This window comes from Ambystoma mexicanum, chromosome 5p (genome assembly GCF_040938575.1).
Source record: "Ambystoma mexicanum isolate Mex_15411 chromosome 5p, UKY_AmexF1_1, whole genome shotgun sequence".
In the NCBI taxonomy this organism is placed as follows: Eukaryota; Metazoa; Chordata; class Amphibia; order Caudata; family Ambystomatidae; genus Ambystoma; species Ambystoma mexicanum.
Window position 1 is genome coordinate 1108428586 of NC_090930.1, and position 881185 is coordinate 1109309770.

Below are 881185 nucleotides of genomic sequence, written 5' to 3' on the forward strand. Positions count from 1 at the left end.
AAGACATTAAAAATCTCAATGTTTAAGAGAAATGAGTGACCTACTTCTGAGTGTCACATAGGTTGCAATTGTTTAAATGTCATAGTTTTGAACTTAGAATCAGCATTCTAGCTGCATATGTAAAAATTGTATTGACTTAAACTGGGGAACAAAAAGTGACATTTTATCTGAAACCTGGCTTAAGGAACTGAATTCTGCCTGGCAACTACCCCCATCAGGAGTGAAACTTGAGTCACAGCTGTGTTCCCAGGCCTATCTGCCTTTTGCTGGCCACACTAAGGATATGCCATCTCTCTGATAATTGAATTAAGGGGAGCCCCCACAGAATACAGGAGCTCTGAACAAAGCCCTGTCCTGACTCAGGCAGATGGTTTATTGCAGATGTCGTAAAAGTAGCTTCCTCCTGAAGCAAAGGGGAGGGGCACTGCCTGTGAGAGCAAGCTGGCTTGGCAGAACTGGAAAAACCAGAAATTCAGCCTTGTGCTGGAGGAAAACCACACCCCTTTGGGGCCAGAACATAACTCTAAAAAGATGAATAACTCATAGTACGGACTTGTGAAAATTATTTAAATGATACCATAATTCTTGTGATTTTTCTGCCCACATTTTAAGAGGTTTTTAGAACCGGTGGTATGTTCAGGGGAGTTTTAGCGGAAAAGAGGATATTACTCAAAATGTGTGCATGTGAAAAATCTGACACTTCATCAACTAATGTCCATACTCCTTGCGCACATGTGTGTAAATTTGGGGTAATGTCCGGTATTGCAAACCAGTTAAAAAGTGCAAAATATTGCCATTTCTGAATGCAAGCTCCCAGGAAGAGCAGAGTTTGAACAGGAGATACCTCCTGTGATATGTGAGGGGTGCATATGATTTTAAAACAATATGTACCTCTGCAAATATGTATTTGGTTCAAATCTAGATGTGTGTGTAAGTTGACAGGAGGAGTGGACTTTCTGCAGGCTGTAAAATGACATCACTCTGACACAACTTAGCTCCCCCAATCAGGGGAGAAATGAAAGCTTGGCCAATGATAAGTGGAGAGGGGCTGGCTAGTGATGCTGCTCACACACACCCATTTTAAAAACACATAAAAGCAGAGAGACAGGACAGATAGGGACCTTCAAATCCATTTGCAGCTGGAAGCTCTGCCGGGAAAATCCATACTTTACCTCCATCAACTTCAGAGACCCAGACCAGACCAGCAGAGTAAAGCTGACCTGTTAGCAGACCCAGAGAGAGCTGAACCGGAGTGCAGTCCAAAACCTGACCAGATCCGTGGGAAGGCATATTTCTAAATATATTGTGAGTATATAGCAGAACTGTGCAGAACCAATCTCCTAGTTAAAATAATATAATTCTATCTATTTTAATCTAAGTAGAACTGCCTCCTAACTGTCACCTGTCATTTGTAAAGCTGTCACTTGTCATTTGCTAGTTGCAAGCTGCACTTGTCTTTGTGAACTTTAAAATTTCAATCTGAAAAACGACCTTTATTCAATCGCTCATATCTCCGCGGCCGTTTGTGCTAGAGACTTGCAGTAACTTTCATCTGGAAGCTGAGATCCTAGGCTTTCTTAGGACCCCAAAACAATAGTGATAGTCCTTGTAGTTCCTCTGTAATCGCGCTCGGCGCATTCGCAAATTTAGCCGCGATTTGACATTTTGCCGCGATTTGCAAATTTCTCCACGTGTAAAAATCTGCTGCTGCTTGCCTTCCATTTGCCAGAAATTCGTTTAACCTGCTAATTATCCCTGAATCATTGCTAGTGTGAGCCTGGACTAATATTTACTAGATACCACTCACCCTGAACCTCTAGAGGGAATTAAAAGCATTTTAGCATATTTTCACTCTATTGCCAGCACATATCAAAGCATTTGGGCCTGTGTTTTCAACGTCTGTAGTCTAAGTTGCTGGGTGAACTGAATTACATTTGATTGCATTTCTGAGAACTGTGTGCTTTCCTTCCATTTCCTTGCATCGCATAAAGGGGGGAGGGGATTGCCAGAGAAAAGTGATTACATTGTTTTGTTGAAATCATATTGAGTATTTTCTGTACTGCATTTCATTCCACATTGCATCCATTTGAAACCGTAAAAGTATTGTTGCTATCTATCCATTTCATGTCAACTCCTTAGTGATTATCAAGAAGTGTGCTAGTGCCAGATTCTCCGTTGTTAATCTTTATCATACCAGATTAAGTGTGATATCCAATTATTAATTTATTATAAAGCGTGATATAATATATATTGTTTAAGTTATCAAATAAACCTTTAAGCTTGCAAAACAGAACTACTTCTTGGCTCAGTGGGGTCAGGGGGATTCCAAGGGAGGGGTGTTATATAGGGGTAGTCATCCAGAACGCATGAACTGGACATAAAGATATATCAATAAGGGTTTTCATTCAGTATTCTAGACTAGGCGTTGACTTGGCTGTAGTGCTGAATTGAATCCTCTTACAGTGCAGCCAGCATGGAAATGTATAGGCAAAGCCAGTGTGAACATGTTTTATTACTGGCATATATTGTGTGCAATTACATCATGAAAATACATTGGGAAATGCTCCTGTGCACTGTTGGTGACTTGCATCTATTGCATTTTTGGACTGAAATGGCCCCACAAAACTATCTGCAAACTGGCTTTCTACCAGGTTTTTCTTAGAAAGTGTTCTGTAAGATGCATCACGTTAGCGCAATATTATTTTAAAACATTCTTGTGGGTAAAACCTCTCTGAATGTCCCTTGGTTGGTTTAAGTTCCCTCTGTACGCTCAGTTGCTCTGGCATATTTGTGGGAAATACGTATGCATTATATTTCAGCAGCATAAATAACGTGTTCCTAATCAGCTTCTCTTGGCTAGATAACTTCCAGCAACAAAGTCAATGGGCCTCATTACATGGAAGGCGGTAACCATGGCGCTATTAGCGCCATGGTTGCTGCCGGTAATTTACTGATCCCGCCATGGTGAATGGTGGAATTACCGCCCCATTCCAAGGTTGGCGGGGCCGTAACTCCCCATTCACCACTGGCCCTTCCCCATTCCCATTTGAGCCCCCATATGGCTGAATGGGGAAGGCGGCAATTACAGTACCGCAAATTGCAGTACCGTAATTGCCCCCAAGGTCTCTTTGCGGGTCTCATCCTTAACGGCTGGTAAAACCAGCCATTAAGGTAGGGACCACCAAAGGGTCCTTGTAGTAGGGCAGTAAGGGATTACCGGCACCGGTGCCCTTACCGGTGCCGATAATCCCTTACCGCCATCCGTGTAATGAGGCCCAATATGTTGCTGATCAACTACTCAACATGTTTCGGTTCTTAGCGGTTATCAATACTGAACCTTCCTTGGGAGAAACAACTTAACCAACTTTAATCACCCAATGTGAAATACATCCAAAAGCAAAAACATTGCAAGTGACATGCACTCCCACACCTAATTATACTGAAATATATAAAGAACAATCTTTCTTTCTTATTGAATAATTCTTCAGGCCGCTCTATTCTTCGTATCAGACCTGCGAGTATAGCAATTAAACTCGGTTTTGGAACCTCCGTCTATATGATGGATTCCTTTCATATCAGGCAGATTCCATGGCAATCCATCCCCTTTACAAATGCATGAAAATCTCATAAATGCTCTGAAGTTTAAAAATATGATGCAAGTGGCTATACCCTTATTCTTGAACTCCGGCTTAGACTATGAACCCCAAAGCGAGTTATTAAAAATATTTCACAATTTGCTACTTTTTTTGTCGTGCTCTTATATACATTTTAATATTGTGCGTTTCATCTTGTTTTGATGTTCCTGCCTCAGTCTGAACTTTCAGATTCCAGCCTTAGCCCCTCATCCTGAATTTGGAACATTACTTTGTGGGACTTGTGAACCATATAGCATGGACCTGTCATGTCGGGATGCAGCGTTTAGGTCTTTCTTCATCTGAGAAAATCATTTTGTACAAAGTGTATGCTGTTGCCCTACTTTCACTTACCATAGCTACATATATAAAGAAAGAATACAAAACAGTTTGCAGTCTGTTATCTCATAGGTTGCATTCATTGTCTTCATTTTCATATCATGTGTGTCCCGGGTGGGCCCCAATCATTCAGGAGAAGATTATTTTCTCAAAGCATTCATTGGCTGATCTGAAACGCCTCGGCCCAAGTCTGAATTATAAAATAAGCAGCACTGTCCTTATTTGCTCCATCTTCTGTGCCTATACTTATTTAGATGCAGAATATGGAGCAAATAAGCAAAGTGTCATTCCATCACGACATTACCCTTTTCTTATTTTACATGGAGTTCAGAATCAGGCCCTCAGCTGCTACACCCTTGTGGATACCATCCCACGCTCCCCTCTTTCATGCAGGTACGCTCCCAAGTGACTGACAGGGAAGGTACATTGGGTTGTGCTGCTGAGATCCGGCTCTGTTTGCTTGTGGTTTTGAAAACTCTTTGCTATCGTGCAGCATAGAGTCCATGCTACTTTGGAAAGCCGATCATAGTGTTGCTCTTTCACAATCACATTTGTTTTCATCGTCACAGTGGACAAATTGCATATTTTACAATGTGTCAGAACATAATGGGGAGCTCTCGGATGGGGATTTCCTGGTGAAGGGGTTGCCTTTACAGTTGCGGACTATAGAAATATTACAGTTTATAGAATCAGTTACGCACACCAAAGGTTAATACAAAAAAAAAACTTTTGGGAGCGCTGAGGACCATGCTACAGAAACATGGGAGGTGCTCAGCGACTCTGCCAAAAGAATGCAAAGCAGGCAAGCTCGAAAAGGCCCCCAGATTTTAATAGCAGCCCTGGACTTGCTGTGTGAAGCCCTAGCTACCACCGGCCAGGATCTTACAGCAGTGATCGAAGGGAGCGGTAACGGTCGGGAGCGGTGATCCTCTGCTGTTTGTTTTTATCTGCTTACCATTCCTTTACTTTTAATGACCATATTCACCATTCTATATAGAGGATTTGTCCATTCATGTCCCTGTGCAAGTGTAAAGTTTTAATAGGAGCCTTAGTTACTAGTCACTTAGACTATTCCTATGCCCCGGCCGCAACACCTTGGCACATGTTACACTCTGCTTCCCCCTACCCTCTCCCCTGCCAAGACCACTCTTCCACTACTTTGTTCGGTACACTTCTACCACTGTCTCACAGTGACCACAATGGCTGACGAATTCAGAAAGACGTTGTCGCCACCCACTCCTAACCAAGTACTGATCGTATGCTGATACTCTTCTCAGGGGACCGGCCAGTACATAGAGGGGATAGCAGTGATTCATTTGTGAGAAAATAAGTGCCAGGGCCCAAATAGTTTCTAGAACTCTTGTGACACTGCGTGCTAGCAGTTCCCCACCACTAGTGCCACCACCCACAGCTGCTCCCCACAGTGTCGACACAGATGGTGTCAATCTACAGCTCGCACCTGCTCATTGGGGTTGATGGATGCTCTGGCTGTCAGGACTTCATAATCAATATGAGTCTTGAGAAAATAAGTGCCAGGGGTCAGAAATAAGTGGCAGGGCAGAGCCCTGGCAAACACCCTCACAAATTAAGCACTGCCAAAATCAGTTGCGGAGCAGATCCAGCACGCTAAATGCTAAATGGTTCGAGGGACATGGGTATCGAGCGGAGAAGGCACGTCACAGAGAGCCTAAGAGGATTAGCACTGAAGGGTGTGCTCTCCATCCACTCCACCCTATCAGACCTGACCACAGAAGGTGTGGTGGACAGACGAGACTGTGTTTTAGAAAGTACAGAATCATGATTACATGCCTGGAACAAGAATAAAACAAGTGTGGCATTTGTCAGACATATTACATTTGCTACTAATGCATCAAAAGAAGGGAGCTGCCCCCCTAGACATCAACTCATATCGCTTGAAAGAGATCCTGGGAGGGCCTAAACAGTGCGTCATTCAGGTTTTAGCTACAAAAACGAAGTAACAGAACTGCCAGCACTAAATGAACTAAAGATCAGGACATTGGAGGGCGAGATGGATGAGGGTTAACTAGCCACTGCAGCAGTGCAATCTGGGAAACTGCCCAATGGTGCTTAGAAAACTCTGAAAAAACAGGTAGGGAATCCGGTGCATGCAGTATCTGTATAAGCTACGGCTGGAAATGGCTGCAAACAAGCTTGCCTTCCCCATGCTTCATAAAGGAAGAGGTTTCAGTTTTACCAGCTATGGAAAGAACCCCGGAAATGTTGCTGAGTGCACAAGGCTCCTAATTCCCCCACCCCTTTTGCAGAATGCTGGCTTCTGAGGCACACCCTGAAGGTGTAGTCTCTGCTCTGGAGAAAGCGTGAGGGAGGGGGTGTTAATTCCATTAGAGGATGCCAGAATTAAATCAATCACGGAAGAGTTATAGAACAGAATGCTATTTTAGCACTGAAGCAAGAATGGTGTCAGACCATACCTGAAACGTTCAAGAATGAGAGCAGCCAGGAGATCAATCACAGTGCACGACAACTCAGCACCAATTTAGACACCAAATCCACCAGTTTGCTCATCGCTGAAGTTGCATAGACCATCCGACCGCTGAAAACCAGCAATCCTACCATCAGCATCACAATAGCAGCATCACACAACTGCCGACACCAGCAGAACCTGTTATTCTGCTCCTAGGACACGTTGAGCGGATGCTCTAACCAAGACACTCCGGCCGATAGATCAGAAGATTACCAGCAGGGTTGGTGGGAGCCCAGTGACATACCCATAACAGTGGAAGGAAGACAGGCCAAGGCCTTGCTGGATAGTGGATTGCAGGTCATTGTCATCTACTAGACATACCACATGACTGTGCAAAGCATCCGCCACTGGAGCACTGGACAGGGCTAACCCTTCCGAGCATGGAAGACGACGTTTTTCAATACCACTGTTACATCAGTTAATCCAGAACACTTTCACACATGGGCAGCACCACTATAGAAATAAACCCCCTGTAGCAGTTAGCTGAAGTGAGCAATTATTTTAATATATCATAGTAGCCCTTATTTGAGACACGTGTTTCGGCATGTACTGTGCCTTTTTCAATCAGGGCAATACTAGGATCATGTAGATCTACCCTCATTAGTCGCATAGATGTCCAGGGTTAAATCCCTCCTGAAAACTCTCTCAATAGTCTCTCGAGTGTCTCAAATAAGGGCTACTATGATGTATTCAACTAACTACTACAGAAGGTTTATTTCTATAGTGGCGCTGTCCATGTGTGAATGTTTTCTATATTACTTGACTACAACGGAGCAGGGGAAAACCTCTGTACCTTCACGGGCATGCAACACATTCTCAACATTGGGCGAAAGCCACTCTAAGTTGATATCTCAAGACCCCACTAGCGCAACACTGTTATATCAGGATACAGGCCCAGCTACCGCAGGTTGTAGTGGGTGAGCAAATTGAAAGTCAAACCCTGGTGCTCATCTAATGCCCAAAATAGAGTACTCCAGCATTTCTGCTGTTGTGGGAACACATTTGTCCATACAGAATCAGCACTCCTATCAATATGGGACCACCTGAAAATAAATGCAGACAACAGCACACAATCTTCCCCCATACTATTGGATATCTGCGGCATTCAACACAATTAGCCATGCAACACTAATGAAAAGACTGGTCAAATGTGGCATAAAGGAATTCACACTAAGGTGGCTTAATTCATTCCTCACGAATGAAACCGAAAAAACCTACATATCAGCTTTCACCTCAAACACCAAAAACATCTCTGGAGTTCCACAGGGATCCAGCCTCTCCCCCCTGCTCTTCAACATCTACATGTCGCAGCTGATGAAAATCATTCGAACCCACGGACTAACCGGATACAACTACACAGATGACACACAACTGATTGTGAAGAGGATAACGACCCAACAACTGTCTCACAGACACCTACAACTGCATGACAACGAACAAACTCAAACTAAACCCGGCCAAAAGGGAAATAATGATCTCACCTACAGAAATCAAAACATCCAGCCAACAACTGGCCTGGCCGACTGGCATGGGAACACAACCAGAAACTTCCATCGTGGTAAATAACCTAGGAATACTCATGGACAATGGAATATGCCTGGAAGTGCTTCTATCTCCTAAAACTAATCAGGAGACTGCTCCCATAGATCTTGTTTCTACATAGAACCCTCACAATCATATCCTTGATACTAGCAAGAATTGACTACGCAAGCATCCTCTACCTGGGAATGCCAGAAAGACTCACCAAGAAACTCCAATGGGTCCAAAACACTGCAGCCAAGATTTCCCTAAGATTAAACAGAAGAGACCACATCACTCCAGCTTTGAGAAGCCTCCATTGGCTACCAGTAAACAAAAAAAGAAATTAGAACCATAGAAGACCACATCGCCTTCACAAAATGACTTGTTATTCAGCAGACAATGACAGCGCGAGTGGACAGCGGCATTAATAACACCGCACTGGGGAACAAAAGAAACACACTAAGAGACATGGCCACAGATAACAGCAGTGAAACCAAGGGGAACCAGAATACCCCACCACCCACATTCCCCACCCCCACAGTCATGCCCCACAACTAGAGAGATTGGTGAAGAGTAGCCAGCCCAATCAACAGACAGACCGAGGGAAAGACACCTCACACGCAATTCATGCACTCAGGAATGCAAAGACAAGTAAGGCATTAAATCAAGACATCACCCTAACAATTTCTCACCCACATAACTAGGGTCGCCAGGTAGATCACCACTTCCTCAAATGTATTATAATACAACTGTGCACACATTTAGCAGCCAACCACACAACAGGCCAAAAAGCAACTGCCCTGAATATTCGCTGCCGAGTAACTAGGAACACACTCGGTACAACCAACCCCTGCCCACAAACCCATAGGGGAAGTCAGCCCCCATGCTGGGAGAGGAGGCAGCGCTTGCAGACGGACCACAACCAAGAACGTGGGAAGGTACCATTGGGCGTAAACTAAAGAAGCACTTCAGAGGCACTGTCAAGCTAACCGATGTACTAACCAATTTCCCCTTCCTGCTCCTCAAACATAACCAACAACACTATACACAACTAGGGGCTAGCCACACTACACAGACACACAGAGAACGAATCTAATCCTCCAATTCAACCAACTCTTTGAAACTCTGAAAGTAACCTTAGAAGGAACATACCCTTGTACATAGTCCATAAACCCATTAACACTACACAAATGCACACCAACACAATACAATAAAACATCTAACAGTCATCCGCAACTCAGGACCCCCTTATGGATGAAACTAACCAGTGCGCATGACCGCAACCCCGCTCTAACCTCATATGTCCCACACCCCCAACACAAACGCTAGCACACATCTGAGGCACAGAGTCCAACTCATATGGTTACAACAAGCAGAGCCTCTCGAACCAACTCCCACATGCAAGACAACGCACACAGACACCAGTTTCACCTGGTTCTGAACCCATCCTATCATCCTATACTCACTAGCACACCCCACCCACTTCTCTTCCAGAGCCATGTGAGCGGCTGGAAACTGCCCTCGGTGGTAGTGGTGCGTGGCATAAATCAACATAACATAACATATATTTGAGGCCTTAGCATACCTTGCAACAAATTGCCTGGGCAACAGTATGCCAGAGCCCTGAACATGCACCCGTTATGTAAACATGCCTACCTAAAGAAAGACTTGGAATCTAAGATCTACCTGCCAGACCCATGAGGGATGGCACCACCATGTGTTTCAGGCAAATCACCATTCCAGCAACCCCAACCCAAATAGTGCCAGGGTGAGACCGCCAGGCAGAAAGTCACCAGACAACACATTTGGTGATGGAAATTCACTACCTGGATGTCGACTTGTCCACAGAACCTCAGTGAAAGTCATACCACAGAAATTGGAACACATCAGGGTCCCCATTTAAATGTCACTAACCACAACAGTGTCAGGACTTGGGATGACAGGACAGCACCATTTTATCTAACCAACAAAGTGGCACAAGCCCAAGTCGCCCAACAGACGATGCCTCCATTCGGCCCACAGAGACAGAACTTTGGGGTGTTCCCCCAATTGACAAGTTTCAGGCTGAGCTACTACAGAAAACGTCTTTTCCAACTGCAAATAGAACAATGGCAAAGCTCATCTGGTTGAACCTCATATCAGAGTGACTGTTTAGTTCCAGATGCCCGATAACCCTCTAAATTACTCTGATCTGGTATCAGCCAGGAATCCAAATGTCCTTACTCATCGCCTGTTATTGCGGCTCATAAATGGAATACTGATATTTGCATTGACAACCCCAAGTAACACTGCTGCACTGTACAGATCAGTACACCACCCCCTAAAAGTGGATTAAGCACTGGACTGCCTTGCCGGGAGGCAATGATTCACTGTTTGGGATCTGATGAGCAGGTGCTACCAGATGCCCATCTCGCCCTAAGATCAAGAGAAGATGCTTTTATTTGCCAACCAGGTCTGTATGAGTTTACTTGCATTTTGCCAGGGATTGCTGGTGCACTGGCAACAATCCCAGATCTGATGGAAAGAACAGTGGGTGACAAACTGGACAACATTGCATTTGGCCACCCTTTAAAGAGCACAACAAAAGACTCCTGATGATATTAGCTCACCTTAAACTGCAGGTGAAAGTGTCATGAGAAGTGTCAGTTCAGGACATTGTTTCTGCTAATGGCACGACAGAAGACCACAACCTCAACCCGCAAAGCTGAAGCATGCTACAGTTGGCCATGACTCCAGACACAGAGAACATCAAATCCTCCTTGGTTTCTGCAACTATTGAAAAAGAATTGTATCAGACATTTCCAAAATCAGCCAGCACCACACCGACCTTACCAAAAACTATACAACCACCAAGATGGGTGTGAACTGCCCTGACCAACGGAGGGCCTCTCCAAGATTTAAGACTCCTTCAGGGAGTGATGGACTGTCCTCTTCCAGCAAACTTTTGAACAAGTGATTTAAACACTTAAGAGTCCCTCCTATATTAGGCCAACCCACAGTAAACCTGCTTCCTGCATTGCAAGACCATTCTGACTCGGGATCTGTGTAATATCTGGAAAGCGATAGTGAGACAACATTTGCTTCTGCATCACAATTAAATTCTCTGGTGCACAAGTTAACCTGACGTTAAAGTGGGTAGTGACTGAAAAATTCCACAACCATCCTCTTAAATCCGTTAAAAACATGAAAAGACATCAACCTATGTAGGGGTATAAAATAATTATTTTGTTTTAGGTTTCTTTTTCTCTTTACCATGAACAATAATTTAAAAAAAAACAGTGACTAACATAAATTATTATGAAGCCTCAGCTTTTAGGGATGTTGGCATGATAAAAAAAAAAGTGTTGACTTTGCTGAAGAGGCCTTGGCAACACAAGACTGAGCAGGGCAAACACTGGTATTGTTGTGTGTGATAAAGGTGGAAAAGTACAAAATGCCATGCGTTGGAGAAAGGTGGCTTGTAGCCATCAAGGTTACCCCAGAGGCTGGATATTTCTAGAAGATTTGCAGAATGTGATCAGAGAAAATTACAGGTGTACTAAAAAGCAACGATGGACAAGCGGGAGTTTTTGCCCTGAAGGAAGGGACTGCACCTTCCCAGAACTGGTAGCCTCCTTCAAGGCCATGTGAGCACATAGTGATAGAAATCTCCTTCACCAGCTCTATAAACAGTATAAAAACTAGCATAAGGTATCTCTACTGCACACGGGTGCTGTAAACAGACATGATAACACTCATCAACTGTTGAAAATCAGTGATCCTGTACGTTGCTGTTCTGAGTCGCTTATCGATTGATGTGCTTCGCACTCTGAAGTAAACTGCACTGAGAATGGGCGCGTGTGGCTGGCTTGCAAACCCCCAGAGCAGACGTGTAGGAGAGGCGAGTGTTGGCGTGCTGCACCATGGTGGGAACTTCTCTGCGTTCTCCCTACCTGTTGCCTCACCCTGGCGCAGTGCAGGGCATTGCGGTGCAAACATCTGATAAACTGTTCGTCCTAGGGCCTTGACACATGGTTTTCAAGGTCGCATAGGGATCCTTGAGATTTGTTCCTCGTGTTGATGTTTTGCCAATTTAAGGTAATCGCCTCTTGTGTGAAGGAGCTGAAATCCAGGGGAAGGGGCGGGTGTCATTCCCAACAGTGTTAAAGAACTGCCACACCCATGGTTTTCTCTGGCACTTCCTGTACCTCATCTATCTTCTTGGTCCTCTTCAGTGTCTTTGGAGGTACTGCGCTTTTTGTGTGTGTAGGTCCTCCAGCTGGTGGTGGTGGCTCTTGGGGAGGAGGGATGGCAATAGTTAATGCCATTTTTAAGATAAATAGCAGCTTTGCTAATAGTCTTCCAAGTATGTGCTTTGTACTAGATTGTTAATGGACAATGAGTAAGTATAGGTGTAGGAGCTGTGCAAGGGTACATTTTGCGCTTGAAATTTCCTAGATCAATAGAAAAACAGTTCCGAACTGTCCTCGAAGCACGGACCCGATCACGAAGTGCGTGTGAGCGCATGGTCACGTGGCACTGTCCGGAAGTTCCGTGATGATGTCAGATGTTCGTGGACGTCGACGGAGGCAAAAACAGTGGAAAAGGTTGCAAAAAGTGTATAGAATTGTTAAAAACAATGCTAGACGATGGGGGGACATGGCACAGTTTTAAGGTGAAACTTTGTAAATTGGACAGAAATTTTGCTATATTGGGGTAAGTATGATATTAGTAAGTTGTAGGAAAATAGCATGCAATGGTAAAAACCCATGACATCACAGGACTGCATGCGGACATCTGGGCTGTTCGTGGACTTCGGGGATGAAAAACACCTGTTGTCTGGCTTCATATGGCCATATCCCATCCCCTCCTCATCACCCCTCACCTCTCCAGAGATTGTTTGATAAGTTTGAAAGTGCAATGTTGTGTTTTTCAATATGTTTTTACTGCGATGTTTGCAGACACTGGCAGCTGTCTGCGAATCCATTATGGCGGGCGTTTCCAAAAATCTACCACACTTCACGCTTTTCACCATCCAATCAGTGGGCGTGTCCGATGTCCGTGGACATCAGGTCGCCCTCTATGCCAATCGGATGCCTGTCCGCGGACCGAACCCAAACATCACTAATTGTTTACCTACTTTTAGACCGTTCTATAGAAAACTACTGGGCTTATTTTTGGGACCAAGCCACTGCTCCTGCTGTAAATTTGGTGAAAATCTGTCCAGCGGTTTGGGCTGTAGAGCAAGATTTTCCATTGTGTCTATGGAAAAAACAAAAAATGTGGGACCCCCATACAACTTTGCCGCCCCTTGATGAAATCTCACCAAACATGTCAGAAATATTTAGAGGGGGCCGTATACTTTTTTGGCAAAGTCTGGTAAGGATTCGTCCAGGGAGAACAAAGTTATAAATCGCACATAAGTTGCTCTTCCAATGAGTTGAGCAACTTAACCATAACTACAGGGCCACTACCGCAGGCCCTGTAATAAATATACATAACTACAGGGCTGCGGTCACGCCCCTGTAGTTATGGTTAAGTTGCTCAACTCATAGGAAGAGAACTTTTGGGCGGCTTATAACTTTGCTCCCTGTAGACGAATCTTCACCAAACATTGCAGAAATAATATATGGGCCGCTCTGAATTTATTTGGGAAGTTTGGTGAGGTTTCATCGAGGGGGGGCAAAGTTATAGGGGCATCCCAAAAATAAGTAAGGCCACTCCACCTTGTCAAAAGCTTTTTCAGCATCAAGGAAAGGCAGGCTGGCCGAGTACCATGGTATTTCTAGTTTTTCTAATAAGTGGATTACCATTCTTGTATTGTCCCACGTTTGTCTCCCTGAGATAAAGTCTGATTGATCCTGCCCTATGACCCCTGGTAGTACTCTCTTAACCCTTTCTGCTAGAATCCCTGCATACATTTTTGCATCCATATTTGGTAGCGCAATATGTCTATATGATCCATAGCTTGTGGGATCTTTATTTGATTTTTCGAACAGAACCACCTTCGCCTCCGTCATCGAATGGGTCACTCCTTCCCCGCTCCAGAAGATGTTGTATAATCTGGTAAGGAAGCGTTTGAGTTAATTACAGAATGTTTTATAGAAGATCCCCCGCATAGCCATCCAGGCCATGTGCCTTGTTATTAGGGAGGCTCTTTATCATCCTCTCCACCACATCCTCGGTAATTTCCCTTTCTAAGTTTTCCCTGTCTTCTCCAGTTACTTTGGGCAACTTCACCTATTCTAAGTATGCCTTTATCCTGAGGTCATCCGGGCGCTCAGAGGAGTAAAGCTGATAATAGTATGCTACAAAGCCCGGTACTAACCCCTCTGAATCTGTGACCATAGACCCATTTGGTTGCTTTATTTCCTCAACATGGCGCTGCCCTCTCTGTTGTTTCAGTAACCTTGCAAGCATTTTATCTGCCTTATTGGCCCCAACATAATAGCGCTGCTTAATGCTTAAGCGAGCGCTCTCAGCCCTAGTGGTCTTAAGCATCCTCAGCTGTCTTTGGGCTTTCACACTGTTCTAGTTCACCCTATCCTTAAGCTCTGCATGTTCTTTTTGGGCCTTTCTTTATTTGCCCTCCAAGTCTTTTTCTAATCTGTCTTTCTCTTTCCGTCTTTGAGCTTTTAGGGAAATTAACTCCACCCTCAGAACTGCCTTAAAGGCATCCCATACCGTGCCCAGGGGACCCCTTGTGGTTCGTTCAATACAAAATAGTCCGTAATTTTATCCCTCACTGTTTCTTGTAATAGATCATTCCTAAGAAGTCCTCCTGCCGGTCTCCAAGACCACAGAGGATTACTTGGTTTTAGTCCCTGAAGATGGATCTGTATCAGTGCATGGTCTGATAGGGAAATCGGATCTACCTCTATATCTGATAGCAGGGGTTCCCCAGACATAATCTATTCTGGAGAACGATCGGTGGACCGGGGAGAAACACGTGCACCCAGTTTCCTGCCCCTTTTTTGCACACCAGAAGTCTCTCATAGCCATTCCAGCTAGCCTGTCACACACTGCCTTACATGGGGATTGACCTTTGCTAATAACCCGGCCACTCCTATCCCTCTCCGAATCCCAAGCTATGTTAAAATCCCCTGTGAGGAGGATCTCCCCTTCAGCGAAGCTTTCTAATTTCCCCAATGTCTGATGTAAGAATGCATCCTGTCCCGTGTTGGGGGGTGTATATAGTGCCTATTATCATCACCCTCTTCTCCAACAGAACATGCAGAAAGATGAACCTCCCGTTCCGATCTGCTACTGTTTTGGTTACTTTTGCCCCCAAAGAGTCCTTTATGCCCACTAGTACCCCTGCCATTTTATTCCGGGCATTCGCCTGGTATATTTGTGCAAACTAGTGTATATGTAGCTTGTGTCCATCTCCTTTATTGATGTGTGTTTCCTGTAGTAATATCAAATCTATCCCGCCCCTTTTTTATCTGTGTTCCTAGCTTCTTCCTCTTTACCAGGGTATTCGGGCCCCATACATTATGTGAAAGAATTAGCAGCTAGCTCATCTTTACTATGTTGTTTTCTCCCCCAAAAACCTTTTATATCCCCTGTGGATTCCATACCCCTAGAGGTTCTTATAAACCTTCCGTGCGGTCCCCCTTGCCCCTTCTCTGTTGCTTCCCTCCCAACCGTTCCTCCCCTCCTTTCCCTCCGACCCTCTATCCGGTCTAGGTTTGGTATCCTAAGATACTCCCCAACAAATTTGGGAACCAGCCCACATTTCTACCCAGATCCCTAAGGTTGCACTAACCTTCTGAGATTCCAAGCGATGCCCCACACCCTTCCCTTACAGGCCAGCTTTTTCCTGCTAGATAGCATTCTCTGTTCCATTTCTCTCCAGCCATTCGTCTCCGCCTGTCCTTCACTGTCCTCCATACGTCTTGGGTGAATTATTGTATACTTTTTGTATGTCAAATCGGTATCATTTTTCATCCCCTCGTCTTCTTACATGGGGACCTTCTAGTTTATGTCCTCTCTTTCCTTGTGCGATAGACCACTCCGATGGCCTGCATCTCTGTTGTTGAGCACTGCGACTTTGATCCCCCAAGGTCCTCCTCCCCAGTCTCCACTTCCAGGAACGTCAGGCCTTCCGCGCAAGTGGTGGCTCTCTGCTGTCTCCCGTCCTAAGGGAATACCAAGCCAAAGGGGTAGGTCCATTTATAAGGGTTTTTTTTTCTCCACCAAAGTTCTCATTACCGGCCCCATAGCTCTTCTTTTCTGGAGTGTGGTAGCTGCCAAATCTGGAAGCAGGCTCACCTGCAAGTCGTTGACCGAGATCATGGTATGGCCCATGGCTTCCCTAAGGATTTTCTCTTTTTCTTCATAAGAGGCCAGCGCCGCTAGTACATCCCTTAGTCTGATTCCCTCGCTGCTCCTCTTGGGGCCCACCCTATGTATCCTGTTGATCCGGATCTCCTCTGGAGCGGTGCCTGCTAACAGGGTTGCGAAGTACTGCTGCACAGTTGTTTTTACGTTTGCCTCAGAGTTAGATTCTGCCAGGCCTTTGATTTTTATGTTGGACCATCTGGTTCGCCAGATCCTCAGCCTGAATTTCCAGATTATGCGTGTCAGAAGCAATTTGCTCTAACAACTCTGAATTCTGGCGCACCTCTTTGTCTACATCTGATAGCCTTGTTCTGTCAAGTCCACTCTATTTCCCAGGGAGTTGATTTATTTCCCAACTTCCTTCAAGGAGCTCTTCAACTCTTCCTTCAGATTTGCCATTTGCACCTGGAGTGATGCTATCATCCTCTCCTCCATGCACCTTAAACAGGCCTGCAAGTCTTCGTTACTGAGGATCATTTCTTCAGATGTCAGGGGGGCCTCATCTACCTTTTCTTGTTGTCCCGATTCAACAGAGGCTATCTCTATTCGGGACCATTGCCAGCCCCTCTCTAACTGGCCCCTCCTCACACTTTTCTTAATGGTCTGTGGCACTGGGGTCTGCTTCCCTTTTGTTCCAGGCATCTTAGTGTGCACTAAAGGTTTTATGGGTCTCCTTGTACTTGCCTGTTTACTTGCACCTTCACGTGGTCCTGCTAAACGGTATTTGCTTCTTCACCGTTGGTTTGGGCCACTCCTTTCGGAGTCCACCAGCAGCTGCAATTTGACACTACCACCTCCTTAGCGGCACCAAATCTGGCCTCTGAATCTCCCCTTCTTTGCTGGGGTCCCCGGCTTCACCCCTGATCCCTCTATTTACTTTACCAGCATTTTTAAGATGGCATTGGCTTGGGGGGGGGCCCTGGGTGAGGGAGCGCAGAGGGAGCAGGTCCCGCTTCTGGGACCATCATTATTTGCCTTTCTTTTTGCTGATAGTCCCGGAGGGGCCATGGCGTGTAATATTTTTCCCTCACCTTGGGGGAGGGGGCCGCTCGAATGCTTATTACTGGTGTGCTCTGTGCCGGGGGCACTTATCTGATCCAGTCTGCCTCTCCGGTCTAATGATGTGCACCCAGGTAGCTACGGTTGCCTCTACCTCCCCCTAATGAGGCGCGTCTGGCGTTTGGCGTGAGTTAGGCCAGAGCAAAGGCGGCTGGGGAAAAGAGGAGGTGAAAGAGACAGGAGATAGGAAAAGCACATCAGGAGGTTGTATGAGAGAAACTTCTGGAGGTGGTAGGACGAAGACTTCAGGAGGTGGCCATAGAGGAGAATAGAATGCAATAGAATGGAGATATTACAAAGTGGTTGGGAACCAGAGTGGGAGGCAAAGCATTCTCTATTGCTTGCCCGAAAACTCTGGAATACTCTGCCAATGGCACAGCAGTGCACAGTAGATTTTGAGCTGTTGAAATGCAGGTTATAAACCCACCTGTTTGCTTAAACTATCACCTCTCGTTCGGTATCTATTTTGTGTCATGATGCCTTTGGTGACAAGTGTGCATTACAATATTTGATTGATTGATTGAACCAGGATAAAAGTACAGAGGACTATTTAGGTGGTAGCCAGCGAGAGCAGGAAGGCTCAAGAATGCATTCTTAGCCCAAGTCAGGGGATAAGTATGAGATCCCGATCAGAAGAGGTTAAAACTCACAGGGGGGAGGAAACTTCACTTGACTTGGCATCAAGGAGATCAGGACAAGAGGAGGAATATACAGGCAGTGAAATGGCCAGAAATTAAGACACTCTGTGGATACTCTGGGAAGCAAACCCAACTGGATCTGTCATCAAGTGAAAGAGAAACGCCACTTGCATCTGCACCTTGTAGCATTGACAGACCTACAAGGAGATTGGAAATGGTTGTATCCCAGTATGAAAGAGAAATGTGGACAGTAGAAGCACACCCTATTATCAGAGATTTGCAGTAATCTGGAAAGTGTTTGGCTAGTAGGTTACTAATTGCAGAACAGATTAGAGGTGCAGAGGAGAGAGATGTAACCTTGACACCTAGGTTGACTAAATACAGAAAAGACAAACAAGTTCCCAAATCCCCCTGCACACTATCGTATGTCTGGAATACCAGACCAATAATTCATCGTATAAATTCACGATATTTCAAGTAAATAGTTATATCACATATGTTGGAAAGGAAACAATTTAGAAATAATGATCTTTCAGTCAATTTAGGTCACAAGAACCAATCTTCATTTTATTCATGATGATGTAGTCGATGAGGGCCCAATGCGTTTCGAGTGTTTGACACTCTTCATCAGGGGCAATTCAATATCTAGAAAAGGATGTCCGACTCCATTAGAAGAGTCACATCATGTTAAATACAGTAATGGATGGTGACATCAACACGCGCGTTGCGCGTGTGGCTTGTGTGCGCGGGAGTACGTGCGAATGTCCACGGTTAATTTATCTTGAAAAAAAGGTCATAACAAAAGAATTACAAGGTAGAAAAGCGAGATGTTAAGAATATGTTCGGTATAGTGCTGAATAGAGCAATATCCTTAGAGTAAAATCTAGTGTGCGTGACGGATAGTGTTTACATAATGACCTCATTACACTGGCAAGCGGGTGACGTCATATGTAAACAAAGAGTCACACGACAGTTCTAATCAAGGAAACTGGCTGTACGTTTCGAGTGAGTGGCTGAATAGAAGCAGAGACAAGCGTGTTGCTCCTGGTGTGGTGAAGTATGACGGCCGTATAAAATTAACAGGATTTATTAATGAATCTCCAAAAGTGGAGAACAAATATGATGGAAGGGAGTGAGCGGTCCAAAGTAGACCAAATAAATCTGGAGACAATTAGATCTCTTCAATAAAGCGGAGATGCATACTTTAGGACTGAGATGTCCAATGAGTCAATACCTTGGAGAATGAGTGAAAAAGCCGTGGTATACCTCTGATGTAAATGTATACCTTCTAAAATGATGGACAAATTAATATCACATCATAGTAATGTGGGTGCGAGTATCCCCACTCTTAACATATTATTTTATCAGACCCAAGAGTTTAATGGCCTTAAACATCTAAAACCAACTGGTATTAAAATAACTCATGTTCAATTAGTATAAAAGCAGAAGAGTACATTGTCAATCTAAACACTGCCCACACCTGGGGTTCACATTCTAATAAGGATGTATTGTCCCTAAGGGACCTCCTGTGGAAATGTTCATCACGTTGGAATTCGGTTAGTACAAAACGGCTGAAAATAGCGAAACACACTCATTTTTTACGTATTATTAGTACATTCCATACAAGATTCACACGAGGTGCAGAAACCACATATGGTAAAGGAGATTCATCTGTCCATCCTTGGGTTCACATTCTAGTGGCTGGTGGTCTAGAGTTAACAAATTCTAAAGTGGAAAACAACATACTCCTTTAGGACAGTGAGAAGAATGAAAAGAGTATCTATTCAATGGATATGTGTTTTCTTAGATGAAGGGTCCCAAATAGTAGTCTTCATTGAGGGACAGTGGGGACATAGCATCAAGTCTATGGATCCAAAAAAGCTCTCTTTGAGCGAGTAATTTAGGTAAGTCTCCATCCCTTGAAAGGGGATGTATCACTTCCAGTATGGCAAACCGCATTTGCGAGATATTATGGTTGTTGTCCCTGAAGTGGCGAAATACAGGTAATGTAAGACTTTTTGTTCTGATCTGTGACTTCTGTTCGGTCCACCTTTCTTTAGCACGTCTGCTTGTCTTGCCTACATAGTATTTACCACACAGGCATCTGATGGTGTAGATAACATTTTTAGATTCACAGGTGGCGTAGCTTTTCAGAGAGATCTTTTTACCATTCTTTGGTTGCCTGTTGTAGTCTCCCTTTATGATGTTAGAACAATGCCGACAATTTGAGCATGTGAAGGTCCCATTTTTTTGTTTCGTAAGTATCCTCTGAGTAGATTTTTTGGATCTTTCGGCTTAAAGAAACATTCTACAAATAATCAACTAATTCCAAGACACCGAAATGACCTTAACTATTGGTGGCAGTGTTACAGTATATTATGACTTCACATTATAGTTCAGTAGAGACAAATTCTTCACCCAATTTAATTGGTCATTAGATGGCTAGAACAGCTGAAAAAAGTACATCAGGAGGAGGAGCCTAATTGGTGACTATGTTGTGGATAGTGTGTCCAAACAGACAACACAAACTAAATCCAATCTCATCTATACATCAAGATATTGAGGACAAAGCTTCCAGATTAATAAGATTATCAACAAGAATTGGGATCTAATTAAAACAGACCCCAACTTAAATCGTCTATTTCCAGCCCCTCCAATGCTGACGTACAAAAGAGGGAGAAACTTTCGAGATACTCTTATCAAAGCCGGAAGATCCAAAAAATCCACTCAGAGGATACTTACGAAACAAAAAAATGGGACCTTCCCATGCTTAAATTGTCAGCATTGTTCTAACATCATAAAGGGAGACTACATCAGGCACCCAAATAATGGTAAAAAGTTCTCTCTGAAAAGCTATGCCACCTGTGAATCTAAAAATGTTATCTACACCATCAGATGTCCGTATGGTGAATACTATGTAGGCAAGACAAGCAGACATACTAAAGAAAGGTGGACTGAACAGAAGTCACAGATCAGAACAAAAAGTCTTACATCACCTGTATTTCGTCACTTCAGGGACAACAACCATAATATCTCGCAAATGCGGTTTGCCATACTGGAAGTGATACATCTCCTTTCAAGGGGTGGAGACTTACCTAAATTACTCGCTCAAAGAGAGATTTTTTTGGATCCATAGACTTGATGCTATGTCCCCACTGGGCCTCAATGAAGACTACTATTTGGGACCCTTCATCTAAGAAAACACATATCCATTGAATAGATAAACTCTTTTCGTTATTCTCACTGTCCTAAAGGAGTCTGTTGTTTTCCACTTTAGAATTTGTTAACTCTAGACCACCAGCCACTAGAATGTGAATCCAAGGATGGACAGATGAATCTCCTTTACCAGATGTGATTTCTGTACCTGTTGTGAAGCTTGTATGGAATGTACTAATAATACATAAAAAATTAAAGTGTGTTTCGCTATTTTCAGCCTTTTTGTACTAACCGAATTCCAACGTGATGAACATTTCCACGGGAGGTCCCTTAGGGACAATACATCCTTATTAGAATGTGAACCCCAGGTGTGGGCAGTGTTTAGAGTGACAATGTACTCTTCTGCTTTTTTACTAATTGAAGAGGAGTTATTTTAATACCCGTTGGTGTTAGATGTTTAAGGCCATTACACTCTTGGGTCTGATAAAATAATATGTTAAGAGTGGGGATACTCGCACCCACATTACTATGATGTGATATTAATTTGTCCATAATTTTAGAAGGTATACATTTACATCAGAGGAACACCACAGCTTTTTCACTCATTCTTTAAGGTATTGACTCATTGGACATCTCAGTCCTAAAGTATGCATCTCCGCTTTATTGAAGAGATATAGTTGTCTTCAGATTTATTTGGTCTACTTTGGACCGCTCACTCCCTTCCATCATATTTGTTCTCCACTTTTGGAGATTCATTAATAAACCCTGTTCATTTTATACGGCCGTCATACTTCACACCAGGAGCAACACGCTTGTCTCTGCTTCTATTCAGCCACTCACTCGAAAAGTACAGCCAGTTTCCTTGATTAGAACTGTCATGTGACGCTTTGTTTACATATGACGTCACCCGCTTGCCAGCGTAATGAGGTCCTTATGTAAACACTATCCGTCATGCACACTAGATTTTACTCTATGGATATTGCTCTATTCAGCACTATACCTAACATATTCTTAACATCTCCCTTTTCTCCCTTGTAATTCTTCAGTTATTACCTTTTTTCAAGATAAATTACCGTGGACATTCACACGTACTCCTGCGCACACACGCCACACGTGCAACGAGCGTGTTGACGTCACCATCCATTACTGTATTTAACATGATGCAATGCTTCTAATGGAGTCGGACATCCTCTTTGGGATCCTGATTCCATTCTGCAGCAACGCACTCTCGAGGTAAGAACTCTCCGCTCTTAAGGGCTATCCTTCTCAGGTCATACACCTGTTGCTATAATACTCACTTTTGAGTAGTTACTAGCTTACACTTGAATAATACTTTTCTCTCCAGATCCTGTTCTAGTTCAGATACTAGCTACTCCTGGCCCGCCATCTTGATCTGAGCCTTCTTTTTAAAGGATTTCCCGCACACTTTTGTACGTTATTGCCATTCTTCTTATTCGATTTTTAAAGGACTTTCAGCCTATTTAGTCACTGATGGCTATCCTCTTATTCTACACTCAGGAACCTGTTTGCATCATAGAGTGCTTTATCCGCCGCATGAAAAGGTCTCTCTACCCGGAGATAAATACAGCAGTCTGAACACAGAAGCATCCTGTACAAATATTTTAAAGAAAAAAGGCACAAGGTTAGACTACCTTAATTGCTACCGGTTTTTCTATTTTCTAATCTGACATGGACACACTATCCACAACATAGTCACCAATTAGGCACCTCCTCCTGATGTACTTTTTTCAGCCATTCTAGCCATCTAATGACCAATTAAATTGGGTGAAGAATTTGTCTCTACTGAACTATAATGTGAAGTCATAATATACTGTAACACGGCCACCAATAGATTAGGTTATTTCGGTGTCTTGGAATTAGTTGATTATTTGTAGAATGTTTCTTTAAGCTGTGATGATACAATGTAAAGTTTGATTTGTAATTATCTTGTCATTATCTTTTGATACTGAATGCAATTATTGTACATAATCCTTTTCTAGATATTGAATTGCCCCTGATGAAGAGTTTGAAACACTCGAAACGCGTTGGGCCCTCATCGACTACATCATCATGAATAAAATGAAGATTGGTTCTTGTGACCTAATTTGACTGAAAGATCATCATTTCTAAATTGTTTCCTTTCCAACATATGTGATATAACTATTTACTTGAAATATCGTGAATTTATAAGATAAATTATTGGTCTGGTATTCCAGACATACGATAGTGTGCAGGGGATGCGAGTTCCCAACTTGGGAACTTGTTTGTCTTTTCTGTATCCCAGTATCAACCATAAACAAGCCAGAGGACTGTCGGGGAGAGAACTCTACAGACTGTGACATACAGAGGTTCCCTGAAGACTTGTGAAAATTATAGAAGTACTTTAGGATGCAAACCTTTTTTGGTGAACCAAAACCTTTGGACTGCTGAAATGTTCTTCAGAGAGAGAGTCAGTCCCATGTTTGATTAGATTCCCACAGAGTAAGACATAAGAAGCCATCCTCAGAATTCAAGGAAGTGCATTTGTTTGCTGGGGATGGTTAATCGTTTCGAAGAAACATTTTTAAGGACTTTTGAGGCAAGCAGAAAAAGCCATCTAAAGACAACCATGGGAAAGGGGAATTGAGGTTGGAGTTCTATCCAAGTCACAGAATTGTTTGATTCTCTGTACAGACATAATTAAGAGTAAGAACACATCTTTCTATCAGGATGGGTCTAATATGTTGATCAGTGTCTGTTATATGACATCATCCACAAGCAAAGACAATGCCAGCAAGCACATCACCAGATCATCTGGAAGACTGCTTCCAGCAAAGTTCAAGATCTCTCAGAAGTAGGATTTTCCACATGGTTCAAGTTGTCTGAAAGGGTCACCCAAAATTCATTAGCCCAATAGTCCGGATTTCCCTGCCTCCCACGAAAATCTCCCTGTTCAATCCGTAGATCTTACAGGGAGAGGTGGCCCGTGAACAGACTCTGCAACAAGTCTCGCGGGTGCAGTGTGAAATGCCTGCGAGTGTAGTGTCCTGGGCAGTTCCAATACAGATTCCTGAATTTACATACTTTCATAGGACAACCTCTCCCTGGTTGTCATCAGGTGCATGGACTCTGTAACTACCATAAAAGGGTAAGACTCTGAACAGTGTGACACCTCGTCCGTTAGCCAATCACCATGGGAGAGTGTAAATCCAAGTTGTACAGAGAGGCCTAAAGTAGGTGAACACAAGTGAAAGAATGAAAAGCTCATTCACAGAATGCCTTTAAAATGTCTGTGTTCTGTGCCCGTCCATGAGCTGTGGTTCACAGTGGATAGGGCACAGACACCGGATACAGATACAAAATCCCGAAACAAATGTAGAAATCAAAACTACCCACATAGTGAAAGATTTGTATATGTTATGTACAATATCTCCTTCCTGTGAACTGGAAGCAAGGCAATGCGAGACTGAGGCAATTTATTCATTTTATTTATTGTGCATTTGTAAGGCGCTTATACATCAAGAAATTGTGTTTCAAAGCGCCCACAGGGCAAACGGAGAGGGACTATGGGAAAAAAGGCAAATAGAGTGAAACTGATGAACAAGAAAGACGGTTCAACTAGGCCTTGTGAGCTCCGGCTCAAGACGAAGAGGAGGGGGGAGTCTGTTCCAGAGGAGGGAGCCAGCCGAGGAGAGAGAGAGATCAGCAACAAGTTTGCTGCTTAGAGAAGTGCTTGACACGCATATAGTTGGAGCCGGAGGAGCGTAAAGATCTGGAGTGAGAGTATTTGGTGAGAGCAAGTTGCAGATAGCGTGATCTCTGGCCCCAAACAGCCTTATCGATGATGCAGAGGGATTTGAATTGGATCCTTGCAGCAACCGGGAACCAGTGGGAAGATTTTAGGGCTGTAGAGATACAGTCCCTGCACTTGAGGCCAATGATAAGTGTTGCAGCCCTATTCTGGATAAACTGGAAGGGGCGGAGAGAAGAAGAGGGTAGATTAAGGAAGAGGCTGTTGCAGTAGTCCAGCCTAGAGAGTACCAGAGCTCTAGAGACATTGAGCTTCTGGTGAAAAGCGAGTAAAGGTAAGATACCTCTGAAGAGGTGGAGTTGAAAATGGGCTTTCTCTGCAAAGTCCAGGATGTGAGGCGTCATCGAAGTTTGCTCCAAGGTTTCTGGCTTCAGATGAAGGAGAAGGGGGAGCCCATAGAGGGTGGCCAGAGTGAGGGGAGGAAAGAGGGAGCAGGAATCCCAATAGGAAGGATCACAGTCTTGCTGGAATTGAGGCAGAGGTCATTAGAGGCACACCAAGACTGCATAGCAGATAGGCAGTCAGGAATGGTAGAGGAAGTAGGGAGAGGATCAGAGGGAAGTTTGAAGAAGAGTTGGGTGTCATCTGCATAATACTGAAGTGAGGGGAGAAAGTGGGAATAAGGAGAGCAAGCGGAGCGAGATAGACAAAGAGCCAGGGTGAGAGGTTGGAATCCTGAGTAACGCCACAGGTGGAGATAGAGGTGGGAGAGGAGAAAGAGCCCAGGATAACCTGGGAGGGACGGTCAGTGAGGAAGGAGGTCAGTCAATCCAGTGCCTGCTCCGAGATATCAAGGGTATCATGGAGCCGTTTTATGAGGATGCAGTGGTTGACCGTATAATATGCAGAGGAGAGATCAAGTAGAATGAGAACAGCAGGAGTGTTAGAGTCAAGAGATGCAAGTAGTTCTTCGTGAGTGCTCAGAATAGCAGTTTCCATGCCTCTGGATGCTCATAATCCAGATTGATGGTCGTGAAGGCAGCCCACAAGCTCAGTATGTTGGGTCAGTTGGGGGAAGGCCATCTTCTCCAGGAGTTTCCCAAGGAAGGTAGTGATAGAGATGGGTGTGTACCGGACACAAGGGTTCGGCGGAAGACTTTTTCATAAGGGGACACACAAGAGAGTGCTTGAGGGAAGAGGGAAAAGACCCAATAGCAAGAGAGTGCTTGAGGGAAGAGGGAAAAGACCCAATAGCAAGAGAGTGCTTGAGGGAAGAGGGAAAAGACCCAATAGCAAGAGAGTGCTTGAGGGAAGAGGGAAAAGACCCAATAGCAAGAGAGTGCTTGAGGGAAGAGGGAAAAGACCCAATAGCAAGAGAGTGCTTGAGGGAAGAGGGAAAAGACCCAATAGCAAGAGAGTGATTGCAGAAATCAGCAAGTGCAGGGGCAAGGGAACCAATGTTGTCCTTAATAGTTCTGGAAGAACAGGGGGAGACCTGTTTGGGGGAGACCGTCATAGAGCTGACAACTCTAGTAAGCTCGTCCGATGTGATTGGAAAGAAGGAGGAGGGAAAGGCTGAGGGAGGATGGGTGGCCAGGGGTGGTATGGGAATGGGAAGATGGGAGGGAGAAGGGGAGGAAGAAAAAGTGCTCAGGATATCCTGAGTTTTTGCAGTGAAGTTAGTGGCCAATGCAGCGCAGAGGCCTTAGAGAGGAGAGGCATGGTGGAGACTGCAGAATAATTGTCTAGTTCCTTGCAGATTTTAAAGAGTTCAGTCGTGTTGTTGGATACTCCAGAGACACCCACCTGGATGTGGGCCCTCTTCTTGGAACAAATGGAGAGATGAACTTGCCTTTGGAGAAGGCGACAGGCCAGTTAGTCAGATGAGTTTGAGGTCTGCCACTTCTATTCCACAGCTATGCAGATGCGCTTCAGGGCTGCTAGATCAGAGTCGTACCAAGTGTTAGGCTGGTGGCATGTTTCAGGCGAATCCTCATGACTGGGGCAAGAATGTCTAGAGTGTTAGTGATGGCAAGATGGAGGTTTCTGAGAGCAGAGGTAGAGTTTGCTGAGGGGGGTGAAGGTGGATGTGAAGGCAGCAACTGACACTCGTTTCATCAGGTGGATGTCTGAACAAGGTTGGCATAGCTGGGGGAGTTGCGGTCAGAGGGCCGAGAGGACCCAAGTGAGAGGAGAGGAGGGAGTGGTCTGACCAGGGGAGCGTGGTGGCGAGTGGGAAGAAGAGCAAAAGATCAGTGTGGATAAAGGCATTGAGAGTATGTCCCGTCGAGTGGCTAGGACCAGCGTGGAGAATGGAGTGGGAGAGCAAGGTTTAGAAACCACGGAAGAAAGTGGACGCCATGATTGAGGAATCAAGGTGGATTTTGAAGTTACCCAGTAGAAGGAGTTTAGAGGAAGATGTCAGGAGAGAGGAGGAGAAATCTGCTCATTCTGAGAGGAACAAGGTTGTACAGCCAGGTGGCCTATAGATAGTGGCAGTGGTCAAGGAGGAAGTAGGAAAGATGACCAGCTTGCAGACCAGGCTGTCGAAGGAGGAGTATGGCTGGGTGGTTACGAGGGAACAAGGGACCCATCCAGGGAAGATCAGGGCAACCCCACAGCCTGAACAGTTAGGGCGGGGCTTAGCGATGATTTTGTAGCCATCAGGGAGGAGAGAGTCAAAAGCAGTGACTGAGCTGGCGTTGAACCATGTCTCGAGGTCAAGGTCTTCGAGGAGGCAGCAGATGCCAGCAGAATGATTGATAGTAGAGCGGGCATTAAGCGTGGCTAGATGAAGCAGGTCTCTGCCTTTAAAGGTTTTCCGATGAGGGGTACAGGGGCGTGGCATACCAATCGGAGGAGGAGGCAGAGAGAGAGAGGAAGGAGGAGTAACAGGCGCAGGAAGAAAGTTGTGGAGGGACGGCAAGTGCCAGTCAAAGAGGAGGAGGTTGGTTTGAGTACCCTGAGCCATGATAGTGCCATTGCAATAGACACCTGGATGAGGAGAAGCCCACCAAGAGTACTTCCCATCTAGTGCCACTATGAATGGGTGAGGATAAGAAAAGAAAGTGAGTAGAGATAAGATGAGGAGTCATAGGTCTGGGGAGGGGACAATAAAGAGGATATCAGTGACAATCTGTCTGGAAGTTGCACTGACGTAGGTGTCTGCAATGGGTAGACCAGGGTTAGTGGTCAGGAACTCTTTTTTTAAAAACTTTTTCCAGCCAGACTTCATGGGAGAAGGAGGATAGGTGATGGTAAAGTAATTAGAATAGATAGGAGAGATGGTGAGTGCCATAGGGATGGTGGGGAGATAAGGATGGGGGATAGAAGGAGGGGCTGCACGGCACGAACACAAGCGCACCGAGCAGCCTGGTAGCTGAAAAGAGAGCAAATAAATACAGTAGAAACACTTGGGTACAAAATAGCAAAAATACACCTAGTTTCAAAATTACCAAAAAGCACACAAAAGCAATGCAAAATGTGGGTATAGAGTAGTAAAAGCACATCTAGGCTCCAAATGACCGAAAAAGCACACAGATGCAGTCGGTAAAGGAGGCATAGGTTGGACAGTAGAGATTGTCTTAAGAAACAGCTAGGTTCAACATTAGTGAGTAGACATCAGGTAGCCCATAGGTAACTCACAGGTGCTCTTGGATGGGAGAGCAAAACTCCTGGTGATGCACCAGTACGTGGACTAGCCGGCTGCATGCTGGATAACTGTTCCATGAGGTGAGAGGTGGTGGAACATGAGGTGTTGCAGGGGAGGAGAAGGGAGGTCCTCTAAGCCTCCAGGCCCACACAGGCACAGACAGGCCTTAGTGGGGGCCTTAGCAGGGGCCGGCATTCGCCTGCTGGCTCCTGTGACTGGTCTTGAAGAGGTCCAGGCTGGCCAATCACAGATGCTGCTGGCTGGGCTGCCGATGCACTTGCTAAGTGCAGATGTTGTCGGCCATGTTGGAAAATGAAGGTCCAGGCAGGGAAAAGAAATCCAGGTATTGGCAAAATTCGACAAATGATTAGCAGGTCAATGAAGGATGATGCGATACTTGGCCACATGCTACTTTGAACATAGCTATGGAGGGTAGAGCGGTCTAGTCCAGGGAACTCCTGCAGATACCCTCAGAGTGAAGCATGCCTCTGACTGGCTAGCAGATAGGCGAAAAGAGCCTGGAGCCAAGAGCCTACTCTTTTGGCTGTTGCTGTCTTTTGAGAAAAACAAATTGTTGCTGTATTGAGAAATCCTCAATAAAATAAAATGACTATCAAATTACCCGGCACCAGCGCCATGCCCCCATATAAAGTGCCTCATTAGATGATTGTGTCTTTGTATGCATGTAAAGCTCAGCCTCTAAATATTCATGCACGATTGTGCATCTAATAATTCCGAACTATCCACTCACCAAATGAATCTGTTAGCTTCACATGCATACAAAAACACAATAATGTAATGAGGCACTTTAGATGGGGGCATGCCGCTGGTGCCGGGTTATTTAATAGAGTGACACATCACTGCAATACAAGAGATGTGAACTGGCAGATCACTAATTGGAACAGCACTAGGTTGGGTAATGTACTCATTGGGTGATACATAGTTTATTTTCACTAAATACATGATGGAAGACTCTGGTGCATGTATGATTTGTAGGAAACAGGCTTTGGACCGGTAGATGCACATAATTCGACTTGAATAGAACATCTGCACAAATTTATGATTTCTGTTCTCGTTCTCTCTTTGTCCATACTCTTGACACCATATTTTACTATGGGCAAGTACATGGAAACTTTTTACTTTCTCTTACATTGTTTAAATCTGTACTTGTTGTGACTCTCTCACGGATGAACGTGGATGGAACGGATGAAGTGGATGGAAGGATGAGTGGGTGAACGGATGGAAAGGATGGAACGGGTGAAGTGGATGGAACAGGTTGAAGTGCATGGAATGGGTTGAAGTGGATGGAACGGGGTGGAGTGGATGGAATGGGGTGGAGTGGATGGAACGGGATGAAGTGGATGGAAGGGGTGAAGTGGATGGAAGGGGTGGATGGATGGGGTAAAGTGGATGGATGGGGTGAAGTGTATATGAACGGATGAAGTGGATAAGAACGGATGAAGTGGATAAGAACGGATGAAGTGGATTGGATGAAGTGGGTGGAACGAAAAGTAGATCGAACGCATAGAAAGGAGGGAACGGATAGATAAAGTGGATAAAAGAATAAAATGGATGGATAAGGTGACCGAATTGAGCGTATCGAGTAGATGGAACAAAGGAGTGGACAAAACGAATGCAATGGAAGGAACGGATAGAGCGGACAGAACCGATTGAGTGAATAGAACGGATAGAGTGAATGAAATGGATCGAACAGATGCAACAGAGAGTTTGTTGGACTGAGTCTACTTGTAAGAACAAACTAACGGAATGGATGGAACAGACGGAGCGGATGGAGCAAATGAAAAAGATGGAAACGGAGTGGACATACTGGTTGGAATTAATGTGACAGATGGTATAGATGGAACAAAAGAAATAGATGGGACAAATGGAAGCTGGATCAGATCGAACAAATGGGAACGGAAGAAATGGAGGAAGTGGATAGAACGGATGAAGTGGATAGTACGGATGAAGTGGATAGAACGGATAAAGTGGATAGAACGGATAAAGTGGATAGAACAGAAAAAGTGGATAGAACGGATAAAGTGGATAGAACGGATAAAGTGGATAGAATGGATGAAATGCATGGAACGGATGCAGTGGATGGAATGGATGCACTAAAGAAAAAACGAACAGAATAGATGAAACATGTAGGGTGGACGGAACAGATGAAACTGATGGAGTGGATGGAAAAGATGGAATGGATGGCGTGGATGCAGAGGATGGAATAGAAGTAACCAATGGAGTGGATGGAACGGATGGAGTAGATGGAACGGATGGATAGACGGAACCAATGCAGTGGATAGAACGGATGGAGTAGATGGAACGGATGGAGTGGATGTAACGGAAGCATTGGATGGAACGGATGGAGTGGATGGAACGGATGGACTAGTTGGAACAGAAGGATTGGAAGGAACGGAACGAGTGGATGGAAGGGAAAGAGTGGATGGAAGGGAAAGAGTGGATGGAAGGGAAAGAGTGGATCAAACGGATGGAGTGGATGTGAACCAAAAGTAAGGATGGGAACGGAAGGAGTGGATGGGAACAGAAGGTGTGGATGGAACAGATGAGTAGATAGAACGGATGGAGTGGTTGGAACGGACGTGATGAATGAGTTGATTGAACAAATGAAAAGGATGAGTAGTTTTAACGAATGGAACAGATGGAATTGAGTTGGTGGAAGTGGATGGAACGGATGGAGTGGATGAAATGGATGGAGTGGAGGGAACAGATGGAGTGGACGGAGCAGATGGAGTGGATGGAACAGATGGAACGGACAGAGTGAATAGAACAAATGGAGTGGATAGAACAGATGGAATGGATGGAACAGGTAGAGTGGATGGGACAGGTAGAGCCAATGGAAGCAGGTAGAGTGGATGAAACAGATGGAGGGGATGGAACAGATGGAGTGGATGAAACACATGGAGCAGATGGAGTGGATGGAACGCTTGGAGTGGATGGAACAGATGGAGTGGATGGAACAGGTGGAATGGATGGAACAAATGGAATGAATGGAACAGATGGAATGGATGGAGTAGATGGAACAGTTGGAGTGGATGGAACGGATACAGCAGATGGAACGAATAGAGCGGATGAAGTCGTTGGTACAGATGTAGTTGACAGAACAGATGGAGCCGATGGAACAGATGAACAGAGGAACAGATGGAACAGATGGAATGGATGGAACAAATGGAGTGGATGGAGCAAACGAAGTGGATAGAACAGATGGAGTGGATGGAACCGATGGAGTGGATGGAACCGATGAAGTGGATGGAACAGATGGAGTGGACAGAGTGATTGGAACAAATGGAGTGAATAGAACAAATGCAGTGGATGGAACAAATTGAGTGGATGGAACGGACGGAGTGGATGGAACAGATAGAATAGATGGTACAGATGGAGTGCTCGATCTCAGACGCATAACTGATAAACACCATATTACACCACCACGCTTACTCTCTCCTATACACCAACACTCAACTAGAACACAGCGATACTATGACACATTCGGTAAAGCCGTTTTCATACTAACACCGCCACATTCTCCCCATCATCCTAACTAAACATCAGCTAGCACACCGCTAGCTTAAGTGTCTCCTCAGGCCTAACGTAGCCACAAATCAGTCTGGACGTCATCCCTCCAGAATGAACACATGTGCCTGACCTCCCAACCACTACACCTACCGCTAAGAAGCAGCTATCATGCAACTGCTACACCGACTGCACACATATCCGGTGCACACATGTATCTTATGACTCTTTCTCTCTCTACTGACTTACCGAGGGCGTTCAACCTATCAGCGTTTTGAGATCATACCAATGATACATAAGGTGCTTTCTAAATGACATGTAACATAACAAGTAACATTTAATATCACAGTACCAATGTAATTTTGCAATTATACTACATGTGTTCCAACAACAGCCTTGAGGACGACCATGGGGTCGAAACACGTGGCGGCTGTTTTCAACATCAGAATTAAATATATTTTTTAATATATCATATATTGAGAGATCTGTTTTTCTATATTGGACCTTGAGTGGAAGAACGTCAGAGGTTATAGGGCAATTATCAGCATTATTTGTTCTAGCTTGACTGTTTAAGGAAGTTTGGGGTTTTCCTTTTGCTGATTCTGCTGCAGATAACATATGAAATAGGACAGGTCATAGCACACCCTCCTTGGTTATACCCTAATCTATGTGTACTGTTTTCACCCAAAGTGCCCTGGAAGCCAGACCAGAGTGCCTTCTGTCCTGGAGAGGTATCCTTGTGGGCCCCGACAAATAATATGTAGACCCCTAGTGCCCAAATATTCCACCAGTGTCGTCCGGGGTCTGAAGGCTGCCTGTGAACACAGGAAAGCCAGACTGCTGTGTTTCACCCAGAAGAGGGGGGGCTACGCCCTGGTTTAGTGCTTCTAGGCACCCAGAGCTTGCCAGGTTCCAGCCAACCACAGAAATCTTCAAGTGGTACTGCAACCTCGACATCTGTCCACTTTTCCACTGCTAAGGAACTCCAGAGTTGCTGCCTGTAGAGGTGCTCGCCGGTAGGTTTCCAGCCACTCTGTATTGAAGAACAAGTCCTGAAGGTCCAGACTTGGTGGAGGCCTGCAAGGCAGTCCAGTGCTTGAGTACAACTTGCCACAAGTCATCCAGTCATCCGTGCTACGGCTGAAGCACCATAGAACCAAACAGGAGCAAACCATGAACCGAGGAAACATGATCTCTATTTCCATCACTACACCTGCTGTCACTGAAGGTCATCGACAGAAACCAAAGGACTCGCCCTCACCTCCCAAGCTTTGTCAAGGTGCACAGGGAGTTCCATCTTCATGGGACATCCACAGCCAGCACAGTAACCCAGCCAAGGAGACTACCGCGACAGAGCATCACTGCTGCCTTTCCAACACTACTTGGTTCCCTTCTCCTGCTCGACAGCAACAACCCAGTAACTTCTTCATCAAGAGGGAGTCCATCCTCGAGGGACACCATCGAGTAAAGCTGAGAGATTCCACCACTTTGTTAAGGTGGCCCAAAAGTCCCAGGTAAACCAAGAGGAAATAACGTCAATCCAAACCAGACTCAATGACGGAGTAGACAAAGTGCATGTCTAACCCAACTTGATTTGCATTAAAAAAAAGATGGGACAGCATACAAGCATTGAAATCTCGTCGCTCTCTGCATACTTATCGAAAACAGTTGCTATGGTACTACAAATGTGTCATCAATGATGTGAAAACATAATAGTTTAAGTTAGCGGGTCTGGCTACAAATAGATTCCATAAGTGTTAAACATTTTCATTGGGTTACACATATCGGATGACTGACTCCACATGGAACCACCCCTATATTGATTAAGGTTTACCTACATCATCTTCACAGCAAGGGTGATAATTGTTAGAGTAGAGTTTCCGGAGCACAAAGCGAGCCTTATTTATATGTATATATTCACCTAAACCTACTCCTTATTTAAAAAACTGTGTTAGCACATTACATATTATGTAGACATTCCTTTGTGGGGCTTGGGGATTCATTGTGCCAAAAACCAGCCTGCTTCACCTCCCTGTGAATCTCAGCCTTGGCTGCTCGTCCATTGCTAGCTACCCTTTGAGAGCCTTGGCAGGGGTGCCTCTGTGCCTCTAGCCCAACCTTAGTGGGTAGTATCACAGATAATCCCCCTCCAGTCTTTGCACTGGTGTCACAGCAGCAGGGTCACTGGTTTTGGGACTCAACGTTTACCTTGCGGATTCAAAATATCTGCACTAGAAAAGGTTGGAGTGTAGTATTGCAAGATTTACAAAAGTTGAAGGAGGCCGTTGTCCTCCAGATAAACTGGAATCCAAGGTGGGATTATGGTATAGGCCCATTGCTGAAACTATTTACAGCCAACGCTAAAAAAAGTGTGATTGAGTGAACAGCCATGAAATAATAGCTGGTATGAGTTCCTTACCCACATTCACACAGATGTTCTTTGCTTTAAAAAAAAAACAGCAATATATCTACATTGCTCCTTCACCTGTTGTGCTAAGAATATTTTTGTCACTTAGATCTAATATGTTGGAGGTTTTGAGCATTAGAGGGGCATGGCTGGGCATTCCTAAAGATAACGTACATGCCGACTTTGTTCCAATGGACAGCAAGACGAGACAATTCGCCATGTAACAACTCTGTGCCTGGCCATGCATAAACTGGACCTCAAATATTATAGCAAGCATGTAGATCATATCCATTCAATCAGAAATTATAATTTTTGGCGGAGGCTTGTATCCGGTTATAGTAGGGGACCGGTGGGTTGCGATAATATAGGTCTGGAAAGTTGGAGTTTTTAGGTTGGCTGAATGTGGTCTTATTAATTGAGTTCAGTACAAAAAAGAAGGTGGGTGAGGCGCGCACTCCCGGTCCTGGTCAATTGAACCTGTTGCAAAAAATATAATGAGTAGCTGGGTCAAATCCCAAAATGGACAAATATTCACAGGGTTAGATCCCTTCTGCTGCAAATCAGGTACTCAGTAATAACAGGGTTAGATCCCTTGCTGCAAATCAGGTACTCAGTAATAACAGGGTTAAATCCCTCAGCTGCAGTTCTGTGGTCTGTAGTTGTTCTCCTCCTAGCGCTTTCTTATCTCAAATAATCATCAGGGAGGCTGTTGAGCAGGTGTGTCTAATTAGACTCAAAGGATTCTGGTAGCTGTAGTGAAAACGTTTATTAATTGAGTTAGTTTGGTCGTGGAATTTTAATCAAGTAAATATGTATGGGATATATACTGTAAGGGTGTTAGTGTAGTGACTATCAAGTGATATATCTGTCTTTTAAATGCTTGTAATATGTATGTAATAATTGTTTTTAATTCAAGTGAATTAATTATTGTCTAGATGTAAATGGATTTTCTTTTTAATCGTTTTATTGTATCAAATGTTTGTGTCAAGTTTTTATAACTATATACACAATAATACAATGTAAAAAAGAAAAGATTTAGTGTTATATACTTAGAGACATCACTACAAACAATTAAACCGATTGCTAATAGTAAGCTAATCAGAATGAGCGTGGAAACTCTACAGAATGCTTGTGAAGTCAGAGATTTAGACTTTGAGGATATGTCTAGGGCAGAGCTGCTCGCTGCCCTAGTGGATTACCAGGCAGATTCTGATATGCCAGATGAAAGCGGGGAGGGTTCACATGGGGACCTTGCCCCTGAGGATACTACAGAGTCTACCAGTGGATCTGCCAACTCTCCTGCCATTCCCATTCAAAAACCCAGCACTGTTCAGGGGGATGCCCTGAATTGTGAACTACTCAAGTTGGAGCTGCAAAGAGAGGAGTTAGCCTTTCAGTATAAGAATCTAGAAACAGAATCTGAATTAAAGGCGGCAGAATTGGCACATCAAGTGATGCTTAAAGACAAAGACACTGAAAGTCAATGTATCCAGCTTGAGAAAACTAAATTAAAAAGGACAACTAGGCGTCAGGTCTCCTACCACCAAATTCATGAAAGATTTGGTGGGTGTGTATGTGGAGGGGTCCGATATTCCCTAATGCATAGAGGCACTTGAGATGGCCTGTGAGACCAATGATGTTGACAGAAAATAGTGGGCCAAGTGTTTACTGAGTTGAGCACCTCACTGTAGTTATGACTGTATTCTACAGTTGAGTGTGGAAGAAAGGTCAGTAGAGCGAACGAAAGCTGCTTTGATTGCTAGGTTTGGCAAGATACCTGCCCAGTACCTTACAGGACACGTAAGAAGAGAGAGAATGTCTTGGGTTGATCGGGTAAGTGCTGCATATATGAACATGATGGGGTGGTCTGATGGTTACAAGGTGAAAACTTTTGTTGATTTGTCCCACCTCTTGTTTTTTGAACATTTCTCTGAGGCTTGTTCACCAGAGCTGCACCAGCACATTTGCTGTCCAGAACATCTTAGACCCTTTTAAGTTAGCCAAGCTGTTCGACTAATGTGTTTCCCACAGGGTGGCCCAAAAGAATCCCAGTGGGAAGGATAAGGACAAGGACAAAGGAACCTCTCAGAAACCTAATGAGTCCAAAAAGCAGGCACATTGAAATAGACCTAAACATCCCTCCTCTATGGTCCACAAATCTAGTGGGAATACGTCCCATGGGGTGGGAGTAAGAGTAGTGGTTCCCTGTTATAAAGCATACCCCCAGTGATTCCTCACATCCCTGGTACATGCTGGGAATGTGGGATCCAGGACGGGTGCCCCAAGTGTAAAGGTAAGGCACTAGGTGCCCAGGCTGCCAGCCTGGCCTACTCTTGCATTAGACCCAAGGTGGAGGTCACTGTCCTAACCTCCGCTACAGGTGCTCCTGGGGCCTGGGACCAATACTCCTAAGTACTGGACACTATGCCACTGAACACCCAAATATTTGTTTAGAAGTGTCTCATTAAGGGCCAACCTTTCACTGGCTTGAGAGACAATGGGGCTAGCATGACAGTGGTATATATGGAACTGTTCAAGTCAGAGGACTATGAAGGTGCTCCTCTTCGAACCACCAGATTAGCTAGTGCACCCCCCGCCCTGAAATTTCCCCTGTAGCCCTAGTCCCCATACAAGTGAATAACAAGACAGCAAAGGTTCCTGTGATCGTACAAGGTCATGTGTCTGCCCAGATCTGCTGGGTAATGACCTAGCTGAGTTGGAGCTAGTTTCTGATGAGCCAGCCATGGCTGCTGCTGGAGTCACTAGGGGCCCGATTCTGAGCTTGTGCTAAATATAGTGTGGAAAGCCGACAGTTTCCAGCACCACCATTCTGAGGTGGGTGGAAATATTGGAGGGGAAATGTTCTTTCCTGCAGCAAAAGCTGCTTAAATCTATCTATAGGTAGAAACATGTGTACCAGTTGCACTGCAAGCATTTCCTAAAAAACTACCACGTTACTATTTTAAGAAAGTTTTATTAAGCGTTCATTAAACTAGAAAAGTGGTGCTGCAGTCTAGAAAATGCTATTTTTATAAAATGGAAAAGTGTGTAGCAGTGTGCCGTACTTTAACACCTCTTTTTGATGTGCTAAAGCACTGCTTTTGAAAGGAGAATCCCCTTGCAGTGCTTGCCCTGCATTTCTCATGGTTGCTAAGGCTGTTGTCAAGCAGTAAATCAGGCACAAGCTAAAGTCATGGCTTTGGTGCAAGACCGATACATTGTCACTTTATCAGAATATGTTGCTTTTAAGGAAAGTGTTCATACTTGATAGATGGCAATGGTCCCAACAAGAATCACATGGCAGTATTTCATAGACTACACTGTTATTGGCCGAGATTTGCAGTATTCGGCACATCCTGCAGCTGTGTGTTTTGATATTCTGTCCTCACAACCTGAACAATCTGTTTCCTGCCTTACGCCCTAATTCGTATCTTGGAACATTGTACTGTGGAACATGGGGTCCCGTGCACGCTGTGTTAAATAATGACTATTGTTTTAAAACCCAGATTTGTTTAGGCTCATGTTACTTTGCACAGTGCTAGTGTGACCTTCCATACAGAATAGTGAGAGTAAGGCTACAGCCATACTCTTTTCGCTCAAGATGTTTCCCTGACGATTTATATAGTGTAAGGTTAATTCATTATGAAACATTAGTTTATTGTGTTACGTGGTTTCTTTTCAAGGTATTGCAATAAACAAAGTATTATATAAGCACATGAAACCCAAACGAAAACCTTAATAAATATTTATACCAACTAAACCTGAGAAGATCTATGTTCATTTGCTTATATTGCTCACATCCTGGTTTCACAATTTAACCAAAGTATGTGATCCTGGGCGAATAAAGTAATCTCACTTTGTCTTATCTGGAGCCCCAGTACATAATTCGGTGCATAGCTTATGTTAATATTTCATGCCATTAGAAAAAAGAAAAAACCTCACTCATGGTTCAATGAGTAAAGATTTGCTCTATACAGAATAATAGTTTCATTCATGTATTCCACACCACAAAGTTTTTTGCCAGTTGGCTTACTTATGGCAACTTCTTGCAATGTCACTTCCTGGGGTCGCTCGAAGTATCACAGACTGATGATGCTCCTTGCAATGCCCTTTTCTGTGAAGTCACTTCTGTTGGTGTCCACGCATGTTAGGAGGTTTGCATGCACTTTGCTCAACAGTGCCAGGTCAGCACTCCAATATCGAAGTTTGCTGCATGCATAATGGTCCTACTGTTTTCTTCCGTTGTGCTGCATATGTGTTAAAGTGTCATCTGCCCACCAATGTTTGCCAAAAGAAGTGATGGGGTTGGGGGTCACGATTGATACCATATGTATGGAATCAATCACACTGCAGACTGCTTCTGATGCACTACCTCATCTAAAGTATTCTGTGAAATAATTTTGCAAAGTTGGCCACCGCAATGAGATTAGTAGTCTAAAACATCTGGAAAGCCGCAGGTTGCAGATCCCCGTTATACATGAAACAATCTCGCTATATAGCCTTCCAACATATTTCTAGGACTGGTATAACATTCTATAAATCCCCAGTCCTAGAATATGTGAGAAAAGTGGTGGATAGTGGAAGAAAAGAACACCTTTCTCACAGGCAATGTTAAATAGGTGCAATGTTTTTATATGCAAAAGCGACCGAGCATAGAGAATCAATCACAGGGAGTTGGGGGGGGAGAGGGCTGCTCATCTCCCTGGCTGCACCAAAATGCCAGTCTAGCAATATAAAAACACTTATCATGCTTACTATATCATAGATTCCCAGTAAACACATTGTAAAGAAATATTAAAGAAATAGTTAGACCGGCTGAATCCAAATGTCAGTCTATCTAGGTAATAACAACACTGACCATGCTTGCTTTAATATAAATACCCATTAAAAAATGTCCTGCTGCAGTATGAAATTGCTACACTGGCTCCACAAAAATGCCCTGATAGATACAGAATCTGCTTGCTTTATCATGGATGGTTGCCCCTTTAAAAATGTAGTAGCTCACTACACCCACTAAAATCAGCTACTTAACACTGAGCCCACACAAACACAAGAATACACCCATTCACAAACCATGTCCTTGCTCATTCACGCACATAACCAGCCACCCATACATCATACACTCACTCATATAAAACATAACATACCCTTGCATGTAGATGCAGACATACAGAACTTGAATTTTTTTCCAAACCTTCTCCAGACCCGAATCAGTATTCCCCCAGAGATGCCTCTGCTCCACTGCGACAGCCGTCTCCACCTCCCCTGACTCAGGACATGGGTAGAGGAGCACCCGAGCTGTGGGGGGTCACCGCTAAGCCAGTGACAACTTTTCTGAATACACACACAGTTACACTTTGTAGGTGTGTACAGATGACCCATACAGAACTCTGCCTGGTAGGCCCACAACTCCCAGACACAACTCTGGCCATGCTCAATACTGCATGTCTCCATCGAATTTATGTGTGCATTAAGTTATTCACATGTGTATACAGTTATGCAAAAAGTGAATCGAGAGTACTTTAGTAAAAGGCATAAATTACAAAAGCATAACTTACTAACTTTTTACAGTAGTATAGTTGAATTTGCTCCTGGAAAGGGTTTTGTGACTGGTCCAGGCAATCTTGGTCAGGGTCACAGATTGCATTTTTCTTACTTCGAGGTCAGAGATCCTCGTGATCATAGCTTGATTGCATTGTGATGTTGTATTATTGCATTGATTGTCTATTGTGCTGACTGTTTTGAGCGGTTATCACATTAGAAACCAGGGCTATGGTTTCTCCCTGCCTGCATGGAAAGATAAGCACTAAGCAAGTTCTAAAAACTTTCCAAATCCTGAGCTGTTGGTTTCAACTTATGAACATAAAACGTGCAACATTAAAAGACTCATATCAATGCTGGCCTTAAAAAATGAGTGAGTCAGAGGTAAAGGTTACTCTTTCTAGGCTGCAGATTCCCCTTTCTTCTTCCACTCTGAAACCACAAAGGGCGTGGCTCTGGCGCACAAAATAAATTCCCACAGTACTTATCCACTCGTCAGAGGCGTAGACAGGGTAGCGGTTGAGCGGGCAAGGCCCGCCCCCAATCTGTTAATTCCCACTCTGCAGCGCTGTGTGGGCATTTACAGATGTTAATGTCACTGTGGTAGGTCCAACTACATTAGCTTCAGGCCCCACGTGTTAGATAATCCTGGCTACGCCTCTTCATGTAGAAATGAACTACATCATCTTCATAAAATCATTTGCACGCGCAAAATGAAGTGGTTTCATGAATCTTTCAGAGATCACAGCATTCTGCCCTACCCACAAGTCAGGAATTGCGTGAATAATAACATTGAAAACGAGCAAACAAGACAGAGGTTAAGGTAACCCCAGCCCAGAACCCAGCCCAGTGAATGAGACACACATCCCTTGGTGCCCAGAGTCGGGCCTTCTACTAACAGAGTACAGGGGTGTGCAAGGGGCTATGCTCAGCAAAGTCTGAAGGAGAAGTTAAGATGCCTGGGTGTGGGATGTTGTCTTGCCTAATGGTTCCAAACTGGACTCTGGACAAAGCCACCAGGCATTCGGTTGATGAGATGCAAGGAACACTGGAGATCGCTGCACCTCCAAATGGCACATTTCCAAACGCAAGCAGCGGACTCAAACACGTGGTGTTCTTCGACAACCTCAAGTGGGCTTGACCTGACATTTGAGCGCTGTCTTGGTTGCGTTAGAAACGTCAAAATGCCCTCGAAAGCAGTCCTTGGTAATGAAGGCGGGACTGCAGCTATAATGACCATGTGTGCTTGCTGCGTACGCGCTTGCATGCCACACTGCTGGCTTCATTTCAGTTTTCGCCACTTCCCTTTTGCAGAACCATGATGAACCTAACAGGACTGACGCACACCCAGGTTATCACAAAGCATTTGCTCCCAATCCCCCAGCCCGCATCCCACTTCCCCCCACTGTATCCCTCTCTCCCTGTGTTTGTAGCCCCTATTTCACACCCTGCCATCTTCCCCTCACTCATTTCCTTTCTTCCAGCAGATTAAGGTCTGCATGCCTCTGCCAAGAGCACAGTGCCCCACTCCGCAGCCAAGACTAGATGCTCCAAAAGACTATGGTGATGATGTGTGCAATATGACATGATACGAGTCATTTATAACGGGCCTGTACGCAAGTGTTACTAGGCGCAACAAGAGAGTGGAGGGAAGACAGAGAGAGAACAAAACAAATGATCTTACTAGGCCTTGTGTCATTCTGAGCGTGCATGTGCAATAACGCAAAGTGCAAGGGGGGGAGGAGGAGGTGCCATGGAGAGGGAGGAGGATGGGGAAAGTGCAATCAGGGCAGCACAGCTCTGGGTAACTGGAAGGAGGCTCGGGCATGTAGGGTTATTAAAGCACATTAACTTAACTTTCCTGTGCCATTTGCAAAATCAATGGCTGATCATCAACAAAGATAAATGACTAATTGTCCACAAAGGAAAAACAGATCTTGAATGGAAAGATTTTCTTTACATCCATATCTACTGAGGAAAACAACAATGGGCAATACAAATGTGTGGTTCGAGCCTCCTATGCCAGCCTCTCATATGGGCGATTCACTGGATGCCACCTTGCTTGTAGACAAACATTTCATAAAAGTGTGAGCAGAAAATGCTTTTTCATATCTTTTTTCAGGTATTTTAACCCGGCTAATATTCCAATCCGGGAGTGCAAAAGTAAAGAGTAAAAGCAAAGTGGAAGCCGTGTATGCCTTACTTTTACACTCCAGGTATTTCACAGCATTTGGAAGCAGAGAAGGAGCACAAGTGGAATTAACATTTCTGCTGTGCATTCCTCTTTCGACTTAGAGGGGCAGATGCGTTTACGCCTGTATACAAAGTCTGTTTTTAGCACCTTCTAAAAGCAGGCAGATTCCATAGATGTCCATTGTAATAGAGTAATATGCAGGCAGCATTTACATTTTTTTTTTACTAAATGGAGGGCAAAAGGAAAGATAAAAGGCAATTTCATTTGCACACCATTTCATAGAAGTTGAAAATGACATGCAGGGGATCCATAAGCATGCAAGTGCTAAGGTTTGCAGTCCGCTTAATGCAATTAACACTTTTTACAAAATCCCCCTCAAAAGGGTTTCCAAGGCATGTATTCTGTGGCAGGTCCCTTCTTGTCTCTGTACTTCACACAATGGTTTACAAAGAACAATGGACACGAATATAGCATTTATGAAATAACACCTTGGCATGAGAATTACTGCCAAGTGTACACTTCATTTCCATTGAATGCTCTGCAGAACAGGGTCTAGAAACTGATGAGTCTTTAGCTGGTCTCTATTAGAATAAGTTCACACATGTTAAATATTTTATTTATTTGGAGCCAAATAATAGGTCAACACAAATATCTCTACCTTGCAGACGTTCGATTTCATGTCTGTGCCATTTCAACCTCTAAAATATCTTGTCTAAATGCCCAGGACATGCATTAAAAATGTGCTTTTAACAGAAAAAAAGCTGATCTCTTTCAGTATGTTAGAGACATATGTCTTTAGCAATTCAGTCTTAATACTGATTAGTCCTAGTAAAATTATGACGGAGAGTGAGGATTCTATTAATGACACAGAGGGCAGTATTACGCACATTGTTTTTCTTTATTTGTGTACACCAGCCCGATATTTAAAAGAAACTCCCGCTAACACAGTCCCCTTTTCCATAGTGTTCCACCACTTTATCACTTCCATTAATAGTATTAATTTCTACATTATCGTCTTCCTCCGTGGAAACAGAAAATCCTCTTTCCATGCAGCGACTGTCAATCGATCCATTAATTAAATTAATAAATGAATTGTTCTTTTATAACACGCTTAATACCAGAGACCAATCTCACCGGGATTTGAACATGTGTTGCACTGGGGTGTCTTGCTGCCAAGACAAACATGTTGCTGCATCCATTATCAACCCCTCCCATGCTCATGCAGGTGTTGTGCTGTGGCCATGGGATTTTAGGCACCACCGCGGCAGCTACCAGGGGTTCCCCTGATAACAGTGCACGCCTCCTGGACTGCTGAGGATTTAAGAAATGTGTCTGAAGATTTTCTGAATACTAGGATGGAGCCTGAAAAATGACTTGAGTTGAAAAGGTGTACCAGTTCTATAACCCATCCTGGACAGAAATGAACCAGTTAATAAGGATTATCATGCCCATGGAAGTGCACCAACATATAATCCAAAAAAAAGTGGTTGGTTCACCCAAGACACGGGGGCAGAGGTGGCCCAGGCAAGGGAAAACAGTGATAAAGTCTCCTGTGATGTGCTCCAGAAAAGAAGACTGGGCTGGAATAAATACAATAACAGAATAAGAGCGTGGCTCCAGCGGATTAGCTTTATCATTTGAAGGTTGTCTTGATTCAGCATTCCGGAATGAATAAAACGTTGAAACTGGCACAAGAAGCAATGGCATCAGCCTTTCTTCAGGGACTAATGCCGAAACTTCAGCAACCCTGAAGACTATTTGTGTGGGGTGGCAAACTAAGCCCCTCACAGAATGAGGGACGGTAGCGGATCATTGTGTTTCTTGTCAAGAAAGAAAATGAGAAATGACAGAGCATAAACGAATGACTCTTCAATTGCACCAAATAGAGGGGCAGAGCAAAGGAATGAACATGAGTGCAAATGTGAATACAACTGTGGGTGCTGGAGAAGAAGTGAATACCTGAGGGACAATGCGCAGGAGAGGCTGGCTTCCAGAGTGCAGTGGTGGTATCCCCAATCCCCCAGGAGTACAGGGCTTGCAGAATAGATTTGAGACAAGTAACATCCTCCACCTAGTGCAAGCAGGATGGGCATTCAGCGATTGAGTGCACATGCAGACCGGAGCTTCTTGCTGCATAACCCCTGCCACTCCCCGCCCCCCTTTTGAAAGGGGAAGGTGCAGAATTTTGATCCGCAGGTAAAGTAGGTGGTTAGGACAGCTAGGGGGAAAGTAACATTGTCAGCCAAACATTAATACCAATAGACCAAGAGGTTCCCATTAATTATTGTGAAATAGAAGGAAATGTACCTTGCTTAGTAGATACCGGAGAAAATTACCTCAGAGGAGTGTTTTTGGGATGATCCCAGTGAAAATGAGAGCAAGGTTTGGCTATGTTACAAACAGAATTACCACAATCCCAAAAATATGAAGAATTTAATTCAGATTGAATTACCTTGCGATCCCAGGTATCTGACAAAGTGTGGTCCCAACATGTAAACCCGGTGGAACTAATCAGAAATGCTGAACCAATTCGAATTCAGGTGAATCCAATTAAACACTTACCACAATAAATCACAATATCTCTTGAAACCAGAAGCAGATAAGGGCATATTTATAGTCAGTATTTATTGCAAAGTAGGAAGTCAGGTCACGGAAGCCGGCTCAAGGGATTAGTGTGATCTGGGCTAGGTAGCTGTGGGCTCGACTACAATGGCCTAGCAACCCCCCTTATGCCAACATGCTCCCCAACACTCCAATCTTAAATGCCCACAACTCCAAACCTGAGACGTAACACTGGAACCGTATACTATGACCACGCTTGCTCACTGTCAATCGACCAGATATGTACCACGCTTTAAGACCAGAGCATATATCATCCCAGAAATGAATACCCTGAAGACAAACTAGAGCCCAACAGCACCTATTATCTCCGCCACGTCTAAGTTTAAACTTTATATTCCCCTAAATAATCACTGTGCTATTACTCCAGGAGATGCCAACCGCTGTAATTCCTACCTATCCATGAACTACTGTGCATTACTACAATCCCCAAGCGTAATAGCTCCTTTGGCAGTCAAATATGATTGTGCCTGTTCTTGTTAACCTGTGTTAATTTTTACCTATCTGGGAATGAACACGAAGATCCACTATCGCAGAGCCTAATAGGACGTATGTTTCAAACATTATGATTGGGCCAGACCATGTCACCAGTCCGGAACACAAGGCGGTATCTGATCAAGTCAGGTACCCTGGCCTACCTAGGAATAATGCCATGAATTCCCTCACCCGAGGCGCTTTAGCAACTATGCTTTGTTGGACTTGTTCTTATGTCTTGAGAATATGCACTACGTCCTCCAACCAACCAGCTCTCTAGCACTCCTGCTCTCAGAAGGGACAACATTGATGCGACCTAATTCCACAACTCAAACCATAAACTTGTCAGGAATACCCATCCACCCACTATAAACAATGAGCAGAGACCCGAAAAATGGGCCCTTGGCACATAATCGTCCGGGGGGATAGCTCAGCGGCAACTTGCACGCCTTGGAAGCAAGACGACGCGAAGCAGCACAGGTTCGATCCCCGGGTCCGCGCTTAGAAACCTCTGGGTATTAAGCGCGTTATGAATAGGCAACTAAGACATATTCCCCTAACAGCGCCTCGATGCCCCCGGGCTGTGTGAGTGCTATAAAAATGCAAATTAAAATGCAAATTAAGGACCCTCTAACCGTGTAATCACAGCATACTATGCACTAGTTAGGGAATTTCTCTCGGAGATCCATTACCCCAAACCACCAGGACAGATACGGTCAGCTCAGCGGGATCTGGAAAGTAACCAGAAATAGGGTCTCTCACCCTTAAGCACAAACAGTCACTTATACCAATATGCTCACTCTCTCCTTTACTCAAACAAACAATAGAAAGCAGTTATACCCCTCGATCAATTCGGCCCAGCTGCACACATGCCTCCACTACCCCATGAACACCTCAACAGTCTTTAGAACGCAGTTTACCCCACAAAATAAATCGGCCTAGCTGCACACAATCACATACACAGGCTCAACCGCCGCCAGAATGCAGACTCGGAGGCCAACTACCTTGGTGCACACATTCCACTGATCTCTCACCACCACCGCACCACGCCTAGCATTACAATGCAGCTTCTAACCGTGCAAACTACACTGGCTGCACACATACTGAGTGCATCCAAGCACTATATATTACCCTACTCTCTCCACTGACCTGGACTAAGGTCCCCAAATGTGTTCAACCCACAGCGCTTTGAGATCATACTAATAGTATATAAGGTGCTATACAAATGTACAATAAAATCAACAAATTATTGTGCCACTTACAAGCCCATGGAACACTCTAATTTTATATGTGAAAAAGACTGGTAGGGACAATTTCTTTTGTTCAAGATTTGCAAACTGTGATTTCACCCATAACTGTGGTTTTACCTACATTCCAAGTGGTCCCAATCTAGCAAAAATGCTTTATTGCGTTCCACCCACAGCGATCCATTTTTCTGTTGTAGATTTGTGTTTTGCTTTCTTTTCTAGCCATATACATCCTGCCAGCTAATATTTGTTCACCTTTACATATTCTGCTTTACAATGTATATGGACTAGGCTTCCACAGGTGTACACAGAAAGCTCAACATCGTCAAAAAAAGACTTAGCTAACACAGTTTCCAAGTGGTTCAGCAATTGTCCGGTATGTGGACAACCTCCTGGTCGCACAGCATCATATGAGGCGTGTAAGCCATAGACTCTGATACTTCCAATAGCACTCACTCAAAAGGAGCATAAAACGTTATGTCAAAAGTTGCAATTGTGCAAATCTAACATGCGCTTCTTAGGCCACAACATCTCTTGAGGAACTAGGAGCCTGTTGAATTCCCACAAAGAACCCCATTTCAAAAACTGCCCAAGCACACAACTATTAACCAAATAAGATCCTTCCTGGGGACAACAGGATAGTGTCAGCAATTAATATTGGGTTTTGTTCCTATGGTGATCGCCCTACAGGTAATATCACATTTACACGCACTAGTACCCATGGAATGGACAATCATGAAGGGAAGCTTGTCTAGAGTTAAAAATGGGTCCTTGCCAGTGCCGCTGCCCTTGTTTTGCCCAATTTAAAAAAGCCATTTGTTTTGAATTGCCATGAAAAGGGGAGCTTCGGCCAAGCAGTTAACACAGAAACATGGTTATCGGCATCATTCTATTGCCTTATATAACAATGAATTGGACCAAGTTGCAGCTGGAATATCGCCTTGCTTGTGGTCTGTTTCAGCAGATGCCTTAGCTGTTAAGTCTTCAGAAAATGTGGTGTTCGACTTGTCCCTCATAATAGCAGTGCCACAAACAGTTACAGTTTTGTAATTGAAAGGAAAATTCGGAGCTTGCTTTATTGAACCCTCCAATCATAACCATACTTTGTTTAGCGCTAAATCCTTACTTGCCGATGCTGAGCCCTGCAGATGCCGAACTCCACTATTGCATCTTGGTGACAGTTGCCCTTATAAACATGAAAAGATCTGTTTGAGACACTCACAGATTCCTGAGGCATATGCCCGTCTTGTTTGAGGAATGAAAATGGGGAATTCAAATCTGGGACCGAGCATGAAGTGATTGAGAGCGCGCACATTCCTGATGTGTTATCTGCCCAAATTGTTCAAACCATTGCATTAACTACAGCATATACCCTAGCAAAGGAGAAGAGTACAATGGTGTATACAGGCTGCACATAGGTGTTTGGGGTGGTGAATGTTTACCGGTTGCTATGAAAGGAGAAGGGCATGCTTGAGAGCAGCCAGTATATCAATAAAAAATGCCCAATCTCACTTCAGGTGCTCTGCCCACCAAATTCCCAAAGACGAATTCACATGCGGGAAGACCGTCGCAGAAAGAGCAACAAAGGGGGCTGCCCTTTTCCATGTTCCCTGGTCTGAAAAACTATTTACTCAAACAGAGATGCAGCACCTTACACCTCATTAGTCAAGTCGTGATGAACTTGCTAAAATACAGGAAAACACTTCTGATGTTGAAAAGAATACTTTGAGCAAGGGAGGGTGCATACTGCACCCAGACAAGCTATGGCGTTACAAAAATGGTCTTTCACTGGTAACCCACCTACATTATTTGGGACATGTGCAACACAGGATTGCAAACAAAGGCAAAGGGGGCATGGGTTCCCTTTGCTAGAGTGCAATGTGATTTCATTTCATCCAAATGCCTAAAGTGATGGGGCGGGGGCAGAGGGGGGGGTTCTTGTTCTCGTGATTGTGGACATGTCCATGAATTGACATTCAGGCATTGGATAAAGCATTAATCAAAGATTGCATTCCATGCTTTAGAGTGCCAGTAAGCATTATTATCATCTGTGAAACACACTTCACAGGCAACAGAATTTAGGAGCTCGTCAGATGTTGAAAATTCAGCAGAAGCTCCCTTGCCCTCATCACTGTCAACAAGTGGAGCAGTAGAAACAAAATGATGGGGTTCGGACAAATAAAATCTCACAAATCTGCTCTAACACTGTGAGGAATTCGATCATCCGCGCGGTGGTTGTCCGCTCGCTTGGGCTTTTTTTGAAAGTTTAAAATGATGGTAGATCAACCTCTGGAAAATGTGTGGGGCTAATCACATATACCTGTGTACTCAGGGTGGACACAGCCTACAGGCACTGTCCCCTTTATATTTAGTTGGAATATGACAGCCACGAGTACATCAAGGCATCTCAGAAGAGGGGCAGGCAAAACCTTCCTCCTAACATGGCCAGCCTAATTAACTAACAAAGGCTCCATGGATCCGCCCTGTGGCAGCTTCACATACTAATCAGAGTTAATTTAAACAGGCCCACAGGGGCCTGGTCGCAGGACTAACAAAGGACAGAAAAAAAGCCCAACAACCTTTGATATGCACTGTGTCAACCTAAAGCCAGCTCTCGCCTCTCAGTATCAAGGGCAGTGACCTGTCATGTCTGGGACAGCTGTTTACAGTAGTCATCCCTGCAGGGGGAACCCAATCAGAAGGTACAAGTATGTAGATTGATGTAGACAGAAAGTCTGTTCTCGCTGCAGCTTCAAGGGATACTTGCCGCTTTAATCAGGAACCACAGAGAGCTCCATTAACTAGAGACCCTTTGATCCACAACATACAGGACAATGGGTGGGACTTAGTATTACATGTTTTCACACATTTATCTTTTAAAAAAATGTTTTTATTTTAGTTTATTCAACAAACATACAAAAGAGTATCAACAGTCTGCTTTGTGACATGTTTTGCTACATATACTTTCTGGTGGATGCTACATTCCATCATTCATATTAGTTCAGTCTCTTGGCAGCCTCCCCAGACGTTGTTTATACTAGTGCCTTAGCCACTGTCTTCTAGCATTCCATGTGTACCATTGGTTACAGTGATCGATGATGAAGTGCCATTCCTGACTCCCTTTCAGGGATTCCCAATGTGCCCAGTGTCGAACATCGTCTGTGTCATTGCGTTCCAAGCTTCTAAACCGTCCCTTCCCTTGGGTGTTCCCTTCTGCAGTGCCCTATGCCACACTGCAGTCTCAGCCAGTGACCAACATTTCCGGTCTGCCCACCAAGCTTCTATGCTGGGTCCCTCGGTTGATGTTCAGACCATCGCTATCCTTCCCTTTGCTAATAGACAAATCAAGTCTAATTTTTGAAAGGCTGCCAACCTGCTTCCTCCTCCTCGGGAACAGCACCAACAAGCAGAACTCTGGGGGCCATGCTTGCATCTGGATCCCCCCTCTCTTTACCTTTTCTGCACAGTTTCCCAAAAGCCTGCCATCAGTGGACATGTGCATCATGTCCGTGCCATCATGGGTGTATCTTGGGCAAGTCTGGTAGTTATTCTTGTAGATGCGAGACATCATATGTGGGGTGAGGTACGCCCTGTATGTCACACATGTTTGAGTATGTTTAAATCTAGCATTCCTACATACTCTCAGTGTACTGCAGTGCCCTCTGCGATTCAGTGGCTGTGAAGGCCCTTCACAAGTCTCGCTCCCACTTACTGCGCACAGCCAGTTCCCATGTGTCTAACTCTCCTAGTAGTATGTCATATTCTGGATACCACATGTCCCCCTTCTGATATATCATACAATGTGACAAGTGGGTGCTGGAGTCTACATCGCCTCTTGCTTCCGGCCATCTTTTGTTCATCCTACCACCCACACCCAAGTACATCAAGAATTGTCCCTTATGTAATCCATAGTCACTAACCAGGGTCGAGAATTCCAGCAGCTCAATTTCCCTCAATAGGTCACCCACTGTGGCGATACCTTTGCCCTCTCAGTGTTTTCTGAACTGTTTCACTGTGGCTAGTCCTTTCCCTACGATTCCTGCTATGGGTATATACTTGGAGTATGGGTCTGGGGTCACTGCAAGTTTCCAGGCCCTTTTCCACAAGTCTCTGCTGAGTTTCAACAACCCAGAGGGTCTCAGTACCTTCATTTCTTGCACCCAGGTTACCTCTTTCAGATAATGTTTCAGCATGGGCTGCAGGAGCTGGGTGTCTCGCGTGGCTTCATCTCCAAGCCAGTTTGCCACAACTGCAGCTGTCCAACCAAGTAGTATAGTTCAAAGTTGGGCACTCTCATCCCTCACCCACCATAGTCCCTCTGCAGTGTGCTGAGGGCAATTCTGTTCCTCCCCCCTCCCCACAGGAATTCTCTCATCATCCCGTCCAGCCGCCTAAAGAATCTTCTAGGTATGTTAAAGGGTACATTAGTGAAGTGGTACAGGAGGCACGGCAGTGACACCATCTTTAATAACGCTGCCCTACCCGGTACTCCCAGGGGTAGCCTCTTCCAGAATTTCAGTGTTCTTCACTCTCTCAGACCCCCTAGCGGGAATAGGCTAGAATTTTCCCTGTTTACTCCGATTCCTGAGAGCTTAGCAAACTGGTCTAGGACATCTGACAGATGCGGTAGATTATCCTAGGGTAATTGACGTAAAGTAGCAAGTTGTTTGCGTATAGGGAAATCAAGTGTACTGTCCTGTCCAGTCCAGTCCATTTCTATCCCCGCATTCACATACTCTGTAGGAAGGCCGCCAATGGCTCCAGCGTCAGGATATATAGGATTGGCGATAGTGTGCAGCCCTGTTTGGTGCCCTTCTGTACCTCCCATATTTGCTTCCCTGTTCTGACCCTCACCTTAGGCGCTGTATACATCAGCCTAACCCACCTCATGAAGGCGTCACCAACCCCAAACCTCTCCAGGGCCCTCATGAGCCTGTCCCACCAGACTGAGTCGAAGGCCTTAACTGCATCGAGGGAGGCTACTGCGCAGTCTTCCGTCCAAGTAGTTTGTGCTTTCAATTATCTCTGTAGATTCCAGGAGGTGTAGCGTCCCGGGACGTACCCAGTATGGTCCATGTGGATCAAGCTGCCTATCACCGTCCTGAGCCTATTTGCCAGTACAGACGCCAATAATTTGCGATCTTGCTTCATCATGGAGAGTAACCTGTAGGATCTTCAGTATTGCGGGGGCCTCCCTGGCTTAAGTATAGGTACAATGACAGTGTCCCTGAGACTGCTGGGCAGTGTTCCTGCCTTGTATGCTTCTGCGTAAACCTCTAATATTCTAGGCGCTAATGCGTCTGCGTAGGTCTTATAAAATTCACCTGGGAGAACATCCAGTCCCAGTGATTTGTGCGGTCAAGAGATCGGCTATCACTGCGTTGATTTCATCCAGAGTCAGTGGCACGTCCAGTGCAGCTGCTTTCTTCCTTTCGAACCGTGTGAAGTATATCTGGCTTAGAGCTTCTTCGATATCGGTGTCACCCACATCAGTGACCCTTGAGTATAGGGATTGGTAGAATCTGGCAAATGCACTACTAATTTCCCTTTGTGTTCTAACCACTGTCCTGTCTTCGTGTGTAATACTGTTAATCATGCCCCTGTGTTCCTTGTGCCTGCATAGCCATGCTAGCAATCTCCCCGTTTTGTCTCCTTACCCGTGCTGTTTCTGGGTGTACTTCATGTAGTTCAATCTTTCCCATTCCGCTATGCATTTTTGGCTCAGGTCTATCAGTCTTACCTTGCCTGCATTACTTCCTGCAAGTGCATTTTCTTTGTGTGCTGTCTCTCTCCATGCCTTCCAGGGTCCTATGTATATCAGCCCTCAGGCCACCCATTTTCCCTATTGCCGTGCTTTGAAGGCTTCCCATAGTGTCCCTGTTTTTGCTACGCTACCTGTGTTGGTGTCAAAGTATTCTGTTAGAGTGTCTGCAAGGTGGTTTATGAAGAAGTCGTCATGCAGGGCTTCAGCCCTCAATCTCCAGGTTGGTATCGGGGTCCTCTGCGTGCCAGCCGTCCTCTTAACTTGGTTGGCCTCCCTCCCCTACAACTCCAAAGAACTGTAACGCCTGTTTGTCTCTTTGTTTGTGCTCCTCCTTCTGTCCACCCCTTTATTCCAAGAATACCCCAACAAAACGTTACCAAACCAAACATTGACCCAGCAGTAATGTTCTCGCTCAGGACCAGCTGCTTCTCTCACTCCCCCCTCTCCTTCATTGGGCAACGTGCAGCAGCTTGATGCCTTCAAACTGGCATCTGAGGTTTCGACTGGGGTATTGCTGCCACTACCGAAGCAGCGGTCTTGCAGGGTACCTGCTGTTTCTGCTGTGTCCCAGGTTCTCATGCTCCCCCATTACTTCTCTTAATGTTTTGCGACCTCGTGGTCAATGCCATAACAGCTTTTAAAATCTGTTCCATGTTGTGCCCAGTGCGTTGTGCTATGGTGCATCTTTGTTCCTGTGTGGGAGTTGCGGTATTCCCTGCGTATCCATCCAGTACTGTGAATCTCCTGTGCTGTCGAAGAAGTGCGATCTACCGTTGTGTAGTATCTTCAGTTAAGCGGGATTTATCAGCATGAAGAGTAAGTTCGCCTCAATCGTTCCTTGGTTGGGCCAAACAGTGCTCTCCCTCTCTGAACCAGGGCATTATAATCCGGATATATAGCCCGTTTCTAGGATCCTCTTGTGATAGTTCCCCCTTTTCTGGAAAAAGTCAGTACCTTTTCCCTCTCCTTATAGTTCGGGATTTTGGCTATTATCGGTCTCGGGGGTGCTCCCGGCCAGGGTCTCTTTGCCAATGATCTGTGTGACCTCTCAACCGTGAATCCCTGAGATAGAGTGCCTGGGGTCACTTCTTGCAGGAGCATATTCTCTACATACTCAGTAGGGTCTCGTCCTTCTCCTTCAGGGAATCTGAGTATTCTTATGTTGTTCCTGCGGGCTCCCCCCCCTGCTTCCTCTGGGCAGTCTTCCAGAGCCTTCACCTTGTCTATTAGGTCTGCCACTTGGGTCGGAGTACTAGCTATGTTTGTTGCGTCGTTCTTTGGTGCCCAGGTGGTCTGCCAGTGCCCTTACATCTTGACGCAGGAGGCCCACGTCCACTATGACTGCATCGATTCTGTACTCTAGTGCTGTTTTAAGTGCTGCCATGACCGCCAAAATCAGTTGTTCTTCTTGTGTAGTCACCTGTTGTGTCATGGCATCCCATCTATTCTCCTTGGTGTCTCGCGTTACCATCTTCTTTTTGTTGTGCGTAGGCCTCCATGATGGTTTGCCAGCCTTTCCCTTTCCGGCCTTTCTCCGCCATCTAGGAGCGGCGCCTCACCGACTGTAGTAGGGCACTCCTTTCTGTGTTTTCCTTGCCTTCTATTCGTTCTTTGCAGTCCTTGGCTCTGCCTTCTTCTCCTAGTCAGCAGCCGCTCCGCATGTGGTCTGCCCGGCAGCCAGTGTCTCGGCCTCTTGAGTGCTCTCCACGTCACATTGCGCCAATCCTCCATTAGGCCCAGTCAGTGTTGTTCGTTCTCTCAGCTTCTGCTCACCAAGCCCCCCACTGCTCCTGCCCGCAGTGTGGCCCAGGTGTGTCGCCCGTGGCAGTGGGGACCTCCTGATGGGGCGATGCACCCTCAGTGGCTCACAATTCCAGTTGCTAGCAGCTCTCTGTTACGCTCACCTTAGCTCTGCAGTGGCACCTGGAAACCTCCTCCGCCAACTGCCTCTCCTGGACTGCGCTGGGGAGCTGGACTGCTTGGCGTGTATCTGGAAGGGAATGGACAGAGATGTAAGCGCGTGACGTTGTGTAGGAAGGAACACCACCCACCCAGTACCTCCCAACCTCTGTGGTCCTCTCTCACTTGTTTAGTAAAATAGGAAGCTCTCCATCCTGTTAGGTCTCAACAGGGGTGCTTTTGGATGCAGCCAGTTACGTCACTGACTGTTGGAATTCCGCCCAGACCCGCTGTGGAGTGAGTGTTCTTGTATAAGTGTTCTATTCGGTGAGCAGGCACACGTGACAATACTTCTTGTGAGAGTGCTCTGATTCTGTGATGCTTGGTGCTTTGTAATGTTCTAGCACTTCTGGAATGATGTTGCGCCTTTAGGCACTTGAGCAGTCCCTTATTGTCCTTTGTAGCACAATAAGCGCCTTAACAAAACGTGCACTAAGTCCTTGCTGGTTGGCTAACTAGGGCGCCTTGTTGTTCTTAAATGCCCTTATTGCTTGTTACCTCTACCGATGCAAGGTGAAGATTTGAGTCCACTGGAGCGCCGCAAGGCAGAACGTGCCTTGGCGCTGCAAGCTCTTTTTAATGTCTTTATGGTCTTTAGCCTTAACGGCGGCTCTGTAGCCCTTGTGTTCTTAATCGGGCTACGCCTTATGTAGATAGCGCCTTATGGTGTCTGGAGAGGCTCTAACACTAACCTCTTCTTTGTGTTTTCTTTCAGGAGGCCGCGGGGGAATCAGTTCGCTGGAGCGGAGGGGCGGCATCTGGTACGAGACTGCTGTGGAGATGCCGAGTGAAAACCTGGAGTCAGCTGCTGTCCGAGGCGAGGTCGCGTGAAGATGAAGACTCCGGAGTGCAGCCGTCGGGAAGAAGCGGATGCTGCAGGTGATGAGGCTTCCGGGAAGCCGCCGTCGTGAAGAAGCAAGCTGCAGATGGAAAACAGGTACGTGCTGCTCGGGTTCGTCGAGCCCATGATCAAAACGCCTTCGAACAGCTGTTATCTTCTTCCTTGCAGGAGCGATGCCGGAAGCGTCACGCTGCTAGTGCAGAACGACGCGAAGCAAGGATCGTGGCTTGGGTGGGGCCATTTATAGTAAGCCAGCCCCAGCCACACCCAAAAGACTGGCCTTCAACTAGGGGTGCCAGCAAAAGTGATGCCTCCATCTTGAAGGGGTGGAGGAGTTCTATTAACCCATAAGAGTTTGATCCCAGGCTCCTGTATTAACCCCTGAGTGTCTGGTTACTATTAACCCATGAGTGTCAGTTTACCCAAGTATCCTAGCATGCCGCCAATCATGCCATGCTTTTACCCACCTTGCCCCTGCTTGTAGCCTGGCCCAGGGCCTCTCATGGTGCTTTAGAAGCCTAGAACTGGGGCAGGAAACCAAGCCCATGGAATTAAGGTCCGTGGTCGTGACACTCATCTGTTTACCAGTCTACTTTGACGCTTTGCTTATATGCCCGCCAATGCTGCTGTGCCCATTAGCCATGTTGTTTGGGTTCCCCTTGGCCCTCCTTTGCCACTCCCAGGATCGCGGAGGTGCTGGGTTGTCTAGCTTTTCCTGCCCCTTCCGTACCTGTCAATTCTTGGGGCATACAGCGCTCTTGCTGCATTGTCTGTCTCTCCAGCCTCCCTTCCTCGAATTTAGGGCTTGGACAATCTTTTCAGTTACCGCTGTGGAGCCCGCTATGACAGTCCAGCCATCAATTGGCCCGCTCCTGTGCAGATGTCTTTGCAGTCCCCACTCTCCTTGCTCGGTCCGCCAGGCCCTCCCCTTTCCCCCCAGAACTGCTGTGGGTGTGGGGGGCAGGAGGAGAACAGAGAAGAGGCTGAGGCAAGTGGCCCCTAAACTGTGGTTGGTGCCTGAAGTTTGGGTCCTCTGCAACGCAGGCGCATCTGCTGCCAACTCCTGCTGTGTTCGCTCAGTCGGGCTACACTCCCCAGCAGGGTTCAGGGTGGTTTGTGCGCTCTGCTCTCTGTGCCAATCTTCGTTGCCCTGTCACCTGGTTACACATGTGGGATCGCTCGGTGCTGTGGTCGCCATTTTGGATGGACTCGTCATTGGTTTCTAGGGTCAGATTACGAGGCCGGCTTGCTTCAACTGCTTGTCCCTCCGATCTCGCTTGCCTCACGCTGCATTCTGCTATCGGTAGGTGTATTTTCTTTAATAAAACACTCTTCTGCTACGCCGGAGTTAGTATCTATTGCAGGATCTTGCGGGAGCACTTGAGAAGACCGGCTGATGGCTGCAAGCCACGCCCTCCCCTTTGCCTTTTCTGTTGCAAAGCACTCCGGTTATGACCTCATGCATATAGGAGATTGTTGGTGGGGACCCAGGATTGGTTCATTAAGGTAGGCGTAGCCTACACCAATCACTGTGACCCATTTGGCTTTAAAAGAGGGCAGAGTCCCTCTTTTGGGCAGATAATCTGAAGACTTTGCAAAGAGTAACAAGAACTAATTTTGGACCCTGGCTGAAGGTACAGTCTGCCCGAAAACTTCTGCCAGTGAAGGAAGGGCAGGGTTTCCAAAGAGCGAAGCAAGATCCCTCCCCTAAAGATATCCCAGGGAAGAGAGGGAGATACTGAATCCAGCCGCTCCAGAACCATTACCCAGCCAGCACCAGCATGCCCTGCTAGGCTCCGCAAGCAGGCTTTCTAGGTGGGAAGTGCCAGAGAGTGTCTGAACCAAACATAGGAGAAGACTGTTGCCTGCAACACTCTCCTGAGCTTTGGGCAGTCTGCCTTAAAGATGACACAAGCCCAGTGAATAAGCCAGGAGGCATGAATCGACAAGCATCAACCAGCGTCTGTCTAAAAGGACATTTTCGAGTCGCAACCGACTTCACTGCTGACTGTTGTCACGCCACAGTCGCTAATGTCATCCGAGACGCCTCAACCAGTGCTTCCGACCCGCCAACGAACACAGAGACAATGATTCCTGACCCCGAGTCAGTGTGTAGGCCCAGCCTGCAGCTGTCCATCCAGACTCGCTCACCAAACTGCCTGCCACCTGATACCCACAGCTGTCTCCCGTCTTGAACTCTGTCACAGGAACTGCAAAGCACCCTGAAACAGACTCGACCATGTCGAGCACAGATAACTTCTACAAGCACAAGGTACATAGTGGTTCTGTCCCCCTGGTCCTTCTCCATTTTATGACACATTGCTCCATTTGTGTTGAAACCAAGTATCCTTGAACCATTAAGATTACTTAACCGACTAACCTACTGTCGTTATCCAGAGTGTATCCCCTTTCCTTCTTTAAAACTGTCTGTCCTCTGCATTCCTTTATAGGGTGGGTTGTATTTTGTAGTGTGCTAGAACTGTCTGTTGTGATAATAGTAAAGTAGATATTTGTATACAACCTTGACTGGACAATCCCTTTTATGATTGGGTAATATGTGTACTTGCAGAGATAAGCCTGCCGTTCCGTCCACACTACCAGAATTGGACATGGAGCTTTATAATTTGCTTGTGTTTCCAATCTGTTTGGATCCCTTCTGGTGTACTAGAGGTGTGGGGTCGACTGATGGTTTAGAAACCGAAATTCCTCCCTGCACAACTGGTACCCAGAAGTTGATTCGTCGCAAACACTGCTTTCAAGTGGTGAGATACTTTTCTGCACGCTTTAATGAGTATGCAGGGCACAGAGGACAGGAAAAAGGTTTGAGCCCATGAGGTTCTTGCTGTCAGACCGATGCGCTCATCAGAGTCACCCCCCGCTTCCACCAAGTTTAGGAAACATGCACCTGCTAGATGTTGCAGTATTGCTAGAATCTGGCCAAAATTGTCAGGTCCATCTATTTGCAGGGCCAGCAGGATGTCAAATGAATTGCCACCCATTCAAGCCAAAGCCATTCACATAAGAATGGCCGACAGCCACGCTGGAAGGGCCCCCTTGAGGTCCTACTCATCAGCAACACAGAAGAAATGTGCAGCCTGGATTAACTCCAGCTTGTGTGGACAAGTAATGTTGTACCTGAAAGTTCTGGCTAGTGAGATAATGGTTTTGTTGCATGGTTTACGCCAAGGTGAGGTGGACAGTAATGGAAACCTGGCATCTATGTTAGGAGCAATCCAAGAGGAGGATTGAGCAGTTCAGACGGTGACCACAGAGCAAGTTAGAACTGGCCCTGGTGGAAAAAGAGGACCACAGTGGTGTGGCAGAGGACAATTAATGGAATTCCTTATGGGAATATGGAACCACTTATTACTTGGGAATTTTACCTAGAGCTAGTGAATGTAGGTTTGGCCATGCACCAACAAGTTGTAAAGCTCTACTAAACTGGGCTCCAAATGATTGGGAAAGGTTTTCTAGAACACGAAAGCAACACAAGAGCGAATCAATGGTTGAATGATGGTACAGTCAAAGTCAAAATGGGAATGTTTATGAGGCGTTCTTCCAGGGAGAGTCATTCTATCCTATGAAAACCAGTGATCAAGCAGAGACTAATAGCCCCAGGGTGTTTGCATGCCTGATAAGGAACAGACAGACTGAATGAAATGGAAGTGGTCATAAAGTTACACACTCTGTGCACAATGAGCTTGTAGGTGAGAGACTTTGCTTATCCTATGGGGAAATGTGTTGCCTAGATAAACTACCAGTTTCATTTGCACCTTGCTCCAATGTGTGCTTTATCTCCCAACACTAAAGAGTGAACATCTGAGAGGCTAGTATTATTAAAAGTCAAAAACAGTGTTCCAAAACACTAGGTAACGGAATGCAACCAGAAACATTGAGAGTACTCAATGCAATGTTAGGCTCAAGGCAATTCTTATCAATATTGAATTTTCAGGAGACATCAACATTTCAAAATGATTCTACAGAAGCTGCAATACATTTGACACAAAATAGGGAAATGCGGACGATTAAAGCAGAAAGAATAGGGATCTCAAAGGTCACATCTGGGAGGGCTTATTTCAGCAGCATCAGCCTGAAATATATATCATTGCCAGGTGCATGAAGAACGGTAAGGGCTGCTCTGCTGGAGAAGGTGACATGGCTGATAAGAGGGGCACTGCTATCAAAAGTCGATGCAAGCATGGGAGAGCTCCATGTGATCAGAGATTTAAGTAGCATCACACAGAAGGTGCTAACACATCTCATCTTTAACATCTCTTATGCAGGTCGAAGGTTTGAGAGGGACATCTCATTTAGTGAAATTTAACACTACCAACGACAAGCTGAAAACTATAAGAGATGACATTGCTCATTAGTCCTGGCCAGAAGAGCTAAATGAAGCTTCAAGAGAACCAGCTATTCTGAGGCACCTCAAAATCTGTGGCAGTTTTCCAGCTGGCAGTAGGCAGTCAAGACAGTGCAATGTTCTCTCAAAGTTTATAGGCCTGTCAGGGGAGTGCCGGCTCCAATATATTGCATAATACCTGCCTTATGGGGAGGCTGCAGATGGGACTGGGTGGTTCACTGTGATGTCTAGGAAGCCCAAATCCACAGGAAACCCAGTCGCTACCTTGTGAGCATTCCCAAACTGAAGCAGGATACTTGGATCAGACTGAATTAAATGGACTATGTGGCCGAACGAACTGCCACAACTTCAATGCATGGACAAAGCGAGGCCTGGACAGATATTGACTGTTTGAGAAAGAATGCGCAGGAAAGGGAGGCAAAAGGCTTCATCATGAATAGAAGCATATTGGCCATCGCCAAAATAACAGCTGTGCCTACCCTGTTGCAGAACAGGAATTATGATGCAAACTTTGTTTTAGCCACACAAACTGAAAAACAACCTCTATTGTCCCAAAGAACTCCAAATGCAAATACTTAGAAGATATGAAATACATTTAAACTTGTAATCCATAGTGCCATTTTGCTTTGAAAATGATTTAGAGTCACTGCCCCAGATAAAGAAGATTGAGGATGTATGGCAAATACCAAGTATTGCAAATGGCATTTGAAAATTAGAAAAATGCCTTAAAACTAGCATGTCACAGAGTTGCACTCTGCATCTTAAAGGACATACCATGTCATGTCCCCAAATGTTTAAATTAGCACCTCTGTTTATGTGAGCCGTACTCAGTGCAGTAATTATTAACAGCGTAACTCCCAATATTTACAGATAGTATAGTGAACTTACAACCATCGCAGAAAATAAGAGCGATAGAGGCAGATTATATTTGCAATCAAATAGTAATGAAATAATGTCAGACATTACCATAATAACACAATAACCGACCTGATTGAATACAACTTAGAACTTTACCAGGTAAGAAAGTAACTTGTTCTTTCGATGGGATGTTCCTCCGACGTATTCCACATCTTTGACAGTGATTACCACAGCTGTGATGCTTTGAAAACTTTTTGGCATAGGCATCCTGCGTCGATGATGTCAATACGCTCCCTCGAGGACCTCCTCCAACGCTCAGCGTCACCGGATGTTATATATAGGATGCACTACTCCCGTACCTCAGTTGTCGTTTTTTCCCCCAGAACGTGTGGCACCAATCTTCTGGCAGTAGTACTACAGAAAACTTTGCGGAAACGGAAGCTGCAATCACATTAGAAATTCTGTAGAGGGGCAGGTAGGGAGGGTACGATGTGGAATACGTTGGAGGAAAATCCCATCGAAAGAACGTTACCAGGTAAGAAAGTAACTTGTTCTTCGAGGGGATTGTGTCCTCCGACGTATTCCACATCTTTGACAGACTCCCAAAGCAGTACCAACATAACGAGGTGGGAAAAGAATTTGGAATACTTTAGAATGCCCAATCAAATTGCATAATAGAGGACTGCCTTGCCAAAGGCCAAATCTTGCCCATGGATAGAGTCCAGGGAATAATGTTTCACAAATGTATGGACAGAGGCCCATGTGGTTGCTTCGCAAATATTGCGAATCGGAACACCACTCTGTAATACAGTGGAGGCAGCCATACTCCTAGTACAGTGAGCCCGTAAGACTACTGGAGGGTCCTTTCCCACCAAACGATAACACTCCGAGATCGTCAAAATGATCCATCTAGACAAGGTCTGCTTGGAAACAGCCTGACCTAAACGCCTTCCAGCGTAATCAATAAAGAGCTAATCGTCCACTCTGACCCAGGACATCCGTGAGAGATAGAAACTCAAAGCTCTCCTTGGGTCCAACTTATGAAGCCTCTCCTCTTCCTTACCAGGATGTGGAGGAGGATAGAATGCCGGAAGAATTACCTTCTGGCTCAGATGGAATTCCGACACAACCTTGGAAGAAATGAAGGCCGTACCCTAAGGACAACCCTGTCCTTATGGAACACCGTGAAGGTTGGTTTGGCGGAAAGTGCCTGCAATTCACTCACTCTGCGGGCAGAAGTAACCGCAACTAAAAATACAGTTTCAAAGGACAATAGTCTCAATGGACAAGAATGTAAGGGCTCAAACGGAGCTCCCATTAGGAACTTCAAAACCAAGTTCAAATCCCATCCCGGCACCTGGAAAGGCGACGGTGGAAACACATGAGTTAGCCCTTTTAGAAACTGAGAAATCAAAGGGATTTTAAAATAAGAACATTGCTCAGATGAGCGCTTAAATATGGACAGCGCCACCAGGTAACCCTTAATGGTACCTACATGCAGGCCCCTGTGGGCTAAAGAAAGCAAAAAAGCCAAAACCAAAGGAATGGAACATTGGAAAGGATCCACATTCTGTACCGTGCACCAGTCGCAGAACTTCTTCCAACGGCTACGGTACAGGGATTTCGATGCGGGCCTTCTGGCCGAAAGCAACACCTCCATCACGTCTTCAGGGAGGTCCCAATCCCTACATCTCAGCCTTTCAGATACCAAGCACGAAGGCTGAGAGACTTGACCTCTGGATGGAGAACCCGACCCCCCTTCCCGTGAGAGCAGATCGCCTCGGTAGGGAAGACGAAGTGGAGGGCAGATGGACATGTCTAGAAGGTCTGGGTACCACGCTCTCCTGGCCCATGTCGGAGCAATGAGGATCATGTGGGAACTGAACCTCCGCAACACTTGAGGAATGACGGGGACTGGAGAAAACGTGTACAGCAGTGGGAATGACCAATCCACCACAAACGCGTCCCCTAAGGCTCCTCTTGGATGAAATTCCCGCGAGCAGAATCTCTTGCACTTCCGGTTGACAATGGTGGCAAAGAGATCCACTTGTGGGGTTCTCCAAAGGGCGCAGATCTCCAAAAGAACTTCCTGAGCCAGTTCCCACTCGTGAGAGACCGTGTTCTGCCTGCTCAGAGCGGCGGCCGCCGTATTTTCGTCTCCAGCCAGATGAACTGCGGAGATCGAAATTTCCTGCTGGATGGTCCAGAACCAGAGCTGCATTGCCTTTCTCACAGTGGGAGTGACCCTGCCACCCCCCCTTTTTGTTGAGGTAGTGCATGGCCACTGTATTGTCCATCATAATCCGGATATTCTTCCCCCGCACAGACAGCAGAAATGCCTTCAGGGCTAGCCTGACAGCCTGCAGCTCTAACAGATTGATGTGGAGTCTGGACTCCGACGGAGACCAACAACCACTGGCTGTCAGCTTGTTTGCATGAACTCCCCAACCCATGAGGGATGCGTCCGTCATGATTGCCACCTCCGGCCACGGTTGCCAAAACGGAGCCCCTTTGAACAGATTTCCTTCGACAGCCCACCACAGAAGGTCCTGGGTGACCGAGGGCGGAATCTGAACGGGATCCGACATCCTGCTGGAGAACTGTGACCACTGCATCTTGAGTGCCCACTGCAGGGATCTCAGCTGCAGCCTGGCATCTGGCACCAGTAAAATGCAGGATGCCATGAGGCTGAGCAAACTCAAGAACTTGAACGCCGGGAGACTCTGGGCACATTGAAATTTGCCCACCATCTGCAGAATGTGATGAGCCCTAGCCTGGGGAGGCAAACACTGCCCCAGGGATGCGTCTAGCACTGCTCCGATGTACTGGAGCCGCTGGGTAGGTGTCACATGAGACTTCTTGAAGTTGAGGGAGAAGCCCAGCTTGTGAAGGGAGTGGCAGGTGACGTACAGATGATCCAGGACTTTCTCGGGAGAGCGGGCCCTGATCAACCAATCGTCCAGCTAGGGGTAGATGTGAATCCCCCCCTTTCCTAAGATGCGCTGCCACCAGCACCATCAGCTTGGTGAAGACCCTCGTGGCAGAGGTCAATCCGAACGGCAGGACCCGAAACTGAAAATGCGAGTCGCCAGCCGCAAACCTCAGGTACTTCCTGTGCTTGGGATGAATCGGCACACACATGAAAGTAAGCATTCTTGAGGTCGAGAGACACCAACCAATCCTGAAGTTGAAGGGCCTGGAGGACTTGAGAAAGAGTAACCATCTTGAACTTGTCCTTCCTGAGGAGCTTGTTCAAACCACGCAAATCCACGATGGGTCTCAATCCTCTGTCTTTCTTTGGGATCACAAAATATGGGGAATACCATCCCTTGTTCCTCTCTGCTACAGGTACCAGTTCTATGGCACCTTTCTCTAGCAGGGATAGGATTTCCTGCACAAGGAGCGGATCCCGACTCTTCAAAAAGAGCTTCCCCGGTGGATTGTCACGAGGCCTCTGCCGGAAAGGAAGACAGTAGCCGTGGGCTATGATCTCCAGAACCCACACATCTGAAGTAATGGCGCGCCATTCTACAAGATGCTGCGCCAGCCTTCCCCCAACCGGCGAACCATGGGGCATGGCCTCATGACTGAGTGGAAGCAGCTGCGGCAGTGCCTGAGGGCAAAGAGGCAACTGCCAGAGCGGCTTTGGCACCTCGAGTACCTTGCTTTCCACCTCTGGTACTCCTACAGTGGCCCCTTTGACTGGCAGCTCCCCTCGATCTACCAAAGGAATAGTATCGAAAAGGAACTTCCCCTCCATTGCTGTCCCCTAGGCCAAAAGGCAGAGGTTGACGCACTCTAGCGCTCAAGGACTTTGCTGCAGCTTTGGAGGTCTGCAACCTCTCAAGGCTCTCGTCAGCATTGCTGCCAAAAAGATGGACACCATCACAGGGCATATTGCGAAGCAGGGACTGTACATCAGGAGCAAACCCCGACCTCTGCAACCACGCAAACCCGCTCATCACGGTACTCGCCGCCATGGACCAGCTGACACAGTCTGCCACGTCCAAACCTGACTGAACGGTTTCACACATGGCATCCTTGCCATCCTGAACGAGGGCAAGAAAACCATCCTGTTCCTCCCGTTCGGGAATATGTTCAGCCTCCAAAACGACACACAATTCCACACAGTGTGCATGAATCTTGCAAGGGCACAAACAGAGTTGGCAGTCTTTAAAGCCAAACCCCCAGAAGAAAATACCTTGTTCGCACAACCATCAAAGTGTTTGTCGTCCCTATCAGGAGGGATTGTAGGGTACGCAGCCTACTTAGCTGGGGTCGTAGCCGCCTGCACCACCAAACTCTCCGGAGTGGGGTGCGTAGACAAGTAGCAGGGGTCACCACTGGCTGGGCAGTATTTTTTTCAGCAACAACTTAGTCACTGGCGGGAGACTCTCCGGAGCAGTCCAAGCCTCTGCCAACCTTCTCTGTAAGGCCATATGAAATGGCAACACCAGCTCAGTGGGTGGACCTTGGTCCAAGATATCTGTCAGGTCATCCTGCAGAAAATCCACAGGTGGAGCAGACATCCCAGATACTCAGTCACCCTAGACATGAGGCGCCTGTACGAGGAGTCAGCATGTTTACCGGGCTCAGGTCTGCCAAACTCAACCTCCGGGGAAGTATCAAGACCACTTGCATCATGTAAAGATTGACGAAGGTCTTCCGATTGGCTATGACCCGACAACAGGTCATCAGGCACCTCAGGAGGCACAACCCCCTCCTCATCAGACCCTTCCTCTACCTCTGAAATGTACTCCAAGGGTTGGAACAAGTCCACCCTGGAAGGAGGAACAGAGTATGGGTCAAACATAGGCCGCACTTGCTGAGCACCTTCCTTGGAGCTTCCACAGCTCTCCGGGGCACTGCTGGCAAATTTTCCTCAAAAGGCATCGAGGGCGCCGATGGGAGTGGCGTCGACGTTGATTGAGGCGCTGACGACTTTGACAGCGGCTTCGAAGACGGAGCCCTGAGCGTGTCCTTCGACGGTCTCGGCATCGATGGCGTCAACGACTTTCTCGGATACGGAACCTCGAGCAAGTCCCTTGATGGACATGGCACAGATGGTTTCAATGCCTTCTTCGAAGGCCTCACAGGCTCCACTGGTCTCGACGGCGTCAAGGACCGGGATCTGGAGCGGGCACGGTGGCCATCATCCTTGTCCGATCATGACCTCGACGGTTCCCTATGATCACGTCCACCGCCGGAGCCCAAAGGCGTGCGAGCGGTGGCTCTAGAGCATTCCTTGCCGGCTTCTCTCGAAGGCGCACACGGAAAAATGCCCTCCAATTCAAAAATCGCCACCATCTGCTGGCGGAATTCATCCCATTCGGTTGACGACAAGTGTTTCGTGGGACAAGCCACCCGCCGTCTGACAGAGTCCTCTGACGAGGACTGGGAAGGCGACCGGTGACGGCGCTTCCGTGAATGCCTCGAAGAGGCAGAGGAATGGCGGGACCCACTTCTAGAACGAGACCCCCTGGACTTACGCCGACACGGAGTCTCGCCCCTCAAATCGTCAGTCAAAAGCCCAGCGGATTTCGACTTACGGGTTTGGAAACCCTACCTACCGACAGCTTCTTCTTCCACTCTCGCAAGGCTTTCAACGTCAAAGACTGGCATTCGTCACAGTCATCGGTGGCGTGGCTCTCGCCGAGGCACCAAAGGCAGACATCTTGCGGGTCCGTAAGAGACATCTTGGAACCGCAGTCCTGACACTTCTTGAAGGCTGACTTTGGGGTAGCAGAAGACGAAGACATCTTACTCGAGCAACAATCGAACAACCGATTCAACAAGAGAACCGAGGCGCGCTGAGATTTCGAAGCGAACATGTTCGGGGAAAAAACGGAACTGAGGCTATGGGCATCGTGCGTCCTATATATAACATCCGGTGACATCGACCGTCAGAGGAGGTCCTTGAGGGAGCGTATCGACGTCATCGACTCAGGACACCTACGCAGAATAAGTCTTCCGAAGCAACACAGCTGTGGTAATCACTGTCAAAGATGTGGAATACGTCGGAGAACACAATCCCCTCGAATGACTCAGTACAGGAAGGGATAGAAAATAAAGGCTCAGTCACAGGCCTGGAATATCAGGGTAAAGGAAATACATGAATCTAATGGGATAGAATAAAGAGAAATTAAAAATAAAGAACATTGTGCTAAAAAGAAAAGAGGGGATCTGTCGAAACAGACAGTATTGTATGTCCTCCCATAAGCACTTACTGTGCGTTCTGTAACGAGAAAAAGGCAGCACCACAGCCATAATTGGTTTATATGACGTAGCAGAGCCACAAGTAACCATTTCTGGTGGGCAGGAACTAGAAAGTCCTGAAGGTTGTACATCTGTGATGTTGGTCTCTGCCCGCAACACAAACACGCCCAGTGTTATTGTAACTTTCATTGTGTAAGGCCCTTTTTTTTAAAAAAACTCAAATTTTAGGGATTGGATGACTCCGCTGGTTTCTCTGTCAATTTCTCTAAAACTGTACAGAAAGAAAAAAAACGGACTCTCGTTGCTGCTGCTGTGGTAATCGTACTGGATTTATTGGGCTGGTTTCCACACACTTAAATCAACACTGATCCTGAACCTCATGTGCCAACTGGGAACAAATGCATCCCCAGTACCTCTGCACTTACGGTGCGTCTATCACGACTCTGTACAAGTCAGGGTCTCACCACATCTCTCCTGCAGCTACCCAAGGGAAAAGGAAGTCCAGTGGGAAGTATGTTATCCCGGCCCAAAGAAATGAGCCAAAAGCAACCCACAAGCTTGGATGTAGATATGGTGTGGGCGAAGCAAGATCACAGAAAGGAAAGGCCACAAGTAGTGTGAGCTTGCATTAAAAAAGGTGGGTGGGTGTTCAGTCAGGGAAGTGTGAGGTGCCAGAAGTAAGGCTCAGACACAAGGGTGTCGTGTTTTTGGGTATATACATGTATTGCTCAAGAAAGGAAGGGAAAAAGGCCTCTCCATCCCTAAATCCAAGAGAGTTTCCCTACCTCAAAAGAACTAGTCAAAATAGTCTGGATGTCCAAAAGTAAAAGTCTCTCCCAGTCTCGACCCCAAAACCTATTTCCGTCCCTCACTCTATAAAGTAACAAATGGTGCAAGGATGATCACACTCATAGAAACTAGTGTTCATCAAAGTAACAAAAAATGTTCACAGCCAATCAGTCTTCAAAAGGTTTTCAAAATAATATGGAAGAAATCATGTTCGAATATAAAGGGGGTTGTTCCTTTCCCCCAGACTTTAAAAGTAACAAATGTCTTGTTCTGTCTCTCATAAAACACCCGGGATCTTTCACAGATATTACAACCCGTTTCTCAGATTCACAATTCTCTTCCAATTTCAGGATTCTCAACCCATTTGTTTCAAAAGTCTCACATGGATGCGGGTCCCATACTTGCAGTATGCTGAAGCGCTTTGTATACTCCCCTGCCAAGCAATGACCCTTTCAGATCATCCGATCCTTCCCTTATGGTTGTGTTGCTTGGTTTACAACCCTGCCAATGAATGGTCTTTCCATAGGCTGTCTCGTTTTGTTTTACGGGGTCCCTGACCCTCTCATTCTTGATAACTTTAGCCCGAGCCTTCCACATATGTGCGGGTCCCAGACTCGCAGTGATGTCCCTTGTTCGTTTGGCTCACTTCTCTGCCAAAATGTCCATCTTTTATTTGTATAGTTCCCAGGGTCCCAAACCTTATCTTGCTTTGGCTTTCTAGCTCCTATCGGACCTCCAGCACTCTGAGCTTCTCGCGCACCTGACCATTACCATCCGGTCCACGTTTTCCAACTGGCATCGCTCCGGTGCGAGGCTCCTATGCTTCTTGGCTGCTTTCCTTGTTCGGTGACTTGCCTGCCAATCACTTCTTCTTTCTCTGAGAAAACACCTCTGAATTTCTAGGATTACATAATTCTATAGAAAACTGGATGGATGCGTTACGGCATGAAGTTAGAATCATGTATGTCTGGCCAAGGTATTATATTGTGGAAATTATTCTGTGGAACATACATAGTTTTGACATCCTGCCCTTCAGGGTTCACAGCATCCTCCTCCCATTCTCTGGTCTTTTGCTGCCTGTCGCCCATCCAAGACACTGTGGTCCTGGCCCCGCACTTGCAGTGCGCAAAGGCACGCATCCAATATATGTTTGGGGGACATGGAGCATAAGTGTCCTTTCATGGTGGTCACCCCATGCCTGCTTATTTTTTTGGGGTGGAAACGTGGTGTGCGATATTGTGACCAAGAAATATTAACCCAGCCCAAAGGTGTTTAATTGTTATTAGACAATACCTTATTATGCAGGCCCATGTGAAAATGAAACCAATTTTAATTTGAAGAAAAAAAAAAAACTTCAATGGGTTTTTGTGCAGTTTGAGAGAATCCGTGTTTTGTCAAAAGAAAATCCTAGCAATGAAGGACACTTGTTTGAGGTGGCAGCAGCATAATTTACTTTTGAAAGACACATATATTTGCCGGAATACCTTTGCTGTAAGTGCAAAAGCAGCCAAACTAACGAGGGAACCAAAGGAGACATATTGGACTATCTTTAAAACAGAAGGAATATGTACTCCTTTAAACGGTATACAATGATGATCATGCGTCATGCGTCCCAAACACATATGTCCCAGGCATACAATATATCAAGCATTCATGCACTGAAGCTTATGAAAACCCCAAATGATACTTCTATCAGAACCATATGAATTCTTTGTTATGCATTAAGACCTAAATTTCACCGTAATTGCTTCTTGCAAAGGGGTGTTGCCACAAGCGCACCTTCCAGGGGTCTGTAACCTTTGGCTCTCCACATCCTTTGAACTACAACTCCCAGTAGCCTTAGCCAGCATAATCAATGGTGAGTTGTAACCCAAATCTGGAGAGCCAAAGGTTGCAGATCCCTGGCAAACAACTGGTAATACAAGTAATCAGAGTAACAAATAAGAACTTTGGACACGGGTTAGATGGGTGGTGTGCGCACAACACGGGCTCTGTATGTGTGAGCTGGACACGGGTGCAGGAAACAGCAACACATCCGATAGGTGTTTATGCACATGCATGCAGGGTGACATGGCAGACTAAGATCCAATTAATAAACACAGTGAAGAGCTCTTCGTGGCAGGAATCGTACATTACCAGTTTTCACAAATGTAGAATAGAATGACAAAATTCACAGTACCACAAAGTGCTGCTCACCATAAAGCACAACCCAATGTTATTCTTTTCGAGTGGCCGACATTAGTACTGGTACTCCAGGAAGTCAAAACTCCATGTTGGCTGATGCACATAACTCTGGGTAAAGTTAAGTCCAATAACGCAGTCTCTGGAAGTGGGCCCCTTACTAAGTAGGAGTGCCCAATTTTGCCTCAGCTATTGCGCTGGCACCAATGGCCAACATGCTTAGCAATTCATACAACAATGGGATATTAATCATATTTCATGTATGGTGCAAGTCGTGTCCTAATGTGTGGTGGATGTCTTACTAAGCGCTTGGAGACAGGTTTATGTAATTCCTTAGCTGGTGAAGCCGTCTGAGGATTGTGATATCTACTGTTTTGCACCATAAATCATAACAACTATTGGCAATGCCAACATTTCTGTCTTTTGCGTAGGCATGGGAAAGGTTTTTGCCATGCACTGCCATAGCGGTATTAACTGCCCATTGATGGTAGCAGATGCAAAATGGTGCGAGTATCTGGGCAGATCATAGAAGTGCCTGACAAATGCCTAGTGCTTATTCAAAACCATTGGCTTTGCCAATGCTGGTTTTAAACAGGACTTCAGCGAAGGACAAGCATAGTGCTTATAAATAGAGTGGCTGAGGGCAGACCAGGGTGAGATTTTTATTACACCAGTAGCAAGTTTACAGTTCCAATTAAATAATGAACTCTCAGAAAGACTAATTTGAAAATAATACTGGCATGCACTTCGAGCACAACATTTTATGTTAAGGCTTGATAGGGATTAGCATGGCAATGGGCAGTCAATGAGTGGGTAAAAAACCAAACAACACCTACAAGTTTTGTGCCCCTCCTCATATGCCATTTCTCTCTAGCTGTACTCTAATGCAATAGTTTCGGCTTATATGTGGCACTTTAGCACCAACTAATAGCCAAAACTAAAAATACTATTTCTTTCATTGGTCGATTGAAGTCTGCCATTACTATCTGAACACAGGACTATTTCAAATACTTAGGTATTGAAGTGGGTGATACTTTGCCTACTGTTTACTTCTAGAGGTTGCTGAATGAAGTTCAAAAGGTGATTACAATAGGTGCTTAAGCCTTGGTTGACCTTGTTGTTAACAATAATTAGTCGTACAGCACTGCCCACAATGATAATGCTGTCTAGGCTTGTGTATGGTTTTCCAGGTCAGGTCATGTTAATTAGGAAGACGTTTTTCAAATAACTTGATAGATTACAACAGGGTTGTCCAACTCCAGGCCTTAAGGCCTGGAAACATGTCAGATTTTCAGGATACCCTTAATTACTATTCATGAGATAAATTTGCATACAATGATTCTAAACGTATGCAAATTTTTTCGCAAAGATATTAATGAGGGATAACCTGAAAACAAGTCATGATTTCCGACTCTCGATGCTTGGAGTTGAACAACCTTGGTCTACAACAATTTGTTGATATAGAATAATGAGACACCAACAGAAGCATTAATCTATGGGCAAAATGAGTCATGAGTTAAATGTTCACTCCGGATATCTGTGTTCATCCTGTAGTGAAACGTTTGGAATTTGACATGGACAGTTCACCCCTTCATGCATCCAAGATAGAATAATTGAGCACCATTCATTATTCCTGGTGGGATGGAAGCAGATGTTTGGACCCCTACTCACACTGAACAAAGTACGGAATGAGGTAAATGGGAGGAGAAAAGGTTAAGGGTCCATCTTGCTTCGAGTTCCCACAATCAGCAAACTATGTTTTTTGTGGATCTTTACCAGCAGTAGAATGTTTTATTTATTTTTCGCTTGTTAGGTGCTTGTACAGCAAGTAAATACTGTTTCAAAGCGCCCACAGGGCAAAGGGAGGGAACAAGGGAATGAAACACTTTAAACAACGCAAAAATATTAAAAACCGCAGAGGGAAAACGGATGAATCAACTATGCTTTGAGTGTATTCAGAACGTGCAAGTGCAGCAAGGAAGAGGGTAGAGGGGGTAAGTGCTGGAGTTTCTGTGCTCGTGGGTGAGCCACAGTTGAAGTGCATGGTATGGTGAGTGCTACATGGCCTGGAGCCACGTTGTGTGTAAGTACAAGCCTCCAGGGCGGAGGGTGCGCCAAGGCAAGTGCTGGGGGTAGACAGGAGCTAGAGCGATTGGGTGTGGGAGGTCAGGGGCCAGGCGGATGCCTAAGAGCGCAGGCACCAATCACAGCAAATGTGAGATTAGCAGATGAGAGAAGGGAAGGAGGAGGTAAAGAGGAAAGTCTTGAGGAAATTCCGGAATTCAAGAAAGTCCTGCTCAAGGTGCAGAGGGAGGCAGAGCCGATAGTTTGTTACTGAATTGGGTTCCTGTATCTTTATAAGTGATTCATCAACCTGATCAGTCTATAAGTGGAAGGTCAAAACATCCTCACATATTCTGTCCTAACAGCAGCTAGAGCTACAAAATAGGTTGTATGGACATGGGCGTGTATTCTCGTTAGGGAGAAAACCAGCAATCTCAAATTGGAACGGATCCATTTTAGGTGTCCCTACCTTGCATACACTGCAAAGAGAAACGTACTTGAAAGAAATCCCTCTCCGACACACTAGCTAGACTATACAAATATTTTTAGAACAGCTTATTAAGAATATTCCATGCATCACAGGTTGCGACAAATTGGCATCTCTAAAAACATACTGCTATTTGTCAAACCCATCAATTAACCAAACAAAAAAGGTAACACTACTAAATTTATAGCATTGTGAGTGTTCTCAGATTAACATCCAAGAGCTGTGCAATGGAGCTAGGCTGTGACTCCCTTGTTTGCAGACTGGCTAGAGGATTTCGTACATAATGAAAGGCAGAATGTGAACCAAGTTTAAAGTGCACAGCGAGATCAAGGAGACAATCTATACAATTTGGACCCACTTTCGAAGCTCCATTAACGTTTCCATTTAATCTTTGCCACCATGATGGACATTGGGGCTGACAATGATAAGCCAGTCCATGCATTCAATTCGCCATTACCTAGCAGCCACTCTGGGCCAAGTACATGCATGCATTGGTGTAGGCCTCAGGGTTGCACTAATATAATGTTCTCGAGTTTAAATAATAAAATGTCTTATTTTAAATAATACGCGGCATATTTCTGCGATACCCTTTTTTTGCAACCAATCATAATATTGTAGCCATGTAGAAGAAAACTCTTTGCATGAAGATTAAGAACTTTAATAAGCCCCTCTGCTCCAAGCCGCCATACTGTCCTCTGCCACCGTTTTCTATTTAAGTACTTTAGCTGTGTCTTTTCCTGTTGATATTTACCCTCAATTCGTTTGTTTTTTGTTGGGCTCCAGGCCTCTCTGGCGATGCCAGCCTTTTATAATAATAATGGAAAAAGTACAGTTAAGAATGCGGACAAATGTTAAATACAAAGAGGCACAGAAGCATTATAGGAAATGTCAATTAAAGATTAAGTGCATTATCTACTGATTGACACTGGCAGGAAATGATGTGTTTAATGCATTGGCCAGATCCCGGAATGTTTGATATGTCTGATGAAGCGGTTATTCTAAATGCTCCGTTGCCAGACACCCTAAAGGTAGAATTGACAGATATAGACCGTCATAAGCCCCGCCATGTTTTAGTCTCAGAGTAACTTCTCTTAGAGGTGCTGCCTCTTCAACGCCTTAAACTAAAAGACATTAAGTCCCTGGAGTCACGTGCAAACATACCTCCTACAGAATCCCACTGATAACCCCAAGCTCTCCATGATGCTCCACTGCAGGCCCTCATGTTCCCAAATCCATGCGGCTCCATGCAAGCAGCCGAACTGCAGCAGCTGAACCTAGCAATGGAACTAGCTAGAAGTTGTGTAGGGTAATCACTCGCAGTAATCAATCACCTATAGAAGACCAGAATGTTACGCATCAAGTTCCCTGTATTCTATAGTGTTGGCTTACAATGCAAAACAGACGAATCATTAACTGTGAGCATAACAGTTGCAGGAGTTCAAGAGAAATCTTCATGCGGACTTCGGCCCAGGAAAGAGGTTCGAGTGGCAGAGGGAGGGAGACAAACCCTTCACCACATCCTCTTCTCCTTCGCTTGATGTCTGAGGTCCGAGTTAAGAGAGAACACGCAGGTGTCTGCAGGCTGGAGACGAAACAAAATGCTGGACGTATTTTCCGTGAAGAAAGCATGCCTACAAGATGTAAATACCTGCGGCACATTTGTACATTTTAGAAATCCTCGGGGAACACAGAGTGTGCGCAGGCTGGTAATTATGATCGTGCCCACACTGCGGCTATTGATGGATTTTCAACGTCAGTGACTTATGAATAAGGACTGTATTGCAAGAGACACAGATGCAATAAAAATGAATACCAAAATAAATTTTAAAAAGGGCGGCGTCCCGTTGCCACTCCGCGGGCCAGCGAGCAGACTCCTGGCATGGAACAAATAGGCACTTGTCCTCAGTCTTGGAAAGGCCTGGCATCCTCAGTGCCAAAAGCCCAGTCTTTGTGCTTTCTCGCGTGTCCAGTCCATCACGGAAACGAGCAGGCCATTTTAGGTTGTTGGTGGGCTATGTTTTTTCTTCTTTCCTCGACAAGACTTGCAGACGCAGCAAATGATGCACGGGGAGGCCAGAAGCAGCAAAGGCGAGGTCACCAGCGCAAGGATGCCTAACCCCACCAGAATCCCCACAACCTGCGAAGGAAACAAGAAAAGAGATTGAGCAAACAAGTCAGGACATGTCATCCTTCATGCACACAACAGAGTGATTTCCCCCAACTAGAGGGACATGGTGCCTGGTGTATATCCACCAGCTTAATGAGTGTATATGAATGCAAAGTTACAGTGGGACCCTACTTGGCAGAGCTAAATGTGATACAACTAACACCTGGGCCAGAATACAACTACATACTTGGCTTATATACACAGAAGGGTTCGGTGCTGCAAACAAGGCGCCTCTTGCACCTTCTTGGTGCCTCTTAAACTCAAGTTACATGTCTCAGCTTCAGCTCCCGGTTAAAAGCACATACCTATAGCTTCATAGACTAAAGGAGAGGTCATTATCGTTTGATAATGACCGGCCCACCGAGGGGCAGAAGACGAAGTCAGGATATTATTCCAAATGATAATGGGCCCCTCAGAGGCCTGTAAGACTATTAGCACATAGTGCCAATAACAACATATATAGTACTATACTATATAGAATACTAGGAATGCAGTCAATTGCAGCTGTATTGACTGCATTCCGAGTATTCTGATTGGCTGAGAGGAGTGTCGCGGCTGGGGCATCAACAGAGGACTCAAAACCAAGATGTTTGTTTCAACGTTTTTTATTTTTGGACAAGAGTAAAAAAGGGATTAGGGTTAACTAAGGTTATGGTTTGGGCCTTGCAACATAACTAATCAGGCTTCTTACGATCATGGTCCAGAGTCATTCCCCTCTCTGTTATATTTCCACCCCTATGCTTGGGGGGGGTGGGTGGAGAAATCGCTCGCAATCTTTAGCGTTTTAAGTGCCTCACAATATTTCAGGGCTCAAATCAAGGTCTTCCTTATTCTCTGCAGAGAACGTCAGGATGTCGCTCCTCTGCCTTGTTTGGGGGAATCTGTGACCATCATCCTTGGTGCCTGGGGTAATCTGGACATGGGTCAGGTGCTAGACTCTACTGTCGAACACCTCAGGTTTTAAGGTGTAACCTCTTCTGTACGTCTTTAATGTCTGTCGTGTGATTCTCCAACTTCAGAACCTCACCAAGAGTGTGGGCTTTAATCAATCAGCCCTTCTCTTCCCCATCCTCGCTTCTTTCTACTCACCTTGATCTTGCTCTTGCTGCCTTCCTCGAATTTTCAACCCATTCAAAAATCCTTCTCGCCATTTCTCTTCACCTTTTTTACACTCCCATACTCAGTACACTGTTAAATCACCCCATCTCTAGTCTTAACTCTTCTCAATAAACCACCTTAGCCCATCCACCAGTTTAATCTCTCTTCCCTCCTCCTCTTAAATGCTCTGCTGGTCTCAACTCGCTCCAGTCCCTTCCTCCTCAAAATTCCCCTTCACTTCCACTCTCCTATCTACACTTTTCTTCCTCAACTCTCTGCCACACACTACTCCTCACGCAGACTAATTACGCCCAACTCCCACACTCAATAATTCCTGCCCCCTTCGACCTTTTCAAAGGACAGCCCATGGGACACTTAATTTGATTTTTCAATGTGGTTGAATTGGGTCAGCGATCGCTGTGATTGGCGCTTATACCAGGGAACTACAAATCATGTGTGGGTGATATGCTAGCACAGCCAGACTTGGTGCCACGTATAGGGTCATTTTAAGGGCGGACACCTTAGGCAGTGCCATGCTTAAGTTTGGGGTGAAGAGTGTGATGTAAACAGATCACAATGTACTGTGATGTGAGAGAAGGCTCCTGCAGTTTTCACTGGGGTAAGCCATGCCTGGTTCCAGGAGCTTAGGCGAAACCAACATTCTGGGAGGGCAAGGGATACCCCAGGGATGTTGGTACAATCGCACCTAATTTGCCTCAGATCTGAATGTTACAGACTTCAGGCCCTGAAACAAGTACATGTTCACATTTATTTCAATACCAGCTCATGCCAAGTTTAGAAACATGGTTATGCTAATAGAGTTTGTCGGTTTGCATAATGTGCAAATGCGCAAAGATGGTTTTAAACAAACGTTGCATGGTTTCTGTTGGTATTTGTTTACTCAAGGTAGCACACAAGAACCGTGTTGCAAGTCCATCACCTGTGGGGCATTACCGCCATTCCCATTCGTGCAGAAAATGCCAGATTATGCATGGTATTCATTATTACTTTTAGTTCGCCGTACGCATCACATTGCCAAATTAATAAAGGCCACCCACCTTTCCAGACAGTCATCCACGAAAAGCATTATCCCTAGGGGAGATATAAGCCTCTGCCTCTTCCTGTGACTTCGCCCTTAACAAGCACTGATGATACCAGGCAAGGAGCGGAGGGAGGGTCGTATGGAACGTGACGAGTTGCGAGTACTGAGAGTAATGATTACTATCATGCATGATCTGGCATTACTTACCATTTCCCCTTCCTAGTCACCTTCTATACTTAATGAAGATATAGCAAGCATTGAAATGATCAGCCGGAATGGTGCATTTAACACTAGTACCCAGTTCAACTAAACGTTAGTGATATAACCCAAACACCAGTCGTTCGACGGGGCGTAATCTGACGGATGTTAGCCCCCTCGAGTCAGTGGATAGAAAACTCATCCCACCGCAGTATTAATGACTTATAAAGAAGCTAAGAGAGACCCATAAAGCTGCTGGCAGATTCCCCGAGTGGGCATTTTGTGGCCATTAAACCTTTTCTAGCAGAACTTCTTGGCAATTCCATGGGCGTCAGAGTGAATTCAAAATGGTGCCAAAATGTCAACACATCTAGGTTACCGGCCGCAGGAGTAAATCCTTCTCTTTGCCCTGACCCACAGTGATTTATAGTATTTAAAGATCAGATTAGTCTTTAGAACTAGATAAGAAGGTGGCGCAACTTTACACCTGCCATATTCATATTAGGGGAAAACCCAGAAGTCCCATCACCCATAGCAGGATTAAACTATTATGCTGGACAAAACAGAAAAAGCAAACCTGTCACCATAAGGCGCCCAGTTTACCATGTGTGGGACTAAGGAGATTGCTATTAATATACTGCACTGGAGCAAACGAAAGCATGTCAACAATGTCAATGGGCCCATAGGGGGTAGTTGTAGTAGGTCTAGTATTACTAAAATACTGCTGCATGGGGAATCCTGCAGTGCAATCCTGGAACCAGCGATGCGCAAGGGCTCTGTCTTTTTCATCTCGTAGGATGGGTTAAAACAAGCGCCTGGAGGTGCGCTTCAGATCTGCAAGTGTGGACAGCAACACCCAAGAGTGGTGCCTAGAAGATGAGGTAAATAAATTGACATCCGATACTGGAGAATGGAATAGTTCCCTCTGGCCACACAGTGGGAGAGGAAACATCCCAGGGTGTGCGCGTATGTGCTCATAGTTCTCTATTCAATTCCCGAGCAAGCCCACAGGACTTCTTATTTGAAGTCATACTCATTCAATTATAAACCACCAGAAAGGCGGGTGTTCTTGGAGAGCAGGGAGATTCCATCGGAGATGGAAAAGTTCCATGAACTGGGCTACTTAAACTGGAGACAGAGTTTGTAAATCCTGGATTTTTCATCCAGACCATACACTATGGTGATCTTTTCAAGATAATATGCGGACTGAACAGAAATCCATTAGCAAGCATAGATGCATACTGTTGTATTTGCTAAGTCACAAGCAAATCTCCTTGTGCCATGGATGGTAAACCAATATGGGTGATGACAGAATTCCAAAGATGAGGGAGAAGCTTTTCCTTGTGGTCAGTTATTAAACCAGATCACACCAATTGTTGTAGCTCAAACGTCAAACCTTTTCAGGTTAGTATGTAAAAAACTGTCAAGAACGCCTGCTATTACGCCTAGTCTTTCAGATTAGACTCTAATGCCCAATAGACAGGCAGGTTTGTAAGCATTTGGCATGTACTTCTTTATTCATTATTATTAAAAGCTTTATATGGTTAAAAAATACATTCAACCTTTTGCCATTTCTCATCAAGCATAAAAAAAGAAAAAGATATGTCTTTATACTATCATATTGTCAGATCTACTTTCTGGTAACTCACACAGCCAAGCCACCAGGCATAGGAGACGAACTCTGGGTCTCCTGTGTCTGCTAAGGTGGACTTGGCAACCAGATAGTCCGAGATGGCCATGTTTAAAGATCCTACAATAGGGGGCGCTGTTGCCCACAGGAGAAGATGGCCGCTCCTGTGTGAGCTCCGGAGAGAACCAGGGCCGCTCTGCAAATATCACCGTTAAACGGATCCGGTTTTACAAATCCGATGCATGAAATGAGTGGCAACGACTGGTCAACACGACCGTGAAATCTGAGCAACAGTGGTGGCTGGACTTCGAAAATACAGCGGCACGAAGATTGCGCGGGCCTCTGGGTCGAGCCGGCGCTGAGAGGGGGGAGGAGCTCGGCGTGCGGAGGGCACAATCCGCGCTCTGATCCCAACATCCAGGCCCGCTCCGGGCGCTCCGCTCCACTCCGGGCGCTCCGCGCCGGGCGCCTACTGGATCTCCCTCCTCGCGGTCCGTCGCTGCCACCCCCCGCCCACTTGCCCCGCCGAAAGCTGCTGAACTGAGGTACTCCGACCATCCGAACTACGATAACGGGGCTGCGGACACTGCCCTCACGCGCCGGCCAAAATAACACGGATAAGCGGGGCGGCTGGGGAAAGGCGCTGGAGCGGCTCGCAGTGAGGGCCTCTATATCGGACAGCCGGGGGGTGGCGCGGAGCCCCCGCGAGGGCGGTTCCTGCTATCCGCTGGGGAACGCGGCCCCCCCCCCGAGATACTTCGCGCTTGGGCCTAAAGGCCGCGTAGGCCTCTCGCGGAGGCTCTGGTGCTGGCCCACCACGATAACTACCTGTTGGACGAGGTTTGGCGGTCGGGTCAGAGCTGCCTGACTAACGCGGGCCGAGGGGGTTAGGCCAGGAGGGCAGCGCACATATCACGACGGCACACGCCATTGTCACTGTGGGCCACCCAGAGAGGACAGAGCGCTACACGACCCAGGCAGACCGCGGGATAATGCCCAAGAATCACGGACCCAAGAAGAACAAGGGGACGATCGACAAATTCACCACATCTACCCGGAGGAACTCGGCAGCCGAGATGGAGGAACCAACGACCCAGATGGAGCAGTGGAGCCCACCGTCCACTCTGATGGCCCCCCAGGCGGTCTTCCTCGCTATGCAGCAATTGGTTCTCAGCTCTGAACGACAAATTGGATGGGATTACAGCTGATGTGGCCTCCATTAAGTCGAAAATGGACAAAACAACGGCACGTATTACGGAGGCGGAAACTAGAATTTCGGGCACGGAGGACGCACTCGAGGCCCTGAAAAGTACGGTATCCACGTTGGCGATTGAGCTGGGAACGGTCAAGAATAAGTGCGAGGACTTGGAGGCGAGGTCACGGCGAAACAATGTTCGCATTTTGGGGGTACCTGAGGAGGCGATGAAGGGCTCCATGGAGAAGGGTGTGGAGGCCCTCCTTCGTACGGTGCTGGGGGACCCCGGGTGGTCACCCATGTTCATTATCGAGCGAGCTCACAGATCCATGGCCCCGAAGCCGGGAGCATACCCTAGACCGATAATTGCACGCGTGTTGAACTACAGAGACAGGGATCTGATATTACGCACGGCGAGGGAAAAGCAGGAGCTACGATGGGAGACCAGCGTGATACGGATCTACCCCGACTTCACACTTGCAGTGCAGCAGGAGAGGAAACAATTTACTGGTGTCAAGAAACTGCTCAGCGACCGACAAGTCCAATACGCCATGCTTTATCCGGCTAGACTCAAGATTCAGTACAAAAACAAAATCCACTTCTTTACCTTCCCTGAGGAAGCCGCCAATTTTGTTGAGACACATATTCCCGCAATGCCAGGGAGCTCTGAAGCCAACAGTCAAGATTGACTGGTATGAAGGTACTTCGTTTGAATGTCACTCGCTTTATGTGTTTACTTCCCCGTAGGGGACTACAATGGCTGAGGGTGGGCAGAATTTTATTTGTATGATGAGCCTTGCCGAAAACATTTCCCGTGGCCTACCACATGTGAGAGAGCAACGCCGGAACCGGCTACTCGTATGTAAAGAATCTAAGAGCATTGCCCTGGTCATCTCCACAGGCCCCCCTGTAGCAGGTGCATATGCAGAAAATTGGTGGGGGGGAGTGGGATCCGATAAGCACAGTAGATGTTCGGGGTACTGTGAGGGTGGGGGTAGGAGGGGAGTTTGAGCTGTTGGGAAAGAGTTATGTTACGCATTGGGGGAAAGTAAAAAGCACACAGTTAAGGTACGTTAGCAAATGTCGAAATATTGTGAAACAATTTGTTGCAGACGCAAACCCGCAAACACCTTACAGGGATGGCTGACACAAACACCGACAATATTACGATAATGAGTTGGAATGTTCGAGGCCTGGGCTCTAGGGTTAAGAAGCGGAAAATCACAGCATATATCAACAGACATAACCCACAGATTCTTTTCCTACAAGAAACACACTTTGGACCACAACACGGGGAACAGTTGGTCCCAAATTGGGGTACTCACCAATATTTCACGACCTACTCGAAGAAGGCTAGAGGTACGGCAATTTTGGTGCACAGGACCCTCCGATTTACCTGCAATGAGGTGGACTGCGACGTCGGGGGCAGATATGTCCTGGTCCACGGCACTCTACGGGACAAAGAGGTAGTCCTCCTAAACGTATATGGTCCCAATGTGGATGACCCGGCATTTTACTCCGAGGTCTTTGGGAAACTGGCACATTACCCTACTGCTCACCTGATTTGTGGGGGGGACTTTAATACCATTCTTGACGTGGGCATAGACCGCACCTCGACACAAACGAGGACACTGTCTAGAGCCGCTCAGGCAATTATCGCTCATATGGCTGATCTTGGACTGAAGGATGTATGGAGGACACTACATCCCACCGAGAGGAGATACACGTATTTCTCCACTGTACATGATATGCACTCCGGGATAGACATGTGGCTGACTGATAGCGCGGTGTTAGCCTGGGTGGCCGACACTCGGATGCTACCCAGGACTTACTCTGACCACTCCCCCATCCTGATGGAGCTCCGCATACCCGACGAGGCAAAGTGCAGGCCGCCATGGAGGTTCAAGCCAGCCGCATTGCGCGATCTGGTCTATAAGAACGCAATAGACCAACATATACTTGAGTTTTTTGAATTTAATGAGAACTCTGTGCCCTCCCTTGCGACATTGTGGCAGACCTTCAAAGTGTTTATAAGAGGTGTATCCATATCTAAGGAGAGTGGCATCCTCAAAGATATCAGAAACAGGCTGCAACGGCTCGAGACGCAAATAACAGTGTCACAATCCCAATATGAGCTTAATCCATCGCCACAACTCACGTTGGATATAAAAAATAAGATGGAGGAATACACTGAAGCAGCGGACCAAGAGATCCGCTACTTCGACAGACCAGCGGCAGCACGCCGCTACGGTGAAAGTGAACGCCCGGGGAGGTTGTTAGCCAGGGCTGTCAGGGGAGAGAGGGGGTCAACGGATATCCCATGCATACTCACACAAGACGGCTGGGTCACCACAGATCAGGCCAAGATCCGCAACACTTTCTATACATTCTATGCAGAACTTTATTCGCCCCAATCCAATGCCACAGAGGCGGAGATTGATCAATATCTCACCCGCATCCCGACAACACTTCTGGCTGACAGTACAAGAGATGCACTGGAGGCACCGATAACTGAGGCAGAAATCATTGAGGCAATTGACGCTCTCCCTAATGGGAAGGCCCCGGGCACCGATGGCCTCAGTGCAGAATTCTACAAAGAGTTTAAGAATCATCTAGCCCCCAGATTGCTAGCTATGTGGACCGAAGCGCTGGAAAGGGGAGAGCTCCCTGAGACTACAAGGGAGGCAGTGATAACGTTACTGCTTAAGGCAGGAAAACCCCCGGAAGACTGTGGCTCATATAGACCTCTATCGTTAATCAATACGGACGCAAAACTATTAGCCAAAATACTTGCCACAAGGTTAACACCTTGGATGCCATACATGGTCCACGAGGATCAGGCTGGATTCATCCCCGGCAGGTCCACAGCCTCTAACATCAGAAGATGCCACGAGGTCATAACCACGGCACCACCGGACCAGCAGGCGATAGCTGTATCATTAGACATGCGTAAAGCTTTTGATACGGTGTCCTGGCCATTCCTGTTCGGGGTGCTACGCAACTACGGGTTCGGGCCGAAATTCATGAAATGGATAAAGCTATTATACTCGTCCCCTCAGGCCAGAATTAGAGTCAACGGTTCACTAACAGAAAAACTTGAATTGCGGGGGGGCACTAGACAGGGTTGCCCACTATCGCCATTACTGTTTGCATTAATAATTGAGCCTTTAGCGGATATTCTGAGGCTCCACTCCGGCGCATGCGGGCTAAAAATGGGCGCCACACTACACATCATAAACCTATACGCAGACGATATCTTGCTGTATCTGAGGGAACCAGACAGAACATTGGGGAGGGTCCTGCCCATGGTGGAACAATTTGGTAGAATCTCGGGCCTACGACTCAATCCCAACAAATCAGAAGTGTTCCCAATTACTGAGGCCACTGTCAAACCCCAAGACCTGTATGGCCTACAGTGGTGCCCGACGCATATACGGTACTTGGGAGCGTGTATAGCCAGGACGGCACAGTTGCCGCGGGCACTGAATTATAACCAGCTGGGGGATTCATTGTGCCTGAAACTGAAACGCTGGGGGGCTCTCCCTATTTCCATGATGGGTAGGATCGCCCTAGTGAAAATTATAATTCTCCCAAAGCTATTCTACTTATTCAGTACGGTGCCGGTCTGGCCAGGTCGGGCTCTGTTTACTAAGATCACGGGAGCGTGTGCTTCATTTGTCTGGGGCGGTCACCCTAGGGTGGGCTAGAGGGTACTGACCAATGAATACTCCAAAGGCGGTTTGATGGCACCAGACTTTGAACTCTACTATCTGACTGCACAGGCACAATATGCTTCCCTTTGGGCTACAACATTTATTAATCCGGCGGGTCCTACACCAACTCAACCTGAGAAAGAGGCCATGTTAGCGCTCCACCAACTCACGAGGTCCACCTGCAAACACTATAACTCACTGAAACCGTCAAAAGTGACGATCACGGCATGGGCCAAAATAGTTGAGATATACGGCACTAACAAGATATATCACCCGAGTATGCCGCTTTGGGGTACCCCGCAGGCTACTTTTAACCTAGAGGGAGAAGCAGCCCACCAATGGACATCTAGGGGCATAGCACAATGGGGTCAACTTTTTACCGACGGGCACTTCATTCAATGGGAAGATATCAGGGACGTAGTGGGGAATACACCTGGGACCAGACATCAGTACATCCGTATGCAGGCAGCCTCCCAGAATATGTACCCAACCTTTCCCAACGAACCTCCACTTAACATGGCACTGGGATACGTGTTCGCAGGGGGATCTCAGAGGATAACGGCATCGGGTATGTACAGAATTATACTCCAGACACGCCCTTCGGAGCAACGTACAGCTAAGGCCAAATGGGAACAAGACCTGGGGGAGGAGATGGGAGATGTTGAATGGTCCCAACACTGTGCACTTGTTAAACAGATCTCCTGCAACTCCAAATACAGATTGATTCATTATAAAATACTACAAAGAACACACTACACCCCAATGAAACTCAAACACATATACCCGGCAATGACAGGGAAATGCCCGAGATGCCACGCCGACAACGCAGACATTTACCACATGTTATGGGCCTGTGTTAAACTGCGGGGATACTGGGAGGAAGTATGCCGGGTACTAGATGAGATGGCGGACCACCCCATTGAGTGGACTCCACGAATGTGCCTGCTGGGGACTTGTGAGAAAATGAACCCGATATGGCGGAAATTACTGAACTTAAGTTTACTATTGGCCAAGAGAGCGGTTTTGCTCAAGTGGAAAAGTGCAAATCCCCCAACTAAAGCTGATTGGATCAGGGACATGGCGTGGGCAAACGATATGGAGGAATTGTATATAGACACGGTGCTTCCCAGCTCAAGGCCCAAGAATATATGGGACAGATACAAGGCATACTTGGCGGGGAGGTTCGAGCAACTTAGCCCCGATCACGAATAGAAACTGTTATTGTAACTGTGCATTTTGTGTATGTGTCAATGATATAGCTAAGCAACTGTACTGACTGTGTGCAACAAAAAATAAAAGTTAAAAAAAAAAAAAAGATCCTACAATAATCAGGACCTTAAATGGCTATCTTTTCCACTAGCCAGAGGAGGGCCTAGTTATGCAACTAGACTACCAAACCAGTGAAGACGGGGCACTTAGAGACCCGTCAAAGACATGGTTATTTGTATGTGTATTCTCTGGTATACAATGTGGTGGAGGCTTGAATCTGTGCCACAATTCCTGGAGGCTGAATACGCTTGCTTACCAGAACTGGCAAATAGGTTTTCTATACGTCTCCACCCATTTGCATGGGATCCATGACCGAGCATGTGTCTGTCAGTACATCCCCTCGAGGCTAAGACCAGGTGTCCTACAAAAGAGACATACTCCCAAATGCTGCAATTGAAAGGAGAAACGCAAGCTCTTCAAAACCGGGCCAATCCCCCAGGAAAAAAAAGGAAATTCAGCTTGGAAAACTCACCATAGAACCAAAACCTTCTGATCTGGGATTTGCGAACACTTGGTTGCGACCCAGATTCCACCCTCCTTTGATGATCCACTGAAGAAACCCATCTTTGGCTGTAGCATTTTTAGACCAGATTCTTCCATTTTTCGGTGCTCTAATAACTGGTGTCACCATTCTAAACCCCTCAGTGAATTCATTCATCAATCTCGGGAGGATGACGTGGGGCGTTGGCCCCACCGCGGTATTGAATGCATGCCTTCGGTAACAGAAACCATGTTGCACTTGAGCTATCTGCCTGGTTTCCTAAATACTAAATAGTTTGGTCTGGGTGTTGCACACTATGAGAACCAGCTCCTTTGCCACATTGAGGGCTTGAATCCTCCCCCATATGTGTGTGAGCAGGGGTTTTGCTAGGTCTGGAAAAGACCCGGGGCTACGCTGATGTCAGAGCTGTCAGGACTGGGGGCTAGCTAGTCTTTTGGCTGTAGCTCCTGAGATTCTATCCAGAGCTACAACCAAAAGAACAGGGACTATAGCCCCCTTAGCCCCCCCCCCCCCAGCAACGCCCCTGTGTGCGAGTGTCGAATGCTATAACCACTGGGTTAACTGATATAATCTGTAAAAAGGGAAGACCCACAACCTTTGGAGAAGATGGTAGTCGGAGAAGAACGGGAACTATTGAGGCAAACCTTAGGAAGGCCATGAAGCCATGATCATTTTATGAAGACTGGCTCTTGATAATCTCATCCAGTTTCTGGTGTGAATGAGATCCTAACCTGTTGCAGGGTTTCCAATCATAATGGATGTGCCTATGTGCCAATTCAAACACTTCAGTTTTCTGATCCACTAATAAAGCCATGTTCCATGTGTCCCCCAGAATTCTTACTTAAAGGGCACACCCCGGTAACTACTCAGGTTGCTTCTGAGATCAAGAGATGGCAGTGATGGGTCATCACCAACATTTCCATGTGGAAAGACACACATTGCGAGGATCCAGAGAGCATGTGAAGATCAGGACATAAGCCATCAAATTATCACATTAAGGGCTGGCTTAGCCCTGAAGAGTGTTTCCAGTCTGTTGAAGCAAAAGGGAACGATACAATTCAGGTTTAGCACAATGGGACAGTTTAACCATCCTCCACAAGACCACAACAACGTTCTCTGCTGATGGATTCTGTCTGAGTACATATCACAGGGAAGTAGTCTAGCCACTTTCTCTGCATAGAACCATTGTGGTGACTTCTATCTACCGGCACTGAGCTTCTACTTGATTTCAATACGCAGTACAATTTCACTACCGTACAGGTGCAATATATATCCTTCTGAACAGAGGGGTTTCCACCTCAGTGATGTGTAGCAGTGTATGAAACCAGCTCAATCCAACAAGCCCTGCTGTAGCACGCTCTGTTATAAATTGGTGATCCGCATAGTGCTTCTTGGATATAAACCTGTACACAGCGCTGCACTATGCCGAGCCACAACAGCATCATCCCATTCCCGTGGCAGCCTTCCATCTGATTGACTGTCTTTGGAGCTGTGCACCACAATTTGCCTGATTTAAAGGAGGAAATGGAGTGAAAGCTAAGGAAATCACAACCCTTTGCCAACCCTCCAAAGTTAGGGCAACGTAGTCTCTACAATATCTTGAGGCACAGTACCCCATCATATAAGTTTACTGCCCGATTGGCGGCTCAAACTCACTGCAGCAAACATTCAAGTCTGATTCTTTCTTCTGTGAGCTACCCTGCTATTGTTTGCCATTTCTACCATAGGTCATGGACTCCTCAGTGATTTTCAGCCCAATATGGACCAGAGCGATGACTGTAACAGGTGTTTGTGACTCGCCTGTGACAGTGTGATTAATCCAAATTAATAAAGCAGACATCTGGGAGGGAACAAGTTACTTACCTGTAACTGTTGTTCTCCAGCGTGGGTCTGGCATGGATTCACATGCTCATGAATATTCCCCGTCGTCAGGCTGGGAATCCTCGGTAAAGAAAAAACCAGTATCAGTTTTGTTTCTGATCTGTCTTTCGTAGTAATAACCAATCACTGATCTCTGCGTCATACTGACCACAGCCAATGACTGCCTTCTACCTAAGCCCCGCCTCTGGCAGCCATCTTCAGATTTGGAAGCACGTGAAGTGGCAGTATGACCAAGTGAAGAGCCCCAGAGGGGTAGGCGGGAGGGTTTGCATGTGAATCCATGCCAGACCCATGCTGGAGAACAACAGTTACAGGTAAGTAACTTGTTCCTTCTCCAGCATGGGGTCTGGCATGGATTCACATGCTCATGAATAAAGAATACACAGCAGTACACACATGCACAACCACGGGAGGTGGCAAAGGCTCAACATTAAGCATTACATCAAACTCAACATTAAGCATCTTACCTCCTCACCAGGCTCACCTCAGGCGAACAGGTTGCGCAGCACTGCTTGGCCGACCCTGGACTCCTCCCTGGAATCCCGGTCGACGCAGTAGAATTTCGTGAAGGTGTGCGTCGACCTCCACGTAGCAGCCCTGCATATGTCCAGCAGGGGCACACCAGATAGGAACGCCGTGGTAGCTGCGATCGCTCTGGTGGAATGGGCTCTCGGACGGCCAGGCAGCGGTCGGTTTGCCAACCGGTGACAGTACATGATACAGCCGGAGAGCCATCTGGAAATGGAAGCCTTCGAGAGAGCCTTCCCCTGATTGACAGGTCCAAAGTTCACAAAGAGTTGTGACGTCTTCCGAAAACACTTCGTGCGGTCCACGTAGAACTTTAGCACTCTAGCCACATCCAGCGAGTGCAAAGTCCTCTCAGCCGGCGACGAAGGCGACGGGAAGAACACAGGCAACACCAAGGGTTCGTTGAGATGGAAGTCTGACGGTACCTTGGGCATGAAGGAGGGGTGCGTCCTGAGCACTACCCTCGTGTCGTGAAAAGTCAAGTACGGGGCCTTGCAGGAAAGGGCCTGGATCTCTCCCACTCGTCGTGCGGAGGTGATGGCCACAAGAAACGCTGTTTTCCACGACAGAAATTTCAACGGAGCTGAGTGCAGAGGCTCGAACGGAGGTCCCATGAGCTTGGTCAGTACCACGTTGAGCTCCCACGCCGGGGCCGGAGCTTTCACCGGCGGGAACGATCTGAACAGTCCCTTCATGTACTCTTTCACCAGACAATGAGACCACAAGGACGTCCGCCCCGTGGTTCTGGTGTATCGGGAGATCGCAGCAAGATGAATCTTGATGGACGCGTGTGCCAGTCCAGCATTGGCCAGCGTCAGCAGGTACGGCAGTACTTGGGGGGCCGTAACCCGTAGAGGGTTAATCTTCTGTGCGTGGCACCAGACAGAGAACCTCTTCCATTTGTGTCCGTAGCATTTAAGAGTCGAGGACGCCCTGGCCTTTGCAAGAACCTCTCTGCAGTCGGCCGGTATGTCGTATCCTCCAAACTCTAGCGCTGCAGGAGCCAGGCCTGCAAGTTCAGCGATTTCGGGTCGTGGTGGAGGATGGCGCCTCCTTCTCTGGAGAGTAGATCCGCGTCCACCGGCAGCTTGATTGGCGGGGACGCTGACAAGTCCAGAAGGTCCGGGAACCATATCTGCCTCGGCCACGCAGGTGCGACGAGGATCATCCTGCACCGTGACCTCTTGAGCTGGTTGACGAGCCGGATTAGCAGTGGCAAAGGAGGGAACGCGTAGAGGAACAGGCCCTCCCAGGGGAACGAGAAAGCATCGCCCATGCTCCTCGCCTGGGGAAACCTGCTGGCGAACCTCCGGCACTTGGAGTTCGTCGCCGTCGCGAACAGGTCGATCTGGGGTGTGCCCCACCGTCGGAAGAGGCGATTCACTAGATCCTGCCGTAGTTCCCACTCATGGCACGAGCGCAGCTCCCTGCTGAGTGAGTCGGCGATGGTGTTTTTTATCCCTGCCAGATGAAACGGCACCAGAAATATCCTTTGGGCGATGGCCCAATGCCACAGGTCCTGCGCCTCCTTGGACAGTGCTGGGGACCTGGTTCCGCCCTGTTTCCTGATGTAAAACATGGTGGTGGTGTTGTCGGTGAAGATCCTCACCACCTTGCCCTTGAGGGACGGAAGGAAGGACCCGAGGGCCCAAAACACTGCACGGAGCTCCAGGACGTTGATATGTAGGGATTTCTCCGTCGGGAGCCAAAGGCCTCTTGCGTGCAGATTTTCGGTGTGCGCTCCCCACCCTTCCAGGGAGGCATCCGTGGTCACTGTCTCCTGGTGGGCTGGGGTCTGGAAGTCCAAGCCCGCCGTCAGATGCGCGCGGGTGCCCCACCACCGGATCGCTCGTCGGAAACTCTCGTCGAGTGTGATCCTTTCCTCGAAGCTGCCCGTCGTTCGGATCCAGCGCGCGTCCAGGAACTCCTGCAACGGGCGCATCCGGAGCCTGCACATGGGAATGAGGTAGATGCAGGAAGACATCATTCCGAGGAGGGACTTGATGGACCTCACCTTGGCCGCGTCGGCCACCAACATCCGCTGCACCTTGCCCAGGATGGTCCTCGTCCTCTCCTCCGACGGGGAGGCCAGAAGGGACACTGTGTTGAGCCTCGCTCCCAGAAACAGAGCGTCTTGCGCGGGTACCAGGTGGGATTTGGCGTAGTTCACGGAGAATCCCAGGTCCGTGAGAAGTTGGACGGTCTTTGCCGTGTGAACCACGGCGAGCTCCCTCGTCTTGGCTCGGATGAGCCAGTCGTCCAGGTAGGGGTAGACGTGGACCCCCTCGCGGCGCAGCTGCGCCGCCACCGGTGCGAGGCACTTGGTGAATACCCTGGGTGCCGACCGTAGTCCGAAGGGGAGGGCCTTGAACTGGTAATGACGCCCTTGGACCACAAACCTGAGGAATTTTCGGTGCCCCTTTAGGATGGGAATATGGAAGTAGGCATCCTCCAAATCCAACAACGACAGGAAGTCTCCTTCCTCCAGCTGACCCAGGACGTGCTGGAGGGTGACCATCCGGAACTTCTGCGCCTTGATGAACTTGTTCAGACGTCGCAGGTCCAGGATGGGGCGCCATCCCCCCGTCTTCTTCTTCACGAGGAAGTATCTCGAGTAAACTCCGGAGCCCCGAAGCCTCTTTGGGACGAGTTTGATGGCGCCCTTCCTGAGCATCGCTTTTACCTCCAGGAGAAGTTGAGGGACGTGAAGTTCTTTCCTGGCCACGGGGGGGACGCGCGGGCACCTTCTCTGGAACTCGAGCGCGTGGCCCCGGCCCAAGGCGTCCAGCACCCAACGGTCGGTGGAGATGGACTCCCACACGCTGACGAAGCTCGCCAGCTGGCCTCCCACCGGGGTGCTTCGGTGGGGGCCCGACCCCACGGCCGGTTCAATCCTGCTTCGACGAGGCTTTGCCACCTTGACCTCCTTGGCCACGACGGCGGGGTCCGCCAGACTTGCCTCGTCCTCTGTAGGCCTCCTGAGACGACGAGCGGGCCGCTTGACGGTAGGAGGAGAAACCGCCGCGGGAATCTTTGGAGGCGCCCTTGCCTCCGCTGCTCCGAAAGGGCGTCCGTCGTTGTTGCAGAACTCCCAGGGCCCGGGCCGTCTCAGTGTCCGCTTTAATGGCCTGAAGGGAATCGTCCACTGTTTTCCCAAACAGGTTGTTCCCATCGAAGGGCATGTCCACGACTCTGGTCTGAACGTCTTGAGCCATCCACGCCGCCTAAGGCAAACGCCGTTGCTCAACTGGCGGAACCCGGTGTCGGCGATGTCCGTCGCAACGGTAATGGCGTGGTCCGAAGCCACCTCACCTTCCTGCAGGATCTCCAGGGCCTCTGTCCTCTTGTCGTCCGGCAGGAAGTCCAGCAGGGGAGCCAGTTTGTACCAGAGCTCCCTGTCGTAGCGGGCCACGATAGCCAAGGCGTTGGCCGCTTTAATCGTCGTCGCTGCCGACGAGATGACTCTGCGTCCCATAGCGTCCAATTTCTTTCCCTCACCGTCCGGTGGGGAAGTCGATGTGGAGGCCGCACCCCCCCCGCTTTCTTCCTGGCCGCCGCGGAGACGACGGAGTCCGGGGTAGGCTGCGCCCGGAGGCACAGGGGGGCCGTGTCCGGGACCCGGTACTTCTTCTCGTACCGGTCTCTTCTAGCTGGCGTCGTGGAAGGGTTCTTGAGGAGGGTGAGGCCCTCATCCCAAATGTCGTCCAATAGAGGCACCGAGAGGACCGTCTTCCTCTTGGCCTCGCGCCGCTGATAAAGGAAACCTTCCTTCTTCTTCTCCTCAGGGCAGAGTTGGAAAAGCTCGGATGCCCTGGTGATCATGGAGTGGAACGATCCAATCTCGTCGGGCGGAGAAGCCCTAGTGGGAGGCGACGACGGTACATCCTCGTCGTATACCTCGTCGTCCGTACCCGTCGCTGCCGTATCAGTCCCCGTATCATCCCCTCGGGTGGACGGGGAGGAGGGCTGGACGGGGCGCGACGGCTGAAAAGGAGGTGGAGGGTGGATCCTTCTTTTCTTAGTAGGGGGAACACCAGAAGGTCCCGGTTCTGGGTGCCCCGACGGGAGAGGATCCTCCGTCGGCAACGGTAGTCTCGTCCTTATCTCTGAGCATAAGGACTGTATAGCCAACAAAATGGCTGCCGAGTTGTCTTGCGGTGCTGGCAGAGGGGAATCCGACGGGCGATCAGGGGCCCCGTCGGTACCCTCGACGATGTCGTCGTCACCTGCGTCGGGATTCATCCCGACGGGCCGGTCTTCTTCCACGCCGAGGCCGCTGCTTAAGACCTCGACCAGTTCCTCCTCCGAGGTTGAAGCCGAATCTACGACGACGCCCTGCCCCCCCTTTCTCTTCCCCTCGGGGGATTTCACGGGGGTCCTATCGATGGGCACAAAAGAGGACTCCCTCCGAGGTGGCAGGGAGACTCTGAGCCCCGAGGTCGCCACCACTGGTGTAGCCTGCACAGGCTGAGCCAGGGCCGCCGCGACAGTTTCGATAGAGGGCTTGGCCGGATGGATTAAGGCCTTCACCACCTTAGGTGCGCTCACCGCCTTATCCTTGAGGGGGGGGGAGACACCGCCTCGCTCCCCCTCCGCCTTCGAGCTCGACCGGGGCCTCTCGAGGAGCTTCGCCGGGTGCTCGGCCTTCCTCTTACCCGACCCAGAGCGTTGGCTCGTGGTTGATGGTGCCGGGGAGGGTGCGCCCTGCCTGGCGCCCGTAGAGCCCGACCGTTCGGCGCTCCCGGTGCCAGCGGACTCGCGGTGCTTGGCCTTATGTTGGACCCCCGTCGCCGGGGCGTCCTCAAAGGTCTTAGAAGACCGCTCGGATTTCTTCTTCTTCTTCTCGCCGGACGGGCTCTTCCCTTCTAGCCAGTTGGCGAGACGTTGATGGCGGTCCTTCATGGTCCGCTCCGACATGCTGCCGCAAAACGCACAGTCCTTCTCCACGTGCGTCTTGTCCTCATGTAGGCAGTAGAGACAAAAAGAGTGTTCGTCCTCCTTGAAGACGTTCTGCAGCTGGCATCCAGGGCAGACCCTGAACAGCTTTCCGGGCGTCGAGCTTCCCTTCTCCTGGGCCATGACCGGGCCTGAGAAACTTCTGGAGTCCTCCAAAAGCGTAGCTCGACGAAATCTTCACCCTTGAGGGGCGCAGACGAATCCGACACGAGTCCCCGTTGATCGGATAGAGAGTCGGTGGAGCTTGAGGCTCTTTTGACCAAAAAAACGAAGTTTTTGAGAAAAAACGTGAAAAAAATAGCACTAACGCTCGAGAGCAATAGCACGAGGATCCCAACACATGAACGTGCGGTAAAAATCTGAATATGGCTGCCAGAGGCGGGGCTTAGGTAGAGGGCAGTCATTGGCTGTGGTCAGTATGACGCAGAGATCAGTGATTGGTTATTACTACGAAAGACAGATCAGAAACGAAACTGATACTGGTTTTTTCTTTACCGAGGATTCCCAGCCTGACGACGGGGAATATTCATGAGCATGTGAATCCATGCCAGACCCCATGCTGGAGAAATGTAATTATTTGCTGACTGCATAAGTGCACCAGGTCCCCTGAACACGAACACACTGACACAGGAAATAAGATACCCCTGTAAGGTTGGCTAGAGAGGCGGGTTTAGGCAATTACATTATAAAAACTGGATGCCACAGTGTTAACTCGAAGCTGCTGGTATTTCTCAGAAGAAGATATCGATCGGCACTTAACTTGGAAATCAATATAAATGGCCACGATATTCCCAGAACTTGGCAACTATGCCCGCAACTACTCGGTTTATAGAAATGTTCCCCACCCAGAACAGACAGAGGTAAAAATAAAGTAGTTAACCTCTGAGTAAGTCCTTAAATACAATGTAAAGCACCTACAAAACAGCGGCAGATAGATAATTACTAACAAGCAAGTAATGTACTAATCCTATAGGGAGGCGATGGGTAAGCCATGTGCCCACCATTGTTCTATCTCCACTCCTTCTGCGGGACTTGTGCACTGGAGCATACCCTGATGCTTCACATGGGTGCTGGCAGCCCAGCAGGCTTTGCAATTAAGGGGGGGGTGGGGTGGATGGGAGAGACTGGATCCATTTCCCAGAGACTTTCAGAGCACGTAGCAGCATATCTGCCTAGTCTCTGGGTTTATCCCGAAGATTCCAGGCTTTTACGCACTTCTCTGGGTCTCTGGGGAAGAGTGTGGAGTCTCTGGGATTTCCAGCAATCCAAGGAAATTCCCCATGCCTTGATGTGATTGGCTACAAACAGACCGCTCTTGCCAATCACATTGAGGTGTGCGGGGAAACTAAGGATTGTGCACAAATCCCTGCACTGAATCATGTCATTTGACATCGGGCTGTGCCGTTTAATTTTTTTAAGTGGACGCGTCGGATGGGCAGACTCTTGGAGAAGGGGGCAGGACATCAGTGACAACATTCTCTGGGTTTTGCATTTAGAAATGCAGGCAGGTCTGCTTAGCAGTGGTGCTCCTGTGCTGTTAAACTATTTCCACTGCACCTGCTTACAGTAAAGTTTTCCACAGAAAATAGGAGACAAATGTTTACGCTAGCCCACAACAGCGTGGCCAACAAACATGGGCCAGCCGCCATCCAGCCCCTGATAAAAGCTTTCAACAGTGCATACTACAACAGGGGGGAGAGGAGGAAGAGAAGGAGAAGGGGGGAATCCAAATGTCCACAACAGTGCAACCTCTTGATCATGAGCTACAAATTATGTCTCAGAGGCTGGCAACTGCATGGCCCCAGTAATCTTGGGGGCAGTCTCAGACAGAAAACACAGGAAGAGGCATGCGGGTAGCGTGGCCTATCTCGCTCTCCTAGGGATTAAGGGGAAATGCAAGAATTTTCTTGGATAACTGTTTGACAAGGTGGACTGCCTTTGTTAAGTAAGGAATGTGACAAGGAAAGGGGAACAGGAGCTAATGACCAGCATTTGGTTGACTGGATGTAGATTTAATCGTTTGTAGCCAGAATGCATCATCGTGAAGTTACATAGTGGGCAGATACATTTGCAAAGATAATGCAGGTCTAACAGCCCGATTCCTGTGCCAAATTCCACAGATCTATAATGAACTCTATAGTAACCGGTAGGGCAGCAGATGCTGCACTTCAAAGGTCACACAATCCGATCTAAACCCTAAGAGCCACTGCTTCTACGCATATGATACGGAGGGATAAATCAGATCTCAGTTGCCCACACTCAAGAAAGTGGCACTAATCCATTAATAAATTCCACTCTCTCGATCCACGCTACCCCATCCTCCGTATCGCAAATGTCTCCTCATTTCCCGAAGAACCCACATCACACAAGGCCTCCTATGCGCTCTCCTGACCCAGAACAAGAGGGAGACGCTGCCAGTGCACTTGCCTGCTTTGAATGAGAGACCTGGAGCCACGTCTGTATACACTCTCCTCAAAAGGTTTGTAAATCGGCAATGCACCAGTTTAGGATGAGCAGGGTTGAAGCCACGTTATACACATCTCCAGTGCTTTAAGTTGGATAAAAAATAAATGGGGGATGCCTAAATCATCCAAAAACAATCGTTCTTTGGAGGCATAACCTCAGAAGAGTCTGGCATGGCACGAACGCGTAATTAAGGAGCCTTTGTAAGAGAGAGAGAGAGAGAGAGAATGGCTGAAGGAGAACGAGAGAGAGAGGGGGGAGAGCATGGCTGAACGAGAGAGAGAAGAGTGAGAGAGAAAAGAGAGAGAGAACCCTCTCCCTGCACTCTTTTCTACTTGGTTTGTTCAATGCTTCAAACACCTTTCGGGCCTATAGGCCATTTTAAATGCTTTTGGATTAGACTGCTGCCTTTATCTGGTCTCCTCATGGCAGGTTCAGCTGTAGCTTCATGGTCACATAAGGATAAACTGAGAAGATAGTACCAGCGAAACATTCCAAAATCCAATATTCTTGGAGGAAAATCTAGGGGTCCGATTAGCAGGACTAAGTTCTCACTCCAGTGAGACAAAGGTAATCATTGTGATAATGTACCATGCTCAGCCCTTAAGGCGTTTGCGGGTATGAATCAGGTGGCCAAGCCCCACCACCTGGTATGTGATGTGGGATCCAGGGGTGACAAGGAGAGGATTCCCTTGTTTGGCCCAAAAAATTGGGGGCCTGGTGTAGGGGACGAAAACATGGCCTATGCTACCACTGCTGCCCCTTTAAAGAATCACACTTGGGTCCTTATGAAGAAATTTGAAGGCCCGGTTATGTAGGACCTGAGGTATTCAGCCCATTTGGATGCCCAGATCAAGTATACCAAGGTAAAATCTGCTTTGGACAAACTTGCCACTTATGCATTGGACGAGCGCCAGATCAAACATTGGTCCTGCCGTCTTTGCTTGTGATGTTTAGTGTCTGCATCAAATCGGCCAGGACTGAATCAGTGAGATCGAAGAAGAGGGACCAACCTTTTAAAAGACACAGTCCTAAAGGAAAGAGAAGTTGCAAATGTTAGCATGGGTACACCTGAACAGAGAACACTTGGGCAAACCAACTAAGAAAGAAGACTACACTCAGCTGAAAGCCCTTCCCATAAACCCACCACAGAGCGAGCAATGGGACTGCTATAAAAGCCTGTTCAAGGAACAGTCTGGTGTGAAAGTTGGGAGTAGCGGAGCAGCAAGATTTTGAGCACAGGGAGATGATGGTGGAAGAGAATTTGGTGGAGCGGGAGGAGTTGTTGCAGCAGGAGGAGTTGTTGGTGATGGTGACTCCAGGGACAGATCTGGACCACCAATATCAAAACTAGAAGCATTGCTGTATGACAATAAACTGAGCGACACCAGGGAGAGAACCAGACATGAAATAATGGTATCACAAACCTTTTGCCTCTGGAAGAACGGATTTGTTAACTGGGCCTATCAAGGGCTTTCAATCCAGCAGAATTGTAAGCAAGGAAGGTGAAATACAGAGAGGCGACAAGATGAACTCCATTAGCCCTGGACATGAGGTTAGACATCCTGGTGGAACTGGATGATAATATATTGTGGAACACACTACAATGTAGAAGAAACCAAGGACAGATAAGAACAAAGGCATCCCGACTAAAGAGGTACTTTACTGGATTGGTGTCAAACGGAGGAAGAGATTGAATTAGTTAAGTAGATTGAGCATGTAAAAGTGATTTATTTCGAGCTTCTGCTCACTAATACAATCTTACAACAAAATATATTACAGTACAATGATTTACACATTTGTAATGTGCAAAACTAACAAATACTCCGTGCACAAACAACGAGAAAAAACAACTCCCACCCTTAATAAAGTGCTGAAAAGGGGAAACAAATGCTTTGTGTTGGATTCAATTTGGAATCAAAATTAGTCCCATTCACTTAAAATGCGAATTTTTAAAAACCTGTTTCCTGTGGTGCGTTGCTATACATAAATATTTTTTTTATTTCAGATTAAGTTAGATATTTTGAAGACTAGTGCTGAGGTACACCCACATATGGATGAAGATTTTGAATGGTTATTTGAAACCCAACCCATAGCTGTGGACTCTTCGTCCATTCGATCAAAATCCAATTCTTCGACTCTCATTGGTGTCTGTGGTGGCGTTTTCCCAGTGCCTTTATGACTGTATTCAAATCCAAAAGCACTATTGCTCGGGAAGTAAATCCCACAATACCACAAAGTCTAATTCCCAAGTCTACTGTTCCAAGGACCCAAACAGGAAGAAAAAAATCCCAAAGTGAAAGCAGAATCCACCAGAGGCAGAGAAACAGGAGGCAGATTAACACCCAGAACCTACTTAAATCAAAGCCGTTACATGCATCATGATTGGGCAGATATCTCTTTGGTCTCTTCTTTCTTCAAGGTTTTCAAATGTATCTGAATTTGATGTTCAAATAATGCCTTGGTCTTGCTGCACAGCTGCTGCCTTTGATCATTGACATGGATGTTTGACTTAAACCATTCTTCCTTCATTGTCCTCTTTTTTGGTGTCTCTCTTTTAATGCCTCGCTTAAACCTGGCCAATTTCCCAGATATCTTTAAAAAGTCTACTATTAATCCCCTTCTTAAGAAACCCAATATTGATTCCTTTGATCATTCTCATGTTTGCTGAACTTCCCTTTCCCTTTGCCTTACTTGCATACAAAAATCTCTTCTTTCCTAGACACTTCTCATTATTCTCCTTTTCAGTCTTGCTTCTATACTGGATATTGTACCAAGACCACTTTTCTCACAATCTCTGATTCAATTCACCAGGCACGGCATCCTAATGTCTCATTGATACAGATTTTGTTAGATCTCATTGCTGCATTCAACACTAGGGATCACTCCCATTTTGCTCCAATGCTCGTCTTCTCTTGGGGCTTCTGGTTCAGTCTTCGACTGGTTTTCATCTCAAGAACTGCCCTTTTACTGTACCTTAAAAGGTTCTATGTCATCATCTTTTTCACTTCCTTTTTGAGTTACTCAATGCTCTCTATTGGGTAAACCTTTTACCATTTCACACCATTCTGATAGCTTCTTTTAATTATGCATGTTAGGTTTCAAGCACATTCATATGCTGATGACACCCAGAACACTTACACTCCCTCTTTCACTGTGGCTCATATCAGCGGTGTTCTTCTTGCCAATCTATTCATTCTTGGGTGGCTTCTCATTTTCTTCTTCTTAATCCTAAAAAGAATGACATTTTGTTTTTCCCTGCTTCTCCTGTGATTCATTCCCCTTTATTAATGTATGTTCCTCTCTTACAATTACCACTTATTAAGGGTGCCCGTATCCATGGTTTTATTTTTAATGCTAATCTTCTGTGTTAAGATCAAATTATTTCTGCTGTGTGTACTTGTTTGTTTCAACTTTTTAATAATTCACTAAATCCAACATCATCTTACTTTTGCCTATACTGAATTAACTTTTGCAAAATATGGGCTCCATCTTCGCTCATCCCGCATTTTTTTTAAATGTGTTTTTTGCCAAAGGTTTTTGGCCAAATAAAATCAATATTTTTGTTATATTTGGGGTGTCCCTCCCAAACCCATCCTCCCCTATGTATTCCCTATTCCCCACCCCCTACTCCTTAGATGCCCTTACCCCTCCCCCCTATTGTTCAATGATTTTTTTCGCCTAACATTTTTCAGCAAAAAATGTATTGGAAAAAAAAAATCTGCAGACTGAATGAATGCTGTACCCAAACTATGGTTCTTTAAACTCTGTTGAGCTGCCTACTTATACCCTACTTTCATTTCATCTAATATTGCATTCTCTTTAGACTTCAATTTCCTGCAAGACTCACTCCATAATTGGCCGAGCTATGCTAATATTATCAAATGTATTCATGCTCTTGCACCGGACCATCTCTAATCTAATTCCATTGCATCACTATGTGCCCCTTCTCCTTTTTTGTTCCTTCAGGACCTTGCTACAAAGTGTTTAAAGCCCTTCTACTGGACATACGTTCATGCCCTATGTTGATTTTGTCAAGAAACTCTTAAAACATCTGTTAGGCCAGTGGTCTTCAAATTGGGGTTCTGCCCCCACTTAGGAGGGCTCAAAGGATGTTCAGAGAGGGCCCCAGATTCTTTAAAGAGGGAATACAATGACTGTTTTTAATATAAGAAAGGATTAAGGTGACTGCTTTTAATAGAACATATAAGCAGTAGGAAATATGCTTATATTTTAAAGAGTGTGGCTCCGGTGCACATCCTTTGGGCCCCTTAGGGGGAGGGGCAACACATAGGTGATGGTACCAGAAACAATATTTTTATTCAAGGGGGGGGGCTCAGTAGGAAAACGTTTGAATACCACTGTATGACACTGTACGTTCCTCATGACAATGTCAGTTTAACGTTTAAATACGTTTTTCTTCATAATTCATCCCATCCTTTTTTATTTGGATTATTTGTGTGTATGTCTCATTGTCACAATTTTTTATTAATTGTACGGATTATTGTATACTGTACAGCTCTTTGGATAAGTCAGCTACATATGTTCTCCTCAAAGAACATGATGGTGATACAACCAATAGGGAGAAAACAGGGCTGCCACTACTTGCAGCCAGAGTACAGGCCAGTGCAGTCCAATTAGCGGTCCAAGCTCAAGCCAGAAGATGAGCCGACAATACCCATCGGTAGGTGTGCCCAGAGTCAAAAACTATGCAATATGTGCAAAATGGCGAAAAGGGGGTAGAAACAAGGAAAGGTGAGGATTATGGGAGCCAGGGCAGAACAGTGGACAGGAAGAAGAGAACAAAGTCTGTTCAACAGCACGCCACACACGGCAGGACAACGGCAAAATGCAGCGCAAAAGGTTCACCCAGAAGTAAATAAATGGAAAACTGCATGGAAAGTGCTAGGTATATTGATGAATGTAGTTTGTCCTTACTTGTAACTACGGTGCAATGCCGAACCTAGGCCTCGGCCCAATCTGCAGTTGTGTCTTCCGTAAGGAAAGCGCTGCAGGGCATAAGGGGTCCACCACATCCCATTATAGGGTACCTGACAGACCTGCATTTGCATCCCAAGTCATGAACATATTCCGCAACATGAGGTGTTGATGGGGGGTTGGGGGGGGGGGGGGGAGGCGGGAATAGATCATCAGATTCTGGGCGATCTACATCCAAATCTCAACTTCAGAATTGTCGATTCCATGTGAGAAGATTAGCCTGTTCTGGGACCACTGTACCCAGCTTGCTATCAGTTGCTCTGTGTGCTCAGCAACAACCTGGGGGCGAGCGTGACAGCATCTCGGCCAGTAATGCAAAATAGAAGACAGGTCTGAGAAAACATCGGACGATACATATGAGACTGGGACAATAAGCAGGTTGACACCCAACCCCTCCTGAAGGGAAGAAAAGCCCATCAAAACGCATACATTTGTGACAGTGCATTTTAAAGGTTTGCATAGAATACATTCAATGAAGGTGAAGTAGCCCAATAGTTAACTATCTCAGACAAATACGCCAGATGTCCAATTGAAAGGGCCACATCTCTTGAAGTGGCCTGGAAGAGGTTTCTGCTGGTTGAGCTGTAGTCCACAGTTTACTAGACAATCTGGACCTTTATAGAAGAACCAGTGCTCGAGTCCCCACTAACCTGCCTGATACAGTTGCTTAGAAACCTTACGCCCCATAGGAATTTAATATGGTTTGCATTGGTTTCTGTAGAACATTTTCTAGCGCTCAGCTAATTACACCAGAAGGTCCTGGCAATACAGGAGGTGAATCAACTACTTTGCTTTGCATACAGTACACGTGTTTATAGGCAGATCATTGACCAAGGAGTGGAAAAATGTCCTTCAGTTCCTGGGTACAAATGAGGAAGAGAGCCTACATTATGATGAAGAGGTGGGAGGTATTTACTGGGAGCTTGTTGCTGATAAAACCAACGTGCAGGGTTATCTCTATTCACGGGGAGGTTCGGGAGTAATGGGGGTGAACCCCCCCCCCCACTTAGTAAAAACGGAAAGAGGGTGGGGGCTGAAGAAATGTCATTATTTCTATTTTTGCAGACCACGTAAAATCAGGCGAAAAAAAAAAAATCAGTATTTTGGATAGGCGACCTACAAAAATCGAAATAATGACATAGAACCGTCGAGAAGGCCATAGTACAGAAACTCAAGGTCTTCAAGAAGCATACAGCTCACAGCTTTTTTCAGGGGTTTGCAGCCAAATCTTTCCTGTGAATGAGGAAAAAGAAACCTGGCATCCATGTAAGAGGGGCGCGATTCTGGAAGCAATGCTGACAAGGGCAGTTTAGAAATAGTCCCGATTTAAAGAGGTATATTTGGGGATGAGAATTACAAAAGGAAGACATCTGGACTTTCTTTTGTTCCATTTATGAGAAGACACTCAAGACCTTAAGAAGCCTACATACAATAAGTACGGCTAAGTGTCTGGCCACTGAAATAACAATGTGGCTAGCTTCTTTCACATTTAGCACAGTATTCATGTTGCTGTGACGAGGCACTTGTGTGCAGGACGACAGACGTCCTATGGCTCTTTTATACACACATCGTATCCTGGATGAAGGACATTAGGCCAGGTGCCTTCCAATTGTCATTTCTGTCTTTATAAGCAGATTCTTCTCAGAAACAAATATTTTATATGTGGAAATTAAAATATGCACCCTCATTGTGCACAGAGTAGCATTAATCAGCAAGGCGCAACCAGAATAGGACTGCTTTAACACGACACACATTGCCAGAGCGGCTGATTCGCCTGAAGTCATTGCTGCTCTGGAAGGGTCATGCTTCGCTTTCCTCTACAGAGGAGAGGCTAAAACAGAGGGCAAAATTGAACCACACTTACCCACTATAGTATCAACACTGAAGAAAACTGGGAATTAAGTTTAAAAGCTGGCAAGAGTGTTCATGTTTTCCTGAATTTACAGAAACCCAACTCATTGGACGAGTGTTCTATAATCTTGGAGTTAGTAGTGAGTAGCAGTAAACTAGTGTCAAGCCCCAGAAATGTGGCTTGCTAGAAAGCAGAGTTCTTTGTCAAATATACATTTATGTGTTTGGCATGCAGTCTTTACCGATACCCAAGGTAAAGTCATCAGCAACATTTCTGCAAAAAGACAGACATGGGTTTTCAAAGAAACGTATTTATTTATTTGGTGAAATTCCATACTTCACCACATCCAATCCATCCGTCTCTAGATGCTTACCCGTTATATACATATCCAGTAAAAAGGCACATGTTTATGGTTGCCCAGGGACTGGATGAAGTTAAATTCTAGTGCTTTGCCAACTGCACCGAAAAGTATGTTACCCCCCTTGTAACCAAGAAGACATTGCAGACAAAGCCAAGCACAGATTATGTAGAGGAATGTACTCGTTTACTATTGTGTCTTCCACTCAAATAGCTTGTGGCGGCTTAAGGCATTTAAACCACAATCAGAGAATCTTCACCCAGATTCAGCTTCTGAAGATGATTTAGCGATTTTCGGATCTGTGAGGAGATTGTACATCCTCAAATTTGTATTCATATTTCTTTATTTGCTATGAACAAAATAAGACATCCAACAGAACAACCTTTCAGTGTCCACAAAGTCCAAAGCAGGAAGCGGGGTAATCCAGTTACTGAATGCCTTAGAAGCGTCATGTGATCCGAGTGATGCAAACCTTCTGGTATGGAGCGAGTGACAACATGCAATTAAGGAGGAAGTGTTAACAGAAATGCTATATGGTACATTCTGAGTTTTTCATTCTGTGCCAGTCCCCACCAGAGTGGTATAACACCTCTAGCATGTCAGGAAATGGGTGTATTGGGGTATCCAGACTGCAGTCTGTGAGAGAGAACAAAAAGGGCAACGGAGGAGAGGAAGAGTGCAAAGGGAGTAAGTGAAACTACACAGTAAATTACCAGAGAGGCAGCCAATGCCCAGGAATATTCAATAGCGTGCAGTCATTTACTGTAAGGCCTGTGAATCCTTAATTAAATAACATCCCAGTGATTTATAAATCAGGCAGACATATGCCGTCTGCGCCTTCGTGATGTAAGCAAATCTTAGCTTGTGAGGGAACAGACTTAGAAGATTGGCGAGCCAAAACAGGGATGATGCAAGAGTTCAACCGATCCAAAAAAGGATCATCATCAGGTGTGTGCTACGTCATGAGATGGTTTATCCGTCAGAAAGGTTTGAAAAGGAGCTTGCTCCAAATGGGATGGTGGAGACATAAAACGATTGCTGAAATAAGTAAACTGGCCAATTGTAGGTTTTGATGGCATTTAATGTTAATTACCCAGCCATTTTCAATTAATCTAGATTAAGCATGGGGCAAGATCTGCATCCACACACCTGTGAAACGTTTAGTGTGATGTAATATGCAAAATCAGTAGCACACAACTCCTTAGTTAGACAAACGTTAGCCAACTAATAGGTGGAAACAAAAATAGACTAATTAGCCTTCAGCATCTTTTGAATTGTACTGACAAATAATTTAGGAATGAACATAATAAAACCAAAATCAACACTAAATAAATAACATACACGAAAAATAGTTCTTCATCTGGCTGTTCTGTGCACCAGCTGTACCCTCCGTGCATACTCCATAGAAAGTACAAACAACAATAATAATGGACAAGTAAAAAGCAAGCTCATTTTTTAAGTCAAAAGCATCACCATGAGCGTGACTTATCACTGTTTGCTTGATTTGTCTTACCTGCGTTCTGTTCCACATAACGGAGGCACGGGAATGCCCAAGTTTGTTCCTACACGGGCCCTTATCATAATGTCGAAGGAAAATATCATTCTGAAATGTGAAGAAGAATCAGGGCGTCAGTAAATTACATCTCTATCCGTCCACTGGTCATACAAAGTGAACAACGGGCAATGCAACCCTGCCTTGCTGACCCTCTCGGATATCCTCACTCCCCTTCCCCTCTGTCCCATCAACAGTTTCCCATTGTGCTAATGGCCCCAGGTCCCATCAAGAATAGGATTAATACCATTGGTCAGTACACTACAACCTTTGGCGCTCCACCTGGTTTAGACAAATTCCTGTGATGCTTCGCTATTGACTATGCTGGTTAGGGCTGATGGGATTTGCAGTTAAACATCTGGAGAGTCAAATGTTGCAGACCTCTTTCAATAGGTCGCATTACATTTTACACCACTGCCTTCAGCTGTGCTTGACTGATTAGGCCACCTTCTCTAATTACTTTTATGTGTCCCCCACAAATTTATGCTCCTCCTTCATTTAGAGGTCCAACCTTACAGTAAAACAACAATTATCTATGTTGTTTCATTGTGCTCCCTGGCGAAAATCTAAGACACTAACTGACCTTTTCACAGTCTCCCCTGATTTTACTTGAGCACTCTGAAGAGCCTGAAGGTGGTGTTAAACCCTAGACAAGAACCTTGAATACATATGCATCACCAATACTTTTTATAATTGAGACAAGACTATTAATCTTATGTCTACATTGTGATGGTGTGAAACCCCAGGCTTTTTTATTTTCACAAAACAAAAACATAGCGGTAATTTGGTTTCTAAAAGGGAGTCTGCTAATCAGGATCCCCACCCCCTTTCATAAGACCAACAAGTTCCCTAGCTGCAACCATAATGGCAACTGCAGCACCTGCTCTTCAAAGGAACAGGGCATGCTCAAAGGTCACCTGTGCATTCCGAACAGCTGCTGTGACCCAAAGTCAGTGCAGCCAGAGATGGCATTTTAACTTCTGTACCTGTGATTCAAAGTGTTATAATTGTTGTGGTCCGGTGTCAGGTTAGTCTCTAAAAATAAATTTTACCTGGATATGGTATGGTGACTCATAAGAGCACACAATTAGTAAAGTGACACCAATTCTGTATCACACAAGTGTAAGCCCTATGAGCTGTGAAATACCTGAGGGTATCTCACCTATCAAGAGTCCCTTATTCAGGTGGCCAAGAAAGGGAGGACCTTCTCTTATTTTGACCCAAAAGGCAGACAAGCAGGAAAAGATCACCTGTGTAGGGGCGCACAGGGTTATGCTCAGGAGAATGCCCAAAGAGAGACGAGGTATCTTGTCAGAGAAAGAGAGGAAGGAGAGGTATCTGAGGTTTTCATGTGCTGTATTGCATCTGCTTCCCTTCCTCCCATTAGAACACTTTCCTGCCCCGATCCAATATCCCCTCTGTACGTAATCAATCCTCTAAGGTCCCAAACCCAAACGGTTACACCCAAAAAGCATAACTCCCAGAATCATTGTTTCACCCATCTCCATTCGAATACTCCCCATCCTTCTTCCCGACCCTCCGATTATCATTTTTCGCATTCCCAACCTTCTTTGACAACTCATTACAGTTCCCACAAACCCCTCTGTTCTGTTCTAAATCCCGGTCATTGTCGTACATTTTGCAAATCTCCCCTATCATGTCCCAAGGATACTGTGACACTCCAACCTCTCCCATTTCCAATGTAAAGCCTATCATTTCTGATACCCACACTTTTTCCCGATATTGAAAACCACAGACTAGTAATACACCTGTTTACGTGACATGTCCCGATGCAAGGACCAGGCAAAATCGGGTGTGCATGATTCAAGTTAGGCAATTAACTTGAATCATGCACACCCGACGACCTTTCCTTTTCCCCACAAGGATAAATGGTGGAGCGAGAGAGCACATTGCGAGCACGGCAGACAGCACGACGAGACGGCTATCCAAGGGTGGCAGTTCAAGAGAAAGAGAAAGGTGGCAGGAAGTGAGACGGTGGCGAGGAGAGAAGTGATCTTGCCCTTTTCGTCCCTGACTAGCAGAACCTCCGTAGAAGAGAACCTAAGACCCCAGACAACAGCACAAGTGTCTTGTAGCAGATGTCAATGGTACACAGAGCCTGTCGACGTTGATAAGCGGGCCCAAGGGAAACTCATGCTACCATGGTACCAGCCTTGACTCCAATGAAGCAGAAAGCCAAGCGGTTCATCACAGCCGGTGAGTTGAGGGGAGAACCGATAAAAGCCGGGCTGTGTTGAATGAGGAACGCAAAGTGGCAAGTTTGAACTGCATTGAACTATGAAAAGAACTGTAAAAGAATTGAGGGGAGACCAGCTGCAGAGGGAACCGGCACCACATGGGCGTTGCTCTGAGACACTCTGGTCGATCCCCGTTTGAAGAAACCTACAGAAACCATTAGGCTGCAGCAGAGCTGCCAGAAGAGGTTAAAGTAGTCATACTAGCGGTCTAGTAAAATCTCTGTACAATCAAAAGTCTTTGATCCACAAATTTGAGAAACAGGGAAGTGAATCCTGCATGGTGAAAATAAAAGGGGAAGTGAATCCGTAAACTTTACAAGTGAATGTGAAGTTGGCAATAGTGAACCCAGAAAAGGGGTTAAAAAAAAGGGGGTAAAGTCTAAAGGCCCGAGAAACTGTGTCGACAAAGCAAGGAATGTCCACTATGAACGGTTTGAAAAGATATTGAGATGCTAAGGAGGGGACATCAGAAGTACACTGTCCCACTTGCCAAAGAAGGGCCAGCCCAGAAGAGGGGGACCTAGGGGTGAGTAGTTATCACCCTGATCAAGTGAACCCGAGAAAAGGAGGTTCACAGCAAACTGCTGAGCAGACTTTTGTGAGAACCATAATAGGAAGACTTGTTGAAAGCCATAAGGAACCCGGCAGAGGGAGGCCAGCAGTCAAGATGGGTCTGAGCCCGACGGAGGGAGATCCAGGGGTGAACTCATCACCCAAAATCCATAAAAATGAGGAACTGTTTTTGAAGGGTCAGCCCCAGAAGAAGGAGACCCAAGGGAGAAACCTTCACCCAATGTGAACTGCAAGAAGAGCTTTTGTGTTTGTTTTGTAAATACCTCATGCCCTCAAAGGCAAGAGACTTTCAAGAAGAAACTAGACTTGGCCATTGAAGGTCCACATTGCTGCCATTGGAACTGTTCCTCGTGCTGGGAAAGCTCGAGTGTGTGCTGTGCTCCAAGCTCCCATCTGACCCGTGCTTCAAACGTGGGGAAGGGAGTTCCAAGCTACCGCATCCTGACATATTATTTACGAACACTTCTTTCTTTTCTTAAAAACTATCCCACACCTGTTTTGTATTAGTTGTGAGGTTTGGCAATAGGTTTCTTAGTATAGGCCTTTATTATTTGACATGATGCCACAAGGACTGCCTTTATTTTTCATTTGATGGTGAACACTTGTTCTCATCTTAGATTTAGCTTCAGATTAGGCGTTTTTCCCCCCTGCATACAGTTAAATGAACACCCTTGAACTATGATCACTTGTGTCTGTCTTACTGTTGTCACCACCAGTTCTTCAAAGAGCTCATAACAGCAAAGTGAGGGGAATGTGTATTCATGGCAGCCTGGCTGCCTCTATTCCAGCAAGTGAGACACTTGGCATGATGCAATTTTCCTTTGACTCCCTGGGAAGAAGGTTAAAACCTCCCCCTCAGGCACAGGAGCTCCCACCATGAGATCTCTTGGGAAATGTGCTTCAAAGCGCTTCATAGGTGTACGCACTTTAAGGCCTGCCTTGCACCAGGGTGCTGCACACCAAAGGGCCTCTGAAGTCCACAGGCATGGGAAGGGACAGAGTGAGAGTAGCGGGAGAAGAAAAGGTAGACATGAGACAGGGTTCCACCATCTTACTTTTCTGTTGGGGCTCTTTTCTTTCCTTTCCCCTCCATTACATGCAGGACAAGGTACTGTGGGGTATGGTGTAATAAGGTACGGGTCACTTGAATATTTTCCTCTGATGAGCAAAATATTTTACAAATAAATTTATCACAGTATTTGCTTTGACAGGTAGACTTACTCGGATATCAAACCAAAAATAGGCTTTTTATTTAACAGCCTATGAAAGGCTCAATAACATCGAAGACTGATTACACAGTTGAACATTTAAACACTACTTTTCTTATAAAGGTTCCTTTGGGTGTCAGGGCTGGCTCTTGACTTTGACTGAAGCATGCGTTGTCTTGTTTGGGAAGGTTTTCAGTTCTGATTTATGTTTTCAAACTCACTTACCCAGGATCTATCATTCTAGAAATTATAACATTGCAGTTAATTCAGGGTCTTAAGATTCGGTTACCTAGCATGCAATGGTTTTAGATAAAGGACAATACTGGGTTTTAAGAGTCCATATCTGACTGACATGCAGAGTTGCTAGACACATTGATTTGCTGGAGTGTAAGACTCTCTCACAACATTCAGCATCTTTAGAAAAATAATACTTCTGGACTTTAGAACTCTTTCCAATTATAGAGTATTTTAGCCAAATAACAGTTCAATCCACCCTGGGCTTCAGACTCCTCTTTCAGCTTTTAGTGGATTTAGACAAATGGCAGTCCTAGCTTTCAAGGCTCCACTCCCATCATGAGGTGTTCTGGACTAATGATACTGCAATCCATTACACTTTTCACAGCTCTCTTTCCCACCATACCCCGCTTTCTAACTCTTTGCTGGATTCTCTGGGTGAAGTTGCTTCGAGTCTCTCTCTGCTGCCCTGATGGGCAGCTTTACTCCTTGTCCCTTGGAGACACTCTGGTCCACTTTGGCTCTTCAAGCCTTCTCACAATCTCCCCATATGCCTTTGTGTTTGAGATTGCTGGCTCATCTTGCTCTCTGGTTCTGAAGACCAGTGGGGTTCAATCACCTCTACTCCTGGCTTTCTCTCTTCCATTCACAGCGGATAGGTCTTTCACCTCCAGCTTGCTTGGCTCTGGCTCCCATGTGTAATGCCATTTTTAGTCCGGTTACCCAAGTTTCCAACCAACAGCATACTTCAGGTCATTCTGTGCTCTGATGGGCTTGTTTTCTCATCCTCACTGGATCTTACAGCCTGGGCTTTCGACATGAGGAATGCTCTCTTCCTTAGGCTTTGCTTCTTGGACCTTTCCTGTGCTGGCAGCTAGCAATCTGGCTTTGCATGGTCCCACCACTGCTGTTGCTGACCCCGCTTTTCCTCTTTCGGACATCCTTCTCACAATAGGTGGATAAAGACAATGCACCCTACTGCACACTACCTTTTAGATTTTCTGAGCTGCATCCCTAGAGTTAAGTCAATTTTGAAGTAATGGAGCGAGAGGGCATGGTCGCCCTTTCTGCTTACTATCGGTGAGAATAGTTTTTGAGAAGTCCTTAGTCTAAAGTGTCACCATTCCCATGATATATCAGTTAATCTCCACGCTTTACCCATGCAGTAGATGAGTCTGCTAAACAGTCAAATTACCCTTTTTGAATGATTATTTATATCTTGTTTCCAGGAGCCCCCTGCCTCATTTGGGCAAAATGGCAATTTTAAATGGGGACAGATTACACACTTTTCTGGTACTGGGAAATTTGGCTCTGACAAACTGGGGTAAAATGTTCTCTTTTGCTGTTCAGTCATTGCTAATGTGGTGGAAAAACATCAATGGACCGAGCGACATGTGCAATGTGCGCAAGGTGCATCTGCAAAAGCCCCCTGCCCCTGTAAAAAAACACTCACATGCATTTCCGTAGCAACATGAACATCTCTTGTCTTGGGCAATGCTCTAATTTTCAGGATTCAAAATCTAAGAGGCAGTTGTGATAAGGAGATATGGGGCATACGTGGGGGATTTTTGTTTGCATTATTCTAGACATTTACAACTACATAACGCAATAACGGATTCTAAAACACATTTGGACAAACTCTTTTGAAACCGGTTTCATACATCCTACACATAAGCAGCGTGCCCGCTACTTTTACTCCTTCAAAACAGGCAAATACTTCGGACAACAACAAAAAGAGGGAGTGAAGATACACTCCACCCGACCCCCTCCTCAAATAAATATGGGAGGATGGACACATGGAAGCCTGGCCCCCAGCTTCCACAGTGCAGCTCCACGGATGTGTTTGGATTGGTGGTTCCGGGAGAGTGGTGCCACAGGAAGGAGTTCTAATATTACTACTTTCTGATCTGACGAGCAACATCAAGGTAAAATGCATGTTTTAATCTGCATGAATTACTAGATGCAAGGAAATAAGATTACAAAAACATGTGATTCAGAATTGAAATATATTTAACCTTTCCTAAAAAAAATGACTTGCATTGTTAAAGGGAATTACTTTTTTACTCGCAACATTCCATTCACTTCCAAATTCAAACATTGGGAGTGAAATAGCAACTTCAAAACCTTATATGGAGCCATGGACTCACATGTACATTTGACCAAAAACAAAATAGATATTTTGCAGACTACATCATACGATTATTTCAAGAGCACTCACTCTGCAAGCATGGTGTCTGTGGTTGCCTTCTCCCCTTGCTCCACCATGATTTACAGGACACAAGCACTCCACAGCTTTATCAGAACTCCTTCACCAAGTGTAAACTGTGAGCACACCAGTAGATGAATACAATATTTCTATTGCTATTTGGTACTATTTGTAGAGCGTGCATATAACACAAACAAGGCTTCTTGGTGCTAGTAGAGCGTAAGGAGAGAGCGTGCATCGAGACCTGTGGATAAGTTGAAAGCTTTCTTGATAAGCAAGGTCTTCAGTTAACTCCTAAAGGTGGGAGATGCAGAGTAATCAGTGTGAATGTCAAATGGGAGAGTGTTACAGAGAGAGGGGGACTGCACTGAGAAGGAGAACCCTTCTTTGTGAGAGCAGTAGAGTCTATGAACAGCGGGAAGCATCTGCGAAGACTAGCAAAGAGACCTAGCAGGAGAGCGGAAGCAAATTTATTTTTGCAAGGAAACAAGGTCGGCTGCCAGTGTTACAGCAAAAAACAGTAAATGAGAATTTGAATTAAACATCAACACCGCCCGGGTTTCAAATCTGGTAACCCGGGGTGCAGAGAGCGTTGTGTTTTGATTGAATGGTTGTGACGCTGAACGGCACCTCGTTCATTCATTCAAAATAATGTACCAAGATGGCTGCCACAGAGATGGAAGACAGAGCTCCATACAGAACCCCTCTTTCATTGCCAAGGAGGCCACAAGGGAACGGGAGCTGAAGCAGCAGCAGCAGCAGCAGCAGCGGACCCGATGCCCCCGCAATCGGGTAAGCGAGGATGATGGGGGGTGGGGTCCGGGTTGAAAAATAAGGTACGGTGATGGAAGATGGCAGGGGGGGGAAGCGGCCAACGTGCAGCACAGAGCTCAGGTTTAGATGGGCTGGTTCAGCCCGCATTCCAAGCAACCTGATTGGTTGCTGCCCTGTGCCGGTTGCTAATTGAATATTTTGCTGGATGAAGAGCCAGTGGATTTTGGTTGGAAAGTGAGAGGTATGGGAGGATTGATGAATCGCAAAGGTGACAGCCACAGCCAGGATTTGAAGTATTACCAGGCACTGGAGATGAGACGAATGAAGACCAATGTAGAGAGTTCTAGTAGCTCATGCTTGGCTGGACAAAGACCGAAGAGCAAGATATTCTGCCAGAGAGAGAAGGGAAACGGAAAATCTGTCAGAGTGGAGGCAAATAGCACCAGCATAACAAAGAGTTTTGGTGGATTTAGTGGAGGTCCTTTAGCAGGGAGACCAGTGACATGCAGGGACCTACGCAGGGATGGCCTGACGGTGGCTGTGCACATTATTGCAATAGGCAGATCCCACCCAATGAGGATAGAATGTTCTGTTTAAAACGTGAAACGAAAGGATAAACATTAGTATGTGTCCTCTTCCACTTTATTGCCTGCATTATTGGCTGAGAACCCAGGCAATATTAGTTGTTATAAGCCCGGGAGCCGATTTATGAGCAGCATTGAAGCAGGCGTGCATAAGAGGGGCTCAGCACTCATAGCTTTCAGTATTTCCCTGGGGGACTGGGCAATAATGCCAGAAGCACCTGGCCGCTTGGCAAGGTGTTACTGGATGCCCATGAAATGGTGCACAAACAGATAAAAGCTGAACTGAACGCCCTCTCAATATGGCTGCTATGGAACGTATGAGCGACTGCAATTCAGCAATTATTTTGATGCCACTTGGAGGTGGCATGGGGCAGGTGAAGTCGGAGTTGGTGGTGGCAGACGAGAAAACGTGAGCTTGTGAGGGGCTTAAAATGGGGGTTAAAAGGTAGAGAGCAGGCCTGCAGAGCAGGGTGGTATGCTCAGCAGCACTAGCCAGCAAAGCATAATTTAGCAGGGGAAAATCAGAAATGCTCTCGGCCATCTCCTTATTTTCTCAATTGCAAATTGTCGACAGTCGAGCCCAATGTATGTCACTGCTTGTTTTTCAAGGTCTATATATTTTAAAGCTGATCCAATTCCAGATTAGAGCAGACTATTATATTTATGTAATGTACATCCCACTGTTGTGGCCTACACGTGTTGGAGCCAAAGAATTCAAGGCTGGAACCAAGCCATAGCAAAATAAGGGGGGGGAGATCTGGCTGTCTCCAAGAGCCAACCCGAACGAGTCAGCAAAAGAACTGACACAACCTCACAACATGTAACCCATATCTGGTGACCTGCCTCTCATCCAGCACAACACCAAATTACTATGTAAGGCATCCTGCATCACCACCTTCCAAAACACAGAACGCACACCTTGTGTGGAGGCATCCTTACTATCCAGAACAAAAAAAGACTTACTTGCTTCCCAAATTTAGCAGCTATAACAGATGGAGATACAATTATTTGTCCAGGATTGCACACTTGTGTGAAGTCGTGAGGCCAAGATTTCAGCCAAGTCTGCACTTTAGATACTTTATCACTGTGAAGAAGATCTTTGAGATGGGGAGGGGGAGTAGGGAGCAGGGGATGCGGGAGTGGTGAACATCTAGGGGGTGACCCTGGGTGACTCCGATATAGTGGATGATGGGCCTGTGGGTGGTATGGCGAGAATCCTGTGTCCACCCCAACTTAATCCACGTCACAGGGCAGGGAAGAGTACTATGCAGTTCCTCCACCCTCCCTTCACTCCTCTCCCTTCCTCAGCAGAACGGACCCTATCAAATCCAGGCTCTAGATACAACATCACCCTTTCATTAACATCTATCAACAAGCCAAACCAATCTGTAAAGAGACAGCCCATTTAATGTTAGACTTTCTGTCCCTGTGAAGCAGAGGCGTTGCTAGGTGGGGTGAGGGGGTTTGGGGGGGGGTTGGGGGGGCTATGGCCCCGGGTCTTTTGGTTGTAGCCTCAGATAGAAGCTCAGGGATTACAACTAAAAAGGCTAGCTAGCCCCAAGTCCCGCCAGTCCCAAAATTAGCATAGCCCCAGATCTTTTCCAGACCTAGCAACATCCCTGATGGGAAGCCAGAACATCAGGGAACCAGTGAAATGATGCTTTTCCCATTTCCAAAGGAAAGTGCATTTCAGTCAACCCTGACACAGAAGAAATCCTAAACACTATCCTGTCAGCAGTACTGAGCTTTGCAATTAAAGGAGCCTGCAGCAAGAAAGCCTATTTCCCTCAACATGGAAAATAAACATTGGATTAAACATCATAGAAACCCTCAATGCAACGGCCCTTGCCCAACAGAGGAACAAGTTACTTATCCCTGGTAACGTTCTTTCGATTAGATGTTTCTCCCACGTATTCCTCATTTTATGATAATATATCTCCAGCTTCAGGATTTTTTTTTTCGACAGGGGGCGCTGCGTACCTTCTCGTCGAGTCGATGTACCTCGAGGGCCTCCTTTCCACTGTCGACGTCATCATCAGTATAAGTAGCGCATGCAGCGCCTGTTGGCTTCAGTTCTGTTTTTCCCCTACCTGGAGAGGAATTACCTGGCGTACCATAGACCGTAGGCTCAAAGAAAGTGTAGTGTAAGAACACTCACATTGTATGGCGGGGTAGGCTGGGAGGGGCGATGAGGAATACGTGGGGGAAACATCCAATTGAAAGAACGTTACTAGTGGTAAGTAACTTGTTCTTTGAATAGATTGGGTCCTCCCACGTATTCCTCATCTTATGATAGACTCCCAAAGCAGTAATAATTTGGTGGCGAGTACAAATTAACTATTTTTCTAATCATGTACTGAATGAAGGACCGCTTTTGCAAATTGTCCTCCCTGACTGTAAGATTAATCCAGACAGTAATGTCTCACAAAAGTGTGGACACACGACCAAGTGGGCGCTGAACAAATGTCTTTGATTGGGACACTTCTTTAAAGAGCAGCAGAGGTTGCCATGCCCCTTGTGGAATGTGCTCTTAGACCTTCCAGCTGGTCCTTGCCTGCTAATCTGTAGCATTCACCAATAGCCAGGAGGATCCATCTGGATATGGTTTGTTTAGTAACCGCTAGACCCAATTTGGGGCCAGTATAACCAAACATAATTGGTACTTTTGGCGAAATTTAGCCATTATGGATATGTAAAAACTGAGAGCCCTTTTTGGATCCAGTCTACGTAAACTTTCTTCCTATTTTCCTGGATGGAGAGGTGGATACACAGTTGGTAAAGTCATTTTTTGGTACAAGTGGAAGTCGAAGACTACCTTATGTAAGAAAGAAGGTTTCACCTTGAGAATTACCTTGTCTTTATGGAAAACTATAGGAGGAGGTTTACAGGAAAGGGCCTGCAACTTGTTTACCCTTCAGGCTCACGTTATTGCAATAAGCAAAACAGTTTTTAATGTCAAAATTCTTAATGGGCACGAGTGTAAAGGGTCTAAAGGAATGCATGTTAAAAATCTGAACAGCAGATTGAGATCCCATACAGGGACATTGAATGGAACTAATGGAAATACATTAGTGAGACCTTTCATGAATCGAATAATCAGAGGGATCTTAAAAAGTAATCCTCCTCTGAAGAGCGCTTGAAGATGGATAGCTCCGCCAGGTAACCTTTAATTGTTCCAATATGGAGCCCCAGAGTAGCCAGATGTAACAAAAAAGAAAGCACTACAGGTGTGTCAAATAGAAAGGGATCCACATTCTTATCCCTGCACCAGCTGCTGAACTTGTTCCGACTACAGTGGTAGAAAGATTTTGTTGCTGGCCTTCTGGCTGAAAGCAAAATCTCCATTACGTCATCCGGGAGATCCTAGACTTGTATCTCAGCCTATCAGAAACCATGCGTGAAGGCTGAAAGTTTTGACCTCCGGATGGAGAACTCAAGCTTTCTCTTGCGAGAAAAGATCCTCTATTTGTTGAAGAAGCATTGGAGGGCAGAAGGACATGTCCAGAAGGTAAGGGGTACCCACCCTCCTGGCCCAATCCATACCAATCAAGATCATGGATTTGCCAAACTTTCTCATCCTCCTGATCAGGAGAGGAATGACAGGGACTGGAGGTAATGCATACAGGGGTGGAAATTCCCAGTCCACCACAAACATGTTTCCTAGAGCTCCTCTTGGGGGAAATTCCCTGGAGCAGAACAGTTTGCATTTCCGGTTGACACTGGTCACAAACAGATCCACTTGAGGGGTTGCCCAAAGGAAGATCTGTTGAAGGACTTCTTGAGCTAGTTCCCACTCGTGGGAGACTGTGCTCTGCCTGCACACAGCATCCATTGCTGTGTTCTCCTCTCCGGCTAGGTGAAATGCTGATAGGGAGATTCCTTCTTGAATTGCCCAGAACCAGAGCTGCATTGCCTCTCTGCACAGTGGTAGTGACCCTACACCTCCTCGCTTGTTGAGGTAGTACATGGCCACTCTGTTGTCCATCATTATCAGGACATTCTTTCCCCATAAAGAGGGCAGAGAGGCCTTCAGCACTAGTCCGATTACCCTCAGATCCAAAAGGCTGATGTGTAGTTTGGTGTCCGATTAAGACCAATGACTGCCGATTGTCAGATTGTTGGTGTGGGCTCCCACCAAGTGAATGAGGCGTCCATCACTACTGTTATCACCTTCTATGGCTGCCAAAAGGATTCTCCCTTGAGAATGTTGTCCTTGCAAGCCCACCGCAGAAGGTCCTGAGAAACTCAGCTCAGAACTTTCAGGTGGTCTGACATTGTGCCTGAAAACTGGGACCATCAAGTCATGGGAGCCCATTGGAGGTATCTCATTCACAGGCAAGCCTTTGGCAGGAGGAAAATACAGGATGCCTTGAGACCGAGCAACCTCAGAAAATCGAAGGCCGGAAGATGCTGGGCACTCTGGAATCTGGAAACCATCTGCAGAACGTGTTGAGTTCTCATATCGGGTGGAAAACCTTTCCCAGAGGAAGCATCCAGGACTGCACCAATAAATTGGAGTCTTTGAGCTGGTATCATGTGGGACTTCCTGTAATTGAAGGAGAAGCCCAGTCTGTAAGCGCGTGGCAGGTTATGCAGAGCTGTTCCAGGGCTTGTTTGGGTGAACAAGGGCTGATCAGCCAATCGTCTACTTACGGGTAGACATGAATCCCCCAGCTCCTGAGACTCGCTGCCACCACTGCCATTAACTTATTGAACACCCTTGGGGCGGAGGTCAGCCCGAATGGCAGAACTCGAATCTGATAATGAGAACCACCAACCGCGAACCTCAGGTACTTTCTGTGCTTGGGATGGATAGGCACATGAAAGTAAGCAGCCTGAAGGTCCAACAATACCATCCACTCTGGTGTTCGAGAGCTCGAAGTATTTGGGAACGAGTAACCATCTTGAACTTGTCCAAGTTAAGTCCAAGATGTGTTTCAATCCTCCCTTCTTTTTGGGAATCAGAAAGTATGGGGAATACCAAACCTTGTTCCTTTCCGCTACAGGTACATGTACTATTGCACCTTTCTCTAGCAGGGTCAAAGTTTCCTGCACGGGGAACAGATCCGTCATTTTGAAAGAGTTGTTTCCCGGTGGATGATCTTGAGGCCTCTTTTCGAAAGGAAGGCATTAACCTTGGGCTACAGTTTCCAGTGTCCAAGCATCTGAAGTAATTCCTCACCATTCGTTCAGATGCCGAGTAATTCTGCCTTCTACTGGGGGTGTGAGAGTCAAGGCCTCAGTAGTTTTGAGGCAGCTGAAGCGGCGGCAGATGGTAAAACTGCTGTTGCTTGGGTTGGCTTAGCACCTCTCCCTCGTCCACCATGAGGGAATCTTCTTTGACCGGCTTGTCCTCTTCCTCTTCCAATTGAGGAGTAGAATCGAAAGGACTTTCTCCTCCACGAAGATGAGCCAGAGTAGGGGTATTGAGGCTATCTAATGGCAGCGCCAAGGGATTTATCTGCCGTCTGAGTTCTGCAGCTTTTCTAAACTCTCAAACAGCCTCGAGCCATCAAAAAGCATGTTGAGTAGTCTAGCTTGCACATCTGGTGCAAACCTGGACTTCAACCACACAAATCTGCCTAACACTGTGCTAGCATGAATCTGCTGATGCTGTCTGCAGTATCCAGATCTGACAGGAGACATTCACCCAATGCTTCCTTACCATCCTTGATTGCCAGGAAGCCGTCTCTTTCCTCTCCTTCTGGGATGTGGTGAGCCATCATAGCTATGCAGTTCCACAGGGTAAACGTGAACCTTGACAAGGTACCAGTCACATTAGTTGATTTTGCTACCATACTGTCAGCAGTAAAAAAAACTATTATTTTTGCAAAATTTGTATTCACTGCAGCCACAGCTTCTGGGTCTCTCAGTTTGCCAAGACCCTTTTTGTAATGCAGTGTGAAATGGCAAAATTGGATCTTTCTGGGGACCTTGGTCCATGATTTCTGTCATGTCAACGTGTTCAAAAGTAGGGGTAGGCCTGCTCCAGCCTAGAAATTCTATAACCGTACTCATTAGTATTCTATATGAGGAGTCAGCATGTTCAGTTGGATCTGGTTTGCCAAACTAACTCGGGAGAGGTATCTAACCCAATGGCTGACTGAAGGTTGTTATACAAGTCCTTTAATCTGGATTCATCAGAGATTAGCTCTTCTGGCACATTAAGGGTGCCGAATTGTAACCCAAATGGTCTAGTGCCATCATCAGAAGGTTGTTGTTCTTCATAAATGGCTTTATAAATAGCTGATAAAGACATAAAAAGGCTTTTTTAGGCAAGGGTTTAAAAACCTTTTCCTGGACAACCACTGGCTTTGACAATTTCGTGGTAATTGTCGACAATGGCTTCGAAGTCGGGATCGCCTTAGTCGGCGTCGACTTCGATACTGGTGTTGACGGCTCAGGTGCCAACGGTGTCAGCGAAGGCATCGACGGTGTCTACTTCTTATGTTTCTTTGACGGAACCCTTGATGGGCTGGATTCCTGACTCGTCGAAGCCCTGGACGATTTCTCATCAGATCGAGATCTTTCTCGATGTAGAACCGGCTTAAGACTTGGTTTATAAGATTTTATCCTCGACTTCTCTTTGTCGTCTTTATGCAGATCGACAGGGGCATGGGCTTTCTGCTTGTCCTTCGAGGGGGTCTAGGCCACATTCTCGAAGATCTTGAGCATCTCATTACGAAACGCATCCCACTTTGCTGGGGAGTCCGATCTAATTGTATACTGGATTATCTCAGCCGAGGAATCCCTGGAGGTCGAAGGTGACCTATGCTGCCGTTTCTTGGCCTTCTTCGAGGAAGACGATGAAGAATGCCGTGATCCACTTCTGCATCAAGACCATTTTTGATTTTTTACGTTGAGAAGAATCCCTCCACTCATCAGTCTTTCTTGAACTCTTCCAAGAAGACTTAGAAGGCAACCTCCCCACCGCCAATTTACCTTACTCTCCCAGAGAGCATTTTCGGTCATCGCCCGACAGGAGCCACAGTCAGAAGTACGGTGGCCGGTACCAAGACAGCACAGACATATGCGGTGGGGGTCGGTGATCAACATCTTCGATCCACAGTCTTGGCACTTCTTGAAGCCCGTTTTCGGCATCGATGGAGCCGACAAACACATTTTCGGATGAAAATATCATTGAATTCACAGAAGATCTGAAGCGCACCATATTTCTCTCAAAGCGTTAGCTCGGAAAAACGGAACTGAAGCTAATGGGCGCTGCCAGCGCTACTTATACTGATGATGATGTCGACATTCGAACAGAGGCCCTCGAGGGACATCGACTCGACGAGACGGCAGACAGCGCCCTATGTCCAAAAAAAAAAATGTTTCGAAGCAGCTGAAGCTGGAGATATAGTATCATAAGATGAGGAATATGTGGGAGGACACAATCCATTCAAAGGCACTTTACTTAGGCAACAAGCCCTGAACCGTCGAGCCATTACCACGTCAGGTAATGCCTCTGGTGCCCTTAGTTACAGGCGTGAGCATAGCAAGGGCCTTAACAAAGGCCCCGGGAGCATTACGGTAATGGCCCACTGGCGAGGAGCTTATTGCCATTATTACCCTGGGCCGTTAGACATGGTACTAATGGTCTTTTTTTTCAGTTGCAAGACGCGTTGCTTTTCACAGTTGGAAAAAAAGGGAAATAAATGGCAACAGTGAACTGGGAAACGTAGTCAGATTTCCCTTTCCGTGTTGCCCATAGTAAACAAAGAAAATGGCCACCATGGAAAGGGAGAAGGGACTACATGTAGTCCCTTCTCCCTTTGCATGGTGGCCTGAAGAGAGAAAAAAAAGGAAGACCAGAGTGAGGGACACGCCGCAACGTGTGTGGGCTTACCGGTAAGGTAAGGCTCGCAAACCACTAATCAATGCGCTCGTTTCAATTTTTATTCGGCGCACCGGGTACTAATTTACTTTACTTCCTACTTCCTGCAATGCTTACATAGCAGTAGCAAGCAAACATCACACACATGCAAACACATACACGAACACACCAGAATTTCCCATGGCTCTAACTATAGGGCTTCTCTCGGCAGATTCATGTCATGTACTGCTTCTGACAAGGCAAGAAGGGAGCTGGTGGCAAGTTTAAAAAAGCCTTCCCTCTGCTTACCTTGGTTTAAAAGACCCAGGGAGACAGAGACCCACTCCATTTCGTCTTCACGCTAGAGACACACCTTCTGGGTAGAGGAGCAGAATCTAAGATGGCGGATCAACTCTTCAAAGATTTAATCTACCCCAAACATCATATGCGATGAGCGTGATCTGCAGGTCTGAATTCCGGCCAGGCCATCTCAGCATGTCATCTTTCCGAGGTCGATAAATGAGTGCCAATTTCGGTTGGGTGATATTGTATGTAAATATGTGCTGTGTAAAGCGCTTTGGATTAAGGTGCTATATAAATAACACATCATTATCATCATTATCATCCTAAAGATCATTGACCATGCAGCCTACACCCAGGTCCAATAGCTTGAAGCTAACCACATTTTGGGCACCCATCAATCAGGCTTCCGCTCAAGGCATGGCACGGAAACCGCCCTGCTCGATCTTAAAAATCAACTAGACGGCATCAAAGACAGATAAACTGGCCATGTTCCTCATGCTGGATCTCTCAGCCACGTTTGACGTCAATCGTCAGATGCTCTGCGATCACCTCAACAGAAAACTTCTCTTCTGCAGCCACTGACTGGATCAGATCTAATCATGCCGGCTCACAAGCACCAGTCACCTACCGAATCCACCAAGATTCTTGCCCATCTCCAATGATGTATAATAATTATACAAAACCCCTTTTTGATCACCTGGATGTCCTCAGATTCTCCTACACGAACTACGCCAATGACCCCCAAATCCTCCTCCCCCTTTCAGGCTCCTACTGCCAAGACACTGCAACCATCAATTCAGTCTTCACCATCGTCCAAAACTAGAAGGCAACTCATTTGCTATGCTTAAACAATGACAAAACTGAGATTCTCATTGTTGGCTCCCCACCAGTCTCTGCAAACTGGATATGGCCTATAAATCCTTCAACATCGACAGCAACCTGATCCACATATCACCTGCTGCCAACATCGGGGTTTCTATCTGGACATTTCACTCACTCTCTCGCATCAATTTAACGCCATTTCCTCCGCTGCCGCCCACACTCTCCATACCCAATCGCCTCACAATTGCCAGAGCCATCACTGGGGCCAAATTGCACTATTGTAATACCCTCTTTGCTGGCACCTCAGAACGCAACCTGAAAAAACCACAGACTATCCAAAATAATGCCCTGCAGGCTGACCTGGACATTACCAAACACGCCCACGTCTCAGAAGCCAGAAAAGACACCTACTAGCTACCGATCCAAGAGCGAATCAACTTCAAGATCCTCTTCATCGTTCACACGTGCCTCTCCAAAACAGCACCGGCTTACCTTCCACAGCGCATGGAAAAAGACATCCCTGTTTGCCCACTAAGATCCTCAAACGATCACTTTCTCAAAGTGCCCAGCTTCAGTCGCCAGAGGTGGCTCTAGAGTCCCGGTTTTCGCCGCCAAGCTTTGAAACAATAACCCCAGGTTCTTTGGAATGGAACCCTTCTATTGGACCTTAAGAGAAATTTGAAAACCTGGCTCTTCACCTTCGCCATGTCACTGCATCACTGTTGAACCTCATTAACCTATGCATCCTGCTCTTCCCGTTTACCCTTAACTGCACACCCCTTCCCCTTTTCCTAATGTAACTAGCGCCTAGATACCTGCGGGATCAGTGAGCTGCAACATATACAAAAATAAATAAGGGGTAAGGAGACCATAGAGAGATGTTTTAAGGCAAATCAAGAGGAGTGGGCAAAAATTGGAATATGAAAGTGAGAACCTAGCCAGTTAGATTAGAAGGTTTTTCAGAGCACAAGCTTGGTCCAAAGAGGACTTTTGGGTTCTTACTGATCTGAAGGAGTTAATCCGATGGTGGGAGAAGGAATGAGCCTAGGGCATAGCATCAAACAGAAGGACAAACGCAAAAGTAGTGAGGTGTGCTATGGGTTAGGATTCAGGACGCCAAGGCAGACAGTTGGAGCTCCCACTAAAAGCCATTCTTGTGATAACTCAAGGAGGGGCGTGGAGAGGGGCTACCACCCCAATAAGAGGTCAATAGGAGAAAGACTTGAGAAGAGCAGAGGAGAAGACACCCTAGAGGACAAACCAAAGAGAAATTGGTCGCGAGAAGAGCAGAGGAGACGGGTGCCAGAACTCCTTAAAATTGAGACTGCCTTCGAGCAGCAGAATCACCCTGAAAAAATCCAGAAAAGAGTGCAGGGAACCCTTAAACCCAAACAGATTCCAGAAGTTATGCCCCTTGCAGAGAGTGGGAATATAGGGTGAAGGAAACCCGTTTACAGATTTCCGATTCCCTAAGTTATGAGAAGAGTCATTGAGTTCCAGTTACATTCACACTACTACGTTTTGTTATGCCCATCTTTTGTCATGTTCCCAAAATGACTTAGTTTGAATAGCATTTCTGCCTTGCCCTGTTTACTGAACCATGTCACCTCTGGCAACACCACATATCTTCTCAGTGCTGTCTGATATACGTGCTCGTTATTGTATGGCTATAACATTTACAATAAAAACCTTTTATAGTGTGTACTTGAAAGTACACAAATCCCATTATGTGCGAAAATGACAAGTATACAAATCCGTATATTAAACAAAAAGACTAATATTTTAAACTCTGTTTCCCGTTCCCTGAACAGAAGCATAAAAGTAACAGAGCCAAAAGTAATGTCACCTAACAAGAGTTTGTGATAGGGTTGGTTGCATGCTTGCAGTTATTGTTTGACACACAACTACAGCTTATTATTTATGATGTGACGAAAATGTGAAGTTCAACAAAAAAGCAAATATTTTTGCTGAGCTTTTCAAACCAGCAAACATCATGGAAATAAACTAAACCTTTTACAAAGTGGGGTTATGGTGTATCTTAGTTTAGTGGGGTTCAAATAAGGCACAGCTAGGGTAGTTGGGTGGAGGAATGGATGGGATTTGAATACATCCATTTCTGAATACCTAACTTTCAAAACTTTTTCTAGGGCGTGTCAGAGAATGACCCATTCCCCATTTACTACTGCGTCTGCTGCCTTGCATATACAGTGATTCTCATTTCAACACTTTAGGGCATTGTCACAACATTTTTAAAAGGGTGAAACAGTAACATGCTCTGACATACAGAGATTACACATAGTTCAGTCTAGTGCCACGTTTTGCTCATTTCGGTTTAAATAATTAGAAACAGAAACAACATTTCTGGTAGTGTCCGTCATGTTCTGTCTGGATTACATTCGTAGGAAATTCTAAATTACTCCAGCAATGCATGCTATTAGGCATTCAAGATGTGTTTTTGTACTGTGACGAGCAATGCAACGTTCAGAAAAACCGAGAATGCGTCACAGCAAACGCCCTTTGTGTGCTGTGACATATTACCAATTGCAGTAAAATGGACTTAAATTTGAACTGAGTTTTGGTCAGCACTTACATTTTTTAGGCAGCCTCCAATCAGAAGTTCCAAATCATGGGAATATTAAGCAACTGTAACATTTCTAATTGGCCCAATTACAGTGCTATATGCCTATGATGCATTGTATAAATGTATGTGAATTGAAATGGGAGCCTGTTTTGTAGCCTGGTGGGCACAGATGTAGTCCAGACACAGACCAGCTGCGAGCCACTTAGAAAGAAGGCTAGGAATGTTTTATTATACAGTTGCAGTAAAGTTGCAGTTACGCTGAGGATTTACACAAGACACCACCCACCGAGCAGCCTCTGGAACTCTAGAACTGACCCATTTAGAACACTCACAGGCAAACACTCATCAGCATTCTCCTGAGCTGTCAATCAATCCATGCACTAACATTCAATCAGCATGGCCAGCAGGACAGTTAAATATCTATATTCCACATCTTCCCTCTTACAAAACAAGACACCCATTCAGTTGAATCATATACCCTTTCCTTTCCAAAACAAACATCCATACAGAACATAGAGTGGGCATGTTCCAGTACACCAAACTGGCGCTGGGTGGATAGCAAGGGCGGGGGAACGACAGGTTGTCAAACTCCTGGACTAGGTTGCACCCCCATTTATGGGTGTTGAGCCTGGCCAGTCAATCCAGACCCCCCACGTCCAACAATCAACCAATCTGCCAAGTGAAGGTGCAACGCCTCCAGTGCAACAAAGTGTGTCATGTGGAACATCACTTTCCACTATCCCTCAAACAAACACGCGCAAACATCCTCTCCCCAAGGATCGCAGTGGTAAACCAATCAACACTGATACTCTATTATAAAAAGGAACATGTCCCATCCAACTATACTCTCAAACTGAAAGCGCACTCCTCGCGTGTTACACTTGCTCCATTTTATGAACACTATATGACTACTCACTCCTTATCACATCTGAATACAATATCTCTCATAGATCACACACTCCATCACTACATTTGCGCATATAAACAAACTTTGACCGCGAAATGACAGCAATATGCGGTACCTCCTTGAGCGGTACACTATCATCTCTACATTTTGAATTTAAATAATCTATACTTAACGATAATGGATCCAACAACAAAATCTTATATAGCCTCTTTTAGCTGCAGCTATAATAGTCACTTATCTGTAATATTTATAGTCCGGACTGTGCATGTTTTTCTCAAAAACTCATTCTTCTCTTCCTCTAGGCACTTGGCGCATGTGCTGTAAACCCACTTTTTTGTAAACAATACTGATGTGTTAAACCCAACACAAACCTACCCTGTAAAACATTTATTTTTTTTACTTGTAATGCTGTCTAAGCACATTTCCTAAATATACTACTTTGGCGTATACAATATTTGGCATTTGATAAATCTAATATCGGACCACACTTTCTAGAGGTCAGTTCCCTAGATCTATATATCTTTGCTGAAACAGGACTAATCCCAAACTCTTGCTAATAACCTGTACCACCCAAACCTATGCATTCCGCAAAACAATGGAGTGCATTAAATATTACTTTAAAATCCAAAATGTTCTTATTTGTAACCTACTTTTTAAAGGCTACAACACTTAACACACATTCATTGCAACTAGACATTGGCCTTGGGACAACTATGCCAACTTTACAATTTCAAAATCAACATCCTTCAATCTGTTAACATGGAGCAGCATACACATGCATACTGTAGCCCTGCATTCCTAACAAACATCTAAAGCAAATAACATTTTACCATACATAGGTAGTTAAGGTGAGTCAGACTCCCATAGGATCCTCTTAAAATTCTATTGTTAATAACTTTTGATTCGAGTAACGGATCCTGCCATAATTCTGAAAGTGATTAGGGACTCGGGGAAGGGAGGGGCCCAGACTGCTACGTTTCATAAAGATTCGTTAAAAAATTAAAATGTTATTAAGACGACAAAATAAATCTTTAGCAAAATGTGTGGCCTACTTCCCAGTCCTTTTCTCATAGACAAACAAGATCACATTTTGGCAAAGCGCACAGCCCAAACCGCTGGACGGATTTGGACCAGGTCCGAAACAACTTGGGTACAAAGCGTTCAAAAGAGTGCTTTTTGTGGTTTGGGGTTATTCCGTGCAGTTATTTAAATATTTGACGCAGAAGGGGGTGCCCCCTTCTCAAAAATCAATAGCTATATCTCGGGGATTTTCCAAAAACTGGGTGTTTTGAGAAATTAAACAGCTGCCATCTTATTTTTCTACTCGATGTGAGAGATAGCCAAGCTTATAGCCGAGGTTATGGGAAAATGAAATGTGGGAAAAAAAAACGTTTTCAGGTCATAAAATATGCAAATGCTGTTAGGCTAGTGTTGGGGGAAGGGTCACTAGAGGACAGCAAGTGAAATCTGAGAGTTGGAGGGGGTCTAGGGACTGAGTTTGCAACATAAAGCTTTCTGTAGCCTCGGCTATAGCCACAAATGGCCACAAATAGCCGTCATCTCAAAGCAAACTGCATCACAGAAACAGTGTGTGTTGTGGGCAGAAGTGTAGAGGGCAGGGGAGGTGAGGACGGCATCTCAGGAGTGTGCGGAGCTGGCGCAGATGAGAGGGGCACTTGGTGAGGGCCGGGGGGGCATGTTTTGGTGGATAACCATGGCTATGTAGGACTACAGATAGACGAGGGTATGTGTAGTTATGCACCCGTGTTTATATATTGTTTTCTTTGTTTTTAAAGATATTTTTACAGCTATAGTCATGTCAGGGGTGAAAAACACTGGCCAAAGTAAGTGATCGAAAAGCCATATAGGTCTCTCATCTATGTAGTAACCAGGACAGACCCTGCTTAGCTTCAAAGTGAGGAAGGGGCCAGCCTCCTCGGGCTATATTGCTTAATAAATGAGCAGAAGTTACAAGACCACATGGCTTGAGGGGGCTGGCCCTTTCCTTACTTTGAAGCTCAGCAGGGTCAGTCCTGCTTTGAAGCTAAGCAGGGTCAGTCCCGGTTAATGCATGGATGAGCGACCGAATGAGCATCTGCATTCTTTTTTTTTAAAACCGTGCTGCTGTCAGTCCTTGAAAGTTTTGCACTCCGAGAACCCATTTTTGCCTTTTGCTGAATTGCATTCTGGTATTTGTAGTCTCCCAGTCAAGAACAATGCCACAATTGTACACTTCTTAGCCTAACATAGTTCTTTAATGATTTTTATGTTTGAATGAGATCATTGTATGCATACTTTTCAAGATATCTTGATAAAGCAGAGTATTGTTGAAAGCCAGACATGGGGCGCAATGAGGGGAAATGATGAGAGGAAAAGTAAGTGATTTGAATTTGCCCACGATCTGGTTAGAGAGTTTTCAATCCTGGACATTGGTACAGTTATTTTTCCCTGATTGCGGCTGGTTTTCAGGGAACTAAAGGACACATGTGGGTGGACAGCCTAACTTTTTTTCAGAGGGTGGAAGCAACCCATTGGGTCTTTTTGAGGTTAGTAAGCTTGCTAAAGTATTTGGCTACCAGGCTTTTACTAAGGTTGCCATCTACCGAGTGCAGACGCTTAATCACAAGAACACTAGCACTGGTTTCATATTGGGATTTACTTTTCCAGGGAATATTTAACAGATTGCTGGGTTTAAAAGGTGAGTACCTTTTATACTTTGCCAGTATAGTTATTGGAACATTTCCTCTCAGGTAATTTTTCTGGTGTTCATTACTTATTTTTGTTTATTTTTTTATTTATTTATTTATTTTTTAAGAGTCCAATGCTATTTTGTCTTGTGCACTTACTTCGAAGGAGAAGGTCTAATGAACTACATTTGTGTATTTCACTTTAAGATATATGTTCACTTACTGTGTATATATTCATGGGTGGCAGCTTTTGATTTTCGCTATGGGGACAAAAGTGCCTGGGTATATGTTATTTGTGAAGCCGGGATTTATTTTTACCCTTTCAGCGCTGCTTTAATGCGGTTAGTTGGGGTCCAGCGATGCATCACAACAGTCACCAAGAGACCAGCCATAAAACAAGGGGCTTGTAGCACACTGCTTAACCAATGTGTGTGATCCTCTGCAAATAATGGAATCTCGCTGTGAATTGCCTTAAAGCATTGTGAGTTCTCAAAGCTTGCAATCTTTTATACATAATTAAAAAAATATTTTTACAGTTTGTTTCCCATCCATCCAGTAACCGGGACAGACCCTGCTTAGCTTCAAAGCGAGGAAGGGGCCAGCGCCCTTAGGCCATGGTGCCTAATAAATGAGCCCACATTACAAAACCACTTGGAGCAAAATGGCCCGAGGGGGCCGGATCCTTCCTCGCTTTGAAGCTAAGCAGGGTCATCCCAGTTACTGCATGGATGGGAGACAGTACACTGTCCCGAATGCTGTGAGTTTTCATAGTTTTAAATATCTCAAAACACACAACATCCGCATTATTATTTTTGAAACTGCGTTACTGTCAGTCCTTGGAAGTTTTGCACTCAGAATTCTTTTTTGCATTTTGCTGAACTGCATTTTGGTATTTGTAGTCTCCCAGTGAAGATGGAGGGAACAATGGCACAATTGTACACTTTCTGCCTAACATAGTTTAATAAGGATTTATATATTTGAGTGATGATGAGAGGGCAAGTAAGTCACAAGTATTTGCCCACAGTGTGGCAAGAGAGTTTGCAATCGTGGACACCGGCGCAGTTATTTTCCCCTCATTATGCCTGCTTTTCAGGGCATAAGTAAAGGACACATGTGGCAGGACAGCATAACCTTTTTCTTCCAGAGGCCGGAGGCAACCACTTGGGTTTTTTGAGGTTGGCAAGCTTGCTCAAGTATTTGGCTACCAGCATCTTACTCAGGTTGTCATGTTCCCAGTGCAGACACTTACTCACAAGACCACAAGCACTGGTTTTGAATTTGGATTTTGTTTTCCAGGGAATATTTCACAACAGATTGCTGGGTTTAAAGGTGAGCACTTTTTATACTTTGCCAGCATATTTATTGGAACATTTCCTCAAGTTTTTTTTTTTTTCTGGTGGTCATTACTTTAAAAGTCTAATGCTATTTTGTCTTGCGCACTTTCTTTTAAAGGATCAACTGAACAACATTTGTATATTTCATTTATAAAATATATGTTCACTTACTGTGCATATTCATGGGTGCCAGCTTTTGATTTTCGCTTTAAGAAATGGGAGTCACAATTCCATACTAAATGGCATTATGGGGGACATCAATGGGAACATGCCCAGTTAAGCTGGTCATGATTTCCTACATCCACTGAATGTCAAATGTTTTGTTGCGTTAAATCTGCTCAACTTAACTACACTTTAAAGTTTTTTCACAGCATTTCAAGGATTTTGTTATACCGTATTTTTTTTATGTGCCACTAGCCATGGTCTTCAGCCATGTCCAGTGCATACAGCCGAATGTTCCCTCAATATCTTTCTTTTGGCCCCACTGTATTTTGCTGAGCCTACCATACATGTCTTTTGAGCCCACTAGCCAGGGCCTTCAGCCCTGGCCGTGCCCACTCTAGCATTTAAAACACTAGCTTTCTTTCCCACTCACTAGCCAAGGTCTTTGCCCATGACCGCTGGCCTCGGCCTACGGTTGCTACCTTAACACCACTCGCTCAATTGCCAGCCACCCTACCACCGCACTCTACAAACCCATTCACCAAACCCCCACCCACCTTACCGGCACCCCACACCCAACCATTCTCTCTACCCCCAAATGTAAACCCCACCCACTCTACCTCCACTCTCTCCACAATTCCTTCACTCTTTCTACTCCCACCCACCCTACCTCCACTCTCTCTACCCCTACCCATTGACCCTACCTCCACTATGTAAATACCATCCCCGACCCACCCTAATCCACCCTTTCCCAAACTACTCATCCCTACCCCCATTTGGTCTACCCTGTACACCCACCCAACCCCCACTTGCTCTACCCCCAACTGCTCTACCTCCACTCTCCACCCACCCGACCACCACTCTGTACCCCCACCTAACCCCACACCACCAACCCTGCTCCCATGCACTCTACATATACCCACCCTACCCACACTCTCTACCCCAAACCAGTCTACTCCCACTCACTCCTTCCCCACCCACCACCAACCTTACCCACACTCTACCTCCACCCTACCCCCACTCTCTCCAACCCCACCCACCATACCATACTCTTTCCTCAACCACTCACCCTTACGCCACTCTACCCACACTCGCTCGACCCCTATTCACCCACCCTGACACATTTCTAACCAAATGATCCTACCTCCACTCTCTCTACCCCGACCCAATCCCCCCTCTCTACACTCACTCTCTACCCCACCCTGTCCACCCCACCCATCCTACTGACACTCTATCCCACGCACCCTACCACCATACACTACCCCTTCGGTTATAGGTCAAAGTATCGACTCAAAAGGGTTGAATGACAAAAGGGTTGAGTCAATTCGACCAGAAAAAAAAAGGATCGATTTTTTTTTTTTGGGGGGGGGGGGTCCCCACCCCTTCCCACTTTAGCTCCACTATCTCTAGCATACCTCCACTCTCTACTCCCACCTACCCTATCCCTACTCTCTACCAGAATCTACCCACCCTACTCCACACTCACTCTCTGCCCCACCAACCCTACCTCCACTCTCTCTACCCCCCACCCACCGTACCTCCATTATCTCTTACCCCCACCAAACTCCATTCCCTCTATTGCCAACCATCCTGTTAGGAAAGATTTCCATTTCATGTGTAATTTTCTCTCCAGTTATGTACCCCCCAACTTTTTGCTGCTGTTGCCAGTGGAGCACAGTCTTCAACTGCACTGCCCTGGGCTTTTCGCTCACTTTATTATGGGGAAACTGACATGCCCTTAAAGACAGTCAGTACTGGGAGACTATTTTCCTTAGTCCTTTTCAATGTTGCAACTTTTCTGCAACATGTTGCAAGTGCACAATGTACCTTACATTACAGTGCACTTGGGTCTTCCTGTAATTTCTAAAGGCTCGAGACACCATCGAAGGAATTTTTAGGAGAAGTGTGGATGTGCCCTGGACAGGGCTGCTGGCAGCTTATTTCATATATTTTTAACCCTTTCCTGCCAAGTAAACCGTGTTTACCGCGTTTGGCACAGAAAGGTGGCCTGGCTCCAAAATGGCCACGCCACGAGGTTCTTTGTCCTGTCCTTTGGCCATCTTGCCCCTTCACCTGCCCCAGGTCGAGCCGATCCGCGCCAGTCATTATTTGGGTATGCATTCTCCCGCGAAACGCCAACCTTTGGCAGGCTTCTGTATGTCTTGTGTGTGTGTGTGTGCCCCAGGATGTGGGCTTGACTGTCTAGTTGCAATCCACATCCCGTGTGCCAGAGAGTCTGGTGTGCTTTGAATGACTGGGACCACCATGGTCCGTGATTGGTCCACGTATGGTGTGCCTGTATGTGAGCAGATCTCCCATTGGGTCCTCTTCGTTTTGGCGTGAAGGAAATTCTGGATAAGAGAAGGCTCCAAACAACCATACCACATCGATCTCTGGAGTTCTCACTAAACAAAGGATAGGATCCAAGTATCCTGAAACCAAAAAGCTGAGTTGAGGAACTGCTGGTGACCCGCTGGAAGGTTTGGCACCCTGAGCCTGCTGTTGTCCCGCTGGACCCCTCTGCATCTGATCGAACTAGAAGGTCTTCGAAGGCGATTCGACCCATTGGAATCATGGGACTAACTATTCTCGGCTCCTTCATCAAACCCTGCAAGTAAGCCTTCTAGGAAGCGTCCCTGGGTCAACCAGTGGGCTGACCAGCTTGCACAGGACCTTTGCTCTGACACCATCGCCGTTTTCAGGAGACCCTTGAAACTTGGTACATCGCAAGCTATGTGTTCACGGCACTCTCACACCGAATTTCATACGCTTGGCGTTCTCAGGTCTGAAGTAAAGAGAGAGCGCCCGAAATGGAGTACACACGCTTACCGTGTTGCCCATCCGTGGTGACTAACTTCGCAGGTGCCTTGCTGCTGTGCCCCGCTGTGCCCTGAAGCCTGTTGCAGTGAAACTGGCCTGATCCATCCACCAGGAGTGGACAAATCGACACGGTCCCGTTTGGGAATCATCGCTGTAATTTCGCCACTGAAAGCCGCAGAGCCGCACAATTGCCGCATTTGAACCTGCAACCGAAGTGGACTCGACTGCCGAAGTTTGGTCGAGAGTGCGCCAGGGGTCATTGAGTAATTGCAACCCTTACCGGTGGCCCGTAGTGCCTCCATCCATTTTTACGCACAGTGGCCTCTCAGGGCCCCTCTCCTTTCCACAGATAGCTTGAGCTATCGAACTATTCCGAATTCCTGGAACCTATTCTGCCCTCTCGGGGAGACGCTCCACGAATAGTGGGAAGTGGGAACTTATTCTGCATCACCTCATCCACCTTCCTGAGCTGCTACAGACCCTACAAGAGACCCTGTTTTTGCCCATCTGCACTACTGCGTGTGCCAGCAATGCAAGTACATTTGAGCAAAAGACTAGCCTCTTCTTAGTGACTGGACTGCCTCTCAGTTAGGATTGTGATTACTGCAGAACTGCCTAAAGACTCTTTGCACTACCTGCTTCCTTCTATTTCTAGGTTGTGAGGCCATTTCGTGCATTAACCCTTTAGACCACTTGCTCTTGTATGTATGTATGTATTTTAGTAGGATTGTGTTGGTTTATAAGTGTTACTGTTAATAACTATTGTGTTGAAACTCAAAGGCCTTGAATAAATGTATTTGTATTTTTAATATATATACACCCGACTGGGAGTGATTTGTAAGTGTACTTCACTCTGTGTGCTCATTGAGGTCTTTCAGTCACCCTCACCCTTCCCGAGACCTAGTCTTGACTGCTGCCAATGCTACCTTGATTGGTCTGGCTTGTCCAGAAGGTTACCATGTTCCAATAAACTAGGCTGGCCTTCTGAACCTCTGCCCATCAGTTCTGAGTTCTGAAATCCATCTTAACACACCCCACCTCCCTTCCCTGTACTCCTAACTCCTCTCTCTACCCCTACACATCGACCCTACCTCCACTCTCTAAAAAACATACCTCCAATGAACCCAACTCAAAACACCCATCCCCACTCTCTACCCCCACTCTCGCTACCCACTCCACCCAACCAACCAACCCCCACTTGCTCTACCCCAACTATTCTACCTCCACTCTGTACCCCATCTACCCACTGTGATCCCCACTCCCTCTACCCCACCCACCCCTCAATGTCTACACCAAACCGTCCTACCGCCACTCTCTACACCCCCATCCACCAACCCTACCCACAATCTACCGAAACCCATTGCATCCACGCTCTACCCATCCCACCCTAGCTGCACTCCCTCTACCCCAATCACCCTACCTACCCTCACCCACCCTACCTGCACTCTCCCGAACCTCATCCAACCTGCCCCACTCTCTCTACCCATTTTGCTCTACAACCCACCCCTCTACCCTTTTATTTCGTACCCTCTCACTCGCAACCTTTCCCGCCCATAGTTCCTCTTGCTCATCACTGACGGCACCGTCTCTGAATCGTTTCCTCCCTTGCTCTATTCTCCTTCCTCCTCATTCTCTTGCACACCTGCGCCCTTATCGCATCCTCCTTTGAAACTTTGCACTCTTCTCCTTGCACCCTGGTATCTGTGAGTACAAATGTAAAGAACAGCAGTAAACGCCCAAACGATTGACTGTGCTAATGCTTGTTCTACTGAAAATGAGACTCCATGATTTTCATCAGCAATTCTGAAACAGGTTTTCATATTAGTGTGAAATGATCAGGTTCACATACTCCACACTACGTATCGTGCATTCTTACTCACCTTGTAGTTTGTTCTATTGCTTTGTAGGACATCACTAAGATCTCACATGTCATACAGTGTTTGTACACTGTCACTCAAAGAAACAGCATACTTTCACACACACTCACACCTAACACCATACTGTAAATATACCTCAAACTTTCAGCAAAATAAATCTAACAGGTCATTCTTTTTGATCAGTGAAGGTAAGCACCTTTGTATCCTTCCACAAGAAGAGAGATTGCCCTTCCCATAAGCTAGGAATGGACTGCACTTCAAATGCGAGAAACAGGGAGGGGGATAGAAGGCATCTAGGACGCATGATGAAATAAGTGGTATGGTTTTTTGGAAGCCAGGGAACTAATAGTGCGCCCTAATGTGTTACATCACACTTTGACCTTTGCACTTTAACAATTAAGCGCTCTTGTTCAGCTCTACTATTTTCCAAAGCGTCACTTACATCAAGATTTTGCAGACAGTACCAGCAGAAGGTGTGTTTGCAGTTCTTGCACATCATTTGGGCACAGCCTTCGTTTCGCTCAATGAAGATTTGACAAACCGGACACTGTTTAATAGGAGCCTCTGTGTCTTGGCTGATGAGAACACTAGAAAGGTAAACATAAAATGTAAGATTTCAAAAATCTTCAAATTAAACATTTTCTAATCTGCAATCAGCATCTCCTGTGGATATATCAAATATTTCTCTAAAAGGTCAGATAACGTCTAATTCTTGGATCCAGAGCTTAATGAAAAGAACACTGAGTTGCAAGTGCTATCACACTCCCTCCCCCATTGCAACATTTGTTTTATTATCTCATTTATGCAGTCGGAAAACTTAAATTTCTAGTGGGAATGGAGGAGCCAGATATTTCAATACATTCTTTTGTGACATGAGCATTGTTCTTGCAGAAGTTCGAGGATCAGATAAGCAGAACTGGGGTGACCTAGTTAGAGATATCAAAATTAATGAGTGCAAGAACTTGGCCCTAGCCGCCTTTTCCATAGTTTGTGCTTTGACAATGAACATTCTACTGGGGTACGCAGAGAGTTTGCAAATGAGTAAACTATGTGAGGGACTGATGGTGACAACAAGTAAGACAGACACAAGTGATCACAGTTCAAGGGTGTTTATTGAACAATGAAATGCTGTATGCAGGTTGGAAAAACGCCTAATTTAAACCTAAATCTAAGATGAGAGCAAACGTCAACCATCAAATGAAAATAAGGCAGTCCTAGTAGTGTTGTGTCAAAACAAAAGGGCCTATACTAAGAAACGTATTGCCAAACCTCTCAACTAATAGAAAAAGGGGTATGGGAAAGTTGCCAAGAAAAGAAAGTGTTCTCAAATAATACGTCAGGATGCAGTAGCCTTGGTCTCCTCTTCCCCACATTTTGGACACAGGGTAAGATGGGAGCTTGAAGCACAGTACAGTCTCAGGCTTCTCCAGCATTAGACGACAGTTCCAATGGCAGCTCTCAGGATGCACTCTCTGGCTTTTCTAGCACGAGATGATAGTTCAGCTTTTAACCCTTGAACTTTCAATTATCAGGGCATTTGATGGCCAAGTCTCATTTCACTTGAAAGTCTCTTGCCTTTGAGGACTCAACGTGTTCAAACTACAAAAGAAAAGGTCCTTTAACAAATGAGTTATTTTCCAATGCTCCCTGGGTGATGGGCGAGCGGGCTTATTTAAAAAAAAAATGTATTTGCATTTTATGTTTTTAAAGAAAAAAACCTTTTTGCAAAATAGCAGAGACAATTAAAAGCATATTTCAGGTTAAAAGCAATGTAAACTCCTCTTCCACATTTAAGTCTAAAGAAAATCAATGAGGGACAACAGTTTGATATTCATTCAGTCCACTTTTGCAGCGGGTCCTCTAATACATTCCAATAGAATCTAAACATCGCTATGATCAATGGCATTCAAGTGCCACCTGTCATAAGACACCACCAATCTTCACTGGTCAGTGTTCGAAAATTATCAAAAAATCATCCAAATACTCATCTCGGGCCTATGTTAGAGGAGGGACATGCAGAGTTCGAAGGACTATCTCCTAGACATGGGGGCTACCTGTCCCACTGTGCACTGCAGACCCTTCAGGGGATCATTCTGGAAGCCCCCTTTGAAGTATCTGGCCTTAAACTCTGGCCCAGCAGCTCCCTGAAGAGGGAAAGACTGGCTTCACCTACGGAACTCTTGGCAGTTCAAAGCCTTGACAGCAGGGCCTATTGCTGTATTCCGGGTCCCTCACTAGCCCACCTCATAGTGCTTATTACAAAATGGAGCACACAGCGGGATACCAAAACATCACAAAGGGCCGTCTGACCCATGAGCAAGTCTTCTATCATCATCAAACATTCCTGGAGCCACTTGGAAATCTCTTGGCTCCTTTGGTCGGCTTAAGAATCCCATGCACAAAAAGACTTTTGTGCAGTGGAGGTCGCTCAGTTGTTGGACCTAGACGACAACTGGAAGCCCCTTCCCCTCAATCTTGCATCATCCCCTCAATCTTGCATCTCCAGCGAATCCAGTCACATTACCGCCAGACACACCCACAAGCTCACAGCCGAGCTGCTGACCCCATCCATCATAGCCTCCCTCAAATCAGCACCAACCAACTCTCCCCTGAGGCCATCCTTGTATCCTACAACTGTGCTCTGCTCCCTGCACTTGATGAACATGCACCTTTCAAAAAGACCTCCTGTAAAAAAAATGTAAAAAACATAATTGGTACACCGATGACCTTGCCTCTCTCCGGAATAAGAAACGCTCCTTTGAACATCACTGGAGAAAAAACCCTACTCCCGCCAACAAAGCTACTTTCCAGTGCTCAGCCAACATCTATAAACTAGCCATGATTGACACCAAAGCCAACATCTTCAACACCAGAATCTCAAATGCTAGTTCCGACACCAAAGAAATCTTTGAAATTCTTAGGGAGCTTGAATCACCAGAACCACCCTTGGACAACTTCCCGGAAGATAAAGCCTGATGCACCCTCATCCAATCCTCCCTGGACACTAAAACCTGGATGCTAAGGGATAAAGCTATTCTTAAAAAATCCCTTCTACCACCTATGCCACCCGCACTCCCAGCCAGCACCTTTTCATCTACCACCCCACTCCCCTTTCTTCAATTCTCCACTGTCTCCCCTCCAGAAGTCCTCACTACCATTCAGCACCTAAAAGCATCTAATTGTGCAGGAGATACCTGCCCAGCGCACATTGTCCAAAACTGAGCTCATGATCTTCGGCACGTCCCACGCCAGAAGAAAACTCAGCCCAGCATATTCCACATTTAACATCAAAGAAACACCAATTCTGGTGTCAGAAAAAGTCAAAACGCTAGGAATCTACATGCAGGCATCGCTGGGAGCTGAAGCCTAGGTAGCCTACTTAAAAAGAAATTGTCATTATTACCAGAAACGTTTGAGGAAAATCAAACCCCTACTAAACAAGCAAATAGCACAACTATAGCTAGGGCCACTATACAATCACGGTTGGATTATGGAAATGCTCTACTGCTGGGCGCCAGCAATAAATGCCTTAAACAGTGCCAGGTGATTCAGAACAACGCGGTAAGAACTATAATCGGCAAAACAAAAAGAGAACACATCAAAGGAGAAAGGAGTGACCTACACTGGCTAGCCATAGATGAACGAATCACATTCAGATCTTTGACCTTGGTTCACCGCTATAAATCATAGAACAGAGGCTGTTGCTGTGCCGTGGGTTTTTAGAACGGAAGGGGATTAGTATTATTCCACAACCTCCCCATGCCAACCCAATATTATTGCAATGAATGCCTTGATGTGTGTCACATCTAATGCACTTGACAGAACAAGTGGGACACCAAAAATGAAAAAATATAGTAGAACAACAGACAGCAGACAGAGGTCTCAATTGAAGTAAAACAGTTCTGTATTTGGTTGCACAAGCAGATTGTGAAAGTCGCTGTTTGTCTGGTGGTCATCACCCCAGACATGTAAAGTTTACAACCAATATCCGTGATATAAATCAAAACATAAAAAGTAATAATAATAAACAACCAGTAATGTTGTAATCATTGAAAACATAAAAGAGAAATGAAAACAACACACACCTTATACATTCCTGTTCATTAGTCACAAGAGATGTGGGTTTGAATCCAAGTGGTGGTGTCGGGTAAACAGAAAAGACATGCAGACAAGAAAGAGGAATGATAGGCAGAAGTGAAGGAAAAGAAACATACAATGACAATAGCAGCGAAAGTGGGACAGTGTTGTGCCTGTCCCGACACAAAATTAAGAACAAATCAATAAAGTCAACAGGATTTATGCTGCTATGGTTGGGAAGTAACTCCTTGTTGCTCCCAATTAAAAGTCTGAAATAGAGAATGGAAACAAAAATTCCTGGTATTTCTTCTCGGGTGTATCGTCGTTTTCCGAGGTAAAGGTTTGCCAACGCAGTGGGGGATCCCAGTTCTGAGAAAGTGTCAATGTGTGGGTGAATGGAGTGGCACCTACACACCCCTCACAGTTCTTGCGTTTCGGCGGTTACAGACCAAAAGGAAAGTAAAGAGAAATAAAGTATTCCGCCTTCATCAGGGCAGTGATGATCAAATTCAGCCAAACAGAAAGAAAGAAAAACCTTGTGAAGAAAGAAGGTTTATAAAAATGAGATGCAGAGAGCAATAATTGCCACTTATGTTGGTTGTCCAAGAGGTAAGTCAAGGTTAGTTGTGAAATTATTGGTGAAATAAAACAGGAAGAGAGGAAAGAGATCTCCACTAGAATTACTTATTCAGTGTATTAGTTGTCCAGAGCTTTCTACTGTGGCTGCCTAGTCAATAGTGAAAGGGATAGAAAAGGAGTGTGCTTGTTCTATCCAAATAGTCCCATTTTCCGGTGTTCAAACATATCGCGTCTCCCCAGCTACCGTTCACCATGTTGCCATTGTGGGTGTAAAGGGGTGATAGGGTGACTGGAAGGAGTGTGGTCTCTGTACCTTAGTGGCCACGGGAAAAGGTGCCAGTGGACAAATAAAGTTGAGTAGCCTTGAGTAACCTGCCCCCTCTCTGTAGGTAGATGTGGTAGGGGGAGGGGGAGGATTTCCGGCAGTGGCACATGTCGTAGGCTCCACTTTGCGCTTGAGTGGGCGGCTGTGTGCGTGAGCTGGCAAGACATAAGGTAGACAAATGTGTCAGTGTTCATAAAATGGATGCAGGGGAGACCAAGGTGTATATAGAGGGGGGTGCTGCCCGTGGTATGCGTGTGTGGTGCTTACCTGCGCTTCTGGGTAGCCCGTTATGGATGCAGCTGGATAGCTGGACAGATTTAAATGATGTCCGGAGAATGTCCGGAGACGTTGGATAAGTACACAGAAACAGTTCCCAGCCGTGGGGTTTCTGTCATCAGAGCTTTGCTTGGGCGGTATCTGGGGTCGGCCTCAACTCGGACGTGGCCGTGTGTAGGACTAAATCCTGGTCGTCACAAAAATGGGAGGAAAGAGTGGAGAGAGGGTCGGGAGAGAGGGGAAGGGGGAGGGAAAAGTGGTAGAAAGAGATGGGGGAGAGGGGAAAGGGGAGACTACGTTAATGAAGAATGCGGGGTGTAGAGGAGGCATGCCCTGCCATAAGGAAAATTACACTAACCTGTGCTGTGTGACTGCTCGCGTGTGGAGAGGCGCTCTGCTCACTGTACACGGGTGCCGGGCGGCGACTGTCCGTAGAAGGCAGCCGCCGGCTCGGGTATCTGAGCATAGTTGGAGGCGGGGCCCAAATTCTTGCTGGGCACCCATTGGATGGTGTCGACAAGCCTGCGGCGTCACCTCAACCTGTCAAAATCCGCTCACAGTGCTGAGTCAAGCCGTGGCGGGAGCGTGGTATGGTTTCTAGGTAACCCGTGATGTGGGTCCTGAGGGAGGAGGGCGTGGCCGAACTCGGCTGCGGGAGCTGGAGAGTCAGTAGCTCACGGCTGGAGGGGGATGAGCACTGGCTTATACCCATGTGTCAGTGCGGTGGCATGTACGGGCTGCATCCACAATGAATGTGCATTACTTGAAACGCTGGTATGTGAAACAGATCAATGTAAGAGTAAATGAATATGCATATGCAGAAACACTCAATCGAGAGAAAGTGGGTGGGTGGCGTGGCCCGCGCATCGATTGGTGCTCTTGACATGCTGTGTCAGACAGAACCAGTGTCGAGGTTCCTTCTTATTTCGGCTCAAAGGCAGCGGGTCCTGACCTGCCGTGAGGGCAGGGTAAGGTAACGACTTATCTAATGGCCTGTTTAAAGGGGGGGGATATGTCTCAGAGTAGCCCGCAGGTAAGGAGTGCAGCGGTGCATAAGCTCATTGTGGAAAGCAGGGTAACATAGTGCTTGGAAGCAAGTCACTAGAGCAGATGGTTGTGTGGATTAAAATGACACGGGGAGCTCCAGTGAAGTGTTAAAACTGGGGGTTATGTAGATCGTTAAGGCCATGTTGAAAGGTATCCAATCTATGAATCCATCTGCTTTCTAGATTGAGGAGCCTGGTCTGAACATTAGGGGCAGACTCAACTTTCTCCAGCACCCACCATAGAAGGTCATCAGGTGTGTGGCGGTTCTCTATGTAGTGTGCTACCATCGGCGATGTCATGTGTTTGCAGCGGATCCTGGATCGGTGTTCGGAGATTCGAGTTCCCACCTTGCGCATTGTCCGACCTACATACCGGTAACCGCATGGACACTGAATACAATAGATCACCTGATTGCTTTTGCAGTTTGTATGGTATTTCAGAGTCCATAGTCTTTCATCGATGTGGAAAGACTTCATTTTCTTGGTAAGTTTGCATACTGAACATGACCCGCAGGGGTAGTGTCCAGTTGTTTTGCGTAAGTTCCATAGTCCAGTAGCGGGAGTATCTCGTATGTACATAGAGTGTACTAGATGTTCTCTAATGTTCCTGCCTCTCTTGAAAGCGAATCTCAGAGGTGGTTCCCGTGGTAGTTGTAAACTTACTATCGGACAATACTTTTGGATCGTCTTCTCGACTTGGAATGAATTGGGACCATGTGTGGTGACGCATGTGATCCTGTCTCGGGCCTCCTGGTCCCGTGATGGTTCAGGTTTCAGGAGGTTATCCCGGTTAGTGAATCTTGCCCTTTTCTGGGCAATAGAAACAAGTTTCTTGGGATAACCTCTCCACTTAAGTCTATCTGCCAGTAGATCTGAATTAGCGAAGAAATCTGGCAATGATGTGCAATTCCTTCTGATTCGCAGGAATTGCCCATACGGAAGGTTCTGTTGAACATGATTCGGGTGATCACTTTTGAAGTGCAGGAGGGTATTACGATCTGTGGGTTTTCTGTATAAATTGCATGAAAGTTTGTCTTCTGTACATGATATTTGTAAATCCAGAAAGTGGATGGTCTTGTGGTCATACTCCATCGTGAATTGGATGTTGTCATCACAGGTATTGAGCCAGAGTAGGAAATTCTCAAGAGATGTTTCATTCCCCGACCACAGGAAGATAATATCGTCGATATACCTATGCCAATTCTGTATATGTGCTAGCCATGGGTTGGCTTGGTTGTACACATATTTGTCTTCGAAAGTGGCCATGAATAGGATGGCCAGACTCGGGGCGAAGGTAGCCCCCATCGCAGTGCCTTTAATTTGTAAAAATAACTGTTTATTAAAGGTGAAGAAGTTCTTGCATAAAGCCAGTGTAATGAGTTCTATGATGAATTCCGGTGGAACTCTAGACTGTGTGCTATTGCAGGTGAGGTGTTCATAAACAGTCTATGGCTGCTTCTTGAGAGATGGAAGTGTAAAGTGATTTAATGTCCATAGTTACTAAGTATTGAGATGCAGGATCAAATGGGAGACCTTCAAAGATCTGGATTGTATGAGTTGTATCACGTAAATATGCTTTGGTCTTGGTGCTTATGGGTTTCAGAAACCAATCGATGAATCTACAGATAGGTTCTAATATCGACCCGCATCCCGCCACAATGGGTCGCCCAGGTGGATTCTGGGTGTTTTTGTGAATTTTGGGGAGGACGTACAAACATGGAGTACGTTCTTGGGAGGATGTTAGGAAGGGCGCTTCTTTAGCTGAGATGCAATCTCGGTCAGAAGCAAATGCCACCATTTCTGCAATCTCCGCTTTAATTTCTCTGGTGGGATCTTTTTTAAGTGGACGATAGCTGGTCTGTTCCCTTAATAGGTCCATACCCATTGAGGAGTATTGTTCATTGGTCATCAGGACAATGCCGCCCCCTTATCTGCTCGTTTGATCACGATGTCTCGATTCTTAGCCAGTTGCTTCAAGGCTGTTCTTTCTTTCTTAGTCAAATTCTGACATGTAGAGTTGTTCTTCTTGCTCATTCTCTTAATGTCCCTTAGGACGCATTTCTCGAAGGTGATCAGGCCCTGTGGTGTCTGGCTCTCAGAGGGCGTAAAGGTGGAGGGTGGGTGAAGACATGTGTCGTCTTCTTCTATGTCATCGTGTTCTTTGAGGAAAACACAGAGTCTCAGGGTTCTAAAGAAACACCTCATTTCCACCTCTGTCTTGTACCAATCAGTGTTGGCAATTGGTACAAAAGATAAGCCCTTCGATAGAACTGAGCTTTGTCCCGGTGTTCGATCAATTTCAGCCAAATAAAAAATGGGTAGCACATTGTCATGCGGAGCTACCGCTGGCGTCTCCGTTGTCTGGGGCGTCTGCGTTGACCATGGTATGGCATGTTCCAAGGCATGGGGTATATTGGTGGTCCCCATCCTCCTCCTTGGTCTCCTCTCCCTAAAATATTGTGGGGGTGGGGGAGCTGGAAACTGTTGGCCAAATTGTGGTGGATAGTTATAGTTGGATCCACTACCTGAGGAACTACTGCGAGATCCTGAAAAGGTAACTCACCTTCTCCCGCCTCGCCCTATAGTGTTAGGTGTGCCGCCTTGTTGTTTGTGTGAGTTAATATAGTCAGCAGATGTGTAAGGATAAATAACTTCTGTGTTGAAGTCTTTAATATCTGTTTGGAGTTTATTGGTTTTTCTTGCAATGGTATTGGTTTTGAAAATCTCAAATTGTTTATTGAGTTACTTCAGTTGTTCCTGGGCAAACTCCTCTGCAGAATCCTTACTGCTACCATCTACATTACCCCGGAACCACCCTATGGATCCAATCCTTCCTAGCCGGCAGATCCACTAGGGTCTTTGCAATGCCCCAATATATCTCAAGAAACAATTCAAGAGATACGAACCAAGTCGAAATCTCAGATCCACGAATAAAGGCATATTACAGGCCTCGCTATCTAAAAAAAACAAGCGGCCTAGGCAGGGCGTTCTCAACTAAAGCAATAGCAAAATGGTACAAACTACCTGAGACCTTAAGAACTGAAATAAATCTGCTATGCTTTAAAAAACAAAACTGAAAACCCTGTCATTCAAATAAAACACCACTAAATCATACACCTGAACATATGAACCTTATACACATAATTGTTGTCCTGTCACTATGTCCCTGTCTATATGGAATGCGCTCTGATGCCTGCAGGTTGCAGCGCTATACAAATACATAAATAAATAAAAATAAAAAATGTGTTTAGAATCCCTGGCCCCTACCATAGCTACCTTCATCAATGCTTCCTTTAAGTCCAATTCCATTCCCACTGCCATCAAAGCGGCATGGGTCACGCCTCTCCTGAAGGAACACACTCTAGGTCCCACCATCCCTTCCAACTACCACCCCATCACCACCGTGCCATACCTCCTCGAGATCCTGGACTGCACAACCTACTCGCAATTGCAACTATATCTTGAAAGCTATAATCTACCAGGAACCCACCAATCAAGCTTCGCATCTAGCCACAGCACCGAATCTGCTCCTAATGTGATCCAGCTCGATCACATTGGGGATAGAGAGCTCGCCATCCTCCTACTGCTAGACCTCTGCAGCTTTAGACCTGGTGGATCACAAACTCCTCTGCAAAATCCTTACTGCTACCATCTACATTACCCCGGAACCACCCTATGGATCCAATCCTTCCTAGCCGGCAGATCCACTAGGGTCTTTGCAGGCTAGGAACCTATTGACCCCATACACGTCTCCTATGGTGTCCCACAGGGTTCCTGCCTCTCTCCCACCCTCTATAACATGTACACCAAACCCCTTTTTGACCACCTAGAAAACCTTAACATCCCATATACCAACTTCACCGACGACACGCAGGTCCTCCTCAAATTCACTGGTGACCATGACTCAGACTCTGCCAACATCAATCACGTCTTCAGTATCATACAGGCTTGGATGGCCACCCATCATCTCTGCCTGAACGACGCAAAAACAGAGCTCCTTATTGTGGGCTCCCCACATCATCTAAAACTCCAAAGTCCCGCCTACTCTTCCTTCTGCATAGAGGGTAATACCATCCCTGTATCCGCCAATGTTGAAACACTAGGCGTCCACCGGGAGGCTGAACTAAATATGCAAAAACATGTCAAAGCTATCACCTCCTCTGCAGCCTACTCTACCAAACTTATTAACCTTTCTAGAAAATAACTTGCTTCCAATAACTCAAGCTAGAGCCATTACAGGTAGCAAACTTGACTACTGCAATGCTATCCTAGCATGGACCTTCACTAAAAAAAACTCCAGCTGCTCCAAAATAACGCCCTCAGAGCATGTTCTGACCACATCTCTCACATCAGATGGGAGGCACACTGGCTTCCCATCAAAGCCTGGATAGAATTCAAACTTCTCGCCATCGCCTATCGCTGCCTACACATTACTGCCCCCTCTTACCTTACCAGCCGTATCAGCAGGAAACACAACATGTGCAATCTGCGCTCTTCTCCCACATCAGCCTTGAACATGCCTAGATTTGCTAGAAAGAGAGCTGGGGGCTCCAGCTTCATCACCATCGCCCCCACCCTATGGAACGCCCTTCCTCAGCAGATTCAAGATGAAACTACCCATACACTCTTCCGTAAGAAAGAAAAAACCTCATTGTTCAACAAATATCTCTAACATTCTGGCCCGACCTGCTTACTCTCAACTTGACTCACTATCTTGATGTAACGTAACTACCTTCACTGTATGACTTGCATCCTAACATGAAATGCAACCACCCTATTCTGTATGACTCACGCTCTTGTTGTAATGCAACCTTACTGTTCCCATCGATTCCTAATTATGTACCTCTAGCACTGTGATACCTCCGGGTTTGGGCGCTACCAACAAATACAATAAATACATTGGCAATCTTTTGAGACCTGCAGGAGAACGACTAGACAATATGAGAAAATAATAATCAATGCATGAGGAGCATGATTGAGTTTGCTCAAAGCAAATCCTACATTTTCCACTCTCATAAGATGCATAGCAAAAAGAGAGCAACTATGGCCAGAGTCACCTCCCACATCTATACCACCAACTGGTGATTAAAATTAAAACACATATGACAGCTTGAATGTAGAAATGGCAGCCATGTCCTCCATGTAGCGAAACACTACTGTTCCTTAGAATCCTGCAATTAAGCATGTTTGCAGCAAGGCATTTCTTTTATCTGCAAACAATGGATGTGCAGCTGTTGTCCTCCTCTGACCGGAGCCCATATGTTGTAGTCTATTCAAGTGAACGAGAGACAATATCTGTGCATAGCTGAGGAGGAGCATTTTGAGGGATCCTTTACTTGAGGAGATTGTAGTCCACTGAGGGAGACTAGGAATAGTTTATAATTCTTTCTGCTGTGGGTGTGTGGTCGGATCTGACTTGGGAAGCATTGCATTGTCCTCTCTCATCTGAGCCAGTCATGAATAATCACAGATGCGCAAGGACATGAGCCCGAGGATTCTCTGGAACCATAAAATAATTATTTGTACTCACTAAAAAGTGGGCAGGTTACAGCCATCTATAGAGGAGGAACATATTGTCAATTAGGCCTGACTAATCCAGAATATGAGCGTACAGATAATGCTGGCTTCTAACTAGATGCTGGGTAAGGCTTGCACTGTTTGTCAAGTAACGGTGAGGAATCTCCCAGGGACGCAAATATACTGCTACTGCCTTGACAAACACCCCCCTCAGTGGCCACATTCAGAGTGGCATGGGTGTCTAGAGCCCCCAGTATCAATCAGAGAAATGCCCCCTGTTCTTTATGCCTATGTATTGTAAGCATGATTACTGTATATCCAATGACAAAATGCCATTTCTGGGTTGCACGGTCACCAAGAATTGAGCTAAGGTAACCATCCTGTTGCTGCTCAGCATAAGGAATATATTAGGACTATAGAGGCTCAGACCACATCTTGGCCCTACTGTACTTTTCGGTCACATGAAGTAGGAGGAGTAGAAATCAGAACCAAAGTACGCTTCTCATACAACACTTGAGGCACAGATGTCAATGCTTTTGCCTTTCCAGGAACATATCTCTGTTCATTTCAAAACAATGCCAGTGAAGCACATCCCCCAAAGGTCATCTGATGAAAAGCGCCTGTTGTGCATAGATGGAGATGGGGTTGCATCACAAGGTCAAGTGCTAATGAAACAGAAAGTAAACCCCAGAGGATACCGGAGGTGTTGGGCTTCAGGAGAAAACAGGCAACCAAAAGACATTGAATAGGTTTGAATTTCTGACGGCAAGCAATACAGCAATCATGCATGATAATGGTGATATTGGGGGGTGACGAGTCTCTGGAGGATCTTACTCAGAATCAGAAGAAGTGGTTGTTCCGAGGGGCAATGATCGGTAAGAAAATTGTTTTGCGGAACTGGAAGTCGGTATTGACTCTGAATATTGAGACATGGTTGACTGAAATGCATGACTTGGCGGCTATGGAGAGGACACTTTACAGAAGGGAAGGGAAATTGGTTTTATTTAAGAAAATTTGGGGTAAATTTCTTCAGCTATACTAGACTTGGTGTTGTACTTATGTAAATAGGGGCTGGGGGAGGTGACTGGGGATGTGGTGAATTATGCTGGGGGCTATGTGTGGTTATATGCTTCAATGTAATTAGTTGTTTTAAAAAAATGTGTTTTGATGGTTTCAAGTACTTTAAATGTCTTATGGAGTGTATTGTAATGTATGCGATTTTATAGTTTTTTAAATAAAGTTTAAAAAAAAACGCATGATAACAATAGTGAATTCCACTGAATTCACACTCTGTAGCGACTGCACTGACCACCACACATGCCTCAAACGCCGAGCACTAGTGAGCAGTGACACGTGCAGAGCACATCTCCAGCATCATGCTCCACACACACACAACCAGCAGTTACACCAGAACAAAGTGAACACCAACTCTCACAAGTAGACCTAGGTTGCACTCTGCTGGACATCTATCGCCCACACCACATGAGGGATGCAGGGAAGCAAGCATCAGAGCCCTGGCCATCACTAACATCAGTCACTGCATGCACAGCTAATCACACAGCCTACCTCAGCACAATCTAGCCACAGCACTAGTTCAGGGCATGACTCTGTCCCCACCTTTATCCAACCACTGGAAGGAACTATATAGACAACAATTTGCTGCCCCGCCCCGCAGCCCCCAATAAGCTGACGTGTAACCACCTTAACATTGGATCTTTGTGTACAGAGCAGATCTCCCTACAACCCAGACTTGGTCTCCTAGGGACACATTTGGATTTGCCCCTGCTGCCCCCTATCAACGCAAGGAGGTACCTGTAGCACATGGGAGGGAGGCAAATGACAGGAAACTCACAAGGCAACTTACAAAGTCGGGGAACTTACAAATGAATCCCACCTCACTGGGCGTCATCAGGGGCCACCCATGCACTGCTCGTATAGAAAAGGGCGTTTTGAGTTTATCAAGACATCTCTAGGGCCAGCTCAAAGGCCTAGGACCCCAGTTCAATCCCTGTGGTGTGCCGGTGCCCTTTCTGTTTGATGCAGCCTTCTGAGCCGTGACTCTCGTGGCTTTGACCATCATGTCAGGTCTAAAGTGTTCAGAAACAAACATAAGGCCGCATATCAGAGCATAGCACACAAATAATGACACTCTAGACATTGCTGTTTTTCAAAAGAGCAGGCATGAATAATTCAGCAGGTGCTCATAGTGGAAATGGGTTCCAAACAAGGCAGGGCTGAACATTGTCAGATAAACGGGAGCGCAATTTGATAGTGGAGGAACGGAGCAGTTAAGTGTTAAAGGTTGTGTTTTGTCCCTCTGTACCTCAGACTGTTGGTCTCCAGGACAGACCCCTACTCACTTTTGCTGCCAATCAGAAGAGGAGCAGTCCACGAAAATGAAATGAGGGGCAGTCTGAAGAATGGTTTGTGTGGGGTTGTGCAGTGGGTGCGGGGTGGCAGTGAGTTGAGGAGAAGTGTGTTGTTAGTCGGGGTAGAAATGTAAGTGTTTGCCACCAAACGAGATTAAGAGACATTCGACATTGCCATTTCTGCTAGGAGTGGCAACTATCCTATGCAGAGGTTTGCAGGTAAGAGAAGCAAAGAAAAGCTTTCATCTTGGCTGAGGCATTGGGTCTCTGGGCACTAGTCTGCCTTAATTCAAACGCCACATGAAATAGCCTATTAGCAGATGCGATTATCAGAGCTAAGGTCAGACTGGTCTCTGTCCACAAGGAGGACATACACTTTGATGGCTGTAAGGAAACATGTTTTGTTTAGCATCAGTCATGATGGTCACTCCCACACAGCCACCCATTAACTGCACAAACACAACCAACTTGCGCAACACTCCATGAACCGCAACACAGAACATGTACAACCAATCACACACCAGCACAACCGCTAAGCAATACATAGAACCCTCTGCCAACCTCAATGCTATACAGATCAACCTGTGCAATTCAACCACCTCACAACTAAAAAAAAACTGCAGTACAGAATTGTTACAAAGCAAGCCATACTACACCCCACGAAATGTCAAGTGACTAGGGCATCAAACCACACTACCACAGCCTATTGATGATCACATTCACACTAACACAGACACCCATGCATCACAAACGACCTCAAAGATGCACCTGCAATAAGCGAATGGAACATGCACATCAGACCTTAAGGTGTAAGGGATTGGCATAGCTGCTACTCCCCAGGCACAATCTACTCTGATGACAATCTACCCCCAGCAACAACAAAAAAAACCTCAACTCGGTCACAGCCAATAGTGCAAAGAAGGACTGTAATTGGCAACACTGCACTTGACAGATTTGCATCATATAATATAGCTGGCCAGATAGCAGCACATGAATATATACATTTCAGCATGATGGTGAATCAAGATATCATTTAAGGATGAATTACGGTTGCATTGCAAACACAGTATCAAGGATATCTCGGTATGATGGTGAATTGAGACACAATGTATTTGTTAATAAAAATGTATATATTTATAATTGACAAATGTGTCAACAGGACAAGTGTTTCTAATCACTTCCTGTTTATTTTGTTTTTGTTCTCTTTCTTTTTTGACCCATTGTTTGTTTTTGCTGCTAGGATTGTGATTCTGTTTCATGACGTCTCATCTTTGCACGTTAATGTATGATATGACCAATTACGTTTTTGGACTCATGTCCGACCGAATATTATGTTAATGTATATCTTCTTCTGTGGAACTATATTTTTCTGTCAGGTTGTTCTTGATCCATCCTCCTTGATCGGACACAAAATGTGTGTTTGTAAACCAGGCCCAGCCTTGAAAAGGACCAAATCGGTCGAAACACGTGTTGGCACAGCTTTTGGGCCTCTCAATGTCTTATGAATAAATAGTTTCCATGGGTGCTATATTGTGGCTACAAGTTTCTATAACATTCGTCTTTCAGGACTGTGCGTTCTTTATGGATCAATAATTTGTCACATGAATATATAGTACAGTCATATGTTACTAGATGTGATCGACATTTAATCTGAGCAGTGTGTAAAAGGCGAAACTCCAGTTCCAGGGCCTACAGTATTGATTACTCGTAGCCCACGCAGGCGATTACACTCTTGAATGACAGCAGGGAGAAACAATTCAAGTTGCACGCTACTAGCCAACCTTAAAAAAAAGTCTCTTGTCACCCCTTCTTACTCACCACAAGTGGAATATCACGAGCCGATGGCTAGTGGAGTGTGAAAATGCTGCACCTTGGTCACAGCTTTCATGTTCGTCGCAAACCACTGCGATTAAGCTATGCAGCATGTTTGTCCAAAAGACAGCACGCCCTCTGCAGTGTGCTATACAAGTTTCACAATCACACACAATAAAACTCTGCATCCAAACCATAGCAACCTCTTGGCACACCCCTGAAATAACTTGTAATAACAGGTTTAATTCAGTCGAGCACACAGAGGAACATGCTAAAAATCACTAGAAAAAGCAGACAGCTGGGGCGCAATAAAAGGCTTATCAAGCTCCTTTAACATAGTTTAAGCTCACCTTACTCACAGTATCTGCCCCAATGAGTGATCACCTGCTTTTGCAGTGATCCACACTGGAATGCAGGCCCTAGATTTATTTTCTGCTGCGGCAGATTATGTTCCTAAGTATCAAATGCTGCAGACACAAGCAATAACAGAAACAATAGGACTGACTTTTCATGCGTTAATGTTAAAGGATATTTATACCGCGCACTATAACCACGGGAGTGGTCCCCTGGCGCATCTGAAAGAAAAGGGGGAATAGGTTAGGGACGTGTTAGTAGGACAAGGTTTGGAGAGGAGCAAGGGAGCTGTGATGTACTGCTGGCAGCTTCAGTTCGGTTAACACCGTTCTCTGAGCTTTTTGGTGTGGTATCCTGTCTGAGTCCGTCGTGTGCTGTTGTGTGAAGGTCTGTGTGGTGTGTTTGTTGTTGCAGTGTGGTGAAGTGCGTGCGGGTTGCTGTGGTTTAAAAGGAGTGGTTGTGTTTAGAGTGTTGAGAGGTGTGTGATGTATGTCCAGCTACGCCCATCATATACCCAGGGGCACACATCTGTATGTATTCATTGTCATCATGTCAGCAAAATGCTGCTCCAAATGCCATTAGGAAACCTGGACAAAATGAAACCAGAGTTCAATAACTTTGACAAACCAGTGATATAGAGAGCTCATACAGAGGGACAGTAAAATAACATTTTGGAAGGTCTGATGGATTTAAGTGCGTTTCCAACCACCACGCTACATAGGAATTTATACTCTCACATAAAAAGGTAGCCATCACAATCGAAAAACACCATCACCTTAGGGGAAAATAATTTACTATATTTTAGACACAGTCGGGCTTAGACTTAATGGATCCTGTTGAGCACAACAACAATGTATGCAGGGATCCTATTTTCTCCCTTATTATACATCCTCTCATACATTCATTTGTGGTAATGGTCATTCATAACACACTGACATTCCTTAGACCCAACCGAGCACTAGCTTTACATAAATGCATGCTTCCCTCTCACGCCAAGTCAACGCCATTTCTTCTTCAGAAGCCCACACTTCACTCATTAATGCCTGTAGGCCCCTCATGTCGACCGACAGCTCCCTCGCCATCACTCGTGCCGTTATAGGCTCTGGACTCGACAGCTGTAATGCCTGTTTCCTGGCACGACGAAGAAAAATATTCACAAACTGCAAGTGATTCAAAATAATGCTCTTTGTTCAGCATTAAACATTCCTAAACGCGAGCACATCTCCCTTGCCAGAAGGAAGGCCCATTGGCTCCCGAAACAGGAAAGAATTGTTTTCAAGACTGTCAATCGCCCACAGGTGCCTCTCTAAATCGCCCCTCCCTATCTCGTCCAGAAATTCAAGAGAGCTCTTCTACAAGACTGACCAGAAAAGCTTATGCTAACATGCTCACCTAAACCAACTTCAGACTGGAAAGAGCAGGTGGCTCAAGATTCCCAGTCATACGGGTTCCATAGAGCCTGAGAGACATATTTGAGGAGAATTACCTCCCCCCTATGTGCTAGTGTCAAGCAAGATATGGACAGATGGGGGAGAATGCAACTTTCCTGGATGGCTAGGTTGAATAGTATCAACATTACCATACTCCCTACATTTTTATTTCTATTCCAAATGTTGCCCACAATACTGCCTCATCCATTTATGTTAAGAGTAAAAAAGGCAAGAGGAACCAGACCCAAGATTGCTTACAGCACCCTCAGGGAAGGAAGGAAGGAAGGAAGGAAGGAAGGAAGGAAGGAAGGAAGGAAGGAAGGAAGGAAGGAAGGAAGGAAGGAAGGAAGGAAGGAAGGAAGGAAGGAAGGAAGGAAGGAAGGAAGGAAGGAAGGAAGGAAGGAAGGAAGGAAGGAAGGAAGGAAGGAAGGAAGGAAGGAAGGAAGGAAGGAAGGAAGGAAGGAAGGAAGGAAGGGTTTCCTCGACTGCCTGTTATACTATAAGGCAGCACAATTAAGGGTGCTGGTGGACCATATAGACTCACAAATCTCGAAGCAATGGGTGGCGCTGGAGAATGTGATTTTTGCCCAGGTATCATTAAGTGATTGGATTTGGGTCCTGGCGAGTAGAATTCCCAGGAGTGTTAATGAGCACCCTGTCCTGCCGGTTATGTGGTCCATAGGGACAGAGGGGAGTTTTGTGCGATGGGTCACAACCTGGCCCTCACCCCTGAGTTGCATCTGGGCTCTGCCGTAGCGTGACCTTATTGAGGAGCTGCTCCACTTTCAGTTGTAGTACGAGGCTGGTTTGGAGAAGGCGGGGCAGGTGTGGGAGAGTGGTATGTTATTGTCCCCAGAGAGGTTGGGGCAATGTTTACAAATTAGGACACTTCCAATTTTTAGATACCTCCAGCTGAAGGGGGCGCTCTCCAATTCAAGGTGGGGAGAACCTCTGCAGGGGACCGACATCCTTCGAGACAACCCTGATACAGAAGAGGGAGTTAAATGGACTCATAGCTAGTTTATACAGGGAGTTGCTCAAGGCAGAACAAATTACAGCTAGGACATAATCGGAAAGAGATCATGATATCGACATTCCCAGTGAACTTTGGGTGAAGATTTGTCACAGGGTTTCAGAATCCATAATCTCTCTATAATAGAGAATTTAATCAGTAAAGATGCTACATAGGTGGTACAACTCCCCAAGCAAATGGGCGAGAATGAACCTGGGAGTAAACGCAAACTGCTGGAAATGGGGACTGAAGTAAGGGGATATTGGCACATGTGGTGCGAATGTAACCACGTGCAGAATTATTGGCTAGATGTTATGCAATGAATAAGTAAATTAGACGGGGTGTCTAGGACACATTCACCATCATTGATCATTCTGGAGGGGGTGTGATGAGGATGGGGAAAACAACCTGAACCACATGTCACATGTTCTATTGATAGCAGCCAGGAGCTGTGTGGTGCAATTATGCAAGAGAGTTAGGGTGCCTATTAAAAGTGTCACCAGAGAGCACGGGGCATGTATAGTATGGAACACTTGTTGAGAGAAGAAGAGCGTCTCTGCGTTCCCTTTTGGAGGGTCTCAGAACGTTAGTGATGATAACGTTTTGTTTATCCATGACCAGGGCTTTGATGACAGTATCCTCAGGTATTGGCACGTTAGGTTTTTCATATGTACAGTCCTTAGGTTAGCCATTCCACAATTCAAGGACGTGTGTCGATCAGCCAAGCATCCATTCGCAGGAGCAATGACAGGCTCAGGTTGAGCGAAGCTGTGAGTCTGTAGTGTTTTATTAGCTGAAGAGGGGAACAAAGATGGTGCTTCTTTCCGGGGAAGTTGCGACTCGGGACTAATCCCTGCACTCAGGGCCCTCGAGGGAAATGCATAATTTTCAGATTCCTTTAGAGACAAGTCTGTCTGTGTGGGACAGTTCTCTTTACTAATGGACAGCAGACTCACAGGTGCGACATTGGTTGCTTGCACGTTTTTCTCAAAGAAAAAAGCGTGATATTGTTCTGCAGAGATGTCTAGAGACACTAACCATGCATCAAAATCCTCCCAAGTGTCGCAGTGGTTCAGTTCAAATGTAGTGCTGAAAAGTGCGGATTCTGGTTCCAGGCCTCCCAGTAGATTAGCTTAGCTCCCAGTAGATATGCCTGTTAATTATGACATGTTGTATACATATGTATGCCTCTATACTGTTCGTTCTCTCATCCTTTAACACTGAGGAAACTGTTACGACATTTGCTCTGTAATCCCTGTAACTAAGCTGTACGTATTCTTTTCACTTGCGCCCTGATACACTTGGGTCCGGCGCGCACAATAAATAAACAAACAGACATAAACAAGCTAAGTGCAATATGCTGGATGTACAGCTCAAAGTGCAGGTTTTGGTTCCACAACATTCATTAGGCCAGTGCATGGCACTTTGTTGAATGTAGTATTGAAAGGTACAGACTCTGGTTCCAAATTTTGTTCCTGAGTAGTATAGCGCATTGAAGGAGATGTAATTTCATTTATGGTAAGACAAATTTAAGTCTGCTTGGGAGAAATAATATTCAATTGCCAGAATTTCCAATCCTGAACTGTCAAACAAGTCCACCCTATACTGACCACAGACGCACGGCCTCTTCCCACTTCTAGAGAAGGATCAGACCGGAGGACAGTGAATCGCAGATGAAATTGAACTTTTCAGTTTTCCTTGTCCAGCCCGTGAGCCCATCCACACATCAAAACTCCGACTGGTTAAAGATGGGGAGAGGGCTTAGCGGCAAAGCTGGGAAGGTTGCAGAAGAGCAGATTTATTCAGAAAAAGCAGCCGGGTGCGGCCAGCCATGGGGGAGAGGGTGTGTGGAACGCTTCGCTTTCTCCCTTTGCCGTACCACCTTGACACAGGACATTCACAATGAACAACCAAAGACAAATGGTACACATTCTGCTGACATCATACTTTTTAACACCAGAGCCCTTTTCATTTTTTTTCCTAATATGATGGCTTTGGCCGACTTCAGGCGGACCTAATAAACTGTCACAATCAACAACACTTCTAGTCCTTCCCAGACAATGGAGCACCCCGCCCTACAGATAAGCCGTGCACAAGCCGGGTTTACCCCTAAAAATAGGCAGATCCTATCAACAGAAAAATAGGATTAAGAAATACTCCCAACAAAAAATAGGAAACCGTCACATGGCACCCTGCTTACACCCACACAGCTACATGAATAGGCGCAGGTTAGTGTTACCAGAAAAGCGGTGCCAGAGGAAGGAGCTCTCGGCCTGATCGGAAGAGGAACTTTAAGAGGTTTTTTTTTTAATCTGCATGAATTACTAGGTGCAAAAAAGCATGGATTAAAACAAAAAAAGTTTTAAAAGGTACAATAATTTCCTTGCCTAAATAATAGTCGTATAGGGCATAGAAATGATGAGTATTAATCCTTAAAAAACAAATGTTCTTCCAACTTCATACAACACTTCAAACTCTTACCTGAAGCCCCGGAAGCATGGATTGTTGTTTACAAGTGTGCATCTCACCCATGACTGGCACCAGGGAGCCAAAAAGCACACATTTTCCACCTCGTGCAGACTCCAGTGAACGGTGCAGACTGCTTAGCTACTAAACAGAGGTTTCTTGAGACAATCGAAAATCATTTTCTGAAGATTCATGCCACAGGCAACGTGGACAAGTAACCTCATTGAAACTTCTTCCAGCATTAAACTGGAAAGGGATGCTCTAATGACCATTGCAATACTTAGGTTTCTTTCACAGAAGTAAGTGGAGGGGGAATATCCGGCATTTCAACCACGAGACGTAATCAGGACTTCTATGGATTTTTCATGGATTAACCTTTGGGGAAAAAAGATAAAGCCAATCACTGCATTTCTGTTCAATGTGTCTTGTATGAAGTAGAGTTGCTGAGCTTTCTTCAATTGACTCATACTTGAAGGATGAACATTTAAGTGTTGCCTCGGATGGTAGGATGGGTATGTTAAACTGTGCCGGTGAGAACATTAATGTTTCTCCACTTCCATTCCCAAATCTCTCCATTGTGGAATTCCGCAACCTATTTCATTTCCTCTGATATGGTACATTTGGCAACTGATCCAGCCTCCTGCAGCAAGTGTGCTTATTCTAGACAGTTGTCATGACAATGAATGTCCACCTTAAAGCAAAGCTGCATTTCTGTAATGTCAACCCCTTCCATAGAGTAACCCTGGCAGTGCTGTGTGGTGGCTCCTCTGTACTTGCATGTGGTGGGGAAGAAGCACTGCAAGCATCCTGATCAACAAACTCTTCACTGTGGCAGGAGCGTCCCTTCTCCTGGGGTTTTCTTTCCCATCTGCTAATCACTGCCCAGACAATCATTTCTTATTGATTTTCTTATAAGGATCTTATAAAATCTTACATGAATTCTACTTGAAACGTATAAAATGTTATACGAATTCAACAAGAATTTCGGTGTCATAAGTTCTTAGAAAGTTCTTAATATTGTTCCAAAATGTGCTTATAAGCTACTCATAAGAATCTTATAAGGCGTTTTTTTATATGGGTGGATGTGAGGAAACTGCACAAAATGTTACATTCACGCATGCACACTATACAAATGTGTGCAAATGAAAATGCACAGCTAGCGTTTGTTAGCACATCCTTTTTATGCATGCACATTGAACCGATACATGTTTACTTAAAAAAGTGCACCTAGCATTCAGTGAAAAGGTGATGAGTAAAAATACTGAATATGATCCTATCATAAGTTTAAATGTACATCACCATTTTCAGGAAAATGGGGTTGGATTTTTTTTTATACTCTAAGAGGAAAAATATAATGAATAAATACTTCGCATGATTGACTTATTATACTGTAATCTTGCCATTGGAATGATTTCCTTAAAATGTAATGCATGATAATCTTGGATTTCCTTCAAAGGCCCAGAGCAATTGGAAACTGCATTGACGTTTTGTAATTGAATTTTTCTTTGACTGTTTTTATTGTAGTCAGTTATTTTACCAGATTAATTGGATGATACTTCACACAATTTATCATATAGTTAAATAGGCCATACGTCTTTGAAATGTTCCTTAGCTACGTGCAAGTCTTAGCACAGCCACCAAATATTGTTTCCAATTCGTTAGTGTCCGCCCTCGATTTCCTACCACTTAAATAGTGATAGAGTACTTGTGATAGAGCACGTACACACCTATAAATTGTGCTATGCTCACATCTGCCTGATTTACTACACTTGCCCTCCATTTAGCTTAGTGAGAATCACAAACAAAAACTCAGAGAAAATGAAATGACTTTACTGTCGCCAGCCAGAAAGCTGGTTTTAAAATATTTAGGTGAACATTTTTCAGATTAAATTCAAATCTATTTTTCAGGTACTTGAGACCTAAGTTAATTGAATGCTTCAGGGATCTCTGCGCAACTTGCAGTCACAGGTTTGATCCTGCTTTCCTCAAATTAGCTTTTCTTCCTTGTAAGATCAATCGAGGCCCTCATTACAACACAGGTGGATTTCTTTGGCAGATTCCTATTGGCTGTAAATACCTTTCTGCCAGGGGTAAACCGAAGGCTGAGCCAAACTGCATAAATATGGTCATAACAGCAGCAACATGTGTTTCAATGAAATACCTATGGCAGTACTGCAGTGAATTCTCATGGATTGTAAACCTATTCTCACACCTTTCACCTTCATCTTGATAGTGCTAATGTACCATTCCGATATTGCACAATTCTTTTTTATATGTGCCCCTTTTATGAATTAGGTAAATCTGGTGAGGAGGTGGTCATCAGTGATGTCCAACTTTCCACCCACTTCCAAAATCCTTATTAAAAAAGTTTTCTCTGTGTTGAAGGAAGGCACTTGTGTTGTCCTTATGTACAAGATTAAAAAGCAAAAAAAGCTTTAAATATTATGGGGAGATATTACAATTTTTCCCACCACACCCGGTGTTCAGGTAAATATTGGCAAATTTTCAAGGTGATTTTGCACCTTGTAATAAAGCAGAGTTTAACGATGGTGGAATTTCTTTAGAGAACAGGCAGCTCTTGCAAAATACCACCTGTGTATTGTGAAGGCATCATGAAGCAAGACAGACAACGTATTCAATATTTAAACAAAACACTTGGTGTGAGGCCTAACTTGACCTATGCTAAGGTGGGATTTCCCTACCTAAATAAAACTAAGGACAGTGAGTCAACTGAAGAATCTGTGTGTCCAAAGCCTAAACTTGCCCTCGCAGCTCATCTATACAATGTGTAGGGATGTCAGCAATCAAAAGAAAGTGTCCAACATAATGCGCAGGGCCTCTCCCACCTCACAGCTTTCCTTCAGCTCCCTTCCCCAAGAATAAAGCAGTTCCAGCCAAAATGTCTCGGATTTACCTCGCGAGTTCAGGATGATACATCAGGGTTCCCCCTTCCGCAAGTTCCAAGTAATACAGTTCCAAGCACCACAAAACCTTGAGACTCCAGTCTCAAGTCTCAGGGTTCCCTTCTCCAAGACTTAGTCTCAGCAGCACAAAAGTATCCCTTATTCTTTTAGAGTTCTCTGCCACTCTTGTACCTTCTTTTTATGGTGGGTTTTTCATGCGCAAATTTTGACTGTTGAAATAATCTTCAAAGCTTTATTAAATTCTTCTCCCAATGTAATATTCTGCTAAATGTATTTTTCACGTAGTCTGGTATTCAATATGCCTTTCTCTGTTTCGATATTTAAAGTATCATTCACTTTAGGATACAGCACATATTGGTTTTACTTGGATGTAAAGTATCATTCATTTTAGTATGCAGCACCTAATGGTTTTACATGAATTTGAAGTTCCGTTTGACCTCTAAACCTAGTATGTAACAGTTCTGGTTTTTTGTGAGGTTTTCACTCAGTTCGGTATTCAAGAAACATGATTTATATTCAGAACACCTTTCATTCAACCCCTGGTGTAATATTTCCTTAGGTCATTTCAAATGGAATGTACAATCTTTGGAGACTTTCAAAAACGTGTCTTCTCCCACACGCGACCACTCTGATGCAAAGTATTCCTCGAACAACCAAGTTTAAAAGCCAGTAACCGGATTTCTCAATGGCTAGAAACTCGCTGGTTGCGTTCAAAGACTTCACAGCAGCATGGATTGTACAGCCTTCTGCTCCTCAAATTAGGGGTTCCACTCCTGCCCCTCAGCCTCCCATGTGTCAATGTCCCAACACAGGGAAACAAGCATCTGGAACGCATATAAAAAGGGACAGCCTCCCCACAAGACTCCCTTCTTAACATTCGATTTGCTCCATAGAGCCCCAGCTCCCACGCCACGCTTGCATCGGCCTGCCTGCTGCACCTGTTGCTCCTCCACGCACAGGTTTCTCCGCTGTCTCTCATGCTGCTGGGCTAGTCTCCTTTTATACAACTGCAGCCTCTTAAGAGGCTGCAGGTGTGGAAGTCCAATCAGCCCTGCCTGACCAGAATCAACGGGACTATACCTGACCTTTACAGTTCTTAGCAGGCATCTACCTCGTCCCAGTATCAGAGTGGTAAAAGAGTGTGGTCTTCATTGTTCTTAGTTGCCTCTTCTCTGTAACAGTACTGTCAAGTGTCAAATGGGGAGCAATGAGGGGAACTAGCTTAAAACAGCCCATGAAGATGGGGGAAGGGTTGGGTGGGTCAGTAATAGTAAAAGGGCGATACCATATCACCCCAGACGGCACCCCACTTCCAGTCCCAAAAGACCCTCCACCCCGGTGATCCTCCCTCGCTGCTCCACCCCCAGGGTCAGGATCCAAGAGTGATGGCCTTTCCCTGGCCACCTGCACAGAGGATCTAAGAGGTTTAGGCGCGAGAATACCATCAGGTTTCTCACAGTATGAATAGTGGCCTACAATTCCCGGTGGTTTATAGTGATTTTTTTTAAAAAAAAGTTTTGAATAACAAAACATTCGAAAACTAAGTTTCAACAAAAAAAAAACCTTTGACAAGCTATCTTTAACATGCAAAAAATGCATTTCTTTCTAAACCAATCCATCAACAATAGACATGGACTTGTTTCAATTGAAATGCACTTTCACATGTTAAAACTAGCATTTTTTTTTTTTTTTTTTTTTTTTTTTTTAATAAAACTACAGTTCGATAATTAAATCGAACTTTTGTTATAATTGACCTTTCCCGCATCTCATCCGTCCTCTCCAGTGTTTAATCACAGTATGTTCTTTGTGCTGGTGCTAAGTTTGGATCACTGTTAATTAAGGATTTTCTTTTCCTTATCACAAGTTGTATTACAGAGAATCATGGTTAAATAGTCAATTATCCTGCATGATAGTTTAATATTATGGCCGGCGCTTACATATGACCACCAATCATTCATGTCATAGTTCTGAGGTTTGAAGCTAATTAGGTGTAGGGTCCGCTGTGTGATTGTGCCTGTGCAATCAAGTATCAAATGCTTGAGGGACTCTATTTCGCTCGCATCACAGAATCGACATTTGTTGTCTGCGGTGTCTTTCTTTTTTCGTATCCATAGCATTTCTAGCATTTAAATGCTTTTTTTGTAACTTTAAAACGTTACATGGAGCTGTCCAGTGCTGTAATTTCATCACTGGCCAGCCCCTTGTAATGTTTTAAAGTTTTGTGTATATTGGTTCCCCCCCCCAGCCTCCTCCGACCCCCACGCCACCCCCATCCTCCAACTCTTACCCTAGCCCCAACCCTAACCTTAACCCTAACATTAACCCTAATTTAACCCCTAAACTAACCCAAGCCCCAACCCTAACCCTATTTTAGATAATTTTTCATTTAGATCTATTTCAATATAATAGATTTTTTTTTCAAAAAAATGACTATTCGAAAAAATGACTTTTCTACAAAACGTATTCTCAAGATTTGTATTCGAAACTGTGTTTCGAAAAAATGACTGGATACCTTCCCAGTACTATGGATAGTGCTGTCTATGTAAGTGATGTAATTTCCACTTTCCCTCGGAGGACAATGCGAGACTAATCGACTAAATTCTTTGTTTAGCAACTCTCAATTCCAGTAAAATCAATGGAGATCTTTTGGCTTTCAATAAAAGTAACCGTTTGTTTTGTTATTAAAACAGTCGGCTACAATTTTCCTATACAATAGACAGCGTTACATATGTAAGGGATGCCATTTCTTCATCCTGCCACAGGATGAGTAGCTTACTGAATTCTATTAGTTAAGCAATAATCGCTGTGCGATTTTGGATTCTTGTTGAATCAATAAAGATCCTATGGCTTTCAATAAAGAGTAACCATAATTTGTATCCCAAATTGTAATCTGTACTCGTAATTAAAGTAATTACGGTCCCGACAGTAGGAAGAGTGAACTACAATTCCCAATATTATGAAAATGGTTACTTTTGTAAGTGATGCCATTTCTGCTTCTCCGTGTGAATATATGAGAATATATTGAGCACACAGGTTGTAAGTGGGTTGCTAATGGGTGTACTATAGTATTGGAAGGAGTTACTGCGTAATAGAACTTCAAGGCATACTACTGCGTTCTAAAGCTAGAATTCTCTTCCCCTCCCCCCCAGTATGATTTGGTAATGTTAGCACATAGTATATTGGTAGACGGGGGCGTGGCAGCTCAGACCAAAAAATTTACCACATGGAAAGCTCACGCTTGTGCCTCCTCAGAAGAGGGAGGCCACCATTTTACCTGCCGGGAATCAGGTAAGTGTGCCCTCTGCACTCCCTTTCCCATCCTTCCTCCCCAAACCTAATTTCCATGTTCCCCACTGTGCCTCACCCACTCCCCACTTACTTTGCACTCCTCTGTCCCAAGCTGGTGCCAGGAACACTGAGTGTTCCTGGCACATCTCTGTCGTGGCAATGGCAACCATGGAAAGGAAGAAGGGACTGCGTGTAGCTCCCTTCTCTCTAGTCCATAGCGCCCAGCTTTGATTTTAGTTTTTATTCAAGTTGAGAAATGGCAAACACGCCGTTTCTCAACTTGAAAATAAAAACAGTTAGGATCCAGGTACAACGTGCCAGGATGCTAATAGCAATGCATGCCTCTGCGCGGGGGCTTTAGTGGGGATGGTAATGCCCTGATTCTAAGGTTTATCTGGCCTGGTAAAGTCCCTGCCCATCAGGGTTAATTTCTTAAGTAATTAAGGTTTTCACAATTTGTTTCCTTTGGATTTTAGTAAGATCATGTAATCGGATACTGTAAACACAAAGAGATGAGTACCCTTTTGACAATATACTTCCAAGATTATAGAAACTTCTAGCTCAAGTTACTTTTGGGTAAAACCTATTATATTATGATACACCTGATCCGAAACCTCAGTATCTCATTACAGAAATTACAATATGCAAGAAGCAAACTCCAGATAAAAAATACATTTGTAAAATAAAGAAACAAATGTATTAAGGAAAGAAAAGTGTATTTGACATATGTAGGCATCCATTTCCTCACCTCAATGAGCTTTGGTGCAAACGTAGTATTGCTAAAAAAAGAAATGGACCAATTGTCATATATCATCATATGGTCCCCACAGCCTATAATATTCTTCAGAAAGAAGATTGACTTTTATGGGCCTATATGTTCCTATCCCTGAAGAATTTCCAGGCAATTATAGCAACAACAGGACAGAAACATGCACATCACTCAGTCTGTATACATAACCAACTGAGTTAATGGGCCTCATTACAAATCAGGCGGTCCGGAAATAACGGTGGCGGTAAAACCGCCGCCACCGTTGTTTCCGGACCGCCTGATCCCGACTCCTGCAGGCGGGAGGTGATGTTCCCGCCAGTTCTGACCTGGCGGGTTTAACACCGCCCGCCTGCAGGCGGATGAGGAAACACCGGCAGCATTACGAGATGCGGCCGGTGTTTCCATGATCCCCATTCCCATTGAGTCCTATAGGACTCAATGGGAATGGGGATTAACACCATTCCGCCTCCGTGATTCCCGGAAAAAACGGGGTTGTAATGCCCTGGTAATTCCGGGAATCACGGAGGCGGAATGGTAATACGAGTCCGGCGGTAACCAGGTGGCTTTACCGCCTCGGTTACCGCCGGACTCGTAATGAGGCCCAATGTATTGTGGTCTAGAAGATATTTATTAAGCAATGTGAAATGTGGACTATTCAAGACATATCAGTGTGAAATGATAGGGATCAACCTTTTTTTATAATAGTGTTTAGGGTTTTGTATTTATATGCCGTATGACACATATGTATGGGTAACGATGTATCCGGGACAGTGCACTTTTAGGAGGCATTGACAGGGTCACTGATGAATTTATTTATACATGTTTGTATTGTTAGAATTTTATACTAGTAATGTAATATTTCATATGAATTGTGTAAATTAATATTGAACTTATTGTGGACATTGACATTTATTGAGGGCGCTATATATCAAGGTGCAATTCTATGTATATTTTGTATACATATGAGTGCTGGTTATAGGCTGTGTGTGAAATGGATTGATGGTATAAACTCCACAGTTATTATTAATACTATCCATTTTATGTTTCATGGTTTTAAGATATTTTACTAAGAAAAGCAATTTTAAGCATAGCAACAATAATGCCGTGTTACTGGGAATTAACATAATCACAGTATTCACTTTAATACAATTAATGGCAGCATCCCAGACCCAAATTGTGAAATGTTTTAGTATACTAGGAGGTATTCAAGGAAGCACTTACCATTAGTAATAGCAGAATGTTTTATACAGTCCTTACTACCACCGTTTGTAGCCATTCAATAGATGCTACTATCATTCAATGTCATGATACGCCAATTATAGACCTCAAAAGGATGGAAGGCTGAGTCCACTTTTTTGCGTTTCAAACATGTGACCCACAGATTGAACACAGATCTCAGCAGTAAGCACCAAACTCAGTGAGGTAGGATAAAGTGCTGGCCGACTGACAGTGGAGAGATTGCGTTTGCTTGCCTGCTGCACTATGGGAGGAATGAGGTTTCAACACAAACATATCCATTGTGTTTCTCTGGGAACGAGGGGATATTTATGCAAAAACAAACTCCCTGGCATACATAGCATGATCTCCTTACCCATTCTCTGTTGGCACAACAATGGGTAGAGTTTCTTGGCATGAGCGCTCTGGGTGCCAAACAGCCTTGCACATGGAACAAAAGGTCATTTGGCATGTCTGGCAGTTTACTTGCACAGGCTGTCCAGAGGTGCTTGGTTCGATTTCGCAAACGGACTGGCAGTCAGCTGAAGGGCACCATGTTCTGTGTGGATCCAAGTGCACTTCTGAAATGCAAACACACAAGCACTTTGTAATTTGTTTCCACGAAACCTTAACATTCATATGCATGTTCAGTCCCTTAAAACTGATCTTTGTGCAAGTATTTGAGATGTTAAAAGCCCAATTGAGCCCTTTGGTCATTCCTCTTAGAATCACCTATGAACTGCCACCCAGCAGAAGCACTGGAGGCAAAACCATAACCACTTAATAAAACAAGCATTGGCAATGCCAACAGTTTGGGCTTATGTGTAGGCATGGGAAGGGCAGTTGCCAAGCACTGCCTTAATGGTATTAATCGGCCATTGATGGTAGCAGGTGCAAAATGTCGTGAGTACTTGTGCATCTAATAGCAGTGCCCGGCAAATGGCTAATACTTATTCACAAGCCAAAACTGTTGGCTTTGCCATTGCTTGTTTTTATTACACGACTTCACTGGGCAAGAAGTCACAACTCACTTGCTTTTAACTGGCTTAATTTGATTAGAATGCTGCTGTCCTCATAATATGTTCAGTAGGTTTCTACGTTTGGCAACCTGCCTCTCCTTGTGATACGAACCTGGCAAACGTGTTACAAGAACAATGGCGTTTTGGACAAATTGAAAGCAGGAATTACATACAAAGCACAAGCAGGTATTCATATGAATAATTACGATTCAACATACATTAAGATACATTCACACGCCTTGATAAAGCACAGCGTGCGAAACATGTGTCTGCAATTAAAACAGTTTTCTGTTTGATTATCACTGAAGTAAAATTGAATTTGAAGGAAAACAAAACCTAAGCTAACATGATTCGTGCTGAAACCCACAATTATACAGCAGCATCCATCACTTTAAAGCACCTGGCACAAAAGTGCTGTGATTTGCTTTTCCTGAAATTCAACTGCTCAGCGAAGCAACTACTTGGGTGTTCGCTACCCTTAATGCAGACCCCATCTACACTAAGTGATCGAGTACCCAAGTTCCACGAACACAGATGCTCAGCGTTTTGTCCGAAGAGGTGTGAACCTCGGATCATCGATGATCAATGTCTGAGGAAGAGCACAGGTGAGTGGTAGCGAGAAGGTGGTTGCACTAGATCATTGAAAATCTAGGCAGTCTCTCAGACTGCACCACCTTCAAAGTAAAGAAATTCATTCAACTTCTATCTGTGTGCAAGGTTTTACCTCATGGATCTCTTCAAATAGAGTCACAAAACATATTTTCTTTCTACTTTTCTCAGCCTTTTAATGCTTCTGGTGATGGTTGGAGAACCGAAATGCGTTAGGCATCAGCACAACCATCATTGGGCTTGGTGAGACAATGATTCTTGGAGTCTGTGAACAGTTATTTTTCGGTAAGGAATTATGCCTGAGATTTTGAACTGAATGATTCACCATTGTTTTGGTGTTACTAGCCCTAGAGATAGAAAAAGGCAAATACTCCCCCAAAATAAAAATAGGGAGTAAAAATACTCCCAACAAAAAATAGGAAACTAACAGTTAGGACCTTGAGCCCCTGCTTTCACCCACACAGCTCCATGGATAGGTTTGGACCAGTAGTGCTTGTAGTACCCGAGGAAGAAACTACTATTCTCAGCCTTCTATCTTTTAATGTGCTTGAATAACAAGGTGCAAAGAAATAATTATTACAAAAACATTTCCGTTTTCCAGTTAAAACATTTTTACTCTTTTTGAATATTCCCATTTGGAAACTGCAGCCGACACTATCAGTAGGTTCATGGTGGACACATCTTCCCTGCTAACAGTTCTCAAGCCGTGTAGTAACTAAATAGTCAACTCCGATTATACGGGTAGATAACGGCATGGGTCTAGCAAGGTGCTTCATCGAAAAGCTGCAGGATGGAAAAGGGTTAGGTCATCCGGATGTGGGAATCTGTCAGATTTTTCTTCTATGCTTTTAGTAACGTGTTTTAAAGTGGAGGGTTTTCGGGTCCCTGCTGAAGATATTGAAGGACCGACCACTCCGGATCTCCGTGGAGTGGGAGAGGTGTAACAAGGAATTGATATTTCAAGTCTCATCTCTTCTTTGTTCTGCAGGTCCCTTAAGCCCCAGAGGTGAAGAGATGGTATTTTATTTTATGGTATGTTGGCGTGCTAAGATGCAGGGCCTGGCATGGAAGGCGAGCTGTTTTGCACATGCGTCTTTGGGAGCCCAGTGTAGAGCGACGTGACTGGACTGATGCAGTTATTTTGCTGGTTTCTGAGATTAGTCGAGTTGCCCTGTGAGTAATCGCTTCGAACAGTCCCAGTCAGTGTGTCACGAAGCCTGTCAAGGGGGCATTCCCATAGTCATGTCTTGACAAGCTACATGCTGGAAGCACCGATTGCAGGTCCTGTGCTGAAATAAACAGCTCAAAGCTTCCCAGAAGGCATAGTTAAAAATTCAGCCGCTGTCAAAACATTTGGCTGCGACTACCACACATACTATTCCGGATCGGTCAGGCTGTTTGGGATGATGGCGAGTAGGAATTCTGTCTTGACGAATTTAGTTTCAAGTAATTCAGCAACATCCAAATCTAGATCTGTACTACAGTAGACAGCGTTGCGAACAACATTTTGTTCTGCTGTGATTTTAAGGTACAATTGTATGTCTTCTGTGCACCAATAAAGGTCTAACCCCATGTTTCTAGCCTGCTTCCATGGGAGATGCAAGCAGCTATTGGTCCTTGCAGTACTTCAAGAGCTTGGGACTGGGAAAGACGCTAAGTGCTCCCTGACTGAATATTCTCGCAAGTAGAAGTTAGATTCGTTTGAAACACTGCATGGATACGGCCGAAAATGTCCTCATAGAACTGAGGCGAGCACTGTGGTTGAATAGAGCAGAAAGGTCGAGAACGATGGGCAAGGAGGCATTTACTTGTCAAGTATGCGCAATGCATTGTCTCAAACCTGTAACAGCAGCAGTTTCCGGATGCAAGATTGGAATCTTACTATTAAATTATTCTGGATGCGCTTGTTAAGCTGTGCAGCAACCATCACAATGTGGATGGAAGAGAATACTCAACGTACCGGAAAATGTGGGTTAGCAAGCTTTATTCATTCGAATACGACCTCTGATGAAATATGGTTGCATCTGAAAAGATGCCACACTAGATTCTGTTTACGAACTAGGAATGGGGGTCGAACGCTGGGCGATTTTGGGATCCATCTGCCTTTTCTAACATCACTCCAAATTTGTGCCTAGGAGATTAGTCCCATCCCTTGGATTGGTTTTAGGGTACACAGTTGGATGAACACCTATAGGAATTAGGGGCTCTATCCAAAACCTAAAAGGAATAGAACTGTCCAATTGCGTCAGAATCGATGGGCACCCAAAAGCTATTTTTCCAAGCACAGAGTATTTATAGTGCCACAGCAACCTTTCATGGCTTTTCCTTGCTTGATCTACTGGGCTCAAATATTATATCCCTCTGTGCTGCAGTTCATGTTCCGGGCATCTGGAAATATATAGACCACAAAACGCCTACTAGGCAATACCTTGTGACTCCGCTTTGCCCCAAGGCCAGAGTCTGTAAGCTTTGGCTCTCCAGATGTTTTGGACTACTACTACCATCAGCCCTAGACAAAGAGCCAGCCTTAGGGCAGGGCGGGCCGGGCAGCCACCCAGGGCACCCTGCCATTACACCGCCCCCCCATCCCACAGCAGCTCGGGGAGCCTGTCAAGGTCTCCCCCCCCCCAAGCTGGCGTGGTGGGAGAAGGCGCAGCAGGTGCCCAAATGAAATTAAATGCACTCTGCATTTTGGAGCGGAGCACATTTAACAACATTAGGGCGCTTCCGGTGCCTTTTAAAAAATGTGGTGCTCCCCCTAACGCCCTGCCACATGACTACGGTTAATCAGGAGGAGGAGATGGCAGCAAATAAAAAAATTGGCGGCCTGGGGCGATGCTGCTTCTAAGGCTGGCCGTGCCTAGACAGCATCTTCAATGGTGAGGGACTTTGAGCCCTTCCTGGTAATAATACTCACAACAGGCTGGGGATGGTGCGTGGTGTCTTTCATTCAAGGAAATGTGTTTGACAAGGACATCATTGTTCTTATGATCTCAATTCAATGTCTAGCAGGTCTCAGGTTTTAGTTATTTATTTATTTCTACTGCGCTGTAGTCCACAGGCATCAGCGTGCCACATGTACACGCAGAATCACATTATACAAACAAGTCACGGGACAACATGAATCTATAGATTTTCAGGCAGGTTTTGGCTTAGATTAAGGGAGCTATCTAAACAAGTGGGTCTTGATTTTCTTTCGGAAGGTAATGCATGAGAGCTCCAGTCTTATTTGTGGTGGGAGGTTATTCCATAAGGTCGCAGCTTTTAGGTTAGGTCTTCTCCCATGGATGTCTCTAATGTCCAGCAAGTCTCTCAGTTTAGGTCTTTTTCACACACAGACCTCTCAGAGTTAAAAGCTGCTTTGGTTAATACGCCCATGTATATCCTCTCTCTTGCTCGACTTCTGTTGCTTAGTCCTGTAATCAAGTAGAATGATGCTCAAGCCTCTGCTTGAGTAGTGCCTCCATTTTCATAGTCCTACCTCCAATCCTCATTGATTCCCTGACTCCCCAACACTACTCTTCTATGAGGCATTGGGCAGAATTCCCAGGGCGCTCACATTCAATGGCTGGCATCTCCCTGTGTCCCTTCCCTAGCCAGTCTCTTAGGTAAGTGTCTGCAGGCCACTCAAGCTGGCGTCCCTATGGGAAGCAGTCCAGACCTGTACTAAGGGAAAAGGCAGGTATATCACTGCTATGTCCCCAGAGCTTCCATCGCCTCCACAGTGCTTCCCATGTCTCCAAGTAAGATCTGCGTCAAGTTGGCAAGACCTGCCTGCGCACTGTACTGTCTCGGCTGGTGCTGCCGAAATAGTGCCCCACCATGTTGGTGTCAGTCATTGTGGGCCGGTTCCCCTACATCGCCGTAGAGCCGAGTCGGGCGTGTGACTTGCCCTTCGGCATCCAGGTTGTCTGTCACCATGGTTTGCAGGACCGTCAATGCTGCCAGTCCCCCGGTCCCTGCGAGGGTTGTGTGGGATTCCCTGGGCCTCACAGGGACTAAAGGAGTTTTAGTCTAAAACATTTGAGAAGTCGCAGGTTGCAGACCTCTGACCCAAGGGACCCCCCAAACCATTACCAGCATGAACTTCTCCACCCTACTTTTCAGAAACACTTTGCAGACTGATATTATTCTAACCCACCAGTCAAGAGTCATCCTCTTTAACTTTAGCCCACTACAGTCTCTGGTCTGATTGACTTCACATGAGCACTGTCTTGCACTTACCAGACCCTGTTAGAGGCTCTGGTTATACCTCTCTTTCTCATTGGTCCATGGCTCCCATCAACCTCTGGACTATAACCACCAGCATGCTTGAAATCAGTTCTCTTCAAGATATTCTGACCCTTTACAGGACCTGAGTGTTAGCCACAATTAAGCTCTTAGCAATGTTTATCAAGGACTGGGCTGTACTAATACACAGTCGGTTTTTCTAGCTACTTCCTGCCTTCACTCCACCTACACCAAGGTCTCCAACTTCCTTTCTTAATTCCCTCACGGTCTGTCTCCTTTTGATTCCTTTTATACTGTTGTAGCCCTTGCAAGTGTCGTACAAATGTCTGGGTTAGGCTAGCTTGTTTCCCGATCATCCCAGAGACATACGATTGATTGAGGGCACATCTCCTTACCAGGTGTGTTCTCTTGTTCATTTAGGCCTTTACTTTATGGTCTCACTGATGATCTGATTAGCTAGGAGCATGCCAGGAGAGAGCTTAAGGGCAGTGGCTGTTCTTTTGAAGTTAGGCAACCCTGCAGATGGTTCTCCTTCTTCCCCAATATGGATTGAAGACACTTGTGAGTTGACAAATCTCTACCTGGTGACAAGCAGGAAATTAATTTGTGAACCAAAGCCTGGGCAGGTTTGCGAGTCACTTGCCTCCGGTATGGTTTGCTCTAAGAGCAAGCTGGCACATGGTGTGTGTGTTTGTTTTTTTTTTTTTTCTCTCTCTCTCTCTCTCTCGCTCTCGTAATTGTGGAAGGCTGAGAGACTTTCAGGGTTTTACTCTATGTGCCTCAGGGGGAGGGGGAGGGAGGATTGTATTACGAAGTGGGTGGTTTGCCCTGGTCCTGGAAAGGTAACTTCACAACACAACAGTTTTTACCAGGAAATGAAAGTCAGTGATGGGGCAGAAACTATTAGGATGCCCAGTATCTGTTGGGCGAGTTTTTAATAGAGGCATCATCTGACCAATCTTCTGGATACATGGAATAGACCTTGTATCAGCAACGCCTTTATGATCCTGAGCACGGGAGGAATCTGGATTCTGAAACAGTTCCTTTCTTGTGAGGCAGATCCTGGATTATTCCACCCCCCGCCCCCCTCCTCCGTCCCCAATAACTTGTGAGTTTCAGAAATCCCATTATTTAAAGCAAGCCATCCACCATAAAAGGCATGCAATTAAAATGCATCAAGAGAAAATCTACCTCGTTCAAATTTCAACCGCTGGTACAACTTCGACTGGTCAACAGTTATTAACGAGGCAATCTGAAAAATAAAACCAAAGTGTTACCAGACGTATTCCCCAGGAATATGTTTGCTAATAAAGAATGCAACATTTGAAGAAAGCTGGCGGCAGTGTCATTCTTTCTGCACACCCTACCGATGTACCACAGGATGAAATGTATTCCCTGCAGTTCTTGGGCAGGGGGGTTTGAAGAGCAACATGAGCTCCAATATAAATGCAAAATACATATTATGAAATCATGCATTGTCAACTGATAACTAGAAAGCGCTCGAATGGTGTATACCCAAGTTATTCGGAAAACTTGACAGGTGGTGTGGGTGTGGTTCTACCACAGCATCTACCCAGCTTTCTAGATTCCAGGCAAAGAGGCCAAATTGAGGGATACATTTTTGATCTCCCAAAAGCAAGGTGCGATACTCGATAGTTCTGATTAATCTTTGTCACTTGTACCTAAGCTAGGCCTCAGACATCAAGCAGCTGGCTTACATGATAATGTCACATTCAGGGGACAGCCAGAGTTAGGTTTCCCGGTTTCCCTCCAAGTAACAGATGGTGGGGGTGCAGTATAGGTGAGCGCAGGAAACTATGGAATAATAAAACCCTTTTTAAAATAATTCAGAAAATGTCAGGACCTAGAAAAATAAATTGGCAGCGCTGCCTCCTGTACAGATGAAAACCATAAGAGGAAAGTGATCAACGATGTAGCCCAATAATAGAAAAGTGTAGCAATGGAAGGAAGCCTTCAGAGGGTTTGGGTAACTCAATTAAGTACGGAAAAGCTTATATGAATGTTACAGCTCCCTGAAAGGCAGGAGACCCCACCCTAGTAGAAGCACCAAACCTCAAACCATTTGACACATGAAATGGTGCGTATGGGAAAGGAGCAGCCCTTATGCAACAGACAACAAAGGAAACCTACATGGCAGCATTTGGATCAAAGGCACCGACGAGCATGGGGCAACATTATTCTGTGGTGGAAAAAGAAATGTAGTGTGCCCCTGGGCAGTAAACCATTTACAGAAATACCTATGGGGAAGGTGGTTTAAGTTGTGGACAGATCGCAAGCTGTTAGTGAATATATTGGGCCCCAGGAGCAAAGGAACTCAAACACCAAGGCTAGCGAGACTAGCATAAAAACAAACAAGAGTATAACTTTCAGCTAGAGCATATACATGCATGGGAAAATAGACAAGCGGACTGTATCGTGACTAACACTCAAGAGAAGAAGGAGGAGGAGGAACAGATCTTTAAAAAGAATGCGTTGTAGCATCCATCACAGAGAATGGCATAGTGAATCAGGAAATGATGACAATATAATGAAGACATTCGAATACACCAGGAGAGGGTGGCCAGGAGAAAAAATGCAAGTACCAGAAGTGCAAAGCTATAGGAAAATAGAAACTGAACTAAACGAAGTTCTAATAAGAGGGAATGTGGTGATACATCCACCAAGCTTCAGGAGCAAGATAATACAGCTGGGTCATGAAGGGCACAGAAATAACGCTCACCAAACGAATCATAAGGGACATTATTGGTGGCCCTAATTGAACACAGAGACTGAAAGAACTCAGAGTAACTGCACACTTTTCAAGGAAGGAGACAAACAAATGGTGACCAGAGTAGCACTGTTGGGAATAGTAGACTGGCCCAAGACGTATGGGATCAACTAGGAGTAGATTTCGTAGGACCAATAACCTTCCAGCTGAGCGAATGTATGCTACAGTTACAGTGGACTATGCATCTGAATGGCCGGAACGATAACATGTTTTGTAAAGGTGGAAAAACAAGGAAAGGTGCGCACTCCAATTCTCTGCATGACCTTCCAGGCCACTGGTGTACTCCTCCGACCGGTTTCTGTGCCAATACACGTCATCAGGGAGGCTGGGTGGACTTGCAGCTCACCGCAGGTGCAGGTGATAAAAATCTGCTGCAAGGGCTACTGGTAGATGTAGTCATCTGGTCAGCAGAGAAAACGCTCACGCCCAATCCCACAGTGGAGAAAGGGGGGTGGGGGGAGTGTAGCCTCAAGTGAGGCACTCCAAAGCCGGGCATATATAACCCTGGTGCGGCACCTTGTCAGGCCCTGAGGATTCCACCCCTCAAGGTCCTGCGAAAAATTGAAAAACAAGGAAAGGTGCGCACTCCAATTCTCTGCATGACCTTCCAGGCCACTGGTGTACTCCTCCGACCGGTTTATGTGCCAATACACGTCATCAGGGAGGCTGGGTGGAATTGCAGCTCGTTTTGTCTGCTCCCTGATGACGTGTATTGGTACAGAAACCGGTCGGAGGAGTACACCGGTGGCCTGGAAGGTCATGCAGAGAATTGGAGTGCGCACCTTTCCTTGTTTTTACATGTTTTGTAAAGGTGTTCAGGAGAGAAGGATACTCAAAGAAGATGGTCAATGACAATGGAGTCCAGTTTGACTCCGAAGAGATGAAACAGTGCTGAGGAAGAACAATGGAAACCATAAGAAATCCACATTGTATCAGCCACAAAGGAATGGACAGGTAAAAAGATTGAATCATTACTAGAAAGGATCGTAGAGGCAACATACAGAAGCAGGTTAGATTGTCAAAATGAAGTGAGCAAAAGCATAGCAGCACATAGGATGACCCTGAATAGTATCACAGGCATTTCTTAGTTTTACTTGATGAACAAAAGACTAGCGAACACGAGACTACCACTGTAGTGGATAAAAAAGAAATTAAAGGCGGATGGAGAAAAAACTAAGAGGCAGAAGTAAGAGTGAAAAACTCAGAGTAAGAGAAAAAGAGGCGCATGATGCGAGAAAAGCAGTCAAAAGACAAGACATCAGGCAAAGAGATTGGGCCAAGATCACATTGCTTCTATCCAAGCAAGCAAGATATACAAATATTACATCCAGACTGCAGATGCAGAAAAAAAGGAACAGAGATAGAATTGCACTATGCAGTCAAAAGGAGAAATTCTGAAGAGCCCAAAGTAAACGGAAGTAATCGAGAAGAGGGCCAGCCAGGAGCAGGAACCGAGAAATGATAAAAAACAACCAGACACACTCTGGAATCAGGAAAAGAACAGCCCTCCTTGCAATTGGAACCTAAGGATTACATTACAGAGATGGAGCGGCAAGGAGAAAGAACACTACAGAAGACCAGAAGAGGGCGAAGAAACCAGGTCCCCAAGAACCAGTGGTGTGAGAAAACCACATGGTAGGTATAAAGACTACGCAATGGACTAATTTATTGTTGTACAAAAGGGGATAATGTAGTGATGCGGACTAGCCACGTCACCACGCAGGACATCAGTGCTCCCTGTCATCATGCTGGAGGGGGATGACAGAGAGAGCAGAGTGCAGAGACACAGAAAGCCAGGAGAACAGAGCTCCATATGCCACTCCTTGACATAGCGCATGCCTGTGCACTAGTCTTGAAAAGATTTAAATAAGCATGTCAGCCTGAGGTAAGGCTTAACTAAAAGTGCCTATGCTAGAACATCCATCTGGTATTTGCGTCCTTGTTAAGTGAGACATCCACAACCAGCCATGGAGCTTCCAGAGGATTTACTTTATTGGATGATATAGAGATAAGGTTATTCGGGTTGACGAGAACATTCACTCACATTGAAAGTGGTGTGTAAACTATGCGTACATGAAAAGGACAGCCTATAAAAGATGTACATTGCAATTGAGTTACATTGAGGTATTAATTGTACTAAATCTGCACCCTTTCAATTCTGCAGGATTACTCTTGCCTCAGTTATCAGCTGTGATGTATGCGTGACATCATTAAGGTGGATTCTCTTGGCGTAAATTGTGGACTAGCCGGTTTGCATTTCACACCAAAACTAATATATTTACCATCTGTCTCCCCAAACGCCATCTATTGTTTCCAAGGCGCCCCTAACCCGTAGGCCTCAGGGCACTGACAAGACAAACAGCACAACGGAACAGATAGCGGGGTGTATTAGGCAAGCTAAGCATGAACTCTCTCATACAATAAAGAGACTGCAAAAGCTGTGACAGGTTTATGTCATATTTCGTGCAAACTACTCGACAGCCTTATAAAGTGAGCGCCACGGTTACTTGCAGCAGCAGCAGCTTAGTCTGCACCAGGCAAGCCTGCAAATCAACATAAGAATAAGCAACCTCTCTTCTCGTGCCCCACGCTGCACCGTCGCAAACAGAGGACAGTTTAAGTGGGCACGGGCGGGCAAGTCGCTCTAGGTAGACCAGTGGACAGACTGACATTAACCTGACAAGCAAGCATGCAGTACACATTTTCAACACGTTATTAATGTATGGAAAAATGTACAAAGAAGATTAAAGAAAACTTTTTTTTTGGTTTGGGATAATACAATAAACATCAACATATTTATTCAACGTTCTTAACACCTTTTAATGCACAATAAAAGATGCAAACGGGCATACAGATGTGATCAGAAGTGTTGGAGAACTCGAGGATCCAGGCCTTAAATTTAGTGAGCCAAAGTCATCTAGGAATTAAAGGAAAATGGCAGATTTAATATCAATCTCCATTGTGCAATTTATTAGCTCAAATCTTTAACAAATTGATGCAGACTTTGAGGCAACGGTCCATCTTGCCTGTGCTGATTTTCGAGCATTGCAGCAAACCGATTTTATTTTGCTGGCACAGCAAGCATGAGCACCCTTTCAACACCCTTCCCAACTCGCAGTTCTTTGGGTACCAGACAATTGGTCTGTACCGCACGTTCCTGCCTCACATGCCAAGTTTTGCCCATTTGAACTGTTCGTAGGGACATCTTCACACCTGTGCAGAAATGTGACGTATCCAACATTGAGCCACCCAGTTTGTCTATTTGTGGTCACACATGCACAACAATAGAACTAGACAAGCTGTCATTTTGGAGAAGTCAGGTGGCGAGGCATAAATATGGCCACAAATAATGTATTAGGTTATTTTTTATCAAGAAGGCAGTACCTTCAAGGAGAACGCAATGGCGAAATCAGGGCAGCTTGCCTTCGATTTCGCCAAAGTAATTGTGTATGGCTTTGGAGCAGAAGATGACTAACCCGTATTCAGAACTCTTCCTCTACATAATCTGAGGTAGGACTGGGTAGCGAAGCATCGTAGGCCTCAACCTCTAAAATAAGCTGGCATTCTTAACAGGGTACACTTGCTATGACATTTAGAAAAAGCTAATTGTACATTGTGTCCTGTTAGAAAAGCAGGACCAAAATACCCATCAGATCACCCACCACTGCACGCTGGCAAGAGACCACAGATGCTCAACAGAAATCCTTCGGCAAAAAAAGACAGCAAAAGAAGAATCAGAAAAATATTCCCTTTGTCTCAAGGTCTTCGACCACAGCAAAAATTACTGATGCACTTGAAGACCCTTAATGACCCATTCAAATTTACAAGATGGCTTAAACGGCAATTCCTTCCCACAACACTGGTCTTCACTTAGTGGAGCCCTAAAACCCTATGTTATGCGTTATGCGCTGGGTCTACCTGTGACCATGTAGCCAATCATCCTCTCTTTTCAGCAGCTGTCCTTAGTGGCCCCACTGACACACCCTTCCTTTCATAGTGCACATTAGTGAGTAGTTTTGCATATCTAGCACGGTAAAAATCACCAATAAAAAAAAATATATATATATATATTAAATAATTCCTGACACCAAGTTAGATTTCTAGGTAGACGTGTTGTCATTTGCTCTGCTGCTGTTGGAAGTGGATGTTCTCCTCTTGACCCCGCCCCGGTGTGAATATGAAGAGGCAGAATTACAAGCTCAACTGGCAAAAGTAGAGGTTTTAGTAAGGGCCTGCCACGCTTTGGAAACGGAGCAAATGCTTTGTTATATGACAACCTTGGGCAATGCACGGTGCGTGATAACAGATTACCTATATTCTGTATGCCACAGAGCAAGAGGTCTAGGTAGCCAAGCATCCTGCAATTCTGCTCTACTTACTGGCACTCTTACAGCCAGAAAGATTGTTTATACGGATTCTTAAACGTTGCTAACTGGCATTATAATGTCCAGAATGCTACTATTAATGTACTGTATTTAGGATGGTCCAATGAAATAAATCAACAAAGCACACATTTACTTTTTGAAAGAGCATATAAATGTCACATACCAGCGAGATGTACATTTAGGTCAGGCTCAATTTTTACATGGAGTGCACTGCTGCCAGTATGGCGCTGTGTAAGGCTTCTACCTTGAATGATGGTTACCTGTGCCGGCAATAGTGGCACTAGAATTAGTAGATAAACACTGCATACCATGCTTTAGTACTTTCCAGAAAGCTAGATTGAATCGCAGAAGAGCATGCCATGAATTCTAATTTGAACAGAAGAGGCTGCGCAGGTGCTTCTTAGGGCTGTTGGATTTCTGGATTTAGTGGAGTGGGTTTGACGTGACTTCACCCCTCGAGTGCTAACGACGAGTATGCTCGTCCTTTTTGCATAGACTTGATTAAAGCTCAAAGGCTGGCATCCTGGGCAGCATTGTAAGGCCTTGAGAGGGGGAAACCTTGGATACTCTACAAAAAAGAAACTGATGCAACCCCCTACAGGAAGCTTTGTAACAATGGAAAAATGCAGGCTCATGTAGTCAAAAAGCTATGGAAGAAATTACCTCAGAGGAAAGACCAACTTTGGAAATTCCGGTCAACTCCTAAAAAAGAAAATCATGTGTAACAGGAGCTCTGTCCACACGAACTTGAACAGTGTTGACTTAAAGTCTCCTGTAATTGTAAGCAATTTATTTTAGTTTATATTATTATACTATTAGGGTGCCATCAAGCTACAACTACATGGACACAATGTTTTACTTTACGAACCTTTTAGTTTGCCAACAGGTGTCTAACTCATACTGCCTTATCTTTAGCAGAGGAAGACAAATCTCTATGAGCATGGGTGTAATTTTAGAGGGGGGGGCGTTTGTTCCCCCAACGGTTGTACCTCTCATTTGGAAGGGGCCCCTTTCATTTAGATGTCATGCCCCCCCGCCCAAACCCCCATCATTTTCACCAAAGGTTCGCCACTGGTTATGAGATATACTTGGGGATGACCAAAGGAAGCCAAAGCTCATCGAGCATTTCTCATAGGTCTTAACTTCATCTTAAGAACCTTAAACATCCTTCCCAAATTTCGGAAAATTGCTATACTCTCGCCATCACTTCACAAACACCTATTTCCAGAAAACCCAGTTTAATCAAGTCACATACCCGTGTTTCTGTGCTAAGCCAGTGCGTTGATTTCCAAATTCATTGCAATGCTTTTTTAGTCCCATCGTGGCTCTCGAGGTGCACTGCCGGTCATTTTCAGGTAGATTCTGTAGGGACCTCATGCTGTTGAATATAGCATTATCTCTCAAGACCTCTATCCTTTGACCTATCCCCAATGCCATTACATAGGCTAGCTCTCCCTCCCTCCGGGGCTTTTTTTCAGAACAATCCACAGATATACAAGTCAGAGTGGCATTTCTCCCCCAATACCTACAGCTATTACCCTTCTCCAGCAGCCTCTGGTGGTATAGGCATGCAAGACACCAGTGTAGCCTTAGAACAATTCTCTGTTGAATATACACTAGGTCTAGACTCACGCCTGCCTCTAGTAACCCCTCCAGCCCAAGGTGTCTCAGACACATATCTTCCATCATGTTGACCTGTAGCTTATCTTTGTTTATTTTTTTATTTTTTAGACATTCAGTCCCAAAGTCTATGATCAAAATAAAATGTATGGTGCTGATAATGTTGCCCTCTGGGTGTCCCAGCATGGGCCTCATAATATGCATAAAAGTCTCTGTGTTGTTTGCCATTTCCAGGACATGCAGCTGCCAAGCCCTTTTCATTAATTAATTTGTATTGGGCCAGCAAACTTTTTGGCATTCCGTATCTAGGACGTACCGAGTAAAATGGAAGTAACTTGCACTTTTTTCCTCTAAACTACCAACTCCAAAGCGCCAGTCTCCTGACCAATTTAGGGGTGGAACTGGCAAGTCCAACAATAGATGTCTGCATATTGGCGAGTTCAGCAGGTGTGGCTATGCAACTTTGAACATATCTTATAGAACATGGTTCTTGGGCAGGTCAGACATTTTGGGGTTTTGACCTTTCGCAGGCACTTCGGTTTAGCTTAGGCCTTCTTGTAATGTCCACTTCTAGGGCACTCTTCTGCCTATTCAGGTTGTATTGCAGCAAATTGGCTGTACAGAAACAAGATCCCTAACTACTTTAGTTCCTTTGTTACTAAACGTAACGGAAAATGCATATTCTTCTCTATTAATCATCTCAGTCAGCATCACACACTACTTGCAGCAATGTATCTGTAACCCTCCACCATTGTGGAGCAAACTGTCAAGATCTGAGTCTACCTCCCCTTTCTCCTCACCTGACTCTCCTGAGGTGGATCTTTGACAGTCGGTTTCGGTCTTCTGGGGTTTCTTTTTAATCCTTGCACCATTGCCCTTGGGTGCTCGAACCTTCTTTTCGTGTAGGTAAGGTCTGGCCCCTCCGGAGGCCACCTTGACAGAGGCAAAGACCTGTCCTAGGGGAACCCCAGGGGGCCAGCCTCCAATCTAGGGAAAAAGCACGAAGGCAGAAAAAACCCTAGTTCATAGATGGTCTTGATGATGAGTCAAAGAGATGGCACAGATGTTCTGCAACTCGTGTCGTGGGATCCAGAGATGTGAAAATACAATCCAAGGGTAAAACTAGATAAACTTCGCGGAGGCGAGCGAAGCAGTAGCACAGAAATGACTGAGGATACAGAATCAAGTAAGAAGGGTGCTGCCGAGCTGGCAGCGGACGAAAGACAGCAGAAAAGAAGTAGCGGAACACGGTGCGGAGAAGTGGCACCGCGTTCAAAAGGTAGGAAGTCGAACCAAACTGCTGGGTTGGAAGTCGAGCGGATAGGAAGGCGCTCTAAGCAAACAAAAGTAGTGTTGACTGTACAGAGCGACAGCGACAAGTTAGAATAGGGTGAAAGTAGACTGGGAAACAAGGAAGGCAAAAGTAAGAAGACGGTGACACAGAAAAAGGATAGATAGGTAAAAGAGGAAAGGAAACGAGCGTAGTTCAGGCTCGCTACGGGAGGGCTGTAGAAGGAGCAGAAATCACGGAACGTAGAAACGAGATTTAACAGCACTCGGAGCGTTGAATGAAACAGCAACAGATACAATGCGCCGAGCAGGGGGGCGGAGCCTGCCTTTAAAGGCACCGCGCCATGTTGGATGAGGACTAGAAAGATCCTCGGGGTCGGAACTTGCAGCGACTCCAGCATTTCCAATCCTGGTTCCTGACAGTATACCTCCTTCCTCTCGGGGGACCCCCAGGCTTGCCCGGGTGGAGACAATGGAACTTCCTGAGAAGTCTGGGTGCGTGGATGTGGCTAACTGGTTCCCAGGACCTTTCTTCCACTGGATAGCCCTTCCAGTGTACCAGGTATTGGAGTCTGCCCTTGCGGTATCTGGAATCTACCAGGTATGCCACTTCGTATTCCTCCGGAATACATCGTACTTGGGCGCGACCCTTGTGGATGGGTCTAAGGAACGGGTCTTCCTTATACTCCTTAAGCAAGGATACGTGAAAAACTGGACAAACTCTCTTGAGGTAGTCCGGATGTCTGAGCCTGTAGGCTACCGGATTGATTTGTTGAAGGATAGAAAATGGCCCAAGAAATCGAGGGGAAACTTCCCAGCATGAACCCATCTAGGTAGGAATCTGGTTGACAACCAGACCAGTTGTCCCACACCCCAGTTGGGATTAGATCCCCGGTTCTTATCTGCCCATCTCTTTTGAGTCTGTAGACTGGCCTGGTGTGCCTTCTTGGCAAGACCATGTACTTCATGTAATTCCTGCAAGATACCATCCAAAGCAGGGATCCTTGTGGCTGGAGAACTAAGACCCGGTAGATGCTGAGGATGATACCCATATGTGCTCAAAAAAGGGCTCATTTGGATAGTGGTATGCAGAGTGTTATTGTATGCAAACTCTGCTTGCGAGAGGAAATGGTACCACCTCTCCTGCTGTGGACTGCAGAAACACCTCAAGTATTGTTCCAGACTGGCATTCAGCCTTTCTGTCTGCCCGTTACTCTGAGGGTGGTAACCCGAGGAAAGAGCGCGGTGGATTCCCAAAGTCTGACAAAGTGAAGTCCAGAATTTGGACGTAAACTGAGGTCCCCTGTCTGATACTATAGTCCGGGGTAATCCATGCAGTCGGACTATGTCTCGAAGAAAGACCTCAGCGGTCTCAGAAGCGGATGGTATCTGCCTGAATGCAGAAAAGTGGGCCAGCTTGCTGAAGGAGTCTATTGTGACCATGATTACTGTCATGTCGTTAGAAGGAGGGAGATCGACAATGAAGTCTGTAGACACGTGTTCCCATGGTGGTGATGGTAAGGAATGCTGCTGCAAGAGACCGAGTGGTTTGCCAGTTCGGTATTTATTAGAAGCACAAATAGAGCATGAAGTGACATACTGGTGCACATCCTTTCTTACCCTTGGCCACCAGAAACCTTGTTGCAGCAATTCATAGGTCTTTCGGATTCCGGGATGTCCTGTCAAGGGTGAATCATAACACCAGGAAAGGATGAGTTTCTGGAGACTTTTAGTGGGAATGAAAAGTGCGTCTTCATGGTAGTACAAACCATCACTACCTAGGCGGACCGAAGAAGGAAGTTCTGTGCAAGCCTGATATTGAGGTATCAGGTTTTGGAGGAAGGAGACAGTAGTTGCTAAAACCTTAAGATTGGGGAAAATACGGTCATGTCCTTCGTAATTCCCTGAGCTGTCCCCGATGCTTCGTCACAAGGCATCCGCCTTCTTATTTTCAGAGCCGGGAATGTAGGTTATCACAAAATCGAATTGCAAAAAAAAATAAGCCCACTGGGTATGTCGGGCATTGGTACACTCCATTTGTTGGAGAACCCGAAGGTTACGATGGTCAGTTCTGATCACAAAACAATGGGCAGCGCCCTGTAGGAGATGTCGCCATTCTTGACAGGCTAATTTGTTGGCCAACAGCTCTCTTTCCAGGACAGTGTAATTGCGTTCACTGCTGGTGAGGGTCTTAGAAAAGTATGCCACTGGGTGTTCGTAATCATCCGCTGCCTTCTGCAATAGGATGGCACCTATCGCTCCTATCGACGCATCAGTCTCCAGAATGAAAGGTTTAGTCTGGTCTGGTTGTACCAGAACGGGAGCAGAAGAAAAACACTCATTAAGGGTTAGAATAGCCCTCTGTTGTTCCTCTCCGAAGGCAAACTTGACACCCTTCTTTAGCAGGGAGGTAAGAGGAAGCACTAGGTTGGAGAAGTTGGGAATGAACCTCCTGTAAAAATTGGCTAACCCTAAGAAGCTTTGTAGCTCCTTGACAGTGTTGGGTTCTCTCCATTCCCTGATGGCCTTAACCTTAACTGGATCCATCTCTATGTCCCTTCCTGACAAAAGGAATCCTAGGTAGGATACTGAGGTGGTTTCGAATTGGCACTTCTCCGGTTTAACTAATAGCTAATGATCTTGAAGACGTTGCAGTACTCTCTTAACCAGTACCCTATGCTCGGGCAATGTCTGGGAGAATACCAGGATGTCGTCCAAGTACACTACACCAGATACGAACAACATGTCCGCGAATACCTTGTCCATGTATCTTTGAAAAATGGCTGGGGCATTGACAAGGCCAAACGGCATCACCCTGTATTCGAAAAGTCCAAATGGGGTGCGGAACACCGTCTTCCATTCGTCCCCTCTTCTTATCCTTAGGAGGTGGTAAGCGCCCCTTAAGTCCAGTTTGGTGAAGTAAATAGCCCCCTGTACTGCCTCCAGAATATCTCGGATCAAAGGCATGGGATACCTGTCCCGAATCGTCACCTTGTTCAAACCTCTATAGTCTATGCATGGACGTAATTCTGCACTATCCTTCTTCGGAATAAAGAATAAGGAGGCACCACAAGCGGATCTGGACTCCTGGATACGCCCATTTTGAAGATTGGAGTCTAGGTAATTCCGTAGAGCTTTCCTTTCAGGGAGAGACAAGGGATACATCCGTCCAAACGGAACTACAGCATCCGGAAGTAAGTCGATACCACAGTCTTCTGCCCTGTGAGGAGGTAACTCAAGTGGTTGGATGTCTAAAAACACCTCCGAATACTCTTGGTAATGTGTTGGAATCAAAGCGATGATAGCCGGACTTAGAGCAGGACCCGACCTCCCTCCATGGTGAGTTAAGCCGATAGACTGGTTCATACAAGTGGACTTACAAAAGTGCGAATTAAAACTCACTCTATTGGCCTTCCAGTTGATCTGAGGATTGTGTCGTCTTAACCAAGGGATACCAATGACCAATGGAAAGTGCGCAGCTCGGATCTGATCGAACACCAAGTATTCAGAATGGTGACTCAATTCCATCTTCAAGGGTATAGTCTCTTTAGTAATAGGTCCGGAGGACAAAGGCCTCCCATCCACACCTTCTACAGGTATGGGAGTTGTCTTTGGTCTAGTGGACACCTGATGTTCCTTAGCCCAGTTGGAGTCCATAAAGTTTCCGGCTGCTCCGCAATCTAACATAGCAAGAACTTCGGTGGGACTCGAGTCGGATAGCCACAATTTGACTCGGAACACCATCAGACTGTTCTCCTCGGGGTTATTCATGGTTCTTGAGTAGTTGCAAGGGTACTTGGCAATTCCCCCGAGACTTTCCTTGCGGCAGATCGGGGGCTGTAGTTTTCCTTCCGCCTAGGAGGAACTTCCGGACAGTTTCTTAGTAAATGTTTAGAGGATCCGCAGTACATGCACAATCCGGCTTCTCTTCTTCGTTTGCGTTCCTCAGGTGTGAGAGGCCCTCGGGTGGCACCTATTTGCATAGGTTCTTCAGGAGTGAGGTTTGACCTGGATGTGGGAGAAGGAGCAGGTAGACCGACGGTTTGAGGGGTGCCTCTGATTCGTCTTCTTTCTTGTCGCCGTTCTGATTGACGGAATTCGATCTGTAGAGATAGAGTCATCAATCCTTGGCAGGACACAGGTCGAGCTACACGAGCTAACTCATCCTTGATTTCATCGTGTAGCCCTCTTCTGAATATAGTTTGTTGAGCAGAGTCCGGGCAATCTGCCTTAGCCGCCAATCTCTGGAAGCGGGATATGTCGGTTTGGACGTCTGTGTTCCCTTGTGTGACATCCAATATAGCTTCCAGTGCAGAGTAGAATACTTCTGGTCTGTCAAACTTATCCTTAAAGGCTTCCACAAAACGGTCATAATCGTTCAGGGAGGGGTCATTTCTGGCTACCAGGGGGGTGGCCCAAGCCAGTGCGTTGCCAATGAGATTGGCAATAATAAATCCGACTCTGGACTTGGCGGATTCATAGGCATGGGTGCGAAAGGCAAAATAAACATTGCAGGCGTCTAGGAAGTCCTTTAATCCCCCCGGGTGACCATCGTACTTGCCAAAAGAAAGGGGCATAGCGGGTAGATCCCCGCAGTCATCACGGTGTAAGACCACCTGTTGTCTGAGGGCGATATTCTCAGTTCTCAGCGCTTGGACTTCTGCAGTTAGGTTCTGCATAGCTGCCACTAGTTCTTGGTATTGTTCCAAGGAGGTCATGGTATTGCACTGGCGTTGTATTCTGTCAAGATCTGAGTCTACCTCCCCTTTCTCCTCACCTGACTCTCCTGAGGTGGATCCTTGACGGTCGGTTTCGGTCTTCTGGGGTTTCTTTTTAATCCTTGCACCCTTGCCCTTGGGTGCTCGAACCTTCTTTTCGTGTAGGTAAGGTCTGGCCCCTCCGGAGGCCACCTTGACAGAGGCAAAGACCTGTCCTAGGGGAACCCCAGGGGCCAGCCTCCAATCTAGGGAAAAAGCACGAAGGCAGAAAAAACCCTAGTTCATAGATGGTCTTGATGATGAGTCAAAGAGATGGCACAGATGTTCTGCAACTCTTGTCGTGGGATCCAGAGATGTGAAAATACAATCCAAGGGTAAAACTAGATAAACTTCGCAGAGGCGAGCGAAGCAGTAGCACAGAAATGACTGAGGATACAGAATCAAGTAAGAAGGGTGCTGCCGAGCTGGCAGCGGACGAAAGACAGCAGAAAAGAAGTAGCGGAACACGGTGCGGAGAAGTGGCACCGCGTTCAAAAGGTAGGAAGTCGAACCAAACTGCTGGGTTGGAAGTCGAGCGGATAGGAAGGCGCTCTAAGCAAACGAAAGTAGTGTTGACTGTACAGAGCGACAGCGACAAGTTAGAATAGGGTGAAAGTAGACTGGGAAACAAGGAAGGCAAAAGTAAGAAGACGGTAACAGAAAAAGGATAGATGGATAAAAGAGGAAAGGAAACGAGCGTAGTTCAGGCTCGCTACGGGAGGGCTGTAGAAGGAGCAGAAATCACGGAACGTAGAAACGAGTAAGCAGCACTCGAAGCGTTGAATGAAACAGCAACAGATACAACGCGCCGAGCAGGGGGGCGGAGCCTGCCTTTAAAAGGCACCGTGCCATGTTGGATGAGGACTAGAAAGATCCTCGGGGTCGGAACTTCCAGCGACTCCAGCATTTCCAATCCTGGTTCCTGACACAAACACTCTTGTTGGATTTATAATAGATAATCTGCAAACAGTAGAAATGTTTTTTCACCTACCCTATATGGATTCCTTGGATGCCCTTTGGTCCCCCCTTATGGACACCACCAGCGTCTCCAAAGCAATGTAAAAAAGCATGGGCGACAGTGGACATGCTTGTTTTGTGTCTTTGCCAACAGAATCCAGTTGCAATACAAACCTTGTGTTGACCTCTGTTGCTGTGCCTTCGTATAGTATGCACAATAACGGCAGAATCCACCCCGCCAATCCATTCTTTTCAGCACCTCAAACATGTAGTCCCACTGGACATTGTCGAATGCCGAGCATTGTTTATGAGACCTCCTGGTGGTGGCATTTCCTTTCCTTTTTCTTAAGAAACTCACCCGATTTTGGTGAATCAAACTGATGATGAATTGAACTGCACTCTGTGCCCAATTCTTCACAAGTCATTTTGTTTCCAGGTTGAACCACAAGGAGGGTTGGTAGATGCAGCATTTGAGTGGGTCTCTTCTAGATGTATGTAATACAATTGTCTGGGTCCCATTTTATGAGGAAACAATTGGTTTTCTAGTCTTCATTTTACATTTCTGCCAGTGTTGGCATTAGCAGCTCAATATTGTGCTTGTAGAATGAGGCAATGTGCTATGTTTGAGTGATTTCATAACTGTTATTTTGGTGCCCTCCCTTGATAGCTAAATCGACTTTGTGCATGTAACCAGTGTGAAATGCCTATTGCATAATTCAGGAAGAGAAAAGTGGCAGCAGAGCACCACACTGTGTTATGTTAATATTATTTTACTCTGCATGAAATCTCCACCATAGTAGCTTGAGAGCACCTAGGCTTCATTGTGGTGTACTGTTCCCTGCCATGGATATCCAGACGTTAGTCTGCTGGAAGACATAACATGAGTGAGGCGAAGAAAAGAGGATGGGAAAGCAGGAAACAGATGCTACAAACACAGAAAGGAAGGAGGGCTGCAGCAGGGTAAGAACGTTTTTTGATAGTGTGTCAGTCCTGTAAGGTGGACCATGGTTTTGCGAAAGGGAAGAGGTGGTAATGTGCTAAAGTGTTGTGATGTTTCAGTTGCATTTCCCAGGCAGATTTGGAGAATTGTAAGTTAGTGCACAATGCAATGGTGGATTCATGAGGGGCTTAACAGTGTGCTTGGGCAATCCTGGATGTTTGGTGGCTTATTCTCCTGAATATCTCTCTACTTTGTACCCCAGGTCAAACTCTAGAATTTTTATTCTATGACTGCCAGGGGTGGCACAGTCGAGGATAGACTGTAGAAAGGTGAAGGTTGTTGGTAACAGAATGTACGGAAATAGAGTATGCAAACTCAACAGGCCTGGCACCTTGATGTCAAAAAAGTTATTAAGGGTTTGTTCCATGTCATACTAGACTTTATTTTGGTACACAGCGAGACTGGGTGGTGGCTTACTTGGAAAGAGGCTATACTTAGCCTTCTATGTTAAAAAGATATAACCTGAACTCCCTATGCAGGTTGTGGTCTGTAGTCCATGTGAAAGGCTGAGGCAGATGTGTGACTAAAAAGGGTAGGTAGGGAGAGAGGGACCAGATGTCTGACCTTCTATATGTAGCTACAGATGGGCACCTTTCACTCATGTTACTACGCTCTGACACGGACTATGACACGTCCTGCACAGCACTTTATGCCACAGTAAGGATATCTTAGAGGACTGAGGAGCAGGGAGGTAAGCTTTCAGGTCACAATGCAAAAAACCAGAGCACCAGTGCAGCCAAAGATCAGCACTGAGATGCTCTTCAGTTAGCCAGCCAAAGTGGAGAGAACGGGTGTGAAACAGAGGTGAATATGCCCTAAAATTGAATCACAAGCAATAGAAATGGTGATTTGTGAAGCTTTTACACCTTTAAATCCTTCAAAAACAGCATTCGGGAGGGGTTGTATGTCATAAATACATATATGCCATGTGCGCAACTCCCTGAAAATTAGCAGAAATTGCCATTTCTTTTTCTTTCCCCAGGTTATGCTAATCACAAAGATGTTATACTGCAACAAGTCACCACCACAGTAGTCACAGAGCAACCTAGGCTTGTGCTTTTATGCAAACTGTTGAAGGACATGAACACAGTCTTTGGCTCAGCAATGGTCAGACTTTCAAGCCTTCCACAGTGCCAGGGTGACATTATGAGCCTGGTCATTTGAAACCATGCCCAAGAAACACAGAGTCTGTCCACTTCCTCTCCCAAGTCACATATGGCCAGGCGTATAGATGGGGAACAGAGACGTCATTTGGGGGTTGTTAGGAGTAGCAACTGTGACTCCTGAGGTCTCCCTTGGTACCATTATATTAAAAAAAAATATATATATATATAAGGGATACATTACTCACCGTAATCGTATTTCTGATGCTTGTATCTGCTTAGATTCACATGCTGTGCATAGGCCGACATCTAGTGGAAGCTGCGGAGTATTACAGTTTGTTTTACGAAACTCAAAAATGGGCGTCGACACAGGGCGTGTCAGTAATACTATCCCTTGTGTGACGTCCACTGTACCCAAGATCCCTCACACGTCTAGGATCCTCAGATTGTATTTTTTCTGACATGAGGTAGCATGAAGAGTAGCGCAAGTACAGATAATCCAAGCAGATAGACAGAAAGGTAAGACTACAAGCAATCATGCGCCTTCTCTCAGAGGGGAGGAAGGGTGGGTCGCATGTGAATCTAAGCAGATACAAGCATCACAAATACGATTACGGTGAGTAATGTATCCCTTCTGAGGCTTGTGGAATCTGCTTAGATCACATGCTGTGCATAGATTAGCGAGCAGTACCTGAAGAAGGAGGTGGGATGTGAGAAGGGTCATGAGCAAATAAGTTTCTTTGAACCGCTTGTCCCACTTGTGTATCTGCCTTGGAATGGGTGTCAATGCAGTAATGCTGAGTAAAAGTGTGAATAGAGCTCCAAGTAGCTGCTTTGCAAATGGTGTCTAGGGGTACATTTGCAATGAAAGCCAGAGTGGCCCCAATGCCTCTAGTAGAGTGGGCTCTTGGCGTGAAAGGCAGAGTTCTTTCAGAGAGTGAGTAACACAGCTGGATACAGTTAATAATCCACTTCGAGATGGCACCTTTAGAGACGCGATCCCCCTCTCTGCCTGTAGCTATGGAGACAAACAGTTGATCTGTTTTTCTTAGTGGTCTGGTTTTATTTACATAGTAGAGGACCGCCCTACGCACATTTAGGGTGTGTAGTTTCAGCTCAGCCGAGCTTTGCGGGTCCTGGAAGAAAGCCGGAAGCTCGATGGACTGGTTTACATGGAATTTTGATATAAATTTAGGTGAGAACCTAGGGTGTGTGCGTAAAACCAGTTTGTCTTTATGGACAGTAAAGAAGGGATCCTGCACTGACAGAGCCTGAATTTCACTGACCCTTCTTATAGAAGTAATAGCTACTAAGAAGGCCGTTTTATAAGTCAGGTGTTTGAGACTGCTTTTATGCATGGGTTCGAAAGGGGGGCCCATGAGCTTGGCTAGCACCACATTAAGGTCCCACCCTGGTGGTGGGTTTGAAATAGGAGGGTGAAGTCTCTTTACTCCTTCCATGAAGGCTTTAACTACTGGTACTTTCCACCACGAAACCTTGCTATGGGAAGTGGTGTAAGCCGACAGGGCTGCCAGGTGTACTTTCAGTGAGTTAAAAACCAATCCTGCATCTAGCAGGTGGAGCATGTATGTAACAATAGTGGAAAGAGTGCAATCAACCGGGTTGATTTGTCTACTCTGGCACCAGATAACGAACCTCTTACACTTGTCAAAGTAACAGTGCCTTGTGTTTGGTTTCCTAGATTCCTTTAGGATGTCCATACACCTCTGTGGCAAATTGAGATCTCCAAACTCTATAACCTCAGGAGCCATGCTGCCAGGTTCATTGAGTTGGGTTGCTGGTACACTGTTTGACCTTGGTGCTCGGACAGTAGGTTGTACCAGGCTGGAAGTTTGATGGGCTCGCACACCGCCATCCTGCGTAGGTGTGGGAACCACAGTTGTCTTGCCCACATGGGAGCAACTAGGACAAGCGTCATCGACTCTCTGTTCATCTTGTTCACCTCTTTCCTGACGAGATGAGTTGGTGGAAAAGCGTACGCAAACATCCCTGACCAGTTCATCCACAGGGCGTTCCCCTGGGAGTCTGGTTGTGGGAACCTGGATGCAAATCCTGGGCATTGTCTGTTTTCGCTTGTGGCAAATAAGTCTATAGTGGGGAAACCCCACTGAGAGAAGATCTTCTACGACCTCTCTGTGTAGATCCCGTTCGTGTTCCTCTGGGAGAGAGTCTCTGCTCAGAGCATCCGCTAGGGAATTGAGCTCCCCTGGAACATGTTGTGATGACAGGAAGATGTTCCGTCTGAGTGCCCATATCCAGATTTTCTGGGCAAGCTTGGACAGATTTGGCGAGCGAGTCCCACCTTGCTTGTTCAGGTAGAACATGGCTGTTGTGCTGTCCGTCGGGATTTGCACTGACAGGTTTAGTAGGTGGGGCTCGAACGCCTGAAGCGCTCTGAACATTGCCAGAAGCTCTAGCAGGTTGATGTGGTTCTTGGCCACTGAGTGAGACCAGAGACCCTGAGCTGTGTGGTGGAGATGGTGAGCTCCCCACCCCGTCAGACATGCATCTGTAGTGACTACTGCCTGTACTTCGGGATCGTAAAAGGGTTTCCCCTGTGCGAGATTCTCTCTTGTCCACCAGTGAAGGCTTTGTACCAGTGTTGGCGAAACGACCACTAGATCGTCCCACTGACCACTTGCCTGAGACCACTGTTTCGCCAACCATTCCTGCATGGGACGCATGCGCAGGCACGCGTGGGGGACCAGGTAAATACATGACGCCATCATGCCCAGTAAACGCATTGCTTTGCGTACCGTTATTTGTTGACCGGACTGATAATGCGGAATTTGCAGTAGTATATTCCGAATTCTTTCTTCTGAAGGAAAGGTCAACCCCTCTTGAGTATCTAGGATTGCTCCTAGGAATTGTTTGGAGGTGCTTGGCACCAGGCTTGACTTTTTCTCGTTGATTGAGAAGCCCAACTCGTGGAGGAGGTCGATAGTCCTTTAAATGTTTGTCCTGCAAATTCCTGGGGTTTCCCCCGTTATGAGCCAGTCGTCCAGATAAGGGTACACTGGGATTGCCTCCCTGTGTAGGTGTGCAGCCGCCACCACTAGTACCTTGGTGAATATCGTTGGTGCCGAAGCTATCCCGAAGGGCAGTACCTTGAATTGGTAGTGTCGACTGTCCACCTTGAAGCGCAAATACTTTCTGTGCGCTGGGAACATGGAAATATGAAAATAAGCATCTTTCATGTCCAAGGTTGCCATGTAATCCCCTTTTTTTAGGAGGGGGATTACCTCTTGTAGCGTGGTCATACAAAACTTTTGGGGCTTGACGTAGTTGTTGGCAGGCCGCAAGTCCAATACTGGGCGCATTGTCAAATCTTTCTTTGGCACAAGGAAGTAAGTTGAATAAATACCCTTGTTTACCTGGTGTCCCGGGACGAGTTCTATCGCGTCCTTTTCTAGCAGAACGGCGATCTCCTCGAGGAGAATCTTCTGATGTTCTAAAGAGTGTACTCTTTGTCGTGGAGGATGGTTCCGGGGACGCTGCAGTAGCTCTATACAATATCCTGTGGATACTGTTGACAGCACCCATCTGTCTGATGTGATCCCTTCCCAAGCCTGGGTGAAGTTGGAAATGCGTCCCCCTACTGGGGTTGCGTGAGAAGGGACCCTGAACTGAGCGTCACTGCTTTGGTGGAGGCGTGCCGCCTCCCTTGCTGGGGCTGCCTCTGCCTTTACCACGACCTCTCCTATTACCCCTGCCGTAACCCTGGGTAGACTGTTGGTTGTTGTTCCACTGTGTACCCTGCCCCTGGGAATAGTTAGATCCTCTCTGGGAATTTTGGGCGCGTGGGCGACGAAAATTACTATTCCCTCTCTGGTTAGGGGGTTTATTGGTTAACTGGCCAAGGGACTTGAGTGTTTCGTATTCGTCCTTGGCTTTCTTCAGTGCGTCTTCGACCGCCTTACCAAACAGATCGGTTTCCACCGGTTTGTCCAACAATGATGCCTGGGTTTCTGCCTTAAAACCAGACTGCCGTAACCACGCATGTCTTTTGATAACAGTGCCTTCTGCTATCAATCCGCCTGCGTTGTCCGCGGCGTCAAAGGTTGCTTTCAAAATGCAACCAGACACAGCTGTACCCTCTGCGGAAATCTGAGCTAACTGGCCCTTTAAAGGTTCAGGAGCAGAGGCTATGAGTGCCGCGACTTCTTCCCACGGATGGCAGTTGTAGCTGGCCAACAGAGTGGTGGAGTTTGCAATCCTTGCTTGATAGGCGGACGTTGAGGCTACTTTCCTGCCAAAACCGTATATTTTTTTGCTCTCCTTGTCGGGAGGAGCTTCGGACGATGACAAGGGTGTTCCAGCCCTCTTCGAGTGTTGGTGACAACTAGGGAGTCTGGCTTCAGATGTCCTCTTATATAGAGAGGGTCAGACTGGGCCGCCCTGAAAAGCTTTTCAACCCTGGGATTGACTGCTCTGGTGAGGTTCGGGTTCACCAGGGACGGGTCTATTCTTCGCTGAATGGACTTAAGGATAGGGATGGTCTGGGCAACAGGCCTCCTTTCTCCCACTAACTCTTGTGCGAAGTCCCTCTCCTCCTGGACACCGTGGGTGTCAATATGGAAATGTTCTGCTGCGCGTGCGAGAACCTCGTTTAGGAGGGGTTGGTTATCGACCGGGGAGTCGGTAACCGGGGCTTCGTTCTCTACCGGGGAATCTACTCTGTATGTTTCCGGGTCTTCCTCTTCCTCTTCCTGGTCCTCATCATCCCCATAGTAGCCTGTCCCGGTTTGCTCTTCTACCATGCCAAATTCTTGGTCCTCACCAAAGGAAGCCTCTCCTTGATACAGTGAGTATGGTCTTGAGTATGGTTGTACCTCGAAGGGGTCTGACCTCATTGGTGTTTCAAACCGGGGATTTTTACTCTGGGGGATAGGATCATTAGAGCCTGAGGGTGTCGCCCCTTGTGGATCATACGAGAGGAAATGTTCTGAATTTTTATCATAAAAATCAGCCAAAGAAGACATCCTTGACATGACCCTATCTATGTCTTCACTCGACCATTTTCTGGAACTAGGAATGAATCTCTCAGCAAGTCTATGGGATTTATCTTGAGTAGATTTGCTAGTTTTAGACATATCAGCAGACCTGGTCTTGTCTGTCTGTTTAGGGGGAGTGGTGTGTTTCACAGGTGTGGAAGAGTGCAAAGGCTGCTTCTTCTGCTGTTTTCCCCCCTCCCCGTGAGTGGAAAAATGTTTTCCCTGTCCTTTAGTGGCTCCGGAGGTTTTCGACGCCTGGCGTCGAGGATCGGGGGTGGGGTCCCTGTCCTTCGAGCGTGGGGCCTTGCTGATTTTGAATGCAGGCTCCGACTCCTGGAGCGCGGCCTGGGGGTGGAAGTCGTCTTAGTCTTCCGATGATCGAACTTCTGTTAGCCTAGGGAGCGAGGCACTCTTGGCAAGAGTGGATGATTGCCTGGAGTCATGCGGCGATCTTGATCGAGAGCGCCCAGAGGACACCGAATCGGACCGTTCGGTTTGTGCCTCTTTCCGAGAACTCGACGTCGTCGAGTCTCGGTTGGACTTAGTGTGTTTAGTGTGTGTAGTGTGTGAAGCGCTTGTGTCGCCGGGGGTCTTCCCCATAGCCGCCCTGCCGGACGACCTTCCGAGGTCGGGGACCTGCGCTCGGCTGTCTTTCGACGCCGTAATGCCCTTGCCGTCCGAAAGTACGGCGTTGCTGCCGTTGCTGAAGGCGCCCTCCACTGCCATGGCCGCCTGCCTGGCGTGGTGGGCCCAACGCTTCGTCGAACGGTCCTTAAGTGTCTTAGGTTTAAACCTACAACACGCCCTGCAGTTCGCTTCGGGGTGGTCCCTCGGCAAGCAGAGATTGCACGTGGCGTGCCTGTCGACCCAAGGGTATTTGCGATTGCACTTGGGGCAGAATTGAAAAGGGGTACCCTCCATACGCACCTTGAGGCAGCGGGCTGTTAAGTGTAGGAAATGTATAAGGTGTACCTATATACCAAGAGTGTAGAGTATGTACAACCCCCCACTCTCCCTACTTGCAGGGCCGAGGCCAGAGGCCTTCCAAGGCCCGGGACGAGGCCAGAGGCCTTCCGAGGCCCAAATCCATCGTGCAGCAGCCGACGGTTGATTTCTTCTCCAGCCGGCGTCGAGTGTCGAAGTTCGACGTTGGGGTGGGGAAGGATGTCAATAGATTAATATTTTAAATATTTTAGCAAAAGTATGGCTAAGGCCAGGGGACTCTGCAAAATGCTTCAGACCAGTATGGCGGAAAAAAACAATCTGAGGATCCTAGACGCGTGAGGGATCTTGGGTACAGTGGACGTCACACTAGGGATAGTATTACTGGCACGCCCTGTGTCGACGCCCATTTTCGAGTTTCAAAAAACAAACTGTAATACTCTGCAGCTTCCACTAGATGTAGGCCTATGCACAGCATGTGATCTAAGCAGATTCCACAAGCCTCAGAAATATATATATGTATATATATATATATATATATATATATATATATATATATATATATATATATATATATATATATATATATATATATATATATATATATATATATATATATATATATGGGATACATTACTCACCGTAATCGTATTTCTGATGCTTGTATCTGCTTAGATTCACATGCTGTGCATAGGCCGACATCTAGTGGAAGCTGCGGAGTATTACAGTTTGTTTTTCGAAAGTCGAAAATGGGCGTCGACACAGGCGTGCCAGTAATACTATCCCTAGTGTGACGTCCACTGTACCCAAGATCCCTCACGCGTGTAGGATCCTCAGATTGTATTTTTTCTGACATGAGGAAGCATGAGGAGTAGCGTGAGTACAGATAATCCAAGCAGATAAACAGAAAGGTAAGACTACAAGCAATCATGCGCCTTCTCTCGGAGGGGAGGAAGGGTGGGTCGCATGTGAATCTAAGCAGATACAAGCATCAGAAATACGATTACGGTGAGTAATGTATCCCTTCTGAGGCTTGTGGAATTTGCTTAGATCACATGCTGTGCATAGATTAGCGAGCAGTACCAGAAGAAGGAGGTGGGATGTGAGAAGGGTCATGAGCAAACAGGTGTCTTAGAACCGCTTGTCCCACTTGTGTATCTGTCTTGGAATGAGTGTCAATGCAGTAATGCTGAGTAAAAGTGTGAATAGAGCTCCAAGTAGCCGCTTTGCAAATGGTGTCGAGGGGAACATTTGCAATGAAAGCCAGAGTGGCACCAATGCCTCTAGTAGAGTGGGCCCTTGGCGTAAAAGGCAGAGTCTTTTCAGAAAGAGAGTAACACAGCTGTATACAGTTGATAATCCACTTCGAGATAGCGCCTTTAGAGACGCGATCCCCCTCTCCGCCTGTAGCTACGGAGACAAACAGTTGATCTGTTTTCCTTAGCGGTCTGGTTTTATTTACATAGTATAGGACCGCCCTACGCACATCTAGGGTGTGTAGTTTCACCTCAGCCGAGCTTTGTGGGTTTTGGAAGAAAGCCGGAAGCTCGATGGACTGGTTTACATGGAACTTGGATATGAATTTAGGTGAGAACCTAGGGTGTGTGCGTAAAACCAGTTTGTCCTTGTGGATAGTAAAGAAAGGATCTTGCACTGACAGAGCCTGAATTTCACTGACCCTTCTTATGGAGGTAATGGCTACTAAGAAGGCCGTTTTATAAGTCAGGTGTTTGAGACTACTTTTATGCATGGGTTCGAATGGGGGTCCCATGAGCTTAGCTAGCACCACGTTGAGGTCCCATCCTGGCGGTGGGTTCGAAATAGGAGGGTGAAGTCTCTTTACTCCTTCCATGAAGGCTTTAACCACTGGCACTTTCCACCACGAGACCTTGTTATGGGATGTGGTGTAAGCCGAGAGGGCTGCCAGGTGTACTTTCAGTGAGTTAAAAACCAACCCTGCATCCAGCAGGTGGAGCATGTATGTCACAACGTTGGAAGGAGTGCAATCAACCGGGTTGATTAGTTTATTCTGGCACCAGATAACGAATCTTTTCCACTTATCAAAGTAACAGTGCCTTGTGTTTGGTTTCCTGGACTCCTTTAGAATGTCCATACACCTCTGTGGTAATTTGAGATGTCCAAACTCTATGACTTCAGGAGCCATGCTGCTAGGTTCATAGAGTTGGGTTCCTGATGCACTGTTTGACCCTGTTGCTGGGACAGTAGGTTGTACCAGGCTGGGAGTCTGATGGGTTCGCACACCGCCATCCTGCGTAGGTGTGGAAACCATGGTTGTCTCGCCCACATGGGAGCAACTAGGATGAGCGTCATCGATTCCTTGTTCATCTTGTACACCACCTTCCTGATGAGAGGAGTTGGTGGAAAAGCGTACGCAAACATCCCTGACCAGTTCATCCACAGGGCATTCCCTTGGGAGTCCGGTTGGGGGAACCTGGATGCAAATCCTGGGCATTGTTTGTTTTCGCTTGTGGCGAATAGGTCTATTGTGGGGAAACCCCACTGAGAGAAGAGATCTTCTACCACGTCTCTGTGAAGGACCCATTCGTGTTCTTCTGGGAGGGAGTCTCTGCTTAGAGCATCTGCTAGGGAATTGAGCTCCCCTGGAACATGTTGCGATGACAGGAAGATGTTCCGTCTGAGTGCCCATATCCAGATTTTCTGGGCAAGCTTGGACAGATTTGGTGAACGAGTCCCCCCTTGCTTGTTCAGATAGAACATGGCTGTCGTGCTGTCCGTCCTGATCTGCACCGACAAGTTCAGTAGATGGGGCTCGAACGCCTTTAGCGCTCGGAATACTGCCAGAAGCTCTAGCAGATTGATGTGGTTCTTGGCTACTGAGTGAGACCAGAGACCATGAGCTGTGTGGTGGAGATGGTGAGCTCCCCACCCAGTCAGGCATGCATCTGTAGTCACCACGGCTTGTACTTCGGGATCGTAAAAGGGTTTCCCCTTTGCGAGATTCTCTCTTGTCCACCAGTGTAGGCTCTGTACGAGTGTTGGCGAAACGACCACTAGATCGTCCCAATGACCACTTGCCTGAGACCACTGTTTCGCCAACCATTCCTGCATGGGACGCATGCGCAGACGCGCGTGGGGGACCAGGTAAATGCATGACGCCATCATGCCCAGTAACCGCATAGCTTTGCGTACTGTTATCTGTTGACCTGACTGATAATGCGGAATTTGCAGAAGTATATTCCGAATTCTCTCTTCCGAAGGGAAGGTCAATCCTTTCTGAGTATCTAGGATAGCTCCTAGAAATTGTTTTGAGGTGCTTGGCACCAGACTTGACTTTTTCTCGTTGATAGAGAAGCCCAATTCGTGGAGGAGGTCGATAGTCCTCTGAATGTTTGACCTGCAAATTCCTGGGGTCTCCCCCGTTATGAGCCAGTCGTCCAGATAAGGGTACACCGGGATTGCTTCCCTGCGTAGGTGTGCAGCCGCCACCGCCAGTACCTTGGTGAATACCCTTGGTGCAGAAGCTATCCCGAAGGGCAGTACCTTGAATTGGTAGTGGCGACTGTCTACCTTGAAGCGTAAGTACTTTCTGTGCGCTGGGAGCATGGAAATATGAAATTAAGCATCTTTCATATCCAAGGTTGCCATGTAATCCCCCTTTTTTAGGAGGGGGATTACCTCTTGTAGCGTGGTCATACGGAATTTTTGGGGCTTGACATACTTGTTGGCAGGCCGCAAGTCCAATACTGGGCGCATTGTCAAATCTTTCTTTGGCACAAGGAAGTAGGTTGAATAGATACCCTTGTTTACCTGGTGTCCTGGGACGAGTTCTATCGCGTCCTTTTCTAGCAGAATGGCGATCTCCTCGAGAAGGATCCTTTGATGCTCTAGGGAGTGCACTCTTTGTCGTGGAGGATGGTTCCGGGGACGCTGCAGTAGTTCTATACAATATCCTGCGGATACTGTTGACAGCACCCATCTGTCTGAGGTGATCCCTTCCCAAGCCTGGGTGAAGGTGGAAATGCGTCCCCCTACTGGGGTTGCGTGGCAAGGGACCCTGAACTGAGCGTCACTGTTTTGGTGGAGGCGTGCCACCTCCCTTGTTGGGGCTGCCTCTGCCTCTTCCACGACCTCTCTTGTTACCCCTGCCGTAACTCTGGGTAGACTGCTGGTTGTTATTCCATTGTGTACCCTGTCCCTGGGCATAGTTGCCTCTTTGTGAATTTTGTCCGCGTGGGCGACGAAAATTACTGTTCCCCCTCTGGTTAGGGGGTTTGTTGGTAAGCTGGCCAAGGGATTTGAGAGTCTCATATTCATCTTTGGCATTTTTAAGTGCGTCTTCGACCGCTTTCCCAAACAATAGGTCGGGTTCCACTGGCTTGTCTATTAAAGAAGCCTGGGTTTCTGTCTTGAATCCCGACTGCCGTAACCACGCATGTCTTTTGATAACAGTACCTTCTGCTATCAGTCTCCCTGCGTTGTCAGCGGCGTCGAAAGTTGCTTTTAAAATGCAACCAGACACGGCTCTCCCTTCTGCTGAGATCCGAGCCAGCTGGCCCTTTAATGGTTCTGGAGCAGAGGCAATGAGCGCCGCGACCTCTTCCCATTGATGGCAATTGTAACTAGCCAACAGGGTGGTGGAATTCGCAATCCTTGCTTGGTAGGCGGACGTTGAGGCTACCTTCCTGCCAAACCCGTAAAGTTTTTTGCTCTCCTTGTCGGGAGGAGCTTCTGATGAAGATAAGGGCGTGCCAGCCCTTTTTCTAGTGTTGGTAACCACTAGGGAATCTGGTTTAAGATGTCCCCTTATATACAGAGGGTCAGACTGGGCTGCCCGGAAAATCTTTTCAATTCTGGGGTTGACAGCTCTGGTGAGGTTCGGATTCACCAGGGAAGGATCTATTCTTCGTTGGATGGATTTGAGGATAGGGATGGTCTGAGCGACTGGTCTTCTCTCTCCTACAAACTCCTCCGCGAAGTCCCTTTCCTCCTGTACACCGTGGGTGTCGATGTGGAAGTGTTCCGCTGCTCGAGCGAGAACCTCGTTAAGGAGGGGCTGGTTATCAACTGGAGAGTCAGTAACTGGGGCTTCGCTTTGTACTGGGGAATCTACTCTGTAAATTTCCTGCTCATCTTCTCCCTCCTCCAGGTCCTCATCCTCCGCGTAGTAATCTGTCCCGGTTTGTTCTTCCATCATGTCAAACTCCTGGTCCTCTTCAGGGAAAACTTGTCCCTGGTAACTGGGGAGTGGAGTAGAATATGGAGTGGAGTAAGGCTGAACCTCGAGGGGTTCAGGTCTTTCGACCCGGGGCTTTTTACTTAGCGGGATGGGATCGGAGGAGCCTGAGGGTGTGGCCCCTTGAGGGTTATATGACAGAAAGTGTTCTGGGTTCTTATCATAAAAATCAGCTAAGGAAGACATCCTAGACATAACCCTGTCTATGTCTTCACTGGACCATTCCCTGGAACAGGGTATTACTTTAGCAGGTGATTTATGGGACTTTTCAAGGGTAGACTTGTGTTTGCTTGTCTGCTTAGGCTTTACAGGGGTGGAAGGCTGTGCTTTCCGCTGTTTCCCCCCTTCCCCGTGCGTGGAAAAATGTTTTCCCTGTCCCTTGGGGGCCCCAGAAACTTTCGACGCCTGGCGTCGAGGGTCTGGAAAGGTATCTGGGCGTGGGGCCTCACTGGTGTTAACCGCGGTCTCGGTATCTTGGAGCGCGGCCTGGGGGTGGAAGTCGTCTTCGTCTCCCGACGATCGAACTTCCGTTAGTATGTGTAGCGAGGCACTCTTGGCAAGAGTGGATGATTGCCTTGCGTCGTGAGGCGATCTCGATCGAGAGCGCCCAGAGGACACCGAGTCGGACCGTTCTTTTTGTGCCTCTTTCCGGGAAGTCGACGTCGTCGAGGTCCGGTTGGTCTTAGTGTGTTTAGTGTGTGTTAGGTGTGTAGCGCTTGCGTCGCCGGGGGTCTTCCCCATAGCCGCCCTGCCGGACGACCTTCCGAGGTCGGGGACCTGCGCTCGTCGGCTGTCTTTCGACGCCGTAATGCCCTCGCCGTCCGAAAGTACGGCGTCGCTGCCATCGCTGAAGGCGCCCTCCGCTGCCATGGCCTCCTGCCTGGCGTGGTGGGCCCAACGCTTTGTCGAACGGTCCTTAAGTGTCTTAGGTTTAAACCTACTACACGCTCTGCAGTTCGCTTCGGGGTGATCCCTCGGCAAGCAGAGATTGCACGTGGCGTGCCTGTCGACCCAAGGGTATTTGCGATTGCACTTGGGGCAGAATTGAAAAGGGGTACCCTCCATACGCACCTTAAGGCAGCGGGCTGCTAAGTGTAGGAATATATATAAATGTAACTATATATCAAGAGTGAAGAGTATGTACCACCCCCCACTCTCCCTACTTGTAAGGGCCGAGGCCAGCGGCCTACTAGGCCCGGGCCGAGGCCAGCGGCCTACCGAGGCCCAGATCCGTCGTGCAGCAGTCGACGGTCGATGACTTCTCCAGCCGTCGTCGAGGTTGAGGGTCGACGTTGGGGTGGGGAAGGGAATGAATAAGAGTTAAAATTATATAAGAGTTAAAATTATAATAACAGCAAAAGTATGGCTAAGGCCAGGGAACTCCGCAAGATGCTTCCGACCAGTATGGCGGAAAAAAACAATCTGAGGATCCTACACGCGTGAGGGATCTTGGGTACAGTGGACGTCACACTAGGGATAGTATTACTGGCACGCCTGTGTCGACGCCCATTTTCGACTTTCGAAAAACAAACTGTAATACTCCGCAGCTTCCACTAGATGTCGGCCTATGCACAGCATGTGATCTAAGCAGATTCCACAAGCCTCAGAAATATATATATATATATTAGAGGAGTGGACGTACATATCCGCAGGGGATTCTACCCCCTACCTCCCCTGTATTGGAGCCATGACACCATGCCCTGTCTAACCCCAGCTACTGTACCAATAGTACAGCGAGCATATGGAAGACGGTATCCATTAAGACGACCATATCGAATGTACCCTCGAGTTAATGACAGCCTGCTTGAGGAACTCCCTGAAGCTAAGAAAATGAACTGATGACATCATTAGAAAGTGCACACCGTCATAAGATACTGAATGAAGACGATGTATGGATCCTAGAGGAGAATGACGAAGTAAACGTTACATAGGGGTTTCTAAGGCAATAGCGTGTTCTTGCCTAAACAATGCTTAGTTATCTTTACTATTTACTTTGTTGCTTGTAGTTTTGCTCACTGTGAGACGAAGGTTGGAGGACCAGGCCTCCTCCATATTGACCAATGAGTGTGATCCATTCACAAGACAGACTATGTTTTGATGTGTTCCACGAAGAGGGGAATCGCCCAGTGCCCGAGTCTTGGATGCAAACCTGCCAAGTTATATTCCTAGCCCAACTCTACAGGAATTTCCCACTTCAGCTAGCACACCATCCACCCCCCATCAGCCAACTTCTATGGACAAGCCCAGCCCACCATCGTTATTTATAATGTTCCCATCTGTAGTAGACCTCCCTTAAATCCAGTATCTTTTCATTGACCCCATTCCTCATTTATAATTGCCCTCCTATCCTCAACCTCTCCCAAAGCTCCATCATTGCATACAAATCACATTTAGGGAGTGTTAACAACAAGCAATTTTTTCTGAGTGCATTAATGTTATGATGATAAGGATGTATTCTTGATAAAGCGCTTTCGCCAAAGCACGTGACAAACATATTTACATACAATATCAAACAACTGAAGTTTGTACTCCATTAGACACCTCGGAAAGATGAGAGTCTGAGTTGGCCTTGCGAGGATTCGAACCTGTGACCTGCAGATCACACACGGATCGCAGCAGCAGGCGCTCAACCCGCTGAGCCATCTTACTGGCTATCTTACTGGCTAGTAATGATGGCATCAGATTCTCTTTTGGATTTTTCTGGAGACTATTTCACGCTCACCCACCCTGCGACAGTGGGCATTAGTTGCTACTTAAGCCAGCGGCCAATTATTTCATGGTTTGCAGCATATATTTGGAGGCCTACTGCGTCAGCAATTTTGAGTGGGCACCACTCCCCACGGACCCTTGCACCTGCATCGAGCTCTGCTGGGATGTGTCTTGCATATAGTGCATAGTCACATCATTGCACTCTGGAACTCTGTCTATTTTTATGCTCTAGCCTTACCAATTGCAAGTACTTGTAAAACACCGACAGTGACTCATTGTTCACTGTAAAATGGCTTACTTATAACCAAATGATTCTATTTCCTTCCCTGCCCTTCCCAACCCTATTGTGGGTGTCTTGAAGTGTCTTATTTGCAATATGTTTGAACAAAACACCAATACATATGGTTCAGGACAGCTGAAATGTGAAGGTTAGGAAAATATCTTGGCGTATGCTTTTTCCTGATGCTGAAGGGGTGCAGCAAGATTTCATGAGGATGGGTTGTATGGAGGAAGACCGCCCTTTCGGCTGTTCGACTCCTAGTAAGCTTTCAGTTCCATCTGCATTTGCATTTGCTTTGGGCAGGTTACAGTTCTTTTTCTGTGAGGCATTTGCCATTGGCATTGCCATCACAGCACGCCTATCATCCATCCCCAGGGGCTAGACCGGGAAAAACAAGTGGAAGGTTTTGCGGCAGAGACTTGTGACACCACCTTCTACAGTGCTTCAGTGAGAGTGGGTAAAGATCTCCGCAGAACAAGGGAACACACTGCACCTGGGTACCTGGCAGGTCTACTACAGTCAGCAATGAGGCCATGAACCCACCATTAGACTCATGAGAACGTACACTTGTGCGAATTATCTACACTAAATGTCTCTACACGGTTTTCATTAAAACAAAGATCTATACTTCCAGTAGAAGGTCTCTAAAACTCATAACAATGCTCACACACATTTAGGTGGCATTTACTTACACATACTTCTTATCTTACAAAGATAGCAAGTAAGCATTAGAAACAGTAAATAAACTGTAGGCAACGGCCACTATAACTAAGAGCATGCATGACTACAAACCTAGCATTTCTACTCTCTTCCCATCTACTTCTACAGCCAATCATCAATGTGCCAAGTCTTCTGAAATATACCATGGTTAAACTGTACTCGCATTAGTGCAGTTTAGAAAGGTAGCTATGTATTGCTATTCCAGAAGTTGAATAATTATCAAAACTAATGAACACATAATAAATGAATAATCAAGCTGCCCGATTGGATTTAGTATTGCTCATAATGTCATCCGTGTAGTTATGTGTACACATCAGGATATCTACAGCTAAGCAATTTGTAGTCAAAGGTTTACATCATTTCCAATGGTGGGACTAGTCTAGCCCTGTGGAACCTCATATGGAATGCCCTTCTTTTTAGCAAGCTATGGTGCTGTATACTGAACAGGAAGGACTACCTCCAGGCTATGATTATACTGCGGATGCTGCAATGGGGCAGATTTGTTAAAAGAGCATTACGGGTTCGTTCAGTCAAAAGCCGCTGATTTTAACAGTGCAAGGCCCCCCCAGCATCGCCAATATCTAAATCCAGTCACAGGTCATCCAAAATGTATTAAGACAGACTCCAGTCCTCGATTCGGATGTAAGCCTGCTCAATTGAGAATATTGCTGGATTCAATGCACACTGCCCGTTCTAATCTGACGAATATGGCAGGCGCTACCTGCGTCAGCAGGGTCTAATGAAGGCATAGCAGTTTTAAATTAATTGAGTTAATCCCTGTACTTGAAGGCCAGGTTAACATGTATTCATGATTAGGGGGATAGAAGAGCTTGAAAAGACTCTGCGCACGCCGGTGGCATAGTCCCTTGAGTAGCTGCTCGAAAAATGCTTTTGTCAGGCTCCCGTATGGATTGTTAGTCCTTGCAATTGCTTATGGCATTTGATTGAAGGGATTGATTCTGGCCATTGGTTGGTGGAATTGGTTAAGGCATGTGACTGGGTATTGGGTCTGTGGATTTGTCAAATTGTTTTAGAGAGGAAGGTAGATACGAGATTGCCTAATGTCTCTGTGGCAACAGCTGCATTTTATGTTGTGATATCCACGTTTCTCTGTTGATTCGGTAATCCTGCATGCATCAGTCCCAAGGCATGCATGTTGCAGGTGTTGAGAATTCAAGGGAATGCTTGCAGTTTTTGTATAGATGCTAAAAATGGAGGGTTGCTAGCATTTCAGTGATAAAAAAACCTTTATAATACGCCCAAATGATTATGCAGTAACATGCCATCTTTAAAATAAAATGCAAGATGGACCCATACAAACTTTTTCAAACCATAAAAAATGTGCAAACCTTTCCTCTTTCTCCCCATTACCTCCTCGCAGACCCTTCACTAGATTCAAGTTGCCAACCCCTCTCTGTGTCAGGTTCGGGAACTTTGTCAGGAAACCCTTTAGCGCAGGGCGGTAAGAAGAGAGCGAGGTTATTGAATAGAGTCTGAAGTGAGAATCTGAAGTCAACTTGCTGAGATTCTATATGGATTGCACATAGTGGTGATTTGTTTCCGGTGCTTAATTTGTAAAAAATAAAAATAAAAAAAATGGCGAGTCTCACATTTTTTCTAGCCCGTCTGTACCATGATGCGGGTGGGTGAGAGGCAATATGCCGCCTACTGCTGCCCCCATCCAGTTGTGCTCACCGCATTGCCCATTTTTTTGAAAATGCAGCTGCAACTCACAATGGCTCAGAGGGAGTGATGGGCGAAGCACCAATTGAAGATGTGGTATTGTCATATACCAATCCACATACCCTAAAATAACATAAGGCATATCCTGTTCATCATTTCGTCGGATTCGATATGTGGCACATGGAACGTTTGACTGTCAAATCACCCAAAATAGGGTGAAAGTGCTTCCTGCCTACGATAAATTGATGGACAATTGCAGACAAAATCGTCACTGAACTCATGAATTTGCCTACTAAACACCACAACGAGAGGCTTCTATATGTCTGCTCTCAGCAGAGGCATTCCTCCTTACTAGTCGCTTTTTGTGGCCTTCCCCCTGCGGTGCTGCTTCTGCCTGGTGACTGTGCTGTTGTGCACTCTGTGTAGCATGGACGTCTGCTCTGCTAAAAGCGCTGGTGACTGGGCGGCACCAACCACCATCCCGTGCTTTCGTGTGTTTAAGGCTCAATAAATTTGCGGCACGGTACTTACTGGCTCACCCCATATTGGCTGTGTTCCAGAAGGGCAAGAGCAGTGCTCAGCTTATCAAGGTCATGTATGTACCCACTGAGGACCCCTGTCTGTAGAAGCACTGCTGCACAAGAGACATAGGTGTCATGTGCCCACCATAACGCTGTCACTGGCAAATATGCATGCCCACTGTCACACTGGGCTAATTCACGGCCCCAGTGCCACGACTGCTTGGCTGCTATCCACAGTCAGACCCTGGCCACCCACCCTGCTGTAACAGGATGCTTTTATTGTAGCGAAGTGACACAAATATCATGCAGGCGGATGGGAGTAGTGTGCAGGCTTGGCATGCAAGAGGGTCCACCACCCACAGTCACCTTCCAGCTCATCATCATTCATGAAAATTGCAAAGCAGCGCTGGCATGGCTTAGCAGGTTTATGAACAAGGAGCTGGCCGAGATGCTGAGGGGCATGGCCTATGCACATTGTTGTTGCTCGTTGTGCCGGTTCAAATAATAAAGTTGCCAAAACACAATATCATAGTCAAACTGAGTCTAAGACAATACGGGCTAGTGCTCCGAAATAGGTTCGGGGGCCCTCCTTGGCAAACACCCACACAAATGAACCACCGTTTCCACTCAAAGTAACTTACAGGTGTAAGTTTGCAATAGGTCTACATGCAAGCAGGTATACCTACCTCTCAATTTCCTTTTACAGTCCTGCTCGTTCTCTTCGTTCTGAATCCCTCATTCTTTTTTCTGTTCGCTGTGCTCCTTGTGCCTCTTCGCAGTTCTGTTCCTTTGCCCTTTTGGCCCCTAAGAATTGGAATTATCGACCTCTTTCTTGTGTTCTACATCATCTTTTTCACCTTTCAGGACTAGACTTCAAACCTAGCGTCTAACTTTGTAATCTGTTGGTTCCATTTTCCTTTTATCTGCTGCTACTGTGATTGTACTGTTGGTTCTTTTGTACAGCTCTTAGGTGTTAAGCGCTACAGAAATGCAATAAAAATACTATGATTAAGGATGATGCATGTTTTGTAGCTTTACACATGCCAAGTGCATGCAAATTCAGAGCTCTGAATGATTCCAATAACAAAACGATTGGCAAATTAAGGTTTCTCTGCATCCGAATACTCTTGGTCAGGCGTGCAACGGCCCGCTTTCTGGTCCTGGCTTCCATACAGGATGAATGCAAGCCATCAGGAACTATGCACGTTAGATATGTGCTGCTTAGTCAGTGGCCAGCATGCAGAGGTGAATGCGAAGTGGTTAATTTAAAAGATAAAAGGACTTCTGCTAGAGCAGTGCCAGTTCTCCAAGACTACTTAAGTGGTTGGAGGAAGTCGCAGAAGCCTCTGCTGCCAAGGGGCAGAGTGGAGCAGGAGTAAGTGGGTCCGCGTAAGACGGCACCAATAAAGAGCGGAATCTACACTGTTAAGTTTCTTTTAACAGCGGATACTCACTCCACTCTGTATGTCCCAGATTGTCTTTAAAATGTTGAAGGTGTCTTACTTGTATAGCATATCAGCACTCTGCGGTAATAACCAGGACGCTAGGCAATTCGTTACAGCACATATTTTAAATCGACTTTCAGGAAAATTCGACAAAATGTGCTTGAACTGTAAAACGAAGCACACGTTTCCAAGTGGTTTTCCTCTGAGCACTCCAACATCCTTATAACCTCTTGTGTGCAAGCTCGCAACTGAAGAGAGGCAACACAAGTGCAATAAATGAACCATTTGTTTGGATAGTATCAGGGTGGTGACAAGTTTTTAAGATAGTATGGCTTTGAACGGACTCGCGTGGTAAAGTGCTTCCTCCTTCCTGCCATAGATATGTTGAATCTGCAGCACCTTGCTTATCCTATGAATTAAGCATAAAGGTAACGGAATGTCCTTGTGGAAATGTGTTTAGCGCAGAACATTTCATCATCAAATGTTCAAATCAGGCATTTGCATACGGAATATTGAAATGCCTGCACAGCTGTTTCCCTGTGGGGATTGAAAACCGTTGATTGCTGTATTCCAGGGGGAACAAATAAACTGTGAAAGTACTGCAGTTTGTTTAGTGTAATCTGAGTTGTTCCCATCTGGTGAAACTGCACGTTCCGTTCCGTAGACATTCCAAAGTATCCGGAGGCCTGGGGACGAGTTCTTAGTAAAAGCCACGTATTGTAGGTGGTAACAATACACACCCGTGTTCTTGCACGTGAACAGGTAATGCCTGCACATCAGAGGTAAGTAACTGCACTGGTGGGATGGCAAGCACAGTCAGGTCAGTTGTCCCTCTGGGTGGCTTTCTTTCAGGAGAAAGGGTATATTTGATGTTATTGTCATGGATTCTGTTCGCATTTGCAAACTACACAGACACTGTATAATTATGCACACTATTGCAATCAAGCATGAATAGGTTCTCAAATTGTCTAATTTAAGTCATCTACTCCTTTCCACCACAGAGGCAATGTGGGCCCCAAAACCCCTTCCTAATAGCAGCCAATAAGAGCTGCAACTGGGGTCCCGGAAAGCAAACGGATGATGGACAGTTGTAGTGGTGAGCGTCTGAGTGATGAGGTCATGAGTAGCTCACTGTTGGAATGTAGTGGGCTCTACTGTCAGACAGTTCAACGAGTGGCGGTTGGAAGTGTGTAGGACTTGAGAAGAGGTCACTAGCATGAGTGGTGGTGCCAGTGCGCCAGAGAAGGTCTCTGCAGAAGACCTCTAACTTTTACCTAGAGTGGACCCTGTACAGGAACAATAAAGGTGATCAAACAGCTTGTACTGGTGGAATCATCTAAATTGCTACCGTTGGGTGTTGACCTAGTTGAGTGTACTGTAAAGACATCTCAGGAGGAAGAGGACTCCAAAATAATACGGGAAGAAGCAACTGCCGACTTGCTTGGCAGAGGTACAGAAGGTAGAGACCAGCCCACACACACAAAATGAAAAACCGCGAAGACTAAAACCAACAGAAGCAGATGGCCAGAGAAAGAGAACTGTCATTCCCGATTACAGTGGACGGTGCTCTTGAGGGTCAGGGTCGCTTGTTTCGAAAGGAGTAAAATAGATCTATTGTGGAAGATGACAAGTGGAATTGGCTGGCTGAGGCGTTAGCCGCAAAAAAATACCGGATCACAACTGATCGAGCAGAGCAAACGCAAAGATCTAGTTGTGGGTAGTTGGAACACAAGAGGTTTTAAGCACCTGTTTGGTAACGGAGATATCATTTTTGACTCCTATGAAATGATTTTCCTGCAAGAAACGTGGCGGAGGCAGGTGCCGATCTTAGAGGACCACACTACCTATCTAAACCCGGAAGTGAAAGGTTTGAAAGGGAGGCCAATGTCTGGCCTACTAACATCTGTAAAACGTGATGCCAATTTAAGGGTACTGTCTACAGAAAGTCCTAGCCCTTACATTCAATTATTAATAATGAAGATGGGAGAGGATGGAGCTGCAAGTTAACAAGTGTGGATTGTGTTCAACCTGTATTGGAACACTGCAGCCCCAGAGACTGCACAATTTTCCCGCACAATAATGGACCTTATTGATAGATCAAGGGAGCAATGGTTGGACCCTTTCATAATATTATGCAGCAATCTTAATATTCATTGCTTCAACCAAAGTTCTCTCTTACTAAATAGTAAGATTACTTCAGCAAATAGTGCAGAAAAAAGGGGCCAGGCTTGGCTTGATGAACTATCTTCAAGAAACATTGATATTATTAATGGGCATATCAAGGGCGACATACCTGCAGATAATATTTGGAAAAGGGGAGCTGAAAGCAAGATTCTTGACTACTTCTTTACATCACTTAATATGTGTACCCAAGTGAAGACCCTGGAGGTTTTGGATACCAGACTGAGTGACCATAACATATTAAAACTAACCTGTAATGCCCTGAAAAAAATGGAGATCTTCCCCGCTAAGTTGAAGGTGGCACTGCGAAGAATCTGGTTGATTATCTAACCAGAAAGGATAAAACTGTTGACTGACATGTTTTTGGATCAACACAAAGGGGTCACGGAGAACAATGTAGAACAGACCTTTGACTACTCCAAGAGGTTGGTGGACTTTTTAAATCTAGGTAGATAGGCCTCAAAAGTACCTTCTTTCAGCATATATTCGATTAAGTGTTTGAAAGAAGAAAAAAGATTAAGTCGAATTTGAGATATTATTAAAAGAAGGGGGACCCAGAATGGCTTTACGTAAAAAGGTTAAAACAATGTTGTTGCAATTGGGAGTAATCACGAAAACACTGGATGTTGCAGCAAGATTTTGAAAGCATGCTGAAAAGCACTGCGTCTGAAAATACGAGGGAGATTTGGCAAACTATCAATTCTTTGAACGCTCCGCAGGAAGCACTGTCGACTAACATTTTCACCTAGCGCTTGGGTCAAGCATTTCTCTTTGTTACTTGAAACAACAGAACCAGTTATCTCAAACGACGAGTCCATCCAATGTGATGCATGCACCTTTTGTACGGACAGAGAAGGCATTCTCGACTTGATAAATAAGGCTAGTAATTCAAGGGCCCCTGGCCCGGATGGAATGATCAATGTCATGCTGGCTGGAAAAAGATCCAGAGCTATGGGCCACCTTCCTGTGGTAATTGGTTCATCATGTAAAAAGACCAGAAGAGTTCCTATTTCATGGAAATCCTCAGTGGTGGTTCCAATTTTCAAAAATGAGGTATTAAAGGCTCTTTCGAAGTCGAGTACAAAAACGAACAACTTTGATAAGAGGCAGTCTGGCTTCGTAAAAGAGTGGGTACAGCCTTAAACGTCTTTATGATTAACATCCTGAAAGCTAGAACCAAAGAGAAAATAGATGTTAAAATCTATCTGGCATTCATCGATTTAGCTCAAGCTTTTGACAAGAGTCACTGCGGCAAGCTTTGGGCTAAGCTAAAAGGATGGAATGCCCCAACAACATCATAGAAGCAATAAAAGAACTGTATTCCGGAACATCATTTAAGATTAGACTGGACAGGAGTGGCAACCTCTCTATGGTAATCCTTACAGGTAAGGGATTAAAACAAGGTTGCTTCCTGGCTCCAGCTCTTTTCAACTTGTTCATTTTGAATTTATGGAAACCTTTAGAAAATGCAAGAAGCTTCCATCCGAACCTTGCTGGCGAAGCCTTGGATAGACTGCTGTATGCGGACGATTTGGTGTTAATAGACCAAACCCCAATCGGTCTGCAAAGACAACTAAACGTACAACAAGAGTATGTTGTGGCTAAAGGCCTGGAAATCAATGCAAAAAAGTCAAGAATAATGATATTGAAACCTACGTGTACCACCAAAAATAGAAATCATCCGGTTGTTGAATAGTGAAAAACTAATCAAAGCCAACTCGCTTATCTACTTGGGAGTGTGTTTAAATGTCAGTATAAAGGATGCCACAATAGAGGCTATGCTATGAAGCAAGGCCAAAACCCTAGCTGCTCAAGCGCGGATCCTTCTAAAAAGATACTGTGGTTTCTTTATGGTTCCAATCAGGCCTCCAGATAAGGTGCATACTAGGCCTTTTTACACATTAAAATATTGTAAATACCAAAGCTTTATTATTTTCCTGTGTACATTTACACACAGGTTTAGAGCAGAGGGCAGTGCAAAGGTCAGGTAACTTGACAGAAACCAAAAGGCTTCTTTTGATTTTTATCTACATAGATGTAATTGCAAGCCACCTCTGAAACTGAATGTGTTTCTCTGAAGCCTTTCAAAAAAAGAAACTGCACACTGTGATAAAATGAATGGTTTCATTCCATTCAGCTTCAATACTGTGCATATTTTCCTAGAATCTTAGGATTGTATTGTTAATAAAATGGAAAACTAAGTTGCAATTGAGAATTAATATTTTGTAACAAATTATGCTTTTTTTTTTCTACCCCAGTGAAAGCAAACCATTATTGCACAATTGTGTTTTTCAGAGCTCCGGTGCTGTGTGCATAATCATGCGGAGGCAGATCATTTGTACACTTATAATTTAATTTACACTCTAATTATAAAAACAGTGAGTAAAGTGCATAATCTAGTTTACATTCATTCAACCTTGCAGTCAATGGGGTACATTACTATAAATGGTCAGTGGCAGCAGAGTTTTCGCTCAAGGGTGAGTGATTGTCATTAGACCAATCACAGGTGTTCGAACCTCTCAAATCTTCAAGATTACAATTAAAACATCCAAAACCTGCCTGACTCTCCAGGAAGTGCAAGCGCTGTTCAAAAACAAACAAATGAAAGTCCCATTTGTAATTGAAATAGAAACTCAGCAAAACCTGTCCCTGTGATAATCCAGATAGGTATTTAACTTCATGTAGTGCTTCATAAATGGTTCGTCCAACATCTAGGTATTGTGGTCATTATACCTCAGTCGATACTCAGTTAACCAACCTCTGAAGGATGTTAGCCAACAAGATAGCTCAGCCGGTTGAGCATTCATTGCTGCAATCTGCATGATCTGTAGGTTGCAGGCTCGAATCCCAGCAAGTCCAACTCAGCCTTTCATCCTTTCAAGGTCAATAAAGGAATACCGACTTTGGTTTGGTGATAAATATGTTCTATGTACAGCGCTTGGCCAAAAGCGCAATATGAATAACCATTTGACCATTAGATTAGATGTAGAATTTAGCATGGGGTCATTGCCTCTTTGCACTGTTGTATCATAACATTGGCATACCATTGGGTAGTAATAGATCCAGAAAATGAGGACTCATTAAACCTCAAATGACTATTCTGCTATCGAACCTCAAAACACACAATACAATTCATGTTTGCTTTACTATGTAATTGGATAGGTTTTTGTGATTTCAACATTTAAATATATACAGGGGAGATCAAATGGCCAGACATTAGAGAAATAGTGAAAGGTGTATTCTGTCACAATGCAGAAAGCTGCCGTACAATAATGATTTCCATACAGTTTGTGCATGCGTCGGCTGGATGTCGCATACGTTTTACTCTCTTGCAAAGGAGAAAAGTCATTTTTACTCTTAAAATCACATTTACTCTCAAAGTTTAAAAACAGGGAGTGAAATACTCCCACCTCAAAATCTTATCTGGAGCACTGGTTGCGCCTATTAGGCCTCCGAGGCACCTCAGCGAAAACCCTGATAACAGAGCTGTTCAAGCCCCTCCCGGACCTGGAAGACCCCGGGAAGGAGTCTCCAGGCCGGGGCGCCCTGAAAGATAAGGAACTTACTGGGCGTTTCTTCTTTTCGTCGATGAAAAGCAGAAAATGAGGTGGAGGAACGTGCTGAAAGACCTCCTCCCCCCAAAGAAGATGCTGGAGTGCCTGGACGGAGAGGAAGTCGCAGTAGAAACATGAATCCAACGATGGTCCGGGTGCAGACACTCCAAGCAGAGAGAATAGGGATTCGCCCTAGCAAAGCGCTGTTCGCATGAAGAACACGCGCTCCGGCATAGACGTAGGACTAATCGACCGCAGAACCGGAGCAGGAAAGAAGGACAATGGGAACAAGGAAAAGATTTCCTGGTGATGAAAGTTTGTCCATCCCCGACCGCGCAGAGAAAAGAACTGAAGGGCGATGTGCAGGGCAGAGCTCAGGAGGGCGAGGTTACAGCCATGTGTGGTACCCCATGTAACAATAGAAGGACAACAAATTTAATTTTTGATGCTTTTTGACAAAAGTGCTCCGGTCCCGTCACGAAGGACGGAATGTCCCACAAGTATGGAGGAAAGGGGACGGGACGTAGGAGTATCGTTCAGCTCTACCCATGGGTGAATCTGATCCATCACTCCTGGACCTAGGCAGTTCTCTGAAGGAATATTGCTGGATTCCTCAAGGGTTACAGATGTACCCCTAACACTAAGTGCTCTAGGAGACTGGAGCCATGCAAAGGACAGGCATCTGTTCATCTGACATTATGAGCATTATGAAATACATTTGGGAAGGAAAACAGCCACAAATTCCGAGGAGACTCATGCTCTGAGGACAGGCGGTGGGAGGACTGGCAGCACCCGATGTTGCCAGGTACGTCCTAGCTGCGCAGCTCTAGCTTGCGTTCGCCTGGTCACCACCACTCCGAAACCCCACTGGCTGGAGCTGGAGGAGGCTTGGAGTCCAGGTCCGATAAACTCACTGCCACACATGAAATGTCCCAGCGACCGTGCAGGCATGGGGCCTCTGTCGGCGACCGAAAACACGGTGGCGAGCTGGGGGAGGGCGGCGCGACTGTGGAAAATCCGTAGTATAACAGGCCCACTCACCCCGGTCTGGATGAACCCAGAATTTTTGCCGGGCAACAACCCCAAGAACTTCCGGAGGTGGAAAGAAGGAGGATTGGAGAAGGTGCAAGACTTTTTTGAAGAGGCAAACCCCCTGGACTTCGAGGCTTGCAAAGTGAAATTCAAAGTTTCGGAAACTGAGAGGTTCAGATATACGCAGCTAAGGCACTGGCTCTCAAGCAGGGTCATACAAAATTTTGGGAGCAGAGACCTTACAGCCGTGGAGCAAACCCTCACAGGGACACCCCCAAAGGGCAGAATATCAACCCTCTACAAGATTCTCGACAGAACTGACCCCACCCGCAAGGAGCCATACATGCACAAATGGGAGAAAGACATTGGGAGGCCCACTGAACCAGAGGAGTGGGAACCACATCTGGACAAGAGCACATAGAAGCTCTAAATGCATATCCAACAAGGAGGGGGGATTCAAGTTATGATACAGGTGGTATCGAACCCCAGAGACGCTCAATAAATGCAACCCTGCAATTCCCCCTACGTGCTGGAGAGGATGCCCAGACAAAGGCACACTATACCATCTGTTATGGACATGCCCCAAGGCCACCCAATTTTGGAAAGCTGTGTTAGATCAAGTCAACACGATCACGGGCCTGACAATCCCATGGGATCCGGGTATTGTCCTGCTGCGAGCGAGCGGCAAGGGCCAATTCCCCCTGTCAGGTCACAGAGCAGAACTTTGCGCCCACCTGTTGACGGCTGCTAAAATCTTGGTAGCAAGGCTTTGGAAAAACCCAGAGGGACCGGCAGTCCAAATGCGGTGGGCTAAATGTTGGGACATAATAGCAGCCGAAAAAATAACAGGCCTCCGGTTTGGAAACAGACACATTTTTCCAGACTTGGGCCCCATTCCTGGACTACACACAGAAATACCCAGGCCTGGCCCGACAGCCTCCCTCTCTATGATGGATGGACAAACAAGACTGAAGGGGAGGGTGGAATAGCAGGACAGAGGTATCGACCTGGGGAGATCCTCTCCCGCTCGCAAGAGCATACACGAACTCCCCCCCCCCCAATACAAACTTGAAGCATGAACAGCCTTCCCTGGGCTCTTACCCCAACTGTATATTCTATCTGTTCACTCCCCCCCGCCCTTCCTCCTCTGCCTTCCCCATTGACACTTTTCTGACCTGTTGTTGTTTATGTTTATTATCACCTGTATTAACAAGCATCGTAGCGCTGTTCGCAGCGCTTGCAACTTAATGCCACAATGTCTAACTCGCTTGTATAAAATCAATAAAAAGATGTTTGGGAAAAAACAAAAAAAAAACAAATGAAAGTTACATTGGTACCTGAAATAGAAATTCAGCAAAACCTGTCCCTGTGATAATCGAGATAGGTATTTAACTTTATGTAGCGGTTCATGAATGGTTTGTCCAACATCTTGCTACTGTGATTATTATACCTGAGTTGATACTCAGTTAACTGACCTCTGAAGGATGTTAGCCAATAAGATAGCTCAGCCGGTTGAGCACTTGTTGCAAACTGTGCGTGATCTGTAGGTTGCAGGTTTGAATCCCGGCAAGTCCAACTCAGCCTTTCATCCTTTTAAGGTCGATAAAGGAGTACCGACTTTGGTTTGGTGATAATTGTGATAAATATGTTCTATGTACAGCGCTTTGCCAAAAGCGCTATATAAATAACCGTTTGACCATTAGATTAGATATAGAATTCAGCATGGATTCCTTGCCTCTCTGCACTGTTGTATCATTAAATTGGCATACCATTTGGTAGTAATGGCTCCAGGGAATGAGGACTTTCATTAAACATCAAAAGACAATTCTGCTATCGAACCTCAAAACACACAATAAAATTCATATTTGCTTTGCCATGTAATTGGCTAAGTTTTTGTGATTTCAACATTTAAATACAGGAGAGATCAAATGGCCAGACCTTAGAGAAATAATGAAAGTTGTATTCCGTCACAATGCAGAAAGCGGTCGCATACTAATGATTTCCATAGAGATTTTGTACACGTCGGGCTGGATGTCGCAAACATTTTACTCTCTTGCAAAGGAGAAAAGTCATTTTTACTCTCTTAAAATCACATTTACTCTCAAAGTTTAAAAATAGGGAGTAAAATACTCCCACCTCAAAATCTTATCTGGAGCACTGGTTCATATATAATCATTTTATTGGTTGAAGGTAGTACCTATATTGACCTACGGGGCAGAGGCATTCTTTGCACTACCGGCGGAGGTTTGACTGGTTTTGGAAGGCCTATTTTGGAAAAGAGTGCTGGATCTACCAAGGGGAACCAATTCAAGCTATGAGAATGGAACGTGGCTTTACTTCTATGTATGCGATGGTGGTTTGGAAGTCATTGGCCTTATATCGCAAATGTATACTCCCAAATCTACAGCTGGACTTTAAAGCACTGCAAGAAGCAATGAACAAAAACTTGGAAGGAACACTTAACGAATGGAGTTCTGCTTGGCAGTTTTATCAAACTTGGGAACCTGTGGAGAAATTTTGGTTACAAATCCTGCATGAGTCAAACTTAAAATTGTGGGACCAGGATTGGATTGAGAAACAGCAGGAAAGGCAGATCTTTAAACCATATGGGAAAGCTTTCCCAGAAGCTCGTAGTCTTAACACATTGCCTAAATACCTGGTAAAAGTCCCAAGTAGGTATCATCGTGCACAGATTTTGTGATTTCATTTGAATTTATTTCCAACAGGAGAAATATTGGGAGTAAGGCAAACGACAAGAGAGACTTCTTTGCTCTGCAGATTGTGTATGTGTAATGGCTCGATAGAATGCCTTCTGCATTTAGTATTGTTCTGCCCTGCACTAACAGACCCGAGGACCAAAATATTGGGCAAATCTGCTAACAAACAACCGCCGGTATCATCTGATGAATGGTGGTATATGCCGATACAGGGCGATCGAGTTTCCCTGACTTTTGGCATTGACTACTTTTTTTAAGGAAATGTTTATACTGCGACAGATCCTGAACTTTAAAGACGGTTTGATTTACTGAGGTTCCGTTGTTGTAATTCATGATGCTGTTGATTTTTTCTTCTATGATGTGATTAGGTATGGAAGGTTTATTAGCTTTTGGCTTTTGTACAAAATGGTGAAAGGTTTTCTTTTTTAAGCCAAACGCTAATAAAATAAAAAAATAAAGGTGATCACATACTCACTTGCCTGCGTCATCTTGTTCTCTGTGAGGTTCCTGCTCAAGAGGTCCATCGCAGCCCACAGGGGGCCACGACAACAGTCTTTGCCGTTTTAATCAAACACGTTTGACAAACATCCCTGGTTACTTTGAAACCAATGCTTCCATTCACCAGGGGCGCAATGGGCATATAGTGGGCCTATTCATTCTCTAGCTGCTTCCATGCAGGAGAGGCGCAAACCCTTTCCTATTTACTGCTGATGAAGCTTGGCCGGCCACTGCACCGAAGCTGCCAGCTCGAGGCTGAAACAGACTCTGTCTCAGCACTGTTGCTGGACGTAGACCTTGGAACGAGAACTTTGTTGGCCTCTTGATTTAGAATCGCTCTGTAAAGAGAGCACCCAGCATGTCAATAAATATAGTTCTCAGACCATAAGAGAGACCCTAGTTGCCTATCCAGGGATATGAATGCAGTTTGGAGTGGTTATGGTTTGCACAAGGAGTTAGAAACTGTTCTTTTGTATGGGGCACTTTGTTGATCTTATGTAATGCATAGTGCAGCTGGTAGCTTGGTCCAATTATATTTATCCCATGTGCATGAAAATGCACTATTAGCAACATTTTAGTCCCAAAAATGTGCCTCATGGTACTTTTCAGTTTACGGCAAAAGGTAAGGAAAAGCCATTCACATTTGTGCACCCGGGCCCATTTGTTTTGTCCCAGTCTGACCCAGTAGCAATCCATTGATGTTCCAGCCTTCTTCCCCTGATGTCCAGCTGCAGTTCAGAGCCTGCTGCACACTGCTTGAACTGCCCGTGTGTTAGATCTGAAGCCACATTGTTCATCTTCCCTTCCAATACCACAAACGTGGACTCTTCATGGAGCTCAAAGGCCCAATTGTGTCTTCCGCATACCATGAAAGGAACGGTTGTAGAAATGCTGCCCCAACTTGTAACACACCTCATCCCGATCGATATGCTACTCAATGTTAGGTCCCAATTTTAAAGTTGAGTGGCACTGATGCACCCACCATCTTGGCAGCTCGGTGGAAGCAGACGCTCTGTGTCCACCCTATTCCCATCTGCATGGTGTCAAAGGTGTTTGATGTGGGATAAAATCATACATGTATTCATGATAACTTCCCCGAGAGCCATCCCATCTCATTTCACAAGCTGTCTGAACTCGACATCACATAAGTGACAGTGCCCAAAAAAACTTGTGCCCTACCCGGTTTTGCTTCCAGTTGTCCCATTTTAACGCCCAACCATGATCTTGCTATTTTGTGCCCAATTTAATCTCATACCCTATCGTCTGCCTGCTCCCAAGCATCCCAGTGTAATTTGTACTCTATTGTGTGTTGTCCTGGGTGTTTCAATGCAGTTCATTCCATACTGTGATTTGCTCCTCTTTCCCGCGTTTTCCCACTCTGACTCAAGACCAGTCACTGCACACTGTTTGTGGCCAGAGATACCACACCACACTAGTGCCTCAAGATGTCTTCTTGCAATTACCCAACCCAAAGGGCTTTACTACCAAGACATCATTCTTTGGGCACCCCTACAGAAACGTCCCCACGGCCCCATCAGATGGATGAGCCTAGTCTCCCTTTGGGATCTCCACTAACCTTCCTGCACCAACACAGTACTGCTACGTTCAAACCCTCCATATGCATGCCGACTAACCTGCTCACACACAGCAATGGAATACTCCTCTCAACAAACATCAGAACACTACACCTCACCAACCCACTAACACATTACAGTCCCGACTAGCCACCCTAGAAAAACGGGCATACAAAAATCCCCTCTCGACACAAATACCTCAATACACCCGCCCCCGGATCCCCTCCCCTCTGCCTCCTCGACACTCGGGTTGCTTCCAATTTCCACACATCACACAACAGTAAAGCTACGTTGCATTTCCATGAGAGCATCAAGCGACAAAGAAAAGGTCAGCAAAACATGTAATAAAACCCAATAACATAACATGATGACTTCAGCATTTGTGGTCCAATAGTGCCATTTCCCATGACATTACAAGGCATGTCAAAGAAGGGCAGATTTCTGCGTTATAAATAGAAATGTCATCTACAATAATGTATCAGCAGCTTTGTGTGGCAAAACTAAATACCTGACTTATTTAGCAAAATATACAGACTCGCCCTACTCTTTGTGAATACAAAACCTGTTGAGCTCTTGGGAAAGTCCTATGACACACAACTGCAATGTGCATATGTATACAGGAGACTTAATACAATCTAAGATGACTCACAGATTATTATACATCCCAACCTCTCACACAGGAAACTGTGATGCACTGGATATAGTCTATCACCCATTGTTTTGTTAAATCAATACACATTGAAAAAAGTGCTTCAAATGGCCTGTTTTTACCATTTCCATACGACATTTCTTAAGGAGTCTTTCAGATGCTCAACCCATGTGGACTTTAGTCCAATTATTGTGCTATTCTTAAGTGGGGTTATTTTTTATTTTTAGCTCAAGGGGGTGGTGCAAGCCACCTGCATGAGAAAAAAGAACATTAGTATAGAAAGTATTGGAGGAGCCTGCATTTACCTGGCTTTTCTGGAGGGCTACACCTCTACTCCAGCAGCATGACCACTGGCACAAAATCAGCTTTCTGAAAGGCAATGGCTGCGGTACAGCCAATAAGCAGCGCCTAGTGTAATAAAAAAATCTTAATCACGTGTCTTCAGCTACTTAATTTATATCAAAGCCTCCATTCACATGGTCCACACGAGCTGTGTGATTGCTTTTTCAATTTAAAATAATCATCAGTGGTACCTTGGAAAATAGCAATAAATCATATACAATAAGTGAAGTAGCCCGCAAAATGAGCGCTGAAAATTTACTCTATGGGGAAACATATTCGAAGTAGTCTTTGCTGTTCTACAGCAAGTGTTACAGTGTAACAATAACAGATAGATGAAAAAGCGCAACATTGTTCAAATGGACCCGTGTTTAATTTCAAACAGGAGGTAAGCTCAGCTGACCAATGGCAGAGTTCCAGTCATTCATATATTGTTACTTTGTTTGCTGTAGAGCGACAAAGACGAATTCCAGAATGGAACCCATAAGGATTCCGTTTGAGTGACCATGTTGACATTTTGAGGGCCACTTAACATATGCTACTTTTCTACACGAGGGCACTAATGGTTAAGACTCATGATAGCACTCATTTAAAGTATGCAGCTTATCATTTTCATTATTTACACTGAAAAGAAAAATACTATTAGCTAAAAGTATACGGAATTGAATATTTAGGGAGTCATTAGTTCAGCATTTTTTATTTTTTATTCGTGAATACCAGCGTAGGCAAAATACCACCACCGCTGGCAGTATTCCTGAAAATCCACCTGATTCAGATTTCCACTAGGCACAGAGGAAATGTAGTAGTATTCCAGAAATATCAGTGGTGGTAGTCCAGAAATACCACTTGCTTCATTGTTTTGATTTTAATATTGATTTCAAATATCATAATGATGGTGGAAATGTATAATGTACATTAATGGTTAATACTACTCCACATTTTTAAAGTGCACAACATTGTACCTTCAGATTAATACATTAACGTCAGAACAGAGCATTAAGACACCACCTTTTCACCCCTTGCAATGGGCCACTGTATGGAAGTTTTCACTGTATTGAAGGGACGCTGCTTGTGCTTCCCTTCTGTACAGTCAAAAAGGACATATTTTTGGGGACAAGTTACAAATTTACTTCCACCTCTAGAGTAGAGGAGAAAAATGACAGGTTTCCATTTAGAAACTGGAACTCTTGTAGATATTCCATAGGAAAACCTCTGGAGGCATTTCCCTACTCAACTCTGATTTCTGCTGGTGGTGTAAAACATTGTTTTTGGCAAAGACCGTAGTTTTTACCATTACCACCCGACACATAGTGCCCCCTGAGAATGTTGTTGAATTCCGATTAGTTGGTCAGGTAATCAGCAAAAGCCGAATAACAAAGCCCAAATGTAGTTTGATAAATCATGTTCTAAACTTGAAAAATACACTTTAGGATCATACCGCTGCTCTCAAGCCCTTTGCTCCTCTACTTCTAACTCCCTCAGGGTCAGTCGTTTTTTAAAGAAACAAGCTGGGGGTAGATCTCGGTCTTCGGCTGGGGCCTCCCTTTGGAACAGCCTCCCTGCCACCTTGAAACTTGAGGAGAACCATCTCCGGTTCCAGAAGCACCTCAAGACCTTCCTCTTCGCTTCTGCCTTTGCCCTTCTTCTCCCCGGCTGATCTGTTTTTCTCTCTCTTTCTCGGCACCGTGCACCTGGCCACCCTCTGTCATTCGGGCCAAGGTACCTGCTCACCCTGCCTCCCTCCTGCACTACCTCCGGGCCACCCCTTGCACTGGGATCTGTATCTGTACCCATACAGTCCCCCATTTTTGTTCTGCACTTATCAGATAAACCCTATCTGGCCAATCATGCACTTGCCACTTGCTGGGTGCACTACCACTCTTCACTGCCTTTATTTATTTAGTGTACTTATGTATTCTGTTCTCTCCTCTGCTCCGCACTTTCCACTTTCTCACCCTTCCACGTACTTTGCCCCTTTTCCATGCACTTGCGCGTTCTGAATGTCACTGGGCCAAGTAAGATTGTTGTTTTTGTTTCTCCCTTGTTCCCCTCCCTTTGTTTGTTCGCACTCTGTAGTACTTGTGGATGAGCGCAATATAAATGAAATATCATATCATAAGACAGCTCAATTTTAAATGTGTTCATGTATGTCTGTATGTGCCATAATTCTGATCAAAATTTAAGTGTGAAGCTGAAATGTGCCTGAGGTTACTTGTGGTCTTGTACCGAAGGGGTGTGGCCTAGCAGTTCTGATTTTCATATGGTCCTTCCCCCATCTGTAATAAAGTGTCAGGCTGAAAAGCAAAGGTCTGGGGGATGCGCAGAGCAATGGTGACAATTCATTCCAAACCTTTCAGGTGATCATTGTTCCATCTTTATTTTCATCAACACAAAAAACCTATTTACAGCACACAACAGAAACAAATTAAACAAGGACTAGATATTACAAAAGCATATTTCATAAAAGTCAGTGCCCCTCAAAGTGGCAGTTCTTACAAGTACAAAATGACAGGATTGAATGTACAAAACTGATATTGCAATTGCCACTGAAAACTACAATGGCCACAGTGACCTCTGACCTCGCGAGTTACAAGGTGGAAAGTGAGTTTTTTGCCCTCAAATCATTGAATGGTAAGCGTCCGTCTGGCGAAAGAGGTAATCGCAAAGTGGAAAGATCCAGGCAGGACGGCTTCTAATGCACACAGAGCTGACTCTAGCATCAGGAGTGGAGGGAACGGCACCCCACCCCACCACTAAGGCTATTGGTTGCACCCAAAATCCTCTTCCCAATACAGCACTTTATATGCATAGTGACCAGTGCAGTATCCAGCATTGCAAGTGGGGGTCGAGGGGAAGGGAATTTAAACACGAAAAGAGTCCTGCTACTTCGCCCCCCAAATGCAGTGCACGCAATTCCATATGGTCTCATTCGCACCCACAAATCCCCCACATCTGCCCCAATGTACCTTTTTGGTAAACATTAGTGGCAGATGGCATTTTGAAACAACAAAAAAAAAGAAAACTGCAAATCATTACAGATGCAGGGAACTCATCTAATGGACCCTGTCCAGGCGTTCTGGGGCAAAATACATACAAACCTCCTAATTTGCATATGTATTGCACCAACATAAGTGACTTCACAGAAAAGGACATTGCATCAGTCTTTGATACTTGGAGGCAGCATGGAAGTGACTTTAGAATAAGTTGCCATAAGTAAGCCAAGTGGCAAACAACTTTGTGGTTCAAAATACCTAAATTGCGCGATTATTATATATGGAGCAACTCTATAGTCAGGCTTTTTTTAAATAACAGCATGATCTATTAACATATGCTCTGAAGTAAAATACTTAGAGTAAAACACGCACAGAGATGCAGATCTGCCCAGGATCACACACTTTGGTTAAATGGTGGAACTGGGATTTGGACAATTAAAGCAACTGACCACATCTTCACAGGTTTAGTTGATATAGATATTTATTAAGGTTTCCCTTTGCATTTCATGTGCTTAAATAATACTTTATTTGTAGCAATGCCTTGGAAGCAAAGCACATTACATAATAAACTATCCTTTCATAATTAGCTTTACATTATATACATCATCATAAAAATATGTTGAGCAATAAGGGTATGGCTTTATTTTAATTCTCCCCATCCTGCATGCAAAGTCATAATAACATCATGCAGGTTAATGTGAGCCTAACAAATCCCCCTTGGGTAAATTCATAGTCATTATTTCACTTGGGTATTAAGCGCGTTAAACAAAGAAAACAAAATCAATAAATAAAAGCATGCAACATTATGCACCCTTCTCACTGCTGATCACTTCCTCCCATGTACATTTCTAAATGGACAAAAGTCCCTGCTAATAGTCCTCCCTCCCCCCAATCATTGCCTAATGGCTCACATTGAAATGCTCCGATGACACGGAGCAACGTGAGCCCCTCTGCTGCTGCCCGGAGCTCCTTGGCAGTGGGACACCTCTCCTGTTCAGAAAGGGTAAGGTGTCCTGCTGCCAGGACAATGAGCGTGCTGAGCAGGAATTGGTCTGCACACATTGTGCTCCCAGCGGGACACCCTCATTGAGGTGGTGAACGGGTGTGGTGTCCCGCTGACAAAAGTCCCAGTCAGGCTCTCAAAAGAGCATGTGCGGAGGCAGCTTGCCCCCCCAATCCCCTGCACCTTGCTTGGTACGCCAGTGATTGTGACCCAGGTCCCTTTAGCGAACAGGTGTCGGAATACAATTCGCATTATGAATGCAAATGCCAGGATCAAGGGTTGCTGTTTCCGCTATTACAAGTCTTCATGCCTACCTTTGCTTGCTGTCGTTCACAATGTGATACACAAGCAAACGCTGTTTTAGTAATGTTTCTGTCGCGTTCCTCATTCGGACGAGCCCCCTGGATATGCACAAGTGTAATGCATTCCGAACAGAACAAAGGATCAGAGAGATTGCAGCACTGCCATCAGGCCAGTGTACACACCTAGTTAGGGGGTGTGGCCTACAGACACACCCCCTAACAAGAGCTCCCCTCCCCCTCGATTAAGGGTAGGGGGCGGCTGGTAAAAGTTGGAGCTGGGGCACAATGGCGCCCAGCCCCTCCATTTAAACAAAAGAAGGGGCGGGGCGCACCAAAAGGTGCGACACCAGTGTGCCCCAGCTCGCAAGAAGCTGTCCGCCCTTTCATTCAAGGAGCCCGCTTTAAACCACAGTCTCCTTGAATGAAAGGTTTGCCTGCTGCTGGTGTCTCTGTACTTGAAACAGGAGGAGGGCTGGAGGTCCCAGTCTCTCCTTTTGTTCTCGAGTAACTAGTCGTCACCCAGCATCATTTGCTCTTGCAAAGGAGAAAAGTCATTTTTACTCTCTTGAAATCACATTTAATCTCAAGTTTAAAAATAGAGAGTAAAATACACCTCTTCAAAATCTTATCTGGAGCACTGATTACGCCTATGGATTACACGGCCCCACACCCAAACCCTATACAGCCATTCCTCTTGCTTCTATCAATAGTGTCTTTTCTTTTTCACCTTTCCAAGCACGGAGCAGAATTCTAGTCCTGAAGCCAACTAGTAAAATGAAAAAAACTCAACCTGCCAACAGAGCACTGCCCAGGTTCAGAACTAAAAGGAATAGGTCAACACACACCCTTGCTCTAGACGAAAATGCCAATCTTGCTTCAGACCCACAAAGAAAAACGATTGGCGTTACCTGACTTATCACGGAGTTCTTAAGCCACTGACATGTGTTTAATGTGGTGTATTTTCATTGGGCGAGTCACTAGAAAGCACCAAAAATGCCTCAAAACCCAAACCTGATCGGTAAAGGGGTAAAGATAAGCAGTCGGGAGAAAGTAAAAGGACACGGTCACTGGTGTAAAACCCCATTATAAAAAATCAGAAGCAATAAACAAAGAACAGTCACACTAAAGACATTCACGAACGGGGAGCAATTAAACGGCATGGAACCCATCGACACCTAAAATAAAGCCCATCTACCAGCGCGGCCCATGCACGACTTCTCCACAGTGTTGGACCTTGTTTAACGATTAAGTGATGTATGAGGGCCCACATGTGAATGCATTAAATCAGCCAGGATATGAATAGTCTCGCTCCATTCCACAACCAAAATGAATCAGCTGACAGGGCATCTTTTGTTGCTACTGTAGTGGTGTCCCACATGTCCCCACTTCTGTTTGTGCCTCCATGACCAGTAATTGACCCGTATTGCCTGCTTTTCCAGATTTATAGAGATAATAACCAAAGCCTTCTGTAGAATGAAGGGTGACTGTTGCCAAATGGGCAAAATCTCAGGCTGCATGAACCTTTGCATCCTGCACGACTTGGGAAACACATTGCTCAAGACTACAAAACACCAATAACAAATGGTCAGATAGTTAGCCCACTCCTAGGACACATAACAGAGCTTAGAAAATCACAGTTGTGTGGATTACTGTAAAATTGGCCTTGCAGAGCTACCCAAGAACCAGATGCAAAAATAACAGCATATGAACTGGAATTCTACCAGAAAAGACAGCTCCCCATTGGCTCCGGGGGAACTGTGGTCAAGGTCAAGACAGTGTGCACCATGCACAAGGCCTACTTGTGCAATTGTGCCACACCTACACAATCGCCCCGTACCCATCCTATTACTACCCCATCAGAAACCTGCAATTTGGCTATACAGGTGTGGGAGCCTCCATGGTTGAGGGAAAGCAGCTGGAGATGCTAGCAAGAAAAGGAGAGGAAGCAGAGCCGCCGGCTTGTCAGGAAGCACCCGAGGAGCGAGTGGGGCTTGCAGAGACAGGCCAGCCAGCCTGTGAAGCCAACTGGAAGCAGAGTAGCCGAATGCCGAGTACCAGTGAGTGCAAGGGAAGGGCACTCAGAGCAGGGACTCTCCTAGGGGGCTACGGATACGCACCAAAGTGCTAATGCAATCCAGGAAGGTCAAGTTGATATGGATTTGTGTTGAACTTTGAAAGACTGAAACCAGTACAAGGTGTTATGTTATAGTCTTATAAGGGAAGGGCAGTGTGAGACTTGATGAACTGCAAATACTGTCTTGAGGACGGAACCTCAAGACCCCTTTTTGTTTGAACTGTGTTGCCTTGAACTTGGTGAAGGGAATCGCGAGGATTATGTGGAACTATATTGCCCTGAACTTGGGAAGACTTTTGTGGAACTGTCTTGAACTTGGGGAAGGGGAGCTGAAGAGGAAGCTAAGACCTGGAAGAAGATCAGAACTTTGTGTTGATCACCATTTGTTTTATTATTGACATCCCCACACATAATTTAGCTTTAGTTGTGAGGACAAGGATAGATTTTGGACACAAACATTTCAGTTGAACTCTTTGACTCAGACTTTCCTTAGTTTCGTTCAGGTGGGGAAATCCCACCTTACCATAGGGCAAGTTAGGCCTTCTACCATCCTGACATTTGATTTAATAAACCATTTCATTTTGAACTTTGAATACTTTGTCTGTGTCTTACTTCATGATGCCTTCACGCCACCCTTACTCTTATATAGCCTGCGTTCCACCAAACCACTAACCAGGCCCAGGAAGGGTGGGTCTCCAGCCAATACAGCATAAGGCTGCCCAAATCCACACAGCTGCAGCTTATCCTGGGGAGTTCACCCATGGAAGCAAATGAAGGACTATAAAAACATCTCTCAGGCTCAGTTTGCAGGAGCTGGAGAAGCAGGAAAGCCAGCAGTGAGAACAAAGTGACCCTTTGAGGAGAGCGTTGGAAGTGCAGAGTGTGGAGGCCGGTGGTGGCGTACTCCCAGTCTAAAGTTGTAGCCACGCTCGTCTCCATTTTTTTAAAACACCCCCTCTCCTTGTTTTCAACATTCATTTTAACACCCCTTATTCCCGAAATCAAGGAGTCCATAAAAGAATTACAAGACCCTGATGCTTGAAACTTTCTAACCTGCACAAGACAACCAGACATCTGTGTATTGCCCTACTTGTCTTCACGTCACAGAATTGTTTTACACAAGCATCTTCGAAATAAAATGCATAAGAGGGTGTGCATTATTACCTCACTGTTTTCATGTCAACATAGACACACTGCAGATTAGCTAGAAGAAAATAAATCAGACTTAAGTGGGGCAGGCATATACAAAGAATGCTTTGGGCTGCTAATGGCTCCGTCCCAGTGACTTGTTAGGGAAAGGGGCCCTTAACATTCTGCATTTCACACTTATGACTGCCCTAGTCCAGCAATAAAAGATAAGACTTGAAAGAAATAGACTTTGAGGAACCCGATGGTGTTCTCACTGCTTTATCCCCAGTTATCCTCTTCTCAGGTAGCCAGGGAAAGGCCATCGCTTTTGGATCCCGACTCTGAGGCAGGATATGAGAGGAAGGATTACCTGGGTGGAAGAGACGTGTGGAGATGATGTCCTTAGGTGAGAAATGGCATCACCACCATTTCACTTTCACAAGGAACATTCCATCCCTCAAGCCTTTTTAGGCTTTTGTCTGCCCTTTCCTTGTGCTTTCTCTAAAACATTCCCCAAAATCCGCCAGTATGCTACTGGGACGAAGAAGAGGAAAGCTCGAATAACACATCCTCATGTTACTAAAGCAGACACAAATCAATCCCAGCAAAGTACTGGTGCGAGGTGTAGGACAATACGATTGAAGCAGGACTACTGCTTTAATGATCCAGCAGTCTAGTCCTTTTCCTAATAAGTATGGAGGTGGGAACTTTAAAAGCTGGAATCCCGAAGCAAATGGAGTCAGCTGTGGGAGAACACACACACAAACTGCTGGGTGCCAGCAGATCTCTCCGGTGTAGCGGTGTGACAGCAGGAGCACTCAAGACCCGTGGGAAGGGGCAGAGTTTATGCAGCAGGAAGCGGAGGTACAGGATATTGGACGCCAGGGGCATGCCATAAGCAGGAGGCTGACGGGACAGAATGAAACAGTTGTGTGAGTCCTGCGATGCAGAAGAAGCACTTCTGGGTGTGCGGGAGCCAAGGAAGACTGCAGGGAGAATTCTGCGAGGGACCACACGGGAAGAAAGAAACCCAAAGCAGTGGAGCATCATGAAAGTAGCCGTAAGTCCGACCGGTGAGTGAAACCAGAAGGGGGAATACAGGGCTAGCAAATGGTCATAGAAGAACAAGTTACTTACCCCTGGTAACATTCTTTCGATTGGCTGTTCCTCCCACGTATTCCTTATTTTATGATAAATATCTCTCCAACTTTGCTGCTTTGGAATTGTTTTTTGGCAGAGGTCGCTGTATGCAGTGTTGTTGAGTCGATGTCCCTCGAGGGCCTCCATTCAACTGTTGACGTCATCATCAGTATAAATAGTGCATGCAGCGCCTCTTGGTTTCAGTTCTGTTTTTCCCCTTCTGAAGAGGAATTACCAGGCGGACCCAAGACTGTATGCTCACAGAAAGCGTAGAGTGTAATAACACGTAAATAGTACGGTGGGGAAGGCTGGGAGGGGCGATGATTAATACATGGGAGGAACATCCAATTGAAAGTACATTACCAGAGGTAAGTAACTTGTTATTCGAATGGATTATGTCCTCCCATGTATTCCTCATTTTATGTTAGACTCCCAAAGCAGTACTAATTTGGAGGTGGGAGTACCAATTAAATTTATATCTAATCATGGACCTAATGGAGGACGGCTTTTGCAAAAGGTCCTCCCCGACTGGAAGATGAATCCAGACAGTAGTGTTTTACGAATGTATGGATAGACGACCAGGTTGCCGCTGAACAAATCTCATTGACTGTGACACCTCTTTGAAGACCAGCAGGGGTTGCCATGCCCCTTGTGGAATGAGCCCTTAGGACTTCCCGCGGGTCTGTTCCCGCTAATCTGTAGCATTCGCCAATAGCCAGGATGATCCATCTGGATATTGTTTGTTTAGTAACCACAAGGCCCAATTTGGGACCAGTATAGCCAATAAAAAGTTGGTCATCTTAGCGAAATGTAGCCATTCTGGATATATAAAAACTGAGCCCTTTTTGGGTTCCGTCTATTTAGCCTCTCCTCCTCCTTTCCTGAAAGTTGGAGACTACCTTCGGTAAAAAGAGAAGGCTTTACACTAAGTGTAACTTTGTCTTTATGGAATACCGTAAGAGGAGGTTTGCAAGAAAGAGCCTGCAACTCACTTACCCTGCGGGCTGATTTTATTGCGATAAGCAAAACGTTTCATGTCAAGAGCCTTAAAGGGCATGAGTGTAAAGGCTCAAAGGGAATAAATGTCAAAAACTTTAAGATTGAGGTCCCATGCAGGTACCTTGAATGGAACTAGTGGGTATACATTAGTAAGGGCTTTCAAGAATTGGACTATCAGAGGGATCTTAAAATATGAATCCTCCTCTGAGGAGAGCTTAAAAATGGAAAGCGCTGCTTGGTAACCCTTTATGGTTCCAATCTGGATCCCCAGATTTTCTAAATAAATGTAACAGAAAGGAAAGTACCATAGGTGTGTAACAAAGAAATGGATCCACATTCTTATCCCTGCACCAGTTGCTGAAATTATTCCAACAACAATGGTACAAGGATTTAGTTGCTGGCCTGCTGGCCGAAAGCAAAACCTCCATTACGTCATCCAGGAGGTCCCAATCCTTGTATCCCAGCCTTTTAGAAACCATGTGTGAAGGCTGAGCGTCTTGACCTCTGGGTGGAGAACCCACTTTTCTCTTGCGAGAGAAGATACCCCCTTTGTAGAAGACGTGTTGGAGGGCAGATGGACATGTCCAGAAGGTCTGGGTACCACAGCCTCCTGGCCCAATTCAGAGCAATTAGGATCATGGATTTCCCGAACTTTCTCAACCTCCTGATCACACAAGGAATGACAGGGACTGGCGGAAACGCATATAGCAGTGGAAATTGCCAGTCCACCACAAACACGTCTCCTAGAGCTCCTCTTGGGGAAATTCCCTAGAGCAGTACTGTTCCCACTTCCGGTTGACACTGGTCACAAACAGATCCACTTGAGTGGTTCCCCAAGGGGTGAAGATCTCTTGAAGGACTTCCTGAGCTAGTTCCTACTCATGGGAGACTGTGCTCTGTCTGCGCAGAGCGTCTGCCGCCGTGTTCTGCTCTCTGGCTAGGTGAACTGCCGACAGAGATTCCTTCTTCTATTACCCAGAACCAGAGCTGCATTGCCTCTCTGCACAGTAGTAGTGACCCCTACACCCCCTCTCTCATTGAGGTAGTACATGGCCACTGTGATGGCCATCATTTTCAGGACATTCTTTCCTCATACAGAGGGCAGAAAGGCTTTCAGCGCTAGTCTGATCGCCATCAGCTCTGAAAGGTTGATATGTAGTTTGGACTCAGATGGAGACCAATGTCTGCTGATTTTCAGATCATTAGTGTGGGGTCCTCACCCCGTGATTGAGGTGTCCATCACTACAGTTATATTCGTCCATGGTTAAAAAATGATATTCTCTTGAGAATGTGGTCTTTGCAAGCCCACCACAGAAGGTCCTGAGCAACTGTGCCCGGAATTTGCAGGTAGTCCGATATCTTGCCTGAGAACTGGGACCACTGAGTCCTGAGAACCTATTGCAGAGATCTCATTCTCAGGCGTGCCTCCGGCACCAGGAAAATGCAGGATGCCATGAGAATGAGCAACCTCAGAAGAACGAAGGCCAGAAGATGCTGGGCAATCTGGAATTTGGTAACAGTCTGCAGAATGTGTTGAGCACTCACCTCGGGTGGCGCGGCTTTTCCCGAGGAAGTATCCAGGACTGCTCCAATAAATTGGAGTCTTTGGGATTGTATCATGGGGAACTTCTTGTAATTGAGGGAGAAGCCCAGTCTGTGGAGAGAGTCGCAGGTTACGCCGAGATGTTCCCGGGCTTGTTTGTGTGAACGAGCCCTGATCAGCCAATCGTCAAGGTAGGGGTAGACGTGAACCCCCCCTCTCCTGAGATTCGCTGCCACCGCCACCATCAACTTGATAAAAACCCTTGGGGCGGAGGTCAGCCCGAAGGGCAGAACTCGAAACTGATAATGAGAACCACAAACCTCAGTTACTTTCTGTGCTTGTGATGGATTGGCACATGAAAGTAAGCATCCAGAAGGTCCAATGATACCAACCAGTCTTGGAGTTGGAGAACTTGAAGGATCTGAGAAAGGGTAACCATCTTGAACTTGTCCTTCCTGAGGAACTTGTTCAAGTTTCTTCAGTCCAAGATGGGTCTCAATCCCCCCTCCTTTTTGGGGATTAGAAAATACAGGGATTACCAACCCTTGTTCCTCTCCGTTACAGGTATTGCACCTTTCTCTAGCAGAGCAGGGTCAAGGTTTTGTGCACAAGGAGCGGATCTGGAATTTTGACAGTTGTATCCGAGTGGATGATCCGAGGCCTTTCTTTGAAAAGGAAGGCAGTAACCTTGGTCCACAGTTTCCAATGCCCAAGCATCTGAAGTAATGCCCCGCAATTCGTTCAGATACTGCGAAAGTCTGCATCCCACCAGGGTCTTGTGGGTCAAGGCCTCAGAGTGTTTTAGAGGCAGCTGAAGGTAAAGTTGCTGCTCCTGCTTGGGCTGACTTGGCACCTCTCTCATATCCACCACGAGAGAATCTTCTCTGATCCTTTGACGGCTTGTCCTCTTCCACTTCCAATTGAGAAGTAGAATAGAAAGGAATTACCCCTCCAAGAAGATGAGCCTGAATAGGGGTGTTGAGGTTGTCTAATGGTGGTGCTAAGGGACTTAGCCAATGCCTTTGAAGTCTGCAGCTTCTCCAAATTCTCATCCGCCTGGCTGCCAAACAACCTCGAGCTGTGAAAGGGCATGTTGACTAGTCTTGCCTGCACATCTAGTGCAAACCCAGACTTCCTCAACCACGTAAAACAGCTTAATAATGTGCTAGCAGCCAAGCATCTGCTAATGCTGTCTGCAGTACCCAAACCAGACTGCAGCCATTCACTCATTACCTCCTTACCATCCTTAATGATTGCTAGGAAGCCGTCTCTTCGCCTTCCGGGATGTGATCAGCCGCCATAGCAACACAGTCCCACAGGGTAAATGTAAATCTAGACAATGTGCATGTCACATTAGAAGATTTCAAAGCCATACTACCCGCATTGAAGACTTTTTGTGCCCAGGCATCTACTCTCTTGTCATCCCTGTCAGGAGGGATGGATGGGTAAAATGACTTGTCTGGTAAATCTAGACAATGTACATATCACATTAGAAGATTTCAAAGCCATACTACCTGCATTGAAGACTTTTCGTGCCCAGGCATCCACTCTCTTGTCATCCCTGTCAGGAGGGATGGATGGGTAAAATGACTTGTCTGGTAAATCTAGACAATGTACATATCACATTAGAAGATTTCAAAGCCATACTACCTGCATTGAAGACTTTTCGTGCCCAGGCATCCACTCTCTTGTCATCCCTGTCAGGAGTGATGGATGGGTAAGCTGACTGTCTGGTAGAGGTAGGCGCCTGAACCACCAAGATTTCAGGTGTGGGATGCTTGGTAAGATATTCCAAGTCACTGCTGGAAGGTTTGTACTGCCTTGCAAAGTTTTTATTTACTGCAGCCTCAGTTTCCAGGGTCTCCCAATTAGCTGAGACTTTTTTTCTGTAGTGCCATGTGGAAGGGTATAATTGGGACTTTCTGAAGACCCTGGTCACAGATGTCAGTCATATCATCTTGCTCAAACGATCGGGTAGGCCTACTCCATACCATAAATTAAATAACCTTACCTAGCAGTTTTCTGTATGATGAGTCAGCATGCTCAGAGGGGTCAGGCCTGCCAAACTAATTCTGGTGAGGTATCCAAGCCACTAGCTGACTGGAGATTATCATACAAATCGCTTATCCTGGCTTCGTAAGATAGAAGTTCCTCTGGCACATTGGGGGTGCCAAACTGTAGACCAAAAGGTGGTGTATTGTCATCAGAGGGTTGGTCTTCCTCAGAAATGGCTGACATGGACTTAAAATATTATTTTTTATGTAAAGGCTTGTAAACCTTGTCTTGTACTGTCAACGGCTTCAACAATGTCGAAGTAGCCGGTGAAGGAATCAAAGACTGCTTTGAAACTGGTGCCGTTTTAGTCGTTGACGACCGCGATTTTGTTGTCGACAACTCAGACGCTGATGGGGTCGGCAAAGACGTCAAAGTTTGACGCATTATGCTTCTTCGACCGAACCACAGTTGGACTTGGTTCATGACTGGTCGAAGCTCTCGCCAATTTTTCGTGGGATCAAGAATGTTCTCCATGTGACGCCGGCTTTAAGCTCGGCTTCGAAGATTTAGTCTTTGACTTCCCCTTGTCATCCTTATGCGGAGCGACTGGGGCATGTTACTTTTGCTTTTCATTTGAGGGTGGAGGGGGTCGAGGCCGCATTCTCAAATATTCGCATCATCTCACTACAAAATGCGTCCCACTTAGCAGGGGAATCGGATTTCGTAGGACACCTGATTACCTCTAATGAGGAATCGCTGGAGGTCGAAGGTGACCTATGGCATCTCTACTTAGCCTTCTTAGAGGAAGAAGACGAAGAGTGGCACGAATGACCCCTCGATCGGGACCTTTTTGAATGTTTGCGTCGGGAAGAATTCCTCAACTCATCAGTATTTTACTCACTCTTCGAAGGTGACTTTGATGCCAACCTCCCCACCGTAGGTTAAACATTTTCCACCTGCAGTCCTGGCATTTTTTTAAACCCAACTTGGGCGTTGATGGAGTCGAAGAAGAAGACATTTTCTTAACAGACATCTTTCACTGAAGCGCACTGTAACTCACTCGAAGCGTTAGCTTGGAAAAACAGAACTGTAGCCGCTGCATGCGCTATTTATACTGAGGATGACATCGACCCGAAGCCCTCGATGGACATCGACTCAACGACACTGCATACAGCGCCCTCTGTCGAAAAAAGAATCTGAAGCAGCAAAGCTGGGGAAATATTGATCATAAAATGAGAAATACGTGGGAGGACACAATCCAAATGGAAACAAGATATTGGACATTGACATAAATGGAAAACACACATTATGTGAACTATCAAGTTTTAAGCAATGGCATTTTGAATACCGAACTAAATGAAAGCAAGTTAAAGCAGATAAGGCATTTTGAATACCGAATGACATGAAAGCAAGTTTGTGAACTGTACTGAAACATTGAACTGAATTAACTGAAAACAAGTGCTAGCCAAGAGAGCACAAAGAGTTGTATGTCTGATATGTGAAATCCAGCATTAGTCAAAGCCAATAAAAGTAAAGGAACTGTATGCTATAAAGAAACTAGCATTGGCAAGAGCCAAGGGAACACAAGAAAGTATAACAAGTGCATGGTGGCCAACCAAGCCACTCTACAGTGTCAGGAGAGTAACACATGTGAATGATGCAAGCATCACTGCTAAGGAGAAGCAGTGGACTGGTGTTAATAGAAAAGCTGTTGAGGGGTGTACCGGTTGCGTGGCCTGTAATGGGTGGACTGTGTGGTCTGACAACTGTGCCTGGACCGGATGCCCTGAATGGACAAGCCATTGAAAATGACTATAAAGAAGCTTCAGTTGTGCAATTAACTGTTGGTGATTTTGATACCAAATGTCATTTTGAAAGCTGAAAGATTTGAACTCTTTGGGAAGGAAATCTTCTTTACTGTTTTGTTAAAAAGCTGGAAGATTTGAACTCTTGGTGCAGGGAGCCCCAGTGCTTTATGAACTACTTTGAACTTTGAACATGGGGAAGGGGAGCAGAGTACAAGCCATGAGCTTGAAGAAGCTCTGATCTTTATTTTAAACACTATTCATTTTGGTGCTGACATTCCTACACACCACATTATATGCAGTTAGTTGTGAGGGCAAGTATAGGTTACCATCTTTCGACATATGAAGATGGTATTTCACTCTGTTAACTGCTAGGCCCCAACTGTTGGGATTACTGTGTTTTAGGTTTAAACACAGACAGATGTTCTACATTGGACTTCCCAAAGAAGGCTATATTTAGTTTTCTTTAGGTCGGGAAATCCCACCTTAGAATAGGGCAAGTTAGGCATTACTCCACCCTGCCCTTTTCAGTAAAACTTTGTTGAAAGAACATGAACCGGTTGTCTGTGTCTGACTCATGAAGTCTTCACAATGCAAAAAAACCAATCCTTTATCAGGATTTCAGAGGCAAACCTCAGTGTTTCACACTTCAAAAAGCACCCTTTTCCTCTTTTTCATGAAGGAGGAATGTGTGCCACACAATAGTTTAAGTGCCACCACCGGGTGGTGGAGCTTTGAACAGGGGCAAAAGGTTCAAGTTACAAGCTACTAGCCAGGCATAAAAAGTCAGTTGCCACCTCAATTCTACACATTAACATAGCACTGAATGTTTTACTCGCCAAGAGTCAACTATCTCTAGCCAATGGCTAGTGGGGAGTGCACCTTTTGAGCCCTGCTTTGAAGGAGGAGATTAGAGGTCAATGAAGAGTGACTATGGCAGAACATCAGAGTATGCTGTAAGACTGTTTTGAAGGCGGTGATTGGAGATGGAAGGAGTAGTTTGGAGACATTATTAAAGGAGCGGTAGAGAGGAATTAAAAAAGTAGGATGACAGAACACTGCTGGAGACAAGAGGTGGAACCTGGGAAGAGGTGGGGCAAGAGGAGGTGGTGGAAATGTGTAAGGGGTGGAGGTGAAATCCTTGAGAAAGGTACTCCCCAGTGTAAGAAGGTGGCTATAAGGATCACTGTAGGGGTTGCAGACCCAGGACACAAGACCCTCCTGAGTCAAGCCAGGAGACCTATCCGGGCCTGGAGTTTGGGTGAAAACCATAATCCAAAGGGGTGGATCCCAAGGTGGGAGGAGGAACTAGACCGAGGCATAGCAGCAAAGAGGGTTAGACTGGACCCTTATTGTAGTGTAGGAAAAGAGGGACCAGATGCGATAGTGCTCCAAATCGGACCTACCCACGAACACTGCCAGTCAAATTGGACTGTGAAAAAGATCGGCCTACTCCTGGTAAGGGAAGATGGCCCAAAGAAGAAGAACTGTGGGAGAATATACTAAACCTTCCTCCAAAAAACATCTTTCTGTCCATGGCTTTTTTTAGAGCCATACTCTGAGACATCCTGGCACAAAGTTACCAGCAGCTACCAACCAACATAGACCTTGGGTTGTCCCAATTATATGGCATCTCTAACAAGGTTTAAGATGTCTGCTGTGATCTCTCTCTGGCAGATTTAAGGTGTCTGCTGTGATCTCTCTGGTAGATTTCAAATAACCGCATCCACAAATCAGAAATCCAAAGCAGTGGTCTGGAAGGCCACCATTACCAGGACAGATCAGGCACAGATAAGTAGGAAACAATGGTTACAAGGTGATGGCTTAGGCCCCATGCCTTTGTTTGTATAGTCTATTGCAGGAGAGTCGAACATAAGTCCCACAGGCCTGATCGGACCCCTGAAGCTCTTTCCTCCAGCACTCTACAAAGTTAGTGCACAGAAAATAAATGGATAGGTTACTGTGAAGAATCCCGTGGATCACTGTTCCCCAGCCTAAGATCTCCTCCCACGTGGCCAAGGGACAGCAACCGCTACCTGATGCTGACCCTAGGGGGTGGTATTATGAGGGAGGATCACATGGGAGGAGATGGCTGCCGGGGAGATGTGGTTACCTCATCAGGAGAGACGCACTATACTTCCCATTCAAATGAATAAGAGCCTATAATTCTTAAATTCCTGATGGCTTGTCGTCATTTAAAAATCCCTCTCATTGTAAGAACCAAAAACCCATTCTTGTACAACCATTCAAGAAGAACACCATCTACACTTCATGTACACATAATACTCACTTAACATCTGCTGTCTATGATGTTTTTGATTCAGAGATCCAAACCAATACAACTTTAAAAGATCTAAAAGTTCATATGGACTACAACTCCCACAAAGTCTCAAGTACTGAGACGAGGAAGAGGAAGGAGTTAATGGGGAATGAAGGAAACCCCAAGCCAAATGTGCAGACTATTTGTCATAATGGAAATCAGCTGAACAGGACATTTAAACCTGGGGAATACCTTCCATTGACAGTTGAAGATGAGAGATGCAGAGTAGGCGGGCGGGAAGCAGAACTGAAGGCACTAGCAGACCCACATCAATGGACCGTGCTAAGACGCAGGCTCTTCCAAGCAACCAACTGCGAACCTGACTTAGAATAGAGGTCGGAGACCGGAAGAAGCAAAACAGGTGCTGCGAGAGGACCGCTGAAGGACTGGCAACAGCAGCAAGGTTGTTGGGGATGCGGTCTCCCAGAACAGCAGCAGTGATGTTGGTGTGGGAACGCAGAGCCACAGAAGGAACTAAATGAGGGTATGCAGAGCAGTGGAAGCTTTCCCAGAGTGAAAGCATTGTTGCATCAATGGGCCACAAGTCAGAAACACCATCAAACACCAGTGAGTCCGCCCATAGGTGTTGGGGACCCCAAGCATAATGACAGACTTGGCCAAGAGGCTGACAACAGTCGGCAGATGCTCCTCATATGCAGCAAAGTGGTTTAGATCCTTTTTGGGTCCAAGGATGGCTGCAGTGACAAAGGGAAACTTCTTTTGCCTTAAAACCTTGCTACCCTATGGCGTCCCGCAGGGTTCATGTTTGCCCCCACTGCTTTTCAATATCTTCTCAAAACATTTGCAAGACATGCCACAAACATTGGGTGACCGTTTTACTAACTAGGCCGACAACACCCCATTGGTATTTGAATTGTCAGAAATATATGAAAATGATGCGGAAAGAGTAAATGAGGTGTTTATCTCCATCCAAAAATGGATGGCGACAAACTCTCTCGCACTCAATGAAGCTAAAACCGAACTCTTGATACTCGGCACACCCCAGAAAATGAAAAAACTGAACGACCAATACAGAAAATGTTAAATTATTAACAGCTGCATTGAAGTCTCGGATCATGTTAAAACGCTGGGAATCTTTATGGATTTGCACCTCTCCTTCAAGAGACATGCGTCATACTTGAAGGCAACCTGTGTGTTCCAATCAAATCTGATATGGCAAATTCGACCATAACTAACAGAGCAAAACTTTGCTTCGATTGCGGGGGCCATAATTAATTAAAAACTAGACTATTGCAATGCTCTCTTGATGGGCACGGCCAAGAGCAATATTATAAAAATGCAAACTATACAAAATGGAGTGGTCAGGGCAGTTTATCCACTGAGCCGACATGAAAAAATCTCAGCAACCAGGAGAAAACTTAATTGGCTTCCAGCCCAACATAGGATCAAATTCAAGTGTACCGTCAGTCTATTAATGCCTAGCTGGTACCGACCCAACTATCTCGTCAAAAAAATATTGAAGACACGTTTTAGAAGAGACCTCACTTCAAACGACAACCATGACTTCTATCAACCACGACAAAATCTTAAAAGAGTGGGTGACACAAACTTTGCCTTTTGGGCACCACGGTCTGGAACTCTACATCCCCTCTGGTAAAGAATAGTGTGTCCCTTACTCTTTTCAAGAAGCAATTTAAGACACACGTGTTTGACGATGGAGAAAACTAGAAACATGTGAACATTTCTACATCCCACATTCCCGCTGTAGTACCAGCCTATTTGTTCTTTGTCGTTTGTCTCTGTGAGCGCTCTGAGGCCTATCGGTGATTTTGCACTATACAAAAAACAAGATAGATAGATAGATAGATAGATAGATAGATAGATAGATAGATAGATAGATAGATAGATAGATAGATAGATAGATAGATAGATAGATACGCATATGGACAATTAAAAACCTGTTTTGAATACCACCCGAGTAAATTGGAAAGACCAGATTTACACAGGCGCTCAAATAAGAGAAGTCAATATGGGGAAAGTTGGAGTAAATATCATCATCAACACATCAACAATAATGAAGAAGTTGAAAGGCAATATATGTACAAGCCTGCATATGTCAGATGCCAATTTGGGGAAAATTGGAACAGAGTATTGCCACAAGCAAATAAATAGCAGTGATAAAGTTAACCAACAGAACGTGCGCAAGTCTCCATATATGAGATGTCAATATGAGGAAAGTTGGAACAAGTAGTACCTAAAAGCAGAAGAAACAGTGAAGGAGTACAACTGTGTTATACTGAAAGAGAACAAGTCCTGGTGAAAGACACATCAGGCAGCAGACCTTTGGGAGAAAGATACCTGGGGGACTATATGAGGGGATCTACAACACACAGGGGGTGGGGGGTTTCCTGGCAGGGGAGTATACCAGATAATCCATTTTAAAATATAAGAAAGAAAATTGTAAAACGTCCGGGTGGAGGAAGTACATCAGGCAGTGAGAACCTTTGGGAGAAAAGATACCAGGCAGGAGAGTATACCAGGGGATCTACACAACACAGAAGGATTCCTGGCAGGGAAGTATACCAGGGGACCATCCTCAATAAAGTTGTGTGAAAGAAACAGTTCTATTACTCTTGGGAAATCCTTGTTTGAAAAAACATGTTTCGTCAAATAAGTGTTACTTATGTCATTCTTAAGAAAGTGACATGTGAATATTCTTTTAAATCCTTTTTTTTTGTTGCCATCCTGAAGAAGGTGGTATGTGAAAGACATTTCTACAGCTCTTAAAGAATCATTATTTGAAAAGGACACTATTCACTATTCTACCTGAAATAGTCGGTTCGATTTGATAATGTCACCTGGAAAATGTCACCAGGTAGCGACTTCATCACCCCTAAAATACTGTCCCCAAATATTCAAGGAGCAGTATCATTTTATATTAACAACTCCTATCCTAGAATATTTGGGGAAAGCGTTTCATTTTACTCAGGGTGCATTTTCCGGGAAATATCACCTCCTGGCTGCCATTTCCCAGGCGACTATCACTGGACACCAAATAGTCCAGCGGAAGGGAACCACCTCCTGAATTCAAGGATTGTTTATTGGATGTTCTCATTTGGTTTTGACACACTTGTTGCTAAATCAAAATCAGAGAAACATACCATACCCCTTTAATTATTCATTTCTAGTGTGAGGGTCAGATATGTTGTGGACACAAGGACAGTTTGCATAATTTTGACAAGACACAGACTGATGTTTAGTTTTAGTTTCCTAGGCAGCGAAACTCTTTAGGATAGCAACAGGAACGACTTTATCCAACCCCTATAATGTAATAAAGATGTCTGATGTTGAAAACATTACAACTTTGTGTCCGGCTCTCATTTCTAACCCCTTAAATTACTCTGCAGCAATTGCAGCAGTTTCTGTAACTTCAGAGAAAGATGCTGTCACCAGTAACTGGTTCACTGCAAATTGTATAGTAGCATAACTGAAATGCTCAACAGTCTAAATGGATAGAACTTTAAAGCAAGGTAAATACCACAGTGATGACCGAGAACGCAACTATCAAAATAAATACATAGGTATAAACAGTCACCTTATCTTGAAACAGCCATGGCCTTTAAAGCAAAAGCTGAATCATATTCATTTTCACAGGCACCACCCTAAGACTTTTTTGACGTTTCTAAATCTAGAAGGCAATTATGGGCTTATGAAGGGACAGAAAATGCTCTAAAAAATATATCACAAGTGCTTGGTGCATGCCATAGAAGGAGGCCATGCATGAAACCTGTTCAATATCTGCAACACAAATGAATCTACGAACATCACTAAACTACCAGTTCCTTCGGGAATCTATTGCAACATTGCTGATGTGGTGTTTCCTCACAACCTTGCTTAAAAAATAAAAAAATGCTTAACAAGGCTACCTTGCACGTAAACCTTGAATCTTAAACGTAACCCCTTGACACTAAATTGAAGCTGTAGTTTGTAATACAGCTCTTGGAAACGCAAACCCTTCCATACGTTAAGGTGGTGTATGACCTCCTGACGTTTTCCGCGGGGTGGAAGCGGCAACAGTGTAATGCACTGCATTCTAGTGTAATAATACAGATGTTTCTCTGCATGCATCCATTGTTTAACGGGGGCGCACCATTAGCCGATGGATGCCTCTGATTGGCTACTGGGAAATGATCCTGTATTCTGTTGGTAATCTGGAATCTGAAATATTTCCTGTGTAGTCCCACAGTCGTCTTTTTTTTATCCTACAGCTTTTGTTAACCCTTTCTCAATAGGGAAAACCGAACTGAAACCTATGGCTTCAGGCTCACTCTCTTCTTTGCACTAGTTTGAGGTAAAGCGTCTATGCCTCATCCCATTGAAAATCTCCCAGCCACCAGGGTGTTTTATTATGATTTTTCATTTTCAGAGATCCAATGTTGCTGCACACGAGAGGTGCACTTGATTTCCAAACAAGTGGCCTGTCTAGAATGGATTTTGACACCCATTGGACTATTGGACTTAGATGCTTCATTAAAACGAAGGGTCTCGGCTCCAGTCAAGCTTATAGTGAAACTAAGTATATGCTAGCCCTTTGCACCATCTCAGTTGAGAATAAAACAGAACATGGCCATTTTAGAGTTTAAACCATAAATTCATCAGTTCACAGACAACCAGAGTTGCCACAACCTACTGCAAAGTTAAGATAACGTGATGAGAAGAACAGTACACCACCTCGCCAGATCAAATGATGGTTCGCTCCTATGCGGAATTCCCAGAAAGGGGCAGCACATGTACAGAAGAATAAGGTACTTACCAACTGGTAACCTTTTTTCGACTGGATGTTCCTCCAACGTATTCCACAGCTTTGACATGTAATGTCCACACCTGTGCACTTCGGAAACATTTTCGGCAGAGGGCGTCCTGCATCAATGGCGTTGGGTCAATGCCCCTCGAAGGCCTCCGTCGAGGGCGACTTCACAGGATATTATAAATAGGACGCACGGTGCCCGTAGCCCCATTTTAAGGTTCTTCCCCCAGAACATGTGGCACCAGTCTCATGCCTGCTTGACTGCACTTAGCCTTGTGGAAACGGAAACTGCAATCGCATAGGAAATTCTCCTGAGGGGTAGGCTGGGAGGGCGATGTGGAATACGTTGGAGGAACATCCAGTCGAAAGAACGTTACCAGTTGGTAAGTAACTTGGTCTTCGAATGGAATGTGTCCTCCAACGTATTCCACATCTTTGACAGCCTCCCAAAGCAGTACCAGTAAATGGAGGAGGGAAAAGAATTTAGAGTACCTAATTAGATTGCAGAATAAAGAACCACCTTCCCCAAAGGCCATATATCCTGATTGTATTTGGTGAATAATGTTTTACAAAGGAGTGGATGGAAGCCCATGTAGCGGCATCACAAATATTCCTAATAGGAAGACCCCGCTGGAGGGCGGTGGAAGTAGCCACGCTCCTAGTGGAATGAGCTCTCAGCCCTTCAGGAGGGTCCTTACCTGCCAATCGGTAACACTCCGTAATGGTAAGGATAATCGACCTGGACAAGGTCTGTTTGGAAACAGCCTGGCCCAAATAGTGTCCGGCATATCCTACAAAGAGTTGATCGTCCACTCTGACCCTGGACATCCTAGAAATGTAAAAGCTCAGAGCTCTCCTAAGATCCAACCGATGGAGTTGCTCCTCTTCCTTACCAGGATGAGGAGGATAGTAGAAAGATGGAAGAACTACCTTTTGACTCAAATGGTATTCAGAAACTACCTTAGGTAGAAAGGAGAACGTACTCGCAGTACAACCCTGTCCTTGTGAAACACAGTAAAGGGTGGCTTAGCTGAAAGTGCCTGCAATTCACTCAATCTGTGAGCTGAAGTAACTGCAACCAAGAACACAGTCTTGAAGGACAGTAATCTCAAAGGACAAGATTGCAAAGGTTCAAAAAGAGCACCCATGAGAAATTTAAAAACCAAATTCAACTCCCAAACCGGCACCTGGAAAGGGATGGCGGGAACACATTAGTCAGTCCTTTAAGAAACTGAGAAATCAAAGGAATCTTAAAGTAACAATATTCTTCAGACGAGCGCTTAAAGATAGACAGCGCCGCCAGCTAACCTTTAATGGTACCCACTTGAAGGTCCCCGTGGGCCAAAGAAAGTAAGAAAGACAAAACCATAGGAATGGAACACTGAAAAGGTTCAACATTATGATCTCTGCACCAGTCGCAGAACTTGCACCAACGGCAACGGTACAGGGATTTTGTTGCAGGCTGCCTGGCCGAAAGCAACACCTCCATCACGTCATCTGGGAGGTCCCAATCCTTATACCTCAACTTTTCAGACACCAAGCGTGAAGGTTGAGAGTCCTGACCTCTGGATGGAGAACCTGACACCCCCCCCCCACACACCTTGCACGCGCGAGAGCAGATCCTCTCGGTAGTGAAGACGGCGTGGAGGACAAATTGACATTTCTGGAACGTCCGGGTACCACGCTCTCCTGGCCCAATCCGGAGCATTGAGGATCATGTGGGTACCGAACCTCCGTAACCACCGCAACACTTGAGGAATGTCAGGGACTGTAGAAAACGTATACAGCAGTGGGAATGACCAATCCACCACAAACGCGTCTCCTAAGGCTCCTCTTGGAGGAAATTCCCTTGAGCAGAATCTCTAGCACTTCCAGTTGACACTGGTGGCGAAGAGATCCACTTGTGGGGTTCTTCAAAGGGCGAAGATCTCCTGAAGGGCTTCCTGAGCCAACTCCTACTCATGGGAGACTGTGCTCTGCCTGCTCAGAGCGTCCGCCGCTGCATTTTCGTCTCCGGCTAGATGAACTGCCGAAATTGAAACTTCCTGCTGGATGGCACAATACCAGAGCTGCATTGCCTCTCTGCACAATGCAAGTGACACTACCCCCCCTTTTTTGTTGAGGTAATGCATGGCCACCATGTTGTCCGTCATGATCAGGACACTCTTCCCCCGTACAGAGGGCAGAAAAGCCTTCAGGGCTAGCCTGATGGCCCTCAGCTCTAACAGATTGATGTGGAGTCTGGACTCTGACGGAGACCAGTGACCACTGGCGATCAAGTCATTGGCATGAGCGTCCCATTCTGTGAGGGAAGTATCAGTCACTACCATCTCCTCCGGCCACGGTTGCCAAAACTGTTCCCCCTTCATCAGGTTCCCTTCGTTGGCCCACCACACAAGATCCCGGGAGACCGAGAGTGGAATATGAACGGGATCCAACATCTTGCCGGAGAACTGTGACCACTGCATTTTGAGAGCCCACTGCAGGGATCTCATCCGCAGCCGGGCCTCTGGCACCAGAAAAATTCAGGAGGCCATGAGGCCGAGCAACCTTAAGATTTTGAAAGCCGGGAGACTCTGGGCATGTTGAAACTTGTCCACCATCTGCATAATGTGATGAGCCCTTACCTTGTGAGGCGAACACTTCCCCAAGGACATGTCTAAAAGTGCCCTGATGAACTGGAGCTGTTGGGAAGGTTTCAGATGCGACTTCTTGAAATTCAGGGAGAAGCCCAGCCTGTGGAGGGTGCGGCAGGTGACATTGAGATGATCCAACGCCAGCTCGAGAGAGCGCGCCCAGATCAGCCAGTTCTCCAGGTAGGGGTAGACGTGAATCCCCCCTTGCCTGAGGTACGCTGCCACCACCAACATTAGCTTGGTGAAGACCCGCAGGTGCGCAGGTCAATGCGAACGGCAGGACCCGAAACTGAAAGTGCGAGTTGCAAGCAGCAAACCTCAGGTACTTCCTCTGCGCGAGATGAATCGGCACATGAAAGTAAGCATCCTTGACGTCCAGCGACACCAACCAATCCTGAAGTTGAAGAGCCTAGAGGACTTGAGAAAGAGTGACCATCTTGAACTTGTCCTTCCTGAGAAGTTTGTTCAACCAACTCAAGTCCATGATGGGTCTCAATCCCCCATCCTTCTTTGGGATCAAAAAATAAGGGGAATATCATCCCTTGTTACTCTCCGCTGCAGTCATGAGTTCTATAGCGCCTTTCTCCAGCGGGCTCAAGATTTCCTGCGCAAGGAGTGGATCCAGAAGCTTCTAAAGAGAGTTTCCCTGGTGGATTGTTGTGAGGCAGCTGAAGGAAGGGAAGGCAGTAGCCGTGGGCAATGGTCTCCAGAACCCACGCATCTGAAGTAATGGCACGCCATTCTTCGAGATGCTGAGACAGTCTGCCCCCAACTGGCAAACCATGGGACATGGCCTCATGACTGCTTGGAAGCGGCTGCGGCAGTGCCTGAAGGCAAAGAGGCAGCTGCCTGAGCAGCTTTGGCACCATGATTTCCCCTGACCACCACGGATACTTTTTCATTGGCCCCTTTGACTGGCAGCCCCTCTCGTTCTACAAAAAGAGGAGTATTAATGAAAGGAACCTCCCCTCCACTGCTGTCCCCTATGACAAAACAGCAGAGGTTGACGCATCGCAGGGCTTAAAGATTTCACTGCAGCTTTTGAGGTCTGCAACCTCTTAAGGCTCTCGTCAACCTTGCTGCCAAACAAATGTGCTCAATCAAAAGGCATGTTGAGAAGACAGGCCTGCACATCCAGATCAAACCCCAACTTCTGCAACCACGCAAACCTGCGTATAACTGTGCTCGCAGCCATGGATCGGCTAACACTGTCGGCCGTATCCAAACCCTTCTGAAGGGCTTCGCACATGGCATCCTATCCATCCTGCATGAGAGCAAGGAACCCATCCCCTTCTTCCCCCTCGGGAACATGCTCAGCCGCCAAGGAAACAGTTCCAGAGAGTGTGTGAAAACCTTGCCAAGGCACATGTGGAGTTGGCCGATTTCAGGGCCATGCTCCCAGCAGAAAATACCTTCCGGGCCCAACCGTCGAAGCGCTTGTCCCTATCCGGAGAGATGGTAGGGTACGCCGCCTGCCTTGAGGTGGCCGTAGCCGCCTGAACCACCAAACTCTCTGGAGTGCGGTGAGTAGATAAATAGCTGGGGTCGCTAACGGAAGGGCGGTATTTCTTGGTCAAAGACTTATTAACAGCCGGAAGAGATTCCGGGGACTGCCAAGCAGCTGCCACCCTTTTCTGCAAGGTAAGATGAAATGGCAAAACAGGGTCAGAGGACAGAACTTGATCTAAAATGTCTGTTAAATCGTGTTCAGGAGGACTGGACCGGCCCAGATACTCTGAGACCCTCCTGCCATGTGCCAAAGGCTCAGGCCTACCGAATTCCGCCACTGGAGAAGTGTCCAACCCACTCGCATCTTGGAGGGTCTGCCGCAACTCCTCCAACTGATTGTCTCCAGAAAAAAGTGGATCATCATCAAGTCACCAGGTTCCTCAACCTCAGACCTTTCCTCCTCTTCATAGATATCATCCAGAGGGAGTTGAAACCCAGGTCTGGGGATAGAAGAGGGCTGGAGGCCAAAACCGGCCTCACAGACTTCGACGTAGCCTTCCTTGGAGGATCCACAATATCCAAGTACTCCAATGGCAATTCTCGAGAAAGAATCCCAGAAGGCGCCGATAGCGCCGAAGGCTTTGACGTCGAGAGCGTCAACAACTTTGTCGTGATCACAGAAGGCTTCGGCGTCGATGTCGACACAGGTGTCGTCGGTGCCGTGGGCGGATACCAAGGCGTTGATGTCCGAATCGGACAGACACGACGCCAAACGAGTCGATGCCGGCCCCAAACCCTCAATAGGTTGCTGCGGTCTCTCTGGAGACGAGGACCGAGACCTAGAGACACGTCTCTTCCAACTCTTCGAATCCTTGTCCGAACGGGATCTCGACAGCTCCCGATGCGAGTCGCGTCGTGTACCCGAGCCCGAAGGCGTGCGAGCCACGATACGAGACCAATAATGGCCGGCTTTGTCAGAAGGTGCGACCGGACCCGTGCCCTGCGATTGAAAAATCGCCAACATGGATTGTTTAAAAGCCGCCCATTCCTCCGGAGTTGAGGACTTCGTAGGGCATGTAACCTTCCTCGAGGCACCATCCTCCGAGGAGGATGGGGAAGGCGACTGGTGACGGTGCTTCCTAAAGTGCCAGGACGAGGAGGATGAGTGGCGGAAACCACTCCGGGAACGCGATCACCGGGACTCCTTCCGACGCGGAGAGTCGCCCCTCGAGTCGTCTGTGGAAACCCCCTTGGACTTGGAAGTCCGGGACTTAACATGCTTAGAGCCCCTACCTACCTGGAGCTTCCCCTTCCGCAAGGCCTTGGCAGTCAGCGACTGGCATTTCGAGCAGTCGTCGGTGTCGTGCAACTCGCCCAGGCACCACAAACAAATGCGGTGGGGGTCGGTGAGCGACATCTTCGACTTGCTGTCCCGGCAGGTCTTGAAGCCAGACCGCGGACTCGGAGGGGTTGAAGAGAAAGACATCGTAATGATGAACACACGAGGTGCGCCGCATCTCACGAAGTTAACATGTTCGCGGAAAAACTGAACTGAGGCTAGGGGCGCCATGTGTCCTATTTATAACATCCTGTGACGTCACCCTCGATGGAGACCTTCGAGGCACATTGAACCGACGCCATCGACGCAGGACGCCCTCTGCCGAAAAAAGTTTCCGAAGTGCACAGCTGTGGGCATCACATGTCAAAGATGTGGAATACGTTGGAGGCCACAATCCATCTGAAAACACTATTTTATTCACATCTACACAGTAGCACGTGTAGCAGTCTGATACACATCAATGCTGTATATGTTTGCATGTTTTAATGTATCTCAACAAGCTCTTTCAATTTTTGATTTATACTTTAGTAAATGGAATTGTTGTGATGTTTTGGGGCGTGTACAATCATTAAGATGCCAACAGTGCTTTAAGTAGGATAAGAAATCCAAGGGGTGCCCTAACAAGTCATGAAACAATACTTAGGGTGGGACAGAAAAAGTGTCCGTCAGGGCCCAAGAATCCCAAGAAACTAAGGAATCGTTCAAAGACCTAGGACCCATGCAAGTAAAGGAAAGGCCTAGCTGACACGGTCGAGTTTTGGTACATGAGGGGGAGTAATTATTCAATACACCCTTCACTGTAAGGAATTCAAATAGGAAATCAAATCAAAGCAGGTTCCATGAACGTTCCAATCCCTCCCTTATTAAAAGAAAATTCATGATTTGTTTACATTAACTTTATTAACCCCCTCTACAACAAGACTTCAATATAACATGTTGCAAAACTCAAAATATGTATTCTCTACATTACCCTTTACCTTCCCTTTAGTCTTAGAGGGCAATTTAGTTTATTATGTCTAACTGATGCTGAAATTCTAGATCTGGCTGATGGGGCCATCTACAGCAGAAAGGCAGATGTGTAACTTGTTGTCCTTTCATTTAAATTTAGCGTGCTAGAAAATCCGGTCCATATTGGGGAGCCTCAGCAGAGCCCCGATGGAAAGGCAATTTTTGGAGACTGAGCGCTGATCACTGGCTATCTCAAAAGTCCAGGAGGTGAATCGAATATACTGTGCTTTCTCCATTTGCGTTACCCTTTTCTTGTGTAATTTCCCTTGATTTTGTATTGCTCATCCCGGATTCCTGCTTGAAGTACACATGTGTTCATCCTGGGGCTGTTGTCTGTGTTCTCCAATAAGATGAACAGGTGCGTGGTATTCTCCAGTTTGATGCATAGGATCCCTGAAAAAACCTTCAGTGACTGACTTGCTCCAGCATGATAACCACACAACTTCACCATCTCTGCATGGTGGCCAACACCCCCGTTTCCCGAACAGTAACAGTATTCATTACCAACATTCTAAATCCTGATGTATTTGCTCTATGAAGTAGCTGTAAGCAAGGCGAGAAAAGCGCTTTACAAAACACAAATAGGAACCCTCGAGGCATCATGTCAGTATGTGACGAAATACCTTCATGAGTGAGAAACCCTTACTTCAATATGTACACAAATGCAAGAAGACCGTTTTGTTTTTTCAGCACCTGGGGCATTCAAGCATCAGTACCCCAGTATAAAAATCAAAGAGCGGGAGCAAGCCAAAACAAAATCACGCATTCTTTTTTTGTATAACGTACAACACATTGTCCCGGGAGGATAGCTCAGCGGCAACGCGCTCGCCTTGGAAACAAGACGACACAAAGCAAAACAGGTTTGATCCCCGGGTCCGAGATTGGAAACCTCTGGGTATTAAGCGCGTTATAAATACGGAACTAAAACATATTCCGGTATCAGCGCCTCGATGCGCCCGGGCCGTGTGAGCGCTTTAAAAATGCAATAATAAATAAACACAGTGCCTCAATATGGCAGATCGACATAGCCTTCCTATTCCTTGCATACATGCGTAAACAGAGGACGATTTAACAGCTGTTGCTAAAATCTTACATTCTTCGCCTGCTGTTCTACTTTGCAGAAATAAAGCATGACCAAAAATGGGTTCGGTCTTAAAGAACGGGTTTCACTGCCTGTACAGCAATACACAGTGATTTCAAAATACGGTTACTGCGGAAACAGTTCCAGGGGATAACAATCACAGCTGCGGGGCATTAGCTTGAAAGCAGAATGGTGGAAGCCAGTGGCGTGATAATGAGCCGACACTCGACATGGGTCTGCACCGACCGCTCCGGGCCATCCGCATTCATCCGGTTCCGAGGACCCGGCATTCCATCGTGGGTTAAATCATTCATTTATAGTCCCCCGGGGGCACGTTCTAGACTCACGATTCCAACACTAGTGCAGGATGGAAAATAAGACGAGGAAGGCTACCACGAAAATGCCGCCTTCATTTCTGCCTTTACGTCACTGTTCCTCTGATGTGAAGTAAAGAGGCCGTGCCGAGGGCAACCGTCCGGCATGATTGATTGCCAGGCTGTGTTTTAATTACACTTTGAAAGGGTAAAAAACGAATCATATGGATGTTCACGTTGCATTATTTAGAACCAACAAGAAGCATGAATAAACCAAACGGATGCTGTAACACATACGCAGACAGGTGTGTACCCACTGGTGTGTACATCTCCCTCACGCCAGGCCTGAGACAGCCCCCAAGGGAACCTCCCACCCACCAGGCCAGCTGGAGAGGGCGGAGCTCTGCAGCAGCACAATAAAAAAGCTGTTAGCAGGAGATGGGCTATGCCCCGAGTTCTTTTCTTACCTTACTTCGTCGGACTGCTTCGTTAGAGACAAGACACCAAGGTACATGTTTAAGAGGACCCCGCGACTTATAAATGTTTTTAAAAAATACATTTATTAACCTTGCTACCCCAAATCTCCTAAATTTCCTCTGGCGCAAGTGAGTGAGGTTATCATCTCATTAGGACTTTAGTGATTAGAAAAAAAAGGAAAATGTAATACAATGGTTTAATGATACAGAGTACAGACACTGAAAAATACGGAAGCTAAACATACATGAAATATAAAAAAAATGTCAGATATAATCAGGCCCACATAACCTATGACAATGATTCAGCTGGCGCGAGTCCTTACTAACGGGATCTGCCCAGTCAGCACACCCTTCCTTAGTTGGGGCGGCGGGGTTGGGGGGGGGGGGGTGGTGACAGGGAGACCCATATCGTGGAATTAAAGGAATGGACCCCTGCCCTACACCTGGCACCAAACACTGCAGCGCAAAGGCCAGAGAATGGCCTAACTGGATGGACCCACTCACTCACCTACCTCACGCCAGGATACACAACCCATTTCCTATTTTCTATCCCATCCTTGCACTATCCTGCTTCACTAATACCATTCACTATATACAAATAACTTCAAACACCTATACTTACACTCTATCCAACTATACACACACACACACACGCAGGTAAATATATGAAAAAAAAACAAATAAACATATAGAGCAGTATTTTACACAGGGGTTACTGCTGCGTAAGACCTTAACACCATCCCACAATCATGATATGATATGGCTTTTATAACGCACCTATAACACAAGTGTTTCAAAGCGCGAATTCAGAACAGGATGGCAAACACTACAAACTCTACAAGTTTTTTCTATCCCTAAAATGCCAATAATAGGACTACTCAGGACCCCAAACCACCTCGTCATCGCCAACTAATCACTCTTCAAACTACTTCCACACTTAAACTACACACACGAGCCATAGCAGAGCGGATTTATTCCTGCTACCGCCTCCCAAACCAGAGGAATGTTGGGGAGCAAGTAAGAGCTCATCGCACAGTCTGCGAAATCTTTAGCCCCATCACATGTTGTACCTGGCCAAGGGCTCTCCCGGTACCCCAGCACCAATATCCAACAGATTTTGAGTTGTTCCAATACATCCAGATGTTAATACCACAAAGCACACAGAACCATACCGGCCCTCTGCACTCCGGTCCCCACCGCCCACTCTCATCAATGCCACATGTTTCACACCTTCCTCTCTGTATAACCCCCCCTGCCCCTTCTTTTTTGGGGCACTCCATGCGCTACCACAAGTTTGACAGAAGTGCTATCCAACTCCACTTCGTTACCGCAGGACTTACTACTGCACTTAGACAAGGGAGGTATTCGTCAAGTGCTGGCTGAAAAGATAATACTGTTATTGATAAACTTGAAGCAATGCAGGATTAGATGGGACATGGGTAGGGATTGTCCCACTGAGTGGGCACTGTAAGGAAGAAGCGGGGGAAGACACCGAGCTGTCGCGGTGGAGGCGGAACATGCAGGTTTGACAGGGGTACAAGTCAAAGTGCTGTGGTTTGAACTCTGAAGGTCCACCATGAAGGGGAAGAGTGCGAAGTGATTGCAGATTTTATTTCTTTGGTTGTGCATTTTCAGTAACGGCTTTAAATCAACAGCAACACTATACAATATGTGTTGAATGAAAAACAAACAGTAAATCACACGTCGAAATAAATGTCAGTTCTTCGTGAGCCTTTTTTGCAGCTGCTGAAACATGTTACTTTTTAGAGCGAGTATTTAATTGATGCAATCTTTTACTGTCAACCTACTCTGCGCTTGCAAAACGTCTCCATTTTGATAAACACAAACAGCCCATGAAAATACATGTTTACTTAAACGAGTTTGGCCCGTTTACCCTTCATGGTTTATACACCCGTCTGCATATTTCTATTGACGCACCAGGATCTCCCCCTAGTATTGCTTTCTGGAGAAACTATTGAGACGCAGGCAATGAGCAGAATATCTTCTTTTGCCCCAATGTAAAGAAAACTAAATTATCATGTAATAGAATATCAATTACAAAAGCTAATTGGGTTTCATGAAGATGCAATACAACCTCACGGTCTGGAAGCCCATGGGTCCAAGGACACAGATGTTGCGATCCCACTGGGGGACTGATTTTGACCCAGGAGGGTATGCGTTGTTGCTCTGGGGCTAGGCCACGCCCCCTTTTCCTACAAACGCTCCAGCCCAATCCACTAGGGATGCATGCCCACGGGTGAAAGGGCACGGGTGTTGCACTCCCGCTGGGGGTGATTGATTTTGACCCAGGAGTGTCTCGGTTGTTGCTGTGGGGCTAGGCCACGTCCCCTTCTCCTACAATCGCTCCAGCCCAACCCGCTAGGGTTGAAGCTCGCGGGTCCAATGATGCGGTTGTTGCGCTCCCACTGGCTGTTCAGCGCCCGCAGAGGTGAGGGCTGCTGCTCCTACGAACCGCTCCCGACACCAGTCTGTGAGGTGCCACACCGAACTTTTTGCCAAGGTGAGGAAACTGTATTTTGGTCCTTGGCAACTAGTGAATTGTGATATGTGACCCGCTCGCCTTGGCAACAAAACTCTCTTGCCCGTTTAACTTTATCCCGTAACCTGTGGGAAATTTGTAGTCAAGAGTTAACATGGAGGTCCCTGGACCCACCAAAACAGAAAAAACTAACTGTGCATCGCAAATTGCCAGCACCTGACCCAGATTCAGCCTTAACACTACGTAACCTCAAAGTGATGCCAAACACGATCACACGGATGAGGCATACATGCTAATTAACGAAATCTCCCAATTTTTAGGGGGCAGCCAGGGCGTTATGGAGAGCCATGGGTCCGAAGGCACTGATATCACAGGTAACAGCAGAAAATGCTGAGGTCGCCCTATCTGCCCCTAACAGCGATCATAAGGGGCTTGTTAACTCCTTACTGATAGGATTAGTTGAGAACTCTGACATTTCTGCCAAGAACGATTTGGCTAGCAGAACTGGCAGAAGGTTGCCCGAGGCTCAAATTGCTCCACCGTTGTGTCCCTCACCAGGCATATTCCAAGCAAGGGCAATGCTGGGAGCCAAGAGTCATCTGTTTCAGATTTCAGAACTGCCACTCCTAATTGTATTGCTACCAAGCCACAGGGGTCACAAGGGGCCTGCTCAGACATTGGCAGTGGCATTGACTTTGGTCCCGATTTGGCCTTAAATAACTCTGGCACAGCTGAATCCAACGCAGATCACACTCCCATACTGGGTACTTCATCAAAGGCCCCGCGAGGGGGGGGTGGATGCTGCTGTTCAAATCCCACTCCCCAAGCGCTGGAAGTGATCTCAATAAGGAGGAGGAGGTTACAGAAACATTACCCTGGTTGCGGGATAACTCTCCGTGTTCTCCAGTCCTTCCCAGAATCCCTCCAACCTCTCTTATCCACCAAGACGAGGGAAAATCCCCCAGGACATCAGTATGTAAGTGTAAGCTTGTGCTAGCCAAACCTTCAGCCGTAAAAAAACTGCTTTTGCTACTTCTCGCCAACCAAAACAAAAGAGTTGCAGTAGAGATGCACCAACCTACAACAGAGGCAGACACAGGGGGCCCCCTTGTCCCAATTATCACGGAAGGAATCCCACTGTAATTTGGCATCCAACCCCACATTGCTCAATCTGTACGGAGGAAATCCAAATATGCATGCCCAAGGGCTACATTCACTTCCTAATTTAGGGCCATGCGTTGCAATTTGAAACACCCAGAATATCATCCCTCGGCCTGCCTTTGTGGGCGCAGGTGGGCAGGCCAACCAGGGGCCCACAACTCTGTAAGATTATTCAATCGAGAAGCCAGTACACTTATCCAAGGTACAAGTTCCAGGGCCCGTAGATTGCAACCTGGACATGGTGACCCTAGGGCCAACATGCGATTGGGTCCACAGGGGGGTTTGGTATTTAACCACAGACCTCCTAAAATCTCTCCCAACTATATAGAAACTAGGGAATCGCTTTAAGTGCATTCATTGGTTCAGAGAGGTGTGTGGGTGTTTGTCTCTAAACAAAGAGGAAATTACAAACTCCACTAGATTACGTTACAATGTGTAATGTAACTATGATTACATTAGAATCGAACTAAGGGACCAAACAGTGGCTGATCGTATAGTTGTCATCTCTCGGCGAAGCCGCTTATCACCTCCCAGCTCTATTGAAATAAGTGCCCACCCCGACTCCACTACTTCTCACCCTCTGCAACCTAGGCCCCAACAGCCCTTGCTATCAGGAGCCAATGCATACCCATTGGGGAAAAGGCCCCGGGGTTTCACCACGGGGAGATGTTGAGTTTGTTCAATTGGCTACCATAAGGACTGGCACACTAAAATAGCACCTAGCGCTTAGCTATTGTCCCCTCTCTTGGGGAGGACAGTTTGAAACTTGAATTGTTTTGATTATCAAGGAGTATTGCATTATGTGCTATGCGACCTATTGTTCTTTGATGGCCTCACGGACGAATAACGTCAAAATGATGATCATGAAAGTGGATGAAGACTGTTCATTATTTCAGGTGGGAAAAAGAATAAGTAAGAACACTTTTCACAGCCAGGGGCATTTTGTAAGAAAACATCCAGAACAAAAGGTGGCAATGTCCTCATGCACGCTTCCCAGTTGCAACAATGCTCATTCAGGCACCCAACTGAGCTCCTAGTGTCACAACACTATGCTCCTGCAACCAATAAACGGAGCCCTTGAAGGCGGAGTACTAAGTTCCTGCCAGCACCCAATGGAACTCCTGCAGGCAGTCTAATGAACTTCTATATAAACTCACTGACCACCTACAGGGACCCCACTAAAGCTCAGAAGTCACTCATGGGAACTCCTGCAAGTTACCCATTAAGCTCCTCTAGTCATACAACTTTCCTTATGCAGGTGCACCCGTTTACTTCCTCTAGGAATCAAACTGAGCAAGCATCCAATTGGGCTTCTTAAGGCTTCCAATGGAACTGACATTTACAGTAACAGCATAGAATTTCTGTAGGAGTCCCACTTTCAGGCGCACATTTTAATTCCTGCAAGTAAAAGAGTATCACTTTGTTCCAGCAGCCACCCAACTGAGCTTGTGTGGGCACCCCACTGAGCTTCTACAAGCACCCAATCCAATGTAGATTTGACAAGAATGCAACAGAACTTCACCAACCAGCCAAATGTGTGACTGCGGGCATCCCATTCAGCTACTGCACAGGTACCTCTGTGAACCCCCCAGTCACCCTACTTAGCAGTCCAAGCACTGTTAAAAACAATGGGGTGGAGGGTGAGTAGTGTGAGTGGATAGTGAGACAGACCAAGCGCAAAAGTGAGATAGTAAGAGTGCTGGACTGGGAACCAAACAAATCCCTGGTAAAAAATAAAAATAAAAAGGGAATAATACCTCTGCCACATTACTGAAAGAGAGGACAAAGAGGGCCAGAGACTCTGCTCGAGACAGGTTAGATGGTAAGGGCAACGTCTCAAAATATTAGAAAAGAAAATGCTGAAAAATGGGCCTTTTACAGCATAATTTAACAGATAGACTGGCTACAAAAGTCAAACGGTCCAACAAGCATTTCTAAAATATACTTTAGGATCAGCCACAGTACTCAGAAGGAATGTTTCTCCCGACCAGCAGGCCATTATGCGGCTTTAAATAATTGTGTGCCCGATACAAACTACTAGATTACAGCAAGGAAAATCATGTGCCATGAAATAATGCCCTGTTCATGTTCTAGGTGGTACTTCACTTTTCCATGAAGGAAGCTATAGCAGTATTGATGTTATTGTATATCAGTGGCCTATCAATCATTGTATGGAAGACTTCTTCCAAAACACAGCAGAGAGTTGTTTCAGTACTGAAGTGTTTTGCTGCCAACCGCTTTAAGGTTCTGCTAAAATATTCTGGCGCATACAGTCCAGGAATGCTCAAGGGTGTTACTCAGTGTACCAGCGTGTCTGGGGTGGTTTAACCAGGTCAGGTTGCTCACTGCGCTCAGGGGCATCTCAGGGCACCAGCGTGGTTCTGAAGGTGCTAGGACTGCTGCAAGCCATTCACTACTCACAGGCTCATGTCTCAATTTAGAAAGTGGAGTGGCTTATGAGGTTACTGATACTACCATGATAACCAAGAATGAACAGTACTCATTGCAATGCCAGTGACCCACAGACGCCGCAGCACGTGGAGCAACATTGCCATACCAGTAATGGCCCCGCGTGCAGAGTACAATCATTATCCCGGCAATCCACATTGCTCTTTCATTATGTAATCCCCAAAGTCACCGCAGCGTGTACAGAAGCAGTCATCTAAACAGTCCCACATCAAGTTCAGCATACTTGCTATTCCTTGTAATCCACATATGCCCACAGCATATAAACGCAGGACCATCACCACTCTCTATAATGCATATGGCCATAAAGCATGTGGCACACTTTGGCTCCTTACACCTCTTGCCTCCAAGTGATTACTGCACATCCTTGATGTTACCATTTCTTTTCTCCAATTAGCTTTTTTAAATTTAAATCTCTCTTGCTTTTGCTGTTATGGGGAGCTCCTCAACCCCCATACTTTCACTTCTTTCCCTCTCAAATTAACCTTTCCTCTTGTAACTCATGCATTTTTAGGTGGAAGCAATTTTGAAATTGATTACAAAATTCATTTTTGTGATCAGGGAGATTTTATCCCATTAAGTAACGTTTTGGCCAAAATACTTGCATACTCCGTCCAGCAGCAACATGCTAACCTGCATTCTGCACTTCCCTTTCTCTGTAGCTCCTACTGCCTCCCTCATAAGTGCAGCAGTCGTTTTACTTTTCACCTGCAGCCAGCCCCTCTCCTGCATGCTCTGCCTATTCCTGCAGTTCCAGTCTCCTCCCATTGGTAACAAATGTGCCCTTGTGTCCGCGTGCAAAGTTACCACCATGTCCAAGATGCAGTATATATATATATATATATATATATGGGATACATTACTCACCGTAATCGTATTTCTGATGCTTGTATCTGCTTAGATTCACATGCTGTGCATAGGCCGGCATCTAGTGGAAGCTGCGGAGTATTACAGTTTGTTTTTCGAAACTCGAAAATGGGCGTCGACACAGGCGTGCCAGTAATACTATCCCTAGTGTGACGTCCACTGTACCCAAGATCCCTCACGCGTCTAGGATCCTCAGATTGTTTTTTTCCGCCATACTGGTCGGAAGCATCTTGCGGAGTCCCCTGGCCTTAGCCATACTTTTGCTAATTATTGAAGTTTAAAATTATTTATTGACATCCTTCCCCACCCCAACGTCGACCCTCGAAACTCGACGACGGCTGGAGAAGACATCGACCGTCGGCTGCTGCACGACGGATCTGGGCCTCGGAAGGCCGCTGGCCTCGGCCCGGGCCTAGTAGGCCGCTGGCCTCGGCCCTGCAAGTAGGGAGAGTGGGGGGTGGTACATACTCTTCACTCTTGGTATATAGGTACACCTTATATATTTCCTACACTTACCAGCCCGCTGCCTCAAGGTGCGTATGGAGGGTACCCCTTTCCAATTCTGATAGTATGAGGGCCCATGCGAGCAAAGGCAGGCACCTGCTGTCTGTAGGGTCATTTAATCTAGTTCGGGGGAAGTTTCCTTCCCCAAATCCAAATCAGGCATGCACTTTTTTTTTTTATTTAACAAAGTTCTTCTCACGAAACTGAGACGTGCCACTTTATCGGTGCAGATTCCCTACAGCCTTGCTTCCCCTTTTGGGACAAGAAAAATAGGTTTGCACATAAGGTCTCTTTATTAATGAAATCGAAATAAACAAATAAATTTAAATATAAACAGAATATTAGCTTTACCGTGCTCTATAAAAACCCAATGCCAATGGTTACTACAATTTAGAACGATCAGTACACTCGTCAATTTAATTGTCAAAGATGCACTGAACTTTGAATGTAGACTTTTTACAGCATACACATCACCATGTTTACATTTGGTTTACCCTAAACGCACATTCACTATGTTAATTAATTCAGAACATCCCCGACTTTCTAAGTCTCTCTACTTCTCTTTTAACTCTTTTAAACACCATTCCCTTAGTCAATAGACAGGATAAACAATTGTCCAGGTTGGCTAGAAATGTACTGCCCGTACCTGTGGGTGGTAACTGGGACAAAATGACAGCTGATCACAGAGGAGTATTTGACAAGCCACCTACTCCCCTTCATACTAATACTAGACCAGCAGTGTCTCCAATCAGAAAGGTAAAGCAGACAGCCCGATGGGTATACCCACTTGCAAAGACTCCAAAACAATCAACGTTCTAGAAAAATATACATAAACCATCAAACATTCAAACAAATAACTAAAACGCTTACAAAAGCCCTTCCCCCTGTGCAGAGAAGACAGAAACTGCAGAATTGGTCAAGAATAGCCCTCTGGGTACTTGAGCATGGCTTGGTAGGGCAATCAATTGTAGAAATGTCACTGCTCAAAGGATACGTCTTTCAAGACAAAGCCAGAGAAGGGGGTTTAAAAGTCACTATGGTCCCAAAACCTGTGAGCTCAATAGCATTAATCAAGGCTTCGAAGAGCTTCCTGAGGCAGTGATTCATGGTTGGGTTGGCGAGCTGATCAACAGGGTCCAACATCCTGTGTGATCCAAGCATCAATAGAATGTGCAACGAAGAAGCTTGGAACAGGCAAGATATGTCCAGGTCGGTGTCCTTCAAAAGTGGTTCAATATGGGAATAGGGCCCAGAGCTGATCTTGGACTTCTGGGAAACCCAATCCAGAGTCTCCAAGAGCAAGTACCTTGGGTTGCACTCCAACACCAGGGAGCTTGGCTGACACTTACAGGAGACCCTCCAGTGAAGACGGCCCTGGTGCCAGTGCAGCCAGCAACGAGGCCTTGGTCCAACAGCAGTCACATTGTTCCCTGGTGATGGCTAGGGAACAGAGCTTTCCTCTGCCTTGGATTCTTTCAATCTTCACCAGTAACATCTGAAAATTGGTTTAGACCAGTCTCTCTTCCAGAGCTGGCCAGCTCCTAATCTATCGGGTAGTCTTGGTTGAGTGGCAGATTTACGGTCCAAACAGATGGGCCGGTCACCCAACCCTTTTTTCTTGGACCCTGCAATGTGATTGGTGAGCTGGTGAAAGTGAACCCAAATTTACAGGGGTGCACCTTAAATACAGGGGACCCATAATCATCATAAGCCAGAATAAAATGCACCCATGTAGGGAATTAGAAGCCACAAGTCTGCCTTGCAGGTGATAACAAGACTTAATCTTTACAGGTCATGAGGATTAGGGAAATGGCAGAGGACTCTGCCATTCCAAGCCAGCATTCTGTCGTCGTCCTTTGCTGACTCCCAGGTCCTGAATACTGATGCTGTGCCTGGTGCTTAAATACTCTTGACTTGGTCACTGGATACCAGCAGAACTCCTCCAAACTTGTCTTTCCTGCCATAAACGAGATTCTTGCAGTGTCTCCAGTGTTGCATGGCCAGGTTCCCTACTTAGCATATGCTGTATTAGCAGGAATACTTTTTTGCTCTTGTTTAGCATAATTTACTATGTTATAAACATTCATACATAATCTCCCTGCCATTCTCTCAAAATTAACTCCTTAAAATGATGTATTATCTGGTCCAGTATTTCTCCTTTAAAAAAAACACTTGTTTTTCTAATACTCTGTCGTGCTGAATCAGTTGCTCATCCACTTTGTTCTATTTACAAGCATTATCCTCAGTGATGCAACACCGCACACAAGCTCTACGATCTATTCTTAGCGCAAGCACATTCCTTTTTGGCAGAGAGCCTGCTCTTTACCGTGTGCTTTAAGCAAAGCTAACTTAAAATGTAACAGTTTTACAAATATATATAACATCTACATAGTTGTTTGCACTTAGATTTCTTTCCTAACAATCTTTATTTAGTGACTGCCACGCCTGTGTGTGATTATTTTTGCATAAAAAAAGCTTTCTCAGTGCTTAGAAGTCTTGCCTCATTGTAAAGTGCTTGAGGGGTGCAGGAAAGCACTAGCCAAATGTGCTAGCTCCTCCCCAACACTGGTTTCAGCCTTCCCCTGCGTGTGGTGATATATTAGGAAAAAACATCTACCCAAGTTCAGATTTCTACTGGAAATTTCAGAAGACTATTTCATCTGCTGAAGGATTTCTATGTTTTGTCCTGTCGTTGCTGCATTTTGAGGAGCAGATCTGGCAATGCTGGCTGGATTGAGTGTCCTAGGCGGAGTTTTTGGCTACTGGTCGGCCTTCCAACGTCACCTCCATACTACTGTTTGCTCCACGTGTGTGCTGGGACAGACCTTCCGTGCTGGGTCTGTCTCCAAGCAGCTTTACTGCCAGCCTCCCACCGCACCTCAGTGGTCGTCACCCCTTTGTGCTGGTCACTGCCATTGCCTCAAAGGTGCTGAAGCGCCAATACCCCATCTCATCTGTTTTTCAGGGCAATAGTGGATGCCCCCCACCATAGTCTCCGATGGGAACCATTTTCTGTGGCTGCAGTACCCTCTTTTGTCCTATAAGCTGCTGGAGACCCTGGTTTGCTGGATTCCAACGCTTCTTCAGAGTCTTTCTCGCTGTTAATTTGCTGTCTAGCCAGGGGAGCTCTCTTCCAGGAAGGCTGTTTTTTTCGTTTCCGTCATTGGGTCGTGATTGGCCCTGGGTTCCAGTCCTTGGGAATGTATCTGCTAAACCACACCTGCAAAGGAGACCTTGTACCTAAAGGGGTTGTGTAGCCTTTTTGGAAACGAAATTCTAGTAACACAAGAGTACGGACCGCGGGACCGTAGGGTGGTGGGTTGCTCATGATACTTACCCTCAAGGCCTCCCCATGGTGGAGACAATTTGCTGAAGGATCTCATACACTTTTTTTCTATTGTAGTGCTTCCTACGGTGCTGCATCATCTTCTACATCGACTGGATCTCGTGCAAACCTCTGGAGCTCTTCATTGGGACCTCTTCTGGTCCCACCCGGGGTTGCTGCGAGCAAAATCCACACCTGTGGGATAGAAGTAGGACTTACCTGCCTTATGCCCATACAGCTGGATTGTCTTTTGCGTTTGACCCATCGATTTTTATTACTCACCTGAAACTCTGCAAAGTGACTTTGGGGCACATTTATCTGCTCCTGGAATTTTTTCCTGCATCCAGTTTTGGTCCAGGGAGTTTTAAGCCAAAGACTGAAATTTTAGCTTGCACCATTGCTAGACCTATTGTGACCTTGTAAGTGTTGACATTGGGAACCTGTAAAGAATGTTTTATCTGTATGCCTTAATGTCTGCTTCCCTTCTCTTCCCACCCCTTGTCTTTATATGTCACGTGAGTACCACCAGGACGTGAACCTACAATACATTATAGAAGTGGGATGTCTGCCTTTATGACATTTACTGATTTTATAATAGACTGTGTACATTTGCACAGTGTCTTTTGCTTAATAAAGAACTTATTTAACTGATAGATGATTTTATATGTGTAATCAAATCAAAGTTGTATGTTTTTCAGCATACTAGTGTGTTGTATGATCTATGGAGAGGTGTGTGGACTAACACTATCTTTGTGTAAGCTTACTTCCCCCTCCATAGACTTAAGCATGAATGCCCGGTCACATTATCAATTTAGAAGAGGGCTGGCTAACCTTTTGGTCTCGGAGCACCCCACACATGTCCCCTAAAAACGAGGCCCTTGCTACTGAGCTTTTGGGTGATTTTTAAAATAAGAGAATACATTTGCTGACAGTAGCATCCATCTGAAAGGCACGTTGACAAGTGATTCAATAGGTCACCCAGTGGAGGGGGGTGCTTAAGGGTACATAATATATACATGCATTTCTGAATCCGAGGGGAAGGGCCGGTTCATATTAATACATCATAAAAGGGGTGGATAATGGGCACAAGGAGTGTTGAGATTTGGGTTATGTTTTAAGCAAGAAGTGTTTCCTGGTTGAAAAAGTGGGAAGACTGTGCATGCTTTCTAGAGTGATGCCACGATAACCAAAAACTGAAAGGCTGGGATGGTCTTTCACAACACCAAGCCAGTCAAATGTTGAGAAGAAAAATACCGTCTATTTGTGTGTTTACAGAAGTGGATGGAAAGTTTGGACGACCACTTAGCAAGCCAAAAGTGCTCAGCGACGTTGGCGCCCGACTTTGACATCTGTGTTCAACTTGGAGGATTCGGGGGTTACGATCCCAGCAAAGGAGGGGGGCACTTCATCGGACTGAGGTCGATAACCTGAATACTGTGAAACATGGGCTGGCAGTAACAACTGATTGTAGCCAGCAGTCAACTGGGACAAGGCACCTACTTCGTCCACTATTGAAGGCCTCTTTGTATGCGCGCATTGTATCTAAATCCTTTTCGATTTTATTTGTATGCGATTTGGAAATGTCAAGACCACTTCCTCCCACATGTTGTACAAACGTTTCTGGTAAATGGCAAATGTATGAACACCATCAGAGGGCGGGGGGGGGACTTCGGGAGTTCCAGCTGCACTGCGTTACAGAAGCAAAAACAAGACCTTTCAAGCACTTCTTGCTTTCGACGGCGGACGCGGTTACTTCATAATCCTCTGAAGTAATTCATATAAATACGCGAAGCTATTCCAGGGAATTTGCATTAGCCATAGACCACCAACATGCATGGATTAAACGGTATTGATCCCATGGCTATAGGGCTCAGACTGCAACCTCAATGACACAATTCTCAAGGTAAATGTGTCAATGTATCTAGTCTGCTTTATTGCACCGATTTTGACAAAGATGTCTAACACATAAAAGGACCAGGAGCCCATGCAGGTAAGGCAACTTTCTGCCTAACACCTTTTGCAGACGATTTCCCACACTGCGAGCATACGTTCACTTAGTTGCGGTCCAACAGACAGCATCATTGCTCTGGAGCACTCGGCACCCCCACAGGAACACTAGACACTGCTCTCCTTTATGACAGGGCTGTAGACTGACTGCATAGGAAAAGGGGGCCGACTGACCGCTTCATAAGAAGTGGAAGACAGAAGTAAAGGTATGAAGGGGTAAATGTGACAAAGGGAACGTATGGTGAAGTGAATGCAGAAAAAGTAAAGACCTACATCCATTCACCCCAGTCAGTACGGGAGAAAAGGCGTCGTGCGAGAAGAGGAGCCATCAGGAAAGTGAGGCAAAGGCCTCAAGTCTCCTGTGGGCCTCCTGGTCTGAGAAGCCCGACACCAGAAGAGCGGAGCACCACACTGAATGTATCATTTCCTGCCCGCCCCATGTAAGAATATGGGTTCAGGGAGGTGGGCCGGTTGTGTCCCTCAACCAGGTTAGGACAATCAGGAAAGGTGCACCCTAACTGGAATCAATCTGCCCACCTGATGGTTTTACTGGGCAGCTTCCACACATACAGCAAATCGCAGGAAGGCAGTAAGGGCTGGTGGGTACTGTTGGAAGAGAGGTTGTCTATCCCGCCTCTCTCACCACTCCTGCATAATGGATCTCACTTGCGCTGAAGGTGGGAGATGCCCCCCCTTCTACCCAACTGTAATCTGTGTTAATCACCTATTTACTATCAAAGAAATCATGCAATTAGGCCTTACTAACGTGCAAAGACTCCATTTTAGGAAGCTCGCCAGATGCCATCTTTTACTATGCCCAAAAATGGTCTCTAAAAGCTTGTCTCTCCCTCCGTCCTGCGCCTCACACCACCAGCCCAGGCCCCCCACCCCATTGCCTCCTGCTAGCTTTGCATAAACTCTGTTCTCAGAGAAGTCTAGCTATTCATTGTTGCGACCTTCAGTGCCGTCCCAGAGCATATGAGCTCACTGCACTGTGTGAGACCCGAACAGGCCCCCCACCTGAGAGCCCATCCATCGCCACTAACCTACCCGTGTCCCTATTGACCCCCACCGTGCTAAACTGTAAACTACCAGGTCTATGACCCTCTGCTCTTTGATACAGATACACATCTAACCCTCTGTATAGTGGCCAAACAAAGGCACCCCCCACCCCCGAGGGCCTAGACCCCAAACACTAATTTATTCTTTCTAATCCCAACACTTGTCTAATCGCATCATGAGGCATCAGGTTGATCAAAAACCACCCAGGTGGGTACCTCGGTCAGAGATTCTGGGTTTATGGGTACCGGGGTGCAGAGGGTACAAGGCCTGCCTATAACTTGTCTATGAACTCTGGGAAGCACCCATATTCTTACCTGACTTTACGAGTGTCATTTGTCTCATGCTCTCAAATGCTGTTATTGCAAGATCAGTTAGTCAGGGAAAGTGTCATTTTTGCTGGCCTGACCACCTCACAAAGATGAGCCCAATGGACCCACGTGCTGCAGGAGTGACGCCTAAGCACCCACAAATCCCATGTGGTCGACACTTATGAATTACAGCACAGACGACTCAACACAATTGTGTTGCAGAATTGTGCATTTGTAATGTGATGTCACTCATGACGCTTGGTACCTTTTTTAATGTGCTGCCCGTGTAATGTTTGGCAGAGCCCTCTCCGGGCAGCAGAGTTCTCTGTGTGCACAATTTACCTTATATAAACTTTGTTCAACTTGCAATCTATCTGCTGGTCTCATTCCCTACTTGGGTGTGTCCATTATTCAGATTTTTGGATGTTGTGTCAGGGAGTGGGCTGCCTTCATTACACGTGGCATATCGCTCATGCACCATACCTCTTACCAGTTAGAGATAGGCTGGGAGTGGGCTCGCATGGTCACCCCGCCGTCTGTTCTCACCAGATTCCTGCAGACAGAGGGGCATAGGGCAGCACAAGCACAGCAGCAGGCTTTATTTAAGAAGGACCGGTTTCCGGGTGCGCTGCCACAATGAGAGGACCTCCTGAAAGACTGGTGGCAGTACTCACCACTACTCCAGGCCTCAGAATAAGGTGACGGGCCCAAACAAAGAAAACTTGCTCCACACAAGGGGCCAGCGTGATGGGTGAGGGGCAAATCAAAATCTGAGAAGGCCAATAAGTACAAGATTGAGTTCCCATGCCCCGAACAAAACCTGGCAAGAGGGGGTCGAAGTACAAGACGTCAAAGTGTAGCCCTTCAGAAGTCCAGGTGAAGAGAATCTGCGCCCACACAAGATGAGCCCCCGTAACATATAGACAAAGCCTTTATGTTTACATTTTAAAAGGGATCCCTCATTCTTCAGGGAGGGCCCCCAGGGTGAACGACAGGCCTTAATGTAGAGTCTGGAAGTTAGGGTTTAGGCCAAGCGACACAATCAGGAAAAGTGCTTAGGTCACGATTGATAATTGACATGTCAGGTGGTGTGTGTTTGCGCATCACTGTAATATTATGAAGAAGTGAAAAAGCTCTTGCGCGGGATCCTCATCTCAGATTGTTCATGTATTTTTCCTGTTCCCTGACGGACTGGATCATTTTGTTTCTGAAGACCACACCGTGGCATTCCAGCATAACACACGCAAGGACTAAAACATTAAGACTGGCAGGAGGCGTGCTGGAAACAGAAGCAGGCACTGCCATCGAGGGAAGAGGGATTGGCGCCACCAACCACCAGGCAAGTCTGGAAGAGGGATGGGGCTGTAAATAGACAGGGTCGGGTAGAGGGCCAGCGAGGGAATGGGAGTGTTTAAATACATAAGGGAGGGGATAGGTGCAGTGAAGCAGCTTAGGAGTGAACAAAAGAATGGGGGAGTCCCGAGCGAAATACCAACAAAGTCATGCTGACGGCTGGTAAGACAGATGGAACAGACTGCGCCATCTTGACTGTTCTGCAAAATGCTGCTACAATACTGCGAGAATTGGGTTTTGACAGTTTAACCAACAAAGGATGAACTGAGCACCCTGTAGCATTAAAAGACCAGCATTAATCCCATGCAGCTTTTTGCTAGTGGTATGTAGACCAAGATCCCTACATACCTTGCCAAGCTGCAGGAAAAGGTCATGAGTGGCCTACTCACAGCATTGCAAGGGGCAGAGCAAACAAGATCGAGTTAAGGAGCGGTCAGTGGGAGCTTGTAGTCTCCCCCAACTAATTGAGACTATCCTCTAGAACTGCCCTCTTGATTTAGAAATGCTCGGAAAATGGTCTAGCCACTTTCCCAAGTAAGGAGCTACTGGGCTTTCACTCATCCCTTCATCTGGAGTTCAGTCTGCACTGCACCTTGCATGTGCTCCATATACAGGGCCACCCTATATGGTAGTGAGCTATTGTCTGAAGGTTCTGTGGGCTCTAGAAAAGATGCTTGTGTACTGTGTCCCCTGTCCAGATCCCTTAGCTGGAAGGAGGTCCCAGGGAGGTACGGGCTAGTGTAGTCAGCAAAGGATGAGAAGGACCCAGCAAGGATCAAGATGTTCTTCCTGAAACCAAATTCCCTAGTTTATTCCACAGTTTATACATATACTGATCACGTTCCTTCAACCAGTGACTGAATCCTTTTCTAAGACACTGCAAGTCGACAGACCTGCTGGTTCCCGGCTTGTGAGCTCTAGAAGTGTAAGTCATCCCCAACTCTTATTGCCACACTCCCCCAAACCTCATTTGCTACATGAGAAGTTCGTTGACATCTACCCAATCCCAACATCTCTGCTGAGCTGACATGGAGCTAACCAGCACATAACCACCATACGAGTGATTGTCGGAGGCCCGGTGCTTGTTCCCTCTCCGGACAGCATGGAGCTAATGCAGCCCAGCCGTCCGGTGAGTATTACCATCAAAAGAAAAAGATAGCACGCTCACTGATATTTTGCCCTACAAGCTAAGTGGGCTTGGGGCTTGTAGGGCAATGCCATTAGGAATGCACTCTCAGGATGTCATGGTATAGTAGAGGCTGAGGCTTATGTTAGCTTCCATCAAGGCCACACCATTCTGGTGTGCATCGTAGCAATACTTTTTAGGTGCAAGAAAGAACAATGTTAAATTACACTTCCTCTGATGGTGCAGTTATTTCCTATAAAGTTGCATCGCCTAGTTCTCTAGGTGAGAGAATCCGCTGTGGCCCTCGACACGTAGTTGTACTTCAGACAGACACACCTGACTCCATCTTACCAGGAAGGGTGCAGCAGGGAGGCGACACACCTTAGGTGCCGCTCACCTGCTATTCTGTCTTTGCATGCATCTGCCACAGAAGGCTGACACTTTGACACCTTTCCCCAAGGCAGTGTTGCATTCTTCTGGCCGACCTAGTCAGCAGGGAATGCTTAAATACCAGACAGAGCACTTTAAATACCAAACGTTGACACACAGGCAGCCAATGAAGAGATTTACAAAAATCAGAACTGTGAGAAGATTTAGACCACTGTGACGAATCAAGGGAATTCGTCCCTTCTCCCCAAGGGGAAGCCCCTCCCCTGTGAGGCTAGGAAGGTGAGCCTGCTCCGCAATATCCTCAAGAAAGTGGGACCTCGCCAGGAGAGACTCTCCCCTCTGGAGTAAAGGACTCCGGTTCCCATGAGGCACTCCCTCAAGATATACATACTATGGATTACATCGGATGTTTCAAAATGACAAGAAACCCCAAAGTATCAGAACTGAGAAGAAGAAACTTCAAATGGATATTGTTATTTTATGGAAAATGTTAGGAACTCATGGTGGCAACAGTAAAGACAGACACAAGTGATCACAGTTCAGGGGTGTTTATTAAACTGTATATGCAGGTTGGAAAAACACCTAATCTAAACCTAAATCTAAGATGGGGGCAAGCTACAATCATCAAATAAATAATAAGGCAGTCCTAGTGGCATCTTGTAAAAATAAGAGCTTATACTAAGCAAAACCGATTGCCAATCCTTATGCTAAATACAAACAGTGTGGGATAAGATTCACAGGAAAGAAAGAAGTGTTCACAAATAATAAGTATGGATGCAGTAGTCCGTGTCTCCTTTTCCCATGTTTTGAGCACGAGACAAGGTGCGACTCCTGAGCACAGCACACGCTCGAGCTTCCCCAGCACGAGATAACAGTTCCGCTCTCAATTATCAGAGCCTTCGGTGGTTAAGTCTCTTTTCTACAAAAAAGACTCTTGCCTCAGAGGATCTGATGTGTTCCAAAATAATAAACAAAAGGTTCCTTTCTGCTTGCACGTAAGGTGATGCCTTTTCACCCCTGGATACACCTCTTCCGGGCGCAGATCCCTAGACAGTTCCTAGCAATATCAGGCCCTTCAGTATTCAAGCTTCTGTTTCCGAGGGACTGATGGGCTCCAAAGGATTAAACAAAAAGTTAACAAAAAGTCCAAAGTTCTTCTCTACTGGTTTTTGGGTGATTACTCTTCACCCCTGGGTCCCCCTCTTCAGGGCTCAGACCCTTCTCGATTGTTAGCCTCCCTCTGCTGGGTTCACTATGGCTTTCAACACAATCTTCTCTTGTGCTATTCACAAATCTTAATGTCTTTTTTAAACAGTTCACTGTGGACAACCCTCTGCCCTGTTCACTCTTGTCAAAACACTTTTAATCAGGACTTCAGACTTTGCCCCCTTTTATCGGCATCCCTCATTCGGGTTCACTTTTGCCAACTTCATGATGTGGGATTCGCTTCCCTTAGCTTCACAAATCTTGTTGGTCAAAGGCTTTCCACTGTACATAGGACTTTACTATACCCCTGTATGACCACTTTCACCCCATTCTCGCTTTTCTCCCAAGGCCTTCTGATAACAGTAGTTAACAGGGTAATCGCCCAGAGTTTCCAGAGTGAACACCCACGTGGTGCTCGACTCTTATGCTGGCTTTCTCCTTGCATATCAACAGTTCTTTGTACTTTCTTTAATCAGCCGCTTGCTACTTTCGTTCAACAGTTTGGTTTCTTATAAGCTCTCCCCTTGACTCACCGGCTGTGATGAAACACTTGGCTTTTCTTGTCTCTGGAGTCAAGGCCAGTACCATGTGGCCAAGCAACTCTCCCCAGCCTGGCTGTCAGCAGAGGAGGAACCTGTGTACTGTTGACATCTGCCGAAACACAGGTCGGCTATTGTTCACAGTCTTAGGATTCCTTCTGCTAAGGTTTTACAGTCCTGGCTCAGAAAGGGCAAGGTTGCTTCTCTCCTGGTCACCCTCTTGGTTTGCGCTGTCTTTCTCCTCCTCTTGAACTCCTGTGCTGAGTTAGCTCTCTCATCATGCGGTCTGCCTTGCTCGTATTGTGCTCTCGTGCTCCACCTTTTATCCCTGTGGGGAAGTGAAAAGGCTGATGTGTGTAATTCTGGTCAATTGCCTGACTTTGCATGACCCTGACGTTGGGACATTACCAGGTAAATGACTTTGGTGTTTGTCCGTTGTCTTTTGTGCCAGGAGAAAGTGTTTGTGTCGGAAAAGGGGGCGGGGGTACAGTTCCTAAGTATTCTTCGTTGTAGGACAGGGAGCAGGTGTTATAAGAAGGAGGAATTGTATTCTTCATCCTAGCGGGGTAGGTGATTGTGGAAGGGTAAGTTTGGTAGGGTTTGTGAAATAAATAGGGGGGGGGGATTATGAAAACAGTAGTGTTTTGTCCATGCTGACTGGGAGTTCAGAAAATAGCCAGAGGGACATGGTAAAGAATGACCGGGAGTAATCGGGCAGGACACAGGAAAATAGAGATTCTGAGAGAGATAATTTCTGGGTGCAAAAGGGTTTGGGATCCCAGGGGACTGATTATATATGGAGGGGTCATTGGATATGGGCAGGAGAGATTCAATGGGAGGAAGAGAGGCAGATGTCATACAGCCTACAAAGGCCTCAGGGATCGCTTCCTCCTCTCCTTCCACAGTATAATACAGCATCTTACCTGGGGTATTTCCAGAGCACAACCCCAGGTTCCTCCATCCAGGTGATCCTCCCTCACTCGTCCACCCCTGGGGCCTGAAAGCGTCGCCCCTTCATAGGCCAGCTAAATAAGGGATTCCCAAGGTCTGCTTGGGAGAATACCCTCAGGTTTCTCACAAAAAGCATCATGTTCCCTTAATTCAGACAGCCGCATTCTCTGGGACGAGGACGATAAAATGTGTAAGTCCAGAAGAAGGAGAACGAGAAGAGACAATAGAGAGAAACTATCACATACGCAAGCTAGGGGAGTCCCATCCTGTGTTACACCTGGAGACGACGGGAACCAGGAAGCATGCACATTTCAAACTCTCTGGAGACTGCAGAATGTAACGCCAGACTTGCAGCGACCCGCAGCACGAGAACCCGAAAAAGTATTAGCCCAGGAAGAGGTGGTAGCGAGACCACGTAGGTGGACAGCTGGTCCATATAACATCACCGGTACCACCGGCAGGAGAAGGTCATTTTTTGTGCAGGCGAGCAGCCCAACATTGTAATGAAATGGAAGAGCAAGAGCAGACAGATGCCAGAGAAGAGAAGATGTTGGTGGCTCAAGAGCAGAGAGAGCTTCTGAGGAAGAAGGCTTCCAAATACGTTCCCCTTCCAGAACAAAGGTAACGGGAATAGCGGGAAGCCCGCGAGGATTTAAAGGAATCTATGTATCACACAGTTTACTCATCACAGTAGAAGTTCTGTTGTGAATCATGAGGATGGACAGTGTGAGAGAAAACCAAGGCATAAAAATACCCTGAGTAAAGGGGGGGGGGGGGGGGGCGATAACTCATCATCTTGTACAAGACAAAGATAATAATAGAAAGAAAGGAAGAGATGAATCAGAAATCAGAGGAACTAGGCAATTGAGCCAGACACAAAGCCACATTGACCAAACTAAGTGGAACTGTTATTATCTAATAGAGAACAAATATCAAAGTAAGATTGCCTGCCAATAATACACTGAGGACCAGGCCATGAACCTGGAGCTAATAAGGGAACCCCACAAGGAAACTAGAGAGACCAGGGAAAACTCATAACCCAATTGAGGAACTTCAGAGACTGATCAGAGAGGTCACGAGAGACGATTTGCGGATTGGATATTAAAGATTGGCACTAGAGGTACCCTCAGGAGAAGGGTAGTGACCTCAGTTTTCGTAAAAGGTGACGTCAATTTTGAGACAGCAGACATTTCTTTGGGACACTCACGACTGACAAACGAGCAATTTAGTTAGTAACATAGTTTGGCACCTTAGTTAAGATCACCCATTGTGATAGGGAAAGTTGAAAGCATTACTTTAACAAAATATTGTTCATCACGCCATTTGAGAGCCTGTGTCCTTCTCCTGACTTGCCACACAATCCAAAGGCCAACGCTTAAGCTGTCATCCGAGGATCCCTCCATAAAGAACACTAGCAAAGTCCAGCTTAGTATTTAGGCCCCTCTACCACCACAAAACGTTTTAAACAAGCAAGAAATGTGAGTATTTGGGGTGCTTTTTGCAGCCGAGCCCACATCACATGGTGGCTTCGTTTGAGCTCTGTGAAGTGTGGGAGCTTTCCATTAAATATATCCAGGCCTGACAGTTTGTACAGGCGCCTCTACACTTGCCTGTGTGCCTGAAGCCGGCTGAAGTGTGACCTATTTGCCATTAAAACTGTTTTGGTGTCCCTACTGGGCATAGGTGGAGGCTGGCAGCTGGGCCTCAGCACGGCCTGACAGAGGAGCCATGACAGTGCGGTGCAGAGGGGCCGATACTAGGAGCTCTGCCGGTTTGAGCACCGTTTATCAGGAGGTGCAAGGGAGACGTGTCCCCCACGGTGAAACTGGGAACATGGGAGGCATCAGCTCTGGCCCAGGGAGCGAGAGTCCTACCCACCCTGCACCCCCCACCCCTCTCCAGCGTGAGTAACCTCCTGGCTGAAGCACTGTGATGGAATGTGGCCACCAGATTCAGCGGCATCCTATGGGTCTGACCAGCACCGACAGGATTGAAGATGAGGTGTGTTATGCTGGGAGACGGTGGAGTACTCGTTCTGTTGCAACTCACGTTGGCCTCTTGGCCTGGGTGGCCGATGCCCAGCATTTTAGGATCTCTGTGTCCGAGTGCGGCGCTGTGTGGATTCTGATACCCCAGGGGTGTTTCCTTGCTGATCTCCCTCTGCACTCTGTGTTGGGCCCCTTCCAGTTTGGTTTCTTTTCTTGCTGATGATCATATGAATGTATCCCTGGGGCTGCTGTGCTACTGGCTCACCGTTACTAGACTGTGATCCCTGCTTGCGCCCTATAATCAGGGGCTCGGCCTGTGGAGATAATGACTGCGCCTATTGCCCCAGGGGGGTCGCTTCCTGGCTGCCATGCTGGGTGCGGGATGTGCATTGGCACTGGGGGGCTGTCTCATGGGTACATTCCTTAGCACACTTGGAGACAAGTGCAGAGACTCATATCTGCGAGACTGACTGTGTACAGTGGAGATACGTCCTTCGGGCCTGCTGATCTGTGTTGATCCTAGTACCTTAGCTGCCTCTGAATGGGCTGGCCCATCACTGGGTCTGCCCAGGGATGACGAAAGGAGCTAGCAGTAAGAAGAACGGGAGCATGGACTGGTTTGCACGGTCCACACCTAGGCCGTCTGGCAGTACTACTGCCTTGGAGCATACACGAATTACCTCCCCAGCCTCTGCACCCACCGCTCCGCTGCATATGCATGAAATCCTGGAGACCACGCAGCATGGCTTTGCCTCGGTGAACAAAAAATTTGACGATATTCAGACCAATGTCGCTACCCTTCGTACCCAACTGAAGAAGGAGACAGCGCAGATCACAGTGGTGGAAGACCGGATTAGCTCAACTAAGGATGATGTATCAGCACTACAATCTACAGTTGCAATGTTATCAGAAGACGTAATGGTGATGTAAGCAAAGTGTGATGACAGAGTCTAGATCTGGCAGGAATAACATTCACATAATAGAGGTGCCCGAGGACGCACTGCATGGAGACTTGGAGGTGGCTCTTGGGGAAATGCTCTGAAACTTACTAGACAACCCACCAATATCGCTGCACTTCACGGTGGGGGCCAAGCCTGGGGACTATCCTCGACCTATCGTAGAACGCATTATGAATTATTGCGACCGTGACCTAATTCTTCCCTGAGCAAGAGAAAAAAAAAAAAAAAGACCTTTGACTGGACTCCAAGTCGATCCATACTTATCTAGATTCTATGGTGGCCATCCAGCCGAAGCAACACGTTCCTAGGGGTTAAGAGAATGATCCATGAAAGAAATGTGCCATGTGCTACGCATTTTCGGGCCTGATTTAAAATTCAGTTCAATGATCGGTCATATTTGTTCACTCTGCCAGATGAAGCTGTATCCTTCATTTAATGAAAAGGTCCCTCGTGGGTTGTGTTGGTGGGAGCAGTGGGAGCACTTCGGATCAATGCTGAGATATGCATAATATCACTGTATACTAATCATTGTATGAGTTCAGGGGAATATTTTAAAAGATGGGCCTGGATCTACATCCACATCCTAGAACTAGATTTTCTTAGTTGATGCATTGGCTTCCACACTGCGCGGCAGCAGCTGTCCCCTATGCAAGTGCTACTGGTTTTGTGTTTTGTTGAGTTGGGAAAGGGGGTATACACACTGCCAATGTTTGCGCGCCTGTGGTGGTGGGTGGGGAGGGGGCAGACATTGGGGCCATTGAAAATGCACTGTGTGGAAGACGCTGGGCAGATGAGCCTATGGCAGTGCTCAGCAGGTTAAAACAACCTGTGTGCCTTCTTAGTTGAAATGTTCACGGTTTGGGTAACCAGATTAAAGCCCGTAAAATTGCATCATAGGTTAATAGAAAGGAGCAAAGGTTTTATTTTTGCAAGAAACATGCACTTGGGAGACAGGCTGTGTCCTTTGCACCAGATTGGGGTCCTCAACGCTATTACACAACCTACTATTCGCATTCTAGAGGGGTAATAACTGATTCACCTTTCCCTACAGTTCATACATTTGGATAGCAAGGTCGATGAAAGGGGCCTAAGTATTAGTGCATGGTGTATTGCAGCGGTAAGAGGTATTACTGGTTGATCTATATGGCCCCAATGTAGATGACCCTGACTTCTACAATGGGGTATTTCAATGTTGTGCTGCATATCCTATGGCGGAAATACTCTGTGGTGGTGATCTCAACACAATACTAGATTCCATGCTTTACCGTATGGGTACCTCTGCGATGGCACCCACCAAAGCTGCACTGACAATCTGTTTGCATTGAGCATTCTAGATGTCGGGCACACGTTGCATTGTACTGGTAGGGAGTATTAATTATATTCGTCAGTGCACGATATGCACTCCCACCTAGAATATTGGCTGGTTTCTAGCTCTCTTTTCAATAGGGAGGAACACAGAGATCCTACCTCGTACGTTGTCAGATCATGCTCCTATAGACCTGTCGGTGGGATTGCTGTCAGGGGATGGTTCCCGGCCACAGTGGCGCTTTAAACCAGTAGAGCTGCTGAATGCAGCTTTCTCACAGAACCTACATGAGCAAGACTCCTAGTATTTTGAAACTAATGTGGGGACAGAAATGGCTCTCCACTCAAGAAAAAAATCAACCTTAAATCTGCCTCCCTCATCCACAAATGTTTAAATAACAAAGCCCCCAGCTACCTTTCTGAACGCTTCAATAGAAAAAATCCCTCTAGACTTAAACAAGGACAGTCAGCCCTAACTGCCTCCTAGTGCCCAGATTTAAACTTAGCACTATCGGAGGATCCAGCTTCCGAGTCAAGGCAGCACAGTTATGGAACGCCCTACCCCTCGCACTTAGATCCGACCAAACGTTCAACAACTGCAGAAAGAATACCATAAAATGGCTCACCGAGAATGCGACATAAATGGCATTCTACCTCTCGCACCTCCACCTGTACTCCACCTGACTTGCTATTTTGTTTCGCCATAGATTTGACTGTTAGGTGGCGCTCTATCTGCACTTGTACTTGTCTCACCTGTAGAGTCAAGAAATTGTCTGCTCTGTAACTTGCTTGCTCTGTAAATTGTAACGTCTGTAACCAAGCTGTAAACCTCCTTGTCTCTGGCGCCCTGCTACCTCAGGGTCCGGTGCGCACAACAAATAAACAAACAAACAAACAAGACTCGTAGCAACTCTGGCAGGCGTTTTATGGTATTTATGGCTATATCGACCAAATTCTGAGTCCTCTGGAACATTTGGGGTGAATTGGACTCCAGGGAGGCCAAGCTTTCAGCATTACAGCAGCAGTTTGTGCTTGACCCCTCACCTGGATCGAGATACGCGATTAAGACTGAATTGGATGCCTTTAGATAGGCTTGCCAGGAGATATGGCCTGGTCAGAGACTCTTTCATGCTTAATCAAAGGGGAGTATGGAAACCTGCACATACCGTTCATTTGACGTCTGGATGGTACCACAGCACACACTGGCGAGGAGATAACTGATATTTTTTTGGGGGGTTTTATTCCACCCTCTGGGTCTCCACAAACACAATGGGAGTGCCAACCCCCTTGAAACGAAATAATATTTGCATGAGATTATGACCACTCTGCTGTCTGGCGAAGCAAGGGAGGATCTTGAATTACCAGTGATGATTAGGGTTATATCTAATATTACCGTTTTGAAAATATTGAGTTGCTTAAATAGTGGTGCATTATAACGGTTTCAGGATAAAAGAATGTCAAATGTGAACATCTCGAAATTAAAACATCCACCACTCATCAATTTTAAGATGTTTATTTTCCGAAGTCTGTGAATGTAAGAAAAGGTCGAGTTTGTGTACTTAAAACTACGCAGTTCAACCGAAGAGAAAGGCATGTCTAAATGTTTACGAGTCAGCTGGCAGAGGCGAGAAATCAGGAAAGGTTGACAACCACGAGACGGGCACCCGTGGGAGTATAAAATGAACATTTGTAAGTTCATTTTCACACAAAATACCGTTCAACTTAATTATTAGAAATAGATATTGCTGTTCGTTATGCCTCGACACCACGGAGTATATTTAAAATCTCGACAAGCGCATAATATTTGCAGTGGCGTTTTGAAACACCTTCAGCGCAAGCAAGGTTCAATACTAACATACTACACGATTAGCGGTTTCTTTATTCAAGTTTAAATGCATGCACCAACCATCTTTGCCAAGGTGCTCGCCAGTGCTTCTAAACATGAACCCTCCAAAGAAGTCACAGCATTGCATTCTTTTTTTCCATGAACCTCCAGCTAAAGTAAAGATCCAGTGTGCGCTCTACTGTTTTGTTTGCGATCTAGTTCCTCTGTTAAATGACTGTAAAACGTTTTCTTTTCAACGTACTTACAAAATGAAAAGAGCCTATTAATTGCTAAATGTTTACTTTCCGACATTTGATTTCTACATTATCGATGACATTTATTTTAAAACGTTAATAAAGAAAATCGGTATGATTTCAACGGTTTTTATTGACTCATTTTTTTCCCACCAACGTTATCACTGGTTACCGACAGTAGAGGAAATGAAGGCAGCCATAATGGATCTGCCAAATGGTAAGGTGCCAGGATCCAATGGATTCTGTGCAGAATTCTATAAGGAATTCAAAGACACTCTTGCCCCTTATCTGCTAAAATTGTGGAAGGAAGCATTGCTGAAGAGAGTATTGCCAGATACGGTCTGCGAAGTGATTATTATTTCATTGCTTAAACCAGAAAAAGTGGCTGAGGACTGTGGGTCCTATAGACCACTGTCCCTTATAAATACTGATGCCAAATTACATGCCACGGTCCTTGTGACTACACTCTCTCTCTGGCCGCTAAACAGTGTTAAATTTAAGTAGAGTCTACGATGTGATGGCACTAACACGTCCAATCGGCGAGAAACAGCTGTGTCGTTGGCCATGCAGAAAGCTTTTGACACAGTGTCACGGCCGTTTCTTTATCAGGTCTTATCCAATTATGGATTTGGGCCCCAGTTCATTTCATGCGTCAAACTTCTTTACACGCAACCATATGCCTGTGTGCGCATGAGTGGGAGGTTATTGCCAATACAGAAATTGGAAGGTGGCACCAGACAGGGCTGCCCCCTCTCGCCTTCACTTTTTGCTTTGATCCATGAGCCCCTGGATAAGGATAAGGGATACACACATTAGAGCGTATATATGGCGAGGAGGGAGACCAGAAGTCATATCACTGTGTGCAGATGATATTCTCCTGTATATTCACGACCGGAAATCAATCTGTCTAAAATGATTGAGGTAGTCAGGGACTTTGGTAGGTATTCTAATTTACACTTAAATGTTAAGTCCGAAATATTCCCTCTCACTGATGACACACTGGAGGTGACAGACACCTGCGTTCTTAAATGGTCCAAGCACAGTTCTTTTTGCTATCTGGGCATGTTAGTAACTAGATCCACTGACCAGACGATGGCCCTCAGCTACACCCCGTACTCAACTGTGTCATCCAAGTTTCAGAAATGGGATCACATCCCGATGTTGTTAGCCGGGAAGTGGTCACATTTCAAAATGATAATCTTACCTAAATTGTACATATTCCAGAACATCCTGTTGTGGCCAAGGTAAGCTTTTTTTCTGATCTACCTAGTGCATGCTCCTCGTTCCTGTGGGGCAACGGTCAAGTTCCTATGAAGTGGGCCATATGCTGTTGGGAGGGGTGTGGGGGGATTAGTGGCTCCTGACTGGTAGTTGTACTATTTGATGGCACAAATACATTTTGAGACCTGTTGGGCGGGTGCTTTATCGGGCTCTCCACACATTTAACTAGAGCAGTTACAGATGGGCTCCACACCCTTGTTGTCGCTGCTTGCTGGTGGATCCAGTGGGGGCCACGTGGGTAGCCTCGAGGCATAAAGATAGGCTGGGTATTTTGGACATTTCGGCTCCTTACGACAAGCAGTTTCTACTATGGGGACTGTTGGTAGTGTCACCCACGAAAGACAAACATTGAAAGAACTTGGTGCAGTGCTCAGATTCTTACTCTAGGAGATTTATATGTTGATGAACAGTTTGTAGAATGGGATACTATTATGACCCACATAGGAGATAATCATTTACAGTTGCTGAATTACCTTTGCATGAGAGCTGCCTTCAGTGTACACTGGTCGTTGTTTCCAATGGAACCTCCTCAGCATGCTTGTTTGAAATACATACAGATAAACCCAGGTACTAAGAAAAGTGTCTACACTGTATGCACTGGTGCAGGTTATGGAATCACCGGCAGATCCGAAGGTTAGGGAAAAGTGCAGTGCAGATCTGCAGTTAGACTTCAGTGACTCACAATGGCAGAAAATATGCAGCTTGACTAAGGGGGTCACTCTTTACTCAAAGGTTTGCCACAAGATGCTTAATAGGATCAACAGATTTAACTTGCAGAGTGCCAAGAACTGCCCCAGATCTCAAGACGACAATGCCATTTTGTTGCATATGATCTGGGGATGTCCTAAATTGAGCAGACAATGGGCCTTGATTTGTCAAACACTATCTGACTTACTGGGCCAACAACTGATCCTCGAGGTGCAAGACTGTTTATTGGAACTCACAGGGATGACGAAACTCGGAAACTATTAAGCGCTGTGACTGAATTGTTAACTCATTTTAGTTCTTTGTAACATATTTGTAAAAATCTAATCGTCTTCAGTTGAAGAATTGTGTTCACTAGGACTGGGGCAATCGTGCTTAATCATTTTCTTTTTATCAATTTTATTGACATGATCTTTAAATCGTCTAATTCCTTTTTCTTTTCTTTTTAATGTATCTATGGGTTATTTTGATTTTGTAATGAAATAATTGTTGAAAGGTTGTTGATATTGTTTTTTTTTGTTCTTCAACCAAATCAATAAAACGTTTTTTAAGCGTTTTTTTAACCTGGGACTATAGCTTGCTAAGAGAGCAATCATGCTGAGATGGTCCTGGAGCGAGCCACCTATTCACAATTACTGGTTGCATGAAGTCATGTGGGCAAATGACACGGAGGAACTGTATCCGTCACATTTCCATCAATATGCCGCCCTAAAAATGTATGGCAGGACTTATGAGAACTGCTACACCTTCAAACTGATGTAATCATATACACCAGAGTTGCTTTGTGTATTGGGCAAGGAGATGTAATAGCGTGTTTTTCTTTTTGGCGTCTTTCTGTTTGAACTGTAACCACCTTGCTGTCGAATCACCAATTGTTTAATAAATAATAGCGTTGTTTTAAATAATAAAGAAATACGAGGGTTCAATAAAGAATGCATGTGCTAAAATAAGCTGTGTCAGAAACCTCCCCCAATTTTAAAATCCACCCACAAAATCAGATTACAAAGCAAATTGCAAGTTCTTAACCCTTCTAACATAAGAGGTGGAGAAGCCAAAAGCCACTGGAGCAGGGGAGGGGGGTGGAATAAAGAAAAAGGATAGTTGAGAAGGTGTGTACGGCCCCAAAAGTATCACTTCAGTTTTGGAGGCGTTCAACTTGAGACTTTTGACCCCCATCCAAACCTCCACTGAAATCAGACAAGACACAAGTTCTTGAAAATAACAGATGAGCAGGACACAAATAGAGTATCGAGAGTGGCATTGCAAATATGAACAATTCAAAAGATCAAAGAGATGCTGAAATTAAACATTAAATCAAAGTAGAAAGGGGGGATTGCCTGGGGCACCCCATAATTCATTGGCATTGGACGTTGAAATGCAAGACCCTAATTTAACTGCTTGAAAGTGGACCATAAGAAAACAACGGAACCAGCATGGGGATGACAGCTCCAGCAGAGTACATTCCAGTTGAGCAGCATATCAGGCATGTCAGTGATGTCAAGCTTAGCAGTATCGCCTCCAGCTGCCCGAACAATTCTGGCTCATCGCAATACTGGGATCCATCGTAATTGGTGCTCTTTCACTACTTCATGGGTGAGAAGTCAGAGTACTTTCAGTGTCCATATATAGAAACACTTGGCCATTCTACAGATGTCTATTAAACTATTCAAATAACCTTCCTTCTTCCAAATACTCTCCCTCACCTCGCCTGCACAGATTGCTATGGCACTGTATTTGTGTCTGAATGGAGGTTTCTTATGGCCCCAAATGCCTTTGATACATCTGGAACATTGATATATTAACTTCCTTGAGTCCTGCTGTGAATAAGGTCAGGGGCAGGCCTGGCCCCATGGGTGAACATCCTTCCATGGGAATATGGGAAATACACAAAGAAAACCGGGAAGGCAGCACAGGCGGTGGTCCAGCAAGAGTCCCAGTCCAATGGTGGTGGCTAGGTACTTCCGAACTGCAGATTTTATGATACTGTGGTGCCTACCAACCTGGTGAGGGGCATCATTGGGCATCCATCCAAAGATACAACCCCATTCAGGGGGCAGCAAAATGTACCTTGGATGTAGGCTGACTGACGATAACGGTTATGAAGATTAGCGAGTAGCAACAAGCAAAGAAATGATGGAATACTCTCAAGCACTGTCACACAAGTCGCAATCAACCAAGGTTCCACCGGTCTTCAAGAGTCACTGTGCAATGGGCTCCAACACAAGCTATCCCCGAGCGTCAAAGTGCAGCATTTGTGCATCACAGCGTTTCCTCACCCCATATCATTCACTCTGCATAGCAATAGAAATGTGGTGAAGGACCGCAAGTTGCATGGCACAGGGAAGCCGCTACGAAACCTCCTCCCCTCCATGTTGAGCCATCTGACTAGTCATGTTCTGAGGTAGGAAGCCTGTGCCATCAACCATGGTGAGGCTATAGTCATCGTCTGGCAGAGCGGAGCCATCAGTGCCACTTATCGTTAACTGTGCCTCCAACTTGGGTTCAGTCTTAAACAATTGCCAGCGAAACAGCAGTCCTCACTTGAGAAGACGTCACCACTGTTCGCTATGAAGCGTACCACCTCCCTTTAAAGGATACAGGTCGGCTTAGGAAAACACCAGAAAGAGCAACCTAATGCTGCTCACTTATTGCAGCCCTGTCCTCCACTTCTGGGCAACCTAGGGGCCACCATTGTGAGGCTCAAATCCAAAGGTCACTGAATGGGAAGCACTCTGGGTCACAATCCAAGGGTGCAGAGTGTTCTTCTGAACCTTGTTCTGGTGCCACACAACGCCCCAAACCCTTGGACTGTGACCCTAGGCCAGGATGTGCTTTTCTGTTGTTGCAGCTGCTTTCGTTTGGGTGATTTGGAGCTCTGTTGAGTTATCTGTCATAGAGCAGACAGCGGTACAGAATTAAGCACGTTCGGCCCCAATCTCACTTTAATCCAGCAGGCCATTCCACTGCCAGGACAGAGTGAAACGCACTGTACTTTTTTGCAAGAAATCTTTCTTTGCAGTGGCCTTCACAAAAAACTGAACCAGCATCCAACACAAATGTAATTTGGTCAATACAGATTCTCAGGAGCTATTCCAATCAATAGAGCACAGTCCTTCAGTCCTGCCAAATCCACCACCCACTCTCCCACTAACAGACTGAACCTGCTCTTCTTCTTTCATTGTAAGCCTTGGAAGGAGTCACAGTTTGAGCTCTGCAGCTCAGGGAACTTGGAGCAGAGGTTTCCACAATGCAGCCGAATGGAAGGAATCCAACCAGAACAGGCTAATCTGCTTCTATGCTGGGAGCATCAAGTCTCACTTAGGACCACAATCTCCACGGTCTTTCATAACAAGCGAGTAAAGAGGGTCTGGGGCTGCCAATAATGCTTGCAGAAGCACATGTGGCTTTAAACAGTCAAATAAACCAGGATGCGAGACCATTCGTGCGACATAGTCAGCAGAGCTTGCGCCGCCTGCTCATACACTATAGTATGGTCTAAATCACCATTCTGTCACAGTGTTTCAGCAAGGCTTTTCCAGAGAACTTCCAGCAAATATTCTTACACTGCCATAATCATCTTCTGATCCTCCAGCTTCTCGCATTACAGGGCCAGCTGCTCTGCCAGGAGCTGCTGCAATAAGTCCAGGCAGGTGGGTGCATGCAGCTAAGGGAAAACGAGGCCCTGCACTTCTATGGGACGGTATGACGGCAAATATCAGGAGCTCTTTCCACTCTGGTAACTCCTTGTTCAGTGTCAGGCCTCTGTTACAAGGACAAGGGTGCTGGTTGTCTCCTGGGGCACGCAAGGCAGGTCTTGGGATCAGTTCTCACCTGCCCAGGCTGACACAGTTTGCTGTTCCCACTATGAGAATGAGTAGCTTGCTGCAAAATACCTAAATCACAGACTCTGCAGGTGAACCTTTCTGGGATGTCGTATCTTGTTTCTCTGGTAGTACTCCTGCCTTCCATAGTTAAGTTCCGGGTCTGCCCCAACCCGCAGATTGGGTAATCGCAGCCCAATGCAAGATTTCACCATGATTTGTGAATCCTTTGCCCTGTAGTAGACTGGAAGGGACATACAAGATCTATGCTTAACCCAATGGTCAGGTTGAGTGGATCCCACAGGGTGCTAGTACCAACATAGCTATTGTGTTCTTGGTCCTAGAAGTCCTCTCACACTGCATCATGCCCTTAGTGGAGCATCTCCTTCTCAGAAACAGGGAAATGTCCATTTGGCAGGCATCCCCTGAAACCACAGTTTGAGGCTTTTATTTGGCCATGTTTCTTCACCTGCCAAGACTCTGATGGTCACACACTTGCAGAACTTGTTGGCGACCTGTGCCCATGTTTACACACATACGCATAGGGCACATCATTTTCTGTACAGTTCCACTTATGTTTGCCAAGGTTAGCACGCAATGGGCACTGGATATCTTCATTAGCAAAGTAACCCCGGCTCCCAGTGGCCAACTAAGTGTGAACTGCAAGGTAACTATTACTTTGTCTGAAGCTGGTTGTTAAATCCCTTAGGCTGCTTCAATTTCTGATGTGAGACCCCCCCATAACCTCCCACACACCTGCCCCCAAAGTAATGGGGTCACCTTCCAGTCAGGCTTCAAAGAGCCCAGATATTTCAGGAGTAAATTATAACCATGGTCGATTAAGTTGTACAATTGGCAACAAAAAGTCTGGGTTTATACAAAATTAAACTCTGCATTTTAAACCGAAGAGAAATTACATAAACAGCACAATGATAATTGCTTCCCTCAAATGGTTTATCAGATTGTTGGCATTCCCCAAAAGAGATGATCCCTTCAGAAATACTTGATACTCATATATGTTCTTACCCCAACCGAACAATCTTCTCAGGAAGGACACCAAAGTGCTGTGGAGAAGAGCAGCTCAACAGGAGCCCCTTTGTCTCCTCAGGAACTGAACATGATCAAATAGTGTGATCCACCGGGGGCCGGGGTGGGGAGCTGACCATGCTTTGCGCTGTGCAGTAATAATATGCAAAGTTATTGCAAGATAGAGGTTTGTTCACTCCAAAGGTAGGTGTCGTCTTTAGTGTTCCACAAATACTGCAGCGAAAAAGCGTACAATGAGAGTTGTACACCTTGCACAGAACATGTTAAATCGTTACATACGTTTTTTTGCTGGCATGAGTTTCGCGCTTTCCCAAGACTTTGGCTCTTTTAAAACATGTTTGGTTTGCCAAAGTGATAACTGGGCGAATGTGGAAGGGACGTTTGAGAGCGTTCTACATCTTAGTGTTAAACCATAGCATGCCATTTTCCAATGAAAAGGAGTGGATACGTTGTTATCGCTATGCACCTCATAAAGGCATGAGCAGAGTGAAAAGGTCACAGTTTGGACCCCTCTCAGAGAAGAAAGCTATTGTTTGCTGGGATGTCACAACCTTAACTGCGCATGCTCAAGCCTTTCCTCCAACTTCGAAGATTGGATGCCATGGGATGAAGAAAGACTATTCAAGCAGACAGACGCAGTATTTCCTTATCATCGTTACAGGGATAAAACGTGGCATGGTTTGGTTAATAAGTGGGGTTAGAAAACAAAGGCAAGATACAGACGGTTGGGCTTAGCAACCATCATTGGTTGAGCGCCAAGGCGTTATAGGAGGGGGCATTATGGGGGCCTGAGCTACAGCTGTACAGTACTGAATGCACCCGGGAACATGTTTATCACTGGATGATGGGTAGCTAGGTGAACCAGACACAGGGAGGCTTTTTAAAACTAAAAGCAATACACAGTTTCGAGTGGAGACTGTACACAACATGATCAACAGTTGTCTGCTTGCATGGTCCGATAAGCAGTGCTTAACTTGTGGGGGTGTTTGCCAGGGCTGAGCCCTGGCACTTATTACTGACTCAGACTCACTTTATTAAGTGGCAATAGTCAGTGCATCCATCAACCACAATGCGCATGCGTGAGCTGCAGTGCAACCGCAAATATGTCCACTGTGTGGGGAGCAGCTATGGGTGGTGGCAGAAGTGGTGGGGCACTGCCCACCCGCAGTGTCACAGGAGTGCTAAATATTTGTACCATGGCACTTATTTATTTAACACATTAAGCACTGCCGATGAAGTGTCTTTTCCATTATTTTCCATTATCCCATACAATCGTAGCACACACAGTGGTACGTTATTTATCTGTAGCCCACACCCAGTGCTTTAAATGGGATATGAAATTGAGAGGGGGGGGCTGATGGCTGTGCTGAAGTGTGGCGTAACTGATTGGCAGTTGGCTTAGGCAAGAGCACCCTGCCCCAAACAATACATCGTGAGTACCTGCAAACATGTATTTTGGGTAATTCAGCAGCGTCTCAGGTGGACATCATATCTGCATACTGCAAATAAAACTCCCTCTGACTGACTCGGGATTTAAGCAATTCAATCAGATTAAATAACCTTCATTATGAAAATAAATGGTCCAGGGCCAGTGTGCTTAATCGTTATAAAGTGGCCATGTAGGAGTTCAATTCCTCTGCCACCCGCCCCCATCCCCCCAACATCCCCCACGCTTTTACCCGAGCAATCTTGCCCCTCCTGATTATTGATCTGGCTTTTGCCACAGGGGTGGAGGCGAGGGAGGCGGCAATATAAACGCGCTTTAGCAACGGTGCAATCTCGGGGCTGCTTTCCGATCTCCAACGGAAGGGTTGCCCCATTTCCCCCGCTTTTCACCCGCGGCTAGTTTGTGCAGCACGTGACTCGGGCATACCATGCGATTTAAATTAGTTGCTGCTGGTAGGATGCACCAACATTCTTTGGATTAAAAAAAATGTAAAGATTTTGCTAGGAAAGAAGAGGTTATAACAATGTAAATGTGAAGTTTAAATGTTTCCCATTAGCAGGACAGCAGTTGAAGTGATTTCAACCAGTGGAGCCGGTTAATGATGCAGACAGTGTTTTGAAAACAATTTGCTGCCTAAAAGTACAGTTGTATTTTAACATGGCTGAAAAGTGATACAAAAAGGTGCTTCAAGAAAATGGGGGTAGTTTTAATTAGTAGCAAGAAACGACTAGGACCATTTAAATTATCTAAAGTACGGCTAAAAAGTCAATTGTCGTATTTTCATTGATGAATTCTCAGTTTCAAAATGGATGCACAGCCTACGCCCTCGACCCCAGAAAACATACACTCTTGAGATAATGCGTATTGCGGCATGATTAGCCTTCAATAGTCAGGTGCTGGGTGCCCTATTTTGGCAGGACCTTTCCTACAAGTATTTCTTTGCTACCGTGCATCACCTGTGCGTGCAAACACTCCAGAGTTAGAATCCGGACGAGCGCTTACTTGTAGGACTATGAGGGATTTTTTTATGGAAACTTTGACAAAGCCCCCTGCATGGCCCTTGTTGAAGGGTGCCCAAAGAGGACGGAAGCCGCCACCCACTATGTGATGCTGAGCCTTGGGGAGTTATGGGGAGGATAACCTGGCTCAGGTCTTTCGGTTGTAGCCTCGGATTGAAGCTCAGGGGGTACAACCAAAAGGCTAGCTAGCCCCGAGTCCCAACAGTACCAACATTAGCGTAGCCCCAGATCTTTTACAAACCTAGCAACAATTCTGATCCTGGCCTAATCCCCCATTCCCCAGTCAGCTAGCATTGGCTCATCATATTAGGCCCCCGTCCCTTTAAAAGAAGATCCAAGCAGGGGTAGCGCATGTAAACTAGGGCCCCAACACCACCCCCACCCCCCCATGGTAAGCCCTTGCACAAAACACCCATATAGTTGTCATGGAGCCCCATCTTCCGCAAGCTATTTTGGAATGTGTGGCATTCCTAAAGCTGCACTGGGTAATAATGGGACTGCTAGAAAATAATAGTTTGCACAGTTTACCAATGACTAGAGCTTTCCAAATACTAACGTTTAGGAAACACATGTCTTCTCTGGAAATGTTGTTTCCCAAATTCACACTGCGTGTGCAGACAACTGCGTACCAAGAAATATGGATCCAAATAACTTGCATCTGCAGCAGAGTACTGCTGAGAAAACGGTCTCAGAACTGCAGGACAGCAGCCCCACTCCTAGCAACTGCAGACTGGCGCTGCAAGCTATTGGCCAGCATTGATCAATTCTTAGGCCAAGTCTCTTTCAAGTGAGGGGCGGAGCCATGGCTGAGGTGGGAGAACTGCAATGAAACCCTGCTTTATCGATCAGATAAAACACATTATACAGACCAACATCTGTGTGCGCTTAGGCCTAGACAGGCCCCAGGCGGGACCAACCGACGAAATAGCATGCCAACATTGTGAAAGCAGTGTGGGTGTTTTGAGGCAGAGAAGGCGCTTAGGCGAGAGTTGAAGGTGGAAGGAGGAGGTTGAAGTGGAGCAGGAGGCAGCAGATACAAGGTTAGAAGAAGAGAGAGGGAACTGAGGCAGGGCACACTGAGGAGGCTGTAAGGAGGTACAATCTAGGGAGGAGAGGAGATCAAAAGGAGGAAGAGGAGGGAGGATGTAGAGACTATTTAGGAGGCGGTTCATGGAGATATCAGTAGGGAAGACAAGAAGGGTATTGTGCAGGTTGTTCGAGGAAACATCAGGAGGAAGGAGGTGGAGGGTACTGATGCAGTGGTTAGAAAAGACATCAAGATGGTTCAGCTGGAGAAATGGAAGAGGAGGGGAAGAGAAGAAATAGAGGGGAGGTTGGAGGAGTTGAGAAGGAACAGGCACACTACAAGCCTGAGAGGGGCCAGTTAAAGAAGGGTGAAGATATGAGCACATGGTGAAGCATTGAGGAGGTGTACCTAAAGAGGTGCAGGAGAAAGACAGTGGCAGGGACAGAAAGCGCTGGAAAGGTCCCCTTCAGCACAAGACCTTTGAGACTTGTTGATGAGGTAGACATGGATGGGTTGTTGGAAAGTAGAACTAGGACCCCAAGAAAGGAAGGTTGAGAAGGTACTCTGACCTAACATTCAGCTGGCCAGACTCCTAGTGGAAGCTCTAGGGCGTATCCAGATATTGCTTGGCCATTATCCAGGTCTAACGTGCAAGTACATGGCCCCCACCCACTCCGAGACGCAGGCGCAGGATCTCCCCACGAGTCCAGGTCAAGAAGCAGAGGACCTGAATCTACAGAAGCAGGAACCAAGAATGAAGTATGGGGACACGCAAACCCCCAGGACTATGAGTGAATGAGAAGTGAGGATAACACCGGGGAAAGGATCCCTGCTGCATTGAGGAAGTACGAAACCTAGAGACTTTGTTAAACAGAGACTTTTGTTGTTTGAAACTCAAGGCGAAGACCACCTCCTTGTTGAGTTCCATTGTTCTCTGGTTGTCCCACTTGTTTAACAACTTCTAATATATGTATAGGTTTTAAACCCAAAAATGAAGTGTCATACTTATATTGATCATACATTGCTTTACATCAGGAATCACAGGCTGAAACATGGCAGTGTAACATGTATTGTAGCAACAGGTTTAATGATGTTCTTTGGGCACTAGAATCATGGAAGGGGACCATTGCTGGCATAAACTGTTGAGACCGGTCTCATGATATTCCTTTGACAAAACTAGGATCATGGGGGACCATTATTGACAGAGTGAGGAGACATACCTTCTAATTCTCCTTGGTTACCAGCAGTATGCAAGGGGGTAGCAATGCCATACATTGCGCTGACAAGCCTGATAATTTCCTTGGAGGACTAGCATCAGGAAACAAGAGCTACTGCTGTTATATATATGGCAGTAACAGGTCTCATGATTTTTGTGGAACCAACCTGCATTTAAACGTGCTTTACAGTGGCAGTACGGTGAGCTTTGCGATAGGACCTCATGGTGAAAATGTGCATGAAAATGTATTGCAAAACGATCCCATGACTTGTTGGCACCTGGTTTCTATTGGGGTATTTCACCTGTTTTTCCGACACAGCAGATTATACATTGTAGAGCTTTTTACCCAATTTTCCATACATTTGCACAGTAAACTACTCAATTTCTGCCCATTATTTAAAAACTGTTGACAAGGGTGAACAAACCTTGCGAAACACTCAAGTTGGTTTGCGCTCATTTGCTTAAGCCAATTCAGGGAAAAAGTATAAACCCACATCATTGCAAAATTCACTAGCCTCCATTGGTTTCTGTAGGTCTATTTGCTGGTAACAGTTTTGACAGAGGGCTGAGGCTAAGGTCGCCATGGAGTTCTGTCCCCAGCAAAGCTCAGAGGAACTGCAGTGAAAACATGTGCACTTATGAACTGCCATTCCTCGAAATTGATTAGCTGAGGTACCCTTAAATGCTCCAGTGCGTGCTAATTTGCTTTTTTGCCACTGTCTGCTAAATGTTAATAGAAAATAATGTTGCCACTGTTAAAAATGGATGCACGTTTGAACCACAATATCACGTTTATTGATGGTGCGACCAGCCTGGAATGCTGACCTGTGGGGTACACAGCCTTGAATTCCAAAATAATAAATGCATAATTCATTGATCTGTGCAGAAGCCATAAAACGACGGGCATCCAATGAGAACTGTCAACCTTCTTCTTTCCCATCACATGGTAAAGTCACAAGGAGGCGATTCCATTTTTAACACATAGTACATTTGGAACTTCAGTACAAGTATGGTGTTAACAATAAGTATTTGGAAAAAAGAAAACTACCACCCAATTGTTAATTGAGATCAAGTGGAAATGTACTGCATTGGCTACCGTAAACAGTAGTGAAGGGATTCAATCTGTGTGGCATAATAGGTGTTTTTTTTTTTAATTGCACCTATCTGGCCATCATCACCATACTCCTAATGAGGTCCACAGGCATCAAACATGACCCACATGCAGCAGTACCTCTGTTTCTTGCAGGATGCCACGATTTGGGCACACAGTGTCTGGACACGTAATCGGCGAGCCGAAGCCTTCTCGAATCGCCAATTGCACATACTCTTTTAGGCACTGAAAGTAAAAAAAGAACCCAGTCATTACTCAGATTTACGAAGAAAAGTTCAGATTGCAGGCGGTTTAACAGTCTCAGTTAACGGTGTCCAGAGCCGCATCGCTTTGCTTCTGTAACTTGGCACCCTGCTACTGCGGTACTTCGAGGGCATAAAATACAATTCAGAGCAGAGCTTTCTCAAAGACTTACTGCAATCTGCAAACCAGTGCGGCAAAAGGCCATCATGGAGAAATGCTTTCATTTTCCAAGGACTAACACAAGTTGCACCATTAAGCAGTATCCATTGAATTCATCGTTGTTTAGGGCATAGTCGCGTCACTTAAAGCATCTCGATATTTTAGGCAAAGCTATCAATTAACTAGATCTGATAAACCTGCATTTCTTTGAACCTGTAGTAGAAAGAGCCATGTTGTCATGCTAGACAATTTATCTGAGTTCAGAGAATGAAGGGAAACTGAATTACTTAGGCCTCAGATGGCAAACAAAATATAGGGGCAAGAGAAATGTTAAATGCATGCATTTAATTTTTTGTTTCGGGGTGCTTCAGGGTGAGGGCAAAATAATTCAGCAGCAGTAGCAGATAATGACTGTTGGAGACTGAGTCAAGAGAAGTGTGAGGGGTCAGTAATGCGAGGCAGACAACTGCTTGCAGTCTTCTCAGTAGTTGGCATTTTATTTTAACAAAGAAATGCAAACAAAACTCAGCTAAACCTACTCTACCAGGGAATTCCCTACCTAGTCAAGAATCTAAGGGAATATCTGCTAGCATACATAAACTGGCCCTCACACTAAACAGAACCATCAGATCTAAACAAACAACATAGATACAAGATTACCAAATAACCATTGTCTTGGATGACTTACACTTGTCCTGGGTAGATCATGTTCCCCCAGAAATGTCCAAAGTCAATTTCTCCCAAAGGAAAGAGAAAGTCTTAAAATCAGTTCATGAAAAGTTCCAATGGAACAAAAAAGTTCACTCAAACAAAAATCCACTGGTAACAGTTCCTTCCTTGTTTGATGAAGATTCCCTTTCCAAGTTGCACAAAGAAAACCTCACCAATGGTATTCATGGATAACCTCCTTCCAGGAAAGAATGGATAGAGTTCAGAACAAAGGTACCACACTCCTGCTTAATAACAACTCCTCTTCTTGTGTTCTCTGCAGCGTCTTGAATATAATTTGTCAGGATGCTTCATAGGGATTGCTCTCTTCTTAGCAACTCCCTTCTGCCAATGATCCTGTAAGAGCAGACTCCTTTGCCCCATAGACCACTATTGCATCAACTACATCTAAATAATGTTGTGACAAAATGATAGACAACCACAGTTCTACTGCTTCAACTTGATACTTGTAAAGTAGTAGGCAACTTAAGACTCTACAACCTCTTCTTTAAGATGAGAAAGGGCAGCCTCTTTGCCTTTCCTATAAGACTTGCAGCTAGCACACAATCTGTCTTGGCTTCCAGACTGCTTCTCTCTCTCTCAACTTTAACAGTCTCAGCTCCAAAGATTAAGACAAGCACCCAACTCCCTTCCCCAGCTTTATGTACACCTTGTTTCCAGTAGTTACCCCAAAGCTGTATTACCACTCTTCCAGCCTGGGATAATCTTGTCACCCTTGTATCAGAGGTCTCCTCTGGATTTTCAACAGTTTCAACAACCTTTAAACAATTATGTACAGTTCTTAATTGGGCTGGTTGGACTTCACAAAGGCTTGGTCTACTGGCTTGGGCAATGCTTGCTATCTTCGTGACTTCAGCAACGTCTACGACTTCTATAGTAAGTGTTCTGGATGTTACAAAAGGCAAGTTTCTCTGTAGAAACAAATTTAGGTACACACAATTTCGTTTTGATGACAAACGTCCACTTAATGGTGTGTTCCCTTTTATTCATGCAGCTGTATGCTTTAATAGGAATTGGGGAAACAGTTTTATACGCTTGACCTCCCTTTGATGTTAGATAGCCTTGTAACACTACAGGAAAGTCAACTATTGCTTCTTCAAAGCTTACCGGAACCGCTTTCCTCCTTAATAGGAGACTTGCAACTGTTTGGCAACAGTTATAATATAACAATGGGAAAAAGAAAGGCTTTCTCTTACAAGCGCGCAATACAATTCCCTTGTTATAGTGACTTCCCACAGCTGCGAACAACTTTACTTGCGTTTACTTACATGCAAGCTTCAATTAAGCTGGTTACAGTTACCAGCAAGGTATTCCTGATTATTTAGAGTACAGAGCTTCCTTCACCGACTCCACAATCGCAGAGGTTGCGGGCTGCTTCTATTGCCAGTTTTTATTGCTTCTGCTACTACTGCTACAGGCACTCTTGGGACCCACACTCCTGCACAGCACGGGTGTTTCCAATTAGGCCTTGATGATGCAGTTTTCCTCGGCTTGTTTCTGCACACGGGCGTCCGGTGGGTGCACAACTTCAGCTCTGCATTCACAGCAATTAGGCGCACCTGAAAAGACTGCAAGATTCTCCCAGTCGCTTCCAATGCAGCCACAGCCAAACAGGGTTTGTGAGCAGAGGACCAACTCCGATCCTGCAGGTGAAATCTGCTCTTCCTTTGCTCTGGCATCCCTTTTGTGGTTACACTTCCTAGTGAACTGTAAGTCTAGTGCTCTGCTGCTACTGCTGCGGACCTTCCGGCTCCTGCTCCATCTTCTCTCTACTGCTTCCTCCCTCTGCAGCCTTTTATGCCCCTCAGGTGGGTTGAATGTCTTCAGGTGCAGGCCCTTAGAGCCAATTGCCTGACCTTGCAAAAAGCTGTTAAGCCTGCCTGCCTGTCCTTGGCCTCTACATGCCTCTTCAGCCCTCCTCTTCTTCACAGTCCCTGAGGGACTCTGGGACACGTAGTCCATTTTTGAAAAATTCAGTTTTTTCACATCTGTAAATGTTTTCAGGATAAATGTTCTTCCCTTGAGGTTATTAGAAGATGGACTGTAGGGTTTGATACTATTAGAGACAAATGGGGTAGAAAGGTCATATTTTCATCATTCCTTTTGGCATACCTTTGGCATTGCATCACCAGCTAGCCTGATAAATCCCAAAAATGTACAATGTATATATGTACCCTAATGTATCATTGTACAACGTGTAAATGCTTATCCCAGCTTCTCCCACCCTGCAACTAAGCTCCTCGCAAGTAACAGCGCCTCGATGCCTAAGGGCTGCTGTGCGCTATGGAAATGTAACAAATAAATAAATAAAATGCGGAGGATGTGGGATTCTAGGGGTAAAGAATGAATGGTTCTGGAGTTGTGGCAGCTTTAGACCCTTTAATTCCTAAATTTTACCAGCTGCGTTTTAACCATAGACTGAAATTAATAAGAGTGGCAAGATGCGAAAATCTCTCTCGGAATGATTTTACAAGCAGCCAAGGAACAATACCATGTCTCATCCTGTGAAATCATCCCACTAGCAAGTAATACCTTGTCTCCACCCAGGTGATCCTCCTGCAGTACACCACCACCAGGATTGGGATCAAAAAGTGGGTGCCCTCTCCTGGCCCCCCATGAGGAGACTCTAGGCAGGGATCTAGTGGGGGATCCGCAGGATTCTGTGCAGAAAGCGAGCTAGCTTTTCCATGTGGAAGCGGCATAAAGAACCTATATAGATTGGCCCACAGGATCCAGGGGCCCGCAATGGCCAAAAGACGGTGGGCCAAAGTTTCCATGAAATAAGTGAGTTTTAAGATCCTGCGGAATCAATTGAAGTCTTACGGGGCTAATGTGGTGTTGTAGGAAATGGGGCCTTGAGAGTTACTATTTCTCCCCTAGCCATTTTGCGATTCAATGGCAGCCCCAGGATCAAATAAACTGAAAGGCTGTGTAAGGCCCAAAATGTGCAGAAATACCACCCTGCCAGAATGAAAAGCCAGTCTCAAAACCTCAACACAGCCAATGTGCCCAGTGAATTCAAATGGATGTACTTCTGCAATTGAAGCAAGGAACGAAAAATAAAGCCAGACTGCAGAAGGGAATTGGAAAGGCACATTGTTGACCGATAGAAAAAAGGTAGCAGATCACTTGCAACTGACGCACATCAAAATGCTGTGTACTTTGAAAATTAAGAGTACAAAATGGGCCTTGCATGTCAAATTCAAAGCCATGAAAGTACCTTTATTACATTTAACTGAGGCCTACTTTTTCAACACCAACAGCCTTGCTGACAAAAGAAAGAGGACTTGAAATGTGGCTCCTCTTCAGTTTGGAAGGAAAGGTGCTGTTTACCAGTGAAACTCCTTGGCCTAAACTTTTCAAAATGTAGATCATTAAGTGAAGTGGACATTGATGTCATGATGAGATATATTAAAAAGCTTCACATGAAAAGTAAATGCAACACATTGAAAAGCAAGTATTTCTATTCTTCAGGACACAGAAGGCTAGTTTGAGTGTAAAGATGTTTCCCCTGAAAGTGAAAAACAGTGACCTTCCCCATCATATGCTATGCTATCGATCTGAAAGACCATTCATTTGAAGTTTCAGGGCCAGAGAGAAGAGCTGTATTCATGCATGAAATTAATTTATTGGTGTGGCAGGAGCAACAAAAAGGCAACCCCTCATGAGCGGAACTTTGTAAAATCCTCAAAATTCAAGAATATTTGTGGACAATCCCTGGGCTGACTGGGGTGCAGGGGCTGTAATCAAGGATTGCCACATGATGCAAGAGACCAATCTGGCCAGCAAGATAAGATCACTTCTGCAGGCCTCTGTTAAGACGGATTTCTGAACTCTGCCCTGGCGGCGCAGAAGTTCAGAAGGCCAACCTAATTACTTGGAACAGGGCAACCTCTGGACAAGCCAGACCAATCAGGGTAGCGATCGCGGCGGTCAAGACTAGGTCTCAAGAGGGGTGAGGGTGACTGAAAACCCGCAATGAGCACACAAAGCAAGGACACTTACAAACTACTCCAAACAGGTGTTATATTAAAAATATATACACATTTATTCCAAGGCCTATAAAACAATGACCGTAGCGAGAAATCACAATACAACTCTAGTAAACCAACACATACCAAACCAATACAATATATATACAAATACAAACAAGTCTAAAGCGTTAGATGCACGAAATGTGTAGTCCACCTAGAAGGGAAGGAAAACAGGCAGTGCGAAATAATGCTTAGACCCAGTCCGCCTTCAGAGGCACCTAACTAAAAGGAAGTCCGAGCCCTACGAAGAGTGGAGCCTTGTGCTCAAAAGTACCTGCACACGCTGGTGCCAACGGGCAAAAAGGGAAGTCTCTTCGAGGGAATCAGGCAGTTCAGTTTAGTGCACAAATGAAGAAGAACAGAGTTCCGCGACTCAAGTGCAGCCTCCACTGTGGGCAGAAGCAGAGCGCGAGTACGGAAAGGCGTGCTGTTTTGACGCAGCGGGGAAAAGCTATGGGCTCCTGCAGGAGGGCGACCAGTTCCTAGCTATGCTACTCACCGGTCCCCAATGCAAGCAGACCCAGGCTTCTCCGCGTCAGTTTCAGTGCTGGCAGATTCAGGAGAGCAGGGGACGTCTCGTCGTCGTGTAGATTCTGCAGCAGCAGAGTTGAGTTAAAGATGTTCCAAACGAAGTGAACCCGCACAGTTTGTTACCACAGCAGGGCAACGCAGCGGCCGTGTGCATCTCAGCCAAATGTACACTACTCACTTCAGACCTGGGAACTGTACGAATCGTGTGAGAGTGACAAGGACTAGAAATACAACACAACCTGGCGGCGGTTACAGAGCAAGACTCCTGAGTAGGCTGGTCAGTCTGCTGGATGGCCCAGAGACACTTCCAAAGGCTTACGTGCAGGAGATGGTGAAGATGCCGAGAATAGCTGTTTCCGCTATTCCAAGGGTCGAAGTACCAGTACAGGCCTTCTGGTTCGATCAGAGGTAAAAAGGGTTTCACAAGGCGACAGCAGTGCAGAGGAGCAGTCCTTCAGTGGGTCACCAGCGATTCCTCGGTTCAGCCTCGTGGTTGCAGGATACTTGGCTCCTGTATTCCTTTGTTCGTGAGAACTCAGGAGATCGACATGGTAGTGGCATTTCCAGCCCCCTCTTATCCACGGTTCCCTTCGCGCCAAAACGGAGGGGACCCAATGGGAGATCCGCTCATCAACACTCACACCATACGTGGACCTATCACGGACCACGGTGGTCCCAGGCATTCACACCACCCTAGACTCTCTGGCACCCAGGATGTGTATTGGGACCAGACATCCCAGCCCACATCCTGGAGGCACACACAAGGCCTGTAGAAGCCCGCGAAAGCATCCGTGTTTCGCGGGAAAGTACATGCCCAAATAAGGAAGGCCCCGGGTCGGCTCGACCTGGGGAAGGTGAAGGGAGCAAGACGGTCAGCGGACAGGACAAAGGAGCCTCGTGGTCTGGCCATTTTGGGAGCCAGGCCACCATTTTGGGCTAAGCGCGAGAAACGCGCTTAAAACGCCAAAAGGAGCTCAAAACACAAGAAACGATCGCTGCCACCATTCCCGTCCGTGATTCACTTGCACCGATCAGTTACAATCCAAAAAGAGTATCTAGGACCTGTAGAAGGCTAAACACCTAAGAGAGCAGTAACTTAGCTTACAGTGCCCTCTTGTGTCATGTTGCACGAAAGCCGCAACATGATAAAGAAACTTACGGAAAACAGCATTTCCCGGTACTGACTGTCTTAAGGGCATGTCAGTTTCCCCGTAAGAATGGAGCGAAAGCCCAGAGGAGTGCAGCAGAAGGCTGCACTTCTCTGGCAAAGTCTAGATCATGGTGAAAACAACAGCAAAAAGTTTAAGGGTTGCCACATGGAAGGAAAATTACCCACAATTACGAAATCTTTCCTAACAGCCTCTGACTTCACAAGAGTGATTCATGGATTCACATCAGGCCAAAATCAACAATGGAGCAGAGAGGTCTGGAGCAAAGTTTTCTGGAGAAAAGAAACCTAATGGAAAAAGGAACTGAAAAATATGTGTATAATTAAGAGATGCCAATAAAAGTGATTTCCTCAGGAACGATAACTCGTAGGACAACCATTCGAATATATCATTTTAAAGCTTATCCCAAGACCCAGGTGTTGATGTAATTCTTGTTAAAATTTGACCATGGGAACCCATGTTACAACCTAAAATGTATTCTAGCTCCCCAGAAAAAGTGGTGAAGCCAAAACCTTGGGCGACATTAGCTTACTGAATCATGTAACTGGATATAAAAGTTGATGATACTGACTTATTATTTGTGTGTGAACTGTGAATAATTGCTGTTCGCACCTGCAACCTCCTGCCGAGACGGGAGTTAGTTCAAGTGCAGCATGATTAAAGGAGTCACAAAATATATGTATTATTTAGTGTTCATTTGTAAAATACAAGTTTTTGCCACTTAGGACTTTTTGAGTGCAAACATGACATTTGAAAAAATTGGGTGGATTCATCCCTTCCATCATTTGAACTTCATACCTCTGGGAGCCTTTCTAAATAGAGAGGCTGGGTTGCACAATGGGGAGTGGGGGACAGCTGCCTGACATCATCTGGGTGGGAGACAGCCTGTCACTATCTGGGTTGGAAATGCTAATGAGATTGCTGGAGGAAGCCAGGGAAACAGACAGATGATGATGGAGAGGCAAATAGAAGGCCCAGAAATGGCAATGTCTTTCCTGAGCACCAAGCCCAGAGAAATTCAATGTAAGTAGCTTTTCCAAAAGAACCAAGAGTGTGGGGATCTGTTGATGTTTTGATGTCATATCATCCCCTTAATTAGTGGTGGGGGCATGGAAGTAGACCCATAGCATATTTGGATAAATAATAATTTAATGAATTCTCCTATAGCCGAATAGCACAGGGTAATTTGGTTAAAGTTTGAAATTAACAAAATCACTCCCAGTGTGAATAAAGACAATCATTTAAAGTTAGTGGGTACCTCGTAATTTCATTACCGACACCAAAACTCCCTAAAGGGGAGGGATGTCCTTGGTGCTGAATCTAACTGTCTGGGTTTTTGGTACTGGGGCAGAGAAATGCAGTGCTAAATGTAATAAAGTTAAGTCCCTAATTGCAAGGCGCACTCTCTCCAGAGAGTGAGAAAGTGACTCCTGACAGAAAGATTCTGCATTGCATAGGGACGAAGGAAGAATGGTGCTATAAAGCTAAAAAGTATTATCGAAGGTCTGTTGTGGTTTCAAAACTGCTAGCATTTTCAAGTGTGCAGGGAAATTAAATATACAAAGCACTGCATGTGTGAAATTGCTTTTTTTAAATAAAAAAAATGGCATTAATTTAAATCTAAACTTTATCAAGGATTGCCAATTAATTTGACATTAAGGGATTTTTGTGGATGATAAAAGTGTTGAAATATGCATTTGACCTTTTTTCTATTTACTGGAGACTGAAAAGCAAAAATGCACATGTAGTGGAATCTCAGATCTTTTGTTACTATTTAGTTCCAAAAAGGTGAATTATTTGTATTGAATCTTTGCTTTTTGTGCCACAGAGAATGTGGCGTGTCATGTGAAGTAGTGTAAATATTAAACTTGTCATAATATTAATAAAATATTCTTTATATACACGGTCCTTGTTTTTGGCTTAACAATGCTAAAGGGTGAGGGATTCAATGGTTCTAGATGAGTCACAGACAGGGCTAGATAGAGTATCCAGGGCGATTTGTGTGGCGCTGTTGATTGGAGGTGTGGGGGCAGTAATCCCAACACAACCTGTGTTCCCATAAGTGTCTCACACCATGTAGATGGTAAGGAGATTCAGGGAGGGTGAGCATAGGCCTCTGCCAAGATGTTAAGGGTTTGATTATCTTGTGAATAAGGTAAAGGGTCTTCAAGTGGGAATGTTTTCCAACAGGCAGCCAGTGAAGGATCTTCAATGCTGGGGGGATGTGCTCTGTTCTTCGTAGTGCAGGAAGGATATAATTTCACCAACTTATCCTTCAAAGACTACATGAGGAAGAAGTCTTGGTCGACTACCAGTACAGCCTCCTTCACAGAATGAAACCGTACTTACCACCTAACAGATTCCACTCAACCGTAGAAGCCATAAACCTCATTCATGCACGATAGCAATGCCTAGGCTATAGGTAGTCATGACATCATCCTAGATCCTCTAAACGGCAGCCTACATCCAGGTAGCAGAGCTCATTCTTCAGCTCGTATCCATTCATTTTTTAAACTATAATGTACTTCCCTCTCTTTATGTTAAAGTCCTTGTGAGCATCCTTTAACCATCCACTGCCAGCTACAGTAACGTTACCCTGACTACGTAAAAAGGTCCACTACCCATCAGGGCCACGTCTGCACTACAATTGTTTGATATCATCTATGTTGATGGCCTATCTCGAGCTAAACACTGATGCCAGACAGACAGACAACGGTAACCTTCACTGGGGCAACTCAGAATCCATTCAAAATTCAATTTTAAATATTTATTTAAAATACCTTGCTATTTTATTTTATATATACTGCACAGTGCCTTATGCAACCCAAAAGCTGCTTCAGGGCACTACTAGGAAACGTAACACAAAAATGTTATTCATCAATAAGAAAGAAGGCAAATTTATCAGTGCTTCATGTAATTGTTAAAGATCAACTAAATATAAAACAGTAAATTAGATTAGAAACAATATACATAAAACACACAGAGAATGCATTTCAATGAAGAGAATGATTAATATCAATGGTGGTTGTGATAATTGTATTAGGAACTATAAAATAACAGCATTAAAACCGTTTAACGCTTGCTTATGTTAAGAATGTTGGGGGAATATGGTTCATATATCACTCTCTCTAAACTCAGTTCCCTGCTTTCAAATCTCCACGAGTGCAGTTTTAGAAGTTTAAGTCTGAGGAAAGCGACATACCTTAACATTCAATAAGTAATACACAGCAAAAGTAAGCTTTTCAAACGGGAAGGCCCACTATCATACATTGCAGGTTACTGAGAGCATTTTCAGCACAATTTGCTGTGGAGGGATCATCCAAGGCAGATCCTTCCTGGAGTCAGATAGGAGGTCTTAGGGACTTACGTAACTCTGGGTGTTTTATCAGGCAAATTGGAGCAACGAGTTTCCCCAAACCCCAGACTACATTCGGTAGCACTGTAAACCACAAGAGCATTGGATGGTATACACGTTTTATAGTGCCTCCACCTATCCAATTGGGCCAACAGGGGAACTGAAGAAGAAGAGCACAGTGCAGGCACCTCCCCCTTCGGAAATGGATTTGAGGAATTATATATATAGGATTTGGGTTGTAAGCCGGTAGCGAAAATTGTTTGAGGGAGAAAAGACTGAAAGTTATTTTTCCAAAAATAACTTTCGGTATTCTCTCCCCTGAACATTTCAGACTTTGCCCTTGCCCTCACCCCCCTACTTACCTGTGGGCTGCACACCTTGTGTGTCGCTGTTTCCAACATCCCTCTGTGACGCTGGTTCCCTTCACTTACGTGCTTGGGAACCAGCGTCGCAGCGCCTTTTCTTTTTTTTACATAGGGGATGCCCCCTATGCGGGGGACACCCCCGCAATCCCTGCCTCTCATGTTCAGTATTTTCCCATTTGTACGAATGGTACAGTCCTTTTCGGTGATTCATACTATATATATATATATATATATATATATATATATATATATATCTCACTAAACTTGCACATACCAAATAAGGAACAGAGTCTACTAATTAACCCCTCACAGAGGAACACAGAACAGTGAAAGAGTGGAAGTTACAACATGCAGGGGATTCCCACCTCAGGAGGCGCTATTCATTCTATCAGGCAGGAAAGCCCAGCTACTTATGAACCACATAAATCAGGGGTTCACAGAGTAGTTTGGTCTTTGGGACGGCACAGCCACATTCAAAACCCACACAGGGATCTGGGGCAGGCCGGCCTTGAGAAAAGAAGTTAGTCACAGTCTCATTCATATTCGATGGAGAAACTGTAGCAGACAGGCCTTAACAGGGAAAAGAGTTGGGCACAGCCACATGAACTATCGGGGGTATATAGAGCAGGCTGCATAGTGCATGAAAACACAGAGTTATTCACAAATGTCGCTCCCATCCTCCATTTACAAAAAGCCCTTGGCTTATTAACATGCCAAGCAGACACATCGTCTCGTTGCTCTGTCCTTGTCTTTTATTGTGCACTGATTCCCCTGAGCACCAGAGTCCCTCCAGAGGCTTTATAAATCACTCTTGGGACGGTTCGCCAAGGAGATTTGGGCCATTTCATCCACTATCTGATTCAGTGCATCGTGGAAAGACACCCAAAAGGATCAAGCAGGGTTGGCCTGCGGAGCACTCCATAGGGAGGAGGCCCTCTGCCACAGGCTTTACATTGAGTTTTTTGAGTGACTATAACAAACTGCATCAAAAAACAAATAACTGAAATAAAGAAAATTGTATTTACTATTGTTTCACAAAGTAAGTCTTTTCCTTCTCTCATGATCACATTCTCCCATAGACTTCCCTCGGGGTCTGTGGCTCTGGGTTGGAGAGAATTTGATAAACAATTTCCCATCAGGCAGTGCATTTGGGTTGTGTTCTTGGTGCTAATTAGGTCTTCTGCACCCTGCAATGTTCGATGGCTAGTTTTCCTAACCAAAACTAGCATCAAACATGTCTCTCGGATTGCCAGAGTACATCCAAAAGGCAGTGCACCGGGCAAGAACTCCTAAATCCCTTTGGGTCTCACCACTCACTCTTTTCACTCATAGAGGGAGTAAAAGAACCACAACTTCAGACAGTGCACTTGAGTTCAGCATGCCCAGGTTCTCTCAGGAAGCAATGAACCACAACCCCCTGTCTTCGGGTGGGTCGTTAGGACAGCACACAGTTTACTATAGTCACTTCATTCTTGGCAGCAGCGAACCATGTGCTGTTCTCCTGGTTATTTTCAACATACCTCGCTAATTGGGACGTGACATAACCACAAATCCCATCAGACGCGTCACATTGCTGGTACACAGACCCCAGTGGCTGGATCTTCCTTGCTGGGGCACCATGCTTTATAACCCTCTCAGATAAGGTCTTTGCTCTTGTTAATGGACACAGCACAGTGCCCGCACCCCTGGTGCCAAGTGCACCCCCTGCTACCGCCCTATTATCCGTCCCCCTGGCACCAAAAGCTGCCTCTGCTACAGACCCAGCACGTGAGCTTCTCCTATCTGAACAGCTTTTAAATCAGATAGTTTTCCCTCAGTCTACTTCTCTGACCTCCAAGCCCGTCCTCTGAGCTGCTTCTGGCTTGCAAAAACTCAAAACTCTCCGTCTGCCACCACCAACTTCTCTTAGCATCAGGTTCTGCTTGCCTCACAATTCTCCTTTTTCTATGGGCGGGTAATCTTTTGAATTACTGGCTATCTGCATCCCTGCGTACGTGACACCAAAAAAAAGGGGCAGGGTGGGGGAGTGGGAGGGGGAGACAGATGATCGCCATTTTGGCCACCTGGGTGCAGTCACCTCACTAAGGTACCTAACTTCTGCTACAGGAATCTTCATGGACGCCGTCATAAGGCCCAGGTAAAAAGCTCCTTGAGGACTTACCGAAAAGCACCTGAGCAGCACTAACAATGAGCTGGCTCCAGTGAACAAGTAATTTGTTTTTCCCCAAATCAGGACCCTCCAACCTGGGTGGAGAAAGCACAGAGCACACCACACCCAAGCTGCTATGGATGCCTTGCAGTCTCTGCTTGCTTGTTTCCTCCACGCTGGGGGTCCCACTCCTTGCTGTCGCAATCCCCATCTGGCCCTGGGGCAGGCCGAGGCCTCCCAGGCTGCTATGTCACCTCATGCTACTTCGTACACACAGCCTGGATCGGCGGGGGGACAAATCTTCACCCCCACCCCAGTCCTAACTGATCCCAGCCAAGCAGACTTCCCACACAGGCCGCCATCTTTTGCCCAGGCATCAACGCTCACCCGGCCTGGATGGGGGTGATCTTCTGGGCCCACCCCAACTGGGCCCAGGGCAGGCTACCATGCAGCTTTCTGCTAGGGCTGGACCTCAAACACAAGACTATGGCTTACCCACTACCTGGACCACATCACACATGCGGTCTGGCCTCTTTTTTCATGCAGGCTGCACAAGGCATGCACCCCAGGGGGGCTCCAGCTCTGGCCAGGGCGGTCTCAGGGCTGCAGCCTCCCAAAGAGCCACAGCAAAGTGCTCCTGCTCTGTCGATGCCTCCTTCCAACAGTTTTCACTTTTTGGGGGGAAATCACATAGTGCAATCAGCGTCATTTCAACAAGTGGCATACATTTTGGAAGCAAGTGGTAGGTAGGGTGAATCTAATGCAGAATTCAGATATCTCAGTATATTTTTCAACTTTTCTTTTAGGGAACTATAGAGGAATTTAATTTTTGCCACATCCCAAGACGTCGTGGTTCTCTAGCGGTGCTCCGCTAGCAAAGAAATTTGTTTTGAGGCGTTGGCCATCATCTATTTCGCCGCCCAAGGTGGAATACTTGGTGAGTAGTTATGTCAACACTTCCCCGGTGGAAAGGGCAATCGACACGCAAAGGGGGGACGAATGTGTTGAAACCCAAGCTAAAGAAGGTATCATTTGTTTAACTCCCACATAGTGCACATGTCACAACAGAACAGTTATTCCACAAAAGGTGGTTACAGCAATTACACGGTCACTTTAATTCATGCTTTAAATTTGATTAGACACAAGCCTTAATCTATCAGCATTATGTGTTTTCAAGTGATATGTGCATGTTAGGACTCACCTTTCTGTAGGACTGCCGCATCACGATGTGGCCCCACTAATTCTTGCATACATTACGCATATGTATGGATTCTATCTTTTTTATGTTTTGTAACCTTAGTAAGATCTAATACAATTTTAATGCAAGAAAATTCTTTTTAATATATATTCTTGCTCATGTCTCAGGTGATTTACCCATGGTAAGGGTTGATACTCTAACCCTTCCTGCTTGCCCAACGCCCTGCAATCACTGCAGAGTATGTGCAAAGGAACATGCCCTTCTGGGAGGTGTTTGGCTCATATGTGGTTGACCTTCCGTTAGTAGAAACCAGAGAAGAGTAGCCTCAACATCACACAAGCACATGAAATGTTTATCTAACTGGGACAACTGGTTAAGCATTAAAAACTGAAGGAGAGGCCATTCCCAATGGATAATGGAAGAGCATTTGTACTGCTTTACAGGCCCCACAAGACATACATGCTTATATTTTCTATTAAAAACAGTCACTGTAATCCCGTTTTAAAGAGCTTTGCGACCCCGTGTGCCCCCTTCATACCCCCTGGGGGGCAAGAGGGAGCAGCTCCACAGCTTTAACACCACTACTTTAGGTAGAGGCCAATAGTGCCGTCTTTTGACGGTACGAAAAATGTCAAGTTAAAACTGTTTTACTTTCTTTCTTTTTTTTTACTTCACAAACATATTTATTCAAAACAATACTTTGGTCACAAGGTGGTTATGCAAATGGTAGGCCCAGCAAGAAGGCCCAACACACATCACATCACATGCTGGACAGCAAACCCCAAGAAAAACACTCAGGCAGGGTTTCTAATACGCCATTCGGTCAGTCAGATATTCTATGCTACAATTGTTTTAAGAGTACAACTAGTCACAAGCAAAAACCCGGCTATTTGATAGTCGCTGAATGTGAAATGGCATTAATAGGTTAGCCAGGCTTTCTAAACATAGACGAATCAATTTGAAAGACCCATAAAATTGATTCGCGGTCGGGGGGGGGGGGGAGCAAACGATGGCAGAAGCATGCTGCTTTAAAGGCCCGTTATGCAGATCTTTGCACACCCGTGGTACATGCTTTGTGATCTAAAGTATTGTTTAATTGAGGCCGGAAAATAGTCTCCCTATTCAGGAAGCGTCTTGTTGCTTGGCGTTGCTAGGTAATGCCAAGGCCGAAGCAATTGCGCACTCCCTCAGCTGCGGGTTCAGCTTTGCACGCAAGGCCAGCTACAAAACATCCTGCGCGACCACAAAGGACGAACCTTCGAGATCACCTTCGCGCACGTCAAGCCCATTCAGAAGGGCTCTCAATGCATTTCGTTCAGAGCCCTCCAGCAGCATTAACTCTTCAAACAACCTACACATGAATAAGCGCGTGACGCGAGCACATTAAACATATGAATAAGCGCGTGACGCGAGCACATTAAACACGCACAACTACGGCAACTGCACGGCTGCCAGCTATTGCATTCAACAGCACATGTTGAGCCGTGTGTACAAGATTCGGTCACAAACTGCAGCGCCAACGGATTTGCTTATTGCTTCGTGTTTTAACCAGGTGCTGTGGGGAGCAATACTTAGACCAGCACATTTCCATTTACAGGACACGCGCACGTGGCTGCATCCTGCCAAGTCACGGTTGATGGACGCCTTTGTACCACACCCAGTGTCAGCAAAGTTGTGTGTGCCTGTTTTTTGTATTGAGCAAAAAAAATGTGGGCGATTATTAATAAACCAAACAGTAACTTTCTCCTGCAAATGCAAAGAAGCAAATGGGGAGAAGCGGACAGATAGCGAGAGACGATTTAAGACTAATTTATCACTCCGCGTTGAAGTGGGTCACAGTGGAAAACGCTCTGTCCTGACGAATTGTCACTGCAAAAAACCACAAAAGTAGCGTGCTTCCACATGTTGACTTCAGCTGCATGCAGTGCCTGAAATAGAAAAAAAAGAAGCTGGATATCCCGGCACATCGCTGTGGCACGGGCCGTTTGTTTGCAGGCAATGCCAAGTGAGATTAAATAATGTGCCAACGAGCAAACATCTTGGTAAAGCAATGTATCTGAGATCCTTTCACACAACTTCCAGTTTGTTGTTATGCATTGTGTTAAGAAAGTTTGAATATCTATATTAAATTGGACTTTCTTTTTTGCATATCAAACTAGCAGATATCATAGCTGCAAAGTAAGCTTTAGAAAGAGAGCCCAGCAATCGACTAGAATATCAGAAAATGTATGGTCAAAGTATTTCAGTGATGTACCGAAAGATTTAGTGTTGGAACAAGGCCATGATTGTATGCAGACAGTGCTTTAAATGGGCAGGTCCTACCCGGCCCTCAGTACCTGCACTTATTTTTTAGCATTTGAGTACCTGTACGTCTCAACGTCTGAAAGAGAGTACCGGTACTTAACTATGGGGCGCGGTGAAAATGAAAGCTTTTCTTTTCACTTTATCACAATTTAAAGAACTACGCTCCTTTAGCCGTTGCTGGGGAAAGCAGCACCCCCTCCCTCCTCCTCCTCCTCCTCTCTCCACCACCCGCAGTGCATATAATGTCTCCTTCAGGGCTCAGCCTGCAATTCAATCAAGAGATGTTTTGACGATTCAGTCCAGTTAGGGTTCTCACAGAATCTACAAGTAGAGTCCCGAGTGCCCAACTGTCTTTGGTAGCTCAATACTTCCCTCATAGAGAGAAGATCTAATCTTAAGCGCATAAACATATCTCTAAACTTGGGGCATGGAAATTTCACTAGATAGCGTGGCAATTGATTTACCCCTTGCCTCTCATGAGATAGAAAGAATTATAAGCTCGTTGCGTGTTATCTGACTGAGTTCTTTTAAACTAGATCTCCCAGTGGGAAGGAGACGTTTATTAGTACGTCAGAGGCGCGTTAGCGCAGGTACTTTTGTGTGCTTGTCTGCGTCTGAACACGGCAGTTCAGTGCGGAGCGGTGGTGATTGGGGTGACAGGTGGGTGCTGACGCACGTTTAGGGAGTTTTGTTTTATTCTTGCAAGCAGCGTTATTGGATTACTCATGGTGGGCAGAATGGGGCAAGCTAGCATGTACAACTCTGAGGTCTTTAATAAAAGTGTTATGGTAAAATCACAAAAAAAGCGAATAACATACTCCAACGGTACCTGTCCTTCGCAATGGTACCATTGGCTGAGTCACATCCCTCAGAAGACATGGGAATGGCAGGAGGGCATACCAGGATTGAGCAGGGGCAGGAGCAAGTAGGGGCTACGAAAGCCCCAGAGGCTGCCTACCAACAGAGTTAATGGAGAAATCAGTGTGGGTGTTAGAGAGGTCATGACCCCCTTCCTCCCCTCCCTCTGCTGGCAAGAGTGAAAACAATCCCTCCAGAGAGAGGGATTATTGTGTGAAGAAAGATCACAGCAAGCTCAGGCTACAGCGTTTGGAGGAAGTCGGGGAAATATTTATGCAAACATCAATGCCTTTACACGTTACAGAACTGGGGGATCCAGTAGAGAATAATCCTGAGTACGGGTATCCTATCAGCCGCAGTAGAGAGCTACAGGGTAATATCCCCAATACAAACAACTTGCCCACGTGGGGCAATATGAAGGAGAATGATTCAGGGACAGCAATTTTCAATCGGGTTGAGACTAGTTCTACGTAGACAAATAGACCAGGCTGCTCCTTTAGGGGGCCAGTATGTGGATACCAATAGTGGCAATACGCTGGCTAGAGAGGAAGCTGAAGGCATGGTACTCGCAGGAATTACAGAGGATGAAAGCAACAACAACAAAAAAGGAAACTTTTTAATGCTTGGGCTAAAACAAGAGCACTAGGAGATAAGGAGGCTTACTTAAAAGCAGCCAAGATATATGAAATGGCAATTAGTGAAGCCAAATAATCCATGTTCAATACCCGGATTACTAACGTTGAACACGATTCGTAAGAATTGTATAAAATATTGAAGGAGCTGGACAACCCAGATAGCGCCTGGTGCGAGTCAATTCAAGTGGCCATGTTCAACAAACTACAGAGGATTAAAGAAATTATAAAAATCAAAAGTGGTTTTTTGAACAATGGGGGTGGAACAGAGGGAGCAACAGACAAAACCACAGAGGTCCCCAGGGAGCCAGGCAAGACAGTTCAGTTTTAGGTCAGTAACAGAGGTGGAGATGGTGGACATCATTTGGAAGTTGAAGCCTACTAGCTGTGGAGGAGACGTGTGTCCAGTGATTACAGTAAAGGCTTGTCTTCCTTCAGTGATCACTACCATAACACAATTTGTCAAAATATCATTTTAGGAGTGTCTGGTGCCAGAATGTATTAAAAATGCATGGATTACACCACTACTATAAAAAAGATTTAAATTAAAATCAGGTCTTGACCCGCTTCTTCTGGTTAATTACCGGCCGGTGACAAACATGACATTTTTGTTAGAAATACTTCACAGAGTGGCATATCTTCAGGTTCTGGACCACCTGCAGAGAAATAACACTGAGTAAATGGCAGTCCAGTTTCAGGCCAGTTCACAGGACAGAGACAGCTTTGTTAGATTTGAAGTAGAGTATTTTACAGTCCTTTGATGGGGGGAAATTGGTATCACTTATGCTGTTAAATCTGTCAACAGCATTCGACCTGGTGGACCATGACCTGCTGACAAAAAGACTTCATACAGTGGCCCCCTTTTCCATCTCAGCAGCTGCCTGGGTGAAGTCTGTTTTGGATAATCGGTCAGCAAGGGTCTGTAGTGGTTCCCACAAGGAGCCTGCCATTCACTATCACTATATAACATCTTCACCATTCCATCTGCTGGAGGGCAAGGGAGATAAGCTCACAAATTACGCAGATGACACTTGTTCGGGGTGTATCAAGAGGGCTTGCAGAATATCAATAGAGTCCTGGATGGTGGAGAATGGACTTGCCCTTAATGATGAGACCGAGCTCATGATTGCGGGTACCGGGGTCAGGCTACGAAGCTAGGTCCTGAATTTAAACATTTCACGATTGCAGGTTGTTTTATTATTGACACCCAAGCTAAGGTTAAGACATTAAGTGTCTACCTAGACCAAACTATGAGTATGCAACAACAGGTGAATAGTTTGTTCTCCACATCAGCCTACTATATCAAACTGCTGACCCATATTTGGCTGTTTTTGTCCAAGGGAAACCACGTCACTGTGGCCAGGCCCATCATTCGAACAAAAATGGATTACTGTAGTAGTAGGTACGCATTAACAAGGGCAATTTCTCAAAACTGCAGATGATTCAGAATAGCGTGGGGAGTGTGGTGGAGTGGCTAATAAGCAGAGAACACATTTCCAAAGCCAGCAGAGATCTTCATTGGTTGCCTATGGAAGCCACAATCTTGCATCGCCTGCTTACGATAACTCATAAGAGCTTGTCAGGCAATAATCCTGAGTATTTGGCAGAAAGCCTAGCCAAATGTCCCACTCAGAGAGCATCAAGATCCAATGATACATACTTGCTCAAAGATCCAAGGACTAAATTGACTACAGTAGGAAGAAGCGCATTCTATGCTGCAGCGACTAGGACGTGGAATGCCCTGCCCTCAGAACTTGGAGGCATTGAATCACTGGAGATTTTTAAGCACAACTTAAAAAAATACCTTTTTACCACACTCTTTGCATTGGTTAGGTCCTGTGGATTGTAGCTGATTTGTTTTTTTTAACCTTCTGAGTATTCATGTTGGTCTGGAACTATTTTTGTGTTTGAACCCTTGTTGGGGTTAGCAACCGTATGCCTTTGGGCCATTCTCTGAGGCTTTATAAATAAATTACATCAAATAAATAAATTACCTGCCATGCTCAACGTATTCACCACGTCAACAGGCCCAGCAAGACGTGCCATCCACGCCTGCTTGTTTTAATGGATTCCTACAAGGACTTGAAGCATGCTTAACTGCATGGCTTTCAAAAGGGGAGAATGGATCAATGAAACAAAATAAATACCCTAAAAAAGAACATTGAAGTGTCTGCTGGGAAGCCATCAATAATGAAGCTCAGTTTGCACATAAGCATTTCTGTGATAAGAGGCAGAACAGAGCCTGGCTCTATCTAGCATACCATCGGTTCTATTTAATTACATTTTCCCATATTTATTTATTTAAACATTTGTAAAGCGCTTCAGGCCCATAGGCGCCATAAACAAACATTGAATGATAAAAGGGAAATAAAGAATAATAAAACAAAGACCATACAAAAGTAACAACTAGTATAAAACGGCCTGAACCAGCAAACATGAACAAAAACACAGTAAAAAGGCAAAAATGAGCCTCAACAACAGATAAAAGGAACATTAAGATAGAAGTCAATTAATCAGGGGATAAAATGATTGCATAAAAGAAGACTCAACAAGTAAAACAGAGTTAAAAACAGCAGTTTATGTAAAATAGAAGTTTTGAGCATTTTCTTAAAACGATCACGGAAGGACTCCTAACGTAAGGTAAACCGGCAATCCTTTCCAAAGGTCTGGAGCTAGAAAGTCAAATGAGCTTTTGACTGCTCTTTCCAGTTTGTACAATGGCATAGATAGGTTTGCTGTTACTTGATCTAAGCATACGACCATGTTGTTTGAAGATCTCTGCTTCAGGTAGGTAGGATTGTTACTGAACATGCATTTGTGTGTGATAGTCAGCAACCTGAACTTGGGCTTAAAGACTAGCACCACTTTGTTGACCAATGACCACGCTTTTAGCACATGAGTATTCAGAGGTAGTGTCTAAACGCAAACGCTTTGACTCCAAAACATACAATTGTATTACGTTTCTTGGCTTACTATTTCTAAGAGCTAGAAAGAGCACAAAGCGATCCTTCTGTAGCAATATGCTTTACGATTTCTCCACAATGTGATTATATACACTTCATCTGCCTAGAACTCAACCCATAGCACACTTTTAACCCAATGCGATCAATGTGAGATTTTCCTCGAAGGCGTGGGTTTATCCCCCTCAAACGTGAGAAAGCAGCAGGAAGATCTGTCCATGTCGCCTAATGTATATCCACAGTACTATTGGACCATTAAAGCGAAGCATGTCCGAGCAATTCTTAAGTCGAATCCACAAGTCAATAGCGGTTCACTTTCAAGAAAAACACCAGGCTGATCAAATTGTGTTGACTTTCTGTGGAGCACATCTGGCTAAGAAAAATAAAAGGAGGTGGGATTCACAAGTTAATTCGTCTAGACATGAGATGCAAAATGATTATTTGGATAAATAAAAGACATCCAGCAAGTCATAATACTCATGAGGGAACTCCTCGGTTTTTGTGATATAATGTGCAATTATTTCTAGCTTGGTCCTTCTCTGATCGTTCTGTGTGTGCTTGTCCCTTTTTTTGCAGGTGTATTTTTTACGTCCACCATCCTGTACCCATGTTTTTGGCATAGGTTTTCATATCTAATGGCTATTGTATGTATGTGTGGTGAGACAAGCAAGTGATTTCACTATAAATTCTAGTGGAAATGGTGGAAGGACTGTCCTTGACAAAGGTATACAGTGTTTATATCGGATCTTTTATATAGAATGAACATATATTGAATATTTTATATTGAACATTTTTATAGATAATCCAGTTAGGGTGGGGTAAAGGGTTAAATATTTTTGGGAAACTGTTGGGATGGGTTTTTAGGGGTGGGAAACGGGGGTTTGGGGGCTCCCACAAATAAAAAGTGCATTCACTCTAACATTTGCAATATAACATATTCGATATATGTACATTCTTTATAAATTACTTCGGTATAAAGACATGTAACCCTTGACAAAGCCTGTAAGGTCGGGTGAAAAGTTTGTTGAAGATACCCCTATTCTCCAATATGGGAGGCAGCAAATTGATGGATTCAATCAAGCAACGCTTTTTTTTTTGTTTAGCACCCCAGGACAATACAAATAAAAAATTATAAAATCAATATAGATGCCCAAGAGTGGTATCTCTGTGGTCCTTTTTTGTATCGACAGCAGGCAGATTATATGATCAGGCGAAAGCAGTCGACAGCTTCCAACATAGACTTTTACAATGGTCTTTGAATCTTACAAGTTGGATTTGCTGACTTTAATACTCACAAATGCTCTCCAGGGTACTGTGCCGCTGTATTTGCTGTCTCGCAAGGTGCAGCAAGGCAGGTGGTAACTTTAATTATGACCCTCCAAGGCATGTGAACCGGATCTAAGACTTAAAACGTAAGATTGAAGACAAGCATTTTTTAGACAACATTGAGTGTGTGCACATTTTCCCTGTGTGTTACTAGAGTCATGGGTCCCTTCCTCCAGCACGCATAGGTTTTCGGATTCTCCATGTTCATGGCCTGTACTGAAATGGATTACTTAAGTTTGCCTCTTGCTTTGTGAACTCCAGTCTCTGCCATTTAAATCTGTTTGTTCGCAGTATCTACGGATGTCCAATTAAGTTGAATTGTGCTTTACTTTGAAAATAAGAGTTAATGGATGTCAAGTCAAAAGTACTGCAAGACTGCTTATTCGGAATGGAAGCATCTGGAGTTGCCTCACCAGCATGCATATTCAATATCGGGAGGATAGCTCGGGGCAACGAGCTTGCCTTGGAAGCAAGACGACATGGAACAACACAGGTTCGATCCCCGGATCCGCGCTTAGAAATCTCTGGGTAGCGTGTTATAAATACCCTATCATATCATATCTTATTCTGAAATCTCAGCAAGTGCAGAAGGTGGCTTTTTTGGTTGGACTTTTGCTTCAAGGGGTAATATTGACTTTATCAGTGTATTGGGTTTACTGCTGTCAAGGTTGGTGTTCTCCTGCTCCAGTCAACCAAGTCAAAGCACTGGTGCTCTATGAAGTAGCTTAGAACTATCCTGATCTCCCTTTGTAATTTGATTCTGTTCCAAGTCATTTGAACCATGTGGTCATATTCCTGGGTTGCTAATAGAAGGATTATGCCTAGTAGTTGTTTTGGCTTGACTTATCCATCACATGACCTCAACTCTTGAGTGTGTCATCCGGACCAATACGTTATCTCCTTATTCCACAGAGACACCAATGGGAAATCGACATGGTGCCCTCTGGCATGGTTCTTCATTTAACCAATTATATGTTTGGGTAGATCCTGCATGTGGCTCGATTGGCACAGGGACTTTAAATGTGGTTATAACATTTTGGTGTAGAACCAGCTTTTGAAATGTTGCATTCCCTTTCAGTCTTTCAAGCCCAGGTAGAATCCCCACAGCTCAGGAATTATGGGGATCACAATGTAAGAATGTCACTGCCACAAAGTCAGATACACTGCACAAATACCACGTAATATATGCAAAATACTTAATTTCCAAATACTGGATGACCATATGAAGCAAAATGAAGACCTAATCCTATTTTTTTATTCTTTAATTTATTTATTGCATTCTTGGCAGCGCACAAAGCCCTGGGGCATCTAGGCGCTAGTTACAGTTACAGGTAGGAAATAAATTACATGGTTAAAGGAATGTAAAAAAGGTATGGTTATAAGATACTCAGTTTGCAGGTAGTTACAAAGTGAGGTTATAAATTACACAGTTGCAGGACAGTTACAGTACAAATAGTGGCATAGCAGTTACAAATATGTACAAGACATATGGTGTGAGACATACAGTATGAGACTGCCTGGACCAGAATCTTGGCCTACACCCCGCTACTGGGTCCTAATTTACAGCGTGGTGGTCGTGCAGGATCACAGCAGTATGAATGTAGAGGGATAAACAAAGGGTCGCATGCCGGCAACGCCACACCCAGAAGGCTGGGGACTACACCAGCTGTGCAAGGTGACTTTATTCATTGAGCTAAATGTGATGTTCGATATGCACATCCAACTCATTTAGGATGGCCACAGAATGAATGCTTTATGCATTCCTAACGCTAGATGGCTAATTTGCTTCCCAAACAGAACCTAGGTACAGTGCAAAGCAAGGTGGAAGCCCCAAAGAGTCTCAATGGATGTGCTGGGAGCGAGCAGTTCTCATACAACAAAACCATTGTGTTTTAATAAAAGGTCACATTTACTGGAGGTTTTCAAAGGCTGGCAGAGTACTCATCTTTGGCAGCATCATTGCGCAAACATAAGAACGGTGGGCAGGCCTAGTACTCCAGACCAGCAGACTAGGATTGTTTTTCTGCTGGAGTGCGTCAGCTCCTCTCGCACGGACCACACACATACCAACACGCACAGTCGCCTCAAGGAAGACACGGCAGCCCACAGTCGCCCATATGGACATTTTCGGGACATGACTAAGACACCCTGCATCCTATAAAATATCCAACCAAAATGTTGGTGAAGTGATTTCAGCAGGTTAAAAACCATGTCCGATAGATTCACACAGGCACACATCAGCTTAGTACAAAAATATGCAATATCTAAATAATTGATAACTTCCACTCCTCGGTCTCCCCTGCTTCTTCCTCCTTTTCTCTAGTCTGTGCCTCTCCTCGTTTCTCTTGTTTTTCTCCCTTTTCTGAGGCTTCACTCAGTCCCTTGCTCTTATGAGTCAATCGCATTGCCGCCTCTCTTGATCCTCTGCCTTCTGTTTTCATCTCTTCGGTGTAACCTTATTTTTCTTCCTTATCTGACCCCTCTCCAATGATAGGCTCTCATCTCGTTCTTCCCCTGTTATGCACACCATTTTGCCATTTCTTTCAACAACAAAAAAAATAATCCTTGATCTGGCTCTCCTCTCAAACTATAGCACATTTCACTTTCTCCTTTCCGATCCAAACTGCTTGAAGTTGTCCATTTTCACCATCCCTCTGTCTTGACTCTCACTCCTTCCCCCATTTCTATCTGGTATGCACTCTTCACACTTTACTGAAACTGCTTAAACGTCACTAATTTGACTCCTTCCTCTAAACAATAGTTTTTTTATCCTCTAGGACTTGTGCAGATTTTCATATGGTGGACCACTAATCTCAGCTCTTCCCTCTACTCTGGGCATCTCTGGTTCTGCAGTTCCTTGCATTTATTCATGTCATCCTAAATCACTCTTACTCTGTGTCCTGGGATGGTGACCATTCTTCTACTCTTCCCTTTGGTGTTGGTACTCCACTAGGATCTGTTCTTGCTCCTCTACTATTCTCACTTTAGTCTAAACCTTTTCTTCAATGACTCAAATCTTTGTCTCGTTCTCTTCCTTCAGCGCTAAACTTCATATTACTTATTCTCTTTTTGCTATTAAGGTCCTAAATGATTACCTATTTTAATCACCTTAATTCATCTAGGAAGGAAATTCAAATTGTTCTTTCTGCACAATATTTTCCCACGTCCTTTTACTCATTTTTCTCTCGACCTTCTCTCATTCCTCCTCTGCCACTCTTTGCCCTCTCGCAATTCTTACCTTGCTTGTTTGTGCCGCTATTAACTTTACAACACCCACAGGGGTCATGCTTTTCTTAGCTTTTCTGCCACTAAGATTTGTGTTCTCATCCTAATTGTCTCATCTCATCACGTGACTAATGCACCTCGCTTCTTCTCGGCCTCCTGCCCTTGGCTCTTTGTCCATCGATTTTTATGTTCAACTCTAGCATGAGCTTTCCATTTCAGTTCTCGGCCGATGATTCTTGCCTACCTAGCCATCTTCAGTTTCATTAACTCTGCATTGTTTTCAAATGTATGCATGGTTCAAGCCCTGCGTTCCTATCCTTTCTCATCTCAGTATACTCGATTTAAAAAAAAAAGCAGGAGTGGATCAAAGATGCTGCATGGAAATGGGAAACTTGGTAGCCATGATAACTCTAGATCTTCCGACCACAGACACTGGAGGCAAGAAGCTGCAGAGGGGACTTCGGCCGCAGCACAGAGTCCCTCGACTGTCCCATTAATTTACATAAGCTATCCTGCTTCTCATTAACTTTACTGAGTATTCGAATTCCTCGATGTTCGATGCTTGCAATTCACCAGCAGAAAAACACACGCAGTGCGCCATAATGGGCTCTTTAACGGCCATGTCGTCTGGTCCTAATGCATCTGAAGTGGGATGACTGACTGGAAGCAGATGGCATCCTGCCACTTACGAGGCATTTTCACACAAGAGACGCTAGTTCAAAGGGTTCCAAACACTTGAGCGGGCTCCATCACAGGAACGTTCTGCTACTTTCAAAGCAGAACAGTTGCTGTTACCCAACTAATCGGTCCCATCACATGGCCTGTGCAGTACATGAAGCAAACATCCGGCTGTCTGCACAGACGCACTCTGGAGGTTCACGTGTCCCCTCTTGAAAGAGGAGCAGAGTAGGCAATGGATTGCGGCATATTAACGAGTAATCCACTGAGAGGGTTATAGGGTACCAGAAAATGCGAGAGCCGGGGCTGAGTGTTTTCGGCCTTTCGTCAGAGTGAAGGGCGATCCACGTAGAATTATACTGACACAGAGCACGTCACGTGTCTTTCATACATGCGTTTGTTAAGTGAGCTTTATCGTTTCTTGTAATTTCATGAATTTTCAAAACAAGTGGAACAGCAAAACAAGCAGACGGGCTCCACGCAAGTCTATCAAATTCAACTAATAAATACTCCATGAAGTGAAGTGAACCATTTGCATAAACGCCCACATTCGATTGGGTGATATTGCATGTATATATGTTCTATGTAAAGCGCTTAGGTGCAAGTGCTACATAAATAACACCTCATTATCATTCTGAAGCACCTGGGAGGGTGAGAACTTCACATCCTCCATAGGAATGCAGTGGAGTTAGTATTTTTGCATGCAGGAGAAAGTGAAAGACAATATTTTACCGAAAAATCATGAATCTCCCGCCTAAATCAGGATGGTTGGCATGTATGCATTTGCCATCAATTCTGGAAGCCTGATCCATTTGAACAGTTTCCTTAATAAAGCAGGTGACCCCTCAACCTGGCCATTGGCCCTCGGATGCCCCATTGATGGAGAAACGGGGACATTTGCATTACTTTGAATTGGATCCTTCACAGCACGGGACACGCAATATGCTTAGAAATGGGGTTCATCAAGCTTTATTTTTAGATTAGGATGGGTTAGATGGATAAAAGGTCTTGGGGGAGCAGAGGGGGAACAATGTAAAAGGATGGCATACTCAGACATACGATGCAAACTCTGCAGAAGATGGGAATGAACGCAACCACAGTTCCAGAATGGTTTCTAGATCTAGCTTCGTACACCCTGGGAAAGTACTCAATGTCCCATAATATGGATTATGCTCATCCGGGGGACTTGGCATTGACGGATATTGGCTAGAAGAACTCCTATTGGACCAATAGGAGAAGTATCTAATATACACAACAGAGAAGCTATGGCCAACAATATCAGGCGGGGAAAGGAACAAAACAAAAAAAGAGAAAATGCAAGGTTCTACAATAAAGGGGGACCCAATTTACCAGTTCTAGTTCATGGGTCCTCCTCTTAGTTACAGAAGGCCAAGGTTGCCTCCATCGATGGCCTCCTTCAGAGTGTCAGGGTATTTTCCCAGCTCACTTATTTCTTGGTTTTTACATTTGTTACTTGGATCCTTGGTTGCCTTTGGACCTGTAGATAAAGCATGCATCTACCAGCCAGCATGTAGGATACCCACTGCCTTGGGGAAATACAAGACACATTCAACAGGAATTCCTCGCCCACCCTGCCTAGGTATTTTTCCTACTGCAGCTATTCTCAACCACCAGCCAATTCGACCTCACAACAGCCTCCAACATTTCCTTATCAAGGTCTGCGTTCTATCCCAGTGTCTGTGTATGTGGTACCCAGCAGGCTGACAGCACTCCTCAGCTGTGGTTGTCCCCGGCTTCCACCAGGGTGTTGGCGATAGCTGCATACTGCCTCCATCTAAGGTGTCTCCACTGAAAGATCTAAGCTGCACTACTAAGCAGATTTCCTCATCCTACCTCATCTCTTTCTCTCAAACCACCGGCACTTCTCTTCCCCCAAATCACCAACTCCCTAGACTGCTGTGCTAACTCCTTCAATACAGGCAATATTCTGATGCTTTTCTAGTTTATCTAGGGGCACCTAATTGTCCAATAAGGCCATAGGATTGGCTAACGCTCCCTTGCGCCTCCACGTTTCCTCTCTTCCTCATCAGTCATGCACGGAACATCTCAGTGTACTCTGTGCTTGGCTGTCTGTTGGCTGAGATTTTAAAAAGGTTGGCAACCATTTTGTTAAAACATGCAAACCTATTATGGCGGCTGGACAGTTGGTATGTTTGGCTTCCCAGGTTGCCATAGAACGTTCTTCTCAAACACAACGCTGTGTGGCCTGGGCATGAACAGCTAGGTCACCATCGCCTGCTGGCGTGCCATAATTTGCTCAGTCTTTCCACCTGTGACTGTCCTCGGTTATCTAATCCTCTAAACTCCTGCTCCATACACAGGCTGATTGAGCACATACAACAGGCCTGGCATACTTGTTACAGTATTTTGTAAAGACTCATCCTCGCACTGGACTCATAGGAGTTCCTGATCTTGAATACTATATCTCCATGTAGTCCAAAGTGCAGGGCCTTCCCTGAGTGGGAAGCTTTAGAGCTCCATGCTGCTGGGGCTTGGGAAGGCCAAGTTGACTCTGGGGGACCTCCAGGAGTTGCATCACTTAGCTTGTGGCTTGCCTATTCCTTAGGAGTACCCCATCCACTCCTGCATGCGAAAACATGAAAAGATGCATTGTCCAAAACCAGAAATTGAAGGCATTCCTGCCACTAAAAAAATATGTCAAATATGAGATTGTAGATCACATAGTTTTGCGCAGGAAACATGCCTCGTATGACTGCATACCTCTGCTGTAATAGCATAATTTCTATGGGGATGTGGTAAGGCCAAGCAATAACATGCAACACAATACAAGTGTGGATCAAAATAATGGGTTTATCTAATATTTGGGAATCTATTGGATATGTGTCAGGATTAGTCAGGCGAGTACAAAGGCAGCGAATATGGCAAGGGAAATGTGCACTAAATCACACAGTGAATAGCTTCGAATTAAACTACGTGCACACAGGAACAACGACTCATGTATGCTAGAACCCAGGAGTGCAAATAGAGTGTGACAACAAAACCAATATATGAAAAGGGATGTGGGGTAAGCACCTGACCGCGAGGAAAGTCGGCAAGCGCCTTACCCCCAATTGCTGTTACAGGTACTGACAGCGCTAAACCCACGTGGAGGGCAAGCAATGACAGGATCTGTGAACTAACACTCTTGATGGTATTAAATAAGGGAACTAAAGAACTGTACTCACAAGGACGAGATAAACCTCTTGAATGTCAGCTAGCCCACGAATCCTGTTGATGAAACTGGGACCCAGAAAGGCTAGAACAGCAATGGGAGGAAAACTAAATACCTAAGTTGGAATAGTGATTACAAATTAGTGACGAAAACATAAGCATTCACACAGGAGCTAGCTACAACCACACACCACACCTAATAATCAAATGGGAAATAAATGCAGAAGTGCAATGGAAAACATGGAATGGATCCCAATAGAAAGTAAGGATCAGGAGCAGGGAAAAACGAAATAACCAATGCAAACTTCTCCCTACCCCTCCAAGGAAAAGACAGGAAGCTAATCTAAGAGGAAGGCTAAGGCATACGGGTTTACAGCAGCAAAGGACAGAGTCAAAGAAATATAGAACACAGACAAACTGGGCTGCATCTAAAAGGGGAAAGCACTGAGAAATGCTGCCTGCAAACAGAGGAAGACAAAAAGGGAATCAAGGGAGCAGAAATCAATTAGCGCATGAATCCGAGATTCAGGGCGGAGGAACAAGAAAACAGGAACTAGGTACAAAGGCAAGGAACAAGGAACAAGGGACTAGTCACAACAGGAACACTGCAAACGATGACCAGCGCTGGACTGAAGTAAGACTGAGGCTTTTAAAGCTGCTTAACGAGCACACGCCTCAGGTGTGCTGATTGCTGCACCTGCAGCCACAGGTGTTGCCTATCCTCCACCCAACCTTGTCCTGCAAGGGTGGAGGTGAAGCAGTGGGCCAGGCATTCTGGGAAGCATAGTCATTTGGTTAAAGAAGCATGCTGGCTGCCAAAAACCTGGAATGGATCCGGAAGGGAAGTAGCTTGGAAAATAGGGATTTAGCGCTCCCCATTCATCACAGCACTGTAGCATAAGGTTCGGAGGAAAGGTCCAGTAGGGAATAAACCCCAAATCATGCCCCCAAGTGGTGGGAACGGGAGCGAAGGGAGCGAGTCGTGACAATATGCTTCCTAAGCATTCCTACCATTGCTCAGACGCAGATCAACACACAGAGGGACAAGCTTAAAGAAATGGGTCACCAACGTAGTGATCCAACTTGTTTTTTAAGCGAACGTTGGTTAACTCATCGCAAACGTTGGTCATCTCATCACAGGATTGCCGAGCTTTTGCGCAAAATTTACACTTTGGCAGGCATGGTGTGAAACCTGAAAATAAATTCACAGCAGATGGATTTTTAACCCTCTGACATTTCAATGGCTGGTGGCTTGAGCTTGTCTTCATGCTGAGGGAAGGTTCGAACTAACATCTGTGCAGGAATTTATTATGTAGCCTGATGGGCCTTCAAAGTGAGCATTGTAGTACTTCCTTTGCCTTAAATGAGCTGCTGGGATCGGGTACTCCGCGGACCACATTTGCCATTCCATAAGTATTGTCAAAGCGGTACAACGTCCTTTCATCGCCAGAAATTACTACGCCTGACATTTAAACGTGGAAAGAATTATGAAAACGGTAAACAAAATGTTTAGGCGGGGGTGGGAAAGGGCAGATAAGGTGTTGGGGGAGTAGGGACTAGGTAAAAATAGGTGGCGGAGGGGGAGATTTGAGGCCACGCCCCCACCCCAAATAAAATTCGATTACCGCTTTTGTAATTCTTTCCACGTTTAAATGCCAGGCGTTGTAATTTCCGACGATGAAAGAACATAGAACCGTCAAAGCAGTCCTTTATGGCCACTGACCATTTCGCACTGCACATATTGGCAAAGTGGCCTAAATTGCCCCATACTGCAAATTCTTTTTTCCCAGCAGCACACATGCTATGGTTAGCCAGGGCTTTCCTTCGGAGCTCGGCATCACCTGGGCCTCTCGTACTTGTGTGGCAACTCAGTCTTAAAGCGAGAATCCAGCTTCTTCTTGGCCCATTCATTATGAAGGTTTATCAAGGCACATACTTAGTCTTTGGTATCTGGTTGCTTCATTTGGTGCATGTCATGAGCAGGATGTTTTACAGCCATGGGAACGATGATGGTTTTTCCATTAAGTGATCTCTATTAATCCATGAGCCTCCTGGATTGTGGGATCATTGCAGTAAACAATCAGTTGATCTCTTATGAGTAGATCAGCATCTGTACCAAAAGGCACAGTTGCTTACCAGTTCTCTTGGTGCGTTCACCAAATGAGTTGTGTGAGAAACCAGAAGCATTTCCCCCATGCTGACAAATTTAGGAAGGCCTGAGCTGGAGGATGATCGGTATAAAACACCACCTGGTCTGCAGAACCCTCAATATATTGTCAAAGTGACAACAATGGTAGAGTTGACTGCCTGGCATAGCTCAGAGGTCACTTTAAAGATGTGCTCCTAAACAGGCATGGTGAATTTTGACTAGTTAGAGACAGTAGGATCAGAATTAGAATGCTGTGCTTGCTCATAGAAGGCTTGCCTGACTGGAGGCCCAAACACAAACTCGATACTTCAATCAATAAATGGAAGCTCCTAACTGTAGAAAGGTAATCTTGATCCATCAGTATGCCAGGAAGCCTGATAACTCAGAAGCCTTAAGGTAGTACAGGAAAAGCCAAAGATGCCAAGATGGTAAAGTTTTTTTGTTGCCTATTTTCTCTGGGAAAAGGTTGAGTGGAAGCTTTCTACAAGCACTCATCCATCAACAGTGGGAAGGCCTAGAAATTCTCCAGGTCATGTGCCCACAGGAGGACTCCCTCATATCCCAAGAGATCCCATTAGTAGAACCTGCTGCAGGCACATCACAGGACAGACTTCCAGTGGTGAAGGGTGACATGGAATGCATTTCAACAGAGAAGAAAACTCTTTGGGATCAGGTCTTTCCAAATGAATTTTGGCTTTCAGAGCACCTGGGGAGCCCCCGTAGTATTCTCACTGGTATCATAGGGCAAGCTTCAGGTCTAGGATGTGACGACGCCTTAGGGAGAGCACTGGAATTGGGCCACCAAGACAACCTTTGATCAAGGCAAACAGTAGGCTGTAAAGGCACCTCGAAGGTCTCTAGAGCAGGTCATCTACCGGCTGGCAAAGTACTTTCGTTGTCTGAAATGCCTCTTTGGAAAGGACAGATTATCAGGAATAAGAGTCTAGCCATAAGGAGACCTTTTCACCACCTGCCTGGATAATTAGGCCCCAGAAGTACACAAGAGCTAAAATCCTTAATCTATCAGTCCCCTGATGCAATCCAGCAAGAGAAAACCTTTGGCCTGAAAAGAATGGGTAACAAGCCACAGGTGAAAAAGCATGCATTTGAGCCTGAAGCCACTGAGTGAAGAGAGAAAACAGGGATACCGGAGTATGCAAGAAAGAGTGCATTTTCAGTGGCTTTAAAGACATTTTATGAGGATATTTGGAAATTAAAACTTTGGATATTGTAAGCACAACATCTCTTAAAATGCACAATTAATTTCATAAGCTGCGAAAAAGTACAGACAAAACTTGTCGTTTTCTGTCCAGGTTTCTTCTTCATGCATTAATAAAGGAATGTTGTGCTTCCTGGAATTGGAGTGATGTCCCTTTATTGCTGAGTGGGCACTGGTACTTCTCAGCTGCTCTCAGGAGGAGTGCATTCCACCTGACGTGCTTTCCATGAAGGCTCTTCTTTTTTGTGTGTGATCTCGATCACGAACACGAACACGCACACACACACGCGCACACACACACGCACACACACACTTCCAAGCAACCTGGAGGCTGCTCGCACCTACCACGCCATTTTCACCCACCCTACTCTCTCTCCTTTCCTCCCTCCCTCCCTCCCTCTATCTTCTCCTGCCTTCACTCGCTCCCCGACCTTGTGCCTCTGTCCCTACACTCCTCACAATCCCACTTAACTGGTTCCTCTGTGGTGGTGCCACCGCCACATCCCGGTCCGCCGAATGAAAGAGGTTCTGCGTGCAGCCTGCCTTCAATCTCCATGGCAGCCATCTTAGGTGAGTATTTTGTTTGAATGAATGGGACGCCAGGAGCGCGTCCCGTTCATTCACACCAAATTTGTTTCCCGTCAGCACCCAGGTATTTGGATTAAAAACGGGGTGCGCTAATATCAATAAAACCTGCTCCAGAAGGCCCGATTGAGTGGTAACGGCACTAAGGCCCATAGTTATTTCAATCCGAAAACTTGGTGTGCTTATTTTGTTTGAATGAATGGGACACGCTTGTCCCATACTTCAAACAATATCCTTTTACAGGTTTTATTGCTATAATCAAATTAAGTCTGTTTTGACAAACGCCTTATGATAAATAGAAAAAAAAATAAGTTTGATGAAAGGTTTCCCAATGCACTGCCCACATGCATATAATAAACTAAAGTCTTTGGGTAAAGTTTGTGCAAAAGAGGAAATCAACGTGTTGGGGAAAAGAAAGGAGTGGATTCAGAATGTGCCTTTCCTCTCTGCCAGAGCCAAGATCTCTTACTCGAAAGCGAACATGCTAGATAATAGAAAACTGGTCTGGTCACCATTTCACAAGTAGGTGTGATCAACAATTAGGAATGGTCCGTATTGGTTACTTTATGTTTTTATGAAGCTCGCTTTCATACCTTTCCCTTGTGTGAGCTGTTTTATGCATTTGCATTTCTAACGAGAGGTGTAAGAAGCATATTCTCCATATGCATTTATTGAACAGACTTCACTTACAGTGATAATCCACTGTAATGCTTGGGGGTTTGAAAAATATATTCAGTTATCACAAGCCGAGCCTGTGCAATGAACGTCTATCAAAAGCTGAAATGATTCAACAAGCCATGTACAACCAAAGACAGCAGAGACTGATCATTCAGCTGTACTCCAACGCAAATAGCAGTAGGTTTCACTCGCACCGTAGACTGGAGATGGGAAGGGCTACTCATAAATGCTATTGCTCTGAAACTTAAATCACCAAATGTACGCTCTGTAAAAAGTAGCATCAGCAGTTCACATTCACCAAAAAATGAATGGCATCTTAAAAAGAAGTTCAGATTTTCACTTCTACCTAGGAACCTTTTTGACGGCGATGTCGGTTCTCTTGCACATTAGAACATTTTCAGGCCGATAAACCGAAGTAATGAGGATATTTCTGCATGCCAGGTTCACACAGCAGACATTGATTGACAAAATAAGGGCCACTCAATGTGTACAGGATTGGCCAAAATAAACGCATAGCATCTAAATTAACCTAATACCTGTCAGGATGGCTCTCCTCCTGGGTGAGGTAGACCTGTCCAAAGAGTGTCACGTTAAAGTACAGTGTTCTAGCAAACGTTCTCCTTTTTCTCAGAAAGTCAAGGAGCTAGATGTCCCCGGCAAATCCACATAATACTTGCAAGCTCACGGTACCAGGTTTGAAGGGGAACATGCACCCTATTTGGTACAGTTAACAGACTTGCTTATTTGGTTCGAAGTCCCAAGTGTTACCTCAGTCCTTGGTTCAAGTGGAAGGATTATGTAAGTGGGTCTGTGAGTGGCTGACCTTTCAAGATGGACAAGAGTCAGAACGTGAAAGAAGGCTGCCCTAAAGTTGGGACAGGGTTCGAACTACATCCCTCACTCTGTCTGTCAGGGTTCAGCTTCTCCAGCCACCTGCTCCGGTCTATCTCTCCTTTCCAGTGTATTGCCTCAAGGCTCACTCCAACAAATCCTTGCCCTCTATTTGTTTTCTAGGATGTACCCTTTTCATGTAAGGGCCAGTCTGTCCTAGTTTGTTTGTTCACCTCCCTAGTTTCACCCAACTCCTCCTAGAGGATACTAAACTTTCCCCTTTTACTTTGGTCACCTATCTTTCCGCCTTCCATGGGTTATCCACTCCTTCACTTGCTTCAAGACTTCCTCAGCCCGAATTGCTTTACTTTCCTCTATCCCCGGTTCTTTCCTTATCCATCCCTCATCAATACAATAGCGGACTATTCTTCACACTTTTGTCCCACATTTTTGCCCCTCTCTCATACTACGTAAGATACTCTAAATCTCTTCCAGGTGTCCCAACTTCTTCACCCCTTTGGCCAATTCTTTTTTATGATTATGGTTCCCTAAATGTACTCCTTACTCTTTCACCTTTACTCGTATTCACCCCTTTGGGCTCTCTCCTCACAGCCACCATTGTTCTACACGTCTTCCCTATTTCTACCACTTTCTGGACCTTCCCTTTCTCAGCCTTTTAAATCCTTTTTATCCCAACCCACTGTCTCTCTTGACTCCGCACCCTTTGGGTCAACCATTACCCAACTTCCTAGGTCCACCCCACAGACTCCTGGGTCTCCCCTCCATCCTCTTATCTGCTGCTCTCCCCAGGCGCCAAGGGCTCGGCTCCAGTAACCTGTTTCCAGCTCCTACGCCTGCTCCTTCTCCGCTGTCTTCTCTTCTTCTCACCAGCCAGCACTTCCTGCACCACATACTAATTGAGCCCTTGAGGATTTATAGGGTTTTGGCCCATCATTCCAGCCTCTGTCCGGTGGAATGGGAATCTGCTGTAGTTTGTTGGCCCTGGATTGGTCTGGGCCACAGCTTCGAGAACCAAGTCTAACATTTTGGAATTCCCCAACCCCATCTTGTTTGTTAAGTTGCTGGATGACTCAAGGGTACCCTGATCCAGCTCGGAGTCCCCCTCTGTTAAATGGATTCCGGAGTGGCTTCGAGGGGAGCCAAGCATACCAGCACTGCGGCTCCATGGGAACACTACTCATGGATTTCCTTCAAGGGGCACCTGCCATTATCCTGTGGTGAACCTGTACCTTCCGCACTTGCCAGTCAGCCCTGGGATCCTCCCAATGCCAACCTTGGGCTCAGGATCACCTCACTTTCGGTGCTATCTAGTGCCGTTGGCAACCCTACCATCCACAAGCGCAGACAAGCAAGACGGTTTATCACGCATGCCATGAACACAGTCACCTCAAGATAACAAATGTGCACCAGATCCCAGGTTTAACCTTTTCACAATTAAGTTATTTCACTTCCGGTCAGTGTTTTACACAAGTCACGGTATTGTTGAGTCGTATTGAATTGTCTGCTCTCCAATCAACCGTCTCATCGGGGTGAAAGGATTTATCCTTCTGCAAGATTTTAGAACACTGGTATAAGTTTTAAAACAATTACATACAGATGTTGACATTCTTTTAAGAATGTTCGCTATTGCACTTGAAAGTAATATGTGAGAATATCAACACTTTTTTTCCCTTGCTGGAAATTCTTTACTCCGCAAGGTAGGCAGTGCCCCCTCATCAGGATGGCTGCCACGCACACACCGAGCATGAGGCAACCTAAAAGGAAAACCTCTCCTTCCATACTGGAATCACAATCCTGCATTGCTTCGTTCGTTCACAAAATGTAAGGTAACAAAGCCAGAACAAGTTAGGAAACAAAATATGAACGAAAGCGCCCGCCAACATGTTTTAAACAACAATTGTACTGAAGCAATTGAGCACTTGTTTTAACGTACGTCACATGCAAACAATTTTGAAAATTGTTATATATGCATATGGAGCCAGGAAATTGATATAGTAATTACTTTGGCATACGCTGTACAAATTGATTTATAGCGGATGAAATTGCACCCATAACAAGATGACAGTCAACGTTGCACAAATTGTTCCTTCTGTTTTTGGCAGAGCAGCATAGCAGCACGAGACGTAACAAAGCATGAGCATGCTGTGAGCAGTGGCAGCTTAAAAATGTTTTTATTTGGAAGGGCTAAAATGTTTGCCTGTTGTCTTTGCCAGCATAAAAATGCCATGACAGTCAGAAAACATACCCAGCCTGGCTGAACCAATGTAGGCTAGTCGAGCCATATAATAACACATATGTTTGCTAAATGGCCAGTAAAAAAAATAACATGCCACAATATATGGCCAAACTGGCGCCACCAATTAAGTCCAGTCTGCCCACATTATAACATGTTTGGTTTACCCATGATGCCCAGTAAATAAATGTCATGCGTCTAGTAGCCTCTCAGCCCTCTAAAATTATAGGTCTGCTCCCCTTTGCGCACACACACACACAAATACACACGCATACAGCACACGCAGTCATACATACATACATTTATGCTCATTCAACTGCGTATTTATACACCATTCAGACAACCCCTCACATGCACACATACATACACACATGGGAACACTCATATGTGCAGTAAGACATACGGTTTGCATGCACACACACATACAACACATCACATATACACATTAATACTTCACTTAGCTGCTCGCACCATCATCACACTGCGACTTCCACACATGACCCGATTGTCCACCCTTACTCCACACAGGGCACTTTCTATACAGTATTGTTCCTAGGATGAAACCCCAGAATATGCCCCTCCACCCTGTTGCTCCTCTACTGCTACCCCCACACTACACTCCCTCTCCAAAACCATTAAGTCATTGCAATTTAAATACTATTTCATTGACCGTACTTAAAAACGAATAGACAACAATATTAGAAACAGGAATTCATTTTTACTATCCCATGTTTATGTTCATGTTCTCAATGATAAGCAATCTCCTAGATGTTGCTGCCGCAAAAGCGTCTCTTGCTGCCGCGTAATCAAGATTTGCAACAATTGTGCTCTCAACTGAGTGTAACAAGAGATAATCGCTCCCTTCTCAGCAACAAGTCTTAAAGTTTCAAATTGTCAGCATGCTGGAGTAGAGAAGTAAGACCTGTCGCCACCCTACTGGGATGAAGGAAACACTACCTGCCAGGTATTATTGATTCACACTTGTAGAGCGCACAACAGCCCTTAGGCAACGTGGCGCTTGTTACATGAGAAGAGCTTTGCTTAGTTACATTAGCATTGGTATACAATTTAAAGCTTGTTGCATGCATAGAGCTTTGCTTAGTTACAGTAGCAGCAGATTTACAATTTGACCATTGTTGCTACAAATACAACATTTACCAGTATATATAGATAAAGATGGAGGAGGGGTAAGTGGCAGGTTGTAGGTGAGAATAAGGAGGGCGAGCATTAATTGAAGATTGAGGTTTTCAGATTCCTTCGAAAAGCAAGTAGAGAGGTTTCTGCTCCGAAAGAAGTAGGGAGGGCATTCCAAAGCTTTGGGGCTATGTATGGGAAGCCCAACCCTCCTGCCTTGGCCTTATTGATGCGAGGGATGGTGAGTTGGTTGGTATAGCATGTTCTGATGGGTCTTGCTGAGGTGGCTCTACAGAGGAGTTTCTGAAAGATAGGAAGGTGCTGTGTAGTTAACGCATTTGTGGGCTGTAGTGAGAATTTTAAATGTAATGCGGTCTTTGACTGGGACTGGGAGCCAGTGAAGTGCTTGTCTAGCTTGAGTGATGTGGTCTGTTCTGGGGATACCTAGTGCTGCCCTAAGCGCATTGTTCTGTGTGATCTGGAGTCTAAGTTTTTACGGGAAGTACCTGCTAGGAGTGAGTTGAAGTAATCTAGTTTAGCGCCTACAGTGGCTCTGGCGATAGAGAGGCAGTTAAGCTTGGTTAGGAAGGGTTTGATGGCATTGATGAGTTTGGTGCTTAGGGCGGAGGCTGAGGCTATGGAGTTAACCTGTTTGCTCATGGATAGCGTGGCATCAATGTGTACCCCAAAGGTCTTGATAGACTAAAGGACGGGGATGATGGAGTTATCTACGTTAAAGTTGGAATAGAGGCAGTCTAATTTTGTTAGCATAGTCTTTTGACCCAAAATGAGAATCTCGGTCTTATCCCCATTGAGGCAGAGACCATTTTCCGCCATCCAAGCCTGGATGGTGGAGTAGATTTGGCTTAGGGCAGCTGCATCAAGGTCGTATGAGCCAGCTAGAGGTAGAAGTACTTGGGTATCGTCTGCATAGTTGGTATATGCGATCCCAAGTACATCAAGCTTATCAAAAAGGGGCTTTGTGAAAAGATTATACAGTGTTGGTGCAGTACATGAACCCTGTGGGACTCCACAGTGAATTGTAGTGGGTGCTGCATTTGCTGTATCCGAAAAAACTTTCATTACTCTTCCTTCTAGGAAAGAAGTAATCCAGGTGGTTGCTTGTTTGGAGAATTGAGCTGCTTGGGTGAGCTGAGAGTTCTGTGGTCAACCAAATCGAAGGTGGCCGAGAGGTCTAGGAGCAGGAGGAGTGCAGGCTTACCTTTGTCTAGGATCTGAGTGATTTGGTTTTTTAAGTCCAATAGTGCAGTTTCGGTGCCGTGCCCTTTGTGAAATCCAGAATGTCTTTTTCCTAAAACAGAATTAGTCTCAAGGTGCAGTTGGATTTGGAGTATGCGCTGCTTTATCCAAATGTTTAAGAAGGAACGGTACGGTGGTTATGGGCCTATAGTTTTTGGGCTGAGTGGGGTCTAGCGTAGGTTTTGTTCAGAAGGGGGGCGAACCCAAGCTTCTTTAAGGCTGGCGGGGACAATGCCTGTATTGAATGAGGAGTTGATGAAGGTGGTGAGGAGAGGGGCAAGATCTTTGGCACAGTCTTTTACAATCTTCGGGGGGCAGATGTCTCCTTTGCAGAGTGAGGGTTTAAGGTGCTTGAGGAGGTCTATACCTTCGCGTTCTGTGATGTCCTTAAAGGAGAATTTAGGGAGGTGGGATGTGCTGTCAGGTGGTGTGGCCTGCGTGGGTGTGTTTTGGTTTTGTAATGCTTTATAGTGAGCCTGGATTTTATTCTGGAGGAGGTCCATTTTATTTAGCATAGCAGCTTGGATTCTTGCACACCAAGCTTCGTCCTTAATGATTTCATCTGTGCTGGTGGGCTGCGTAGTAAGTTCCTTAAATACGGTGAATAGTTCTTTTGTTTGAGAGTTCGCATTGGCAATTCGTAGATTAAAGGAGATGGATTTTGCAGTGAAGATGGCTTCTTTATACGTTCGCGCCAGTAATTTAAAATCGTTTCTAGTGGAGTCACAGGGGTTAGATTGCCACATTTTAAGTGCAAGTGGCTTATTAGAGTGCATAGTTTGCAGTTCCTCCGTAAACCATGAGTTTGCGTGAAATGATTTTTTCTCTTTAACTACAAGGAAGAGCAGGAAGAATTGTGGGGAAAAGGGCAAGCTGGAAAAAAACCCTCTAATTATCTTGGAGGTATCTCAGGAATTTTATGCAGTGCGAATCCCATGTGCAAAGTATTGAGAAGAGAGCTAGGAAAGTCTCGGAAGACGACTGAAACAACAGGATGGAACAAGTTACTTGCCTGTAACTATTGTTCTCCAGCATGGGTCCGACATGGATTTACATGCTCATGAATATTCCCCGTCGTCAGGCTGGGAATCCTCGGTAAAAGAAAAAAACAGTTTAATTTTCAAATTGTATTTCTCCTTTAAACCACACACTGTTTTCAGGGTCATAATGCCCCCATCCAATGACAGTCCTCTCCCCAAGACCCCCCTCTAGCATCCTCTAGCAGCCATCTTCAGATTTGGTAAGCACGTAAAGTGGCAGTATGACAAAGAAGAGCCGCAGAGGGGTTTGGGGAGAAGGGGGGCGCGGCTTTGCATGTAAATCCATGCTGGAGAACAATAGTTACAAGTAAGTAGCTTGTTCCTTCTCCAGCATGGGTTCTTGCATGGATTCACATGCTCCTGCATAACTAATACATGGCAGTAAACAATTACACAACCATGGGAGGTGGCAAGACTCAACAGAAGCAAAGGACTCTTACCTCTGGAACAGACTCACCTTAAGCAAACAGGTTGCGTAGCACTGCTTGGCCGACTCTGGACTTCTACCTGGAATCGCTGTCTATGTAGTAGAATATGGAATCCCAGTCTATGGAGTAGAATTTCGTGAAGGTGTGCGTGGACCTCCATGTAGATGCCCGGCAGAAGTCCAGCAGGGGCACATCAGACAGGAACGCTGTTGTCACAGCGATTGCTCTAGTGGAGTGGGATCTCGGATGGCCGGGCAGCGGTAAGCTCGCCAACCGATGACAGTGTGTGATGCAGCCAGAGACCCACCTTGAGATGGAAGCCTTGGACAAGGCCTTCTTATAGTTCACAGGACCAAAGTTCACAAACAGTTGAGAAGCCTTACGAAAACTCTTCGTTCATGTCAAGTAACACTTCAGGGCACAAGCAACATCCAGCGAGTGCAGGGCTCTTACAGCCATTGACGGAGGCTTCGGGAAAAAAACAGGTAACACCAAAGGCTTGTTTAGGTGGAATTCCCACGGAACCTTCGGCATGAAAGAGGGGTGCATCCGCAGCACCACCCTCGATTCGTGAAAATACAGATATGGCTGTTTGCAGGATAGGGCCTGGATCTCACTGATGGTCACAAGGAAAGCAGTTTTCCACAAGAAGAACTTGAGAGGGACCTAATGCAGAGGCTCAAAGGGGACCCCATGAGTCACGTCAGCACCACGTTGAGTTCCAAAGCCGGGGCAGGAGCCTTCACCAGTGTGAAAGCTCGGAACAATCCTTTGACATGTCAAGGAGTTCCTCTCAGTGAGAGCAAAGTGAATATCTTCCTGGAGACTTGGTGTAGCAGAAGATAGCTGCCAGATGTACCTTGATAGAGGCGTATGCCAGTCCGGCCTTTGCCATGGATAGTAAGTATGGAAGAATCTGTGGGGCCGTGACCCTCATAGGGGTAATCCTCTGAGTACGGCATCAAGTAGTGAAATGCTTCTACTTGTGACCGTAGCACTTCAAAGTCGACAACACCCTGGCCTTGGCGAGGACCTCCCTATAGTCCGGAGGCAACTCAAATCCTCCCAACTCTAGGGCTGCAAGAGCCAAGCCCTCAGGTTCAGTGATCCTGGGCTGCAGTGAAGGATTGTGCCTCCTTCTCTGGTGAGAAGATCCAGAACCACTGGCAGCTTGACTGGAGGTGAAGCCGACATGCTGAGAAGGTCCGGGTAGCAAATCTGCTCGACCACATTGGGGCGATTAGTATCATCCTGCACTGTCTGAGTGTTTGGTTGACTCTTAGAAGGGGAGGCACGGAGGACACATACAGAAACAGGCCGTCCCGCAGGAAGGAGAACGTGTCCCCCAGGCTCCTGGGTTGGTGGAATCTGCTGGCAAACTTCTGGCATTTGGAGTTCGCTGCCATCACAAACAGATCGATATGGGGCCTGCTCCACTTGACGAGGATGCGGTCCACTTGATCCTGCCGAAGCTCCCACTCGTGGCAGGACTGCAATTCCCTGCTGAGGGCGTCCGCGGTGGTGTTCTGGACTTCCATTAGGTGAAGAGGAACATCTGTTGTCCAACAGCCCAGCGCCACAAGTCCATGAAGATTTTCACAATCTTGCCCTTCAGAGACGTAATGAATGACTTGAGGGCGCAGAACACCGCCCGTAGCTCCAGGATGTTGATATAGAGATCCTTCCCCTCCGGCAGCCACAGGCCTCTGGCGTGCAGACGCCCGGTGTGGGCTCCCCAACCTTCCAGCAAAGCATCCGTGGTGACCATCACCTGGTATGGGGGAGCATTGAAACCCTGTGCCCCGGCCGATGTTGGAGTGGACACCCCACCACATTATCGCTCGACGGAACTCCTTGTCAAGCGTGATCTTGTCTGCGAAGCTTCTGGAAACCTGTATCCAGCGAGCGTCCAGGAACTCCTGAAGAGGTTGCATCTGTAACCTGCAGAGCCGGATAAGGTAGATGCAGAACGACTGGATGGTTCACACCATGGCGGTCTTGATCGACAACAATCGCTGCACTTTCCCTTGAATAGCCGCTACCCTCTCCTCCAAGGGTGACGTCAGGCAGGACACCGTATTGAGTCTGGCACCAAGGAACAGCGCGTTCTGCGATGGTGTCAAGCAGGACTTTGGATACTTGATGGAGAATCCCAGATCCGTCAGCAGCTGGACTGTCGCCTCGGTGTGTCCGATGGCCAACTCCCACGAGTGGGCCCGGATGAGCCAGTCGTCGAGGTACGGGTAGTATACATGTATCCCCCGTATACGCAGATGGTCCACCACCGGTGCCAGGCACTTCGTGAACACTCTGGGCCCAACTTCAATCTGACAGGTAAGGCATTGAACTGGTAGTGCTGTCCCTGCACTACAAAGCGTAGAAACCTTCAGTTTTTTCTGTGAATGGGGACGTGGAAATAGGCATCCTCCAGGTCCAGTAATGTCAAAAAGTCTAATTTTTCCAGTTGGCCGAGCACGTGCTGCACCATGATCATGCATTTTCGGGACTTCAGGTATTTGTTCAGATGTCGCAGGTCTAGAATGGGCCTCCAGCCCCAAGTCTTTCTGACCAAAAAGTATCTGGAATAGACTCCGGAGCCCCGGAGTCGGTGGGGAACTAGCTCCATCGCCCCTTTCCACAGCATGGCCCGTACCTCCTCCAAGAGCTGAGGAATATGTTGCTCCCAACGGGCCACCAGAGGGATCTGTGGACACTTGCACTGAAACTCCAGGATATGTCCCTGGGTGAGTGTGTCCAGCACCCATCTGTCAGTTGTGATCTTTCTCCACTCGCTGACGAACCTCGTCAGTCGGACTCCCACCGGGGGGCACGGGTGGGGGTCAGACCTCCTGGCCAGTTCAGGCTTGCTTCAGTGCCGGCGTCCTTCCTTGCGGGAGATTGCGCATGGTCCTCCACTGTAGGCCTGGGAACAACCAACCTCTGTAGGCTTCCTGAGATGTGGATCTGGAAAGCGACAGTACGATGAGGAGAAATCTTTTGACAACCTGCTCATCTTTCCCCTGGAGGAGCGAACAGAAGAGCAGTGCTGCTGGAGGGGGCCCAGGGAACAGGCAGTCTCCGTATCCGCCTCGATGGCCTGCAGGGAATCGTCGACAACCTTTCCGAAAAGATTATCTCTGCTGAAAGGCTTGTCTAGTACCTTCGCTTGGACTTCCTGGTGGAAATTCGTAGCCTTCATCCATCCATGGAACGAAGGCAGACACCATTCCCCTCTGCTGGAACCCTGTTGGCAGTGTCCAGCACCACTGTGATGGCGTGATCCGACGCTACCTCCCCTTGCTGGAAGAAAGCGATTGCCTACATCATCTTGTCTGGGAGGAACTCCAAAATCGGCCCAGCTTGTACCACAGCTCCCTGTCGTACCTGGCTCGGATCCCTAGTGCGTTGGCCGCCTTGATGGTGGATGACGTGGTGTAAATCTTCCCAAGGCGTTCATCATCTTCCCCTCCCTGTCAGGAGCGACTGAAGACGAGGATGGGTTAGCCGACTGTTTCCTCGCGGCCGCTGAAACCACCGAATCCGGCGATGGTTGTGACCTCAGGCACTTAAGTGCGCATTTCGGCACCCAGTCCTTCTCCAGCCTATCCCATTTGGCCGGAAGGGGCACCACCATGATGGTCTTCCTCTTGGCCTTGCGCCTCTGGTACAAGAAACCCTCCTTCCCGATTTCTTCGGGCACAAGCTTGAATAGCTCGGAGGCTCTGGCGATCATGGATTGGAACAACCACACCTCATCCGGTGGCGACACCCTAAGCTGTGAGCACCCGCTGCGACGATCTAGTCATAATGGCCGTATCCATCCCCATCTCTGTGTATGGGTCTGCTAGGGGGGGAGAGAGGGCCCAACGCAGATGTGGAGGCTGAACAGGTGGTGTCGAATGATGCTCCCTCTTCTTCGCTGGCGGCTGATCGGGGGCATGGGGGACCATTGGAGCAAAAGCTGGAATAGCTCAGAGGCTCTGGCGATCATGGAATGGAACGACCCCACCTCATCCAGTCGGGGCACCCAATGATGTGGGGAACCGCTGCCAGCTGGGACGATATAGTCGCCATCGTGGCTGTATCCGTCCCTGTGTCTGGGTCTGATAGGGGGTAGAGAGGGCCCAACGTGGAAGTGGGGGCTGAAATGGGGGCATCTGATGAAGCTTCCTTTTCTTCGCTGGTGGCTGATCGGGGACCTAGAGGACCATTGGAGCCAGGCCCAGTGGCATCCTCTTCTGGATCTCCGACACTAAGGTGTGGAGGGTCGATGGGATGTCCAGAGACACATCTCTTGGCTCCACTGGCGTGATCGGAACACTAGGACCCCTGGTCGCCATTCTCCTTGTGCAAGGACCCCATGTCCTTGTTGTCCGTGGACAAAACGTCTATGGTTTGGCCACAGCCTGGGACTGATACCGGCCTCCTTGCCCCCCCCTTTTTTCCACCCTGAGGGGCAGAACAGGGTTCTGAGACAGTGTCCCCTTCTCCGGCATGCCAGCACACTTTGTTAAAGTCACTGCAGCGGGTTTACACCTATGGGGCAGGGATACCTTCTGTGCCGCAGGGGCTACCTTGACAGGGCCAGCCCCCTTAGACTTTGTGAGAGCAGCCACCACCAACTCATCGCCGCTGAAAACCTATCCTATGCCAATTGGGCATTCTTGGGCAATTAATTCTCCTCTGTCCACAGCTTCTTTGGCTTCTCCCGCATGGACGAGTTCCTTTTAGAGGAGGAGGTGTCCGATTGCCAGCTGGCAATGGAGGTGGAGGGTGATGTTGACAGCGCCCTGTTCACCGCGGGACCCGCTTCCACAGTGACCCTGGTGGAAACAGACTTGCGGTTGTTGGCCTCGTCTTGGGCCCCCACAGATGAGGCACCCTCAAAGGACTTAAAACTGCTCCTCGGATCGGCCAGTCCTAGGTGAGGCATGACCCTGCTCGGAGCACGGGGCAGAAGCCTTGCCGTTCAGCCATGCCGCCAGTCTACTGTGTCTATCTTTGATCGTCTTCATGGAGAAACCAAGGCATATCTCGCATTATCGTTCCTTATGGTCTGGATGCGGGCAGCAGAGGCATTTCAGGTGCTTGTCTTCAACAAACATTCTGTAGTCCGCACTTGGTGCAGGACTTGAAGAGGGATCTTCCTTCTCTGTCATGGGCGGAGGGCGCGAAGTAGTCCCGATGGCCTTCTGGAAACTTCAACGATCTTCGCCTGTGAGGGGTGCCGAAATTCACCGACAACCAACGAATCCCAACCGTCGGTAGATGGAGATAAGCGGACACAGGCTCTGTCGGCAAAAATAATTAAACGTTTTTCCTTCGAAAACACGAAAAAAAAAGTAAAAGTAGCTTGCAGAGCAAACTCAAGGACTCTCAACAGTGAAGCGTGCAGTAAACCGCTGAATATGGCTGCCAGAGTAGGGGCATAGGGAGAGCACTGTCATTGGATGGGGGGCAGTATGACCCAGCTGACAGTGAATGGTTTAAAGGAAAAATACAATTTGTAAGTGAAAGTGAAACTTTTTTCTTTTACTGAAGATTCTCTGCCTTACGAAGGGGAAGAATCATGAGCATGTGAATTCATGCCAGACCCCATGCTGGAGAACAGGGAATTACGCACAATCAAGGAAAAAGGATGAGGATGGCAGGCGACAGAGAACTGCAGAAGGGCAAATTCACAAGAATCAGGTAGGCAAAGGAGGAGGGCCAAAAGTGAGCAATGCAGACAGAGTTTCATGAGGGAGCAACAGGGGAGTGGAAGGCAATGAGGAACAGAGAGCTCGGAAGGGGTAAGGAAGGAAACATTTGCTCGGAAGACACAAGAGCGTTGAGACGCATCCGCGTCCCACACCATTTCTTGTTCTATTTTCAGGCATGATGTACCACCATACCCAATGCGCGCATACGCGTCGCCTCCTGGAGTCGGATGCATATGCTGCAGAGAGGGTAGAGTGGCCAGCTGCTCACCGAAAGAGGCGGCTGTGAAAAGGAGGCAGTTCCCGGTAAGATTACAAAGAGTGCCTTTGAAACAACTTCAAAGCGCAATAGGGGGAAGACCAGAGACGCAGGTAAGCTATGTGGTGAACAGTCCTATTTTCATATGATCCGAGTACCCACACAAAGTATAGAAATACTTGTCAAATGGTAGGAGTGCACTCGCATTTAATAGGTAAACCTGGTATATGGTGAGAGTACCACAGTATAGGATGGCAATATCTAGAAAATGGCATGAGTACTTAGGCATGTGATGGCTGCTGCCTAACGTTGTGAATTCCTGGGCATACAGTGATAACTTCTGGCAAACAGTTTAATGGTGGATGGATAGCTCCTGTGCCACAAGCTCATTTTTGGAAATGGGACATTACCATGCAGCATCTTTGAAACCCTGGTTGCATCGATTAGGCCCTTTATCATTCTGAGGACAATTAATCAACTACTACCAGTGTGTAATAACGCCGATTAATATAGAGCGTGAATGTGGTCCATCTGCACACATCTCTATATAAATCCCCCATTTATCATTATATAATACAAGTACAATGCCAACATTCTAAAATGCCTAGTAAATGGTGCTGGTTTCTATTTGATAATCAAAGCAGGCAATTTGTGGATGTATCTTGCAACGACTGGAGTTCCTTACTCTGAGCACAATACCTGTAATAGGTTGTATGTTAGCACATCCTGGCAAAACCTATAAAATGATGGTAACTTGAACAAGTTATTGTTACACTAGGCAAATCTCAAAAGTACATGGGCATGTGATCTCAATTCTTAGAGTAGCTGCAAAGAAAACCCTTTGACTACACACGTCAAAACAGTTGGCTTTGTAAATGCTTGCTTTTTTTTTTACCTTTGCACTTACAATTTTTCACAGAAAATAACATACGCAATTGCACCTGAACTTAAAGGGTAAAAATGTTGCTCCCTTCCCTACTTACTCAAACTTGTTTTGACTCCCATTAACAAACGTAGTTTTTGCCAGGTGACTCCATGTCACCCGAGTAAGTGTTCTCCAGTACAGGGCTTTCAAGTACAGATCACTGCATTCTGGGAATTGTAGTCTCTTTCAACTGGACTAACATACCAGAAAACAATGATTGTCAAAAGAAACAGTGGCGTTTGGATAAAATGGAAACACTCATTTGATCGCCTCGGACTATTTACTTCCGTCTCTCACCTCTGCTCCCACAACCACCTACTTCTGCAGACAGGCACTGGCCATTTTAATTGAGCAATATATTTTTTAAAGCCCCTTTAGTCCACCATAACCCCACCCGCAAATCCTTTCTGGCATGCCAGGGCTTTGCAAAATTGATCACACTGACCAAGGTTGTTGGACCGTTAAAGCATTTTTAGTTTCACAAATGGATGCTAATTTGGGAGGCAGAGCTTTCTTAAAACTCCGAGCAGAGTATTAAGCCATTGGCTGCATCAAGGGGATGGGGTAGATAGATATGGGCAGGGTAGGCTTTTGACCCATGATTCTGTGCACATTAGTGCTGATGTTGCCTGTAAAATTACAGTACTAATTATGTTAAAATGCAAAGGCTCGAGCCGTTCTCCTAGGTAGATTAGGCAAACTGTCCCTGCTGCGCCCTTGGCCCTAATGTGTCTCGGGCCAATGGACACTTTGCCCACCCTTCCACACAACCCAGGCTTCACAGAGCATGGCCACTGACCGGAGAGGACACTACTCCAGTTAGTCAGTGCATACGTTGTTAGGGCTAAAACGGGAGGTGACGGCCAGACTTCCTACACCCCACCGGCCTCATTGTTGTACTCGATGCATTGCAAATTAAAACAAAGGGAATATGCTGCAGACGAGCTGATGCTCAGAAGAAACTTGACTGTGAGGCCTGGCACTATGCTTTTGCAAGAGATGTACATTTAGATTAATATTCTAAACTAGCTGAACCCGGCGTCACATACGCCCTTCTAGCATATGTTAGAGGTTATGAATTAAATATCATTGCACTTGAACTGTGCAGAAAGAAGCAGCATTTGCACCCCCTGGGTATATAAATCAAGATTTGGCACATTGATAAATCAGGGCCCACTGGCATTTGCAAAAATTGCAAACGGGCGGCACTTTTTTCTTGCATAGGATGAGTGGTTACTCTTGTTGTCTGGTCAGTATGTCGGTCTCCTACATAATCCCTTCCACCTGCCCGGGCTCCAGGGGACCTGGGTTGGTTGGTCTAGCGCCCAAAGTGTGCCTGAAGTTTCCTCAGGCCTCCAATGGCCTCTGAAGGATGGGGCACAGGTGCCACATACACTTTGGCAGACGCTGACACCTTTGCTATAGACACGCTAATGGTGGGCATCCTGTCAGGTGGAGCCCTTATGGCTTGCAGACTACCTCTGCATCCCTGCCTGTGTCCCCTCTCCTTAGTTAGTAATCAATTTACAAGTGTCTCCTTTATGCCCTGCAATGTTCTGGCCCTTTTAACCTCCCCTCCAGCCTTCTTCTCCCACTTTTTGTCCTTCAACCTCCTGTTTAGTTGTTCGTGAACCTGTAGTGCGGTGCCTATCGCCTTTCTTCATGTTCTCTTTTCCCCTAATCCTCCTTTCACTCCACTACTTCTCTGCCAACTTCCACAGAAACGTACAGAAACATACCTAAGCATTTTATATATAGAGATAGATGTAAACATATACATTTCTCTACCTAAGCAATGGAGCAGAACCCCCGACCTAATAAGATGCCACTGGCTGTGGGTGACATGCATCAGACAGTATCCCAGCAAAGGACGCATCAAGTGTCAACAGTTTACAACGGTCTGCTCCTTACATCCATTTAAGTGTGTGCTTCATTCAGTAGATGGAACGTGATTGCGAGCTGGTGAGAATGACGCTGCAGCTGACCGATCCTCGCACACCGCACCACCGATGGATTAGACGGCCTGGGACGTTGCTCCAATTGACTAGAGCATTACCGATATTCAAAATCTTTGAAGCTCACGCTTCTTAAGGGAAGAGCCAGCCGCGACCCCGAGGGGTATGAATACAATTTACTAAGCGGTGACAGAGCTTCATCCTCTTGGGTCTTGGGAACCGGACAGACTAGTCGAATACCCGGAAACCATCAGTCTGACTGGAAGAAAGAAAATATTTTGGATTCTATCACGCTTTTTCATGGACATAAGTGCGCTTTAACATGGAATCTTACCACCTTTGACTGTCAACTGCGGATTACCGCACATGGAAAGATACCTCTTGTAATCCTCTCTTCACGTCTTTACGATACAGAAGATATTAATTTTCGTGAATTCTTCTTATATCTTGGTCTCTGACTAGATTAGGCTAGTATACCAGCACCAAGCCACTGCCTTTGTGCAACAGCTTCAACTGTTTGTTCGCCCTTGATGAATTTCCAAGGATTCATTCCCAGAATAGATTAGGAAAGAAACATGTTGGGTTTTTTAACCACCGTTTGAATATTTTATATGTGTGAATGATTATGAATATATGAGTAATTGACTGGTATGAATGAGGAGAAGTGGAAGAGTGATGAATTTAACTTTGATTAAGTGATGATGCACGACACAAGCCACTTTACCATCTAGGCCCCTTTTTGGGCTTTGACTCTGAAGTTTTTTTGCACACAGTACTGCAGTGAAATTTTTGTCTAGTAACACAGTAGCGTCTTGATTACACTTGTTTTAAGTATTTTGTGAATTATTTTACATGACTAATGTGATGTATATTTTTGCATAAATGCAAATTAAAACATGAATTTTTTTGACACAGTAGTAATGCTGGATTTATTCTTGAATGTTGGCTGAAGTTTAAGGATAGGAGCTAGTTTTTCCCGTTACCATAAGAAAGCGGTATTCTGGAGTCCTAAGCTCTATTGTTTGTTATCCAAGGGTTAAGCCCTTAACTTGAGGGTCTGCTTTAGACTTCTTAAACATTTTCCCTCAACCTCTCAGTGTAATGATGCCATTCAGTAGATGGCCATGAATTATTTTAAACAAACCTCCACTAGCGTCCTTTAAAATGGTTATGTCCTCACTCTCAGAATGACGAGCACTATTTGGAGGATGGAGTTTCACCTCCTGCAGCCAACCAGCATCGCCAAAAATTAACAACTTCTAAAGCTTCAACAAGCCTGTAGAAGATCAGCTGACCGTCTTGAAACTCCTCTGGCTAGAAAATGTAAAACGTCTTAACAATATAATTATTTTAGAAACCCAAAAGTGTATCGCACCCGACCCATGGAGTCGCCACCCTTTCAGTATTTGGCCAACAGTAAAAAAAAAAAAACATACCTTTATACAATAGTATTTAGCTTAAGTTTCTAATGTTAGTCTTTCTTATGCTAAGGTCTAAACATTGTATATCTCACATGCCAAGGTTTCTACATGATCTCTGCTACCTATGTTATAGATTGTTTTGTGCTTTTTACTATGTTCTTTCATCATGTGGCCAATACAACGCTTTTAACAAATAACCCACCAAAAAAGGGAAAATGATGTAGCTACTTGCTAGTTGTCTCATTTCTCAGGCAACACGCCTATAGGTGCTATATATAGCATTGTGAGCTGCAAAGGAAGGTGCACCACTGACACAGAGAGTGTAACTAAGAGTCAAGTCTTTCGTCATATGCAAATTCCATATAACCAGGTCAGTGCACAGTGCTTCATACGCGTTGAGCCACCTTCTACTGCTTGTATAAGCACTTGTAACCAACATCCACCAAACCTAAAAGAAAAGCATTGTTATGCTTACACATTAACTCACACTACAATATTCATATTTTTGGAGACTGTTGGGAAAGATTTCTTAATTGTGGCTAATTTTCCTTCCATGTGGCAACCCCTAAACTTTTTGCTGTTGTTTTCACCATGATCTAGACTTTGCCAGAGAAGTGCAGCCTTCTGCCGCACTCCTCTGGGCTTTCGCTCCATTCTTACGGGGAAACTGACATGCCCTTAAGACAGTCAGTACCGGGAAACGCTGTTTTCCGTAGTTTCTTTATCATGTTGCAGCTTTCGTGCAACATGGCACAAGAGGGCACTGTAAGATAAGTTACTGCTCTCTTGGGTCTCTAGTCTTCTACAGGCCTTAGATACTCTCTTTGGATTGTAAATGAACGGTGCAAGTGAATCACGGACGGGATTGGTGGCAGCGATCGTTTCTTGTGTTTTTGAGCTTCTTTTGGCGTTTTAAGCGCGTTTCTCGCGCTTAGCCCAAAATGGTGTCCTGGCTCCCAAAATGGCCAGACCACGAGGCTCTTTGTCCTGTCTGCTGAACGTCTTGCCCCCTTCACCTCCCCCAGGTCGAGCCGACCCGGGGCCTTCCTTTTTTGGGCATGTACTTTCCCGCGAAACACAGTCGCTTTCGCGGGCTTCTACAGGCCTGTGTGTGCCTCCAGGATGGGGGCTGGGATGTCTGGTCCCAATACACATCCTGGGCGCAAGAGAGTCTAGGGTGGTGTGAATGCCTGGGACCCCCGTGGTCCGTGGTGAGGTCCACAGATGGTGTGAGTGTTTTATGAGCGTATCTCCCATTGGGTCCCCTCTGTTTTGGCGCGAAGGGAACCGTGGATAAGAGGGGACTGGAAACGCCACTACCAATGTCGATCTCCTGTGTTCTCACAAACAAAGGGATACAGGAGCCAAGTAGCCTGCAACTACGAGGCTGAACCGAGGAATCGCTGGTGACCCGCTGAAGGACTGCTCCTCTGCACTGCTGTCGCTCTGTGAAACTCTTTCTACCTCGGATCGAACGAGAAGGCCTGTACTGGTACTTCGACCCATTGGAATAGTGGGAACAACTATTCTCGGCATCTTCACCATCTCCTGCAAGTAAGCCTTTGGAAGCGTCCCTGGGCCATCCAGTGGACTGACCAGCCTACACAGGAGTCTTGCTCTGTTACCGCCGTCAGGTTGTGTTGTATTCCGAGTCCGCCACACTCTCACCCGCTTCGTACACTTGGCGTTCCCAGGTCTGAAATGAGAGTGTGCACTGGGCTGAAATACACACTGCCGCATCGTTGCCCTGCTGAGGTAACAATCTGTGCGGGTTCACTTAGTTTGGGACATCTTTAACTCAACTTCTGCTGCCGCGGAATCTACACGACGCCGAGAGTCCCCTGCTCCTATCTGAACCTGCCAGCACTGAAACTGATGCGGAGAAGCCTGGGTCTGCTTGCATCGGGGACCGGTGAGTAGCATAGCTAGGAACTGGTCGCCCTCCTGCAGGAGCCCATAGCTTTTCCCCGCTGTGTCAAACAGCACGCCTTTCCGTACTCACGCTCTGCTTCTGCCCACAGTGGAGGCTGCGCTTGAGTCGTGGAGCTCTGTTCATCTTCATTTGTTCACCGAACTAAACTGCCTGATTCCCTCGAAGAGACTCCCCTTTTTGCCCGTTGGCACCAGCGTGTGCAGGTACTTTTGAGCACAAGGCTCCACTCTTCGTAGGGCTTGGACTTCCTTTTAGTTAAGTGCCTCTGAAGGCGGACTGGGTCTAATTATTATTCCCACTGCCCGTTTTCCTCCCCATCTAGGTGGTCTACACATTTCGTGCGTCTACCTCGTTAGACTCATTTGTATTTGTATATATATTGTATTGGTTTGGTATGTGTTGGTTTACTGGAGTTTTATTGTGATTTCTCGCTACGGTCAATGTTACAAAGGCCTTGTAATAAATGTGTATATATTTTTAATATAACACCTGTTTGGAGTAATTTGTAAGTGTCCTTGCTTTGTGTGCTCATTGCGGGATTTCAGTCACCCTCACCCCTCTTGAGACCTAGTCTTGACCGCCGCGATCGCTACCCTGATTGGTCTGGCTTGTCCAGAGGTTACCCTGTTCCAAGAAACTAGGCTGGCCTTCTGAACCTCTGCGCCTTCAGGACAGAGTTCAGAAATCCGTCTTAACAGAGACATGGTATCCCCCTTATCCTGTTGAGACTCAACCAAACCTTTCTCCAAACTTTATAGGTTATTATAAAGCTGTTCCCCTCATTTCCCCACACATGACACTAAGACGCAACTAAGAGTAATGAACACTGTACACTTTCATCACTTTAGCACTGGGACGAGGAAGATGCCTACTAGGACCTATGAGGGTCAGGCATGTCCCTTTGACTATGGTCAGGCAAGTATCATTATAGATCCACACCTGCAGCCTGTCAAGGTGGAAGAGATAGATAAAGAGAGGCCAGTGGAGCAGAGCAGGGAGCAAGGGAGAGGCCTGTGTGGAAGAAAGCAGCAGGGGACCGTGCTTCAGAGGAGGCACCCGTGGTGGAACCGGACAAGGAGCCAGGGTGCTGGCAAACTCCTCAGAAGACTTGCATACCCCATAGCCAGTGGGCCATGCAAGTATTGCAAGTCTGGGAGCCTCCATTAAAGAGGATCAGCAGCAGGAGCTGTGAGAGGGCACCAAGAAACAAGGATGCCGTCAACATCCGGAACGAAGCATTGTGCTTGCTGGCGTGCATAGAGAGGCACACGGCAGGCGAGAGGAGCTCCAGAGGGTGGCTTCAGCTGTGAAGGAGAAGCAGAGGGAACTGCCGGAAAGAGACACCACAAGCCGGTGAGTGTGTGGCAGGACGCTTGCACACCGGGGCGCTCCTGCAAACATATATTGAATACCAAACAAATGGAACTTTAAAAAGTAAGTAAAACCAATGCTTATTGAATACTGAACTGAATGGAACTTTAGTTTAGTTTAGTTTAGTTTATTTATTTGTACCGCGCGCCGAACCCTGGGGTAACTGGGCGCCGGAGACTTAGAGACAGTTACAACATGGTAAAAATATACAATACAGACTGTGATAAAACAACAATAGGTGTAGCAGACCGGGTTACAGGTGGTCAACAGAGACATGCGGAGAGGAAGTACATTAAGCAGCGTTTTTGTTGGAAAGCCATGTTTTTGTTTTGGCTCTAAAAGTCCAAAATGAGGGTTCTGCTCTAAGGTTTGGTGGCAAAGCGTTCCATAGTTTGGCAGCTAGGACCGGGAAGCTGGCGCCACCTGCTTTTTTTAGGGAGAATTTGGGAACGGAAAGGCAATGTGAGTATGGCGTTCTAGTTGGTCTAGTTGAGGTGTGATTGTGGAACTTGTCTGCCAGGTATTTGGGTGCATCATTGGAGCGGCATTTATGGACGATGACGAGGGATCTGAGAGTGATTCTGTCTCGTACCGGGAGCCAGTGAGCATCTTGTCTGATGCTGGAGATGTGGCCGTTTCGTGGGATACTGAGGGCGGCTCTGATGGCATTATTTTGAAGCACCTGTAGTTTGTTCAAGTTGCGTTCTGAAGAGCCGAGAAAGAGGGTATTGCAGTAGTCAATTTTTGAGAGCACTAACGCTCTGGCTAGTGTAATGCAGCTGGAAGGTGATAGGAAAGGTTTGCATGCGTTGATGAGCTTATTGGTGTAAGCTGTGGATGAGGCAGTGGCGTTCACCGGTCTTTTGAGTGAGAGAGTAGAGTCTAGATAAACTATTTAAGCGGCAATTTTACAATTAAGCGGCATAAATGCTTATCAAATATTACATTGAATGAAACACTGAAATTAAACATTCTTTTTTTTTTTAAACTCTGTTTTATTAGTGGTCCGGAAAACACAAAACACAGCAACAGCATCATCGTGCAAATTACAATCAAAATGATACAAAAATAGAGAAAATCAGAAAAAAGTAAAGAAAATAGCAGTACAATAGCCCGAATCCACCAAGGGAACCGAGTCTAAACATCACTGTCATCATCAGGGATCATATCACAAAGAAACATTCTGAGGGGTCCCCAAATGTCCTTGGGCCTGCTCACGGAAGGGTGTGTAAGGACAAATTGTTCTTCAGCCTCGTTTACATAGACCAGTTCACGGAGGAACTGCTTCACAGTTGGCGGTGCAGGGTTTTTCCATTGTTGCAGGATACATTTTTTGGCCACTGCACATGTGACATTAAACAGTCTCCTGATCTTTTCGGAGCACTTTCCTATATCCCCAAATAAGTATTTCTGTGGAGTCAACACCGGGGGAATTTGTGTAATTTCATCAAGTACATCTGCCACCTCCCTCCAGAACCCAGCCACCACCGGGCAGCTCCAGTACATGTGGAACGAGCCAGCATAATCTGTTTTGCATTTGGGGCATTGACTTGGAGCATCAGCAGCGAACTTGGCTATCTTGGCCGGGGTGTAGTGCAGCCTATTGAGAATTTTAAACTGGATTACTCGCAGTCCAGCATTTAAGGAGACTTTCTTGGTGAGAGAGCAGTATCTGTCCCAAGTTTTATCATCTAGAGGGATCTGGAGATCTCTCTTCCATTTATCTCTGTTCAGATTGGCCGTTGGTGAGTGTGTCTGTACTATGGCATATAGGCTGGACACCTTCAAGCGGCCCCCGGCCGTGATCATTTGAACGCAGGGGTGTATAGGGGGTTAATCAGGGAAAGATGCCCAGTGTTTTTGGAAAGCCGATCTCATACGATAGTACTGCAGTACCCTAAGTGGGCCCCTGCCGAACGCGCCAGTAATCTGCTGAAGAGTTGCAAATTTCCCCTCAATAAACATATCTCCCAGGCGCATCTCTTCTCCAGGGTCCCAGGCTGATCGCAGACAAACATCGTGTGTCAGGGGGATGCCAGGGTAGTTCCAGAGGGAAACCTCCAGGTAATATAGGGTCGACAATCCCAATCTCTTAAATATTGCCCTCCAGGCACCGACAGTACAACTAACCGGGTTGAAATCACACAAATCCCTATAGTGGGCATCGAAGATAACAGACTGTATGTTCGTGGGAGAGGTGGTGAGTTCGTCTACATCAACATGCGGTGGGCCGCCCTCCCTGGAATACCAATACTTAGAGAACTGGGCCTGGGACACATAATAATATAAGTCAGGGGTCGCCAGTCCGCCTGACGAGTATGGTTCAGTTATTTTTCCCCACCCAATTCTGGGAGTCTGCCCATGCCAAAGTAAGGCTGTAGCCATAGACCTCAGTTTAGTGAAGAAGGGTCTCCCCGGCCAAATCGGTATGTTCACAAACAGGTATAACAATTTAGGCAAAACTGCCATTTTAAGCACTGCTACCCTTCCATGTAATGATAACGGAAGGCGGTCCCACAATAAAAGCTTGGCCTTCAGGACCTGTAGTGTTGCATCGTGATTATCCGCATATAACCTATTCTTATCGTGTGACACAAGTATCCCCAAGTATCTGATGGACTCACTAGACCACTTCAGCCCCCCCAATGAGCCAGGGGAGCCAGTTGCGGGTGTAAGCGGGAAAACCTCCGACTTGTCCTTGTTTATGGAGTAGCCAGAGTATGAAGTGAACTCTTGAATCTCCGCCATTACAGGTGCTAGGTTGTTTTCCGGCTCACGGATATATAGGAGCGTGTCATCCGCGTATAGAGAGATTAGCTGGGTCACCCCCTTTAGATTAATGCCCCTGCTGGAATGTCGAAGCCTGACCGCTATTGCCATTGGTTCTATTGTTAGGGCAAATAGTATAGGTGAAAACGGGCATCCTTGCCTAGTGCCTCGTCCCAGGAGAAACATGTCTGAGATTGCCTTGTTGGTTAGGACCCAGGCCCCGGGCTCCGTGTAAAGCAATTTCACGTACCTAATGAAGTTCGGGCCTATCCCAAATGCCTCAAGTACTGCCAGTAAGTAGACCCAGGACACAGAATCGAAGGCCTTTTCAGCATCCAATGAAACGGCCACAGCGTTTATTTTCCGGGTCAATCTGGGCCATTATGCCAAATAGCCTACGCAGGTTAAGCGCAGTAGATCTAGCGGGGACAAACCCATCCTGATCCGGATGGACGAGTGTCGGAACCGCCGGTAAAAGCCTATTGGCCAGTACCTTGGCGAATATTTTGGCATCTGTATTAATAAGAGATGGCGGTCTATAGGACGACATATCCTGCGGAGGGCGACGAGGTTTAGGAAGAACAGTTATCAGTGCCTCTCTCATGGATACAGGAAGTATATTACAGTCGAGGGATTCTTCCCAGACCCGCAACAGCAACGGAACAAGCTCCGCACTGTATTCCTTGTAGAACTCTGCACCCAGGCCATCTAACCCCGGAGCTTTATTGGACGTTAAATCTTTAATTGCCTCAGCAATCTCATCTTCAGTGAGAGGTTGATCCAGTGCCAGGCGGGTCTCCTCTTGGAGTTTCGGCAGCGACAGTGTCGCGAGGTATGCCCCTATCTCAGTAGCCGATTTAGTGTCTCTATTACTATTCAACTATTCGTAGAACCCAGCAAATTCAGCATTAATCTCGTTCTCATTGACCAACACCGCACGGTTGGGTTTCTGTATGCTGGTAATTTCATTAGTGTGTCTGTCCTGTTTGAGTAGATTAGATAGTGTCCTTCCAGCCTTGTTGCCCTCGCCATATCTCCGGGCTCAGATTGGTGCGGCGATGAACTGCACTTCCCTGGACGCTAGTTTGTTAAATTCCTGGAGATGTTGCTGTATGTCAGCTAATAAGGCTTTGTCATGGGTGCGAGCATAAGTGTCTTCCAGAACTTTCAGTTTACCTTCAGTCAGGGCCAGTTCAGCCCGAACTCCCTTAAGAAGACCCACAGATTTGGAAAGTAGCATGCCCCTGACCCAAACCTTGAAGGATTCCCACACCGTGGAGCATTTATCGACTGAGTCGATGTTGATTTCGAGGAACTCAGAAATCTCAGTGTGCAGCGCCTCCACCACCCCGGGGTCCATTAACAAACCCTCAGGCATCCTCCATCTCTTGGGGGGTCTAGGGCAGTTATGAAACGTGACTTCCAGTGTTATAGGGGCATGGTCAGACATCGTGCAAGCCAATATTTCACATGCCTGTATTCCAGCAATCAAAGAGGGGGAGACAAACCAGTAATCGATTCTGGACTCGGAATCATGAACCGATGAGTAGTACGTGTATCCCCTCGCAGTCGGGTGGAGGGCACGCCAGGCATCCTCTAGGGCGAGCTGCGAAAGGATACTTTGCATAGTTAGGACAGATCTGCTTGGTGCTCTAATTGTCGTACTGAATCTATCAAGTACCGGGTTCATAGCCATATTAAAATCTCCCCCCCCATATTATATTAGGAATATCGATCGCAGAGATCAGTTGGTATATATCTGTATAAAAGGCCGGGTCATCAATGTTCGGTCCATAGGTGTTGGCCAACAATATCTGCTTACCAGTGTATGGGAGGATTGGTCCAAGAGACCCCCTTCCCCTACATCCTCTCCCCACTGTGAAGTCCATGGCTCGTCAGGGGTTCCCCCTGCCACCAGGGCCCAGGTGGTGGGTGGGCCACTGGCTGAAGACATTGACCAAACATGCTGTATTTAGCTAGGCCCTGGAAACCATTTTGTGAAATAAAGATGGTTTGAGCCCTGTGCACCACAGCGCGGCCCCCACCCTTGGAGAGTTTCACTTATCCCTTTGGCCGCAGCTCTCTGGCGGATCAGCTGAGGGCCCGTTCCCACGAACAGACGGACATGAGCTAGTGTTAGATACCAACACTGTAACATTTCACCTTCCGCAGTGTATCGCTGTTCCCAGTATGACCCGGCCAGCAGGGCCGGGGTGGAAAAGCACTGTAAAATGGTCCCCTGACAAAAGCAGAGTCCCCAAATACTAATGAGCAAACCACCTGTGATGAAACTTTTCTCTCCATGACCTTTCTGACTAAACAATCTGTAACCTCCATGAAGATGGCAGAATGTGTGCTTACATGACATTCGGGATGAAGTACCCACATCCCTGTAGCTATGCGCAATTGGTAAAAGTGCCCCGGGGTTTTCATGTTATGCGTTTCGCCAAGAAGACTGCACCCCAAGGTCCCATGCCATAACTGAACTAATGCTGCTAGAGTGCAAAGGAAGACAAATACAACCCTATTGGGAGCTCATGTAAGCGGTGCACGAAAATACACCACATGTACGCCCAAGCTCACTATGTGTCACTGCCGTCAGTCTTATTAGCGGGTTGTTCCCGCATGCTCCACCAACCTTACTACTACCTCGCTTACCGCACATGTATAGAAATGTAACAAAATGTTGTGGTTGTTAAATACTTAGCGTATAGGTAACGTGTTTGAAATAGCTATGCGAAAGGCACTAGCAATGTCAAAACATAAGCCTTGAAAAGACTCAATGAGTATTGTATATTATGTGAATGTTTATGTCTCTTCCACTTAAATCTGCAACACACGAAGAAAGTACCTTTGTGAGCATATGCAAGGCCATTCCCCCCTTCCTCCCATTGAAGCCTGCCAGACGAAAAAGCAGAGGCCTGTGCTGCTCTGCTCCACCTCCCCCAATTCGGCTTGAGCCGCTTCAAACATTCACATTCGCCCGCAGCACCCAAGGCCACGGCCTGCCACCTGAATTATTTACAACCCAGCAGTAAACCCCGGCCTTAAAACACATATCCAAAGGCGCCCTTTCTTAGGCTCCACGACCCACCGGCCCACCTTAGGTTAATGGCCCCTGTAAAATTAGGACACCCAATATTATAGAAACACTACAGGAACACATTCATAATGACTTCTAACGAGACATGATAACTCGGACAGCCCGTCCCATGCCCTGAGACCCAACCTCGCGACCTATGATACCCGGTCAACAGGACGATGGTAACCATGTATTGATGTATCACCAAAAGACCCTACTTTAGGTGCATTCCTCCTGTGTTGCATTAACCTGTAGCATAACCTATTAGAAGATTTATCAGAGAAGATAATATTTCAATGTTGAATGACTGCGGTGTGCGTGGCCTTAGGGCAGAAAGTCAGGAAAGACGTTCATCACTGACACTGGTCACGGCTGGCACAACAACACCGTCCGGATGAGCCCAGCTGACCTGCCCGGCCCAGCCCACGAGGGTAACGAGTGACGTCCACTGACCACGGCAAACCACATCGCAGCAGCACCTATAGCTAGTCGTCGCCAACCAATCCCAACGAGCTTGTGCCCCCTATAGCATGTAGGTTCTTATGACGCTTTTTGTAAATATATACGCCTGTCTTTGCTATTGTCAGACAGAGCGCTCTCGGAGTTTGCAGAGTCCTTTGCATGCCCTATTCTGATTGATAAACTCCCATTTAAGCTCACCCGCACTTTGTCCTAGCCTTATTCCCATCTTGGGAGAGTCCATTATTGTCTCTCATTGTGGGGAGGATCGTGCTATCTGGGAAACGCTCGCCTTCACCAGCGATCGAGCCCCAGACCAGAAGATATCTGCCCTGAGGATCTAGTTTATGGAGTCGGAGCCCAAGATTCGGGTGTATAAGTGTGGCGACACCCCTGGCCTGGGACGAGTAGTTGGTACAGAATCTGGACTTGCCCCAACCAGGCAACAGTATATCGTTATCAGAGCCAACAGTATGAGTTTCCTGTAACATAATAATTTGGGCACCGTGCCAGACTATGTAGTTTCCCACCTTCTTGGCTTTCAAATGATTATTTAGACCCCTTACATTCCATGAAACAACTTTAACCCTCAAAGCGTGAGCAGGACCTTGCAAAACAATTGTAAGGATAATAACCCAAGACTCGCAGATGTCAAATCAGGAATACCGGACCATGTCAGTGCACTCCAGACCACTTGTTTCAACAGTAACTCATAACCATTTTCCAAACGAACCATCCCAGAACAGAGACCCGTGCAGTTGGGCAACCAACCAACTACACTCCATGGGGTTCGAAAAAAACAGTGCCCAACTTTCCCCATCCTCACCCGCCCACCACCCTCACCCGTCTGCCCCAACTCGACAGTGTCTGATCCCAAACTTATGGAGCACTCCCGGGGTAGCCATGTTGCCTCACATGGCCGCCAACCCCGGCAACCAACGCCACCTCTTACAGGAGATGGCTGACTGTAATCTCCCATCCAAAGGGCCCGTGAAATGGAGCCACAGAACCACTGAATGTCAAATCATGAAAATGCGTGCTTCCTCGTCCGCCGGTCGGGGTCTATTGTTCGGGGCAGGTTGCTCCCCTCTTGGAGGGAGGGGTATAGAAGACTCAATATAGGATAGGGCTTCGGATGGATTCTCAAAAAAGTGCGACCTCCCAGCATGTTGGATTCTCATTTTGGCCAGAAACATCAAGGCGTACGTGATCTGCCGTTCTCTGAGGAGCCTCTTAACAGGTTCATATGATCGTCTGCTCGCCTGGACAGAGGCGGTAAAGTCTGGATAGATATGTATGCGGTTTCCCTCATAATGCAATGTGCCAGACTCTCTAGCCAGACGGAGGATTGTGTCCCTGTCCATGTAGTTCAGCAGGCGAGCAATTATAGTCCGAGGCGGCGCCCCCGGCTTGGGCGTCGGGGCAACGGTACGGTGCGCCCTCTCAACAAGGAAGTGTTCAGACAATGCCACAGGCCCAAAAAAGGATTTAGGGAGTTCTTCCATGTGTTTCTCCATCTGGCCCTTGCCGAAGGATTCGGCCACTCCAACAACGCGGATATTGTTTCTTCTGGACCTGGATTCGAGGTCCTCACACTTGCTCTGTAACTTGCTCATCGTGTCTTTAATATAGCATATATCACGACTGTGGTGCCCGATGGTATCCTCGTTAACACTTATCCTGCCTTCAGCCTCGGTGACCCGAGCACTCTCCTTATCGATCCTGGCTTTCAAGGAGCCTATAGTAGCTACTATCTCATCCATTTTGGTATTTAAAGCCAGGAATCCGTTATGAACTAGCGTGGCCAGTTTGTCCTCTCTGTCCAACACATCCCGTTCAACCTGTTCTTCCTCATCTGGCTGCGTGCAAGTTGCCACAGGACGACTAGCCGTATTGGTGAATGTGTCCATAGGGCCCTTCTTCTTGCCCCCAGGGGTCTTAGAGGCTCTGTTTGACTTACCAGATTCCTTCATTATTGTATCTTGACTGTACGTGTATTGGATCTGGCAAAGGATCTTCGTAAGGTCGGGGCCCAGCCCAAGGGAGCAGACTCACGGGGTAAACAACAGAGTGCTCAATCAGGATGGATTGTGTCCTCTAACGTATAAGGAAACCAGCGCACGAGCGAGAACTCCAGTATATTAGCCCCCAGGGGTCCTCCCCAGACGGCAGTGCGAAGCCAGAGAGACCGAGTAACTGTTGCGCCGAGGGGGCGCCAAGTCGTCACAGCCAGCAAGGACTACGTAGGGCCCACTGCAGTCCGGTCAAGGAGATTGTGGAGCCAGTGTGTGGAGATAGAACACGGGAGGTTCGCTGCACCAAATTGGGATCACTCGAGAGTCACCCAGCACCGGATGCCACCCGTACTGCCTAGCAAGGCACTTAAGGGGCCATAGATGTAATCCTCAGCTGGCGATGGTTATCAATATGCACAGCGGCCCACGGCGGCCCGGGAACCAGTGTCTAATTTAAGAGGGGGGATGCGGGCCCAGCGGTCCGTATGTGCCGCGCAGCCGGCCCCCAACCACATAGACAAGCGGAGGGGCCCAGAGGGAGGCAAGCGGCGAGGCACAGGGACCACGGTCGCAGGGGAGACCAAGAGCCAAGAAGCTTTGGCCCCGGCGGCGCCGGCAGGGCTCCGTGTCCCCTCCCCCCACACCCGGCAACATCTTACCCAGCGCGCCGGATTGACAGCCGGATGGACAGCGTCAGGATCAAGCACCGGCGAGAGTCGGGCGGCTCCAGGGCCAGGAGAGGTGGTCCAGCAGGCAGCGTCAGTCAAAGCCGGACCGGGGCACAGTAGACCATCCGAGGCGACGAGTCTCCAGAGCGTCTTCACCGAAGGATGCAGGAGCCGGTGCCAAGGAGGAAGCTCCGCCCCTCAGCGGCCAACAGCGCCCAGCAGCCGCAACTGTCGGGTAAAGTCGCCTGCAGCCAGGAGTCGGACCGGGGGCACCGCTCGCGCCTGCGGAACTCCACAAGGGGAGAGCTCGAGAATGCGGCAACGCCAAAGGCTAAAATTTTCACAAGTGGCGCCCGAGCCCAGCCTCAACCGGTACCCCAATCTGCAGCAACTCAGCGAGCCCAAGGAAGGATTTATTAGCACAGGATGTGAAGGCGGCGCGGGAGCTTCGGGTCTAAGCGGCCATCTTCTCAGTGCGCAACAGCGCACCCCCGAAATTAAACATTTTAAGTGTTGAATGAACTCTTTCATGGGCTAAGCAATACAGTGAATAACTAAAATGCCAAGGGGAAAATGGATTACCGCAAAGGGCACAAGTGTGACGGTCATATGAAGGTGGGTGTGAGCAAAACACCCTTAAAATGAACTTTTATGAATGAGTGCAACGTGACAATGCCAAAGACTGAAAAGGATGTGTGACAAGGGATGGCAGATTCAAGAGACTGACAAGGAAAAGCCAAGAGATTGTAAACCTACACATCAAAGCCAAGGGGCCGAAAGTCAGTGATCCTGGTTGTGTGACCTGTGATGGGTTGACAATTGCGCCTAGACCACTGAGCCCAAAATGTTGAAAACCCAAAGACATGGTGATCAGGAAGTTAAAGTAATGGGGAATGGAACTCTGAGACTTGGAGTCCAGCTAGTGTTGGAGACCAAATCCAACACTATCTGTAAACTAATGTCATCCTGGGCAGAAGACAATCAGGCTTCCACAAGGGCCATGACACAGAACCCACACTCTTAGACTTAAAGAATCAAATCACTAAAATAATGGACAATGGCAAACCTGCCCTCCTGCTCCTCCTCGATCTCTCCGCCGCGTTTGATCTTGTTGAACACGATATCCTCACCTCACACCTATTCAATGCAGCACACTTCTCCCACAAGGCCACCACCTGGATAACTTCCTTCCTAGAAGGAAGGGCCATGAAAGTTTACTCAGACCAGGCCAAGGCATCCCCTGCCACCATTAACTGTTGGGTCCCTCAGGAGTCATGCACTGCACCTACCCTCTATAACTTGTTCACCAAACCTCTCTGACTTGTTGGATGCGCTCAGCATAGCTTACACTAACTATGCCGACGATACCAAAGTCCTTCTCCCTCTCACCGGAGACTATGACCAAGACATAGAAGCTCTCCTCCAGATATATGGCACCATGCAAACATGGATGGCTATAAATGGTCTCTGCTTAAATAGTGATAAAATCTAGATCGTCATTTTATCCCCCAAGGAAATTCTATCCAAACTCGGCCCTGAATATTCACATATCACCATTGACAATACTAACATACCTGTCTCCACATCTGTGAAGACCCTAGGAGTCTACCTAGACCCTACACTCTCAATGACAAGACAGGTCAGCGCCATCTCCTCCGCCTCTGAGCTCACCACTAAACTCATTTATGCCATTAAACCCTTCCTAACCTCCCAAAATTGCCTCTCCATTGCCAGAGCCACTATAGGAGCTAGACTTGACTATTGCAACGCCCTCCTAGCAGGCATCTCAACTAAACATAAACAGGCTCCAAATAGTACAAAATAACGTGCTCTCTGCCGCCCTTCACATCCCTAAATTTGAACATGTATCTCAGGCCAGACGAAAAGCCCACTGACTCCCAGTTAAGGAAAGACTTAACTTCAAAATCCTCACTCTCACACATAAATGCATCAATCTCACAGCACCTTCCTACTTATCAGAAACCATAACCAAGAACTCATCCATCCGTCCCAAAAGAAGCCACCATAAGAACCAACTCTGCATACCCACTATAAGAAGAGCCAAAGCCGGCGACATTGGCTTCCCCCACATAGCACCTACGCTCTGGAACGCCCTTCCCAACTATCTCAGAGCGGAATCCTCTTTGTGCTCCTTTCGCAAATCCCTCAAAACCACACTATTCACATAACCGTCTACCTCTGCCCGCACCCTAGCTACCTCCCTTCCTACTTTAAGCTGTATTGTAATGCAACTTGTCTGTAACACAATCTCTATGTAACCAAAATATGCTCTTAAAATGCAAATTTCCATGTAACCACCAAGCCTTCCTCTGTAACCAGCAAGGTCGTTATATCTGTAACAGTGCCACGATGCCCTTGGGCTGATGTGAGCTTTAAAAATATGAATAAATAAATAAAGGAGCTACATTGGGTGGTCTTGAGAACAAAGCCTCCAGACCTTTTGTTTTCTGTAAACTGTGTTGCTTGGAACTTGGGGAAGTGATCCCTGAGGACTGGTTTCGAACTGTATTACCGTTAACTGGAGAAATGTAATCTTGAGACATTTTCGTGGAGAGTTCCTATACTTGGCAAAGGGGAGCTGGAAGAAGCTCAGAACTTTGAGTTGAACACCATTTCTTTTGATTTTGACATCTTTACACATTGGTTAGCTTTAGTTGTGAGAGTAAGAATAGGTTTTGGACACAGACAGACTTAAGTTGAACTCTTTGACTCCGATTATCCTTAGTTTCATTCAGGTAGGGAACTCCTACCTTAGCATAGGGCAAGTTAGGCCTTCTACCATCCTGACATTTGATTTAATAAAGTATTTTACTATGAACTTTAAGTCTGTTGTCTGTGTCTTACTTCATGATGCCTGCACAGTGCTTCATACCGGTTGAGCCATCTTCTACTGCTGGCATAAGCGCTTGACAGAAACACCCACCAAACCTAAAAAAAGCATTGTCACACAGACAAAGTGACTCGGCCGAAAATACTAATATTTTTGCAGACAAACGTACCTGTTTATTTCACTGGAAAAACATTCATAAACTCCCCTGCGATTGCTCGTCACTCTTTGTTAACATTTGTATGATTCCTCCATTCGAGAGGAAAGAAAGTGATGCAAATGCATAGGCTTCTGAATTTACTGTACAAATATATGACTCATCTGTTTAAAATAGAATGATTCATAGTGTCAACACATTATGTTGAAAGTACTCTTCCTATTGTGACTGAGTCAGAAGGTGTTTACTGCACTCGATGAGGAACCAGAGGGAAAAAAGAGTTAAAGAGAGAAAAAGTGATAACACAAAAGAGAAACAGAGAAAGGCAGAGAAAGAGTGAAAGTAAATGAAAGAAAGAATGTGACGAAGAGAGCAAAGGAAGGAGAGAAAGATAAAGTGAATGAGAGAAGAAGAAATAACGAGAGAAAGAGACTAAGGGCATATTATCCAAGCCCACATCTCTGGGGCCACTAAAAAGCTGAACCTTTCAAAATCTGCAAGCAACTCATCAATCCCTCTGCAGTCTCCATTTCTCCTCTGCCCTTCCGGGCCCTCTGCTCTTCTCTGGCCTCTCACTTCAATACTAAAACTCAGGACATCCTGTCCTCACTCTCCTCTACAACATACCACACCCTTCTCCCTCGCCGGTCTCAGGACAACTTTGCACCCCCTGCCCACTTCCCACTTACTCTCTGCTTTCTCATCCCATTTTGCCTGATGAAGTTTCTAGACAAGTCCGCTCTATGAAAGTCTCATCCAAAAAGGTGCTACCCTGCTCCTCCAGAACCATCAAGGACAACATTATCTCCCTCGCTCCAGCCTTGGCTGATTTCTGCAATCACTCCTTTGCCACTGGATCCTTCCCTTCACTCTTCAAGCACTCCCTTGTGCACCCTGACCTCATAAAAGCCCTCTGCCGACCATTCCTGTCCGGCTAACTACCGCCCTATCTCCATTACCTCCTTTCTGGGCAAACTCTTGGAGAAGCTGGCCATCTCCCAGCTTATCCACCCCATTGAATCTGTTGGTTGTCTCCACGATCACCAGTCTGGCTTCAGAGATGCAAGACACGGAAACTGCACTCCTGAACACCCGTCAAGGCTTACTCTTGAATCTTCCAACTAGGGCTGTACCAAATAGCATAGTTAGTACTCGGCCGAATACCGAATAGTTTGTCAACTATTTGGCCGAAGGCGAATATGAAGCCGAATAGTTGCTTTATTTAATAAATCATGTTCCAAACTTCAGAAAACACACTTATTTTTAAAAAAGCACCATTTTAAATGCGTTCATTATTTAAAGCATAGAAGCCAGAAATAAAGCAGATTTAACCAAAATGAAGGGACCAAATGTACAGAAGATTTTGCATATTCAGTGCCAGTTAAAGTAGGAGGCTTCACAAATGCAAAAGGACTGCCTTTGTGAGTCAGATGCATTTCATTCTCTATCCAGTTGCAAAAACGATGTGGTCGAGTTTCGAAACTTCTTTGCAGCTCACTGGTTCATGTTGGCTCATGCAGGACACAAGTCAAGAGGAAACCTGAAATGCGTGAACTCCATCTCACAACTATTCATGCCACCCAAGCAATGCTGCTCCCTTTTCACTTATCTGAGCCACTCCTTCTCGCCAATACACAAACATATGCAACTTATCATTCCTGATAAAATATCAGATAATGTTAAACTCAGGACTCAAGTCCTTAAAAAGAATAGGGGGGGGACTATGACGTATGTAGTGGGAAGTGACATGACAGGAACTGAAAGTATCTATGCACATTTCTTTTAGTTTGTCTTTTCCAACTGAAAAAAGTGCACATTGCATATAAACATTCACCAAAAGAAAGGATTTTCCTGTATTGTTGCAGGCTAAGTTTAAAAGATGAGCACCTTTTATGTCTATGAATCTGTAACAAAACATGTCCTAAAGAGCAGATTACAATATTAGATATTTTTCAGCTTTGTGATAGCAATTTGTCTGGTGTAATTCTATTCAGTTTTTCCAAATTAAGTCTTTATTTGCCTTTCTGAGTTTATGTTGCATTGTATTCAGATGAGAATGTCAAAGTATTTGGCAAGAGCCGAATAGCAAGAAACTATTTGACCGGAGCCGAATAGCTTTTTTTCAGCCGGAATTCGACCGAATACTTACTCGGAGCCGAAGTCCGGTACACCCCTAATTCCAACTCTCCTTCCGTGCTCATGCTTCTTGACCATTCCTCTGCCTTTGATACAGTCAATCACGTCACCCTTATAAACCGGCTCTGTGATACCCTTATAAACCTGCTCTTGGCATCACGGGCCTGACTCTGGACTAGCTGACCTCTTTCCTCTATGAATGACCTTCGCAGGTTCAACTGGGAGCGCTTCTCTCCTCAATCTCACTGTCCACCTGTGGTGTCCCACACGGTTTTATTCTCTCACCTTCGATTTTCAACATCTACGTTACCCCCCCCTAGCCCATCTGATCTCTGCCTTCTCTCCTAACTTCCAGTTTTATGGGGATGATACGCAGCTCTCCTTCAAGCTCCCCCCCCTCTCCTCTTCCTCTCTCATTCCTGACTGTCGGTATGCTATTCAGGCATGGTGCGCTGCTAACGACCTCTGCCTTAAAGCCAGTAAGACTGAGATCCCTCTCATTGGGACCCTGGCTCCCTCCTTCCCTCCTACACTCTGGCCACCTTCCATGGGCCCCCTCCCCTCACCCTGCTGTGAGGCAAACAACCTTGGTGTCATCTTCGACTCCTCTCTGCTCACATCACGGATCTTGCCAAGAAGGCACACCTTCAGCTGCACCACCTCAGAGGCATTCTCCCTTTCCTCACCTTCCCCCAGAAACGCAATGTCTCAAAAGCGCTGTTCCTCTCCAGGCTGGACTACTGCAACAGCATCAACCTGCCTGTTATGATGTCAGCACTAGCTCGTGCAAATGTCGCCTGTCAGGGCCACGTGCCTCCACATGTGGCCCAGACTAATTAAATATGCCGAGCTTGGCAGTTGCAGTTAGACATTGAAGACATGTCTGTGTTTATTAGCATGCTGCACCAGTGCTTGCTATGGGCCAATCGGGCCGCACCACACTGAAGGGCACAACCATCCCGACGGGGGCCAGAGACCCTGGCTCCTTGAAACAACTGGAAATGAGGGGGTGGGGGACCAAGCCTATCCCTACACAGCTGCGGTGCGCCCCTGCAGGGGGCCCAGCAGGACACATAGGGCCGGCAAGCCCTGTCTGCGTGGCCCGGTGAGGCTCCACCAGGTATGAGGAGACTTGCTGCCCCAAGGCTCCTGACTGGGGGAGCCCAAACATGGCAGGAATGGGACAGCTGCCTGATGCTTCTCCTGGAGGCACAGAGCGTGAGCATGGACCCGCCCCCCTCTGTTTCAAGGAAAGAAATGAGAAACCGTTTCCACACCAGGAATGGGGCAATGCAGCGAGGACTGCCGCTGTGTGGACACAAGTCTCCTGCCCGGGGGAGTGAAAGCGGTGCAGCCTTTGCCGCAGAGAAGAAAATAAAAGAAAAATGAAGGAAGTCTCCCGCTTGGAGGGAGCAATCAGCACACACGCTGCCAATGGAAACTAACACTATCAAGTAAGTCTCCCACCTTGGCAGCAGAAAAGGGAAGCAAGAAGTTTTAAATCCTCACGTCTGGGGGAGAGAAGCGGCTTGCTGCCACAAGGTGCTTGCTCCTGCCTGAGAGAGCGGCGCGGTCGCCCCGCCATGGGAAAATGTACGTTTATCCAGTGACGAGTTAATCAGTTAAGGAAAGTAGAGCACTGGGGTTTCCTTGGTGAGGATATATTTGTAGATGTCCTGGGGTAGGTGTCTATCTAAGAGTCTGCTTTGTTACACTCATTCACCAGTTTTGTGAAGTCTTCTTCTAGGATGGAATTAAATTGGTTGAGTGAACCCGTTGTCATTGAACAGAGAACCATTGAATCCGTTGATATGTGCTGCGACTATGGTTTGCTGGATGATTTACATATTACTGCAAGTGATTGGTGATAGAGATTCTGCAATGGTATGGGTGTCTTGCTGCAGATGGTGGGGACTACTTTGAACTAATCTTTCCTGGGGCAAGACGCAGCTCTGACACGTTGTGTAGTTTTGTAGCCTTTAATAGTTCTGCTTTTTAGTGTTCATCACCGATTTGCTGCTTTGTATTGCCGATTGTAATGTTTCCCACAAGCTACATTTTGGTTTGTTTTCATCACGGTTTGTAACAGGGGGCAGCAAAGCAACAGGTGGGAGGGAATAGTAAACCTCATTGGTGCCCCTATCCTTTTCTGAAGGGGTGAATGGTTTTAAAAGGTTTAAGTAGGTGCAGTACTTCCAAAATTCAATTCAATTCTGGAGACTACTTTTTCACTTGGTACAAAAGGGTTACTTCTCATGGGTTTTGCTTGGTATCATCCATTAGTTCACAATCGCTCCTAGTGCAGTGCTTTCAGTCTTCTCACAGCGATTCCAGTTTGTGAGTTGGGGCCATGTGTGTTGATAACAAAAGATACCATGAGGTAATCACTACACAGAACATGGATAAAGGGCTGTAGTCAGACCATCTTCATAGAGTCTGTTGCCCCCTTGAGCATTTCTTTAAGTTGAAAGTTGGCCATGTAGGCATTCAAAGATTTCGCAAAATATCTATCTTGTTCTTCAGCCCAGATATTGAAATAACTAAGAATGATTTGGTGCTGGTTTTCCACCACGTGGACAGTTACCGTATCTGTGAGGGTTTCGGTGAAGGTGGGGCTGTAGGAAGGGGTTCTGTTTAGGAGCAGGATGTAAAGGTTGATTTGATAGTGGGGGATAAGGTAGGCGAGGAGTATTTTGCAGTTTGGGCTGTCTATAGGCGGCGTTGTTGAGATTCTTATGTGTTCCTCATTTGCCATGTCAATCCCTCTGCCTTTTGTTTCTTAAAATGGAGGAGTTTGAAATTAGTTGGGATGATTTTGTGTGTGATACCACCTTGAAGCAATCTGATAAGCAGGTTTTAGTGATGGTTAGGATTGGTGCCTCCTTCACTGATGATATTGTGGATTTCTGTTCTGTGCTTAGACAGAGCAAGCATTGATCAGGTTGCAATGTATTTTATTCTCCACCTCTGGGCACCAAGTGTATGCTATTAGTGGCCCTGTGTTAGTCATTGCATCATGGATGGCATTATCCTCTGTGCTGGTGGGTTTCAGTGGGTAAGGCGTTTGTGGGTGGCTGTTTGGTTGGGATAGGTTTCTCATTCAAATTGATTTAGCAGGGAGCATATTCGGTCACTATGTTCATTTGTCTCATGATTGCTTGCGGAGACTGAGGAATCAGAGGTGGACACAAAGATGCAATGTTTTCAACATCAAACATCTTTATTAAACAAAAACGGTTGGATGAAAGTCTTTCCATCCCTGTCCTAAAGAGAATTTCCCTACCTAGGAAACTAAAACTAAAGATCAGTCTGTGTCTCGTTTTCAAACATATGAACTGTCCTTATGTCCAGAAACATACTACTCTGACACTCACACTAAAATGAACACTACAAGTGCAAGGCAATGTGTCTGGCTTGTATTTGGCAAGATGTGTTTCACAACCAAAGCAAATAGACAAATCCAACAAAAATTGTATTTTCCAAGGAGAAGTACTTGGAGCCAGAGAGGGATTTCCCCTTCTCCTGGATTTTAAGTATGATAGAAAAAAGGTGTCTCTTTCAAACAATAGCTTTTTATGGGTGGCAGAGTGCCTCTTTCAAACAATAGTTCATTTAAAATGGCAAAATATCTCTTTACCATACACTTTGTAAAGCAAATAAGTTTCTTCATTCAATTTTACTGGACCCCCTGGTCAGGAATCCCTTTCTGGGTCTTTCATGTACCCTGGCATACTCTCCTGCCAGGTTGATTGCCTCCCAATTTTCACTATCTGGTGTGTTCCTTTCATCAGTACTACTTTATGAGTTCACTGCCGTTTAATTCCGCACAGTTTTACTACTTCACTGTGTTTCTACTTCATTGGTTTGAGGTACTACTGTTCCAACTTTCCGCCACACTGACACCTCATATATGGGGATTTGTTCAAGTTCTGCCTGTTTATATCTTAATTACTGTTCATTTGCTTGGGGTAAGGATCGTTCCAACTTTGCCCACCTTGCCATTTCATGTATGGGGAATTGTTTAAATGTTGTCTTTTTACATCACTTGGTCGGTATTCAAAACAGTTTTTTATATAGCTCTCACATCTCTCGGTACGCCCTGGGGTCCCCAATGGCAGGAGTCAACTCACCGGTATACTGAAGCATTTCTGACACGTGGCATGCTGTTGCAGTGAAGCTCCCGCTCTGGGACATTTTCTGCTGCACAGCAGGTCTCCGTCTAGCTCTCCTGGCAGCTCCTTGCTCACCTGCCTGCACGACTGCTGTCTATTTTCACAACAGTGTAGCCTTGTTGCTGCCGGTCTTCCGACAGTTCTCTTTTGGTGTCTGCAGCGTCCCCGCCAGCCTCGCGCCACACCAGTATGCAACGCATGCAAGCAGCGATATAAAAATGCATGCTTCTTCCAGTGCGATTCTTCTCTGCACTTGCTCTTGCTTCTGCTTTGCCCCTCTCGTCTGTCGGGGTGGTCAAGGAGGTTCCCTTTATTATGAGGGATTCATGTTACGCCACCATATTGATTACGGGGGGTGGCAGCAAACTGGGATAGTGTTGCAAATCCATATGAATCGAATGGGGTTCCTTATATGTAATAATTATTATAATTATAATGAGCTTAATACCGAAGAGATTTCTAAGCGCAGACCCAGGATTGGAACCTGTGTTGCTCTGTATCGTCTTGCTTCCAAGACGAGCGCGTTGCCACTGAGCTATACTACCCGTGCCTACATGTTACTTCTAGTGTTACAATTATTTAGAATTTATACATATTAGATCTTCACGTACGTAGAAAGATACAATATTAAAACTGAAAATGCAACACAAACCCATACTACGGGGTGCTTTTCTCCATGGTTAGTTGCTACACATGCATTCTAAGTAGCAGGGACATTCTTGACGGAAAAGAGAATTAGTTACTTAGTAATAAGGTCGTACGAACAGAGCAAAGGTTACAGTCCTTGTAAGGGTACAGATGTTAACTTGCCCTTTGTATTAAAATCTTTAGAGGGGGTTAGTCATTTATTTGTTGGTAACAAACATGAGGCCTGATGGTTAAGTGTTTTTCCAGGTCATCGGAGGTTGTATGTGGCCACGTAAAATTAGGTCTTTTTTAAAAAGGCACCAGGAATCTGGAATGGAGATCGAAATCTGTAGTTCAAAGAAAATCCTGTTTATGCAGACCTTCCTCTATTTGCCAAAATACGTCAGCAGGCCCATGTGCAATCATACTTAAAGTTAAAGGTCTTAGGCCAGTTATTGCTAGCAATGAATGGTTTTCAATACTAATGTTTAACCATCATGACCTACTACGGACAAATCCCAACAAGAGGTGTGTTTTGAATATGATCTGAAGATAATAATGAAGATCAACCTGGCCAATGAAAATGGAAGAATTGGGAAAATATGGGATTTCTTTGAAGAGGTTTTGTCAATCATATTTAGGGGTGGGTTGTAAATAAAGTATCTGGCAGTGTTTAAAATTGTTTCAAAGGGTGTATAAACTGCCAACTGATGCTGTATTGTTGAGACGTGGGTTAGTTTGGTCCTGCAACACCACCCAACTACTCCCCAGAGCTTTTGTACAATAAGCTTGGCTTTACGTACAACAGTGCAATCGCTTCTTAAGTGGTGGGCCTGTTTTTGGTTAATGTGATTAAAGGCACATCCCCACATTTGGCAATCCAGAGTAGGAGCCCAGGCATTCCGAGACGTTGAGGGTCTTCTGTCCACACCTCTCAGCTGCAGCACCTCACGACAGGAACCAGTCTTCCATGCACAGTGAAAAAGAGGCCTGCGGATGCATATTTATTAAGGGTATGTCTGCTCCCTGGAGACATGGTGCCACAGCCTAGCGTTTTGGAACGATTTGACGAAGCACCACATCGGAAAACCTCGGGTTCATGTGAGTACATGTTTGGGGGCGTAAAGCAAGGGGGAAATAGTGGTAAAAAAGGGCTGGTTTATTTGATTTAAGGGTTTTTGCTTTTTGGGGGGCTAAGGGTAGACCTATGTGTGAAATTAGTTGAGGTTGCGTCTTTGGAAAAGTGGATGGTTTTTGATAGAGTTTTTGAACTGTTCTGTGTTGCAAGTCCTTTGTATATATTTACCTAGTTTGTTATTTTAGAGGAGTGAGGGGGTAGCTTACCCCGCACGCCCAGTGTGACGCTTTTCCGATAACCTTTAGTTTGGTTGTCTGGTTATCTGGAGCCCTCAACTGAACGTGGTGTGGTATCTTAGGGTAAGTCCAACCGTAGATACCTTTCTGAAGTAGGCCTTGACATTCTTTTATATTTGCTGTGTGGGTCAAGCCCCTCACCTCAATTTTCTTGGTTAGTCGAAGTAGTGAAGGGAAAGTTCCTGTAGTCAGGAAAAGACAGTTTTGTAGTAGAGAAGTCTGTACTAGTAATAAAAAGAGGGAGAGCTGCGGTGCTGTAGTGGAAAGCATTGCGCCCCTCCTATGCTTGAGTGGTGTGGATATCTTGGAAATATTGGTTGGCAAGTGTTTCTGATAAGATGCTGTCTTCTGTGTGCAAGTGAGAAGTAGAATTGGAGTAAATAGTGAAGTGGGGTAACTGTGGTATAATAGAGTACAGTGAATGATTGTGAAGTGCGACTAAGAAATTTGTTAAGTGTAAAAAGGGAGCTCTTGGTTGAACATTTCTTTGTGCCGCAGGTTCGCCTTAGTATAACATTTTTGTGAAACATTTTATTTGATAAACTTGGATTGGAACATGGAGAGACTGTTGAATCATTTGTGCCATGTGTTGCCCAGCTATAAGGTGAACATTTGAAAATATCATAGGGAATGGTTGCAGGACAATAAGGGGAAAATGATAAATCCTTGGCCTATGGAGGGATCCTATGATACGGGGATATTGGAGAACCTGCATACCTTTTCAACTACAAAGCACAAGGGCTCGAAGTTAGAATAGCAGTTAAACATCTTGGAATTATGGAGGATGTATGAACAAATCGGGAAGGCCCATAATGTTGAAATTGTGGGGGGAGGGGAGATGGGAGAGTGCAGGAATTTCTTCTGCACCACCCCCATATGGGTGCCATTCTTTATCGCCTGCAGAGGTGTACACATACGTAGAGTTCATATCACATTTTCCCCAGCTGCTACTCCAGTGGTTGCAAGACGGACACAGGTAACTCCTCCATCAGTTACGATTTCTAAGAATTGGGATTTTGAGGAAAGTGGAAGGGTTACTCCTTCAATGATTAGGGCTGCAAAGAGGTTGAAAACAGAGAGGGGGAAGGGGGTAACTTCCCGCTAGGTTAGCAGATAGAATAAAGATGGAGGGGCAAGAAAGAGTGAGGCCGATAGTTAGAAGAGCGGAGGAAGGATTGAAAATGAGAGAGAAAGAAGAAGAGTTTAGGCCTCTTCCTGCGAGGATAGAGAATACAGTGAGAAGAGTGGCATATGCGCAAAAACATGAAAAGACAAAGGAAGTGCTATGGCTAGAGGAGGAAAAGGTAATGCTGTTATGGCAGCAGAGACATGAAGAGCGGGAGGAATTGAGAAGACAGGTAAAGGACGTAGAAGGAGGAAGATGGATACATAGGCAGGGTTCTTGTTAAATTGGACAACTCGGTTATCAGAACGGTTGAGGTGGACATGGAGAACAGGGATGCTGCCATGGATACAGAGGCTGAGCAGGAAGGATGGGAGAGGACACCCTATGGTAGTGCTGATTATGCTTCTGGGCCTGTAGAAGGGTTAGGGGATGTAGTAGTTGGAGTAGACAATGAAGAAAGGAGAGGAATGTGGCATGTTGAGCAAGGAGAGCAGGGTGAAGGCACACTACCTCTTGCTCCAGTAGTAGTGATAGAAAGCACACTATGGAACCACATAGGAAAGGCCAGGGTATTTGCATGGCTGTACTAAGTGGTAGAGGAGAGATCTGGGAAGCCACAGTAAAAACAGGTACAACATTTGCTCTAGAAGTGTCCAGGAAGGCGTATTATGTCCTGTGGTCACACATGGAATGGAATAACTTGATGAAGACACTCCCTTCGCTCAATGCAGGGGAGGGGAAGTGGATTTATGCATTGGAGAAGCATGGTGCCAGTATCATGTTGGTCATAGGGGACATGAAGAGCTTATTCACGGCCCTAATGGCAGAGCAGTCAGACGAGCTTTGGAAGAGATCAGGGTATCCGGGAGTTCAGTTGGATACAAATACTCCTGGACGGAGCAGCTTTTAATAATCTTAGGGCACAGGTATGGGGGGCATTGCAGATTATGTATCCAAATACGCCCGATATCAATTCGATTTTAGCTAAGACGAAATTGGATGATGATCCTGCAACACACATCCAGTTAATTCAGGAGATGTGGAGGACATAAACGGGAGAAGCATGGGACAAGCATGTGGTGATTTATTACCACATGCTGAAGAAGGGACTTCCAAAAGAAGTCCAACACGATTTAGACAAAGTAGTAGGGATGGAGGCCAAGAGTTGGCCAGAAATTCATGCACACATTGTGCATTATTGCAAGAGAAAAGATAGGTAAAAGAGAGGGAGAATGCAGGGCAGGCACAAAAATCAGAAGCTAAACCTGTTAAAAAAAAGGCAAAGATTTGTTTAGAAGGGACAGTAATTACTAATTCTATGGAGGGACAGCATGGCCTATCGGAACAACAGGGACACAGTGAACCGGGCATGATGCAAGTGTTGGGTTGACGGGTATGTTCCCGGTCCAAGGCCAATGAGAGGGTTTCTGAGGAGCCGAGGAGAATTTCCACAGGGATGTGGGTGATTTGGCGGGTTCAGAGGAATGGGTCCCCGGTTTAATGTGCCAACAGGAAATAACTATGGAGGGTTTTATGGGATTCAGTGTTGGTCGTATGGAAGGTTGGGGCACGTGTCACGGGATTATCGTGAACGGCCACAGTACTTTAACATGGGAGCGCAGCAGATGCAGGCCCACGAACCTGCCATATGCCCCAGGTTCTGTGCAATTGCAGCAGGCACTGGTTGAACAGAGCCCAGCAACTGGGGCTGCACAGACCTTTGGGATCCCACCAACCATGCCAGCACAAGCATCAGTGCAGACATGGGGCAAGAATCCTTTACACCAAGGAACAGTTGTGCAATACAATGGAGCAAGTGTTTGAGGGCGCATCCTTTTTCTCTCCCATGTCCTAATATGTACCAGGTGTAGGACAGCCCACAAAGATCTCTGATGTGTCCACTCCTGTCCATTACCACCAATCCGGAAGACAAATCCCGGATAGATGTGCAGGTAGGTGACCAAACGTTTTCCTTCTTGGTTGACATAGGAGCTACCAAGTCTTATATTAAGGAAGGTGAATTCCCCTGGTCAGGCGAAACGATGGACACACATGGATTCTATTCTATGGGGCTGTCCTGTCTGTTCCTTATACTGAAGATCTTCACATCAAGGTGGGTAATCAAAATGTATCAGCCCCTTTGTTGTACTGTACGGCTACCGTAGCAAATCTTTTGGGAAGTGGCATTCTGAGCAAGTTGGGGATGTTGATTGCCTTCATTTATGCTCACCCCCAGGGTTGTATCCGGTAGGGGGAGCAGTGTGTTTTCAGACCTATTGGAGTGACCGTGCGATTAGGGGATGTGAGAAACTTGAAGGTGTCTCACCCGCTAGTCCCCAAGGGTACCTGTCATCCAGGTGGCCAGGATACGGCCATCACTATTGGAGCCAGTTCCTGGGGGTGGACCAGTGGGTGAGGATCACCTAGATCTGGAGTCCTCAGGCAGTGGAAATAGGACACTGACTAGTGAGACGCAGTACCCCCCTTCCTTACAACACCCTTTTCCCCACCTTACCCCATAGGATACTTGGAAACTCTACCCCCCCACCTTTCCAAGAGAAACACTTTCCTACACTGTGACAGACAACGGACTAACACCAGAGCCATTTACCTGTCTTGTCCCAACACAAGGGTCAGGCAGAGATGGGCACTTGACAATAACTACGCACACCTGACGGCCCTTTCCCTTCCCCACAGGGATAAAGGCGGCGCAAGAGAACACACTTTCAGCAAGGCAGACCGCATGACGAGACAGCTATTCCAGGACGGCAGTTCAGGAGGAGGAGAAAGGCAGCGATAACCAAAAGGATGTCAAGAAAGGAAGTGTCCTTGCCCTTTTGACCCAGACACGCAAAGCCTCTGTGAAAGGAATTATACGGCCAGGAACAACAGCTAGCGTGTGGTACAATAGATGCCAGCATGCACAGAGCCTTCCTACGATGATAACCAAGTCAGGGAGAGACGCTTGCTACCATGGTACCGCCCTCAACTCCAGAGACAAGAACTACCAAGCGGTTCATCACAGCCGGTGAGTCGAAGGGAGAACCGATAGTAAATGCAACTGTGTTGAATGAAGGTTGCAGATGTAAAACCCCTTGTAAAGTCTTTGACTCATAACCAAGACGGAAGTAAATCCTGCATTGTCTAAAGTAAAGTGAACTGTGTAGCTGGCAAGTGTGAACCCGGCTGAGAGATGCTTGCAAAATGGGGTGAAGGATGATAACCCTGTGAACATTGCGTTGACAAGAGTGAACCCGGCTGAGGGATGTCCACAGTGAAAGATTGTTTAAAAAGACATTGAGATTTGTGAATACAACAAGTGAAATATTCAAAGCAAAAGGCCATAGTGAACCCGACCAAGGGAGGCCCATGCTGCAAGGAGGTTCGGAGCCCGGTTGACAGGGATCCAAGGGTGAAGAGAAAATCACAGAACGTGAAGATTTACTGAAGATACTTTTTTGTTTGTTGTTTATGGTCTGCCAGGCCTTCTAAGGCAAGACACTTTTGCATGAAGAGAGACTTGGCCCCAGAAAATCCTGGTATTGTTGCAAGGAACTATAACCTTGTGGTGGCAAGGCCCAGGAGAGTGCTGTGCTCGAGTCCCACCTTGTCCCGTGCTAAAAACGTGGGGAAGGGAGACCCAAGCCATAACATCCTGACTTATCATTTAGTGAACACTTCTTTCTTTTCTTGAGAACATTGTGCCATACCATTTTGTAACTTAGTTGTAAGGATTGCCAATAGATATTTAAGTATAGGCCTTTTTTATTTGACAAGACGCCACTAGGACTGCCTTATTATTTGATGGTCGTAGCTTGCTCCCATCTTAGATTTATGTTTAGATTAGGCATTGTTCCCACCTATTATACAGTTTATTAAACACCTTTGAACTGTGATCACTTGTGTCTGTCTTTGCTGTTGCCACCATGAGTGCCTTACAGGAAGTTGCCGTGCATACAGCATTGTTTCTCTATGGGGTTATGGTTTTGTTGAGTTGGGTATCGGGCATCAGAAATTTTATATAAAATTAAAATGAATTAATACAATTAAATCCCATAATGAAGGCATTTGGTTTCGCTGCCGACAACGTATGGTATGGCCATATGAGGAAGGTGGGGAGAGATTGGTGGGATAATGCTACATCTGCTCTCCCATGCTTCTGGCATTCCTAAGGTGTTTATCCCAAGTGATGTAGAGGTAACAGATGCACTATGTCTAGTGCACTTTTAGCCAAGGGACCGAGGGCAGATTAAAGGGTAGTCAATTACAGCATCAATTATACCAAGAGACGATAGTTGCTTAATGGTTGAGTGGGCAGAGCACACAAATATTAGGTGTACTCAAAGAGGGGATTTGATATTGGAAGGAGCCATTTTTTCTAAAAATCGATGGGAACAAGGGGTGAAGATTTGCAGAGCTGGAGGAATGAGGGGATGATTCTCAGAAGAAGGGGTGGCACAAAAACAAAATATGGGACAGTATGGAGAAATCATTTGCAGTATCTGACGTGGCTCAAAGAACCAGAAAAACCTGTTAAGATACAGACACTTTCTCTTTTTACTGTATGTGTTAAGGGTGATGGCACAATTCCCATTGGCACAAATGGGAACTGCAGTAACACTACGCATTGCAGATTTGGCAGAGACACGGCTGCCCCTTTACACATTTTGCATATGTGGCAACAGTGCATAAAGAAAGTTGCCTCCAGCCTGGTGAGGTGTGTGCAGTCTCTCTACCATTCATGTGCACCTAATTTTAGCCCATCCAATGCCCGAAATGACATCTGTGCCGCCCCTCGTCCACTGTGCCCCTTAACCACTGTATATAGACAAATCAGAGACTGAAAATATCAGACAATTACAATGAAGGAAAAGGTCCAACTACCTCTCAGCAGCATCATCACAGGCCTTAGTAGACATTCCTGATCAATATCGGCTGTTAAGCCACACCAAAACTTTTTTTACCTCCCTGGCGTCCAAGCGGCAGTAAATGCCAAATGGCTTCAGGTGACCATGTATGAACTCTTGCTCTTTGTGAACACCTCTGAGTCAGCGTTCAGTGCCATTAAGGAAGAATTACAGGCACCGAGGCTCATAATTTTTCAAACCTGGTACATATTCAGCCTCTTGACACAATGGAGGGCGGAGTATGCCGGAAAATCAGGAGTACCTGCTGTACATTTGCGCCTCCCAATGACAGAGAATTCCACGTTCATCAAAACTATTACTGCACTGCATAAACTGAAAGTGATCAAGGAAACTGATGCTGGGATCACCAGCGACTAATGGATTGACTATTTTCATGGGTACCTCTCTGGATGAGCCTTGGTGTAAAGATTCTGATGCCTATTTTTTTTCTTTTTACTTATTCTTTTTTGTTCCTTCCAATTCACCCTATGTTGTTGCTCTGCCCTGGTACCAACTGGTGAGTCCATGATGATCGTAACCCTGTCCAAGGCTTGAGCCACCACTACTTCATCCCAAACTGATACTCAAACTCAAATCAGTTTTGTTTCGTCCACCAAATTGGCATTCTTGCGTGGAGCGGCTGGTAGATTGCGGAAATGGTGGGGGGACAAGTTGGGTTGATTCAGCAAAGGAGTATGCCCATATTGAGACCGGAGTGAGAGATGGTTGTAGGGATGTTCCACAAGAGGATGATTATGATTTGTTAGGTAAAGTATTAACTAAGGAGGGGGACTGTCTGGGTGGTCATGGAGGGTCCACTTTATTACGAGGGATTCATGTTGCGCACACCATATTGATGAAGGGGGGATGGCAGAAAACTGGGATAGTGTTGCTAATTCATATCAATCGAATGAAGTTAATTTTATGTTACGTCTAGTGTTACAATTATTTAGAATGTATATATATTAGATTTCTAACATTGAGGAACTTTTTTCAGATCTCATAGGCCTGTACCTTCGCGACCAAATCGGGGTTACTTGGTGATTATTAGACTTTTTAGGGTTTCTGTCTTTTGTGGTTGGTTCTTTGTCGCATGAGTGTAGGTCACTACGGAGACACTGAGTTCCTCTACTCCATTTGTAAACTGTAGGAAAAGTTGCACCTGTGCCTGCACTTATTTGCGCCAAGATAAATTACTGGTGTATTTCCTTTGGCTATGAATGACAAATCCAAAAGTTCGACACGTGTTGCAGCGTACAACCTGCGCCTTTTTCAAATCCGGGCTAGTTTCATTATTCAAGACAATGAAAAAAATATAAAAACACAACATTCAGAAACATTTAAATGAAAACCATGTCAACTTCAAAAACAAAAAAGAAAAGAAAAATCTTGTCAGCGTTTAGTCCCATACCATATATTATTCAAAAATCACATTACACCTCGTGCATTCTAAGGAACCAGACTTTTATAAAAATAGATATATGTGCGCCATTGTAACAGAACAAAGGTGGAAGGGAGGGAGGTTAGGAAACTCCTGCTAATTGTATTTCATCTTATTCAAAGTGCTGTTTACGGTATCATTGCTGTCACTAAATGTGATTGCCTACTTTATTACTGCCAGTGGGTTACATGTAAATCATCTCTTACCCTTTAATGTGTCATTACGGTTCACACAAAGCATAATGTTCTTGTTGTAAATGAAGCACTTTTAGTCTTGGGCGCAATCCCACCTGTGCAAACAAGCAAGTGTAAAAGTCAAATTACTTGTTTAAATTTTGCAGCGTGTAGCGTGCATACTACTATAACACATGATATATGCAATTATAAACAGCATTGTTCACAGTTGCTGGCTTCTGTTTAACCAGGCGCGGTACTGCCTGGGTGCTGACATAACAATTTTAGAATGCATAAAGTCGGTAAACACATGCTAAAAAAACGTTATATTTGGGACTAAGTCCCATCATTTGCAAATGCATTTCAGTTTACTGATAAGAGGTTCTGTTCAGCACAATATGAAGCGTGTAAGTATCTTGAAAGGTGGGCTTCCCTCCCATTCCCAGGGCTTACCTGAAAATTCTGATGCTCGTGCTACAAGCGTCAGGTTTCCTCTCACTTGGGGCTTTCTGGTTCATATTAAAACCCCTAGGGACCTAAGTCCTTCTTCACTTGCCGTTTTGTAAACGTGCGGCCATGTTTTGGGATGAATGAACACGTTCCTCTGTATGTTACGTTAGTATTGCCCCTTTCCAATCCCAGTCATAAATCACCAGTCGATTTTAGTTGGTAGAAAGACTATTCAAATTTCAATGTGAGTAGATGTTTGCCATCATAGGTAATTGCTAAACCCAAATATTGCACCTTTTATTTCTATTTTAGAAAAATCCTCACCTGAATATATCCTAGTTCTGAAAGGACTAGAGGGCACTTGGAGAATAGGTTCAGGAAAAAGGGGGAGAGGGGTTATAGTAAGTGTAGTTTTAGCATCCTATTACTCTGCCTGTGTTAGTATTGGTAGTCCATATCCCCCGATTGCCAAGATGTGAGGGATTCTGGTTAATGTAGTCCTTATGCCAGAATTTTAAATTTATATTTTAATTTTATTTTTAAAGTTTCTTTATTTTGGGAATTTCTATTTCACACATGAATTTCGTTATGGGCTTATGTTCCTCTTTCTAGTTATTTATTCTGGCCTGATCTTATCCGGCACCTTTGGTGAATTGACTGTGTAAGTAGAGCAGGGATATGTTTGTTGAATTGTTGCATTCTGGGCCTGTGCATAGTCCACAATCAGACTTTTGCAGTTGTATTTTATTGTCCTCAATATAAGGTCTCCCTGATGAGTTTATTGCTAAAGCCAGCAGGAGAAATCCAACTGCAATTCTAAGATAGTACTGATAGAGTGGGAGGTTAGAGTGTGGTTTCTGTGGGCTGGATCAGAAGTGAAGCAACCAAATGGTGTTGAATGTGGGACAACTTGTCTCAACAGGGTGCACAAATATGGCGTGTTTTAGTTGTAATCCTTTGAATGGGTTATCAAAGTGGGTAACCTTGGAGCAAAACAACCATTAAACCTTGGAAAAAAACAAGGAATAGTCTCAGGGAATTGTTGACATGGTCGAGATACTGAAAACCTGGGCCACACAAGACTCACTCTTACGGAATTGGTTAATTTAGGGCAAATGATAGTACAGCTGCTGATGTAGGACAGTAAATGATAATAGTATATTGAGGATTGAAACATGTGACATTTATATCATAGGAAGTGAACCATCTCATTGTCCGAGTTCAGACCTTATTCAACAGAGAGCACATTTCAACAATTGGCAGCCAAGACAAGAAACTTCCACTGTCACATCACTGGCAACGCCACCATCAGTTACATAATAAAAAGGACATCAAATTTGTGAATTTGTGGGCCTTAAAAAGATCAAAATGGGCAAACGTGGAGGTGACAAAGAATTACGTCTGCGGTAGGAAGAAGCCAGACTGATCTGTCATTTCAAAACTGTTGAACAAGGTCTGAACTCTGACAATGAGATGGTTCACTTCCTATGATATAAATGTCACATGTTTCAATCCTCACTTACACTATGAGTGAGAATGCATAATGTGTCTACTGTACTTTTTTAATGAACATAAACACCATTCATCGGAGATACGGATCACCACTACTGGCACGAGTAGGCCAATGTGGTGCCGGATAAGATCAGGCCAGAATATATAACTAGAAAGAGGACCATAAGCCCATAACGAAATTCATGTGCGAAATAGAAATTCCCAAAATAAAGAAACTTTAAAAAAAAAAAAAATTAAATTTAAAATTCTGGCATAAGGACTACATTAACCAGAATCCCTCACATCTTGGCAATCGGGGGATATGGACTACCAATACTAACACAGGCAGAGTAATAGGATGCTAAAACTACACTAACTATAACCCCTCTCCCCCTTTTTTCTGAACCTATTCTCCAAGTGCCCTCTAGTCCTTTCAGAACTAGGATATATTCAGGTGAGGATTTTTCTAAAATAGAAATAAAAGGTGCAATATTTGGGTTTAGCAATTACCTATGATGGCAAACATTTACTCATATTGAAATTTTAATAGTCTTTCTACCAACTAAAATCGACTGGTGATTTATGACTGGGATTGGAAAGGGGCAATATTAACCTAACATACAGAAGAACATGTTAATTCATCCCAAAACATGGCCGCCACGTTTCCAAAACAACGGCAAGTGAAGAAGGACTTAGGTCCCTAGGGGTTTTAATAACAACCAGAAAGCCCCAAGTGAGAGGAAACCCGACGCTTGTAGTGCGAGCATCAGGATTTTCAGGTAAGCCCTGGGAATGGGAGGGAAGCCCACCTTTCAAGATACTTACACGCTTCATATCGTGCTGAACAGAACCTCTTATCAGTAAACTGAAATGCATTTGCAAATGATGGGACTTCGTCCCAAATATAACGTTTTTTTAGCATGTGTTTACCAACATTATGCATTCTAAAATTGTTATGTCAGCATCCAGGCAGTACCGCGCCTGGTTAAACAGAAGCCAGCAACTGTGAACAATTGCTGTTTATAATTGCATATATCAACATACAGCAATTGGGCCTGTGCGAGCGGGCTACATGTATTTCAGGGGTTTGCGTGAACTTTTTCACGCGATCGGGCCTGGGGGAGCGGGCTACGTGTATATCAGGGGTTCGCGTGAAGTTTCTCACGCGATCGGGCCTGGGGGAGCGGGCTACGTGTATTTCAGGGGTTCGCGTGAAGTTTCTCACGCGATCAGGCCTGGGGGAGCGGGCTACGTGTATTTCAGGGGTTCGCGTGAAGTTTCTCACGCGATCGGGCCTGGGGGAGCGGGCTACGTGTATTTCAGGGGTTCGCGTGAAGTTTCTCACGCGATCGGGCCTGGGGGAGCGGGCTATGTGTATTTCAGGGGGGGGGGTTCGCGTGAAGTTTCTCACGCGATCGGGCCTGGGGGAGCGGGCTACGTGTATTTCAGGGGTTCGCGTGAACTTTTTCACGCGATCGGGCCTGGGGGAGCGGGCTACGTGTATTTCAGGGGTTCGCATGAAGTTTTTCACGCGATCAGGCCTGGGGGAGCGGGGTACCACTCACCGTCTGCCTTGCGTGTAGAAGAACGCGTAGCCAACACCCGCTGTGAAGTAATAGCGTGTGAACCCCAACGGATGGAAAACACACGCACCACACGAAAAGCACGTACAGAGCAGTTCAAAGGCACGCGGGATCTCCAAGCCCTGCCAGGGCAACGCCCATGCGCGAAACGTCACAGACGCGCTTACGCTGTAAGGGCCTTTGGTCCAATGAAATCGTGTACGCGTGCTGACGCGCTTACGCGCTAAGGGTCTTTCCTCGAATATCACGCTAACGTGCAGGAATTTCACATGCCAAATCACTCCGTATCAAGCTGGCCACGCGAAAACACACGGAAGACCACGCTCCTGCCCAGAAGGCCGAATTACTGCCCCCCAGTGCCCCGAGCAGCCTCCCACGTGCCATCTGCTGCTGCCTGCCTGCCTGCTGCCACCGTGCCCTGCCATTTGGTGCCTGCACATCAGCCATCTGCAGGGGTCCAGTTGCTGTGTCTACCCTTGCTGGAACAGAAGACTCCCGACTCGGATAACATCGCTCCACAGCCCAGCCCCAGGACCCAGTTGCCCACCCCTCCTGCCGCTGGGGTTGCCATGTCGGGCACATCAACATCTGGCACCAGTGGCAACCCCCGGCCAGAGGGGCAGAGGGGCACCAGCTTCACTGCCACCGAAGTTGGTGTCCTGGTGGAGCAAGTCCTGGGGCAGTATGATGCCCTCTTCGGATCGTCCCGCGCCAACAAGGAAGGACGGGAGAGGATGTGGGCCGACTGTGTGGTTGCCATCAACGCGGAGGGGGTGGCAACCCGCACCATCCAGAAGGTCAAGAAGCGCTGGGAGGACTTGAGGTCCAGGACCCTCATAAAGGCCCGGCGCCTCGTGGAGGGGGGCCGGGGCCGCATGAGTTCCATCCAGATGAGGGTCCTGGAACGCGTACACCCAGCGCTCCACGCCCAGGTCCTTGAGAGGGAGACCCGTCTGGAGTTGAGCGGTAAGTGGCCAAGCATTGCTGTGTGAGACAGGGCATGTTGCAGTGTGCTGGTTGTCTGATACTTGCCTGTATGTGTGACATAGGCCATGTATGCATGTATGTGTGCAGGGACATCATGGTAATGCATGTGCGACCAGTAATGTGTGAACCGCACGGTTGTTGCATGTGTTTAAATGCGACATGGGGAGCCCTATGCAGATTGTACACATGAGAGCATGGCAGTCTCTGTTCCTGGACATGGGTGGGGGTGAGGGATGGGTGCTGATGCCAGGTACATATATGGTATGCATGTCTGTGTGCCTGACCTGCGTGTCTGTGACTTGTGAATACCATGGATGCATGACACATGTCTGTGACAATGTACAGATTCACTGATGCAGCCTAGTCATCCTTGTATCCACTGTGATTGGGGTGTACGGGGCCAGATGGATGTGACTGAGGTGAAGTGTGTGCATGTGATAGGCATGACCCATGATGCATGTGAGTTCCATTACATTGTATGTTTCGAGAGTCCATTGGACATGTATGGAAATGTCCATGGCATGCACCATGACTGTCACTGTGTGTGTTTTGCCTGGACTGACACATGTGTTGTGGAGGGACATGATGGAAGTGTACTTTGACAGTGGCACTCATCTGCTATAGCTTCCTGTCTAGGGGACCATTGTACAGTACCCTGATGCTTGTGTTCTATGTCTCCCTCTACGCAGCGGCTAGTGAAGAAGAGGGCGGAGACGGCGCTGTGGAGCAAGGTGGCGGGGATGCCCCCACGGCTGCAGCGGAAGGGGTGGGTGAGCCTCCACAGGGGCCTGCTACGGCGAAAGACGGTGAGGAGCCATCCAGGTTGGTGGTTTCCACAGAGGAGGAGGAGGCCGCCACTGAGGCGCACATGGGGCCTGGTGGGGGCATCCCTGCTGGTGCAAGTGGTGCAGTCCAGGGGCAGGAGGCAGCACAGGTCACAGTGGAGGGGCCTGTGCATGTCGCTGTCCCTGAGCCTGTGGGTGCACCACCATGCACCAGCAGGGATGCCCCGTCCCAGGCCCGTCCGCAGGTAGAGGGGATGTCCATGTCATCTGACTCCCCTCCACCTGCGGACGAGGGGACCCCTGGCTGTATGGAGAGGGTCCTGATGGGGGTCGTGATGCGCACGGCTGTGATTCGTGATGCCGTGCGTGCTTCCCAGGAGGAGCACGCACGTCATCACGAAGAGCACCGTGCCGATGTGGCCCAATTGGGATCATCCATGTTCGGGGGTTTCCTGCATGTGTCGGCCAATCTGGCGGCCCTCTCCTCCTCTGTGGAGACTATACGCCAGTCGTTCTCCTTGCCGTCTTCCGGGCCAGATGCCACCAGGGCCCCCTGTGGACCTGCCCTGACCAATGCAGCCAGCTCGGTGGGGATCCCATCCCTGCCACAGTCGGGAGTCGGAGGTCCAGCAGGGGTGGACACCACAGCAACTGTACCCCAGCAGATGGAGGATGTGCCGGCATCATCAGGCAGGGCACGTGCACGACAGCGTCGGTGGATTCCATCAGCCTGGATGCCGTCGTGCTGGCAGAGCAGTTGCGACGGAGGCAGCAGCAGAGTCAACGTGGGAGGCATCATGGCTCGGGGCCATCAACATCGGAGGGGCAGGCATCGGCCGGAGGGCAGGAGGACCCAGGACAGGAAGTGTCTTCCGTGTGGCTGCAGTTGGGCCAGCAGATAGGTGCGGAGCGGCGGCGGGCGCAAGAGGCGCGGCTCACGATGGTCAGGGCGGAGAACTCCATGCGGAGGGCCCTGAGGCGGGCCAAGTGCCCAATCCGCAGGGGGTTGGAGGAGCAGATGGCGTCGTCCCTGCGGACCCTCGGGCCATGGAACAGGACCGCCTCGGGGACATAGACGAGGAGTTTGATGATGCCCTGGCCCGGAACACCACGGAGTGAGCCGCTGGACTTATAGTTCTTTAGTTTTAGGTTTCATTTGTTTCTTCTTATGATTTGGAGTCGACGGACACAGCCCCACTTTTTGTATATAGTTGCATTTTAGTTAGGGTTTTTTGTAGGTTTCCTTTGTTCAGTTGGGCTCATGGACCCTTGGATGTTTTGTACATAGTTCTTCATTGGATTGTTTTATTTTTTTATTTTTGATTTATTCTCCATGGAGCAATGGTCTTTGCATTTATTTTTATCTCTCGGATTGATTTTATTTTTAATTTGACTTTGAACAACATTTTTTTGGATTTGGATTTGTAGTTTTGATTTTTTTGGACGGACATGCAGCTTATCTTTTTTTCATTGCCATTGTAGTTTGTTTCATTTCATTTGCATTCAATTTTTTTAATACAATTTTGTTTTCATACTTCACTGTGTGGTATCATCTCATTGGTTTCATGCATGTCATGTTGGGTGTTTTCCCATTCATTTGCAACCATTGTGTGTGACGGACATGGGTTCATTTGCTTTATGAACATTGGGGGTGTAACATGTAATTTCCATTTCCATGTGGGTGAATGGGTTACTTGGTAGGGCCTTTTGGCTGTGGAGGCTGACCATAACGCACATGATTGGGGATTGTGAGGACCTGGGTGCAGGGGGACATGAGAGGGGGCCTGGTGGAGGCTGCCCCTGCACTGCTGGGGGGTGGGGGTGGTGGGAGACACGAGTGGGGGCCTGGTGGAGGCTGCCCCTGGGGGGTGGGGAGGGGGTGGTGAACATGAGTTGGACATGGGTGGGGGCCTGCTGGCAGGTGCCCCACAGTGCTGGGGGGTGGGGGGGTGGTGGAGAACATGAGTTGGACATGGGTGGGGGCCTGCTGGCAGGTGCCCCACAGTGCTAGGGGGTGGGGGTGCTGGGAGACATGGGTGGGGGCCTGCTGGCAGGTGCCCCACAGTGCTGGGGGGTGGGGGGGTGGTGAACATGAGTTGGACATGGGTGGGGGCCTGCTGGCAGGTGCCCCACAGTGCTGGGGGGTGGGGTGGTGGGGAACATGAGTTGGACATGGGTGGGGGCCTGCTGGCAGGTGCCCCACAGTGCTGGGGGGTGGGGGTGCTGGGAGACATGGGTGGGGGCCTGGTGGAGGCTGCCCCTGGTGGCTGGGGGTGGGGGTGGTGGGAGACATGGGTGGGGGCCTGGTGGTGGGTGCCCCTGCACTGCTGGGGGGTGGGGGTGCTGGGAGACATGGGTGGGGGCCTGTGGAGGGTGCCCCTGGTAGCTGGGGGTGCAGGGGGACATACGTTGGTGGGCAGTAGTGCAAGTTGACATGTGGGTTGGCTGGGGGGCATGGCCATGGTGGATGGGGTGCCTGCAGGACATGTGCAGGGTAGGCCCCTGTGGTGTGAGCCACCTGCAGGGGCCTTGGAGGGTGTAGAGGGAACACCTGGGAGGACCCACACGTGCAATTCACATGTGGTGCTCCCCGCGCACCCCTGAAATACACGTACCCTGCTGAAATTGCGTGTGGAACTTCACGCGCACCCCTGGAATACACGTACCCTGCTGTAATCGCGTGTGTAACTTCCCCTGCACCCTGAAATACACGTACCCTGCTGATATCGCGAGTGGAACTTCATGCGCACCCCTGAAATACACATACCCTGCGGAAATCGCGTGTGTAACTTCCCCTGCACCCTGAAATACACGTACCCTGCTGATATCGCGTGTGGACCTTCACGCGCACCCTGAAATACACGTACCCTGATGGAATCGCGTGTGGAACTTCCCACGCACCCCTGGAATACACGTACCATGCTGTAATCGCGAGTGTAACTTCCCCTGCACACTGAAATACACGTACCCTGCTGATATCGCGTGTGGAACTTCCCGCGCACCCCTGGTATACACGTACCCTGCTGATTTTGCGCGTGAGACTTCCCCCGCACCCTGTAATACACGTACCCTGATGGAATCGCGTGTGGAACTTCCCGCGCACCCCTGAGATACGCGTACCCTGCTCGCACGGGCCCAATCGCGTGTGGAAATTCCCGCGCACCCCTGAAATACACGTACCCTGATGGAATCGCGTGTGGAACTTCCCGCGCACCCCTGGAATACACGTACCCTGCTGTAATCGCGTGTGTAACTTCCCCTGCACCCTGAAATACACGTACCCTGCTGATATCGCGTGTGGAACTTCACGCGCACCCCTGAAATACACGTACCCTGCGGAAATCGCGTGTGTAACTTCCCATGCACCCTGAAATACACGTACCCTGCTGATATCGCGTGTGGAACTTCACGCTCACCCCGAAATACACGTACCCTGATGGAATCGCGTGAGGTACTTCCCGTGCACCCCAGTGATACATGTAGCCCGCTTGCTGTGCTGGTACAGGGTTAGCACAGCCCTTTCCGCTGGATTGGGTATATTGATGGCTTTTCCCTGCGCGAGAGGCGTTCTTGGGGGCGTAACTGGCGCTGCTGCAGGGTCGCTGCGCCACTGTGCGCCACGGCTGGTTTTGGTGGCTGGAATCCATGAATACGCTGTGCGCGGAATTGGATTTTTGCGCACGCGGCTGGTGCAGGGATTCGCACGCGCACACTGTGCGCCAGCCGCGTGCGCCACTTGTGCGCTGGATTCTATGAATTACCCCCAAAATCTTTAGAGGGGGTTAGTCATTTGTTTGTTGGTAACAAACATGAAGCCCAATGATCAAGTGTTTTTCCAGGTCATTAGAGGTTGTATGTGGCCGCATAAAATTTGAATATCTTTAAGGTGCCAGGAGTCTGTGGAATTGAGATTGCAATCTGTAGTTCTAAGAAAATCCTGTTTATGCAGACCTTCATCTTTTTGCCAAAATACGTCAGCAGGATCATGTGGAATCCTACTTCAAGTTAAAGGCTTCATGCCAGTTATTGCTAGCGATTAATTATGTTTCCAAAACTAATGTTTAACCATGCACCGACGTCATGACATACTACGGACAAATCCCAGGAAGAGGTTTTTGAATATGATCTGAAGATAATAATGAAGGTAAGCATGGCCAATGAAAATGGAAGACTTGGGAAAAGATACAATTTCTTTGAAGAGGTTATGTCCAATCCTTGTAGAATGCAGTGATACCATTATCCTCTAGAAAAGGTGTGAATTCCGTAAAGAAGTGCTTGCGTGCACGGATTGTGATCCGGATTGTATGGGGGCCTTCCCTCACCGTCTGCTGGTTGAGCTAGCATTGATAATTTTCCTGCCCAATCTCGCCTGGCCTCCTTTAGGTTGCAGGTTTGGCATCTCTGCAGGTAGCAGGGTAGCGCTGATCAGTCTCTCCTTGAACAAATTCGTTAAGCGTTGTGTAGACAAGAGTATCTGTGGTTTGGCCATTGCTGCTCATATTGGTGTCATAGCCATTTGCTAATGTTGATGTTGCTCTGCTGTCTTTTTTTTTTGGTGACTCCAGGCCTCCAGATAAGGTGCCTACCTGGCCTTTTTATGCATTAAAATGTTGTAAATACAACAGCTTTATTATTTTCCTGTGTACATTTACACACAGGTTTAGAGCAGAGGGAAGTGCAAAGGTCAGGTAACTTGACAGAAACCAGAAGGCTTCTTTTGATTTTTATCTACATAGATGTAATTGCAAGCCATCTCTGAAACTGAATGTGTTTCTCTGAAGCCTTTCAAAAAAATAAACTGCACACTGTGATAAAATGAATGGTTTCATTCCATTCAGCTTCAATACTGTGCATATTTTCCTAGAATCTTGGGATTGTATTGTTAATAAGATGGAAAACTAAGTTGCAATTGAGAATTAATATTTTGTAACAAATTATGTTTTTTTTTCTTCCCCAGTGAAAGCAAACCATTATTGCACAACTGTGTTTTTCAGAGCTCCGGTGCTGGGTGCATAATCATGGGGAGGCAGATCTATTTTACACTTATAATTTAATTTACACTCTAATTATAAAAACAGTGTGTAAAGTGCATAATCTAGTTTACATCCATTCAACCTTGCAGTCAATTGGGTACATTACTATAAATGGTCAGTGGCAGCAGAGTTTTAGTTCAAGGGTGAGTGATTGTCATTAGACCAGTCAGATGTGTTCTAACCTCTCAAATCTTCAAGACTACAATTAAAACATCCAAAACCTGACTCTCCAGGAAGTGCAAGCGCTGTTCAAAAACAAACAAATGAAAGTTACATTGGTACCTGAAATAGAAACTCAGCAAAACCTGTCCCTGTGATAATCGAGATAGGTATTTAACTTTATGTAGCGCTTCATGAATGGTTTGTCCAACATCTTGCTACTGTGATTATTATACCTGAGTCGATACTCAGTTAACTGACCTCTGAAGGATGCTAGCCAATAAGATAGCTCAGCTGGTTGAGCACTCGTCGGTGCAAACTGTACGTGATCGGTAGGTTGCACGTTTGAATCCCGGCAAGTCCAACTCAGCATTTCATCCTTTCAAGGTCGATAAAGGAGTACCCACTTTGGTTTGGTGATAATTGTGATAAATATGTTCCATGTACAGCGCTTTGCCAAAAGCACTATATAAATAACCATTTGACTATTAGATTAGATATAGAATTCAGCATGGATTCCTTGCCTCTCTGCACTGTTGTATCATAACGTTGGCATACCATTTGGTAGTAATGGTTCCAGGGAATGAGAACTTTCATTAAACATCAAAAGACAATTCTGCTATCGAACCTCAAAACACACAATACAATTCATGTTTGCTTTGCCATGTAATTGGCTAGGTTTTTGTGATATCAACATTTAAATACAGGAGAGATCAAATGGCCAGACCTTAGAGAAATAATGAAAGTTGTATTCTGTCACAATGCAGAAAGCTGCCGCATACTAATGATTTCCATAGAGGTTTTGTACACGTCAGGCTGGATGTCGCAAACATTTTACTCTCTTGCAAAGGAGAAAAGTCATTTTTACTCTCTTAAAAATCACATTTATTCTCAAAGTTTAAAAATAGGGAGTAAAATACTCCCACCTCAAAATCTTATCTGGAGCACTGGGCGAGTCATTCTGATATTCATCACCTTTGGTGAATTGACTGTGTAAGTAGAGCAGGGATATGTTTCTGTTGAATTGTTGCATTCTGGGCCTGTGCATAGTCCACAGTCAGACTTTTGCAGTTGTATTTTATTGTCCTCAATATAAGGTCTCCCTGATGAGTTTATTGCTAAAGCCAGCAGGAGAAATCCAACTGCAATTCTAAAATAGTACTGATAGAGTGGGAGGTTAGAGTGTGGTTTCTGTGGGCTGGATCAGAAGTGAAGCAACCCTCGGGTGTTGAATGTGGGACAACTTGTCTCAACAGGTTGCACAAATATGGCGTGTTTCAGTTGTAATCCTTTGAATGGGTTATCAAAGTGGGTAACCTTGGAGCAAAACAACCGTTAAACCTTGGAAAAAAACAAGGAATAGTCTCAGGGAATTGTTGACATGGTCGAGATACTGAAAACCTGGGCCACACAAGACTCTTACTGAATTGGTTAATTTAGGGCAAATGATAGTACAGCTGCTGATGTAGGACAGTACATGATAATAGTATATTGAAGAAGCTCAAGCAACAATGTATGTAGAGCATGAAATGCCACATTACATCGTGGCTGCGATCCAGTGCACAGAATCGTGCACTAGGCTACCCGGGGCTGTAAATAATGCAGTAGTTGGTTTATAGTCAAAAAGTTGAATCCAATAATGTCGAAAGTCAAAAAGTCGAAAACAAAAAGTCGGAAAGAAAAATTGATTTTTTTTTTGGTTGCTTTTTTTTCGAAATGGGGGTAACCCCCCACCCCTCCCCCCCCCCCCGCCCAACCCCCCTTTTTTAAATTTTTTTTTTGTTTTACCCCTTTTTTTTACCCCCGGAGCCCAAAAAAAATATATAAATAATTTTTAAAAAAATTCGACATTTTTGTTTTCGACTTTTTGGATTCGACATTTTTGTAATTCGACATTATTGTTTCGACATTATGACTGAACACCGCAGTAGTTCATCTAGTGTGCTAGTGGACAAAGTATGGTGAGGTGCAAATATGTTGCAAGCTACAATTTTCGGCCTCTACCTTCTTCGGTGTGGTTCTTGTGAGAAAAGAATGTGTAATTTAAGGGGCATAGTTGAAGACAGACCGGGTACCCGTATCCCTCCTCAACAGCATAAGCTTGAAGGTGCAGTCCAGAGAAACTAAGGCATACTGCACCACTGGAAGCAAAATTGGGGCTCCCGCGCCTAGTGTGTGTGTGAGCATGCGTTTTTACTGGATCACTAAAGAAATCACACTCAGGGATAATTAAAAGACAGTACAAAAATCGAAGTCTAAGGAAAATACAACCTGACCTCATTGGGGAATACGATTTACATAGAAATTTTAATAAAAAACATGCAAGTATTAAAATCAACTTTGTAAAACTAACATGTAAAATCTAGTATATGTGCTGACAAAATGACTAGTGTTAACAACACAAAGTGCTAAGTGCTATTGGCCATCTGGCTACAAAAGGGCAAGGTACAAGCATCATACATGGCTCCAATTGTACATACAAAATTGTAGGCTGTTCTATCTTTTTTGAAATAGGTCTGATTTACATTTTCAATCAAAATACAACAAACAAAGAAACCACACAAAGTACATAGATAGAGACCTTCTTTGTTGGGTGTCTCTAATTTAGATGCCTTGGTCAAAGGGTACCTAAAGTGCATCTATGAAGCAAATACTTCGCATTAGTATCTGTCTAAAGCCCAACATGTTTCGTTCCTATAGTCCTATAGATTATTGGGAGGAACTTCTTCAGGGGAAAAGGAGTTGTTTGTGTGTAGGGGTTGGGGCAAGGAACACTCCCAGCCCAGGTTCAAATATTAACTGTCTGACTGTCGTAAAAGTGAGAAGTCCTTTTCAATTATTCTTGACGGGCAATTCTGAGAGATAGTGTCCGTGTAGTCTTGTTAGTAGTACAAGAAAAACGATCCCGGCCACACCATCTATTAGTGTTAGTAAGCTGCCCGTGAGTACTGTCTGGAATCACAGTATTGCAGTCTCCAATGGGGTCCTTAAAGTCACACTCGTGTGTTTGAAAAAGTCGTTGAAGAATTGTTGTGCCTTTTTAAATCTCGTTGATGCAGGCATACAGGGTTTAGTGCCAAATTCTTTCATTGCATCTGTATTTACTTTCTCATTTATGTAAAGCGTTGTGGTATTTCACATGAACGCGGGCAGCTTCTCACCACTTCACCATCCCCTCCCGAGTGTGTACTTTTTTCCCCTGTAGTCTTGTATTCTCCAGCCCCCAGATTCCTACTGTGCAGAGCAGTAAAGGATAGAGGGAGAAAAAAGACTCCGTACTATTATTCATGACTGCACCACTGGAACATGTACAGGCTGAGCTCTTAACTCTCTATGACAAACATAATTACATAATACCTCAAAGCCAATGCAAATGGCAAAAGAACTATGTTTCTACACTCTTAATTGGTAGTATAAAATAAGCAAGGGAAGCGAAGAAGCACTGGGGCCATGGTGGGGGGGGGGGTGGAGGGGAGTGGCTGACATGAGAGCACTGTGCTGTGCAGAGGCTAAGAAGCACCGGGGCCATGGGGGATGAGGCAGTGGGTGACACGAGAGCACTGTGCATACACTTGAAAAAGGACCTTAAATCTACCAGATCACACCTCAAGGAGCCCCCACGACAGTGGCAGATTTAAGGCAAAGGGCCCCGTGGGCAGCACCTGACAGAGGGCCCTAGGTGGGCGGGTCATGGAGGCGGAGCTTAGGGTGGGCGGAGTTAATTGAGGTAACAAGTGCACAATGGCAAACTTTAGGGACAAAAGCTATTTTTTATGAAGTTGTCTTTATTACAGTTGCCTAGGCAACTTTTGTTATAAAATAAAATCATCTACTCTCGACACACTAAACTCTAGTTAATGATCATTATTGGTTATTTTGTCAACCATTATATATAGACATATTCACATACAATAATCGCCCAACCAAAGTTGCCACTGATTTATCAACCTCAGAAGGATGAAAGGCTGAAGTCTCAAGTAACAGTGCTTTGAGGATATTGGGTCAGTTACGCTCCACAAACGGGGGCCTTGGAGAGGCAGGGGGGCATGGAGACACAAACGGGGGCCTTGGAGAGGCAGGGGGGCATGGAGACACAAACGGGGGCCTTGGGGAGGCAGGGGGGCATGGAGACACAAACGGGGGCCTTGGGGAGGCAGGGGGGCATGGAGACACAAACGGGGGCCTTGGGGAGGCAGGGGGGCATGGAGACACAAACGGGGGCCTTGGAGAGGCAGGGGGGCATGGAGACACAAACGGGGGCCTTGGGGAGGCAGGGGGGCATGGAGACACAAACGGGGGCCTTGGGGAGGCAGGGGGGCATGGAGACACAAACGGGGCCTTGGAGAGGCAGGGGGGCATGGAGACACAAACGGGGGCCTTGGGGAGGCAGGGGGGCATGGAGACACAAACGGGGACCTTGGGGAGGGAGGGGGGCATGGAGACACAAACGGGGGCCTTGGGGAGGGAGGGGGCATGGAGACACAAACGGGGGCCTTGGGGAGGCAGGGGGGCATGGAGACACAAACGGGGGCCTTGGAGAGGCAGGGGGGCATGGAGACACAAACGGGGGCCTTGGGGAGGCAGGGGGGCATGGAGACACAAACGGGGGCCTTGGGGAGGCAGGGGGGGCATGGAGACACAAACGGGGGCCTTGGGGAGGCAGGGGGGCATGGAGACACAAACGGGGGCCTTGGAGAGGCAGGGGGGCATGGAGACACAAACGGGGGCCTTGGGGAGGCAGGGGGGCATGGAGACACAAACGGGGGCCTTGGGGAGGCAGGGGGGCATGGAGACACAAACGGGGGCCTTGGGGAGGGAGGGGGCATGGAGACACAAACGGGGGCCTTGGGGAGGGAGGGGGGCATGGAGACACAAACGGGGGCCCTGGGGAGGGAGGGGGGCATGGAGACACTCACGGGGGGCTGGGGCAGGAGGGGAGCATGGTCCATGGAGACAGTCACGGGAGCATGGAGACACAAATCCCCACAATAGCTAAACTTACCCGTTGTTTCAGTAGGCAGGAGACAGCAAACAGCAAACACCACTCGACAGCCTCGACTCGAGCAGCACCTTCTCTTCTCAGCTGGGCCCGGGCAATGGAGATTACTTCTTTTTCCTCGTGGGATCACACCGCCGGCACATAACACTGCGTCACTGTGACGTAGACACGTCTCCTGGGCCAGTCCTGGCCCAGGATTGGAATGAACCCGGAGTGTTAAAATGAAAGGGCCCTGTTCTGTGGAAGGGGCGGGGCCCTGTTGTGTGGAAGGGGCGGGCAAGGGGCGGGCCCTGTTGTGTGGAAGGGGCGGGCCCTGTTGTGTGGAAGGGCCGGGGGGGCCCGGGGCGGGGGGGGCCCGGTCGCCTTTTGTTTGCCTAGCGACCGTTAGATCCGACTTGTGCTTGAGGGCAGTTCCGACCTCGCTTGTGGCTAAACGGCATGGTGAAGGCGAGAAGCAGTAGCAAAAGTTCTGCTCCCTTCAACTAAGACAAGAGCGCGATTTCACAAAGCCATGTAAGAGTAAACTGGAGGCGTTCAGAACTGAATGGTTGTTCTGTTAACATCTTTCGTTCGGTGCTTTGGGAAAAAACGCTCCACGAGCACTGCAATTAATAAGTAGAATGCATGCCTGGAATGCCATATCATCCCATGGCAATAACCATTTATTTTACAAAGTACTCCCTGAGAAATTCCAGTACTCTTCTTACTATCAATGCACTCAACAGTACCCAACTTGTGGACCCGAGAAGAACCTGCCACACCTTGAAGCAGTGGCTCAACAAACCCTCTCTGCATTTGGAGCACTAAACCCCATTAGGCTGTCCGAGCAGCCTTATCCCCCTGATCTACGACATGGCCTGGCATGCTTGCATGACGTCCGCTGGCGGTGCATGGAGCTTCCGACCTTAACACAAGTTTAAGTATTAGCCTCTACAAGCGATTAAAAAGACTGTGCAGCACTTCAACCTGTTAGCCAAGGCCTCCATTAGCTCTAGCTACAACCCAGCTCATCGGTGCCACTTTCTCTTGTGCGTGCTTGAAAGCGTGTACATAAATTCCTGTAACGAGCAGGCAATGTCTAGCGGCTGCTGATGGGTAATGATTTGACAGAGGCTCATTAGGTGTACATTTGACGGGCCCTCTTATAGTTTAAAGTTCCAGAGATTCACGTGCGGAGTAGCTAAGTTCTAGCTCTCCACACCATCTTCCCTCTTCAAATCTGCAGAAGGGCTCTATTTTTAGATGTTAATTGTCCTCACCACCACTCTAAGCAAAACCCCAATGCATTACCGAGGTGGATATTGGCATGTTTTTACCTAGTGTGCATCGTGCCTATGCATACATGTCCGCATCCATCATTCCCTGACACTCAACATCATACCAATCAATCTTGTCATGTTGACTGAGAAAATAAATAATAGATTGAAGTTGGTGCCCAGCATAACTCCCATCAGAGGCAGCAGTACCCAGCAAACGACATTAATCCCAGAGTTATAGGCGTCAGCCAGTTAACGAGGATGCCCACAGCTAATGGCCGGATCTAATCTCAGATAGCTGGGATGCTGCCAAGGATTTCGGCATAGAAACCCCACTGCAATGACTCATAGCTCACCATCTGCTTGCACGTGACCAATTATAAATATGACCGTGTAAAATGTTCTGCAAACCCAGACTGGTGGACGAGGCAAGGAGAGACGTTTCTGCGTTATAGAAGTTAAGGCCAGTCATGATGACAGTAGGAGTCACAAACGTGCCAAATTGAGCACCAAATCCGATTAAGTTGGTCATACCATGTGCCATCCAGTCAGTGAAGTGGCAGGTTTGACATGCTTGTGACAGACATATCCCATTTAGTGCCACGGGAGAGAAGCTATGTGCCTCATCACCAATTGCCACATGGCCGCGGGAACACACAACTACTGACACCAGAATAAGTGTAAAGTGTTTATTAAACAAAAGTAAAATCGAAGAACACGGAATGCGAGCCAAAAAAGAAAATGTTGTGCTGGAGACTACGAACAAAAAGAGGATCAGGCATGAGAAGTTGAGGGATGGCAGGCAACAGTAATGAACGATTAGACCACAGAAAATGCTCCCAGCCCAGTTTCTGGGAGAAACTGCTTACAAGGGGTGAGAAACTAACTTAAAAAGGGAAACGCTGTTGAATCACACTCCAGGCTAGCAACATTCGTCACTCGCTCTTTCCAGACAAGAGCGATTCCAGAAAACAACTGAAAAGACTGAAATAGTTTGAACCAAAAATGGTAGGCGCATGGAGCAGCCCGAAAACCACAGGCTAACCAGTCCAACCCTCAGAGGTGGGGATGTTATTAGGCTCGCTAGGCCTACATTACTTTGCTAGTGCAGACAGCACCTAGATCCTCGTGCAAGCGGCGGCCTCTCTGAATATTTGGTGAACACTTTGCTGTGTTATCATCCAGACTGGATGCACTGACGAGTTCAATGTGGGTCAGTGGCCTGAAAGAACTCCTCTAAAACGGATGTCATTTTATTTTGCACATGCCATTTTTTTTTAATATTCAGGCCTCCACTTTGTTGGGTCACCAAGTCACTTACGCTTCTAAAATCAAAATAGCTGGTTACCCCGCTTTTAAAAATGACCTGTATGACCCTGATGAGATTTGCTGGCAATTAAGAACCCAATGGTGCTACATTTACCAAAATCTGCAGAGTATACTTTGGAGACATGCTCATTTTTCGTTTCTGAAATTGGAGGTATTTTGCCAACACAGGTTATTTTGCACTTAGCACTGGCAGTACTATTACTCCATTGGCAAACGAGGGTCATGATTTCCAGCCTGTTGCATTGGCAGATGGGAAGCATCTCACAAATTGAGAGGACTGATAGTTGATCTAAGAACTCAAATATATATCAAGAGAGCGCGCCTTAGTAACTCTCTTTTAGAACATAGTCTACAAAAATTAAGCAATGCTACAAACATTCCTTCATATTAATGCTAAATAATCTGAATGTTGACGCTCCAGATACACATTAAGAAACCAGTAGGAAATAAACGCTTTCAAAGTGCAGAGCCGTATTCTCTAGATAGGCCACAAATAAATAAACAAACGGTTTCCACTTTAACTTCCAATTTTTGGAGTGACCAGGTTCTACTTTTCTCTACCCCTGAGTGACAGTCTTCCATCTGTAGTTCCTTCAGCACCCACGTCTTGGAAGATTAGAACTATATTGGCCAGCATTCACCGCTCTCTGCTCTTTGGTATTTCTCAGCAACACTGCACCGGGGGTCTTAGAACCGCAATTCATAGCATTCACTTAAATGAGTTCTTTTTTTCCACTGGGGTTTAAGATACTAAATCCCAGCAAGCTGAGGTTTTCACTCTTCTGTAATTATCTGGCTTTTCTACTACTTTCCTACTCGTCAGTGCTGCAGTGCAAACAACACAGCTCCCGACATTAAAGATCCTTGCTTTTGCTTCTTCTCATCACCGCCACTCAACTCTCACAGTGCATTAGAGCCACAACTAATCATGCTTGTCTCTTCCACTTGTCAGTGCTACTTCGCCAAGATGTTGGGAGTGTTAGAATCACAACCTCCAACATGCATTTCTGTTTTCTCTGTTGCCATTCTTCACCATCTTCTTCCCTGGGGTCACCTTCCACCTGTTCCCACCTCCTCACTCCCTCTGTGCTACTCTGGGATGTGTCTGGTTTAGTTTGGTGCTTCATATAGGTCTCTCTCTTATCACCTCTTCCACCTTTAATCCTTAGGATTCTGCGGAAGAACTGTCCACCTTTTTCCAGTTGGAGTGTACCGCTTCCTACCTGGCTGACATCTCGCTTATCGGGTAGCTACTCCAAAATCCTCACTCATTACTCGCCGTTGAGGGTGTCGTCTGCAGGTCACACAGCTACATCAGTGTGGTTTTCCATCGACTTTTCAGCAGTGGGCTGCTTTCACGGCACCTTATCATGCACTCTGCTTTCTCGGCATCTCAGTCACTCTGCTTTCTCAGCCGTCCGACCTTCTCTTTCTGCGAAACACCTCATCTTCTCTGGGTTTCTTCGCCTCTCGCTGGCAGGGTCACATGATCACACATGAAACATGCTTAATCCTTCCTATGTTAAGAAAAGACATGGGGCTGCTTCATCTCATCACAGCAGTCATACGTGGTTGTTGCTATGTTGGTTTGAGCCCCCCCTAAACACTCCCCCCACCCCAATTTCCTGCCTTGCTGGCTCACAGAAAGAGGTCACGACCCATGTCTAAGGCCATGGAGAACTCCCTTCAGCGACAGAGTGTCTGCAGAGTTTTTCCACTTCCTGTTTTATTAGAGTTCCTGTTAACATTATAAGAAACCCTGAGAATATTGTCTGCCAACTTCAGAAAAACCTCTGGTTAATGTATCTAGTCTAGCCACTTCCCCGAATCAATCCAGAGTTGTAAAATAAGAATGTAATCTAGATTGGCCCTTCAAATCGAATGTTATTTAAACGTTGTTTTACTATTTTGAAGCTGAAGTAATTTCTCTACAGTTTTTAAAGAACTTGAATAAGGAAACACGAAAATCAACATTTGCAAGTCAGAAAAAGTGTTCTACCACAAAATGCTAAATATTTATCTATAGAGAAAATGCATGCATTAAAAATATTCAATAACTATTACTGATGCAACTAAATAGCTTATTTCTTCATTAAAATTCAAGAATTATATTTGAAAAAGAAAGTAATAAACAATTATTTAACATTTCCGTGAGACTAACAGGAGTAAGAATAAACTAAGAACAGTGAAGAAAAAAGACGATCTCAAAAATATCATGAAAGGTCTTCATTTTGAAGAGCGCACAAACATAAATCGCATCCCCTTCGCCGACTACCCTTTTAGTCAAGTAAAAAAAATAAAACCGCAGAACGGCCAACGTACGAATTTATTGCAGGAAGTAGTTGTGCAGCTCGTGGAAAGAGGGTTCCTTGCTGCTCCTGGGAAGAATCACAAGTCCAACACATTTGCCTGACATCTGCATGGAGCCAAGTGGCTCTGCGTTGGTCTTCCTGAAAGTGGGGTAAATGGCTCCTGGACATTTTTAAAACACTCTTTGTAGTGGGGCAATATTCCTTTCCACCCGCATCAGCCTCTCTCTGGGATATGTGACTAGACACAAGTGTGCCATGAAACAGAATTGGAAAAGCCCAAAATCAGTTTACCCCAATTCTTGCTAAAAAGCAACTGGGATTACTTTGCTTGGCTCTTGGAAGGACTATGCCACACACCGCAGATTGCAGAAAGCAGACCAGATGCATAACATGCAAGGGTTGGGGTTGATGCGTCACTCTCAGCTGAGGCATTCAAAGAAAGTGAATTTCGTGGGTGCTTGATAAACTCGCTCCTGTGCCAAATAAAGAGTCCAGCTTTCCCTACAGGACATTCAGCAAGTCGCTGTTTACAAAGCCCGAGTCTAATATTGCTATCTTGCTGTGGGGACATTTCTCAAACTTTCCTTGACATAGTGGTAGCGGACAGAACAAGTCTTTGAGCGTTTTTGCGCCCTCACTCCAGTGGATTTATAGGGTTGTGTAGCTGAACTGCGGTACACGCACTGAGAGATTTTAACTCACTTGAAAAAACTCCATGTGACATCACATTCATAGTGTTAAGGTGAATGTTAAAGGATATTTGTACCGCGTACTATCACCACCGGAGTGGTCCCCTGGCGCTCTGGCGGCTCTGAATAAAAGAGAAGGGGGGTGAGTTAGTGGGAATGAGCTGGAAAAGAGCAAGAGAGCAGTGATGTGCTGTTGGCGGCCTCAGCCTGGTAAATCCGTTGGCTGGGCTTGGGGTGTTTTACGGTCGGTAGTCGTGTTGTGCGAGTCTAGGTGTGGTTTGTTTTGTTGTTGCAGTGTAGTGAAGTTTGTGCGGATTGTTGTGTTGTAGGCTTGTGGTTGTGTTTGGTTAGAGTTTGAGAGGTGTGAGCAGAGGGGTGAAATTGTTAGTGGGTTGGTTAGTTGGCATTGCTGTCTGGAAGCGAGGCGCTGAACTTCCATATTCTCTCCTGGTGTGGTGTGTGAGTATCTCAGCGTCTGTGTCCAGATCTGGGGCCGTCCGACACTCGCAGTCCCTTTCACGCATGGCATCCACTCACATTCATAACCTTGCCCAAGTTCAGCCTCGGACACCAACTTGACACCTGTCTGTATGTGAGGCAGGTAGGAGTTTGTGCGTCCCTTCAAAACTGGCCCAGAGAGCATTCCCAATCCAGTCGGTGCGCGGAATCTGCTAGCTAAAGCTACTCCATCCATATGCGGCAGCTGGTCGGCATTCATCATCTTATTCAGTTGCTTATGTAGGCTATTGCTCCCAGCTCCTTTGAAACGTGGCACATGCCAAGGCTTGCACTTAAGCTCACAACTCCATCCGGTCAATGCCCATGTCAATGTCCACAACTTCGGTCAAGTGTGGCAAGTGCTAACATTCACACAACTTTATACAAATATGATACCTGGTAGTAATTATGCAGTGGGTGAGGTTGTTGGCTGGAGTTGGGTAGGGATGCTAATTTCTGTCCTCATCATCGTCTCTCTTGTTGTAGTAAGAGTTTCTTTAGTCAATTCTGGATTTTGTCAGTGTCGTCCTAAGTTATGTCATCCTTTCCTTTGAGTTTCCTGTTCGGTTGTTTCTCTTTTTCAGTTTGAATCTGTGATGTTGAAGAGGCAGGTTTTTAGTAATTTTCTGAAATGTAGATGGTCTTTGGTATATCTCATTTCTTCCGGGATGTTGTTCCAGGTTTTTGCGGCTAAGTGGGAGAAGGAGGTGCCCCCAAGTTTTTTTCTTAAGGTATGGTCTTGGTTCCAGGCGGATTTCGTTGCTTGATCTTAGGAGTCTCGTTGGCTTGTAGATTGTTATTTTCTTTTGTAGGAATTCACATTGTTTTGAAGGTTATGCAATGTTTGACTGTGAGCCAATGCAGTGTTTTTAGGGCTGGAGTGATGTGGTCTCTTCTGGATAGTTTGAGGAGCATTCTGGCTGCTGTATTTTGGATATGTTGTAGTTTCTTCAGGAGGAATTCTGGTATCCCGAGATAAAGGGTGTTTGCGTAGTCGATTCTTGACATGAGGGCGATGATTGTGAGTCTTTTGTGGGTGAAGGAGAGGAAAGGTAGGATTCTTCTTGCCGTGTGAAGGAGGAAGAAGCATTTCTTGATGATTGCATTTATTTGTGGTTCTAAGGTAAGGGTGTTGTCCATCAGACCTCTCAGATTTGTTTCTACCTTAGATGCTGTTGGTGCGGTTCCCATTTCCGTTGGCCATGGAATGGAGGTGTTGTTCTCTTGGTTTTTGGATATAATCATGATTTCTGTCTTTCCTGGGTTGATTTTCAAGTTGTTGGCGTTGATCCAGTTGAAGACTTCTTTTAGACACTCGATTAGGGTTGAGTGATCGGCTTGAGTGTCTTCAACTTTGTAGATGATTTGAGTGTCATCTGCGTAGTTGTAGCATGTCATTTTGTATTTTTTGAAGATTCTGATTACTGGAGTCTGGTAGATGTTGAAGTACAGTGGTGATAGTGAGGACCCTTGTGGTACTCCACAGTCGTTAACTCGTGGGGTGGATTTGAAGGGTTTTATCCATACGGTTACTGTTCTGTCTGCTAGGAATGATATAATCCAGAGTAGTGCCATGCCAGTTATGCCCATGTCTTCTAGTCTTTTGGTTAGGGTGTCATGGCTGTGTCGAAGGCTGCGGAGAGGTCGAGCAGAATCAGGGCTGAGGTTGTGTTGGAGTCTGCGTTTGTTTTTAGGTCGTCCCAGATGGATAGTAGTGCTGTTTCTGATCCTCTTGCAGGTCTGAAACCGACTTGTGCTTGGTCTAGCAGGTGGTGTTTTTCTATGTGTTCTTGGGTTAATTTGTATACGTAAGTTGTAAGGAGTTTTTCTGGGTAGGGAATGTTTGAAATGGGCCTGTAGTTGGAGATCTTGTACGTCGCCACTTGTGTTTTTTAAGAGCAGTTTGATATATGCTGATTTGAAGGTTCTTGGTACAGTTCCTGTTGCTAGTGAGAGATTTAGGAGGTTTCTGTAATATTCTGATGGCGTTCCCTGTGCGAGGATTGATTTGTAGATGTCAGGGGGGCAGGGATCCATGGGTGATCCTGCTTTCGTGCTGTGTTTTACCAACAAGACGAAAGCCTCTGCTGATATTTCAGGAACGTTTTGGAGTGTGTTAGGTCCGGTTGGTTGAATGTTATGGTTGGTTGGTCTGTTTTGTATGATTTGTCGGATGTCGTTGGTTTTGTTCTTGAAGTGGTCTGCCAGGTTGCAAAGTTTCTCTGAGGGAGTTATCGTAGCCTGGTGGGTTTCTCATTTCTTTGATGATGTTGAACATTTCTTTTTGTGTGTTGGTGGCATTGGTGATTCTGTCATCATAATATCTTCTCTTTGCCTTTGTATTTCCTTCTTGTATCCACGGATTTGTTTCTAGAACTGTATTTTTTTTTCTGGGTTGTATTATTTCCTCCATTCCAGTTCCATCTTCTTGTTGTCCTTTTTCATGGTGCTTAGTAGTAGGGTGAACCATTTTGCCAGGGTTTTTTTGACGGGGTGAATGGTTTTTCTGGGGCGATCTTTTCAATTGTATCAGCATCCATTTGTGAAGTAGCTCCGCTTTCCCGTCTAGGTAAGCCAGTTCTACTTCTATTATTGAGGGTTTTGTCATCTCCAGTTGTTCGAATAGGTTGCTTGCTTTGACGCTTTTCTAGTTTCGTTTGGTGGTGGTTGTGAGTTAGGGGGCTGGATGCAGACTTGAGTTGGTAGTCTGATCAGGAATGGGATGATGAGATGGTCGCTCCACAGTATTTGTATTGGTGGTGCTATGGTGATAGAAGATTGCGTCGAGGGCGTGTCCTGCCGAGTGCGTTTCCCCTTTGACCAGTTGTCGTAGTTTCACGGTTGTAATTTGTCCAATCAGTGAGTTTTGGGAGTTGGCGTGACTTTCTTCAAACCAAATGTTGAAGTCCCCCAGGATAATTAGATGTTCGTGCTTGATGACTATGTTGGTGATGGCTTCTATGAAGTTATCAACGAAGGTTGCATCGTATGTCGGTGGTCTGTACACCAGGATGAATGTGATGTTAGTTTTTGGGTTCGCTGATAGGTGTATGACCATGGTTTCACAGTTGATGATCTTGAGAGGTTTGTCTGTTTTTATGTTCAGGTGTCCTTTGAATGCCATTGCAAGGCCTCCTTTTTTATTTTTCCTGTTTACTTCAAGGCATTTGAAGTTGGTTGGGAGGCAGCTTTGGAGTGTGATTTTGTGGTCGTGATCCAGCCATGTTTCTGCGATGAATAGGATGTCAATGCCGTTGTCAGAGTAGGTCAAAGATCTCTGTTGAGTGTTTTGACATGGATCTTGCGTTTATTAGATTGCAGTGGAGTTTAGAGGTGTAGTTTGGTTTGGGCTTTATTGTTGGGGTGGTCTTCTGATCAGTGTTGAGGTTTCCTTTCAGGTTGATCTCTAGTTGAGGTGTTGGTACAGGTGCGTTTGTGTCATCGAAAAGTTCTTCTAGGTTCTGTCTTGGGTTTTTATTTTCATCAGGTTCTTCTTCCAAGAATTGTGGGTGTCGAGTGGAAGCTCCTCTTGTTTTGGTGTTGTAAGGTGTTCTTGCATCGGTTATGTTTTTGTGGTTTCTAGCGTTGTTGGTTCTTCTGCGTGGTTGTGTTTGGTTGTCTGCTGTTGCTGATTCTCGCGTTGGGTTGGTTCGTTCTAGTGACCGGTTGTTTGCTAGGTATGGAGTTAAGTAGAGGGATATGTCTCTTCTCTCAGCGTTGGCTCGGTTTTCGTTCCTGTCTGTGGGAATCTGTTCTGAAGTTGTGAGTCTTTGTTGCTGTTCCGGTCTGTTTGTTCTTTCTTTTCTTTTTCTTTCCCTCTGTATAGGTCGTTTGCGCTGCATTTTGAGCTTTTGAGTTGTTTTGGTCTTTATTTTGTTTGTTGATGCCGAGTTGATTTTTGCTTTGGTATGGCTGTCTTGTGGTGTAGTACTGGGCGTAAAGAATTGTCTGCTACAAGTTTGGGCTCTGTCTATGGGTGGTCTTGTCAGCTGGTATTGCCGACTTGTTCAGTCGCTGTCTTGAGTAAGGTTGAGGAGGTTGTTAGGGTTACATTGTTGTGTGTTATCGGTGGCTGTCTTTAATGTCCGTCTTCCTGGACGAGGTTCACTGCAGTGAGCCAACTATGTGGCGTTAGGAAGGATAGCTAGTAACTACAGAATTGCCCTAATGGGCCTAACTAAGAATCACTTTGTCATCATATGAGGCGTGAGCCCTTAATCACAGTATAACTCCACAATAATCAGCCAATGACCTCTGACTCACTCCAAAGTAATGCTCTCTAGATGTGAGGGTGTAAAACTAATAAGTCATTAATTCTGGTTAAGAAAAAGATAAGTGGACAAGTGAAGTTGTCTCAATATCAGAAGAGATGGGAATGGGTTTTAAGTCAATCCAGATTGCTCCTCAAGAAACCTTGTGATGAGCTCCCCATCTATGTGAGTGACCAACCCTGCATTGGTAAGCGAGTTCTAGGATCAAGAAGCACCAAGACATTTGGGCCTGAGCTCAAGCACCGGCATGCATACTCCGTGGTCCAAAGTTATTGTGGGCTACTCAAAAAAGTAAAGTTGCAAGCAGATAGCCAGGCATAAAAGTTACTTGTCTCTGACATAAATGCATCTTCTACACATGCACACAGCACATCATCTCCAACTCGCCAAGACGCAATTATACTTGCCTATGGCTAGTGGAAAGTGCATATTTTGTGGCCTGGCTACAGCCACCTGGAACTTCCAACTCCAGTTTTCATATTTGCCAATCCAAGATATTGCCACTTATTTGTCTTCTTGTTATATACCAAGAGCGATTTCTACATGCACTCACTACTTTCTCCTAGCGTGATGCTTCAAATAACCATGTATCTTTTGATAAGCATTTGCCTTGATCTGCTGTTTGACATGGGTATTGGTCCAAAGCTGAAAACGAGAAAGAAAGTACAGCATGAACAAAGTAATGGCTTTGTATCGAGAAGATTAGCTTTCAACTGGCCTCCTGAGGTGTCCTAACCAACACAAAACCAGGGTGTAGATATCATAACATGCTGCTTGTTTCGGGAAATGTCACTTGCAAGAATTCCAAGGAAAAGGAATAGCCTAGGATTTAAGACTATATTGCAATTACGTCATCAAGGTGTTGGGGACACAACACATTTAATTCAAGATGTAAACTACAATATAAAGACAGCATATTCAATTGCTGCAGAAGATGTGACAGGGTCAGAGAACCAACCCTGTCAGGAGGGGTTGCGGACCACGCCACAGGGTCGTCCATAGCCAGTCCAGCCCCAGAGACTGGGTGTTGGAATTCGGAGAGCCATAGTCTGTCCCTTCTACCTGTACTTGGCTAAGCGAAGTAAGTACCACCTTTTCTTGCTCCATACCGGTTGTTCACAATGCTACAGTGTTCTTCTGTTTTCCCCATAGAACTGCATTGTTCCGAAGGCCTGGCATTGGAAGAAAGTGCAAACAACCGAACCAAAAGAGATCTGGCGAGAAACTGCAAAACCACTGAGAAATCTTGATTGTACCTTCACTAGGGCTTCAGAGTGGTCTGCATATCAAATCAGTAATGCAGACGCTCGATGCGCTCCTGGTGCGACAAGAAATTGTCTACACCTTAAACGAGCCGCCATTATCCAATGCCAGTGGACATATGAACTCTGAAATGGACTATACTTTGAGCAAGCCACCATTACGAAATGCGACAGAAGCATATGAAAAGGGGGCAGGTTTGAAGCTTGTTCAATGTGTTTGCATACCTGTAACCTAGGTCCAGGGGAGAAAGAAGCCAGTGGTTGAACCAGGAAACCAGCTGAGGAAGAGAGCCTATGGAAGGTGAATAGGGGATAACAAGGGATATGGAAATACATAAAGTGTGAGATGCTCAGGTGAGGTCAAGGGAGCCGAAGGAGGTTCAAGGGGAGGAAGGATGCTGCAGAGGACCGTGGAGGAGGATTGCTGAAAGCATGTTCAAGGTGTGGCATCGATTGGTGGGAGAAAGCGGTACTTAAGTGTCAGTGAGTGCAAGGTCAGTGAGTGAGATTGCCAGAGGGAGGGTAGGGGGTGAACGACTAAGTGAGAAGGAGACAGAGTGTCAGGAAGGTGACTGGAAGAAGGAGTGGGTGGAGTAGAATGGAGAGCAGAAGCAAAGAGTGCAGGAAAGTAGCAGTAGAAAGGAGATCACCAGATGGTTAGAGACAGAAAGAGAAAAAGAGAAAGAGAAGAGTGGGAGGAAGCGATGCAAAGAGAAAGGAAGGGTAGAACTTCAGGGAAAGGGGTACAAGAGTGTGCAAGAAAAGGACCAAGTGGGTCCTGGGTGATTGTAAGACACCTTCTCTTGATAACATTTTTTTTTTTATTGCATTAAACAGTTTCAAACAAATCTTTTAGCAAATGACGCAAATCTAATCCAATCTGTACCCCCAGTTCCCTCCCTCGTTTATTATCACCCAGTTCCGTTAAGCCGCTAATCAGAACTCACCAAAACGGTTTCCAAAAATGTAATCGACAGATTGATTTTGTCCCCTCTTAAAAGCCGGCCCGCCAGTCTTCAGCCGAGAGTGGGGGCATGGATTCCACAAATTTAGCAAAGTGCAGCGACCTCAGTTCCATTAACATTTTGATTGTAAAACCCAGGTTAGGCTTTACCTAGATTGCTCCCAGAGGCAGTGATATAGATGAGCGGGTCGCCTTTAGGCAATTACAACCAATTAGTCTGTAATTAGAAAGTAGTGGTTACTGATCTCTAGTAACCAATCTTGCAGTTCTGTATGCCTCGGCTAAGGAGGGAAGACGAGGGAGAGAGGGACAGCCAATAGTGAGCCCTTTCTCAATCAATTCAATAAAAACCCTTGAGCATTATTCTAAAGTTGCTTTGTTTTTGGGGCCGTCTATGACACAGAACAAACTGGTTAGTCATAATCAATATTTAGCATTTAACTAATGTTACAGACTTATGCTGCACTATTGGATGCGTATAACAAAAAGACATCCTTAAACGCTAACAGCAAATAACGAGACTTCTTAGTATATAAAAAGGCTGTTAAGGTCCCAGCAGCCGCGCCCACTCAGATCCTGGATGACAGCAGGAGCATTTTCCAAAGGGTAAAAATGAAACGATTTTAATGAGTATCCACCAATAGACTGAATACTGAACTAGTTTAATTGAATACACTAAAGTGAATATAGGATGTTCAATAATACTGAACACTTGAGATATTTACCAAACGGTTAATTAACAGTAATAGGTAATTGAATTACTTAAAAGAAAGATATAGCTGAAGTCTTAGTGGGCAAATCAGCAAACATTTTCAGAAAGGTCTACGATGTTCAGGAAGAGAGAAACAATACTGTGGTTTTACATGAGGAGTGCTAGAAAAACAAAAAAGTGCTGCAATATCAGGTTTATTTGGTGGGAACAGTTGTTGGACATTACAAGACTAAACAACTAACAGACTTAACCGTGGAGTTATATTATAGTATGCTACGAGGATTCATACTGTGCGCCGCTGACACTTGCATGGTCTCCAGGCACACAGGGGGATCTGAAAGATGCAGAACAATGTGGTCTTCACTTTACACTATAGCACAGCAACTCTCACATCATGCTTCAACAGACACTGCATGCACCACCAATGCCAATGGGCAGCTGTCCAACAGTTTTTCCTCTTTGTAACAAATTCTTTACCATGGGTATTTTGTTAAAAACAGCCACCGTTGCATTGTGTTTTTAGGTCCAGGATGTGTGCCTTCCCTACCTCACCAACACTTGGATTTTCAGAGGGTAGCTATGTTTTTATAGGTCGTCTGTCCATGTAATAAAGGTGTTTCTCCCTCTGCCTCCCCTGTTCAGCCTATTGGAATCTGATAGTATTCTTCTGGTCAAGCGCTTGCAGGGATTCAGGTAACCTGTGACAGAAACGTTGACCAAAAAGTTAGTATACGCCAATGAATGAACCGCCTTTACAGTCCTGTGGTGCGACCTGCTCTCGCTCCACTTTTGATAGGGGTGGAAGAGTTTCATGATACTTTTCCTGTCTTCTGCTCCCTCTGTTGCCTTCCACCGGATGATAAAATGGCTAAGCCCACCCAGAAGCTAGTGCCATCTGTAGTGTTCCATTCCCCCTCACCTCCCAAGAGCCAAACAATTCTCCAGCTTGAAGGGCACGAAAAAACGAGTAGTTACCGAGTCCTTCTCAGAAGCTACTACTGTCATCTAGAGCTCTCTCCCAGTGGAAAGTAGGCAGGTTCAGAATCTTTACTCGGTGCCTGGTCATTTCACAAACTGTTTTATTCTCTGTTTTGTATTTGATATGCAATAGAGGATGTAGATCGGTTGTACAATGCTTGAACTCCCACTACCAGTATGTGTAAATGAAAGGTTGACACCAACCACCCGATTCCTTCCATCCCTGCACAACGTCTGAGTGGCACTAAATGAGGTTTTAAAACAGTCACTGCTGTACATGCTGTGCGCTGACACAGTTCTGCATTACATGACTGAAAAGCTACTGAAGGGTCAAACTAATGCCTCAGAGCACTGGACAAATCACCGAGTAGTTCTAAGGGAGACTGGTTTCCTTCCCCTAGTCCCGTTTGGTTATGTAGTGCTAAACACTTCATATGTAGTGGTCTAGGGTTTGAGTGATCAATCAAACTGAGAGGTCACAAATAAGCATAAAGGATTTCATGTATTAAAAACAGACATGTGCATTGGTTGATATTTTGTTTTATTATTAGAGTACTCAGCACAAACCTAGCTTCCATAAGCAACGAAGCGTTTTACAATCATAGGGGGGAAGAACACGGCGAAGGAAGCAGAGAAACAGGGAGCAAGGAGCCAACAAGGGTGGGGGGCGGGGGGAGTAGGCAATTTGGCAGCAAGAGATCTACAAACAAGCAGGGGAGGAAAGGGTGAGGAGCAGATCAAGTATCACGTAGGGTGGGGAGTTGCGGGTGTGTGACCTAGGTTTATATAAAGCACCTCCGTTTTTTCAATTTCCCATCGACTTACGTTTCACTGCATAACGCACAGTTCCTCAAATGGGCTGGCTTGCAAATAGTATCTAGCTCCCCGAGGGCAGCAGGCACAAATGGGCAGTGCGTAGAGCGACCACCCACCTGTGTGAGCATGCACTGCATTTATGAGACACATATTCCAGTAAACGTTCCTGCTGTACTCATGAATAATAATCAGAATTGGAGCACAAACTTAAGAAACTATTTGGCAATGTGAGGAGGACGGGCTGTCTCTTCGGTCACCATCTTCCCCACGTCCTCGGATGGAGTGGGCAAAGCCAGGGCTAAACGGGTAGCTAGGTTTTCTTTTGATATATTTATCAAACACCATCAATGTTATGGTGGGTTAAAAAATCATGAAAATCTCTTCTACCTGAAAAGTGGGCATAGAAGATGCCGCTCAGCTAACAAGGCACGTTTCACCCCCATTAAGGATCATCAGTGTTTTATACTCTCCCATTTCAAGTAGAACTGTTGTGAAGGGTCAGAGTCATGGAGGCAGACACATGAGTGTTTTGTTGACAAAATCCTTTTATTTAAATAATAAAAGGAGGGGTTGGAAAAATGCCTCAGTAGCCTTAACTCTATGATGGGGTTTCCCTGCTTCAATAAAACTAACTAGTGTGACCGTCGTCGGAAGATTTCAAAATAATGTTCACTGTCCTGTGTCCAAAAACCTATCCTGACCCTCAAACTCTAAATGCTACCAAGTGTATAGCGGGGGACAACAGGGCGGCTGTTGTCATTTGCTTTTCATTGTCATTTTTTATTCCATTGTCTTGTATTGTTCCCTTCCCTTTTGCCTTGTGGGCGCTTTGAAACCATTCTTGCTGTATAAGCCCCTTACAAATGCCCCATAAAATAAATAAACCAAAGTCTGCTTCTGCTACTTTCTTGAAGCTTTCTTTGCTTCCTACAGCACAAAGTTCCAAAAAATAAATCAAAATCCACAGTGTTCCAAAAATTATATTCCACCAGTCTCGAAGGGAGGTTTTATTAATTTAAGGTCCACCTACTCATGTGGTGGTTCCTTTCTGGGCTCAACAATGCCAAGGGGACAATCCTGATCCCTGGTCTTTCCTCTTTACAAATGTGGCGAGTAACTGGTTTAAATTATGTTCCCTCTGTCTCTGGCAGACTTGGTATTCTCTCCTGCTTACTGTGTCTCCTCCCATCATTGGGACGAGGAAGAGTATAGACTTATAAAGAGCACTCTCTGTTTTTTTATTCACACCGTTTATTCATTATCCCCAGTGGTGTTTTTATTTCTGTTCATTCACGTCCCTTATCCAGATAATGTTTAATTGGTCTGTTTCACTCGGGTATATGGGCGTCTTATCATGATTTGTGTTTATTTTGGTTTTGAGGTTGCTTACTACCTTTCCACCTCCCTTCTGTTTGTTATGGTGCCTTTCTCGGCTTACGCTACAGCACGCCTCGCATCAGGGTTGCTCATCGGTTCCCATCAGGTCTTCAGGGAAGCAACTGCTTTCTTCTAACCCCGTTTTGCCAGCACCAGCTACGTAAACCGGGGTCCCCTAGACTCGCTGGAAGACCTCGTACCCAAGGACTAGCAGCTGAATCAAATGCACCAGCCAAGGTTTTCTTCCTGCCACAACGTCCAGGTCTGCTGGGGAAGCACCAGTCATGCTCGTTGGCTGAACCTGTATTCCGTCGAGTCGATGTGGGTGCTAGGTTCCATGATTTGCAGTGTACAAAGAAGGCCTGGTTTCTGCCAGCATTGGGCTTCTCCAGTGGGTTTCTGCCGGTCTTCGCAATAATGTCAATTTCTCTGGGTTTCTCTGTATTCTGCTGTCTCGCTGGTGAATGGTTTTATCAATGATCCGACACCGGGGACATTTCCACTGTCCTGCCTTTTCTTTCCACAATGGACTACGCGTCCAGTTTAAAGTGAGCGGTTTTATGCTCTCTGGTGTCTTTCCCCTTCCAGCACTTCTTCGACCTTCTTCCCATTGTCTAACTTCGTCTTTCCCAGCTACTCCAACCACAGGTTTTCTTCCTTATTTCTTCAGTCCTTTTCTTCCATCCACTACCACAGCGGCTACTGCAACAATCACTTTCACTTCGTTCTACCATACTTTTTATTGGATAGTTCCTCCAAGTCATCAGGGAACAACTAGAACGTTGATGGGAGTCTTGTCCATCTTCGTGTGGCCTCCACATCCCAGTATTACCAGCACATTTAGCTGGTATTGCATTAGAATATGGTACTTGGTATGGCACATGAATCTTAGAATCGAAAGAAGTGTAGGGAACCATTTTGTTAGGTTGGATTTTTGGGACTGGGATAGTGTTCCCTTGTTGTCAGTCAGGGGCGTGACCACTGGGTCCGTCACAGGGTTTTCATGCCTTTTAAAAACATACCTTAACATTAATTGCTAAACAAACCCCAGGGCTCCAATTAAGCCAGACCATACCACATTGAGGACCACTAATGAGGGTGAAACGTTTAAGTGATTGTCTGCATCCTTGAAGGCAATCGGTCTTGGGTTGATAGAAAATAGTGCTGTCCTTTAAGATGAAGACGATTTTCTAGTGCACAAAGCAGGTTGTTGGGCTAATTTGCATATTCACAATGCATTGCACAGTGGCTCGGAGATGGGCGTGAACATCCTGGGGTGGTTAGTGAGTAGAGCTGTGGTATGTGCGGCTTGTTAGCCGAAATGGGCTATTCTACTCTTAAATGTATTCTGGGTCAACTCTCCAGTGCACTGCACAACCAGGCTCCAGCACTCTCTGTGTTGGATTTAAAGGGAAGAATGCCACAGGGAGACTGAGTCGATGTCCCCGCTCCAGCACGAATAAAAGATAAAAGCAACGTCCCCACATCTTTTGACTGCAAACGCACTGGTGGTTTTGTGCAGCGCACATGAGCGCTGACTCATGTGTGGCTCCCTGAAAAAGGAGCTAGTCGAAGGAATGCAGAAAGCAGAGCTATTGGCAGCAGTCCAAGCAGATCAATCAATCCCCCTCAGAATCAGACTCAAGTTTTGGCAGGCTTTTGCAAATATGCAGTCAGGGGCCTGCACCATCGGTCCCAGGACCTAGCCGCGTGACAGTCAGTTATGACCGTTACCTCAGGGTCCACCTGCAAGGAACACAACACAATGCAGCCATCTAGTGAAATGACCAATAGGGTAAGTAGCTCACATGTATTGCAGCTAAAACACATTAATTGGGAACATAGTGCATGTTTCAATGAAACGCTTTAAGTTTGCCCTCACATTTTTCATAATACAAATGCTACTATTAAACATGTGCCTGTGTATTTATTTTACACACATGTAACAATGCTGATGTGTATACATTGTCCTCAACTGTGGCGGGGTCAATAGTGGCCCTGTGAACTTATACACGGATGGAGAGGTCCATTATGTTCAACATGTAAATGAGCCAGGTGAGTATTTACCAACTTGCCGCGACTGCAATGCGCGCACACCGACTCTTTACTTGCTGTACTTGGCAAGCAAGCAGGGTGCTCGGTGTACACCGTCAATGCTGCATTATATGAACCAGAGACATTCCAGACTTTCGTGTCGAAGTTATTTTTGTAGAGCAACATTAGTATGCATCCAGGCCTGTGGAAAGCCAAAACCTCACGCTGCCGGAAATGCATCCATCAAAGGAGTGCGTACAACCTCCCACCCCCACCAAGAGGAGCGCACGTTATTTCGGAGTTCATATGAAAGGAAGCACTGTTGCGAGTGACCTTTGTGGTGGCACTGTCCGCGTTGCCCGTTTTACGCCGACCCTCAGTCAGCCCTTCTGTAACTATCAAAGTATCTGCACGGGACTGAACATTCTGTGCCCAGAAGGGTATGTGTGGCGTGGATTCGTTGGTGGTGCCTTTTGAGAATGTATGCTCATCAAACAGTCGAACAAGCTGAATCCATAGGTTGCCAACCTATAGGGTGGGCAGGGTCGGACTGGGGCATACAATTGTCTCAGGCACCAATAAAAAAAGGGCAACACCGTTGAAAATGGCAAGTCAGTCCTTTTGTGACAGACTGTTTGAATAGTACGCAAGGGGGAGTTTTTTGATCAAATGTGATGCAAATTGTGCAATTTAAAGAATATTTATTCAGCAACAATTGTCAAAACTACTAGCCACATAGTGAAGTAACTCTAGCATTTTGTGTTTTGGGTTCTGGCATCGACTTGTTGCCCTAATAGGCCAGTCCGAGCCCGCATGTGGGATATCACAAAATATAGGATTTCAGAAACGGGAGTGTTAGTCACTAGAGTCGAACATTTGGACCTCGTGCAACTCACCAAGGGCCCACTTCACTGCATTTTCTGATGCGGCAAGCACCCTCCGCACCCACATGAGCTTCAAAAGTCCCTCCTACCACCCCCCACAACCTCAATACCCTAAAATCCAAGACAAAAATATACCTCTACCCCCCACCCACCTCAAAAACTGACACGAAAAAAATGCAGTAAAATGGCCAACTAACTAAATTCCACGAAACAGTCGCAGTGGGGTGGGCAGTTACTCTGGGCAGGCCATTTAACACTACACACAGGAGCCCCTACTGGGGCTTGAGAGGCTAGTTTTAAGCAACAGGATTAATTTTCTGACATCACATGTAGACAAAGTATGAAAATATTTCCTGATTTAAACTAGTACCACTACAGTACTGTACTGGTGTCTGCCTCCATGAAAGTTTGCCTGACAATAACATCTTTCCTCTAGAGCACATTTTAGTTGGATCAAGACGTTTTGCTTTACGTGCAACTCAGCGATCATTATCAAACACCCCTCTGTTGCATCTCCCTGCACACCTGACCTTTTCTCCATTTGGCTGGGTTCTTGCCTTCACCCCCGTGCACTTCTCACACATCCGTTACCTGGCTTCCTGTTGGCTACCATGGCCAGTGCCACAATTTGCCTTCATTTGGACAGGACTGTGCGCTTCAAGATCACTACAGGGGTGATGTGCGCAGAATAAAATACTCTTAGGGTAGCACAACTCATGATGGAGTCAGTGGAAATGATGCACATGCGGTCTCCTGAAATCCTTACTATGTACATACATCATAGGTGAGTTCATACAAATTAAGGGTCAATGAATTTAGAAATCCAAAAACGTGTCTTGCTATCCCTACTGAATGTTTTAGGCAGATTTCAGGAGAACATCTACAGTACACAGTGGATTCACTCGTTCTTTTGCCCACATAGGTCATCTTTGATTCTGTAATGGCGAAAACGTTAGGCAAAAAAAAAATGGCTACCATTTAAGATTAGTCCTGGCACTTGGTTAAACAGTTCGAGGGCTCCGGGGCCAGATGGCATCCCTCCTTGCGTCAACAAAGCAGAGCCGGGGTTGTGGACCACAATCTCAAAGGCCAAATTTGATTCCATACATGTGACAGAAATTATCACTCCGTTTTGGTGCTCAGCAATCATCATACCTATATATAGGAAGGGGAGGATGGATAATCCTAGTAATTTCAGGCCCATTGCATTGATGGATGCCCAGCAAAAAAGGTTTACGTGTCTTCTGCTAGAATCTATACAGTCGTATATTTCACTAGCTAATTTGATACCTCGATTTCAAGTAGGTTTCCACAAAAATATGGGTTGTCCACTTAATGCTACCATAATTTCCCATATGTACCAACATATTAAACATTCAAAAATGGGGCCCATCTATATGGCAGCCCTTGACCTTACCTCAGCATTTGACACAGTTATTAGAACTTAGTTGTGGGAGAAAATGCTGATGCAGGGTTTTGCACCTGAATTGGTGGCCATTATTACGCTACTTCATCAGTATGAGTATGACTGGAAAAAGATGGGGCCATTACTGATCCGATACCCACAGAGAATGGGCTTAAACACGGCTGCAATCTTGCTGCTGTCTTGTTTAATTTATATCTCTCCGATATTGAGGCATGCTGGGATCAGGCAACCATATTTCCTGTTAAATTGGGTGGTCTCCTGTTAAATTGGATAGGTTATATGGGCGATCTACTATTCTACGACTGCACACCTTTTGGGCTTCAGACTAAACTTGATTTGTTTTACAATTATGCTGTTAAAAATAACTTGCAAGTCAATCCAATAAAGTCCTTCATTATATCATTTACGGATGGAAAGATGAAACGGAAAAAAAAGTCTTGGTGTCTAAATGGCACTCCAATTCCTCAGTCCCTTCCTATGCGCTACTTAGGCTATCATTTTGCCAGTGCATATTCCCTGGTTGCATGGAAGGAACTTCTAAACGAAAGTGAAGTCATTGACCTCTCAGATGAGGATTATCTTTCATAGATTTGGTAAATTCATGTTGCTGCCTAACCTACAGCTCTATCTATTAAAAATAGAACCTATCCTACTGTTTTCGCTTGACATCTGCATTGGTGAGATGGAGGACTTTCTGGATTTCATTCAGGGGAGAATGTGGAAAGTAGTGCTGGGTCGGACCTTTTCAATGCCCAATATGCTCATTTGTTACGAACTAGGGCTTCAACCCCTGTCGGCAAAGTGGCATTGGCGCTAACTATCAAATTATGGAAACATGTTGGTGCCACCAAAAGCATCTCTTTATGAGAACTTAGCTGAGATGATCAAAGAGGGGCGACCGCCTTCTGTTTTGCAGTTTAGAATTAAAATGGACTCAATTCTTGATGCAGCAATGTTCTCTAAAGGGGAACTAGTCAAGGGTCTTCCAGCCTGTAAACTTAAATTTCAGCGATATTACTGGTCTTTGCTCTCAGATAAAATAGGTCATAGCAAGGCATACTATGAATATGCCAAAATTAGGAGGCAATGGGGCCATCGGGTTAAATATTTAGAGCTCTTCCCCTGTAATAAAGCTAGGAAAGCTTATTTGCGGTTCCGTTTGAATCAACCTCAGACTAATGAAAAATTGTAACATTGGGACCGGGCCAAAGATATTTTGAATACTGGTCAATGTAGATTCTGTGACTTGTCTGATGAGCTTGAAACACAACAGTGCACTACTCCTTTTTCGAAAATGATAGGGGGCGAATCTTTGGTGCCCAGATGTTTTCCCTCTCCTGGTTAAGTAGAGAGAGCCCGTGGGAAAGATGCTTGTGGGGTGCGAGTCAAAAACTTGTCTTTACGCTAACAACATTTTTAGTATTATTGAGGAGCAACTATTAAGGAAAAGAGCTATGTAGGGTTGCCTTCAGTGAACAAAATGTGGCTCGTCTCCTGTGTCAGATAGGTGACGATACAAATCAAGGCTTGCAGTTGGCTCTGTTATCAATGATCTATTCTACTGCTGGATCTAATTGGAAACAAAAATGTAAGTGTTTTTTCTCTTGATACTTGTGGTATGATTTTACGTTTTTTCTTTTTTGATCTTTCAAAATAATGCATTTTAATGATATATTGTGATTTTGCTTCGAATTTGCTTTGGATGAATTATCTATCATAGTGTTAGATATAGTGACAGACTTTTTGTAATTGATAATTCATTGTTCTTTGATATTTTTTTTATGATGTAACTTTTCTTTTTTGTTTGTTTGTAAGTAATGGATTTTAAAGGATAATGTGTTTTTGTTATGAAACTGATTCGAAAAGTATTTTCACTGTAAAGGTTTTTTTACCATATACAATAAAAAAATAAAAATAACCATGTAACTTGGATTTGAAACCTACCAGCCCTGCTTCTAGCTACATGCCTTATATGACAAGCCAAGAACGTAGGAGAAAAACACTTAATTGGTCTCAGTGTTTATGGTGGGAGGGTTAACGGGTGCCTTCCCGCTCCCAAAAGAGGAGACAACTGACAAATCAATATCAACATAAGCAGACTGTTGAATCTCAATACGACTGAAAGTACATCATACTTTCATCCGCTTGGAGCCATGTGTTAAATATGATCAAAAAACCTTCCTTACTCAAGGGCTTTTCTTGCAACCGTTAAAGGTGGAAGGGCAAGTTATATAATTGTTAAAGATAACCTTGACTAGAACTTTAGTAACCAAGTAATTAGCATCTAATCTTTACCCTACTGTTTTTGGAAACAAAGAAGGAAGGCAATTCTTTTTTGCTACTGTTTGATCTTAATAATAATAATGTAGAATCCAAAATGGTTGCCGACAGGGGGAGGACGTGCTAGTAGCAGCACATCACTCGCCTGCATCTAAGGAGTGTGAAGCAGTGATCCTGGCTCCCCCCCACATTAGTCATCAGGAGCAGTGCCCCCACACTCACCCACGGGGGCAGTGCAGCAGGCATTGCCTAGACCGGAGGAAGCACCCACGCCTGTGGGACCTTTCATCTTCATTAACATTTTTGGATTGGGCCAGGGGAGAGGCCTACCCCCTCCCCCTCAGGTCTTAATATAGTAATCAGCACCTATTGTCATCGCTGAGCAAGGCGGAAGGTGAATGGTGTGGGGCTCTACAGTGTTTCTGGTGGGCGCTTCTCTGGGAATCCCACAAATCGCAAACTGCAGGTGAGAGGGGAGTGTGGCAATCTCTGCTGTATAGAGTGGTGTGGTGACTCACTCTGCTGGGGGCTCTGTGGAAGGGGTAAGGAAGTACTGGAATGCTGACTTTGGCTAGGTGAGTGCTCTATAAGTTCAATACAAAGATATTACTGCAGGTTTGAGTGACAACTCCACACAAGGCTTTGGAGAGTAAGACTGACTCATTCTGGTCACAGTCCAGATTAGACTAGCTGTGTGGTTGCCAAGGGGATACATTAAAGAGAGGCACATGCCGAATGCCAAAGGAAGAGGGCGGAATAAGGCTGCTCCGACAACCCATATCGAGCGCCCGGCAGCTGAAGGCACAATCACAAGGTGTTGGCAGATGGAGACGCAGAGAACTCCGGGAGCGGCTAGCTCGTCATGGTCACCACACCAGACAAGGAAATTCCTGAACCTTGGGATACGATGGCGATCACCAAAGAATAACTGATGCAATGCTTAGCAGATCATCAGCTGCGCCTTAAAGACTCTCTTCAGGAATCGGTGGAAGAGCAGATCTCCTCTTTGAAAACAGACATTAAAACCGTTGTACAGGAAATTAAAGGTGAAATCACAAAGTTAGGGGAATGAGTAGATACGAATGAGCGAGCCTTGCAGGAGCTGACAGAGGACTCTCGGAAAAATGAAGCAAAATAACGATTGGTACAGATGTCGTAAAATTTTAGAGCTTCAGTGTGAAGATCTCGAGAACAGGTCAAGGCGCTCGAACATCCGTTTAAAGAATCTGCGGAAGAAATAGCGGACAAAGATCTTAACCAATCGATATAAGCCATCTGTGCTGAGTTTCTCCTGGGGATCCCATCGGACGAGATCCATTTGGATGGGATCTATAGAGTGGGACCGATAAGAAAAGAGCTGGGGGTCTGACCAAGGGATGTTTTGGTTGCCTTTTTTGTCTTCTGGACAGAAGGAAGAGATTCTGAGGGCAGCACGAGCAAGCACATCCTTGACTATCAATGGCTTGGAGGTATAGTTCTTCCAGGACTTGGCCTTTTCTACTCTACTGAAAAGGAGGCTGATGGGACCAGTCCCCATTATTCCCAATCAGGAAAAGGTTCGATATCGATGGACTTTCCCATTTGGTTTGCCATTTTCTTGGAAAGGCAGGCAGATTCGAGTGAAGAAGGTCTTGACATGGTGGCACCGGAAAGCAGTGAGCAGTCCAGATCACAGGAAAAAGGGATCCGCACTACACAGCGTAGGCGACCATGGGAATGGTCCCCGGTGAAACAAGACAATGTGTCCCGAGAGGCTGGGAGAAGTAAAAGGGCACGCCAGGCACAGAGGGATGATGGAGCGGGGGTCCAGGTATTTGGCGAGTGGGAGCTGTAATGTTACTGCTTGGTCTTGCGGGGGGCCCTGGGCAACTGTTGGGGGGGCGAGGAGGGTGGCTGGTGTCAGGAATCTGTTACATATTTTATGGATTGGACATATGGCCTTGATCAAAATGGTGACCCTTCCACCATTGTAGACTGTATTATTGGCTGGCCCAACTGCGGGTGTTGACATTTTGGCTGTTTGGGGGACGAAAGTAAACATTGGGTCTCTATGGATAGAGCACTGGTGGGGGGTCCACTTAATGCGGTTTTATTGTTTGCTAAAGAAGACCGAACTCCAAGCATGAAGGCATTATGGATCACTGCACTAGTGGAGGGGGTGGGGGGAGGGGAAGTGTGGGATGAGGTGATAAAGCCCCATTCATCCCATTGTTCTGGAATCCCCAGTTTAGATCAGGGAGGGATGCAGAAGCATTTAGGAAACAGAGGGAGGCGGGATGTTTAAGGTTAAGGGACATGGAGTGTAAGGAAGTCAAAACCTTTAAGCAGTGTAAACAGTCTTTTGGCCTTAAGGAAATGGACAGGCTCAGCTATTGACGACCGCATTGGGTTGTACATCCCCTCAATTTATCAGCGGCGAGTAGGCCACTTACTGCATTCGAAATAATATAACCTCTCAAGCAGGAGATTCACATCTAATCCCTGCCTTTTATGCGTTGATATCTGAAGGTGGTCCACCACGGGAAAGGTGGTCTTATATGGAGAAGTGAGAATGTACTCTAGATCGACATATATTAGAGGAGGAATGCGAGGTTTTATGGGGCAATATCCCGAAGCTTACTCAATCCATCCAATTTAGGGAGATGTGGTATAAAGCCCTCACTCAATGGCATTATACACTGGAGAGACTTCGATATATGTATCCGGAGACATCGAACGATTGCTGGCGGAGATGTAAAGGCAAGGGGGATTGGCACCATATTTGGTGGTCTTGTTCGGCCTTGAAAGCGTTTTGGGGTCAAGTAGGCGCGACAATGCAGGAGGTAGGAGGGATAGACACACCTTTGGGGATTGAACAATGCCTTTGGGCCTTTGGTCAAAGATTAAAGCACCAGGAGGAAGGGCGTTTGGCAGCTTCATTGGCGTTAGCCCGGAACTGGAAGCAGGATGCTGCTCCCAACCATCATGAATGGTTATTAAAATGTGCACACCTTGGCTATGGAATGGGTTACCTATACAATCCAAGGAGACATCCAACAATTTAAAACAGATTGGGGAGTACTGTTGCAATATTTGAGGGATGAGTATCGGATTCATATGTGCCCGCAGAACATTCGAATTTTGGGCATTGCGTGAATGACTTTTAATCAATCGATGAAAACTGAAAACCTATTTTTATTATATGCATGATAAGGTGCAGTATCTCTGAGATGGGGGGGGCAAGGTGGAGGGAAAGGGAAGGGGGGGCAATGTTTTCTCGTTTAAATAAGCAAATGCCAATAAAAAATAAATATATTATAATAATAATAATAATGTATTTCTTATGTAACGCTACACACCCCCCATAGGTCTCAGAGCACTGAAATAACAGAAAACATGATTATCTTACATGGTGGTACCCGACCTCAGAAGGATGAAAGCTGAGTTGACCCTGCCGGGGTTCGAACCTGCCACAGCAGGCTGCACACAGATATTAGGGGCATATGACCGGCATTTCTGATCTCTTAGCAGCTTTGATATAAATTACCTCTGGGCACGGATGAGCAGCTAGTTGAGAATTGGTTGGCAGGACTTTACACTGACACCATATCAGGATCGGGGTTGCTCGAGAAGGCACGTTTAATGTTGACTGTCAGAGGTCCCCAAGGCATCAATTTGATCACCCATATTATTCAATGTCTATATGGGGCAGACTGTGGATTATATAGTTGGGTGAAATGGTGGTCCCTGTACAGCGGATGGTGCACAGCGCTACCCCAGAGTCTCAGCGCCTCAGATATAAATGTCTTAACCTTCAAATTTCTTAGCAACCAAAGGGGCATAGAAGGTATGCCCCTTTGTCAAATGCAACATTGCACGGGTCTGCAACCTATGGATTTCCAGAGGTTTTGGACTACAACACCCAGCGGCCCTAGCCAGCATAGTCAGTGGTGAGGGATCATGGGAGCTGTACTGCAAAACACCCGAAGAGCCGCTGGTTGCAGACCCCTGCAATATTGCCAAAATGCCATTCTTGCTATTACAGAATACATACTGCAGAGCAACCCCCTCAGTGCTTGGTGAGACTACTAACCTAATGCAAACGGCACACAATAAAATAAACAAATCCCCATCAGTTAATAAAGCTTGTTGAGACTACCTTCCCCCCAAGATTCCGATTAGTTTCATGGCATTTAGCATTCCTGCATATTTGGCAGAAAGGACAAGGCTTACCATTGTGCAGAAGATGCAGTTGCATTCTTGCAGTGTGGTCATCCTCTCGAGGGAGTGTTCGCACAGACAGAGCTTGCACGTGATCAGGGGCTCCAGAGTTAGTTCCCCTGCTGCCGACATCCCCGTCATCATGGTGTGAAGGCAAACCCTGCCTGACGACGCCATTGGTCAGGGAGGGCAGGTTTGGGTCTCTGTCCAAAAAGGGCAACAAAAAAGCATTAACAGCTGAAATCAAGGCAGTGACACTAGCAAAAACCAGCATTACATAATACTTCTGTGGATTGAATTCATGCATTTCACATGACGTGAAATGACAGCAGGCACCAACAATTATTTTATGCCGCCAACAGTCCATATGCAGAAGTTTCCATTAAATGAACTGAAATGCTGAAAGGAAAAAAAACCTCTTACATAATCTTCTTTTCACCAAAGGAATGATTTCCCTTTCCCAACTTGTTTTCCATGAATATTCCCTTGAGATTCCATGGTGAAGTTGTACTTAAACTATATAGGATAAATTAACCCAAACACAACAAAGCCAGTGTGACGTAATGACTACGGCCCTGAAGGAGTACAGGGATGAAAAATGGTTTCTAAACTCATACCCACCCCCACACTACTACTAAAACAGCAGTGATCTCAATCATGGAGGTTAAGCAGGCACAGCAAGAATGGTATACCGCCATCCCCTTTTTAAGGTAGCATGGATCGAGGGGAGGATATATTCTTCAAAAGGGTGTGAGCCAGCATGGGCGTATCCGAAGCAACAATAGTACAAGTCAATAATACAAATAAAAAAAGGGCCAACAATTAAACTAAAAGAACTATTAAAAACAAACAAGCACAGAGAATGCAGACTTTGGGGGAAAAAGTGCTCTCTGGGTATTTAACACCCATCTGTAGGTAAATAGTTTTGTAGAAAAGTCAAACAAGTTCAAGAATATGTCTTTTTATAAAACGGGAACTTAATTGTCACGAGGGCTTATAGAACAATGCCCCAGAACCATGGATGTATACATTGTTGTTTCCTTTCAAGGTCTCAACAGCATCGAGCCAGGCATCTGAGCACTTTACAGTGCATCGTGCCTGGTCCGAGTTGACAAGCTGGAGCATCAAGGTTCAACACAGCAATGAGGTTCCATATGCGACAATGCTTGGTGGCTCGAAGAAGCTTAGGACAGGCAGCCATCTACTCAAAAGTGTCTACTTTAGATCACAATGTTGTAACAAACTTATCGAGCAACGCTTTGTTTTCCTTCTCCATAGTTTCTTCTGAAGTAGTTCTGAAATTCATCTCCAATCTGAAACCTACCAATTTCAATTACGACCTCATTCCAGCTGATCTTGCCAGACCACATGCACCACTATTGTGCGATTTAATTAAACCCTTCATTAATGCCTCTCTGACTCAAGGATGTGTACTTCCTGAGCTTAAAAAGTCCTCTCTCTCTCTCTCCAATTATAAAAAATCATAAAGGTTTGGTCTCATTATCGACCAATTGCCAGCCTGCTTTGGCCCGCCAAGATTTTGGAAAACATTGTTATGGGCAATTACAAAACTTTATAGAGGCTCATGGTATCCTTGACACACATCAATCTGGTTTTAGAACAGGGCATGGCACTGAAACAGCATTGTTGACCGTCTAGGATGACATCGGCTGCCGATGAAGGGGACATCAGCATGCTGGTCATACTTAACCTACACAAGACATAAAATAAGCAATGTCGCATAGAAATCTGCTATGCAATTCTGTAGATTTGCTAATCAAAATGACACTTGTGTAGCAAAGTTAGCTATTTAAGTTACCCTCTCCAATGAAAGCACAGCTCACCCTGCATTCTTCTTGCCCTCAGTGCTCTCGTCACCCTCTTTTCTCTGTTCACTTCAAGTGCTAATGGAGAGAAAGTGTGCAGTCATTCTCTCCTCCACTTATAAGTGCCAAGGGCGGGAGTGCTAGGCAAAAAGTATTTTCTTTTTCAAAAAATTGCAAACCAAAAGTTAATCGGGATGATACTATTATTAAGCTTTCTATATCCTGTTTGGCAAAAACCAGTATGTGTCAACTTTATATTTTTTTAAAAGACAGTCAAACAAATCATTCCTAAAATGTAAGTTGTTGCATAAGCATATTTACAGTATTCATACTATAAAACACTGCATCATCTCTGTGCTTTAAAGTAAAGTTAGGGTTAGTGTATCTAAATTTCCTGGTGTCAATTATATTTCATTTTGTTGGGGAAGATGCATCATATTGATCAGTAAACACTTTTGAAAATGTACATGATAAAATGCTTTTGATGGCAAACCTAGTTCTGTAACCTGCAGGTTGCATACATCTTGCAACTGGTGTTCAACTTACGAGTGAACCCATACTCCTTGACATTCTATATGATCACCCTGTTGCTTTATACCAGTTACCCTGAAATGAAATGACCACAAACTACAATATTCCACCTGATTTGCCTAGTTATTTGCCTGCTACGCAATCCACACTGCTTAGTCTCCTTCTCCTTACATAATTAATACACAAAACAAACTGGATGCTTATGCAAAGTAGTGATCAATAGTTCATCCAGGCTGTACATCTACAGATCTACTGCAATACCAAACAGTATAGTTAGCTTCCAGAGATCGCTTTACTTTGTGATTATGATTCTTTTATACGTTAGAACCTGCAGTAAACAGCTGGCCAAACTGTTTTCAGAGCCTTTTTATCATATCTATTTATTTGTGTCCATTCATGCAGCTAACGTTTTACATTTTAAAGACACTTATGTGGCTAACAAAGTCTTTTCGCCCACTTACATATTCGAGTAGAGGTTATGAAGGGTGAGTAGGATTTACAAGAGACGTTTGAAAAATGTATTTATAATTTTGTTTGTTTGCAGTAAATGTCAAAAAAATGTTTCACTTTGCATGGCTGGCTTCTGGGTGGTAGCAGTATGCCAAATATAAAGGGGGTTTGTAGTGACATACACCATTTTACAGAAATCGCATTTTACATTTGCTGTCCTCTGTTGCTATGAGTCCAGTGCATTTCTCTTAGGTTGAAGTTACCAGACTTGCAGGTCTAGCTGAAGTTTAATAAATTTGCAAGGCCTGACTCCTCTCATTAATGTCTTGTTTCAGTGGTACGCAAAGCTGCTCTATTGTGGCTTATTTCATGTCTTGGGTACAAATAGCTTCCTGTGACATTAACAATATTAGTACAAAATTGCTAATCAAATGGGTCTGCTTGCTAATTAATTTTTTTTTTTTTTAAATGACTTGCATTAATTCAATTTTTCAAAACAAATGTATGGCTTGCTGTAGGTTGCGTTCGATACTGTCAACTTCGATATCCTTATCTCAAGATTAGTTACAGTCGCACGAGTTTATGAGGATTCACTGAGATGCTTCGCCTCTTTTCTGTCTGATCGTTCTCAGCAAGTTAAGATGGGATCTTTTCTTTTGGATTCTCTTTCATTCAGATGTGGAATGCTACAGGGATCTTCTCCCTCTTGCTAAGTGTTTAATGTCTACATTCGACCTCTCAATATATTTTTTCATTTCGACCTGAGCTATTACTCATATGCTGATGACACTCAAATCTATGTCAGGTTTTAAAAACCTATGAATGCCATCGATAGTGTGTTAGCCTGTACATGGAAAATTACACAGTGGATGCTATAGAATTAACTCAAACTAAACCGCTCCAAGACAAAGGTCATTGGTTTTGGCTCAACTAAGCAACTTGCCGATCTGTATCCATCAGTCTCCTGCCCGTCAATCTTTGACATGCCATTGGTTTTTGCTGCCAAAGTAAAAAAAAACCTGGCTGCGGTTGCCAGGCAAATATGAACAGTAACCGTCTAGTGGGCGAAATTGTAAAATTGTAAAATATATTTTCAACTAAGATTGCTAAAACCTCTTTTGCCTCAGATTTCTTGTGACGGCTGTTGTTGGAACATTGGTCAACTCCAAATTAGACTATTGTAATGCCCTTCTTATGGGCATTCCTAAAAACCAAGTACAGCATCTTTAGGTTTCCCAAAACTCAGCCAATAGGCTACTCTTTGCCCTCCCTAAAGCTGCCTTAATTTCAAAAGTTCATAGAAGCTTGCACTGGCTCCCAGTCCAGCAGAGGGTCCTTTTTAAGATCCTCAGTTTGGTCTGTAAGTTTCGTTTTGGTCTGGCTCCCCACTAACTCCAATTTAATTTGTTCCGAACGATATTTGTGTCACCATACTTCTACCCCATAGATCATAAAAGGTACAATTTTAGATGCATTGAGTAGTAAGATATTCCTACTTGTTTCGCTATGAAGTTGCTCAAAGAGAAAGCTATATTCATACATTTTGCCTTATTCGCTGGCCATTGCTGAGACCAGTTTAATTTATTATCAACAACTACATAAAGATACGTATAGCTGTCTACATTTTTGACTTCTTTATCGTCAAGTTTCTATTTTTGGTTATTTTGGTATTTACTCTTACGTTTGCCCAAGAAGGTCACTATCTTAGTTTATTCAATATTAATCCTGAGACCACTGCTGCTGGCATACTCCCCTAAAGCGACCAGCGAGACTTGCAGACTCCTGGGAGTATAGGCCAGCAGCAAAAGATCATTGGCTTAACCAAGCCAATTATAGTTCATAATATCAAATTTAACAGGTCGGGCTTCCACCAGTCTCAGCACAACTGCCAAATCTGCCAGGTGCAGATTAAACAAGGTGGCGTTAAGAATACAGCCCTGTTTTACACCATGTGCAGTCGGAAATGGTTCAGTGACTTGTCCTCCACCCTTTGTTCTCACATGCACAGAGGTATCCGTGTTGGATCATGTTTAACAGGCCATGAGGAATATTCAATTTCCCTAGTTTATTCCATAGTTTATTCCACATGACTGTGTCAAAAGCTAAGTTGAAATCGATTAAAGCTCCGTACAGTGATAGTGGTCATCTGACCCAAGGGTATTCAATGGTGCGGTCAAGCATATTAAATTGTGAATAGTACTTGCCTTTGCTCTAAAGCCAGTTTGGTTATTAGGTAGGATGTGATGTCGTTTATCCATAGGTTCAAATCATTCAGACGTACTCGGGAAAACATTTCTGCAGGTATATCTAGCATGCAATAGTTTGATGGCGACTTCTAGCAACATTTTTTTATATGCTTGAAGTATGGTAATTTCTTTCCATGTTTCTGATATTTTTCCACTAGATCCTATTTCGCTGAACAAGAGTTGGAGAGCCCTGGCCCAGGTTTGAGGTGATAGCTTCAAAAGTGTGTTACAAGTGCCATCAGGGCCTATAGCATGAGATGTCGGAAGTCTAGCAATCATAAGAGAGATCTTATCAATAGACGCCCCACAAATGCTCTCTAACTGGTTCTACTGTGTGATTTTCATCAGGGGATCATATAGCTCCCAAAGTATTTTTAATCTGGGTGCCCCAACTCTCCTCAGGCATGCTATTGATGGCTAGATTCGTTTTTGCTACCACGATTAATACTTTTGTGCAACAATAATGATTGAACATCACATTCTTTTCCATTCTTTCACATTTTTCATTTAAGGTGTACAAAACTTTTTCGACAATTTCAAACATTATTGTAGATGATATGCTTGCTGTACTAATATTAGACTCATCTAAATTGTCTGCAACTATTTCCTCTGTCAGTGGCGCTAGCTTGGTCGGGGCGAGGTATTACCAATCTCAAATTGCTCAAGTAGATCATTCATTTCTTTCTCCTCACATAAGATTTGGTCACCTATTTCAGAGCCATTTTGTTGTGATTTGTTAGAGGCCGTGTTAGGGTCATCATCTACTCTACTTTCAACAACAGTTGGTAGTTTCAAGGAAAGGGGCGAGCAACCCATGAAGCAGATGGATTTCGGGGTTACAGCACACAGACATCTGCTCACAGGGGGTGCACTAATTTGAGCTTGCGTAATAAAGATGTTATCAGTACTTTCGATGCTGTGAGGTCACACAGATTCTTTCAAAGTCTCACTCATATTGGGATTAGTTAGGTGTTTAATAACGTTGTCAATTAGATTTACCTACAAGGCAGTGTAGGAGTTTATTAAACTCACGTACTATTTCATTGGCAGTCACCACTCGTTCTGCATTGGTAATCAAAACACTAACCGGCTGTTCACTAAGATTTTCAATTATTCCAGAATTATTAATAGTAAGATCTAAGGTGGTCAAACTTTTCTTGGAGTAGTAATTAGTCATAATTTCTAATTTATTCTCCTGCACATCTGTTTTGCTGACACCATCATGGGTTCCACATCTCTTTGTATTCCCAAAACCATTTTTGGAAATGGTTTGGGTATACATGTGCGATTACCACTATGTGGAGAAGTCCTCCCAGGTGATATAGGCAGTGGCAAAGGCTCACTCCCACCAAGCTCTAACTTGGGTTGTGTTACTATTAGTCTCTATTCTACAATTTGCAAACGGTTCATCACCAGTATCATCTGGTATAAGGCATTTGTTTGAAGCAGGGGAAGTGAGTGTTACTCCTTATTCAATCATGTTGGTATTAGTGGCAGTCATTATTATAATACACTCACTCATTTCTTCTATTGTTGTCGCGTTATTAACATTCTCCATTAATGTATTTTTCTTATTTGTACGACACATATACTGTATTTCAATTACTTTCTAATTATGTTCTTATACTCTACCGTATGCTCCATATTGTGAGATACTTGAGAGTGTTAATATACCAAGTTCTAATGTTCCAATAAGTAGAGTATATTCATATCACACCAACGGCTCAAACGAACCATGCGTTCTGAAAACAAATCTTATAACAAATCTACAAAACTGATATGTTGGAGGTTGACAAAACAATTCTCAGTGCAAACTAGGAGACCAGTTACACCATGTCACTGAGCTCTTAGAGGTGATGGCAGCCCACTAGTCTCAGCTCACAAACTGCATCTATCTCTGAAAGATTGTATTTTGAGGGCTATAAGGCCAAGCTTACTCGGCTAGCAATCTCTTACAACCAACTACAAGGGTGATAACAAATCAGATCAGAGTTTTCACAAATATAGACACATCTTTTTCACATGCAGAGTTCCTATTACGGTCCAGCATATTCACAGAATTTTCACAGTTATCAACAGAGTTTTACACTTATGCAATTATGCAATTGTGGTGCACGGTTATATGGATTCTTTTTCTAGTTTATGCAAGCAATGTTGACGCAGATCAGGTTTCAGGAAATTACTCAATGATTAAGAAGCATTTGAATTAACGTTTCTATGGCTTGGGCGACTTACCCAGAGAGTACACCACTTAATGTTAGAAACATTCCTCGATGTTAGATTCTGCAGACAAGTTGGCAGCTTGTCAGATTCAAATTCAGCACTCTATTCAATCTAATCAGCCGCCATAACGTTTGCAGGTAGCTGGGTGGGCAAGTAGGAAAATACTGGAAGAAAAAGTGAGACGAAACTCACCCGCGACCTCAGAGCGCTGCGCATCGCAAAACAGCAAAACAGCACTTCTGGTGCACTTCTGGGTGCACGCACTGGTGCGTGTGGCAGGTGATTATGTAAAGTGGGTGTGGCCAAATCTAACAATAAGAAAGAGGATTTTTAGTATGTGCCGTGCAACACTGATAAGAACTTCAAGATTACTTCATAGGGACAATGTCATATGCGTTTTAAACCCAACAGCAATTAGGTTTCACTACATAGATAAGAGTCCAAAATATTCTCTCTGATAATATTGTCTGAGTGTGGTGTGGCGCAAGTGGTCAGATTAAGTGGTCAGAATAACAGAAATAATCTTAACACTCAATTGTTGAAAATCAATGTTCCTGTAGGTCACTGTTCCAAGTTGCTTATCGCTTGATGTGCTTTTCACTCTGAAGTAAACTGCACTGAGAATGGGCGTGTGTGGCTGGCCGAAATACCCCAGAGCAGATGTGGAGGGGAGACAAGAGTTGGCATGCTGCAGCATACTGGAACCTTCTATGCGCTCCCCACCCGTCGCCTCACCTTGGCACGGTGCAGATATCTCGGAAACAGTGCATCCTAGGGCCTTGAAACGTGGTTTTTAAGATGTGTTCCTCGTGTCGAGACACTTAAAATGAGCTTTGGCCGAGAGAGAGAATAAGCAACGAGAAAGTGTAACCCTTTTCCATCAACTGCATTAGCACAAAGATAATGAGATAACGCACAGTTTGGAGTGGCAGGCAGCTCCATTTATAGCCTCTAGCATCTATGGGCATGTTTCTGCAATGGCGCAGCTCCTCTCTGCATCTGGCCATTACCATGTGGCGCCTGAGTTACCAGCCACAGGGCTCCATTGTACACATACATCCAGACTTCGATCCATGAACACTGTGTCTAACGAAGGTGCCTGGCCACACATGGCTTTGCACTGCAAGAACTCGACCATTTCAAGAACACAGCTTTGCCCCTTACAAAACGTATCACCGCTTTAATTTGCAGTTTACGTTGGCTATTATGTTATTTTGCAAAATAATAACTCTCCTTCTAGCTGCGAGCCAAGGGGGAGGGAGAGAGAGTGAGAGAGGTGGAAGGAGGACAGAGATGCAAAAAAACAGAATAGACGGCATTTGAAATATAATGGTTGCTTTCTTTCTCCAAAACGAATTTTTTTTAATATGAAAAAGAGCAAGAAATGAACGAACATTTCTACTGCAGTTGCTTTGGTAACGAGCGGCAACAGGATGCTCTCACCGTTATAGGCCGCTCAAAGCTGCATCATTCGTTAGACGTTTTGATAAATTGGACGACTCATTAAGAATACCCGTATACTTATTTATTTCTTAAACGTGTGCCATTACGCGAACACCCATGCATGGGCCTGGTTAGCCCTAATCTGTTGTTTGCAAGGCCCGCATATAAACAGTGCGATTACAATGTGAAACGGCACTTGAGAGAGGCGAGCCTGCCTTATGCCTGCACAAGGAGGAGGCGAAATAGACCGCCCTCTAGGTATAGGCTAAAGCAGACAATACATCAGAGCTGTTAAAAAGAAACCAATGATAACATAAGGGTTTTCAGAAAGGGACAGCAAACCAGTACATATCACTTATTAGTACCCGGCGAGAGTCGAGCAGAATGCAACATGCTTTCCAATTGGCTCTCGCCGGGTCCTTACCCGGCCGAGAATCCTTCGATTCACGGCGGGGGGGCGTGCCAGCCTCTCAGCCAATGAGGACGCTCGAAGCGGGGCCATCCCTGCTTTGAGCCTCCCCACGGCTTAGAGGCTGACTTGGCCCCCCGCTGGGGACTCCAGTAAGCTTTTTTTTTTTCCTTCCCTCTTGCTCGTGCGTCCCTGGTGGGGGACGATGGCAGCCTCCAGCAGTGTGGAGACTCCGCGCCTCCACACAGCTGGAGGCTTCCAACGTCCTCTGCTGGGGACGCAGGTACGTTTTTTCCCGCCCCCCTTCCTCCTACCGCCCTCCCACTTACCTTCTGCTTCTTTTTTTTTTTTTGGGAGTCGACGCGCTGGGAACACTTGTGTTCCCAGCACGTCAGCTCCCGATGGCCGCCATAGAAAGGGAAAACGGACTCCCGTTTTCCCTTTCCTGGCAGCCATTTTCTTGGTCGTCTGTTTTTTTTTCTGTCCCGAAACGCTGCGGCTTTTCGGGACAGAAAAAAATGCTTTTAGTGCCCCGGTCACGCATATATTGCTGGCCGGGGTACTAATAGCAATATGACCCTCGCGGCAGGGGCATTACCTGAGTCGGTAATGCCCCTGCCGCTTGGGTCATATTGCTCAAATAATCAACTGATCAAGCAGCAATGTGTAATAGCTGCACCACAGTTTATTTCATAACAACAGATTTGACTTTTGTATATGGTATAGCGTGATGAATCCTACTGACTCCTCACTAAACCCCTGCCTAAAGTCTCCTTCCAGGTGGCTAGGTAAAGCTAAGATGCTTTCTGATCCTGACTTTGAGGGGGTTAAGAGGGGGTGGTTCTGCGGAAGGATCACCCGGGAGGAAAAAGGGCCCAGGGGAATGACAGGACTCTGAGAGCTGAGGCATGGTATAGGAAGGACATCTCCTCAATACCAAAGTATGTATGTAACGGCTTGTTGTAATGACAATCTTCTTGTACCACAAGTTGAAACTCTTAATGTGGGTAAAAACAATCAGAAACCCTTAAGCATTGAGAGGAATAAAAACCCTTCTAAAACCTTGGAGACTTTAAAAGCTAGAAGTTACCCCATCTCCCAAAGGTACTGTGAAAAGAAGTCTGTCAATAATAAAAATTCAAACTCTAAAGAACTTTATTCCTTTATACAATCCAGTCTTGTGAGTTGTCGTTAAGATATTCCTTTAAAGACTATTATGGGTAACAAAAATGAGTTTGAAACAGAAAACTAAATTAGAAAATCGAATGTTTTCATTTGGGACTTCAAGTCCCAGATTTCCAGAAGTACTGGGACAAAGAAGAGGGCTAAAGAGGAACAGCACTATAGAAGTGATCAACTTGTTATTGGAAATGACCCACACCTGAGGGAGACTGGGAGGCTCAAAAGGCCCTCTCGGGTGCAGGCCATTAGTGAGCAGGGAGAGCAGTGAGCAGCAGAAGCAGAACCTGGAGGATCGAGAAGACGTTGGGACAACTGTAAAGCAGAGAACAGTAGCCCGTAGCCCGTCCTGAGATGGTCTTTGCCACCAGAAGCCTTAATTGCAGAGGTCGCACAGCGGAACAATGAGAGAGAGAAGCTTGCCCTCTGAAGACCTGGTTTGCAGAGGTTGCCCAGCAGGAATGAAAATCGTGGAAAGGGTCTCTGGTGTCCGGCGAGCACCAGAGAACCTCCGTAGCAAACGAAGTTCCTTTTATAAGTGGCGCAGGCAACAGTGGATCAAAAGCAGCAGTTTACTGGGTCGCGAGGAGCCACTGAAGCAGAATACCTGTGAGCAGCGAGGGAATCGGATGCACACGTCTTACCCGGTGAGTTCACCAGCTGATAGTGACCCCAGAGCATGTTCAACACAGGCATTTTTAAAGCAGAAAACACTTGCATGTGAGAGAAAGTAATAACGGAGCAATTTTGAATACCTAACTATTAGAAACAAGAGAAGACCTTATTTTTCAAAGCAAATTACTGTATCTTTAAGCATGAGAGTTTATTGAGAACCCAGCAGCAAGATGGGGGAAATAAAAATAGGACCTAAGGCAAACAACCATTACCCAAACCAAAATGACTCAAAAGAAAGGCAATTTAAAGTCAACAGATATTGCCGAACGCAGGAGGGGCCCTAATGAGAGTTCCAAAGGTTGTAAAACATACTGCCCATATTTGAAGAAGCATATAACAAAAGCTGGTATAAACCCACATTGCCAGGTCAAGGAAGAAGCAGAATAAAACCATATCCTGGTCAGTGTTTGGTTGTTAACGTGGTGGGTAAACTAAATTGGCAAAAAGGCTGCCCTTCTGGAAAGTTATTCAGAAGGAGAGGAGCATAACTTGCAGAGGTTTTGGAAAGTACAAAAGAATACTGAAGAGCACCAATGTGAATCTTGCTTTCCCTGAAACATTGCTTAAATTCTGATTTTGTAAAGTAATGAACACTGCAAAGCTATTGTAAGCTGAACTTAACCACAAAGGTTTGTGAATTACTGTTCGGGCAGAGGAGTATACCTGATCAGCGAACATTGGAAATAGTAGGTCTGGCATGGGAGTAAAACAGGATGAAGTGCCGTGAAGTGGTGTTAACAAGTTATTCTGACAGACTTTCATTGCTGAAGAAAAAACGGTATAAAACTGCTGCAGAAGTTTTATATATCTTCAGCAATAATAAGGTGTGGCAAAGCATCCTGTCAAAGACAATTTATGTTGCTATTGCTGAACAGAGGCAATATTCTTTAGTTGCGTGAAGATCACTTTGAGTCTTACTATTATAAGAGAAAAAGAAAGAAGGTTCTTAGTTGAACCACTGGAGTGTTGGAACTTTCTGTTGTCAGGTTGGAGCCACAAAGAACGGTATTGGAACTTTGTTGCAAACCAGGATTTTCTTGTTTCTTTTTGGGACTGTGGAGCAGAATCCTGCTTGAATATGGGAAAGGGGAATTCACCCAAATTATAAAGAGAGACTATTGTCATATTGTGAATTTAACGGTTATAATTGTGTTGCCTTTGAACTGCCATGCATTACATTATTATGTTACTGTTTGTATAAGTGAGAGGGACAGATATCCTTTCTTATGTTAGAGTCTTTTCTTTAGTTTATTTTAGGCAGGGAAATCCTCTATCCAACCTTGTATTTTAGAAAAATGGCACCTTTTGAAATACCTTCATAAAGTTGTCAGCCTCACATTTCTGACCCCCTCTCAATAGGCATTTTCCAAGTACCAACATAGTATTCTCAGGCACTTACACCATTTGCCTGCCTTTGCCATCTTATGGCCAGGTATTACCATTATGTCAATGCCTGGCAAATGTCCATGCCATGCCTGCACAAAAACTGTTGGCTTTGCCAGTGATAGTTTTACTATTGTACGTGTGAGCGTTTATTGGGCTCGAAGGTGTAAATTCTCTTTTTATCTCTGTTATAGGCTGTAATAACTGACTTCTAAATAAAGAACATTTAGCCTTAGTAGGCAACTGAGTATAGACTCTCGTAACCTTTAGGTATATAATCTGGCTTCCGCCCTAGACACGGGACCGAAACCGCCCTACTTGACTTGAAGAACCAAATGGACGATGCTAGAGACATGGGTAAACCAGCACTTCTCCTACTCCTTGACCTATCCGCGGCATTCGACCTCGTGGATCATGGCGTCCTATGCCACCACCTTTCCTCCACCGCCAAATTCTCCCCAGAGGCCACAGCTTGGATCACCTCCTTCTTACAAGACAGAACCATGCAAGTATTCTCTGACCTAGCCGCCGCATCCCCAACTACTATACTTTATGGTGTACCCCAAGGCTCCTGTCTCTCCCCCACCCTATACAACATCTTCACACGACCCCTCTTCCTCATCCTCGACGCTATGGGCATCTCATACACCAACTACGCCGACGACACCCAGATCCTCCTCACTCTCACAGGTAACTATGACACCGACTCCCTGACCCTCAACAACCTCTACAACACCATCCAAGCCTGGATGGCTGACAATGGACTATGCCTCAACTCTGACAAGACGGAACTCCTCCTGGTAGGTTCCCCCGACACGTTAAAAAACCTAGATGTCCAATTTAGCCACTTCACCATTGACTCCATTAAAATCCCGGTCTCCGATTCTGTCAAAACTCTGGGAGTCTACCTGGACTCCAGCCTATCCATGGATAGACAAGTCAACGCAATAGCATCCGCAGCTGCATATCATGCTAAACTTATCAACGCAATCAGGCCCTTTCTATCCAAAGAGAACTGCACCAACATAGCCAGAGCCATCACCGGCTCCAGGCTAGACTACTGCAATGTACTCTTTCTAGGAACCTCCAACAAAAACTTAGTGAGACTACAAGTAATACAGAACAATGCTCTCCGGGCAACCCAAGGCATTGCTAAAAGAGAACACATCTCTGAAGCCAAAAAACTAGCCCACTGGCTCCCAATAAAGGAAAGGATCGTATTCAAAGCCCTGACACTGACCCACAAGTGCATTCACTTCACTGCTCCTGCCTACCTTTCTCAAAGGATCCACCCTGTCTCCACCACCAGGCCAACCAGATCCCCGTACACCAACATGCTCTCTGTGCCACTAGTAAAAAGAGTAAAAGCGGGTGGGTCCAGCTTCCCCTACCTCGCGCCCACCCTCTGGAATGCCCTACCTCCCACCATCCGTGGCGAGGACTCCCTCACCACCTTCCGCAAAACACTGAAAACTACCCTCTTCACATAAGGATCGACACATCAACACAAATACTTATCATTTAGGTTTGTAATTTACGCCCAAATGCAATATTTTTAACAACAGTATGATTTCCTCTACTACTCATAATGTGTCAACAATCGCTATCATATGTACCATGTAACTAAGTTATTGCAAGAAACAGCGCCTCAATGCCCCTGGGCTGCTTGCGCGCTATATAAATTTAAATAAATAAATAAATGATCAGGGAGTTACTTATTTATTTAAGCAGCTTAGATGGTGGTCCTAGTAAATGCATGTGATGGAGGAGTGCCCTGCCACAAGTGGTTGGGGAATCGGGCAACCGGGTGGGGTATGGAGAGTGGCATGCCATCACATCCACAATGATGCAGGGCTTGAGGGTGGCGTGGGAGCATCCCCTCCCTTACCCTATCCCCATCTATGCAATCCAATACGAGAAAAGGAAAGCATCCCACAACCAAAGTAATCTGGAAAATCCACAAAAAGCAAACAAAGGAGGAAGAGTTTGTATGTCTACTGAACATTTTAAATCTTTTTTCCCCCTCAAATTTGTTTTATGGAAAGGTGGGTGGGGGAAACCCTAAAAACGCCCACCCAACCCCACCAATATTGCCTAACTCCAATTTACCTTCTACATTCTTTAACCAAACATTTGAGCAAAAGAACTTGAGAAAAAAAGAAAAAGCTTGTAAATGAATCTGTCAATGGATGTACTTCAAGGGAAGATACCCCAGGAAGTAGCTGGAGAACAACTTTAAGGTAAATGATCCTGTAGAGGTAAAGGAGAAGGCGAGGGGAAAAACGAGACCGGCAGAGACCGAGTAGGATCCTGGCGGATTTGTCCTACATCTGGTCGCCCAGTGAAGGTGGGAGGAGGTAAGAGCACAGCATGGAGCATCGGAAAGGGACTATGATTTAAGCACAAGGAAAGAGATGGTGAGAAGAAAGAAGAGCAAACCCAGGATTAGAAACAATAGTGTGGGGGATAGAGGAAGATAGCCAGGAGGGAATAGTAGTAAGTGGTCAGCAAGCTCCCCATATCAGAAGTTCCCCCGACATCACACAAGCCTACCAAAAGCATGGTGGAAACAGCGAACATAGCACTGCTATTCGTTGTAGCCCCGATCTGGAGAACTGCCATGAGTGGACCATATACCATTCATGCGGAGCCGGTAAGAAAGAAAATACTAACAGGACTGGTCATGAGTAATAAAACCAACCATAGCTGAAAAGACCGCCATGCCCAGTGGGTTATCGGGCCATGGATCCATGCATTAAGACGGTTTGATTCCAAAGACAGTGACTCCTTACCTACTTGTTTAATCACAAGGAGAAGCCATACAGACATTTGTTTGCTGGAGCCCTTTCCTTTTTTATTGGTTGAAAATAAAGTTCCTTTAAAACATTATATACGTTTATACGGCTCATTAATCCCCATTAGGATTCATGACTCTACTGTGTTGGTTTAGTTATGGAGTCAAAAGGGGAGAGTGTCCACCAACATCAGGGTATCTGGGGTGTTTGAGGGACCCATATCTGTTTTTTTCTCCACTGCAGTTAGGGGCTGACCTCTCAAAATAGGTTACCTTGACTGCATCAGAGAAGCACCACACAGAGGATCAAACATCAGTATGGGGGGTAGTGAAGTGTATTTTGGAAGAGCCATGCTGTACAATGTAAGAGTGCTATATTTTATAAGAGCTCTTTAGAAATTGGAGGGCAAAATTACTTCATGCCATGGTCAGAATACCCCCCCCAGGCAGTCAGTCTTGTATTGTAGCATTTAGTGTGCCCCTTCAGCATGTGCTGGGAACAGTTCCTAAAGTGGTTCCCGAATTAGGATCCTTACATTGACTAAGGGCAAGCCTATCATGGGACCCACACAGGGCTACCACCCATTGTTGTGTGAGGTGTGTGCGCAACCCAGCCTTTACACCAGCAAGTACTAGTACCATTGTGGGCAGCTAGTTGCGTCTTTGTTTCTAGGAGTATTTGAGAAAGGGGAGGACATTGTGGGAACTAGGTTTTCTTGATACTTGAAAAGCCATGTTTTTTAATGTTGAGTTTGCAGTAATACTATTGAGCGTTCCATGGTACTCTGCGTAAGGCTAGCCATGCCAGCATTGCTAGGTGAGAGTATTTTACCACCAGCCACTCCTGCTATGATATGATATTTATAACATACCCAGAGGTTTCTAAGCACGGACCCAGGGATCGAACCTGTGTTGCTCCGTGTCGTCTTGCTTCCAAGGCGAGCAGGTTGCCGCTGAGCTATCCTCCCGAGACAATCACCCCACTTAATGATCAATTATGGGCCTGGTAATTACACAGTGATTTAGAGACAGGTATGTAGTTGGTAAACCTTACATACTAGCGTTCTTGTTATAAAGAGATGTACAATTAATCAAATAAAACATTTCTGGTAAAAAAAAGTATTAAACTGTTGTGATTCTTCATGTAATTTTGAGACATCACCACCGACTCATTCTACTCTGGCAGGTGGAGGCACAATGATGTACATGTATATATAAACTAAAATGTAACAAACTGTAACGGTTACTATCTACAAAATGTTAAACATATTAACATTGGAAATCATGTTAATAAAGAAGCTATCACAGGATACCACCAAAACTTAAAATTCTACTTTATAACCACCAATGCTGTAACCTTGGCACACCCAACATTTCATTACGACCATAAAAACAATGTTATTGATGTTTTGAAGTGTTTACAATTTTGCTCGTTATTTTTCTATTGTGCATCTGTGTGCAAACAGAGTTTTACATGGTTATGCTTAATAGCTAATGTAATGTAACATTTGTCACTGAAGGTTTTATTTTTTGTAAATCTATGGATAGGTTTACTTTTATTTTGTATTGTGCAATAATTTGGGTTTTGTGTTAAATTAGCGAGGGTTGTAATGGTCAACAATGCCAGGATTGTTAACGAATAGTAGTACAACACCATTATGTTTTTTGTACTTGTCCAATTAGTTTTACATTCAGGAGAATTTGTAATGGAGGGCGTTTAACGTGAATGACAGCAACATTTAACAGATTTATTGTACAGATAGGAAACTTTTTTTTTTATTCTGTATTTTGTGTCACTATTTTATGGGCCATAAATATCTTTGATGGCTTTGTTAAATGAAAGTTGCTGAATCAAAATCTTGAAATGCGGGTGGGTCAGTTTAGGCAATGGTTATTAAGTTATGGTGTTTTTTTAAATATTTTATATGCGTATATAAATGTACATAATGATTTAATAGGTTTATTTGTATAAGTGAAATAGTTATTTTTAACTAGTATGCACATTATACTTAAATCACATCATTCAAGATTTTAAAGTGGAATTCCTTTTGTTATACAAAAATATTTTGTGAGTTGACTGATGAGACTTTCAACATATTTTAAGCATAAACAACTCAATAGTAAAATGTTCATGGCACAAAAAAAACCAAATCTATCTATGAGCCTATCCACCTCTTCAGCCAGAATAAGGATACTTGTGGTAAGGATAGAATGAGACAACGATTTGCACAGCAATAGCAATGATAATGTGTGGTGTAATAATCAGCAATTGGGACGAGGAGGAGCCTGATAAAAGAAATGATGTATGAGGTGGAGGTCTATTGGGGTAACGAGGGATTGGAACAAGGATGATGGTTGCAGGAGTAAGGCTAATAAGGGACTGTGACTAGGCAGAGGTATGCCAGGGTAAGGTTAAAGAAAGCTGTAGCGTTAGGGGAAATGAAGGACTTTAACCAGGATGAGAGATGTCAGGGTAAGGCGGGAAAGACTAAGATGAGTGATGACAGGTTAAGGGTAATCAGGGACTGTGGTGCAGGAGAGGGATGCCAAAGTAAAGAAAATTAGGGGCTGTTGTCTGTGTTATGTCCTGTGTCGCTGTGTTTTAATGTGTGATGGGGAGGAGATGTGTTATGCCTGATCTTGAGATTGTGCAGGGATTGAATAATGTCAGGGACTGACTGATGTCACATGTTGAATGTTATGGATGAGGTGGAATGTTGATCTGTGTGTGTTCCACCAACGGCAGTTGAAACCATGTAGCCTGGGTGGTGGGAGCCAATGGGCTCTCTCCCTGCTCCTGTCCTAGTTCCTACTTATGAAGTGTAACCTAAAGTAACTTAATAAAGGAACTTGTCTAAGTTGCCTGAGCTGCCTCGTAAACTCCCAATCATAAAAAGGGCTATGCTGAGGAATGTAGCAGTAAGAATAAGGGGCTTTCACTAGAAAGAGATGCCAGGGTAATGAGGGACCTGTGAGGAGGATGAGGGATGCTGGGGTAAATGACACTATTTGGAGCATGAGGGGTGCCATGTGTGAGAAACATGAGGGTATTCTCCCAGCAAGACCTCGATAATCCCTTATTCAGGTGGCCTAGGGAAGGGCTGGTGCTCTCAGATTCCCAACCCTGGGGGAGGACAAACGAGGGAGGATCACCTGCGTAGGGAGAGCCTGGGGTTGTGCTCTGGGGAATGCCCAAGGTGAGACGCGGTATGTTACAGAGGAAGAAGAGAAGGGTGAAATCTCTGAGACACGGTATGTTACAGAGGAAGAAGAGAAGGATGAAATCTCTGAGACCTTTATGGGCTGTGCCACATCTGCCCCCCCTACCTCCCATTAAATCTCGCCTACCAAAACCCAATAACCCCTCCGTACAGAACCAATCCCCTAGAATCACAAACCCTGTCACATTCAGAAACCGTTGTTTTCAAAAACCCTGTTCTCCTGTTCCCTGTCCGAATACTCCCAATCATTCTTATTTCCGTCCCTCTGATTATTATTTTCCGCACTCCCAACCTATTCGAGTAAAATACTACAGTTCCCACAATCCCTCTTGTTTATTTCAAGGTCGCAGCTATTCCAGTCTGCCCCACAAACCCTCCCAACCATGTCTCTTCGATTGTCATTTTCTGAACATACAATCCACTATGACAGAACACTACCGTTCCTACAATCCCCTCAGTTCTTAACAAACCCTCCAAAACCTACCCTTCCGAGATCACCCCAAACCCAAATATGAAGGATATGATTCCATATAACACCTCTTTCCCTTCCGGCTCTGTAGGATGCTTTGACACTCAAAACATCCCCTTTTCTGACACAAACACTTGTGCACACCACAAACAATGGTCGAATAAAACTGTGTAGCTGACATGTCCCAACCCGAGGGTCAGGCAATTAACTTGAATCACACACCCCCGACAACCCCTACTTTTCCCCACAGGGATAAAAGGTGGAGCAAAAGAGCACAAGGCGAGCACTGCAGACAGCACGACGAGACGGCTAATCAAGAGCAGCAGTTCAAGACTAAGAGAAAGGTGGCAGGAATGGAGAGGGTGACGAGGAGAGAAGCAACCTTGCCCTTTTAGTCCCAGACCAGCATAATCTTCAAGGAGATAGACATAAGACTGCGAACAATAGCACAAGTGTCTTACAGCAGATGTCAACAGTACACAGGGCAAACCTATGCCATAAGCAGGAGCAAGGGAAGCTTCCGCAATCGTGGTACCGGCCTTGACTCCAATAAAGAAGAAAAGCCAAGTGGTTCATCACAGCTGGTGAGTCAAGGGGAAACGATGAGAACCAGTCTGTGTTGAGTGAGAATCGCAAAGTGGCAAGTTTGAACACTATGAACTATGAAAGAACTGTGACAAGTGTTAAATGGGAGACCAGCTGCAGAGGGAAACTGGCACCACATGGGTGCTAATTCCCAATACTCTGGTCAATCCCTATCTGAGAGAAAACTACAGATACCAGAAGGTCGCACGAGAGCCACCAAAATAGGTCAAAGTGGTTATACTGAGGGTCAAGCAAAATCCCTGTACAATCGAAAGACTTTGATCTACAAACTGTGTGAAAGAAAGGGAAGAGAAATCACATTAAAGAGAAGAGGAGGGTCCAAGCAAGACCCAGGGAGATCCAAGGGTGAAGCCGTCACCCAAGTACCTAGACAGATTTGAGAGGGGTCTGAGCACCACCAAGGGAGATCTCAGGATGAAGCCATCACCCAAGTATTGGCAGTCAAGAGGTTGTCCAAACCTAATCGAGGGAGATCCAGGGGTGAAACCATCACCCAAGTATTGGCAGTCAAAAGGGGTCTGAGCCTGACCGAGGGAGAACCAGAACAACTGATATATATAGAATTGTGGAATACGATACGAAAGGGGTCAGCACCCGGAAGAGGGGGACCCAGGGGTAAACCATTATCACCCTAGCAAACTTTCATTTGGTTGAAGGAACTTTTGTTTTATTATTTTGACCACCTCAGGTCTTGAAGGCAAGAGACGTTCAAGTGAAATGAGACTTGGCCATCGACGGCCCCATTAGCTGAAAGCTGAACTGTCATCTTGTGCTGGGAAAACTCGACAGTGTGCTGTGCTCCACGATCCCACCTTAACCCATGCTCAAAACATGGGGAAGTGAGAACCAGGCTACCGCATCCTGAAATATTATTTGAGAACACTTCTTTCTTTTCTTGAGAACTACCCCACACCCCTTTAAGGATTAGTGGTAAGGTTTGGCAATAGGTTTCTTTTAGTATAGGCTCTTTATTTCACACAACGCCACTAGGACTGCCTTATTTTCATTTGATGGTCGACGCTTGCTCCCATCCTAGATTTAGGCTTAGATTTAGGCTTAGATTAGACGTTACTTGTTTCCACCATGAGTTCCTTACACAAGGTAAGTGTAATGGCAACTGTGATGGGATGCTGGTGGAAATTAAGGAATGTGACATGGATGATCGATGCAAGAGATATGAGGAACTATGAAGAGGATGAGTAATGCATGTTTCGCTAAGAACTTTGACGAACATGAGGGTCAGAGGAGTAATGACAGATTTAATGACAATGAGGGTTGCAAGAGTAATAAGAAATTGGGCGATGACTATGGACTTTCTGCCCATGGAAAAAGCTATAAGATCTACTGAGGGGCATATCCATCATGCAACACAGTGGAGTGCTGGTGATAGGACTCCTGATCACACCTCTGTAGACATCTCAGAACCTCTTCAAATTGCAGATAGTATACATAGTATGATCATGGATCATGCATCTACTGTTACTACTCCCTCAGATTAAATTGTGTTTGCCAACAGCCTAAATGATTTGAATCCATTTAGCATCTCTATTGAAACAAAATAACACACATAGACAAGGGACTTATAATCAGGACATATAGTCAGGCAGGGAATGCCAAAAGCATTCCAACGAAAAAGAAAAAAAAAAGAAATTGAGTGTTCCATGGTGTAATACTACTCACGCAGACAACAGTGATCTGTCCTGTATGTACACATCATGCCTACCCTGTGAGCCTATAGTAATCAATCAAGCTAGTAAGATCTCCAATATTAAAAGTGCTCTTTTAAATGCTCTCACTCGTAACACATGCCACAGAGGTCACAGACTTCATCACTGAATCCAGGGTTGATCCTATTTTTATCTGAATCCTGGCTCCACTCGGCAGCTGGCCCCTCTCTTTCTATTGCTATACCAAACTCCCATCTTATTCTCTGGCAAGATCGTTTTGATCGTGTCGGCGGAGGGGTTGCTCTCATTTATTCTAAACACCTTAATATGAGTCTCTACAAACTCAGGATATTCCAGGACGTCAGATACTTCATGTTAAACTGCTATTTAATCCTATTCTCTTATAATCTCCCATATTTGTATCGTTCACCTGAACGGATGCCAGAATTAAAAAAACTCCCTTGTTGAAGTAGTCAAATCATTTATGAGCACTAAATCAATAAATATAGTGGGAGACTTTTAATCTGGGATATTTGGTCCCCAATGATAAAGAAGCATCAGATTGTGTGGCCACTCTGGAAGAACTTCATTTCTATCAATTGGCAAGGCGATGCACACATAAAAGGGCGAACAATTGACTGGATTGCAAACTGATGTCATCTCCCATTTTAACCAGTTCAAATGTCAGTGGTCTGACCACTTTGTAGTCAACTTCAATCTAATTCTGCAGGGTAAAATAAAGACCTCAAGTGCAAGTGTAAACAAAATTGTGTGTCGAAACCTCAACAAAATCACCTGTGAGACCATACCGCCGTTGTTTTCGGATTCCTTCTTAGCAAAAACACTGGAACAAAAAGTCAAGCCATCACTCATCCTTGAAAGATGCGTTGGACCTCATTTCACCTACGAAGCACTAGACAATCAACATACAGAAGAATCTGTTTGATGAGGCTCCTAATGTAAAAGATCTGTGCAGGTCTAAGCGCCATCCAGAGAGAAAAATGGCATGAATCGGGCTTTACTGAACACAAGCAAGAATGGGCCTCTACCCAAGCCGAATATAAAGCAGCCCTATTCGCCACCAAGGAAGATTTTTAGAACGCCAACATTTCAACTGCAGCAAACTCCTCTAAAGAACTATTCAACTTATTGCACAATCTCGAGAATGGGGCATGTTGCCTCTACCGCCCCCCTTATACCTCCGGAGTGGTGTAATAGACTAATGCACCATTTTACTGAAATAATTCAAGAGATTAGAAATGTCATTGAAGCTAAACTTCTGTCAAGTCAATCATCGAAAGAGGTTACATTTATTGAAGACATAATAAAACAAGATCAGATCCTGACCCCTGGTTTTTCATTTCGACCTGGCTCGACTAACGAGGTAGGCGACATTATTCAAAGACTGAAAGCAACAAACTGCGCAAGTGACATTTTTCATGGGAAGATCATTGAAGAACGTTCCCTGTGTCTGGTTGAAGCGATCACCACAATTGTAAATGAGACCTATGTCAGTATCATCCCAGATTCTTTAAAGGATACATGTATTACACCCATTACAAAAAGGCTACACTTAAGCTGCATGATCCTGTAACTATCGTCTGATTACAAATGTAAGCTTCCATTTAAAAATCCTAGATAAAATTGCTTATTCTCAACTTCAGCACTTTGTTATCTCACAGAATCTACTTGGAACATACCAATCGGGATTTCACCCTTTGCACAGTACTGAAACAACTATGTTAGATATCCAATCAAATATACTGGAAATTCTTGAAAGTATAACATTGTTATTGGCGTTCCTACATCTCTCAGCCGCCTATGAAATTCTGGATCATAATATACTGATAAGACTGTTCAAAGATCTTAATTTGAAATAATTGTGCTTTACATGGATCAACTCCTCCTTACGGGGCAGACCGGCGAAGGTAGTGCTGGGCCAATCATATTGTAATGTCCACTCCATCTTCCAAGGAGTTCCACAGGGGGCTTGTTTATCCCCCGTGCTATTTAATTTGTACATTACGCCACTTCATGACCTGCAGCTGGAGAAACAAATCACCTTTCAAAACTATGCCAACAATACCCAGATTCTATTTACGCTGTCAGGCAATACGGAGGATGACACCTGCCTGATTAATTATGGATTCAACATGGTCAGCAGTGGGATGAAGGACAATTGGCTCTGTCTCAACAATCAGATAACAGATTTATTCCTATTGGCCACCCCTGCCAAGTCAAAGAAATTGGGAAATGCTTATGTCTCATTAGCACTTGGCTCCTATTCTATTCCCATTCTTAATAAAGCAACGTTTTTGGGTTTCACTCTAATTTCAAATATGAACATGAATGCTCACATCTCGGCCACTGTCAGCGCCTGTCATTAACATAACCGGTTGCTCTGATAGATTAAGCCCTTTATTACAGATACCAACAAAGCCACCATCACTAGAGCAATTGTTGGAAGCAAACTGGACTACGGTAATGTCTTACTGTTGGGAGCCCCCCCCAAATATGTCATAGCATAACTTCAAGTAAATGAAGCTGCCGGAAAAAGTATCTAATGTTGATGGTTGTGATGTGGAAGCAGTAGCCGCCGCCCTGGGTCACAGGAGAAAGGAGGGGGTTGCAGAAGAGATCAGCCGGGTGCCAATGCTGGCCTTTAAGGGAAAGGAAAACAGGAAAAAGACTACAGATCTCAGTATGCCCCACGGAATACCGCATCAGGGAGGGGGCCCACCGATGGGAAAAGAAAGGAAACTAAGGAAAGGGAAAACTGGGTTTCCTTATCGTATCAGACCCACCAGAACAGACACGAAGTACAGGGTTAACCCACAGCGGGCGAGCAGGTAAGAGGTGGGGAATCTGGGTCAGATGTGATAAAACCGTTGCAGGGAACACTCAAGGCTGATTACGGAGGAGGAGCGGGGCAAGGGTTAAAAGCAACTCCAAGAAACTCAGACGGGGTCTTCTCTTGCAGGAACAGCGCGTGGTGATGGGCGCCGGCCCCGATTGGAGTGAGACCAGTGGAGAGTACGAGTGGGTTTACTAGGAAGAAGCGGAAAACCCACAGATTGACGCAGTACCTGGTCCGAGACTCAAGACAGCATTCCAGAGAAGAAAAGCGGCAACCGGAGGAAAAGTATTACGAGGTGTGAATTGTGGACAATTGCTATTTTTATTTTATTTTGTTTGCCCAGCAGGCAAGCAGGTTGAGGGGTGAAAGCCTATACGCGTCGGGGAAATATAAGAGACTATTTGGGACTAGGGACTTATAAAAGCATAACAGCTGAATTGCAAGTAAAGCAAGTCGCAGCGCCAATGCCTGCGAGGTGAAAGGAACCGTCATCAGTTTGTCTGAATTCAATGACCTGTGAAGTGTTAGTTGTGAAAATAAACAACTTTGAAAGAAAAACCTCGTTTGTCTCCGGCTGAGTACTTAATGGTCCATTTCACATTTTACCTGTGTTAAAAAAAAACGTCACTGGCTACCAATTGCGCAGAGGGTCAAATTCAAACTTTAACTATTACCCATAAATGCCTATCTGGTGAGGCAACTGGCTATCTTAAAGACGGTCTTAAATGCCACATGGCCACTACGCATTACACTCATGTTGTTAGCAGCTATTAATTAGCAAACGTATCAAACACACCCTTGCTGGTGGCAGATCTATTAATATAAGGCGGAACACGTGACCCAGTAGTATGAGATCTAACTCAAACCTCTCCTCCTTCAGGAAGAAACTGAAGACCTTCCCCTTTTCTGAATTTGTCACACAGATGATGGCCGTCAAAAACTTATTATCTTATGGCAGTGCTCCCTCACATCTACCTCTTGCATTGTATTTGTCTCAGGTCACAGCGCGCTGACGCCTACGGGTTTAAGCACTATACAAATAAATAAAATAAAGTGTTCCAGCAAAGAGAAGGTAGGCCCATGCCAGGCAACTTGTGCTGCTTCTGTAAGTGGACCAATAAAGGTAAATCTTGAGGACTCATGGTCGCACGTTTGGCAGAAGAGGATCTAGTCTGTACTAAAACTTGTAATCTTTCTACTTGTATGGGAAACTGGAGTTTTTCCTGGACCTTGAGCTGCATTTTGAAAGGCGAACTTTATTTTAGATGCAGGAAAATTGCTTTTCAGCATACTATTAAGTATGTATAGCATACCAAAAAAGCCTAATTCTCCTTTGCTAGCATGCACTTAATGTCTAGCTGTAGAGTATTTTGCAAATGAACTGAAACAAAGAACATGGATTTTTCATACCAAGATATACTTTCCAGTGATGTCAAACGGAATGTCACGTATAATGTTATTGATAATGGTATCAGTGAGGTAATCAGTAATGTCATCATTGTGCAAAAGGGCAGCTCGGAGTTAAGGTGGAGTAGCTTTCAAAACCTGTTTCAGGGGTTTGGTTTGTTTTGTTAATCTGGTACCTTAACGTCACTTCAATTTTCACTTAATGTGAAGGGTTTTCTTGCACAGAACGGATTCAAGTCAACTGTATCTTAACAGTTTTTTGTTATGCTATATTTCAGACCATCTTTAGAGATCAAGTTGTTAATTTTTGATAAAATAATTGATGTTATATGAAATATCAACAGTTTGTTCCTAAGCTATGCATCCTATAGTTTTTCCCTATTGTGGCACCGTGGGTAATGGGCAATGGTCTGTAGTCATGGCCACTAACCATTTTGCCTGGGGTATTGCTTTTAAGAGTAAGTCAGCAGAGAAAAATGAGAACAAGCGAGAGGGAAAAATCAGGAGAGCGAGCTAGTGAGAAAAATCAGGAGAGCGAGAAATGAGGTGCAAGAACCCAACAGACAGAGTGAGAAAATGAGTAGAAAGGAAAGTCTGGAGAGGCAAAAAGCGAGAATCCAGAGAGGGAGGCAGAAAGCGAAAGAAAGAAAATCAAGAGAAAGAAACTCCGGAGCGCGAGTGAGATAGAAAAAATAAATAAAATTAAAAATCTGGGAGGAGAAAATCAGGAGACAGCGACTCAGCGAGCGAGTGCGCGCACGCATGTGGGAAACCTAGCCAAGTAGCCAAATTCATAAAGACTCAGGGGCATGACTGTGCAGCATTCTCAGTGTCGCAGCTTCAGGATCTGGTTTTGAAATATAAACGGGGCTCTTGCACGTATTACTTAGGAGTAGTGCTCATTACTCCGAGACCTACTCTTCCTACCTGTTCATTGGGACGAGGGAGAGGGATGACGTAGGGCTTGAGTGCAGCTGAGTCCTGGGAAAGGTTTTATGGAGCCGTGCAGAACATAAAGAAGAGTATGTCCACAGTGCATCTTTTCAACCTCTCTATAGAGCGTCACTTGAAAAGGTGACATTGTAAGATATTCACAACTATAACGGGTGTTTACATAGCACTCAACTCCGCCCCCCAAATAAGCACTGTAACCATTCCTTATCCTTAAAGACCTGACGGGGCGCTCGTTTTTCGTGGGAGAATTGCCCACTCCCACGCTCGCATCCGAGTACAGGTTGGAAAGGCAACTATCCCAGGCCAGCCTCAAGTTTTTCCAATAAACAAACCTCCTTCGCTACACGGGCAAATAATCCAGCATTGAATGCAACGTTTTATATAAGGGTGGTTTTCTGCAAGTGAACACAAGCTGTTCTAAATCGGGTACCCTCGCTTCTGCTGACCTCTTATCTGAGAACGTGGGGGGCACAGCCCTTACCTGCATGTTTATTTTGATACTGGGAAGTCAGGCACACTATCAGGCGGGTAGGTGGCGTCCTATAGCCCATATCCCACATCTGGGAGCTTTCCGATTGGTTATTGCCGCTGCTTGGAAACCAAGATTCCAACTTCATTTTCTGCTGCCAAGGAAACCAGGTTCGCTCATGGTTCTATCTTTACAAGTAGCATTTCACCCACCGAGGGAGAAAGGTGATCGGATTCCACTCAGTGGCCTAGGGTAGAGTGGCTGTTTGAGGCAGGTGCGTGCACAGGGAAACACAGTTGCCAGTCTGCCACATCACCAAACTGGAGACCCGCTGAAGGGACAGGCTAGTCTTTCCACACCCACTGATTGTGTCTTGCATTGTGTCAGCACACGAGCTTGGAAAATGTTTTCTAACCCACCCCTTCGCTGACTTATTTAAGTTAACATGAAGGCACAAAACCCTCCTAACCAGTGATCTGGAAACAAGAGGAATCCGTGAGAAAAAAAGCGAGGTGCAAGGGGTAAAACGGATGTTGTGCTTGTGAGGGGGTGGTCTCTACTTGCACCAAAGGACCCCATCCTGTATCCAACGACCCAACACATTAAAGCTGTAATTCAAACCAACAGAATTCGGAGTGCCAAGAATGCACTTTTATTGATTTGCATTCCAAGGCACCCCACATGCCGCAGCATTCAAAGTGCTATTGGCAACAACAAAACATGGGCCAGGTGGACTTCATTCCATGGGTCCAGTAGGCAGCTATATAGCCCTCCCACGAAGTAGAATATTAAACAGTGACTCCCAGAGTTACTAGAATTAGCCACAGACCCATTTCTGGCAAGAAACAACTCCAGCATCAAAGAACAAAAGCACACGGTGGGTCAAGCATCAGCGGTAGACAACCCAGATGCACGCACAAGGGCTGCGCCTCTAAAGTAGATGAGAGTCGCACATCTCCACGGTCAAAAACGTTCACAGAAATGTCTTGTGTGTCACTGGAGTGGGGGTGGATAGCTGTCGGACCAGGCCCTCTGATCCAGGGGTGGACTGGGAACCAAAAGAAGAGGCCTTTAGATAATTTTCAAAGATGCCCCATATTACACATTTTCAGCAAGCCAAAGTCTTTTCTTATGAGAACATTTGGAAATAAAATAGGTTACCACACAAAAGAGGCGCGACCTCTCGGGAAATCGCTTCCCTATAGGCCAGTATATCGCTGATGGGATCGCTGCCGCTTCACCACCTTTTTTCGCAGCGTTCTTTTGTGGGTGAATCGGGCTGCATTTATAATATAAATAGATTTTTTAATTCCCAGGAGGGTGGGGGAGGCATGGGAGGCCTGCTCCCTCCCCACAAAAAACGCCACAAAATAATGCAGCAAAAGGGCACACGCAATCAGTGGGCTTGATACTTTTGCCTAGCAACCTGGCTCTGAATTAGTCCCAGAGAAGTCAGGAGTTGCAAGAAATGCAAGTTGTTAAGTTAAATCATTTGTACAGCTCTTCAAATCTGATGGTGGGATAGGTTGTAGAACCCCAAAGAATTTGTTCTGTGGATAATGTCTAGGCGATGACACCGCAGCACAGAACTACTCTTCAGTAGTAACCATGTAAGAGCTAAAAGATGGCGGTACTGCATCCATTGCTCCCCCAAAAACTGCTCAAATTAATTTAGCTTGAATTTTACCACCGAAATGTAGATGGTGGGTTGGGGTCAAGCAAGATTGGTGGGGTAGGAATTGGTTGGGGGAAAGAGGGTCTCTCCCTGCATTAATGGTAAAAAATTGGAGACAAAAAAAAGCGACCAAAGAAAACTATTCAAGCATTGAAGCAGTTTGGGTTTTTTGAGCAATAGACCTACATCCACAATGGCTGGCTGGACAGTAGGCATCTTCTTTCCATTACTCAATAACAATTGATTTGACCAAAAGAGCCCTGAAATATACAAATTGGACCCATGTCCACTTTTTGTGGCTATGTTGGTGACCTCATACATTGAGTGCCTTCCAGACAGGAATGAAATGCCGGGAAAGACACTATGAATGGCAGGACACGGAATGAAGTTAAAACATTTTTTATCCAATTGATAAAGCGTACTTCCATCAGTGAAGAAGGATAAGTGCGCTGCCCCACATTAGTTTCAGACAAGCGCCAAAATGCATGCATGCCCAACTATTCTCAGCACACTGCACTTACCAAGCTTTGCTTTTTTACATGAATATTCATTTATGTCCACTCTCCGCCTCTATTAACCGCACCAACCAACCACTCAAATTTCCATGCACAAACTTGACACACGCAAACCAACTAAGCCATTTACACAAAGCTCATTAACACCTGCCCCTCACACCAGACAGCAAACGGAACATTACACCTCTCCAACCAACTTACATACCACAGTCTACAACCCCTGGACAATGCGCCCTAGTACCATGGGCACATGAGGTCTCCATTCTAAAGATCAACTCCTCAATGCCTGAACACAAAAGACTTCACACACACATGTACATCTCAGGGTACTTCCGGTCGTCAAGCATCAAGCCAAGAGCACATCCATTTTGCGTGTTTCCTCTCATCCAGATTAACCAAACCCACCCACTCCCTTTCATAGCTGCCAGAGCACTTGGAGACCATGCAAATGGCAGTGGTGCACAGTGCAAATCCTTATAACATGAGCTGAGATGTGTACCACGAGGTTAGAGGATTAACCCATTGACTATTCACATTTTCTGGTAGCTATGAACTATTAAGCAATAGCGGGCATGCACGTTTCTTCCTAGATGAGGCATACATCATTTCAACCAGGAGGTGGTAAGCAAGGGGTTCAGACAAATGGAGAGGATGACGACCCCAAAGCTGATAAACAGCCATCTTTTGCTCAAGTCAGCCCTGGGTAGGTGGTGGAACAGAAAAGCATATCCCTTTAAATGGCAAAGGCACTAGAACAGATGATCATCAAGAAATCTAGGCCTGCTTTTTCTGATGAGCTTTAGCAGGCAGGACTCTGTCCGGTGCCGGTTTGGTCAAAGGGAGGTTGAACACTGGCTTGGGCTATAGTTACCATTTGAATGCACAAGTTACCTGACCGTTTGGCTTCATCATGTATCCAATCCATGCCATGACTGCAGTTATTACCGTGTAGATGCAGTAAAAAATGCAGAAAAATGGAAAAGCAACATAGTTATGTTGCATTAGGCTTACTTTGCCACACATATTAGACCTTTTCGCCAGTTCTTTTTGACTGCAGAATTAAAAGTGTTTCTCAGGGAAAATTCCCCCAAAATACCATGACAAAGTGCATGTATCTTTGATTGACCTGACAAGACTACTAGTGTGCTTACGGGCTGAGCAATGGGGGCCTCATAGTAAAGGTGGCATAGCTACCAACACCTACAGAATTCAGAATTTCAGGGTTTTTGTTACATTAAATAAGCACCTTAATGCCACTTCAGCTTAAGTCATCCACTGAATGTATCCACCTCAACTAAAGTTTTTTCACTGAAAATATATGTGTGGGGGTCCCGTTCCTGCTGGGACTAGAGACCCAAGTGATTCCTGACTGATGATGCCCAACGGGGCTGAAATATGGGTTAGGATTAATTCTAAACCTTAGGCCTCCACTCTCATGCAGTTAATAGATCCGGATGTGACAACCAGAGAGCAGACCGCAGAAGAGAAGGTACTAGCTAGCCCCAAGGCCCACATTAGAAATGAAAACCATCATCATGGGTGGGGGCACACCATCCAATTCATACACCAGCTGCCTGGAGAGAGACACCAGAGTTGCCTTCGACCAGAGAGAGGCTGGAAGTCTGGGCCAAGGTTTGACAGGCAGGGGATAGATAGGGAGGCCGGCCCAAGGGACGGGATGAGTCAATCACAAGTACCACACGAAGCGCAAAGACTATGGGCCTCATTACACGTTGTGCGGTAAAAATCGGAATTTTACGGCATGGCGCTATTAGCGTGTCTGCCCTCACAAAAGACCGCTAATAGCGTCACATTACGAGTTCGCGGACACGAGCATAGCGCCATGCCATAAATAACTTTACCGCCATGCCGCAAAAGTCAACAAAATGCCCATTACCGCCTCGACCAAAGTGCTGATAGCACCTCCTCCCTCACGCAACATGCAAATAGCGGTCACCGCTATTAGCGCACACCGTTAAAAAGTGGAACCGGAAATAGCGTCATCGCACAGGAACGGGAAAGAGAACGGCGGCCATCTTTAAAATCACAATCCATTGCCATCCTCTGCATCCAGGACCTCTTTCCGGAGAACTCCGACAAGAAACCATCCAGGACTGCCCGAAGATGTCAAAGGCCCTAAAAAAAACCTCAGATCGTCAGCGGAAAGAGAAATTTACACCCGAGGAGCTCATAATGCTGACTAGCACACTTGCAGCCAATGCCAAAGTCATCTTCGCCAATGATATGCGCCGGGAGGCTATCATCAAGAAAAAGGCCATCTGGGACAAAGTTGCCTGCAAAGTTAGTGCGGTGGGCACTACCACCCGCAGTGTGAAGGACTGCCGCAAGAGGTGGGACGACCTCCGGCTCCGTGTGCGGAATATCCTATCTGTCAACCGCAACCTTGCAATGGCCACAGGAGGTGGCGCAGAATCACCTCTGAAGATGAAGGAGTGGGAGGAGACATGTGCCTCCACAATAGGAGTCGAAGCCATAGAGAGGGTCGGAAATATGGAGCATGGTGTGGCCATCTCATCTGATGGAGGTGAGTGTATACGTCAAACAATGCACAGTGAAGGGTGAGGGGGTACCCCAAACATGTGTCGATGACCAGGCCATTGATCCAGCCACACACATACATGCATGCATCACCATATACACGTGCAATACAGACCCATCAATGCATGACCAACCCGACATCCCCATTACAAGAATCACTGATAAATAGGCCCAAATGCATAGAGCAGCATGATGTGAACATTCTGCATGAGGCACCTAGACCCATTAACGATGATGTACCCTATTTATGTCCTCCACAGGATCACAGACAGACACTGGAGACACAAGCACTGCAGCACGTACTCACCCAGCAGCCAAAAAAGCCAGGATGCATGAGAAAGGTGACACCGCCACCACCTCCAGGGGAACTGGGAGGACAGTCCATCTGCAGAGGGCCAAGGGCAGCAGGAGCACCATTTCATCACAGCCTGAGGGCACGGCTCCTGTTGTAGCTGAACCCAGGCCAGTGTGCCCCATCATTGCTGAGATGAGCACGGAGGGCACGCACTCCGCTGCCACCAGCTCAACTGGGGAGGCAGCAGCCACCGCACCGCCCACTGACGAGGAGGACGCAATCAACGTCCTACAACTAATCCATACCCCCAGCCCAACATGGTCCATTGAGGGGAGTCCAAGGGCAACGTCCGGATCTGCTAGCCAGGGAGCACATGACACCCACACTGTAGAAGGTGCATGGAGCCCTCAGGTGTCCTCACCGGATGCCGGAAGCACGGACCAGGGCGCACCGTCCAGCCCAGCAGCACCTACCACCCTGCCTGACCTTGCAACCATCTCCCTGAGGCAGGAAGACATTACTGCGCTGGTCGCCCAGCATGTGGCCGAGACAGGCTGTCTAAGGGATGACCTCAACAAATATGCAGGGCAAACAAAGGAGGCCATTGAGGCCTGCACTGACAGGATATGCCAGGAGATGGGCCAACTCCGCCAGGCCATTTTACGTATTGGGGACATCATGGAGCAGCATCACCAACCCCCAACACAGGATCGACCGGGAACCTCCTCCTCCGAGTTCCCAGCAGACCAGCCCCCTGCGCCGCTCTCTGCGCAACCTGAGGCGCCCCACATCACACCAACCCAATGTTGGTGGAGGCCCTGAGGCTTAGGTCCACCAAGGACCAGGTGGCACATGTGGGGCAGGAAACGTAGACACCATAAGACTCACCTGGGTGTTTTGGGGGGGAGGGGGGTAAGGGTGCATTTGGGTGTTTTGGGGAGGAGGGGGGTTAGGGTGCATTTGGGTGTTTTGGGGGGAGGGGGTAAGGGTGCATTTGGGTGTTTTGGGGGGAGAGGGGTAAGGGTGCATTTGGGTGTGTTGTGGTGTTGCACTTCTTATCACATTCTGTTCAATACATACTGTTCTGAAGTTGAAACCCAAGCGTGGTCTCCATCATTGCGTATGTGTCATTTATCTTGGACAGGGTCCTTTGTGGGACTCTAAACATGCACCAGGGCAACAATATCCGTCTCCGTCCATGCTATTTCACCTTTGTGCCTGATGGGATTTCAGAATCAGATGCTGACGCACATCGTGTGCCTCCTTGGCATTGCCTCTTGCATGACCTGCCGGGGCATTCCACCCGTACTCATCCCCATCCACATCATGCTCTTCTGGTGGTTGTATGTCAATTTCAGGTGGCATTGGCACATTCCATCATATGCACATTTTTTGATGCTCTACACATGCCATGGTTATCTTTGCCACTTTGACACGGCTGTACAGGAGTGCCTCACCCAAGCTGCTTAGGCAGCGGAGCACTGTCATTGGAAGGCTGACTGCCAGCTCTATCACAACGCAGGTACGGGGATGTGCAATATTGTTGTCCTCCTCCTGCTGGTTCTGTGGGTTCCGTACAGGGGTCAGGAGCTACCTCCTCAGTGGATAGCTGGCATCGCCTGTATGGTGTGAGGAATGGGTACCTGTTACGGGTCACCTCTGGTGCGGGCTGTTGTTGTTGGTGCTGCACTGCTATCATGTAGTCAAGCCCGTCATGTCATGCTGCTGCTAGTGGTACCATCTTGGTGTGGGAAGGGGTGTGGTGTGCTCTTTTGTGCTGCCTGTCTCCATTGCATGCACCTGTGCTGATTGTGTCCACCTATGGTAGATGGGTACACTGCTCAGGTCTCTTAACAGGTGCTTTTCGATGCCGTTATTAGCGCCATGCCGGTAAGGGTTTTTTAGATGTTTTCCATGCCGCTAATGCCATGTCCGCATGGCTTGTGATGGCCTGGTATTAACACCATGGCGCTAATTCCGGCCTGGGGGTCGCACGCCCGCGGCCTTGCCGCTATTAGTGGCACTGTAATTAACAGGTGCGCTGATAGCGGTGGGTCCGGGTCGTGATTGGCTTAGGAAATTACCGGTAATTCCTTACCGGTACCGGTATTCCCTTACCGCACAACGTGTGTTGAGGCCCAATATGCCATCCCCACGGATGAAACCAGGCAGCCAGTCCCCATCCAAGTTAACTTAACAGAGTGACCAGGCAAGGGAGAACTGAAGGTGAATAAAGACCCAGCAGGGAGAAAAGACCCAGCGGACTGGGAGAGAAAACACCTGGAGCAACCCAATCAGGCTAAAGACCTGGGAGGCTTAAGGGTACATCCAAAATGCAGGGCAAACTCAGGAGAGCATAAATAGAAATATTCTTCAGAACTTGAGCATCTGTAACTAGTGAGGTCGTGGTGTCCAAAGAAAATAAACTATAAAGAAAGTTCCCAGCAGGGCGAGGAAGATGAGAGCTAGAGGTGTTTGGGAGTGAAAGTAGAAAGGAAGAGTTTGGTACCCAAAGGGGCGAAGAAGGCGCTCAGAAAAAGCAGAGAGTAAAAGTGAATGTACAAAAAAGACACTCAAAGCAGTGAAGAATTTGCCCAAAAGGGTGAGGAGATGAAGGAGACGAGGGACAGCTAGCAGCAGAGGGAGACAGAAGTAGGTAGATGGGATGTGCCCAAAGGGAATGGAATGACGGAGAAAGGACTATAATTTACAAATGCCGATGGGCCGGCAGAAGGACCAAAAGAAGCGCATTAAAAGGAGTCTTTTGGGAATTAGACAGCAGTAAAGAGGAGGTTGGGGGAGAAGGTCCAAAGAATGTGAGAGAAAGGAACCCCCGTACTAAGAGTAATATGCAGATTGGGGAAAGAGGAATCATTAACAGGAAAGAGTTGAGCATTTGATAAGTTGCATGGAAAAAGAACAGGCAAACATTAGGAAGTAGTGGAGTGGGGAGGATGACATGAAAAACAGGGTCTAAGGTTAGGGCGCAGATCATCAGTGGAAGGACCATGCCAAGCTAGTTGGCCATCCTCATCCCTCAAGACCACTAAGCTGGAAAAGCAAACAAGGGTTCGGAAAGCAATGAAACCTGCAATGAAGAATCCAGGGTAAGACTTGGAGCTTGTACAGAAACCAGACTCTCTTTGGGAAAGACTCAAGCTTGAAAAAAGTCAGGCCTGGCCTCAGGAGAAGCCAGCCAGAACCATTATATGTTGGACTTTTAGTTAATTGGACTTAACCATTCATTTAAACCGGACACCTTGGGTGATTTATATTGCTAGCCGGTTTATTATTTTGCACCCACACTATAAAAGTGCCCCAATAAAACTTCTTAAACGTTTTTGTTTTCTGGGTTTGTCTGGTCATTTGATCCCAGTCTCAGACGTGGCATATGTCAAAATGCTGAAATGGACATTGACAGGGTAAGGTTGGGCAGGTATGATATGATAAGTTATTTATTACGCGCTTAATACCCAGAGGTTGCTAAGTGCGTAACCCGGGATCGAACCTGTGTTGCTCCGTGTCGTCTTGCTCCGAAGGCAAGCACGTTGCCCCTGAGCTATCTTCCCGAGACAAATGGGCAGGCAGTTAGTTGGCCTGGAGGAGAAACAAACTCTAAATGGCCAATATAAAGGTCACGGCAAAGTGCATGCCGCAGAGAAAGATAGTTTATGAAAACTACATGGAACTGTGAAGTTTTGAGTCGCTTTATGAACTTAGATTTGTCCTGTTATAGATGTAGCAAAGAGCACATCATTTTCCTTGCCTAGTTTTTCCAAGTATCTGCCCTCAAAGTCTGTTCAGTTGAAGTTACCAGGATAAATGCTGACCCCTATTGTTGACTTCAGGTTTGGGGTAAGATGCTGTGACAATTTGCTTATATATTTGCGGGCTTTGGCCTATTAGCCCCTGCTAGCCTATGTTTAATGTTACATTTTCTGGAGGGAGCCAGTGCAAGGACTTCGTGGTAGGGGCACGAATTAATTGATAAATTAACATTAGGACTAGTCCGACTGGCCCGTTTCGAAAAAGTTGATGCTGCATCACTAATTCCTTGGGGGGAGTGGGAGAGGAGAAGAGGTAGGAGGTAGACTCGCCATGACCAGTCCCCAGCGTTCATGACTCACTGAGGCAGTGAAAACCGCCCCACAACTGCGCGTCAGGAGTAGCCTATGAAGATTAGAACTACAAACTAGGAAATGCCTACAATTCTATGGTGGGGGGGGGGGGGGGGTGCCAGGTTGGGGACCTGCACATATTCTATCGGAGCTAATAATGTAGACAGGGTACTGAGGTGGGAGCTCCATCGAATGGGATAACCCTGACTTGCTTTGTCCTGGATTGGTACGTAGCTGACTCAACCGCTTCGGATATAAAGGTTACTTCTCCTTCACAAGGTCTGCATCAGGGCCTGACCAGTCAGATTAAAGAGAAATGTACCCCCAATAGAACCGCAGTACCCGGACATCATGCTAGTCTGCTACTCCTGGGGAAATCCAAATTGAGAAAAACGCAGTTCTTTTTACTTAACAATGTTACAGGGGCAGAGCATTTAGTCATCAGAAGCCAACCCACCCCCCCGCCCGCTCTCCACTACGTAAAAGCATCACACTTGGCATTTGCTTTGCTCGGTTAGTGTCTCTGTACACCAATATGCTATACAATAATTTACCCTTTGATCATTTCTCAAAGGCATCTCCAATTGCAACTGGCATGACTCATGAAAATGTGTGGGGCTGCCGTCAGGGAAATTCTGCAATCGGGTAACCAATCCTCAGCACATTTGGCAGCACCATTGCATAATTAGATGCGTTTATCACACCTCATTTTAGCATGTCACGGAGTGCAAATATTTAAGCAGCCTGCACACGCCCATGGAACAATTAGATGACTACTTCACCCCAGGAATGCTCTGATTTTTTTTCTCCAGAGAAATCACCACAAAAAAAAGCATTCATTGTGTGCACCTTAAAAGGTTTGACCTTCACCCTTCCAATGAACTCCTAGGCCAGGAACTTTTCAAATTTCGCCTAGATATTCCTGGGGCACACATCACCTACACAATAGGATATATATAAAAACCCAAAGGGCAGCGGTTTATTTGTGGTATTGTAGGGGGCAAAAATGCTCAAGAGTTTAAGACTACATTTTTTGCTCACTGCCAGCATGAAAGGAGGGTGTGTGCAAATGAGCCTGCCAAACGAAGTATTCTGAGAATTTCAGATTTATAGTGTCAAATACCTGCATACAGCCGCCAAAGGACACATCAACAGTGAGCAGGTGAGATGGTGTAAAGCACTAGATTACTACATCATAAACATCTCGGAGTTGTGTTCTGGAGTATAGGGTGGATGTTTGATCAAAATGGACAGACAAGAACATGCCAAGCGTTTACCAAATAGAAAGGCTGTCTAGCTGAAAAGCCTTACTATTAAACATGGAGGCATATCCTACACTTTGTGGGGCAGATGGCAGAGTCTTCTCAGATGCAGGGCAGGAGTCACACCTGGTGCGATGACACCGCTCAGCAGAACGTGGTCCTCAGTGCAATCACACTACCTCTTAGTAAACTTCACTACTGCTCCAACCTATTGCTGAGCCTTCGCCGCTACCCTTTCTCTCCCACGCAACAAAATGATCCACTTTTCTTCACACACCCTCAATAACTTACCAATGTTTTATCGAACCCCCTCACACCGGCGTGCCGTCGCCATGCTGAGTGGCTCTCCATGTAAAAAAAAAAATAAATAAAATTCGCTCCCTTTTCAAGTTTCTACTACTTATCTTTAAATGTATCTATAGTCCAGCCACTCCCCTCTCCTTGGCTGTGTCTATCCTGCTCGACTCTCATACTCATGCTCTCATATCTTACAGCCTTAACAACCCCTCTGTCCTACACTGTCCCTACACCGCCTCCTGCTTCCGCTCTTACACTCTACTGCTCCCCAGACCATTAGAAGGGTCTACCACCTGGCATCAAAACAATACAATCAATGGAGGTTTTGCAGAAGAGGCACAAGCTCCACCTGCAAGCCAGTGAAGGCTCACACTCTTTATCCCCTGCATGTCCTTCCCAATAAGCATGTCCGTCCCAATAATCTTTCTCCTCTCCTCAATCTGATGCTTGAAACTGTTGATATATAAACAGTTATTGTCATGGACTAGAGAATCAAGAGATGACCGATACTCCCATTTTTTATCCAAAGCTCAGAGGTTGGGAAAACCAAACTACCAGAGGGGGCCAATACTGGGCGAGAATCTGCAGCCCATGGAGATGACACAATAGTTGGATGCTCGAGAGGTCCAACACGTGGGTCTGGTTGGACAGGGGTGGGAGGGAGACATTGGGGACATAGATGGTTGGTTGTTTATTTATGTTCCATGGTTTGTCTCTCACGGTTGTGAAAAAAGCAATAAATACGTGGGTAAAAAATCCACAGGGGTTGGAATAACAGAAAACCAAAGAGGAATACTTCACCTTAAAAGAAGAAGAGGGGGGTTCAAGGAGAACAAAAACAGGTGAAAGGCAAGTTTGTATGGGTCAAAAAACAGTCTCTTGGTAGGACTGTGTTCCTGAGCCCAAGGGTCTTGACATATTTCAGGTCCAGGTCAGGGTAGACTTTCTGTTGAAAGTATTGGTCATTCTCAGTTCTCAAGGGTTTAAGGAACCTAGAAGCCCCTTCTCCTGGAAGTTGTTAGCAAGCACATGTTCTCCTGGGCAGTGGTCACTTGGCTTTCAGATGGGGTTAAATCTGCTCCCGTGGTACATTTTCAGAGTGCAGTCATTGTTCTCCCCTAGCTAAGGGATGAGGTTGTCAGGATGCGGTCTACTTGTCACAGCCACTGGTTCTGGTCCTTAGGCGCCCTGTGAGCCCAGCACATGCTCCTTTTCAGTACTCAAATGATTGAGGTCTTTGGGGTCCATTCCTCAGGGAAGCCCCACTGTTTGGTCATGGTTCTCAGAAACCGTTCTCAGAAACCCTTTCGGGGTGTTGGCCTTCTCATTTTCTCCTCTTGGCTCAGATCTCCCCCTGGGTGGTTGGGTTGACCAGAGAAGACCTTATTTCTCAACACCATGACCAGTCTCCTTGGCTCAGTCTCACAATGAAGGTAATCCCACTCCATTTACTTTGCATTATTGTGTCACCAGAGTCTGAAATATGTCTCCCAGCTATCCTTGGATGGGACTTTTTTGAGCAAGCATTTAGTGTCCTTGGTGGACTTGCCTGTTCCCCTAAACTCCACCATATACTGCCAGTCCCAGCAGGGTTTTACACCTGGGCTCTGACTTTAATGAGGCCCTCACTGGAATTACCTCTGCAGATTTATTGCCTCCGATGTCAGACTGGATGGTGGGTCTTGGTTCCTTCTCCCACCCACCCGCAGCAACTGAAGTCCGATGAGTGAGTGTGCAGACTGTGGCTCCATGACCTGGTCTATAAATGGTGTAGCAGCTATTTTTAAATCAGACGGCTTCATCATGGCAGTCACCTGATCCCTCCATAGTTTTCTCCCCATTGCCATGTGGATGGCTTGTCCGCGTGTGAGAGAGACTCTCCTTGATATACTGCGGCTGCGGGGAAAGCTCACAATCCCACCCGTAGCCTTAGTCACAGAACATGTGGGCGTGCATGTCCTTCTCCCCCATTACTCCGTGATCACAGACCGAACCCACAAATTGTAGTGTACACTTCACGATCTGTAGCTCTGGGGCAACTACTGTCTGGGGTTATTGCGAACAGCCTCATTCCGTGGGTTAGGATGGGAAAGGCCTTTGGGGATCCCATGTACGTTTTCTCTGGTGCTAATATCATGGAGCGGGTGGCCTCCCCCAGCTGCCAGGGTCATTCTGACCTCACTTTCCAGCGCAAGGGGTGGGACATTGTCAGTATCAACCTGCACGCCCTGTGACCCACCCCAACCGGATGCTTACTAGTGTAAATATGTAACTATGCACGCTCATGACTATTGGTTCCACACCCAACGCACAATATATCAGTCATCCACTTTCCCTTTCATAACCACACCCTACTCACTGAGTGCCCGGCATGTCACCACCCATGTACTCACTGGAACTAGTTAGACTTTAAGGGAAGCATGGTATCACAAGTATGGCACTGACACAAGAGGTACAAGTTTCAAAATCTTTTTAAATTATTAGGGTTTGGAAAAACTACTTTGCCCTATAGCTATGATGGGAGTAGTCTCTACCATCAAATAATACGAAAAACACAGTCCTAGTCTGTTTATATCAAATCAAAATGGCATAAACTAAAAAAAAACAAATGCCTGACCTATCTCTTATACAAAACGAGTGTAAAAGGGAATGTCTATGCAAAGGAAAGTCAGTATAATAAATAAAGAATCAAGATGGCCGAGTCAGCTCTCCTCCCCATGTTGGACAGCATAGAGTAAGGCAGCCCCCGTAGACCGGGTGGCGCACTCTGGCTCCGGTTATCAAAAAAAAGGTAGCTCAAAACATTGGTCGAGGCCCGCTTGGCCTTCCACGTTACAGTCACTTAAGTGCACCAAAAAGTTATTTCACGGTTCAACAGGATTCACATAGGGCTCCCACTGTCTGGCTTGGACCTCGCATCACAGCACTTGCAGGGGCTCCCTTCCCCAAGCTTTTTTCACATTCGTTAGGGGGTTCCCTTCCCCTAACTTACTTCATGTTCTAGGTCTCCCTTAGTCAGGCTCGGACCTTTCACTGATGTCAAAGACTTCTGAATGTGTGAGGCTTTTCCACAAACCTCTGCAGGACCACTTCGACTTTCACTTCAGCTCTCCCTGATGCCCCAGTGTCTCTTGGTCTGGGTAGTTCCACAACACAATCAGAAAAGTTCAAAGAAACCTTTCTCTTAAAGTGATCACCTTTTAACTTTCCCTTTCGTCAGGGTTAATCTTGACTGTTGCGCATTTCATAGTTCATCCACTTTGTCGCTTTAAAACAAAAGGACAAACATTTTGCAGAGACTTTCGAGTGGGCCATTTCCTTTCGCCGGACCACTCCGCTACTCTGCATCACTGGCTTTACAGTTACCGGTGACTTTAAAGTTCACTACAGGTTTGCTTTCCTTCGCATCTCATCAGCACCCGCGCAACCTTCTATTCGGTGATACACTGTTACAGCTTCAATCTTTCCTTGACTCAAACCGGCCTTTTATGTCTTTCGCTAACTCGCGTGTTGTGTGCATTCCTTTCTGTTCTCTGTGGCTTTGATTCACGAGTTAAGGTTAACACAACAGGCTTGGCCTTGCCTCCTCAACTCTGCCGTTCTTGAAACACAATGCAGGCTTCATGTCTGGGTTTTGGCTTTCACCACGTATCCTTCACAGTTTCCCGGGGTAACGACCTCCTGCAGGGATGTTCAGGGTTTCCCCGGTCCTCGCTCTGGTCCCTCGATCAGTCATCCTGCTCCAGTGGGTTCACCTTCACCCCGGAAGAACTGCTCCTTGTCGTGTTCCACCTTGCTCAAGGCCACTCTCTGTAGGCCTTCCACCTCCAACACAGTAAAAAACCTTGGCTGCAATGTGGACTCGCACCTGACACTGCCACATCAATTCAGTGACAAAAAGCTGCTACATACACATGCGCAGTCTACATCGCATCTTTCCCCATCTGACCATCCCACAGAGTCGCGCCGATCATAGCTATTGTCCTTTCATGCTTCAACTATGGTAACGCACTAAACCAGGGGGCCCCCACTTCACAACAAAAAAAAAATCCAATGGTTACAAAACACTAAGGCTCCTTCTTGCCCTAGAAAACACATCACAACCTCCCTCTGTGTCCTTCACTGGCTGCCAATTGGGTGACGGTGAGGCAATGTGCGTCACCCACCGAGCGCTCCACAACACAGGACCAGAATACCTGCAACATAAACTCACGTGCTACAGGACAACAGAAACTTGTGATCAGGTGTAGCACTCCTCGTTATTCCAGGGGGGAAATCCACTGGAATAGGGGGCTCATCTTTCTCAGTCCAAGCACCCACCACTCAAGCCCAGTGACCAGCCACCACATAGAGGATCACCTTGAAAGGCTCTCAAAACCTGGCTTTTCCCTTCTGCATCCGGCCTGACCTAGTCCCTATCATGGCTGAATTATCCCCCACACCTCCCCCCCACCCCCGACAGCAATGCAGGGGCACCCAATGAGTCGACAAGGTGGTACCTAGCCCCCCCCCCCCACAGAAAACATTCCAATCAGACATTAAAACAAGCTCCGCAATACCTTGTAACTAGATGTTAGCCTTGACTTGCTGGTACGTCTAGCACTCCATCATAATGGAATTTAGGTGTATCCCTCCAAGGTGTGAGAAACTGGAGGGTATCCTCACATCTACTCCCCACGGGTCCTCTTTTCAGGTGGCCAGGGAAAGGCCATCGCTTTTGGATCCAGACCCTGGGGGTGGAGAAGTGAGGGAGGATCACCTGGGTGGAAGGTCCTTGGGGATTGGGGAGAGGACGCCCCTGAGGGAGACTCAGTACTTCCCCTTGCATGATGAACCTGTAATCCCAGGCGCATTCATGGGGTATTGTTACCCCTTTTCCTCTAGCCAGGGTAACATCAGAAAAATATGAATCCAAAAACCACAGAAAGAGGGTAAAAGAGAGAAAGGTTAATAATACATGGTATCCCCCTTTCTCTTATGAAGACCAATCTAACCCCCATCCACCCCACCAGCCTTTGTGGGCTATTGCAACACATCTCCCCACATGTTCCCTCCTTCAACCCACTATAGTACTGGGACGAGGAAGAGGCAACTATGAGTAGTGAACGCTAGTAAGTCATTTCACCACTCTAGAAGAGGCCTGCAGAGTATTGTAAAGGTCAGGCATGTCCCAACTGTTTCAGCAACCAAGCAATTCCAATTTGGGACTCACACCTGCAACCTGTCAAGTAGTTGCAGGTGTATAAGAAAGGAGGAGACCAGCAGCAAAGAGGACAACAGGGAATCCTGTGTGCAAGGAGGCAGCCGAGGTTGGCCCTGTGGGAAAACCAAAACGCCAGCAGACTACCCCAAGGAACCATGGTGTCCAGGGCCAAGCCGGATGCTAGAAGGACACAGGTGTGGGAGCCTCGATGGTCGGAGGTGTGCAGTAGGAGCTGCGAACACCGAAGAAAGGAAGGGGTCCGACAGCATCTGCAGAGAGAGAGCTGAAGATAAAGTGAAGTGCGAGCGGTCATCACGTGTGAAGATAACCGTTCCGCCGGAGCGGTCACCGAACACACAGCTGCCCGGAGGAGCCGCCAGGGATCAATGAGCCTAGTGGGAAGAGCACTCAAACCGGGGAGCTCCTGGGGCTGTGTGAAAAAGTAGAATTGGAAGCAGAAGGAATGAGAAAGCATACGCAGTAGAAATTTAAAACAAAGCAACGGGTTGAAAGGAAAATATAAGGACAATATAATATGCAAGCGGCAGAGTGAAAAGTGAAACAATTGAATAACGAACTAAAGGAAGGTTTTGGCAACGATGTGCCTTGATGACAAGTGTGTGTGAAATTCAAATACTGCCTAATGAAAGCAAAGCACGAGTCGTATGAAGCTCAAAGGAAAGAAAGTATTGACGATTGCGAGTGAGCATGAAAGCAAGGTGGGGAAGGAACCAAACCACCACAAAGTAAACTATATATGAAAATACTTTGTGAAGGCCAAAAGACTGGGAAAGGAAAGAACACATTGTGGCAAAGCCAAGAGGCTGACAAAGAGAAGCCCAGTGAGTGTGAACAAGCGCACAGGTACAAATACAGAATAACCCTGTGGGCTAGAGAGCCTAGGGTTCCTGGTAGTGCGGCCTGTAATGGGTGGACTGTGTGGTCCGACAACTGTGCTTAGACCAGGGAACCCAAACTGTGAAAGCTAAAGAAATTGCTGAAGTGAAACAAGAGAAAGCAATCTGATTGAACTATTAAGAAACCACAAGGAGTTTAAAACAAGCCTGGAGCTGCTTCTGAATATTGAAAGATTGAGAATAAGTACAAGTACAAGTTGACTTCCTGGAACTTGGGGAAGGGAACCCCAAGGTTTTGTGGAACTGCCTTGAACTTGGGGAAGGGGACCCCAAGGTTTTGTGGAACTGCCTTGAACATGGTTAACCCTTTAAGTACCATGGGTTTTGCCCCTCAGTGCCAAGGCCTTTTTTGGGGATTTCGGAATGTCGCCATTCAATGCCTTGTAACATTTTTGTTACATGAGATATCTCGGCCAAATTTGGCCTCTTTGTTTCCCCCACATGTAGGCAGTCGTAACGCCACACAGGAATCCTAGGTTGCTGTAGGGGGGTGAGAGAAAATAACCAAAAAGGGGGAATATTTTCGTTTTATTTTCAGAAATATGGCAATAAAATGATGTATAAAGAAGCCTGTGGTTTTTTTCTTGTAAGAGCTAGGAACAAATGGTTGCTGTGCTGAATTCCCCAATTTCCTGGCTTTCAAGAACAGGTTGAGTGGAAATAAAAAAAAATTATTTTGATGTGGTTATCAACCGTTTTGTGAGATGTAGGCGATTTTGGCCATTTTTGCCAATTGGACATGCGTGGATGGAGTGGAAGAAAAGGGTAGGAAAGCCAAATTGGAGGACAGAAAGGCATACATTTCTGAAAAGAAGACAAAATCCCAAGTTTAGGAAGGGGTGATTTGTGCAAGTGAGGCAACAACTAGGTAGGGGATAATTCCATAGTTTGGGGGAAAGTGTGAAAAGGACCGGAAAAAGGTATGTGGTGGACATGGTTGGCTTGGTACGGCAATGGCTTATATGAATTTTGAGAAAAACAAAGCTCTGCTACATTCCCCACCGACTCTTGCAGTTAGGAAATCACACATTCTTTGTAGTGTTTCACAAAACAAGCAATACCACAAGCCAAACACTGAGCCATGGTACACAGGAGTTTTATCCTTACGGCCTGAACAGACGTACTTAGCATGTGTAAATTAGGAAAAACAATGTGGTGAGGAACGGCAAGCATACATTTTTGAAAGAGCACAGGCAGACCTTTTTAAGGGTAGGTGACCTGTGCAGGTTACAAAAGTGTATCGTGCCTAAAGCAGCGACTAAATGTAGGACACATTTGGGAAATTAAAGGGTTGGGTGACAAAGGCCACTAGCAAATGGGTTGAAAGGTTATGAAAAGCACGCAAACACAACAAATGTCATATCTTCCCACGTTCCCACACGTGTCCCGATGAAAACAGTACCTCACATGTGTGGGTGCACCTACCTGGGCGCCAAGGGGAAAGCCTAACACATGGCTAAACCCAAGTCTTTTCCAACAGCTGAATTTCACGATTTTTTCAGAAGGGCACACCATACAGATATGGGCCTACAGTGTCCAAGCCACCAAGGAAAACAGGGAACCCCATGCATTTCTGAAAGAGGACAGCTGTGGGAATCCGCAGAGGTCTGACTTGCGCAAATCGGCCCAGAATTTATTACCAAGAAACCCCAGCAAAGTCCGAAATGTGGCAAAAAAAACCCCAATTTCCGCAAATTTCACTAGGCTCACCCATCGAAACACGCCACCAACAACACATGGCCTGCCTTCCCGCGTTCTGACAGGTGTCCCGACGAAAACGGTACCTCACATGTGTGGGTGCACCTACCGGGGCGTAAAAGGAAAATGCCAACCCACTGGTAACCCCAAGCCTTTATTTCGGCACAGCACATTTTGTTCAAGTGGGCAACCTAAATATTTGGCCCTAGGGTGTCGAAGCCAGCAAGGAAAACAGGGACCCCCATACATTTCCCAAAAGAGGACACCTGTGGGAATACACAGAGATCTGACTTGCGCAAATCTCCCCAGAATGTATTAGGACGGGTGGAGGTGATGTCCTCGGCCTTGGACATCCATGTACCATGTGGGTGTACCGTTCCCTAAGCACAGCGGCAGCTGCAGGGAGCCCCAGCAGGATCCCCATTCCTCCTCTGAGGTGACATCTGTAACGTAGCACAGCCAGAGGTGCAGCCTAGGCTTGCAGACCGACAACCCACATGGGAGACATCTGCTTCCACGCAAAAACCTAATGTTCTGCTTGCATGGGGGCAATTTGTGGCCTGCCCCCGCAATTGTGTCCCATCTTACCAAAATATCTCCCCAGTCGGCCCATTCCCACCCAGACAACCAACAATCCAGCCCCAGTCTCACTCACCCCGCCGACAGTGGGCCCTACCCATAGAATAATAAAAAAGTAGTACTCGCATTACGTTGCAGCTGCTCGCGTAGAAAAAGCTGTAAACGAAACAAAAAACATTTGTTACCTACGGTCATCCCAGCAAAAACAAATCTACACTCATACTTTCCAATCATGGCCTCCCCTTGCAATCCATCCCTGGTGGTCTACTGAACCTCACCCCCCCCCATGAAAACACATTTGACTGTTCCCAGGGGCAGAAATCTGCCCCCAGGGAGGGCTGCATGAGGTGCCCTCCCACATTCCATTTGGGGTGGGGGAGAGGCACACCCCAAACCTTCAGACAGGCATCCCAATGGATGAGGCAGTAGGGTTTGGGCGCCCTGAGGGCAGATTGGCACACCAATGAGCCCATCTGCACCAAGGCAGCTTTGGTAAACAAAAGAAAAAAATTTAAAATGGCAGACTGCACTTTAGGGGGGCTGAGGGGCACCCTAAACCGCCGGGAATTTTGTAATGTGAAGGGGGGGGTGCACCTCTCAGATATCTGCCCCAGAGAGGGCTGCATGACATGGCCCACACTCCATTGTGGGTGGGGGGAGGGAGGGAGGCCACCACCCCTTCCCCATTACAAAATTCCCTGGCGCTTTGGGGTGCCCCACAGCCCCCCTAAAATGCTATCTACCATTTTCACTTTTTTGCTTTGTTTACCCAACTCCCCTTGGCGCAGATAGGCACAATAGTGTGCCATTCTGCCCCCAGGGCACCCAAACCTTTCTACCCCACCTACTGGGGGACCTGTCCCACGTTTTTCGGTGGCCCCCCACCCCAAATGGATGGGGGGCACCTCATGCAGGCCTTCCTGGTGCTCCTACGAACGGCTGCATGAGGTACCCCAAAAAGCATGAGACAGGCCCCCCAGTGGGTGGGGCAGTAAGGTTTGAGCACCCTGGGGGCAGAATGACACACTAGTGTGCCCATCTGTGCCAAGGGGAGTTGGGTAAACAAAGAAAAACATTGAAAATGGCAGGCTGCACTTTAGGGGGGGCTGAGGGGCACCCTAAACTGCCGGTGAATTTTGTAATGTGAAGGGGGGTGCACCTCTCCACCCCCCAAATGGAGGGACGGCGCATCTCATGTAGCCCTCCCTGGGGGCAGATAAGGGGGGGGCTGTCATGCACTCCTCCCTGAGGTGAGGTGTCCCTTCCTAGGAGCAGATATCTGCCCCCAGGGAGGGCTTCACGGGGTGCCCCCATTTCCCCTTGGGGTGAGGGCGAGAGGGTCACTCCCCTTTTCCGTAAAATAAATCCCTGGTGGCTAGTGGCCTCCTCACCCCCACCCAAATCTCCCTTTTTGTTTTTATTTTCCTTTTCCTTCCTTCCCTGCGGGCAGATCAGCCATTTGCCCCCAGGGGGCCCTAACCTGCAGGCCCCATCATTTGGTGGTAATGTCAAGGACGAGGGAGCTGAAAAGTAAGCCCAGTGCTGAAAGAAGCTCGGAACTTCATTTGGAACACTATTTATTTAATTACTGACATCCCTACACATTGTCTAGCTTTAGTTGTGAGGTCAAGTATAGGTTTTGGACACAGACAGACTTTTAAGTTGAACTTTCTGACTCAGACTTTCCTTAGTTTCTTTAGGTAGGGAAATCCCACCTTAGGATAGGGCAAGTTAGGTCTTCAACCATCCTGACATACGAGTTACCAAAACATTTTTGTCCGAACTTTGACTCTGTTGTCTGTGTCTTGCTTCATGATGCCTTCACAAGGGCCACAGCTACCCAACCGCCTATATCTGCAATAATCATTGCTCAATGTCACCGACCCAAACACACATCACCACTTCCAATAGAATGCAGCGGAGTCCCACAAAACAATTTGGTCCAGCTGTACACATAATCGGTCTCCTTGACTCTCCTACTCTCCTGATTGCCCGTCAAAGCACCCATCATCCTCTCATCGGATTTCCATGCGCTGCTATCAGGGACCTAGCCACTCCCTACTTGCCTACATGCTGGCTAAAATTACACACACGTATTCTAGATTCCTTCGTTCAAATCTCGGACCATGGTCCTCTGAGGGGCATTCAACCCCAGAGCGCTTCGGGCCATACCAATGACAGTAGGCGCTATACAAATGCCATATAACATTAGAAAAAAAATCTAATTCAAAACGCTTTTTTCTCTCACTTTATAGCCCTGAAGTTTGAACCAGGATTCAACTTAAAGATGGTAGTGCTTTGAGATAAAAATGCCGTTTCTCTAGTTGAAATGGTGATCCATGGTACAGATGTGCTCCGAAAGGGAGCTGCACAGTAACTATTTTCCACCAACCCCAGCCACTTTATACTTGGGAGTAATAACAAAGTGTTTCATACTGGTGCCAAATGCTTGTGTTGAATTCAAAATCTTAACCCTAGTCATGTGGTTCAATGGGGCATTTATTAAGACCACTTGATATTCTAGCATTGGTGCCTCAAAATGGATCCAGGCATTCACTGGAAGCCAGCGAACCCTTCTCAGAAAGTAGTTTCCTGAGGCTGTTCAGGGTTCTGGTAGTTGAGTGTTTTTAACCGGCTTAGAATCTGCAGGAGTTTATCTGTGGCATCGATACTGCCATAACCGCAAAGCCCAGGTAGCGACTTTCTTGGTGTTTTCATGTTTGAGCTATGCTGATGGAGTGACCAGCGTGATTGCGAGGATACATTACACCTAGAGGGACGCCATTGGTGCTTCCATGCTTGGTGACATAGGATCTTCTCTGACAGAATGATGGTCTCTGCTGTACAACCAGGATTTGCAGTTCCCACTGTCAGCTGGAGGTCAGGACACCTGACCTCCCTCAGTGGCACAGATCATCAGTGCAAGGTGACTGCCATTGAGTAGCAGAGACTAGCTCTCCTGATCTGCCTGCTTCAGGATGTTGGCCACCCCCGGTACATCAGATGCAGGAGACCAATCCAAGATGGCCAAGATATTATTTGATTTGAAAAAAGTGCCTCTGGATCCCTCAACTGTATATAAAGTACCAGCTGGGGAACAGCATGACAAATATATTATGGTTCACGCATCGCATTCCTTATACTCGCTGGCATTTCTGTCTTTTTCCGGGTTAGCCTGTTCGTCTTTCATTTGGGACCTTACAGTGTTCCTTTTCTGGTTGCCCGGCAGCCAGATCAGGTGTTCTTCACGACTTTGCATCAGTGATCTCTACACCTAGAGATCAGTACTTCTCAGCCGATCCATCTCGGGAATAATTTATTCTGTTAGACATTCCCTTAATGTTTTCCATTTTTTCTTTAAACAACCCCCGTTACTTAGGCGAGTGTCAAGTTGGCAGAAGGGATGGCTAAGTGCAGTCTCAAGTCTGTGCTTAACTTTCTGATTTTCTTACAAGTTAAGTTGTAAGCTGTAGATCATAGCTGATTATGCCTTTGAGTTCATTAAACAAAGGACCACATCATTAAGATAGCAAAAACAAGCATTAGTAAAGCATCTGAAAACGGGTCAATTTGTGGCTTGCACTACATAACACTAGTCACTAATGGAAGACTTATGGTAGAAAAGGCGTAGGCACCTTGCCTCTTTCCAGCTTCTTACAACACTCACCAGTCCTAGATGGTGTCCAGTGATCTGGTCGCCGCCAAAACCCCTGCGGCCAAAAACACCACATTTTGGTCATTTTCTTTTGCACTTTTCAATGCATATATATGTGGGGGGTGTGGAGGTGTTAGGATAATAATTTATTGTAAGGGGAGTATGTGGGGGGTCTGGCGGTCTGCCCCCTCATATAAATGCATTGAAATGAAAATGCAGTCTTTTCAGTCGCAGGATTTTTGCAGTGACCATATCACATAGAACCTCTTATACAGGGTTTGGGCGACCATATCACATAGAACCTCTTATACAGGGTTTTATTTTTATTTGATTGTTTAAAGGGCAGACCTAGCTCGAGAGCAGCAGAGCGCTGCACAGGGTGTGGCTAACCAGCTTTGTCAATGAGGAGGGATCAAGGGAGTTGCAGCCGAAAACATCTGGAGAGCGACAGGTTGCCTACCCCTGTGCTGGAATGTAATTGTATGGTAATTACTATGGTGCCAACATGCCACATAAGCAGCTTCAGGGGAACTATCATTTGCAGCATTCCCACTCAAAGGAATGGTGCAGCAAGAAGAACAGTTACTCACCGTAGTGACTACCTTACTCCTAGTCCATAGTCCCCTTTCCTCCATACTTGTGGGACATTCCGTCCTTCGGGATGGGACCGGAGCACTTTTGTCAAAAAGCATCAAAAATGAAAATGTTTGTCCTTCTATTTTTACGCGGTGTACCGCACGCGGCAGTAACCCCGCCCTCCTGAGCTCCGCCCCGCACATCGTCCTTCAGTCCTTTTCTATCGCCAGGTCTGCGACCATTTAAGTAATAATAGAGGATACTTATTAGAGGGGACGGCAGGCGGGCGTATGGAGAAAAGGGGACTATGGACTAGGAGTAAGGTAGTCACTACGGTGAGTAACTTTGTTATACTACTACGTCCCGTCCCCTTTCCTCCATACTTGTGGGAGATTCCCAAGCACTCCTAACAGGCAATACGGGGGGAAGGAAACTCCTTACTGAAATATGTTTTTAAGGACAGCCTGGTCGAATTGGGCATCGTCCCTGGAGTTCAGGTCCAAGCAGTAATGTTTACAAAAAGCTGATGGGGAAGACGTAGACACCTTGGCAATGGTTTCCCAGGGGACATACTTCTGGAAGGCAGCAGCAGCCGCTTTGCCACGTACAAGATGGGCATGAATTCCCTTCGTAGGTTGAAGGCCCTGTATGGTATACGCTTCTGAAATGCAGGAGGAATTCCATCGGGAGATGGTAGCCTTTGAAGCGGGTTGCCCTTTCGGGTCTCCGAATGTAACAGAGTTGTGAGCAGCCCCAGAGTTTGGTTGTTCTGTCAAGATAGAACTTCTGGGCTCACCTGATATCTAAATTGTGTAAGACTCTCTCGGCACCTGAGGCCGGATTCGGGAAAAAGACTGGCAATGAGATAGATTGATTTAAATGAAAATCAGTCACTACTTTAGGTGGGAAAGAAGGATGAGTGTGGAGCACAACCGTTACCTCATGGAAGGTGAGGAACGGATGTTCCACAGACAAAGCTTGAAGCTCGCTTACTCGCCTTGCCGAAGTCACTGCAATCAAAAATGCGACCTTCCATGAAAGGTATTTGAGATCAGCCGTAGCCATAGGTTGAAATGGTTTATGGCATAAGGCGGTGAGGACCACATTCAAATCCCATTTTGGATGAGGATTACGTACCGGTGGAAAAAGATGTAATAGACCTGCAAAGTGCCTTTTAATGACTGGGTTCGTCAATGAAAAGGAACAGATGTCAGTGGACAGGTAGGCGGCAATAGCCGACAAGTAAATCCTACAAGACAAGACATGAATGCCCGAAGCTGCCAGATGAGATATGAACGAAAGGACAGTGTTAATCGTAGCATGTCTGGGGTCCAGCTGCTTCGCCAAACACCAGTGGCAAAAACGGAGCCACTTGCTCTAATACTGAGACCTCATAGAGAGTTTCTTGGCTGCTTGGATAATGCGCATATTGTCCTAGGACACGTTAAACTGTGCTAAGGATTTGAATTCAGGCACCAGGCCACCAAGCTGAATGATTGTGGGGAGGGGTGCCACATCTGATGATCGCACAGGTGAAGCAGGTTGGGAATCCACGGCAGTCTGATCAGAGAAAAAACCGACAGATGCTGAAGTTCTGAGAACCAGAATCTGGCTGGCCACCAAGGAGCTATGCACAGGAGAGTGCAATTCGATGTATTCCTGAATCAGAGATAGTGGCGGGGAAGCATAGGCCTTCATGTTGTGCCACGGAATCTCAAGAGCGTCCCCTAGGGAGGAGACGCCGAGACCGTTCCTGGATGCATAAAGAGAAAGTTTCTTGTTCGTAAAGGTGGCAAAGAGGTCCACTTCTGCAGTGCCCCATTGGTGAAAAATGGTGGAGAGGACCTCCGTGTTCAGTTCCCACTTGTAGCTGGCCACGGTCTGCCGGCTGAGTGAGTCTGCAGTCACATTGACGTGACCCGGAATGTGTACCGCCAGTAGCCAAATACTGTGCTGGATGGCCCATTCCCAAATCTGAATGGCGAGGTTCATAAGGGGAGGTGATTTAGTGCCACCCGGCTTGTTAATACAAAACATTGTCACCTAGTTGTCCGTGCGGATGCCGACCGCCCTGTTTTTTGATGGACGGTTGAAAAGCTTTCAGCACCAGAAAAACAGCCAGGAGTTCCAAATGATTTATATGAAACTACCTGTCCTGCAAAGTCCATACATGGAACACCTGGAGATGATCTAGCGTCACGCCCCAGAAGGGAGTCGTCCGTGGTAATCGTCACTTGTGGGCAGGGCTCCTGGAAGGAGGCCCCTACAGAGAGATTGTTGGTCGAAAACCACCATAGCAGATCCATCGTCATGCAGGATGGAACTGGGATCATCTTGGAATCTGAGTCCAAGGCCTGACACCAGGAGCTCCGAAGAGCTAGCAGAGTATGCCTCATTTTCAGCTGTGCGAGAGGAAGAACAAGTACACATGAAGCAATGAGGCGCAGAAGCTTTTGAAACCACAAAGCCGTCATGTGCACTGACTGGAGGAAGAGCTGACACGTGGCAAATAGATATGCAATCATGTCTGCCATTAAGTACACCCTGTAATCGACGTATTCCAATGGAAACCGAGGAAAATCAGGTCTTGGGAGACCGTCATGGAAGATTTCCACCAGCTCACCGACAACCCAAGATGGAACAGGAGCTGGAGGAGAGACTGTAGATTGTTCGAAGCCGCAGTGGACAAGGGCTGCACAGGAGCCAGTCATCCAAATACAGATATACATGAGCACCCTGTAGCCAAAGGAAAGCTGCAATGGCCGACATCTTCATAAAGACACGCAGTGCCGAGCTGAGACCAAACAGGATTACACAGAACTGGAAATGTTCTCCTCCACAGATATTTCCAATGTGGCCTCCATATCAGTATGTGCATATACGCGTCCTGAAGGTCCACTACACTGAGCCAGTCGCCTTTCCAAAGAGAGGACTTTATTTGGCATGGTGTGATCATCTTCAATTTCTCTTAGGGAAGAGAAAGATTGAACTGGGAAAGATCGAAAAATAGTGCACAGGCCAGCCTGGTTGGGTTTGGGCACTGAACAGACAAGAGAAGAAGCCCTCCCCTTGCTCCCCAAGGAGAACAGGCTCTACCCTCCCCCTAAACCCCCCCCCCCGAGGTCTAGAAGTTTCTGTACCCCGGCTCTGAGGGAGGGAGGGTGTACCTATCTGTTGGAAGGGAGGGTTGGAAGGGGAGGGTAGGGGAGAGGGGCAAGCGAAAGCCCGCCCGAGCTATGGACAAAACCCACTGGTCTTTGGTGATGGTCTTCCATGCCTCCAGACTGACAAAAAATATTCTGCAGATTTGTCGGCAGGGAGACTACCTGTCCCTGGAGAGGAGGCTGATGGCCAAGAGAAAAACCGACCACCCTGCAGTTGTTTTCTATGGGTGTCACCAACGAGAGCATCAATTTTGCGTGCCTGGCGGTCCTGAAACCCCCTGAAGCCAGAGAAGGATCGAGACTGAGGCCCTGACCTCTGTGCATAGGGCCTTAGCTGGGGCCTTTGCCAGGACCGACAAAGATTTGGCAGTTTGGGTGCTCGCCTTAGTCTTTGTAAGCTCCTCATCCGTAGAAAAATGAAACAATTCCTTGCCATCGATGGAAAGGTACAGAACTTTATCTTGCACCTCCTTCGAAAACTTCACCACATGGAGCCATGCCTGGTGGGAGGTGTCAATTCCCACCATAAGGCCTCGAGCTGAGGTATCTACCTGGTGTGCCGCAGCTTCCAGCAGATCTTGCGCCAACACCCTGGCGTCTGACAAACCGGCCTTAAAGTCATATAGCCTGTCCACTGGGATACACTCCTGAAAACCGGCCAACTCCTTCCACAGCCTCTGATTAGCTGCTGCCAGAAAGAGCTCGGTATTTGCTTGACAAAGTTGGAGTGCTGAGTTGGGAAAGACTTTCTTGCCCAAGGCGTCCAGAATCTGGTCTTCCTTGGAAAGAATCTGAGCCGCAGCCGCCGATGTCGCAGAGGCCGGCTTGGATTGAAGCGTGGCTACAGCTGCCACCGTCGAGGGAGGGAGATGACAAGCCGCCAAGGCAATCTCATCAGAGGTGTGAAGCCTGTATAGCTCGGTGTGGGGCTTATCCCAGAATTTACGGGCCTCAGCCAAAACGTCCTTCTGGAGGAAAAGGCCAGGGCGCTCTTGTGGTGACAGGGTGAACACTCCCAAAAGCACCCCCTCCTGTGGAGCAGGGACCTCAGGTACTGGAATGTCAAGGAGGGCCATCATATCCAGGACCCGGTCATGGAATGCTCTGACAGAGCAGGGCTGCTCATCACTATCCTGATCTGTTTGAGGGTCATCTGGTGACTCGGAAGCAGACGGCGGGACCTTCTCAGGTTTTAAAGTGCTATCCCGCTCTGCCGGTGTCTTCTCTACAGGAGACAGCGGAGGTAGGGGAGGAAGAGCTGGAGGCAGGCCAAAGGGAAGAGGTGGCACCACCGCAGTGGCTGTCGGAATCGTCAGGGTGAAAAGTGGAACAGGAGGTTCAGGGTAGATTTCCTTGGAAAGACCCTTAAAATACTCCTTCATGGGGTCAGAGTGCATGAGTCTCTGAAATTTCCCGAAAAATGCATCCTCTGATGAAGGTTTAGGCTCTAGGGTAGGCAGAGGCCATTCATATGGGGAATACCCCCACAAACCCAATGAGGATGGTTGCCAAGAAGGCCCACCACCGACCGGGTCCACATTGAACAGTGGAGCAGAAGCTGGAGGAAGCGAGACAGTATGAGGCAGCAGCATCTGAGTGCGCCAGTCATAAGAAGGGCAGAACATATTTTTACTGTCCACCTGAGCTGCAAACACCTGCTCAGCCCCAAAAAGAAGGTTCCCAGCAGTGAAACGTCGAGAGCATAGGTGTAAGGGAAGAATCCAAAATGACCGCTGTGGACCATGATGGTTGAGGACGCCATTTTGTTGACGCCTGAAGAGAACTGCGTCACATGTGTAGATGAGGCAACTGCCTCCTCATGCTGGTCAGGGGACCTAAGCAACACCTTAGCCTTGACACAAGGATCCTCGGCGGAGATGGTACTGGGGGGTCTCGGATACTTACTGGACATCTTGGAGGTCGCCCCAAAATTAGCCTCCAGAGGAGGAACCTCGGCCGAGCCGGTAATGGAGGAGTTACGGTTTATGACCACCCTCTTTGCCCCCTCGACAGAACCAGTATCACTGCGTCCCTGAGCGCCGGAGTGCTGAGGGATCCACCTCACAGACAAGACCTTCAGAGCAGTCTCACGGTTTTGTTGGTACAGACCTTAGCCTCAAAAAGAGGAACATCAGGTTTTAGCCCGGTACATGTAGCTCCCTCGAGAGGGGCCTCAAGCCAGGGCTCAGTACAGAAAGCTCCAGAAAGGGAGACCTCAGGGCATACCCTAGTGTCTGTATAGAAAGCTCCAGAAACGGAGACCTCGGAGCGAACTCCGGTATCCAAAGCCACAGATGAACTGGGCTGAAGTTTAGCACCTGACAGATGAACCTCGGAACGTGGTCTGGTTTTGGCAGGTCCGTCGTGGGAACCCTTGGAGAACACTCTGGTGCACCCAGGCCTCCAGATAAGGTGGGTGCACAAGGCCTTTTTACGCATGAAAATCTTGCAAATACGACAGCTTTATTATTTTCCTAGGTACATTTACACACAGGTTTAGAGCAGAGGGTAGTGCAAAGGTCAGGTTACTTGATAAAATCAAAAGAAGCCTCCTAGTTTCTATCTACATGAATGTAATTGCAAGCCACCTCTGAAACAGAATGTATTTCTCAGAAGCCTTTCAAAAAAAGAAACTGCACTCATTGATAAAAGAAATGGTTTCTTTCCATTCGGCTTTAGAAGCACTGTGCATTTCCTAGAATTTTAGGATTGTATAATTAATAAGATTGAAAACTAAGTTGCAATTGAGAATTAATATGTTGTAACAAATTATGCTTTTTTTCCAGTGAAAGCAAACCAATATTGCACAATTGTATTTTTCATACTTCTGGTGCTATGTGCATAATCATGCAGAGGCAGACCATGTTTACACTGATAATTTAATTTACACTCTAATTATAAGTGTGTAAAATGATGACTATGCACAGTCTATATTACATCCATTCAACCTTGCAGTCAATGGGGTACATTACTATAAATGGTCAGTGGCAGCAGAGGATTTGCTCAAGGGTGAGTGATTGTCATTACACCAATCACAGGTTTTCTAGCCTCTCAAATCTTCAAGACTCCAATTAAAACATCCAAGACCTGACTCTCCAGGAAGTGCAAGAGCTGTTCAAAAACAAACAAATGAAAGTCACATTTGTAATTGAAATAGAAACTCAGCAAAACCTGTCCCTGTGATAATCCAGATAGGTATTTAACTTCATATAGTGCTTCATAAATGGTTTGTCCAAGATCTAGGTACTGTGGTTATTATACCTTAGTCTGTACTCCATTAACCGACCTCTGAAGGATGTTGGCCAATAAGATAGCTCAGCTGGTTGAGCACTCATTGCTGCAATCTGTGTGATCTGTAGGTTGCAGGCTTGAATTCCGGCAAGTCCAACTCAGCCTTTCATCCTTTCGCGGTCGATAAAGGAGTACCGACTTTGATATGGTAATAATTGTGATAAATATGTTCTATTTACAGTGCTTGGCCAAAAGCGCTATATGAAAAAACATTTGACCATTAGATTAGATGTAGAATTTAGCATGGGGTCATTGCCGCTCTGCACTGTTTTATTATAACATTGGCATACCATTAGGTAGTAATAGCTCCAGAAAATGAGGATTCATTAAATATCAAATGACAATTCTGCTATCAAACCTCAAAACACACAATACAATTCATGTTTGCTTTACTATGTAATTGGCTAGGTTTTTGTGATTTCAACATTTAAATATATACAGGACAGATCAAATGGCCAGACCTTAGAGAAGGAGTAAAATACTCCCACCTCAAAATCTTATCTGGAGCACTGGTTGCGCCTATTAGGCCTGCGAGGCACCTCAGGGAAAACCCTGGTAACAGAGCTGTTCAAGCCCCTCCCGGACCTGGAAGACCCCAGGAAGGGGTCTCCAGGCCGGGGAGCCCAGAAAAGTAAGGCACTTACTGGGCGTCTCTTCTTTTTTTCGATGAAAAGCAGAAAATGAGGTGGAGGAACATGCTGAAAGACCTCCTCCCACCAAAGAAGATGATGCTGGAGTGCCCGGACGGAGAGGGAGTCGCAGTAGAAACATGAATCCCAACGATGGTCCGGGCACAGACACTCCAAGCAGAGAGAATAGGGATCTGTCCTAGCAAAGCGCTGTTCGCGTGAAGAACACGCGCTCCGGCATAGACTTTGGACTAATCGACCACAGAACCAGAGCAGGAAAGAAGGACAAGGGGAACAAAGAAAAGATTTCCTGGTGATGCAAGTGCATCCAGCCCCGACTGCGCAGAGAAAAGACTGAAGGGCGAGGCGGAGCTCAGGAGGGCGAGGTTACAACCGTGTGCGGTACCCCGTGTAACCATAGAAGGACAACAAATTTCATTTTTGATGCTTTTTGACAAAAGTGCTCCGGTCCCGTCCTGAAGGACGGAATGTCCAACAAGTATGGAGGAAAGGGGACGGGACGTAGGAGTATCGTTCAGCTCTACCCATGGATGAATCTGATCCATCACTCCTGGACCTAGGCAGTCCTCTGAAGGAATATTGCAGGATTCCTCAGAGGTTACAGATGTACCCCTCACACCAAGTGCCCTAGGAGACTGGAGCCATGCAAAGGACAGGCATCTGTTCATCTGACACTCAGCAACGTTCGGGCAGAATGGGATCGATGGGCTTAACTTGACCAAGCTTAACGGAACCCAAAAATGCCTGTATTCGAATTATAATTGCTTTTTTGGAAGAGCACTGAGCTTCTATCGCAAGAGCCAACACGGGCTTCACAATAGACTACTGCAACTGTCCATAGATTTGTCACAGACGGAAGCACTGGGTGCTCACCCGGACGGTTCCATGTCCAAAGGTCAACATGTAAACGTGAGAATCCATAAAAAGAGATTAGCCTTTCCAAGGTCAATTTCCTATGTTGACTCTAGTTGTAGTCTTTAAAAAGGCATTCATTTGAAACTTAAAGACGATCCTGTCATTTTTTTCCATAAATAGGGGGGGCATCCCCAAATTTCCATACCATGTACTGTCAAAACTCGTTTTCCTCTTTTTTCTCTGTGTTATTTGCTTTAATGCGTTACCTTTTGCAGATGATTTCCCTAAACCTATATTTAAACTTTTAAAATGTTATTTTATGTTATATATATATTTGTGGGCAAGCTCATATCAGCTCATCTCACTTGTGGATGTTGACCTACAGGAACTGCTATTACGGAAACATCAGAAACACAACCTGAGCGGTGGGGAACAAAACATCAGTTTGGGAGCGTCCAGTGGGAATAGAGTGCTGCGCTCCCAGCTGTAGGTTGTATCCATGTGTTTCCATTTATCTGACGTGCACTGGAAGAGAACAGGTTTCATTTCAAACTACTGCCTCAAAACATCTGCCAAACCCTCTCAAGGTATGTCAACGGGTGCTTCCGTTTAGTACAGAATTACAGCTCTGTTTCTTCATAGTGCGCTCGGAGAACTGGTCTGCACCAGTCTAGGAGCGGCTGCAATGGCATCTCTGGAAAAATTCCACCTACAGCGCGGTTTTAAATTAGTTGAGTCTTGGGAGAGTATGCAATGCACGTTTTAAAATGTGTGTAAATTGACATGTATTGCCATATGTATACAGCCTTTTTAATTGAATGAACTTCCATTTGGGACAATATTCAAAGTCGACCAGATCTTTGCCGTTGCCATTTCACTTTTTTTCACACTGATATGGATGCATATTGACCGTTGGAGGGAGGACGGCCAGCAGTCAGTATGGGCAGTAGAGAAGAATTCCTGCAAATATCTAGCTTGAAAAGTCACGCACAAGGGGCAAACAATGTCTTCTTCGAGTCGGAAAGCACCCACGTTCCATTAAAAGCCCGAGAATAATGATTCCTTTAGGAAGTGATTGAGTGGGGTCCTATTAAATCTAACAACCCTACTTAAATAGAAAGAAAACTCATGCATTTACTGTTAAACATGAACGATGCATAAAGTACTGAAAAGAAACAAAGGCCAAAATTCCATCCCTCCAATAAAGCAGTAATGAGGGACGATGGTGTTTGTTGGAGAAGTCTGCGTTTTCTTCCTTCAAGTTCTTGAGGAGGCGGGGAAGCGTTCAGGACAATTTTCCATCCACCTGAATCCCTGCCTAATCCACAGTTTACAAAGCAGAGGAAACAAGAGGTGGGAGAAACAATAGATTCCACATATGTAGGCCCAACATTTCCTCCGCTTGCACAATGGAAATCTGGAGGCACTATAGTCACCTGACTCACGAGTCCGATGCATCCACAGGCAATTAGTAAACTCCACTCAAGGAACCATAGAGCCTCGAAAAGAAAAGTCGGAAGCAGCCGTTTTATACTGTGAAGAGTTCCGAATTCAGCATTAGCAGCCTGAAAAGGGTGCTCAGCCAATAGGCCGTCTCCAAATGCTGGCTGTATTAATCAGCACACGCCCACATTCGAAGCAGCTTGCGCTGCCCCCACATTCCACCCGGCCACCTCCCTCCACATCCAAAACCGTGAATGTTAATGCCTTTTTTTTTACAAAAAAAAAAAAATACACACTTACTGATGCTTCTCTTTTGCCCTTTTCTCACATTTGAAATCGGTTCTCAATATGAACTACTTGACATAATTAACACTGAAAACAGACTTCGGCACACCCAGGGAGGTGGGGAAAAAACATTAGATTTTTTTTGTAAATAACCGTAGGTGCTAATGGCATAATACCCTCCAGGGTGGGCCTTCGCTGCCCGCAAGGGAGTCGCACAGCCTATTTACTGGTCCACAGTGACAGGCCCGGCTCTAGCAGGGGTTCCTGCCCCCCCCCACCCCCCAAGAGGCCTCCCTCTGCCCCCCCCCCTAGAAAGTAGGCTATGCCAGTGGGACCTGAGGGAATATGGTTGTGGGGGTGGATTTCACTCTACACATGCAGCAGCAACCATAGGGATATTCTGAAAGGCTGAACTGCAGGTGGTCGGCCAGGATTGTTTTTCATGCCCTAGACAATGTATGCCCCACAGCCATGACATGACCAGGGAGATAGAAGGCCAACTATTTTCAAAAACCTAAAATCACAGTTTTGCTTTCTGTAATTTAAAGCATGTGCATCTTTTGTGGGAATATAGCGTTTTTTCGCATCATGCTTAATAAAATGGTTAGCTATATCAAACAATACATTTGTATTTATTAAATGTATAGAGCGCTTTACTCCAAAGCGCTAACAACTGGATACATGGAATAAGTGGAAGCTTAAATGCAAAACATGAGACAAACCATCAAAACAGTAGACAAAAAATGTGCCTAGGACAGTAAAAGAGAAAAAGAACAGAGGAAGAGAGAAGAGAAGATGTTAACAGGACAGGGAGAGGAGAAGGTGAGATTTCAAGGAGGAGCGGAAGGAGGTGTATGAGGAAATGGAGCGGATTGAGAGAGGGAGAGAGTTCCAGTGTAGAGGGGCAAGGAGCTGGAAGGATCGAAAGCGGGAAGGGGCGCAAGGGGTGGAGGAACAGTAAGAAGGAAGAGCTCAGCAGATCAGAGGGGGAGAGAGTAGAATAAAAGGAGAGAGGAAAGGCAGGGAGGGGTGAGATCATGAAGAGATTTAAAGACGAGACAAAGGAAGTTGAATTTAAGTTAAGTGTGTAAAGGAAGCCAGCCAAGATGAGAGAGCGAAGAAAAAATGGAGTCATGAGGAGAGAGAAGGCAAAGTGTACGGATGGCAGAGTGATAGAGGGATTTGAGAGAGCCAGATAGGAGGCAGTGAAGCCAAAGAGGAGAGTGGAGCAGTAGAAGAGAGGAGAGAAGATGAGGGAAGAGATTAAGAGTTTGGTGACATGGAAGGGGAGAGAGGAATGGATTTTGTGAATATTGAAGAGATGGTAGCGACAGGCATGGGAGGCAAGAGAAATGTGGTGGGAAAAGGAAAGGGAGGAGTCAAGGTGGAGGCCAAGATTGCGAGCGTGGTCAGAGATGGGGAGATTAGAGGGGGGAAGAGAATGAAAGGAGGGGGAGCATGAGGGTGAGGTGAGGGGGAGGGAAAGAATAAGACTTCATTCTCATCAGTGTTGAGGGAAAGGAAGTGGGATGACACCCAGTTTTTGATAGCGGTGAGACAGGAAGAAAGATTGTGGTGGATGTCAGGTGTTAAAGAAGAGAAAGATAGAAAGAGCTGGGTGTCATCAGCATAGAAATGGTGAGAGATACCGAAGGAAGAGACGATGGGGACTAGAAGGGCAGTGTAAAGAGAAAAAAGGAAAGGGCCCAGTACAGAGCCTTGGGGTACTCTGAAGTCCAAAAGGGAGAGTAGAGGAGGTACGACCACCCCAAGAGACAGCGAAAGAACGGTTGGAGAGGTAGGAAGAGAACCAGTTAAGAACAGGGCCTTTGAAACCAAAGGAAGAAAGAGTGTTGAGGAGCAAGGGGTGATCAACAGTGTCAAAGGCAGCAGAGAGGTTGAGGAGGACGAGGACAGAGGCTTGCTTAGAGTATCGGTAAGGAGGGAGTTGAGAACAGAGGTGACGGCGGTTTCAGTTGAGTGCTTAGGGCAGAATCCAGATTGAGAAGGGGGGAGAAGAGAGAGATTGGAAACAAAAGCTGAGAGTTGACTACGCGATCGAGAAGCTTAGAAAGGAATGGAAAAAGAGAGATTGGACGAAAGGTGGAGGCAAGGAGGGGGTTAGCAGAGGGTTTTTTCAGGATAGCGATGATAGTAGCTTGTTTGAAGGTGGAAGGGAAGGAGGCAGATGAGACAGGTGTTGAAGAAGGAGGTGAGGTAAGGAATTAGAAGAGGGTAGATTTTGGATATAAGAGGGCTGGGGAGTGGGTCGGAGAGGGCAGCAGTAGGGCGAGTTGATGACAGATGACAGATGTTGCTTGAACACAGATTTCTGCAGAAGGTGCATCATGTGACTTGGGGATCTTACAAATTACATTCAAAGTATTTATCCTGCTGCATTAACTACTTGAGTAGAAGTAAAAAGATAAGGTTGATAGTAACACAAATGTAATTCTGGAGTGTAGTAAAATAAAAAGTGATAGATGCAAGGCTTGGAATTAAACATTAACACTACCGTTGCTCTGCGCAACATTCCAAAGTATAATTCTGTACTATGTCTGTGCCATTATAGAAGGGGAAAAGCCATTAGCAAATGACTGTGGGTGCTGCGATCAAAAGGTGCAGTCCAATCTCAGTTGCTAGGCCATGTCCCCTCAGCACTGGAACACAGCAACCACATGCATTTTTAGGCCTTGTGGTCTAGAAGTTTGGGAAGGGCTTCTTGCATTGGTGAATGGGCCAAGGTTGATTTGCAAACAATGGTAAAGAAAACCGGACAGTGCAATGCCAGTGGTTATAATTGATTCAGACTTTTTCTCATTAGGTTCAAGACACAACTCATGCAGTGGAACACAGATAGGATGGAGATAAAATGTAAGGAGAAACACACATCCTATGGATGTATTTGGTCATTTACCCACCCACCGACTAGCCATGGCTATGTTAGAGCCCATGGCATTACCATCAGCTACCTGCCTCTCGCCACCAAAACGTAACCTTTCTGGAACTCTGAGCAAGCTCTATCACAAAGTAACACCAAGCGTGTTGCTATTTAGGGCCTGCCAGTGTTATATCTAAGCTTTCTTTTAGTTTTTAATTACTTAATTGCCACTGCGAATGAGCTCCTGGTATGATAAAAAAAAAAACTCTTAATGTGGGTCTTCAGCCAGTTGATTTTATAAGCAATATCTTTGGCAATGCCTCTGCCTGAAGCACTGTTTTATACAAGCAATCGCAAAGCCAACTGTTTTTGCTTGTCTATAGGTATTGGACATTTGCCGGGCAATGCCATCATATGCCCAGGTTCTCGCACCATTTTCCTGCTGTTCCCATCTTATGGCCAGGTGGTAGGTACCCTTATGGCAGTGCCTGGAAAAAGCCTATCCATGCCTGATCAAAAGCCCAAGCTGTTTGCTTTGTCAATGCATGTTGGTTTCAGTTTGTCTCCTGAAGTGAACATGTTAATGCCCAGATGTGAGTGCCTTGCTTGCTACGCATAGGGAATCAAGCTGCACCTCACTGCATTGGTCCAACAAGGCCATTCCTGAAAAAGATAAGGCTAGAATGGCAAGTACGGACCGGTTTCAGATCTTCTCATGCCTACTTAACAGTGGGGCTCCGACCTAAATAGAATGCATCTTTGTCTATGCGGAAGCCTAGGCTAGTCTGCCAAAATGTTTCATGATTCAAACTGAGTACCGACTTGATAAGCTCATACTGTTTGAGTGACTTAACAGAGTTTGCATTTCAAAAGAAAACATTATGTGCATTGTGGGTTTTGTTTGGAAAATATAATGTAAATCCTGGGTGCTGGGTGTTTAGGCCATTCCGGAAATCCTTAAACAGCACCTTTAAAATAACACGAGAGAGGAGCATTTCCTATAATGTTGCATGCAAAGTATAAAAGGTGTGCATCTTTTAAAACTAAAAAGCAGTATTTAAATAAACATTTGGACCTGGGACAAATGCTCATGCCCCCCTGCCTCTCTCCCCCAAAGAAACAGCCGGGGCTACACGGGCCCTCCCACTGAGGTTGTTACTTTTTAACTTGTGTCAGAGGAAACTTATTTACAACAGGAAGTGATTAACAGAAAGGAATTAGAGATGAGAAAATGCAACAGGTAGTGACCATTGCTGTAGGTACTTTTTTCTTTAAATTATATAGGGTTTTAAAAAGCTATTTAAGTGTTTTTGGGTGATTAGGATACAGAACAAGCCATGTGAAACAATGATCTTGTCATGCATTTCATTTCACTTTGTGTCTGTCTGAGATTTTCTGTAAATTCTCATTAAGGTCTATGCTGGAGCCTACATGCTTCCATTCCGGATGGGGAAAACAAAGCTATAATCATAGGAGGTAATTTTCCAAGCGAAGCAGAGTGCAAGAAGTGGTAACAAATGCATTTATCGCCACTTTTTATGACCTGCAGGATTTTGTATGATTTGTGAGGGTTGGAGACCAGAGGTCCCCTTGTCAAATCAGATTGGTTTTCCACCAGCATGTATTTTTTATGTTGGCACAAAACCAATGGGTTCCTCTGGGCTCTGTCTGACATTCACACCTGGTGAAAGCAGGCAGATTCCAAAGGAATCCATTGTGGTTGGCACCCACAATCATTAATTGTGGAAATGATTTACACTTCCCAGACACGTAGCGGAAACGTAAAGAGCAAAGGCTATTTTTGCCTGTGTTTTACACTTTTTTCCCAATACTTGGTTGAAACAATTATAATTAATGAATTGCCCCTTTTGCAAAAAGTGCAAACAGGAGTGGTCCCTTCCTGTGCAATTTAGGATTCAAAACGAAATGCCCCTCTTACTCTTTTAATCAACACGTTTCTAGGATGATGAATACATTGTCAGGTTGATTTATCTTTTGACTTGTGCATTTTTAAAGTAATCTGTATACAATTAAGTATTATTGTAGGTATACAAAACCAAACTTCCAACACATATTTGTACCGAGTTGAGCTTGGAAGATGTATGGTCAAGTATCTAAATTTCAGGCTAGGCACAAATTCTGGCTTTACCACTCAACAAAAGTGTGTGATCCTGTACAAATCATTTAATTCCACTATGTCGTACCTGGTAAAATTAGGTTCCCCTAGAAGTGATTAATTTAGCATTATATGCTATTCCAAATGCCCCACTCATGGTTTAATAGATGGGGAGAACAAGCATTGGAACCCGACAAGAACACACACACACACACACACACACACATCTTTCTTAAAAAATATCAGGCTGCATTTATTGAACAAAATTGTGTTATTCAATAGCAAATTAAAGCAAACGCGTCAAACAATAAGTCATCATGGACAATTTCATTTTATAACCAGTATGTACCAAACAATGATGTACAGGGGCAAGGCAGGGGAACAAGGCCCTCTTCTCCCTGCATGACCCCAACAGGAGTGATACCAGGAGGCCGGAAATCGCTCAACCTGCAAAGTCTGCCTCCTCATGCAGCTCTCCCAGCCCTTGCATTCTCTCCTACATGCTAGCACTTCATCACACCCTCAACTCAATTAAAATGTGCTGCAAAAATGCAACGTAATTTTCTATGAAACACAACCTCCTATTCCCTACTTCAGTATTCTGGGGGGCGGGGGGGTCTGTCTTTCACCTAAAATGGAGGGACCACAAGCACCTCCTTTGAGGCCTCTTGGGAGTAGCCAGAGTGTTCAGGAAGGCATTGTTGGGCAAACATCATCTAAGATGGTACAAAGACTGGGGGCCTCACTGCTCAGCCCTCTCAGAGGAGGTGGAGGATGCATCACCCTCGATGTTCCCCAGCCAGGCTAAGAAAGATATGCTGGGGGCTGGTGGGAGTGGAGGTAAATGGGAATGTGATTAGGGAAGCTGAAGGAAGGTGACTGGGGGTGAAAAGTGGAGGAGGATAGGACATAATAGCAAGGGAAGAGCAGATGGGAAGGGGGGATAGGTAGATTGATTTTGCAACACTATTTTCCTTGCTTCTCCTTTTGCTCTGTAGTGTTTTTTTTATAGAGTGATGCAAATGTATTTTTCCAGATCTGGGAAGAAGTTTTTGCAGGATCACAGATCAGTGAAATCTGGATCGACGCAAGCATTTTCTTTAGGGTGCTCCTAAACCCAAACCAAATGGAATTTGGGCACCCCTTATCATAAACCTGGCCCACCCAGATGAATAGTCCTAGAGCCGGGCCTGCACAGTGAGCTCATGCTCTTAACTTGGGCATGGGAGTCATTACCAGCAGAACGGCAGTACCAACACCTCAATAATGACCATTTCAAGAGCTGTTACCAATCAGTAACAGCCATCAGCCCAAGTTAAAAGGGCTGAGAAAAGCAAAGGTCTTTAACAAGGAGCAAAGGATGTTACTACTAGGGCCCAGGCAGGGGAGCATTATTGAAAGTTGCAAATAAGTCACACAGTGACGGCACAATGTTCTGTTTAAAACCAGGAAAGACTTGGAGAAACATTGCAACAGCCATTATTGCCCTCAGCCAAGAGGCGTTGTCACCTGCACTAAAAGAAGAACGACCGGCGATTGATGTCCAAGTTAGTGTCCCCAAAGAGAGGCCAAGGGCCTCTAACAAGGGTAAAGATGACCCGCAACCTGTTTGAGCACGGCTGGTAAGAGGAGCTCTAACGATACACGGTCATAAACAGGAAAAGGAGGGAAAAAGAGGCGTTTGTTTAGGCTTTAAGAAGGAAGTACGATTAAAACCCTCAAGTGCACATAGATCAGGATGTTCCCAACACATAAATTGCTAGGTGTAGAACACGTTCCATCACAATCTTGAATTGCAACTATGACACACAGAAGCAAAATGTCTTTTTTCCTCCCAAATAGTGTGAAAGAAGGACGGAACACAGATACACAACGGTTCTTTTTGCAATAATAAGTATTAATATATGGACGATCAGTTATACCTAAAAAATATGTTTGATGTTGTCATAATTTAGGATAGACAAAATATACTTGTGCATACTAAAGAAATACTATACAACTAAACAAACGTAGATAATGGGAAGTCAGATAAAACTTGCATAACAGCCAGATGAGTCACTCAAAAGTGAATTTTTTGAAAATTAGAAAATCGGTTTGTAAAATAAAATGGGTGAAAGAGGATTGACACCTTGTGAAAGTAAGGGACGAAACGAAAGCACTTCTAGTTCAAGTATTTGCTCTGAATAGGAATTTAGTTATAAGTTACAGAAAATTAGGGCATTTTACATTAAGTGACATACATAAGCCTTGGACAGTGCCAGAAGGCAGCCATCAATGCGGCAATGACTTCGGCGCCACCGCCATCCTTGATGTGGTGGTGCGGAATGAACCGTGACCGACTGGCAGCGCACGAGTAGCAATAATGCCATGTGAGGCAGAGGTAAGCCACTGTCCGAGGCACAGGTGCATCCTATAGGCACCATATGTTATGAAGTTAGGTCCAGCTGCTTGAGAACCAAACACCCATCACTTGAATGCTGATGTACTGTTGGGTGTAATGGAAAGCTCTTGTAGAAGAGGTGACCCATGTCACATGGGTCGGCCGAGCACTATTACATTGAGCTTGAATAGCCCTGTAAAGCCATGCCCACAGGATGTACCACTAGGAAGTCTGTTGTTAACATAACAGACTAAATGTTTCATACTGACATTTCCTATATGGACCCCATTGTGTATAATTGTATTCAAACCCAGAGGTTTCTGTGCTTAGGTGGCAATTTAGGACTGGCGCCAAGCTTTCTGCACCGCTGTATGGAAATGAACCTTGCCTCCATCTTTGCTGCCCAAGTCCGGTTTATAGTTTTTCCAACGAAAAAAATCCATCGAAAAAGAAATCCATCGAATTAAAACCACCGAAAATAAATGCATGGAAATACTATACTTTACATTTCAAGGTACATATCCATCGAAACTGGTCCATCGAATATAGGAATTCGATGGAACCTGCTTCACGTTAAAACGTTACATGTAGCTTGCCAGTGCTAAAATCTTTAATGTATTTCGGCACTGATCAGCTTCATGTAAGGTTTTATTGTTAATTGGGGGGTTTCCCCTCCCCCAAACCCCCAAGGTCACCCTCTAACCCTAAAATCCAATGAAAATGATTCGATGGAAATGCATTTCAATGGATAATTTTCGTTGGATTTTAATTTGATGGTAAATGTTTCAAAGGAAATACCAGCTAACCCCCCCCCCCCCAATTCCCTATTGGATTATTTTGTATGAGCTGCAGGTTTCTACAACATCTAGATATGGAAATAATGATGATTGCTTTACTTATAGTAACAATCTCTCGTAATTAAGGGCAAAAAAAATTAAAAACTGGTTTTAGTATGCATCAATTAAAAAACAAGCAAAAAACATATTGTAAGATGGCCGACAGCATCATAGTAAATGGGATGTAGAGTGCAGGTAAACATCCAATATCGTCATCAAACACAGGGTGAGGGGCGCAAGTCCATTCCTCAGTTTACCTGGCAACAGATCTGGCGTTTTCCTTTTAGCGCTTTCAAGCCTCATGCTCTCATCAGTTAAGGCAGTCCCAGGTGGTGTTGATTATTTACTCGCTCATCAATCAGTCCAATTAATTCTGGGCCTTGTAGTTGCAAGGTGCGGAGAACAGACACTCACCCCATTACTGTAGAAGCTGAACCTCAGTGGGAGTTTGGGAGAACCGGCAGTGCAGCATTCCTTAGTGGGGTAGAGTGACCCAGGTGCTGCCACTGATTCTCCCTTATGTGGATCACACGTGCACATACAAAATCTAACAACACTATGCGCGGAAAATAAGTAAGCGCAATATGCACATAAAATTCAGGCAAAATATAAAATAAGCAAACTTCATATGCTTTGAATAGGTCTTCAAATGAGCGGCACTAGAGCACGGTCATAGTGAAGGCTGCTTAAGGGAAGACCTCTTGATACGGCCACACATTATCCTAGTTTTGATCCATTAGGAGACTACAAACTTTATTTTGCTGGGGCTGAGGTCAGGAGTGGTGTAGATGTTCGATTCTGTGCGAGTTCCCTCTTGGTGCCTCCCTCTGCAGGAGTGGTGCAGGATCGGCCTGCTGCAGCCAACATCTAGACCCTACTGCTTTGCCTTATGGAGGCTGCAACAAAAAACGGGCTTCTTAGGGACTGGGACGATCTACACTTGGGGCTTTTGTGAGGCAGATAGGGTCATACTGATAATCCTATGTGGCATTCCCAGGCGGTGGACATTTGGTCACTTTCAAACTACAGATCCCTCTGTAACTTCATGGAATGGGCAAAACGTTTGGGGGCTGGAGGTAATTAACCAACTTGAGAGTCTGCAAGTGCACTCCAGCCATGATGTGATCGCGTACGGCCTGACATACATCTGAGAAGCTGCCTGTACCTGCCGTTTCATCTGCACTATCTGGATATCTGGATCTCAAGTGACTGGCTCTAAGGAAGAATTAGGTCTATATATATATATATATATATATATATATATATATATATATATATATATATATATATATATATATATATATATATGTGGCAGAACATGATCTGGGAACTAGGATATGACTAGTAGTGTGCTACATACAAGTCCTGTGTAACTGAGCTCCTGTGGGTACTGGGAACGTTCCTTCATTTACAGTGCTTAGTCTGACAGTCTTGGTTACTAACAGAAAATCTACAGTGTAAGCACTTCGATGATGTCCAAGTGCATGAAAGCTTAGACCAAGAAAGATGTTGCAGAGCGTATGCATCAGTCCACCCCTCAGATGGTTGGGGAAGAACCTTCCTGTTAAGAGGGCTATAACTCTGTTCAATAGAGTACCCCAGCAGCTTCAGCTAGTTGTGGAGATATACCAAAAGCTGTATACAATATCCCTACATGTTAAATACGCCCTTCTCTTCCCAGCGCAGCTAAAAGTCTACCTGAATGGGAAGACTAACCTCTTCACCGACCCTAAAGATGCATGGAACTGGATTGAGTTTCACTTGGACAATGGTCAGAGAAAGCAGTGTGATGAACCTGATGTCATCATCAGTCCTTTTCCTGGTTTAGCCTCTTCTCATGTGGCCAGGGGACGGCATCCGTACCTATCCTGACCCTGGGGGAGGCCATATGAGGGAGGACCACATGGGTGGGAGGCGACCGTCAGGGGGATAACATGGCATCATCAGAACCAGTCACATGACCCCACTCCCTTTTAGGAAGTTCCCGCTCTTCCTCATGCCTTGATGGCATCTTGTGGTACTCTCCCTGAACCTCTAAATAAGTCTAACTCGAATATTATACAATACATCTTAAAGACTAGGTTATTAACAATTGAGACGAAGAAGAAGCAGGGAGCAGTGATGATTACCCCTAGTGAAGTTCAATGTCACATTTCTCAACATCGCATCAGCAACAATACAACAACTGAGACAAAAAGGGGCAATGAGTCACGATGATCACTCCCCACAAGAACCATGAGCAGCGGTATAGTTGCTCGCAAAACGCCATTGGCCAGACATGGTTTACAACATTGCCAGGAAGAGGAGCATGCAGTAATCCAGCTCACGGCAGAGCAAGGTACCAGCGGTGGCACAGGAGTCCAGAGAGCTACGAGAGGGCAGCCCGGTGAGCAACGCGCTTTGGATAGGCTCACAAGACGCAGAGCAGAGCGCGTGGGAGCAAGTCATGCTTCCTGAAGGGTGCAGAGGTTGGGACTGCGTCCTGGGTGCAGAGGCTTACAGAAGACGCAAATATGGCGAGCCACAGGAGCAAGAGAAGCACCAGATTTGGAGGTTGTAAATGACTGGACTGTTTTGATTACAAGGATTATATTTCGTTGGATATAGAAGGTTTATTTTGGGCTATGCAACTTTATCGATTTGTTGTTATCTGTGTCAGGACTCACTGTTATGTTTGTGGTTCTTGTGTTACATAAAGCTAATAAAACTTTTTTTATTAAAAAAAAGCTGGATACAATGATACTTCAGGTGGAAGCCTTGCATCAAAGAAGGACAACTGTGCGCTCGTGTGAATGAAGCAGAGACCTGACCGAGCACAAAAGAAGGCACAATACAGGTCCTGTGCCCACCCTTCAGAAAGAGCTGGATATGAGCCAAAAAGGAGGACCATGAAATTGTTTGCAAAGAAACAGACGCAGCCTGGGCTCGCCACAAACGACACAGACAGGACCTATGGAGCCATTCCTGGAAAACATACCCCCTGTTCTCGTAGGCAAGCAAGTATTTTCTTTGAACTACCAGGATGAAGGGGAGCACTGTTCCCTTGTCCCCAGGCCGGCCTAGGACCTCCCACGCAGACCAATTCACTGCATCTTCAATTATTATGATTGATCCTGGGGGATATGCAAGAGAGGTATGATCTCAGTACCAATTATCTTAAATCGTGATCTTTTCGAAGCCCTTCTGTATAAAACTCTGGAAAACTTTCAAAAATGTAAGGAAGTTTCTTAGAAAAAGGGAAGTCCAATGTGTGATAATGCCCATAACAAGCTCAAAAAAACACAAAGGAAAGACATGGTTAATTACTACTCATGAAGAAATAGTACCTCTGAGAACATGAAGAACCAGCCCGTCCACAACACCTACTCTTCAATTTCACCAAGTTGTCAGAACTGGAGTTCTTAGTCCCACAAAACTGTTCTTATTTTAACAAATGTATTTTTGCCTTAAAGGGTTTGCTCTTCTTAGATAGGTATCATCACCCATGTGCTCACATACTTTATTTGGCTGACACATCAAATACCACACTCTTGATGACTGATTAAGTAGTCGTACAAATTATTTTTGATGGGGCCACAGGTATTGCTACTATTACCCCTTCAGCAAAAGGTTAGTTGCTGGTGTTTTTCTTTATTCCAATCACTATGGTTGGATGGTATTGGGCCTTATTTGCAGGACATTGGCATTATTTCCAGTGTGAGGTATCAGGATTGGTTTCCCTATATTGTAAAGGGTTTGGGTATGAACCGCACACAACATCACACTTCTATGTATATGTGGTTGCTGGGTGGTAGATGGTGGGAAGATAATAACCTTGCTTTTGTTACATTCCTGTTCTGCAGATTGGTTGCAACATAATCAGAGCAATTTCTTGGATTGTTAGGGGTGTAAACAATTCGTCTGAAGGCAGGAAAATACTAGATTATTTGAGTATGCATAACGTTAAAATGGCCTTATTACAGGAGACTCATTTGTTGGATGGTGGTCATTCTGCCTTTGCGCAAGGTTGGGGATGTTCTAAGGGGTTTTCTTGTTTCACATCACACTCTGGAGGGTCGATGATCCTATGACGCAGATTATCAATTTAATTTAATGGAAGTAATAAATGTTCTTATGGGGCACTAAACTATAATGTCAGGTACATTGGGTGGAAGTAGGCAGACTAAACATTTGTACCCCGAACTATGGACTGACCCGAGCTTTTCTTTTTTAGCAGATGTTCACTAAATGCTACAAATTCGTGGGAATAGGATTTTGGATTGAGGGAGGATTTCAATTCAATTTCATATTGGACTCAACCTCTACTATTCCACCCGTCTCTTGCAATCCACCAGGCCCCAATTGCAGTGCATGGAAGCATTTACTCTGACAGATATTTGGCCTAAAAGGAATGACCAACTGAGGAGTATTTTATTATTCATCTGTCCAGGACTTCTCCTCGTGGGCTGACCAATGGTTGGCATATTGGGAATGTTTGTATTCTTACACAATACCACCTCTCACCTTCTCCTACCATCCTCCAATTTGGAATTCTATTTCATATAGCCTAATGTGGGATAGGAGAGCCCCATGGCGATTTAAAATGGACACCCAAACTGGCCTGGCTTTTCAGCTAAGAATCCATTTGTAGTTATCTTGTAGTACGGAACTCCTTAAGGACTATGCCTTTGGAGTTTATATATCAGGGGAAACAGACATTCCCGGATCCCTCCACTAAGAAATGGATGCCCTTAAAAGGGTGCCTAGTAATTTGGGTAGGACTACTATATGCATGTTCCCTCAGGCCGGCCCCTCCTCTATTATAAATTATGCTATTTTAAATGTAATCTCGTACTCCAACACTGAGCAATATCTCAGAACAATGGCACACAACGTTGGGGAATGCGATAAGCCGGGACATCTCAAACTGGGCTATTAAGCAAGAGCTCAGAGGGAGGGTCCAAGCCCCCACAGAGCAAAAGAAACGCAGTGTATGGAGACATTTCAAGCGAGGAAGGCCATGGCAGGAACAGCACGTAGGAGCCCAGCTTAAGGGGCACCGGAACTAGACCCCACCTGAGGCAAGAAGTAAGATCAAGGTGGAAGGAGGGGGGGCAGAGCGGGCCACCTTAGAGGCTGCATAGTGGCAGATGGACAAATACCTCGATCAGGACTGATCACCGAAGTCACAGCAGTCACATGGCAGCTTGTCCAGGAGAGGGAGACCGCTCGGGCCAGATCTTCCGACCTGGTTTCCCGCAGAAGCAATGTGGAAGACACTGCAGCAACAAGAAGAGTCCCACATATCTGATGCAGAACACTGCATGAGAAAATGGGCGAAAGGCCTGAGTCTGCTTATACAGGAGGAGTCAGGCACCCCCGGGGTGTGCGGGGGAATCAAGGCGAGGGAGCCAATGGTAAGAGGGAACAAGGGGAAAATCGACCACTGGGAGTGGGCAAGAGGAGGGGGGACAGCTATAAAAGAACACCACTTGATTAAGGCTCCACACAGTACTACACAAGCGAATCAAAGGTGAAGATATCAATACTGTGCTCCACTCTCCAAGAGAAGACCATAGACTCCTGAGCACTACAGTTTCATCTATCGCCAATAAATGTGACTTCAGTTATACAGTGACTTTCCTGGTGTCTTCTTTCACCAGAGTCCTAAAGAGGGAAATACTTGAAATTGAGAATTTGAATGTCGTCATTGGTCTAGAATGAACAGAAATTCTATGAGTTTTATTGTTAATGAATTACAGAGACTTACACTCACCCACAATGCCATCTCCAAAGCCCAGTTGCAAGCCTACCTGGATAGTAGCACATTGGTCTAGCTGGCAGATATGCATAGGGTGCACTTGGGGTGTGAATAAGGAGGAAATAGTTTGAGCAATGAGTGACTTTGCCCCAAGTAAGACCACAGGCCCCAATGTTCTTGTTGCCCATTTCTATAAGGATATCTCCAGGTTTCTGACTCTTAAACTTAAAGTGCCTTTATCAAAAGTGCAAGCCCATTATTTGAGGATCAGCTTCCCCGTTCAACCCAGGAAGCGCTAATTAAAAAGTTTGTTAAAACCAGGTTAAGTATCGTGAAGTGTCAAACATCTAGGTCCTAATCTTTCTTCAACATGAATAATAAAATCTTGTTTAAACGTGTTACAAATGGCCTCCTCCTGGCCGGTTCCAAGATAGTTTGGCTGATTCAGTCTGTGCAGGTCTACTCAGGACAATCTGAAGCATTTATTTTGTACGATAGCCCTCTTGTCATAAATTCCTGCTGTGGCCATTGTGATTAATCGGATGATGTCATCAATCCTTTCCCCCAGTTACACCCCCCCCCACCCATTTGGCCAGGGGACGGCAGCATCTATATATGAGGGAGGACCACCTGGGTGCAGGCTACCCTCAGGGAGATAATCTAACTTCATTGGTGAAAATCACACGCCCCCCCCATTCCCTTTCAGGGATGTTTCCTCTATCCGCCAGACGTTAATGGCATATTTCCATACTCCTACCCAATCTCCTAGTAGATCCACTTTAGGTTTCCCCCCAAAATCCCATTAGGGACCATATACCGACTACTGGGATGAGGAAGAGGCCAGGAGCAGTAAGGATCACTCCTAATGAAGCTCAGTGTTCACTTCCTCAATACCATTCAAGAGGAAGTTACGTAGCCACTGACACCAGGAAAACCAACAGAGCAGTGATTATTACCAGGGCCGGGCATCCAACGCAAAAGTCTAGTTGTAGGAAAAAGAAAGACTGAGGTGGGAAGTTTAAATGCGACTCAGCCAGAGCAGATGAGAGACGAGAGGAAGGTGATGCAGATACCAGTCTGCTATTTGGTCAGGAACGAAGCCGAGTACCAAACTGAGGGAAGGCAGGCCACAGCAGTCGGTAGGAATGCTAACCCGACCGCAGGAAGGCAGGAGGTGCTGGCAGTTCACTGCGAGAAAGGCGAGTGGCGCAGAAACCAAGCACCACGGAAACCGGCACCAGAGCAGGACTGTGCTTAACGGGCCGCCCACCGAACCAAAGCAGTGCACTGGACGGAAAGGAAGAAACGCCAAAGGAAACCAGTAAGCGCTGGGAAAGCAAAGGGATTGCCGAGTGCCAACGTACGGATGCCATGACATAGAAATAATAGAGTGAGAAGGTAACTGAAGCAATGGGAAGCCAGAGACTACCAAAGAACACAAAGTATGCAAATGGGATGCCGGATGGTCTTACAGGCTATGCCGCTTTATAAGAACGCAATGAGAAAGCAAGTTTAAAGTCATTGAACAAGTAAACGTATTTGCCAATCTAGTTATGAATGGGACATGGACATCCTATCTAAGGGAGAATGTATACATGTTTAAAATATAAAGTCCTGGCAAGAGAGTATACCAGGTGAAGTTATATTAATGGTTTTGTGTAGCACATTCCTGGCAGGAGAGTATACCAGGTGAAGACTAATGTGCGTATAAGGAAAGAGCATGCCTTTGAGACTATGAACTATTGTGTGAATTGTTGATAGAAGGATCTCAAGAATGGCAATATCATTATGGTAGTGAACTGTGAATAAAGGAATAGAAAAGTCCTTTGAAAGAAGTGTGAAATGATTGAAGGCACAGGTAAGTCAGAAACATTTCTTTATTGAAGTATAAAGATTAACACCATTGGCTACTCTGACAGCTTCTCAAACACTTAACGGCTTTTCATCTGGCATCGGTCTTCCCACATTTCATGTTCCATATTCTTAATTCCCTGGTTACATCACACAGAATGCTACAAATTTAAAATTTTTACAACATAAAAATTAAACATGCATAACTATGTACAAGAACAAAATTAATGAAAATAGAGTATGATATAATGACATTGCAGAACACTGATCTGTACGCGGACAATAAAGCTGTAGATAAACTACACATTTCAGTAGATTTCTCCAACATATGCCTCAACAGCAACATGTTGTAAACCATTGGGAAATGTACATCTTCATTCAACACAGTCTTTTTAAATCCAACTGTCTACCACAAACTCGTTTAGCACGAGCCATGGAGCGACCTTGGTCCAACATACCAGAGCGATGTTGTTTGTAGTTCTCTTCATGAACACACCTCCTCTCTTCCCCAGATTCCGTCCTCACAGAATTCTCACCCATATGCTTTGCACCAAGGCGCTTATCCACTCAGTTGACATTCCACACTCTCCAATGTAAGACATTTACAGCTCCATGCAACCGCTCCACAACCTCCACAGGCTCATACCAACCCACACCCTTTTCTGTCTTAGCATGAGGAGGTTTAATGAGCACCCAGTCCCATCTCTCAACCAACCACACATTTCTTAGCAGGCTTCCTAAAATCAAAGTGAACTTTATTGCACACAGAGACGTCATTTAGGGGTCGCCAGAGGTCGCACCTGCTCTGTTTTTCACACCTGGCAGATACTCCATCTTCCAATTTTAATCCTGCAAACTTGCAACCCACTTGCGTATTGTAGAAGACACTTTATCCAAACCTTTCATGGTCAAAATGTCCTTAAAGGATTTGTGGTCTGATTGAAGAACAAACTTTATACCCCAAGGAAAAGGCACGTAATACGGTTCACGCAGCAACGGCTACTCAGTGGGCTGCCTTGCTGTTCCCCCGTCGCCAATTAAATGATTGAAGGCACAGATAAGTCAACAAAAACTTCCTTATTGAAGTACAGCGGTTAGCAGCACTGGCTAGTCTGACAGCTTCTCAAACTCTTAACAGATTTTCATCTGGCATCTTTCTTCCCACATTCCATGTTCCATCTTCTGAATTCCATGAGTTACATCACACAGAATGCTACAAAGTGTACCCTTTGGATACGAGCTGAAGAGAAGGCTTGGAGAAGGGAGCAATTTCCTCAAACAAAGTGAGTAATCTGAGGGGATAGAGAAATCCTCTTGGAAACTTGGTGATTCGGTTTGAAATGTATTGTTATATTACAAAGAGTCTGAAGAAAGAGGTTCTTTCAGAGAACTGTGAGCATTGTCCGTGTGAAAACGTTATTTGTTGGTTTTGAATGTTTGGTTTGAACTATGAGCAGCTGAACACTTTAAGAAAGCAAGAGACATTACCCTTTTCACCTTGGAGTTACTTTAGAGTGCGAAGAATAGGATTACAGACAAAGGACATACTTCTTATTTGGACATCTTGACATTGGACAGACCCATTAGCTTTGGTTGAGGTAAGGAAATGCCTCCTAGAATAGGGATAGTGAGGCATTTTCCAACCCCCATATGTTTTCATAAACGTTTGTAGCCACAAACATGTCTCCTCTGTGTCAGCGTCTCATTCCTGGCTCCTCGCGCCATGTTACTCGACACAGAGTATGCATTTGATTCAGTCGAATGGTGATTGTTTGTGGTTTTGAAGAGGATGGGAGCCAGGGATTGCTTTATTAAAAGGGTAAAACTATTATACTCCAATCTCTTGCTATTGTACTTATTAATAGGGTAACCACCCCCTGGGTTTTCTCCCTTGACTGAAACGAGGCCGATGTGCCCTTTGTCTCCCTTGCTTTTTGCCTTAGTAATTGAGCCTCTGCACTTGCAGAGGTGCACAGAGATAAACGGATCCACTTCTATATTCAGAATTTGTTGACATCCTTGTATGCTGATCTCCTAGTTTATGTTCTTTCCCCTGAAAGCCACCTATGTTCAAGTGGTGCATGAGGTCAACCAGTACGAGGATATGTCTGGTCTGCAGATTACTTGGAGAAAGTCATTTCAATCCTTTAACAGCAGCCTGTCACTGTAATATTTGTTGTCCCTTTGTCTATCGAGATACCATGCGCTGAATTTGCATTGTAACTGATCTGCAACAGCGCCCTGCTGCCCAAGGATTTAGACGCTTTTACAAATAAACAAAATATATAAATAAATAAATTCAGCATGGTGCCGGATTGGGCTTTGGGTAGTGCTCAGAATCTACCCTTTACCAGGCCAATTATGCGCATTTGCTACCAGACAGAGCGTAGCCATGAAAGGTGGATTTGGCTGCCAATCTCCCTTTTGTGCAGATTCTCATTGATAAAAATTGTCATATTGCCAGTTTGTATATTTCCTTGTTCAGCCTTCATTAAGCTGGTATGCATAGTGGCTCATCACCGGCTTAGTTTGGATACTCTTTCCTTGCAGCTGGAGAGTGGTGCTTTCGGGTTTTGTGACTTGGAAGCATAGACCGGTGGCACACGCACATCATGCCATACATTGGCATTGTCCCCCACCCCCAGGCAAGCAGCATGTCAATCTGGAGAAGATAGCTGTAGCCGCTGAAAACGTATAGATTGTGCTATTGCACAGATCACTACTTTTCAGAAATTTAAAAAGTCTAGCTCTGAATATTTGAGCCTATACCAAGCAAAACAACCTCTACCCTAATTATTTTTCTTTACCTAGATAGGGTTTGTGGGTTGCCCTTTACATACCAGAAATCGGAGTTCCTTGGGACAGATATTGATGGATGACTTATTGGAAAATGGGGAATTCCTTGCTTGGTCGCTCTTTCGAGGCTCGAGAGACAATCATGCCCCATTAATGTGCTCAGTGGCAAGTACGGGCAAACTGTCGCCACAGTTGCAGCACTTTTCCTAAGGCTTCAACCAGCAGCACTATACTAGCATATATTATCCAAGTATCTAGTACAGACAGAGAAGATTCCTTGCTCTACAAGTTAATCTTGCAAGGGTTGCTCCACTAATCCCTAGGTCTCTAAAGGGTTATAATGGAAGAGGGCATTGAATATGCATGGGACACGATTTGTATGCAGATTATACCTTGTTCTCTCAAATGTGGGCGCTGCCTGCTGCTTTTAAATGTATCCATCAGCTGTATTATGTCCCATTAAAAATGAGGAGGTGTGTTCCTTGTGATATCAGCGTGTGCCCAAGAGGAAAACGTGACAATGCCGATTATGTGCGCTTGGCTTGCTTCTGTCTGGAAGTTCAAAATTGCTGGTGTCAAGTGTTACAAAAATGAGCTATGATTACGGGGCAGCCACTGGCACCAGTTCTCTCCCCCTCCCCCCAGTGTGTGTCTGCTAAAACGGGGAACATTTTCAAGTTGCAGGCTACTTACTAGCCAGCCATAAAAGGCCACTCTCCACCTCAATGTTATACATGCAGACAGCACACCATTTCTCACTCGCCAATGGATAGTGGAGAGTACACTTTTTGCACCCTAGGCTATGTCCCATCTCTCACAAAGTCTCTACGCCACCTCCACTAGAACACTGGTACGAAGATTATAAACAAAGAATTACAGAGAACGATCTCCCAAAGGTTCGCTCCATCGACACATAGCCTGACCTCCTCACCGCCACTTATTCTAGAGAATTCGGATGAGTATATCTAGATTAGTGGACTATAGGCTACCTGCTCTATCTGTATTTCTGTACTGCCTATATACGCGTTCATCTTATCTGCATAGCCATTTTGTCTTGTAACCAAGTTCTCAAGTATTCTTGTGCTGCCTGCGCCCAGCTACCCTTCCGGGTTTGGTTTTTTTGCGCTATACCAAATAAACAAACAAACAAACAAGAATATATAGTCAGTTTAAAAAAAATTATGTAGCATGCCCAATGAAAACGGGTTATGCAATCTGTTGGAGCTGTAATGCACTGTATCCATTATGCTTTTGCTTTTTGCCAATTCCTCGACATAGGCATTCATTGTGCTTTTTATTTTTATGCGCATGTGGATTATCGATGTAGAACTGCCAACACTCTGTAAATTATGCATTCAGCCATGACCGATGTTCTTGGATTAGGTTTGCTAAAAAGCCTTAAAAAACAGAATTTGAAGAAAAAATACTGTCCGTGTCTGCACAAACAAATGCTGCCTATCCACACACATTATGTCAATGTGTTTTTAAATGTATGTTGCGCACTGATTGTTTTAGAATAGGTTTTGATAATATAATAAAATAACGGGCTTATTTCCTCGCTTCCTTTGTATGAATTTGCCGTTGACACGCATAACATGTAATACAGCAAATATATATATATCAGGAGCCTCTTGTTATGTTGGAGGAGGCGTGCAAAGGCCCGATGCCAACGAACATTTAGTGAAGGGCTGTGACAAGGGGCGAGTTGCAGGGATAAGGATGGTGAGGGACTGGGATGACGAGGGGAGTTGCAGGCTAAGCCATGAGACTGGTGTGGGACACAGCACTTCGCGTTCCACTGCAAGAAGCGCCATATTTGGGCTACGGATTGCACTGTAGATGGATCAGTAAATAAAATAACGGTAGAACTTCAGAAGGGTAGTTAAATCAACCTCCTTGACAGTTTAACAATCACAGAGGCTGGTTTGGTAGTTCTGATGAAACCTCCGAGATTGAGTAGGCTTTGATGTGAAAGGGAACATGTTTATTGAGGCACAGCATCACAGGCACACCGGTACACTTTCAGGGCACGTTATTAAAGCTCTAGTTTGAACAGTTATAGGAAAGAGACAACTGCCTATTGCCATTCACTCAGACCCCCATTTAAAAAAGAAAAAAAAAAGAAAATGGAAACCTTTCTTTTGTCTCCTGGATTTTGTTTTTTCACAAGCAAAACATTGCAATTTTAAACCGGATCCTTTTGCTTTGGAAACGTCTGTACCTCACCGATAAGCAAAGCATTTTGGGATTCAGAGCTATAAAGATTTTGGTGCTAGGGACACCCTTTCTCGGCCCAATTGTATCTAAAAGGACTAGATGGATTTCCACCAAACCAACAAAGGAATGCATTACCACACTTGATGCTGCTCTCAAGGCAAGTTTGGCAGAGTGGTTAAGGGTGTGCAGCCGTCTAAAAACTGGTTTCTCCCCCCAATGGCGAAACCAATGCAGTCGTTTTGAAAAATAATTTTAAAAAGGTGCCTTTTTGGCTGCCTAATAACTTTTGAACCGTTGGATGGAAATTTCGTGATGATGCTTCCAAAGGATTAAAGGTTTTTGGCAATTCCTAAGACTCACAGGTGCTACAGGGCGATGGCAGTCCTTACAACATATATATATTTGTTCATATATTCCGATATTGGCTTAGTAGCCAGGAGGCATAGATAGGGTAGGCCTGCGCAGGCAATGCCCACCCAAAATCTGTAAATGCCCGTCACTGCGGTGGGCCCAACTACATTAGCTTCAGGCCCCACATGTTAGACATCCTGGCTACGCCTCGGTTACTAGCTCAAATTCGAAAGCCTCAAGTAGGTTCTACCTTGTTGGCTCAGAGGAGTATTTTGTGTAGAATATATAGTTGTTCCCACGATCAATATGGGGAAGGGAAGAGTGTTGGGCTGTTGATAGTCCGTTTCAGATGTTCTGTCATGCAGAACTTCTGAAAGGTGCAATGAAGTCCAGCAATGAAGGAAACCAGGTGTTTGAGAGAGGGGGGGAAAGGCAAAAGGAAGAAGACTGGCTCCCTTTCTCTGTAAGACCTCTTGCACTCTTCTTGATCGCAAGGTCACTGTCACAAAAGCATGACATACAAGGGGATCAGAAGGCTCACAACAGGCCTTCAGACAGGCAACTGTGCCAATTGAGTCAGAGTGATATCCCCAAGGAGACTAAAGTACCAAAAATGAAACAAATCGCATTGAGTCTAGGGAGGCGGGGGAAATCAAGGAGGTTGCTATTGGTAGGAGAAGGCGTAAACAGCTGAGAGTAATTGCAAAACAAATGTCATCGAAGAGAAATGTGAATACTTTAACATTGAACTTGTTCAATAACCTGACCCCATGAATGTCGCTGCACCATCATACTGAACGATAACTTTCCAAGTTCAACACGAATTGCCTGATATATTTGGCACAGTTAAAGAAGTAATTTAAGTCTTCACTGCTACACAGAGCTTCCTCTCCCCTTGTGGTCTTCTAGGGAGAGGTCTGTGAAACCAGTCAATTCTTTGCTAATGTGGTGTGTAAGTATCTCGCTGCCAAAATGGTGAAAAAGACCCACAACTTGAGCATTCAACCTCTCAATCACAGAGGGGTGGGTGGCAGGGTTGGAGTGGATGGGGTCGGGAGTGGGGGTCCTGCACTAGTGTTAAAGTATAGTTTTGTAACAGTTAATACTGCGCCAGCTGTGTATTCTGTGCACACACCAAGGAAAGAACCTGTCAAAGGAATACCCATATGGAATAAACGCAACTATTGTTTTGCAGGGATAAGAAGTAGGTAGGTGAATGCTTTACGCTAGGGCAAAGTTCATGTTAGAAATGACGCTGCTAATTCAGGTTTTGCAATAATGTGTTTTCTTTTTGGTTTTGAATGGCTCTAAATATTGACCTGCACTAACAAGGCAGAACCTACATAAGGCCTTGTGTGCCCGTTTCAGGGGCTGAAACCAATCCTGTTCCTTGAAGCCTTGCTGGTTACCATTCTGATGCTCATTAAATAAACGGGTAAAGGTCTGAACAGGAGAGGGTTAACAGTGGGTGTCACTATGGAAAAGCAACTGGGATGTGGGGAGCCAGCATGCAGAGGACTGCAGTAGTCCGATTTGGCTCCTATAATTGCTCTGCCAATAGGAGCACAACACTATTATGGTAATAATAATAGAAGTTGCTTTAACAATATCAGATGACATTTGAGAGGATTACTGTGTTTATCTGTGAAATCATGGGAAGAATTTAGTAAAATCTGGTTCCCACGGTCTTAACATTTTATTGGATGGGCAGTAAGAACCCGTAGACACTGACATTGTAAATCCTAGCAGAGACTGGGGCAAAATGCTTGCGTGAATAAACAAGCCAGAGCCTTATTAGGGTCCAGCCCCAGAAAATGATCAGACATCCACTGTTCCCCGTTCCAGTTTATCAAAGATGCTCTGGATTCGGGTAATACTGGCCTGTTGGCCTTTGCCAAGCTGAAATACCAATAGGTTTTGAAAGGTAATGTCAAAATATAGCAAGAGATCAGATCGTAAGGAGGGTGTTAAGTATATATTAAAAAGCAAAGGTGACAAACAAGATCCCTGTGGCACACCACAATCAGCTGTGGGCAGCCGTACAGATAAGGGGTGTATCATCCACTTTAAGAAAAATAGGGAGTAAAAATACTCCCTACAAAAACAGAAAAACAGATCGGCGCGTGTCCCCCTTCACCCACAGAGCTCATTGGATGTTTGTTTGGAACAGTATTCCACTGAAGAAACTATTCTTATTACTGCCTGATCCAAGGAGGCAAAAACGTATCTTTTATTGTCCATGAATAAATAGGGGGAAAGAAATGATTATAACATTTCTGTATTACATTTAAAACATATTTATTTGCTTCTAAAATACTCCAATTTGGAATGGGACTCTTCCACTAAAAAAAAAAAAAAAAAAAAAGAATCTTACTCCCAACTTTACAAAAAAGGGAGTAAAATACTCACACTACAAAATCTCATCTGTAGCACTGGCTGTGGGCCCAAAGTGATCCTCGGGCCGCAGTGGGTGGAAGAATCCTAGCAAACAGACAACTGGGAGGGAAGAGCAAAGTGGCCAGAGTGCTCCTGTGGCTGGGACCACGGGAGGAAGGGGACTGTGATACAAGCATGCTGCTCCGAAATCCGAATCCTTTCAGCGACAGGGGCTCGCCACTGATAACAGTGGCAAATGGCATGGGCGAGAGATTGCCGAAAGACACAAGAATGGCTCACCCCCTGGACAAGTGAAGGACTTTGCATGCGTCACTGGCCATTTGCTAGTGACATTTGACTCAAGAAATTGTGTTCTGTGTGTATGTATAGAATTAAGATGGCAAGTGGCACTTTTATGGCTGGCTAGTAGCTTGCAATTTACCCTAGGTTCGAGGTATTCCTCCCCCTTCCTCCATTGCCACCACCTCTTCTCCTTATCAGGGTCCCAGACCCTGGTTTCAGGGTATTCCGTTCCCCTTTTGGCATGCCACAACTTCTTCCACTTTCAGGGTCCCAGACCCTAGGTACAGGGTATTCTTTCCCCCTTTTCGCTTGTACCAACTTCTGCTTCCAAGCGGTTACCTGCTCCTTCACGTACCTGTGATTTTGGTTCGCAAGGCCGTCTGCTTTCCCCCAGCTTCCTCCGTCAGCTACGGGACTCTTGCTACTTGCAAAGGCTCTACTTGGTCTGCGTCGGCTCTGCAGCACCAGCCTTCTTTCAGGAATTCGTCTTGCTTCCGACACCTTGGGATCGCCTGCCGTCTCCATCTGCCAGCCTGCCGTCCCTGCCATTACCTCGGGACCGACTCCAGAGCTCTCAGCCTTCCCTTGGTCGTGGGAGTCCCTCCTCGATTTTTGTTTGTCTGTTTCGGCCAAATTGAAAAGGCTGGTCCGCTCACTGCAGTTCTGCGGGGTGCTCTTCTGCATCTTCTTCATCGCAGTACTATTCTTCGGGATGTCATGGCTGCTCTTCTTTGTCTCAATATAATTGAAAGGAGGGCAAACCTCTATCTTATTTGTATACATAGAATTATGGAGGGGTCATGCAACATGGAGAGGGTAGGGGGCTCAGGAAGCTGGGATTGTGGTGGAAGTGTACTGTGTCTCCCTTAGGGCGTCATCCCTCATCCCATCAGGGTGTTCCCTCCCCATGTGATCCTGCTGCGGTGCACCACCCCTGAGGTTTATTGGACTGGCCGCACTGCCTTGGCCAAGGGTTCTCCCCCATGGGAGAAGGGACGACATCTAAGGATTCATCAAAGTTCGCACACAAAAACAAAGTTTACAAAAACGAAATGCCTCACTAGCATCAACTACCCTCTGATCGCTGCCTCAGAACCACCACCTGTATCCCCAACAGACATCTGTATGCACATTGCACAAGAGGAATCAATCACATTCTGAAGAAGGTCCACCAGGCTCGACACACGTTGATCAGCAGCACTATAAAGATCAACACTTTTATGCAGCAGCATGAACGCACAAGTACACTTTCTTGGACCAAATAAACCAGAAAGGCTAGTCGTAATGGACATGATGTACCCAATGCACTTGCAGTTTGTAAATTTAAAAACTGTATGAACATTAGGGAGTACTATTTGTAGTGTGGCCAATCATTGCTGTCCCGGTCTTTTCACTGAGAGCGTTCTAGTGCCGGCATAAACACCTGCCAAAGCATTAGAGTTTACTTCCAATGACAGGCAGTCAACGAGAAGTTATAAAAGGCGGCAGCCAACCATTCTCCACTTTGCCACCCAGACCTCGAAGCACATAGGAGTGAAAGACCAAACTTTGCCATTCGGGCTTCGAGACTTTGGAACAGTAGATTTCTACAGACAATTCCCTGTCCGACTCAATCTCATTCAGAAAGACATGTGAAAAATCCGAAGGTATTTCACTGCCCATAATCTTAGGGAATGATGAGGAAACATGCAGAGGAGAGATGCAGTATTCCCCCCCTATCCTCCGCTTTTATAGGTTATGAATCCTGCCCCGTTGCCCCTCCCCAATTCCAACAGTTACAAACATTAAAGGGAGGCGTAGGAGAAGAAACCTATCTCTATGCGGCATCCTCTCGGTCACTATGTGACATTATCATCTAAAACCCATTCAGCTACAACCATACATCTGCCCCCTTCACCCTGACAAAAACATACAGAAGTTTCCCTCCATCATTAGGGAAAATTACAACTCCCACACTTCCACCCCATTGCCTCTTCCCCCATAACTGGGACGAAGAAGAAGAACAGAGTTATGAAGATTACCCATAGGAACCAATGTACCATGAATTCCTATGGGCAGTCTCCATCTTGTCCCATTAATGAGGACAAGCAGAGTCAGGCCTCCCTTTTCAAACACCCACACCTGAAACTGGTCAAACCTCCCTACCCATATAAAATGCTGAGCACAGGAACACACTCTGAGCGAGCTGGGATGCAGTGTGCCAGAGGGGCTGAAGAGCAGTATAGAGTGCTGAAAGAATCCTGCAGAGTCTGGAAGGGATCGCATGGCCAAGACGCTGAACCTGTGTTGGTGAAGGGCTGCAGCAGGGCTGATGAACTGCGCCTTCCCAGAGAGAGTGCAGAGCATATCCTGCCGACACTGTCCACAGAAGTGCTAGTTTCCCCTGGGCATATGAAGGGACGCCCAGGTGCCTGAGGGGCAGGTGGGAAGACCCTGACCTCGACCCATAGAGCCCCAGAGAAGTTGCTCACCAGAAACCATGCTAACCAGGTGAGTCCCACGGGAAGAGAGCGGAAATCCCGGATGAGCGTGTGTGTGGCTTGAGCAGGTACCTGAACATTACATTTCAGAAGGAAAGCAGGAAATAAAAAGGCCCATGAAAGGCATTCTGGGACTTGAAGTTCTTTTTTGAAATGCAGTGAAAGTAGAAACACCTTGAATGCAATCCGGCAAGAAGGGTTATAGGAAACCCATGTTAGTACAAGTGAATTCCCAGCTGCAAAGGAAGACAGCTAAAAGGGTCAGTGAAACCCAGAGAAAGGGGGAAAAGAGAAAGTAAAGCGGGAAAGTGATGTAAAGCGGGAAAGTGACCCAGCTAACCTAAGCAAAAGTTGAAAGAAAGTAAGGAGGGGGCACGTGGCCTGAACAAGTGAAAAGAGGGGGGCAAGAGGCACCAGAATAGAAAGAAAGCAGAACAAAGAGGAATGAGGTGACTGGTTAGTGTGTCTGAGTGGTGGCGCAGGAGAAGAAAGTCCCCCTCATCCAGCAAGTGTGTGTTATATGGAATTGTTTCATTGACCAAAGAAAAGAGGGAATATCCTTGAACAAATTGAGATGATGAACCTTGCATTTCAGGTGGAAGGAACCCGAGATATTTGAAAGAGCTTGACTAATTGAACATAAAAAGGTGCCCAAGCCTGAATGAGGGAGACCAATTGTGAAGATTGTGCTAAAGCGGTCCAAGCCCAAATGAGGGAGATCCATGGTCCAAGCCCGAATCAGGGAGACCAATTGTGAATACTGTGCTAAAGGGGTCCGAGTCCGATTGAGGGAGACCAATTGGGAACCTTGTGGTAAAAAGGGGTCCAAGCCTGTCGGAGGGAGACCCATGATGAACATTGGAAGCAAGAACTTGTGAATGTAAAAATCCTGGGCTAGTTCCCACTCGTGGTAGATTGTGCTCTGCCTACTCGGAGCATCCGCTGCCGTGTTCTGCTCTCCAGGTCCTGAGCAACTCTGTTCGGAGCTAGCAGGTGGTCTGAAATTCTGCCTGAGAACTAGGACCACGGACTGCTGAGAGGGATCTCATTCTCAGGCGAGCCTCTGGCACCAGGAAAATGCAGGATTCCATGAGACTGAGCAACCTCAGAAAATCGAAGGCCGGAAGATACTGGGTACTCTGGAATTTGGTAACCACCTGCAGAATGTGTTGAGCTCTCACCTCGGATGGCGAGGCTTTCCCTGAAGAATTATTCAGGACTGCTCCAATAAATTGGAGTCTTTGGGATGGTATAAAGTGAGACTTCTTGTAATTGAGGGAGAAGCCCAGTTTGTGAAGAGAGTGGCAGGTTACACTGAGATGTTCCCGGGCCTTCTCGGGTGTATGAGCTCAGATCAGCTAATCGTTTAGGTAGGGGTAGATGTAACGCTCACCTGATTCTCACGGAGGCGCTGGTCCCGGCTGAACTGTTATAGTCTCTTCAATTGAGAAGCGTAGAGCTCGGATGACTCTCTGGACTGGGCTTCCTCTTATTGACCGTCTGGCTTGCAGGGTAAGGTTTCTGCAGGCGGAAGAAAAAAGGGTTAATGACCGTTTGGCTGGACTTCCTCCTCACTAATCGCCAACTCTCCGAAAGTCCAATGTCCTGGTGAGCTCTCACCTTAGGCGTATAAATGCTGGGCTCTCCATCCTGCGACTTATGCAGGGGTGCGTGGGTTCCAGTTACGTCACTGGAGATCCTCAAAGTCTTTTGTGGCCTTAGAAGTGGCACAGGTGCTGAGATGCCAAAAGGTGATGCCGCCGTTACTGCACGAGCGGATGCCAGTAGGTATAAAGATTTTATAGTCTTGAAGAGATGGGCACCTTTAATGAAGTCTTTGCATTGTCTTTTTCAGGTGCCTGGATGCTGAGGGCGTGGTCACTGAGAGCGCGACACGTGCGGTTGTACGTAGGTATGGGAATTTCAATGACACCTCAATAATGTCCCTGGTTTTCTGTTTTCAGGTCTTGAGATGTTGCGGGCGTTTTCCCAGTCGCGGATGCACGTGGGGAAACACGTAAGTGTTAGGCTTTCTTGCAGTCTTTAATGGCACTTAAATAATGTCTTTTCTGTTTTCAGGTGCCGGGCTGCTGCGGTTGAAGAGATCGTAATACGCGCACAAAAGCAGGTAAGAAAAGTAAATGCGGCCGCCTTCACCCGATTCCTACTTAACAATGTTCTTTGTCTTTACAGGTGCCGTTAGGCTGCTGAAGAGAAGGCCGCGAAGAATCTGTGAAAGCACAGATGGATCAGGTAAGCGAGCGCGGCTGCGAACGTGTTGCAACTTGCTAACCTTCTGTTTCTTTTGCTTGACGGTTCTGCCGGTGTCTGGATTCCTGGATGGTAAGTATAGTTCTCGTGTCTTTCTTCCACAGGTTGCTGAGCTGAAGCTGGAGATGTCACTGGAATGCTGGAGCTGACTCGGTGAGCGTCCTGCTGCAGATGCAGAATAACGCGAAGCACGTTTTCCCAATCGGGTGTGGTTTAAATAGTGTTGGAGTGATTGGGTGTCTTCTTCCTCAGCCTCGCCCAGGCAAAAGAGTTCCTGTCTTCCAGAGCTAAGGAGTGGCACCAGCCCCACCCAGGTAAGAAAGTAGTCCCAGTTCAGGGAATAGTTCTTCCCAGCAGAAGGCTGGGGACTTCATCCTGCCAGCATTTGCAAAGGTGAGTATGCAGCATGGTCTGCTACAGGTAGGTCCACCCAAGCACCGTTGCAAGAATTATGAGCCCGGTGCCCCTGGCGCCGGGACTGAGGTTCCTTATGAGCCTGGCGCCAGAGGCGCCAGGACATTGTCCAAAGGGCCCCAATAGGGGTTTGCTGGAGCCGGGGACGAGGGTCGTGAGCCTGCTTCCGGGGATGCTGGGCTTGACTTGGCTTCTCGGGAGCAGTGCTCATGACAGTAGATGTGAATCCCCGCCCCTCCCGTCGCTGCCACCACCGCCATCAACTTGGTGAAAACCCAGGGGAGAAGGTCAGCCCGAATGTCAGGGCTCGAAATTGACCATGAGAACCGCCAACCGCAAACCTCAGGTACTTTCTGTGCTTGAGATGGATTGGCACATGAAAGTAAGCATCCTGAAGGTCCAATGATACCAACCAGTCTTTGAGTTGGAGAGCCTGAAGGATCTGAGAAAGGGTAACCATCTGGAACGTGTCCTTCCTGAAGAGCTTGTTCAAGTTTCTTAAGTCCAAGATGGGTCTCAATCCTCCATCTTTTTTGGGAATCAGAAAGTATAGGGAATACCAACCCTTGTTCCTTTCTGCTGCAGGTACATGTTCTATTGCATCTTTCTCTAGCAGGGTCAAGATCTCTTGAACAAGGAGCGAATCCAGAAATTTGAAAGAGTTGTTCCCCTGTGGATGATCCGGAGGCCTTTTTTTAAAAAGGAAGGCAGTAACCTTGGGCCACAGTTTCCAGCCCCCAAGCATCTGAAGTAATGCCCTGCCATTTGTTCAGATGCTGAGTAAGTCTGCCTCCCACCGAGGTCTGGCGAGTCAAGGCCTCAGAGTAGCTTGGAGGCGGCTGAAGCAGCGGCTGAAGATAAGGCTGCCGCTGCTTGGGCTGACTTACCACCTCTCCCTCGTCCACCATGAGATAATGTTTTGTGACCTCTTTCACCTGCTTGTCCTCTTCCTCTTCCAAATGAGGAATAGAATCGAAAGGACTTACCCCTGCAGGAAGATGAGCCCGGATAGGGTTGGTGGGGATGTCTAATGGTGGTGCTAAGGTATTTGGCCGCCGCCTTTGAGATCTGCTGCTTTTCCAAACTCTCATCCGCCTTGCTGCCTAACAGCCTGAAGCCGTCAAAGGGCATGTTGAGTAGTCTAGCTTGAACATCTGGTGCAAACCCGGACTTCCACAAGCACACAAATCTGTGTAACACTCTGCTAGCCACCATGGATCTGCTGATGCTGTCTGCAGTATCCAAACCTGACTGGAGACATTCACCCATTGCCTCCTTACCATCCTTGATGATTGCCAGGAAGCAATCTCTTTCCTCTACTTCTGGGATGTGGTCAGCCGCCATAGCAACACAGTCCCACAGGGTAAACGTAAATCTAGATAATGTGCAAGTCACATTTGTCAACTTCAATGCCATACTACCAGCAGTGAAAACCTTTCTCGCCCCAGCATCCACTCACTTATCATCCCTGTCAGGAGGGATGGATGGATGGGTAAGATGACTGCTTGGTAGATGTAGCAGCCTGAACCACCAAGCTTTCTGGTGTGGGATACTTAGTGAGATACTCGGGGTCACTAATGGAGGGTCTGTACTCACAAAGTTTTTATTTAATGCAGCCGCAGTTTCTGGTGTCTCTGAATTTGCTTTTTTGTAATGCCATGTGAAAGGGCAGCATTGGGTCTTTCAGAGGACCCTGGTCCAAGATGTCCGTCATGTCATCCTGCTCAAAAGATGGATTAGGCCTACTCCATCCTAAAAATCGATAACCTTTCCCATAAATGTTCTATATGAGTCAGCATGCTCAGTTGGGACTTGTTTGCCAAACTAACTCTGGCGATGTATCCAACCCACTGGCTGACTGAAGGTTATCGTATACATTTCTTAGCCTGGACTCATCAGATATTAGTTCCTCTGGCACATTAGGGGTTCCAAACTGTAGTCCAAAAGGTGGTGTATTGTCATCAGAAGGAGGTTCCTCCTCATATATAGCTGACAGATTTAAAACAGTCTTTTTTAGGTGAAGGTTTGTAAACCTTTTCCTCTACCACTACAGGCTTCAACAATGTCGAAGTAGTCGGCGAAGTCGGCGAGGATGGCTTCGAAATCAGTGCTGATTTAGTCAGCATCGACTTCGGTTTCGGCATCAACGTCGAAGTTGTCGACTTCTTGTGCTTCTTCGATGGAACCCTAGATGGGCTAGGTTCCTGACTCATCAAAGCCCTCGACGATTTCTCGTTGGATCGAGAACTTTCTCGATGTAAAACCGGCATCAAGCTCGGCTTCGAAGATTTTGTCTTTGACTTTCCTTTGTCATCCTTATGCGGAGCTACTGGAGCATGGCTTTTCTGCTTATCCTCCGAGGTGGTCGAGGCCGCATTCTCAAAGATACGAAGCATTTCACTATGTCCCATTTAGCTGGGGAATACGATTTCATAGGACACCCGATTACTTCCGTAGAGGAATCACGGGAGGTTGAAGGTGACCTATGACGCCTCTTCTTGGTCTTCTTCGAAGACGAAGAATGGCACAATCAACTTCTCGATCGATACCGTTTTGATTTTTTACATCGGGAAGAATCCCTCGACTCACCATTCTTTTTTTACCTCTTCAATGTGACTTTGGAGGCAACCTCCCTACCGCCAATTTATCTTTAAGCTCTCCTCGAGCCTTCTCGGTCATCCCCTGACAGGAGCCACAGTCGGAGTTACGTTGCCCGGAACCCAAACACCACAGACATATGGCGTGGGGGTCGGTGATTGACATCTTCGACCCGCAGTCTTGGCACTGCTTAAAGCCCGACTTGGGCCTTGATGGTGTCGAAGAAGAAGACATTTTGCAAATGAAAATCACTATTTCACTGAAGCGTGCCGTAATTCTCTCAACGAGTTAGCTCAGAAAAACTGAACTGAAGCCAAAGGGCACTGCATGTGCTACTTATACTGATGATGACGTCGACCGTTGAACAGAGGCCCTCGAGGGACATCGGCTCGACGATACTGCACACAGTGCCCTCTGTCGAAAAATAAAATTCTGAAGCAGCTGTAGAGATAATTATCTTAAGATTAATACGTGGGAGGACACAATCCATTCGAATTGCTGTTTGCACCCCATCCAGTCATGCAACACTTTGCTAAGTGACCAGAATTGCCCATAAGCTAAACTGCGCACTAAAGCCATTTTCCTACAAAGATGTGTAGAAAAAACTGTTAGGTACCAAACTCTTACTGTCAGCAAACACAGAATTGTTCATTCATCACCACAACATAAAATGGACAATTAAGAGAAGAGGAGGCCCTCCGTGTGCCCAATCACCCCGGCGCCAGGACTCCTCTGACGTGCACTATGATCCTCATATACTGACTGGCAGGAGATCGGTAGCGCATATAGTCACTCACCAGGACAATTCAGTCATCAGGGAGCCAAATTCAAATTGAACGTCAATATGCGGAAAGTTTGATGCTGCTAAATTGCTGTTTTCACCCCATCCCTTCATGCAACACTTTACTAAGTGAACAGAATTGTCCTAAACAAATGCTTTTGCCAGTATGTGGAAGCACTGGTTACTGTTCACTAAAGCCAGTTTCCTACACAGATGTGTAGAAAGACAGTTAGGTACCAAACTCTTACTGAACCAATCAGAAAACACAGCGATGTTCATTCATCACCACAACAAAAAATGGACACCCCGGCGCAAGGACTCCACTGACCTGAACTATGATCCATCATATACTGACTGGGAGGAGATGGTTAGGACATACAGTCACTCACCAGGACAATTCAGCCATAAGGGACCCATATGAAGACGCTTCACAATACCCGTAAAACAGGCCAGTAAGACAATGATCACTTGACATGGAAGATGGCATCAACAGGTTTTGCAAATGAAGTAAACTCTCAAAATACCCTTTAACATGACATGGCATGTCCTTTTGCCATCAGTAAGCCCAGGTGCTTACTTAGGCTAACTGATTGGCAAAATGTGAATTCTTGCAAAGATCTAATTTTTAAATGTGGTTCATATGTAACACTTGATACAGTTGGTGTTTCAAGTTCAACAGGAACCCAACACACCTCTTACTAGCCCACAGTAATGCCACAATTAATTGTGATGTGTGTACACAAAGAAATGGGCACTGCACACTGCTACAGAAGTCACATGACAGTAAAGAAACCGAAATCACACTCACGATTTGACATGTTTATAGCTCCAGTTTCATCTTTACGGCAACCAGAATCAAATGGTTAATTGAATACAGGTACCTGGACCAGAGGCTAAAAATGCTTGGACCATTTTAAATTAACTAAGATTCACAATTCCCAGGCAGGCACCATTCAAGAAACAAGTTGAACGAAGAAAAAGCATTGCAAAATAGCTTTTGGCAACCACACATCCAAAACCAGGACCATCCACCTACACGATAACCACAAACTAGTCCGACCCCGTCTAGCTTGCATGCAGGAACGCTGAAATCCTTATGCAGTAGATCACAAAGTCATTGATGTAAGCAGCTTCTCCTCCCAATAACCGCTTCTCCTCCCCCTCAATGTATAAACTTACCAGTGCAGCATCGTAAGAGGATACCATAGCAGGTTATGAAACTCCTACAAAATTGATAAAAGAAAATCACAGCTCCTAGAACGGCAGATTGAGAGAAACGACTGCCACATCTGCCATTTCATCTGTAGTGCGGAATAGACATTGCATCCTTTCGCCTCTTGGATTGGGAAAATGTTTGCCCGATCCATGAGGCCAAGAATTCCATCAGCACCTGGCACATGTAAACATTTGTGCCAGTTAGGGGGCCAACTTTTCCTGTGAACTCTGAGTGAAAAAGGTTTGTACTTTGTCAGTCAACACACAAAGAAAATTCTGGCCACCTGAGTGACCAACATTTTAACGAGTGCAGGATTCGCCAACAGCTGTGAAAAAGGCAGGGGGTCGGGGGAATGGCAGGAACAGTGGCAGAGCAGAATCAAGAGACAGATTCCACTGACCAAGCTCCACCTGTAAAATGTTTACCTGTCGCCTGCTAGCAAGCTGTTCTTTTGGCACCACTACTGGAAAAGGTTTCATTGCCCCTGTCCAAGCTTCTATCATCCAGCTCAAACACCAGACATGAAAATAGTTTATAAGCAAAGCGGGTGATATAAAACCAGACACTAATAACAGTGCATAGATGCCTGAAGCAGCATGCTCCAGTGTGACCTTTCAGTATGCACCTCTAGGCCTGTGGCAACATGAAGTGACGGAACACCCCAACCGAACAGACTCTACGGAAAGCACTCAATGCCACGCTCTCAACCTCCATCGACCGACATGCGCCTCTGAAACAACAGACCTGCAAAACGATCCCGTTAGCACCCTGGTGCACACAAGAACTCAACCTCAGCAAAAGAGTCATCAGGAAACAAGAGAAAACCTGGCACCACTCCAGGACCACATCAGACCTGGCGCTCCTCAAGGAACCTCTGAGCAACCCGCTGACAACTAATCAACACAGTCAAGGCCTCCTACTATCCAAAACACCAAAGCAAAAGCTGGCAACAAAAGCAGAGCACTGTTCAAAGCGGTCAAGCACTGTATCAACCCGCTACCCAATCCTGCCATACCACACTCCATCGAAAAATCCACCGCCATCAACTTTGACAAAATGAACACGATTCACCAGCACATAAGACACCAGCTCTGCATCCATAGGCCCACCTCACGTCCCTCCATGCGAAATCTCCACACCGTAGACCACATTCAAGACACTCTCTAAGAGAGCCTGGTAGAAAACCTGGCTTCCCTCAAAGCCACATCGTATACAGGCGACATCTTCCTTGCATCCATCCTCAAGACCCTCCCCACAGAACCTCACATTCCCTACCTGAAGATCATCAACTGCTCCCAAACTCAAGGCACCTTCCCATCGACCCTAAAGACGGGACAACTCCTCCCTCTACTAAAGAGACCCACTCTGGATCCCGACAACCTAGGTAACTATCGCCCCATCACCCAGCTTCCCTTCCTAGAATGATAATCGAGAAAGCGGTAGCCGCACAACTGCAGCAAAACATTAACACCAACAATCTCCTCCAAACCTCCCAATCGGGTTCAGGCCCAAATGCAGCAAGGCTACAGCAACCATACAGGTGGTCAACAGTGCCCTCAACCTATTTGTTAGCGACAACCCCTGCCTCTTGGTTCTACTTAACCTCTCAGCCGATTTTGTCACAGTAGACCACCAGGCGCTATCACAGACACCTGTGAAGGCATCATGAAGTTTGACACGGACAACAGACTTAAAATTCAAACAAAAGATATTTATTAACTTTAATGTCAGGATGGTTGAAGGCCTAACTTGCCCTATGCTAAGGTGAGATTTCCCTACCTGAACGAAACTAATGAAAGTCTGAGTCAAAGAGTTCAACTTCAAAGTCTGTCTGTGTCCAAAACCTATCCTTGCTCTGACAACTACAATCAACCAATGTGTAGGGATGTCACAGCCAAAGGCAATAGCGTTGAACTTAAAGTTCCGAACTTCTTCCAGCTCACAGCTTACTTTCAGCTCTCCTTCCCAAAGTACAAGAAAGTTCCATGAAAAAGTCTCATTATCTTCTCCGAGTTCTGGACGGCACAGTTTCACCAATCCTTGGGGTTGCCTTCCCCAAAGTTCAAGTAACACAATCCAAAAAAAAGGGGGGGGGGGGTCTTGAGACTCTGCTTTCAAGACAACAAAGGTGGTTCTTGTAAGCCTCAGGGTTCACTTCCCCAAGACTTCAATTCTGATGCCTATAATTGTTATAGTCTTTCCAAAGGAAAAAGTCTCAACAAAACACCAGGTCAACCTGACCATCTTTCTGGCCCACTTTGCCAGCTCGGATGCAGTGGTTTCCTTAGGCTGTGGTTCGGAGTTCTTATGGTTCATCATGCAGGGTTCTCTGGTCTAGGCACAGTTGTTAGACCACACAGTCCACCCATTACACGTCACACAACCAGGGGCCCATGACTCCTTGGAATACACAAAAAGGTTTACTTGGCACTAGCTCTTGGGGGGGCGTGGCCGACCGCCATGTGAGAAAGCCGCGCTTCGTAGCAGCTCCGTTGATGCGCTCATCATTTGGCCCACAACCTGCATCCACCTTAAATGAAACTACACCTGCGACCCGAAGATCGCTTCGGTACAGTCGGCTGACCTTCCGACGGTGTTTTGGGGCCGGTGCGTGGCCTCACCGAGGAGAAACGCCGTGGTGTAGGAGGAAAGCGCACGACTCAAAATGGCGACCGCTTGCTGACCGCGGAAGAGACGAGCGCCGGATCGCGCCCAACACAGAGCGGAAAAGGAGGCTCGCCTCGGACTCCGGCTACCAGGGGGAATTGGCCCAGTCGACCGACGGCCGGAGACTGCATCTGCCCCGTGCGCCTCCCCTGCGGTAGAGGCGCACAACGAAGGGCTCAGACCCGGTAACAGCGCTACGAGGTACGGAGTGGGAACAGGGCTGGGGGGACATTCGGCTCGTCGACCGAACCTGCTGCATCATCCCTGAGAGAGGGTGCACTCTACCACCGGCCCTATTGGAGGCCGGGGCGCTCCGGAAGCAAGGGTTTGCCGAGATCATAATCCTCGCCCCCCAGCACCCCAACCCGCCGGCGCCCCCCATTCCAAGCCCGCCCGCACAAGAGATGTCCGCAAAAGGCCCCAGGAACAAGCACAAGCAGACAACCATGGAGGCGTTCGCAGCCACTGGCGCCCTCAAACCAGATGCCGCCTCGACGACCTCGGAGGTAGGACCCTCTGAACCCACGAACTCGCAACTACTGGAAGCCATTACGGCGCTCCAAAAAACCATGGAGGGCAAGATAGATGCCATGGCCATCGACTTAAACCTACTCAGACAAGATGTGCGCTCCATTGCGGGCAGAACGGAGGCATTGGAGTCCCAGGTTAAAGAAAATACTGACGCCAAAACTCGCCTCTTAAGAGAGGTAGATGCCCTAGCCCAGAAAGTCAAGAACCTCGAAGACAGGGCGGACGAGGCGGAAGGACGGGCACGCCGCAATAACATAAGAATTATCGGATTGCCGGAGGGGACGGAAGGGAACGACCCCACGAACTTTGTCGAAAATCTGCTGCTGCAAGAGGTCGGTGCCGGCAAATTGTCTCAGGGGTTCACCATCGAGAGGGCGCACAGATCCCTCACTAAGCGCCCACCACCGGGGAACCCGCCAAGGCCGATAATAGCTAAAGTCCTCAATTACAAAGACAGAGAGACTATCCTGGCCCACTCACGGAATGGGGGCCACATTGAGTCTGGCTCCGCCAAAATCGCAATCTACCCGGACTATACCCTCCAAGTCCAAAGGAGCAGAGCCCAATTCGCCCACATCAAGGCCAGATTGAAAAATGCGGGCTTGCGATACATGCTACTATACCCGGCCAGACTTAAGATCATCCATAACAATCGAACGCACCTCTTCGAATCACCGACAGATATAAATGAATGGATGGACAGGGAGCAGATCCCTGACATAGATGGAAGGCAACGGAAAACAAGAGAAAACGGCACCCCCAAGGAAGCCTAATGAAACCACTTTATCGGGACGTATGCGAAGTAATCTCACCTTGCAGATTGTGGCACCATCGAGTGTCTTGGAGCTGACCGAATGGCACCGCTTGGTATCGGACACTACCAAGGGGATTGGCCCGCACCCCCGAATCTCTTTGGGTATCTAACCCGCCCGTAGGGCACCAGAGGACCGTAGGTCTAATGGAGCAGAAACGGGGATGTCAGGATGGGGGGAACCCCGTTAGACTAGTTCTGTTATTGGCTAACGCCAAGTTCACTGTTTGCAGGGTCGGGAAATTGCCCGTTAGCATCCCGTCCCAGTTAGTTAATGGGAAAGTCCGGAACCACCTTGACCACCACACATCACCACTTCAAACTAGTATTGTTAAGTGCCACCGCCAGAGCAGGCCACTGAACCATACACTGATAGGCCGGGGGGCGACACCACAGGGCAGCCCACCCACGTCCTCACACTCACGCCACACCCATGACTAACGTTGTTAAAGTCATGTCATGGAACGTTAGGGGCCTGAACAGCTACATCAAACAACACAGGGTCCACACCTTCCTCAAACGCCACAAGATAGGAATCGCCCTATTGCAGGAAACCCACCTGAATGCACAGAAACTTGCGGCACTGGCTAAGAGATGGAGAGGAACCCTGATAGGCACCACGTACTCTAACTATGCACGGGGAGTCCTGATATGGATTGCCCCCACCATTCCCGTCAACCTCGCATGCACCCACATCGATAACGAAGGTAGGATGGCCTTGCTCAGAGGCACCATAGACGGCAGAGAATTCTGCCTAGTAAACACCTATGCCCCCAACCATGATGCGACGGTCTTCTTCCGCTCCTTATACACCCGGCTTAGCCCGGACAGAGACGGCACGCTCATATGGGGTGGCGATCATAACTGCACCCTTGACCCGCGTATGGACAGATCGGATAACAAACATACCCGCCCCTCCCCTCCCGCTAAAATACTGAAAGCCCTCTTACATCAATACGCCCTGCTAGACCTCTGGAGGACTCAGCACCCGGAAGAAAGAGGCTACTCCTTTTACTCACCCCCTCACGCGGTCTACACTAGAATCGACAGCCTACTGGTGAGCGAGGAACACTTAGACACATTTGTAGACACGCAATACCTCGCTAGAGTGCTGTCTGATCACTCCCCCATAGTAACCTCCTGGACATTAACGGCACCGCGACCCCCCATACCCACATGGAGACTCAGAGGCGAAGCACTGTTAGACAAGGCTTTCCAAGAACAGATTAGGCAATGCACGGCGAACTATTGGCTGACAAATAAGGACAGTGTCCAACATGTCAGCACGGCATGGGAAGCTTACAAAGTAGTGATTAGGGGGGAGGCGATAGCCACTATAGGGGGGGCCCAAAAGTCTATCACAGCTAAGTTGGCTATTGCTGAAAACGAGCTGCAGCAACTAGAATCTTTGGCCTCCTCAGACCCAGCCCACGTACATAGCATAATCGAACTAAAGAAGGCCTGTCTACAACATTGGGAGGCCCTCGGGAAACTCAGCTACACGAAATACATCGAAAGAAACCACGCCCTCGGTGACAAACCGGGCAAGCTACTAGCGTGGCTCTGCAAGCGGGAAACCCCTAGAATACCTATCTGCCACATGCGCGATGATGAAGGCGTAGACACGTACTCACAAGCAACCATAAACCATATATTCACGAAGTACTATCAGGCCCTCTACACCGACCCCTCACAGCCAACAGACACTGAAATAGGGGATGTATTGGACATCATTGATTTACCACACCTCGAGGAACACGCGGCTGAATCCCTGGAAGGGCCAATAACCCCCGACGAGGTCGCAGTGATCATTAGAACGCTCCCCGCAGGGAAAACCCCAGGTCCGGATGGGCTCCCGGGCGAGTTCTATAAGGCCTACGAAGCCGAACTAGCCCCACTACTTGCCCAAGTCTTCAACGAGGCATACGACACAGGCCGACTACCCAGCACCATGAGAGAGGCAACCATCATACCCCTCTTGAAACCTGATAAAGATGGCGCAGAGTGCGGCTCGTACAGGCCGCTATCCCTACTGAACACAGATAGCAAGATTCTCGCAGCAATCCTGGCCATGAGGTTACGCAGAGTCATCCCGTCCCTGATCCACCAAGACCAGACAGCATATGTGCCCGGTAGAACCATTACGGAAAACCTACGCAGACTGCACCATGTTATCCACAGCACTGAAGGCAGACGGACACAATGTGCAGTAGCATCCCTTGACGCCTCTAAAGCATTTGACTCAGTGCGCTGGAGATGGCTCCTGGCCACCATGTCTAAGATGGGAATAGGGCTCAGCTACATAAAATGGGTCACACTCCTTTACACCAATCCAGAGGCCAGAGTACGCACCAACAGCACCTTCTCACACAAATGGGAGCTTTCTCGAGGAACTAGGCAGGGATGCCCCCTATCACCCATGCTGTATATTATAGCTATAGAACCCGTGGCAGCATATGTGAGACAGGAATACGGGGATGGAGGCATACTAGTAGATGGGGTGAACCATGTGATTTCCATGTACGCCGACGATATGCTCCTCTATCTAACAAACCCCACACACATACTGCCCTACATACTGGAAACCTTAGATAGATTTCACAGATACACGGGGATCCAGATCAACCGGGACAAATCATGCCTATTCCCCCTCGCCGCCTTGAGCGGGAAAATGGCCGGTCAGCTCCCCGATCTTGCCCTAAACTGGGAACCCTCCTCCTTCAAATACCTGGGCATCAGAGTGCACAGAGACCCCAAGACTGAGCACGTACTGAACACAGTGAGGGCAAAGGAAGGCCTGGCAAGGTCAATGGAGTTCTGGAGCAGGCTGCCGCTATCGGTAGCGGGCAGGGTGGGCCTGCTGAAAATGGTGGCGCTTCCCAGACTGCTGTATTTCTTCACCAACGTACCACACAACATACCACGACAATTTTTCAACGAACTACACAGACTGTGCAGAACATTCTTGTGGCAGGATGGCAGGCGTAGGGTCGCCCTCGAAACGATGCAGAGACCGTATGACAAGGGGGGCCTCAGAGTGCCCAACTTCGAACTGTATTACCTGGCCGGACAATTGAAGCACGTGATACAATGGATGGCCGACGAGGCCACTACGGACACTCGCTTGCTACAGCCGCAAGTCCCGCAATTGCTCCTCAGGGACCTGCTATGGTCTGAACCCAAGTCTAAACAACCTCACTCATACCTGATTCTCTTGGGCGTCCAAATCTGGCGGAGGGCCTGCAAGGCTGCACTGATCCCTGACCCCTACTCTCCTCAGATCCCTATAGCCGCCATCATGGCCAACAGACCGGGAAGCCATAGGATAATAAGAGACACTTGGGAACCTTGCGGCGTAGCTACCCTGGGCGACCTGGCGGATGATCAGGGAATCTTAACCTTCGCGGAGTTACAAAAAGTCTCTGGTATCCACACGGGACAGTTCTTACTCCACATTGCAGTGATTAGGAAACTGGTGACCCGCTGGCCACCAACGGATCCGTTAAATACTGGTCACGAACACATTGAGGACCTGCTCGGGGCGGCCGAGGGTGGCCATGAGACCTCAAGAATATATGACACACTGCTAGACAGCGTCACCCAACGAAACCTCCAGTGTAAGGCGGCGTGGGAACAGGAACTAGGATCACAATTCGAAGACAATGAATGGGGGGCCATAATGGGATACCACAGGAAAGTATCCAGGAACGCCAAGTTCCAACTCATCCAATTCTACATTACGAATAGAGCGTATCTCACACCAGACGTCATCTCCAGATTTAGTGGAGCTGTGACCACTGGGTGCCCCAAATGCAACGAAGCCCACGCGGCGATGATACATATGTTTTGGGGATGCCCCGCCATTCAGTCTTTCTGGGCCCAGGTCAAAGCCAAGGTGGCCGAGGCGAACATCACCCTAGAAGTTCATACGCCAAAAGCATGCATCCTCGGCATATACCCCAGAAGCAAGAAGAACAGACCACTCAATAAACTAAAAGACCTAATGTATATACTGGCGAAGAGACGCATTGCAATGAATTGGAAGCGCCCGCGGGCCCCCTGCTTGTTGACTTGGTGGCAAGACCTCCGCAAATGGACGAACGCAGAGACAGCGGTCTGGGAGATGGCGCAGTGCCAACAAAGGCAGGATACCTCAGACGACCTACTACAATGGGTGGAGCTAACGGTTACGCTGTTCAGCCCCAACATGGGAAGCTCCTCTGGCGATGACACAGATGACCCACAACAATCACGTGGATGAACTGGTGGTGTAACACGTTTGGGCCCGGACAAGTTGGGATAGGGAGGGGGGAGGGTGGGATGGGTGTGATTGCACTTTGTTTTTTGTGTATGTTCACGTTGATGACACAATGAAAATAATAAAACAGATTTAAAAAAAAAAAAAAAAAAAAATACTTGGCACTAGCTCTTGTGCACCAAGTCACCTTCACTTGGCTCACTGTGGAGCTGCCATCATGTGTTCCTCAACACCCCCTGACAGGCAGTGGCCTTGTCACACTGCATTCACTCGCAAAAGGTTCAAGATCTTCAAATGTGCACCGTTATTGTTCAAAAGGTTAAAGTTCTATTCAGTTCAGGATTCAATGTGCACCTTTTATTTGAATATTTATGTGTCCCTTTTGGTCAGTAATCAATGAGCCATTAGTTGTTGAAAGTAAAGTTTTTCTTTAGCTCGGTATTCAAGGAGCATTTAATTGTTCAAAGTAACGTTTCTCGTTGGCTCAGTATTCAAAAACTACATTGTTGTTTCTATGCTGTAGGCCAGAGTTCCTTTGAGGTCTTGTCGGAGCACCCCAGAGCCTCTCTGCCCTCCCAACACTCACCAGCCTTCTGTACATTACCAGCCTGAGCTGAGCTCACCGGCCTTGTGCTTCTTTCCACACGTCAGCAACTCCAGTGCCTCTGTTGGCAGGCATGAAGAGTCCTCTCTGCTCCAGCTTCACGGCAGCTCCCGCTGCGCTCTCAGGGGTCTTGAAGTTCCCAGGCTTGGGGAAAAGTCACACAGCCCACTTGCTTTGGGTCCTCCAAGTCTGCTGGGTGTCTTGCCGGCGTCCTGGCTTGCGCTGCTCCAGTTCCACCACGGCTGCCTCTTCACACATTGCTCCCCATCTCACGCTTCTTCTCTCCTCCTCTGGCCGTTTGATTTCCATTTATACACCTCCAGCCCGTTGACAGGCTGCAGGTGTGGCTGACTTATTAGTCATGTCGGACCATAATCATAGGGACATGCCTGACCCCCCCCACTCTTAGTAGGCATCTTGCTTGCCCCAGTACCAAACTGGTAAAAATAGGTAATCTTCACTGCTCTTGATGGTCTCTTCTTCGTATAACAGAAGATGTTCCCATTTGGCCAAAATTATAAAGTGATTTAGGACACTATCAGTGCATATTCAACTGATAGCTACAGCAGAACAAATCATTCAGTTTGACATATATATTATTTTTAAATCACCAGTCATACAAGACCTCAGCTGTGCCTATGATTGATAGCACTAGTACAGAACTCCAGAAATTATATAAAGAAAAATAGATATTTATTTGAAGAAATGAGCAAAAACATAGCCTATTATTGGCTTCATAGATGAGAAATATTTACATTAGTAGGTAAAACAACAATTCTACTCTTCTTCGTCCCAGTATTGTCAAGTGTTATATGTGGAAGATTGAGGGGAATTGGCTTATAAAGATAAAGGTTGGGAGAGGGTTATGTTGGCTGTCATTAGGAAAAGGGGGATAACATGTCTCACCCAAGGGCACCCCACTCCCAATCCTCAAGGACCCTCCACCCATGTGATCCTCCCTCGCTTCTCTGCCCCCAGGGTCGGGATCCAAAAGCAATTTTCTTTCCGTGCGTAGAGGATCCAAGAGGAGTAGGAGCGTGAATACCCTCAGGTTTCTTGCACACTAGACATCAGCGCATGGGGATCAGCGGCCTTGTCCTATGCTGGTTCAAGTCCTATCTAGTCAACCGCCAGCAGTTTGTTCAACGGGACTCCTCTACATCGCCAATGCTACTAGTCACCTGTGGAGTCCTGCAGGGTTTCATCCTCTCCCCAGTGATTTTCAATCTATACATGGATCCACTGGGAGCCCCCCTTGCCACACACAACATCCACAAATATTCTGACGGCACGTAGCTATACCTCAATATCGACTCCATCAAGGACATCCACAAGCTCAAAACCTGCATCTCGCTGATCCAGTCTTGTGCATACTTGAAACTCAACACCTCGAAGACAAAAATTCCTACTCCTCACCAACACCACCAAACACCCAAACATACAGACCTGGCTGTCAACCATGAACCCGGAGGGCTTCACCCCTGAGCTCATCTCCTGCTCCAAGTCCCTCTGGTTCCACATCAACAAGCATCGCTCCTTGAAGACACACATAGCGAAGAATACTCAGAACGCTTGATGTCAGCTCTCCTGCAGAAGGTCAAGCCATTTATCCCTCTGGACAGCTTTAGATCCACCGTTCAAGCCATGGTCCTATCCCACCTGGATGGGGTAAATGCCCTCATTGAAGGCCTCCGGTCGTCCTTCCTTGTGCCGCTGAGAAGTGTCCTACATGTGGCCACACGCCTCATCAAGAGTCTATGCAGATCCAACCACATCCCTGCGGCCCTGACCGACCTTCACTGGGTCCCACTGCATGTACAAAATCATCTTCAAGTCTTCCTGTATCATCTATAAGACAGTCGCCTTCAAGTCACCCATCTACCTTGCGAAGAATCTCAACATCTCCAGCAGAAAGCGCACCAGCAGAAGCCAGGATACGTGCAGACTTGGATAGGCTGCGGCAAAAAGGAATTACCAGAAAACAAGCATTCTCTGCCTACACCCCCAAACTATGGAACCTCCTCCCCTTCAGCATCAGAATCTCCCCTGCGCTCCTACAATTCAGAAAAGAATTCAAGAACCACATCTTCAAGAAGGAGTCTCTCCTCCTCAACACCTAGCCCACCACATCGCCTCCCGTGCCACCCGACTCGCTAGATGCCGTCTGCCCCTCTCCTCCCTGTACAGATGTACCCCTCCTCTGTGCCCCTCTGTATCCTAGCCCCACTGTAAATCTGTTCTGTTACCTCTGAAAAGTGCTTTGTTATGCATCTGTATTGTTGCATACCTCTGTAAAGCGCTCCATTGCTTCTCGAAGCTATTTACACGCTCAATACATACCATAATAATAATTATAAAAGTACCAAGCTTCGTAATGCTACCCCCTCTTCCATGTCTGCTGATTGTCTGGGCATTCCCTGCCTGCACTTTTTTTAAAAATAAAAATTCTTTACTTTAACATTAAAAAGATGCACAGATCCCATGCCAACAGAATAAGTAGTTCAGAAACACTTAATATGTGAAACAAAGCCATTACAATCATTTTGAAGTATCCCACATGGGGTGTTGATAGAAAAGAAAGGTGGGGAAGGGAAATGTAATGACAAAAAGGGGAGATTGCTGGTCACAACATGCTACAATCCAGAGTCCGTACAAGAAGTTACCCCACATAGAGGTCTGCAAATGTCAAATGTATTTTTTCGGTGAGTCTTCCTGAATGAAGGGACCCTTCTCCAAAACGGCCTGTCAGAGAAATTCAGCAAGCCACATTGCTACATGGGTTTCGTTCAGCGTTTCGGAAAACCTCGATTTTATTTGCTTAGCACACATTAGTGCACAAGGAGACCTTGACTTCAAGTTTACGGAGGGGATCAAATGCACACAATTTATTCAGCAGAGGAACCCGGTGTAAACCAGGTGCCATAACACAGCCCATTTTTTCCTGCAACATTTCTCCAGAAGTCCCTTAACGTGTTGCATATCCAAAACATATATACAATGTTCCAGTGCCTCCGCGCTACCAACAGCAGTCATTTTCTTTTAATCCCACTTTTAGCATTTTTCTTGAAGTTGGTCTTTTGCTGCTTCAGTCTTACTCTCTGGTCCCGCCAGCATCTTCACACATTCCCTGGAGCTTTATGCCAAACTATCAGGACTGTGTCGCCAATACCCTCCACTCATACTTTTCCATTAGCTGAGAGAGGCCTTCCTCACTTTCCTCTGAAAATTAACTGTAGACACTTGACAGTTTTAAAACTGATCCATCAATATTGCCCATGATCTGCCACAGAAGGTTCGCCTCTGGTAGGCATTCCATATTGACCTCACACACACACGTTACTTCTTTGGAATTCTCGCATACAAGGGTCACTCCCCGGAACAGATTAATGTGTGCCCCAGGAAAGCAACCCAACCATATGAAAACCCCACACAGCCTTCTCATGCTATCTCAGATTGCCTTAAACTGTCCGATAGCCTCTCCTCTAGGCTTTAGCGCCAGGTTGTCGAGAGTCCACATTCCACACAATCTTCATCCAGTTGTATAGTCTGCCGCCAAACAAATCACCCACTATGCCCTCCTCCAGCCTAGCCCAGTCCAGTTGTTCCAATGATTACCTAGCCTTCCATTTTGCAGCTTGGTATAGCAATCCGCCCCCCATGAGGCTTCTTAAGAAGTAGCTTGAATCCTCCTCTGCTCAAAGGAATAGACAATTTAGGCAGCCCTGTTTGAGGTCTTCTGTTCTCTGCATAAGGCCTTTTCCTGCAGTGCAGCCAAGTAGGGCTTCCAGATCTAGAGGGGCTACCATCTATACACCAACTGAGGAAAAGGAACCCTTTTGAATTAGTTCACTCGGCTCCAAAGATGCATTCGTCAGGCCCTTTCATGTGGCCACCACCCCATTCAGGTCTGCAAGTAGTGGATGGAGGTTGTCTTTCACAATTCCTTCGACAAGTGAATCAGAGCACTAATCACGAGTCATCTAGCAGGAAGGAAACTTGTCTGAGATAAAGTACGGGCCTGGGCTGTCCAGACTTGATCTCCCACACCCCAAACATGAGCAACTTATCCCAGTCCATAACCTTAGTTTTTATTCTGAAAGAAAACGTTGTAATTTAAAGGTGTTCAAAAGAAAAACACGAGGAGTAAATTCGGTTGAATCAAGGGTTTTCAGAAATAAATACATTATTATTAACATTCTTTGGAGAAAAGCAGCATGGCTCAAAAACTTTAAATAGGATTAAGAGCAAAAGAACTAGAAATAAGAAGCAGATTTTTTTTCGAAGTTTCTTGGTAATTGTGCTGCTTCACTCGGAAGTGTCAACATTGGCATATTTGCGAAAGGGCAAATGAAACTCGAGATCTGCCAACAAAAACGAATGAAAAAAACAAGGGGAAAAAAAGTTCTTCAGAGTGTTGAGAAAAGAGAAAATGTAGTGTGCACAGACCTGCAGCCTGTTAATCCCGATAGTCCGTCTTCTGCCTCGCGTGATGTGTATCTCCTACTATAGCTCCGATCAGCATAGACGTTCACACCCCTGGCAATACCTCAGAAAATGGACTTTCCGAAGGCGTTCTGCAGAGCAGAACTCACGCAGCTGGCTTGTAAGCAAACGAGGCGCAGTGTTTGTTATGTCATACGGTGGCAACCACCGATTACTTTGTAAAGAAAACAGTGGGTGGGTGAACCTCGCTAGATACTGCACGTGTTTGTTTATGCGCTATTACTCAGACGCAAGCAACCGCTCCGGTGTAGCTATAGTAATGGAGTTGTTTGAGCGATTATTGCAAACAGTGGATGGAGCTTAAAGCAAAAGAAAGAAGGGGAAAGCAACTATAAATACGTTTGAGCAATTGAAAGCTCACAAATCCTATTGGGTCGAATTATTTATCAACCAGAAATACATGAAAGGCTTTCTTTTGATTTTGAGGTTGAGCGCTGTTTGAAACCTAGTACTCATGTGTTTGTTTTATTTACTCATTGGGTCATGAGGGCAGCGATCCACTTACTGGGTTTCTCTGCGACACCAGACACATGAGCCTGCCAGCTACTAGCCAAGTTCATAATACATATTGAAATGAATACATTATAGGTCCCTAGCAATCGGAAAATGAGATCTAAATTAGCTTAATCCCTGTAAATTGAGTGACACACAAAGCAAAGGAAAGAGCTAGTTCTTCTAAAGGTCCACCCTCTCGTCTGTAGAGAGGAGACTTTGTCTCTCTCATGGAACCACCTAAGGCAAGGGGGTCCTCGGTCTTTAAGGTATGTGGCGTCCATTGGAGGGAAGAGCAAGGGGCGGAAGGCTGCACAGGTAGTACCAGGTGTTAAATAAGACTTTGTAGAGTCCAACTGGTGTGGGGCTTTACAAGACTTATCTCTTGGTATTAGATAACCCACCGTTTAATATAGGCCTGTACTACACAAGCTGGTAGTTTGACTGAGCAGCCAGGCTGATCTTAAAACGGGTAATGTGAGCTGTAGAGCTGTACAATGAAATCAGTAAATATAGGTATCCAAGTAAACACTTACACACTTAAAGTTATAGTATAAATATTTATTTATATATATACACACACAAGCAATTAGACAATCTTTAAAAACCAGCAACTACTAAATAACATGAATCCCAAAAGTTAGGATTCAATTTTAACAATGCACTAAAGCAGGTGAGTAACTTTTCATATGTTATACATTTTCCAGCACTGTGAGTGACGTCATTTGAGGTCAGTAATAACACTTATTCGTGATCACCTTTGCAATAGTGAGTTATAAAGGAGGGAAACGTTATAGTTAGATCAGAAGATACTTTGAACTTTGAAAAACAGATTCTCCCAGAGGGATGTAGGCATTCTTATCCCAGCAATAACAATGTTCAACGATTAAAACCTGTAAGGGAATACGCACTGGCAAAGCCAATAGGTTCAGAAGAGGGCCTTAAGGGAGCCAGGACAGAAAGGGCTAGTTCAAAGTTCTGATGCTCTCTTCTTAGAAAATGTTTTAGAAAAGTCAGTAGTTCAAATAGAAAATCACAGCAGCTCAGGGGGAGGCACCGTGGAAAAAGCACAAGCTTCAAGGCCAGTGCAAGTGAGTTGAAGTCAACTCTAAAGAGGGTTAAATAGCACTCCCCAATGTAGGACGCACCCCAAAATGGCAAAAGGTTGATGTACGCCAAGCCCCACAGTACCTGTGAACTGAAGAATCTGGTCCAGCTGGATGCCTCCTTGTTGCAGTGCAACAGACCCTTGTTCCTGGTCCTTGGTTGAGGTAACGAAATTAAGGACGTCCAACAGGCTTCTGCAGCAGCACTCGAGAGAGGGGCTCTGCAATAATGGATTCTCCTTGATTCAGCGGCCTTTTGTGGTTTTGGTGCCGAACAGCTCCGGTTAGGTGTTACTTGATCCCTCGGTCCTGGACTCTGATGAGGGGAATCTGGATGAAGATGTCCTGCTTCTGTAGCGTTTTCTGGATGCCCACAAAGCTTTGGCCAGATTTACACTTCCAAAGACAATGCAAACGATGATGGTCAGGGGTCCCCAGGCACTGGGATTCTGCAGCTTTGGAAAGTCACAGCAAGTCGGGGGTTGAGCCAAAATGAAGCTGGTCTTTAGGCTAGTTGGCCCCACCAGCCCAAGGGAGGAAGTCGCCCCGTATGGGTCTTCCCAGTCGAAATGAAAACGGGGTCAGCACAGCTGCAGGGCTTCGCCGGGCACTTTGCGGTCCTCCAAGGTGCTGCTGGCGTCTCTTCACGTCTCCTTCATTCGGATTTTGTCCTCCAGTCGTCAACTCTGCCTCTAGTCCCAAAAACCTCGCCTTTTAAGCAAGTTCCCTAGGCTGTCAATCACCCAGGAGGGTGGCTGTCCTCGCGGACAGCCAGCCGGTCAATCAGAACTGGTTTCACTCGGGCACACCTAGAGACAAAGGACAGGAACGTTTCGGGACCATCCCTCACTTCCTGCCTTTCCAGACACACTGGAGCCTGTGCGGGCTTCAGGGCTGAAGCCCGCCAAAGGCAAAATGTGCAAAGGAATCAAACCAGTTTCAACAACACAGTAAAAACCCACAAGGAAGTAACTGACAAGAAAGGGCAAAAAAAAGAAGACAGGGGCCATTTTGAGAAAATTGTCATCCTTGGGTGCTGTATGCAGCTGAGGAATCAGCCTGCAGATACATGGCACAAGGTAATAAAAAAACCACTGCCATCAGCCATTCAAGTTTGTTCGTGTAACATAATGTTACATGAGAAGTGGGATGAAGGAGTTCCTATGTAACCGCCCAGTACTCCGCATAGGGCGGTGTGCTGGACCCACAAAAGAGAGTAAGACAGAAGTCATCTTACTATTCTTGGGAACAGTAGTTTACCCAAGAAAATGTAGTTAAACATTAAGAGAAGTCCAAAGGACTTCTCAGTGGCACTGCACAAAAGGTGCTGTGTGTCAATGCAAAAAGCAGATGCCTTTGGAGTTTACCAAACTCCATTAAACAGTAAGAAACACAAAAAACCTAGTCAGAAAGAAAACATGAGTGAGAAAAAAGTCCCACTCGTTCAGGAGTTAAAATTAAAAAGCCCCAAGTCCAGCAAAAGAGCAGGGGGTCTCTAACGTTAAAGGGAATTGGCACAGAAATAAAAATTCGCCGGGTGACACTGCGCATGCTCTGCAGTCATTCAGCGAAAAGAAGGGAATACAAATCCATACATTCGGTCTCCCGTATTGTCTTGTTCCCACTGTGATGAATCTAGTGTGGTCCTCCCCAAGTCCCCGGTATGGTCTTCCTCTCATGTGGCCAGGGAAAGCAGCCACTACCTGAACCCCGACCCTGGGGGTGGTATTATGTGGGAGCATCACATGGGAGGGGACTCAAAGGGAGAATTGGTGATCCCATTACCTCATGATTCCCCTATACTTCAAGAATTGATGGCTTATTGTAAAATAGAACAAACTAGTGTTGCTGCTAAACAATGCACTATGAACTTCAGTACCCATAATGCTTATGGTACTGGGATGAGGAAGAAGGGCTCAGAGGCAGCGAAGATTAACAGTGCTATTAACCAAAAGGTGTGGTCTAGTTGTTACAGGCCAAGGCACTGAGCGGGACATTTAAATCCCGAAATTAGTTACAGCTGAAGGAAGGAGATGAGGAAGGAGCAGATGTAGTACGAAAGAAGTAGCTGAAGCAGAGGCTGTCTGAGGTGCAGAGAGAAGAACGCCACTGGATGCCGTCACTAAGATGAAGGCAAGCAGCATTGCAGAGAACACACAGAGGGAAGCGGCGTATGGAGAAGAAGATGAGCTGGTGGGGAGATGAGCTCCCAACTCTGCACACAGTGAGTCAGTGAGCAAGAAGCCGTGGAAGATTACCAGAGCTGTCAGTGCTCAAGGGGAGAGACGCACAGCCCATCGAAGGTACACGAAAGCTGAAGAGAGAGAGGCCAGGACACCGGTGGTCCGCTAATACGGCAGACAGCGAAAAAGGAGACACCGTAGAAAACCACGAGTTTGGCAGAACCTAGCGTTCCGAATAAGACAATTGTTTAAAACCTGTAATTTGAATAACGAACAAGTAAAGAAACAAAGCAGAAGTGGCGAGGACGTACGTTTTCTTACTTGGGACTCAATTTGGAAAAGCTTGTGACCTGCATTGCCAACAGCCAAGAGGCTGTGAAGAAACCACACTAAAGCGACAAGGGCATAATTCCCCTTATAGGAGATAACAATTGGGGAAAGCTTATAACCCACATTGCCAATAGCCAAGAGACTGTGAATCCATACAGAGGCGACAAAGGTTCAAATCCCCCTTTTGGGGATATCCACTGGTGGAAACTTGTAACCCACACTGCCAACAGTCAAACTGCTTCCAAGAAATAGACAATCTGAGAACAATTATCCTATCTTGAGATTCCGGTTTGGGGAAAACTAGCATCCGCATTACCAAGAGTAAAGACGCTATAAGAAAGGGCAATTCTTACTCAGTCCCCCTTCCAAGATATATTGGTGTGGAGAATCCTGCAACCAATATTGCCACCAAGTGTGATTGTAGCTGCATGAGTTTTCTTCCTGGCAGAAGAGTACACCAGGAAAGGGATCATAGTAATTAGTCCTGGCAGGCAAGTATACAGGAAAGAAGATTATTTGAAGAAGTATGTGTGTAGCAAAAAGGTGTGATGGAAGGAATTTAGCATTAACATTAGCATTTATTTAACAAGCTGTGGCATCATCAAAAGTAGTTGCTGCGCTATACTGACAAAAGTATTTCATTTGAAGGTGTAATATGCTAATAACTGTTGGCCATTCTGGTGAGAAAAATTGCTTTTGTTTTGAACTTGTGGTTGATGAGAGGCATTTTCATTAGCAAGAAGTATACTGTTGAGAAACAACAGTTGTATCATTTGTTAACACACATTTGTGCAAAAGGCATTTGCTATATAAAGGGAGAAGACGTACTGGATTGAAAATACGTTTTGTGCTACATTGAGTTTTGTTGAACTGGAACTTTGCTCAGAGTCTTTCTGAATTGATCCAGGGGAAGGGGCTCCAACCCTGGTCGTAAGGAGTACTCTCAAAACCTTTTAAGTTGGAACTGATAAATTGTTTTGTTAAACTAAAGATAGCCATACATTCCTAATTTTGATGTGTGTATTAGTACGGGGGTCCGAGACTTTTTGGACACTCAGTCACTTTCATTTAGTTTGCTAGGCAGGGACCACTTGTTAGGATAGGGAACAATGGCGGTTATCCCATCCTTTTTCATTTAATAAATGGCAAAACTTTAGAAAACTACCTTTGTGTCTGTCTCCCATTTCTGACCCCTCACACCACACTGACCTCACAATGTCAACAGGGGATGGAATCTAACACCCTGGGTGTTGATCGAGAGCCATTTCAGTAAACAATGTCCATCGTGATTCTGCAACTTCTAGATTTGCCTCGCTCCACTCTCCCTCTCCTGCCTTTTCCATCACCTAGTCTGTGCAATAGTGCACATGGTCTGCTGGTGTAGGTGTGCATAAGTTTCACTTGCCGCACACAGCTCTTGGTCTCTGCTGTTCTGCCAGTGATGAATGATGCATTTCTCTCTGCTGCACAAATGCCTTCACTGCACTTCTTCCTGCCGTGTTACGTGCACATGCAATTATTGTCTGCTATGTTGATCTCCTTCTGCACACTCCCACCAACTATTAAGGTGTCTTAGGCTCTCCTTGGTCTGATGCCTTCGCAGTGTGCATGATGCCAGTTCTGCATTTTATTATCCATACATGCATGACTTCTGGGGAGGGATCCCCTCCTGGCCCAAGCATGCACAAGACTGGTCTCCTATGCTGGGCAGCTACCGATAACATGTCGCTACAGTTACCACTGTATTTTGAAGTTGCAGAGTCCAACAACCTAAAGCCATACCGCTCCAGGTGGGTGATTGACTTCTATGTCCTCAGAGGTTCCATGTGCGTTAAAAAGGACGACTACTGGAAAGTGTTACCTATGCTTTTCATGAGCCCAGATGTCCACAATATCATATGAACTGCATGACCGGGACACTTATTCTTACAACCTCATCACTGCAAGCGTGAGCACATACTTCATGCCTCGAGAGCATGAGGATTATGAAAAGGTACATGTTCCACGCCATTGTGCAAGCATTGTAAGGGTGACAGGTTTTACAATTTTGTCAGGCATTTAAATCAAAAGTTAAAACACTGACTTCCACAAATATTCAAGTGATGAGGAATTGAATGCTCAAGTTGTTGCTGTTTGTGAAACGTTATCTTTTCGACTTAAACTTTTCTGGAAAGAAGAGGGACTTGATGATATCCTGGAGACACCCTATCCCGCTCTTACAGCAGTTTTCCCAGCTGTGGTAATGGATTGATCGAGATGGGTAGCAGCACACGAGGGCACCATATGCAACATTGCAATCTGACATAGGGTTAAGAATACAGTAGGAAGGACTACTACAGATGTGGTCAAAAATAACCTCATAAGGATGCTTGTCTAGCTATGGGGAGTCATGCAGAGTGTGTGGAAAGGATTAACTATTTTCAGATAGTTCCTCAATCCGCGAGGAAAGCAAACAGGGCGAAGGAGGTGGGAACTGAATCGGCCGAGCCCTCCGCCACACCAGATGAGTGATTTGAGGCCCAGGTATGGTGTGTGATGGCAAAGGTTGATAACCCCAGGGAAGCTATTTTCTGGTCCTTGCCCAGTGATGGGCATTCCTTCAACTAAGCTTTTGTGCTGAAATGACAGTTTCCGCAATTAGCCCCATCCAGGTACTCCATGTGAACGGCTATCATGTTGAATTTCTTATCGACTATGGAGTTACTCACAATGTCATGGGGCAAAAAGAACAGACCTCCCAACACCTGCCACTCCTAAAGCAGACGTCTAGCCAAACAAGCCAGGCAAGCTGCTCCTATGCATAGGAGTCTTCAAGGAATCAGTTTGCTACAAAGAGCATACTGAGCAGGTGGACATGCATGTATGTGATTAAGTCTGACATTCTCAGTTTCAAGTATGGGAAAAGCATGGGACGCCTTCATATTGTTTAAAGGCTAATGAGGAGAAATGGAGGAAGCAGTTTCACATTCGTTGAGAGCCATTTCCTTTGCCATTCTATGACATTGGGGAAGGGGGGCTAAAAGGTTGCCTCATTACTCTGCACATTAACAAATCAGTCACACCTTTGAGGGGGTACCATACAATATCAAGAAATGGGTGGAAGCAGAGATACAATAACTCCCCGACCTGCAACTTATCAAAGCAGACAGTGGTCATACACCACAAGTTACGCCAAGTGTTCCAGTTCCAAAGAAACAGGTAGCAGGACTTAACAGCATATGCACTGACACGCGCCTAACTAAAACTGTAATTCAATGTGAAAGACTTTTTGTGCAGAGAAAAAACAAAGTGACATTCACGTGCTAAATGGTACCATTTTTCCGAAACTGAACCTCAACTACGGCTACCATCAAACAGAATTGGACCTTGCATCATGATAAATTGCTGATTTTGCCAAGCATCTGAGGTTATTGCACCACACAATGTTTTTTTTTTCTCTGCAGGCTGATGTTTCTTTCAGGAGAAAATTCAAAAGGTTGTAAGGCATATTCCCTACTGACTGCATTACAGCGACCACATCTTTGTGTTAAATCTTAACCAGGATGCACATGCTCTTCAAGAAGCCGGATGTTGAAAAGAGGTCGATGTGAATTTAACAAATCAAATTCATACAATTTCTACTGACACATCCATGGCAAGGTGTATGCCCTGACCACTACAATTCCTCCCAACAAGTTGGCACATGTACATTCTTTCTAGGGTATGGCCAGCTATTCATCAGCGGACACAGCATGTACAAATGTGTGGAATATTTTGTACCAGAGTGTTTCTCAACCCATCAAGAATAGGATTACAAGTGCAGATGCAATTGCTCATTTAGATCATGCCCAAACTAATTAAGAGCGCCACTCTGGTTGGTTTTGGTGTGAATTATTTTCCTTGAAACAAACAAGGTCAGGGCACCATATTTTGTTTTGTCTCCGATGCCAGCAGGAGCCTTTCAGACACTGGGAGGGCTTGCCCTCAAGCATAAAAAAGAAAGCTTTGCAGTTGGTGGGTGTTATGAATCCAATGGACTCATTGTTTTCCTGGCGGTGGCCTCCTTCCATGTGGCCAGGGGACAGCAGTTGCTGCTTGAACCTGGCCCTGGGGGCGGCTGTATTAGGGTGGGACCCAGATGGTGGGAAGACGCTCTCTAGGGAGATATCCTGACTTCATCGGTTGCAACGTGGTGCCCCCACTTTCCCCATGAGGTCGACTCCCTGTTGCCCAATACCCTAATGACTTATTGTCATGCTAGTTCTCCTTCAAATAGAACTGATCTTCTATGTGACATCTTTGGAAAAGATCCAACTATTATGCAACAGAAATCATTAATGGACTTCAATTCCCACAACCACCTCAGTACTGAGACGAGGAGGGTGAAGGAATTGACACAGAGCAACAAGCGTAGTGCGCGTGCTAGTTGTTGGATGAAGGCACCTGTGCGCTGGACCTCTGAAATATGTGAACCAGAAGGTAAGAAGCAGCTCAGGAGAAGATGCGACTGCTTCAGGCAAGGCAGACGGAGTTTGGAGGCACGAACCAGTGCGCAGAAGCTGGAGGCACGAGCCAGCATAGCCGAGCGAGGGAGCTCACCAGCAGAGACGCGTTGCGGGCAAGGCGGCCCGTGGAGACACCAGGAACCATGAGAGGGTCCCTGGGCGTCTAGCAGCTAAGAGCAGCAGCGTGGTCCTTACCAAAGAAGCCAGCGTTCAGGAGCAGAGCCGCGAGGAAGCCTGGAGAGATGTCAGAGCTGCCCAGAGAGGGAAGCAGGTGGCGAGGGTATGCTGCATAAGCACAAGCACAACCGAAAACGCTACAGAGGACTGGTGGGTCTGCCAGAGCAGAGTGGGGACCCGTGGCGTTTCAGCAGCTGCGACCAAATAAAACATTGTGAAATTACAGAAAGTGAAAGAATTTTTATGAATCAAAATGATAGAATATTTTGAACACTGTGAAACTACTGAAAGTAAAGTAAAAAGAAGATTGTTTGCCAAGTAGATATACCAAGCCAACAAGAAAGATATATGCTACTTGGGGATCAAGAGACTTTAAGACACAAAATGTCCTGGCAAGCATACACCAGGCAGTTGTGAATACAATAGAAATCCTGGCAGGGGAGTATACTAGGAAATTGTAAGTGTGAGAGAAGTCCTGGCAGGAGAGTATACCAGGCAAATTGCAAACCTACAAAGATTATCAAGCAAAAACAGTGTGTGTTAATCAAGGAAGGAACATGTGCTACAAAAAGGAACTTTTTGTTAAAGAAAACACGGCTGAACAGTGTTTGTCTAACAGGATTGTTGTGGCCAAGAAAGACTAAAAGGAACTGTTAGACCCAGAAACATTTGTGATACCAGTGTAGAATCCAGGGGAAGGGAATCACCCTTTGGAATGAAGATCCTTTCCAATTTTGTTTGAGAACACTTTAGCAAATTCCATGTTAAAAGACATTTCCCTTACCACTTTATTTGTTTTACTGGGAGGGCCAGGACAGATTGTTTTGGACACAAGGACTACTTTTTGATTTATGACAGCCCGACAAAGAAAGATCCTTAGTTTTGGGTTTTTAGGTAGGGAAACTCCTCTTTAGAATAGGGTCAGGGAGGCATTTTCCCAACCTATTTCAGTTGAATAAAAGTCTTTAACCAAAAACATGACAACTTTGTGCCCGACTTTCATTTCTGACCCCTCACAGTGGGCCTGTGAGCATCACCATTTGCTTGCATAATGTAAACATACATTCACTGCTGTGAAGTATCAGGAGACACTTCTGACTATGGCAAAACGAGAGCGAAAATGCCTTTCTGTATAGAAGTTGTGCAACTTGCACAACACACCACAATTTCAAGATTGCAATGTGCGTCTAGCAAAGCCCATGGCCATGCCTTTGTAAGATTAGATTGCTGCGTTCACTTTGATACAAGCAGCTGAACTAGCGTGCCAATGAGCCCTCCGGGAGGAGACCAGGTGTTGCCTTAAAGTAAATAAAAACCTTCAACTTGGTTCAAGCTGAACTCTGTAATAACTGATGGGAAACCCTCTGGAGGAACTACTGTGCTGTCATCCGGAACAAGGGTTAGTGGACATTGCTCACAAAGGTCATAGTGGCACAGTTGGAAGGAAAAGGCTTGTGTGGCATAATGTATAGATTCCCCCCGTTGATAAATGGTTGTGGCCACCTTGTCAACACACGGGCATCAATGCTTTTCAAAGCATTAGATGAAAGAGTGCACCTGAACCTATACAAAAGACACATCTTCCTGAGGCAGGGCCTCTGAAAAGAAGTAGCTGCAGATCGGTTTGGTCCTCCTACCACTGTGCAATGTATACTTATCATCCACGATTAATTAAATATTCAAAATACCCTGACATTCAAGAAGGGTCATCCACCTCAGGCTCTGCTGCAATTCCGGCCTTTGGAAAAAGTGTTCTCTGCATATGGAATCCTAAAAGGTGGTCCTAACAGATAATGGGTTAAAACCTGTAAAAGACCTACTCGTTGCAAGTAACCATGCCAGGCTTTTCCTGACTATGTGCACTTCGCTCACTGGAAAATGAATTCCTCACAACCCTAAGTGAAGGAATTAGTGTAACGATTAATGGGCTCTGCCGTGAAGGCTGTACAAGTATGCCACCTCACAAAGGTTTTACGTGTGCAAGGATTATGTATTCTGCTTAAGACTGTCACAATACACAGCATGTCACTACCACAAGATGCCCGCCCGAGGTTATTGGTTGGAGGACGAGATCCTACATTCCTCATCTGCCACCTGGCCGAGATCTTCCCAAGCATGCTGGCCAGCTGAGCACAGTGACACCGGAGTGAAAGAAAAGATGAAAACATAGTCTGGTCACTGACACAGGATACGGGAATCATTGGAACAAGGTGAAGTGGTTCTAGTATGTTAGGACCAGACCTACCTTTGATCCAGCAAAAAGGACCATAGTCTCTACCAAAGGGTCCATGTCCATGGCGAATTGAAAGGACAAGACAGTCACTTCAAGGAGGTTTCAAGAGCAGACAGTATCATATCCAGCAAAGAAAATTCTTGTGTGGTGAAGTAAATTAATCTGACGTCTCAGAGGTGCAGGAGCTGAAATAATTGATGAAACTGACTCCATGAAAAGGATGGATTGAAGAAATGGACTGTGGATAGGTGGTGTATTTCTCCAAGTCCCGGGGAAGATGGCATGTACCCATAAGTGTTGCAACATGCTTTGGAGGAGGATTAAAAGGCTGCATGGGTAGCGACTTGTCGCAAGCAGGCTAAGCAGGCTTCCCATTAGGAGGAAGGAAGTTAAGATCAATAAGTTCATACAGTCGCATGCATCTCCTTTTACCAGTGCCAAACCCGCAGTAGGTGTGTTCCACTGTCAAATACCACAAGTGCCAGAAAGAAATGTGAACAAAATCACTGCTCTAAGCTCATTGAAAGTAATTTTTAACACTGAGCAAGGGTGAAGGCACTGCAAGCACTAACCTGTGTGTGGTGGGCTGGAAGGGGAAAAGGGTAAATTTCCTTGGGTGCTTGGAGTACACCACCTCATTTTAAGGAGTATGATGGAAGACACATGACTTTCAAATCAATGTTTATTCATCCTGGCAGCTGTACTGTTTACACAGGTGAAAAGTGGTGGAGAATTGCATCTGCACAGTATTTTCAGCCTGCTTAGGTTTCCAGATATCGCAAGACCTATTCATCTGTACACTGCTTTTAATTATTTGATTTCCCTTGCTTGATCATTTGTTGTTGCCATTAATAGCACATTTTGCTCTCTGAACTTGGGAAGAATCCCGGAATATAGAAGGTGGATAGCCTCCTAAAGTAGTCCAGTCCTTTCAGTGCTGATGGACAGCAACTGGTCAGATTTCTCCGGGTTCAGATATAGTTTTGTTGTTATCACCAGGACCAGTAAAACGATAGTAGCCATCCACGGTAGAGTAATATTTTAATACCATAAACCCTGTTAAGTGACTTCAATTCAGCACTCCAACTAAATCAATGCCCAGTCTGGGATGCCCAAGGGAAGCCCTTATTTTTATATTTTTATGACAAGTTCATAGATCTGGATGATAAACCCTTGTATAACGCCCCTCTCTTTGAATCCCCCTGACCTCACTGAGCCAAGAAGTAGGTTTGTTTTGCAAATTAAAAGATTTATTTGAAAAATTAAACAATATATGTATCACACTTTTATGAATAAATTAATATTTGATAGCACACTTATGAATATAATGTTGATCAACAATGGGTAATGTTACAATTGCACACTCTTTTCAATCAGTGAGGAGTTAATATAGAAAGGATAAGGTAGCAGAGAATACTTTTATGGTTTCAAGGAAAAGCAATGATGGAAAGAATGCAGCACAGAAATAAACTGATACGGTTTCAACAAGAGATAATATGATCACTTTTTCTTTTGACAATTCACTCCCGCACCCCCCATGCAATATAAGGAGATGGAAGAAGAGCACATAGTTTTCAGGAATACAATCAAATGCAATACAAATTACAGTTCCCCCCCCTAGGAAGCTCAGAGCAACCGGTATGCTTAAAACAGGCAGAAATACTTTTAAATGTGATTTGCAATGAAGTGAAAAATATGCTAAAAATGATTTTAATTCCCTATAGGAGACTCAGGGTAGGTGATAGCTACTTAAGATTGGTTCAGGTCAACACTATCAGTGATTCATGAATGATTATCAGGTTGAAAACGGAGTTCAGCAGTTGCAAGCAAAAGGACAGCTATTTTTGACAGGTGGAGAAAATTGAGTCAAATTGCAATTCGCAGCACTTTTTCTGAGTGCGTCGATCGCGATTACGGAAGAACTATAAGGAGTAGAAAGTCGGTTTTGGCCTTGTTGGAAAGCTTAGGTTGTTAGCTTTAAAATGAAAGTTAAATCTTGCTCCTAGGAGGTGCTAAAAGATACAGACAATTTAGTGGAGGTAGATTCTCAGAAATAAAGTAAGATTCAAATGACAAATGACACTTTCACAAATTTGAAATCACAGAATGGACACACGATTTCTATGCAGTTCTAAATAGGTGAAATGGTTTGAATTAGATTAAACTAAGAGATTGGTTTTGCACAGCTCTGGCTGGATACTCACTCCTAATTTTGGAAGTAATGGGCCTCGTCACAGATCTGGTCAACAGGTTTAGCTGCAGTTCTCTCTGCTCTGCTGGTCTGGATCTCTGGTTCTGGCAAAAGTTCTTGGCACTGCACAGCGGTCTGGTCTGCGGTTCTGGATACAGCACTGCTCTCTAGGTCTGGTTCTGGCAAAAGTTCTTGGCTAGAATCAAACAGCACAGCCCGGCTGTTTTATTCTGATTGGCCCCTTGGAAGTCTAGGGTAAATCAGTTTGCAAAATTGTAAGGCCCGCTGAGAATACTTTTAGCTTGCAGTAGGCCTTCTGCTTCAAAGTTCTGGAGTCTGGTTTTCTAAGTTCTGGTCTCTGGATAGTGCCTGAATTTGGATGTCGTCCGTCAAAGTGCTTCGCAAGAAAGTGGAAAGTGAATCTCTACCTGGGTCTCAGTGGCTCTTTTTATGTCTTTTGAAAGTGGGTGGGAAGGCTAACTTTCTATGCTCAACCCTCTGAGGATCCTGATAGGCTAGAGGATTCTCTGTCGCCTGACTGGGGAACTGAGTTGTGAGTCAGAGTGATGCTACCATTTTACAATCTATTGAAGAAACGCCCCTTTGGTTTTACTTAGAACCCAATTTTTCATAATCAAACATGTTTCCCAAATATACAAGTGGTTCATAATACATGTACACATCACCGATGAATTAAGACCGGTCTCTGTTCAAGCCTCATGTTCCTGCGAGCTTGGGTTCAGAAACAACAACGTTTTGAGCTTTTAGTGGGTTTTGCGATGTTGGTTTTTCATCTAATCTTCCACGGAGGTACACCCCCCTCCCTGAGCATATTACTAAGTTATCATGTTTCTAGCATAAACACCGTACCCACAATATTCATAAATTCCGGGGTTCGGTCCCAGAACATAGTACAGAGTTGAGTTTAGTCTCAAATTGTAGGTACATTTTTCATATTAAGAATCTCCAAATTGTACATTTTTGTCAGCTTCATACAATATTTTATAAGCAATTAAATAAAACATACATTTGCTCTCAATTCAGTACACCCATTTGCTTGTCCCCGCCCCCGGGAACTTGGCTTGACTCAGAGATCAAATGTCTTTCCTTCCCCCAGATCAACTGTTGACAATTACACCTCAAATCAGCATATCCTATTCAGTAGAAAGAGTCTATTGTGTTGACTGAGGTCAGCAGACCAGGGTGCCACTCTGCATCTGATTAACACGACCATGTGATCTCCTGTGCTGTTGCTGGTAAGAGCAGGTGTCTAGGCTTCCCATGGACAGAGGTCTCTTGAACTTTTAATTGAATCAGACTGCCTTCTTGTGAGGAGTTCTGAGGTGTGAAGGCTTCCCATTGACCAGCAAGGCTTTGACGTTTCCAGCTAACTCAGGTTCCTTCTCAGCACCTGAAATACCGGTCTCCTGTCAGAGTTTAGATCGCTAGCGCCGGTTAGTGTCAAGCGCCGGCACTGCACCCATTTTTAGAAGCTGTCTTGAATACCTTTCGAAAAGGGGATTTTACTTGGTAGCATATGATCCTTGCTAACATTGTATTAATGTGGATTCTGCAGTAGAGTAATGTAGAACACCCAACCAGAAGTTGGATTTTTTGTCCGGTGGTTTTGTGCCCATGATTTTACCGATTTTTGACATTAATTAAAACAGATTTTGAACAGCACTATATTCCTTTGCACTGATTTTGCTCATGGCGCTTCTGGCCCATCACGCTCGCACTGGTGGGTGGCAGGTCAGGCGACCATTTTGGTGTGCACAAAAACTGCACAGCTTTCCTGGATTCTGGCGCAAATGTGGGCTTTTCAGCCATCTTGGATTTTCTAAGCCCACAGCAGCAAACGTTGCAGCATAATAACTCGAACATGGGTCGATACACCCGACAACCCCCACTTCCTAACGAGGACCACATATTCTGCTAGTGGGGGGCGGGAGGGAAGAGGGATTATGGCACCAGCTAGAATGCTTTTTAGGTCTGCACTGCCATAGAACTGCCCTTGGTAAGAATCAGAAAAAAGTCCCACAATAAGCACCCTGGCACTTCCAATAAAATGTGTGGGTAGCATAGAGAAATGTTTAACTTCATTTGTTGGTATCTGGCTGACTTGCAAAGTCTAATTTGTATTGACACCCTTATGGTTTGGATTATTTCTTGAGCACAAAGCTTGCCAGTGAGGTGGCCCCTTTGCTCGGACATTACTGAAATGGATCATATGCACATAAGGAGTCTACAGTTCACCAAGGAGTTCTAGTTGAAGTGCTTTGTTTCTAATGGCCTGACAATTGCCGGACAGAGTAGCTCAGGATTTATTTGATTTATTGTTCACTTGTCAGGCGCTTATACAGGAAGCAAATACTGTGTCAAAGCGCCCACACTTTGCAAAAGGGAGGGGACATGGGATGATAAACAATTACAAATTACAAAAACATAAAATACAGTGGAGAGGGGGGAAGGGGAACCTACTATGCCTTGTGAGTGTTTAGAACTTTTAAGTGCAGAAGGGAGAGGGAATGGGATAGGTGATGTGATGCTTGTGGGTGAGCAGCAGGTGAAGTGCAATGTAAGGTAAGTGCAAGCCACAAAGGGTGGTGGGTGAGCCGAGGCAAGTGCTGAGGATAGACAAAAGCTGGGATGATAAGGTTTGGGAGATCAGGGGGCCCTGAGGATGCATAAGGGCCCTGCACACCAATCCGGCGACTGAGACTAGCGGAGGAGAAGGGGTGTGGGGGGAGAGGAGAAGAGGAGGGTCTTGAGGCTCTTCCGAAATTTAAGAAAGTCCTGCTCAAGACGAAGAGGAAGGGGAAGGCAATTCCAAAGAAGGGAGCCAGATGAGGAAAGGGATCGACCACCGGCCCTCTGCTTAGCAAACCGCTCTACACACAAGGAATTAGTGCTAGAGGAGCACAGAGAATATCTAGAGAGGGAATATTAGTAAGCAAGAGTTGCAGATGGCGTGGTCCCTAGACTCAGACGGCCTTGTGGATGATATAGAGGTATGCAAATTTAATCTGTGAAGCCACCAGGAGCCAGTGAAGATTTGTAAGGCAGGGGAGATGCGGTCCCTGGGCTTGAGGCCAAGGATAAGTCGTGCTGACCTATTCTGGATTAGCTGGAAGGGGTCAAAGAGTGGAAGAAGGCAGATTCAGGAGGAGGCGATTACAATAGTCAAGCCTAGAGGGAACCAGTGCCCGGGTAACATTGAGCCTCTGGGGGGCGGTGAGAAAAGGTAGAATTCCTTTGAGAGGGAAGAGTTGAAAGTGCGACTTCTTGGCAATGTCCTGAGCGTGAGGGAGGAAGGCGAGGAGTGAAGAGGACTCCAAGGTTGCTGGCTTCAGAAAAGGGAGCAGGGGCAGAGCCCATGGAAGAAGGCCAGAGTGAGCGGAAAAAGTCTGGAGCAGGAGTCCCAATAGGGAGGATCTCTGTTTTGCTGGTATTGAGGCAGAGATCATTCGAAGTGCACCAGGCAGAAAGGCAGTCAGGGATGATGGAAGGTGCAAGGGCATCTGCGGGAAGTTTGAAGAAGAGTTGTGTCTCATCAAAATAACACTGGAAGTTGGAGGAGAAAGAAGAGAGGGGACGTGACAGCAGAGTAAGGAACATGTTAAAGAGCCAAGGCAAGAGAATAGAGCCCTGGGGGATGCCACAAGTGGAGAAGGAAGTAGGCAAGAAGAAGGTGCCCAGGATGACTTGGGATGAGCGGTCAGTTAGGAAGGAGGTCAGCCAATCCAGTGCCCACTCCGAGATACCAAGGGTGTCATGGAGCCTTTGCATGAGGATGGAGTGGTCGACTGCGTAAAAATCAGGAGTGATAAAGAACGATGAGGACAGAAGGGGAGTTGGAATCCAGGGATGCAAGCAGTTCTTCGCAGGCGTTCAGAAGAGCAGTTTCCGTGTCTCTGGATGCTCGGAGTCCAGATTGATGGTTGTGGAGACCGCCAATAAGTTCAGTATGAGAGTTGAGTTGGGACAGGGCCAAATTCTCAAGTAGTTTCCCCAGGAAGGGGGTGATGGAAATGGGGGGGCGGGGGTAGTTGGCTGGACAGGAAAGGTCTGATGATGGTTTTTTGAGGAGCGGACGCACAAGGGAGTGCTTGAGGGAGGGAGGAGGGAAAGGAACCCATAGCAAAGGAGTGGCAACAGAGGCCAGCGAGTGCCGGGACGAGAGAGAAAATATTGTCCTTGATGGTTCTGGATGAGCAAGGGGCAACCTGTTTGGTAGAGACCTTCATGGAGCTGACAGCTAAGGTGACTTCTTCCGGTGCGACAAGGGCGAAGGAAGAGGGCGAGTGGCCAAGGGAGTGAAGGGTGGGTTGAGAGAGTGAGTGACAAGGCTGTTTGGGATGTCCTGAGTTTTGTTCAAGTGAGTGGCAAGTGCGTTGCAGAGGGCCTGAGAGGGAGTAGGGGAGGAGGATACTGCGGAAGGGTTAGCAAGTTCCCTGCAGATTTTTAAAAGTTCAGCCGTGTTGTTGGATGCGCCAGAAAGGGATAGGCCCTTTTCTTGGCATGGATAGAGAGTCTGTAATGCCTTTGGAGTAGGAGGCAGGCCAGTTTGTCAGAGGGTGAACATGAGGTTTGCCATTTCCGTTCTGCAGCTCTGCATTTTCGTTTCAGGTCTGCAAGTTCGGAATCGTACCAAGTGTTACGCTTAGAGGTGGATTTCAAGTGGATCCTCATGACTGGGGCAAGAATGTCAAGGGTGTTGGTGATGGACAGGTGGAGGTTGCTGAGAGCAGAGTCAGTGGTAGAGACAGAGTTGGGTTAGCAAAGGGGGTGAAGGTGGAAGTGAAGGCAGCAGCTGACACTCGTTTCAACGGACGGATGTTTGTGAACGAAGTTGGCAGGGCTTTTGCAGAATTGTCATAGGGCCATAAGGACTGTGGTGGGAGGAGAGAATGAGTGATCAGACCAGGAGAGACCAGCCCACTCAGGAAAAGAGAGGCAGTGCTTGGAGGCCGGTAAATTGTAGCAATAATTAGTGTGGTGGAAGGAGAGATGACCAGTTTGCATACTAGGCTCTCAAAGGACGAATAGAGCTGAGTAGGTAAGATGAAAGAAGGAATCCAGTCAGGGAAGATTAAGGCAACCCCACAGTCAGCACAGGAGGTTGGGGCTTCAAGATGATGTTAAAGCCATCAGGTAAGAGGGAGTCAAAGTCAGTGACTGAATTTGCATTGAACCAAGTCTCAGTGAGTGCGGGAATGTCAAGGTCAGTGTCTCCAAGGAGAAGGCAGTTAGCAGAGTATTTGTTGGCTGAGCGTGCCTTGAGGGTAGCCAGTTGGATACGGGTTGCTGCCTTTGAACCTTTTTTAAAGGTGGAGTAGAGGGGTGTGGTACTTCAGTCAGAGGTGGCTGAGCAGGGAAGGAAGAGGGGAAGAGCCAGGAGAAGGAAGGAAGTTGATGAGAGACGGCAGGATCCAGTCAAAGAGAATAAGGTTGGCCTGAGGGCCCTGAACCAGGAGGGTGCCAGTGAGGTAGACATGAATGCAGCAGCGAGATGAGAAGAAGCCTGCCAAGGATTTCCCTCTTGAGCCGCCATTAATGGTCAGAGAATGAGAAAGGAAACCATTAATGGTAGAGATGAGGAGTCCATAGGTCTGGAGATGGGACATAGAAGACAATGTCAGTGAAGATTTCTCTGGAGGATGCACTGACATAGGTGTCTGCGATTAGGAGACCAGGGTTTGCACCAAGGATGTCTCTTTTGTGCTTTTTCCGCCATCCAGATCTTTGGAGAGAGGATTGTTAGGTGATAGTATAGCAATTAGAGAAAATTGGAAAGATGGAGAGTGCCATCTCAGAGCCAGAGGATCGATGTGAGAAGGCAGAGAAGGAAAGAGGGGCAGGGAGGAGGCTGCAATGCAAGTCCAGAACCTACTCATAGGCGGCTTAGTGGTTATAAAAGGAGGACACAATATAATGCAGAGTAGTAGGAATGAGTAAACCTTTTTTTGTGTGTGTTTTTTTTAAGCAGGAGAAAAAGGAATGCAGCAAGGTGGGTACAAGATGAGAGCACACCCAGGTAGTTTCCATTTTTAGAAAATGGTCACAGTGCAATGTAGAGAGTGAGCACACCTAGCTTCTATTTTTAAAAAAGAGTCACAATGCAATGTATGTAGGGTGTTCCACAAACGGGAAACTAGGTGCAAAAAGAAGCATCTACCCCAACATGGTTTCTTGAGAGCAATGGTTAAGCTTGTTACTGCAGGATGCCGCAAACCATAAAGCTGAAGTGTGGAGACAGGAAGCTGACAAAAGCTCAAGGTATGACCTTTAATGCTGAGGTCAGAGAGATCACATGGTTGACAATGATCAAATCAATAGCTGGAATCAAAAGAATTCGTGTTCTGCCTCTGCTGCTATCAGTGTACATTCCAATGTGTATGACCACAGAAACCGGAATGGCTTCTGCACCACTGCACTTAATGAAGCTGCCTTGCAGTTGGACTAGCAGTTTGACTCCACAAACAGGTACAGTTGCCTTCTCTAAGATCTCAACGTGCCACCAGTGCTCAAACTGGGTTTGTTCAACAGTGGCTCAGCTAGGACTAGTTTAACCCTTTCAGTGCCAACCAAAACTTCAGGGCCCCGGAGTGCCAGAAAATTGTGGATTCCCAATGGAAATCCTAACTAATATACATGTTAATTAGGACGCATATACACATACTTTGGGGAGTAAAAAGGATAACCCCTTACACGTAATAACGGGTTCCATGTGGAATTTCAGCATACTGATAGTCGTACACAAAAAAAGACTGTCGATTTTGGTGCACCCCTCAATATTCTAAAAAAAAAAAAAAAGACATTCACCCTAAAGTACTAGAAATCGGTCAGCTGGAAAAAAATTCTACAATTATTGGTGGCAAAAAGAATGCAGGGTCAAGGAATGCATTCCTGCACAGTGCCAGGTTAGGAAGTGTTTGATACTAGCTGGGAGCCCATGGAACACCAACATGGACTGAAACGTGCCATGATCAGGATTGAATACCCACTTGACACCAGCATCTATGGGGTTGTTCAAATTATAGTCCAAGACTTTTTGCAAAGTGTAGCCTCCCACAGGGGAGTTGCTAGGCCTGGAAAAGACCCGGGGCTAAGCTGATGTTGGAACTGTTGGGACTGGGGGCTAGCTAGTCTTTTGGCTGTAGCTCCTGAGATTCTATTCGGGGCTACAACCAAAAGATCAGGGGCTATAGCCCCCTTAGCTCCACCCTAGCAACGCCCCTGGACTCCCACACACTCAAGATTGTCAGTGGGTTTTACCTCTACATTTAAGATAAACAAAGCTAAAAAATGGGAAGAAAAAAAAAAATGTTTTCTCCTGTGTTCATTAAGTTGCATTTCATTGTTCTCGCTTCCCCTAAGAGATCTGCCAGTGAACAGCGCCCTAAGTGTTGGAATACCACTTATTTTTATGCAACACAATTGTGTAATCCAAAGCGAAAAGTTAGAAGTGTGCTTATAAGACACTGTGAATAAAAAAGACGGACACAATCGATTGTTTTTGGCCAAATGTGCACATCGTTCGTCACAATTATAGCCATTAAAGTATCACTCGTTCTTAATGCTCCCGTTCCCCATATTCAGCCTATTTTCTGAAATGGGAATCACGAAACTGCTGTGAACCACGCAGCAAAACCTGGACCTCAAGGATCAATCCCTAAAAAGTCATTGACTAGGTTTCTAATGTACATCTACACAGAGAGCCTGTGCCGTCTCAGTTTAGCACTTTAAAGCTCACCAAAGGTCCCAGTAGAGTTCGCTTGTCTCCATTGATACAACATCACATGCAAACGAAGAAGGGCAGCTACATTCAGCCCCATCAAGATGGTGCGAGATAGACTGACACTTCGAGAAATATTCTATATCTAGATGTCCCAGAGAAGAAGCGCAACTTTCCCTGCTCACTGCACACTGGGCTCTTCGAAACAGTGACTAATGAAATGTCATTGGAAAGTTCAAACCTGCACAGAAGAATCATAAACCAGTTCGACACAGGTAGGCACCAAACTGCCATCTTAGAAACAAAATTCCAAATACTTGTCGAATCTACTCGGGTAAACCCTCAGGCAAACGCCGTAGCCATGAGACATTACATAATCCTACAGTGCGTCTACTGAACACAGGAAAATACAACTTAATAGACTAGGTGAAATTGGATAAATGTCCCTTACAACCAAGTGTTCTGGTTCACACGTGTAATCCACAAATCCCATATAGAAGTAGTGAAGTGGATTTATACTGCGCGCTGTTGCCATTGCAAGCAAGTCCATCACATGATCACTCACCATCGACTATAATGGTCTAGGGTGATGGGAATTTTAGCCCCAAAAATCTGGAGGGCTACCGGTTCACCACACCTGCGATATATTAAGCCTTAAGAAGTGGTGGGTAAATATGAGCCAGCAAGAAATGGACAGACACTTCTAAAAGCCTTCAAGTACCAAACAATAGGCTCTGCAAGGAAAAAGTGAATGATATCCAACCTAAAGTGGAGCAAAACAAGAATACCTTTGAGCCCCAATTTGTTTCCACAGTGGGGAAGACCAACAGCTGTTAGCTCGGCATCGGTAAAATGTTTATAATGACCTGCCCCACTATACGTAATAACCTTCTCACTCTGGCGTTTCACTCGGTCAGACTGCTATTTACTATTTTAGAGAACCAACTGGACACCCATTTATTTGTATTCCATGTCTGCTCCCAATAAAACAATTGCTTTTTTGTTTGGGGATAGTGTGGAATCCTGAAGGGACACATGTACGAATTAAACCTAAATTTGCTTTCTAAAGCCAGTCTAACCCAATGGATAGTTGGAAGACTGGCCTATCGAAACGCAAAGGCTACTTCCAACATCAATAGTTTCCACTAAGACTATATGCAGCAGAGCCCAGCCTTTTACTTGGCCATATGCTAAATGGTCTAGATCCCCAGCTTCTTACAATTGATCAGCAAGACTAAATCTGAAACAACGTTTCACAAACACAAAAATCAGAGACAGTTTGGACATGGAGATAAAGCTTTTGAGTCCATGACATAATTATGTTATAGAAGGATTACATTTTGCACCTTCCTTAGCTAAAATATACAGATCACTATGGCGATTCACCTGGTAACGCCTTGAAGCGATTCATGCAAAAACAGATTGAAGCAATTTCAGTGCTAGTGGGAAAAGTACACATACCAAATATGGATGTTTTGTAATCTATGTAACGGAGCTGAGGGGCCCCTAACACACAAAGGATTTGGGGAGCATACACTCTTACTCAGTGTTAGAAGTGTAAAAGCAAAAGTCAATAAAACTGACTCTGGCTGGTGATCAGCTAGGCAGGAGCATGGTCCAGCACATGTGTCAAGGGATTAAGGCTGGGGCAAGCTGACAGCAAAGTAGGTGGAACAGACAAAAGTAAGAGGTCCCACTGTACGGTTATTCAGTTTTTTGCTCCATCAGTCATTTCAAATATTCATATGTCTCCTTTATGCAATCATTCGCCTCTACTCGCTGATACAAACTCTGCAGGAACCCATGCCAAACACCTACCCTAACACAATGCTGCTTCCAAAGGGCCTGAAAGTAGAAAAACATGCATGGTCATGAATGGAAGATTCCCAAGACTGAAAGTCTTCCATCTCCTCTGGTCCGACAGAGAACTAGAGAGGAAGAGTCCAAGATCCTCCATACAACAAAGGTTCCATCCAGGGATAGTCACTATTCTCACGCGGGCATAACCCACTGTTAGATGGTAGACCTTCTTACTTAGTGGGAATCTATGTATACAGTAACCCCAATGAAGGTCTCAAACACTAATAAAATATGTACCCCATCTAGTCCTCATGATGCTCTGACAAACAACCTTAAAACAAATGTAGGTCAATATGAAAGGATCCACATGATGTGACATACAAAAGAAAATTGTCAATTTTATTAAATAATACATTAAATCAAGGGTGTAGCCACCTACTATTTCTAATTAAAATTAAATGTTATAAAATGTACATTCATCAGTATACAACATCTGATGGTATGATCATTAATCATCCAATTATAACAATAATGATACACTGTGTACATGGTTGGTACATAGAAAATCAAGTCCCCATGACCTGATTGTTCATAGTGTTGGTTTTCTACACCCCGTTCTCACACTAGAATTGTCTTGACCCGACTTATATAAGTTTCTGTCCTTCGTGACTGAACATGCCGGGCATTCCTCAGGAGGTAGAAAATGTGCTTCTTAATGGTGGCAGTGGGTCAATTCCACTGTTCTCGCCAATATGATTTCCAGAGGGTCCCTGAATGTTGTTTCTTTACACTTTCAAACGACAATGCAACCCCAAATGTTGCTATAGCTGTTCCACAATTATCAGTTTAAGCTCAACCATATCACCTGCTTTAATGGTGGTAGGTAGGGGATGTGTGTCCTGTCCTGTCTTATGTTCAATTCTTTGGTCACCCTGTTGGGTTTGTCCCACTGGTAAAACTTGAATTAGTAGCACACAAGACTATAAACTAGAAAAATCTCACTGGAGAGAGGGTCTTCCACAGAGTGTACCCGTCAATTGGTGGGGCCTTTTATGCCCTCCACTCCCCAGGCACTGCCATTCACTCATATCTGTCAATGTCCATCCAGGGATATACAGTATGATGCTATCCTCCATGTAGGCAGGAGCAACCCATTGGATGCTTTTGAAGATGATGCAGAGAAATGTCATTCTACTAGGAAGCACAGTAGGGTCCTCCAAGCAGCTTGGACATGATCAGTTTCGAGCCACCTGAAGTCTAATAAGTTATTTCCCATGGCAGTGCATTACAAAAGTCCAATTGCCAAGTCACATCGTCTCCTACAGCTGCACACTTGTCCAGTGGCACGAAGGTGCAAATCCCACATAGCCACCATATGATGAAATGTCATCCCTTCTGAATGGCTTGACCTTGATCAACCATAACAGTTAAGCATAAAAACTAATAGGTCAAGTTGGCACATTTTCCAAAAATCAGGGGGAGATGGGACGCGAGCAGGGTTTCCTTCCTAATCTTAGCAGAACCTTCTCCATATTTCCCTGGCTAAAATGATGCAAGACAGAGTCCATCCAATCTGAGAAAACAGCCAGGGTTTGTGAAGGTTTGATTAAACAAGGTTTAGCAGTCACTACTATAAGGTGGTCAAATGAGAAAAGGTTAGGATTTGACTACTAAACGAACCATTTCGGAATGGTGCCACAGATGCTTGTAAAAAGTAGGGAAACCATTAACAGTAAAAAAAAACAACCAGTAAATAAATAACAGTAGAGGAAATCAGTTCCCACTCACTTCGGCTCACTTCGGCTTCTGTTCTTACTGGACAATAAATTAAAGTGGTTAAATTAATCCAGTTGATCAACAATACTGACCACTCACTAAGCAAACCTACTGCATCTTTGCGATTTAACCTCTGGACCATCCACAAGATACCCCATTCTACAAGGCCCTGCACTGAGTGATGCCACTTGACAGACCTACAGCAGACCACCACAATGGAAATGAAAGCAGGCAGCAAAACAAATAATCACTTTAGCAGAGGAAGACCGTGTATTTGCTTGAAACTGTAGAACCGCACATTCGACCTGAGCGTTTTAGTTGAACAATAAAAAACCAACACACAGTTCAAACATATCTGCCAAACTTGGGGATGAGCCAATCTGTTCTTCAACGGGCACAATCGAAAGTGTGACACGGTTTCCTTACAGACGGACGAGATATGGCTGAAAACCTATAGCGAGGCAATTCGTTACAAATGGTCGGAGTTTTTTCACATTTCTAGAAAAGCTTTATCTGAACCAATTTCACTATAAAACCAATTTACACCATTCTAGGCTGGTGCAAACTACGAAGTATGAGGAATGGCCATACTCATGTACTATTACAGGATGGGCTGCAAGCCCTAGAAGAGGTAGGAAGGTTGAAACTCGGACATGTTTAGTCGAACTAGCTGTGCTGCACCGATACATGCATGTTCACTTGCGACATTGTGCCGACAGCTGCAACAGCAGAAAGCTACACAGGAAAGATATGCTCGCGGTTTCATCACTTAGCGACGCTGGCCTTGTTGGATTGGGCATGCAAGTGCGGTTTTACTGCAGCAATGAACCATTTCATCCATTGAACGGCTTACAGTGTGGCCAAGTTCACCGACGGGTCCAACCACCGCGGCAATAAAATGCTGCAAATCTGCCGCATGAAGCGTTTGTGACAAACCTACTCTTCTAGCAAGGTGTCCGCAATTCCTCCTGAAAATAGTTCGATGGACTGCATCTACAGCTTTGAGTAGCAGAAGCCACCTACCTACCACAGGAAGGTGGTCAGGTTCAGGAAGTAAGCACGCCGAGTCCAAGGTAAATTTACCCCAAATGCAGCAACTTCACGCCAATGAAATGAGCGCAAGTCCGTCTCTCTTTTCAGTTGTTCTGGGAAATATTTGTTGCATAAAAACTAATATTCGGGCCTTTACTGCAAAATTAAAACTTGGTCCTTTTTCTTGTCCCAATGGGGAAACCCAACAGTGTCAGTGAAACGTTTATACTGACCTGCCCCACCATACTTCCCAACACCTGTAATAACCTTCTCACTTGGGCGAGTCACTCTGTCCGGCTATTTACCATTTTAGAGTAACAACTGGACACCTCTTTTTTTATTTTGTCATTTGTTGATAACAACTTTAACACATATCAATAAAAAAAAATGTCTAAAGAATACATAATAGTATTCAAAGATGCGTCCTTTGACTTCAGGCAGGTGACACGCAGAGCAGGAATGCTCAGGAGAAAAATAGGTTAAAAAAGGAAAATTCTTTATTATGTTAAAGAGGTAAAATAAGGAGTTAAGCAGGAGGGAATAGGTAATACATTTTCCAGTTCAAGCTCCTATCCTGAAGTCCTGTCCAAAGGATTTCACTGGAATCGGGGGCCTCCAAGATGCTACATTCCAATGCACCTTCTGTTTTATGAGATTTACAGTCAGGATTCAAGAGTAAATATGCACAAACATTTAAGTATTATGAAACTCCTTCACTCTATCTTGCTCATTACTAAATTAACTCTCCCGTATAGACAGCTTCACCTAAGATTCCATGAATAGAATTTAAGAATTGTACAAGTTCAATTGTCAATGAGGAGTTTCGGCCACCCATCAATTGGTCCCAAAACCAGACACTTCACAAGCCAAAAGTTTCCCCAAGAACAGCGCCCTGTGAGATTTAATTGTAGGACAAAAGCATACCAGATGTTTGTGTTTTTAAAGGTTCCTTTCCACGAAGACTGCAAAACCTATCTGATTCTGTTACACCTCCAATTCGTCCTCATCGATCTAGTGTTCCGAATAGATAAAAACAAAATCTCATGAACACAGATCGAGATTTGTAGTTCTGAAAATGTTCTATATATTCTGGTAGTTTGGATAGGGTCTATATTGATTGCCTAGTTTTTATTCATGTACACTCCCAATACAGTAATTGCTTTTTTTGTTTGGGGAGATTTTCTTCCAATTATACCCAAATAAAGGTTTTGGAAAAGCAGAGTGAGGGACTGTAAGCAGAAATGTGGAATCCTGAAGGGACACGGGCACAAATTAAGGCCAGAGTCTTTCTAAAGTCAGTAAATGCTGGCATAGAGAAAGACAAGTAAAATGTGGGAGGAGTTGCTTATCAACTTATCGCCTTTCATGACTGCCAGGGCATAGGCACAGAACAAAGCAGGAAGACATGGAAGCAGTTGCTCTATTTGTCCCATTTGTGTTCTTCTGGAGGAATTAATGGGAACACAATGTATTTCCTCTCGCACTGTAGAAAAATACAAGGCAGGTATAAGGAAGCAAAGTGAACACAACAGAGATGCAATTCTTAAGATGGGTCCAAGTAGTTTTACTTGGGATGATGTGTACAGTTGGATAAACTGAAAACTAGACAGAATACTAGACCACAGAAAAACCTCCCGTTCTAAAAGGGCTCTGTTAAACAAAATCTCTCTGGTTCTCGCCCCAGCATCACTCTCAGTTTTTAGATAAAAGGTGGCTCTGCAGAGTGCATTCTATGTTACTGGTCAGACTCCAAATGAAGCCATTGCAGAGCTAGAGAAGTCCTTGTTGAAGTCCCAGCATTAGGCATGGTAAGGTTTGTAGCGTCCCCCGGGTGTGCTGTGAGCTTGGGGGGTGGAGGGGTCTTTATCTGCCTGGCTGGGGTTCTGCTTACCTCCCTAAATCAGAAAGCTGATTTTACGGTTACCCACCCCACTTTCATTTGCTCCTTGCTGATTCGCCGCTCGCTTGTGCCTTAGGGTCCAACACTGGACCTGGACGCCGTCTCTGGCACCGAATGTAGACTAACCTGCAGTACTACCACAAGCTTATTCCTCCTCCCAATTCCTTCAAACAACCGATAGGTTGGGATAGTTCTTCCTTACTGTCTTTCCTGCCATTCTCCTTCTTGTTCTTTACACAGCTCCCTCTCCATCCTGATCATCTTCTATTCCAACCTCTTCAAAACTCGCCACTCCTTCAGCTCTCAAGGTTCTCCTCACTCTTCAACATCTCAGATCTTATCTCCTCTGTTAAGATGTCCACCTTCTCTCTCCACTGCTCCTGTTCTTTGCGATTTCACCTCCTCCCGCTGCTTTAGCCGCCTGCACCTCCAGATCTTCCCTACTTCTTTTTCTTCAACCATTTCCAACTCTTCTTGCACCTTCAGCTTTCTCCACACCACTTATCACCATTGTGTCTAACTTACTTCTGGCCACTCTAAATTAATGTGCATTCATTGTGGCCATCTGCTGACCCGTCCAGCAACTGCCCTGCAGTGGCAGCAGGGCAGGTTCAAAGGTAACATGTGCATTCCGGATAGCTGTCTGAACACAAAGTTCCAACAGCTAGAGGTGGCTTTTTAACCATCTACACCTGTGGTTTATGACATACTAATTGTGTCTCCTAGTCAGCCTTGTGGCTCATTAAACTGTAAATATAAGCCATGTCAAGCTATGACATAGTGGCTCTTGAGGTTGCACAATTATAAAGCCACAGGTATTTAGATGTCATATTAGTGTCAGCTTGGCAAGATAACTCATTCATGAAATGGCTAGTGTGGATTAGCCGTCAGACCTTGTCGTTCCCAAAAACAACCATGCAGAACCCTGCCCAGGAAGCTGCCCTTTCATCACCAGGAGGAAGGCTACACTTTCCTCAGGGGGAACAGGAACACTCATCTGGATGTCCCCTAGGAACTGGTGCTTCAAAGATAGCCCTGGCATAACAGATGCTCACCCTAGGAAAACATGGCAAAGGGGTAGAGTTGGGGTAGCCCATAAGAGAGGTCTAGGTTATGGGAGGGGTTCCACATCTTGGATTCAGCTTGGAGTCCCTATAATTCTTGCTCGTTTCTGAAGACCAAGCTTTCTTAGTATGACATCAGAAGGAAAAAGACACATAGCAGCCTGGATTGGACCCTGACAACGGGCTTGCTTTGGGTCAATCCACTGTAGCATTTGGCCTTAACAATGGGGGAAACCCTACCCTTAGTTGATTAATCCTTGGACTTCAAGTCATGAAAGAATAACCAAGGAAGACGAAAGCTCTTCTCTACACACTTCAAGGGCACATTTGGGGGCGACACTGCTATGGACCAATGCCTCTCTGTTACTTGTGCACTAGACCCAGGATCCTGCTCACTGGAGAGACAACCTTCCTGGAGAGGAAGGGCAGAACAAAAGGACTCATCTTTCCCTGGAGACACTGTTTCCCGGGCCTCTGAGCAAGTCTAGAAGTAGCTCAGAACCCGGTTTACGGTTTCAACAACTCTGAGCCAGCTCTGCCCCAGTTGAGTCACTTCAAGCCACTGCAGTGCCTGCAGTGCAGCTTCTGGCATTACAAGAGCTTCAAACTGCTTTGAGCAGTTTTGATCCAACCTCGACGCTGTGACGCAATTCACTGTGGTGACTTGATTGCTGGCTCAACGCTGTAGAAGCACTCGACTCGCCGCATCCTGAGCGACTCGACCCAAAGGAAACATCCTTTCAACACAACTCAAAAGCCAACTTAACCCACTTGAAGCCATTGACTCGCCAATTTGAAACACAATTTTATCCATAGCCCGACAAATGATTTGATGTGTTGGCAACCATCAACTCAACCAGTCGTGATCACTGACTTGATCCACAAGGAGCCCCATCTCAAAGCCAATTTATATCCAACTCTGTGCTACTTCCGAAAAATACAAAAAAGTTGTTTGAAGCAGTCGGCACCCATGACAAGCAATCCAGCCCCCAATGTCTTATCCAGTACTCCAGTATGTCTGCCCTGCTAGATTAGTATTAGTATGGGGTGGGGTATGAGTTTTTGACACTACTCATAACTGTAGTCCTTCAGAACAGTAGTCGTTTTATCACATCTCCGTATGGAATGGGAAATGATGGCATGTATGCTAAACAAAGCCAATATGAAGTCCAACAAAAATGCAGCCCACATGACGCCAAAGCATGAACGCTATGCTTCCCGCATAAAACATATTCAAAACAAGGGTTCCAGTGCATACAAAGCATATTCCACAAGTATGAACCATCACAATCCCTTGGCCCCCAAATGACTGGCCATGCTCAAACCTCCCAAAAATAAACTGCAGAACTACAGGTGAAGAACCATGCAGACCAGACAGAATCTCTATGGAGATGCCTGAATGGAAGGACTCTGACCGAGCAGACACGCATGAAGTTAGGAAACATACATACCATCTTTCGAGAGGTCTTTTCTGTTGAACTCTCCAAGTCCCTGAATCCAAAAGAGAAGTACCACCATTGACAAATATACAATTAACCCGGTCTTATGGTTGCACTGCAACACCTAAATGTGCTCCGCAACAAATGATCAGCTACATATAGCGTTACGAAATTCTCAATAGGCTTCACACAGTAACTGATTAACAGACAGCCTAGGCCCACAAACACCACAGCACTCTCCAAAGATTGTAGGAGGATAATGGGTGCCCATGGTCCTGGACTATCCAGTGAATGCCTGTTGGAGAATAACAGGGGAAACTAGTCTGGAAGTAGTCTGGGTATGGGACAGTCTGGACACATGATGGCAGGCTCAATATACATGAACGTTGTAGGCTGGTATATTAGTGGGGCAGCAGGAGTAAGAGAAAATACATCAGTTTGCGGAAAGTAAAGTGCCTTATCCCCCTTCCTGGTTTCCTTGATACTGTACCATGTGAGGAGAAAACCAGAGACAAAGTAGTAAGCTCACCTTGGTGGGTAGTTCGGTGCATAGCAGCACTAGCAGGGAGAACACATCTGGGAGACAGTCTAAGGTTCAGGTAACTGATGCTAGCCGAATAGAGTGGCTAGGACTGTAGGCAGCACTGGGGCAAGGGGACTAAGAGGAAGTTCTAGAGGAGGAATCAGAAAAATGCCGAGCTCATGAGAAGAGGAAAACAAAAATCTGAGACCAATAGAGAAATAGGGAGTGCCGGTGCAGAGGGAGAGAGATCAGGGGTTAGCAAATAAAGCAGCACTCACCATGGGATGACAGGGAGGAAGAGCAGCTTGTGGGAGAGAAGGCTAACGAGTCACCTGCAGACTGTATAGAAGGAATGCATCAATAGTGGAAGCGGTCGTTCGGGTGGGGAGTGGGCTAACAGGCAGTGAGTAGCTGGATCGCGGGGCACCAAAGGCAGCCAGCATCACTGGGAGAGAGTGCAGTTGCTTGTGCTCACTCAGTAGCTCCAAAAGACAGTTGTAATACATTAAGAGGATTGGGTGACGCTCCTCTAGGGCATAGCATTCCACCACCCAGTACTGACATGTAGTGTTACGTCAATGCACTTGCTACATCACATCTGGATTTCAGCCAGTCTTCACCATGGGTTCTCACTGAAAAGTTTGGCACCACCCCAAGGTGGTGCAAAAACACAGACATTCATTACTTAAAGGCCGTAACATACAACTATCTCCACAGCTTCAAGTGGTCAGTGCTGGTAGTCCTGGTAGTCAGACATGGGGTACAATATTACGAAGCCTCATTCAGCAAACAAAAGTGAATTACGAACATCAAGCTCGATCATCTTCAAAGGCACCTCCTAAGTATAAAAGGTCTTTGGTTAAGAATGTCCTACACTTTATTGATCTTTTTGATCATAACTTTGACCCATCATGGGCAACAGAAACATATCCCCACCCCCTGTACCCCAAGACCTGCTTTCATACAATTACCTGATAAAAAGAATAGAGTGTTAGCCCATGAACAGGAGGAGATGGTACATACGTATACATTCAATCTTCAGCTTACCAGTCTGCCTTGCACATTCTGGGACAAACGTGCCACAATTTGGATTTGTTATAGATCTCTTCAAAGAAATCATCTAATCAAGAATGTGCAGTTGATCCACACAACCTTGAATAATCTTTTGTACGAATAGAAGTTTTCTCCTCATGACTTGGTGATAAACATTGAGATACTGATGATATCCCATTCGCTTTAAGCAATGCCCATTCATTAGGTCTCTCCCAAAATATAAAATGGTCTATGCTGAGCAACATTTATACCCTTGATATAATTTACAAATCAATATTAAATCTATCCTTGCATTAACCTTGTCTGATCAAGTCCTTTCAGACTGTCTGTTTATTTCAATGTGAATCCACTTTTAAAATTGAAAACAAAAGCAATAAACTGACTTGCATTGTAATATGGATTACCTGCCTTTGATTAATCTGTACAGTCTGTTGATGACTGGTTAGGTTCCCCCCAGCTTTAATGTACTGTAGTCAGCTATTGATTCTCCATTCTTAGCAATTCGAATCAAATAATGGATCATTGCATTTAGTCCCACTTTGCAGCAAAGTTGAGGAAAACACAACTGTTGACCAAAACATAAAATGGTGGAAGATGTTACACATATTGGCCGTTGGTCTCTTTGGTCCCGTAGCCGCTTATGCGATTTGCTTAGATATTGTACTTCCAAGATGGAGGACCATCGTATCACCTGGGCGGAGAGCAGCGGTTCAGTGTTTACACGTCCGCAAGAGACGCCGAGGATCGCTCACGTGATCCCTTATACTGAACAGAGAACGAACGCCCTTCGCGTCGCTACTGTTGTTGCAGACTCTCTGTGAGTTCGCTTCTAGGTGTTCCGTACTTTGCTTTCTCTTCAGACCCATTCCTTACCTGGTATCTCCAACTCTGTGCCTCTGCTCTTTTCAGATCGCCTCAGTGGGAATTCCTCTTTACCCAAACACCTCTATTATTTGTTCCAGATTATCGAACTCTTGTCCTCCCTTCTAGCGCAACATCGCCCTTTTGGGTATTGCTTCTCTCTCTACACCGTCTCAGGAGTGAGTTCCTTCTATTTATCGGTAGAGAATTATTTCTCCCATCTCGCCCGTACTTACCCCTTCTGTGTTATAGATATCCTTCCTCTCTTTCACTCCGGATCCAGTCTTCAAGAACTCGCCTCTGATTCGTAATTATTCTCACGCCTAGAGGTGAGAGAATCTTTCCCGGCTCCCTCTACTATTTTGTCCTAATTTCCTTCTTTCTCAAAGAACCCCCTCTCAGCTCCTTTGTTTCTCTGTGATTAGAAGAAGCCTTCCCATGTCCTGTTCTACTCAGCCGTGCCTGAACACCATCTGCACGACGACCCAGATTCTCCGGATCTCAAACTCATCCAGGGTTTTCTTCCCCAGAGGGTTTCCCTGACGGTTGTGTCCTTTCCCACGGGTTATAACTTTCCGGGCTGGGAGAGACAGGTCGGTCGGGGGAGCTTTCACCTTCAGCATTGGCTCTTCCATTTTGGTATTTTACTGTCTGTCAAGGTGAGATCTTAATTATATCTGATTTGCTTTATTATCATCGAATTTAGAAGTGTTGATGTAACAGAAGACATACTTCGAGAGTGATACAATAAGCATTAGAACATAGCTTGGCCTATACCCTAGAGCTGTTTTGGTTCTTATTTGATTATAGACCGTAACATTAGTGAAAATCAAGATAACATTCAATGTATTAAATCGTTAATACTGGGACAGTCCCATTATCTGTTAAAATACATATTCCAAATCATAGGAACTCAGATGACCCTGGGCCAATTATTTTCTCCCAAATAATTGGATAGGTAAGCTTGAATCTCTGCAACTTATAAAATAGCACTTCCGCTCAAAACAGTCAGGCTTGTATATTGGCCCACTAATGTCTTCTGCAAAAAACTACATTTTAAGAATTACTCGATTGACAGAGCCACCACTCTCCTGTTATGATGAACTTTTTAACATATCTTTTACCTTTAATACATCCAACCATTCCCATAGATGAGGCACTTGTATAATTGGACGCATCTAACCCGTCCAGGGTTTTCTTCCCCAGAGGGTTTCCCTGACGGTTGTGTCCTTTCCCACGGGTTATAACTTTCTGGGCTGGGAGAGACAGGTCGATCGGGGGAGCTTTCACCTTCAGCATTGGCTCTTCCATTTTGGTATTTTACTGTCTGTCAAGGTGAGATCTTAATTATATCTGATTTGCTTTATTATCATCGAATTTAGAAGTGTTGATGTAACAGAAGACATACCTCGAGAGTGATGCAATAAGCATTAGAACATAGCTTGGCCTATACCCTAGAGCTGTTTTGGTTCTTATTTGATTATAGACCGTAACATTAGTGAAAATCAAGATAACATTCAATGTATTAAATCGTTAATACTGGGACAGTCCCATTATCTGTTAAAATACATATTCCAAATCATAGGAACTCAGATGACCCTGGGCCAATTATTTTCTCCCAAATAATTGGATAGGTAAGCTTGAATCTCTGCAACTTATAAAATAGCACTTCCGCTCAAAACAGTCAGGCTTGTATATTGGCCCACTAATGTCTTCTGCAAAAAACTACATTTTAAGAATTACTCGATTGACAGAGCCACCACTCTCCTGTTATGATGAACTTTTTAACATATCTTTTACCTTTAATACATCCAACCATTCCCATAGATGAGGCACTTGTATAATTGGACGCATCTAACCCGTTGAGAAAACTGCAAACCAATCTTGAGATGTTTTATTACTGTATTCTTTTCAGACGGATGCCATGAGAGTGTAGGGGGTAGTGCAGCTATACTTATGGGTCAGGGACCATGGTGGTGGATGTATGGTTGGGCATCCTGATGCCGCCTTTGGTGGCGTGTAACAAATTTCGAACTAAGACTATACAAATATTAGCTTTCAGCATAACTGTACTGCAGTGCTGAAAAACAAACACCTTGCAAAAATTATGGTCTTCCAACGAAGGCAAAAGTTGGACCTTCCTACTTAATTGAAAAGTCTTTTTTTTGTTTTAACTCCTTCCCATTTTATGACATAATAGCACGCTCATTAATACAATATGGTAATTGCACAACTTTGGATGCAAGGTTTGAAGGAGGAGAGCGAGTACTATCCCCATCTTATTACAGTACTGCGATCATATGGAACCAGAGAAACCAGTAAGACAAACGGTCTCTTCTTATCCCACTGCTAGTAACAGCAACAGAAAAATCTGGAGACGCGGGAGATAACGGCACATCAAGGGCCTAACATTAAGCCCCTGTGATGCTTCAGGTGCACTACCCTCTATCTAGGCAATGACGACTTCAAGGGGCCCTCACTATAGTTTAAGCAGCCCCAGTCAGTGGCTGAGGCAGGCTATGGTGCAGAAGGGATGAAAGGCCCTTCATGTAGGACCGGGCAATTGCTTTTCACTGCATTGCAATTTTACGGGCAGCAGTGAAGGAGCAGGAGTTAGTGGTGACCACACTCTACCACACCACTAAGATGTTTAGTCGCCCACTAAAGGTGCAAAATAAATCTCTGCTGAGGTTACTGCAAAGACCTTGGCCAACCTTCAGATCTCTGTCAGGAGTCTGACACCATAAAGATGAGATCATCAGATGTTTCCTCCTTCATTTTAGGGAAGCAAGATCCATGCCCCTTATTCTAGTGGTGTTCTCTGGCAAACCAGAAGTGGTGGGCCTTTTAGATTAGCCCCCTAAGTGGAATGCTTACCCTCCGTTTCTGGTGCAGCAGTTATTTTCTGATTCAGCAGAACAGTTGCAGGAGCCTAGTGGCCTGGGAGGCAGTCCATTTCATGCGTAATTGCGAACCAGTCAACAGTTGCCTTTCGTTATTTTGCCATAAGAAACATACCACAATGGTTCTGTTGGACAACACCAGCTGCATTACCAGTGCTTTTTGGTCCGTTCAATCGGGTTGCATTGCCATGGGATGGCACACAGTGCAGCAGTCTCTTTACAAGATTAGGTTTTGTGAGCCAACAATTTCCTTTTCAGGGATTGTTAAGTACAAAGGTTTATGGGGCCTTTTGGTCAAAGGCAACCTCCAGGCTCACCAGCCCCCAATGTCCAAGCCACATTTGATTGTGCTGTTAAATACCTTGTCTTAATGATGGGGACAGCTACTGTGCATAGAGAGGACGGGTTGCCAAAGCGTGAAGAGTTTCCCAGCAATGAATTGTCAAATAAGCATGAGGCATTGATGGCGCTTTTCTCTCCAGCAAGACATGTGAAACAAGCATTGACGAGCCAATAGGTCTCCCTTTATTAATGTGACTTGCAGTCTCATAAGTGCAGGGACAGCATCACATCCCAACTGATCTCACATGCCCAGGTAGTGGCATTACAGGCCGTGTTGCTTAAATATCAGGACCTGGTGAACAGTTGTGTTTAAGGCAGTATTATACTCTGCGTTTTGAAGAGACGTCCACACATGTTGCACACCACATTTCTGTCCACGTGTATCTAACAGTGTATTGCCCTCTGCATGTTGGGTGCGATGCCTCCACATTTACCCATGTATTCCAATGTCCCATGCTCAACCTTATAGAAAGCATTTAAATGGTGGATGAATGATAGATAGATGGTCTAGTACCGAGTTTTGGAATATTTTTCTGCCAGGAGCTTCAAGGTTAAAGTGATGTCCAAGTTAGAACACCCCTTTACAAAGCGGTTTTTTCCAGAAGTGTAAAATACCAGCCTCTATGCCCCACGCATTCATTTTATTAACACAATCTTTAGAAGACTTTAAACAAAGCATCTTTGAAGAATAAAAACTGATCATTTACAGGCAGGTTCTTTGACCCTCGAAACCCTGGTCAATGCCTCTCCAGGTTTCGGGTATCATATTTTCTAGCAGTATCGGCTTAAATATGGGTGTCAAAATCCATGGCCACCTCACTGATCAATTAAAACATTTGTTGCAATTTAATGAGGGCCGTATGCTCTGCAGGACTTTTCAGTTTTAAAATTATATTGCCTAGCCTTTGAGGTCTTCTTTCTTCACAGGATTCTACTGCAAAAAAGCGTGCTTCCTCCCAGGCTTGAACTCATTCAGCCCATTCCAATTTTGTTTGGACAATTAGCCTGCTGATGCTACCTAGGTTTTACCAAGACAACTTGCTATACAATCCCTAGAGTTTCCACCAACAGCAATATCTATTAGTTTCCCCCCACACTAATTACCTTTCTTTTTTTAAAATAAATTGTATTGTTGTCTTTTTTCTCATGTATAGGTCATTCAGTTTAGTTCTCTATAAATCTTACAAGTTGTCAAACTTGACTGTCAAACAAATTATTCTAAACATTAAACGCAATGTAGATCATTCATTTTACTTTCTGTACGGAGGGACTCGTATCACACTTGCGACAAGGTCAGAAGTGAGCTGAAACACAATTCAGCCTGCAGAGCATAGTTTAGACACAGTCAATATTTTTTCTTGTGGGTAATGCGACTTTTTTGTGAAGTGCAACGTATATCACAAGTCACTTTTGTAATGTATTTGTATGGCGCCAGCCAACGACACAAGGGTACCAAAGCGAGTGTCAAGGACTGGAAAGAAACAAAAATGGGAGGTAGAAGAAAGATGAGAGGTGTTTTCCTATTCCACCTAAAAGGGAACAGTCAGCAAAGTGATGAGTGTTTTCGGGCAAAGTGTTGCATAATTTTGCCACATAACAATAATAATAATAATAATAATGTCTAGTATAGCGCTACACACCCTGGGGTCTCAGAATGCTGAAATAACAGATGGCATTATTATCCCACAGAGTGGTACTCCGTACATGCACAGTTTCCTGTCCTGTCTGACATCAAAGGATCTTGCCCCTGGTGTATGCGTTCAGTGGGAAATGCACGCCAAATAACACGTCTTCTTAATTTCCCTTCCTTCTCTACACTGCCGAGATGCGCGGCAAAACCCCTGCTGCGCATGCATGCTCTCCCAACTCCCATTGGATCATGCGTTCGTGGGGCCTTTGTCACGAACGGCTAACTGTGTCCTCTCAGGACACAACATCTTCCCCTTGTGGGCAAACAAATACGCCCTACTCATAGTTCATCTTAGATCACTTTGATAATTCATACTGGCCTCTTAATGAACCTCTGGGGTCTTACATGTGTCTCCGGTTCTGGATCTTCCCCCATGACCCTTGAGTCTTCTCCTCTCAACTCGTACTGCTCCTCTTCGAACTTGCTCTCCTGTCCAGTCTTTCCTTCTTCTCCTACACAATATAGCTTGGATTGGGATATATTTTGTGTAATCACACGCCCTGCAGATCGGGCGGTGACTATCGACCCCTTTATCTGAGAGATCACCAGGGGTGCTAGGTAAAACTTGAATTCACATTTTCTCGCTTGCCTGCGTCGCACGAGCACCTTGTCTCCTGCCATTAGCGTGGATGCTCGGCCCTTCTGCTCCCGTCTCTGTAGGTCTTCATTTCTTGACCGCGTCGTCTCTCTGCAAAGCCAATAGTTTGTGCAGCAGGGTTGCCAAGGTGTCCATCGACTCCCCATTCATTGGACTTGCCATGTTCAACGTGTGCTTCATGGTCGATATTTCCTAGTGAGTCAAAATATGTGCTTAATGCTTCTTTAAGTCCCTTATATGTTTTACCTCTTCGGGTGGTAAAGTGCTACTGAGGTCTTCCATTTCGTCTACTACCAGATTAAAGAGCAGCCTCCTAGCAAATTTGTCTGGAGCGCTCTCATCATGTGTAGCCAAGCAATTCTTAAACCTCCTGAGCCATCATTCCAATCTTTGTCCCAAAGCCTGCTGGTCTTCCATATGAAATGGGCCTGGGCAGCGAAATGCAATTGCACTGGGCCCTTCCCCGTCGGATGTCTCATTTCTAGGGATGTCATGTTCACGGCTGCTGCCTCAGTCATCTTGTTGAGGAACTCAGTTAATAGCTCAGCAGCTCAACAATCAAAGGGGTCACTGGAGATATTTATTGGGAGGAACAGGCCTCTGATCCCACCTTCAACGCCAGTTTTCCTGTCCTCTCTGACATCAAAGGATCTTGCCACTGTGTATGCATGCATGCAGTGCGAAATGCGGGCCAAATAACACACAGGCAACGGCAGAGGGGACACGTTTTCTTTATTTGCCTTCCTTATCTACACTGCCCTGCTGCGCATGCGTGCTCTCCCAACTCCCATTGGACTCTGCGTTCGTGGCGAGGCTTCGTCTGGAACGGGTAACAGTGTCATCTCCGGACACGACACAGTAAATGTTTGTATTTATCAAGCCCATATTCGCTCGCATTGCAAAAATTGAGCAGAATAAACTGCATCTGGGCGCAGAGTTTTCTATATTTTCACTCATATATAGAATAGTGTAGAAGACAAACGTTTGTCATGAAAACAAGGTGCCACAGACACAGGCTAGTTGAGGGCGAGTAGAAATAGACTGTTTGATTTGATTTTCTAGGTAAAATCGGGGCATGTCATTAAAGCTCTTTGTGCATCAGAATGAGCAACCTTAAGTCAATTCTGGTATTAACTGGCAGCCACTGAAGGGATCCGAGCATGGGATTTTGTTGAGGGGTTTGACAAATTCTGCCCACTGTATTCTGGAGCGCTTGTAGGAACGGGAGAGTTTGTCAATTCTTGCGTAGAGCGCACTAAAGTGATAATTTTGCTCGAATGATCAAGCGCGCAATCATGGCACAGAGTTTCTCTTAGAGCACAGGCTTATGTTGTCGTTAAAGCATTAACATAATAGCTAACGATTTGATTAGGTCATCTACCCACAGGATTGGCCAAGAAGACGCAAAGATCACACCACAGGTTTTAATGATCAGAGATAGAGCCAGATAAGGTTATCAATGGGTCTGTAGCTGTGGCCCTCGGTGAGAGGTATATGTAGGCAGTATAATGATATCCATCTTTTCTCCATTAAGTTGCATTCAATTTGTTTTTAAATACAGCTATTTGAATAAAGACGGATTTGATGAGCAGGGAATTTGCTTTGAAATCACCATCCATGCAAAATACAAGGGTGTAGTCAACATAGTTATGGAAGATGGCACCCAAGTTGATCAGGAGAGGATGGAGAAATTTCTGGAAGAAGAGAGATGCAGGAGCCCTGCCGAACACCACATCAATTTTTTCTATATGGGGCTCCAAGGATTCCATCCGAACACTTGATGTTCCATTTCCTAAGAATGAAGCATTCTTAAGAAGAACGAAGCAACCCAGCCAGAGACCCTCTGGGACAGCATCGCCACCACCTAAGCAGGAGGCAGCATAAGGGGGAAGGTTGAGTATCAAATGCCCCAAAGAAATCCAGAAGCATACAAAAGATTACCTTTCCCTGGTCAAAGATCTGGGGGAGATTTCCCTTAATATTCATGTGGGCCAGTTCTGTGCCTCTATTGGGCTAAACGTCAGAATTGAGGGTTTCCCAAAAGAAGCCTTCATAAGCTCCAATATTATAGGACGGGGAAGGTATAAGGGTGTCTGGTGCAGTGGTAGGTGTAAAATCAATAAATACAGGCAGTTCAAAACTGAAAGCATGCAGAGAATCAACAGGGGTGTCAGCACTGAAAGCGCTTCAGGATGATCCAATGCTTGCTCGAATATCATTATTCTTATTCTGAAAGAAAACCTAGAACTCGCTGCTGCACCGCTCTACAGAAGTGGATATCACTTAAGGAGGAATAATTTGTTTTTATAAATGAAAGTCGGTCAAGAAGTTGGAAGACACCTCGATTATAAGCACATGCAAGTGGTTTATTATTTTTAATAATGGCAATTTTATATGAGAAGTGAGCATGCCTAAATCAAAACAAATTTCCACAAAGTGATCTTCAAGCGCTTTAAAGCTGGTATATCCAATTTACTACCAATGGTTTTGACTAAGGTAGACATACGGGGGCAATTGTATCGATAATAGAGGTCAGCTTGGTATTGTATGCAAAGGTGATATCGTCTGGTGGTGGTGAACTATTAAAATAGCCAAGCAACAAGACCTGTTACCTGCTGAAAAACGGAGGTTCAGCTCGGTCTAGTTGCTGTGGCTCCTTTGACATTGTGTAATCTGTGCTTGCACCTTCACACCTTTGATTACCAGGTAAGGGAGAACAGAGAAAGAGGCAAAAGAGCACACAGGAGCCAGTAGGATGTGTGAAGAGTCAGGAATGAAACACAAACAGAAGTTACCTATATTTTTGGTTAAAAACCTTTATTGAAAATAAAAGGGTTGGGAAAAGGCCTCTATGACCCTCCTCTAGGTGGAATGTCCGTACCTAAAACAAAGATCTGTTGTCAGGATGTCAAAATAAAAACTGTCCTTGTGTCCAAAAGTTGTATTATGATCCTCACACTATTAACTAAACAAAAAGGGGAAAAGGGAAATGTCTTTAACCTTGGAAGCCTTTTGAAAAAGTGTTCATAAAGAATGAATAAGTATCTCCAACTCAGAAAATTCCTCTTTACCAAATACAGTTCTTTATACAACAGTTCCTTGCGCCTTGTTGGGCCCACAGCGACACTGGCGCACTGGCGCACACAACACAAAACTCTCACACACACACACTTTTCTATGGTTCTAGTCACCACAGAATAATGTGGCCAACTCAGTCCTAATATCTTTTCTTGGGACCTCTTGTTCCCACACATTTGCAAAATGTCCGGTATCCTGTCCTGCCGGAGCTTCTTGTATTTATATATTTGTGGTTGCCTGGTATACTCTCTTGCCAGTACTTATTATGATAATACACTCGAGATTGCCTGGTATACTTTTCTTGCCCGGGTTTCCTGCACTTCAAACAGTAGCAGTTGCCTCGGATACTATTTTATCAGGACTTCTTATATTCATCCACTCAATATTGCCTGGTGTGCCGATTTAGGTGCAGAACAAATAGAACAAAAATTACTTGAAGCCTATAACTTTTCTGATCAGCATTATTGGAAAAAAACCTGATCGGGTCAGACCCCCTTAGCATACAGAGAGACTATTTATGAAATGCATAAGAGAACTTGGGGGTATTGGCTAGTTCCGACATGAGGTTTCAGGGGTAAAAAAAAGGCTCTGAGGATGTGTCCCAATACATATTAAGCAGGGCTCACAAAATCTACTAACCCACTCACATAAGAAACTTGGTTTGCTGTAAATGGCAAATAAATGTGTCACTGTTCATGCAGCATAGCACCAAATATTAAGTGTGCTTATGGTGATTTTTTCCATTTTACAGAAAGCACTGGTAAATGTTGTACACCCTACCGATTTTATGCCATATACTGCTTAAGACAGTCCTCTTGATTGCTGGTCATCTTAACCAGGTTTGTGGCCATCAACATAGGTACATTGGTTACTGGTAAGGGTTAATAAATAAAATAAAAGGATGACCAGACCAACAGGGCACACAAAGACAAGTTAGCCAACCCAATCCTCTAAAGTTAGACACCAATTAATGTTATTTCTCCCTGGCTTTCCCGCCTTTTTATTTTATTTGATTAAGCATGTGTTAAGCGCATTATACAACAGAACTGCGTTTCAAAGAGCCACAAGTCATGGTCCTGCTAGGCCTTGTGGGCAATCAGACGTGCAAGTACAGTAAGGAGATACGGCGGGGGCAGAGGTGTGTACATGTGCTGGTGGTGGGTCCAGGAAGGAAGTGATAAGAGGGGCCAAAGAGGAGAACCTCACGATAAGTGCTAGTGCTGGGGACTCAGAAGGGTGGGTTGTAGAACAGCCAAGCAGGGCCCTGCAAGGGAAGTAAAGTACGGGGGGGCTGCTGGTATTAACTGGGAAGACAGGCATATAATCCTGTCTAAGGAGGTCCGGCTCAAGTCTAAGAGGGGCAGGGAGGTTGTTCCAAAGTGAGCCGCCAGCTGAGGAGAGAGACCTGCCCCCCACTCTCTGCTTGGAGACATTTTTGATAAAGAGCTGGAGTTAGAGGAGGCTAGGGCTCTAGCAGGGAAGTATTTACGGAGGGAAAGTTGGAGATAGTGTGGTCCCAGGCCCCATAGGGCCTGGTGGATGATGCATAGGGTCTTGAGTCTGATCCTTGCAGCCAACTGGAGCCAATGGAGAGATTATAGGGCTAGAGAGATACGGTCCCTGGGCTTCAGACCAAGGATAAGTCTTGCAGCCCTATTCTGGATTAGCTCAAGGGGGTAAATGGGGAGATTGAGAAAGAGACGGTTGCAGTAGTCCAGCCTAGAGAGGACCAGAGCTCTGGAGGCATTGACCTTCTGGGGGAAGGAGAGGAAAGGAAGAATGCCTATGAGGAGGTTGAACTGGAAGTGGGACTTCTTAGTAAGGTCCATGATCACAATGAACCCTGAGGTTTTTGGCCACACAGGATGGTGGGCGTAGAGAGCCCAAAGAGGGTGGCCAGAGGGTAGGAGGAAAAGAGGACGCAGGTGTCCCAATGAGAAGGATCTCCATCTTACTAGCATTAAAACAGAGATCATTATCTGCACACCATGCCTGAATGGCGGACCGACAATCAAGGATCGGAGAGGAGGGAAGTTTGAAGGAAAGCTGTGTGTCATGGGCATAACAATGGAAATTAGGAGAGAAGGAGGAAATCAGGTGAGCTAGAGGGGCACGATATTAAAGAGCCATGGTGATAGGCTAGAGCACTGGGGGATGCCACAGGTAGAGAGTGCAGTGGTGGAGAAAGGGCCCAGTTGCAAATGGGAAGGGCAGTTAGTGAGGAAAGAGGTCAGCCAATCCAGTGCCGGGTCAGTGATGCCTAGGGGGTCACCGGGTCGTTTTATGAGGATAGAATGGTTGGCCATGTCAAAGGCAGAGGAGGGCTCAGGGAGAATGAGAACCTGCTCTGCCTTATTGTCCCCCTCATATTTTACCTCCTACACCCCTTTTGTATAGTAGGCACCCAGGAGCTTCATCACCTAGGCACTGGTGCAGTGCTGTCGAGTCAAAGTTATCTCCAATTTGGACATACTCAGGCTAGAAGTACCAAGGGTTACAGCCTCTGCTCCATGCACCACATTGAAGCCTACCCACCATGTGCACTACACCACACACACATCTCTTCCAATGTGGACACGCCCAATGCGAATACCCATCACACAAGCTATACCTATGCTTTACAACAACACACGGACATCCCACTGTAACTCCATCAACCAATCACACACCCTCATGCTCATTAATGCACATTCTGCTGTACTCCACATTGCAGGTATTCATATAATCACCGCACACAACATCATATGCACTCTTCCTCGCAGAGACCCTATTCGCACCTATCCCAAAGTGCAAGCTAGAAGTTCTCTTCCACACAGGCAATGGCATCCAAACCAACAACCACAAAGAGAAAACCAGAGGAGGCCTTGCAGTCAATCGCTAAGACTACATGTACCCGAGCCCTCCAGGAATCCAACATGCTGAACCTCATGAAACTCTTGATCTGCAACTGTCTTATCATACACGGACAAAAAGGCACCATCCACCTGATCTACCAACCACCTCAGACCAATGGGGCTTTCCTTTCAGAAATCACAAAACTCATCACAAATGCAACTATCATTAATTCAAACATCTTTCACCGACACTTCAACCTGCTTGGTAGCCAAGAACACCAGAGAGTCACCACTCTGACCTACAGCCCATCTTTATTATCTCTGGAATGGACAAAGCACATGGTCATAATAATTTGGCACACACCACCCGGCTAGTACAACCAACCAAAACAGACGAAAACGTCACAATGCTCATTCAAAGACATACTTTATCCACAGGATAAATAAAAAGACATCTCCTTGGTAGCCACGCTCAGCTCCTCAGGAACAATAAAACACCCAAATCAAAAGACTCAACATGCCCGCTATAACTCACTGAAGGCAAGAATAACAGCGAAGGGCAAAATGCGATCTTGCTGTTTATCATTCAGAAAACCTTATGCTCAGCTTGTAGGAAGTGAATATCCATGGCCAAAGCCAGCTACAACTCATCTACCATTGTCAAGACATATTAAAAGGCAAAACCATCTACCAGAACCATCAATTCCTTAATCCACAGACAAGTACAACACAAATGGTGTCTTTGCAGGGAAAATAGAGAACATCCGGTAGCACACCAACAGCTCCCAACTCACCTAGCACATCCCATCCATTTCCTCATGAAGCACCCCTGTAAAGATCAAGTTTAAGAATACCACCAATGCAGATCACACCACAATGTATCTCCCAGAGCTACTTCTTATGAAAAATTAAATCCTCCATTCTAAACACGATCACATGGAAAACAATAAAACTGTACCAACACATCATCAACAACTCTCTATCACAAGGCATTTTCCTGTTGCACAGAAGACCAGCCAAACCCTCTGGCAACTAAAGAAACCCACATTTGACCAAGAAGACTTTGCCTAAGACCACCCCAACTGAAGGAAATGCTTCATGAGAAAGACAAAGAAAAGCATTGCCCTCCAGCTACACAGTAGAATGTCTCAGCAAAGCTTCCCACAAGAATACCAGTCCAGCTTTCATCCAAGACGCACCACCAAAATTACTCCCATTCGCGTCATTTGTGACAACCCACATCTCAACACAAGGTCACCTTGTGGGATGGCTATTCCTGCCAAACCACACTCTTCAAATTCCTGCTTCTATTTTACAAATGTAGACATGGTCTTGCCGTCCCCCCACCTCACCAACTGCATCTCTCACCCTACTCACCATCTCATACTCCATGTTCCCCTCTCTACACAATATTTCTGTGCCCTGCCTCCTGATGCTTTTGCTCATTCTCCCTACTAGACCCTCTCCACTGGCATGCCCTGCCCATGGACACCAAAGCTAGCCCGACAGGGAAGTATTAAGACAGGGGTCTGCAACTTGTGGCTCTCCAGATGTTTTGCACTACGACTCCAATGATCCCACACCACTGACTGCGCTCGACAGGACCGATGGGAGTTCTCATCCAAAACATCTAGGTTGCAGGCCCCGGACCTGATTGAACGTCAGACTTAAACTCCACCTGTTAACCAGGGAATTGAACCCCACATTCCCCAACAGAGACTACGATCTGATCCAAACCCACCCCCTTGCTTCCCTATTACTATTGTACCTATGTATAGGATACAGGAACTGTATGCTCAGGTATCATTGTATACCATATTTATATCCGTTTTTTGATCCCAGGTACGTGGAACACATTACCACCAACACATTACATGGTTATTGCAAATGTATCCACCCTGATCGGAAAGGTACTTCACACATGGACCGCCTCTTTTTCTGTATTGCATTTTATGTTCTCTGAGAAATCAAATTCGGTTTGCTCAATAAAAACAAATATAAAATCTGTCAATCTTAGGCAAAGGTGACCATGCATTCTTGTTTTTCTTGATCTTTCTGCAACCTTCGAAACAGTTACTTGCAAAGCTGTCCTCATACTGGCATTCTGCATGGGATTTGACTAAGCTGTCTTGCACTGTTCTGCTTCCTACCTCGGGAAGAGACATGAGCTCATTGAGAGGATAACAGATGCCTCCATCACCTTGTAACCTGCACAGTCCTACAGGGATCTGGTCACTAGTCATCTTCAACCTCTGGTTAGGAGATCCCGAGTGGCGCCATACAAGGTAACAACATGTGCTGATGATTTGCAGCTCTACATGAAAACAAACTGTGTCAATGGCATCCATCAACTGAACGTCCAGGTCTCCCTTATTACAGCTTGGGAGTTAAGGGCCTATTTAAAGCTGCACCCTAAGAAAAGGCAGAGTTCATCCTCCTAGAAAACCCTACCGAGCAAACCCAAGTGTGGAATTAGCTAAAAGAAATGGTCTGATGGATTCACTCCCCAGCTAGCTCCCAGTGCTAAATCACTTGGATTCATCATATTTTTTTGTCAACTACCTCGACTGCAGGAAAACATAAATAGATGGCTATCAGCTCACTTTTTGCACAGGATGCAAGCTCTTCATGCCGATTTCAGGTTCGTCATTCCGTTCCTCATCCTCCGCACAGTGGTCCCAGCCTTGACCCTGCCCAGCCTAAAGTCATGTACCATGCTGAAGACTTCTTATTGAAGGCACAACGAGAAAAGGCCAATCCATGCCCAGTTCTTCACTTAAGCCTTGCTCTGATGAATGCTCTAAAAGCTGCATTTCCCATGTTTCCGAAGCAGCCTGCAACTTGGGCGTTACTGCATACAGTCACTGGGGGGCGGGGCGTTTACAACAGTTTTATGTTAGCTATCCCGTGGGAGGGGGGGAGCGCCTAGGCTGCGCATGGTGGAAGCTCTGGGTAAGGACATTGGGGACAATGATTAGAATGATGTAAAGACAAACCTGGAAGGTTTCCGTAAATTCCAGGTTTAACATTCATTTTAGTTCTGCACACCAAACATATCACACACCTACTAAGCTCCTTAAATCACTCCGGCTGATTTTATGCACCAGGTCTGGAATTGTCCACAAATATCGCAGTATTGGGGGGAAGTGATGGCAAGGGTGTCACTAATTACTGCCCAACAACTTGATTTGGACCCGATGGTGGCTCTTCTGTGTTGCACGAGACGCTTACCGTGGGCGCTCGGAGACTGCCCGCCCTCTGGTGCTGACCCGCAGAAGGGTGGCTATGTCATGGTGGAGGGGCCCCCCACCCAAAACAGAGACTTGGCTGAAGATGTGGCGTATGTCAGGATGTGGAAACGGCATTTATTAGTACTATGCACCTGCATGCTCGCCGATCTGAGGTATGGGCGCAGTATGTACAACATTTGCTCACTTCTTGACGATTGGCGTGTGCTCCAACTGTATGTTCACAGCCTTTACGGTTCTACGCTGTGTTCAAGCAATGTTTAGAGTGGGCTACTGTGTTCTGAACGTCAATGTTGTTATGATAAAATCAATAAATTAAGGTTTTTAAAAAGAAAAATACTTGCTCTGATGGTCAACAGCCACCTGACCGCATGCCAACATCCACCAAGTGTTACCTACCTTCTGCATCTGCCCCTTTTCCAATTTTTGGCACTCTGTTGCTTCGCAGCTACGATTGCAGTATGCAAAACCTTGTGCATGCATATATACTGCGAAAGATTAATCACACTCTCGGTGCTACGGCAGGTATTTTCCAGAGTAACATGCGAACAGCGAGACCAAAACACCGCACAAGTATTGAAATAACAATACCTTTGAACAATTCTGTCAGCAATGAGAACAAAGACACATGTGAATGGTGTTCTCTTACGCATTGTGTTCCTGGGCGCACAATCAAATTTTGCAAGCCCCGACTGCTAAAATTAGAAAACAGCTGTACTTCCTTGTATGAGCAAACTACGTGACTAACAACACGCTGCTCACACCCAAGTCTGCCACCAGGTGAGGCTCTGAGGTAATGGGGGAAGCTAGACTTTCTTACTTGGGGGAGCTGCTCCACCTTTTCATTAAAAAAAGCCAATGTGTCCTATAAATTGTTCAGCAGAAAGAGAGTTTGAAATATTATTGGTTTCGGTGTGGTTTACAAAATCAGCAACTGTCTGTCCCACATGCCAGCTCTCAAAAAAAAAAAAGAACACAAAAAATAAATATCACAAAGCTGTTAAGAAGCGTTCTTGATGGGAGCTCAACTGTGCCATTCAGTCCATTCCAGAGGACGACACAGGCGAGCTTAATTGACCGATCTAGTCTAGGAACTGTTTTGCTTCCTTCCAATCTCTACAAAAAACGAAAAACCAGAATGCCAGGGCACAGCCGTTCACGAATGGAAGCAGAAATACTAAACTCGCCATTTTGATTTTATTAAAAGGTTAATTAGAGGTATCCCAAACTGTTCCACAAGCACAATCCAGTCACAGTGCCCCCTCACGTAATGTACCAGAGTTCTTAATCCGCATTCCCTTCATAGCGCAGTGTTTTTATTGAATTAGCCGATTTACAAGAACCACCCTTCCCCCCCTTTTCCTCTCTTGGCCCATGCCCACCATCACCTTCTTCCCCAAACCTCTACCAGCATGGTCCTATGCCCATCATCTTGTGCCACGCGTGGCATCCCACTGCAATGAGTTCCTCATCTGTACTTGCCATGCAATGACGATTCACAATCAAGATTTTACTAACCCAATGTATTACCAATTGCCGTTCAGATTGCATAAGCCATGTTACATTATTTGCTATAGTTAATCCATATTGTGCCTTGTATGCTTTGCACGCGATAAGCAGGAAGGCGTCAGAGATGGAAATAATCAGCCAGCTTCCAGGTGATTCTTAATAAGTCAATACAGACTGCTTTAAGAGTGGTCCATGATGCCACGGAAGTGAATTTCTTCAGGTGAAAGGTTTCAGTTCTGCTGTAGTTGTGTGTGGATCCCTTCTCGGTAAGGGTTGTTTCTCTCAAGGGTGTTCCTGGCTCCATGACCAATGTTGACCCAATAGCAGGCCATCTCTGCAGGTGATCAGTGTCTTCCAACTGCTCCCACCATAGGTTGGAATGCCATTGCATTTACCCTGCCGCCTGCCAGATTGCATGGGTGTTACATCTCGCCTGACTAATTTTCTTAGTGTCCAGTCATTGTTTGCTTTGGGTTTCCTGTGTCACTGCCAAACCTTACGGGTGGCCTCCGGCTGCATATGAGATTACACAGATGCAGCACATCTCATGGCTTATATACTGCTTAGTCTGATATTGGTCAGTATCAAAGCTATGCCCCTTTCAGACAAAATGCAAGTCATCAGGCGCAAAATTGTCTTGATCAACCTGGATCTTATTTGACAAACACTCCAGCTATTTCCTCTGTGGGGTGACTGTAATCTCCCATCCATCGGAGAGCATCTTAATCATCTTGGCACCCCTCTATATGCTCGGAGACACTTGGCCAGTAAGCAACCTCCCTGATTAGCTTTTACATAAAATGGTTGCCTAGTACATAAGAGCGTTTTAGAATCTCTCCTGGCCCTGACCAGCTCCAGCTGACCCACTATCCCTCTGAGCTTTCTCCAGTTTGTTCTAGAAGGGTTTTTCCTCCAATAGCCTCTGCTGATCTTTCTACTCTGCCTCAAGAACCTGTTCCAATGCTTTCAGCCATTTAACCCTCTGAGCTTCCTCAACTGAGATCCTTTCTGGAGGGTCACGATATTTTTGATCCCTCTCAAATAAGCATTCACCCCCTTATGAGGACAGAATACATTTTAGTCTCAGTACTTGATGACTTGACAATGATCAAGGACCAGGGCAGCACGGCAGGTCTTATTCTATTGGACTCGTCACTGACTTCAATACCATGGACCATGCGCTTCTCTTATCCAGATTGCAGTGCGCTGGCGTTTCAGAGCCAGTTCTGGAATGGTTTCACATCTTTCTGACATCTTGCATGCAATTGGTTTCCCACGCCTCTTTTGGAACATCCTATCAAGCCGTTACGTGTGGGGATCTGCAAGGCTCTGCCCTCTCCGCTCTGCTTTTCAATGTATACATCCAACCCTTGGCAGCCCTCATTCGCTCCTTTGGGTTCCAGTTCTTTTCCTATGCAGATGATACTCAAATCCGGTTTAGGATGGATCTGCCACTCCCAAATGAGGTCCTGTCTAGAAGCAATTGGGGCTGGATGGGAGCCAACTGGTTGAAACTGAACAGCGAGAAAGACTGAAGTCTTGATTATTGGTCCCGCCGGCCCTTCGGAAAGCTGGACCTCTGATTTTTGGCACAGTCACTGGGCTCTTCCCTTTCCCAGCAAAAATAGTTAAGAACCTGGACATTAAAATCTCATCCACATTAACTATGGAAACCCAGATCAACACCACTTGTAGTTCAGGCTTTCTTAAGCTGAAGCAACTTAGGAAAGTCCTTTTTATTCCTGAGGATCTTCAGGCTAAAGTGGTAGCCTCAATGGTAGTCTTGACTATTGCAACCCCTTCTTTCCCATCAAGCGTATTTAATGCATCGCTTGCAGAACGTAGCTGTTCGCCTTGTCAAGGGCATTCCCATTGGTCATGTTTCTGCAGCACAGCGCAAACTAAACTGGCTGCCCATGCCGGCCCGATTTCAGTTAAAGGCCTTGTGTATTATTCATCGGGCAATGAATGGGAAGGGCTGTTTAGCTATTCAGGACAAGATACAGCGATACTGCCCAGGGTGCATACTTCTATCAGCGGACGCAGTGATACTGAAGGCACCTGGCTATTGTCGCAAATGGGTTGGAGGCGAAGACTTTTCCATTGTTGGCCCAAAACTCTGGAATGCCCAGCCTTTAGCTCTTTGTCGCACCCAAGACTTTGGGCTTTTCAAACGCAGTTTCAAAACCCACCTGTTCGTCTGAAGTGTTTTCTTTTCCTTTGCATCTAGACAGCGGCATGATGCCTTTGGTGACAGTGCACTCTACAAGTGCATGATTGATGGAGATCAGCTCCCCCCTAATAACCGCCTTAAATGCATCCAATCTCATTGACCGAGGTATGTGCCATCCGGTTTTCCTCATCCTTAACCTTTTAACCTGCTCCTCGCACCTGAAGAGTTTGTTCGGGAAGCGGGAAGCGGGAAGCTCCAACTCCATACCCTCATTTTTGTTCGCAATAGATTTAATGCGACATCAGCGTGGTCTGAAAGAGCAATAGTACCCATGTCGGCTTCCTGTACCCCAACTAGCAGCGGTGCCATTACTCAAAAATAAGCCATCCTTGAGTACGTCCAAGTAGAAAGTGTAATCCTGCTCTTTGTTAGGGTCAGAGATGTGAGACGGACTATGTTGTAATGTTTTATCAACGAATGCCATTTTTTTTATATTCAAAAAGGTTGGATGAACGCCTCACTATGCCTAATCGGACACGGGTTTCCCTGCCTAAAATAAACTAAGAGACAGATATCCTTAGAGTGTTTACTTTAAACATTTAACAAATGAATAAGGAAATGCATGGCAGTTCAAAACAATAATTAGATTCACAATGTAACCACAGTCTCTCTTCACAACCTGGGAGAATGAACACAAGGAAATCCTGTTCTTTTTTTATTTGAACTAATTGACTTAACAATTTTTTCTAACGAAAAAGAACATATTTTCATTCCTGTCCAAAAAAGAAGAAATGAATCCCAAAGCTCTTTAAAACTTTCTTGCTCTAGTTTTGGTATTATGAGTTTCATCATTGACACTGTGGCTATAACTATCTTGGTTTTTTTGCCACTCATCAGTGTTCTCCAACAATCCTCCATGTTCATAGTGCAAACATTTCTCAGTACTGGAGTCGGGAGTTTCTCCCTTGGCTCCCTCCAACCTGGACAGCTTACCAGTAAGTGTCTGATGGATTCGATCTCCACTGTAGGCTGGCAGAAGCGACAGGCTCCCCAGGAAGACCTGCCTTGAATCTGGTTTATTTCGTTGGTGTTCAAAAGATTTAGCCTCATTCGAAGAAAAGTATCTCTAAAAGTTTTATCCGGAAATTTTTTAAAAAGGTATCCTCTGTGATGGTTCAGTTTTATATCAGATAGAGGTAGGTTCTTTGAGAGACTGCTTTTGATTGCTTCTTCAGCTGTGTCAATCGAGTCCTTTTCTAGGAGTTTTTTTTTTTAAATTCTTAATGACTTTGTGAATCCTGGTTTTCAACAAAAGTTACAACACTGTTGTGTGCCACCTCAACTCGTAAGCAATAATTGCCTTTGTTAGGATGATTTGCCACACACATAATGCCACTTGTCAGCAGGAAATTCCAATACAGAAAGTATAAAGCTTCTCTTCCTCCTTTAACAAGTTCTCAGTTCACCAATTAGAACAATAATTGTCTTGGTCAGTATGATTTGCCACAACTAATGGAGTTCCAGAGAAGTATAGTTCTTTGGCAACAGCTTTACTCAGCTTTTCTCTTAGCACCACAAACAACATAAAATCAATCTGTCAAAACCACTTGGTAGCACTTCTTCAACTTCTACCTGGTTTTTACTCCCACGCCAGGCTTTCTTCTCCAAAAGCTTGTCCCCTACCCAAACAAAGTTTCACTCCAACAGTGCTTTTGTGTTTTAAAACAATTGACAGGAGATTCACAACGACTTTATAGTATTCAACTGCTTTCAACTTTTGCGCTTGCAACAACATTTCAGGGGAAACAAGATTCACATTGGTGCTCTTTAATATCCTTCTACAAATGATGCTTCTCTCCGTCTGGATAACCCTTTCCCAGAAAGGCAGCCTTTTTACCACTCTTGTTTCCCCACTACGCCAGTAACCAATGCCTTTTTACTCCTCCCTGGGTTTTGGCAATGTGAGTTTGTACCAGCGTTCACCATATGTTGATCAAGGTATGGGTAATAAGTCTTCCACCTGGTGGACCTTTCATTAGCCATCTTCTGATGTTGGCATTTGTGACTAAATTGGGCTTGTTTATGGTTTAGTCTCACTTTGCTTGGGCAATGCTTGTAGGTTTTAGCTTTTAACAATTTTGGGGTAATGCATGAGACTCCCATTTCGCTCGCCGCTTGCAGGATTTCTCATTCTGCGGCTTTTCAACAAACTGCTTCCTTCTGTCCACCTCGCCCGCGCCACCTGCATTTGGAGCTTCTCTTGCTCCGAAAGTCTTCTGATGCACGCCATCTACCAAAAACGTTCTCGAGGCCCTTGGGTTCACGCCAGCCATCTGAGATGGCCTGCGAGATGGGAAAGCTTCTCTTGCCTTTGCTTCCCGCTGTGCAGACTCTGCAAACTTGTCTCGAACGGCCAAGCTTCTCTTCTGCATGCTTCACACTATGTGACCTCTGCCTTTCAGAGTCTGGAGTCAAAAACCCTCTCAGGACAGGCAACCAAGAACACATAGTTCTTGGCATCTTCTCTCTCCTCCAGCATCGCTTCAGGCTATCTGCACATGTCACTTTGACTTTGCTGCTGTTTCTTACTGCTACTGCTCTTCTCCTGCTCCCATGGCCTGAACCAGAGGGGGCTTTTTAAGCCTCTTAGTCTCCCGCAGGTGTGGGTCATTTGAGTTAATCACCCGACTACTCCTGCAACATTGCACCTCTTCAGACCTCTTCCTTGTCCCATTACCTGGGGCATGAGTCCCTAATAGCAAAGTTAGGTTTTCTCATTTCTGTTGTGTTACATTATTCCATAAAAAGAGTGGGGCTTCAGGGAAAGTTGGACAACTGGGTTTCCCATTCCTCCTGACCTGCTCCCCCCCCCACATGTGATCCTCCTGCTGAACACCACCCCCGGGGTCGGGATCAGAAAGTGTCTGCCTTTCCCTGGCCACATGAGAAGGGTCCCAGGCCACGTTTTCTGGGGGAATCATTGCTGATTCATCATATCTTATCCATGAAATTCCCTCCAGGCACCCCTAAGTGTTATCAGTTCCATAGCTTTCTTCAAGGCTCTGAAAGTGCCCGCACTCCGAGGGTCTTGCCATGCTCCCATCAAGAGACGAGGACAAAGCCAGGTTAAAGTCCCTCATCAGAACGATCTCCCCTTCCGAAAAACATTCTATTTGGGTTAGGTGTTCTAACATAAACCTGTCTTGACCAGTATTAAAAGATTATATTGTCGCTATCGTGATCCCATTCCAGCATCCCTCCTTATCTTTCAAACATTGTTTCCTCTATTCCAGATACCTCCCTGATTGCCAATAAGACTCCTGCTCATTTAGTTGATGCTGTAGCATAGTAGCTATGGGTGTAGTGTCTGAACCCAACTTTGGGCGTGTCCCACTTTTTCCTCTTGATTGGGGAATGCAGTCCCCTAATATTTTGGTTAAGAACCGTGAATGTTGTATGTGATGTAGTATTGCGTTAAGTGGGTACCTCCCTTAAATAAGGTGTTCCCGTCTCGTCCATGTGGCTCCCATATCCTGTACTTCGCCAGATCTCCTAAATGCGACCTCCCACCCTATCCACTGTTGCTGCCAGTTACCCTCCCTGGACTAAAACACATAGCAAAGACCTGGCTGCGGGCTGGGGTAGCCAATCCCCTCCTACTATTATCAAGTGGCGGGAGGGTATGGATCACTGATGTGAGATGGAATGTAGAGTTATCCAGGAGAGAGGCTTCCCCACAAAACACCAGAAGATATAGGGCAAATGGATGACGGCCAATTGATATGGGGCGGGACTGGGGGTTCGGGAGGTGGTCCTGTCGGGTTTAGTGGGTTTTGGGGTGGGTGTCAATGGAAAAAAGGTTTGCGTGCCCAGCAAGGAGCAGAATGTGTAGAGATCTGGAGTGTCATTTGACTTGTACCCTTTATGTTATAGAGAACATCTTTACGACGGGGGTTATCCCTCTTTCTTGGCATATTACCACGATTGTTCCCACATATAAAAAAGGTAATTCTGCAGATCCTATTAATTATAGGCCTATTGCCTTAATGGACTGTTCATTTAAGGTCTATACTATTCTGCTTCTAAATCTTATAGATAACTTCATGGAATCACATGATACTTTGTCACAAAGTCAAACTGGCTTTCGGAAACAAATGGGAACTAACATCAATGCAGCAATCTTATCTCATATGTTATGTTTGTCCAAAAAAAAAAAAGAATAGGTAACATCTACATGGCATCGCTTGATTTGCGTGCTGCTTTTGACTGTGTGGTTCGTGATAAGCTTTGGTGTAAATTGAGAAAGTTTGGTTTTCCTGAAAATATTATACAATTACTCGCTCTGTTGCATTCTGATACATACTTTAAGATAAGAATAAATAAGCTGGGAGACGTGATGAACAATGTCCCTACTTATATTGGGGTGAAGCAGGGTTGTAGCAAGTTGGCAGCAGGGGCACTGCTTTGGGCTTGCCCATAGGCACCTGGCGCCTCTAATTCCAATCAGATAAAGTGTAGAGCCTCATCTTAAAAAGGACCTAGTGTCATTGCAAAGCTGGATTAGAAGTTCCTGGGGAGTCTGTGCACAGGAGAGCAGCCTTCAGATGACTCAGTGTCAGGTTAGCTTACGGGCCCCAGCAAGTGTCCGTCTTTGCCTTGTCAGACTATCCTAATGTCTTCTCTCCAACCTTTCATCCCAATGCCATGGCTCAGGCCAGCCTTTGGGATCAGGTGAAAAGGCACTTGCCTTCCCACTAAACCTGAACTGTTCTACAGTGTAGCGCATTTGACTTAGCCGCTCAATCTATCTGCGCGTTTTTCATTCCGCTACGGTTTTTGCTCCATGCTTAGTCTTCTGTACCAGACATGTGCGGGTTTCCAAATCCCATACCGCACATGGAACCACAAAGGAGACAAATGCTTTTCAGTGAACCTGCTTGAATCTCATGCAGGCTAAACCTTTAAGGGGGAAGAGTTTCTTGGGGTTTCTTCCCATATGGAGCAGTGCTTACTCCTGAACACAGTGTTGGACATACTTTGTTTCTAATAAGGCTGATATACCCCGGATGACATGAGTGTTCTTCCCTAACCTGGAAAGCTGCTGCTCGGTGGCACCCATGTAGGTCTGGATGTGTTGCTTGGGACCGCCACCTTAAACAGCGCCCAGGGATCATATAACTTAGTGGGTGACTTGGTGCCTAGAGCTCTTCAGTCACCTGCAATGCGCAAGGTACCAGTAATTGTCACACCCCCCAATTGTAGTTTGTTGTGCTGCTGCCCTTGTGACAAAGGGGCGTCAGATAATCCTGGCATAAAGGTCTGCGCAGTGGGGATGGGGGAAAGGGTATACATGGGAGTAACAAGAATCTGGTACAAAGGATAAAGAAAGGCATTTATTAAATTGGATAAAATGAGACTGGACCTAGGAAGGATTGGCTACATCTGTACCTTCACTTTTAAGAATAATCCTATCAATAATTGCCATGTGTTTGCCTGAAGCCCCAGTCAATGTTTTGGAAGTTAGTTACTTATACCAAGTTCCTCATTCAATCTGCTTTCTTTAGAAGTTCTACTGCAATATTATTTTCAAGAGAGACAAAACATATCAAAGTCTGAAACCTATCTGCGATACATGTCAGTAAGAGTTATTAGGAAGCAACTGGCTACAGCATTTCCTCTGCTCATCAGTTTAGGGTAAATGCTACAATCATAAAAAGCTGTAATGAAACCTTCCATTTTCCCCAAGCTTGGAAACATTTATACACAGACTAGCAAAATGTATCCGTACTCCACATGGGTTCTGTAGACAGACACCATAACACTCATCAATTGTGGAAAATCAATGATCCTGTACATCGCTGTTCCGAGTCGCTTATCGCTTGATGTGCTCTGCACTCGGAAGTAAGCTGTACTGAGAATGGGCATGTGTGGCTGGCTGACATAACCCAGAGGGGAGGAGAAAATTGGCAGGCTGCAGCATACTGGGACCTTCAGTGCACTCTCCCCACCTGTCACCTCACCCTGGAGCGGTGCAGTGTGCTGCGGTGCAAGTATCTCAGAAACAGTGCGTCGTAGGGCCTTGAAACATGGTTTGCAAGGCCTTTGAGTTTTGTTCCTCATGTCAAGACACTTGTGTTTTGTCTGGTCCTTCTATGACCACATTGATGTTTTGCCGATTTCAGGCAACCATCTCGTGTGTGAAGGGGCTGAAATCCAGGCAAAGGGGTGGGGTGTCCAAATGTCATGTAGGCAATAATGTCAGGTGGGTCCTAACCGGTAACTATGCTAAATTTGGTGCAGATTGGTGGAAAAGTGTGGAATTGTATAAGTCAGAAACGAACCATTTGTTTCTAATATAGAGAGAGATATAAACTTGACAGAACACCAAGAACCTGTGGTGGACCTCCTTTGGGTTCTGGGGAAACGCCAATCTTAGTTCTAACTTAGCAATGTATTGTGCTTGTTTAACTATAAACTCTGTGCTCAAATTACGATGTGAAAACCTCACACTTGTCCCCAAACTTCGCAACGTTCATAGACCCATAATTAATGCCCAAAACATGGAGTGTGGCTTCGTTTTGTCTGGTGGCTATTCAGGTCTACGATAAATGAATACCTTTAAACCAAAATTCACTATAAGAAACTAATTGTCAGTAGGACTAATTTACATTGCTAATTGAGGCCAAGACAAAAGTCTCCCCTTCCACATGTGTTACAGGCTATCAATGCCTAAACGACTCAATATTGCTGCAAGGTTTTGCCATTTGGAGGCAGAATCTTTCAGGGGCTCGCTGGCTGGCACAAGCACCTTCTCTCTGCAGCCTCACCAGTGATGGCAGCATAAGAAAGGGGAATGAAGGCAGTGACACACTCAATGAATTAAACGCACAGTTGTCATCAAGAATCCACGCCGGGGAACATGAGGTCCTGGTATCAGTGACTGGTCTTTACAGGAAACAATCTTGCCATTGCACGTCATACTTTCAACTGAGCACTGCAGATCACAACTCGCACTGTTACACAAGAAAAAAGCAACTCTCCGGTCCTTTCTCGTTCTTAGTGCTGCGAGTGTCATTGTGTCAACGGCAAGCGCACCCCATTACCTTGAGCTTTACACTTGGGCCTCGTTTTTTAGGGGATGCTGCTGCATACATGGCCACGTGACAGTGCAAAATGATCTATGACCTCATAGTACACTGTGCATGCCAAGCTAAACCCACCACAACTCTCATTTTGCAAATGAATGACGGGTGACATCATCAGTCACTCACACGCACAAACAGATTTCAATGTTTTAAATTAAAAAATATTGTGCATTAGCCAATAGTAAGAAACTTCCAAAATCTGAATTCAAAGGTGGATTAAGAAATAGCACTACCGTGTTTAAGCAGTCCCAAAAATCGCTGACTGAGTCCATGCTACAACTATTGTATCATATGTCGGTCGAGGTTGCGCTACTACCATCCAAGCATCCTTGTACAATCCTTCCGCCTCCAACATCGGCATGGACACACCAAGATGGCCGCCGCATCACCTGCTAGTCTGCCTGGCCTCAGGCAGCTTGCACCAAGCTACACCACGAATGGAGGAACCTCACATCTAATGGAGAGCCGGCTTCAAGCCGGGAGGCGAAGCCGGCCCCCATTGCAAGGCCCGCGTTTAAGGTCTGCACCCTGTCTTCCCGGGATGCCCGAACCTGTCTGGACAGAGGTAAACTGCACTCTACTCCTTTCAGACTCTCCCCAATAATCAGGACACTTGCATACTGCCCCCCTGGCGCATGCCAGTGTACTTTATATCTTGTAATGTTCCTTAAACGTCTCCTGTACTCCCCCGACCTGTAGCCCTCCACTGAATCGGCTCTACAAGATCCTGTAAACCTGCTCGAGTTGCTATTAACGTGTGCTGCAGATTTTGCTTGTGCTATTTCTGAATACGGGTCGCCATGTCTCTGACCGATACAATTTGTAACCTGTCCTCCCCCCTGCATATATGTGTAACCGCCATCATTTGCCCCCTCGAGCCTTTACTGCTTGCGCATACTAACTCCAAGGTTCATGGAAGTTCCATACCCATACGCTTTCTAAACTTCGAACCTGTGTGCATTCGAGGACTTTTTACCTATGTATCCATCACAATATTATGCTCCGTATCTACTTATTGTAAGGATCCTGTCTCTTTTGCCTGTATCACGAACATCTTGCGCATTGATCTCATGCGCTCCCACACCCTTACCGCTGCCTTTATGATTGTACTCTAACTATATGCTTTATTGCAGCAGCTCACGCGGACGCAGCACGCTCGCTTGTGATCTTGCGCTTTAACACCCACACTAGCCTTCCCATATGTCAATATAGGGGGGTAGGGGGGTTGCGGCCTTTTTGTTTACGGCGCTTAATCATTGCATCTTGTGCACCAGGACCCCTTCCCTGTGACCTAGCCGCCCAGTAACATGGTGTTAGGCTTCCACAATGGGCCTCATTAGGACCCAGGCGGATTTCGCGGTGCTAAATGCACCGCGAAGCACGGCGGAAAGCCGTCGATAGCGCCATGGGGGTTGGCGGATTTACCGCCCCATTCCGACCTCGGCGGAGCGGTAAATCCCCAATCCCCATTCTGCCCTTCCCCATTCCCATTCTTGCCCCATAGGGTATAATGGGAGTGGGGAAGGAGTTAATTACGCCACCGTAAAATACGGTGGCGTAATTAACAACGAGGTCCCGTAGCGCCATGGTTTTCTCCGCCTGGTAAAACCAGGCGGAGAAAACCTCCATGGCGCTAAGGGAACTCGTAGTACGGCGGACGGGTCCGCCGCGATTAGCGCTGGCGGAAACCCACTCCGCCTGGGTCCTAATGAGGCCCAATGTGTTTACTTGGACTTTTCTGCAACTTGAGACGCAGCCGCCCTGCAACATGGGGTTTCGTTTCCACATTGGGTTCATATGGACTTTTCTGCAACTTGCGACGCAGCCGCCCTGCAACATGGGGTTTCGTTTCATTGGGTTCATATGGACTTTTCTGCACCTTGCGACGTAGCCGCCCTGCAACATGGGGTTTCGTTTCCACATTGGGTTCATATGGACTTTTCTGCAACTTGCGACGCAGCCACCCTGCAACATGGGGCTTGGCTTCCACATTGTGTTTACATGGACTTTTCTGCACCTTGCGACGCAGCCACCATGCAACATGGGGTTTCGTTTCCACATTGGGTTCATATGGACTTTTCTGCACCTTGCGACGCAGCCGCCCTGCAACATGGGGTTTCGTTTCGACATTGGGTTCATATGGACTTTTCTGCACCTTGCGACGCAGCCGCCATGCAACATGGGGTTTCGTTTCGACATTGGGTTCTTATGGACTTTTCTGCAACTTGAGAAGCAGCCGCCCTGCAACATGGGGTTTAGTTTCCACATTGGGTTCATATGGACTTTTCTGCAACTTGCGACGCAGCCACCCTGCAACATGGGGCTTGGCTTCCACATTGTGTTTACTTGGACTTTTCTGCACCTTGCGACACAGCCGCCCTGCAACATGGGGTTTCGTTTCGACATTGGGTTCATATGGACTTTTCTGCACCTTGCGACACAGCCGCCCTGCAACATGGGGTTTCGTTTCGACATTGGGTTCATATGGACTTTTCTGCACCTTGCGACGCAGCGGCCCTGCAACATGGGGTTTCGTTTCGATATTGGGTTCATATGGACTTTTCTGCACCTTGCGACGCAACCGCCATGCAACATGGGGTTTCGTTTCGACATTGGGTTCATATGGACTTTTCTGCACCTTGCGACGCAGCCACCATGCAACATGGGGTTTCGTTTCGACATTGGGTTCATATGGACTTTTCTGCACCTTGCGACGCAGCCGCCATGCAACATGGGGGTTCGTTTCGACATTGGGTTCATATGGACTTTTCTGCACCTTGCGACGCAGCCGCCATGCAACATGGGGTTTCGTTTCGACATTGGGTTCATATGGACTTTTCTGCACCTTGCGACGCAGCCGCCCTGCAACATGGGGTTTCGTTTCGACATTGGGTTCATATGGACTTTTCTGCACCTTGCGACGCAGCCGCCATGCAACATGGGGGTTCGTTTCGACATTGGGTTCATATGGACTTTTCTGCACCTTGCGACGCAGCCGCCCTGCAACATGGGGTTTCGTTTCGACATTGGGTTCATATGGACTTTTCTGCACCTTGCGACGCAGCCGCCCTGCAACATGGGGTTTCGTTTCGACATTGGGTTCATATGGACTTTTCTGCACCTTGAGACGCAGCCACCATGCAACATGGGGGTTCGTTTCGACATTGGGTTCATATGGACTTTTCTGCACCTTGCGACGCAGCCGCCCTGCAACATGGGATTTCGTTTCGACATTGGGTTCATATGGACTTTTCTGCACCTTGCGACGCAGCCGCCCTGCAACATGGGGTTTCGTTTCGACATTGGGTTCATATGGACTTTTCTGCAACTTGCGACGCAGCCACCCTGCAACATGGGGCTTGGCTTCCACATTGTGTTTACATGTACTTTTCTGCAACTTGCGACGCAGCCACCATGCAACATGGGGTTTCGTTTCAACATTGGGTTCATATGGAATTTTCTGCACCTTGCGACGCAGCCGCCCTGCAACATGGGGTTTCGTTTCAACATTGGGTTCATATGGACTTTTCTGCAACTTGCGACGCAGCCACCCTGCAACATGGGGCTTGGCTTCCACATTGTGTTTACATGGACTTTTCTGCAACTTGCGACGCAGCCACCATGCAACATGGGGTTTCGTTTCGACATTGGGTTCATATGGACTTTTCTGCACCTTGCGACGCAGCCGCCCTGCAACATGGGGTTTCGTTTCGACATTGGGTTCATATGGACTTTTCTGCAACTTGCGACGCAGCAGCCCTGCAACATGGGGTTTGGTTTCCACATTGGGTTCATATGGAGTTTCTGCACCTTGCGATGCAACCACCATGCAACATGGGGTTTTGCTTCCACACTGTACCCACCTAATTTCATTATTGCACTTTCTGTTCTCATTATTCAAATGTTATGACTTGTAACTGCATGCCTGTAACCAATATCTTAAGTTAACGCGCCTAGATACCTTTGGGTTTTGTGCACTATATAAATGTCTATATAAATAAATAAAATCACAGACGCAAAGTCAAAAACCAAGTACACTCTGTGCATAGATATCCTGATGAGCGATGGCCACACCTTTGATTAAGAGACCTGAATACCAAGCAATGGCATTTCTGTTTGCAAGAAAGTCAACAGTCACAGGACATACCCCACTGTTCCACCGCATCCAACCGAGCCACTCTACTGGCAAAGCTAAGGTCCCACGCCCCAGCCATATGCACCTGTGATTCTTCAATGAGCAGCCCTACAGTAAATGTGCATTTTTCAGCATAACAATAACCACAGCCAAGCGCAAACACTGGCATAATAACCTGGTCTATCCAATGCACGCACACACACACACACACACATCATTAACAACACATGTTAGCAGTTTTCGGTGAGAATGGCTCATGCTGAATAAAAAAGCAACAGACTTGTGTTCCACCCAAAAACAGGTTCACGGATGTATGGGAGAAATGGCACACAACGTAACATGCAACAACGCTCAAGTTGACCACGGGAATGTGCACTATATATGCAGCATAAGCAGCGATCAGAGAGACACTATTAACCCGCTCCTTCGATTCACATACCACCAGGATAAAGCTGTGTACAAGAGGAGAGTCTAATGTGCAGCGTGTTTGGCGTTTGATCGCTTAAACCCAAAAGATCCCATTTACCCAGAAAGGATTTGAAAGGGATGCGGCGCAGCCTCCGCTCTATGTTTGTTGTGATATCAAGAGCTCGGGGCTGCCAGGCAGCCAAGAATGCCGGCTCATTGTCTGTCCATTCAGATCAATAAACAAAAATAGGCAAGCAGAATCGACCTGTCAATCGATGAAGAATACACATAAAAACAGGACTTGCGCATGTTGTTTACGTTCTCCAAAACAACAGCCCCCCATGACAGCCAATTCAAGCCGTCACACAGACCCCCCGTTTCGTTCCTTTACCGTACATTTCCCCAGCAATAACGCGATGACTTCTGGCAGGTCTAAGCAGCGCCAAGCACAGCCTGCTGTAAAGGTAAACTGTACATCATACACCACTGCCTTGCGATTTCTTCACACGCTTCCTGTTTCGCCCAGGGCCGGTGTGCCAGTGTCAGCTAATCTCTCCGCGAGTCAAAATAAAGCAGTGGAAGGAAGGGGGACGCCCTGCCGCGTTCCCGGGCTTACCTTGGAATAACAGCCACGTCTTTCCCAGCAGTAGTGGGACCCAATATTCAGCTCTGCAGCACCTCCCCTGCAAGATTCATTATGTCACAAAAACCACCGGCGAGGATTCCACGCTGGGAGAGCCGCGCAGACGGACGCGGTTCTTTTTTATCCTCTTCCCTGTCTCCTCCTCATCTGCGTCCCCGGCAGTCTCACATTCGTGTGTCAGACTCTGCCGCCAGCAGCCGTCCTGGCACTCGTAGACATAACCTCTCCCTTCCCCGCCGCTGTGTGAGAGCGTGTTGCCTCGCTCCTCCGGAGGAGCACGTCACAGCTTGTTGTATGCAGTAGCAGCACCAGACGGGAATCTGCTCTGCGCCCTGCACAGGAAGCTCGCGCACAGCACTTCCTACTTCCCATCTGGGGCAGTGTGGCTCCCTTTCAGCCACAGGTGATTAACTTTACATTGTCTGATGGGGCTCGTACACGAGAACAACTGCATTCAGTGAAGTTCCAGCATTTTTTTCCCATCTTGCTGTCGTGGCTGCGCCTGTGTGGTTTTTTTTGTTGGTTTGTTTTGTTTTTACATTAAACACAAGCCCTATATCGTTTCTTCCACAGTGGGCGCATTTGTACGTTCCAAATTGTCATGAAGAGACCCTTGTCACGGAGGTTGATGCTTGTTATGTCAGACCGAGGGTGAAGTCAATCAGTATTTTGGAGGGTGATCCCATTGAAGTTCACGGAAGGCACCGAGCTTGTCGGGAGGGTGACATTAGTCCGTGACAGGTGACACTGATGAAAGGAGGAGTACACTGGGTAATGCGTGAGGAACAGCGAGTTTATTGATGAATGAACCTCGGCCACCCATCCGCTCTCTCAACTGTAACCGACAAGGAATGTGGAACACTGGCCATAAGTGCACCCACCAGGGTTCCATTGCAAGACGTCTTCCCCCCCATGAATGGAAACAACAGAAAGGAAAGGAGGGTGAAAGGAAAAGAATCAAAACGGAAAAGAAACTACAGAAAAGAAACATGCTTACAGGAAAACATAGCCTAAAAACAAAACAACACAGCTCACTTCCTGGAACGTCAAAACACATCTTTAAATTTGATGGGAGGCAACCTAATCCTTGAGGAAAGGCCAGAGCCAACTTGTTTCACCTCAGTGGAACAAACCTGTTCTTGGCCCAGTTCTTGGCCACTTTCCTCCTCCACAAGCGCAGAAGGAATAGACACATGACCTACACACTCTTTCACACCCGGGCGAAGTGCCTCCCCACTCACACCACTTCTCCCCCCCCATGGTCCCAGATCTGGGACCAGTACTGGGCCCCCACACACAAACAGCTCCTTCACTGGGAACACACCCGAAAGGTGCAACTGATCCCCTTTGCACTACCAACCTCTTCTTGCTCCACCTCAAAACGTTGTCAAGCACGACATAACCTGCACCCACCTTCACTACCGTGCGCAGAGACATGTACACGCTACAACCCTTGGCCATAAACCGCAGATTTTTCACCCGAACACAATCACCAACCGAGACCTCAAGGGGCCTCATATCCAATTGTCGTGATTTCACCCTCTCCTGACTTAGGCGCACCCGCTCCAAAACCTTAGCCATATTCAACTTCGTGCAGACGCCCCCGCCAAAGGCAACAGTCCTCAACTTCGAAGCTGCCTTCCTACCCCTCATAAGTTCAAAAGGGGAATGACCGGTGACCACAGATGGCGTACGCCTATACGCCAACAAGACTTCAGATAGTACTTGGGTCCAAACCAACCCATTGGCGACAGCCAACTGGATGGCACCCTTTACAAAGCTGTTCATCCTCTCCACCAAACCGTTTGCTGAGGGATTGTACAAAGCGGTCCTGTGGTGCCTTATGCCCAAATTCCTCTGAAAATTCTGCATGCAACTAGACACGAACTGCACCCATTGTCCGTGACAATACCAGCCAGAACCCCTTACCTGTCGTAGACCATACCCAGAAAACTCACAATCTTCTCAGCCGTGACCGACTCCAGGGCGGTGGCTTCCTCTCAACGCAAAGTATAATCTACCAAAACCACGTCAAACCTCAACTCGCCACCAAGCGCATCCATGGGCCCCACGATGTCCAAGCCACCTTGACCCCAACTCAAACTGAGAGGAGGAACCAACCTGTCACCTTTCGTAACACCCTACGGTCCATCGGACAATTCGTGCAAAACATGCACGTATCCCCTTCCTTCTCCCTTGGAGTTAAGATCCGTCCAACCACTCCTCAAACCTTCCTTGATTCCATGCCAGCTCTGGATCCTCCGCACACTCCTTATCCCACTCATTCTTACCAACTGCTGGAAACACACAAGCAACCCGAGTGCTTTCCTCAACCTCGTCCTGCAACTCATTGCAACAGACAGGTAAACGGGATAGACAATTCGCAGTTCCATGTGATAATATCTCCTTAAAAATGTTGCCATGCCTGAATGGCGCCGTTTCTTGGCAGCAACATTATCACATGGAACCTGCGGGGGACACCCCTGCATTCACCACATTGTTTTAAATGGAGCGGGGGACACCCCTGCAACCTCGGCTCCAATTTACCCCATTTATTGTCCCCATAAATAATGTCACCCATGCCGTTTCCCAGCGACTATATGTATGGCGACCTTATTTATGGGGATAATATTACCTGATACCCAATCCTCCAGCACATTTTTCAACCCGGAAATGTGTTCCACCGTGAAATTAAATGCTTGTAGATCAGCCATCCATCTCTCTATCCTGGGAGACACAAAGCCAATGCCTTTAGTCGTCGTCAACACAAATGTGAGGGGTTTGTGATCTGACTACCACTGATTGTTTCAAAGAATTGACAACCTCCTGTGACTTTGCACCAATTATTTTCACCTCTATTCATTGATGAATATAACCACTAACGTTTTGTAAACTCACTATATATGTATGTTTTAGAATAATTTTGTATAAGAATAAAGAGATTTTATAAAAGCTTTTAGATCAATGAAGTATCTTTGAGCCTCTTGAACTGTCAGGCAACCGTCTCTATCTCAACACTAGATAATGTCAGTCACAAGAAATACCATCTTCCATGATCAAAAAATATGATGGATCGCAAGTGAAATTGCAGGCCTATTTGGATATGTGTATGATCCAATTTGCCTTTAAACCCCATTCCTATGCCACAGACAGGGCCAAGATAGGTTTTGTAATTTCTCACCTCACCGGAAACGCACTAACCTGGGCGGTTACCAGTCAAATGGTCGAAAACATTTGGTCGACAGACAATTTGGTCGACACCATTTGGTCGAATGCCAAATGGTCGAATTTTTTTTACCCATTTTTTGGTTTTTTTTGGGGGGGTCCCCCCCAACCCCCTTTTTTTTTCTTTTTTATTTTTTTTCCCCACACGAAAACCCACAAACACATATATATATATATATATATATATATATAAAAAAAAAAATTCGACCATTTGGCATTCGACCAAATGGTGTCGACCAAATTGCAGTCGACCAGTTTGCAGTCGACCAGTTGACTGGACACCAACCTGGGCTACTCCCTTGGTCTCTATGGCAGGTCCCATGCTGGATGATTAAACTGCCTTTATCAATGCCTTCAAAACTATGTTTGAACGTCCTGATCCGGTGTCCTCAACTCAAGAAAAACTATTAGATCTACAGCAAGGAACAATGGACAAGCTTACCTATGTATCTAAGTTTAAACAGCTTGCAAAAGAGGCCTTCATGCAGAGGTGCAAGAGTACCCCGTCTTTGCTTATTTCAAGATTTGCTAGATTTATCCTTGCAGATCGATTACCGAATACAGGAGATTAAATCAGAAAGAAGGACATTGGGACCTTTTTCCAGGACAACTCAGCCTCCAGTTTCTCCATCTTCAACAGCTGCCAGAGCTCCCCTGATGAGTGAGTCCGAACCCATGCAGTTGGGTTCCGTATGTGGCCCCCTGACCCTTGAAGAGAGGAGTCGCAGACTTCAAAAAGGGCTGTGTTTGTATTGTGCATCTTCTACACATATGATTCGGAATTGCCCGATTGTTCCGCCTCACAGGTCGGGAAACGCCAGCTCCCGCTCCTGAATGGAACAAGGATACGGGAGGATGAATTAGTCTCCGACACTTCTCAGTCATCACTTGAAGACTTCTCTTGTGGTGTTTCAGGTCTTTCTAGAGGTGCCAGGTCGTCACTATTCAAGTTCTGGCCTTGGTGGATTGTGGCGCCATGGGTCTGTTTATGGATAGAGAGTGGGCAGAAAATAATTAGATGCCCTGTCTACATAAAGCCCTTGTTCAGCCCATAGAAGGAATTGACGGAAAGCCCCTCTCTTCGGGATTCCTTGTCGAAGAAACTCAGGTATTACAAATGAAGATACATCAACATTCTGAAGATCCGCACTTTGATTTTATTAAGGCTGCCCACTACCCAATTGTACTAGGAATACCTTGGCTACACAGACATAACCCCTATATAAACTAGGCGGCAAGTTCTCTGTTTTTGGGCTGTGAGATTTGTATGACCCATTGCTTACAGGGTTGATCTAACATCCTGGTAGAAACTGTTCCATTCGAGGAGTCTACTCATCAAAAACCGTATCTCATGTTCAACAGATTACTCTGGAATATGATGAGTTTTTGGATGTATTTTCTTCTACCCAAAACAAGAAACTGCCACCTCATCGCCCATCGAATTGTGCAATTGAGACAACACCTAATGCCATTATTCCATTTGGGAGGATGTTTATCCTGTCTACTTCTGAGAAGAAGGCTCTAAGGAGTACCTGGACATAAATCTAAGGAACGGCTTGATTCGACCATCGAAATGACCCGCTGGTGCGTTTCTATTTTTTGTGCCTAAAAAAAGAAACGTCTGAAGTTCGATCTTGTTTGGATTACCGGGGATTGCATCACGTTACCATAAAGGACAAGTACCCTTTACCCTTAATTTCTGACATTGTGGAAGTACTCCAGGGAGCCATCATCTTTTTTAAGTTGGATTTAAGGGGAACTTATCATTTGCTGAGGATCCGAACCGTGGACGAGTGGAAATCGGCCTTCAGAACACCGTTCAGGCACTTTGAGTACCTTTTTATGCCCTTTGGCCTCATGAATGCTCCTGCCATTTTCCAAAAATGTATGGATCAAGTCTTTTCAAACATATTGTTTCATTTCGTAATCGTCTATCTAGTCGATATATTGATTTATACCCGGACTAAACAAGAACATACTGAGTATGTTAAGCTAACCAGGCTTTCGCACCCATCATTTGTTGGCCAAACCGGAGAAATGTTAGTTTAATACTCCCGTTATTCACTGTCTGGGCTTCATTATAGCAGAAATGGCATTTCGATGGACCCTCAAAATGTTTCTGCAATTCTAAAATGGCCACAGCCTTCTGCTGTGAAACAAGTCCATTCTTTTTAGGTCTGGCGAATTTCTACAGGAAGTTTATACATGATTTTTCCAACATCGTGCTCCCAATCACACCTTTGCTTAAAATGGGGGCACACTTTCTTTGCTCTGCTAAACAAGACTCTACCTTCCAGAAATTGAAACATCTCTTCACGGAAGCACTGATTCTTATCCAACCTGATACAAATAAGCTGTTTATTGTAGAAACTGATGCCTCTGAAGCCGCCATCAGAGCTGTACTTAAGCAACAACATACTGACGGACTGGAACATCAATTAGCATACGTTTCGAGAACTTTGACTATCTGTGAGTTAAACTATTCAGTCCTTGAAAAATAACTTCTTGCCTTCCTTGATTGGAGACATTGATTGGAGAATTTTTTTTTGGGGTGCTGTCTTTCCCGTATTGATTAGAACTGATCACCGCATTCTATAGGTGTTGGAGTCCTTGGAGTGCCGGAACAGCAGGCAAGCTAGGTTGGCATACTTTTTCGCACAATATCAGTTCCATCTAACCTACATACAAGGTCAACTGAATCTCATTGCGGATGCCCTTTCCAGGTCTACAAACCTTTGTGTATCTCTGGATAAAACACTGTCACAGAAGTTCCATGAAAGTGTGTTCATCAGTTACATAGACCGTTTTATGGAATCAGTAGAGTCTGACACAAAAAATGTATCCTTGGCAACTACATAAGAATGACAAATACCTTTTTAGAGGAACTCATTTGTATCTACCAACAAAGGATACCCAAGAAACAGCTATGCACTTTTGTCATGATTCCCTCTCTGCAGGACATAGGGGCATCCGGTCTACTCCGGAATATCTTCAATGTCATTTCTGGTGGTCTTCTATGTCAAATTCAGTAAAAAACGACATCAAAACGTGCACAATCTGTCCCCAGAACAATTCTTCCTCAGGAAAACCACTAGAATTGTTACATCAACCTCTGCTACCAGTCAAACCTTGGCAGGTCATTGCCACCGATTTTATTGTGGCGTTACCGCCCTCGAGAGAGAGTGCAATACAATCATGGTCACCATAGACTTGTTTAGCAGAATGGCTCATTTTTCTCTCCTACCTAAACTTCCAACAGCTACTCAAATGGCACAAATCTTTGTTAGGGGACTACCCTCTACCATAATCTCTGACAGAGGAAGTTAATACATCTCAAAATCTTGGACGCAATTGTGCAAATCCCTAGGCAACCAAAGGGCTCTTTCTTTGGGCTATAATTCGTAAATTAATGGTATATCCGAAAGGGTAAATCAAACTCTTGAGCAATATCTACAATGCTTTTCTTCCCTGGTTCATGATGACTGGGCCGTGCTTCTGCCGCCGGCAGAATTCACCTATAACAATTCTGTCCATTCTTCACTCAAAGTTTCTCCATTTTACTGGTCATATGGATTTTATCAGAGTGTTCTTCCTTCGGTCTACCAGCAGTCCTCTTCTTTTCCTTCGGTTGATCAGTGGATCTCAGATTTGGTAACAATTCAGAAGAACACCAGGATTCACCTTAAAAAAGCCTTACAGGATTCCAACCGCTTTGTTGACGAAATACGCACTCCAGGTCCTATGTATGCTTTTGGAGACTCGGTATGGCTGCCATCTAAATACCTGCCAAAGCATTTTTCACCTACCAAGCTCTCTCCACACTCCTTATTCAGCAAGTAATCAACCCTGTTGCTTATCACCTGCAGCTTCAACCGACTTGGCACAGGATTCCTCCTGTATTTCATACTCCTCTTCTTAAACCTTAACACAGTGCCAGTGACCCCCCTCCGCCAGCTCTTATTCCAATCCTTACATCGGATCAGGAAATGTCTACATCGATCTATGTATTTGTGATTCTAGATATCTCAGAGGTCGCTTGAATTACCTGGTCGAGTGGAAGGGCTATCTGCCTTGTGAACAGACTTGAGAACCCGTGGCGAATATTCATGCCCCCATACTTCTCTGTCGATTTCATGTTTTACATCCTGGCAAACCAGAAGGTGCTGGTCTTCGGAGGGGGTATACTATCAGGTTCCATCATTCCTGGATCCTGTTTTCCTCTTGGCGATTTGCTTCCCGTTGAGTCCACTATGCAAGCCTTCCAAAGATGGCTTCTACGGGTGCCAATTGGTGCTCTAGTGTTTCAAAGCTGCCATCTTTTTCTTTCCATACTTCTGGGTATGTCCCAGATATGGGGACTGCTCATATTACCAATGTTACATCTCAGTGCTAGGAAACAAGGATCCTAGCTCTGCGCTCTGTTTTCCTTTCTTCCTCTTTTGTTCTGCTAATTCCTTCCCACGCCGTTCTTGCTTTCTTCCTCGCCTCCTCCTGTACTCCTCCCAGTGTTCTATCCTTCTGTGCAATCTTACCCCCGGATTCTTGTTGGCTCCATTCTACTCCCATTGCATGTGCCTGAGTGCCACACATGGCTATTTCTTCTACGCTCGGCAGCATGATCCATCCGCGAAATGGAACGCAGGTTTTTTTCCTCTCTTGATGAGGAATATTTCCCCTGCCATTGGCTGTCGCTCCCTGGGTCATTTTGTTTGCTGTTTTAATCAGAAGACGTTCTGGCTTCCGGAGAGGTTCGCCTGTATCTACGAGACTCCAGGGCTCGAAAATCATCTGAGAGTACCTCTGCATCAACTTCCAGTCAGCAGCGCATGACCCAGGTGAGCAAAACTGTTGATTATTCCATCAGTGATTTTGACAAATTGCCACAAAAACATCCTAAAATACTTAAACGCCTAAGCAACTGCCAACGCTTCTCTCTCAATGATTGCATAGCACTTCTCGGCATCCCTCCACACCCTAGATGCAAAAGCAATGGGTCACGATTTCCTGTCCTGCCACTGCTCCAACACTGCGCCCAAACCAACATCACTAGCGTCCACGTTAAGCACAGTCTTACTTCTTTGGTTAAAGGAACCCAGGGATGGAGCACAATCCACAAGGCTCTTCAAATCAACAAACTCCCTTTGACAATATTCTGACCATTCAAACCTGGCATTCTTTTTCAATAATGCACGCATGTTCACAGTCTTCTCTGCATAGTAAGGAATAAATATAAGATATTCTGTCATACCCCAAAAAGATCTAAGGTCTCCTTGTTCACAGTAGATAGCGCCTCCCTCACCACCTTCACCAACTCCTCCTTGGGATTTATCCCTTTAGCGTCCAATGTGTGACCCAAATAAGTGACACTCAGAACGCCAGCATGACACTTTGAAAACTTTACAGTCAGTCGACTCTTTTTTAAGACCTGCATCACCCAGAACACCGTAGAGTCATGCTCCTTCCTGACCCAAACTAAGATGTCATGCTGGAATTATTTCACACCTTGCACCTCCCCAAACAACGTCTGCATCAATCGTTGAAACACAGCGGAAGCCGATGCCAAACCAAAGGGCATGCAGCAAAATCGGTATGCCCCAAACGACGTGACAAAAGAAGTGAGAGGTTGGGTCTCCTCATGCAGATTTATTTGGTGGTAGTGTGAGAAACCAGAAGGTGTCTCACCCGATAGTCCCCGGGGATCTGTCATCCAGGTGGCCAGGGCACGACCATCGCTTTTGGATCCAGTTCATGGGGGTGGACCAGTGCGGAAGGATCACCTGCGTGAGGGGTCTTCGTGAGTGAGAGTGGGGCACCGGATGGTGAGACCCGGCATCCCCTTCCCTGTAGCACCTTTACCCCGTCCTACCCGGTAGGATATTTAGGAACTTTACCCCTGAAAGCAAGCGTCCCCACACAGCACGATCCTCCCCGCAATGAGAGACAATGAAGGACTCTCCCAAGATGGGAATAAGGCTAAGACAGAGTGCGGGTGAGCGTAAATGGGAGTTTATCAATCAGAATAGGGCATGCAAAGAACTCTACAAACTCCGAGAGCGCTCTGTCTGACAATAGCAAAGACAGGCGTATATATTTACAAAAAACGTCATAAGAACCTACACACTATAGGGGGCACAAGCTCAATGGGATTGGGTGGCGATGACTAACTATAGGTGCTGCTGCGATGTGGTTGGCTTCGGCTAGAAGACGTCACTGGTCAGCCTCGTGGGTTGGGCTGGGCCTGGCAGGGTGGCGGAGTTAATCCCGGCGGTGTTTTGGGGCCATCGCGGCCAGTGGCAGAGATGAATGTCTTTTCCTGACTTATTAGTCCTATGCCATGCACACCGCAGTCATTCAGGCATTTTGATATTATCTTCTTTAGTAAATCTTTCAATAGGTTATACAACAGGTTAATGCAACACAGGAGGAATGCACCTTGTGAGGGGTCTGGAGGTAATACGTCAGGGCATGGTTACCAGTGTCCTGTTGACCGGGGCCATAGGTCGAGGGGCTAAGCTTCAGGGCCTGGGACGGGCGGTACATGTCTTTCTGCCTTGTTAGAAGTTGTTATGGATGTTCCGCTGTGTGTTGTCAAAGTGTTGGGTGTCTTGATTGCACAGGGCCATAAGTCTGAGATGGTCCGGTGGGTTGTGAGGTTTACGAGGGGGCGCGTGTGTTCAGGCAGAGGTTTACTGCTGTGCTGTAAATAATGCAGGTGGCGGGTGGTGGCCTTGGGTGCTACAGAGGGGGTTACAAGTCTTTGAAGCGGCTCCAGTCTGGTTGGGGGAGGTAACGCAGCGCGGCGCGGTCTCTGCTCTCATGCCTTGGCAGCCTTCGTAGGGTGGGAGGGGGAATGGCCTTGCACGTATTTCACAAAGGTATCTCCCTCGTGTGTTGCCGATTTAGGTAAAGACATCACAAACATTTGAACACTCTATAATACTTATTCAAAACAATACAAAACATGCATTTAAACTTTGCTGGATGTGTCTTGATTATACCCAGTCTGAGCACCTTATTCATACATTATGTTTTAACAAGTACAGTATTTAGTTATATGCATATATATTTGCAGTAAGTGAGGTAGAGTTAGGATTGGTGGAGAACATAGAAAGTAACCCGCCACTTGTTCGTGACGGTGGTGGCGCATGTGGGGCCTAGACATGCACACATGACATGCGCCTTCTCGTGCATTCTTCACATGGGCCCTCTGTATGGTTACATTCGTTTTCTTGTGTCCTCTAGCAGCATTAGTTCAGTTATGGCGCGAGCCCATGGGGTGTAAGTTTTCCAGTCATACACGTAACAAACAGATTCCTGGTGCGTTCCTTTATTATTAGCACCCAACTGCAATGGTATAGGCTCACCATCGCTTATATCATGGGAGCATGATTTCTTGTAATTATACATTTTACAGGCTTTTGTAATATAAGGGATTTTATGGAAGAAAAGCATCCTTTGCAAGTAGTCTCAACATTAATATACAAAGATTGTCTGTCATCTAATGACTATTTTACTGTTCTTTTCATTTGCCTAGGCCTGCTGGCCGGGTCATGCTGGGAGCGATGATACACTGCGGGAGGTGAACTGTTACAATGTTAGTGTATTACACTAGCTCATGTCCGTCTTGTTCGTGGGAACGTGCTCGCAGCGGATCTGCCAGGGTGCTGCGGCAACAAGGATGACTGAAACCCTCCAAGGGTGGGGGCCGCACTACAGTGCGCTGAGCTCACACCATTTTTACCAGACAGAATGGTTTCTAGGCCTAGCTAAATTTTAATACATGTGGGCAATTAATACGTGTGGGCAATGTCTCCAGTGGGTGAACCCTCCACCACCTGGGCCCGGGTGGCATGAGGGGACGCCCAAGAGAGCCATAGTCCTCACCTGGGGAGAAAGCGTAGGCGAGGGGGGGTCTTCTTGGACCAGTCCTCCCCTACATTTCCCCCCTTTCGTTACTAAAGTAACGAATTCTTTAAATCTTCTATCCTCCTACATTCTGCCTCGTCCATCACCGCCTCATCCCATGCAGGAGTTCCTTTGATGGGCATCCATGCTCTGCACACCCCCCTTAAGCTCTCACCTCTCCGGGCGTATTCATCTGGGGTACACATTAGATATATGCACCCACCATCTCCTTCCAAATCTACCCAAACTTCCTCATACCATTCTAGTATACGGGGCTCTTTGATGGTGGTGTGCCACAACTTATCTACAATATCTTTATCGTGGTATATAGGCACCAGTTGGTACCTGGGCGAGTTATCTATCCCTGTTTGTACTTGTGCTTCTTGCATCGTTTTTATTGTACCGTGTGAGTTGCCCATTGTCACCATCATCATTGCACCATTTGGTACTGCGTTAGCACAAACTCGAAGACCCACCTGGCACAGGCAAAAAAGTAAAAGGAGGAACACAACAGCTGGTATTAAAAATTTCACAGTTGTTCCAAGCCATGAGGGAACCCAGGAGAAGATGTTGTCGAACCATGTACTCTCTTCTGCTCCACCTTCCATTTTCATTTTTTCTCCTAGGTTGTGGACTGCTTCGATCACATGGGACAGGGAGCCATTCTCTGCGTCTTCAGAAGGTACGAAAGTGCAGCAGGCACTTCCTATTTTTCGGCAAACACCACCGTCCATCGCCGTCAACAGGTCCAGGACATACCTGTTTTGCATGGTCATTAGTCGTAAAGCTCTTAGTTCCACTTTGATTATATTGAATCCTTCTTCAGTGTCGTTTGCTAGCTGAATCAATTCCCAGCGTGTTATCTGGAGCCATTTTGCGTTTGCCCTTGCTTGGACACTTGAGACGAGTGAGGCAAAAAATGTTTCTGCTGAGCTGAATAATCGATATTTGTCTGGGATCTGAGCCAATAGTTCTGATGATGCCTTTGATATGTAATTTGATGCTCGTCTGTTACGGGTCAGCACTTCTCCCTTGCTTCCAGAAGACAGGACATATAATTGTGTCTCTGCAGTTGGTTGAGCCACACTCTGCATGCGTTCCTGTGTCCTTTTGCTCCCATCGATGTGGCTTTCTGGTATCACCATTAGGGCTGAGTGCAGAGTGGCCATTGAGCAGCTGCCACTCCATGACTGGGGGAGGTGTAGGTATGCCTGTTTGCCGCACACCCAGTACGTGTCCATCAGGGCCGCTGTCCCTTTCCTCAGATCTGGGATGGTGAGGGTCTTGTTGCAGTTCTTGTTTGTTCCCATGGGGGTTCTCCCTTCTCCTTTAAAGCACAGTTTATAGTCCATTTCGCTCTGCAGTTTGAACGGCTTTTCAATGGCAGTTACCCAAGTTAGTTTTGAAATGTGTTCTCTCCATACTGGTGTACATGTTTCCTCTATCCACTGCAATTTATCCGGTGCCACACCTCTTAGTGCTTCCGCTTTGCACAGTACTTCTTCATCCTTCCGTTTGTTGTCAGAAAAAAGTGTCCCTTCTATTACAAAAAATGGTTCTTTCAAACATACCACCCCTGCCGTTTTTGGGTAACACGTTTTCTCGTTCTGCAGCATTTGAAAAGTCACTTCGTGTGCCTGGAAGGTGTTCTTAATCCTGCATAACGTGAGATGAAGGAGACATTGGGCATCCACAATAGGCAACTCTTTGGGTAACAATACTTTGGGTGTGCCTGATGCGTGAGGGATGAGAGAACAGACATAACAGCTCTCGTTTGTTGTCTGTTTAGCTGTGGCACTCATATCTGCATACCACTTATTTGTTTGATGGGGGTGTCGTGGGCCTTCCATCTTATCTAGACCTAGCCCATAGTACTCATCATACTTCCTCCTCTCTGTTTCCCTCTTCCGTCTGTTGTTCTTGTTCCTCATGTACTTCCCAACTTCCTGAGCAGTGGACAAACTAGACCCCCCTTTCTCATTCCCGCCCCCCTTGGCCCATTCATCATATAATATTTCGTGCATTGCTAGTAGCTTTTCGTCTTCTTTCCTGACGTTATCTGGCAGATTGTTTTTTAGGATGGGGCAGGCTGGCTGGTGGGGGTGTTATACAACCATGCTATGGCAGACGGGTTTCGGTCATTGAGACTGTGGGCACTGTAATTAGATACCCCAGGTGGAGACACTGTGTCGTTCTGCATTCCACCCTGTGGCTTTTCTCTTTGTGAGGTCACAACACTGGATGGTGTGGTATGATACCCCCACACAAGTTTAGTTCCGTCCCATATCAAAAAATCACCTTCCCTGGTATTGACACCTGCAGTTGCATTGGGCCCGGTGGTACTGTTAATTCGTCCAGTAGTGTTGTTACTCCCTCCCCCCTCGTACATCTCGATAGAGATGAACGCTATAATCCAATATGTAACCAAGCCAAACATTATCATAAAAAACAATGTGATGCATACTGATAATCCACACTCATACGAATATCTACATCTCTCATATACTAATTCTCTCATTCTACTAATTCTATCCGTTGCAGGCTGCCCGTTAGATGCCATGGAAGCTCCTGTTTGAGATATAAAAGTGCATTAAGTGCATGCATGTAAACGTTTTGCTGGCACCATCTGTGCCAATAATTTGACGGGGAATGGAAGCGGGTGGGGATGCGGGGGAGGGGTATTCACAGACAAGGGTATATACAAGCTATAATATTATTATTTCATTAATTACATACCACTCAACAAGATAAAAAAAAGAAAGCACACACACATTTTTTTTTTTGGAATATCCTTGTCAGTCATTATTCCATTCTAGTCCAGTGCTGACACACACACACACGCAAGTTGATATTTAGACATCCTACTCATTTGCATCGTTTGCTGTTGTCTGTGCCTCCTCATCTATCTCCTCTTGTACATTGCTGTATGCTTTCCGTACGTCGGTCAAATGCACCCAGTACCTCAAGCCCTTCACCTTCACTGCCGTGGGTGTGCAGAATATTACTTCGTATGGGCCATGGAATCGTGGTGCATTCCACCGACGCACAAAGCTTCTAACATAAATTGAGTCACCTGGCATCAGCTGTAGCTGTTGCTCTGGCTCCGTGACAGATCCTGTTACGTTTCCCTCTTCTCTAGTGAAGGGTGGGGAGAGTTGTTTTGATATGGCGCGCGCTGCTCTTGTCAATTTTCGTAAATAGTCTGTAAACTCGTCTCCCAATATTGCGGCTCTTCTGTGAGCATCTGAGTGTTCGCGCAGTGGAGAGTGTGCTGTATTCATTCGTCTCCCAGTCACGATTTCGTGCGGGGACAAATGGTGGTCTTTGCTTGGCTGATTTCTTAATTCAAATAGCGCCAGGGGTAGACAGTAAATCCAATTTTTCTTCAATGAGAAGCATAGTTTTGATAACCTGCCCTTTAACAGTCCTTTCATCTTTTCCACTACGCCATTACTTTGGGGATGATAAATCGAACACAATTTATGTTTTATACCCAGTAATGTGGTGACTTCCTTGAAAAGTTCATTCACAAAGTGAGAGTCGTTGTCTGAGCGAATCACGTCACAAATTCCCCAGCGCGGGAACACTTCCCTTACTAGGAACTTGGCGGCGCTTTTGGCATCAGGTCGCGCACAGGGTCCTGCTTCCACCCACCTTGAAAATGGGCACACAACCACGATCATGTACCGCGCGCCATTACACCTTTCCCCCATGTCTGCATAATCTATATGCAGTTCTCTGAAGGGGCCAATGGGTTTTGGAATTGTTCCCCGGAGTGTGCGTAATGTCATTCCTGAGTTGTATATTTGGCATGTTGTACATTCCAGTGCTAATCGAGACACATGCTCCTAGAGACAGGGCACAAACCATTCTTCCTGTATTTCTGCTGCAATGTGTTGTTTGGTATTATGTGCAGGGAAGTGTAGCTGTTGAAATGCAACTTCTAGTAACTGTAGTGGCATTACCACTTTCCCTGAGTTATTTTGCCGCCATAATAGGTCTGTTCCTGATTGGCTGCATCCCCGTTTTGTCCACGTCAATTTTTCTTCTGCACTAGCTCCTTCCTGCAATTCTAGTATTTGTGATAAGGACATCATGTTGTACCCTTCTGACAGTTCTTCGGTTGTTGTGTTCTTGATCATGAACTCACCTGTGTCGTATTTCTGAAAATAGGAAGCCTCCTTGGCGGCAGCGTCCGCTGCCGCGTTCCCTAAAGACACAACGTCTGTGTTGGATGTATGGGCCTGGCACTTCACTATTGCTACAGCAGTAGGGTTTTGTAGGGCCTCAATTAATTCTTTTAACAATTCTGCATGCTGCACTGGTGTTCCGTCTGCCCGTCTGAATCCCCTACGGCCCCATCTTGCTAGACCTCCATGTACTGTCGTCGTCATGTAAGCTGAGTCTGTGTATATTGTTACTGCACAGCCCTTTGCTGCGTGTAGTGCTTCTATGAGCGCAATCAGTTCTGCTGCCTGTGCAGAGTAATGCGACGGGAGGCGGTACTGTACTAGTGTTTCAAACTCACCTTCCTCTAATCTCACTACCGCCATGCCAACGTGTTTTTCTCCCGTGTCCATATCAATTGATGCGGACCCATCCACAAAGTACACTTCCCCCTCGCTGAGAGCGTTTTCACACACCGCTGTGTCCTCCCCTCCTTCTCCTGTGTGGGTTGCGCAGTCGTGATTTTGCATATCCTCTAATGTGCACGCTTCTGTAATGAATGTGGCGGGGTTCACTGTTTTACATCTCACTATATGGATGTTGGCGCTGGACAATATAATCTCGTAGGCTGTTGCCCGCTGTGTGGTCAGTGTGCTTTTTGATCTCTCAAGTATTGCAAATAATGAGTGTTCCACAAACAATGTCACAGGGCACCCCATTACTATTGTGGCACTTTTCTCAATCGCGAATGCGGCTGCTGCGAGTGATTGTTCACACGCGAAATGACCCTGCATCACGGCATCCAAAGTACCACTATAGTAAGCCAAGGGCTTGTGTCCTAAGGATGTTTTTTGTGTCAGTACCGCTGTCATAAGTGTTCCTTTGCAATGGGAAAATAGGTAAAATTTGCGTCCATAATCAGGGTTTGCTAGTACTGGAGCGCTTGAAATTAGCTCTTTCAGTGATTGAAACGATATGCTAATTTCTTCTGACCATTTTATTTTTTCATTCTCCTGTTGTGCTTCTTTGAGTGCTTGTAGGAGGGGCCTGGTGTATGCTGCATAATCTAGTATCCATGCTCGGCAATAATTGCACATCCCCAAAAATTTCTGCATATCTTTCACTGTCGCGGGCTCTCCTACTGACCTTATTGCCTCCACCCTGTCAGGAATTATTCTCTTTCCGTCTTTTGATATGAGCTGTCTCAGGTATAGGACCTCAGTCAGGCAGTACTGTAGCTTCTCCTTGTCTACCTTGTATCCTTTGTTGGCTAGTAAAGTCAGGAGCGTTGTTGAATCTTTTCTACATTGTGCTTCGTCTTGTGCACACACCAATAAATCATCCACGTACTGAATAATCGTACTCTCTACTGATAGGTTTCCCAAATCTTCATGCAATATGCGGTTGAATATGCTCGGGCTCTCACAGTATCCCTGTGGCAGTCTGCAGTGTTCATATCTTTTTCCCCCCAGTGTGAACGCTGTAAGGTATCTACTCTCTTCAGCCAGGGGTATTGAGAAAAATGCATTTTTCAAGTCCACCACTGTGAAATGTGATGCCGCTTTTGGGATGCTGCATAGTATTGATGCAGGGTTCGGGACTAGAGGGAACTCCTTCTGAATTACGTCATTGAGGGGGCGTAAGTCCTGTATCATTCTCCAAGATCCCCCTTTCGCTTTTTTGATTGGATAAATACATGTGTTACATGGGGAGTTTGAAGGCACTATTATCCCTTGTACTAGTAGTGCATTTATTGTTTCTTTTATCCCTTCTTCAGCTTCACGGGACAATGGATACTGTTTGACTCGGGGTAAGATAGCTCCTTGTTTTAGTTTTATTATCACAGGTTGTACTGCGTGCAACAGCCCTACATCATGGGGGCCTGTTGTCCATAAATTGTTTGGTACTAGCCTCATGTCGTCATCAAAAAATGACGGTGGTGTTCCTACCACTGCCATCAATTGGACGGGGATCTCTCTGGCTTGGATCAAAATGTCACAGGGCATCGCTATTTCCATTACTATCTCACCATCTGCTTCTGTGTCTGAAAAGAGATCCTCATCTGTTACCTCGCGTAGGGCGAGGTTGGCGTTTGTACACAGCACTGTGCGCCACTCACATCCTTCTCTGTCCATTCCAATCACAGCGATCCGTTTCGTTGATACCTGCACAGCGTGCAAATCCAACGATACCACTGATCCTGGTGCTGCGTTTGGACACACCATGGGGCGGAAGAGGAATTCTGCTGGAATCCTCCAATCCATACTTTTTAGCTCTGGAACTATGAGGGCCAAAGTCTTTAGCCCTTCAATAAACATCTCTTCATTCCGTGGCAGCCCTCGTATTTCCTGTGTGGTTGTGTAGGCTTGCACTACCAACATTGCACGCAAGGGGCATATCCCGGGTGTAGAACACACTATTCCTCCTTCGGTAAATGATATGGTCATGTTAAGTTTACTCATAAGGTCCCTCCCCAGCAAATTTATCGGGGACTGTTCGTAATACAGTAAGGGTGCCTTTACAGTCTTGCCCCCTACGGTTACATCCAAAACTTCTGTGTAAGGAACTTCAATTACAGCCCCAGAGAACCCCTGCGTCTCTAACTTCCTGTTAGATAACGGGAACCGGCCCTCCCTGACACGATTTCTCCGCTCCCGAATCAACCATGAATATAAACTGCCTGTCTCCTATCTGCGCCCCTACCAATGGTTCCTCTGCTGCACTGTAGGTGGCAGATAGAACTGGACACGCAAGTGTTCTCTGTGGGCTGTCCTATGCGGGGTGTCTCATCGCCCCCCCTTCATTAAATACGTTACCTGAGACCACTGACATGCCGTTGTACGGTGCTGGTGCGGGGGCCCCGTTTGCTGTTGTCGCGAAAGGGTTACCTGGCGTATATTGCATACTGTCATTGTTTTGTGGGTGGCTCTGTGTTCTATACTGGGGTCCCTGTTGCTGGCCGGTATTACCTTGGCCTGGGTTTCTTAGTTGTTGTTGTTGTCCCATTGGGAGGCCATATGGGCTTCCCGGGTGGGGATGGCCATATTGTTCTACCTCTTGGAACCCGTTATTGGGTCTGCTTCTGCACTCTCTAGAATAGTGCCCCCATCGCCCACAGTTCCAGCAACTTCCTTGTGCACCTCTAGGGCCCTGCCATCCATTTCCACCCGCTCCCCCGTACCCCGTTCCGCCTCCTCTTCGGCCCCTGTACCCACCTCGTCCCCCTCGAGGGGTCCACTCTTGCCACTGCGGACCTCCACCTTGCTCTTGCTCATTCCACTGCCGCTGTCCTGCTCCCGCCCAATTAGCTGCCATCCTTCCTTGTATTGCTATCAGCCCCTCCTCCTCATCGTCTCCCTCCCTGCTGTGTGGGAGTGCGGCTACTGCCGCTGCGACCTTCACCAATTTTGTCTGTACTAACTTTGCTTCGTCTGCCAATCTTTTCTGAGCCACCTCCTTCTCCCTTTCCTTTATTCGTTTACAATGGTGTACTATTATGCTCTGAATTTCTGGCCATCCCTTTGCTTCAATACCTGCTATCTTGTCGAGCGCTTTCTGCACTTCCTTTGGGAGCCCTCTTTTTATAATGAAGTAAAATAAAGAGGTCGATTGATACCAAGGCGTGCCCGTTTCCGCTCTCCACATCTCTTGGACCCGAAAAATGTAATCCATAGCCTCCTCCCCGTCATTCATTGTACACTGCATCACGGACTGTAAGTCAGGTGTATCTGGAAATGTTTCGCGTAAGGCGTCCCACACCCTAGCCCGCACTGTGTTAAAGGAGGCCCCATCATGGCGGTCACAATCTAACGTAACTCCTGGGAAACCGGCTTTAACCCATACTCTTTCAGCCTGATCGCCCACCGCTGATACGAGCAGACTTTTCACATCTCCTACAGCTAGGGGTACCCCAGCAGTATGTTTTTCAAAGGCGTATATCCACTTACTTGCCCCTCCTGATAATGGGGGCAATAGCTTTAATAAGTTGGCTTTGTCCATCTGTGCCCATGGGATATAGTTAGGTCTCTCTCCTCCTCTGTGTATCAACGGGAGCTGTAGCTTTCCTTTCGTTATGGCACCCGGACCCGATGTGGGTGCTGATGTCTCTAGTGATGCCATTTTCCCCACTCTGTTCCTTAGTCGTCCCGACCACTCATCGTCCAGTGTTCTCACTGAACATGTGCCATCCCCCCCTTCGCTTCCCCCTCCCATAGCCATGCTCAATCTGTCACTTTCTTCTAACTCGTCCCTTATATCGCATAGTAATTCCTCTCTATCCCCCATAGGCCTTTCATCATTGTCAGTATCTCCCTCACGCGTCTTTATTTCAATTATTCGTGTTGGTTCTTCTTCAATTCTGAACAGTATCTCACCTTTCTTCCACCCCTCTTCAGGTCTTCTTATCTCGCCTGGCGCTCTAGACGTGCGCCCTGCTCTAGTCGCATTAAGTGCTGTTTGTCCGCACATGTCTTTTATCCTCGAGAGCTCATCTTTTGCTATTGAGAGTCTTGACTGTAAATCATCTGTGAGTTTCTCTATGTCCACCCTTTGTGTACTCGCCTGGCCTCGCTCCCTTGTACTTTCATATGGTGGGGGTGCAGTGGGCCAGTGGGGTGTAGTAGTTGTCGGGGGAGGTACATACGTTGGATCACTGTATCCTTCTGCGGGTACAGGCTTTTTTAATATCGGGTACAAACTTATTACCTCTACTGGTGGCGCTACACTTGACAATTCTTTGATATCTTTCTGTATCATCAGTGGATTGTCTGTAGTGGATGATGGGAGATCAGGGTTTACTGCTGGTGATTTAGGCGGTGGTATCTCTTCAAATAACCTCCAAAGATCTAATATTTCCCTTCTATTTTGCAACTGTTTTCCTTTATACTTCAAGAAAATGCATGTGACCACCATATCCAGAACGCTTTTATCAAATGACCCTCCCTCTGGCCATATCTGGGGTAACCCCTCTCCCTTCAATTCAGTTACCCATTGGTCGTGATATTTTTTAATCCGCTCCGCGTACCCTGGGAGATTCTTACAAATATGTGATAAGGGTGTTTCAGCCCCCATCTCTGTGCCCTCCTAGTGCTTATGTGTCTCTGTGTGTCTGCAACTCCAATGTGAATGTAGTATCAATATTATTTTTCGTATTCTACTTCACATTCAATGTTATGCTCGGTTGGGCTCTCCCTCCCTTGACTGCACAATACGAAACTGACTGTACACAGTTTCTACTTTGTTCTCTTTGGGGGACACATACAAGAGCAACCCATCATTTATTTTGACAATATCAACCCGGAAATCAAAAGGCACCCACTCACGTCACTGTATCAACGTTGCCTTCAAAAAGTTTTATCCGGTCACACTTACCATGACCATTTGACAATTATACACTTATAGCCGTTTTACACATTCGCAACATCAAAGTCGTCCCCTGACACATACGAGGTGCACACACCTCTTGGTAGCATTCAATTCACCATTCGATCTGCCCTCCCTTTCCTCCCTAGCCGGCTGTGCCTCTCTGTCTTACTTAGAAAAAAGGATGCGCATATTCAGATATTTATATGTTTGGACCTGCTCTCCCCCTTCTAGTAGGACCCCTTTTTTTCTTACTTTCTTCCCAAGTTCGTGCTAACCTCAGTTTTTATTCTCCCACTACCCCTAAAGAAAAAGAAAAGAAAGAAGTAATAGCGATCACTAATATATTCTCAGTGCCCCCTTTTGCTGAACACTTTTATCTTGTATTTCACTTCGTTATATATTCCCAGTACTAGTCAATATAGCACTATGCGGCGCCGCCTTCCACCCCCTTTCGGAGCTAGGTTCCCGTCACTTTTATCTCTTATTCACCTCGTAATCCTAATGGCCATATGCAAAGAAAAAGAAAGGAAATTTTAGAATAATCTTTAGTATATCTTCGTACCCCCTTTTCGTTCCCTGTCCTACACTTCTCTCCCCGCTCCCTTTACAATCGCTCACACTCAGTACTCACGTGCCCGTCTTGAACCGATAGTCTCCGAAACTGGGTCCGTCCAGGCAGTGTCGCCGTCAGCTCAACAGTCAGCCCCGGCTCCGGCGAGCGGTACTCAAAGGGGATTTTTCAACCGGGATCCCGTACCCTCTCTCTATTGAGTGCGCACTTCTTAGTGTACCGGTCGCCGTTGGCGGGCAGCCTCCCGGAGCCGGCTCACCGTGCGTATCCCTTTTCGACCGGAGATTCTCGTGCCAAAAGGGGACGGTTATAATGAGTTAGGAAGAGAGAAAAATCACGCTATCGGGGTCACCACTGAAAGCAAGCGTCCCCACACAGCACGATCCTCCCCGCAATGAGAGACAATGAAGGACTCTCCCAAGATGGGAATAAGGCTAAGACAGAGTGCGGGTGAGCGTAAATGGGAGTTTATCAATCAGAATAGAGCATGCAAAGAACTCTGCAAACTCCGAGAGCGCTCTGTCTGACAATAGCAAAGACAGGCGTATATATTTACAAAAAACGTCATAAGAACCTACACACTATAGGGGGCACAAGCTCAATGGGATTGGGTGGCGATGACTAACTATAGGTGCTGCTGCGATGTGGTTGGCTTCGGCTAGAAGACGTCACTGGTCAGCCTCGTGGGTTGGGCTGGGCCTGGCAGGGTGGCGGAGTTCATCCAGGCGGTGTTGTGGGGCCATCGCGGCCAGTGGCAGAGATGAATGTCTTTTCCTGACTTATTAGTCCTATGCCATGCACACCGCAGTCATTCAGGCATTTTGATATTATCTTCTTTAGTAAATCTTTCAATAGGTTATACAACAGGTTAATGCAACACAGGAGGAATGCACCTTGTGAGGGGTCTGGAGGTAATACGTCAGGGCATGGTTACCAGTGTCCTGTTGACCGGGGCCATAGGTCGAGGGGCTAAGCTTCAGGGCCTGGGACGGGCGGTACATGTCTTTCTGCCTTGTTAGAAGTTGTTATGGATGTTCCGCTGTGTGTTGTCAAAGTGTTGGGTGTCTTGATTGCACAGGGCCATAAGTCTGAGATGGTCCGGTGGGTTGTGAGGTTTACGAGGGGGCGCGTGTGTTCAGGCAGAGGTTTACTGCTGTGCTGTAAATAATGCAGGTGGCGGGTGGTGGCCTTGGGTGCTACAGAGGGGGTTACAAGTCTTTGAAGCGGCTCCAGTCTGGTTGGGGGAGGTAACGCAGCGCGGCGCGGTCTCTGCTCTCATGCCTTGGCAGCCTTCGTAGGGTGGGAGGGGGAATGGCCTTGCACGTATTTCACAAAGGTATCTCCCTCGTGTGTTGCCGATTTAGGTAAAGACATCACAAACATTTGAACACTCTATAATACTTATTCAAAACAATACAAAACATGCATTTAAACTTTGCTGGATGTGTCTTGATTATACCCAGTCTGAGCACCTTATTCATACATTATGTTTTAACAAGTACAGTATTTAGTTATATGCATATATATTTGCAGTAAGTGAGGTAGAGTTAGGATTGGTGGAGAACATAGAAAGTAACCCGCCACTTGTTCGTGACGGTGGTGGCGCATGTGGGGCCTAGACATGCACACATGACATGCGCCTTCTCGTGCATTCTTCACATGGGCCCTCTGTATGGTTACATTCGTTTTCTTGTGTCCTCTAGCAGCATTAGTTCAGTTATGGCGCGAGCCCATGGGGTGTAAGTTTTCCAGTCATACACGTAACAAACAGATTCCTGGTGCGTTCCTTTATTATTAGCACCCAACTGCAATGGTATAGGCTCACCATCGCTTATATCATGGGAGCATGATTTCTTGTAATTATACATTTTACAGGCTTTTGTAATATAAGGGATTTTATGGAAGAAAAGCATCCTTTGCAAGTAGTCTCAACATTAATATACAAAGATTGTCTGTCATCTAATGACTATTTTACTGTTCTTTTCATTTGCCTAGGCCTGCTGGCCGGGTCATGCTGGGAGCGATGATACACTGCGGGAGGTGAACTGTTACAATGTTAGTGTATTACACTAGCTCATGTCTGTCTTGTTCGTGGGAACGTGCTCGCAGCGGATCTGCCAGGGTGCTGCGGCAACAAGGATGACTGAAATCCTCCAAGGGTGGGGGCCGCACTACAGTGCGCTGAGCTCACACCATTTTTACCAGACAGAATGGTTTCTAGGCCTAGCTAAATTTTAATACATGTGGGCAATTAATACGTGTGGGCAATGTCTCCAGTGGGTGAACCCTCCACCACCTGGGCCCGGGTGGCATGAGGGGACGCCCAAGAGAGCCATAGTCCTCACCTGGGGAGAAAGCGTAGGCGAGGGGGGGTCTTCTTGGACCAGTCCTCCCCTACACCCCCCCAAACAGAAGGAAGTCACAAGGAGGGAAGTTCCCTTGACCTCTTCAACAAGGAACCGTTACTTCCATGAAACCTCGAGAGAAAGCGTAAGACCAGGAAACCAGGCTGAAGAATCCTGCATTTTGTGTTGGACGTACCCAAGGCCCTCCCGTGTCAATCAAGGTGGGAAGAAGCACCAGCTGCCATGGTACTGTCCTTGGCTCCAAGAACAAAGCCGCTTCAGTGAAAGCAACACAGCCGGTGAGTTGGGGAGTCCGATACAAGACCAGTCTATGCTGAAGCCAAGGTTGCAAGCAGCAACATTGTATGGCGATCGCTGGAACGAACATTGTTAAAAAGCGTGTGATAAGAGACGTGAATGAAGTTAAACTGCGGATGAGTGATTGAACGTTAAAGCAAGCTACAATACCTTTGACAAAGTGGTCTGGCACCACGTGGGTGCTCAATCGAAGGTCTCTGTAAGGTACCCAGCTGAGAAGTGATAAAAGTAGATAAAGTTGGTCTGAGCCCGACAGAGGTAGATCAATTGAATAAATGTGAATTGAGGTGGACCTGCGAAGGGTCAAGTCAAATCCCACGCACAGTCGAAAGTCTTTGATTTCGATGAAAAAGAGAAAGTTTGGAAAAGTACATGGATTTGGTCCCAGCCCGACAGAGGGTGATCAATTGAAAGCTTTGTGTTAAAGTGGGTCTGAGCCTGGCAGAGGGGGGCCCAGGGTGAATCGAAAATCACCCAAGAAGTTGTACATGAGAATCCTGAGAATAAAGGAACTTTTAAAAAAAAAACGATTTGAGTTTATTGAAGTTTTCAAGACATCATAAACATTACAGGAACATTGTCAACGATACACTGTCCCTGGCCACTAAGTTCCCAACAACATTCCTATCAGGCCCTCTGAAGTAAGAGACTTAGGATGGCAAAGAGACTTTGACACAGAAGGCCCTAATACTGAAATTTGAACTGCATCCTCGTGCTAGAGAAACCAGAGACTGTGCTTAGCTCGGGTGTGCCGCCTTGTCCCGTGCTGAAAACGTGAGGAAGGGAGGCCAATGGCATGAATATCCTGACATATCATTTCTTGAAAACATTTATTTTACATAACATAGTTTCCCACATTATTTGTATCTAGAAGTAAGGATTGGCAATATGTTTATTAGTATAGGCCCTTTTATTTTGACAAGACAACACTAGGACTGCGTTATTATTATTTGTTGGTCGTAGCTTGCTGCCATCTTTAGATTTAGGATTAGATAGGCGTTTTTCAAACCCAGTTGAAGTTCAATAAACACCCTTGAACTGTGATCACTTGTGTCTGTTTTACTGTTTGATACCATGCCTTCCTTACAGTAAGCAGAAGATAGATCCTACGTGGAAAAACAAGTAGCTCGCCCTACCGTTGCCAACAGCTTGTGAATGTTGGCCAAAGGATGACGGTCAACCCATATGTTGGCATTAAATTCTCTCAAGTCAACACACATCCTGAGACTTCCATCTGCCTGTCGTGCCAGTACCACCGGTGGCAACCATTCTGAACACTCAATTTCTTCAATTGTGCCTGCACCCCTAAGTTTATCTAGCTTGTCCTTCAAACCTTCCCTGGCCATGACTGGCACTCTCCTGACCACATTTGGGTGGGTGGGTTGATAAGTGTGGTGTGGACTTATTGTTTAAATGGTAAATGATCCACAGGTTTTGTAGCTTTCTGCCCCTACCAACTTAAACAATATCTATCCAGGTGTCTGCAATCTGTGGCTCTCCAGATGTTTTTCATTAAAACCCCCATGTTCCCTCACATTTGAATCTGATGGCTAGTCGTGATCGGACTTGTAGTGCAAAACATCTAGAAAAAGTCAAAGGTTGCAGATCAATGCACCTTTCCAATATGTTGTGTCCCAGTAAATAATGGAACATTGCTTTATAGGAAATTGTTAGTTTTTGTGACACGAAATGCCACTGGCATGGACTAAACTGTCGAATCTCTGTGTTTTTCCCAAACTAGAGCAGGCTGTATATGAACAACAGTCAGCCAGTACTGGCAAAGCCTGTAAATCTGGCTTTCTTATCACAATGTAACGCTTTGTGTGTTGAATACGTGGATGTGCTTGGGTTATAGGATTGTGTGTGAAGAGGACTCTGGGGCATGTTGTTAGTCTCAGCTGCGAGGGCTAACACTGAGTGGGAAACGAGCAGCACATGGCAGCAGGACTGCTTCACGTTTACCAGGACAGTAGGGCAGTTCTCCACACAGACGCTGTGTTTTAATGGACAGTACACACACTTCTCAGAAGGGCTACTATACAGTATTAGTGTACTGGGCATTGTTGATGGTATGCGGTGATTTTAATGAATTAAATTACAGAGAATGCTGTAATAATGAAAATGTTATAACGAAAAAATATCAATTTTTTGTTTACAATGTATATGGGGGCGGGGTAACGGGTTAAAACGGGTGGGGAGGTGTATGGGGTGGGTTTACAAGCATAGGGAAAAAGGGAAGCTTGGGGGTGGCCAAAATAAAAAAATACTAAAATCGATATTTTCGTTATAAATTTTCATTGTTACAGCATTCTCTGTAATTTAATTTGTTAAAATCACATGTAGCCATTGTTGCTCCTCTCAGCACTGCAAAGAGCCCAAGTGTTCCATGTACTTTTGTACTCCTGATTTTTTTCATCCCTATTGTTTCGTTTTTAAATTTTCACTGTTTTCAAATTCAGTTGCCTGGGGAAACCCCTATTCACCACTACACCATTAAACCCAATCTCGACACATACCCTTAAAAAACAGTATCCACTTTCCCAAACTTATTATCTGTCTGTAAATTTTTCTAAAATATAGTGTAGGTGAATTTCCCATCAATCAATATTCTACACTGAAAATATGTGTGGTGAATATTCTGCAAGGAAATCTCCAGATACCAGCCCAAGTACTGATTGGGCATGAAGGCAAGAATCCACTTTTACATTTGAGATCAGGTGTGGTGTGCACTCATGTGTACACATGTCATTAGATGTGGCTAGTAGGTGGCACAAAAAGACGGGTCTATTGGCATGTGGAGTGAAGATAGGAAGAAAATTGCATGCAAGGGGAGACATGCATCCTGCTTATGAAGTTTGGCTGTTCCTCCACCCAACTGGGTGCCAGAGGCAATGGGTTTCATTATCAGGTTGTCGGTCCGTTAACAACGGTACCAGTAAGTTTGCCTGTACCGTTGATACCGGACCGGCAAACTACGATGGTCTGCTCGCGGGTGCCTTTTCACCTGCCAGTTCTAACCTGGCGTGCGGAACGGCACCCGCGAGCAGACCATGTCGGATGCACCGGCACCATTCACAAATGGTGGCGGTGCATCCAACCTCCCCATTCCCATTGAGCCCTATAGGACTCAGTGGGAATGGGGAGTAATTAATACCGACACCCAGCAAAGGGGAATTACCGGGTCTGCCGGGTCTGGAATGCCCCGGTAGATCCCCATGGCCGGTTGCCAGCAATTTCATGACTCTGGCGGCAGCCGTGCCGGTATTTACCGGCACAGCTACCACCTGAGTCATAATGAGGCCCAATGTCTTTTTCAGTCCGCTTGCATCCCATCTCTGGCCCTTACATCATACAGACCTATGACTTGAATCTTTACTACCACCTTAATGTTGACGTCGCCTCTCAGCAGACCCTACTTTTAGGTTTCTTGAAGCAAATAATACTGTACTGTGCAAATATGGGTTGTAACTGTGACAAGACATTATTAGGTTAACAAATATGAAGTAATATTTGGTAACACTGCACACAGGCAATACAACACAGTACCAGTATAGGAGTGTGGAGGTAACACCCTATACTAATCCTACAAACGTGCCATTTTGGAATGTAGGCACATTGTTATAAAGTCACTTTTTAAATTCTGCACTGTATGAACCATAACAGGCTTAATTTAGTGACCTCCTGTCACCAGTGGACATGTAATGCTATGCAAAGATGCACTATACATTGTTAACATATTTGTCCAATACTGTTTACACAACTCACCGAGCTGGTGACCAGGTTAATTGTTGATTGTTTATTCTTTTCTATGTGTAATTTTTTCAGCCATCAATATTGAATTATCTATGCTGAAATATGCGACCTAAGTAAATAAAGGTCTCAACAACTGTTTTTTTCAGCTTTTCCAGAATTTGGATTTGTACTTTCCTCCTATGATGCATACTTATGAAGATGGATTAAACGTAATATGGAGATGTGTTAGAATTTTTCACTACAGCAAACTACTGTAGCTTAAATGTATGAGGTCAGGACTACCCCCCTGTACTAAATATCAAACCACCCCTGCACAGGTATCCTTTCCAAGCAACCTATGTGCTATTATAGGACAACGGTTGTTATTTTTGAGGTATCTTCTAAAAGGTAATGAGTTAGTTGCAGCTGTACATCAACCCTTACCACTTGTTTTATAAGCAGTTGCTTCCTATGACTATGACTTCAAACGTTTTTTTGTGTCTCAAAACAATTATGGACAACACTTCAGATGTCGACTCTCCAGAGACACTGGTGCTCGCAACTTAACTCGTTCGTAGACAGAGTGGCTCCTTTAAAATCTAAGATGGTCAGAAATAAGTCATGTCAACAGTCTTGGTTTACTCCAGGTCTGACCTAAAAAAAAGAACAAAGACATTCAGAACGACTATGGGTTAAAATCCAAACAGCTGAGAACAAGGCTATTTGGAACACCATACAAAAAACATATAAAAACCTTATCTATTAGGCTAAAATTAATTTTTACAACAACAAAATTGAGTTGCCAGTAAATAACAGCAAGAAACTAATCAAGATACACAGAAACCTTGAGGAACACATGTCCCGTCTCCACTCTTTTACTCCATCCAATGAAGACTGCAGCAGGATGCAACATGCCTTTGCCATAAAATGACAACTACCCGCAACAGAATTTCCAACTCCTTGATCACTGATACCCAACAGGAAACACTGATATCGGGTAATAAAGAAGTCTCAGGTTTTTCCTTTAAACCAATAACCGAGGCAGAGATATGCACCTTTCTCACCTCCATGCATCCTTACTCTTGACCTGGCGAGATTATTCCCGCAAAATGTATTCTGCCTCATCCTGGAGTCTTTGCCCCTTTTCTGGCACGTTTGGTTAACGCCCCTTTCAGCTATGGTTCTGTCGCCGATACCATCAAGCAGGTCATTGTTACACATTTGCCAAAAAAACCTGGTATGAATCCAAGAGATTCCAACAACCTGCGCCCCATTCCGAATACCTTTTTCCCATTGAAAATCATAGATAAGGTAGCAACTTTACAGCTTCAATAACATCTTGAAGACTTTGGTATTTTCCATCTCAAACAATCTGGTTTCGAGGCAATCATGGAACAGAAACTGCCTTATTCAACCTCCAGACGCGGATGCATGAGGTTCTGGAAGAAAGCAGGTCAGGGCTGCTAATACTTCTAGACATGTTAGACGCTTTTGACCTGCTCGACCACAAGCACCTACTGGATACGTTGTCCAAAATCAGTGAGTATTTGTAAGGGGCTAGAAACTGAATTGGTTCCTTTTTGACTAACAGGAACTCAAAGGTATGCTGGGGTGATGCTTCTACCAAAGCTCAGTCAATACACTGTGCTGGGCCGTAGAGGTCTTGTTTGTCTCCGACGTTGTTCAATCTATACATAAAGCCCTTCTGCACCCTTCTATCTACTCAGGCTCTCCATTTCACAAACTATGCGGATGACACTCAACTCCTGATGGAGTTGAGTGGAGACTACAAGGCTGACTCAATCAGACTAGTTTATATCTACGGCTTGGTAAAAAGCTGGATGTCCAGTAATTGGATGTGTTTGAACAGCGCCAAGACGTAGCTGCTAATTTTTGGATCTACGAAGGCCAAAGCCAAACTAGGTTCAGAGTACACCCACATGTACATTGAGGGAAACCGCATTGACATCGCGGATAAGGTTAAGACGTTGGGGGTGTATGCTGAAGCTTCTCCTGGCTCTGATGCACATGTAGACAGCATGGTCAGCGGCACACTTGTTTGTTTGTTTGTTTATTTGGTATAGCGCAAAACCAAACCCGAGGGTAGCTGGGCGCAAACATTACATGAATACTTGAGAACTTGGTTACAGAGTGATACACCAATATGAGAACAGTTAAGACATATATTTACATAATGTTGGTAAGGTGAGAGGATTAAAGGCATGGTGAGATAAGCAGGAGGCATAAGGGTGAGCATTGATGGCATAGTCAGGAGGCCAGTTGTTCAGTCCGGTTGTGTGTCATTAGTACAAAGCCAGGTGAGGGCCTGGCGTCTGAAGCTCAGGTAGGGTTGGTCGGTTCTGAGGTTAAGGGGGAGTCTGTTCCAGGTTTGGGCTGCTATGACCGGAAAGCTGGAGCCGCAGGCAGTACTTATTTTGTATCTGGGCACCATTAAGGTGTATGCGTTAGCCCTTCTAGTGGGACGGTTTGACGATCTCTTGGTGATTTTGTCTGTCAGGTAAGGAGGAGCTATGTTGTTGAGGCATTTAGATGTGAGGGAGAGGGCTTTTAGGGTAATCCTGTCCTTGATTTTTAGCCAGTGGTTGTTTCTTCTGGCGGCAGATACATGATTTCTGGATGGGATGTTTAAGGCTGCTCTTAAAGTGTTATTTTGGAGAGTTTGTAATTTATCGAGAATGTATTTGTTGGATCCTGCATACAGAGCATTGCAATAGTCCAATCTGGATATTATTAGTGCATTGGCCAGTGTGATACAGCTGGTCTCAGATAAGAATGGTCAGCAGGCTCGGATCAATTTGCAGGAATACACTGTGGAGGATGCTAAGGTATTGATTTGCTTCTTGAAGGTGAGTGCTGAGTCAAGATACACCCCAAGGGTTTCACTGCAGGCATCACTTTAATGACATTGTTGTTGATGTTAAATGAGGTATAGTTGGGGTCAAGTTTTTTAATTGCTGTCTCTGTGCCAAAGATTAGCAGCTCCGTTTTGTCGTCATTCAGGCAGAGGCCATGGGATGCTATCCATGCCTGAATGAGGAGATATATCTTGTTTACCAAGGCTGAATCTTCCGCAAAGTTCCCCGAAAGGGGGGTGAGGATCTGAGTGTCATCAGCATAATTTGTGTAGATAACACCCAGTCTGTCCAACTTGTCGAATAAGGGCTTGGTAAAGATGTTGTACATTGTGGGAGATACACAGGATCCTTGGGGGACGCCGCAGAAAACTTGTATAGGATCGGCAGCTGCTAGGGGGGAGAAGACTCTCATTGTACGGTTTGCAAGGAAGGATTGCACCCAGGCTATGGCGTCACTTGACAAATGGGCGGCTGAGCTGAGGTGATTGCATAAAACTGCATGATCTACCAAGTCAAAGGCTGCCGAGAGGTCAAGGAAAAGTAGCATAGCTTATTTTCCATTGTCCTTCAGCTCGTCAATTTTGGTCTTGAGGTCAATCAAGGCTGATCGGTGCCATGAAGGGGGCGGAAGCCCGATTGGCGTGAGCCTAATAGGTGGTTGGTTTCCAGATAGTCCTGTATTTGCAAGTAGGCTACTCTGTCGATGATTTTGAGTAGGAAGGGGACAGTGGTGATGGGTCTGTAGTTGGTCGGTATACCGGGGTCAAGTGTTTGTTTTTTGAGCAGGGGGAGTATCCAAGATTGTTTAAGGTTGTTGGGTACTAAGTTTGACCTGAAGGAGGCGTTGAGCTTGGAGATAAAGGGGGCAAGATCTCTGGCTGCATCCTTGATAAATTGGGGTGGGCAGTTGTCGCCTTTACAGTTAGAGGGTTTTAGCGAGAGTATGATTTTTACAGTCTCTAGCATAGTTATTTGTTTGAAGGTGAAAGGCTGGGGGGTGTTTTTAGTCAGGTTGAGAGGCGGCTGAGAAACCCCCGGTACCAGGGGTGGATCTGGTGGTAAGGGTAGAGAGGCTTTTTTATTGGCAATTTTAATTTGGAGAGAGCTGATTTTACCTGCGAGGGTGTTTTGTATATTGGTACACCATGATTTATCTTTGGGGGTATTGTCGATCTGAGGTATGGGTGATTCCATTTCGCGGAGGATAGAGAATAGTTCCTTGGTGTCAGATTTGGCTTTAGATATTCTGTCATTATAGGTGTTCTTTTTGGTGCTAATGATTTTCTTTTTATACAGTTTAGAGTGATTGGTTAGCTTAGTTTTGTTCTCCTCGGTGGGCAAATGGCACCAGATTGATTGCAACTTTCTTTTCTGAATTCTTAATTCTTTCAGTTGAGGTGTGAACCAGTTGTTCAGATGAGAGAGTTGTCTGCTTTTCCGGGTTTTGAGCGGGGCGATGGTATCCAGTGCTTTGGTTATTGTGCTATTGTAGACTCCCACGAGTGAGGTGGGGTCAGTGTTGTTGTCTAGGTTGTCAAGGGTGGAGAGAAGGTGTGGTAAGAGAAGTTCTGCTGTGATATCTTTTTTGCACCTGGTGGGGAGTGGCGGGGCCATGAGTATAGGTTTTGGACGAATAAGATCAAGTGTGGTAGAGAATGTGATTAGGTGGTGGTCTGTCCAAGATTGCGGTGTTATGTTGGTGATGCTGATGTTGCAATTCAGGTCCGCAATCCAATCTAAGGTCCTTCCTTTGGAGTGTGTGGGGGCAGCGACTCTTTGTGTCAGGCCATGGTCATTTATTAGAGCGGTTATGGCGAGGGCGTGTTTATCAGTGCAGTCATTGAAGCCGAGGTTAAAGTCTCCCAGTAGGAGGGTTTGTGCGTGGTCTTTGGTGCTGTTGGACAGGATGCTGGTTAGGTCATCCTCAAAAGATCCTAGTGGTCCAGGTGGTCTGTAGATCGCGTGGATAGTAAGGTTCCGGTTGCATGATAGATGGAGTTTGGCCATCAGGAGTTCACAGGACTGATAAGGCAAGGTGGTGGTTAGCCTAATTGGTAGGTTGGATTTGTGGATAATGGCAAGGCCACCTCCTCTAGAAATGGGTCTGTCAGGTCTTAATAATTGGTAGTTCTCTGGTACTGCTAGCATGATCGCAGGGCCTGCAGCCTCGTGGAGCCAGGTTTCTGTTACAACCAGTATGTCCAGGTTCTCGTTAATTAAGGTGTCTGAGATCTCTGTGGCATGAGCTACCATAGGCCTGGCATTAATGAGGGACCCCATTAGAGATAAGGTGCTTGTAGGTAAGGTAGTATTGAGTTTGACATATTTGGTTGGGGTTCTTCTTTGTGGATTTAACTGGTTGGTTGTCTGGAGGGTGGGAGGTAGGTGGGTAGAGTTGGGGTATTGTGTGCGCTTATTGGATGAGTCGATATAGCCTCTGAAGGTTATGAGGGATAAGGGTTCGTGGAGGTTGGATAGTCTTGCCCTCAGTCTCATATTTCTGTCCTCTGGGGTGCATAAGGCAATGGAGGCGAGAGCCATGGTGAGGAGGAGGCTTGTTACAAAGAGTGAGGATTGAGTAGTCTTGGTTTTCAGCATGGTCGTGTGGCCAGGGGCCGGGGGTATGTTCCGGTTAGGCTCGGTTTGGACTGGATCTACCTTAGTGGCGCGTGGCTATGTGTTGGGAGTGGTCTGTAAGAGAGGGCAGGAGCATAGTAATGCTATATTAAGTGGTAGGCAGGTCTGGCAAGTGCAAGTTTGCTGAATGCTGGTTCGGTAGGTAGAGCAACGACTGATTGCAATGCCTGGTGTAAGGGTGTCGGCATGGGCGTAGGTCGGCTAGGAAGTGGCTCGGTGGTGACTGTAGGGGGTAGCGGTTAGGGCACAGTGACTAACGTCAGAAGTCTGTGGTTAGAATGCACAAAAATCTAGATTCGAATTTCAGTAGGTATAAGGCACAGTGGCTAAAATCAGGAGTCTGCACAATGACCAAAATCAGGAGTCTGGTTAGAATGCACAGTATCTAGATTCAACTTTCAATAGGTAGTAGGCACAGTGGCTAAAATCAAGAGTCTGCACAATGACTAAAATCAGAGGTCTGTGGTTGGAATGTACAATAACTAGATTCGACTTTCAATGGGTCGAAGGCACAGTGACTAAAATCAGAAGTCTGTGGTTAGATGGTACAATATGTGAGTTCGAGTACCGTCTCTTGCAGTATATGGTGAGAGTGGGAGAGCAGGTTCACGAGTCAAAGCCAGCCTATGTGCAGATGGGCGGGCTAGTAGTTAAGGTGGGTGAGTTGCATGTCGGGCGCACTGCTAGTGCTGCTGCTAATATTCGTAATTATGGGCGGGCAGTCTGCTGTTTCAGTTGAGGTGGTGGTACAGCAAAGGGTGATGGGGGGGCTCCCTGGGTCGACGTGCTGTCGAGGGGGCACTGGGTTAAGGCGCATCAAATTACCTTAGAGGGTGTCCCAGGTGTTTTGCAGTGAGCCTCATGGGGTTTGCCCGCAAGACCGCGTCCATCCGCGGACAGCCCGCAGACAGCCAATAGGCCTTAGGAGCCGGGTCTTGGTAGGCGGGCCACCAGCTTTCCACTGTACCACCTGAAGGCGTTGAGACATGCCAAACCACTCTTGTCCCTTAAAAACCACCATACTTTGGTCAGAGCCACTGTTATTTCACGCTTGGATTATTGTAATGCTCTTTTGTTTGGGGCTAGCAAAAATTCCACAAACAGACTCCAAATACTTCAAATTGAAGCTGTCCGAATAATCTGTGACTTCCCAAGGAGGGGGCATAACTCCCATGCTAGAAGGAATCCTCATTTGCTGAATATGTCAGCAAGAATACATTGAAAGGCCCTTTCTTTGATCCATAAATGCATTAATGGAGATGCACCTGTCTATCTCAAGGAACGAGCAATCCTCTATGCTCCCTCAAGATCACTCTGCTCGAGTAACTGTGGATACTTGACTGTTCCAAGATGTAAAAGAGCTAGAGGCTCAGGCGATCTTTTTCCGTCCTTGCAGCTGAAGCTTGGAACAGGTTGCCCACGGACATACGCTTAGAACCACGTTATCTGGTATTTCGGAAACATTTTAAAACCTTCATATTCGAATAATTTCCCCTCTGCTGTTCTCCATGTTCTACAAGCCACCGCCACTGAGTAAAAGACCCATGCGTTGGTTTTGTGTTTTTGTCCTGTTTTTCTTAGTCCTTGTATTTTTGTTAGTGCCCTGATGCCTGTGGGCTTTGGAGCTCTATATAAATAAATACAATAAAAAAATCTCTACAGTTAATGTATGGCAAACAATGCTTAGTGCTGTTTAATGATACAATACTGATCATACACAGGCAGCTGCAGGAAACAGACACATTGGGCCTCATGACAAGTTTTCCGATCCCGAAATAAGGGTGCCGGTAAGCTCACCGGCACCCTTGTTTCCGGACCAGCAAACTACGTGTTTGCCTGCCAGCGCTGTTGTGCCCAACAGGTCTGAGCCTGCTGGGCGCAGCGGTCACAGTAAGTAAACCCGTCACGGAAGCACCAGCACTGTTAACAACGGTGCCAGTGCTTCTGTGTCCGCACTCCTGGCATTAACCTGGCATTAACTGTATAATATAAGTATATTCAGACTGTTACGCTGCTGAGCTGTCCTACTGCCTATTTTGCTTGTCACTGTGACTAAGTTCTCAAGTATCCTTATAATGTTTGCGCCCGGCTACCTGCGGGTTTGGTTTTGCGCTATTGTAAATAAACAAACAAACAAACAAACTCCAATAGAGTCTTTTGGGGATTGACAAATGTGCTGGGCCCTGACTTCCCGGCCACCGGACTGGTAATGAGCCAGTGGCACCGGGAAGTCAGGTGCCGTTAAATTTTTACGGGCCCCTCAGCAACCCGCCGGTAGCACTGGACCCGTAATGTGGCCCATTATCTCTTCCAGCACAGACTCTGGCTCTTCTCATCCAGCTACTTTTTCTGTTATCTTTGCCTTTCATGCTTCTCTTCTGTGTGCATCCATGTTAACCCCTGTTTGTCCATTTTTACCAAAGTGGATTTCAACCAAAATGTAAGCATAGCATTCGCAAGCACACTGTGCGTATAACCATTCATGGGTATGTGTATGTGCACTTGAGACCACAAAATAAAATGCTGACTGTTTTACGTACTTTCTTAATCAGCAAGCCTCACAAGTAAACCAACCTGGAACTTTTTTCACATTGAAAGAAGGACAATGAGGGACATCTGATTTTTACACACAAAAGAGAGAACACCAAGCAGAAACTCACATTTAATTTAACATAGTTCTTCTTATGGGAAAACAAACATTTCTCTACTTTGATGGAGTGTCGGGACACGTTGAATATACATGTTTATTTTTTCACTAAGTGGCCATCACTAATTTAACAACCTAGTATACAGTAGCACCCCACAATTCTAGTACACAAAATAAGCTGTGTGTGTCATTGAAAAACACATTTATGTAAATAAAATGAAGTTAAAGGTGGTCCCCTTACTTTATGCAGAGGGGGTCACCACAAGACATCATATATACAATACATGGGCTTATTTACCCAATTAAAATTGGCCTGTGTGGTAGATCAGAGCCAGGAGACAGACACAGTGGCATATTTGCTGAATGCTTATTTATTAGAGAACACAAGGCCTAAGTTGTGTCCATAGCCCTAAGGTTCTCTTCTCTACTCTATAAAGGAAAACATAAAAGGCTGCTTGTCAGGATGTCTTACAACAAATAAATGTCCTCTGTTCACAATCCTGTGCCAACCGGAGTTCTGTCCCTACCATTACAAAGGAAAAACCTACATTCAACAAAGGTACAGTGAGGGCCCTTGCCAGAATAAAGGAACGGTGGCTGGTTTATGACCCCCACCCTGGTGTCTCTTTATCATAAGGGACTGCTCGCTTAGATGAACAGTTCAACCAAGTACACTGAGTGTTTCTTCAATCTTTCTCTCTACAGGTGCAGGGGTGTTGCTAGGTCTGGAAAAGACCCGGAGCTACGCGGATGTCACAACTGTCGGGACTGGGGGCTAGCTAGCCTTTTGGTTGCAGCTCCTGTGATTCTATCCGGGGCTACAACCAAACGATCAGGGGCTATGGCCCCCTAAGCCCCCCCGACTAGCAACGCCTCTGTACAGGTGTATTGTTAGTCTATGATGTACCAGGTTTTTGTCACAGTCTCTTGTCTTTTTTCCCACTTGGGGATACCTGGCTCATTGGGGTTACTTTGGGTTCACCCCATCTTGGGGTCTCTTTACTCTTACCCAGCCTTGGGGTTTCATTATTCTTACCCCACCTTTGGGTTTCTTTTTGGTTCAACCCCCACTTGGGGCTTCTCGCGTCTCACCCCGCCTTGGAGTCTGGTTGTTCTCCCCCCACCTTGGGGTTTCATTAGCCTTACCCCACCTTGTTGGTGAGTTCATCTATTTCAGTACTGCTTCTTCAACGTATCTACAGGGTTCCACAATAGGCACAGCTTGTTCTCCTTCACTGCTGGTTTCCGGCAGTGAAAGAGTGAAGCTGTTTATTGTTTGCTTGTTAGGTGCTTATACAGTAAATACATTTTGTTTGAAAGTGCCCACAGGGCAGCAGGGAGGGAACATGGGATGGCAGTAGAATCAAATACAAAAAGGGACGGCCGAACCTACTATGCCTTGTGAGTATTCAGAAGGTGTAAATGCAGCAAGGAAGAAGGCAGTGGGGTAGGTGCTGTGGAGTCTGTGCTCGAGGATGAGCCACAGATGAAGTGCAAGGTATGGTAAGTGTTATGCGTCCAGGAGCCGCGTTGGGTGGAAAGTGTAAATCTCCAGTGCGGAGGATGTGCAGAGGTAAGTGCTAAAGGAAAAAAGAAGCTGGGGCGATTGGGTGTGAATGGTCAAAGGCCCTGAGGATGCATATGGGTCCAAGACACCAATCACAGCAACTGTGAAATTAGCAGAGGAAGGAAGAAGGGAAGGAAGAGGAAAAGAGGAGAGTCTTCAGGTGCTTTCGGAACTTAAGAAGGTCCTGCGCAAAATGCAGAGGGAAGGGGAGGCTCTTCCAAAGGAGGGATCCATCTAAGGAAAGCGAGCAGCCTCCCGCTCTCTGTTTAGCAAAACACTTTACACACAGAGAGTTGGTGCCAGAGGAGTGCAGCAGTCTAGAAGGAAGGGATTTGGTCAGAGAGAGTTGCAGATAGTGTGGTGCCCGGACCCAGGCAGCCTTGTGGATGATGCAGAGGGATTTGAATTTGATCCATGCGGCAACCGTGAGCCAGTGGAGGCTTTTTAGGGCAGGAGAGATGGGGTCCATGGGCTTAAGGCCAAGGATCAGTCTTGCTGCTCTATTCTGGATTAGCTGAAGGGGTCACAGAGTGGAAGAAGGTATATTGAGGAGGAGGCTGTTGCAGTAGTCAAGCCTAGAGAGAACCAGGGCTTGGGAAACATTGAGCTTCTGGGGGGAAGTTAGAATTGGGAGAATACCTTTGAGAAGGAAGAGTTGGAAGTGGAACTTCTTGGCAATGTCCTGCATGTGAAGGAGGAAGGATAGAGAAGAGTCAAAGATGACTCTTGGGTTTCTGGCTTCAGAAGAAGGAACAAGGGGAGAGCCCAAGGTGAGAGGCCAGAGAGAAGGGAAGAAGGAGGGAGCAGGTGTCCCAATCGGAAGGATCTCAGTTTTCCTGGCATTGAGGCAGAGATCATTGGAAGTGCACCAAGCTTGAATGGCAGACAGACAGTCAGGGATGAAGGAAGGTGCGAGTGAGTCAGAAAAAGAGATGAGTGTTGTCTGCATAACACTGGAAATTGGGGGAGGAGGAGATGAGGCATGCCAGCTGAGCAAGGTAGATGTTAAGGAGCCAGAGGGAGAGGATAGTAGAAGAGGAGAAGGTGCCCAAGATTATATGGAAGAGGGGTCAGTTAGGAAAGAGGTCAGCCATATCAGTGCCCGTTCCAAGATACCAACGGTATCGTGGAGCCTTTGTATGAGGATGGAATGGTTGTCAGTGTCAAAGGCAGAAGAGAGATCAAGTAGAATGAGGGCAGCTGGGGAGTTGGAGTCTAGGGATGCAAGCAGTTCTTCATGGGTGTTCAGAAGAGCATGTCTGTGCCTCTGGATGCTTGGAATCCAGAATGATGATTGTGGAGACCACCGGCAAGTCCAGTTTGCGAGTTGAGTTGGGGCAAGGTCAGCTTTTCCAGGAGTTTCCACAGGAATCGGCTGATTGAAATAGGGCAGTAGTTGGATGGACAGGTAGGGTCAGCTGAAGGCTTTTTCAATAGTGGGTACACAAGGGTGTGCTTGATGGAGGAGGGAAAAGAGTCAGTGGCAAAAGGGTGATTGCAGGAATCAGTGAGTGAGGGGGCAAGAGAGCCAATGTTGTCCTTGAAGGTTCCGGACAAGCAAGGGGGGAACCTGTTTGGAAGAAGCCTTCATAGAGCAGATAACTCTGGTAACTTTTTCAGGTGTGACAAGGGTGAAGGAGGATAAGGTGGAAGAAAGAGGGGAGTGGCCAAGGGAGGCAAGGGGGTGTGGGATGGTTTTGGAGGGTGAGTCAGGATGTCCAGAGTTTTGGTGGCAAAGTGTGTGGCCCGTGCATTGCAGAGGGCCTGGGAAGAGGGGAGGACGAGACTGCTGAAAGGTTGGCTAGCTCCCTGCAGAGTTTGGAATGTTCAGCCTTGTTATTGGATGCACCGATACCCGTGCCTGAATGTGGACTCTTTTCTTGGAATGGATGGCAAGTCTGTATTGCCTTTGGAGCAGGCGGCAGGCCAGTTTGTCAGAGGGTGAATCTGAGGTTTGCCCCTTCCATTCCGCTGCTCTGCACTTTTGTTTCAGGACTGCAGGTTCAGAGTCATACCAGGTGTTACACTCGGAGGCACGTTTCAAGCGGATCCTCATGACTGGGGCAAGGATGTCAAGAGTATTGGTGATTGCAGAGTGATGATTGCTGAGAGCAGCCCTGAGGTGGAATCTGAGGTGGGGGAAGCAGGGATGAAGGTAGAAGCAAAGACAGCGGCTGACACATGTTTCATCTGATGAATGTTCAAGAACGAGGTTGGCAGGGCTTTTGTGGGTGAGGTAGGAGGGCCAAAAGGAGCCAGGTGGGAGGAGAAGAGAGCATGGTCTGACCATGAGAGAGGGGTGACCAGAGTGGGAGAGCGTTCAAGGTCGGAGTGGATGATGGCGTCCAGGGTGTGTCCAGCCCAGTGAGTTGGACCGGAGGGGAGGATGGAGAGGGACAGAGAAGCGCAGAGGTCAATTAAAAGAGTGGATGCTGAAGCAGAGGCGTCCAATTGGATGTTGAAGTCACCCAAGAGGAAGAGGTTTCAGGTGGAAGAAAGTAAGGAGAAGCAGAAATCAGCCTATTCACAGAGGAACATGGTGGTAGTGCCTGCAGGCCGGTAGATGGTAGCAATGGTCAGAGTGGAGGAGGGAGAGATGACCAACTTGCAGACCAGGCTTTCGAAGTTAGTATAGGGTTGGCAGAGCGGGCATTAAGAGTTGCCAAGTGGAGGCATTCTCTGCCTTTGAAGGTTTTCTGAGGAGGAGTAAAGGGGTGTGGTACTCCAGTCAGGGGAGGAGGGACAGTGAGCGTGGTAAGGGGAGAGGCAGCAGAAAGAAGGAAGTTAATGATGGCAAACAGGATCTGGTCAAAGAGAAGGAGGTTGGGTTGAGGACCCTGAACCAGGATAGTGCCAGTGTGGTAGACATTAACGATGCAGCGTGAAGATGAGAAGCCAGCCAAGAGGACTTCCCACTTGGTCCCACCATTAATGGGAGAGGAAGTGAAAGGGGAGAGAGTAGAGATGAGATGAGGAGTCCAAAGATCTGGAGAGGGGACAGAGAAGAGGATATCTGTGAAGACCTCTCTGGAGGTTGCGCTGACGTAGGTGTCTGCGATGGGAAGGTCAGGGTTTGCACGCAAGAAGTCTTTTTTGTGCTTTTTCATTCCTGACTTAGTGAGAGAGGAGGATAGGCGATAGAGTAGCAATTAGAGAGGATATGGCAGTTGGTGATTGCCATTAAGGAGAGGGAGGGAAGTTGAAAGGAGTTGCAACACCTTCACCTCATCCTGCCAGGTAGGATACCTGCTGGGAACTTTACCTCCCCCCCATTTCCTACACAAACACTTTTTTACACAGACAACCCGCTCTGGGAGAAAACAGACTCATATACAAGCAATACACCTGACATGTCGAACTGCTATGGTCCGACAAAGCCAGGCAATTACTTTTGACAACTCACACTTGAATTCCATTAGGCTTTACCGCACGGATAAAAGGCGGAGCAGGAGAGCACACTCTGAGCGAGGCAAAACATACGAAGGAGCAGCGTTTTCCAGGCAGTAGCTGAACGAGGGGAGAAGGAGGGAGATACCCTTGACCTTGTCAGTGAGAAACTGTTACTTTCCAGAAGCCTTCAGATTAATAGGCATAAGGCCAGGAAACCAGACTGAAGAAGCCTGCATTGTGTGTCGGAGATACCCAGGGCCCTCCTGCATGACTGGCTGAGTCGGGGATGAGCAGCAGCCACCGTGGTACTGTCCTTGGCTCCAGGATCAAAGCAGCACCAGAGAAATCAACACAGCCGGTGAGTTGGGGAGACCCATACAAGACCAAAAAGTCAAGGCAACACTGTATTAAGAGCGAAGAAAATTAACGCGTGTGATGAAAGACGCGAGTAAAGAGTTCTGAACTGCATCCTCGTGCTAGAGAAGTCACAGTGTGTGCGAAACTCGAGTGTGCCACCTTGTTCTGTGCCGAAAACGTGGGGAAGGGAAGCTAACTGCTCAATTATCCTGACATATTATTTCTTGAACACTTTTCTTTTGCATACAACCTTTTCCCACACTATTTGTTTTTAGAGGTAAGGATTGGCAATAGGTTTTTTTGAATAGGCCCTTTTATTTTGACAGAGACTCCACTAGGACTATGCCATTTATTATTTGATGGTAGTAGCTTGCTCCCATCTTTAAATTTAGGGTTAGGTGGGCGTTCAACCAACCCATTGAAGTTCAATAAACTCCCTTGAACTGTGATCACTTGTGTCTGTCTTCACTGTTTGATACCATGGCTTTGTTAGAACACCAGTTACTTGCTTCGTGAGAGGCGTTCCTTCTCCTGTGCTCTATTGGGCCTGGGGCTTCCAGCTCCTTGCTCGGCAGGTGTATTGAGTGTTTTGCAGGCTCCGCCGCTCCTCAGTCCACTGCATCTGGCATATGCTCCCACTGTCCTGCCACACATTCCAAAAGGAGGTCTCTGGGCCTCTCCAGCTCAGCCCGCCTCTCTTCTCCTCCTTTCTAGTTCTGATTGCCTCTTTATCTGCCCCTCCTCAAGGTGATGGGATTATCCACTGTTCTTTATTTTTATTTATTGGGTATTTATAATGCGCCTATACAGCAAATGGTGTTTCAAAGCACATCAAGACAAGGGTGGGGGAGGTACATCGAAGATGAAAAACAATAACATTCCTACTAGGTTGTTAGACAATTTGGATCTTGCAAGTACAGTAACAGAAATGAGGGGAGAGGGAGAGGAGGGGAAGTGTAGGTTTGGGAGGAACAGGGAAGAAAGACACACAATAACATTCCTTCTAGGTCTTGAGACAATTCAGATCGTGCAAGTGCAGTAACAGAAATGAGGGAAGAGGAGGAGGAGGAGGAGGAGGGGCAGTGCAGGGCGGGGAGGAAGGAGTAATGCTTAGGCGGGAGGGAGGATAAGGGTACATTAAGTGCAAGTGAATAGGTTCAAACACAACACAACACAAGGCTGTTTTCTCATTAAAGGCGAGGATGGTGAATACAGAGGGTCAGAAACCCAACCAGCTGTTCTCACAGGAAGTTTCAAATTATCATACAGTTTAACTCCTATATAGCCATCAAAGATTTTAGTGTCTGGATGTAAGGGAGGATAACTTATATCACTTTCTGGGGATTTCCTGTCCTCTGGTGGATGCTGCCAGCTTGCCCTGTCCCCAGGGGGTGTTAAACATAGAAAGCTCACCGTCTGAGTCCCAAAGGGGGTGACTCCTGCTTGGGGAGAGGGGACAAATTTGCTGGATTCGTCATTCGCCTGTGACAATCTCACTAAATGTAATATACACATTCCAAATACACCAGAGCTATTAATAATATTTTTAACATGTCTAAACTTAAATAATACAAGGCCATCTCTAAGCAGCACTTAACTCTATTACCACTTATGGGCTAATGTATTAAAGTTCTCTCCAGTTAACGTTTACACAAAATCAACTTCAGCCAATAAATAGCAAACCCAGCACATTTTATTTTCTCCATTATCAAAAACAAGCATTGTATGAGAGAAAGGTTGCATAGAAAAATAACATTTATATACACATATTTATATCACCTTGCCCCCCGCACCCCGCCCCCCGCCGCGAATGTGGGGTTGTGCATTTTTAATTTAGTTGGATGTGATTTTAAATGCAGGCTAAAATTAAATGCACCATAATTCTGCTGGTTTGTGCCTGAAAAGCAGTGCTATCAATTTAAGACGCACAGGATGTCATTCCACCCACCTAAACTAGTTTGGGGTTGGGGGTTATAGTTCAAGGGGGCAGGCAGACTATCCATTTTCTGTGGCTTGGAATTTTATACTCACATAAGGGCCAAGATCAATATGATGTGTTCTTACGTGGGGAAGGAGGGGACTTGTGCAGCCAGCAAGAATACAAGGATGAGAATCCCCCCCACTTCACTTTGTGAATCTGTGTCAGGAAACCGTCAGTGATTATGTATAAGTCACGCCGCTTCAATGGACATGGATATACTTTGTGTCCCAAGGTTGTTCCTTCCCCGGTTTTGCTGAAATCAGGCAAAAGAAGCCATCTGCATGCCAGTTTATGTTTTGGCAGACTTCCCATGTGCGGCACGTCTTACTGTGCACGTTGGGGGATGCCATGGATAAGATGGCGCCCGGCACAACTGTCATCCGGCACGCCGCTACGGCGGGGTCGAGTACTGCAAGTCAGGTGATTTCTCCTTTAAAGCACCGCCCAAATTCTGTTACGGTCCTTCTGAATTTGGTTAATTCCGCGGCTATCTTGCGCTACGTGTCTTCTCTTATGAATATCTTGCCTGTCTACCGGATTGCTATTGTTGTGCCGTTGGTTTTGTTTCTTGAACTTCTGATTTACTACTCGGAACTGCCCTACGGACTGCTTCTGTTTCACATCCTGTATTCGCTACTGCCAGACAAACGCCGACTTGGACTGCCCCCCGGATTCCTTTTGCCTAGTGGATTAACCCTTCTTTCTTGCTCGTTGCTGATACGGAACTCGATCAGGATTTTCTTCTGTCACGTTGTTTTTTGGAACTTTGCTGCAGTGTGCTCGGACTAGAGACTTCCTAAAGAACACTTTACTCTGACTTTGTAGGCATCCTCATGCCGTCGGCTCAGGGGAACCTGGTTACAGTTCTAAGAGAACAGCTTTGGAACTCCTTAGGCATCTTCGTGCCGGCAGATCAGGGGAAGCCGTAAAAGACACATCAAACACCAATTCCTGGAGAGAACAATCAACTTCAATCATATCGGACCGCCTCCGCTGGTAAGAGACTCACAATATCTGTTAAGTTATTTTCTTGTGTTTTACATTACGTTTTGTTATCTGACTGCATCATCTGGTTTCAGGGTAAGGCCATCTCCAGGTTAACAGGGATTCCATATCCAAATTATTTCCAAGGGAACTCCTGTCATACGCACAGGTTAGCTTTTATAATGTCCTCGTTGTATTGCCTTTCAGTGTTCAGACCTGGTGCTGTTCTTGTGCATTTGTTCTTTCAGCCAGCTGTGTACCGGAGCGTCCAACCAGTCTTTCGGTCAATAGACCTCTCAGTCTGTCCTTTGGTACACCTGATGGGTACATTGGCAGGAAGAATTTGTCATCTACACGAAGAGTTCAACTGCCAGTCTTGACACATACCCCAACGTTGGAAGGGGGAGGTTCTGACATATTCAGAAGCCTTACACAATGGACGCCAATGACACTCTGGCAGCCCTGGTTCAGATGGTGGCAGAACTACGTTCTGACATGGCAGCGTCGCATGATTCACCCAACGCCATATCAATGAGATACAGGCTGGGATTCGGTCAGGAGGGGCAGAGGCCTCTGCCTCAGCGCCTGCTTCTGGTTCTGGTTCTGGTGAAGCCTTGCCCAGACAGGACACAGTTCCTGTTTACATGGTGGCACAATTCCCCTTGGCACCACCAGAACGCTTCAATGGAGACCCAAAGACTTTCCGGACATTCATTAATCAGTGTAAACTACACTTCCTTTGTCGACCAACATCTTTAACGGATTCCACAACAAAAGCTGCCTTTGTATTGTCGTATTTGGGTGGCACTGCAACAGTCTGGGCCAACCCATTATTGGAACAAGGCAGCCACTTGCTGTATGATTGTGATGCCTTGATTACTACTATGAGTCATGTCTTCGACACGTGTTATAAGTCACAGGCCACCGATTTGGAGTTACTTGGTTTACAGCAGCGGGATACACCCCTTCTGGCGTACCTTGCTAGGTTCAATCAGCTTGTGGCTGAGACGGGTTGGCCAGATGAAAAGAAGGCGGCTTTGTTTTATGAAGGACTGTCTGACCCATTGAAGGATATCCTAGCCACAGTACCTGTTGCGACAACTACATTCCCAGAGCTACTAGATCTGGCTCTCCCGATCGAAGCTCGCAAGGCCAAAAGAAAAGGGGAGAAAAGGGTTTTGCCTCTGATCCCTCCTAGTCTGACGGCTCCCTCCACGGGAAACGGTGAACGCATGCAAATCAGAGTGGTTCGTGGTCCTCTGTCTTCTGAAGAAAGGGAAATTCGAAAGAATAATCTGTGTGTGTACTGTGCGTCCTTTGAACATTACTTAAGGTTATGTCCAAAGAAACCTAAGAAACAGGGAAACGCCAAAGCCCAACAATGGAGGGAGCCCCATTTTCGAGCAGGAAGTCCCAGGGCTCCAGTTTTGCGGTCCCTTTCACAATACCTATCACTCTCGCTTGTCCTTCCGGGGTGCTTTGGTCGGCTGAGGCTGTCCTGGATTCTGGGGTGACCAGTAATTATGTCGATGTACACTACGTGCGAGTCTGTGTAATCCCAGTGGTTCCTAAAGACTGCCCGTGGTTGGTTAATGCGGTGGATGGCACCACACTGCTCTCGGGTTTGGTAACAGAACGTACCATTGACCTGATCATGAATATTGAACCTTTTCACTCAGAGACCATAACCTTCGATGTTATTGCTTCACCGCACTTTAAACTCATTTTGAGGTTACCATGGCTTATGTTACATTACCCCATTGTTGACTGATGAGCGGGGTTGATTGAATTCCTCTCACCACACTGCGGGTCTCAGCGTTTGATCTCGGATGTTAGGCAATCTAGTCCTTACTGTTCACTGATGGACTCTGCCTCTGTGGATGGGGGTGTCTCGGTAGTACCACTTCCCAAGGAGTATGAAGAATATAAGGACGTCTTCAACAAGGGAGGTCCAGAGATTCTCCCTCCACATCGGCCATACGACTATCCGATTGATCTCCTGAGGGGGCTAAAATACCTTCCGGACAGGTTTATTCCCTAAGTCAGAAAGAGGATGAGTTTCGGAAGGAGTACCTAGACAGGGCTCTGGAAACGGGGTTCATGCGGCCTTCTCGCTCCCCACCAGCGTCCCCCCGGTTCTTTGTACCGAAGAAGGAGAGTGATTTAAGGCCCTGCATAGATTATCGGGCCTTGAACGCTGTTATGCTACGTAACCAATACCCCATACTGCTGATTTCTGTATTGTTGGATCAGCTTGGGACTTCGGTACTCTTCCCGAAACTAGATCTACGTGGGGTGTAAAATCTTGTGAGGATCCACAGGGGGGATGAGTGGAAAACTGCATTCAAGACCAGATACGTCAAGTTTGAGTATCGGGTTATGCCGTTTGGTTAATGTAACACCCCTGCAACATTCCAGAGTTTTATAAAAGATGTGCTCAGGGATATGATTGACCAATGCGTCATATGGATTTAGATGGCATCTTGATATACTCACCCTCTTACGAGTCTCATGTGAGACATGCATCAACAGTTTTGCAACGTTTATGTAATGTTAAGAAAAGCGTCTCGTGGGCGCTGAGTACCTGAACTTCCAGTTGATGGTCGTGGTGAAGTAGCCAGGCTGTTGGCTGCTGAATGTGTAACGCGAGGAACCAGCGCAACACCCACCCTGAAATCAAACAAGGTCAATGGTGAATCAGCTCCCAACGCCACGGATGCGCACTTCCCTGATTTGCGTGACGTCGGGACAGTGCAAGCACTGACAGGGAAGGCGGGTCTTGACTGGATGGAAAATCCACAGCAGGATACAACAGCAAGGCTCCAACAAGTAGCAGTAGACCGATGAAGAGAACTGAAGTTGGCAGGTGCAGTTGAAAGGAAGAGTAGGCAGAGTAACTCCAGAGACGGCAGGAGACAAGGCACTGAACCAACAGGCAAGGAGGCAGGAGGGAAAAGGAACCCTGGGGCAGAACAAGGAGAAGGCAGGAAGGGAGCTAGGAAGAAGAAGGCCTAGGGAACCTACTGGCAAGGAAGGAATGAGGCAAGAATTCCCCCAAGGGCAGACAAGGGAAGGAAACACCAGCAAGGAAGGACAAGGAACATAAGGTTGGAAAAGCTGACAAGGTGCTACTCAAGAGTAACACAGGCGAGGACGCGATCAGGAAACAAACCGCATTGAGACGTGGTTTGTTCAAGCAAATTGGCCCTTAATATAGGGCAGGCAGCACCCGGGAGGCTTGGAACACAAGCCGTGCTGTCCCAGGGTGCCGACACGCCCAAAACGAGGCTTGGGAAGCAAGCTTGCGACTTCCCGAGCGCTCTGTGGACGGCGCATGCGCGGAGGGCGAAACACGGCCTTCTGCGCATGCGTGAACCACGTGTACAGGAAAACCCGGAAGCAGCAAGAGCCGCAGATGACCGAGGTCCCCCCAACCTGTATCAGGGGTAGATGCGCCAGGACGGGGGGCGCCGGGACTTGCAGGCACGCCCCGCACCCCAGGTAAGTGACATGACACGTTACAACCACTTGTATGCAAAACTGGAGAATTGGATATTTCATGACACTGAGGTGGAGTTTTTGGGATATGATATTACCAATGAAGGGGTCAAGGTGAGTCAATCAAAGGTAAAGACGGTTTTGGACTGGCCTGTTCCTACATCTCTGAAATCCTTACAATCATTTCTTGGTTTTGCAAACTTTTATAGGCGGTTTATATCTTCTTTTTCTGCTATTGTTGCCCCGCTAACTGCCCTTACCAGCAGCAAGCATCCCTTTGTCTGGAGTACAGAAGCACAACTGGCATTTGATGCTCTGAAAGCTGCTTTCACAACTACACCTGTGCTACAACACCCAGACTCTGAACACCTTTTCTATGTTGAGGCGGATGCTTCAGATGTGGCCTTAGGGGCTGTATTGTCTCAACTATGCACTGATTCGGGTCTCCTGTATCCGGTGGCATACCACTCTCGGAAGTGCACTCAATACGAGCAAACCTATACTATCACTGAGCATGAGCTATTGGCTGTGCGTGAGGCCTTCAAAGTTTGGAGACACCATCTCTTGGGAACGGCCACCCTAGTACAAGTCTATACCGACCATTGAAACTTGTTGGCACTGCAATCAGTAAAGTGCACTACGGTTCTTCATGCCAGATGGCATGAATTCTTCTCTATGTTTAATTTTGTTCTTACATACCGCCCTGGTTCATTACATTCCAAGGCTGATGCACACTCTCGGTTGCATGGACCCTCGACGCCGTGGGCTTGGGATGGAAACCTCCTTCTGCCTAATCAGGTGGTATGTGGCTGTACCCTAAAACCTTCCCTGAAATCCTCCATCCAGGATTCGTTTCTCGATAAACCTGCAGAGATCACGGATTACAACATGGATGTTATCCAATCCCTGCCTTACGTCCAGGGACGTATGTACATCCCGGATTCCAGTACATGGCGTGCCACGACTCTCTATTGGCTGCACACCATGGAGTTACTAAGTCGTTGGTGCTGGTGGCCCTCCATGCACAATGATGTGGCTGAGTACATTGCTTCATGTGCCATTTTTGCCCAGAGGAAGGGTATTGCAGCAAAACCCATGGGTCTCTTGCAACCTCTTCCCATTCCGGAGCGACCTTGGGCTATGATCTCCATGGATGTTATTGTGGAGCTACCGGTGGCTAGAAGATACGACACCATTTGGGTTGTCATTGACTTCTTTACCAAAATGGCCCTGTTTATACCATGTCAAGGGCTACCTTCAGCTCCTGCACTTGCTGATTTGTTCCTACCGAATGTGTTCAGGTTCTTTGGTCTCCCCGATATCATAATATCAGATCGGGGATCTCAGTTCACCTCACTCTTTTGGAGATCTCTAACCACCTCCTTAGGCATCGATGAGAGATATTTGAGTGCTTACCACCCACAGACAGACGGCCAAACCGAACACCTGAATGCAACGCTGGAGCAGTATCTATGGTGCCTTACAATACAACATCAAGAAACCTGGTTTTCCGTTCTGGTCACTGCAGAGTTTGCTTAAATTACCTCAATGCATACTTCCACCAGCTCCTCACCGTTTCTTGCTTTGTATGGATAACATCCACGAACACTTCCTTTGGACCCACTTGTCATTTCCAACAGCCCAGCCGCTCAGGCTTGGGTTTGTGATCTGATAGCTCTGCATGACAATGTTAGACATCATTTGGCAGAGGCACAGGAACAGTCTAAGACCTTTGCTGATCTGCATCATAAGTCTGCCCCTTCATATCGACCTGGTATGCGTGTCTGGCTGCCCACCAGAAACCTCCACCTCCCCGGCCGTAAGTGTCTGTTGCCTCAGTTTGTCGGTCCATATGTTGTCAAGGAGGTAGTCAGTCCATTGGCCGTGAAGCTGGAGTTACCAACGTCATGCAAGGTTCACCCAGTGTTTCATGTATCATTGGTAAAACATTGTGCTGACGACACAAGACTACCTGCCTGTCCACTTCCGGTTTCGGTACAGGGATCGGAGGAGTATGAGGTTAATGTGATTCCCGATTCCAAGGTCTCTTGTGGGGGTTCGCATGCATCTCATTGACTGGAAGGGGTATGGTCCAGAGGATCGAACCTGGGAACCTGAGGCTAATTTTCAGGCACCGGAACTCTTGTCTCGTTTCCATGCTTCCCGGGATGTGGGTGTACCTTTAGGGGAGGGTGCTGTCAGGAAACCGTCAGTGATTATGCATTAGTCATGCTGCGTTAATGGACGTGGATATACTTCATCTCCCAAGGTTGTCCCTTCCCAGGTTTCGCTGAAATCAGGTAAAAGGAGCCATCTGCATACCAGATTACATTTTGGTAGACTTCCCATGTGCGGCACGTCTTTTGGTGCACGTTGGGGGTTGCCATGGAGAAGATGGCACCCTGCACACCTGTCATCCTGCACGCCCCTACAGCGGGGTCGAGTACTGCAGGTCAGGTGATTTCTCCTTTAAAGCACCACCCAAATTCTGTTACGGTCCTTCTGAATTTGGTTTGTTCAGCGGCTATCTTGCGCTACGTGTCTTCTCTTATGAATATCTTGCTTACGAATCCTTGCCTGTCTACTGGATTGCTATTGCTGTGCCCCTGGTTTTGTTTCTTGAACTTCTGGTTTACTACTCGGAACTGTCCTATGGCCTGCTTCTGTTTCACATCCTGCATTCGCTACTGCCAGACAAACGCCGACTTGAACTGCCCCGGATTCCTTTTGCCTAGTGGATTAACCCTTCTTGCTTGCTCGTTGCCGAAAAGGAACTCGATCAGGATTTTCTTCTGTCACAGTATTTTTGGAATTTAGCTGCTGTGTGCTCGGACTAGAGACTTCCTTAAGAGCACTTTACTCTGACTTTGAAGGCGTCCTTGTGCTGTCAGGTCAGGGAAACCTGGTTACGGTTCTAAGAGAACAGCTTTGGAACTCCTTAGGCGTCCTCGTGCTGGCGGATCAGAGGAAGTGATAAAAGACACATAAAATACCAATTCCTGCAGAGAACAATCAACTTCAATCATATCGGACCGCCTCCGCTGATGAGAGACTCACAATGGCCCTCATTCCGAGCTAGGAGGTAAGTACCGGTAAATTCCGGCATGGCGGAAAGTATGACACCGCCCTGGCGTCAGACTGCTATTTTCGGCCCATTCCGACCTCGCGGACATGCCGGAAAAGTACCGAGCGGCATGCCACTAAACGACCCGCAAAACCCCCTACCGGCATGCCGCGACACGTAAATAACAACACCGCCTTGGAGGCAGCAGCGTCTGTAAATAACAGTGACCGTAATTTACAGATCCCGTAAATTACGGTCACCGGAAAAAACGGAACCGGAAATTTCGTCATAGCACAGGAACGAGAAGGAGCGCGGCGGCCATCTTTAAAAACACAACCCATTGCAATCCTCATCAGCCAGCACCCTTGGGAACAAACTGAAGTGGGGAAAAGGATCACACTACAAGGAAGAATGCCAAAAGCCCCAAAGAAGACTCCGGACCGGCTTCGCAAGAAGAAATTCAGCCCTGAAGAACTGCAGGCCATGGTGGACTACCTGGCAGAGCATGCTGACGTGTTCAGCCCTGACATGCGGAGAGAATCCATCATCCGGAAAAAAAACATCTGGGTTCAAATCGGCCAGAGGGTGAGTGCTGTAGGCACCACCCCCCGCACTCCCAGGGACTGTCGCAAGCGGTGGGATGACTTGCGGGTGCGGGTGCGGGGCCTCCTCTCCGCAAACCGGACTCAGGCTATGCAGACCAGAGAGGGCCCAAGTTCCCCTGTCAGTCCTGAGCCTTGGAAGGAGACATGTGCCGCATTGATTGGTACCGAATCAATTGAGGGCGTCGGCGAGATGGAGTGTGGGGCAACGTCGTCTGCCGAAGGAGGTGAGTGTCCAAAGTCTACACTGCCAATGGCCATTGCATGATTAAAACTCCCCCAAGGGCCATCAAAGGCACCTTCTCATGTTGCCTTTCCCCCCATCCAACTAATGCAGAGCTAACTGCCACGCAATCAAGGGCCAAGTGCAAGTACATAACGCACATCAACCATAGTGCATTAACTTGCACATCCCATCATGCACACTGTGCAGCCAGTTTGGCAGTGTGCCAGCCAGACTGCACATTATGAGCCACTCCTAAACCTGCGTACATGTCATACTCATGCACATGTACCACTGCAGTTGCTACACCCAAAAGGCCACAAAGCCCAATTGACAGAAATGTGAATGCAGCCATGTATGCAATTAGGACATCATACAATCACTCATGTTGGCCCTCTCTTCTACCCCCACAGGCACTGATCATGACAGCGGTGAGCCACAGTCAAGCCACCCAACCACCTCCATGGGCAGTGGCAGGGTCCGGCGCATTCCTGCACCGAAGAGAAAACCTACCCCGGCTCCGGAAAGGCCAGTGGAGGCCGCACCACCCCAATCCCTACCAGCATCACCGCCTGCCACAATGCCCACCCCAACCTCGGCACAGTCCAGCATTTCTGGGGAGGTTGCAGCTACAGGCCCCATGGAGAATGTGGACAGCCTTCCATCCATCTGTGGGGCGTCCGAGGATGAGTACTATCCGACAGTCCACAGCCTGGAGCCCTGCAATGTCCCGCTGGCCTCTTGCAGTGGCTCTGGAGATCCACAAACACCTGCCCGTAGTCCTCCTACCGACACGCAGGGGTACGATGATTGTGGGCCAAGTCCACCAGTACAGTCCTCGCCAGAGTACGCACGGCCAAGTCGATTGAGCGATGGATTCCCATCATTTGGCACGCGCCGTGCAAATAATCTTGCTGATCTAATCAATGAGTTCATGGAGGACAACCGCCAGGCCAGGGTAGAATGGAAAAATGAACTCAGGGACATGCGCCAGACACTCACTGACAGCACCAACAGGCTGTGTGAGACAGTCACTGACAGCACAAACCGTTTGTGTCACATCCTAGGGCACATAGCCAATGCCCTTGAGGCTGCCCAATCAAATCCGCAGCATCAGCAGGAGCAAACACCCTCAGCCAGTGGGGCCACACCAGCAAGCCCACCAAGACGCACTCTGCGATCCATGCGGCGCAGGGACATGCCTCCCCCGGGCCCCTGGAGTATGAATTAATGGTCAATGCTGCCACATGTGGCCTGAACGTGCTACATGGGACTAATGTTGAGGAGTTGGGGTGGAGGGGGGTGGGGGTTGAGGGTTTGTTGTGGAGTTGGGGGGAGGGGTGCGGGGGGGTGATGGTTTGTTGTGGAGTTGGGGGGGAAGGGGGTGGGGGTTGAGGGTTTGTTGTGGAGTTGGGGGGAGGGGTGCAGGGGGGTGAGGGTTTGTTGTGGAGTTGGGGGGAGGGGGGTGAGGGTTTGTTGTGGAGTTGGGGGGAGGAGGGGTGGCTGGAGGGAATGTTCACAATCATCCATTTTTTTCAATACACTATTGGTGTTGAAAAGTTTAACCGTTGTGGACATTCATCATTGAGCATGTGTATTATGATGTCTGACAGTGCATGGTCTAGAAGTATACACACACCCAGTGTCCTGTCTGCCCATCTAATGCCACCCTCCGCTGACTTGTGTTCTGGTTATTATGTCCAATCATTTTTTGGCACACGACATATCCCTCAAGTGCACCGCCTCCATGATGCTTTCTTGACACTTCCTCCTCCTCCTTCACTCCATCTTCATGTGCTGCTAGCAGTAATCCAAGGGATGCACATATTGTTCAGCTTTACACATGGCATGGGGATCTTGGACACCACATAGCAGTAGATGGGTCCCCCACCAGTCCAGCTGCGCCAACTCATATGTGCCTTACGCAAGCCAGGTGACTGCTTCATCTCCACGCATGCACGGGTATGGCCAGTGTTTTAGTGCTCCCTGGGGCTGTTCTGTGGGTTACTGACAGGGGTCATGTACCATGGTGTCAAGGGACAGCCACCAACACCTGCATGTCTAGCCAATTAAGGTAAGAGTTTGAACTGTCATGGTAGAGAACTGAACTTGGCTGACATGGCAGCGTGTAACTGATGGCCATACGCACATGTCCATGGATGCCTTTCGCCCATTCATGGCCACATTATGTGTCCAGTTCAATGGAATGCTGTAGGGGGGTGTGTCTACAAGATGGTCCATGTACAATGGCACGGACATCTCGTGGTACATGCTTCGTTGATGCATGCAGCAGTCCTGATGTTATGTCCATGTAGTGCTGTGTACTGTGTGAATCCGTAGTTGGGTGTGTTGGATGTAGTCAGTGGCTCGTAATCTTCATACTGCTCTGATCCATACTACGGTGAATTCCAACACTCCTATGGGTGTGCCAAAATGGTGACGTGCTGTGATATCCCTGCTGCCCTCAGTTCAATCCACTCCCATGGATGAGTCTCCGTTGTGGTGCCATGCTGGGGCCAGCCACATTGTGCATATGCAGAGTGTCTTCCTATATGCCCTTACGGTTGTGGTGGCCACCAATGAGTGGTGCATGTGTTGTGGGATTTGGGCTTGTCAGATGTCGGAAATGTTGTGTTTTGTGTGTGCCTTACTCCATCGATGTGGAAATCTGTACTCATGTGCCGTTGCACTAGTTCTGTGGCAGGGTGGTTGGTGGGGTGCACATCGTGCACTGGCTTAGTCATTTCGACCCAGTTTGTTCATGCAGGCACCCACCTCATGGCACCAATGCACTGGCATGACACAGTCAGACGACTCACCAGGCAGCCAGGCACGTCATCCTGCATGTCGCCCCATGCAGCACGGTAGCGTGGTGATCAGCTGGCCCATTGAGTCATGAGTTGTTCCTTGATGTCAGGCCCACCCATGTGTGATGTTCTTGGTTGCGTCGCATTCCATCTGCACGTAGGGGGAGTGGTATTGCTTGCAGTTGCTATCCGCCACCTGCATGCCATGCTGGTCCACCTAGGACACGTGGGTGCTGTCAGGGGCACCCATGTCATTTGGCATGCCTGCCAATGCATGGGGGCTGACTTTAGTGTTGTATAACTCCTGGGTAGTCCATGTTTGGGATTTGTAGGCCCTTGTGTGCTTGGGGTGGTGAACCAGCACTTGTTTATGTGTCCGTGTAATGGACGGTTGTGCCATGCCATGCATGGGCCCCACTGTGTGCTAGTAGGTGCCTGTAGCATGGGTGTGGGGCACAGGCAACACCTTCAGTTGTGCCAGGATAGCAGTGTGTATTCGTATGCTGCTCGCTTGTCTCGTTATTTCTCAGGCCAAATATGGTGGTGATGGTGTCATAGTCAAACTGGTAGGGGGTGTGTATCTGCTCAGGGGGTTTCCTTGAGGGACCAGACCTGCTGCGTGGGAATGGGGGCTGCTGGGGTGGTGACGGAGGCTGCACTGGTGCTGCATGCTGGGCCTGTCACCCCCTCCTTCTCCCCCTGTGTCTCCTAATGGGGGGGGGGGGCTGGTGCTGTTGGTGTAGTTATTGTGGTTGTGCCCTTGCTGGCACTATTGGCCTCATCTTGGTGTGGGAGGGGGTGTGGTGTGTGGGTGTGTTCCTTTTCTGCTGTGGCAGACTGCATTGCCTCCACCTGTGCTGATTGCGTGCACCTGTGGCTCCGCGAACCGCTGCTCAGGGTTCTTTACTCCTTCTCTGAGATGCCTGTATGTACTCCATGCCGGTAAGGTATTTTATGGGTTTGAGGAGGCCGTGATTTACGTGTGCTCCTTACTTGTGATCAGCTCCGGTTTACGCCATGCTGCTAATTTCGGCATGGTGGGGCGCGGGCACGACCCAAGACCGATAATTATGGCATCGTAGTTTACGGTGCCGTAATTAGCGGTCTGAGAGGTCAGAATAGCCTGTAGCGGTAAATGATGCCAGTAAATCATTACCGGCATGGTTTTTACCTTACCTCCAACCTCGGAATGACCAGTGGGCCTCATTACGAGTTTGGAGGTAAGTAACTGTCCTTACCGGCATGGAGCAAATACCGTGTCCATGTAGTAAAGAGCCCGCTAATAGAGGGCTATTACGAGGTCGCGAGCATGAGCTTTGCGCCATGCAGGTAACGACATTACCGGCATGCGGCTGAAGTCCAAAAAATTGACCTTAGCGGCATCATGGAAAGCGCTGACAGCACTACCGGCATCAATGGATACGGCATTAGCGGGCTCTGCCATTAGCGGTGACCGCTATTAGCGGTGCCCGTAAATAAGCAGAACCGGAAGTAGCGTCATCGCACAGGAACGGGAAAGAACACGGCGGCCATCTTGAAAAACACAATCCGTTGCAATCCTCCATACACAGGACCTACATCATCACCACAGCAGCCCCAACTTCACATACCACCACATCACCATAGGCAAGACCCTGACTAAAGGTGCTGCATGCCTGCGCAAGGTGCGTTTTTCGCAGGATGTGCTAAACATGCTTGCGGACACCCTTGCAGAAAATGGGGATGACGTGTTTGCGGCAGATATAAGTCCACCTGCCATTATGAGGAAGAAGGAGATCTGGGAGGAGGTGGCACGTAAAGTCAGTGCGGTCGGTACCACCCCCCGCACCGTGAAAGATGTGCGTAAGCAGTGGGACAACCTGCGCCTACGCGTCAGAAACATTCTGGCTGCTAACAGGAGCCAGGGCATGGAAACAGGTGGCAGAGCAAGCTCACCAATCAAGACGACTCGCTGGGAGGAAACATGTGCCAGGACAATTGGGATGGAGTCAATCAAGGAAGTGGGAGAAAAGGAGCGGGGAGCGCCGTCATCGGCAGATGTAGGTGAGTGGCCACACAAACCACTTTAATGCAAAGCATGATGATGTCCCACAAATGTGACCGTGAAATGAGCCAATGCATGGGCCATCACACACACATGTACACAACCCTGCCTATAGGCTGTCCCCAGCACCATCACATCCACATGCATCCAGCACCTCAAAGCCATACCTGACACACACCCCAACAAGCCTGTAAACGTCATGTGTCACACTGTATGCATTGCACAACTGGAAGGAATGCTGCATCAACCTCCACTGCTGTCAGGGATGGAGAGCTGAGAATGGCACTCATAGAACAGCGCCAGGAGGAGCTCACAGTGCTGGTCAGACAGCACGTGACCGAAGGTACCCTGGCAAGGCAGGAGTGCTGCCAACATGCTGTGGCCCTTAAAGTTGCGATAGAGGCGAGTACGACGAGTTGGCTGCTGTGAGGCAGGTCCTCAGCCGTATTGCAGATGCCATGGAGGCCCAGCGTCCCGCACAGGGACTGGAGCAAGCGAGCACATGCTCCTCTGCCAGCTCCACGCAGACCAGCCCTCTGCGCAAGTCCGCGCGGAACTTGCACCGAAGCATGTCCTCCAGCCCCAGTATTGCTACCACTAGTGGAATCATTTTGTTGTGGGAAGTGGTCTGGTGTGTGGGTGTGCTCATTTTGTGCTGGCCCCGACTACATTGCCTCCACCTGTGCTGATTGTGTGCACCTGTGGCAGTTGGGAACACTGCACATAGCATTTTACGGTTGGTTCACGATGACGGTATTACTAGCATGACGGTATCCACTATTAGCGCCTTCATGATGCCGGTATTTGCTTGTCCGCCTGACCTGTGATGTCCTCCCATTAGCGGCATGCCGGTATTGCCGGTCTGATGGGCCGCGTGCCCGCGCCCTTGCCGCTATTAGAGACACCGTTATTAGCTGCCCCTCTAATACCCGGGTCTTAGGTCGGAATAGCCAGGAGCGGTATGCGATGCCGGTAATCCTTTACCGACATCGTTTTTCCATTACCTCCAACCTTGTAATGACCCCCACTCTCTTGTTTGCTAATCCATACTCTGTCTTTGGCTTTTGTGTCTTTTATTTCTATGAGTTGTAATAACTCTTTTGTGGGATCTGCATGTAATTTTTTTTATAATAAGTCATGTTTTGTAAATGACTGAGGAACTTGTTGATGTAATCTGTTTTATTTTGTTTTGTATAACTATGCCTCCTCCTTTGTCAGCTCTTTTTATTATGATATTGTCATTGTGAGTGAGTGTAGTAAGCGCTTTCCGTTTCATTTTTGCTGAGGTTATGATACATACTAGTGTTCGCCTTTTCTTGTTTTTCAATATCAGCAAGGGGATTTGGGTGAAAAGGTTTGTACGGGTGGATAGAACGTTCATGCTGCTCCTAACCCCATGCACTTTTTGGTAGATTCTGCTAAAGTTTCATCTTTTTTCTCAGCAATAAATTCTTTAATGTGGATCTTGCGCATTAACTTGTGAAAGTCAGTACGGAAATAAGAAGGGGTAGTGTTGTTTAGTGATGACAAAACCAAGACCTTTGTTTAATACTTGATGCTCTATATTGGTAAGCTTGTAGTTTGAGAGGTTAACTAAGAGCGATTCCCTCCCCTTGTCTGTCTCCGCTCGTCGTCCCAGTTCCCTCTGTTTGGTCCTTTGTGTAAAAAAGACTGGGATGTCATATTACGATTTCCTCTTCCCTGTCTGTTGTTTGGGTTCTCAATACAATTTCTATTGAGAATCTGTGAGACCCCAGATCACTCTGTGATCGTGCATTCAGATTAGAGTAACACCATGTCTCTACTGTAGCATGTTGGGCCTTTTTAAAGAAGATTTAATAACACTAATAAGTTCTTCAGTCTACTTTACTTTAAACTCTACTTGAGAACAGGAGCTTTACCATTTATTGTTTCAAAATGGCAGCCATTGTGTTGGGCCGTCTTTGGCCTTTTTCGGGTTTTACCGATAATAATAGAGACCGAATATGCACTACATTCTGGTAGGGATCTAAACACAGAGAGGGCCATGCACGCCGCGATTCTCACGCAGTCAATGGAGTCCAACTTTCAACAAGCATAACACCGAACTATATGTATTATACCCTGTGGCATTTAGAAATCAACTGCTAATATCTAAATGCAAGAGTAACCGCCCTAAGACTCAGTATTCGACTTATACAGTTTAGCATGACTTTTAGAATACATACTATATGGAAATCCTGAGCCGTCTTTCTTTAATGACATTCTAAGTAAAGTCATTTTCGAATAGATGTAAAAACGTATTTTGACAAAACATTTTCTGTTGATTGCAGTATTTTTTTGGATGCTCACCGTTTAGTATGTAATTGAGATCTGTGGGAGTACGAGGAGCATTGGCTGATACATACTCGCCAACCTAACTACAGGAAAATTAACCAGTGCTATTCAATTATTGCCAATAGAGACGCCTGCGCTGCCCGAGACTGTACAGGTAAGCAGGCATAGACATTAACAGGGTATCACAAGAGAGAGGATGGAATCTGAGGTCTAAAACTTGGCTTATACGTATTAACATGTATCCTTGTAGATGCAAGTGCTGGAGTGAAATAGTTACAAGCCATCCAGAACAGTTTTCCTATATTTTGGGGAATCTATCTTCATGACCATATCCACGTACCATATCAGGTAATATTTGTACCTGATATGAGTTTAACAGACTTTTGGCTGTCAATAGTTAGATTGAGTATTTATATCTCACACCACTATGGTGGTCATTCCGAGTTTGGTGGTAAGGGAAAAACGATGCCGGTAAAGGACTACCGGCATCTTTTCCCGTTACCACCCATTTTGACCCACCAGACCGTTATTTACGGCGCCGTAAAGTACGAGGCCGTAAATAGCGGTTTAGTGGCGCGCGCCCGACACGCCATGCCGGAATTAGCGGCATGGCGTAAACCGGAGCTGATCCCAAGTAAAGCGGACATGGAAAAAACGGCCTCCACAAGGCCGCAAAGTACCTTACCGCCATGGAGTAAATACCGGCATCGCCGAAAAGGTGTTTCCAAGAGGAACAGGGGCACTCAATCAGCACAGGTGGAGGCAATGGAGTCTGGCACAGCACAAAAGGAGCACACCCACACACCACACCCCCTCCCACACCAAGATGATACCAATTGTAGCAGCATTCCTGGAGCTGGAGGCCCTGCTTGCAAGGCAGCAACTACAAAAACAGCAACAACAACAACCACAACCCCCACCACAGAGGATACACAGGAGGAGAAGGAGGGTGAGACAGGCCCAGCATGACCTACCGGTGCAGCCACCATTACCACGCCGGCAGCCCGCATCAGAGCCACCCCCTTCAACCTCACACCAGAGCAGATCCACACCCTGTACCGGCTTGACTGGGACACCATTACCACCATAGTGGACCTGATACATGACGATATAGAGAGCGCATAGAAATCAGCACTGCCATCCCCCCTCTACTGAAGGTAGTGTCTGTGCTCCACTTCCTTGCCACAGGCACCTACCAGCATACAGTGGGGCACATGCATGGCATTTCACAGCCCATATTTTCCCGGATACTCAACCAAGTGCTGGATGCCCTCCTCACCCACACAAGGGATTACATATCCCTACCCCAGACTCCCCAGGAGATATTTGACACCAAAGTTGCCTTCCATGAACTGGCAGGCATGCCAAATTGCATAGGTGCCCTCGACTGCACCCACGTTGAATTGGTGGTCCCGCATTCCATGGAGGTGCCGTATTACAACCGCAAGCAATACCACTCCATCAACGTCCTGATGGTGTGTAATGCCAGTAAAGCCATCACACATTGCAATGCCCGATACCCCGGATCAACTCATGACTCCTTGGTCCTGCGGAACTCAACACTACCACGCTACATGGAGCAACATGCTGGACGACGTGCCTGGCTGCTTGGTGAGTAACCTGAATGGGCCATGGCAGTGCATTGGGGCTGTGAGTAGGTTGCCTGCATACTCCAGCTGGGTGGGAAAGGGGTGGGGGATGCATACCCCACCTGGGTGGGAAAGGGGGGGGTTGCATACCCCACCTGGGTGGGAAAGGGGGGGATGCATACTCCACCTGGGTGGGAATGTCCACGCCAGTGCACGATGTTCACCTCACAGCACACTGTGCCCCAAGGCAAGTGACACGGCACATGACCAAATAACCACACAGTGATGAATTTGAGCCGACACCTAACACTACATGAGTAACAGGAAACCTGGCCAGATACCACAACACATGCACCACTCATCGGCGGACCTTACACACCGTAGCGGCATCCTGCACCATGCAGTGCAATGTCGCTGACTCCTGCATCTCAACACACAGGACAGTCATCCCTGGGAGTGCATAGAAGTGAGTCTAACAGGGATCCTACAGTGTGTCACTGGTCCTGCACCCCCATAGGATTGCTGCAAGTCACCGTGGTAGGGATCCGTGCAGAGTGACGAGTATGCTACCAAATACGCCCAACACCCCCTTTCACCAAGTCTCGCGCAAGACATCAATGAATGCAGTCCAACACTGCTGCATGCATATATGATGCACATGCAACACGACGTGAGTGCACACCATGACCCATCAGTGAGAAGCTACCCCCTCCATCATTCCATTGCACATGACACATAGCCGGTCCAGTAATGGGGTGACTGTATCCTGGGACATGTGTGTATGGCCAGTAATCACCTGCGGCCATGTAAGACTAGTACAATTCTCCACCATGAATGCACAAACACTTACCTTCATTCCACTCTCATGCAGGTGATGCTGGCTACCCTTTGAAGCCGTGGCTCATGACCCCGGTCCGCAACCCACAGAACAGGCACGAGGAGGACTACAATAGATCCCATACCCATACACGGGTGGTGATAGAGCAGACCTTCGGCCTGTTGAAGGCACGATTTCGTTGCCTCAGCCGGTCGGGTGGGGCACTCATCTACAGCCACGAGAAGGTGTCCAAGATCACCATGGCATGTGTAATGCTGCACAACATGTGCATCCGTCGGAACGTGCCACTGCCCCCTGACGTGGAACTGCTACCACCAGATAATGATGAGGGGGAGGAGGAAGGAATGGCAGGACAGCATCACGGTGCCGATGCGCAGGAGGGACGTTCAGTGCGGCAATCATTGATCAGACAATATTTCTGACTCACAAGTCAGCTGAGGGTGTGAGGATGACAGGACATTGGGCACTGGGTGTGGGGATACATGTACACCATGCACTGTGCGACATTAAAAGACACATGCACAATGATCAATGTCCACTCTGTTTTTTAGGGATGATCAACCAGTGTATTGAACAATAATGTAGAAATGTGTACAACAAAACCTCCACCCTCACCCCCTCCCCCTCCCCCTCCCCCCAACTCCCACACTCACCCTCACCTCCCTCCCCCAACTCCCACACACACCCTCACCCCCCCCAACTCCCACACACACCCTCACCCCCCTTCACCTCCCCCCACAACAACCCCACAATAGTCCCAGCAGTGCAACATAGGCCACATGTGTGTGGCAGTATGGTCAATATGCACTTCCAGAGCCAGGGGGATCCATGTTGTGGCGGCACAATATACCCAGTGACCGACGGATAGGGCTGGTCTGCGTGGAGGAGCTTTGGGAGGGTGGGTACTCCCACTGGGGTTGTGGTCTGGGGGGTGCTGCCTCCAGGGCATCTGCGATCCGGCCCAGCACCTCACAGAGCCGGTTTGTGCTGGCAGTGATCACCTCGCCCAGAGCCTGAAGGTCATTGTGCCACTCCGACCTAAATTCGCGGTTGTCCCGGATAAAGTCCTCAATCAGGCCCGTGAGGTGCTGGGAGCGCACTGCATCCATGGCCGGTGTGGCCGATGTGCTTGGCAGGCTTGGTGTAGAGCCTGCAGCCCTTTCGGGACTTTCTGCAGGGGAGGTGGATCCAGGACAGGCAGGTGGTACTCCTTGGCCTGTGAGCCCTGGGGTGTCACTCTCCCCGGAGTCGCTGTGTGCCACCTGGCTGTATGATGGAGTGTCTGGGCTATGTCCAATGTCATTGGGCTCCTCCACGTTGGAAACGGAAAATAATGTGGGGCTATCTGGCACATCGAGGAGGCACATGGCAGCATTCTCCCCTGCCACACTGGACTCCTCAGAGTGCACCGTGGGGCATGTCTCCGGCGGCACTGCAGACATGGGTAGGGGTGCGGGTGGGGGTTGTGCACCCTCCATGGGGGTTGATGGAGCAGGTGGTGTTGCCTGTGTTTTCTTCCTTCTTGCAGATATACGGTGTCCCCTGGCTGTGCCCCTGGAGGTACAGGGCTGGGTGGCTTCCTGGTCCTCACTTTCATGCCCGCTGCCTGTGGGGGGGAAGAGAGAGATGGCATGAGCAATGATTTGGGGGTCAGCATTTCTTCAAGCCTATGGTATAACAATGGGATTGCAGCGTTTTGTTGACATTTTGGTGGTGAGTGGGACAGTGATCTGGGCTTGGATGGAAAATGCATGCAGATGTCTGGGTCACTCATGTTGGCGGAGTACTGTGCTGACTCACATTGACTGCCTCTTTGTGTGCTATGGCCAATATGGGTTGGAGCCTTGCACCTGACATCAGCCTGGGTCCCACTTGTTACGGCATGATTTCATTGGGGGGGGGGGGCGTTTCCCATACGTGATGTGACAGCTTGCCCAGCCCTTGGCGGTGCCTTACATTGGGAATGCATTTACTGTATTGACTCATGACACCCACCTCCATCAGCGGATGACGGAGCACCGCACTCCATTTCGCCAACCCCTTCTATGGCTTCTGTGCCCATCATGTCCACACACGTTTGCTCCCAGGGCATTATCTTGATGGGAGAAGCTGGGCCTCCTCCTGTCTCCAGGGCATGAGTTCGGTTGGCCAATAGGCGCTCACCCTCTGTGCAACCAAGTCCCAGATCTCCTCCTTCCTGACAACGGTGGGCCTACGCATGTCACTGATGAATACTATCTCAGCATGTTCGTGCAGAGTGTCCACCAGGACCTGGAGCTCGTCCTGCGTAAAGCGCTCCTTCCTTATGCGGGCGGCACCTTTTTTCAGTGCTTTCGGCATGATGCTGATCTCTAATGGCTATTTTCCAGATCCAAATATGCCTCCGGGTCCTGTATGAAGAGGATGGCAATGGATTGTGTTTTTAAAGATGGCCGCAGCGCTCCTTCCCGTTCCTGTGCGATGACGTAATTTCCATATCCGTTAATTAGCGGTGACCATAATTTACGGTATCGTAAATTACGGTCACCGCTAATTACGGACGGCGAAGCTTCGATGGCGGTGTTGTAAAGAACGTCTCGCTTCATGCCGCTAAGGGGTTTAACGGGCCCTTTAGCGATATGCTGCTAGGGGATTTACCGGCATAGCGGAAAACTTGTGCCCGCGAAGTCGGAATAGCCTGTAAATAGCGGCGTGGTACCAGATCGGACTCGGTCTTTCCGCCATGCCGGTAAAAACCAATACTTACCGCCAACCTCGGAATGAGGCCCTATGTCTTTTTTTTGTCAACAGTTCAAACAAATCAAAGCCGTAGTAACATATTGAGATATACAGTGTGATCACCCAAGAGAACAAGCGTTTTGTCTATTCACCAGATTTATTTACAATTATATTGAGTTCCACTAATAGGAATCCCAAAGTCACCAGACTATTGTTTTAGAATAGATTGTATTCTATTAATTGTATGAATTGAACTATGTTGTATTTGTGTTTTTTATGAATAATGTTTAAATAAAGATATATTTCTTGTACATTAGAGGTTGATTCTGGACAAACTGTTGATGTATCTATCTACCTTCATTATTAAGATACTTTATCTTGCCCAAATAAAGGTAGGGATTTTGTTAGGCGATCCTCTGCACACCAGGCCACGACACATCAGAACACTGCCCACATTCCCCCAACACCTCCTCCCAAGCTTCGAGGCTCAAGTGATTCGGTGAACCCACAGAACCGAAAACTCCGTACCAGTGTACGGGCTCGATTGCAACCCTTTCTGCATTGGCAACTGCCTTGGAGAATGTATAGCAGAAAGGGCGGCCTCACGTCCTCACGCCAGTCACGTGATACACTACGGCGTTCCCCATGTGATCTTGGTAGACGTCACATGATCCAGAGAAGTCACGTGACCCAGGGGCGATCAGTATAAAGGACTGAGAGACAGAACGCTCATTGCTTCTCAGCTGGCTTCGGACACTGTTTGGCGTTACAACTTGCTCCTTGTTTACCTTGACCACGGAAATCTATCTCGGACTCCCTCGGACACCCCTTGGTACTTTTGCTTGGAACTCTTTACCTGTTGCCGGATATTTGGACTGCACCTCGACTTGTCTTTGGATCATCCCTTGGTACCTTGCTGATCTTCTACGCCTTTTCCCTACTGGGGATTCAAGTCCAGCCCTGACTCCCACAGGTGGCTACTCTTCATCCACGCTGAACCTGCGGTTCTACCATTCCAGGGACCGCCGCATCTAATGAGCCTCGAACCTCCCTACTAGGTCACCTGGGTCTCCATTACACCAGATAGGTAAGACACTTTAGTTACTTGTTTTCCTTATTGTATTGTGCTTGCCTGGTGCTTAACCTCATTCCCTCTTGACAGCAGCATCGGTGTTCCTAGAGGCTCTGTGGATCCGAGAAGACATCTCTCACCTGTGGCCTCAAAGGTCGTACAGCGGGTTTCTATTTAGTTCCCCTGTGCGTCACTTGGGGACGGAGGTCTCATCGGTCTACACGACACTCAAGTCAGAACAGACTGAGAAGCCGTATAGTCGTGTCAGACGATGCAGGGATCCACGGATGAACCCATAGCTGCTTTGGTTCAGGCAATTACAATATTAAGGGCAGATATGGCCGCCGCAAACGCTGTGATCCATCAAAGGTTAGATTCCATACAAAGTGTTCAACATTCCCTTCCTGCAGACCCTGAGTTTGGCGATGCCAGCTCCTCCACTACGCCCTCTCCCGTTGTTGCTCCTGTAGTCCCAACTCCGATGATACTTCCAACCCCTTCCCCCCTAGCTGCTCCTGAACGCTATCAAGGGGATCCCAAGAAGTTCAGAACCTTTATTAATCAGTGCAAGTTACATTTCCTATGCAGACCTTTGGCTTTTTCCACCACCACTGCTAAAGCTGCCTTCGCCCTTTCCCATTTGGCCGGAACAGCAGCCGCTTGGGCTAATCCCCTGTTAGAGAACAATAGCCCAGTTCTTTATGACTTTGATTTGCTGGTCCTAGAAATGGCCCGAGTATTCGATACCCGACACAAGGTACAGTCTAGGGATTTGGAGTTGTTGGAATTGACTCAGGGTAAAAGGTCTCTGATAGATTACATCACCCGATTCAATCAGCTAGTTGCGGAAACATCATGGCCAGAAAACAAGAGGGCGGTGGTTTTCTATAGGGGGTTGAGTAACACCATGAAAGATGCACTAGCAGTGATCCCTTCTATGCCTACTCAGTATCAGGAATTGGTTGATCTGGTCTTGCAGGTAGATGCACGACGATCGGAGCGTAGAGCTGAATTGGGGGCCACTTCCTCTCCCACTCTTGTTGGCACTCCTGCTTCCAGTACCGAAGAACCTATGCAAGTGGGAGGGTTACGTAGTCCTATTACAACATCTGAGAGAGAACGTAGAAGGGTGGATAATGCATGCTTTTATTGTGGTACCACTGGACATTTCGTGAAAGAGTGTCCTCGACGGCCCAGGAAGAGTCAGGTTTTTCGGACGGCTCGACCTTAGAACCGGAGAACAGGTCGAGTGTTCCGTCATCTTCTCCGGGTACCTCCCTTGCCTTTACTCGTGTTCAACCCATTTCTGTAAAGGCTACCCTATGTCCCTCTACAGGCCTTCTTCATGCAGTCAATATCATTATTGATTCAGGTGCCACTGGTAATTACATAGATATTGATTTGGCCCATTCCCTCAACCTACCTTTAGTGGTGAAAACACGACCGGAACATGTCCAAGCCGTGGACGGCTCTGCACTGGTTTCTGGTCCTGTCAAACAGCAAACCGCACCCCTCTTGTTAACCATACAAGAAGTACACACCGAAACCCTGAGTTTTGATTTGATCACCACACCCCAATTCGGCATCATCCTAGGGATTCCATGGTTACATGAACATAATCCGTTGATCAATTGGCAGTCAGGTACTGTAGTCTTTGAGTCTGATATCTGTCAGAATTATTGTCTTCCGGTCCATCAAGCCCCTGACACACCTTCCCGGGCCTTGGGGGCCTTAGCCCAACTCGCACTGACTGTCGACGATCCGGAGCTTGTGCATACACATACTGTTGGGGGGTTGGTATCTGGGATTCCGCCAGAATACAGAGAATTCGAGTCAGTGTTCGACCGGGGCTCGTCTGAGGTACTCCCTCCACACAGACCATATGACTGCCCAATCGAACTGCTTCCTGATTCCAATATTCCTTCGGGCAGGATCTATTCTTTGTCCCCTTCGGAGGAACTGGCGTTGAAAGACTATGTACAGAACGCCCTGCGACTAGGACACATCCGCCCCTCCACTTCACCCGCGGCAAGTCCTATCTTCTTTGTACCTAAGAAGGAGGGGGATTTACGCCCTTGTGTAGATTATCGGCGTCTTAACGCTATCACTAAAAAGGATAGGTATCCCATCCCGTTAATCACTCCACTTCTAGACCATTTAACACACGCTTCCGTTTTCACTAAGCTCGACCTACGCGGCGCATACAACTTAGTACGCGTCCGCGAGGGAGACGAGTGGAAGACCGCTTTCTGCACTCGGTATGGCTTGTACGAATATCTGGTCATGGCCTTTGGCCTATGTAACGCCCCGGCCACTTTCCAACGATTCATGAACGACATATTCAGGGATATATTGGATGTATATATGGTTGTGTACTTGGACGATATCCTAATCTTTTCTCGTGACCTTGATGAACACGTGAATCATGTCCGAGAAATATTGACCCGTTTGAGAGAACATTCCTTGTTTGCCAAACCTGAGAAATGTCAGTTCCATAAGACAACTGTCGAGTTTTTGGGTTTTCACATCACCCCTGGGGCGTTATCCATGAATGAATCTAAGGTCAAAGCAGTATTGGATTGGCCAGTACCTCGTACACTCAAATCCTTGCAGGCTTTTTTAGGGTTCGCCAACTTTTACAGACGTTTCATTTCTTCCTTTTCCACAATTGTAGCCCCGCTTACGGCCCTGACTAGTCCTCAGGTATTTTATCAATGGCAGAGAGAACAGCAGGAGGCTTTTGAGGCTTTGAAAACCGCCTTTACTACCGCACCGGTACTCCAACATCCTAATCCTGATCTTCCGTTCATAGTTGAGGCGGATGCCTCTTCCTTTGCCCTCGGTGCGGTATTATCACAAACATGTCCAAATACAGGCAAATTACATCCAGTTGCATATCATTCCCGTAAGTTTTCCAGTACTGAGTCTCATTATACCGTCACGGAGAAAGAACTCTTGGCTGTCATGGATGCTTTCCGTGTCTGGCGTCATCATCTTCTGGGGGCTAGACATCCCGTCACGGTATACTCCGATCATCGGAACCTACAGGATCTGGCTTCTTTGAAATGCATCAATAGCAGATAGGTCCGATGGCATCTTTTCTTTTCCGCCTTTGATTTCCATATCATGCACCGTCCTGGCATTTCACATGGGAAGGCGGATGCCTTGTCACGTTCTCCGGGAGGGGTCCAGTTGCCTACATTCCCCGACACTGTTCTCGGTAAAAGCCATGTGATTTGTCTCTGTACACCCTCATTGTCACTATTAGATTCGGTCCGGTCCTGGACTAGCAATCATTCTGACCAGTTGCGAGAATGGGATCCTGTATATTCTGATGGTCTACCTTTCGTACATGAACGCCTGTTTCTTCCTACACCTGATACACGTAACCTAGCCCTTGAGTGGTCTCATGACGCTCCCTTTAATGCCCATCCCGGACAAGAGCGCACTTTAGATCTTCTCAAGCGTTGGTGTTGGTGGCCTTCTATGAAGCGCGATGTAGAGTGTTATGTCAGATCTTGTGCGGTATGTGCTCAGGCTAAACATCAAAGGGGTCGACCGGTTGGATTGTTGCTTCCACTTCCGGTACCTCCCAGGCCCTGGCATACGTTAACAATGGATTTCGTTACCGATCTCCCCAAGTCCAAAGGCTTTGACACCGTCTGGGTAGTGGTGGACACGTTCACTAAAATGGCCCGTTTTGTTCCTTGTAGGGGTATCCCTTCGGCCCCTGTCTTGGCGGACTTGTTTTTTGAACATGTGTTTATGTTATTCGGCCTCCCTTCGGTCATTGTTTCCGATCGAGGTTCACAGTTCACCTCTCGGTTTTGGAGGTCCTTGACGAAACTGTTGGGCATCGATACGAGGTATTCTTCGGCCTATCATCCGGAGACCGATGGCCAGACCGAAAGGACGAATCAATCGATGGAACAATACCTTCGTTGCCTCATATTGCAACATCAGTCCTCTTGGTTGGCCGTTTTGCGGCTTGCGGAGTTCGCGTATAACAACGCGGCTCATTCAGCTACTGGTTATTCTCCTTTTTACGCCCTCTATGGTCAACATCCCAAGGTTTTGCCGGTCCCTGATGCCTCTGGTTCTTTGAATCCTGCGGCCACGACATGTCTTAGGGATCTTTCGGCTATTCATGCAAGTACAGTGGTTCATCTCACTGAAGCAAAGGCCTCCATGAAGGCCCGTGTGGATGGCAAGCGTCGTGCTGCTCCCCCTCTGGTGGTGGGTTCTAGGGTCTGGTTATCTTCCCGGCATCTTCGACTAGTGGGTTGCCGGAAGTTGCTGCCTCACTTTGTCGGGCCGTATGTGATCTCACAGGTTGTTAATCCGGTGGCTTTCCGTTTAGTACTCCCCAGCTCTTGGCGTATCCATCCTGTATTTCATGTCTCCCACCTCAAACCCTGTCCCGACTCAGTCCGTCTTCGTACCCCTGTTGCGCCGGTGTCCTTGACCTCTCCTGATGTTTTTGAGGTGTCGGCCATTTTGGGTTCTAGGTGGTTTAGGGGTAGACTCCAGTATCTGGTGGATTGGACGGGTTACGGCCCGGAGGAGCGTTCGTGGGTTTCCGCGTCTGATTTGAACGCCCCGCGGTTGGTTGCCCGCTTCCATAGGGATCATCCGTCCTGCCCACGGGGTCGTGGGCCGTTGGGGGGGGGCTATGTTAGGCGATCCTCTGCACACCAGGCCACGACACATCAGAACACTGCCCACATTCCCCCAACACCTCCTCCCAAGCTTCGAGGCTCAAGTGATTCGGTGAACCCACAGAACCGAAAACTCCGTACCAGTGTACGGGCTCGATTGCAACCCTTTCTGCATTGGCAACTGCCTTGGAGAACGTATAGCAGAAAGGGCGGCCTCACGTCCTCACGCCAGTCACGTGATACACTACGGCGTTCCCCATGTGATCTTGGTAGACGTCACATGATCCAGAGAAGTCACGTGACCCAGGGGCGATCAGTATAAAGGACTGAGAGACAGAACGCTCATTGCTTCTCAGCTGGCTTCGGACACTGTTTGGCGTTACAACTTGCTCCTTGTTTACCTTGACCACGGAAATCTATCTCGGACTCCCTCGGACACCCCTTGGTACTTTTGCTTGGAACTCTTTACCTGTTGCCGGATATTTGGACTGCACCTCGACTTGTCTTTGGATCATCCCTTGGTACCTTGCTGATCTTCTACGCCTTTTCCCTACTGGGGATTCAAGTCCAGCCCTGACTCCCACAGGTGGCTACTCTTCATCCACGCTGAACCTGCGGTTCTACCATTCCAGGGACCGCCGCATCTAATGAGCCTCGAACCTCCCTACTAGGTCACCTGGGTCTCCATTACACCAGATAGGTAAGACACTTTAGTTACTTGTTTTCCTTATTGTATTGTGCTTGCCTGGTGCTTAACCTCATTCCCTCTTGACAGCAGCATCGGTGTTCCTAGAGGCTCCGTGGATCCGAGAAGACATCTCTCACCTGTGGCCTCAAAGGTCGTACAGCGGGTTTCTATTTAGTTCCCCTGTGCGTCACTTGGGGACGGAGGTCTCATCGGTCTACACGACACTCAAGTCAGAACAGATTTCACTATTGATACAGTGTATATTGGGTCACCGCCCTTATCGTAGAATCACAATATGCAAACCATTCCCATCAAACAAGATTTCAATGGGTTCATTCCTTTGTTGTCACTTTGTTTTAAATATGAATAATTTTGCTATTTAAAACTGCCAATAAAACAGACAAATGGTATGCCAATAAAATAGAAAAATGGTACTCGTGTTGCTATTCACTTTGAACACATTCCAACATTTTAGTTCATAACGTGACACTTGAGTACATGGGCTAGTGTTGTCTTCAACATTAATGTTGGTCTGGTTTGCAACTGGTGCCGGTAGCTTTCCGTACATTGTTGCAATGTTGCAAACGTGCCAATTGACATTTCTGCAGGCAGTTTTACTTTATTAATGTTTTCAGCACTTTGTGTTGTAAATGTATAATCCTGCAGAAACAAGGTAATGGGCTTTGAAGACCTTTTGGCCTTATAGTTCAGTGCATTTCCTGATGTGTGGAAAATCTATGTCATTTGTCGGGTGCAATCTCTAAGGGAGAAAGTGTCAGGGACTTGAGGGCAGAGACATGCCAACAAATCTGAGGGGAGTAAAGTGCACAAGAGACAAGAGAGTAAGGAGTCCTGCTTACAAGAAAGTATAGGTAATAACTACTGGCAGGCAAAAAAGGCAGTGAACAGAAAGGGGCAGGGAGTACAAGTAAGACAAACACATTAGGTTCCCACTTAAGGTATATGCAGAATCTGGGGGAAGAGTTTCCCACAGGGTAAGGGAAAACACTGGCCTTCTTAGCTATTTACAATTACAGGGCCCCACTCTGATTGCACAAACACGCAAACAATACTTGCAAAACTGAAGCCTGTACAGGTCCAGCAGGAACTGAACACTGACTGCCTCCTGAAACAGGAACCAGCACACGGTTAACAATATGTCACAAGGTACAATACTGAAACATGACGGTGGAAACAGTGCAGAGATTACCTGCTGGGAATTGCATCCAAACAATTATAACAGGGCGGCCCACCACAAATAGCCACGCTGACTCTTATGAAAAGTCCAAGGGTGTTTATTTGAAAACGTAATGGTCAGAATCCTGCTTCTGTTCTTGATTCTTGATTGAGGATGAATGTCGTTATGGCTGTCTCGTTCTTCTCTCAACATCCCCTGGCCTGGGACATACCTCCCAGCCCCAGCCCCAGACGTCCCTAACAGGTTGTTAGTCACTACCAATCGTTAACACATATCTGTTCTACTAACTATGACTATAAGTGTTTTTCATAAGATGCTGACTCCCTGTCTCCGTAGGGAACTTTTAACTGTCCCTCTCCTACCATTGATTAGTGTAAGGAACTCATGGTGACAACTGTAAAGACAGATACAAATGATCACAGTTGAAGGGTATTTATTAAAATGTTTAAAGTGAGAAAATGCCTAATCTAAACCCAAATCTAATATGGGAGCAAGCTACGACCATCAAATAATAATAATGCAGTCCTTGTGGGGTCTTGTCAAATAAAAGGGCTTATACTAAAAACAAAAATTGCCAATCATTTCCACTAAGTTATAAAAGAGTGTGCGATAGTGTTCACAAGAAAAGAAAGAAGTGTTCACAAATGATAAATCAGGATGTTATAGCCGGGGTCTCGCTTACCCACGATTTTAGCACGGGACAAGGTGGGACCCTTGAGCACAGCACACTCCTGGGCTTCTCCACCACAAGGCTACAGTTCCTTTCAGCGATATCAGGACCTACGGTGGTTAAGTCTCTTTTCTGAAAAATCTCTTGCCTCCGAGGGCAGAGTGTGTCCAAAATAACAAAGCAAAGTTAATTTCCTTATGTACGTTGGGTGATTACTCTTCACCCTTGGATCCCCCACTTCCAGGCTCAGACCCTTCTTGAATGTTAGCCTCCCTCCGTCGGGTTCACTATGGCCTTTTACTCAGAATATTTCACTTGTTGTATTCATGAGTCTCAATGTCTTTTTAGACAATCTGTAACGCTTACCTGTGGGGCCTTGCAGGAGTGCCTGGTCCGGACTGTGGGTGTCGCAGGGTTCGATGGCACTGTGGGTCCAAGCCACTCCTTCCTCCACAATGCGCTGCAAGACTATACGCCCAGCGAATGGTGAAGAGGGGAGTGGATTGGTTAAGAACTGCTGGCTGAGTTGCTTGAGTCTCTTCTGGGTACCTCTGGGTAGTGGGCCCTAAAACAGACACACAATAGGGATCATAAGACTCTGTCTTCCCACAATCTCATATGATCCAGTGATGAATAATTCCCAATTATGACATGTGTTCCCTGCTCACCGTGCTAACTCCTTATAGCAGTGGTATCACCAGTTCCTTCACCGGGATCAGTGGCCCAGACCTGCTGCGGCGGACTTGAGGTGCTTTTGGAGTTTCTTGGAGACCAGCAATGTTCATACCAATTTGAGTTCAATGTTCATACAGTGTTAAACAAGTTCCTGTTCAATGGAAGGTTCATACAAGATAGTCAGCCACCTCTCCCCGATTGTCTTTCCAAATAAGGCTAATGTCCAGAACCACGTTGTAAGGCACGCGTTCAGCATGAGAGTTCAGATTGCAAAGTAATGTCTCTTTCTCCTTTCAGAATGGAGTGGCCGCCTGAGTTCGCCCGCGTCCCCTTACGGTGGTTTCTTCCTGTTTCCTGATACACTCAGAGAGGATCCCTGGTAAGTATAGTTGCGGCGGGAGGGGCCGAAGGGTAGAGTCATGTACCCTTACTTTCCATTCTGTTGCTGGTGACTTCGAGACGCTGCGCCGAGTCCTCAGGGCTGATGCAGATAGCTGACTTGGATTTCCCTGCGCTGCGGAGCCACGCTGGCGTTCCCGTGAAGACTGCAAGCTGACTTCCTGAAGCCGCGAGGCTGTAGTGTTCCAGTTGCCGGCAGGGTCGTCACACGTGGAAATCGGAGGAGGAGGCAAGTGGCACGCTGCCTAGCCAAGGAAAACGCTAAGCACTGGGTGCGGCCCAGGGCATGGCTTATATAGCCATGGGCAGCACCAGAACCACTAGATCACCACAGATAACGTCATGAGAAAAACTCTGGGGCCATCTTGCTTTTTTGCTAAAGGCTAGACCCGGGGGCCATCTTGGGAGTGGCGCTGAGCCCCATCACCAGTTGGAATGCGCGTCTAGCACCAGCTCGCAACCCTGTGGGTCTAGGTCGCACTTGGAGGGGTTTGGTTTGGAATCGTGACAGCACTCCCCCACAAAACCCCCAATAGGAAGGCAATCCCCGGCCGCTCCGGATAATTACAATGGTATCGGGCTAATAAGCGTGAGGCATGTATGTTCTCAACCGGCTCCCATGTCTTATCCATCACCCCATATCCCTTCCAATCCACTAGATAGAGTTTCTTCCGTATGGTCTTGGAATCCAATATTTCCTTCACCTCGTATTTGGCTTCTCCCTGTACCATAATTGGGGAAGGTCGTTTTGTGGAATCCCGTGTCCCCGGATGTTTGGGTTTTAACAATGATAGATGGAAGACTGGATATATGCGCATGTTCGAAGTCAAGACCCGTTTTACCGCCACAGGATTAATAATGGACTCAATGGAGTAAGGGCCGATGTATTTTGGGAGGAATTTCCTAGGTCCTTTCAATTGGATGTATTTTGTGGCTAACCAGACTTGATCGCCTACTTGGTATTTAGGTTCTCTGGACCATTTTGCGTCTGTGAAGAATTTGTGAGCTGCTTTTGATCTCGTTAGAGTCTGTGTAGCCTTCTTCAAAGTGTCTTTGATATTTGCGTGTAAGGTTTTTACTGCCGAAATGCCCAGCAGGTTTTGTGGATCAAGTGCCGAGGTGCGGGGATTTCTTCTGTGTAAAAATAAAAAAAGAAGGGTGAGACCCCTGTTGAGCTGTGAATAGTGTTGTTGTAGGCATATTCCGCTGCCCATAACAAGTCTACCCAATTAAGGTCCACTTGAGTGAGCATACACCGAAGGTATTGCTCGAGGGTCTGGTTCGTTCTTTCCGTCTGACCGTCCGTCTGTGGATGGTGGCTTGTGGACTGACGGACGTCGATTTGAGCTTTAGTGCAGCAACTCTGCACTAATTTGGAAACAAATTGACTTCCTCGATCTGAAATCACTACTGAGGGAAAGCCATGAAGGCCAACAATGTGTGTTAAGAAGGTTTGTGCCAGGGTTCCTGCATTCGGTAAACCTTTTAAGGCAACAAAGTGTGCCATCTTAGTTAACAAGTCTATCACGACTAGTATGGTGCTATAACCGTTGCAAGATAGTAAGTCGGTAATGAAGTCCAATGATATAGAATGCCATAGAGCTGGCGGAACTGACAGTGGGCGGAGCAGTCCTTGTGGTTTATTTCGCTGTGTCTTGTTTCTGGCGCATATGTTGCATGTCTTTACATACTGCATCACGTCCTTTCTCCATGTAGGCCACCAAAAGCTCTGTTGCACCTTGGCCATGGTTTTAGCTATCCCCGGGTGGCCGCCCGTAAGTGCATCATGGTAGGTCCATAGAACCTGGTCTTGCATGGTGGGAAGCGGAAGGTACAAACGAGTCTGATAGTACGGAAGCTGGTTTACTTCTATCCGTTGGGTTCCTTGTGTGATTGATACCTGTACGTATTCAGGGCTTATGAGTTGTTTGATTTTGTCATGTAGCTCGTCCAGTGAAGGGAAACTGACTTGCGTAATTCCCAAAAGTTTTTCTTCCGGTATAATGGGTATGGGTTCTGGGTTTGCGTACACATCATCCCCTTCCATATCCCAACCAATTGGGGATAACGCATCCGCCTTCCCATTCTTTACTCCAGGGCGATGCGTCACTGTGAAATCAAACTCTGAAAAGAATTGCACCCATCATAAATGGTGAGGAGACTGGGCTCTTGCTGACCTTAGAAATTGTAAATTATGATGGTCGGTAAGGACCGTCACCGTGTGATGTGCACCAAGGAGATGATGCTGGATTAAACTTCCGAGACCAAAACGCCACCGGATGTAGTTGATTAGTGTTAGGGTCTCTTTGGGACAATACCACCCCCATAGCTCATTGGAAGCATCCGACTCGACCAGATAGGGCAGTTCAGGATTCGGATGCTGGAGTACAGGTGCTATTGTGAATTGGCGCTTCAAGTGTTGGAAAGCAAGTTCTGCTTCAGGGGTCAACCGGAATGTACGGTTTTTCCAAAGTAAAGCCGTGATGGGATGAACTGTATTTGAAAAATGTGCGATGAAGCGGTGATAGAAATTAGCGAACCCAAGAAAGCTTTGAACTGTCTTGATGGAGTTTGGTGATGGCCACTGTAGAATTGCTTTGACTTTACGATTGTCCATTTAGATGCCTTGAGGAGTGAGTATGTACCCGAGGAACTCCACGGTGGTGACATGGAATGCACACTTTTCAAGCTTGGCAAATAGCCAATGTTGGTGTAACTTTTCCAACACTGCCCTGACGTGACGCACAGTTCTTCCAGATTCACAGAATAAATCAGGATATTGTCTATGTATACCATTGCACAGATGTCTAGCAATTCCCTCAAAACATCAGACATAAAAAAACTGGAATGCTACTGGGGCATTGCACAATCCAAAGGGCAAAACAGTGTACTCAAACAATCCAAATTTAGTGCGGAAGGCCGTCTCCCACTCGTCACCCGCTCTGACGCGGACTAGGTGATAGGCTCCTCAGAGGTCTAATTTAGTATAGATTTTAGCCCCCTTTACTTGGTCCAACAGGACTGGTATAAGTGGTAAAGGGTACCGGTTCTTGATAGTGATTTTATTCAACCCTCGGTAATATATACAGGTCCTGAGGTCTCCTTCCTTTTTGGGGATGAAGAAGAGAGCAGATGAGACGGCCACTTGGATGGCCGGATAAACCCGTTGTTCGGGTACTGGTCTAAGTATTCCCATAGGTGTTGGTTCTCCTTTTCTGTGAGGGCACATATATCACTGCATGGGAGCTGGGCTCCTGGTATTAGATCAATCTGACAGTCATAGGGCCTGTGGGCGGTAAGGTGTTTGCCTGTTCTTTCTGAAAGACGTCTTGGTAATACTTATATTCATGAGGCAGCTGTCCTATGGCGCCAAGCGTCTTTTCCTGGGATTCGACTCTGGTTTCTGGAGATCTAGTTGAGTTGGAAGATACCATTGGGTAACAGGTACAAGTACATTCAGCTGGGAAAGTTATTCCATGGGTCCTCCAGTCTATGACTGGGTTATGGCATTCTAACCAAGGCATCCCTAGTATTAATTAGAACTGTGGTGCGCTAACTAAATCAAAGACTATATGTTCCCGATGTCCGTCGTGGCACAACATCACAACTCTTTCTGTACAATGGGTCACTGGACCAGATGACAATTGAGACCCATCCACAGACATGATATTATCTGCCTGTTTCCTCCTCAATATGGGCATTCCAATTTGCTGTGCCACAGTGATGTCCATGTAATTCCCTATTGCCCCACAGTCAATGTATGCCGCCAAAGCGTGCATTCGTTGAGGCTGTTCTGGGCATAATAGGATCACCGGAGTTGTAATGTGTGAGACCGTTGATATTTGTTCCTTTCTCGACAAGCCGTTCTCTACTCTTGTCGAGCCTGGTAGTTTTCCGATGGTTGTTGGGCTTCTGCTATGTTCATTTCCATGACCCCCAACGGTTTGCGGTTAGTCTTACTCGGACAGTCCCTCAAAAAGTGTCCTGCCTTGCTGCAGTACAAATAGAGCTGCTGCTTTCGATGTCACTCTCTCTCTTCTTTAGTCAGTGGCCCTCTAACACTGCCCAGCTGCATAGATTCTGGTGTTGATGAGTTGTCGGTAGAAGCACGAGGAGTTTCCCTGCGGATGAACAAAGGGCGGTTCTCAAACCGTGAATGGTCAGCTCGTCTTTCCTGTAGGCGGTGGTCTAATTGTATCACTAAATCAATATATTCAGAACAATGAGTAGGAGGGTGAGCTAGCACATCTTTCAGTTCGTTCCGACGGCCCCGGTAGAACAAGGTGGTCCTCTTTTCTTCAGGCCAATTGGTCTCGGCCATTAGTCGGTTGAAAGTAGTGATGTAGACCAAGAGATCCTGGGACCTGTCGTAGACTCAGTAGTTCCCCATCTAGAGCATGTCCCTGGGTACGACGTGCGAACAACTTGTCCATTTCCTGTTGAAAGTCTCCAAAGTTATATAACACCGGGTCATCCCGGTTGACAAGCGGAATTGACCAGATAGCCGCATGTCCACCTAGATAGGACAGGATGAAAGCTACTTTGGTTTGATCTGTCGGGTATGCCCCAGGACGACACAAGAAATGGACCCGGCATTGGTTCATAAAAACTGCGTACTTCTGAGGATCGCCCATGTACATCTCAGGTGGGGCCAATGGGACTGTGACCGGAATGGGTACCTGTATCTTCGGTGGAGCGGCAGTAGCACCATCAGTACCCCCAGGCAAGGGGGTTTGCCCAGCTTGAGTTCTAGTATGGCGTTTTGCTAGTTCTTCTGTTCGTTCTCTGTTTACGACCAGTTCCTTGCGCATTGCGTTTGTTTCTGAGCGGGCGGCGTGTAATTCAGCTTGTAACTCCCCCAAGAGTATGGCTAGTTGGTCCACCTTGGAAGCCATGGCACTCAAGCAAGGTGATGTCGTGGGTTTAGGGTTCTGTAACGCTTACCTGTGGGGCCCTGCAGGAGTGCCTGTTCCGGACTGTGGGTGTCGCAGGGTTCGATGGCGCTGTGGGTCCAAGCCACTCCTTCCTCCACAATGCGCTGCAAGACTATACACCCAGCGAATAGTGAAGAGGGGAGTAGATTGGTTAAGAACTGCTGGCTGAGTCGCTTGAGTCTCATCTTAGTCCCTCTGGGTAGTGGGCCATAAGACAGACACACACTAGGGATCATAAGACTCTGTCTTTCCCCGATCACATATGATCCAGTGATGAAAAATTCCCAATTATGACATGTGTTCCCTGCTCACCATGTTAACTCCTTATAGCAGAGGTATCACCAGTTCCTTCACTGGGATCAGTGGCCCAGACCAGCTGCGGTGCACTTGAGGTGCTTTTGGAGTTTCTTGGGGACCAGCACTGTTCATACCAATCTCAGTTCAATGTTCATACAGTGTTAAACAAGTTCTTGTTCAATGCAAGGTTTATACAAGATAGTTAGCCACCTCTCCATGATTGTGTTTCAAAATAAGGCTATGTCCAGAACCGTGTTGTAAGGCACGCGTTCAGCACCAGAGTTCAGATTGCGAAGTAATGTCTCTTTCTCCTTTCAGAATGGAGTTGCGCCTGAGTTCGTCCGCGTCCCCTGACGGTGGTTTCTTCCTGTTTCCTGATGCACCCAGAGAGGATCCCTGGTAAGTATAGTTGAGGTGGGAGGGGCCGAAGGGTAGAGTCATGTACCCTTACTTTCCATTCTGTTGCAGGTGAATTCGAGACGCCGCGCCGAGTCCTAGGGGCTGATGCAGATAGCTGACTTGGATCTCCCTGCGTTGCGGAGCTGCCCTGGTGTTCCAGTGAAGACTGATGGCTGACTTCCTGAAACGGCGAGGCTGTAGTGTTCCAGTTGCCGGCAGGTGTCATGATCTCTGCTTCCAAAAGGTCAGGGTTTTCCCAACTCCCTTGGAAGCAGATCCATAACCCAGGTTCCGAGTGCCAACCAGTCCCAATTGGGACCTTTTGGACCCAGTCCTGGCGCCAGTGGCACCAGGCTCATAAAAATGCCCAGTCCCAGTGCTGGAAGCGCCGGGCTCATAATGCTTGGGTGGACTTACCTGCAGCAGACCATGCTGCTTACTTGCCTGCCAGTTGAGCCTCTGATCCTCTTCTGTTTGGAACTACTTTTCCTGTTGGGTGGGGCAGGAGCCACTCCCTAGATTCAGAACACTGGAACTCTTCTGGAAAGCAGGAACTCTTTTCTTACCTAGGCGTGGCTGTGGAAGGAGACACCTAAGCACTACAGGAGGCTATTTAAACCACACCCGATGGATGAATCTTGCTTTGCGTTATTCTGCATACTCTGCAGCAGAACGCTCATCGTGTCTTCTGCATCTGATCCTGGGCCTAAGGAAAAAGGCTTACCATCTTGAATCCAGTCTTCAGCAACACCTATAAAGACAAGAAAGAACAGGTTAGCATTACGGTCTTCAGTGACAGCTCTTCACTTACCTGGTCCATCGGCTGTCACCAACGCCTCGCGCTGCATTCCGGCATCTGAAAGACAAAGGCTTACCTACTCTTCGTGCGCTCCGGAGGTCTTCACACTGCATTCCGGCATCTGAAAGACAAAAGCTTACCAACTCTTCGCACGCTCTGGAGGCCTTCGGCGCTGCATCCCACATCTGAAAGACAAAACAAGGTGCGTTTAAAGACATTGGGGAACTTTAATACTCGCGTGCCATTACTCCTTTCCACATCTAACCCAGTGGGTATTCCGGCACCCTGCAGCCGCTCCGAACTTGTACCTGCAAAATAAAAAGACAGTTAGAGCGCATCGTGAAGCAGGCAACAAGCGCTTACTTACGTGCTTCCAGGCGCTTCTATTCATCACACGGGCTCCATCTTCAACTCACTTCAGCCCGTCATCCGCCATCGCCGGAACCCTGCAAAACAAGAAACATCATTACTAAAGACTTTAAAGACATTAGAATTACTCGAAACTTACCGTTCGTGCAGTAAACGACGGACAGCAGTCCTCTGAAGTCAAGAGGCCTGCTCCCCTTATCCAGTGAAGAAACTGGTTACAGCACCCTGCCCCGAGGCAGATGGAGAGCACGGCGTTCACTTACCTAAGGTGAGAGCGTTAACCTTTGGGGTTCTACAGGAGAAGAGAAAGGGAAGAAGAGAGAGACATTCAATAACCCAGTTCCTTAATCCCATATTTTCTATCTGCAGACATCTTACCCTTCGAGTCAGACATACAGTGCACAGAAGTCCAGCCCAAAGAGCCAGCCGTGTGTTACACATCACCTTTGAAGATACGGTATACGCCCAGTCAAGACCGGCGCCTCTACGGGAATCAGGTGAGCGTTACAGCAGGTTCGTCACACGTGGAAATCAGAGCAGGAGGCAAGTGGCACGCTGCCTAAGAGCAGCCAAGGAAAATGCTAAGCACTGGGTGCGGCCCAGGACCGGCTTATATAGCCCTGGGCAGCACCCAGAACCACTAGACCACCACAGATAACGTAATGAGAAAATTTCTGGGACCATCTTGCTTTTTTGCTGAAGGCTAGACCCGGGGGCCATCTTGGGAATGGCACTGAGCCCCATCACCAGTTGCAATGCGCTTCTGGCGCCAGCTCGCAACCCTGTGGGTCCAGGTCGCGCTTGGAGGGGTTTGGTTTGGAAACGTGACACAATCTTTCACTGTGGACATCCCTCAGCCGGGTTCACTCTTGTCAACACAATGTTAACGGGGTTATCGTACTTCACCCCGTTTAGCAGGCATCCCTGAGCCGGGTTCACATTTGCCACAAATACAGTTCACTTTGCTTTCCACAATGCAGGACTTACTTCCCTTAGCTTTCCCTTAGCTTCCCTCTTGTTTACAGGTCAAAGACTTTCGAGTGTACCAGAGGTTTTACTCGGCCCACTATGACCACTTTGATCTCTTGCGTTGGCTCTCCTAGGGCCTTCTGGTATTGGTAGTTTCAACAAAAGGGGACTTGCCAGAGCCTTTTGAATGAGCGCCCACGTGGCACAAGACCACTCTGCAGCTGATCTCTCCCTGGGTTTTTCAACAGTTCTTTAACACACAAAGGGGGTCATTACGACCCTGAAGCTAAGGGATTAACAGCGCCGTAAAAGGCTGCAGTGCCGTTAACCCCTTAGCGCCTAATTACGAGGTCCCTTTGCGGGATCTGACCTGAACGACTGATCTGGACCAGCCGTTAAAGTAGGGACCCACAAAGGGACCTTCGAGGTAATTACGGTACCGCAATTTGCGGTACCGTAATTGCCGCCTTCCCCAGTCCCATTGAGCCCTATGGGGCAAAAATGGGAATGGGGAAGGGCCAAGGTTCAATGGGGAATTACTGCCCCGCCAACCTTGGAATGGGGTGGTAATTCCCCATTGAACATTGGCGGACTCGTTACAACACCGGCAGCAACCATGGTGCTAATAGCGCCATGGGTTACCGCCAGTTTGTAATGAGGGCCAAACTCTTGGTTCTTTGATTCACTTTATGTTGCCATCTGCAACCTTCGTTCAACACAGTTCCGTTTAATATTGCTTCTCCCTCCAACTCACCGGAAGTGATGAACCACTTGTATTTCTTGTCTCTGAAGTCAAGGGAGGTACCCCGGTAGCAGGCGTCTCTCCCTGACTTGGGTATCAGTGTAGGAGGGTTCTGTGCACCGTTGACACCTGCTACACCACACGCAGGCTGTTGTTTCCGGTTTTGTGATTCCTTTCCCGGAGGCTTTGCGGGTCTGGGTCGAAAAGGAAAAAGGCACTTCCCTCTGTGTCGTCCTTTCGGTTCTAGCCACCTTTCTCCTCCTCTTGAACTGTCGTCCTGAAATAGCTGTCTCATTGTACGGTCTGCCTTGCTCCTAGTGTACTCCCATGCTCCACCTTTTATCCCTGCGGGGAATGGAAAGGGCCATCATGTATGTGTGGTTATTGTCAATCGCCTAACTTTGCCCGACCCTTGTGATGGGACATGTCAGGTAAACAGCCCTGGTGTTAGTCCGTTGTCTTTCGTGGTGTAAAAAAGTGTTCATGTCGGAAAAGGGGGTAGGATGGGGAAAAGATGTTATAAGAAAGGGGGTACCATGTCTCACCCGTCAGTGTCCCACTTTCACTCCCATCCAGGTGATCCTCCCGCACTAGTCCACCCCCAGGAACTGGATCCAATAGCGCTGGCCATGTCCTGGTCACCTGGATGACAGATCCCTGGGGACTAGCGGGTGAGACACCTTCACGTTTCTCACATTAGTCTCTCCAGGAATAGGGAATGGTGACTTCTTTCACCGAGCGTCACACTCCCATCTTTCACAGCCTCTCACTCCTGACCCTTCACTATCCTGAACCTTAATCTATTGCCACTCACCACGTTACTGTCCCTCCAATCTCTCATGCTGCCTTTCCACTGCCACTCTTTGATCTTTCTTCCTTTCCTACTCCTGTTCTTTAGTACCGCTTGCACTTTCAACTATCCCTCTACCTTGGTTCCCTTTGCCTCCTTCCTGTCACTCTACTTCCCCCCCTCTTGCTATTCCCCTCATGATTTCTGTCTCAATTAATGTCGATATCCCCTCCTACTATCCCACTCACTGTCACTCTGCCCGCTCTGCTACTGTTCCTATTTCCCTACGACCACTACCTCTCTACTTCCTTTACTGATCCAAGACACTCAGGGATATGGTGCCCTGCACACTCCTCTCACTGTTATAGAACCCAGCGATATGGTTCCCTGCTCACCCCTGTACCACCGACTACCACTCTACCACTTGTATTCTTCCCTCGCTACTCCCACCACCTACTACCTTTTCTTCAAACTACTTCTGCTACCTCTGTTCCTACTACTATCCCACTCTGCCACTACTCCTATTCTACCTCCAATACTCACACTCTCTTCTCTTTCACAGACCTCTTCTTAATAATAGCCTCTGCACTCTAGTCACTCTCGCCTCCTCTGGTCTCCTCGACATCCTCCTCTGTCTCTTGTCCTCACCCAATTAACCTACACACACACACCCACCTCCTTAAATACCCTCTCCTCCCAGGATTGCCCACTCACCTTGTCCAATCACTTACCTGGCTCAAGGGGGAGTGGCAGGGTAGTGTTTAGGTAGGCTTCAAAAAGGGCTTGCAAGCCCTGCCCCATTTCTGGAAGCATCTCTGGCAAGGAGAGTGGAAGAGTTCCTGAGGAACTGGATTCCCTGTTGCATAAGGCCTTCTAATGGGCCTTTTCAATCTTAATATCTCTGGTGAACTGGTGGGATCCTCATTAATAAATCCTATTTTCCTGAATGGTGTGTAGATTTCTGGAGACTTTGCTTTCTCTCGTGGAGGGTGTTACGCTGCTGGCTGTGTGCTGTGAAGAAGTGTGAGCTGCTGCTTCATGGTGGCTTCCCTCTGCTGCCTCCCGCTGTGGTTTTCCCCATCAGTGTTCACCATCATCAAAGGTAAGGTGGAGATGGGAGCGGGTCTATACACACTTGCGCGAGAACCAGGGAATGCTTGGGGTGGACTACCTCCCTTTCCTGATACGGCCTGTAAGCAGGCATTGTAACAACGTGTGCAAAGGGAAAAAGTCATTGTGAGCAATGTTCAAGGCAGAGAATGGAAAGAAAGAGCATAAGCAAGAAGAATGGAATCTAAGCACAAGGGTACAGGAGACTTGAACTGTAGACTGTAACCTAAGTACCGGAATCAAGGAACTGCAGACTGAACTATTGTCCAGAAACAAGAAAACTCAGTACCAAAACTCTCGACTAAGATAGCAAGGACTGAACTTTAGACTGGTAACTGTTATGGCAGTGGGCGGCCCGCTCAGGCTGCGGAGCGCGGCGTGCAAAGAAGACTTTGCACACAGGTGTGGTGTGGTCTCAGCAGGTCCACGCTCCGGTCTGCCTGAGCATGCCAAGCTGGGCCGTCTTTATTAGCTTGCACGTCGTGACATGCAAAGTCACGGCGTGTGATCACCTGACACCACACTCCTCCGCAACTGCAAACATTCTTAAATGTCTGGGAGATGGCACGTGCCTAGGTCGTAGTCACTCAAATATGCAGGTGGACCTGTCAACTTGTGAGCCGGGTAACAGCGTTCAGACTCTGCACATGGCACATCTCCTACCTGCTCATCATGACCACGGGATGTTTGATCTTCTCACTCTTCTGGGTATTGCCCCTTCTGCGTCACTCATCGTCTCTGGGTGGCGGGATGGACCATTCATTTCACGTGTATATCAGCCTTTCTATAGCCGGGGTGGCCTGATAGTCTGCAGAAGAAACACAAGTTCCTGGTCACTCGCACATGATCATATGATCATCTGCTGCTGACACTTGGGATCCCTTTACTCTGACCACCTTGAGGGGTGTTGGCTCGTGTATAAGGGAAGTCTTCCCTGTTGGGTTTCAAATTTGCAATAAGACCATGGGGCCTCATTACACGGTAGGAGGTAACCATGGCGCTAATAAAAACCTTACTGACTCCGCCCTGGTGAATGGAGCAATTACTGGTCCATTCCAAGGTTGGCGGGACCGGTAAATTCCCCATTCACCAGGGCCCGTCCCCATTTCCATTTGAACCCCTATAGGGCTCAATGGGAATGAGGAAGGCACTAATAACGGTACCGCAAATTGCAGTACCGTTATTAGCTCTAAAGTCCCTTTGCGGGTCCTGTCCTTAACGCCTGGAAAAACCAAGCATTAAGGGAGGACCCGTAAAGGGAACTCGTAGTAGGGCAGTAGGGGATTACCGGCACCGGTGCCCTTACCGGTGCCGGTAATCGCCTACCGTGTAATGAATCCCCATATCACCTATGGTAAGATCATGCTCCTGAAGTCCTCAGCGTGTGTTCTCACTTCTGGTTAGTGTCTCTCTCTGGTTGCGGACTGTTGTCTATGATCCCTGAGTTCTCCCCACCAATTCCAGGAGAAAAGTGCAAGAGTACCGCTGAAATAGGGCTTCTGCCGGAGCAAATCTAGTTGAGCAATGTGGGTTGGCCCTGTACTCGAGGAGGAACTGCAACAGACCTCTCTGTTCACACTGCCCTTGACCGTGTGCAATTTGAAAGGTTTTGTTAAGGATACGCATGAAGCCACTCAGCCTCTCCATTAGCTCAAGGCCATATTGGGGTGTTCTTCCTGTGTGTTATCCCCCTTTCGGCTAGGAATTCCTCCAATCCTGAGCTCTGAAACAGTGGTCCGTTGTCCGAACACACTGACTTGGGGAACCCATGAGTGGCAAACACCCTTTCCATTGCTGGCACAACGTCGTGTAGGGCTACCGACGGTATAAACTCTACTTCAGGGTAGCAGGACCATTGGTCCGCCATCACAAAGAAGTGCGAGTCCCGCTGCGTGGATCCAGAGTCTATGTGGATGCACTCCCAGTGCTCTTTGCTCCATGGCATGTACTGAAAGATGGGTTCCTTCACTTTCGGGCTGCCCGCTTGGCACCACTTGAAGGCCTGTATGAATTCTTCTACCTTCTGTTCAAGAGCAGGGAACCATGCCTTTAGCCAGAGGTGGACTTTGGCGCCCATGGTGGGCCAAGGTGATTGCTCTTTCCATTAGCTCAGTGGGTACTACCATGTGGGCACCTCTCAGTTGTAGGCCGTCATCTGTGAATGTCAGTTCATGCCACACCTTCCATAGCTGTTCCAGCATTCCTTTGACTTCCTGAGTCTCATCACCCAGGTTTTCCAAGATCGTTTTCCAATTGCCTGATTCTATGCCCTCTTGTAGGAGCTGGAAACAGCCATCGTATTTAGATGCTGTCCTGAGTTCGTCAACCTTCATGGATATGGGAATTGTCCCTTCTGTGACCATCTTCACATACTCTTCTGCCTCTGCGACATTCTCCTGTGTGACTTTGCTTGTGGCATATCGGTCTCTGGACAGATAGTCGGCTGCATTGTTCAACCCTTGTCTGTATACTAGGCTGACGCTGTACTCTTGTAGTGCAAGCAACCATTTTTCAATTTGCAATGGTGGATTTTGTAAGCTTTCTGTCATAATGGGAAGCAGGGGCTTGTGATGAGTTACACTGCGGACTGCCTTCCCGTATATGTATATGTGGAAATTACTACACCCCCATAGCACTGCCAGTGTCTCTCGCTTGACCTGAGAGTACCTCTGTTCTGTTGGGGAGAGGACCTTGCTGGCGTAGGCAACGGTGCAGGGGGTGCCTTCTCGGGTGGCTTGCATGAGCACGGCCCCTACGGGCAGGCATTGACTATGATTTCAGTGTTCTTTCGTGGGTTGAAGAAAGCCATGGTGCAATCCTCTGACAGGGCTGCTTTGATATCGTCAAATGATTTCTGTTTTAGGGGTGTCCATCTCCATGTTGTGGACTTATTCGTAAGGTTGCACAGGAGCTCAGAGAGCGTCGCCAGGTTCTCAATGAAACAGCCACAGTAAGTGACCATTCCTAAGAAACTCCTTACTTCAGAAACTGATTCTGCTGCTTTGGCCTCCTGTATGTCTCTTACTTTGGCTGGGTCAGCTGACAGTCCCCCTTCTTGGAAAATAAAGCCAAAGAACTGTATTTTATTCTAAAGGAACTCACATTTTTCTCAATTAAGGGTTAGCTCCAGAGAATGGATCCTGTTCAGCACTTTTTCAAGGCGCTCCAAATGTTCACTTTCAGACTTGGCGTGGATCAGGATATCATCATTCAGATTTAGGATTCCGGGCAGTTTCGCCAGGGCTCCTCGTATGGCATTCTGAAAGACTTAGAACACCGACAAGATGCCGAAATTGAGCCTCTAGTATCTGTATAGGCCAACTTGAGTTGTAAATGTGGTGATGTGATGTACTGGCTGTCTTGGTGAAGCATTAGTTGGTGGTACCCTGATCTGAGATCGAGCTTGGAGAAGAAAGCTGCCCCTTCTATGTCTGCTCCGATGTCACCTAGCATCGTAGTTAGGTGACTCTCCCGCTTTATTCTCTTATTTGGCAGGCTCATGTCGACACAGATTCAGATACTATCTGGTTGTTTCGGCTTCTGGGCAATGACTATCGGGGACACCCTTTGGGTAGGCCCCTCTACCCGCTCGATGACATCCAGATTGATGAGGTTTGGGATTTCATTTTTCTACCCACTCTCGCAGGTGGAATGGTACTCTTTGATGCTTCAACACTGCCGGTTGGACGGTTTTGTCTATATTGAGGCAGAGTTTCTCTCCCACCATCCGGCCAATGCCAGTGAACACGCTCTGGAACCTTCTCATTAAGGCCTGCACATCTTCCGGGAATAACCCATAGGTAAACTGGATGAGGTTGAGGGCTTCTGTGGCTGCACATCCTAGCAGGGTCTGACTGCCTACTTTTGACACATAGAAGCGTGCTTGAATGGTATCGTCACCATGCTTTACCGGGGCTATGAATGCAGCTTCCAGGGGAAGTGGGGTTTTGCTTCCAAACGTCAGTATGCAGACTTTTGTTGCTTGGAGTGGCAGTGGGCACCGCAGTTTCCGGTAGTGCTCCTCAGGCATTACACTGATTTACGCCCCTGTGTAATGAAGTACTAGGATTGTGTGTCTAAGATAGTCACAGAGCATTTAGGTTGACGTTTCCCTTTTCCTCCAACCATGAGTACTGCCACGACGAAGCAGACATCTTCATCTCCATCACCATCTTTGTGCAGTTTGTGCGTTGTTTCAGTTGAGGTTGTGTTCGCATTCTGTGTTACTCGATCCGGGGCAGTGACTCTCGGTCGTTCTTTGCCACGGGATCCAACAGTAGGGGCTGTTGCTCTGCACACTCTCGAGAAGTGGTTCTGATTTCTGCATCTGGAAACCCCTTCACTGGGCATTCCTCCTTGTGAGGGAGGTGATATCCACAATGTGGGCATGGAGCAGGAGTGGATGCGTTTTGTTGGTTTCTTTGTCACCATGTGTTCCTTCCACCTTAGCTTTTGGGAGGACATTTTTCTACCATGCAGACTTCATCCAGCTTCACTGACTTCAATGCCAACTCCATTTTGGAAGCCCTGATGTCGGCCAACTCGTGAGACCCCCCACTAGTATGAGAATTCTGGGCAGTGATATCGCTGGTTCGCAAAGAATTTGTCACCACAGTTTTACAGAGTGGCACCCTGTGATGATCAGTAGTCTTACTTCTTCCTCATTCGACCAAGCACAGGTTGCTGTCAGTTGCCTCAAACGGCTGTGGTACTTGTCCAGGCTTTTGTTGCTTTCTTGCATGGCAGTTTCATTATCGCTATTGACCATGGGTGTGAAGTCGTCTGACAGGGCTTTCACTGCCGCCTCGTACAAGTCATCTGTGGGGCATAGAGTTTTAAATAGTTTGTGGAATGCTGCGCCTGCTGAGTATATCAGCGTACAAGTTTTTGTCATGTCATACTTTTCACCTGTGGCATTGAAGTACATTTCAAGGCACTCACGCCAAAGCTCCCACTGTGGACTTAGGCTGGCTGGGGCTCCATCTATGTCGAATTCGCAGAGTGGTGCCAACGAGCCTCGTTGGTGGGTCGTCCTCCTACATGGTGGTGCAGGTGCTCCGTCAGCTTCTCCTGACATCTTGCCTGGGTGTAGAGAGCTTCAAACACAACAGGTGGCGATAATGCTGGCTGTTGGTGGGCGCACAAGCACTCCGAGGGGAGCTGCAACCCTGTTATCAGTGGAGGTAGTCGTGGAACCTGTTCCCTGGTGTGTCACCCCTGGGCAGGCACATAAGCACTCTCTGAGGAGTGCCGTACCACCCACAGGTCTTGGGAAGGTGGAAGCTTTACACAGCGTAGGGATGGAGCCTCTGGTGAATGAGCCCATGAAGAGTCACAATGGAGAGGGTCTTACACCCTTCAAAGAAAACATGCATGGTGCCCAAGCATGTCACCAAGACTGGCCTGGTGGGTACAAAAATTGAGGCGAGGTGCCTCCATGTGCAACGAAATTGGCGGCGAAAAACACACAGGCCTAAGGCCCCCAACCTGCGGGAGATCGGAAAATGCGGCCGACGTCCAATGAGTCAGGGGAGCGCACAAAGTGGGAGTCCTGATGCCGTGAACCTGCCTGTCGAGGGGATCAATAACAGGAGAGCATCTAGGACAGCCTTGTCACCATTGTTATGTGACCGGGAGAGGCACGCTCATGCTGCGCAGTTCGGTGCGCAAAGGAGACTATGCGCACAGGTGTGGTCTCAGCAGGTCCCCGCTCTGCTCTGCCTGAGCCCACCAAACGGGCTGGCTTTATTAGCTTGCATGTCTTGACGTGCAACATCACGGCATGCATTTCACCTGACACCACATTAACGAGGAATACAAGGAACTGTAACTTTGGACTGGAATAATAAGGGCAGGACTGCCGACAGATAGCAAGGAACTATGGGCACTGTAAGGGTTCACAAGACACAGGTGGTATAGTGGTTGATAAAGACTTTTATTTGCAATGAAAATAAAAGAGAAAACCTACCTCTCCCTAATCTATGAGGAGCTTCCCTACCTCAACTAAAATGCTAATGAAACTGTCAGGATGTCTCATCAACTTAAGGAGTCCACCGTCCTGTGTCAAAATGCAGGGCTGTCAGAAGATGTGGTGAGGCCCAGGGCAAAACATTTGGTGAGGCCCCTTACAATTTTATGCACTCGGCCAGCGGCGGCACCTCTGCAAACAGGAGACTCGAGAAATCTCCCCTTGAGTTTGAGTGCAGGATCCCAAATATAGTTTATTGATACAGCTCCAAATCAACTACAGCAAAGTTAAATTTCTCTACTGAAGAAAGGTTTATGTCAGACTAACTTTTGTATCATATGCATAAATATATATAGAATGCATGAATCCCTCCTTATCAAGATAGAACTTAATGACCAAACCAACATAGTATTCTTCCTGATCTACAGACCACCTTCTTACATCCCCAACTTTGCAACAAAACTAGCGGACGTGGCTGCCATGCTGTCAGCCTGGTTTCGGACTAAATGTCTGAATAAAAATTACCGACCCCATCAAAAGACTTAAAACACACACCACGAAAAGTTGTAACTACCAAAAGTTCAAACATTTCGTGGTATGTATTTAGGTGGTTCGGTGGGGTAGGTATGGGGCTGGGGGGTGTCCCCCGCAACACCATGCTCACTACAGTGAGCAGGGGTTGCAGGGGAAACCCTCCCAGCCCCCTTTGCCAGAAGAAAAAAATACTGTATAGTATAGTGAGCGGGGAGCTAAATAACAATAAGCTGGGGGCTGCGGGGGCAACACCCTGCTCACTATACTATACAGTATTTTTTTCTTCTGGCGGGGGGGTGGGAGGGTGTCCTTCGCAACCCCCACTGTAGTGAGCGGGGGTTGCGGGGGACTCCCCGGCAGCTGCCCAAAAAATAAATAAATGGACCCTGCGGCACCGGTTCCCGATCACGGAAGTGAAAGGGAACCGGCGCTGCAGGGACACATCGCGAAGGAAGGAAAGGTAAGTAGGGTGGTGGGGGTATGTTGGGGGTTTGAGGGGGTGTTGTGGGTGTGTTGTGGGTGTGTTGTGGGTGGGGGTGTATGTATGGATGGTTTTCTATTGGATGTTCATATGTGAAATGTACGAACATTTGTAGTGCGTACATTTCCCATGCAAACATTTCTGTTGCAGACTTTTCCGCGATGGAAATATCACGCAGATCCTATCAACCCACCATGACAACCTAGTCATACTGGGAGACTTCAACATATAGTTTGGGGAAAAAACGAGCCCTCCCAAGCAAAACAGAATCCACACTAACAACTATAGACACTGCAGAAGATACGCTTAACAATAGGATCACCAAGGGCCTTGACCAACTGGCACCAGCTATAGCATTCAAAGCAACACCCAGAAAACTGGGGGCAAAATGGTTCACAGCAGAACTGAAAGAACTAAAAAAAAGAACCACAAATTGGGAAAAAAGTGGAGAGAACAATACACCCGACAAGACAAAATAAAATATCAAAGACAACTTAAACTATATAAATCAACTGTCCTCAAAACAAAAAATTCTACTACGCCACGAGAATAAAATCAGAAAACAATCCTGACACAACCCAGGAGACCATCAACCTAGCCCAGGCAAATACAACCATGACTGCTAGACCACAGACACCGGGCGAAACACAGATTACAGCAAAACTCACCTGCCTAGAACCAATCACAGAAGAAAACTTCACCACACTGATCAAGGGCACCAACTTTGCAGGATCTCCAAGGGACCCCTGCCCCCCTCACATCTTCAAAGGAATCCTCAACCACAGAACCCCAGCAAACACTTCCGGAACCTAATGAATCTATCACTCATAAGAGGAATAGTACCGTCTGCCTTCAAATCAGCATACATTAAACCACTAATAAAAAAGGAATTAAAGCACAGAAGACCTTAGCAACTCCAGATCGATATCCAACCTGCCCTACCCAGCAAAGGTCCTGGAGAACCATGTGTACAAAATCCTTATTAAATACGTCGAAAGAAACAGAATACTCGACCGGTCACAAGTTGGCTTTTCACCAATGAGAGAAACAGAATCAGCACTTCTATTGATATTGGACTACCTGGAAATAAACACAGACAGCGATGCCCAATCGGCCCCCATACTATTGGTCATATCAGCAGCTTTTGACACAATCAGTCACGCAACACTAATAAAAGAAATTGATGGAATGTGCAATACAAGCATCCACACTAAAGTGTCTTAGCTCATTCCTAACAAACCTAACCAAAAGAACTAACCTACCACTGTTCACTTCAAATACCAAAAATATATCAGGAATCAAATCTCTCCCCTCTGCTTTTCATCATCTACATGTGTCCACTGATGAACATCCTTCACATCCATGGACTTACTGCCTACAACTATGCAGACGACACACAACTGATTGTGAAAACAAACAGATCTCAGGTACAAAATAACAGCCTCAACAACAGCCTCACAGACATCTACAATTGGATGACAATGAACAATCTTAAACTGAAACCGGCAAACACGGAAATAATGCTCTCACCCGCAGGATTCAGTGGAGGGAACCCACAACTGGACTGGCTGATTGGCATGGGAACGCAACCAGAGAGCGCTGATGTAGTAAATAACCTAGGAATACTCATGGACATTGGACTATCACTGGAAACGCAAGTCAATGCAATCGTCAAAAAATGCTTCTTCCTCCTACGACTGCTCAGTGGATTACACCTCTACCTCTCCATCCCCCACAGAACCCTCACAATCATATCCCTGATACTCACAAAAATTGACTATGCAAACAGCCTCTACCTAGGAATGCCAGACAGACTTGCCAAAACCTCCCGAGGGTGCAAAATACAGCAGCCTGGATCCTTTTAAGACAAAACAGAAGAGACCACATCACTCCAGCACTGAAACGCTTACACTGGTTACCAGTAAAAAAGCAGACAAGGAGCGGAATTCCTCCAATACAAGATTAGCCAATATCGCCCAGGAAGGAAACTAAGATCCAGCAACGACCTACAAATAGAGGCAAAACACTACGAAAAAAGGAAATTTGGCGGAACAGCATTCTCACGTCTCATTGCTAACTTCTGGAACAACATGCCCAAAGAAATTAGAACCACAGAAGAACACAACCCCTTCAGGAAACTGCTCAAAACCTGGCTATTCAGGAGACAATGAAAACCTCAAATGGACACCAGCAACAGCAACACCACAAACAAACAACTAGCGAGGAGACGAGTTGGGTCAAAGAATCACAAACAAGAACCAGGCTAGGTACTGTCAATCAGCAACCAAAGAGCCGCGTCAGAGGCTCCAACAAACTGACCGACTTACTAATCCATTTCCCCTTCCTGCTCCTACAACATAACTGACGTCACTACACCAAACCTTGAAATAGCCACACTACACATAAACAAAAAGAGAAGCAATATTATGTTCACACCCAGCATCACTAGATGCTAAAGCACACCTAGAGTGAACCACCCACATGGTCCATAAAACCGTCAACAACAAATCTACACACCTAGATACCGGATTATCTTACAGCTACGACCACCTGTGAATTTGAACCCTTATGGACACTATCTAACTGCTGTACACGACCATATCCTCCCTAACCCAGACAACACACTAACACCAACACAAATACTACCGCATACCCGAGGTACTGAATCTTACTGATGTGGTTACAATGCACGAGGCCTCTCGCACAAACTACCACATGCAAAACACTCACAGACACCAGTTCCTCCTGGTTCTGAACCTATCCTCTCACCCTATCCCCACTAACCTCCCCAACCCCCTCTCTTGCAGACCCACGCGAATGACTGGAGACTGCCCCTGGGTGGTAGCGGTGCACAGTATAAATCAACATAACATATAACATGCGATTATTATTTTATAAAATGTGTTATTTAGAAAAGACTGTGAATATTACAGTGACGAAACTGTAAATATAAATGTGAACATTGATTATTTTCGTAACACTTTCTATTAAACATGTCTTGTACTTTTATCTATTCTTATTTATTTTTAATACTACATATAATTATGATATTATGTTTGAAATACCTGAACTAGATTTAAAAGAATCAGGTACTTTCCCTGCAATAAAGTATTGTAATTGTTCACTAATATATGAAATTCGTATAAAGACTTTAATGAAAACCCTTTTTTATTAAAGCGATATGGTTCTACTGAGATTTATTTGACAAAGTCACCCAACGCTCAGCATCGTGGAGGTCTCATGCGCTTTAGGTTCAACATATGGCGAAATAATGAAATCATAGCGAGATGGTATCCTCTAAAACAAAATAATCAATTGTGTCGATATTGTCATAAAACAGATGATCTTATAAAAACAGTATGGTTGAATGTGGTTTATAGTCATAATGTCGAAAAAAAAATGTAGAAAACAATAATGTCGACATCCTATACATATAATGTAAAAAGTCATTTTTTAGAAAAAAAAATGTCGACAAAAAAATGTCAATTAGAACTATCAACACCTCACCCAACACCCCCCTGCCACCCCCCACCACCCTCTCACCCCTCATACTCAACACATTCTAATTATATATTTATTTATTTATTTATTTTTTCAATAAATAAATAAACAAAGAGTATCATTTACTATGGGGGTCCCCCCCAACCCCCCCTCACCCAACACCCCCCTGACACCCCCCCCCACACCCCCCACCACCCTCTCACCCCTCATTCTCAACACATAGTAATTATTTATTTATTTATTTATTCAATAATTACATAAATAAAAAGAGTATCATTTACTATGGGGGTGTCCCCCCAACCCCCTCACCCAACACCCCCTGCCACCCCCCCACACCCCCCACCACCCTCTCACCCCTCATACTCAAAACATTTTAGTTATATATATTTATTTATTTATTTATACAATAAATAGAACATTTCGAAAAAATATTGAAAAAATGTCGACATTGTTTGTCGACATTATTTTTTTCGACATATATTTTTCGAAATTTTGACTGTCGACATTTTTACTGTCGAAATTATGACTGACCACCGTTGAATGTACTGCCCTAACAACACAGAGGATCAAAATGTCAAGCAACACTTTGAATCTTATACTGAGTTAGATCTGAAGAAGGGCATGGGAAATAATCTTTCATATGAGATCTAAATCTCTGAGATATGCAATTATACATTTCCTAGAAGTGAACTTGTCAAAACATGAAGTAATAGAATACATTTTGAGGTAATTTGATTATAAGTAAAGTGATGCTTTTTAAATGTGAATTGCGCACAAAATTTTGTTTTTTTCTCTCTATATGCTCTTCTTTCTTTTCTTTAATATGTAATTGTGTATGTTATAAAAGTTCTTTTCTTTTTCTTGCCATTTTTCATTCACTTAGGTATATTTTTAGATATATTTTTTTAATGTTTTGTATGAAGAATTGCATTTTAAATTAGATTTTTCAGCTCTGATTGTATTGTATGTAATTATATTGAAAGGTTGATTTATCAGCCAAACCAAATAATAATTAAAAAAATCATATCAAGTTTTTATTTGAAAGTTGATAAGTACTGCAAATGAATGCTCCACACGTAATCATATCATACTTCTGGATCAGTGTATTGTTCCATGTCATGTTATTCTTGTTAAGATTAATAAAATAAAATATGCATCAAAAGTGGTCAACACAAATATTTCAACTTATTTAATCAGTAATGTCACATTTGATGTCATTATTGATTTCATCGCTGATGTCATGTATGATGTAATTAGTGATGTCACCAGTGATGTTATCATTGTGGTCATACATTTCACAACAAGGGGCGCATCGATAAGGTGAACTTGCTCCAAATACAATTGCTGAATTTCAGGGATTTTGTTGTGTTAAATCTCATCACTTTAACTCTCACTTAACTAAGGTTTTTTTCACTGAATATGTTTATATGCATAGAGGGTGATGTTAGAAAAAATGTGTAGTGGAGTAAAATATGAAGCACTCTTGGTTTGCTCATTAATTTCTTAATTTCGAATCCTGTGAAAGGTATTCACAGTAGATTACAACAATGAAATTCAGTAACTGAGGAAATGTTAAACCTCACTTCCACACAGAACGCTTTCATAACAAACCAATCATAACATAATTGTCCACTAGATGGCAGTGCGTGACAAGAGTGCTTAACGATAAAATAATAGTAAAAAAGTTTCATTTGCAAAAAATAAATCTCCGCTAATTGCAAACAACAACAATCCCCGTCATCAAAAACACATCTACGTAGATCCCCACACAGCGGATTATCATATTCACCCACACAGGGGTCTGCAACCTGGGTTCTCTAGATGTCTTGAACTACGACTACATTTCTGATGACGAGCTGGTGAAAGTTGTAATCCAAAACATCTCGGTAGAGAAAGAGTGCTTACCCCAGTGTGCGCGTACACGTTTGTATCAATGATCCCACACAGTAGTTAAAAATGCCACGAACGGTAGACAATATTGCTTTAAAATGGTTAGTTTGTTTTCCACTAATTTCAGAGAGCAATTTCCTAAATCTATATTGCAGGGGTTCGTTCTTGAAACTAGACTTCGTGGCTGCCTATATGTTGTTTTTATAACTATCCATGTCTACAGTCCAGGCATGTAGACGAAAACTCTTCACAATGCAAGTGAAACAAGCATTGGCATGCCAACGGTTTGGGCTGTTGAGCAGGAATGGGATAGACAACAGCTGCCAAAAGGTGTGAGTACCTGGGCATGAGATGGCCCGGGGGAACTCGGGGTCTAAATAACTGTCAAATCCCTGATAAACGCATCCCTCAGGAACGCTTCACCCGGCAGTGGCCACAGACGCACCCTGGCAACCTACAAGGGGAGTACATTCGAGAAGAAAAGCCTGGCAGTCGCTACGCCAGAGCTCTGGAACGCCCTACCAACTGACCTCCGATCCTACCTCTTAAAACTGATCTGCTCTGGAAGGCCGTACCCAGAGAGATGGGTTGGTCCTGCCGCCTGAATAAGGCGTTTAACCCCTCACGCAGCCCGGTTGTTGGCTTACGTGTTGTTGACTTCCCTGAATGGGCCATATACTCGCAGTACCTCGATGCCAGATTCTACTGTAACCTTTGTCTCGGTACCTCAGCCTCGCAGCACTGGAGATGTAAGTGAACGGATGTCTGATCAAGACGGGAAAATGCTGCTCTCGAGGCACTTGTAATGCCTTGCACGCGTGTACTTATCTCACCACATGAACCTGTGTGCTTATCTCCTGGACTTTCCTTTCTGCTCTCCCTCCCCCTCTTCCCTTTCCCCTTCTCCTGCACTTCCTTTCCCTACATACTTTAAGGTTTCCTTTACACATGCGGAGCTTTATAAAATACCAATAAGCAATAGATAAACAAAGCAATATATGTTTATTATATGTGTATAGTGGATCGCCCATACACCCAAAGGCTTTCAGCTGACTCCTTAGCAGACAGATGAGAGGAGAAAGGGGGGCTGGGGGGGGGGGAGGGGGTGCTGAACATCAACTCAGTAGGCTTCTCAGATCTGCCTGGCCTGCTAGGGCCTGACCTCCAAGATTCACCCTTTGAAACCGCTGGCCAGCAAACATTGCCAAGAGTGCTAGAGTGGAAGCCTCTCACTTGCATAATGGGCAGTAACTCCAATTTGATTTAGAACTAACAGTTGTACCCATGCTTCGGACGGCAAGTCCCACAACAACGACAACAACATAGACAAAGGTATATTTTACACGTTTTACATTATCTACACCATGGAGCCTACCCGCATGCAGAATTGTAGGTTTGTAGCATGTTGGGAAGTACGCTGAACATTTCAAACCAACACGCACACATATAATTGTAGACAGCTTAAAAAAAAACAAAATTAGCAAAACGTATATTTGATACTTTTTACATTGTCTACACCATGGAACCTACTCACAGGCCACATTTCAGGTGTGTAGCATGTCGGGAAGTATGCTGCACATTTTGAACAGACACACACCCACAGCCACAAATGTCCCTTTTATATAGAGAGAGAGATAATCAGAACTAATGCTTGCAGGAGCCATCTAGCTATGCCTTGCACGAAAATAAGAGTTGCTCTTCAATCTAGAGCCATAACTAGAAAACAGCACTTCTTGAAAGATAGAATTCCTTCGCCCACTCCAAGTAGTTAAGCAATAATCACTCACTGGGCACTACATTAAGGGCCAGAGAGAAGCAAGCGTGTTTAATGCAGGCTCGGCAACACCTTTACTGGCTCGGAAGACACACGCCACATGCAATATTCCAGAGGTCGAAAAAAACAAGCTTTGGCAAAGCTAACAGTTTTAGGTTTAGTAGGCATGGGAAAGGCATTGTCAGGAACTTCCATAATTGTACTACATAGCCATAAGGAGGCACCAGCTGTATAATGGTGTGAGGACCTGGGTATATGATAGCAGTGCCTGGTAGGTCTCTACCTAATACCTACACAGATGTATTTTCCAATGCTTGTATTAAACAGGACGTTGGTTCAAGGAACAGATTCAAGGATACCCATGTTATAAATCAAGTGGCTGAAGGCTCTCCGGTTTAAGGCATGTGTATTACAGCAGTAGTATATTTACATCTCCAATTAAGCCATTGATTATAAGAAGACTGCTTTGAAATAACGCTGTTAGGCTATTTACAGCACAACGTTTGATATTACTGTGTGATAGAGCTAGCTCAAAGATGAGGCTTTGGTGGGGAATGGCAGGTTGAAACTCGAAATGGCTATAAGGATGAGCATGCCCATGGCTAATCAATGGGTGGGTAAATAAACAATGTCCAAGCTGTGTGTCCCTCCTCACATCCCATTTCGCTCCTTTCATATTCCCATCAGGGGAGGACTGGCAACATTTGGGCTGGGGGCAATTTTACTTTTCTGGCCCATGGTGCAATGGCAAAAGCATACAGTGCATCAGCTCCAGCTTCCAGAACAAGTAATCTCAATACCAACCTCTCCCCCTTCCTCGAATTCTCAAGTATATATAGTAGCCATTATTGATATTACTTTCCTTATATGCAACATATTTTTCAGTTATGTTTGTGGTTTCTTAGAGACCCGGGGTCCCTGTAAATTCTTCCACTTACCAAACAGGAAAATTGGTTCACCAGTATAATATAATTGGTGAAATGGGAAAGCTGGGATTTGAGCACAGTTTCAATGTGTTACAGTTTGTAATTTGACAGCAGGCTACAACTCCTCCCATCTTTAGAATTAGAACAATGCACAGAGGTTGCAAAAGGGTATGCCATCCTTAGACAATATACGATAGCCAAAACAGGAGGGGGGGTAGCCATTATTCACAAAGAAACCCTATCTATCAGAACCGTACCCCACCAAGAGGAAGGAAATACTGACATCCTATCAGTCAAGTTAGCACTCTCTCCAAATAGCACAATAAATATTCACACCTTATACCGTCCACCCGGCCCAACCACTAAATTCATAGGTCAAGTCAACCACCTCCTAGGAAACAACATTAAAAAATCCACGAAATCACTACTTATAGGTGATTTTAACCTGGGATTCAACGACCATAAGGATAAAACTGCTATCTCTGTAGCCAAAGACCTCCACGACCTAGGCTTCTATCAAAAGATCACATCGCCTACTCACGCAAAAGGACGCATCTTAGATTGGATTATAGACCACAACTGTAACACAACCGTCACTTCCAATACTAGCCTCCCATGGACAGACCACAACCTTCTCCTATTTGACATCCCTGTCCCACAAAGCACAAAAGTGCCTACCAAAGCACCAGCGACCCTAGCCAGAAGTGCCAAAAAACTCATCGCTGACAACGTCAGGGCACTCCTCAATCTGCCTTGCCTAGCGCCCCTGTTCTCCGCAGACCCTAACATCCTTGCAGAAATATTCAAAGACACCATCACAATGGCTGTCAACACCGTTGCCCCACTTGAGAACAAAAAAGAGAAAAAAATCCTTCCACTCCAATTCCTGGTTCACAGAGGAACTCCAGACTTTGCGCAAAGACAAACGCATGGCGCTCAAAAGTTGGCAGGGTAACCCCTGTGATACCACAAAAGACAAATTCAAATCCATAGCAAAAAAATACAAAGACGGCATCTTCCTTGCTAAATCTGAAGCCTACAAGCACCGCATCCCCACTGCCAATTCCCACTCTAAAGAACTCTTCAATATCTTCAAAGAACTAACCGTACTGCCGATATGCCCTCATGAGATCGTCAAAGACGAGGCATGGTGCACAGGCATTCAATCTGCTATGCTTGCAAAAATCAACCTCCTCCAAAAGAAGATATCCCACCCCTTCAATACTTTACCTAAGCAAAGCACACATACACAGACAAAACCAAATGTAAAAGTAAGAAACATGCCCAAATTTGCATTTACCGAAATCTCCGAGGCCGAGGTCACTGACATCCTCAGACACCTCAAACCCTCACTATGTAAGGGTGATGTCTGCCCCCCTAAAATCATCAAAGACTGCGCAGAACCACTCGCCCCTCTTCTCACAGCTTTCATCAATGCTTCCTTCAAAACTGGCATAGTCCCAGACAGCCTTAAAGAGGCCTGGGTACGCCCTCTCTTAAAAAAACCGACGCTAGACCCTGCTAACCCTAACAACTACCGACCCATAACTACAGTCCCATTCCTCCTGAAAATACTTGATAAGGCCGCCCACAAACAGATTCAATTATACCTTGAATCGAACGCAGTCCTAGGAAAAAGACAATCTGGGTTCCGCAAGGGACACGAAACTGAAACCGCCCTTCTAGACCTAAAAAATTAAATTACCAACATCCTAGACAAAGGCAAGCCCACTCTCCTCCTTCTCCTTGACCTTTCAGCTGCGTTTGACTTGGTAGACCACAATAGACTTACCAGTCACCTAACGTACGCTGCACACTTCTCTGAGGACGCAGCATCCTGGGAAACATCATTCCTAGAGGGTAGAGCTATGAAAGTGTTCTCTAACACAGCACATGCAGCACCCTCCATCATCCACTGTGGTGTCCCACAAGGTTCCTGCACTGCCCCCACACTCTATAATCTTTTTACCAAGCCTCTCTTTGACAAACTAGACACACTGGGGATCACCTACACAAATTACACCAATGACACGCAGGTTCTCCTCCCCCTGACAGGGAATTATCTCCAAGACGCCACTGCCTTGCAGCAAATTTACTCTATCATACAAGCATGGATGGCTACTAACGGCCTCTGCTTGAACGGGGACAAGACCGAAATCCTCATTCTAGGACAGAAATCCACCCTCTCCAACCTCAACCCTCTGTACATCAACTTCAACATAGATAACTGCATCATCCCAGTCCTATCCCCAGTCAAAACAGTGGGGGTTCACATAGATGCTACCCTATCTATGGACAAACAAGTTAGCGCCACCATAGTCTCGGCCTCAGCACTGAGTACTAAACTCATTAACGCAATAAAACCATTCCTAAGGATAACTGCCTCTCCATCGCCCGAGAAACTATAGGAGTCAAACTACACTATTGTAATGCACTCCTAGCCGGCACCTCCAAAAAAAACCTATCTAGGCTCCAAACTACCCAAAACAACGCTCTCAGAGCATCCCTCAGCATACCGAAAAGAGAACACATCACACAAGCCAGAAAAACAGCTCATTGGCGCCCAGTCAAGGACCGTATCTCCTTCAAAATACTTACAACCACGCACAAATGCATCAACCTCTCAGCTCCCTCTTACCTATCAGACACGATAGGTAGATCTCAATCCACAAGACCAAGAAGATCACAATACACCAATCAACTAACAATACCTCGCATCAACAGAACCAAGGCAGGAGGTATAGGCTTCCCCTTCCTCGCACCTAAGCTCTGGAACTCTCTGCCCACTGACCTCAGAGCTGAAACATCTCTCTTCTCCTTCCAAACTTCCAAAAAAAACCTCAAAACCACCCTATTCAACTAACTTTGTTCTCGTGTTCTCCTGCTGCTCAACACATATATGTAAAAAAGTATAGATCGTGTTCTCCTGCTGCTCAACGCATATATGTAAAAAAGTATAGATCGCCCAATGTAACCGTACGGACATGAACTGTATGTAACTAAGTATAAGCAACACTGTAACTAGCGCCACGATGCCTGCGGTCTGATGTGTGCTCAACAAATGTGAATAAATAAATAAAGCTAGAGAATGTATTGGTAGAGCAGAGCTGTTGCTGACCCAGGGGGCCTGAGTTTGCTCTCAGAGTCAGAGGAGAAGGCATGGCCAAAGACCCATACCTGGCTTCTTGCCTCCCCAGCCCACAACACAAAACCCATACCTGCACCCTGTGTACCCACACACCACAACATAAGACCCTCACTTGTCATCCTGCCTCTTCACCAGCCTGCTTAACATAAATTGTTAAAATTATTTAGAGTAAATATATAGAATGTAAACCCATTTCAGTGAGGCTTTCTCTGCAGATAGTTAAGGAAAATAAGGCAAAGTGATGAAGTGATTGGCTCATGGTCACATAATGTATGAACTATGGAAGGTGGGGATTCCTGGTTCCACAGTTTCCAATTGAGAAAGCAGGGGAGACTTCAACTTCTCCTATTCCATCTTCAATATATGAACACGAAAAAATGCTTTCAGCAAAGTTGTTATTCAAGGGTTAAACCAGTATACCCTTTAATAAACCGGTTTTGAATGTATCTACAAGGGGAAAAGCCGATTAGTCAGCTGTATCCTGAGGCAAATACATCTGTAAAACAGACTAAGATAATAATTATAATGAAAATGTACTATAATTATAATCTAAGTCTGTACAATTGTGTGCACTTTGAAAGCACCAAGTCCCATGATAAAGAAACCAGAAAAAATATAAGTAGTAATTGAAGCATATGTTCAAACAGACCCAGGAGAGGGGGAGGGGGTAGCCATCCTACAAAAACATCAGATTCCAGTCCTACTTAAGGACACCTTAACCTGCAGTACAGATTATGACTCACTGCTTGCAAAATTCCAACTCTACCTGGCTATCTCCCACAGCTTTCTACTCATATACAGACCCTCTCGCTACAACAAGGACTTTGCAGACTTGCTTAGTGACACATTAATAACTACCTTCATCCAGCATCCTGCTCTCACCACACTAGGAGAATTCAACATCTGGTTTGACTCCCCCTCAAACCCTATGAGCTGCTCCCTCACAGATAACCTAGAAACTCTCACCCTGACACAACTTAATACACTCCCCATTCATACCACAGGCCACAACTCAATGCAGTTTTCAGCGCCATTAACCTCATATCCACTCTCTCTCCCTGCACCCTAATCTGGACTGATCCCTCTACTATCTTCTTCTCCCTGCCTATCTCACCTCCCGCCCCCATCCTAGGTCCATGTCCCATCATCGTCAACTGCCATCCCCCTCACCCCACTCTGGAATAAAGTCATCATCACCCCGCATTTAGCCAATTCCCTCATCAGCTCACTTTCAGTACTCTCTCTCCAGAAAGGCCCTCCCTCCACTAAACTCTTCGATCACTCCAGCACCCTCGCCCCTTCAAACCGACAAAACGGATTCTTCAGAGACTGGGCCCCACACCCATACGGTACACCACGCACCCCATATCTATCAAAACTCTCAAGCACCGACTGGAGCGGACTTGGAGAACCAACCCCTCCCCCCAAAATTAGGGCATACTGTTCAGAAATTAGAAAAGCCAAAAAAACTACTATGGGAACTGAATCTCCAATTCTTGCAACCCAAGCAAGGAACTGCACAGAATCATGTATGAATTAAAGTCACCAGATTGCTCAACTCCTCCCCCTCCTAACTCCAAGCCCTATGCAACGCCTTGTCCGAACATTTTCACAATATTGCTACCGATACACACTCTGCCATTCTTTCTAAAATAGGCAATGATGCCCACTTCCTGCTATCCACTCTTGCCTACTCCCATTTCCCTCCCAAAGCCAACGTTCTCCTCTTTCTCCCCCATCTCTCACCAGGAGCTCCTGACACTCCTAGCACAAAGCCGTCCGTCAGGCTCTCCTGGAGATCCAAACCTGCGCACACTCCTCAAGAATATCCTAACATCAACCTCTGCCGGCAGCATTGCACAGTCAATCCTTAAACCATCCCTCACTCAGGAATCTTCCAGAACATCTTCAAAAACTCCTATATCAAACCCCTCCTCAAAAGACCCAAGCTCGACCAATTACTTGCCACTCTCACCCTCTAATAGCCCATCATACCAAGCCCATTCCTTGATCCTCACCACCTTCCGTTGCCCTGGCTTAGAGTTAGACAGTAGACCACCAGTCAGTCTCTGCCAGTCAGCCTCTGCCAGACACGACAGGAAGCCATAGTTGGGGTGGTGCTGGTAATTGTGACAGTGGGGTCTGCACTTGGATAATGCTGAGTGAAAGACGGCAAAGGGTATGTGGCTTTTTTGTGTGTGCTCCCAAGCTGCACTTTCTTAGAAGGTGGGCTCCATATTTCAACTCACAGAAGTAAAGAGAACTGCAAGGGAAATACGCCTTGGACCTGGTGATGGAGAAGGAGCAAGAGTGACCTAATATATTTATGTGTGTTTTCAAAGAAGGTGGGGTGTGTGTTTGTGGAAGGATGTATCTGTGTTCATGTGACTTTGTATCTATAAATCTGAATGTGGTGTTGATTTGCATGTGTGTCGTTTGCTAGTCACATAAGAGAAGAGTGTTCTGGACAAGACAATTAAAAACAATCACAGACCTAGTGGGTCATTCAGAGTTGGGTGGCAACAGTAAAACTGTCCATATTTGGTCAATACTGTTGATTGTACCATCCACCTAATTCAGGGTTTGATTAAATACCATTGGTGGTATTCCAGGCAGACTTTTTGCAGAAAATCCACATATTGTTGCCTCCAACTTGAAAGTAAAAATCCACACTGGCCCTAAATGTATTTATTTATTTGTTTCTACATTTGTAGAAGCATGCACAGCTCTTAGGCATCGTGGCGCCAGTCATAGTAGTGAGCAGTTGGATGAGTTTATACAGAATAAAGTTAGTTGAACTAGTAGGTTTAGAGCTTTTTCCTGAACAGAGGGTACGAGGGTTCAGTGCGAAGGGTGAGTGGTAGATTGTTCCAAAGGGTGGAGGCTGATACCGGGGAGCCGGATCCCCTAGCTCCTTTACGACTGGATCTTGGGATGATGAGGCAGTGACTGTGTGTGGATCGCAGTGGTCTGGCAGGAGCCTGTCTGGTGAGTCTCTGAGCTAGGTACAAAGGTGTATTGTTTGACAGACAATGATGGGTGATTGAAAGAATTTTTATGTAATTCTTTCTTGGACAGGGAATGCGAAGGCATCATGAAGCAAGACACAGACAACTGATTTAAAGTTCAAACAAAATGCATCTAATAACATAAATATCGGGATGGTGTAAGGCTTAACTTTCCCTATGCTAAGGTAGGATTTCCATACCTAAAGAAACTAAGGACAGACAGAGTCAGTAAGGTCAACTTAAAATTCTGTCTGTGTCCACAACCTATACTTGCCTTCACAGCTAAAGCTAAACAATGTGTTGGGAAGCCCGCAAAGTTCAGAACAGCTCTGAATCTAGAAGAGCAGATGCTAGAGACCAAGCATGTACAGTCAGCGCAGAACTGAGAAAACAGGAGTACAAATCCCAGTGGTGGCATAACCAGGGAAGTTCCCGATTGACTACGCCAACACCACCCTGCTGAAATATCAGCTACCAGACCAGTTACCAGAAGGGTCACCGGAACTCCAGGTGAGAGAATAGTGAAAGTCAGATGCCGGTGAGAACAAAAGGACAGAAATCAAGAGAGAGAGAAGGTTCCGAGCAACTGCAGGCCCTGGTAGCGTTCCCCTGTGATACTAAAGGTAACAGGGAGAAAGGGAGGACCGGGAGGCCAAGTGAGACTTGTTTTGTAATCAGATAAACTCATCCCAGTGAAATTGACAAAGCCCAATATGCAAAGTGTATCAACTTGAACTGTAATACTTAGGAAAGGAGGATTATAATTAAACGTGAGAAAGAGCCTGTAAAACAATGGATAAGATTACCCTGGGAAGAGGTTCGAATATGCCATTGTTCAAGAGGTTCGAATATGCCATTGTTCAAGAGGTTCCAAATGGACCACACCAAAGAAAGGAGAATATAAAGTACAGCTAAAAGCTGTTGATAAAATACAAGATAACACAGATGAACCAAAGCAAAAGAATGAGAAAATTAATCTGCTAGAAAAGATAATCCCTCCTAAGAAAATATATCCCTCTTGGTTATACAGAGCCAAACAGCCTGGATCAAAAGACAAAACAAAGAGCAGGAAAGGGCACTTGTAGAGCACTCCCTAAGGATAAGGGAAACCCCAAAGACAATATAAATGAGATACAGGATTTGATACAAAAGGAGGTCAGAGACTATCTAAAGAAAGGATAGTAAGAAGATAATTCTAAAAATACAAGCAGACCATTGCATCTTCAAGAGAAGGGAGTCATTCTGCTGACCCTGGTTTTGAATAGAGGTAGGGTCAGTTAGGATTCGTTTTTTGGACAGCAGACTCTTCAATTTGGAAATTTCTCGAAGACTGAAGAGCACCTTAGTTATTTATATAGATAGGGAACACCCCATAGCAATAGGGAAAGACAGGCCTTCTATTTATTAGTTAATACATAATTATTTGAAATGTATCACAGTGTCTGTGTCCTTCTTCTATCCCTCCACATAACACACTGTTGATCAAGAAATTCACCAGAGCATAAGGTAAGCATTTGTACAAAATCAAACCAAGGACAAACTTGGACCCTTACATCCTTAGCAAGTAGGAGTCATGATAAGCCACTGTGGATTGTGACAGACCAGGGGTGTATTGGGATCAGTGGTGCTAACCTGAACATTCAAGGTCACAGAATCTGTTATTTGAATGCATACATTGTCACTTGGCAGTACGAACATGCCCCTGCATTCTAGAGTCCTCTCCTTCTCACTCACTGTGGAGACCCATGTGTGGGGGTCATCCAGGCACATCTACAGCATTGCTGAAATCAAGATGAATGCTCACCCCATTTACACAGAATCTGAGGCTAGATTCTGACGGATTTAGTCTTTTTCAATTCTTTTTTTAACATTTCAGAGCTCTGGCCCATGGGGCAACAGCCCAGCCATACTGGGGGCAAGTTCCCCTTTGCCCCCCTTGCCAGGACACTCCTGATTCCAATGCCATCATTTCAGTTTATAGGTGGTGCACAAGCACCACCTAATAGCCAAAATGAATATGTGGGGTGACAAATTAGTATAAGGACTGTACAATACCTCTGGAAAAGTGACATCGGTGGACATGAACACACAACAACATAGTACCCGTCTCTTTTAAGACAAAGGCGTGTACTCAGCCAAAGTGACTCATTCACTTGATTGTCATTAGGCCATGTTTCTATTCTGCTACGGAGTAATACGCTACTTGTAGTCTTAGTTTCCTTTCATAGGAGTATAAGTACTAGAATGCAAAGTGTTGTAAACTTCATAAACAAAGCGAGCAGTACACCTTACGCCTGAAAAGGAGCAACTTGAGATCTCTGCAAACTGGCTACTACCTAAAGAATTTAAAGACATTTGAAAGAAGCCTGCAGTGTAACCCCACTTTTTAATCATTCTTAATGCTGAGGATGCACCTTGTTGTTATTCCTGATGAGATTAAATCTGCATTTCAACAGCAGTCAAACAAAAAGTCATCAAACAAATGAAGTAAGCCTCTTTGGACCGTTCTTTTATTTTATTTAGTTTTTGTGTTCTTGAATTCAGGTAAATATTTAGAAACTGGTTGTGGGCAGTGTGGGGTTTGCCTTTGTTATGCATGTGTGCAGATAACAAATACAGCGCAAAACAAACAGAAACGGATAATTATAAGCAAGTGCAACCCAGCACGAGTCTGCGTTGGGATGCTCAGCTCCACAGGCTCTCACTACAGGCCTAACAGTCCTATGGAGACTCATCTCCTCTTTAAAATAAAAACTGGTGCCCTGAATTGTCATGTAAATGTCAAACACTGCACTATAGCAAGCCCCAGTAACATAACACCCCACTGTTCAAAGTGACCGTTTAACATTATCTGCATGTTGTTGCAGAGCACCCAAAGCTACTAGTACAAGCCCCATAAATTACATAAACACCCTCTATTGGCTCCTCAAGATGCTAGTGCCAAGTAGCAGATTTGCAAGGTGTGCTACATAGCTTTAATTAAACATAAACCATTATTCCTCATTACACTACATATATAATGTGCTGCCAGTTCCCTGCATGGTATATGGCAGTGCCTTGCAAAAGCCTGGCAAAAGCTTAAAACTTATGCACAAGCCAAAAAAGTTGGCTTTGCCAATGCTTGTTTTACACAGTACTTCCGTAGTTATTAATAATTCCACCTTCCATTTGTATTATTAGAGGCGATCGAAGGTTTGGCGTGTATGGTCCTAAAATATAGAACAGGTTGCTGATGTAAATTGATTCCCTGAAATCCTTCTTGTCTTTCCGGCCTTAAAACCCTATCTATTCAAGTGATGGATGGATGGCCATACTGTTCTGAGGTGGCCTTTAGGATACCCTTTGTTTCTGGGTTTGCTTCTTGATTGTTTCCTGATTGTTCTTGCTGATACATTGGATCCCATCTGCACCTAGATACGATTTGGTTCATCCACAACGTGATATAAATAACTCAAAATAAAAAAAACGATTCAAAGTGCTTATAAATCGAGTAGCTGATGGCAGGCATGGTAAGACAGCATGTTTACAATTACAACTCCAATTAAGTCATTAACTTTCAGAAGATTGCTTTGAACAGACACTGGCAGGCACTTTGACTGTAAAGTCTGATGGAAGGGCTTGATTAAAGCGAGTTCAAAGAGTTTCCATGGGGAGGAGCTTTGGGCAGGCAGGGGCAGGAATGGGTGAAAATGTTCACAGGGATTAGCATAGCCATGGGCAGGCAATGAGTGTACACATAACCAAACAACACCTACAGACTCTGCGTCCCTCCTCATATGTCATTCCGGAAAGGGCCTCTTTTGGTTCCCAGTCCACCCCTGCTCCTCCCTATCTGTACTCCGAAGCAATAGTTTTGGCTTATAGGTGTAGAAAGCCCAAACTAAAACAAAATGAGATAATGAAATTAAGATATATTGAAAGTGATGTATATGTAGGCCTTAACCTTGGGGTATGGGCTTAGGACAGTTTCCTCACGGCTTGCTCTGTGTTCATGGTTTACATACACTGTTCTTCTAAGCAGGACACAGACTGATAATACAGTTTATGTACCTTATATGTATGATGACTGGCACTAATCCTACGATCATGTTCTGGTGCTCATATTAGTTACCCCTTTACCAGATGTTAATGTACTGTACATCAGGTTTATATGCATCAGTGCTCTAAGTATGCTGTCTATTTGCACACACATGTCAAATGCCTTATGTTTATAAAGCCCTTGACTCCAAGTTTAACCTTACTCAGAGACATGATAGACTTTGGACATGTCATTCCACTGGCCAAGTCCCCCATATAAGGTGAGGTCTTCTGCTATGCTCTATGATGTAGCTACTGCCTATGTCAATGGGCCTCATTACACGGTAGGCGGTAGGGACATACCGTTACCGGTAAGGGATTACCGGTATCGGTAAATCCCCTCCCCAATCACGAACCGGACATACCGCTATTAGCGGCACCGCTAAGTACGGTGGCACTATTAGCGGCAAGTCCGTGAGCGCGCGCCCCCTCAGACCGGAAATAGCGGCATAGCGCTAATATCACGGCATCACGAGCCATGCGTACATGGCAATACCGGCATGTAGTAGACCCAAAGAACCCTTACCGGCAAGGCGCTAATACCGGCATCGCGAACCACACGTTAAAAGAGCACAGCAGAGTTCCCACCTGCCACAGGTGGACAAAATCAGCACAGGTGGAGGCAATGGAGACTGGCAGCACAAAAGAGCACACCACACCCCTCCCCACACCCATTCCCACACCAAGATGGATGCAATACTAGCAGCATTACATGGGCTAGAGGACATGATTGCAGTGCAGCAGCTACAACAACAGGCAGCACAGAGGAGACGCAGGAGGAGGAGGAGGAGGAGGAGGGCAAGACAGGCGCAGCAAGCACCACCAGTGCACCTAGTGATATCACAGAGGCAGCCACCAATTCCCAGGATCAGAGCCAGTCCAGTCAACCTAACCCCTGAGCAGATACACACCCTGTACCGTCTGGACTGGGATACCATCACCACCATTGTAGACATGATATACAACGACATTGTGAGTCTCATTGACATCCGTACTGCCATCCCCCCTCTACTGAAGGTAGTAACAGTGCTCCACTTCTTGGCCACAGGCACCTACCAGCATATGGTAGGTCAGATGCATGGCATATTACAACCAGTATTCTCACGCACACTGAACCAGGTGCTCGATGCCCTCCTGAAGCACACAAGTCAACACATATACATGCCACGGACTGCCCAGGAGATCTCCAACACCAAAGTTGGCTTCCATTCACTGGCAGGCATCCCAAGTTGCATCGGGGCCATCGACTGTACCCATGTAGAACTGGTGGTCCCACATGCCAATGAGGCAGTGTACCGTAACAGAAAGCTATACCACTCCATCAACGTCCAAATGGTATGTGACTCCAACAAGATCATCACACATTGCTGTGCCCGATATCCCGGTTCAACCCATGATGCAATGGTCCTGCGGAACTCGACAATACCACGATACATGGAGCGACATGCTGGACAACGTTCGTGGCTACTTGGTGAGTAGCAGGCCGACCACATGTCAGTGTGATGTGGATTGTGAGTGGGGGGGAGATGCATACTCCAACTGGGCGTGAATGGGGGGGGGAGATGCATACTCCAACTGGGCATGAATGGGGGGGGGGAGATGCATACTCGAACTGGTCGTGAACTGGTGTTATGAGAAGAATGGACATACATATTTGCATCACTGTACAGTGAGGCAGCCCACAAGGGACCAGAGACAAAACCACATGCTGGAAGTGAGTGCCAAGACAAACATATCAATCCATTACGCCAAACAGGCCATTCCAAACAACATGCACACCGCACAACACACCATTCCCCCCATTACACAAATCAGCAACATGCATATCAAAATCACAACTGAAATGTACGCTGAACAACATCAGAAATGGTCCGCGCACATGAGTGCATACAAATGGATCCCCTGTAGCCATTGTGGTGAGGCACACCCGTACCCCACCACTGAATTGCCATCAAACAGCATGGGGACATCAACTAAGGAATGGCAGTGTACTAGCAGTGTGGCACTAACGTTGCCAGGGCCAGGAAACACAAATCACTTAAACTCAGGCGGGACATGGCAATCCCTGCCGTATGCATGCATGGTGCATGTCCACTTGCAAGGACCACCTCACCTTCCCACATTGCAGTTACCCTGATTGCCATGCATGCTTGGATCTGTGGATGTCGTTGAATATGCAATGTTTGTTTGTGTGATATGTGCACGCTCCACATTATGTAGACACTTACACATACCCATTGTTGCACCCATGCAGGTGATGCAGGTTATCCCCTGAAGAGGTGGCTCCTTACCCCTGTGCGGAACCCACAGAACAGGCACGAAGAGGACTACAATCATGCACACACCCGTACCCGCGTGGTGATCGAGCAGACATTCGGCCTATTGAAGGAACGCTTCCGGTGCCTCAGCAGGTCGGGCGGGGCACTCCTGTACGGGCATGAGAAGGTGGCCAAGATCACCATGGCATGTGTCATGCTTCACAATATGTGTATCAGACGGAATGTGCCAATGCCCCCTGACATAGAACTGCGACCACCGTCTGAGGATGATGACGGGGATGAGGATGGAGGAGAGGGGGCTGCAGGTCATGCAGGTGGCGATGCCCATGAGGGACGTGCTGTGCGGCAGCACCTGATAGACCATTGTTTCTGATGCACATGGATTAGGAGGGTGCAATTGGTGTTCAGCTCAGGGCACGGGGTGTATGGAGGACATAAACACAGTGCACCCTTCAACAATAAAGCACACATACACAATGATCAATGTCCAGTCATGTGATTATCCAGGCCATTACGTGTGTATTGAGCATTATGTCATTCAAACGTGCATGTACCCTCCACCCCAACAACACTCACCCCCCTCCCCCCACAACTCCCCCAAACACCCTCACCCCCCTCCCCCCACAACTCCACCAAACACCCTCACCCCCCTCCCCCCACAACTCCACCAAACACCCTCACCCCCCTCCCCCCACAACTCCACCAAACACCCTCACCCCCCTCCCCCCACAACTCCCCCAAACACCCTCACCCCCCTCCCCCCACAACTCCCCCAAACACCCTCACCCCCCTCCCCCCACAACTCCACCGAACATGGTGTGCACATCAGTGCTGCATTAGTTCCCAAGTGTCAACAGGGACAGGCTGGCCCTACTTCCCTCCTCCACTACCACCATTGGGGGGTTGTGAGTCTGACCGCTGCAAGGACCGGCTGGACCTGCGCAGGATGGTTGTCTGGTCGGAGCTAGTAGACGAGGGGGTGGCTGGTTGATCTGCTCCCTGTGAGTGACGCATGCTCTCCATCGCCTCAGCAATGCGCGTTAGGACCTGCCTCACAGCGGCCATCTCGTCACATAGGCGCGTCGTGTTGCTGTCCATGGCAGCTTTCATGTCCCTTGACAAGACCCGGATCTCCACCCTGGTCGAGGCAGCCTCGCTCACTTGCCGGGCAACCAGGGCATTGAGCTCCTCCTGGCGCTGGCGTATCAGGCTCATGGTGTCGTCTGCGGCCCTGCCCCTGTTACTCCTCGGCGCAGCTTGCTGCATGTGGCCGACATCAGGTGAGCTCGCCACGGGACTGAATGACCCATCCATTGAATCTCCGGCATGCACCTCATGGATGCTGCCATTGGATGTGTTGCATGGGCTGTGGAGTGGGGACAGCTGGGTGCTGGGTGTACGCTGCCCTTCCGGTCTCGGACATGGGGTCGTCCACATCACTCATAGGTGCCGTGGCTGCTGTCCCCCGACGGAGCTATTGGCTGCGGACGGCGTGCCTTCTGGCACTGGCTCCTGAGTGGTGGGGGTGGGTGGTGGGGGTGCTGCCACAGTGTCGGATGGCATTTCGACCCTTGGTGTGGTCGTTGCATGTGTGGCTTTTGAACGCTGGGCCACTCCAGATATCCCAGTGCCCCTCGATGTACTGGGCCTGGTGCCTGCATCCTTTCCCTTGGCCTACTTTTTGGGTGGTGGGGCCTGCGTTGCAGAGTCCAGCTCCTCACTGTCAGAATGTGACCCTGTGGGGGAGCAAGACAGGGATTGCATCAGTGATGGGTCAACGTGCATCATGCATATGTTGTTGTTGCTGCAGTTCTTTGGATTTGGACATCTAGTTTGGGCCTGCAGGTTGTTGGCCAGATGGGTGGGTCATCCGGACATGTGTCAGGGTGACACGTGTGTGAGGTGCTGCATGCATGTGGTTGTGTGGGGATGTGCACGGCATATATGCAGGGTTGTGTACATGTGTGTGTGATGACCCCATCCATTAGCTAATTCCCATTTCACATTTGGGGGAGGGACTCATGCTTAGCATTGCTGTGTTTTGCGTGGTCACTCACCTCCGTCTGACGTTGTTGCCACACCACACTCCATTTGGCCCACTCCCTCGATGGATTCTATGCCAATGGTGCTGGCACATGTCTCCTCCCACTCCTGCATCTTCATCGGGGATCCACCTCCGCCTCCTGTGCCCATGGCCAGATTCCTGTTGGCCGATAAAATGCTGCGTACACGGAGGCGCAGATCATCCCACCGCTTGCGCACGTCCTTTACGGTGCGGGGGGTGGAGCCCACCGCACTGACTTTCTGCGCCACCTCAGCCCAGATTTCCTTTTTTCTCAGGAGTGCAGGGCGCCGCATGTCGCTAGCGAACACTACGTCTGCATTTGCAGCCAGGGTGTCTGCCAGCATTTTCAATTCCTCGTTTGAGAAGCGTTCTTTGCGCTGGCGCGCATCGGCTTTCTTTAGGGCCTTGGGCATTGTTTGTTCTTGTGGGATGTGGTTTTGCCAGTCGTGGTGTTGCTGCAGGTCCTGAGTGCAGGGGATGGCAATGGATTGTGTTTTTAAAGATGGCCGCCGGGCTCTTTCCCGTTCCGGTGCGATGACGCTATTTCCGGTTCCGGTGTTTTACGGTGACCGCTAATAGCAGTGACCGCTAACAGCGGTGACCGCTAATAGCGTGCAGCATGAGGGCGGAGGTGCTATCAGCACTTTGGTCGGAGCCGGAAAGGTGCTTTTGCGCCATGGCGGTAGGGTCATTTACCGGCATGGCCCTATGCGCGTGTCCGCTAACTCGTAATGGAACGCTATTAGCGGTCTCCTACGATGGCGGACACGCTAATAGCGCCATGACGGTAAATCACATTTTTTACCGCCTACCGTGTAATGAGGCCCAATGTATTTTAAGGTGGCTGTATCATCAACAGGACTTCAGAAGATATATTCTCTTGAGATAAGCTTGTTTTGTGAAATATGGCCTAATTCATGAAAGGCCTTCCAGTGGTGGCTGTCAGGAATAGGGGCTGGAGCAGACTTGGAGTGCTAAAATTTGCTCATTGAATTATACAGAGCTGTGGGAGGCAAAGACTACATTTCCCAGCAGCCCTAGGGTGTTATGTAGTTTTCTTTGTTGCACACTCGTTGCCAGCTGAACCTAATTGAGAACAGCTTATCAGTGGGCAACGGCGCAAGGCAGGTGCGGCTTATTCTGACTATGGAACGTTTGTCGCCTGGAGAACAAGCAGGTTTTGGAGCGCTATGCGACTTGGTGTTTTCTGAACTTCAAGACGGAGCACGCAGGTCGCAGGGGCATGGACTCAGCCGGGTTGGCTATTTCGCAGTGCACTCTTCGTCCGGGAAGTCCTGGGGCTTCCGGACTTCAAATAAGTACAAGGATGGGTTCTACATGTGCGGGAGTCGTATGTTATTGCTAAAAGTCCAAGAGGAGTGATTTATGAGCCAGTTTGAGTGTCGGGGCCTGCTCCATGTTTTCTATGTGCTTGTTTGGAACTTTTTGCAGACAGGAATTGTACGAACAGTAAGATGCTAAGTCATCGAGTTAGGACATGCGGATAGACAAGCAATCCGCATAGAAGGGGGCATGTGTGCTAGGAAAACACGTGTCCATGGTTTGAAGTCCAGCTAGTGCTGCAAACTAGTTCTGGCGATTGAGTGCTATTTATGTTTCCTTACTGCTGCTTATGCCTGCCCAAGGGGCCCTGCGTTTTTGTCTTATCATGTTGGGGAACATTCCCAGTTGTTTGTTTCATTACGCTTATTGCAAAGTGTTTGTTATGTGTTTTGTGATTGTCCAGTACACGTATTAAGGTGTGCTTGATCAGGTTGACGTTGTGCATTCCAGTATTGAGTCATAGGAGAAGGTATAACTATGCTTAGATAGGTTATGATTTTCCCAGTGCTTCCCCATACCTATCCAACTTAGGTGTTTCCTCAACCTTTTCCCGGTGTTCCTAATTCCCCCAACCCATCCACAACCTCTCCCTAATCTCCCTAATCCCTCTTCCCCCCATCGGCTGCCACGTGGTGACCTGAATTATATCTATCAGGCGCCTGTGCAAACCACAGTGGGAGGGCCAAATTCATTCGGCTTCTGTGGTTTGGGGGAGAGTGTCGAGCTCTCTTACCCAACTAAGTCTGATTGTGACAGTGGCCCTGCATATGCTGGCTGCAATACACTAAAAAACAACCCCTAGTAAGCACTTCCTGTCAGGATGTCTGAAGACTTATGAATAAGAAAGACCGTCCATTTAAAACAATGGAAGTTACAATCTCACTGGATTTTGGGCTGAGATTTATAATCTAGCTAACCTTTACACTGCATCTCATTTTGGCTCAAGATATATGTATGCATTAAATAAGAATTTATATATATTTGTTGTCTTTTGCAGTTAATACAATGCCAGATGCATTTTCATAATCTTAATAACGATGATGAAACAGTATTTACAAGACACCAAAGGTCAGTAATTATATGTGCATCCAGTTTAAAACAACCTTCACTATAAGATAAACTGTTCCCTGATAAACTGATTACTTTTTTAAACTCAAAAAGAACCACAATATTAACAAAGACAATCATATTCTGCTTAAACAATTAAACTATTGTTTTTTATATTTTGTTTCTGCTTTATCCAGATACAACACACCTTCCAAATAGGAATCTGAATGATACCCTATACATCGATATTAATCCCAATCCTCCCAATTAGCCAGTAAGGCGAAAATCATGAGGAGGATATGATCATTTGAGAAGTTATTATGTTATGAAGTTATGATGACATAAGGATGTGAAGATATGAAGACATTTGAATTAACCATTGAGAATATGATTACTTGAGAAGATATGATGATAAGAAGATTTGATGACCTGCGGTTATGGTCAGATGAAGACTGATAATGGAACCTATTATTTTTCCAAAAGGATGTGTGAATAAAAGTAAGTTTGGTTTCTTACAATCTACGAATCAGATGTTGACTTATCTCAAAAAGTAAAACCTTTTGAATCTTTCAGTGCAAAACTTCCTCCTTTTCTCAAGTATGCTCAGTGTGGAAGCCCTACACTATTTGCAGTACCCAAAGATCTTGTGTTACTTTAAAACAGTTGTGAAGGAATATGACATGCCACACACACATTTTACACATTTTAGTAGGGAGCAAAGGTGTCTGTAAAACTGTCCATGCAGTGGGAAAAAGACATGTTGGTTCTATGGTACATATCCTTTTGCACACCTTCCTCTGCATACTGCTGGATTCTCGAGCTCTATGTAAATGACAAGACGAATGGTTCCTCCCTTGGCCAGTCCTAGAAAATACTGTAATTACGTTAAAATATGCTTTTCATAGTTTGTTTGCCTTATGGGAAAAAGTAATCACCAATTTGCTAACATTCTTCACATATTGTTCTACAAACATTATGTGCTCTACACCTATTGGTTGGGTAAGAGCTATATTGCCTGGTTTGGGATTGATTTTTTTATTTTTGTATTTCAACTTTATTAACATTTTCATATACATAACAGAAACCAAGCAACACAGCCACATTGCAGTTCTCCTGAATCACTCAATACCTCCTAGAATATGCGACTTGACCATCCTACAAGATGTGTTTTATCAGGAAACCCTTCCCCTCACACCCACCCCACACCCTAACCCTCCGCCCTCCCCCAGTCCCCTTACTGATCCGACCAAAACATCACTTTTAATCACATACTGTGCCACTCTCAGTTCTTTTTTTATACCAATAATCATGGTTCAATTCCAGTTCAGGTATAGTTCCTTCCCGTTTTCCTCGCTTTCCTCACTTGTGGGTCATCCCCCCTCCAATCTCTATCCCCTTGCTGTGTTTCTGCAACCCTGGTGTATATATGCCGAGCAGAAGTCCGACCAGTCTGCATCAATTGACCCGTGTTCCCATGAAGAGCCCCCATTATTCGTTCCATCGCGTATTTATTTTGGGCTACGTTAACCCACTCCCTCTTTCCTGGCAACTGAGCTCAGTTCCAATGTGTTGCCAAGCACACCCTTCCCACCAGGAGAAGGCTGTGTGCCATTCACAACACCCGAATAGGTACTCCTTCTCGCTCCTCCAACCCAAGAGAACCAGCATGGGAGCTTTCATTCTATGAATCCCATCCAGATCCCTGATCGAGCTCAGATCTTCATCCCAGTAGGACTGGACCTCCGAGCATTCCCTCCACATATGCCAATAATCCTTGACCGGGTCATATTGCCATCTATGTAAGAGCTTTACTGCGTGTAGTTCATATTTAACAGGAGACGCAGGTTTTGAAGGCACCCCAACACATCCTTATCCATGTTTGTGGGCCCAGTTCGAGCCCCATGTCCCTCTCCCACTTAATCCTCAACCTCTCCACCGTCCCCTTACTTGTGTCCACCAAGGCCTTGTACAGCGCCCGATCACTGCCTTCGACTCTGTAAGTGTGTGCAGTAGTTTCTCGAAGGGGGTGAGCTCCACCTGTATCTTACTTGTCCATGCCTCCTTAGTTAGGAACCCATTGAGCTGCAAATACGTAACGACAGAGAGTGTAGCTATCCCCAGGGCCTCCTCCAGTTCCAATATCATCATGAATCTCCCACCATTCCACATTTGCCTGATCCTTTCCAGGCCTGCCTCATACCATGCCTAAAATCTGGACGGATCCGGGAATTCGTCCTGAACTCCCGGTACCCAAATATGCCCTAAGGGTGAGGGCCACAAAGTCACACCGGACATCCCTTTACGCTGTCGCCAGATGCTCCAAATAGTGCCCAGGATTGGATGCGCCCGTAGCCTACTCCGAGATATCTCAGATACCCCATGTTTTTACACATCTTCTTTTTGAATATCACAGACCCCATGTTAACCACCATGCCCAGTGGACGGAAGTGTCCCAGATCATGGTCCTTACCTATATCCAGGGGGAACAGTACTGACTTGCCCCTATTGATTTTAAAGACTGACAATTGCCTGTACTCCTCAATCAACTCCACTGCTGTGGGCACTAATGCCAATGGATTTACGAAATGGAGGAGCATGTCATCAGCATACAGCCTTACCTTATACAGAATCTCCCCAACCCTAATCCCCTCCACTCTTCTGTCCTCCCTTATACTATTTGCCAAAGGTTCTAGTGACAGTATAAATAGTGTCAGGGAGAGGGGCACCCCTGTCTTTTCCCTGTTTCCAGGTTAAACCAACGCAAGTATCCCCCGTTGAACGCCACACATGCCCTGGGGAGCGTACAGCGCCATGATGCCCCTTATGATATGATATTTTATTTGTAACACGCTCGTACACAAGTGTTTCACAGCGCGACAAGGCAAGGGAGGGGAAACAGGGGAGATAACAGAACAGCGATCTTACTAGGCACAGTGACATTGAGAACGTGCAAGTGCATGGGAAAGGGAAAGGGGAAAAGTGGATGGAAGGAGGAGAGTGGAAAGTGCGGAGCAGAGGGGAGACAGATAAATAATAAAAACAAATAAAATAAATAATGGAGAAATAAATAGGGGTAGTGCAGCCAACACGTGGTTACGCCAGCAGAACTGGGTAAGTCTGATAAGTGCATGAAAGAAGAAAAAGGGGGATTAGTGGACTGTATGGTACATATATAGTCCCCAGTGTAAGGGGTGGCCAGGAGGCAGAGCAGAAAGGGTGGCAAGGTGAGCAGGTACCTGGGCCCAGGAGACAGAGGGTGGCCAGGTGCACAGTGCCAGGATTAAGCAGATCAGCAAGGGAGAGGGGGAGCAAAGGCAGAAGCAAAAAGGAAAGTCTTGAGGTGCTTCAGGAACCGGAGATGGTTCTCCGCAAGTTTTAGAGTGGCCGGGTGAGTCCCTTACTTACACCAAACTGAATCAGTACTGCCTCTAAAAAGTCCCACTCCACCCTGTCAAAGGCCTTCTCAGCATCTACGGAGAGAAGCGTGGGGTCACCCTCCCAGCCCTGTACCTCGTTAATCAAATGCAGCATCTTCCTCATGGTATTGGCCCCTTGCCGCCCGCTTACAAACCCCACTTGGCCTGAATCTACAAGCCTCTGCAAGTGTCCCTCTAACCTTGCGGCTAGTACTCTGGCGTAAATCTTGGCATCTATATTCAAGAGAGAAATCAGATGGAAGGAGCCACACGCCTGGGGTCTCTGCCCTCCTTTGGTATCACCATGATAAAACCCTGTGTAAAAGATTCCGGAGCTTTCCCTGTTGTCAAAATGCTGTTAAACAATTTTGTTAGGAAGGGGAGTAGGGCCGTGAGATAGGACCTATAGAAACCTGACGTGAAGCCATCATCCCCCAGAGCCTTACCTAGCTTCAACCGCCCAAAAGCCATCCTAATTTCCTCCCCAGTGATTGGAGCTTCCAGGCTTTCTACTTCCATTGTCGTGAGTAAGGGGAGATTGGAGTCTGCTAAGTATTTCCTGATGTCCTCAATGTCAGCTGTCCCTTCACTCCTGTACAGGCCCTCATAGAATGCTGCAAATTCCTCCTGGATCCCTTCAGCCAAACCCTCAGATGTCCTCCCACCTCCCTCCACCTGCGCAACCCACCTCTCCACTCGCTAACCATGTAGCCTAGCCGCCAAAAGAGCATCCGCCTTGTCCCCTTTCTCATAAAACTTCTGTTTCAGAAATTATAGGCTGCAGACTATTTTTCCTTCCTTGAGGATTCTCAGTTCCTCCTTCATGCCCTTCGCCTCCTGGGTGAGGTCCTCTCCACCATCCATGGTCAACTGCGCCCACTTCTCCAAGACCCTTATCTTATCCCTCAGTCCTCGCTCTATAAGTGTGCGCTCCCTCTTCCTGCAAGTTTCTCTCTGATCAATATCCCTCTCCACGTAGCTTTCACCGTATCCCACACAATGTCCTCCGGCACCTCTCCAGTGTCATTAAGTTAAAAAAATTCTGTGATACCTTTCTCCAGCTCATCCCTAAAACATGGGTCCTCCCACATTGATTTATTACATCTCCACTTCGAACCCCTGGGACAAAGGCCTTTCCAACTAATATCGACCAATACCATGTCATGGTCAGACCAACTAATGGGATGAATGACGGACCCCTCTGTCAAATCCCACAGGTCCCTGGATATGTAAATGTAGGCTATCCTCATCAAGGTCCCATGTGTGGCGGAATACAAAGTGAACCCCCCTGTCACTTTGGTGGAGGTGGTGCCATATTTCCTGCATAGCTCCATGATCATTCCCATTTCTCTGCCCGCCAGATTCTGGGGCCCGTGCTCCCTGGAGTGTCTGGACTGTCTGTGCATGCTGACATCACTCCAAACATTGAAGTCTCCCCCCCAGTATGAAGTGTCCCCCACCCTCCAGCAGTATATTTTGCAGAGTTCTCTGCAGGAACCTCTGTTGACCCTGGTTAGGAGCGTATATCGTGGCAAATGTGAACTGGATTCCCCGAATCTGACCTGAGATCAAGATCACCCTTCCCTCAACATCCAACCACACATTTGTAACCTTCATTCAGAGCCCAATACGAACCAGGATCCTAACCCCAGCCTTTATCATTATCCCCAAGCCCCAGTACTGTCCCCCCACCAGACCACAGGGGATCCTTCATTCTTTGCCCCTCAAATATTTTGTCTCCGGGAGAAATAGGACGTCCATCCCAGATCTTCTAAATTCCCTAGCAACCAGGGACCGCTTAGTTGGAGAATTCAGCCCTTTCACATTCAGCGTACATACCCTCATGCTGTCCGCCCTGTCCCCTCCCTGTTAAGGTATGTATCTCGGGGGTGCTGGGTACCTGTTTGTCTGGTCGAAGATCTTGGATTGGCTGCCAGACTGTCTGCTGAAACACCGACAAAGGAATGACGCGGAGAACCGCCCGACTCCAACCCAAAATAGACTCTGGGCTGAAGGTGAACCAGCTCCCAACGTCACAATGTGCTCTCCCCTGATTTACGTGATGTCAGGACAGTGCAAGCACTGGCAGGGGAAGCATTGCGTATAGGCAGTCCACAAGAAGACGTGGAAGGTCCTGGTAGATGATCCGACCGGAATAATAGTTGCTGTTGAGTCTCGAATCACAGGACAGATGGAATATGCCGGCAAGAGTAGCAGAAGATTCGGAGTCTCTCAGGCAGGGTTGTTGGCAGGCGATAAGAGGAGCCAGACAGAGACACAGAGGCAAGGAAGCCCTAAGACAAAGGCCAGAGGAAGAATACTGGGACAGATGGCAACCCAGGGCAGCAAAGGGAACAACGGAAGGAGAGGGAACAAGAAGGCTCCAACCCCAAGTAACAGGAAGGGTAGGAGCCCCAATTTCCAGGAGCACTGGCAGGGAACACTAGGCAGAACCCCAAATAAGGGCACAAAGGCAGGGACCCACTGGGCAGGAACAAGAGGGGAAACCAAGACAGGAACAGGAACAAGGCTGGCAACAGGTTTAGGAGCGAAGACACAATCAGAACACTAACCGGGTTGAGAGGCGAATAGTAGATTGCTTCTCCCCCTTTTATAGGACTACCAGCACCTGGGAGGCTTGGAACGCAAGCCGCGTCATTCCCAGGTCCTTGTGTCCCCAGAACGAGGCTTGTGGAGCAAGCTTCAACCGCTCTGAGTGCCCAGCAAACGCGCATGCGCGGAAGGAGGAACACGGTCGCCTGCGCATGCGCATGGGGAGCGTGACCATGGAACCCAGAAGCAACCTGGTGCATGGAAGCCCAAGCGCGAAAGCGCGGGTAGACCCGCCAGGAAGATACAAGTCGGGAGGGAATGGAAAACCCTGTTCTCCGAGTAAGTGGTGTGACACTCCCCTTTAGTCATCCATACCCTAATCCTGTTTTCCACCACGTCAACCACCAGGAAGTTGACCCTCCCCATTGCCCTGGATCAGAATGGAACTGTGCATATATCATCATCGGATCAACAAATTCCAATGCCCTTTTAACTCTCGAAAACCCCTTTCCCTTCCCAACCCCCCCTTGGGCGCCCGGCCAGTCCAGTTACTTTCACTAGAAGAGTGCTGAACCACCAGACAGGCCCAAGACCCAGGCCCCAGCTCATGACACCACAATCTCCATTGCCCCCACTCGTGTTTACAAACCCAGTAATCCCCAATAACCCAGTTGTAGTAGTAAAGTCCTCTACTCAGGTCCCCCAAGCCTCTCACTCCCTCCTCTCCCCCCACCGAGACAACCAGCCCATCAACCCCCCTCCCAAACAACTTTAACCAGCGTGCCTCCACGGCCCGTAATGTGTTCAGCTTCTGGAACTTCAGTGATCCGGTGACCCCGCTCCCTTCTGGGTCCCTTGATATGGCATTGTCTGTCCGCTCCACCTTCGCCTTGTGAACCCAAGGCCCCCTCGTCCCCTCCAAGCAGCTCCCCAATTGTTTTGTTTATCTCGTCCTCCGTAGCAAGTCTGTACTTCAGGCCCTCCAGTTCAAAGGAAATAGAGAACGGAAATCCCCACCTGTACCAAACTCCTTTCTCATTTAGCCACTTTGCCGCATTCTTCTCTTTGTGAGAGTCAAGGAAGACAGGTCTTGAAAAATGGAGATCCTGACAGCACCCATCATTACTGGCCCCTTAGCCTTCGCCCTTTCCAAGATTTTGAGTTTATCCGGGTAATTATGAAAATGGGCCAGGACCAACCTCGGACACCTTCCCGAACCCCCGGCTCTGTGAACCCTCTCGATTTTCGCCTCATCAATATAGTAATCTTCAAATAGGAGCTTTGTGATGTCATGAATGAACCTCCTAAGGGTTCTATCTGATTCGCCTTCTGCCTCCGGTATCCCAAAGAAGCATAGGTTATTTCTCTGTTCGTTATTCTCAAAATCGTCCATCTTCAAGACCATTTCCGCTTCTCTTTGCTCTAATTTGCCCATCCTTACGTCCAGTTGCGTCTCCAGAGTGTCCAAGGAGGATTGATTATGCTCCACCGCCTGGAGTGTCTCCTCCATCTTGTCCATTCTCACGTTAATCTTGTCCATCTTGCCTCCAATATGTGCCCTCATACTCCTGATTTCGTCGAGAAGGGATGCCACATCACTCTTGGTCACTGCAGAGTCAGCTCCCCTGGTCTCCATCTTCCTTAATTCGGGGTGAGCCGTGGGATCCGGTCTGCTGGGTACGCAAATTCGACGAGCTTAGATTGTGCCTCCATGTAACCCTGGGCCCGCTTGGGATGTCCATGGGATCCCACCCCTTCCTCCTACCTTCCATCAGTGGGTACAGTTTGTACGGGATCTCCTCTGTACACGGCCTCCCCGTCACTTGGAGACCGTCAGCCTATGTAGCTTCCAAGAGGAATGTTACTCTGTGCCAGCTGCGGGGGAGGTTAAGGTCTATCTCCCAGTGATGGGGCGGGCACACACCCCTCGTTCAGGGCCACACACCCCTCCTTCTGACCCCCAGTAGCTGATGCGAGGCCTGTGGCACCTCCGTCCCCAGAAGGATCAGCACTGTTCACTGTTCGGGTATTTTCTCCAGGTGCCACTCCAGATCCCTGTGCCACTCCAGATCCCTTGTGGTACTCTGTTGACCAATCGCACCACTGTTTAACACTGGTCAATGCAGTGTTCCGGGCCCCAACCCCAGGGAGGCGGGACTGGGGACCCACACCTCCCTAGATATACCTCCCTGGTATGGGCCCAATTCATGATCAGCTGCTTGAACCCCTGGTTCTGCTCGCAACCTCCTCCTCCAACTTCCAAGGCCTGTCTCTGCCCGCCACTCCAGGCCCCTCCACTGCCACTGGGCGATTTACCAGCAAGTCCTCTTGACGTCCCCTCGCAATGTCAATTGCACGTACCGACCCAAGGGCGGCCTCACCCTTGGCCCCCACACCTCCGGTAAGCAGCCTCGCGCCCCTTTGTAGGGGGCCTCACACCTCGTGGGCCTGTATTCAATATAGCTAGAGCGTGTTTTACGTCCAAGCCGTGGAGGTCTTCTCAGTGAGGGCTCTCCAATCTCACCTCTGCTCCTTCCTGCCCCCCTCCTGATTACCCAGTTACTGGGGTGCCTGCTTCCAAAGTCACAGGGGTCGCAGCTAGTGGGTCTCCCTCTGTGGCAGAGCACCTCTCCCCTGCTCACCGCACTTCATATGATATGATAGTTTATTTATATAGCACCTATACACAATGGGCCTCATTACAATGTTGGCGGTACGTTGTGGACGGTGCCAGGTCTGACCTGGCGGGCTATGCGGCAACCGTGAGCATAACTCGTAATTGCGCAGTGCTGGTGCGTCCATGCTCCCCAACCCCATTCTGCTATATTGGGCAGAATGGGGATGGGGAGCCCGGCAATACCGCCACCCGCGGATGGGCAAATACCGGCCCATTCAACTCGTAATGGGCCGGTAATTGCCCATTCACGGGTGGCGGTTCCGGTAGTGAGTTTGGCGGTAGCTGTGCCTGTAAAACAGGAACGGCTACCGCCAAGCTCGTAATGAGGCCCAATGTGTTTCAAAGCACTTCAAGGCAAGGGAGGGAACAAGAAAAAATACAATGACATTCTTACAGGCCATGAACAGTAAGGATGGGGAATTAAATATCGTACTCGGCCTGATGTCATTTCGGATAGTGCAGGAGGGGGAGGGGCGAACACGTAGGGGGAGGGGGAGGAGACAGACGAGGTTGCTATCATACTAAGTCCAGGGCCAATTCTGATAGAGTAAGCTCATAGAATAAAGTAAGGGGAGGAGATAGGAAAAGGGAGAAAGGGAGAGGAGGAGAGAACAGAGAGTAGGCAGTCAAAAAGAGCAGGAAAGCAAGAGGGGAGAGCAAATACAATTGCAGAAGTCAGTAAAAACACAATTGCTGCAAGCCAGGATACAAGTTGAAGATGGGAACAGCATGATTCAGGGCCACCATGAGTACAAGATGCAAAGGAAGTCCAGCATGAGAGTTGAGAAAGGGTGACGCACTGTGAATCAATGAAGTCCATAAAAGTCAAATCCAGCATTGGCCACAAGACAGTGATGGTGAAACCAGAATCTATCAGGACAGACTCCTGCATCAGTAGGCTGGAGGGGTATGGGGAGGAGCAGGGTAGAACAATCAAGCAAAACAGGCAACACCTGTGTGCGAGAGGGGTGGGGGGCACACGGGAATATTTCAGATGGACCCTGTTATAGGTGGCCCAACATTGATGTTGTGTGTGCTAGTGTTTCTGTGTGAGGAAGCAGTGTGTGGTGTCCTCTTAACACATAGCTGGATGGCCTCTGTGAGTGCCCTGCAGCCTCAAATCCGCTGGATGGTGCACGAGGCACCTCTCTCCTCCTGCAGCAGGCCAGCCCCAGGCCCCAAGTGGGCATCCACGCCGGAGGCCGTACCGCACACACAGATTTTGGATCTACTGTAAGAGTAGTAGTTGATTTATCTGGGAAGCATGGTCTAGGGCATTCCAATCTCATACGACCATGAGACACACCTATTCTCTATGATAGTTGGTTCTGTCTGTAGCGGGCGACATGTGGTAATGTAGGCCACTGTTTTTGAGTTAGGATGAATAATGACTTATACACCATCGGTCCCTGGAGCATCTAGCCTGTAGGGGTGGATCAGGGTCTACCATTGTTAGAAAAGATTTCCATTTCATGTGTAATTGTCCCTCCAGTTGTGTACCCCACAACGTTTTGCTGCTGTTATACACCATTGTCTGGCTTTGTCAGTGGAGCATAGCCTTCAGCTGCACTCCCCTGGCCTTTCCACTCACTTTATTATGGGGAAACTGACATGCCCTTAAAGACAGTCTGTACTGGGAGACTTTGTTTCCCTTCGTCCTTGTCAATGTTGCAGCTTTTCTGCAACATATTGCAAGTGCGCAATGTACCTTCCAGTATAGGGCACTTGGGTCTTCCTGTCATTTCTAAAGGCCCTAGATACTCTGAAAGGATTTTTTAGCAGAAGTGCAGATGTGCCTTGGACAGGGCTGGTGGCAGCTTATCTTTTCATGTATTTTTAACGCTTTCCTGCCAGGTAAACCGCATTTACCGCGTTTGGCACAAATAGGTGGCCTGGCTCCAATATGGCCATGCCACGATGTTCTTTGTCCTGTTCTTTGGCCATCTTGCCCCTTCACCTTCCCCAGGTCGAGCCGACCTGTGTCAGTCCTTATTTGGGCATGCATTCTCCCGCGAAACCCAAGCTTTGGGAGGCTTATGCATGCCTTGTGTGTGTGCTTCCAGGATGTGGCCTGGACTGTCTGGTTCCAATACACATCCTGGGTGCCAGAGAGTCTGGTGTGCTGTGAATGCCTGAGACTACTGTGGTCCATGATCAGTCCACGTATGGTGTGCCTGTATGTGAGCAGATCTCCCATCTTCGTTTTGGCATGAAGGAGATTCTAAATAGGAGAAGGCTCCAAACACCCATACCATGTCGATCTCTTGAGTTCTCACTGAAAGAAGGATAGGATCCAAGTATCCTGAAACTAAGAAGATAAGTTGAGGTACTGCTGGTGACCCACTGGAATGTTTGGCACCCTCAGCCCGCTGTTGTCCCGCTGCACCCCTTTGCATCTGATCGAACTAGAAGGTCTGCAAAGCTGCTTTGACACATTGGAATAGTGGGACTAACTATTCTCGGCACCTGAATCAAACCCTGCAAGTAAGCCTTCTCGGAAGTGTCCCTGGGCCTACGAGCGGGCTTCCCAGGTTGCGCAGGACCTTTCCTCTGATAACGCCACCGTTTTGATGAGGCCCTTGAAACTTGGTACATCGCAAGCTTTGTGTTCACGGCACTCTCACACCGAATTTCGTATACTTGGCATTCCTAGGTCTTGTTACGCTCACCTGGCTCCCACAGAGGCGTCGATCTAAACTGGACAGCTGCGGTCTCCACCAATGTGACGCGTAGGGCCGAGATGACGGACTGGACTGGCCCACCTAGCTTCGTTTGCTTGGCCCGTAGGAATATTCTTCTGCAAATGGAGAAAGGGGATTAACCACCTGTGGAGTTGAGCGTAAATCCCCCCACCCCCGCTGTTCTCCCCACAGATCACCTTTGATGTCCCCTCTTATAGTCTCGCCTGATGGTTTGAAAAGATGAGCTCTCCATCCTGCATTGAGCGCAGGGGCGCGTTGATAACCAGTTGCTTCACTGGCTCGAAGGAATTGGTGAGTTCCAGAACAATATTGACTCTTAAAAGTATGTAGTTCATAAGAGTTCACATGTCTGACTTTCACTCTTGTCCGATTCCTTGCAGTTTGCAGCTTAACCCCAGGGAAGAATTCCTTGTGGTAGCTGACGAAGTTCAGGTAAGGATTTGGCTTATCCTACACAGTTCAATAAAATAAGGCCAGAATGTAACCTGTTGCTTGCTGCCTTGTTCAGGTGTGCAGAGAAAATATGAAGTTCGGGGAATAATGCCTCCGGCGGTAAAATTAGGTAAGTCTATTGCGGTGAGAAGAGTTCCCCTTGTTTGTCCCTTTGTCTCACCTTGTTGTCCTTTTGTTCCCCTTAGGGGCCGGGGTACGGCGAGGATGCAATGGAGACTGCGCCGACCCGTGAAAGGAATAGTACCCCTGGCGGTAATCAGGTAAGTCTATGGGGGTAGTTACTATTGCCTCTGTTTATTCCCTTGGCTCACCTTTGCTGTTCTTGTGTTCCCCTTAGGTGCCAGAGTGCGGTGGGAACGTGCAGAAGGATGCGGTGGATCGTGAGGATGCTGCAAAGGCCGTTGAGTTCAGCGCGGCGCTGCAGCAGGCGAGGCGGCGCGCGTAAAATGCTTCTTTCTTCCAGCTCAAAGGCGCGGTGGATCCGGAATTCAGGTAAGGATCGAAGGTTTTGCTCTTATTCTAACCTCTTCTCCTTCTGTTCCTCCCTTTTTCTAGGAGCTGCAGACTCGCTGTGGCAGAAGACTGGATGCAGGCTTGCAGACACAGTGAACGTTACGCTGCTGGATGCAGAATAACGCGAAGCGTGTGCTGCTCTTCGGGCGTGGTTTAAATAGGCTCCAAAGTAGTCCCAGGTAAGTATTCCTCCCCAGCCCCACCCGAGTAAAAAATAGTCCCAAGGTAAAATAGTCCCTTCCAAGCCTCATTTGGCTTGGAGCTCTGCAGCATGGTCGACATCAGGTAAGCTTGCAGCATGGTCTGCATCAGGTAAGTTCTACTCTATGAGCCTGGCGCCTATGGCGCCAGGACTGACTCTCAATATGAGCCTGGTGTCATGGGCGCCAGGACCGCACCCAAACAGCCCCTAGCAGGGGTTTTTGGGCTTGCTCAAAATAATTTGATGCCTGCTTCCGGGGTTGCTGGACCCGGTCTGGTGCCCTGGGGGTAGGCATCATGACAGCACTCCCCCGCAAGGCCCCTCCTAAAGTCATTCTTCCCCGTGGTTTTGGTTTGTCTGGGAAATTTCTGTGGAATCTTTTCACCAATCGAGGTGCATGCACGTGGTCACTAGGTTCCCAAGACCTTTCCTGTGGTCCGTAACCTTTCCAGTCGATTAAATAAAAACGTTTTGACTTCACCATCTTGGAGTCCAGGATGTTCTTACCTTCAAATTCGGGTTCCCCGTCTGTAAGGACGGGGTCTGGTGGCTTGGTTAGTCTTGTCCCTGGTTGCACTAGCTTCAAAAGTGACACATGAAAGACGGGATGAATTTGCATATTAGCAGGTAAGTCCAACTTGACGGCCACCGGGTTGATAATGGCCTTAATAGAGTAAGGTCCCAAATATCTAGGGTTAAAGGTCCGCGTTCCCCGTTCCCTTGAGAGGTATGTGTTTTGTGGCCAACCATACTTTGTCCCCTATCTGGTACTGTGGAGTATCACTTCTATGCCGATCAGCATCTTTCTTATATTTCTCCTTCGCCTGTTTTAAATGTGCAGTTGCCTCTTTAAAGGCTTGTGTAATCGTAGCGTGTAGATGGTCCACTGTGGGCATTTCTAAGTGTTGGGGTGAGACAAGGTCTGAGGTTCGAGGGTGGTGCCCATATAGGGTATAAAAGGGGCTTTGTCCAGTTCCAGAATGTACTGAATTATTGTATGCATATTCAGCGATCCAAAGAATGTCCTTCCAATTACTCTCAGTCTGATGTAACATACAACGCAGGTATTGTTCAAGAGTCTGGTTGGTCCTCTCCGTTTGACCATCGTTCTGGGGGTGGTGACTGGTCGATAATCTCACGTCGATTTGCGCCAATTGACAAAATGTCTTCCAAAAATGTGAAATGAATTGACTGCCCCGGTCACAGACCAACATGGACGGAAATCCATGTATGCGGACAATGTTTTCGAGGAATTCTTTGGCCAGGATTGAGGCTGAAGGCAGTCCTTTTAAAGGAATAAAGTGGGCCATCTTGGAAAAAAGATCCACAATAACTAGAATGGTGTTAAACCCATTACAAAGAGGTAGATCAGTAATAAAGTCTAACGATAAGGTGTGCCATGGTGTAGGTGGAATGTCTAAAGGTTGTAAGAGTCCAGCTGTTTTTTTCTTTTGACTTTTGTTTTGGGCGCAAATGCCACAAGACATCACAAATGATTTAATATCCTTTCGCCAGGTGGGCCACCAGAATTGTCTTTTAATTTTAGCTTCAGTTTTTGCAATACCTGGGTGCCCCTCCATTAGGGTATCATGATAACGAGAAATGACTAGCTCTTGTAGTTCCTTGTGTGGCAGAAATAGCTGCCCTTGGTAATAAGGCAGATCATTGGTGACAGAGTAGTCCGGGCCTTTCTTTACCCAGTCCTGCAGGGCTGTAGGATCAAGGAGTTGCTGGATCTTTACCTGAATGTCCTCTAGTGTCTGTAGAGTAGTCATGCCAAGAATCCTTTGTTCGGAAATTATAGGTACTGGTTCTGGGTTCATTTCTGCCTCTCCCATCCCTATTCGGGATAAGGCGTCTGCTTTACCATTCTTACAACCTGGTCGATAGGTTATCACGAAATTGAACTCAGCAAAGAACAATGCCCATCGGAGTTGACGTGACGATTGGGCTTGGCTGTTTTTAAATACTGTAAGTTCCGGTGATCGGTGATCACAGTAGTGGTATGCCTGGCACCGAGAAGATAGTGCCGCCAAGCCTTGAAGGCGGATTTAATGGCTAATAACTCCTTGTCGGTAACCGCATAGTTTAACTCGGGTGTCGAGAACTTTCTGGACCAAAATGCTGCTGGGTGAAGCTGGCCAGTTCCAGGGTCCTTTTGAGACAGAACAGCTCCCATGGCTAGACTGGATGCATCAGTTTCCACTATGTATGGAAGTTCAGGGCGCTGGTGCTTTAACACAGGTGCAGAGGTGAATTTCGCTTTCAGCTCTTGGAAGGCTTTTTCAGCTTCTTCAGTCCACATAAAGCGTTTATTTTTCGCAAGAGTGCTGTGATGGGATGTACGACATGTGAAAAATCTGGGATGAATCTGCGGTAGAAATTGGCAAAGCCGAGCATGCTTTGTACTCCTTTAACTGAACTTGGTGATGGCCACTTAAGGATTGCGTCCACCTTCCGTGAGTCCATTCGGACTCCCTTTGGGGTCAGGATAAACCCAAGGAATTCAACTTCTGTGGCATGAAAAACGCATTTTTCTAGTTTTGCATATAGTTAGTGCTGGCGCAATTTCTCAAGGACTGCTCGAATATGCTTCACATGGTCAGATTCTGAAGAGGAGTATACTAGAATATCATCGATATACACGACAACACAAACGTCAATGAGTTCACGAAGGACATCGTTCATGAAGTATTGGAAGGCTGCTGGTGCATTGCACAACCCGAAAGGCATCACCTGGTATTCGAATAACCCGTCGCCCTCTTTTACACGTACCAGATGGTATGCCCCCCGGAGATCTAATTTAGTGTATATACAAGTGTCCTTCACTTGGTCTAGTAGTTCAGGGATCAGAGGCAATGGGTATCGGTTCTTAACAGTTATCTGGTTCAATGCGCGGTAGTCTATGCACGTTCTGAGGTCACCTTCCTTTTTGGGCACGAAGAACAAAGCTGAAGATGCAGGGGACTTGGATGGGCGAATAAAGCCATTGGCAAGGTACTGGTCTAAGTATTGTCGTAGGTGAAGGTTCTCAGGTTCCGTAAGGGCATAGATCCTGCTACAAGGGGGTTGTGCACCGGGTATGAGATCGATTTGACAATCATACGATCTGTGAGGAGGTAAGGTGTTTGCCTGTTCCTTTTGGAAGACATCCTGGAATTCTTGGTATTCTGGAGGTAGTTGCATGACTGCTGTGGTTACTGTGGCCATGCCTGCGTTCTGATTTTTCTTTGGGTAACAGGTTTGTGCACAATCCGGGAAGGTTATTCTCTTCTCTCGCCAATCAATACAAGGATTATGTGTTTCCAACCAAGGTATCCCCAGTATTATTTGGAACTGTGGGGCTTTGATTAGATCAAACACAATAGTCTCTCGATGCCCATCCTGACCCAATAGTGTCATCTCTGCGCTGGAATGAGTTACAGGCCCAGAGGCAATTTCAGTTCCATCGACTGTGGTGATGACATCTGAGGTGGTTTTTCGGCAGAGAGGTAGATTCATCCTGGAAGCCAATTCATAGTCCACATAGTTTCCTATGGCCCCGCTATCAATGTATGCCCTTACTGCGTGCATACGCAATGGCTGCCCTGGATCTACGAGGATCATTGGTATGATGAAATGCGAGGTCTGAGTATCCTTCTTCAAGCTCAGCAAGCAGAGCTCTACGCTTGTCGGGCGTGGTTGTTTCCCGAGTCTGACTCCATATGGCTTTTATCAGCAGCTCCTACCACCTTCTTGGGTGGTTTTACAGGGCAATCCCATAGAAAATGCCCAGAAGTTCCACAATATAGACACAATTGCATTGGCCGTCTCCTTTCTCTTTCCTTCTGGGTTAAGGGTCCTTTAACCCCTCCGATTTTCATGGGTTCTGAAGCATCTGCTCCTTTGGGGTTAGCGTGGGTTTTGACCAACACCTGATTCTCAAACTTGGCGCGATCAGCCTTTCGGTTCTGAAGTCTGTGATCTAACTGGACCACTAAGTCTATATATTCAGCGCAGTCTTGAGGTGGGTTCACGACTTGAGCAGGAGAAAGGGAAATAACTGCAGCGCACACCGGAGGCCCGCGGGCGAAAAGAGACGCATCAGGCCTACTGGGCAGGGCAGGAGTGGGGGCGCTCCAGGCGGGAGGAGATCGCAGCCCCGTCCCCGTCCTTGCGCTGGGGAACGGACGGAGTGGAGCGGCCTCTGGGAGGCGGATGCGCTCTTGGCCGCACAGCGGGCTCTCCCGCCGACCATCGGGCGGGCGGGGCTGGCTGAGCCGGGGAAGAGACCCCGGGAAAGGAGGTACCTTCGGGGCACACCAGAGGAGCTGTTATTGGCCCGGCGGCAGAGCCTTGGATCGGAGGCCCGCAGGGGACGGGCGCATGCAGGGGGGCCCGCGCAGGTCCTTTAGAGCGGTGGCGAGCTCTGGGCAGGAACCCCGGCCCGTGAAGCGGAGTACGGCCCCGGGCGGCGAGTGGAAACGACCAGAGAAGTGAGGTGAGCGGCGAGAGGAGCGGGGCCCGGGTGACATTTGCGCTCGGCTGGCGTCGGCTCCCCGCGCGGCCTCGAGGAGGAACTGCCCCACCACACACGACCCCAACGGGCCCCCAAGGCAACCTTAAACACTGCAAGGCCGGGGATTCAGGCCTGGTCAGGAACAGCAAAGCAAGGAACTCAGACTCGGTCGGAAGTGACTCCCTGGGACCAGGGGGTGCCCACCGACCCTCGAGCCACAAATATGGCGGCTAAAAACAAGGGCAAGGCCAATAAGAGCGGCCAGTCGCAGCCGGACGCCTCAGGCCCCATCATGGCCCTCTGGGCAAGCAAGGACGCAGCCGAGGAACGCAGGGCCACACAGGGGGGAAGAATGGAGCAGGATCACGCCGAGACCCTGGAAGCGTCCGCTCAGATCTCACCCCAGGACCTGCATGGGGAGCTGCTTTCATTTCAAGCGTCTTTGGGGAAAACCTTTCAAGAGCAATTTCAATTAATGAGGTCTGACATCAACCAGGCGCTGGCCGAAATCAAGCAGGAATTGGGGCAACTGGGGGAGAGAACGGACATAGTCGAGAAAGGCCTGCAGGAGATAGGCAGAGAGGCCAAGGAGAACAGTGAAGCTATTGAGAGGCTCGACACGGCAACGCGGAACCTGGAAATAAGAATGGAAGACATGGAAAACAGGTCTCGGCGGATCAACATCAGGTTGAAGCTCCTGCCGGAGACGGTGCAAGACTGGGACCTGAAGGAAACGGTTCAAGGAATTTTTGCGGAGCTACTGGGCGAGTCTTCACCTGATCGGATCGAATTGGACAGGGTCCACAGAGTGGGCTTCCTCAATAGGAACCCGAAGTCTAGGCCGCGGGACGTGTTAGCAGCGTTTACAAGATATGCTCAAAAAGAGGCAGTACTCAAGGCCGCTAGACAAAAAGAGCCGATATCCTTATAACGACCAACGTATTGAACTGTACCAGGACCTCGCCAGCAGTACCTTGCTCAAGAGGCGACAATGGAGCCCCCTCACCCTGAAGCTTAAAGAAAAGGGGATTAGATGTAAGTGGACCTTCCCTTTTGGACTTGTCTTCCATTTGGCTGGTTCTCAGAAGCGGATAACCACGATGCAGGAAGGAGCAGACCTACTTCAAATTGACCTGGATCAAGAACTGTCTGGCGAATCGAGGGTGGTGGGCCCGAGCAGCTCCTCGGAGGCGGGAAGTGGTGTCAGAACCAGGCCATGGGAATGGTCACTGGTCGGAGAGGGGAAAAGGAGAAGGCCCGTGCGGCGGAGGCCCCCCTCGGGAAGGAAGCGGATGCGGAGCCAGCGGAGGTGGAGTGAGCTGGACCAGAGGAGAGCTAATCGGGTACCTGAATGATCTCAGGGGGTGGTGGACACAGAGGCTGTTTTGATTACAAGGAGGGGAGAGGGTGCTAAGAGCAAACATCATGGGATCACTAAGGGCGAGGAAGCCTAGGGGGCTGGGGGGAGGCGGGCGGACCAAGTTTTAAGGTCACTAGGGGTAGGGAGGGGGGTGGGGGAAAAGGGGAAAAGGGGGGGAGGGATCCTCAGGTGCTGTACGCGGGGCGAACTAGAAGTGACCCGCGCATCCGGGTAACAGACATGAGGCAAATGAGTGGGAGAGGGGAGCTGCTGGGGGCTCATGAACGGCAGGGACAAGTGTCTAATCACAATTCAAGTGGGTAACGCATAATGTAAGGGGCCTAAATACCCTGCTGAAAAGGAAAAAGCTGGAGCAATTTACGAAGTGGGCAAAACCAGACTTTGTGGGATTACAAGAGACACATCTGCTTCGCAAGGACCAGAGTCGCTTAAGGTTGAGAGGGTTCGATCAGGTGTTTCAGGCGTCTGGTCCCACGAAATCGGGGGGGAGGGGGTGGCGCTGGCCATCAGGGGCACGGTGAACTTCCGCTTGGAGGACACCCTAAGGAGGGTAGGTTTGTTGTGGTAAAAGGCACAATTGTGGAAGAGATGTATAGAATAGGGGTGATCTATGCGCCCAACACAGGGCAGGACTCCTTCCTCTGCGATCTCATGAGGAAAATAGGTGACTGGGCAAGAGGGCAGATAATCCTAATGGGAGACCTGAATATAGCTTGGAACATGGTCAAAGATAGGTCAGGAGGGACTAAAAGCCGTGGGGGAGGGGCGGTGGCCTCGGCGGAACTCCGGGACAAAGTAGAGAGCATAGGGTTGAGGGACGTCTGGAGGGAATTGAAGGGGGACGAGGAGGGCTACACATTCCTCTCTGAAGTTCATGGGACCCAGCCCAGAATTGACTACATCTGGATCTCGGCCAATCTGGTGGGTAAGGTCAAAGAGATAGAGGTTGGGCCCATGGGAATAGCAGATCATAAAATATTGTCGATGCAGCTGGAACTGGGAAAGAGGAAGAGGGGGCTGTGGGATTGGAAATACCCGGAACACCTGCTGTGGGACCCAGTGGTAAGAGAGGAGATAGAGGGCAAGATGAGAGAGTTCTTCGATAATAACAAGAGAGGGGACACGGGTGAAGACACAAGATGAGATGCATTTAAGGCCACATTGAGGGGGGAAATTATAGCAGCTAAGGCACAGAGACAGAAACAGCTACAGGCACTGGAGTCCCGGCTAGAAGCGGAATTTGAGGAGGCGAGAGGCAGGGTAGCGGCAAACCCCAGCAGGATTAACCAGAAGGACTACAGGAGGGCAGTAGGACAATTGGGGATCCTTCGGACCAAAAAAGCAGAGGGGGCCTTGCTTTTTGTGAGGCAAAGATTTTATGCAAGAGGGAATAAGGCGGACGCCCTGCTGGCTCGCCTCCTTCGGGGAGCTGCCTCTAGAAACACAATTACGGCTCTAAACTAAAATAGGGGTGAAAGGGTTACTCGAATAGTAGATATTCAAGAGGCCATGGCCGAATTTTACGAGACCTTATATGCTTCGCAGCACCCCTGCGGCCAAGCCCAAGAGAAATTTCTGGAAAGGGTTAACCTGCGTAAAATTGAGGGGGATGCCCAGATTGGATTACAACAAAAGATAACGGAGGAGGAAGTGAGGGGGGTTATTCAGAAGCTGCCCGCAGGTAAGGCCCCTGGCCCTGATGGGTACACTGCGTCCTTTTATAAGACCTTTGCGGGAGTGCTGGTTCCACACTTGACCTACCTTTTCAATTCTTTTCTAGGTAGTGGGCAAATCACCCCGTCCATGAAAGAAGCTAAGATCTCTCTGATTCTGAAGGAGGGCAAGGACCCCCTTGAAAGATCCTCCTATAGGCCAATAGCGCTCATTAACGTAGATGCAAAAATCTACACTAAGATCCTGGCGAAGAGGCTCGAGGGGCTCCTCCCGGATTTGATCCACCAGGATCAGGCGGGATTCATGAAGGGGAGGCAGACAGCTGATAATATTAGAAGGGTGGCCCATAGGGTGGAAAAGGCGGAAAAGACTCGCACACCGGCAGTACTCCTGTCCTTAGACGCTGAAAAAGCGTTCGACCGGGTGGAGTGGTCCTTCCTTTTCAAAACCATGGAAAAAATGGGGTTAGGAGGCGCTTATTTACAGATGGTCAAGGCAAACTATGAGGGCCCGCGAGCGAGGGTGGTGGTTAACGGGGCTTTAACTAGATCATTCCAACTCAGAAGAGGTACAAAACAGGGATGTCCCCTATCACCCCTGTTGTATGCATTTTACTTGGAGCCCCTCCTGCAGGCAATTCGGGAATCTGAAGGAATACAGGGAATACTGTTCGGGGGCAGGCAGCACAAGGTAGCGGCCTTCGCGGATGACATGTTGCTTGCCCTGACCAATCCCATAGAGTCGAGTACGCAAGCCTGGCTGCTACTAGAAGACTTTGGGTAAGTATTCCTCCCCAGCCCAACCCGAACTGATGGACCTGACATTGGCAAGGGAGGAGAGGGAAGAGTTAAGGGGGACGACGCCCTTTGCCTGGCGACCGGGGGGAATTACGTACCTAGGGGTGAGAATCTCTCCAGCTCTACGTGGATGGTATGCAGCAAACTACCCCCCACTCCTGCAAAGAATTAAGAAAGCCCTCCTTAAGTGGCGGAACCTGCGGATTTCCTGGCTGGGGAGGCTAGAGGCACTTAAAATGGTTACCCTGCCGAGGCTGCTTTACCTCTTCCAAGCTATCCCTCAAGCAGTCCCGGCCAGCTTCTTCAAGGAGCTCCAGGCGATAACAAATGAGTTTATATGGGAGGGAAAAAGGGCAAGGGTGAGTAGGATGCAACTTATGGCCCAGAGAAAAGGGGGGGGCTAGCTTTTCCCAACTTCCGTCATATTACGAAGCTGCCCAACTGAGGGTGATCAGGGAATGGCTGCGGGAGGGGGAAGGAAAACACTGGGTCCAGATGGACAGAGCGGTCACGCGACACGAACTAGGGGAGGTCCTGTGGCTACCCAGACAGCACCGTCCGGGCCATATGTACCTTAGCTCGATCACCAAACTAGTTGCAGATAACTGGGACAGACTGGTCCAACGGAAGGAAATTACAACCTACCGGTCCCCCTTCACCCCCATCTTCAATAATAAAAACTTTACCCCGGGGTTGGAAAGAGGGGCATTCCGGAACTGGCGGGAGGGAGGATGCCGTTGGATGCGGGATATGTTTATAGGAGGGGAGATCAGTTCTTTTGTAGATTGTAAAAGGGACTTCGCACTGGGGGAAGGTGAACGGCTGAGATACTCACAGCTGCGACACTGGCTTCTATACCCCCTAAATAAGGAGGCGGCCACTAGATCACCGACCCTCTTTGAGAAATTCCTGATGACCAACGATGGCTCGAAAGGCCTTATCTCGCAGCTTTATAAGATCTTGGATGAGGCTACCCCGAGGCCGCAGTGGGCATACATGGGAAGGTGGGAAAAAATACTGGGCAGGGAAATAGAGAAGACAGAGTGGGAAAAGCTTTGGAGAAAGATCCCCAAACTAGCGAGAGCCTCACAAACCCGGGAGGCCTGGTATAAGATATGATATGGGTGGCACTATACCCCAGCTCGGCTGCGCAGGATCTACCTGGTCTTGTCAGGAACTTGCTGGAGGGGATGCGGCCAGGAGGGCACTGCGGAACATATCTGGTAGCGATGCCCAAAAATAGTCCCGTTCTGGGGAGACATCAAGCAGGCGATGGAACAAGTGTTTGGGGCAGAGGGAGGCATACCCCCGGAATGGTCACTATTAGGATTGAGGCCAGCAGAAGGGCCGGCGGGTTCGAGGGGCAGGGAAAGAGCGAGGGTGATGCTCACTCTAGCAGCAATGACAATCATAGCCCAGAGATGGAAGAGCTCGAACATACCAATGTTTTAAGACTGGCTGCGTAAAGTCTGAGAGATAATAGCAATGGAATGGGCCTCCTATGCAATGAACAACACAATACAAAACTTTGCGGGCGAGTAGGGTGAGGTCCTTTCCTTTCTCAGAGACGATTTCAGGATCGCGTGGCACCCGCAAGGTTTAAGACTTCTGGATCTGGAATAACCCCAATTAGACACTTTGTGGTGACATGGAGCTACGGAGACTTTGGAACAGCACCGGGGGGGAGGGGGAAAGGGAGGGAGGGAGGAGGGAGTTATGGGGATTGTTAAAGTTGTTGAAAATTCAATAAAGAGAAATAAAAAAAAAATAGCTTCCAAAGTAGTCCCAGGTAAGTATTCCTCCCCAGCCCCACCCGAGTAAAAAATAGTCCCAAGTTAAACTAGTCCCTTCCAAGCCTCATTTGGCTTGGAGCTCTGCAGCATGGTCTGCATCAGGTAAGCTTGCAGCATGGTCTGCATCAGGTAAGTTCTACTCTATGAGCCTGGCGCCTGTGGTGCCAGGACTGACTCTCCATATGAGCCTGGCGCCATGGGCGCCAGGACCGCACCCAAACAGCCCCTAGCAGGGGTTTTTGGGCTTGCTCAAAATAACTTGATGCCTGCTTCCGGGGTTGCTGCACCCGGTCTGGTGCCCCGGGGGTAGGCATCATGACAGGTCTGGAGTAAAAAGAGAGCACCCGAACCAGAGTACACTCGGTTACTGTGTCGCCCAGCAGTGGTGACGAACTTTGCACGAGCATTGCAGCTGTGCCCCTCTGTACCCTGAAGGCTGCTACAGTGAAACTGGCCTGATCCATCCACCAGGAGCGGAGAAATCACCACTGTCCCATTTGGGCATCAACACTGTAACTTTGTCGCTGGAAGCCGCAAAGCTGTGAGATTGCTGCATTTGAACCTGCAACCGAACTGTACTCGACTGCCGAAATGTGGTCTGGAGTGCGCCAAGGGTCGGTGAGTAATTGCAACCCTTACTGGTGGCCCCTAGCGCATCCATCAATTTTTATGCATGAGTGGCCCCTGAGTACCCCTCTCCTTTCCACTGCTAGCCTGAGTTAGTGAACTATTCCCAACTCCTGGAACCTGTTCTGGCCTCACAGGGAGACACTCCACAAATAGTGGGAACCTACTCTGCATCACCTCACCTACCTTCCTGACCTGCTACAGACCCTACAAGAGACCACGTTTTCGCCCATCTGCACTACCACATGCGCCCGCATTGCAAGTACATTTGAGCAATAGGCTCCCCTCTTCTTAGGGAATGGACTGCCTTTCAGTTAGGATTGTGATTACTGCAGAAATGCCTAAAGACTCTTTACACTACCTGCTTCCTTCCCTTTTCTTGGTTGTGGACCCATTTCGTGCATTAACCCTTTAGGCCCCTTGCCTTTGTATACATGTATTTTAGTAGGATTGTGTTGGTTTAAAAATGTTACTGTTAGTAACTATTGTGTTGAAACTCAAAGGCCTTGAATACATGTATTTGTATTTTTAATATATATGCACCTGACTGGCAGTGATTTATAAGTGTCCTTTACTCTGTGTGCTCATTGATGTCCTTCAGGCAACTTCACCCCTCCTGAGACCTAGTCTTTACCACCGCCAAAACTACCTTGATTGGTCTGGCTTTGTCCAGAAGGTTACCCTGTTCCAAGACACTAGGCTGGCCTTCTCAACCTCTCCCCACCAGGTAAGAGTTCAGAAAAACATCTTAACAAATTGGTGTACAGCGGTGGGATAGGACTGAAGGTATCCAGTGTTGCACACTAGTGAAGACATTTCAGATTATCCCTACACAGGACACATAGTGACCTAGTAGTGATAACTGTAAAGGCCATAGACATATCTACAATTATGGAAAAAATTACCAATATAACCTTAAATGCTTCTAACTCAGAAACACTTAGAATGGTGTGTGCTGAGAGAGGTTTACCTGCTCAAGACACAACATTGGAAATGATCCAAAGAATTATGGAATGCCAAGAGGTGCAACTCAGTTCCATAACCTCTGATAAGAGTGCAATAGGAGTTGGAGCTGCTTCCACTGGCAGAACTGACAGGTCTGTCGCTGCCCTCATCCATGGTTCCCATGATGACAGGGATGATGTGATGTCCATGTAACGCTCACCTGGTATCCACAGGGATGCCACCCGATCTGGCTGGACTGCTTCCGACCTGGACCCACTCCCTTTGGTTCTTGTTCTGCTAAGGACTTAGTCTGGAATACAGAATTTCTGATTTTAGCTTATAGTCTCGTTTTCCCTGAGCATACCGCCCTTGTGGACCCAACGACGCCCTAGTGTTTTCCTCACCTTGGTTTACGATATGGTGCGTTCTCCGTCCTGCTATTCTGTGCAGGGGTGCGTCGTGGATGGGCGCACCACAACCGAGTTGCTTCACTGGTGCTGGCCCTGTGAGTCTAGTCCTGCTGCAACTCAGTTTCTCGGGTAAGTCTGCTGTTTTGACAGCTTGTCCTTAATTACAATTGCCCCTGTTAATGTCTTTCCTTCTCTCTTAGGTGCGGAAGGAGTTCTGAAGATGCCGTGCTGGCTGGGGCTGTGCTCGAGATGGTAAGTGGAAGTGCGGAGCGTGCCGCTATGTCCCTCTCTTGCAGGCCGCCGGTATGTTCTGGATGATACGCTGCTGAGAGGATGAGGAGCGGTGAGTAGGTGTTATGCAAATTGCCTCCGAGTAAATTATGCGTGTTAATCAGTCTTGCCTTTTCTCTTGCAGGTTGTCAGAAGACCGGAATGGCCCTGAAGCAGAAGCAAGTTCAACTCAGGTAAGCGTGAGACTGCCGATTGTTGTTTAAATGTGAAGGATAAACGCTTACTAATGCTGCTTTTCTATTTCTTCCCCAGGTTGCGGCTTCCAAGAGAGAGCGAGCGAGCGTTCGCCGATATGCTGGATGTTCTGGAGGGGATGGCAGGAGCTGGACTCGCTAACAGGTAAGAGTACTAATGGTGTTCTTCTTGCAGGTGTCGGCCCGGAATTCTGAAGAAGACAGGTTGTGGTGAAAGTCACGCTGCGAGAGCAGAGCAACGCGAAGCTTGTTCTCCAACTTGGGCGTGGCTTATATAGCCTGCAGGTATCCCAGGTGCCTTCAGGCCAGTCCACACCCTAAATGCTAGACCGCATGGTTCAGTTCTAGAACTGACCCATGTGGGGACATCCATGTTGGGACACTGCCATTGTGAACTCCAGTTCCCCCTTCTGCCATATGAGCCTGGCACCAAAGGCGCCAGGACTGACTCCAAGAGAGTCTTGGGGAACATGATTGGGCCCTTGGCGCCATGATGAGACACCGTGGTGCGGCCCAGGGGGCCTGACTGCCAGGGCGAGGGGTAGTGGTCATGACAGTCCAATATTTCCTCTGCAAGCTCTGATGCTGAGACCATGCTGGAATTCAAGAATCAAAAGCTGCTATTTAAGCAGAAGAAGCTTGAATTTTACATGGCTAAGCTGAAGATAGAGCAGGCAGAAAAACAGAAGGACAGGGATCACCAGTTGAAACTGGCCAAGCTTCAAGTTTCCAAGGGATATGACATGGGTCTGGGTCCTCCTCTAATCCAAGATTACCTAAAGATCTGCATCTGAAGTTCAAGTGGTTGTGAATGCTGATAAAATTGCATGGTTGCTCAGCAGACTACCCCATTCTGGCTGCAATGCTATTATGGAGATGAAAAAACAAGAGGGTTTCTGCACCCATCTATTACAGTGCCACACATAGATTTATCTTTTTTGGTTAAGATTTATTAGGTAGCCCATAGTGATTACACGTGTTTCGGCACCTTTGACGTGCCTTTCTCAAATCTGGGCAATACAGTGCAAGTTACTGTTTTCAGAATAGTTCACAAATGCAAAAAGTAAATATTTTGTAAAGAAAAAAAGAAAAAAATGAAAAATAAGTAAATATCGTCATATTAATCTTCATATATGTTGCATTTTGTTTTTCACATTATTTCAAACATTAAGTTGGCACAACATAAGTGAAAATACAGTTTTGAGAAAATTATATATTCCACGTGATGTAAATTAATAACACATACCATCATAGTTGTCAGTTTTGATGTTGAAAATTTATCAAAGAAGAGGTGAGGAGGGGGGGAATAAAAAACTAAACTTTGTAAGGGTGATATTGGATGCAACCTTAGACAGTTGGCTAATTTGCTATTGTTCATGTCCTTTTTTATAAATTAATTACAAAGAAGCTTACCTATTGTTTGGTGTTCAAGAATAACCTCTCTAACAACATATTCGAATTACTGGAGTCCCATCAGACTCGTACCGTAGCCTCAGCTTTAGTGGTAAAAGATAATAAACATAGTGTTAATTACTCTATATGTGCTCAAAATACGTTAATTTTAATTTTAATGTCTGCCCATTCATGTGCATTTGTTAAATGGAAAAATCTCCATAGTTCCACTTCTTATTTTGTCAAAGTTACGTAGCTGTTAGTTACAGCCCATCTCCTACCGAGGAGTAGAGCTATTACCCTTCCAATACAAACACTTTAACCTTAAACATTAATTCTGCATTACAAAAACGAACAGCGGTACATAATAGCCGCCTGCTTTTCATGCGGATCTGAACCTAATTGGAGGTGCAGATGGGTGGTCCCGCATAGATTGCTAGGGCTTATCTACAAATTCATGTGTCCTGCATCACGCGTCGCGTCCCTTCTGAGAGCTCGCTCGGGTTGCCGTGTGATATATATGTATTGTATCCACGGTAACCTGTTCGTCCTATCTCCATTTCGGATTCTGAGGAAAAACTCGGCGGCCATCTTACCGCAGAGTTATGACTCTTATTTATTACTTACAATTTCGCTTCTCATGATAGTTTCTTTTTTACGAATATTAATTCTTGTTCCTTAATTACAAGTTTATTGCAAAACTTGTTTTCAGCGGGAAGGCAATTGAACTCAGCCATATTAACGCAGAGTTTTGACTCCTATTTGTTACTTACAAATATGTTTCTCATATTACTTTCTTATTTACGAATAATACTCTTGTTACTTAAATACAAGTTTATCTCGGAAAAAAGATATATGTATATATCTTTCTTGTTTTTAGTGGGTTAATTGAACTCAATCATGTAGTTCTATACTACTGTGGACTCATGGGAGTTGTGGTCCATATGTAAATATCAGTTTCCGTCTTACCCCTTCAGTAATTTTGATTAAATTTGAACAATCTGGGAAAACATAACAGGTAATATGTTTGTTAGCCTTACGCAAAATCTATTTTGTAAACTTAACTATGTTTTGCATATATTTACCACGTAGTTATACGTGTGTATGTACCCCTGACCTCATGGGGATTGTAGTTTTCAAAACCTGTTCTAGTATTCAGCCCGTTCTCCTTAGTTTTTCTAGGGAGATACGTTTGCTTATGGTTAACAGTTTCCTTTATCAAAACATATATTTCCTGCAATTTTAAAACAGAAGAACCATTGTGTCGTCAGCGCAGGTGCACAAAATGTATAAGAATGTAATCACATGATATTTGAAAGGTCATATCTTCACATTGAAATTTAACTGGTATGTGTTTTTATACTTCCCTATTAGTCAACTTATGTGATATAGAATTTTGGAATATTTTAAAGTTTATTCATATGAAGTCCCGCTCCAAACAGGTTCAGCCTATTGTTTCCTGCACACTGTAAACGTATTTGGTCCATGATTCTTTACAAGAAATTAGACATCTCATTGTCAGTGTTCAGACCAGACTCAATGCATCTGAAATGGTTGATTAATTTTGCTTCCTCCTGGCGTAGCCGTAATTCTTGACTTCCACCTCTACGTCCTAGGGAAACCTTCTTGAGACCAATAAAGTTGATGTCTTGCTTGCGGTCCATTTGGTGGTATTTCTGCCAGTGTTCTGCCAGTGGTAAGTTCTTGTCCTGGCTCCCAGCCACTGCCAGGTGTTCTCGGTTTCTATGTTTCTATGTTTTTTCCGAAATTAATTGGAGTTGAAGCGACAAGGAAAATCGAGCGATTGCTGATATTCTCCCTGTTTTTTGTACTTATCATTAAACGGACTCCCTGTCAAACTAACAAAGGGATGATAGGAGACTCGACCCCCTCTCACGAACCACAGAAGCCGAATAGGTCGACCCTCCCACCATGGTTGGCACGGGCGCCTCAAATTAATAACACAGTAAGCCGCGTGGCAGCCAATGGGGGGAAGACAGAGTTAGGGAAAGGGGGTGGAATGACAAAGGAAAGGAGGGGAAAACATAAAAAGCAGATACATAACAATAACTACCCTGTATAATCAATACTCCTATACCTGTACCCTAAATCCTGAACACCTGACCTGACCTCCTAAACCTGAAATGAATCTATTGCATACAAAAACTTAATAAACAGGGGTGTACTCTAAGAGCATAGCATACCCTTAATTGTTGCCCTACAACACACCACTTTAAGCACAAAAAACATAGTGTTAGATACTCAGACATGACACAATACTAAAGCAAACATTGGAACATTTCCCTTGGTAAACAGAAATTTGGAAACAAGCATGATGGCACAAAAAAAGGGGTGGTCCCTTGCATGAAAACACAAGACTCATGGCCCACTGGGCACAGTGAAGCGACAAACAATATGTCAGAACAAAGTACACATAACACGTGCCTTCTTACTGTGGGACACCATGTAATTACCCCCCCCAAACAAATAAACTAGGTATGCTTCCTGGTACGCCTAAAATACTCTCCTTGTAAATCCATCATAGCCAGGAGATTTCTCTGGCATAGTTTTGGTCAGTTCATAACTTATTGGCGTGTTTCCTCACACTCCCAAGCAATGTTATTTCAGGAATAAAGCAGCAAAATACCACATGCCTTAGTTGCAATACAAAATGATTCAGTGCACTTAACTGACGGTCCGGATGCCTCCCGACAACACCCGGACCCTGAAGGTCGACGCCCAACACGAGAGAAAGAGCCACTCGTGAATCACTGCTGCGGCCCAGGCTCCTGCTCCTTCATGCTCCAGCTGCTGCTAATCACCGTCACAACCCGACAAGCAACCCAACAGTCCTTCGGCGTCCCAGCGCTACGTGAATTCCTTGCGTCCTCCAATGCCGCTGCCCGTGCTGATAATCTGTAATTATCTGCACTGAGGCACAGACGGTTGAGGACTTTAAGCAGTTCCTCCTGATTACCATCTGGCGTGCCGCGCGAAAACCCAGAACTACACCACTCCCAAAGCATGCTGGGAAATGTAGTTTCTGCCTATTTTAGCACATTTTCGTGAAGAGTGAGCACCGTCCCTTGCCCCAAACTTTATCCCTGACACTCCCTTTGCCAAACTATTGAGTTGTCATTATTGATTTGATGCGTGAGTGTTAATCTGCATCCCCATCCATCTTGAGGGTGCTGCTACTCATCTTAAAGTGCTGTTTGGGAAACCCCCAGTCCTATGGGCCGGCTGGGGTCCCTACTGCACACTTGATAGCAAAGATTGATGGTTCGACTAGAATCGATTAAGATAAGACACCCAGTGGCCGTTGACATAAGTAACTCAAGGTCCTCGGCAATATCACAAGTCCTTTTGCCATCCGTCTAAGTAGAACGAGAGGATCCTCGTGGATAGTGGATAGTCTAAGTGTAAACCCTGCAGGTCAGGTCTGAAGGAACCTGTGCTTTCCCCCACAAACCCCTTCCCAATTCTACGAGCACCTGATCGGACGAACAGCAAGGAGAGGCAGTAACAAAGGCGGTGATCCTGAGCATCCAGAGAGGCAAAAAAATGCAAACGGTGAGTGAAAAAGACTAAATGCTTTGGCAAAAAGTTGCATGCTTTAGAACAAGTAAGGGAAGGTAACAGAGGGAGGTGGGACAAAATAACGACAGAGTAAGAGTATAATTTATATAAGGGGAAAATATTGACTCGAGAAGGATACCGGGTGGATACCCGAGCAATAGAGAGATACCAGGATGGTGGCCGAGTAATAGAGAGAGATACCGGGAGGATACCCGAGCAAGGAGGATTGTCATGGCCACGGGTCCCAGAACACAAAAACCACACCATCTAGTGACAGGGGCAATGGGTCACTTGACTCACTTATGTCCCTTTGGGACTCATAAACACAGGGGCCCTGGCTGGACTCAGTCCTGGCGCCTTTTGCACCACACTCATATAGAGATGTGAGCAGGAACACTTTATTTCAGTGCAGGAGTGCTTTTATTTTACTTCAGTGCTGGAGTGCTTTTATTTTCCAAGAACTTTCCAGGTGCTGGAAGCCTTTATTCCAGAGAACATCCCCATGTGCTGACTCATCGAGCGTGGCTCCCTAGGCCTGGTCTTCAGGTGCTGACTCATTGGGTGTGGCAGGGCGTGGCAGCAGGCAGGCCAAAGCTACTGGGCGTGGCCGGGAACAAGACTATATAAACCCACCAATCCCTCAAGCAAACTCTTCGCGTTACTTTGCACCTCTGTGCAAGGTGACGCTCACCGCCGCCTGGACCAGCTACTTACCTCGTGATCCTGCAACAACAGCATCCTTACCTGGACCCTGGCTCGCATCTCACGGCAACGCTCCATCTTCTTGGCAGATCCCGAATCGACACTGCAGCACCTGCATTCTCTGCCCCACGAAGCCGAAGTCCTGAAATGAGAAAAGAAGACAAGACAAGGTTAGAACTCCCAAAAACATCCAACCCAGGGTCGCACCGCATTTAAAACCCAATGCGCACCCTAAGGCACCATTAAAGGTTACTTACCAGCTGTCGGACCATCTCAGCCCCGCTCCTCCATACCGCCGGCTCTGCTTCTTCTACCGGAGCTACCGCCAGCACCGCTACACCACCTGCAAGGGGAGAGAGCAGAGAAAAGAGACATTGCATACAAAGGACAGAGAACAAACTTTACAAATACAATTACAACAGTCGGAAGACAAGCGGGCAAGTGGAAACCAGGGAAACACTTACCTACAAGAGAAGTGGACTAGTCACAGCTGGCCTGGACTTCCACGACAAGGGACCAGTGAAGGAACTCGATTCCCTTCAACAAGCGCCCCTGCCAGAAGCAGCAGGACGGAGAGCTCATCATCATCATTTAGCAGGTGAGCCTCAAGAGTAGTGCAACCCCAGGGAAGCCACATCCAGGGGGAAGAGGTCTGGAGAAGGGGTCAGGAACCACAGTCCGCATAATCATATGACCCCCCTTATATTCACGCAGGAACCGCACTGCTCATCAACGCAGTTCCCCACACAGGTGCAGAGGGAGGAACAGACAAGAGGAGTGTCATCCCTGGCATGGCTGCGACCGTGCCCCAACACCTCCGCAGAGACCAGGTGAGCATAACAAGGATAGGCCCAAATACCTAGGCTTTAATATAGCTCTAGAAGAAGCCTGCATTTAAAGTCCTGAATGAATAGGACGACATAGGAGACGAGAATCGATGAAAGCAGCGATCTGAAAGAAATGGGCTTACATTCCATGTCGGAATAATGATAGGGGCAGGAGATTTATGTAGCCGGCCGGAGTCTGTCTAGTCTGTTATGTCTGTCTTGTGGTTTTTTCTTTTCTCTTTTTTTTGACGTCATGAGGTAAGAAAATATTTGGGGGAAATAGCATGAAAATTGTGCGATTGTATAGATAAAAAGTTGTATGACATAAATTGATGGTGGTTGTTTGAAAAAGTAAGAGGAACATTTTTTGTGGAAAAAATGGGACTGGAGCTTGGGACGATTGGTGCTCGCTCATATTGTTGATTTTGTTTGAGAAACGTAAAGCATATCAAAGTGTTATATGGGGAAAGGATAAACAGATTTAAGCATGGAAGACATTACACCGTTAGTACACTTGTGCAAACAGTTGCCGAAACATGCACCTAAGTTAAAGAAGTACAGTGAAGAATGGGTTAAAGGAACCGCCCACAAAATGTTTATGCCATGGCCCTAAGGTGGATCGCTATCTAAAACTGTCATGCAGCACATGATGACATATTTGCACACCATGTATACTGGCAAAAGGTTAGATAAACGCCTAGCTAGTTTAGAGCGTTGGAAGATGTACCAAGAGGAACAGGAGGAGGGGTCACCGTTAGATTGGATACTAAATGTATGCACAGAGGGGAGTGAAACGCCTTCTGCACCACCTGCCTCGGCTAAAACAAAAAGCAAAGCTGGTAAAGATGAAGGGTTATATCCGTTGAGGGAGCTTAAAGCAGCCACGGGGTATAGCAACCCGGCATATGAATCACCTACGCAAAGTAGTGACGAAAGCCCAGAGAAAGACAGAGACAGAGATATTACCTCCAAAGTCCCGAGGGACAAGGAGAGGCATGAGAAAGAAAAAGGAGATCGAGCACAAGCAAGTATATCTCTAGATACGAGTAGAGAGGGAAAGAGATGGAAAAGAGATGAGGACATGACTGATGAGATGGCATTTACACAGAACGAATGGATGGGAGGTCAGATTTTATTGAAACTCGATGGTAAAGACATTGAGGATATGAGACAAAAGGGAGAGTTGGACGAGTCAAAAAGGAAAGAGAAGGAAAAGGAAAAAGGATTGAGAGAGGAAAGAATCAGGAAAAAAGATAGACACAGACGAGAGCAGCTGTATCGCGAAGAACAAGAAAGGAAACGTGATCATAAACCAAGAGTAGCTAATGATCAGGACAGGCAGGAACAGCGAAGAATAGAAGAAGAAGAACAAAAGATACGTGAGAAGAGAATAAAAAGACAAAGGGATGAGGAAATATGAAGGGCAAATGAATGTAAAGATGCAAAGAAACAGGAAGAAGATAGGGCAGAGAGGAAGTGAGGAAGCGCAGAGAGTTTGATGATGACATAGAACGCAAGCGAAGACAGAGGGCATGGGATCTTGAACATCTGGAAAGAGAGGTTAAAGAACCCAATCCAGTAAGACTGGGAGGACTTAGAAGAATTATTTCCTGAGTATGATTCAGTACCAGGCACGTCTAGGGCAAATATCGAAGATGACTTCGACACCAGAAACATCGGAGAAACAATCAATAGAATATAAGAATATATGATGAAATGGGGCTAGAACAAGTACCCCAAGGGAGAGGAGAGGAAGAGCGTCTTCAGAGCACGCAGTTGTACGACACTGAGGATGCCTCCCGAAGTAGCAGAAATAGAGAGCTGTCCCTAGATAGGTTGACACTAAATAGGAACGGGGAAGATGATAGGAGTTACACGAGTTGGGCACCGACAATATCAGATGCAGAAAGAGAGGAATATGAGGAAAAGGAAGATGAGAGAAGACGAAAAACGCTTCTCTAGAGGAAAGGGAATAAGATGGTCAGATTCTAGTGAGTCTGCACCTAAAGCATCAGAGTCAGCCACACAATCAGACCGACACGAGGAATATCTCATGGTCAGAGGGGGGTGTCTGCACCGCCCTATGTGAGCAGACTAAGGACATTACCAGGTAGATGGCGCTGTAGTAATATTACCCCTACAGTGGATAGAAAAATGATGAGGGAGGAAAAGGAGTGCCATGTGTTACAATTCCTGTTACTCGAAAAAGGATGAACGAGGCCACAGTATATACCTTGGCCACACATGGATCGAGAAAACCTGAAAAATAAGCTTCCAATGTTGACATCGGGAGCTTGAAAATGGGTACACGAGCTAGAAAAAATGACGGGAGGGAACACTTTAGCTATCAGGGACATTAAGGGACTTTTAATCGTCATACTTGGTGATAGAGCTGATGATGTGTGGACACGTGCAGGTTACCCTGGTGTGACTACAGTTAAACCGCGCATGATGGAGCTCAGTTTAACAATTGCAGAGCCGCGGTATGGAAAGCATTACAATTGCTATACCCGGATACTTCTGACATGGGATCCATAATGACACGTAAAAGGAAGGAGTCAGAAGATCCATTGCTTTACATTCAGAATTTCCAAGACGCATGGGTTCTGGAAACTCGCGAATCTTGGGGAAAGTCCATACCCGTGTTTTACCATATATTATGTCAAGGGCTGCCATATCAGGTACAGAAGCAACTCAAGAAATTGGTAGGAATCGAGGCCAAACGGTGGTCTGAAATACAGTTGACCATAGCTCACTATTGCAGGCTGCTGCAAGAGAAAAAACGCAAAAAAGAGGCTGCACGAAAAGCTGAAGAGGCAAGATTAGTGCAGAAGAAATTGTCAAAATGTCCCATTGAAGGGGCACTGATAACTAGCACAGATGGATCGAACATACAGCAGGTTAATAATCAAAGGCAGGTTGATCAAGGCAGTAATGGGTTTTATCCCAGAGGGAGAGGCTTTCGAGATGAGGTTTCCAGAGTAATTAGGGAGGTTTCCCAGGTAATCAGTGAGGTTTTCAAAACATGCAAAACAGCAATGAGGATATGTCAAATGGGCAAATAATCAGACCACTGCCAATATGTTGGGCGTGTGGGATGACAGGGCATCTAGCACACACATGAAGAAGTCAAGGCATGGTACAAAATGACCAAGGAACAAGAGTAAGGATGGTGAATCCACCTATGTTTCTACAGCAGGGTGAAAATGTAGTGGCACAAAATCACACGGTGCAACAGCAAGCGCTGGGAGCTCAACAAAGCTTGCAACCTTAGAATATGACACATTTTCCACAAGGAAAGTCTCAACAGCCGCCAAGGCAACTGTCACGGACAACAATTATAGGACAGGCATTGAATTCTGGAATGAGAAATAACACTGGTGATGGAAGAAGTCCATTCACTCAACATGGGACAAAGTTCACAGGTGCAACAAGTTGTGTTCCTTTTACAAAAGAACTTCCAGTCTCTACAGGAGAGTGTGACATGAATGTGCCACTGCTCAAACTCCAGTAAATATATTGGGACGAGACCTAATGACAATATCGTTCACGGAGAAGGACATGGTATGTTCAACCCCAAGAATGCATTATTTGAACGTATGCAAAATGATTAGAGCATGCGCGGGACAAACAGCCATAAGGGCTGTCCCACTGGAACCAGAAATATTTGCGTATGTACTGCATATATTAATGTCATGGTTACCAGGCATTACAAACAAACCAATGAGAACCCCAGATGAGTTTTTATTTAGGCCAAGAATAACTAAGCATAAGGAAAAGGGACACATTGTTTCCCTTGGTGATACACAGAGCCATAGTGCGAGGAAAAATTGCACTGATCGACGGTTGTGATGACGAAGGCAGACAATGGTGCTCAGTAATCGCCATTGAGGAAGGTTACAGATTAACTGATGTCACTGATGACAATCTGTTTGACGAACAAACAGGTGTAGATGAAACAGCAGTTGAGGTTAATCTCATTTATTGGGTGAGAATGATCAAAATTAAAGTGCCCCAGAAAATGATGTTGGCACAAAAACGTCCTGAATATTTTGATGATGACATGGCCAAGGTGCCTGTCTCAGTGTGGACTACAGGCCCTTATGACCTAGGCTTGCTGAAAGGAGTGGGAGAAGTAAGTATTAAATTGAAACCAGGAGCAATTTTACCAAAAGCACAACAATATCCTGTGTCTAGAGAAGCAGATGAAGGGATTTTCAAAACTATTTCTGCTATGATGGAGCAGGTCATCTTAGTGACGTCAGAGTCGTCATGCGACACCGCGGTTTACCCTATCAAAACATCTAAGGGAGGGTCTTGCCGTTTAATCCAGGATCTAAGGCCGATAAATGATATTCTGGGGCCGAGTTCCCTCTAGTCTCTAACCCGTCCACAATCCTATGTAATATACCCGTTGAGGTGAAATATTTCACGATAACTTACTTGAAAAACGCATTTTTCTCAATTGCATTGCACAAAAACTCACAAGATTTGACGTCATTCACGTTCAGAAAAATGTGCCTGAAAAGCACAAGGTTGCCTCAGGGGTACTGCGAGTCTCCTTCAGTTTTCAACAGAGTTCTGCAGATGGACTTAAGCAATATTGCATTAGAGAGTGTTGTCTTGCAATATGTGGATGGCATCTTTATTTGCAGCATGACAGAAGAAACAGGCAGACACGATTCTATTCAGCTATTGACCGTATTGGCTGAAAAAGGATATAAAGTTGACAAAGAGAAGTTACAATATTGTCAACAAGAAGTTCTGTACATAGGCCAGCTGATCTCATGTGGGGAAAAGGGTCACCCCTGAAAGGGCTGAAGCCGTACTAAACACAGCTAAGCCACACACGATAAAACAACTGCAGAGTTTTCTAGGATTATGCAATTATGTCATGGCATGGGTCTTTGACTACAGCTCTTATACCAAGCCCTTGTTACAAGCCCTAAAAGGCACAGGGGACAAAAGAAAAAATTGAATGGACCAAAACCACGGAAGAAGGATTTATCGAACTAAAAAGGGCCATTTGCACGCCACCAGTTTTAGGGATTCCCAATTATGCAGAGGAATTCTACCTGTTTTCACACTCAAATGGCAGTGTTATGACAGCAGTACTCGCACAGAGAACCATGTTGGGATACAAGCCCCTGGCATACTACTGTGGGAATTTGGACCCAGTAATGAGAGGTCACTTCCCATGTGAACAAAGTTAAACTGCTGCAGCGGTCGCCATAGTGAAGGCTACAACCATTGTGATGGGATGCTCATTGACGTTGTTTGTCGAGCATGCACTGTTTGCCATTCTAGAGAAACCAAAAGGCACATTGACATCTCAGAGAGCTTCTACATATGAAGTGATCATATCAAATCCATCGATTAAGAATATTTGATGTAAGATAGTGAACCCGGCTATGTTTATAGCAGAGCCAGTCACTGAAGGAGAGCCGATCCATGACTGGGCGAACTATGAAGAATTTTATGATGAGATTCCCAGAGTGAAAGAAAATGCATTGGCAGAAGGCGAAATTTTCTTTGTTGATGGTTCTTCAAGAATCGATCAAAATGATCGGCAGAGATATACAGGCACTCGCACTTGAGAATCACGCAGACCAGGAAGTGACGGTGTACAGTGGCTCCGCCTATGTGACATCAACAGTGCACCAGGCCTAAAAGGAGGGGCTACCTCTGAGCGGATGGCATGCCAGTGCAGCACGCAGCCTTATTGGCCAGGCTGATTAAGGCACAACAGCTCCCAGTGGGCATAGAGGTCGTGAAATGCGCCGCCCACACGAAGGGAACAGACTTTGGGCATCATTACGAGTTTGGAGGTAGCCATGGTGCTATTAGCGCCATGGCTGCCTCCAAAATCGCTCTGGGTCCGGGTTCTTTGAATGAGGAATTACTGGGCCATTCCAACCTTGGAGGACCCGGTAATTCCTCATTCAAAATACCCATCCCCATTCCCATTCGAGCCCCCATAGGGCTCAATGGGAATGGGGAGGGAGCTAATAACGGGACCAAGGGACCTTGTAATGTGGCGGTAAGGGTTTAACGGTACCGGCATCCTTACCCGCGCTGTTAACCCCTTACCGCCGCACTCGTAATGAGGCCCTTTATCTCACGAGAAAATCAAGCGGCAGACACAGACGCCAAGCATGTGTCGACCAAAGATGAAATTATAATGAATGTGGAAATAACTGATGTGCATGAGAGAATGATTGTTGCACCAATTGAACCTGACAGTTATAGTAATATGGAGAAAACCCAATTAATGGAACTCCAAGGGGAGGCACCACATGAGGAGAAAAGCCACTATAAGCGGTGAGGGTGTTCTTTAAACCCCTCCGAGAGCTTGTGGCGACAAGACAGCACTGGTAAACCACTGAAGTCTATAACCTTATTGAAGATAGCACTGGAACAGTTATACTATCCAGCACACATGACAAAAGAGAATTTAGCAGTGACAATTGCTGAAGACTGGTTTATACCGAACTTGGCAGAGCACGTTGCATTTTCTATGGTGAACTGTATAATCTGCCAACAGTTCACAGCTGGGCATACACTACGAGTAATGAGAGGAGTCATCCCAAGGCCCAAAGGACCTTTTCAGCACTTGCATGTCGATTATATCGTTATGATTCAAGTATCTAATGGGTACAGGTACCTAATTGTTGTGGTGTGTCCATTCTCTAGATGGATAGAAGCAGTTCAATGTACATACCCAGACTCTACCTGTGCGGCCAAATTTCTGGTAAGGGAGGTATTTCCCAGATGGGGAATATGTGAGGTCATGAGGTCAGACAATGGGCCTCACTTTGTTAATGCAGTCTTTGAACAGGTCAGCTTGTTGCTTGGTATAAAGCAAAAGTTTTCTTCGGTGGATCATCCTCAAGGTAATGGGATATGCGAGGAGCTCAATGGCTTATTAAAGGAAAGGATAGCCAAGTTGAAGCTTACTCTAAAGAAGGGATGGCTACACTGTCTTCCATTGACACTGTATGCGCTCAGAAACCAGCCTGGTTCTGTCCATCACCTTACGCCACATGAAATCATAACAGGCAGAAGGATGAACACACCACTGACACCCAGAGATAGAGCTAGATGTGATGCTCAGCCAACAGGGGAAGTGTTAGGATCAGAAATGCAAAATTACTTGAATTGCATGACATCTTGTCTTACTGTAATTTCAGGACAGCTACAGCAACGACAAAAAGGGTGCAGGGCAGCACAGAACACAGAAGGAAATACTACAACAGACCAAGTTCAAGGTTTACGTGTTCCACAACTGTTCCCTGGGGACACGGTCCTTGTGAAAACCACACAAGAAAGAAGCGGGAAGACCCCCAAGTTTCAACGGTCCATTCAGAGTGGAGGACGTCACTCCCTCTGCAGTCAAGTTGCAAGGAAGAAGAGCATGGATATTCTTGGGTGACATCAAGCCATACATCGGAGAAGACCCTCTGCCCGCACCCCAACGCATAGAGACTACAGACAACGGGGAAGAACCACAGCACATGCAGACGAGATCCATGACGAGGGAGAAGGACACATGACCAGCAAAGCAAAGGCAAATAACTTTTGTGCAACGTTGTGGCTTAATTTTAGACATTTCCTCTGAGCAAAAAAGGGCATAAGGACATAAACACGGACACTCTGTGCATCCTAGTTGCAGGGTGAAGAAGAAAAATTGCATGAATAAGCCACAACATAGTCTGTTGACTTTGAACTTTGGACTGAGGCACACTGAAGCCTTGATGAGAAAAGGATATGCCAAATTCGAGGACACACAAATTGGAAGGAAATACAGTATCCAGACTCTTTCAACACAGAAGCCTTATTTGGACTCACTTATGGTGTCACACAGTAGCCTAGAGTGGCTCGCATCCCTTCCTGGTTCCCATTGAGAGGTACCTTTTCTGATGCCCCAGACGGCCCAGCATGCTACAGCTGCCTTGAGCAGCCACTGCACCTCCCTTCCCCTTTAGTCACTGCTGGTTGGGTGTTGTGCTCTACTATCCCATGGGCCCCCTGGCTCACCTTACCACAGCCTCCCTTCCCTTACCACAGCCCCCCTCCCTTTCCACCTCCCCACCTCTCCCTTGATGGTGAGACCCACTTCACTGGTGATCAGGCACCCTAACTATTCCTGCATTTTTAACAAATTTCGTTTGCCTCCGCTCTGTTAGATGAGAGATGACCACCACTCCCCCTGAGGCATGGAATTTTCTGGCCAGTGGTTCCTAACACCCTGCCTTTTTCTCTCTCTCCCCGCCCCTCGTTTGTCTCCCTACAGGAGACGCTTGTACCTCACAAGGGTACCCTGAGTTCAGTCATCCTGATCTAGCCACATTCACTTTTGTACCCAGAATCGCAGTCCTGATGAAGATGGCTCTACTTACTTACGCCATTGAAACCGGTCGACCCCTGTGGTCATGAGGGCTCTCATGACCCACCTTGATATCTCCCACCATAATAGAGGGATACTGCTTCACTAATCATTTGCTTGCACATTGATATGGATAGAGTGAGTTGTTTTTGTATAAGAGGCATTTTAGCCTTTCACCTTTTTAGCTTTTTTTAGCTACATTGTTTGCTAGGGGGCATTTCCATTTGTACTCTTTGCATTCCAGCTATTGTGACCTACGGGCTAGATTAAAGTTGGAAATTAGTCTGGAATACAACCAGTTGACCTGTGTTCAGTTCTGTCCCCTGCTGCAATATCCTTTTGGATTTGCCTCCATTTTCTGTTATTTTTGGTCCTCTACCAGACACATTGCCACCAGTATAGAAGGTTAGAGACAGATCTCTCCTCTATCACTGTTAGATAGGCGATACACCACGCGCCATCTAAGGGACAGGCACTCCCGTTAGGGACAGGTGTTCTTCCGTAGGATGAGCTTACGAGTAGCCGGGTGGCCCTCCCTTTTCTTGAGTGAGTGGGCAGCCGGCTATGACCTTTTGGAGCTGGTACGCCTTTCCCTGCATTGTACAGGATGCATATTTCACATTGTCTGGCCCACCTTCTACAATACTGGCCAATATTTTTGTTATCCCATACTGCTTTCAAAGTCTTCTCCAATGGCGGCTCCATTCACATGCGTTTGTCCGTGGCACACACTCACCACAACAGGAAGATAAGCATTTGGCAACATCCATCTACCCTTTTCCCCATTTACCCAGGCCCGAGTCTCTCCGGTGTATATCACTATTCATCTGCCAATTCTTATTTTCTTCTTCTGTCGCCTCTCTCTGCATCTGAGCTACTTCAATTTCTTCTGTCCCACCTCCCTCTTTCCCTTTAAACAAAAATATTTCCCTTTTGTCATTCCCACAGCTTTCCACAGCAAATTCTGCAACAATGTCTGCCATGTCATTTCCTTGGGACACATAATCTGTTATTTTCCGATGTGCGGCACATTTTATTATTGCCACCCTTGTGGGAAGTGTCAAGGCATTCAATAGCTCATGTATCAGCACTGCATGCTTCACCTTCATACCTTGTGATGTTAAGAATCCCCTTTCTGCCCACAATTTCCCAATGTTAGTTTCAACCCCATGAGCGTGAACCGAGTCAGTATAAATTGTTACACACATCCCTTCACTTATTCTTAATGCTTGTATCAAGGTGTGTAGCTGAGCTGCTTGCGCCAAATTCTCTAGTACCTCTCCAATATCGACTATGTTGTTCCCAGTTGTTACTGCATATCCCACCACTGTCTCCCCTGTATCCAGCTTATAGCAGGATCCATCACTAAACAAGATCCCATCACCATCCTCTAAGGGCTGATCCTGCAAATCTATTCTCCCCCTAGTTTCCTCTTCTGTTCTTATCACACAGTCATGCCTTGGGCCATCACGCTTGGTTGGAATGGGTAACAATGGCGCTGGGTTAAGCACATTTTATCTTTCATTTTTACATTCCTGCTAGCTAGATACATTTCATACTCGGTTAGTCTTGCAGCTGTCAAATGCTTTGTCTGCATTCTATTCAATAATACATCCACAGCATGAGGCACTCGTACAATCACTTCATTTCCTAATATAATGCTAGTGCTCTGTTTCAATGCTAATGCCACTGCTGCTACTGCTCTCATACAAGGGGGTTGTCCCCTTGCTACTGCATCTAATCCTGTGGGAAAATAAGTGCATGGCCTTTGCTTCCCACCCTGTTCTTGTGTTAATACTGATACCAGACAGCCATCTATTTAATCAACAAATAGATAAAATACCTTGTCATAATTGGGCTTACCCAGGGCTGGAGTGTTACATAAGGCGACGCCAAGTACCCCTCTTCCATCTATTTCTTCCATTCGAAGGGTACGTGGTATTTCTCATCCTTCAATGTTTTTAACAAGGGCTTAGCTATTATTGATAACTCTGGTATCCAGTGCCTACAATATGACAAAATTCCCAACACCTTTCTCAATTCCTTAAATGTTCTGGGAATCAGCATAGCCTGAATCAACGCTACGCGGTCTGTTGACAATGGCCACCCTTCCTTTGACAAAACATAGCCCAAATAGTCAACCCGTCGCCGTACATATTGCATTTTTGCTAAAGACACTTTGTGATTATGTTTTGCCAGCTGAAACAGTACCATAACAGTCGCTTCCCTGCAACCTTCGTCCGTATTGGCACTTATTAATATATCATCTATGTACTGGACCAAGGATGTTCCAGTTGGTAGCATAAATTCGTCCATTTGGGCTGTCAGTGCCTGGCTAAAGATGGCTGGACTTTCCGTATATCCCTGTGGGACACTGGTGAAGCGATACTGTCTCTGGCCCAGTGTAAAGCTAAACAAATACCGCAATGTTGGTGCAATAGTGTAATGAAGTGAAGGAACAGATAGCGGATCTGTCAGTGGGGAGCTCCGGTCTGACCCAGCATCACAGCAAGCATAGGACATTTGGTTGATGTCACATGCTGATGTCACAAGGGTGGTGAATGCACTTGAGTGACAGAGATGTTTATCCAATGTAGTGAGTGCAGGAGAAACAAGGTCATTTGCTCTAATACTGACGGTTGGATGATGTACTTTTTTGTGTTTGATTAGGAGCTGGTGACAGAGGAAGAAGGACTACCCTACGAGTGGGCATACTGATGAAAATTGAGATAATTAGTCTTGCTAGGAAGACTGTGTTGCACACGTTGTGCCCAGTGCCGTTGCACCTGTTGTGCCCGAGTAAAGTTGAAGTGAACAGCCCGTTGGCTGAAATAAGTTTGATGGAAGACGTGTCCGTATCATAACAAACAAGGAACGGGCCTGCTAAACAGCTGATCACCAAGCGTTGCAGAGTGAAGCGGATAACCGCTCATCCTCCTGGCCCCCACCAACTTGTGGGAGGAGTTCTCCACTGGGAACTCAAAGCGGAAAAGCCAGAAGGGAAACACTGAAGGATGCGTCGTAACGCGTCAGCGATCAGCTGGGGAAGTCGAGGCCTCAAGGTAATTGACGGAGAAGGCGGGATCATAGAAGCGACCTGTAGGGGACTGCAAGAGCGAAGGAGGCAGAGACCGGTTCGCAGGGCGGACGACGAGCTGTCGTCGAGGACACCGCTAATCTCCAACAACGCTACGAAAGTAAGTGGAAGCCCGAGGAAGTGTGTGAGAGGGTAAGCTACCATGAAGTTGTGCGAGAGATTGTTCGTTTTGATCCAAAATGTAGGATCAGGAGCATAATCATACCCAACTGTTTGGCATCGTGTTACCGGTGTGAAGTGCACGATTGGGAGAAAGAGAAGCCTTTATCTCCTTTGATCTCTTTTTCTGTCTTAAGGCTGATTTATATAGAATAGAGACACATGAATTGAAATAAAACAGCCTGACCCTCGAAGACTATAAAAAGAGTGCTAGACTCAAAATGAGTAAACAGAAATTCGTAAACCGAGAAAAGGACACTAGTTGAATACTCAGTCTAAAATAGACCAGTCAAGTAATTAACCGAGGAGTCTATCAAACCTTCTTCATTAAGAGATGTTTGAAATGAGCTATTCAGCGAAAGCAGATGTTTGTTTGAAATTATACAAATAAAGACTGTTTGAACTTAACTAAACGTCTTACTGGTGTTTGTCCCATCCGCAAACTTATAACAAATAGCTAGAGTGAAAATGCGTTCTTCAAATCAATCACACTAAACCATTCGGCTGTACTGGGAATAAAGGTCAGCATACTAGCGAAACTTAGTACGACTGGAAAGCATGGTTCCACTATTTTGTTAATTTCTCTCAAATCAATAATAAAACGGTAGGGCACGGCCTCATCGCCCTTTTTATGGACTTCAAGCACCGGGGAGTTACAAGGCCTATCATCACATTCTTCCACAACACCAATATCAATTAAATCTCTAACAATCCTAATCAGCGCTTCTATCCCTTACACTGAAATCTTGTACTGTTTCACACGGGGGAGCCTTACCCCATCCTTCAATTTTATTAGAATCGGATCAACCGCTAGGGTCCCTACATCATTACTGTGAGTAGCCCACAATTGTTCTGGTAATGCTTGTAGTTCTGCTGGCAATGGTCTGCCTAGGCACATCCTAATATCACCCTTTGAATCCATAAAAGTCATCAGCACTCCTCCCGGGGAGCAATAGATGGTGGCATTAAGTGCTTTCAGTGAATCAATGCCGAGCAAATGTTCGAGACATTTATCTGTCAACAACCATCTACCGTCCCACGTCACCCCCTCAATCTCTACTTCGATTTCTTCACTTACCGGAGTAACTATGGGTTCCCCCCCAAATCCTACTGATGTCTTATTTGTTCCCGATAATGGCACCGAGGGGACGGCTTTGGTATCAACAGAGCTGTGCCCAGCCCCAGTATCTACCAAACATTTGATGGCGGGTTGTTGACCTATCCGTAAGGTTACATACAGACCCTTCTGATCGATAGGTACAGGTATCGCTCCCTCAGATCCACCACGGCCCCTTCATAGCAGACTGCTGGTCGAATCTTGGAACATCGCTGGGTCATTCCCAAACAGCACACACTCCTCTCCCTCACATTGATTAGTCTGTATCATCTGTCTTGCCTCATGATCAAAGAGGTTTGTCCCTGGAGGGCGAAGCTTGCTTTCGGAGTCAGCGGTATGCCTAACTGCCGAGGAGGTGGCCTGGGCCCTATTTGCGGAGGGCCCATTCTTCGAGCTATGCTCTGTGGACACTGGTTCTTCCAGTGGCCAGATTTCTTGCAAAAGGTGCATACATTCTGTGCCAGGCCAACCGGTCAGGCATACGTATTCACCTGGGCCGGGGGGTTCCTGATATTCTGGCCTCTCCATTGACTGGGGCGTACCGCGGGTTCCCTCCTTGCAGCTGTTGTCCTTGCTGCAATTGTTGCATTGGCACCCTAGTCTTCAACTCTTTCTCTGGTTTTACTGTTGTCTGCACCCGGGCCTGCTAATTTCGTTCAGAATATCGTGCCATTTCTGGTAGTTCCCTGGGCGACTTAGATTGCCACGTACTGTCTGCTGCTCGCAAGTTCCTTTGTATGGGTTGGTGCAAGCCGTCCACATAACTTCCTGCAAAATATCGTTGACCTGTTTTAATTGTCAGGTCGAAACCACTGTGAGCTTTAAATGCTGCCTCATACTTTAAGAAATATGACGCAACATCCTCAGTTGGGCTTTGGGTCACAGCGCCCAGTTTTTCAAAATTGACATCTATTGGCTTAAGGACCTTCTTCAAAGCCCCTAACACATTCATACCGTATAATTTCAGGGCATGAGTCAATTTCTCATATGGTTTCCTATCATCACTCGCCTTTGTGACCGCTGCCCAGTTTATTCCCACTTCATTACTTGCCCTGAATGGAATCCATACCTCTTCTGGAACTAGTGACAGCATGATTTTATCCATATCCTCCACCATATACTGACCAGGCCGGAACAGTTTCCTCATTTCCTTGTAGAAGCCTGCTGGATCTATCCGAGGGTCAGGGATGCTTTTGGTAATCTGCATCAGTTCTGTTCTCGTCAACGGGACATACACATACGTCCGGACGGGTTCGTTACTATCCCCTGTCATGGGCTGACATTCACACAAGGGAAATGCAGCCGCCCCTCTTGATTCCCCCTTACTCTTTTTATCCAAGGTCTCCTTCCAGGTTTTATACAGTTCTAATGCCCGCTTCAGCATCCTCTTTCTCTTCGACCTTGTTGTACCACTTCCTTCTGGTAGCCATGGATCTGGATCCTCCTTTAAATAGTCTCTGAGACCCTGTAGCTGTGACTCTGAATCGCCATCAGCTTCATCAATCAATGTGTCTAATAGTTTGATCATATGGATCAAACACTGAGCTTGTTCCACCCATCCGTGGGTCATTATGTCATCAAGTACCTGGCTTACGTCTCTGGTTGCTAACTCCTCTACCGCCAAGTTCTTCCCAGTTCTGACTGCTTCCGACATCTGTCGCTTCCTTATTTCTAATTCTTCAGCTAGTTCTTGTTCCTTTTCCATCTGGGACATATGTCCCTTTTGAATTTCTTCCATGATTATTTCCATATATTCCCATAATGCCGATTTTGTCCTACCTACCTTTATTCCTGCTTCAGCGTCAAGATAGAACTTTGAATACTTATCCTGCGCCTGCACCTGTTTTCTAAAATCATTGTACTTTTCCATCATTAGTTGTGCATTTTTTTTTAAACTCCACTGGTCTTAATCTGCCCAATTTCTTCTTCACATCTTCCCCCAACCTCTCTCCTTCCACTTCCTTTGCTAGGGTTTCTAAGTTTCTTACTTGTTCCGGGGATATTACAACCATCCAAGTGACCCCCACTTCCCCATTCCCACCAAACCTCATTGGAAACTCACCTTCTTCAGCGGCCTCTGTTATCAACCTGGGAGCTGTGGCTCCTGGGAATAGGAGATCGTTCCTGATTAATTCAGATTCCCTAGTAATGTCCTCATACCTTGGGGCAGGGATGGGCAGGTACATACCCTTACTCTCCTTTATCATCATCTTTCTCCATTTTGCATCATTTTATTCTTGTAACTCTTTGACATCTAACTGTCTCGCCTTTTCTAGAGCTGTTCGTCTATTTTGCTTCCACTCAGTTTTTATTTGTGCCTTCTGCCTCCTAATTGCCTCGACCCTCCACAACCTGATTGCCTCAAACTGTGCTGGTCGGACACGTCGCTTTGCCAATTCTATTACTACTAGGCCAGTGCTGTCCAAATGAAATGTGCCCTGTTCCCCCCACTTATGTTGGAGTGAATCTGTTTTATATTCTGTCCACTGTCTCATAAACACAGTTGCATTTAACCCATGCTTAATTAACATTTGAAATGCTGATGTACCCTTTAATGGGGCATACCGGGCTTTAGCCAACCCCCCCTCCTTTCTTGACAATGAATTCCCCATATCCTTTGTTTCACTTATACCCTTTACATCCGGACCGGTCCTTCACATCAAACATCCATCCTTCCTTTTAGTCTAGAAAACAGACCTCAACAATAATGCATACCATAAAACTGATACTCTTGACCCAACAGCCTTACCAACCGTTCCTCCTGCCCGCACTCACCTCTTGTGGGGTCTCTGCCAGAAGTCTATCGAACGCGAAGAGCGGTAGCCTTCTGTCCTGTCGTCTGGCGGGACTGGAGGAGGAAGGGTAACGCATGTTTTCGCATTCAATGGTGCGGTTTTTCATTGGGACCCCGATACCGTTACCCCTCCAGCCTCACATTGGAAGGCCTCACCCAGTGATGGGCACCGCACCTTCGTGTCCATTCCTGGTCGGATAAATTGAGGATATACCTCTGCTCACCCCAACCTGGTACAAGGGACCCACCAATAATACTCAGACCAAATAAGTCAAGTCATCCATTTATTTAATTTAGGCTTTTGCGAAAGGGCGTGACTCCCTGCACACTCAGAAGACTGCGCAGGAGTGAGCTAAGCATTCAAAGTTCATACAGCTTATATACATTTTGGTTAACAATGCATTCAATAGCTGGCACGTAGTCAAGGCAAAAATCTGCATAGTCATTGACAGCTGGTTCCACGCCCTGTTTCACATCTTCGTTTGTGCAAAGGATTTCTTGCAAACTCATTCCTGTAGCTTAACAGTTGTATCTGCAGCTGCACACACACACACACCACGCCTGCCTTAACCTCAGGCAGCATATGGGGAAATCGCTCGTGTGGTTGCATAACTATTGCATATCTTCTGCGACAGACATGCGTCCCACCCCTGCCCTGCTCTTCTTCTTGGAATAGCAAAGGTCTTAGTCATAAGCTGTCAGCCCTTCCTCTGAAAGTGTCAAAGGCTTCTGAGAAGGGTTTATCTTGCAGAAAACATGACCACCAACTGAAGCGACATGGCCAGCCCTCTTATTCAGAATCCATTATTATTAGCAGGGGTAATCTTCATTCTATGCCAAGACCGGAGGCAAGCATTATGCTTGATCAAAGCTTGTCATAACTGTTGCTGCTACTGACTGCACAGGCTTGAACTAGAATGTTCCAAACCTGTTATCACTGGCCCAGTTGGCCGTTTGCAGTATATCTTGCAACTTTGCACCTTGCTCTAGCGCCTTTGAAGCCATTGCATCCCTCACAGAATGTGCCCCGAACTTAGCCTTGTCTATTCCTGCCAGTTGCATGACTTCTCGCACCCATCTCGCTATGGTTGCTGTTGCGACCACTTTATATGGTTTTCTGCACGCTATGAGCAATTGCGTTGTCCCCATGGGCCTCATTTCTGCTGTTCTATGCTCGTATTCCCTTATGCAGGCTGCTACGCACCACTTGGGATGTTCATGTAGGTAGGGGTACACTATCGCTGTGGAACCGGTCTTTGTTTGTTCTTCTAACCAGTGTGAAGGTAACTCCTTGTGATCCATGCACTTTCTGTTCACGTCTAGCACTCTGACGTCCGCTATCCTCCTACAGGAGACTAGGCACAAGAGCATCACCAGTTTCCCTGACAGCTGTTTCAATGACGGATATCTGTTCCCTGGCAAGCTGGCCAGTAGCTTTAGAACTCCCGATACATCCCAAAGGGCATCGTATCTTGGTCCTGGTGGTCTCCTAAACCGTATTCCTCTAAGAAGTCGGACGACTGCTGTGTTCTCCCCTACAGGCATGCCTCCGATAGGCGAGTGTACTGCTGATATCATGGACCTATAAGCTCCTATCGTTCCTTATGCCTTTCCATCTTGCAGTAATTCCGTGAGAAAATTCAAAATCTCTACTAGAGGGGCCGAAACCGGATCAAAACTTCTCCCTTTGAACCATTGAGACCCTCTGCTCCAAACTGCATCGTAGCTCCATCCCGTGGACGGTGCCCACGGTTCTGCGATAAGTCCCGCAGCCTGAGCCTAAATGCCTGGGAGATTCCAGCGTCTCCTGCTATAATGCACGCCATCAGTAGGAGAGTCCCTCTCACTCGCAGAGGATGATATGACCCAGCTGGATGTGTGAGGAGGCTGTCTCCTGGTGGCAGTACTCTCGGATAATCTATTACTAGTTCCATCATCGTCAGAAACCACACTTGCAATTTCCATATTGGAGCTATCATTACCAGCTTTGCTCTCTCTCTGCGAACTTTCGCTAGTACTCTGTTCATCATTATGAATGGTGGGTGCGTGTCTCCCCTCCAGTCTTGGAGGAATGCATCTACTCCTGCCGCTGTCGGATCTAACCTCCAGCTGAAATACCTGCTCTTCTGAGCGTTCAGTCTGGATGCAAATAGGTCTGTGTGCACTGGCCCCCATAGTTCCTCTAACCGTTGGAAAATACTCTTGTCCAGCATCCAGTCGCTGGGGTCTGATAAGTGCCTAGAACTCCAGTCCGCTACATACGTTGAGCGAACCTGGGAGATTTTCTACTTTCACCAAGGTCCCTGTTTCGTGGCAGAAGTGCCAAAAATCCTTGGCTAGCTCTGCCAGCAATCTGGATTTTGTCCGTCCTAGGTGTTTTATGTATCTGACCGCTGATATATTGTCTATTTTAAGCAGGACACACAAGTTCACTCTGCCTTTTGTGAAGGCTTTGATTGCGAAGGAACCGGCTAGTAGCTCCAGGCAGTTGATGTGCATCTTGAGCTCCTCTGAGCTCAATTTTTCCCTCGTTTCTAGCTCCCTGCAGCGGGGCCCCTAACCAGCTCTGCTGGTGGCAGACTCTCTTACCAGCTCGGGTCAGTCTCTGAATATGGCCTTCCCATTCCTGGAGTCCATATTCTGTAACCACCATTCCAGTTCTGTCTTGGATTCTGCATCGAGGGGTACTGCTTGGTGGTACTTTAGCCCTTGATGCAGGTGCTTTATTTTCAATCGTTATCACAAAAGTGATGGATGGAAGGTTTTGAATTAATCTGAACCACTGGCACAGCACAAAAACACAAGCAACCCCAGACGTGTTTCGGCCTTGTTGGGCCTCCTCAGTGAGGTGCAGCTTGGTTCCCTATGGCGCAGCGAGCAAGGGACCCAGTCTGGGCATACCCTCTCTCACATAGTGAGACAAACAGTAAGCACAAAAGTGATGGGTGGAAGGTTTTGAATTAATCTGAACCACTGGCATTGCTCTGGGCAACCTTCCACACCATCGTTTTTTAGCCTGTATGCGCCATTGCAAAAGGGGTCAAGCCATATGCAAATCAGTCAGGTACTACCACCAATGGTAGCAGCACAGCCCGAACTGCTAGGCCAGGGCCCCTCTGCACAGAAACACAAGCAACCCCAGACATGTTTCGGCCTTGTCCCTTTTGGGGTGGGGCCAAGCCTGATTTGCATATGGTCTTTCCCCTTCTGTAATGGCTTGGCAGGCGAAGAACGGTGGACTGGAGGGTTGCCCAGAGCAACGCCAGTGGTTAAGATTCATTCTAAACCTTCCAGCCATCACCTCTTTGTTTTTACTTTGTCACCCCGAGTGGGGCGGGTATGCCCAGACGTGGGTCCCGTGCCTGCTGGGCCTAGAGACCCAAGCTACTCCTCACTGATGAGCCCCAACAAGGGCGAAACATGTTTGGGGATGCTTGTGGTCTCGTGCAGAAGGGATATGACATAGCAGTTCGGGCTGGACTGCCCCTTTTTGGGTGGGGCCAAGCCTGATTTGCAAATGGTCTTTCCCCTTCTGTAATGCCTTGGCAGGCAAAGAACGGTGGTCTGGAGGGTTGCCCAGAGCAGCGCCAGTGGTTAAGATTCATTCTAAACCTTCCAGCCATCACCTCTTTGTTTATGCTTTGTCACCCAGAGTGGGACAGGTATGCCCAGACGTGGGTCCCGTGCCTGCTGGGCCTAGAGATCCAAGCTACTCCTCACTGATGAGCCCCAACAAGGGCGAAACATGTTTGGGGATGCTTGTGGTCTTGTGCAGAAGGGATGTGACCTAGTAGTTCGGGCTGGACTGCCCCTTTTGGGGTGGGGCCAAGCCTGATTTGCATATGGTCTTTCCCCTTCTGTAATGGCTTGGCAGGCGAAGAACAGTGGTCTGGAGGGATGCCCAGAGCAACGCCAGTGGTTAAGATTCATTCTAAACCTTCCAGCCATCACCTCTTTGTTTTTACTTATTTTCAATCGTTGCAGGGCTCAATAATGTAGTGGCCCTGGGAATATTGCCTGAATCGATGCCGCTAGTAGATCCACTACTCTCGCTATCGTCCTCAGTGAAACTATGCTTTTGTCTAGGCAACTTCTTATCTCTCTTTTTATATCTCTTATTTTCTTATTTATGGCTGGTGATTCTAGGGTAGCTGTCCTGGTGTCTATGACAAACCCCAGGAGGTCTATCCTCCTTGTCGGTATGACGTTAGACTTATCCTGATTCACTAGGAAATCCATTGACGTTAGGAGCTCTTTCACCCAGCCTGTCTGGTATTGGAGCGACTCTCTGCTGTTCGCCATGAGCAGGATATCGTCCTGATATATGGTCATCCGTATTCCCTTCTCTCTGATCACTACCGCTATTGGCTTCAGGAGTTTTGTAAAGGCCCATGGTGCTGAGGCTAGTCCAAATGGCATTGTTGTAAATTGTCAAAATTGCCCATTCCGGCTAGGAATGGTCAGTATCTCTCTTGTACTGGTACCGTAATGTAAGCATCTTTCAGGCCGATCCTCGTGAGCCAGTCACCTTGCCTGAGGATATCCCTGAGCTGGTGGATCCCTTCCATTTTGAAATGGTGGTATGTCACCCAACTGTTCAGCTCTTTCAGATTTATTACGAGTCTTACTTTGTCTTTCCTGTGTACCAGGAACATGTTGCTTATAAACCTTGGGGGTGTGCTGCAGGGCTCTCTGGCTCTTTTCTGTGCTAAGGTTTGCAGTTCTGTGTACAGGGTATCTTTCTCTACCTATTCTGTGTGCATTGGCCGGGGGGTGGTGAGTTGGGTTTGTAAGGGTATCTGTATAAATTCTAGTTTCAGTCCTTTGACCGTCTACAAAACCCAGGCATTGCTGGATAGCGTGCGCCAGTTCTCCCAGAAATGCAGTGTTCTCCCCCCCCACTGGCGGATATGGGCCATGTCTCACCTGTGCGGAAGCTTTTTCCTCTTCCCTGTCCTTTTCCTCATCTTTCTCTCGGGAACCGTCCTCTTTCGGGGAAGAAAGCATCTTGCTGCTTGTTTTCCCAGTAATGGGCCCTGTTGTTTTGAGGCCTTCTTGCAGCTTGGTAGCGACCGGTCACTCTGCCTCGATACCGACCGGTCCCGGAGAAAACTCTGCCTGGGAATATCTTTCTTGTAGATGCCTACGCCTTCTCTGGGGAGGTATCGGTGCCTACGAACCTCCCCATTTCTTTTCCAAAAGTCTCCCCGAACAGGAGTCCTTGTGCTGCTTCACCTGCCTCATAAGAGGCTAGGCCTCCTAACTTGTTGTCGATTTTGAGGAGGAGGCCTCTTCTGCGCTCTGATGATATTGCGCAGTTTGCATTGCCCAGGAGGCATACTGCTCTTTGTGCCCAGTTTGCGAGAATGTCTGGGTCCACTTCTTCCCCGGTATCCCGGGCTCGCTCTGGTAGGTCCATAATCTTAGCCAGGGGTCCTGCAATGTCAAGAACTTTCTCCTGGCAACTCTTCCAGGACCTATCTATTCCTTTCCTAGGGTCTCGGGAGGTCTTTGACATGAACGGCAGCATCTTTGGGTCGAGTTCTGGCACCTCGGCTACCTTGCCCGGTAGTTCTGGCTTCGGGCACTCTGCTTGCATCCGTTGCCTTGCCTCTCTTTCGAGGGCTTTGCGAAGTCTGTGAGTCATATATTGCGTGATTCGCGGTGACAGTAGCCAGTCTGAGGACTTACAGATATCTTCTGGTTCAAACATATCTGTGCTCTCATTGTTGTCCTCGGTATTGTTAAGTTTCTTTAACCTTTTCTTAGGCGGGTGCTGCGAATCTTCTTCGTCAACTCTTCCTCTTCTTGTGAGGATTATGGGGTCTCTGTGGGCACTTCTTCCGAGTCTTGCCCCTCATTTCCCATATTTTCATCCCCTGAGTAGGGGGTTGTGAGCCTCGGCACTCCCGACCTGCGAATAAAAGTGTCTTGTAGCTTCATGAATGCGTCAGCAGCCTCTGGGGCCTCATCTGCCCCATCTGGTTGACCCGGGGGGTCAGAGAGATCACTTTGTTTTCCGGGTTTCTTACACCCCTGAGAGCCCTCTGACGTGGCCTCTGTGGATGTGCTTTCTTTGTTGATGCTTTTGTTATCCTGGCTCAAGAATGATTCAATGGTTGCCAGTCTTTCCTGCAGGGGCTAGACCCTTTCTGCCACAGCTTCAGCCAGTGAGTTTCCCAGCAATTCCCTAAAGCTATAGGTTAGATCCTCAGCCTGTTCTTCTTCATTCCATTTGAAGTCTGTCATGACTGTGCTTTCTTTAGTGCCTTCAGTATCTGAGATCAGGTGTAGTGGCACATCCACTCCTCACTGTGCTTTCAGTGTGTGGCTGCACCCACTCTTATTCCCTGCTATGCAGGTTTCGGTGCTCTTTCTCAGAGTTGTAAGTCTTATGGCTGCTATTGGTTTCAGCAGCTGTCTTTCTGCTCTGCAGATCGATACTTTGTACCTTATTGGATTATCTGACCTCTGCCTTGGGAGTAATTGTCTGCTTCGTCGTGTGCGGATTGATCGGGTAAAGTGATTACTTCTATGTGACCTCTCCCTTCGGAGTGAAATGTGCGCTATGTGCGAAGTTTATATTAAAATTGCTGCCTCTGCGCTTCTTCTCTGAGTGCGTACTGCTCCGCATAGTATGCCGGATCCTCTCACGGAAGGGAAGCTCCTCCCACACAAAGTGGGGACTCCTCGGTCGCGTTTCACTGCAAGCGCATTGTCTCGAAGGTTGTGGCCCCGCCTCCGTGAGGGTGGGGGCCACTCCCACTCACTCCTCCCTCCCGAGGGAGGGGGCTAAAGCCTACTGCTATTGAGGAGTTCAGCAGACCCCTAACGTGCCGAGAGTGTGGCACGGGGCCACCAGCTCCGTATCAACACTGTTTCTGAAGTAAATCAGAGTTCTGCTCATACAATATTGTAACTCAGCAATGCACGTGCCCTCATACAATCGCTGCACACGTTATAAGTTAATCTCTAATAAACTATCAAATATGTACATCTATAATACACATATATTATATTGCTATCTGCAGCTAGTAAAAACGTGACTTATCTGCTTGGAGAGCAGATAAGAAGAGGGAGATGACAGGAAGGACTATGGTCACATGCTCAGGACACAGGGACTACAGATGGACTAGAACTAAGGGAAATGTAGTTTCTGATTTTTTAAAAAAATGAAAAAATGTGTGTTTTCCCTTGTGGGAAGTTATCAAAATATTGTTTTTGTTGAATCTACTGGAGACAGGAATAAAATGGAAGATGAAGCCTAATGCTCGCATCCGGTCTTGACATAGAATTCTCTTTTGCTGTTTGTTCGCTTTATAACTTCAAACAATGTACCTTTCACTGAGACTTTCGAATGGGCTACTACCTTTCGCCAGACCACTCCCTTACTTAGTATCGCTGATCTCACAGCTGCCTTTTACTTCAAAGTTCATTCACAGGTCTGCCTTTCTTCATGTCTCATCCACACGCATGCAGCCTTCACTTGTGATAAAATGTTGCTACTTTATCTGCTTTAACACACCGGTCTCTCAGGTTGCTTGCCAGCTCACCGGCTGGTGTGTGCTTCTTTTTGTTTTGCTATTTTCAATTTCACAAGTCAAGATAAGTACCACAGACTCAGCCTCGCCTCCCCAACTCTGCCGTTCACTCGGGAGGGTCGCTGGTGTCCTTGAAATACAATGCAATCTTCACTTATGGGATCTGGCCTTCTCCACATGTCTTTCACGGTCTGTCAGAGGCAACGACCTCCAGTAGGGAACAAATGGGGTTTTCGGCCCGCTGCTCTCGTTCCTTGGTCCGTTTCTCTGCTCCAGTAGGTGTGCCTTTGTCCCAGAGGTTCTACTCGTACTCGTGCTCTGCCTTGCTCAGAGTGTGTTTTTAGGTGTTACCTTTTATTCGTGTGAGAAGAGCTAACTGATATCAGGTGCATGCACTTAGTGTAAGGTGCCTGACTTTGCCTGACCCAATTAACGGAAAATGTCCAGTACGATGTGAATGAGTTAGTCTGGCTACTCTCAGTCACCCTCTTCCTCTGCCCAATGTTTCTGTAAAAAGGTGAGTGGGGTTGGGACTTGGGAAAATCCTAGAAAATAGTATGGGGTAGATGAACAAGAAAGGGGGAAATACCGCATCTCACCATCGGCTGTCTCACCGCAAACCCCCAAAAACCCCTCACCCAGGTGATCCTCCTTTACTGGTCCACCCCCACGGTCTGGATCCAAAGGTGATGGCTGTCCCCTGGCCACCTGATAGAGAGATCTCCAGGGACTAGCGGGTGAAACACCCTCCGGTTTCTCACAGTACTCAGGTATGACTTCCTGATTCAGGCACAACTAGTGATTCCCTCTATCTCACCAGGCCCTCTAAGTGGTAGACTTGGAAAAGCAGTCCAGACCTAACTTTCAGGAGGTGGTGTGGAGTGGTCTACAAGTACAGTACACACTTAAGAGGTGGTCCACATGCTATATTTATAATAAAAATAGAACATTTGTGTAGGAAAAGGGTATGAAAAAAACAATATACTTAGAGGTAAGTAACAGTGCACAACAGAGGTTGCAACAGTGTATCAGTTCTTAAGTGTCATTAGAGAGTCCCGACTTGAAAAGAAAACGCAGTGACATGTATGTGAAATGGCTTTTCTGTCTAAGCTGGAACGGTCAAGTAGATAAAGCCAGCCGTGTGAATAGGGGTAATCTCTCCATTAAGTCAGAAACTGACCCAAGTGGGCAGAATTGAGTCATAAGCTTGCTCGCATAAAAGCCTTGCTGCTAGTTCTTGCAGGGACAGAATACAAAAGGGCGGAAACACCAGGCACTGAGAGCACTGGCAACCAGTAGAGTCAGAGGCTGGTGGTTGTTATCCAAGACAAAAAATATCTAAGAACAACAAGAAACTGGAAAGTAATGTGAGGATCCTTAGGCATCCATCCCTTGCCCAAATTGGCTCTAATGGACAATGTCATCCTCACCAGTCTTGCTGATGTGCTTTCAGTCTGCACCATGCCACAGCTCTGACACCTCTGCCCCTTTTTGGTACAGCAGCATCACACGTAGCTGCACAGCAGTCCTTCTTGGTTGAAAATCTTCTTCATCGCCATGGAAACCGCTTCCGCTGACCTCACACCTTGCGAGAACTCGAACATTGGTTATCATCAGTAGGAAATAGCTAAGAAACCTGAACCCTGAGATTCCCTGAGATTCCCTATATTTAGAAAGCACACGGAGTGATTATGAAGAAAGGTATTATCTTTGAGGTTTGGTCCTTTCTTCAACATTGGAACCAATTCTGACCAGCAGAAAACGGTCCGTCTCTTTCTCTGATTCCTTTGATTGGCTGAATCCCAGTTGAGCCTACACAAGTCCTAGTCCTAAAATAACCTGGTGGTACAGACTGTCAGAATTCATACATAAATGTCCTGTTTGACCTTTGACTTCATTGTTGAGCCTAACAAATATGATTGAGCCCTTTAGATGCTCCTAGAGACATATTTGAACTGAATTACATAACGGTAACCTGTAAGTCATTGACTTGTCTTTCATAAGATATAAAGATCATTTTTTATAATAGCCTCTGTGCACACATCCCTTTATATAAGGTTATATTGCTTTACATTGTACTATTGTGTATCACGCTCCCAACCTAAGTGTGGACCTTGTTTGCTGGTCCACTGCCTTCATGAGGTGAGCCAGGGAATACTTGAAGAAAACAAGCCTGTACAGGCTTTCCTCACAACCTGAACACAGGACTGAGAAGGTCCTGTGAGACACCTGAGGGTATTCTCACTCCTAATCCCCATGGATCCTCTACGCAGGTGACCAGGAAAGGACATCACTCTTGGATCCCGACCCTGGTGGTGGACAAGCGAAGGGGGATCACCTGGGTGGAGGGTCTTTGGGGACTGGGAGTGGGATGTCCTTGGGAGAGACATGGTATCCTCCTTTTCCTACTAATGACCAAACCAACCCTTCCCCCACCTTCATGGGGTATTATGAGTCAACTCCCCTGACTTCCTCGCGTATAACTCCTAACAGTAGTGGGACGAAGAGGTAACTGGGAGTAATAAAGACTAGGTGCTTTTACCACTCTGATGCTGGGATGAGCAAGAGGCCTGCTGAAAGAAGTAGAGGTCAGGCAGGGCTAATTGTACATTTGCACCTGCTGCCTGTTAAAAGGCTGCAGGTGAATAAAAAGCCCAATCAAGTGATGTCAAAGGGAGAAGCAGTGGCAAGATAAGCAGTGGCACTGAAGGTGAATGTATATACCTATATAAACTATGTTGTGGATCTAATTCTTTTATTCTGTAAATATTAATTCTGTGTTTTGTTATGTTTAAAATGGTTTGTAAAGGTTTGTATAAACCATATACAAATAAAAAAAAATAGAAAATAAACTGGTTAATTCCACATCATCCTGAACTTAAAGCAATCCTGAAACTTTTGTTGGAACTGCTTTATACTTGGGGAGGGTAGCTGAAAGAAAGCTGTGAGCTGGGCAGAGCTCCGAACTTTGTGTTGTACACCGTTTTGTTGGTTGATGACATCCCTACACTATGTCTAGATTAGTTGTGAGGGCAAGTGTAGGTTTTGGACACAGACCGATTCCTAAACTGAACTGTTGGACTTTAACTTTCCTTAGTTTTGGTTTGATAGGGAAATCCCACTATAGTATAGGGCTAGATAGGCCTTTTTCCATCCTGACTTTTAAGTTAATAAACGTTGTATTGTTAATTTGGAATCTGTTGCCTTTATCTTACTCCAAGATGCCTTCACAGTCCACCTAAACAACGAGGAAGCCACTTTGTTCAATGCCTGCCCTTTCATTTAATAGCTAATGCTTTCTGGGAAATGCAGTCTTTGATCATTTCAAACGTGAAACTAATGATTTGCAAAAGAAAAACACAGGGCAGGAATAGTGGTTTCCCACCAAAATATAATCATCTCGCCGCCATAGCCTACACTCTCTCCAACCCACTGCCTCCATTTTTATTGCTGCTTCAAATTAATGCTTATTTATTTTCTCTCCCTCTCCATGCCGTAAAGTGTTTATGGAAAGACTTGCACAATCATCATTTGGGTTAAATGGGTTTCTGTCACATGGTCTAAATAATAAATGGAGTTAGTCATAAATGATGAATGTATTATGCAGAGTAAGTCTTGACTGGCGAGGGAAGATGATCACATGTCAAAAGGGTTGTACTTTGTGAATGTATCCAATGGGGTTTAAGAGTTAGAGGGGTTAAATTACTTTGTATTAGAGTTTGCCAATGGAGGGTTGGGGGGATGACACAGTAACAAAATATTTTTGATTATCTAAATTGTCCAACTGGCTATATAAACTGTAACTTTTTTACCATTCAGGGAGGATATGGTACGTTTTTAGCTCAAAGGAACTGACTTGCCCCTCCCGGTCGTTAACATGCAATAAACTTGCTTTTCTGACAAAAAATAACTTTGTTCTTCACAGAAGCCGTTCTATCACATTGGAATGCTTGAGTTACTTTCTTTCATTTGGTGACCCTGACACTCGGCTGCTGAATGTCGCAAGCCCAGGCGGGCAGGTTTTAAAAAGGCACTGGTGGGAAGCTTGCTTTAGAGAACATCTACTTTTTACGTGAGTGCATTCTGGCCAGAAAAAGGCAATGGGAAAGAAGGGGAAAAGGTGATTTATTAATTTCTGGGATTGTATAAGGGAGGTGTGGAGTCAGAGGGTGAGCTTTGTTTGGACTGAGGAGGTTAATTACATTGAATGAAAGTGAGAGATTTTCCTCTGACTGTGAATGAACTGTTTCATGTTGTAAGTCTTTTATATATATTTTTTAGCTCATTTATTTTGGAAGTGTGAGGTGGTAACACCACCAGCATATCCAATGTGAGGTTTGTCTTGATACCCTTCCATTTTTTAATCTGGTTGGTTGGAGCCCTCGCCTACCAGTGAGGTGGTGTCTTTATAGTTAATCCACCCCCCCGTACATACCTTTCTGGAGTATACTCTTGGCACCCTTCAGTCTTTATTGACTGTGCAGACGAACCCTCGCCTCGCTTTTCTTGGTAAGTCGAAGTAGTGATGAGTATCTTCTTGTAGTCAGGGAAAGACGGTATTGTAGTAGAAAATACCGTACTAGTGATGAAGAGTGCGAGAGCAGCGGTGTTGTAGTGAAAAACATTGCGCTCCTTCTATGCTCGAGTGAAGGAGATATCTCAGAGATTTGGCCACCATTGTGGTTTTCTGATGATATGCTGTCTTTTGTGTAAGAGTGAGAAGTATAATGAAAGTCAATAGCTAAGTGAGGTGATTGCAGTTTGAGTAAAAATGAGGCAAGTGATTGTTGAAGGGTTCAAAAGTTGGGGAAAATAATTGGCTTTGTTGGGGAATTATAGTATTTTTGGTGTGCCGTAGGATCGGCTTTTGTGAAAGGTTTATTTTTTTAAATAAAATAGAAATTCCATGGAGTATGGAAACTCCGCTAGAGAATATGGGCCAGTCATTTCGGAGAGATAACTAAAAGACACTCTATTGTTGTCTACTGCAGACACTCTATTATTTGTTATTGTGTATTAGCAACATTTAGTGCCAGAGCTGCATTTTTCTCCCGTGCACATGTGAAATACTTGAAAGAATCATACATTAATATTACACACTCAATAACTAAGGTATGCATCCTCTTCATAACGCTAGGTATACAAGAGGGGCGTAGGATTAAACAAACATACACATGCACAAGAGCGCACACTTACACACACATGCATAGACGCATACACACATATATACTCGTTCCAGCACACTTATGCAGCCATATTGGACGCTGCATCAGTGGTGTTGTGGGAATTCAGAGAACACATTTTTTATTTAGAATGCCGTAGTGTAAAATTAGAATGTTGTAGTGTTGTAGTGAGAGTATTTCTAAATGTTTTAGACAAAGGAGCCAAGATTGAATTGCAGGAGTAGAAAGTAAGCAGAGATAGGGTTGAAGGTTGAGTTAAAGAGGAGAGTTTGCTATGTAGTGTAAATATTGACTTACCCCAAAATATCATGGCAAGTGGGTTAAGGTAACACTGAGAGCACACAGGAAGGAGAAAGATCTGCCTTTTCTCAGCAGTCCAGTGTTTCAAATGCCCTATCACTCACACATGTGTTATGTTATGTTATGTTATGTTATTTGACATTCATATAGCACTTTATATATCATTGGTATGACCTCAAAGCGCTGGTAGGTTTAACGCCCTCGGGGGACCGTAGTCCGGGTCAGTGGAAAGAATAGGCCTTTGAAGGGTGCTTGGGTGCACCAGTTAAGTGTGCAGCTGATGTAATGATGAAAGCTGTATTCTAGCATTAGGTGTGGTGGTATTGGTATCGGTTCAATGTGTGCAGTCTGGCGGGTCGACACCAAGACTGGGTTCTGGCGGCGTTAAGCCTGTGGGACGCTTATGTGTTCAGCTAGGCCGTTTTTTTCGTGGGGTATGGCTGCGTTTTATTAGAATGATGAGATGTTCATGGGATAGTATTCGTATGTTAGCTGCTAGGCCGAATTTAGCGAGGGGTGTAGCTGCACTCTGTGTGATGGTAGAGAGTGAGCATAGTGATATGATATGATATGATATGATATGATATGATATGATATGATATGATATGACATGGTGGCTCATCCACACAGTGATTCAACAAATGGGCTCCTGGTTATGGACCTATTCTACCCAGGAGGGTTACTTTAAGACAAAAATTACAATTGAATAGGTACAAAGAAGAGTGCTCTAATGAAGACACACTGTTTCCCCCCTTATTACCCTCTGCATTAAAGGAGAAAAAGAAAGAAACTCACTTTCTTTGTTGTTTGGAGAAAATAATAGTTTGTTTATCTATGCAGTTGAAAAAATCAACATAGAGTGAACAGTTCTCCAAACAGCATAACATCACACGGTTTAATGAAACCAACCGTACAGGCTTATAGGATATATTTACAAACACATGGGGTCACATAGTTTGACACAACAGTCGTGTAGGTAACGTAAACTCAATCAAAATACATAGTTTGTTATGGTGATTCATATACTTCAGTATAAAACAACACAATTAGACAAAGTAAGCAACAACAGAAAAAAAGGGGTTCGTGAATTGACAATTGGTAGTGGACAGTGACAATGCACTGTTGTTCGGGGTGCGTCTACACCAAGGTGTTTCGGCCATTTAGGTGCCCTGAGGAGCCTGGTAAACTCGAGGAGCTTCCACTTCCACTCGATGAGGTACCTGCAAAATTCACTGACCTATTTCTGCGGTTATAGCCTTGATTCGCTTGTAGGTCTGTGTAGTAAGTTGGTTTTAAATAAGGATAGGTCCTCTCCTCTGCGTAGGATATATCCTATAAGCCTGTACGGTTGGTTTCATTAAACCGTGTGATGTTATGCTGTTTGGAGAACTGTTCACTCTATGTTGATTTTTTCAACTGCATAGATAAACAAACTATTATTTTCTCCAAACAACAAAGAAAGTGAGTTTCTTTCTTTTTCTCCTTTAATGCAGAGGGTAATAAGGGGTGAAACAGTGTGTTTTCATTAGAGCACTCTTCTTTGTACCTATTCAATTGTAATTTTTGTCATCCACACAGTGCCCAAACACTCCAGCTCCTTAAAGGGGCTGGACGACAAGGGAGGGAGCAAGCAAACGTGCAAAGGGACTCCAACAGGCCATGAACAGCAAGAATGTGAAGACCAGCCATTGCACTCTGCCTTTCGACATCCAGACAGTTCAGCTGCCAAGACACAGACAGGAGGGAATGGTACACGAGGTCTGGAGGGCTGGGGCACACAGCGACATCGCGGGGGACCAGGGGTTTGGGCATACAGCAACAGCATGGAGGGGTCAGAAGGGGATGGGGGCACAGAGAGACATGATGGGGACCAGAGGGGTGCATTATACAGCGACATAAGGGGACCAGAGGGGGCTGGGGTACACAGCGACAACACGGGCACGAGATGGGCACGGGGCACACAGCGATATCTTAGGGGATCAGGGGGAAGCTGGTGCACACAGCGACATTGCAGGGAGCCAAGTGGGTTGGGGGGGGACACAGTGACATCACGGAGAAATAGGGGGTTTGGGGGCGCAGCGACGAGATGGGAACCAGAGGGTCAGGGCACATAGGGAAACATGGGAACCTGAGGGGCTGTGGGTACACAGCAACATTCAGGGACGGTCTTTGTGTCAGGCAGCTCAGGCGGCTGCCTGACATCAGTGAGCCTCTAGGGGGCGCCGAGCAGCGGTGCTCTGAGTCCTGCCACTGAAAGCCAGGCCAGGCCACATGCACGACGCACCAGCCAGGCCTTGATTTTGACATTCGTCTGTGTATTAGGAGCAGTGAGCACTGCTTCAGGCTGCAGCCTTTGCCCTCGGGCAGGGCAGCAGCAATTGACAAATAAATTAGCAATTTCCTACATTTGTTATTTGTTTTTTCACTTCCCCCCCGGCCCCCGGTGGCGCTGGCGCCAGCCAGACCCATTGGCACACGTGCAGTGTGCCCTCAGGCTATGTGCATGCATTCACTGGCTAGCTGGCGTTGCCTTGTCAGCCGGCCCCCCGCCATTCCATTAAACAGGAGGAGTGGAGTGGATGCATGCACAATATCGGGTAAGTTTACTCTGTATGGAACTTTCGGGTGACTATGATGCAGGCACATCCCATCCCGATTCCCCACACAGTGTCAATTGTGAGCAGCACCCAGCCACGAGACATGGGTCGGTGCTGCAGCTCTTTAGTCTTAAGTTGGAACTAGTAAGGGCCTTGCATGTCAGGCACCTCCGGCCGGGTCGCGTGTTGGCCTGGGGCCCCAGCGCTATGAGTAGTCATAGGGTGCTGTGTCTCCTAAGGTCCGCTCCATGCGTGACCTATCATTGGTGTGATCGGATTCGCGGCAGGCAGCAAATCTGTGTCAGGTAAGTGAAGTGATGCAGGAATGCCCCACACTGTTAGATTGTGTCCCGACTCCCGCACGGCGCACACACTCTCCCGGGGATGGAGGCAATTCCGGACTTAGCTTCGGGCTAAGCAAGTGAGCAGAGCCCCTCACCCCGGGGTCTGAGCGTTGCTGGGGGGGGTGAGTGTTGCGCAGCACTATAACCCCAGGGGCTGGGTCTTTTGGTTGTAGCCCCGGATAGAATCCCAGGAGCTACAATCAAACACCTTAATGCATATTGATATTATCTGGAAAATGTGCGGTCAAGTGTTTATATCACCGGCATCCCGGTCCCACCACTGTGTGATTTTGGGCAAATCATCCGGAGTGTCCATGTAAGTGATTTAGTTAATGCCATCACATTTGCTAATGGTCTAGAATATACGTGGCTCGAACTTCGGGAGTTGTTTCCTCTATAATAATAGTGACTACCAACAGATATTCTACCTCTCCCATACAATATGCCCATACAATATGCCTCTGATTGGTTACTTAGTTTGCTGGTTCGTTCTGTAACCCAAGCAGACAAACGAACACAAAGCCGTTTATGAGGGCAGTGAAGGTGTACCCCTGATAGACGGCTGATAGACGCCTGATGGACGGCGGCTCCTTCACATGGGCCCAGCATCCCCTTTGCTGCTCCCCCTTCTGGGGTTGGCCGTGGCAGGTGAGTGACTGCAGTGTGAGGGGGGCATATCGGTATGGGGAATTTTCGGGTATTTCTTGCTGGTACAGCCTGGGGTGCACTGGCCACTACAGGTAGGCCAGGTGGACTCAACGTACTCCAACAGCAGCCATCCCCACCTGCAGTGCTTTAGAACTTTCCAGAGGGAAAATCACTACCGCGCCACGTGTGGCTCTGCTTCCATTAATGTGACCGGGGCCTGCTGCCTCACACGCAGGTAGACACTCAGCGGTGGGAGTCTGCAGGTGAACGGGGACTGGGGAAAGACTGGTGGCCTTGCTGTCTGTCCTCTTCTTGCTGATAGACTTTCCCATCAGCTGTGATTTCTGGCTACCCAGCATTGCGTCTCAGGCATGTTGTATGCTGCAGGCTGCATGCGGACACTCTTACTAGTGGTGCCTCTCCCCTCCAAAGCTGGCTTTGCTGGTCTTCGCTGGTATTTTTCTATTTCTCTGCAGCTGGGCTGTTCGGTCAAGATTTCACTGGTTTGTAGCGGGCAACGTGGAACCCAACAATGCCAACAGCGGTGGGTTCATTTCACTCTCCTGATCTGAGTCAGTTTGTGCATGTTGGTGGACACTGGTACCACTCATGATGCAGTGCTGAAATCAGTTTACCTGGTGGTCGAATCACCCTCCTGCCATCCACAGATCAGTTGATGGGTGCCCACTGGTGGGAATTGGTATCCTCTCACCCTCAAGAGATGGGTTGGTGCCAGCTGGTGATCACACTGTTACTACTGTTCTCTAGCGCTGGCTGAATTTTGTCTGAGCCAAGTCACCCTTGCGCCCTCCACAGCTGAATTGGTTGATGCCTGCTGGTGGAATGTTATCCTCCACCTCAAGAGCTTGGTTGCTTCCTCCTGATGGGAACTGTTGCTCCCCTGCTCGCCAGTGCTGGGTTCATTTTGTGTGGTGATCAGAGTCCCTCTCCCTCCCTCCTGGGCTGAGTTGGTTGATAATGCCGTGCAACGCCTTGGATATTGGCGTCTATGGGCCCGTTGGAGTCGCTCCCGCACTTCCTGATTTCCAGCACGTCTTCAACTGCGTACATGCAGCAGTCTAGTTCTTTTACGTCGTATGTACATAGTACTATTTAGGCACTCCTCCTCTTGACATCTGCGCGTTGCAACCTTTCGGTCAGCTGTGTTTTTCTTTTGCTGCCGTTGTTGCACTACGCTTTGTTACCGGTCTCTTCCGGTTTTCTTTCCTTGTTATCTTTCTCTCCCTCTCTGCCCGTACTCCCTCCTGTTTATGCTACTTTTCAGTGCGTGGACCTCGATACAGGTTTCTTTCCTAGCGGTCTCGCCGCATCTTACTTTCACTTTCTGTCCTGCTGCCCATGCTTTGGGTTTTCTTGGTTGTCCGAACTCCAATTCAACTATTTCGGATTCCTGTGCCCACACTGGGACGAATACATTCTTCCATTTGAATCCTGCATCTTCCAGTCCAGCTGCCACATTTCCGAGGGTTTTTTTGCCACGTTTGGCTTTTTCCCATAACTCGTCCCTCCCGGGAGGGGGGTCCTCAAGGAAGTGCTCTCTAGTGGCCTTCACTATGGCTTCCTCTCGTGTGAGACTCAAACTTCAAAACAAAAAGGAGAAGGACTACAGATCCCATCGATCCTTGAGCCCAGTGGAAGAGGGCACGATTTCCTCAGGTGAGAAGGTGGAGGAGGGAAAGTGGGACATTCAGCCTCAACAAGAAAAGAAAGTTGACAGATAACTGCTGGTGGCCAATGTATCCTCTTGCTGTCTTGCACTCAAGAGGTAGGTTGGTTCCCACTGGTGACCACTGTTACCCATTTGTTTTCTAGTGATGGGTCATGTTTGGCTGGTGATCAGAGTCACCCAGCTGCCCGGTTGTCATTTGCATTGGATCCAGGTGCAGTGACCGATATGAAAGAGAGGGGTGGGGGAGAGGGAAAATGCAACCTGACTTTGCTGTTGCCTTCCTAGGTAAACTGAGCAGCTCTTTGTGTGTGGGTTTCTAGGTGTTTTGCGTCAACAGTGACAAGCTGTTTGTGTCAGTTAAGTCAACTTTTATATTGCACTACATACCAGGGACCAGCCTCTAAGCGCAGGACCAGGGGTTCGAACCTGTGAACGTGGTAAGCTTGAGGACAATTTTCAGAGACCATCATTGCAATGCCGCCTGACCTATGAACGCAGTAGCTTTGCTGAAGGTTTTTGAAATGTGTTAGAGTTCGGAAATTGCAAACATGTGCTGGTCCCCAGGAACAGGAGTGCAACTTTAGGGTTATTCATTTGATTTTTGAAAAGGCAACCTTAAATTGAACCAGTAATGAGTTGTGGCTGAGGACTACTGCTTGTTTCCGTGGAACAGGGCACTTTAGCACATGGACTGAGTAGCAGGGCTGAAGTCGAGGGTACACGCGGGGGGACGGAGTCCACCCACTTTTTTCAGAGGGTAGACTCAGTCCCCCCCAGCTAAAATGAGAAACATTGAATGTCATCTTTGAATTTATGCATTAAAGCAGACCCTGTGGATCGGACCACAGTCATCAGGTTTGTAGGCTGGACACTTCATCACACTGAATTATATAACCTGATGAAAAATAACAAACAGCTAAAGGTGAAATGTCCCATTTCGGTACTGCAAGTTCCTGGGAAAACATTTTTATTGGTTCTTAGAGTTTAAAACAGACACACCTTTTAAGGTTTTCAAAAACACTATTAGAAGAAAATATCTTCTCTTGGTTTTGTGGGTGTCGATTTTATGAAAAGGCACATGCCATTCATCCTGTGCAATTTGGGTGGTTATGCAAAGCCAATTTAATGAAATATTATGTAACTTGGCATTTCTATAGCGCCTTATGTATCATTCGTATGATCTCAAAGCGCTGGTAGGTTGAATGCCTCTGGGAACCGTAGTTCAAGTCAGTAGAGAGAGAGAGTGCCTTACGGTGCGTGGGTGCACCGGATATGTGTGCAGCTGGTGTAGTGTTATTTCACCTTGGTATGCTAATTTCTGGCAAAGTCAAATCCCATTGCATTTGTTGATGAGTCCCCTCACTTAAATTTTTAGGACTTGACCCCTGCTGAGTAGGGTTTATTCACTCAGCTTGGAGGAGAGCTGCTGGGCATGGGCAGCCTGCCCTTCCTTGACCTGCTGTCCCGTGACTAGTCTTTGTCAGTCGGAAATATTGTGGAATCGTGAACGAATCAGAAGGCCCAGCCGCAGCCAGACCCAGTGAGCCAGAGCCTGCTGACTTTGCCATTCGGGCACCGTGACAGACCGAGCAGCCCGCGGGTGCTGAGTGCTTCTGCCTTCTCTGCCGATCACTAAGGTAAGTCAGTGGGTTGCTGGCATGTATGCTATAGTATGGATTGAATAACTTCTAGGCTCTTCGAATTTTGGCAGATAAGCCACAGTGAGATAAAAATCATGTGTCCAGGATCACACACGTTGTGGTGAAGCTGGCATTTGAGACCAGTCTGTAACTCAGGTAAGCAAATATGGTCTCATTTCTAATTATTAGATATGTGAGCTTAGGATTGGCTTTTAAGAATACTCAGTTGTATAGAAATGACTTAAGAAGTGCAACACAACAAATCCATGCATTACATATTGAAATGTGTTAAGCAAAAAGAGTGTGCTCATGTTCCTCTTGAGTAGAAGCCTAAGGAGGCTGAGCCTATTGGGACACTTGGAAATGATGGGACCCCAGGATAGAAAAGCCAGGTTCTTTATATCAAAGTATTCCTTTCAGTTAGTCCTGATGGGTTTTTGGAGAATGGGTAGGGGATGTTCACTTTCCTGGCCCTACTGAATTTCAGGGACAGACAGTCAGTGTGACCCATTCTCTGTGGTAATGTCGTGACATGTATATCGAATGTGTCATAACACAAGGTAAAGAAGACTGGCCCGGCCTGTGCTCATTTGAGTTGTTTCTGCCATTTAATTGGCACATCACTTACTAAGCCATTAGCCAAAAATTCACAATTTCAGTTTCACCGACAACTGCAATGTTTGCTGGCTGGGTAGGGAACCTTTCATGATGCCTAGCCGAGTACTGTTTTGTTTATGAATCCATATTTTTCAAGACACTGAAAAGTTAAAATAATGGTGTCTTGTTTAATTTAAGGAGAGAGTATAGAAGATGCCTCCAAAGAAGCTGTCAGGAGCTCAGAATCGGAAGCAATGTGCTCAATTTGAATCTGATTTGCAGAAATCTGCAAAATTGATGAAAACATTTTTGGGTCAGTCAGAGGACAATACTGTCAATACAGTGCAAATAGTGAGCGGTGCGCAGCCTGGAAATTATGCAGAATCATCAGATTTACTATGCAGCTCGAGTCAGAATAATGAGGACAATAGAGTGCAAATAGTGAGCGGTGCGCAGCCTGGAAATGATGCAGAATCATCAGATGTACCATGCAGCTTGAGTCACAATAATGAGGACAATACAGTGTAAATAGTGAGCGGTGCGCAGCCTAGAAATGATGCAGAATCATCAGATTTACCATGCAGCTTGAGTCAGAATAATGAGGACAATACAGTGCAAATAGTGAGCGGTGCACAGCCTGGAAATGATGCAGAATCATCAGATGTACCATGCAGCTTGAGTCACAATAATGAGGACAATACAGTGTAAATAGTGAGCGGTGCGCAGCCTAGAAATGATGCAGAATCATCAGATTTACCATGCAGCTTGAGTCAGAATAATGAGGACAATACAGTGCAAATAGTGAGCGGTGCGCAGCCTGGAACTGATGCAGAATCATCGGATTTACCATGCAGTTTGAGTCCGAATAATTAGGACAATACAGTGCAAATAGTGAGCGGTGCACAGCCTGGAAATTATGCAGAATAATCAGATTTACCATGCAGCTTGAGTCAGAATAATGGGGTATGCTGCTCACCTGAAAGGAAGGAAATGCAGAAGAAGAATCTATGCCATGTGAAAATGAAAGGGACTCTGAAAAAGAGCCCAACTCACCCGGAGAAGGAACCAGCAGTAAAGCAAATTATACATCAAGCTTTGATACATCAGATCCTGCTTTGTGGCTAGAGTACCTACGATCTGCTGATATAGACCGGATCATTTTGAATGGACCAAGTAAAATCAAAGCCAGGAGATTCCCAGTGAATAAACAGAAGCGACACTTCTCGTTATCACACTGTCAAAGACTGCATGACAGTGGTGAGATGATACATAGACCGTGGCTCATTTACACAAAATCAGTTGATAAAGTATTCTGCTTTTGTTGTAAAACATTTGATAGGGCTGCAAAATCAATGCTTGCACTTTCTGGTTACAACTGTTGGCATAACCTTGCTGATGCTCTAAAGAATCATGAAGTGTCAAATGCTCATTTTATCGCATACTCAAAATGGACAGAAGCAGGGTCTAGACTCAGACAGAACAAATGCATAGATTCACAAAACCAGTGGATAATTAATTCAGAATTCGCTTTTTGGAGAAATGTGCTTCAATGTTTAATCTCTATTACTCTCTTCCTCGCAAAGAATAATTTAGCTTTCCGGGGCTCATCAGATAAGTTGTTCACTGATCACAATGGCAATTTCCTATGTTTGGTAGAGCTCTTTGGGAAATATGATGATGTCATGCGTAAGCATTTAAAACAAGTAGTTCATAAAGAAGTCAAAGATCATTACTGCAGCAAAAGAATTAAAAATGAATTGCTCGACATTATGGCAAGTAAGGTGCTTGAGAACATATTGATGCGACTCTGCAAAGCAAAATTCTACTCAGTTATCGTGGACTGCACTTCTGACATTAGTCACATAGAACAGATGTCACTGACGGTGAGATTTGTTGATGACAGTGATGATCAAATCAAAGTAAAGGAAGACTGTCTGCTTTTACACTGTGGACGACTCAACTGGAAAAGACTTAACTGAAGTGTTTATAAATATCCTGAATGAAAATAAAATAATGCTTGAACACTGCCGTGGTGACAATGGCGCAAACATGAAAGGCAAGCACAGTGGGCTTCAGGCTAGAATTTTTGCTCTTAATCCAAGAGAATTTTATGTGCCTTGCGGCTGCCATTTCCTAAATCGGGTTGTATCCGATGCAGCATTGTCATCTTTGGATTCAGTAACTCTCTTTGGATTACTACAAAGAATATACATTCTTTTTTCAGCATCTACTATTAGGTGGAAAGACCTCACAAATAATGTTAGAAATCTCATTGTAAAGCCGCTAAGTGACACCCGTTGGGAGAGTCGCATTGACAGCGTGAAAGCAGTAAGGTTCCAAGTGACTGACATCTATGACGCACTAGTGGAATTAGCACAGTTAAGCAAAGCTGATGCTGGAGTCAGATGTGAGGCCCAAAGTCTGGCTAACCAGATAACTGACTTCAAATTTCTGGTTTCTCTTGTAGTTTGGCACAATATCTTGTTTCAGATTAACATTGTAAGCAAGACATTACAAAATAAGTCAGTGGACATTGTGACTGCTACTTCTTTGATGAAAGGATGCATTCAGTTCTTTGTAGGCTACAGAGACAATGGATTTGAAAATGCCATCATTGCTGCCAAAGAAATGGCAGCTGACCTAGGTGTTAAGCCTGCCTTCAAGGAGATCCGTATTCGTCAAAGAAAGAGGCAGTTTGATTATGAGGGCAGAGATGATCTAACACAGACCCAAAGCCCAGAAGAAAAGTTCAAGAGGTAGTTTTTTTATCTGCTTGTTGACACAGCCCAAGGTTCAATTGAAGAAAGGTTTGGACAAATGAAGGATCATAAACAATGCTCGGGCTTTCTGTATGACCTTAGCAAGCTTCCTATGGACAAAAAACCACTATCGGAGCATTGTACAAACCTGCACCAGACACTAAAACATGGTGAATCTTCTGACATCAATGGCAAGGACCTTCATTTGAATTGGAAAATATACGCTACATGTTACCAAGAGGGACAGTTGCACCACTACCAGTTCTCCGGTATATTCATGATGCTAACCTGAAGAACATTTTCCCAAATGTCTGGATATCATTGAAGATTCTGCTCACTCTTCCTGTCACAGTTGCAAGTCGTCAGCGCAGCTTCCCCAAATTGAAGCTCATTAAAACATACCTTCGATCAACAATGGCCAATGAAAGACTGACATTGCTTGCTATTATATCAATCGAAAATGACATTGGCCAATCCCTGGATCTATCCGACACTGTGCTTCAATTTGCAAGGGCAAAGTCAAGAAAAGTTACTTTTTGAACATATACTGCAGGTAACATTCTAAGGGCCTCATTACACGGTAGGCGGTAGGGATTTACCGGCACCGGTAAAATACCGGTACCGGTAAATCCCTGCCGCCTTACTACGAGGTCCCTTAGCGGGTTGGAGTTTTAACGCCTGCAAAAAGCAGGCGTTAAATACCAACCCGCTAAGGGACCTCAGAGCTAATTACGGCACCGCAAAATTGCGGTGCCGTAATTAGCGCCTTCCCCATTCCCATAGAGCCCTATGGGGCAGAAATGGGGAAGGGCAATGGCGGAAGGGGGATTTACCGCCCCTCCAACCTTGGGATGGGGCGGTAAATCCCCTTTCCGCCAAGGCGGTGCCGGTATTTTACCGGCATGAGCCATGGCGCTAATAGCGCCATGGCTCACCGCCTACCGTGTAATGAGGCCCTAAGACTTTCACCTAGTGTCTAATGTATACATGTGCTATTGCATTTGTATTTCTGTCTGGTTCTTAATGAAGTGCATTATTTACAACATTTGTAACACATATTTTGGTTGTCATTTTTTGGGATATGGGGGGGTGCCAACAATGCTTCCCGCCTCGGGTGCAATCTGGTGTAAGACCGGCCCTGGGAGCAATGTCTCAGTCTGCCGTGCGCAGGGTTACATTTACCATGGCTGGCCTGAGCCTAAACGCTGATATGCTGCAACTCTGTTCTTGCCTTCTCATTGCTTTTGTGTTGGTTGTGTGTTGGGCGTATTGCCTTAAAGTCTCCGAGTAATCAAAGGTGCGGTGCCCACTAGTTACAAGATGAATGGGGCTCTCCCAGTGGGTTCCAGTTCGGTGAACACATCAACTGATAGCGGCATAAATGTACCCTTTGCAGGCATGCCCCAAACACCAAGTGGGGTCGCAGAGACGGCAACAAGCCATCCGGGTTATTTTTCCCTTCAAGACGACTCACAGAATAAATCCGGAGGGAGCCAAATAAATTATAGGGTTCAGCTTGTGTGCTTTTCCCACAGCCCCATGGCGCTCTTTATTTTTACTTTAACAGGTGCAGGGGCGGTGCCGTAATTATGTGCCTGGCCTTGCCTCTCTTTTCAGCCAGCTGGAGTCGATAAATCACAGAAGGAGTTCGCATTGCTGGGGCCAGGTAGCGTGTTTAATTGAAATGCAACTTCATGTCACTTTTACACACCTCATGCTTACTGCAAAAATGAGGGGATCGAAACGTGGGATTAGGTATCGCAGATGGGCTGCTTTCTGTCTCATTCCAGCATCTAAATGCAAACCACAGAGAAATAAATGACGATGCAAGTATTTATTTTGTTGACAAACGTGTATTGCTTGCTGCGTCACACACAGCGTGTAGCGTTTCACACCATACTGCATCTCCTACTGACATGGACCTCTGTGGATATCACGCAAGGGCAGCAACGGAATTCTGCTCAAGAAATAAAAGGCATGTTAAGAGTCTACCAGTCCCATGGTCCCACAAAATACATTCACTATTCCTCCGACAGGCTTTTGTACTTTGCTTTGAGTGGCCCACGCCCGGGATCTCTACTAAACAGTGCCTCGTTACCCAGCCCTTTCAAATTGGAGGAGTGGGCTACAGTGTAAGGCGATCCTCCTATACTACACTAAGATAACAACAGCAATACTACCATCCTGCCTGGATCATACAGAAGAGCAGGGAAAGCAAAAAACAATGTTGATAGTGTTGACAATCATCTCACCCCAATCCGAGTCCTTGAGGTCGTGAATACATCCTATAAGACACCATGGCAAGTGGATATTGACTTATGTTAAGGGGCCTGGCGGCCCGGGACCTGGTGGTGGAGGGCCTTGCTGGGTAGGCCCACTGCCTCGTGTGCAGTGCCGGCGCCACGCTAAATAAGGCGCAGGAGTCATGGTGGAATGAGACTGCCGAGCGACGACGAGAGAACTTTATCTTGCTGACAGTTTTGATTCATCAGTGGGTGATGTTGGATTTCTCTGGTTCAGAGTGGAGTCGCGGTTATAAATGCTTCTTGATCTGTGTTCTTGTCACAGTAGAGATGGTTTCACAGAGTCAGCGCTGTGACGGGCCTTGGGTAGCGGTCAAAAGGATTTGTAGCAATCGTAGCAAGTTTCTTGATCAGAGGGGTTGAGTTCTGATGCAGTCCTTGGCAGAAATTCCTGTTCAGCTTTGTTAGATGTTCATCAACATGGAAGCCTGGAAGCCGCTCAGCCCTTTATTAGGCACCCCACGTGGTCTGAGCCAAGTGTGCACAACACTTTACTGTGCACAAGCCCAGGAGGCGCCTAGTCACAACATCCCATGGAAGCGGTATAGGGTAAAACAACAATAACACAGTGAATGAGAACTGTAACTTGCGGGGTTGCACCATACATTTAAATACATATTGCCATATTGCCAATTGATACCCTTGGGGATACTGGGCAGATGCACATACGGGCGAAAATGTATTAGTCCATAAACATCAGAGTGCAGGAGGAAAAGCCGGACCTGGGTAGGCCAGGTGCCACATCTACCACAGGGTGTCCGTTTGGAGCCTTGGGTCTTCTACGATGGCACACACTTCAATTTAAATCCATGGCGGACGCTGGGCATTGCTCCTGGGGGAACCACTTTATTAGTCCAGGAAAGGTGGGATAGGGTCAGCAGCAGCAGGTTCGCTGGGTCCACTGTAAACATACTGCGATCATGCAGGATCACTGCCACCGACCCACCTCCTTACCGCAGCCACTTTAAGCACAGTAATCCATGAGGGGTCACAGCAGCAGAGATATGTCCATGCAGAGGCCACTTTAAGCAATGCAGCATGCAGGGGACAGCTTGGCTCCTGCGTCAGCGTTCGTTGACCACATGCCGGCAAAGCTGCACCCGTGTTGCCGGGGGCCACATCTGTTTGGTGTGCGGTTGAGGCAACAGGGCAGGTGCTCATGTGAACAACCCGTATTCACTAGTTCATAACTGGGAGCGCTGGCAGTCAGTCCATTGTCCTGTCCATCCAGGGAACATGGAACCCCTGAGGTGCTGGTTGCCCACTGCAGTGCTGTGAGCTGCCAGTTCACTGCTAGCTTTCTTCACCTGGCGGGAGGCTGTTTTTGTCATGCAGCTGCAGCCGCACCTCCTTCCTTTCAGGCGGGAGTTTCTCTCCTTGCTGCAGCAGAATCCACGCTGTGTCCTTCTATCACCCCAGGCCGGAGCAACTGAAACACTGTTGCAGTGGCCGCACCATCTCTGCTTGGCTCTCGCCAAGCGCGATCCCAATATTTATTTCGGCAGAGATCCCCACCTGAGGATGATCCACCCGGCCGCACAAACACTTTACCCTGGGAAAGCCGCAGCCCGGTGTGGTCAACAGGTGATGATGCATTGGATGAAGAAATAACTCTGTGACTCTACGCCAATTAATTCTTCGAAGACTGTATGTTTTATTCAACCACAATTTGGATCATAAAACGCCCTCTAAATCAAAAAACGCCCTCTTCTGACACGTGTTTCGGCTTAATCAAGCCTTCCTCAAAACTGGGCTCCTTATTGTCTAATTCATCATTTGCATCCGATCTTTAGGTATAATGACTGATTTTGTTGCTCTGCTTGATTTAGATTGGGTTCAATCCCAAGCTCCTTATCTGCTGCCTCTACTTTACTCGCGTTGGCGGGTTCACCTGTTGCAAGGTCTTCTGCGCTCCCGGGGCAGTGTTCATGTTCCTCGCGCGGCGGATGCCATGCTTTTTCCTTTCTCCCCCGAGCGGGGTCGACCGTTGTGAGGGTTTGGGGTTGATTGAAGGTAGCGTTCACAGACGTAGGCTCCCACAGGTGGGAGCCATCGCTGCGGGGTAGGGGCCACGCCAAAGGCAGCCCCCAAGATGTTCAATGAGGGTGGCACTTGAAACCGTCGTGACAGGACAGCAGACTTGTAGGCAAGCCCTATCTTGGCTCCCCCGGGCAGGAGCCATCACCGGCAACGGTCTGGACCGCACCTTGGGCAGGCTGCCCCAGGCAGGATTATATGTTTTCTTTCTTCTTCAATACATACAGTTCCATTGTGGTGCCCATCGATGCCGGGGGCGACCTCTGGTGGTGGTCTGATGGTGACCCTCACGGGCACCATCTTGGCCTCTAGTGCCTTGCACGCCACAGCTTCGCCAACACCATTGGCACACTGCCACACCTGTCGCATGGCATGGACCAGCTGTCCCTCGTTGTGGCCACCATCTTGTCTATTTTGCCCTGCACACCATGGCTACATCCATGCCATAGGTCTGTTTTACCACGCCACTCCTCCAGGAGCAAGCTCGGCCGTGCTGGCTGCTTGGCAGGGGCAGGTGGAGACCCTTTTCATCCGGACCGGCAGGGTGCTGGATCCCATCCTCATCCCCAGTTGTAAAAGGGCCCGGTGCCCCGGGCCCTGCTGGGCAGGCCCACTGCCTCATGCTCAGCACCGGTACCACGCTAAATAAGGTAAAGGAGGCAGGAGTCATGGTGGAATGAGACTGCTGAGCTGGAAGCTGCTCGGCCCTTTATTAGGCACCCCACGTTGTGTGAGCCACTTGTGCACGACACGTTACTGTGCACAAGCACAGGAGGGGCTCACAACAGTTTAGGATTTAAATAACTCAAACTTAGCTAGAAAGCAACAGAACACTGTATGAAAAGGGGGACAGTACAGCGTGATACGAACAGGAGAGCAGGAGATGATGACGGACAAGAAGCGCTGTCAGTGGGTCAGTTATATGAATATTACCCCTTAGGCCACTTTTGCCAAGAGTGGGCTCCCTGAGTCCAGTTTTGGCACTGTTTGGAATTTACTTTAGATCACCCTGGTCACCTTCCCCTCTTCTTGTGTGGGGGGAAAGCCCCACAGCCCCATTCATCAGCCCCAAGACCATACCCCCACTGATCCTGTGTGTGGGGGACACCACAGCAGCCCCCAACCCCCTGCTAGGCATCCAGAACACGCCTGCGAACCTGTCCCCTAGAGCCTCATGCCCTCCCCCAACATATAATGTCTCCTTCCCTGTCACGCTCGTCCCTCTCCTTACATCGTTCGGATGCAGGACCCGTCTTCTTCTTTGTCACCAGATAGCCATAAAAAGCACATTGCAAAAAGAACACAGGCTCTAGTTTGAACAAAGCAGTGTGTTGGGTATGAGCTCTTGGTGAAAGTGGACACTGTGAGGTCGTTGGGGCCTAGCGCGATTGTGTGGATGCGATTCACTTCCTTGCATGATGACATTACCCACGGTATATAATATAGAGTATAGAAGTCCTCTTTTTTCGCGGGCTGTGTGGAAGAGGACAAATAGCACATATATACACAAAAATCCACAAAAACAGCTTCCCACCTTCACACGTATTAGGTTTGATGGCTTACAAAAGGTCACCAGAACAATGTCATTAAATATAATAGACAAAGATGTACTAATTCACATATTTTAATCAATGTATACAAAACATACAAACATTAAAAATTAATCACATTAAAAAACATCATAAGCAATGGCCTTGTTGGGCTAGAAAGAAAAAGCCCATAATTAACCAAATGCATTGATTAACCCTCTTTTTATTGTATGATTATCCTTGACTTAGTCGACACTGAAAAATGTGTTTCTAGGCCTTAAGAAATTAAGACTGTATGCAGCTGACTTAATCTGGTTTACAACGTCCAATGAACCCGTCTTCAGGACACTGTGTAGTGGCACAGGTGGATTACAAATGGCTCATCATATGGAGATCTTTTAATCTTGACAATGTAAAAAACCCAAAACGAATTCGTATTGGTAATACTATACATATTTAATTTCCACTTATGAAGTCAAAACTATAAACATTTTCCTTTTAATATTAGAGCTTCATCCATCGCTGCAGTCAAATATGCACCCCGCCCTTTTTTGGGGTATATCTAAAACGACAATGTTATCTCAGTGGCTGTTTAAATATGCGTGGTTAACTTTTTTCAAGAGAAAATTTAGAGGCTGGTCCAAATGACATTCTAGTCACGTTAGACGTGGAATCACTGTACACCAGTATCCCACAGCTACGTTGCATCAACATCCTGCACTCATATCTCGAAAAAAGAATTGATAAAACGATACCCTCACAGTTTTACACATGGTACCGTGCACAGTCTTTATGAACCATCGGCTCTGGTCTGTGATACAACCGACAGACCCAACATTCAGCCTGATGGTGTTTCCCCAGTTGTTTCAGTTAGACCGCGACGAGATCTACTAAGCCGGTTTGAATATATCTTTTAAGTCAACTATGGCGACATAAAAACAACGAGATAACCACAAGATCTGGTGTGAAGGTGATTATCCGGAATGGCACGCAATGTTTTGTAGATTTATCATTAGACAAGAGACATGTTTCTCTTGGAAAAAGTTAACTCTGCATATTTAAACAGCCACTGAGATAACATCGTCGCTTTAGATATACACCAAAAGAAAAGGGGCTGGGGGTGCATATTTGACTGCAGCATTGCATGAAGCTCTAATCTTAGAAGGAAAATGTTTATAGTTTTGACTTTAAAAGTGGAAAATAAACATTTGCATTTAGATGTAATGATGCAAAATGCTATTAGGAGAAACAGGAGATATCCATTCTCACTCTGTTTTTGTCCTATAGCCACATTAAAATGGAGATTAATACACCGAAGAATCAAGAAATACTGTCATCTTCATCGTAGATGATGCCTCACACTCAATAAAAGAAATTATAAGGTTAGTGATGATAGTTGCAAAAGCCATAAACAGATACAAAACGTTCTATGATTTTTAAATAGGTATAGTGTTACCAATACAAATTCGTTTTGGGTTTTTTAGATTGTCAAGATTGAAAGATCTCTATATGATGGGCCATTTGTAATCCACCTGTGCCATTACACAGTGTCCTGAAGACGGGTTCATTGGACGTTGCAAACCAGATTAAGTCAGCTTCATACAGTCTTAGGGATAATTCATAGAATTCAGAGCACAAGTGGCGCACGCGGCTGGCGCACAGTGTGCGCGTGCGAATCCCTGCGCCAGCCGCGCGCGCTAAAATACATTTCCGCGCATAGTGTATTCATGGATTCCAGCCACCAAAACCAGCCGTGGCGCACAGTGGCGCAGTGACCCTGCAGCAGCGCCAGTTACGCCCCCAAGAACGCCTCTCGCACAGGGAAAAGCCATCAATATACCCAATCCAGAGCAAAGGGCTGCGCTAACCCTGTACCAGCACTGCAAGCGGGCTACGTATATCACTGGGGTGCGTGGGAAGTACCTCACGCGATTGGCCCCGTGCGAGCAGGGTACGCGTATTTCAGGGGTGCGCGGGAAGTTCCACACGCGATTTCCGCAGGGTACTCCTATCTCAGGGGTGCGCGGGAAGTGCCACACGCGATTTCAGCAGCGTACGTGTATTTCAGGGCTGCGCGTGAATTTCCACACACGATTGGGCCCGTGTGAGCAGGGCACGCGTATCTCAGGGGTGCGCGGGAAGTGCCACACGCGATTTCAGCAGGGTACGTGTATTTCAGGGGTGCGCGGGAAATTCCACACGCAATTTCATCATGGTACGTGTATTTTGGGGTGCGGGGGAAGTTTCACACGCGACATCAGCAGGGCATGTGTATTTCAGGGGTGCGCGGGAAGTTCCACACGCGATCTCATCAGGGTACGTGTATTTCGTGGTGCGGGGGAAGTTTCACACGCGACATCAGAAGGGTACGTGTATTCCAGGGGTGCGCGGGAAGTTCCACACGCGATTCCATTAGGGTACGTGTATTCCAGGGGTGCGCGGGAAGTTCCACACGCGATTGGGCCCGTGCGAGCAGGGTACGTGCATTTCAGGGGTGCGTGGGAAGTTCCACACGCAATTCCATCAGGGTACGTGTATTACAGGGGTGCGCGGGGAGCACCACACGTGAATTGCACGTGTGGGTCCTCCCAGGTGTTCCCTCTACACCCTCCACGGCCCCTGCAGGTGGCTCACACCAGAGGGGCCTACCCTGCACATGTCCTGCAGGCACACCATCCACCATGGCCATGACCCCCAGCCAACCCACATGTCAACTTGCACTACTGCCCACAAACACATGTCCCCCTGCACCCCCAGTCACCAGGGGCACCCTCCACCAGGCCCCCACCCATGTCTCCCAGCACCCCCACCCCCCAGCACTGTGGGGCACCTGCCACCAGGCCCCCACCCATGTCTCCCAGCACCCCCACCCCCCAGCCACCAGGGGCAGCCTCCACCAGGCCCCCACCCATGTCTCCCACCACCCCCACCCCCCCAGCAGTGCAGGGGCAGCCTCCACCAGGCCCCCACCCATGTCCAACTCATGTCTCCCACCACCCCCACCCCCCAGCACTGTGGGGCACCTGCCAGCAGGCCCCCACCCATGTCCAACTCATGTTCCCCACCTCCCCCACCCCCCAGCACTGTGGGGCACCTGCCAGCAGACCCCCACCCATGTCTCCCAGCACCCCCACCCCCCAGCCACCAGGGGCAGCCTCCACCAGGCCCCCACCCATGTCTCCCAGCACCCCCACCCCCCCAGCAGTGCAGGGGCAGCCTCCACCAGGCCCCCACCCATGTCTCCCACCACCCCCACCCCCCCAGTCACCAGGGGCAGCCTCCACCAGGCCCCCACCCATGTCTCCCACCACCCCCACCCCCCAGCACTGTGGGGCACCTGCCAGCAGGCCCCCACCCATGTCCAACTCATGTTCCCCACCACCCCCACCCCCCAGCACTGTGGGGCACCTGCCAGCAGGCCCCCACCCATGTCCAACTCATGTTCCCCACCACCCCCACCCCCCGGCAGTGCAGGGGCACCCACCACCAGGCCCCCACCCATGTCTCCCACCACCCCCACCCCCCAGCCACCAGGGGCACCCACCACCAGGCCCCCTCCCATGTTGTGATCTCGTCGGGGAGTGAGGAGTCCGGTGCCGCGTCCCAGGCCGCAGCTGCCGGGGGGAGGTCCAAGAGGCAGAGGTTGGAGTTGGACTCCTCGGCAGCAGAAGGGGCAGCTGGGACCCCACAGGGCCCAACAGGGGAAGATGGCACGTAGTCATCCAGGTTGGTGGGGGGTTTGGTGGAGGAGGAGGCCGTGCAAGCACCAGAGACGGGGTCTGGAGGTGGGGATCCCACTGGTGCTAGTGGTGCAGTGCAGGACCAGGGACAGGAGGCAGCACAGGCCGCCGCGGAGGTGCCTGTGTGCAATCCTGTCCCTGATCCTGTCCCTGATCCTGTCCCTTCATCATCTTGCACCAGCAGGGATGCCTACATCCAGAGCCGTTTTCAGGCATGGGATGAGCTCACGTCAACTGGCCTTCCTCTGCCTGCGGACGTGGCTATCCGGGTCCGAGTTGAGCCTGTCCTGGCTGGTGTGGCGTTGCGTCAACGGGCCATGCGAGGTGACCTGCAGTCTTTTCATGAGGAGACTGCACGCCATCTCGAATGGCTCGTTGACCACGTCAGCCTGCTGGGACAGGTCACCCAGGCTGGATTCCTCCGTCTGATGGGGTTTGCTACGACCCCCTCCTCAACTGGACCCCGTACGCGCCAGTCGTCCTCCGTGCCATCTTCCCACCCATCAGTCACCTGGGTGCCCTGTGGAGCTGCCTCTGACGGTGCGGCCAGGCTGGTGGAGGAGGCATCCCTGCCACAGTTGGGAGTCGGACGTCCAGCAGGGGTGGCCACATCTACGACTGCACCCCAGCCGGCGGAGGATGTGCAGGCAGCAGGAGGCAGTGCACGGGCAGAGGCACAGCAGCAGCAGCAACGTGGTGGGAGCCATGAAGGCTCGGGGCCTTCAACATCGGAGGGGCAGGCATCGGCCGGAGGGCAGGAGGACCCAGGACAGGGAGTGTCTTCCGTGTGGCAGCGGTTGGGCCACACCATAGATGCGGAGCGGCAGCGGGCGGAAGAGGCACGGCTCACAATGGCGGAGAACTCCATGAGGCAATCCGCAGGGGTTTGGAGGTGGACACATCAACGGCCCTGCGGACCCTCGGGACCATGGAGGAGGACCGCCTCCGGGACATTGAGGAGGAGTTCGATGATGCCCTGGCCCGGGACATCCACAAGTGAGCCGTGAAACTAGCCCGCTGCCCTTGTACATAGTTATGTAGGTAGTGTTAGGTTTCATTTTTGTTTTGATTTTATTTGGACCTTTCGGACATTGGCCACATTTTTGTATATAGTTTATTTTATTAGTTAGTGTAGTTAGATAGGTTTCCTTTCTTTTGTTGGGATAATGGACCCTGGCTTGTTCCCATGTACATAGTTCACTGTTGGATTGTATTTTTTTTTCACTTTTTAACCATGGAGCAATGGCTTTCTTTTTTATTTCCCATTGGATTTTGTTTTGTGGACATTCACTTTGGACAACATTACTTTGGAATTTTATTTTTGGTTTTGCTTTTTTTCACGGACATGCTTCTTTTAATTTTTGTACATTCACATTTCTGTTTCTTCATTTTTGATTCTATTTATGTTTCCTTTAATACATATTTTTTTTGGTGCACTTCAATGTGTGGTATCTCATTGGTTTCATGCATTTCATGATATGTGTTTTGAGATTCACTGACACCCATTGGGTGTATGTGAGGGAAATGTGTTTGTTTCGGAACTTGCAATTGGTGTTCTGTGATGTAATTGCAAAATATGAGTGGGTGGATGCAATACTCGGGTGGGTGTTTTGCATTTGGAGGCTGACCATAGGTTCCAGGGATCTAGATTGTGATGACATGTTGGCTGGGGAACATGAGTTGCACATGGGTGGGGGCCTGCTGGCAAGTGCCCCACAGTGCTGGGGGGTGGGGGTGGTGGGGAACATGAGTTGGACATGGGTGGGGGCCTGCTGGCAGGTGCCCCACAGTGCTGGGGGGTGGGGGTGGTGGGAGACATGTGTGGGGGCCTGGTGGAGGCTGCCCCTGGTGGCTGGGGGGGTGGGGGTGCTGGGAGACATGTGTACGGGCCTGGTGGTGGGTGCCCCTGCACTGCTGGGGGGTGGGGGTGGTGGGAGACATGGGTGGGGGCCTGGTGGACGGTTCCCCTGGTGGCTGGGGGTGCAGGGGGACATGCGTTGGTGGGCAGTAGTGCAAGTTGACATGTGGGTTGGCTGGTGGGCATGGCCATGGTGGATGGGGTGCCTGCAGGACATGTGCTGGGTAGGCCCCTGTGGTGTGAGCCACCTGCAGGGGCCGTGGAGGGTGTAGAGGGAACACCTGGGAGGACCCACACGTGCAATTCACGTGTGCTGCTCCCCGCGCACCCCTGTAATACACGTACCCTGATGAGATTGCGTGTGGAACTTCCCGCGCACCCCTGCAATACACGTACCCTGATGGAATTGCGTGTGGAACTTCTCCCGCACCCTGAAATACACGTAGCCTGATGAGATTGTGTGTGTGACTTCCCGCGCACCCCCGAAATACACGTACCCCGCTCAATCGCGTGTGTAACTTCCCGCGCACCCCCGAAATACACATACCCCGCTCAATCGCGTGTGTAACTTCCCGCGCACCCCCGAAATACACGTACCCCACTCAATCGCGTGTGTAACTTCCCACGCACCCCCGAAATACACATACCCCGCTCAATCGCGTGTGTAACTTCCCGCGCACCCCAGAAATACACGTACCCCGCTCAATCGTGTGTGTTGCTTCCCGCGCACCCCCGCAATACACATGCCCCGCTCGCACAGGCCCAATTGCTGTATGTTGCCACTTTTGTGATGCGCTGGGACTCTACCGCCTGCCTTCGTGTGGCGGACGTGTTTCAGCTTGTGTGTGTCTTTGGCTGTGCGTGGCTTTGCCCTATTCGATTCCATGAATACGTGTGGTTCGAGTGCGTGTGGGCGTTCCGTCTGCTTCCCTGCAGTACATCCCCAGTTACGCCCTTATTTTCGTGCGTTGTTCCCCATTCCGCGCGTTACGCCCCGTGTCCCGCCCACTTTCTGGTGTTTTGAGCCGAGGTTGTGCGCTTTCACTGTGCGCGTCGCGCACGCCTTTCGGGATGTTGCAGTGACTTGTGCGCCATGCACGGGTTTGGCGCACATCCCGAGGTGAACACGCGCAGGGACTTCCATGAATCGCGCGCGTGCGCCTGTTTTTTTCCGCTTGCGCCTGCTTGCGCGAAGATTTTCGGCGCACGTTTGCTCCATGAATCGGCCCCTCAGTTACTTAGGACCTAGAAACACGTTTTTCAGTGTCGACTCAGTTAAGGATAATCATGCAATAAAAAGAAGGTTAATCAATTGATTGAGATGTTTCCCTCACATCCCTACTAACCTCACAATTATGCTGTGATAAGTAGAATTAATGTGGTTAATTATGGGCTTTTTCTTTCGAGCCCAACAAGGCCATTGCTTATGATGTTTTTTAATGTGATTAATTTTTAATGTTTGTATGTTTTGTATACATTGATTAAAATATGTGAATTAGTACATCTTTGTCTATTATATTTGATGACATTGTTGTGGTGACCTTTTGTAAGCTATCAAACCTAATGTGTGTGAAGGTGGAAAGCTGTTTTTGTGGATTTGTGTGTATGCATGTGCTATTTGTCCTCTTCCACACAGCCCCTGAAAAAAGAGGACTTCTATACTCTATATTATATACCCTGCATTTTGGACAACCCATTTGGTTGGTAGAGTAAAAAAGCTGTTGAAAAAATGGATAACGTGAATATTGTATCATTTTCCGACTACCAATATAAAAAATTTCGAGACCTGCCTTCTGTACTAGATCTACCCATCCCGACCGCAGAAGCTGCCCCGCCCGCTGCCATGAACAACCTGGATTTACTAACCCAAAAAAAGAAAAAACTGATTAGAACTGAATCCCATGGACAACTGATGGTTGAATATCTAAAGGCGGGAGCAATCCCAGAGGGTTTACAGATAAAACGCATCCCTCTGGCTTTCTTGGACAACCCAAAATTCATAGTGGACTTCAGTGGTGTGGGCAACAAATGGTCGAGGGATTGGGTGATCTTAGTGATAGCTACGGCCAGCCCTCCAGATAAGCTGCGTATAGAGCCATTTTACACATGTAATTATGGCCATTACAGAGCATTTCATTTTCTTCTGCGACCCGTTTACGCTTTATTTATTTTCATTAAAATGCATACTTTTCTAGAGTGAAAAAGGTGTCTTGGATCTGCACCAGCAAACACATTTCTTTTATCAGTGGCAGAGCCTTTCATATGCATGATAGTTAAAGTGAGCAACCCAAAGCGCCCATTTAATTATGTGTTTATATGAACACATCATTAAATGGGCGCTTTATATATCTGTGATGTCTGCTAGATTGACACACAAAAAAAATAAAGTTGCTTTAAGTCACTAATCAAACGTTTTCAACATCATGAATAACAATGAGCTGGAGGTTTGTTGCAAAGAATCTCCATATCTGAGTTTATTATACAACATCTTTTATTACATGTCTTAAATCACTGAAAGTACTGTGGGGTTAACTAGATCTTTCAGGTTGACATTATCTTGCATTCTGGGACTTATAGTATACCATTCAGGACGAACATTAAAGCCACAATGATATTCTCTTGGCTTAACACGTAGCTGTTAGGATTTACATGTTGTCATGTGGCGTTATTATGCAATGTGTTTTTTTAAGTAAACTCTATAAAACATCATTACTGTTGGCCTTGAAATCCAAACTATTTGTACCAAGTAAACCTTGGAAGCTATGTGGTCAAATTTGCAGAGTGGATTAAAATCCCTGCTTCACAGTTCAGGCAAGGTTTGTGATCCTGGTCCCATCCCACACTCCCCCCTTGCCTACCCGCCCCATCTGTCTGGCCAACCCACTCTCCTTTTTGGATGCAGCCAGAGTACCAGTAGTTCCTTTTTTTCAACTTCCACCACTCTTTAATCCTCCTGATATGATTAGCGATTACGGGTTAAATTCGCTGTGATGCGTGTCATGCCTGAGATGCAGATTCTTGACAATCTTGGAAGAAACCTATTGAGCGATCAAGACTGCTCACCTATGGTGGAAGTAGAAGATGTGGGAAGGTACATGCGAGTTATTAATACTCGAGGAGTTCATGTGAATTTATATTAAAGAAGCAGCAAGGAGTAAGCCACGAGACATACACTTTGGGCCTAATTCACAGAAACCTTTTATAATGGCAACACCCCTTTGGAAAACGCTCAATGAATTAGGCCCTTTGTCATGTGCATTATATAAATGGTCACTACTATTAATGGTATAGTTCAAACAGTGGAAAAGGGGTCAGTCAGGATTTTTTGAGTAGTAACTAGTTGGCAATAAATCACTTGTTATAGACATTTCTGTTTTTGCTAAAAAGGCACAATGGCAAAATGAGTTGACCAGGATCACACACTTTAGTGTTGAAGCAGGGATTTGGGACCAGTCGGCAAGTTATGCACTTGTCTGCATTTCTTCCCAACTGTAATTGTCAGAATCATGTTTTTAGTTTTGTACACAATGTGGGGATCCACATTAATTTCCTGCAGCATACAGCAGGGAAGGTAGCTTAGCAGGTTGTGACTGTTGCTGAGATTATGTGTGCAAGTTCCTGTAAGTAAATCATATGCTAACACGTGCTTACTCACACTCCCTCTGCAAGCAATACATTAGTCTCTATCTATAGTAGTTCTTAACAGTTTCTAGGGTCCAGAATTTTGAAAATGAAGCTGTGTATGTAGCATGTACTTACAAGTTATTTTATGGCAGAATATTTTCCACAAGTGTAATAAAATGGTTAAAGGCAAGCCAGACAACTTTGATCTACAACGTTTTTGGTCTACGGGTCCGATTTTACGGGTCTGATTTTACGTATGCATTGGGTATATGTTGGATACGTTTTACTTTCTTGCAGAGGAGAAAACTCATTTTTACTCTATTGAAATTGCATTTACTCTCTAATTTGAAAAATCATGCGTAAAATACTCTCACCTCAAAATTTTATCTGGAGCACTGGCTATGGCAGAAGAGGAGGCAAAACAACAGAAAATAGATCTAGCCACCCTTGAAAAGAAAATTCAGGATGAATCCACCATTCCTGAGATCAAAACATTGCTAGATAAGATATAAGAAGAAAAGGTGAAATTTAAAAACTTCACCATCGATAAGAAAATTTTGGAAATTGAAAAAGGACATACAAAACTATAAAGAAGAGGACACGTACCCCTATTTGGTGCCTGGTTTCCATCAATTAATGAATAATATCCAAGGTACTAACCGGGGCCCAAACCATTCCATAGCCTACACAAAATGTGTCTCATTTTCTAATTCCTCTAATAGCAGTGATTCAGGTTCCACAAGCAGTTTCTCCAATGACAGAGGAGGTAATCCACCAAGAGGCCAGTTTTTTCAGGGGCGGGGCAGATGTGGCGAAACACGACAACCAGGCAACCACGGCATGGGAACCCGCCAGTGGCAGCCACATCCCCAAACCTAGTAATTCCAATTTTCAACCTGCGTAATCTGTTCTAACTTGATGGGTCCGACTTGATGGTCGTGCAGTTATGTAATGCCTCCGTCCCCAAGTACAGCTCGAGCAGAATGTAAACACTGCCCTAGCAATCTTTGAGGCCACAGGTGTGGAGGGTCGTCGTCAGCCTGGTACCGGGAATGCCGGAAGGACCCCTGAGTGCTGTAAGGCAAAGGGTTATAATCAAGGAAACACCCAAAAGGCAATTGGCAGAGGGAGCAAACAAGATACAGTGACACCAGCTTACCTAATGGGGTGGAGCATAGGTAAGAGACCTATACAGACAGCAGGGGAACCCACAACAGGCTGAGATGATGTACTTGGCACTCCTGAAAACACCTGGAGGAGCAAGAACTTGATCCGTGGCAAAACTTGAAGCAATCCGAGGTTGCAGAAACAGAAGGGTAATCCAAAGGCAAGTCCAGAGTGCAAACAGGTGTCGAGTGTCCGGGAGATCAGAGAGCACGCCAAAGTCCAAGGGTAATCCGAGAGCAGGTCCAAGTGAAAAGTTCCAAGGTCGAGGTAAGGAGAGTAACAGGAAGCAATAGATAACGCCTGGCAGTCCTCCGGAGAAGTAGCTGTGAAGCAAAGTGTTGTGTTTGCCGGCTTCTTTTGAAGCGGCGAGCGGTGTCACGTGACGCATCACGTGACCGCTCGCACGCGTTACGTGGAGCGCAACGCGGCCAGCGATTGGTGCTGCCGGTACTTCCTGGTATACTGGCGTCACCGGCTGTGCAGGAGGCGCCATGGCAACCGCCAACGTGGAAAAGGGCGAAAAGAGGCAGGTCCGCCCAACATGGTATCCCACCTGCCGTGCTTCCCCTGCTGATGTGAATGGAGAACACGTCGGCGAGAAGCGCCTGATGGGAGAGAAAGGTGTGAAGGGGGAAGTGGGAGATGGGGTGTGTATGGGGGCGTGACAGAGCCCCCCCCCCTCAAAGGCCCACGACTGCGTGGGCTGGATGGATGTTCACGGTGGAATCGGGCCACCAGGCGCGGAGCGTGTACATCCCGGGAGGCAACCCAGGAGCGGTCCTCAGGGCCGTAACCCCGCCAGTCCACTAGATATTGCAACCCGCCCCTGTACATACGGGAACCCAGAATAGCCCGCACCTCAAATACATTGGGGGGCGAGACAGAGACCGGGGCAGGAGGGGCAACCAACCGGGTAGGGCCAGGGCATGGCTTAAGTAGGGAGACGTGAAACACCGGGTGGATCCGCCAGGCGGGAGGCACCACCAGGCGCATAGCCACTGGGTTAAGGACCTTGACCACCTCATATGGACCCACAAAGCGAGGGAGAAGCTTGCGACAGCCAGGGATGTGCAAATGGTGGGTAGAGAGCCAAACCCGGTCCCCCACTTTGTAAGCAGGTGCATCCGCCCTCCTCCTGTCAGCAGCGGTTTTCATGGAGGTCTGGGCTTCGCGCAGGTGGACCAACGTTTGGGCATGGACCGAGACCAAATCCTGAGCACAGGCCGAAGCGGCGGGGGTATCAGAAGAGGAGAAGTCCGGAATGGGGAGAGTAGGGGGGTGTTGGCCATTGAGGGCGAAGAAAGGCGAGAACCCAGTAGCAGAGTGAAGTGTATTGTTATAAGCGAACTCGGCGAGATGCAACAGGTTGAGCCAAGTGTCCTGGTACTGTAACGTTAGGCAGCATAGGTACTGCTCCAATGTCTGATTGACCCTCTCGGTTTGCCCGTTGCTCTCTGGATGGTAAGCAGAGGAATAATGAGCATCGATACCCAACAGAGAGGTGAGGGCCCGACAGAAACGGGAGATGATCTGCGTGCCTCGATCGGACACCAACACATGGGGCAGGCCAAAGAGACAGAATACAGACCTAAAGAAATGCTTGGCCAAGACCGGGGCTGAGGGTACCCCCTTACATGGTATGAAACGGGCCAGTTTGGTATAGGAGTCGACAACGACCCAAATAGTATTGAAACCCTGTGTACGTGGCAGATCTGTAATCAGGTCCCTTGAGACCGTGTGCCAGGGTCGGGGAGGAACAGGGAGAGGGAGAAGAAGACCCAGAGGTCGACCCCTGCGTGACTTGCCCTGGGCACAGACTGAGCAGGTATTGACGTAGTTCTGTACGTCGCGTTTCATAGTCAGCCACCAACACCAGCGTTTGAGTAGGTCTAGAGTGTGATGCTGTCCGGGGTGACCATTGATGGCAGCATCATGAGACCAGTCCAACGCCAGGTTCCTTGTTTCGCTTGTGGGAAGAAAGAGTTTCCCGTGTACAAAGGGCAGCCCATCCTGCATAACCGGATCCCATTCTGTTAGTGATTGTGGGTAGCGGGAGACACACTGTCGTATGGTGGACTGTAAAGAAGGTGACGGGGTGCAGACGCAAACTACATGAGTCTCACTCAACAAGGTTTCAGGGAAGGATAGGAGAACCTCCCCCCCGGGGGAACGAGACAGAGCATCTGCTTTCCCATGTCCGACACCAGGTCTATGTTTGACCACGAAGTCGAACGTGGCAAAGAAGAGATGCCAATGTACCTGTCGGCTGTTTGTACATTTCAGAGAGGCAAGGTTCTGGAGATTCTTATGATCGGAGAACACCAGAGTCTGGTGTTTTGCGCCCAAGAGGTGGTGTCTCCAGGTCTGTAGAGCGTCCTTAATGGCCAATAGTTCTTTTTCCGTAACTGTGTAGTGCAGTTCGCTTGCAGTAAACTTGCGAGAGTGAAATGCAACCGGATGCAAACGACCAGTGGCAGGACATGGTTGGGACAGTACAGCGCCCAGTACATAGGATGATGCATCTGCCTCGAGGACAAACGGGAGTTCAGGGTCAGGGTGTTGTAACACCGGAGCAATGGTGAACATGGTTTTCAGAGAATCAAAGGCGTTTTGTTGTGTCATGGACCAGACATAGGAAACTTAAGGACTGGTGAGCGCAGTGAGTGGTGCTACGATAGAGGAGAACCCAGCAATGAATCGTCAGTAAAAGTTAGCGAAACCCAAAAATGACTGTAGTTGCTTGAGTGTGGTCGGAATTGGCCATTCGTTGATTGCCTGGACTTTGGACTGATTCATAGAGAGACCCCCGGGAGAGATATGGAACCCCAAGAACTCAACCTGACTAGTGTGGAAAAGACACTTCTCGGGTTTAGCAAATAGTTTGTTGGCTTGGAGTCGTACCAACACTTCCTTAAAATGCGTGATGTGTTCATCGAGGGAGGAAGAGAAAACCAATATGTCATCCAAGTACACTACCACGTAGGCATTCAGGATATCGCTAAATATGTCATCCATGAAACGCTGAAACGTAGCAGGAGCATTACAGAGGCCAAACGGCATAACAGTATACTCGAATAACCCTTGTCGTGAGCAGAAGGCCATCTTCCATTCATCTTTATCACGCATGCGTACGAGATTGTACGCCCCCCGAAGATCCAGTTTGGTGTAAATCGTGGCATGAGTGAGTTTGTCTAACAACGGGGTAATAAGAGGTATGGGATAGCGGTTTTTTACTGTGATGCCGTTCAAACGCCTGTAATCTATACAAGGACGGAGATCCCCTTCCTTCTTTGGCACAAAGAAGATAGGACTTGCAGCTGGGGATGTTGACGGGCGAATGTGACCCAGACGCAGGGCCTGCTTAATGTACTCTTGCAGGACTCGCTCTTCTGTCTGGGTTAGGGAGTAGATCCGGCCCTTTGGGATTGGGGCAGTCGTAGGGTCGATGCAGAGGGAGACCTTCCGCAGAGCCTTTGTCGAACACAGCCCGGAACTCATGATACTCAGGAGGTATGTTGTTTGTGACCGCCCCTATCATGTGAGTGTCCTGGGTGTCGGACCTGTGTTCTATGGCTAAAGAAGCTCCTACCCCTAGGATGTCTGCGGGGCTGGAAACCCGAGGTGTCTCGAGCAGGCAGTAGTATTGGCACGTTTCTGATTCGAAGGAGACCTGACCCGTGCCCCAGTTAATCAGAGGATTGTGCCTCTTCAGCCAAGGAAGGCCCAGGATGACTCCGAACTGAGGTGTGGCTATGAGATCAAATGACATGGTTTCTTTATGGACTTCCTTTATGATTAATTCCAACGGGGCTGTCTGTTGCAGGATTGGTCCAGAGGCTATGGACGTCCCGTCTACTGCATGAACCGGTTCGGGGTGTTTTTTTGTGATCAGAGGTAAGTTCAGTGACCTGGCTAGCGCTATATCTATAAAGCAGCCTGTAGCTCCAGAGTCGATCACTATTCGTATTGCATGGGAGATACCTGCAGCAGGGTTTAAGGAAGCTTGTACCACCACAGGTCGGACGGGACCAAAAGCCGGATCAGAGGAATTTTGTATAGGACTCGCCCCAACCCCTGATCTCAAGGGCGAGTCTTTGGAAAATCCGGTATTTTGTTCTTTGGCCGACGGGGACACTCCTTCACAAAATGCCCATTGAGACCGCAGTAGAAGCAAGCATTGTCCGACCTTCTGCGCTCTCATTCGGCATGAGTAATAGGGCTGCGTACCCCGCCGATCTGCATGGGTTCGGGTGAGGTGCCGGATGTGGTTGAAAGCGAGGTATGGGATAGCCCTGCTTCCCCCCTCCGTTCTGCCCGTCTGGCATCGATTTGCGATGTCAAATCAACTAGGTCGGTATAGAGTGAGGGAAGAGAAGGCACCACAGATAAAGCATCCTTCATGGAACCACACAAGCCCCGATAGTAGATCACTGCCTTTTTGTTCTCTGGCCAGGAGGTTTCAGTAGCGAGCTGGTTGAACTTGGGTGGACCGGCCTTGAGTAAGATCCAGGAGTTCCATGTCTCTGGATTGGGCTTTATAGCTAATGTCGAAAACCTTGGCCATTTCTTGGGTCAATAACTCGAAATCGTACAGGGCAGGATGGTCGCCCTCCAACAATGGGTTAGCCCACGTGGCCGCCACACCCGACAAATTGGAGAGAAGAAAAGCCACCTTAGAGACAGAATCAGAGAAAGCCTGGGGTCGGCACAAGAAATGCAGTTTGCACTGGTTTATGAAGGTGCGATATTTCTTAGGATCCCCCTGATACCTCTCAGGGGCTGCTAGAGGAAATGGGGTCTGAACCACCACAGACGGGGCTGTCAGAGTGGGTGGTGCGGCATCGCCGAACTCGGCGTCAACAGGTAAGGGATGTTGTGTGCTTTGCATGGCATCAAGGCGGTGGTTCAATGCAGTGGTGGCAGCGGCCAGGTCAGTGCGGATGGCAGTGGTAGCAGCTGACATATCTGCCCTAATCGATGTCACTGCTTGCATTAAGGCAGTCACAGGGTCCCCGGCTGAAACATCCATAACTGGACGACCATAAGGCTTCACAGTCTGTTCTAACTTGATGGGTCCGACTTGATGGTCGTGCAGTTATGTAATGCCTCTGTCCCCAAGTACCGCTCGGGCAGAATATAAACACTGCCCTAGCAATCTAAGGGGCCACAGGTGTGGAGTGTCGTCGTCAGCCTGGTACCGGGAACGCTGGAAGGACCCCTGAGTGCTGTAAGGCAAAGGGTTATAATCAAGGAAACACCCAAAAGGCAATTGGCAGAGGGAGCAAACAAGATACAGTGACACCAGCTTACCTAATGGGGTGGAGCATAGGTAAGAGACCTATACAGACAGCAGGGGAACCCACAGCAGGCTGAGATGATATACTTGGCACTCCTGAAAACACCTGGAGGAGCAAGAACTTGATCCGTGGAAAAACTTGAAGCAATCCGAGGTTGCAGAAACAGAAGGGTAATCCAAAGGCAAGTCCAGAGTGCAAACAGGTGTCGAGTGTCCGGGAGATCAGAGAGCACGCCAAAGTCCAAGGGTAATCCGAGAGCAGGTCCAAGTGAAAAGTTCCAAGGTCGAGGTAAGGAGAGTAACAGGAAGCAATAGATAACGCCTGGCAGTCCTCCGGAGAAGTAGCTGTGAAGCAAAGTGTTGTGTTTGCTGGCTTCTTTTGAAGCGGCGAGCGGTGTCACGTAACGCATCACGTGACCGATCGCACGCGTTACGTGGAGCGCAACGCGGCCAGCGATTGGTGCTGCCGGTACTTCCTGGTATACTGGCGTCACCGGCTGTGCAGGAGGCACCATGGCAACTGCCAACGCGGAAAAGGGAGAAAAGAGGCGGGTCCGCCCAACATGGTATCCCGCCTGCCGTGCTTCCCCTGCTGATGTGAATGGAGAACACGTCGGCGAGAAGCGCCTGGTGGGAGAGCCAGGTGTGAGGGGGGAAGTGGGAGATGGGGTGTGTGTGGGGGCGTGACATAATCACAATCTTACTCCAATTGAAACAAGCCTTCTCAGTAAAGGTCTATCGTTTGTGCCAACAAACCGTGCCAACTTGTTTCAAACAGAGATTGAAATGCAGAACTTTTTCCGCAAAGTAAGATTGAAATACTTTTTTCGAGACAAACAGTAAACAGAAGAAAGAACTTCGAACACGATCCGGCTAAAACCCCCTTCACTCTTTACACCTCTATCATCTATGGTTTCATCGGAAATAGATTTGTTTTGAAAACAAAGTACTCTGTGAAATGAAACAGTAAATCCACACAAAAAACCAATTTAAAGACAATTTGTCTAAACAGGAACGATTGGCATTAGAAAGCCTTGAGACCAATGAACTGTTCACATTAAACCGGTGGACAAGGGAGGGGGCATAGTACTATGGGACACCTGTCAGTACAAAGCAGAGGTTAAGAAACAGCTTGAGAATAGGAAATTCTATAGACACCTTCCAGGTAATCCCACCAACACCATTCAAGATTAAATCATTAGTCTCATGACACATGCACTAAATGAAGGCTGGATAGATAAGGATGAAAGGTATATCTCATCAGAACCCATTCCACTATTCCAGCCTTCTATTGCCTCCCTAAAATACACAAAGACACCACTAATCCACCAGGGTGTCTGATAGTAGCAGCCATTGGCTCATTATTAGAACCTTTGTCTATTTATGCAGATTTCTTCTTTAGGCCTTTTGTCATTTCTATGAAATCATGTGTTCAAGACACAACTAATATGATTAAAATTGTGAACAATTTAGAGACTGGTCCAAATGACATTCTAGTCACGCTAGACGTGGAATCACTGTACACCAGTATCCCACAGCTACGTTGCATCAACATCTTGCACTCATATCTCGAAAAAAGAATTGATAAAACAGTACCCTCACAGTTCATCAGTGAATGTATAAGTCTGGCTCTTGTTAATAATTTCTTCATTGTAAAAGGGGTATTTTATCAACAACTACACAGCACTAGTATGGGCGCTACTTTCGCCCCAGATTTAGCAAATCTGTTTATGGATGATCTAGAACGCAGATCTGTCTATGGTGATCCTAACCCCTTTAGAACACAAGTCAAAGCATGGCACCGTTATATAGATGACATTTTCTTACTATGGCAAGGCAGCAAGACCAGTCTTGTGACATTTCTTGTCTGGGTAAATACGCAAGATCTGTGTATTAAATTCTCCATGACATTTTTCATCATGAAAAAATTGCCTTTTTAGATTTGGAAATGTATAGGGCACCGTCCAACCAACTAGGCACTACCCTATATAAAAAAAACAACTGATAAGAACACACTGTTATTATTTAACAGCTTTCATCCTCAATCTCTACGGGAAACCTTGCCCTATGGGCAGTTTTTGCGCATCAGACACAACTATACCACCAAAGAGGATTTTGATAGTAACAGTAGAAATCTCACTTTGAGACTCAAAGAACATGGTTACCCAGCACATACCATCCATAGATCTATGAAGCGGGCCCCCAACATCAATAGAGACCAATGCCTTGAGAAACAACCCAGGGTACAAGAAGACAAAGTAACATGTGTAGCTACATACTCACCAATTAGCAATGATCTTCGTAGATGCATTTTGAAAAATTGGGGGACAATACAAACTGAAGACTTTTCTTTGAACAAACCACGTTTTGCATTTAGATGCATGCCTAAATTACGGGACAAATTGGTGCACACGTATAAAGTTAAAGATCAGATACAGAGTTCCAGACAGACCAACCTGTGGCATTTGCCCCAGTGATCGGGAATTTTAAATGCGGAAATTGTTCCGTTTGTTGTCTCACAAACAACCTAAAAACTGTTGACCTTAATGGCCATAAATGGCAACTTAAAATGTTCACCAACTGTTATGCACGTTGGGCGATATATGGAATTAAATGCCCCTCTGGATTACTATATATCGGCAAAACAAAAAGACCTATTAAACAAAGAATCTGCAAGCATCGTTCTCGCGTAAAAAATTCCATTGCTGATAAACCGTTGGTAGTGCATTTTGTGAACGCCAAAGATAAAGAAGAGGATATAGAATGGTTTATACTTCAAACCATCACAGCTCATCCTCGAGGTGGCAACCGAGACCTTAAATTAAAACAACTAGAAGAAAAATGGATTTACGATTTAAATACGGTCCACGCTGGATTAAATGTCAGAATTGAATGGAATCTGTTCATCCACAAATAACATCAAACATATGATAACATACACAGATGTGTGCCCCAATCCCTTCTTAATGCGCAATAATTGCCATTTCAACTGCTATTTTACACCAATATGCACAAAATGTTCCCAATGGCACCGATATGCTGTATGCCTATCAAACAGTGCCGTGACCACATGCAGGTATAAACGCGAATTATGACAATGAATGACATAGATGTGCATTCTATCCAGTCCTCCATCTGAGTTCTGTCCCAATGCCATTCTGAATGACAAGGTTATATGTCCGTAGATGCAGAATACGGGACATTAAGTGTATAAATATGCGCAGCCTTTTTAAATTAAAATAAATGTCATTTTGCAACCTTTTAGCCACTTTTCCAGTTAATTTACATTAATGTGCATGACTGGGCATAATTCTATGGCTTAACTATGCACTTAAGATGGTGGCGTGAATAAGCTGCTTTGTTGCCAGCCACCACGGTCTAGTGTTTCTTTATCAACACTAGCAGTTTAAATTGCCGTAGGCTGGCGTTTGGGAATCGTTTCACTAAACACGGATGCGACGGATGCCTCCATAGCGGCTCCCATTAATCAAGTAAATGCTTTTACACATGGTACCGTGCACAGTCTTTATGAACCATCGGCTCTGGTCTGTGATACAACCGACAGACCCAACATTCAGCCTGATGGTGTTTCCCCTGTTGTTTCAGTTAGACCGCAACGAGATCTACTAAGCTGGTTTTGAATATATCTTTTAAGTCAACTATGGCGATATAAAAACAGTGAGATAACCACAAGGTCTGGCGTGAAGGTAATTATCCGGAACGGCACGCAATGTTTTGTAGATTTATCATTAGACAAGCAACATGTTTCTCTTGGAAAAAGTTAACTGCGCATTTTTAAACAGCCACTGAGATAACATCGTCGTTTTAGATATACCACAAAAAAAGGGGGGTGTGCATATTTGACTGCAGCAATGCAAAGCTCTAATCTTAGAAGGAAAATGTTTATAGGTTTGATTTTATAAGTGGAAATTAAACATTTGCATTTAGATGTAATGATGCAAAATGCTATTATGAGAAACAGGAGATATCCATTCTCACTCTGTTTTTTTCCTATAGCCACATTAAAATGGGGAGTAATACACCAAAGAATCAAGAAATACTGTCATCTTCATCGTAGATGATGCCTCACACACCATAAAAGAAATTATAAGGTTAGTGATGATAGCTGCAAACGCTATAAACAGATACAAAACGTTCTATGATTTTAAAATATGTATAGTGTTACCAATATGAATTCGTTTTGGGTTTTTTAGATTGTCAAGATTAAAAGTTCTCCATATGATGGGCCATTTGCAATCCACCTGTGCCACTACACAGTGTCCTGAAGACGGTTTCATTGGACATTGTAAACCAGATTAAGTCGGCTGCATACAGTCTTAGTTTCTTAGGACCTAGAAACACATTTTTCAGTGTCGACTAAGTCAAGGATAATCATACAATAAAAAGAGGGTTAATCAATTGATTGAGATGTTTCCCTCACGTCCCTATTAACCTCACAATTCTATGACAAGACAGGAGGCTCGCATTATGCTTATCTTTCTTTAATACTGCCATATCAGCATTTCAAAACTTTAACTTTTAACTTTTATGTTTTGGTTTTTCTTACATGTTACTTGGAAAAAAACAAAGCAGGAAGTTACAAGTTTCATATCTCAACTGAAATCAACTAGGTTTCCGAAACCACGCTTCCCATAATCCTGAGGCCCTTTGTAGTCCTGACCTCTACCCCCACACCAATCAGTGGCCAGATAGGGGTATAAACACTGACTCCCCTAGGTCCATTCCTCTTTCTTTTTGCTGCCATACTGAGATAAGTGTTATGTCTCATGTTTATGTTCTTGGATTATCGTTGCCTATTATAATATAGTCACTAAGTGTAGTTATTATCAATGATAGTTAGCTGATAGACTAACAGGGGTTTGATTGATGGATGTCGAGAGTTTATTTTACAGCGTTTGTACCGTTGTGTAGAAGGCGTGCGCGCGCGTATTACCAGTGGTTTCCCCCGTCATACTTTTATTTCAATTCTATCAGGAACGGGAGTGAGGAGAGGCGGGGCGGAGCCGCGGGCAAAGCCGCTCGCTTCTGGCAGCCGTCCCGTTCTCCTCCGGCATATGCAGAGTCTTCGCTCGCGAAAGCGAAGGCTCTAGGACCCTGCGGCAGCCTACATTATACGCGTGTGCGCGGAGGCGGCTCGCCCCACCAAACGCGCAGGGCTTTAGGACCCAGCAAAGCAAGTTCAGCCTCATAACATTCCCGGCATGCTCCACGCTCCCCTAACGCTCGTTTTTCGCCCGTACAAATAGCGAAACAGAGCGGAGAGTCGTGTGAGTCAGTACCTGAGAGAAATTTTCGAAAAAAAAAATAAAAGGAGAAAAGACATTTCTTGGTGGCATCTGCTGGATCTGCAGAGAACGTGAAACAGTTTCACAGATAGGCTAGAAGGCACAGAGTGCACAGGAGGTAAACTCTGATTCAGAACCTTAATTTTTAGCTGACCCCGAGAAGTTAGCGCTGCTAACATTATTCAATGGCTCGCTCATCGCACCCAAGAGATTCCCATTCCACCACACCAGAGTGGAGTGAACAAGTGTGGGAAGAAGAACCCACTTGGCAAGACACAGATTTATCCCTCAGCTTCAAGAGGGTACTGGGAGATTCACTTTCTCAAGCAGTCTCCCAAGGGGTGCAACCTCTGACTGAAAGGTTGGAAATGCTCGAAGCATGCATGGCTGAGCAGCAGGAACAGCTGGCGGACATGATGAGACGGGCTGACAGCCCTGGGGAGGGGACGTCAGCTAGACACCCTCAGAAGAGGGTTGAAAGTAAGGGAGGTAAAGAAGCCCGGAAGAGCGCAGACTCATTGACCCCCTCGGGCACAAAAGATAGGGTTGACTCTGTTCCCCAAAGTGAAAGCGACCCAGTCGCCAGATTGAAAGAAGCCTTTCTAGCAACATTAGCAGATGGCCACATCAGACCCCCTGCCCCAGGGGTGGATAATTCAGGGGAATATGAAGAGGGATACGCCCCCGACGACGAAGGCGGCGAGGAAGAAGATTTCCCTCAACCAATTCCTCAAACTCTTCCCAAGAAAGAAGACAACGTAATCGATATGTTTGACCCAGAGTCCATTAGACACCCAAAGTCTTCTGAGTGGATGCCCTCACCCAGAGTGGCATTATACATGTCACAACACATCAGGAAGCCGCTGGACAGAGAAGTTCGATCCCGCATGAGATCAGAATGTCCAGGGCCTGAGCTGCCCTGGAAGCTGGCAGATACACCAGAATTAGACCCAAAAATTGTCACTTTTGTGACCAAAACAGCACGAGACGTTAGAAAAGGCATCGATCGTGCATGGAAAGGGTGTCAAGATAAGATCCTGGACTTAGCAGGTCCACTGGCAAAGATTATGGACCTTGTAGAAAAATCAAAAGATACTGGTACCCCAGTAGACATTCACGCCCTAGGTAACTGGGCTCAAAGGGCAGTGTGCTTGTTGGGTAACGCCAACTGTGCACTGTCTTCAGAGCGTAGAAGAGTCATCCTCCTAAAGATCGACAGTAAGCTCAGCGATCTAGCCACGTATGAAGCAGGTGAGGGCGCCAAAGGCCTTCTTTTCGGGGAGGCCTTCGCAAAGGAAATGTCTCAATTTGTTGGCACTTACCCAGCCCTCGAGAGAGCTCAGAGCTCTATAAAGAAGATATTTCCCGGGCGTGTTTTTGCTGGGACCGGACGATTCAGAGGTCGTTCGTCCGGTCGCTACAACTATCAAAGAAGGCCTCAAGGTCCACGCGCTCAATATTGGGAAAACCGTCAGCAGGACACCTTTTTCCCGGCCAGAGGAAGACATCCAAGAGGCCGCAGAGGAATAGGTACTTTCCGTCAGCTCGGCGCAACAGGCGGTGAGTACACCAATTGTTCCTATCGGAGGCAGATCTCTCCGTTTTCTGAGAGAATGGCAAGTTTTGTCAAGCGATGCTTGGGTTTTACAAGCAGTAGCGAGCCTTCACCTAGATTTCATAGACATTCCAAAGCAGTACAGAAAACCTGTCCCCATTTGCATGCCACAAGAAGAGAAAGCGGTTTTACACAGCGAGTTTAGCAAATTAGTAGAGAAAAACGCAATGGAGTGCCAGAGCACAGAAGGTCAGGTTTTTCTCAGCAATATGTTCCTGGTGCGCTGAGGGTAAAGGATTTGTCCAGTCATAAATCTAAAAGAATTGAACAGTTGGCTGCAATACAACCATTTCAAGATGGAGGGCATACATCTCCTCCGAGACCTATTGCGTTCGGGAGATTGGCTAGCCCGTCTAGACCTCAAAGACGCTTATCTAGCGATTCCGATAGCAACTACCTTTCGGAAGTATCTCCAGTACCGATGGGAAGGAGAAATTTGGCGATTTGCATGCCTGCCGTTCGGGCTGGCGTCAGCACCTTGGGCGTTCACGAAAGTGATGAAGCCAGTAGCTGCAGCTATCAGGGAGAGAGGTATTCGTATGATTATTTATCTGGACGATATCCTGGTGATGGGATCCAGCAAAAAAACCCTCACGAGAGATGTGCAGTGGATTTTCAAGTTCCTATCATCTCTGGGATTCTTAGTCAATTTAGAGAAGTCCCAATTAGCGCCAGTTCAGAGATTGGAATTTTTAGGCTTCACCATAGATACCGTGAAAGCGACTCTAGAGCTTCCAGGTCACAAAGTAAGAGCGATAAAGAAGGAGCTCAGGACAGTGATTGCAAAGCAAGTAATTTCGCTTTGGAATCTGGCCAGAATAGTAGGTCTGCTTGCAGCTTCCATTCAGGCCATCTTCCCGAGACCGTTACATTATCGAGCATTACAGAGGCTCAAGATCAAACATCTCAGCGGAGGCCTGAGATATCATCAGATAGTGAACCAAGACCAAGAAGCCATGACAGAGCTACGGTGGTGGCTAGAGAACATGGAAGCCTGGAACGGACGAGCGATTTCTGGAGATGTTCCAGAACTGACCATCGAGTCAGACGCAAGCAGGTCAGGTTGGGGAGCCAGGTGCGAACAAACCCAGACAGGCGGGAAATGGTCCGGCGAAGAGTTGAATCTCCACATAAATTGTCTAGAACTTCTAGCAGGCTCCTTCGCGGTTCGAGCGTTTACGAAGGACAAAATAAGATGTTGCGTATTGCTCAAGATGGACAACATCTCAGCAGTCCGCTACATCAACAAATTAGGGGGAACAAGATCCAAAATGCTAGCGGAATTAGCAAAAGATTTCTGGCATTATTGCCTTCAGAACGACATTGCGGTGACTGCAGAATATCTTCCAGGGAGCCAGAACAGTATAGCAGACTGGAACTCTCTGTATCTTGTAGACTCCAGCGATTGGAAGCTGAACCCTCTAATTTTCAAGCGTCTCCAAGACATATGGGGACCCCTAGACATAGATCTGTTTGCGTCCAGACTGAATGCGCAGACGCAGAAATATTTCAGTTGGAGGATAGATCCAGGAGCAGCGGGTACAGACGCTTTTCTACATCCATGGAACGGAACAGTCCACTATGCCTTCCCACCATTCGCAATGATCACAAGAGCTCTAGCGAAAGTCCGCAGAGACAAAGCGGAAGTGGTGATGGTGCTACCCTGTTGGAGGGCGCAGGCCTGGTTTCCAGTAGCAATGGAACTTTCTACGGATTTTCCGAGGATAGTTCCGAACATCCAGGGCCTTCTACTCGACCCGACCGGTCGGGTTCACCCGCTCATAGAAGCGGGTTCCTTGCAGCTGATTGCCTGCAGGGTTTCAGGAGAAGATGGAACTTGCCAGGAATTTCGGACCTCGCTGCAGATTGTATCCGAGATTCCTGGGTGCCTTCCACCGTTAGGAGCTATAACACGGCTTGGAACAGTTGGGCACAGTGGTGTTCAGAACACAGTCTGGATCCTGTTTCAGCACCTCTAGTGAACATCCTGAACTTTTTGGCTTCAAAATTCCAGGAGGGTTCTGCTTACAGAACAATAGGGGTCTACAGATCCGCAATTTCAGCAGGGCACAATAAAATAGAAAATAATCCAGTGGCAGAGCACCCAGCAACCTTACGGCTCCTCAAAGGTATCAAATTGAGAAAGCCGCCAGAGCCAAAGTATGCGGTTTTATGGGACGTTAGAGATGTTTTTCAGTTATTCCTTAGGTGGCCAGAAAATGAAGCTTTATCCCGGTCACAATTATCAGGCAAATTAGCTATGCTTCTATGTCTAGTAGCGTGCCGGAGAGTATCAGACGTGAAAGCATTGGAAATCGATAGAAAGATTTTTTATCCAGAAGGAGTAGCGTTTACTATCGCGAAAAGAACAAAGACCGATTCCAGAGTAATTTCCTACCCATATTTTGCAGAGAATAAGAAGTTATGCGTAGCTCAATGTATCAAAGATTATGAAGCAGCAACAGCTCAGATTAGACCGCGCGGCGTAACCCAGTTGCTTATAGCGCGTAGGAAGCCTCACCACGCAGTAGCAACAGCGACCATTGCGAGATGGGTGAGGGAGGTCATGCAATGGGCAGGAATAGACTTATCCTTATTTGGTGCACATTCCGCTAGGGGAGCAATGGCTTCTAGAGCGTTTGCGACAGGAGTATCCCTACAAGATATTATGAAATCTGCAGATTGGTCTTCTGAATACACCTTTAAGACCTTTTACTTTAAGCCAGTATCTGATATACCGAATAGAGTGATAGCAAGCTTGAACAAGCATAATGCGAGCCTCCTGTCTTGTCATAGAATAAAGATTGCCCACGCTAATAGCTCAGGAAAGTCTTAATTCTATTAAAGACAAGGAGGCGAGCATTATATCCCACCCAAATTAATGAAACAAATGAGAGAAATGACTAAGTGAATGAAAGCTGTCATGCATTGTGTTCCATTTGTAGTTCATTCCCGCCCTCATTTGACTTTTTCTGTTCTCATAGGAGACGATCAGAAGGCGACATGAGCAAGTCAGGGTATACACCGAAGATCTTCTGGCAAGTTGTCCCATTGGACCGATCAGTCACGCCAGCTGCGGATCAAGAGCAGGCCTTATGGATTGTGTTTAAACATTTTGTGGACTCTCTGTACTTCTAGAACTCTGATGGCAAAAGAAAGAGGAGTGGACCTAGGGGAGTCAGTGTTTATACCCCTATCTGGCCACTGATTGGTGTGGGGGTAGAGGACAGGACTACAAAGGGCCTCAGGATTATGGGAAGCGTGGTTTCGGAAACCTAGTTGATTTCAGTTGAGATATGAAACTTGTAACTTCCTGCTTTGTTTTTTTCCAAGTAACATGTAAGAAAAACCAAAACATGAAAGTTAAAAGTTAAAGTTTTGAAATGCTGATATGGCAGTATTAAAGAAAGATAAGCATAATGCTCGCCTCCTTGTCTTTAATAGAATTAAGACTTTCCTGAGCTATTAGTGTGGGCAATCTTTATTATGCTGTTTAAAGTTGAATTCATTTGGTTAATTATGGGCTTTTTCTTTCTAGCCAAACAAGGCCATTGCTTATGATGTTTTTTAATGTGATTCATTTTTAATGTTTGTACGTTTTGTATACATTGATTAAAATATGTGAATTAGTACATCTTTGTCTAATATATTTAATGACATTGTTCTGGCAACCTTTTGTAAGCTATCAAACCTAATACGTGTGAAGGTGGGAAGCTGTTTTTGTGGATTTTTGTTTATACATGATGACATTACCCATCATCACGCCAGTACAAGCTTTCCTCTACACCACATCCCTCCCAAACTTGCATGACGGCGCCTGACTGTATGCGGCCAGGCAAGCAGGTACAGGCAGTAAACAAGAAATATAAGGTTATCTCACAGTTCATTTGGTTAATTATGGGCTTTTTCTTTCTAGCCCAACAAGGCCGTTGCTTATGATGTTTTTTAATGTCATTCTTTTTAATGTTTGTACGTTTTGTATACATTGATTAAAATATGTGAATTAGTACATCTTTGTCTAATATATTTCATGACATTGTTCTGGCAACCTTTTGTAAGCTATCAAACCTAATACGTGTGAAGGTGGGAAGCTGTTTTTGTGGATTTTTGTGTATACATGCTGACATTACCCATCATCACGCCAGTACAAACTTTCCTCTACACCACATCCCTCCCAAACTTGCATGACAGCGCCCGACTGTATGTGGCCAGGCAAGCAGGTACAGGCAGTAAACAAGAAATATAAGGTTATCTCACAGTTCGTTGGTATACGCACTGCATGACAAAATTCCTTAGCTTCGTGGATGCTGCGGCCTCTCTCTCAATGAATACTTGGACTTGCTCCACCAGGGGGTTCCTGGAATGATTGCCAGAGTCGATGTGACCCTGGCTTGTGCACTGAGGGTTAGCTGAGGCTTCTTCCTCATCACAGTCTCTTGTCCGTCTTGGCATTTTGGGGGGTCAATTCAGTTGGTTGTTACCCCATCGGCTGGCGTTTCTTCCCTCCACATGGTGGGTGGTACTCGTTGGAAGTGAGAGGCATTCCTTGTTACTGGGCCTCATTACGACCCTGGCGCTAAGTGAAAAACGATGGCGGTAAATGGTTACCGCCATCTTTTTCCGCCAGGTCCGATCATGACCCGTGACCGTTAACTACGATGCCATTAGCGGCATCGCAGTTAACGCTGCCGCTAACTGCGCTAAGGGTGCACGCACGCCACCGCCCACACCGTACTTAGCGCCATGGCGTAAAGGTACGCAAATGCCGACCCAAGCGGACATGCACCTAACGCCATCACCCAGCCCGTTAAGTACCTTACCGCCATGGTGCTAATAACGCCATCGCGAACCAACCGTAAAGGGCCATGTTAAGTGAATGCAGCTGCCAGAGGTGCACAGAAACAGCACAGGTGAAGGCAATACAGACTCAGGAAGTACAAAAAGAGCACACCCCACCCCTTCCCACACCCAGCCACACTCCACAATGATACCAATACGACTAGCAATGTTGGGGCTGGAGGACCTGATAGCAATGCATGTGCTACAACAGCAACAACAACAACATGCAGCACAGAGGAGACGCAGGAGGAGAAGGAGGGCAAGGCAGGCCCAGCAAGCCCCACCAGCACAGCCAGTGCCACCACGCAGGCAGCCCCCAATCCCACGCATCAGAGCCAATCCATTCAACCTCACTGCTGAGCAGATCCACACCCTGTACCGTTTGGACCGGGACACCATCACCACCATCGTAGACATGACACACAACGACAGCATGATAGAAACTCCAACCGCCATCCCCCCCCTACTGAAGGTAGTGTCTGTACTCCACTTCCTGGCCACGGGCACCTACCAGCACACAGTGGGGCACCTGCATGGCATTTCACAACCATTATTCTCATGAACACTCATCCAAGTGCTCGATGCCCTCCTCAAGCACACAGACGACCACATCACATTACCACGGACTGGCCAGGAGATTGCAAACACCAAAGTGGGTTTCCATGCACTAGCCGGCATACCCGGTTGCATTGGTGCCATCGACTGCACCCATGTGGAATTGGTGGTTCCACGTGCCATGGAGGTACCGTACCGCAACCGGAAACAGTTCCACTCAATCAACGTGCAAATGGTCTGTGACTCCAACAAGATCATCACACATTGTTGTGCCCGATTCCCCGGATCAACCCATGATTCTATGGTCCTGAGGAACTCCACAATACCACGCTACATGGAGCGACATGCAGGGCCAAGATCCTGGCTACTCGGTGAGTCCAATGTCATGGAAGTGGGCAGGTGAATGACTGAATGACGTACCGATGCATACTCCACCTGGCTGAAAGGGGGGGGGATGATGCATACTCCACCTGGCTGAAAGGGGGGGGATGATGCATACTCCACCTGGCTGAAAGGGGGGGGGATGATGCATACTCCACCTGGCTGAAAGGGGGGGGGGGTGATGCATACTCCACCTGGCTGAAAGGGAGGGGGGTGATGCATACTCCACCTGGCTGAAAGGGGGGGGGATGATGCGCTGAAAGGGGGGGATGATGCATACTCAACCACCTGACGATGAGGATGAGGAGGGTGCAGATGGGGCGGCACCCCATGGAGGAGGCGATGGACAGGAGGGGCGTGCAATGCGCCAAAGTATCATCGACCACTGCTTCTAGCACACACGGCTGGTGTGTATCACATGGTGACTGCACTTGGGGCACTGTGTGGCTCTGGGACATGCACACTGTGGACTGTACACCAATAAAGCACACATACGCAATGAAAATGTCCACACATTTCTTTTTCGGAAAGAAAAAAGTGTATTCAAACTATGAAACGTCATGACACACCCCCTCCCACCTCCCCCCTGCACACCCCAACACACCCCCTCCCACCTCCCCCCTGCACACCCCAACACCCCCCCCCACCTCCCCCTGCACACCCCAACACACCCCCCACCTCCCCCTGCACACCCCAAGACACCCCCGCACCTCCCCCCTGCACACCCCAACACACCCCCCCCACCTCCCCCCTGCACACCCCAACACACCCCCCACCTCCCCCCTGCACACCCCAACACACCCCATGTAGGTGTCAACAGATGCCTGTGACAGTGGCCACAGGCTGTTACAAGCACCCTCTCCCGGCCCCCGGGGCACCCCTGGCTGTGGAGCGCAGGTTACGTCCGGAACGTCGCACGGGGCTGCTCTGTGCAGAACTGGCAGTGGAGGATGTCCCTGCCTGCCCCCGTGCATGCACGTGCTGTAGGGTGTGGGTGAGCTCAGTGAGCGCACGACGCAAGCCGGCAAGTTCAGCACAGATGTCCCTGGACATGGCCTGCATGGCATCCCTCAGGGTGGCAGTGCTCTGCGCTACTTCGGCCCTTAGGGTCTCCGTGGCCTGTTCAATGGTTGCCCTAGCCCCCACACATTCCGCGGCATGCTCAGTCAGCATCGTGGACAGTTGTTGCTGCCGTTCTGTGATGTCCTCGAGGGACTGCTGCCCCTGCTGGCCCATGGCCAGTGCTGGTGGTGTGATGGAGGGGCTGCTCCCCTCCTGTGGAGTGAGGACTGGGCATGGGGTGGAAGGCCACTCCTCTACCTCTGTGTGCCCCTGTGTGTGATCCTCATGGGGGCTGGCGTCTGAGAAACAGGGGGAATGTAGTAGGTCAGTGGGGCTTCTGACCTCGTGCTCCATGTCTGAGTCTGAACATGCAGCTATTGCAGCTGTCTCACCGATGTTGCTGCTGGCCGCTGACCCGGTGCCTTCTGTGGCAGGCAATGTCGGTAGAGGTGGAGCAGCTGCTGCTGGCCTGCTGCCTACAGGGGTGCTTGCCGGTGGGACGTCCGGTATGCTCGCAGTGGGTCCTGCTTGTTGTGGGGTCTGCCTCACTGCAGCTGAGGTTGAGGGTGCGGGGACGGTATTGATGGCCTTCTTGGCTCTCTTCGTCGCAGGGGTGTCCTGGTCCTCAGGGTGTGAATCTGTGCCTTTGGTGGAGCAAAGGAGGGAGGGCGTTATTGATGGGTCTGCGGACTTTGGAATGACAATGATTGACATTATTCTGGTCAGTAGATGAGGCAGATTTCAGGCAGGGCCATGCAGGTTGTCTCCTTTTAGTGTGGAATGTGGATGCAGGTATGCGGGTGCCAGCAGTGTATACAGGGTGGTGCTCGAATGTGGCTATGGGCAGTGTTGAAATGTGTTGCATTTACACTGTAGGGCAACCTTGTGCTACACATGAATGGACTGCAGTGACTATGGCATGTCTTGTTTGAGGCACCTACCTTCATCGCCTGATGTCGGAGCTCCCCTTTCCATCCCTCCGACGCCTTCAATGGATTCCATGCCAATCGTGGTTGCACAGATCTCCTCCCACGGTTGGAGTTTTAGTGGGGATTCCGACCTTCCACCGGTACCCAGGGCAAGGTTGCGGTTTGCAGAGATAACGGCTCTGACCCGTATGCGTAGGTCATCCCAGCGCTTCCTGCACTGCTGTGGGGTGCGGGGTACGGTCCCCACCGCGCTGGCGCGCTCGGCCACCAGGGCCCAGATGGCCTTCTTCTTCGCTATCGCTGTCCTGGTCATTTCCGGGGAGAAAACGACACCTGCCTTGTCTTGCAGGGTCTCCGCAAGCATGCAGAGTTCCTCCCGGATGAATCCTGGCGCTGGCGGCCACATGCCTTCTTTACAACTTTAGGCATTTTCGGGTTCTTGGATGGGTGGGTGATTGGTTGGGACAGGTGTCAGGGTTGGATCTGGTGTTGTTCGGTAGGATGGCAATGGATTGTGTTTTTAAAGATGGCCGACGTGCTGTTTCCCGTTCCGGCACGATGACGCTATTTCCGGTCCTGCTTTTTACGGCCACCGCAAATTACGGTGGCCGCTAATTACGGTGGCCGCTAATTACGGTGGGCGCTAATTACGGTGGCCGCTACTTACGGTGGCGGAAGTGCACCTTGCTCGCTTTACGATGCCGGTAGGGGCCTTTTCCGCCATGGCGTTAATTGCATTACCGCCATGGCGTAATGCTCGTGCGCCATGGGTCGTAATGTGGGGCTCTTTACGCCATCGGCCCACGGCGTAAACGCTCATTACGCCATGGCGGTAATGACGGAAGATTACCGCCTGGGTCGTAATGAGGCCTACTATCTCTTGTCCCCTCCTTGTGGTCACCATCCCATGGTCACTGTCACTGCACTTTCTTATCTTGAATTCTGGGAAAACGGAGGTTCTATTTTACCCTGCCAATTCCTTTTCCCCGCCTCCATCTATTTCTTTTCCACCCTCAACACTTTCTATTTCCCCTACTGCACGAAATGTCGGTCTGTATATAGACTCTAATCTTTTTTTTACCCATCATATCTCCCAGACATCCCTATCTTGCCATTTTCATTTGCATAACATCTGTAAACTTCTCTCTTTTCGCAGCTTTCATGCAACCAAATGGCTTATTTCCTCTCTTATTTTTACTCGCCTTTTCTATTGTTCTGCCACACTTTTTGGCCTCCCTTCATCTTGTCTGGCTCCCTCGAAATCTATTTATCAGTCCTCTGTCCGTCTACTTTGTCTTCTCTTCTATCATGATTCTATTTCAGCATCACTTGCTTCTCTTGGCTGGCTCCCTTTTAACTCTCAACATAAATTTCATTTTCTTTGCTTTGTCTTCAAATCTCTCTATGGCCTAGCCCCTGATTATCTTGGCACTCTCCTGTCCTTTTACACCCCCTCTCATTCTCTTAGTTTTTCCTGTCTATTCCATTTGTCGGTTCCTCGTCCACCCTGTGCTCAGTCTCGTTTTCACTCTTTCCAGCTTCTTGCTCCTCTCCACTGGAACACTCTTCTTCTTTCTATTCGTTATATTACTGTTTTTTTCTCTTTTTAAGGTCTCTTTAAAAAATCATCTTCTCCTCTGTCCTTGACTTTCTGCTTTCAGAATTGATATATGAAATCCCTCGCCCTTTCATATTTTTTGTACTGTTGTTTTAATACTCGATACAGCGCTTTGGACAAAAGCGCTATATGAGCTCTAATAAAATACAAATACAAATGGTCCTTGTCTACCCCTGTCCACGGGGTCAATTCGTAGGATAGCGATAGTTTTTTCAGGGGGGATCGGTTCTTGACTAGTACCATGTCCCCTAGGGCTACAATGCTGGGCGTGGTTCGACGGGCTCGACTGCTCTCTCGCTCATTCTGGGCTTGTCTGTCCTCTTTAATTTGCTCATGGTTTAGGCCTGGTGTAGTCCAGCTGGTGTGTATGGGGAGCCCCACTTGGATGGGGGTTCCAAACATGAGGGCTGCTGAGCATATATGATTTGAGGAGTGCAGTGTCTGTCGATAGGTACGCAGGAATCAATATATTTCTGGCAGCCACGGGACTCGCTGGTCTTTTGCAGTGCAGATTATTTTGTTTAGTTTGTTGAATGTTCAGGTTATTCAAAAAGCGTTGCAGTTCCAGTACTTTGAATGGGGGGGGGCCATTATCGCTCTTGAGTTAGTTTGTTATGCCATGTATGGCGAACATCTTTTCTAGCGTGGTGATGACAGACATCGCGTCGGTGGACCGGACTGGTTCGACTTCAGGTTATGTACTGTACTCATCGACTGCCACAAGTAGGTAAGCCTCATTTGCAATCGAACAGAAATCCACGCTGATTGCGTCCCACCTCTGCCGACTGCGTGGGGGCTCGCAATGGGATCTGGTGGTCCTTGTCATTGAGATGCTTGACACGCAGCATAGGGTCCCACTAGGGCCATTACCGTTTGCTGCATGTTTAGCATCCACATGCGTAACTTGAGAACACCTGCGTTTTGACAATGCCTTGATGGCCTTCGTGGGCCAGTCTTAGTGCTCGCTCTTCCAGGGCCGATGGTAGGACAATGCAATGTCCCTTCAATAGAATCCCTGCTGCGGAGACGAAGAGTTTGTTACACACTCCAAAGAGGTTTTGCAGAAGTTCTTGGGCTGCTGGTGTCTAGTGGATTATCGCTGCCAGGAGGATTTTCCAGTCTCCTTTTATGATTGGGTCTTTCCCACATTGCAGGCATGGCTCTTGTTTCGTCTCGCTCTGGATCTATTCCAGCTTCAGGCGCTATGGGCGGGTGCACACGATCACATGGCAGACATCCTCGTCAGTCTCCTGTGTTGCGTCCTTTTCTGCGTGGGTGGCTCATTTTGGTGCTGGTAGAGATAGTCGTTTCCCCCCCATTCCCTTACATTTTTTATCTATTCCCAAACACCCACATCCCATATATAATTTTCTAACCCCCCCAAATAAATGGGATGTTTTTTGTGTTGTTAAAATATTCATGGTAAAAAACCCTGTGAAAAAATGTCCCGCGATGAAAGGACGTTGTACCGGTCCCACTGTGGGGGTGATGACAGCACCCAACTCTATGGGGCTGGCGTCCACTAACAGTTTTTGTCTTTCGGGTTGTGTTGAAGAATGCCATTGTCGTATTGGTCGTGAGGGAATCTTTTATCCACTGGAAGGCGTGTTCGTGTTCGTGTTCCTGTCCCCACGTCCATGGTGTGTTTTTTTGGATTTAATCTGGGAGGGAGCTGCAATGGTTGCCATGTGGGGTATAAACTTGCTGCAGTAGGATGTCATCCCCATGAAGCTCTGGACATCCGTTGCTGAGGTTGGAGGTTGGGCGCTTTTGACGTCTGCCACTTTGGCTGAGTCGGGCGAGACTCCGTTTGCGTTGAAGACATACCCAAAGAAGGACAATTCTGGTTTGCTGAATTTGCATTTTTCAGCATGTACAGTCAGGCCTGCTTCTTCTAATCAGGCTAGCACTGCAGCCAAGCGTGTGCTGTGTTCTTCCTCCGAGGTACCGTACACGAGGATGTCATTGCTGATGTTTGTGGCACCAGGCAAGTCTTGCAGTATTCGACGAATTTCATTTTTGAAAAGGTCAGCTGGTGACTAGATGCCAAAGTTGAGTCTATGGTACCTCCGGAGCATCAGGTGCGAGGAAAACATTGTTATGTACCTCGACTCTTTGGCCAGTCTAATTTGGTGATAGCCGGAGCGAAGGTCTAATTTGCTGAATACCGTCGCTCTGCTTAGGTTAACCATCAGCTTGTCGATGGTGGTTGTGATATGTCGCTCATGTCCAATTGCTTGATTTGGAAGCCTCATGCCGATACAGATTTGTACCGCGTTCGGTTGCCTCGGCTTCGTAGTGACTACTGTGAAAAACCCAAGGGTGTTTCACTGCCCAGAACCTTAGGGAATGATGAGGAAACATCCAAGGGAAAGGCACAGTATTTCCCCCTTTACGGTGTACCCCTACCGACTCCACTTCAGTTGCTATAGGATACTGTTAACAAACCTCACGCCTTTTACCCTGACAAGAGGCCCTAGGGTTTTTCTATAAGGCCTCCTGATAACTACAACTCCCATAATTTCTTCCCACTACTGTTTCCTAAAACCACTGGGATGAGGAAAAGGCAGACAAGAACGATGAAGATTACCCACAGGGACCAATGCACCGTGAGGTCCTATGGCCGATCTCTATCCTGTCCCATTAACAAGGTCAGGCAGAGCTGAACAACTACTCACACCTGACTCCTATAAAACCTCCCAGACAGTATAAGGTGGAGCACTAAAACATACTTGAAGGAAGCTGGGGGTGCCATCCAGAAGGAGAAGCGCGAAGCAGCAGTGGAGGCAGAAGCTACAGGCTTGAATGCTGCGAGACAAAGTGCTGTTGGGAGCTGCAGAGAATCTGGCTGTTGTCCAGAAGGTGACAAATCGTGGAGCCCTGATGTGAGAGAGTCTACTCTAGTGAGGGGCGCTGGAGAAGGAGCTCCATGGTGCAGAGCTGGTACAGAGGGAAGCAGGCTGGAGAAGACCTCTTCTTTGACATCCCAAGTGTGTGTTCACTCTCCTCAGGCGTTGCGGGAACACCAGAATGAAAAAGGGGCAAACTGACACACCCCAGAGGCAAAGGAGGAGCGCCGAGAAGTATGCGCTCATTTCATGCAAAAGCAGTGGTACGTTTCAGAGAAACCAGAAATACTGGGATGCTTTCAGTGAGAGTATGAACAAAGAAACCTCATTGAAAGTGATTGCATAAAAAGTCAGGAGTGAAAATCTTATGGTGAATGAAGCATGATGAGACTTGAAGTGCTGAAAATGAAACAGCTATAATTCTTGAAAGGAACTAAGAGTGAAATCACAACCAAGAAAGATGAACTGTTAAAAGTATATGGAGAGAAAGTATAAATGAATAGCAAAAAGCGAGGTTGTGAAAAGGTCAAAAGTAACAGAGTGGTCAGGCTAAAAATAAAATGCCTTTTCGAAAGACTCTGTGAGTTCTGAACTATGAAAAATTAAGTATATATCTAAATGAGGGGGAGTTGAGACTGAAGTTTGGGAAAGAAGAGCCATACAAAGATCAAAACCTCATTGGTGCCAGAGAGGAACAACCGAACTGTGGATGAAAGGCTCTAATCTGGCAGAGGGAATCCTATATTTAACTGTTATGTTAGAGGTGGTCATGCTGAGGTTGAGCTAAAGCCTTGCACATTCGAAAGTCCTTGATGGTTGTTTTGATGTGAAAGCTTGGGTAAGGAACCCCTCCCCCCCAGTGAACTGGTGAAAAGGGGTCCGAGCCCGACTGAGGGAGACCCATTGTGAACTGCTGAAAAGGGGTCAGAGCCTGATTGAGGGAGACCCAGGGTGAGTGAGACACCCAAAGACTTTGTGAATATGAAAATCCTGACGAGAAAGGAATTTTGGCATTTGTTTATTTCAGGCATTCTGTGAATAAGAGACTTTTATTGGAAAAGAGACTTTGGCGCAGAAGGCCTGGATATCTGTGTTCTGAACTGCAATAATCCGGATAGAGAAGCTCGAGTGTGGCCCCTTGTCCCGTGCTGCAAACATGGGGAAGGGAAGCTAACTACTCAAGTTTGACATATTGTTTCTTGAACACCTTTCTTTTGCATACATCATTTTCCCACACCATTTATTACTAGAGGTAAAGAATGGCAGTAGGTTTCTTTTTTAGTGTAGACCCTTTTTATTTTTGATAGAGACTCTACTAGGAATGAGTTATTATCATTTGATGGTCGTAGCTTGTTCCCATCATTAGATTTACGGTTAGACCAACCCATTGAAGTTCAATAAACACCCTTGAACTGTGCATCATTTGTGTCAGTCTTCATTAATGATACCAAGCCTTTCCTTACACCACCATCCGGGATACCCAGGGGGTGGGTCCAGTTGTCTTCTCTACGATTCGCTGGTCTTCCAGCTTTTTCAGCTCCACTTCTACTGCTGCTCGCATATGAAAAGGGACTCTGCGGTGTCAGGCGGCATTCGGTTCAATGGTCGGGTCAATACGGAGTGTTACAGTTTGTTTTTTTAGACAGCCAATCCCTTTAAGTGTGCATGCTTGGCTAACAGGGTGTCGATGGCTGGCTAATGCAGTTGAAAAGCAAAATGGAGTAACTTTAAATTCTCTGCCATTCTGCAGCTTGCAGCGTCTCCACGCCAGCACCTACGACATAGAACTGCGTGCATCATGTTTTGTCATTGTAGGTAACGTTGGCTTTGAATTATCATTTTACTGGGAGGGGTACTTCGCTCCCATAGGCATAAAGCCGGACGGTCTTGTGTTATAGAAGGGGTTTGCTCGGTACTGTGTTGTATTTGCTTGCTGGTATCACATTGATGGTAGCACCTGTGTTGATGACTACCCTTGTTGGTGTGTTGTTCATGAGCACTGTGCATGTTGGCTGACCTCTGCGTTTTGTCTTTTATGCCCCTTTGTGGGGTTCCTCTGTGGATATGAGGTGTATCTGCTCGCTTCGCTTTGTACTGTGTTTGGTGTGCCGCTCTGTGGAGGACTCTTCATCTGACTGTTCACTCCCTTCACTGTCACTCTCGCCATGGTTGGATTGGCCCCTCTGCCTTTCGGCCCGTGTCTGGCCCGAAATTTCCCTGGGGAGTGGGGGCTAATTTCTGGCCATGTGTCATGATGCCTACCCCCGGAGCACCAGGCCAGGCCCAGCACCCCCAGGAGCAGGCATCACACCCCCGGGTAAAAGCCCAGCGGCCCTTTATAGGGGCTCTTTGGACTCTGTCCTGGCGCCGTTGGCCCCAGGCTCATGTTGGACATCAGTCCTGGCGCCATAGGCGCCAGGCTCATAAAGGGAAGTGTTTGGTGCACTTACCTGAAGCAGACCATGCTGCACACTCACCTGATGCAGACCATGCTGCATGAAGAACCAAGCCAAATGAGGCTTAGGAGGGACTATTTTTCTAAAGGAACTATTTTGTTACTTGGATGGGGCTGTGGAAGAATACTCACCTGGAACTTCTTCCAAGGCTATTTAAGCCACACCCGGACAGCCACACGTGCTTCGTGTTGTTCTGCATCCCAGCAGCTGAACGCTCACCGTGTCTGCTCCTGCACCTGGACTCCAGCCACGCCCGCCTCGAACCTGGAACACCTGTAAGGGAATAAGAGAAGAGAAAGGTGAAAGCCAAGAACTATTTCAACCTTCTTACCTGCATCCGGAATCTTCACGCCAGCATTCCTGAAGGAAGACTTCCATTTAAAAGCACCACGTTGCTCGCTGCAGCGCTGCGCTTCACTCACCTGTTCCCGAGACGCCGCCCGGCTCCATTGCGGCTCTAAGTGCTGGTCGCCACATCTCTGCACCGCACCTAAGGGAGAGAAGAAGAGACAAAAGGTGAGCAAGGGAACACAAGAGGAAAGCCGGATTTTCAGCCATATTACTTACCGGCTAATCTTGGTGAGCCATTCCACATCTCGGGTCGGCGCCACATCTCTGGCAGGTACCGCACCCCGGCCCCTATGGGGAAAGGACAAAAGACATTACTGGGGAATTATAAAGACATTTAGAGGGGTCGCCCTCATCACTGACTCACCTGATTTTACCCCGGCAATTTAACCCCTCAACGCAATGCCTTTGTTCTGCACCTGAAATAAAGGACAGAAAAAGACAACATAAAAGGAGGCTCACACTTGAACTTTTGCATCTTCATACTTACGGCGTATCGCTCAGTAAAGTCAAGTGGATTTGCCAGCGCCATTCTGAAAACCAGTGAAGTAACTGGACGAACACGCGCCCCTGCACCAGAAGCAGGATGGAGAGTTCATCCTTCCAAACCATAAGAAGGATATTCCTACGGGCCAGACAAGCAAGATTTGGGGGTCCTGTTCAATCGGTGGTCCGAATTCTGCGCATCACGCTTGAAGAGGCCACAGCAACCCAGACCAGCGCCTCCGTGGGAGCCAGGTGAGCGTTACAGAACGCGAAGACTTCCTACAAATTCCCACCCAGGCGCTATGGAAACTTCCGAGACTGACCAGTTGGCCCAACTACTGGGGGAATTACGGGCCGAAGTACACGCCGCTCGTCAAGAGACTAATGCTGTCAGGAGGGAAGTGATTGTAACAAAGGAAAGAGCTGATGACCTGGCTAGACAGCTTTTGCAAGGTCAAGCTGGACAAACTCCTTTACCCGGTTCCGGAGGGAACCCCGCTCCTGTGCCTTCCAGTAACCCGGTGCAGATTAATCTACCTGGAAACATGCCGCTGGCCCCACCCGAACGCTTTGCTGGGGACCCCAAACGATTCGCCGTATTCATGAATCAGTGTCGTTTGCATTTCCTGTGCAGACCTGGGGCCTTCCCTAATGACCAGACCAAGGTAGCCTTTGTATTGTCATATCTCAGCGGCAGTGCTGCCGATTGGTCAGTTCCACTGGTAACTCAAGATGTCCCAATTCTTCGTGATTTTCAAAGATTTCAAGCAAGCATGGAAAGGTTATTTGCTCGTCACTCCCAGGGGCAGGCTCTAGATGACGAACTTCTATCTCTGCGACAGGGCAATCAAGACCTCCTTTCCTACATTGCAACCTTTAATAGACTAATTGTGGAAACTGGGTGGCCAGAGGATAAAAGAATCACGTTATTTTATCGAGGTCTACGCGGAGAACTTAAAGATGTCCTTGTAAAGAAAGACCGGTGGGGGGTGTCTCTACTTCTGCTCTCTATACGGTAGAAGAGGGGCACAGAGGACCCCAGCCAAGATTCTCTATTACGGTAGCAATGGACGAGCAATCAAGACCTAGCTTCTCAGGAGGTGATGCGGGCTGGTTCTTAAGTACAGTGTAGTCCCCAGGCCCCCACAAAGGAATGTCCACACACTGTATTGGTTAGAACACAGTCTTTATATAATCAATATTCAAGGTTATGTACACTTATCATAATAACTCACTTTGTACTTAGGAAAATCAACAATGGCAAATATATACAATTCTAAAGTGGTACCACCCTTTGTATTAGATCTCATTAAAGTGCATCAACAATACTGTAACAATGTCACACAGATCAATAGAGTGAAACCAGCAATAGAGAGAGGAGAGAAAATAAGATGGTTGAGCAATAGGCGGAATACTGGCCCCTACCACTAGACACAGTTCTGTGTGGAGATCCCCCCACCTGGGCAACCTGTAAAATAAAGATAAAGCACAATCCCAGTCCATATATTGTTCTGCAAGTCTTATTCCCTCCTATAATGTTTTTACCCCCCCAATGTACCTGGTGGAGTCGAGTTCTTCGAAGAGGCGTCGACAGATCCTTCTTGAGCGACCCCCTTTCAAGCGGGAGTCACGGATCGTCGAGAGGCGTCGAGAAACGTCGAGGAACTCGGTGTTCGGCTACGGGGAATCGACGGCCCTTCTTGAATGCCTTCCCTTTCAAGCGGGAGACACAGGGCGTCGAACGTACGTCGACAAACAGGGTAGAACAGCGTCGATGAGGCGGCAGCTTCGTCCGAGCGGTGCTCGTCGGCGTCGGAGCATCGGCGTCCTGCAAGGCAGAGGCGTGCGGGGTACCTCGGTGACAATAGTTCTGGACCGCAAAGATTGTGGAGACGGAGGCCCAGCAAGGGCGTCGAGTCGTTCGAGTCTTTGTGGTCTTCGGGTGGCGGGAAACCCACCGGCAGGTTTCTCCTCGGCGCGTTGGTCGTCCTCGACTTTCTCCGGCAGGATAAAGCGGTCGACGGTGCGGGCGAGGGAGTCCTTCGATTCGAATGTTCTTAGGCAAAGGAGCGGACGGCTCCGGTCGTCGGCGGCACGGCGTCAAGTGGTTCCCACGGCTGGGCAACACAACTTCGACGGGCCTCCAGCGGTTACACAAACCTGCGAACCCTGGTCGACGGCAATGGACTTCGACGACGGCGATGTCCGGGTGCTTTACTTCGATCTCCTCGGCGGTCCCGTCTCGGGTCGGCAGCCTTTTGAGGGTCTGTCTTCCAGGGCGCTTCGGCGAAGATGGAGCGGTGCTCGATGGTCCCTCGGAGCACGGGAAGAGGGCGCCTTACCAGGTCCTCTCTCGGGTCAGTCTTCGACGATTTCGGCAGCCTTCGGATCGGTCGAAGCAAATGCCACAGCAAGTCTTCTTCTTCCAGCTGGACGTCGAGGATCAGCAGTTCCAGTTACTCTTAGAGTGGAGACTCAGCTCCAGAACGCTTCTGAACGCTTCTGAACGTTCCCTGAACCCCTCTGAACCAGTGGTGAGAGGTCCCCAGATATACTATTCTGTCTCTCATCCACACTGCTGGCACACACTCAGCAGCCAATCATACAGAAGGGCATTCATGCAGTCAGTCAGCCAATCAGGCACACAGTGCATTCAGGCCACACTCCTTCCTTTCAGACACTCACAACAAGGAATGTGGATTGAGACAAGTACCCAGCCATTCAACACTACACACTGCATTCAGGCCAGTTTCGGGCAGGGCTGTCTCAGTCTTTGTCTCTCATGCCAGAAACCAGACAACCACAACAAGGAGTGTATATTGGTCACACACTCCATTCACCCAGGTCCCACCCACAGGAGGTACCCACAACATACAGTCACTGGGAAGGCTCCAGTCAGTCTAGCTGGGCCTTCACAACAACACCATATATGGAACTTCCACCCAACAGCCAGTCAGGGAGAAGGGACAGAGTCAGGGCTTCCTAGGACTTTGGGAAAACAAGGTAGCAGGCAATAGAAAGCAAGAGGCCACAGGGGCCATCTTGTTTCCTATCAGGAATCAACTGATCCCAATGGCAGGGCCTGGGTATCCCAAAATGGAGGACACCCAGAGCACCTGTCAAATTCAGCATGGAGCTGCCACCAGCCCATACCCTGCTCTGTGGGCCACCCACAGGTGCCCAAAAACATACACTAGGGGCACAGGGTTGTACCCCTACCCATGGGTGCCATAAGGGTATCCCATGGGTCTGTTCACCAAACCAAAAGAGAGAGCTGCACTGCCAGGACTCCCACATGGACTGCTGGGCAGAAAACATGACAGAACACACGATAAAAAGCAGTAAAGGACAAGGGTTCAGAGGCCCTGTCCCTCTGATGCATTTCCAGCATCACAGTCGCCCCCCCCAGACTGAGGTGGAGGGTGTCTAATCTCCCACGGGATAGACACCCTCATCCAGACGGTCAACATACCTTCTGGAAAGGCCATCTGCATTATCGTGACTCTTCCCTGGTCTGTGCTCTATGGTGAAGTCTAGCCCTTGCAGGCTAATGGACCACCTGAGCAATTTCGGATTCTCACCCTTCATTTGCATAAGCCACTTCAGGGGCTTATGATCTGTTTGGACCTTGAAGGTAGACCCCGTAAGGTAGGGCCTAAAACGCCTAAGGCTCCAAACTATGCTAAAACACTCCTTTTCAACAGTAGCCCACCTAGGTTCTCTACCCTTGAGTTGTCTACTGATGAATATGATAGGATGTTCTCTCCCTTTGTCATCTAACTGGGACAAGACAGCTCCAATTCCGGTGTCGCAGGCATCCGTCTGGACGATAAAGGGTCGGCTGTAGTCAGGCACACACAACACAGGTGCCCTACACAGACGTTCTTTCAAGCCATCAAAGGCCCTCTGACAGTCTTCGGTCCAATTAACCTTCCTAGGCTGTTTGGGTGAAGTTAGAGCTGTCAGGGGTGCAGCTATGGTTCCATAGTCTGCCATGAAATTGCGATAGTACCCAGTGAGGCCCAAAAAGGCTCTCACCTGGGTTTGAATAGTGGGAGTCTCCCAGTTCTGTACATCCTGTACTTTACTGGAGAGAGGATGGATTTGACCCCCTCCTACCTCATGACCAAGATAGGTAACTTTCCCCTGAGCTATCTGTCACTTGGTGGCCTTGATAGTGAGGTTAGCCCTTTTCAAGGCCTGCAACACCTTATCCAGATGTGTCAAATGCTCTTCCCAGGTAGAACTGTAGACGGCAATGTCGTCTAAGTAAGCCACACAAAAGGCTTCCAGCCCACTGAGCGCATGGTTGACCAATCTCTGGAAGGTGGCAGGGGCATTCTTCAACCGAAAAGGCATGACCCTAAACTGGTAGAGTCCCTCAGGTGTTGAGAAGGCTGTCTTTTCCTTGGCATGGTCCGTCAGAGCTATTTGCCAATAGCCTGAGGTAAGGTCAAAGGTGCTCACAAATTTGGCAGCACCTATGGTGTCCACGAGCTCATCAGCCCTGGGCAATGGGTGCGCGTCAGTTTTGGTGACGGCATTGACTCCTCGGTAGTCCACACAGAACCTCCAATCCTTGGTACCCGCCTGGGAACTTGCCTTGGGGACAAGGACCACTGGACTGGACCGGGGACTGGTTGAGGGTTCAATAACACCCAGATCCAACATCTTGGCGACCTCAGCCTGGATGTGGTTCTTGACGGTATCTGACATACGGTAGCACCTGCTTTTGACAGGCACACTGTCACCAGTGTCAATTTCATGCCTACACCACGGTGTAAGGCCTGGCGTCAGTGAAAACAGAGAGGCATACTGTTGGAGTAAAGCCCTGCAGGCCCTCTGTTGCTCTGTTGTCAAATCCGGAGAGAGATGTACGCCCTCCACTGAGCCATCCTGAGGGTTGCTATGCAGCAAATCAGGAAGGGGCTCACTCTCATCCTCTTCTTGCCCTGAAGCTAGCAAGAGACATGAGACTTCTGCTCGCCGGTGGAAAGGCTTGAGCCTATTGACATGGAATATCTGAGGGGCTACCCCAGAGGCTCCCATGTCAACCAGATAATTGACTTCGCCCATCTTGGAGATGATCCTGAAGGGTCCAGTCCACTTGTCTGCCAGAGCTCTAGGCTTGGTAGGCTCCATCACAAGGATTTCCTGTCCCGGAGTCCAATCCACTTGCGAGGCTTTAAGGTCATGCCAGTACTTATTCAATTCCTGGCTGGCCTTGAGATTTGCTGTTGCCTGACCCATCATCTGTGTCATCCTCCGTCTGAGGCCTAACACATAGTCCCCCACTTGCTTGGCGGGACCTGGAGGGGTGGCTTCCAAGCCTTCTCTGATCAAGGCGAGGGGCCCCCTCACGGGATGTCCAAAGAGTAACTCAAAGGGGCTGAAACCAACACCCTCTTAAGGTACCTCTCTGTAAGCAAACAGCAGGCATGGCAGGAGGAGATCCCATTTCCTCCTTAGGGGTTCTTCCAAAGCCCCTAGCATGCCCTTGAGAGTTTTATTAAATCTCTCAACCAGACCATTGGTCTGGGGGTGGTAAGAGGTGGAGAACTTGTAGGTTACCCCGCACTCTTTCCACATGGTTTTCATGTAATTAGACATGAAGTTGGATCCTCTGTCAGAGACAACCTCCTTGGGGAATCCAACACGGGTGAAAATAACCAGGAGAGCCCTGGCAACCACCTTGGCAGTAACAGTCCGAAGGGGTATTGCCTCAGGGTACCTGGTGGCATGATCTACCAAGACCAGGATGAACCGATGTCCACCTGAAGTGGGTGGGTCAAGGGGACCGACGATGTCGATGCCCACCCTCTCAAATGGTGTGCCAACCACTGGCAATGGCTGCAGTGGGGCAATGACACTACCTCCAGTCTTGCCAGACAACTGGCAAGTTGGGCAGGTCCTGCAGTGGGACTCCACCTCTACTCCCATCCGTGGCCAGTAGAAATGGGCAGAGAGCCTCTGCTTAGTCTTCTTGGTCCCAAGATGACCAGCCAAGGGCACCTCATGCACCAACTGCAGTAGGAAGTGCCTATAAACCTGGGGTACCACCAACCTCTTGAGGGCACCAGGTTCAGGCTTAGTGGGCTCACTAACAAGGAGCTCACCCACCCAATAAATCCGGAATGTCCTAGGCACTTCTCCTTGTGCCTGGGACAGGGCCTGTTTCCTCAGTCCCGAGAGAGAGTGGCACTCTCTCTGCCCCTTACAGAAGTCTGCCCGGGAGGGTCCCCCTTCAGCTAACAAGCATTGAAGGTCGGGATGATCCTCCGGGTTCTGTCTCTTCTCCCACAGGAGTTGAGTTTGGGTTTTCCACTGGACCCAGCCCGTCCGGAGCATGGATCCCAATGGGTGCTGTCGGAACAGCAGGAAGAGAAGGTGTTCCCTCCACAGAGGTGGCCTTCTTGGTCTTCCTTCTTCTTGACTTCGGCCTCGCCTTTGGCTCGGGTACCTGACCCACAGCTAGACCCGGTGTCACCTGTGACCTAGTGACTGCAGCAGCAGTCATGGGAAGACCATCCGAGATCAACCCCAACTCTACTAGATCATTTCCTAACAGAATGTTAGCAGGGACATTGTCCTGAACCAGGACAGGAAGCTTTGCTGTCTTGTCTCCAATCATGAGTGTGACTAAGGCTACAGGTGATAATTTGGGGGGCCCACCAGCTAACCTGGTGGTTCGCAGACGAGCACCCACATAGTCCTCTGGCTTGAGCAGGGTCCTGTCCACCACTGTCATGCTTGCCCCAGTGTCTCTCAAACCAGTAGAAGGCTGGCCATTCAAGAGGACACTTCTCAAAAACCTACGGGTGTTCTGTGGGATAGTCGCCAGTACTTCTGCATACTGGTCCCAGGCCCCAAGGGACACTAAGGAAATCTCTACCGGAGCACCAAATGTGATCCCGGTAGAGGAGGGGAGGACAGTGGCCTCCACCTCAGACACGGGGTAAGGGTAGGTCAGGCTGACAGCCTGTACTCCAAGTGCCTTACCTTTACACTTGGAGTCACCCCTTTTGTGATCCAGAGCCCCACAGTCCCAACAAGCGCCAGGAGTGCGGGGTACGGTACTGGAACCACTGGGAGCCTGCTTTGCAGCAGGTGGACCACTACTCTTATTCCCACCCACAGATGACTTATCCCCACTAGATTTTTGGGTCTTGGGAGAGGAAGGTTTAGGTTTACCCGACTGTGACTGCTTGTTGGACTCCTCAGCTTTCTGAGAGGCCCCCTTTTCTTTGTCCTTGTCCTTCCCACTGGAGTCCTTAGGGGACACCCGGTGGGAGACCCACTTGTCAGCCAACCTAGCCAGCTTAAAGGGGACCAAAATGTTCTGGTCAGCCACATACTGACGCAGCTCTGGTGAACAGGCTTCAGAAAAATGCTCAAAAAACAAGAGGTGGGACAATTCAACAAAAGTCTTAACCTTGTATCCATCGATCCACCCCATCATGTTCATGTGCGCAGCACTCACCCAGTCAACCCAAGACACATTCTCTCTTTTCTTAAAATCCCTGAACCTTCTAAGGTATTGGGTAGGTGTCTTGCCAAACTTGGCAATCAAAGCAGACTTCATACACTCATACTGACCCCTTTCTTCCACACTCAGCTTCAGAATACAGTCATATCCAGTTTGAGACACTCTGCTTAACAAACACTTAGCCCAGTCTCTTTTATCAACATCATGAATCGCACAAGCCATTTCAAACGCTTCAATCCATTGGAGGATATCTGAACCCTCCACAAATACACCAACCAAATCTTTCATAAACTTGGTGGCTGGGGATCTGACACTCTCACTGGTTTTAACTGAAGTCTCCACTCTAGCTTTCTCTAGCTGGATTCTCTGACATTCAGTTTCCTGGCTCTTGAGTTCAAGGTCCTTATTTCTGAGTTCAAGATCCCTATTCTTGAGCTCCACTTGTTGAGCCAACTCCTCTTTCTTAAGTTCAGCATCTATTTCCAACTTGCGGTATTCAAAGGCCAATTTCATCCTTAATAACTCAAGCTCCAAGGAATTGCTGGGGTTTGGAACAGAGGCAGCAGGAATGGCGGCATTCCCAGAAACAGATTCAGCAGAAACCCCAGGGGCAGAGTCCTCATTGGTTGCATTCCCCCCCTCATCAAGAGTTTCACCATCAGTCTGGTAGTCCACCAGGGCAGCTATCAGCTCAGCCCTAGACTTATCCACAAAGTCTAACTCCCTGGCTTCACAAGCACTCTGGAGAGCCTCCAAGCTCATCCGAGTCAATTTGCCATTTGCAATAGACTCCATTCTTTGTAATGCAGTTATCTTGTACACAACTAAACCTTAATTTAATAAAGTGCAGATATCTTTTGTAAGTGGCACGGTTATACACTGATTCTTAAAACCATAAGCATCCCACCGCTGCCACCAGTGTGAAGAAAGACCGGTGGGGGGTGTCTGTACTTCTGCTCTCTATATGGTAGAAGAGAGGCACAGAGGACCCCAGCCAAGATTCTCTATTACGGTAGCAATGGACGAGCAATCAAGGCCTAGCTTCTCAGGAGGTGATGCGGGCTGGTTCTTAAGTACAGTGTAGTCCCCAAGCCCCCAAAAAGGAATGTCCACACACTGTATTGGTTAGAACACAGTCTTTATATAATCAATATTCAAGGTTATGTACACTTATCATAATAACTCACTTTGTACTTAGGAAAATCAACAATGGCAAATATATACAATTCTAAAGTGGTACCACCCTTTGTATTAGATCTCATTAAAGTGCATCAACAATACTGTAACAATGTCACACAGATCAATAGAGTGAAACCAGCAATAGAGAGAGGAGAGAAAATAAGATGGTTGAGCAATAGGCAGAATACTGGCCCCTACCACTAGACACAGTTCTGTGTGGAGATCCCCCCACCTGGGCAACCTGTAAAATAAAGATATAGCACAAGCCCAGTCCATATATTGTTCTGCAAGTCTTATTCCCTCCTATAATGTTTTTACCCCCCCCAATGTACCTGGTGGAGTCGAGTTCTTCGAAGAGGCGTCGACAGATCCTTCTTGAGCGACCCCCTTTCAAGCGGGAGTCACGGATCTTCGAGAGGCGTCGAGAAACGTCGAGGAACTCGGTGTTCGGCGACGGGGAATCGACGGCCCTTCTTGAATGCCTTCCCTTTCAAGCGGGAGACACGGGGCGTCGAACGTCCGTCGACAAACAGGGTAGAAAGGCGTCGATGAGGCGGCAGCTTCGTCCGAGCGGTGCTCGTCGGCGTCGGAGCGTCGGCGTCCTGCAAGGCAGAGGCATGCGGGGCACCTCGGTGACAATAGTTCTGGACCGCAAAGATTGTGGAGACGGAGGCCCAGCAAGGGCGTCGAGTCGTTCAAGTCTTTGTGGTCTTCGGGTGGTGGGAAACCCACCGGCAGGTTTCTCCTCGGCGCGTTGGTCGTTCTCGACTTTCTCCGGCAGGATAAAGCGGTCGACGGTGCGGGCGAGGGAGTCCTTCGATTCGAATGTTCTTAGGCAAAGGAGCGGACGGCTCCGGTCGTCGGCGGCACGGCGTCAAGTGGTTCTCACGGCTGGGCAACACAACTTCGACGGGCCTCCAGCGGTTACACAAACCTGCGAACCCTAGTCGACGGCAATGGACTTCGACGGCGGCGATGTCCGGGTGCTTCACTTCGATCTCCTCGGCGGTCCCGTCTCGGGTCGGCAGCCTTTCGAGGGTCTGTCTTCCAGGGCGCTTCGGCGAAGATGGAGCAGTGCTCGATGGTCCCTCGGAGCATGGGAAGAGGGCGCCTTACCAGGTCCTCTCCCGGGTCAGTCTTCGACGATTTCGGCAGCCTTCGGATCGGTCGAAGCAAATGCCACAGCAAGTCTTCTTCTTCCAGCTGGGCGTCGAGGATCAGCAGTTCCAGTTACTCTTAGAGTGGAGACTCAGCTCCAGAACGCTTCTGAACGTTCCCTGAACCCCTCTGAACCAGTGGTGAGAGGTCCCCAGATATACTATTCTGTCTCTCATCCACACTGCTGGCACACACTCAGCAGACAATCATACAGAATGGCATACATGCAGTCAGTCAGTCAATCAGGCACACAGTGCATTCAGGCCACACTCCTCCCTTTCAGACACTCACAACAAGGAATGTGGATTGGGACAAGTACCCAGCCATTCAACACTACACACTGCATTCAGGCCAGTTTCGGGCAGGGCTGTCTCAGTCTTTGTCTCTCATGCCAGAAACCAGACAACCACAACAAGGGGTGTATATTGGTCACACACTCCATTCACCCAGGTCCCACCCACAGGAGGTACCCACAACATACAGTCACTGGGAAGGCTCCAGCCAGTCTAGCTGGGCCTTCACAACAACACCATATATGGAACTTCCACCCAACAGCCAGTCAGGGGGAAGGGACAGAGTCAGGGCTTCCCAGGACTTTGGGAAAACAAGGTAACAGGCAATAGAAAGCAAGAGGCCACAGGGGCCATCTTGTTTCCTATCAGGAATCAACTGATCCCAATGGCAGGGCCTGGGTATCCCAAAATGGAGGACACCCAGAGCACCTGTCAAATTCAGCATTGAGCTGCCACCAGCCCATACCCTGCTCTGTGGGCCACCCACAGGTGCCCAAAAACATACACTAGGGGCACAGGGTTGTACCCCTACCCATGGGTGCCATAAGGGTATCCCATGGGTCTGTTCACCAAACCAAAAGAGAGAGCTGCACTGCCAGGAGTCCCACATGGACTCCTGGGCAGAAAACATGACAGAACACACGATAAAAAGCAGTAAAGGACAAGGGTTCAGAGGCCCTGTCCCTCTGATGCATTTCCAGCATCACAGTCCTGGCCCAAGTTGTAAATCCACCCCAAGAGTGCTCTGAATATATAGACTTAGTGGTCCAATTGGATCACAGACTGCAAAACAGAAAAGCAGATCAGTCCAAGTTTGAGACCCGGGTGTTAGTCAAGACCCACGCTAACCTCAAGGGGGCTGAAGCCTCAGAGCCAATGCAAATCGGAGGAGTTAAAGGACCTTTAACGCAAAAGGAACGTGAAAGAAGACGGCAGATGCACTTATGTCTTTATTGTGGATCCTCTGGACACTTTCTACGAGATTGCCCGGCAAGGACGCCCAGGAAGGTGGTAGGAGCCGCTGAAAAAATCCATGAAACCTCTGTATCAGGAAACGACCCCGCCCGACAAGCGTAGGGGTCCGCTTGCCGAGCTTGAAAACGAACTCTCAGACCTCGCATTTCACGGTGCCAATGGTCCTCGTAGATCCGGAACAGCCTAAGCGGTTGCATGCAATAAAGGCATACATCGATAGTGGGGCTATAGGAAACTACGTGGATCGTGAATTGGTCTCCAGGATTAACCTCCCCCTGCCTCCTAAAACCAGCAAAGATGTCATCACCACAGTCGATGGAACCGAAATTGCCTCGGGACCGGTAACACATTCCACAGCTGAGGTAACACTTGTAGGTCCGGACGGCCATCGGGAGGCAGTTGTGTTTGATGTAATCAAGGCTCCACAGTTTCAGGTTATACTCGGAATCCCTTGGTTAGAGACACATAATCCTCGAATTGATTGGCGAGCGAAGAGAATAACCTTTCCAGAGTGTGCACGAACCTGCTACCCAGAAAATCTGAAGGTCAGTCTAGCGTCAGTAACCTGTGTCTCCATGCAACTACCTCCGGAATACCAAGACTTCCAGGACGTCTTCCAAAAGGAACAGGCCAACACGTTACCTCCTCACAGATCGTACGATTGCCAAATCGATCTGGTGCCCGGTGCACAAACCCCTTGTAGCAGGATTTATGCCCTTACTGAGCCGGAGAATCTGCATTTGAGACAATAGTTAGATCAATACCTAGCCAATGGTTTCATTTGCCCGTTAAAGTCTCCGGCATCCTCGGCTTTGTTCTTCGTGCCAAAAAAAGAAGGCGACCTTAGAACTTGTATCGATTACCGCGCATTGAACCAGATAACTGTTAAAAATCGTTACCCTCTGCCTTTGATCCCTGAACTCCTTGACCAGGTGAAGGACGCTTGCATATACACCAAGGTAGATCTCCGGGGGGCTTATCATCTGGTACGAGTTAAAGAAGGCGACGAATGGAAAACAGCCTTCCGTACAAAATACGGACTATTCGAATACCAGGTGATGCCTTTCGGGTTGTGCAACGCGCCTGCTGCCTTCCAGTTCTTCATGAACGATGTCCTTCGGGAACTCATCGACGTCTGTGTTGTCGTGTATATCGATGACATTCTGGTGTACTCCTCTTCGGAATCTGATCACAGAAAACATGTCAGGGCCGTCCTTGAGAAATTGTGCCAGCACAAACTGTTTGCAAAGCTGGAAAAATGCGTTTTCCATACCACCGAGGTTGAATTTCTTGGATTCATCCTGACACCTAAAGGGGTCCGAATGGACTCACGGAAAGTGGATGCCATCCTCAAATGGCCATCACCTAGTTCGGTGAAAGGTGTCCAAAGCATGCTTGGTTTTGCCAATTTTTATCGCAGGTTTATCCCAGAATGTTCATGGGTGGTGCAACCCATCACTGCACTTTTGCGGAAGAATAAACGTTTTGAGTGGACCGAGGAAGCTGAACAGGCCTTTCAGGAATTAAAAGCTAAATTTACGTCCGCACCTATTTTGAAACATCTGCGTCCTGATCTCCCATATATAGTCGAAACCGATGCATCCAGCTTAGCCATGGGAGCTGTCCTGTCTCAGAGAGACCCCGAAACCAACCAACTGCACCCGTAGCATTTTGGTCCAGAAAGTTCTCGCCGCCGGAGATAAATTATGCAATCACCGATAAGGAATTATTAGCCATTAAGTCCGCCTTTAAGGCTTGGCGGCATTATCTTCTTGGCGCCAGGCATACCATCACCGTGATCACTGATCACCGAAATTTACAATATTTAAAAACTACCACGGCTCAGTCTTCACGACAGCTCCGATGGGCTTTATTCTTTGCTGAGTTCGATTTTGTAATCACCTACCGTCCTGGCTGTAAGAATGGCAAAGCGGACGCGCTATCTCGAATTGGAATGGGAGAAATGGACACAAACTTAGAACCTGTGCCGATAATTCCCGAACAAAGAATCTTGGGGATAACCACTTTACAAACCCTTGAAGACATTCAAGCACGGGTAAAACTATTCCTGGACTCTTCAGCCTTGCAGGATTGGATCAAAAGGGGGTCTGCCTTTTCAATCAACGATGGCTTACCTTACTTCCAAGGACGTTTATTTTTGCCAGAAAAGGAATTGCAAGAACTGGTTATTTCCCGTCATCACGATACTCTGATGGAAGGACATCCTGGCATTGCCAAAACAGAGGAAAAAATTAAACGACAATTCTGGTGGCCGTCCTGGCGAAAGGATATTAAATCTTTCGTGATGTCCTGTGGAGTTTGTGCCCAAAACAAAGGTCAAAAAACAAAATCCGCCGGTCTTCTTCAACCCTTAGACATTCCACCAGCACCTTGGCACACCTCGTCACTAGATTTTATCACGGACCTGCCCTATTGTAATGGATACAATACTATTTGGTTGTGGTGGATTTATTTTCCAAGATGGCCCATTTTATTCCGTTGAAAGGATTACCTTCAGCTTTTGTTCTTGCCAAGGAATTCCTCGAAAATGTCATCCGTCTGCATGGATTCCCGCCCATACTAATCTCTGATCGGGGAAGCCAGTTCATTTCTCGTATTTGGAAAAAGTGTTGTGAACTGACACAAATCGACGTAAGACTCTCAACCAGTCACCACCCACAGACCGATGGTCAGACGGAGAGAACAAACCAGACCCTTGAACAATATCTACGATGTATGTTGCACCAATCGGAGGGTAATTGGAAGGACATTTTATGGGTGGCTGAATATGCATACAATAACTCGATACACTCTGGAACTGGTCAGAGCCCCTTTTATACCCTATATGGACATCACCCTCGTACTTCAGACCTGGACTCACCTTTGAGCCTCGAAATGCCCGCAGTCGACCATTTGTAGTCTACGATTACTCAAGCCTTCAAGGATGCTACTGCACACTTACAACTTGCGAAAGAGAAATACAAAAAGAATGCGGATCTGCATCGCAAGGAGGCGCCTCCATACCAAATAGGGGATCAAGTATGGTTGGCTACCAAACACTTATCACTCAAGGGACCTCAGACTTTTAATCCAAGGTATTTAGGCCCTTACTCGATCAAAGCTATAATTAACCCAGTGGCAGTCAAGCTAGATCTACCAGCTAACATGCGGATTCATCCCGTCTTTCATGTGTCACTTTTGAAACCAGTGCAACCAGGAACCAGATTAATAAAGCCACCAGAACCAATCCAGATAGATGGGGAGCCTGAATTTGAGGTGAAGAACATTTTGGGCTCTAAGATCTCAAAATCAAAACTTTTCTGTCTAATTGATTGGAAGGGGTACGGGCCTCAGGAAAGATCTTGGGAACCCAGCGACCACGTACATGCACCTCGGCTAGTAAAAAGGTTCCATCGGAATTTCCCGAACAAACCAAAACCTCCTGGGGAAAAGGCCTTGGGAGGGGCCTTGGGGGGGAGTGCTGTCATGATGCCTACCCTCGGAGCACCAGGCCAGGCCCAGCACCCCCGGGAGCAGGCATCACGCCCCGGGTAAAAGCCCAGCGGCCCTTTATAGGGGCTCTTTGGACTCTGTCCTGGCGCCGTTGGCACCAGGCTCATGTTGGACATCAGTCCTGGCGCCATAGGCGCCAGGCTCATAAAGGGAAGTGTTTGGTGCACTTACCTGAAGCAGACCATGCCGCACACTCACCTGATGCAGACCATGCTGCATGAAGAACCAAGCCAAATGAGGCTTAGGAGGGACTATTTTTCTGAAGGAACTATTTTGTTACTTGGGTGGGGCTGTGGAAGAATACTCACCTGGAACTTCTTCCAAGGCTATTTAAGCCACACCCGGACAGCCACACGTGCTTCGCGTTGTTCTGCATCCCAGCAGCTGAACGCTCACAGTGTCTGCTCCTGCACCTGGACTCCAGCCACGCCCGCCTCGAACCTGGAACCCCTGTAAGGGAATAAGAGAAGAGAAAGGTGAAAACCAAGAACTATTCAACCTTCTTATCTGCATCCGGAATCTTCACGCCAGCATTCCTGAAGGAAGACTTCCATTTAAAAGCACCGCGTTGCTCGCTGCAGCGCCGCGCTTCACTCACCTGTTCCCGAGATGCCGCCCGGCTCCATCGCGGCTCTCAGTGCCGGTCGCCACATCTCTGCACCGCACCTAAGGGAGAGAAGAAGAGACAAAAGGTGAGCAAGGGAACACAAGAGGAAAGCCGGATTTTCAGCCATATTACTTACCGGCTAATCTTGATGAGCCATTCCACATCTCGGGTCGGCGTCACATCTCTGGCAGCTACCGCACCCCGGCCCCTATGGGGAAAGGACAAAAGACATTACTGGGGAATTATAAAGACATTTAGAGGGGTCGCCCTCATCACTGACTCACCTGATTTTACCCCGGCAATTTAACCCCTCAACGCATCGCCTTTGTTCTGCACCTGAAATAGAGGACAGAAAAAGACAACATAAAAGGAGGCTCACACTTGAACTTTTGCATCTTCATACTTACGGCGTATCGCTCAGTAAAGTCAAGTGGATTTGCCAGCGCCATTCTGAAAACCAGTGAAGTAACTGGACGAACACGCGCCCCTGCACCAGAAGCAGGATGGAGAGTTCATCCTTCCAAACCATGAGAAGGATATTCCTACGGGCCAGACAAGCAAGATTTGGGGGTCCTGTTCAATCGGTGGTCCGAATTCTGCACATCACGCTTGAAGAGGCCACAGCAACCCAGACCAGACCAGCGCCTCCGTGGGAGCCAGGTGAGCGTTACACCATGCCTGGGCTGGTTTGAGAAATAAAATAGAAAAAAAAATATTTTATTTTTCCAAATATATATATATTTTTTTCAAAAAGCCTTTCATCCTTCTTACGTCGATAAATTAGTACCAACACAGGTTGGGTGATATTGTATGCATATTTGTTCTATAAAAAAGAGGTTGGGGTGTGCCACTTTTTTTGGGTGACCGGGCCTATTTCTTGTCCCAGTCCGACCCTGACTCTCGCTGGTGCTTAGGTGTCGCCTCACGGTCCTGTATTTCCCTCTCCTGTGCGCTTAGCGATTTCATCTTGATTTTCGTCTTCCCTCGAGGGTGATCTTCTGGGGTCCCACCATAGCTTGCAGCTAAAACAGACTGAGGCAAAATGGTTCAGCTTGCTACACTTCTGGCATTTTGCGCCCACGGCTGGACACGGTTCTTCTCAATGCCAGGGTCTGCTGCACCATTTGCACAACCGGTTTGTCTATGGTGGGTGGGTTGGTAGCACAAGGGTTTTCCCGCGGGGCGACCCTTTGTTCCCACCCAAGAGCTGGACCAGCAAAGCCTCCTTGTTCGCTCCATCCACTCCGTCATAGACTGCTGAGACGGGTGAACCCTTGTCCAACGAGGTACGGTTGGATCGGAGGATACTTCTGTCAGGCATGAAGGCACCTGGGGAACAACAGGATATGGAGCCTTCATGTTTTCCCCCGGTCCTAGTGACCACGTTGCTATGGATCTTCCTCCCTCTGCCTCCAGACAAGTACAGGAGACTGGCATATTGTTCACATCCCCATGAGGTGTACACTCGTATCGAATACCTGTTTTCAAGGAAGGAAAGCATACATCATTTTGATCCAATACAATACATGGGAAAGACCTTATTGGATCATGTACCATTAATAGTGGCATGTTCCCAGCGTGTTTCTAGATCCGCCATTCCAACATGGACCCTCAGATCGGAATCGTTAACTGATGTAGCATATCATACCCACTTGGGTTACACAATACAACTTTATTTTGAAACAGATGAACAAAGTATAGAGGATTACAGAGTGATGTGGGGAACATATAAAGTGGTGACCCAGGGATCATGTATATCCTCTAGGCATGGAGTACGTAACACACTGAAAATGACTTGGAAAATATAGAACAGAACATATGAGAAATTCAGAAGGCAGATGGTGGTACCTTGGAGGGTGAAGTAGAGTTGAGACTCTGAGGGCAACATATTTACAATCATGGGATAGGCTAGGCAAACATGACTATGCTACGTATACTGCATGTCTTCATAATGATGGCATCAAAGCCAGAAAAATGTTGACTTGATTTATCCGCAATGAGCAGCTGCACACTTATATTACAGAACTGTGAAATTAAATCACATGCATAGTTTATACGCAAGTTGACATGAATTATTCCTTCTGACAATATTATGCAGAACTATACAGCAGGTCCACCACACCAACACTCCAGGAGATAGAAGACACACTAGTTCTTTTTGTGAGAGAGCGTCATGACCTTGTCATGACGCCTCTCTAATAAAGGGGGCTCTGCTGGCACGCACAAGGCAGTGCAGCAGAGCCCCAGGAAGAGGCAACTCATGTCTATGTGCATTCTTTGGGGACTGGGATTTGCCACGTGATCGTGGCCTACTCATGGTGGCCTGGCCTGGGTGGTCCCGAGGCCGAGCCCCTCCAGTGCTGGGTGCCCCGAGCTGAGGTCAGCGGTCCTGTGATCCGGGCCAAGCAGGGTGCACCCTGTGTCCAATACGCCGTGTGAATGCGGCATCCAGAGGCTGTGTCGGGTGGCCCCGACACAATCCGTGGCCCGCTCGGTGACCAGGGGTGGGCCCTCCACATTGGTGACGAGGAAGTCGGGCCCTGTGCACCATTGTGTGTGGGGGCGCTGATGGTGTTGCCCCAATCTTGTGCGGCGCCGGCCGTGGCCGCGTGGTGTTTGAGCCACGTGTGGCTCAGGGCTCTGCACAGTACGCTGTGTGTGGGCCACCTGGTACCCATCGTGCGCCAGGCGTTCATTGAGGCTGGCGGTCAGGCCGGTCTTGAGGCGGCCGTGGTTGGGAGGACCGAAGCGCGGCCTGCAAGGGGCATGGCCAGAGTGTCGTGCACCCTCCATAACAAAGAAAAGGGGCAGGTCCAACTCTCATGATGGCCCGCGTGGAGGAAGAGCAGAAGGCGGTGTACCGCGTGCGCCTGCTTGGCCCCAGGACAAAGGAGGCCTACCCTCTGCTGCAGTCCCGAGTCAAGGGGACAGCGGAAATCAGCGCTGAAGGCAGTGGACGACGGTCCCAGGACCCAGGGTCTCCCAAGGGTGAAAACGCCAACTACTGGGAGGTAATAGAAAAAAATAAAAAACACAAAGTGAGTGAATGATGGTTGGACAAAAGTGACGGGAGTGGACATTCCACCATGCCCGTAGCATCACCTGAGAAGGGGCGTGGCCCGGGAATCCAGGCCACTGCGGGGGCCGGAAATTGAAACACCGGGTGGCTGGCCCACCAAGCCACAACAAGAGATAAGAAGTACACGGCATCCTGGCATCTCCCATGTCAACGCCTGCCCTGGGTTGGGACACACCTGGGGGCCATCCTCTGGAAAGAGGTGTCACCAAGCCCTTCTGTGTTCTGAATATGCCCAGAGGGTAGCGGCTCCATCTGGAGTGCTTGTGCGCCTTCTGGGTCTGGTGAGGGTCGAAGAGCCAGGGCCACGTTGTCCCCAACGTCATGCCACCAAGGGGAAAGTGACCCCAGGAGCCCTTGTGCACCCTCATAGACGTCGACAGAAAGGGGGCAGGCATCCTAAGGCTCACCAGCAGCAACTACATCTGGTGCCGCCCAGTGCTCACCCTGGCAGAAGACGACAATGAGGGGATATGTCGAGGACAGCTCGCACCACTGCACCACTTCGACGTGATGGGCTCGCCCGCCAGTTTGGGACCTCGGTGAACAGCCTGGGTGGAGAACCTGGGGCTGTATTTTGAGGCGGCGGAGATAAAGGACACTGCTAAATGCCCAACACTCCTGTACTCCGCCGGACTGGCTGTTCAGAGGCTATTGAAGACATTAAGGCCCACCGATCAGTCATACGGTGCAGCCATCACATCCCTGAATGAGTATTTCCGACCCCTGGTCAATAGGGACTATGAACGGTTCAGGATGAGGTGTGCGAGGCAGGAGGAAGGGGAGAGCCTCTATGCGTTCCATGGGAAGCTGCGCGGTATTGCACTGTCCTGCGACCTTGGAAACTTCGAGAGGGATGAGATCAGAGCGCAGATCATCGAAGGCTGCAGCTCTTCGAAGCTACGCAAACAAGTCCTGAGGGACCCGACGCTTACCCTCGATCGAATACTAGACCTCGGCCGGGCCCAGGAACTGGCAGAGGTGCGGGCCTCAGTCATGGACTCATCCAGACACCACCTCAAGCTGGAGGCCCCCATGCAGCAAATCAAGCCCTAGGAGGTGGCAGCTGTCGGCAAGTGGCAAGGAGGCAAGCCGAAGAGGAGGGGAGACTGGCCAAGGAGAGACCCCAGTGCCACTATATGCCATCAGTGCGGGTGGGACCTCCCACACCCGCAGGACTGCCCTGTGAAAGGACACATCTGTGGAAGGTGCGGGAATGTGGATCACTTCGCGCGGGTGTGCCTCACCCCAATTCCAGCCAGCATGGCGGGGACATCGGGGGGAGTGATTCGAAGGGGAGAAAGACCCCCAGAGTGGCAGCGGCCCAGGTGGCGGAGGGTCCCAGAGGAACGCAATATGATGTGGGAGAGGAGGGAGATGAAGAACATGCATTCTTCTTGTCCTGTAGCAGCGCCAGTGGCCAGTTCGATCCCGGGATCTTCTGAGCTCAAATGGCCCGCTCTCGGGCCCCGTGGTGTGCGGACTGGAACACGCCTGTTTTGTCTGCAGTGCTAAAAGTTTAAGTTTTTACTAGCTATTAGGTGGTGCTCGGACTGGAATGCACCCAATGTGTGCTGTGATGATGTAAGAGCACAGTGGGTGTGCGGACTAGAATGCACCACGTGCAAAACCAGTAGAGGGTTCCTGTTTAGTTTAGTTTAGTTTAGTTTATTTATTTGTACCGCGCACCGAACCCTGGGGTAGCTGGGCGCCGGAGACTTAAAAACAGTTACAGCATGGCAAAAATATACAGTACAGATTGTGATAAAACAACAACGGTGTAGTAGACCGGGTTACAGGTGGTCAACAGAGGCAAGCAGAGAGGAAGTGCATTAAGCGGCGTTTTTGTTGGAAAGCCATGTTTTTGTTTTGGCTCTAAAAGTCCAAAATGAGGGTTCTGCTCTAAGGTGTGGTGGCAAAGCGTTCCATAGTTTGGCAGCTAGGACCGGGAAGCTGGCGCCGCCTGCTTTTTTTAGAGAGAATTTGGGAACGGAGAGGCAGTGTGCGTATGGTGTTCTAGTTGGTCTAGTTGAGGTGTGATTGTGGAACTTGTCTGCCAGGTATTTGGGTGCGTCGTTAGAGCGGCATTTATGGACGATGACGAGGGATCTGAGGGAGATTCTGTCTCGTACTGGGAGCCAGTGAGCATCTTGTCTGAAGCTGGAGATGTGGGCGTTTCGTGGGATACTGCGGGCTGCTCTGATGGCATTATTTTGCAGTACCTGTAGTTTGTTCAGGTTGTGTTCTGATGAGCCAAGAAAGAGGGTGTTGCAGTAGTCAATTTTTGAGAGCACTAACGCTCTGGCTAGTGTAATGCAGCTAGAGGGTGATAGGAAAGGTTTGCAGGCGTTGAAGAGCTTATTGGTGTAAGCTGTTGAAGAGGCAGTTGCGTTCACCTGTCTTTTGAGTGAGAGAGTGGAGTCTAGATAAACCCCAAGGGTTTTAATTTCTTTGGCTACTGTGATTAGGTTACCGTCAATGTTGATGGACGCGTAACGGGGGTATAGTTTGTTTAGCCGCGGTTGGGAGCCGACAATGAGGAGCTCAGTTTTCTCATCGTTGAGGCATAGGCCGTGCTCTGCCATCCAGGCTTGGATCTCTAAATAAAGGTTGTTGATTTTGGTGGAGTCCTCGTCGTAGCACCCTGATAGGGTGATGAGAACCTGGGTATCGTCAGCATAGTTTGTGTAAGTGACACCTAGATTATCTAGGCGGTCAAACAATAGCTTTGTGAAGATATTGTATAGAGTCGGCGAGACGCACGAGCCTTGAGGAACGCCGCAGGTGATGGGGACAGGGAGTGCTGATGCCCCTGGGGAGAAGACCCGGGTGGTTCGGTTGGTTAGGAAGGACTGGATCCAGGCAGTCGCCTGGTTAGAGAAGGCCGCTGAGGTCCTCAGATGTTCTGTGAGGATCTGATGGTCGACGAGGTCGAAGGCAGCTGATAGATCTAGCAGTAGGAGAATGGCTAGATTACCCTTGTCCTTTGCCTCGTCCATCTGGATTTTTAGGTCCAGTAGGGCTGACTCTGTTCCATGCCTTGGTCCTTGGCCTGTTTGCAGTGGGGTTTGATTTGTTTGATTATAATAAAGGAGGGATGTTAAGTGTGGGTCTAGTTCTTTTTGTGAGAGAGTGTCATGACCTCGTCATGGCACCTCTCTAATAAAAGGGGCTCTGCTGGCACGCACAAGGCAGTGCAGCAGAGCCCCAGGAAGCGGCAACTTGTGTCTGTGTGCATTCTTTGGGGACTGGGATTTGCCACATAATCGTGGCCTACTCATGGTGGCCCAGCCTTGGTGGTCCCGAGGCCGAGCCCCTCCAGTGCTGGGTGCCCCCAGCAGAGGTCAGCGGCCCGGTGATCCGGGCCAAGCAGGGTGCACCCTGTGTGCAATACGCCGTGTGAACGCGGCGTCCAGAGGCTGTGTCGGGTGGCCCCCCACAGTAATAATGTATCTGTTACTGTCATGAATCTCCGCCCTTGGAAGCTTTGGAGCAGGTTGAGGTGTCACCATTGACCAGCCGCCACGCTTTCCCCAGGCTCGGTCTAGTTTTTCACATTTTCCGATGCATAAACTGTTGCTAGCCACACACACCTGAGTGTTGCAACTTTAGTTTCGCTTTTGCTGCTAACGCTGCTCTTGTGAGTTATATATCTTCGCATTTTCTTCGGATCCTTACCACTCGCCTACAGCTTTCCCTTGCCTGCCTGTTGTTGTGTCCCTGATTCCTGCCGAGGCGTCGGTGGGAAGCAGGGAGGAGTAGGCCCGCGTAGGTGGGCCTCGCTGCGCAGCTCCGGCAGGATCAGTAAAGACACGGACACCTTTCATGTTGCTGTCCTGCCCCGGAACTGCCTCAGTGGGTAGGGGGCGGGGCCTTTATTTGGACGCCTTGCATCACCGCGTAGCGGGACGCAAGGCGGATATAACATTCCTCCTTTATTATAACTGAACAATAAACAAATACACATATCTCAGCCAACGGGCTGGCCCCTTTTTCATTAAGTCACTCGTGGAGGTTTTTCTACCACACATAGTCTCTGAGTCTGGCTGGGGCCCGGGTGTTGGGCTCTTAAACCATATCGTCCTCCCCTGGGCATGGCCCCCTGTGCCACCTCGGGCTGCTCACCTTCATTGTCCTGCTCACCCGGTTCTGGTTCGCTCCACGGTTCCTCGGCTCCTTTGTCCATGCTTTCTCCATCGCGTGGGTTTTCCTGTCCCTCGTTCCTCAGCAGATTTTCATCTTCTTCCGGGGGACATTCGCCATCTGTCCACAAGTTCCTGGGCACTGCTTTGAACCATGACGCATTTCTCGTCACTTGACTTTTCCCCATTTTCACAGTTATCATGGTGCCATGGCGTCCACTTATTGTCCACAGGGCTGCCTCATAGCGGGTGTCCAGTTTGGATTTGGACAGATTCCTCACCATGACCACTTGATCACCGACTCAGTGGTCGGACTGCCTGGCACGCCTTTTGTTGCTCATGTGGGCATTGGCTCCTGTCCTCCATGTTTCGGCACGCTCGTGGTTGAACGTGTCTGGACATCTGCTCGGATGATGTGGTATGGAGGAGTTGATGATTGTGCCGTACATTAGGTCTGCCAGCGGTTTTCCTGTCGTGGTGTGAGGTGTAAGCCTGTAATTCCGTGGGAATCGGTATAAGTCCACCTGCCATGGGCTGGCGTTCACGCGCAACAGCAGTAGTACGTTATTAATTGTCTGCATTGAAGCGTTCCACATCGCCGTTTGCCTGCGGCCATCGCTGTATTATGTGGCGATATCGGATGTTGAGTTCTTTGAGGCATTTTTTTAATTCTTCCCCTGTGAAGGGGGTGGCCATTGTCGCTCTTGATTGTTCTTGGTAATCCATGCGTCGTGAACATCTCAATTGCGAGTATGATGACCTCTGCTGCCGTGGAGTTGACAATCTCAACCTCCGGGTACCTGGAATGGTCGTCGATCGCCACCAGTAGGTGGACGCCTTCCTGTATCTTGCGGAAGTCTATGCTTATGGCGTCCCATCTGGCAGACCCTCGCCCTGCCGATTGGATGGGCTCCGGATTGGGCGGAGGCCCTGTTATTTGGCATGGGAGGCAGGTGCTGACCAGCCGCTCGACTTGCCCGTCAATCTAGGGGAACCACACCCGGTGCCTTCTACGGGCTTTGGTCCGTACTATTCCCTGGTGACCTTCGTGTGCCAACGCTACGACTTTGTCCTGTAGGCTCAGAGGGATGATGGTTCGGGTTCCTCGTAGGATGAGTCCTTCTTCCGTAATGGACAGGTCCTGCCGGATCGCGAAGATCCCTGTGAGGAATTCTTTGGCCTCTGCTGTTTTATTGTGGATGTTCCGTAGAAATGACATCCATGCCCCTGAGATGATTGTGTCCTTTATCAGATTGCAGCATGAGTCCCTTTGCGTGGCCTCTACTATGTCCTCTAGACTGATTGCTCGAGGCATCATGGTGTGTATCACCTGACAGATGTGCTCTTCTGTCTCTTCTGCTACGTGGACTTCCTTTGGAGTTGCCGCTCTCGGGTATCTTGATAGGAAGTCTGCCGGATTGCAACTGCCTGGCTGGTACGTCAGTTCAAAGTCATATTGTTGGAGGTGCAACAACCAATTGGCGATCCGGGCAGGGGGGTGAGAAGAGGTGCCTGTGAAGATGGGGAGCAGTGGTTTGTGATCTGTGTAGGTTTTAAATTTCCGGCCATAAAGGTACTGGTGGAAGTGGCGGCAACCCCACAGTATGGCTATCACCTCTTTTTCGATGTGGGAGTACCGCTGCTCCGTTGGTGTCAATGTCCTGGAGGCATAGGCAATCGGCATTTGCTTGCCCGTTTTTGTCACCTGTATGAGAATGGCCCCTAGGCCCACGGGGCTGGCATCCACGTACAGTTCAGTTGGAAGTGCTGGGTCATACTAGGCGATTGTAGTGTCCGCTGATAGTGATGCTTTAATGTGCTCAAACGCCTCTTGGCAGGCGGGTCCCCATTCCCACTTCGTGTTGGCTTTTGTGAGTTCTCAAAGGAGTTCTGAGAGCGTGGCCAAGTTTGGGATGAACCTCCCACAGTAGGTGGCCATCCCTAAAAAACTGCGCACTTCCGTTGGCGTGGTGGGGGGTGTAGCAGCTTGGATGTCCGCCACTTTTTGGGGGTCTGCTGAGATGCCTGTGCCATTGAACGTGTACACAAAGAATGATATTTCGTCCTTCAGGAATTCACATTTTTCTTTCTGTATTGTCAGGCCTGCGCTCTCCAACCTGCTGAGCAGCATGTGTAGCCTTCTCATGTGTTCCTCTTTGTTACTGGCATGAATCAGAATGTCGTCGCTGACATTTAGGACACCCGGTATGTCTCGGATCACCTCCTGTATTGTTTGCTGGAAGACCTCGGCAGCTGAGGAGATGCCAAAACTCAGGCGCTTGTACCTGCGTAGGCCAATGTGAGTTGAAAATGTCGTTATGTACCGGGAGTCCCGGTGTAGCTTCAGCTGGTGATAACCGGCGTTTAGGTCGACCTTTGAGGAAAACTTGGACCTTGTGAGGTCTGCCACTATCCCATCCAGGGTCGGGGAGATGTGGCGCTCCCGCTTGATTGCTGCGTTGGGTAGCCTCATGTCTATGCACATCCTGACCTTCCCGGGTTGTTTTGGCTTCTTTGTAACAACCATGGGAGAGACCCATGACATGGGCCCCGTCACTTCCTCGATGATGCCCGCTTTCTCCAGTGCCCTTAGTTCCTTTTCCACTTGGTTACGGATGTGGAACGGAGTCCTTCTGTGTCGCACTGCTCTCGGTTGAACTGACTCATCGATGTGTAGCCTGATCGACTTTCCCTTTAGGCATCCTATTCCCTTGAGTAAGTTCGGGTATCTCTCCAGCACGTTCTCGACTTCTTGTGAGTCGGTCACTTCGCAAATGAAGCTTAGCAGCCCTAGGTCCTCTGCTGCATCTCCACTCAGGAGGCATTCGATGCCGGCTTTTACCACGTAGATTTTCGATTGCAGTGACTTTTCTCTGTGACTGATGGTGGTTCGGAACCTGCCTACTATGGGCAGTGGGGTCTTACATCTGTATGCAGATAGTAGCGTGTCCGTTGTTTTCCTATCGACCACGTGCCAATTCTTCCTGCAGTCCTCTCACATGATGGCTTGGTGGTTCCAGAGACTATTGGGCCTCATGGCTTCTTGCGTGTTAGCACTACCTCTTGCACGCCTGAAGATGAGACGCTCTCAGCTAGCTCTTCGGGGAGCTCGTCCTAGTCTACGGAATCAGATTCTAAGATGATTCCCATCCTGCATGACGGCAGATCTTCAATCGTAGTCATCTGCCAGCAACCTTTCAGTGGGGACCTCCTTCCAGGAGCCCTGCCCACAAGTAACAGTTACTACAGACGCCTCCCTTCTGGGGTGGGGAGCGACACTGCGTCTCCTGGAGGTGTACAATTTGTGGGCACCTCAAGACAGGCGGTTCCATATGAATTACCTGGAGCTCCTGCCAATTTTTCTGGTGCTCAGACTTTTCAACCAACTATCATCAACAGTGTGGTCTGTATTTGCACAGATAATTCTGTAGCGATGTTTTACATCAACAAACCGGGGGGGCACCAAGTCTCCTCTGCTTGTGGATCTTGCTATACAAATTTGGATTTGGGCCATCCAACACAATGTCTGGCTCCAAACTTTACACATCCCGGGCCACATCAATGTGGCTGCAGACTCCCTTAGCCGCCAATCTGCAGCGAGTTACGAGTGGGAGATGAACAACGATGTTCTCACCAACATTTTGCAAGGGGTGGACTTCTTTGCGACATCATCAAACAGGAAACGTCCTCTTTATGAGTCCAGGGACGGCTCACAGTGTCTACCTTGGGGGACGCCCTCGAGATCCTGTGTGTCAACATGAAAGCTTATGCCTTCCCTCCATTACCACTGATTCATCGGTCACTCTGCAAACTCGGGAGGGTGGCTCCTTGGTGGCCAGCCAGGTTCTGGTTTTCGGAACTGCTGTACCTGTCGGCACCCCTCCCCACAATCGTTCAGCTTGGCGGCCTGATGCCCGAGTTCTGATCTTTAGCGCAGTTCAATCTGTCTGATTACAACATGTGCATAATCCAAGCAGCCAGGAAACCTTCCACAAGGGATAAATACAGGAGCAAGGGGCTCAGTTTTTGCCATTTGTGTTTGGCCAAAGAGCTCGATCCCAGGCATGCTTCTATCAACACTGTCTGTCCTTTGTATATGACCTGGCAGCCTCTGGCATACATGTCCTGTCATGCAGGACTTATTTGTCCGCCATTGCGGCCTACCTGTCACAGCGGTTGTTTTTCATTGGCTAATCCAGTCATCAAGAAATGTCATAACCCCTTTGAACCTATGGTTACTACTGAACTTAAGTACCTATCCTGGAAGGTGGCTTTTTTGATTGCGGTAACATCTGCAAGATGCTTGGTGATCTTCAGGCTCTCTGTGGAACATCCGTTCCTAACTTTCCTTAAGGATACAGTGGTGCCTCACACCCACCCTTTGTTCCTTCCGAAAGTGGTTTTGGAATTCCATTTAAACCAGTCTATATCTCTGCCGGTCTTCTTCCGGATTCCGGTTTTTGATGCTGAAAGGGCTCTGCACAACTTAGATGTCAGACGGGCTCTGAAGTTCTACCTCGATAGGACTAGCAAACTCGGACGCTCTTAACTTTTCGTCACATTTGGTGATCCAAATGGGAAAACCTGCCTCAAAGGCATCCATCTCCCGCTGGGTTGCTTCATGTGTTTCCGAGGCCTACAAGGTTCAAGGTCTTAAAACACCTAAAGGCATTCATGCACATCTCATTGATGCACAAACTCATTGACCGAACCTCCTACTCCCAACTAAATGCCTTTGTCAAAGCCAACAATCTCCTAGACCCTGCACAATCAGGTTTCAGAGCCTGTCACGGAACCGAAGCCACCCTAACATCAATCTGGGATGACCTTAAAATGACGGCAAACTCTGCGGGATGTGCTGCACTAATCCTTCTTGACCTATCTGCCGCCTTTGACACAATCAATCACTCAATACTCCTAGACCGCCTCCACTCCCTAGGAATTCGTGGAACCGCTCTTAAATGGATAGCTTCATTCCTCAAAGATAGGTAGCAAATAACGATACTCTCCACCTATACCTCCCAAGCCCGACCAGTCGACACGGGAGTCCCACAAGGAGCCAGCCTATCTGCCCTCCTGTTCAATCTCTACCTGATCACCCTCCCTCCAATAATTCGTTCACACAATATCCTGTGTTACAACTACGCCGATGACACTCAACTAATTCTAAAACTAATGAACTAAAATCTCAACTCCCGACCTGACCTGGCCTCCTGCCTCCTCGACATAGAACTCTGGATGACCCAAAGCCACCTCTTGCTAAACCCCTGCAAAACGGAAAACATGGTATGTGGCAACTCCGAGCTTCTTCCGCATCCACTACCCTGGCCATCCGCCATGGGCAGCTCACCAACCCCTGCAACTCAGTGAAAAATCTTGGATGCACCCTTGACTATGACCTAACACTCTTGCGCCAAGTCAACAACGTCTCAAAATCCTGCCACTACCACCTTAAAACCCTTAGGCGTATCTTTCCATATCTCTCCTTTCCTAACAGACTCTCTGCGGTCCAATCAATCGTTATATCAAGACTGGACTATGCAAACCCCCTATACCTCGGAATCCACGCACACCAACTGAATAAACTTCAAAGGGCACAAAACGCAGCAGCCAAAATGCTACTTGCGCTCGGCCCAAGAGACCACATCTCCCCAGCCCTCAAGACGCTTCACTGGCTTCCAGTAGCCCGAAGGGTGACTTTCAAAACTATATGCATCTCCCATCGAGCACTGCATAAAACAGGACCTCAATATCTTCAAGACAAACTAAAACCCTACCACCCCCCCTCGCACCCTAAGATCAAGCTCAGCTGGCCTCCTACTCATACCTAAGAAAACTCAGTCAGATTAGGAGGATCATCATTCTCAGCCTTGGCCCCCAACCTGTGGAACTCACTCCCAACCCACATCCGCCAAACTGAGGATTTAACATCTTTCCGCAAACTGCTGAAAACCTGGCTCTTCCCCTAAAACCAACCGGTACCAAAATAACCCAAACAGACAAACAGCATCTCAACGACACCAACCCAACAAACTACCTGATGCGAGAAATTGATAGCCAATATCCCCAAATATACACTAGAAAGATAAATAGAATTAGACGAGTAAAGTAGATCAAAATAGTGAAGTGGATAATAAGAATAAATCATAGGGAAACAGTAAGGAGATATAAACTGCTGAAAGGCACATAATGCATGAGGAGGGAACGAAGTGAATGGCGTGGATGAAATAGTTGGAATGGATGAAGCGTGTTGAACAGATGAATGCACTGAGTGAAAGAATGCATGAGTGGAAGAACAGATGACTGTATAGATTGAATGAGTGTGTAAATCGAATGAGTATGTACATCGGATAAGTGTATAGAATGAATGAACATGTTAAGTGGTTGAGTGTGTAGAGTGGTTGAGTGTAAACAGATGGATGCACTGAGTGGAATAATGCATGAGTGGAAGAACAGATGACTACATAGATCGAATGAGTGTGTAAATCGAATGAGTATGTAGATCGGATGAGGGTATAGAATGGATGAACATGTTATGCGGATGAGCTTATAGAGTGGTTGAGTGTGTAGAGCGGATGAGCGTGTATGGTGGATGAGTGCATAAATACAGAGAAGCGAATAGAACGCAGGAGCGTATAGAACTGATGAATGCACAGAACGTATGAATGTGTAGAGCGGATGAGTGTGTAGAGCGGATGAGTATGTAGAGCGGATGAGTATGGAAGTGCGGATGAGTGTATAGAGCGGACGAGTGTATAGAGCGGATGAGGGTAGAGAGCAAATTAATTTATAGAACAGGATTACTGCGTATTAGCGAATGACTCTAAGGGCCTGATGAGTGCATATTAATGTTGAATGCGGGGAAAGCGCGAATGCATCGAGCGGATGAGTGCGGGGAGCGGATGAATGCGGGGAGCGGATGAGTGCGGGGAGCGGATGAGTGAAGCGAGCGGATGAGTGAAGCGAGCGGATGAGTGAAGCGAGCGAATGAGTGCGGGGAGCGGATGAGTTGAATGCGTGGAAAGCATGAGTGCATAGAGCAGATGAGTGCATAGAGCAGATGAGTGCAGGGAGCGGATGAGTGCGGGGAACGGGTGAATGCGGGGAACTGGTGACTGCGTAAGGTGGGTGAATGCGAAATACAGGGGCAGACGTGGAGTGCATGAGTGCGTCGAGCAGACCAGAGTGTGTAGCAGACGGGGACGCATGGAATAAATAAAAGTCCATAGAATGGACTGGAGGCAATAGAACTGCGCGACATAAATAGTATGGTCTGGAATGCAGGGAACGTTTGAAAGAGCATGTAACCCATCATATCACACCCCACGCTTACTCTCTTCTTTACACCACCACTCAACTAGAACACAGAGATACTATGACACCATTCGGTATAACTGTTCTCATACCAACATCTCCCGCTCACTCCCCATCATTCTAAGTAAACACTGCTGGTTATACACCCCCCAGCCAGGCGTTCTCCTCAGGCACTAACGCAGCCACAGTCGGGATGGATAAATCCTGCCAGAACAAACACATACCCCTGATCTCAACCACCACACCTACCGCTAAGAAGCAGCTATTACACGAATACCACACCAGCTGCACACATAACCGGTGCGCACACGCGCTGTTGAATCTCCCTACTCTCTCTACTGACCTGAACTTCGGTTCCCAAGGGCGTTCAACCTACCAGAGCCTTCAGACCATACCAATGGTATATAAGGCACTATATAAATGCAAAATAACATAACATAACATGTCAGGTTGGGGCTGTAATGTCTTGAATGTGTTCAGTGGCATCACGTTCACAGAGGCCCCGGTGTCTATGGTCATTAGTATGTTTTGGCCCTGGATCGCTACCTGGCATTTTCGTCTTCTCAGCTTCCTCTTTGGCGTGGTGTTTCCGTAATTGAGGGCTGACACCAGGTAAACTTTCCTTCCTTTCTACAACTGTACATTCGCGGGTTCCTGTTGGGCATGTGCTGCGTCATCACCTTCTTCCTCTGTGGAGGAGTTTGTGGTTTCGATCTGCCTGTTTCTTTTTCTTTTCCCCACTCCTGTCCTGGGATGCTTGCAGTGTCTGCTGTTGCATGCCTGACGACCTGCATACCTTGGCATAGTGGTCTTTCCTGCCACATGTGGTGCCCTGAGCCGGGCAGTTGCATCTTCCGTGGCGAGGCCCTCCGCACCACCCACATTCCGTGGGTCCTGGGGTTCGGGGCTGCCATCTGGGGTGCGTGTAGTTTCCACTGGTCTCATCCCTTGTAGGCTGGCGGTTCGTGATCTGGGCCACGGTGGCTGACGTGAGGGCCGGCTGCAGTTTCTGGAGGGTCTTGCCCATGTGTGCTGCCCTGGCGTGTGCTAGTTCCCTCTGTCGGCCCAGTTCAAGGATTCAGATCAGGGAAATGCCCTTCTCGCTCAGCACCATTCTCCTCAGCTTTTCTGATTGGATTCCGTTTATGAGTTGTCGTCTGATCTCCTTCTCTATGTCCGTGAATTTGCACGAGATTGCAAACTTCCGGAGCCTGGTATGGTAGGCGTCCAACGTCTCCTCTTCTAGCTGGATGGTTGTGCAGAATATGAATGTCTCGTAATCTGGATTGAGCTGGGGGAGAAAATGGGCCGTTAGGGCGTCCTTCGTTTGCTGATAGGCATCAAAGCCGTCATCGATAGTCAGTGAATTGAAGATGCGTAATACCTCATCCCCCACATTTACCAATAGGTGCGACCTCATTTTCCTCGCAGTGACAATGTCTTTACACTCCATTGCCATCTCAAACTTCTGTAGCCACAATTGCCATCTTGGGCCAACTGATGATGGGTCAGTGTAGGGGTCAAACGGATTGAGTGCCATTGATGAGCCCCCTTGTGGGCGAGCTTGCGGCGTGGACAATGACAGGTTCGCGGCCATTCTGGATGGCGTACCAGGCCTGGGGATGGATATGCCTGTCGCCATGTTTGAAAAGTCAACTGCGCACGTGTGGGGATCGATACCTCACTTTGGTGTGCTCCTGTGGGAGTCCTCGACTTTCCTTGCGTGTTTCCATGTGCTGGGCGTGGTGGAGCGCCTTCTCCCCTCTCAAACATCCACTGCGGGGTGCAGGTGAACTCTGTTTCCGTGTGGCCGTGTGGTAGAGCCAATCCGACGTTGCACATGAATCATGGAAGATGTAGGAGGAATGACTAAGTTTTTTTTATTTTTTTATTTTTTTGGGTGGGGGTTTGTGTGCCCCCCGTGTTTCCAAAAATTTCGCCGTTGATAGCATCTTCAAATGAAGCTGGGCGGCGGCGGCATGCGTACCGTTACGTTCACATCCTGGTCACCAGTGTTGTGTCCCTGATTCCTGCCGAGGCGTCGGCGGGAAGCAGGGAGGAGTAGGCCCGTGTAGGTGGGCCTCGCTGTGCGGCTCTGGCAGGAGCAGTAAAGACACGGACACCTTTTGTGTTGCTGTCCGGCCCCAGAACTGCCTCCGCAGGGCAGGGCCTTTATTTGGACACCTTGCGTCACTGCGTAGCGGGATGCAAGGCGGATATAACACCTGTCAGCTCCTTTCACTGGTTGCTGCCTCGTTTCCTCCGGCGGTCTGCTTCCTCACTCTCATTTCCCTCTGCCGGTCTTCGGCTTTATCATTTTCTCTTCCGCCTTGCTCCTCCCAGTCCTCGGCGAACGGCCACGGGTCTGCCGGCTTGGTTCCCATCCGTCCCTGCATTTTCTGCAGTTCGCTGTTTGCTGCCTTCCTTCCGCCTTTTCTTTCTGCCTTTCTCCTAACTACTGTTTCTCCTCTCGCTTCCGACTTGCCTTCTCCCTTTGCCTCTTCTTCCGCCTACTCCCATTCATTGCCATAAGCACTCCTGCTTTCCTTTTTTCTTACCTTGTCCCCACTACGACCCACATTCACATTGCTGGAACCTAACCTTTGGAGTTTTTCTATTCATTGAGCATTAGCAAGGTTTCCATCCCTCAATCTCCTTTGCAAGTGCTTGTTGCCTCAAGAGCTGATAAACGCCTCTATCTGACTGGACACATGCTCTGCAACCATCTTTTGGTATTTACATTTTTTCTCTCTTTTGGCTTTTTCCTCTAGACAAGGGCTGCTACCACGCAGACGCCCTTTCTTTCTTGTCATCGAATCGGAAATAGTGGTGAATCCTTGGACCAGACCCTATCTCTTCAAGAAGAAGAAGGTAGTCATTGAGGAACCAACTATAGAACTTACCAACTCCGAGGCCTCGACCAGTGGGAGCGACACAGATCTTCAGGTGAGATCTGACAGGTACACCCAGATCAAATGAGGTTCAGACCAGGAAGAAAAACGTTGCAAAATCTAGGGAAACTGCATCATGCAATAGCTGAGATGAGGGACTCAACTGAGAACTGTGCGGTTGCATCCTTACGCGCAGTCAAAGCATTTGACTCGATTGAATGGGACTGCCTGATGGCCACCTTAGCAAAATTCAACATTGGGAACTGGTGTTTGAGTTGGATAATGTCCATCTTATACCTCCCCAAAGCAGAGGGTGCCAACAGGGCAGGTGATATCAGAGGCAGGCGACATTGAATCTGTAACCAGACAAGAATGACCTCTATCGCCAGTGCTGTTTGCCTTAGCGTTAGAACCATTGAGAAGACTCCTCGGGAATGATTTTCATGACGTGGTAACGATATTAAGAGGAAAGGCTCACCTAGTATGCTTATATGCAGATGTCATTCTTGAAATATGTGAGACTTTTGGCAAAATGATTGGAATACATATTAACTTGGCAGAAAATCTGCACTATTCCCTCTACCTGCTTTGGTCAAGCGCTATGAGACCAGCTTCCCAAATATCTTGTTATGGAAGCCACCCCATCCTTTAAATATTCAGGAATACGAGCAGCGCATGAACCCTCTCTGATGCAGCGATTTAACACTATTGCTGCCGTTGCTGAAAAAATAGAGAAATTGACAATTGTTTGGAATACTCACCCCTTATCACTAATATGCATAATGACACTTTCAAAAGTAGTAGTGCTCCCCAGACTGATGTATTAATTTTCAAACATTCCATTTAATACAACTAAAGGGTACTTTGATCAAAATAATAAGATAATATGGAGCCTACTGTGGCCTTGGCAAAGGCAGGGAATTGCACCTTCTACTTTGCAAAGACCAAAAGACAAGGGAGGATTGCAGGACTCTGATCGTGAGAGCCACTTCTTAGATAGGCAACTCCAGTATGCGATAGAGTGGCTAGCTGACGAGGAAATACTAGAGCAGAGTCTTTTCAGCGTTATGACTTAACCTCAGTACCTGTAGCCTGTGGGGAGGGCTGCCCTTCATTGGTCGAGGCAGCTTCCTTCCTGTAACTCCCCTGGGGGTGGGTTTAATTAAACAGATGCTAAAAGAGGTGGGCAGCCATGTTTGGATCTCATTTGGGCTGCCCTGCCTGTTTGCTCTTTACATTCAACACCCCCTGCGAGCCTAACAGGTAAGTGTCACGGTATATTGTCGCTTCATTGCTATATTGAAGTTTCATCCTCGTCTAATGTTCCTCAAAGTTGGTGCGGGGGCAATGGCTGTGCTTGTTATGTTTCCCAGCGTGTCGGCCCTTTCCTGTGTTTTGCACGTCTTGCTGGATATTATACGCTCCTTCTGGTGGAGAGGGAGTCAGTAATTTGTGTTCTCTACATTGTTACTAAGAGGAGAGGGAGCTCGTTCTCCCCTCTTATGGACAAGGTGTGTGGGTTCATCTGTGCTGAGTTTTGAAAAGCAGCTCTTTGGGTTGACCCACTCCACCCACATGGTGATTTTTCAAGCTGGTCTGGGATTTACTTTTTAGCAGTCTCCAAGGCTTGTGAGGTGTGTAGTGCTCCCCTTCGTGCTGTATGGAAAGTCCTGGGCAGGGGAAGCGTTCCCGAGTGTCCTATTTGCTTCATGTGGCTGGGCTGGGATTTCCTCATGGTCATCTCTCATGTATCCCTAGTTACCCCTACCTGCAACCAGCCCAGGTTTTGCCTTTGACCTAATGGGGCACTCCGGGGGATGTAGTGGTCTGTTCTCATCTTTCCCATAGTGGCCCGGCTAAACGATGGGGTGGATCTCTCATGTGAAACAGTTGCTTTCAGGTGTCCCCTCCTTAGCAGTGGGCCTGCAGACGCAGCCAGTCCCATGGGGGTCTTCCATTCTCAAACTCAGTGGTATTCAAACGTTTTATACTGAGCCACCTGGCATAAAAATATTGTTTCTGCCCCCACCACACAAGCCTAAACTGTTTGTATGTTCTATTAAACGCTTATATTTTCTATTAAGAAAAGTCACCATAATCCCTTTTTAATGAGCCTTGCATCCTTCCCTCCTTGCCACCCCCCCTCGCCACGGTAATCCATTTTTAATGAGCCTTGCACCCATCCCTCATTCCCACCCACCTTCGCTGGACATCCTTTCATTACACCGTGAACACGGCTGTGAGTCACAGTGACGTCTCAGTCTTGTTTTCTAAGACATGCTCAGGTATCCTTATGCCATATCGAGTGGTATTATTTCCTGCGTTTGTGCAATGGAATGGAGTTTCGCTCTTCATGAGGTGGTCCCATCCTTGCTCCTGAAGCTTGATAAGGACCCTTTCCTCTGTAGTTCTTGCCACCCTATCGCCGTCCTTAACTATGACGCATTAATACACAGCAGAGTCTTGGCAAACCGTCTGGCTCTTATTTTTCCAGAACGATTTCATCTGGATCAGTCTGTGCTCATTTTAGGACAATAGATTCATGAAAATATCTACAAGGTAATCAACACAGCTGGCAGCAGTAAGAGATCTAACTCGCCTTTTGCCTTGTCAGCATTAGATGCACGCAAAGCATTTCAATCTGCAGATCGGACCTATTTAGATCAATTGGTGATGCCATTTAATTTTGACCAATCCTCAAAGATGAACAAGCAGTGGAAATGCCAACAGCTGGCTTTTGTGTAGGAATGGGAAATTCATTTGCCAGGCACTGATGTAGTGGTATTAACTGGCCATCGCTTGTAGCAGCTGCAATGATGCGAGGACCTGGGTATATAATAGCAGTGCCTAACAAATGTCTAATACTTATACACAAGCCAAACCCACCAGCTTTGCCAATGCTTGTTTTTAACAGGACTTCAGTGGAGGACACACATAGTGCTCATAAATGACTTGCAGAAGGCAGACCTAGTGAAGAGATTTTAATACACCCGTAGCATGTTTAAAGCCCCAATTAAGTAATTTACTCTCAGAAGACTTCTTTGAAAAAACACTGGCAGGCACTTAGAGCGCAAAGTTTGATGGTAAGGCTACCTCAAAGAGATCCCAGGCAGATGTGTTTTGGACGGGGTGGGGCAGGAAGGGGGTGGGAATGGATATAAGAATTAGCAGGGCCAGGGAGAGTCAATGGGTGGGTAAATAATTAAGCAACACCTTCAAGCTTTGTGTCCCTCCTCATATGCCATTTCTACCTAGCTGTATCCTAATACAATAGTTTCGGCTTATAAACCAAAACTAAAAGTGAACTTGCTTTTATATCCGAATCACAAAATCTATATTTTTTTATTTGTATTTGTTTATTTCTAGCACTCCATAGCCCGTAGGCATCAGGGTGCTCCATAGAAACACCAGGCAAGGGGGTCCTCTAGGGTTTTCAAGTGTTTCACAGTCACAATCGACCTAGCAGAATTTAATGTCAAGACAGGAGGCTCAGATTATGCTTCTCTTCCATATTTACTTTTCAGCAGCAAAGTACAACCAATAAAACATGAAAACCCAAAACTCAATAAAAAACTACAACAACCATGGTTTTTGAGTCTTTGTAGTTTTGTTCTTATTGGTCCTCAAATTGACCATGTGGTAACTTTAAGCAATGATAGTGTTCCTTGTCCATATATCCCCTGTCTTTCTACTATTCCTCCTCTTTCTTTGCTGCTCGACAGCCAGAAGTGCCCTTTTCATTTATTCTTAATGAATGTGTGTTGAGTGACTTTATGTTCACTTTAGGCAGACAACACGCACGCGCGTGCACTACCTAGTATCTGAATGAGCATATCCGCATTGACTGCTGTGTGATTGAAGTTGTGGTCGCGACGGAGCTAGTGCTCTGGCGACCGCAACCTCAGGGGAAAACAACAGAGGGCACTACAGTCACGGAAGGGGGAGCGCGACGGGACCATGTAGCTCCGGCGCTCCCCTCATTCCGAAAACTGTTGGTGAGGTGAAAGCAGCATACCGAGTGAACACTCTGAGAGAGATATATTACCATAATTCTTTTGACATAGTCTATGCGTTTCAACTATATAACGAAACGTTCCATTTGCATCGTGTTACGCAATCAAAGAGCACAGCGCTCCTGCAGGCCATAGAAAGGTGCCGCATCATTCACACGGTCACAGTCCCATGTAAAACCTGATACTATGTATATATATATTAAACAAAACAAGCCAGGTGATTACTTCATATATATATATATATTCAGTGAAAAAACTTTGTTAAAGGGACGTTATGGTTTAGTTGCACTGCTAAAAACCTATGAAATTCAGTAAAAAAACGTTGTTAAAGGAACGTTATGGTTAAGTTGCCATACTAAAAACCTATGAAATTCAGTGAAAAAACTTTGTTAAAGGGACGTTATGGTTCCAAGTAAAACCGAAAAACCCTTGAAATCCGCCAGTTATGGTAAGCTAAGCAACCATAACTCGCACCACCACTGTGCACTGCTAAGCCTAACACCCAGGACATCAAAGATGACATCAGAAATGTCATTGATGACATCACTGATGACATCACATGTGCATTTACCTTTCATGAAAAGACTGTACAAGGGATTCTTAGTGTAATGTTAATAAAAAAAGTGTCAAAGATTATTGGAATAAATATCAAGTGCTAATCAGTGCATTAAGCTATGCATTGATATAAATAGCATTCTATTAACTTCAATCCAGTATACTAAGGTACTCATTTTGAAACATAGGAATTGTGTGCAGCATACATGATGGAGGTGCAATATTCATAAGCTTGCCATGTTGAATAGTGAAATAACTGTTTTCATATTAGAGTTTTGCGTACAGTGAAACTTGTGATAAGTAGGTAATAAACCCACTTACTACATAATTGCATTATTATAGACAAATCACAAAGAGACAACACCACATACAAATATGAATATATACAAGGGAATTGAAGTAAGAAAAAAAAACAGCAATAGTAGCAGAAAGTGTTCATAACCTAACTGATTACCTTTATGCAGAGAAATGATTGCTCTGTTTCAAAGCTGTTACCTACCCTATCCATATATATCACATGATGTGTCTGGACCCTAAGGAAAATAGGGTGAGTACAACATATAAAAATATGAGCATATACAGGGAAAGTACAGTAATAAAAAAACATCAAAAGTATCAGAAAGTGCTGATAAATCTACTGATAATTTTAATGCACAAAAAGGATTGCTGTCTTTCAAGGTTCTGTCTTCCCCTATGTATATGTTTCATATGATATGACTGGACCCTAAGGGAATTATTGTAAGAACATACTTGAAGGATAAGTCTACGAATATAGTACATTTAAAATTTTTAGTTCCTGACTGTTACTGAAGAAAATAATGTGGCCTAGATATGTCAGGAAAGGAAAAAAGGGGGAGTCAGACATGTGATGTCATCAGTGATGTCATCAATGACATTTGTGATGTCATCTTTGATGTCCTGGGTGTTAGGCTTAGCAGTGCACGGTGGTGGTGCGAGTAATGGTTGCTTAGCTTTCCATAACTGGCGAATTTCAAGGGTTTTTCGGTTTACTTGGAACCATAACGTCCCTTTAACAAAGTTTTTTCACTGAATTTCATCGGTTTTTAGCAGCACAACTTAACCATAACGTCCCTTTAACAAAGTTTTTTTACTGAATTTCATAGGTATTTAGCAGCGCAACTTAAACATATTGTCCCTTTACAAAGTTTTTTCACTGAATTTCATAGGTTTTTAGTAGCGCAACTTAACCATAACGTCCCTTTTAACAACGTTTTTTCACTGAATTTCATAGGTTTTTAATAGCGCAACTTAACCATAACGTCCCTTTAACAAAGTTTTCTTACTGAATTTCATAGTTTTTTATTAGAGCAACATAACCATAACGTCCTTTTCAACGGAGGAAGACCACTAGCATCCTAGGTTCTCAAAGTGGGAACACAGGGTGGTAAAAAAAAGATTTTTCTTCCCAAACAGGGATGCCACAGGCAGGCGTCCCGGTGTAGGAAGGAAAATCTTTTACCAAGATGGACACCAGGGAAAGGGAAGGCGGGGTGTATAAAGAGAACACAACAGGGCATCGACGGGGGGTCGGAAAGACCAGGAGAGAGTCAGGGAGCATGAGTGGGGGGTAACACGAGGGAGACACGGGGCATGAGCAGGGGGTGGGGGGAAAGAAGGAAGACACGGGGCATGAGCGGGGGGGAGAAGGGAGACACGGGGCATGAGCGGGGGGGAGAAGGGAGACACGGGGCATGAGCGGGGGTGGGGGGAAGAAGGGAGACACAGGGCATGAGCAGGGGGTGGGGGTACAGGAGGGAGACACGTGGCATGAGCAGGGGTGGGGGGATCCAGGAGGGAGACACGGGGCATGAGAGGTGGGTGGGGGGAACATGGCAGACACAGGGCATGAGCAGGGGTGGGGGAGGAAGAAGGGAGACACGGGGCATGAGTGGGGGTGGGGGGAACAAGGGAGACACGGGGCATGAGCGAGGGGTGGGGGGAAAGAAGGGAGACACTGGGCATGAGCGGGGGGTGGAGGGGAAAGAAGGGAGACACGGGCATGAGCGGGGGGTGGGGGGGAAGAAGGGAGACACGGGGCATGAGCAGGGGGTGGGGGGAGAAAGAAGGGAGACACGGGGCATGAGCGGGGGTGGAGGAAAGAAGGGAGACACAGGGCATGAGTGGGGGTGAGGGGGAAGAAGGAAGACACGGGGCATGAGCGGGGGTGGGGAAAAGGAAGACATGGGGCATGAGCGGGGGGTGGGCAGGAAAGAAGGGAGACACGGGGCATGAGCGGGGGTGGGGGGAAGAAGGGAGACACGGCGCATGAGCGGGGGCTGGGGGGGTAAGAAGGGCGACACGGGGCATGAACTGGGGGGTGGGGGGAAGAAGGGAGACATGGGGCATGAGCGGGGGGTGGGGGGAGAAGGGAGACACGGGGCATGAGCAGGGGGTGGGGGTAGAAAAAGGAAGACACGGGGCATGAGCGGGGGTGGAGGAAAGAAGGGAGACACAGGGCATGAGTGGGGGTGAGGGGGAAGAAGGAAGACACGGGGCATGAGCGGGGGTGGGGAAAAGGAAGACATGGGGCATGAGCGGGGGGTGGGCAGGAAAGAAGGGAGACACGGGGCATGAGCGGGGGTGGGGGGAAGAAGGGAGACACGGCGCATGAGCGGGGGCTGGGGGGGTAAGAAGGGCGACACGGGGCATGAACTGGGGGGTGGGGGGAAGAAGGGAGACACGGGGCATGAGCGGAGAGTGGGGGGAGAAGGGAGACACGGGGCATGAGCAGGGGGTGGGGGTAGAAAAAGGAAGACACGGGGCATGAGCGGGGGGTGGGGGAATGAAGGGAGACACGGGGCATGAGCGGGGAGTGGGGTGGGAAGAAGGGAGTCACGGGGCATGAGCGGGGGGCGGGGGGGAGAAGGGAGACACGGGGCATGAGCAGGGGGTGGGGTGGTAAGAAGGGAGACATGAGGCATGAGCGGGGGGTGGGGGGGAAAGAAGTGAGACACGGGCCATCCATGAGCGGGGGGGAAAGAAGGGAGACACGGGGCATGAGCGGGGGGTGGGGGGAAAAGAAGGGAGACACGGGGCATGAACGGGGGGGTGGGGGGAAAAGAAGGGAGACACGGGGCATGAACGGGGGGTTGGGGAGGGAAGAAGGGAGACACGGGGCATGAGCGGGGGGTGGGGGGAAAAGAAGGGAGACACGGGGCATGAACGGGGGGTTGGGGAGGGAAGAAGGGAGACACGGGGCATGAGCGACGGGTGGGGGGGAGGGAGACATGGGGCATAAGCGGGGGGTGGGGGTGGAAAGAAGGGAGACACGGGGCATGAGCAGGGGTGGGGGTAAGAAGGGAGACACGGGGCATGAGCGGAGGGTGGGGAGGAAGAAGGGAGACACGGGACATGAGCGGGGGTGGGGGGAAGAAGGGAGACACGGGGCATGAGCAGGGGGTGGGGTGGAAAGAAGGGAGACACGGGGTATGAGCAGGGGGTGGGGGGGTAAAAAGGGAGACACGGGGCATGAGCAGGGGGTGGGGGGTAAGAAGGGAGACACGGGGCATGAGCGGGGGTGGGTGGGAGAAGGGAGACACGGGGCATGAGCGAGGGGTGGGGGGTACAGGAGGGAGACACGGGGCATGAGCGGGGGGTGGAAGGGTACAGGAGGGAGACACGGCATGAGCGGGGGTGGGGGGAACAGGGCAGACACAGGGCATGAGCGGGGGTGGGGGAGGAAGAAGGGAGACACAGGGCATGAGCGGGGGTGGGGGGGAAGAAGGGAGACACGGGGCATGAGCGGGGGGTGGAGGTGGAAAGAAGGGAGACACGGGGCATGAGCAGGGGTTGGGGGGTAAGAAGGGAGACACGGGGCATGAGCAGGGGGTGGGGGTGAAACGAAGGGAGACGCAGGGCATGAGCAGGGGGTGGGGGGGTAAGAAGGGAGACACGGGGCATGAGCAGGGGGTGGGGGGAAGAAGGGAGACACAGGGCATGAGCGGGGGGTGGGGGGAGAAGGGAGACACGAGGCATGAGCGGGGGTGGGGGGGAGAAGGGAGACACGGGGCATGAGCGGGGGGTGGGGGATACAGGAGGAGACACGGGGCATGAGTGGGGGGTGGAGGGGTACAGGAGGGAGACACGGGGCATGAGTGGGGGGTGGAGGGGTACAGGAGGGAGACACGGGGCATGAGCGGGGGTGGGGGGGAACAGGGCAGACACGGGGCATGAGCGGGGGTGGGGGAGGAAGAAGGGAGACACAGGGCATGAACGGGGGGTGGGGGAAGAAGGGGGACACGGGGCATGAGCGGGGGGTGGAGGTGGAAAGAAGGGAGACACGGGGCATGAGCAGGGGTTGGGGGTAAGAAGGGAGACACGGGGCATGAGCAGGGGGTGGGGGTGGAAAGAAGGGAGACACAGGGCAGGGGGTGGGGGGTAAGAAGGGAGACACGGGGCATGAGCGGGGGGTGGGGGGGAAGAAGGGAGACACGGGGCATGAGCGGAAGGTGTGGGGGAGAATGGAGACACGGGGCATGAGCGGGGGTGGGGGGAAAAGAATGGAGACACGGGGCAGGGGGTGGGGGTGGGTATTGAAGGGAGACACGGGGCATGAGCAGGGGGTGGGGGGGTAAGAAGGGAGACACGGGGCATGTGGGGGGGTGGGGGGGAAAGGGGGACACGGGGCATGAGCGGGGAGTGGGGGGGAGAAGGAAGACACGGGGGGTGGGTGTTGGAAAGAAGGGAGACACGGGGCATGATCGGGGGTGGGGGGGAGAAGGGAGACACGGGGCATGAGCGGGGGGGTGGGGAGTAAGAAGGGAGACACGGGGCATGAGCGGGGGGTGGGGGGGAGAAGGGAGACACGGGGCATGAGCGGGGGGCGGGGGGGAGAAGGGAGACACGGGGCATGAGCGGGGGGGTGGGGGGTAAGAAGGGAGACACGGGGCATGAGCGGGGGGTGGGGGTGGAAAGAAGGGAGACACGGGTCATGAGTGGGGGGTAAGGAGGGAGACGGGAGACACAGGGCATGAGCGGGGGGTGGGGGGGAAGAAGGGAGACACAGTGCATGAGCGGGGGGTGGGGGGAAAGAAGGGAGACACGGGGCATGAGCGGGGGGTGGGGGGAAAAGAAGGGAGACACAGGACATGAGTGGGGGTGGGGGGAAAGATGGGAGACACGGGACATGAGCGGGGGGTGGGGGGACCAGAAGGGAGACACAGAGCATGAGCGGGGTGTGGGGGGAGAGGGGAGAGACACATGGGGCATGAGCGGGGGTGGGGGGGAAGGGGAGAGACACACGGGGCATGAGCGGGTGGTGGGGGGAAGGGAAGACACACGGGGCATGAGCGGGGGGTGGGGGTCACAGGGGAGACACGGGGCATGAGCAGGGGTGGGGGGGAAGGGGAGAGACACACGGGGCATGAGCAGGGGTGGGGGAACAGGGCAGACACGGGGCATGAGCAGGGGGTGGGGGAACAGGACAGACACGGGGCATGAGCAGGGGTTGGGGGGAACAGGGGAGAGACACACGGGGCATGAGCGGGGGGTGGGGGGAGGGGGAGAGACACACGGGGCATGAGCGGGGGGTGGGGGGAGGGGGAGAGACACACGGGGCATGAGCAGGGGGTGGGGGGAGGGGGAGAGACACGGGGCATGAGCGGGGGGTGGGGGGGTGGGGAGAGACACACGGGGCATGAGCGGGGCGTGGGGGGAAGGGGAGAGACACACGGGGCATGAGCGGGGGGTGGGGGGAGGGGAGAGACACACGGGGCATGAGCGGGGGGTGAGGGGAAGGGGAGAGACACACGGGGCATGAGCGGGGGGTGGGGGGAGGGGAGAGACACACGGGAATGAGCGGGGGATGGGGGAAGGGGAGAGACACACGGGGCATAAGCGGGGGTAGGGAGGAGGGGAGAGACAAACGGGGCATGAGCGGGGGGTGGGTGGAGGAGAGAGACACATGGGGCATGAGCGGGGGGTGAGGGGGAAGGGGAGAGAGACACGGAGCATGAGCAGGGGTGGGGGGAGGGCAGAGACAAACGGGGCATGAGCAAGGGGTGGGGGGAGGAGAGAGACACATGGGGCATGAGCGGGGGGTGAGGGGGAAGGGGAGAGAGACACGGGGCATGAGCGGGGGGTCAGGGGGAGGGGGAGAGACACGGGGCATGAGCGCGGGGTGGGGGGAGGGGAGAGACACACGGGGCATGAGCGCGGGGTGGGGGGAGGGGAGAGACACACGGGGCATGAGCGGGGTGGGGGGGAAGGGGAGCGACACAGGGGGCATGAGCGGGGGGTGCGGGGGAGAGGAGAGACACACAGGGCATGAGCGGGGGGTGGGGGGAAGGGGAGAGACACACGGGGCATGAGCGAGGGGTGGGGGGAGGGCAGAGACACACGGGTGAGGTGGGGGGGAAGGGGAGAGACACAGGGGGCATGAGCGGGGGGTGGGGGGGAGAGGAGAGACAAACGGGGAATAACCGGGGGGTGGGGGGAGGAGAGAGACACATGGGGCATGAGCAGGGGGTGAGGGGGAAGGGGAGAGAGACACGGGGCATGAGCGGGAGGTCGGTGGGAACGGGGAGACATGGGGCATGAGCGGGGGGTGGGGGGTAACAGGGGAGACAGGTCATGAGCAGGGGGTGGGGGGAGGGGAGAGACATGTTGTATTCATATTCTTATTCTTAATGTTCATGGGGCTCCCTGACTGCGTCTGCATAGAATGTTTGTGTGGAATGCTATTTGGATTGTAGGGGGATTCGGAGTGACCGTTGAGAGAGGCTTGAGGAGTAGATGTATGCAGTCGCAGTGCGGGGCCGGGTTTATTAACCACTTGAAAATAAAGCATTTTCTACGACTCCATCGCCTCCGTACATACTTCATTTTGGCGACGAGGATGCCTGGCGTCCCACAAGAACCCACGTTGAAGGGAGAGCTGGAGCTCCGAATGGACCGCATCCGCGTTCGTTTGTGCTGAGAGTAGGAGGGCCTCCCAGAAGCATTCAAAGCCATTTGTCAAAGGCTAGTCTTCCCATTGCGGACGGGTAAATAAGGGAAGTTTCGATCGAAAGTGCGATAGTTTCCAGTCATACGCCAGCAGCATCGCGTGTATTAGATTAAAGGACCTTTTGTTGGCCTCAAGAGCCATTTCAGATGCAGAGAGTAGATATTCAGTAATTGAAAAGGAATTACTGGCTTGTTCTTGGGCGGTGAATTATTTCAGGAAATAATTGTGGGGAACAAAATTTGTGATTCAGACCGACCATAAGCCATTGATTGAAGTCCTTACAGTCAAAGGAATGTGCAAAGCCTCGCCGAGATTGGCAAGACTTAGGGCCTGATCACGACTTTGGCGGTAACCCTTAAATCCGGCGGTAGCGCTATTACCGCTGGATTTAAGGGTCCGCCAAATCAGGACTTTAGCAGATTTTGCCCTAGCTCTGAGCTGGGGGGAAATCCGCCGAAAATTCACGCTATTACCGCCGGCGGGAAATCCGCCGGCGGTAAGAGCGCGAAAATTCCCCATTGTGCCCAATGGGGAATGGGGCATTCCTGAATGGGCTCAATGGGGAATGGGGATTAACATTACCGCCGAACTCGTGATCCAGCGCTATTAGCGCCGGGGAGTTCGGTGGTAGGGCTAATACCGCCAACGGTAATACCGCCGGCGTTACCGCCAAAGTTGTGATCAGGCACTTAGTCTTAAACTGCAAGATTATAACTTTGTAGTGAAGTACATGCCTGGAAAAAGGAATGTTGTTGCTGATTTTCTATCTAGATTACCATTGGGAAGTAGGCAGACAATGGTGGAGATGGATGATGAGATGGTGGCTGTTGTGTTTGAGGTCACGTCCAGGGATACCTGGATTTAGGAGTTGGGCAAAGATATTGAACTGTTACAAATCAATGAATACATGAAATCTGGAAAGCCTGAAAAGAAGGCAGTTAGTGAAGCATGTTTGAGATTCTGGGAGGTGAGGGATGAATTGTCAATGGAGGATGGATTTCTAGTGAGGGGGGACAAGCTAATTCCCCCACGTAAGTTATATGATGAACTTATTGAAAAAACACACCAGGGTCATCCTGGCATTACGGGCACAAAGAACAACGTGAGATTGAAATACTGGTGGCCAGGTATGGATCTGATGATAGAGAGAGCGGTTACAAATTGCTGGCCATGTCAGAACAGTGACAAGAGTTGTAGAATTGTCAAGTCTAAACCTATTACTATTAGCATTTGTAAGGGTGAAGCACCATGGGAAATGGTAGGTATTGATATTGCTGGGCCATATCCAAAGTTGATTGGTGAGAAGAAGTTCTTGATAGTATTGGTTGATTACTACTCAGAGTGGCCTGAAGTCAAGGCAGTGAGTAAAATTGATAGTCAAGAGATAATAAAATGTATTATGCAAATTTGCAGGAGGGAAGGATTTCCCAAAATAGTCATTAGTGACAATGGAGTTCAATTCAAAAGTAGAGAAGTGAGAGATTTTGCAAAGAGATCGGGAATTGAATGGAGGTTTTCAGCTTTATATCATCCACAAACCAACGGATTAGTGGACAGGTATAACCGTGTGATTGTGGAGGCGGTAGAGTTGGCTTTGAGTAATAATTTGTCGGTGGATGAGGTTCTCAAGGAGAGGATGTGGAGTAGTAGGATGTCTGTTAAGAGGGGAATGGATGTCTCTCCATTTGAATTAATGAGGGGAAGAGCTCCTAATACTTTGCTTAATCCAGAATGGGTTAATCACAGAAAAGCTTTAGACAGTGGAAATCATAGTTTGGTCAGACATCGGGTTAAGAGTAGTTTCTCCACGGGAGAGCCCAAGCTGAGAATCTTACCAGGAGATTTTGTGCAAATTAAGTTTGGAAGAAATGTGAGAAAGGGTGACCCTAAATACAGCAGTCCGGTTGAAGTGGTACAAGTGTTCAGAAAAGCTGTTAGAGTTGCTGGTGGAGCTGTGTGGAATTTGGATAGGGTCAGTAAATGGGTGTGGAAAGGGAAGCATGGAAGAGTTGGGAAATTTGGAAGTGAGAGAAGAGCGACAGATTTGTTTGGCGATGATCACATTCAGTATGAGTTGGAGGATGTGAATAGGGAGATAGTCAGACCGGCTCGAGAAGCAAATATCTCTCAAAGTGATGATGTTCCTGAACATAGTTTTGTGCATAATACAAGAGAAAGAAGATTACCGTTTTGGACCAGAGATTATGTTATGCAAAGTTGAATTCTAATTTTTTTTTTGTTTCCTGCTGTGTATATAGTTAGTTATCGCTGTCATGTATAATTATAAAGGTAACTGTTTGCTTTTCAATATTTAAAGGGGGGGATGATGTTGTATTCATATTCTTATTGTTAATGTTCATGGGGCTCCCTGACTGCGTCTCCATAGAATGTTTGTGTCGAATGCTATTTGGATTGTTGGGAGATTCGGAGTGACCGTTGAGAGAGGCTTGAGGAGTGGATGTATGCAGTCGCAGTGTGGGGCGCCAGGTTTATTACTCACTTGAAAATAAAGCATTTTCTACGACTCCATCGCCTCCGTACATACTTCAAGACACACAGGGCATGAGCGGGGGGTGGAGGGGGAAGGGGAGAGACACACGGGGCATGAGCGGGGGGTGGGGTTTAAGGGGAGAGACACACGGGGCATGAGCGGGGTGGGGGAGGGGAGAGACACATGGGGCATGAGTAGGGGGTGGGGGGGAGGGGAGAGACACACGGGGCATGAGCGGGGGGTGGGGGGATGGGAGAGACACACGGGGCATGAGCGGGGGGTGGGGGGAAGGGGAGAGACACACGGGCATGAGCGGGGGTTGGGGGGGAACAGAGCAGACACGGGGCATGAGCGGGGGAAGAGGGCAGACACGGGGCATGAGCAGGGGGTGGGGGAACAGGGCAGACATGGGGCATGAGCAGGGTGTGGGGGGAACAGGGGAAAGACACACGGGGCATGAGCAGGAGGTGGGGGGTAGGGGGAGAGACACACGGGACATGAGCGAGGGGTGGGGGGAGGGGAGAGACACGAGCATGAGCTCGGGTGGGGGGAGGGGAGAGACACACGGGTCATGAGCGGGGGGTGGGGGGGAAGGGAGAGACACACGGGGCATGAGCGGGGGGTGGGGGGAGGGGAGAGACACACGGGGCATGAGCGGGGGTGGGGGTAACAGGGGAGACAGGTCATGAGCGGGGGGTGAGGGGAGGGGAGAGACACACGGGGCATGAGCGGGGGTGGGGGGAGGGGAGAGACACGGGGCATGAGCGGAGGGTGGGGGGAGGTGAGAGACACACGGCATGAGCGGGGGGTGAGGGGGAGGGGAGAGACACACGGGGCATGAGCGGGGGGTGGGGGTGAGGGGAGAGACACACGGGGCATGAGTGGGGGGTGGGGGGAGGGGAGAGACACACGGGGCATGAGCGGGGGGTGGGGGGGAGGGGAGAGACACACAGGGCATGAGCAGGGGGTGGGGGGAGGGGAGAGACACACGGGGCATGAGCGGGGGTGGGGGTGAGAGGAGAGACACACGGGGCATGAGCGGGGGGTGGGGGAGAGGGGAGAGACACACGGGGCATGAGCGGGGGGTGGGGGAGGGGAGAGACACACGTGGCATGAGCGGGGGTGGGAGGGGAGAGACACACGGGGCATGAGAGCGGGGGGGGAGGGGAGAGACACATGGGGCATGAGCGGGGGATGGGGGAAGGGGAGAGACACACGGAGCATGAGCGGGGGTGGGGGTAACAGGGGAGACAGGTCATGAGCGGGGGTGAGGGGAGGGGAGAGACACGGGGCATGAGCGGAGGGTGGGGGGGAGGTGAGAGACACACGGGCATGAGCGGGGGGTGAGGGGGAGGGGAGAGACACACGGGGCATGAGCGGGGGGTGGGGGTGAGGGGAGAGATACACGGGGCATGAGTGGGGGGTGGGGGGGAGGGGAGAGACACACGGGGCATGAGCGGGGGGTGGGGGGAGGGGAGAGACACACGGGGCATGAGCAGGGGGTGGGGGGAGGGGAGAGACACACGGGGCATGAGCGGGGGGTGGGGGGAGGGGAGAGACACACGGGGCATGAGCGGGGGTGGGGGTGAGGGGAGAGACACACAGGGCATGAGTGGGGGTGGGGGGGAGGGGAGAGACACACGGGGCATGAGCGGGGGGCGGGGGGGAGGGGAGAGACACACGTGGCATGAGCGGGGGGTGGGAGGGGAGAGACACACGGGGCATGAGAGTGGGGGGTGGGGGGGAGGGGAGAGACACACGGACGGGGCATGAGCAGGGGGTGGGGGGAAGGGGAGACAGACGAGGCATGAGCGGGGGGTGGGGTGGAAGGGGAGACACACGGGGCATGAGTGGGGGGTGGGGGGGAAGGGAAGAGACACACGGGGCATGAGCGGGGGTGGGGGGAAGGGGAGAGACACACGGGGCATGAGCAGGGGTTGGGGGGGAAGGGGAGAGACACACGGGGCATGAGCAGGGGGTGGGGGGACAGGGGAGACACAGGGCATGAGCGGGGGTAGGGGGATCGTGAGGGAGACACGGGGGATGAGCGCAGGGTGGGGGGAACAGAGGAGACACGAGGATGAGTGGAGACATGAGCGGGGGTGGGGGGGAACAGGGAGACACGGGGGATGAGGGGGGGTGGGGGGAACGGAGGAAGACACGGGGCCTGAGCTAACTGTGCAGGTGGCAAATCCCGCTCCTCGGCCCTCCGCAGGCCACCGTGTGCCGATGGCGTGAGCGGGGGCTGGAGGAACAGGGGAGACACGGGGTGGGGGGGACAGGAAGGAGACACGACACGGACATGAGCGGGGGGTGGGGGGATCGGGAGGAAGACACGGGCATGAGCGGGGGTGGGGGGAACGGAAGGAAGACACTTACTAGCCAGGTTGTCATCGCAAACCACAAACAAAGATGGCGGGCGTCTTGAAAATACGACGCACTGCACACTGCAGTGCAGCCAATGGGAAAGCACATAACATGTCCACGGACACGACGCAACCCGCTTGCCCAATCCCTGTCCTGTCCGCGGAGCGAACATGTCCGCGAAGCGAACACAGAGATCGCTAATTTTATTTTACCTACTTTTTGGTCATTTTTAAAAAAACTACTGGACGGATTTTCACCAAATTTGCAAAAGCACGCTTTCAGGACCAAGCCGCTGCTCCTGGTCCAAATTTGGTGAAAATCCATCCAACGGTTTGGGCTGTAGGCGCGAGCAACATTTTTTTCCCATTCAGGCTATGGGAAAAAAAAGAAATGTTGGGACCCCGCCTATAACTTTTCTGGATGAATCCTCACCAAACTTTGCAAATTCAGAGTGGGCCATATACTTTTTTTGCAAAGTTTGGTGAGGATTCGTCCAGGGGGAGCGAAGTTATAAGCCGCCCAAAAAGTGCTCTTCATATGGAAACAGCAACTTAACCATAACTACATGGCTACTACCGTGGCCATGTAATATATATATATGTAGTTATGGTTAAGTTGGTGTTTCCACAGCCCGAACCGCTGGACGGATTTACACCAAATTTGTGGCAGGAGCGGCGGCTTGGTCCCGAAAGCGTGCTTTTGCAAATTTGGTGTAAATCCGTCCAGTAGTTTTTAAAAAAATGCCTCCGTACATACTTCAAGACACACAGGGCATGAGCGGGGGGTGGAGGGGGAAGGGGAGAGACACACGGGGCATGAGCGGGGGGTGGGGTTTAAGGGGAGAGACACACGGGGCATGAGCGGGGTGGGGGAGGGGAGAGACACATGGGGCATGAGTAGGGGGTGGGGGGGAGGGGAGAGACACACGGGGCATGAGCGGGGGGTGGGGGGATGGGAGAGACACACGGGGCATGAGCGGGGGGTGGGGGGAAGGGGAGAGACACACGGGCATGAGCGGGGGTTGGGGGGGAACAGAGCAGACACGGGGCATGAGCGGGGGAAGAGGGCAGACACGGGGCATGAGCAGGGGGTGGGGGAACAGGGCAGACATGGGGCATGAGCAGGGTGTGGGGGGAACAGGGGAAAGACACACGGGGCATGAGCAGGGGGTGGGGGGTAGGGGGAGAGACACACGGGACATGAGCGGGGGTGGGGGGAGGGGAGAGACACGAGCATGAGCTCGGGTGGGGGGAGGGGAGAGACACACGGGTCATGAGCGGGGGGTGGGGGGGAAGGGAGAGACACACGGGGCATGAGCGGGGGGTGGGGGGAGGGGAGAGACACACGGGGCATGAGCGGGGGTGGGGGTAACAGGGGAGACAGGTCATGAGCGGGGGGTGAGGGGAGGGGAGAGACACACGGGGCATGAGCGGGGGTGGGGGGAGGGGAGAGACACGGGGCATGAGCGGAGGGTGGGGGGAGGTGAGAGACACACGGCATGAGCGGGGGGTGAGGGGGAGGGGAGAGACACACGGGGCATGAGCGGGGGGTGGGGGTGAGGGGAGAGACACACGGGGCATGAGTGGGGGGTGGGGGGAGGGGAGAGACACACGGGGCATGAGCGGGGGGTGGGGGGGAGGGGAGAGACACACAGGGCATGAGCAGGGGGTGGGGGGAGGGGAGAGACACACGGGGCATGAGCGGGGGTGGGGGTGAGAGGAGAGACACACGGGGCATGAGCGGGGGGTGGGGGAGAGGGGAGAGACACACGGGGCATGAGCGGGGGGTGGGGGAGGGGAGAGACACACGTGGCATGAGCGGGGGTGGGAGGGGAGAGACACACGGGGCATGAGAGCGGGGGGGGGAGGGGAGAGACACATGGGGCATGAGCGGGGGATGGGGGAAGGGGAGAGACACACGGGGCATGAGCGGGGGTGGGGGTAACAGGGGAGACACAGGGCATGAGCGGGGGTAGGGGGATCGTGAGGGAGACACGGGGGATGAGCGCAGGGTGGGGGGAACAGAGGAGACACGAGGATGAGTGGAGACATGAGCGGGGGTGGGGGGGAACAGGGAGACACGGGGGATGAGGGGGGGTGGGGGGAACGGAGGAAGACACGGGGCCTGAGCTAACTGTGCAGGTGGCAAATCCCGCTCCTCGGCCCTCCGCAGGCCACCGTGTGCCGATGGCGTGAGCGGGGGCTGGAGGAACAGGGGAGACACGGGGTGGGGGGGACAGGAAGGAGACACGACACGGACATGAGCGGGGGGTGGGGGGATCGGGAGGAAGACACGGGCATGAGCGGGGGTGGGGGGAACGGAAGGAAGACACTTACTAGCCAGGTTGTCATCGCAAACCACAAACAAAGATGGCGGGCGTCTTGAAAATACGACGCACTGCACACTGCAGTGCAGCCAATGGGAAAGCACATAACATGTCCACGGACACGACGCAACCCGCTTGCCCAATCCCTGTCCTGTCCGCGGAGCGAACATGTCCGCGAAGCGAACACAGAGATCGCTAATTTTATTTTACCTACTTTTTGGTCATTTTTAAAAAAACTACTGGACGGATTTTCACCAAATTTGCAAAAGCATGCTTTCAGGACCAAGCCGCTGCTCCTGGTCCAAATTTGGTGAAAATCCATCCAACGGTTTGGGCTGTAGGCGCGAGCAACATTTTTTTCCCATTCAGGCTATGGGAAAAAAAAGAAATGTTGGGACCCCGCCTATAACTTTTCTGGATGAATCCTCACCAAACTTTGCAAATTCAGAGTGGGCCATATACTTTTTTTGCAAAGTTTGGTGAGGATTCGTCCAGGGGGAGCGAAGTTATAAGCCGCCCAAAAAGTGCTCTTCATATGGAAACAGCAACTTAACCATAACTACATGGCTACTACCGTGGCCATGTAATATATATATATGTAGTTATGGTTAAGTTGGTGTTTCCACAGCCCGAACCGCTGGACGGATTTACACCAAATTTGTGGCAGGAGCGGCGGCTTGGTCCCGAAAGCGTGCTTTTGCAAATTTGGTGTAAATCCGTCCAGTAGTTTTTAAAAAAATGACCAAAATGTAAGGCAAAAAAATTAGTGATATCTGTGTTCGCTTCGCGGACGGACTTCCTTGTTCGCTCCGCGGACAGCACCCCAATTGGCCCATGGGCTTGCGTCATGTCTGCTGACATGCGACGTGTTCGCTGATTGGATGGCGTGGGGCGTGAAGCGCATCAGATTTTCAGTGGCGCCCGCCATCTTGTATTCGCCGTCGACCGCGGACAGCGCGGTGAAACTTGGATTAAAAATTGTATTTAGTGGAGTGTGTTGGTGTGTAAGAATGTTTGGGGAGGGTGGGGGAGTATGAGATAGGTTCAATCTTTTGTTTTTTTATGTGCTATACGCTTTGGTCGTGTTCGATTTGTCCGCGGAGAACACTGCTGTTCTGACATTTTGTAAATAAACTAAATGGTGGGGTGTTCAGAGGACGGAGTATGTGTCCTTTTTGTTCACAAGGAAGGTAAAATTGAGCTAAAAACACTCGCAGTGTATTTAAATGGTTGCAATTACACAAAATGGGGGTGTTCTGAGAACGTTGTTTGTATTGTTCGTTGTCAGGTTGAAAGTGTTCTACGAACCCTCCTTTTGTCCGCTGATAGTACAATTTCCTATGGGCCTCACTCGACTTTTTATCCACTAAAGAAACGATAAATCAGGCTGGTGTGCGCTGACATTATGTGATAATCCTATGACTGGCACTATTGACCTGGCTGACTTGCTTTTGCAACACTAAATCATATCTCGCGCCCCTAAACCTGACATTATGAAAGCATTCATATTCCCCGCCTCTCTCTGTGACGTCACAGGGTGCGTCATCAAACGCGCCCAGTCGTCTCCAGTCCTACGTGACTTTACACAGAACCCGGAAGACAACACACATTATGTCACAACACATCGCGCCACAATTCAGAATATGAAACTGTGATTTAAAAGCAAACAGCAAGATTGTAAATTTTGTAAAGTACATTTATTTGACATCAAATGTTTAGAGAATATTCAGCGATTTGCATTTGTCTTTGTTTTCGATCCGCAAAAGTTCATGTTGAGCCACGCGATGTTCCTTTGCGGTACAGAGGGTGTTAGATCAGCTTAGAACACAGTGCGCCACAATTCGGAATATGAAACTGTGGTTTAAAAGTAAACAGCAGGATTGTACATTTGGTAAAGTACATTTATTTCACATGAAATGTTTAGTGAATATTCAGCGATTTGCAATTGTCTCTGCTGTCGATCAGCAAAAGTTTATTTTGAGCCACGCGCTGTTCCTTTTCGGTAGATAGGCTGTTGGTTTATGATAAAAGCAGTAAATGGTCGAACTGATAATAGGAAGGTTGCTCCAACAACGAGGCATTACACCACCATAATGGTTGGTATGTTGCTTCTAGCCGCTAGTATTGCGTAAGTGCATATTGGTCCTTGGCGATTGTCCCATAAAATGGTGAGGGTCATGAAGTTGCTTACATGGAGCTGCACCTGGCAGTTGAACAATCCATCCGCTGGAGTCTGAAAATCGTGACATTGGCAAAATGGGGCAACGTACCTGTTTTAAAAAACATAAATTAGTCTCACCAGCCGATCTTTATTAAAAATATTCATTTTATTTATTAGGGCGTGAAACTATTTGCTAGCGAAGATAGTGCAACGGAGTATGTTAATAATAAAATAATAATATTTTCGCATTTATATAGCGCTAAGAACCGTCAGGTATCTCAGCACTGCTTATTATTACCCACGGTGTGTGGTGCTCATTAATCGACCACGGAAGGATGAAAGGCTGAGTTTGGCCATGCCGGGATTCGAACCTGCGTTAGCAAGCTGTGCACAGATGTCAAAGCGAGTGCTCTACTCGCTGTGCCACTTGACCGGCTACAGTGAAGTGGCACAGCGAGTAGAGCTCTTGACCGGCTACAGACCGGTTAAATTATTTCTATTAACCCATCCTGTGTCGTCTGCCTTTTTCAGAGCCCTCTAAACGAGAGGGGATCAATTCGGCAGTGATAGTGCGCAGTAGAAAGCAATATGCCACATTGAACGAACAAGTACAACTTGACCGGGCTTTCTAAAATAATCTAAAGGGTTACTTACATTATAATTGCATTTTCCATTGTCCAAGTGTAGTGCAGTCCCAAAATACAACTCCGCGTGTGCCAAAGATCTTTCTGAAAGTGATATAATATACAAAAGTGGTTTCGTTTCAGAAATTTCATCTTTATAACTGACGAATTTCAGGGGTTTTTCGGTTTTACTTTGAACCATAACGTCCCTTTAACAAAGTTTTTTCACTGAATTTCATAGGTTTTTAGTAGCGCAACTTAACCATAACGTCCCTTTAACAAAGTTTTTTCACTGAATATATATATATATATGGCAAAAACAAGGAAAGGGGCGCACTCCAGTTCCCTGCACAACCTTCCAAGCCACTGGTGTTCGCCTCCGACCGGTTTCTGTGCCAATACACGTCACCAGGGAGGCTGTCTTAACTTGCAGCTCACAGCAAGTGCAGGTAATGATAATCTGCTGCAAGGGCTTCTGGTAGATGTAGTCATCAGGTTAGCAATGAAAAAGCTCACGCCCAATCTCACAATGGAGAAAGGGGGGGAGTAGCCTACAGTGAGGCACTCTAAAGCCGGGCATGTATCACCATGGTGCAGCACCCTGTCAGGTCTTGAAGGTTCCACCCTTCAAGATCCTGGAAAAATGGCAAAAACGAGGAAAGGGGCGCACTCCAGTTCCCTGCACAACCTTCCAAGCCACTGGTGTTCTCCGACCGGTTTCTGTGCCAATACACGTCATCAGGGAGGCTGTCTTAACTTGCAGCTCACAGCAAGTGCAGGTGATGATAATCTGCTGCAAGGGCTTCTGGTAGATGTAGTCATCAGGTTAGCAAGGAAAAAGCTCATGCCCAATCTCACAATGGAGAAAGGGGGGGAGTAGCCTACAGTGAGGCACTCCAAAGCCGGGCATGTATCACCCTAGTGCAGCACCCTGTCAGGTCTTGAAGATTCCACCCTTCAAGATCCTGGAAAAATGGCAAAAACGAGGAAAGGGGGGCACTCCAGTTCCCTGCACAACCTTCCAAGCCACTGGTGTTCTCCTCCGACCGGTTTCTGTGCCAATACATGTCATCAGGGAGGCTGTCTTAACTTGCAGCTCAAAGCAAGTGCAGGTGATGATAATCTGCTGCAAGGGCTTCTGGTAGATGTAGTAATCAGGTTAGCAAGGAAAAAGCTCACGCCCAATCTCACAATGGAGAAAGGGGGGGAGTAGCCTACAGTGAGGCACTCCAAAGCCGGGCATGTGTCACCCTGGTGCAGCACTCTGTCAGGTCTTGAAGATTCCACCCTTCAAGATCCTGGAAAAATGGCAAAAACGAGGAAAGGGGCGCACTCCAGATCCCTGCACAACCTTCCAAGCCACTGGTGTTCTCCTCCGACCGGTTTCTGTGCCAATACACGTCATCAGGGAGCTGGATGAAGAATTCTTTGTCAAAGAGAAAACAGTTATTAGTTAAACAGAGTTGGATCATATCTAGTATCATGAGGCCATGTTGCAGGTAGTTCATGGACCTGGTGTACAAAAAGTGCTCACATGCTTTAAGGCCATCAGAGTGTCGGATAGATGTATAGAGAGAGACCACATCTAATGTTGTTAGTAAGTAAGACGATTCCCATGGTATACCTTCTATCCTGCTCAAGAAATCTTTTGTATCCCTCAAATAGGAGGGTAGAGTAGTAACGAAAGTAACTAATGTTTCATCCACAAACCGTGAAAGATTTTCCAACAGTGCCCCACAAAGTGTAACTATCGGTCTACCTGGGGGTTTAGTCAAGCTCTTGTGGATTTTGGGCAGAAAGTAAATGGTTGGAATAATAGGGAATTTAGGTTGTAGAAATGTACAAATGTCTTTGTCTAACAGGTCTCGCTCCTTCCAAGTTTGTAAAAGGTTAGATAGTAAAAGACTCATGGCTTGTGAAGGATCATCCTGTAGTTTGTCTGTGGGCATCCTTAACATAGTCATGCCGATTCATAATGACTATGTTAGTCCCCTTATTTGACGGTTTGATTATGTACTCCGTCATTGCACCTAGTTGTTTTACTGTACGTTGTTGTGCCAGGGTTAAATTTGTTCTCAATGGGGCCCATTTTTTCCGGATCTTTTTGAGATCATTAATAACCAGGTCCTGGAAAGCCTCAATATGGCCTCCCGGATTAAACATAGGGTTGAATCGGGATTTGACTTTTAATGCTGTTTTCCCTGGCCAGCTGGTGTCACCGTTCATTGGTTCAAGTTCTTGATCCATATTATTTGTAAGGTCTGCATTTTCAAGTTCCAAATCTTCAAGATTATGTAAGGTAAGAGTATCCTGAATCGAGATGTCTGTATGTCCTGGGTGGCAGACTTTGGGTTTAGGTTTAAGCGGGTACATGGCAAAGAATTTTTTGCCAAGAATTTTTTTAATCTGATTTTACGCATAAATTTATCGAAATCTATGCGGGTTTCAGCATAGTTGTAAACAGATGTGGGACAAAAGTTCAACCCCAGTTTTAGAACCTGTTTTTCTGCCGGGGTCAGCACGTGAGTGGAGAGGTTTATTATGGACATATCTGGTAATGCAGGAGTAGTTGGATTCATTTCTTTGTTCCAGAGCATGTTAAGCGCTCCGGTTTTTCCACATTTGCTGTAGATGCAGTGCCTTCCCCTCCTTGCTTTTTTCTTCCTCTTTGGCCCGATGCTTTGCCTATATATTCGCTACAAAAAAAACTTTGTTGAGGGGATGTTATGGTTAAGTTGTCCTACCAAAAACCTGTGTACGTCATTAAAAAAATAAAAATTCCTACCTCCCCATTATGGCTCAAATTAAAACCGAAAAAAACCCATACCTGCTATCACCACTGTGCACTGCTAACACTAACACCCAGAACATGAAAGATGGCATCACAAATGTTATTGATGAAATCACACTGTCAAGGGGTTCCCCCCTTCTCACCTGAGTTCGATCTTTGCTGGATTTCTTGGTTGATGCCTTTTTGCAGACGGATTTGGTCTTGAATAAGGCTGCACGAATCTCTTCCGACTCCAGCGTGCCTTCAAAGTTCCCGGGATGCAAAGATCCAGGAATCCGGGAAATATAGAGAGTGTGCTACTCAGCACACGAGTCCAAGAATCAATAAAGGAAGGAAAGGGACTAGGAATGGGGTTGGCTGGGAGAGAAGCAAGGAAAACAATACCGCGAGCTACGGAGCACACGTCTGGTTGCTACTTCGCAATAGCATTGAGACGCGCGGAGCCGCGGGAGGTGTGGTCTATTAATAGAAGGTGTTTCACAGTAGACGGCCATGTTGGGAGTACCAGGGAGTGGAAGCCCCGTTGAGACAAGGACCAGGAAGTCCAAAAGGGGCGTGTTCTGTAGATCATGACATCATGCCTCTTCCGAAGACCCGTTCCTCCGGGTTTGCCCGGGTGTATAAGGTGAAATCTCTGAGCAGTCGAGGGGCCTTGAGATTAGAAAGTGGTTCCCAGGTTCTTTCACTAGGAGGATATCCTTTCCATTCAACCAGGTATTGAAGCTGACCCCGTTTATACCTGGAGTCACCTATTCGGGATACTTCATATTCCAATTGGTTGTCGACCAGCAGAGGAGGAGGTCGGCAGGATTTCCGGGAGGATTGGGTGTAGGGTTTTAATAAGGATGTGTGATATACTGGGTGAATTTTCTTCTAGGAGTCTGGTAGTCTGATCCGGTATGAAACTGAATTGATAATTTCCTTGATGGGAAATGGACCATAGTACCGAGGGGCCAACTTGTTTGGCCGTAGATGTTCGGGGTAGTAATTCCAAGGACAACCAGACTTGATCACCAATTGCATAAGAAGGGCCTGGTCTTCTTTTGGAATCTGCATACCTATTAGTCTGTGTTCTGGCCTTCACTAAGTTTTCTTTGGCCTCCTGGTATATGTTGATGAGGGTTTCTATCCAAGAGTCGACAGTAGGTACTGGTGTAGGATGAGGGAGAACAGAGGGAAGAACCGATGGATGGAAACCTTGGCTACAATAAAAGGGACTGGTCTTAAGTGCTGAATGATCGGAATTGTTGTAGGCGAATTCAGCCACGGGTATCAGAGCGACCAGTCATCCGAACCTTGGTGGCAAAACAACGAAGATACTGCTCCAGGGTCTGATTAGCACGTTCTGTGGCCCCGTTTTAAAATAAAAAAGGATGCCTCCATCATAAGCACTTCACAGAAACTCTGCAGCCTGGACCGACAGTAGACAGACGCAGTAGGACGAAGGAAAATTACATCAAACTAGTGAGTGAAGGTCATTTTTTGTATATGTGTGTAATATTTTTAGTATGTGGTGTAGAAATAATAATTTCTTTCTGTTGTTTTGACACAGAAATGGCTAGTACTTTGGAGGGGCTGGAGGAGAATTTTCCGCATGAGGAAAATGTCTGAAGACAGCGACAATAATGGTACACACTGCTCTGCATAGGCAACATACTGATCAGTATTTTATAGGCATTTAATATATGTATATCTCTTTTGTACAGACCAGGTAAGAAAAGAAGAAAGACCAAAAAACGAGACAGGAGAAGACAGGATGAAAAGGATTGAGCAGAAAATGGATGTACTGAATGACAATTTTTTAAAAGTTTAAGGGAGTTTGTGGAGGACTGTGTGAGAGGAAAAGTATGTTACCATCGTCCCACTTGTACCGGCCCCGCTTCTCCATTCCCTAGTGAACCATCCCCAAACCTTCAAGAAGAAAATAGACGTTTTGATGAAATATCCATCCCTTCTTCCCCTCAGAAATCTTCTCCTCACAACGTATCTGCTTCCCCCGCTATTTATTTGGATTAAAGTGTGTATGTGTGTGTGTGTGCGTGCGTGCGTGCGTGCGTGTGTGTGTGTGTGTTTGTGTGTGTGTGTGTGTGTGTAATGTTTTTGTTTAGTAGTTGTAGTTATAGAGTTTTGTGGACATTTTTTTTTTCAAAAGACTTAAAATGTTCACGAACAGCACGCCTGTTCGACCTATCCGCAAGGAATGGAATGTGGGTGTTGTAAAGGCTGTACACCTACCCTTACGAATGTCAAGTAAGATGGAGTTGATGTTTGACCGCAACATTTGTGCAAGTTGTGTGCACATAAACAGAAAGGGGCGTCCTAAGGACATAATACCTTGCTGTGCCGCTTACAAACGAGATGAAACATGTTCGTAGAACACACCAGGTGTCCGGGATGGTTGTCGAAGAGCAAAATGGGAGTATGTTAAAGACAGTATACCTGTCCGTATCGTCTGCAGCCAAAATGGTGGTGTCCATAGAACAGGCGCGGTGGCCGGCAAGTTCTAAGTCAAACAAAATGGAGTTGTCCTAAGGACACTGGACCTGTCGGTACAGTGAGCATATCATGTATGCACATGCGCAGTACAACCGTAAGTATAGCGAACATCGTGCCTGTCCCTAACTGTCCGTCTCACTTGTGTCACACTTTGAATTAGTTTGATAACCCGAACACTGTCCGTAGGACATTTGCGCGCATGTGCACGTTTGTTACTCTGCATTTGCTGTCCAGCAGACTGCCATTTCTGTCGCGGATGTGTTCAGGATGTCATCATGTGACCGCACCCACGCTGAGCGTGTGGACTAATGTGCGCAGTTTGTGTGCTTCCGCAGCACTACAAAAGAACATGTAGACACAAGGCAAAATGTTGTAGAGTGTAAAAATATCATTTCACATATCCCAGACAATAGCTTACCTGAGGACTTGTTGTGTAAAATGTTCTTACCGCTTTGCAGGGATGAAGACGGTCACGAGGCACACCCCTCCATCCATATAAATGGCCACACCCCCAAGTGCATCTTCATTGTCCTTCTAGCTATAGCAGATTGCGGTGTATTTCCTTTACTGCTGTAGTGACCAAAAGGAAAGTAATCGGCATGGCTTCCATGGCTGCTGTTGGTTTATTAGCCTCTGTACTACCCCCAAACCCGCCACCATCTCCCTCGAGGGCCTGCAGAGAGGTATACGGGTGAGGATGTAGAGAGCGAGGAAGAAGTGGAGGAAGAAGTAGAGGAACTCCGCACTAGGAGCACTCGCCAGGTCGTGGGTGTGGCGGTTGTTTTCCATTTATTGGAACGTACTAAAAGCACGTGCGAGCCTGGTGAGGTGTAACCAGTGCAAGGTGGTGCTGAGTCGCGGGAGCCCTGGTGCGTACAGCTTTGGTACGACAACCATGAAGTGACACCTCACTTCGTTCCACACATTCGCAAAGGTGGTGCCATGTGAAGAGCGTAGTCGATTGAGTTCCTCCACAGCATCCTCCGAGTCCAATCCTCCCACCACAAGAGACACCCCTGTGGGGCAGCGCCTCCCTCCAGCTGCCTCACAAGCCATTCGCAATACTGTTGACCCTTACCTTTCAAAGGTGACAATAGCGTGTATGTATTGTGACGTAGTACTCTGCAGGGGGGAGAATTTTTTTAATGCTTTTGAGGCTACGGTCACGGTGCACCAGAAGATCTGCTCCTTACCTAAGTGAAGCTCACCCTATATCTTTCTCTGTCCACTTGCCCTTTCTTATCCCTGTGGCTGGTGTCCCTTCCTTACCATCCTTTGGCCTCCTCTCCTAGTGTGTTGTGTGCTGAGAACCAATAAATGTGAAAACAACAAAAATTACAGAAAAGGCTCTTTTCAGAGCCGCCTTTCTCAGTTTAACAATAGAACTATGAAGTGACCGTTGTAGATCCCGCAAAGTTGTAGAAAAGTTTGTGGACAGTCGTAGGGAAAAAAAGGAGGGTGCAAGGGGAGCAAACACAATGAAGTGTATGCTGGGAGTAAGTGGTGGCTCTGAAAAGAGTCTTTCGGTGGTGTGTTGTGTGGGTCAAAATCTGTGGATTGGAGAAAACGGATTGTCACATAGGTTATTGTGAATCCAAAAGAGGTCACAATGCATTTTGTACATTGCGAAGAAAAATCTGATTGCCAGCATATGTGAGATGGACTCCATCTCTGCAGAAAATGAAAGAGCTGCAAAACAAAAAGTTTTCATTGTGGAATGAGGACATGCCAACATCTCTTAAAAAGGCACAAACAGCTCCATTTGTGGACCAAAAGCAGAAGAACGCAGCCATATTTGTCTTTGTGCAATAAGGGAAAAAAGTATTTGACAATTTGGAAACATGTCCATGAGCTTCGCAAGTCCTTCCTTCATTGCAAATTGCAAAGAAATTCCAGAGACATGGCCTAAACTGTTTCCTCCGCAATGAATGATAAGTATATCTGGAGGATGCTCTGTCAGTAAAGTAACACAGAGAGGTACCAAGTCCAGCCATCTCATGCCACGCACGCCATGCCAGTGCACTTCCACATGAGGAAATCCGAGATCTGCAGATAAACTGCAGCTTTCTGCATGCACCTTCAACCAATGTATCCATGAGTCTCCCAAAATCCAGATAATCTGTTTGCGAGCACGCAAAGCCATGGCTGTGTGGTCTCCTGTCAGGGAGAAGATGGTCTTACTAAATCTCGCCGTTCAGAACACACCCACTGAACTTTATTGACCAATCCCTAGGTCCGCTCATTTTCATTTGCATGCGTCTCCACCCCAGAATTCCCGTTGGTGATATGCGCTGGCTGCAAACTACCGCCATGTCCACGGACATGTATAGGATCAGAGTGTGACGACGGTACATTAAAGTATTATTCCCCTTTTTCCCTTTTAAGGTGGGCTCTGAAAAGAGCTATTTTTATTTTTTATTTTTGGGCAGATACCTTACAGACATCTGTTATTTTGTTTATTTCTTTGTATTTTTTGTCCTTACTTTACACCTACAACCATTACAGAACATTCTCTAAAGCAAGCCTTACGTTCCAAAAGACCATCGCATTTCCCAAAGAAGATAGCGCAACACCATCTGCTTCAAAATAATCCACATTACTTGGAACAATGTTTTGGTGGCTGCAGAAAAACATACCAGCGCGTAACATAAACGCATGCATGCCGCGATTAATGTTACACTTCCCAATACTTTGATCTGGACAGAAAAAATAATTGTTGTCCCATTGTACTCTATTACTTTCACAGTTGGAAAGATGCTCATAAGTGCTTCAACCAACTGTCCCAAATCTGCCAACAAAGTACACAGTAGCGTAGCCCAAATGGCAAGCACTGTAGTGCAAAATTACCACATGAGGAGAGATCATCGTACGTATGTGTCTGCAAACTTGCAGAATTGCCGCAACATTGGCATCAGTGTCAGCGTTCCAGACCACCTCCACTCCTCTCACATCGAAATGGTGTGCCACATTTCTACTCTCTGCATAATGTTGTAAGCCATGGACAAAAATTTCTCCAAGCACCAAAACCCTGACCCTCTCCACCTCTGCCATCTTCATTGTACGCACCGTCTTTGGACACAAAAGACACAAAAGAGTAATGTGAACATCTGATTGGCTGATGCCTACAGTCCCCTTTCCATGCAAGATTGAATGTAGAAACCTGTATGTGACACGCTCTACTCGCAGACAATCATTGCCTACGTACGGTACGCAACTCTTACCCAGTCCTTTCACCCTTTCAACAGCAATAGCAAATCGAGTCCCTCATTGGACACAACTAAGCAGTCACACAACCATTCACCAATCACATTGAAAATTGCTAAATTTAACTCCGTCATCAACATTGCGCACTTCAAAATGACTGTTGATAATTCTGAATGGAAGTCGCATATCATTGCAAAGCATCTACTTCAGAAGCTACTGTGCAAGTGTTGCGAATTTCTACGTACAGCTCCATGCATGTATAGAGTACAGGTATTTATATTTCAATCAGAGAACATGTGCAACCTTTATGATTTAATGTAAAACAAATTAATGCTGCTAATTGTGCATAGGCAATACATACCAACGCTCCCCCTTTTAAGTGCAAGATGTCCGATTTATCATTGACAAACCGCACGACTTCTTACTGTCTTCCGCATAACCTATACAAATGTTACAAGGATGCCTATTTAGGGCGAAACTCGATTTTGTATTAGAAAATGTCAGAGTTGTACACTGTGTACGACCTACATTAATGCTACTTACAATGTCATCGTATCACAAAAGTAAGCGCTCCCGATTGCTGTGGTGACATCTCCCTCTGAGGGTCTCCCGATTTTTCGGCATTGTGCTTTGAAATTGCAAGTAGAACATTTTTTCCCATCTACTACTATGCCCTATCACTTACAAACCTCTCTCCTATTGATAGTACACCTTGTAAAAAACAAGGCATTTTCATAACCTTAAAAATGTTAGCAATTTTGAAGGGCTTGCAAGTAACATACTGCAAATACCACGGGAAGCCTGCACAGAGTGAAGTGAAATGTGCACATGCACTGGGTTCAAATATGAAAGGAGAATGACGAACAATGCACAATTATTGTGTGCAGTATCAACACTGCTGTAAACACACAAAATAATGATTTTTTTTTTTTGAATCGCATTGAAGACTACTCTCCTTAGAATCAACAGCATCTACACTGAAGACGAAATATCTGAAGAAACCTGGTCATTTTGCAAAAAAAAAGTAAGGACAGTACTACCTTTACATTGTAACTACTCCTCAAAGAGGCTGCAGGGGTTATTTGTTTAATTTGGGCACCAAAGCAAACATTGATTTTTGAACCATTCTACCTACAAATATCCATTTGTTGAACAAAGAATAACAGACAGAATGGCTCACAAATCCCTGTGTGTTTGGAACTCAAATAAAGCACGTAATCCTTAGAAGGTTAGATTTAGAAAAGTAGTTGCTGTTGCAAGTTTATGGCATTTTGTTTATTAATAATGCTTCTCGTCACGACTAGCCCACTTTTTAGTCTCATCTGAAGAACATTGTACTAGTATACAAACAGTAAAATAGCCTTACCAAATCATTGCAAGAATCCAATGCACATTGACACACCATAACAAAGAGCTTCCCCATCAGACGCATACACGCATGCACACAGCACACATACATTATACAACAGACCAAAGTATGCCTTCTTTTTTTCAACAGACACCAAAGAATGCCTACCAAAAAGCAAATCCGTAGAAAGGAACGCAGAAGTAGAGCAAATAAAAATAAAAGTGCCGAATCTAAGCATCCATCTGTTGTACAGTTTGTAGAGAATGTTGGAAGAAACCAGCTAATGCAGTCAGTTAGCAAAACAAAAGAAGCTTCAACTACCGAAACTTTACGTCCTCCATCAAAATGTGTCACAAAACATATAAATGTTGGCAAAAAATCGGCTACCAGTACAGCTAACAATACTCCTACTAATCCTGTTAGTGTAACCAGAACCCATAGTAAAAAAAGTATTTTATCAAAAATGTTTCGTCACAGAGTCCTTCAGAATATACTAAGAAGAGGACCGAAATCATCCTCACCCCTCAAAACCTACCGTAGAAAGTTCAAAAGAAACTCTGCAATAAACGGAATGTGAACAAAAATAATTTTGTTAATGTTTGTGGTGGTGAATGGAGTCACACAACAACCACAGAACCATATTTTAATGAAGACGCATACAAACAAAATCAAACAAACACAATTGCCATCCATAGCAGTGGACGAGGGTATGAGAAAATCAATACTACCATCATGGAACAAGAAACACTGCTTACAAAAGTATCCTCTGTAAACTCAGAATTACCTCTCGATTCAGCAGAACTATACCGTCCAGTATACAAATGGCCGTGCACAGCAATGTGTGCCATTCCAAACAAAGATTTCAAATCTTTACGTCAGTTCCTCAATCAGTATGTAAAAGGTAAAGACAAAAGTAAAATGAAAGTGCTGCAAAATATGGATATTTGTCCAGGGCGCAAATACACAGGACTACAAGGACATTCATTAGCCTGCATTTCTGGGCCTATTTGCAAAAGCACCTTCCATGATATCAAAAGGGTATCAATGCATCATTCAAGTATAAGAAATCTAGTGTATAAAATATACTATGCAAAAACTTGAGCTTCAGAATTAGGCAATTTAAATAACACTCTTCTGCATGGTACACCCAAATATTTACAAGAAGAAATTTACCATATTCGGAGAAAGTATTTTGGAAGTGAAAGCCACTTACAAAATGCTATAGTTCTAGAACATAGTAGCAACAATTCTGCACATAGCAACCTTTTACACACATACAGAAAAGAAATAGTAAAATTTAAACGGTCATCGGCTGAAGTACAAAACCATGTGTGTGTGTGTGTGTTGCCGCAGAACCTTTTACAAAAGGAACACAAAAAATCTAGACATAGCATACAAAATAGAAGACAATGAAGACTCTAAATGGTTTGAGTTAGCTCTCTACCTTTTAGCAGAAAACAAATATGAACTAACTGAACGCCTAATATGTTGCAGTTACTGTACTACAAAATTAGACAACAACCACACTCCTTCACGTGCTATTACAAATAATTTGGAATTGTTCCCACTACCAAAAATCCTGCAACAACTCAATTTGTATGAAAGCATAATAATTCAAACAGTTCACCCATTTCAAGCAATTATACGCCTTCATCCAAAAACAGCAAAATTAGCTTCCTCTGAATTGGTGAAAGGCATTAGTGGCAAAGTAGTTTATTTGCCATTAGATCTAACAGAAAATATACACACTCTAGGAGTGCAACATTCAATAGAGAATTCTTTAATAGTCTTGGTAAATGGTGTACCAACAAAGGACAAGAAAATTTGGCAACAACTGGTGGACTTACATAAAGTTAGACAAGCATTGCAATATCTAAAAGACAATAACGAGTACTACAAGGAAATAAGTATTAATGAAAGCTTAAGGGAAACAACTGAAATAATTGAAGAGCCATCAGAAACTGGACAATTCGAACTTCTGGATCCTGCTACAGTATCCACTCTTTTGGACCATTACACAATTCATCCATTGCATTCCAATGAAAGCATAGATGATGCACTAGAAACTTACCAAATGCGACAAACCAAAGGGTCACCAATGAGTATATGGGGAAAAAGTATAGAAGCACGTGCTTTTCCACTTCTATTTCCTACTGGCAAAGGTGGAAGATACAATGATAAACCCACTCAAATTGGAGCATCAGAATACCGTTCATTATGAATGTATTCGCAAGATCCCAGATTTAGACAAAATGTGGAATACATATTCCACCTACTCTATGAAAGTGAATTAGCAATGCTATGTTACGGAGTTGCACACATTTTGAAATCTGGAACCCACTTTCAAAATATGTCAGCTATGCAGTTAATACAAAAAGTACAGGAAAAAGATGAGGTTTTACAAACAAGTATAACAAATCTGTTTGCAAACATGCGTGGTACAAAGGAATACCGGTTCCGATGGCACAGAGACGTGCGTTGTATGATCAGAAACCTTGGACCACCGACTTGGTTTGTTACGCTAAGTTGTGCAGAATATGCATGGGAAGATTTACATGAGTTCCTATGTATAGCAAACAGCAACAAAAACAACATAGATATATTAACACCTGGAGAACTTTGCTCTCTATATCCAGTTAATGTGTCAAGATATTTCCATCATCGTTTCATTACCATGCTACACTTTATTTTCAATAAAACAGTTCCGCCCCTTGGAGAAGTGCAACACTTCTTTTGGAGAAAAGAATATCAAGCGAGAGGAGCACCACATATTCACATGCTGTTATGATCAAAGGTGCACCGAAATTTAGTCACGACAGTGATAGCACTGTTTTGCAGTTTATCCAAAAATATGTTACTTGTGAAATCCCTTCAAAGACACAAATGTGGCAAATATTGTTGCTGCAAATACAAAAACAAAGGTAAATACTATACCAAATGCTGCTTTGGTTTCCCTAGACCAGTTACAGAAACAGGTGAAGTAAACAACTTCATGTCTTCAGTTCGACATGGTGTTAAAGATAAATCACCTAAGAACACGTATTACATAAAAAGAAGGGAAGAATCAAAATATATCAATAATTACAATGCAATCATTGCCCTCTTATGGAATGCAAACGTAGATGTGCAGTACATTGCAGACAATTCAACTGCTGTTGCACGATATGTTACAGCCTACTTAACAAAAGCAGAAAAAACAGAGCTTCAACACCTTTGGGATGACCTAGCATCAGACAAAACATTATCACAGAAATAGTACAGCCTAGGCATAAAAATGCTCTCTCATAGAGAATGTGGTGCCTATGAAGCAGCAGATCGTTTAACCGGTACTGCTTTGTATGGTAAATCAGACAACATAGAATGGCTAAGTCTTGGTCCTGCAAAATCTAGAAAAAGAGTGCTGAAATCATATGAGGACATAGAAACAATTGCCAGAAATGATCCCAACAGCCAAGACATTCTAAAAAACAATTTACTGGACACATACTATCCAAACAGGAGTAGCACTTTGGAAAGCATGTGTCTATACCACATAGCTCAAAACGTTGCATACAAAAACAATGTAAAACCGATGAAAGCAAACGTAGATATAGAGTGACCGATTGTGAAGGGAGCTTGTGAAAATTACCAAACGAAGCTTAATTAATCATGTAAAATTGTCATTAAAAACTCCTCAACAGAAAGAACTATATTACATGTCTCTGTTACAACTTTTCAAACCATGGAGAAAAGAGGAAGACATACTAGAAAACTATGACTGCTATGAAGATGCTTTCAAAGCAAATGAAAGCGCTATCACTGATGTGAACTTTACGCAGTACAAAACAATGTTACACAACAAGTAGCAACAGGAAGAAGAACTTCAGGCCCAACTAGATAAGGACTCTTCCAACAGTAGTCAACCTTCTGTAACAGGAAGTCAAGAACAACTAGGACAACCACTAATAGCAAATTATGCTGAAGTAGCTATGGCAGAAGTAGAAAACACCATGTATCAGTATCAAGAAGATACAGAAGACGTAAATGTACAACAAGCAAATCTTAACAAAGATCAGCGCCTCATTTTTGAAGACGTAACAAAACAAATTGTACATGGTGTACAACACGAAAATAAAGAATGTACCTGCCAAAATTACAAACCTATACTGCTGTACGTGAGTGGTGAAGCTGGATCAGGGAAAACATTCTTAATCAAAATCATCAGCAAGTTCCTTCAACAATTGACAAACAACAAACTGTCAGCTGTTGTAACGCCCCCCACAGGTTTAGCTGCCTACAACATAGGCGGTGTCACTTTACACCGATTACCACTGCTTCCAGTAGAGCATCAAAATAAATTAGACTATTACAAACTTTCTGCAGAAGCTGCAATGGAATTATGCAGAGTATTAAAACAAATGAAAATGCTACTAATAGATGAAGTGAGCATGGTCTCCAACCTAATGTTGGCTTTGATTCACCTCAGATTGCAAGAAGTACTTAAAAGTAACAACGAAGAAGTCTTTGCAGGGAAACACATTATAGTTTTCGGAGATCTTCTACAATTGACACCAGTGAAAGGTGAACCTATTTTTAAAACTTTAGGCCACATACTCTGCTGAAGAACTGTTGGTAGCATAGGTAATGTCAACCTTTGGCAACATTTCCAATACAGAGAATTAACTGATAACATGCGGCAATCTGCAGATCTCACTTATGCCAACATTTTAAAAAGTATTAGAGTAGGTGTACTATTGCAAGAAGCACAAGTTGTATTGAAAAACCGGCCCATTCATGCAATTTATGGCAATAATGCAAGTGCAACTGATGTTATGGAACAAATAGGGCACAAAAATGTCAATTGTATGGCCTTAATGCCAACTCTTGGAAGCTGTTTCAAATTCAATGAATCAATGTTAAATAAAGAAATGCAACCAATAATGGAAGTTAGCGCCACAGACAAACTAGACGTACATGGTATGACAGTACCCATGTGTGAGCAAGCTATAACAAGACTAAATAGTTTAGAAAATTCAATCTCTAACACAGCTGGGTTAGAAAAAATATTAAAATTATCCTTAAATTGTAGAGTAATGCTTAAATGTAACCTTGGCTTCGAGCAAGGGCTAGTTAATGGAACACTAGGTACAGTTGTTGGCTTTCAATCATACCCAGCAACATTCAGTTTGTCAATATTCGCTTTGATAAGGTTTCAGAAGTGAAAAGGTTTGGGCGCACAATTGCTCGATTCCTTCTCTTCAAAGACATGTATGTACGTAGAGAGCAATTTTCTCTAACTCTTGCATATGCAGTTACCATTCATAAATCCCAAGGTCTTACCCTAGACAAAGCATTGATAGATATAGGAAACACAGTCTTTAAGGAAGGCATGAGCTACGTAGCATTATCACGCTTACGTACACTTGACGGTCTATTGCTAATTAACTTTGATGCAAGTAAAGTGAAAGCTGATATTCCTTGCATTCTAGAATACAATAGACTACGTTCACTGTACACCCCTCATCCGAAACAATATCCTGTTCCAGATAAAGTAAAACATGGTAAAAGAAAACTAAACGAAACAGAAATGCAACAGAATCCAACAGCAAATTCCTCAAAGAAAAGAAAAGAAGCTAAAGTTTCAGCAATTACCACAAACAAAGAAGAACCTATTAGGGAATGTAAACCAGGGCCGTCGCCAAAGAAAGAACAGAAATTCTGAAAAATGCACTCAGATACAGAACTAGCTGGTCCATTCAAATTTGCAAATGAAAGTGGGGTAAGTTGCTATGCAAATGTAGCAATGAATATTCTATTTCAATTGCCACCAATTGTTAACAATATTTACTTGCACAGTACAGACCAATTGTGTTTGCAAATATTAGTGCTTCATAGAAATGCGACAAGCAATCCTGACAACACATACAGTGTTCATGGAATACGGCAAGAATTGGACGACTGTGCTGGAATGGTGAGATTCACTATGAACTCACAAGAAGATCCACAAGAATTTCTAATGTACTTACTATTAGTATTGGAAAACAAAAGCCAATAAAGGAAATCTTCCAGATTTCGTACATGTGGAAACATACATGCACTCTCTGTAGCAATGTGATACAGGAAGAAATCCCAAATGAGCGATTTGTGTATGTTTCCATACCAAATTGTGAAAACATTCCATTTTAGCAACTTGTATAGAATGCAAACCATGGCAGATTAT

General features: G+C 46.6%; 1 protein-coding gene across 5 annotated transcripts; it reads right to left on the reverse strand.

Moving 5' to 3' along the window:
* Positions 1–70177: 70177 nt before the first annotated feature.
* On the reverse strand, positions 70178–581373 carry RNF144B (ring finger protein 144B). 5 transcript variants are annotated; one of them, XM_069613582.1, is made up of 9 exons: positions 580932–581314; positions 457093–457126; positions 411056–411246; positions 286187–286291; positions 169141–169201; positions 162468–162672; positions 133075–133219; positions 103451–103540; positions 70178–74224 (listed from the first exon to the last, which is right to left on the reverse strand). In XM_069613582.1, exons 3-9 carry the CDS (start codon positions 411218–411220, stop codon positions 74084–74086), a joined length of 912 nt encoding a protein of 303 aa, XP_069469683.1. In that variant the 5' UTR covers positions 411221–411246; positions 457093–457126; positions 580932–581314; the 3' UTR covers positions 70178–74083. The 5 variants fall into 5 exon arrangements, with proteins under 5 accessions (XP_069469683.1, XP_069469680.1, XP_069469684.1 ...); XM_069613579.1 differs by having other exon boundaries at positions 457097–457126; positions 580932–581310; XM_069613583.1 differs by lacking the exon at positions 457093–457126 and having other exon boundaries at positions 580932–581373.
* Positions 581374–881185: the final 299812 nt, after the last annotated feature.

What these genes read in the sequence shown, in the direction of transcription:
- RNF144B (XM_069613583.1), bottom strand. Translation starts at nt 411,220, where the DNA reads ATGGCGTCGTCAGGCAGGGTTTGCCTTCACACCATGATGACGGGGATG. An exon ending in GCATCCTGCAAGAAACAGAG is followed by an intron (nt 169,202 to 286,186) that starts GTACTGCTGCAT and finishes TTTATTTTTCAG; the next exon opens with ATTGCCTCGTTAATAACTGT. An exon ending in ACTGTCTGCAAAATCTTGAT is followed by an intron (nt 103,541 to 133,074) that starts GTAAGTGACGCT and finishes TTCACATTTCAG; the next exon opens with AATGATATTTTCCTTCGACA.